The 1,090,095-nt window shown below is 40.8% G+C and overlaps 1 protein-coding gene, 3 non-coding genes and 1 pseudogene across 4 annotated transcripts; 2 read left to right on the top strand and 3 right to left on the bottom strand.

Annotated features, from left to right (window-relative positions):
- Positions 1-22,290: 22,290 nt before the first annotated feature.
- LOC115861964 (U6 spliceosomal RNA) lies at positions 22,291-22,395 on the top strand. Its single transcript, XR_004042948.1, has one exon. It is a non-coding gene; the product is annotated as a U6 spliceosomal RNA (small nuclear RNA).
- Positions 22,396-39,909: 17,514 nt separating this feature from the next.
- Positions 39,910-40,015, bottom strand: LOC115861961 (U6 spliceosomal RNA). The gene has a single exon (XR_004042946.1). It is a non-coding gene; the product is annotated as a U6 spliceosomal RNA (small nuclear RNA).
- Positions 40,016-351,446: 311,431 nt separating this feature from the next.
- AGBL1 (AGBL carboxypeptidase 1) lies at positions 351,447-1,051,553 on the top strand. The gene is made up of 23 exons (XM_070045034.1): positions 351,447-351,482; positions 351,567-351,630; positions 353,264-353,410; positions 356,607-356,738; positions 360,615-360,708; positions 426,348-426,385; positions 447,630-447,838; positions 462,237-462,402; positions 463,391-463,458; positions 469,035-469,151; positions 470,200-470,780; positions 472,518-472,601; positions 472,836-472,922; positions 475,089-475,237; positions 476,502-476,589; positions 484,440-484,584; positions 496,658-496,811; positions 617,166-617,346; positions 732,227-732,356; positions 747,807-747,938; positions 752,337-752,513; positions 852,332-852,495; positions 1,051,349-1,051,553. The coding sequence occupies exons 1-23, from the start codon at positions 351,447-351,449 to the stop codon at positions 1,051,551-1,051,553; spliced, it is 3,348 nt and encodes a 1,115-aa protein (XP_069901135.1).
- LOC115861941 (calpain small subunit 1 pseudogene) lies at positions 481,163-482,180 on the bottom strand (annotated as a pseudogene).
- Positions 847,810-847,916, bottom strand: LOC115861960 (U6 spliceosomal RNA). The gene has a single exon (XR_004042945.1). It is a non-coding gene; the product is annotated as a U6 spliceosomal RNA (small nuclear RNA).
- Positions 1,051,554-1,090,095: the final 38,542 nt, after the last annotated feature.

The raw sequence follows: 1,090,095 nt of genomic DNA, 5'->3' as shown, positions 1-1,090,095 counted from the left end.
AGAGCTTTCCGAAGGAGGGAGCTCTGTAGATTGCAAACGCGTCTTCTGTACCTGGTCTGCGGAGACACACCTTTCACCTAGTTGTGAAAGTGTTAAGGAAACCGTTTCTTTTTATTTGGAGCTCGTTTCAGTGTTTGGGATTTTCTTCAGCCACTGAACCCCATCTGTGCTTGGAATATGTATTTAGCTCTCCTACCAGTGTCATTTCTCACTAAGTTCCTTTGTAAGCCGACCTTCAAATATTCATTCATTCATTCATCCATTCATTAATTCACTCCACAAACATTTGCTGGATGCCTGAGCGATGGGCTAGTCTCAGAGTGGGGAAAATTATCTATAATTTCTCCTTCTTGCTTTCTGAGTTTGCATCTCATTCCACCACTTCAGGTTGCTGTATATCTAACTTCATCTGTAAGGTGGCAGGTAAAAAGTCCTCATCGGATTATCTGAGGGATTAAAGGAGACAAACTCCTGTGACAAAGTAAGTGTGCAACAAATGTCCTTTCTTTCCTCCCTCCCGCTGAAAATGGATAATTCAGGTAGGATACAAAAAGGATGCAAAAAGCCCTGGTAAAGTACAGAAAATGATAAGTGTTGTAAGAGCCAAGCATGGGGCAGGGAGAATTCCCAGGAAGCACAGTTCACACTGATGGGAGGTGCAAGGAAGTTTATTGGGGAGGTGATTCGACTGCCCAAAAGATTTGGATGAGGTGTAGGATTTTGACTGGTGGAAACTGGAAAGGAGAGCCCATGGGTAGGAAGCTGTTTAGATTGGACAGAAGAGATTCCAGGCTTAAAAGTCTGTAAGATGACAGGGAAGACACTAGGCATTTTGGGGAGAAACAGCATGGTACAGAGGAAAGGGTTTGAATCCCAGCTCTACCCTCAAGAGCTGTTTAGGACTGGAGGCAGAGTGCTCAGGCTCTCTGGGTGTTGGATTCTTACTGGTGAAAGGAAGATTCTAGAACCTATTTTGCAGGGTTATTGTAAAGATTAGATAAGAGCACGCATGTAATGGGCCTGGTACCTAATAATTGCTCAATATAGATTTGTGTCTCCATTTGGCCTAGATCTGGAGATGGGTAAGACACGAAGTTTCTGTTAGTCAAGAGCAGTCTTGGTCAGAGGTAAGAAGCTAGCCAAGTGTGCTGCTAAGGTGCCTTCCAAGGGGAAAAGGAGGCATCAAAATAATTGGTCCATTAAAGAAATGACATAGATCACATTTGTAATTTTAGCCTCCTGCCAATTTTCTAGAGCTTGAGTATTTATATAATTGTTAGTTGGATGAAGCTCCACATACCAAATTGATTCTTAGCAAGTTCATAACCATTGCTTATTATTCCATTGAGACTCTCTGTGAAATTATAAGTGCCAACCATCTAAAATCTGGTCCACATTATCATTTTTTCCCCTCCTCAACTCCAAGCTTAAATTAGGTACTGGAATAAATTAAAATTAAATGTAGGCAAGGGAACAAAATCAGACCAAGAACACTTGTTGAGTCATTGAATTTAGATATGATTTGAAAGGAATGGAGAGGACGGAGCTTGTGTTGCCATCTGTCTCAGTTCTCGCTGTAGACCCTGGAGCACAACCACCATCATAGCCCCTACCAGCCAATGCTGTAATGACCCATGTACCTGTTAGCCCTCCCCACCACACAGGGAGTCCTGGGAGGGCACAGACCATGACAAGCTGTGTAGGCAACTTGGTTCCTCACACAAGTTGTGCACACAGTTTTGAAAACCTATGAATAAATCTCAGCTCAGTTAGAATCAGATTTTGCAACATTATGACAGAGAACCTAAAATAACTGTGAATTTTAAAAAGACAGAAGTTTGTTTCTTGCTCATGAAAAATAAATCTAAAGTTAAGTAATCTATGACTAGTTGGCAGCTCCACAGTTTTAAAGAGCATGGGCTCCTGTACTTCCATTCTGCCATCCTTAATGCTTGGTTTCCTTTTGCTGATGCCTCATGATTCAAGATGGCTGCTGGAGCTCCAACTATAACATCTATCTTTCATACAGCAGGAAGGAATAAGAGTAGAAGAGCAGATGTGTGCCTCCCAACCGTGTTAGCTCCATTGAAGCAAGCTGCAAAAGTCCCACATGATACTTCCATTTATATCTTACGTAGACGTTTATATGAGTACATTGCCTCTCCAAACAGAGTCAGGTTTCTTTTATCAAGAAAGAGGGAAGAAATTCCTGGTGTCAACGAACAGTCTTGGCCCATACCTTTTTTCCCCTCCTGGCATTGCCATCTGTCCCATATTTCAGTAGTTCAGAATCTAAGGTCTTAGAAATTCTGAGGTGATGTTCAGAATTCAATACATATTTGTTAATAGATGATTGAATTCTTGGTCCTTCTACCTCTCTGGATGTTCCTTTTCAGTCTCCTCTGTTGATTTCTCCTCACTTCCCAGATTTCCAAATATTGGAGTGCCTGGGAAGTGAGTACAGATAAACAAAACCTCTTCCCTCTGTACACTCAGATCTAGGTGATTTCATCCAGGCCCATGCCTTATGCTCAGATAAACATAAGACAGCTCCCAAATCTGTACTCCCACCAAACTTCTCCAGGAACTTCAGGCCCACAGGTGCATCTGCTTACTCGACACCTCAGCTTGGATGTCTAGGGGCGCCTCCTCACCTTAGCACGCCTCCATTGAGCTCCCGCTGCACTACTTTGCAAAAGACATCCTGCTCCTTCAGTGGGCTTCCCTATCTCAGGAAAGGACAACTCAATCTTTTGCTCAAATAAAAAATCTTGGCACCATTCTGTTTTACCCTACCTCCAATCCATGTCCAGTCCGAGCACTTCATACCACTGTATCTGCCACCACCAGGCTGGTCCAAACCACCATCATCTCTCCTCCCCTGGGCCATCTCAGCAGCCTCCTGAAGCATTTCCCATCTCTGCTGCCTAGAGTCCAGTCTCAAAAGCAGCCAGAGGGGACTTTTTATAATATAACCTGACTGTGTCCATTGTCCCTGCAAAATCCTCCAATGGCTCCCATCTCACTCAGAATGAAGGCCAAATTCTTCACATTGGCCAACAGGCTTGACCCCATCTGGCCTGGACCACCCCTCACACTTTATCTTCCACTGCCCTGCCCCTCACTCACTCTGCTCCAGGCCCACTGGCCCCCTTTTTTTCTTTATAAATTTATTTATTTTCTTTATTTACTTTTGGCTGTGTTGGGTCTTTGTTGCTGCATTCGGGCTTCCCTGGTGGCACAGTGGTTAAGAATCTGCCTGCCAATGCAGGAGACACAGGTTCGAGCCCTGGCCCAGGAAGATCCCACATACCACAGAGCAACTAAGCCCGTGTGCCACAACTACTGAGCCTGCGCACCTAGAGCCCGTGCTCCGCAACAAGAGAAGCCCCCTTCAAACAAGCCCAACCCACTCCCACTGCGGAGGCCTTTGCTGACTCTAGCCAGGAAGCTCTTCCCCGGATGTCCACGTGGTTCTCTCCTGGCTTCCTCAAGTTTTCGCTCAGACACTACCTTCCCTAAGGCCTCGCTGACCACCTGCTTCAAAGTAACCACGTTCCCCACGCTGGCAACTCCTAGCCCTCTCTATCTCCAAAGCACTTACTTCCACCTGAAGTTACATATATATTATATACAGAGTGAGAGAGAGCTTGACAGAGAAGCAGCCTTGACATCTGGGAGCTGGCCCTGCACGCACAGCTAGGCTTTGCTCTTCTCCCGTTGAATGGAAACAATTTAGTAGGATGTCACCATCAGACAAGGTCCCTCTGTGACCACGATGTGTCAAGACAAAAACAAGATCCCTCCATTATCACGTCTGAACACAGCAAAACATGAGAATTGTCCAAGCCACAAAATACCCAAATCTGTGTCTCCTGGGTAATAGGAGTGACTGCTGTTTCTTCATTAATTACAGCTTTGACCTCCATCTGGTCTCCCTCCTTTTATATGAGATTTACTAAGATACCCTATCATAGACTCATCACTGCTTTCTGGCAGCACCCAATCCAGGTCAAAGCCCCACTTTCTTAGGCCCTGTCCCACACCACCCAGCCAAAGTCCAAATCCTGTTCTACGTTCTTTCTAACACCCTTGTGCTGAGATGCCCTCGGTTCCCCTATGGTGTGTGGGCTCCTTTGTTGCAGCAAGTAATAAACCCAACTTGTTCATCTATAGGTATTCCTGGTTGACAGTACAAATACACAAATATTGGCAGTACACACACACACACACACACACACATACACACTTTATTTGGTGTGGGAGGATCTGATTGGCGGCCTGCTCTCCCAGGATGTAAGTTCCACGAGAACAAGGGTTTGTATTCACTGCTCCATTTCCAGACGTAGAACAGTGCCTGGCTCATAGGAGGCTCTCCATACATATGTATTCAATCAATTCAGAATGAATTGCAGGTAGTTTTAGGGGCAGTATTAGCCACCATGAAGTCAGTAGTTTCTGATCTCAGTGTTGGATAAATTCAATCAAATCTTCCATTTTTGGTCAAGCTCCCCCGAAATGGCGGGTCAGGTGGGGCCCGCCCAGGGCAAGGCTGTGGCAGGAGATGGCTTTGTCAGCTTTGGTTCCCAAAGGAGAGGCTGGGAGCCATGACTGCTCTTCTGAGGGAGCAGCTGGGATCAAGGTCACTGGTGAGTCATCACTTCAGCTATGGGTGCACAAAGGAGCAGGGCAGGGCTGTGGCAGGCAGGGACAGAAGCTGTGGGAGGCGGACGGTGTCCTGCCCTCACCTGGTGGCAGTGTGGGCGCTGCATGAGGAAGAAGCTTTCCGGATTTGCTGTTCCTTCTACCCCAAGATGCTGCAGCCACTTGCCGAGCTCCATTGGGCAGTACCCATGAAGCCCCTTCCCCAAAGGCTCTCTCCCCACACTGCCAGAAACGCCACCATTAGCTCTTTACTCGATACAGGGGGACACTCATGTTTCCGTACCAAGCAGTGCATCCTGGCGGTGTGGGAAGGACAAAGAGGGTAATGGCTTTGGTCAGGCACGCGCAGAGCTGTCAGGGAGGACGTTCAGACATCCAGGGCCCAGCAGTGGCGGAGCTGGACCAAGAGGGGTGGGAATGAGCTGCAGGAAGGAAGCTAAGAGAACATCACAGAACAAATGCCTCCTTTGAGAAATGTTGCCCGGGGCCTGCCCTACTCCCTTCCTTCCCACAAACCAGAGGCAAAACACAGTATGGAACAATGGTTCATAAACAACTGTTGAAGATGCAAAACAGTGTGGACAGTGTGCTACCTTTGGGGCCCGAATTGGGAGAAATCAGAAAGGACACTTGTCCATGCGTGGATGTAAATGAAGATGCTCTGGGAGGACATGGGGAAAGTGAGCCCAGTGGTCCCCTGTGGGTGAGGATGGAGGTGGGGATGATGCAGGGCAGAGACGGAGAGAGTGCTGGATAGTTAGAGTTTGATTTCTGAGCTGTGGAAATCTATTGTTTAGCCCCCAAAAAGAAAAAAAATCATTTAAAAACCAATCAGACCCCATGGGGTGAACAGGAATCCACACCTGTCTCTCACTGTCTCCGGACCAACTTCCACAATGCAAGTGCTTTAGGAAAAGCTAGCACCCTTCATCGCTAGGCTGTAGTCACCAGCCCAGCATCTGGAGCAGCTGAAGAAAGAGCTGCTTCACGCTGGAGCAGGTGCTGCAGGAGCTGCAGGCTGGGATGCTGCCCCGCATCAGCATGAGAGCCAGCAGAACGGTGACTTCACATTTGAGTTGCGACAGTCCCAGAGCCCTGCACCAAACTTCCTAGCGTTAAAAAAAAAAAAAAAAAGGAAGCTGCTTTACTTCTGTTTTCCAAATCTTATGCAAAATGTCTCTATGGCTCACCCTAACAAGAACTAAGCAAGGAAGAAAATTCTGGAAAATAGAAACCTAAGTAGACACAGTTCAAATCCACCACAAGGTTTTAGCATCTCCTCAAAAAGCTCTTCTCCACCATCTAATCCCTGGCTAAGGTCCCTGTATCATCCTTATTCCTACATCATCTCCCCCAGTCCTCTGTTTGTTTCTTCCACTACATTTATTAAAACTTTTAATTATTGTCCTGCATGTTGATTGGCTTAATGGTTTATCATGTGTTTCCATACTACTTGTCTATCAGCTCCCTGAAAGCAAGGACTGTGTGTTATTTACTTCTGAAGTTTCAGGACCTAATGATGATGATGATAAACATAATAAAGGCAGTTACTTATATAGCTCAAAAAAAACCCAAACAGTCAGAGGGGACTTCCCTGGCGGTGCAGTGGTTAAGAATCCGCCTGCCAATGCAGGGGACACGGGTTCCATCCCTGGTCCAGGAAGACCCCACAAGCCGCGGAGCAACGAAGCCCGTGCGCCACAACTACTGAAGCCTATGCGCACTAGGACCTGCATGCCGCAACTACTGAGCCCACGTGCTGCAACTACTGAAGCCTGTGCACCTAGAGCCTGTACTCCACCACAGGAGAAGCCACCACAGTGAGAACCCCGTGCACCACAACAAAGAGTAGCCCCTACTTGCCGCAACTAGAGAAAGCCAGAGTGCAGCAACGAAGACCCAACACAGCCAAAAAACAAAAACAAAACCAGTCAGAAGCTTCAAAATGAAATAAAAGCCCTGTATTTCTATGCACAGATTAGGATGGGAGAAGAGGGAGGATAATAAAGATTTGTACTCTAGGTATATAGTCTGGAATTTTAGAAAAATATATTCAGGTTTTCTTTGTATAATAAAAAATCATGTTTAACAGAAAGGGAGGAAGAAAAGAAGGGAGGGAGGGACAGAGGGAAGAAAAAAGGGCATTTGGAGACAGCACAACCACCTGGGTTTGTATCCTGGCTCTGCCGCTTACTGTGTGATCATGAGCGGGATATTTTGCCTCATCTGAGCCTCAGTTTCTTTATCAGTAAAGTGGGGATACTGCTACTGCTACTGCTACTACTGGTACTGCTACTACTGCTGCTACTGCTACTGCTGCTACTGCTACTGCTGCTGCTACTACTACTGCTGCTACTACTACTGCTGCTACTGCTGCTACTGCTACTACTGCTACTGCTACTACTACTGGTACTGCTACTGCTACTACTACTGCTGCTGCTACTACTACTGCTACTGCTACTGCTGCTACTGCTACTGCTACTGCTGCTGCTACTACTACTGCTGCTACTGCTACTGCTGCTACTATTACTACTGCTACTGCTGCTGCTACTGCTACTGCTACTACTGGTACTGCTGCTACTACTGCTACTATTACTACTACTACTACTACTACTGCTGCTTCTACTACTACTGCTGCTACTACTGCTACTATTACTACTACTGCTACTACTACTGCTACTACTTCTACTGGTACTGCTACTACTGGTACTGCTACTACTACTGCTGCTGCTACTACTACTGCTGCTACTGTTACTACTGCTACTACTGGTACTGCTACTGCTACCACTACTACTACTGCTGCTGCTACTATTACTGCTGCTACTGGTACTGCTGCTACTACTGGTACTGCTACTGCTACTGCTGCTACTGCTACTGGTACTGCTGCTACTACTACTACTATTACTACTACTGCTACTACTACTGCTGCTTCTACTACCACTGCTGCTACTACTGCTACTATTACTACTACTGCTACTGCTACTACTACTGCTGCTACTGCTACTACTGCTACTGGTACTGCTACTACTGGTACTGCTACTACTACTGCTACTGCTACTGCTGCTGCTACTACTACTACTGCTACTGCTACTGCTGCTACTGGTACTGCTGCTACTACTGCTACTATTACTACTACTGCTGCTGCTACTACTACTGCTGCTACTACTGCTACTACTGCTGCTACTACTGCTGCTACTACTGCTACTATTACTACTGGTACTGCTACTACTACTGCTACTACTGCTGCTGCTACTACTGGTACTGCTACTACTGGTACTGCTACTGTTGCTACTAGTACTGCTGCTACTACTATTGCTACTACTACTACTGCTGCTACTACTAGTTCCTATTACATAGGGTTCTTGAAAAGGTGAAATGAAGAAAAAAAATCTGTGAGGAGCACTTAGCCCAGAGCCTTGGACCTAATAAATCCTAAAATATTAGCAGCTGCAAGTATGACCAGGTGTTTGTCAAGTGCCAAGGGATGTCCCTGGGTTACTTACCCTAAGTGTTCAATTAATTGTAATTATTATTTGGGAATTCCATAACTTTACAGGTGGTCTCTGGTGACTCCCCAGCTAGACGGGCAGAAGCCCTGTACCTCTCGCTTGCCACCCCTGAAAATCTGTCCCAATTAGGGGTCTGATCCCTTTGGGTTTGGGGGTCAGGGGCCTTCCCCCCTCAGGCCCTCACCCGAGCATCCCTGAAAGCAGTGGGGGCCACGGCCAGGGCAGGCCTGGAGGATTCCTGAGCCTGGCTCTTGAACAGCTTCTCCAGGAAAATAGACAATATGCCCTGTGGGATTTTATTCCATGCTCAGATGAGTCCATGCCTAGCCGAGTGGGAGTGGTCTCTATAAGTTGTTTAAAGGCTACAGGCTTTGTTCATTGATGTGCTGATTTAAAAAAATGTTGATTGAATGCCCAGCAGATTCTAGAACAATGCTGGGAGCTGAGTAGATCTGGAGGGAGATGGGGCACAGAGGTGAATAAATCATAGTCCTTGGGGTGAGGAAAATTCAACACGGGTAGAGAAAGCTTCCCAAGGTATAAATAAAGAGCTGGCATGGAAAAACTGCAAAGACAGATTTCAGAAAAGAAGAGGAGCCCCGGGAGGAGTATGGCGTTTAGTGGGGAGGACAGGGAGAAGGGAGATGGGTGGTGTGGGGAGAGGAGAAAAGACCAGAAGGTAGGGAAGAGAGTGACTAACTCTCGCTTAGCTGTCCTGCCAACTGTTCGCCTACAGAGCCTACCCAGGCCCACAGAATAATGAAAACTCAAGACAGGAAAAACCAGGCGTGGGAGTGGATAAACTGTTAATGTGTATTCACACAAAAGGCTACTGCACAGCAGTTAAAAGCAATGAGGTATCTTTATGTGTCAACATGTATACATCTGGAGAAGATGACGTTGAGTGAGGAAAGCAATTTGCAAATGGATACAGAGGGTACAATCACGTTTATGTATATTATAAAATCTTCCAAAGCAACGCTATAAAGTATATATAGTGTTTGCACATAGTTGTTTATATTATGTAAATATAAAAATACCTTGTATGCATAGACACACACAATATGCTTTGGGATAACAAAATATTTTGAGAACTTCAATGCCATTGAAGATTTTCTGGGAAAATATAGGTTATTAAAACTACCTCGAAGAGGTGTAGGAACCATGAAGGGCTCAATGACAACAAAAGGAGTTTAAAAAGTTATTAAAAAGGATCAATCCACCAGAAAGATAGAATGACTTTAAATGTGTATAGGCCAAACAACAGACCCTCAAGATAGGTGAAGTAAAAACTGATAGAGCTGAAAGGAGAAACAAACAAATGCACAGTTATAGTTGGGAACTTCAGCACTCCCCTCTCAGGAACTGATAGAACTACTAGAGTTCTGGTCAGCCTCTAAAATCAGAGATATAGGAGACCTGAACAGGATAACCAATCATCAGGCTCTAATTCATATTTATAAAACATCTCACCCAACAACAAAGTATAAATTATTTTTCAAGTGCCCATGAAACATTCACCAAGATAGATTATCTCTTAGGCCATAAAATAAACCTCAACAAACTTCTTTAAAAATGAAATCAATTAAACAATAGATAAATAAAATGAAATCATACAATGTTCTCTGACCATAATGGAATCAAACGAGGAATCAATAACAGAAAGACAATTAGAAAATTTCTAAACACGTAGGAATTAAACAACTCAGTTCCAAAAAACAATGGGTCAAAAAAGAAGTCTCAAAGAAAATAGAATACACACACCCACACCCACCCACCCACCCACCCGCCCACCCACCCACCCACACACACACACACACACACACACAATCGATTTCCATAAGACATCTTTTCAATGTTAAAAGCCACAGAAGTCCAATTCCCTGTAAAAGTGTTGTAAGCAGAGAACCCAAGGTCTTGGTAAGAAGCTTTTTGGCATAGTGAAAAGAGGATTGATTTGATGTGCACCAGTTAGTAAATGCCCCATATTTTCTCCCTCACAGGAGCAGAGCAGATCTTCAGGAAATGCACACGTGGCTGGACTGACAGCATCTGCTACACCCCCTTCTTCCCACATAATTTCTTACTGACTTTCCTCCAAGGTTATCACGGTATCTTTGAATTGTTTCCAGATGCACATTTGACTTTGAGAGCGTTTCTACTTTTTGTTTGTTTGTTTTTTCTTTTTTACACCGGACATGGCTGAGAACTGTTTGTAAATTGAAGTTCTTCATGGCATCATTTGTATAAGAGTGAATCATGGACAATGAATAAAGTATACTTCTGACAATTACTTGTTATAGAACTGAATGAAAACAAAAAGTACAACGTATCAAAATATGTCGGGATGACGCAAAAGTGGTGCTGAGAGGGACATTGATAGCGCTGAATGCTTATATTAGAAATGGGGAAAAGTCTCAAGTTAAAAACCTGAGTTGCTACCTCAAGAGATTAGAAAAAGAAAAGCAAAATAAACCCAAAGCAAGAAGAAGGAAGGAAGGAATAAAGACAAAAGCAGAAATCAATGAAATGGAAAATAGGAAACAATAGAGGAAATCAATGAAACAAAAATCTGGTTCTTGGGGGGAAAAATCAATAAAATCGATAAGCCTGTAGGAAGACTGATGAAGCAGAAAGAGAGAAGACATAAATTACCAATAATAAGAATGATATAGGGGACATCACTACAGGTTCTGTCAATCTTTTAACATTCAACAGAGTAACAAACTTTTTCCCCCCTTTTTGTTAAAAAAGTAAGGGATGAGTTTCTAAAACGCAGTGTGGAGTGTTACAGAAATAATTAAAGGAAAGAAATGATAATCACAGAAGTTATAATTCTTGTTTGAGGCTCCATAATAATAATAACTTAAAAAAATTCACTGATACCAGGCTCACAGGGTACACACCTTGGTGTGCCTGTGAGCAGAAGTTTTAATTTTTAATACCAAACAATTCCAAGATAAAAACAATTTTGAATTATGGCAGTGCCATATAATACAAGGTGCTTGTTGGCATATGTCATCTTTAAACTGCATTCCACAATCTATAATTCTTTTGTAACATACAATAGAGTAGCAAACTCTTTCTCCTTTTTTAAAAACAAGGGGCACTGTAGATCTTTTACTATGAGGATAATAAGGTTATACTATGAACAACTTTACAGTGATAAATTTGACAACTTAGAAGAAATGGACCATTTCCTCAAAAAAACCACAAACTACTCAACCAAGATGAATAGACAATTTGACTAGTCTTGAAGCCACTAGAGTAGCCACTACAGTAACGGAATTAGAAATTTCAAAACTCCTGAAAAAGAAATCTCCAGTCTCAGATAGATTCACTGGCGAATTCGACCAAACATTTAAAGAAGAATTAATACCAATTCTACATAATTTCTTCAGAAAACAGACAAGAAGGAAGCACTTCCCTATTTGTTTTATGAAGTTAGTATTACGCTGATACCAAAAACAGTACCAAAAATGAAAACTATAGACCAGGATCTCTCATGAACTCAGACACAAAACTCTTCAACAAAATACTAGCAAGTAGAATTCAGCAAAATGTAAAAAGAATTATGTACCAGGACCAAATGGGATTCATTCCAGGTATGCAAGGCTGGTTCAACATTCAAAATAATCAATGAAATCCACCATATCAACAAGCTAAAAAACAAAAATCATATGATTATAGCAATTGACATAAAAAGCATTTGACAAAATCCAACACCCATCTGTGATCAAAACTTTCAGCAAGTTCAGTATAGAGGGGAAATACTACAACTTGATAAACAGCATCTATGAAAATCCTACAGCTAAGTTTAAACTTAACTGTGAAAGACTGGCTGCTTTCCCTCTAAGATCAGAAACTAGGCACGGATGTCCACTTTCACCACTCTTACTCAGCATGGTACTGGAAGTGCTAGCCACTCCACAAATCTAAGAAAAAATAGATAAAAGTCATACAGATTAGGAAGGAAGAAATAAAACTACCTTTATTTGTAGATGTCATGATTGTCTGCATAGACAATTCCACCCCCCCTCCCCCATTACAAACCCTCTGAGAACTAATAAGGATGTTTTCCAAGGATAAGAGATCATTCATAATAATCAATTGCATTTCTATATAATAACAATTAACATGCAAAATGGAATGGAACATGATACCATTCACAGTCACTCTAATGAAAATGAAATACTTAGATTATACACTTAACCAAACATGTACAGGATCTGAATGCTGACAGTTGCAAAATGCTGATGAAAAACATCAAAGAAGAATTACATAAACGGGGAGACATGCTGTGTTGTTATTGATTGGAAGACTCTATATAGTAAAGATGCCAACTCTCCCCAAACTGATGGATAGGTTTAACACAACACTTATCAATATCTCACAAGGTTTTTTGTAGACAAAGACAAGCCTTTTCTAAAATTTATATGGAAAGCCAAAGAAAGTAGATAGCCAAAATAATTTTTTAGAAGAAGAACAAAGTGGGAAAAATCAGTTTACCTGATTTCAAGACATTATGTGGCTACAGTATTCAAGACTGTGTGTTAATGGCAGGGGGATATACTTAAGATCATAGGGGACCCAGAAATAGACCCACAATGCTCAACTGTTTTTTGACAAAGGTACAAAAGCCATTCACTGGAGGAAGGACAGCCTTTTTAACAGATGGTGCTAAAACTGTTGGACATCCAAAAAGAACCTCTTTTGACCTAAATCTCACACTTTATACAAAAATTAACTCAAAACGGATTATAGACTTTAAATGTGAACATAATGCTATAAACTTTTAGGAAAAAATAGGCAAAAATCTTTAGGATTTAGAACTAGACATAGAGTTCTTAGACTTGACACAAAAAGCATGATCCATAAAAGGAAAAATTGCTAAATTGGACTTAATTGAAATTAAAACTTTTGTTCTGAGAAAGTTCATGTATAGAGGAAACATTACATACTGGGAGAAAATACCTGCAAACCATATCCAACAAAGGACAAATTTCTAGAATGTATAAAGAACTCAAAACTCAACAGTAAAAACAACAAACAATCTAATTAGAAAATGGGTAAAAGACATGAATAGACATTTCATTGAAGAGGGTATGAGATGACAAATAAGCATATGAAAAGGTGTTCAACATCATCAGTCATCAGGGACATGCAAATTAAAACCACAATGAACACCTGAAACTAATATATTATTGTATGTCAATTATATCTCAAAGGAAAATAAAAACCACATGACCTCTTATTACGTATCTATCATAACGACCAAAATAAAAAATAGTGACAACACCAAATGCTGGCAGGGAAACAAAGAAACTGGATCACTCCTACATTTGCTGGAGGGAACATAAAATGGTACCATCACCCTGGTAACAGTCTGGCAGTTTCTTACAAAATTGAATACGCACTTACCATACAGCCCATCAATTGAGCATTTATCCCAGAGAAATGAGAACTTACATTCTTACAAAAACCTGTGTGCAAATGTTCATAGCACCTTTATTTGTAATAGTCAAAAACTGGAAAAAATTCAGATATCCTTCAACGGATGGATGGTTAAACAAACTGTGGAACATCCATACCATAGAATACTACCAGAAATGAAAAAGGAACCAGCTGTTGCTACACACAATGACTTGAATGAATAGCCAGGAAATTATGCTAAGTGAGAAGAGCCAATCCCGAAAGGTTACACACTGTATGGTTCCATTCATGTAACATTATTTAAGTGAAAAAAAAAAAGAAATGGAGGACATATTAGAGATTTCCAGGGATTAGAAAAGGGGAGAGGGAAGGGGTATCAGGAGGGTTGTGGGTTTGATTATAAAAGGGCAACGTTGGGCTTCCCTGGTGGCGCAGTGGTTGAGAGTCCGCCTGCCGATGCAGGGGACACGGGTTCGTGCCCCGGTCCGGGAAGATCCCACATGCCGCGGAGCGGCTGGGCCCGTGAGCCGTGGCCGCTGAGCCTGCGCGTCCGGAGCCTGTGCTCCGCAACGGGAGAGGCCACAACAGTGAGAGGCCCGCGTACCACAAAAAAAAAAAAAAAAAAAAAAGGGCAACGTGAGGGATCTTTGTGGTGTTGGAACTGCTGAGTAGCCTGATTGTGCTGCTGGATACACGAACACACACAGGTGATAAAATTGTATAGAGCACGCACACATGCGCACGCACAGACACACACACACACACACATACATACACAGGGTACAAGTAAAACTCAGGAAACCTGAATAAGACGGTGGATTACATCAATGACAATATCTTGGTTCTGGTATTATATTATAATTTTGAAAATGTTACCTGGGGTGAATTGGCCAAAGTGCACAGAGAATCTCTGTGGACTATCTCTTACAACTGCATATGAATCTACAATCACCTCAACAGAAATTTCAATTTAAAGGGTTTTCAAAAAGTTACTGACCCTTTCACTCTTCCACCTGTTAAAAAGATCTGATTTCATATGATTTTACAGAACAGATAATTTCCCATGCTATTTAAAGTGTCTCAGCAAATATGAACAGATTGAAAACCAACCAATTCATTTCACTCAAATAATGTCAACTCTAAAACCACACATGGAACCCTAGTGTATAAAAAAGATTTTTAAAATGAAGCATTGGGCTTCCCTGGTGGCGCAGTGGTTGAGAGTCCGCCTGCCAATGCAGGGGACACGGGTTCGTGCCCCCGTCTGGAAAGATCCCACATGCCGCGGAGCGGCTGGGCCCGTGAGCCATGGCCGCTGAGCCTGCGCGTCCGGAGCCTGTGCTCCGCAACGGGAGAGGCCACAACAGTGAGAGGCCCGCGTACCGCAAAAAAAAAAAAAAACAAAAACAAAACGAAGCATCTCTGGTTGAGGAGGAGAGGAGAGCTTGTACTCACCTACTTGCTTTTCCGTCTTGCCCCCACCCCAATTCCTCACCCTCAAATACATTTGGGGCCTCCGTGGAAACTAAGGGCCATACAACTCACTGTTTGAAAATCACTACTATTGTAATGCCCTAATTATTGAGAATCATAGCTGTGAAAATTCCAAACAAAACACTAACAAACTGAATTCAATTTAAAACAATTATCTACTATGACAGTGAAGTAGGGTTTATCTCAGGAGGGTGAAAATGGCATAAAAATAGAACATATATTAATATGATATGGCATATCAGTAGATCCAATAAGAATTCCACATGCTAAGTTAAGAGATACTAAAAAATTTTAGTAAACTTAATGCTTATTGCTGATTTTTAAAAAATTTTATTTATTTATGTAATTGAGGTATAGTTGATTTACAATATTGTGTTAGTTTCAGGTATACAGCAAAGTGATGCAGTATATATACTTTCAGTATATATACTTTTATATATGTATATACACATATATTACATATACATATATACATGTATATATATGTATACTTTTTCAGATTCTTTTATAGGATATTACAAGATATTGAACATAGTTCCCAGTGCTATACAATAAATCCTTATTTCTGATTTTTAAAAATTGCTAATAGAAGAAAATTTCCTTAACCCGACAGATGATCAGGTAAGGAACTATTTCTGGCTCTTAATGACATGAACTTGGGCTTGGGAAGCATCATCTTTTGGAGGGTCTGGTAAGGACTTGTATGGATAGGGCTCCAGGTCGGGGGACCAATCACAGGGTGAGGATTCACAACATTGCTTGCCGGGGAGAGGTAGTTCACTGGAGCGGTACCTGACATTGGCTTGAGCCATGAAGGTAGAAGAGATGTTGAAAGTGACTGCAAGGTTCAGAGGGTGAACTGATGAGCAGTTTCAGACTCAGAAATGGAGCAGAGGAGGAAGAGCAGGTTTGGTGGGTAGGGAAGAAAATTCCTGTTTTTGTCCATACTTCCACAACTCCACAGGTGATATGAAGTGTGGAGAAATACTACTTCCTCAAAGAACACCCATTGTTTTAGATTCAAGGTCTTCTAATACCCCAGGGAAATTTTTTTAATCATGAGCAAAACTTGGATTAATCACATGTCCTCTAATAAATGCTAGAGTTTGAGAATATGGATTCTAAATTCCAAGTGGCTGCTGGAGAAATCTCAGATACAAAGTGCGGTCTTGCATCCCTGAAAAACAACTCTACTACATGAGGCTGCACAATCAGAACAGTGAGAAAATTAGGACAGTAATTACTAGTATCATAATTATCATTACCATCCTGTGCCCATGAACTAACAATAATGAGAGAATATACTGCTTTTGCTGAAAAGCAAAAGTCAAAAGATAGGGAGGAAAAGAGAAAGAAACACACTTTTTCTTCAATCATGGAGAAAATCGGGAGCTAAGTATGCCGGGAACATTTTAGGGGTAAAGGGAAGGGTTCCAGTAGGACAGATGACAATGGGCTAAGGGCACTGAGGAGACCCACTTGTCCCCAAATTTGCCCCTATTAATCCTGGTTCCCAAATCTTCCTAAATCAATTGTTAATACTTTTGGCAAGGGTGGCATAATAACATTTGTGAGCCTTAGAAAAATCAAGTTTCTATGGAGCACAAGAAATGACAGAGAAAATTTCCCTTACTTAGATTTTGTCTAGGCTCCGGTGGCAGATTTAGAGTGGGATTGGATTAGCGGAGGAAACAGGAGTAGGAGTTGAGGATGGAAGTGGCTCTGGGGAATCGTGACTCATTCTCTGATATTGGAAAAGGAGAGGATAAAAGAATGACAGAAGAGATCCTCAAAGAACCTAAAAAATCTACTTTCAAAGTACTTTATTTTCTGTGATCTCATTTAATCTTCAACTTGTGAAGTTCCCTGCAAGTCCACCTTGGAAGGCCATAGTATAAGACTTCAGAAGGCCACTGGGCACTCCTAATTTTAGAGAGACCACCTCCCCGCAAAGCACATTAAAATCTATCCATGAGCCAAACAAAATGTAATTCATATAAAGCTCAGAAAGGGCTGAGGGGAGTTGAAATTGATGCCTAGGTTCCATCTTATAGACATTTAAACACATATTCATACTGATATTTGAGTTGCCTTTTTCTATTTTAGAGCCCATGCATTTCCCCTGGCTTCTAACATGTCAGTAGGTCCTTTAAAGCTCATCAACCTTAGTTAAGGAAACCAACGTGCCTTGTAGATAAAATGACCAGGAGCTCTAATGTGCCAGCACAGGCTCCTGAATTCCCAGAGAATGTCCTGGCAGAATGTGACAAAAATGTGGGACCAATGGTGGCAACATCAAACTTAGAAGACTTACCTTAGGCAAACAAACAAAATGGGGCTGTTGGCAAAACGAGTGGAGGGTGAGAGGTAAGGGATTTGGGTGGGAAAGTGGGTGATGGTACTCAAATAGCTTGCAACCAACCCCAGGGAAAATTTCACCCCAATTCCTCAAAAAAAATAGTTTTCTTTTGCTGTGGGTGAGAAAAGCTCTTCTCCGTTTTGACTGACACAGCGGTAGAGCAGATTCTCCCAATACCAAGTCTGAGTGGAAGGAAAGGAGGGTCAGAAGCTCCACCACTCAATTTGTAAAGCTTCTCACCTCTTCTTTCAGATTCTGGCCTCCAGGTGCACTTCTAGTGTCCAATCCCACCCAGGGAGCATCTTTGGCTTTTCCCAGGAGGCCTTCAGAGTGGTCTGGTGGCATTAATTCTACCACTCATTTATCTTTCAGTTTACAGAACAGGTCTTAGCACCTTTTCAATCACACCTCCCAGGGAGGGATACTACTTTACACAGGACCTGGGCTAGGCTGGAGGGAAATTTACAGCATGAATGAAATGAAACAGAAATGGAAATTAACAGCTCCAGAGCCCATTGGGCATTGAGTATTTTTGTTTTGTTTTGTTTTTTTGCTTTTAAGTAATCAGCCTTGAGCTGCTCATCCATGGGCGCCAGAGCCAAGCAACGTTTGGTGTTTTTTAGTGTTGTTGTAAATGACATTTTTTTAAATTTTTCATTTTCTATTGGTTTGTTGCTCCCATGTGGAAATAAAATTGATTTTTAAACAGACTCTTTTTTCCTCCATGGTCCCTTATAAATTCACTTATTAATTCTAATAATTCATCTATAGATTCTTTTGAATTTTCAAAGTACACAACCATATTCTCTGTAAATGATAACAGCTTTATTTCTTCCTGTCCAATCCTTATAGTTCTTATCTCCTTTTCATGCTTTATTGAACTGCCTCGGAACCAGGTACATTGTAAGTAGAAATGGTTCTCATAGCAACCTTGTTTCCTTTCTGACTTCATGGGAAAAGCATTTGATACTTCACATTTAAGTGTACTGTTTAGTGTAGGTGTTTATTATTTGTTTATTTTATTTATTTTTGATGGTGGCAACTTTCCATTTTATTTTATTTATTTTTGAAAAATCAAAGTGTAGTTGACTGAAGATGGTGGTGTGGGAAGACGCGGAGTTAGCATCTCCCCAAAAACAAGGGGCCTGCCAGCGGCTGGTGGAGGACTCTGATGCCCAAGGAGACGGTAGGACCCCCAAAGTGAACCGCCGCCCCACACCGCTTGCAGGATCTTGGTTCACGAGTCCAGGATCGGGCCAAAGCTCCTGCTGTGGGAGCTCCAAGTCCGAACCACTGGACTAACAGAGAACCTCAGACCCCAGGGAATATTCATCGGAGTGAGGTCTCCTGGAGGTCCTCATCTCAGCACAAAGACCCATCTCTACCCAACAACCTACAAACTCCAGTGTTGGAAGTCTCAGGGCAAACAACCAGTAAGACAGGAACACAATCCCACTCATAAAAAAAAAAAAAAATGAGATGGCAAAAAAATATGTTGCAGATGAAGGAGCAAGGTAAAAACCTACAAGACCAAATAAATGAAAAGGAAATAGGCAATCTACCTGAAAAAGAATTCAGAGTAATGATAGTAAAGATGATCCAGAGTCTCGGAAATAGAATGGAGGCACGGATTGAGAAAATACAAGAAATGGGGGTTTTTTTGTTTGTTTTAGGTCCCATTTATTTATTTTTGTTTTTATTTCCATTTCTCTAGGAGATGGGTCAAAAAGGATCTTGCTGCGATTTATGTCATGGAGTGTTCTTCCTATGTTTTCCTCTAAGAGTTTTACGGTGTCTGGCCTTACATTTAGGTCTTTAATCCACTTTGAGCTTATTTTTTGTGTGGTGTTAGGGAGTGTTCTAATTTCATTCTTTTACATGTAGCTGTCCAGTTTGCCCAGCACCACTTATTGAAGAGGCTGTCTTTTCTCCATTGTATATTCTTGACTCATTTATTATCAAAGATAAGGTGACCATATGTGTGTGGGTTTATCTCTGGGCTTTCTATCCTATTCCATTGATCTACATTTCTGTTTTTGTGCCAGTACTGTACTGTCTTGATTACTGTAGCTTTGTAGTATAGTCTGAAGTCAGGGAGCCTGATTCCTCTAGCTCTGTTTTTCTTTCTCAAGACGGCTTTGGCTATTTGGGGTCATTTGTGTCTCCATACACATTTTAAGATTTTTTGTTCTAGTTCTGTAAAAAATGCCACTGGTAGTTTGATAGGGATTGCACTGAATCTGTAGATTGCTTTGGGTAGTATAGTCATTCTCACAATATTGATTCTTCCAATCTTTAGTCATACTTATCAAGAAACGAAGGGAGAGGATGCAAATCAATAAAATTAGAAATGAAAAAGGAGAAATCACAACTGACACCACAGAAATACTAACAATTATAAGAGGCTACTACAAACAACTATATACCAATAAAATGGACAACCACAAAGGAATGGACAAATTATTGGAAAGGTACAATTGTCTAAGACTGAATCAGGAAGAATTAGAAAATATAAACAGACCTATCACAAGTAATGAAATTGAAACTGTAATTTAAAATTTCCAACAAACAAAAGTCCAGGACCAGATGGCTTCACAGGCAAATTCTATCAAACATTTAGAGAAAAGCTAACACCAATCCTTCTCAAACTCTTCCAAAAAATTGTAGAGGGAGAAACACTCCCAAATTCATTCTACAAAGCCACCCATCACCCTGACACCAAAACCAGAAAAAGATATCACAGAAAAAGAAAATTATTCATATTTCCTCCCTTCTTACACAAAAGGTAACATACTCTAAACATTTTTCTGTACTTTGCTTTTTCCTCCTGTTGGCAATGTATCATGGAGATAAACTCATAGCAGTTTTTTTTTAAACTAATTAATTCATTTATTTATTTTTGGCTGTGTTGGGTCTTCGTTGCTGCGTGCGGGCTTTCTCTAGTTGCAGCGAGCAGGGGGCTGCTCTTCGTTGTGGTGTGCAGGCTTCTCATTGCAGTGGCTTCTCTTGTTGTGGAACACAGACTGCAGGCACCTGGCTTCAGTAGTTGTGGCACACAGGCTCAGTAGTTGTGGCACACGTGCTTAGTTGCTTTGCGGCGTGTGGCATCTTCCCGGACCAGGGCACAAACCCATGTCCCCTGCATTGGCAGGTGGATTCTTAACCACTGCTCCACCAGGGAAGTCCCTCATAGCAGTTTATAGGCAGTTTCCTCATTTCTCTTTATGGTTGTAAAGCTCCCCATTGTTTAGATGTACCAGTGTTTATTCAACCTGTTCCTATGGAGGATATTTGGGTCCAGTCTTTTGCTATTACAATACAGTTGCAGTGAACATCCTTGTGCATGTGTCTTCTTCATCTTGTTTGGATAGATTCATGGAAGTGGACTTGCTGGTCAGAGAACAAATGCATGTGTCATTTTGCTTGGTGTTGCTAAATTCCCCTTCATAAGGATTATACCCTTTTGCATTTCCTAGGTGAGGCTTCTCGAGGAAGATGATCAAGAGAGCTGTTGTCCATTATCCTGGGCCCTTAAATACAAGAACACAGAGTTTTTTCCCCCTGGAACATTCCATTTCTTTAAGGAGAAGTTGCCTGATTGTTTGCATGAAGGGAATACGTATTGCTTCCAGGTGTCTGTGTTTCCACGTGGGTGTGTGATAGGCGGGGTGGTCAGGGGATAGTGGCAGTGAGTCCACTGGCTCTCTATGTACATCTTTGATAATATTCTATTTCAGCCTAACATTTCACTTGCACCAAGCATTTCTGAATCCCGAGCCTCTCTAAGTGTCTGCAAGACAGGCTGAGATCCTCTCAGAGTGTAATGCTGTCTAGGTTGCTCTTGGTTGGGACGTCTGCTCAGCCAGTAGTTACTCTGGTGTCTCAGTGGGCTCACCATCTTGCAGGACTTTGCTGAAATCTCTTGTCTCTTTGTGTGCCACCTCTTAATCTCTTTTCTATTGAGTGTTTGCGTCTTCTAAATTAATTTAGGACCATCTTATTGGCTTGAGGATGGAAAGGAGATGCAGTTGTGGTATTATTTCACCACTGTGTTCCAGAAGCGCACCAAAAATGTGTAGAGGGTGATGCTGAAACATTTGTAGGATATGAGGGATAGGGTTAGGAAAAGAGAGGATTTTCTAATAAAGGCTTCTCTGGACCATACATTAAGCTGTACTTTATGGTTTCTGAGAAACTCTAGTGAAGGATTTGACTTATTTTGAAATTGCTTTTGGTTGCCAGATGGGTGTATCATTGGCTGGGCCACCCGGGTTCTCAACACATAAAGGATTAATGAACAACTGAGTTAATTCTGAAAATAGAGCAGATTGTATGCTTAAAATTTGGGACCTGCTGAAATGTTTGATTCAGCCATCCTGTTACCGACATACATAAGAGGTTTGAATTTTACTATAAAGCAATAAAACAACCCCCCAAACAAAAAACCACAAGGCATCTGCAGAATTCTTTTACACTCCTGACAATTTGCTTGGGCCCCTGCATATGCCATACATTTTCTCAGACAACTTGCTTCTTCTAAGACTAAGATATGAAATGAACATTTGTTATTATGGACAATGCACGCCTCATTTACACAATCAACGATCTAACTACTGTCTATCCAGGGTCATAGTTGTATCAGCTTCTGTGCTAGGTACGGGGAACAAGACAGTCCTTGTTGTTAGGGAATTTACAGTCTGGTGGGGGAGGAATGGGAGACAGGCCACAAAGAGATAATTATAAAATGTTGTGATATATGCTATTATAGTGGAATGTACAGAGGAGTCCAGGATTTCATTATCATAGTTAACAACGTACATTTTTATACATGCTCACTTTGACAGTGCATACATTAAAACTGGAGAAGTACAGAGAAAATTGGCTAGGTTCCTGAGCACAGATGACTTGGAAACTCATGAGGCACATGTATTTTTGTGAAGCAGCCTGTTGTGGTGGAAATTTGTCTGTACTTAGTCTCCAAAGGTCTGGGTTTGATCCCCATTTCTACCTTTGGTTCCTATTAAACAAGTCCCTTAACTGTCTCTGGTTGTCAGCTTCCCCACTTTTAAAAACAAAGAGGAAGGTTAAATGATGACTGAGGCCCTTTCTTGTTGAACATCCCGAGGGATGAATTCCAACTCTTCCCTGATGTGAACCCAATAGCCTGGTGAGGACATCACTGATCGCATTGCAGAGTTGGGCTAGATGTATCCAAATGACCAACCAGGGTCTTCGTTAGGTGTCAGTGTTAGATACACAAAGTACCTTTTTGGAGGATAAACTTGACAAGTTTAATGGCAGTGGGGCTATGTTGCTCTTCATTTCTGAAGCCAGAGTTGCAAGGCTGTCTGGACCATACACGCAGAGCAGAGAAAGTGCACGCTCCCCAATATTCATTGGCCAGGACAGGTTACCAACTCCAGCTGAGGCTGGGGAATCAGTTGGCTGTTAAAACATCCTGATCTCTCTAGATGTGTGGATGGAGGCTCAAAGAAAGGTTGGGAACCTGGTGCTCAATATGATTTAGTCACTTGAAAGGTAAAATGTATACTTTGGTTTAAAAAACATTTTTGAAGATTGAGCATCTACCTTGCCCACATCCATGCTCAGGTTTATGGGAAACTCAGAGGTGAACCCAGGTCTATCTCATTTCAAAGTATATGCTCTTAACCATTCCTTAGTAGTCTAGTTGGGGCAGGAATTGAATGATGCTCTCAGTGGAGACTTATTTATTATTTTAAATTGTAGTAAAATACACGTGACATGAAATTTTCCATTTTAATCACTTTTAAGTGTACAGTTCAGTAGTGTTTAGTGCATTCACACTGTTGTGCAAACTGTCTTCAAAACTCTTTTTATCTTGCAAAACTGAAGTTCTATATCCATTAAACAATAAATGCCCATTTCTCCCTTCCTCCCAGCCCCCGGCAACCAGCATTCTACATTCTGTCTCTGTGAATTTAACTCTCTGGTTACCTACTGTAAGTGGCATCATACAGTATTTGTCTTTTTGTGACTGCCCCAGTTTCCACACTGCAACAGAGAAGAGAAAAATCTGCAGACACAAAGATTGAAGCAAGCACAGTTTCATTTGGCCACTTCTCGAGATCCCTTTTCCACGGGGCGGAATGCCATCAATTCATCATTCCAGGCAGACAGCATGGGGTAAGGACCATCAAATTATTTACTTTATAAGATGTGCCATTATTCCTTCCAGGAACACTGGGGTCCATCTTCTCTTTGACATTGCACATTGCCAAAGTTTTCCATTGGTCAGCCTAGATATCTGGCTTTTTAAGATTCAGTGTTATTTCTACATTTTTACCCCATTTTTCATTGACAGATATGCATGAAAATACTAAAGGACAGGTGAACATGGTCCAGAGAAGCCAGTATTTCTGGAATAATGATTTAAGGGTATCTGCAGTGGACACTTGATACTCTAGAAATTCTCCTTTATCCCTCTTTCTCATGGCTACTTTGGGAGCTGCCATCCTGGTGCGATGTCACTTTCCCTGTGGCCACAGTGGATTGGCCTAGATTTATCTCCAAAGTTAAGCTGGGCCAGTTTGAGTTCTTTCCCAGAGAATTTCATTGAAGAGACAGAAAGGACTGATGCACTCTCTCTCTCTCATTGTTTTCATGTGGACCATTTTTAAAGTCTTTATTGAACTTGTTACAGTATCGCTTCTGTTTTATGTTTTGGTTTTTTGGGTCTGAGGCATGTGGGATCTTAGCTCCCCGATCTACACCCCCGCCCACACTGGAAGGGGGATTGAACCCACACCCCCTGCATTGAAGGTGAAGTCTCAACCACTGGACCACCAGGGAAGCCCCTGACTCTCTTTTTTGAGGCTTGATTGACAAGTGTCCAATCTGCAAGCTATTGGCAGCTTGGTGGATTAAGGGGTAGAGGGGTTGATCCGTAGTGGCCAGATGGAAAAGAGAAGCCAACATAAGCAAGAAGAGTAGAGGGTATATTTGTCTCCAAGGGCTGCTGTAACAAATTACTACAAACTGTGGAGCTTAAAACAATTGAAATTTATTTTTTCACAGTTGGAGTTTAGAAGTCCAAAATTGAGATGTTGACAGGGCCATACGTCATCCAAAGTTTCTAGAAGAGGATCCTTCCCTTCCTCTCTTCTAGCTTCTGTTGGCAATCCTTGGTGTGTCTTGGCTTGTAGACACATCATTCCAGTATTTCAATCTCTGTCTTCACATAGGATTCTCCACTGTGCGTCTTCACAACGTCTTCTTTCTGTGTCTGTTCTCCATGTCTTATAAGGACACCAGTTATTGGATTAAGGCTCACCCTAACCCAGTGTGACCTCACCTTAATTTTAATTAATCACATCTCAAAGATCCTATTTCCAAATAAGATCATATTCTGAGGTTCCAGGTAGACATGAGATTTTGGGGACACTACTCAACCCAGTACAGAGTGGGTGGCCTGAGGGCATCTGGAACCTTGATTCCAATGTGATCACGAGATCAAAACCACACTCCACGCTTTGGGTGTTGTCAGACAGGTCCATATTCTGACAATAAATTCTCATTTGTGTTTAAACCTTGCTCAATTTGGGTGACTGTTACATGCAACCAAAAGAGTTTTTAATATGCATAAAATAATACAGACCCCCATTGTTACAATTCTGTTAGCTGCCACTATAAATAAAGTAATAAGATCTTTTCCTATGGGCCCTAGTAGGAGTGGGCGCCATATTAATCAACTTGACCAAGCACACATAGTGTATCACGCAGATGCCTGCACGCCCAACCTCAACTCAACCAGCGTAATAGGAGGGTCATAGGCAGGACAAACCCAGGGTGACACCAGGCTCCCGTTCTGTTTCTCTGTGAGTCTCTTGGCTTTGCACCTCTCCATGTGTCTGAACCATTCCTGGGCTGGAGTTCCTATGTGGTCACAGGGCGGCTGAAGCAGGTCCAGGCATCATACTCAGGTACAAAGTTCTGAGGCAGGAAGTGGCCATCTCTCCCTCAGGTCTCTTTATAAGGCCAAGGAGAACTGTCCCAGGAGTCGCCAGCAGGGACAAGTTTCCCACCCCTGGCCTGCCCCTCCGCCAAGTGACTTCCCCCACCCCAGTCCAGAGGCCCTTGACCCAGCCCTGCAGATCACAGGAAAACTGGGCTGAGGCTCCCCCTGTAAGGACTGGGTCCAAAGGAGATTCTCTTCCTGTTGCCGGGACTTAATGGCTTCCCACAAATTGACATAACAAGGCCTGAGGTATCATTGTGGTGACTCATTTAGAGCCTCATTTAGATGGAGATTGACCACAAAGAACAGAGAGGTTTGGTGGACCTTTGCATGTAACAGCTGCTTACCACCTGATTTTATGGCAGTAAACCAACTGACCTGATTGGAATCATCCTTTCAGGTCCTTTTGCCCAGCTGAAAAGGCAGTGAGTGGGGCTTCCCTGGTGGCACAGTGGTTAAGAATCTGCCTGCCAATGCAGGAGACACGGGTTCGAGCCCTGGTCCGGGAGGATCCCACATGCCGCGGAGCAGCTAAGCCCGTGCGCCACAACTACTGAGCCTGCGCTCTAGAGCCTGTGAGCCACAACTACTGAGCCTGTGCACCCTAGAGCCCATGCTCCGCAACAAGAGAAGCCACTGCAGTGAGAAGCCCTTGCACCACAACAAAGAGTATCCCCCTCTTGCCGCAACTAGAGAAAGCCCGTGCGCAGCAACGAAGACCCAATGCAGCCAAAAATAAATAAATAAATAAATAAATAATTTTTTAAAAAGGCAGTGAATGGGATTTTCTGCTGAGGGGCCTACATGGAGGGCATCTGAGAGGATCTGGCCAAGGAAAGCAGCTGTTGAGTCCTTCAGGAGGTTGGGGGGTGCATTGTCTGGGTCCTGGTCCATGGACTTACAGCAGGAAAGTGTGCCTCTTCTTTCATAGGTCTCCTAAAACCATCTTTCACAAAGCCGCTTCCAAAGTTATGCAACCATCAGGAAAGCTGACTGAGCTGTTTTCATCCTTTATGCTACTGACATCAGAAGCACAGATCCGAACACTGGTGGGATGCTACATTATGGTACTTCCTGCCAAACTTTGCCTATGACACACGGATGGGTGTTTAGGTGTGATCTAAAAAATCTGGTGGAAAGAGCCCTGCGGCCATACGGTATTTGGGGACGATAAGCTTGCCAGGTGTAGCTGATACTGCTGGCTGCCCACTCGACATGCATTTCTCGCCCAGCCCCCTCCCCTTTGGATTCAGAACACGCATCTGTTCTCCTTCACTCAGCTTTGGGTTTCAAGGGGTGTTCATCTGAGCCCCAGCCCAAGGGCAAAATCCTGATAGGTCCAAGTCAGTCATGGGTTTCCAAACCCTTTGTTGGTGATGTGTGTAGATACGGGCATATGGCATATTTTGGGCCAAAAAGACTTGAGAGAACGTCTGCTGGGGATTCCTGGGACAGTTATAAAGATGTAAAGGAGAGATGACCCCTTCCTGCCTCACACTCCATCCTAGAGATTTCCTGCCACTCAGGAAAAGAGAAAGAGACTTTTCTATTGATCTCATGGAATCATCCTAACTGCCAATGATATGGCCGTACTGCCCTCAACCCCGCCCCACCAGTTTATATTTAAGGAGCCTGAGGTTCAGACAGGATGAGAGGTATACCCAGTTCACACTGCCACTGAATGAATTCAGAGTCCACGCGAGTCCTGAGGGAACGGGACATGAGAGACAATCACGTGATGGAAGAGGAAGGTCAAGGGAGACCTGGATTGCTACTCGGGAGGGCAGGCTGAGTGGTCGCCGAAGGAGAGGATAGCCTGGGGGCACAAGAGTTAGCAGGAGGCATTGCACTGGGAGGACAGAGGGGCGAGGAGGTAAAGGGCGCCCGCCTATGTTCGTTTCTGGGAAAACATGGCACCATCAAGGCTGAGTTCTCTCACCAGAGCAGCAGAGCTAGCTGGCTGGCTGGGATGGCAGACAGGCGGGGAACGGTTCTCGGGAAGCAGGAAAGCACTAGGGGATGCTGGGAAGTGGGCGGAGTCTGGGTTGCAGTTACCTGCGGATGGGGGATGCAGTACTGGGTCGGGGAGGGGAGTCATGACCGGGAGGAAGCCAGGCGTGGTCAGGAAGATAAAAGCATGCATCAGATTTAAGGAGTGAGGCAAGGACGGACTGGGAAAAGGAACAGTGAATTGGAGGCCCAGTTGAGGAAGAGTTGGGCCAGCCAAGAGGTGAAGGCTGGTCACGGGGGGCGTGGAGGCTGCTTGAAATCCCCTCAGTTCCCTGAACAGCTGGGCCTGAGGTTGCTGCATGAATCAGTGAGGATCTGGGCAGCTCACAGAGGAGGGTCCCCTTTGCATGTTTAATTTGAAGAGGTTTCATGATCTAGGTTTCAAATTCTCCATTTTATAGCCAACTCGGGGGGGGGGGGTGAGGGGTGGGCAATGGGGCAGGATCCTAGGGGCTCCCCCACGTGGAGATTCCACATATGTACAGACGTGAGCCTGTGCTGACCCCATCCCTTTACCCACGTGGGAACTCTAGGGAGAGCTGGTGGGGTCTTTGGGCCTAAGAAGGCTGGCTTCCCTTATGTCTGAAGCGAAACAAAGAACCTCTGGGCCAGATGGAAACTCAGTTCCTTTTCTGGCATGGCCAAGGGACACCTTTAATTGCAAATTTCAAGACCAGTCCTTGATGGAAATTGCAACGAGGCCAAGGCCATATGGGAACATTTCTTGATGGAAATGAGCATCTGTTCTCTATAAGAAATGCAAATGATGCTTAATTGTGCCTTCAGAGGGATGTGTTCCGCCCCCAGCACGCTGCCCACAGGCACGGTAATCTGACTACCCTTCAAAGTCCTCAGCTCCTACCCACTAGACTGAGGCAGCACAAACCACATTAGACCAGGCAGCGCCCTCTGTTGATGGTCCATCCAAATACTCAGGGTACAGAAGGGGACCAATGCCTGCTGGGTTCCTACCACGTTCCAGGTTCTGGGCAAGGTATTATTGTTTCGTTTAATGTGGGCAACCCCCGCGCCCCCCCCCCACCGTGGGATCTGCTGCTTTACAGACAAGGAATCCAAAGCTCATAAAATTTATGTAGTTTGCCTGATGTCATATACTATGTGGTGGGACAGAAGCACAGGCAGGACTGACAGCGTGAAAAGCCCCACAGCGTGCTCTAATATTTATTGAGTGCCTAGGTCATGTCTTTAGCAAACATTCTCTTATTCTGTCTGTCTCTCTCCCTTCTCACTTTCCTGTAAATGGCTGAATAAAGGGGGTCTGCAGAGGCAAGCGGTATTCCTTCATAATGAACACCTCATTTCCTTCCCAAAACATTAGAGATGTCTTACACAAAGAGCACGTACAGTAGGACAGGCAAAATGAAATAGAAAAGGGTTAAGAGAAAGCAGCCATTCCCTGCAGGAAGCTGAGGGATAAGAATTTCTGCATTATCATCACCATCATTAGATTTGACGGCGCTGGAGTCAAGAATACTAAACCTTGTACTTCACAGGCTCCAAGGAGCTCACGGGACAGCTCAGCACAAGTCCTGGCTCCGGAGTCAGCTCATCTGTAAAATGGGATGATAGTTCCTATCTCAGGGGGTTGCTGCCAGAGTTAATGTGCTCATGTTTTTAGAAGAGCATCTGGCCCATGGTAAGTGGTTAATAAACACTAGCTGTTATTACTTTTCAAGATCTTACAGTTAGCCCTGCTCAGGGTTTGAAAACTCCCTGGAGGTCCTGGGGTGCTGTGTGGTTACTGCTCTTGCTTCTGCAACCAGAGACACCAGAGTTTTTATCTTTTATACACAGCAAGATAGGCTGCCTACAAGATATTTGAAAACTACCTTGGATTATGGGGTCATATAACCTCTTTGAGCTCCCAGAAACAGTAGGGAATTTTTCTTACTTAGGCAGTGTTATGGGCTGAATTGTATCCCCCGCAAATTCATATGTTGAAGCTTTAACCCCCAGCATCTCAGAATGTGACCGTATTTGAAGATGAGGTTTTTAAAGAGGTGATTAAGTTAAAATGAAGCTATTAGGGTGGACCCCAATCCAATAGGACTGGTGTCCTGGAAGAGACACCAGGGACGATTGTGCACGGGAGTGACTATGTGAAGAAGCAACAAGAAGGAGGCCGTCTGCAAGCCAAGGAGGGAGAACTCAGAGGAAACCAAACTGCCAATGCCTTGATCTTGGACTTGTAGCCTCCAGAACTGTGAGAAATGAATGTCAGTTGCTTCAGCCACCCAGTCTGTGGTATTTTTTCTGTGACAGCCTTAGCACATTAAGACATAGTACATCTTCAATGCCTAGAAGATGTCTGGCATGAAGTAGATGCTCAATTAATCCACGCCGAATTGGATGCAACCTCATTTTCCTTTTCTATGAAATGCAAAAGGACTCCTGGGTTCCAGGACTCGTGACCCCTATAAGAGAGACACCCTCCAGGAAAGTGTCTCATGCACATTCAGAGTCTCTGCGCAGATGCTCTGGAAAGTGGGCGCGAGACCCTCGATTGCTCCACTGTCCTGGGTTCTTCTCTAACCCCTACCCTCCCACCTTGGGCATGTTGCCTAGCTGAGGAGAGGAAACCAAGTCTTTCAGGAAAAGTAGACCCTGGTTGTGGCAAGGAAGCCAGAGGGAGTGGCAGGTGGGGCAGGAGGAGAGAGGAAGGGGCCAGTGTGCTCAGAGCTGGTAAATGGGAGCAGAACCTCCAGCTGGCTCTCAGGAGGACAGGCAGATGTCCCTGGCTGGTGCAAAACGCGATCATGCTAAAAGAAGAGACTTTGTAGCAGCGGCTCCCCACCTCCCCAGCTTCATCCCACTGGACACAGTTTGCGGGAGAAGAAATCATGGCATTGAGGTTACTGCTCGTGATGCTACTCAGGGGTTTTCCTGGAGCTTTGAAGACTCTGTACTCAGAATGTCATTCCCCAGGGACTTCCCTGGTGGCGCAGTGGTTGGGAATCCACCTGCCAATGCAGGGGACACAGGTTTGAGCCCTGGTCTTGGAAGATCCCACATGCCACGGAGCAACTAAGCCCGCGTGCCACAACTACTGAACCTGCGCTCTAGAGCCCGCGAGCCACAACTACTGAAGCCCGTGCCTAGAGCCCGTGCTCCACAACAGGAGAAGCCACCACAATGAGAAGCCTGTGCACCGCAACGAAGAGTAACCCCAGCTCACCGCAGCTAGAGAAAGCCCATGCGCAGCAACGAAGACCCAATGCAGCCAAAAATAAAGAAATTAATTAATTAAAAAAAAAAAAGAATGTCATTCCCCAGAGGAAGGTTGTGGGGATGTTGGAGGTCAGGGTGGATTGGATACATAGACCTCTCCTCCCCTTGTTTGCCCTGAGGAAGAGAATACTTCTGTCTTACAGATGAAACAAACCAGGCTCAGAGACGTTAAGTGACTTATCTATGTCACACAGCTAGGAATTTCAACCAAGTCTGGATGAAACCAAAGTCTGGGCATTTTTTTTCTGGACACAACACAGCATTGCCTGCTCTCAGACCCACAGGTTTGTATTCTGTTTATCAGGCTCTCCCTTCCTGGATAAAAACCACTTATAGAGTGAAGGCAAACCCACTTCCTCCATCCTCATGGTCTGCTCTGGGGCTCCCTGGACTGCCTCATCATGCGGATTCCAGGCATTGAGCTCCCCGGCCCCAGACAGCAGAGATTTGGAGAAATACAGAACTCATGGGCCACGGGGACTCATCTGTCCACCTGTCCGTGATTGTGAAATGGGGCCACATTCACGCCGATGCCCAAATGACAGAGGCCTCAGGCCACTTATCTCCCCAAACAAGAAAGTTATCTGCTCTCTTCTTCCCGCCCCATCCAAGTGCCTCCGGTCATTTTGGGGAGACTCAAAGGGAGCTTCACTGGTGCCCAGGCTGTCGGGGGCACCGCCAGTGTCCACCTCTTTTTCCTTTCATATTCTGGTTTCCACTTGCCCACTCCTTGCAGCTTTTCTGCTGTGAATTATTAATCATGTTCTGGTTATAACCACGTTACTATTAATCATGAAAGCGGACCACCTGAAGAGTGATGTTTGTGCCAATGTCTGTGCCATTGGGGCTCATCCACTGCCTGGAAGGTCCTCGTTCATTGGCAGAATCTCACAATGACTCTCATGGGGATACTTGGAGCTCCCACCTCAAAGGTCTTGTCCAGAGGGCTAGGTGGGCACAGGGGCTCTGCCATTCTCCCATTAACCTCCAACCTCCCGATGGCATCTGGCTATAATCACACTCCCTCCCATGGCTGATCAGTGGATACAAAGAACTCTTAGGGGACACATTGTTATGGTCTACACAGGTCTCCAGAGTTTTTTTTAATTGCACATTCCTATCAGTACACCTAAGAATCGTGTACCTCTCCAAGATGCAAATCTGTTTATTCATGTGTCACATACACATAGCACTGCATTTATATATAACGTGCATTAAAACCATGCACAAAGTAGAAATGTACAAGGATGATGTTTCTTCATAAATTAGAAACATTTATGTATTTCTGTGCTATGTCCATGAAAACCATATGTAAAAATAGAAATGTAAAGGGAAGAGGTAGAGTAAATAGAAAAAGAAGTTCTTATCTTTTCTTCCCCCTCACCCCCCATGCATCTGTTCCCCTCTGCACCCCAGGTGCATGCACCTCATTTTAGAGATTACACTCTGTCCACATCTGCACGCTTACTAGACGCCCATGTCACATGCACGAGTCACTCGAGCTGCTGCTGCTCTCTGTTTTATGCATCAGAAGTCAGGCTCCAAGACGCTGAGTCCTTTGGGACCCAGTGAGGAAGTCTGGAGCCTGAGGTTGACTCCTGCTCAGGCTGCTCTAACAAAATACCTTAGACCAGGTGGCTTAAAGAACAGACATTTAGGCTTCCCTGGTGGCGCAGTGGTTGCGAGTCCGCCTGCCGATGCAGGGGACATGAGTTCGTGCCCCGGTCCAGGAGGATCCCACATGCCGCCGAGCGGCTGGGCCCGTGAGCCATGGCCGCTGAGGCTGCGCCTCCGGAGCCTGTGCTCCCTTCCCTCTGTTCTCAACAGCCCCCTTCCACCCCACCTCCCCCATCTCCACCTACCAGTGTCCTATGTGTCCTTCCAGCAGACTCAAGGGCTTCTCCTCCATGAAGCCACCCATAGGGAAGCAGGCTGAGTCCTGCACCGGGATGCCCAGCTGAGAGGATGGTGTTAAAAGCCAGCTTGCTCCTTGTTTGCCAAACCCCGGGGCTGTTACGCAGTCCATCCTCCTGTGTGGCTTGCTGCACGGCAGGCCGATAAATTGAGAGATGAGTTTCTGGGGCAAGGAATGGCGACTTTATTTGGAAAGCCGACTGACTGAGAAGATGTCACACTAGTATCCCAAAGAGGCATCTTCCCTAAGTTAGAATTCAGGCTTCTTTTATACTAAAAGGGGAGGAGGGGAAAAGTCCTGGTTCCAATGAGACTCCGGATGAGAAGGAGAGTTTGTGTTAATTTCTTCCCACCTACAGCCAATCACAGGTGGGCCTGGTCAGGAGGTTTCCTGGGAGTCAAACAAAGGTATTTTAGCTTAACACGCATTACCTGGGAGGCAGTGGTTCCCAGAGATGGGCTATTATGTATAATTCAAGCTTGTAGGCAACATCCCTGTAATAGAGTACAAAGGTTCTTCCCTATCACAGACCCAGGGTGCTGGGCCTGTCAAGGTGGACTTCTTCCGATGTGCACCAAGACTCCTATGGGCTGGGAGGGCCCTGACACCTTGCACCAAATGATTTTTCTCTCTCCTTTTTCATTCCCATAGAATTTTATGGCATCTCTAATACACAGCTGTATCACAGGTGTTTTGCACTTGAATCATCTTCCTGTCTAGGTGAGTTCGGAGCATGCAGGGATTCTATTTGTCTTATCCGTGTCAGTACAGTAAGTCTTTTCCCTGTGTCTAGTCCAGGAAGTCCCCCTACCCATGAACCTTCAAGCTGCGAACTTTCAAAGATGTGAACGTGCGTTCCATCAATGTCAGGCACGAGTGACATTGCAGCTCGCCCTCTGTCTCCTATTGTTGACGACCCTTCAGCTCTACCATCTCCCACCTCCTCTCCCTCCTCCAGTCAGTAACTCTGCTTGCCTGTTCACTCGATGCCAGCCCCTCGATGACAGCTGTTGTACTGTACTACTGTACTTTTCAAGGTTCTGCACTGTAAGATTAAAAGTGTTTATTTTTTGTGTGTTTATTTTTTATGTGTTATTTGTGTGAAAAGTTTTATAAACCTATTACAGTACAGTACTATAGAGCCAATCTTGTTAGTTGGGTACCTAGGCTAACTGTGTTGGATTTACGAACAAATTGGACTTACAAACACGCTCTTGGAACGGAACTCGTTCGTATGTAGGGGACTTACTATACTTTGTCATTCATTCGCTCACCCATTCCATACATATTCTTGAAACTCAATTGTGTTAATTCAATTCAAGTTTGTTGAATGAACGGGTGAATGAAATGTTCCCTCTGGAGCATGTGTTCTTCCCGTGTCCCGCCTCCCCAATCCTATCTGCTCTTCCAGCCAGTCTCCAGGATTAGACCCCTCCCATAGAGCTGGCCTCAGGTGTGGGCGGGCAGGCAGCGTCTGAGGTGAATGAACATGGCCATGCCCAGGGGCTCCTCTGGCCTCTTCGTGACCCTCAGGTGCACGCTTTCCCCAAGCTGACCCACCCTCCTCTAGGAGCACTCCGTACCAATGCTCCACCCACCCTTCCCACCTCCTAGGGTAGGCAGTTTACAGCAGGTGAGCTAGATAGAGCCTATACAGTCCCTTGTTCTTTCAGAGGGTGGGCAGAAACTTGTGGGAGTGGGAGCCACCCCTTAAAGAGAGGAAATAGGCAGAGATGTCTTGGGGTGGGATCCTGGCTAGGAAGAGATGCACCTCAGCTATGACTGGGAGTTACTAGGAACTACTCCCAGCTGCTAGCCTTGGGGCGGGTGGTGGGGGGTTGGGGGGGAGAAAGGGGTGGGGAGAGAGAGAGGGGAGGGGGGAGAGAGGGAGAGAGGAGAATTGCACTCCGAGTTAAGAGAAGTGTGTTAAATGTCCCCCATCACTCCCACCCTCCTGCCCAAAACCAAACAAAAAACAAACCAATAAGGAAATTGATTTTGTTCAAGCCGTTGCAATAGGTAGAGTACCGCAGATCCAAAGAGAGTAGAAAAGTCCCTTAAACTTGTCTAGGAAGGAGCAGACAATTTATCCATGGGGTAATTGTACAGTCGGTGTTGTTTTGTGATCAGGGGGAGTGTCAGTCAACCAGACAGAAAATGTTCACCTCTGTGTCTAGCTAGTTTCAGGGGGACCAATAGTTTGGGCAATCACTTCTGAGACAAAGAACAGGAGGTTGGAGGGACTGTGTCTGGCCTCATCACAGGTAATTAGGGGGGTGTCTGTGAGTCTTATGAGGAGTCATGGGAGAGAGTGGACCGCAAGTCTTATCTAAGTCACATGGGGAAGGTTGTCCTTTGTGGTAAGCTGTTTCCCAGAATGCAAAAAGATAGGTGGACTTTGGAACACATGGGTTTGGGGGGTTTCTTCACCATCTTTGTTTGTTGGAAGAAAAGGGCTTGGGTAAATTTCAGATTGTCAAATTCTCCCAGTGACCTTGCCTGATGGGTGTTATCAGACTAATTTTATAACAGGCTTGGTAGGATTGAATAAGAACCCCTAGATCTCTTCTCAGAAGTGCTGGGAAATCACTCTAACTGGGAAGAAGTAGGGGTGGGAAAACTTAGGTCTCAAGACACCAGTGGTCTGAGGGACTCTTTTCTCTCTGCTTCTGAGGAGAGGGTGCTGTGGGGGGGAGAAGTTCTGTGTGGTTTTGGAGATGGGGAGGGGAGGGTGTTATTAGGAGCAGACTATGAAAGAGGGAATTTGCAGAAATAATGGCTTAGGTTGACTTATCTGCACATTTGTTTGAATTCTCCATTGACTTCACACCCTGTAGTCTTTTCCTTCATTAGCAAATAATTTTACCGAGAAGTGGAATGAAATTTCTGTGCAAGAAATCATTTCTTGCCAAAGGAGCTGTTAAAAATTAATAAACAGAAAGCTCAATTAAAATAGAGTCAGGAGAGCAGAGCGGGGAGCTCTCAGGCTCTGCGAAGAAGAAAGAACTCACTCTTCTTGCCTGCAGGAGCACAACCGATGAGAGACAGTCACAACTTAGTAAATGAAAAGCCACAGACTCTGTTTACAGCCCTCCCACTTCCTTTTCCCTCTATAAAAGAGTTCTCCTCTCTGTTTTTGCTGGGGACTTGCATGTGGCTCACCACGGTTGCAGACCCTGAACTGCAATTCTCTGATGATCCTAAATAAACCCATTTTTGCTGGAGAAATAACTGGCATTCTATTTGTTTTACGTCAATAGCGCATAAAATCTCTGAATCTTAAATCAGACTTGAGAGAGTTTGGACTTGAGGGAGGATTCAAAGTGGGTTAGAAAGATGCTTATAAAGGCCATTTGTCAACAGGCATCAGACACCTTGGAAATCTGCACATCCTTCCACAGTTTCATTTCTAGGAATTTATCTGAAGGGATGAATCAGATAATGTTCAAAGATGTTTGTAGTGAGGGAACTACTCCAGCATTGATTATACTAATGAAGAATTAGAAGTCCAATAACAGTTTGCTAAATAAATTATAGAAACATCAACATAATAAAAATGTGACCATTAAAAAGAGAGCATGGACGTATATTTGTTTATGCAGTGTAGTGTTTATGTGTACCTCAGTTGAAAACTAGGCCTTGTGTGGAGCACAGCCACCTGGGTTAGGTGATTCTGATTCTATGGGGTTCTTCACCTTTCATGGCCTTTGGGCTATTTTGTATCTCCACAACTGATAGCAATGCAAATAATTCTTTATAGACATGCAACTAAATTCTGTCTGGTGGAGGTTCATGTGTCTAGCTCCTCCCCAGTGGAAGAAGCCACTTTTGTGTTCATTTGTAAATCCATTTCAGTATTCCTCATCTATAAATGTCTCTGTTATCTTGACTCCTCTGTTATAACCTCTTAATTGTCCCCTCGTTAATAATCAATTAAATAAAAATTTTAACATGTGTTCATTTTATATATGTAGGAGAGTCATAATTTCATCTTTAAATAATTATCCTTTAACCATTGAATGGTACTTGTGATCATTATTAAATAATAAAAACAAGTTACAAATAGTGTATCTTATATCATTCAAAGAAAAATGGCATGTTTTAATTGATGCACAGAAATAAAAAGTTCAGTGCAGTACACACCAAAATGTAGGAGTGGTTAGCTCAGGATGGGTTCATGGATGAATTTAATTGTCTTCATGCTTATCTTATTTCTTAGGCCTAACACGTATTATTGTGAATAAAAGTATTTAAACACCAAAGAAGCATTAATCAAAATCTGGGACATACCAACCTTTCTAACCAAATTCCCGTGGGATTCAGATCTCCCCTTCTCCCAATCTGGCAAGTCTAAAGTCAGGAGGTAACTTTTCTGGAATAGCCCTGCTTCCCTTCTAGGGGAGGATAAGTTGGCTGACATTTAAGAAGCCCCAAGGAACATTTAGGGCTGGGGCTCCCTGCTGGGCTACACGCCCAGAGGCTCTGGGTTGGTCTGTTGGGTGGGGACATGGGGTAGAGGCTTCTGAAGATAATATTTGAGACGTTTAGGCTGTGACTATGCAAAAAAGAAAATCTGAGGAAACTACTGGTTTGTATAGAGTGGCTTTGAATGATTATGATTGAAAAATACCGAGGGATTGATAATTTATGCCTACATCTCCGGTAGCTAGGGTACCAGATAGTCTCAGAAAGTGCTTCCATTAGAGGGAGCTGTGGATGGTTCGAGCTAAGGGTTCAAGGTTAACACTCCCCACCCCCTTCCCCAGTCCCACAGGAAGAAGCTGGTGGGCAGATCTGCGTGGGGTGGCCAATCTCCTTGAAGATGCTGGGTGAGGTCGCCGGAAGCCACCACGAGGTGCTATGTCAGCCCAGGGGACACAGCTACTCTGAGTCCCTTTGCTGGAGAGGGGTGCGGTAGGGAGGAAAGTTGTCCCCCGAAAAGCTGCTCTCCCCTCGGAGAACCAGGAATTCCCTGGGCAGTCTCTACCAGGAGTGAAATGTAGATCCTTTGCACTTCAACTCCTGTTCTATTTTCAGACTGATTCATAACTAAAACATGAAATAAATGATGGAAGGCACGGAGCACTGTCTGACACTTGCTCAACGCACGTTACTTTCTTCCCTCCCTCCTTCTCTTCTTCATCAGAATCTGCGGGGCCAGACTGTAGGCGCTGACTCAGACTGTCCTGTCTGAAGGGCTGTTTTCTGCAGGTAATTACAGAGGCGGCGGGTCCCTGGGCTGATTCTGCTCGAGGGGAGGAACCCGGCTTCCTGCCGCGCTGTCCACGCCGCCTTTCGAGCTCAGGACGCCACGAGACCGCCCTCTGGCGGCGACAGCCCCGCATGTTCTCAAGCGGCCAAGGCTCCGCCCCGCCGGGGCTTCACTGCAAAACTTCGTTCCTGACGCCCGGTCACTGTCCCCGCACGGTGGACACATGTCCCGCTTTGGACCGAATTACTAGGCAGGACTGCAAGGTAACTTGCTAACGCCATCAGACAAGAAAGGAGAGCATGTGAAGCTGGAGAGGGAGGGGAGAAGCATTTGCAAATTCCTTAAATTTTACCGTGAACAGACATATATCTATCACCCAGATTCGTCCATTAACATTTTATTCTACTTGTTTCATTACATACCTACCCATCACCCACCCTCTCTCTCCACCCATCAAAACAGCTTACTTTTCTGATGCATTTCAAAGTAAGTTGCAGACACTTCCCTCTAAACATCTCAGCCCTCAGTTTTTAAAGAAACACATGGAAGAGGTTGCTAATATTTATTTTCCTGCGCAGTACATTTCTATTTTCATGTTTTGTTCTTATAACCCTGTGAATGAGTTATTTATTCATTAAACTGAGATATAATTGACATATAACATTATTTTAGTTTCAGGTGCCCAACATTATGCTTTGGCATTTGTGTATTTGTATATATTGTGGAATAATCACCACCCTAAGTCTAGTTAACATCCATTACCACACGTAGTGACAACTTTTTTTTTTCTTGTGATGAGAACTTTTGAGATCTATTCTGGCAGCAACTTTCAAATATACAATGAGGTAGGAATTTTTAATCCCATTTTACAGGCGTGGAAACTGAGGGTCATGATGGGTGAGTAATTTGATGGAGCTGTGATTCAATCTGTGTCTTTCACAGCAGATGTCCTCCCCTCCCTAACTTTGATGGCTTCACATTTTACTTGGAATAAAAGCAGAAGTTCTCATGCACATGGCCATCCAGGACCCTGCACTGTCTGTCTCCTCCCTCCCTCACCAAAGCAGTCCAGTCTGCTTGGAGATGCATTCCCAGATCACCCTGTCTGAAGTTACCTCCCCCAGGGATGCTTTATTATCACCATATTTTATTTCTTTCTTAACACGTTTCACAATTAGGAATTACCTTGTTTTTACATTTGTTTGCTCATTATCTGATTCTCCGAGGAATGTAAGGATCTCCAGTACCTAGAAGTGGGCCCAGAATGAGTCAGCGCTGAAGGAATATATTCATTAAGTGGATGAGTGTAGAATTCTGCTCAGCTCACTAATTGCTAAGTCTCTAAGATATGAGATCTTGGGACATTAGGATGTCAGGCCTACAAGCACTGCTGCCATCTTGCTTCTGGTCTGAAGAAAGAGCTAGCCCAGGGAGGGGTAGACCCGAGCAGGAGGCCTGACTGGACCTCCTGGCCCCCACTGTCCTTCAGGACTTGCAGTTTTGTGAGAGTATTTTCAGTTATTTGCAGCTGAAGTCATCCTTTGCCGTTAGCTGACCACTTACCATGTACCCTCACTTTGCTTAGCATTTTAGAAATAATATTTCTAGGCTTTGTAACATTGGAGGCTGGCATTAGCTCCAAGGGTGCCCTTGTGACAATTAGTAACAGAGACCCCCCTCTGAGCAGATGTAGCCGTGGCTCCCACTCACCTCCGCCCAGGATGTCCCTGGTGAAGACGCAGCCTGAACCCCATTACAAGGTAGCATAGGTGCCGTTGCTCCCGTTTTGCAGTGAGGAGACCCAGACCCAGAGCGGAATTGACTTGCCCAACATCACATGGTTTAGCCACAGGCAGAGCTGGGAATCAAACCATGTCTTTCAAAAGCTCATACCAACTTTTAAAAACAATGTTTAGTTTTGACTTTAAATGACACATTTGAATAGAATGAAATAAAACCAAAAAATAAACATTTAAAATTGAGCTGTGTTGGTGGATTCTTTCCTCAGGCAAAGCCTACCGAAACGTTTTCAATATTTTATTTTTTTTTTTTGGCTTCGACAATAGACAAAATATGGAATGTGTCATAGATGTGCGTGTCATCTTGCACAGGGGCCGTGATGATGTTCCTTGTATAGTTCCAATGTTAGTATATGTGTGGCTGAAGCGAACACAGTATGGGTTTTTTAAAAAGGCTTATTGAGATATAAGTCACACACCATACAGCTTACTCATTCCAAGGGTACAATTCAATGGTTTTTGGTATATACACAGAGTTGTGCAACCACCACCATAATGAATTTTAGAATTTCATCACTCCAAAAATAAACTTTGTACCCCTTGGCCCAGTCTTCCCTCCCCCTGGTCCCTGGCAACCACTAACCTGCTTTCTGTCTCTACAGAGTTGCCTGCTCTGGACATTTCACGTAAATGGGGTCACACACCACGTGGTCCTTTGTGACTGGCATCCTTCACATAGCATAAGAATTTCAAGTTCATGTGTAGCTTGTATCCGTACTTCATTCCTTTTCATGGCTGAATAATATTCTACTGTATGGGTATATCCCATCTTATCTATTCATTCATTGGTTAGTGGGCATTTTTTGTGTTTCCACTTTTCTGGCTGTTATGAATAATGTTGCTATGAACATTCATGCCCAAGTTTTTGTATGGACATATGTTTTCATTTCTCTTGGGTACATACCTAGGAGTGAAATTGTTGGATCATACGATAAATCTATGTTTAATCATCTGAGGAACGTCCAGATGGTTTGCCAAAGTGGCTTCACCATTGTATGTTCTCACCAGCAGTGTCTCAGGGTTCCAATTTCTCCACATCCTCACAAACATTTGTTACTATCTGACTTTTTTGGGGGTTTGTTTGTTTGTTTGGGTTTTTTTGGCTGTGCCGTGCTGCTGGCAGGATCTCAGTTCCTCAACCAGGGACTGAATCCAGGCCACGGCAGTGAAAGTGCAGAATCCTAACCACTAGGCCACCAGGGAATTCCCTGCTATCTGACTCTTAATGACAGCCCTCCCAGTGGCTGTGAAGTGGTATCTTGTGTGGCTTTGATTTGCATTTCCCTGATGGCTAATGATGTTGAGCATCTTTTCATGTGCTTAATGACCATTTGCATATCTTCATTGGAGAAATGTCTTTTCAGATGCTTTGCCCAGTTTTTAACTGGGCTATTCATCTTTTTATTATTGTCTGGGTGTGGGTTTTAGTAAGGGAATACGGGGCTGGCTGAATTAGCTCACTGTCTGAACCACCTGGATATAGTGTATTGGAGAGCACTGTCTCTCATCTTAGAAAATCAGATTTTTCACATACAGTCTCAAGTAGATCCCAGGTCAAATAAAGAAAATCGGAGTAGGATACGCCAAGCCTTGGTAACACTGAGGAAGAACGCTTTCTGGCTGTGTGATCCTGGGTAAATTACTTAACTTTTTTGAGCCTCGGGTTTGGGTCCATTTCATAGGCTGAGACTCTTCCTCTCAATCTGTGCGTGTCAGATGCTTAGGAAAGCAGCACCTCTCACTCAGCACTAGCCCTGCGGCAGGCAGTGCGGTCAGTGCCGCTCCAGGATGGATGAATGCCGTTTCCCTTCTCTTCCTGCTTCTCAAAGCTCAGCCCCACTTCTCAGGGCTCAGAGGCTGAGATCACTTGAAGGAAAGTCACAGTTATTTCATCAGATTAACCACAATAGCTAGAGCTCACAATGGTTGGAGGAGAGGATGACATATCCAGATCTGATTTGGCCATGAGAGGCACTGGAGCCCTAAGGATGTTTCAGCAGCATCTTCTGAGAGAGGAGACCTGGTGGGCAGAGCTTCCTGTACCAGGGTCTTTTCTTTCCACTAGGGATAGCCTGCAGGGGATGCTGGCCGCCCTGGGGAAATGCTGGTCCCCACCCCCTCCACCTATAGCCTGTTGGAAGGAAGGGCAGAAGAGGAGGCCACAGGGATGTGCACAGCGTGTGGACACACGTCACCCTGTGCGCTAGCACACGCGACTCAGTCAACGCCTTGGAATCGGACTCAATAAGATTTTACCCCTTTGTGAGGAGCATTCAGGGAAGCAAGAGATGTGCAGGCATTTCCTCTGTTCCCTATAGACTGTTTCTCTCATCACCCCAGCCTGGATTTAACTCAGCATCCCTTCCTTCCTTCCTTCCTTCCTTCCTTCCTTCCTTCCTTCCTTCCATCCTTCCTTCCTTCCTTCCTCCCTCCCTCCCTCCTCCTCTTTCTCTCTCTCTCTCTTTCTCTTCCTTCCTTCCTTCGTTCCTTCCTTCGTTCCTTCTTTCCTTCCTTTCTTTCTTTCTTCCTTTCTTCTTTCTTTCTTTCTTCTTTCTTTCCTTCTTTCACGTTTGTGGAGCATTTCCTCTGCGCCAAGCATTGTTCTAGCCACTGGGGATTCAAATATCAATCCACCTCCAATGTGCTCATCACCAAGGAAGGGAGAAGTAGATGTTTGTGTATTGAGGTACCAGGTGAGCTTGGATTTAGAAGCTGTGCCAACATCTTCAATGTCTAGGCAGATAGAAAAAGTCACCTCAAGATGGGTTCTTCTGATCAGGGAAGAGCCACGGGCATAATTCCTATAGATATGCAAGGGGATGGACAGTGGTACTCACATCCTGGGGGAAGAAAGGACAGGAGGCTCGTCTGACCCCCACCCCCGGGCTGCCTCCCCCTCCAAGCACAGGTCTGTGGGGGATGCAACTGGGGCAGGGACAGATGTTGGGAAATGCACCAACTTGCCTTAGAAGCCTGGAAGCCTTGCAGAAAAAGAAGGACTGACATTACAACCCTCTCTGGAGTTCAAGGACAGGGAAATTGAGGAGGAGGGTCTAACAGGGGGTCCCGACCAAGGCCTGTGAAAGGAAGGACACCAAGGGTGTCAGAGTGGGAGCTCACAATGAGGGGAGGAGACACAGTGCCTAGTCCTGCCCCAGGCCCTTGGAATTTGTGAGCAGGTTCAGGCTGTCCCTGAATTGATGGTGACTGTGATCCAACCTCCCCAGTGTGTCCTTGTGCTTTGGGGAAACAGTGCTAGAGCTTGTGAGTGTGAACTAGCACAGTATGACCTTGAAGTTCAAGTGTGGAACCCCACTCTTTTTTATTCTATTTTATTTATTTTTTATTCAGCATGTTCTTATAAGCTATACATTTTATACATATTAGTGTATATATGTCAACTCCAATCTCCCAATTCATCCCACCACCACCCCCCCGCCACTTTCCCCCCTTGGTGTCCATATGTTTGTCTTCTACATCTGTGTCTCTATTTCTGCCCTGCAAACTGGTTCATCTGTACCATTTTCCTAGGTTCCACATATATGTGTTAATATACGATATTTGTTTTTCTCTTTCTGACTTACTTCACTCTGTATGACAGTCTCTAGATCCATCCTTGTCTCTACAAATGACCCAATTTTGTTCCTTTTTATGGCTGAGTAACATTCCATTGTATATATGTACCACATCTTCTTTATCCATTCGTCTGTCAATGGGCATTTAGGTTGCTTCCATGTCCTGGCTATTGTAAATAGTGCTGCAATGAACATTAAGGTGCATGTGTCTTTTTGAATTACGGTTTTCTCTGGGTATATGCCTAGTAGTGGGATTGCTGGGTCATATGGTAGTTCTATGTGGGATTGCTGGGTCATATGGTAGTTCTATTTTTAGTTTTTTAAGGAACCTCCATACTGTTCTCCATAGTGGCTGAATCAATTTATATTCCCACCATGGAACCCCACTCTTGCTTGGACAGATCTGGGCTAGCAAGACTCTTAGCTGGAAACAGGCAAGTGTGCCTTGCAAGCGTGCACTGGGTCAGTGTCCTACAGGGACAGCAAGTGTCAGTCCAGAAGCCATTGTGCCAGTGGGCCAGTCGGACTCCGCATTCTCTCCTCTCCTTTCCTCTTCTCCTTGTCCTCTTTTTTTTTTTTTTTTTTTTGCGATACATGGGTCTCTCACCGCCATGGCCTCTCCCGTTGCGGAGCACAGGCTCCGGACGCGCAGGCCCAGCAGCCATGGCTCATGGGCCCAGCCGCTCCGCGGCATGCGGGATCCTCCCGGACCAGGACATGAACCCGTGTCCCCTGCATCGGCAGGTGGACTCCCAACCACTGCAACACCAGGGAAGCCCCTCCTTGTCCTCTTATTCCTCCTCCACAATCACCTCTTTCTCCTCCCCTCTCTCTCTCTCCCTGGTATTAGAAGTAGAATATCCCTTTGGATCAAGTAAACCCTTAAGTCCTTGGGCAGTTTAAGCCGGGGGAAGGGGAGAATGGGGGTGAGCCTCAAAAACAGATGTTGGAATTCCAGTAGGATCAGGTGGATGCTTAAATGGGTCATTAGAAAGGCAAAAACTAAATATAACTGTTGTTCTTGTCATCTGTGAAATGATTTTGCCAGAAATCCAGGCCTATGATTGAGTAACTTGGCCACTCTATTAGTCAGGAAATGTTAATTTCTTTAACAAAAAATACTCAAGTCAGTGGGGTTTAAAATATATATATACCTGTAATATATGACAATAGTGGTACAAAGAACTGGAGGTGGCTAATGGAGCCATAATGTTGCAGGTTTCCCACATTTTATGTGAAACCACTAAAAATGTGGTTTTTAAAAGCCAATAGGGGAATTAAAATGGAATACTAAAAAATAATTGATTAACCCAAAAGACAGTAGGAAAGGAGGAATAGAAGATCAAAAAAGAGATGGGACAAGTAGAAAACAAATAATAAACTGGTAGACCTAAACCCAACGTATCAATATTTGTATTAAATGTAAGTGGACAAAGCTGACCAATTAAAAGGCAGAGATTGTCAAATTGATGGAAAAGCAATATAGGTATTCCCACTTTTGGAAAGTTCACTTTACCCCACTTTGCTTTTATGAAAGCCCTGTATTAGTACATGTTTCTGCTAACTGAAAGAAAGCTGAAGAGGATTTTCGCTTTTATGAAAAAAGGCAAAAAGTGATAATAGTGTTCAGCATTTGTTCCACAGTGAGAAGTTATAGAGGCAGCATGCACCCTGAGCAGTGAGAGGGGCACTGCCAAGCTCCTTCCCTGGAAGCTACACTCAGCACCTCAGCGTCAAGCTGCCACAGCTTTGAACTGTATCTGTGAGCACTCTGTGTTTTATCTCAATTTATCTTGTGCATCCGTTAGCAAGATGTGTCCTGAGGTAATTGCTTCTTTGCTTTATGCCATTTCAGCTTACAAAGGGTTTCATAGAAATGCCCTAGTTTTGGATAGCAGAGAAAACCTGAATTCCTCTTTATGCTGTTTATGAGAGACACTTTTTAAATGGTTTATTACAGGATATTAAATATAGTTCCCTATGCCATACAGTCGGGCCTTGTTGTTTATCCATTCTATATATAATAGTTTGCATCTGCTAATCCCAAACTCCCAGTCTATCCCTCCCTGACCCCTCTCCCCCTTGGCTACCACAAGCCTGTTCTCTATATCTGTGAGTCTGTTTCTGTTTCATAGATAAGTTCAATTGTGTCATATTTTAGATTCCACATATAAGCGATATCATATGATATTTGTCTTTCTCTTTTTGACTTACTTCACTTAGTATGATAGTCTCTAGGTCCATCCATGTTGCTGCAAATGGCGTTATTTCTTCTTCTTTATGGTTGAGTAGTATTCCATTGTATATATATACCACATCTTCATTATCTGGTCATCTGTTGATGAACATTTAGGTTGTTTCCATGTCTTGGGTATTGTAAAGAGTGCTGCTATGAACATAAGGGTGCATGTATCTTTTCTCACACTTTTAATTTAAAGAAACAGGCTGAAAGTAGAAGAATGGAAAACAATACCTTATGAAAACAGTAGTAAGTATAAGAAAGCTGGAGTGCCTATAATAATATTAGCCAAAATAGATGTCAAGGCAAGGAGTATTACAAGGGCTTCCCTGGTGGCGCAGTGGTTGAGAGTCCGCCTGCCAATGCAGGGGACACGGGTTCGTGCCCCGGTCCGGGAGGATCCCACATGCCGCGGAGCGGCTGGGCCCATGAGCCATGGCCGCTGAGCCTGCGCGTCCGGAGCCTGTGCTCTACAACGGCAGAGGCCACAGCAGTGAGAGGCCCGCGTACCGCAAAAAAAAAAAAAAAAAAAAAAAAAAAAAGATAACAAGGATCATTTCATAATGATTAAAGGACCAATTCATCAGGAAAATGTACCCATTCTGTATGTGTATGTGCCTAACGACAGAGCATCCAAATGTATGGAACACAAACCAGTAAAATTGAAGGGAGAACTAGGCAAGTCCACAGTTGAAGATTTTTAACACTCTTTTCTCAGTAACTGATAGAACAACTAGACAAAAATATCAGTTATGATACAGAAGATTTGAACGCTATTAATTGCCTTGACCTAACTGATATGTAAAGACACCACATTCAACAAGAGCAGAATACACATTCTTTTCAAATGTATCTGGAAAATTTCACTAAAAGTCAAAAGACTAGAACAAAATAAAAACTCAGCAGTGCAGGTTGCTGGGCTGATATTCAAACAACTCACTGGGTCATGACCTCAAAGCAAATGTGGGAGAGATGTGTAATTGGAAAGGGACGTTTGCAAGTCATGAGTTGATTCAGGCAGCATTTTGCCTAAGAGATGAGTGGACATAGAAACTGGATTTGAAATAAATCCCTCATATTGTCCAGTCTGCCTGTTTCAGTCCCTGAGAATATTTGATAATTTACTTATCACTGATTCAGGAACAAAGGGAGCTTAAACTGGCCTGAACCTCAAATTTCCAGCTCTAGACTTTTCGGGTTTTTTTTTTTTCCCCAGCGTCTGTGAAGAGTACTAATTATTCATAAGGAATCAGTCATGTTGACACACAATAGTAAATAATATATGTTCTACTGAAGGGGCACATTGGGTTATAAAATGTGACATTCCAGATCTCTCTATATGCAGACCTGATGTCTTGTAACTTCTAGTCATGGTAAGCCTGCGAAAGTTAGGGATGGTTGATAACTGCCTCTTTCTTCCAGAGTGGGACTTTTCTGCCCCAAATCCCACCCATTTCCTTATCTTTCTGTGCTTTAATATCATCATCAGTGTGACTGTGAAAAGTGCTTTGGTTGTTTTAGTAATAAAACAGCTCAGTGTGATTGAGGCCATGGAAACTAATTGTTAAGGTTACTGGAAATTCATAGGACCAGCTCCTTGGAGTAACTGTAAAGAACAATTTTATTCTGACACTTGAGTATCACATTCTGTCTTCTTTTTCTCCAAGTTTCTCTTTCTCCATCTATGCCCTTCCTACCCCCGCCCCCCCAGATGCAGACTCCTCAGTCACTGTGATAATGTGGGAAAGTGATAGCAGGGAAAAGTAGAAGTTCAAAGATAATCTCCCACCTGGGGGTCAATCTGTCTAGTACTGGGGAGCTTAAAAAGGTAGGAAACAAAAGGAGAGTCTGAGTGTCTAATATTTTTTTTTTTTTGCAAAAAGCTTTGGAATTTGCCTGTGGTGGGTGCAGGATAACCTCAGAATGTCAGCTCAGCTGTTCAGCCTTGGATCTCTTCTCTTAAAGATGCTTTCCCTGTAAAGTGACTCCACAGATGCCTTGTGCTTGATTCTTTATCATCCATGGCACTGGTGTCTGAGAGGTACTTGTCTCTTCCATGACCTGTCTGAGTCTTATTCAAAGTCATTTGCAGTAGCTATAATATGATCTATGGACTATTTCCAAATGTGCATAATTGATATCATGGTGGCCAAAGAATGACCAGGTTACCTCAATTATTCCTTTTCCACACACACTCTTCAGGATCGTGTAGACTCTACCATTATTGCCATGTTAACCCAGACTTCAAGTATAGCTCCCTTTTGGAGCCTCCAGTAGTAGGTAGGAAACTCACATGTTATCACAATAATCGCCCAAACCTATTGTCTACCTAGGCAAATTTCTTATTTATTAGAATATATCAAATGAACACAGGGCAAATTTTCATTATGTAAATGAAGTATGTGGCAAATGGTACAAATTAGACTATTAAATGAAATAAACTTCTCTCATTATGTTTAAAAAAATAGTTCTCTTTTTTTGAGTTCAGGGCCAGCTTCTTAAGCTCAGAGTGCTAAAGTGGCATTATCCTCATTTTACAGATGAGAAAATGGAAAGGCAGGGAGTTTAAGTGATTTGCCAAAATTCACCTAGTAAGTTATCAAGTTATCCAGACTCCTTGCTTTTTCCACCACACCATGCTGTCTCAAAGGGTTAAAGTGGGAGTTTGTAAGTTTTTTGTTTTTTTTGTTTTTTTGTTTTTTGCGGTACACGGGCCTCTCACTGTTGTGGCCTCTCCCGTTGCCGAGCACAGGCTCCAGACGCGCAGGCTCAGCGGTCATGGCTCACGGGCCCAGCCGCTCCGCGGCATGTGGGATCCTCCCAGACCGGGGCACGAACCCGTGTCCCCTGCATCGGCAGGCGGACTCTCAACCACTGCGCCACCAGGGAAGCCCTGTAAGTTTTTTGATTACACAAGTCAGTGGACATGGCCCTTGATGAATTATGAGTCATGAACTCTCATCTGGCAATTCAAGCCATGAAATGTTCCAAGATAAGATATGAGTTGGTAGGGTCCTTACTGTGCAGTATTTGTGCATTTGATCTTCACTGATGTGCCCAGCACTGTTAACCCCTTTGTGACAAATACAATGAACCCTATTCAGTCTATGAACTCATGCTGTCCTGAACATCATTTTGATTGTTATTTGTAGTTGGGGTTTCTTATGCGGAACAGTGCACATCCCTGAAGATGCGTGTGATCTGACTCAGCTGCTCAGTCGACCAAGAGAATCATCCAAAGGTGCAGAGTTGTGCCTCTAAAAATGAACGGTGGTCCTTCCACTTCTTTTGCCACCTGCTTCAAAGCTTCACTGCCTTGATTCCATTTTAGCATTTAATCTTCCATCTTTCTGCATAAAGAAAACACAAGCCAACAGTGTGATTTCCCCCAACTTCCTGCCCACTTCATCTCTACCCAAGACACATCTGCATCTCCACTCATTCTTGCTTCTTTCTCTCTAGTCAAAGTGAAAGAGGTATCCCTCCTCCTGGATGCATCAGTAGGGTCCAGACAGGAAGTGGAGTTCATTCAGATGGTTTAAACGAGGAGACTTTTAAGGAAGGGTCTAATTATAGAGGGCATTTGTGGACAGGGTTCAAAGGAATAAACAAAAGATGTTGAAACACCCAGAGCTAGCAAAAATGAAAGTAATCACATTCAGCCCTAGGGTTGAAGACACCATGGGAGGAAATTTTGTTACTAGAGTCTCTGAGACCTGGAGTTCTTTGAGGGGTCATGGTCATGGGGGGATGGGGTGCTGCCAGAGGGAAGGGGCAGAGGCAGGTCTTGGCTGACATTGGCAGAACCCAACTGAAAGGTAGCTGTATTAGTCAGAGGAACAGAACAGTTATTTATCTACTATAGGAATTGGTTCGCACGGCCATGGAGGCTGAGAAGTCCTGAGATCTGTAGGAGGCAACCTGGAGACCCAGGAAAGCTGATGGTGAAAGTTTTAGTCTGAATGTAGGAGAGGACTGCTGTCCCAGCTCAAGCAGTCAGGCTGGAGAAGTTCCCTCTTATTCAGCCTTCTGGTTCTATTCAGGCCTTCAACTTGGATGAGGCCCACCATATTGGGGAGGGCAATCTGCTTTACTCAGTTGATTCATTCAAATGTTAATTTCATCCAAAACTGCCTTCACATACACACCCAGAATAATGTTTGACCAAAGATCTGGGCACCTCCTGGTCCAATCAAGTTGGTAAAATTAAATCATCACAGTGGCCATCTTGGGAGACAATATGCTGCTCTCTGTAGGAATTAGTCTCTGGGAGCCCTGAGCAGAGCAGGGAAAGACACAGGCTGGATCCCAGTGGAGAAGACCCAGCATAACTGTTTTACTAAATGGATTGAACTCTGTAGACTGGTTTCCGTTCTCCTCCTCACTATTTTCAGTTATGCTCCAACTGATCTTGGGCAAAGCCTATTCTTTTTTAGTCACTTTGGGGTCCAATTAGCCTCATTTTCAGGTATTAAAAATCCAGTCCAATCTTAAACAAGACAGTGATTTCTCAGGCTATTCAAATACTCTTCCTTCCCCTCCTGACTCAGCTTCATCAGCCATCAGGGGAAGTGGGCTCATGCCTGCCCTTTCTCTCTCCTGTTCCGTGTCACACCCTCTGCCTCATGGCTGGCTTTCCCAGGGTGGATCCCAGAGGGAAGACGCGTGGGACGCTGGTCAAAGTTCTTTTGACTTAGCTGAGCTTTTGTTCCTACTTCTCCCTTGGCTGTTGAATGCCCTCTGTGAGTCACATAGCTTGTATGAGGCATGTATTAGCTTCCTCTGAGACACCCCGTGGTGGCCCTGGATCTACCATTTCCTCTGAACTTCTTCCTCTGAACAAGTTCCTCTGAACTTCTTCTGACTCTCCCCAGCTCCTGCCCCGCAGTGGTACACTCCACAGCCTCCTCTGTTGGGGTTTCCTCTCTGCAGCCGGAAGTTGATCAGAGCAGGGTCCCTTCAGCACTTCTCTGACCCAGCTCCTCCCTCCAGCCTACACCTGGCCTGGGGGAACCCGTGTACCCCTGTTTCCCAAATGGTGGTGGAGAATGGGCCCCTCAGCTGCCCCCTTTCAACTGTTCCTTGGTGGGCTGCTGTAGCCAGGCCTGCAGGAGACTTCAGTCTCTTTACCCCCAAATACCGGGGCATACAAGTCAAACTCTCCCTTCTATTTTCTCAAATTAAAAAAAAAAAAAAATTCTCTCTCACCATAAGGAAATCCTCTTTGAATCTCAGCCCAGTCTCACACAGGCTGTTGAGGGTGATATCAGCTGACTGGCATGTACTCTCTAGATCAGCAGTCTCCAGCCTTTTTGGCACCAAGTACCGGTTTCATGGAAGACAGTTTTTCCCTGGATCAGGGTAGGGGGGATTGGTTCAGGCGGTAATGCGAGCGATGGCGAGCGGCAGACGAAGCTTCACTCACTGGCCCGCCGTCACCTCCTGCTGTGCAGCATGGCTCCTAACAGGCCGTGGATGGTACCGGTCCATGGCCTGGGGGGTGGGGAACCCCTGCTTTAGAAGGTAGAGGCAGGGCTGGGGCTAGGGTGAGGTGAGTGAGGCACTGTGTGGGTGTAAAATTTAAGAGAGCACCAAAAACTCGGTGATCCAGGTAAGTGATATATATTTATTTATTTATATATTTAAATGGAAGTATAGTTGATTTACACCGTTGTGTTAATTCCTGCTGTATAGCAAAGTGATTCAGTTATACAAACATATATATATATACTTTTTTTTTAAATTTTCTTTTCCATTATGCTTTATCATAAGGTATTGAATGTAGTTCCCTATGCTATACAGGAGGACCTGTTGTTTATCCATTCTGTATATAATAGCTTCAGGTAGGTAATACTTTAATGCAGTTACAAAAAAATCAAAATTAATGGAAAAAATTCCATGATGAACAAAATAACAAAAATTTAAAAACAGGATCCGAATGGCTGATTTTCCCGTTTGCCTCAGGCTTCGAGGTGTCTCATCAGGGCACCATAACTGATCCTGCCTTTACTTAGAACTTTGATATTTTGGGTCTTACTTTTGAATTTTTAAACACTATCCTATTTTGATTACTTACTTACCTTGATTACTGAGTTTCTGCACCCCCTTCAGTTTACTGAGTTTCGGGCACCCCCTTCAGTTTTGCCCAGAGCCAATGTCTTGCTTGCTTCATCCTAGGCTCTGTTCTCTGTCCAGGGCACCTAGCACACTGCCCCGGGCTTTGAGGTTTGGTCAAATTCCTGAGAAAATGCTTACATTTCCCTTGCATGGCCTGGTCCATGTAGCCATCCCTGCTTTAGAGCTGGGCTGCCATTCGTCTTTCCAGACTCCTCTTCCAGCCTCCCCTGCCCCCGGGCCTGGTCATGCCACAGTCCTCCTAGTGCATGGGCACGCCCTGCGCTCCTCTGCCTCTGTGTCTGTGCTCGTCCTTACCTGCTGCCTGGAATGCTGTTTGGAACTCCCCTGGCTTCGAGACTTCTCCTTGGCCTTTGGGAACAGTTCAGTCACCTCCTCTGTGAGGCCTTCTGTGGCCTCCCCAGAAAGAGAGACCCTCGCCCTGTTCGTACTCCCTGAGTCACCCACATACCTCTGTTCCAGCAATGCTGGAATGGGCGAGGGAGTGTTGATAGTTTACCACAAACTGAGGGCCTTACAACAACCCGAATTTATTCTCTCTTACGGTCTGGAGGTCAGAAATCTAAGATCCAGGTGCCAGCAAGGCTACGTTCCTTCTGGAGGCTTCAGAGGAGAATCCATTTCATTGCCTTTTTCAGCTTCTAGAAGCCACCTGCATCACTAGGCTCACAGACCCCTCCCTGCATCCCTCTAACCTCTGCTGCTCTCATCCCATTTCCTGCTCCTGACTCAGACCCTCCTGCCTCCTCTTGTCACCTTTGGAATGACACTGGGCTCATCCTGATAATCCAGGACCATTTCCCATCTCAGGGTGCTAGGCTTAGTCCCCTCTGCAAAGTTGCCTTTGTCATGTAAGATCACGTGGTCACAGGTTCAGGGGATTAGCAGGTGAGTGTCTTCGGGGGGCCCTGTTTTGCCTCCCTGAACTATCCATCCTGCCATGCTGGCCACGCCAGAATTGCAGTCATGGTTTCACCCTCCCTGCTTAGCACAAGGCTGGACGTGAAGTTGGTCCTTCACGTGGTCCTGCTGCATTGAAGGGAATTCACAAAGCTGGAGCCTTCCTTCCTGGAAGCTTTGCTATTAGCGCCCGGGGGCAGCCCTGGGAGTTCTCTGCAGGCCACAGCCCAGTCCCTCTGAACTTGAGCAGACACCATCATAGAATCCTTCCCAGTTGGGGTGGCGGGGAGGGAAGCATCCCAGATTGACCATCTTCCTCCATTTTACCTCGGTTTCTTTTCCTGGGTCTAATCACTTTCATTAAAATCCACCGCACGTTTCCAGCGTGTTAAATATATATTTGGTTTGATGCTGTGCGTGTCTTCAAAACCTGGGGAAAAAAACCCACGTTGAACCAGTAATATGGTTTTACTTTCCCACGGTTTGTAGGAAATAGAGTTCCCAGCAGTTCAGGGTGATTTATCCAGCCTCAGAGAACAGACCTGTTCCAGAAATATCCCCATTCTGCTTAGTCCTCCCCCGGCTCTCCGCATTGCCTCAGCATCTATTTACAATGCAGGGGGTGGTTTTGTCTGCCAATTTCTGAGCAGGCTGGGAGGCAGGAGCCTGAGCAGAGCGTGGCCTGCCCCTTAGTCCAGGCAAGTCCTTTTGGGTCTTATATTCTGGATTTTGGATCCAGTCTTTCTGGGTGAGTGTGGAAGAAATGCCGAAATGGAAGCCACATTTAGCGATGGAGGGGCGATGAATGTTCGTGGAAGTGTTTGCACGCAGTGCCAAATGAATGTGTTTTAGAAGATTTATGGATCAGCTAAATATTTTGACAGAGAAGCAAAAATAACTGTGGAGACCCTTCCATCTGGCTCCCCCTGTTTACTGCATGAATATTTACACTGCTGCTTTGGGAGTTTCAGCAATTCGAGAATGAACGTACAGAAACAGATTCTGTCTCCTGGCCAGAGTAGGAGACAACTTTTTATCCTGTGAGTTGAGGATAAGGAGAGAAAAATACAAGCACAGGCCACCCTGAGGGGTTTTGTCTCCTCTCCCTTTCTTTTCATGTACAGGACTAATGTCACACCCTCAACCCTCCCCCCAAAATTCTTGATGCATGTGTTGCTGTTATTTTCACTAGTTGCAGATGTGGTTGTACTCGTAGGGGTGTGAGTGGCTGTAATTGAAAAGCCTTGAATAGGTGTTAGAAAATAGTACCAGGGAGAGAAGATGTTGCTTGTGCTTAAGGAACTTCAGGTCTATGGATCAGAGAGGAAACATATGGAACTTTTTTTGGAATGTCAATGCAACTCACGTAGGGGAGGGTGGGCGGTCAGGGAAGGCTTCCTTCCAAGGTGGAATTTTGAGGCAGGGCTGGGGTGTCCAAGATTTGAGGATCTGGCTTGGAGGTCCTGGCACACTGACTGCCCTGACATGCTGGGCTGCCCTCACCTGGGTGCCTGTACCTGGCCTCCCTCCACCTGCAAGGCTGCCACCTGGCTACCCGGCCAGCTCTCACTTCCTGATCTCACCTCAAAAATTTTTCCTTTTTGATACTAAACCTCATTTGGTGGCAAATCCTTCCTGAGCTGCCATGAGGACTTTAAAACTGTTGATCGCCTTTATTTCATTTTTACTCCTCCTGAGTTTTGCTGCAAAAATCGGTGTGGTTGACTGCAGGTGACATCCCAGACCCCTGATGGAGAGAGTAGGAAATATGCAACCTATAGACTGTTTATTTTCCTAATATCCAACAAATTCAGAATTGCAAACCTATCTGGCTCAAGCATGTTGATTAAGGGTTTGTGGACCTGGGTCTTCCTTACAGTAACTGCTCCGAGCATTCCTGTACTTTGTTGGAAAATCTGTCTCCCCAGGAGCCCATGGGCTTAAGAAAGGAGCCTAGTTTCTTCTTTATATACCAGGACCCCCAGATGGGTCATGCCCATAAGCATGATAAATATTGGTTGACAGATTATTAACTGGAGATATTCACTGAGGGTGTCCTTCTTTTACAGTACCACCAGGGAGGATGACAGGGCAGAGCTGTACGGGGTGACTTTGGCCATGAGATGTTGCACGGCTGGACCAGGCAGATGTAGCACGCTCTGCCTGGGGGGGGTCACAGCCTCAGATGGGCAGGAAGATTGGGGTTTGGACCCTGCAGACCCACCCCTACCCTGACCTTAGACTCAGGATAAAGTGGGGGCAGGAGATCCTGAATTTACTGATACCAACTCTCTGCTCCACGATGGAATGAGTAAGTTCATTTATAGAAAAACAGAGAAAACCTCCTTCTTGCACATCTACGTTTGTGGAGTAGAAGCCACACTGGCTGAACAAATGAATAAAATGATAAAGGAGGACTTCATCATTTATTTTAAATCCCCAATGAGTTTTGTTCTCCTACATGTCAGGCATTGGTTTACATTTGTCATTGTATGTGACATCCAAGGGACCTCCACAGCTGGTCCTGACTTATTTAGAGCTAGGTATGCAATAGTGGGGCAGAGCGTCCAGGAAATGAGATGGAACACTAGTGCCAGCTCTGACGTTGGAGTCTATTTCTGCATGTGGGAGGCAAACAGCTTCAAAAAACTTGATTGAACAAACAAACTCACAGAAAAAGAGATCAGCTCTGTGGTTACCAGAGATGGGGGGTAGAGGGAGGGGGAATTAGATGAAGGTGATCAAAAGGTACAAACTTCCAGTTATAGGATAAATAAGTACAAGGGATGTAATGTACAGCATGGTAAATATAATTAACACTCATGTATGTTACATAAAAGTTGTTAAGAGAGTAAATCCTAAGAGTTCTCATCACAAGGGAAAATACTTTTTTCTTTAATTTTGTTCCTATATGAGATGATGGATGATCACTACACTTATTGTAGTAATCATTTCATGATATATGTAAGTCAACACCTTGAATTTATACAGTGCTGTATATATGTCAATTATATCTCAAATGAAACTGGAAGGAAAAAACCCTTGGTTTAAATAGATATTGATTTAAGATATCTCTAGAAATCTTGAAGGGGAACCCCAGATAGCTAAAAAAGAACAAATGCAAAAAGAAAAAGGAAAAAGGAAAAAAAAATCATCTCTCATCCGACATTGTGGTTGGGAGACTGCAGGATAACCAGTAACCCACTAGGCGGCACTGCTGATCCACACTTGAAGCACCCCAGCGCCTGTCTCTATGGTAACAAGTTTACAAATTTATGGGGAGAATTGGCCTTGCCCTCTGGGTGTGTGCGTGTGTGTAAGAACCAGTTTTGAGTGTTCAGAAAAGTCAGCTCTGTGCAGCAGCGACTGTTGATATGTAGCTGTCAAAGAGATACAGAATCACTCTGTGCAAGGCAATAAGGAACGTGCAGAAAAATCGCTCCTCCTAATACACTTACAGCCTACTTACTACCTTCCCTGACTCTGATGCTCTTTAATGCACGCAGCTAGGGAGCAGGGATCGAGGCATGCTGGGAGCCTGGGGGTGGGCTGCAGGCTGGATTTGCTTTTGTGCAAGACAGCACTGCAGGAGCTCAGCCTGGGGAGAGCTGGGGTTGCTTGAACTGTGGGTGTTCCAGGGTGTTCTATCACATAAAATATCACATAAGCCCAGACATCCAGTTCTACGTGTTATTTTATGTCTAGGCTTTTATGATTGCTCTCTGTCGAATGTGGGTATCCCACACTCTGTATAAAATGTGTTTCCAGAAAGCGGCTCTGCTAGCTCTGAGACCCCTCCTGCGTGATCAAAAGCCCAGCTCCCTGATCTTTCTCTCCCTGGTACTGTACTTTATCACCGCAGAGTGCCAGGCACTCCCTATTCACTATGTGCTGTCAGGACTTCTTGGATTGTGGACCAAGATGGGGGGCGGCTCTTATACCTGCAGGGATGCAGAGATGCTTTACATGCTAACAATGAGTAAACGCTGCTCTGGAGGAAAACCACCCACCCCAAATACAGTTTCTTAGCAGCGAGGAAGGTTTTTGGAGGTGCCTCCTGTGTGGGCCCTAACTGGTGCCTCACAGGTGACCTGCAGAGGGCTCGCTTGCCTCAGTGTAGAATTTGTGTTGGTTTTCGGCCATAACAGCCTATTCAGTGGAGCCAAATTATTCTTTAATTTTAGTTTTCATGGAGAGAAGGGAAAGAGAAAAGAATGACAATACAGGACCTGAGCAATATTTTTGCAGACCTTTGCAAGAATATGCTCATCATTGGAGTTTTGTCTGGACAGCTGTTCTAGATAGTTCCTAGAATATATTTAAAATTGCAAATATTTTGAAGTAATTTCAGAGTTAGAGAAAAGCTATAACAGTACAAAGAATTGCCGTGTATCCTTCATCCGTAGCTCCCCAAATTTGCCTACCATCATGAAAGTTATCTTACGCATTTTTTAATACTTTTAAGGGTACGTTACAAACATGATGTCTTTTTACCTCACAGTTTCCTTAAAAACAAGGACATCCTCTCACATCACCACAGTACAATTATCAAAAGCCAGAAATTAGCATCAATACAATACTGTTATTTAATCAATGGGCTTTATTCAAATTTCATCAATTGTTCCACTAGTGTTTCTCATGTCATATGGGAACATTTTTCACAGTTCAGGAGCCAATCCAGGATCGCACATACATTTAGTTGTCATGTATATATGTATCTTTAAAAATGATTAAGGTTAGGGCTTCCCTGGTGGCGCAGTGGTTAAGAGTCCACCTGCTGATGCAGGGGACATGGGTTCGTGCCCCGGCCTGGGAGGATCCCACATGCTGCAGAGTGGCTGGGCCCGTGAGCCATGGCCACTGAGCCTGAGCGTCTGGAGCCTGTGCTCCACAATGGGAGAGGCCACAACAGTGAGGGGCCCGCGTACTGCAAAAAAAAAAAAAAAGATTAAAGTTAAAAAAATGATTAAAGTTGCTTTTTACTTGAGAGTGGCGTTTGTTTTCCTTCTCTTGTTATTGTGAGTCAGTGGCTTGCAGTTGAAAGTTGTCTACTTGGGGGAATCATGACCATTTCTTAAGTGGCTGGCAGATGGAAAATACATAAATCCACACAAACCTGTATTCAAATCTCAAACTAGCCAGTTCCTAGCTGGGCTACCTGGGGAAAATTTCTTCACTTGTCTGAGCAGCAATTTCCTTTATAAAATGTAGATAATAATCTGAGTCTTGGAAAGTCAGGATAAGGATAAGTGAGACAGATAATGTCCAATAAAGACTTATCCACCACAGGTCCTGGTGGAGGAAACTCTATATGCAATTTCCCCTATTCCCAGAGGAAATTCTTTTATATTAAAAATATTTAAGAATATTCAAAATACTTGAAGATGTGTTTTCATTTTCTTAGAGTTAAACCACAAAGTAGTTTAAGTAAACTTTTAAAGACTGTTCGTTACCTCAACTTTTTCAACCATTGTAAACATCCAAAAGGTCTCTAACTTTTTTTTTTTTGGTATATGTTAATCCCTCCCTCCTTTCCCCTTTGGTAACCATAAGTTTGTTTTCTAAGTCTGTGAGTCTTTTCTGTTTTGTAAATAAGTTCATTTGTATCATTTTTTAGATTCCACATATCTATATCATATGCTATTTGTCTTTGTCTGACTTACTTCACTTAGTATGATAATCTCTAGGTCTATCCATGTTGCTGCAAATGGCATTATTTGATTCCTTTTTATGGCTGAGTAATATTCCACTGTGTGTGTGTGTGTGTGTGTGTGTGTATATATATAAATACCATTTCTTTTTTATTCATTCATCTGTTGATGGACATTTAGGTTGCTTCCATGTCTTGGCTGTTGTAAACTGTGCTGCAATAAACAAACATTGGGGTGCATATATCTTCAAATTACAGTTTTCTCCAGATATATGCCCAGGAGTGGGATTGCTGGATTATATGGTAACTCTATTTTTAGTTTTTTAAGGAACCTCCATAGTGACACATTTTTTAAATTAAAGTTTTTATTTTGAGATAATTGTAGATTCATGTACAGTTATAAGACATAATACAGAGTGAGCTCATGTATGCTTTACCCATGTTCCCCCATTGGGAACATCATGCAAAATGCTAGTACAACATTGTAGCCAGGATACTGGCATGGATGCAGTTGAGATGCAGAACATACCCATCACCACAAGCAACCTTCCTGTCGTGCTTCTATAGCTACACCTGCTTCCTTCCCTCCTCCATCCCCTCCTTCACCCTGGTCAGCCATGAATCTATTCTCCATTTCTATAACATTATTTCAAAAATCTTATATACATGGAATCACACAGTATGTGATTTTTGGGATTGGCTTTTTGCACTCAGCAGAATTCTCTGGAGCTTCGTATTGCACAGAGAAACAGTTGTTGCTTGTTTATTGCTGGGTAGTATAGCATGGTGTACCACGCTCTATAGCTTCCTTTGTAGAGCTTAATTGACTTGAGTTTCATTAAGTTGGTCACACATTAAGGCACACAGACTTCTTCAGGCCAGAAAGTAGTCAGACTGGTGTGTATTTCCACCAAAAGTAGAATACTTGAGAAAAAAAATTTTGGAAAAACTTCTCAAAATTTGAAATCAGAAATTCTAAGATGTTTATTATTTCCCAATAGTGAGAGAATTAAAAATAAAAACAATTCTCAAGAAACAAGATGGTTGAAATATAAAAATTTCCCAACAATTGATGAGAGATCATTCTGGAGTGTCACCTCTAACAATATGTAACATTGGGACATCATGATTTTTCTCAAAATTGCTGATTCTGTAAAATTAAGAAAAACAAACCCAGGGAGAATTGTTTGGCAAGTTCCACGAATCTATCTTAGGTTTTGCATTTTTGGTGCTTATACCTTGCACTTCCTTCAGCTACAGGACCTAAGAAAGACACCATCAACCCCAAGTATAAGTAGCTCTAAAGGAAGCTGTGATTGGCAGACGGATGAGTGGCCATGAAGGAGTTATGGTTCTGATTGCAGGCTTACATGATAATACATGATGTAAAAACTCCAGTTATGCCATTGCAGGACATTTAGCACCTAAGTGAATAAGTGAACTACTTGTAAATATGCACATTTGACTCTTCCTTCCACATCCCTAGGAAGTCTGCATATTCAAGTTGACCCAAAACTTTTTTTTAATTAACATATCCTCATTAGGAAAGTGGGAGATCACTTTGCATTTGGCTGTCAGGGAAAGGCTTCTGACCTTCTCTGCTCTGGGATAAGAATTTAACTACTTCTCCTACGGCCATTCAACTTCCAACACAGCCAAGGCAGCGCTAACAGAAATAAATGTGGAAGCAGGGCAGCGGGTTGGGAGCTGATTTACATTAGAACTTCCCCGAACACCCTGAGTTTGCAATTTTTAGGATGCCCTGAGTTGATCTGCAGGAAGGTAATTTGACTCTAGCTTGCTACCCATTCAAACCTCAGGCATGTTTAAGCTATACTTTCTTTTTTCTCATCAGGATTCTAACAGTGTAATTTATTTTCTCCCTTAGTGTTCACTCCTGAATGCTGGTTCGGATGCTTCTTTCTCCACCCTGGGAAGATGGAGCCACTTGACAGTGTGGGTTTTGGCTTTGCCGCTCATTAAATTAGTGGCCCTGGGAACCAGATGGTCTTTCTGATCATCAAGTTTTCCCATTTGTAAGTAGGAAGGTGACTGTACCCTTCAATATCACTTCAGGTGAGTGAGTTGATGCATGTGTGGCAGGTGTGTCCTGGGATTGAGCAGAGTCCCCAAGGGCCCATCACCTGTCCTTTGCCCGCAGAGCTCTGGTCCCCACCCCGGGCTCTGTCTGGCCTTCCCTCCTGCTGAAGACTCACTGGCAGAAGGAGAAAGAGCTTATGTTTCTTAGGCCAGCCCTTTCCCAGAGTTCCCAGCAGGATGCGTGCATGCAAGGTGCGTGTGTGTGTGTGTGTGTGTGTGTCTAGTGGCTGAGTCCTTTCCTCAGAACCCAGTCCTCTTCTCCCCAGACTTGCAGACACTTGCAGGTGCAGGTGGAGACAGTCACCATCTGGCCAGCCTCGCTGCACCTGGCCTGCCAACTCTTAGCATCCTGGCCCTGCTCTCAGCCAGACATCTGGTGCACCTGGGCTCATTTTTGCCTTGGGTCCCGAGGTCAGCCTCACCTAGGGGCACCCCCAGCCCCTACAGAAGAAGATCTGTAGGGGTCTGAACCCCAAATGTGAGACAGGCTCAAATCTTTTCCTGCAGGATGCCCAGAACTCCAAGCACATCAGGGTAGTGGCGGCCCCTGGGTTTCGTCTCCAGGATTCAGTGACAGTACTCAGTTGACCTCTAGGGGAAAGTGTGGCCCGACTCCTCCTGCTGCCTTGTCCCCCTTGGCCCAGGCCCTCATGGCTGAACGCACTGGGGGTATTGCAGCTCAGAGCCACAGGACGACAGTCGTGATCACAGCGGCCACAACTGCTACAGTTACTATTTCCTTCTTCTCCCTGATCCATTGCAATCACAGGTCAGAAACGCCTTCCTGCCTCTGAGCCCGGGAACCTCTCCTTCATTGGGACTCCATAGCGCTGAGCATCTGGAAATCTTGCTTGACATTTGGCATATTCTGGTATTTATTGCGGTTTTTGTTTTTAGTATAACTTATCTCTACATTTAGTTTTATGTCTCCGGAGGGAAGGAATGCATTTTCAGTTTTCTTTGATTCATCCCCGTCTCTGCCAGCCAACAGTCCCCCACTGGCCGAGCAGCAGTTAGCTTGGCACTAGGTCCAAACAGGGTCTCGATGCATACGCGTAGTCATGGGGTGATGGTGGCAGCGGCGGGATACAGGAACCGTGAGGGCCAGGGCCTGCGCTCTGCCTGGTATTTCTGGGTACACCCAGGTATTCCTAAATCCATGACCCTTCTGTCCTGACTCACACCTCACCTTTATTCCTCCACCCTTCTGTTTCCTCATCTATTGAATGGAGACAGTGCTAAGTCATATTTGCCTCATTGCCCACAATTTGAAAAGGACAAAAGACTTTCACCATAACCTCTTCAGGGGCTGTAGGATTAAAAGAACAGTCAAACACAGCAGTTAGCAGTTGAGGGCCCAGGAGGCGACCAGGCATCCCTTTCGAAAGCTTCTTGCCTCCGGTATGACCATGTCGATGGAGTCATGAGCTGCACACACAGCATGGCTCCTCGGCAAGTGTTAGGGGCTTCTCTGGATCCCTGATGGTGACTGATGCCCAAGGGGCCTGTGCAGCTGCTCGTGAGAGCAGGGCCCAGCAAGGATGCTACGGGCAGCATGTTGCCCTAAACCTCCGAGCTGGGTCGTGGTTCTTTGGGCTTGCAGTGTGCCTCTGTTTTGTGATTTTTTGACACCCCCTCAGATCTCTTTTTCTGTTAGCTGGTATCCAGCCTGTTGTGGCAGCTGGGACATTTGTCAGTAAGACCCACCCAGAGTCACTGAGCTGACAGTGGAGGAATCAGGAGGGGAATGGGAGCCTCTTGACACCTTCCATACTCTTTCTTCTCTGTTTCACTCCCGCTCAGAAATGGACGCTGTCCTCAGGGCAGGAGGGCACAGTGAGGCAGTGCCTTGGGCACCGTAACAGTGCCGTGCCTGTGTCCCTGTCGCCCACGTGACTGGCCGGTCGCTTCATCATTTGGTGGCTGCTGAACTGGCTTCAGTAACTCAAAGTGTGGTCCATGGACCAGAGCAGAGATGTCAGCTGGAGTGTGTTAGAGCTGCAGGGTCCTGGCCGCATCCCAGGTCTGCGCCAGTTCCTAGCCCTCCTGTGCTCACTACGCCTGCTTTTCCCAGGGACTGCCCTGCCGGCACAAGACCCGTGTCGTCAGAGCTGCCTGGTGAGCGAATGGTCATCAGTCAAGGTATGTGTGTCAGTGGTCCAAGGGGCCCCCTTCCCAGGCACTCAGTGATTGAAGGGCGGACCCCCAGGTGGGCAGCCTTGTGCTCTGAGTGCAGGGGTCAGAGTCACTGCATGATAACCCCCCCCCACCCAAGGGCCTCCTTAAGACCCACGGACTGACTTTAGGCCCGCATGGCAGGCACTGAAACCCAGTGGGGCCCACTGCCCTGAGGACACCGTGTCTGTGGCCTCTCCCCATTCACAAGACCACCTTTGACCCTTTGTTCTCCTGGTGACCCTGTCCTCCAGGTGGGCAGTCTTCCACAGAGCTGATCCAAGCCAGACACTCAGCTGACAGCCTAGTCATTTCCCCTAATGCAAAGAGAAAGGAACCCGCTTTATTAATAGCATAAATTCCAGAGGGTGTTCATCTTCAGGCTTAACGCCTAAGCACGGAGGGCCCAGGTGTTCTTAAAAATGCTCTCAAGAGGTGCCAGGAGCCCCTCTACCATTGGGGACATTCTCCTGTAAACACACACACGCCCAGGAGTGGAAAGCATTGTCTTAGAGAAAATGGCGAAGGCTGGAACCTAAACTGAATTCAGCCTAATGCAAAATTCATGCCAAAGGATGGCAAATGAAAGATCGTTTATTAATCCAGCTTATTCAAGGCTCCTAAGAAACGCTCAGGCGGCAGGAGCAGCCCATGAATATTCTCCCTGCTAATTGGAACTGTGCTTCAGGCCTCTGCTGGGCAGAGGCAGGAGGGGGCAGAGGGTTCAAAATCCCCTTTGGAAGCAGAAGAGTGGCAGGCTTCTGTGCAGTCCACCTCCTGTTGTGTCCTCGCCCCGTCTGGAACAATTGGATCTCGGACCTCTGGGACACGCACTAGTCAGTCTGTCCCGTGCTCCCTCCTACAGCTGCTCACACGTGGGCAGGATCTGTATGGAGATGCAGTCTTGACGAGGATCAGGGACAGGCGTCCATGGCAGTGGGCTGGGCGCTGGCATCCCGGCTCTGTACCTACCAGCCATGTGGCTTCAAGGACATGTTTCCCTTGTTGGTTTTAGTCTCCTCATCCATCACAATGTTCTAAGGACTACATGAGTTAGGAGTGCAGAGTTCCTAGAAGGGGTCTGGTGAGTGCTCAGGATGTGGTAGCTGTGTCACGTCGACTCCCATGATGGTCCCCACTGATCCCCTTTCTTGATGGTGGCCTAGGCTGGCCACTTGCTTTAAAACGTTTTCTCAGACTTTTTTTAAGATTAGTTTTAAGGTCTCAGCAAAACTGAGAGGAAGGTGCAGAAATTTCCAGAGACACTCGCACCCCCCCACCGCATTCATAGCCTCCCTGACTATCAATATCCTGCACTAGAGTGGTGTATTTGTTACAGCTGATGATGCTACACTGACATGTCATTATCACCCAAAGTCCAGAGTTTACAACAGAGTTCACTCTTGGTGTCATACATTCTGTGGGTTTGGACAAAGGTGTCATGACATGTATCCATCATTATAGTAGCGCACATGGTATTTTCCCTGCCCTAAAAATCCTCTGTGCTCAACCTATTCATCTCTCCCTCCCTCCTAACTCCTCACAACCACTGAAAGGATCTTTTTACTGTCTCCATAGTTTTGCCTTTTTCCAGAATGACATACAGTTGGAATAATACTTATGTAGCCTTTTCAGATTGGCTTCTTTCACTTTGTACTATGAATTTAAGGTGCCTCCATGTCTTTTCATATCTTGATGGCTTATTTCTTTTTGGCATTGAATAATATTTCATTGTCTGGATATATCACAGTTTTTTGTTTTTGTTTTTGCGGTACGTGGGCCTCTCACTGTTGTGGCCTCTCCCGTTGTGGAGCACAGGCTCCCGACGCGCAGGCTCAGCGGCCATGGCTCACGGGCCCAGCCGCTCCGCGGCATGTGGGATCTTCCCGGACCGGGGCACGAACCCGTGTCTCCTGCATCGGCAGGCGGACTCTCAACCACTGCACCACCAGGGAAGTCCCAGTTTTTTGTTTTTATCCATTCATCTACTGAGGGACGTCTTAGTTGGTTCCAAGTTTTTTTTTTTTTTGCGGTATGTGGGCCTCTCACTGCTGTGGCCTCTTCCATTGTGGAGCACAGGCTCCAGACGCGCAAGCTCAGCGGCCATGGCTCACGGGCCCAGCCGCTCCGCAGCCTGTGGATCTTCCCGGACCGGGGCACGAACCTGTGTCCCCTGCATCGGCAGGTGGACTCTCAACCACTGCGCCACCAGGGAAGCCCTGCTTCCAAGTTTTGACAATTATGAACAAAGCTGCTGTAAATCTGTTTGCAGGTTTTTGTGGGAACATGTTTTCACCTCCTTTGGATGAATGCCAACGAGTGTGATTGCTCGATCATATGGTAAGAGTACGTTTAGTTTTGTAAGAAATCACCAAACTGTCTTCCAAAGTGGCTGCACCATTTTCCACTCTTACCAGCAATAAGGGAGAGTTCCTGTTGCTCCACATCCTCCCCAGCATTTGGTGGTGTCAGTGTTCTGGATTCTGGGCTTTCTAATAGGTGTGTAGTGGTCCTTTGTGTTGTTTCAGTGGCTCGATTTAATACATAGAACACCACAAAGGTGACAGGGTGCCCCTTCTGTGATTAGGTTACGAGGGACTGTGACTCCCATCTTGTTAGCTCTCTCTTTCTCTCTCTGGCTCTCTGTTCACCAGCTGCCCTCCAGGGAGGTCCATGTGGCAAGGACCAGGGGAAGGTCTCCAGGCAAGAGCCAGTGAGGGACTGAGGCCCTCAGTCCAACAGCTTGAGAGGAACAGAATCCTGACACCAATCACTTGAGTGAGCTTGGAATCAGGTCCACCCCTTGGCCCAGCTATAGATGAGTGCAGCCCCAGCCATACCTTCAAGGCCGCCTGGGAGAGACCCAGACCCAGAGGGTCCAGCTAAGCCACACTTGGATTCCTGACCCACAGAAACTGTGAGACAACAATGTTGTTTTTGAGACAGTAAGTTTGGGATAATTTGCCATGCAGCAGTAGCTAACTGACACAGTAGCCATTACAGTATGTTTATTATTATAATTGTCCTAACTCCAGTTAACGATATCAAAGGGGTGCATAAATAAATCACAGGGAAGGGGAATTTCTAGAATACTGATTCTCAGCCCCCATACTTATTTAGTACACTTGGCTTGAGTCCCAGAGGAGGTTAACATGCATCCCCAGCAGAAAAAGTGTTATTATAGGTCACTGGCTGACTACTGAAATGAAGCAAGGAACTTTGAAAAAGTGCTGAGTTCTGGGCTTCATTGGAGAAGATTCTGATTCAGTAGACTAAGAGTCAGACCAGTGACCTGAAGTTGAAAAAAATGGCCTCAGGAGTTCTTTTTTTAAATTTTTATTTATTTATTTATATTTTTGGCTGCGTTAGGTCTTCATTGTTGCGCGCAGTCTTTCTCTAGTTGTGGCTAGTGGGGGCTACTCTTCATTGTAGTGCGCGGGCTTCTCATTGCTGTGGCTTCTCTTGTTGAGGAGCACGGGCTCTAGGCACAGGGTCTTTAGTAGTTGCAGCACATGGGCTCAGTAGTTGTGGCACATGGGCTTAGTTGCTCCACTGCATGTGTGATCTTCCCTGACCAGGGCTCGAACCCGTGTCCCCTGCATTGGCCTGCACATTCTTAACCACTGAGCTACCAGGGAAGCCCCGGCCTCAGGTGTTTTAATGATCATTCTGGGCTGGGAACTCCTGGGTTAGGTGATATTTGCACTATTTAGCTAATGTGCACATTTCCTGAAGTGTCTGCCTCATATTAAAACAGTGGATTTTATTCCTGACTGCACATTACAATCACCGGGGGAGCTTTTAAAAAAATACTTTACCTGGGCCCCACCCCAGACCAATTAAATCAGAGTCCCTGGGGTAGGGGGGCTCCGGCACTAATATTTTTAAAAGCTCCCCTGTTGAATCTAATGTGCAGCTAGGGTTAAGAACTTCTGTGTTAAACCTTTAAAGAACACATAGAATTTACTCATCACCTGCGTTTGGAGTCTGCTTTTGATTACTGTCTGTTTTTAGTCTCTCATAGAGCTAATTTGTTATTCAGGATGTGAGTTTTTCAATCTAGCCTGATCCGTGTAAACCACTTTGGGTCTGTATCTCCCTTTGATCTGAAGGCTAGACTTCCATAAAGGTGGTTGAAGGTGGCTCTTGCTTTGAAACGTTGTTTTTGGGCAGCTTCACCCATCATTGGTTGATTCATTGGGCTTATGGAAGAACTGAGCCCTCAGGTCTTTTCTGCACACACTGCTCTTGAAATGTTCTCCTCTACCAGGTGTTTTTGCCGGTGATCTCCTTGATGGCTGTGACCAGGGATGCAGTGGGCCTGGGTCCTGGAGAGCTGATGGGGTGGCCCTTTAGAGCAGGTCAATAAAACAACTGTGCCTGTTCCACGAGGCTTAAGCCACCCATGCTTGGTCAGCAGAGCCCAGCTGGATTTCAGCCCCACTCACTCCCTGGACCACACACTCTGCGTGGGGCATGAACTGTTCAACCTCCCGTGGCAGGAGTGAGGCCCACATGAACCACAGGGACTGGGGTGGTGGGGAAAGAGGGGCTCCCTAAAGAGAAATTGAGATGCTGTTCCTCAGAAATGGGGACATGGGTGTTGGGTAGGCAAAACAGTGCTGTCTTAGACCTGAGCAAGAGGGGCCCACAGCCTGGCCCCTGTGCTTTACAGGGCCCTTCTTAGGTCCTGCTTCAGGGTGGGGTCCCACAGGGTGGGGGCCAAGGGACCTGTGCCATACCACACTGTGCCTGATGTCACCTGCCTGGTGGCCCAAGGGCCCATGTATGTCTCTTCCCTGGGGCCAGCTCCTGAGGGCAGACCGCACCTCTAGTGTGTATACCCTAGGCCTATGGGGCTGATCTAGGGGTGACAGGGGGTAGAAGGTGCAGATGGAGCTTGGACCTGTGGGCTGGGGTGTCTGCTTGCATGCATGCATGTTAGGCCCTTTGAGGAGCAGGGTGGGGCTGGGCTGAGCAGGGGTGAGCTGGGTGCTGTTGTGCAGGAGCTAGGGGCTGGATTTTCCCAGGTTGCCACATTTCAGAAACTAATCCTAATGAGTCCTGAGATTTGGAAGTCAAATCCGGCTTTCCGGTCAATATGAATGTGTATTTGTTAAGGCAGGAGGCTAGAACATGTCATTTGGTGGTTTGTTGACTTGATTTCTTTTTTTAAAAATATGGATCCTTTAGTATACTTTTTTTTTAGTTTATTAATTAATTAATTTAATTCGGCTGAGTTGGGTCTTTGTTGCTGTGCACGGGCTTTCTCTAGTTGTGGTGAGTAGGGGCGACTCTTCATTGCGGTGTGTGGGCCTCTCACTGCGATGGCTTCTCGTTTCGGAGCATGGGCTCTAGGCACGCAGGCTTCAGTAGTTGTGGCTCGTGGGATCTAGAGCGCAGGCTCAGTAGTTGTGGTGCACGGGCTTAGTTGCTCTGCGGCATGCGGGATCTTCCTGGACCAGGGCTCGAACCCATGTCCCCTGCACTGGCAGGCGGATTCTTAACCACTGCACCACCAGGGAAGTCCACTGGCTTTTAGATATTTGTTTACATGAGGGGTGGCCTCCATTTGGACTCTGGATTCAGGTACTATACATGTGAGGGAAGGGCTTTGGCACAACCAACACATGGATCCAAAAGATGTCCATCCAGGAGGAACCCAAGGAAAGGCTATCTTGAACAGGAGGTCAAGGTAGAAATGAGGAATCACGCAGATGGTGGGTAAGTTCTTGGCTAATTCGAGGCAGGCTGCCATCTTCCTATTTATAAAACTTCCTGGAAGGAGCCTTGGCAACTGATCCTGCCAGAAACCTACAGTTTCCCTAGATTCTTGCTGATTCATTAGACCCCAAAGGACCATAGAGTTGGCCAAAAGTTTCCTTCCTTTCTCAACCCTTCAGCCTCACTCCCTAGTGAAATCAGCATTTACAAGAATTTAAGCCCTTGATATTCATCCCTCTTGGCTGGCAGCTCTGGATTTCCTGTTGGGGGAAGATACAGCTGGATGCTGCGTCATAAGGATGGACAGAAGGGTCTCTCATCGTGAACCATGTTTTCCTACATTGGTTTTCAGCTAAGACTGAAGCCAGAACCACTTTTCTCCTTTGGGCCTCACGTGTAGGAAACTGGAAAAAGTTCAAAAAACAGGGATCCAGAAGTGCTGTCTTGCTTTGTCTTGAAGATATGCTTCCACCAAGGAGATGGACCTGCCAAAGTTACCTTAAGTAAGACAAGCATCGGAAGAAAACTGTAGGGGGAGGTTTGACATGAACCTGGCTTTGACAGGAAGCCTCTCCCACCTCAACCAATTAAAATGGATCTGACTATGGGACCATGGATGGAACCTGGAGGCTGATGGTCAGTAAGGATTTCAGGGATAAATGACAGAGAGGAAAATGTACAGAACACTGAGGCAATGGGGCGGTTATCATTTACGGGTGGAACCCTCCTAACATGTTGGAAGTGAGGCTGGATTTACAGAAGTTTTAAGAGTAGATCAGTTACCTGATGCAAGATAACTGATGTTATCACCATGGTTGTTACTTAGAGGGGCCAAATCATGTCCCCTCTGACATAGTTCTGCACATAAAACCTAACATGTTTTTTGATGCTCCACCCCATCCCACCCTGGCCACCACCATCATTATGGAGGAGTTCTGCACCCAAGTTGTCTCGGTGGCCATCCTTTCTCCGTACCCGATAAACTGACTCTGGTTTCTCCAGATTTGCCAGCTCCTGGAAGGTGGGAACCTGCCACCTGTCTCTTGCTGTGCAAGCACAGAGTGACCTGCCGAGAGGGGTGGTCCACTTGCATGGAGGTGAAAATACTAGCGAAGGTTAAAGGGATGGAGACAAGTCATCTGGATGAGTCCGTCTGGGTTGCACTCCTGTTTCAGGCTCCTTGGGGAAGGTGCCAGAGCTGAAACAGTCAATACTAAGTCTTTCTTCTAAGAGGCTGTGTGTGAGTTTCCTTCAGCTCCTGTAACAAATGACCACAAACATAGTGGCTTAAAACAGTAGAAATTGAATGTCTCACAGTCTTGGAGGCCATAAGTCAGAGATCAAGGTATTGGCAGGGACATGCTCCCTCTGAAGGCTCTGGAAGAGAGTTCTTCCTCGTCTCTTCCCACTTCTGGTGGTTCTTCAGGTTCCTTGTTTTGTGGAAGCATCACTCCAATCTTTGCCTTTGTCTCCACATGGCTGTCTTCCCTCTGTGTATCTCTTTGTGTGTCCTTTTCTCTCCTAAGGACACTCTCATTGGATTTAGGAGCTGCTCAACCCAGTATTATCTCATCTTGGTCCTTACCTGAATTACATCGGCAAAGACCCTACTTCCAAATAAGGTCACGTTCCGAGATTCCATGTGGACATGCATTTTGGGGGGGCAGTAATCCCACCCACTACATGCTGTGAAGTACCTTTAGGAAGAACTTTGCTGCACGCTCTTAGAGATGGCCTTGGTCTCAGAAATGCTTGTATCAACTCCACGGTTGGAACAAGGGTGTGTAGGGTGGAGTAGGGTGAGATGTCAGGCAGACATTTTATTGCCTGTCAGTTTACCTGCTAGGTGCTCACCTGATAGTTGTGGCGATTAATCCTTAAAACAATGGTTCCCAAAACATGGCACCAAGATCAGCAGCATCAGCCTCACCTGGGAACGAGATAGAAATGCACATTCTACTACTCAGCCATAGAAAAGAATGAAATAATGCCATCTGCAGCAACACGGATGGACCTAGAGATTATCACACTAAGGGACATAAGACAGAGAAAGACAAATACCATATGATATCATTTATATGTGGAATCTAAAATATGACACAAATGAACTTATCTATGAAACAGACTACAGACATAAAGGACAGACCTGTGGTTGCCAAGGGGAGGGGGGTGGGAGAGGGATGGATTGGGAGTTTGGGGTTAGCAGATGCAAACTATTATATATAGGATGGATAAACAACAAGGTCCTACTGTATAGCACAGGGAACTATATTCAATATCTTGTGATAAACCAAAATGGAAAAGAATATGAAAAAGAATGTATAACTGAATCACTTTGCTGTACAGTAGCAATGAACACAACATTGTAAATCAACTACAGTTGAATAAAATACATTAAAAAGAAGAAGAAACCATTCCTTCTTACACCTTGATCTTGGACTTCTAGCCTCCAGAACTGTGAAAAAATAAATTTCTGTTGTTTAAGCCAAAAAAGAAAGAAATGCACATTCTTAGGCCACCTGGGATCTGGTGAATCAGAAACTATGGGGGTGTGCCCCAAAGTCCATGTTTTAACCCTCCCGGTCTTCAAGTTTGAGAAGCACTGCCTAAAACATCCTTGATCCTTTCAACAATCCAATGTGTTATCATCACCATGTGGATAACAAACCCTTAGGAAGGTAACATGTTCAAACTGACCCAAATAGGAAGTGGCCTTGCAAAGCTGAAATACACACCCAAGTCATCCCAGCCCCGAAGTCCTCAGAGCTTGCACGACATTCATCCTGCCTGTAAAGAAAATCCAGAATCTACTTTTTTTTTTTTTTTTTTTTTTTGCGGTACGCGGGCCTCTCACTGCTGGGGCCTCTCCCGTTGCAGAGCACAGGCTCCCGATGCGCAGGCTCGGCGGCCATGGCTCACGGACCCAGCCGCTCCGCGGCATGTGGGATCTTCCCGGACCGGGGCACAAACCCGTGTCCCCTGCATCGGCAGGCAGACTCTCAACCACTGCGCCACAAGGGAAGCCCCAGAATCTACTTTTATTTCCAGCTCCACCTAACACTCTTTTTTTCCAAGGCAGTCCACCCCTTCTCCCTCTCGTGGTCATCTCTCGATCAAGGGGAAACTTCCCATTCCTGTTTTCTGAGTTTTGTCTGTGAACTAGTTAAAGTTTGAAGAGGCAGTATCAAAAGTGCCCAGTATCATTTTGAGTAGCCTTCGCAAGTAAGAAAACAATGCCAACAAGTCAATATAGTGTGCAAAGGGCAGTAAAATCCCACTAACTGCCTCCCTGGCTCAAGTTTTATACAATAGAATCAATGACTGAGGGGCTTCAAGATGGCGGAAGAGTAAGACGCGGAGATCACCTTCCTCGCCACAATTACATCAGAAATACATCTACACGTGGAATAGCTCCTATAGAACACCTGCTGAACGCTGGCAGAAGACCTCAGACCCCCCAAAAGGTAAGAAACTCCCCACATACCTAGGTAGGGCAAAAGAATAAACAGAGACAAAAGAATAGGGCCGGGACCTGCACCAGTGGGAGAGAGCTGTGAAGGAGGAAACGTTTCCACACACTAGAAGCCCCTTCGCGGGCGGAGACTGCGGGTGGCGGTGGGGGGAAGCTTCGGGGCTGCGGAGGAGAGCACAGCAACAGGGGTGCGGAGGGCAAAGCGGAGAGATTCCCGCACAGAGGATCGGTGCCGACCAGCACTCACCAGCCTGAGAGGCTTGTCGGCTCACCCGCCGGGCCGGGCGGGGCTGGGAGTTGAGGCTTCGGCTTCAGTCGGAGCGCAGGGAGAGGCCTGGGGTTGGCGGCGTGAACACAGCCTGAAGGGGTTAGTGCGCCTCGGGTAGCCGGGAGGGAGTCCGGGAAAAGTCTGCAGCTGCCGAAGAGGCAAGACACTTTTTCTTCCCTCTTTGTTTCCTGGTGCGCGAGGAGAGGGGATTAAGAGGGCCGCTTAAAGGAGCTCCAGAGACGGGCGCGAGCCGCGGCTAAAAGCGCGGACCCCAGAGACGGGCATGAGACGCTAAGGCTGCTGCTGCCGCCACCAAGAAGCCTGTGTTCGAGCACAGTTCACTATCCACACCTCCCCTCCCGGGAGCCTGTGCAGCCCGCCACTGCCAGGGTCCTGTGTTCTAGGGACAACTTCCCCAGGAGAACGCAAGGCACGCCTCAGGCTGCTGCAACGTCATGTCGACCTCTGCCGCCGAAGGCCCGCCCCCTACTCCCTGCCCCTCCCTCCCCCTCCCAGGGCCTGAGTGAGCCAGAGCCCCCAATCAGCTGCTCCTTTAACCCCGTCCTGCCTGAGCGAAGAACAGACGCCCTTCAGCGACCTACATACAGAGGCGGGGCCAAATCCAAAGCTGAGCCCCGGGAGCTGTGCGAACAAAGAACAGAAAGGAAATTTCTCCCAGCAGCCTCAGGAGCAGCAGATTAACTCTCCACAATCACCTTGATGTACCCTGCATCTGTGGAATACCTGAAGAGACAACGAATCATCCCAAATTGAGGAAGTGGACTTTGGGAGCAAGATAGATCATTTTTTCCCTTTTTCTCTTTTTGTGAGTGTGTATGTGTATGCTTCTGTGTGTGATTTTGTCTGTATAGCTTTGCTTTTACCACTTTTCCTAGGGTTCTGTCTGTCTGGTTTTTTTTTTATTACTTAAAATTTTTTTTTCTTAATAATTATTTTTTATTTTAATAAGTTTATTTTATTTTATCTTCTTTCTTTCTTTCTTTCTTTTCTCCCTTTTATTCTGAGCTGTGTGGAGAACAGGCTCTTGGTGCTGCAGCCAGGAGTCAGTGCTGTGTCACTGATGTGGGAGAGCCAACTTCAGGACACTGGTCCACAAGAGACCTCCCAGCTGCATGTAATATCAAATGGCAAAAAATCTCCCAGAGATCTCCATCTCAATGCTAAGACCCAGCTCCACTCAACACCCAGCAAGCTACAGTGCTGGACACCCTATGCCAAACAACTAGCAAGACAGGAACACAACCCCATCCATTAGCAGAGAGGCTGCCTAAAATCATAATGAGGCCACAGACACCCCAAAACACACCACCAGACGTGGACCTGCCCACCAGAAAAACAAGATCCAGCCTCATCCACCAGAACACAGGCACTAGTCCCCTCCACCAGGAAGCCTACACAACCCACTGAACCAAACTTAGCCACTGGGGGCAGACACTAAACACAACGGGAACTACGAACCTGCAGCCTGCAAATAGGAGACCCCAAACACAGTAAGATAAGCAAAATGAGAAGACAGAGAAACACACAGCTGATGAAGGAGAAAGGCAAAAACCTACCAGACCTAACAAATGAAGAGGAAATAGGCAATCTACCTGAAAAATAATTCAGAATAATCATAGTAAAGATGATCCAAAATCTAGGAAATAGAATGGAGAAAATATAAGAAACGTTTAACAAGGACCTAGAAGAACTAAAGAGCAAACAAACAGCGATGAACGACACAATAAATGAAATTAAAAACTCTCTAGAGGGATCAATAGCAGAGTAACTGAGGCAGAAGAATGGATTAGTAACCTGGAAGATAAAATAGTGGAAATAACTACTGCAGAGAAGAATAAAGAAAAAAGAATGAAAAGAATTGAGGACAGTCTCAGAGACCTCTGGGACAACCTTAAATGCACCAACATTCGAATTATAGGGGTCCAGAAGAAGAAGAGAAAAAGAAAGGGACTGAGAAAATATTTGAAGAGATTATAGTTGAAAACTTCCCTAATATGGGAAAGGAAAGAGTTAATCAAGTCCAGGAAACACAGAGAGTCCCATACAGGATAAATCCAAGGAGAAACACTCCAAGACACATATTAATCAAACTATCAAAAATTAAATACAAAGAACAAATATTAAAAGCAGCAAGGGAAAAACAACAAATAACACATAAGGGAAAACCCATAAGGTTAACAACTGATCTTTCAGCAGAAACTCTGCAAGCCAGAAGGGAGTGGCAGGACATATTTAAAGTGATGAAGGAGAAAAACCTGCAAGCAAGATTACTCTACCCAGCAAGGATCTCATTCAGATTTGACGGAGAAATTAAAACCTTTACTGACAAACAAAAGCTAAGAGAATTCAGCACCTCCAAACCAGCTCTACAACAAATGCTAAAGGAACTTCTCTAGGAGGAAACACAAGAGAAGGAAAAGACCTACAATAATAAACCCAAAACAATTAAGAAAATGGTAATAGGAACATACATATCAATAATTACCTTAAATGTAAATGGATTAAATGCTCCAACCAAAAGACTTAGAATGGCTGAATGGATAAAAAAACAAGGCCCATATATATGCTATCTACAATAGACCTACTTCAGACCTACAAATACAGACTGAAAGTGAGGGGATGGAAAAAGATATTCCATGCAAATGGAAACCAAAAGAAAGCTAGAGTAGCAATTCTAATATCAGATAAAATAGACTTTAAAACAAAGACTATTACGAGAGACAAAGAAGGACACTACATAATGATTAAGGGCTCAATCCAAGAAGAAGACATAACAATTGTAAATATGTGTGCACTCAACACAGGAGCACCTCAATACATAGGCAAATACTAACAGCCGTAAAGGGGAAATCGACAGTAACACAATCATAGTAGGGGACTTTAACACCCCACTTTCACCAATGGACAGATCATCCAAAATGAAAATAAATAAGGAAACACAAGCTTTAAATGATACATTAAATATGGACTTAATTGATATTTATAGGATATTCCATCAAAAAACAACAGAATACACATTCTTCTCAAGTGCTTATGGAACATTCTCCAGGATTGCCAACAGACACATGAAAGAATGCTCAACATCATTAATCATTAGAGAAATGCAAATCAAAACTACAATGAGATATCATCTCACACCGGTCAGAATGGCCATCATCAAAAAATCTACAAACAATAAATGCCGGAGAGGGTGTGGAGAAAAGGGAACAATCTTGCACTGCTGGTGGGAATGTGAATTGTTACAGCCACTATGGAGAACAGTATGGAGGTTCCTTAAAAAACTACAAATAGAACTACCATATGACCCAGCAATCCTACTACTGGGCATATACCCTGAGAAAACTATAATTCAAAAAGAGTCATGTACCAAAATGTTCATTGCAGCTCTATTTACAATAGCCAGGAGATGGAAGCAACCTAAGTGTCCGTCATGGGATGAATGGATAAAGATGTGACATATATATACAATGGAATATTACTCAGCCATAAAAGGAAACAAAATTGAGTTTTTTGTAGTGAGGTGGATGGACCTAGAGACTGTCATACAGAGTGATGTAAGTCAGAAAGAGAAAAACAAATACCGTATGCTAATACATATTTATGGAAATTAAAAAAAAGAAAAGAAAAAAAATGGTCAGAAGAACCTAGGGGCAAGATGGGAATAAAGATGCAGACCTACTAGAGAATGGACTTGAGGATATGGGGAGGGGGAAGGGCAAGCCGGGACAAAGTGAGAGAGTGGCATGGACATGAATACACTGCCAAACGTAAAACAGATAGCTAGTGGGAAGCAGCCGTGTAGTAGAGGGAGATCACTAGGTGCCTTGTGACCACCTAGTGGGGTGGGATAGGAAGGGTAGGAGTGAGGGAGATGCAAGAGGGAAGAGATATGGGGACATATGTATATGTATAACTGATTCACTTTGTTGTAAAGCAGAAACTAACACACCATTGTAAAGGAATTATACTCTAATAAAGATGTTAAAAAAAATAAAATAAAATGATGGCTTCTCTCACACACACACAAAAAAATCAATGACAGTTCTGTTAGGCCTGGTAATTTTAAAGGCAAAAGACGCTGGGCATACGGGGTTGAAGGATGGAGGTTGCATTTCACTGGTCCTCATTCTGGAAGGAAGTTAACAGACGTGCTTAAACCTTTAACCTCCAGCGAGTTGGCCACCAGGAGGAGGAGGGCATCTCATTAGCATAAGGTCACCCTGAAGGTTTGGCTTCCATCCTCTCCATGACTCTGAGATCCACAAGATGGCAGCAGCCACTAAAACATTACACACCTTGCCCCTGCTGCTCTGGGAATTTCCAAATTAAAAAAGTATCCGCAATCTGAAGACCAAGAAAGATCCTTCATTCTGGTCCTGCCCGCATCCTTCCAGAACTGTCCACATTAGAATCAATGTGAACACCCTGGTCATAGAGCTGTTAAGGAAAGAAACTCCTCAGATCTCTCTTGTTTAATCAACTGATTCATTTGTTTACTTATTTCCCATCCTCCCAATTTTTTATTCTAAAAAATTCAAACCTATAGACAAGAAGGAAGATTAACACCTGCTTGCTCTTCACTTGGATTGGTTGATTGTTAACATTTAACTACATTTATCTTATCTCTGTCTCTGTCTGTGCCTCTGTCTCTCTCTGCCCCTCATTCTCTGTCTCTCTCTCACTCCCTTTTTTCGGCTGAAACATTTTAAAGTCAGTTGCAGACATCCTGCTGTTTCACCTCCCAGCAATTCAACATGCGTCTCCTAAAAATGAAGACATTTTTCCACATGAGCACGATATCATTGTCACCCTCAACAAGTTTATCATGGATACATTAATATTATGTAATATACAGTCCATATTTAAATAGCCCCTGTAATCCCAGGTATGTTCTTCGCAGGGATCTTCAAACCGCCTCCAGACTCCATTCAAGAACTATGCACTGCATTTAGTGGTCATGTCTCTTTAGTCACACTATTTTCTAGAGCTGTCCTCCAGGATTTTGAGGGTTTTTTTTTTTAAACAGTCCAGTTCGTCTGTTTTGTAGAATGCCCATCACCCTGGATCAGTTTTGTTGTTTCCGTATGATTAGATTCAAGTTCAACATTTTGGCAAGAATGCAACCTGGGTGATTTGGTGTCCTTCCTGTTGCATCACGCAGCTGGCACGTGTTGTCATGTGGTCCTGTTCCTGGAGATGCTGAGCTGGAACTCCTGGCTGAGGTACCACGCCTTGGGCAGGGAACCCTTCCTGTGGCTCCTGCAGCTATGAGCTGTACGCTTCTTACAGTCTCTTCTCTCCCCACGGTGGTCAGGGGGGATATTCTGACGGTGTCAATCACGTCAGGACCTTCCTTTGCTTACCCCCTGTCCCATGGCTTCTCATCACTCCCAGGAAATTCCAGACTCCTCGCCCTGACCTTCATAGTCCAGCACGATCTGCCCCTGCCTACCTTCTGACCTTGTTTTGCATCACTCTCCTCCTTGCTTACTGTGCTCCAGCTGCCTGGTCACCTTTCTGCATTTTTTAAGACACCACCCCCTCTGCACCCTTGGTTCCTTCTGCCCGAGAAACTCTAGCAGGGCTGGATCCTTCTTATCACTCAGGTTTCAGTTCAGATATCACATTTCTATCCCTCTCTTATTTTTTCTCCTTCTTTTTGTCTATGAAGCACTGATCACCACTTGAAATTATCTATTTACCTATTCATTCACTGACTAGTTTATTGTTTGCCCCATCCCACAGGCCCACAAGCCCCCACGAAGTCCAATACCTGGGTTGTTTTGTTCACCATAACCTCACCAGCCCTGAATAAAGCTCAGCACATAGTAAGTGCTCAGTTAACATTTGTGATTGGATGGATGGGTGAATGAATGAATGAATGAAGTCAACATGACACCATATGGGGGCATTGTTTAGGATTCGGAGATGGAAAAATAGAGAAGATATGGTTCCTGCCCACAGGTGGCTCCTGGTTTAGTGAAGACAACTTACACATAGAGACACAGCTGGAGTCCTATCTGCTAAGTGCCATGTGCCCTGGGTGTACAGAGGAGAGGGTGGCTGATTATCCTCTGAGCAAGGGAAGCTTTCCAAGTATGATGACTGCAGAGCTCATTGGCATGTTTGTGGCACAGATTTTCCTCAAGAGTGCTGTGGTGGCCCCACTGGAGCAGTGTGCTGGGAGGCACAAGACCCAAAGTACGGGTCCAGCTGTGTGACTGCAGACCAGACGCTTAACCTCCTGAACGTGAGTTCTCTCCTTTGTAACGTAAAGGGCTTGGACTTGAGAATGTGTAGATTCATTTGACTCCAATGTTATCTGAGACCAAGCTCTACTGTTTGTGAGCAGCTGACCCTAAACAGACCTCTTCCCTTTGTGTCTCACTCACTTTGGCTGTAAAACGGGTCTAATAACACATACCCCATACAATTGCTGTGAGGAGTGATGTGATGGTGAATCAAAAATAAGGGGTTGTCATGGAGAACAGTATGGAGGTTCCTCAAAAAACTAAAAATAGAGCTACCATATGATCCAGCAATCCCACTCTTGGGCATACATCCAGAGAAAACCATAATTCAAAAAGATACATGCACCCCAATGTTCACTGCAGCACTATTTACCATAGCTATGTCGTGGAAGCAACCTAAATGTCCATTGACAGAGGAGTGGATAAAGAAGATGTTGTGTACATACATACAATGGAATATTACTCAGCTATAAAAAAGAAAGAAAGAATGCCATTTGCAATGACACAGATGGACCTAGAGATTGTCATACTAAGTGAAGTCAAACAGAGAAAGACAAATGATATCGCTTATATGTGAAATCTAAAAAAGTGGTACAAAGGAACTTATTTACAAAACAGAAATAGAGTCACAGATGTAGAAAACAAACTTCTGGTTACCAAGGGGAAAAGGTGGGGAGGGATAAATTGGGAGATTGGGACTGACATATACAAACTGCTATATATGAAATAGATAACTAATAAGAACCTACTGTATAGCACAGGGAACCCTACTCAGTACTCTGTAATGACCTATATGGGAAAAGAATCTAAAAAAGAGTGGATATATGTATATGTATAACTGATTCACTTTGCTGTACAGCAGAAACTAACACAACATTGTAAATCAACTATACTCCAAAAAAATTAATTTAAAAAATTAAAAAAATAAGTAAATATGCAAAGCACACACACAAAAAGAAGGGGTGGTTCTTATTCAGGGGCAGTTCTACTGAAACAAAAGAATCTCAGATTGCCTTTGTCTACAGAACTTTCTTTCTGCAGCTGCCCCAGGAAGAAAAACTAGCATTTTAGTCCAGAATGCTTCTCTGGAAGCCTTGGCATTTTGAGCTGAAGGGTCATTAAAAGACCAGATGGCAGAGAAACCTTTTAGGCTGCTGTTTCCAGAAGCTCCATGGTTCAGTTAGAAACCCCAGTGCCCTGGCAGTGACCTGCAGAAATGAATATCAATGATGCCATGTGCCATCAATGCATCTGTGCCTGTCCTGGACACAGCTGCCCACCTTCTTTGGAGACAAAGAGCAGAAATGAGGCTTGGACCTGTCACATGTCACCATGGCAACTGCTGTGTATGTGTTCTTTTGCTATCCACCAACCAGCTGTGGGGCAAGGGCAATGCCAGGGGCCTAGGGAGGGGACCAATGGCAGGGAGCTCTAGGGCAGGTGTGGGAGGGTCTGGGTGGGGAGCAGAATGGCAACTTTTCCTTCTCTTTGTCTCTATTTTTTATTGAGACATAATTCACATAGTATAAAATCCATCCAATAAAATTCAATGGTTTTTAGTATATTCAAAAGTGATGAAACCATCACCACTACCTACTTCCAGAACATTTTTGTCACCCCAAATAGAAACCCTGTACCTATTAGCAGTCATTCTCTATTCCCACGTACCCCTCCATGGATTTCCCTACCCAGGGCATTTCATATATGTGGAATCATGTAATATTTGCCCTTTTGTGCCTGGCCTCTCTCACTTAGCAAAATGTTTCTAGATTTCATCCCTATTGCATCATGTATCAGTACCTCATTTCTTTTTTAATGGTTGAATAATATTCCATTGTATGAATATACCACACTTTGTTTATCCATTTGTCCATTGATGACCATTTGGGTTGTTTCTACTTTTTGGCTCTTGTGAATAATACTGCTTTGAACACCTGTGTTCAAGTTTGTGTGTGAACATGTTTTCATTTCTCTTAGCTATACATCCAGGAGTGGAGTTGTTGGGTTCTCTTCCTTTTTTTCCTGCCACCCCACAATATTCTCATGTTTTAGCCCAGGTACATAAAGGATAAGGAGGATAAGGGGGGGCATTTGGACCCTCTGACCACTGAGGGTCCTACATAAAAAAATTTTTTTTATTGGGGTATAACTGATTTACAGTGTTGTGTTAGTTTCAGGAAAGTGAATCTGTTATACAAATACATATATCCATTCTTTTCCCACATAGGCCATTACAGAATATTGAATAGAGTTCCCTGTGCTATACAGTAGGTCCTTATTAGTTATCTATTTTATATATAATAGTGTGTATGTGTCAATCCCAATATTCCAATTTATCCCTCCCCACCCTTACCCCCTGGTAACTATAAGTTTATTTTCTACATCTGTAACAATATTTCAGCTTTGTATATAAGTTCATTTGTAACCTTTTTTAAGATTCCACATATAAGTGATATCACATATTTGTCCTTCTCTGTCTGACTTACTTCACTCAGTATGAGAATCTCTAGGTTGCAGCAAATGGGATTATTTTGTTCCTTTTCATGGCTGAGTAATATTCCATTGTATATATGTACCATATCTTCTTTATCCATTCCTCTGTTGATGGACATTTAGGTTGCTTCCATGTCCTGGCTACTGTAAACAGTGCTGCAATGAACATTGGGGTGCACGCATGCTTTCAAACCATGTTTTTCTCTGGATATATGCCCAGGAGTGGGATTGCTGGATCATATGGTAGCTCTATTTTCATTTTTTAAAGGAACCTCAAGACTGTTCTCCATGAGGGTCCTACTTTTATGACTAATGAGTTCTGTAGGCAGAGGAGAGCTGCACAGCCAGCCAATGACCCATTTCCCATTCTGCTTTGGCTCACAGCTATATCAGCTGTATTTTCCTGCCTCCCCAAGGTTAGATTTTGCCATGTGACTTTGATCCAGCCGGGCTTCATCACGAAGCCCACTGCCAGGCCTGGCACAGTTCTCTTCTCCTCTCCCCTTCTGTGTCTGTGACTGAGCACAGAGGACCAGGGGGGATTCTGCCCTAAAAGGTGCCAAGCCTCTCCTCAGAGGGGGGCCCATATCCCTGAATGTGGACCAGGGCCCCCCCTGCCAGCCCCTGCTGCTTTGTGATGTGAATAAGGAATAAGCCTTTATCACCTTAAGCCACTGAGACTTGGGGACTGTTCGTTACCCCGGGGAGTCTATCCTGCCTAGTACAAGTTCTTCATGTAAGAAGTGACTGTTCAGTTTCTAGAACTGTCTTCAGAGTTTCTGGTCCTGCTTCATACCTTAGCCCCTAGCTCACTCCATGGTGGTGGTTTTTGCACAGGCCTCGTTGGATGTGATGTCGTCTGCTAAGATGACCAACTGTCCTGGTGGTCACCTGGGACTGAGGGGTCTCCTGGGATTCAGGACTTTCAGCTTTGAAACTGACGCTCTCACCCTGTCGCTGATCTGGGACTCAGGCTGAACTCCACTAACTTTGGCCCAGCAGGAAAGAATGCCATGTCTGTCGCAGGTAAAGTTTGGGAGAGTTGAGGCATATCTAGGAGATATTTGCCAGCCCTGGACCAGGGTTTGGAATCCCACCTGCACCCTCCCAGTGGTGGAATTAGCCTTTCTCAGGCTGTCCTGGGGGTAAAGATGCGGGGCATGTGAGGTCAGCGTGTCCTCAGCTAAGGCTAACATGTAGTGGCCGCTTAGATGTGGCGAGTGAGACTTGCTGTAAGCGGGGAGGAGGCTGATCAACATTTGGGAAATGAATCAGGAACTCTAAGAAGGGGGTGAATAGGGTAGACAGCATGCCAGCGGGAGGCATGGAGGAGGAGAGCAGGCAGGCGTGAATGGAGGACCAGAAGCAGGTGTACGAAGAGGAAAGAGTCCAGACCTATGTCTGCAAATGTGTTCCACCTGCCACTGGGTGTGCCTGTGGGACTGGGGCTGTGCTCTCCTTCAGGCTGTGTATGCAGGGGTTTTTTGTTTGTTTGTTTGTTTGTTTGTTTGTTTTTGCGATACGCAGGCCTCTCACTGTTGTGGCCTCTCCCGTTGCGGAGCACAGGCTCGGGACGCACAGTCTCAGCGGCCATGGCTCACGGGCCCAGCTGCTCCGCGGCACGTGGGATCTTCCCGGACCGGGGCACGAACCCATGTCCCCTGCATCGGCAGGTGGACTCTCAACCACTGCACCACCAGGGGAGCCCTGTATATGCAGTTTTGAGACTTTGGCTTTGTCCCTGCTGTGACTTCTGGGTTCAGTTTTGTTTCTAGCTCCTGAGGTCTTCCAGTGACCCCTCCCCTGCAGAATGGCCCACTCTGGTTGCTTCAGCAAGCAGGACGCACACTTGTTGTCACGTGGTCAGAGCTCAGTGGGAACACACCGAAATGGCAGGCATGATCCCTGTGTGTGTGGTGTGGCCTCAGCTTCCATCTGTGGCCCAAGCCACCTCCTCATCAGTGCCTATCTCTGGTCAAGGGGAGCCCAGAGGGCGGGTGGACTGGCACTGGCCACCACCACCATCAGAAAACAGTCTCAAGCTTTTCTGTTCACATGCCAATGGTACCATTGTTGGCAATGAAGGTGAGCTTCTTGTCTGGCTCTGCTGTAAGTCAGAAAATGAGAACTAAACACTCATTAAGGTCCTCCAGGGATGGAGACAAGCTCTCTCACTGGCCACTCATAAAAGTGAATAAGCTATCCATAGAGTCAGATACTAGCCTTGAGTCCCTTTCTCTGAGTGCCAAAGGGTTTTTTTTTTTTCCTGGATCATGAAAAATAAATACCCATTTTTCTTCAATCAAGTCAGCATGAGGGATCTATGGGGGAGAGACGTGCTGTTCTTGTGATGGAGGATTTGCTGAATTTTCTGCAGCTGAATATTTCCAGGTTTGTTTCCACATGGCTGGCTGGAGAAGACATTGCAGCTGGTGATGCAATGTGGGGCTCTGTAGGAGGGCCGCCTTCTTAGTAGAAAGGGCTGGTGGGGAAAGAGGGCAGGCCTGGATGGTGGTCTGGGGTAGAGGGGCCACCACAGTGCTGATTGCCACCAGGTATGTGCCTGCAATTGTGTCACACACTTCAAATGCCTTCTTTCGTTTGAGTTCTCCTGGCAGCCCTGTGGGGCGTCTTACAAAGGAGGAAACAGAGACTCAGAAAATTACGTATCTTGCCCCAGAATACAGACCTGAGATGCAAACACAGTTTTACCTGGTTCCAAATCCCAGCTCTGAAATGAACTGCTATCGTAGTCTGCCTCCTGGCTGTGAGGTAGTGGGTTGCTCAAAGGGATATTTTTTAGAAGCTGTCCAGTGGGGAAGAATAAAGCTGGGCTTGATTTGCGAAGTGGGTAGAGGTAAGAGGAACAGCCCTGTGGGTGCGGCCAGCCATAGGGATAGACCCAGGCACAGGGAGCAGCGCTCTGTCCTGAGCACTCATTGCTTCAGAGCCCCAGCCAATGACAGGGTGGCAGAGATGGTGGAGAGGACTGGAGCAGGTGGGAAGGGTGTCTGAGCACCAGCTAAGAGAGTGCAGAGCTAGGATTCCTTACCAGTGGAGACTGAGAATGCTAACCAGAAAAGCATGACAGAAACTTGCTTGAGTAGACTTGTCAACAGCACAGGGCTTATTAAAGCTGGGAATCCTGGCTCCACGAGATGCCAGGGCTTCACCTTGGCTCCCCAGACAATGGGTCTATGACTGTCTGATTTGTTCCAGACAATATCCAATTATCCTCCCTGCTCTGATAAGGCCAGTCAGGGGCTAAGAGACTGAAGGCAAGGGTTAGTTTTCTTCCAAATGTACTGAGAGCCAGAATTCTTGACCTTTGGTGAGCTCTGCAGGACCTTGCCATAATGATGCTCTCCCTGTCTTCTGTGTGGGGCCCACTATCAAATCATGAACTTGGATCCATAACAATGATTTGAGACTGAGCTGACTCTAATGTATATGAATGGTGTGACCTTGGGTAAGTCACTCTCTCATCAGGCTTATTCATAGAAATCGACAAGCTGATTCTAAAATGCATATGGAAAAGCAAAGGAACTGGAATACCAAAACAACTCTGAAAAAAAAAAACACTCAGAAAACAAATTTGGAGGACTCCCACCACCTGATTTTGAGACATACTCTAAAACCACAGTAATCAACACCATGTGGTATTGGAAAAAGGATAGACACATAGATCAATGGAATAGAATAGAGTCCAGAAATAGACCACACATATATGGTCAATTGGTTTTGACAAAGATATCAAGGAAGTGAGATGGAGAAAGGCTGACCTCTTCAACAAATGATGCTGGAAACACTGGATATCTATATGCCAAAAAATGAACTTTGAACCGTACATTGCACCCTATGCAAAAATTAACTAAGATGAATCATAGTAATTGTAAAACCTAAAACTATAAAACTTCTAGATGAAAACATAGGAAAAAACCTTTGTGATCCAGGGTTAGGCAAAGATTTCTTATATTGGACACAAAAAGCATGAACCATAGAAGAAGAATGATAAATTGGACTTCATCAGAATTAAAAACTTATGCTTTTCGAAAGACACTCTTTTTTGTTTGTTTGTTTGTTTTTGTTTTTGGCCATGCCATGTGGCTTGTGGGGCTTCTGGGATCTTAGTTCCCCAATCAGGGATCGAACCCGGGCCCTCAGCAGTGAAAGTGTGGAGTTCTAGCCACTGGACCGCCAGGGAATTCCCAAAAGACACTGTTTCTAAGGAAATGAAAAGACAAGACAATCTTGGAGAAAATATTTGCAAACCTACTATCTGGTAAGGGACTAGTATTCTGGTATTAACTTTGTGAATAAAGACCTTGAATAAAGGACTGTAACAATTCAAAATAAGAAAGCAAATAACCCAGTTTTTTTAAAAAAAATGGACAAAAGACCTGAGCAGATACTTCACCAAAGAAAACATATGGGTAGAAAATGAGCACATGAAAAGTTGTTCAGCATTAGTAGTTATTAGGGAAATGTAAATTAAAGTCACAGTCAGCTGCCACTCCAATACCCATTAGAACGGCTGACCGTCCCCAGTCCCTGCCAGCCTGAACAAGGTTGGCGACGATGTGGGACTGGCACCCTCAGAAGCTTCTGCTGGGAATGCAAAGTGGAACAATCACTTTGGAAAATAGTTCAGCAATTTCTCATAAAGTTACATACACTTATTTTACCACCCAGTGGCCCCTGCTAGGTATCTACCCAAGAGGAATGAAAATATTGAGCCACGCAAAAACCTGTTGGCAAATGTTTATAGTGACTTTATTAATAACCATCCCAAACTAGAAACAACCCAATTGTCTGTCCACTGGCGAAGGAATAAAAAATGTGGTGAATCCATACATTGGAATTCTGCTCATCAATAAATAGGAACAAACTGCTGATATCCACAATGACATGGATGCATCTCAAGTGTATGACGCTAAGTCAAAGAAGGCTACCTACAGTATGACTCCATCCCTATGGCATTCTAAAGAAGGCAAATCTATAGGAATGGCAAACTGATCAGTGATTGCAAGGGTCTGGATGTGGGGGGAGGGGACTGATTACAAAGGGGCATCGGAATTTTTTGGGGTTCCGGCAATGTCTTATATCTTGATTGTGGGTGTAGGTATTGACTGTGCATTTGCCAAAACTTATAGAACTGTGTATAAAGAAGTTTGAATTTTACTGTGTATAAAAAACCAGACAAGGGCTTCCCTGGTGGTGCAGTGGTTGAGAATCCGCCTGCCAACGCAGGGGACACAGGTTCGAGCCCTGGTCTGGGAAGATCCCACATGCTGCAGAGCAACTAAGCCTGTGAGCCACAACTACTGAGCCCATGTGCTGCAATTACTGAAGCCCGTGCACCTAGAGCCTGTGCTCCACCACAAGAGAATCCACCGCAATGAGAAGCCTGCGCACCACAACGAAGAGTAGCCCCCGCTTGCCACAACTAGAGAAAGCCTGCACGGAGCAACGAAAACCCAACACAACTCAAAAAAAAAAAAAAAAAAACCTAACAAGAAATTAACACTTTCCTTGAAATTGAAGTTTTGGTTGATCAAACTAATCAAATAGCTGCAGTTTCATGTGGTCTAATATGTAACATGATAAATCACATGGGGGTGATATAAATAGCAAAGCTTCAGGTAACTGACATAGGGGAGAGTGTTATGTAGTCCATAGCATAAGGATGACACGGGCAGAGCCACATGGCTGGAAGGGAATTCTCTGTTCATCAGAGTGACAGGGAAATGCTGTCCACGGCTCTGACTTTTCCTGAACTGAGTCTGGTCATGCAAATACATCTTCGAGTCCTTTCTCCGAAGCCAAGTCCTTCTACTGGTGGTGGCCAGCCCTCACTGGAGCAGAGGCAGGAGTGTATTCTGGACAACACCGTTCCCTGTGGACTCTAAGCTTCACATCTCAGTGCCCTTTTGTCTGCCAGCTGCCTCGGCTGCCAGTTATCACATAGCCATTTCCTCGGAGCTGACAAGTAAAAAGCCAATAATTCTCTGTCAGGCCGAGGCTATTCTCACAGCAAACCACTGAATGGTCATTTCAAAGGGGTAAAGCATAGGAACGATCCTTAAAGCTTCCCTGACAGGAGAGATTTAAGGACACGGAAGGGTATTCTTGGGCTGTCCCATTACTGGATGAACGTTCAATGACAGGTATTACATGGTTAGAGATAAAATCCCTAGTATCTTCGTGCTTTACCTGCTAGTGGATTTGATTCTACCATGGCAGACAAAGTCCCTATCAAGAACTGTTTCCTTTCATGAGGGTAGGCAGCTGCAGAGAGTATGCTTTTGTCTTCAGAAAAATAGATCCAGTTTTGAACTACTTTCTTCAACATTGATAAAGAAAAAAGCCCTTTTATCTCCCTTGAAGGCCTTTTCTGCTTTGAGCTCGCGTTAGCTGGCTCTGCAACATTCTCTGACCCCACCAAAACCAGGCTGCTTCCCGAGGAGTCTCCATCAGAGACTTAATATAAGGCAAAGAACAGACACAACCCAAAAAGCTCTCCCCGTCTTGAAGGAGTCTCTCTTTCTAAAGTCATAAAAATATCTGATAGACGTGGTCTCAGGAAATAGAAATCTGTTTTGGGGGAACATCAATTTTATCACATTTCAGGGAAAAATTGAGGAAGAGAAGGCATTTGCTCATTGCTTTTCTTTTCCATGGCTCCTGTTAATGTTTTACAAGGGGCCTAGGACTTGAACTGATGTCTTATAGTTCTTTTTCCACCAACCTGGAAGTTCCTCTGAGGTTTATTTTTCTCCGTATTCCCACTGTACAGCACAGTGTTTGAAACGTAGTAGGGTAAGGGAAGGAAATTACTATTTATTGAGCGTCCACTATACAGTTGGTTCTATGGGAGATGCTTTATGAGTGTGTGTTTATAGATACAAGCCTATCGGTTAGCTATTGCAATAGTAATGCTGTATAACAAACCATCCCAAAGCTCAATAGCTTAAGAAAGCCTCAATCATTTATTCTTTTTTTTTTTTTCTGTTTCAGGGATGTTATTTATTTATTTACTTTAACTTTTATTTTATATTGGAGTATACTTGATTTACTGTGTTGTGTTAGTTTCAGGTGTACAGCAAAGTGATTCATTTATACATATACATATATCCATTCTTTTTCAGATTCTTTTCCCATGTAGTTTATTACAGAATATTGAGTAGAGTTCCCTGTGATATGCAGTAGTCCTTATTGATTATCTATTTTATATATAGCAGCATGTAATATTACTCCCAAACTCCTAATTTATCCCTCCCCCTCACCTTGTCCCTTTGGTAACCATAAGTTTGTTTTTGAAGTCTGTGAGTCTGTTTTTGCTTTGTAAACAAGTTTGTTTGTATCATTTTTAAGATTAGATTATAAGTGATATTATATATTTGTCTTTGACTTACTTCCCTTAGTATGATAATCTCTAAGTCCATCCATGTTGCTGCAAATGGCATTATTTCATTCTTTTTTATGGCTGAGTAATATTCCATTGTATATATGTACCACATCCTCTTTATCCATTCCTCTATCAATGGACATTTAGGTTGCTTCTGAGGAAGTTTACAGCAATGCAATCTTACCTCAGGAAACAAGAAAAATCTCAAATAAACAACCTAACCTTACACCTAAAACAACTAGAGAAAGAAGAACAAACAAAACCTAAAGTCAATCATTTATTCTTGTTCATATTTTCTAGGTTTTTGCTGATCTCAGTTGACTGGGGCTGGGCTTGGTTGAGTGGTTTTTCTTGTTGAAGGTCTGTGAGTTAACCAGGATGGCTCTTTTCCAGGCTCTGGTCATGGGGGTGGCTCTGCTCCATGTGTCTCTCATCGTCCTGGGACCAGGAGTCCAGCCAAGGCATGCTCTTCTCTTGGCTATGACAGGGGGACAAGTGGCCAAGTGGAAACACGCAGGGCCTCCATGACCTATGCTAGGAATTGGTACTCTGTCATGTTCACCTCATTCAATCTGTCAAAGCAAGTGACATGGCCAAACCCAAAGTCAAGGGGTGGGGCGTCAAGGGGAGGGTGTGGTGGGTGGGTAGGGGGTGTTTCAAACTCACATGGCAAAGCATGAGGGAGAAATGAAGAATGAGGCCAGTAATGTAGTCCACAGTAATGTTTAATCCTGGCATCAAGCCTACATGCCAGATATGGTATTATCCCCATTTTACTGATAAGAAGACTTAAGGAGAGGGAGGCCAGACTGAGGTTTCAAAGCTTGTTCTCTTTCTGCTGTACCGTGTTCTCTCTGCCTGGTGTTTCCCGGCACTCCATAAACACACGTTGCATACGAGTTAATAAATCAAAAGCCACAAGTCCATCTGAAAGTTTAACCAAGAGCCTCTTTTCCTGAACTAAGTTCCAGTTTGTCTGCGGTTTCCCTCATGCACTTATTCTGGGTCTCTGTCATTCCCACGTGGTGGTACTGTTCAGCGTTTAACCGGCTGGGCTGTCCTAGATGTTTGGTCATCTGGAGCAGTATCTGGAGCAGTCAGACCAGAAGGCATACAGACCAGGGCTCCCACTGCAGGAGGGGTCCTCTGTCCACTTTTTTTTTTTTGCCAAAATGACCCTGTTTGCTAGAGGACAATTTCAAGCCTGCTCTTGATGGATGTCTTAATCAAAATGGATTATGCCAACAAAAAGGAACGTATCCCAATCATTTCACTGAACTAGGATAGTCAGAAGTACTCCTCTGCGTCTGTCAACACCAGCTCAGCATCTCCTGGTGGCCTCTGGTGGTGGTCTCACTGAAGGGCTTGTCAGGGTCTGAGGAGGAGATTTTGGAGAGAGGCAGAGCCAGCTGGCTGGGACAGCACTGGTGACTCAGGAGGTGACATTCTCCTCTCTGAGTCACAGAGGAACTCCTTGAAGTACCCGCTGGGAGTCTGTGTTTTGCCAGATGCAGACATTGTGTTTTTCCTGCCAGCGAAGTTGTTTCTCTGCCTACACGGGGTCATCAGCAGGCTGCTCTCAACCTAGATGCCCACAGAAAAGTGAACTGAAGCAAATGGTCCACAAGACAGCTCTTAAGGCTCACATCTCAGCTCAGCTCTGTGAGGGAGAAGCATATGGAAGTCAGGGGATGGAGGTACCTCACAGGGTGCCCTGTCTGTTTGGGGACATCTTGCATGTAACACTACAGCCATTGCCAAAGTTTGGAACGGTTACTTCTGACATCCTGGCTAGATCCCAGGCAAGTCATCGTGTCCTACCTCTTCTGACCCTCTCCAAATCCCTGTGAATGTTGTTCCCTGTGGTGTCTCTGAGGCAGCCCAGTGGATGCCATGTTTCTTACAAGCGGAATGGTGGAGATATCATTTCACAGATTAGCAAAATGCTTGTTTCTTGGGAGAGGGATGAAATGTGATTTTGGAAAAATTTCTGAGCTACTTTGAAAATGTTGGTGGATGAATGGGGCTATTGTAATGCCAGTCATCTTTATATACTTATTCCTCACCACTGCTTATAATCCCTTGGAAGCCGAGGATGAAATTGGTTTCTCAGCGATTTCTCTTTTCACCCTGGATAGCTCCTATAGGATTATTTAGAAGTCCTCAAATCTTTGTCAGTTTGTTGGTGACATGCTTCTGGGGGAGGACAAATGTGGTCTTATCTCATTGCCAGTGCACTGCTTTCTAGGAGCTGGTTTAATGGAATGGGGGCAGGGAAGGAGGAAAGAAGGAGGGAGGGAAGAAAGGAAACAGCACTTTTTGATGTGGACCAGATACTTGTTACTTTCATGCCTGTTATCCCATTTTAATCTTCCCACAAATCTTTGGCACAGGTGCTTGGATTCCCATTTCACAGATGAGGAAACTGAGATTACATAAATGGAGCTAGACAAAACTCGGGAAAATAACAAGAGTTGGGATTCAAATCTAAGTCTCTCTGAATCCAAACCTGGTCCATGCTTGCTCCCACCTGCAGAACACCTGTCCTCCTTACCAGTCTCCCCGGGCAATGTTTTCCTTCCTTCCATCATTGAAATAACCACAGCTTCGCCCCATCACCTCCCGGACAAATAGCTGCGACTTTCTCTCCATCTCATCCGTGCTTTTCGATATTCCACTCACCAGATTTTCCCTGGACTTAGATTTGGCCTTAAACACACGAAAAATAATGATTTCTCACTATAGGGGGCCAAAGGCTCTTCTTATCTAGCATCTTCCCAGCCCCTCAGATGGTTCCTTTGGCTGCTCCCAGCCCTTCATTAGTAAAATCTAAATGATGCCGTACAGTTCGTGGGCTGAAACAGGGCCACACACAGCAATTTAACCCATAAGGTGGAATACCTGACCTTGGAGAGCTTTCTGTCTGGGGCAGCATGGGTCCCGAAGCACAGGCCACAGGTAGACAACCAAAAGAAAGAGGCACAAATATCGTTGCTAAATAAAACCTTTACACTATGTTCAGGTGAAGGAGTGAACCAAGTGGAGTTTATTCTGGAAATAAGGTCCCAAAGCTGGCCATTCATATAGCTCTTTGACTCAAAGGAGTATAACAAGACAAAATGGAGTCATTGCATTAGAGAGTGCAGGTTAAATTCCCTTGGCAAACTGGCCTTTGACCTGGCTCATTTTTCTACATACCCCATGTCCAACATCTATCTCCACTTGTTCTCTTATTCCGGATTTTTTATAATAAGAGTACCCAGAGGTCTGATTCCTGAGCTGACTCTCAGTGACTGCCAAGGTGGCCCCAGGTATCTCAAACCCTTCTCCTGCGGGTCACCGTTATGGCTGGCACCCTGAGTTCTACTGTCCTCTGTGGGTACCAGCTCTGCCTCTTCCTCCCTCCATGCTGAGACATCAGTGCTGTCTCTTCCTCTGTCCAGCTTTCTGTTTTTCCCATCTTCCTTCTGACACTCCATTCTTATTTCAGTAGGAGACTTGAGCTGGGGGAAGGTTAGTGTTGTTCTATAAGCCACTGGGAGCCACTGAAGATTTGTGAGCATGAGACGGACTGTCAATGGGGACCTGGAGGTAGTGGGTGGAGTAGGGACCAAATCGGGGACATCATTAACGATGCTGTTGTAATAGTCGAGGAAAGGATAGTGAGGGTCCTAAGATAGGAGGCTGGTGTTGGGAATGAAAAGGAGAGCGGGAATTGCGGACAGAGTTCCCTTCCACTTGGGATTCCTAAGCCCCCCGATGTTAGAAGGGAACCCCAGCCTTTACACTAAGAATATCCAGATTTTGGCTTTTGTATAAAGCTGCCAGCTGCCATGGAAAGGATTCACAGATGAAAGTTGTATAATTCTGGACTGTGATGTGCGTAATGGAATAGAAGAGCTAAGAAAGAGGTCTCAGACAAAGGAAGGAGAGAAAATAACCAGAATTATTATCAATGAAAGAAGTGATCTCAGAGTTAGATTAAGAAAATGGGACAAAAAGAGATGATGAAGACTCTTCAAAGGAGAGAACGGGAAGGCGGAGGGACTGTGTGCTTTAGTGGAGCAAAAACTCGTGCTGTTCATCTGTCTGTCTGTCTGGTTTAGTTGACACTGGAATTACTCTTAGGAAAGAAAATATTTTATTTAGGAAAATATCCTGCTCGGTATAGAAGATGAGGGCACACTTTAGTGAGAGTCAAATTTCTCTGCATTATAAATAAGTAGCAATTTGGTGATGGGGTGGGGGCAGTGAGGGGGAAGAGAGGAGCAGAGAGAAGATAGGATGGGGGTGAAAAGAGATAGGAGACAGTGTCAGGGCATCATGGTATGTTCTGAGGCTTTTAAGAATGGGGATGATGTTACTCAGTTAGAAATGATTTGCATTTCTGAGACATACACCCCCTTTCCCAGGACCTTTGGAAAGTCTGCTACTTCCAATGGGAGTTTTTTTTTCAAATCCACAGACACCACCAGTGCACTGGATCCCTTGTCCAGATTCATGCTGTGGGGTTCAGGGAGCTGCATGCAAGGGGGAGTGAGGTTATCCATCTGCTGACCTGATTCAGCTACAGGAACTTGAACCTGGAAGGGATGCTGTGATTATAAACTTTTCAGGAACACTCAGAAATCTTGGGAGAAGAACCTGGATTTCTACAGGTCAAGGACTGAAGTTCTAACTGGTCATATCTGGTTCTGAAGGACAGGGAGACCCCAGCTGGATTACCTATCTTGGCTTATCTGTTTTCTTTTGGGGTCCCGCTTGCCTGAATATGTTACACTAGTTTGGATTGACCAATTACTTGAGTCAGTGACCTCTAACCGGCTCAGGTGTGAAATTTGGGAATCTCGGAGTCAGCTAGGGAAGCGCAAATTTTGGATCTGATCTTTGTGGGTAAGTGTGTGTCAGGAGGCTGGGAGAGCAGGAGATACAACTGTCTAGAGCCAGTGTCCTGGGACTTTCTTCCAGCGGCAATCAGGACAGCTTTCTGGAGATCCATCCAAACTGCCTTGTTCCAGAATGCATAAGCTATACCCTGAATCAGTGCTGCTCAAACTTTAATGTGCCTCTCAGAGCTACCTGGATGGCTCATTCAGATGGTTTGCTGAGTCCCATCCTCAGGGTCTGGGAATGGGGCCTGACAATGTGCCTCTCACAAACTCTCAGCTGCTGCCGCTGCTGGTTTGGGAAGCACACTTGGAGAACTGCTGTTCTCAACCAGCATTTCTCAAACTTTAATGTGCATGGGGATCCTCTGGAGATCTTGTTAAAAAGCAGGTCTGTGGTGGGTCCTGATAATTTGCATATTGACAGATATGGTAGGTCTGTGGTGGGTCCTGATAATTTGCATATTGACAGATATGGTAGGTCTGTGGTGGGTCCTGATAATTTGCATATTGACAGATATGGTAGGTCTGTGGTGGGTCCTGATAATTTGCATATTGACAGACTCCCAGGAGATGCTGATGCTCTTCAAGTAAGGACCACTCTTTGAGTACCATTGCGCCTCGTCATGCTGCCTTTAGCCTCTGACTGGCTGCAGGTCAAGTGTTCCTATCCATCTAGGAATAAATACCTCCACTCCCTGCCCAGTTGACTCCGCCCCATGTCCCTGTTAGGAACCTAGCTGCCCAATCAGCTGTCGGGACACCTGTTCATCCCATCCACAGCGCTAGGGGGACAGTTAAGCCTTGTCAGGCTCCAGTCTTGCTGGCTGCTGCACAGTTGCAGCCAGAGGTCTGCGCCCTCTCGCTCCCCAGGGCCTGCTCTGCCCTCGCCAGTCTGGCAGTGGCCACCTCCAGTACCAGGAACCAGCCGTTCCTTTGTCCTTGAAACCAGCCCTGCTCGGCTTCTCTCTGGCTTTCCCACTGTCCTGGTCACTCCCGAATGACTCCAGGCTCCAAAACGGGCCTGCCACAGCTGCTCTGGTGAAAGGGCAGGAGGAACAGGGAGGTGATTCAAATGAGAAGCTGCAAAGATAGAAACATAGGGGAGAAGGAAAGAGGAACGGGGGTTCATGCATGCCTCATATGAGTTTTGTTATTTGTAGGATTGGAATAACAAGGACTAATAAGCTAATAAGCACCATGATGGATTTAGGGAGGGTTTCTTGTAGGGGGAGGTCGTGGGAAGGGAAATGGTTTGGGGTTCAGGACACCCAAATTCTAGTCCTTATTCTGATGCTAGTCAAGAGCCCCCTGGCCTCACTGTTCTCATTTATAAAAAGAGAGGGTTGTATGAAACCAAATTGGAGGTACCACAAATCACAAAAAGTCACTTATTATGAGGATTATCTAGGGAGGCTGGGAAAGCCCTAGGCTTTGGCATCAGAAAGACCTGAATTTGTTAATTATTTATTTATTTGATTTATTTTCGATTTTTAAATTGAAGTATAGTTGATTACAATGTTGTGTTAATTTCTGCGATCCAGCAAAGCGATTCGGTTATACATACGTATACATTCTTTTCTTTTTAGACTCTTTTCCATTATGGTTTATCATAGGATATTGACTATAGTTCTCTGTGCTATACAGTAGGACTATGTTGTTTACCCATTCTCTATATGAAAGCTCACATCTGCTAACCCCCAGCCTCCCATCCCATCCCTCCCCTAACCCACTCCTCCTTGGCAACCACCAGTCTGTTCTCTTATGGAGAAAGACCTGAATTTAAATCCCTGCTTCCCTGCTTGTCCTGCTCAACGTCTCAGAGCCACTAGTGAGGATTAAATGAAATAACAAATAAAAAGAACCTAAAATAGCTTCAGGTATATAGTGAGTGAGCACTCAAGAAAAAGACGCTAATATTATGATGGTCACTAAAAGCGTGAAAAACCTGTACCTTTCCACTGTGCTCCACTTTGTTAGACTGAAATGCTCAAACGTGTATTACTTTTTTCCCCTCTAGAAACACTTCAATTCTGTGCTTCCCATACTAACCCCTTAGGTAGTCTGTGTTTGCTCAACTCAGCCTCCAAGAAAATACATTCCAAAATCTTGCAACAAGAGGGTTACAACAATCAAAGCAGCATGTTGCCCTACTTAGCATGTTTTAGGGAATTATTTAATACTAAATTGCAGGAAAACTGACTGAAACATAATCTGTGCCAACAGCTCCTGTGGGCCCTGTAACCCGAAGGAAATGTTCAAGAACAGGGCAGGTAGTACAGGACAAAATGGTTTTTTATTGTCTGTTTCTCTGAAAATGGTTGTCATGGGATGCTGAACATAGTGGGTGCTCATTCGATGGTTTTTGATTGAAAGAAGGGTGTTCTAGAGACTTAAATGTTCCACCTGTTCAAGATTACAGTATATGCTGAGGGTGACTGTTGCCTCCATTGGTAGCCTGATGGTTTGTTTCTTTAGTTCTAATTTGGGGCCCCCAGGAAGCAGGTGTTTGGTTGCAAGCAACAGAAACTGAGTCTGGCTAATGTATGTGGCTATCTGGAGTTTACAGGTGCACAGGGAAGGCTGGAGAGTCTGGATTAGTAAACAATAGGAATCCAGGACTTACCTGACAGGCACTTCCATAGGGATGAAGGAACCAAAGGTTTTGAATATTTCTTTTCTTTTTCTTTTAATTTATTTTTTGGCGGCATTGGATCTTCATTGCTGCGCGGGCTTTCTCTAGTTGCGGCGAGCAGGGGCTACTCTTCGTTGCTGTGTGTGGGCTTCTAGTAGTTGTGGCGCGTGGGCTTAGTTGCTCTGCGGCATGTGAGATCTTCCTGGATCAGGGGTCGAACCTGTGTCCCCTGCATTAGCAGGTGGATTCTTAACCACTGTGCCACCAGGGAAGTCTCTGAATATTTCTTATCACTTAAGGAAATAGGCCTGGCATTTCTGAAGGTGCCACTCCCTCAGGCCCAGCCTTCAAATATGATCCCCCTGCCAGGACTCTGATATGAGCAGCTGACAAGGGGACAGTGGCACATCAGAGGGCCAGCCCATATATTACCCCCATACCCAGCAGTTACTCTATCCTCCTATTCCTTATGAGATATAACAGACATGAGGACATTCATTCTTGTGAATCATAAGTTCAGTATGCAGCCCAGTGTGTGGTGTTGCCTTCAATATTAATCTCTGAGTACTGGTTAGTTAATTTCCTACTAACTACCCAATAGTTAATAAAACCTGGTGTGTTTGTTTTGTTGTTTTGTGCCTAATATGTTAGGGTTTTATGGATAAATGCTTACTTAGCACATTGTATCTACAAAGAACCCCTATGGGCTATAAGATAACCCCAACGGCCAAACAACTTCATCTACCGACAGAATTATTTCTGTGGTGTGCTACACTCATGTCAGAATTTGGCTAGGGAATTGTGGTCTTCCTGTGCCTTATTTCCCCAATTATATTCTGAAATGTGCATAATAGACCCTACATGGTGGGTTTGTTGTATTAAATTGTATAATACGTATATTCATCACGCCTGATGTGGTAGGAATGAATACAAAAGACAAGGATTATAACTTGTCTAGATATAGACAAGTCCTTCTATGACTTTCTCTATCCCCATGTAATCAGTGACTAAGACTTTGTTGGCTTATATCACAAAGTTTTAGACAGGAGGAAGGTGAAAGAAAGGGAGGGTGGCCATATTCCCGGCCCCTCGATCTCTCCACAGTACAGAGCTGAGTCACAGCACTTGCGTCACTGGCACCCTCATTCCCTGTCTGTGATTTTGGCAATCACAGTCCTCCTAACAATTCCCCTGCAGACTCAGGAGTGATGTGGCATCACTGTTCTTTTTTTTTCTTTTTAAATATTATGAATTATTTTGTGTGAGAAGTATAGTTGATATTCTTTTTAATAAAAGTCTAATAATTTATTTCTTTCCTTGTATCACTCTGCCTGACATCAAGTCCCCAAAGAGAGAGAGTTAGTTTGTCTGGCCTTGATGATGGCCCCAACCCTTCAGCCAGGGCAGAGGATGTCATTCTGGTTGATGGTTCCAACAAGCAAATTAGGGCAAATTGATGTTCATAAAAGGAAACTGGGTCAGAGTTGCCAGGAGTACAAACAGTCGATGATGCAGTGGGTGTGCAAAAATTCCAAACTCCACTACAGGGTTTGCAGCATTTACTCCCATAAAAATTATAAAGCCTAATAAAGAAACTACTCCAAAACAGCAATTAAGATTTGGACAAAAAAATAGACTAAGAAATAGCATAATTTAATCACTTTGTCATATATATATATATATATATACACACACACACAAATATGTATGTATATATACATACACACATATGTATGTATATATATGATGTATGTATGTAATCATATATATACATACACATGTAACTAGGATTACAGTAGAATATTTTGTATTGACATGATTCGTTAAAGTTACCCATTACTAACAGACACTAATTTGTTGGCATAATTTGTTCGCAGCTCTCACCTTCCTGCCCAGCTCCCTCTCTCTCACCATCTGAGTCAGCCAGTCTGTCTGGCTTCTACCAGACAGGTGCTGTGTGAGGTCTAACACCAAGATGGAGACCAGGTACCAGTCTTGGAGGTCCCTGTTGCCAGGGAGTCTCAAATTGAGGAAGAGAGACTGACAGGTAAGTGGGTCAGTTTCACTTGGCTGGTGACCTCAAGGATGCCAGACTTTGGATTTGGGGTGCAACCTGTGCTAGGACACCAGACACTGAGGCACTTACTGCATTCCATTCTGCAGGATTCCCAGGGCTTTTCTCATCCCAGACACTTCATTCCCTTCCTTTGTAATCCTGCATCTCACTTGCACAAACCCAGTGCCAACTGGCTGGGTCCAATTCAGTGCCATGAGACCCCTGTCCGCTGGCCAGCTCCTTCCCTGGATGGAGCCAGGACTGCCAGAAGCGAGGCGATGTCTTCCTCCACCCCACCGCCTCTCTCCACCTGCAAGTCTTTGTCAGAGGACTCCAGAAGGCCACCTCCTCATGCCGCCTTCTCCGAAAAGCTCTCCCTTTCCTCGGAGGGTGCACATTGTCTCTCTGGTCACTAGGTACTCCTTTATGTCCATCAGTTTATCCGAGACACACCTAGGAAGCTCCGTGGGGCAGCTTGATCACTGTGCAGTGTAAAAGGGCAAACATTATCCTTGCTCCCTCTTTCTATCTGCTCTTTTTGGAGACACGCCAACCCGAGGAATGTGGAAAGGATTTTATTTAATTTCATTTCTATTCATTTTGAAGCCTCCAAAGCAGTAGAATTGACTCCTCTGCTTTTGGATTAGGCTCAGAAAGATGATGTAAATCTCACTAACTCTGAAAAAATTGGGGAAGTATCTTCCAAAGCTCTGCTTTGATCTTGTCACCTTCCTGCTCGCCCCCCTGCCCAGGGGACAATCCAAACCCTTTCTATTGGCTTTTGAAACCCCACACGGGATGTGGGCGCCATAGCCAGGTATGCCTCCCGTGGTGCATCCCTCCCATCCTCTGTTTGGGCCACACTGGGCTCCACTTCATCCCCCAAACACTCTTCCTCTTGCTCATTCGGGCTGTTACCCAGAATGCCTTGCCCTCCCATTCTCACCTCTTCAAATCCCACTCCGTTTTCAGGACTCTGTTCAGAGGTCATTTTTTTTTTTTTTTTTTTGGCGGTACGCGGGCCTCTCAGTGTTGCGGCCTCTCCCGTTGCGGAGCATAGGCTCCGGACGCGCAGGCTCAGCGGCCATGGCTCACGGGCCCAGCCGCTCCGCGGCATGTGGGATCCTCCCGGACCGGGACACGAACCCGTGTCCCCTGCATCGGCAGGCGGACTCCCAACCACTGCGCCACCAGGGAAGCCCCAGAGGTCACTTCTGTCAGGAAGCCTTCCCAGTTGGAGCGAATCTCTCCTTCCTGTCCCCTTTCACGGTATTTGTGTGTGGCTCTCTCTTACTTTTCCCATTTTAACTTTCATTCTGGATAACCTGCCAATTTTCCTCACTACATCCCAATTCTTATTTAGGTGACCAGACACTCAAGACAAGGAAATTCCGGGTTGGGGGGTTGCATTCAAAAGCCCCCTTGGCATTACCTCCCTCATCCCGTCAATCAGCAAGTCTGCTATGTTACCTGCGAAATGTTTCTTGAGCTCCTCCCTTCCTCTCTGTTGTGATGATCAGGGCTTAGGCCCTCATCACTGCTCCCAGAGGTCACTGCAATGGCTTTCCATCTGCATTCCCTGCTGTGACCTGCTGGGCTCAAATCCACTGTCCTCACAGGGCCGGCAGTTGTGTGTTTCTCTCCCCTGTTAGTCCAGCAGCTTCCTCAGTAGCAACCACATCGTGGTTATGAAGGCCTGGTGCCTATTAGATGCTTAATAAACACTGAGTGAATGAAGGATGAATAAGTGATGTAGTTATTGGGATTGGGGAGGGGCAGGGGATGTTTTGTGATCACGGGTCCTTGACTCGCACAAACATCCTGCCTTTCCTCCATGACCCTGTTTTACTCATCTGTGAAACGACAGTGGTGATATTATTTCTAAGGTCCAGTCGTGGATCCAATTTCCCCCCGATTCATTTACATCTGTCTCACAGTTACGCAAACACCTTAAGTGAGAGTGATCTGAGGGGTACTTTGCGAGAGATCACCCTTCCCTAGGAAAGAATGTTTTCCTTCTTATTTCAGCGTGTTCCTTAGGTCTCTTGTGAAGTGGGCATGGGCTATTGCTGATGGGACAGAATACAAGGGAAAAGCTTTCTAATCTGGTGTGTGACTCTCTCTCCCTTTCATCACCTGGCTGGGTCTCTCAGGCTCCATGATTCAGATTCAAGTTGAAGAGTGTCCGAAAAAAATCTGCTTAGACATAAAAATCAATCAAAGAAAAGGAAGAAAGACTGATTTCAAGCTACAAATTACATAACTCAGGTGGTGAGGACATATGGCTTCCTCCTTTAAAGACTGTGGAAGGTGGAAATCTGAAGTGTCAATTCAACAGTTGAAGGAAACGACAATAATGATTATGCCAGGAAATTTCTCCCTGTGTAATGGTTGGGAAAATGTGCTCAGATCACAGATATAAAAGTTATATACTTTAACTTTTTTATGCCTAAGACCCTTCCTGAATTCAAATATTCTGTCCTCTTCCTCCCAGAAGTATATTTAATGGTCAGTTCAGTTGGGATAATATGGTCATTGCGTGAACAGGTCTTGGAAAGTTTTGATAAATTCATACCAGGGTTCTCTTGCTTACAAGAATAAAATAAGTATAATATTAATAATAATGTCTGGGACTTCTTAAGTTCCTCCTATAAGCATATTTCCAGTTTCCTAGTGGAAAAATCTCTGCTTGAAGGCCATCAATTATTCCAAGCTCCAAAGCCATAATTTTCCTGGAAAACAGAATCCTCTTATTTGGGATCCCATTTCTCTCTGTGTTGCATCTAAATGAGACTGGGCCATCTGAGCAGTGAGTAGCGCTGGGGGAGTATTGGCTGTTGGTTAGGGTGAAACCATATAAAAATTGTTAAAGTGTGTTTGGACAAAGGGAATTGAGCTATGCATTGTTCACCTAATTATTTCTGCCGGGGAAGTAAAGTGAGAGCACAGCTGTTTGGAGCAGAGTAACACGGCAGACCAGGGGCCGCATGAGAAACTGTTATGGAAAGAGCATGAGTGTCATATGTGGGGATGACCCTTGAGAAGGTAGGTGGGAGTGGGAGCCTGCAGTCTATGTGTTTACTGTTTTGCAAGCTCTCTTATCTTCATTCCCTTTAGCCATTTTGTAGCTCTAGCTTCTCTGTTGCCTGTTACTGTATCTTTCTTTCATTAACCAATATCTCCCCTTACCATCTTACTAATGACTACGTCATGGAGAATATTGAATAATCCATATGACACCATACTATCCCTGCCCAAGGTGGAATGGGTGGAGAGGTTGAGGATCAGGGCAAATGAGTTGATGGAAGAAAGTCAATGATTCTGATCGGGAGGGTGGATCCATGGAGCCAGAATGTTGGGGGTCGGTGGGATGGACAGTGTCAGGCATCTATCAGGAGATTGGAAGTCAGAAAATGACTGAGGTCGGGGTAGTGTCCAGGTTAGGAAAATGCCTAAGCAACTGCCCCCTAGTGGTCAGGAGGTCAGGGGATAGCTAGGAGGTTAAGGATCCCCAGATGGGCCATCCAGAGACACAGTCTTGATGAGGTAGAGTGGGGCTTACAAGTCATTCATTGTAACAATAGTGAAAGAATCAATGCTTATCAATTTTTCAATAAATTGAGCTAGATTCAAGATTATGTCTCTATGAAAACTTACTGACTTATGTTCTGATGTACATTCTTGAACTGGAGAAAAATGGTCAGGGGTACAGATAAACACACCAGGAGCCACAGGGTCTATCTTACAACAGCCACTTCCCACAATGAAATTTCTTCTAACAGCTGCAACAATAAAATATTGGGTAGCATTTTACTTCCACAAATTTTTTTTTATGATTTCATCAAAATCTGAGGGGCTTGTATATGGAAATAACAAATGTCGGGCGTGTAGCTGAAGGGAAATGTTGAGAACTGCCAATTTAGTGTCCTGAACTGTGGCAGTGGAGGCAGACTGGGAGGCAGCAGGTGCTTCTGCTCTTGGCTTTCAGGATTTTGGAGTTCAACATTGGTTGATATCTGGGTCATAGACCAGTCAGGAAGGTCAACTACTGCACCACTTCCTTCTATTCCAGAACATACATCTCTCACCCTTGTCACTCTTTCATGCTGTAGACACACCCAGTTTCTGGGTTCTGTCATGCCTTCCTTCACTGTGTTCTGACATTTTCTCTTCGCTGCCCCTTGTCCTTAAGCCTCCCGCTTGAGGCAAAGTCTGGAACCTGACCATCCCTTTCTTACAGTAGTTTCTCTCCTGGCAGCCGCTCCCAATTCCGTTCTACCCTCCACTCTGCCACCCTGCTAATCTTTCTGAACTGTCCCTGGCTTCCTGATGCTCCCCTGTTGGAAAAATTCAGCAAAACACGGTGAGATGGAAAAAGCCCCCACCAGGTACATCCCTGGTTTCTCACCCCTTTGCCCTCATCTTACTGTGTCGCTGAGCAAGGCATCTCCTGTTTTGGGACCTCAGTGTTCTCCTCCATGATATGAAGTGATGCCATTAGCAGAATGTTACGAACCTTGATTCCTCTGCTTAAAAGCTCTCCGAATCTGCCCCACTGACAATTTTAATACAATATTGCCTGCAATTTTTTATACGCCTTTATGTGTTCATCAGAGAAATTTTGGAAACGTAGATGAGCACAGGGAAAAAAATGAAGGTCATTGTAGTTAGAAAGGAAATGCTTGCTTTCAAACTAGGACAGGACACCATCTCTGTGCAAATCTCTTCCCCTCTTCTACCTTCAGCTCCATTTTAGCCCTTTCGCTCTCCCCTTTGGCCTCTTGGAGGATGGTAACAGTATGGGAGACTGGGTAATAATAATATGGTGGTTAGAGAAACAGGCTTTCGAATCAGAGGGGTCTGGGTGATGCCTAATTTCATCGTGGCCTAGCTGACCCTTGGTGACAATGTTTCTAAGTGTCTTTTACTCCTTTGTAAAATGGAGATAATAACAGTATCTTTCTCAAAGGCTGGTGAGGAATTTACCATATGGCATGGCACATAGTAATAGCTAAATAAGTGGTAGCTCTGAATGAGCTCAAGCTTTCTCTTTATGCATCTTTTTCTAGTCTGGTTCACAGACCTCCCAATGACCTTACAGGGATTACTATGCTGTTTGACCTTTGGTTTTTACCTAATCCTGGGTCTTTTTTCCTGGCCAGCCAAATGCAAACTTCTTCAGTGGTGAACCCTGCTTCTATTTCTTTTGTCTTCTTAAGGAAACCAGACAAAATGCTCGCCCAATAATATTTTGGGAGCAATGAAATGTTAACACCAATTAGACGATGCTATGGCATTCTCCCAGCCATAACTAAAATCGTGGTGAAATTGTTCTTCCCAGGCTTTACCTCTTTGCCCGCTACTCTGCAGATTCTTTGTCTTGATAGACATCCTCTGACACCCGAGGAGCCCTGAGATTTGGGATTTGGTGACTCTTGAAATGGCTGCCTGAAATGTCAGAGTTACCCCAGCCTCTCTCCCTTGGGGCCAGGAGATGTTTTCATCCTTCCAGCTCATGGTGAGTCTGGGAATGGCCATCCAGAGGCTCAGGAATGGAGATGCTGCCCTCAGAGAAGCTGGGGAGAGGTGATTTTGCAGTGTTGTCTGTGAGTTTATTTGCTGTCCATCGTTTGTCATGGCCACATGAGGGTATGATGGGCATTTTCACTGCCCTCAGCACACTGTGGGGAGATCTGTCCCCAGGGGTTTTAATTTTGGAGAAAAACCCCAACATCACACGTAAGGTGGAAAAGTTTTATTTATCATACCTGCTATGATAAAAAAAAATTCTAACTGATGTTTGTATAGAGTATCTATTTGGGGACTTATACTGGAAGAAAGCATCCTCTACCCCCTCCCAGTGTGTAGAACGGACAGAGAAGAGGCTGCAACAGGAGGGGCTCGGTCTGTAATTAACTCTGCCAGCTGAGGTTCTTACCCTAAAGGGAGGGGGTGGGCAAGGTGAGGGTTCAGGTGTCAGGAATGGAAGGGGAGGTTCTGGACCTGCATTCTGCAGCAGCAGCCTGTGCTCCACATTTTCTTTGCATCAGAGAAGCCTCCTCATTGGCTGTCTGCCTGAGGATCAAAATCTCCCCATGGAGATTTTCTCTTCCATGTGCCCTTCATTTGCGTGTCCAGGTGGAAGTTGACCCCACGCTCATCAGAACTGGAGCTGCCTCCGACTCCGATCTGGTTCTCTGACTGCACAGTTCCGCTCCACTCAGGAGGTTGGAGGGTGCCGTGCATTCATTCCAGCTCATCAGATGCGCTCTAGTCTGGGGGCCCATCCATCGCCCCACCTTGCTATGTGGAACCCAGAGCTCTCCAAATGCCCGGATCACAGCTGTGACTGGGTATTTTCAACACTGCTCTGTGCGTACCGAAAATCCAGGGAGGGAAGCTACACAGAAGGCTTTGGAGAGCAACCAGAATGCACATGGAATTATTCATGTTTGAGGAGGGGATGGCGAGACTTTTGCTCAGGGTCTGAGCAGAACAGAGCCAAGGGATACAAGGGATCTGGTCTCTTACAGACCCCTCCAACTTTGTAAGGTTCTAAGTCTAATTCAGAGTGAGAATGGGAAGGGGCAGGCTGACCGGGTAGAGATCTGCTCCTGTTTATTAGAAAGAACCAAAATCCAGTATCATGTATGTGGAAGGAATTGTTCTCAGATCACAGTGGTCTCACCCGATCAGGCAGGGGAAAGGGGCGCTGGGAGGCTGTGTAAGGCCTGGGGGTGCTGGGACAGGAGGGTGGCCTGGGGGTGGGCAAACCAGGGCTGACTCAAGGCTGGTGTTGCGAACAGATGTAGGCTCAGAGACACTGACACTTATTCTAGACTCATTCACTTGAAGGTCCGAGGCCACCTGCCTACCCATGTCCTTTAGGGCTCGGCTCATGAGGCTGAGTTTCCAGGGAAGTTATCCGAGGTGGCTCTTGGCCACTGGTTTAACTCAACACTGCAGGGACGGCCACTATTCATCTTTATACAATGTTCTATTCATCCTTAACACCCCTCCAGTCCTCCTGGGTGCCACTTTCAAGGTTTTCATGATCCTGTTAGATAAGACATTCACTCCCTTTCCTGACCCCCTCTTATTTGGATCATTGGGTTTCCTTGCCCATAGAGAATGGTCTTGGGGTGAATGCTTGTGTCTGTTGCTTGAATGCACTACGGTCATAGACTTGGTGCGGGATGTGAGGGGCAGATTTATTTCCTTTGATAATTTGCATCAGCGGTACTGGCGTTATACAACAAAGGAAGTCTTAGAGAAGTGCTATCAAGGGGAGCTTATACAAAGACACCCCCGGAATTCTGATATGTCCTCACTGAGTTGCAGTGCTGCAGTGAGGCACCATCACTGGTCGCCGAGGTGAAGAACATGGTGGGGGAATGTTGTTTAACCATCTCTGGGGTTAACTGGGTGTAAGACTAGCCATGCATCACCCCAGATGCCTCTAGGACATGCTGCCGCTGTATCTATCCCTCACGGTGTTCTCAAAGGCACAAGAACTCCAGTATCCAAATGAACTTGAAGGTGGCCCAGGGCGTGGATATTTTTGCTGTGAGAATAGGAAGGCTTGAACCGAGGTATCAGGTGTCTTGAGGTGTCAGTTCCTGCCTCTCAAGTGATTAAACATTACTTTTCACGTCTTGTATATTTTTGCGTAATCCTCATAATATAGGGGTCGGTATAATATTCTATAATCCTTATAAAATGTGTGACAGGTACAATTAGCCTTACTTCCTACATTCGGAGACCAAGACTCAGAGCAGAAAAGTGACTTTCTCAAGTCACAAACTTCATGCTGGCAGAGTCTTGGGCATGAGTTTCTATTTCCTGATTCTCAGGTACATGCTGTTTTTGCTAGACTCAAAGTATTAAAGAACTGAGACTCTTTATTTGGAAGTAATGAGGGATTCCAAAAATAGCCTTAGCGGTGCTTAACAGATTGGAAAGACCAAAGGAACTGAAGCCAAAGAAGATTGAGAGAGGTGAGCTGTTTCATTGTATAAATTTTCATTAACTTAGTTAATAACAATTGATGCTGCCTTTATATGTGTCTATATATTAATTTAAAATACTTGCGATTTGATACAAGGTCAAAAATGACACATTGAATTGTTTCTCAAATTGTGCTAACCTCAGATAAGAATCTCATGGTGATCATGATTTTGCAAAATTGATTAGATAAAAAGAAATGCATCCAAGTGTCAAAGGCTACATTAGGAATGGTTGCTAATGAGCTTGATGTCTCAGAGCTGCCTGGCTGGGGGCGCAGTAGGTGCTAAATGAGTGATGATGGAAGGCTCGGTTGGCCTTCCATCCCAGGGAGCATGGTACTTTAATGTGTGAGCTAAGATGAAATTCTAAAATTGTATCAGCCTATAAATTTAAAGGCTCATTTGGAAAAATTTCAAACTTACAAAAGGTTAAGAGAAGAGTATAATAAATCCCTACATATCCTTCCTCAGCTTCGAGACTTATCAATATCCTGTTATTTTCATTTTCTATCCCTTTAACACAAACACACACACACATACACATTATTTTTTGGCTGGAGAGCTATACAGGAAATTCTAAGCATCGTAACACTCACCTGTGAATTTATCTGTATGTATCTTCAATAGAAAAAGACTTAATATATATATATATATATAACTACAATATCATCTTCACCAAAAATAACAATTATCATATCATTTACCTGTGAATATATATGTATGTATCTTCAATAGACAAAGATTTAAAAAAAATAACCACAATATCATCATCACAACAAAAATAACAATCATTCCTTAATATCATAGAATACCTCTTTTGTGTTTAATGCTCCATGATTGTATCAAAATGCTCTGATTCTTTTTTTTTAAATAAATTTATTTATTTTATTTGTTTATTTTTGGCTGTGTTGGGTCTTCATTGCTGTGCGTGGGCTTCTCTTTGCAGTGGCTTCTCTTGTTGCAGAGCGCAGGCTCTAAGCACGTGGGCTTCAGTAGTTGTGGCACGCGGGATCAGTAGTTGTGGTGCACAGGCTTAGTTGCTCCGCGGCATGTGGGATCTTCCTGGACTAGGGTTTGAACCCGTGTCCCCTGCATTGGCAGGCAGACTCCCAACCACTGCGCCACCAGGGAAGTCCCAAAATGCTTTGATTCTTTTGGTTCGATTCTTCCAATTAGATTTCAAAGAATGTCTTCACACTGCATTTCGTTGGTCCAGCTCTTATATCTCTTTCAATTTATAATAGTTTCTCCTCCCTTCTAAGAAAAAGAGTTTGACTAGATTCAGGTACTTTAACAAAAAATACTGTGGACTTCCCTGGTGGTACAGTGGTTAAGAATCCACCTGCCAATGCAGGGGACACGCATCCAATCCCTGGTCTGGAAAGATACCACATGCTGCGGAGCAACTAAGCCTGTGTGCTCTAGAGCCCATGAGCCACAACTACTGAGCCCGCATGCCACAACTACTGAAGCCCATGCGCCTAGAACCTGTGCTCCACAATAAGAGAAGCCACCACAATGAGAAGCCCATGCACCGCAACGAAGAGTAGCCCCTGCTCTCCACAACTATAGAAAGCCTGCACGTAGCAACGAAGACCCAGCAGCCAAAAATAAATAAATAAAATAAATAAATTTATATAAAAAATACTGCATAGGTAAAATTTTGGACTTCCTTTAACCTACAACATTTTGAAAAAATTCTATGTTTCATTAGTATGCATTGATTCCAGGTCCTAATTCTTGGGCAAGATTGATCATGTGAGGAATGTTTTGGGAAGATGACATGGAGACATGGTCTTTTATCATACCTGATGGGTCAGACTTGTGGAAATCACAGCCATCCAGGACACGGCTGCTGGGAAAGGGAAGTAGACTACTATCCAGTATCCACCGGACATAACTATCATAAAGTCTCTCAGGAAGGATTTTAGGGCAGAGGAGAGGCCCTAATTCAGGGCCTATTTTCTCTTGCTTTACACACAGTTCTAAGAAGTTGCAATTTATTTTGGCAACCCACAGTAAATATGAAATGGAAAATTAAAAGGAGCAGGTAGTCCAGAAACATGAAAAGAGCTGGATGACAGCTACATGATCAGGGAGAAAACAGAAGAACTAGAGAAGGCACAGAATCTAGGATAAATTGATATAGAGGCCAAGAAAGTTTGTCTTCCTTTTAGTGGGTACATCATGCTTGTCTGTTTACTTGCATTGTCTATTTTAACGTCACACTAACGTTCTGAGGTAGGTACTATTATGTTCTGTATTTCACAGATAAAAACATATTCAGAAATATTCCTAAAGTTACCCAACTGGGAAGAAAATCCCAAGGAACACTGTCTCATTGCTCTGTGATCAAGTACAAGGTGTGCATAGGTATGCCCGTGACCCTGAGAGAAGAAAAATTGAGGCCCTGCATCTCTTGGTTAAGCAGGCAAGAAACCACATGATGTGTTTTGAAATGTACTGACCTTCCCCAAAAATGGGAAAAATAAAATGTTTGTAAGCACTTTAAACAGCTTCAGGTTTCTGGAAAATTTATACACACTGAAGTCCAGATATAAATGTTTAGAACTTGGCACTCTAAAAAGTTTTGCAAATCAGAAACACAGAGATGTTATACCAGTAGTTAAATTCATGGATCAGTTTATCTTGAAGTGTTACCTGGTAACATTTCAGTGATCTTGATGTTGTCAGTTTTCTCTGTCAGCCTGGACTTTTCCTGTGGTTTTCTAGAATTTTCAGTGAGGCATTTGACTGCCAGAGCCAGTAAGCTCTACTTGAGAATCTAATTTTGTCTTTTCTCCTCTCTAACTCAAGATTGGATTAGTTAGGACTGGGATTCCCCATCACACCCTGTAGATGATGGTGACTATTAAAGAAACGATCTCTGCAGGGGTTTCTTCTTGCAAAAAAGAACATGATGGGAGCCTTTAGTTTGCATACATTCTACATGATGTACATCTTAACCAGTTCTTACTGAAGGTCAGGAATTTGGGGAAGGTAAATACTTCCTCATCAGAAATGATACCTTGGACGTCACCCCAGCATCATGTCAACTGTCTGAGACTCAGTCTTCTAGAGCCCAACCTGAGAGTCAGGACACAGAGAATTCAGGTTTGAGATCATCCTCAGGCACATCCAGCACCAGTTGGGGCAACTTAATGAAGGGACAAAAACCTCCCAATTCATAGTCCCTAGGTCTTCAGTAAATAATTTTTGGTGTTCATAGTGATGACTCTAAATGAGCAAGCCATGTTAATAGAGAAATGGTTAAAATAAACAAAAAACTTTGGTTACTTAAAGAACTTACCTTCAGGGACTTCCCTGGTGGTCCAGTGGTTAAGACTCTGCCCTTCCAATGCAGAGGGTGCGGGTTCAATCCCTGGTGGGGGAACTAAGATCCCACATGCCGCGTGGTGTGGACAAAAAAAACAAAACAAAAATCCTTGCCTTTAGCTCTCTGGACAACTTAACAATCCAGCAATGATTCATTTCCTGACCATCCCAGCTAACCAAAGTTTTATGCTATGGTGCTTTAAAAAAAAAAGCATCTTTTGTTTCACCAGCAGAGAAATTCTGAACTAGTCTCACCTGCCAGGACATTTCTTCTGTGCTTTTGACAATTTTCACAGCATATGGATTCTTCATTTCATTCTCAGACACATCAGTTAATTAGCTAATTTGGGCTTTGATTCACATGTATTAAACACCATCATTTTGAACACACAAAACCCCCTTTATGTGAAATAAATGGCATTATGTCCAAAAGAATGGTGTTAATTATCTTTTGCTTTGGAGGAAAAGACAGTAATTAGTTTGATATATATTTTTTCATTTGTGGACTTTAATGCCATTTTCACCGCTGAAGGAAAGGTGAATGACTGTGGCCAGTCACTGCTCCTGGCTTTTTGTGACTCTGACATTATATGAAAGGAGTTTGGGGAAATGAAATGGAATAAAAGGGCCTCAGTTGAGTACATGGGTAAGTAGTGTTCTTAAGACTTCAACAAAATCTAAAAGAGTTTGCAATTCACATAGCTTTTCTGCCAAGAGGGATATTTTGAATAGTTGGCGGAATGAGGAATTCAATGTAGATTATTCTGGAAAAGACTGGAATTTAATATAACATTTGAACAGGTTAGATTTGTAACAATAAAATACCAGGGGGAGAATGAGACCATTTAATTTCCAGCGCACAGAAGACACATAACGTTTCTAGAAAGGATGAACGCACCATAGGCTGCTGTTTCAGGCTTCTGTGCTCATTTTCAAAAGGAGCCTGGGAAATTTTTGCCATTCTTTGGAATTCGAGGCAGTGGCAAAGCTACGGTCAGATGTGATGGATTACACAGCCAATTTGCTTGAAGTTTGTGGTTCATTAATCCAGCTCTTTGAATTTCAAAGAACCGAGGTGATGGCATTTGGAATGTACATCACAGAAAATTAATGGGGTTCCTTGGTCAGAAGTGAGAACTAAGACAATGTGATGGGGAAAATGGGGACTGGTGTTACTAATGGCTGAGGGGTGGGACTCCTGGTTTCCAATGGGAAAGCCTGCCTAACCATTCAGGGCCTCTCCCCGCCCCCATCCCCCTTGTAGGCTCTGAGGGAGCTCTATTTGGGGGTCAGCCTTGCCAAGAATGAGAAAACACAAAGCACTACTTATTCAAGTGGTTCCCAAGAATTCAGCAGCATCAGAAGCAGTGAAAAGTTTTAGTCTAATTCACTACAGTGGAACTGACTGGTTCCTCCTGGCTCCAGTTCCACAGCCTACCACCCGGTCTGGGTCACGTTGGCAGTGCTGGTGGGAGCCCGGCCCATCAGGGTGCTGTTCTGGCACTGGATGCTTCCAGCGGTGGACTGGACTTCAAAGCCTGAGGCAGAGTGGCAGAAAGGAGACTGACTAACTGCCAGAGAGGCAGGCTGGGAACGTGGGCCAGGAGGGGGTCTCTGGAAAGAATCCAACGAAATTAGTGAATGGTTAGTGAATGGCTTGCGCTCAGTCAAGCTGGGTGCTAGGTACTATCACAGTTCATAGGATCATTACAGCAACTGTCTGTGATAGCAATAGAAATATAGCCCCTGGCGCAAAGTGGTTGCTCAACAATTTTATTTTTTGAATAAAAGCAAAAAAAGAAAAAAAAAAAAGCCCAACAAAAGCCAAAAAACCTAAAAACTCCCCAAAACTGTTCAGCTGGGTGATAATATTGTCCTTCCTTTTCAGATGAGAAAACTGCAATTCAGAGACTCGCTCAGAGAGTAAGAGAGTTCTATTCTTTGTACTTTGTAAGCTGCAAAAATACGCTTCAAATGTTAGCTTTCATTACTGTGTCACGGAATATGCCCATTTCCTTAAAGCCTCTGCCTCTGGAAGTGCCTGAAACATCATAGCAATTCAATACCTATTTGCTGATTGAATGACTCATTGACCATTGGGCAAGATGGGCTGATGGTGTCGTAACTGGATTGTCATCTCACAGGAAAAGAGATGAGGATTTCCACGCACATATACCATCCACTGTGCAGGGTGAGTTTCCAACACTGTGTAAGAAAGTTGAAGCTAGATATCTGTTAAGAAAGATGAGGTGAAATTTTTCAGGATGATTTTGGAAATCCTAACTCTGGCTTAGGACCCCTTGAAAACTCCATTAGGAATCAAAATGAACTGGTATTTTTACTGGGTAACAATATAATCTGAAAGAGTGAAAAATTTTCTGTTTGACAGTGCAGGTTGGGGTTCTATCTCATATTAATGGTCAAGTCTAATATGGATAGTAGTTTTTGTTGCCTATATGTTTATTAACATTTGAGGGCAATTTGAACTTGATAGCATGTTTCAGTGCTTCCTCAAACAGTAATTACTCTTTCATTGTAAATACATTTATGATATTACGCATATATTTCAAGACATACTAAAAGGAAATTTGTTAAAAAAAATCTGAACTGCTTTGTGCATTCTTATTTCTAGCCTTTACTTCCACTTAGAGTCTGATAGTCTTGGATGTAGCCACTAAAAGTTGGTCAATAAATTGCAGCTTTTAGAACGCAGGGAGAGTAAGCTGAAAAGAGAACTCCAGGATTCTGTGTTTATTCACTCCTGGTGCCATTTTCCTGGGAGAAAACCCAGGTTTTCTCTGTCCATTTTGGATTCTTATTTCCTGCCTGGAGTTGGGGGTCCTCACGAGCACTGATAGGGTAGAAACTCAGCTGTAGGTAGAGAGTCTCTGTATATTTTCAACAACAACAACAACAACAAATTTAACATGGAAAATTTCGATCAGTACAAAATATAGAGAGAATAGTTAAAAATTTTTTTTAAGTTGAAGTATAGTTGATTTACAATGTTGTGTTAATTTCTGCTATAGAGGGAATAGTTTTTTGAACCCCACACACCCTTACCCAGATCTAACAATTATCACCATTTTGCCCATCTTGTTTTAATCTCTTTCCCCCATTTATTTTTTTCTGCATTATTTTAAAACAAATCCCATATCATTTCACCTGTAAGTAGTTCAACATAAATCTCTAACTGTTAGCTGCAATTATCACACCCAAAACAATTAACAATCGTTCCCTTCATACCATCTAATACCCATATTAACATTTCCCTGATTGTTTTAAATATGTCCTTTGTGGTTGGTTGGTTTGAATCAGAATCAATCACTGAATGTTTTTCCTGAAGCACAGACACCTCCCTGGGGGGCTACCTCCGGTGTCTTTCTAGGTTGGGAGACTAAAACTAAGGTAACTAACGTAAACTTGGGATCTAAGGCATTATGGTTCCATCTGCTAGGTTGCGGCCGAGTGGAGGGAGAGTTAACTCGAGAGGACTAACCTGGCCTCTTGGGCTGCATTGGGAGAGGGCACCTGAATGAACCGGTCACAATCCCCAAAGGGCAGAGTGGTCTCATTCCTAATTCTAGAAGTGGACTGTGCCAGGTCACTCCATCCTGTGGCTGCAAAGACAGCAGTGGAATCCTCTAGAGCCTAGTGGGAAATAGCAGTCATTCCAGGAGAGTCACCGTAAGAAGACAACAAAATGTCAGGTCTTGTGGGTTGGGGAGGATGGCCCCAGGACCCCAGCCCAAATAGGAGTATTTGTTGGAAGTAGAATAGCAGGCAAAGAATGAAACAGAAGGGACTGGGTTGGAGATGGTGGGTTTATCCCGTGTTGGAGAGAAGAAAGAGTGTGACTGGTTCCACAGCTCTCCCAGGACACTAGCTATCAAGTGTGTTTGGAAACAAGACTATTTGGTTCGTGGAGTAGGAGCCCAATAGTGGGATCTGGCCATTGGATGCCAGTTCGGGAAACAGGGCTTCATTTCATGTCCCACTGGGGGAAGGAGAAGTAGACAGGAGGCAGCCGTGCATACCCTGCCCATGCTGAGATTGGTCGGAACATGTATGAGCCTTCAGCACAAGCAGAACAGAGCACACAGGTGGAGTTCACAGAAGGTGGCATTTGGTAGAGAAATACGTTTTCTAAATGACATGTTACTAATCTGAAAGAATTAGAACTTGTCTCCTCAGATACATCAAGAGATTTTGTCCATATTACTGTCCATATTACATAATATAAGTAACATCACTAAGTGTAGAAATAATGAAAACCGGATACAGAGTGAAGTAAGTCAGAAAGAGAAAAACAAATACCATATGCTAACACATATATCTGGAATCTAAAAAGAAAAAAAAAAAAGGTTCTGAAGAACCTAGGGGCAGGACAGGAATAAAGACACAGACGTAGAGAATGGACTTGAGGACACGGGGAGGGGGAAGGGCAAGATGGGATGAAGTGAGAGAGTGGCATGGACATATATACACTATCAAATGTAAAATAGATAACTAGTGGGAAGCAGCCGCATAGCACAGGGAGATCATCTTGGTGCTTTGTGACCAGTTAGAGAGGTGGGATAGGGAGGGTGGGAGGGAGACACAAGAGGGAGGGGATATGGGGATATATGTATATGTATAGCTGATTCACTTCATTATAAAGCAGAAACTAACACACCATTGTAAAGCAATTACACTGCAATAAAGATGTTAAAAAAATAACAAAACTAGAAAATAGTTCTAAAGTAGCAAAGAAAAAAAAACTGGCATTTGAATAGTATTTCATAGTTCTCAAAACATTTTCACAAACATTAATTCTTTCATCTTCACAAAAGCCCTGTCCATTTAAAATTGGCTGAAATTTACTGAGTTTTGACTATATGCCATAATCTGTGCTGGCTGATTTTTATATCTTGTGTGAGCCTCTCCACCTATCCCTTTTTTAAAAGGGATTTTGCCTCTAAAGTCCCTTACTTGTTGTATTGGATGGGGTTCATCTCAAGAATCAGAATAAATAGATAATTCATGTTCTACAGGGACTTGGCTTATGTGATTAAAGACACTGGATAGGCCATCTCTGCAAGGCTGTCTCAGTCCACTGCTAGAACTTGAAGCCCCCAGGCAAGTGGTCAGGAAGGGGAGATCACAAGCAGGCTGGAACCCCATGTGCATAAGCTAGAGTCCCATAAGGATGAACTGAACTCCACATCTGTACTTATTGCCTCTGACCTTGGTGATAAGGATATCCTGCAGGAGCCAGAGCCCTTCCTCATGGAGCTGGACACACATATCCCCGGCCCAGGAGTCAGAGACAGGGAAGGAAAATTCAGGGGGAGAAGAGAGCAATGACAAGACCAGCTGCTGCTTCATATCAAAGAGGTGAGTCAGCTGATCAGCAACAACCTCTGTGCTACAAAATAGCTGCCGCTTCCCTTCTGTCTTGCAACTCTCCTGAGAGACTCTTTCTTGGAGCCCATGCTAACAGGAAACACACAAGAAAAGGGAATTCTGGGAAATGTAGTTCTGAGTGGGCACAGAGCCGGCACACCTGTTCTAAGATGTGCACAAGGTGGGGTGGTTCAGTGTTCGGGGCAGGGAGTGGGGGTTGACCTGCAGTGGAGGGGTTGCTCTGTAGCACTCAGAGGGAAGTTAAGGTCAACTAAACCTTAGTGACCACGTTAAACCTTCCACTACTGCAACAGGAGCTTCGTGTCGTAGGACCCGCTTTCCTGATGTATTCTGCTAAATTTTGCATGAAATGGAGCAGCGTGTCCGACACTTGAATAGTTAGCAGGGAAGCATGGAGTCCTGACCTACTCACACTAAAGGGTCTTTCATTCATCCAGCAACTATTTGTTGGCTCTGGTGGTGTTGCCCTGTTCCTTCTGCTTCTCGGGGACCATCCAAGTTTACATGGAGGAACAGCAGAATCTTTTGGTGTCCCAGCTGTAAGCAGCTAATTGTCACCAACGCCTTACCCCAGCAGGCCCGTGCCTGGAAGGCTGTTTGCCTCTACCAGATGGGCACCTACCCTGTCATGGTAGACACTTGGCTGTGGGAAATGTCTTCCTGAGCAAATGTGGTCTCAGGTAAAGAACATACGAGGGCCAGCCCAGCTCTCATCCAACTTGGTGCTCAGGCGATGTGCTCTTTGGGAATCTGTCACCATGCACCCTGCAGGGTGAGGGGAAGGAACTCTGTCTCAGCTGGTGTGAAAGTATGTGAGTGGGCAGTTGCTGACATTCCCTGTCCATCTTTGCTGGGATAGGCGGCCTGGAGTCACCTTTGAAATCAAGAACAGAGACTAAACGGCCTGGTGGGCGTCCAGAGGGCCACTGAAGATGCGTGCACGGACGCTTGAATCGCGGAGCCTATTACACGGCCCAGGAAGCACGTCGGTGAGCTGGGCCTTGGGGGCCCAGGTGGCTCTGAGCACCTTGAGCAGGATTACAGGCCCTGCCAACACGCCTGGAGCTCGAGTGCTGACATGGGTATGTTCCCTGGGAATTCCTTGCCATTTGTAATCTTTGTTCTTTGATCTTTGCTTAATGGAAAAGAAAGCTTTGCGTGCTCACTGGAGGGTCTGGCATTCCAGGCTGGGAAGTGGAGCTCAGGCAGGCAAACCTGAAAGCAGCACTGAACTGGTCCAGGGCTGCAAATTATATTTATATAATTTATAATTTATATATTTATATAATTTTATATAATTTATATAATTTATATAATTAAAATATATTTTATATATTCTACTTTGCTGGCAGGCTTTATTGATTGGCCCAGGGTGGGTGATGATTTTCCAGGCATTTTACATAAATAAATCTAGATAATGGTATCTAATGTCTCACTCTCTGTCCCTGTCACAGAGAAAGGTAGGGGGGCATTCTTAGAAGTTCAGACATATGCTTCAGCTGCTGACAAATAGGCTGAATCTTGGTGCCCGGGAATAGGGAGCTCCAGACGCAGATGGGGCTCTTGGGAGGCAAAGGTGTCATCTTTTAAAAAAAAAGGCAATTTCCTCTTCTGAGAGGATTTAATTATTCTATGCCTTACCTCTGAATTAATCAGTTGCGGCCCTGAGCACCGAGAGTTTGCATTGATCACCAGTGGGGACATTGTAGAGAATGAGTTCTTTTTGGGGACCTTGGATAGAGATGCTCTTCTAGTTCATTCCAGACAGCTCTTGTGAAGTCAAAGATGACCTGGCTTAAGGGTTTTACAGATCCTGGCCTTGTAGACCCTTTGCTGCTTCTGAGCAAGCCCACCTCTCCACCAACCAAAGACATTCCAATCCATTCCAAAAAAAAAAAAAAGGTCTATTAATTAAAAAAACAAAAGCTGCTAAATAGTTCAGACATCACACAATCTAGAAAGGGAACATGATATATATATATATATATATATATATATATATATATATTTTTTTTTTTTTTTTTTTTTTTGCGGTATGTGGGCCTCTCACTGTTGTGGCCTCTCCTGTTGCGGAGCACAGGCTCAGCGGCCATGGCTCACAGGCCCAGCCGCTCCGCGGCATGTGGGATCTTCCCGGACCGGGGCATGAACCCATGTCCCCTGCATCGGCAGGCGGACTCTCAACCACTGCGCCACCAGGGAAGCCCGATATAGTTTTTAAATCAGTTATCTGCCCACTCTTTATCATACTTTTTTTCCCTACAAGTTTTGGGCTGTGGATTCTTTGATTTCCTTTTCACATGACGAAGATTTTGTAATATATTTATAGAGAGGCTTTAAAAATCAAATGTAAAGATGATGCAGTCTTCCTTCTAGCATGGTTGATCAAGTTGGCTTTTTATAACTGAAAGCTTAGAAACGTTCCTCTTGGCTTTGCAACTGTTTATTGGTAACATGGTAAATTTTTAGGATGGTTGACAAATTTGAGATATCTTTGCCAAGTTTCTTCCAAATCTGTGCCTTTTTTTAGCCAGGAGGACAGTGTCGTGTGCCCACTGCAAGTGAGGGTTCCAAGCAGCCTGGGGTGTTAAGGGACAAGGGGTCAGCTGCACTTTGTCTGGTTCTCACAGTGATGGTGATGCCATGTGCCTCCCCACTGTAGGGTCAGCCCTGCTCTGGCCTCTAGAACGATCCTTAAGTAGGAGGATTTTTAGCAGCCCCATCTTCCTGAAGCACTGGCTCTCATTTGGGTTCTAGACCCACTCCTGTTCTGCCAGCTGGGCCTCTGTTTGAATTGGGTACATAACATTGCCTAACATTCCAGCCTTCTAAGAAGGCAGTCCAGTCTGGCTACTAAGCCCTCCCTCTCTATAGCCTCCACCTGGACACCCTCTTTGTGAAGGATGCTGTGAGCGGCCTGCCTGAATTTCTGAGTATGTTTCTCTCCCTCATATATGAACTCCTTGATGGCAGAGGTAGGTTTTTTGTGATTGCATGTTTGTGACCCCATCAACCAGAATAGTATCTGGCATAAAATTCGTACTTGGAAAATGTAAAGGAATGAATGAATGAATGAATTAGACATGGAGGGTCAGGCCAGCTTTATTGCCAAAGAGCATTTAGGAGCTCTTAAAGCAATAGGCATAGATGCTTCTGAGCTTGACGGGGAGGATTTGAGGGCTGAGCATGGGGTATGTGGGTATCCCTGTATTTTGCTAGGGCTGCTGTAACAAAGTACCACAAATTGGGTGGCTTATGGAAAAGAAATAGATTGTTTCAGAGTTCTGGAGGGTAGAGGTCTGAAATCAAGGTGTCTCAGGGTCATGGTCATTCTGACACCTGTGGGGGAATACCTCCTTGTCTCTTCCTAATTTCTGGTGGTTTTCTGGCAATTTTTGTCATCCTCTGGCTTGTAAATGCATCATTCCAATCCTCCGTATTCACAGGACATTCTCCTTGTGTCTCTTTACCTCATCTTCCCTCTGTGTGTGTCTGTGTCCAAATTTCCCCCTTTAAAAATTTTTTTTTTATTTTTTTAAACTTTTTAATTGGAGTATAGTTGATTTACAATGTTGTGTTCATTTCTGCTGTACAGCAAAGTGACTGAGTTATACATATATATATATATATATATACATTCTTTTTTTTTTTTTTTTGTGGTATGCGGGTCTCTCACTGTTGTGGCCTCTCCTGTTGCGGAGCACAGGCTCCGGACGCGCAGGCCCAGCGGCCATGGCTCACGGGCCCAGCCGCTTCACGGCATGTGGGATCTTCCCGGACCAGGGCACGAACCTGTGTCCCCTGCATCGGCAGGCAGACTCTCAACCACTGCGCCACCAGGGAAGCCCTATATATTCTTTTTTAAAAATACTCTTTTCCATTATGGCTTATCATAGGTCATGTTGGATTAGGATCCACCCTAATGACCTCATCTTAACTTGGTTAATTCTGCAAAGACCATATTTCCAAATAAGGTCATATTCTGAGTTACTGGGGGTTATAATTTTGCCACATCCTTTTTTAAGGGGAAACAATTTAACCCATAACAAGCCCCACAAGCTTTCACCTGGGTGTTTTGGACATTTCCATGACTTTCAGGGGATGAAGTGGGGATGGGATGTTCTCAAGGACAGGAGAGCAAAGATCCTGGATGGAGTTTCTCAGTATTAGCTGGAACATGGGTTAGTGCCTATTCAATAATGGAAGAAAGAAAAAGAGAGTGAAAGAATGAATGAACACATTCTGCGGTGTACCATCCTATGGAGATATCCTTGTGATTTCATCCTGGACACTCAGTATCATGAACTTGCCGGGACAGATGGTTTCTGGATGCTTTGGATATGCTGCTGCCAGGTTGAATTCTGGATGCCTACAACTGGGAACCAGATAGACCTGTGTTCAAATCCTGGCTCCGCTATTTTCCCGTTGTAGGTTGTAGGTCAAGTTACCTCATCTCCAAGAATCTCCGATTTCCCATGTTGAGATGAGAATGGCGATAGTAATCTTATAGAATTGTTTAGCATTAAATATGATCACATACATGATCCACGTAACTTAGAGTGGGCAGAAAGGAAATGCCTGATAATGATGAGAAGTCTACTGTTATTGTCACATCTGGCTCTGTCTGTCTTTTCCATGGCTGCCCTCCTCTAGCTTGTTAATCTGGTTCTGATTCCTTCCACACTGCCCCTTCCTTCTAACGGGAGTTGATCAGGCTACGCCTGGCTATTCCCAGAAATAAGGTGATCAGATGCCCAGTACCAAGTTAGGCAGGAAGCCTGACTTCTGAGCCAGATCTTCAATTAAGTGCCTCTATGGAGACTTCCCCGGTGGTTCAGTGGTTAAGACTTTGCCTTCCAATGCAGGGGGTGCGGGTTCGATCCCTGGTCGGGGAGTTAAGATCCCACATGCCTCGTGGCCAAAAAAACAAAACATAAAACAGAAGCACTATTGTAACAAATTCAATAAAGACTTTAAAAATGGTTCACATCAAAAAAAAAAAATCTTAAAAAACAAGTGCCTCTGTGGGCTAAACTGTGCATTCTCTCTGTCCCCTGAGTGTCTTCATTTGTGAAATGAAAAGGTTGTTGGTCTAGTCCTCTCTATGACCCTGTCAGTACCTAATTCATGTCCTTACAAATGCCGATGAGAACGATTATTGGTGAGTATTATTCTGCTGTAGGACAATCTTTTTACTTGTTGTTGTTACTGGCATAAGGATGGTGTTAAGACCTGTGGCATGAACAGCGATATAAGAACTCTTGGATTACAGCATACCCCAGAGGAAAGGGAACACAGTGTCTCAGACCCGACTGTGTTTCATGCACCCTGCTCTATGCTTTGTGTACAATATCATATCACATACACACCAGAGCCTCTAAGGAAGGAGCGGGGCGGGAAACTGAGGTCTATGGAAGTTACATAACTTGCTGGAGGTCTCAGTGCTGGCAGGTAGGAAGGCCAGAATTTGAACCTAGGATGCCTGACAGTCAGGGACCTTTCCAGGTCCCTCTGGGAAGGCAGCTGGACCCAGAAGAACTGAGAACAGAGAACAGCCACGTGTCCACGCCCCCCACCCTTCCCCCGTCCCCGTCCCGCACAGGCGCACAGGGGTGGGAGCTGCCTTGGGCTTGAGCAGTGGTCTGTTCAAGTAAGTTCTTATGAAAGCAACAGGCTCTGACTAAAGAACCAGACTCTCCCGTCGGCCAAGCTCCTCTGCATGAGAAAACAGGCTTTTAAGAGGGTGATGAACTCAGCCTCTACGAGAAGTGAGCAGGCAGCTGGTGGAAAACATTCCTGTGCAGATTTAACCTTAGCTTCCATGCCCCTTGCAGCCTGCTTCTGCGGGCAAGGAAATGGCCTCACACTAAGGAGGAAATATCTGCCTTCCTTCGACCCTAAACCCTGCGAGTCACTCTGGCCATCCAGCGAGGTTCCCAGGCCATTTTCCTTTAAGTATTTACACGAAGCAAGTGCTTTTTGCTCATGAACACTCTTTCTCTCAAAAGGATCTTAAAATGGGACTCGACTCCTTTTCAGCTGAAGTTCAGTTAAGAAAATAAAGGCCAACTATTTCCATATTGCAAAGTGACATGGTAGTGGACTGACAAAGGATGTGATCAGAAACTGGTTTTGGAGCCTTAAACCCATACCCACTGGAGAGCATCAAAAGGGGCATAAAGGCAGGACGTGAGAAGTTGGAAAGGTGGAGAGGGGGGTGATTGGAAATTGGAGCATTTCTTCGGAAAGAGCTGCGCAGCGACTTTTACCCTTGATGGCAGAGGAGCAGCGGATACTTTCTGATCCCAAATCTATTGAGAGGGATGCTAGTGGGAATTCTCAAAGATTTCAGCATGCATCCCCTAGTTCTTGAAAACCACAATGGACTGACATCTATATCAAACTTGGGAATCTACAGAGCGAAAGGCTGTGGCTGGAGCTGTCAGCAGGTGGCTCAGTGAACAGAAGGCTGCCTTTGGGAAGTGATTCTACCCCCACTGACTGAGGGCAAATAGGAGTTATTTCCTGTGTGGATCGGGGAGAGAGAGAAAAAATTGATAAGGGGCAGTCACCCAGAGGAGTGAGAAGAAAAAGGCTGAAGTTGTACCACGGTATGCCCAGGAGTCAAGGGAGAAATTGTAAGTGATCAGCCAGAAGAGATACATTTGTCTACATCAAGGGCACTGTAGCAACTCTAAACAGGACCCTTATAATAATAATTCATACTTGTATAGATCTTACTAAGGGCCAAGTGTTCTTATCACTAGGTTAGTCCTCAATAACTCTAGGAAGCCTATACTATTTTCCTCTTTATTTTACAGATGAAGAAACTGAAGCACAGAGAGGTCAAGTGACTTGCCCAAGGCCACGCAGGTAAAAGTGGCAGAGCTGGGATTCAAATCCAGGCAGTCTAGCTCAAGAGTTTACACTTTTAATCAATACACTGATGCTGAATCTTCTAGTAGCAATGAAGCCATTACATAGTTCTGTTGGAGGAAAATGTTCAGTTTCTCTGCCAGAACTCCATGAAGGAAGCTGGGATCCTGGGTGAGCTCATCCTGGCTGCCCTATACTCCCCGAGTCCCCGATTCGCCCTTCACTTGGCAACACCTCCCACCTTCTCTCAGCATGTTTCCCTAAAGGGCTGCGCTGAGGACACTGTCATCTCTCCTCTTGGCCCCCAGCCAACTCTAACCTCTGGGGCCTGCGGAACTCAGCACAATCTCCAGACGCTTCCTTGTGGCCCCTGCACCTACCAAGTCCAGTCTCAGCAAGAGCCCCTGGGAATTCTAGCTCCCTAGAAGCTACAGGTTCAAGTGTAATGCTTTTTGGTGCTAAAGTCAGGGGAAACTCGTAGCACTTTTCTATCAACTTTATCTCCTCTTCCACTGGCTCTGAGCCCTCAGTAGCCTGAGGCAGGAGACAGCTCTCATGTAGGGGGAAGATGCTGTACCTGGAGTGGGATGATCTGGGAGGGTCCTGAGCTCTGTACCTGGTACTCAGGTGCAGGCACATATGTCTCCCTGCACTCGCCCCCACCCCCCATGCCATGTGATGTCTGCTGGCGGTCCTTGGATAAGAGAAGTCCTTAATGAAAGTGTTTTTGAGAAGACATAAAAATCTAAAAAAATGCATATATATAGTATATACACAAAAATGTGTAAACATCTGCCTTCATATAAAGATTTATATTTATTTGTATACATGTCTATATATATATTTATGTGTGTGTATACATTCATATAACTATCTCTATATCTATCTGTATAGCTACTTTTTCTCTCTCCCTCCACTGCCCCTCCATTTGCAAGATGAAACAGAGAATTTAAAGTCACGGGTGGTCCTTGAAGTTGTAATCCAACCTCTTATGAATGAGTGAGAAAACTGAGACTCAGAGATGCTAAGTGATTTACCCAACATCACACAGCCAGGCACTAGCAGGGCTGGGACTGGTCCAGGCGTCCTGTCTCCTCCCAGTGCACTGCTCCTCCCCCCTCGCCAGCTGCTTCTGTTTCCCAAGCGCTGAGTATGTTCTTGGCAAGGTACTAGGCACTTCTCCAGTGTTGCCTCAGCCAGCCTCTGTTATTTTTCATTATTCCTCTTTTTATTTTTATAAATTTTAAAAATTTTATGTTGGAGTATAGTTGATCTACAATGTTGTGTTAGTTTCAGGTGTACAACAAAGAGATTCAGTTATACATATATATGTATCTATTCTTTTTCAAATTCTTTTCCCATTTCAGTTATTACAGAATACTGAGCAGAGTTCCCTGTGCTATACAGTAGGTCCTTGTTGGTTACCTATTTTAAATATAGCGGTGTGTGCATGTCAATCTTACACTCCCAATCTCTCCCTTCCCCCCACTCTTCCACCATGGTAACCATAAGTTGGTGCTCTAAGTCTGTGAGTCTGTTTCTGTCTTGTAAATAAGTTCATTTGTATCATTTTTTTTAGATTCCACATATAAGCGATATCATATGCTATTTGTCTTTCTCTGTCTGACTTACTTCACTTAGTATGATAATCTCCAGGTCCATCCATGTTGCTGCACATGGCATTATTTCATTCTTTTTAATGAGTCAGCCTCTGTGTTAAGAGGAGGATACTGAAGGGCAGAATGGTTAAGGAACCTAGAAATACAATGGTCTGTGATAGAGCTTCCAGGTCTTTCTAATTCCAAAGACTGAGTGCTTCACAGGACACACAGGCCTCCACCTCATGTGCCAGCTCCAGTTGGCTGGTAGTGGCTGCATGGAGTGCTTGGGGGCTGGGATCTTTTGAATGTGGCCTTTAGTCTCTGGGACCCTGGTCTTTATCCTGTTCACCTCACTCCTTGCAGGGAGCCATTTGGAATTCTCAACTGAAAGGCTGCTTTTCTGAGCCCTTGCTGCTTGGTAGGCTCTGAACTCCAACTTTACTCCTTTGAAGCCCTTAAGATGCCTACATTTTGTTCAGCCTTTCCCCTACCAGTCACTGCACTGGAATTGGCAAACGCTGCAGTGGGAGAAGGGCTCTCAAATGATGGCTCACCCTGCACTTCTCTTCACTGTGGGCTCTTGGTCCCCCAAGTCCCTGCTTCCTTGGCAGCTCTCTGATGCCTTCAAACAGGTATTTTAAATATCTTTTATTCCTCCAGTTGTTTTAGTAGGAAGGTCATTCTGCCACATGCTAATCCACTTTTACCAGAACTCCCCTACATTAAGATGTGGAGAAACCAAACCTGGAATTTCGATGCTAATTGAGTCATTTGAGAAATTGGCCTCCTCCCAGTGACTCTTCCCTGAACTAGGCTGTACCTCTGAAACCTCTCTTATCTTTCAGCTAGGTTACACTGGCACTTCCATGGTGGAGCTCGGGACAGCCAGCATTCTCTTTACATGAAAGACAATGGACACAATTTCTCTGGTGTTGGGGCCTCTAGCCAGCAAAGTTGGGTGAGTGTTACAATGCAGTCTCCAGGCAGAGCTGGCCATCTCAGAGAGTAATTGCTTCCCCTTCTATCACGAAGCTTTACATCCCTGGTTCATAGCCAGGTGCCCAATGACCACAGCGATGCTCACATGAAGCCTGTTAAGTCCACTTGGGTACAAGTTGACCAGGCAGGAGTGTGAGCAGATCTCAGGATGGTAAATATCTGCCCCCATCATTCCACTGTCACCCTGTGAAATCTTCTGAGAAACATACCATGCAAGAGGGGCTGCTGCTAGCTGTGGGCTGTGCTTCTATTTATCAAACAGTTGGCTCTAAAAGGTCAGAATAAGTAATGATGTATAAAAGGAATGAAATGGTGACAAAAATGGACCCGTTTGCAAAGTGCTTGTACAGTATTTATGGCCCAGATACACCATTTAATGCTGTATTTGGAGAATGATTGATGCTTTAGTGACACCCAATGCTTTGCTTTGCAGGAGCTGGGACACATAGAGAGGGCACACCCTTGTATTTGGGAGGGGCAGGACAGCCTTCTTCTCTGGGTGGCCAAGGGCAAAAGCCTCCAGGACTGTAGCCCTCACTTGTTTTTCTTGTGAATTTGCATCTTTGTATTTTTGCAGCTTCCTTTCCTTTCCTTCCAGCCCATGAGACATCCTTAGTGCAGCCACTAAAGCAGAAAATCGGGGGAAGACAGACGTTGTCCGGGTGTGGTGAGGCTTTCTGGGTGGTGAGGCTTGACGGGGCGCAGATCACAGCTACGTCAATGACAAACAGGAGAAAGACCATGGTCATTGTAAAGTCAGACCTCTCTGGGTCGAAGCCCAGCTCTGTGAATTTCCTGTCCTTGGCCTGTCACTTAACCTTCACAATTTATATTTGTTAATCTTGATATTAGAACATTTAAACATTTCAAACTACATTAAAATATGACAAACAATATAAAATAGAAAGAAATTTGTTGACAACTTATTTCCAAAACGTCACTATTTCTTATATTGCAGTTAAGCAAGAAGACAGCTTCCACAGCTCTCCAGAAAACATATAGTGTTCTTAGTGGAGTGTTATCAACAAAAATCAGCACAGTCTCACACAATAATGTCTTCAATTTATTATCTTTTCCACAGTGCAAGTTTTTCACAAACCATAAATCCTTTGCAGTTATTGAGTCTATAAACAAGTGCCTGAATTCCCACATCCCCCCAGTTTAATATATGCTTGTGAATGTTTTAAGTCTCTCCTTCATCATCTGTTAAAGAGGGCAATCGTGCCGACGCAGCAGCTTTGATCCGAGAAGGAAATAAGACACTGTCCGTGAAGAGTGACACATCCACATTCCGGCTTCTCAATTTCTCCAGCTTCCAATCATCACCAGCCTTTTATCACATGGCATCTTAGCCACCCCCGCCTTGCTTACGCCCTGCATCTTGTCACCACCAGAAAAAGCACCTCATCAGAAATCTTAGTTCTGAACGTCCCAGTTTCCAGCCCTTCCACTTGCTCGGGACCCTGTTATTCCACTGAATCCGGACCTCCTGTCCATGTGGTCTCTGTCCTGGAGGAGGGCAACAAAGTGGACTTCCTGCTCCATGCCTGTCCCCCTACCCTCTTCTCCCCAAAGCAGATAGAGTGATGTCCTCCGAATTTTAAATCCCCTCATGTTCTTCCTCTGCTTAAAGCCTTTCAGTGACTTCCTAAGTGGTACCCAATCAACCAAACAACTAACCCGTGAATGCTGATGAGCACCTACTTTGTGCCAGCTGCCATGTTGCATGATCTCAGTGCAAAGGATACGTGCAGAGCCTGCTGTCAACTCCTCCTTGTACCATGATGGAAAATTGCCCACTGTGTCTCTGGAACTATCTTGTTTAATCTTTACCATGAAGCAGATCGTTGTCTTCATTTCTCAGGGGATGGAACTGATCCTCAGAGAGGTTAAAGGACTTGCCCAAGATCACACAGCTGGTGTGTGATCACACCAGGAGCTCCCCAGCCTGCCTGTTTCTGCCATGCTGTCCTGCTTGGGTAGCTCTAGGGCCATGGCTTAGCCCCATCACTTACTCATGAAGTCACCACCATTAACCATAATAAACCCTGTGGTGTAACACAGGACATTAAGACCTTGAAGTCACCCCACCCCCAACACAACCCCTTTGTAGAAAATCTTAGGCTATTTCCCAGGCAAAAAATCTATATTCTGTGTCCTCTCATTTTCTTGTCTCTTGCCAGTACCCTTACTCCCGACTTTTGGTCTTATGGTCTCTCGCTTCTCACTGTCACCAACAGTTCTGCATCCAACCATCCTGTGACATAGATGAGATCTGATTTTCACCACCATTTTGGGTGAAGGAGACAATCAGGCTCAGAGAGTATAATTTACTTGCTGGTGCCCAGCTAGTGAACAAGGCTTTGATCTCAGAACTTCTGCTCAAAGGATTCCAACCCATTATTCCTTGTGGCCATGTAACTGTCATTTCTGCCGGTGGAATTCTGCAGCAGGAAGGGCCAATAGGCTTCATCTAGTGTGTGCTGATGCTGGTTGATTTCAGCAGTTTCTTGTACCTCTGTGTTGGGAAAGACTCTGAGACTGTATTTAGACTCACCCAGAATGAGTGTCCTGATTAATTAGGCATGTCTTCTAAGTGTGGGGTCATGTATTGGCTGTTCCCAAAATTCTATATCATCTCTCATGTAACATAATGTGGCGGCATCTAGCACAGCACCTGGGATGAAGTTGAAGCTCAGAAAATGTAGAGTATTAGTTGATATATAGGGCTGTTTCTAGGGAAAAAAAGTAGTGGAAAATACTAATTCCTTTAAAATACCAGCCTCTGCTCTTGTGTTAGATGGGGTTCAGGACATAGAAACACTGGACTAGGGGGTCAAGCACAGTAGGTGAGGTGGTGTAATGCAAAGAATTGGGACTTTGGGGCTGGCATCCCTGGGTTTGAAATCCCTCTCTGTCATGTGGTAGCTGTGTGACCTTCAGCAAGTCACTCAAATGTTATAAACTTCAATTGTGGAGGTGGTAATGGTACTTATCAAATAAGATTGCTGAGTGGATTAAATGAGATGAGGTATATAAAAGTGACACATACAAAGTGTCCCATAGACATATGGATATACAGAAAGTGTTCCTGACATATAGGAAGTGTTCCACAGTTGTGAACTATTAATAGTATGGGGCATGAAATTCATAGCACAGTTCCTGGCACACAAAAGGCACTTGGAAAAGTTTTTCTTTCCTCCTGCTGCAAGGAACCAGGCAGAATGTTCTCCCTCTTCTGACCCAGATCCTCCATCTGCAAAACAGAATCGCTTGCTTCAAGTTCAGGTCTTGGGGTGCCATGGAGATGTCTGTAAAGCTTACAGTCACCCAGACGACAAAAGCAAAGAAAAGATCTGGTCTCTTCTCAAATCATGACCTGCTTCTTCCATTGGAAAGATGCTTACAGATGGCCCCTGTCGGGAGGGGCAGTGAGGGGCTGCATCCTGGGGTCTGGGATTATTTGCAACAGTTGCAGAAGGACCACCAGCATCCACTTTCAGGGTACTCTGCCGATGCTAAGTACCTCTTGGTCCTGCCCTGCATTCTCGCCTTTTGCTGATCAATTTGCAGTCAACTCAGGAATGTGCTCTGAGCAGAAGAGAAAGTCTAGGTGAGGTGGATGGGGCATTAAGAAAGACGGTTAATTTGCTGGATGCAGAGTCTTTCAGGAAGTGTCTGGAGAGTTTGGAAAATTTTAGACCGATGGACTAAAATAGATACCTAAAAGACTGCTTAGCACTGTCTTGTTAGCTTTCCCCATTTGAAGGTGCTCATAATTATTTCCCTGGATTGTTCTAGATTTTTGTGTTTTGGGCTCTTATTTGGAACTAAATTTGTTTTGAGAAGTGTGGGACTTAGTGATGAAAAGCACAGGTTTACCCACCCATTCAGACGTGGGTTCAAATCATGATGCTGTTACTGTCTTGCCTCAGAACAATTAATTTACTCTTCTCTCTTCTAACCTGTAAAGTGGGATCATGACACTTCCTTAGAGCTTATTTGTGAGAAGAAAATAAATGAATGAATGGAAAGCATGTATCACAGAGCACAACCCGGAGTAGGTGATGGAGCCTGTCATTGACATTACTGACTGATCAGATTTTCGGGGTAGAGGGGGAAGAACTCTTGTTTAGGACTCAGAACATTCAGTTCTTCTGCAGGCTGAACAAGCTCAGAAGTCCCCAACCTCCCCAAACCCTGTGGAGATAATAATATTGCTTTACCTACCTTACCAAGATGTGAAAATCAACAAAGTAATGGAGGAGAAAGGTACGGTTAACTGTAAAGCATTATCCAAGTGGAAGGTGACTTTTTGGGGGGTTTATTGAGGTATAATTCACATTCAATAAAGTCCATGCTTTTAAACTGTACAGTTAGATAAGTTATGATAAATGCCTTCAGTGGGGTAGCCATGACCATTGTCAAGGCATAGAACCGTTCCATCACTCCAGAAAAAATTCCCTCCTGCTCCTTTGCAGTAAATCCCCTTCCCCAATACCCAACCCTTGGCAATTACTGGGCGGCTTTCTGTCCCTGCAGTTTTGTCTTTTGTAGAATGTTATATAAATGGAATCACATGGTGTATAGTCTTCTGTCTGGCTCCTTTTATTTAGCATAATGATTTTGAGATTCACCCACATGCTAGTGTGTACAGGTAGTCTGTTCTTTTTATTACTGAATGATATGGCATTGTATGGTGCTAGAAACTGAACTGTGTCCTCCCTAAATTCATATGTTGAAGGTCTAAGCCCCACAGTATGATAGTAGGTGGAGATGGAGTCACTGGCAGATAATTAGGTTTACATGAGGCCATGGGGGTTGAGCTCTCATGATGGATTAGTGCCCTTATAAGAAGAGACACCAGAGAGCTCTCTCTCTCCATGTCTCAGCTACATGTGGACATGGTGAGAAGGTGGCCATCTGCTAGGCAGGAAGAAAGCTCTCACCAGGACCCAGCCATGCTGACACCCTGCTCTCAAACTCCTAGCCTCCTGAACTGTGAGAAAATAAATTTCCATCTTTTAAGCCACGCAGTCTATGAATTTAGTTATGGGAGCCCGAGCTGACGAAGACATATGGATAGAAATTTTAAAAAAAGAAACTATGGAATATTTCAAATATTTACATTTCTCATATTAATTCCTTTAACACATACCAAAACATTTGATTATAAATATACTGTTCACAAGATCATCACAAGATTAAACATTATGAATTCAGAGCTCTGAATCTGTAAGACATAAAATTTCAAATGCTGCCATTGCCTTGACATCTCAGAGCCTCACAGGGCCCCAAATACCTCACGAGATGTGCCCCTCACACAGCAGGAAAAGGTTCCTCACACAGCTAATTTCCCTACCAGTGGCATCAGCTTTGCCGCACAGGGTCCTTACTTCCCTACCAACCCCAGGAGTTATTCAGCAAACCAACACATCCTCCCACCGGAACAAACAGTCACATCACTATCTTGTCACTACAAAGCCTGCCTCTCACAGCTCCTGATTGTTCACTCTGCTCCTGAGTGCAGTTCTCGTGTGGCCCTGCAAGGTGCAGTGTCCTCCGCCCCCTGGGCTGTGAGTATATGTAATTGATAAACTTCTGCCAATCTCATTGGTCCAGTGTAGGGTGTTGTACTGGGTTGGCCAAAAAGTTCGTTCAGTAACAACTTATGGAAAACCCGAACAAACTTTTTGACCAAATCAATATATTTATTTGGGGCTGGGGATCCCTCCTTCACCAATGAGGTGAATGGGAGGTGATCAAAACAAGCACATAGTAGATTTTGTGGTTTGGTAACAGGATTTGAAGGTTAACATCCTCACTGGGCATCTTTCTTCAATCCTTTTTTGTGGTTCAGTGAGGCTGTGCTGGGCCCCACTTGCAGATAAGGTTAAAAGGCTTAATGTGTGGCCTTATGAATAGGGACTCATGCACATGATTCTAAGACGGGGTTGTCTTTATTTTGTATCCCTGCCCTTTCCAGAGGTCCAAGAAACCTCTAGACCAGGATTAGTCAGAAGCTGGGAAGATTTCTCCTGAGGAGAAATAAGAAAGGCCTTCATGGTGAAAGGAACATCATTCATGGAGAGAAAATGGTCCATTCTCTACTCATTAAAAGGATATGATTCTAAACTGGCTTTACTTTTTCTAGTCCAGGGATCTCCTTACAGCAAGTCTGAATCTAGAGAGTATACCCCATGAACAAAGGGGTGTCTGCTCTAACCATCTGCTTGAAACTCTCCTCAACTCCCTTTCCTTCACTCCCAACTCTGGATTGGCCTCCACAAGCCTCCTGGTGCCTGAATTATTCAGTGTTCTCCAGAGAAATAGAATCCACAGGAGGCACTTACATATATAAATATAAGTAGGGAGAGACACAGATGGACAGACTGGTTTTAAGGAATTCGTTGACATGATTAGGGAAGCTGTCAAGTCCAAAGTTTGCAGAGCATCAGGCTGGAAACCCATGGAAGAGCTGATGTTGCAGTTCAAGTCCAAAGACTATCTGCAGCAGAGCAACTGTAGACTTGGGGTTGGCTGTCTGAGACTGACTTGTTTCTGATTTTTATGTTTACCTTAGTATACTTTTTAGCTCTTGTTATCATTGGTGGATTTGTTTATTAGTTTGGTTGCTCTCTTCTTTTTTTAAATTACTTAAAAAATTTTTTTAAATAATTATTTTATTTTATTTTTTTCATTCTTTTTTTTTCTCCTTTTTCTTCTGAGTTGTGTGGTTGACAGGGTCTTGGTGCTCCGGCCTGGTGTCCAGCCTAAACCTCTGAGGTAGGAGAGCCGAGTTCAGGATATCGGACCACCAGAGACCACCTGGCCCCACGTAATATCAATTGACGTGAGCTCTCCGAGAGAACTCCGTCTCAATGCTAAGACCCAGCTCCACCCAATGGCCAGCAAGCTCCAGTGCTGGACACCCTATGCCAAACAACTAGCAAGACAGGACTACAACCCCACCCGTTAGCAGAGAGGCTTCCTAAAATAATAATAAGTCCACAGACACCCCAAAACACACCATCGGATGCAGCCCTGCCCACCAGAAAGACAAGATACAGACCCACCCAAGAACACAGGCACCAGTCCCACTCACCAGGAAGCCTACACAAGCCACTGAGCCAAGCTTACACACTGGGGGCAGACACCAAAAACAATGGGAACTATGAACCTGCAGTCTGTGAAAAGGAGACCCCAAACACAGTAAGTTAAGTAAAATGGGAAGACAGAGAAATATGCTGCAGATGAAGGAGCAAGGTAAAAACCCACCAGACCAAACAAATGAAGAGGAAATAGGCAGTCTACCTGAAAAAGAATTCAGAATAATGATAGTAAAGATGATCCAAAATCTTGGAAATAGAATGGAGAAAATACAAGAAATATTTAACAAGGACCTAGAAGAACTAAAAAGCAAACAAACAATGATGAACAACACAATAACTGAAATTAAAAATTCTCTAGAAGGAATCAATAGCAGAATAACTGAGGCAGAAGAACAGGAAACTGACCTGGAGAATAAAATAGTGGAAACAACTATGGCAGAGCAGAATAGAGAAAAAACAATGAAAAGAATTGAGGACAGTCTCAGGGACAACATTATATGCAAAAACATTCGAATTATAGAGGTCCCAGAAGAAGAAGAGAAAAAGAAAGGGTCTGAGAAAATATTTGAAGAGATTATAGTTGAAAACTTCCCTAACATGGGAAAGGAAACAGTCAATCAAGTCCAGGAAGTGCAGAGTCCCATACAGGATAAATCCAAGGAGAAATACACCAAGACACATATTAATAAAACTATCAAAAATTAAATACAAAGAACAAATATTAAAAGCAGCAAGGAAAAAGCAACAAATAACATACAAGGGAACCACTATAACGTTAACAGCTGATCTTTCAGCAGAAACTCTGCAAGCTAGAAGGGAGTGACAGGACATATTTAAAGTGATGAAAGGGAAAAAGCTACAAGCTAGATTACTCTACCCAGCAAGGATGTCACTCAGATTCAACAGAGAAATTAAAACCTTTACAGACAAGCAAAAGCTAAGGGAATTCAGCACCACCAGACCAGCTTTACAGCAAATGCTAAAGGAACTTCTCTAGGTAGGAAACACAAGAGAAGGAAAGACCTACAATACAAACCCAAAACAATTAAGAAAATGGTAATAGGAACATACATATCGAAAATCACCTTAAATGTAAATGGAATAAATGCTCCCACCAAAAGACACAGATTGGCTGAATGGATACAAAAGCAAGACCCATATATTTGCTGTCTACAAGAGACCCATTTCAGACCTAGAGACACATACAGACTGAAAGTAAGGGGATGGAAAAAGATATTTTATGCAAATGGAAACCAAAAGAAAGCTGGAGTAGCAATTCTCATATCAGACAAAATAGACTTTAAAATAAAGACTATTACATGAGACAAAGAAGGACACTACATAATGATCAAGGGATTAATCCAAGAAGAAGATATAACAATTGTAAATATTTATGCACCCAACATAGGAGCACCTCAAAGCATAAGACAAATGCTAACAGCCATAAAAGGGGAAATCGACAGTAACACATTCATAGTAGGGGACTTTAACACCCCACTTTCACCAATGGACAAATCATCCAAAATGAAAATAAATATGGAAACACAAGCTTTATATAATACATTAAAGAAGATGGACTTAATTGATATTTATAGGACATTCCATCCAAAAAAAACAGATTACACTTTCTTCTCAAGTGCTCATGGAACATGCTCCAGGATAGATCATATCTTGGGTCACAAATCAAGCCTTGGTAAATTTAAGAAAATTAAAATTGTCTCAAGTATCTTTTCTGACCACAATGCTATGAGACTAGATATCAACTACAGGAAAAAAAACTGTAAAATATACAAACACATGGAGGCTAAACAATACACTACTAAATAAGCAAGAGATCACTGAAGAAATCAAAGAGGAAATCAAAAAATATCTAGAAGCAAACGACAATGAAAACACAACCCAAAACCTATGGGATGCAGCAAAAGCAGTTCTAAGAGGAAAGTTTATAATAATACAATCCTAACTCAAGAAACAAGAAATATCTCAAATAAACAACCTAACCTTACACATAAAGCAATTAGAGAAAGAAGAACAAAAAACCCCAAAGTTAGCAGAAGGAAAGAAATCATAAAGATCAGATCAAAAATAAATGAAAAAAAAATGAAGGAAACAATAGCAAAGATCACTAAAAGTAAAAGCTTGTTCTCTAAGAAGATAAACAAAATTGACAAATCACTACCCAGACTCATCAAGAAAAAAAGGGAGAAGACTCAAATCAACAGAATTAGAAATGAAAAAGGAGAAGTAACAACTGACACTGCAGAAATACAAAGAATCATGAGGGATTACTACAAGCAACTATATGCCAATAAAATGGACAATCTGGAAGAAATACACATTCTTAGAAAAGCACAATCTTCTGAGACTGAACCAGGAAGAAATAGAAAATATGAACAGAAAAATGACAAGCACTGAAATTGAAACTGTGATTAAAGATCTTCCAACAAACAAAAGCCCATGACCAGATGGCTTCACACACAAATTCTATCAAACATTTAGAGAAAAGCTAACACCTATCCTTCTCAAACTCTTCCAGAATATAGCAGAGGAGGAACACTCCCAAACTCCTTCTATGTGGGCACCATCACAATGATACAAAAACCAGGCAAAGATCTCACAGAAAAAGAATACAGACCAATATCACTGATGAACATAGATGCAAAAATCCTCAACAAAATACTAGCAAATAGAATCCAACAGCACTTTAAAAGGATCATACACCATGATCAAGTGGGGTTTATCCCAGAAATGCAAGGATTCTTCAATATATGCAAATCAATCAATGTGATAAACCATATTAACAAACTGAAAGATAAAAACCACATGATAATCTCAATAGATGCAGAAAAAGCTTTTGACAAAATTCAACACACATTTATGATAAAAACTCTCCAGAAAGTAGGCATAGAGGGAACTTACCTCAACATAATAAAGGCCATGTATGACAAACTCACAGCCAACATCATTCTCAGTAGTGAAAAACTGAAACCATTTCCTCTAAAATCAGGAAAAAGACAAGAATGCCCACTCTCACCACTCTTATTCAACATAGTTTTGGAAGTTTTAGCCACAGCAGTCAGAGAAGAAAATGAAATAAAAGGAATCCAAATTGGAAAAGATGAAGTAAAACTGTCACTGTTTGCAGATGACAAGACACTATACATAGAGAATCCTAAAGATGCCACCAGAAAACTGCTGAAGCTAATCAATGAATTTGGTAAAGTACCAGGATACAAAATTAATGCACAGAAATCTCTTGCATTCCTATACACTAATGATGAAAAATCTGAAAGAGAAATTAAGGAAACACTCCCATTTACCATTGCAACAAAAAGAATAAAATACCTAGGAATAAACCTACCTAAGTGGAAAAAAGACCTCTATGCAGAAAACTATAAGACACTGATGAAAGAAATTAAATATGATACAAACAGATGGAGAGATATACCATGTTCTTGGATTGGAAGAATCAACATTGTGAAAATGACTATACTACACAAAGCAATCTACAGATTCAATGCAATCCCTCTCAAACTACCACTGACATTTTTCACAGAACTAGAACAAAAAATTTCACAATTTGTATCGAAACACAAAAAACCCCGAATAGACCAAGCAATCATTAGAAAGAAAAATGGAGCTGGAGGCATCAGGCTCTCTTACTTCAGACTATACTACAAAGCTACAGTAAGCAAGACAGTATGGTACTGGCACAAAAACAGAAATATAGATAAATGGAACAGGATAGAAATCCCAGAGATAAGCCCAGGCACATATGGTCACCTTATCTTTGACAAGGGAGGCAAGACTGTACAATGGAGAAAAGCCAGCCCCTTCAATAAGTGGTGCTGGGAAAATTGGACAGCTACGTGTAAAAGAATGAAAATAGAACACATCCTAACACCATACACAAAAATAAACTCCAATGGATTAAAGACCTAAATGTAAGGCCAAACTGTAAAACTCTTAGAGGAAAACACAGGAAGAACACTCTTTGAGATAAATCACAAGATCCTTTTTGATCCAATTCCTAGAGAAGTGGAAATAAAAACAAAATTTAAAAAATGGGACCTAATGGAGCTTCCCTGGTGGCACAGGGGTTGAGAATCCACCTGCTGATGCAGGGGATATGGGTTCGTGCCCCGGTCTGGGAAGACCCCACATGCCATGGAACGGCTAGGCCCATGAGCCATGGACGCTGAGCCTGGGCGTCCAGAGCCTGTTGCTCCACAACGGGAGATGCCACAACAGTGAGAGGCCCATGTACCGCAAAAAAAAAAAAAGGGACATAATGAAATTTAAAAGCTTTTGCACAGCAAAGGAAACCATAAACAAGATGAGAAGACAACCCTCAGAATGGAGAAAATATTTGCAAATGAAGCAACCAACAAAGGGTTAATCTCCAAAATATATAAGCAGCTCATGCAGCTCAATATCAAATAAACAAACAACCCAATCCAAAAATGGGAAGAAGATCTAAATAGACATTTCTCCAAAGAACATATACAGATTGCCAACAAACACATGAAAGGATACTCAACATCACTAATCATTAGAGAAATGCAAATCAAAACTACAATGAGGTATCACCTCACACCGGTCAGAATGGCCATCATCAAAAAATCTAGAAACAATAAATGCTGGAGAGGGTGTGGAGAAAATGGAACCCTCTTGCACTGTTGGTGGGAATGTAAATTGATATAGCCACTATGGAGAACAGTATGGAGGTTCGTTAAAAAGCTAAAAATAGAACTATCATATTACCCAGCAATCCCACTACTGAGCATATGCCCTGACAAAACCATAATTCCAAAAGAGTCATGTACCACAATGTTCATTTACAATAGCAGCAGTATTTACAATAGCCAGGACATGGAAGCAACCTAAGTGTCCATCGACAGACGAATGCATAAAGATGTGGCACATATATACAATGGAATATTACTCAGCCATAAAAAGAAATGAAATTGAGTTATTTGTAGTGAGGTGGATGGACCTAGAGTGTGTCATACAGAGTGAAGTAAGTCAGAAAGGAAAAAACAAATAGCATATGCTAACACATATATATGGAATATATATTTTAAAAAAAAGTTTCTGATGAACGTAGGGTCAGGGCAGGAATAAAGATGCAGAAGTAGAGAGTGGACATGAGGACACGGGGAGGGGGAAGGGTAAGCTGGGACGAAGTAAGAGAGTAGCACTGACATATATACACTACCAAATGTAAAGTAGATAGCTAGTGGGAAGCAGCTACATAGGACGGGGAGATCAGCTTGGTGCTTTGTGACCACCCAGATGGTTGGGATAGGGAGGGTGGGAGGGAGATGCAAGAGGGAGGGGGTATGGGGATATATTTATACGTAAAGCTGATTCACTTTGTTATACAGCAGAAACTAACACAACATTGTAAAGCAATTATACTCCAATTGATATGTTAAAAAATATGTTAATCTCATCCCCCAAAACACCCTCCCAGAAACATCCAGAATAATGTTTGACCAAATATCTGGATACCGGGCCCCTGCCAGCTTGATATATAAAAGTAACCTTTAGAGTCGCCATGCTAAGCTTCTGAGCACAGGCAGAGGAAGTCACACGACAGCATTGCCTGTATTTACTTAAATCAGAATCTTAAAATGACCTCTCTACAGCCTGTCCTACGTCCCAAGAAGAATGTAAACTCTCTTCTTGGACTGTCCACTCCCTTCTTCACTGTCATTCACCCCCGATGTGCCTACCTTGTACGTCCCTGAGGACACAGGGACTCAGAGGTGAACTGGCCTCTCTGTCCACTGCCCACCTAAGTACCCACCTGTATTTGTACCAACGCTTTTGCTCTTGCAGGTGGTTACAATGAGGAAGCATCTCTCCTTTTACCAAAATATGGTCCCCCCACTAGGGCTCTGGGTCTCCTCCCCTCTCTTCTTCACAAGGACCTGACTTCTGTGGGCCCCTTCCTCTCCTCCATCATCATCAACCTCTCTCTGCACAATCTTTCTCACCAATGTGCACATGGGCTTGAGGATTCCCCAATGTAAAATAGCCTTGCTGGACACCATCTCCTCCAGTTGTGCTCCATTTCTCTGCTCCCAGCATAACCAGACTTCCTGAAAATCTCTACTCACCTGTCTTCGCTCCTCAACAGCTCCACTCTGGTTTCTGCCTTCACCCCTCACCCCGCCAAAAGAACTTCTGTCCGAGTCTCCAGTCATCCCCACGTCCCCATGGTGGGTGGCCTCCCTCAGCATACTGCACAGCTCACCACCCACTCTCTTGGAAACATTTTATTATGGCTTTGGACAATTTTGGTTTCTTCCTACCTCACTGGCTGCTTCCCCTCCATCTCCCTTACTCTTTGCTACCTGACCTCTAGAGTTTGGGAATTTGAGATTAGGCCTGGGTATCCTGTTCTCTCTCCCTTCAATCTTTTCTTAGGTGGCATCATCTTTTCTTTTAGACTTAAATATCATCTTTCAGATGAAGATTCCCAAAAGTATATCTCCAGCCAGATCTTTCCTCTGAGGTCCAGACTCACATCCCAAACTATCCGAATTTTATTCATATGTCTCATATTTCAAACTTTATATGTCTGTATCTTTGTTTCTTTAAAGCCTGCCCCCATGCCCTAATTCTGAAAATGGCACTACCAACCACCCAGTAATTGGAGTCACAAACATGTGGGGGTGCTGTGATTCCTCTTTTCCCCTATTACAGTCCATCCTCCAAGTTTGTCACATGGCTCAATTCCACTCGCTTTGCCCCATTCCAGCTCCCACTACCTTAGTCCAGGAAAAGCTTCTTTGGAGGAGCCTGCAAGGCCACCACTCAGCTTGTTTCCACTCCTACCCTCTTACAGTCCATATTTAACACAGCAATGACATAGTTTTAATTATGTATATATGATCACGTCACTCTTCTGCTAAAAATTTCCAATGGCCTCCCACTGTAATGATGATAAAATTCAAATCCCTGAGCACAGCCTGAACGGGCTGATGCTAATCTGCCTCTCCCTGTTATCCGTGCCACTGCTTCTTATGCTCTGGCCACATTGGCTGTGTTCCCAGCTTGGGACCACAATACTTGAATCCTTTCCCAGCTCAGATTTTCTCATGCTCTCCCCCTTCTGGAAGGCTCTTTCATCAATACTTCAAATGGGTTTTTCCTTAGAGTGCAAGTCTCAGCTTAATTTTCACCTCTGTTCCTCTCTTTCCAAAGAAGACCCTACCCCTCATGGTCCTTCTTCTAAGCACCTAGATTATTTCCATCATAATACCATGCTTTGTAATTCTGTATACATTTTTGGGAGTCCAAATCCTCCGTTATAAAGTCATCTCTGTGAGAGCAGGGCTCTGTCTGTGCCGCTCCTTCCCGTGTTCCTGGAATCCCCGAGTGTCTGGCCCAGGGCAGGTGCTCACACATCCTTAAGAAGTTTGCAATTCAGGGCAGTGTTGGGGGTGCAGGAGGATTTGGCAGAAGGTGTGTTTTCCTCCAGGCTGTGTGCTGGAGGGCTGTGTCACCTTGGACAAACTACTTCCTTTTTCTAGGCTCAAATGTCTAAGTGTATGGCAGACACAAAACAACACATATCCTAAAGAACTGAGCAAATTGCAAGGAATGGTTGAGTTGTCCATGTGGAGAGGGGGCCTGTACTTTTTAGCCTCCTTGACTTTCCTGAAATAATAGCATCTGAGAAGTTGACACATTTACTGCACTGATGCTACAGATATTCTCATATATGATATGGAAGAGATCTGTGTATCCTTGTAATACAGTCGTCTGTTCTCCCATTGTGTGTACTGGGTGTTCTCCCTTTCTCATTATTGTAGTAGATTATAAAGATGGTATTTGTGATGTTTTGGGACTGGCAGAAGCCACAAATATTTGTTCTTGTCTACATTATCCCTGATGGTAATCAGTAGAAAACCCTTCCCAGGATTCTGGGCCCCGAATCCAAATGCACCAGGCTGTTCATATTTGTTAAAACTCTCCTCTTTAAACTTCACTAACCACAAGCCACAGAAAACTGATGGAAAGTTTTAGGGACAAGAGATCGGAAAAGCCAGAAGGACACCAAATAATACCATTGCTTAGAGAAAAGGAAGGATAATCTTCAGAAGTCTCTGAGAGAGAGAATTAAGAATCAGGGAGAAAAAGACTTCGAGTGCTAAAGCAAATGATTTTAATTGAACCCTTTACTTCAGATATTCTTATTTCTGCTGGAGCTTATCAAGCTAAAGCAAGATGTTAAGCACATTCTTTAAAGTTTATATAAGAGCTAAGCTTCCTTTTGGATTTTTTTTGGGTGTCATTCAGGATGAATGGGGTCAAAGAGAGGAGGGGTTTTGTTAAAGAGATGGGAGAGAGAGGTGTACTTGCTGAAAAAAATGGGATCAAATATCATCCCAGATTTTTTTTTGTCAGCCCAACAAAGATTTTCCCAGAGAACCTCAGCCTAGAGTTAAAAATGGGGTCACACTTTTGTTATAAAACAGTATTTCCCGGGATCTGCCTTCCTCTGCTAAATGGGAAATCCAGTCCCTCTCAGATTCCTGCAAAAGGGTATGTGGGGTGCCCACATGTGCCCTGGGAGTCGTTTGCTTGATTCCCTGATGCCTCTAGCATTTTCCTCCTCTCCCACTGAGGCATTCTTATGGTTGCTGTACATAAAGAAGGCTTAGACCTAAAAGCTATCCATCCTGGGGAAGCCATTAGCTTTCCCAAGTCTTTTAAAGCATCCAGGGTGGTTTGAGGCTGTATGTGGCCAAGATGTGGTGTTGTAGGAAGAGCACAGCTTTTGGAGTCAGATAGACCTGAGTTCAGTCTTGCATCTGCCACTGACTAGTTGTATAAGGCCCTTGAGCAAGTGACTCAACCTCTCTGAGACTCCATCGAACCTTGAAGGGTCTTGTCACCTCTTCCACCAAAGAGGTTTCTCTGTTGCTGATTCACAGGGGTAGAAAGGAAACCCCCTCTACCTGCCTTACACACTCCTTTATGGCAGCCCTTGTGTTCTAGGCCTATGGCCCCCATGCGGGGGCTGGGTTACCACACCTTCTGGTGACCAAGTCCAAGGAATATTTCACGGGCCCAGCCGCTCCGCAGCATGTGGGATCCTCCCGGACCGGGGCACGAACCCGCGTCCCCTGCATCGGTAGGCGGACTCTCAACCACTGCGTCACCAGGGAAACCCCAAGGAATATTTCAAATCATTTCCCTTTCTTTGCCTCTTTCAAGCCTGTGTGCCTGCTCACTCTCTTGTCTGAGCGTGAGGTCTTCCTAGCAGGCTGCCGGATCCTTATAAACTCTGGAGATCCTTCCTCCATTGATCCTCAAAACTCTCAAGTTCTATCTGCAACCCAAGAAAACATCGCTTCAGTTCAAGCTGATGTCCTGCTCACACTAACACTTATTTTTCTATTTCATCTTTCTAAGTGTGCTCAAAAGCTTTATTGAGCAAAGAGCAACAATGCAGGTATTGAATTAGCAGAGAGCAGCTGTGGTTACCTGAGCTGGAGCTTATGTGCTCACAGGCCAATGTTGGAGATGATCTGAAGGGCAGACTAGGCCAGGTTCCCTCACAGTGCTGTTTGCTTCCTCTTCAGCGATGCTCCAATGCTGGGTTGGAAAGATCCCAAAGAGGAGGAAGGAAATTGGAGAAATGAAAGAAGAGTTTTTACATAAAATTTAAAAGATGTGCAGGTACTTCAAGGCCACACTTCGCTTTCTGGATGCTCAGTGTTGAGTAGCACAAAGTCTTAAATTCTGTCGGTCCTACAGGCCAGGCAGACATGAACCTGGGAAAGGGGAAAGAGGGCCTTTCTTGTCTCAGGGCTGTCACCGAGCTACTGAGCTGGGTGATTGCACCACAGGAAAAGAGCAAGATAGGCCCCCCTTTGTACAGACAACCCTCGAACCCTCCACACATTCCGTGTCCCTCCACTGCCTGTGTGGTACTGTAACCACTTCCCAACCTGGCCTCCTATTCTAGAGTATTTGGCTCACCTGCTTTCTGCACACTCTCTCACTGCACACACAGTATCTGCAAAGGTGTCCTGCACCCTCACCTCTGTTCCCTTTATAATTACCCTGTTGTTCTTCCCTCATGGAATGAATGCCTTCCTCCTACCCTGTCTGTCAAAATCCGGCTCATTCAGCAGGTGGCCCAGCTTAAGTGTGCCACAAAAGTGTGCCTCTGCCTAGCCAAAAGTGGCCTGTCCTGTGTCTGTGTCCCCCCATAGCACCTTGTCCTCTTGCCAGAGAACCTGCTTCCATATGTCAGAGTTATTAGTACCATGTCTTGTCTTATCCTCTAGTTGTAAAGTCCTTGAAAGTGGCTATTTATCTTATTCATTTTTTAAAAATTGAAGTTTGGTTGATTTACAATGTAGTGTTAATTTCAGGTATACAGCAAAGGGATTCAGTTCTTCCTATCTATCTATCTCTCTATCCATCTATCATCTATATCTATCTATCTATCTATTTTCTATCTATCATCTATATCTATCTATCACCTATCTATATCTATCATCTATCTATATCTATCTTTCTATATCTATCTTTCATCTATCATCATCTATATCTATTTATCTATCATCTATATCTATCTATCATCTATTATCTATCATCATATATATGTATCTATCTATCTATCTATCATCTCTCTCTCTCATCTATCTATATCTATCTATCATCTATCTATCTACATCTATCTATCATCTATCTGTTCTTTTTCAGATTATTTTCCATTATAGGTTATTACAAGATACTGAGTATAGTTCCCTGTGCTATACAATGGGTCTTTGTTGTTTATTTTATATATAGTATTCGTATCTGTTAATCCCAAACTCCTAACCTCTCCCTCCCTCCCTCTCCCTTCCCCTTTGGTAATCATAAGTTTGTTTTCTATGTCTGTGAGTCTATTTCTGTTTTGTAAATAAGTTCATTTGAATAATTTTTTTAGATTCCACATATAAGTTATATCATACGATATTTGTCTTTCTCTGTCAGACTTACTTCACTTAGCATGATATTCTCTAGGTCCATCCATGTTGCTGCAAATGGCATTATTTCATTCTTTTTATGGCTGAGTAATATTCTCTTGTATATATGTACCACATCTTCTTTATCCATTTATCTGTTGTAGACATTTAGGTTGTTTCCATGTCTTGGCTATTGTTGATAGTGCTGCTATGAACATTGGGGTGCATGTATCTTTTAGAATCAGACTTTTCATCTTTTCCGGGTATATGCCTTATTCATTTTTTACAGGTTAACTTGTACATTGTTCCACTCATAGTAGGTGCTTAAAACATACCTATTTAATTGAATAATTTGCCCCAGGCTATGAAAACACACTATTTAATGACTCCAGAAGGCTGGACCATGCAGTGCATCTGAATTTACATTGTCCTAAGGGGTGGCCAAATTAGGGCGGGGACTCAGATTCTAGGGGCAATTTAGACAGTAACACAAAATGAGTCTGGTTTGTCATAGTCACATAGAGTTAAGCTTGGATTCAATCCTTAGGGAAAAAAAAACAGAGAGAAGAAGTAGAAGAAATTTTAAGATGTGTTTCAATCATTGATAAGAGTATTTGGGTTATGAATAATGATGTCCCAAATCGAATTGAAGGCTCATCTTTCATTCAGTCAATCAATAAGCATGAACTGGACAAATATTTAGTGGGTGCCTCCTATGTGCTGTGCCTGCTGCACATGGTTTGCAGGGATGACGGATGTGGGCACAGCCCCTGACCTCACAGGGCACACATAGGAGAATCTATGATGTGCTGGGTACTTGTTGACTCTGGGCACATGACGATGATCAAAGCAAGTTCCAGCGACCTTGCTCCCTCACTTCCTGGGAGTGCCACGGGAGAGACAGACAGATGACTTAACCTTTGATTTCACTGCAGTGTGACAAGGGCTGGGAAAACAGTGAGCAAAGTTTGAGAAAGGGTGCTAACTGAGCCTAGGCTCCTCAGCCTTGAGGGGTCACAGGGCATTCCTGGGGGTTGATGTCCAGTGAGCTTGCAGACTGGGTAATAGGAGAGAAAACACAGATGCAGATAAGCTTGGGTCCAAACCCCAGCTCTGTGAATGCTGGTAGCTATGACTAGAACAGTAAGTCCCCTACATACGAACCTTCAAGTTGTGAACTTCTACAAGTGCTTGTGCTTTTGTGTACTCTACTGTACAGTACTGTATAGAATACAGTAGTACAGTATCTTTATTTCAAGCCCAGAATGTCTGGAAGCAAGCATCAAAGCATCAGTGATGTAGCTGGTACTGCTAAGAAGACATTCATGATGCAGGTAATGGCAAGGGGATTTTCTTTATTTGAGGAGGCACTGTTAGTTTTTTGTTGTTGTTGTTGTTTTTGCAGTACGCGGGCCTCTCACTGCTGTGGCCTCTCCCGTTGCGGAGCACAGGCTCTGGACGCACAGGCTCAGCGGCCATGGCTCACGGGCCCAGCCGCTCCGCGGCATGTGGGATCTTCCCGGACCGGGGCAAGAACCCATGTCCCCTGCATCGGCAGGCGAACTCTCAACCACTGCGCCACTAGGGAAGGCCGGCACTGTTAGTTTTTGAGGCACAGGACCCGAACGTAAAATGGTACGCGAAGGTTGTGGCAGCCGTTCAGAATGCAATCCAGTGTTACTGTGTCATCTATGATGAGAAAAAGAGAGTTACTACCCAGACATCACTGGATCATTTTTTCAAGACGGTAGATAGAATTGAATCCAGCAAGGAACCAGAACCTGTGCCATCAACGTCAGGCGTGGGTGAAATTGCAGCTCGCCCTCCGTCTCCTATTGCTGATAATCCTTCAGCTCTACCATCTCCCACCTCCTCTCCCCGCTCCAGTAACTCTTCTTGCCTGTTCACTCGATGCCAGCCCCTGGATGCCAGCTGTTGCACTGTAATACTGTACTTCTCAAGGTACTGTACTGTAAGATTAAAAATATTTTCTGTATTTTTTGTGTTTGTTTTTTATGTATCTATTATTTGTGTGAAAAGTATTATAAACCTATTACAGTATAGTACTATATAGCCAATTGTGTTAGTTGGGTACCTAGGCTAACTTTGTTGGACTTACGAACAAATTGGACTTAGGAACGTGCTCTGGGAACAGAACTTGTTTGTATGTAAGGGACTTACTGTATTTTTATAACAACGTGTTCAGGCGTATGAGTGAGCAGGCTGCGTTTGGGGAGCTCAGTTCAGTGTGATGGGGCGAAGAGTCTGAGGGGTTGCGATTGGAAATGTTGCTGGAGAAATTTAGAGCTGCTAGTGTAATATTCTGCTTTCCTAACGTTTTATAGCAGTGACGTCACAGTTTTGGGCCACATTGTTTTCTGTAGCATTAGCAGCACGCTGGGGAAGGCAGGTGCATCCTTTAAGAGTCGAGAACCGAGATCCCCTTGAGCCCCTGAGCTCCCATGGCTGTCACCTTGAGGAACACTGGCTTCCCAGACTGGAGGAGGCCTCGCTGAAAACACACCCCACGTGCTTCTGCTTTGTCCCTGGTCACGTGGGGCAGAAGTGATCTGCGCTTGGTGTGCCACCATCGCCTTTCAGAGCCTGGCTGTGATGGCCACCCTCAGGTGATCTTGAAGATACTGTGTTTCTCTTTAGCTGTTTTGTCTTGGCTGTTTTCTGGCTTTTGTTCCAAACTAATCTTGAGCGGGCTGGGACTAGTATCACTGCAGGTTTCCTCCCCTCGCATTACTGTCTACCATAGCTCATGGGCTCTCCTCTTTTCCGCACATCAGAAATCTCTTGGGGTCATTTGTTCTCTGGGGAGAGGCAGGGTGACATTGGGGTACCAATGCCAGCCCAGGAGTACTGAAACCACAAACGAATCTCGTAGACTGAGAAGAGACCCCTGAGAGTTCAGGGAGGGTGTGGGGGATGGAGAAGACAGATGCTATTTGGCCCTGGTCACTGTGACAAAGAATTTTACGTTTAGACTTTTGATGTGCTCTCCAAAGGAGATTGTACTCATGATGATTTCTTCGGGATTAAAGTATAATCAATGAGTTGCTTAGTTTTTATTATTTCATAGGTTTGCTCTGACCCCTCTCGGCTCCAAATGAAAGTGGCCCGAGTCTCTCCCAACCTATGCGTGGTTCCTTCCGGCTCACAGGTGGCTCTGCTGAACCTAAATCCCTATCTAGGTGAGCGGTCACGTGAGTACCCAGGTGAAACACCAGGAGGAACCTGATGTCAGGGTTGAAATGCTGGGTGAAGAAGAAGGGAAGAACAACCAGGATGAATGAGACATGAGGAAAAAATCTCCCATGCGATTTTTTTCCTGTGTGTTTTTGCCTGAAGGTGCCCAGGCCATCTATCTCGGATGTCTGCCTCTGGTGTTCTCGAAGGATAGTTCTTGGGGCATCTGGTCTTTGCAGAGACCTGCTCAAGCCTAACAGAGCATTTGGTTCTTCACTAGACACTGGGTTTGGAAATCAGTGCATCTCTTGACCCTGCATGTTGCCGAGGTCCAGCCTTGACTATGTATAGATTAAAGCTAAATATTTGAAATGGGTACAAAGCAACTATTCCACCAGCATCAGCAAGAAAATGTAGTCTTGTCCCACATGGATGAACCCCGAATGCAAGTCATTCATTTTAAAAGAGTCCATCTTGGTACCAAGAAAGCTAAGGGGAAGTTTGGCCTCCTCACTCTTTTGTTTGCAGGGGCTGCAGCTGGGAAAGAGGATAGAGCAGCCCAGCCCTAGGATGAGAGGCCTCTCCTAGTTGGCCAGAACCTAGGCTGAGGAAGGAACCGGGCTGACCAACCGTCCTGGTTTGTCTGGGAGCGAGGGGGTTCTCAGTAGGCAGGACTTTCATGGTTAAATCCAGGGAAGTCTCAGGCAAACCAGGACAAGTTGGTCACCCTCAGGGACTCATAGAGCCTAGTCAACTCTAGGGTGATGGGACATGACACTTGGCCACACTGGGTCTCCATTTGTAGGTGTGGGAAGTGTTTGGTTGCAAAGCATGGTGGACTCAACCCAATTTTCCAGAGAAAGTTATTTATGTCTCATACTTGAAATAGTTCTGATTGGTTTATGGAATACATCAAGTTGCCTCCTTTGTGATTTCTTCCTCTGGTAGGATCGTTTCTGCTGACGAAATGCCTCTCTGGGCATTTCTAAACAAGAATCCTTTTTGTTTTTCCCTGTCTGGACAGACGGTTGCCTGTCATGCTCCTGCTTTCTGTAAGCCAGAATATTTCCGACTCTGTCTCCACTGACCTCCACCTTTACTGGGAAGAACATCTATTTAAGCCTTGGAAATAAAAAATTTCCTTGCCTTCCAGAGGAAAAGGGGGTGTTGAGAGAAAAATAGCTAGGAAGGGGAGTGAGAGAGAAAAGTGAGGTCAAGTTCTTCCAATGAGTGTGCACTGAGAGCCTGGCAGGACAAACACCCGTGGAAGGACGAGGCCTTTGGGAGACAGAGCCCAAATCCACCTCAGAGGGTTGTTCTGGCATCCTTTCTTTGCCCTAATTCCTTCCTTCTTTCTTTCATTTTCTTTCTTTCTTTCTTTCTTTTTCTTTCTTTCTTTCTTTCTTTCTTTCTTTCTTTCTTTCTTTCTTTCTTTCTTTCTTTCTTTCTTTCTTTCTTTCTTTCTTTCTTTCTTTCTTTCTTTTCTTTCTTTCTTTCTTCCTTCCTTCCTTCCTTCCTCCCTCCCTCGCTCCCTTTCCTTCCTTCCTTCCTTCCTTCCTTTCTTTCTTTCTCTCTCCCTTCCTTCCTTCCTTCCTTCCTTCTTCCTTCCTCCCTCCCTCCCTCCCTCCTTCCTTCCTTTCTTTCTTTCTTTCTTTCTTTCTTTCTTTCTTTCTTTCTTTCTTTCTTTCTTTCTTTCTTTCTTTCTTTCTCTCTCTCTCTCCCTCCCTCCCTTCTTCCTTCCTTCCTTTCTTTCTTTCTTTCTTTCTCTCGCTCTCCCTTCCTCCCTTCCTTCCTTCCTCCCTCCCTCCCTTTCCTTGCTTCCTTCTTTCTTTCTTTCTCTCTCTCTTTCTTTCCTTCTTAGCCTTTAACTTCGACACACTTCCTCTCCCTTCCCTTTTCCTTCATTTGTCAGTTGTGAGTATTTTGGTTTGACTCAAGAGAAACAGACAGCTGGTGGAGCCCTCATTGATTCAATAACACCAGGCTGTTTATGTTCACACTTTCCATCCTGCAAGGGGAGCGGGTGTGCAGGAAAGCAACTCCATGTTCTGAGTCTTTGCGCTTTGGTGGCTGGGCTGTGGTGCGAATGGCCTTCTCCAAGTTCAAGGTCAAATTGGTGAGCCCTAGGGAGGTGTGTGCCAGGGGTGAACAGAGTGTGTTGCAGATAAATGTATTTATGTGCCTAGTGGGGGATCCAATATTATGAATATTAAAAATGGTGGCAATAAAAAGGGTATGTAAAATGTGTATGAAGAAAAGGTGTACAAAATATTGTCCTTATGCATGCAACTCTCTTTCTAAATGTCAAGCACAGAAAGCTACTAAATAAAATCTTTGCAGTTGTTTTCTGCGTGTTCGTTCATGGGGCAAAAGTAAGGAGCAGCTGATGTCTTTGCATTGTGCTTTACAATGAGCACAGCACTCTCATCTATAAAAAAAAAAGTTGGGGGGGAGGACATGGTGGCAGACAAGCGAAATCATTTGATATCTGGGATCATGCCAGATGGCTACCTTCAAAGGAGGCCAGGCCACCATGATTCCTTAGTGTGGGTGATTAGGGAGGGTAATGATTTGGGGGAAACTTCCAACAAGGATAACGTCATTACGAAATTCACCCATCTCAGCAGCAAATCGAAACCCGGCTTTCCCCTCCTCACTATTCTCAGGACCTCTCATGACCCTCAGAGCATTGTTCTCAGCCTTGGCAACACGCTGGAATCATCTGGGAGCTTGAACAACTAGCATTGTCTGGACTCCACCCCTGGAGGTTCTGATTTATTTGGTGTGGGGTGAGAACAGGGCATCAGGACTCTTGAAAGCTCCCCAGTTGACTGTAATGTACAGCAGAATTTGAGAAATGTGGTCTTAGAGTCTCAAAGTATGGCCAGTCAGCCAGCACCCAGCATCACCTGGGCACCTGTTAGAAATGCAGGCTCTCAGGCGCCACCCCAGACTGAATCAGAATCTGCATTTTAATACAATTGCCAGGTGGTTCATGTGCACAGTAAATGTTGAGAAAAGTGTCAGACCCTGTGTCTCTAGGCAAGTAGACTGGGCCAACAGCTTTGCTGAGCTGTTATATTAGTTAAAAGCTATAGAATGGTTAAAACCGTGGGTTTTGAGGTGAGCTATACCTGGATTCAAACCCTTGCTCTTCTTCTTTTTTTTTTTTTTAACTTTATCTTTCATCTTTATTGGAATATAATTGCTTTACAATGGTGTGTTAGTTTCTGCTTTATAACAAAGTGAATCAGTTATACATACACATATGTTATACATACACATGTTCCCTCCTGCTTCTCCCTCCCTCCCACCCTCCCTATCCCACCCCTCCAGGCGGTCACAAAGAACCAAGCTGATCTCCCTGTGCTATGCAGCTGCTTCCCACTAGCTATCTACCTTACGTTTGGTAGTGTACATATGTCCATGTCTCTCTCTTGCTTTGTCACAGCTTACCCTTCCCCCTCTCCATATCCTCAAGTCCCTTCTCTAGTAGGTCTGTGTCTTTATTCCTGTCTTACTCCTAGGTTCTTCATGACATTTTTTTTTTCTTAAATTCCATATATACGTGTTAGCATACGGTATTTGTCTTTCTCTTTCTGACTTACTTCACTCTGTATGACAGACTCTAGGTCTATCTACCTCATTACAAAGAGCTCAATTTTGTTTCTTTTTATGGCTGAGTAATATACCATTGTATATATGTGCCACATCTTCTTTATCCATTCATCCGATGATGGACACTTAGGTTGTTTCCATCTCCGGGCTATTGTAAATAGAGCTGCAATGAACAATTTGGTACATGACTCTTTTTGAATTATGGTTTTCTCAGGGTATATGCCCAGTAGTGGGATTGCTGGGTCATATGGTAGTTCTATTTGTAGTTTTTTAAGGAACCTCCATACTGTTCTCCATAGTGGCTGTATCAATTTACATTCCCACCAACAGTGCAAGAGGGTTCCCCTTTCTCCACACCCTCTCCAGCATTTATTGTTTCCAGATTTTTGATGATGGCCATTCTGACTGGTGTGAGATGATATCTCATTGTACTTTTGATTTGCATTTCTCTAATGATTAATGATGTTGAGCATTCTCTCATGTGTTTGTTGGCAGTCTGTATATCTTTTTTGGAGAAATGTCTATTTAGGTGTTCTGCCCATTTTTGGATTGAGTTGTTTTGTTTTTTTGTTATTGAGCTGCATGAGCTGCTTGTAAATTTTGGAGATTAATCCTTTGTCAGTTGCTTCATTTGCAAATATTTTCTCCCATTCTGCAGGTTGTCTTTTGGTCTTGTTTATGGTTTCCTTAGCTGTGCAAAAGCTTTGAAGTTTCATTAGGTCCCATTTGTTTATTTTTGTTTTTATTCCATTTCGCTAGGAGGTGGGTCAAAAAGGATCTTGCTGTGATTTATGTCATAGAGTGTTCTGCCTACGTTTTCCTCTAAGAGTTTGATAGTTTCTGGCCTTACATATAGGTCTTTAATCCATTTTGAGCTTATTTTTGTGTATGGTGTTAGGGAGTGATCTAATCTCATACTTTTACATGTACCTGTCCAGTTTTCCCAGCACCACTTATTGAAGAGTCTGTCCTTTCTCCACTGTACATTCCTGCCTCCTTTATCAAAGATAAGGTGACCATATATGCGTGGGTTTATCTCTGGGCTTTCTATCCTGTTCCATTGATCTATCTTTCTGTTTCTGTGCCAGTACCATACTGTCTTGATTACTGTAGCTTTGTAGTATAGTCTGAAGTCAGGGAGCCCGATTCCTCCAGTTTCGTTTTTCGTTCTCAATATTGCTTTGGCTATTCGGGGTTTTTTGTGTTTCCATAAAAACTGTGAAATTTTTTGTTCTAGTTCTGTGAAAAATACCACTGGTAGTTTGGCGGGGATTGCATTGAATCTATAGATTGTAGTGGGGTGTTGAAGTCCCCTACTATGAAGGTGTAACTGTCGATTTCCCCTTTCGTGGCTGTTAGTATTTGCCTTATGCATTGAGGTGCTCCTATGTTGGGTGCATAAATATTTACAATTGTTAAATCTTCTTCTTGGATCGATCACTTGATCTTATGTAGTGTCCTTCTTTGTCTCTTCTAATAGTCTTTATTTTAAAGTCTATTTTGTCTGATATGAGAATTGCTACTCCAGCTTTCTTTTGGTTTCCATCTGCATGAAATATCTTTTCCCATCCCCTTACTTTCAGTCTGTATGTGTCTCTAGGTCTGAAGTGGGTCTCTTGTAGACAGCATATATAAGGGTCTTGCTTTTGTATCCATTCAGCCAATCTGTGTCTTTTGGTGGGAACATTTAGTCCATTTACATTTAAGGTAATTATCGATACGTATGTTCCTATTCCCATTTTCTTAATTGTTTTGGGTTCGTTATTGTAGGTTTTTTCCTTCTCTTGTGTTTCTTGCCTAGAGAAGTTCCTTTAGCAGTTGTAAAGCTGGTTTGGTGTTGCTGAACTCTCTCAGCTTTTGCTTGTCTGTAAAGGTTTTAATTTCTCCATCAAATCTGAATGAGATCCTTGCTGGGTAGAGTAATCTTGGTTGCATGTTTTTCTCCTTCATCACTTTAAATATGTCCTGTCAGTTCCTTCTGGCTTGCAGAGTGTCTGCTGAAAGATCAGCTGTTAACCTTATGGGGATTCCCTTGTGTGTTATTTGTTGTTTTTCCTTTGCTGCTTTTAATATGTTTTCTTTGTATTTAATTTTTGACAGTTTGATTAATATGTGTCTTGGCATATTTCTCCTTGGATTTATCCTGTATGGGACTCTCTGTGCTTCCTGGACTTGATTAACTATTTCCTTTCCCATATTAGGGAAGTGTTCAACTATAATCTCTTCAAATATTTTCTCAGTCCCTTTCTTTTTCTCTTCTTCTTCTGGAACCCCTATAATTCGAATGTTGGTGCATTTAATGTTGTCCCAGATGTCTCTGAGACTGTCCTCAGTTCTTTTCATTCTTTTTTCTTTATTCTGCTCTGCAGTAGTTAATTCCACTATTTTATCTTCCAGGTCACTTATCTGTTCTTCTGCCTCAGTTATTCTGCTATTGATCCCATCTAGAGTACTTTTAATTTCATTTAGTGCGGTGTTCATCATTGTTTGTTTCTTCTTTAGTTCTTCTAGGTCCTTGTTAAATGTTTCTTGCATTTTGTCTATTCTATTTCCAAGCTTTTGGATCATCTTTACTATCATTATTCTGAGTTCTTTTTCAGGTATACTGCCTATTTCCTCTTCACTTGTTAGGTTTAGTGGGTTTTTGCCTTGCTTCTTCATCTGCTGTGTGTTTTTCTGTCTTCTCATTTTGCTTATCTTACTGTGTTTGGGGTCTCCTTTTTGCAGGCTGCAGGTTCGTAGCTCCCGTTGTTTTTGGTGTCTGTCCCCAGTGGCTAAGGTTGGTACAGTGGGTTGTGTAGGCTTCCTGGTGGAGGGGACTTGTGCCTGTGTTCTGGTGGATGAGGCTGGATCTTGTCTTTCTGGTGGGCAGGTCCACGTGTGGTGGTGTGTTTTGGGGTGTCTGTGGACTTATTATGATTTTAGGCAGCCTCTCTGCTAATGGGTGGGGTTGTGTTCCTGTCTGGTTAGTTGTTTGTCATAGGATGTTCAGCACTGTAGCTTGCTGGTCGTTGAGTGAAGCTGGGTGCTTGTGTTGAGATGGAGATCTCTGGGAGATTTTTGCCGTTTGATATTACGTGGAGCTGGGAGGTCTCTTGTGGACCAGTGTCCTGAAGTTTGCTGTCCCACCTCAGATGCACAGCACTGACTCCTGACTGCAGCACCAAGAGCCTTTCATCCACACAGCTCAGAATAAAAGGGAGAAAAAGTAGAAAGAATTAGTAGAAGTAGAAAAAAAGAAAGAAGGAAAGAAAGGAGGGAGGGAGGGAGGGAGGCAAGAAGGAAGGAAGGAGGGAAGGAAGGATAAAAAGAAAGAAAGAAAGAAGATAAAGTAAAATAAAATAAAGATAAAATATAATAAAGTTTTTAAAATAAAAAATAATAATTAAGAAAAAAATTTTTAAAAAACCAAAAAACAAAACCAAAAAAAACGGACGGATAGAACCCTAGGACAAGTGGTGGAAGCAAAGCTATACAGACAAAATCTCACACAGAAGCATACACATACACACTCACAAAAAGAGGAAAAGGGGAAAAAATCATAAATCTTGCTCTCAAAGTCCATCTCCTCAATTTGGGATGATTCGTTTTCTATTCATGTATTCCAGAGATGCAGGGTACATCAAGTTGACTGTGGAGCTTTAATCCGCTGCTTCTGAGGCTGCTGGGAGGGATTTCCCTTTCTCTTCTCTGTTCTCACAGTTCCCAGGGCTCAGCTTTGGATTTGGCCCCGCCTCTGCGTGTAGGTCGCTGAAGGGCGTCTGTTCTTCGCTCAGACAGGACGGGGTTAAAGGAGCAGCTGCTTCAGGGGCTCTGGCTCACTCAGGCCGGTGTGGCGGGGGGGAGGGAGGGAGGGGCACGGAGTGCGGGGCGGGCCTGCGGCGGCAGAGGCCGGCGTGACGGCGTGACGTTGCAGCAGCCTGAGGTGCGCCGTGCGTTCTCCCAGGGAAGATGTCTCTGGATCCTGGGACCCTGGCAGTGGCGGCCTTCACAGGCTCCCCGGAAGCGGGGTGTGGATAGTGACCTGTGCTCGCACACAGGCTTCTTGGTGGCGGCAACAGCAGCCTTAGCGTCTCATGCCCGTCTCTGGGGTACGCGCTTTTACCCGCGGCTCGCGCCCGTCTCTGGAGCTCCTTTAAGCAGCGCTCTTAATCCCCTTTCCTCGCGCACCAGGAAACAAAGAGGGAAGAAAACGTCTCTTGGCTCTTCGGCAGCTCCAGACTTTTCCCCAGACTCCCTCCCGGCCAGCCGTGGCGCAGTAACCCCCTGCAGGGTGTGTTCACGCCGCTAACGCCAGTCCTCTTCCGGCGCTCCGACCGAAGGCCGAGCCTCAACTCCCAGCGCTGCTGCCCCGGCGGGTGAACCGACAAGCCTCTCGGGCTGGTGAGTGCCGGTCGGCCCTGATCCTCTGTGCAGGAATCTCCCCGCTTTGCCCTCCACACGCCTGTTGCTATGCTCTCCTCCGCGGCTTTCCCCCCTCCGCCACCCGCAGTCTCCGCCCGCGAAGGGGCTTCCTAGTGCGTGGAAATCTTTCCTCCTTCACAGCTCCCTCCCACTGGTGCGGGTCCCGTCCCTATTCTTTTGTCTCTGTTTATTCTTTTTTCTTTTGCCCTACCCAGGTACGTGGGGAGTCTCTTGCCTTTTGGGAGGTCTGAGGTCTTCTGCCAGTGTTCAGTAGGTGTTCTGTAGGAGTTGTTCCACGTGTAGATGTATTTCTGGTGTATCTGTGGGGAGGAAGGTGATCTCCGCGTTTTACTCTTCCGCCATCTTCCCGGAAGCCTCCCTTGCTCTTCTGCTTAGCAGGTCTGAGGTATTGGGCAAGTCAGTGACCACTTGGTACCTCAGTTTCCTCACCTGTAAAATGGGGGTAATTTGCATATCTGTCTCCCAGGATGGCTATGAAGAGAAGCTACCTGTGAAGTGCTTTCCATAGTGCCTGGCATGCAGCAAGGGCTGTGTGTTAGCTGTCATTGCTACTATGAAGATGTGCTGATTTGTTATAACTGAGGATTTTTATCAAACTTAAGTTCCTTGGTAAATCATACAGTGAGTGGATCGGAGAGAGGGTCCACTTTAGTTAAGCTATAATAATATTTTGTTTTGATTTTCTGATCATTTCTGAATTTCAGGCAAGTATTATCTGGGACTGGCCGTTACTAAAAATGTAAACTTTTTTTCCCTGATAGTTTCAGAGATGTATTCTGGGAACTGGGTATTGGGACTTCAGAGACAAATCACCTCCTTTGAGCTCTCCAGGTTATGGCCCCCTGGTGAGCCCATTCCCCCATCCCCAGGGCCAGCCAGCCTGCTTCTGGGAAGCTGCAGCCATGCTTCTACTATATGGGAGCAGGCCCGGAACCAGCCTTGCGGTTCTTGGCCCAATAAAAAGAACGCAATCCTCAGCAGAGCCTGGCCTCAATGACTCCCTGCTCTAAAAAATATAATTCATATCTCTAGATGAGAGGCTCATATATTTGCTGGACACAGTTGCAATGAGTGGAGTGTTACTGACAGCCAATCAGAATCATTAGTCAAAAGTATGACCTCGATTCCAGCCAATCAGGCTGTTCCCAGAAGACCTGGACCTTCCACAGGTTTCCTGTTATTTGTAACTCACTTGGAGGACATGGGTCAGGGACACAGGGAGAACAACCTGCTGGGGACTCTAGTTTCTTTTGCTTTGTAAACCTAGGGACGTAACTGGAAAAGGGTTTTGCAAAGTGGAGCCAGGAGATACTACTTGGAAAAAGTGTTTTGTGTTTGCGGAGGTTGAGGACTGTTGCCTATTACATTCTTTTCATGGAGACCTAGCATGCCGTTAGCATATTAAAGACTTGGAGTGGTCATGCTATACACAAAACTCTGCAGGGTTGTTTTACTCAAGTGTTTATCAAGATATGTGCTATGGATTCATATTTTAAAATAATGTCGATTGAACTTCTGGCTAATGTTTCACAGAACAAATTTTGGGAGCTGCTTAGAGAATTCTAAATTCTGCAGCAAGCAATGCCTGCTATTTATATCGCGTTCAGTCAATCAACCAGTCAGTCACTTAAGTTAATTCTGGGTTCTGGGGTTACTTTACAGGTCATCATTAAAGAAGGCATTTCTGAAGAGGCTACATTTAAGCTGAACCTTGAAGGATGAGAAAGAACAAGCCTTATAATGAGCTGGGAATGAGCACAGCAGCTGCAGGAACAGAGTGAGCAGGACAACGGCAGGGCAGGTATGTAGACAGGAACTAGAAAATGCAGGGCCTTCTGGGCTCTAGTGAAATGCCTGGGTTTCCCCCGCCTAGTGTGTTGAGAAACCATTGAAGGATTTCCAGCAAGAATGTGACATGACTTGGTTAATTTTAGAAATATAATTTTGCCTACTCAACAGAAGATGGTTTATAGAGAAACAAAATTAAAAGGGGGTAGGACAGATTATGCTTTTCACGTATGGCTGCAAACGATAACTTCCATCTCACATGCTCTTCTGGAACCTTCACAGGTTCCATCAGGAGATGAAGTCTAACTGTCCCCCCTGGAACCTAGGCAGGGTTTGACTTGTTTGTAATCAATAGAATGCAGCAGAAGTCCAGCTCCCGTTACCTCCCAGGCAGCCATGCAGTGAGGAAGCCAAAACACATGAGAAGCTCCGTGTAGGTTCTCCAGTTGGCAGCCCCAGTCTTTGAGTTCTCCCAGCCCAAGTGCCAGACATATGCGTGAACAAGGTTTAAGATGATTTTAGCTTCTGGTTGTCAAGGTATCATTGGCCTTTGCATCTTCCCAGCTGAGCCCCAGACCTCAGGGAGCAGAGACAAGTGTTCTTGCTGTGCCGTTTCCAAATTCCTGATCAACAGAATCGTGAGCAAATTAAAATGGTTGCTTTAAGCTGCTGAGTGTTGGGATAATTTGTTATGCAGCAATAGTAAGTAGAACAGGGGGCATAGGTAGGAGCCTGTTGCCATGGCTTGGGCAGGAGAAGATGCTGTCTTGAATTGAGGGTTGTCAATTCTCATCAACTATAGCTCACCCCAGGAACACAGCTGTATTTTTAAAAAGTTAGATTTATTACTTGCTGCAGCAAGGGAGTCTGCACACCATGGGGAAGCATGGAGTGTCCCAAAAGAAAGCAGGTAAGGAAGGGATACTTAGAAGGTTTTGGGGGGCTAGAGTTAGTCATAGATGGTTTCAGCAGGAATTGACGATAATTTTTTATCTTGGAAGCTGCTGCAATGGTGAGTGGTCTTATCTTTAGAATTCATGAATCTGTACACAGATAGTATTCGTTTGTCTCTAAGATCAGTATCTGGTCTTGGAACATATGGGTCTGAATGGACTGGTGTTAGAAGGGTTTGTGGTTTACACAGTCTGGGATGTACATCATGGCTTGGTCTAGCACAGATTCTCTGTTTGTTAAGTCAGGGTACATTTTGCAAGCTGTGGTTTCTATTTCAGTTCCAAATTCTCCTCAACATCTTTGCTGCCAGCTGTTCATTTTAAGAGTGAAATTGCAATTATGTTTAATAAAAGAAAGACTCCTGATCTTTAAGAGATACAAAGAGAAATATTGACAGTGCAAATTAGCAGTTCTCAAATGTTTTGGTCTCAGGATATCTATCTACTTAAAAGTTACTGAAGTGGTGGGATGAATTGGGAGATTGGGATTGATATATATACACTAATATGTATAAAATAAATAACTAATAAGAACCTGCTGTATAAAAAAAAAAGATAATAGTTACTGAAGAACCCAAAGGGCATTGTTTTAATGTGGGTTATAGCTATTGATATTCCCTGTATTGGAAATTAAAACTTTAAAAAATTAAATATTTAATTAATAACATTTAATTACAGTTATTAATATATTTATAACACAAGTGACATTTTATGAAATATAATTATATTTAAAAAATTAGTGAGAAGAGTGCCATTATTTTACATCTTTTGCAAATCTTTTGATGTTCTGGTTCACAGAAGGTGGCTGCATTCTCATATCTGCTTCTGAATTTAATCTGTTGCAATATGTTGTTTTGGTTGGAATTTATGAAAAAATTTGACATCATACAAATACAAAGTTGGTAAAGGCAGGAATATTTTGATAACCTTTTTCAGATTATTGTGTATATTCTTCTTTGATACCACATCAAATGTGGTAGTTTCTATTTGTAATCGTCTCACTGAACTTTTTGTACTCTATTAACATTATAGTCCACAGGTCTATCTTATACTGGATCTTTTATCCATGTGAGATTTTGTATTATCATTCATTGGTCATTTGCAAATATTGCTTTACTGAATATTCAGATCTTCCAAATGTTGGTACATTTCATCATAAAATATTAAAAAAATCACATTTGTTAATATCTCCAGTGATCTGGAAGCCATCAAACACATTGCTGGCAGATACATTTTTTTTCTAAAATTCTAATTTTCACTTTAAGGTTTGAATTTTACTTTGGCAACAAATGCTGTCTGTTGTTTGCCTTGAAATGACAGGCTCACTTTAATTTTGAGAGAAGTGTGTTAAATACCTGAATCTGAATAACCAGAGTTTGTCTGTTAGTCAAACTTTCAAGTAAAAATGGTGTTCCTTGAAAAAAGTGGCTAGTTTAGCTGGTTGCTCAAATATTTGCACAAGTGCTTTTCCTGAGACCACTATTATACTTTGGTGTGCAACATAAGTAGTTTATGGGTACATCCATTTTGCCACACACAGTATAAAAAGATGTGAACTCAAAAGTTGAAGCTTAATAAAGTAATAATTATTACTACTTCATCAAGGACATCTTAAGTGCAACTGGTGTTTGTTTTAATGTGGGTGAGTACAGTAAAGAATACAATGTTGCCATGATGATTTGATTCCTGCTAAGGCACCAACAGTTTACTCACCATTGCTTTTGCACAATTAACATGAGTGTCAATACAGTGAAAATGACAAATAATGTTTCAATATTATAATAAAAATTTTGTCGTCTCAGATTTCCTGAAAGCATCTTAGGAACCCCCAAGAGTCCATGGACCAAACTCTGAGGTCTGGGCTATGCTTCAAAATGATATGGGAGGAAGAAAAGGGATGATGAGATAAGAGTGACCTTGAACTGATGAGTGTGGAAGTTGGGTCATGGGTATGTAGGGGTTCATAATACTAATCTGTCTGCTTTCGTATGCATGTGAACTTTTCCGTGATAAGAAGTTGAGATGAAAAAGATTGAATCCTAGGACTCTACTTTTAGTATCTGAGTGGACAATAGGGCTATTTATTAATGAGGAAGACTTGGAGAGCAGGCACAAGTTTGGATGGGGCAATTTAAGAATTCTGTTTAAGACACATTACATTTGAGATGCCGGTGAGGTATCCACTTTAGATGTGTGGTTCTGGAGCATGAAGTCGCCAGCGTATAGCTCGTGTTTTAAGGCATGGCACTGGCCAAGAGTGTGGGGAGAGGTGAAAGCCCATTTAAGCAGCCTCCCTCAATGCTCTGATTGAGCCTGGGCTAAATCCCTCCAACTCTGAGAGCCTGCGTAGGCTTTCCTCTGCTATGGTTGCTTGGCACTGCCCCCTTGGAATGCAACAACCTTCTCTGGTGCTCTGATTATCTCCTGTGATTAGGGGGCATTAGGAAGGCAGAGGAGAGGAAGGCAGCTTCTAGATTTCCTTGAAAAGCTCTGAGAAGGTCTCACACCATCTCCATCTGTTATGTGGGGGGTTATCAGGAGGGACAGGGATCACAAGAAAATATAAATTCACAGAGACTATTTTTTTTTTTTTTTTTTGTGGTACGCGGGCTTCTCACTGTTGCGGCCTCTCCCGTTGCGGCGCACAGGCTCCGGACGCGCAGGCTCAGCGGCCACGGCTCACGGGCCCAGCTGCTCCGTGGCATGTGAGATCTTCCCGGACCGGGGCGTGAACCTGCGTCCCCTGCATCGGCAGGCGGGCTCCCAACCACTGTGCCACCAGGGAAGCCCCACAGAGACTCTTTAAGCCTAATTTTGATTAATGTTTGTAAACTCCACCCACCAAAATATTTACTGGAATGGTCCAGAGTTTAGAAGTTGTCATGTTTGAGGCTAGGCTGGTGGTGAAGAACTTAAACTCTAGAAGTTCAGTCAACCTGGATTCAAATCCCTGCTTCTTCCCGTTCCTGGCCCTGTGACCCGGGGCAAACTGTTAACCTCCTCCAAGTCCTAATTTCCTCAAGTCTAAAATGGAGAATAATAAAGAATACCAGGGGTTTCCCTGGTGGCGCAGTGGTTGAGAGTCCGCCTGCCGATGCAGGGGACACGTCACCAGGGCAGCCCTAACCTTTTAATTTTTGATTGTACCAACTCCTAGCATACATCTTTCTGTATCTATATTTCTATTTGCTAAGAATATACTTTGTAACAGATTCTGACATAATCACTGAGAATACAAGAATGCATGTCACATTCCTGCTCTTCCAGTGTTCTCACTCTAGTGGTCTGGGCAGATAAAAGAGGGTTGTAGTAGGTGTTCCTGTTCAGATGTCTACAGGGGCCCATGAGTAACATAAGAGTGAGGTGGGGCCAGTGTGAGCAATACTGTTCTCTTAACTGAAAAGGAAACAACAGTATGAGTATGGTGATGAATGCCAACTGTTTGCCCTCCTCCACGTTAGGAGAATATGGGGATGCTGGCACACACCTTCTGAAACGGCAGGGAATTCACTCTGTTCTTCTTCACTCTAACAGCAGGACCCGGGGAAGGCTGGTCTATTAGAGGCACTCAATAACTTTGATAAATAAATGACTGAGTGTTTGATGGTGGTGAGCTGGAGAGCATATGCCCTGTTTAAAGGGACCTGCTGCAACTCAGCTTCAGTCCATTTTGCAGTGTAGAAATGTGGACCCAGTGTTAGCAGATCTTCTGATTTTTTTTCCCCGAGCAAAGCCAGAAGTTTTGATTTTTTTATTTTTTTAGGTGAAATTGTCAGGTTAAAAAATACTGACAAAATTAAAATGTGGAAGCCATCCAAGGGGTGGGCCAAATAAATTTGTCTGAAGGCCAAATGCAGCTTGCAGGCTGTTCTCAGGCTCTGCAGAGATACTGCTGTAACTAAAGTGCCAGCAAAAGAGGTGAGATTAAGAGCCAGACTGACAGAGGCAGGTTTGCCCCTGGCCCTGAGCTGGGGTGGGGAGCCCGGACCAGGGTTGAGAGAAGCCAAGATCAGATCTGGAGGACTAGGTTAGGTACAGAGACCACCCACAAGAAAATGGATCCTTTTGTATCATATGCCTTTTTTGTCTGTTTCTACATTAAGTCCCATTTTTCATGACAAAAAGACACCAGAGGTGCATTAAAAAAGTGTATTTTCTTATGATTTCAGCTTCGGGCTTATGTGTCTCAGGTGTCGCGGGAGCCGAGGCAGCCTCAGTGAGGCCCAAAGCATACACTGCTAGGCTCAGGTCAGATCCAGATGCATTTCTGTAGCATTTTGTAACACTCCTCACAAAGGAGGAGATCCTTAGAGATGGTGCCTGCAGGGCCGAGGTGGCAGGAAGAAAACCATAAAAATGCAAGCTGGCCCTGCTTCCAGAGCCCTTGAGTAATGAGCCCAGAGTGTGGAGCAGCTCCAAGTGGTGAAACTAAGTAGCATGTGAAGAGCAAGCTGGTAACGGGATGCTGGCTGGCCAGGCTCCTCCAGGCTGCCCCAAGGGAACTATATTTACATCAGCCCTCACAAGGCAAGCTGTGCAGCACCATGGGATGAGCTGACTGAAGGGCTGTGGTGGGTGTCTGGGGTCGCTGGTCCTTAGCTGGGTTCCCAGGAAGGAGCATTTGTGCACTGCCCTCTGCTTAGCTGTCAACCATCTGCAGGAAAGGGGGACTTGGAGAGCGTGCTCAGCCTGCAGTTATGAGAACAGAAATCAGCGCAGTGCCAGTATTCTGGGTCTAGGAAGGCTGATGACACTGCTGGGATTTTCCTGAATGCCATGCTGTGTTAATTTCAGACAGGCTGTGGCTTAGAATGGCACAGCTCAGGGATGATGGAGATGTTCAAACTTGTCTCCTCTTGTGGCCTAGAAAAGGGCAGCAAAGAAGGGGCAGAAGCTCTCTGTGTTCTCAACAAGTCTGCAGGTGCTGCAGAGATCTCTGCATCCAGGGAGGCTGGAGGAAGGGCCCCCAGGGATGGCTCCTCTGACTGGGTTGGGTAAGGATGACAAGTTTGCAGCTGAAATGTTGGTCCAACACCAGCAGGGAGGCAAGACCCTGACATTGATTCCCATCTCCATCACACCTTCTTGGGGGCTAATATTAGGTGCTCAACTACTTCCAGACTTTTCTGCCTCAGTGCCTCAGAATCTGCCACATAGTTTTCACTCCTAAGGTGCTGAGCACAGGGTTTGCAAAAATCACAGAGTGATTCCTCAACGTTAAGAAAAATGAACACTATTGGGTGTTCACCATGCAGCAGGACCTGTGGTTGGCACATGGCATCCCTTGTCTCCATGCTGCCCAACAGTCCTGGGAAGTAACTTATTATCCCCATTTTACAGAATAGGAAACAGAGGCTCACAGAGCTTAAACATGCTTTCATTGTGGTGAATTTTACTGATCTCTGAAAATAGCAAAGATTCAAAAGCCTCACTGCCTTGTCTCTGATTTACTGTCAGGTCAGGACACCTCCACCCATTCATCCTTGTTCATCCTACTTCCCCACACCTGGTTCTCCCCAGCCTTGTTCACTCCTCCTTATAAAAGCAAAGCTCCTGTCTCCTTAATCCTCGAGACATTTGAAGATCTCCTGGTTGGAATGTTCCCTCTATTGCAGTAATACTCCTCCTATGTCAAGAGTACTCCACCCTCCACCCCCAAGTCCAGAGTTGTTTTATTTTGACTGTAGGTAACATTTATCGAGCACTTATTTAGGGCCAGGCCCTGAACTAAACACTTAATAAGCCATATCTTATTTCATTCTTAAAACTATGTGCTAGTTCCCCTACTGTCATTACATTTTAGAGATGAAGACTAGAGCCCAAGGTGGCTCATCAGGGATTTTAGAACCAAAGTTTGTCTGGCTTTTCTATTTTACTCCATCATGCCTGATGATAACCCACAGTGCATTCTTGGGTCCCCAGAGGGGAGGCTGATAAAGAAGAGGATGTGGCAAATAGGGGCAGGGGGGTGATGGGTATTGTCCAAAGGTAAATTATCACTGAAATACAGGAAGTCCCCTACATACGAACGAGTTCCATTCTGATGGCACGTTCTTAAGTCCAATTTGTCTGTAAGTCCAACAAAGTTAGCCTAGGTACCCAACTAACACAATCGGCTATATAGCACTGTACTGTAATAGATTTATAATACTTTTCACACAAATAATAGGTACATAGAAAACAAACACAAAAAATACAGAAAACATTTCTATTCTTACAGTACCTTGAAAAGTACAGTAGCACAGGGCTTCCTTGGTGGCACAGTGGTTGAGAGTCCACCTGCCGATGCGGGGGACATGGGTTCGTGCCTTGGACTGGGAAGATCCCACATGCCGCGGAGCGGCTGGGCCCGTGAGCCATGGCTGCTGAGCCTGCGCGTCTGGAGCCTGTGCTCTGCAACGGGAGAGGCCGCAACAGTGAGAGACCCGCGTACTGCAAAAAAAAAAAAAAAAAAAAAGAATCCTGAAATTGGAAGTGGTTTGGAGATTTGCTACTCAAATATCTTCATTTTACAGGTGAGGAAACTGAGACACGGAGAGGGGCAGTGATGGGGTCAAAGTCTTATAGTTAATTGACAGCCGAGCTGAGACTGGAAGAAAGGTTTCCTGACTTGTAGTTTTCATTTTACTGACACTCTATTTTTCACTTTCTCTTTTGAGCACCTGCATGTGAGGGAAAAAATATCTTTGACTGCTTACTTGTTTAGTTGTCTTCTGGCCTCACTCATTGTCTTCTCCCAAGCCCTGCCAGTTTCCAAACCTGACCTTATTTTGTAGAATCCCACAGTCTAGATCAGAGACGGTAAAGACCAGGCCCATGTGCAGTTGCTTCCTCATCAGGATCCATAGCAGACATCACTGATCGATCATGATACCTTATCCTGCTGAGCCCTAATACAACCTCAGAAGGCTTTGCAATATGGTACTCCAGGCTGCTGCTATCGATTGATCAGAGTTGACTTTGAAGATGAGACCTATTTGTTATTCATTACCTGAATCTTTTCCTGTATACAACTTCAAACTTAATCCATTCCTCTCTGGTCTCATGTTTCCCCCTGAGTTTGTCTTTGGAGGCTAGGTAATTTGATCTAGGGTGTTAGAAAGTTCTAGCGAGATGTTACATTTTAGCAGTAACATCTGGAAACAATGCTGACCCAAAGATATAACAATTTAATGATAAAAATATAAGGGCCTGAGGTAGGCATTCTGTCTCTCTCCAGTAACACCAGGCAGATGTATGGCCTCTGAGTCCAAGTTCAACCTAACTTACTAGCAGTGTGACTTTGGAGCTGAGCTAATCTCTCTGAGCTCTACTTTCTTCATTTCCTAAATGTGAATAACAGGTTATAGAAACTATTATGGTTGCTGTACATAAAGAAGGCTTAGACCCAAAAGTGATCCATCTGGGGAAGCCATTAGCTTTTCTGAGTCTTTCTAAGCATCCAGGGTGGTTTGAGGTTGTATGTGGCCAAGACATGGTGTTGTAGGAAGAGCATAGCATTTAGAGTCAGATAGACCTGAGTTCAGTCTTGCATCTGCCACTGACTAGTTGTATAATGACCTTGGGCAAGTGGCTCAGCCTCTCTGAGACTCCATCAAAACTCACTGTCCTTAAAAGGTTTCAGTGCATAGTGGGTGGCATGTAGTAGATCCATACCAATAAATGAACAAATAAAGAATGAATGAATAAATACATCCAAATAATATTTATTGAGCATCTACAATGGGCCTGGAATGGTGTTGGTGATAAGGCAATAAATAAGGTAGATAGAAAAAGATCCTGTCCTCATGGAACTTACGAGGCAGCTTATGTTTATCTTGATGATTTAGTGACCGTCTCTCCCAGGCTGAAATAGAACTCTTGCTTTACTTAGGGCCTCAGTCTCTCCCAGCATGCTCTGCCCCTGGGTAGGTACCACATCTGGGAGAGAAAGAACATGATATCTACTGTTCCTCTGCAGCATGTTCTCATAGAAGGATTGAGGAATTCACCCAGATGTCCTAGTGCTGGCCTGGGGCTGGGCTGCAGAGGTGCTGCCCCAGCCTGGCGAGAGGCCCAGGTCCAGCAGGTCACGTTACATCTGTGCCCCCCTTTGGCTGTTTCTCGGCTTCCTTAGAGGCACATGGCCCTGGGAATTTCTGCCAACTCGAAAGCCATCAAAGCAGAGGGCAGAACTTCCCAGGAACAACTGTCATTTCTTGGTGGGGAGCTGAATTGTGTGGCGACAGTGCAAGGTTCTGCAGAATGAATATCATGTCAATGCTATTTAATAATATGGTAACCACTGACCATTTAATTACATGGTAATTGTCACTTAGTGGCTAGGTAATTGCATAGTAAGTACCATCTAATTTCAGGGTAAAGGGTAAATACATGATTATTTCAGGCTCCTTAGGCACAGTGTAGGTCACTCAGGAATTAGGTTTGGATTGACTAAGTATAAATTACCTAGAAATCTGTTCTTGTGTGATTGATTACTCCTGTCATCCTTGCCGACAAAGCCCCTAACGGTTACCATAAAATTAAAGAAAGATTTTGGGTCTCGGGAACTTAAAAAGACACTGTTTCGTTCAAAATCCATCATTACCTGTTGTACAAGAGATGTTGCTAGGTTAGGGAGGAGAGGGAGAGAGGGATGCTTAAAATTGGCAGCAGAATTTACTTCATTTGATGTGGGCGATTCAACACTTGGTGCTGAAACTTGGGACAAATGACATTACAAAATGTGAATCCAGTGTGTGCCTCCATGGCCTTTTGTAGAGAACCTTGGGCTAGAAAGAGGGATGGTCTCAATTGTGGGCTAAATGGTAACTTCCCCCCAAAGCATACATCCTCATTTTCATCCCCGGAACCTGTGAATGTGAACTTTCTTGGAACAAGTGTCTTTGTAGATGTAATTAAGTTAAGGATTTTAATTAAAGATAAGATCATCCTGGATTATCCAGGTGGGCCCTAAATACAGTGACAAGTGTCCTTATAAAAGATAGAAGAGGAGGCATAGACCAGAGAGGAGAAGGCCCTGTGAACACGGAGGCAGAATTGGAGTGATGCATCCACAACCCAAGAAATGCCTGGAGCCCCCCGAGGCTGGAAGAGGCAAAGAATGGAAGATCCCCTGGAGCCTCAGGAGGGAGTGTGGGCCTGGTGACACCTGGATTTCAAACTTCTGGCTTCCAGAACTGTGAGAGAACAAATTTCGGCTTTTTAAAGCCGCCCAGTTTGTTAAATTGTTCCAGCAGCTACAGGAAACAAATCCAGTCTCTAAGGGGCTTTGGGGAAGCAGGAGCTCCTGGCCTCACAAGCATCAGGTCCTTCTTCCAGTGCTGGTTTGGTTGGTGATGGAGAACATCCAGAGAGGGAAGAGGAGAAGTCTGAACAACTCAAGTCCTGTCTCGAGAGCACCCACGAGAATGGGGCCACCAAAGACCCCAGGTGGGAATCAGGGCCCAAGCTTAGATCTGCCTGAGGTCTCCTATGTTTGCTGAGGTGTCACGTAGGAAGGGAATTTACAAAAATAGGTTTAATGTTCATCATTATGAAAGAAATTTACGATCCTTCTGAACAAATGCAAAACATTTTTTAAAAATGCCCAGAATTCAGATATAATCACACTGATGTATTTCCTTCTTTTTAAAAAACATATACATGTATCTATTCTTTTTCAAATTCTTTTCCCATTTAGGTTATTACAGAATATTGAGCAAATTTCCCTGTGCTGTACAGTAGGTCCTTGTTGGTTATCTATTTTTAAATATAGCAGTGTGTTCATGCCAATCCCAAACGCCCAACCTATCCCTCACTCCAACCCATCCCTCACCCCAACCCTTCCCCCCTGGTAACCATAAATTTGTTCTCTAAGTCTGTGAGTATGATTCTGTTTTGTAAATTATTTCATTTGTATCATTAAAAAAAAAATTCAGCATATAAGCGATATCATATGATGTTTGTATTTCTGATCTATTTCCTTCTAATCGTTTGTGTTGGCCATAGCTGGTTGTGCTACACACTGGGGAGAATGAAAGTGCAAGCTTTGGGGTCAGATAGGCAGAGGTTTAAATCCTGGTGTTGCCACTCAATCACTGGGCACATGACTTAACTTTTCTCTCTCACTTTCCCTATCTTTCAGGTTGGGATAACACTGCTTGCACTGTAGGGTGTTGGTTTGCTGAGATGATATATATAAAATAAGGAGTGGGAGTTTGTACTCAGTTAAGTGGAGCTGTTGTTTCTATACGGAATATGCAGGGCAGTGTGGAATAAGCAATTCCCTTGTTACTATGATCGCTATAGACGTGTGTAAATGGCTGCCTCATAGTCAAATAGATGTGGCAGAGATCAAACTGATGTTGTCAGCTGCATAGCCTCCCCAGAGTTGCTTAATGAGTTTGCTGCTAATTGCACAGTTCTCTGCCTCTGCTACCTTCTTTTCCCACCCCTGCAACGAGCTCATGATTTTGGAAGGCATAGAAATCAGCTACCTTGCCTCCACACCTTGGGTACCTTGGGCACTCAAGTTTACACAAACAAGTGCTTGGAGGCAGAGAATAAGGCCTCCAAATAGCCCATCCGAGATTGCACCTAGCTTTATGATCCTACAAGAAGGAGCGATCCAGCCAATAGGAGGATTAACCAATAAAGGATGTAAAAGGCCCTCACTAAATAAAAATAACACGAACCATTCTCCAGGAGGCCTCCTGAGTCCTCACTGCATTTAAGTGCTGCAAGTGAAGTCAAGTTTATTTTTATAGGTTTTGAGTCATTTGCTCCCATAACCCTTCTCATTCTTGGAACAACAGTCTACGCTCGGTTACATGTGGTGTTCTCCATACTTGCCCTTCTGTCTTCTAACCGGACTATGGGAAGATGCCATTACCAAGGGCTAGTGGTCACCAGGGGACACCCACCTGTGGCACCTTGGTGGTCAATTCTAATTTGTGGTCTAGCATGTCAGTGGTTCATCTTGCTATCAGGGATGGTGATGCCCTGGGATATAGTCACAGAAAAAGAGTATTTCCTAAAATAAAAGTAAGCAATGAAAAGCTTCCTTTATTGGATTTTCCTACCACACAGGCATCTTGCTAAGAGTGTCACATAGACTTTCTTGTTTCATCATCACAACAAATTTATGAGGCTGGCCTTGTCATTCCCATTTCTCTAGGCCACCTGAAACCTAGAGAGGTCCCCTGACTCAACTAAGAGCCACGTGGCTAAGAAAGGGAAAAGTAGGGATTCAGACCAAATCCTGAGTTCCATACTATTCTAGTTCCCTGGGCACATGGAAGGGTGGGTAATGAGCCACTTTAGCTCCAGAACACAATCTTTTGGGGGTGATTGGTTAAGTGGTTCTCTACATTTGCACACGGAAGGAACCAATAATTGGCTGGGAGACTCACCTTGAGTTCTCTTTCATCCAAGAGTTATCAAAATCTGTACTGAGGGAAATAATGCTAATATATCAGGAGGCTTGCCTGAGGATATGCATGCTATCATCCTCTGGAAGAGTGGTTTTTAAACTTGGCTCAGCACCAGAATTGTCCAATGAATCAGATTCCCAGGGGTGGCATCCAGGCATCTGTATCTTTTTAAAGGTGATCCCCGGATGATCCTGATGCATCTCGTCTGTGGACTAGCATTTGGGTACCACTGCCTAAAATATTGTAGATTTTATCTCCGGCTTAAGTTTCATCATTAGAGAGCTATAAACCAATTGACATCCGTTTAGCTTTGAAAATCACAGCTTTTACCATCCTGCGTAGTCATTGGTTAAAAATCAAAGATGTTATAAAATACAGCCCTATATAATTCAGAACTAGACAGTGTGTTTATGGGATGAAGGATATGGCTAAGGATATAAATTCAGTAATCAGACAAGTCTTTTAATTAACTATCTCTTAGGCTTTCCTATCAGAAGTAACATTGTTTCTCCTGATAACTATTCTTCCCTCTGTCCACGTGGAACGTGTGCTATGTAACTAATTGGGTTTCTTTCTTTAAATCGGTCACTAGGAAACCCAGAACAAAACTTACAACACTTTAGCAAACCATAAAAAATCTTATGTGTTTTGTTTCTAACTTTACTTCCGGATTCTATTTCCGTCTGTGCTTTTCTTTTTTTCTTAACATCCCCCCAGTTGCCTCACCAAACATACATTTTTTTGATCTATATTCTGTTTGTTCACTCATGAAATGGAGCTACCTTTCACACTTTAGTTTTTCATACATTGGGATAGGACCTGCAATTAATGCATATATTTAATATGATAATGTGTTTGTTTCCTAGGGCTGCCGTAAGAAAGTATCCAAAACTAGGTGACTTAAAAGACGGGAATTTATTGTCTCACAGTTCTGGAGGTTAGAAGTCCAAAATCAAGGTGTTGGCAGGGCCATTCACTCTGATGGCTCTGGGAAGAATCTTTCCTTGTGGCTTCTAGCTTCTGGAACTTTCTGGAAATCCTTGGCATTTTTCTGGCTGGTAGATCTATCACTCCGGTCACATGGCTGTCTTCTCCCTATGTCTTCACATTGTCCCCTCTGTGTGAGTCCAATTTTCCCCTTTTTATAAGCACACCAGTCATTTTGGATTAGGACCCACCATCATGACCTCATTTTGACTACTGCAGTAAAGACCCAATTTCCAAATTAGGTCAGGTTCTGAGGTACTGAGGATTAGAACTTCTATGTATCATTTTTTGAGGGGGCACAATTTAACTCATAGCACAGTACTTCCTTTCCTTTCTATTTTTTCCTTGATCTCTTATTGACTGTTTTCCTAGTGGTCACTTGATAGGGAGAGAATGTTAAATGTCAATATCATTTTAAAACATTAAAAGGAGTTTAATAGCCCTGACTTTTCCTGGTCACCTATAGCCTGAATCATTAATTAATAATTAACTGTACACATATCAGAGGTTGGAAAGAAATCGAGCGGGTCAAGTATTTGGATATCATCCAGAAAGGAAGTTGTGACAAAATCACCAATTATTCTTGTGGCTCTTCCAGTTTTTAATCTGTCTTAGACAGCTTGGGCTGATATAACAGAATACTATAGACTGGGTGGCTTAAACAAAAGAGATATATTTTCTCACAGTCCTCGAGGCTGGGAAGTCCAAGATCAGACCTGGCTTTCAGACAGCTGCCTTCACACTGTGTATTCACACAGCCTTTCCTTTGTGTGTGAATGTATAGAGAGATCTCTCTCTCTCTTCCTCTTCTTATATGGACACTAAGCCCATCATGAAGGGCTCACCCTCATGACCTCATCTAATCTTGATCACCTCCCAAAGGCACCACCTCCAAACACTACCACATTGGGGGTTAAGGCTTCAACATAGGAATTTGGGGGGTGGGGCACAAACATTCATCCCATAACATTACCTTTCCAATGTTGCTTGCATTATGACTTCATTAGATTATCACTGTAAAGCACTAATTATCCCTTATACCATTTTTACAACGAATATGTAGTTTGATTTTTTTTACAGGCTGAAGAGCTAGGCAAGAAATTGAGTTGCTTGAAAATGTTAAGCTCTCCACCCTGCATGCTTTATGATGCTAAATAAAAGTTGCCTTCATTGCTCGCTGCAGAATATAAACAAGTGTCAACCATCTTAGCAAAGAGGGATCATTTGATTTAATTGCAAATTAAAAAACATAAACCACCTTAAACGTGGAGCAAATGCTGAATCAAATCAATACAATAATTGCACCAGGGCAATTGAGAGGCGCACGGAGTTTCCGTACCTTGAATGCTAAAAGAAGCCAGTCGCTAGGAGGGTTGGTAAGGGTTGCTGAATGATGGGCGATCATGGTAAATTGCGCTAAACTGGCTGAGTTCTTCATTGTCTGTGGCACCACAAAGGAAGGGTCTTTGTCCTTGAAAAGCAGTTAATAGTTCTTTTTGTGTCTTGGGTTGGAGAAGTTCTTACAATTTCATAGTAGCGGGGTGAGGGGGGTGGGGGGGGGAAGGAATGCTCTGGGACCCTTGCAACGCCTTGTGTTGAATGTTGATTCTCTTGGGACCCAGCAACTATTTCTTTACAGACCTGACATATTGTGGCAGCTAAATGATGCCAGTGGAATATGTCTGATTGACAGACCCCAAGTCAATGGTGCTTTGTTGAGCCATTCAGGTGACATTGGCCCTTTGTTTAGCCCTGGAGTACAGAGCAGGCACTGGCAGACTCCATTCCAAGTTACTTTTGTTTCCTGAAAGTGCTCTTAGTCTTATTACAGGGACGACCTGGGATGAAAGATGGCTGAAATGGGTAATCCCCTTTGTCATGGGATTTGAAGGGTACGGAGAAGGTCTTCTGTCCCAAATAGCTCTCCTCTCTCATCCTGTCACAGTCCTGAAATAACTTCCCATAGACACACATTCCTTTGAGTGTCTGAAGTGCCAGTTAAAAGGCAAACACCCCTGGGAAGGATGAACAAATTAAACAATTAACAGCTATTAATACTGCAATGTCAAGCTGATTCAAGAGGAAACATCCTATGTGCCCCCATGAGGTGTTCATGAAATAATGCCTGATTGTGTGTCTCAATTTAACAAATTAGCCAGTCACCTAGCAAGAACCTGAGGGAATGGGACATTCCATGTGCATGGACTGCAGGGTGCTTCGGTTGTCAGCTCCTTGGCCTTCTTTGCTTCCTGGCCTTTTGTGGGGGGATATGCTGTGTCTCTGGCCTTGCCCTCTCCAGCAGGCACAGAGGAGTATGTGCTTGTGGCGGCTGACTGTGCCTCCATGCCCAGGAGCCGTAGCCACTTTCCCTAGGCTCCCCTAGCCCTCTGTGCCCCCAGTGTGAGCTGGGTCTGAGGTCCATTTCCCTACCTGTCCCCCATCCCTCTTTCTGCTCTCAGCTCACATGCTGCACCAACAACTACCTGAGTAGCTTTCACCATTCTCTCCTGCGAGGGCCAGCCCCTGCTCTTTGCATTCCCAGCTATGGTTAGTGTCTGAAGAGACCCCTACCTGACCCCGGCCGGACACGCTTCCCTCCCCCCACCAGATCGGAACCCTCCCTTCAATTCCTCAGGAGTCTAGGTGGAGTCAAATTGGTCACAAGCCTTTGAAACCTATTATTTCTAAAGATTTGATTTATTTATTGAATAGGTAATTTGTTTATATAATACATACATCAAAAGGCACAGAGAATAGGCAGTGAAATGATGTCTTCTGGCGAGTTGCCCAATTTCTTTTTTTTGAGGCAACCACTATTATTACTTTTTAATTTATCTTCTGGACATATTATATGCATATGTGTGTGTATGTGTATGCGTACAAATATACATATGTGTGTAACTTTCTTTCTTCCCTGACATAAAAGAACACTACTCTGATCTTGCCCCTTTCTTTCTTCCTTTCTTTATTTTTTTCTTTCTTTCCTTCCTCCCTTCCTTCCTTTCTTTCCTTCCTTCCTTCCTTCCTTCCTTCCTTCCTTCCTTCCTTCTTTCCTTCCTTCTCTTCCTTCCTTCCTTCTTCGTTTCTTTCTTTGATTCTTTGTTTCTTTCTTTCTTTCTTCATTTATTTAAAAATAGACTTTACTCCTTAGAGTAGCTTTAGGTTCACAGCAAAATTGGGAGGAAGGTACAGGCATTTCCCATATGCCCCCTGTACCCACACATGCAAAGCCTCCCCACGATCAACAGCCCTCACCAGAGGGCATATTTGTTACGACTGATGAACCTACACTGACATGCCATTATCATCCAAAGTCCATAGTTCACATCAGGGGTCACTCGGGGTATTATGCATTCAGTGGGTCTGGACAAATGTATAATGACACGTATCCATCATTACAGTATCATACAGAGTATTTTCAGTGCCTTAAAAATCCTCTGTGTTCTGCTTATTCATCCCTCCTTCCCTAAGCTATGCTTTTTCACTTAAAATTTTATCTTGGGCCTCATTCCATATCAGCATGCAGTGAGTTGCCTCATTGTTTTTAATGACTACATAGTGTTTCCTTACATGGAAGTACCATAAAGTATAGGCTGTTTTCAATCTGTTGCTTTGATAAACAATGCTGCCATGAATACCCTTTTCACATAGACCAAATGTTTAGGGTGAATATCTAGAAATAGAATTACTGTCCAAAGAGCATAGGTAGTTTAACTTTTAATTGAAATATTGCCAAGTTGTCTCCTGAACCTTATGATTTTTCAACGCTGTGCACACCAAGCCCATCCATTCCCAGACCAGATTGACATGCAGATCATTTCCCTGCCTCTTTTCTTTTTTGGCTGTGATTGCCTCATGCCTATGGCTGAATCCATGGCTCAGCAGGCAGACAAGTGATATCTGAATAGGAGGCAAACATTTCCCCAGAGTGGGAAAGAGATGGGTCAGGAGAGGGAGGTGGGAAGGCATGAAGGGAGAGGAGAGAGGGAACTAATCTTCACTGAGCATCCACAAGAAGCTTCCCCGTGAATCCCATCAGAGCATTACAGCAGCCATGGGAAGTAGGTCACAGGACCGTTGCCTTCCGCTGAGGAAACTGAGGCTCAGAGAGGTTAATCAAGTTAACTAAAGTCGCTCAGCTAGTGTTATGGGTTGAACTGTATCCCCTCAAAAACATGTGCTGAAGCCCTAGGTCTGCTCCCTCTCATCCCCCGGTACCTCAGAATGTTATTCTGTTTGGAAATAGGATTGTTGCAGATATAATTAGTTAAGAAGAGTCTATCCTGAAGTAGAGGGGGCCCTAAATCCAATATGATTGTTGTCCTTATTAGAAGAGAGAGATTTGGACACAGACACAGAGGGAAGAAGGCCATGTGAAGACTGAGTCAGAGGCTTGGACTTATGCCACCACAGGTCAAAGAACCCCTGGGCTATCAGGGGCTTGAAGAGGCATAGAAGGATCCACCCCCTAGAGTTTTAAAGGGAGCCAACACCTTACTAGACCTCCAGCCTCCAGAACTGTGAGAGAATCCATTTCTATTGTTTGTGGGACTTTGTTGTGACAGCCCTAGGAAATTAATAGAACTAGTAAGTGGCCAAGCCAGAAATCCAACCTAAACCAATCCGCATTTAAAGCCCAAGCTCACTCAAGTCTGTCACTTGGTGATTCCTGCTCACAAAACTTCAGTGGACTTGGAGGTCCAGGCCTTCCTTACAGCTGTGCCCTTCCATCCTCCATGACTCAGAAGTGGGTGAAGTGACCGGAAGCCGAGGTTCCATGCTGGCCATTTGGTGGCCCCTTCAATTCATGGTGGGTGTATTTCACGCAGGCTCCAGAAGAGTGGGAAGCTACTCTGTTTCAAATTCCTTCTTGGTCAGGACAGGACTCTCAATAAACAAATCCACCTGCTATGCGATGACATCAGGATTTTCAAACCTAATCCAGGCATTGCTAACATGATATGAGAACAATGAATGGGCCCTGGTTCCCACCGCCTGTCCGTCAAGGGGAGGCTGTGTCCTTTACAGACGGGCCTCGGGACTGACAAGGCTGTTCTGTTACTCTTTACAAGGTTGCCAGTGGAAGAAAACAACTGCTGATTTTCTCGTTTCTGCGGCAACGGGAGGACGTGGTCTGACTTCAGAGAATGTTGCTGCCTGCAATCATTCCTCCAGGGCTGCGGGAACAGTGAGGGGCCCTTGCTTGGGCTGCTTGTTGAGAGGCAGGACTCAGCCCAGGAGGGGTCCTTGGAGGAGGGAAGGACAGGACCAGGCAGAGGAGGCAAAAGAAACCAGCTTCCAAAGTCCTGGCACCTGATTTCAGCTGGCGTGGAGTTTATTGGCATATCAGAGATGACCCCAGCTTTTAAAGGGAGGGAAAATGGAGTCTTGGAGGAGAGGATCTGGGTTGGATGCACCTAGAACAGTGTTTGTAAAACAGTCCTTTAGAGTGAAAGAAGGAAATAATAGAACTTTGTTTTTTTAAAATTTATCTTGTTGACGTAAGTTGATTTACAATGTTGTGTTAATTTCTTCTGTATAGCAAAGTGATTCAGTTATACATATAACGTACATTCTTTTTCATATTCTTTTCCATTATGGTTTATCACAGGATATTGAATATAGTTCCCTGTGCTATACAGCAGGACCTTGTTGTTTATCCATTCTATATACGATAGTTTGCATCTGCTAATCCCAAACTCCCAATCCATCCTTCTCCCTCCCCCTTGGAAGTTTGAATTAGATATCTATCCTATCTCTTACTTTAAAATTTTTACTTTTTATATATTCTTTATAAAATTCATAATATATTAATAAACTCAGACATGTAGAAAATAAACAAGTGGTATATTGGAGAACATACTCAATTTTTGAAAGCTGATAAAGGTGTATGATAAAAGGAATTTGGAGACATTATTTTAGAAGATCAATCCATAGCCTGACATTCAGGGACCTTCCTCAACTTTCCCACACCCCTTCCTCTCCAGTTCAAGCTCTGAGTCCACTGAGCCTCAAACGTAGCCTATGGATTTTGATTCATGCTGTGGTCCATTTGACCTGAATGTTGTACATACATGTGCATAGTACAAAGCCTGGCTTTGGAGCAGAGATTTGAAGGAATGACTCTTGCCTCTACCATTTACTAACTGTGGGACTTATGGAAAGTTTCCTATTCATATCTCTGAGCCTCAGTTTTCTCATCTGAAAAGTGGGCATAATGACCTTTACCTTGTAATGTTGTTAGCAGAAGGAGGTGTGATTGCAGCCAACACAAGGCAGGGCTGAGTGCCAAAAGGAGATCTTCTGACATTCAGTGTTTTTCTCACTCCAGCATGAGTGCTATGTTTCCATTTGCACTGATCATTTTATTATGGTGCACATTCTGAATGACACAGAAATGCATGCTTCAAAATGTTTGATTCTCATCATGGTGACTATAGCCATGTGTATTTGCTTTCAAATAGTAGTGATGACAACAAAACTAAAACCACGACCAACTCACCCTTCTATACAACCTTTCTTTTTAAATGAGCAAGGCCCTGTACCAAGCATTTTTCTATGTTAGCTCTTTTATTGCTTGTGACAATTTTACAGGGTATGTCCAATTATTAGACCCATTTTATAGATGGGGAAACTGAAGAATAGAGAATTTCAGACTTCTCCAAGATCACAGATCACACAGTTTATAAATGATGGGTTCAGGAAAAATCCAGTCATTTGTCCAGGTGCTGAGGTGACAAGTATCTGGATATTTGAAACTGTTTGAAATTTCAGGTTCATGTACACATGTCTAGGAAATGAGAGTTATCCAGAATTGTGAAGGCCAGGACTAATTCTCCTGTAGCAAAGTCAGAGCCAACCAACATGTGGCAGATACAGCTTGATAATAATGCTTCCGGGAGGCTGCAGATTCCACAGTGCTGTTTCACTTAGCATTCTGCCTCATCCTGTATATTTTGGACTGAGAAAGCAATGCAAGTTTCAGGATCAAAAGTTATCTTGCTATCTATTTGAAATGGAAATACGTGAGATGTCAGATGTAGTGATCATACCTGATCCTGTTCCAACTTTTCTCCCTCATGTTAGTTTAAAATGCCCTTTCCCTTTGGAGTTGTGCCCATCTTTGCAGCAATGACTGAGTTCCATGGATGATAAACGTAGGAGTTCAGCCCTCTCTAAACACACTGTCTCAGGTTGACCTTTTTGATGATGGTGAGATAAAAGGGAAGTTTTGAAGCTAAATAGGTGGGCCAGGGATACAGTCTGACCTTCAGACTTACTTTGTTTAGCCTGAATAGTGTTTTATGCTTTAGGAATTTTACGTTAAAATCTGGATTTCTGGCTTCTTTTGAAAAATCACATGAGCCAGAACTTGGGTCTGCATCCCTGAATGAATCTACCCCACTGTCTGAAGATGAATGGAAATAACCCTCTTAGGTGGGATCTGTGGCCTCTGGTTTCTCAGAGTCCCCACCATCCCCCCGCCCCGCCCCCCATTCTCTTCCTCTGTGACAACTGCCTAACCCCTAGGGGCATTTGTATTTCCAACCTGTTTTTTTTGTTTTTTTGTTTAACATCTTTATTGGAGTATAATTGCTTTACAATGGTGTGTTAGTTTCTGCTGTATAACAAAGTGAATCAGTTATACATATACATATGTTCCCATATCTCTTCCCGCTTGCATCTCCTTCCCTCTCACCCTCTCTATCCCACCCCTCCAGGTGGTCACAAAGCACCGAGCTGATCTCCCTGTGCTATGCGGCTGCTTCCCACTAGCTGTCTGCCTTACGTTTGGTAGTGTATGTATGTCCATGCCTCTCTCGCTTTGTCACACCTTACCCTTCCCCCTCCCTATATCCTCAAGTCCATTCTCTAGTAGGTCTGTGTCTTTATTGCTGTCTTACCCCTAGGTTTTTCATGACATTTTTTTTCTTAAATTCCATATATAACCTGTTTTAAGGAATATCTTGCGGATAGGAACTTGTTAGAAAGTTAATGAGCCCCTCATTACCCAAATAAGGCTGGATAGGGACAATGGGGCTCTCTTAGCTCGGGCTGCTACAACAAAAATACCATAGACTGGGTGGCTTTATGAACAACAGGAATTTAGTTCTCACAGTTGCTGAGGCTGGAAGTCTGAAATCAGGAGGCGGCATGGTTGGGTTCTGGTGAGAGCCCTCTTCTGAGTGGCAAATGGCGAACTTCTTTTAACCTCACATGGTGGAGAGCAGAGCAGGGGACAAATTTCTCTCATGACTCTTAGGAGGATATTAATCCCTTTCATCTAAGCCTGATTACCTGGCAAAAGTCCAAACTCCTAATCTCATCACACTGGGGGTGGGGTAGGGTTTCAGTGTATGAATTTGGGGGAGACACAAACATTTAATCCATACCAGGGAGCATGGGAGTGTTGGTGAGAATGTGGGGTGGTGGAGGCAGGAAAGGGGGAGAAGTGAGGAAGAAGTGGAGAGTTCTTCTTAGTGAAGCTCCTTGAAATATATTCTGCTTCAGACCATAGAGGAGGATTTTGCACTGGGCTGTCTCCTGATGGGAACAGTAGATGAGAAGACTGATTCCAATGACAGATTTGAAATTGAGACATTCAGGGCTAGAGATGGTTAGGTTAGGTTAGGCTGGTGAGGAGAAGATGACATGATTTCCTTGTATCAAGGGAAATGCAACTGTGTTCTTGAATGTTGTGAAGAAAAGGTGATAGAGCACCCACCACAAAAGTGGGGCCCCTCTCCCACGTCCCACCCCAGAGCTTTCTGCCGATGTCTCTTCAGCAAGTTGAAAAGAGGGCAACTGCCTCTTCCGATTGGTGTAGAGGCTGGGCGACCTCCTTGGAGTCTGTGAGCAGGGTATCTGGAAGTTTACTCTCCCCCTCCCTGGAATGAGCAACATTCCCCGGTACTCATACAGGTTCTGTTCTAAGTTTTATTTTGCTCCCTCAGATCCCCAAAGGCCATTACATCCTGAGAGGCCAGAGACATAAGTCTTTGGAGATGCCACAGATGTAGATAAACATTGGATTTATTTCCGTGAAGGACTATCCCATGACCAGTCAGCCAAAGAGCAGCCCACACACAACGAGGACCCTTTTTATTATTACCGTCAGTGAGTCCTTCATGATACTTATAGGGCCCCATCTTAGGAGTTAGTGACCAAAGTAATTATACTATTAGAATAGGCAATGGGCATTTTTATCTTACAGATTAGACCAAGTTTTATCAGATAGCATTTTGCCAGCAGAAAACTACATCTTGGCTCAGATCATCGGTCCCTTTGGAACCTTCGTATATTAGGTTAAAATCCAACCTTGCATCCCATCCGTTTATTAGCACATTTTTCACGACTCTTTGCCACGGAACCTTTGCGTCTTGAAGGCACTCTGTAGTTTGAGGGCGAAGTCGTGGTTTCTGGCATCACATTACAGCTGCAAGTTCTTTTGCTTAAATCTGCGGGAGTGGGACATTCATTTCCCTGAAATGTGTAAGGGAAGACTTTTTCTATGTAGCTTCTGGGTCTCTAAGCACGTCCTTCACTCCCTCTACAATTCTCTCCCCCATTCTGCACCAGGCTGACTCCTATTTGTCCCTCCAAAGTCCGCCCAGGTGCCCCTGCTCTATAAACCTCCCTGACCCTCCAGTGTTGCCCCCTTTCCACCCCGTGTTCCTCTAGAACCAAGTGCTTATCTCTATTTTACCATTTATTTATCTCTGATTGTCTGAGCATCTCCCCAACCCACCTGTCAGCCCCTGAGGGCAAGGCTGTGTCTTGTTCTTTCAAGAAGGATTTTTCTGATCAGATCCTTCCCTTCCCCACCCACTCTCTGCCTGGGTCAGATGCCTCTTCTCTGGGTTTTCCCTCAACTCTACTCACCTTGGATCAGAATCATCTGTTCAGGTTTCTCTATCCAGACCGCACTTCCTTGTATCTCTTTGTATCTGACCACCTTGTGTCCTAATGGTCAACACGTTGGTAGGTGACCAACTCATCCTGGTTTGCCTGAGACTTTTCCTGGTTTAAAATGGAAAGTCCCATAATTCCACTCCTGGGTATACACCTGAAAACATTGAAACGGGTACTCAAACACATACATGTACACCCACGTTCACAGCAGCACTACTCACAAGAGTCAAAAGGTGGAAACAGCCCAAATGCCATCAATGGATGAATGGCTAAACCACATGTGGTCTATCTATATTGTGGAATATTACTCAGCCATAAAAAGGAGTGAAATACTAATACGTGCTACAGTGTGGATGAACCTCGAAAACATTACGCTGAGTCAAAGAAGATCACATTCTGTATGATTCCATTTCTGTGACATGTCCAGAACAGGCAAATCCACAGAGATAGAACACAGTCTGGTGGTTACTCGGGGCTGGGGGGAGGAGGGAGAATGGAGAGCGACTGCTTACTGAGGACAGAATTGCCTTTTGGGGTGGTGAAAATATTCTGGAACTAGATGGAGGTGCTGCTGGTTGCTCAACATTGTGAATATAGTGAAGGCCACTGAATCGTTCACTTGAAAATGGTGAATTTTACGTTATGTGAACATCATCTCCGAAAATAAAAGCCAACCAACCTATCAACCAACCAACTCTTGGAAACCCTAATTGTAGGGGTCTCTCTCTTAAAAAAGAGACGGGAAGGAAGGGAATTCTGCTTCCTTAGTGAAGTCAAACTCAAGACTTTTCAAAGCTTTTTTTAAAAAAAAGTATTTATTTTATTTATTTTTGGCCACAATTGGTCTTTGTTGCTGCACATGGCCTTTTCTCTAGTTGCGGAGATTGGGGTCTGCTCTTCATCGCGGTGCACGGGCTTCTCACTGTGGTAGATTCTCTTGTTGCGGAGCATGGGCTCTAGGCACATGGGCTTCAGTAGTTGCAGGACGTGGGCTCAGTAGTTGTGGCTCGCGGGCTCTAGAGCACAGGCTCGGTAGCTGTGGCGCACGGGCTTAGTTGTTCCGTGGCATGTGGGATTTTCCCGGGATCAAACCCATGTCCCCTGCATTGGCAGGCGGATTCTCAACCACTGCGCCACCAGGGAAGCCCTCAAAGCTTTTCAAGTAGCATCTGCTAGTGGCAGAGGAAGGCCATGGCACCCTGACCCTCCCCGTTGGGGGACCCTCCTGACAGGTGCTGTGGCCTCCATCCTGGGTCCAAGAGGCCTCAAGCCTCCTTTCACACTCAGGCCCACAGCCCAGCCAAGTAGCTTGGATCTTTAAAGACAGACGTTAGAGGATAATCAAAAGGAAACAAACCCCACGAGTACAAGAGAGATTTGTACAGCACAGGCTTCTGCTCTTATAGTTACCTCCTGGGGCAGAGTTGCAGGCTCATGCCTGCCCCATGTTATCCCAGGAAAGCAAGGACATGCCCCGGAAATGTCCAACACTGCATCCTGTAATCTTAGAATAAGCAAATTAGAAAAGCTTCCTTTCTCTGGCTGGATTCCCCCCACCTTCAGGAAGCAGGACCCCGAGGAAGACCTCCAAGGCAGTTAGCATGTGTGCGGGGAGGTGCGTTGGGGGCACTGATGGCTCTTCGGACGTTTTGGAGACCCCCAGGAAGTTCCGGGGGAGGACCCTCAGGCTCTCTTGAAAGAGATTTTACTTTACATATTCTTACTTTCCAGGTTGTTCATTGTCTGGGAATAAGAGCTAAGGACCCTGGAGTAAGTACTAGCATGAGCCTGGTGAGTTGTAGAAGGAACCTAGTCTGTAGAGAACTGGGGAGCTCTTGGGATTGAGAGTTCTGCAGAGTTCTGCAGAGTCTTGGGATTGGGGTGGCTCCTGCCTGCGTGAAGGACTGGCTGGTCTTTCTGTTGCTGGTAAGGTCACAGGCATGGAGTCCTCTCTGTCCTTGATGTTGAACGAGTGCTGGTCTGGCCTGCCTTGTCAGACACCAGCTGGCAGGTGCAGCTCTCTCTCAGGGCCGCCTCTGTTCAGGGCTCCGCAGCAGCTCTGACTTACGCGAGCAGATGAGGGGAAATAAAAGCGTATGCAAAGGAACCCAAGAGCTGGAATGGAGGCATCTGCAAAACAAACAGAAGAGGCACCTGAAATAGAAGAGACTGGGAAGGATGATTTCAGCAAAAATTACCACCGAGTGTATTAGTTTTCGATGGATTACGTAACAAATCACCACAGACGTGGTGGCTTGAAATAATAGAAATTTATTCTCTCAGAGCTCTGGAGGCCAGAAGTTTAAAATCCAGGTGTCAGCAGGGCTGTGCTCCCTCTGAAGGATCTAGAGGAGAATCCGTCTTTGCTCCTTCAGCTTCTGGGGGCTCCTGGCAATCCTTGGTGACTTTTGGAGGCATAACTCTAATCTCTCCCTTCATTGTCACATGGCCTTCTTCTATGTGCCCTCTCTCTCTCTGTCTCTCTCTCTTTTTTTTTTAATGAGGACACTAGTTCTTGGATTAGGGCCCATCCTAATCCAGTATGACTCATCCAAACTAATTATATCTGCACAGACCCTATTTCCAAATCAGGTAACATTCCGAGGTTCTGGGTGGACAGAAATTTGGGGGACACTGTTCAACCCACTATACTATGAAGGAAGATTTTGGTATAGCAGAAAAAGACTTCTTGGCACTAAAAAAGTATAGTTTGCCAACTAAGAAATTCAAGAGATGAACTAAATGAGAAGATGAGGCCTGAATTAGTGGCCTGCGAGACCGAGAGGAAGAAATAACCTGAACAGAGAAGAAATGCAAAGAGAAGGCATTCGCATAGGACAAGATAGGAGCCATGGAGGATGGATCCAGGAACCCGATGTTAGTTCCACAAAGCAAAAGAGAAACAGAGGAGAGTTAAAAAGAAAACAAATAATGCAAAAATAAAACATTGCTTAAGCGAAAGCAAATTCTTTGACTCTTCAAAAGAGGTTTTGCCGTGCTCCAGAAAAGATTGTGGAACTGAAACAGACTTATGCATAATCTGGGAAAATTCCTGGTAAACTTCAAGGATAAAGAAAAATATCCCACAAGCTAAGGAACACAGGCATTCAGCTCAAGGACCATTTCCTCAGATATTTACCATTCCTCTCTTTACTGGTTTGTTAAGCCATTGGTTGTTATATAACTTTCCATGTTTCTCTAACAAGTTTGCAAGTTCTTGATAGTAAAGATGGTGTTTTGTTCATATTTCTATCTGTCTTCATATCTGACCATGCAAAAAATTGATGCACAAGACGAGAACTAGGATACCCTAAAGTTCAATAGACAATAGTCTAAGAGGTACATAGGCAACATTCAGAACTACAGATGGGGCTAGCGGCCTTGTGCTTTTGCAGTGGCCTAAAGTGTGTCACAGTTTGAGACCGAGGAGTCCTAAGGTTTGGTTAGAATCTTAGTGTGGAGATGGTGATGGAAGGGAAGAAACCCCTGTCTTTATTTATTTATTTATTTTTTGGTGTGCCATGTGGCATGCTGGATCTTAGTTCCCCAACCAGGGATTGAACACGTGCCCCCTGCGTTGGGAGTGGGGAGTCTTAACCACTGGACCACCAGGGAAGTCCCGAGAAAGTCCTACATGGCAGAGCTGGGCCAGGGAAACCCACCTGCCGTCCCCCAGTCTACTCAAGACTGGCTTGGAGGCGAACATTACCATGAGATACCATATTACCGTCAGGCTTCACTCTCAAAGTCCAAGTTCAAGAGACAGGGTCCAGCCTCCTAAGAAGAGGGATTTTCAAGAGCTAGGCAGGGATGTTCAGCTTTCTGGCCTCCAAGGTATGGTCCAAGGCACTGGTCTGATATGAGCTAATCAGGAAACAGGCACAAGCCCAGGCACATGGATGTGATAAAAAGTGTAAAACGCAGGGTTTGGAAAAGACTGCAGTTCAACTGGCAAAGTAGGTGTCGAAGCTCACCCCAGTTTGAGGTCAGGGCCTGGGGATCAGGCAGGTCCGTGTTTGACCCCCTAGCTGCTCTGCCCACCAGCTGTGCAATACTGGGCAAGTGCCTACACACTCCAAGAATTGTCACAAGGATAAAAACTCTTAAATAAATGAAATATAAAAATAAATCAAAGTTCTGGTGCAGTTATAGGTACATAACAAGGACTCAATGAATGATATTGGTTTGTTATTAGTATTTGTTTCTCCTCCTCCCCCTCCCCCTCCCCCTCCTCCTCCTCCTTCGTCTTCTTTCTTCTTCTTCCTATTCTCCTCTTTTTCTTCTTCTCAGTGACAAGGCTGTTTCTAGTTCTCAGCTGGTGGGCTGGGATGACTCCCGTACCCTCCATTCGGGTTGGGGCTGACTCAGGACTGCATCTGAGGTTCAGGTTATGTGGGAGGGATTTGGGGGAGGGTCAGCAAGGTCTGACAATGGCCCATTCCTCTGAAGGTGCCCTCATTTAGCTCCATCACAGAGCAGAGAGAGGAGTTGGAATTACCACTCTTTATTTTTGGCTCTTTATTTTGAAATCATGATACTGGTCATCATCTTCAAAGTTTTTATTCCCTGAAGGCCTTGGCAAACAATTCTGTCATCACGTCTCCTTTTCAAGAAAATAAATTTCAAGCTCACAAGTGATGTGAAAGTGCATGTTTTTCCCCATGCAAAATGTTAAAGATGCCAGGTACCAATTTTAGTTTTCTTTCTTTCTTTTTTTTAAAAAAAATCCTTATATTCATTTAATAAATGGTGAATTTTTGCCCTGTGAAATACACTGAAGTTAGTGTAAAATGAGTAAGGCATGATCATTACTCTCAGGGTATTCACTCACTGATTAATAGGGGGAGATAAGAAATAGAAAAAGTGCTGATAGATAGATCGACTGATTGATAGATAGATAGACAGATAGTTAGATAGATAGGAGGCTATGAAATCTACAAATATGTTGCTAAGGGACTCCAGAGGCAAAAGCCATCCCTTCCAGCTAAATAGAATCAGAGAGCTGTGTCTGATAATAATACTTGCCATATGCTTTTTGGGCTAGAGATTGGGCTATTGCTGTTGTATTTATTATCCCTTTATTTATTATAGTAGCCCAAGGAGGTATGTCCTAAAACTAAGGTTTAGCGAGCTTAAGTAGCTTGCCCAAGGACACATCACTTGTAAGGTACTGATGGATTCACAGCCATGGTCATGTTCCTTCTCTCCTAAAAATCCTCCAGTTATGTCCCTTCACACTCAAAATAGAATTAAAATCCCTCCCGGCCCCCAGTCTACAAGGTCTTACATGGCCCGGCCCCTCTCAAGCCTCACCTGCTCTGTCTCCTTCTAGCTTGATATGCTTCAGCTACCCTCACATCCTTCTAGTTCTTCAGAATCTCCAAACTCATCCATTCCCTAAGCCTTTGCTGCCCAAGTTTTCTTTCCTTGAAATGCTTTTTCTTCAGAAGAAGAGGAGGTTGTCTCCTCGTAGGTCTCAGATGAAATCCCCCTCTCCAAGAGGCCTTTCTGGCCTGAGCTGCCCAGTTATGCTCTGTTGTCTAAACCATGGTTTATTTTCTTCCTGGCACATAACGTCCATGGATATTTTCTTTCACTACCTCCTGTTAGGATGACTGCCCCGTGAGCGCAGCACCTGGTCTGTCTTGTACACCATATTTAGGACAGTCCCAGCTCATGGTCAGCTCTCAATAAACAGATGCCAATTGCGTGAAAAAAGAAGTATCAAGTCCTAGAATTGGATGCGGAGGGAATTTAAGAGCAGAAAGAAGGGGTGGGGGGGAGGGTGAGTAGAGACAGAGACAGAGAGAGAGAGACAGAGACAGAGAGAATTTACTGGAAAGATCAAATCTGCCTGGAGTACAGCAGCAGAGCTTGAAAGGTACTTTTGGAACAGGGGGTCAACTCTGCTTCTCTCTGAGCTGTAGTTTCCAATGTCAGGTTCAAGAGTTTGAACTTGATTTGCTAAAGTGCCATTTGGGCAAGGGAATTAAGCCTGTGAGGATAAGGTTTACACCATTTTGGCATGGGGGTGACCACTACCAGTGTTTAAAAAATATGTTATGAATCTTGAGAGGAAGGACTGTTTTGCTTTTTTAGACATTTTCATGGATCCTGCACAATGGCTTTCTCTTGATGGAAGAAGCAGGGCAAAGGGAAGGCCAGGCCTCCTCTAGTCCCCATGAGACAGACAGTGTGTGATGGAACCTTCTGCTGCTTACCCATGGTGCCCAGGACAGAATTCAACTATGGAAAGCCATGCTCCAGAGAGGGCACCCAAATTTGACCTGGTTGTCCAAACCAGGGAAGGGGAATCTAGAGTTTAATTAATAGGAATTAAAGTAAAGACCTGCCATGAAGAGGAGACCAGGATTATTTCTGGGGGTCATGGGACATTAGGGAAACTATTGACTTTGGAACACATACTGGTTATGGTAAAGAAAGGCAGGGCAATTCCGTGGGAGAGGAGAGGGCTTTCTTTCTTCCTTCCTTCCTCTCTTTCTTTCTTTCTAAATTAGAGTATAGTTGATTTACAATATTATGTTAGTTTTAGGTATACAGAATAGTGATTCAGTATTTTTGCAGCTTATACTCCATTATAAGTTATTACAAGATAATGCATATAATTTCTTATGTTATGCAGTAAATCCCTGTTGCTTATCTGTTTTATTTTTTACATATTTATTTATTTATTATCATATTTATTGGAGTATAATTACTTTACAATGGTGTGTTAGTTTCTGCTTTATAACAAAGTGAATCAGTTATACATATGTTCCCATATCTCTTCCCTCTTGCGTCTCCTTCCCTCCCACCCTCCCTATCCCACCCCTCCAGGCGGTCACAAAGCACTGAGCTGATCTCCCTGTGCTATGCGGCTGCTTCCCACTAGCTATCTACCTTACGTTTGGTAGTGTATATATGTCCATGCCTCTCTCTCGCTTTGTCACAGCTTACCCTTCCCCCTCCCTATATCCTCAAGTCCATTCTCTAGTAGGTCTGTGCCTTTATTCCTGTCTTACCCCTAGGTTCTTCATGACATTTTTTTTTCTTAAATTCCATATAAATTCCACACTTCACTCTGTATGACAGACTATAGGTCTATCCACCTCATCACAAACAGCTCAATTTCGTTTCTTTTTATGGTTGAGTAATATTGCATTGTATATATGTGCCACAACTTCTTTATCCATTCATCTGATGATGGACACGTAGGTTGTTTCCATCTCTGGGCTATTGTAAATAGAGCTGCAATGAACATTTTGGTACATGATTCTTTTTGAATTATGGTTTTCTCAGGGTATATATGCCCAGTGGTGGGATTGCTGGGTCATATGGTAGTTCTATTTGTAGTTTTTTAAGGAACCTCCATACTGTTCTCCATAGTGGCTGTAACAATTCACATTCCCACCAGCAGTGCAAGAGTGTTCCCTTTTCTCCACACCCTCTCCAGCATTTATTGTTTCCAGATTTTTTGATGATGGCCATTCTGACCGGTGTGAGATGATATCTCATTGTACTTTTGATTTGCATTTCTCTAATGATTAATGATGTTGAGCATTCCTTCATGTGTTTGTTGGCAGTCTGTATATCTTCTTTGGAGAAATGTCTATTTAGGTGTTCTGCCCATTTTTGGATTGGGTTGTTTGTTTTTTTGTTATTGAGCTGCATGAGCTGCTTATAAATTTTGGAGATTAATCCTTTGTCAGTTGCTTCATTTGCAAATATTTTCTCCCATTCTGCAGGTTGTCTTTTGGTCTTGTTTATGGCTTCCTTTGCTGTGCAAAAGCTTTGAAGTTTCATTAGGTCCCATTTGTTTATTTCTGTTTTCATTTCCATTTCTCTAGGAGGTGGGTCAAAAAGAATCTTGCTGTGATTTATGTCATAGAGTGTTCTGCCTATGTTTTCCTCTAAGAGTTTGATAGTTTCTGGCCTTACATTTAGGTCTTTAATCTATTTTGAGCTTATTTCTGTGTATGGTGTTAGGGAGTGATCTAATCTCATACTTTTACATGTACCTGTCCAGTTTTCCCAGCACCACTTATTGAAGAGTCTGTCCTTTCTCCACTGTACATTCCTGCCTTCTTTAGCAAAGATAAGGTGACCATATGTGCGTGGGTTTATCTCTGGGCTTTCTATCCTGTTCCATTGATCTATATTTCTGTTTTTGTGCCAGTACCATACTGTTTGATTACTGTAGCTTTGTAGTATAGTCTGAAATCAGGGAGTCTGATTCCTTCAGCTCAGCTTTTCGTTCTCAAGATTGCTTTGGCTATTCGGGATCTTTTGTGTTTCCATACAAATTGTGAAATTTTTTGTTCTACTTCTGTGAAAAATGCCAGTGGTAGTTTGATAGGGATTGCATTGAATCTGTAGATTGCTTTGCGGAGTACAGTCATTTTCACAATGTTGACTTCTCCAATCCAAGAACATGGTATATCTCTCCATCTATTTGTATCATCTTTAATTTCTTTCATCAGTGTCTTATAGCTTTCTGCATACAGGTCTTTTGTCTCCTTAGGTAGGTTTATTCCTTGATATTTTATTCTTTTTGTTGCAATGGTAAATGGGAGTGTTTTCTTAATTTCACTTTCAGATTTTTCATCATTAGTGTATAGGAATGCCAGAGATTTCTGTGCATTTTTTTGTATCCTGCTACTTTACCAAATTCATTGATTAGCTCTAGTAGTTTTCTGGTAGCATCTTTAGGATTCTCTGTGTATAGTATCATGTCATCTGCAAACAGTGACAGCTTTACTTCTTCTTTTCCAATTTGGATTCCTTTTATTTCCTTTTCTTCTCTGATTGCTGTGGCTAAAACATCCAAAACTATGTTGAATAAGAGTGGTGAGAGTGAGCAACCTTGTCGTGTTCCTGATCTTAGTGGAAATGCTTTCAGGTTTTCACCATTGAGGACGATGTTGGCTGTGGGTTTGTCATATATATGGCCTTTATTATGTTGAGAACAGTTCCCTCTATGCCTGCTTTCTGCAGGGTTTTTATCATAAATGGGTGTTGAATTTTGTTGAAAGCTTCCTCTGCATCTATTGAGATGATCATATGGTTTTTCTCCTTCAATTTGTTAATATGGTGTATCACTTTGATTGATTTGCGTATATTGAAGAATCCTTGCATTCCTGGAATAAACCCCACTTGATCATGGTGTATGATCCGTTTAATGTGCTGTTGGATTCTGTTTGCTAGTATTTTCTTGAGGATTTCTGCATCTATGTTCATCAGTGATATTGGCCTGTAGTTTTTTCTTTGTGACATCCTTGTCTGGTTTTGGTATCAAGGTGATGGTGGCCTCGTAGAATGAGTTTGGGAGTGTTTCTCCGTCTGCTATATTTTGGAAGAGTTTGAGAAGGATAGGTGTTAGCTCTTCTCTAAATGTTTGATGGAATTCACCTGTGAAGCCATCTGGTTCAGGGCTTTTGTTTGTTGGAAGATTTTTAATCACAGTTTCAATTTCAGTGCTTGTGATTGGTCTGTTCATATTTTCTATTTCTTCCTGATTCAGTCTTGGCAGGTTGTGCATTTCTAAGAATTTGTCCATTTCTTCCAGGTTGTCCATTTTATTGGCATAGAGTTGCTTGTAGTAATCTCTCATGATCTTTTGTATTTCTGCAGTGTTAGTTGTTATTTCTCCGTTTTCATTTCTAATTCTATTGATTTGAGTCTTCTCCCTGTTTTTCTTCAGGAGTCTGGCTAATGGTTCATCAATTTTGTTTATCTTCTCAAAGAACCAGCTTTTAGTTTTATTGATCTTTGCTATCATTTCCTTCATTTCTTTTTCATTTATTTCTGATCTGATTTTTATGATTTCTTTCCCTCTGCTAACTTTGGGGTTTTTTGTTCTTCTTTCTCTAATTGCTTTAGGTGCAAGGTTAGGTTGTTTATTCGAGATGTTTCCTGTTTCTTAAGGTAGGATTGTATTGCTATAAACTTCCCTCTTAGAACTGCTTTTGCTGCATCCCATAGGTTTTGGGTCATCGTGTCTCCATTGTCATTTGTTTCTAGGTATTTTTTGATTTCCTCTTTGATTTCTTCAGTGATCACTTCGTTATTAAGTAGTGTATTGTTTAGCCTCCATGTATTTGTATTTTTTACAGATCTTTTCCTGTAATTGATACCTAGTCTCATAGCATTGTGGTCGGAAAAGATACTTGATACAATTTCAATTTTCTTAAATTTACCAAGGCTTGATTTGTGACCCAAGATATGATCTATCCTGGACAGTGTTCCATGAACACTTGAGAAAAATGTGTATTCTGTTGTTTTTGGATGGAATGTCCTATAAGTATCAATTAAGTCCATCTTGTTTAATGTATCATTTAAAGCTTGTGTTTCCTTACTTATTTTCATTTTGGATGATCTGTCCATTGGTGCAAGTGGGGTTTTAAAGTCCCCTACTATGAATGTGTTACTGTCGATTTCCCCTTTTATGGCTGTTAGTATTTGCCTATGTATTGAGGTACTCCAATGTTGGGTGCATAAATATTTATAATTGTTATGTCTTCTTCTTGGATCGATCCCTTGATCATTATGTAGTGTCCATCTTTGTCTCTTCTAATAGTCTTTATTTTAAAGTCTATTTTGTCTGATATGAGAATTGCTACTCCAGCTTTCTTTTGGTTTCCATCTGCATGAAATATCTTTTTCTATCCCCTTACTTTCAGTCTGTGTCTCTAGGTCTGAAATGGGTCTCTTGTAGACAGCAAATATATGGGTCTTGTTTTTGTATCCATTCAGCCAATCTGTGTCTTTTGGTGGGAGCATTTAGTCCATTTACCTTTAAGGTAATTATCGATATGTTATGTTCCTATTCCCATTTTCTTAATTGTTTTGGGTTCGTTATTGTAGGTCTTTTCCTTCTCTTGTGTTTCTTGCCTAGAGAAGTTCCTTTAGCAGTTGTTGTAAAGCTGGTTTGGTGGTGGTGAACTCTCTCAGCTTTTGCTTGTCTGTAAAGGTTTTAATTTCTCCATCAACTCTGAATGAGATCCTTGCTGGGTAGAGTAATCTTGGTTGCAGGTTTTTCTCCTTCATCACTTTAAATATGTCCTGCCAGTCCCTTCTGGCTTGCAGAGTGTCTGCTGAAAGATCAGCTGTTAACCTTATGGGGATTCCTTTGTGTGTCATTTGTTGTTTTTCCCTTGCTGCTTTTAATATGTTTTCTTTGTATTTAATTTTTGACAGTTTGATTAATATGTGTCTTGGCATATTTCTCCTTGGATTTATCCTGTATGGGACTCTCTGTGCTTCCTGGGCTTGATTAACTATTTCCTTTCCCATATTAGGGAAATTTTCAGCTATAATCTCTTCAAATATTTTCTCAGTCCCTTTCTTTTTCTTTTCTTCTTCTGGAACCCCTATAATTCGAACGTTGGTGCATTTAATGTTGTCCCAGAGGTCTCTGAGACTGTCCTCAGTTCTTTTCATTCTTTTTTCTTTATTTTGCTCTGCAGTAGTTATTTCCACTATTTTATCTTCCAGGTCACTTATCTGTTCTTCTGCCTCAGTTATTCTTCTATTGATCCCATCTAGAGTATTTTTAATTTCATTTATTGTGTTGTTCATCATTGTTTGTTTCATCTTTAGTTCTTCTAGGTCCTTGTCAAATGTTTCTTGCATTTTGTGTATTCTATTTCCAAGCTTTTGGATCATCTTTACTATCATTATTCTGAATTCTTTTTCGGGTAGACTGCCTATTTCCTCTTCATTTTTTCGGTTTAGTGGGTTCTTGTCTTGCTTCTTCATCTGCTGTGTGTTTTTCTGTCTTCTCATTTTGCTTATCTTACTGTGTTTGGGGTCTCCTTTTTGCAGGCTGCAGGTTCGTAGCTCCCGTTGTTTTTGGTGTCTGTCCCCAGTGGCTAAGGTTGGTACAGTGGGTTGTGTAGGCTTCCTGGTGGAGGGGACTTGTGCCTGTGTTCTGGTGGATGAGGCTGGATCTTGTCTTTCTGGTGGGCAGGTCCACGTGTGGTGGTGTGTTTTGGGGTGTCTGTGGACTTATTATGATTTTAGGCAGCCTCTCTGCTAATGGGTGGGGTTGTGTTCCTGTCTGGTTAGTTGTTTGTCATAGGATGTTCAGCACTGTAGCTTGCTGGTCGTTGAGTGAAGCTGGGTGCTGGTGTTGAGATGGAGATCTCTGGGAGATTTTCACCATTTGATATTTATGTGGAGCTGGGAGGTCTCTTGTGGACCAGTGTCCTGAAGTTTGCTGTCCCACCTCAGATGCACAGCACTGACTCCTGACTGCAGCACCAAGAGCCTTTCATCCACATGGCTCAGAATAAAATGGAGAAAAAGTAGAAAGAAAGAATTAGCAGAAGTAGAAAGAAAGAAAGAAAGACAGGAGGGAAGGAGGGAGGGAGGGAGAGAGGGAGGGGGGAAGGAAGGAAAAAAGAAAGAAGATAAAGTAAAATAAAATAAAGTTATTAAAATAATAAAATAATTATTAAGAGGAAAAAAAAAAGAAGAAAAAAAACGGATGGATAGAACCGTAGGACAAATGGTGGAAGCAAAGGTATACAGACAAAATCTCGCACAGAAGCATACACATACACACTGAAAAAAAAAGGAAAAGGGGAAAAACATCATAATTCTTGCTCTCAAAGTCCAACTCCTTAATTTGGGTTGATTCTTTGTCTATTCAGGTATTCCACAGATGCAGGGTACATCAAGGTGATTGTGGAGCTTTAATCCGCTGTTTCTGAGGCTGCTGGGAGAGATTTCCCTTTCTCTTCTTTGTTGTCACAGCTCCCAGGGGCTCAGCTTTGGATTTGGCCCGCCTCTGCGTGTAGCTCGCTGGAGGGCGTCTGTTCTTTGCCCACATAGGATGGGGTTAAAGGAGCCGCTGATTCGGGGGCTCTGGCTCACTCAGGCCAGGGGGAGGGAGGGGCACGGAGGGCGGGGCAACCCTGCGGCGGCAGAGGACGGCGTGACGCCGTGACGTTGCAGCAGCCTGAGGCGCGCCGTGCGTTCTCCTGGGGGAGTTGTCCCTGGATCCCGGGACCCTGGCAGTGGCGGCCTGCACAGGCTCCCCGGAAGTGAGGTGTGGATAGTGACCTGTGCTCGCACACAGGCTTCTTGGTGGCGGCAACAGCAGCCTTAGCGTCTCATGCCCGTCTCTGGGGTCCGCGCTTTTAGCCTCGGCTCGCGCCCGTCTCTGGAGCTCCTTTAAGCAGCGCTCTTAATCCCCCCTCCTCGCGCACCAGGAAACAAAGAGGGAAGAAAAAGTCTCTTGCCTCTTCAGCAGGTCCAGACTTTTCCCCGGACTCCCTCCCGGCTAGCCGTGGCGCACTAACCCCCTGCAGCCTGTGTTCATGCCGCCAACCTCAGTCCTCTCCCGGCGCTCAGACTGAAGCCCGAGCCTCAGCTCCCAGCCCCGCCCGCGCCGGCGGGTGAGCAGACAAGCCTCTCCAGCTGGTGAGTGCCGTTCGGCCCTGATCCTGTGTGCGGGAATCTCTCCGCTTTGCCCTCCGCACCCCTGTTTCTATGCTGTCCTCCGCGGCTCCGAAGCTTTCCCCCTCTGCCACCCGCAGTCTCCGCCCGCGAAGGGGCTTCCTAGTGTGTGGAAATCTTTCCTCCTTCATGGCTCCCTCCCACTGGTGCAGGCCCCGTCCCTATCCTTTTGTCTTTGTTTATTCTGTTTTCTTTTGCCCTACCCAGTTACGTGGGGGGGGGGGGGTTCTTGCCTTTTGGGAGGTCTGAGGTCTTCTGCCAGCATTCAGTAGGTGTTCTGTAGGAGTTGTTCCACGTGTAGATGTATTTCTGGTGTTATCTGTGGGGAGGAAGGTGATCTCCGCGTCTTACTCTTCCGCCATCTTGGAAATTGAATTCGCTTATCTATTTTATATACAGTAGTTTTTAATCCCATACCCCTAATTTGTCCCTCCCCACCTCCCTCTCCTCTTTGGTAACCACAAGTTTATTTTTTATATTTGTGAGTCTATTGAATTAAGATGATATGGTATGTACAGACAATGGAATGTTAGCCATAAAAAAGAATGAAATACTGCCATTTGCAGCAACATGGATGAACCTAGAGATGGCTTTCTTATGAGTGCAGTGGGCATTTGCTCTAGAAATAGTCTTTCTTCCTACCTTGATTTGTATACAATTCTTCCAGGCTGTGGCAGAAAGATGGCAGCCCTGGCCTTGGCATAATTTCCCCTAAATCAGTATTTCTCAGACATCTGCATCAAAGCTACCATCCATCTACTGGGAAGAACACAATGTAGTTTGCTCGAAGCATAAAATTTCTTAGAATATTTTTGTTTTATTTCAATTTACATTTTACAGTCATGTCGCTTTTCATATCAAATAATGTTTTAAATTATCATCGGGTAAAGCATATGACTAGCTGTGTTTTTTTCCTCACCAAATCATTGAATAAATATGCTCTGTGTGCCCAGAGGCTTTGTGACTCCATATTTCATATGAAGAGTTGGCGTGGGGTAGCGAGAAGAATGACTCCCAGCAGCTGTTGGCTCCGGAGGTCCACAGAGCTGGGGGATTTAGGTTGCTAGGACTTGTCCATTGTGTTGATGAACAGACCCAAACTCTTCCTAGATGGAGAGGGCTCATTTCCTGGGAGTTGACAGCCGTGAAACGGCAATGGGAGAAACACTGGACTAAGTTGACTCTCGTCGGTGTCTTTGTTTATGAGTCTAGATGGGGTTGGCAGATGCCTTGCATTAGCACTATTTAGACATTAAGAGATTCTAATTGGAGACTCACATGCGTCCTCATCACAGTTGACCTTATTTATGGAGTGGCTGACATATGAATGTCAAATTTGCATCAGTGAATTCTCTCCTCTAATAACCACTTTAATATGTAAATAACTCATTTGCAGCAGGGAAAAATATATGTAATATTCTGATGATTGCTTGGAATATGTGGCTTCCTTCCGTACACGGAGACTGAAGAGCTGGTAGGTTCCTCCCTTTAATTATGAGACATTGGTGAAAAGATTGAGCCAGAAAGAAGATACACTTTACCTTAAATCAGCAGATATATAGAGAGTTCCAACTTTGTTGATCTCCTTGGCTAAGTATTGAGGGAGACCAAGGTGAGGGAGATAGGGTCTGTCCCCAGAAAACTTGAAGCTAGTATGAAGTGGAATAAGAAAGGTGTACAAATCAGTACATTTCACAGTGTCATATGATAAGTTCATAAGGGAGAAGCATAAGCAACACTACTTTACCATTCTCTCATTTGCAGGGGGCCAGTAAGAGGACCTGGAAAGTTGTATTAAATAGGGATGATTAGCTCCAAAACCCAGCAAGCCCTATGACTGTGATTTAAGTGGATAGGCTGGAGTCATCTCATGCCACAAGAGGTCTTGCATAGGTAGTCCAGGGCAGGCAACGGCTCTTTCTACCTTTTCTACTTCATCACTCTTTGTGTGAAGGTCTTAGTGCTACGTTTGTTGCCTCATGGTTGCAAAATGGCTGCTGCATTTCCAGACCTCAGGTCCACATTCTAGGCAATTAGAAGAAAGTGGGAGGGGCAAAGGGGAGAAAAAGGCCATTTCTTCAAAAGCCTTTCTTTTTTTTTTTTTAATTCTGGAAGAGAAGCCCTTCTTAGCAGACTTGTGACTATGTCTTACTGACCAGAACTGTCACAGGCCAGTCCCAGTTGGAAGGTACCCAAGGAGAAGAGGATTGGATGAGGGTTCGGATGAACAGTGGTGTCTGCACAAGTACGTTGGAGGAAACTATGATGCTATGGTACAGGTGGAGATTTTGACAGATGTGTATGTGTGTGTGGGGAGGGGTCAGGGGATGAGCAGGAGGGAAGATAGAAAAATGTGATGAATAATTAAGAAAGAAATTGGCAGACTTAGGGATGAAGTAGATGGCAGAGTAGGAGCTAGCTGACTTTGTGGTGCTCTCTTGGGGCGGAAAAGGAAGTGGGACTGCTCTCCGCTGTGTGTTGGGTGCGGGGAGAGGAGATGTATGCAGATGGACTGTGGAGCTGGGTCAGAGGGCCCTGGCATGGTCTGAATTGACCTCACTACAGGCAGTGTGGGCTTCTAGAACCTGTCTGCTTGGAGAGATTGACTGAGATTGCCTAGCCTGTGTGCATGGTAGCTGGGTTCCCAGTGAATTGTCACACTGTGTAGAGAGAGAAAGCTCTCACCAATTTCCATCTTAAGCATCTACATTAGTAAAGAAATGGGGCAGAGCTAAACAAATAGTATTAAGAGAATAACTCACATGGATCAAGGCAAGTTGACTGCTAAAATATTCAGTTATTTGTTGAGCAATATTTCTGGAGTGCCTACTGTATGGACAGCCCTGGGCTTGGTGCTAAATAAGTGACATGAGAGGCAGGTCTCTGCCTGCCAAGGGCTGTCATTCTGATAGGGAAGACAAGACGGAATTAGGAAGCATACCGGGCAGCATGGGATAACTTCCTCAAATGGGTGGTTCAGACAGAATGTGTACACATGGGAGTTTAGAAGATTGGGTCACCGTGTCAGTCAGCACAGGGAGAAAGGCCTCGTGGAGGAGGAAGTGACATTTAATTTGTGGATCTTGAAAAGCTGGTAGACTTTGGGTGAAAAGCGGGCAGAAGGGGAGCATTCCGGGGCAAGGAACAGGCTTAGGAAGGAGGTGATGGAGGACCAGGCCATCACCCACGTGGGGGAGTGTGAGGGACTGGTCCGGCTGAGCGTTGGGAAAGGATGGGGTTGAGATAACGTGGGTGTGGAGCTCTAAGCCAGGTCTTGAAGGAAAGAGGAACATGGTGACGGGGTGGTCCTGGGATTGAATCCTGGCTCCACTTGTTACCGACCAGGGTTCTTGCTGTCCTTAATCAACAGAAATTGATCAGAGGCCAAACAAGAAATTCAGGCAAGTCTTACTGGGGCCCCTGCTGCAGCAGAGGGGAGTGAGAACAAACAACAGGTTCCATTGTTTGCTCACTCCCTGAAGGGGGGCGAGCTTGTTTCTTATATGGGGTGAGGGTGGGGGTGTGTCCAGGGGTTGGGCCGGAGGGCTGGCTTAGGTGGATTGCCCACCCCTTATGTGGTGTTGTGTGCAGGGGGAATGCGCAGTACCCTGCTTTTGCTCCTGACCCATTGTTTTTTTAAAAAAATATTTATTATTTTATTTATTTTTGGCTGCATCAGGTCTTAGTTGCGGCATGCGGGATCTTCGTGGAGGCACGTGGGATCTTTCATTGCAGTGCCAGACTTCTCTCTAGTTGTAGTGTGTAGGCTCCAGGATGTGTGGGCTCTCTCGTTGAGGTGTGTGAGCTCAGTAGTTGTGGCGCGCTGGCCTATTTGCCCTGCGGCATGTGGGATCCCTGACCCCCTGCTTTTGCTCCAGGCTCTTCAAAAGTGGCAGTTGGGTTTTTTGGTCTCATTGTAACTTTGGTCCAGAATTTGCCCCAACTGCACATGCACGCAGTTATTTTTAGTCCCATACATTTCTTTGTATTTTGTTGCTCGAGGAGAGGTGTGTCCACGTGCAAGCATTGCAGCACTGCAGCAAAGGGTCCCAGGTCCCAGCCTGTCTCACACTAACCACCCACCACTTGTGTGCTCTTGGCAATATGGTTGACTTTCTCAGAAGCTCGGGAGTATCTGTTAATGGAAGCAATACTATTGACCAGAGGGTAGTGGCATAGAAAACTGCAAGAGTGTTAAAGTAAGAGCTGGTATTCTGGGGTGAAAGGGACCTAGATGTAATCCTGACCATTATATGACCTTGGGCAAACAACCTAATTTCTCTGAGACTTTGTGTCCTTGTTAACAAAATGAGGATATTAACAGTATATTACATGGTATAATAATTTCATCTGCATAACTGTTAGGGTTCTTAAAGTTCTTAAGAATCACAGAAATGTATTCTGGAAGTTCAGCCTAAGAGGAGTTTGTAAAAAGATATTCAGCAGCACCTGGCTTTCTCAGGAGGGCTAGAGAGTCAGGTTTGGAAGACAGGTAGAACACTGAAATAAGGAGAGATTTGAAAAAAAAGAAAAAGAAAAAGAAAGGTCAACAAAGTAAACCACAACTTAAAATTTTAACTTTTTCATTTATAGCATTTTTTCTCCTTTGACTTGCATCATATGAAATTGATGCCATTCAACTGCTTTGACCTATAAAAAAGGAAATTTTATATATGATTCAACATAATACATTACACATTATATATAAAGTTTTATGGCCTATTCTGCATATACTGTTATGTCTTAAACATTTCCCCATGTCATTAAATTTTCTTTGAAGGCATAGTTTTTACTGGCTGTCTTCTAGTAAATTGTATGTGTGGCCATAATTTCTTTTACCATTTATTTCGTTGTAGGATGTTTGAATTTTTTCTCTTCCCTTCCTTCCCTCCCTCCCTCCCTCCTCCCTTCTCTCTCTCTTTTGTTGCTATTATAAATAATGCTGACATAACATATTAATCTTTGTACTTATCTCTGATTATTTCCTTAGGATGCAAACTTAGAAGAGGAATTATTAGAAGAGGGTCAAAGGGTTTGAGCAATTAAAAAGAATCTCAATACTTTAAAGCCAAAAGGCTTTCCCCAAACTGTGCTAATTTATCCTCTAAGTAGCAATATATGAAAGTGCAGGTTTTACTGCAAGATTGTCACCAATGAATATTGCCTTTTATTTGTCTTTATTTTCTCCAGGTGCACTGGAGGAAAATGGTAGTGTCAGAGTGAGTTCATTTCACAACGCAAAGATTTGCATCAATGAATAGAGAGAAAAAAAATGAAATGAGATTTCTGTCTGAACCTCTATTCTGACCATCTCCCTTTGACTTCCATGCTTACTTCAAAAAGATGGGATAGAGCCCAAGTCACAGACCCATCGTCTAAAGCCATTTTGTGCCATCCCTCCACCCACGACTCACCCACCTTCCATGACCTTTCTGCCAACAATATATCAATGGGTGGCCCGAATAGGTGAGTAAGCCTGTGGCCAGATGGCTGCTTATTTTTTATTTTTGCCATGATTGAGCTGAATTACTATCATTTGATGTAGGTGACTCAGAGATGCAATCATAACTCATTGTCAGGAGCAGAAAGAACTGGTGTGGGTGGCTTGCAGGCCTTGGGCACAGGGCCCTGTCATGGTTCTCCAGCTTTACTTGTTTGCATTTATTTCCAACTTCAATATATGACTTCTAGCATTGCCAAATCTGACTTTTTATTTCCACCTGTGCATTGGGCATGTGTGGGGAGGGGCAGGAGGAAAGGCAGGCAGAACAGGAAGAATGGGACAGCAATGTTAATCTGGGTTGGCAGAAGCAGAGTGAGAATATGGTAGGGAGTGGAGGGAGGAAAGAAAAATGAGATACTAATTCCTCCCATTCGGTTCCGATCATCAAAGCTGAAAACTCAAACTAAACACGTGGGAGCCTGGTATTGCCTTGGTTCCACCACCAGTGAAGGGTATCGGCAGCTGATTGTGCAGCTAAGCCAAGACAGGGTAGGACTGTGAGCTTTCAGTGAAGAAAGGGGTCATCCAAACCAGACTTCCCAACCCCTGATGGCTCATGGATTCATGAAGGGAATTTCTCTTTTTTGGCAATAGCCACTGTAGCTTGTGTTTTCTGTTGTCTCCAGCAGAGAGTGGCAAGTGCTTGCTGTTCTATGACCTAATCTGGGTGGGGACAGTCTGGCTAGACCTTGCTGTGGTGACATGAGCACCTGCTGGCAGAGTCAGTCATACTGGGGGACACTAGAGACACTGGCTGGGTGAGTTAACTAATGTCTCCATAAACAAAGGGTGGTGTGATCACCTTATATGGCTTCTGTGAGGATTAAGATACCATGCTTCTTTACAGCCTTTTGGAAATAAGGTCTAAATACATATAGTTTTTAGTGTTTGTTTATTTTTTATTGTGGTAAAATATACATTATATGAAACTTACCGTCTTAATCATTCCTAAGCGTTCAGTTCTATGGCATTAAGTGCATTCACATTGTTGTGCAACCATCACCATCATCTATCTCCGGAACGTTTTTTAATCATCCCAAACTGGAACTCTGTACTCATTAAACACTAATGCCCTATTCCCTCCCCTTTACCGCACACCCCCCCCCCAACTCTGGTAAAACTATTTTACATTCTATAAATTTGACTACTCAGTGTACTTCACATAAATGGAATCATATAAAGTTTGTCCTTTTGTGCCTGGCTTATTTCATTTACTTCAATGTTTTCAAGGTTCATCCATGCTGTAGTGTGTATCAGAATTTCTTTCCTTTTTAAAGGCTGAATAATATTCCACCGTATGTATATACTCCCATTCTGTTATCCATTCATCCATCAATGAATATATGGATGTTTCCACCTTTGAGCTATTGTGAATAATGCTGCTATGAACATGGGTGTACAAATATTTATTTTGAGTTCCTGCTCTCAGTTCTTTTGGGTATATATCTAGAAGTGGAATGGTTGAATCATATGGTTATTACATGTTTATAAATACATATGTTTAAAAAATGAGATGGTAGGGCAGTGTCTTAGTCTGTTTGGGCTGCTATAACAAAAATAGCATAGACTGGGTGTCTTATAAACAGAAGTTTATTTTTCAAGGTTTTGGAGGCTGGGAAGCCCAAGATCAAGATGCCAGCAGGTTCAGTGTCTGACGAGAGCCTGCTTCCTCTTCCATAGATGGCTATCTTTTCACTGTGTCCTCACATGGTGGAAAGGGGAAGGGGGTTTTCTGGGGTCTCTTTTAAAAGGACAGTAATCCCATTTATGAGGAATCCTGCCGTATGACCTAATCACCTCTCAAAGGCCTCATCTCCAAATACCATCACATTGGGGATTAGGTTTCAACATATGAATTTTGATAGGGGCCACAAACATTCAGTCTACTGCAGGCAGTGAAATTATTCTGTATGATACCATAATGATAGATATATGGAATTATATATATATATAAAATTGTTTATTTATTTAGTTTTTTGTGGTACACAGGCCCCCCACTGCTGTGGCCTCTCCCGCCGCGGCGCACAGGCTCCGGCCGCTCAGGCCCAACGACCCTGGCTCACGGGCCCAGCCGCTCTGCGGCACGTGGGATCCTCCCGGACCAGGGCACGAACCCGCGCCCCCCACATCGGCAGGCGGGCTTTCAACCACTGCGCCACCAGGGAAGCCCTGGAATTATATTTTTGTCCAAACCCAGAGAACTGTACAACACAAGGGTTGTAAAGAGTGAACCCTAATGTAAACTATGGACTTTAGTTAATACTGATGTCCCAATATTAACTCATTGATTGTAGCAAATGTAGCACATCAAAGTGAGATGTTAATAATGGAAGAAACTGTTGAGAGGGGTGGGTGAGAGAGGTGGTGTGTGGGAATTCTCTGTACTTTGGGGTCAACTTTTCTGTAAACTTAAAACTGCTCTAAAAATAAAGTCCAGGGCTTCCCTGGTGGCGCAGTGGTTGAGAGTCCGCCTGCCGATGCAGGGGACACGGGTTCGTGCCCCAGTCCGGGAAGATCCCACATGCCGCAGAGCGGCCGGGCCCGTGAGCCATGGCCGCTGAGCCTGCGCGTCCGGAGCCTGTGCCCTGCAACGGGAGAGGGCACAACAGTGAGAGGCCCGCGTACCGCAAAAAAAAAAAAACCTGCTCTAAAAATAAAGTCCATCACTTCATGGAGTCCTTCCTTGAGTAGTTCCCATGTAAATGCTTGCTCCTTTTTTCTCACTCTTTCCTTTGCAGTCCCCCTGCCTTGTCAGACCATTAGGTGTCCTGGGCATGGCCCTCTTCCTAGAGGCTATGACAGGGGCTCTTATGACAGAAGGGTGCACCTTCTCACCCCCTCATCCTCTTGGGGTCCACTCTCTGGCACCCGATGTCCAGTCCCTGTACATCACTCCTAGTGTGGGACCTTTCCCCTTATTTCCAGAGACTTCTCCCAAATCCTTCCCTGTTGCTCATGTCACAGAGGGGAGGGGTTGTGCTCATTAGGGAGGAGGACATAGAGCTCTAGAGAATTCCAGAGAGCTCCTCAGGGTCCCAACGTGTGTTAGAGCAGACCCAGGTCTAGCCCCGTCTCCAGGGCGCCAAGTGGGTGCTGGTTTCAAAGCAGACATTTTCCACTGAGCATCATTGTGGGTGAAGACGGTCACCATGGAAGATTCTAGGCCCCCTGCTTTTCTTATGAAAAAAATCAAAATGGTTTATTATGGTTTCTAAGTCTCTGTTTAGAGTTTCCATCAACTTGGTGCCAGGTTGTTTGCTATAAGACACATATTCTGTACAAAATAAAACAATAAAAAGTAACTGAGCTTGAAAGAAAGGAAAGGGAAACCCCCAGGTGCCATAACACAAAAAGTAGCTGAAGGCAGAAAGGCAGAAAGATTTTACTGCTGGTGGCTGGCTGGGATGTTGGGCTGGACAGAGGCTCTGTGTCCTAGAGTCCCAGATGTTATTTCCTATTCAGTGATAAAAGATCTGGCTGGGGGCCTGTGAAAGCAGGAAGGGAATAGCCAGGAGCGACGTCACCCCACCCCACCCTTCATAAAGCCCAGAGCCTCAAAGAGCTCCCTAGTCCACAGGACTAGGAAAGCTCTGCCCACCAGCATAAAGGTTACTGAAGGAAAATGAAAACTTCAGATCTGCATCCAAACTGGGTGCAGGGTCCAGATTTGCTGAAAGGCAAGGGATTAATATAAAAGTGGTCCAGACCACTGAAGCTCCAGTAGCCTAAAGAAGCAAACCCAGAGCTACACTGTCATGATGTTTTATAGTCCAGAGTACATCCTAGAGGGCATACAGCACTTGTTGAAAATGAGCTAACAATAACAATAATAAAACAAGACAAGCCACACCAGAAAACTAACCACTAAGGGGAAGAGTGCTGAAACAACAAACAAAAATTAGTATCCCAAGAGATAAAAATGATAGAATAAGATGAAAGAAACCCCCAATCCTGTAAAATAATAAGTTTTAAATAATAAGCAAGGGAAAAAAAATAAGGGGTAACAGGAAGAAGAGAATCATAATAAATGAACACGACTTGCCATCCATTTTTTTCCTACCAGATGTGAGCACTTTGAGACAGGGTCTCATCTTATTTCATTTACTCTGGGCTCCCAGAGCCCAGGACCCAGTAAGACTCAGTGGACATTTGCAGAATGAATGGGTGTCTCCTCCTCACTGTCTTTGGAAGAGGGTGGCTGAGCACATCTGTTATGTATCTAGATCCTGCCCCATTCTATTCTGTGTGAGTCAAGGTAGGACTGGCAAGTGGTGTGTAGGAAACAGTTCTAGGGTCTCCTATTGGCACACCCTTGTCTTTCTCTGCCTTCAGTGGTGTAAGGGTGTCAACCACAGAATCAAGCACATGCCCATTTTGTAAGTTGGCACAAGGGTGAAAGAAACAGAGTAAAAGTAACTTCTCTAACCAGAATTATCATTGGTACCAGGAAGCCCAATTTTCTTCTCAAAAGACAAAGAACCTTGTAGAACTCCGTGTCCACATACACACAGAGCTCCCAGCTGTCTACATCTCCTTCCAGCTCATCCTGTGGGCAGCCTGTTGGTGGAAGGCCTTGGACTTGTACCAAATGACTTGGGTTAGAGTTATACCCCAGGCCTCATTAACCTGGTCCTTATGTGAATTTCTCAACTTCTCTGAGCTTCAGTTTTTATCACTTGTTGAATGGGGTGGATGAGACATGACCCACCTGTCTCTCGGGGCTGCTAGGAAGTTGGAATAATTGAGTGGAGACACTTTATAAAAGTTAATAGTCATGGACTTCCCTGGCGGTCCAGAGGTAAAGAATCCGCCTTCCAATGCAGGGGACGCGGGTTTGATCCCTGGTCGGGGAACTAAGATCCCACATGCCAGGGAGCAACTAAGGCCGTGTGCCACAACTACTGAGCTCACACACCTCAGCGAGAGAGCCCGCGTGCCACAAGCTACAGAACCCACATGCCTTGTAGCCCGTGTGCCACGACTAGAGAGAGAAAACCCGTGTGCTGCAACTACAGAGAAGCCCGCGTGCCGCAATGAAAGATCCCACGTGCCTCATTGAAGATCCCTCTTGCCGCAACTAAGACCTGATGCAGCCAAAAAGATAAAGAAAATAAATAAATTAATTTTAAAAAAGTTAAAAGTCAATATACTTCAAGGGAGGTTGATCCCTGACACAGAGTAAATGTTTCACTCTGTAGCATCTAGTATGTGACAGTGTAAGATTGCAGCAAGGGGGTGCAATGATGTGTAGGAATGGCTCCCTGGAGGAGGTCACATCTAAGGCAAGATTAGAAGGAAGACTAGAACTAGACAAGAAAATGGAGAAGGGGGAGAAAAACATTGCTGGTAGAGAGAAGAGCATGCAGAAAGGTCTAGAGGAGAAAGCACATGGAATTTTGGAAAGAAGACGAGTGTGGCTGGATCATGTTCTGTTCTCCCTGGCTGCCTCCCTAAAGTCTGTGCATGGAACTTTCTAGGTCCTGTCCATGTACACTGTTGATCAGTGAGTGCCCCTCCCAATCCCATTGTCTGCTTCAGGTATCCTGTACCCCTCCCAACTCAACCTTTGTGGCACTAAGCATTCTTTAACTTCACTTCAATCCTTTGTCACTTTCTTTCATTAAATTCAGATATACCCAGGCCCAGAGCTATGTCTCTCCCCTTTCAATACTGCCTGCTCTCCCCAGATGCCCCCAAACTTTCTCTTCCTGGCTCCTTTTATGATCCTCTTCCCCATTCATTGATCTTCTTTCCACCCAGCTGCCATTTTATTTTAAATGATTGGTGAACTAATATTAAACAATGTTATTTCACAGCCACTCACCACAACACATGTGGCAAATATCTGTGAAGCCAGCATCTTAGGAAAGTTAAATAATGCTCAGAAAAGGACTTCCTAGGGGACATACAGTTTTTCAGGGCAGGAGCCCACTGTGTCCCCCTTTGCCTGGCAGAGCAATAAAGCTATTCTCTTCTAACAAAAGAAAAAAAAGGACTTCCTAATATCAGGCTTGGAAGCATTGAATCTGGAAGGGGACAGAAATAACGAATCAAACCAGGACAAGAAAAACATCCTGAATTAGTCAGTCAACATGTTTTATTATGCATAAGGCATAGCGTTGGAGGTTGAGGAAGACACTAAAATGCCTCAGATATGGTCCCTGCCAGAAGGACGTTATAATGTATTTTGGAGCGATAAGAGGAAATTAGAAAGAAGGTAGAAAGCTCAAACTGCCAACCTTTTCGACAGTTTATTAAGATCCCTTTCATGCACTTGACTCCAAGCTAAAGAGATTATTTTCCTCAACCCTGCTGCTGAGCTCTGTGCAGGAAATAGTTGACCAGTATGTCATGGGCTGTGTTGACAGTGTAGACTCACAGATGACATTGTGTATGGTGCTCAGAATGCCAGGACAAGAGGGGGCTGGGTTTGCTGTGACTGGACGATCCTGTTTCTTTGGGGTTTGATGGGTAGACCTTTTTACAATCATCTGTGGGGAGATATTTACAGTGATAGAAAGTTGGAGATTTAAGAGTCACTTGGTATAGCCTCCCACCTAAGGATGAAATCCCTTCCATGGTAACAACCCTCTCAAAGAAACTCTGGGTTTCCAAAGATAAAACTTTGGGTTTCAGAGTTACATGGATCTTGTCCAAGTCCCAGTTCTATCACTTATTAACTATGTGATCATGGGTGAGTTACTAAAATTTTCTAAGTCTGGAACTCTTGAACAATCAGGATTCTTGGTTGCAAGTAACAGAAAATCCCATTGGAATGGGTTTGCATGGTGTTTTCTTCTGACACCAAACATGAGGCTTTTTTCCATATGGACAACCGATTCTCCAATTCTCTGACACCAACTAGGTGTCCAATAATTCAGTTCAATTCAATTCTGATACTAACTTCAGAATTAGTGTAGACCCCACAGACTAAGGGCTCAGTCTCAAAAGACTGACATCCCACTTCAGATGCCTGTCACAAGTCCCAGGGGCTACCTGTACTTCTGATCAACTGGCTATAAATTCAAGGGTTCCCACAACCCTCTCCAACTCAGGTTCAATAATTTGCTAGAATGATTCAGAGAACTTAGGAAAGCACTTTACTTACCACTACTGGTTTAATACAAAGGGATACAACTCAGGAACAGCCAAATGGAACAGATGCAGTGTGTGTGTGTATAGATTCCATACTCTCTCCAGGTGTGTCATCCTCCCAGCACCCTGATGTGTTCAGTAACCCAGAAGCTCCCCCAGATCTTGTTGTTCGAGACTTGTCTTTCTCTCCTTTGAAAGAGCATAATCTCCAGCCATTTCTCCCTGAAGGTCAGTGGTGGGGCTGCAAGTTCCAGCCCTCTAATCACTTGGTCTTCCTGGTCTTCAGTCCTATCCTGAGCCCATCTAAATGTCCTACTCCAGGTTATCCCACTAGCATAAACTCAGCTATGACTAAAAGGGGTTCAGCATGGGGCATATACCCTGAGAAAACCATAATTCAAAAAGAGTCATGTACCACAATGTTCATTGCAGCTCTATTTACAATAGCCAGGACATGGAAGCACCCTAAGTGTCCATCATCAGTGCACATATGTATAATGGAATATTACTCAGCCATAAAAAGAAACAAAATTGAGTTATTTGTAGTGAGGTGGATGGACCTAGAGTCTGTCATACAGAGTGAAGTAAGTCAGAAAGAGAAAAACAAATACCGTATGCTAATACATAAATATGGAATCTAAAAAAAAAAGGTTCTGAAGAAGCTAGGGGCAGAACAAGAATAAAGACACAGATGTAGAGAATGGACTTGAGGACATGGGGAGGGGGAAGGGTAAGCTGGGACGAAGTGAGAGAGTGGCACGGACGTATATATACTACCAAATGTAAAATAGATAGCTAGTGGGAAGCAGCTGCGTAGCACAGGGAGATCAGCTTGGTGCTTTGTGACCACCTAGAGGGGTGGGATAGGGAGAGTGGGAGGGAGGGAGATGCAAGAGGGAAGGGATATGGGAACATATGTATAACTGATTCACTTTGTTATAAAGCAGAAACAAACCATTGCAAAGCAATTATACTCCAATAAAGATGTTAAAAAAAAAGGGGGGGAGCTCAGTATGGATAACAAAAGTCACTCCTATCTCTCAAGAAATTCCAAGGATTTTAGGAGCTGTATGCTGGGAGCCAGGGACAAAGAATAAATGTATATTTTTATTATAGCACAGGGTTTAATGATGACAAAGGGTTTTGGGAATTTTTGGCTTACGTTGAATGGATATTGACATATACATTGCTGGTGCTAGCTAGAGACTTGCCTACTTTTGGAGTTCATTTCTCAGCTTCAGCCTACCTTGGCATCAGCTACTTTCTTAGGCAGGCTCTCTACAAGAGAAAGAAAATGGATTTGTGATAGCCTGAGACTTGTCTTCTTAGAGCTTAGCAACTTCTACAGACAGAAAACTTTTCTTCCCCAATTATTTAAAGGAAAAAAAAAATCTCAGAATTTCTCTCGTTGGTCTGGCATGAGCTACCTGTTTACCCCTGAGCTAATCATGTGGTCAGAGAGTAATGCACTCTGATTCAAGCGTGAATCCCTGGAATTAGGCGTGGGCTCCACTCAAACTATAAGAACCAAGAGTGGAGAATGAGTGGTTTCTTGAGGAAAAGTAGAGGAATATGGTGGCTGGGCAGGAATAGCTACTTAGTCTCTTTTCATCTGTAAAGCAAGGATACTCATCTCTTCCCTCGGCTCTGTAGTTTTCTGCAACTACCCTTCTGCAATAATCTACACCCCTAGGACACTCTGCAACATGCACGGGGTGTGTTCTTTGAGCCTTTGTCCAGCTATATGTGATAGAGCCTCCAGCAATTCCTTCAGGGAGATGAAACCAGAATTTAATAAACTTTCTCATTGGACAAAGTTTGTCCACATTTTTCTAGACTTAAATGTATCCCTTCCCCTCCTGGCTATACCATGAGAATTCACAGAGTGCAGTATTCTTCCCAAGCCCAGATCATCTCCCTACTTGATGTGTTTTTCATTTGAGCCCATATTTCATTGGAAAATGTCAAAATACTGCCCACACATGGCCAGAGCCCAGTTGAGACGAGAGAGTCATTTTATAAGACCTGCCAAATGGGGTTCGGTGCTTATCTGATCATGAATCATGAAAGCTTTTAGGACAGATGGTGTAATCATATCCAAGAAGAATGCCCTTTCGAGAGTGATGCTAATTGGATCACGTGGCCTAAGGATTTAACATCTGTCACATGAGCGACCACACATGGCAGAGACGAAGCTTTCTTAAACTTTGGTTTGTTTCCATTCTGGGAGTGGTTAGAGCTTACTTCAGTGAGTTCAGGAAACACCTGCAGGGTGCTAACTGCATTGATTGATCGATTGATTGATTCACCCAGTGTATGTATTCTCAGTTCTTTCTATATGCCAGACAGTGTTTTACATGTTTTCACCCTGTGAAGCTTTCCTTCTAGCTGGGGAAGGTGAGTAATCAATAAGTAGACCAATAAATAAATAATGTGAATGCAGCTAATGGTAAACACTATGACGATAACCAACAGGGTGATCTTGAGTGTGTTTGCATGTGTGGGAGATGGATGTGGGGCAGCTAATGGGGACTAGATAGTGACATTTTTGCTATGTCTGAATGATGAGAGGGAGCCAGCCTGGAAGAGAGAACAGCAAAGGCAAAAGCCCTGAGCTCAAAGTGAACTTGGCTTATTTAAAGATCAAGAAGGTCATGGGACTTCCCTGGTTGTCCAGTGGTTATAACTCTGCACTTCCACTTCAGGGGGCGTGGGTTTGATCCCTGGTCGGGGAACTAAGATCATGAATGCCATGTGGGTGCAACCAAAACAAACAAACAAATAAACAAACAAACAAATTAATTAATTAAAATAAGGATCAAGAAAGTGTGGTAATTACCTCATGAGTGAGGGGCACACTGGATCAAAATGAGGACAGAGATATAGTCTGGGGCCACAGTAATGAGATTGGATTTTATTTTAATAAAACCTAATATCAGTGAATGTTTACCCTGTGCCACCTGACATAGTAACTCATTTAATCCCCACTAAAATGGTATGAGATAGGTACAATTCCTGCTCATTTCACAGAGCAGGAAACAGAAGCACAGGAGAGTTAAGATTTGCACTCAGATCAGAACACAGGATGTGGCTGCAGAGCTGTGGTCTCAGCCACTATTAGTAAAAGGAAGCCTCTAGGTGGTTTAAAATAAGAATGACATATCTGCCTCCCATTTTTTCAAAAGTCTCTCTGGCTGGGATAGATTATAGAGAATCAAGAGTGGAAGCAAGAACAGTCTGGAGGCTGCTGCAGCAACCCAGGTGAGGGCTGGATTTGGGGATGGCAGTGGCCCTAGAGAAGAGGTTTGGGGTGTGTTTTGGTGTCACCATTTCAGATGGACTGGATGTGTCTGGAGAGAAACAGAGAGAATCAAAAGTGACTTAGATTTAAGTGAAGTCGGTTTAGCCCCTGCTCTCACAAAGCTTACAGTCTCATGGTCCAGACAAATGCCTATTTATTTAGAGGGACTAATTCAGTGCTGTTCTTGGCTTATCCATTCATACACAATCCTGGCAATGACTTATCCCACAGGGAGAGGGATACACATCTTCACTAAGGAGGACTTGGGGGTAGAAACACACATGTTTATTTTACCTGATCCTTCCCTTCCAGGACACTGGATCTCCAAATATACAGGGAAGCCATATTTATATACTCTTCCTCTAGCCCCAGTGACCCAGAGGTAAAGTCCAGGACTGCATTACAGTCTTCAGCCATGGCCCAAGTTCACAGAAGCCAGATGGAAGTCTGGCTCCCCTGTCTCCTGCATATGTCAGGCTCCTGGCCCCTCCAGCCCTCTTATCTGTGCTCTCCCCTTTCACCAAAGCCCTCTCTCCTCTGTTCTCTGCCCTCCTCCTCACTCTTTAGATCTCAACTCAGCACGTGACTCTTCTGGGGATCCCTCCTGACCTTCCCCAGAAAACTAGCCCTTAGCCCTGCTCCTCTCCTGTATTCCCACTTTACTTTGGAGATAATTCCAGGTTAGCAATCATTTTGAATTCTAACAGTCCTCTTAGATTGCAAACTTCTCAAGGGTTGGATGTGTGTGTATGTGTGATTGTGTGTACGTGTGTGTTTGTGTAGGAATGCAAGCCCATGTGTGTGCGTGTTTGTGTGTGATCACATGTTTGTGGTTTTATGCATGTGTTTGTGTGCACTGGTGTATTTCATGTTGATATCCCTGCGTCTAGCAGAACACCTGTCATACCAGAGCAAGGACTTCAAAGGAGGTTTTAGCTTTTGAACAAGGATGTCAAGGGAGATCAGTAAAGGAATAGAGAGAGGAGAGCCGTAAAGATAAAAGTTATACTTCAGTACCTCTAAAAGGAGCTAAGATGCCTTCATTGTGCCCTTGGCTACCCAAGGAGCTAGATGTGAGGGAAACCAGGGGAAAGACATTAACCCTGATGAATCTGGCTCTTTCTCAGGGTAAAATCTCTGCATTCTGGCAGGTCAGGTCTTTGCTTCCCTAGTAGCTCACGGTGAACAGGCTTTTATAGTTGAAATGTTCAATCATTTTGCCTCCGTTATTTTTCTTTCCCCAGGCAATTTACCTTCACATAGTAATTACCTTTATTCAGATTCCTCCAAAATGTTATTGGGTTTGATAGCTGCAGAGTTGAATTTGCACTTCCTCATGTCAGCATCATTGAATTCCTTCACCTGGGCAGACAGCAGGACTGTGCCAGTATTTGCTTTCCTTTATACGCAGTGGGCAGATTAGAGAAAAATGGGGAGAAAGTAGGTAGGCCTGGAGAAAAGAAAACTATGGTGGTTACTTGGCAAAAAGCAACACTTTTGAAGAAAAGAAAAAAGTAAGAGATTGACTATGTTATTATTGAATAATTAGATGATTAAATCTTGTGTATTCAAATGCATTCTTCTTTTTAGCTATCTTTGTCCGTTCATTCATTTATTCGTCCATCACATTTCTCACTAGAATTTCATGGTACTTAGCCCACAGGTTGTAGGAAAAAAGACCACAGAACTTAGAATTCAGAAACAAGACTTTGTCATTTGTGAGAACTGCATTTTTAGAAAAGAGGGGGGAGTGTGCTCACCAGCCAGCTCCCTCAAGCATGAAAAGGTCAGGCTTTCTTTTATACCTGAGTAAAACTCAAGACTCCTTCCAAGTTTTGCCTTATAATCCCTGAGAAATTGGAATCCCGTGACCATCAGGCAGGGAAGAGGGAACATGAAGACACGACCCAGAGGAGAAAGAGGAAGACCTCGGGGGTCAGGGGTCAAACTTGAGAAAGAATATTTGGAAGGGGTACTGATAACCTGGATTTGGAAGGCCACCATATTTGTCCCATCAAATACTTATTAATAGAGTCAGGACAGTTTATAGTATTTGTGTAAAGAAAGCTATAGAAGAGAGATGGTGTTCGTCCAGGGGAATAAAGCATGACATATGACGTTCAGGATCTAGTTGCTGGTGAGATTTTTTTAAACTTTCCAAATAGGCGACTCAAAGGTCTAAAGTTACAGAGGGGCTCATTTTCTGGCCACATGCTCCAGCACTGTGGGAGCGTCGGAGATGATTTCAGTGGTCTCTGTCTCCCAGATATTCCTAACCTGGTAGGGGAGACAGATGAACAAATGGACAGGGGGAGGGAAGTTATACGGTGGGAAGGAAGGAGAGAGAGGAATGATAGAAATCACCCTGTGATGGGAGGGTCTGGGGGAATAATTTGCTGTGGCTGACGGTATTGGGGTGTTTGCATAGAAGAGACCATACCTGAGCTATGTTTTTACGGATGAGTAGGTATATTTCAGGCACATATGGATTGGTAATGGGATGGATTACCAAACAGGAAAGGATGTTCCAGGGCAAGTAATGCACATGGAGGGCAAAGCATCAGCTCTGGAGCTGCCATGTTGGGGACCTATGAGAAATTCAAGGGTGCTGGCGTGGGGACCCAAAACAGGGTCCCCCTGTTTGGGGGGACCATGCTGGAGGAGGTGAGGAGAACTTTGGAAGCCAAGCTAGGGCATCTGGGTTTGTTCCTACAGTCATACTAGTTAAACTGAAGATCTCCTTGGCTGTCTACCCCTCTTCCCTGTTTCCTACCTAAGTAACTGTGGGGTTTACTATCCCAAGCTGTAGCCTTCTATAGCAGTTTGCTAGGGCTGTCATAACAAAGTAGTGCAAACTCGGTGGCTTTCTTACTATCTCACAGTTCTGGAAATGAGAAGTCTGAGATCAACGTATTGGCTGGGTGGCTTCCTTCTGAGGAATCTCTTCTAGCTTTCTCTCGTAGCTTCTGGTGGATTTCTGGCAATCTTTGACATTCCTTGGCTTGTAGAATCATCACCTCCATCTCTGCTTTCCTCTTCAAGTAGTGTTCTTTCTGTGTGTGTCTGTTTTTAAATGTCCTCTTTTATAAGGACATCAGTGACATTGGATTGGGACCCATCATAATGAACTGGTATTTCACTGGACTTACCACTCAGGAGCAGTAGTGGATGCTGTCTGCATACCAGGCAGACCCGCACTTATATCTGGATACTCAGCTTCTAGTCTGTTTATCTTCCTGTGAGATAACCAACATCCCTTAATAATTCCTTTTCCTGTTTAAATTAGCCAAAGTGGACTCTGTTGTTTGCAGCTAAAAAGCATGACTGCCACCCTGTGAGTGTAAACTACTTGATGCTAAATAAAAAGAAAATGGAGGAAGGAAGGAAGGGAGGAAAAGAAAGGCTGACCAATGGTCTGGGAATCTGGAGGCTCTGGTTTTAGAATTGGGCAGTGACTTTGGGCACGTTGTTTCCCATTCCTGATCTCTAGAGAATTCATAGTATTATGACTGAGTTTTAAAGGTCCCTTCTGGTTTAAATATCCTTTAAAACAATGTGATAGTTCAATGTTTATGTACTTACTTTTTTTTTTTTTTTTTGGTACGCAGGCCTCTCACTGCCGTGGCCTCTTCCGTTGCGGAGCACAGGCTCTGGACGCGCAGGCTCAGCGGCCATGGCTCACGGGCCCAGCCGCTCCGCAGCATGTGGGATCTTCCCGGACCGGGGCACGAACCCGTGTCCCCTGCATTGGCAGGCGGACTCTCAACCACTGCACCACCAGGGAAGCCCTATGTACTTACTTCTTTGAGTTTTTATTTTTTTGCCCTCAGATGGGTAGGATAAAATAAGATTTAGATGGAACCACAGTTACTGATTTAGATCAATCTAATTTAAAAAGCCCACACGCTTTCTTCTTGCTCCGGGAAACTGGCAGCAGCAGCCTCCCACTTTCCCCTGTGGCAGAGCTGAGGTTCAGGGGGCAGGCCAGGAGAGAAAGCGGGGCTGCCGCAGGCAGCGTTGCCCAAGCTCCCCGTACATGCGGGAAGGCTTCTCCTTGGTGGGCAAGTTTTGCACCATGAAGCAGCACAGTCCTGTTTTTCACTGTGTGATGTGAAACTTTATGAAATGAAAATATAAAGGAGCCATTTATCAAAATCCTCAGCGTGGTTAGATCTGTGAACTGTGCACCAGGCCACTTGTTCTTATTAATCATTGAAATGGCAGAAACCAGTGACTGCCATTGTAACAGCCCAGCCCCATTAAAGTGGAAAAACAACAAAGTTTCCTTAAAGAAGACTGCATGGGCTGGCCCACTCGGTGGTGCAGGGTGTATATCAAGATTTCGGGCCCTTGGTTTAGTTCCTTTTTCTCTGGATTAAGGTGCTGTGTCTCAGGCTGTGGATTCAACACCCTTGTTTCAGGGAGGGAGGTGGCCAGAGGAGCTGGCAGCCTTGATTGTCAGGAGAAGCATTTCCTCCTGTCCAAATCCTTCCCCCAACCAGGAAGGAGAGCAGTGGTAGGCTAGAGCTGGGATGGTTAATTTTATGTGTTGACTGGGCTAATGGTTCCCAGTTCTTTGGTCAAATACTAGATGTTGCTGTGAGGGTCTAGATGTTGCTGTGAGGGTCCTTTAAAGATGTGATTGACATTTACATCAGTAGACTTTAGTAAAGCAGATTACCCTCTGTAATATGGATGGGTCTTATCCAGTCCCTTGAAGGCCTTAAGAGTAAAAACTGAAGTTACTTGAAAAGGAAGGAATGCTCGAAACTGCAGTATAGAAACTTAGCCAAAGTTTCCAGCCTGCTGCAACATCAACTCTTACCTGAATTTCCAGCCTGCTCTAGAGATTTCAGACTTGCCATCCCCTACAGTCTCATTAGCCAATTGCTAACATCTCTCTTTGTCTCTTTATAGATCTAATCTATATCTATATATTTCCCATTGGTTCTGTTTCTCTGGAGAACCCTTCTGACTAATACACCAGCCCTGTTTTTTTTTCTTCCCCAATGAGATCATTTTCTCCCCCACTGTATTGTCAGTTTCCTCATCTGTGAAGTGGGTATACAATAACATCCCTACTACGTCCATTAAGAGTTTTTGAAAATATGCTCCATCATCTCCTGTGTTAGAATCTCTTCCCAGGATGCATTTCAGAATCATCTTTGTAGCCTCTCAATAATATGAATGCCTGAGCCCCTTCTCCTGAGATTCTGCGTCAGTAGAAGACTCACAGTGTTTAAAATGTGCCCCAGGTAAGGCTGATGCAGCTGAAGTTGAGCACCATTGCCTTGGTAATAACATCCACCTTCCTTAGCATCTTAACACTGTCACAATCTGATATCTTTCACCATTTCACACCGTGGTCTAGACACAAGGACCCTTCACACCTTTGTCTTCTGGTGTTTTGCATGCACTCTTACATCTGCCTGAAATGTATCCCACTGTAAACGTACATCCCCTATTAAAGTTTAACTCCTAACTCCTATAAAGGCTCAGCAGAAAGGCAACACTTTTCCAGGCCTCCGGATCGCCTGCCCACACGTCTAATATCTCTGTTGTGATGTTGATCACATTAAATTACCATCCAACCACACTTCTCAATTTGACTGCAAACTTCAAAGCTGGACATCACAACTTTGTGTCCTCCGTTACCCAGCACGATCCTGACTTATAGAGCTCAATAAGTTTTTGCTGAATTTAAATTACAAAGCAAGCTCCTCCTGTATGGATTCCATGCTCACCAAGCAACGTTTAGATACTTTGACTTCACCAGTAGCTGCCACCGATGGGGCAAATGCATGTTCCGTCAGATGGATGTGAGCATCTGGGCCACATGACAGTGCATTCATTTTGAGCAGTAAGTTAATAAATTGGAGTCCTGGTTTACACATACAGAGTCTGTTGAATAAATGGCTTGCTTATGGTCATAGCTCAATTATCTAAATACAGATGATCCTCCTAGCCTATCATCTGCAGACTGGTTTTTATTTATTGTCTTGAATTTGCTCTTTTTCTGGCCCTAACTAGTCCCTTTCTCCTTCCTTGTGTGGATAGTTGAAAGCTGGCACTGAACGTGACCCCAATCAAAGAGACGATTTTATAAAGCACTGGTGGTTGTGTCATTATTAATGTCCCTGATGGCTTGGGCTACGCATTTAGGACAGAATCAACCAGATGTTGGCCTGGTGGGTCCCCACCCCCTTCCTGATCTACTGAGGCCGCTGAAGCAAAATCTAGCTCAGGACAGCAGCTGTGTGAGTCTGTCAGGAAGACAGGGGTTCTCATGAAGCTGAGAGGTGGGTAACGGAGAGTGAGTCAGGCTGGCTTGTAAGTAGACACCGATGTGTCTTACGTTTAGGTTAGACAGACACACCACCTCATGTTTTTCGCTCTCTAGGGTAGTTCTGGCCGCTGACCTTTGCATTTTAGCCCAGGAGTACAGAGCAGGCTCTTTCTGTCAGCTGGTGAAGGCCACAGGTCCCTGGGCAGAGGACTTTTCCACAGAAGAATCCTGGAGTCAGTGTGGTACAGTAGGAGCTCTCCAACCAGAGATCAGTGCGTGTGGGTCCCAGCCCTGCCTCTGCCACCACATGCCCAGGGCAAAGCAACAGGCAATCTCTGCTGCTTGTTGATTTCACTGTGGGCTGGGATTGGCTTCCCGGCCTCTGTGTGCTGGTATTTAAGGATGGGGATTAAGGATGCGGCAGCTGTCCAAAGAAAACGAGACAGGATGGGCTCAAATGGGCCTGTGGTTGGGCCCTAAAGCTACTTTCCTCAAAACTACCTCCTCGTTCAATAATTTCTTTCCTCTTTCCTGGTTCCATTCTCCACTTATCCCACAACAATCCTGGGATTCTGTAGAAAATTGGCATTCCCTGCCCCTCCTGTTTCAAGTCCTCTTTGGACTGCTAGAACGCTTTCTTCTGGGCCCAGGCGATGCCCCCCACCACCTGGCTGAGGGTTCTGTACCATCAGAGTGGGTCCCTGGCCCCTGCCCCCCTTCTGGCTTCTGTACTTTCTCGCATGCTGGTCCTATGGCCCACTCCCCTTGCACACGCCACGGGCCTGCAGCCATGCTAAGCCCACCTCACAGCCTACAACTCTATACCACCTCTGGTTTTCATGTGGCTGCCACTCTGAGGAGTTATGGATCTTATGCTGGGGTCGGGGGCCAGAGCCACCAGCTTCAGGAGCTTGCTTAAGGCCACAGGATGAATTGATAGCACAGCTGCACTGGAAACCAAGAAACTCCCTTCTAATTCTCTGCTTTCTCTTTCTGAAAGTTTGATTTTGGAGGTGGGGCTGGGGTGCTGATGAGTGGAACAGGCTCGAGCAGGGTCCTTCAGAAGCTGACCTTGGAGGGCTCTGCCTCCTCTGGGATGCTGAGAAGGTGAACTTGAGAAGCCAGAAAGGCTGAGAGGAATCGGGGGGAGCAGATGCAAAGCGAAGCCCAAACTCTAGATCGGGGGCATGATTGTGGGCAAAGACCAGACTGCAGAGTGAACACGCCCTGAGCTGGATGACAGCGGGACCAGTTCCAGGACCTGTGAGGGCGGGCTGGCCATGGGGGACCACGCTGGGAAGCCATCTGCACACGGTATTGGCAGTGAACGTGACAATCTACCATGAAGACTAGAGATGGCTCGTTTGGTCCCTCAACCCTCAGGCCTCAGCCAGGGGCCGCCCCATCCAAGAAGCTTTCTTTAACTCTTCCCATAGCTCAAAGTCACAATGGAAGAGAAATAACCAGGAGAAACTTCGGCTCACTGATTCTCAAACGAAGAGCTTTATAAAATACAGATACCTGTGGCCCTGTCCACATCTAATGAATTATAATCTCCAGCAGAGGGGCCCAGGCATAGGTATTTTTTTTAAAAAGCTTTCTAAGTAATGCTCATACATCTCTCCAAGGGGGGCTTAAAAATACCATACTTTATAGCACTTTACAGCTTACCAAGAAGTCCACAGACACAGCCTCACTTTTTTCTGGCATCACTTTGGATATAGTACATCCCCAAGCACCACATACTTTAAATAACTACCTGAGTCTTCTGTTATTTCACTCTCATCTGGGCCAGAGAAGCAGGCTTTGCTTTTTATTTACTTTTTATTGCTTATGGTACTTGCTTTCACAAACAGTGCTGGTGAAAGACCAAGAACTCTGTAAATACTTAATGATTGCTGCAAGGCTGGGGGATTAAAAGTCACAGTAAATGCACACATGGATGCACACACGCTCACACATCCTTCGTTACACAAGAGAGAAGTGTACATTGCAGGAAAATGAGAAAGTGCAAAGAAGAGTAAAAACAAAATGAAAACCACCTCTATTCACTCCCTACCATCAAACACTGTCAATTCTGGGTGTGTGTGTGTGTATGTGTGCATGTATATCAAAATGGAATCATGCCTGTGTGGCTCTTTTATAACTACGTTTTGAAATTTAACAGGAAATCATCAACAGATTTTATTCTTTGAAAAATATTAACATAGCATTAGGTCCTAAGCAGAGATTTCACTAGGAAATCATTATCAAAAGTATCTCAAAGATGAGATCTTGGAATCCAAACTTAGAAATTTGGGGTTTTCCCCTCCCAATATATATTTGACATTTATGCATATCAGTACACATCCTCAGAATGCATCATTAGGGCTTCCCTGGTGGCACAGTGGTTAAGAATCTGCCTGCCAATGCAGGGGACACGGGTTCGAGCCCTGGTCTGGGAAGATCCCACATGCTGCGGAGCAACTAAGCCTGCGAGCCAGAACTGCTGAGCCTGTTCTCTAGAGCCCATGAGCCACAACTACTGAGCATGCGTGCCACAGCTACTAAAGCCCGTGCGCCTAGAGCCCGTACTCCGCAACAAGAGAAGCCACCGTAATGAGAAGCCTGCGCACTGCAAGGAAGAGCAGCCCCCGCTCGACGCAACTAGAGAAAGCCCGTGCACAGAAACGAAGACCCAACACAGCCAAAAAAAAAAAAGCATCATTAAAAATTAAGTATTTAAGGGCTTCCCTGGTGACGCAGTGGTTGGGAGTCCGCCTGCCGATGCGGGGGACACGGGTTCGTGCCCCGGTCTGGGAGGATCCCACGTGCCGCGGAGCGGCTGGGCCCGTGAGCCATGGCTGCCGAGCCTGCGCGTCTGGAGCCTGTGCTCCGCAACGGGAGAGGCCACAGCAGTGAGGGGCCCGCGTACCGCAAAAAAAATAAAAAATAAAAAAAAATAAAAAATAAAAATTAAGTATTTAATTTGAACACAGAGATCATATGTACTTTACATATATACATATGTATACATACATGTACTTGGTGTCATTTCTCTGCTCAGGGTCATGACTCTTTCTTTATGCCCTCTTTCTTCTCTGCCTATATGACTACCCCCAATCCTATAGTAAATATTTTCCATGCCAATAAATAGGGCAGTGTTTCTGTTATGTCACTGTGCAAAAAACCTCTGCAAAACTTGGTAGCTTAAAATAACAATGTATCATTTCTCATGTTTCTTTAGATCAGCAATTCAGGCTGGGTTCTTCTGCTAAACTTACCTGTAGGGCTGTCAGATTTAGCAAATAAAAATACAAGACACCCAAGTTAAATTTGAATTTCAGATCCACAATGAATAATTTTGTAGTATAAACACGTCTATGTGATATTTGAGACACAATTATGTTAAAATACTACTCATTGTTTATCTGGAAAGAATATTTAACTGGGTATTCTGTGTTTTAGCTTTGCAACCTTACTCCCCTGGGGTCACTCGTTCTGCAGTTAGGGGCCTTGTTTCTCCTCCATGTGGCCTCTTGTCCCCCAGTAAGCTGGATGCAACTTCTTCACATGGTGGGCTCAGAGCAGCATCTCAAAAGGGCAAAGGCGGAAGCTGCAAGGCCTTTTGGGACCTAGCGCTGGGCATCTTATGACATCACTTCCCCCTCATTCTATTGGTCTACAAGTCACAGGGCGAGCCCACATTCAACAGACAGGAAATAGGCTCTAACTTTTGACGGCAGGACCAGCAACGTGGCATTGCAAAGGGGCATGCATCCAGGGATGACTGGAATTGCTGCAGCCCTTTTGGCAAACAGAGTCAACATTCTTCTCTATCAGTTGAGAACGTTGCCTTTTATTCTGTTGTACCACAATTTTTACCCATTGTCCATATTCGATGTTTAGATTATTTTCTTTTATGCTGTTATGAACCTAGTTGCGTAAAAACCAGGGATTTTTCTGCATTTGTCCAATTTTGCATACCTTTTTCATAGGAGTGTTAGAAAGTACTGCCTTGATTCAGAACCCAGCTTTATCACTTACCAGCTGTGTGGCTGGGGGAAAGTCACTTTGCATCTTTGTGCCTCGGTTTCCTCATCTGCAAAATGGAGACAAAAATATGACTCATCTCATCTCCTACTGGGAAGATTAAGTAGATTCTGAATATAAAATGCTCCATAACTGTTGGTCATTGTTAAGATAAATTCCTACAAGTGAAATTATTAGGTCAAGAGGTGTAGAGATAACACATTTGCTATACATATTAATAAATTGAAGGAACCATGTTTTGAATTAAGAAAAACAAGTCCAAGTTCTACAGCCTAGTGATTAAGAACCAAGACTGTAGACCAGGATTCAGAAACCTTGTTTCTATAAGTAAGGTTTTATTGGAACATGACTGTGTCCTTTTGTTTATGTATCATCTATCACTGCTTTTGAACTGCGACAGCAGAGTTGAGGAGTGTGGCAGAGATCAAATGGCCCACAGAACTACAGAGATGTACTATCTGACTCTTTATAGAAAGTTTTCCAACCTCTAATTTGGAGTAAGCGGGGCTTGGGCAGGAATCTGCCCTCTGTCCTGCGCCCTCTGTGTTGGTGGCACAGGGTTTAGTGAAAGATGGCACTTTAATTTTGATCTTCTACTACCTTGGTGGCTGGCTACTGGGCAAGGAGGCAGTCAGCACTTTACCAGCACCGAACGAAAGGGCTCCGTAGATTTGCAGCTACTTAAGTACAAGGTTTTATGTGTGTATGTGCAAGAGTATGTGTGTGCCTGTGTGTGGATGTCTATCTGTATGTATGTGTGTCCGTGTGTATATGTATACATGTATATGTGTGGGTATATGTATGTGTGTGTGTGTGTATAGCCACAGGACCAGGGGAGTGGTCACTGTCCGTGAGCAGGTTAGAAAGTTTTCTGCATCTTTCATAGTACTATTGACAGGACTGCTGCTGAGCAGTGTTGAAAGCTGCCAGGGGAAGCAGTGCAAAAGCCTGACATGGGAAAGATGTAAAGAAGGTCGTCATAGGCAGGGGTCTTTCCAATGTGCCTACTCACCCAACAACCAGCGGCACCAGCCCTCCCAGCTGGTCCTGACCCCTCCCAGCAGACAGCCCCACTATCTCCTCCCCACTCCTGATGCTGGAATGTACCTTCCTTCTGCACTCCTCACAATGCTCAAGTGAAATCACCATGTGCTCTCAAGTCCATGGACCGTAGCAGGGGTACTTGGTAGGTTCTGAGCACTACCCTCTAAGCTGAGCATGGGTAACCTTAAGAGACTCAAGGTGTGCTGGCTCCTTTCATCCCTATACCCATGCTGTCAAGTAGGTCTTATTATCTTCACTTTTTAGATTTAGACACTGAGGCTCAGAAAGGTCAAACAATTTTCATAAAGCCACACAGCCATGAAAGGACAGGAGCTGGGATTTGATCATTGTGACTCCAAAAGCTTGTTCTTTCTACTGCACTAGGGAATCAACAGTCTAGCAGAAAAGATGTTATGGTACAAATATTATAATTAAAGTCAGGATGAGATACATTCCATGTAAGAGGTAGATAAATGCTAGAAGCGTTCAGAAGAAAAAAGGGAAACCTTCTATAGATGGAAGCATTGGAACTTGATTGTAATTCCATATGACTAAGAAAAAAATGTTTTTCCTTCAAATTTGAGGTCTCAGGTAAAATTAGGGGAAAAAAAGGTGTTATACTGGGTCAAAATTTGGGAGGTAATTGATAATCCATACTTACCTGAAGAAAAGATGTTGACTTTGGGGTCCGTGAGGGGTTGGCCAAGTACAGCCTTTGCTGCAGGCCACCTCTCTGGAGGGACCCACATGTTACTGTCTTAAATGGTGACTTTAGGAACAGATCCATCCTGGGCCCAAGAAAATGTTTCAGGCAGATCCAGCATCACTTCCATCGGGTTCTTTTTCCTTGGTTCCCTAGTCACCTGGTTTCTGCTGCATTTGCTGATGGTGGAACCAGTTGAAGTACCAGGGTTGGGTTTTGGGAGCTCCTCTGCCCGGTTCAGTCTTGTGAGGGAAGAATCGTTCCTCTGCACCACTCTTCTGAGAGGGCTTGAGAACCTGGGTCAACAGCACACCGATAGGTGTTTATAATTTGTCTGTGGACAGTGGTTCCCAACCTTTACACCTGTTAGCCGAGGTCTCCCGGATCCACTTCTGCGGTTTAAATGAGAGCTAATGGGACATTTCCCCTTGAGCATCGTAACAGGTGGTGAGACGCAGGTCCATGGACCCAGCCCAGGCTCTTACTGTGGAGAAGAGCCGAGGAAGGGTCTGTTGGAGAAAGGAGAGAGTGAATACGTGAACACAGCTGAACATCTCTGTCGTTAATTGCTGAGGTCACTGCTGTGCAGATTCGAAGCATGTTATTTTCGAATTAAGATTCCCTGCTTGCTTGGGTGTTCAAACTGAAACTAGGTGAGATTCAAGACCCTTCAGCTTGGCCTCAGATAGTCTGATTTCACTGGTCTGGAAAGGAGCCTGGCAATGGTGTTTTTAAAACATTCCTCAGTGATTCTGAAACGCTGTCAGGACTGAGAATCACTTGGATGTAATCCAGTCTGAATTCTCCCAATTTGCATATGAGGAAACTGAGGCCCACAGACAGGCTTGCTATAGAAAGCCTTCTGCCAAAAAAGAAATTGGCAGATGGCTTCCCTGGTGGTGCAGTGGTTGAGAGTCCACCTGCCGATGCAGGGGACATGGGTTCGTGCCCCGGTCCGGGGGGATCCCACATGCCGCAGAGCGGCTGGGCCCGTGAGCCATGGCCGCTGAACCTGCACGTCTGGAGCCTGTGCTCTGCAACGGGAGAGGCCACAACAGTGAGAGGCCCGTGTACCGCAAAAAAAGAAATTGGCAGAAAATCTCCTTGGCTAGCTGCATGCTTCTTTCATACTGTGTTCCTCCTTCCTCTGAATGTATGAGACACAATTGAATGTGAACCTGTGGTCAGGACTAGATACCTGAGACCCCTACAGACCAGCTCCTTCCCTGGATCTTCTGTGACCCTGGGGCTACCTCCTGCCCACTTCCTGTTTCCCAAGTGACTTGGGTTCCATTTTGTTTTAATTGATATAATGTCCCTCCTGGAATGTCGTGTCTGTTTCTTCTGTTCTTTCTCCTGGAAGCAAATGGGAAAGATTTATGGCTCCTTGTAAAACCCCAGTGTTGTTTAGAAATTGCTTGTGATTGATTAAGTAATAAAAATGCTTTTAAGACAGGGAGGTAAATCTCCCTGCTAATTGCTCTGTGCTTTACATTAGAACCTTGTTACACTGCCTCAGGCTCTCCAGGGCTGGACCACTTGGTAATTTCCATCACCCTGAAAAGTCACATTGGCATCATCTTGTGCAGCTTTTTTTCCAGGACTGATACTGTTAAAAGACGTAGACAGATAATTAATGGGCCAATAAACACAACCAGCAAAGCATTTGAAGCAAGAGAGCAAATCCCTCCTTCCCCCAGAGGGTGAGTTCCAGCGCTCATCTGGGTGTGTGGATGGGATCCAAGCCCTGGTGGAAGGGTGGTCCAGATGGGAGATGGAAGGACTTTCTCAGCCTCCACCTGCCCCTTCCCTCTTTCTAGCAATATAGTTTTGTGTACCTTGAAAGATGGATAGATTATTCACTGGCTTTGAGCCAGAAGGGGATGGAACTCGATCCCAGCGGGGAGGGCACATTGCTGGATGGGGAGACAGGGCACAGACAGTGTGCAGTGTTTGGTGTAGCGAGCCTGGATTAGATGGGTGACCATCTGGTCTCTGAAGGACTACAGTGATGAAGCCATTGCCAAGTTCATTCTCAGTCTCCATCAGGAGAGTTGTCATACTTTTACACAGTCCTCTGCAGCTCTCCAAACTTTTCAAACCCACAGTTAAGTGGGTATGAGATAGTTCAACAGTTCTTGCACCTCTTCTGACACGAGCAGGTTTCAATCAATCTAGGAGGCCTGGGGAATGTTCCACGTGGAAGGCAGGAAACAGGGGTGGTATTATATTAAGTACGATATTTGGTCTTTGTCCCCAGTTCCTGGTACAGAGCTTCTAAAATCCTTGGAGTTTCTTGAGTGAAGGGTGATAGGAATGCTTTTTGTTCTAACGGTGCTATCAGACCCTTAGAAAGCTTCAGGATGGGTAGTCAGGAATACCAAGCCTCGATTAGAAGCTTGGAACTTCTTGGCCCCGCCTCCTAACTTTCTAGAAGGGGAGAGGGGTTGGAGGTTAGTAAATCACCAACGGCGAGTAATGAAATCTGCATAAAAACCCTTGAACAGTAGGTTTGGAGAGCTTCAGAGTTGGAGAACACATCAACGGACTGGGAGGGTAGCACACCCCAACTCCAGGAAGACAGGGAATCTCCGGACCTTGTCCCGGGTACCTCTACATCTGGCTGTTCATGTGCATCCTTTACAGTGAACAGGTAATAGCAAGAAAAGTGTTTTCCAGAGTTTTCTGAACCATTCTAGGAAATTATCAAACCTGGAAAAAGGGGTTGTAAGAACCCCCTGACTTTGTAGCCACAGAAGGGTGGGTCACCTGGGGACCCGAGACTTAAATGACTGACATCTGAAATGAGGGCCATCTTGGAGGATGGAGCCCTTAGACCTCTGGGGTCTCTGCTAACTCTGGGTCGTTAGGGTCAGAACTGAACTGAGCTGTAGGACACCCAGTCTGTGTCCAGACTGCTGGAGGATTGGTTGGTGTGAGACAAAAACTCCACACATTTGGTGTCAGAAGTGTTGTGAGTAAAACATAGCTCGGAAGGGTTTCTGAGTATGAGGGAACAACTATCCAAGGGGCATGTGGGCCAGGAGACACTTCTTGTCTCACCCAGAGCCAAAGTGGGCTCACTCTCTCCCCCGCCCACGCCCCGCCCCCGCTTCTGCAGCAGCTACATTTTCAAAGCAGATTTGCCGTGGGAGAGAGCTGATCACACAGCATATTCTGCCTGACATAGATGTTACTGACAGCAAGTGATTGAAAGAAGTAACCAAAGGAGGGATTCGTAATGGGTCCACAGATGAACTCAGGAGGTCCCCGAGTGCTCGAAAATTTGGCAAATTATGTGTGGTTGTGAGTACGTACTTTTCTGGGGAGGGTCCACTCCTTCATCAGAGTTTTAAGGATTCACCATGCAAAGATGATTTTTTTAAAAAAACCAAACAAACAACCCTAAGTTGCATTAAAACTATTAGAAAGGTGGATAGGAGAATTTATTCTGACTCAGGGTCCCCAGTTTTTTCTGGACCAGCTTCTGTGGAAAGTCACTCTGTTCTAACAAGTTACTGAGGAATGATTGATGTCCCAGGGAAAATTTTCAGGTTTTGACTGTCACCCACTGGGAACTTTTAACTTGTCTCAGGGGCATTATGTGGGGCAAATGACAGGGACAGATCATGGGTATGAATATTTCACTATGCTTTTGTCACAGCGTTTTTTAGCCATTCCATTTGGTGATGCCTAAGAGATACCCAAAGTTTAAACTACAGAGAAGAGTGATTCGTTTCAGAGAGGTGACTTCATTCAACCGCAGGCTTCCTGAGCATCCCCGAGAAGTGGTGATCAAAGGGCCATAGCTCCTAGATCCCTCAGTGTGATAATAGACTAAGGATGAGAATACTCATTCAAGGAAAAGTCTTGGTTTTAGAAGTGCTGTGCCTTGGGTTATGCCTCAGGGTTTGTCGTGAAGAAACTGTGCTCAGGATAAGTCTTGGGATGAGCGAGAGCCTTCAAGCTTAAGACATAATTTCAAGTAGACGTGGAGCACACTTCTACCTCTGTCTACTCCTTCTGACTCATTCTGCTGGACTGGCTACCCTGAGGTCTTAGGCAGGGCTTTGAGTTCTTTCCAGGTAGTGGGTGAATTTGTCACCACTATATCTTCCCATGGAAGGCAGAAACTGGGAAGACTTAAAGAAACAGAAGGTCCTTGCCTTACATGGTCCAGCTGTCAATATTTCCATGTCCAACAGAGTGAGGAATTCTAGTCTAAAAAAAGAAGTAGTTAACAATTACTGAGTACATACAAGGGGTCACTGTGCTGAGTGTCCAATTGTTAGCTGGGTTATCTCATTGAATCCTCCCTACCACCTTAGGGACAAGGAACTACAGCTGTCCCCAACTTAGGGACAAGGCACTACAACTGTCCCCACTTTACTGATAAGAGAATTGAAGATTGGAGAGGAGGAGGATTACCTTGCCCAAAGTTCTACAGTTAGTGGATGAATAGTGGACCCAAGCCACCAGCCATCAGAGGACACACTCTTAGCCACTATGCAGTTTACTGCTCCCATGGTCCATTGCTGGCTGGACCAGTCTTTACTGGTACAGTCTCCTGTACATGGGGCAGGGTGGAGCAAAAAGGCTTCAGGGTGGCTGTAATGTTAGATAAAAAGTAGATATAGGGCTTCCCTGGTGGCGCAGTGGTTGAGAGTCTGCCTGCCGATGCAGGGGATGCGGGTTCGCGCCCCGGTCCGGGAGGATCCCATGTGCCGCAGAGCGGCTGCACCCGTGAGCCATGGCCGCTGAGCCTGCGCGTCTGGAGCCTGTGCTCTGCAGTGGGAGAGGGCACAGTGGTGAGAGGCCCACGTACCGCAAAAAAAAAAAAGTGGATATAGAATAGGTACATCTGAGAGGTCAGAGTTGATGCAAGGGATAGTGGAAACATCACAACCCATGGAGAGATGGTCTGGGCAGCAACCGGTGAGGTGCCAGGCCCCTGTCCAGGTGGCGTACATCCATCCCTGCTGCAGCCAATGAAGCTAGTCCCACGAGCTCTGCATTTCTCAGTGGATGTGTTAAAGCATAATAACGTTCCACAGCTCAAGGCCACAGCTGTTCCTTCAACTGACTTATTGCTTCTTATCTTAAAAAATAATTGTAGATGGAAATCAGTTGTTGTGTTTGGCAGAAGAATAAATACATTTATTCGATTCTGACAGTTAAAAAACAAACAGGCCAAAAACCCAAAAACCTTGGCCAGGGCCTGGCACTCCACCCCCTCGTCCTGCTTGTGCTCAGCAGTTTATTTTCAGATCTTGTTTCCTGGTAGAGAGAAAGCATCCAATTGGAGATCTAGGTCCTGTGGGCTGGGAAAGACAGGCAGTGGTTGACCACTTGGAGTGGACGATACTGTTAGATTGCTGAGTGGGGCTGGAGGTGACAGATCCCGCTTTGTTAAGGTCATCTTCATCTGGAGGGCAGCTACTTCATCTCTTTGCACACCTTTCTAGAATGTCAAGGAGATGCAAGGGCCCACATAGACATGTAACTGTAACAACCACCATCAGCATATCGAGTAACTCATGGAAGTTTCCTTTGTTGGCCTGTATGGGCTCAGGTGAGCTCCCCCTTCCTCTTTGCCCAGATGTAGCCTGGCAGCCGAGCTGTGGTACTGGGTGAGGTTGGCACGATGGGGTGCAAATGAGTAGTAGAGCCTTCACAGCCCAACACACCCTCTGGGGCTCAACTTATTCAAGCCACCTTTGGAAGCGGCCCAACCATTGGCCTTTCCTGGAGTCCCTGAGGCCTTTCTGGGAAGAACCTCATGCCTCTTCCTTCCAGGTTCTGTCTTTGGCATCCAGTTTTGTATCAGAAAGTAAACACATCTCTCAAAAGTGTCAACTTAAAATGCATTCCAATGCAGACAAATACTGTTGGATTCCGCTTATATGAGGTACCTAGAAGAGTCAATAGAGTCAGAGAGTAATTGGTAGATGCCAGGGGCTGGGGGTGGGGGTGGGGTGGGGAGGGGGAATGGGGAGTTAGCGTTTAAAGGGGACAGAGTTTCAGTTTAGGAAGGTGAAAAATTAGGGAGATGGATGATGGTGAGAATTGCACAACAATGTGAATGTACTTAGTGCTGCTGAGCTGTACCATTAAATATGGTTAAAATAGTATGTTTTATATTATGTGACTTTTACCACAATAAAAAAACATTAAAGAAAAAGTGTCAACTTAGAAAAGTTTAAAAGAAACGATATCACCCCTAGTGGAAAGGAAAATATGTCAGATATTTTTCTACTCTTCGCATGTGAGGGTGCAAAAGGTTGCACACCTGAAAGTGTGTATACGGATTGAATAATTTACAGCAAATATTTGTAACATTTCCTTTGGTAGATGGAGATCTACTGAAGGTGTGTAAGCAGAGAAGTGATATGATTTGATTTGTGAATTTTTGTTCAACAACTGAGGGTTATAATTAGTGCTTTCTGCTTGATTGTGATGTCCTTGAGGATAAGGAATGAAGCCTTCTTTGCTTTTGCATCCCTAGCACCGAACATACAAGTGCCACATTCTTCCACATACTGCCACAATAAATCTCGAATGAATGATTGAATGTGAAGGAAAGTGTCTGCAAGTGCAGGCAGGGGTGGGGTTGGCATAGGAGGTTATAATTTGGAATCTGGGAGGGCTAGAGTCAGGGGAAGAGGCCAGAGGACCTCAAACACAAGGCTGGGGGTGTGCGTTATAGAAAAGGACTGTGGGAAGGGAGAAAAATGGGTGGATGCAGGATGTATTGTGCAAGCAAAATGGGCAATTATTTCTATGGTCTTGAGGGGACCTATGATGCAGAGCAGTGCTGTCCAATAGAACTTTCTTTTTTAAAAAATTTATTTTATTGAAGTACAGTTGACTTACAATGTTGTGTTAGTTTCAGGTGCACAGCAAAGTGATTCAGTTATACATACATAGATACTTATTTTTTTCAGATTCTTTTCCCTTATAGGTTATTACAAAATATTTAGTAGAGTTCCTTGTGCTATACAGTAAGTCCTTGTTGGTTATATATTTTACATATAATAGTGCATATATGTTAATCCTGAAAGAAGGATGGAAATGTCCCATATTTACATTGTCTAATATGGTAGCCATTAACCATATGTGGCTACTGGGCACTTGAAATGTGTCTAAAGTGAATGAGGAACTGAATTTTTAGTTGAAAAAATTTATGATTACATTTAAATAGCCACATGTGGCTAGTAGCTATCATACTGGACAGTATACTCTATTATCTCCATATCACAAGGAAAGGTTTTCTGGGTCCAGGAAAAAGATGGGGGAGAAATTGGAGGGAAGAATTTTTGCTATGCCAACTGGTAGTTTTGAAGACAACTGTAATAGCAGAAACTTCTACTGTGAAATCCCAGGTTTGGGCTGTTTGTTGTAGGTGCAAACTTGGTGGAGAAGAAATAAAATGAGAGTATCCCAAAGATTCTCTCTCATATCCTGGACATATTAACTGACTCATAGGTGGAGGCCTTTATTCATTAGTTTTATGGTCAAAACCTAAATAAAGTACCACAAATGCTCTCTGTTTGTTTGGCAGCCATCCTGGTCCAGGTGAGGAAGCTATCCATTTCCCCTTGCAATCCTTCACGCAGAGGTGTATGCATGAAGTATCACAGGGGAGGGATAAGCCAAACCAGCCAAGTTTAGCTGGGCTTTTCACAAGCACTTACAGCAAATTAACCCAAATTTGCTTTGGCAGGGGGAGGGTTTTATTTTGCTAGCATCATGTAGTTGTAATAAAAGTGCCCTTTTGAATAAAAATCAATGACAATTCTAAATGCCCAGTAAATGCTGTAACATTAATAAACCATACTATGCATTAAATCCAGCTTTAATGTGCAACATGCACTAGTTACAGCTTGCAATTCAGGTCTGATCATGCTTCCAGCAGAGAATGAAATGGCCTAAAACAGCTGCCAGATGGTGTGAAATGAACATAGATACAAGGTAAAGAAACTCAACTGAACCCTGAATGTTCTTTCTCATCAGTGAGACCAGCCCTGGTTAATTAAGGTTGAGTGGATGTCATTCACCCTTCCTCCCTCCATCTCTCTTTCCCTCTTTTACTCCCTTGCTCTCTCTCTTCTCCTTTCTTACCACATGTGCAGAACTTGAGGAATAAAAGAAATTAAAGGTATCTCTTGCTTTCTAGGGCTTAACGTACCATTAGGAGATAATTAACTATACACATGATACAGTTCTTCACTGGCTCCGTGATGGTTCTAATTCATCATGGATATGGATTTCTAATTCATTCTATGTGCTATTTCCTCTACGGGAATTGCCCTGCCTTTCCTTCTTCACAAAGAAAACTCCTACTCATCTTTCAAGACCCAGACCAAAGGGATCCTCCTCTGTCAAGACTTCCTTGAGCCCCCAGGCAGAGTCCATGGCTACATCTTCTGTGCTCCCACACTGTTTTTCCATTTTCCAATTATAGTGATTATCACGCACACTCTTCAGTGAAATTCCTTGTCTTTATTTCTGTGACTCCCATTGTGAGAACTTTAAGGGCAGGAACTTGGATATGAAGAGTTTTGCAGCTTCACTGTCTCATGTTGCCTTGCACATGGAAAGTGCAAATATTTCTTTCATATGAATTTGGTAACAGATGTAAGGCAATGTCAATGTAGCTGAACTAGGTATGGGAGAATTTGGAGAAATGTGCTGATTATTCTGTCTGAAGTACTGTTCAGCCAGGAACCTTATAATGACCTCATTACTCAAAGTCATGGGCCTCTGTTGGCCAAGCTCCTTCTGTCTTGTGGCTCCACCTTAACACCTGGCTTCCAAGGTCACTGGACTTGACATTGCCTAGCTGACAGATGGGAATGAACCTGGAAGTTTGTTAGGGGATTGGGGGCGGGGAGAGTGGAACGAGGGACAAGTCCACACCACTTTGGCTCACATCCCACTGCCTATAATGCAGTCCCTGGCCACACTTGATTACAAGAGAGGCTGAGATCCACAGTTTAGCTGTGTGCCCAGAGGGAATGAGTTTGGTGCTCACGTAGCCAGTTTGGAGAGACACACAAGGCCTCAAATTCATGTCCAGACACTCTCCCCCTCATTCATGATGCCCAGACACACTGGCTTTCTGGATTTTCTTTGTGCCAAGCAAATTCCCTCTTTTGCTGTTCCCTCTGCCTGGAATCTTTTTTCCCTTTGTTGTCTTTGCGGCACCTAGTACTTACTGTAGTTATATATAGTCATTTACTTCCTATAGGTTGTGAGCTCCAGGCAGGCACTGCCCTTCTTGCAATAGACCAGTGGCTGCTCTGGGTGCCTCTTGAGGTTCAACCCCTGAAGCCAGAAGCTCTGTTTCCTCTGGTGGGCAACCTGACAATCCATACTCCTTCACATTGTTGAATCTCAAAGAAGGGTCTTCCATCTTCCACTGGGTTTAGAGAACAATTGATGTGGGGCGAGGATAAGGCAGTGGAGATGTCAAAGGATCGACTCCACCCTAGATGCAAACTAAATGCGCTACATGTTCTATAAAAATGAACTTTAATAAACTCTGTCCTGAATGGTCAAATTGAAAATTGAGGAGATTTTGGAGTCCTGCTACTTCTTAGCTTATGTGACCTCAGGAAGTTACCTAACTTCCTTGGATTCAGTTTTTGGTACAATGGGAATAAAGATGCCAGTGAGATCACCTTTATGAAGCAGCAGGGCAACATCTGACTTATACTAGGAACTCAGTACATATTCCTCTTCTGCGTCCCCTTCCTCTTCCTTTCTCCTTCTACCTTATCTTTTTCTTCCTCCTCCATGTTTTTTTCACAGCGAGGGGCTCGCATGAGTATCTAATCGGTTGCCTTCATTTGCTTCTCTCCATCTATCAGAACTCACAGACCCCTCACCACTCACAGGACTCTTGCCATGGCCTTGATGGGCTTCACTTTCAGTCCAGACAAATCTTCCTAGGAGGCCACGTGAAAGCAAATTTCCAACACACATAGTTAATAGGTTAATAAGTTTCAGGGGACCCAACTTGGCCCATATTTAGAATGAAATAATGACTTGTGCTTTCATTGGTTTTCCCTCCTCCGGGGGCCATGGGAACATAATTTCCTCTAATTCTCAGTAGGACCTACAGTTAGAGTAACCATTGAATTCTGCTCCAGCCAGACTGAATGTGAAAGGTCCTTCTAGGACAAAACCCAGATCTCTGTTCTTGCCCACAAGCGGGGACACAGGCAAAACTCCCCACATGCCGGCTAAACATCGAATCTGATTCTGAGGCATACTCTTTCAACTGAGCCACTGACAATTATTAGTTAGGTGTCCATGACAGAGTGTCTCTTTGAAAAATGCAAATACTATACAGACATGAGGATCAGAAATTTTTAATCTGGTTACTGTAGCTTCACGTCAATGAATAGTAAAAAGATGCTCATATACAGCACTCCGGGGAGTGACATGAAGGCTTTTCTGCTTTCCAAATGGCTGAAAGGGACACAGACATAATTATTGGTTCTCATGTGAGCATCTTCAGGGCTGGGCTGATGTCTTTTTTACCTTTGCCCCACAGAGCCACCTAACATGTAATAGATGCCCAATAGATACTTGTTGAAATAAAATGAAAAAACTCCCAGGGCATTCTTTAGGACGAGAAAACACTGTTTGATATAAGAATACAGCATGGATAACATTAAATACATTTTCTTTACTCCATGTCTTGGTTTTTGTTGAAATCTCTCCTCTCCTTTTCTGTGCTGATCGTACCTAGATTGCATTATTTCCTTTTTTTTTTTGCTGTGGCCTCTCCCGTTGCGGAGCACAGGCTCCGGAGGCGCAGGCTCAGCGGCCATGGCTCACGGGCCCAGCTGCTCCGCCGCATGTGGGGTCTTCTCGGACCGGGGCACGAACCCGTGTCCCCTGCATTGGCAGGCGGACAACCACTGCGCCACCAGGGAAGCCCTAGATTGCATTATTTGAGTGAGATGGAGAAGGGGAGCGGGGGAAGGAGATTCGTGTTTTCTTTTCTTTTCTTTTTGTTTTGTTTTGGAGTGCCTACAGGAAGCTAGTCCACTTTACCAGACGCTTTTTACAAATGTTGCTCTGGTTATTCTCATTTATAGATGTGGAAAACGAGGCCCAGAGAGGTTAAGAAATATGTCAATTCACACAGCTGAGCCAGCATTGAAACCATGGTTACCTCCTTCAAAAATTGATGCTCTTTTCACTAAATTCACAAAGGTTGAGGTGGGGATGGCAGGAGATGAGGGATAAATGGGGTACCAACTACTCAGATCCAGCATGTCACCTGGTCTGAGGTGTCTGGATATCCTTCCAGGCTGTCTTTAATGAATGCTTATCTCTCTCCTCCCTGCCCTCTTCTGGCAGCCTCTGTGATTCACATTCCAGGTGATGTCATGGAAGGTGCAGGCAGACTTTAGCTTTTTAAAGCCCCAAGAGAGCTGATAGCATAGGAAATGGATGGACCCGGTGGTTGCTCCCCTCCCACTTAGAGACCCAGGTCCTAGGAGGTCAGTGTAATTCTACTGGGATGAAGGAGGTGAGAGGTTTAGGTTCCTTTCCCCCTTAGGCAGTTGCTAAGGCACCAGAGGTGGTGATGGTGATATATGGAAGACCCATTCTAATTGTGTGTGCAACCTCTGGCTTTAGCTCCCCAGGCAGCTTGAGAATACAGTGCCACCTTCTGTTCTCCTGAGTTCTTCCAATCCTCTTGACCAGAGGTTCTGACAGTCCCTGAACAGGAACTCATGTAACCTGCAAACCTAACGCATAGCAACCTTTCCTGCTATTCCATCAACCTTCTCTCGGCCATTAAGGGAACATCAGACCTGGACCATACGTAGCTTTCTGGGTCTGAAATCTGGTCCCTTTAGATTTATCACTGTCTTTTAGAAGAGGCAGCGTGGTTCATGGAGAAGCATATGGACTTTGGGCTCAGGCAACCTGGGTTTGAATCCAGTCTAGATCATGTTTTACGAAGACCTGAGATGTCTGAGTGTCAGCTTCCTCATATGGGGAGCAGGGAGCTTGAATCCTACTCAGCGGAGTAGCAATGTCATATGTGTTAAACTTAGAGCAACACAGAAGGCCCTTGGTCAATATGATAATTTCTGGAAGACTAAAAGCCCAGGCTCTGAGGTTGGATGGACCTGTTTCGAATACTGAATCTGTTACTGACCAGTTGTGCAAGCTTGAATAAGGGTCTTAACCTCTCTGACTCTCAAATTTCTTACCTGTAGTTTAGTGATAACTACTAATCTTATCCAGGAATAACTATCTTCTAGAGTCTATGTGAAGATTAAATGAAATGATGTATGAGAGGGGTTAGCATAGAACTTGATATATGGAGGGCAGTCAATAATTGTTCATTCATCAGATTATTAAATATCATTGTTATTACTATTGCAAGTATTGTTAAGGTCTTATAACCTTTAGTAACGATGCTGTGCTATGCTGCCTGGACTCCTCATTCAGGAAAGAGGATCTCAGCCCTCAGCTGCCAGGGCTACGGGCTACTGACAGCTCACGGCCGAGTCCTGCTGTCCTCCTTGGAAGGGAGCTGAGTTGTCCAAAGTGACACCTCCTCCCAGAAGCAGTTTGCAATCAGTGACTGATCCACGTGGAGGTACAAATCCCAGCCACCTCATCTCAGTTTGAGACAACTCTGCAGGGCCCTCTTGATACCGAGCAGGGCCCTATGGGGCTCCCGGGCACAAAGCCTTTCTGTGTCTCCCATTTCTTTGATTACAGGAAATAGCCTTTATTCTGCCTCCACGACCTTCCCTGGGTTCCAATGAGCAGATTCAAGCAGTTGTTAATTCGGGAATGCCAGACAAGGGAGAAACAGTCAAGAGAAACAATAGTGCAGCCTTGGGGCAAGGTCCAGGTTCCCCATCAATACACACAACAATATCTTTGAGCTGTTTTGCAAACACTGAAACCTCCTCCAAGTGGGAGAAGTTAACGATTAACGGTGGTATGCTTCCCCCAAGCACTAGACCCCAGACCAGTTGGAACCTGAAAGTTGATGATGCTGACTCCTACTTACCTCATCTTTCAGAAGTACGTCCTCGAGCTGATCACGCCCTCTTTGAACCATTACTATAAAACTCCTCACCAGCCCCTCCAAGTGGGGACATACAGTTTTGAGGGCATAAATCTGCTGTGGCCCCCTTTGCCTGGCAAAGCAATAAAGCTATTCTTTTCTACTTCACCTAAAACTCTGTCACCGAGATTTAATTTGGTGTCCGGGTACAGAGGCCAGATTCGGCTTCACTCTCAGCTCCAGAGCCCCTGTGGCTGAAGCCTCTCCTGTAACTGCAGCACAGCTCCCCTCCCTACTCTGCCCATCCTGCTTTCCTCACCTTCACAAACACTGACAAAAATTCTTTCCTTGACTAAACTCTAGTCAGGCTCTTCTGAATCCTCTCCCCAAGTAGGCCAGGACGTTTGGACTTCTGTGCTCATCTCTGCATTGTCCAGTTTGGGCAAGAATCCTGCTAAGTCAGTTTAGCCAGAATTCCCCATCCCTGATAGCTGATCACCTTTGATATCTGATCGGGTTCCTCACCCTCTACCATCCCCCAAGTGATGTCTGAACACCCTGGCCTGCCTTCAGCAAGAATCCTATGAGGTTGGTTCAGCCAGAAAACCTCCTTACCCCTCAGGTTTCCTCTGAGTAATTTTCAACCCACCGGCCCCCACCCTGCTCCTTGACTGTTCCCACTTTTCCTGATTGCATTAGGAGTTGAGCCTCATCTCTCTCCCCTTTTACAAAACCCCATTGTAATAGCCCCCCTTACACAAAGTCTGTCTTACTGTTCTTTAGCAAGTGTCATGAATAATTTTTTCCTTAACAGTACTGTTCTCTAGGGCACTTCCAATAAGGCTTTTGCATGAAAATCTGAGAATCTTTTTCCCCCAAGACTTCTCGCATTTAATATTTGAACCTTCTTTTCAATAGAGTAAACCAATACCCAAGCCCTCATGAGACAAGGAACTCTCTCTACCATCTATAAGACCCAAACTCCTTTGCAGACAGTTCTAATAATTAGAAAGCTTTAAAAAATAATATCCAACATTTATGTAGCTCTTTATTCTTCACAAAGTATTTCTATAGATCTTATTTCTCCTGAGCCCCACAAAATCTTGCTAAGGCAAATCTTATTAATATCCCCATTTTACAGAAGAACGACTCCGGGAAAATCAAAGGAATTAAGCAACTTGCCCAAGATTACTTAAGAGATTGAAATTAGACACATACATCACTGAATTGGCCCACTGATAATTTTTTTGGGCTGATGCGTGTTTAAGAAAACTGAGTTTGGGTAACTTTAATCTTCTTCATCATGCCGCTGCATCTTTTTACTGGATTACTTCACACATTCCTATCTAGCCTTAGGAGACCATTTGAATTCAGGACAACTCACTTACAAATGGTAGAAACAGGATTCAACCTCTGGCATCCTCACTTTGGAGCCCATGGATATTTTAGTACACCGTGCCATCTGTTTTTTGATTCCTACATTTGTCCTATTTCTGGGTTAAACCATACCCTATGTATGACCACCTTTTAGTTATTCCAAAGCACCTCCCCCCTGCACCTTCTTTCCCCAGGTTAAGCTTCCAATCCTTCTTCTACTGTCCTTATGGGCTGTGTGTAATACTGTGATTTATAATAAGCAATATGTATTTGGTCTTCGTGCCCTTTCTGCAGAGTTCCTCAAACCCTTGGAATTTCCTAAGTTATGAGAACAATAAAGGTGTCTTTTGTTATGTTAATGAGGTGACTTTTGGACCACACCTAAGGTGAGGGGCTGGTTGTCAACCCGGTGATTAGAGGATTGGAATTTCCCCAGGGGAAATGGTGGGCGGGAGGTTGAGTCAACTGCCAGTGGCTAATGATGTCATGCCTATGTAATGAAGCCTCCAAAAAAACCCCCAAAGGACAGGGTTCAGCGAGCTTCTCACTTGATGCACCCAAGGAGATTCGAGAAAAGCGGAACACTCAGAGAGCACGGAAGCACCCTACCTTTCCCCCACACCTTGCCCTCTGCATCTCTTCCACTTGTCTGCTTCTGAGTTATAGCCTTTTATAACAAACTGGTAATCTAGTGAGTACGTTAAAACGTTTCTCTGAATTCCGTGAGCTGCTCTACCAAACAAATTAAACCCGAGGAAGGGGGCGTCGGAACCTCTGTTTTATAACCAGGTGGTCAGAAGCACAGGTAGGTAACAACTTGGACTTGTGATTGGCATCTGGACTGGGGACAAGTGGGGAGAGGCTTGTGGGACAGAGCCCTGTAGGATCTGATACTATCTCCAGGTAGATAGTGTCAGAATTGAGTTGAATTGTCAAGACGCCCAGCTGGCATTGGGGAACTGTTTGGTAGTGTGGGAAAAATCCCCTCGCTTTGGAATTGGAGTCAGCATCATACTGTGGTTATGTGTTTGCATATTACATTGGGTCCACTTACCTGGATGGACTCCAGTTTGGTAATAATGTTCTTGAAAATGGTTCTAGAACTTGTTAAGATAGTCTGGATGTGATCTGATCAGTGCAGAGTAGTTTAACTGAAGCTCACTGAATTCCAAATTACCACAATCAAGGTTTTATGTCTGGTCACATAGCTTCACAGATCTCTTAAGTGTTTAAGAATTCTACTCAACCAGGAGAAATGAGGCTCATGCAGGAGTATGTCTCTACTTTATTATCTCTCTTAAAGTTTATGTGTTCAAATATGGTCTGGTTATGAGTTAACACTACAAGAACAAGCAATACCAGACTCTAAAAAGGAGAACTCACAACATGTCTATAAAATGAAATTAGCACCATAAAACAATTATGGATTCAGTTTTATTTTATTTATTTTGCCTTGGCAAGGGGTGTGGTTAACTTGGTGCTCCTAAATTAAAATTGCAATGCTTTCCAAACCCATGTTACTTTTGCGGTACGCGGGCCTCTGACTGTTGTGGCCTCTCCTGTTGCGGAGCACAGGCTCCGGACGCGCAAGCTCAGCGGCCATGGCTCACAGGCCCAGCCGCTCCGCGGCATGTGGGATCTTCCCGGACCGGGGCACGAACCTGTGTCCCCTGCATCGGCAGGCGGACTCCCAACCGCTGCGCCACCAGGGAAGCCCCAAACCCATGTTACTTTGAAGGGAGGTGGGGTGTGCAGAGTTCTACCATTATTTGGGACCAGCTGCACTGGCCCTGTCTGCCGGAAGATCATAACAAGAGCTAACAAGTGTTTGGGACTTCCTGTGTGCCAGCAACTGTGCAAATACGTGTTATGGATATTTTCTCATTTCATCCTCATGACAACCCAGAGGAGGGAAGTACAGTTACTGAGTAACTGGCCCAAGGTCGCACAGCTCTTAGGAGGGACTGCCAGCAAGTGAGCCCTGGCAGTGGCCTTTCTCAATAAGGTGAATGTTTGCTCCTCCTCTGTCTGGTGTCTGAGCTTATCACCCAGTTGGTTCTGAACTTGAGCAGGGAACAGAGAGAAACTTTTTAGTTCCCCAGAAACTCACACTCTCAGCAGAAGAGCCTGGAGGGGAGCACGGGTTTAGGGATCTAATTCTGATTCCCCCCACTCCATACCTTTCTGCTTCCTGTCTGAGATACATTCTAAATTCCAGATGATTACGAACCCGCCACCCACTCTACTAAAGTCCCAGAATAAACATTATTAGCTGTTTTAAAAATTATAGGGAAAGGGGCTTCCCTGGTGGCGCAGTGGCTGAGAGTCTGCCTGCCGATGCAGGGGACACGGGTTCATGCCCTGGTCCGGGAAGATCCCACATGCCGCCGCGGAGCGGCTGGGCCCGTGAGCCATGGCCGATGAGCCTGCGTGTCCAGAGCCTGTGCTCCGCAACGGGAGAGGCCACAGCAGTGAGAGGCCCGCGTACCGCAAAAAAAAAAAAAAAATTATGGGGAAAGAAGAGGAAGAGGGGGGCAGACTATGGAAAATGTTAACAATCTAACTTTATAAGAATTAGTTTGTCACTTCATTAAAAATTTTTCTTTCGAGGCACTAGTTCAAGAAATCCAGGCAGAGCCTCAATCTTATAAAGGGAAATGGCAGGGCCTTTGATTTTTCATATCCCATATATTACCTAAATAAGGTAATGACCAGTTTGTCAGCTGCCTGAGAGGATGTGGCCAGGCAGACTGTTCGTGAAACTTGAAGTGATTCTTTCTGAAGTACATTTCCAAACACCTTTTATAAATACCCGTCGAGGCTTCAGTGGGCTTGTCAATTGTAAATGCTTCCAATGCCATCCCTGTGGGAGGTGCCTTTTTTACTGTCTTGTGGCCCTAATGGAGAACCATTTTGAGGGATTCTTTCCCACACTTTGACAACTTGGCTTAAGGAGGAAAGGCCAGAAACCATTTAAAGCTGTTGACGTACCTCTTTTTATGGAAGCAATAATACTTTTTCTTGAAATGTCATTGCACGTGGTTTTTTATAGACAATAATTATACATTCAGTATGTGTACAGTTGATGTGAACTGGGGTGAAAGTCTTCACGGTGCCTCCTTCCCTTGGCCGTGGCACACTTCCTTTGGCCCTAGTTATGTTTCCAGAATGTTTGGTTAGCTGTCTTCCACCTCCTGGGTCACTCTTCCTTGTGAAGTGTGACTGGGTGGGTGAGCGTTGCCTTTTATGGAGCAGAAAAGCATGTTATTCCTTTGGGTTCTTGTGTCCCTGTTCCCTGTGATCATTGGTGACTCGTTGTAGGAAAGCAGAATATGTCCTTCTTTTCCCAGGAGATTTGGGATGAAGGCAGAGGGCCCAGAATAAAGTTCAGGGGATGGAGAGAAATGAAATCTGATCGGGTCTTACTATGACTCTGCAGGAAAAAGCAGGACACAGTTCCTCTAGTGATAGCCTGATTTCTCTTGCTCCATCCACTCTTATTTCCATCGTGAAAACAATTGGGAACCCATGGCCTTCTTGTCCCCGTCCAGTGATGTGGATGGGATATAAGTACCTGATCTCCTGCTCTCACCTTAGCGTGCTGGGTATGTGGGTGGACCCTGGACCTGGATGGTTCGGGTTCAAATCCCATCTTCTACTTCCCTGTTGTGGCACTTCAGCCCCTTCACCTTACCCTCTCAGGTCCTTAATTTCCTTATTCGCAAAATAACAATTATAATAGGTCAGGTGTTAGAAAGTTCTAAGCCAGCAGCAGTGTAGTGAAATCAAACAGACCAGAATTTGAATTTTATCTTTGCCAGTGACTAAATTTCTGACCTCAGACTATTTGATCTGTAAAATGGGTGTATTCATAATAACGTCTATAGGACGTTGAGGATTAATGAAGGTGAGGATTAATGAAGAATATATGCTCTGTACTTAGGACAGTGCCCAGCATATGTGCACTCAACAAATAGTAATTTTATTTAATGATCAATATAATAGTCGTGTTTATGAATAGATAATGGGATTCATGTTGGAAGCAGAGTCGGCAGGACCTGCTAATAGATTTGGCTAATAGATTACAAATAGTAATTTTATTTAATGATCAATATAATTGTTGTGTTTATGAATAGATAATAGGATTCATGTTGGAAGCAGAGTCGGCAGGATCTGCTAATAGATAGTTATCCAATGTGAAGTCTAAGCTTGCCTGAATTGGAGTAAACTTCAAGTAAAACTGAGTAGACTGGTCAACGGAAGACTTCGGCTCTATATCCGGTTGGCCATCTGTGTGGCTTTGAGCTATTATTCTACATTCTGGTCGTCAGTTTTCTCATCCATAAAATGAAAGAGTTGGTCAGGATGAATTCTGTAGTCTAGCCCAGACCTGACACCTCCTGAATCTGTGTGAAGGTTATAACTGCAAGCACATTGAACAAAGACCTTTTCAATATCTCAACATGTGGAGAACAGGTTCACTTATTCTGATTCTTTCTTTTCAGAATATTTCTCTCACAGGCAGATCAGACTAAATTCGATAAAATGAAAAAATTCTGTACACCATCAAGAAAAAATATATCTATCATTGTTGTTTTAGTTTTAAGTTTTGTTTAAATCTAAGAGCATGGTGGTGGCATCCACTTTGACACCAGGGGGCTTAGTGGAGGAGGCACCAATAACCTCCGTCAAATAGAGGGGCTGCTGCCGGCCACTGTGGAAAACAGGGGTACGCAGGGAGAGGAAGGAGGCGGGGCAGCGGTCGCGGAGCTGAGCACTTTCTGGGCAAGGTGCCGCCAGACTGTCTGCAAATAAGCGCCTTGTGTGCGCCACCTCTAACCCAGTGGCTTCTTAACACCATAGCTGATCACAGGGCTCCAGGTTGAAATGTGAGCCCGTAGGTGCCAAGGGCATGTTCACAAGTCCCATTGGCCCCCGGCTTGAGGCCAGAGGCAGCACAGATTTTGAGACCAGCTCGAAGGCTGTAACAAAGGCAGCTTTTTTGTTTTTCCTTTTCAAATGCAATACCTTTTAATACACAGTAATTAAGTACATGATACAAAGTGATTATTCTGACAGTAGTTTCAGATGAAGACAATTCCCCATTTTTTTTTCACATCTTTATTGGAGTATAATTGCTTTACAATGGTGTGTTAGTTTCTGCTTCATAACAAAGTGAATCAGTTATACATACACATATGTCCCCATATCTCCTCCCTCTTGCGTCTCCCTCCCACCCTCCCTATCCCACCCCTCTAGGTGGTCACAAAGCACTGAGCTGATCTCCCTGTGCTATGCGGCTGCTTCCCACTAGCTATCTGTTTTACGTTTGGTAGTATATATATGTCCATGCCACTCTCACTTTGTCACAGCTTACCCTTCCAAGGCAGCTTTAACTCCCATGGCTGCCTTTGATGCTGCAGAGCCTTCCCAGGGTCTGGGGAAAGGCAGTGTGTGTGCGCATTCGGATATACACCGGCTCGTCTCACGTTGATAATGTGCCGTCTGTCTTTCCAGGAGGAATGGATTAATAATATACATAAGGCATTTAATTAAAAACGTGTCATCACCTCATAAATGTCTTCTCCGAGGACGTATCATGATTCTCTTCCGCTAATAGAAGTGATGCGCCCGCCCACGCAGCCGCGCTCCCAGCCTGTGGCTGCAGGCGCGGAAGGAGGGGTCTCCGGGGAGGGGGGCTGGGCTGCCCTCGTCTGACCCTTGTAGGTTCCGATCCACCGTGCCAAGGAGGACAACCTTCTCCTCCACTCTCCCAGTTCGGTTTCTTTCCAGTGCTCAGCCCTGTAGGGGTCTGACCTTGCCCGGCGGTGGGGGAGCCAGGGTCCAGCCGCCTCTGAAGGCCGCTTGTCCTCCTGGGCAGCATCTTTCCGACTAGATCAAGAGAGGATGTGGAAGCCCCACAGCGGGACAGTCCCCAGCCTCACGTTTCCTTTCAAATATAAGTACAAGGAAGCAGAAAGGGGCACAGAGGGACCCCAGAAGAAGGGCCATGAATTATGCATCTCCTAGTCTGGGCTCACAGAGCCTCGTCTTTCGGTCCAGAAAGGCAGCCAATGAGAAAGGCACCTTATTCAGTGATTGAATTACTGCATATGAATGACTAGGGGATCCATTTCAAAGCCGCACTTAGAATGTGCCTGTTAAAAAAAAGCAGCCCCATTTGTTTCAGAAGCTACACTGGAAATGAATGAGGGCTCTTCCATCTCTGCTGGCTATTAAAAAAGCTTCACTTCTCACAGAGCAACTGTTTTAATTAAATTGATAACTATGTTTTATTGAATTCAATGCTCTTCAGCAAAAATCAGCACAGAGCCTCTCTGCCTTTAGAAAACTTAATTTAGGCCAATAGTGGGTTGCCCGAGGGAGGGTGGCTGGGAGGAGTGAGGCTGGGGAGAGAATAGGAGAGGGAAATGGCTATTTCATCCTACCTGTTAGAATGTACCCTTCCACCCCCTCAGTCCCTCACCCCCTACTACTCCCTCTCCCCTGGGGGACCCCCCAACCAGCGTTGAGAAAGGCATCACTGGATAACCACCAAGTACAGGGAACTCTGTTCAATATTATGTAACAACCTAAATGCCAAAAGAATTTGAAAAAGAATAGGTACATGTATATGTGTAACTGAATCACTATGCTGTACACCTGAAACTAAGACAATGTTGTTAGTCAACTATACTCCAATATAAAATAAAAAGTTAAAAAAAAAAAAAGAAAAAGAAAGGCACCCCTGGGAGTCCCCCTTTAGTTCCACGTGGAGCAGGTGGATTTCAATGCCTCAAGGCAACTAGGGAAGTGTTCCTCTCTTTGCTCTTGCTGGCTGCTTCTAGCTGAATGCTGCCTCTAGCTTGTTGCTCCACATTTAATCGTGGGTAGAGCCTCTGGTGTCTGTTTTTTGTTTTGGTTTTTTTTTTAAACTACATGCTTAGGCTAGATTAGGGATTATTGCAGTAACTTCCTAACTAGTGTTCCTCGCTCTTTTCTGGGGTCTCCTTCAACTTCAGACTCTCAAGTTAAACTGTCTGAAAAGTAGATCTGATCCTATCACCTTCCTCCTCGTCAACTGAAAAAAAAATGCACAACCTAAAAGTTAAGAGTTATGTCTTATTCGGCAGACATTCTGCAGATTTCAAGCCTGGGAGACAGGACTCTCAGATCACTCTGAGAGCCTGCTCCGAAGAGGCAAGCGGGGAGCCAGGATATACAGGAGTTTTTGCAACAAAGACCAGGTAGTGGGGAACATCAAAAGACTACTGTTAATGAAAGAAAACTAGACATCTCAAGTTAATGATATTGGTGCTTTTCTATGTATGGGAAGATGCAAGAGTCTGGGCTCATTGAAATTATTCCTTTGTTATGCACCTCAGCTATTTGGGGTCACTATCCTGTGTTTTCGCATCCTGAGTTTCCTCAGGGTACACTGTCGGGGTGACTAGAGCAGCTGACTACTAGATGGGGAGGGGATCCTGCCTCCATCCCGAGTTTCATCAGGGCTCACCATTGGGGCGGCTGTAATGGGAGGGCTTGATGGCTGCAACATCCTTTGTTTACTGGAATGGCAGGCAACATTTTTCATTCACATCCTTCATCTCTTCAGTAACTGCCTCAGTTACAGAAACTGCAGCTCAGTTTCTACCCTCTTTGAATCCACTTTCTTGCCCTTACTTCTCTCCACTCGTTGCTAGGTTTATGTCCCCTTGCACATACCTTCAGAACACACTGTTCAGATTTTTCTCTTCCATATCTCTTATGACCCAAGATTGTAATCACTGGGATTTTTCCCTTTTTTGGGTCTATCTTTCCTGACTAGAATTGTAAACTCCTTGATGGCAGGATCTGTGCTGCTGTTTACTCCTAACACTCAACAGATGTTAAGTGAACGTGTGAAAGTTTCCCAAGAAGCAGAAAATGGACTAGTGTGTCTATCAGGGCTCTCACCGTAATTGCATATATTCCTGAATATAATAGGTAGTACCAAATCCTCAAAAGAAATCTGAGATGTTCTTAGGCATTGCAAGAATAGAACTTTAGGTCAACCCAGATGCACTTTAGGAGAGTGGATAGGATTTTAATTCATACGGGGTACAGAGGTGTACTGAAAGTTTGAAATACATAGGTCAAGATAACATGGCTTTTATGCTCCTTCAGAAGTTCACACAAAGGACCATGATGAATAGATCTTATAGGTGGGAGAAATATCTTATGTCCATAAAGAATGCATTACTTTTCCAGATAAAAATAAGGGTTGCTAGCGAGCAGTGAGGCAGAATGAAAAATAATTTATTAAGAAGCAGATACCCCATAGGAATGGGTTAAGCCCCTTCTCAAATTTGGTGGCTCTCCTGGCTTCCATCCTGGATTCTTGATTATCGCTGTTAGGCCAGAAAATGGGACCATTCATAGTCTGTTAAAGGCTACCCCTTCCAATACCTTCAGTAATCAAAGCTGGTCCTGGAGAGGGATGGACAGATGTATGTAGGGAACCACAGTAGTCCTCTAGGGAGAAAAAGGAAAAAGATGTGTGAATCTTCTCCTGGGAGGTTCTACAATTCTAGAACATCTCTATTGGCTTGAGAAAGTTTCTACAGAGATTATTGGAAGGAAAACACTCGGGGTCCCTATAGTGCAACTTATCATGAAGGCAGGGGCCAATAACCAGGGCTTAGATGTTTATTCCAGAAGGATGGGTCTTTGAAGCCTGAAGCTCTTCTGGACTTAGCCACCCTGATGGAGTGATATTATTTGGAGCTCAATGGCTGAGCATGTTCTTTAAAAAGCTGTAATCTTGGATATATAAGTCTGGGACTATTACAGAGTCTCTGGAAGGACCCAAGGACATCATTGCAACAGTGGATAAGAACACATCTTCCTGGAGAGAACCAGTTTTCACTAGTGACATTGTTCAGCAGCCATAGAAAAAATGACCACCCAAGCAAGATTGACACCTTCTAGAGAATTGACCACTGATAACCTACTGATAACCTTCTGATAACCACTGATAACCTTCCCTCCCTCTGGCATTTGGAACAGGACTGATTAAACTCTCTGGACTGAATGTGCTCCTAGTTTCTGAGCTGTTTCACAGGCAGTGGCCTGGGTGAGTGTTAAGAGATTGATTTTCTTGTTAATATTTGCCAGACATGATTCCAGATACTTTACGTGTAATTCTTATCACAATTCTTTAAGGGAGGTACCATCATAATTCCTATTTAACAGATGAGGAATTGGAGGTACAGAGAGGTTAAGTAACTCGCCCAAGGTCACACAGCTGATAAGTTTTTTGCACAAGCCTTCAAATCTAGGCATTAACTGGGAAAATAGAAGTAGCAGTGTCTGTCCCTAAAGCTAATGAAAAGGGTCATGTAGGTTATATTAGATGTGAAATGCAATTCAATAATTCATCTCAATTCAATTCAATCCAATTCAGTGAACAAATTTGTACTGAGAAACAACTCTTTTTCAATTATTACAACGACTTAGGGATTCAAAGAACAAATACACAATTTTGCTTTTGGCCAAAAGCAATTCTGGGCTTTGTCTCTGTTCAGACAGCAACCTGAAACTGCACTTTTTTTAAGGAAAACTGCACTGAGAAAAAGAGCAGCCCTTATGATGCTTCCTGCATAAGAAAACAAATAACAACCTCGCTGCTGACAGGTACCTGCATAAAAGGAAGCATCTGACAGGGTGGGGCCAGGCACCCCTGCAAGGAAGCACTTCACAGGGGCATGTTTAAAAGCTCCTTTCATTAAGGTGTTTTCAAACTGTGACCACTGCTGAGAGCTCTCCTGCAGCTCAGAAGCTTCCCTTGATGCTAAGTGGGTGCTCAGGAAGATCAGACTGATCCGCTATCTTTATGGAGTACCATGTATATGTGTGTCTTTAGTCTGCTTGGGCTGCTTTAACAGAATATCAGAGACTGGGTGGCTTATAAACTACAGACATTTACTTCTCACAGTTCTGGAGGCTAGCCCAAGATCAAGGCGTGAGTAGATTTGGTGTCTGGTGAGAGCCCACTCCCTGGGATGTAGAAAGCTGGCTTTTCACTTTGTTCTCTCATGGCTGAAAGGGTGAGGGAGCTCTCTGGGGTTTCTTTTATAAGGACACTAGTCCCCATTCATGAGAGCTCCAACCTCATGGCCTAATCGGCTCCCAAAAGCACCACCTCCTAAAACCATCATATTGGGCTTAGGTTTCAACATATGAATTTTGGTGAGGGGTGACACAAACATTCATTCTAAGCAATGTGTGTGTGTATACTAGAGATAGAGGTCTTCCTAGGGCAGCACTCTCTTACCCACAGCCAGAGGAAATCATTTAGCTTAGTTTTCCTAGAGTAGTACCTGGTTGGGGAGGGAGGGCCCAACTTATTAGGGCAGAGGCGCACAAATGTTTTCTTTAAAGGACCAGATACTAAATATTTTAGGCTTTGCAGATCTTACAGTCTCTGTTGCAACTACTCAACTCTGCCATCGTACTGTGAAAGCAGCCATAGACAATATGTCAGTGAACTGAGCATGGCTGTGTTCCAATAAAATTTTATTTATAAACACAGGCTGTGGGCCAGATTTTGCCTGTAGGCCATAATTTACAGGTCCCTACTTTAGATCCTTCAGCTCCAGGCCCTTCAGGAGTAGGGGAAAAGAAGAAGCATCCAAAACTTCATGCAGTGGTGACTCAAGAAGAGTGACAGTGGGAAGATGAGTGTGTTATAGAGGGTCACGTTTTATTTCTTGAATACCTGGAATTAGCCACATACCGGGAAGTGAAGGTATCACTTGTTTTGATATATGGGCTTTGGACAGAGTTAAGGGCAGATACGGATATATAAACAACTTTTTTATTTTGGAATAATTTTAGATTTACCGACACATTACAGAGATGGTACAGAGAGTTCCCATATACCTGCACCCACTTTCTTTTTTTTTTTTTGCCGTACTCAGGCCTCTCACTGTTGTGGCCTCTCCGGTTGCGGAGCGCAGGCTCAGCGGCCATGGCTCACGGGCCCAGCCGCTCCACGGCATGTGGGATCTTCCCGGACTGGGGCACGAACCCATGTCCCCTGCATCGGCAGGCGGGCTCTCAACCACTGCGCCACCAGGGAAGCCCCTGCACCCACTTTCTTTAATACCTTTTTTAAAAAACATTTTATCTTCATTTTTTTGTTCGATAAATTTGACATGTCACATTTTGTAAATTTAAAGTATACAGCATGATACTTTGATACATTTATGTATTGTAATATGATTGCCATGGAAGCAATATTTATCCCATTACGTCATTATAGTACAATACTGTTGTCTGTATTCATTAAAGTGTGCATTAGATCTCTGTAGCTTATTTACTGCTCATTATAAGTTTGTACCCTAAAACACCATCAGTCTTATTTCCCCATTCCCCACCCCCTGGTAGGCACTATTTTATTCTCTGTTTTTTTTTACGGGTTGGACTTTTTTAGATTCCACATATAAGTGATATCATATACAGAACTGGTCTTTCTCTGTCTGACTCATCTCGCTTAGCATAATGTGCTCAGGGTCCATCCATGTTGTTGCAGATGGCAGGATAGCCTCCTTTCTGATGGCTGAATAGTATTCTATTGTGTATATATACCACATCTTTTTATCCATCTGTTGATGGGCATTTGGGTGGTTTCCATATCTTGGCTATTGTGAATAATGCTACAATAAACATGGGTGTGCATCAATTCTGTTTTCATTTCCTTGGGGTACATACCCAGAGTGGAATTGCTGGATGACATGGTAGTTCTATTTTTAATTTTTTGAGGAACCTCCATGTTGTTTTCCATAGTGGTTGGACCAGTTTGCATTCCCACCCACAGTGTATAAAATTCCCTTTCACCACATCCTTGCCAGCACTTGCTGTCTCTTATCTTCTTGATGATGGTCGTTCTAACAGATGTGAGGTGATTGCTCATTGTGGTTTTGATTTGCATTTCTGTGATGGTTAGTGACAGTTAAATATCTTTTCATGTGTCTGTTGGACATTTTGAGGTCCTCTTTGGAAAAATGTTTATTTAGTTCTCCTGCCCATTTTTAAAATGGGTTTTTTTTTTTTTTTGTCATTAGGTTGTATTCTTTATGCCTTTTGGATATTAACCCCTTATCTGATATATGGTTTGCAAAAATTTACTCCTCTTCTCTAGATTGTCATTTCATTTTGTTAATTGTTTCTTTTGCTGTGCAGAAGCTTTTGGGTTTGATATAGTTCCATTTGCTGATTTTTGCTTTTGTTGCTTGTGCTTTTGGTGTCAGGTCCAAAAAATTATTGTCAAGACCAATATCGATGAGCTTCTTCCCTATGTTTTCCTCTAGGTGTTTTATGGTATCAGGTCTTATGTTTAAATGTTTATCCATTTTGAGTTAATTTTTGTGAATGGTACAAGATAGGGGTCCAATTTCATTGTTTTGCATATGTTTCTCCAGTTTTCCACAATGTTCATATCTTACATTATCATGGCATATTTGTCAAATCTAAGAAAATTATATTGGTCCATTATTGTGATATAAAAAAAATGTATGGTTTTTGTCTTCAGTTCCTGGTACAGAGTCCCTGAAACCTTTAGAATTTCTTGAGTGATAGGAGTGTCTTTTGTAATTCATAATGAGTCCCTTTATGACCTTACCTTAAGTTTATGCAAATAAGGTAGTTAATTGGTGGTGGTGGCCAGTAGCTTTAAGATGAGGCCTGTTGCCAGAGGAACTAAGCACGTGATTAAGGGGTTGGGGCTTCACCCCCCAACTCCTCCCCAACCCAGGAGAGAGGGGGCTGGAGATCGAGTTCAGTCACCAATGGCCAGTGATTTAATCAATCATGCTTACATTATAAAACTTGGATAAAAACTCTTGAGCAACAAGATTAGGGGAGTTTCTGGATTGGTGAAAAACAATGATGTGCTGGGAGAGTGACTTGCCTGGAGAGGGCATGGAAGCTAAGTTCCGTGCTCCCCTTGTCCCCCAAGAGTTTGCCCTGTGCAGCTCTTCCATTTGGCTGTTCCTGAGTTCTGTCCTTTATCATAAAGTAGCTTTTGTAAGTAAAGTGCCTTCCTGAGTTCTGTGAGTTATTCTAGTGAATTATCAAACCTGAAGGGGGGTGTTGTGGAACCCTTGAATTTGTAGTTGGTTGGATGAGGGATATGAAGCCTGGTTACCCCATTTGCGGCTGGCATTTGAATTGGGGACTGTCTTGTAGGACTGAGTCTTAAACCCGCGGGGTCTGTGCTAACTCTGGGTGAATTGAAGTGAACTGAATTACAGGACACCTAGTTGGTGTCGGAGAATTGGTCACTGTTTGGAAAAAGCACACACGATTGTTATTAAGCAAATTTCAGATTTTATTTAGATTTCACCAACTTGTCCACTAATGTCCTCTTTCTGTTCCTGGATCAAATTGAAGGTACCGTATTGCATTAGTTATCATATCTACCTAATCGTCTCTGATTTGTGACAGTTTTTCAGTCTTTCGTTGTTTTTCGTGAGAGTTTTGAGGAATCAAATATTTTGTAATATGTCCCTCTACTTGTTTTTTTCTTATGTTTTCCTCATGATTAGACTGGGGTTATGAATTTTTAAAAAGAGTACTACAGAGGTGGAGTGCCCTTCTTGCACATTGTATCAGGGGGTATTTGATATCCATGTGACATCACTGGTGATGTCGTTAACTGTGACTACTTGATTAAGATAGTATTTGCCAGATTTCTCCACTGAAAAGTTATTATTTTTTCAGGTAGGCGTATTTTTAGAGGACTCCTTCAAATAAAGTAAGTTGTAAAATCACAAGATAACCACCATACAGTAAGTGCTTACTGCAGTTAAAAATTTGTAGTGTGAGCGAGAAATAGACCTTTGTGATTTAACAAACCGCCTATTGTCCATTACTGTCGTGCACCTGGGCTATCCTGCCTGAAAGAGGATAAGACTCAGAGAGGTTAAGCAACTTGTCTAAGACCCCGCAACTAGTAAGGGGTGAAGCAAGGCTTTGGGCCTGGTCTGGTCAAAACCTGGCTTATTAGTCAGGCTAGGCTAGGTTATGCTGTAGTGACAACTTATTCCAAAATCCGAGAGGCTTAGCACAATAAAGTTTTACTTCTTACTCATATTAAATCCTCTGTGATCTGGGTGACTCTTCAGGACAGTGTCATTCACGTGATGTCTCAATGAAGCCAGGCCACTTTGATCCGTAGCTGTGCCATCTCATCGTGAGGCCTTCGTGTTCACTGTGGCAGGGGAACAGGGAATTACACAGAGGCTTTTCACTGCCCAAGCCTGGAGGATGACATGTCACTTCTACTCACAGCTCCTTGTCCACTCTAGTCATATGGCCTCACCTAACCGCAAGGTGCAGGGAAGTGTCATTTTCTATACATGCATTAAGGGAGAACAGATGCTGGGGATATTTTTCCACCAGGCTGTGTTGTCTCTGCTAAAAGACTCAGAACAGCCCTGAGCATGGAGGAAGGTTAAGAAGTGTGGAGTATCAGGCTTTAGAAAGGGAATTTTCATTAAGATCAAGGCATTCTCTCTCTTGGTCTTCCCCTGAGACCCCATGTGTTTGTGGGAACCACTGTGTAGCAGAAACCTTCAATTCCAGATCCCATTTCAGGACACCCAGTGGCCCTCTCCTGTTCCTTTACCAGCCTCTACCTTTCTTATTAGGCAAGTTTATCAGCAGAAATGTTCCCCTTGACTTTTTCTAGCTTTAATGTTTACAAAGTAGGAATCCAGGTGTCTTGGGGCTTAAGTCATTTCACATTCAATGATGCAGAGCCAAAGAGTGATCCTAATTTTCACTTGTGCCCTATAGGCACGAAGGGCTTCTAAGTACATAATCCGCAGTAACTCATCTTGAAGTATCCCAACCATTCCTCTTCTCTGGGATGCGGGAGGTCCTGGGAGCGTCTCCCTGTTCTGCACTGTTCTCCCGTCTACATGACGTTTGAGTTCTTGAAAGCGCCCCTCCCCTCCCTGAGCACCACTGCACACACACGATCCCATGTCACGTTCTCCCACCGCGTCCAGCCCTCGGGGGTTCTGATGGCTTTACTTCCGAGAATTTGTCCAAAGTCGTTGATGAAATATTTTCCTCTTAAGTGGAAGGGAAGGGAATGCCACGTGCTCTTTGGGTACCAGGTTCCATGGGATGGTGTCTATCCCATACCAGGGACTGGAGTGATCTCCCTGCCATACCTACTACCTCCCCATCCTACTCCCCCAACCCAGGACACCCAGGGTCTCCCAGATGTGATTTAGAATGTAGACCCTGGCCTGGGCTTCCCACTCAAAAGATCACTGGCATGAGCCTAGGACTGCTTTTCTCAAACTGTGTTCTGTGGGACATGTAGCCCAGAGAAATGTGCCATGAAAAAAAGTATTACATGGTCAAATGGATTTGGTAACATTTGGGTTAAACAAGTTAGGTTTCCTTACTGTAGAACTTCCTAGAGCTGTTTAATAAGCAAACCTGATTGGGAAACTCCAAAAATTGGTGTGGAAAACACAGTCCCTCAACCTTGCCTGAACATATTTTTCTGAGGTGGCATATGAAGGAGTGAATGTTCCATGGATCCCACTTTGGGAAACGCTAACCCAGAAAATATTAAGCAACAAAGCAATATTTAAGATAATTCTGCTCCTATTTTAGTAACTTAAAAAAAGGTTTTGGACTTCCCTGGTGGCACAGTGGTTAAGAATCTGCCTGCCGATGCAGGGGACACGGGTTCGAGCCCTGGTCCGGGAAGATCCCACATGCCGTAGAGCAACTTAGCCCGTGAGCCACAACTACTGAAGCCCGCACATCTAGAGTCCGTGCTCCGCAATAAGAGAAGCCACCGCAGTGAGAAGCCCACGCACCGCAAAGAAGAGTAGCCCCCTCTCACTGCAACTAGAGAAAGCCCATGTGCAGCAATGAAGACCCAACACAACCAAAAATAATAAGTTAATTAATTAATTTTAAAAAAAAGGTTTTCTCTCTACAACAAATAACCTTTGCATGCTTTTGAGTCCACTATGACCTTCCACATTTGTTAGCTCATGAGAATGATTAATTCATTTTTAATTTAATTTTTTGAAAGGTAATACATTCTCTGGGTTTAAAAACAGAGAGAATAAAACCATATTCCATTAAAAAATTCTCCCATCTCATTCTTGTCCTCCACATAGTGGGGTTCAACTCTCTTCCTCCCACCCCAGGAGCCTGCTGTTAATAGGCTATATGGTTTCCATACAGATTTTGTATATATACAAGAAAATACAGTTTTTCAGCCTCCAGTTTTTTAACAGAAAAGTTTACAATACTTTAAAAAGGAGGTTTATCAAGGTATAACTTACACAGAGTAAAATTCACCTTTTTGTAGTATACAATTCAATGAGTTTTAACAATATGTACTGGCGTGTAACCCCTCCCACCATCATGACATAGAACGAACAGTTCCACCCCTCCCAAATGTTCTCTCATACCCACCCCCTGTGCAGTCAAAATCCCCAGCACTTGGTACCCACCATTTTGTTCGTTCTTCTAGTTTTGCCTTCTCTGTAATGTCTTGTAAATCCAGTCATATAACGTGTAGTCTTTTTTGCCTGGCTCCTTTTACTTACCATAATGCTTTTGAGAGGTGTGTATAAGATGTTCATCGTTTTTGTTGCCTAGTCATATTCCATCATATGAATGAATGTGCCACCATTTGCTTATCCAGTCACCAATGGATGGACGCCTGTGTACTCCCAGTTACTGGTGATTGTAAATAAAGTGGCTATGAACATTCAAGTACAGGTCTTTGTGTAGGTGTATATTTTTCTATATTCTGTGAGTTGTATTTTGCCTTTTTCCATTGAAGCAATATGTCTAGGAGATGTTTCCATATTAGTAAATGAAAAGCTTACTCATAGTTTCTGGAGCTACATAGGATTCCTTGGTGTGAATTTGATCCTGACAACAACCCCATAAGGAAGGTAACCTAATCACCTCCAGGTTAAACTAGACAATGAGACTCACACAGGTTAAGTCATTTTTCCAAACTAGTAAGCAGAAGAAAGAAACATTGGCCCTAGGTCTGTCCAACTCCAAGTCTTATGTTGTCCGGAAAATTAAGTCTATTGTCCTTCTCTAGGGAGGCTGATGCCTTTGTCACAATTTGTCCTCAACATTTTTAACCAACTCTTCCTTTTACCAGCCCCTCAAGAACAAATCCTCTGCTCTAGTCACATGACTTCACATCTCTGAAGTGATCTTTTCATAGGGATTTCCATAGCTTGCAAATCTTGCTGCCCTAAGGCTTTCCATCTTGGAAGCAACAAGTTTCAGTGCCTCAGAGGAGGGCAGATAACTCCGAGAGCAAAGAAACCTTTGCTCAGCTTCAACTGTCAAATTAGATTTCAGTTTTAATTAGAAGCAAGAAAATAAGCACCGTCCCAGTCTCAGACTCCTGGCAGTTTTAACAAGCATGAGCCAGTCATGGCTGCAGTGAATAAGAAGTAAGAAGGCTCTTGATGAGTTGGGAGAAGAAGGGACATGCATCTTCCTAGCCTAAGGGATTTTGGAAAGAAAGAGAGAGCAGGAGGAAAAGCAGGGGTTGTGACCCTGGGTTTGGATCGCCCTAGTGGGCATGAGTTTGGATTGGAAGGGGAGCTCGGAGGGCAGCTTTGCTGTACTTCACGTTTGAGGGTCTGAAAGGACATTGCTTCCCAGGTTGCCCTGCCAGACTCTGTGAAGGAAACTCGCTTACCTAGTGCACCTAGATTTTTCTTGAACTGTCATAGGTTCCCACGTGCCATAGATGGATCCCAGAATTGCCATAAGTGCTGTGGAGAGTGGAGGTTGCAGAAAGTAATTGTGTTGGCAGCAGCTGGGCCTCTATCCCATCATGGCAAGGAATGAGCAGGGACTTCCAGAGTTAGCCGAGGCCAGGGCAGGTGGGGGATGTGGCACAGACTCAGAGAGATGGGGGGAGGCCTCAAGAGCTGGGGAGAGGCGGAGAGAGGCAGGGGGCCCCGTGCATGCTAGTATATAGTCCCTGCCCGGTGCGTGGGGGCTGATGGGAATAAATCCGATCAACTGTGTGTGAAATAAACTGCCTTTTCTTTCCTCATCTAGTTTTGGTGTGTACCATGCCAACATGTGGAAACAGACTCAATGCATGCAAAACTATTTGCCACCATTCAGGGGGACAATGCCTCCTGCCTGGGCTGGGGAGCCAGTGCTTTTGTCTTCACCGATGTATGGTATGGTTTTTCCAGTGATACCCGCCTACATGTTCTTCAAGGGTTATCCCATGGGACACCTGTCTGTGCTAAAACTTTGCCAGGTCCCATTTGGACTGCTCTGAGGGGGACACTCCCCATTTTCAATGGTCAAACATTCTTTTTTTTTTTTTCGGTACGCGGGCCTCTCACTGTTGTGGTCTCTCCCATTGCGGAGCACAGGCTCCGGATGCGCAGGCTCAGCGGCATGTGGGATCTTCCCGGACCGGGAAGATCCCACATGCCGTGGAGCAGCTTAGCCCGTGAGCCACAACTACTGAAGCCCGCACATCAAGTTATACCTTGATAAACCTCCTTTTTAAAGTATTTCACACGAACCCGTGTCCCCTGCATCGGCAGGCAGACTCCATCCACTGCGCCACCAGGGAAGCCCAGTGGTCAAACATTCTTGAAAGTAGCCCTCTAAGGCTGAGATAGCTAGCGGGAGTTGCTGGCAGGCGGCAGCCCAGCCCGAGACTACATTTCCCAGAGCCACTTGCCTCCAGGTCTAGCCACGTTAGAACCAATGGTGAAGGGCTGGTGTGATGTGTTTGCAAGCTCTCTGCTCTCTTTTCTCATCTGCAGACTGGCTGCAGAGGACTGATGCCCTAGGGGTTGGTAGAACTTGGGTGGCTGAATCACCCATCAAGGAATGACACCTGTTCATTGGGGATTATTGTATTGGATTACTACATGGAACAAGAAATAAACTTCTAGTTGAATAAATACTTTGATGATGTGAATTTTAAAAAAATATTTCTGAGCATGATTACTTTATATTTTTGGCCCATAATTTCTAACTCAATTTTTTTTCGTATATTAGATTTTTACAATATGTGTTTCCTATTGGTATCCTAAAACTCTGTGAAATATGAATCATGGTCTAGTCATTGGAAATGAAAGGAATTGCTGTACCATCTGCTTATTTTTAATATTTAATTCAGTAGCATTGAATGGCAGTAGGATTTCACTGTCAAGTTGCTTTATTTAGTATTTATATGTTGTGCTAGCCCATAAACTATTCTAATCATCAATAGTGTAGTAATAGAAAAAAGTAGAAATTTTAGATTAACTTCTGATCAGTGACTATTTTAAAAATCTTTAATATGTAATATATTTTTTAAAGGTATAGTAAAAACAATTCGCTACTATCATCTATCTTTGAATAAAGGAATGTGGTAACTTATTATGAGAAAAAAAGTAAACTTCTACTGTGCTATATGTCTCTCATCTGTAATCATTCTTTTTTCATTAAGGAATGTGCTAGCAATCCTTAATGAGTAATTCTTCCCACAGAGGACTGGGGGAATCTTTACATCCAGAAGGGTGGATATAGTGTGGAAGGGTGGAACTGGTGAAAGTGGAAACTTGGTGGAAACCGGTGGTGCTGAAACACATCCTCTTACAATTCATTGATCATCTACTATGTCCAGAGCATTGTACTAAATAGTAAAAAATAAAAGAAGATAACAAGCAGCCCCTTTTATGGCTACTGATATAGCCTTCTCTTGTTTACAAAATGCTTCCTTACTCATCATTCTCATCTGCCCTCGAGAAAAACCTTATGAGGCTGCCAGGGTCTTTAAAGATGCAGTGATTAGAAGACCATTGAATGAGTTGCTAGTAAAATAGCACATACCTTGGCCCTTTTATTTTAACTCAAAACATGTAAGTATACCTTCTTTTACCAAGATTTTGATGTCCCTTTTATGTGAATGTGGACCCACTGATTGGAGATGTACATTGTTTTCCGTAAACAAATCTCATGCATAATTCATCTGCTATAATTTCTAGGTTTAGTTTCTTTAAAGCGAAACCAAAACCTAAAACCAAGGCATTAGGAGCTTAGACTCCTTCTAGATATTGTAATTTCCCCCATTCAATTATGATTGTTTCACTCATACCTAATTGGACAGCAATTTAAAAAAAGCCCACTTTATTGAAGTAAGATTGACATGTAAAGTTTGGGGACAACTATACACCCTTGAAACCATGACCATCATCAGCTCCATAAACATATCCATCACCCCCCAAAGTTTTCTCTCACCCTCTTTTTTTTTTAAGAAGATTTTTTTTGATGTGGACCATTTTTAAAGTCTTTATTGAATTTGTTACAATACTGCTTCTGTTTTATGTTTTTGTTTTTTGGCCCTGAGGCATGTGGGATCTTAGCTCCCCAACCAGGGGTTGAACCTGCACCCCCTGCATTGGAAGGTGAAGTCTTAATCACTGGACCACCAAGGAAGTCCCCACCCCCTATAATATTATTATTATTTTGTGTGTGTGGTTAGAACACTCAGGATATGGTCTACCTTGTTGGCAAATTTTGAGTATACAATACAGTATCGTCAGCTGTGGGCACTATGCTTTAGAGTTGATCTACAGAACTTAATTATCTTGTATAATTGAAAATTTCCACCCTTTAACCATCACCTCCCCATTTTCCCCTCTCCCCAGTCCCTGGCAACCACCATTCAACTCTCTGCTTCCATGAGTTTGACTATTTTAGATTCCACATATGAGATCACACAGTAAGTTTCTTTCTGTGTCTGGCTTATTTCACTTAGCATAGTGCCCTTAGTTTTATCCATGTTGTAACAAATGGTAGGATTTCCTTCTTTTTTAAGACTGAGTAATGTTCCACCATATATTTTCACCTATCTACCTATCTATCCATCATCTCGCACATTTCTTTATCCATTCATCTGTGGATATACATTTAGGTTGTTTCCATATCTTAGCGGCTGTAAATAATGCTGCAGTGAACACAAGAGTGCAGGTATCTCTTTGAGACCCTGAGTTATATAATTCCTTTGGATCAATACCTAGAAGTAGGATTGCTGGATAGTATGGTATTTCTACTTTTAATTTTTCTGAGAAACCATCATACTGTTTTCTATAATGACTATACCAATTCACTTTCTGGACACCAGCTTTTAAGGTTATTGCTTTTGTTGTGATTTTCTAAGGTATTCAACTTAGTTTCCATAGAAATAAAACCCTTTTGCACTCATATTTCATTGCTTTAGATTTTATTTAATAAAATTACTCAGTTACTATCATTGGCAAACTAGGCTTGCGAACGAATGTGGCTGACATTTGGTGACAACAGCAGTGAGTAGGCATGCCATCTGTGCGATTCAGTGGACCTGTGGGCTCAGGATGGGTGTTTAGCAGAGGAAACGGAGAACATCACTTAATCTGAAAAGCGATTTTCAGACCTTCCACCCTCAGTGGCAGCTAGCCCACAGACATCTTTCTTGGGCAGTGAGTGTAGCATCCTGCCATGTGCGGGGCTTGATAAATGGGTCTCCGGCAGAATTTCAGCCCCGTCTCCCTCTCTCAGTCAAAAATCCTTATGTAGAACATGACCTGAACATCCTTAGGTGGTGGCCCAGTCTATTTTATCTGTAAAATTTAGATACTGCACCGAGATGCAAACAAGTTAAGTGAGTATCTGAAATTACCAACTGGGACTTGGACGAAAGCCGCCAACACCTAATCCAGAGTGGACTGCACCACCTGGTCCAGATGTTTGGACACCTCATCTTGTCTTGTCTTGGTCCTAAGATAAGAGCTCCTTCAGTCTTGTCTCAGCATTCAATATACTTGGTTAAGCCATGTGCATGGCTGCTTCTGGGCCTCTGCCCACATGGTTTTTCCACCCAATAGGATATCAACCCCTGTACTTGTCCTTTAAAGACCTACTCAATCCCTCCTGTCCACAAAAACCCTTTCCTTCTCAGGTCTCCTATTTCTACAGTAGTTCTCAACTCTGGATACATGTTTGGGTTGACATGTTTAAAATTCCCATGCCAGCATCCCATGCCCAACCAACTCAATCAGAATTTCCATGGATGGGACCCAGACATCACCCAGGTGATTGTAATGTGCAACCAAGTTTGAGGACCACAGAATTAGAAGGGTCTGAATTGCAAAATCCACTTCCTGATTATGTGAATAAGTGATTAATAATTCCATCTGTGTGTACCTTACCATGTCAACAAGACAACTTAGAGATTGGAGTCAGGAGCTTACTTTTCCTGCACATGAGGGATTCTTAATTTCTATTTGTTGCATGGTGTTTAATTGGATTTGGGGAGAAGCCCTGTTCCCAGGAGGAGCTCCACTGTATACTCTCAATGGATAGAGGCGTTGACACAGCCAAGAGATGGCACGGGTGAATTGGAGAAGTGAAGCACAGCTCTCGGGCTCCAAAGTATATGAATGTACAGTTTTGTAATATGGTTGTAGAAGTCTGTGAATAGACAGCTCATTTAGACATGAGTGAGCAGACGCTTTGCATCATCCACCCTTTTGACCACAATGGCAACTTGAGGTCTACGGAATGAGGTTCAGGTTTCTTAATCTGGCTGTTATGATCTGGCCCCAACCTACCTACTTGTTGCAGCCTTCCTTCTCCAAAGTATCACCCTACACCCTAGGTTATTACGATTATACAATTACATAATGCTTCTCTTTCTCCAAATCCTTCCCTCTGCACTTCCTTGAACCCTCTCATTTGTTTCAGGATTCTCTATTAATCTCTTCTACTGAATTCTTTGCCAACTTCTTTATGCCTTCCTCCCTATGCCAGGGAGCCTTCCCATTTCCTCCCTGCCCATCCTGTACCCAAAGAATCTGCACCAGTATGAATTCATTCCCATCATTTGACTGAGATGGCTTCTCTTGGGAGGATCACAGGGAAGAGAGAGAGCGAGAGAGAGCTTGGGAGGGCCTTGTGCCTAGAAGGAGCTCTGTAAGCCAGGAGAGGGTTGCAGGAGAGAGTACACAGTAGAGGAAGGAGTAACCAAGACAAAGATGAAGAGGAGAAAAAGGAAAATTCATTCAGGAGAAAGACATGAGACAAGCAACCCACTCTTGGTCAAGCCCAGTGGCTTGGAGGCTGGGATGGTGGACCCTCCCTGGCTGTTAAAGTACTGTCATTAACTCAGCAAGTATCTTACCTTCTCAGAGTGTCCATTTGCCCATCCTGAAGATGCTGACAGCCAAACAGCACACCTCACAGGATGATGGATTGATGCTTACGGGCAGTAAAGCTACTGAGGTGTGGAGACACGCACATCAGAGTCAGCGGATGGATAATTTCACAGGGAAGGCAATGAGAGTCCTGTTTACTGGCATCATTTAATCCTCCCATCTGGAGGGCAGGTTTTTTGTTTTTTTTTTTTTTTTGCGGTATGCGGGCCTCTCACTGTCATGGCCTCTCCCATTGCGGAGCACAGGCTCCGGACCGGACGCGCAGGCTCAGCAGCCATGGCTCACGGGCCCAGCCGCTCAGCGGCATGTGGGATCTTCCTGGACCGGGGCACGAACCAGCGTCCCCTGCATCGGCAGGCGGACTCTCAACCACTGTGCCACCAGGGAAGCCCTGGAAGGCAGGTTTTGACAGCCTTCATAGAAGCTCTCCCAGTTGTTCCTGCTCCTTCAGGAACAGGCCTCCTCCGAGGGACGTTAGGAGCAGCTGCGAGTCCATGGAGCTGGCTGCTTCCTTCGTGTGGTTTCTGAGTGTATTTATGCAGCCTTGGCTGCCCTGGGAAAACAAAGTGCGCTAACCTTGTTCCCCAAATATTTTGTTCTGTTTCTTAATGACTTGGTTTGATAGGATAATATCGCACATAGTTATGGCTCTTCTGAGAGTCTGGGGGTGATGCCAAAAGCCCTGGAATGGGAGTTAGGAGAAACAGATTCTTGGCTCTACAACGGACCAGCGGGGTCACCTGTGGCAAATGACTTACCCTCTCTGGGCCTTAGACAGTTCAGACTAAGTTATCTCGAAGGTCCATTTTGATCCTAATATTTCAGGAGCCTAAGAAGACAATACTATAAGAGCAAAAGAGTGCACATTTCACAGTCAGATGGGCTGGATGCAGAATAACAGCTCTGAGCCTTATTAGCTGTATGCCCTTGGGAAAGTTACTTAACTCTTCTGAGCCTCAGTTTTTTTCATATATAAAATATAATGAGGGAGATAAAAGAAAGTGCTTAGAATAATGCCAGGTACACACGTGTGTTTAATAAATGTTGGTTGCTCTCTTTACTTCCTCCTTTATCTATCTCTAGCAACTGAAGGAAGCCAGCTAATCTTCATGTAAGTTTTCCTGCCTTGCTCTCCCCCACTCCATCCTTTCTTCCTTTCTTCTACATACATTTCCTGAGTATCTCTGTTGTTCCAGGTCCTGAGTTAGGCACTGGAGATACACAGATGAGTGTGGTCTGGTCTGGGATTCTCAGCAGGGTATGGTGTGGTGTTGGAGATTGTGGTAAATTATATAATGGAGACAAGGCACATTTCTGAAGCTGCAGAGGGGAAGCAAAGATATCTTTCCCCAGAGGAGGCCTCTGGGAATGCCTTGCACGGACGTTGGATCTTTGGATGGTTTCTGATGGAACTTTGCAAAAGTAGAGGAGCTGGAGAGTGTGTCCCTGGGCATGTGTGTATGTGCAAGTCAAGGTGGGGGCATTTGTGATGGGGCTTTGGGCAAAAGATTGGGGGAATGAACACAGGCACGTCTGCTGAGGCCAGAGGCTTTGCAGGAAGAGCTGGCAAGGCCAGGCTGGGGTTAAGACATTACCTTCCTAAGGCCCAGTTCAATTGTTCATGTTTCCCAGGGAGGGCAATGGGGCTGCAATGGTCATAGATTAATTTCTCAGTGTAACTAGCCAAGTGGGGTAAACAGGTCCCCCGAATCTCAAGCCAGACCATGGGGTCTGTGGCGCCATATCTAGTTTGGAAAATTGCCTGTCATTCCCAGCAGGACAATTTAGGGGCCTGCAGAACTAGTGTCTCAAAGTCTCTGCTTTGCCTCTGCCTGGCCCTGGCCACCCTGCATAGCCTTGAGCTCTTGGAGAGGTGAACTGATGGTGTGTGTCCCCACCAAAGGTCAATGGGCATCGCAGCAAACTTGTAACCCTACCCAGGCTGGAGTGACAGAACCTGAGCCCCCGGCTGAGCCAGCGCTTTCCCTTTTATATGACATCTGAGCCACTGGCTCACTGCTAAGTAGTAGCAGCCTAAGGAACCGGGAGGATTCACCTGGTCCGAGTGTTTACTTTCCTCTGCTGGTAGCCTCCCCTGCCTTGGGGTTGGGCACTGAGAGCTGTTCTTTTTCCCCTGTTTAATTAACTGTTTTCCTCAATGATTTACACTGAGGCAGTCCCTGCTTTGGGGGGGAGCATTAAGGGGGAGGGTTAATGGACTTTGTTTTTTCTGCTATGAATATGCTTTGTTACCTACTTGAATATAAGAGTTGATGAAAGCAAGCTAGAGTCATTGCCTTGAAGCAAACCCCCATTCTGCTCATTTAAGTGTTTGCCATTTTAAACCTGGAAAATAATTTTACTTCATATGTAGGAAGCATTTCTCCTTCTCTTTCTCCTCTTTCTTCTTCTTTGTGATAAGAGGAGGAGATTTTTCTCCAGGATGGAAAGTATTTGCTTCATCTGCACTTAGAGGTGGTGGCTTTTCTGTTCTGGAGCAGAAGGCCACTGGGACGGGAGGGGAGGGCAAGACCCAGGAACCCATCACCTGGAGCTGGAAGCAACCCAGACTCAAAGGACTCCATCTCTCAGTGGGGATTTGTGCTCTGATAGGGACAGCTGATCTCTCCCAGGACAGCGGTTCTTATTTTCCTCTGAAAATTCATGCTGCAGAAATTGATAGTTTCTCACAGCTTTCCTGACAGGTACAATTGTCACCAGAAATGGAATAAAGAGACAATGCAAAATAGCTCCTCTTAGCTGCATTTAATTGGCTCATAAAGTCATTTTCCTGAGATGGATTAATCACATCATGACACCGTGTGCTAGTGCAGCTCTTCAACCCTGTTTTTCCCGATCATTTTCCAGGGTTAGGGGGTATTCTGTGCCACTCTTGGTCCTTGTATAAAATCCTGTTATTAGATTTTATAGGGGCCAGTTGATGGAGCACACCCATCCAGGTTCTGGCACTCAAAGTCCAGTGGACAGGTGTGGCCTAATCCCAGAAGCAGGCTTTCTTTCCGTTTTGAAGAGCACATCAAATTCTTTCTGCTTGTGGAAAATGACAGACTCCAAAACCAACATTCTGCCAGTCCTGGCAGGGGGTTATAGGTATTATGCAAACTCTTGCCTGGGATCTGCAGAGCTTACCATTAAAATTCTATTTCTTGGGCTTCCCTGGTGGCGTGGTGGTTAAGAATCTGCCTGCCAATGCAGGGGACACGGGTTTGAGCCCTGGTCCGGGAAGATTCCCACATGCCGTGGAACAGCTAAGCCCGTGCGCCACAACTACTGAGCCTGTGCTCTAGAGCCCATGAGCCACAACTAATGAAGCCTGCGCGCCTAGAGCCCGTGCACCACAACAAACAGTAGCCCCAGCTCTCCACAACTAGAGAAAGCCTGCACGTAGCAACGAAGACCCAATGCAGCCAAAAATAAATAAATAAATTTTAAAAATTCTATTTCTTATTCAAATAGGCATCTACGTGAGTATTGATGCTGCCATTTTCGTGTCAAGAGAGCATCCCAAGTGTAACTGGGCAGCCCCATTCCTCAAAGTTAGTGAATTTAAAGAAATCCATGGGATGTGGCAGGTCTTTGAATTTGTTTTAAAGCTCTGTTACTTGGGGGAGAAAACAGTGGAGACTCAGCTTCCATGAAGAGTTTAAGGCTGAAATCAAATACAAACTTGCACAAGTTAATCTTAAACACTTAATGGTATGCAAATTTGAGCTCCTATTTATGTAAATTACTGTAATGAGAATTGGTTTCAACCAGCCAGATCAGATGTTGAGGTGTTTCTCTTCTTGCTTCCTTGTGTTTCTCAGTGTGAGTGAAGTGCGGGCGTGCGATTTCCCTGGGATTCCTGTGCGGAAGGAGTAGATTGCTGGAGGGGCGGGGCTGAAGGACAGATGGGAGCCCGGCTGGGCTGGTTGGTCTGTTCGTCGCCATGGCTTCCTCTACAAGACTTCGGTTTAATCCCCAGGCTGCCAGCATAACAGTAAAGAGTGCGGGGGCTGGAGTCAGGCTTGTGGCTATGTGTCAGGGCTTTGGCTTCTTGCTGGCTGTCTGCTGGAGGCCACCCACAATTCCTTGTCACACAGGCTTCTCCACCTTGGCCATTTATGTCATCAAGCCAGCAGCAGGGAGAGTCTCTACAGCTAGTCAGCCAGCAAGGTGGAGTCATAATGTAACATGATTGTGGGAGTGCCATCTTACTACCTTTGTCATGTTCTATTGATTAGAAGCAAGTTCTAGGTCCTGCCTACACTCAAGGAAAGGGGTTTGTTACACAAAGGCGTCACCATCAGCCGGTGGGGATCATGGATTGGGATGGGGCACCTTAGCGTCTGTCCATTCATTTCCTTATAAATTCTACTCCCAAGTATTCTAAAAGGGTTAAGCAATGTCAACTGTCATGTCAGCTTGGAAGGACATCTGAAGTCATATCAGGATTACTGAGGGTTGGTCCTCCTTACCTTTTGAACATTTCCACCTGTTTAAGATGCTTAATAATTCTCTAAAATGAGCTGATGTCTTCTGTTGCTATAAGCTGATAGAAATAGAAGACTTACATTTCAGATGCTCCTCTGAGGTTACTCATGACTGAATTTAGTTATCTCAGCTGGTCACCATGGTCCTCAGGGCTAATATCAGATCATTATTTATTAGTATGGAAAGGAAATGGGGTAGAGAAAAGTTTCCACTGGATGAGAGATGGGGTAAAAACTAAGAATGGGGACAAGGGACTTTGTCATTCCCATGGCTTTTGTTCCCTTCTTACAGATAGCTAAGCTGTGAGTAATGGTGTTTCGGTTCTGAACTTTTGCAAGTACAGATGGCTCAGTGAAAGCCTTGGATAATGACACAAAAGGGAAATCCAGAGTCTCTGATATGTTCACAAAGTAATGGGTATCACAAGATAATTCTATCAGAAGTTATTAATCAATTGTTTAACTGATAAAGAGAGCCTTTCATTGTAATGAACTTATTAGACACCAGTCTGTAAAGGTGAGAGAGGGGATTTGGAAAGGTCCCCTGAATCTCAAAAGACTTCCTTCATCTCTTAGATAGTGCCCTAGATTTTAATTGTCCCTTAGTAAACTGTAAGTTTTCTTGGTGAAGAATTGCATCACGCCTTACCAGTCATTCACAGCCTAGTGTGAATGAGAGAAGAGGAAATGAGTTTGCCATATCCTTCACTGCGTGTGGAGCAGGAGAAAGCTCACATTTCCACAGAGGGAGAAGAAATTTAAACATGAAAATGAACTTTACCCGTGTCCCTTCCCTGTTTACAAACTTTCATTGGGATCTCACCCCACATTATGGAAAACAGAGCTATCTTATCTGGCCTGGGTTACCTCTACAGCTTCATTGTGAGGGCTCTATCACTTGTACACCAACCCCTTATGATATCGAGTATCCTAAACTCTCTTATACAGGTATGTCTTTCACATACTCTTCTACCTAGAGTGCCCCTCTGCTCTCTTCATCCTGGAAGCCCTCTGAGGTCCAGTGCTAGGACCATACTCTTTGGGAAAATTTCCCCAACTTCTTCAAGAAGGAGAAGTTACTTTCTTTCTGGGGCTCCCATTCGGCAGCTGCATGGTCAGATCATGCTGGAAAAGGTTATATGCAGGTCAATTTCTCCCACTATCCTAAGAGCTCTTTGAGGGCAGGGACTTAAGAATCTTTAAGATAGTTTGTCACCTTAATCTCTTTGATGCCATCCCAGGCCTGATGATAATAACTACTAACATCTATTAAGCATTTATTATATGTCAGACACTGACCTGCAAATTTTAAATGAATGACTCATTTCATCTTCACAACCGTTTGTGTTACTATCACTGTTTTAATCATGGGAGGTACGGAAAATGTATGTAATTTGTTAGAAGTCACGTAGCTCGATTTGGCAGAACCTGCATGTGAATCTAAGTTGTCTGATTCCAGAGATTTTTGCTCTTAGCTATTATGTGATGGTATACTCCTTACTGTGGAACTCTGATGAGTACATGTTTGTGGAGTAAATGACTAAATGAATGTGTCACAAGCTGGAGCATTGCCTTGTCCTCATAGCCCCTTCCCAATGAAGCCATGCCCCTGTGCAGTTTGGCATTTGGTTCCTGTAGTCCTGGCTTGCAGTCTCCCCAGCCTTCAGTGAAGCAGAAAGAAACATTTGGACTTGTGGCTTTGATGGCTGATATCTCCATTTCTCCCCAGCCTCACTCTGGGCAGCCTGACCTTAGGAGCCCTTAGTTCCAGCTTGTTTTGTGACCTGATACTTCAGCTTTGGGGCCCAGAAGCCATGAGCCTCTGGGCTGGCCCAGATGCAAGTGCCTGATGAACATTCCACACCTGTCAGCACTCCAGGTCTGGCCACTGATAGAACAAGACTGGGCAGAAGGGTGGGGATTATCTTGGCCCTCCCTGAAGAATTTTGTTAGGTGTCCATGGCAACAAAGCCTCAAGTGGATGCTGAATAGAGAATTGGCCTTCCACCTCATAGGACCAAGGATATGGTGACCTTTGAGCTGCCACTTGCTGACAAGGCTGGAATACTGGCATGCAACTAGTCCAAAGGTGGGCTTTCCCCTTCACTGGAGGCCACTGGAACCCAATATTTTCTGCCAACTACTATGTGCCTGGCACTGTGTTGGGTGTTATGAATATAGAGGGCTTCCCTGGCCACTGAAAGACTGCAAGCCTAATGGCACAGCTGTCCACATAAACTAATTAATCTAACATTTTCATCAGTACTATATTATATATGCATGTGCTTTGGAGACATAGAAACAGCAGTATTTAATTTTGCCAGCAGAAGGAGTGGTGTTAGGGTAAGCTGCCAAAAGAAGAGATGGTATAATGTGAAATAAAGTAAGTAAAACTCCTGCACATTAGCTGGCACGTAGTAGTATAAGCACAGTACTTGACAAACAGTAGGTACTCAAGGATATCAGATATCATTATCAGCAGCAACAGCAGTAGCATCCCTAGATCTAGAATAGGTGAGTGATCTTCAGGCACAGAAGTCAAGAAAGGGCTAGCAAACCTTTAAGAGCAGAAAATGTTATTCCCAAGTAAACATTTTTGAAAAGTATTGAAAAAGCAGTATGTTTTCAAGTTAAAAAACTGGGAAGACACTGAGCCTCAGCTCAGGGGATTTGGTTGTAGTTTCAGTTGGCCATGACTATCTGTGGGCATTGGGCAAATCCTTTTTTCCCATGGATTCCTTTTTATAATTTGTAAATGCAGAAAAATAGACTACTTGTTATCCAAGAGTCCTTCTAATAGCAGAATCTACAATCTCCACAGTATCTCAATGACGATGTCTTGCAGTCAGTAAAACATTACTAGACATGTATAGAAACTGAAAAATGTATTCCACAGCCAAGAGAAAGAGCAATCAATAGAAACTAATTCTGAGATACTAGCATGAGTGGACTAGGACTTTAAAGCATGTATTTCAAATATGCTTAAGAAATGAAAGAAAAACATGGTCACAATGAGCAAACAGATGGATAATAACAGAGAAATGAAAAGTATAGAAAAAGAGCTGATGAATTCTTTACACCATAAAATTAGACTAGTTGAAATTTTAAAATGATGACAGGTAAGTGAACTTGGAAAATTAATAGAAGCCATTTAATCTGAAGGGCAGAGACAAAATGGCTTGACAAAAATGAGCAGAGCCTCAGGTGTACCATATCAGGTGATCTAACATATGTTTAATTGGAGTCCAAGAAGGAGAATAGAAAGGAGGAAAGAAAGGATATTTGAAAAAATAATGCTAAACATGTCCAAAATTTGGTGGAAAACACAAACTTACAAATTCAAGGAACTCAAGAAATCAAGCAGGATATACATAAAGGAAGCCACATTTAGGTATTACATATTAAATCTGCCAAAAGTCAAAGAGAAAGAAGAATTCTTGAAAGCAGTCAAAGAAAAGTGACACATCACATACATGGGACATTGATACACATGATGACAAACTTCTTTAACAAGAGTGGAGGCAAGAAGACAGCAGAATGATGTGTTCAACGTGCTGAAAGAAAAAAAGAAAAACTGTCAGTCCAGTATCCCAGAATTCTGTATTCTTTAAAAATGATAGCAAATAAATGCATTTTCCAATAAACAAAAATGGAGAGTATTTGTTGCCAGTAGGTTACAACTTCAAAAATGCTGAAGAAATTTTTCCAAGCTGAAGGAAAATGATTCCTGAAAGAAAGTCCTATCTACAAGAAGGAATAACAAGCACTGGAAATAGTAAGTGTGTGAATAAATATAAAAGACTATATATTTTTTCTTCTCGTAGTTTCTTTAATAGACACATGACTGTCTTAAGCAAAATAAATATTGTGTGGGATCTATAACAAACATAGAGTTACTATTTATGACAACGATATCAAAAGGATAGGCAGTGGAAGGCAAATGGAGCTATTCTGTTACATGGTTATCATATTTTACATGAAGAGGTACTATATAAACTCCAACCAGACTGTGAAAGGTCAAGGATGCATAAAGTAGTCCTTTGAACAAGCACTGAAATATAACGCATAGAGGTAGAGCTGAAAAGCCAATCACAGAACTAAATGGAATACTAAAAAATGTTTGATTAACCCAAAAGAAGGCAGAAAAGGAGGAGGAGTGGATGAAACAAAAAGAGATGAGACAAAGAGAAAAACAATGGCATAATGATAAAACCAACTATATCAAGAATTACATTAAATATAAATACGGTAAGATTCTACATACAAATGAGTTCCATTCTAAGAGTGCGTTTGTAAGTCCAATTTGTTCATAAGTCCAACAAAATTAGCCTAGGTACCCAACTAACACAATTGGCTATATAGTACTGTACTGTAATAGGTTTATCATACTTTTCACACAAATAATACATAAAAAACAAACACAAAAAATTAGTACTGTACAGTGAAGTACACAAAAGCACAACCACTTATAGAAGATGCACGCATGTGGCAATGTACACCAGACAAGTGAACTAACTTATGTGATTGGACATGTGAACGCACGTTTCCATCTTTGAAAGTTCACAACTTGAAGTTTCGTATGTAGGGGACTTACTGTAAATGGACCACTCCAATTAAAAGGCAGAGATTGTCAGGCTGAATAAAAAAGCAAGACACCAATATATTTTTTGAATAAGAAATGATGTTAAGTGTAAACAGATAGATTGAAAATAAAGGATGAAAAAACCTATACCAAGTAAACCAGAGCATAAAAAAGCTGAGTAACTGTATTAATATCAGACAAAGTAGACTTTAAGACAGAGTATTTCCAAAGATAGAGACATTTCATTAAGATAAAAGGGTCCATTTATCAGAAGGACATAGCAATTATAAATGTGTAGTTGCCTATTAACAGAACTTAAAAATCCATGAAGCCAAAATTTACAGAACTAAAGGTAGAGATAGAGAAATCTTTAATCATAGGATATAGAAGATCTGAACAATACTGTATCTTGACCTAATTGACATTTATAGTATGCTATATCCCCCAACTGCAGAATATACATTCTTTTTATAAACACAAAATTTTCTTCAAGATAGACCAAATGCTGGGTCAAAAATTAAGTGTTAAAAATTTTGAAAAGACTGAAAATTTACAGTCTTTTAGAATACATTTTCTGTCTATACTGGAATTAACCAGAAATTAAATTTATAATAATAGAAACTCTGGTGAAGTCCCAATATTTGTATATTAAACAACACATGTCTAAATAACACATATGCCAAATATTAGAAATATTTTGAATGGAATGATAATGAACAAACACATGGAAATTTGTGGGATGTAACTAAAGCAGTACATAGAGGGAGATTTATAGATTTATATGCTTATATAAGCAAAGAAGAAAAATTTAAAGTCATCGATCTAAGTTTCTACCTTAAGAAGCTAGAAAAATACAATCAATGTAAGTAAGTAGAATGAAGGACATTATAAAGAGCAGAAATTAATGAAGTAAAAAAAAAAATAGGGACTATTACAGAGCCAATTATCCTTCTAACATTTTCTAATAGAAATAACTCAGTTGAACTAGCATGTATTTGCTACTGGGACCAGTGATCCTTTTCATGGCCATAACATCACTTTGGGGTTCTGGAATAACTTAAGAAAAGTCTGTCTGAGAAAACTTTGGAAGATTTTAAAAATGCTTATTATTCTTTTCTAACAGAAAACACAATCAACATAAAACCAGGCAAAGTTATCCTTGAGCCTGTCTAAAAAGATCACATTGTAAAGCAAGGCTTTACCTGGTTCACAAGAAACTCCCTGTGGAAGCAGACCATTACATAGTCACCTTCCTGGGTTTGCTTACACTAATTGTAATTATAATCCTTATCACTCCACACCAAATGGCAAAGGGATGCGGACTTGGGTGGTGGGGATGCATGGCTGGGGTGGGAGCAGGAAAAGCAGTATTAAGAGAAGGAGGATGAATCAGCTGTCACTGAAACCCCCTTCACTCTTCTAGAAAGGCAGATCCTCTAGTAGGGCTTTGGTATCCCACCCCTCCCCATAGTTCCTGAAGGATCTGGATTTTGCTGCACATCAACCAGAAGGAAGGGAAGAACATTCTAAGACAATGCAGGAGAATTCAGTTATCACCTGGATGCCCTGTTTAGTAGATCAGGATTTACAGATAAGAAAACTTAGTGATGAGTGTCTTTCAGTCTTGGACAGACAGGACTAAGGATTCTGATGATTAAGTTGAGGGAGAGGTGGTCAATGTTCTCCTAGTGCTAAGGGAAGCCATCTTATTGTTATTTCTGAGCTTCAAATTTATGCCAGAAATATTCAGCAAGGTTGGTCGTTCACCTGTTTTGTCCACTCTGGGCCTCAGAACCCAATAGCCAGATAAAAAATGGTCCAGACTGACAATAGTTGAATAGTTCTCTGATTGTTTATGGGTTGGTGAAAAATGGCCAAATTCACGGTCAGTTGGGAACAATATACAATTTTTGACAGAGCTGTATAGAACACACCATACAGAGAATAGAGTAGATTCAGTTCTTCCCCATTTCACAGGGTAGTATCTCCTTACTTGTACACCTGGGAGAACCGTCTTGATTTCGGTGCTGCCTGGAGATGTTCTCTCTGCCTCACTCTATCATGTCCTGTGCTGCTCTTGTCACCAGGTCTGGTGGTGGCTGAGATTCACCTTTAATGTCTGAATTAGTCCTTGCTCAAAGGGCAAAATACCCAGTGTTGTTGGAGCCCTGTCTCCTGCAGGTTTGGCTTGCCTTGGGCCCCTGTCCATGGTAGGTGGTGCTGTGTCTCTCTGTCCCTCCAGCCAGAAGGATGCTGACATCTTGTCTCCATCTCCTTTGCTTTGTCTGGTATCTGAGCTCGGGCAGCTGCAGGCTTTTTGGGTGCCTGCTGTTGTGCAGGTGTCTTGTAGTGATGGGAGTTCATTTCAGAGATGCTTAGGGTTGATGAGAACTCAAAACAGTTTTCTTCATTGGGTGGAAATATGGGTGTCAAGTCACTTCCTCTACTCAGTGCCCTCCTAAATTAGGAGTCCAGTGCATCAGTGCTTAATAATTTCCATCATTCATCACCTTACATTAGTCATTTCCACATATTTTTGCTCATTTAATCCTCCCACCAATTATTTGAGGTGGGTATTATTGAATCTGTAACAAAGGTAATCATAATAATATCAGTCACATCTGCATGTACAGAGGGCTTACTAGATGACAAACACTGTGCTAAGAACATTGTGCTATTCCAGTAGGTATTATCATTCCCCTATGAGGTAGGCATTATCATTCCCCCATTTAGCAGACGAGAAACCCAAGGCACGGAGAGTTTAGGTCACTTTCCCATAGTCACATAGCTAATAGGCAAGGGAGCAAAAGTTTGATCCCAGGTGTTCCATGTGTAGCGTGGAGAGAGGCTTGTCAGAGGGCTGGTCCCAGGTTGAGTGATGGGAGGAAGTCTGTTTTCAGGCCTCCGCTTCTGCCTGAGGTACCTGTATTCATGTGCATCTAGGTCACTATGTCTTTCTAGATCAGCTAAGACTCCTGGGGGCTGCACTCACACGCTCACTGCAGGGTACGCCCTCCTCCTACCTACACTCTCCTCTATGCTCAGGAAAGAATCCACATTTGTCATTTATGAATGTAAATTCATTGAGAACTTCCCTTTTGGGACTTCTGCACCTCCAGCTTCTCTTCTCATTGGAGGGCAGGGCCATGGGGGCTGATGGACCCAGGATCAAATCCCTGTACAACACCCTCACGTAATTTAACCTTAGTTTTCTCATCTGGAAACTAAATCTGGAATAATGTCTGACTCAAAGGGCTTGGACAAGGATTCCATTAGCTGATGTACACAGAACACCAGCTCTTGGACCTAGATTTCTTCTCCTTTGCCCCCACCCATCCCCTTTAGGAATTTCATGCATTAGAAGGGGAAGGAAATCTTTTGAGAGGCAGTAGGGACAGACAATCAACTCTCTGATGTATTGTCAAGGCAGCATTGTTCTGATTGGCAGAAGGTTGCAGACAGTGTGTGTGTCTATGTGTGCAGGCACCAGTGTGTACACACACGTGTGTGCTGGAGATAGGGCAGGAAAAATCAGGAAAGTGAAAATGAAGAAAACCAGAGCATGAAATGGAAAGCTTAAAGATAGTAACATTACATGTAAATCATCATGATAGGTAGACTGGTCACATGTGTGGGCTTGGGTAAATCTTTAGACTAATCAGCTTAAAATGTGTCTGAGGAAGGAGGGTGTTAGCTATTATTTGAGGGAGATTTGGTCTCACTATAAGATTAAGGAAAAGATCATCTAAGCTGAATATTAGACAGGAAGCGTGGAGCAATGTGATCCTTCTATAATTTTAGCTATTAACTTTCCTCCCTCTAGATTTTTGCTGTGTCTGAGAGCCATGTGTACTATTCCCTAAATGTTTTCCTTAATATTGACTCAGTTTTTTTTAAAAAATTATTTTATTGAAGTACAGTTGATTTACAATGTTGTGTTAATTTCTGCTGTACAGCAAAGTGACTCAGTTATACATATATACATTCTTTTTCTCATTCTTTTCCATTATGGTTTTATCAGAGGATATTGAATATGGTTCCCTGTGCTATACAGTAGGACCTTGTTGTTTATCCATTCTCTATATACTAGTTTGCATCTGCTAATCCCAAACTCCCAATCCTTCCCTCTCCCACCCTCTTCCCCCTTGGCAACCACAAGTCTATTCTCTATGAGTCTGTTTCTGTTTTGTAGATAAGTTCATTTGTGTCATGTTTTAGATTCCACATATAAGTGATATCATAGGATATTTGTCTTTGTCTGGCTTTCTTCACTTTGTATGAGAACTTCTAGGCCCATCCATGTTGCTGCACATGGTGTGATTTCATTCTTTTTTATGACCGAGTAGTGTTCCACTGTGTATGTATATACACCGCATCTTCTTTATCTGTTTACCTGTTGATGGACATTTAGGCTGTTTCCATGTCTTGGCTATTGTAAATAGTGCTGCTATGAACATAAGGGTGCATGTATGTTTTTTTTTTTTTTTTTTTAACATCTTTATTGGGGTATAATTGCTTTACAATGGTGTGTTAGTTTCTGCTTTATAACAAAGTGAATCAGTCATACATAAACATATGTTCCCATATGTCTTCCCTGTTGCGTCTCCCTCCCTCCCACCCTCCCCATCCCACCCCTCCAGGCTGTCACAAAGCACCGAGCCAATATCCCTGTGCCATGCGGCTGCTTCCCACTAGCTATCTACCTTACTGCGTTTGTTAGTGTGTATATGCCCATGACTCTCTCTTGCCCTGTCACAGCTCACCCTTCCCCTTCCCCATAACCTCAAGTCCGTTCTCTAAGAGGTCTGTGTCTTTATTCCTGCTTTACCCCTAGGTTCTTCATGACATTTTTTTCTTAAATTCCATATATATGTGTTAGCATACGGTATTTGTCTTTTTCTTTCTGACTTACTTCACTCTGTATGACAGACTCTAGGTCTATCCACCTCATTACAAATAGCTCAATTTCGTTTCTTTTTATGGCTGAGTAATATTCCATTGTATATATGTGCCACATCTTCTTTATCCATTCATCCGATGACGGGCACTTAGGTTGTTTCCATCTCCGGGCTATTGTAAATAGAGCTGCAATGAACATTTTGGTACATGACTCTTTTTGAATTTTGGTTTTCTCAGGGTATATGCCCAGTAGTGGGATTGCTGGGTCATATGGTAGTTCTATTTGTAGTTTTTTAAGGAACCTCCATACTGTTCTCCATAGTGGCTGAACCAATTCACATTCCCACCAGCAGTGCAAGAGTGTTCCCTTTTGTCCACACCCTCTCCAGCATTTATTGTTTCTAGATTTTTTGATGATGGCCATTCTGACTGGTGTGAGATGATATCTCATTGTAGTTTTGATTTGCATTTCTCTAATGATTAATGATGCTGAGCATTCTTTCATGTGTTTGTTGGCAGTCTGCATATCTTCTTTGGAGAAATGTCTATTTAGGTCTTCTGCCCATTTTTGGATTGGGTTGTTTGTTTTCTTGTTATTGAGCTGCATGAGCTGCTTGTAAATTTTGGAGATTAATCCTTTGTCGGTTGCTTCATTTGCAAATATTTTCTCCCATTCTGAGGGTTGTCTTTTGGTCTTGTTTACGGTTTCCTTTGCTGTGCAAAAGCTTTGAAGTTTCATTAGGTCCCATTTGTTTATTTTTGTTTTTATTTCCATTACTCTAGGAGGTGGGTCAGAAAGGATCTTGCTTTGATTTATGTCATACAGTGTTCTGCCTATGTTTTCCTCTAAGAGTTTGATAGTTTCTGGCCTTACATTTAGGTCTTTAATCCATTTTGAACTTATTTTTGTGTATGGTGTTAGGGAGTGATCTAATCTCATACTTTTACATGTACCTGTCCAGTTTTCCCAGCACCACTTATTGAAGAGGCTGTCCTTTCTCCATTGTACATTATTGCCACCTTTATCAAAGATAAGGTGTCCATATGTGCATGGGTTTATCTCTGGGCTTTCTATCCTGTTCCATTGATCTATCTTTCTGTTTTTGTGCCAGTACCATACCGTCTTGATGACTGTAGCTTTGTAGTATAGTCTGAAGTCAGGGAGCCTGATTCCTCCAGTTCCTTCTTTCGTTCTCAAGATTGCTTTGGCTATTCGGGGTCTTTTGTGTTTCCATACAAATTGTGAAAGTTTTTGTTCTAGTTCTGTGAAAAATGCCAGTGGTAGTTTGATAGGGATTGCATTGAATCTGTAGATTGCTTTGGGTAGTAGAGTCATTTTCACAATGTTGATTCTTCCAATCCAAGAACATGGTATATCTCTCCATCTATTTATATCATCTTTAATTTCTTTCATCAGTGTCTTATAATTTTCTGCATACAGGTCTTTTGTCTCCTTAGGTAGGTTTATTCCTAGATATTTTATTCTTTTTGTTGCAATGGTAAATGGGAGTGTTTTCTTGATTTCACTTTCAGATTTTTCATCATTAGTATATAGGAATGCCAGAGATTTCTGTGCATTAATTTTGTATCCTGCCACTTTACCAAATTCATTGATTAGCTCTAGTAGTTTTCTGGTAGCATCTTTAGGGTTCTCTATGTATAGGATCATGTCATCTGCAAACAGTGACAGCTTTACTTCTTCTTTTCCAATTTGGATTCCTTTTATTTCCTTTTCTTCTCTGATTGCTGTGGCTAAAACTTCCAAAACAATGTTGAATAATAGTGGTGAGAGTGGGCAACCTTGTCTTGTTCCTGATCTTAGTGGAAATGCTTTCAGTTTTTCACCATTGAGGATGATGTTTGCTGTGGGCTTGTCATATATGGCCTTTATTATGTTGAGGAAAGTTCCCTCTATGCCTACTTTCTGCAGGGTTTTTATCATAAATGGGTGTTGAATTTTGTCAAAAGCTTTCTCTGCATCTATTGAGATGATCATATGGTTTTTCTCCTTCAATTTGTTAATATGGTTTATCACATTGATAGATTTGCGTATATTGAAGAATCCTTGCATTCCTGGAATAAACCCCACTTGATCATGGTGTATGATCCTTTTAATGTGCTGTTGGATTCTGTTTGCTAGTATTTTGTTGAGGATTTTTGCATCTATGTTCATCAGTGATATTGGCCTGTAGTTTTCTTTCTTTGTGACATCCTTGTCTGGTTTTGGTATCAAGGTGATGGTGGCCTCGTAGAAGGAGTTAGGGAGTGGTCCTCCCTCTGCTATATTTTGGAAGAGTTTGAGAAGGATAGGTGTTAGCTCTTCTCTAAATGTTTGATAGAATTCGCCTGTGAAGCCATCTGGTCCTGGGCTTTTCTTTGTTGGAAGATTTTTAATCACAGTTTCAATTTCAGTGCTTGTGATTGGTCTGTTCATATTTTCTATTTCTTCCTGATTCAGTCTTGGCAGGTTGTGCATTTCTAAGAATTTGTCCATTTCTTCCAGATTGTCCATTTTATTGGCATAGAGTTGCTTGTAGTAATCTCTCATGATCTCTTTTATCTCTGCAGTGTCAGTTGTTACCTCTCCTTTTTCATTTCTAATTCTATTGATTTGAGTCTTCTCCCTTTTTTTCTTGATGAGTCTGGCTAGTGGTTTATCTATTTTGTTTATCTTCTCAAAGAACCAGCTTTTAGTTTTATTGATCTTTGCTATTGTTTCCTTCATTTCTTTTTCATTTATTTCTGATCTGATTTTTATGATTTCTTTCCTTCTGCTAGCTTTGGGGTTTTTTTGTTCTTCTTTCTCTAATTGCTTGAGGTGCAAGGTTAGGTTGTTTATTCGAGATGTTTCCTGCTTCTTAAGGTGGGCTTGTATTGCTATAAACTTCCCCCTTAGAACTGCTTTTGCTGCATCCCACAGGTTTTGGGTCGTTGTGTCTCCATTGTCATTTGTTTCTAGGTATTTTTTGATTTCCCCTTTGATTTCTTCAGTGATCTCTTCATTATTAAGTAGTGTATTGTTTAGCCTCCATGTGTTTGTATTTTTTACAGATCTTTTCCTGTAATTGATATCTAGTCTCATGGCGTTGTGGTCAGAAAAGATACTTGATACAATTTCAATTTTCTTAAATTTACCAAGGCTTGATTTGTGACCTAAGATATGATCTATCCTGGAGAATGTTCCATGAGCACTTGAGAAAAATGTGTATTCTGTTGTTTTTGGATGGAGTGTCCTATAAATATCAATTAAGTCCATCTTGTTTAATGTATCATTTAAAGCTTGTGTTTCCTTATTTATTTTCATTTTGGATGATCTGTCCATGGGTGAAAGTGGGGTGTTTAAGTCCCCTACTATGAATGTGTTACTGTCGATTTCCCCTTTTATGGCTGTTAGTATTTGCCTTATGTATTGAGGTGCTCCTATGTTGGGTGCATAAACATTTACAATTGTTATATCTTCTTCCCGGATCGATCCCTTGATCATTATGTAGTGTCCTTCCTTGTCTCTTTTAATAGTCCTTATTTTAAAGTCTATTTTGTCCGATATGAGAATTGCTACTCCAGCTTTCTTTTGGCTTCCATTTGCATGGAATATCTTTTTCCATCCCCTTACTTTCAGTCTGTATGTGTCTCTAGGTCTGAAGTGGGTCTCTTGTAGACAGCATATATAAGGGTTTTGTTTTTGTATCCATTCAGCTAATCTGTGTCTTTTGGTGGGAGCATTTAGTCCATTTACATTTAAGGTAATTATCGATATGTATGTTCCTATTCCCATTTTCTAAATTGTTTTGGGTTCGTTATTATAGGTCTTTTCCTTCTCTTGTGTTTCTTGCCTAGAGAAGATCCTTTAGCATTTGTTGTAAAGCTGGTTTGGTGGTGCTGAACTCTCTCAGCTTTTGCTTGTCTGTAAAGGTTTTAATTTCTCCATCAAATCTGAATGAGATCCTTGCTGGGTAGAGTAGTCTTGGCTGCATGTTTTTCTCCTTCATCACTTTCAGTATGTCCTGCCACTCCCTTCTGGCTTGTAGGGTTTCTGCTGAGAGATCAGCTGTTAACCTTATGGGGATTCCCTTATGTGTTATTTGTTGTTTTTCCCTTGCTGCTTTTAATATGCTTTCTTTGTATTTAATTTTTGACAGTTTGATTAATATGTGTCTTGGCGTATTTCTCCTTGTATTTATCTTGTATGGGACTCTCTGTGCTTCCTGGACTTGATTAACTATTTCCTTTCCCATATTAGGGAAGTTTTCAACTATAATCTCTTCAAATATTTTCTCAGTCCCTTTCTTTTTCTCTTCTTCTTCTGGAACCCCTATAATTCGAATGTTGGTGCGTTTAATGTTGTCCCAGAGGTCTCTGAGACTGTCCTCAGTTCTTTTCATTCTTTTTTCTTTATTCTGCTCTGCAGTAGTTATTTCCACTATTTTATCTTCCAGGTCACTTATCCGTTCTTCTGCCTCAGTTATTCTGCCATTGATCCCATCTAGAGTACTTTTAATTTCATTTATTGTGTTGTTCATCATTGCTTGTTTCATCTTTAGTTCTTCTAGGTCCTTGTTAACTGATTCTTGCATTTTGTCCAATCTATTGTCCATTCTATCTCCAAGATTTCGGATCAACCTTACTATCATTATTCTGAACTCTCTCTCAGGTAGACTGCCTATTTCCTCTTCATTTGTTAGGTCTGGTGCATTTTTATCTTGCTCCTTTATCTGCTGTGTGTTTTTCTGTCTTCTCATTTTGCTTATCTTACTGTGTTTGGGGTCTCCTTTTTGCAGGCTGCAGGTTTGTGGTTCCTCCTGTCCCTGATGTCTGTCTCTAGTGGCTAAGGTTGGTTCAGTGGGTTGTGTAGGCTTCCTGGTGGAGGGGGCTAGTGCCTGTGTTGTGGTGGATGAGGCTGGATCTTGTCTCTCTAGTGGGCAGGTTCACGTCTGGTGGTGTGTTTGGGGGTGTCTGTGGCCTTATTATGATTTTAGGCAGCCTCTCTGCTAATGGGTGGGGTTGTGTTCCTGTTTTGCTAGTTGTTTGGCATAGGTTTTCCAGCACTGTGGCTTGCTGGTCGTTGAGTGAAGCTGGGTGCTGGTGTTAAGATGGAGGTCTCTGGGAGATTTTCGCCGTTTGATATTATGTGGAGCTGGGAGGTCTCTTGTTGATCAGTGTCCTGCAGTTGGCTGTCCTACCTCAGAGGCAGAGCCCTGCCTCCTGGCTGGAGCACCAAAAGCTTTTCATCCACAGGCTCAGGATAAAAGGGAGAAAAAGTAGAGGGAATTAGTAGAAGTATGAGGAAAGAAAGAAGGAAAGGAGGGTAGGAAGGAAGGAAGAAAGAAAGAAAGAAGCAAAGAAGGAAAGAAGGCAAGAAGGAAAGAAAGGAGGGAGGGAGGGAGGGAGGAAGGAAGGAAGGAGGGAAAGAAGGAAAAAAGACAGAAAGAAAGAAGATACAGTAAAAATAAAATACAGTATAATAAAGTTATTGAATTACAAACTTCTTATTTAGAAGAAAAAAAAAAAAGGGACGGAAAGAACCTAGGACAAATGTTGGCAGCAAAGCTATACAGACAAAATCTTACACAGAAGCATACACATACACCCTCACTAAAAGAGGTAAATGGGGAAAAATCCTAAATCTTGCTGTCAGATACCACCTCCTCAATTTGGGATGATTCGTTGTCTAAAGGAGGGAAGGAAGGACGGAAAGAAAGAAAGAAAGAATGAAGGTAAAGTATAATAAGGTTATTAAAATTAATTATTAAGAAAAAAATTAAAAAAAAAACATGGACGGATAGAACCCTAGGACAAATGGTGGAAGCAAGACTATACAGACAAGATCTCACACAGAAGCATACACATACACATTCACAAAAAGAGGAAAGGGGAAAAAAATCATAGATCTTGCTCCTAAAGTCCACTTCCTTAATTTGGGACGATTGGTTGTCTATTCAGGTATTCCACAGATGCAGGGTACATCAAGTTGATTGTGGAGCTTTAATCCGCTGTTTCTGAGGCTGCTGGGAGGGATTTCCCTTTCTCTTCTTTGTTCTCACAGCTCCCAGGGCTAAGCTTTGGATTTGGCCCTGCCACTGCGTGTAGATCGCTGGAGGGCGTCTGTTTTTTGCTCAGACAGGATGGGGTTAAAAGAGCCGCTGATTGGGGGCTCTGGCGCACTCAGGCCGGCGGGGACGGAGGGGCACAGAGTGCGGGGCGGGCCTGCGGTGGCAAAGGCCGGCGTGACTTTGCACCAGCCTGAGGCGCGCTGTGCGCTCTCCCGGGGAAGTTGTCCCTGGATCCCGGGAACCCGGCAGTGGCGGGCTGCACAGGCTCCGCGGAAGAGGGGTGTGGAGAGTGACCTGTGCTCGCACACAGGCCCCTTGGTGGCGGCAGCAGCAGCCTTAACGTCTCCCGCCCGCCTCTGGGGTCCGCGCTTTTAGCCGCGGCTTGCGCCCGTCTCTGGAGTCCGCGCCCTCAGCCGCGGCTCGCGCCCGTCTCTGGATTCCGCGCTTTCAGCCGCGGCTCGCGCCCGTCTCTGGATTCCGCGCTTTCAGCCGCTGCTCGCGCCCGTCTCTGGATTCCGCGCTTTCAGCCGCGGCTCGCGCCCGTCTCTGGAGTTCCTTTAAGCAGCGTTCTTAAACCCCTCTCCTCACGCCCCAGGAAACAAAGAGGGAAGGAAAAGTCTCCTGCCTCTTCTGCTGGTGCAGGCTTTTCCCCGGACTCCCTCCCGGCTAGCTGTGGTGCACTAACCCCTTCAGGCTATGTTCAAGCCGCCAACCCCAGTCCTCTCCCTGCGCTCAGGCCTCAGCTCTCAGCCCCGCCCGCCCCGGCGGGTGAGCAGACAAGCCTCTCGGGCTGGTGAGTGCCGGTCGGCACCGATCCTCTGTGCGGGAATCTCCCCGCTTTGCCCTCCGCACCCGTTGCTGTGCACTCCGCAGCTTCGAAGCTCCCCCCTCCGCCTCCCGCAGTCTCCGCCCGCGAAGGGGCTTCCTAGAGTGTGGAAACTTTTCCTCCTTCACAGCTCCCTCCCACTGGTGCAGGTGCCGTCCCTATTCTTTTGTCTCTGTTTTTTTCTTTTGCCCTACCCAGGTACGTGGGGAGTTTCTTGCCTTTTGGGAGGTCTGAGGTCTTCTGCCAGCCTTCAGTAGGTGTTCTGTAGGAGTTGTTCCACGTGTAGATGTATTTCTGGTGTATCTGTCGGGAGGAAGGTGATCTCCGCGTCTTACTCTTCCGCCATCTTCCGCCTTCCCCCGCATGTATGTTTTTGAATTATAGTTTTGAACACTGACTCACTTTTAAACTTTAATCTTTATCATGACAATGAATACCTGAGAAAACATGGTTTTATTGTGCTAATTAGATATTTCTTCCAATACAGGCTGAGATACAACCTGTCTATTGAAATGTAAACTGTTTATCCGAGTTCCACCCAAATCATTGCATGTGCCACCTGGGACAGTGGGCCACATTCTAAAGGGCAGCTTCGAAGGGAGAATTAGTTCCAGCTTTGCCATCTCCTGGCTGTATGACCTGGAGCCAGGGAGCGCCTGTCTTTCTCCTCACCCTATCAAGTCGTTGAACAGAGGGCCTGTTAAAGTCACCCAGTCCTGGAATTCCCTCTGGAACCTTCTGACCAAACGGTCTCTCAGTCCCTGCTGGGCACGGAAATAGCCCCTCGCGTTGGCCCGAACCAGCTCAGGACGGTTCTGCACCTGCCCCAGATCAGGCTCCTCATAGCTCCACCCTTTGCTTCTGTTTCTTGCCCTCAGAACCCAGCCCTCCTCCACATCTTTTCTGGCCTTGGCGACAGCTGTCATGCATCTGGAGACCAAGCAGTGTTGAACAGGACTTGGGTCTCCTCTGTTGTGGTTATGACCCTTTTGTTGGTGATGTCCATAATAATAACACATAGCTCTCATTGATGGGCACTTCCTCTGTGCCAGGGACTGTGCTGAGGTCCTGCACAGGTGGGACCTTAATGCAGCCTCACTTCCATCCTGGTTACAGATACAATGTTCATCCCCCTCTAAAGATGATGGCATTAGATTGAAAAGACAGTTTGGGATATGGGGCCATGCTGACACTTATATGGTTCTCCCCTCTGGCTAAACTCCCAAGCCTTTCCATGTTCAACACTGCTTTGCCAAGTATCTTACCTTATTTTTGCACAGTTGGTGTTGAGGATCCAGGGGAAGGAGCGTCCACCTGGCTCTATTATATTTCATCCTGTAGGATCTGGTCCATCACTCAAGGCTGCTGAAATCTTTTTGGATCCCACTATGTAATCTGACATATTTGTATCTTTCTCAATTGGGTGTCATCAAAATCTGATAAGCTTGCAGTTTGTATTTTCATCCAAGTCATTGAGAAAAAATGTTGAATAGGAAGAACCAGGGGAACTCTCTGAATGCTATTAGGAAACTCCCTCTGAATCAGCATCAATTTATTAATCACCACCCTTTGAATACTGACATTCTACCAGCTATTTGGTCCTCCTAATTGTACAGGCTGGTGCTTATTTCTCCGACTTATTCATGAGATATTATGAGATTCTTGGGCCTGAGATTATGGGAGAAGAGGGCAGGTGTGCAGTAAAGGATTAACCTTGTGCAAATAAAGTTCTGGCTCTTGCCCATCTCCTGAGAGGTGATCTTTAAGTCTTTGGAATGTGATGCCTGAGAAGAGTGTCTGTTTGCCTGGGGGACTTGGGCCACGCTAGATAGACTGTGTAAACAGTATAATTTAGGTGGGGACCTTGGGCCACATGGTGTCAGCTTGACCTCTGGAGGGGCTGGAGACTAAGGTCAGTCATGTCTACACGACCAACCTCCAATGAAATCCCTAGACAGCCAAACTCAGGTGAGCTTCCCTGGTTGGCAACACTCTGTGCGTGTTGGAACCCACTGTTGCTGGGAGAAGTAAGCATTGTCCACACAATGTCCTGGGTGAGCATAACTGGCCACTCATGCCTGGTCTCTCTGGGACCCTGCCCTGTGTGCCTCTTCCCTTTGCTGGTTTTGATCTGTATCCTTCTATAATAAATCATAATTGTAGTAAAACAGCTTTGCTGAGTTCTGTGAGTCCTTCTAGTGAATTACTGGACCAGGAAGTCCAACACCAGTTGGAGACCTCCTGAAACTACAACAGGGATCTCTGGACCACATTAAATGTATCTTTCTTTGAAGCCAGAGGGCTGAGTTCTATCTGAGTTTCCCTAAATGCCTTCTTCAAAAGGTATGAAGTGAAGAAAGTAAGAAGGTCTTTCTATTCCACACAAAGTAACATCCTCCCTAAGCTTCCCTAGGGTCAGACCTTCCCCTGTTGGCTACCCCATGTGGGTCATGAGCGCTCATTTCAATCTACTCTGGATACCTGTATTGCCCAGGAGGATTCCAAGCTTGGGTATCAGCTCCTACCTTTTAGGAAAAAGTCCCTGCTGAAATTCAAATACTAATGGGGATGTGCACGCTAAGCTACTATCACCCATTTATACTCCAGCCAGAATAAATCAGCCCACTCATGGAACTAGAGTCTCATTAAGATAGAATCCAGGAGAGGGAGGTTTGCATGGGGGCACTGCTGGGGTTTTCTCAAAGCTTGAGAGTAAAGGAGGTTGTGCTGGAGAGGGGAGCAGGGTTGCTAAGGTCTCTACAGGGCAATGATGAGGTGTAAGCGTTGGGGGAGAAAGAGAGGAATGTGCTGAAGGTATGATGGAGAGCTGAAACAAGCTAGAGGCGAGACCTAATTTTGTTAGAAAATCAGAGGGCAAAACCAACACTTTATTCCTTGTTTGGAATCCATGTGTATCCGCATGGGCAAGTGGGTGATGACTCTCCAGAAGATGGAGCTTTGTCAGGAGTGATGGGGAAGTGCATCGAAGCTGGGCATGTGAGACAGAGGGAGCCCACTCCTTATTTCTTACTGAAAATAGGGTTAATGGTGCTGCAGGGGAAAGGGGTCACTGAGTAGAAGAGAGTGATTGCTTTATGTATAAGGTTTTCACCTTGCCTCTGCCCTATACAATTCCAGCTAGCTGAACCAAGAGACCCTGTTCAAATGGGGCCGATTTTATGTCAATGCTAATATAAGGGCCTGTGACCACAAAAGTGCCTTTAGTTATGTCCTCAAAGGTTGTTTTTGTGAATTCTCACTACAAAATGGCTTTTTTCTTTTCTTTTTTTTTTTAAATCTTTATTGGAGTATAGTTGATTTCCAATGTTGTATTAGTTTCAGGTGTACAGCAAAGTGAATCAGTTATACATATACATATATCCACTCTTTTTTTTTTTAAAGATTCTTTTCCCATATAGACCATTACAGAGTATTGAGTAGAGTTGCCTGTGCTATACAGCAGGTTCTTATTAGTTATCTATTTTATATATAGTAGTGTGTATATGTCAATCCCAATCATCCAGTGTATCCCTCCCCCCAAGTGGCTTTTTTCTTTAAACTATTTTTGAGATATATGTTGGAAGGGAGTTTTTATTTTTCCTTCCTCCCTCTCTTTTTTCTTTATCCTGCAGCCGAGGGGCATGGATATCTGCCCTTAAGGTAATGACATGGGACAGTTCAGTCCCCCCTGCATCCCTGGACCTTAAAGGATCACAGAATGTGTGCCTTGAAAAGCTCCACACCTCACAGAAGGAAGAAATCCTTAGGGGGCCTTTATTTCTTCCCTCCTGTCATCAGAGGTGGTGGGAAGTGTAGGGATCAACTGCCCCCACCTCCCAAGCTCTATAAACATGACATATTATAGTCCATTCCCTGCATGAAAAGTCTTCATATTTAAAGTCATTAAGAGTGGAAGTTTCTGGATGGCAGGAACCACATGAATTTCAGGGCTTGCGAGGCTTAGCATTGAGAGGGAATAACTGAGATGCTATCTGTCTCCTGACTTGGGAACATTTCAGCCAAGTAGGATCAGGAAATGTAAACTCCCTTTCCTCGATCACCACCACGGGCTTGGGCAGCTGCCAGCTGGATGCTTTGATGCTCACAAAAGCTCCCTGAACTCTGCACGGGGGTGTTGGCTGTGAGTCCAGGCCCTCTTGCCTAGCTTGCTCTCTGTCGGTCATGAACTTCAGTGAGCTCACTCTCCCATTTCACACGCGAAAACTGTGCTTGGAGCTTGCTGGGTGCTAGTGATAGGGGCAAAAATTGTCAGGCATCTAACACATGGACTGTTTGTGGCCATGTCATCCATGTGGTCAAAATCGGGGCTTCCTGAACTTTAATCCTCTAGTAATTTTGTTAACCAGCTATGGATCCCCTGGGGATCTTGTGAAAATGCAGATTCTGATTCAGGAGCTCTGGGGTGGAGCCTAACAAGCTGCCAGGTGATGCTCCAACCACACTCTGAGAAGCCAGTACCTAAAGGACTACGAGACACCTAGGTGTTGACATGGGGAAGGGGGCTAGGTGGCCAAATAGCCACTAAAACTCTTCTGACACATTCTGAGCAGAAGACAGAGAAAGAGATGATGGATCCTGCATTGGTCTGGAGGAAATCAGCCAGGGCATCCACTCTCCCTGAAGCAGGGGACGGAGCTCCCAGCCCTCATTACTTTGATCAGTGCGTCTGCAGCAGCAAGAGGCAGGATGGTGTAATGGTCAGTGTTTGTGCTTTGGTACCAGTTCACCTATGGGAGGCCGGGCATACACTCCTAAGCTCTGCTCTTGTGGCTTAACAGCTCTGTGCCTGGGTTTTCTCATTTGTAAAAAGGGGTCAGGGATGGTAAGAATAGTGCCACCTCGATAGGGTTATTGTATAAGGGACCCAGTTAGTAGAAAACGTCCAGAGCAGTTCCCTTCCTTCTCAGCCAGAGCTCCAGTCCCTAAGCCTGGGACCTCAGGGAGCCCTGGGCTTCTGTGCCCTGCAAGGCCACGGTTGTGCAAGCGCTCTCCAGGCTCTTGTTACCCGGGAGCCAGCAACACACCAAAATAAAGGAGCGGGGGACCAGCGGGGAGGGCCGAACGAGCCTCTGCAGGGAGTCTGACCAGGTCAGCTGGGAATGCCTGTCAGCCGTTCAGGGTGGCTCCTGCGTGGGCCTGGAGGTGGGTCAGTGACTCACACCGGGGCCCTCTCCACCCCCGCTCCCTCCCCGGGCCGGGGCTCACCTAATCCCCGCAGTGGGAGTCGGCGTGGGGGGGTGGCACCCGCGCCTGGGCCGAGGGCTAGGGTTACAGTGCGGTCACTTCACACTCGGCAGCATGTGCAGCTGAGGCCTCTCCCCGTGCAGCAGTCTCCCGCCAGGCAGGCAGCGAGGTCAGCTTGGCAAGCCGCTGCCTCTCTAGCCCCGATCTGGCCGCGGGCAGCCGATTTCCCCGGACCCGAGGAGGTGATGGCAGAACAAGAAGCCAGTGGGCTGCAGGTCCTGCTGCGCACGCTCCAGGTAGGAAGAGGCGGAGAGCTGCAGAACCCGGCCGTCTGGGTCTTTGTGGGCCGGGCCTGCCTCGGAGCCGGGCTCTCCCCGCAGTCCCCTCTGGCACCAGTGGCCTGGTTTGCTAAACAGCAGTAACGCCAGAGTCGGCAGCAGCTCTCACCTTGAGGCTGACCTAAGTGATGCTATGGTGTTTAAATATTAAACCTGACGGTGTTGATGAGTGCTCTGCTTAAATTATTGAACCTGGTGGGGTTAGATACTCAGGCTAAAAGATCCAGGTTTGCTCGAGATGAGAAAGATGGAGAAAAAGGCCGTTTGGCAAAAGCAAACCTGTTCAAGTTCTCCCTGAGCAGGGCAGGAGACTTCGGGGTGGGTATGTAGAACTGCCTAGGAGGAAAGGGGCAGCAGGGCAGAGGGCTCCTCTGGGCTTCTGCTGAATGGCTGTTACCAAGTTCCCAAAGAGTGGTCTGAGTCGGAATTACCTAGGATGCCTGCTAACAGTGCATCTTCTCAGGCGGGATCTGCCAGAAGGAACCGCAGTCACCAGGGGCAGGAGCCCTGGAATCTGCCTTGCCCTCTCCATGATTCTATTCACTCCTAATTTTGAGAATTCCTATTCCAGAGCACTACTTTGTGAACCTGTCTGCAGATTAGAAACTCCCGGAGGGTGTTAAAAAATGCTGACCCCCACTTACCCAAATTCGGATTTAATTGATCTGGGGAGCAACCTGGGCACTGGAGTTTTGAAAACTCCCCAGGTGGTCTCAAAGTGCAACTAAAGTCAATGAACCACTGCTCTATAGACTTGGGTAGATGCTTGCACTGAACCGGATGCAGGGAATGCCAGGGCTCAAAGGGAGCTAAGAGATCTTTTACTCCATGATTTTAAACCTGAAGTCCATGGACGGGTATCATAGAGGATGGGCTTCAAGGGTCTCCATGACCCTCACCCCCTGATTTAGAATGTAAATGTTTTGCACTTACGTGCATACTTCCCAGCTTTGAAAAGCTTAGTTTTGCTCAGATTCTTAAGGAAATGTATATCCATAAAAAGTTGAAGAACCAATAAATCCAACCTTCCAGTGCACAGATAAGGCAATTGAGTCTCAGAAGTGAAATAGCTTCCTAAGTTCACTTAACCACTTAATAGGGGAACTGGAACTAGCACCAAAGAACTTCAATATCCTTTGGACCTAGTGTCTTTGACTCATTCTATCCGATGCATTAGAGGCAAGAATGCCTCTGGGCTAGGAGTGTTGGGGGTGAGAGTGGACCTCAAAATAAATTTACATTTGTCCTGGAAGTCACTGCAGGATGAACTCAATCTCCTGTCTTCCTACCCGTGGGGATTTCTAATTGATATTTAGAATGATTGTTCCAGGGCATTGCAAGATTCTCAATCATCAAAGAAAGATTTAATTATGTTCAATATATCCTGCTTAGTTCCCAATTAACCAGAACAGTAAAATAACCAGAACATGCTTCCCCTGTGCGCTCTAGTTGATCTCAGAATCTGGTGATGGAATTGACTTGAGTTCCTGGCTGAGCCCTGAGCCAGCCCTCTCCAAGTGCCTGCCTGAACCTGTTTTCTGTCTTGAGAGTAGAAGTCAGAACCCTGACATAATTTTAAAAAAGAGAACCCGGAGCATATATGCCGTGGAATGATGTTTCATGATGGGTTTCATGCCTCACTCCCATCCCCAATCCCCATGGACTAAACCCGGCAGAGTTTCTGAGAAGGGCTTAGCTGAAGTGCTTTTGATCGGGGATCCCAAAGGTCTTAGGGATTCAAGGATTCAATTCCTCCTTTCCTTGTGCACAAAGGTGAGAGACCGAAGGCTTTGTACTGCTACTCAAACCTGTGGAAGACAGTGGTTATGTCTGAGCAGAATGTGAGCTCAGGATATGAATTTCCCATATCTTTCAGGAGCACCCCAGAACATTGCCAAGGGAAGAGAGAAAGAGAGATCAGATGACCAGAAAGAGCAAGCACAGGGGTGACAATGTCCCTATGATATGATAGTAGAAATCCCCCTACTCCAGGGCATCACCACTTTTGCCTCTTTGGGCCACAATGACAAAATAAACTAGATCATTAAGAAATATCAGTTTTCTGCCTATTTTCTTTTCCTGTACAGACGGGAAAGGAGTAATTGAATTTTTTTTTTTCCTACCCTGACTTAAACACAGCCATATCTCTGTCCTGAAAGTATGAGAATCAGATTTCTACCCAGACATTTTCCAAGTCCCTGACTTTTATCATTTTAGTTGAGGCAGAAAATCAGACTGACTCATGAGGGCCTGGGTGTGGAGAGGGAGACAGCCCAGAGCACAGATGAGAGACAGGAAGAACTGGATCCCGCCCCATTTCTGGCACTTACCGGCTGTAAATTCTCAGGCAAGTCCCTCAACCTCTCTGAGCCTTCATTTCTAGATTTGTAAAAGGGGGGCAATAAAAATACTTTGCTCAGCCCTTTGTGCCAGGATTAAGAGAACCCATTTGAAAAGTGCTTGTAAACTATAAATGGCAGTTCAAATGACTCTGGTTTTTATGATTTCCCCAGTTGAGTACACAGTGGAGAGGCTGGGAACACTTGCCTAGGCTTTTCATCAACCTGCCCTGCTTTTTTCCTGGGTGGACTCCAATACTCTTGGAAAAAAAGGAAGGTGTCTCATTCGTCCTGCTCTCATTTCTCCATGTGGTTTGAGCTAATGGGGAAGATGGGAAGCTGCCAGGGTAGCAGGATGTGGGCTCCACGCCAGCCCTGATGCTGGGAGCCCTCACCCAGTGGCGTACCACAAAATGCCAATTAAGTACCTTATCAAAACATGAAAAATGTATAATTATCTGGTCAGCTTTGGCACACTCTGAGCTGTGATATGGGCACATTTTTGCTGTTTGCATTTGTACTTTATTATTTTATGTTATAGTTGCTCAAATTGAATCCCAGGTCTGCCTCTTGGCCAAAATGTGCATAGCAAAGCTTCATTTCTCAACTTGGGCTCCAGGAACATTATCTATTATGGATTACCAACCAGGCTGCAGGATGTGGGACTTCCTGTCTTGAGTTAGCATTGAGCTTAGATAATAGAAAACCTGGAGGGGGGTGACAACTCCACTTTGCCCCTTGGACTTATTCCTCCAAGGATATTTCCAAGACAACAGATGATTTCAGCCCCTGGGCTGCAAGGAGGGGATGGGCGGAAGAATGATGACTGATATGTTTCATTCATAGCACTTGGGAGTTTTGTTTCCAATACATGCATTTAAAATATCCATCTATTGTACATACACGGGGCTAGGTGTAGCGGAAACTGAGCTTTCCCTTTGGACATCAACAGAAGGGTTTGGAAAAATCAAGAGAAGAATTTTCCTTTTAGATAGTAAACATTGTGCAGACCTTCTAAACATCACAGGATTCCTCTGCTGGTGAAATTTGAGGCTTTCTGAGGTTTTTATTTTTGGAGACTTCTGCCTCAATTGCAAGACAAATGTAGAAATAAACCAGGAGGGGGAGGACTTATTAAATTAAGACTGAAATCTGTCTTAATTTCAAGCACCAGTAGAAACAAAGAAAAAGAAAAGCGCCCAAAGGACAAGTGCCCAATGGAAAAGGGACAAAATTGGCAAGAAATAGCCTCTGTCAGTGTCTAAAGAATGACTTGGTGCCAGTCAGACTGGAGGATGAAGGGGGCAATGGAGGCATGGAGCCCTGTGCTGAGCTGGGAGTGGGGAGATGACCTTATATAGTGTTTTGTTTTTTAAGACCTTGTTGCTTTCACAGTTTCTTAAACTCTTTGGACTTAGAGATTGGAAAAAACAAACATTGATTAAGGGTCCACTCTATGCCAAATTTTCACGTTCATTACCTAACATCACTCTCTGTGCCACCTGTGAGGGGGGTGTGGCTGGTCTGTCTTATAGATGAGAACACTGACCCTCATAAGCCGCTCAAGGCTCAATGGCAGAAACTTAATAAATCCCTAGAGGAGAGATGTGAAGAGGATCTTGTCGCTCCAAGGTCTTTTCACTGGTCTCCGGTGCTTACATGACCTAGGAAATACCCACTCACTCTTTTTTTTTTTTTTTTTTTTTTTTGCGGTACACGGGCCTCTGACTGTTGTGGCCTCTCCTGTTGCGGAGCACAGGCTCCGGATGCGCAGGCTCAGCGGCCATGGCTCACGGGCCCAGCCGCTCCGTGACATGTGGGATCTTCCCGGACCGGGGCACGAACCCGTGTCCCCTGCATCGGCAGGCGGACTCTCAACTACTGCGCCACCAGGGAAGACCCCCCACTCACTCTTTATTATGAGGGTATTACCTTACGTGACTGAACCTGAAGACTGAGGGGTTGTGGATTATTCATAATAGAACTAAAATAATCTTCCACATCCTGTATTGATATTTGGGTAAATAACTCCTGATAAAGGAAGGTAACAGTTTTGATTTGGGTCAATTGGATATTTTTAATATCTATCTATCCATCCATCCATCCATCTGTCCATCCAACCCTCCATAGCTATCCTATGTGCTAGAAGAGATTCAGAGTATTGGGTAGGATGATACATCAAGAAGAGCAAGGTCTTTGGATCTTAGTTCAGCCATTCAAAACTTGTGGGACTCCGGACACACTATTGAACTTCGCTTTGCTGAACTTTTTTCATTTGTAAAATGAGAATTATACTATCTACTCATGAGCTTACTATATGTTTGGAGAAAATGCATGTAAAAAGGTGTTATGTGCCTGACAAATAGCAATTATTATAATTAAACACAGTCCCTGCCCTCATGAAAATACAGTGTTCAAGGGGTAAGGTAGGAGGATAAAAATATTTGTAGAGCAAGTTTGCGTGTGATGAACGCCATGGTAAACGTAAACATCAAAAGAAAATTCAGTGGAATTTGGGACAAGAGTCTCCTCCTCACTGGATATTCAGGGAAGACCTTGGAAAATGGGTCAGATTTCAGCAGAGGAAGGTGCAGTTAAGAGGGTGATAAGGGTCCCCAGTGATCTTTCCTATGTCAGGAAAGTGTGGAGAGTACAGGGTATTTGCCATGGCACTGAGTTTGATTAAAACAGAAAATTCATGAAGGGGAAGAAAGGAGATTGAAATGGGAGTTTACCTAAATGTTAGAGAGCCTTGAGTGGCAAGCTTCAGATCCGATCATGCCCTTGGCGATGTCTGCCTATCCCTAAAGGTAGGTGATGGGCGCTACAGGACGTTCAACCAAGGTGACCATTGCAAAGCTATTTGGTTGGGGGACGTTAGACATGACTGCATCTCTGCTTTTTGTTGCCAAGGGATGTGATGTGTTCCCTGCAACCTCCCCATCCCTGACCTACCTTTTATCCTGGTTCTCTTCCTATCCATTCCCAACCTTTAGCCCTTTCCTGTCACTTAACTCTGCATCTCACTCCCCTCCCCACACCGCCTCAGCCACTGTCCATCCCTAGTGCGCCTCCAGGGGGAAAGGCTGAGATGGAATAAAGCCCAGGGATTGGAGAAGCAGAACTATTTAAACTTTTTTTTTTTTTAATTTGGAAGAAACACAAATTATTTTAGAGGCAGCATTCAAATGTCCCTGTGTCAAAGCAGCTCTCATAACATGTCTGCATTAAGATGACCAGAGTTGAGTCCAAAAGTCCCATCCTCACTTTTGGGAATTGAGAGCACTCGGCGTTTCCATCCCCTGAGCCCAGATTCTGGATCTGACTGCCTCGCTGAGCACCCACCTCCTCAGGGCAGCAGGTGAGGGACGGAGGCCTGCATGGCTTTGAGGTGTAATCGGAAATTTGCCATTGCTGGGGACATGTTGAGGCAAATGGCCAACAGAGAGAATTTCTGTCTGTAGAAATTCATAACCTAGCAACATGTACTCCACAACTCAGTTGCTAAAACTGGAACTATTCTGATGAAAGCCAAACATAGTCTGAGTTTCAGCCCTGGGAGCTGGGAAAGTACGCAACCAGAAGCTGGTCTAGGTTACAATCGCTGTACCATATCTGTAAGCATGGGACAGGCAGCTATGAATCAAACAGACAAGGTACTTCTTCACATTTCAGAAATAGGCACACGGAAATGCATCCACTTGGATGTGACCTCCATATCCTTGTGCCAGACCTGAAATGTAGGAAGTCAAAGGTTTGGGATCTGTACTTTTTCACAGAGTGAATACTGCATGGCTCCTTCAAAGTGATGGATTCGCAAATCAAACTCTCATTAGAGAAAAGAATGTGGTGTAGGGGGAGGAAGAGATCAACAGCAGAGATGCCAAGAATAAAAGAATGAGTAGAACAAAGAGTGTGGAAGAAACAGAATGGCACAGAGTATGCACTCAATACATATTTTTTCCTCCCTCCCCCCTCCCTCCCTCCATCCCTCCATCCCTCCCTCCCTCCCTCCCTGCCTTCCCCTCCCCCTTTCCCTCCCTCCCTCCTTCCTTCCTTCCTTATAAAATTTTGCAAAATGAATACACCCATGTAACCAGCACCCAGACGAAGTGAACTCCCAGCATCTCAGAGGACCCCTCACACCCCCACTTCCAGCCCTGCTCCCCCATTGTAACCACTGCCCTGATCTCTAACCCCGCAGATCAGTCTTGCATGCATTGTAATTAGAAGACTTCATGTAATTAGAACCCCACAGTCAATCTTCTTTTGTGTCTGGCTCCTTTCACTCAGCATTGTGAGAGTCCCCCTTTCGATACAGTTGTAGATTGTTCTCACTGTCATTGCTGAAGAGCATTCCGTTGTGTGAACGTTCCACGATTTATTTATCCATTCTAGAGCTCATGATATTTGGGGTAGTTTTCTTTTTTTGGCTGTAACAAATATGGCTGCTATGAACATTCCAGGGCATGTTTTTGTGAAGGTAGGTACACGTGTCTGTTGGGTAAATACCTAGAGTGGAGTCGAGGGCTCATGGGATACATGTATGGTCAGCTGTAGTAGATAATGATATTTTTTAAAGATGAGTGCTCCAAAATAAACACCTATTAACCCTGTAAATATCATTAATTTATGAGCATTTTGGGTACTCCACACCTTTGCCCTAACTTTCTTAATTCATATTTGTTAGTTGAAAGTGGCTTGAGCTGCTTTGCATGGAGGACTTTGTCATGTTTTATGTGTCTAAGTCCCTCTACTTGGTCCCTTTCATAATAATGGTTATAATGATAACTAACATTTATTAAACAGTTTCTACACGTAAGGAGCTGTGCAAAGTCCTTCACATGCATCATCTCATTTAATCCTTACAACAACCCAAGGAGGTGGGTGGTATTATTATCCTCATTTTAAAACTCTCAAACAGAAGGTTGGAGAGGTTAACACACTTCTCAAGGTCACAAAGCGAGTGAGTGGCAAAGCTGGAATTTGAGAGGAGGGAATCTGACACCAGTGGATGCTTTCTCGCCAGGTGTATAAACTCTCTGAGGAAAAGGAGGGGCATTGAGAAGACTCAGAACAGATTTTCCCAGGTGGTAGGTGTCTGCTGAGGAGAATGGAGACCCCCCCCCACTTGGCACATGCGGGGAAGACAGCAGCTGTTCCCACAAGGCTGGCAGCACTGGCCAAGAGGGCAGAGAACAGGTGCCTACAGCGGGGGTCAGCAAACTCTAAGGGCTGATAGCAAATTTTTTAGGCTTTTTCTGGCCACAGGATCTTTGTCATACTCGTTCAACCCTGCCACTGTAGTTGTAGACAGTGTGCAAATTAATGGGTTTATGTTCCAGTAAAATTGTGTACAAAAAACAGGGAGTAGGGGCTTCCTTGGTGGCGCAGTGGTTGAGGGTCCGCCTGCCGATGCAGGGGACCACGGGTTCGTGCCCCCGTCCGGGAAGATCCCACGTGCCGCGGAGCGGCTGGGCCCGTGAGCCATGGCCGCTGAGCCTGCGCGTCCGGAGCCTGTGCTCCACAACGGGAGAGGCCACAACAGTGAGAGGTCTACATACCACAAAAAAAACCCAAAAAACAAAAAAAACAGGGAGTGGGCTGGACTTGGCTGTTGGTGGTAGATTGCAGACCCCTGGCTGGAGGTCCTTTGGGCATAGGCAGGGTGTAGGGGTGAGAGATGGGACAGAAAGAGAGTGATAGAGCAGCAGGGACGTGTTGGGGCTGCCAACTGCCAAGTGGGAGCTTCCCTCATGTGCCATGGGTGTCCTCCTCAACTCCCAGGCTGCCTTTCTTGCAAAGGCAGCAAGCACATCAGATGATGCTCTGAGTTCCTCTGGGGGCAAGTCTTACAGAACCTGAAATGCACACTTCAGAATGTCATTTCCTGCCACTGCTACTGCCTCCAATTTTCTGAGTATCAGTGGAGGCAGTGATTGTGTCTGTCAGCCCTCCAAGGTGGGGTTTCAGGTCATTTTAGCAGCACTTACCAGTGTAACAGGTGATTGTCTTGCAGATATTGTCTGCATTCAACAGCGCTCCCAGCACATGTTCAGTCCAGCACTTCTCAAAGTGGGTTTCACAGAACACTAGTGTTCCCTGGGATGCCAATGAGTATTCTACTCACAAAGGGTCTTGTTGACAGATGGATCTGAGATGTCAGGGTAAATAAATTTATTAATTTCTTTACTGAAAAATAATCAAACTTTTAAAGGCTTTTCAAACATTTCTGTCCTACAGCTCTCAGTTTAAGTGTCTTTTACTCAGAGAGGAATACTCTGACAGCCCAATGAACTACCCAGTCACTCTAAGTCCCACCTCTCTAGTTTGACTCTGCATAGAACTTGCCATTTCCTGTTGCTTGTTTGTATCTTCTCTGCCTTCTTCCACCAGGGTAGGGATCTCATCTGTCTTGTTGACCTTTACCCCTACTACCTAAAGCACTATCTAGGACATAGTACGTGCTCAATAAATATTTACTGATTGAATAATAAGATGAATGTGCATGTATATTATCAAGTTGGGGATATACTATGTGGCATTTCTAAACCATCTTAGAGATGGGATAATTTTTTATAGCAAAACCCCGCTAGTATCCCACAGGACTTTAGGAATCCATGGAGCACATTTGGGAAATCCATGGAGCACATTTGGGAAACAATGGTTGTAGACCAATGCTATGTTAAATCACTGCTGGTCTGTGAGGGTTGAATTTCTCCTGATCTGGAAACTAACCTCTGGGTTGTTGAAACATTTCTGATCTGAGTTGAAACAAAGTTAGATCTATTGGAGACCTAGGGTCATTCCTCTGCTTGGTGAATTCCACAAACTGATGATTCTACGATCTATCTGTAGGCTTTGAGTTACATGAATTCTAATCCTTACTTGATTGGGAGAAAGAATATAAGTGACAGATGTGGAGGTTTAGAAAAATGTTCTTCCTAGAGGCTCAAGAGAGCCGTTCTGCTTCTGATCAGGAGGCCAGATGGTGATAAGAACAGCATTAACCTCAGGTTTCAGATGAAAGACAGGGTCAGATTTCAGAGTTGGGATATCTGATGAAACTTCCCCTAGGGAAATTGGAGAGAAGGCAGCTTCTTCAATAAATGGTCAGTAATGAATTCTCCCTCTACTCTCAAAAAAAACCAAACAAACCCAAGCTCAGTGTGTGTTAACATCTCAAATCTTCCGATCCCACCAGTGAGTACAGCCCAATGCCCTAAATTTCTGACCCATAGGCATCCTTATCCCATTCCTCTTAACACTCAAATTAATCCAGGAAACCCCCATGACAATGCAGATATTTTTTACTTTTCACAATAGGTAGATTAAGAAGTCACTATAAGAAAATTCCATTTTCTCCTTGACTTTCATTATTAAAACATAAAATATATATCATATACCCTAAAGGAAAAAAATTCCCCAAACCACAGCTAAAATTTTAGACTAAGGAAGAGGCTAGAATGGTAATATTTGAATAGGTATTACTTGAAAGTGGATATTAAAATTCAAGAAGTGTTTTTGCCATGAGCTGCCTCACATTTGCTGAGCACTGACTATGTGCCAGGAAGAAGTCTAAGCATGTGACATGTGTTATCTCATGCAGTCCTCACAACAATCCTGTGAGGTGGGTACGACTGTTATATGCATTTTACAGATGAGGAACACAAGGCCCTTGTCAAGGTCACATAGCCTTTAAGTAGCAGGGTCAGGATGTGAACTCAGGCACAGTCTGACTCTAGCTTGTTTATTACTCATTGCTATTGCTCATCAGGCTACACAGTCTCTTTTCCTTTTACCTGTCCTTTTCACCACTACACATTTTTTTCCTGATTAAAGAAGTAATACAAGCTCGTGATTGCAAAAATTTGATTAAACTATAGATATAAATTTTAGGGAGTAAAAATCACCCCATCAAATCCTGATCCCTAAGACAACCACACAAGTGTCTGCTGTATATTCTTTTATATGTTTACATACATATAGCAATATGTGTATTTCTGTAACTATGTCTCTGTGTGTATATCATTTTAACATACTAGTATTCAATTTGCTTTTCCTGCATGTCAGTATAATTGCAAATATTTCAAGCCAGTACATATAGACCCAGCTCAATCTTTTGTGATATAACTTAAATAAATAGAAGTATAGTTTCTTCTAGCGTTTCACTTAAATTTGACTTGGCTTGTGTTTTATTTTCATTTTTTGATATTTTATGTGTTGCATTTTAATAGTCAACTTTATCAGACTTTTCTTACATGAATTAATTTTGGCCATGAAACATTTTCCCCAGGATCTAACTCTTATACTTAATGATGTTTGAATTTAACTCCATTCTCTTTTTCTTAAGTGTTGTTGCTTTCATAGAACTCATCTGCCATACCACACTTCACCAGTACATGGCAACAGTAAACAAATTTATATGCTTAAAATTTCTTTTACTGGAAGATCCCAGTTCTGTAACATCTAATAGAGCTCTGCTTGATAGTGTTTGGAAATTTTACATTTGACATAAATGTTTATTTAAAATAAACATATATAGGTTTCTTGGCTGGACTTCAGGAGGCCAGAGTTGATTTTGGATGCTGCCACTGTCTTTCTGTTTGACTCGAATCCCCTGGGCCAGCATCCTCTGTTTTGATGGTTTTCAGACTTAAGTGCTAGGAATGTGCCCAGCAATATCATCTGTTTCCTTGGTGTATTATGACTCTCTTGTTAATCGTTCATTCATTTATTGAATGCTTCCCTCGTGCCAGAGACTGTGCTAGGTAGTGGGTGGCAAGGTTCAAGAATCTTATTACTCAGATACTTTCCTACTGAAATTCTTCCAAATGTTAATGACTAATGTCAGGAAGAGAGAGATCCAGAATGCTGCAGTCACACCTGCCCTCCTTTGCTCCGTGGACCATTTTATTCTGTGGTGACTGGCTGAGAACACAGTATTATCATTACTCAAGTCCCTGGGGAAGATCTGAAGACTCAGCTGCTGTAACATGTTCAGCTATGCCTATGTACTTATGTTAATTCATATGTGGTCTTTTTTTAAAAACAATTCTTAGTCTTTTCATTCTTTTTTCTTCCAGGGAGTGGGGTGTCACAGATTCCTTTTTTCTTGGCTGCTCCCCGTGGCATGTGGGATCTTAGTGCCCCGACCAGGGATTGAACCCTCACCCCCAGCAGTGGAAGCGAGGCGTCTTAACCACTGGACCGCCAGGGAAATCCCATAGATTCCTTTCTGATGCCATTGAAAGCTAAAGACACTTTACCCAGATAAATGCTCACACAAATTTTTGTGAACAATTTCAGGGTAATAAGCCACACCATAAGATTTCACTCTCTCAAGGTATTTACTTGGGTTTTGTTTCATGGAATGGAGCTCTTTAAGGTTGGAATAGTAGAGGTGAGTTCTAGTCACATAAAAGAAACCCTACAATTCTGTCCAATTGTGATATATCTTTCATGCCTCCAAACTGGTCACAGTACTCTTTTTATATCCACATCCCAACTTTGCCTTGAACATCTTTCATATCTGATCTAAACTTTTGAAAATTTTAAGTACCTTTGATGGATCAACTGTAAGGTTACTTTTCAAAAAAAGCCTCTTTTGATAATTTGTGTAGGTGATATTTTTCTCTGTCTTCTGAAGTAGCATCTAAACATTTGTACCTTTCTCTTAAACCATCTATGCTTTGCTTTATTATAGTTGTTCTTTATTTTTCAACAAACCTTTACTGGGCAGGGAGAATCCCAAAATAAATATGACATGGTCTTTGTCCTCCCAGAGCTCACTGTATGTATCTAGAGAAACCAGATATACATTTGAGAATCTCCTGAAAGTTACAGACACTTTCTCTAGATAATCATACATCTGCTTTAACTAAGCACTTAAATCTTAGATTTGCCTACAGTTTGAATAAGAATCTATGCCATGTGATGCTCGGGTTGACATATGAACAAATAATTATAAAGTATTATTATAAGTGAAGGTATAACAACATGCTCAGTGTATTCTTGGAAGAAGGGGCATCTCAAACAATCTCCAGTATTCCATGACCTTCTCTTCCTGAGTAATAGATTGATTAGATAATTCAGATAAACGCTTGTGTTGGAGACAGTTTAAAATGTAGATATAATATAAATAATTTTTTCTAAAAAGCATCCATATTCTAGTGAGATGATGAACATTTAATGACCTGAGGACAGAAGAGGTGGGAAACCCAGAGAGATGAGCAAAATTCTGGCACTTCTGCTTTGGAGGCATTTACTATTTTGGAAGGTGTGGCTGGAAAGATTAAATTGTGTGTTCTGTAACTTTGCATGTCTAGAAGAAAAGGAGTTGGAATATAGGGCTTGCCAAGAATGGGGACCCTGGTAAACTACTGTCTGCTTTTGGGCTGAGACCTGGAGGGATGCCCCCTAGAAATAAAGGTGAGCCATACATAAACTAATCTTTACACTGAACCATTCTTCAACTCATCTGGGTGGCCCAGAAAATCCTAAGACTTGAATGGGCAGTCTCAGGTTCCTAGAGCTTCCAGGTGCCTGGTAGTAGCAAATTAAAATCAGTGGAAGAAAATATCATACTAGGCCTTACATTAATTCTACAAATAATTTGGAAACCAGGGACAAGGAGAGAAAAATCAATATGAGTAAATACCAGCAGAAACAGGGAATCAATAACCTGTGATAAACTATAATGGAAAATAATATAAAAAAAGAATGTGTATAACTGAGTCATTTTGCTGTACTTCAGAGATTGGCACAACATTGTAAATCAACTATACTTCAATTAAAAAAAAAAAGAAGAAAAAAAGAAATAACAGATTTCTGTTGTACTCCAGAAACGAGAATTACCAGTCACAGAATGTAAGAAAGCTTTGGTTACTGTGTTCAAAGAGATTAAAATTAAGTTTGAAAAATTTGGCATTGAACTATAATATATATGATGTGATATAGTAGATTTGAAAAGGAACCAAATAGAAATTCTTCAACTGAAAAATAAATAACCAAAATTAAGAACTCAATGGATAGATTTAACTGCAGATTATACTTGGCTGAAGAAAAAAATTGAAAATCGGGTCATAAGAAACTATCTAGAATGAAGCACAGAAGGCCAAAAAGCTTAAATATGCAGAAGGGCAGGTAAGAAATACAGGAGATAGAGAAGGTCTAACATACATTTAATTGGAGTTCTGGAAGGACAGAAGAGAGTGAAGCAGAAACAGTATTTCAAGAAATAATGATAGAGTCCTAACCCTTTAATATACTGCTCATTACTTGATAACAGAGGCAGTATCTTTCTCAAGTCTGTATTCTCTGAAATACTTAGCAGGACTTTATTAAGAGTTTGTTGAATTTGTTAGTTGAGGAAACTTCTGTATTATGTTCTATTCCATTCTATATTTTTAGAATCATGTCAGAAGTTCTCTTAAAATAGTATACTTTTAAAAACAATATCATAAAATTACTATCTGTTGTGGATATATATTCAAATATCTAAACCCCTGTATTTGCAGCTGTCACTTCAAAATTTAGAGCTAAATCTACAATTGACACTACAGTTGAAGATTAAGCTCTAATTTGCAATCTGATGATCCATTTTTGACCACAAAATATCTTCTTAAACTCATATATGCTACCTATGATTATACTCCATTTCTTTTCTTGTTTTGTAAGTTTTATAGCAGCCTTTGGCAACGAGTTATAAAATTCTAATCTGGTCACAACTAATTAGAATATTACATTTACTTACTTTTCCCCCGTTCTCTTTAATGATACGTATTCTGATAAATAACTTCATTTTTTCCCTTTAAAGTAGAGAGAAAACATGATATTTTATAGGTTCCCTGGGAAACAGATTTTGAGACAAAGATGTGCATTCAGGAAGTGTACTGGGGCGTGTCTCGGGTCCACACACGGGGGAATGAAGGAAGCAGGACTTGGCGGTGGGAGGAGATGAAATGCAATGTAGTCACAGCAAAGGCTCAAGCTGATGGTCCTTTAGCAACTGTCTCATCCTGTGGTCAGAGGGTTGAAACTTTATACCTCCTCCCCCACACCACTGACCAGTCGTTGGTTAAAGGCTGCTTCCAGAGAGAGGACATGCCCTTAGAGATCTCTTCATCTCGACAGCAGTTCCCAAAGAGGGACTCAGATGAGAGCTGTCAATCACTAATATTCCCTTTGGTTTGGGGGATGAGTGCCTCAGTCCTAAAGGGGAGACCCAAGAGGCACAGCTGTAGCATCCACTACAGGTGACAACTGATAAGACTGCATCAAGCCACCTAGGTTCAAATCCTAGTTTTGCTGCTAATTGACTCTGTGATCTTGGGCAAGCCACATAACCCCCTGAGTCACAGTTTCCTCATCTTTAAAAAGACAGGAGTAGGAATGAGATAATATTTTCCTCAAATTTAGTCATTTGTATGCTACTTTCATACTTTTTTTTTCATATTTTGGATCAACGATACTATTGTTTACTTGACATGATTTATTTCAGCAAATTTATTCATTTTAACTTAATGTGACTTAAGGTGGCACTTTATATACAACCATAAATATAGCAGTAGTACTTAGCAAAAATAGAAAGTAGTGAGAAAAATAAATTTAATATAAACAATGCAATGCTGTTAAAGTCCAGCTAGACACTTGCCTGTAGAGTCTCTGAGCCTGCTCTCTGCTTTCTAAAAAGATTAGCAACTATTGGAAAATAATTGGAAATATACTAATAACTAAGACATTAACAGACATTCCCTAAAAGAAGAATAAACGCTTTACTGGGAATAAACGTTTTTCTCTATGTGATTCAGTGAAATTCAATGCTATGTCTCCTGTGACATCTAAATCCAGGTCATATACTCTCAGTAGGAGATTTCTGACCTTCCAAGAAAATCTGCATTAGGTAGCTTTTAGGGTGAAATTATGCTATTCCATGATTCTCTCCTTGTGGGAAAGGAATATTAGAGAGAAAGTATTTATGAGTTATAGTTTTTTTAAAGGTCATACATCTATTAGATTGAGTACCAACCAGAAGCTTGAGGAATTAAATTTATTGGATAGGGTCTCTAATATTATGAGCACACCATATCTGAAATGTAGCTATGATGACTAGCAATGAGAATGCAATGCTTCAGTTCTCCCAATACCCCTGGAAGAAAGAGCCTCTTATAGGTGGTAGACACTCCTTCCTTTGGTAGCCTAGCACAGCTCTACCCTACATCTAGCTTCCTCTCCTCTGGAATGACTAATCTGAAGTAGTACAATGTATGGTCCTATCATCCTGAGAACACCAGTTTCTTGTTCAGATGCTGTTTCCATGCTGACCTGGAGTTAGCCAATTTATCCCAGGTCATTTAGGCATTAATAGGAGGGGCCTTGAAAATTCTTCCCATGATATCCTCCAGATATTGGACCCTGTACAGGGTTGCCCAAACCTGTTGGCCTGCTTTCAGAGTTCTATCACCTCTGCCTGTGTTGGTCACAATCAGGAATAGAACTCTGAGTCTTCTCTAGCATTTCAGCTGTATTCTAAGCTTAACTAGGGTTACTGTTTCGGATTCTTTAGTCAGCTATGGTAATAAACAGTTCATCCTAGTCTTGGCATCCTTTCATCCCCCGATGTTAGGATTTGGCATCTCCTATTGAATTGACCTGCAGTAGCCAACCAAAGGATGGCTGGAATTCTATGTCCATACCCATTTCCTCCATAAGCAAATCAGGAAAGTTATCTTTCTTGAGGCTAGTAAAGGTGTTCACCTTAGTGGGGTCACCACCCTTCATTCAGTTAGTTCTACATTCTGAATATTCACCAGTAATTGAGACCATGAAGCCTCCTTGCTTCTATCATAAAACCAATTTATATCAATACATAAATAATGATGATGATGACGTTATTACGATGAGGAGGAAGAAGGTGAGGAGGAGGTGCAAGAAGAGAAGGGGGAAGAGGAGAGAAGCAGAGGGGAGAGACCCTTATTGAGCATGTACTACTTCCAGGCCTGATGCTCAGCCTTTCACAGAGGCAGGGCCTATAGTAATCTTTGAATATAAATGCTTCCATGTGATGAATTCATCCCTTAAGTTTTAGAGCTCAAGTGCTATTGAACAAACTAATATGTCTTATTCTCTTCTGGACCGACCCAGTCTTGGCTCCTTTTATGGATCTTTCTAACTCTTCTTGGTAGTGAGTCAGTTCTTGGACCCAATTCAGTGAGGTCTGTGAAAGTGAGTTCGTTTTATATATACAGTTTTATTGGGTATAACTTACGAGTCACATGGAGTATCCAAAGTTATGCTAGTATTTATAGAGTGACCTGCCAACTCAGCTCTCCATCTCTTCAGTTCTCATCTGAGTATCCCTTTTCTCTTTACTTCCAAATGTCTTTCTTGCTCCCCATTCTGTTATTTAATTCTGAAACTGGCAGAGGCACAAAACTTATATAAATAATAATGTACAAATAAATGTGTGTTCAGCCTGATGTATGGATAACTTCTCTGCGGTATTGTAACCCACTGTTTTTTGTTTTTATTTATCTATTTACCTATTTATTTAACATATTTATTGGAGTGTAATTGCTTTACAATGGTGTGTTAGTTTCAGCTTTATAACAAAGTGAATCAGCTATACATATACATATATCCTCATATCTCCTCTCTCTTGGGTTTCCCTCCCACCCTCCCTATCTTACCCCTCTAGGTGGTCACAAAGCACCAAGCTGATCTCCCTGTGCTATGTGGCTGCTTCCCACTAGCTTTCTATTTTACATTTGGTAGTGTATATATTTCCATGCCACTCTCTTACTTCGTCCCAGCTTACCCTTCCCCCTCCTTGTGTCCTCAAGTCCATTTTCTACGTCTGCATCTTTATTCCTGTCCTGTGGCTAGGTTCTTCAGAACCTTTTTTTTTTTTTTTTAGATTCCATATATAAGTATTAGCATACGATATTTGTTTTTCTCTTTCTGACTTACTTCACTCTGTATGAGAGACTCTAGGTCCATCCATCTCACTACAAATAACTCAATTTTGTTTCTTTCTATGGCTGAGTAATATTTCATTGTATATATATACCACATCTTCTTTATCCATTCATCTGTTGATGGACACTTAGGTTGCTTCCATATCCTGGCTATTGTAAATAGTGCTGCAGTGAACATTGGGGTGCATGACTCTTTTTGAATTATGGTTTTCTCAGGGTATATGCCCAGTAGTGGGATTGCTGGGTCATATGGTAGTTCTATTTGTAGTTTTTTAAGGAACCTCCATACTGTTCTCCATAGTGACTGTATCAACTTACATTCCCACCAACAGTGCAAGAGGTTTCCCATTTCTCTACACCCTCTCCAGCATTTATTGTTTATAGGCTTTTTGATGATGGCCATTCTGACTGGTGTGAGGTGATACGTCACTGTAGTTTTGATTTGCATTTCTCTAACGATTAGTGATGTTGAGCATCCTTTTGTGTGTTTGTTGGCAATCTGTATATCTTCTCTGGAGAAATGTCTGTTTAGGTCTTCTGCCCATTTTTGGATTGGGTTGTTTGTTTTTTTGATGTTGAGCTGCATGAACTGCTTGTAAATTTTGGAGGTTAATCCTTTGTCAGTTGCTTCATTTGCAAATATTTTTTCCCATTCTGAGGGTTATCTTTTCATTTTGTTTATGTTTTCCTTTGCTGTGCAAAAGCTTTTAAGTTTCATTAGGTCCCATTTGCTTATTTTTGTTTTTATTTCCATTTTCCTAGGAGGTGGGTCAAAAAGGATGTTGCTGTGATTTATGTCATAGAGTGTTCTGCCTGTGTTTTCTTTTATAGTGTCTGGTCTTACATTTAGGTCTTTAAACCATTTTGAATTTATTTTTCTGTATGGTGTTAGGGAGTGTTCTAATTTCATTCTTTTACATGTAGCTGTCTGGTTTTCCCAGCACCACTTATTGAAGAGGCTCTCTTTCCTCCATTGTATATTCTTGCCTCCTTTATCAAAAATACGGTAACCATATGTGTGTGGGTTTATCTCTGGGCTTTCTATCCTGTTCCATTGATCTATATGTCTGTTTTTGTGCCAGTACCATATTGTGTTGATTACTGTTGCTTTGTGGTATAGTCTGAAGTCTGGGAGTCTAATTCCTCCAGCTCCGTATTTCTTTCTCAAGATTGCTTTGGCTATTCAGAGTCTTTTGTGTTTCCATACAAATTGTGAAATTCTTTGTTCTAGTTCTGTGAAAAATGCCATTCGTAGTTTGATAGGGATTGTACTGAATCTGTAGATTGCTTGGGGTAGTATAGTTATTTTCACAATGTTGATTCTTCCAATCCAAGAACATGGTATATTACTCCATCTGTTTGTATCATCGTTAATTTCTTTTATCAGTGTCTTATAGCTTTCTGCCTACAGTTCTTTAGTCTCCTTAGGTAGGTTTATTCCTAGGTATTTTATTCTTTTTGTTGCAATGGTAAATGGAAGTGTTTCCTTAATTTCTCTTTCAGATTTTTCATCATCAGTGTATAGGAATGCAAGAGATTTCTGTGCATTAATTTTGTATCCTGCTACTTCACCAAGTTCATTGATTAGCTCTAGTAGTTTTCTGGTAGCATCTTTAGGATTCTCTATGTATAGTATCATATCGTCTGCAAACAGTGACAGCTTTACTTCTTCTTTCCGATTTGGATTCGTTTCTTTTTCTTCTCTGATTGCTGTGGCTAAAACTACCATAACAGTGTTGAATAATAGTGGTGAGAGTGGACAACCTTGTCTTGTTCCTGATCCAAGAGGAAATGGTTTCAGTTTTTCACCATTGAGAATGATGTTGGCTGTGGGTTTGTCATATATGGCCTTTATTCTGTAAGGTAATTTCCCTCTATGCCTACTTTCTGGAGGGTTTTTATCATAAATGGGTGTTGAATTTTGTCAAAAGATTTTTCTGCATCTATTGAGATGATCATATGTTTTTTCTCCTTCAGTTTGTTAATATGGTTTATCACATTGATTGATTTGTGTATATTGAAGAATCCTTGCATTTCTCAGATAAACCCCACTAGATCATGGTGTATGATCCTTTTAATGTGCTGTTGGATTCTGTTTGCTAGTATTTTGTTGAGGACTTTTCCATCTCTCTTCATCAGTGATATTGGCCTTTAGTTTTCTTTCTTTGTGACATCTTTGTCTGGTTTTGATATCAGGGTGATGGTGGCCTTGTAAAATGAGTTTGAGAGTGTTCCTCTCTCTGCTATATATTGGAAGAGTTTGAGAAGGATAGGTGTTAGCTCCTCTCTATATGTTTGATAGAATTCGCCTGTGAAGCCATCTGGTCCTGGGCTTTTGTTTGTTGGAAGATTTTAAATCACAGTTTCAATTTCAGTGCTTGTCATTGGTCTGTTTATATTTTCTATTTTCCTGGTTCAGTCTCAGAAGGTTGCGCTTTTCTAAGAATCTGTCCATTTCTACCATGTTATCCATTTTATTGGCATATAGTTGCTTGTAGTAATCTCTCATGATCCTTTGTATTTCTGCAGTGTCAGTTGTTACTTACCCTTTTTCATTTCTAATTCTATTGATTTGAGTCTTCTCCCTTTTTTTTTGATGAGTCTGGCTAATGGTTTATGAATTTTGTTTATCTTCTCAGAGAACCAGCTTTTAGTTTTATTGATCTTTGCTATAGTTTCCTTCATTTCTTTTTCATTTATTTCTGATCTGATCTTTATGATTTCTTTCCTTCTGCTAACTTTGGTGCTTTTTGTTCTTCTTTCTCTAGTTGCTTTAGGTGTAAGTTTAGGTTGTTTATTTGAGATGTTTCTTTTTTCTTGAGGTAGGATTGTATTGCTATAAACTTCCCTCTTAGAGCTGCTTTTGCTGCATCCTCTAGGTTTTGGGTCATCGTGTTTTCATTGTCATTTGTTTCTAGGTATTTTTTGATTCCCTTTTTGATTTCTTCAGTGATCTCTTGGTTATTTAGTAGTGTATTTAGCCTCCATGTGTTTGTTTGTTTTTTTTACAGATTTTTTTCCTGTAATTGAAATCTATTCTCATAACCTTGTGGTTGGAAAAGATACTTGGTATGATTTCAGTTTTCTTAAATTTACCAAGGCTTGACTTGTTACCCAAGATATGATCTATCCTGCAGAATGTTCCATGAGCACTTGAGAAGATAGTGTATTCTGTTGTTTTTGGATGGAATATCATATAAATATCAATTAAGTCCATCTTGTTTAATGTATCATTTAAAGTGTGTTTCCTTATTTATTTTCATTTTGGATGATCTGTCCATTGGTGAAAGTGGGGTGTTAAAGTCCTCTAGTATGACTGTGTTACTGTCAATTTCCCCTTTTATGGCTGTTAGCATTTGCTGTATGTATTGAGGTGCTCCTATGTTGGGTGCATAAATATTTACAATTGTATCTTCTTCTTGGATTGAACCCTTGATCATTATGTAGTGTCTTTCTTTGTCCTTTGTAATAGTCTTTGTTTTAAAGTCGATTTTGTCTGATAGGAGAAATGCTACTCCAGCTTTCTTTTGATTTCCATTTGCATGAAATATCTTTTTCTATCCCCTCACTTTCAGTCTGTATGTTTCCCTAGGTCTGAAGTAGGTCTCTTATAGACAGCATATATATGGGTCTTGTTTTTGTATGCATTCAGCCAGTCTGTATCTTTTGGTTGGAGCATTTAATCCATTTACATTTAAGGTAGTTATCGATATGTATGTTCCAATTACCATTTTCTTAATTTTGGGGGGTTTGCTATTGTAGGCTTTCCTTCTCTTGTGTTTCCTGCCTAGAGAATTTCCTTTAGGATTTGTGTAAAGCTGTTTCGGTGGTGCTGAATTTTCTTAGCTTTTGCTTGTCTGGAAAGGTTTTAATTTCTCTGTTGAATCTGAATGAGATCCTTGCTGGGTAATCTTGGTTGTAGGTTTTTCCCTTTCATCAGTTTAAATAGAAGGGAGTGGTGTCCTGCCACTCCCTTCTGGCTTGCAGAGTTTCTGCTGAAAGGTCAGTTGTTAACCTTATGGGCATTCCATTGTACATTATTTGTTGTTTTTCCCTTGCTGCTTTTAATATTTTTTCTTTGTATTTAATTTTTGATAGTTTGATTAACATGTGTCTTGGTGTGTTTCTCCTTGGATTTATCCTGTATGGGACTCTCTGCATTTCCTGGAGTTGATTGACTATTTCCTTTCCCATATTAGGAAAGTTTTCAACTATAATCTCTTCAAATATTTTCTCAGTCCCTTTCTTTTTCTCTTCTTCTTCTGAGACACCTATAATTAGAATGTTGGTATGTTTAATGTTGTCCCAGAAGTTTCTGAGACTGTCCTCAATTCTTTTCATTGTTTTTTCTTTACTCTGCTCTGTGGTAGTTATTTCCACTATTTTATCTTCCAGGTCCCTTATCTGTTCTTCTGCCCCCGTTATTCTGCTTTTGATTCCTTGTAGAGAATTTTTAATTTCCTTTATTTTGTTGTTCATCATTGTTTGTTTGCTCTTTAGTTCTTCTAGGTCCTTGCTAAATGTTTCTTGTATTTTCTCTATTCTATTTTGAAGATTTTGGATCATCTTTACTCTCATTACTGTGAATTCTTTTTCAGGTAGACTGCCTATTTACTCTTCATTTGTTTGGTCTGGTGGGTTTTTGCCTTTCTCCTTCATCAGCTGTGTGTTTCTCTGTCTTTTCATTTTGCTTAACTTACTGTGTTTGGGATCTTCTTTTTGCAGGCTGCAGGTTTATAGTTCCCATTGTTTTTTTGGTGTCTGCCCCCAGGGGCTAAGGTTGGTTCATTGGGTTGTGTAGGCTTCCTGGTGGAGGGGCCTGATGCCTGTTTTCTGGAGAATGAGGCTGGATCTTGTCTTTCTGGTGCACAGGACTGCATCCGGTGTTGTGATTTGGGGTGTCTGTGACCTTATTATGATTTTAGGCAGCCTCTCTGCTAATGGGTGGGTTGTGTTCCTGTCTTGCTAGTTGTTTGGCATAGGGTGTCTGGCACTGTAGCTTGCTGGTCGTTGAGTGGAGCTGGGTTTTAGCTTTGAGATGGAGATCTCTGGAAGAGTTTTCACTGTTTGATATTGCATTGAGCCAGGAGGTCTCTGGTGGACCAATGTCCTGAACTCAGCTCTCCCACCTCAGAGGCACAGGCTTGACACCAGACTGGAACACCAAGAACCTGTCAGCCACACAGCTCACAAGAAAAGGGAGAAAAAAAAGAAATAAAATAAAATAAAGTTATTAAAATAAAAATTAAAAAATTAAAAAGTAATATAAAAGAAAGAAAGAAAGAAGAGAGCAACCAAACCAAAAAACAAATCCACCAATGATAACAAGTGCTAAAAACTATACTAAAAAACAAAACCAAACAAAAAGAAATGGACTGAAAGAACCCTAGGAAAAATGGTAAAAGTAAAGCTATACAGACAAAATCACACAAAGAAGCATACACATACACACTCACAAAAAGAGAAAAAGGAAAAAAATATATATCTATATATATAAAAAAATAGAAAAATTAGAGAAAAGGAAAAGGAAAAGAGCAACCAAATCAATAAAGAAATTGACCAATGATAATAAAGTCTAAATACTAAACTAAGATAAACATAAAGCAGAAACAATTAGATGCAGAAAGCAAACCCCAAGTCTATAGTTGCTCCCAAAGTCCACCACCTCAATTTTGGGATAATTTTTTTTCTATTCAGGTATTCCAGAGATACAGGGTACATCACGTTGATTGTGGGGATTTAATCCGCTGCTTCTGAGGCTGCTGGGGGAAATTTCCCTTTCTCTTCTTTGTTCACACAGCCACTGGGGTTCAGCTTTGGATTTGGCCCCGCCTCTGAGTGTAGGTCGTCTGAGGGCATCTCTTCCCTTTTGGGAAGTCTGAGGTCTTCTGCCAGCGTTCAGTAGGTGTTCTGTAAGAGTTGTTTCACATGTAGATGCATTTCTGATTATTTGTGGGGAGGAAGGTGATCTCCATGTCTTACTCCTCTGTCATCTTGAAGGTCTCTAACCCGGTGTTTTGTTGTGTTTGTCAAGTGCTTGGATCTACAGAGAGAACGGGATGGTTCACTATTCAGTGAATTTGGTGCTTATGTTACATGTACTTGGTGTTTGTGAGATTTGGTTCATAGAATTGTTTTCAGGAAAGCTAATTCCCCATTACTCAGGACAGAAATGCATTTGGATGCACTCCAAGGTAACCATGGTTAAAGCAATTTTCATACATGATATGTTAGGCTTGCATGAAGATGGAACACTGATGTGATGCAGAAGACCTCAGAACCTATCTTGAGCCCTAATTAGAGTTAGGAAACCTGCATTTGATTTCGGGATAATAGCTGTCTTTTCAGTTGACTCCAGTGATTGTCAGCTAGGGATAATTTTGCCCCTCAGGGGACATTTGGCAATGTCTGAAGACAATTTTGGTTGTCACAGTTGTGGGGGATACTACTGGTTAAACATCCTATAATGCTTAGCATCCTAAATGCTGCTAAATGCAAAATGTCCTATAGTGCACAGAATCTGGCCCCCTCCTAAAGAATTGCCCAGTCTAAAATGTCAACAGTGCCAAAATTAGAGCCCTGCTCTGTTCAATCAGCCCTTAATTCACTTTACTAATTGAGGGAGAAATTTAAGATGGCACAGTACCAGATAGCACAGTGTAATTTGGTCCAAATAATACTTTGCCTGAGAAGGATAGTGATGCTGTCTTTGTTAATTCTTGGATTTTCTCATAGAAGAATCAGGCTAGTGAATCTCAGGACAGATGTTTTCTCTCCAGAGCCACCTCCTCCTCATTCCCGCTGGCAGTGTGCTTTTGCACCCTGAACCAGTTGGCAGTGATCAATGCAATTTGCTTTTTTTTTCTTTTTTTTGACTTTATTTATTTATTTATTTACATCTTTATTGAAGTATAATTGCTTTACAATGGTGTGTTAGTTTCTGCTTTATAACAAAGTGAATCAGTTATACATATACATATGTTCCCATATCTCTTCCCTCTTGCGTCTCCCTCCCTCCCACCCCTCCAGGCGGTCACAAAGCACTGAGCTGATCTCCCTGTGCTATGCGGCTGCTTCCTACTAGCTATCTACCTTACGTTTGGTAGTGTATATATATCTCGCTTTGTCACAGCTTACCCTTCCCCCTCCCCATATCCTCAAGTCCATTCTCTAGTAGGTCTGTGTTTTTATTCCTGTTTACCCCTAGGTTCTTGCAGTTTGCTTTGATGTATTCCTGAGGCTGGAGGAATTGTTGAACAGTGTGAGTGACACATGCCTGGAGGCAAAGTGTATTATAATTCGTAAATGGGAGAAGGAGACCAATTAGAGTTGATTAAAACCAGAACACACTGTGGGAAACATTTGGGGTCCAAAATCATTCAGCAAGCAAACGTATGCACGCCAAGATCCAGGCCTGTCAAAAATGAAGATGGCCAGCGTGCCCTATGGTTTACACATGCATAGGGGACCACAGGAGAAGATAAAATAAAAGAGTTTTGCAAACAACTTGGGTCCTCCATGACTTTTATCCTGTTCTTATTTCTTCTGCAGCATGGTTAGAGAGTGGAGAGCTTAATTTTGATCTTTAGTGGCCAGACACTGGGTTTAGCTCCAGAGAAAGCTGAATTTCAATCCTGGTTCTAGTACATATAAACTGTGTGCTCCTAGGCAAGTTATCTAGCTTCCTTAAACCTCAGTTTTCTCTTCAGTATAATGGGGAAAATGATATCTACCTGTTGTGAAGTTGATAGGCTATTGATATCGTTTGTGAACATGCTAACACAATTTTGGCACACTTTACAAATGGTCCCTGATTTACAATGATTTGATATATGATTTTTCGACTTTATGATGGTTTGAAAGCAATATGCATTTAGAAGAATCCCAACTTTGAATTTGGATCTTTTCCTGGCTAGCGATGTATGATATGATACTCTGTCTTGATGCTGGGCAGCAGCAATAAACCTCAGCTCCCAGTCAGCCATATGATCATGAAGGTAAACAACCGATACTTACAACCATTCTGTACCCAGACAGCCATGCTGTTTTCACTTTCAGTACAATATTCAATAAATTACATGAGATAGTCAACACTCTATTATAAAATCGGCTTTAGATGATTTTGCCCAACGGTAGGCTAATGTAAGTGTTCTGAGCATGTTGAAGGTAGGCTAGGCTAAGCTATGGTGTTCAGTATGTTTGGTATATTTAATGCATTTTGTACTTACGATATTTTCAACTTAGAATCCCAAGATGTAACCCCATTGTAAGTTGATGACTGTCTGTATATGCTTGATGGCCATGCTTGATGGGTGAATATTCACCCATCTTCCCCCCACCCACACCTGAAGCAATGCCATGTCTCCCTTCCCACTAAAATGTTGAGCTCCTCAGAAGTTGGTTCTTGGAAGAATTTTGGATGTGCTTCAGCGTGAAAGGCACACTCTAGAATTCCTCAGTGGATACAGGAGGATGGATTACTACCATTGCTTTACTGTTCACATTTAACCAGCATTCTCTCTTCTTCTGTCATTGGTAGGCGGCAGGGATGGGAGAAAAGAGGATGACAAACACTTGGTTCAAGTCTACTCCATGGATTAGAAAATGAGAATCTCTAGGAACTGACTGGCTGTCGCTTTGCCCTCTCAGTGTTTCTCAGAGCCTCATGCAACCATATGGATTCCAATTCTGGTGGCTGTACAGTAACAGCTCACTTTTTGTAACTCAGTTCTCCAGGAAAATCAGATCTTTTGAAAAATAATTGAGAACCAAGACAATAACCAGTTAATGAATGGGAAGAGCCCAAACTGATGCCATGCTATAAAATCCGTGTTATAAAACGGTGTTAGGAGAACCCTATGCTACCATAACTAGAGTTGCCTTACTCTTAAATACTTTACATGCATTTAAACACACCACTTGATCTAATTTCAAGGCAGTTGTCTCGCTGGGACCAGGTCAGAATGGCCATCATCAAATAATCTACGAACAATAAGTGCTGGAGAGGGTGTGGAGAAAAGGGAACCCTCTTGCACTGTTGGTGGGAATGTAAATTGCTACAGCCACTATGGAGAACAGTATGGAGGTTCCTTAAAGAACTAAAAATAGAACTACCATATGACCCAGCAATCCCACTACTGGGCATATACCCTGAGAAAGCCATAATTCAAAAAGAGTCATATACCACAATGTTCATTGCAGCACTATTTACAATAGCTGGGACATGGAAACAACCTAAATGTCCAACAATAGATGAATGGATAAAGAAGATGTGGTACATGTATAGAATAGAATATTAGTCAGCCGTAAAAAGGAACAAAATTGGGTCATTGCAGAGATGTGGATGGACCTAGAGTCTGTCATACAGAGTGAAGTAAGCCACAAAGAGAAAAACAAATATTATATATTAACACATATATGTGGAATCTAGAAAAATGGTACAGAGGAACCTATTTGCAGGGCAGGAATAGAGACATAGACGTAGAGAACGGACATGTGGACACAGCGGGGGAAGGGGAGGGTCGGACAAATTGGGAGATCAGGATTGACATATATACACTACCATGCGTAAAATAGCTAGCTAGTGGGAACATGCTGTATAGCACAGGAAGCTCAGCTTGGTGCTCTGTGGTGATCTAGATGGGTGGGATGGGGGGGAGGGGGGGAGGGAGGTCCAAGAGGGAGGGGATATAGGTATACATATAGCTGATTCACTTCATTGTACAGCAGAAACTAACACAACATTGTAAAGCAATTATACTCCAATAATAAAAAAGAAGATTAAGTTGGAAGACACTAAATATAGCTCCTTTGACACAAATAAGAAGTTGTAACTCTATGCCCAAGCAGGCTTAACTTTACACATTGACCACAGTGATTAATTTTCATGATAATGAGCATACATCCTCACCAAGATCTTCACCAAACAATTTTGTGTGTCTTCTTTTAAAGAGATGGGGAATTTCAAACTTTGTATATATGATGAAATAAAATGAAATAAAATGTGGATTGAAATAAAGTGAAAAGGGATAATATACAAAATACAGCTCCTTGCTGTGCTTAGTTGGTACTTGTTAAATGTTGCTATTAATATAAAATATTGTAATATGGTAATCAGGAGAGGACCCAGGTTTTGTGGGGCCTGAAGCTTTTATAACTTTGGGATTCCTTGTTAAGAAAAAGAGTATAAAATTACAAATACAAAATTAAATATGAATGGGAATGTTTATTTAGAATAAGAAACCTTTACAAAGTAATGATTTTTAAAAAGCTGACAGATACCACAAGCATCACAAAATCCAGAAAAATAATGTATTTTTTAATTGACTTCCTGGCATTCCTTTATAATCCTTTTTATCATAACTTTTTTTGCTGACTATTCTTTGATTGCCCTATTCACATGGCATTTTACAGTACCCTCTTCTATAGAGAATGAGGACAATTCAACCTCTTCCTAACATGGCTGATCAAAATTTATTTTTTACTATTGATAATTAAGGAAAAATTTCTTTCAGTGTCACAACTTGTTTTGGGGTCATATCAGGTAAACTTTTAGGATTATTGTCAAATTTGGGAAAACCTTTATTGAGTTTCTTTTAAAAGAGCTGTAAGTTTTGAAAGAACATGTCATAGACAAAATTCTGGCTCTGTCCACTGATCCCTTGTTCCTCCTCCATTACCTACATCCAGGGCTGGATGCTGTAGGTGATGTTCCGATAATGACGAGACCTTCGTGTCATGATGCCGGTGAGTCTGCATAGGTAGGAACATTACTGGAAGCCATTGCTTTGCTAGGATGGCTAACAGTAACTTAACTATACACACGAGTTACTATAAATCATAGGAATAAATCCAGCTAAATCCGGGTTAACTAGGTTCTCAACTCAACTCCAATGTCATTCAATATGTGGGCAAAGTACTCGTAGGAAGTTGAAGAGGGAAGAAATAGGGGTCTTAATTGTGGTTGAAATATCTTCCTGCTGCAAATTATACAGAAACATATCGCCATGTAAACATGTAGCTAGGACACCTCTCAGGTCTTGAAAGAATCCCGTGCAAATGAGAGACTCTGAAGCTTAAGCTCCATAAGAGTCATGGTCAATCTCCCTCTGATAATAAAAAGCTCTGAGAAGGTAATGAGTAGACCTGGGCCACCATTTTGCTTGGGAACTAGCTATGTGAGCTTGGGTAAATCATTTCATTTTTTATGGACCTTCTTTCCCATCTTTAAAGTGAACATGGTGATGTGTAAGGTCCCGGATACCCAGAGTAGCAGTGGACTACTCTGAGAACTGCTTCTGAGGAAGCCTCGTGGGGTCAGGGAAGATGGGAAAGAGCAAGAAGAAATAGTTATTTCATTAAGACCGTCCCTCCCTCCCTCTCTCCTCCAGCAAAATTTGTCTAGCAAACCAATCCTGAATTTTCCCAGCATAGCAGAGCTATGAAAACTGTACCACTGAGTATTGCTACAATTACTGGCTGTGACAGACCTATCTTTTATTTTCCCAGGAGTAAGACATAAGGAATGAATTGAGCTGTCTGAATGACTTACCCAGACATTCCTCTTTTGAAAGTCATCAGGGCAGGAGGAGAATTGTCTTGGAGGCAGCAGGCCTCAGGCCAATTCCCTGGGTGGTCCTGAGCAATTCTTGTTTTTGACATTGCCTTGGAGTCAGATCAGACTAAGTTTGGGAGGGTTCCAGCGCCTTCTGTCTTCACTTCTTGACCTTTAATCCCTCTCCTTTGATGGACGGACTGGGAGAGAGAGAAAAGTGGGTGGTGACCAGTCTTGCCTGGACAATATATACTTTGAATGTACTTTTGGTATTAAAACTCATTTTTAAAAAAACTTAAATTCATTCCAGTATTAGCCAGCTTGAACATACGTAAAACTCTTTTTCCAAGACTCCTTTTCCACACACCTACAACTTTTTTGACATCTGTTTAGTTTTTGTCCTATGTTTTTTCTCTTTCTGGAACAACCTGTTACATTACCTACATTTTGTACACACTTGTTTCTTTTCACCCTTATTTTTCTAAGTGGTTTTAATTACAGACACAGATTGAACTTCTTAACTCTTAGAATCCTTTATTCCTAGTGAAAACTAAGAAGTAAGCAATTGCGGGCTGTCTGTTACACTAGCATTCTGTGGACTGGCAAATGTATAAATACATTTCACAATTTCTAGAAATATATTCTTCCTCATAGTAAATTTTTCAATGTGGCACAAAACATGTTTACTAAAAGACCCAAATACCTTTTGTTCCTCTGTAAAAGGAAGCCAAAAGTGGATAAACCTGTGGTCAATAATGTTTCAGAATTTTATCTTTATTTGTAAATGAATTAGATATTCAATGAACATCCATTATTTAACTTATCTCCATATAACTTTAAAGTTATTTTTTAAGTAGACGTACCATAAAACATAATTATTGTTGAAAATTAACTTACAAACTTTATCAAACTACATGTTTAATTTACTTGTTCTTAACAATTATGTTTAGATTTTTTATAAAAATTTCATGAGACATGAAAGAGCTAACCATCACCTTAAGTTATCTTTCTTGCTGACGAATTCTGTAACACAGAAAACATGAGATTGTTTGACTTTTAGTAAACCTAGGTAGAATAAACGTTTTATATTTAATGCTGATAATCCTAAACACATGCCTGTTTGAATTAAGCCAAAAAACTTAAACTCCGTTTTATTTACCAAAGATTACCCTAGACCAAGTGAACTTGAAAAACATTTAGGTTTCTATATTTCTGAGAGTATACTTGATATAATGCTTGTTTGTTTTTAAGCCAATTAAATAGAGCTCTTTACAAATTAATTTTGGCAATACAGTCTAGAGGTAGAAACAAAATCACACATCTGTGACATGCATACGTAGACATCCAGGCAGATGCAAATGGAGATCTTATGGCTTTCCTTTAAAGATTTTAGTCATGGGACAGGTATGAGAATGCAAAACTGACTGGTTTATAAAAGAACAGTTGGATCCACACTGTGTTTCTGGCAGATGGAATAAGTTAAGGTCACCTACTCAGATGGCTAAAGCTTTTTACTAGTATTTGTGAAAGAGACTTTAAATGTTTTTCACAGGCTTCGTTTTCAAAATAGGCTTTCCTTTTTTTTCTCCTTCTGATGAGAATTACCTTAGTTCCTAGAGAAGACCAGGTAGATACTTGCATTTCAGAAGGCACAAAGAAAGGAGACAAGTTCTACCAAGAAGGATTTTTATTCCCTAAGTCCAGATCTTTTACAATATGTGCAAGCCTTTTGAAAGAAATAGGGGAGGTCTGGGGATTGGTAGAGGGATAGGTGGACTTTGAATTTTTCTAGAGCTGCATTTCTTTTCTTGTAAAAACTCGATCTGTAAGACACGTACAGCTGTTTTGAATTCCTCCAGGAATTGGGCTGCCAATTCTTGAATGATATCAAGAAGCTGGTCCACCGTTCCAACTATATTTTTTTCAGTTTGCTTTTTAATATCAGGGAGAAGATCTTCAACTAAGATGAAATTAAAAAGTTTTAAGTTCTAGATTTAGAATTGTTTGTCTTTGGAATGTTTCTTTGTGAATCCTTCCACAAAGCCTTCAGAATATTTTTCTTTCTCTTTGGGTACATAGTTTCATTTTGGCTTAGGGAAGAAGGCCTAAAAAAAGTTCCTATCTGGCTCTGATTATCAGCTTCCAATCTGGCAAACACACCTCACCATAGAGCTACTTAAAAAAAAAAAATTCAAATATCTTGTCAGGTTTTGGCCAGGAGAAACAGTAAATATTTTTGGAAGTATTGAACAACCCTGTGGATGCAAGAGGCATCCCCAAAGGGGGTGCAAAAGATACTATCATCCCAAGATCCAGAGGCACTCTCAAGGATAACCAAAAGAAAGAAAAGACAACTCCCCTGAGAGTTGGCAACAGTTGGAAGGACCCTAGCTAACTGCAAATGGGATGCAACCCACATTTCTGTCTGGCCATATTTTGGGGGCCCCAACCTGATAGTTGCCAAGTCAAGTTCTCAAGACACAAAATGAGACAAACAAGAAGGCAGTTAGTTTTCCCTAGGAGAGAAAGAATCAACAACCACTGGGTACCCAAAAGCAAATTCACAAGCCACAACTGAAAGACCTAATTCTTTTTTTTTTTTAACATCTTTATTGGAGTATAATTGCTTTACAATGGTGTGTTAGTTTCTGCTTCACAACAAAATGAATCAGTTATATATACACATATGTTCCCATATCTCTTCCCGCTTGCGTCTCCCTCCCTCCCACCCTCCCTATCCCACCCCTCCAGGCGGTCACAAAGCACCGAGCTGATCTCCCTGTGCTATGCGGCTGCTTCCCATTAGCTATCTACCTTACGTTTGTTAGTGTGTATATGTCCTGCCTCTCTCTCGCTTTGTCACATCTCACCCTTCCCCCTCCCCATATCCTCAAGTCCGTTCTCCAGTAGGTCTGTGTCTTTATTCCTGTCCTACCCCTATGAAAGACCTAATTCTTACACATGTTTCTTAGCCTGCCAATCTGAATTTGGAAAGGAAGGGATAATGTAAAATTTTACCTTCCTCTTTTGACCAGGCACCACAGATAGAGATCTGACTTTGGGAAGGGTTCTCACCCTTTGCCAGCTTTTGCCAGCTTTCCCACGATGCCATCTATAGGGTTTGGAGCTAGTGGGGTTTCCCAGCAGGTCTCATCCTGGTCACCAGACACTGTAGAGGAAGAAAAACAATTTTCCCCCTATGCTTTATGGTGAGTGCTTGGCTGAGAACCCTTCTCTCTAGGGCACCTCCTAAGTGGATAAGCTTGTCTAGGTTAATACATTAAAAAAAAACTCCAGTAGGTTAATTAGGCTGCCAGTTGTATGAAGTAAATGTTGGTCAAGGAATAGCCAAGGTAGTAATGCAGTCATAAGTTATAAATGTGCTCACTGTGGTCTAGAGTGTCATGATTGGAACACAAGAAATATGTGTAAGAAAAAAGACAAATATTCAATGTTGATGGTTGGGTGAGCTGAATAAATTAGATGACTCTACTTTCAATTAAAATAAATAAATAAATAAATAAAATGTAAAGAATAATACCCCTCCCCCCCCAAAAAAAGATCTCCACTGTAACTCAAGATTATTTTTGGAAGGTTAACCCGCTCAGCCTCAAAACAAAATTTTATACACCTGAGGCCTCACACTCAGCCCAGTGCAGCTTAAGTCAAATCAGGTTCAACCCAAGACCCAGTCCCCCCGCCCCCGCACCTATCCAGTCGGTTTCTGAGTCAGACCCCAGTCCAACACTGGCTGGTTTCCAGACCTAGTGTGGAAAAAGAAGTGTTCAAATAAAATCTGAAGACTCGTAACGCAAAAGCTGCGAAGCTAGGATCTGAGAGGGGACCCACCCATCACCCCCAGAGGCAGCAGTGAGACTAAGGGACTCAGCAGGTACGGACACTTGCTTCCTTGTTGCTCCGGAAGGCTGTCAGGCGTCTCCTGTGATTCCCTCTTCTGACCCCGAAACTGTTAAAAGATAAACTGAGGTGGATTAAAAATGAGTTTATTTGAACAAAAATTGATTTGAATTGGGCAGCATCCAATTGAGCAGATAGAAAGGAGCTCCGAGGACCTGTACAAAATGAAAGACTTTTATCGGCTCAAGGGAGAAGGAACAAGGAAGCTAGTCTAGGCAAAAAGCAGTCTGGTTGTTGTAAAAAGTTACTTTCCTTTAGGGGGTGGCAGGGGTCTATCAGGCAGATGACCTCGCTGGTGCTGATCAGGTGATTCCTGACCGACTGGTTTAAGATGCCATTTCTGGGAGAGCTGAAACTATAATTAAGTCTTGGTTTGGTGACATGAGGCTTAGCATAAGCAACTCCATTTGGGGCCTGTTGTCTTGTTTTTCACAAGTTACGTTTTGAAGACTCAGTAGAGGTTTCCTAGGAGATCAAGGCACTATAGAAGGGCAAAAGGCATGCATTGAATTGTCACAGGCAAATAAAGACTGCCCATGGCTGGAAAGGCTGAGAATGATGTATAGCTGTTTGTCATACCAGATTTTGCTCTGTGCATTTATCCATATATATATGCGTGTTTAAACAAAACCCAGACATGCTACAACCGTATTTTGTACATTTATTAATATAACATGAATGTCTTTTTGCATTAATAAAAATGTCCTACAACAGCATCATTATCAATGATTGAATATTATTCCATTGTGTTACGGCAATTTATTTAATGTTAGACATTCAGAGTGTTTTCATTTTTTCACGATTAGCAACAGTGATGAAGTGATGAAGATCCTGCCAATAGATGTTTGTCTCCAATCCTTAGGAATAATTGCAGTAGAATTTTGGTGTCAAAGGGTATGTACATTTTAAAGGCTTTTGATTAAGTATTTCTAAATTGCCCACCCAGAAAAATTGGAGCAATTTAAGTCTCTTCAGCACTGTAGAAGAATGCCCATTTCCTCTCACCCTCACTAGGGCTAGATTTTATCATGCTTCTAAATCTTTGCCCATTTGAGAGGAGAAAGATGGTAATTTATTTTAATTTGCATTTCTTTGATTATGAATGTGATTGAGCAGGCTTTTTTATAATAAGCTTATTAGCCATTTGCATTTCTGCTTTTGTAAATTGCCAGTTTATTTCTTTCAGGCAAGAGAATCTTTTCCTTCAGGAAACTCTCCCTAAGATACTAGGATCAATTTTATAAAACACTGTCTTTCGTTCTCACACTTCAAAAACATGCCTCCCATTGGAAAAAGGAATAGACGGTCTAAAGGAGGAAATGGTGTCCCTGTTAGCAAGTGGTGAGTCCAGCCATGGGGTCAGGGCAGAATTTAGCCTTCTTGCCTCAACTTTTAGCTCTTGCCTCTGACTTACTTCTTAGGTTAGTTGATTTCTTTCTTTTTTTTTTTAAATTTAATTTTATTTATTCTTTTATACAGCAGGTTCTTTTATACAGCAGGTTCTTTTTAGTTACCTATTTTATACATATTAGTGTATATATGTCAATCCCAATCTCCCAATTCATCCCACCACCATCACTAACCCCCCTTGGTGTCCATACGTTTGTTGTCTACATCTGTGTCTCTATTTCTGCCTTGTAAACAGGTTCATCTGTACATTTTTCTAGATTCCACATAAATGCGTTAATATACGATATTTGTTTTTCTCTTCTGACTGACTTCACTCTGTATGACAGTCTCTCGGTCCATCCACGTCTCTACAAATGACCCAATTTCGTTCCTTTTTATGGCCGAGTAATATTCCATTGTATATATGTACCACATCTTCTTTATCCACTCGTCTTGTCTGTGGGCATTCAGGTTGCTTCTATGACCTGACTATTGTAAATAGTGCTGCAGTGAACACTGGGGTGCATGTGTCTTTTTGAATTATGGTTTCTCTGGGTATATGTCCAGAGGTTAGTTGATTTCTATTCATGGCTGTATATTACATCTCTTTTAGGAGGTAACTAAAGGCTGCCTTATAGTCTAGATATTTGAGTATTTATACCAAATAGATAAACTGATATACTGTATTATATAGTATAGCTTATATTCGGTAGTTTGTATTATGTTGTTATGTTATATTAATTACCAAACTGATAATAGTTGGGGCATTACCCTGCCCTATCCTAGGTTATAAGCTCCTAAAAGACAAGGACAGTTTCTTCTTCAGCTTTTAAGGTCCTGCCGCACCCAACACAGTGGCTTGTCCATAAAAGGTGATCTCTAATGTGGGATGAATATGGATAATGCCACCTTCCAATAATGCCATTTTAATTCCAGCAGATTTTGAATTTTCTGGTCCTTCTGGAAACTTGCTAGGTTGTCTTAGAAAAATGACCCAACCTTATAGTGCTTCTCATTCTCCATGCCCCAAAGGAAAGACTGGTAATATTTGTTTATAAGGTTCTGTGGTTATATTGGCTCTTTGAAAATGCTGAGAATTATTAGAGTGGTAAAAAACAAGAGAATTCTACACATAAGTCATTAACTACACTTGAAATAAAATGTGGGAGTTACCACTGACATTTCAACGACTATATTTGCAAATAACTGAGCCTTGACAAATTGAAATTATTTACAAGCTTGGCTGAAATGGGAATCCAATACTGCTTCTAGTCTTGTTGAACAGTCCAATTAAGGAACTCTTTATATAGAACGTGAGTGCCATTTTTACATTTGAAATATTATGATAATGTTATATTTGAAATCTGAAACTGTTTTTTTTTTTTTGCCAGTGGTTTGATCTCTTTGGACTTGGACTTGGTGGGGTCAGGGGAGGTGAAGGATGGGGGAAGCAAGTTCACACTCTGTCTAGGCTATGTGCATTTCTTCCAGTTCAGAAGAAAGAGCTCAGAGGCACCATTTCCAATTGAACCTGGGCGGGGGGGTAGCCTCCATCCTCTACCTCAGTCAGCTTGTGTGTTCTTGGTCTGCAGAAACACTCCCTGTCAATGATCCAGTGGGATTCCTGGAGCCCTGCTTTTGTGAAAAGTCATAAGAACATAGCTCCTTATGGCTCAAAGGTTTTTTTTTTTTAATTGAAGTATAGTTGATTTACAATGTTGTGTTAGTTTCAAGTATACAGCAAAGTGATTCAGTTATACACACATATTTATATATTTTCATATTCTTTTCCCTTATAGGTTATTACAAAATATTGAGTACAGTTCCCTGTGTTAGACAGTAGGTCCTTGTTGTTCATCTATTTTATACACAGTAGTGTGTATATATTAATCCCAAACTCCTAATTTATCCCCCCCTTTTCCCATTTGGTAACCATAAGTTTTTTTCTATATCAGTCTGTTTCTGTTTTATACATAATTTCATTTGCATCATTTTTTAAGATTCCACGGCCCAAATGTTGACTTAACCCCAAAGTGGCATAGATATCTTTCTTCCATGCTGAGATTTCCTTTACATGAGCTTGACTTCTGAAACAAAGAGTAAGTTGGAAGATTCCAGGAAGGGACTGTTCTTTTCACTGATGTCATGGTCAGCTTCACGCATCTTGTGGACTTTGCTGGCTTAAGGATTCCACATACTGAAATATGGCCAGTAAGATACTGTGAGCTGAGTTTGGTGCAAATGGCAACTTGTGGCTTGCTTGCCCACTTCAGGATCAAGTGTCTGCCAATTTATTCTGTCACCCGTCCATACCAATGCTGGGGTCCTTCAAGAAGTCCTCTTCTCAGTGAATTCACTTAGAATCTAGGAAGAGTGGCTGGAGCTTTCCAAGAATTTGTCTCTTCTGTTGAGTTCCATGATGATCTCTAGTGTTGTTACTGAGCCCAAGCTCGCTCTGCTCGCAGCACGAGGCCAATAAATCAGGAGATGATTTGTTGGGGTAAAGGACTTTAATCAGAAAGCTAGCAGACCGAGAAGATGGCAGAGGAGAGTCTCAAAAAACCATCTTCCCTCAGTCCGAAGTTGGGCTCCTTTTATACAGAGGAAGGGAAGGGGAGGGGGCCACTGTGATGCTGACCAATGGCTGAGCAGGACCACTAACGATTGCCCGCTAACAGTCGCTGACTAATGGTCGCTTGCTTAGGGGAAGGGCCCACTGCAACGCCGACCAGTGGCTGAGAGGGGCCCCTACTAGTCACTCACTAACAGCTGCATACCTGCCCCATCCCTATTACAATGTGAAAAAGGGTAGGAAAAATTGCTGACACTTTTTGGCTCACTGTTCACCATTGGGTGATGGGTAAACACCTGCCAGACATATGAAATGAGGGGAATGAAGAAGATAGAGGTAATGTCTTGACTTCTAAAAAATAGCTACTCCTATCCAGAAATGACACAATGAAGCTACTTTTGCTTTCCTGAAACTACCTTTCTTATTTTTTTTTTTTTTTTTTTTGCGGTATGCAGGCCTCTCACTGTTGTGGCCTCTCCCATTGCGGAGCACAGGCTCCGGATGAGCAGGCTCAGCGGCCATGGCTCACGGGCCCAGCCACTCCGTGGCATGTGGGATCTTCCCGGACCGGGGCACGAACCCGTGTCCCCTGCATGGGCAGGCGGACTCTCAACCACTGTGCCACCAGGGAAGCCCATCATTACAGTCTTATTGGAGATTTTCCCTGGGTTACTGTATTGATTAAGATTAAATTTGACTATGCACAATAAAAACTAAAAATCACTGTTTTATTCTATCTCACATAAAGAAGCCTGGAGGTAAGTAGCCCTGAGCTGCTATGGGACTCCATTCTCATCATGGCCCTGGCTTTCTTTCTGCCCTAATATTGCAATGCATGGTTGCCTTCCTTAAGATCACCCTATGTTCCAGGATGGAGGCTGGGAAATCCTACTAAAATTTGCTCTGTTACTAAGGAAGAAGGGGACAAACCAGCAGTTTCTGCTGTGGTGACTGGCTTTGCTTTCCTTTATTTCTCATTATTTGGGTTTTTTTTTTTCAGTAGGAGTCTGAGTGTATGAAAAATAAAGTGTGGAATAAGGTTGACCTGGCTATAATTTCCAGGTTTCCCTGGGACTAGCTTGCTAATTGGGCAAGTTGTGTAGCTTCTTTAAGTGAGGTACTTTACACAATCATCTCATTTAAATCTTGCTAAAGCCCCCACTATCTCTGTTTTACAGATAAGAAAACCAAGGCTCAGAATGTGTTAGTGCTTATCAAATAGCGATCAATGTGTGATGATTAGCACTTCACGTGGCACACAAATTATTCAAAACTCTTATTTACCATGTTTTAACCCAAAGTTTTTCTCTTGACTATCAAATAGGACTATTCATCCTTCATTTTTTCAATTTATCAAGGTTTTCACAGAAAAAAAACAAACTTAATGTGATCAGAGATATAGGAGAATGTCATAAGGTTCTATAAAAATTGATATGTCCGAAATCCAACTCTAGGGACTTCTAATTTAGTAGATCTGGATGGGCTTGAGGTATCTGTCATTTAAAAAGTTGGTGTGTATCTCAATGGGTGAACTTCTGGCACAAGAAGAATAGCTTTCTGGGAATGTTTTGCTGGTCTTAATTTGGTGTCTTCTTGGATAGAAAAGTCTTTGCCTATTCCAGTGTTTGTGCTGTCATATTAAACAGCCATCTCTAAATTTCTTGTCACACTGACATTGTTATCACCCACCTGGCAGTGTCTATATAATCTTTCTTCTCAGATTTACTCTCAGGAATTCTCTTTTAGAAGACAGCTCTCACTTTTTTCTGGGTGAGCTCAGTTCTGTATTTACAGTTGCTCCCTAGGCTGTGTAAGAGTTGCTCTCATTTGAGATGCTGGGGACCCCCAGTTCATCTTGCCCCCCCGCATCCTTTGTTTCTCTCTGGGTTAAGGCTGGCAGGGGAGAATGAGAAAAAGTATAAACACTCCAAATTGGCAGGTTGGATTTCAAAGAACAAAAATAATATTCAAAGCATATCTCCCCTCTGTTTATGCTGACAAAAGGCTGTCTTTGCAAGAACTCTGTGGCATCATGTACACTGTTGGCCCTCTGCAAATCAACACCAATGACAACATTATAATTACGCTTCAAAAACAAAGGCAGCGAGAAATGCATTTTAAATATCCTTTATTTGGTTGCTCTGGGGGTGCCTGTGTAAGTTCAGTGCTGGAGAGCAGGTGCAGAGATTAAAAATATACTCAGAAAAGTCTAGAACCTAGTGCCTTGCTTTCTGTCATATCCATTGTGAATGTGAATGCTTTCCTGGAGACCTGGATATTAATGGGGGTGATGGGGCAGGACACGGGAATTCCTCTTCTCTTGGGTTCTGTTCACAATGCAGTAAAGGTAAGGAAGACTAGAGCTTTTGGGGGAGCCGTGGAGCTAGAAACCAAATTTGTACTCGTAACTAAAAATCAGTTTCTCAGGTACTCAGAGTTAAGATTGTGTTGGAAAGGGTCTCCTGTGGTAGGCATAATCGTAGCAACTCCCATTTTAGCATCCACTATTTGCAGGCAGGCTACCAGGTACTTTACTGCCATGATTTCTTGTTCCCACAATAAGATTGTGGGAGAATATTGTGTAATACTCTGGGAGTATCTGAGAGGACACACAAAGGGGTGCCCAGCCAGTAAGCAGAAGAACCAAGATCCAAACCTGTAGGGTCTGAAGTCTTTGCTATGTGCTCTAGGTGGCACCTCACCTCTGGCTCGATTAGGGCTCATTTGATTGCAAGTCACTGAAGTCCAGGTCTGGATTCCATCAAACCCCAATTAAACTACACTTTGGGTTTAATAAAATTAATTTAAACCCAACCCTAGTTTCCATATAACAGGGAATTTATTGTAGAGATCCAGAGGTTTCTAACCAGATGCTAAAGTGGTTCTGAGTCTCTGGAATGAACCAGAGCCAGTACTTAAATCCAGAAAATACTCATGCTGTTCCCTGTTTTTGCTTTTCTGTACCCCTCAGTTCACAGTTCACTCTTCCTTCTTGCTGTCGATGGATTTCTTTTGGCTCTTTCTGCCGACTCTCCCCACATACCGCCAATAGTTCCGGAGTTTAACCTGGCACAGTCATGTTACCATACAGTAACAGACACAGTCATGGCACCAGAGAGAGATACCAGCTTCAATAGCCCCAAAAAATGGATTGACTGGTCCAGCTGGGCCAGTGGGAAGGTTGAGTTGTATAAATATGGCTGAACCCACAGTGGCCAGTGGTTAGGAATCCCATAGAAAATTGGATTAGGGTGGAGAAGACCTCAGGACTGTGGGGTGTGTGTGTATATATTTGTGTGCACAATGCATATATGTCTGTATGTAGAAACCGGGCAGATAGAAGTTGTCCAGTACGTCTGTACAGATTGCAGGTGTCTTCTGGTTGTGGAGGTCTTGGGGGGGTGCGGTTTGCCATACTACCACTTTCAATTCTGTCCCCAAGGCTGGCTCCCCACAAGGGATAAGAGTGGAAGGGTTTGGGTGATGGTCGAAGGAAAGTCAGGGAAGAGAAGAATTTGTTCATAATCTGTTCTCAGCATCAATTCTGAACATCCATTAACTATGAATAAACCAAGGCCTACTTTTGCAGATCATCTTTTACTTTCCCCCATGTGTACTTGGAGCTCTAGTACAAGTTGCAATGCCCTTTTGCCTTGTTTATATGATAAATGAACATCGTTGGTTTCAAGGCAAAGTTCCAGCATTATCTCCCTAACTTCTTCTCTGTAACACCCTCTCTTACCCTTAAAGCAAAGCTAAGTGATGTCCCCATAATACTGAGCGGGCCTTTCTTCAGAACTTCCCCTAACTTGTGGGCCTGTGTGCCCACAAGTGTCCCTAACTTGTGGCACCTGTGTGTGCCCGTGAGGAAAAATATGTCCCCTCCTGGAGACGCTTTATTGCCAAATGTTAGAAAATTGCAAATATGAGCTGATTGTGATGCAGATGTGTCCTTCACACCTGAAGCCACTGAGCAGAACACAAACCGCAGGGCTGAATGCAGTGGCCACAAACCACCTTCCACTATGGAAGGAACAGCCGGAATCCATCTGCTTGCATGTCTGTCTCCACTCTTGTGCCATGAGCACAAATTATATTGCACTAATTGTGTATCCTTAGTGTCTAGCAGAACTCTCAATAAATGTGTGTTGAATCAATGCAAAAGAAGTAAAGTATAAGGCATGAATGACTATAAGGCAAGAATAAGTGCTGTAGAGATATCGCTTCAGTATAGGTGTGATCCCTGCCCTAAGGATATTAGAAGCTTTGGGGCCCACGTATTTCTCACTACCCACATCCCTGTCCTCTTATGTCCTCGTTTACTTTTGGCATTTTTTAATATGGAAGAAATCTATGGTCATTTTAAGAAAAGTTAGAAAATTGGATGAGCGTGAAAATAATTTCCAATCCCATTGCTCAGGAATAACAATTGTTAACATCTGCTTCCCCGATGTTTTTCTGTGCAAAAAAACCCCCAAAAACATTGGTGTGAGATATTTTTAAAACAAATTTAATCACTCCTTTTAAATAGAGGTTAGAGGGATATGTAAATGTGTCAGTTACAAAGAAATACCCGGAGCCTAAGGATGACCTTTAAAATTAGAGTTTCAAACAGTGGTGTAAGCTGCTTTGGGAGATGCTGAGTTTCTTATCTCTGGATGTATTTGAAAGAAAAAAGTTGAGAAAATTTCTCATTTGTGTGTTGTATGAGTGATTTCATGCATTTGACAATAGTCAGATTAGAGAACTTCTAAAGTCTGGGATTCTGATCCATTGGGAGAATTCTCATGGATTCCAAGGGGAACCCACGTTTCTAAAGGTGTGCTGTGTTGAGAGCCAGAATGCATAGTTTTCTGCAGCCATGTCTCAACCAGCTTAAACCTCAAAGGCAGCCTCTCAGAGGTTAATCTTTGAATGCATTCTTAGGCTCATTTACACTTTTCAGGTTGACAGATGAGTTTTTGTTCCACCATGTATCCTGTGATGCCTAATGTAGTCATTGCACAATTAGCATTAAATTAGTTATAGGATAAAATGAAAGAAATTTCGCTTTTTGAAAAAGGGGACTTTCATACAAGGTCCAACTTGAGAGAAAGAAAGCCAGAGAACATTTCAACTCAAAAAGCAATTTACTTTGCAAAAGGAAGTAGGAAAATTACAGCCCATCATACCTAATTACTGCATACATTTGCGTTTGAATGGGAGCTCTCTCTCCAAGGAACTGTCTCCAAGTTCCTCACACTTCACCTCTCAGCAGCCAGAATCCACTGCTGATGGCAAAACAGTCATTGGAGCAACATGATATTGTCCATTTCCTGACACGGTTGCAGGAGGTACTGACATTGAGTGTTGTAGAAAGTCCTGTTCCAAGCATAGTAATGGGCATGTGATTATGAAAAAGGGATGGAAGAGAATGTAGACATTCCCATGAAAGCTGAATGCACTGAATGAATTTCTCCCTCAAGGTCAAGGATTCAAAGAATTTTTGTAGATACTCCCCCTTCCAAGAGATAGAGCTTAATTTCACTCCTTCTGCTCCAGTGTAGGCTAGACTTAGTGACTTGCTTCCCAAAAATGGAGTATAGAAAGGGAACCATAGTAACTTCCCATTGGAGAAACCTGACAAATGTCACTTTATCCAGGTGTTGAATCAAGTGATATCATGTAGGTATCATGCACCCCTGATATATTATGGGAAGACTCTGATGCATCCCCTCTGTAGACTCATAAACCTGGCCAATAATGAGAAAAAACTGAATAAAACCAGATTGAGGGGCCATTCTACAGGATACGTTTTCAGTACTTCTCAAGCCTGTCAAGGTCATGGGAAAAAAAGGAAAGACTGAGAAACTGTCACAGACCAGAGGAGACTGGGGAGACGCGACAAGTAACGCCAAGTGGTACCCTAGTTGGGAACTTAGAACAGAATGAAGACATTAGTGGAAAAACTGACAAAATGTAAGAAAATCTAGAGTTTAGTTAATAATGTGCCAATGTCAGTGTCTTAGTTTTGACAAATATGCTATGCTATTATAAGGTGTAGCAATGGGGCAAGAGGGTGATGGGTATCTTTACAACTTTTCTGTCAATCTAAAATTATTCCAAATTAAAGAGGTTTTGAAAAATTTCCAGGGATTTTTGTCTCTATGCAAATTTCACTTCCATTTCACTAGTGGACTTGGTCTATGCCTTTGATACTGACCCATCAGATGGTTTTAAGAAAATCAATATATTCCTCACAAAGGGTGTCTGCATTTCCAATCCTATGGCACAAACACCAGACTTCTGAATTGAATTTCTTAAGACTAAAAGATTAGAGTGATCATTCAGCATCTAATGCTTGAGAATTGACCATGGAGACTCTGAAAAGCAAGCAGAAGTAAGTCATTAGTGCTTAATCTAATTATGTATAAACTTACAACAGTCTGTAGAATGAGATGACACAATTATAATTACCCTTGGTAAATGGGCATAAAACTGGTTGATGTTAAAATGGTTGACTTTATTTTGTGGAGAAATGAATAAAAGAGACTTTAGAACTAATTTGATCAAACATCCCTCCAAAGTGCAATAATGCCTTTATAGAAACTCTGATTGAAAGCTCCCTGATTTTGCTTATCCAGCTAATTCTCATCGTCCTGATGAGAGAGAAAAACTTTGATTTTCAATCATGGCAAATCTGGTGCTTTACTTACACGATTGGTTGACTTCCTTCAAGATGATGATAAACCAAAACTTAAGACAGAGTCAGAAATAATTCATAAGGTTTTTAGAAGAGGTTTCCGCCCTGAAATTGGAATAGTCATGGCTAACCAAAATAACTGTTGCCTCTATTTAGGAAGAACTTCCTACTTCTTCATTGTACATCTGTATTCATTTTCTTTTCTTTTTTAAAACTTTTTATTTTATATTGGAATATAGGTGATGGACAATGTCGTGATAGTTTCAGGTGCACAGAAAAGTGACTTAGCCATACATAAACATGTATCCATTCTCCCTCAAACTCCCCTCCCATCCAGGCTGCCACATAACATTGAGCAGTGTTCCCCGTGCTGTACAGTAGGTCCTTGTTGGTTATGCATTTTAAATATAGCAGTGTGTACACATGAAGCTTTTCACAATTAGATTTTCCTCTCTTCTCGCATACCTTTCCCTGAACTCCTGTTAATCATTCTCATATATTAAATTCAGTATGGACTTGGATAACATGTTGGTATTGTGTCATTTTTGGCTTGTTTTGCAGTTGGGTTGAGAACTCCCTCACTGGTGCCATCCTTTGGATCCTCCTCATCCATGGCTTATTGTATTAATGTATATCAAATAATTTTAATAAATAATTGATTGAATGGATGGATGGAAGGACAGATAAGTGGACATTTTGTCTAGTTATTGTTTATGAAAGAAGTCATGACTCTCTGTGACTGTACTTCTTGGTGATTTTCAATCAGTAATTTTCATTTCATCCTTCTTCAACCTAGGCAGGGAGATGCCACTGCATCACTGAATATTGGGGTACCAGCCATGTCTCTCAGATTCACTGAAAGGATGCAGTCAAAATCAACTTCCACTATCATGATATTTATTTGATAATTCAACATAAAGCTGAATTCCAGAGACGTGAATTGAAACAAATGTGTTCTCCTTAAGTGGGAGCATTTAAGTACGAGCTTGTTGAGTATCTCCTTAGTTCTCAGAACAGCCCTGGCAATTAGAAGAGAATCGCCTGATGTCCTCTTTATGGGTTATGTGATCCTACACAGCTGCAGACACTTTTCTGGACTACTAAAATTGTGACTTAACTGGCTACTTGCCAAACATTCAGGGCTTGGTTGCTGAATCTCTTGATAGACCATTTGTCTCCCACTGTCCCATTACAATCTCTGACCCTTGAAACCTTGATCCATAGTGGAACCATCACCTCTACCCTTTGTAGCTCTTTTTTTTCTATTATCTTTCCCATTTATTTACCCTCTCAACTCTTATCAATTTTATAACCCAGGCTTCTAACATCGTTTTTCTGGAATTTTCTGGAATCTTCTGGTTTCTTGGACATGAGCTGTGAAAAAATAAAATATCAGTTTGTATTCAACATTATCTTCATCTAACCTTCTCTCTCATCTGCTCCCTCTACTTCATGAAATACAGTCCGAGTGCTTGAAGAATCTCTTGTGAAATTTATCAATGACCAAGACGAAAGTACAATACTTCAAGTAGGCACCATGTCCCTGGTAGAGTTCTAGGGTGACATTGGTGGATCTTTATGACTCCAGTGTGGGATTTCACATTTCCAAAGAGGCCTCCAGGATATTCCATAAATAGATGGTAGAGTCTTTGTGAATTTAACAATGCGTTAAACAGAAGTTCCTATTGGTGAGGAATGAACCTTCAATGGGAGAATGGTTTGCAAAATACTCTCGCCCGTACATGTTACCTAATGATGATTCCATTTTGAACACCTTCATTCACCAGAGAAGAGATCAACAGGATCTGTAATAGGAATGCAGATGTAAAATAGGCTATTAACTAAGTGTTTGGTCTTTGGGGGTCCTGGAAATGAAGCTATAGAGTATTTGGAAAGATAAATAGGATGACTAATTTATTTCCAAACTACTTTTTGTTTAGCAGTTGCATTGTGGTTATAATTAATATAGCAGATCTTGTAACAAATTCCCATTGCAGTTGCCCATATAGCACTGAGATTCCTGGATATATTTGGTTGGAAGCATTTTGCTTTGAAGATGAGAATCACTAGGATGGAAATCACAGTTGAGGTTCCTCAGAGGTGTTCAGTATGGGCCAGCTGGTCCAACAGGCTCATGACGTGGCTTGAAATACTTCTGAGAAGTGCCTCATGAGATCAAGAGGGTATGATATTCAGACAGGATGAGTAATTGCTTTTCATAGAAACTTAAAGCTGAGTATTGACAGGCATATTCTGAGGTGCTCACCAGCAATCCAGCCTTCAAATAAGGAAAGACCTATAGGAATTCTTAATGTTTAACCCTTGGTATTTTTGCCCTTAGCTATTGATGACTATTTTATATGAGGTAACTCACCCAGAAGTATAAGGGCTTTGTGTTTTCAACCTTGACTGTAGGTTGTGGGACATACTGACTCCTTCTTGTTCCTTTTTGTGTTTTTTCTTATATAATAATGTGCTTATTATTGAGCTTGAAATTTTGGTTCTTCCTGAAAGATGCCAGAGTAAATCTTTCATTAATGGGGTGGGTCCTCATACAGGAAATAAGAATTGGAAAATTGCCTTAGATGGCAGGATGATAAATCCAGTGACTCCCGGTCTTGCTTACTTTGGCCTATAGTTTAGCAAGTCTAGACATAGTGGAGGGAACATGGCATCCCCCAGCATGAGGCCAGCCAAGGGCATGGTGAGAGATCATACCTCTTGGGAAATCCTAAATGGAGGATGAGGAGACTACACTATGTCAGAGCCACACTAGCCATCTACCGAACCTACTTCTTCTCCTTTTAACACAACAGCTGGAGTCATGTGCAAAGTTTATGTCCTGATTCTGGAATATGCTGTCCTAGCAGCTTGGGAGGAAGGTGAATACCCACGAGCAGAGTTAATCTCTGAAATGCAGTTGCCCCTCTCCATGTAGTGGTTCCCCAAACCCTCCTTATAACCCAAACTTACAGGTTTGTGCCTTATTTTATTGACAGAGGCAGGAAGTTTCTATATAGTTTATGCTAACTCATCCATATGCCTTTTTCTTATCTTTCTTTTTAAGCCAAAAGAGCTCATTTACTAGAGCTGGGGAAGTAATTTATACTTATGCAGCAGAATGAAAGGAACTGGGGCATATAACCATTATGTCTACTAATCTTACTATTACCAAACTTTAGTTAAGCAAACACTTCGTAGTCTGAGAGATCTGTGAGAATTGAGACCTTACTGGCTTGTTTACAGCTGCATCCCTGACATGGAGTGGCCACCCAATACATATCTTCCAATTATGTTAACTCACTGCTTTCAATAACTGAGCCAGCCATGGGCAAGTCAGGGAGAATATTGGAAATAAAACAAAGAAGGAATCTTATTCATTACCTTCTAGAATGTGCTGGATGTTCTCTTTCAATATAACAGAACCAGTGACTCTAGAGGGATAGTAATTAATAATCATTCAAAAACAGATGTAATGTCCCATGCTAGACCAAAGCCACACCTTTATTTTAACTCTTGGTTGGTTGATTTATTTTCAAGCAGTTGAATAGTTGGTGGAAATCACTGTAGGATGAAGTCTGCTAAATTCAACTAGTTGGCTATTTAATCGTGTGTGTCCGCACACGTATGTGTGAACCTGATTGATCATATGTCTGATCCAGAAATCTAGTGCTGGCTTTAAATGAAAGAAGAAAGTAAACAGTTGTCTGGGAGAAGTAATTTGTGGGATGACTGAAAGTATCCAGGCCCCCAAAACTCTCTCTGACTTGGCTTTTCACTGATCCCTGAAACAAGAAAATATTTATTCCTTTGGTTTATGTCATTATTCTCATTAGATACGCTGGGAGGGATACCGTGTTACATAGGAATTAGTCATTAATTCATTAGTATAGTGGTTCTTGACCAGTGCCAATTTTGAATTTGGCAGTGTTGTTCAGTTTTCACAACTGGGGAGCAGGGTGGGCTACGCACTGGCATCCACTGGATAGAAACCAGGGATACTGTTAAATATCCTACAGTGCACAAGACAGCACTTCCACCCCACCTCAACAAATAATTATCTGGCCCCAAGTATCAATAGTACTGAGTCTGAGAAACCCTGCCTTAGTGTAAACTAATTCACTGAAAGATCCTTTTGAGAAGATAGTTGGCAGAGTGGAAGGTTTTGAGAGAGAGTGGGCAGGATGGACAGAAAGGCCTTAAAAGAAAATTGTGAAATTGGAAGTTAAATGTTGGGATATCTTCATGTCCCAGAGGTCGACATCTGTGAACTGAAAGGTAAAGAATTACTCCTTCCTGGGAAAAATGCCAAACGTAGAGCTGTTCTTTTAAAATGGCATGGCACTATCTTAAGTTCACAGAGGGGAGGAGAGGTCACGTGGTGAGGGCAAGAGCAGGGATCGTTGACCTGAAGTTAACACTGGCCTCTTTTACATGCCTCTCTGGATTATTCTGAATCCTGGGGGATGTCTTTGGAAGAGCATCATGCCCTATCTTAGGTCTCCAAGGGCACATCTGTCCTATGAGACTCTTGGGTGTGTCCAGCAAATGAACAGATACCATCTCTCTCTCTCTCTCTCTCATCCCTCATTTTCAGAGTCTGACCCACCTTTAAGCAGCCACTCTTGGCCCACAAGGCCAAAATTAGAAAGTTAACCTCTTAGCATGAGGATCTTCTATTCGCTCCAGTCTGACATCATTGAATGCCACAGGATCATAAAGTTGGAAGGGACCTGAGAAATCATCTCTTCTTGTTCTCTTAGTTGAAGCATGAGGAAAGCAAGTAAAGGCCAGAGAAGGTGAATAATTTATTTAAAGTCATAATGGAAAAATTAGGTTAGAAGTAGGTTTACTACTCCTCCAAGTCTGATGTTTTCTCTGCTATCATGTAGTTTCTTGCAAAAACCAGTGAAAGAAGCTTGTAAAATCTTTGTGATGTTTTGCAATTTAGAAGGTCTAGATCCTTTTTTAAAACTGTTATACATTTCAAATTCAGTTTTTAGAAATCAAATTTTCATTGCTTTTTATTGATCTACTTTTGAAATTGGTTTGCATTTCAGTTACTATTGCTGTGTAACAAATGATTCCAGTCCTAGTGGCTTAAAACAAACATTTAATTTTTCTCACAATTTGGAAAGGACTGTAAGGGTAGCTCTTGCTTGGTGTCTCTTGTATGTTGCATTGGAAGTTGACTGGGGCTGCAATTATCTGAAGATTCAACCAGTCTGGACATCCAAGATTTCTCGCTGTTATGGTTCACAGCTGATGCTGAGTGATCCCAATGTAGCTGACTACTGAATGGAAGCTGTCTGCCAGAGTATCCTGTAGGTCCTTCCACACGGTCTGGGCTTCCTTACATCATGGCTGCCTTAGGGTAGTCAGTACTTTCACATGGTGGGTCAGGGGTCCAGAGCCAAGATCCCAGTGGCCTAGATACTGCATCACTTTTTAAGGCCTGTCCTTGGAAGTTAAGCAGTGTCACTTCTGCTACAGTCCATTTGGTAATGAGAGTCACTTGGCCAAATTCAAGGATATGGGCCATAGATTCCACCTCTTAGTATGTGTGATAAAGCATTTGCAGACATATTTTAAAATTGTCAGTCTGTTTTCTAGAATCAGAGAGTTTTCACTAAAGAAGCATTAATTTAGTGACTTCAGAATGTTCTAAAATTTTTTTTCAAACTTACTAGCTTTCAAAACTCAATTCAGAAAATATGAAGAAAGGTTATTTTACTCTCAAGCAAATCATTCAACTTGTTTTGGCCTCAATCTCCTCACCAGGACAGTGGAAATAATGATATCAAAATTGCAAGATGGTTTCGAGGAATTCCCTGGCGGTCCAGTGGTTAGGACTGTGAGCTGCCACTGCAGGACTGCAGGGGGCATGGGTTCAATCCCTGGTCGGGGGAACTAAAATCTCACGTGCCATGAGGCAGGGCCAGAAAAAAAAACCCAAATAAATATAAATAAACGTCACAAGACAGATGATGGTATCAAAAAAAATTGCAAGGTAGTTATGAGGATTAAGCAAGTGATATCTGAAACAAAGTGGGTACTCAATGGTAATATTCATAGTATTATGACCTACGTGGGATGTCAATTCATAATCCGATGCCTAGTTCTTAATTTTCAAACTGCACAGAAGATCTCTGAAAAGCAGCTTTTCAGAGTGGGTCGGGGAAGGTCCTTACCTACTAGATTAGAGAGGACCCAAGTGGTGGAGCAAGGCCATGAGATGATGGGGTCCCTGAAATGGGAGACACGAGGACACCAGAGTCAAACTTGTCTTGCTTCATGATTGTCCTTTAGACCAGCTGACTAAGAATTAGCTGGGTGGTTGACCTCGAAAAGGGCATCTTCTTAGCGTTTTTGGAAACTGCTTGGTTCAGTGGCCAGAGGCAGGATGGAGCCTCCCTGACCCAGTGCTTTTAATCTTCCCCGTGTGTTTTGGAGGTTGATGCATTCAGAGAGGATCAAGACAGTGAGTGGCAACTGCTGATTGAACAGGAAGGCAGCAACTCACGTCCTCAGCATTGGTACTGAACCTTGGGTGGCAGACACCTGGAAGTGTTATTTACTAGCTGTGTTTAGAATTCATTCAGAAAAGTTGAAAACTGTTTGGCACTTCTTTTCAGTAATCCTTAATTCTAACCTGCAAGTTTTGTGCTGTCATTTGTCAACTGTGATTTGGAGAGACTCACAGCCTTCCCAGAAATAGAGACAGTCTTCTTTCCAATGAACGCCATTTAAAAGAAATCAGAGAACATCTCAAGTATGTGATGCTGTTGATTGCTGTCATTATTATTATGACTCAGAGTCTTTGCTATTTACCAAGTGGCAACAAGTGTGCTGGGCATTGACAAAGGACTCCAAACTGTCTCTGCCCAGAGGACACAACCTCACCATTTTCATAAGTTTTGGTTATTTTTCCCTCTTCTTTTTTTTGTGGTACGCGGGCCTCTCACTGTTGTGGCCTCTCCTGTTGCGGAGCACAGGCTCCGGACGCGCAGGCTCAGCGGCCATGGCTGACGGGCCCAGCCGCTCCACGGCATGTGGGATCTTCCCGGACCGGGGCACGAACCCGTGTCCTCTGCATTGGCAGGCAGACTCTCAACCACTGCGCCACCAGGGAAACCCTTCCCTCTTCTTTAAGAGCATCCTGCTAAATTAGGAACATCGTGATCTGGGTGGAAAATTTATCCAGGAAGATGCATTTCTAAAGATCTTCAGATCTATTCTTATTCACCATTCGTTAATCATGGTCATGGCAATATTTATTTACCAACAGCCTATTGAACATTTATTGTGACCTGGGCAGAGAGCTAAGCGTTTTACATCCATTATGGTGTTTCCAACCCAATTGTACCCATGAGCTGGGTACAGTGATTAGTCCAATAATGTGGGGAAGAAATTAAGTTGTACAGAGGTTATGGTAACCAAGGTCTATCTGAATTAAAAGTACATCCTTTAAGAGTACATCCCCCTCCCTTTCTCTACCCCAGCTTCACTGGCCTTCTTTATCTCCCTCACCTTTGCCATGTTTCTACCAGCCATACGACTGTATACTACTCTCCTTTGCCCTGTTTTGTCCTGAGCATTCTTCCCTCCAATCTGCTTCTAGTTAATGCTTGCTTATTCTTCCGCTCTTGGCTTAAGTGTTACTTCTTAAGGGAATCCTTTTCTGATTCATGTCAAATAACCTTATTTTATGGTCATGTGGCGCAATAAACCTGGGCACTTATCCCCACTTGCAAGTTTACATTCCCTTGGGTGACTATTTCGATATCTGCATTTCTAACTAGCCTGAAAGTTTCATGAGGACAGGGACTGTGTATATTTATGCTACCCATGGTATTCCTGGCACCTAACACAGTGCCTGGTACACAGAAACTACTCAACAATATTTGCCAAATGAATAAAAAATGGACCACATTCTAACTTTACCTCATGCTGGACCACGAATACCCTTTTACTCTGGAGGAAGAGTATTGGTATTCTTAACAATTAATTATGTAAGACCCAATCTATGACTGGGGCTTTTGTCAAATTCTGGGGCCCAAAAACCATGAGGAAAGATCCTGGTGGGATTGCTTATTCTTAAGGTTCCATCTAAGACAGAAAACATTACAGTACATACCATTTTATTTTATTTTGTAATGTTCTGTAATGTTTATTTTATCTTGTAATATTATAAAACCACGTCACCCAGCTTCTGTAATTATGGCAAACCTTATTTATATGCCCCATTATTTCCAGCCCAACCTCCATCATATTGAAACAAATCTTATTTCACTACATTCATAGGTATTTCGGTCCATACTCTTTTAAAACACCTCTCTCTTTTGAACCCCTCTCAACACTGACAGGAAGTTTTTCTTTCTACCTAAACTAAATTTCTAATGATTCAGCCTCTGCCTATTTCCTCTTGTGTGAAGACAGAGAGCTGTTGGTCACCGTTTTTGGTAGAATAACCATTTTTAGTCATTGAAGTTTGTGATTAGAACCCCCTTTTGTCATTCATTACCAACTCCAAATTTAATAATGTCTTTTTTTAGCCAATGGGCCATTTCTAGAGTGTTCAAACCGCACAACTGAAGAACAAATTTATTTTTGGCAATATGGTTTTCTTGGGCTATGAGCTGTGTCCTGGGCTCCTGGCTCATGCATTTGGAAGAGATTCTGTCTTTATTCTTTAGAGAGCAAGAATTAAAATTTCATGGGCTTGTTCTTTCCTCTGTGGGAACAGATTAGCAGAGTGTAAGCACTCTATTTCTGTGATATCAGGGTGTTACACAAAATGGGGTAGGGATGGAATTTTTTTTTCTGCCTGTTCAGTAAAATTGGGCCTAGACTTGAGAAAACTGGGCAGAGGGGCACAGGATGCTTTTTCTTCTTCCACTTTAAGTCTGGGGTGCTATTGATGTTCCTTATTCATTAACACAGTGCTTGGCACATAATAGGCACACTATAAATGCTTGCTCCGTTGCTGGATTGGTAGAAAATTCGAGCTGCATACCTTGTAAACTTCTGTAACAATGTTCTCACTGGAATATACTTGGAGGGTAAATCCTGTCATCGAAGAGAATTAGATAGCGAGACTCTGGCAGATTACATATTAAGTTTCCATTCCATTCCATCTCATCCCATTTTATACCATTCAGAATATTTACCGAATGCCTCCTTTGTGCAAGATGCCATGCTAGGATCTGGGGATACCAAGGGGAACAAGACAAAATACTTGCTGTAGAGGAGCTCACAGTCTAAAGGGAGTACGGAAGATTAAAAATGGCTGCAAATTCTTTTCTACTCCTCCAATTGAGAGATAGAGGTTAATTCCCTCCACTTGAATCTGGGCTATCATCGGTGACCTGATTAACCAATAGAATGCAGCAGAGGTGATGACTGGACTTCTGAGGTAAAGTCAAAAGAGGCCTTGCAACTTCCACCCAGTTCTCTTGGAATGCTTGGTCTGACATGTAAGAAGTCCAAGTACCTTATGACTGTCATACTGGAAAGGCCACATGAAGGCGTTCTGATCAACAGTCCATGGTGAGCTCAGTCCTTCAGCCTGCCAAGGAGACACCATCTTTGCCAAGATATCAGACATGCAAGTGAAACCATCATAGATCCTCCGAACCAGTTGTTCCATTTGCCAGCTGGGTGCCACCCAGTGGCCTTAGTTGACACCATGGAAAGTAGAAGAATCTCCCAGCTAAGCCCTGCCCAAATTCCCTATCCACAAAATCAAGAGATATATTAAAAAGGCTGTTGTTTTAAGCCATTAGGTGTTGGGGTGGTTTGTTACCCTGCCATAGACAACCAAAACAGAGAGGCAAGAGAATAACCAGCATCTAGTAAGAATTCTAATAAAAGTATGTGCAAAGTGGATTGTGGGAAATCAAATGTTTAGAGCAAATAATTCTGTTCTTGGAGAAACTGGGCCACTGCATCGCATCACTTTAGAGGGCACTGATTGTGCGATAGTCCCTGAGAATGGCACCCCCTGGAGTTATGCAGTGCCCAGTGTATGCAGACATGTGGAAGTTTTGGGTAATGGGTGCTAGGAAGGCAGGTTATTTGGGAAAGCTATAAAGAAAGAGAACTTGAGCTTGGAATTGAAATATAAGTAGGTTTCATGGGCTAAGGAAGGGGAGGAGAAATAATACTCCAGCAGTGGAAGCAACGTGAGCAAAACTTTGAAGGCATAGGAACCCATGATGGACTTGGGGCATGGTGACTGGTCCTGTGTGGTCAGCATGCTTGGTACTGGGGTCGGGAGGGTGGATGGAGATGAGCCTCCAAAGGTTGAGTGATGTGAAGGGTCTTACACCTTCACGGGGAGTCAGGAGGAGGAAGGCAACAGGGAGACAAAGATTTCAAAGCAAGGGAGCAACAAATTCAAAACAGTATTTGAGAAAATTGCAGTTCAAAACCCCACAGACTGTGAAAGACACTGTTTGTTCTTCCAGCGACCTGCCTCTCCCTGAAAGCTTAGGCAGACGCATTTTTTTACAGGAAAGTCTTAAACAACAGGGGATTACTCAGTGATTCATTTAAAAGGATCTTTAAAAGAAAATCGAGGCACGTCACATCCTGCCTTCTTTAATTGCTCATTTATTATTACTGCGGGTGAGATAATGGCTTTGTGTTATTCTTCTAAATAGTGTAAAATATTTGTTGGTAAATATAGCAGTGCATATATTAATGCCAGTTGAGATTTTGTGGAACATTTTTTTTCCTCCACTGATAGCCATGATTTTTACTTAAAGAAATAAAATGTTGTGCTGATCCATTCTGGCTCAGAGCTGAGTGAGAACATTATGAACTCGACATCTGTATGACGGTACCGTCTCTTAGTGCTGACGGAATGGCAAGATTCTCTAGGTGGGCTGGCCCTAGAGTTTGTGAAATCAATTTCTTTCCTGTTTATTAAGATTCTAATGCTTGGGAAGAGGGCAAGTAGAGGTGTAAATTTTTCTTTTCTCCCTCTTTGTGACAAACTACCCAACTGAAAATAGCTTTTATAAGTGAGAATATTTACTATTTCATGTATCTGAAAGTCTACAGGGAGGTGGTTTTATAGAGTTGGTTCGATGGCTTAACAATGTCACCAATGACCCAGGGTCACGTCCTCATTCAACAATGTCCCAAATGAGGAAATAGAGGTTTTGGTTTGTTGCTTTGTTTTTAATGTTTTCCTTTTTAAAATCCTGGAGGAAAATCTTCCCTGGAATCTCTCAGCCAACTTGTACTTGAGTTTCCGTATCCAGATCTGGGCTCATCCTCACCTCTAAACCAGTTGTAGGAAAAGGAGAAAGACTTAGAGGAGGTTAACTGAGACCCATTTCCTGGGCTGGGGAGAGTAGAAGGTTCATCTTCCATCAGCACACTGCTGCCCTGTGCTTGAAACAAATGGGGTTTTCTGGGAAGCAATTACAGAGGAACAGCTCGTGTGTGTGCAGCCAACTGTGTTGGCCACAGGTCAAACCAATTTAGGGGCAGTGATTTAGTACATTCTGTATGCCCAGATCTATATCCCTGCTGGCAGGTACAACAGAAGCCTAGAAGACAGTGCTTGTTCTCAGGGAGCATTAGTGGGCATTGTACTGAAAGCAGGCAATTCCTTAGCTGGATAAATTAATCCAATAAAATATACTGATTATCTATTACACCTTAGGAGATGGGAATGCAGAGATGAGTAAGACCTAGTCCTTGCCCACAGACGTTCACAATTCCCTTCACCATCTGCTTCATGCTGGAAGTAATTTCATCCCCTAAGGTCGCCATGCTCCATCATGCTTCTCTCTGAGTATACAGGGCTGTAACACAGCTGGAACACTCCCCCCACCCCCCTTCTGCCTGGTTTCCCAGATTTATCACTCATGGACCTGGCTGGGTTAAATGCTCCTTCCCTTGATTCTTCTAGCATCGATGCTTACCTTTATCACAGTCCTCAACCATCCTGGGTCCTAACTGTCTGCCAGCTGTTCACGTCAGCCAGGCCTGGAGCCCCATGAAGACAGATTGTTTCCATCCGTTTGTTTCCCAGCCTGGTGACTGGAACATAGAAGATGATTTCCAATGAACGTTTGCAGGATGAATGCATGAATAATTGAATGAAAGGAAACTAAACGTGTATCTTTCACCCCTCTTCAATCAGTTTCTACTTTATTGGTTTTTCTCTCTCCCTTTTTTCTTTCCTTCTTTCTCATCTCTCTGTTTCCTCTCTGATTTTCCCTTTCCTTGCTCATTATTCACAATTAACTAAGGAATCCTGCATTTAACAAGTTACACAATATTGCGCAGCCTTGCTTTTATCGCTTATCCCCCTCTCTCTTCTCAGAAAGAAGAGCAGTTATGGGGGATCCTGCAGATGGATCCAGAAACATCAGTGCTGACCAGGGACACCATTCCAGAGACTTTGTTTTCTACTGTGAGCCATCCTTGGGTCCATTTTCAAAGGGCTGGAGTCCTGCTGTGATATTGTGATTTATAGTAAGAAATATATATTTGGTCTTCCTCCTGTTTCTGGCACAGAGCTCCTCAAACCCTTGGAATGTCCTAAGTGATGAGAGCAATAAAGTTGTCTTTTGTTAAGTTAATGAGTTGACTTTTGGACCACACCTAAGGGTGGGAGCTAGTTGCCAGGAGAACCAACCATGTGATTAGATGATTGGGACTTTCAGTCTGATCCCCTGGCTCCCCAGCACACCCCAAGTCCCCCTCACCTCCAGGGTAGGTAGAAGACCCAGAAGTTGAATCTATAGACTATGTAAAGAAACCTCCATGAAAACTCAAAGGATGGGGTTTAGAGGGCTTCCAGGTTGGTGAACAAGTGGAGGTGCTGGGAGAGTGGTGCTCCTGGAGAGGGCATGGAAACTGTGCCCATTCCCCATACCTTGCCCTCTGCACCTCTTACATCTGGCTGTTCCTGAGTTATATTATTTTATAATAAACTGGCAATCCAGAAAGTGAAATGTTTCCCTGAGTTCAGTGAGCGGCTTTAACAAACTAATCAAACCTAAGGAGGAGGTCGATTGTGGGAATCTTTAATTTATAGCCAGTCGATCGGAGTACAGGTAAGAACCTGAGTTAGAGGGGATCATTGGAACCTCTACTATATAATGAGTTAGTTGGTCAGAAGGACAGGTAACAATCCAGATTTGCCACTGGAGTCTGAAATGGGGAAGGGCAATCTTGCAGGACTGAACCCTTCACCAGTGGACTCTGATGTTATCTCTGGGTAGGTAGTGTCAGAATGGAGTTGAATTGTAGGACACCCAGATGGTGTCCAGAGCATTGTTTGTGGATGCTCTGGAAATTGGAATTGGTACCAGAACCTAAGGCTAGCAAACTCCCCAGGATGATAGATCCGTTGCTGCCCTGCTCCTTGGTTCCTGTTCCCAGATTTTGCGAGACGAAGGAGGGGCGGGGAGCACTGACATGGTGCACAGCTAGGGATGACATTTGCTGGAGGGTGGCTCAGACTTGAGGACTCAAAGAATGTGCCTTCTCTTAGTGTCCAGTGCAGCTGTGATGGGAGGCACCAGAAAAGTATATGCTGAGCCTGCCCTCGTTAGGCCACGGCTCCCAGTGGAGAAGCTCTCAGAGCAAACCCAAGTCTTTTCCTGGATAAGTGTAGACATCAAGTGCCTAGGGATCCCCAGATGTCTCATCACACCTGGAAGATGAGTTAAAGTGTTTAGATTTTGGTATTTTGTTCATCATGGATTTTTTTTGCCTTATTTGATGTGTAAAAATATAGCATTACACTATTATCTTAATTACTGCATTTGAAATTTAAAAATTTGTGCCCAAGCTAGTGTCTCACTTGCCTCACCCTAGCCCTGGCCTTTGCTAGGGTTTTAAAGTGTGACTTCTTGGAGGGTCTTAAGCCTGGAACTGAAGAAAGTATAAGCACCACTCTGCCTAGGGATGTGGTGTTGGACTTCATGGCTCCTTGGAGTCCTTTATGGTTCATTTTGGTTCGATTCTGAAAAATATTTATTGCACACTTTTCTCTGGAACAGCCCCAGTTCCAGGTGCTGGGAATACAACATACACAATAATTGGGCCTTTCTTTAAGGATTAATGTCTAGTGAGGGTGGAGTGGGAAGCAAGATTGTACCCTGCTGCCAATGCCATGTGGTATGGATGCTGTCAGAATGGCACAGAATGATGTGGAGACAAAGCAGACTCCAAACCCAGCCTTGTGGGTGGGAATGGAATCTTATGGGGGTCATGGTGCACTTGAAGGATGAGTTGGCATCGACTAGGCTTCAGGAAAAGGGACTAGCATGATCAAAGGTACAGAGGCAAGAAATTACATGGTTTGAGCAGGAAATCATAAGTAATTCCATGTTGCTGAAGCATGTATTTGTGCAGGGTTGTTGTAATGAAGAATGAAGCTGGAGCGATAACCAAGAAAAGATCATGGGAAGCTTTGGAAACCCCATCAGAACTATCAACTCTATCATGATAGAGTCATGACTTTATCCTATATGTCATGGGGAGTTATTGAGGTCTTTGAAGGTGATGAGGAACGTGACACTTACTTATAGGAAGATTTAAAAGAAAGCTTTGCCTTAAATAACATATCTAAAAAAATAGCATATTAGCGTTCCTTTTTCTCCACATCTTTGCCAACATTTGTTATCTCTTGTCTTTTTGATAAAAGCCATGTAGCAGGTGTGAGGTTGTATCTCACTGTGGTTGTGATTTGCATTCCCCTGATGATTAGTGTTGTTGAGCACCTTTTCATATAACTATTGGCCATTTGTATGTCTTCTTTAGAAAATGTCTATTCAGGTCTGTTGCCCATTTTTAATTGAATTATTTGCCTTTTTTGTTATTGAGTTGTATGAATTATTAATATATTTTGGATATTAGTCCCTTACCAGCCATATGGTTTGTGAATATTTCCTCCCATTCTGTTGCCTTTTCAATCTGTTGATTCTTTCTCTTGCTGTGCAAAACCTCTTCAGTTTAATGTAGTCTCACTTGTTTGTTTTAGTTTTTGTGGACAGTGCGTTTGATGTCTTACCAAAGAAATCGTTGCCAAGACTAATGTCGGGGATATTTTCCCTATAATTTCTTCTAGGAATTATTATTTTTTTAACATCTTTATTGGAGTATAATTGCTTTACAATGGTGTGTTAGTTTCTGTTGTATAACAGTGAATCAGCTATACATACACATACATCCCCATATCTCCTCTCTCTTGTGTCTCAATCTCACCCTCCCTATCCCACCCATCTAGGTGGTCACAAAGCACTGAACTGATCTCCCTGTGCTATGTGCCTGCTTCCCACTAGCTTTCTGTTTTACATTTGGTCGTGTATATATGTCCATGCCACTCTCTCACTTCATCCCAGCTTACCCTTCTCCCTCCCCATGTCCTCACGTCCATTTTCTATGTCTGCATCTTTATTCCTGTCCTGACCCTAGGTTTTTGAGAACGTTTTTTTTTTCCTTTTTAGATTCCATATATATGTGTCAGCATACGGTATTTGTTTTTCTCTTTCTCACTTACTTCACTCTGTATGACAGACTCTAGGTCCATCCACCTCACTACAAATAACTCAATTTCAGTTGTTTTTTATAGCTGAGTAATATTCCATTGTATATATATACCACATCTTCTTTATCCATTCATCTGTCAGTGGACACTTAGGTTGCTTTCATGTCCTGGCTATTGTAAATAGAGCTTCGATGAACATAGTGGTAGCTGACTCTTTGTCAATTATGGTTTTCTCAGGGTATATGCCCAGTAGTGGGATTGCTGGGTCGTATGGTAGTTCTATTTTTAGTTTTTTAAGAAACCTCCATACTAGCTGTATTAATTTACATTCCCACCAACAGGGCAAGAGGTTTCCCTTTTCTCCACACACTCTACAGGATTTATTGTTTGTAGATTTTCTGATGATGGCCATTCTGACTGGTGTGAGGTGATACCTCGTTGCAGTTTTGATTTACATTTCTCTAACGATTAGTGATGTTGAGCATCTTTTCAAGTGTTCGTTGGCAATCTGTATATCATTTTAGAGAAATGTCTGTTTAGGTCTTCTGCCTATTTTTGGATTGGATTTGTTTTTCTGATATTGAGCTGCATGAGCTGCTTGTAAATTTTGGAGATTAATCCTTTGTCAGTTGCTTCATTTACAAATATTTTCTCCCATTCTGAGGGCTGTCTTTTTGTCTTGTTTATGGTTTCCTTTGCTGTGCAAAAGCTTTTAGGTTTCATTAGGTCCAATTTGTTTATTTTTGTTTTTATTTCCCTTTCGCTAACAGGTGGGTCAAAAGGATCTTGCTGTGATTTATGTCATAGAGTGTTCTGCCTATGTTTTCCTCTAAGAGTTTTATAGTGTCTGGCCTTACATTTAGGTCTTTAATCCATTTTGAGCTTATTTTTGTGTATGGTGTTAGGGAGTGTTCTAATTTCATTCTTTTACTTGTAGCTGTCCAGTTTTCCCAGCACCACTAATTGAAGAGGCTGTCCTTTCTCCACTGTACATTCCTGCCCCCTTTATCAAAGATAAGGTGACCATATGTGCGTGGATTTATCTCTGGGCTTTCTATCCTGTTCCATTGATCTATATTTCTGTTTTTGTGCCAGTACCATACTGTCTTGATTACTGTAGCTTTGTAGTATAGTCTGAAGTCAGGGAGCCTGACTCCTCTAGCTCCGTTTTTCTTTCTCAAGATTGCTTTGGCTATTCGGCATCTTTGTTTTTCCATACAAATTGTGAAATTCTTTGTTCTAGTTCTGTGAAAAATGTCATTGGTAGGTTGATAGGGATTGCATTGAATCTGTAGATTGCTTTGAGTACTATAGTCATTTTCCCAATGTTGATTTTTCCAATCCAAGAACATGGTATATCTCTCAATCTGTTTGTATCATCTTTAATTTCTTTCATCAGTGTCTTACAGTTTTCTGCATACAGGTCTTTTGTCTCCTTAGTTAGGTTTATTCCTAAGTATTTTATTCTTTTTGTTGCAATGGTTATGGGAGTGTTTCCTTAATTTCTCTTTCAGAATTTTCATCATTAGGGTATAGGAATGCAAGAGATTTCTGTGCATTAGTTTTGTATCCTGCTACTTTACCAAATTCATTGATTAGCTCTAGTAGTTTTCTGGTAGCATCTTTAGGATTCTCTATGTATAGTACCATGTCATCTGCAAACAGTGACAACTCTACTTCTTTTCTGATTTCGATTCCTTTTATTTCTTTTTCTTCTATGATTGCTGTGGTTAAAACTTCCAAACCTATGTTGAGTAATAGTGGTGAGAGTGGGGAACCTTGTCTTGTTCCTGATCTTAGAGGAAATGGTTTCAGTTTTTCACCATTGAGAGTGATGTTGGCTGTGGGTTTGTCGTATATGGCCTTTATTATGATGAGGTAATTTCCCTTTATGCTTACTTTCTGGAGGGTTTTTACCATAAATGGGTATCGAATTTTGTCAATATATTTTTCTGCATCTATTGAGATTATCATATGGTTTTTCTCCTTCAGTTTGTTAATATGGTTTATCACATTGATTGATTTTCATATATTGAAGAATTCTTGCACTCCTGGGATAAACCCTGCTTGATCATGGTGTATGATTATGATCCTTTTAATGTGCTGTTGGATTCTGTTTGCTAGTATTTTGTTGATGATTTTTGCATCTATGTTCATCAGTGATATTGGCCTATAGTTTTCTTTCTTTGTGACAACTTTGTCTGGTTTTGGTATCAGGGGGATGGTGGCCTCGTAGAATGAGTTTGAGAGAGTTCCTCCCTCTGCTATATTTTGTAAGAGTTTGAGAAGGATAGGTGTGAGCTCTTCTCTAATTGTTTGATAGAATTTGCCTGTGAAGCAGTCTAGTCCTGCAGTTTTGTTTGTTGGAAGATTTTTAATCAGCCTCAATTTCAGTGCTTGTGATTGCTCTGTTCACATTTTCTGTTTCTTCCTGGTACAGTCTCAGAAGTTTGTGCTTTTCTAAGAATTTGTCCATTTCTTCCAGGTTGTCCATTTTACTGGCATATAGTTATTTGTAGTAATCTCTCATGATCCTTTGTATTTCTGCAGTGTCAATTGTTACTTCTTTTTCATTTCTTACTGTATTGATTTGAGTCTTCTCCCTTTTTTTCTTGATGAGTCTGGCTAATGGTTTATCAAATTTGTTTATGTTCTTAAAGAACAAGCTTTTAGTTTTTTTGATCTTTGCTGTTGTTTCCTTCATTTCTTTTTCATTTATTTCTGATCTGAACTTTATGATTTCTTTCCTTTTGCTAAATTTGAGGTTGTTTTGTTCTTTCTCTAATTGCTTTAGGTGTAAGTTTAGGTTGTTTATTTGAGATGTTTCTTGTTTCTTAAGGTAGGATTGTATTGCTATAAACTTCCAACTTAGAACTGCACTTGCTGCATCCCATAGGTTTAGCATCATCGGGTTTTCATTGTCATTTTTTTCTAGAGATTTTTTGATTTCCTCTTTGATTTCTTCAGTGATCTCTTGGTTATTTAGTAGTGTATTGTTTAGCCTCCATGGGTTTGTATTTTTTAGGTCTTTTCATGTAACTGATATCTAGTCCCATAGCATTGTAGTCAGAAAAGATGCTTGATATGATTTCAATTTTCTTAAATTTACTGAGGCTTGACTTGTGACCCAAGATATGATCTATCGTGGAGAATGTTCTGTGCACACTTGAGAAGAAAGTGTAATCTGCTGTTTTTGGATTGAATGTGCTATAAATATCAATTAAGTTCATCTTGTTTAATGTATTATATAAAGCTTGTGTTTCCTTATTTATTTTCATTTTGGATGATCTGTCCATTGGTGAAAGTGGGGTGTTAAAATCCCCTAGTATGATTGTGTTACTGTTGATTTCCCCTTTAGTGGCTGTTAGCATTTGCCTTATGTTTTGAGGTGCTCCTATATTGGGTTCATAAATATTTACAATTGTTATATCTTCTTCTTGGATTGACCCCTTGATCATTATGTAGTGTCCTTCTTTGTCTCATGTAATAGTCTTTATTTTAAAGTCTATTCAGTCAGATATGAGTGTTGCTACTCCAGCTTCCTTTTGATTTCTATTTGTATGATATATCTTTTTCCATCCCCTCACTTTTAGTCTGTATGTGTCCCTAGATCTGATATGGGTCTCTTGTAGACAGCATGTATACGGGTCTTGTTTTTGTATCCATTCAGCCAGTCTGTGTCTTTTGTTTGGAGCATTTAATCCATTTACATTTAAGGTAGTTATTGATATGTATGTTCCTATTACCATGTTCTTAATTGTTTTGGGTTGTTATTGTAGGTCTTTTCCTTCTCTTGTGTTTCCTGCTTAGAGAAGTTCCTTTATCGTTTGTTGTAAAGCTGGTTTGGTGGTGCTTAATTCTCTTAGCTCTTGGTTGTCTGTAAAGGTTTTAACTTCTCCATTGAATCTGAATGAGATCCTCACTGGTAGAGTAATCTAGGTTGTAGATTTTTCCCTTTCATCACTTTAAATATGTCCTGAGACTCCCTTCTGGCTTGCAGAGTTTCTACTGAAAGATCAGCTGTTAACCTTATGTGGATTCCCTTGTATATTATTTGTTGTTTTTCCCTTGCTCCTTTTAATATTTTTTCTTTGATTTGATTTTTGATAGTTTGATTAATATGTGTCTTGGTGTGTTTCTCTTTGGATTTATCCTGTATGGGACTCTCTGTGCTTCCTGGAGTTGATTGACTATTTCCTTTCCCATATTAGGGAAGTTTTCAACTATAATCTCTTCAAATATTTTCTCAGTTCCTTTCTTTTTCTCTTCTTCCTCTGGGACCTGTATAATTTGAATGTTGGTGATTTTAATGTTGTCCCAGATGTCTCTGAGACATTTTGTCTTTCAGGTCACTTATCCATTCTTCTGCTTCAGTTATTCTGCTATTGATTCCTTGTAGAGAATGTTTAATATCATTTATTATGTTGTTCATCATTGTTTGCTTGCTCTTTAGTTCTTCCAGGTCCTTGTTAAATGTTTCTTGTCTTTTCTCCATTCTATTTCCAAGATTTTGGATCATCTTTACTGTCATTACTCTGAATTCTTTTTCAGGTAGACTGCCTATTTCCTCTTCATTTGTTAGGTCTGCTGGGTTTTTACCTTGCTCCTCCACCCGCTGTGTATTTCTCTTTCCTCTCATTTTGCTAACTTACTGTGTTTGGGGTCTCCTTTTCGCAGGCTGCAGGTTCATAGTTCCCATTGTTTTTTGATGTCTGTCCCCAGTGGCTAAGGTTAGTTCAGTGGGTTGGGCAGGCTTCCTGGTGGAGGGGACTGGTGCCTGTTTTCTGTTGAATGACACTGGATCTTGTCTTTCTGGTGGTAGGACCATATCCAGTGGTGTGTTTTGGGGTGTCTGTGACCTTATTATGATTTTAGGCAGCCTCTCTGCTAATGGGTGGGGTTGTGTTCCTGTCTTGCTAGTTGTTTGGCATAGGGTGTCCAGCACTGTAGGTTGCTGGTCATTGGGTGGAGCTGGGTTTTAGCATTGAGATGGAGATCTCTGGGGGAGCTTTTGCTGTTTGATATTACGTGTAGCCAGGAGGTCTCTGGTGGACCAGTGTCCTGAACTTGGCTCTCCCACTCAGAGGCACAGGCCTGACACCTGTCCAGAGCACCAAGACTCTGTCAGCCACACAGCTGAGAAAAAAAGGGATTAAAAAAAAGAAGGGAAGAAAGAAAAAAATAAGATATAATAAAATAAAGTTATTGAAATTAAAAATTATTAAAAATTAAAAACTTAAAAATTAATGAAAAAGTAAAGAAAGAAAAGAGCAACCGAAGCAAAAAACAAATCCACCAATGATAATAAGTGCCAAAAACTGTACTAAAAAAAAAATGGACAGACAAAACCCTAGGACAAATGGTAAAAGCAAAGCTATACAGGCAAAATCACAGAAAGAAGGATACACATACACACTCACAAAAATAGAAAAAGGAAAAACCAATATATATCTATATAAAAAAATAAGAGAGCAAAGAAATCAATAAACAAATCTACCAATGATAATAAACTCTAAATACTAAACTAAGATAAACATAAAACCAAAATCAAATTAGATGCAGAAAGCAAACCCCAAGTCTACAGTTGCTCCCAAAGTCCACCACCTCAATTTTGGGATGATACATTGTCTCTTCAGGTATTCTAGAGATGAAGGGTACATCAAGTTGATTGTGGGGATTTAACCCTCGGCTCCTAAGGCTGCTGGGAGAGATTTCCCTTTCTCTTTGTTCGCACAGCTCCTGGGGTTCAGCTTTGGATTTGGCCTGGCCCCTACTTGTAGGTCGCGTGACGGCATCTATTCTTCACTCAGACAGGATGGGGTTAAAGTAGCAGCCAATTAGGGGGTTCTGGCTCACTCAGGCCGGGGGGAGGAAGGGGTACGAATGTGGGGTGAGCCGGTGATGGCAGAGGCTGGCATAACATTGCAATAGCCTGAGGCGCGCTGTGTATTCTCCCGGGGAAGTTGTCCCTGGATTACGGGACCCTGGCAGTGGTGGGCTGCACAGGTTCCCGGGAGGAGAGGTGTGGATAGTGACCTGTGCTCACACACAGGCTTCTTGGTGGCTGCAGTAGCAGCCTTAGCATTTCATGCCCGTCTCTGGGGTCCGTGCTGAAAGCCTCAGCTCACGTCCATCTCTGGAGTTTGTTTAGGCAGTGCTCTGAATCCCCTCTCCTTTCACACCATGAAACAATGGTCTCTTGCCTCTTAGGCAGTTCCAGACTTTTTCCCGGACTCCCTCCCAGTTTTCTGTGGTGCACTAGCCCCCTTCAGGCTGTGTTCACGCAGCCAACCCCAGTCCTCTTCTTGGGGTCTGACCTCCGAAGCCCGAGCCTCAGCTCCCAGCCCCCGTCCGCCCTGGCAGGTGAGCAGACAAGCCTCTCGGGCTGGTGAGTGCCGGCCGGCCCTGATCCTCTGTGCGGGAATCTCTTCGCTTTGCCCTCTGCGCCCCTATTGCTGCGCTCTCCTCCGCGGCTCCGAAGCTTCCCCTTCCGCCACCTGCAGTCTCCACCCGCGAAGGGGCTTCCTAGTGTGTGGAAACCTTTCCTCCTTCGCGGCTCCCTCCCACTGGTGCAGGTCCCGTCCCTATCCTTTTGTCTCTGTTTATTCTTTTTTCTTTTTCCCTACCCAGGTACGTGGGGAGTCTCTTGCCTTTTGTGAAGTGAGGTCTTCTGCCAGCATTCAGTAGGTGTTCTGTAGGAGTTGTTCCACATGTAGACGTATTTCTGATGTATTTGTGGGGAGGAAGGTGATCTCCACATCTTACTTCTCCACCATCTTGAAGGTCTCCTCCCTTCTAGGAGTTTTATGGTTTCAAGTCTTAGATTTAAATCTTTGATCTGGGACTTCCCTTGAGGTCCAGTGGTTAAGATTTTACACTTCCAATGCAGGGGCTGTGGGTTCGATCCCTGGTTGGGGAACTAGGATCCCACATGCAGTGGGACCCAAAACTAAAAAAAAAAAAAAAAAAAAAATCCTTTGATCTATTTCAAGTTAATTTTTGTGAGTGGTGTAAGGTAGGACTCCTGGCTATATATACAAAGGAATTGAAAGCAGTGTCTGGAAGAGAATTCTGCACACCCATGTTCACCACAGCATTTTTCATAATAGCCAAGATATGGAAGCAACCTAAGTGCACTCAACAGATGAAGGGGTAACGAAGATGCATATACATACAATGGAATATTATCCAGCCATGATAAAAAGCATATCCTGCCATTTGCAACAACACCGATGGATCCTGAAGGCATTAGGTGCAGTGAGATAAGTCAGATAAAGATGAATACTATATGATATTACTGATACATGAAATCTAAAAAAGCTGAACTTGCAAAAACAGAGAGTAGAATGATGGTTACCAGGGGCTGGAGTAGGGGATTTGGAGAGGTGTTATTTATGGGTACAAACTTGCAACTAGTAGATAAATAAGTTCTTGTGATCTAGAAAATTAGCATATTACAGCACAACAAACACTGGCCTGATTTTTTGGGAACCTGGGCTGTAACTTTGGGGTTTTCTCTGTGGGTCACCACAGAAGCTTTGAATAATCCTCCCTCCCTCTGAATCTCAGCATCCTCTTGTGTATAACAAAGGGTAGAGAGTATCAAGCATTGCAAGCATCCCATAGAGCATCTATATCATGTGATTTGGTGCTACCCTAGGTGTCTCTTGAGAAAATAAAAATTCATCCTTGTCAGTCAGGGAATTCTTTCCATCGGAACATTTTAGTGGGTTTTGGTTTCTGCTGTTTGCCCTGCATCTAATAGTCCAAGCCTCCTGAAATAAGTGAGAACTATGCTAACTTGGCCCACAAAGCCCCTTTCATTTGCTGTTTCTGCATAAATTATCAATGTTTATTCTCTTGCCCATCTTGCTGATGTTACTAAAACAATGGGTCCCCAAAGAAGGATCCTGAAGTCTAAATATGGTGGCAGAACCCCTGAGACCTTAACTCAGTGAGTCCCCTCATAGTCATTATTTAAGGAACAACCCTTCAACCATCTCCTATGGCAGGAAGTCTTTCTCAGTAAAAGGAAACACAGCCCTGCCATTCCCATGTGTACCCTGACCATGCCACCTCCTTTTTTTGCCTTCCTTCTTTTTTTTAATTTTTATTTTATATTGGAGTATAGTTGATTTACAATGTTGTGTTAGTTTCAGGTGTACAGCAAAGTGATTCAGTTATACATATACATGTATCTATTCTTTTTCAAATTCTTTTCCCATTTAGGTTATTATAGAATATTAAGTACAGTTCCGTGTGTTATACAGTTGGTCCTTGTTGATTACCTATTTTATATATAGTAGTGTTTACATGTCAGTCCCAAACTCCCAATTTATCTTTCCCCCCCACCTTTCCCCTTTGGTAACCATAAGTTTGTTTTCTATGTCTGCGAGTCTATTTCTGTTTTGTAAATAAGTTCACTTGAATAATTTTTTTTAGATTTTATGATATAACTTAGATATAAGTTATATCATATGATATATTTCTTTCTCTGTCAGACTTACTTCACTTAGCATGATAATCTCTAGGCCCATCCATGTTGCTGCAAATGGCATTATTTCATTCTTTTTTATGGCTGAGTAATAGTCCATTGTATATATGTACCACATCTTCCTTATCCATTCATCTGGACATTTAGGTTGCTTCCATGTCCTGGCTATTGTAAATAGTGCTGTAATGAACATTCAGGTGCATGTATCTTTTCAAATTAGAGTTTTCATCTTTTCTGGATATATGCCCAGGAGTGGGATCGCTGGATCATATGGTAACGTTAAGGAACCTCCATACTGTTCTCCATAGTGGCTGCACCCTCACCTTCCTTCTTAAAAATGGCTGCCTGTGCTTTCATTGCAGAGCTCCTCTGACAGGGAGTCCACCCTGACCATCCTGCAGGTCCTCGGAGATCTGCTCTCCGTTGGTGAGTAAGCCATGCCCTCATCCCTTGTATGGTGGACATGGAGGCATGCAGCTGTGGTGTCTCCCAGGGACCTGTGTAGCTTGGGGGTTTGCTCCAGCTCAAGTTTTCTGTGAGAGACAGAATCACCATGGGATGGTTGTACTTTGGGCTTTTCAGTCTTGTCACTCACCCTATGGTGATCCAAACTTAGGAGGGAATTAGACTCTTGGTGGTGATTCTATGATACTTCATTTCTGGGGACAAGGACCTCCAGCCCTCAGCAATTCGACCTGTTGCCTCCCCTGCTTCCCTCATCGTGGCCCATTTAGAGAGCCAGGTATTGGCAGCTCCCTTCATATGTCCAGTGGAGACAGGAAGATGAGGCAGGAGCTGGACTTAGCAGAGTGGTCAGCCACTACATTTTCAGAGATAAGATGACAGAGGTGACTATATTGGCATCAACTGAGTTAACTGGGGCACGCCTCTATTAGCTCATTTCCATGTGAGGGTCTTGGAAAACACAGCTTCTTGGACATTCCAACATTTACTCAGTTTTCACTTCTATGTAGCCAGTCACATTGCATTAGAAAGACGTATTATCACCAAACAGACAATACCAAAGTGAATGTCACTCCAAAGCCACAAACCCTCAGATTACAGAATCAGGAGGAAGGGTCCACTCATACTGAGGTTTTTCTATAGGCTGTGCTGCCCTCCAGTGGCGGGGTGGCTTCCCTTCTTCTGCACGAGGTACCCTCTGTAGGTGAAGACCACTTGTCCTCTGTGGTAGTTCTGCCTTCAATTTGTCCAGTGGTGTCTGGAACTCTTAGAATGAAACCTTGGAGTTGTCCTTCTGAAATAGGTACTGATTATTGCCCCTTTAGTAGAGGATGAAAAATCAGAGGGTCTTCTTTGCTAATAATCTCCCACCCTGTTGGCCACCTTTGTCCAAATGCATAGAGAGTCACGTGGGTCCCCTTCCAAGTTGAAATGTAATCACTGCTTTTGAGCTTGTCCTGGGGCAAGATGTTTAAAACTATTCTTAGGTAGAAAGACCAATAAACCTTACCCTAGCCCCAGACAGTCTTCAAACTCCCTAGACGTATGATTAGATGTTTGTTTCTCAAGGGATTATTCTGGTTGTTTCCATATTTACCGCACATCTGTTACTGAAGGTCAGCACCAGATAATCATTAACACCATCCATGAAATTATTCCAGATAAGCTATCAAACCAAACCCTCTTGTAGATGATTGAAACGTATAGCTGAGGGGATACTGATCCCTCTTTAATTAAGTATATGATTATACATAAGCCTATATGCATATTTCTATACATGCAACACAAGTGCACAGATACACTGAGACTTAATAGATTCTCAGGAAAGTAGATTTTAGGCTCCGCTTATTACAGCTGCTGCAAGTTCTGAAATATTCCATTATTTCTCCATTTCACACCCCACCCCCACCCCACAACCCTGGCCCTTACCTAATAGCACAACTTTACACAAGTTGCTTCAAGAACTCCACAGTTTTCGTTTCTGGGGTGAAATGAACCAATCCTTGTTCTGTCTCTAGCTGTGGGGTCTGCTTTCTGTTCCAAGGAAATGAGGGTAGTTATTTGAGGCTCAGCGCTCCTCTGCTTTCCCTCTCAGGCACAGACCGGAGGATTTGCTACGTGATCAGCAAGGGTGGTAGCGAAGCCCTTCTGCAGACCCTGGTGGACACAGCCAGGACGGCTTCTCCAGACTATGATATCCTCTTGCCCCTCTTCCGGCTGCTGGCCAAAGTTGGCCTACGAGGTACCCATACCCCTGGGACCCAAAGATGACTGAAAGGGCATCTGGAGATGTTATCATGAGAGCAATTTGGGAAGCTTTTGTGGGGGAGTACAGGGAGGAGCAACAGGAAGGTATAGACACCTTGGTGGTGATGGCAGGACCAGCCCCAGCCTCACCTGGAAGGTGAGGGTCCAGGAGAGGTTCGTAGATGTCAGCAAATCCAAGGTACTTAGGAGCTTAGGACAGGACCCAGAGCAGGCATGGACTACATGGGGCATGAGGCATATGGGGGACAGAGGGGAGATACTCCAAGGACGTTTTCAATCACTTTAAAAATAAATGGAAAATTTCTTCAAATAACATCTTATATGGAGGTTCGTTATGTAAATGCATTAATTTCCTAGGGCTGCCGTAACGAATTACTACAAACTGGGTGGCTTAAAACAACAGAAATTTATTTTCTCACAGTTTTGGAGGCCAAAAGTCTGAAATTAAGAGGTTAGCAAGATTGGTTCCTTCTGGAGGCTCTGAGGGAGAATCTCTTACATGCCTCTCTCCTAGATTCTGGTAATTTCCAGCAATCCTTGGTGTTTCTTGGCTTATAGACACATCACTGCAATTTCTGCATCCATCTTCACATGGCCTTCTACTCTTGTGTCTTTCTTTGTGTCCTCTCCTCTTATAAGGATATTGGCCATTGGATTGAGGGCCCATCCAAATCTGTATGATCTTATCTTAAGTAATTAAGTCTGCAAAGACTGTATTTCCAAATATGATAACATTCTGAGGTTCCAGGCAGACATGAATTTTGGGGCACGGTTTTCAACTCACTACAATATGTCACATAGAAGTGGAGCTTCCTTGGTTGAAGAGAAGATGGGGGTCTAGAATTCTTTCCACTTATGCCGCACATCCATTTCTCTTTCCTCGTAGAAGACTGAAACATCTCCCTACAACCCTAGAAAATTTTGGAGCACATTTGAAAAAGCCTGGGCACTCAGGATGCATGTAAACGTTGCAAATTAGTCCTAACAGTTAAGCTCCGATTGTGTGCAGTCTTACATAAATCACAGTTGAGAAGCTCAGGTCCTCCAAAAGTTGGATCTCTGATGCTCAGTGCAGGCAGCAGCAGCTGAGGGCACAGGGCTCTGGGATACTCTTTCCTTTCAATGTTTGGAGCTGTGATTTGAGTCTATTCTACATTTCACAGATAATGATTGAGACCCAGGCATCAGCCAGCACCTGCATGAGCATGTTCCAGACAAAACCAGTAGAACCAATATTCATTGAATATCTGTTGAGTATTCAACAGATTTTTACTCCATGTCTCCCAGGGCTGTGCACTGTTCTAGACACTGGGAACATCACTGTCACACAGACAGATAAGGGGCCTCTTCGCATGGGACTTACATTCAAGTGGGGAAGGGCAGAATAATTAACTAGATTAACTAGATAATAGCAGACAATGATAATTAACTAGATAATAACTGGAAGGAAAAGAAAAGGTGATGTTCCTCTAAGATGATGTGGACAGAGAGAGGTGACATTGGAGCCCAAACTTGAAAGATAAGAAGAAGTCAGCAAAACAAAGAGTGGGCCAAGTGAACTCCAAAAACAGACAGAAAAGACATGATATACACCCTGGTAGTAAATGGCAGAGGCTGGGAAGTCAGATCTGGGTTTTAGGCCTGGCTTTGACATTTATTAGCAGTGTGACCTTGGGCAAGTTACCATTGGGCTCTCATCTACAAAATGGGTCTCAGTACATAATTCTTGGGTTGCTGTAAGGATTAAGCAAGGTTGTATGTTGCCTGCTTAGCGTGTGGCGCCAGAAGCTTGATGGACAAGAGTCATGTAGGTTTCATAGGAGAAAGAGAGATGAGTGATGCACCGGGGCAGTGATTTTCAAGTTATGGACCTTGATATTGTCATAATTACACCTTCTGCCATTAAAGATGGTAGTCCTTGATATTGACATTCAAGCTGTCAGGGGCTGACCTGAACAGAACAGAAACGAGATTGGCTGCTCATGAATGGAGCCAGATAGGTATCTTTCTTTTCTGATAAAGGAAACGGGTCATATGAGTTCAGTCACAGTCTCTTTGCCTTTTGGTGTCTTTTGGTCCAGAGATAAATATTGGTAAATGAGGTTTAGGATGTTGTCTCTGTTTTACTTATTTCCACCTGCTATGAATCTGGTAGGGACTGTATTCTTGCAAAAACAAACATGGTGATTTGGGCATTGCACTTTGGAAAGGACACAAACAAATGTGACAGGTGGCACAGTCACATATTATCCCTAGTGGGAGCCAGGAGCATAGAATTAAAAAATATTTTTCCCTTTATTTTTTATGCTTATTACTAATTATTAAATAATATTAATAATTATTAGTAATTATTAAAATAATAATGACTAACCCACAACACTGAATATCAGGTTATTTGGACCAACAATTTAGAGAAATTTGGGGAGAAAATTTTATTTTCTGAAATTATGTTTTCATGTTTTATTATAAAGTTCTCTACCATATAGAAAGATGACCTCTTCTATACCTATCACTTAGCTCTAAACATTGTTAACATTTTGCCATATTTCCTTAACCTATTTATTTGAAATATTCTAAGGAAAATTAGAGATAACATTACTCCTAAATACTTTTGTGTGCATTTCTTTGAAAAGAGACGTTTTCCTATATAATCATAATACCATAGTCACAAATCTAACAAAATTAACAATGCACACATATTTATATTCATTCCAGTTTCTTCAAATGTTCCCAGCATGCCTTTTACAGACATGTTCAGAGAAGGATCCAATCAAGGTTCACACAATGCATTTGAATGTTATGTAACTTAAGTATCCTTACTTCTGGAACTGTCTTAAAGGAAGAAATTTATACCCAGCTAAACTGTAGCTCATGTTTGAGGACAACCAGAAACATTTTTACATATAGGGGGTGCAAGTCATACAACCCACAAGACTTCATGTAAATATTACTTGAAGAATAATGGACCATATGTATACCCTCCATTAGCTCTTTTGAGTCATCTGGCTCCGATGGGGACATACATAGTAGCATTTTCTACTAGACCCGAAAAGTCTCATTGGCCATGATAATCTTCACTCCACCATCTTTGCCTTCCTCTCCCCCACACATTATACAACCTTCAGAATTAATGTGAAACACAACTAAGATGGATTGATCTGTGTTCATAGATAAAAAGTTTGGACAGAAGGCACTGGAATTTGAAGCACTTGATGTGACATTGATTCTGGCGAGGAAAAACCTGTCTCACAGCCAGAACCTTCTCCACTGTCTCTGGGCTCTGCGTGTCTTTGCCTTTAGTGGTAAGCAACTCAATTGTGGCTCTCTGGGGGTGGCTTCCAGATCTGGGCTGGGACACCTGGAAACCATTTGGGGGTGTGGTTGGAAGGAGGGCATGGGTGGAGGACAAATGTAGTCCCAACAAGATAAATAAACCAGGAGGAGCCTCATGTTCTAGAGACCGTAGAGGTGAGAAGTTATTTCTTCATCTCCTTCTCAGCCTTGGAGAACTCTTGAGCTGGTGCTTGAAGTGAGATATCCATATTGTTTTCCCTTGGGAGCTAAAACATTTTAGCACTCTGCGTCTCTCTGTCAGTACTACAAGGTGAAAAAGACCTGTGGCAGGGGAAGGCAGACTTTATTCAGTCCTTATATCCAAGGCACAGAGCAATGTGTTACAGCTGTCAAGAGCGACCCTCACATCACAAGTCCCTCCACTATGTCCCTGAAGTCACTCATTGCTCATGACATCCTTTACCAAAGTTTATGTCCCAATGCTTCTCAACATAGTCTTTCAGGTAACTTGATATATCATGGCACATGGGTTGATGTTATTTGCCATCTCCTGATTTGAATTATTTCTGATAATCATAACCATCCTGTATGTAGTCTCAGCATTTCATAGCTAAGAAAAAAGAAAATGAAGCTTAGAAGAATGAAGAAATTGCTTGAGTTCATACAGATAAGTCATGAGGGCTAAGTTTCTAACTGCAAAATTCATGTTTATTCTACTCTCCACACAGATACAGTTTTTAATAGATTATATTCTGTACCACCTATTTCAGTGTAAAGAACACAGACTTTTATTTCTCCTTTCGAAGCCCCTTTCCTGCAGAACAAAAGTGACAACAATTTAGATGTAATACTCTCTAGAGGAAAGAACATGAGCTTAGAGCCAAGAAGACCTGGGCTTGACTTTGACTTCATTTCTTAAGAGTCATATGATGTGTGCACTTAACCTGTTTAACCTCAGCTTCTTCCTTTGTAAAATTACAGTTGTAATAAGAGCTCATAGACTTGGTGGTTGGGATAAGTAAGATCATGTTCACAGGTAAGTTCGTCACATAATAGTTGCTAAGTAAGTGTTAGTTTTTCTTCTCTGCTCTAATCTTTTCCCTCAGTCCTTTGAAATAATAGGAATCACACACATAAGGGGAGTAAACAGGTGGTGACCTTTTTCCGTAACTGTCCTCAGAACTAACAAAATATTAGGGACATATTTCATTGGTTAACTCCATGAGTAAGCATGGAAGACCCATCAAAAGAAAGTATTTCTAGGGAATAATGAGACAGATGCTTGACTCCGTGTTCACAGACAGAATCTCCACTCACACTCATGTATGTTGAGCAGAAAACCAGAGAATATTTGAGAGAGGCTGAAAGAATCTCTCCAAACCCATTTCTAATAAAGGAAAATCTAAGTGAGAAGTTGTGGCTTTGTATAAAGGACAACTCTTATTAATGAGGAGGCAGAAGGTGTGTCACCCCCATTTGGAGCTTGCCAGCAGCACGAGATTTGAAGTATCTTATTTTGGTTTCGTAAAGAATAGTTAAGATGAATAACTTACTCTCATTATATATATTGATTATAGAGATCTTGAAGAATTCCTTCAGCAGGGAGCTCTGAAAAATGCTGAGATTTGCCTCTGGGTATGAGGAGGTGGCCATGTGTCTCCTATTCTAAGACAACATTTATTGTATGAACTGTTTCATAAAATATTAAAAAAAGGGCTTCCCTGGTGGCGCAGTGGTTGAGAGTCCGCCTGCCCAAGCAGGGGACATGGGTTCGTGCCCTGGTCCGGGAGGATCGCACGTGCCGCGGAGCAGCTGGGCCCGTGAGCCGTGGCCGCTGAGCCTGCGCGTCCGGAGCCTGTGCTCCGCAACAGGAGAGGCCACAACAGTGAGAGGCCCGTGTACCACAAAAAAAAAAAAAAAAAAAAAAGAAGAAAAAAATTAAAAAAAATACGATCACTCTCTACACATTGACTTTACTGATGAGAGGCAAGAGGAGTTCATGAAGCCCATGGGTTGCTGTCGCTTTGGTGAATTGTTAGCCACTGTTGAATGTTCCAGCAAGTTTTCTAAACAGCTCCTATCTGCAGAAGGAATTGGCTGGAACCATAATGGGTCTGTGACAGCCAGCGAACCATTCGGCAGCTCTCAGATGGCCGGTGAGGTTGCTTATAGAGCTGCCAGAGGTCTAACCTTGGGCAGGCATCCAGCATGGAAGAACTTAGTGAGGACTTTTTATTGTTATCCTCTTTCAGTTCCAAGTCTAAAGTCTCCCATGCTAGAATTCATGCTCTTAAAACTATTTCCTCTCTAACTCTACTTAATACTAGAATTTTGCTGAATTATTTGCCAGGAGTTTACTCCAGCATGTTTTGCCAATTTAGAAGTAAGGACTGAGTTAGTAGCCATGGGAAGGGAAGATTGATGGGCAGAACTAGGATGCCAAATTCTTGAATTTTGATCCATTCAATGACTGCCTGTACTAGCCTCAGGAGGGACGAACGCATAGAGGATATTCCAGGAACACGCACTCCTGGTGATAACTAAGACATCAGCCTCAGTCTCTCTCTGGTGGACTTTACTGAGCTGAACTATATTAGAGACTCCAGTTTTCCATTTTTCCTCCTTTCCTGAGGCTTGGAGCAAGCCAGTATAAGCCTCCCTTGTTTTTATCTCTTTGCTTCTCCCTGACCCCCTTGTTTCCACTCATATTTCCTGGAACAAAGCTGGTACAAAGCACAAGGCATTCATAGGTCTCTGTTTTACTACAACAGTACAGTGAAGGAAAGGAAAAAGAGTCACACCTTGGAAGATAAACTTCTTTCCTTCTCCCACTGAAAGTTTTGCCTCGGGCCAAGATTCCATTTTGTATCCTGTGGGTTCCTCTTATTTTTGACGTGATCAGAGCTCTTCCTAAAGTGAGCTGAGTGGAGTGAGGTGCTGGGAATATTGCAGAGTGGCTGGGGCATCATCAGAGATGAGAGGTTTTGTATCCAAAGTACTTATCTGAAGCCACCAGGATGACCAGCTACCCCTTTTGGTCTCTTTCTATTTTTCAGATCTATCACTCTGTTTTTATAGCCATCCAATTGGGCAAAAAGGCAACAATTTCTGGTAGTTACCTCTGAGCAGGACCAACTGATTCTTCCTTTGCCATTCTAATGGATAGAGGTATAGTCAAGCCTTAGCCTTTTAGTGATGGGCGATCTGAGTGCAAAAGTTGTAGGGGAACTTGGAACCGGGGTGGAACAAAAAGGGCACTATCTTCTTTATTAGGTTGCTTCTTGAAGTTTTAAAGAAGTCAATCCAAGTTGGATTGAAACTTATCCCATCCACTTACGACTTTTCTTCATTGTGAAGTCTCCAAACAGCAAAATACATCTAAGAAAGTGTTTTTTAAGATACTGGCTGTGTGTGTGTGTGTGTGTGTGTGTGTGTGTGTGTGCGCGCGCGCGTGCGTGTGTGCGCGTGCGCACGCACACGTATGTATCATATAGGAAGTCGGTGGTGGGTGAAACAGCTTGAACTTAAGTAGTTGCCAGAAACCCAAAGATCTGCTTACAGAAAAAATCTGCTCGGCAATTGCCTTGGCTATTCTGATTGACTATACAAAGGAGTAGGGCAATGGGCCACCAGAAAATGAAAAACATAATTTCATGGCTTGGGACCCTTTTGAGAAAGAGATAGTGTGGGAAGATAATGTGTGCTTTTCGGATAATCTTTAACTTCCAAGCCAGGGATAAAAGACCATAGAAGTTCTCTGCTTTTAAGTTGCCTTTGGTAAGAAAGGTGATGGACCTCCCCTATCTTTTAGGCTCATTCTGTAATGCTGAAAATAATGCTTGGTTCAGATGGGTCAATAACTAGTGTGCTTTTGTCTTTCTCAGTCACCACAGGAGCCATGCTGGGAATTAATGGAGCGATGGAACTGCTTCTCAAGGTCATCACCCCTTATACCCAGAAGCGCACCCGAGTAATCAGGTACAGAGCAATTTTTAGTACTTTTGTCTTCTTTGTAGTAGATAGAGATATGGGAAGGGTCTCATAGATATTCTCTTGGTGCTTCCAGTTCACTGAGCAATGACTTCCCCCTTGTAGATATGGTACTATGATTTTATCCTGTCTCAACTTGCATCCCTCCCCACCCATGCATCATTTCCTCGGATTGTCACAACAACCTGAATGGATATAATATCATCTTCATTTTCAGATGAGGGAACTCAGATGTGGAGAGAGTCTTATCCAAGGTCACAATGCTAGAAAAAGGCAGAGTTGGGATTTGAATCCAGCCAGATCTGTCTGACTCAAAAGCCCTTGTTTTTTGCCTGAAGCCTTCAGGTATCTCTTTTAATCACAGACTCTACCATAGTGAGTACAGCCCTTAAAAGACAGTTCAGACATGATAGGGAAAGGTGATGCTCTCAGGGTTCCTAAATTTCTGATATGAAATTCTGATTGTGTGCTAGTTTTGAGATGTGTTTTTATGATTGGAAAGTGAAACTCAGCTATTCTCCCTGGCCCTGCCTCCTGGAGTGGAGAGAATTGAATCACAAACTTAAAAAAAGGGAGATGGTCAGAGACGCAGGCTTTAGAGATATTTGGAACCAATAAGATCCATCATTTATGGGAGTGACTCAGCGAGGACCTTGAAAGAATATTAGAAAAAATTCAGCCAATTTCCAAGATACATGGGGTCATTTGGCAAAGTAGCATTTCCATGATCAGCCATGAGATTTTCTGCATCCCAGCATCAATCGTCAGCTCATCTTCCACCTGATTATTTTTCTCTTGGGTCACCACAATAATGCCATTATCATACATTCTCACGTGCAGCTCTCTATACCAGCATTTCCTAGAGTGAAAAACATTATATCTTGGTTAAAAAAAAAAAATTTCTCATCAAATATATTGAGAAGTACTGGGTTAAACAAAGTTAGGTATATTTCTTTACTGTAAGACTTCTCAAAGCCTTCATAAAGCTAACACACATTCAGAATATTCAAGATGGGTATGTAGTATATACCCTTTTCCAAAACTAATTTGGTTAGGGAACTATTTTTGTTTGCAGACCACCTTTTTTTTGGAGAGTCGGTGTTGCATGTGCCTCATTTGAGAAATCTCTTCTCTGAAGTGCAAATGTATTGCAAAATGGGATTCAGCTACATTCTGTCAAGGGATCCTCATTTAGTTAAGTATAAAACTTCAGAGTCACAAGCTCAGTGACCAGACCAAAGAAATTAACTTTCTTGGTTTTTCTGTAATTATATTTTATTTCCCTCTTAAACTTCCATTATTCAATTTGAATATGTTTGATTTGGATATTTCTGTTTTGATCGTGGTGTGTAGGCCTTTGCTGCTGACATATGCAGTCTTAACATGTCCTTTGGTCAGCAATCCATGAGCCATATCTTTTTGCCTTACTCACCAGGACTCTTCTAATCTGCTGTTGTCTCCATGTATCTCTTTGGCAGCTCAGGAATGTTTGGTTGCCTACCCTACATCATGTGAAAATCTAGTGATGTCTCCTGGGCCCATCCACATACCAGTATCACACAGTACTCACTCGGGTACCATGTTGTTTGGAGAGCTCCTCTAGGCAAGCCCTTCCCAGCTTACCTTGGCACTAGGCCCTTCACTTCTGGAATCCTGATAGCTTTTATTGTCTTCCCTATTCAGATTGAGCTAGGGGGAGTAAGCAACAAAGCACAGAAGCCCCCTTCTCAGAGACTCTTGCTAGTTGCCATCTCTATTGCTTTTTTTCTCGTGGAGAGTAACCCCAGGGATAAACAGGGGTGGATGTTTCTGATGACAAAATGACTCTTCAGGGACCTCGGGCATATTTCTGCATTTCTGGTCTATTCTGTAAAAGTTAGACAAGATGATTCCCCTTCTTGATCCAAATGCCAAATTAAAACCAAACCTCCATCGGAGAGAGGCTTTTCCACCAACCATTTCGATAGAGCTGTCATTGCCATGGCATTTATTATGTGCTCTGCCCCATGCTAAGCTCTTAGCATGCATTATCTCATTTGATCCTCTCCTCTCTTCTGTGAGGCAGGTGCTGTTACTCTCCCCAATTTTACAGGGAAAAAAAAAATTGAAGCTGAAAGAAGTTAAGTAACATGCTGGGATTTAAGTGAAAGAGCTGGAATTTAAACCCTGTCTGATACATGAGCCTTAGCTCTTAAACCACCACCGGAGTACTTTACGCAGTCTATGTCCAGCAGTTGATTTCTAAACCACCATATATAAGACAATCACAAGCAGTTAAACTTTGTTTAAATTTCTGTTACCTAAATGTGTGTTTCATCTAAACGCACATACTCATGGACCAATTTGCTTAATGATAGGGGGAGTCTTTCTCCTCCATCGTATGGCTCTTTCCTCCCAAAGGCAAAATAAATGTCTGTTCCCTCTGCTTTTGAATTCTTTCTCAAAGCTGCCTTGTTTTCTGCCTTACCCCCAGCCTCCAGCAGCAAGACAAGAGCAAAGGTGCTAAAATCAGAAGACCCGCCTTGTCCCCCTCTTTCTAGCTGATTCCTTGGCGAGTCATTTATCCTTTCTTAACTAAACTGTTACATTTCTCAAAGTGTGAATATCAAGTCCTACCTCTTAGGTTTGCTGGGGGCATTAAGAAATACTGTGCCAAAAATCTTGGAAGCTTTAAGGTGCTTTAATATTGTTCCTCGTTATGAATATAAATGCTGTTGGGTACTTGGCTGCCTGCTTCAGATCTGGCAGCAAAGCTAGAGGCGAACATGCAGATGGGAAGTTTCTACCACTACTCACCTTCTCACATGAACTCCGTTTCCCAAATAGTAACTAAGTTGTACCCCAATGAGTTCTACTCAACTTGACTTGGATGCCAGAACCTGTGGGTTTGAAGGGGTCTTTCAGGGATGAAGTGACATGTCAGGGGACGTGAATAGCTTTACGGAGTGTCAGCCTCCAAATGCTAGCAAGCCCCGGGAGAGTTATTCTTGAATGCCTCTGTAGGAACAGATGCCCAGCGTTGTGTCACTATGACTCCTCCCTGCCCTGGAGATTAAACCTGCCCTATTTCTCTAGCACAAACCTAAAATTAGTGATGCAGCTGTCCTCCAATAAAACCCTGTCTCCAGATAGTATTCAGGGCAAGATTTATGACAGAGAAACAAACCGCACACCTTCTAGAGACAAGGGGCATGCAGAGCAATGTCACTCACCCTCTGTGGCCTTGTGCCAGCCCTCACTCTCAGGGGAGGTGGCTATTCCAAGCCTTCTTCACTTCCCAAATACCCACCGTGCTGGCAGAGTCTTACTGTCATAGATTTGTGTCGGCTTGCACCTGTTTCTTCATGACCATTGCTTTAGTCTGAGCAGTTTTCTTCAGACCTAGACAGCTCCTGTAGCCCTCGCACTGGTATTTCCTGACTTCAAAGCAATCAAGATTGTGTCCCTATCTCCATCTCCATGCTTCCCTTTTAGTCCTCCTCTCATCTTTCTTTCTATCCAGCTACCCCTGCACCTGGGATGCCCTGTCCTGTTCCAGATCTTTCCTCACGTGCTTCCCTCCCTCTGGAAGGGCAGCCCTGCCTTATTGAATGGCAGAAGCTGCCCCCATTCTTCAGACCCCACCTTATGGTGCCTGCTTCACCTCACCAGACAAAAGGAATTTCCCCTCCTCCAGCACTTTGTTCATATTTTCCTTTACTATATATCAGATTTGACTCTGTACCATGTTGGCGTGTGTGTCTTCTCTCCCATATAAATTCTAAACCTCCTAAAGGTAGAAGTCAAATTATATTTATCTTGCTGTTATCCATTGGTCCTACCCAAGTGCCGGGACCATGGTAGGCTCTTAATTCAATTTGAAAGAAATTCTTCAATTAAAAAAATTTTATATTTTTTGAATAACCTATCTAATGACAAATAAAAGCCAACATTTACTGAGTGGGTGCTATAGTAGGCACTTCATATTTATTATCTTATTATTTCTTGGTACCAAGCCAACTTCACATTTGAGGTTCTATCATGTCTAAACATGTCTGGGAAATGAAGTAGCTGGACTCTCTTGCATGAGGGACTGAGGTGCCTTGCGGGAGGGGACTCATTCTAGACAATGAGAAGCAGCAACCTTCAGCTTGAAAGAGAACAAAGTATCACTGGAGGGGGTCTTTTGTCTCTTACTTAGAGTTGTCTGGGAAAACTGACTGAGATTGGCAGAAGAGAAAGATCTGCGTTTGAGGGGATGTGACGGGCAGCATTGACATTCAAATTTTGCTTCCTATTTGAGACAGAGCTAGGCTTCCAGTTTTTGGTCTGATAATCCATTCGGCTGGAATTTATGGGGCTTTAGAATTTATGGGGGAGCTTTTTATAGAATCAGGGAGGGAAAAATGACACAGGGCCAGGGTGAGCTAGCTCTTGCTAGCTTGCTCTACTGTGAACAAGTTTGTTTATCTGCACCAAAGCTGTCTTTGAGCTTTCCAAATTCACTAAGTAGAAAAATTTTTTGAGGCAAACATGAATTGCTTGTCTGTGACTGACTCATCTTGTGACCTTAGAAGAGTCTGTGTTTGTTCCATGTCTCAACACCTTCTGTACATGTGTGCCCTCATTTCCAGGGTGGACCTAAGGGTCTTGGTAAAAATAATGACAATTTCCACTGTCTGTCCATGTAACTATTTCCAAAGCATGGCCAACATTTTCACATGGTAATAGTTAACCCAATCTTTGAAGCTGAATTATCAGCTGTTATCATTGGTTTATTTCCCAGGACTTTAAACTCTGTTGGCCTCTCTTGCCTCAAAAACATCAGAGTCAATCAGAAACGGGTTGAGTCTTCCTAGCAGAGGTTGGACCTTGAGCTCCATTGTATTCCCTGACCATTGCACCATCCTTTGAGAAAGGGAACTCAGGACATCCATGAGCTGAGATGGTTCCTTCATCCTTCATTTACAGTTTCTCTGGAGCTTTCCCAAGAAGGCAGGAGGTCAGGAAATGTGCTGTTCAGGACCTTGCTGGTCTAACCCTCACAGAAGACAGCATTTCCAGTATTCACACCCCCTCAATGTCCTCTCAGGCTTTCAGCAGGGCTCTCATGCTGTGAGTTATACTCATCAGGCTCAGGAGTTCCTGGGTGCCTGGGTTTCTATGAGGTCATGGTGTTCAGAGGCTGTGTGCTTTACCTGGGCTCAAACACTTCGACAAGAGGAGAAGAGGGATGTGTTGGGTCTTCAGCAAGCCTCATAAGGAAATTCTTCAGCTTAGTCTCTTGTTGTCTGTGCGTAGAATAGTTTTAAGTGATCTTCTCCCTTCAAAGTCCTGATCTCAGGGCATCTCTGGCATTTGAGCTTTGGCTGAGTTCAGGATTACTAGGCATTGCTTCGTTGACAGCTCTTTATGGTGATTTCATCTTCAGTTTGTAAGCTCTAAAATATGTCCTGCACCTCTTTTCCCTTCCCCCCAAATCCCTACTTTTTTTTTCAGAGCCAGACCTTCTGGGCTTTCTCCGACCATCATACCATTCCACTTTTTGGATGAGTGCAGACTCAACCAAAGCTAATGCGTTCCCTGAGATCATGAGCGATTGGGTGACTCAGCTACTTTGTCATTGAGACAAAGAAGCAAAATCTCCTGTTTTTCAAAATAGCTACTGAATTTCTCCCTGGGTGTTCATTTTCCCCTTACCCTCCCATTAATGGCTTTGTGACTTTTGCTGTTCTCTGTTCAATATAATTAGACTCTGTGGTCTCCAGAGCAAGGGCTTACATTGGGGTTTCAGAAACCGTGTGCTCCCGATCACTTGGACTCAGATACCTTGGAACAGGAACAAAAAAATTCCACCCCAGCCCTACAAGTACTTCTATTGGGAATGAGCAACACAGGCTCAACTTACTGACAGAGTGATTAGTGCGTTTACCACCTGACTCCAAGCCTGTAGTTGATGGTGGAATGAATAGTTTCCTACATATATTAAACCTTGGTGACTAGGTTTGTTGGTTTAAATCCCTCTCATCTTTTTTGGGAAGCCAGTAATCCCTCCCTGATTAGGGCCAGTCATAGATATTCAAGTCATAGGATCTAAAGTTGGAAGGTCCTTAAGGATCTGCTGGTCTAGCTCCTTCATTTTAAGACGAGGTGACTGAAACTCAGAGACTGAACTAAGCCCTCTAACCTAATTTCAAGACACTATTCATTTCTCTAAGATGCTCTACTGTATAATGAAAATCAAACTTGCCTTGAAGTAGGATTTTTAACATTTATTTGACAACATTGTAAGTGTCTGTCTTGGTGCTAGGCACGGGGGTTTGAAAACAGCAGAAGGTGGACCCTGTCTTTCAAGTTGGTGACAGTCTATGGCAACAGTAACAGTGCAGTGTGGGAGGAACTTTCTGACTCAGTGTTGGGCTTATGAAATGGACTGACTTCCTGTTCTGTGGAAAGGTCCTCATCATGCCTTTATCTGGAAATGCCCTTAGAGCTGAGCCAGAAGGACTTCTGTTGTGGGCCCTGTTCCTTAGGAGGCCCAGGACTTTGGAGAGCCTGCCTGGAAATGTGTAAAGTACTCCTTTGGGCCTGAGATGGGCTTGGGTGGGCAGTGTATCAACAGGGCTCCAGTCTGTTCCTCCCCCTTCAGGGTGCTCTCTGATGCCCTAACACCTCAGTGAGGTGGACTGGATACCTTGAGGAGGAGAAGCTCTGGAACACATGCATATGGGGCTGTCCTGAGACTCCATGGCCAGTCCTTGATTCAAGGGGGATGATCTGGCAAGGAGATCACTCTTGCGGTCTGGTGTGGTATTTTGTCCTCAGCATGACATGAGATGGGGCAGACGGAATGTTGCTGACATGCTGATTTTGAGTGCATCCAGTTGTTTGTATAGACAGAATCCCAAAACAAAACAAAACTAAACTTCCTGGGCCTGCATACCCTAGGACGGTCATACGTGCCCTGCTTTGCCCTGGTGAGGGTTCTCTACAGAAACTCCATTCTCATCTTTATCTGCTGAAGCCAGTTGTGCCCATATCTCTTCATGGATTTGCCTCCATTTCCCCTCTGTAGACTGGAGGCAGGCTCTTAAGAATTTTCAATTTCCATAGAAATTAATCTTATAGCCCAACCTGACTCAGCAAGGAGCATTTGCAAAGAAGTTTGTATCTTCCTGTAAATCAGGTGGGAGAGCCCAGTTCAGGACACTGGTCCACAAGAGACCTCCCAGCTCCACGTAATATCAGACGGTGAAAATCTCCCAGAGATCTCCATCTCAACGCCAAGACCCAGCTCTACTCAATGACCAGCAAGCTACAGCGCTGGACACCCTATGCCAAACAACAAGCAAGACAGGAACACAACCCCATCTATTAGCAGAGAAGCTGCCTAAAATCATAATAAGGCCACAGACACCCCAAAGCACACCACCAGATGTGGACCTGCCCAGTAGAAAGACAAGATCCAGCCTCATCCACCAAAATACAGGCATTAGTCCCCTTCACCAGGAAGCCTACACAACCCACTGAACCAACCTTAGACACTGGGGACAGACACCAAAAACAACAGAAACTACGAACCTGCAGCCTGCAAAAAGGAGACCCCCAAAACAGTAATTTAAGCAAATGAGAAGACAGAGAAACACACAGAAGATGAAGGAGCGAGGCAAAAACCCACCAGACCTAACAAATGAAGAGGAAATAGGCAGTCTACCTGAAAAAGAATTCAGAATAATGATAATAAAGATGATCCAAAATCTTGGAAACAGAATGGAGAAAATACAAGAAACGTATAACAAGGACCTAGAACAGCTAAAGAGCAAACAAACAGTGATGAACAACACAATAAAAGAAATTAAAAACTCTCGGGCTTCCCTGGTAGTTCAGTGGTTAAGAATCCGTCTGCCAGTGCAGGGGACACAGGTTCAAGCCCTTGTCCGGGAAAATCCCACGTGCCGCAGAGCAACTAAGCTGGTACACCACAACTACTGAGCCTGCACTCTGGAGCCTGTGAGCCACAACTACTGAAGCTCACATGCCACAACCACTGAAGCCCGCGTGCCTAGAGCCTGTGGCACGCAACGAGAGATGCCACTGCAATGAGAAGGCCACGCACCGCAACAAAGAGTCACCCCCGCTCGCCACAACTAGAGAAAGCCCACACACAGCAAAGAAGACTGAGCACAGTGAAAAATAAATAAATTTTAAAAAATTCTCTAAAAGGGATCAATAGCAGAATAACTGAGGCAGAAGAACGGATAAGGGAACTGGAAGGTAAAATAGTGGAAATAACAACTGCAGAGCGGAATAAAGAAAAAAGAATGAAAAGGATTGAGGACAGTCTCAGAGACCTCTGGGACAACATTAAACGCACCAACATTCGAATTATAGGGGTCCCAGAAGAAGAAGAGAAAAACAAAGTGACTGAGAAATAATTTGAAGAGGTTATAGTTGAAAATTTCCCTAACATGGGAAAGGAAATATTTAATCACATCCAGGAAGCACAGAGTCCCATACAGGATAAATCCAAGGAGAAACACACAAAGACACAATTAATCAAACTATCAAAAATTAAATACAAAAAAAAAATTAAAAGCAGCGAAGGAAAAACAACAAATAACACACAAGGGAATCCCCATAAGGTTAACAGCTGGTCTTTCAGCAGAAACTCTGAAAGCCAGAAGGGAGTGGCAGGACATATGTAAAGTGATGAAGGAGAAAAACCTTCAACCAAGATTACTCTACCCAGCAAGGATCTCATTCAGATTTAACGGAGAAACTAAAACCTTTACAGATAAGCAAAAGCTAAGAGAATTCAGCACCATGAAACCAGCTTTACAACAAATGATAGAGGAACTTCTCTAGGCAAGAAACACAAGGGAAGGAAAAGACCTACAATAACGGACCCAAAACAATTAAGAAAATGGTAATAGGAACATACATATCGATAATTACCTTAAATGTAAATGGATAAAATGCCGAAACCAAAAGACGTAGACTGGCTGAATGCATACAAAAACAAGACTGGTATATATGCTGTCTACAAGACACTCACCTCAGACCTAGGGACACATACAGACTGAAAGTGAGGGGATGGAAAAAGACATCCCATGCAAATGGAAACCAGAAGAAAGCTGGAGTAGCAATTCTCATATCAGGCAAAGTAGACTTTAAAACAAAGACTATTAAAAGAGTCAAAGAATGACACTACATAATGGTCAGGGGATCAATCCAAGAAGATATAACAGTTGTAAATATTTATGGACCCAGCATAGGAGCATCTCAATACATAAGGCAAATACAGCCATAAAAGTGGAAATCAATAGTAACACAATCATACTAGAGGACTTTAACACCCCATTTTCACCAATGGACAGATAATCCAAAATGAAAATAAATAAGGAAACACAAGCTTTAAATGGTACATTAAACAAGATGGACTTAATTAATATTTATAGGACATTCCATACAAAAACAACAGAATACACATTCTTCTCAAGTGCTCATAGAACATTCTACAGGATAGATCATATCGTGGGTCGGAAAGCAGACCTTGGTAAATTTAAGAAAAGTGAAATCGTATCAAGTATCTTTTCTGACCACAACACTATGAGACTAGATATCAATTACAGGAAAAAAATGTGTAAAAAATACAAACACATTGGAGGCTAAAGAATACTACTTAATAACCAAGAGATCACTGAAGAAATCAAAGAGGAAATCAAAAAATACCTAGAAACAAATGACAATGGAGACACGACGACCCAAAACCTATGGGATGCAGCAAAAGCAGTTCTAAGAGGGAAGTTTATAGCAATAAAATCCTACCTTAAGAAACAAGAAACATCTCAAATAAACAACCTAACCTTACACCTAAAGCAATTAGAGAAAGAAGAACGAAAACCCCGAAGTTAGCAGAAGGAAGGAAATCATAAAGATCAGATCAGAAATAAATGTAAAAGAAATGAAGAACACAACAGCAAAGATCAATAAAACTGAAAGGTGGTTCTTTGAGAAGATGTACAAAGTTGATAAACCATTAACCAGACTCATCAAGAAAAAAAGGGAGAAGACTCAAATCAATAGAATTAGAAATGAAAAAGGAGAAGTAACAACAGACACTGCAGAAATACAAAGGATCATGAGAGATTACTACAAGCAACTCTATGCCAATAAAATGGACAACCTGGAAGAAATGGACAAATTCTTAGAAATGCACAACCTTCCAAGACTGAACCAGGAAGAAACAGAAAATATTAACAGACCGATCACAAGCACTGAAATTGAGACTGTGATTAAAAATCTTCCAACAAACAAAAGCCCAGGGCCAGATGGCTTCACAGGTGAATTCTATCAAACATTTAGAGAAGTGTTAACACCTATCCTTCTCAAACTCTTGCAAAATATAGCCGAGGGAGGAACACTCCCAAACTCATTCTACAAGGCTACCATCACCCTGATACCAAAACCAGACAAAGATGTCACAAAGAAAGAAAACTACAGGCCAATATCACTGATGAACATAGATGCAAAAATCCTCAACAAATTACTAGCAAACAGAATCCAACAGCACATTAAAAGGATCATACACCATGATCAAGTGGGGTTTATCCCAGCAATGCAAGGATTCTTCAATATATGCAAATCAATCAATGTGGTACACCATGTTAACAAATTGAAGGAGGAAATCTATATGATCATCTTAATAAATGCAGAGAAAGCTTTTGACAAAATTCAACACCCATTTATGATAAGAACCCTCCATAAACTAGGCATAGAGGGAACTTTCCTTAACATAATAAAGGCCATGTATGACAAATCTACAGCCAACATTGTCCTCAGTGGTGAAAAGCTGAAACCATTTTCATAAAATCAGGAACAGTACGCTCTCACCACTCTTATTCAACATAGTTTTGGAAGTTTTAGCCAGAGCAATCAGAAAAGAAAAAGAAATAAAAGGAATCCATATCAGAAAAGAAGAAGTAAAGCTGTCACTGTGTGTAGATGACATGATACTATACATAGAGAATCCTAAAGATGCTACCAGAAAACTACTAGAGCTAATTAATGAATATGGTAAAGTAGCAGGACAAAAAATTAGTGCACAGAAATCTCTTGCATTCCTATACACTAATGATGAAAAATTTGAAAGTGAATTTAAGAAAACACTCTCATGTACCATTGCAACAAAAAGAATAAAATATCTAGGAATAAACCTATGTAATGAGACAAAAGACCTGTATGCAAAAAATTATAATAAACTGATAAAAGAAATTTAAAATGATACAAATAGATGGAGAGATATACCATGTTCTTGAATTGGAAGAATCAACATTAGGAAAATGACTCTACTACCCACAGCAATCTACAGATTCAATCCAATCCCTATCAAACTACCACTGGCATTTTTCACAGAACTAGAACAAAATATTTCACAATTTGTATGGAAACACAAAAGACCCTGTGTAGCCAAAGCAGTCTTGAGAAAGAAAAGCGGAGCTGGAGGAATCAGGCTCCCTGACTTCAGACTATACTACAAAGCTACAGTAATCAAGACAGTATGGTACTGGCACAAAAACAGAAAGATAAATCAATGGAACAGGATAGAAAGCCCAGAGATAAATCCACGCATATATGGTCACCTTATTTTTGTTAAAGGAGGCAAGAATATACAATGGAGAAAAGACAGCCTCTTCAATAAGTGGTGCTGGGAAAACTGGACAGCTACATGTAAAAGAATGAAATTAGAACACTCCCTAACACCATACACAAAAATAAACTCAAAATGGATTAAAGACCTTAATGTAAGGCCAGACAGCATAAAACTCTTAGAGGAAAACATAGACAGAACTCTCTATGACATAAATAACAGCAGGATCCTTTTTAACCCACCTCCTAGAGAAATGGAAATAAAAACAAAAATAAACAAATGGGACCTAATGAAACTTAAGAGCTTTGCAGAGCAAAGGAAACCATAAACAAGATGAAAATACAACCCTCAGAATGGGAAAAAATATTTGCAAATGAAGCAACTGACAAAGGATTAATCTTCAAAATTTACAAGCAGCTCATGCTGCTCAATATCAAAAAAACAAACAAGCCAATCCAAAAATGGTCAGAAGACCTAAATAGACATTTCTCCAAAGAATATATGCAGATTGCCAACAAACACATGAAAGAATGCTCAACATCATTAATCATTAGAGAAAAGGCAGTCAAAACTACAATGAGGTATCACCTCACACTGGTCAGAATGGCCATCATCAGAAAATCTACAAACAATAAATGCTGGAGAGGGTGTGAAGAAAAGGGAACCCTCTTGCACTGTTTGTGGGAATGTAAATTGATACAGCCACTATGGAGAACAGTATGGAGGTTCCTTAAAAAAGTAAAAATAGAACTACCATATGACCACACAGTCCCACTACTGGGCATATATCCTGAGAAAAACATAAATCAGAAAGTGTCATTTGGGCTTCCCTGGTGGCGCAGTGGTTGAGAGTCCACCAGCTGATGCCGCGGACATGTGTTCGTGCCCTGGTCCGGGAAGATCCCATATGCCGCAGAGCGGCTGGGCCCGTGAGCCATGGCTGCTAAACCTGCACGTCCACAGTCTGTGCTCCGCAACGGGAGAGGCCACAACAGTGAGAGGCCCACATACCGCAAAAGAAAAAAAAAGTGTCATGTACCAAAATGTTCATTGCAGCTCTATTTTACAATAGCCAGGACATGGAAGCAACCTAAGTGTCCATCATCAGATGAATGGATAAAGAAGATGAACCACATATATACAATGGAATATTACTCAGCCATAAAAAGAAACAAAATTGAGTTATTTGTAGTGAGGTGGATGGACCTAGAGTCTGTCATACAGAGTGAAATAAGTCAGAAAGAGAAAAAACAAATACTGTATGCTAACACATATATATGGAATCTAAAAAAAAAAAAAGGCCACGAAGAACCTAGGGGCAAGATAGGAATAAAGACACAGACCTACTAGAGAATGGACTTGAGGATATGGGGAGGGGGAAGGGTAAGCTGTGACAAAGTGAGAGGGTGGCATGGACATATATACAGAACCAAAAGTAAAATAGATAGCTAGTGGGAGACAGCTGCATAGCACAGGGAGATCAGCTTGGTGGCTGGTGACCACCTAGAGGGGTGGGATAGGGAGGGTGGGAAGCAGGGAGATGCAGGAGAGAAGAGATATGGGAACATATGTATATGTATAACTGATTCACTTTGTTATAAAGCAGAAACTAACACACCATTGTAAAGCAATTATAATCCAATAAAGATGTTTAAAAAGTAAATAAAAGAAAATAAAGAAAATGAAAGAGTCAATGGCTAGAAAACATTAGTCTGCCATTTAAAAAATTGAATTATTATATATCAGGTTTGAATTTTTTTCAAGTGTTACATAGTGGGTGTTCAATAAATGCCAGCGAAATAAATGAGCACTCTTGTTTTAATTTGTCTGAAATGCACTCTTTTAACCATTTATTCATTCAATAAATGTCTTAGGTATTTATTATCAGCAGAGATGTGTGGGCTTTAAGACGAAAATACATAGTCCTTGCCCCTTAAGGCACTTACAGATACATGCACAATAAAATAAATAATATAATGGCAAGATGTTCAAAGAAGGAGGATCTTAGTCTAGCCAGGAACTGTCAAGGAGGAACTCACTAAAAAGGCAGCTTTTGGTTTGAAATAGGAAAGGATTTTCGAAGATGTAAGATTATAAAAGAAGAACCCTCCAGGCAGAGGCAGAAGCAAGTGCAAAGACAAAAAAAGCAAGAAAAGATGGTGGGTTCATATGTGGCTGGAATATACTGCAAGAGTGTAGGGCAGGGAGCTCACCCAAATTGATTTGGAACACTCCAATATCTTTTTGGTTTTTTAAAATAATCCTCTATTTAAAATTTTTTTTACAAATTTTATTTATTTATTTATCTATCTATCTATCTATCTACCTACCTTTGGCTGCGTTGGGTCCTCGTTGCTGTGTGCAGGTTTCTGTAGTTGTGGTGAGTGGGGATTGCTCCTCGTTGTGACGTGCAGGCCTCTCATTGCGGCAGCCTCTCTTGCTGTGGAGCACGGGCTCTAGGCACATGGGCCTTAGTAGTTGCGGCTTGCAGGCTCAGTAGTTGTGGTGCACGGGCTTATTTGCTCTGCGGCATGTGGGATATTCCGAGACAAGGGCTCGAACCCATGTCCCCTGCATTGACAGGCAGACTCCCAACAACTGTGCCACCAGGGAAGCCCCCGATATCTTGATAGCAGTAAAAGAATGGAAATACATAATTCACGAAGAGGAAATAGAAAAACCAATAATCTCATGAAAATATTCAATTTGCCCAATAATCAGAGACAATTTAGATCAAGATACCAGTTTCACAAATCAGAGTAGCAAAGATTTTTAAAAATAATATTGTTGGTGAGGATTCAATAAGATGAGCACTCATATATGCTGCTAAGAATGTAGATTGATAAAACCTTCCTGAAAACAATGGGATGATGTATATCGTTTTTTTTTTTTATTAAGTTTCCATTTCTTAAGCATTTCTTGAAATCTGTCCAGAATATCATTGAGAAAGGTGGATGAAGATTTGTGCACAAAAATGTCAATCGCGGTATTATTTATAATTGAAAATACTATAACCAGAAAGTCTGATAACATGGGATGCACAGTAAAAGTGATATATTTATACATCATAATATTATGTAGCAACATACAAAAAATAGATTACAGATGATGTTTACCAGTGGTACTAGCTTATGACAAGAAAAAAAATAAGGTTCAAAATACAGAATGGTCTCAACTATGTAAAAAAACATGCATACAACTTCTGTTTCAGGCCAAGATGGAAGAACTAGGATCACATTTATCTTCCCATCTGAAAAAAATTGCAGATAAAATATATTTTAAAAAATGTTTCAAAAGATACTAGACATCAGGTAATGAATAACAGTGATCCCTGGGAGATGCACCTTAAATTATACCAGTTAATGTCTTAAGAGAGTTTCTGGTTTGCAGTGCAGGAAGGGGAACCTCAGTAAGCCTGGTGGATGGCCTGAGTTGAGGAGACAGAGTTGAAGAGCTAGGGCTAGAAGTATGCAGACGCCAAGGTGTTTAGAATCATAGGCCAGAGTACTGGAAGAAAGAGAGCTGTGCAAAAAGAAAGAACTCTGGAGAGCTTCAGAGGTTCTCATTCAAGTATTCAGCTAGATGTTGGTCAGTATATATTATACTTGTTGGGAAACTGCTCAAAGCCAGGGAAAGACCACCTGAAAGGAATGGAGAAAACAATGCCTGGTGCTCAAACAGGGCTGAAAATAATGCTTGGTTTTACAAAGCAGACTGGAGAACCTCGTGATTTGTGGGGCATTGGGTAGAGTGCACAGAAGAGTATTACCTCAGTAGTAGGGAGGAGTGAGCTCTAAACTCAACACTGCTGTGGCCCTACTTATCAAATATTAAAAGAAGACCTGGAAGGATAAAACTCTCCAAGAAACTTAACTGCATCTCAGGACCAAGATTCAGAATATTTATAGGAATACAAAAATATTCAGCATTCAACAAGGTAAAGGTTATAATGTCCAGAATCCAGTAAAAAATTATCACAGGAAAATACTACTCGTGATGAAGAGATAAATCATTAAATCAAGAAACAACCCAGAACTGAGATAGATGTTAGAATTCTCAGGCAAGAACATTAAAAAGTTATTCTAACATATGTTCAAATGTTAAGTAAAGATGCAGAAGATATTTAAAAAGACTCAAATTGAACTTCTAGCGATGAAAGGTACATTTTGCAAGAGGTTAATATGCTGGACTGAATTAAGGCAAATTGGACATGGCAGATGAAAAGATAAGTGAACTTGAAGATATAGCAAAAAAAGTTTCCAAAATGAAGTGCAGAAAAAAAAAAATAAGAAGAGAGCACCAGTTAATCAGGGGACAATTTCAAGCAGCCTAATATACATATGATTGGAGTCCTTGGAGAGAGGAGAGACAGGTAAGAACAGAAAAAATATTTGAAGAAATGATGGTTTAAATCTTTTAAGTATCACGAAACTATAAAGTCAGAGATTCAAGAAACTCAATAAATCACAGGCACGAGGAACATGAAGAAAACCACTCTAACACAAATTATTATCAAATTGCTCAAAACCAGTGATAAAGAAAAATATCTTAAAATTAAGAAGCCAGAAAAAAAAGAGACACATTATGCACATAAGAACAAAGCTAATAATGCAACTGATTTCTCTTTGGAAGCAATGCAAGTGGGGGAAAAAAATAAAGAACAGTGGAACAGCATCTTTAAAATATAAAATTCTGTATGCCATTAAAGTATATTTCAAAAATGCAGATGAAATAGACTTTTCAAACATACAAAAACTGAAGAATTAGTCTCATGAAAAGAAATGTTAAAAAAACCCTCATGCAGAAAGAAAATAGTACCAAGTAGAAAGATGTATTTACTCAAAAAACAGAATAGCATTGGAAATAGTAACTACTATTTCCAGTAGTAAGTATAAATAATAAATATAAGTATAAATATAAAATAATAAGTATAAAAAATAGTAAGTATAAAAAATATAAGTATTTTTAAAATAGTTAAAATTTAAGTAGTTTAAAAATAAGTATTTTTAAAATACTTTAAGTATTTTTAAAATACTTAAATTTTAAGTAATTTAAAAATAAGTATAAAAATAATAAGTATAAATAATAAATGAATAAGTATATTTGATTTTTGACTTGTTACTTTAATTTCTTTAAAAGATAGTTAAGTGCTTCAGTAAAAATAGTAACAGTGTAGTCTGGAGTTGATATACCACGTAAAGTTAAAATGTGTAACTACAGAGGCACAAAGGTCAGGATGGGAGAAATGGAAATATCCTGTGGTAATGGTCTTATACATGAAATAGGGTAGCAACACTTGAAAGTACACTGTGATATATTAAAAATATATACTAAAGCAACCACTAAAATAATAAAGCAAAGAATTATAGCTACTAAGAGAACCAAAATGAAAAAATGGAAAAAAATATTCAGTTTAATCCAAAAAAAGGTAGAAGAAGAGGAAAGGATGATTAAGCAACAAATGTTAAATATAAAAAGAAAATAGGAAGATGATATATTTATACTTAACCACATCAATAAGATGTAAATGGTCTTAATACTCCAATTATCATACTGATAAGAAAGCAAGACTCAACAATATGCTGCATACAAGAAACACACTTTAAATAAAAAGGCACAAGTAGGTTAAAAGCAAAAGGATGAAAAAGATACACCAAGCTAATACTAATCAAAATAAAGCTAGTAGAGTGCCTATACTAATATGAGATAAAGTGGATTTCAAAGGAAAGAAACAGCCAATATCTCTTATAAAATAGAGATGCCAATATCCTTAACTCAGTTTTAGAAAACTGATATCAACAGTGTATAAAAGTATCAAGACCAATTGGGATTTATCCCCGGAAGGCAAGGTTGGTTTAACATGCATAAACCATTCTCTATAATTTATCATATAAAAAAACATAAAAAACTAATAACATGATTATTTTACTAGACACAGAGAAAAACATTTGATAAAATTCAGCATTACTTTCTGATAAAAATTCAACAAATTATGAATAGAAAGGAACTTAATAAATAACACTTATGAAAACCTTTAGGTAGCATCATACTAAATGGTGAAAGAGTGCTGATCTGATGGTGATCTGAGTGTTTTCCCACTAAGATCAGAAGCAAGACTAGAATGTCCACTCTCACCACTTCTACTCAACATTGATTTGGAGATGCTAGCCAAGGCAATGAGGCAAGAAAACAAATAAAATCGAGACATCCAGATGGGTAAGACAGATGTAAAACTCTTTATTTGCAGATGATATGATCGTCTATGTAGAAATTCTGATGGAATCTACACACACACAAAAGGTACAAGGAGTACTAATTGAGTGTACCAAAGTTCCAGGATGCAAAATCAGTATACAAAATAATTCTATTTCTATAGAATGCAACAAACCATTGGAAACAAAAATTTTTCAAAATACAATTTATGATAGTGTCAAAAATATGAAATACTCAGGGATAAACCCAACAGAAGATGCAAAAGATCTGTACACTGCAAGCTACAAAACATTGCTGAAACAAATTTATGAAGACCTAAATAAATGGATAGAGTTCATGGCTCAGTAGACTCAATATTGTTAAGATGTCAGTTTTCCTTAAATTGATTTATAGATTGAATGTATTCCCAGTCAAAACTGTGAGGATTTTTGGGGGGTAGAAATTGACAAATTGTTTCTAAAATTCGTATGGGAATGCAAAGAACTTGGAGCAGCCAACACAGTTTTGTAAAAGAAGAAAAAAATTGGAGGACTAACAGTACTACATTTCAAGACTTATTATAAAGCCACAGTAATCAAGACAGTGTGATATTGATGTCAAGGTTGACAAAGACATTAGTGAAACAGAATAGACTGTTTAGAAATAAAGCCACGCATATAGAGACAGTTGATTTGGGGCATAGGCAGATTCCATGGCCAGTTAATCAGCTATTCAATACATGGTCCTTGAAAAACTTGATATCCATATGCAAAAGATGAGTTTCAGCTTATACTTCACACAACAAACAAAAATTAACATAAATGGATAATATATCTAAACATGCAAACTTCAGCTGGAAAATTTGTGGGAGACAGTTGGGAAAACCTTTGTGACATTTGGATAGGCAAAAATTCTTTTAGATGCAATATTGAAAGCACAATCCATAAAGTAACAAAAGGATAAATTGGACTTCATCAATATTAACAGCTTCGGTGCTCTAAAGGCACAATTAAGAGAATGAAGATACAGACTGGGAGACAATATTTGTCCATCACATATCTCAAAAAGGAGTTTTATCATGTATATAAAGAGCACTTAAAGTTCAATAAAAAGAAATGAACAATCCAACTAAAAAATAGACAAAAGATTTGAAGAGACATGTCACCAAAAAAGATATACAAGAAAATACACATATAAGACATGATCAATGTTAAAATTCATCATGGAATTGCATATTAAAACCATAATGTGATAGCACTGAATACCTGTTACAATTGTTAAAATTAAAAAGACTTAACCATCACAGGGGCTGGCAAAGATCTGGGAGAACTGGAACTCACACACTTTACTGCTGAACAACTGAAAATGGTATAATCATTTTGGAAAACAGTCTGGCAGTTTCTTAAAAACTGTACATACACCTAAAATACAACTATTCCTTTTCTAGGTATTTACTCAATAGAACTGATGGTATACATCTTTATAAAGACTTGTACAAATGTTCATAGCAGCCTTATTTGTAATAGCCCCAAACTGGAAACAATCCTAATGTCTATCAACTAATAAATAGATAACAAACTGTAATATTTCCATACAATGGGATATTACTCAGCAATAAAAAATGAACTATTGATACCTGCTACAGATGAATAAATTTCAAAATGATTATACTGAGTGAAAGAAGCCACACAAAAAAAGTGCACGATGTATGATATCAATTATATAAAATGCTAGAAAATGTAAAATAAACTATAGTGACAGAAAGCAGATGAGTGGCTATCTGGAGATAAGAGTTGGGGTTAAAGAGGGATAAGAGAGAGAGATTCAAAAAACATGAGGAAACTTTGCAGGGCTATAGATTTGTTCATTATCTTGATTGTGGTGATGTTTCAAAGGGTATACAGATGTCAAATCTTATCAATTTGTGCACTTCAAAAGTGTATAATTTATTGTATGCCAATATATCTCAATATATCAGGTAAAAACAGAAAAATGTTCTCTTTGCACAAAAATTTGCACAATAGAATCTTTAAAGAAGAATACCAATAACTGTAGCTATTTCTGAGTGGTGGGACTATACATTAACTTTAAAGTGTTTTCTGTAATTATTAGGCATTGCTAATGTAATTATGAAAACTAAAGCTAAATAAAAATAGTTGCAGTAATGTCTAGTCTGCAAAATATTTTATTGGATTCTCTGGCTACAGATATGTGCATTGAAACTAACAACACCATTATTGATCATTATATTGTTCATTTATTCATTCGTTCAAAAAGGAATTGAAGGGTTTCCCTGGTGGCTCAGTGGTTGAGAGTCCACCTGCCGAAGCAGGGGACACCGGCTCGTGCCCCAGTCCGGGAAGATCCCACATGCCGCGGAGCGGCTGGGCCCGTAAGCCATGGCCGCTGAGCCTGCGCGTCCGGAGCCTGTGCTCCGCAACGGGAGAGGCCCCAACAGTGAGAGGCCCGCGTACCGCAAAAAAAAAAAAAAAAAAAAAGAGAATTGAAGAGGAGTTTTGACTGATGAGGAGGATTTAGTCCATTAGTATTAGGGATGGGGAATGGAGGGAACAAAGCAGAGTGTGTTTTTCTAGGTAGAGAGAAAAGCGCTAGAAAATGCATAGAAGCAAGAAACAGACTAGTTTTGGTGGGGTGAACAATTAGTTGGATATTAATATAGGTAAAGTCTGAGATGGTTGATCATGGGAAAGAAGGATATAAACCAAGGCAGGATCTTTTTTGTATATCTTGTCTTCTCTCTCACCCTCCTCTCCTCTCCCCTACCCTCCCCTTTCTCACTTTAGTTTTTTCGTTTTGCCCTTAAGGGAAATTCTTTGTGTTTATATTCAACTTGAATAATTACGTTTTCTGCTATATCCTGCCTGCTGTTCACTGCCTCCGACAAAGTTTCACATTTATAACCATCTATTTAATATACATATCCAATTCTTTGTATTCTTAGATTTATGGCCTTGTTCAGTTTTCTCTAGGGTTATAGACAAAAATGCCCTCTGGAATATTCTGAAGAAAAGAAATCAGGTATTTTAGAATTCATTTTCCTTTTCTATCTTACATTTACTCTGCATCATAGGGAGGTAACCTATTTTTTTATCACTCTATTTTTTTTAAATTTTATTGAAGTATAGTTGATATACAATGTTATGTTAATTTCTTCTGTATAGCAAAGTGACTCAGTTATACACGTATATACATTCTTTTTTATATTCTTTACCATTATGGTTTATTCCAAGATATTGAACATAGTTCCCTGTGCTATACAGTAAGACCTTGTTGTTTATCCATTCTGTATGTAATAGTTTGCATCTACTAACTCCAAACTCCTAATCCTTTCCTCCCCCACCCCCCTCCCCACTGGCAAACACGAATCTGTTCTCTATGTCTGTGAGTCTGTTTCATAGATATGCTATCATTTCATAGATAAGCTCATTTGTATCATAGTTTAGAGTCCACATTTAAGTGATATCATATGGTATTTTTCTTTCTCTTTCTGACTTACTTTGCTTAGTATGATAATCTCTAGGTCCATCTATGTTGCTGCAAATGTCATTAATTCGTTCTTTTTTAAGGCTGAGTAATATTCCATAGTATATGTGTACCACATCTTCTTTATCCATTCATCTGTCGATGGACATTTAGGTTGTTTCCATGTCTTGGCTATTGTAAATAGTGCTGTTATGAACATAGGGGTACATGTATCTTTTCTTTTTTTAATACATCTTTATTGGAGTATAAATGCTTTGCATTGTTGTGTTAGTTTCTGCTGTACAACAAAGTGAATCAGCTATATGCATACATATAGCCCATATACCCTCCTCCTTTTTTTTTTTTTGATCTTTATTGGAGTATAATTGCTTCACAATACTGTGTTAGTTTCTGTTGTATAACAAAGTGAATCAGCCATATGCATACGTATATCCCCATATCCCCTCCCTCTTGAGCCTCCCTCCCACCCTCCCTATCCCATGTCTCCAGGTCACTGCAAAGCACTGAGTTATCTCTCTGTGCTATGCTGCTGCTTCCCACTAGCTCTTTTACATTTGGTAGTGTATATATGTCGATACTCCTCTCACCCTCCTTCTTGAGCCTCCCTTCCAAGGTAACTTATTAAGCAAAAGTCACCTTCTTCTTTTGAATTGAAGGATAGGTTTTTCTTTTCTTTCTTCCTTTCTTTTTTTTTCTTTTCAATTTCAGCCTTACAGAGACACTTATATTCTCTCTCAGTATTAGTTTGCAATCAATACCCCTGAGTGAGGACTATGCTGGAACTTGGTATAGGTCTCTACTCAAATATTTCATAGCAGGATCTTCAGGGTCAGATTAAAGAAAAAGAAAGGAAGAAAGGAGGAAGGAAGGAAAGAAGGAAGAAAGGGAAGAAGGGAGGGAGGGAGGGAGGGAGGAAGGGAGGAAGGAAGAAAGAGAGAAAGAAAGAAAGAAAGAAAGAAATCCGGGTAGTTACTATTTTGCCAGTTTAAAGATCTGGCAACCTAGAGAAGGAATGTAGTGGAACAGTGCCATAGCAGTAGCCACAGGTATTGCTATTTTATTTCAGTGTCACTGAGATGATGCTCCACACCATGGCTAACTCTCCAGTGTGTCTGATCAAAAGCAGACCCTGGGGGCTTCTCACATGTGGGTGTGCTAGGAGGAAGGTGACCATACTTGTGCTTATCCCAAAGATTGCCATGCTGCTTTCACCTTAAGCTCTTGCTTCTCTGGGATGGGAGCTTTCTCCAAGAGTTTACTAGGGTCTCTGTCCATTTTCTTCTGGTGCAGCTATGAGATTTTTTTTTTTTTTTTTTTTTTTTTTGCGGTATGCGGGCCTCTCACTGTTGTGGCCTCTCCCTTTGCGGAGCACAGGCTCCGGACACGCAGGCTCAGCGGCCATGGCTCACGGGCCCAGCTGCTCCGCGGCATGTGGGATCTTCCCGGACCGGGGCATGAACCCGCGTCCCCTGCATCGGCAGGTGGACTCGCAACCACTGCGCCACCAGGGAAGCCCAGCTATGAGATTTTTAAAAAGTATTTTACTTTGGGAGATTCTCATTCCTGTTTCTCAGAACTGCTACAATTTTTGCAATCTACATATTTCTACAAGATTTTTTTAAAAGGGTAAAACAATTTTAAACTCTGTGACAGCAATGTTTTTAATTTCCATAGACGCTTTAAATGTTTTATGCGGAAGGGAAAGTAGAGAGTACTCATTCCAATACCCTCGCCTGATAAACAGAGACTGTGTTCAAAATAGGTGATTTCCTGTAATTTACACAGGTAGTGGGTAGACGAGGTAAGATAAAAATTCCAGTTTTCTTGATATGAATATCCAAGTCTGTTTTCACCCTATCATGCTGTAGAGTGATGGTTTTTTCCTCAATATTTAAAAGCAGAAATGTTTAAAAGACTAGAAAAAATAAATAAAATGTGCAGTGGACCATTTCACTAGAGCCTGAGGGCTCTAAAAAGGAAAGAGGCAACATCAAGTCTCTGTTTCCTTGTGGCTAAAATAATTTGTCTCTGAAAATGGCCTGCCCTAATCATAGTAATCATCATCCACATAATAGGGTCAAATGAATCGCCCCAAAATGCTTTTCAGAATTAATATCAAGGTCCCCCAGTTATATGATGCTCTTATGGAATTAAAGAATTCACTGGCAGAGTTATGATAATAAGGGGTAACAGGGAAAGTGGGAAATGATCAGGCAAGAAAGCAGTGTTTCTGAAACAAGATCAAGATTCAATGAGGCAGAGAAACAGGAAAGGCAGTTCCAGACATGAGCAACCCACTAATCCTGAGCACATGTATAGCCCACCGCCATCTCTTGGTAGCCATGGGTATTACAGTTCCAAATTACCTCACCTACAAACTGCCATGTATTTCTTAAGATATTAGGAGTATAAAGTGTTGTAATGAAATGACTTCATATTTATATTTATAGAGATGTTATTTCCAAGCCACTCAAAGAAAATAGCTTTTTGAGAAATTCAATTAATTATCTTATTTTTTCTGCTGTTTGGAAAACCTGAATGTTGCCTTCCAGAATTTTGTTTGTGCTGACAATTAATGCTGAACCCAAGTAGTATCCTGTTAGTATTTTCTTCTGATCAGAGTTGCTAGTGAAGGCTGAAATGAGTTCATCAAACAGTTAGTCGCTGGATCAATGAGACTGTTTTTCGAAGCAGAAGTATGAGTGTATTTTGGAAGCCAATTGTTGAATGGCTTTTGATTTTCATGGAATTTTGTACATATTCTATTTTTGTACTTTTTGCTTCAAAAGGGAAAACAGCTTAAAAAGGAGTCCTAAAATAATTTTTGGTGTCTTAAAAGGAGTTTCTAAAATAAAAATATTTTCTCTCGCTCAGGGTCAGCTTCTGTCCCTGAAAATTACCCTTTAAGGAGTCCTGTAGGGTGAGACTTCATGGCTAGAACTGGTTTATGGCTGTCCGTGCCTTGGACAATCCAATTTACTCAGATCTCAGACAATTTATTTACTGAGAGGTTGGTACATTTGACACATCTCAAGATGGGTCTGAAAATATGCATAAAAACACAAATCTCAACTTTGCATCATGGACACTAAAAGGGAAAAATGGAGAAATTAATTACAGTGTAAAGATTGCTCTTTTTGTTATGGGTGTTCCAAGCCTTTCCAATTCACCTCTTCAAGTGTAGGGCTAAATATGAAGGCAAACCTGCTGTGTGGATGTGTCAAAATGTTTGCTGTGGAGTAGAATTTTAATCTCAGGAGCCAATCTGATATGGAACACTGTGGCCTCCACAAAGACCTCTCCAAAGTAAATCTCACAGAGTATCATTCCTCTAGGCTTTCAAGCATTTGAATCATTAGTATTAATAAAATGGAGAATTTATTGGGAATAATTGGGAACCTAAGACGTGTCAGAAGTTTTCATGTACATTATCTTATTTAACTTTCACAAAATCACTGTGAAGTTGGCATTTTTGCCTCCATTTTACAAATGAGGAACCAGAGTCTGAGACATGTTTAGCAACATGTCCAAGGTCGTACCAGAATGAAGATTCAGGTCAGAGTAACTGACTTTAAATCCAAAACTGTTTTCATTATACAATGCATACTGGCTTTTCAACTCTTTGAGCCCTAGTCTATGCTTATTTCCATCTATAATATGAGGATCCCTAGGCTATTATTGATACTAATGCTGTATCTTTTTTTTTTTTTTTTTGCGGTACGCGGGCCTCTCACTGCTGTGGCCTCTCCCGTTGCGGAGCACAGGCTCCGGACGCGCAGGCCCAGCGACCATGGCCCACGGGCCCAGCCGCTCCGCGGCACGCAGGATCCTCCCGGACAGGGGCACGAACCCGCGTCCCCTGCATCGGCAGGTGGACCCCCAACCACTGCATCACCAGGGAAGCCCAATGCTGTATCTTATTGATACTAACGCTGTATCAAATAAAGCTAAAGCACTTACACCTTCATCTACCTTTTTGCTTCTAAGCAAAAATATCTAACATGTGCTGCAAACTAATATGTCCCTATGAAAACCAATACATACCCACATCCACAAATTAGTTATCAAGGACTTACTTAAGATCAATTGTAAGAAAGGATATGGGGAAAGGAAAGACAATGTTTTACATTTTTTAAAGTCTGATTTCTTATGAGATTTTTCTTTTCATAAGTGAAAGATTTCTGCCCCCTTTTCCAAATGGGTTCTTACATGGAACTTCAAAATATAATACAGCTAAGAGCTACCCTCTTGGCAGTGGTTGAAAATCTGGAGTTCTGCCTTCTCTTTTCATCTTAAACTTCTCTTCCTCATCACATTTCTGGGATTCCAGGACTTGAAAGAACATATATTAAAAACCCTCTAATCTATTGAAAATAACAATAGGTCAGCAGTCATGGATTAGGATTCAAGAGTTGACTCCTCTTTTTTGAGTGACCTTAAGCAAGTTTCTCAACTTGGTTGAGTCTCAATTTGCAGACTTTAAGAATGGGTATGATAGGGCTTTATCTCATGAAGCTGCTGAGAGATTTAAATGGGATAATAAACGTAAGGGCCCAGAACAATGGCTAGAACATAACAAACTTCAGTAAAGAATAGTACCCTTCATTGCTCATTGCCAGTCCCTCAGAAGTCCTTCTCTATAACCATCAATATTATATGCAGGACATGTGTGACTAAAACTTTCACTGCTCAACAAATGCACTACCCCAAGGTGTATCCAATCCTGTCTTTGGTTTACAATGAAGCTATCTGTATTGTCATTTGGATTTACCGTCTCCCCTAAGCATTTACTCAAAAGTGACTTCATTTTAGACTGCTCCATTTCCCTGTGAGCATTCTTTTAGTGAGCAATTATTACTGGTGTTGGGATTGGGGGCAAGATGACAGTTTGAACCAGGGTGTTTACTGTGCTGCTCCAGGATCATTACTGACATGACAAAGAAATAGATAATTAAGGGAAAATGTTGCATCAGAGTTGGAAATTAGATAAAGATGTCATCCACATGCTTCAAGGCATTTTTAATAAATATAGTAGAGAAGGTTCAAGATTGAGGAAAGGATACAAAAGTCACCTCACCACTCCCATCCTCAACAAAACTACTCTTATCCACTAATGTGGGAGGGTAGCTGCTAAAATGAAGGAGGATATGGGACAAGTGGAAATTAAACATTAAAAAAATTATTCATGGTGAAATTTTAAAATCACACACTAAAGAAATAGAGAACTAGGAGTATATAAATTGATGTTAATTTACTCATTTTATATGTGGGAGGCATCAGTAATTACTTTTTAAAAGCCTGTTACAAGTTTTCTATTTTCTTTTAAAGAAAGTTATATATATATATATATATATATATATATATATATATATAATGAATATATATAATGAATATCTCCTGTAATTCTCCAGAGATAGCTTCTTTGAACATGTAAGTGCTTTCAAATTATTTTATGCATACATTAGCATGCATGTGTTTGTAACACATATTATTACTAGTATTATTTTACAAAAACAGGATTGTCCTAAAGCAATCGTGCTGCTATTGCATTTTTTCTTTAATGAAACATAGTGAATGCTTTCTGAGTTACAACATAAACATCTCTTGGCATCCTTTTTTATTTTCTAATTGAGGTAAAGTTCACATTACATAAAGTTAACCATTTTAAAGTTTAAAATTCATTGGAATTTAGTACATTCACAGTGTATAATTATCACTTCTGTTTAGTTCTAAAACATTTTCATCACTCCAAAAGGAAACCCCATGCCCATTAAGCAGTTACTGTCCGTTTTGTCCTACCTCCCAGCCCTTGGCCTCCACTAATCTGCTATCTCTATGGATTTACCTATTCAGGATATTTCAGATAACTGGTATCATATAGTAAGTGGCCTTTTGTGTTTGTTTGTTTTTTTTCACTTACCATAATGTTACCAAGGTTCATCTATATTGTAGCATATATCAATACTTCCTTTTCTATGGCCAAATAATATTCCATTGTATTGATAGGCCACTTTAGTGTATTCATTCATCAGATGATGGACATTTGGATTGTTTTTCCCTTTTGGCTCTTGTGAATAATGTGGCTATGAACACAGGTGTTTATGTATTTGTTTGAGTATCTGTCTTTAGTTCTTTTGGGTATGCACCTAGGAGTAGAATTGCTGGATTATAAAGTAATTCCATGTTTGACTTTTTAAGGAGCCACTAAACTCTTTTCCATAGCAGCTGCACCCTTTTATATTCCCACCAGCCATGTATAAAAGTTCCAATAATTTCTCTTTATCCTCATCAATGCTTGTTATTTTCCACTTTAAAAAATTATTATTATAGCCATCTTAATCTGTGTGAAGTGGTATGTTTTTGTGATTTTAATTTGCATTTCTCTAATGGTTAATGATGTTGAGCATCTTTTTGTGTGCTTATTGGCCACTTATATATCTTCTTTGGAGAAAGGTCTATTCAAGTTTTTTTTTAATCTATTCTGTAATTGGGTTATCTTTATGTTGTTGATTTTGCCAAAGTTTTAAAATGTATACACAGTATCCAATGATGGAATACACCCTATCTTTATTCCAATGTAAAATCAAAAGGAGGAGTAGATACTGTGTTGAAAAAACAACAAATGTCCACCATATTAGGAAAATACATAAGGCAAGATTCTCTGAGGAGCCCTAGAAGACATTTCCCATAACCTTGCAGAATAATAACTCTATAACCCAAACTCATCAGTTTTACTTAATAGTTTTCATTCTCTGGATGTGAAGTCATTATAAATGGCAGCTGGGGAGAAGTAAGTGAAGTGGAAAAAATGAACTCCTGGAGTTGATAATTTCTATTGGTTTCCATTTTCTATCAGAGGGATAATTAAAAGCTCAAATATTCTTCCTATGTGATTAATGTATGCTCTTAGTCAAGTGTAATTAACTCTGTCACCAGATTTTTAATAAATTTCATAAGAAAGTTGACCAACCATCCTAGTTTGTGACAGTCTCAATTGTTGCATTGAAAATCTTGTGTCCTGGGGAACCCCTCAGTGAAATATGAGAGGTCTTGGTTTCAGGTGATGTGTGTGGAAAGTTGAGGGAAAAGTACAAAATTCATATGGTAACCCCCAAAATAGGGCCTGAAAGTACTATTGTTTTTAATGGCAATTAGATATGGTGTAGTTGGATAAATGGGTACCCTTTGTAGTCACCATTGTTTCCTCTCACCACTGATGTTGGCAATCATGATTTGTGGTTCACAATAAAGGACTATTGGACTATTCATTATTGTACCATTCTGGATGGTGAGACTTAAGTGTGAATGTAAGGGCATTGTGACTGTGAACATTAACAGTCTGTATTTTTTAGTTTAATTTTTTTTGTGTTTTTTTTGTTTTTGTTTTTTTGTTTTGCTGTACGCGGGCCTCTCACTGTTGTGGCCTCTCCCACTGCGGAGCACAGGCTCCAGACACACAGGCTCAGCGGCCATGGCTCACGAGCCTAGCCGCTCCGCGGCATGTGGGATCTTTCTGGACCGGGGCATGACCCCGTGTCCCCTGCATCGGCAGGCGGACTCTCAAACCACTGCACCACCAGGGAAACCCTGTTAGTTTAATTTTAAGCATTGTGAACAGATTTTCTGAGAGTTCGGATAACAAAATGAGAATGATCACAATACCATTGTCAGCATGACCCAGATACCACTGAGGAAGAAAGTCAAATGACCATGTAATTTTTTTTGAAGCATAGCTGATTTACAATGTTGTGTTAATTTCTGCTGTATAGCAAAGTGATTCAGCTATACATATATACATTCTTTTTTTAATATTTTTTTTCCATTATGGTTTCTCATAGGATATTGAATATAGTTCCCTGTTCTATACAGTAGGACCTTGTTGTTTATCCATTCTGTATATAAAAGCTTACATCTGCTAACCTCCAGCCTCCCACTCCATCCCTCCCCCAGTGGCAACCACAAGTCTGTTCTCTCTGTCTGTGAGTCTGTTTCTGTTTTGTAGATAGCTTCATTTGTGTCATATTTTAGATTCCACATATAAGTAATATCATATGGTATTTTTCTTTCTCTTTCTGACTTACTTCACTTAGTATAATAAACTCTAGTTGCATCCATGTTTTTGCAAATGGCATTATTTCATTCTATTTTATGGCTGAATGTTATTCCATTGTGTGTGTGTGTGTGTGTGTGTGTGTGTATACACACAGTCACTTGGCAGACAGTGCTAATGTATTTTGATAAATTCTATTTACTCTATAAACTTTTTATCAAAGAAAATGAAAAGATCTTACCTGTTAAATGCCCTGCACACCTTGTACACAGCATTGCTAAAAAGGGGGTGATTTTCTTACCAGTGTTATTCACAATAAGAGTTTTCTTTTGTCACTTTCAAGTTTCCTCAAAACATACAGAAGCAATTAATAAAATTTTGACGTTATAGAAATGAAAGGAGATAGCATCCTACAGCATGGTACGTCTTGATACATTTTTGTTGACTGTAAAAAAGTTTTTAAAATGTTGGCCTGCTATAAAATATTTTCAAGTGTGAGATAAGAAGAATCTCCTTCTCTAATTTGGAAATACCTTGAGGATAAAAATGGGGAAAAGGATTACTTTAAAAGAGAGATTTATATAATGTTTCTTCAAAGCTTTTTGGTGATCTTTGAAGAGATATTAAGGAGCCCTAGAAAAGGATGAACTGACAGCACTTGAATTGTGTTAGGCTGTAGCAAACACTTATAGGGAAAAAAAAAAGAAGGAAGACTCATTTTTAGGGGAGAAATAAGACTGCTTCAGAATTCATAAAAATGTGCAGCCAAATTAAACAGGACTTTCTCAATTTATTTCCTAAAACTGTAATGTATTTGGAATCCAGCTTTGATTTCAAAAATTCAAACTACTTTTTTGCTTTAAAACCATTTTCCATGAAAGAGGTTTGACTTCGGATTTTTTCAAAATTATACACATTGTAGACATGGAAAATCTATTTGATAAATTTAAGGATGCGAACGACCTGATGGGCAGACAACTGGTCTGCTGTAACAAGCTAGTAGATATGATATGGATGGACCTTTCTAAAGAACCGGAAACTAATTCCTACAAGTCTAAAAACCTAGTGTTGCTAGTAAATAAATCTTAAGTATTCTATGTGCAAATGCTTTTGTGGAGAGGTTATTTAGCTTGACATCATCCAAACTAGAAACCAGTGTGATATGGTTCTCTTTTTGCAATGCATTATATTTGGGTATCTTCAGAATAGATATTAATATAGTATAATGTATGTATAGCATAACTGTTACATACAATAGTTTTAAAAGGTTTAAATAATTTCTCTATCAGAGGGCAGAAAGAAATTTTATAAAAATATTACACATTTCTCACACATACTATTTGTTTAGACCTACTAGTAAGTACTACTAAGTGCTACTTTGTCGTATTTTTTTTGTTTAAATATTAACACTTGTATAGAATAATTATTATTTCAAACATCCACTTGTCATATTTTATATTAAAATGGTAACAGATATATAAATGATTATTGTATTTTATTATGATTGTTTGTTCGTTTGTTTTGATGTGGCTGTGTCCTGGTTTGGCTTTCTAAACAGTTGATAATTCTGCCCAGATAAATGCAGTACAACTAGCTCTAGTCCCACCTGGGCTCCCCTTTCTTCTTCCTGTAGGATGCATGAAAGCAGATGTTACTGAGGCTGTGTAAAAACATATCTAGCTTACAACATTCAGACCTCCAAGTGAAACTCTGAAGGGAAGCTAATCAGGTATCAAATAATGTGGGGATGGACTGATGGATAATTCAACCTCATCTTTATAGAGCAAATAAAATATATAAAAAAGGACTCTCCTAGTTAATATGAAAAGTAACAGTGTGGAGAAAAAAACCATCTAAACGATGCAAGAAGGCAGGCATTAAAAAGAAGAAGAAGAAGAAGAAGAATCTAAGCTTAAGAAAACATGACCCAAGAAACAAATAAAAATTTCCTACAAGTGCTTTGCAGTGTAGAATTTAAAGCGAACCTGAATCCAATGACTTAAGAGCTCAAAGATAAGTTGCTAAAACAACAGAGTGAGTGGAAAAGGAAGATTACTGAGGAAGAAAGAAAAAATTAAGGGTACAAGTTCTCTTTTAAGTGAAAGAAACAGAATAGGAATAGAAAAGACATAGCAGAAAAGTGAATTCATGACAGAGCAAAGCCTTGTGATGATAACCCTGAATGAGGAAAAAAAATCAAAGGGATTAATGGAGTTAGAATGACAGTAATAGATAAAAAGGTAAGAGATGGTGTTTTTAACCAAGAATAATTGTTCTTCTTTTTTTTAGTTTTAAAAAAATTTATTCATTTTATTTATTTATTTTTGGCTGCATTGGGTCTTCTTTGCTGTGCGCGGGCTTCCTCTAGTTGTGGCGAGTGGGGGCTATTCTTTGTTGCAGTGCGCGACGTCTCATTGAGGTGGCTTCTCTCATTGCAGAGCACAGGCTCTAGGCATGCGGGCTTCAGTAGTTGTGGCTCATGGGCTCAGTAGTTGTGGCTCGCGAGCTCTAGAGCGCAGGCTCAGTAGTTGCGGCACATGGGCTTAGTTGCTCCAAGGCATGTGGGATCTTCCCGGACCAGGGCTCCATGTCTCCTAAATTGGAAGGCAGATTCTTAACCACTGCACCACCAGGGAAGCCCAGAAACAAAAACAAATAGAATTGTTGTGAATGACAGAAAACCCTACAAGAGTGGCCTCAGAAGTCCTGGTAGAATGACAACCCATGTTATCAAGAATCAGGCTCTTTCTATCTTTCTCCTCTACTATCTTTAGTGTGTGGCTACTATGCCTTCATGTACTGACTCCACATTCCAGGCAGGAACATGGATGAAGGACATGGGGCCAATTGTTTCTATTAGTGAGAGTTAGTGCTTTTATTTAAGAAGGAATAAGCTCTCCCAGGGACATCTGACTATATCTCATTGGTGAAACTGTACACCCAGCTTCAAGGGAGTCTGGGAAGGTATTCTAGTTTTCCATAGTTGAGAAATGCAAGACAGAGGTTAACTGTGGCTTCTGGGAAACCAATCCAGAGCCATCTACCAAAACAGCAAGTCCACAGGCATTGTCTAAATTCGATAACTCAGTAAGCAACAGTGTCAGCATATTCTTTACAAGCTTGGTGGTAAATACTAGAATAAATGGCAAAAATATTTGAAGAGTTTGCTTCAGGCAGCAAGTTGTAAATATACGGAGAAGTATGGTGCTGTATAGCTATTTCATATAAGTCCTTTAATTTTATCTGAATTTATACCCATGTACTTTTAAGTTTTAAAAATGCAGGTATCTTTGGGGAAGATATAGGGAAAAAAAGGAAAATAGAGAAAAATCATTAGGTGATTTCCCTGTTCAACTCCCCATCCCTCCCCCCAAGAAAGTCAAAAGTACAAATACAAAAAAAATTAAAAAGAAAATGTGTCTCTGTAAGTAAAATTCTTACTAAATACATTGTTAGGATATAATTATGCTCACTTAAAGTTCAAGAAAACTACTAGAAAAGTAGGAAAAAATGGCAAACTTTTAAACCATAGAGGGAAAAAAATGAAGCAAAGAAATTTTAATTAAATAAAAGGCAGGAAAGAAAATTAAAAGGAATCAAGGAGAAAGAATGCAAGTGGGAAACACAAAATAAGACGGCAGAAGTCCAACCATATCACAACAGGTGCAACAGAGATTAAAATCCAGCTATGTGATATTTACAGGAGATGTTCTGAACACAAAATGATATCTGAAACCTGAAAATAAACACATGAAAACAAGTATATCAAGGAAATTCTAATGATGATGACTACAGGCACAGTAATAGCATCAACAGCAACCACAGAAAACAAACAAAATAATCCTCCCCCCACCAAAAAAAACCCCAAACCCTAGATGATGACCTGTTGGCCATTTGTACGTCTTCTTTGGGAAACATCTAGTCAGGTCATTTGTCCACTTTTTAACCAGTTTTTTTAATTTTAATTTTTTTTTGCTCTTGAGTTATAGGAGTTCCTTATATATTCTGAATATTAATCCCTTATCAGACAAATGATTTGCCAATATTTTCTCCCATTCTGTAAATTGCCTTTTCATGCTGTTGATTGTTTCCTTTGCTGTGCAGAAGCTTTTTCATTTGATGCACTCCCATTTGTCAGTTTTTTAAAAATATTTATTTAGGCTGCGTCAGGTCTTAGTTGCAGCACGCATGCACAACCTAGTTCCCAGACCAGGGATTGAACCCTGGCCCTCTGAATCGGGAGTGCTGAGTCTTACCCACTGGACCACGAGGGGATTCCCACATTTGTCTATTTTTGCTTTTGTTGCTTGTGCCTTTGGCCTCATGACCAAAAAATCATTGTCAGGATCAATGTCAAGAAGTTATTTTCTTTGTTTTCTTCTAGTATTTTAATGGCTTTAGGTCTCACATTTAAGTCTTTAATCCATTGTGAGTTGATTTTTTTCATTTCCCTGGAGTTCAGAATGATGCAACAGAGCCATTGAACCATGTTTCCACATTCGAAGGTGGCAAACTGAGGCGTCACTCTGGTTTCTCATGGCTTTTTCTGATTTTGACCCACAGCTCACTTGAGGTGGGTCTACCACTCCATCCTGAGCAGCTTTTGTTTTATGGCAAAGTTGAGGTGCTCAAGACCCATGTGCAGGCACAGAGAGGGTGCCTGTCTCCATGAGCCTCTCCTGAGGGTGCTGGAAATGCTTGACAACACAGAGAAGTAGTTAAACATCAGAATAAATCAGGGACTGTGTTTCTCAACACAGTGGGAAGACATTTGTGTAAAGAATGGTGCCTGACATACTCTGTTAGGGTAAGCCAGCCTTTTAGCAGCCTTTTGAAGGTTGATCAAGACCTATTCATATTGGAATATTTTCTCTGTTTATTCTAAGGACACCCCTATCATAAACATAAAAGCTGTTTGCATTAAACAATCGCACTGATTGGAAAGGACAGGGCCCTTCTGGCCAGCCTGTCAGGCCCAGGGTGGGGCATAGTAGGGAGGAGCTGGGGTCTGCTTCCAAGTCCTCTATCTGGAGATGAGACTTCCGGGCGTGGCAAGAGATCTTTACAGAGTAACATATTTTCCTGTGAGGGATTTTGTCCTGACACTGGGTCTTGATTTCCCCATTTTTTATTTCTTCTTTCACTCCTATGCACATCCTGCTGGAAAAATTCATTTTGTTCCTAACCCGCTCTGCTTCTAAGTGCAAACCAGAAGTACATCTGCACTTTCTCAGCAAACTAATCGTTTGGCTGGGTCGCTTCATAATTAGATTTTTCAAAAGCTTCTCTCCTCATATATCAGTGATTCCACTCCCTTAATCATCCTCCTCAGTGTTCTCCATGATCCTACTTATTTGTCAAACTGTCTGGGTCTACACTTTGGCATTTGCCGAAAAAGGAATGATAACATGCGAACAGGGTGCAACGTCTACTTGGCTGCAGTCTTGGGATCTTTCTCCCACGTTTTTCCCCTTCTCCTCCCCATTTGCCTTGCCAGATGATAACATTGTTTTCCGTATCTGAAAAAGAAGATCGCTCAATTAATGGGCATTTGGATTTCTGTGAAGATGCTTTTAGAAGTGAGCATTCTGGAAATCGATGCTCCCTTTTTATGTCCCTTTGTATGGGAAGACCTAACTTCCCGAAGCACTAACCAATTTTACAACTAATTAACCTATGGTAACCTTGGTGATAACCCAAGAGACAAGATGAATTATAGAACGAATTCCTGATGCCATATTGGGTAGTTGCTATGAGGGGAAGATATGCCAGTGTGCGGGTAAAGAACAAGCCGTCCTCTGTTCCATTGGGCATAAAAGAGCCCCCAAATTCACTCCATGGCAATTTAATACTGGTCCCAATTCTGTCAAAATAGACATGAAAGGAACAAGTAGCAAGGTCTTAGGCAAGAGGCATAAATCAGGAAAGATATATATTTCTATTATTTGTCATTAAGGTTTTTCTGCAGAACCTGATAACGAATATACTGTCTATGATAGACATTATTTTACAATGGGAATGAATTTATTCTTTATGATAGTCACTAAGCATGAGGGATTCGCTTCTTCAGTTTATCTACTAGAGTTTTTAAGTATCTCATTCACTGATGGATTCATCCGTTTATCACACATTTATTGAGAGCTTACTATAGGCTGAGTACTGTTTAGGTACCTGGGATGGGATGGTGAGTCGAAATAGGTATGGTCTCTGTCCTGATGGGTTTTATAAACAAATAGAAAAAGACAGATGTTAATCATAACATCCCACAAATACTTGTAAAACAACATTAATGATAACTGGTAGTCGGAGGGTACCTCTGTGAAGGGCATGGTGGGTTGGATGTTCTGGAGTTCTGATTGGTTCAATTTGCTTGTGGGTCATCCTGAACCAATGAGACACACATCTTCAGATACAGCCTTCCCTGTGAGTGCTCTGAAGGTGAGGTCATGTTGCATTGTCCATTTTTTTTCAGAGGATTTGATAGTTTTTAATTGCACTTCATACATATTGAGCATTGCTTAGTTCATCAGATTCATCAGATGAAAAGTAACTCCCTCACCAAAAGGATGCATGGAAAAAAATTTTAAATATTGACCTACATGGGCAGCTTCTTGAAGGTCTGAAAATCATCTGGCTTGCCGGGATCACGTGTTCTTCAGATTAAACTGAAATTGGACTCCAAATCTGGTGGGACTTCCAGCAACTCTTTACCCCCAGCGTTCACCCATAAATGTTCACCTGACAAGATTTACTGGAGACTTGGGGCATAAGGTGGTTGTGACGGTAATTAAACCACCAGGCAGCGCAGCAGGGAAAAAACTGAATGTTGGACATTCTAGACTTTAAAAGTCCTTCAAGCCTTTCCTCCCCTGGAGAGTTTCTGCCCCTTTATTCTTAGCTCAGCTCTGTCATTTTTTCATATTGCTACATCTATCCCAGCTATGCCCTGGGAGTGTCTTTCAACAACTGTCTTCTTTCGGTGAGGACAATAGGACTTACTGAAGAGAAAAATAAAAGGATCCCATTATCAAATAAATTTGGGGAGCTCCAGTTGAAATGCGATAGGAATTTTTTTAACCCTAGGATTTCTCTGAGTCTTTAATGCACTAATATATGTTATAAATTGCTAAGAGAGTGATTTTTGAAAGTCTTTAACAAGATCTATTTTCATTATTTCTCAGAAATCACATCGTTTATGATGACTTTGGCTCCAAATAGCACAAACTCTGACTTACAATGACTTGAGCAACAAGAAATATGATCATGCCGCGTGGCTGGAAGTTGAGATGTAGGATGGTTGATTTCGCGGATCAGTGATGGCACCAAGGGCTTAGATGTTTTCCCTCTTGGCCTCTGCCATCCTCAGTGTTGACTCACAGTAGTAGCACGATGGCTGCAGCAGGTACAGGCTTTAAATCTGTAGTGGCAGTATCCTTAAGAAGGGGAGTGGCCATTTCTTCCTAGGGCTTTTTCTTAGAGAGAAAAGACTTGTTCCAAAATCCCCCCATAGACTCTCTCACATGTCTTTGGCTGGAACTAGGTCTTAGCCTTATTGCTAAACTAACTCACAGCAAGGAGGATGGCTGAGCCTCCCTTAAGCACCTGGGTACACATGGGATGGGTAGATACCTGCACACAATTGAGGTTCTTTTTGGAAGGCGTTAGGTGGGAATAAGCGCTGGTCAGGCCACTAATAATGTCCATCAAAGAAGCACATTTCTATGGACTGAATTTTGTCCCTCCTAAAATCCATACGCTGAAGGTCTAACCTTCCATGTGACTGATTAGATTTGGGGATTGGGCCTTCAGGAGTAATTAAGGTTAAAGGAGGTCATAAGGGTAGAGCTCTAATCTGGTAAGACTGGTGGCCTTATAAGAAAAGGAAGAGAGAGGTAGAGAGAGTACATGCACCAAGGAAAAGCCACGGGAGGACAGTGCAAGAAGGTGCTGTCTGCAAGCCAGGAGGCGAGCTCTCACCAGAAGCCAACCCTGTCAGACCTGCACCTGGGACTCCCAGTCTCCAGAACAGGGAGAAAATAAATTTCTGTTGTTTAAGCCACCCAGTCTATGGTATTTTGTTACAGCAGCCTGCACTGACTAATGTACACTACAGTGTGATAAGGAATTAAAATAATACAGAAGTTTCTGGAAAAATGATGAAATACTCCTCCTCTATGCCAACTCCATTCCCTCTCTGGAGATTGCTGCTAAAAACAATTTGTGGTATACTTTTTAACGCTTACCAAATGTATGTATATGTTCATGTGCCATAAACATACATATATCATTGTACCCACACATGTCTTTGTTGTTGACTTTTTATTTTTTAACACTGACATTTCACTTACCATTATGCAAGCTTATTTTCATTCAACAAAATATATAGCTTTAAATCATTCCTTATAAAGGTTGCATAGATATACCATCCAGATGTATCATAATTTCTTCAACCACCTCAGTATGGAAGGATGTTGTGTGAAGTGGGTCCCACATGTATCTGAACATGGAGTATCTCCTGGGATTTGTATTCAGCACATTTGTGGATCTGCTGCTCTAGAATTACAGGTTCTCTCTGTTTCTCATCCTAAAAGAAGACAATGTCTTGAAGCTTTTCCGATGTTTGACCATGGCAGAATGTAGCTGGCTGATGGTACCCAAAGGACATGATGACACAGGATGCTAATGAATGATTATGTGCTGGATAGTCCTCTTCTGGCCCCTGTGCATCAAAAATGCTAACTTCTCATTCTTTAGGTGACCAGACACTTTGTTCTTTCATGCATGACACCGTACTGTTATGGAAATTGTGACATGACTCATCCACTGACTTATTCCATCTTGGATGAACTCTCCTTCAAGCTATGTAGCTCGAATAGAGTAAATCTGACTAATAAATTTACAGGCAGGATTTTGGCAACATAAAAGATTCTGGCCTCCCTGGAAAAGTTTAAAAAATTTGTGCAATGTTTATGAGGAAGTTATTTTTCGTTATGTATGCTATTTGAATCTAATTTTAATAATCCACGAACACTCTATAAATCTAGGAAACCCGCCCTAGTAAAGTCATTTAGTCTTTGCACCCATTTAATCCTACCAGTGGGGTTGTTGAAATAAACATGGTTGATTTCTAACATGACTGAGAGTTTACACAACTGCCCTGTTTGCAAGAGCCAAGATATTATTGTGTTTATCGTAGACAAAAGATGACCTTCACTTGGGGATTGGACTGAGTTCCAACAGAAAGATTATTCTGTAAACCTAATTCCCATACGATTGTGAGTAATTGTGATACACATATCTCAGTTTGTTGACTCAGTTGTTGGAAGGTCCACATGCAGTAGTTTGGAACGTTTGTCTAACAAATTAATTTTTCATTTCTTCAGTTTTAAAGCCTCGTTTTGGCTTTAATTTATTTTAGGTAGAGGAAAAGAAAAAGAACTAGAGTCATTAAATTGATGGATCAGAGACAAATTTTTTAATGAATTTTCTCTCTTGATTTCAAAAGAATTATAAGAAAAAATATCTTTCCCAAATCTGCTTAATCTTTCGCACCTAATTTTTGTCAACTGTGGTGTCTTTCTAGACAAGGGTGACTTTCAAATCACCCAGATTTCAGACTGTGGAAGCTGAGATAGTTCCCATGCTTCATTATTTAAAGGCGTTTATTTGATAGCACTCGTTAGTTCCATTCCATTATTTTTTTAGAGTAGTAGCCACCAATTTTTTCATTAGTTTCTATTACAGTGTTTCTTCAAAGAATCATGGATACATTAAATTGGAAAAAAAATCATATTCTTATTCAAACTCCCATGTAAACACTTTTATATCTTAAAAGTACATAGCATCCAATGACGGTATAAGAAGTATGATTAGACTACAACAAATAATCAAAAGTATGTTAAAGTATATTTCAATTATATATAGCATGTATGAATACTTATATATGATAAGTATCCATCCATCCTATCTGCAAAGACGTGCTTAGGATACTAAAGATACGAATGATTCAGAAATTCCAAAGGGAAAACAAACAAAACTGTGCAAACAGAAGAAGAATTTTTTCACCTTGCAGTCTAGGCAAGCCATCAACCGTTTTATGGCACTTCTGTTGGCACTCAATCCAATCCCCAAGTGAAGGTCATCTTTTGTCTACGATAAACACAATAATATCTTGGCTCTTGCAAACAGGGCAGTTGTGTAAACTCTCAGTCATGTTAGAAATCAACCATGTTTATTTCAACAACCCCACTGGTAGGATTAAATGGGTGCAAAGACTAAATGACTTTACTAGGGCGGGTTTCCTAGATTTATAGAGTGTTCGTGGATTATTAAAATTAGATTCAAATAGCATACATAACGAAAAATAACTTCCTCATAAACATTGCACAAATTTTTTAAACTTTTCCAGGGAGGCCAGAATCTTTTATGTTGCCAAAATCCTGCCTGTAAATTTATTAGTCAGATTTACTCTATTCGAGCTACATAGCTTGAAGGAGAGTTCATCCAAGATGGAATAAGTCAGTGGATGAGTCATGTCACAATTTCCATAACAGTACGGTGTCATGCATGAAAGAACAAAGTGTCTGGTCACCTAAAGAATGAGAAGTTAGCATTTTTGATGCACAGGGGCCAGAAGAGGACTATCCAGCACATAATCATTCATTAGCATCCTGTGTCATCATGTCCTTTGGGTACCATCAGCCAGCTACATTCTGCCATGGTCAAACATCGGAAAAGCTTCAAGACATTGTCTTCTTTTAGGATGAGAAACAGAGAGAACCTGTAATTCTAGAGCAGCAGATCCACAAATGTGCTGAATACAAATCCCAGGAGATACTCCATGTTCAGATACATGTGGGACCCACTTCACACAACATCCTTCCATACTGAGGTGGTTGAAGAAATTATGATACATCTGGATGGTATATCTATGCAACCTTTATAAGGAATGATTTAAAGCTATATATTTTGTTGAATGAAAATAAGCTTGCATAATGGTAAGTGAAATGTCAGTGTTAAAAAATAAAAAGTCAACAACAAAGACATGTGTGGGTACAATGATATATGTATGTTTATGGCACATGAACATATACATACATTTGGTAAGCGTTAAAAAGTATACCACAAATTGTTTTTAGCAGCAATCTCCAGAGAGGGAATGGAGTTGGCATAGAGGAGGAGTATTTCATCATTTTTCCAGAAACTTCTGTATTATTTTAATTCCTTATCACACTGTAGTGTACATTAGTCAGTGCAGGCTGCTGTAACAAAATACCATAGACTGGGTGGCTTAAACAACAGAAATTTATTTTCTCCCTGTTCTGGAGACTGGGAGTCCCAGGTGCAGGTCTGACAGGGTTGGCTTCTGGTGAGAGCTCGCCTCCTGGCTTGCAGACAGCACCTTCTTGCACTGTCCTCCCGTGGCTTTTCCTTGGTGCATGTACTCTCTCTACCTCTCTCTTCCTTTTCTTATAAGGCCACCAGTCTTACCAGATTAGAGCTCTACCCTTATGACCTCCTTTAACCTTAATTACTCCTGAAGGCCCAATCCCCAAATCTAATCAGTCACATGGAAGGTTAGACCTTCAGCGTATGGATTTTAGGAGGGACAAAATTCAGTCCATAGAAATGTGCTTCTTTGATGGACATTATTAGTGGCCTGACCAGCGCTTATTCCCACCTAACGCCTTCCAAAAAGAACCTCAATTGTGTGCAGGTATCTACCCATCCCATGTGTACCCAGGTGCTTAAGGGAGGCTCAGCCATCCTCCTTGCTGTGAGTTAGTTTAGCAATAAGGCTAAGACCTAGTTCCAGCCAAAGACATGTGAGAGAGTCTATGGGGGGATTTTGGAACAAGTCTTTTCTCTCTAAGAAAAAGCCCTAGGAAGAAATGGCCACTCCCCTTCTTAAGGATACTGCCACTACAGATTTAAAGCCTGTACCTGCTGCAGCCATCGTGCTACTACTGTGAGTCAACACTGAGGATGGCAGAGGCCAAGAGGGAAAACATCTAAGCCCTTGGTGCCATCACTGATCCGCGAAATCAACCATCCTACATCTCAACTTCCAGCCACGCGGCATGATCATATTTCTTGTTGCTCAAGTCATTGTAAGTCAGAGTTTGTGCTATTTGGAGCCAAAGTCATCATAAACGATGCGATTTCTGAGAAATAATGAAAATAGATCTTGTTAAAGACTTTCAAAAATCACTCTCTTAGCAATTTATAACATATATTAGTGCATTAAAGACTCAGAGAAATCCTAGGGTTAAAAAAATTCCTATCGCATTTCAACTGGAGCTCCCCAAATTTATTTGATAATGGGATCCTTTTATTTTTCTCTTCAGTAAGTCCTATTGTCCTCACCGAAAGAAGACAGTTGTTGAAAGACACCCCCAGGGCATAGCTGGGATAGATGTAGCAATATGAAAAAATGACAGAGCTGAGCTAAGAATAAAGGGGCAGAAACTCTCTAGGGGAGGAAAGGCTTGAAGGACTTTTAAAGTCTAGAATGTCCAACATTCAGTTTTTTCCCTGCTGCGCTGCCTGGTGGTTTAATTACCGTCACAACCACCTTATGCCCCAAGTCTCCAGTAAATCTTGTCAGGTGAACATTTATGGGTGAACGCTGGGGGTAAAGAGTTGCTGGAAGTCCCACCAGATTTGGAGTCCAATTTCAGTTTAATCTGAAGAACACGTGATCCCGGCAAGCCAGATGATTTTCAGACCTTCAAGAAGCTGCCCATGTAGGTCAATATTTAAAATTTTTTCTATGCATCCTTTTGGTGAGGGAGTTACTTTTTATCTGATGAATCTGATGAACTAAGCAATGCTCAGTATGTATGAAGCGCAATTAAAAACTATCAAATCCTCTGAAAAAAATAGACAATGCAACATGACCTCACCTTCAGAGCACTCACAGGGAAGGCTGTATCTGAAGATGTGCGTCTCATTTGGTTTAGGATGACCCACACAGAGGAATCCTTGTAATAGGCCCCATTCTCGGTGAAGCTGAACAGTGTGTCCAGCATATTCCTTTCCCTCTCAGGGGCATCCTTGCTCTTTTGCCCTTCCTCCCACCATTCCAACTCACTCCTCGTAATCTATTTTGGATGACACTTACTTTGTGGTTTCTAGAGCTAGCGTGCGGTTCAGGTTGAGGTATATTTCAGTTTAGCAGAAGACTGTTGCGGCCTATTCACTTATTATTTCCCCACCAAACACGTATTTAAAAATTACTGTGGAGCAGGTCCTGTGATAAGTGCTCAGACTTCCAAGATCACAATGTTGTTTCTGTCCTCAAAGAGCTTCTAGCCTATTGTGGAGTTAGATAGATAAATAGATAATGTCTATGTTACTGTGAAAATGGTATAAAAAGGGAACGTAGGAAGTGTGTTGAGAACTTAGAGAACTCAGGTAGTTGGAGAGCTGGAATTTGCGCTGGTTGCTGTAAGGTGGGTAGGAGTTTGATAGAAGGTAAAAGACAAAGGGAGAGAAGGATTTCTAGAGCATGCGAAAACTGCTTGTTTAGACCTGTAAAGAAACTCAAGACCATGATGTGTGGAGGGGAATTTCTAGTAGCATCATGGGCCTGGAGTTCTCTGGCAGATTATGGCCTGTGTTGGATTTTATTGGTAATAAATCCAATCCTTTAAAGAAGTGGGACTGGCATTTTTTCTCATCTTCCCTCTCACCCGAGCTTTCGTGAAGATCCTGATTTCTTTTTTTTTTTTGGGGGCCTCTCACTGCTGTGGCCTCTCCCGTCGCGGAGCACAGGCTCCGCACGCGCAGGCTCAGCGGCCATGGCTAACGGGCCCAGCTGCTCCGCGGCACGTGGGGTCCTCCCGGACCGGGGCAAGAACCCGCATCCCCTGCATCGGCAGGCGGACTCCCAACCACCGCGCCACCAGGGAAGCCCCTGATTTCTAAAAGAGATGAACACTCCACGGAGGCTGGGGATCTTAGGCATACGTTCTGGCAATCAAGGAATGGGTACCGAGTCACAGTGAGGCTTTGAGACAGACAAAAAGAATAACTCCTCTGCTGTCTGGAACCTCAGACTCTGATTTGGAAAGAGTCCTCAAAATCTCATGGGTCTTTTTAAAGTTAATGTTAGTTAAGGCAGAGGGAAGTTTAGGAAATCTTTGCTTGGAGGTCCATCAGTGATGATACTATGAGGAGGCATCACTGAGGGTCTGGAGAATTTGACCTGAAAGAAAAATGGCTTAGGAGTACTCCCCACACCTCTTACTGAAAAAACCCCTCATCCAAATCTCCTGAGCACCTCCTACCTAGCACTGTGGTTTGCAAGTGTGATTCGTAGACCAGGAGCATCAGCAGCACCTGAGAAGTGGTTAAAAGTGAAATTTCTGGGGTCCCAAACTCAGGAGTTCTGTGTGTTGGCCCAGCACTTTGTGCTTTAATGAGACCCTCAGGGAGATTCTGATGCACCCGCCAGTTAAAATCACTGGTCTGCGTGGTGGGTGATGAACTTTTCTCTTGCTATTCCCATGTCCTTCCAAGTGGGCAGTCTAAAGACTTTTTCACACTCTTTACCCCTCTTTCCTAAAAGACCTAAGCATTTTTTTTGGAAAAGAGATCACTCATCTTCAGATCTAATGACAATTTATTTCTTGGTAGTAAAATACAAATAACATAAAATTTTTCATTTTAGGATAAAGATATGGTATATACACAATGGAATATTACTCAGCCTTAAAAAAAGAATGAAATGATACCATTTGCAGCAACATGGATGAACCTAGAGATTATCATACTAAGTGAAGTAAGTCAGACAGAGAAAGACAAATACCATATGATATCACTTATATGTGGAATCTAAAAATATGATACAAATGAATTTACTTACAAAACAGAAATAGACTCACAGACATAGAAAACAAACTAATGATTACCAAAGGGGAAAATGGGGGAGGGATAAATTAGGAGTTTGGGATTAACAGATACACACTACTATATATAAAACAGACAAACAACAAGGACCCACTGTATAGTGTAAGGAACTATATTCAATATCTTGTAATAACCTATAATGGAAAAGAATCTGAAAAATAATATATGTATATATATATATATATATATATACACACATGTATAAAAAACAGAGTCACTTTGCTGTATGCCTGAAACATTGTAAATCAACTATATTTCAATTGAAAAAATTTACCATTTCAACCATTTTAAGTGTGCAATTCAGTGGCACTGATTACATTCCCATTGTTATGCAACCATCACCTCTATTTATTTCCCAAACTTTTTCATTACTTGAAACAAAATCCTGTAACAATTAAACAGTAACTCCCCATTCCCCTTCCTCTCAGCCCCTGGTTACTTCTAATCTACTTATGTCTCTATGCATTTGCCTATTCTAGGTACCTCATATAAGTGGGAATAATCCTACAATATTTGTCTTTTTGTGAATGACAACCTTTGGAAGTGCTGGTTGCATTAATGCTGGGGACTCTAAGTCTTGGTACCAAGCGTGATGCTCTGTTACATCTCAACCAAACAGCTCCAGTAATGGTCAGGCCTGTCTTTGCTCTGCCCTTCAGCAAGAGCAAAATCAGATACATTTCTATTCATTCACTGAGTCAGCAAATATCCTCCGGGTGCCTGTTCTCTGCTATGCAATGAGATAGGATATCACAGCTTTCCTTTTGTGCTTCCAGATATTCAAGAGTGGATGGTATAATACATGCATTAAACTTAGAAGATTTCAAGTAAATACAGCAATTATTCTGCTATAGTAATACAGGAGAAACTCTGTAACATTTTATTTTGCATGGATAATTATATACTGTGCTCATTATAGGGTACATTTATATGTACATATTACAGTATAGGATTACAGTCACTCATCCATATATATTGTACTTTATAAATAACTTAAGGAAACTCAAGGGTTACTGTCACATAGAGTTCTAACCCAAGAGTCACAGCCTTATGCAGAAAGAGACCCCCTTTTGTGAAAGCTTATTAGAATCCTCACTCTGCTCTCCCCTCCCCTGCATTAACCTTTCCCATCCTGGTCTTAGGGATTCTCAAAAGCTTTTTTTTTTTAATCTTTATTGCAGTATAATTGCTTCACAATGTTGTGTTAGTTTCTGCTGTACAACAAAGTGTATCAGCTATATGTATACACACATCACCATATCCCCTCCCTCTTGTGTCTCCCTCCCACCCTCCCTATCTCACCCCCTAGGTGGTCACAAAGCACCGAGCTGATCTCCCTGTGCTATGCGGCTCCTTCCCACTAGCTATCTGTTTTACATTTGGTACTGTATATATGTCAATGCTACTCTCTCACTTCATCCCAGCTTACCCTTCCCACTCCCCGTGTCCTCAAGTCCATTCTCTACATTTGCATCTTTATTCCTGCCCTGCCATTAGGTTCATCAGTACCATTATTTTGAGATTCCATATATGGGTGTTAGCATATGGTATTTGTTTTTCTCTTTCTGACTTACTTTACTCTGTATGACATACTCTAGGTTCTCCTATCTCATTACAAATACTCAATTTCGTTCCTTTTTATGGCTGAGTAATATTCTAGTGTATATATGTGCCACATCTTCTATATCAATTATCTGTTGATGGATATTTATGTTGCTTCCAAGTCCCAGCTATTGTAAATAATGCTGCAGTGAACATTGGGGTGCATGTGTTTTTTTTTTTATTATGGTTTTCTCAGGGTATATGCCCAGTATTGGGACTGCTGAGTCATATGGTAGTTCTATTTTTAGTTGTTTAAGGAACCTCCATACTGTTCTCCATAGTAGCTGTATCAATTTCTGTTCCTACCAACAGTGCAAGAGGGTTCCCTTTTCTCCACACCCTCTCCAGCATTTATTGTTTGTAGATTTTTTGGTGATGACCATTCTGACAGCTGTGAGGTGATACCTCATTGTACTTTTGATTTGCATTTCTCTAATGATTAGTGGTGTTGAGCATCCTTTCATGTATTTGTTGGGAATCTGTATATCTTCTTTAGAGAAATGTCTATTTAGGTCTTCTGCCCATTTTTGGACTGGGTTGTTTGTTTTTTTGATATTAAGCTGCATGAGCTTCTTGTGAATTTTGGAGATTAACCCTTTGTCAGTTGCTTCATTTGCAAATATTTTCTCCCATTCTGAGGTTTGTCTTTTCGTCTAGTTTATGGTTTCCTTTGCTGTGCAAAAGCTTTTAAGTTTCATTAGGTCCCATTTGTTTATTTTTGTTTTTATTTCCATTTCTTTAGGAGCTGGGTCAAAAAGGATCTTGCTGTGATTTATGTCATAGAGTGTTATGCCTATGTTTTCCTCTAAGAGTTTTATACTGTCTGGCCTTACACTTAGGTCGTTAATCCACTTTGAGTTTATTTTTTTGTATGGTGTTAGGGAGTGTTCTAATATCATTCTTTTATATGTAGCTGTCCAGTTTTCCCAGCACCACTTAATGAAGAGGCTGCCTTTTCTCCATTTTATATTCTTGCCTCCTTTATCAAAAGTAAGGTGATCATATGTGTGTGGGTTTATCTCTGGACTTTCTATCCTGTTCCATTGATCTATATTTCTGTTTTTGTGCCAGTACCATACTGTCTTGCTTACTGTAGCTTTGTAGTATAGTCTGAAGTCAGGGAGCCTGATTCCTCCAGCTCCGTTGTTTTTCTTTCTCAGGATTGCTTTGGCTATTCGGGGTCTTTTGTGTTTCCATACAAATTGTGAGATTTTTTGTTCTAGTTCTGTGAAAAATATCATTGGTAGTTTGATAGGGATTGCATTGATCTGTATATTGCTTTGGGTAGTATAGTCATTTTCACAATGTTGATTCTTCCAATCCAAGAATATGGTATATCTCTTCATCTGTTTGTATCAACTTTAATTTCTTTCATCAGTGTCTTATAGCTTTCTGCATACAGGTGTTTGGTCTCCTTAGGTAGGTTTATTCCTAGGTATTTTATTCTTTTTGTTGCAGTGGTAAATGGGAGTGTTTTCTTGATTTCTCTTCCAGATTTTTCAACATTAGTGTATTGGAATGCAAAAGATTTCTGTGCATTAATTTTGTATCCTGCTACTTTACCAGATTTATTGATTAGCCTTAGTAGTTTTCTGGTAGCATCTTTAGGATTCTCTATGTATAGTGTCATGTCATCTGCAAACAGTGACAGCTTTACTTTTTCTTTTCTGATTTGGATTCCTTTTATCTCTTTTTCTTCTCTGATTGCTCTGGCTAAAACTTCCAAAAGTATGTTGAATAACAGTGGTGCGAATGGACAACCTTGTCTTGTTCCTGATCTTAGAGGAAATGGTTTCAGTTTTTCACCATTGAGAATGACATTGGCTGTGAGTTTGTCATATATGGCTTTTATTATGCCTACTTAGCCTACTTTCTGGAGGGTTTTTATCATAAATTGGTGTGGAATTTTGTTGAAAGCTTTTTCTGGATCTACTGAGATGATCATATGTTTTTTCTCCTTCAATTTGTTAAATGGTTTATCACATTGATTGACTTGTGTAAACTAAAGAAACCTTGCATTGCTGGGATAAACCCCACTTGGTCATGGTGTATGATCCTTTTAATGGGCTGTTGGATTCTGTTTGCTAGTATTTTGTTGAGGATTTTTGCAACTGTGTTCATCAGTGATATTGGCCTGTAGTTTTCTTTCTTTGTGACATCTTTGTCTGGTTTTGGTATCAGGGTGATGGTGGCCTTATAGAATGAGTTTCTGAGTGTTCTTCTCTTGGTTATGTTTTGGAAGAGTTTGAGAAGGATAGGCATTAGCTCTTCTCTAAATGTTTGATAGAATTCGCCTGTGCAGCCATCTGGTCCTGGGCGTCAGTTTGTTGGAAGATTTTTAATCACAGTCTCAATTTCAGTGCTTGTGATTGGTCTGTTAATATTTTCTGTTTCCTCCTGGTTCAGTCTTGGAAGGTTGTGCTTTTCTAAGAATTAGTCCATTTCTTCCAGGGTGTCTATTATATTGGCATCTAGGTGCTTGTAGTAATCTCTCATAATCCTTTGTATTACTGCAGTGTCCGTTGTTCCTTCTCCTTTTTCCTTTCTAATTCTGTTGATTTGAGTCTTCTCCCTTTTTTTCTTGAGGAATCTGGCTAATGGTTTATCAATTTTGTTTATCTTCTTAAAGAACCGGCTTTTAGTTTTACTGATCTTTGCTATTGTTTCCTTCATGTCTTTTTCATTCATTTCTGGTCTGTTCTTTATGATTTCTTTCCTTCTGCTAACTTTGCCGGGGGGGGGGGCAGTTTGTTCTTCTTTCTCTAATTGCTTTAAGTGTGAGGTTAGGTTGTTTATTTGAGATGTTTCTTATTTCTTGAGGTAGGATTTTATTGCTGTAAACTTCCCTCTTAGAACTGCTTTTGCTGCATCCCATAGGTTTTGGGTCATTGCGTTTTCATTGTCATTTGTTTCTAGGTATTTTTTGATTCCCTTTTTGATTTCTTCAGTGATCTCTTGGTTATTAAGTAGTGTATGTGTAGCCTCCATATGTTTGTAGTTTTTACAGTTATTTTCCTGTAATTGATATCTAGTCTCATAGCGTTGTGGTCGGAAAAGATAGTTGATACGATTTCAGTTTTCTTAAATTTACCAAGGCTTGATTTGTGACACAAGATATGATCTATCCTGCAGAATGTTCCATGAGCACTTGAGAAGATAGTGTATTCTGTTGTTTTTGGATGCAATGTTCTATAAATATCAATCAAGTCCATCTTGTTTGATGTATTATTTAAAGCTTGTGTTCCCTTATTTATTTTCATTTTGGATGATCTGTCCATTGGTGAAAGTGGGGTGTTAAAGTCCCCTACTGTGATTATGTTAGTGTCCATTTCCCCTCTTATGGCTGTTAGCATTTGCCTTATGTATTGAGGTGCTCCTATGCGGGGTACATAAATATTTCCAATTGTTATATCTTCTTCTTAGACTGATCCCTTGATCATTATGTAGTGTCCTTTTTGTCTCTTTTAATAGTCTTTATTTTAAGGTGTATTTTGTTTGATATGAGAATTGTTACTCCAGCTTTCTTTTGATTTCCATTTGCATGGAATATCTTTTTCCATCCCCTCACTTTCAGTCTGTATGTGTCCCTAGGTCTGAAGTGGGTCTCTTTTAGACAGCATATATATGGGTCTTGTTTTTGTATCCATTCAGCCAGTCTATGTCTTTTGGTTGGAGCATTTAATCCATTTACATTTAAGGTAGTTATTGATATGTATATTCCTGTTACCATTTTCTTAATTGTCTTGGGTTTGTTATTGTAGGTCTTTTCCTTCCGTTGTGTTTCCTGCCTAGAGAAGTTCCTTTAGCATTTGTTCTAAAGCTGGTTTGGTGGCGCTGAATTCTCTTAGCTTTTGCTTGTCTGTAAAAGTTTTAATTTCTCCATTGAATCTGAATGAGATCCTTGCTGGGTCGAGTAATCTTAGTTATAGATTTTTCTCTTTCTTCACTTTAAATATGTCCTGGCACTCCCTTCTGGCTTGCAGAGTTTTCTGCTGAAAGATCAGCTGTTAACCTTATGTGGATTCCCTTGTATGTTATTTGTTGTTTTCCCCTTGCTGCTTTTAATATTTTTTCTTTGTATTTAATTTTTGCTAGTTTGATTAATATTTGTCTGGGCGTGTTTCTCTTTGGATTTATCCTGTATAGGACTCTCTGTGGTTACCGGACTTGATTGAGTGTTTCCTTTCCCATGTTAGGGAAGGTTTCAACAATAATCTCTTCCAATATTTTCTCAGTCCAGTCCCTTTCTTTTTCTCTTCTTCTTCTGGGACCCCTATAATTCCATTGTTGGTGCATTTATTGTTGTCCCAGAGGTCTCTGAGACTGTCCTCAATTCTTTTCATTCTTTTTTCTTTATTCTGCTCTACAATTGTTATTTCCACTATTTTATCTTTCAGGTCACTTATCCATTCTTCTGCCATAGTTATTCTGCTATTGATTCCTTCTGGATACTTTTTTATTTCATTTCCTGTGTTGTTCATGATTGTTTGTTTGCTCTTTAGTTCTTCTAGGTCCTTGTTAAACATTTCTTGTATTTTCTTCATTTCTCCATTATTTCCAAAATTTTGGAACATCTTTACTATCATTACTCTGATTTTTTTTCAGGTAGACAGCCTATTTCCTCTTCATTTGTTTGGTCTGGTGGGTTTTTACCTTGCTCCTTCATCTGCTGTGTATTTCTCTGTCTTCTCTTTTGCTTAACTTACTGTGTTTGGGCTCTCCTTTTTGCAGGCTGCAGGTTCGTAGTTCCCGTTGTTTCTGGTGTCTGCCTCCAGGGGCTAAGGTTGGTTCAGTGGGTTTGGTAGGCTCCTGGTGGAGGGGACTGGTGCCTGTGTCTGTGGCTGGATCTTGTCTTTCTGGTGGGCAGGACTGCATCCGGTGGTGTGTTTTGGGGTGTCTGTGACCTTATTATGATTTTAGGCTGCCTCTCTGCTAATGTGTGGGGTTGTGTTCCCGTCTTGCTATTGTTTGGCATAGGGTGTCCCACACTGTAGCTTGCTGGTCATTGAGTGGAGCTAGGTCTTAGCGTTGAGATGGAGGTCTCTGGGAGAGCTTTTGCCATTTGATATTATGTGGAGCCTGGAGGTCTCTGGTGGACCAATGTCCGCAACTGAGCTCTCCCACCTCAGAGGCAGAGGCCTGACACCTGGCTGGAGCACCAAGACCCTGTCAACCACACGGCTCAGAAGTAAAGGGAGAAAAAAAGAAAGAAAGAAAGAAAAAATAAATAAAATAAAGTTATTATTAAAAATAAAAAAAATTTTAAAGTAATTTAAAAAGAAAGAAGAGAGCAACCGAAGCAAAAAACAAATCCACCAATGATAACAAGCACTAAAAACTATACTAAAAAAAAAAAAAAGGACAGACAGAACCCTAGGACAAATGGTAAAAGCAACGCTGTACAGCAAAATCACACAAAGTCCACCGCCTCAATTTTGGGATGATTCATTTTCTATTCATGTATTCCAGAGATGCATGGTACATCAAGTTGATTGTGGAGATTTAATCCGCTGCTCCTTAAGATGCTGGGTGAAATTTCCCTTTCTCTTCTTTGTACGCACAGCTCCTGGGGTTCAGCTTTGAATTTGGCCCAGTCTCTGCGTGTAGGTCACCTGAGGGCGTCTTTTTTTTGCTCAGACAGGACGGGGTTAAAGTAGCAGCTGATTAGGGCGTCTGCCTCCCTCAGGTCGGTGGGGGGGAGGGGTACGGAATGTGGGGCAAGCCTGCGGCAGCAGAGGCCAGCATGACTTTGCACCAGCCTGAGGCGCCCTGTGTTCTCCCAGGGAAGTTGTCCCTGGATCACGGGACCCTGGCAGTGGCGGGCTGCACCGGTTCCCGGGAGGAGAGGTATGGATAGTGACCTGTGCTTGCACAGAGGCTTTACGGTGGCTGCAGTAGCAGCCTTAGCATCTCATGCCCATCTCTGGTGTCTGAGCTGATAGCCACAGCTCGTGCCCATCTCTGGAGCTGGTTTAGGCGGTGCTCTGAATCCCCTCTCCTCGCACACCCTGAAACAATGGTCTCTTGCCAATTAGGCAGTTCCAGACTTTTTCCTTGACTCCCTCCAGGCTAGCTGTGGTGCTTAGCCCCCTTTAGGCTGTGTTCATGCAGCCAACCCCAGTCCTCTCCCTGGGGTCTGACCTCCGAACCCTGAGCCTCAGCTCCCAGGCCCCACCCACCCCAACAGTTGAGGAGAGAAGCCTCTCATGATGGGGAGTGCTGGTCGGCAGGTTTCCTCTGTGCAGGAATCTCTCTGCTTTGCCCTCTGCACTCCTATTGCTGTGGTCTCCTCTGTGGCTCCGAAACTCCGCCCCCACCATCTCCGCCAGTGAAGGGGCTTCTAGTGTGTGGAAACTTTTCTTCCTTCACAGCTCCCTCAGAATTGCTGGTCCCATCCCTATTCTTTTGTCTCTGGTTTTTCTTTTTTCTTTTGCCCTACCCAGGTACGTGGGGAGTTTCTTGCCTTTTGGGAAGTCTGAGGCCTTCTGCCAGCGTTCAGTAGGTGCTCTGGAGGAGTTGTTCCACATGTAGATATATTTCTGATGCATTTGTGGGGAGGAAGGTGATCTCCACGTCTTACTCCTCCGCCATCTTACCAACATCTCTCTCGCTGTTGGTAATTTGATAGGGATTGCATTGAATCTGTAGATTGCTTTGGGTAGTATAGTCATTTTCACAATGTTGATTCTTCCAGTTCAAGACAGGAATTCCCTATGGTTTTATCATCTTTGATTTCTTTCATCAGTGTCTTATACTTTTCTGCATACAGGTTTTTTTCCTCCTTACTTAGGTAGGTTTATTCCTAGGTATTTTATCCTTTTTGTTTCAATGGTAAATGGGAGTGTTTCCTTAATTTCTCTTTCTGAGTTTTCATTGTTATTATAGGAATGCAAGAGATTTATGTGCATTAATTTTGTATCCTGCTACTTTACCAAATTCATTGATTAGCTCTAGTAGTTTTCTGGTGGCATCTTTAGGATTTTCTATGTATAGTATCATGTCATCTGCAAACAGTGACAGTGTTACTTCTTCTTTTCCAGTTTGGATTCCTTTTATTTCTTTTTCTTCTCTGATTGCCATGGCTTAAACTTCCAAAACTATGTTGAATAATAGTAGTGAATTGGGCACCCTTGTCTTGTTCCTGGTCTTAGAGGAAATGCTTTCAGTTTTTCACCATTGAAAAATCATTCTCAGTTGGCTGTGGGTTTGTCATATATAGCTTTTTTTATGTTGAGGTAGATTCACTCTATGCCTACTTTCTGGAGAGTTTTTATCAGAAATCAGTGTTGAATTTTGTCAAAAGCTTTCTCTGCATCTATTGAGATTATCACATGGTTTTTATCCTTCAATTTGTTAATATAGTGTATCACATTGATTGATTTGTATATACTGAAGAATCCTTGCATTCCTGGGATAAACCCTCTTGCTCATGGTGTATGATCCTTTTAATGTGCTGTTGGATTCTGTTTGCTAGTATTTTGTTGAGGATTTTTGCATGTGTATTCATCAGTGATATTGGCCTGTAGTTTTCTTTTTTTGTGACATCTTTGTCTGGTGTTGGTATCAGGGTGATGGTGTCCTTGTAGAATGATTTCGGGAGTGTTCCTCCCGAATCACAGTTTCAATTTCAGTGTTTCTGATTGGTCTGTTCATATTTTCTGTTTCTTCCTGGTTTAGTCTTGGAAGGTTGTACTTTTCTAAGAATTTTTCCATTTGTTCCAGGTTGTCCATTTTATTGGCACATAGTTGCTTGTAGTAGTCTCAAATGATCCTTTGTATTTCTGCAGTGTCTTCTCCTTTTTCACTTCTAATTCTGTTGATATGAGTCTTCTCCCTTTTTTTCTTGGTGAGTCTGGCTCATGGTTTATCAATTTTGCTTATCTTCTCAAAGAACCAGCTTTTAGTTTTATTGATTTTTGCTATTGTTTCCTTCATTTCTTTTTCATTTATTTCTGATCTGATTTTTATGATTTCTTTCTTTCTGTGAACATTGGGTTTTTTTTCTTATTCTTTCTCTAATTGCTTTAGGTGTAAGGTTAGGTTGTTTATTTGAGATGTTTCTTGTTTCTTAAGGTAGGCTTGTATAGCTATAAACTTCCCTCTTAGAACTGCTTTTGCTGCATCCCATAGGTTTTGGGTCATCATGTTTTCATTGTCATTTGTTTCTAGGTATTTTTTGCTTTCCTCTTTGATTTCTTCAGTGATCTATTGGTTGTTTAGTAGCATATTTGTTTAGACTCCATGTGTTTGTATTTTTTGCCTTTTTGTTTTTCCCTGTAATTGATATCTAGTCTCATAGCATTGTGGTCAGAAAAGATGCTTGATATCATTTCAATTTTCTTAAATTTACTGAGGCTTGATTTGACTCAAGATGTGATCTATCCTGGAGAATGTTCCATGTGCACTTGAGAAGAAATTGTATTTTATTGTTTTTCAATGGAATGTCCTATAAATATCAATTAAGTTCATCTGGTCTGTTGTGTCATTTAAAGTTTGTGTTTCCTTATTTATTTTCTGTTTGGATGATCTGTCCATTGGTATAAGTGAGGTGTTAAATTCCTCTACTATTATTGAAAAGCTTTTGTCTGAGTCCTTGGTCTTGATGATATTGCCCATGGATTTGGAAGTACTTCAAAACCAGCTCCACTCTGCTTACAAAAATTCAGGTGGGTTGGGTCCTCCCAGGCTTGACTGCAGTGCTGTGCTCCTGGTTCGCTGGCTCAGGCAGTAGCCACCCCTCTGTCACACTCTCTACTGAGTTTTACTAACCAAAGCAGTCTGAGGTCTGGGTTTCCATTTCTTTAGTAAAAACTTCCCATGATTGATGATGATTCCCACAAGATATCTTTGACAGCATCTGGATAGAGTTGGGGGGAGGGGTACTTTTTCTTTTCTTTTTTTCCCAGGATAAAATGGACAGGTTCCATGCTGGGCACAGAATCTGGTTCAAACTTTGCACCATATGTCCACGGTTTTTCTTTTCTTTCACTGTGTAGGAGCCATCTCAGTTTCCATTTCTGTTTTCTCCTCTGTCTCTGAAAAATAATGATTAGTAAGATCCATTTGTCATCTATTTTCCTTGGTAATTGGCTCTGTGTGTGTGTGTGTGTGTGTGTGTGTGTGTGTGTGTGTGTGTCTGCTTTTACCCATCCTCCTATTCCCTCTCCAGCCAGGCAGGAGGCTGGGATGGTACCAGATGGCATTCTGGGCGCCTCTGATCTGCAGGCAATGTGTTCTATCCCTTTTAAAGGTCCTCCTGCTTTATCCGCCTGTTATTTAAATAACTCCTTTTCCCTCCACTTTCTGTTTCTGCTGCTACAACTCCACATCCCATGGCCAATTCTAGAGAGTATCTAGGGTTAAATTCTAGGGCTACCTACTTCTTTTTTTCTGGAAACTGTCTTATTTATAGATGGTTTCATCTTGTATATAGAAAGTCTCAATGAATCCACTAAAAAACTCTCAGAACTAATAAACAGGTTCTGCAGTGTGACCATGGTAAAAGATCAATATTCAAAAATCAATGCTCAGTGCTCCAGGTTCTGCTGGGTGGCTGGTGTAATTGCCAGATGTTGGGGTCAGACAGAGTTGAGGGGAAGTTCCAGCTCTGCTGCTTTCTAATGTTACTTCGGGTGGGTTAATTTACCTTGAATAGTCCCTTCATCTATAAAATGGGAATTGTTATGGGAAATAAGTTAGCTAATGTTACTTCTCATAGCAAGTCGTCAAGAAATCCTGTTATCTCCTAATTCAAAACATATCCATGTTCTTCTTGAGAAGATCCCTCTAGTTGTACCCTGAAGAACAGTTTGAAGGGACCTAGAGTGAATATGGATGCATCAGTTTGGGGGCTATAGCAGTAGTTAGGTGACTGCTGACATTTAGGTGATTTCTATTCATTTAGATTTTCTTTAATTTTTTAAAAACAGAGTTTTCTAGCTTTCAGTGTAAAAGGCTTGAGTTTCTTTTATTAAATTTATTACCAGGAATTTTATTCTTTTGCTGCCGTTATAAGTGAGATTGCCATTTTAAATCTCATTTTTGAACTATTCATTGCTAGTTTACAGGAATACAATTGATTTTTGAATATTGATTGCAGAACTTATTAGTTCTGATAGTTCTTTAGTGGATTCATTTACTTTCTATATATAAGACCCAACCGTCTATAAATAAGATAGTTTTACTCCCTCTTTTCCAATCTGCATGCCTTTCCTTCCTCCCTTCTTTCCTTCCTTCCTTCCTTCCTTCCTTCCTTCCTTCCTTCCTTCCTTCCTTCCCTCCTTCCCTCCCTCCCTTCCTCCCTCCCTCCCTCCCTCCCTTTGTTCCCTCCTTCCTAAATGCCCTGGTTAGAACCTCCAGTACAATGTTGAACAGAGGTGATGAAAATGGATATCCTTATTTTGTTCCTGTTCATAGAAGGAAAGCATTCAATCATCTTTCTCCATTAAGTATCATGTTAACTATTGGTTGTAAGTAGATCCCTTTATCAGGTGGAGGAAGTTATCTTCTATCCCTAGTGTGTTGAGTATTTTTATCATGAAAGCGTAATGGATTTTATCAAACGCTTTTTCTGTGTCTATTAAAATGATAATATGGTTTTTATTCTTTATTTCATTATTATGGTGGGTTATTACATTGGTTGATTTTCAGATGTTCAACCAACCCTGCATTCCTGGGAGAAATCCCACTTGACCAGTGTCTATAACATTTTTTACTCATTGCTGTATTTGGTTTGCTCCACAAAGCTCTCTACTGCTTTCTACTCTGGTCTGTCTCTGGTTTCTACTCTTGCTTCCTTAGAGTCCTTTTCTCTTTTGAAAAATAGAACAGTCAGAGAAATCTTCTTAAAACATGTTAGATCATTGCTCAAAATCCTGTAGTGAATCCCTCACTTGGAGTGAAGGGAAAGCCGTTAGAGTGCTTACCAGGCCCTACGTGAATAGTTCTCTGTTACTCCTCACCCCAGCTCCTGCTCCTCTCCTCTCATCTGTTTTGGCTCCAGCAGTCCTGGCCAACTTGCTCTTCTTTGAACAGGTCAGGCCTATTGTCATTTTAGAGGGTCTGAACATGCTTCCTTCTGATATTCATATAGCAACTTTCTTCCCTCCTTCATGCCTTTGCTCAGAGTTTCCCTTCTCCGTGAAGCCTACTGTAGCCAAACTTGCAACCCAGCCCTGTGCATCTTATCTCTTTACCTTGTTCTTACATTTCTTTTTTTTTTCCCTCATAGCACTGACCACATTTTAGAATGCTAATTTAATGTATTCCTCAAAAAATACTGATTACCTATTAACTATTTCTTTCACCCTAACCCTTTTGAGTGCAAGAATCTTTGGTTTATTAGTTTATCCCAGCACATAGTAAGTGCTCAGTAAATATTTGTTGAATGAATGTACAGTGTATATAAAGCTCCTAGACCAGGGCCTGATATTTGGAAAAGGTTCAACAAATATTCGATGGTGTTCTGTATTCAAATACTATTAAATGGTGGGGGTAGAATAAGGCAAAGCAAAATGTTTTCTGTTTTCTGGAGTTTGCAGACTGGAAGAGGAGACAGACATTAATAAAATAATCATGAAATGAGTGAAGAATTACAAACTGAATTGAGCAATTAAAAAGGGTGGGTTGTGAAGGATGAACACACCAATTAGAGGGCCTGGACCTAGGCTATGGATCACAGAAGTCTTTCCTAAGGAAGTGACACCTGAGTTAGGATGTGAAGGAGGAGGGGAAGGTCTAGAGCATTTTAGGCTGTGTCATTAGCAAGGACAAAGGACAAGTTATGGGAACATGTTCCAAAGCTTGGAAAAAGGCCAGAGGGGCAGAACCACAGAGAGTAAGAGGGTGGTATGAAGCTAGGCTGGAGCAGGTGACAGGAGCCAAACTTTTTAGGTCTCCTAGACCATGTTTTTGGATTTGGATTTTTATCCAAGTGTGAAAGTGGGCATGGGAGTGGCAATTTGAGGGTGCCTTAATCAGATGTTCTTGGGAAGATGACTCTAGTTGCAGCTGACAGAACAGTTTGAAGGGGTCCTAGAGTTGATATGAATAGATTCATTCTGGAGTTTCACAGTAGTTAGGTGAGAGATATTTGGGTGATTTTAATTTATTCCATTAACTTATGCTCAACTATATTTTCTTTTTCCTTTTAATGTTTGAATTTTATTTAATTTATTTTTTTATACAGCAGGTTCTTATTAGTCATCAATTTTATACACATCAGGGTATACATGTCAATCCCAATCTCCCAGTTCATCCCACCACCACCCCCACCACCGCTTTCCCCACTTGGTGTCCATACATTTGTTCTCTACATCTGTGTCTCAATTTCTGCCCTGCAAACCGGTTCATCTGTACCATTTTTCTAGGTTCCACACATACGCATTAATACACGATATTTGTTTTTCTCTTTCTGATTTACTTCACTGTGTATGACAGCCTCTAGATCCATCCATGTCTCAATAATGACCGAATTTCGTTCATTTTTATGGCTGAGCATTATTCCATTGTATATATGTACCACATCTTCTTTACCCATTGGTCTATTGATGAGCATTTAGGTTGCTTCCATGACCTGGCTATTGTAAATAGTGCTGCAATGAACATTGGCGTGCATGTGTATTTTGGAATTATGGTTTTCTCTGGGTATATGTCCAGTAATGGGATTGCTGGGTCATATGGTAGTTCTATTTTTAGTTTTTTAAGGAACTCCATACTGTTCTCCATAGTGGCTGTATCAATTTACATTCCCACCAACAGTGCAAGAGGTTCCCTTTTCTCCACACCCTCTCCAGCATTTGTTGTTTGTAGATTTTCTGATGATGCCCATTCTAACTGGTGTGAGGTGATATCTCATTGTAGTTTTGATTTGCATTTCTCTAATAATTAGTGATGCTGAGCAGCTTTTCATGTGCTTCTTGGCCATCTGTATGTCTTCTTTAGAGAAATGTCTATTTAGGTCTTCTGTCCATTTTTGGATTGGGTTGTTTGTTTTTTTAATAGTGAGCTGCATGAGCTGTTTATATATTTTGGAGATTAATCCTTTGTCCATTGATTCATTTGCAAATATTTTCTCCCATTCTGAGGGTTGTCTTTTCATCTTGTTTATGGTTTCCTTTGCTGTGCAAAACGTTTGAAGTTTCATTAGGTCCCATTTGTTTATTTTTGTTTTTATTTCCATTTCTCTAGGAGGTGGATCAAAAAAGATCTTGCTGTGATTTATGTCAAAGAGGGTTCTTCCTGTGTTTTCCTCTAAGAGTTTTATAGTGTCCGGTCTTACATTTAGGTCCCTAATCCATTTTGAATTTATTTTTGTGTATGGTGTTAGGGAGTGTTCTAATTTCATTCTTTTACATGTAGCTGTCCAGTTTTCCCAGCACCACTTATTGAAGAGGCTGTCTTTTCTCCATTGTATATCCTTGCCTCCTTTGTCATAGATTAGTTGAAGTTATCTTGTTCCATTGATCTATATTTCTGTTTTTGTGCCAGTACCATATTGTCTTGATTACTGTAGCTTTGTAGTATAGTCTGAAGTCAGGGAGTCTGATTCCTCTGGCTGCGTTTTTTTCCCTCAAGACTGCTTTGGCTATTCGGGGTCTTTTGTGTCTCCATATAAATTTAAAATTTTTTTGTTCTAGTTCTCTAAAAAATGCCATTGGTAATTTGATAGGGATTGCATTTAATCTGTAGATTGCTTTCGGTAGTATAGTCATTTTCACAATATTGATTATTCCAATCCAAGAACATGGTATATCTCTCCATCTGTTGGTATCATCTTTAATTTCTTTCATCAGTGTCTAATAGTTTTCTGCATACAGGTCTTTTGTCTCCTAGTAGGTTTATTCCTAGGTCTTTTATTCTTTTTGTTGAAATGGTAAATGGGAGTGTTCCCTTAATTTCTCTTTCAGATTTTTCATCATTAGTGTATAGGAATGCAAGAGATTTCTGTGCATTAATTTTGTATCATGCAACTTTACCAAATTCATTGATTAGCAATAGTAGTTTTCTGGCAGCATCTTTAGGATTCTCTATGTATAGTATCATGTCATCTGCAAACAGTGACGGTTTTATTTCTTATTTTCCAATTTGTATTCTTTTTATTTGTTTTTCTTCTCTGATTGCCATGGCTAGGACTTCCAAAAGTGTGTTGAATAATAGTGTTGAGAGTGGACATCCTTGTCTTGTTCCTGATCTTACAAGAAATGCTTTCAGTTTTTCACCATTGAGAATGATGTTTGCTGTGGGTTTGTCGTATATGGCCTTTATTATGTTGAGGTAGGTTCCCTCCATGCCCACTTTCTGGAGAGTTTTTGTCAGAAATGGGTGGTGAATTTTGTCAAAAGCTTTTTCTGCATCTATTGAGATGATCATATGGTTTTTATTCTTCAATTTGTTAATAAGGTGTATCACATTGATTGATTTGCATATATTGAAGAATCCTTGCATCTCTGGGATAAATCCCACTTGATGATGTGGTGTGTGATCCTTTTAATGTGTTGTTGGATTCTGTTTGATAGTATTTTGTTGAGGATTTTTGCATGTATATTCATCAGTGATATTGGTCTGTAATTTTCTTTTTTTGTAGTATCTTTGGTTTTGATATCAGGGTGATGGTGGCCTCATAGAATGAGTTTGGGAGGGCTCCTTCCTCTGCAGTTTTGTGGCAGAGTTTGGGAAGGATGGGTGTTAGCTCTTCTCTAAATGTTTGATAGAATTCACCTGTGAAGCCATCTGGTCCTGGACTTTTATTGGTTGGAAGATTTTTAATCACAGTTTCAATTTCATTACTTGTGATTGGTCTGTTCATATTTTCTGTTTCTTCCTGGTTCAGTCTTGAAAAGTTTTACCTCTCTAAGAATTTGTCCATTTCTTCCAGGTTGTCCATTTTATTGGCATAGAGTTGCTTGTAGTAGTCTCTTAGGATGCTTTGTATTTCTGCGTGTCTGTTGACTTCTCCTTTTTCATTTCTAATTTTATTGATTTGAGTCCTCTCCCTCTTTTTCTTGATGAGTCTGGCTAATTGTTTATCATTTTTTTTTTATCTTCTCAAAGAGCCAGCTTTTAGTTTTATTGATCTTTGCTATTGTTTTCTTTGTTTCTATTTCATTTATTTCTGCTCTAATCTTTATGATTTTTTTCCTTCTGCTAACTTTGGGTTTTGTTTGTTCTTCTTTCTCTAGTTCCTTTTGGTGTAAGGTTAGATTGCTTATTTGAGATTTTTCTTGTTTCTTGAGGTAGGCTTGTATAGCTATAAACTTCCCTCTTAGAACTGCTTTTGCTGCATCCCATAGGTTTTGGATCATTGTATTTTCATTGTCCTTTGTCTCTAGGTATTTTTTGATTTCCTCTTTGATTTCTTCAGTGATCTCTTGGTTATTTAGTAACGTATTGCTTAGCCTCCATGTGTTTGTGTTTTTTACGTTTTTTCCCCTGTAATTTGTTTCTAATCTTATAGTGTTTCGGTCAGAAAAGATGCTTGATATGATTTCAGTTTTCTTAAATTTACTGAGCCTTGATTCATGACCCAAGATGTGGTCTATCCTAGAGAATGTTCCATGTGCACTTCAGAAGAAAGTGTAGTCTGCTGTTTTTGGATGGAATGTCCTATAAATATCAATTAAATCTATCTGTCTATTGTGTCATTTAAAGCTTGTGTTTCCTTATTAATTTTCTGTTTGGATGATCTGTCCATTGGTGTAAGTGAGGTCTTAAAGTCCCCCACTATTATTGTGTTACTGTAAATTTCCTGTTTTATAGCTGTTAGCAGTTGCCTTTTGTATTGAGGTATTCCTATGTTGGGTGCATATATATTTATAATTGTTATATCTTCTTCTTGGATTGGTCCCTTGATCATTATGTAGTGTCCTTCCTTGTCTCTTGTAACATTCTTTATTTTAAAGTCTCTTTTACCTGATATGAGTGTTGCTACTCCAGCTTTCTTTTGATTTCCATTTTCATGGAATATCTTTTCCATCCCCTCACTTTCTGCCTGTATGTGTCCCTAGGTCTGAAGTGGGTCTCTTCTAGACACCACGTATATGGGTCTTATTTTTGTATCCATTCAGCAAGCCTGTGTCTTTTTATTTATTTATTTATTTTGCGGTATGCAGGCCTCTCACTGCTGTGACCTCTACCGTTGTGGAGCACAGGCTCCAGTCGTGCAGGCTCAGCGGCCATGGCTCACGGGCCTAGCCGCTCTGCGGCATGTGGGATCTTCCCAGACTGGGCACAAACCCGTGTCCCCTGCATTGGCAGGCGGACTCTCAACCACTGCGCCACCAGGGAAGCCCAAGCCTGTGTCTTTTAGTGGAGTATTTAATCCATTCACGTGTCAGGTAATTATTGATATGTATTTTCTTATGACCATTTTCTTAATTGTTTTGGGTTTGTTTTTGTAGGTCCGTTTCTTCTCTTGTGTTTCCCACTTAGAGAAGTTCCTTTAGCATTTGCTGTAGAGCTCGTTTGGTGGTGCTGAATTCTCTTAGCTTTTGCTTGTCTGTAAAGCTTTTGATTTCTCCATCGAATCTGAATGAGATCCTTGCCGGGTAGAGTAATCTTGGTTGTAGGTTCTTCCCTTTCATCACTTTAAGTATATCATGCCACTCCCTTCTGGCTTGTAGGGTTTCTGCTGAGAAATCAGCTGTTAATCTTATGGGAGTTTTCTTGTATGTTATTTGCTGTTTTCCCTTGCTGCTTTCAATAATTTGTCTTTGTCTTTAATTTTGCTAATTTGATTACTATGTGTCTCAGCATGTTTCTCATTGGGTTTATCCTGTATGGGACTCTCTGTGCTTCCTGGACTTGGGTGGCTATTTCCTTTCCAATGTTAGGGAAGTTTTCAACTCTAATCTCTTCAAATATTTTCTTGGGTCCTTTCTCTCTCTCTTCTCCTTCTGGGACCCCTATAATGTGAATGTTGTTGCGTTAACAGCCAGAGGTCTCTTAGGCTGTCTTCATTTCTTTTCATTCTTTTTTCTTTATTCTGTTCCATGGCAGTGAATTCCACCATTCTGTCTTCCAGGTCACTTATCCGTTCTTCTGCTTCAGTTATTCTGCTATTGATTCCTTCTATTGTAGTTTTCATTTCAGTTATTGTGTTGTTCATCTCTGTTTGTTTGTTCTTTAATTCTTCCAGATCTTTGTTAAACATTTCTTGCATCTTCTCAGTCTTTGCCTCCATTCTTTTTCTGAGGTCCTGGATCATCTTCACTATCATGATTCTGAATTGTTTTTCTGGAAGGTTGCCTATCTCTACTTCATTTAGTTGTTTTTCTGGGGTTTTATCTTGTTCCTTCATCTGATACATAGCCCTGTGCCTTTTCATCTTGTCTATCTTTCAGTGAATGTGGGTTTTGTTCCACAGACTGTAGGATTGTAGTTCTTCTTGCTTCTCTCCCATCTTTGGCTAATGTGACACTTACCATGTCTTTTCTGCTATATCATGTCACTGTTTGGATTCATGTTTATTTATTGTGTTATCATACTATTAGCTACCTTCTAGAGGGTTGAGATCTGGGAGTCACCTTGAATCTTCCTCGCAACATCAAAGAGTAACTGAGCCAGATTGACACTGTCCTCTAAACCAGTTATTCTCAAAGGTTAATATGCGTATGAATTATCTGCTAGAATAAATGTACTGATTCAGCAGGCCAGAGATGGGGCTTAAGAGTCTGAATTTCTATTTGGCTCTCAGGAAATATGAAGCTGCAGGTGGGAGACCCATGCTTTGAGTAGCAAGACTCTAAACTTCCCTTTAACCCCTCTCTCTTCCTTCTTCCTCTACATCACTCTTTTGGCTGGGGACCCTGTTACCTCAGATCCTCCTAACTGACCTGCCTGCAACCTGTCCTTCCCCACCACCAGTGTATCCCTTATAAAACTATTATCTAACAGAGCCCTACCTCCATGGTGAACTCGCCCAAACAAATGTGCCACGCAAATCGGAAATGCAGAGTTGCCCTAAGACCTGACCTGTGATCTAAGGACCTGGCTAGGTATTTTTCTTGGGACATCCCCATTCTTTATTTTCCTGCTTCTGTGGTTTCCTTCTTCTCTGCTAACCTCCTCTGATGAACTCAATGTGGCTACTCTGCTTTTCCCCAAAGTACTGATTTTCATTTTCTCCCAACCCAAGCCAGGCCCTCTGCACTGTGGCTCACAGATTTTCCACACTGGCTTGGGCTGCCAGCAGCACCTTCAAAGTGCCCTTTCTTAAATCCACTGTTGCCCCACTGTTAGGGAACCGTTGGCCAAAACTGCCCGCCTTAGCCAGGCATGATGGTAACCACTTGCATGAGTTGTCTCGCAGCAAGAGACAACTTTGTCTCCTTGGACATTCATTTCCAAGTGTTAGACAATAACGGGTCCCCTTCTCGGGGCCTTGGAAGAGGTCCTCCTTCCTGCAACAGCACTATGTCGTGTTACAAAAGAGTATAGCTGAGGAAGCTGAAAGTTGATTAGAGGAAATCATCGTTGGGAAGGAGAAATGATGTAGTCTATCGGTGAAAACTAGCCTTGCCTTCTTTACGACTGCAGGTTGTTTGGATCTCACAGAGCTGGGGGTCATCCCAGACACGGGTTTGCTTCAGTGAGTTTCAGGCCGCTGCTTTGCAGGATTCCCTCGTGGGTTATGGGAAGCAGTAAGGTTTCAAGTGCCTACTTTCTGTTTTAGTTTATTTTTATTCATTCCTTTGTTATTATTGTTTTTTTTTTTTACTGTCAGCTCTGTTGCTCAATAGTAAATAATATATTGCAAAGAGAATTGTCCCTTATCAACTGGGCAGAGACCAGGGCAAAGAAAGTACCGAGAGAGATTCTGGAGAACAATGGATGCGGAGGAAGCAAAGATGGGAAGTGATATTCCTGGGTTTGGGGCCCCAGTTCTGCTCACATGTCTGTATAATCTTGGAAGGGTGATCTAGCCTCTTTGGCCTCTTCCCCCAGTTCTCAGAAGGGTGCTGGGGACATATCACTGTTTAATAGGCCTTAAGGATAAGTTAGTAGGGCTGTGCAGAATACTTCAATTCTTTAATTTAAAAAGTACACATTCTCCCTCCCACAGTGTCCTCAGTGCTATGAAGTTTTCCTCTGCCCTGTAAGGGAGTCGTCGTGTGACCTTCCCAGGCTCAGGGAGTAGACTGAAGGGTCACTAAGACCTGAGCCAAATGCATTTTCATTCTATATGCCTCCCCTCACTGCAAAGGCTGTCAAATTCCTTCATGGAAGAAAACAATGAATTTGGAAGGAAAATGCAATGTAACCATTTTTTACCCTAAGGAACCAGCTTCGCTTTCCAATGTGTGAATGTTTTCTAGTGTGTTCCCAGGGCCGTGAGTGTTTCGAGAAGTTCGCAGTGCACTGCTGTACTCACTCAACCTCCAAGTCTCACCCCCTCCCAACCCATTCTCCAGAGTCCTCAGGGTTTCCAGGTATAAATCAAGGGACTGCCAGAGCTCTGGCTGGAAGGAGCACAGCGTGAGGAAGTTGGTGGAAGGTGGGAGGCAAGAGGAAGGGACTCCCTTTCAGCAGAGACCCATTTGCAAGACAGACAATTCACTCAGCGTGATTTCTACATTTGTGCCCCTTTAATGGTCAGCAGTAGAATCAATGGAATGCCTGCTACCTGGTTAATAATGGGGCAGTTAGGTGGCAGCAATGAGACGACCAGCTATGGGATCCATGGGCTGACAAAAAGACCATTGAACATTGACTTTTCCACTTTTCTTTCTCTTTCCCCAGGGCAGCCACTGAAGTTCTGGCAGCATTGCTGAAATCCAGTAAGTGCCTCTTTTGAAACGTGGTTATTTCTTTCCCCTCTGAGTTCGGTGAAAGATGCTCTTCTGTCTCCATGGCTCATTTTCAACCTGGAAGGCAATAGAGCCATTCCTGGATCTTTGGGGTGAGATGGAGGATATTACGGCTGCTCTAACTCAGGGCTGCAAAGAGAGAGTTAACCTCTCTCTCTGTGGAGGTGCCATTCATAATGCTGCCAAGACAATTGACTCTAACTGGAGTATGTTGTCTACTGCAGACCCGAGGAACTCTCCAGCTCCTTCTAATTGGACCAGCAGCTTTTAAGGACTGTTGGAATAAACTGCAGTTTCCAGTGGGATTGTCCTATGGAAGAAAAGTTTATGACAGTGGGTGGGAAGCATGATTCTTGCCTTTGATTCACAACTCAGCTAGTGACTATATTCTTGGGCAGATGGGGTGTTGGAATTGCTTGGACAGTGTAGATGCTGATAACAAATTTATATTAAAAATTTGCCTCTTTTCTCAGTTACTTGAGTGATTGCAAAAGAGTAGCTCTGGGAGTCTGAATAATTTGAGAATTTTTTTGTGTGTTTGCCTTGTAGCTCTGGTCTAATTACATTGGGAGTCAATTTCATGTGTGCAATATAGTAGAAGGCACCATGCACTTGGGAGTGAAGAAGTTTCAGCTTAATGTTTTTATTTTTTTCCCCTCCTTACCGCTTCATCTATTTTAACTTGGCATCTTGGAAACCTGCTGCTTCAATTGTGATATTTGTTTCTCTATAGGGAGCCCGAGGCATGTGGGTAATAGGTGAACTTTAATAAAACTTACAAATAAATAAATAAAAATCAAAACACCTTCTCCCCCAACCATGTATCTCTGTCAACTCTAAGTGCAGAGAGTCACATCACATAGTGCTTTCCTTTGTAGACTGAAAAAATAATTGAAGCTTGAATTCATTTGGTTTGTTGGAACTTGATACAGTACACAAGTCTATCCACAGCTGCCTGACCTGCAGGGTGAGTGAAGGTGGTTAGAGCAGGTTGGGGGAGTGAAGAGTGAGGGGTTAGGAAGCCCTCGAGATAGGAGGGGGGGAGAAAGTGTTACCTGCGGGTTATGGAGAGAGAACGGTTCATTCTCCATACTGAACTTGACTCAGGTTTGGCATCTGGGTTTTCATTATTTACCTGCTCACTCTGTCTGCTCACCTGATTATATAACACCAGGTGTTTGAGGAAACAAGGTGAGGAAGTTCTTGGATTGCAGGAAGTAAAGTTGCTGAGAACGGCTGGGTAAGCCAGCCGGCGAGTGCTGTGCCTTGGGAAAGTAGCTTTCTCCTGTATCCTCCCTGCCCAGCTTTGGCAGTAGAGGCCTGACGTTTCATGGGGACAGAGCCCTGCTAGTGTTATCAAATGCAAGGGGTGGGGGTCCCAGTGCTTGCTGCTTACAAAATCAATTACACACTCGCAAATGTTGGTAGAAAGGAAAGATGCCTTTAATCAGGATGCTGGCAATCTGGGGAGATGGTAGACTCAGCCTCCCCCCAAAACCACCTCTGAAGATTCGTCCATGATACTTTTAAAGGGAAGGAGGGAAGTAATCTCAGTTAGTCACTGAGATACGGGGTCAGAATCATCACCATCCCTCACTGTGTGCAGGCTTGTAGACTTCTGGTGATCTTTCTCTAAGATGTTACCTTGTTCATGCAGTTTGGTCACACAGTCTGTTTGGGAGATTACTGACGGGGAAGCTAGGGAAGAGATCTGGTCATCTGTTAATTACTCATTCTTTATTTCTACTTCTTTGATCTATGGAAAGAACCGATGAGTTAGGCAAGGTATTGTGTGATTAAAAGATTTGAAAGGTGTACTTGGGCCGGAGATGGTAGAGAATTGGGGTGCCTGATTTAAAAATTAGTTAAATGGTGCAAACGAACTTATTTACAAAAGTGATATAGAGTCACAGATGTAGAAGACAAACTTATGGTTACCAGCAGCGAAAGGGTTGGGGAGGGATAAATTGTGAGATTGGGATTGACATATACACACTACTGTACATAAAATAGATAACTAATAAGGACCTACTGTATAGCACAGGGAACTCAATAATCTGTAATGACCTATATGGGAAAAGAATCTAAAAAATAGATTGGATATATGTATATGTATAACTGATTCACTTTGCTGTACACCTGAAACTAACACAACATTGTAAATCAACTATATTCCAATAAAAATACAAAAAAAAATTAGTTACAATCTAGCTTTGCTAAAGTGATGAGAAAGTGGCTTCCTGCTGAGAGCAGTTTCCTGCAAAGAGCTGTTTACACTAGCTGAGAAAGGCTGACTTATTTTTCTACCCATACACACACACCCCTGAAGCTCAGAGTTGAGTGTCCTGATACACCAGGTGTAAAAATCTGAATGTAGTCACATGACAGTTATTAACTATTTCTGTGTAAAACATGATGTATGGGCCCAGGAGAAACCAATAGCCAGTGCAAATACTGTCTGATTCAGGCTTAGAGCATTAACTGGGTTTCCAACGTGCAAGTTGTGCTTAGCAAATGGAGTAACACTGCACTAGGGGTTCAGTTTTAGAGTTTCTAACTTCTGCTCTCCCTCCAGAGCTCAGCTCAGACCTCATTCCCTCTGAAAACACTTTCCCTGGCTACCAAGACCAGGCTGGATGCCCCTCCTCTATGCTCCCATAGGCTCTCCCAACACAACATTGATTATGCTGCATTGAATTTGCTGTTGCCCATCTCTCCCAGCAGATTGCAAACTTTTGAGGGCAAGGGTCATCTTTGCTGATTGTTGTATTACTTGCATCAGCACAATAAAAAGCCTAAAATAAATATTTGTGTACTAAATGTTTAAGTGAATGAATGATTTATAATATCTACATGTATAAAAAAGGCAATACCACCCTCTACTACCCTCTACTACTGAATCCAACGACCCATGCATAGAACCAATGATATTAGTTCTACTCTCTGTTTAACTATACAAATAGACTGTCAGGGAAGTGATAGCCTGCCATCCTCCACATATAAAACAAGTTTTATTGTCGCATTAGAAGGATGTATACGGTTATTTGCTAATTCTGCTGAGCTGTCCACATAGACTTTTGTCTGAGTCTCAGGTTCATCCTAACACAAGAGAGCTGGATGAGAACTTCTCTTCTTTCTACCAATAAATACTCAGCCTTCATGTCTATCAGGGTTTCTCAACCTTAACACCCTTGCATTGTGAACTGGTTAATTCTTAGTTGTTGAGGCCTGTCCTGTGCATTTTGGAATGTTTAGCAGCATCCCTGGCCTTTTCTCACCAGGTGACATTGCCAGTTATAATGACTAAGATTTGTCTCTAGACACTGCTAATTGTCCCCTGGGATGTCAAAATTGCCTCCTTCTGAGAATCACTGTTGCATATTTGACCACACATTAGCTGACACTCATTCAGGGTTTCAGATGATCCCTCCCAAATACCTTTATTGGTATTTCATAGAAATGCTCTTCTTGCATAATTGATCTTAAATTCCCCAGCACTGGTGTCATTCCTGTGGGTTCACATGAAGTAAGAATACGATGGCAGAAAGTCTTTATGAACATGCAGAAGTTACTTGGGAGGGAGCAGGTTCTCGACATCTAGAGGATCTTAGAACAAGGACAGCAGAAAGTTCCATTGCAAGTGCCAGCTCCCATGTGTGGGTAGAAGGATTCTGAGATCATATTTGAGCTCAGCAGGCAAGAGGGCTGTTGTTTCTTTTTTAAATTTATTTTTTATTGAAGTATAGTTGATGTACAGTATTATGCAAGTCACAGGTATACCATATAGTGAGTCACAATTTTTAAAGGTTATACTCCATTTATAGTTATTATGAAATATTGGCTATATTCCCTGTGTTGTACAATATATCTTTGTAGATTATTTTATACCTAAAAGTTTGTACCTCTTAATCTCATACCCCTATACTGCCCCTCCCCATTTCCCTCTCCCTACTGGTAACCACTAGTATGTTCTCTATATCTGTGAGTCTGCTTCTTTGTTTTTGTATTCACTAGTTTGTTGTATTTTTTTTTTAGATTCCACATATAAGTGATAGCATACAGTATTTGTCTTTCTCTGTCTGACTTATTCATTTAGCATAATGCCCTCCAAGTCCGTACAAGTTGCTGCAAATGGCAAATTTTCATTCTTTTTTATGGCTGCATAGTATTCCATTGTATATGTATATACCACATCTTCTTTATCCATTCATCTGTTGATGGACACTTAGGTTGCTTCCATATCTTGGCAATCATAAATAATGCTGCTATGAACATTGGGATGCATGTATCTTTTTGAATTAGTGTTTTGTTTTCTTTTTGGATATACACCAGGAATGGAATAGCTGGGTCATATGGTAGTTCTATTTTTAGCTTTTTGAGAAACCTCCATACTGTTTTCCACAGTGGCTGCACCAGTTCCCACAAACAATGTAGGAAAGTTCAAGAGTGCTGTGTTTAAATAGCAAAGTCTTTCATGGATTTGGGGAGGAGCAGTTGCCATCTTTGTTCTACCAGCTTAACCAAAGTATTGTGTGGCATGTAAGGTCTGGGTATGGATGGTACCACTGCACTTAGGCTGGGGTTGCTGTGGGGGAGATGAGTGTCATGGAATTCTCTAGTTGCCTTCAAATTCCTTCATGTATAAGTAAGACTTGACATCGAATGTCTGTCAATTTACATCCCAGATGAGTTTGTGTCCACTGAACCTAAATGCAGGAAGTCAGTTTCTGTCTAAAATTCAAGGCCTCACCATCTGGCAGTGATATCTGGGAATATTTATGTGAACCTTTATCTCCTGAAAGCAAACTCTTTTTAGCTGGTGATTATTCTGGCCTTGATATCAGTATAAAAGTTGGCCATTTTAGTATATCTCTATAATTGCATTACAAAAGGAGAACATTCCCCAGTTGAAATAGAGCCAGAAGGACATATCTACTACCTTGGGGGCAGTAAACATGGGTGGGCTTGTGAATCTTAGGTCAACAAGGCCCTATGACGTAGTGGGTGGTGGGAGGAAATCCTCACCAGTAACAGGGAGAGCAGGGCTGAGGGATCTGGGAGCCTTGGAGCTGCCCACCATAACAACAGAAAGAAAGGGAAAGAGCACCAGGTTGCATTAGAACAATTTTGTTATTTTGTCTCAGCCCTTTCTTCCATCAAGTAGCTATTGCATGAGAAGCCAATGTAGGAAAGGTAGATGGCGGACAGAGAGAAACGAACCAAAAGACAGCTCTCATCTCTTTCCTTTCCCGAGGAACAGCGTGCAAAATAAAGCCTTGGAAGTCCTAGGCCTCTTTTCCAATTATTTCCGAAATTTAGAATCCTAAAAATTAAAGTCATTGCTCATTCAAGGGTCCTTTTTGTATGGATGTGGGCTAGAATGGTCTAATCCACATTCCATACTTTTACTGTATCAGTTCCCCTCTCTCTATCTACGCATGTGCAAACACTAAATTTTCCTGTATTGAAATCTTTGCCCTTTTATGCTCTATCCTGCACAAAAACACTTAGCTTTTTATTACCAAAACTTAATAAGGCTTTGATTAATAAATAATGCTTCTATTGCAGGCAATTTTTTTCTCTAATTAATAAAAATAAGACATGGTCCTTTGCCCCTGTCCCTTTTTTAAAAAAAAAATTTATTTCTTTATTGAAGTATAGTTGATTTACAATGTGTTAATTTCTGGTGTACAGCAAAGTGACTCAGTTATACACATATATACATTCTTTTATTTATTCCTTTGCATTATCGTTTATCCCAGGATGTTGAATAGAGTTCCCTGTGTAATACAATAGGACCTTATTGTTTATCCATCCTATATGTAATAATCTGCATCTACTAACCCCAAACTCCCAGTCCATCCCTCCCCCAATGCCCCTCCTCCTTGGTAACCACAAGTCTGTTCTCTATATCCGTGAGTCTGTTTTTATTTCATATTTTATTTTATTTTATTTTTAAGCCAAGTTATGTCTAGTTTATTTATTTTTAAAATTTTTATTGGACTATCATTGATTTACAGTATTGTGTTAGTTTCTGCTGTACAGCAAAGTGAATCAGTTATACATATATCCACTTTTTTTTTAGATTCTTTTCCCATATAGGTCATTACAGAGTATCGAGTCGAGTTCCCTGTGCTATACAGCATTTGTGTCATATTTTAGATTCCACATATAAGTGATCTCATATGGTATCTGTCTTTCTCTTTCTGACTCATTTCACTTAGTATGATAATCTCTAGGTCCATCCATGTGCCCTTGTCCCTTTTTCTGTCTGCATCCACTTGCCTTTCTCTCTTTTATCTGTCTCTACCTGGACTTCTGTGTCTCTTCTCCCTTTTTTTTTTTCCCCTCATCTTCTTCTCCTTTCTCATTGGTCTCTCCACCTCTCCCTCTTTCTTTCTGCTCCCTAACACCCTTTTGTGAGCATTAGGTATAAATGCAGTTTGGAGAAGTGGTGGCCTGGCAGTGGTGCTTGGAATGAGTGTGCACCATGGAATTCTGCCTGATCTGTACTGGCTCCAGGGATGAATCTTCATGTAACGCCTTGGTAGTAACCTTGCTGCCCAGCTTTAAAGGTCACACTCTCGGGCTTCCCTGGTGGCGCAGTGGTTGAGAGTCCGCCTGCCGAGGCAGGGGACACGGGTTCGTGCCCCGGTCCGGGAAGATCCCACATGCCGCGGAGTGACTGGGCCCGTGAGCCATGGCTGCTGGGCCTGCGCGTTGGAGCCTGTGCTCCGCAACGGGAGAGGCCACAAGAGTGAGAGGCCCGCGTACTGCAAAAAAAAAAAAAAAAAAAGGTCACATTCTCGCAACAAGGAAAGACCTGAAGCACTTTCTGGTTCAGGCCCCACATCTTAATAAGGGTATGATGGGTCTACTTCAGACCACTCTCCAACTTCAGCATTAGCATTCAGAGAAGTCTGGGAGCTTGCATAAGTTGGGGCAATGGGGAGGGTGCTGGGAATGGGAAAGTAAGTTAGCAAAGGGACGGAGACAGAGAAGAAAGAAGGGAGGGAGAGGTGCAAGGGAGCTAGTGGGAAGTTTGGCAGGAAGAGGAGGTTCTCTGGTCTCTTCCTCGGTAAGCTCTGCCCGGCTGGCTCATGGGGACAGCGCAGCCTGTTGCTAGCGGGGGTATAGGAAGGAGGGGACTTCTGGCGCCTGGAGTTCTGATTATGGACAGACACCTCAAGCTCTCAACGGTCCTCTACTATGGCCTGGCAATCAGCAGTGTAGGGACTGGAGGACTTGGTGGCCAGATAGTTGCTCTACAGCAAAATGTCAGAGAAGGGGCCATGTTTGAAAAACCCCAACTGAGGCTTTTGTAGGAATTCTAGGAGCTCTGAGGAGTTCTCAGAATGGTATCAATGTTTTCGGATGGTTGGCAGTGTGATTCCTTTGAACTTCTGACATACACCAGTAGCCGCAGGGTGGCACAGACTTCACAGGGCTCACATGTACGATCTGTGTTCCCATGGGGCCTGAAATCTGTCCTCCTGGCTTCCCAGGCTGCCTGGACACGCCTGGTGCCCCAGGATTCTGCCCACGGAGTGTTTCCCCTTCAGTTTCCAGATGAGGGCCATGGAGTCAGACCATTAGAGCTGGAAAAGACCTTCGAGGTTGCTTAGTGCAGTGGTGTTCAAACATTTTTTTTTTTTGAGTAGAGAACTCAGAGCCCTGTCTGTCCATTTCCCAATGATTCTCCCCTAAGGTGGCCCTGAGACACATTCACAAAAATATAGCGCTCCGTGAGGACTCAGAAAACTACTAACCTTTCTAAAAATTGAAATATATTTGACACTTAACATTGTGTAAATGTAACACATTTATGTTATAGATTTACATTATAGATTACATTATAGATTTGCTACATCTATATTGCTGTATTGCTATTATAGCAATAATTTGCACCTCTGTCACGTCACATAATTATCATTTCTTTTTAGTGGTTGAAATAATTAAGATCTAGTCTCTTAGTGAGTTTGATGACTAAAATACAAATTGTTGTCTAGATCCCAGAAAACTGATGGTCTTATCCACCCCTCTTCGCATTTTCATACAGGGAAACTGAGGACCAGAGAGAGGGAGTGACCCACCTAGATCTCTGAGACTTGGAAGGAAGGTTTCCTGTCCAGCTAACACTGGTTCTTTCTTTTGTCTCAGCACAAATGTCTCTGTCAAGGGTATTGACAACCCCCCATCTCTGCCCAGGGTTAGGTTTCCAATTAAACCTTTTCACTATATTTATACTAACTATAAATATACTAACTATAACTAAGAACTAACTATACTGTAATCAGTGAGTCCTATATTTTTGCATATGTGTTTGTGTGTATGCATTTTTGTGTACGTATGCACGTATTTTCCCTGCAGGGTCTACGTCCATGGGCACTGGGGTCCCTATCATAGACCGCACACCTCACATTGAGCTGTACCCAGAGAACCTCTAACACACTAATGTTAACTAAAGAAGGAGTCCAGTTTCGTGACTTAAGCCTCATACATTTGCTTTCGATATGCCTTAATGAAGAGGCCAGCCCAATTCCTGTCCCCAGAAAGAATCAAACTGTGGTGTGATTATAGACCCGACGTCCTTTCTGCCATCATAACTTCTGGAGAAGCAAGCCCTATATTTCTGTGATGATCCAGAAATCTGCTTCAAGTAATATTGCTAGATTTTTGCATTTGTCACACTGGGATGGACTACTGTGATCGACCTTGTATGAATGCAGACTAGCAAACTACATTCGTCACACGGTGGGATTGAAATGACAACACAGACGTGTACCATTTATCGACTGCTTAGCGTGTCAGCCACTGTATATACCACTGCATGTACGTGCCTAGTAAGGGGGGATCATCATCACCATTTCACAGGTGTAGGAACTGAGGCCTGGAGACGTTGGGCTACAGAGCTTACCTGCTGTAGACCCTGGGACCTGAGCTCTGTGCATACCAAGGAGAGATGAACAAGGGTAGGTGTATTTAGCCCAAAGAAGATAAGATCAAAATCTGAAAGGAAGCTAAATAAATACTTTCTAAGTATTAGAAGGATTTGTGTGTGTGTGTGTGTGTGTGTGTGTGTGTGTGTGGTGGGAGCATCTGTCATTTAGTTTAGAAAAGAGCGTCACACTGTCCATCCCATACAAGCATCTGAAGGGGACCCAGTGAGAGGTGCCCAACACACCAACGTGGCTGTGCGAAGGACCAGAGTCTCTGCTGTGAGGCCGAGCATCAGGCGAGGCTGATGAATGACGGGGTGAGTGACAGGAGAAGGGAACAGGGCCGGGAAGGATTACAGCTGCTCGTTCCCTTTCCCAGCTGGCTTTGTCAGGCCCCCGAGTTGGGGGGACTGATCGTCCCTGGCCACAGACCGCAGCTCATGTACTTCCTCTTCCTGCCATGTGGTGGTGCTGTTCTTCTAGTTATCTTGGCCGCGCTAGTCCAATATTTATTTTCGGTGAGTAATTTGTTTATCAGGAGGTTATTTTAATCTAATTTTGGCCATATTTGCCATTCCACACTATCTGTGCTTCCCAGCGTTAGCAGCTTGCATGTCTTGAAGGAAATTAGCTGAAGATGGTCCCGGAGGCATTCGCTCAGCCATTATTTAAGGGAGCTGGGAGGAGGCAGGGTGAGCGGAGCCGAAGCCCGGTGTTGGAAAAGTTGCTGGAATTTGTTGCACTCCCAGTGAGGTTAGCGGGATTGAGAGGGACTTACCGAGGGTGGGGAGTATCTCGCATCTCGCGCAGCTTTTTTGAGGGCTGCCTCTGGTAGAGAGCAGAGAATCCTGCAGTTACTTTTCCCCATCTCCCCTGAACCCTTGTGATAACCTGTATCTTCCTCACCTTTGCTTCCAAGGCCAAAGGCACGACTTAAGGAAGATGCCCATCTGCCTTCCCATGGTTCACAGGCATCCCACATCCCATTTGATAATATGTTTCATGAACTGTTCTCTGCGATCCCTCAAGGAAGAGGGCAGGAAGGTGGGGAGTGATAAGAGAATTATTGTTTATTAGAGTACCTTCAGGGAATAATGATCATAACTATTAATTACAGAGCACTGGCACTTGCCAGGCACGTTATATTCCCATTTTACATACAAGGAAGTTGTAGTTAGGAGAGTTTAATGTTTTTTTCCCAAGATCCCATGAATGGTAAGTGGAGAGCTGAAATTCAAACTCAGTTGTGACTGTCTTCAGAGCAGAAAATCTTCCTATTTCAAGGATGAGTCTCACCTTCCACATGGAGTCAGGAAACCTGGACTTGGCTGATGGGCATGGGACCTGAAATTAGTTCTTTGTCATTGTATTTGACTTCAGTGTGGTTTTCCAAGACTGGGAGGGCTGTGCAAGTTGAGTGGTTTGAGGGTGCTTTAGTAGAAGAAACTTTTTTTTTTTTTTAAGAAATCTTCTGAGGAGATGACACATCTAAAGCAGATGAAACGGGAGCAGAAGTGGGAGACCCCAGTGAATCACAGCCTGGCCTTTCCCTTTTCACCTCTTCTTTCCCTGGCTCGTGATTGATGCTGAGAAACTTCCATGGAAGTTCCTCAGGGCTCGAAAGAATCAAGTTTGAAAACCTCTGTAATAAATATTCTCATGGGACACTTTCAGAACTCAGTAAATTTTCAGAGATTATAACTTAAAGACGGGCTGATGCATCCTTTAGGAGGTTTGGAACACGTGCTCGTTTTTACTGTGTGGTGGTCCTAAGGAAGAGCTAGTCAAGTTTGACTCAGAGAGAGATGCAAAATTGTCATCTTCATCCTTGAGCCTTAGTCAAGTAACTTTTGAGTCTCTTGGGATTAAGAGGCCTGATTAAACAATTAAACTGGACCTAATTAAATGAGAAGGGTCAGCTTCCGGTGGAAATTACAATGGTTGTTAGTATAGGCAAGATGGTGCACTACCTTCCCGAGATGGCCAGGATGTTCCCAGGCACCCACACGGGGTCTAAAAGAACTGTGGATGGTGGTGGTGTGTTTTCCTTGCTTGACATAAACTGTTGTCTGCAAAAAAACATTGTTGTAATAAGGTTGCAGCCAATCCTGCTTCTCACAACTAAGCAGGCTGCTGTGTTTTAACCAGGCTATCCTGTTTTCTGGCCCTAAAGACCTGGTTCTATCTCTAGGGCTTTCCCTCTGGCCTGATTATCTATCTGCCTATAGGTCTGGGCCATGATGTTGCTTTGACAACAGTGTGAATGTGTTCAAGGAAGCTCAGGCTCATGTGTGCAGTTCGTGTGTGTTTGCTAAAAGCTCAAACCTCTTACTCTCTAGAAGGTTGATCCATACACACTTACATATTTTGTTTTCATTCTGGGGAATCAGGGGTTAACATCCAGGATTGCTGAGCTCTAAATGTTCTGGATTTTAGAATTTGTGTCACCCTGGCATAATGAATGACTGGCTATGGATTGACAAAGATAAGGTATCACAAAGATTTAAAGAGATAGACAAAAAGATAAACATCTCAGAGCTCTGAAAGTGCACAGTAGCTTCCTCATCCCATTCAGGATTGACTGTACAATTATTTGTTTATGTCAGGATGTAAGTCAGATGCTTCCTACAGACTTCTAATAATAGCAGTCTGCAGAGCACTTTTTCATATATTATCTCATTTAATGCTTACCGCAGTCCTGCAAGACAGGTAAATATTTAACTCTTCTAGAGCAGCAGTTCTCAACATGAGTGATTTTGTCCCAAGGGAACATTTAACAAGGTCTGGAGACATTTTTGGTTGCTACATCTGCAGGGGGTGTGGGTGCTCCTGGCATCATGTGGGTAGAGGGCAGGATGCTGCTAAATATCCTACAATGCACAGGTCAGCTGCCCCCGACCCTACGACATAATATTCGGCCTCAGATGTCCATAGTTCCAGGCTGGGAAACTGTTCTACAAAACATTGAGGTTCAGAGAGGTTGGCTGACTTGCCCAAGATTGCATGATGTGTCCTTGGCACAATGGGACTGAAATCCATACCTTCATTTCACTACCAGAGGGTTTCAAATCTTGTATTTTTACTTTAAAGAAATAAATTTTAGGTATTAAATTTTAAATGAAAACCTTGGCAGAGCCATTGCATGTAAACAGCTGATGGTGGAGCTGCTCTGGTGGCAGCAGGGGTCAGAGACCCCGCTCAGCCTCTTCCTTAGCCCCTCCCCGTAATCCCAGGGACACACAGACTGCCTGGCAACTGCTACGCCCATACAAGGAGACCCAGAGAACATTAGGCCCCTGTTGGCATCCACAGATCTTCTGGATTTCCCTGAGCTGTTACATTTTTGAGTAGAGGATGACAGCATCTGAGTGTGCATTTTAATAAGATGTGTTGGGCAGTGGAGGGGAGGCATGGGGGCCAAGTAGGAGGCTGCTGCCGGCACATTCCAGGCGGTAGGGAAGGGGCACTGGAAGGACCACGGGGGATAGGAGTGGAGTTAAACGAGGACGCGCAAGGCTCACGCTTGCTTCGGGACTTTTCAGTGCTGTGCTACTGGATGACATCAGGCCAAAGGGCAGCAGGCCAGGAGCACAGGGGCTGAGCCCTTTACCTTGCTCTGCGCATGCTCAAGGCCTGGAAGCATAATGCAGTGTGAACCGATTTGCATGTGATGTTTGCACGTGCAGATTTGTTTTCCTGTAGTCCACGCTGCTTGTCTGTACTCTGGCCAGAACCAGGCAACGCCACTGACAGACAGGTGTCTCCCTCATCCATTGACGGAGAAACGCAGGTGGGGAAGTGCTCTGTCTTTCTTCTTCCAGGTATAAATCCCGGCTTTCTTCTTTAAGTGTTGCCTTTTGATGAGTAGACAGTGGAAATGGCAAAATGAAACTAGGACGAAGGTTACCTACAATGACCCAGAAGGGACTGGGGCTCCTCTTAGGGCTTAGCAGGTGCTTCTTTTTCGACCAAGAATCTAGACTCAAAAGAAAACTCTGGATGGATAGGAAAACTCCTGGGAAATTTTAGGTCCAGGCAAAGATGATCATTCCTAAGGGCTTTCTTGCAGAGATGTCAAAAACAAATAACAAAAAGGAGAGTGAGAAAATCTGACCAACATATCCGCCCGCCCCCTGCCCACCTGATTTTGCACAAACCACTGTGATGAATGTCAAAGCGGTGGGGGTCCCGCATTCTGATCTCTGCCCCTATTGCTCTCCCCTCACTTTCTTCACCTGGCTTTAGCTTCCAGGCTTTTTATTATTTGTACTCACCAAATTTGGGCTTTTCTACTTGCTCTGCTCTCCAGATTTCTAGAATTTTCTGTCCCCGGATCTCTGCAGCCTGATTCTTTCCTACATTCCGGTTTCAGTGCTAATGCCCCCTCCTCAAAAAGTTGCCCCAGCCACCCAATCTAAAGTAGCAGCCCCACCAGTCCCTCTAGAATCATTATTTGATTTTCACTGTAGCACTCGTCGTTGTCTGAAGTTACCTAATTTGTGTGTGTGTGTGTGTGTGTGTGCGTGCACCTATTTGGATCTGAGGGTCTCCCCAGCTCCCCCATGGGAATGCAAGCCCCTAAGAGTAGAGACTTTATGCATCTCATTTCCTGCTCTAATATCCCCAGTGCTTACAATACTGCCTGGCACATACTAGCACGTAGTAGTTGTTAAGTGTGTTTGTTGAATGAGTGAATGGTGGTTCCTGGAGTTTAGAGGGTATGAGTATGGTTTTAGCTGATAATTCACTGCATACCTAGCCACAGCAAGATCTGGCTTTCAGGACAAACTGTCTCTGCTTATTCCCATACGCGGAGCAAACCTCTCAAGTGATCATTTCTTGCTGGGAACAAGCTCCTTTTAGAGAATTCTCAAACTAAATATTGAAAAATTAATCCTACTTCCTCAAATCTAGGATGTCATTGACTATAAGATGCTCCAATTTTTATGTGCCACGAAGAGCGAAAAAATGCTGCCAGTTGTCATTGAAACATCATCATCGGTAAGAAGCATCTTAATTCTGGAAATGCTAAAATGTGAAAAAATATATGCCTTAGAATTGATAAAGTACAAGGTGAGATTGATTCATCATATGGGATGCAGGGAAGTGGCAGGGGGTTCTGGTCTGGAGTATGTCCCCATTTGTTAGTGGTCCCTTCCCCTGTAGCATTGCAGCTTAACACCTTGGACATGGTACTCTCCAAGGACCAGAGGAAGAGCTGGGTGTGTGGAGGGAGAGGCAGATATGGCTTCTGAGGCTTTCTCAAGAGTGGAGAAACTTCTATGGCTTGGGAATGTATCTGTGGAAAGGTATTAGAAGCAGTTGGTGATTAAAAAAAACCCAACCAACAGTAGGTGAGTCTAGATTTAAAACAATGCTGTGAAGGATGGTTTCGCACCCTTCTTAGCCACTCTTTCTGAAGCTTAGGAAAAGCTTCTTTCATTTTCAAAAGGCAGTCAATGGGAAAACAAGATTGGCTTGAAACCAAATTTACTTTAGAGCCAAGTTTACTGAAAAGTATCTGTTTTACAAAGAGAAAAAATACCTGCAAGCTAATTCCATATCATTATTCTTATTTGAGCTAATGATAATGGAGTGTAATTTCCATTACTGATGACATTAAGATTAGCTATGTTTAGGTACATACAGCGGGGCTTCTCCTTTGTGAGGAGCGTCGAAGCAGCTGCCGGGGAGAGGCTGAGAGCGGACTCCGCCTTGGCAGCCCTGCGCCCACGTACTGGGCCTGACTTCCGGGCTGGCCTCAGGGGTCCCTGCCGGGCGTCAAGAGGGGTCCTGAACATCTCCTCTAGGGAGCCGAAGCACCATCGGCTGTTAATTTGGCTCTTTATTTATTTTTTTAAATTAATTAATTAATTAATTTTTGGCTGCGTTGGGTCTTCGTTTCTTGTGCGAGGGCTTTCTCTAGTTGCAGCGAGCGGAGGCCACTCTTCATCGCAGTACGCGGGCCTCTCACTATCGCGGCCTCCCTTGTTGGGGAGCACAGACTCCAGACGCGCAGGCTCAGTAGTTGTGGCTCACAGGCTCCGGACGCGCAGGCTCAGTAGCTGTGGCTCACGGGCCCAGTTGCTCCGCGGCATGTGGGATCTTCCCAGACCAGGGCTCGAACCCGTGTCCCCTGCATTGGCAGGCGGATTCTCAACCACTGCGCCACCAGGGAAGCCCTTGGCTCTTTAAACCTTGAGTCTCCTGTTAAAAATCAACTTTCGCCACAATTTAGGGGCCTGGGAGGGAGCAGAAAAGACAGAGGAGGGCGACTGGCCGGAGGGACCGTGCCAGGTTCGATTTGGCTGAAAGCCGCGCCCCGCAAGCACCTCAGCTGTTCCGCGGACTCCATCTCCTTCAGCCTTTTGGAAACCCTCCTCAAGAAGCTGGTTCTCCTGGTAACTGTTAAAGGTCTTTATCTGAATGCAAAACAGTGTAATCTCTACAGACCAGCCCTGGGGATAATGATGTGGGATGTAAGCTTTGGAGGCAGATGGGGGATTCCATTTGAATTCTCCACGTGCCATTTATAAGCTCTCAGGACTTGACTAAGTTATTTAACTTCTCTCAGCCTCTGTGTCTTCATTTGTAAGAGGAGGCAAATAATGCTTATCTTCAAGCATTTCCATGAGATAAATGAGATGATCATGTAAAATGATTAGCCCAATGCTGAGCACATAGGAAACATTCAGTAAATAAATACTCAGTAATTGTAACTGGTGTTACAGTGGCAAAACAGGCAGCTTATTGTTCATGTAATATGATTTAGAAGTCTTGGTAAAAGCCTGCTTTGTCTAGGAACGTCTTCTAAATTGACTCCCCGAAAAGAGCACTGTTGCAGAGGCCAGTGGATTGTTTGCTGTAGTTAAGGTCACCGTTATCTTGGTTGTAGTAATGTCTCCAAAGGGGGATTTCTAGGGTGGGATATTATACGGTGCGAGTGCTGTGGCTCCAGGTGGGTATTTGCATGTGGAGTCCTGATGAAGATCAGGCAGTGTTTGTGATATAATTGCTCAGTTGGGGGATCCAGTGAGGAGAGGGTTTGGAGGCAAACCTCGGGGAGGGATGTTTGATAAGCCCAGCTGAGAGGTCTTCTCTTATGAGAAGGGGGCCACAGTCCTGAGAAGGGTTAGCTGAATTGTCAGTAGTTCATATGAATGAATTTTCATGAAGTTCCTGAAACAGAAGGAAATAAATCTGTTTAATAAAACTATTTAATCTTCCTGGGCAAGAATTTCTTTGGATAGTAATGTCCTACTATGCTATGTGGCTGAAGATGATTTCTGTTCTTAAGAATGATGAGAGCCTCGAATCCTTGTATTTATTCTTACTCGTGTACGTGCTTATCAAAAGCAAGGGTGAGTTATTAAACACTTAACCATTGTCAATCAAGAGGATCTTACAGCACTACCCAGTCTTCTAAAAAAGCTTTAGTGTAATGGGACCCAACTCGGGTAAAGTTGGTCAGAGAGGGGAACTAAAAAGTTCTACATTATGGACATTGTCTGTAAGGGCTCCTGGGATAACGTGGGGGAATGGTCCTCGGTATGTATGTTTGGGGTGTCTAAGGACAGATAGGCAGCTATGTAAGATGTGTGGGCATTTGGGATGAGAAATCGATTACATTACATGGGGATTGAAGGACTGTGGTTATAAATTTTACTTATTTTGAAACTTTTCCTTGTGCTGTTCTCAATAGTGAAGTGAATTTGAAGTTTGAATGTCATCCTTATGGGGAAGGGATTATCATTTATTGAGTACATACTTGATGCCAGCTGCTACGCTATGCATTCATTCCTTATAATGGACTTGTAAGGGTGATGCTTTAGTTATCTCTCTTTTATCTTGCTTTAATATTTGCAGATGATGGACATGTAGTCCAGAAAGACTTAGTAACTTAAACAAGGTTACACAGCTGATAAATGATAGAGCCAAAATGCAGATCAACAACTATGTGATCCAAGCGCTCCTATTCTTGCGTGAGGCTGTCCAAAGGAATCTGTTCATGTCCTGAACATTTGGCGGTTTGTTGTCCAAAATTACAGAGGCGGAGTTGGAATAGTAAATAGATGATGCTTATCATGTTGATGATGGCAATTATAATAGGCAACAGGTATTGAGTGCTTATTACGTTCCAGGCATGAGCTATCTACTTTATATATATTATCTCATTTAATTTTCTCAACAGTTCCACAAGGAAGGGACTGTTATCTGTTTTGTTTGTTTGTTTTTTAGATAAAGACTTAGTGACAAGAGCTGTGAAGTAACATGCTCAAGGTCACACAGCTAGAAAGCAGTGGAGGTCACAGCCTTGTGCAAGGACTCCAGAAAGAAAGCTGACAGCTGAAGGGTCTGCCCAGCAAGGCAGTGAAGGGTACACAAGGATAGTAAAGATGAGTTTGGAGGTCTGCACAAATTTGTATGTCTCATTCCTAGAGCTGTGGTTGTGAAAGCATCCAGCTCATTCCTCTGCTGCAGGTTCCCACTTTTCCTCCACTTTAAGCTATCTCTTTACTCTAAAAGGGGTGATGAAATTCTCAGATATGGGAAACAAAGAGCAGTCATGGAAATTTCCTCTGGTTTTGCCCAATAAAAGTGGCAAAGCGTTGGGTTGCTTGCAGGTATTATAATCTGGGTCACCAAGCACTTCTCCACCAACCTGTCATGGGGCTGGAAATTCCCCATGAGAAATCCAGTCTTTGAGTCTTGAAGGTGTCTGGGCTTTCCTGTTAAAAGACAAACATCTTTATAGAGATGATCATGCTCTCAAATACCTTCAGGGGCAAGGTAGGTAATTCACTTTCGAAAGGGATGGGGTAAAGTGAATTGGTTCCTATGGCAACGTGGGGACTGCTTGTCCTGCCCACAAGCATTTACAACATGGCATGGCCTATAGACTACGGACTTCCTGTCAAAGGGTAACCTGTCTTTTTTCTTCTTGATTGTCAAAGTTCATTGCAGAGGATGTGGAGATTAAAAACTACAAAAAAGTCTAAGTCTAGTCTAAAAAAATCCAAAGCAAATAGAATCATCAATATTTTCCTCCCTCATAAGTACTATTGATATCTTGGCATATTCCCTTCATTTTTTTATTCTTTCTTCATGAATGTAAAAATCTGCTGCATCAGTGGGGTCTGCACTAAAGAAAACATTCGAACCTCTGTGAAGAAATACCTGGGGTAAAAATAAGGAGAGCGCAAGATCACATTTTAGATTGAGAATTAGCTACAAATATGACTTCAGGAGGATAAAATCTGGAAAGGCAGGTAGAAAGAGTAGAACTTAAGAGGGTAAATTGGAGAGGACAAGGATGCAGATTTGCCACAGGAAAACTGGCCAGATAAGAACTTCAGCAGGAGGCTGCCAGGGAGGGGCTGATGGAGACAAGGGGACATGGAGAGCGCCTTTGGATGGAGAAGGGGGTGGAGGTGAGCTGTTAAATTAAAGGTCCTCAGAAGTCCTCTCTGTCCATTCCACCCCATCCTCCAACCAGTTTAACATAAACCAATCTGTTTCGGAAATTTTTTTAAAAAATTAAGGAACAGGAACTCTTTTTCCAAGGAAATCTTAGGAAGAAGCCATTGACACGAACAGACTAAAGTAGTACGGCTGGTCTGGGGATCTTCTCTGGCCTCCAAACCCTGAGCTCACCCAAAGGAATGTATGAAACCCCACATCTTCTCCTTCCTATGTGGCCTCCCAGAGAGAAGCACTGTCCTCCCCTCAGATCTTCTCAAACTCCTGCAAGTTGCAGATCCCGGTGACCCTCATTTCATTCTTCGGCTCTCCTCTACATTTGTTCAGCTTGATGGATCTCTTGTCGGGTTTCAGGCGCATATTGACTTCTGCAAAACTCCCAAGCCGTTCACGGAGAAAGATTGACTGATTTAGGGTAGGGGTTGGGGGAGGAGGTGTAGCTATTTTCGATGTTAGTAAACATGACAGCTTGTTGAAGATTAACAGAAAATGGTGAATAAAATCATTGGGATCTGATAAGGGATTTTTCTCTCAGACAATTAAAGACTTTTTTCTCGTTATCTCCCTCCCCCTCCCCCAGAAGTGGGAGATGCAAGTCATGAGGATAACACATTATTAGTCTCATACCCTTAACATAGATAAAAGACAGAAGTTAACCTCCCACTGCCCATGCGACCTCCATGCACTGTTTTTGCCATTCTGTCTTCTTTTCAGCAGGCAATAGTTTCCTTTAATACCTCCTACCTAATCCTCAACTTTCTTTTAAACATCAGATATTGGATAGGCTGGAACCTCATGTAGGTAGTAAAGAAGTCCAGTGCTTTGTGGCCGGGACCAGCCGAGGAGAGAAATATTTTTGATACGAAAGAACAATTCATTAAAGGAGGTAATGAAGGTGATTTCAACCTTCCACAATCACATCATGGAGTGAATAAAGCTCATGGCTCTCAATTTAGGGTCATCGCTGAATGAGATGTTGTAAAAAGTGGGAAAAAAAATAAAACCAACTGCATAAATGGGTCAAAAATTTCAGTGGGGCTCAGTCAAGCCTGACAATTTAGAATTTGACAAACAAGTGGAAGAAAAGGAGAATTCCATTAATATTATGATAAAACCCTTCTGGAATAAAGCACTGAATTTCCATGTTATCGTTTCACTCATGCGTACTTTTATGGTCTTAGGAAAAAGTCTGACTTGGAGCTGAAATTTTGCTTATCCAGTTACAGCTCAGGGGATCTCTCTCTCACATGCTCTGCCAGAAACATAGATTGTCTCATAAACCAGCGTGAACAGTATGGATAATGGAGAAATGCAGTCGTGAGAGGGCAGAGCTGCAAGATGTGGGCGTTTGTTCCGGAGAGTCACCCTGTTAGAGTTCTTCGGGGTACCTAGTCCACAGGGGTAGAGAGGACCAGGATCCAGAGAGTATCTATCTCCCCATCTACTGGGTAGACCTGAACTGGTCTGTCCGCCAACCCTGTAGGCAGAGGAGTTTAACATGAAAAGTGGTATATGTGGACTCTTGAGAGAGGTATCTTGGACCATTCTTCCCCCTTTCTTTCTTCATAATGGAAAAATGAAGAAATCATTCACCCAACAGAGGGGTCTCATGGGAGGTCTCACGCAGGGTCATTCAACTAACAAGGGGTAGTCATGGTGTGAAAGAGGGGAAGGGAACTGTAAGAGCATGCTACTACAGCTCCCTGTCAGATGTAAGGAAGCCCTGTCCTCACATCCCTGCTGGATGGACTTCCAACCTCTTTCTGGATATTTTTGGTGCCACGTTGCTCATTACCACATAGAGACCAGCTCCTTCTTGGGTAGCCTTGAGCCTGAGGAGTTCCCTTCCTGGACGGAGCCAACCCCTTGATGATCTGGCTTCCGTTCTCTTTAGGTAAAACACCCAACGCATCTGTTACACATGGCAGCCTTCCTGACATTATGTCTGTTACTCAGGGTCCTCTCCTTTCCAACCTAAGCCTTATAGTTTGCTCAACCCAAATGACAATATCCCAAGTCTACTGAAGCTTAGGAAAGAGGAATGGAAATCCCGTGGATTCCCCCCACCTCCTTTCTTCTCTCTCCCCACACACTATTATCCTTTTTCTGAACTATTTGAGAATGTTATAGACATTCACAATGGCGAATTTCGTAAAAACAAGAATATTCACTTACATAAATGTATAATAGTTTATCAAAATCTGACAATAAACATTTATACAATACTATGGGTTAATCTAAACACTTTATTCATATTTTACCAATTGCGTCACTAACGCCTTATGTAGCAAAAGAAAAAAAAACTGTTTTCTGGTCCAGGATCTAAATTATAATTATATATCATACTGACGTGCCATGTCTTTTTAGTCTCTGTTAGCTCAATTCCTGTTTTTTTTTTTTTTGCTTTTCATGACCTTGACATTTTTGAAAAGTATAGATTGGATATTTTGCAGCATGTCCCTCATTTTGGGTTTGCTGATTTTCCTCGTAGTTAACATTTAGGTTATGCATTTTGGGGCAGGAAAATCATAGAAACGATGCTGAAGCGATGCTAAAGTGATGCTAAAGTGGTGCTTAAGTGATGCTAAAGTGATGGTGGGTCTTTCTCGGGGCATCTTATCTGCTGATGTTGACTTTGGTCACTTGATTAAGGTGATATCTGCCAGTTTTCTCCCCTGGAAAGTTATTATCATTCCCTTTATGATGGATTAGTATCTTGTGGGAGGTACACTGGGACATCCTCAGGCCGGTATGGCCAGCCTGTGATTGACATTGTCTTTTCCCATTGGTTTCAGAGTCTAACAGCCGCAGGGCAGTGAACAGAGGCTATGTCGCCATCTTGCTCCGGCTGCATCAGGACTGGCACAGCCATGACACGACCAATTCCTACGTGCTGATCCGCAGGGCGCTTCTGCTTTGCCTCAGGCATATTGCCAACCTCCGGTCTGGCAGGGAGGCCTTCCGGGCAGCTCAGGGCATGGAGATCCTTTTCAGCACCACACAGGTAATCAGCATGGGGATTATCTCTGCAGCTGGATGACACCTGGGTGATTCCTGAAGGCCGTCATTTAGGACTCACCTTCACTAAAGTTGGGAAACCTCAATATGTTTCTTGCTTCCTGCTCTGGGCAGATGTTCTGGACTCAAATCCTCATTCCTTCACTCACTCATGTACTGATTGACTCATGTATTCAATACATATTAGTTGGGTACACACTGGCTAGTTCAGTGATTAAGAGTGTTGATTTTAAAGCTAGAGAACCTGGCTTCAGATCCCAGCCCTAGCACCTATAGCTGTGCAACTTTAGAAAAGTCACCCACCTTCTCTGGGACTCAAGTTTCTTCTTCTTAAAAAAAATAGAAATGATAAAATCTAGGTTTTTGCGTGGCCTGAATAAGTTAACATAGACATGTCTATGTTAGCAGCGTTCTTGCCATGACTTAACTGCTTTATGAGTGTGAGTGGTTATTGGAATAATAATTAGTTTTGGGGACCTAGTGGTGAATATGATAGACGAGACCCCTGATCTTTTGGGGCAAGCATTCCACCAGAGAGTTGGACACTAAGGAAGCAAAGAATTCAATCTGGAAGATAATTTCATATTGCTCTGTGAAATCAACAGAGGAAGGGCACAGGTCTACAGTGACTTTTACATATGCAGGGAGAAGGTCTTCTCTTAGAGGGGTCAAGTCTTCTCTGAGCAGGTGACACCTAAGCTGAGACCTGAATTATTGAAGGAGTCTGTCATGCCAAGTTTAAGAGGAAGAGCATCCCAGGCAAAGGGAGTGGCACCTATAAGGGCTGTCACTTACCTGCACCCCAGTGGAATAAGTGTCTAGGGTTTCCTGGATTTCAACCAAATAATAAATTCCTTAATTTCACTTGATTAGGGCTAATTTAAACACCATCATGCGAGGCTACCTATACGTTCTCCATGGATGATGTGAGTATCTCCCAAATACCCATCATCTGCTCACCAAACCTCTCCTGGGGCCAAGGCAGCCGTGTTTCACACACATCATGTTCCTTGCTGTCTTCGTATTAGTCAGTCTCTGCACTGCTTTCATTGGTCTCGTTGCTTCTCTCTGGACACCCTCCAATTTCTCTGTACCTGAGTACATCTGAGGTAATGAAGCGGTCAACGAGAGTGCCGTTTTCCAACCACGGCATCTGTAGACTCTAACCATTTTTTTAGAAAAGCTTTTTTCCCCTCCTCTAAACAATAACATAATACTGCACTGCAAACCAGTATCTAATTTTCTGTCTGCTATCGCCTCTGGGTTTCTCTCCATCATTACAGCTTTCAGAGCTTCTCGGTCATGAAATAGCTACATTTTCCATTCTATTCCTCTGGATGAGGAAGTGCTTTGAATTTTTCCAAGCTTCACCATACTTTGTGAGCCTGTGTCCCCCAGATCTTGAATCTCTCCCAGCCTTTGTGAAACTCCCCGCGTATTGTTGATGCCTAGAATCCCCCAGCTCTGGCTCGTGTGCTTTAGCCAGCTCCTCTGCCCCCGCCCTCGGCAGTATTGACTGTTTTTCCGATCTGTGTTAAAAAAACAAACAAACAAACCAAAAAAAAAAAAAACAATTAAAAGAGCAATACAGGGAAAAGATGGTGATCCCAGAGGTACAGGTCAATGACAAGAAGAGAGTGGAGAAAATACCAAGTGAAGCACAGGCATGAAAGGGGCTGTGAGCCCAGAAGCAGGCTTTTATAAGCAGTTCCTCAGCAGGACAATAAAGACCTCAACTGCTCAATTAAGCAAATTTACAATGAGCTCCTGGCCTCCAATTACTGTTGGGAATGGAAGCAGGATGTGAGCAGAGGCAGAATCTGCACTTGGTGGCCAGGTTTCTCCTGCCTGAAAAGCTTCCCAGCACGCGGGCTGAGTGCTCTGAGCACAGATGCCCTTGCAGCTGTGCTGGAGTTAGAGCTGCCCATCCATTCTCTCCCCTCTCCTGCCAGAGAAGATGCGTGAGTCACAGGATGGCCAACTGGGGAACCTTGGATCTAGGGATGTCATTTCAGTAGCTATTGCAAATTATGCTGCTTCTACTGCTGCTGCTGCAGCTGATGGAGATGACAACGAAAATGAAGGAGAAGAGGAGGAAGAAGAAGGAGGAAGGAGGAAGAGGACGAGAGAATGAGATTTGTCCTGAATGCTTACTATAGCTTAGGGCTGGCATAGCAGTTTATGCAGACTTTCTGATTTCAGCATTTCAAAGGATTTGAAACTGATGGTCTTACTCAACAGTTCGTATTTCTGTCCACTGGACCAGAGGTTCTCTAAGTTAAGTGTGATCAAAGCCACCTACATGGCTGCAAGGGCCCCATCCTCAGAGTTTCTGATTCAGTAGGTCTGGGATAGTCCTGAGAAGTTGTGTTTCTAACAAATTCCTAAGTGATGTTGATACTGCTGGTCTGGGTCACACTTTGTAAACCACAGTCCTTTACTATTTTTATTGGTGCTTGTGGTGTAATTGCAAGCCTACCGGGCATGAGAGTGACTGAGAAAGAACTCTCTTTGAGTCCTTCCCACAGACTTTGCCCATCATAATGTTCTTTGCCTTCCTGCTGAGGCCACTGCTTGCCATGATTCTCTCTCAATAACCCCACCTCTTTGTTTCCTGGGTCCCACAGCCTTTCCTCTGAGCATCCTTTAAACGTTCAGAGGATCAGATTGTCCATAATGCAGTGAGGCTGCTGTGTAACGTAACGGGATCTTGTTGGAGCTTTGTATGAGGAAGGACAAAGAAGGCTGACAGTTTGGATGTAACGTTAAAAACAAACCCCTGCAAGGATGCCCTGAAACAGTTTGAGATCGTTATCAATTCGGAGAAAGGGGTAATTGCAGGTGGAACAAACTTGTATGAAATAATCAGGTAAAGGGGCCACTCTCTGGAGCTAGAACAGCTTCAGAGACCAAAAACATTGCCAAGATTGGTGGTTTTCAAACTTGACGGGGTGTCACAATCTCTTAGAGGGCTTGTTAATACACAGGTAGCTGGACCCCGCTCCTAGGGTTTCTAATCATTAGATCTGAGTAGATCTGATTCTACATTTCTACCAAGTACTCAGCTGATGTTAATGCTGCTGGTCTGGGACCCTCACTTTGAGAACCACTAGAATGAACTCTGATAGTCTTTGAAAAAGTTGCAGCTACTGTCATATGCTCAGAAAGCATGGCAGGCCAGGTCTTGATTCATCAGGACCCTTTTTGTCCACAGGACTGATTACCCCAGCATTGTGGATCTACAGAAGGAAGGGCTGAGTCCTAAAGGGAATGTCACCCACTTGGGAATCAGGAGCTCGATACTCTGGAGGTCAGGGTAATTGGAGATCATTTACTGTTTATTCAGTCAATGTTTCCTGAGCTTCCGCTTTGTGAAAGGTATTGGGGTTAGGTAGGGAGTTCAAAGAGGAAGGTGATTAGAGTTCCCATCCTCCTCAGCACACCTGCTGTCCTACAGGGGAAATCAGGATCACTGCAGTATAGGCAGCAAGTGGGATGCCAGAGTGGAACTGGCAAAGCCATGCAGAGGAAGGAGAGCTCTGGGTGGTCTTGGCTGACCAGAGAAGGCTTCGAGAAGGACGTCATTGACATTTGAGTCAAAGCAGAGCGCTTGAAAAACTTGCTTTGTGCACAGAAGTGCGAGGAGTTAGCCAGGAGGTACAGACTGGAGAGGAAAGCAGTGTACAACTAGTGGAACCACTAAGACATTCTGGAGAGTCAGGCAAGAGGGAAATACCTGGACAAGAGTGAACCAGAAGGTCCCAAACCAAAGGTGTTTCCATCTAAGACAGTCCTAAATTGAAGCTACACCACCTCTGTTCTGGACCTTAGAATATGCCCGTCTATGTTCAGAGAGTTTCTGGAGAGAGAGGAAGGAGAGGGGCCACTCTAAGGCTGGCATGGAAGAGTGATCTTCAGAGCTGAAACCTGAATGACAAGAAAGAACCAGTGTTGTGAAGGTCTGATGTGAGGGCTGCAGGGAGAGGGTAAAAAAGGCAAATGTGAAGGTCCTCAGGTGGTGGGGTCGGGGGTGGGGCAGAAGCATGGGCAGGAAAAGTGGGGAGAAATGATGTGAAGCTGGAGACATAGGTGGGACCAGAGTGTCTAGAGCATACTGAACCATGATAAGGAATTTGAGTTTTATTCCATCAGATTTTAAGCAGGTACAAAGAAGGGGGAAGACAGATTTGGAGAGTTTGGGAAGGCCAGATCATGTAGAGTTTTCTAGAGCATGAAAAGGAATTCAGATTTTATTTTTTTTTTAGGTTTGAAACAGGGTAGACAATATGATTTATGCTTTTTATTTTTCATTAAAAATTTAAAAAATTTGATAGTGGCAAAATCCATATAACATAAAATTGACCATCTTAGCCATTTTTCAGTGTACATTTCAGTAGTAAATAGCTTCAAGCTCTTGTGTAACTAATCTCCAAAACTCTTCATCCTGAAAAACTGAAACTCTACACCCATTCAAACTGATTTATGCTTTTCAAGGATCGTTCTGGCTGCCCTTTGGAGAGGAGAGTCTCCAAGGGCACAAGAGAAGGAGGGAGAGGCAGGAGGGCAAGGGGAGGAGTCAGACTGTGGGAGCCGAGGCAGGAGATACTGATGGCTTTGGCTCGTGAGAAGCAGAGCTTAAACCCAGGACTCCTGTTTCTTCCTCAGGCTCCTCTTCCACTAGAATGTGTCATTTTTTTACTGTGGGGATTATTGCTAGGACTCTGCCCTGAATTAGCAGTGGTCTGCTAAAGTCCTCTTTTCAGATTCTTATACGGTTTTATGACTCTGATGATGCCTCCTGGCATCCTACTAGCTAAAGCTTACAGAATGCTTACTATTAGGCACTCACCTTACCTGTAACTCATTTAATTCAGACACAACCTTATGAGAGAGGTTCTGGTATGATTTCCTCTTTACAGATAAGGAAGCGGCAGCACAGAGAGGTGTAGTAACTTGCCAGGGTTGTACAGTAATTAGCAATCGTCAGCCCAGGATTTGAATTCAGGTAGTCTTGCTCTGGGATCTGAGCTGCGTGCTCTACTCTGTCGTGCGTATGTATCATGAAAGTAGGGTATTTGTCATCCCAAAGCTAATGCAAAGATGTTAAATGTGAATTGAATATTTTAAGCACTCTTGTATTTTATCATCTTTTCCAAGTAGCAGGTGGGTTATTGGGAATCATGGGAAGAGTGAGCCTACAAATCTCACCTTTGCCCCCAATTCTGAGACATTGGTCCACAGGAATCCTATTTCTTGGAGTCTTGTCATTTTATGATACTCAGCACAGGTGCTGACCCTGCACTCGTAGGAGCCTGAGAGTGAGTGCCTCCTTAAATTTTGTGTCCGGGACACCTCCTTGCCTCACATTAGCCCTGGTCCTGATCCATTAACACCAGGAAAATGTTGGCAAAGGATCTAGGCATTCCTATTAACTTGGACCCAACGATCATCTTTAAATTCATAAATGTTTTCCCCTGAGTAGAGCAGACACCAGATATAACATTATCCCTAATGCCTAGGTTTCTGTAGATACTAATACTCCCTCCATCCCCCAAATTCGGTTCATGGTGCGGCCCAATTGAAACAGGACGCTTGGACTTGACTCCATCCTTTCACCTGCTTTCCACCTGCACCATCCCACACCAAGTAAAACATTACGCTGTTACCATCATCAGCAATAGTACCAATGGCAATCATAGACAGACCTGGCTTCCAAAGTGCTGGCAGTTTTGACTGAGTTCCCTGGCTTGGACTTGGCTCACTATCTCCTAAGGCTGAGGCTTAGAGCATTATCGCTGATCAGTCATCTACCTTACCATTCTTCATCCTCCATGCTCAGTTCTCTCTTTTTCCGATACTCATAATTTTCAGTAAGCACTTAAAACTATTTGACCAGTCCCAGCGATAAAATAGCCTCAACGAATTTATTTTCCTTGGAGAGTGTTTCCTGCTGTTGTTCAGGATACCTGATTGGTATTATTTGAGTACATGGAAGGGGAAATAGCATTCTTTTTTTTTGGGGGGGGGCTGCTAAGTAACATTTATTTTCCTCTTTTAATAATAGCATTTATTTATTTTTAACATCTTTATTGGAGTATAATTGCTTTACGATGGTGTGTTAGTTTCTGCTTTATAACAAAGTGAATACATATACATATGTTCCCATATCTCTTCCCTCTTGTGTCTCCCTCCCTCCCACCCTCCCTATCCCACCCCTCTAGGAGGTCACAAAGCACCGAGCTGATCTCCCTGTGCTATTTGGCTGCTTCCTACTAGCTATCGGTTTTGCATTTGGTAGTGTATATATGTCCATGCCACTCTCTCACTTTGTCCCAGCTTACCCTTCCCCCTCCCCATGTCCTCAAGTCTATTCTCTAGTAGGTCTGCGTCTTTATTCCCATCCTGCCCCTAGGTTCTTTGTGACCATTTTTTTTTTTAGATTCCATATATATGTGTTATCATACGGTATTTGTTTTTCTCTTTCTCACTTACTTCACTCTGTATGACAGACTCTAGGTGCATCCACCTCACTACAAATAATTTCGTTTCCTTTTATGCCTGAGTAATATTCCATTGTATATATGAGCCACATCTTCTTTATCCATTCATCGGTTGATGGACACTTAGCTTGCTTCCATGTCCTGGCTATTGTAAGTAGAGCTGCAATGAACATTGTGGTACATGATTCTCTTTGAATTACGGTTTTCTCAGGGTATGTGCCCAGGAGTGGGATTGCTGGGTCATATGGTAGTTCTATTTTTAGTTTTTTAAGGAACCTCCATACTGTTCTCAATAGTGGCTGTATTAATTTACATTCCCACCAACAGTGCAAGAGGGTTGCCTTTTCTCCACACACTCTCCAGCATTTATTGTTTCTAGATTTTTTGATGATGGCCGTTCTGACAGGAGTGAGGTGATATCTCATTGTAGTTTTGATTTGCATTTCTCTAATGATTAATGATTTTGAGCATTCTTTCATGTGTTTGTTGGCAATCTGTATATCTTCTTTGGAGAAATGTCTACTTAGGTCTCCTGCCCATTTTTGGTTGGGTTGTTTGTTTTTTTGATATTGAGCTGCAAGAGCTGCTTGTAAATTTTGGAGATTGATCCTTTGTCAGTTGCTTCATTTGCAAATATTTTCTCCCATTCTGAGGGCTGTCTTTTAGTCTTGTTTATGGTTTCCTTTGGTGTGCAAAAGCTTTTAAGTTTCGTTAGGTACCATTTGTTTATTTTTGCTTTTATTTCCATTTCAGTAGGAGGTGGATCAAAAAGGATCTTGCTGTGATTTATGTCATAGAGTGTTCTGCCTATGTTTTCCTCTAAGAGTTTTACAGTGTCTGGCCTTACATTTAGGTCTTTAATCCATTTTGAGTTTATTTTTGTGTATGGTGTTAGGGAGTGTTCTAATTTCATTCTTTCACACATAGATGTCCTGTTTTCCTAGCATTACTTATTGCAGAGGCTGTCTTTTCTCCATTGTATATTCTGGCCTCCTTTATCAAAAATAAGGTGACCGTATGTGCATGGGTTTATCTCTGGGCTTTCATCCTGTTCCATTGATTTATATTTCTGTTTTTATGCCAGTACCATACTATCTTGATACCTGTAGCTTTGTAGTATAGTGTGAAGTCAGGGAGCCTGATTCTTCCAGATCCATATTTCTTTCTCAAGATTGCTTTGGCTATTCGGGGTCTTTTGTGTTTCCATACAAATTGTGAAATTCTTTGTTCTACTTCTATGAAAAATGTCAGTGGTAGTTTGATAGGGATTGCACTGAATCTGTAGATTGCTTTGGATAGTATAGTCATTTTCACAATGTTGATTCTTCCAGTCCAAGAACATGATATATCTCTCCATCTGTTTGTGTCATCTTTAATTTCTTTCATCAGTGTCTTATAGTTTTCTGCATACAGGTCTTTTGTCTCAGGTAGGTTTATTCCTAGGTGTTTTATTCTTCTTCTTGCAATGGTAAATGGGAGTGTTTCCTTAATTTCTCTTTCAGATTTTTCATTATTGTATAGGAATGCAAGAGATTTCTGTGCATTAATTTTGTATCCTACTTTACCAAATTCATTGATTAGCTCTAGTAGTTTTCTGGTAGCATCTTTAGGATTCTCTATGTATAGTATCATGTCATCTGCAAACAGTGACAGTTTTACTTCTGCTTTTCCAACTTGGATTCCTTTTATTTCTTTTTCTTCTCTGAGTGCTGTGGCTAAAACTTCCAAAACTATGCTGAATAATAGTGGTGAGAGTGGGCAACCTTGCCTTGTTCCTGATCTTAGTGGAAATGGTTTCAGTTTTTCACGATTGAGGACGATGTTGGCTGTGGGTTTGTCATATATGGCCTTTATTATGTTGAGGTAAGTTCCCTCTATGCCTACTTTCTGCAGGGTTTTTATCATAAATGGGTGTTGAATTTTGTCAAAAGCTTTTTCTGCATGTATAGAGATGATCATGTGGTTTTTATTCTTCAATTTATTAATATGGTGTATCACACTGATTTATTTGTGTATATTGAAGAATCCTTGCATTAGTGGGATAAACCCCACTTGCTCATGGTGTATGATCCTTTTAATGTGCTGTTGGATTCTGTTTGCTAGTATTTTGTTGAGGATTTTTGCATCTATGTTCATCAGTGATATTGGCCTGTAGTTTTCTTTCTTTGTGACATCTTTGTCTGATTTTGGTATCAGGGTGATGGTAGCCTCGTAGAATGAGTTTGGGAGTGTTCCTACCTCGGCTATATTTTGGAAGAGCTTGAGAAGCATAGGTGTTAACTCTTCTCTAAATGTTTGATGGAATTCGCCTGTGAAGCCATCTGGTTCTGGGCTTTTGTTTGTTGGAAGATTTTTAATCACAGTTTCAATTTCAGTGCTTGTCATTGGTCTGTTTATATTTTCTATTTCTTCCTGGTTCAGTCTTGGAAGGTTGTGCATTTCTAAGAATTTGTCCATTTCTTCCCGGTTGTCCATTTTATTGGCATAGAGTTGCTTGTAGTAATCTCTCATGATCATTTGTATTTCTACAGTGTCAGTTGTTACTTCTCCTTTTTCATTTCTAATTCTATTGATTTGAGTCTTCTCCCTTTTTTTCTTGATGAGTCTGGCTAATGGTTTATCAATTTTGTTTATCTTCTCAAAGAACCAGCTTTTAGTTTTATTGACTTTTGCTATTGTTTCCTTCATTTCTTTTTCTGATCTGATCTTTTTGATTTCTTTCCTTCTGCTAACTCTGGGGTTGTTTTGTTCTTCTTTCTCTAATTGCTTTAGGTGTTAGGTTAGGTGGTTTATTTGAGATGTTTCTTGTTTCTTAAGGTAGGATTGTATTGCTCTAAACTTCCGTCTTAGAACTGCTTTTGCTGCATCCCATAGGTTTTGGGTTGTCGTGTTTTCATTGTCATTTGTTTTTAGGTTCTTTTCTATTTCCTGTTTGATTTTTTCAGTGATCCCATGTTTATTAAATAGTGTATTGTTTAGCCTCCATGTGTTTGTACTTTGTACAGATTTTTTCCTGTAATTGATATCTACTCTTATACCGTTGTAGTCGGAAAAGATACTTGATACGATTTAAATTTCCTTAAATTTACCAAGGCTTGATTTGTGACCCAAGATGTGATCTATCCTGGAGAATGTTCCATGAGCATTTGAGAAGAAAGTGTATTCTGTTGTTTTTGGATGGAATGTCCTACAAATATCAATTAAGTCCATCTTGTTTTATGTATCATTTAAAGCTTGTGTTTCCTTATTTATTTTCATTTTGGATGATCTGTCCATTGGTTATAGTGGGGTGTTAAAATCCCCTACTATGATTGTGTTACTGTCCGTTTCCCCTCTTATGGCTGTTAAGAATTGCCTTATGTATTGAGGTGCTCCTATGTTGGGTGCATAAATATTTACAATTTTTATATCTTCTTGTTGGATTAATCCCTTGATCATTACGTAGTGTCCTTCTTTGTCTCTTGTAATAGTCTTTGTTTGAAAGTCTATTTTGTCTGATATGAGAATTGCTACTCCAGCTTTCCTTTGATTTTCTTTTGCATGGAATATCTTTTTCCATCCCCTCACTTTCCATCTGTATGTGACCCTAGGTCTGAAGTGGGTCTCTTGTAGACAGCATATATATGGGTCTTGTTTTTGTATCCATTCAGCCATTCTATGTCTTTTGGTTGAGCATTTAATCCATTTACATTTTAGGTAGTTATCTATATGTATGTTCCTATTACCATTTTCTTGGGATTGTTTTTGTAGGTCTTTTCCTTCTCTTGTGTTTCCTGCCTCGAGAAGTTCCTTTAGCATTTGCTGTAATGCTGGTTTGGTGCTGCTGAATTCTCTTAGCTATTGCTTGTCTGTAAATGTTTTAATTTCTCCTTTGAATCTGAATGACATCCTTGCCAGTTAACGTAATCATGGTTGTAGGTTTTTCCCTTTCATCACTTAATAATTACGTCCTGCCACTCCCTTCTGGCTTGCAGAGTTTCTGCTGAAAGATCAGCTGTTAACCTTATGGGGATTCCCTTGTATGTTATTTTTCCCTTGCTGCTTTTAATATTTTTTCCTTGTATTTAATTTTTGATAGTTTGATTAATATGTGTCTTGGCGTGTTTCTCCTTGGATTTAACCTGTATGGAACTCTCTGTGCTTCCTGGACTTGATTAATTATTTCCTTTCCCATATTATGGAAGTTTTCAACTATAATCTCTTCAAATATTTTCTCAGTCTAGTCACTTTATTTTCTCTTCTTTTTCTGGGACCCGTATAATTCGAATGTTGGTGCCTTTAATGTTGTCCCAGAGGTCTGTGAGACTGTCCTCAGTTCTTTTCATTCTTTTTTGTTTATTCTGCTCTGCAGTAGTTATTTCCACTATTTTATCTTCCAAGTCACTTATCCGTTCTTCTGCCTCAGTTATTCTGCTATTGATCCCTTCTAGAGAATTTTTAGTTTCATTTATTGTATTGTTCATGATTGTTTGTTTGCTCTTTAGTTCTTCTAGGTCCCTTCTAAACGTTTTTTGTATTTTCTCCATTCTATTGCCGCGATTTTGAATCATCCTTACTATCCTTATTCTGAATTCTTTTTCAGGTAGGCTGCCTATTTCTTCTTCATTTTTAGGTTTGGTGGGTTTTTATCTTGCTCATTCATCTGCTGTGTGTTTCTTTGTTTTCTTGTTTTGCTTAACGTACTGTGTTTGGGGTTTCCTTTTCACAGGCTGCAGGTTCATAGTTCCCATTGTTTTTGGTGTCTGCCCCCAGTGGCTAAGGTTGGTTCAGTTGGTTGTGTAGGCTTCCTGCTGGAGGGGAGTAGTGCCTGTGTTCTGGTGGATGAGGCTGTATCTTGGTTTTCTGGTCGGCAGGTCTGCGTCCAGTGGTGTGTTTTGGTGTGTCTGTGACCTTATTATGATTTTAGGCCGCCTCTCTGCTAATGTGTGGGGTTGTGTTCCTGTCTTGCTTGTTGTTTGGTATAGGGTGTACAGCACTGTTGCTTGCTGGTCATTGAGTGGAGCTGGGTCTTGGCGTTGAGATGGAGATATCTGGGAGATTTTTGCTGTTTGATATTATGTGGAGCTTGGAGGTCTTTGGTGGACCAGTGTCCTGAACACGGCTCTCCCACCTCAGAGGCCACAGGCCTGATGCCTGGCCGGAGCACCAAGACCCTGTCATCCACATGGTTCAGAATAAAAGGGAGAAAAAGAGAAAGAAAGAAAGAAAAAATAAAATAAAAGAAAGTAAAAGAAAGTTATTAAAATAAAAAATAACAAATAAATATTAAAAATAAGAAAAATTTTTTTGAAGTAATAAAAAAATAAAGAAAGAAGAGAGCAATCAAACAAAAAAACAAATCCACCAATGATAACAAGTGCTAAAAAGTATACCAAAAAACAAAAACACACACACACACGAAAAAACGGACAGACAGAACCCTAGGACAAATGGTAAAAGCAAAGCTATACAAAGTCAAACACAGAAGCATACACATACACCCTCAGAAAAATAGAAAAAGTAAAAAAAAAAAATATATATATACACATATATATGTATATATATATGTGTGTGTATATATATATATATATATATATATATATATATATATATATATATATATATATATATCATTGCTCCCAAAGTCCACCACCTCAATTTAGATGATTTGTTGTCTATTCAGGTCTTCCACAGATGCAGGATACATCAAGTTGATTGTGGAGCTTTAATCCGCTGATGCTAAGGCTGCTGGGAGAGATTTCCCTTTCTCTTCTTTGTTTGCACAGCTCCCAGGGTTCAGCTTTGGATTTGTCCCCGCCTCTGTGTGTAGGTCGCCTGAGGGTGTCTTTTCTTCACTCCGACAGGACAGGGTTAAAGGAGCAGCTGATTAGGGGGTTCTGTCTCACTCAGGCCGTTGAGAGGGAGGAGTACGGAATGTGGGGCAAGTCTGCGGCGGCAGAGGCTGACGTGACATTGCACCAGCCTGAGGTGCGCCGTGCGTTCTCCCGGGGAAGTTGTCCCTGGATCCCGGGACCCTGGCAGTGGCGGGTTGCACAGGCTCCCCGGAAGGGCGGTGGCTAGTGGCTAGTGACCTGTGCTCGCACACAGGCTTCTTGGTGGCGGCAGCAGCAGCCTTAGCGTCTCAAGTCCGTCTCTGGTGTCTGTGCTGTTAGCTGCAGCTTGCGCCGTCTCTGGAGCTCCTTTAAGCAGCGCTCTTAATCCCCTCTCCTTGTGCACCAGGAAACAGAGGCAAGAAAAAGTCTCTTGCCTTTTCGGCAGCTCCAGACCTTTTCTTGGATTCCCTCCCGGCTAGCCATGGTGTACTAACTCCCTGCAGGCTGTGTTCACGCCGCCAACCCCAGTCCTCTCCCTGGGATCTGACCTTCAAAGACGAAGCTTCCGCTCCCAGCCCCTGCCCGCCCCGGTGGGTGAGTGCCAATCGGCACTGATCCTCTGTGCGGGAATCTCTCCGCTCTGCCCTCCGCACCCCTGTTGCTGTGCTCTCCTCCATGGCTCCGAAGCTTCCCCCCTCCGCCACCCGCAGTCTCTGCCCGCGAAGGGGCTTCCTAGTGTGTGGAAACCTTTCCTCCTTCATGGCTCCCTTCCACTGGTGCAGGTCCCGTACCTATTCTTTTGTTTTCTTTTTTCTTTTGCCCTACCCAGGTACGTGGGGACTTTCTTGCCTTTTGGGAGGTCTGAGTTCTTCTGCCAGCGTTCAGTAGGTGTTCTGTAGGAGTTGTTCCATGTGTAGATGTGTTTCGATGTATTTGTGCGGAAGAAGGTGATCTCCACTTCTTACTCTTCCACCATCTTGAAGCTCCTCCTCGGAAATAACATTGTTGATTTTATTAAGAAATTTCTGTTTTGAAAGTTGGCTTACTTTTTTTTTACTTCGGAGTCATTTGGGTAGCTTGAATCCATGGCTTAAATTTTATTAAATGTTTTTCCTCCATGTTCTTTCCTGTGGAGCAGCCCATAATGTGGGCCTGGAGGTACCATGCCTGGCATAATTGTCACTGCCCTGTGGCATATTGTAAGCATCCTCCATATCTCCTACTGTGACTTATTGGCCTTAGAGCTTAGTGGAAACCCCTTAGTAATACCAAAGTGGAGGCTTACATTAGTCAACTTTCTGTATCAAGTCAGTAGACAAAACATTTACTAAGAGACTGCAGAAAATGGCCATATTTTTGCCAAAGACATACTGACTACTCCCAACCCTCTGTCTCTCAATTTAGTAAACTTGTTCTTACATTTTTCACAGTGGCTGAAAAGAAGGGTCTTGTCATGTTCCATCAGTATCAAAATGTTACATCTGCAAACCCAGTTTTTCTTTGCTTTGTGTAGGTACCAAGAGAGATCACCACTGTGGGCTTTGAGAAGAAGCATGTTACTTAAGTTAGGTACTTGGGATTCTCTTAGTCTTTCTTCTGATTTCATATTTTATCTTTTTCCTTGATATTTTTCTCTTCAGATCATAGCTGAAAGAGAAAAGTAAGACTTCTATCAATTCAGCTACTCACTCTCTAATTTAGGCCATAATTCACAACGACACATGGATGGTTGAAGGAAGATGCCATTACCTCCTCTTCCCTCAGCTATTCTGGACAATGTTTTACGTTAGGTGCAGCATCCCTTGAAAGTCTCTGAAGTCTATTTTCAGACTAAATTCATTCCAATAATATATTAGCTGTAAAAGAGAAATAAAAATGCAGATTACACACTGGACCAAAGCAGATCCTGTGTTAGACAAAATTCTCCATTAGAATGTTCAGATTAGATGTTCTACATTAAGGATATTTACTGTCCATTTAGGCTGCGTGTAATCCATTACTTGAAATAACATTATAGCAGAGGGACTCCACACAAGATGTCAGTGTCTGATACGATCTTCTCTTTGTTCAGAACTGCCTGGATGACAAAAGTCTGGAGCCTGTCATCTCCCTTGTGCTTCAGATCCTGAGGCAATGCTACCCTAAGAGTCCACTTCCCTTGGTCACAGCCAGCAGTGCTTACTCCTTCCCAGCGCCTGGGAGCACCGCCTCTGAACCTCCACATGTTCTAACTGAAGGTAGAGTATGTGGGTAGCTCTTCTGTACTTAGTTTGCTCATAGTTATGAGCTTTATGATGAACTTTTGCATTTGGATAATATTTCAGAGGAATGTGGATGAAAGTAGAATCAATTTTTTAAAGAGATCAACTGTGATTATCTAATAAGTAATTAGAGACATGTATGAGAAAGCTAGTTTTTCATAATACCAAGCTTGTTAATTTTATCCTGAATTATTAACTGTTGGCACTTTGCCTGGTAGCTATGGAATGCCTGTAGAGGCATCTCAGCTGATTTAAAAAAATCTATTTGCAATCCCATGATGGAGTCCCTCCACCATACAGACTGGTTCTGGAATTAATTTGCGCTAAGGATAAAATTGAAATCAAACTTTTGCTGTTTTGCCACCCCATGCAAGTCATTTTAGAATGCTTGAAAGTAGGTTATCCAATCTCCGAGAAGATTTTGTTGTCAGAAGATACTAGTGCTTTTCAACCTTGTCCTCCTTCCAGGGAACAGATTTTCCATAGGCATCATCTTGTCACAATGACACTGGGTGCTTTCTGTGGACTTTTGTTTAAAATCAGTTCCTTCGTATTAAAATTAGGGAATCAGTCAAGGTGCTGTCTACATTACAACAGCTTTGGCATATATGTGATCACTAAACTCTGGCAATGTTAGTTGCATAAATACTTCTACATAGAAATTGCATAAATACTTCTACATTGGGTGAAGGAAGCCAGAATGGTATTCATGTGTCATTTTATCCTGCACTCATTTTGCATTCAGTGTGGGACAGCAGTTTAGACGTTATGATATAGTGCTCTCACACGCCTATGTGCGCGTGATTTACACATCCAATAAGTGTAAGCGTGTGTTGGGATCCTGTACACTTAATAATGGCCCCTTACTTGTGAGAAGTACTAACCATTGGGTGGCGAGAATCTCAATCCAAGGCAAAGGGGAAGCCTCATCCATTTCACCTCTGTTTTTTTTTTTCCCACTCAGAAGATTTTGAAGATGATGGCGAGGAAGAAGAGGACAAAGACTCAGATTCTGAAGTTGTGAAAAAGGAAGTAGGTACACTAGCTCTTGCTTCTAATGATCTCTACATTCATAATTCTACAAAGGAAAATGTCCCTTTCTATGTTCAGCTAAGCCCAGGGTAAAATTCTCCTTTTAGAAATTTTATTTATTTATTTTTGGTTGCTTTGGGTTTTTGTTGCTGCCCGCAGGCTTTCTCTAGTTGCAGTGAGCGGGGGCTACTCTTCCTTGTGGTGCACGGACTTCTCATTGTGGTGGCTTCTCTTGTTGCAGAGCACGGGCTCTAGGCACGCGAGCTTCAGTAATTGTGGCATGCGGGCTCAGTAGTTGTGGCTCGCGGGTTCTAGAGTGCAGGCTCAGTAGTTGTGATGCACAGGCTTAGTTGCTCCGCGGCATGTGAGATCTTCCCAGACCATGTCCCCTGGATTGGCAGGCAGGTTCTTAACCACTGTGCCACCAGGGAAGTCCCGCCCAGGGTAAATTTTAAGGACGGACTTTTGCGTTTCCACTTTAAGGCTGGGCAGATACTGATGCTCACTAAATGATGGCTACTGTTACTGATTTCCAAGTTGTCATTTTTGTCTTGGTAGGCCCGGTACAATCCCATCGTCAAGTCAGAGGCTATCTATTATCAAGACACTAATATCATCAGGATAAGCCTGAGGTAGACACTTAGGGTTGGTGTATTTAATGAATGTGAAGGATATTCAGGCAAAGAGACCATGGAAAGATTTCCTAGGAAACTTTTTCTAGTAGAGCTCCACTATCTTTGTAATAAGTCACTCTTCTTATCTACCCAGTCTATGCACAGGACCACTGAGTTGTACAATTCCATTTACCTTGGAGTTTTTGTGAACTGTGCTCCTTTGGGTTGTATGGTGCATATATCCTGGCCAGCGAGGAAGTGGTGCCTTTTGGTCTCTATCGATAATAACCTATGCTATAGAATGGAGGTCAGCCAACTCTCTAGGAAAGGTCAGATAATCATTATTCTACGTTTTGTGGACCATACAGTTTCTGTCACAACAACTTAACTTTGCTGGTGTAGCACAAAAGCAACCATAGACAATGTGTAAACAATAGGGCATGACCGTGTTCCACAAAAGCAGACAGTGGAGCATAGTTTACTGACAGCATTTCTAGAAAAAGGTTTCTAAACCTTGGCATTTTGGCTGGATAATTCTTTGTCATGGGGGGTTGTCCTGTGCATTATACGATGTTTAGCAGCACTCCTGACCTCAATCCACAAGATGCTGGTGACATCTACCCCTTTGTACCCCAGTCATGAATCAAAAGTGTCTCTAGGACTTGCCAAATATCCCTGTGGGGCAAAAATCACCCTGTGGTTAAGAACCACTGCTCTAGAATAATGATAATTTATCTATGAGTTATAATTCTGTCTCCATCTCTGTTGGTGGACATCGACTTGGACAAGTCCCTTCAAGTTATAGTTCCTTAGTTTTGACATCTGCAAAATAAGACTGAGAAGTAAATGCTACCTTTTATGACATTCCTGGAGATGAAATCTGGATTAAAAAAATCTATCTATCTATCTACCTATCTACTTGTCTATTTATCTATCTACTATCCATCCATTCATCCTCCTCTCCCCCTCCCTCTCTTCCTTTCTTTTTACATACCATTCCATCTACACATCTGCGTAGGGAGAAAGAGAGTTTTTGCATTCTCTGTCATAATAATCACTCACCTTGCTAATGGTAGTAGCAGACATAGAGGGACTGCCTCTTAGCCAAGTCTCTAGGTTCAGGCTGCTGTTGCTATTCTGGTGTGCTCAGGGTTTTGTTGATAAATAGAATCATTTCTGAAGTCATCAGTAGCAAATTGGCTCTTTGCTGTGACTTGCCAATGCAGGCCTATGGAGAACGTGCTGAATTATTTGAATAATACTGTGCTGCTACAGTCATTCATCAATGCCACTTTCCCACCCCTCTTGCTGGCTCTTTGATAACTGAATGTTTGATGTGCAGCATCAGTCACCTCTTGTATCTGATGTGGAGGGACAAGCTGCAGGCTGGTGCTCGACTTCACACAGCACAGGGTTGGGGGAGAGCTTTCAGACCGTCTCCTTACCCCCACTCTGCAATGATGGTGGGTTGGGGTGGAGTGGAATCTAAACAAATAAATCAATGCAGCTGGGAAGGGAGCATAAGACAGATAAGTGAGGGCCTGGAAATAATTCATCAAGAGCCTTCGAGCTGAGGAGAAGGTGAGAAGTAAGTGTGTGAGCATGCATTATAGAGAAACAGGAACGTCAGAGTAAGGGCTTGATCCTGGGGTATAGCAGGATTCAGGGAACCGGGGCCCTAGAAAACTGGTTTTCCCCTGGAGAACCCAGCAGCATTTGCTGCAAGTTATGTGGGCAAGAAGCCAAGAGTATTTATTTCTGGTCAGAGAATGGACGCAGGCCTTTAACTTGTGGCCTTTTCCTTTGAAAATCTTAGTTAACAATTGGGAGAAGCCTCTTAGAAAGAATGATTAAAAGGAACTTATATCTGTAAAGAGTCTTGAGAGTGTATAGTTGGGTGCTGTTCTTTGATTGAAAACTGTGAATGTCATCATAAGGAAAGAGAAACTTATAACGAATATAGACTAGAAGTTGGCCATGTTTGTTTTTTTTTCTTAATGAACACAAACATTAGATTTGGACAGACTCTGAAGAAGAGGAGGACAGAAAGGGTGAATTCAAGCTCTTCCTTCCTTTCTTCCCTCCTTTCCTCCTCTTAAGCTTTTTATTTCCTTCAGGTATTTTCTTGGATATGATCCATATGTGAGGCAGCATGCTAAGTTCTTAGCGATGTTAATATGATACAAAAGCAAATAAGACATCATTTTTATCTGCAAAGAATTCAGTCTAGTAAACTTGGGGATTGTCTTTGCCAGAGTTTGAATCGGCACCTTCAAAAGGGTGTTCAATTCAAATCTAAGGCTGGGGAAAGTCAATATTGGAAGGGTCGAACCTGAGGAGGGAGGGAGTTATCTGGGTTAGATGGGTACCAAAATCCTAAATGATGAAGCTTCTCTGGGTTGCCGTGAGGACAGAGAAGCTGGACCACTCCTAAATAAATGTAAAGGGTATTTATAAAATACAGAAGTAGTTGACAACCTGCTTGAGTGCCTGGAGATTCAGAGGCCAAGATTCAAGCTTTGAGGACCAGAGATGGTCTCTGTTACAAGTACTCCACTTTGCTGTTATACTGAGAAAGCCATCACAGGCAGTATATAAATGAATGGGCATGACTGTGATCCGATAAAACTTTATTTACAAAAACAAGCAGTGGGCCATAGTTTGCTAACACCTGCTCTAAGGCTGAGTAGGTCACCTAGATAGGCTGAAGCTCATGGGTTACCTGATGCTCCTCAGTCCAGACGTACCAACCTTACTTGCTGGTGGCGAGATGCTTCTCAATGCCTGCCAGGTTGCATTTCTATTGGTGCCACCTTGGGGCATGGCTGAGGCTGTAGCAGAGATGATGAAAGGAAGGAAGATCTGACAGATGAAGCTGGAAAGGATAAGTGTTGGGATCTCCAATATTAGACTAAGGAGTTTGGGCCTGGTATGTGCTGTATCTGAAAATATCATTATATCAGCCTCATGGGATCTATATTTCTTTTAATTTAAAGCTTGGAGGAAAATTGCAGAAGATGGATGGAATATTGCACTTTATCCTCTGAATCAGGAATATAACATTTTTTTAAAATGATTTTTAAAAAAATTTATGTTAACCCTCTTATTTATTTTTTGGCTGCGTTGGGTCTTCGTTGCTGTGTGCGGGCTTTCTCTAGTTGTGGTGAGCGGGGGCTACTCTTCGTTGCGGTGCACGGGCTTCTCATTGTGGTGGCTTCTCTTGTTGAGGAGCACAGGTTCTAGGTGCGCAGGCTTCAGTAGTTGTGGCTCACAGGCTCTAGAGCACAGGCTCAGTAGTTGTGGCACACAGACTTAGTTGCTCCACAGCATGTGGGATATTCCCAGACCAGGGCTCGAACCCATGTCCCCTGCACTGGCAGGTGGATTCTTAACCACTGCGCCACCAGGGAAGCCCAGGAATATAACATTTATTTTCCACATTTATTTGATTTCAGGAAGAATAAGCCAGGCTTTCGGGACTATCAGGTTTTTCCTTAACTAACAAAATAGATTCCTAAAATATAGGGTGGATTCCCCCCCTATTTTATTAGGGAAACTTGATCTAGGAGAGGCACAGAAAGATGAAGAGATTGAACTATGTCCTTTCTCTGTAACATTCTATAACCTTTGAAAAATACAGAGGTGTTTGGAGGAGAGTCACCATCACTGTTAAACTATTATGAAATGATGATCTAGAAGAAGAAATAAAAGGTCTGGTATTATTTAGCCCAATGAAGAAAAGGCTGGTGGTGACTCGGTAAACTTTTCAATGTACAAAGGTATAAAGGTATAGTAGGAGGTTACGACCTCCTCCCCAGAGCCTGGAAGGCTCAGCATCATACCTGCTTCTGGAATCTTGACTCCTACAGTCTTCCTCTTATTCTTTATGCTTCAGCCACTTTCTATTTAAAAAAATTTTTTTTTAATTTATTTTATTGAAGTATAATTGATTTATAATGTGTTAATTTCTGCTATACAACAGTGATTCAGTTATATATATAAATTCTTGTATATGTGTGTATACATTCACCCACCTTCTTTCTGTAAGCAAATTTAAGTTGCTTTTTTTTTTTCTTTTTCTGTTAGTAATTTCTTCCCCCAAGTCTTTGCCTTGTTGGCCGTTATTGTTAAAATGTGTCCTCCAGGCTTCCCTGGTGGTGCAGTGGTTGAGAGTCCGCCTGCCGATGCAGGGGACACGGGTTCGTGCCCCGGTCTGGGAACATCCCACATGCCGCGGAGCGGCTGTGCCCGTGAGCCATGGCTGCTGAGCCTGCGCGTCCGGAGCCTGTGCTCCGCAACGGGAGAGGCCACGACAGTGAGAGGCCCGCGTACTGCAAAAAAAAAAAAATGACCTCCTTAACTTCTTTGTACCCCAGCCTCACTCACAATCACTTCACCACCTCTCATTCTTCCCATGACATTTATCATGTTTGAAGTTACCTTGCTCATTTGTTTGCTTTCTGTCTTCCTTTTCTCACTAGAAGGCAAGTTCTATGGAATCATGGACCTTGGTCTGTCCAATTATCAATGAGTCTTTAGTACCTAGGAGAGTGCCCACTCATAGTAGGTGCTCATTAAACGTTTGTGAAAAGAGTGACCTAAATAGGTAGATAGATGAATAGGTACGACAATTACAGTTATGTCAAAGACAGTGGTGATGAGATAAAAACAATTCTTTGGTATTGTGCTTCATCGTTTACATAGTTCATCTCATTTTACATATATTATTTATGATGAAGGCTGATAAATACTAACATGAACACTGAGAAAAATTACAATCTTTCTTAGTATTTAAAAAATACAGCCTTACCTATTAAATTATCCTTGACTAGGCTAGCACTATAACTTGGAGGCCAGGAAACCGTGTCCCAGGATTCTGAAAAGTCACATCTGTAGCTTGTCTCGATATTTCTCAGGATGGCTCTCCTGATTGTAACATATTTTTTGAATGTGCCATTGTAGGATGATGACTTGGAAACAGATGTGAACAAGCTGAGCTCCAAACCTGGTCTTGATCGACCTGAAGAGGAACTGATGCAATATGAGGCGATGTGTCTTGAGCTCTCCTGCAGTTTTGAGGTACAACGTATGCCGTGGTTCTACTCCTCGGTGATGCTAATGGGTTCTTTGCAGACCCTGGGAATCCAAACTGGTCTCCAGATGGAAAGCATTGCTCATCTTTAGCAATCTGCTTCTGGGATCTTTCTGAGAGGGAAGTAAAAGGCTAAACAAAAATGTGACAAGGTGGCAGAGATAGGATGCATGCAAGGGTCCTATCAGTACAATCTGACACCCATCACCTCAGAAGGAAGTAGGATGAAGGTTCACATTGCTGCCTGTTGTCTGGTGGGCAAGGTGCCTTACTCTCACGTCCTGGGAAAGCAAGTGAAAATTCATGGTGATTTAATCATTCTCTTGTGAGAGTGGGATGGTTGTATGAGATGGCTTTCTGAAGGTGACCAGCCTGACTCTAGGGTTTCTTTGTTAGCAGAAACAAATCAAGCACCTTATACCTGGTCATGTTAATCCAGTGGTTGGTTGCTGCTGCTTCTTCTGCTGCTGCTCCCACCAAAATTTAGACCTGCTTTTGGACCTCCATTATTTTCTTATGATTCTTAATAAACCATGAATTTGGCCATATCTAAGGGTACACGCTAAGTCACTTATAGAAGGGAGCTGACGTATTGTATTTCACTCTAGAAAGCAGAAGGGCATTGGTGGGTAAAAGTTTCAGGGAAGGAAATTTTAATTCAGAATAAAAAAGAATTTTTCTTAAACAATCAGAATGATCCTCAAATAAAAGGAACCACCATGGGATACAGGGAAGTTTCTGTAAATGAGTCGTTCAACCAGACCGTAAATGATTGGGGGTGTTGTAGGAGGCATTCATGTACTGCATAGACTCATACTAGACCCACCAAATGCCCCTTCCAAGTGTGCGTTTCTAGGATTCTGCCATTTCTTTGACTCTTGAAGCTTAGTCTTTCCTTGACTGACCTTGGAAAAAGTTTTCCAGTGCTCAGGATTTATGCTTAGCTCTGTGCCCAAAGAGTGAGGACAGGGTTCAGATTGTATTCTCTACTTGGAAAGAAACACTGACGTATTCTTTTCCACTTTTAACCTGAAGGAACTGGAGTCCAAACCTGGAGATGGTTTGAACTTTGACAAGACTCAGTATGCCAGTCACCACCACATTCTGACTGCTGCCTCCCCAAAAGGGCTTTGCTTGAATAAGGACCAAATCTCCTGGGGACAAGAAAGAGAAGTCCCTGTCCAGACCTCCCTTCTGAGCAGAGTGAAGATGGGGAGGTCCAACATACATCTAACCTCCAAAAAAGGACCTGGAATGAACCCATCCCGAAATGCACAATCCAATGGTCTTGGGATAGGTTCTTCTGGAAGTGAAATCTCAGGCATTCAGGCGTCCTTCAAAGAGGATGCTTGGGACATCGATGCGATTTCCTGCCCAAGGATAAGTGCCTCCTTTTCCAATTCCACTAGACCCAGAGAAACTGCTGAATTAATAGATAAGCTCCTGCAGACACATCCGACGCATATCGCCTTCCATGACCCCTATCTTTATATGGCCAAAGCTAGAAGAACCAGATCTGTGTCTGACTTTACAATGACAGCATTTCCTGATTTCTGGGGGCATTGTCCACCTCCCTCTGCCCAGTCCATGTTGGAACGTAAATGTGGAGTCCAAAGGTGATGGTGCTACTACCTTGGGAGCTATATATATTTTTTCTTCTCTAGTATTTTTGTAGGTGGAATGGTTTGTACAGATAATTCTGTTATCTTCAGGAAAGTGAGCATTAGTCAGGAGCATGTTAAAAGCCTTAAGGAGGGCTTCCCTGGTGGCGCAGTGGTTGAGAGTCCGCCTGCCGATGCAGGGGACACGGGTTCGTGCCCCAGTCCGGGAAGATCCCACATGCCGCGGAGCGGCTGGGCCTGTGAGCCATGGCCGCTGGGCCTGCACGTCCAGAGCCTGTGCTCCACAATGGGAGAGGTCACAACAGTGAGAGGCCCGTGTACCACAAAAAAAAAAGCCTTAAGGAAATTTTCGCCAAATTTACAAGCTTGCCTCCCTACTAGGACATTTCAGAGCCCAGGGTAGGGTGGTGGTAGACATGTGTTTCCACAAAAAGAATTTCTTAGATGATTCTAACGCAACCCCTTACCCCATATCCATTGCAAATCCTACAAAATGGAAAGATTGTCCAGTTTCTCCAAATACTGGGATCATTCCTTAAGGGAAGGTTCTCAGGAAAAAACAAGTATGGATTATTTGGGATCACTTTTCTCATTTACTGCAAATTGGAATCTGATCTCTTGTTAATGAGAGGAGGTGGTGGACCTCCATCCCACAGTCCCAACCTTATAGAACCTGACTTGGCTCGGGGAATAGTTTTGCTGCATCACTGAGGATTGTAAGGAAAAGAAATGCATCCTGCAGGGAAGAAACGTTGTGTGATGGATTATTCCCAGGATGCGTGAAATGGAGCTTTGCCTTTGGATAGGCATAGCGAGATTAAAAAGAAAATTACTAAACTCAAGGAGAAAACTATTTTCCCAGAAAATATACTAAGTATGCATACACTAAGTCTATGGAGCAAAGTGTGCACAGCAGTAAGTTTTCTTAACTTATTAGCAAGTTCATCAGCAAATTCATGGTGGATCCCAAGAACTGCTCCCACTTGGTCTCCTGGCTGACATCTCTGACCTCACCCCTCTGACCTTATCTCCGTGCTCAAGTTCCTGAGAGACACACCACAGGGGCTGGCCCAGCAATAGCTCCCCACTGGACAGGACACCTTTCCCCTGAGTCTAGGCCTCATTTTGACCTTCCCTCCCCCTTCTCCTATCCCTCCCGGCCCCAGAGACCTGGATCAGAAATTCAAGGAGGGAATCTAAAATATCCCTTAGGTATCCTTCCTCCCTCTTACTTAAATCTCCCAGATATTGGTGTTTCTCAGAGAGAAGACTGACCATAGTCTTCTGGAGCAAACAGAACGAAGGACTATAAATGACACAAGAATTCAAAGGCTTATTGGAGCCTCCCAGACCATCAGCAATCCTAGTGTCTCCTTCAAAACTGTCTTAGTGCAGATGGCCCTCTTATTCACACAACCAGAGGCTTCAAAGCCCCTCAGCCCAAATGCTCTTGACAAAACTCTGCTTTGAGTAGAGAATCCTCCTAAAACTAAACTCTGGCATCACTGCTTCCTACATTCCTACTGCTCAGTGTAGTTTTATTTTTTGATAAAGAAGAAAAGGAAGGAGGGGTGGTGCTTTTTGTACTCACTCAGCTCCAGGTTGGAGCATTATTAAATTTTTCTTTCATAATTCTCTGATGAGTCCCAAGGCCCTTCCCACATGACCATAGGATGAATGGGGTAAGGAGTGAGGGCCAACCCTTAAAATGTTTCTGATTTTCTTTTCCAGGATCAAAATATTTGAGGATGTCCGGAGGCTCATCCAGCCAAGCGATATTATAAATAAAGTTGTCTTCAGTCTAGACGAGCCTTGGTAGGTGTCTTGAACATCAGTGGAATGAGGGGGGTGGGAGTATAGAATATCCTTTTAATGGCATGAGCATAAGGATGTTTTAAGTTAGTAATCCATTCCTTCTCCTAAAATCAACACAGTGAAAATTTGGGTTAAAGATCTGTAAGAGAAAGCTTATCTCTAAGAAATGTTAAATAAACTGTGCCCAAGAATAGCAATAAGTCCTACGTTCAGAGGTTCTCTATTTCATTACAGGCCTTTGCAAGACACCACTTCTGACTGCTTACGGTTCTTCTCCAAGTTTGAGTCTGGAAATCTTCGCAAAGCCATCCAAGTGCGTGAGTAAGTAAGGAAAGCTGCAGGGATTATACTCAGTATGGCTCAGCCCTGTTTTGTATCCCCCTCCAAGGAGACATTTTCGAAGTTTTCCCTTTTGGGGACGTGGTGAGTGGTAAGTAATTTTTTCTGATACATGAAATATTTCAAGGAAGCCCAACGTATAACAAATACAAGTGGAGCTGTTTGGGATGGAGAAGGGAAAGGCAGGCATGTTAAGATTCCTCCTCAGCCTCCTTCTCTTTCTTTCTTTTTTTTTTTTTTCTTTTTTTGCGGTACGCAGGCCTCTCACTGTTGCCGCCCCTCCCGTGGCACGTGGGATCTTCCCAGAGCGGGGCACGAACCCGTGTCCCCTGCATCGGCAGGCGGACTCTCAACCACTGCGCCACCAGGGAAGCCCCTCCTTCTCTTTCTTGTTTGCTATCTCAGCCTCTTCTTCCTACAGCTCCTGCTTTTATTATTTATTCTCTTCATTTATCATGTTCCAAGGATCCAGGAGGGAAGACCTGATTAGGAATCTCCTAGTGAGAAAATGAGCAGTCCAGGATGTGCCTAAGCTCCTGGCCTTACTCAGGTCTTTCTCTTTATATCTGCCTTTGGCCAGAGTGTAGAATCCTAAACTCATCAGTTGTGGTCTGGGTGACAGGGTCAAATGACAGAAAACAAACCTACTTATAGGCAAGGATTTTTTATGATCACTTTTTGGAGAGAGCGTTGTGGGCATAGCAGACAATTTGAGGGTCATAGACTTCCTGGAATTGTTCTCATGAGTGTCTCTATAGTGCCAACTATAGCTTCATTCATTGTATGGTGAGTTCAGTGGTTAGAGTGTGTTGCTTATAGTGATGATGGGGGGGTGGGGCACCATCTGCTCTGCTACGGCTTCAACAAAGCTCTCCCCTTCCACAAATCTCACTATACACTGCCATTTAATCAGAGGGCCAGAGTAGGTGAGTATGAATGAATCAGGGCAAAACCATTGCCCTTTCTAGAAGAGCAACTCAAAGAGCGTGCCAAGGGGATGGGATGAGAATATTTCTGAAAATGAAATATCCTGATGATAATGTTTAAGTCAAAGCTTTATTGCTAATTCTGTTGCTCAAGCTTGAAAAAGTAATTTTTTGGTGACATAGTGATTGGGTGGGGACACATAAGGACTTTCTGGGGTGCTGGAACTGTTCTACATATTGATCCAGGGAGTTGTCACACAGGTGTATCCAGATGAATTTGCTTAAACTCGTTGAGCTGTACATTTACGATCTGTGTACTTTACTTCATGTAAACTAAATCAGTTAAAAAGGGAGAAAACAGACAGATCTTTCATTGCCAGTCTAATTCATGTTTGTTGCCTTGCTGGGGATTTACATATATTATACTACTTAATCTTTACAAACAGTACTGCAAGTTTAGGCACTACTTTTTAAAAAATTTACTTATTTATTTATTTACGGCTGTGTTGGGTCTTTGTTGCTGCGTGCGGGCTTTCTCTAGTTGCGGCCAGTGGGGGCTACACTTCATTTCAGTTTGCGGGTTTCTCATTGCGGTGGCTTCTCTTTGTTGTGGAGCATGGGCTCTAGGCGCACGGGCTTGAGTAGTTGTGGCTCGCAGGCTCAGTAGTTGTGGCTCGCAGGCTCTAGAGCACAGGCTCAGTAGTTGTGGCACATGGTCTTAGTTGTTCTGTGGCATGTGGGATCTTCCCCGACCAGGGCTCGAACCCATGTCCCCTGCATTGGCAGGCAGATTCTTAACCACTGTGCCACCAGGGAAGTCCCTAGACACTGTTTCTATTTTTCATTTGAGGAGACTGATGCTCAAAAGTCATGTCTAACATCAAATGGTAATGGCATATCCAACCAGATGTGATCACATTTTCTCCGGGATAGAGCACACTTGCATTTTTCCAGCTGGACAGAAACTGCATTACCATTTAATAAAAAGATAGGCTATAATTGTATAACTGACTCTTCTAATACCAAGACACTGCTCCCCCCTCCTTAAATTTCCAAAGCCTCTGTCCAATATTGTGAGATAAGGATGATAACTATAACTTACCAGCTAACCAAGATCCTGGATTTTACATCTATCATCCAGAACCTGAGATGTGTAGATTTCTCAGTGTTGGAAGTTCTCTTAAAGGCTTTTAACCCTCTGATCTTGCTTCTGACTTTGCAGGTTGGAGTACGACTTACTGATCAATGCTGATGTGAATAGCACACAGCACCAGCAGTGGTTCTACTTCAAGGTGAGCGGTATGAGGGAGGCGGTCCCTTATCGCTTCAACATTATCAACTGTGAGAAGGCCAACAGCCAGTTCAATTACGGTATGAGCTCTTGGGAAATAGAGACTTTCTCAATAACACCAAAAATGATGTCACTTTTGAGTGCTTGAATTATTATCAGAAGCCCTGCTTGGGTTGCAAAGGGTTTGAAGTTGGACTGACACGTTTTGGTTGCCAGGTATCGCAAGATGGCCGCCAACCTATGGTAAATTGCTGCTATGGGAGGGGAAGCTTGAAACTCTCCCTCTGCTATGAAATGTTAATACCTCACATAACTTTCCACCGCTTCCTGCCTCCCTTGACCCACCTTCAACTTTTTGAGGCCAGTGAGCCCTCTCATTTATTCCTTCTCTCCACCTCCTAAATCCCATAGGAGCAAATGTACTGATCTGTTGATATTTGTCACAGACAGGCAAATGGCACAATTCCATTGGACAACACCGATTTACACTCTCAGAAAACTCTGGAGAAAGTTTAAATTCTCCTGAATACCTGTGGCAATTTTAGAGGGGGTGTTCAAGGGACAATGACTGACTAGTAGCCCATATTTATTTTGAATGTTTCTAGAAATGGGAAATTCTGCATGTTATTGCTGGCTCACATACTAATGTATTAGTGGCTCTGAGTAAGGAAAAAGTATTCCCCGTAGCTCCAGGTCCGAGCATAGGACATTACCTCTATTTTGTACTGATTAAATAGACTCTTGCTGGTATAGAAAGAGAAAAGGTGAGCCTTGACTCTTGTATTCACTTGACGCAGCAGCTGTAACAAATTGTCACACATTTTGTGGCTTCAAAGAAGACAAATATATTCTCTTACAGTTCTGGAGTCCACAAGTCCCCAATCAGTTTCACTGGTCTTAAGTCAAGGTGTTGGAAAGTCCATGCTTCCTCTGGACATTCTAGGGGATTATTTGTTTCCTTTCCTTTTCCAGCTTTTAGAGGTATGTTCCTCACATTCTGTGGCTCATGGCCCTTTCCTCCATCTTCAAAGTCAGCTGCATAACGTCTTCAAATCTCTCTGCTTTGGCCACATTGCTTTTCCTCTGTAGTCAAACCTCTCTCTACCTCCCTCTTGGAAAGACATGTGTGATTGAATTTAGGGCCCACCAGGATAATCTCCCCATCTCAAGGTACTTAATTTAATCATATCTACAAAGTCCCTTTTGTCATATAAGGTTAATATACAGCTTCCATGGATTAAGACCTGGGTATCTTTGAGGGCCATTATTCAACCTACCGCAGCTCTCCTTTTCTATTCCCCGCCCCCTGACCTAATGGATTAATCCTGCCTTTATTTTGTGTAGGGATGCAGCCAACTCTGTATTCTGTGAAGGAGGCTCTTCTTGGCAGACCTGCCTGGGTACGGACAGGCTATGAAATCTGTTATTACAAGTAAGTTAGAGTGTTGTTAGCTTCCTTCGCTCTTCTGTTCTCTCTCAATTTCCTGCTTCTCCATGTTAATCTTACAAACCTGAGCAATCTGTGCTTGTCTGCTGTACTTGTCACTCTTCCAGTGGCAAACGCTCTGTCCTTCAGAAGCCTAAGCGTGTTAAATGGCACCCACAGTAGACCTCAAGAAATATCTTTTGATTTTCTGAAAAGTCACCTATTCTTATTTAAACACCTTAAAACCTTTAGACCTTACTGTTGGATATTATTATATAGACTCAACCTATGATTAGTGCATCAAGCTTCAGTTCCTTTCCTGTTTCCATTGGTCCCAGTGAACAAAAAGTGTGAGATATTCTAACTTATTCTTATCCATCCCATGCTTCAGTTTTCCAAAGCAGATAAACATGAATATGTGAGAAATATACTTAAGTAACTGTTCTTCCACAGAAAGATAAATTTTGGAAAAAAATAGAAGAGAAACGTATTTTCAGAATTCATTTTCAACTCTTGATCAGTAGCCACTTTTATCAATGTATCCTGTAAAGTTGTAATGAAATTTGAATTATCCATATATTTTGATAAAATAGATGCATGCACTGCAGACCCATGATTTGCTTATTTGTGCATTTTCCTTTGCTAGAAAATAAAATACAAATTCATAAGACAAAAAAAGGATAGGGAGTGTGGACAGGTAGAAACTATGTAGCTAATTATTAGCTTGTTGCTGGTTGCTTATAAAAAACTGATAGGCTAGTACTTATTTTCTTGGATAAAGTAACTTATATCTCTTGCTGAGATTACAGGAGGCCCCTAAAAATATTATCAGGCATTCTTGAGTTCAGGATAGTTGCAAATATCAAAAAGAAAGCGTAAAAATGCTTATGCCTCTTGGCTTTTGAGACTGTAAGGACAGGAGCATTGACAGATAAGAAGGTCAAGAATCTTGTTGCTCTATCAGACACAAGGGCAATCATCACCATAGAAGTAAGGATAGTCTATAAAGCACAGAGATGGGCTAACAGTTTGTAATGAAAGAGTCAGCAGTCTTTAGTCTTGGATGTATTAGAATATGGACCTGGGTAGTATTTTCATTATATTCTTCAGAACAATAGCAAAGCCATACAATATTGTTGGTTTTCCATAGCAATGACTTTCTGACCCACCTATCTACAGACTCTCAGGATCCTCTTATGGTCCAAAGAGATTGAGACTAAAATCATCTCAAGGTGACAGGGGCCACAGCTGTAGGGGAAAATAATGGAAGCATAAATTTGGACTTTGGTGTGTCAAGAATAACTTTTAGTGTCCTTGAGAAATAGTAATTCTAAATAAACATGAAAGACCCAGCTTGCAGTGGGCTTGGATCTGGAAGTTAGTAAGAGATTGGATAAACATAACATTCAGCATCCTCTGGGGGAAGAGGGGGGGAATAGCTCTCCCTGGAGGCTGCTTCCTTGGAGATGGGGGATCAGGCATGGGCTTAAGGGGATTTAGAATCTGCCAAGAGGAAAAGGAAGAAATCAAACATCCCAAAGCGGAGGCTTGGCCTGAAGAATGACAATGTTAGTGTTAATAGCTTTTAGATTCATTAACAAGACAATTGTTGTGTGATTAAAGAGTAACAGAGGGGTAACATGAAAACCATGAATGTGTAATGTAATTCATTTTTCATCTTCCAGCCATGAATACAACAGAGATGAATGGATAAGACTGCTACATTATAACATAGTTTGTTTTACACTAGTTCACCTCATTGTGTTAACATATTTCCAATAATGTGATCTAACAACAAGATAGATACGTTATGTGTGTCTCTATTCAACTGCAAATCAGAGTGCCTTTCCCTACCATAGAATGCCTTAGATTATACAATGTATTTATTTCTCTCTTTTACCCATCACAATCTTTGAGTTGATCTGCTTTTGAAGGTTTTGTGGCTTCATCCCTGACTTTATGCTCTCTAATGTATTAATTTGGGAGAACTTTACCTCCTATTTCTTTGTCTCCAATATGTCATCAGGAACTCAGAAGTCTTATTTCTATTACATTCTTATATTTAGTACCATGTTCTAAAGGGGGTGCCAGGGTGCTTATTGTGGAGAGAACCATGAGCCATGGTACCTGAGTATATCTATGGGAGGGTGAAAGAAAAGAGTACTCAGAAAGAATGGGATATCCATTTCCTTCAAAAAGTGATAGCAACAGTGATCAGTTAAGGAGGTGGGCTGACTGCTTTGTGGGTCCGAGCATCATCACTTAGAAAGTGAGCTCCAGACTATTTTGATAAGATATACTAATGCATGTAATTTAAATATAGAATTGTTCATAATTTTAAAAAATCAATTATACACGCCCTACTATACTAATATATTATGCATACCAGAAAACATGCAGAAAGTTTAGAATTTTAAGACATGGGGAAAAGATGAGAAAAATAATTTTAAGTTTAAATCTTTAAATTTTAAATGTAAAATTGTTATATATATTTTTTACTATTGGTAACTCGGGGCATCCTATACCCTTAAGGTTTACCATGAAAAATATAGTTGTAAATTGCCTTTTGGCTAATTTTGAAAAATTGTGGTTAACTTCTCCAATCTAATTAGATAATTTTTACACAAATAAGAATTCTTGAGAAAGAGCTAATATTAAGGTAGGAGGTAGGTCACGTCAGTTCTTTCATTTTCTCGGTCATTTGTGTTTAAAATGTAATATTATTATCCATCTCTGAATTCCAAGCAGAATTTAGAAAAAACTAATTATCTATATTGCAGGGTTTAGTTTAATTTAGATAATATAATCTGTAGATCCACTAGAGAAGGCTTCTGCAAGTTTAAATACCTTGCCAGAAGCTAAAATCTAAAGAATGAGAGAGATGGTGAGCTATTCTCATCCCTCCCTCAGGAAGCCTACTGTACAGCAGTCGATACTAAACTACCTGACATATGAAAACCATAGATATAAAATGTAATGCATTTTTCATATTCCAGCCCTGGAAAACAACAGAGAAGAATGGATAAGACTGCTGTAGTGTAATCTAGCTTGTTTTATAATTATTCATCATAGTAGCTTGACTTGGACAGCATAAGGGCAGCGTTGTCCATCCCCATATTAAACCTTAGACAACTTTCTTTCTTCCTTATTAGATCATAATAAATTTAAAGAGAAATCCTAATATCTTCTCCCTGTGTTCAGCAGATCTGATCTTCTTGCCCCTCCCCTGGGGTACCTCCTCCCCCACCATCCCACCCCCTTGCCCACCCACCTGGCAGATCCCTAAGCCAGAAAATCAAAAGGGATCCTCCAGAGGGAAGAACAGAATTGGGCAGGCTTATTTTTCCATGCCTCTTGTAAAAGCAAGCAGGGACTGTTTTAGTTCCTGCTTTATTTACTTCCCTGCGGTCTGCTTCTCCCTCTAATGTACACAGCCTCACACCTTTTTGAATTTTCTCCCAGCTCTGGTCTAAAGTAATTTTGGTGCTGAAGGGCAGAGGGAGGGAAGCTGCATGCTCAGAGTGGCCATGTAATACACAACAGCTGATCTCTTCTGACATTTATCTCTGCTCGTGAGAGGAGATGGAACAGCTCACTCATGAAGATGAATGTCATACAAGAGCTCTGCCATCATGCATCCTTCCCAGGGATCTCAGGAGAGAGATTTGGTGCTATACAGAATATTAGAAACTCTGCAGACACAGGGCAGCCTGGTGACTTGACTGCCCTGCCTTATTAGATCCTGTTAAGTGAAATGATGCTCCCATGTTAAACAGAGCCATCGTCATTATAAGGTTATCTAATTCACTCTCTATCTTGGCATTTGCTCCAGTGGGGAAGCCTGACGTTTGCTTTAGTTTCACCTACAGTTTAGACCCTGGATTAGGGTTGCAAGTGAATCTCCTTTAGCTGAAACTCATCCTAAATGAGGTGATTTTCATTTTCTTAAATTCCAGCCATCAGCAACCATCCTGAAGAGGGCTGGATTATTAGTGGGGAGCTTTTAGTCTTGCCCACGACAATCTTGCCCATGAAGCTACAGCAAGGGTGTGTGTACAACAGGGTGTGTGTGTGTGTGTGTGTGTGTGTGTGTGTTTTGGGAGGGTGAGGAGGTAGATTTTATAGCCCAAACTACCATTCTAAACTTTCCTTAAATCACTAGAACCTTGGTCCACAGAAGCTCAAAAGCTAAAAATTATTCTATTTTATTTCTCTCTCCATTTCACTGTAGCTGTTCCCTACCTGGCGTCCAGTTTTGGTTTGAATGGTGGAAAGAGCCTAGGGATGGGAATTTCATAGTCTTTTTTTTTTTTTTTTTTTTTTTCAGAGAGAGCAGCAACTAGGGTGAATTTATTTCCTCCTGGGCCTGGCAGGCTGGGAGCAGAATACAGACAAAGACACTGGGGCATGTGGCCTGTTATGGCCTGGAGTTCAGCTGCCTGGGTGGTAACTGAATGGGTGTGCCAGGGTGTGTAGCGACTGGAGTGATCCAGAACTGAGAGAAGGGCCCTTGGGGTGTGCAAGTAACACAAACGTTGGGCTTGGCACAGATGCAAGAGAGGGGTTATGGAGTAGATGTGAGATGGGTGTGCTGGGGCAGGGTGTGTTGAAGCATGTTGGGCCCTGGCTGTTGACTGAGAATCCGGGTGCCAAGGGCTAGGAGAACAGAAAGGCCTGTGGGTCAGCAGGAGCCATGAAGATGTGACTGCAAACAGGATCAACCCTGGGGGAGACCGAAGAGTCCAAGGTGACTCCTACAGCGAGGTGATGAGGGGGCAGGTCTGGGACTCCCGTTCAGGAATACATGGTCAGCTGTAGCCACTCCTGGGTGTTCACCTGGATTTGTCCAGTGCCATCTTTGTCAAGAGATTTGAAGACACGGAACATGGCATCCAGTCTTACCAGGCAGCTGATGAAGTTGTCAAAGTCCATGTTCCCTCCCTCATCTGAGTAGCGTCGGATGATCATGTTGTAGAGATGCTCATTCAGGCGGAATTCTGCTGCCTCAAAGGCCCCTGGGAGTTTACTGCTGCCAATGGTCCCTGAACGGTCAATGTCAAACTGTTTGTATATGGCCTGCCACTTTTTGATGTTGTTCCACAAGTACGTGAATTCCTCGAAGCCCAGCTTGCCGGTCGTGTCACTATCCATAACAGCCACCATGCTGCGACATGTGTCAGTGCCAAAACCATCGGTCTTCAGATCAGGATGTCGGGTCACGACTTTGTTGAGAATGTTCACGAGTTCTGTGGCACTGACCTCCATGTCCTCTCCAGCCAGCTGGGCAAAGAGCCTCCGGAACTGCCGGGCCTTCTCACTCTCATTGGCCTCGATGTTGGAGTAATGGGTGCGAGGGGGCGGAGGCTCTGGGTTGTACTGCGCAGCCGCATCACTAATGGCGGTAATGACCCCGCCCACGATGCGTACGGAAGTTCCGCCGCGGCTGCCACCGCCGCCGCCGCCGCCATTGCTTCCTTCTCTTCTGCCGCCGCCGCCGCTGCCTCTGGCCGGCTGAGCAGGCCTCCGAGCACATTCCGTAGGCCCCCGCCTCCCCCGCCGCCTTTTCCACCCTTCAAGAACGAGTTAACCAGGAACATGGCTGTGACTCAAGATTCCGCCTCGCTCGCGCGTCGGCCGGTCAGCTAGTTTCCATATTCTTATTTTTACTCTCTTGTTCTCTCTGGTGGCTGGTGGTGTAGCATAGAATTTGCTTAGGATGAATGTGCCTGTGATGTGACTTCAGTGTACTTAGTACAGTGGGAAGCCTAAAAACAAGCAAGGCTCATGTCAGATGAGACCACCCCCACAGGCCTCGGGGGCATCTTATTAATCTTGAGGAAAGATGCAGGCTCTGTCTCCACTGCATGTAGGTGGAAAAACTTGGGGATGGCAAGGCACTAGATATATGTTTCCACCTGCTTTTACCTTCATGAATATATATGTGTGGTGTGTGTGTTTTCACACTCGTGCATGTGAAGCTCTATTCCACATTCTGATTGGTTGTCAAAATGTTGACCATTTGACCAAAATGTTGACTGGCTCATTTCACTTAGAAGAGAGGTGTAATTGACTAGGTTCAGCTAGGTGTAAACTAAATGTGTGATTGCAGTGGAGCCTTGAAATCAGAATGAATAAAGGTAGAGCATATGTGGTTTGCATGCTTTCTGAGTAACCATCTGCTTCTTTACATACTTACTAATAATCAGAGCCTTAGCTCCGGAGAAACTATAGAACTTTGGGGAAATCTGGAGAAAATAGACTCAATTAGGTAGCAAGATCCGGATGGCACCATGGGTAAAGATGCTGTTTTGGGGACTTCCCTGGTGATCCAGTGGTTAAGACTCTGCTTCCACTGAAGCGGGTGCAGGTTCAGTCCCTGGTCAGGGAACTAATATCCTGCATGCAGAGCAGTGCGGTCAAGGAAAAACAAAAAAAAAAAGTTGCCTTTTTGAAGTTTCTAGTCCTGTAGTCACAAAGGATATGGGTCCTATTAATAGGTTGCTGAAAAGCTGGTACATCGTTGGGGATTTCCTTCTTTCCCTAGGATGACCAAGGATCCAGGGTGCCATATTGGCAGAAGCTGATACAAGAGAAATGTATAGCCTGATAGGTCATAGCCCATGGAACTACCAATTTCTCTTACTCTCATTCTTAGTTTTATGACTATTGAAAAAAACCACAAAACCAGACAGTAGATTTTCTGTTTCTTCCTTTCTTGCTCACTTGATCTTTTTGCTTTGGTGGGAGGTGTCATGAAGGTAGCAAAAAAGGCAGAAAAGAATAATCCATATTTTTTAGATTTGCAAGAACGCACAGAATAATTATCTGCTATTTCTTCCCTCTCCCCACCCTTTCCCCCAATGAAACCCCAAAGCACAATGGACAAGAAAGCCAACATTGTAAATGTTCAAAGGTGAAATTACATGTTTTGGTGTCCTGGTGTATTTTGCATTATAATGCAGCCTTGATGATAACCTTTCTCAGGAAAGCCTGCACAGCTGTATCTGCATCAGGAGGCAAGGAGGGAGTGTAACTGGCAGTGAATGGGGAAAATATTGCTTGGAGTGTACTTCTGGGTGCAAATTACTTTGATACTGTCCTCTGAAGTATCAACATTGGCTCTTCATCTTTGACAAAGGAAAATGTGCATTCTCAAGCTGTAAGAAGCTGAACCACATTTGGGGTGACAAATGTATTCCTTTGGGAAGAAAGTATTGTGTAGTGGAAAGAACAAAGGCCTGCGGGCAGATCTGGGTTTGAGTCCTATATTGGCCACTTATTAGCCTTTTGACCTTTGACAAATGGATTTTTCTAAGCTTTTGTTCTTTTATCCACACAATGGGTTGTTACAGTGATAACAAGATGACATACATTGTGTTGAGTTGGAACTCTATAGAGTAGTGATTGCTAATAAACCAGCTGGCAGGCAGAAAGGAAAGGAGGAGCTGGACTCTGTTATCTAGAGAGAGGGAGGGGTTGAGGAACCCAGATTTGGGTAATAAAATATATGTCTATAATAAAATCCCAGGAAGAACAGAATTATTCACATTTTCCTCTGTTTTCTAGTTCAGTGACTCTATAGCCTTCATTTTCAGACACAGCAAGGAAAGGCCTGTGGCATAGATGCCACAATTAGGAGACAGATGGATTAGCCCAGGTGTTGGGTGATTTGGGCTCATGACCTGGCAGTAAGCTCACTTCTCTATTTCTCAGTTTTCTAAATTTTGCTCACCAGGTGTTTCAAGTGAAGGACGTTTTGCTAGTATATAACACCAAAGGTTTATGGCATCTCGAACCCTAAATGACTGTTTTCCCCAGCTTTCCCTCATTCTCGTCTCGTCTCCTTTCTCTTGTAGAAATCATTATCGCCAGAGCGCAGCCATCACAGGGGCAGAGTCTGGGAAGTGCTATTACACCCTCACCTTTGCCGTCACCTTCCCGCATGCCGAGGATGTCTGCTACCTGGCCTACCACTATCCCTACACCTACACTGCCCTCATGGTAACTTCCTCTCTACAGCCTTATGGCGGCCCAACTGAAGGGGCTCTCTGAGGTTTTCCTGGAAACATTCAGGAGACCCTGTCATCCTGGTGGGGACTTCAGCCTTCCAAGGGAGCCAGGGTTTGTTGTCACTAACTTGGTGGCTTTCTGTTTGTCCCTTTTCCTTCCTTGGACAAGAGTTCGAGGCTGAGGTCATGACCAGTGACATTCTGGAGGCCCCAGTGGCGTATAGTGCTCTTCGTCTGCAGGTTGAGTGTGGGAGGTGGAGGGCAGGGGGACATTTCTTAGGGGCTCTATCTTTAAAAAGCCTTCAAATTAAGCAAGGAGAAATGAGATTGGAGTGAGATCATTCCGTTGAAATGGGGTAAAACCATGCAGGTCAGCTGAGATGCAGATTTAAAGGACATAGACGCATTGAGAGGAGTGAAGCAGAGGCTGAGGAGGTGAAGCTTGGAAAAGCTCCCTGAGTTCACCTGACACCTGCTTCCCCATTTCCAGTGGTTCCCACGGCCATGGGCTGGAGGCTGTTAGAAGGATCTAGGGCAGACAAGAAGGGTGGAACAATAAAGCATTGACTCACTGCAAATGAGGGTCACAATCTTTTTATGAGAGGAGGGTAGTGTCAACCTGTCCAAACTCGAAGTCTGCATTCCGATGTCCTATCAGGCCCTGCACAGGGCTCATTTGACCAATCTGAGCAAACTGCTTAAACCATGCAGTTTCCTGTCATTTGAAAAAGTTGGCAAACCATCCCTTTCCCCTAGCTATTTCACGGATATCCTGAGGATTAATGAGCTAAAGTATCTCTTTTTATTTATTTATTTATTTATTTATTTATTGCTATACACGGGCCTCTCACCGTTGTGGCCTCTCCCGTTGCGGAGCACAGGCTCCGGACGCGCAGGCCCAGCGGCCATGGCTCACGGGCCCAGCCGCTCCGCGGCATGTGGGATCTTCCCGGACCGGGGCACGAACCCGTGTCCCCTGCATCGGCAGGTGGACTCTCAACCACTGCGCCACCAGGGAAAACTCTAAAGTATCTCTTATAAAATACTGTCACCCTCTGCATTAATGCAAAATGTTATTAGCATATTTATAATAATATGTGTGTAAGCAAATGGATATATCACTTAGCCTGAAGGATGAGCATTTTCATTGCGAGTCTGTGATAAGGGGTTGGAAAAGATGATAACCAAGAACATCTTTCCCCTGAGAAGGAATGTTCAAGTATAAATACAATTTTTTCTCCATTGAGAAGGCATACCTTAAACCACTTGGCTAACTGCCTCATAAAAGTACATCTGCCCTTCTCTCCATATGTTGGTTTACCTAAAGAGAGATTCTTTTTACTATTTCCCAGATTGCAAAAGATATCCAACTAGTATTATTTGCGTACTGCACTTAGAGATCTCAAGAACTTAATCCAAGAAATGTGGATCACGAGCTTTGCTGTAACAAGGCATGTTTGTTTTAAAACGTGCTCATTGCCTTTAGGGACTTACAACAGGCAAGATTCATGATCCCCTTCAACAGCTGTTCTTATTGTCTGGCCTGTGAAACGCTGCACATGAAAAGTCTACTGGGGAAGGGGATTCCTTTTTGAATGAGGGTTTGCCTTTTCCGTCGGGGGCGGGGGGATGATCCATGGTTCCAGGACAGTATTCTTTACCCTTGTTAGAATATCTTTGACCTCCTGGAGCTTCTCAGTGGCAATTAGTATAAAAGTTTAGAATACAAAGGGGCTTGGGGAATTGTCTAATTCACCTTTATCATTTATAGATGCAAAAACTGAAGCCTAGAAATCTCACATTTAGCTAGTGGCCAAGCGGGGAACAGAGTACTGGCCTTTGACATCTATTCCTGTCTGAATAGAAAGTCTGAAACTCCTTCAGCTGGCCTTGACTACATCTGGCTTCTTACTTTGAATTTCAGACTTTGAATCAGCTTGTAGGCACTTAGCAAGGACCCATCAAAGCATCTTGGAATAAAAATGGGATCATGTTTGGGGAACAACACTCTTCTCACCTGAACCACATCCATAGCACCCAGAGTTATAGACAAAAATCTTGGGTTGATGACTTGAACTCAACCATTCGAGGTTATATAATCACACAATCTGATGATTATATGCACGTATAAAAGTGGGCTGCCATTGCAGTAACTGCTGTATGTCATAGCTTTTGTCTTTGGGACCACTCAGTACTCTTGTCAGACTAAAGCACAAGGTCTAAAGTTTACAATCAACAAATAGTTTAGGAGCCACTGAGGTCAAGTTGGGGATAATTTCATATTGAGGGGGGACAAAAATTCAAGAAAAGAAGACCCCACCATCACTTGATCTCAATGAGAGGAAGAGAGAGGTCTTGTTCATTGATGCTTATTGGCTTGTTACTTTGCCTATTGACTGAACCTCTTCCCACTAGGAAGAGGAGAGTTAATGAGAAAGAGAGACAGGAAAAGGGTAGCTTTTCATTTCTTTTAAATGAATAGAACAGAATAAGAAAGACGATTTGTTACTTGAAGTAAAAAATATATATACTCAATTTTAGGTTTTACATTTCCAGTAATGGGCTTTGTCTTCTCCAGGTTTAAGACAATAATTGACTCTGTGACTTCTCTTAAAAAACTCTTCCTCCCATCATGAACAAAATAAGTACATTCTGTAATGCACACTAGTCATTTTTATTTTTGGACATGTCCTAAGGAGAAACAGTTTTCTTCCAACAGATCAGTGATAAATGTGAATGGTACCCCAAGGGCAGAATTAACTGGATGTTACTTGGGGGTTGTGCTGAGGGGTGGAAAATATATTTCTATGTGGAATTCACAGTTTTGTAAATCACTTATAATATGGATTACACTCACTAATTATAGACATTTTTATAGCAGAGGACATGTATTTTGGAGGTTTTTCAACATGAATATAATTTTGCAACCTTAAAAGTTTTATTCTTCTCTTGTAATAAGGGAATTAGTATTTGGATCTTTCAAATTGATGTCTTCCAGATGCTTGCCAGGAACTCTGTTGGATAATTGTCCAAATTATAGTATTAAAATAAAGCTGAAAGAAAGAAATACAATATTATTGTAATTATTGCAAAAGGAGTTCTATTTAATCATCCATCTCAAGGTGTCAATAACTGCAATGATTGTTAAAGTGTTGTTAGTAATACTTGTTAAAGTACTTGGATTATGTTCTGGATTGCCCCTAGGTAGCCAGGAGTATTGGTTGAAAATGGCGCCCCAAGAGAGTTTCTGATGGATATTTTAGAGAGTAAGAAAATGGGACCTCACTGAGAACTTACAACTGCATGAGTTGGCAAGAGATAAGAAAAGTGATCAGAAGTAGGGTACATGTGTTGGGAGAGCTTAAGGCTTTTGAAGGGTAGAGTAGGGTTTTCACCAGACGCATATACCCACTGTGGTAGATGCTACCACCATCATCTTTAGAGATAAAATGGAGTGTACTGTGGGGAGAGTAAGGGAGGGGAGGGGGAGAGAGGGAGAGAAAAAGAAAAAATTGACAATTAGAATGCCATATTCACAATCTCTTATAAAGGGCTCACGTTTAAAATGTGTCAAGTAGGAAATATCGACTTACATGTGATGGATCAAAGATGCAATGAGCAAGTCATAAATCAGTGTTGTCACTTAATCAATAGACAGACACCTATCTTTGTATGGGCCAAAAGAAAGAACAGGCACCAGTAAAGGGTCCTGATGTTGAGGAGTTGAACACAAAGAGCCATTCTGGAGGAGCTGAGGTGTGTGTGGATGGTGAAGTCACTGACCACAGGAACCCCTGAATTCCAGGGTTTTGAGCACAATGTAAGAACAAGTTTTGGAGCAGACAGGCCTGGATTTGGGTCTAAGCTCTGTGTTGTCTTGCAATGTAGTCATGGGCAAGCTATTTAACTTCTTTCAGCCTCAGTTTTCACATCTGTAAAATGGGAACCATTGAAGTGGTTATTCTACGGGTTATCAAGATTACACGACTTGATACATAACAAGTGTTAGCCAAGTGCCTACAACTAGTAAACAATATTAGGTGGTGACCATTAGAACGCTTATTCTCTCTCTTTTTTAATTAATTTATTTTTATTAATTAATTTATATTTTTGGCTGCATTGGGTCTTTGTTGCTGCGCACAGGCTTTCTCTAGTTGCAGTGAGCGGGGGTTACTCTTCATTGTGGTGCACGGGCTTCTCACTGCGGTAGCTTCTCTTGTTGCAGAGCACGGGCTCTAGGCGTGCGGGCTTCAGTAGTTGTGGCTCGTGGGCTCTAGAGAGCATGCTCAGTAGTTGTAGTGCACACGCTTACTTGCTCTGCGACATGTGGGATCTTCCCGGACCAGGGATCAAACCCATGTCCCGTGCACTGGCAGGTGGATTATTAACCGCTGCACAACCAGCGAAGTCCCTATTCTCTTTTTTATGATGATGTGTGATTATTTTCTCTGTTGGACGGATTGGAAGATACCCATTCCACAATACATAATAAAATTAAAATTATGTAAAAAAAAATCCCAATAAAGGACCAAAAAGAAATAAATACAAAATCTACTGATGGTTTTCTTAGGGTGGTTGATTATAATTATTTTTTCTTTGCTCTCTTTTCCAAATCATCAGCAATATAACTTGGTTTATTTTTAGTGGAAAAAGGGTATTAAAGTCACTAATCAGCAAATCTGTGAATACACATCTAGAGACTAATCACTTCTCTCAGTCTCAAAGTCAATCTGTATAACTTAGGGAGAATGGTATTGGCAGACTGGGGCAGTTTGAGAAAGCTCATTAGAACCTGCTTACAGCATGTTCTCGTTTTATTTAGCTTAAAGGTGTCATTTCTTCTTCTCTTGTGATGAGAAGCCTTCGATTCTCTGATGAGTGTATTTAAGTGACAACTGAGAACTAGGCAGTACGCAAATAAAATAGGCCATCTCCTTAGGGGTGAGCTTTCTTCTGAATTAGGGGGGACAGGGAGTGTAGCAGTTTAGGGGATAACAATGAGAAATGAACGATTTTTGAGTGTATAGTGCTTCTTACTTTTTCAGTAGCCACCAGCAGGGTAACCTGCTGAGGTCAAGTGAAGCCTTTTATGGAAGTTTTAAGGGAGTAGCTGATAAAGCAGAAGGGGCAGAAGACTCCTGCCGAGAGACACCAATGAGGCTGCAGGCAAAGTTATCAGCTGGATGTCTTTCATGGGTAGGTAGGATTTTCTTTTAAGACAGCCTCTCTGGGGGTTTCCATAATTGCCTTGAACCCATTCCCATTTTTATAAAGAAACCCACCCCTGTGGCTTCCGCAGGGCTGTTATTACGGTTCGTTGTTGGCACACACATTCAGAACCCCTGCTTCTCTCATCAGTGATCCCAACAATATCCAATTAGACATGGCCTTGCTGGACCTGAGATGGGGGCGTTCACCTAAAAATCATCTTCAGGAGAACAATACAAAGGCATTTTCGCAAAAGGCAAACCAACAGAAGTTTATAATTGGTTTACTTCCGGAAGTTGTCTGTGTGACTGGAGCTAGAATAATGCACTAAGCGCAGAGGTGTTATGTATTCGGTGGCAGGTGGAATAGTCAAAGGGACAGAGATTTCATTGAGGGGCACAGGGAGATGGCTGCATGAACAATTACAGAAAATGGGCTTAAGCTAAAAGATATTAGGCGTTTGTTGAATTGTAATATTAGTAATCATGAAAAATGTCATAATAAAAAGTTAACAAAGAGCTCATAGGAGAAGAAAACTTTCAAACTTTGCTTCCTCCAGCATTGCCCGTTAACGTGACAGTGTTTTAAAGCAGTGGTCCCCAACCTTTTTGGCGCCAGGGACCAGTTTCGTGGAAGACAGTTTTTCAATGGGCTGGGGGCGTGGGGATGGTTTTGGGATGATTCAAGCACATTACATTTATTGTGCACTTTATTTCTATTATTATTACATTGTAATATATAATGAAATAATTATACAGCTCACCACAATGCTGACAGGAGGTGGAGCTCGGGCTGTAATACAAGCGATAGGGAGCTGTTTTAATACAGATGAAGCTTCGCTGGCTTGCCCTGCCACTCACCTCCTGCTGTGTGGCCCGGTTCCTAACATGCCACAGACCGGTAGCGGTCCATGGCCCTGGGGTTGGGGACCCCTGTTTTAAAGGACAATGTACGTGGGCAAAAGATGGTTTTTCTTTCTTTTTTTTTTTTTTACTTTTTTCTTTTGTATCTAATTGTGTTTGATGGCTTCTACAGACAAAACTGCTTCTAAGCCTCCTTCCCTTATCTGATTTATAGAATCTAGATTTTTTTTTTTTCAAGATTTGGCAAGAAGAGCTACGGCCTGTTTGTAACTTTTGTGATATCACAGAATGATGGCCAGTACTTTTCTGGAGAAGGGTCTCTATCTCTCCCCCATCTCCCCCACATGTTGTAGCCATAATAAAATGTGAAACAAATAGCTTTGATGGCAAGAACAAAACAAACAAAACAAAACAAAACCCCTCAATTCAGCAGACAGTGTTTCCCAAAGCATATTCTACAACACTCCATGATCCTGAGATCTTTAGAGAAAAAGGGTTGAAGAGTCACATAAATTCTTGAAACACTGTTTGCTAGTTTTTCTTCTAAGAGTTCAAAATATGTATTGGCATGTTAAAGAATCTGAACAATTCTGCAGCCATGAAAATGTTTTCATTTTCTTTAATTCACCATATTCCAGGTGCCTTGGCTGTGAATCTCCACCCCTCTATACCCCAGCACTTAATAACATCCTGAAGATTACATTCTGGGAAATGCTTCAGGAAAGGGTATTGATTTCCTAGTTTGGGGGCCTGGTATCTTGATAGTAATTGTGAGGCAGAGTCTACTCAGTTCAGATTTCAATAATTAATATTGGGAGCAACTTTCACCCAGAAATGTATGAAAGTGATTAAAATAATTTGTTTACTATCACAGAGTATCATCTAAATCCAGGGTGATCTTGCCTCTTTATGAGGGTGCTGGAATTTCCTTTTACCAGCGTGGCTGAGACGGGCGGATATTCTGATAGGATCATTTTCATTCTTGTCCTGTGCCTTCTCTCCTGGGATGCCAGATGGACACTTCTTCCATCAGTGCTTTAATTACACTGATTTAATATTTATTTTCTTTCTAATATATGAATTTCTTTCATGAGCTTCTTTTAGGAGGATGTTTTTCTATTCCTTAATGGTTTTATTTTTCCTGTTTTTAAAACCATTTTTACTTAAGTCTAATTTCATTCAATTATTGTCAGAAAATGTGGCTTGTATAATATCTGCTTTTTAAAAAACTTTCAGTGAATATTCTTTATAGTCCTGCATATGATTAATTTTTGTTATAGTTCCCTGAATGTTTGAGAAAAAAATAAAGGATGCTCTCTGTAAAGACAGCTTGACATATATGTATAAAAAACAATATTGTTCAGATACTCTATATCATTTTTTTTTGCAATTGATTTATTCAAGACTGAGGTACTGTTTTAAAGCCTCCCACTCAGTACAATTATTTCCCTTTGCCATTTTTGGGCTGTACATTTCAGTTCTGTGTTATTTGATTCTTAAGAGTTATGAGTTTTTTATGTTCATTGTGAATTGTGCCCTTTATCGAAATAAGATTTTTAAATCCCATTTAATGCACGTGGTCTTGAATATGACTTTGTCATATATCACTATTGCCAGGCCTGCTTTAATTTATGTTTACTTAACCATTTAGTTTCAATATTTCTCTTTAAAATATTTTAGTGGAGGCAAACAGAACAAGAAGATAATTTAGGAGTGTTTTTCATACACATCATGGGTCTTTTTTTAATTCTCTTTGAAAGTTCCTTTTATATACAATAGGCAGTGGGATTTTGAAAAAACTAATCTGAAAGTTTTTGTAATTTAATAAGGCTGTTTAACCTATTTATACTCAAGACAATTTTTGGTGTTACTTCTGTCATTTTGGATTTGTGCTATTTTCCATGCTTCACTGCTTTTCTTTCTTTTTTTCTCTCCCCCTTCCCCCATCCCTCCCTTCTTTCCTTCCTACCTTCCTTCCTTCTTTCCTTCCTTCCCTTTCTCTCTTTCTTTCTTTCTCTTTTATGCAACATGGAGTGACCATATTTTCTTTGATTTTTTTTCTACAATGTTTATAATTCTACTAGTGTTTCCCTTTTAGTTCTTAAAAAAAAATTTGAACCTACATTTCCTCATAAAAAATAACAGCTAAAATTGAGTGTTTCCTGTATGACAGGCACTTCTCATACACAATAAACCGCTAAATTATAGCAATCATAGAATGACATAGGTAATGCCATTTTATATACATTTTAAAGATGAGAAAACTGAGTTACAAAGAGGTTAAGTACAGAATTCACACGACTCTTCTAGAATCCGCAACCAAACTTGGAACCCAGGCAGCCTGACTCAAGAGCCTGCCGTCCTAGTCATCTTGCTATTCTGCCTTTCCATTTTCCAGAATTAAATAATACTGTGTTCATGTAAGTTGAAAAGTTGGTATTTTGTTTTACTTTATTCCTTACTTACACATTTCTTTTTACTTTCGTTTTAGAACCAGATGATGAGATTAACATTTGATAATATGTGTTTTCTCCCTAAAAAATTATTTTTTATGTTTGTATTATGTAGTGACTGTGTTCTCCAATGGTCATTTGGACAAAACTTGTTTAACTGAACTGTCCTTTGATATCATTCTTTAGTTTGATTTGGGGCAGCTGAAATTTGTCTTCAAGTTATTATTGTCAGTTAAGATAAGGATGATATGTTTTCTGAGCTCTTGCCTAACTGAGCATATATGAGCAGAAACTCATGAGCAAAACCTTGGCTGGTTATAGGTTTACTCGATTATAGTCCTCTGTACTTTCAAACTCTAAGCAGGGCCTTTGTGTTTGTGTGTATACCATTAGTTAGCCTCCTTGTCTCCTCAGGGGTGTGAGACTACCACCTAATCTCTAGTGCTGGTGCATCACAACAATGCATGGCATTCATTAGCACTTGACAGACAATCAGAAGACTGAAATACAAAGGTTTGGTCAGATAAATGGGCCTTAGCTGAATCTCATCTTGAACCTGGGGTAGCCATGATCCTTCTAATTCCTTTTCTTAGTATTGTGTCAAATGCGGGCTCCAAGAAATACCACCAGAACAACCTGTTTCTAACACAGACCTAAGTGTATTGCGTACCTTGGTGTGTTACATAGAATAATGCCCACCACCCACCCCAAGATGTTCATATTCTAATCCCTGGAACCTGTGAGGATGTTACTTTATGTGGCACAAAGGACTTTGCAGATGTGATTAAGTTAAGCCTCTTGAGATGGGGAGATTATGTTGAACTATTAGACTGGGTCCAATGTAATCACAAGGGTCCTTAGCCATGAACGAGTGAGACAAAAGAGTCAGAGTCAGAGAAGGAGATTTGACCACGGAAGCCAGGGTAGGAGTGATGCGATTGCTGGCTTTGAATGTGGAGAAAGACACCATGGGATAAGGAAAGCAGCTGACCTCCAGAAGCTGGAAAAGGCAAGGAAATGAATTACCTTATAGAGCCTCCAGAAGGAGCACAGTCATGCCAAGACCTTGAGTTTTGCACAGTAAAACCCATTTTGGACTTTTGACCTCTGGAACTGTAATACAATAAACTCGTGTTGTCTTCATCTACCAAATTTGTGGTAATTTGTTAGAGAAGTGATAGGAAACTAATATATTTGATAAAGGAGAATGTAAAAGAATCTTGATAGTGTCTCAAAGGGGGAAGGGCAAAGCTGGAGTATTTATTAAGACTTTAAAGTTTTGTTAAGTTCAGGTATTTTAATGAAGGGGCTTGATTAGCATTGGGTAAAGATCATGATATAATGGTTAAAGATTGGTGGACAGTAAGGCAAGAAACTTGAGGAGAGGGGTTCAAAGGGTCTTGGATCAAGTCATTGATACCTTCTGTTGAAGAGTTGATGAGATGTTCCTGAAAAATAATAAATTTATGAAAAATAAATTTATTTGTAATTTCTATTTTCCTGGGCAAGAGTTTCCTAGGACATTAAACTTGTGTTGATGCAGACAGGGAATAATAAATTCATATTAATCTAGGAAACAGGCTTTGTGGAGGCAGATGATTTGGGATCTCAGTTGCAAGGAGGATATGATTCAGGGTCAAATTTTCAGGTATCCCTGAAGCTATAGGAAAGGCCACAGAATCATCTGGTAATCTTTTCTTTCCTTGGAACTTTTTCGTTTTCCTTGTAAGTCAAATGTTTCCATAGAGTACAAGTAGATTTTAGTCTATTCCTCCCCAGATGCTAAGATTTTTACTTAACTTAGGAAATTCTTTCTCTTATTTCCCAGTGTATTGGTTTTCTATTGCTGCGGTAACAAATTATCACAAATTTGGTAGCTTAAACAATTAAAAAAATTAACTTACAGCTCTTTTGGTGAGAAGTTCAACATGGATAAAAATCACTGGGCAAAAATCAAGGTATTGGGGCTGTGTTCCTTCTGGAGGATGGTGGAGGAGAATCTATTTCCTTGGCTTTTCCAGCTTTTAGAGGACACCGCATTCCTCAACTTTTTGCCCCTTTACCCCGCAGCATGGTAGGCTGAGTCCTTTGCATGTGGTTCTGGTCCTTTGTGGCTGGGGAATGTTCTCTGCTTTCAAGTACTTTTGATTAGATTGGCCCCAACTGGTTAATGCAGGATAATCCGGCCACCTCAAATAGACCTCAGTCTTAAACATATCTGTGAAGTCCCTTTTGCCATGTAAGGTAACATATTGACAGGGTCTGAAGATTAGGGCATGGACATCTTTGGGGGAGCCATTATTCTGCCTAGCACCTCTGTAGTAAGTCTTTTTCACACATAAGAACTTCCTCTACCTTTTGAAGGCATTACTCCATGTTTCATAAGATATATTATGAATCTTTTATAAATATTTTCATAGGAGTCATGTTTGTTTCATTTGTCTAGCAGACATGTTATTTGTTAAATAACAAGGTGGGCAGTTTTTCCTCGGCCCTCTTAATACCTATTTGAATGTGTTAATACCTATTTGATCTTTAGCTGGAAGGACGATTGTGTGCACTGACGTTCTTGTGTTGGAGAAGGACCGCTTCCCTTTCACTGGTTACTGAAGTCACCGTGTCCCTGTTGTTAGGGTATGCAGTGTGGTTGGGAGGCAATCTCTTAACATCTTTATGACTAATTCCACTGTTTGGGTTATTGAAAGTATCTTCAGAGGTCTTAAAGATTGTTGACCAAGAACCCTATTTTCAATGGTTACCCCATTTAGGTATCTTTCTGCATTTTAAATGAGTGTTTAAATGGGAAGGTAGGGTAGGGCCAATCAGTTGCTACCAGTTAGTGGTTCTCTTCGCTTAGCATTCTCCCTGGATCAGTTGCTTTCTATTTTCCTTCAATATGCTCCTAACTCTCCTTATATTGCTTGATTCTAAAGTAATCTGCACTGCTGAAGCTCTGTCTCATGTTCCCGAGTGTCCTGCATGTACTCTGTCTTCATGGTAACAGCATTCTTTACATGCAACTGTCATGGAAAGGATGTTGTCTTCCCCTGCTCTTTTGCTTTCAGTGCAACTTGAAAACAGATATTCTAGTGTGCAGACACAGGCAGGCACGATGCTTCCTGTTCAGCCTCGCTGAACTTCTTCCGGGGAATAGGAAGAGCACCCCTTTTAAATCACTTAATGCCCACGGTCAGGCAGATTAGGTTAACAAAAATACTTCTAGGGGCTTCCCTGGTGGCGCAGTGGTTGAGAGTCCGCCTGCTGATGCAGGGGACATGGGTTCGTGCCCCGGTCCGGGAAGATCCCACATGCCGCGGAGTGGCTAGGCCCGTGAGCCATGGCCGCTGAGCCTGCGCGTCCGGAGCCTGTGCTCCGCAACAGGAGGGGCTGCAACACTGAGAGGCCCACGTGCCGCAAAAAAACCCCCAAAAACTACTTCTAAACTATAAGGAGTTAGATGAATATAAGCTTTGTTGCTGCTTTCACCTATTGTTATTATCAAAAAATTTTAATATACACTTGTGTTTCATCTCTGCTCCAGACTCACCTTGACGTTCTGGAAAAAAGCGTGAACCCCAAGCAGGTCTACTTCCGTCAGGAGGTTCTCTGCCAGACGCTAGGAGGGAATTCATGTCCATTGGTGACCATCACTGCCATGCCCGAGTCTAACAGCGCTGGCCACCTGGAGCAGCTCCGTGAGTAAACGGCAGACCCTCTTCTTTGAAGATTTGGTGGTGAGGGTGGGGGTCTTCGGAGTCTTGGAAGCACTCTGTCCCTTGGAGATCAGAAGCTCCATAAAGTGCTGGGGACTGGTCTACCTTTATAGAAACCCAACTCTTCTTGATATGACAAAAGGGTAAATATTCATGTTGCTCTGTTATCAAAGGGAGAAAACAATAAATTGCAAATTGTCAGAAAGATGAAATGACTTGTTGGAATTGAGAGCAGTTTACAAGTGACGGTCACTTCTGCTAAAACAGAACCAGGACTGGAAAATGAATCACATTTTGTGACTTCTAATCCAGGGACTTTTCTCACCATGCTTACTCTCGTTATACTACACTCACGGTCAGTCAAGGTTAGGAAAGGAAGGCAGTTGAGGGTTGGAGCACTGGCTGAAGAATTCCCTTGATGACTTGGGTTACAGTTTGGATCAGAAGAGCTGACAGTGTGGGGGAGGCTCTAGCCAAGAACTGTAAAACCAACCCAAAACACACAGGCATACACACACACACACACACAGACACACTCTCACAGACACATGAATGCCCATTTAATATTAGAGTCCTGAGCACAAATGTGATTTGCTTGTAACCAACCAGCTTTTTCTTTTTTTTAAATATCTTTATTGGGGTAAAATTGCTTTACAATGTTGTGTTAGTTTCTGCTGTACAACAAAGTGAATCAGCTATATGTATACATATATCACCATATACCTTCCCACTTGCATCTCACCCCACCCTCCCTATCCCACCCCTCTAGGTGGTCCCAATGCACAGAGCTGATCATCCTGTGCTATGCAGCTGGTTCCCACTAGCTATCTATTTTACATTTCGTAGTATATATATGACAATGCTACTCTCTCACTTCGTCCCAGCTTACCCTTCCCCCTCCCCATGTCCTCAAATCCATTCTCTACGTCTGTGTCTTTATTCCTGTCCTGCCCCTAGGTTCATCAGAACCATGGTTTTTTTTCTTTTTCTTTTTCTTTTGATTCCAGATATATGTATTAGCATACGGTACTTGTTTTTCTCTTTCTGGCTTACTTCACTCTGTATGACAGACTCGCAGTCCATCCACCTCACTACAAATAGTGCAATTTTGTTTCCTTTTATGGATGAGTAATATTCCATTGTATATATGTACCACATCTTCTTTATCCATTCATATGTTGATGGACACTTAGGTTGCTTCCATGTCCTGGCTGTTGTAAATAGTGCTGCAATGAACATTGTGGTACATGTCTCTTTTTGAATTATGGTATTCTTGGTATATACCCAGTAGTGGGATTGCTGGATCATATGGTAGTTCTATTTTTAGTTTTTTACGGAACCTCCATACTGTTCTCCACAGTGGCTGTATCAATTTATATTCCTACCAACAGTGCAACAGGGTTCCCTTTTCTCCACACCCTCTCCAGCATTTATTGTTTGTAGATTTTTTGATGATGACCATTCTGACCTGTGTGAGGTGATACCTCATGGTAGTTTTGATTGGCATTTCTCTAATGATTAGTGATGTTGAGCATCCTTTCATGTGTTTGTTGACAATCTATATATCTTCTTTGGAGAAATGTCTATTTAGATCTTCTGCCCACTTTTGGATTGGCTTGTTTGTTTTTTGGTATTGAGCTGCATGAGCTCCTTACATATTTTGGAGATTAATCCTTTGTCAGTTGCTTCGTTTGCAAATATTTTCTCCCATTCTGAGGGTTGTCTTTTCGTCTAGTTTATGGTTTCCTTTGCTGTGCAAAAACTTTTAAGTTTCATTAGGTCCCATTTGTTTATTTTTGTCTTTATTTAAATTTCTCTAGGAGGCAGGTCAAAAAGAATCTTGCTGTGATTTATGTCACACAGTGTTCTACCTATGGAATCCTCTAAGAGTTCTACAGTGTCTGGCCTTACATTTAGGTCTTTAATCCATTTTGACTTTATTTTTGTATCCATGTTAGGGAGTGTTCTAATTTCATTCTTTTACAGTTTTCCCAACACCAGTTATTGAAGAGGCTGTCTTTTGTCCATTGTATATTCTTGCCTCCTTTATCAAAGATAAGGTGACCATATGTGTGTAGGTTTATCTCTGGGATTTCTATCCTGTTCCATTGATCTATATTTCTGTTTTTGTGCCAGTACCATACTGTCTTGATACCTGTAGCTTTGTAGTATAGTCTGAAGTCAGGAAGCCTGATTCCACCAGCTCCGTTTTTCTTTCTCAAGATTGCTTTGACTATTCGGAGTTTTTTGTGTTTCCATACAAATTGTGAAATTTTTTGTTCTTGTTCTCTGAAAAATGCCATTGCTAATTTGATACGGATTGCATTGAATCTGTAGATTGCTTTGTGTAGTATAGTCTTTTTCACAATGTTGATTCTTCCAATCCAAGAACATGGTATATCTGTCCATCTGTTTGTATCATCTTCAATTTCTTTCATCAGTGTCTTATAGTTTTCTGCATACAGGTCTTTTGTCTCCTTAGGTAGGTTTATTCCTAGATATTTTATTCTTTTTGTTGCAGTGGTAAATGGGAGTGTTTCCTTAATTTCTCTGTCAGATTTTTCATCATTAGTGTATAGGGATGAGAGAGATTTCTGTGCAGTTATTTTGTATCCTGCTACTTTACCAAATTCATTGATTAGCTCTAGTAGTTTTCTGGTAACATCTTTAGGATTCTCTATGTATAGTATCATGTCATCTGCAAACAGTGACAATTTTACTTCTTCTTTTATGATTTGGATTCCTTTTTTTTTTTCTTCTCTGATTGCCGTGGCTAAAACTTCCAAAACTAGTTGAATAATAGAGGTGAGAATGGGCAACCTTGTCTTCTTCCTGATTTTAGAGGAAATGGTTTCAGTTTTTCACAATTGAGGACAATGTTGGCTGTGGGATTGTCATATATGGCCTGTATTATGTTGAGGTAGGTTCCCTCTATGCCTACTTTCTGGAGAGCTTTTATCATAAATAGGTGTTGATTTTTGTCAAAAGCTTTTTCTGCATCTATTGAGATGATCCCATGGTTGTTATCCTTTAGTGTATTAATATGGTGTATCACATTGATTGATTTGCATATTGAAGAATCCTTGCATTCCTGGGATAAACCCCACTTGATCATGGTGTATGATCCTTTCAATGTGCTGTTGGATTCTATTTGCTAGTATTTTGTTGAGGATATTTACATCTATATTCATCAGTGATATTGGCCTGCAGTTTTCTTTTTAGCGACATCTTTGTCCCGTTTTGGTGTCAGGGTGATGGTGGCCTCATAGATGAGTTTGGGGTGTTCCTCCCTCTGCTATATTTTGGAAGAGTTTGAGAAGGATAGGTGTTAACTCTTTTCTCAGTGTTTGATAGAATTTGCCTGTGAAGCCTCTGGACCTGTTCTTTTTTTTGTTGGAAAATTTTTAATCCCAGTTTCCATTTCACTGCTTGTGATTGATCTATTTATATTTTCTGTTTCTTCCTGGTTCAGTTGGAAGGTTGTACTTTTCTAAGAATTTGTCCATTTCTTCCAGGTTGTCCATTTTATTGGCATATAGTTGCTTGTAGTAATCTCTCATGATCCTTTGTATTTCTGCAGTGTCAGTTGTTCTCCTTTTTCATTTCAAATTCTGTTGATTTGAGTCTTCTCCCTTTTTTTCTTGATGAGTCTGGCTAATGGTTTATCAATTTTGTTTATATTCTCAAAGAACCAGCTTTGAGATTTATGGAACTTTGCTGTTGTTTCCTTCATTTCTTTCTCATTTATTTCTGATCTGATCTTTATGATTTCTTTCCTTTTGCTAACTTTGGGGTTGTTTTGTTCTTTCTCTAATTGCTTTAGGTGTAAGGTTAGATTATTTATTTCAGATTTTTCTTGTTTCCTGAGGTAGGATTATATTGCTATACACTTCCCTCTTAGAACTGCTTTTGCTGCATCCCATAGGTTTTGGGTTGTCATGTTTTCATTGTCGTTTGTTTCTTGGTATTTTTTGATTTCCTCTTTGATTTCTTCAGTAATCTCTTGGTTAATAAGTAGCATACTGTTTAGCCTCCATGTGTCTGTATTTTTTACAGATGTTTTCCTGGAATTGATATCTAGTCTCATGGTGTTGTGTTTGGAAAAGATATTTGCTATGATTTCAGTTTTCTTAAATTTACCAGCGCTTGATTTGTGACCCAAGATATGATGTATCCTGGAGAATGTTCCATGAGCACTTGAGAAGAATGTGTATTCTGTTGTTTTTGGATGGAATGTCCTATAAATGTCAATTAAGTCCATCGTGTTTAATGTATCATTTAAAGCTTGTTTTTTCTTATTTATTTTCATTTTGGATGATCTGTCCATTGGTGAAAGTGGGGTGTTAAAGTCCCTTACTATGATTGTGTTACTGTCAATGTCCCCTTTTATGGCTGTTAGCATTTGCCTTATGTGTTGAGGTGCTCTCATGTTGGGTGCATAAATTTTTACAATTGTTAAATCTTCGTCTTGGATTGATCCCTTGATCGTTTTGTAGTGTCCTTCTTTGTCTCTTTTAATAGTCTTTATTTTAAACTCTCTTTTGTCTGATATGAGAATTGCTACTCCAGGTTTCTTTTGATTTCCATTTTCATGGAATATCTTTTTCCATCCCCTCACCTTCAGTCTGTATGTGTCCCTAGCTCTGAAGTGGGTCTCTTGTAGGCAGCATATATATGGGTCTTGTTTTTGTATCAGCCAATCTGTGTCTTTTGATTGGAGCATTTAATCCTTTTACATTTAAGGTAATTATCGATATGTATGTTAGTATTATGATTTTCTTAATTGTTTTGGGTTTGTTTTTGTAGGTCTCTTCCTTCTCTTGTGTTTCCTGCCTAGAGAAGTTCCTTTAGTATTTGTTGTAAACCTGGTTTGGTGGTGCTGAATTCTCCTAACTTTTGCTTGTCTGTAAAGGTTTTAATTTGTCTGTTGAATCTGAATGACATCCTTGCTGGGTAGGATAATCTTGGTTGTAGGTTTTTCCCTTTCATCACTTTAAATATGTCCTGTCACTCCCTTCTGGTTTGCAGAGTTTCTGCTGAAGGATCAGCTGTTAACCTTATGGGGATTCTCTTGTATGTTATTTGTTGCTGTTCCCTTGCTGCTTTTAATATTTTTTCTTTGTATTTAATTTTTGATAGCTTGATTAATATGTGTCTTGGCATGTTTATCCTTGGATTTATCCTGTATGGGACTCTCTGCGCTTCTTGGACTTGGTTGACTATTTCCTTTCCCGTGGTAGGGAAGTTTTCAACTATAATCTCTTCAAATATTTTCTCAGACTCTTTCTTTTTGTGTTCTTTTTCTGGGACCCCTAAAATTTGAATGTTGGTATGTTTAATGTTGTCCCCGAGGTCTCTGAGACTGTCGTCAATTCTTTTCATTCTTTTTTCTTTATTGTGCTCTGCAGTGGCTATTTCCACTATTTTATCTTGCACGTCACATATCCGTTCTTCTTCCTTAGTTATTCTGCTATTAATTCCTTCTAGAGAATTTTTTATTTCATTTATTGTGTTGTTCATCATTTTTTATTTGCTCTTTAGTTCTTCTAGGTCCTTGTTAAACATTTCTTGTATTTTCCGCATTCTGTTTCCAAGATTTTGTATGCTTTTTACTATCATTACTCTGAATTCTTTTTCAGGTAGGCTGCCTATTTCCTCTTCATTTGTTTGTTCTGGTGGGTTTTTCCCTTGGTCCTTCATTTGCTGCATATTTCCTTGTCTTGTCATTTTGTTTAATTTACTGTGTTTGTGGTCTCCTTTTTGCAGGCTGCAGGGTCTTAGTTTCCGTTGTTTTCTGTGTCTGACCCCAGTGGGTGAGGTTGGTTCAGTGGCTTGTGTAGGCTTCCTGGTGGAGGGGACTGATGCCTGTGTTCTGGTTGGTGGGGCTGGATCTTGTTTTTCTGGTGGGCAGGGCCACATCTTGTGATGTGTTTTGGGGTGTCTGTGAACTTAGTATGATTTTAGGCTGCATCTTTGCTAATGGCTGGTCTTGTGTTCCTGTCTTGCTAGTTGAGTGTCATGGGGTGTCCAGCACTGTAATTTGCTGGCATTTGGGTGGAGCTGGGTCTTAGCATTGAGATGGAGATCTCTGGGAGAGCTTTCGTGGATTGATATTTCATGGGGCTGGGATGTCTCCCAATGTACTGTACTCCGCTCTCCCACCTTAGAGGCTCAGGCCTGACATGAAACCGGAGCACCAAGACCCTGTCAGCCGCACGGCTCGGAAGGAAAGGGAGAAAAAAAGAAAAAAAATTATTAAAATAAAAAAAATAATAAAAATTTAAAAAAGGAGAGAGCAGCCAAACCAATAAACAGATCCACCAATGATAACAAGCGCTGAAAACTATAGTAAGATAAACATAAAAACCAGGAACAAATCAGTCATAGACAGCAGACCCCAAGTCTGCAGTTGTTCCCAAAGTCTGCTGCCTCAAGTTTGGGATGATTTGTTGTCCATTCAGGTCTTCCACAGATGCAGGGTATATCGAGTTGATGGTGGGGATTTAATCCGCTGCTTCTAAGGCTGCACAGAGAAATTTCCCTTTCTCTTCTTTGTTCACACAGCTCCTGGAGTTCAGCTTTGGTTTTGGCCCAACCTCTGCATGTAGGTCACCCTCAGGCATCTATTCCCACCCATACAGGATGGGATTAAAACAGCGGCTGACTAGGGAGCTCTGGCTCACTCATGCCCAGGTGAAGGAGGGGTATGATATTTATAATGGTTATGTGGGGCGAGCCTGAGGCAACAGAGGCCAGCGTGGCATTGGAGCAGCCTGAGGCACAGTGTGTGTTCTCCTGTGGAAGTTGTCCCTTGATCATGGGACCTTGGCAGTGGTGGGCTGCACAGGCTCCTGGCATGGGGGTGGGGGTGTGAGGATAGTGACCTGTGCTTGCACACAGGATTCTTGGTGGCTGCAGCAGCAGTGTTAGCATTTCATGCCCGTCTCTGGGGTCTGAGCTGATAGCCATGGCTTGTGCCCACCTCTGGATCTCATTTAGGTGGTGCTCTGCCTTCTGTGGGCAGACAGGGTGGGAATCCCCTGTCCTTGTGCACCCCGTTACAATGGTCTCTTGCGTCTTAGGCAGTTCCAGGCTTTTTCCTGGACTCCCTCCTGGCTAGCTGTGGCGCACTAGCCCCCTTCAGGCTGTGTTCACGCAGCCAACCCCAGTCCTCTCCCTGGGATCTGACCTCCGAAGACTGAGCCTCAGCTCCCAGCCCCCACCCACCCCAGCGGGTGAGCAGACAAGCCTCTCGGACTGGTGAGTGCTGGTCGGCACCAGTCTGTGTGGGAATCTCTTCACTTTGCTCTCTGAACCCCTGTTGCTGTGCTCTCTTCCATGGCTCCGAAGCTTCCCCCCACTGGCACCCTGTCTCCGCCTGTGAAGGGGCTTCCTAGTGTGTGGAAACTTTTCCTCCTTCTAGCTCTCTCCCAGAGGTGTAGGTCCCGTCCCTATTCTTTTGTCTCTGTTTTTTGTTTTGCCCTACCGAGGTACATGAGGATTTTCTTGCCTTTTGTGAAGTCTGAGGTCTTCTGCCAGCGTTCAGTACGTATTCTGTAGGAGCTGTTCCACGTGCAGATGTATTTCTGATGTATTTGTGGGGAGGATGGTGATCTCCGCATCTTACTCCGCCATGTTGAAGGTCCCGCTGCTAGCCACCTTTTAAAGTTGGCTCCTGATATAGTGTTCGACCAAGCAGAATGAGGAATAGATTTCATTAAGGAAAAGTTTGGGAGATGAAAGAAAAGACTGGGGAATAAAGATCTAGCTAATTTATCCAGATGCATCCTTGCCTGATGAAGTGCTAACTGCATTAGGTGAATCTTTGGTGGATAGGAAATGTACTTTCTCACAGTTCATCAGCATATGACAATGAATGCTTAACTGTCTGGCTAATCAACAACCGATTATCCCATCTGAATTAATAAGACCTTAAAATGCTTTAATGAATGATATTGGATTTTCTAAAAATTCTCTTATGTGTTTTATGCTTTTGAGAGCAACTTCTGTAACACTTGCCAAGTCCTTCTCTTGCAAATGAGAAGTTCTTGGAAGTTAGAGACAGTAATCCTTCCAGGGTAACCTTCATAGAACAATAATTTATTTAAGAAAGTAGATCTATGTATGTCTTCATTGTTCAGGCTCAGTTTCTGAATAGGAGCTGAGTGGTACCCAATGTGTAATTATGACATGGAGCTGTTTTTGCATTTTTATTTATGCTGACAATGGTGCTTTTGTTGATATTATAACCACAGAGATCATTCTTACTATAAGGAGAGGACTTGAAACATAGTAAAAGCCCCTAAGTAATTTGGCACTCCAAAATAGTTCAGTTAAAAAAAAGAAAAGATATCTCTTAGCACACCTTCATATGAATCAGAGGAGGCTGGTTTCTGCTTATGGTCTAAGATCGGTAATAATAAATGTATACTCTTGATTCTGGTGTGGTGATTCTGGGTGGTGGTGGTGAGATGGCTGGAAGCAGGACCTCGGTTCTTGTCATCTTTGAAGAAATAATTCAGTAAAGAGACCAAGATTGTGAAACAGATAAAGCATTTATTAGAAGCAAACCACATGGGCAAACTCGCGGAGTGAGTTGCTCCCAATAAAGGTGACTTAGATTGCTTATATGGGAGCAGTCTTCTGGTTGTCTCTGGCCAACCATCTTGCTTGTGCCCATATTTGCCCTGACTCAGGGTCCTTCCTGGTGGCATACACATCTCTCAGCCAAGATGGATTCCAGCATGAAGGTTTCTGGGGGGTTTGACAGGAGATGTTGTGGACTGGTGTTTCTTTCTCCCTTTGACCCCTTCGCTAGACTGAGGACCTTCTCTGTGCATGTGCAGGCTGGGAAATCCCCTTGACCACAAGAATGAAAAAAATGTGGTCGATTTGTCTTTCACCCAATCAAGACCTGATGCTCCTGCTAGTATCTTATCTCTAAGTTTCAACCGGTGACTGGTTGCAGCTGCTCAGCCTGGGCCCCACCTATCTTCTACCTCCCTCTCGTGCATCATTACAGTGTTCTGTCTTAAATGTGTACCAACATGTCAGCAGTTGTTCATCTCAAGATGGGCAGGCATGGAGAGGACCCAGATAGTGGTGAAATGAATGCTGTTCATTTTCTTTTTGGCATAATTGACTTGCAAGTGACAATCGTTGAGCTGAATCCTGAGGAGAAAAGACTAATGAGGGATGTCATTATAGGTGTGTCAGCTGTACAGTTGCACAGGTCCCATGCTTAGAAGGGCCTTGAACTTCGTTTAATGTTCTTCTGTCACCAACTTGAAAATCTTAAAAGTTTTGAAGGAGGGGCTTTGCATTTTCATTTTGCAATGGGCCCTCACATCGAGTAGCCGGTCCTGGGACTAATCTAAGGTCATGTAGCTAAAAAGTGAAAAGGCTAGTGCCCTTCGCATGCTACTGTCCTTTACTTCTAAGTATATACGAAGAGTTCCAACCTATTTTGCACGTACTCTGAAAGTCTTATGTGTTATCGGTTATGTAGCTGATTGGTATCTTTCATAATGGGGCTGAATTCGGGACTCTCCATTTTTACAAATGAGGTAAGTGGGACTCAGGGAGGTTAAATACCACAGTCAGTGGTGGTGCCTGATTTCTGATTTTCTTTTTCTGATTCCTGGGTCCATACACACAAGAAATGTGCTCATGCAGTCATCAGAACAGGTATTCAGCATCACTATGCAGGCTCCTCTGTGATCCAGAACTTCCTCTCCTCCCTGTTCTATGTCCTCACACTATTGCAAGCTAGCTTAGTTGTTAAAGCAACTCACACTAAATTGACCACAAATGAATGTATTACCCACTTCTTGCTCACAGTGAATTTTATTTTCCTCTCCTAACCCAAAGGAGGCATTTTCATGGTGGATGTTTCAGACACTGTGGCAGGAAGGAAAGAGGGAGGGAAGATTCAGAACCTCCAGACCCCTCAGATCCCAGCACAGAGCTGCGATTGCATGTCTTGGCCCTCAGTGCTGGGAACATAGTCCCAGACGGGCTGCAGAATCAAAAATCTGTTTAGCAGGTTTCAGTACATACCTGAACCCAGGCCATTGCTGTGTTTCTTAAAAATAAATAAATAAATGAATAAAAATTAAAAAAAACACACAATATGAACATCACCTACCCTCCAAAATGCAATTAAACATGCCTATAAATCAGAAATAAACCACTTAACTTTCTTCGAACTGCAAAATATGACGCATTGTTTTAGGACAAGAAAATAGCAAATGAGCCAGCAGCTCAAGACTCTCCTGCCTCCAAGCTTCCCTGCAGCTGAACTTCAATTGTCTTACCCACTTCCTCCCTCCCAGGGACCAGGCCAGCTTCAGTTTGCAGTTGTATTTAGCTGTGATTTGGCTAGTTTCCGACTCAGTGGCTGCCACTCACCTCTCATAAGGAGGTTTTGTTCACTGAAAGACTTTCTTTCCACTGTGCAGGATTATCGCTTCAGTTTTATTTTAGAACCCCAGGAGATAAGAGCATGGCTACGGGGCCCTGGGAGAAAGCCCCTGCTGGAGACTGATTCCCCAGTGGTCTGGCCTAAAGTCTGACCAGGGGATTGTTCAGAACAGTTTATTGATTACTTTTAGTCCTTCCTAGGGTCTGGGCTCCAGAGAGTCTCCTGGAAGGATTCATTTGGTTTGATTTATTCTTCAAAAGCATTTGTAAAAAAAGATATTTTCCTGGAAACATTTAGCCTTACCTTCTTGATAAATATATTTCCGGTTCAGTAGTACCCAGATTTGCCTGGCGTATGCTTTATTGGTCTCCCGGGAATTGAGGGCAGGTGCCTTCTCACAATGGTCCTAAGAGAGAAGGCACACTTTACACTTGTAGATCTGAGCCCTCAGAGCCAAAATGCTGGCAGGTCACCAAGAGCAGAGTCACTTTCTGCCCTTTTCAGTGGGACAGTGAAAAGGGAATTTCTCTGAGAGATTGTCATTGATGCCATAATGGAAGAAACATGATAAAAGGGAGCTGTTACCAAAGGATAAATGGCTCATCCTAGCATCAGAGACTCTCAGTGGATGAGGCATTAAGGAATTAGAAAGTCCAGGCCCTTCTTAACCAGTAGGATTCCAGAGGTCAAAGGAACCCTGTTGAAGTTTGCAGAGCAGAGAGTAAGTGAGGAGTGAATAGAATCCAGGAAGATGGGATACAGGCTCCAACAGGTTGGAATAGAAGGCAACGGATGAGCAGGTCTGGGGGTAGGTTTGGTAGGCAAGATCCATCCAGGATGTGGATTCTAGTGCTTTGTGAGACTGCTCTCCATTGGTTAATGGTGTTCTGGCATCATTGCACTTAGCCTAGTTAAATCCTTTCACACGTCGTATGTCAAGAGGTACTTTGATTAGCAGAGCCTTTGAATATGCAACTTCCAAGTAAAGAATTGAGAAGTCGTATTTTCTTTAGTTTGTGTACTCTTCAGGAACGGTGTATATGTGTGTGTGTGTGTGTGTATGCACGTGTGTGCTTTTTGGATTTGAACTGAGAAAAGTTACTGAATTTACGCAGAACTAGCGAACAATTCAGAAGGAAGAAAAAGCCTTGGGGTGGGGAGCATTGTTTCCTTAAACCCTAGTGGAGGTGGATGAAAAACCTAGAAGGGAGAGTAGTTCTACCTTTACCAAGGCTCAGCCATTCTCCAGCTCAGGCCTGCTTCCTGCTTTTGGCACAAGTGCTGCCTTTGCTGTCATGGGTCTCCATGTACTTGTCATTATCTCCATTTTGCAGATGGCCAAGGTAAGCTTCACTAAGGGTAAATAACCAGCCTGAGGCCCCATGGTAAGTGGTTACTCAAGGAGGAGATCCCAGGTCTTCACCCCACAGTTCCAGAATGTCCCCCCTCCTTAGGGTCTGCTATCACTGGGAAATTCCCCAGAAATGCACACAATCAAACACACAGCTTATTAAAGACCGTCATCATTTTGTTACATTTTCTATTTCCTCCACATTTCCCCCATCACCTCACTTTTTTTTTTTTTTTAAATCTTTTTTACATTTTTGTTTGTTTTTTTGGCCATGCTCTGCGGCATGCAGGATCCTAGTTCCCCGAACAGGGATCGAACCTGCGCCCCCTGCAGTGGAAGCATGGAGTCTTAAACCCTGGACCACCAGGGAGGTCCTTCACATTTTCAGTAACCATTTCAGTCCAGGGAAAGTTGAGTTCCTTTTTAGTTTGGGGAACTACAGCTCTGTGATGGATGCTTCATTTTTTTCTCAGGAGCATTTTTTGCTCATTCTTTTCCCCTTTGGATATCTATCCATCCAGACCCTATAGCAGTATTGTCTTGACCATCCTCAAGAACGACCTAAAGGGGAACTAATTTGTGGGAATTTTCCGACGGCAAATGTCATTCTCTTATTAGAAACTCTCATTCTCCAGGTGAAGAGTGGCTGACTGACTCACTGGCTGGTGAGAAGCCAAGAAACAACAAAGGTGGATGGAAGGGGGCTGGGTCTGCTATTTTTGCCCTCAGAGACACCTCCACCCTGCATTTATTGTAACCTGAAAGAGCAGAGTGTAACCTTCCTATGTGTCAGGAGGTGAGGTAATCTCATGGCACTGCCTCAGCCTCCTGTGGCTCACATACTGTTCTTTCTAGGGGGCCTGAGGTGGAGGAAGCAGGAGGCTGCGTTTGCAGTTGTGAAAGAATACCTTTCTCTTGTTCTTTTACTTAAAAATATTCTTACGAAAGCAGTGTTCTATTCAGCTTGACATTATGCTAAAAGCTTTTCCTTGGAAGACAATAGCTGTTCTCAGAAAAAAAGATTTACACGGAGTCCCAAGGGTGTAATGAGCTACCCCACGGCATCTGCCTTGGGTTGGGAGTTGTCACTTGTAAGTGGTTTTAAATTAAAACGGAATGGAAAAATACACAGTTACAGAATTCCCCTTTTGGCTTCTTTTCAAATCATTTTCCATCCTTTCTGGCCTTTGTCTCTTTCTGAGACACCTGATCAGGTATGAAGAACAGAACTTTCCCGTGGCGAGAGGGTGAAGGGACAGTAGTGATCCAAGGAAGACAGAAACCCAAAGTGGAAACCTCTCACTCCTGGGAATTCCTGTTTCTTTTATGCCCCCTACCCCCAGAGGCACGTGGAGCCAAGTATTATTAAGGGATCATTGAATTCTAGAGCTTGAACATCTGTAAAGACTATGGAGTCCAGATACCTCAATTGCTAGTGAGGGATTGAAGGTCAGGAGCATGAACTGACCTGTCTCGGTCACCTTGCTGATTGATGGCAGATGGGGTTCTAGACCTCAGACCTCTCGTCTCCTGGTTAAATCATGCGCTTTTCTTTTTTTGTAAAGCACTGCTTCTGAGAAATGTTAGAACTAAAAAAAAAAAAAGAACTACAAGAGTATGAAAAGACCTCTCTATGGAAATTTTTAATAAAATGATTTAGAATTAGAAAAACTGAATTGTACCCTTTTCTTGTTTTGAGATTTCCATCTCTTCAGGGAACCAGGGCTAGGAACCATGGTAGATATTAGGAATACAGAGATGACTAGTATGTGATCCTAATCATTGAGACACCCGTGATTGGCATTGTGTGTGTGTATGTATTTGTGCATGACAGTCATGTTAACAGATCATTATGGTACAGCAAGTTATACCAGAACAAAGTTCAGTGGAAGCACAGAAAAGAGAGCATTTGTCTTCATGGTAGAATCAAAGGGGTAACCACGAGGGGAAGCTGTGTAAATCCCATGTGCACAATGATCCTATATTGACACATCTTTGCTTTCAAAGAAAACTCAGTGGAGAATCCCAAAACCATTTTAAGAACTATTTGAATCTTTCTTCAGAAAACATGAAAGGGGGAGTATGTAAAACCCATTCAAACCATGGTAAATTCATCTTTCCTCCTCCATCTTACTATTATCAGTCTGCACACACAAATAGTGGTTCACAGTAATCCCACCTTTTTTCAGTACAAACCCTCAAAGCTATGACATTTAGACCAGTTGAGTACCTCCTTTTTACTTCCCATTTTGGCCCAGTCACTCCAAGAAAAGGAAGGTTAAGAATTCTTTCTCCTTCCAAGGCTGGTTGGAGGCGGGGGATGGGAAAAACTGTAAAACCTTACAGTTGAATAGTTTTGCTTATACCCAATCATGTAGTCTACTCTTACAAAGTTTTTACGTAATATATCATTTTGTCCTTATAGTTCCCTTGTGAGTTGAGGAAGAGTGTAGTTACGACGCCCATTTTATAATGATGAAACTGAGGTTCACTGCCAATGCCATATGATCTTCTTCTTGAAGTCAGACTGCTACTTGCAGAGAAGTGGAGGAGTATCTTTTCAAGTAGGAAAATAGCTTTTGCAGAGACAGGGAGACCTGGAAATGATGCTGTGGACATCTCAGGGTGCCAGGACTACAGGATGGTAGATTGATTATAGGGTCAGACCATAAGGTGGGAAAGGTAATTTGGGCTGAGTGGTAAAGAACCTTATTTTTCATGTTACTTTCTCCCGAAGGCAGTGATGAGCGAACAGGATGTTATTAAAAGCAGAGAAACGACAAGATCAGATTTGTTTTGGAGGAAGATTTTATGGCAGCAATGTGGGGGAAGTCTGGAGTGAGAACATGGTGACATGTTGCCCAGCACAGAGGAGTTCTTAAGTGCTTAGACCCTAGATTCAGACTCACAGGGGTTCTAATCTTGACTCTGCCATTTAGCAGCTTCATGACCTTGGAAAAGATGCTTCAATACTCCACGCCCCATTTATAAATTGCAGATAACAATAGTACCTTCTTCATGTGGCAATCGGAAGCTTGTAGAGGACTTAGAACAGTGCCTGGCACATAGCTGATTCACTTTGTTATACAGCAGAAACTAACACAACACTGTAAAGTAATTATACTCCAATAAAGCTGTTAAAAAAAAAAAGAAATGATAACAACTGTTAGTCCTCTATCTGGACGATGAGGTTCCCAAGGAAGGTAAGTCTGTGGAAATGGGAGGGAAGGGTCTAAATATAGGTGACATGTCTAAGTTACAAGTGAGAGGTCTTGGCGATTGATTGGGAGTACGGATAAAGGGGAAGGGGTTGAAGTATTTCTCCTTTGGGTGATGGGTGCACCGTTTAATGCCAACAGAAGAATATATGAGAGAGTAAGACTGTGGTGGACGGATACTGAGTTCAGTTTCGGGAATGTTCATTTCCAGAGGCCTGCAAAATATATAAGAACTCAGGCTAAACATAATTATAAAGCCAATATTCTATAAAATATAATCTATTTCAGAGGGAAATAAAACAAAGTTTGCATTACCTGAATAATTTTCTCAATTAACAAGGATACTAAAAATTGACTATATGTGGTTACTGTAGCAGAAACATATATTTCATCAGAATCAGTGCCAAACATTCTGTCCTATAAATATGTTCATGAGATATAACAATTTATATCTTTTTAAGGGAATTAACTGTTTACAGAGTGTTTACATGTGATTAACTGTTCCACACAACAACTCTGAGGTAAAGAAAAAAAAAGAATTACAATTTATGGTGTCCAATTTTCGATGATAAAATTGAGGCCCTAAAAATTCCTATGGTTAGTAAGAGTAAAGCTCAGATTTATCCCCAAACTCTCTGAATCTTAAGCCTCTTAATCCTAAGCCCCAAATTCTATGACCTCTTTCCGCTGTGTAGTAATGAGAGAAAATCCTCTATCTTCGAGATGCAATTCCCTATATGTAAAAATATTTTTTTATGCTACAAGTAATATGTTCTAGGCTTCTCCAATGTGTGAGTACACATGTGGTCATGTTAATATTAATAACCCTTGTAATTTTAGTAAAATCTAAATCTTATGCCTCTGCAAGACCCTGCATGCCCCTCTTGTTTTGTATCTTACCCCTTTACCACTTTGTACCCTCAGCCACACTAATCTTTCTGTTCCTTGAACATAGCAACTTAATTATATCCCTTGGGCCTCTGCATCTGCTGTTCCCTCGAGTGGAATACTTTTCTTCCATAACTTGGCATGGTTGATTTCTTCTTGTCGTATGTTATCCTGGCTCAGATTGAGGAAGCCTTCCCGGGTCACCATATGTAATGTTCCCTCACTCAGAACCTCATTATCACATACCTTGTTCTATTTTCTTCATAGCCCCTATTACTGGGCTCCATGAGGGCACAGATTATATGCTGTATTTTTCCACTCTTGTATCTCTGGGAACTAACAGTTCCTGCACAAAACTGGTGCACACTCAATATTTATTGAGCAAATAAATGAAAATTTTGCATCTATTCTTCTACTCACAATTCAGGGCCTTTAAACCTCTCCTGAAAAGTTACTTCTTTCCTAGGTATTTCTTGGGGTACCCACGGGTAGCCTCAGTTGTACTCATAAAGTAGCCATTGGTTACAGTCACCCTTATGGGCGCGTGCATTCTTCCTTGATGCTTAGGCTTCTTTTGGTGGTTGTCTGCTGTCCTTGCAGCTACTAAAAGGACTCTTGCTACTGCCATTGCTGGGTTTTCAGAGAGTTGCTGGATTTCATGTAAAGATGGGGGGGGTGGGGGCTTCCCTGGTGGCACAGTGGTTGAGAGTCCGCCTGCCGATGCAGGGGACACGGGTTCGTGTCCCGGTCTGGGAGGATCCCACATGCCGCGGAGCGGCTGGGCCCGTGAGCCATGGCCGCTGAGCCTGCACGTCCAGAGCCTGTGCTCCACAACAGGAGAGGCCACAACAGTGAGAGGCCCGTGTACCACAAAAAAAAAAAAAAAAAAGATGGGGTGGTGGGTGGATTAGCATTCTCCAAAACTCTGTACCACACCTCAGTGTTGCTTGGCACCAAAGCTCCCTAAGTTTCCTATGAAAGAAACTCCTTCTTCACAGCCTGGGCAGGGACCAGATGACAACCCATGTCTCCATTATTCAGATGTTTTTCTCTCTCAGAGTCCCTGCAACTAAGACATGAAAACCTAACCCAAACTCCTCGCTTGTCTTCTAGCCTCAGATGCAAAGGCTTCTCTACCTACCAACACATGTTCTCAAGTGTGGGTCACCACCACTGCCAGTTCCAAAAATACTCAAACTCAGATTACCAGGCTGCGCTAACCAGATTGTACTCTGATTCATATATTTCATGGAAGCCTCACAATATGACCATGAATTTTTTATTAAAATTACCTATCGTTTTAATATAACAGGACAATACATTTTCTTGTTTATGGATACTTAACGTGTATAGAAAAAGTATAAAACCGTGCTGAAAAAAGATAACACCAGATGCAAAATAGTGATTCCATCTGAAGATGGAGGAGCAGAAAGGGAAATGGGTTTTAAATCTTTTGGGGAGTTTGTATTTCTTAAAGAAAAAGAGTTCTAGGGAAAATATAACCAAAAGTTAACAGCTTTTAAATCTGGATGGGTAGGTACCTGAGTCTGTCCTATTATTTTTTGAGTGTCTCCAACTATATTCGTAATTCATGTTTAAAATTTAAACTAAAATTTAATTAAAAATTAAAATTAATTAAAAAAATTTAAATGTTAACATATCATCCTTATTTAAAAATTGATATGTTAGAGTAAAACATGAAATTAACCATATATTTCTCATATTACTATTCCTTAAGCAATTGCTGTTAACAGTTTCATGTTTTTCTCCAGTGCACAAACACACACACATACACACATGCACATACACACTCACATAAACACATGAACTCATGCATGCTGAGTCTTGAAATTTAGACGAAATGAACTTAAATTAGCCTTCCTGACAATTCTGTCCCATGGAAGTCCAAATCTCTTCCCCATGAATTCTGAGAATTGACAACCTTGCATTACCAAGTTACACTCCCACAAAAAGTATAGGAGATTATTTTCCTCCAGGGACCAACCAACAATAGGTTTACTAGTCTTCTACATGTTCCTACCTGTTAGTTAAAAAAATTAATCTCCCTCTCTCAAAACACCATTTCAGTGTTATTTCAATTTGAGTTTCTTTGAGCATAACTCAAATGGTCCATATTTTTAAATGTCATTTATGTATCTTCCTTTTAAATTGCTTAATTTTAAAAATCATTTGTCTATTATTTTATTAGATGCTTTGTCTTCTTCTAAATGATTTATTAAGGGCTCTTTATATATTAGAAATATTCTTCTTTGTTAATCATTAATTGATTTATTTAGTGTTTATTAAGTATTGATCATTGTTCTAAGCCTAGGACATTGAGTGGCTGATGTTTTTTCCTAGCCTGTCGCTTCTTTTTAAATTTGTTAACTTTTTTTGCTTAACTTTCATAGAGTCTAGTATAATAATCTTTTCCTTTATACTTGTGAAATTAATGTGTTAGGGAAAAATTCCCATTTTAAAGATGATGGAAGTAAGGCCCAGTGAGTTAAAGTGACTTGTGCCTGGTTGCATAGCTATTAAATATGGAGCCAGAAATTGGAATCCAGGTCTTTTATAATAAGACAAAGTGCTTTATTTTAAATGCAATACTTATAAAAGAATTCATATAACATAAATTAAAGAAAATAAATATTAAAGAAAGATAACATAACATAAATTAAAGAAAATAAAGGTTAAAGAAAGATTAAAGAAAATAAAATGGACACAAGGTATATAATACCCAATTTAAGAAATACAGCATTATCCATATTTTAGACCCTGTAACCCTTATTCCTGTGACTCCCCACTATTTCTGCCTTAAAGTAACTACCATCCTGGATTGTGTGCTAAATTGTCTCTTGCTTTTCTTTATATTTAAAAATCACATTTATATATCCCTAAACAACCTACTGCTGAGTTTGCCTATTTGGAGCTTTAGGTAAATGGAAGCATACTGTATATGTATGTATACAGCATATATATGTGTGTGTGTGTGTGTGTATATATATATATATATATATATAGTATTGTGATTGGTTTATTTTGTTAAAAACTTTGAGACTGAACCACATGACATGTAGGAGTTGAGATCTAAGTCATTCATTTTTGTGACTGTATAATACTCCCATGTATCAACTTAGGTCAATCTATCCATTTTACTGTTGATGGCTAATTAGAATATTTCTATTCTGTTATTCTGTTTGTCGCTATTACAAACGAAATAGGGTATACTTACGTTAAGTTGGTAATGCCAGTGTTTTCTAGGATGGTCGTTCCAATTTATACTCCCACTAGCAGTCTTTGAAGGTGCCTATAATATCACTTGGTATTGTCCGACTTTAATTTTTGCCAGTCTATCATGTGAAATAGTATCACACTATGATTTAATAAGCATTTCCCTCATGGCTAGTGATGTTAAGTGTCTTTTTATATAGCTAGGGGTCATTTGGATTTTCTTACCTATTTTATCTGAATTTTTTTGAAATGACACTTTTCCTACTGGGTAGTTTCATTTATAAATTCAGTATAGAATATATGTGTATATGTCTAATCTACTGCTTGATCTTTCCCTGTAGTCTTTTGTAGAGATTATTGATACTTGTATGGTCATTTTTTTAGGATTAGGTTTATTGAGGTATACTTCAAGACAGAAAACAGACTCTTTTTTAGTGTAGAGTTTGATGAATTTTGAAAAAATGTGTATAGTCATGTAACCACCGTTATCATAAAGATACACAATATTTTCTTCACCTCAAAATTTTCTTTTTTACTCATTTGTAATCAGTCATTCTACTCTCCTATCCCAAGCCCCTGACAACTACTGATCTGATGCCTGTCCCTATAATTTTGCCTTTTCCTGAAAGTCATATAAATGGAATCATACAGTATGTGGTCTTTCATTCTTATCCTCTTTCACTTAGTGTAATGCTTATGAGACTCATTCACATTATTGGCATGAATCAGTAGTTCATTCCTTTTTAGTACTGAGGATTATTTTGTTGAATGGATGTACCAAAGTTTGTTTATCCACTCACCATTGGCAGGCATGGAGATTGTTTCCAGTTTGGTAATTGTGAATAAAGCTAACTATTAATGCTCAGATAGTTGTCTTTTGTGGACATATATTTTCTTTTATATTGGGTAAATAAAGTAAGTGTATGTCTAATTTTCTAAGAAACTGACCGATTATTTTACAAGGTGGTGGTTCTATTTTGCATTCTTACCAGCAGTGTCTCACAGTCCCAGTGGCTCAGCATCCTTTCTGGTACTTCGTATTTTAATTATTTAAGTTTGCCATTCTAGTAGGTATGAAGTAGTATTTCATTTTAGTTTACTTTGTATTTCCCTATTGATTAATGATATCGAAGTGTTTTCTTCAAATTTTTGCCCATTTTCTCATATGATTTTTTTATATTACTACTGAGTTATGAGACTTTATTTGTTGTGGATACAGATTCTTCATCAGATATGTGTTTTGCAAATATTTTCTCTTAGTCTCTTGACTTGCTTTTCATTTTCTTAATGGTGTCTTCTAAAGAGTGGAAATTTAAAAATTTGATGGCATTCAAAAATTTTTTTTTAATTAATGTAGCGTTACTGCTCTGTGTATCCTAGATAAACATTTACTCAACCCAGTGGTTCTTGGCTGGGGACATTTCTGCCTCTCAGGAGACAATTGGCCATCTCTGGAGATACTTTGGGTTGTCACAACTCAGGGGATGCTTACTGTCATCTAGAGGGTAGAAGCCAGGGATGCTGCTAAACATCACACAATGCACAAAACAGCCCTTCTCAACCCACCCCAAAATGTTAATAGTGCTGAGCTTAAAAAAACTTTGCCTAAACTGAGGTCAAAACTTGTTTCTTTGAAGATTTATAGTTTTAGGTTTTACATTTAGGTGTATATCAAGTTGATTTTAGTGTATACTATGAGGCATGGATCAAGAACAAAGGTTCATTCTTTGTTTCTTCAACAAAAAAGCTGTTGAGATTCTGACATTTGCAAAGAATTGCAATCTTAACATTATTGAGTCTTCCTACTCATGAACATGATATACCTCTCCATTTATTTAGGCCTTATTTAATTTTTCCCTTTAGTGTTATGCAGTGTTTAGTGTAAACTTCTTATATGTAATCTTTAGATGTATCCCATATATTTCACTTTTTATTTATTTATTTGGTTACATGGGTTCATAGTTGCAACACGTGGCCTCCTTAGTTGCAGCAGGCAGGCTCCTTAGTTGCAGCTCATGGGCTCCTTAATTGTAGCTCACTGGCTCCTTAGTTGTGGCACACAAACTCTCAGTTGCAGCATGCATGTGGGATCTAGTTCCCGGACCAGGGATTGAACCTGGGCCCCCTGCATTGGGAGCAAGGGGTCTTCTTTTTTTTTGAATTTTATTTTATTTATTTTTTATACAGCAGGTTCTTATTAGTTATCCATTTTATACATATTAGTGTATACATGTCAGTCCCAATCTCCCAATTCATCACACCACCACCACCCCCGCCACTTTCCCCCCTGGTGTCCATACGTTTGTTCTCTACATGTGTATCTCTATCTCTGCCCTGCAAACTGGTTCATCTGTACCATTTTTCTAGGTTCCACATATATGCATTAATATACGATGTTTGTTTTTCTCTTTCTGACTTATTTCACTCTGTATGACAGTCTCTAGATTCATCTGCCTCTCTACAAATGACCCAGTTTTGTTCCTTTTTATGGCTGAGTAATATTCCATTGTATATATGTACCATATCTTCTTTATCCATTCATCTGTTGATGGGCATTTAGATTGCGTCCATGACCTGGCTATTGTAAATAGTGCTGCAATGAGCATTGGGGGGAGCACGGGGTCTTAACCATTGTGCCACCAGGGAAGTGCCCCATGTATTTCACTTTTTGATGCTGTGGTAAATGATAGTTTTTAAATTTCATTTTTTTATTGCTAGTATATGAAAATACAATTGATTTTTGTGTTATCAACTTTGAGTCCCATGACTTTGCTGTAATTTTTACTTCTAGTAGCTTTTCTCATGTTTCTTTCTTTTTCTTTCTTAATTTTAGCAAATAACTTATGCAAATTGTCTGTGAATAAAGACAGGGATTTTTGCTTGCTTGTTTGTTTTACATTTTATATCTTTTTCTTTTTTTGCCTTATAATACTACCCGGGAACTCTAATATAATATTGAATAGAAGTGGTAAGAGGAGATATTATTTACCCTGTTCTTGATTGTCTGGGAAATTATTTAGTTTTTACTATTAACTATGGTGTTATTTGTAGGTTTTTATAGATGTCCTTGAGAAAGTTGTGTTTGATTTTTAGTTTGCTGAGAATTTTTTATCATAAATGAATGATCCCATGATTTTTCTTTTTCAACCTGTTTGTATGATGAATTGTATTTGATTTTCAGTTGTTGACCCCATCTTAGCATTTCTAGCTCCAGAGGCCAAGCTCTTAACCACTACCCCCCATTGCCTTGCCTCCAATCTTGGCATTTCTGAGAGGAACTCCCTTTGGTCAGGATACATTTTGCCCTATGTTTATGAGGGATATTGGTCAGTGGTTTTCTTTTCTTGCAATATCTTTGTATGATTTCAATTCAGGATAAAGCTGGCCTCAAAAAATGAGTTGAGAAGTGGTTTTATGCTGTGGTAGACTGAATAATCGCTGCGCAAGATGTTCATACCCTAATCCCTGAAATCTGTGAATGGATACCTTATATGGCAAAGACTTTGCAGATGTGATTAAGTTAAGGGTCTCTAGATGAGGAGATTATCCTAGATTACCTGGGTGGGGCCTAAATGCCATCACAACATCTTTATAAGGGAGAGGCAGACAGAGATTGCAAGTAGAAGACATCATGGGGCAGAAGCAAAGGCACAAAGAGAGAGGAAGTTCCACTATCGTCTTTGGAGAAGGAGGAAAGGTTCATGATCCAAGGAATGCAAGGAATGCATCTCTAGATGCTAGAAAAGGCAAGGAAGAGGACTCTTTCCTAGAGCCTCCTCTAGGGCATCATCTTGGCAACACCTTGGTTTTGCCCCAGTGAAACTGATTTCATACTTCTGGACTCCAGTGCTGTGTAAGAGAGTAAATTTGTATTGCTTTAAACCACCGAGTTTGTGGTAATATGTTACAGTAGCCATAAGAAACTAATGCATATTATCACTTATTTTTACCTTTTCTGGTCTATTTTATTTATTTATTTTAGATCCAATTTTTCACTTGGAATTTTTTTGGGGGAGGTTTGAAGAACTTTAATATTTCTTGTATCAATAGCATATATGCAGGTAATAAACTCTCTAAGCTTTTATTTTTATGAAAAAGTCTTTATAGTTTCATTTATTTGGAAGACATTTTTTCCTGAGTATAGAATTCTAGGTTGACAGATTTTTTTCCTTTCAGTGTATTAAAAGATGTTTCTACAATGTCTTCTGGCTTGCACAGTTGCCAAGAAGAAGAATGCTATAATTCTTATGTTTGCTTTTACCTGCATAGTGTTTCATTTGTTTCTGGTTGCTCTCAAGATTTTCTCATTATCTTCGGTTTTCAGCAGTTTGACTATAATCTACATAGGTGTGATGCATGTATGCATGTAAGTATGTATGTATGTGTCATTTATTCTGCTTAGAATTTTGTGAGCTACTTGCATCTGTGATTTGTTCTTTTTCATTGATTTTTGAAAAGTTCCAGCCTTTATCTCTTTAAACATTTCTTCTGCCTTGTTCTCTCTTCTCATTCAGGGACCCCAGTTACATGCATGGGGTCCTTTTTGTTTTGTCCCACAGCTCTTGAATGCTTTGTTCTGTTTTTCTTTCATTCTGTTTTTCCTGCTTGTTTAATTTTGTATAATTTTATTGATCTTTCTTCAGATTCACTGTTTGTTCTGTTACCTGTCCAGTCTTCCAGTATGCCCACCAAGAGAATTCATATCTAATATTATTTTTAAACATTTATAGCATTACCATTTGGCTCTTTTGTGTAGTTTCCTCCTTCCTGCTGAAATCCCCCAGCTGTTCATTTATGTTTCCTTTCTTTTGCATGAGATCCTTTAACATATCATATTTATTTAAAAGTCCCTACTTGATCATTTCCAACATTTGAATCTTCTCTGAGCCTGGTTCAGCCTAGTGGGGTTTTTTTTTTTTTGATTGAATGGTGGATATTCCATATGTATAGAAGAATATCAGAGAATGAGATCAAGACCGTTTATACTTGTTCTGTCAGTGTAGGGTGTAGTGAGTCTGCTCAAGAGTGGGTTTTGTTCTTCTCATACTCTTATTGAGCCACAGGCTTCAATTCCTTCCAGTGCTGCCTGCTGTTAATCACGTAATTAGTGTAGGGTCTAGGGTGCAGGGGGCAGGGGTTCTCAGTGTTCCTCCTCCACCATAAGCTTTCAACAGCATGTTTGCATTACAGAGGGCCTATGTCTCCATGTTCGTTTCTGCCCGCAGGGGCAGACAACTTTTGCATCTACTCCTACCCGAGAAACAGGAGATATTAGTCTGGGTCCTGAGGGTGAGAGGGTTTGGTGTTCCTCTCACGGCAGTTTAAGGTTTTTTTTTGTGTGAGGGGAGCTAAAGAAAGAAGTGCTGTTTTTGCCTGTCCATCAGCAGCAGCTGAGCACCTTCTGCTAGCCTCTGCCTCTGTGTTTGTGGGCTTTCCTATGGCCAAGTTCTGCAACTGATCCAAGGAGAAGTTTCCAGAGTGTGAAGTCTCCTTTTATATGATGGATTCTAGTTGATACACTGTTGTTACCGAACACAAGTTCGTGTGTCTGACGCACAGTGAGGCCAAGCACAGTGAGTCCAAACAAACTGAAACGTCAGAGTTTGGAGCAGAGAAAGGTTTATTACAGTGCCAGGCAAAGAGAACAGGTGGCTCATGCTTTAAACAACTCCGGACTCCCCTGTGGTTTTGGGAGAGCAGGTTTTACAGGCAAAGTTTGGAGTGAGGGCTGGAGGGTATGTAACTTTCTTCTGATTGGTTGGTGGTAAGGTAACGGGGTGGTGCTCCAGGAATCTTGTGTTCAGCCTGAAGTTACCATCCTCCACCTGGGTGGAGGCCTTAGTTCCTGCAGAAGAACTCAGATATTGTTATGTATATCCCTTGAGGAGGAACCATGATCCTGCATTAACTGCTGCACTATAGTTTCCTGATCGTTCCTCCTTTGTTTCTGCATTCCCTGATTAGCAACTGTTTGAATCTGCTCTTTGGAACTCTGGGAAGGTCTAGGAGGCTGAAGCCTTTATCCTCCAAATAGGAAACGGGAAAGGCTTTTGTGTCCAGGAGGGACCCAGAGGGTCCTGCTCAGTTTCACTATCCCACACAGGGCTTTCAGGGATTTCTTAAAATTTTAACTGCTTCTACAGCATCCCTTTCTCTCATACTCCACCAAAGTAGAAAAGTTTGTGTGTCTCTCCTTTTGGGACATATCACTCTTTGGAATTCGGTTCACTCAGCTGCTTTGTGATACTAACCTCTGATAGGTTCAAGGAAAGTTATGATGGATATGAAACTGTGCAACTCAGATTGGGACTTGAACCCATGTTCTTTTAATTGAAAGCACACACCTGGTCTCAGGACTAATAAAGCTCAGTTTCTTTTTTTTATTATTTATTTATTTATTTATTTTGGCTGTGTTGGGTCTTCGTTTCTGTGCGTGGGTTATCGCTAGTTGCAGCGAGCGGGGGCCACTCTTCATCGTGGTGCGCGGGCCTGTGGCCTCTCTTGTTGCGGAGCACAGGCTCCAGATGCGCAGGCTCAGTAGTTGTGGCGCACGGGCCTAGTTGCTCCGCGGCATGTGGGATCTTTCCAAACCAGGGCTCGAACCCGTGTCCCCTGCATTGGCAGGCAGATTCTCAACCACTGCGCCACCAGGGAAGCCCAAGCTCAGTTTCTTGATGTCTCATCACAGAAAGAATTCAGTGAGAGACAAAAAGAGACAGGTAAGAAGTGGATTTATTTAGAGAGAAACACACTCCGCAGACAGAGTGTGGGCCATCTCAGAAGGGGAGAGGCCTCAAAATATGGGGTGGTTAGCGTTTATGGGCTGGGTAATTTCATAGGCTAATGAGTGGGAGGAGTATTCCAACTATTTTGGGGAAGGGGTGGGGATTTCCAGGAATTGGGCCCCACCCACTTTTTGATCTTTGATGGTTGGCCTCAGAACTGTCATCGTGGTGGTGCCTGTGTCATTTAGCTTATGCTAATGTATTACAATGAGCGTATAATGAGGCTCAAGATCCACTCGAAGTCAAATCTTCCGCCATCTTGGACCTAGTTGGTTCTAACCAGTTTTTGTCATGTCTTATGGCTATGCCATTCTTTTAAAGGCTGTGCCCTGCCTCCTTCTATCTCAGGTAGATTATTATTCAGCTTTTTTTTTCTTCTCAGTTAAGATAAGAGCAACATTCTCCAGTGGGTTTCTACATGTTTTCTTCAAGAAAGCTGTTAAAAGTATTTAGTCTCTTATTCTTCTATTAATGGAAATTCTCACCCCTTGAGCTCTCCATTAACATCCCTTTCTCTATTGACTTTTTAGTTTCAATTGTTAGATTTTTCACTTCCAGAAATTTATTCCATCCTCTCCACATCAGCGTTTTGCTTTTAGAGGCTCATTCCTTGCTCATATCTCAAATTTCTCTTTCATTTCTTTAAACATTATTGGTTTTTTTCATATCGTTATTTTATATTGTTTCCCATAAATCTAATATCTCATGTCTCTGCTCCTCTGGTGCTCCTTCCTATCTCTGCTGCCTTTCACTCATGGGACCTTGTTTCCTGGTTTGTTCTATAATTGTTGACACTAAGTCGCTCATTTTACTTGGAATTTTATCTCTGGAAAATCTTTGAGGTCAGAATTGAGGCTGCTTTACTTAAGAAAGCATTTGAATTTGCTTTTGCTAGTTATCTGAGGATGCTGGCAAATTGATATGACTGTATTACCTCCCTTAAACTCTGGGGACTACAGATGGATCATGAATTCAAATGTATGTGAAAATTTGCTTATAGTTATATACTTCTAGGGAAATTTTGAAATAAAAAGTTATTCTCGCTTTTCCTTTCTGTGAATCAAGAGTGAAGACTTTTGGGGGGGTGGTCTCAGCTTTACGTAAGAATCTCCTATTTGATGTCCCACCGTGGGTGAGCCCCATGCTTCACTTCCCTGCATCTCCTGCAGCCTTCAAAGTAGAAGCTCAGGGACTCCAAGGCTTAGTAGAAACCCTTGGGCGAAAAGTGTGCTTTGATGCTTGCTTACCTTCCAAGGTTTCTTTGGTCTCACTTTGTTTTTGGCATCTACAGATTTATTCTTTTTAGACCAGCTCAGCAATGCATTGAAAATGATTTTTGAAAAAGTTTATTTTAGCATTCTGGTTGTTTCATTTGGGGCATTTTTCAGAATATTTAGTCTATTATTCTGTTGAAAATGGAAGTTTTTCACTCCTTGATCTTTCTACTTTACATGCTACTTCTTTCCATTAGAAAGAAAAATGAAAGTCTATTTTTTGTTTACTGGAATGGATAATATGAATTTGAAAGCCTGTTTGTGAATGTGAAATAGTATATCCGCTATTCTATATTTAGAATTTGACATTAGTCCTTCTGAAAGACTACTCTTTCTTTTCTCATTCTTGGAATACTTTTTTCTCCCCCTAGCAGAAAGTAGGGATTTTAGTGAAGAAGTATTTTGAAATTTTTAAATTAAGAATCCAACCAAAGACTAGGTTTGTTCCAGTGCCTCCTGCTTATTTTGTTTGACATCCTAAATATCAGCAGAAGAGTGGTTTTTGTTTGGTTTTGTTTTGCTCTATGCCTTTAAGATGACTGGTGCACCTAGAGGAACCTTCTCTTTCTCATTTCACTCCCCCGTTACTAACATCAACACCAGAAACCTCCAAAAGACAGGTTATTTAATCCCTCCCAGCTGTTCTGCTCTATGAAACTAACTTGAGGTACCTCCAGCTGTGGGAGGGATTCCTCGTTCCCTTGCAGCTGGTGGACAGTCTCTTGGTCCCCATAATGGAGTTTCTAAATTGCAATTTGCAGGGCAGGTATATTTAATGTAATTGGGGGAGGGAATGATTCTCAGCACAGATGATCAGTGTTCCGCATGCTCTCAAGAAGCCAGGGTAGAGTGATGCAGTAGAAGCTGGGGATGGATCCTAGCTGTTCTTTCAATAACTAATGTTCATAGACCTACCGGGATCCTTCATTCCACTCCATTAGAGGTGAGTGATGAGTGATTGTGACAGCAGGGACTCCCTTCCACCCCAAAACAAAACATACACAGTCATATTGCAAGTCTGACTTACAGAATGCTAAGATTGTGTTATAATACGCTTTCTTCTTCTTGAAAGTAGGGATTGAATTTAGTGGAGGAACACTGATGTGAATGATATGGCATTATCCAATTTGTTTGTGGTGGTTTGCTACTCCCATTCTCCAAAGTTAGAAAAAAAAGTAGTTTGGCCAGACAGGCTTTTGTAAACATGAGCCTCTTGAGGCCATAGCTGGGATATCACTTCACTGATTCCAGTTGCAGGAGAGATTCAGGAGCACAGACTTAACGGGCTGAGTCACTGGGCATATTAACTGCCTGAAATGTGATAATTGAAATGTATGTCCATAGCCACCCCGATAATGATCTCTTGATGGAGTTCTGCCCTCAAGCTGGTATGTGCAGTGCTGCTTTTACCAGGCAACAGATGAATGCGTTAAGAGCTTGCATGCCATAACTCAGAGGCAACTGGTGGTGCCCCAGTGTTGTCTGTGCACCTTCCCTGTAGCTGATTTTCTGTGGCTCATTGAGTATTGAGTCCAGGTGGCAGCTGTGGGTTTTGACATTCCAGAATTTTATAGGGCAAGGGCATCCTCAAAATGTAATGGTGCACATTGGGTTGGAAGTGGCTATTCATGAAACTGACAGGGTAAAACCCTAATTAGAAAAACCAGCAGGCTCCCTGTATCCCGGGAGGATTCGACAGAGCTGTCACTGTCTCCCCTCAGGCAGGATCATGGGGCTGGAACACTGAGCAAAAAACATTTTGTTCAATGCTCAACATAAATAACTCCCATCATTAGCAACGTGACAAGTGAAAGGAGGACCTGCATGTCAAGAGACGAGGATTTATGCATTGTGGTTGTGATGGGTGATTATGAAAACTTTTAGCTGCTGGGGAAGTAGCTTTCACCTTCTGAAAGATGCTACTGGAAACTCATATAGAGTCAAATGGGTATGCCCCTCTGGTCTTCAGCAGACTGAAGCTTAATTCGAGGTTTTGGAAACACTTTAGCCTGGGAAAGGGATGGGGTGGGACTTGAATTTGAATCATGATTCATCCCAGTATTTTGTAGGGGTTTTTCATTTCTTTAAAGCTCTGTTTCTTGGTCTTTAAAATGGAGGGTTGTAAGCAAGTCTCCCCTTTGTTTAGGCATATAATGTAGCCCTGTTTATTAAGATTCTGAATTCTTTGGGGAAAAAAAATCCTACACACCATATTGCACTCTGAATACACTTGTGCAAACAGCCTTTACTCTTACAATTGAAAAGATATATTGCCAGATCGTATGGTAGTTTCTTAAGCTGTTATGAAAAGCAAGAATCCTTATCTTAAGTTCTTTTCAGTCAATAACAATTTGTAATTCAGCAGGAAGGAGGAGTAGAAACTGTACTCCTTTGAAGGAAGCTGTGATGTGATTTGGTGGGCAACTTACATAGTTTAATTAAGCACCCTGATTAAATCAATATGTATCCAACAGTTCAGCCTGGCAATCAGCTTAATCTCATTAAATGTTGTTCAGGCCCCAATAATTGGTTAATAATACATTATCGTTTATGAATTATTGGCTTCAAATTATTATGATTGTGCCTGCTTTTTTCACTGCACCTGCTGCCACATGTTAATTATGAAATGCTCAAGCACTTTTCTTGGAATAACTTTAGAGATAAAGCTGATGGGGTTTTTAATGAAGTAAAATTATCTTTAGTTCAGAGCTAGCCTTTCTCAACCCTGTATTGTTTAATAAAAGGGAGCAGACATTTGCCTTTTAAGAGCCAGTGCTTTAAGAATTGAAAGACAGAGTTGGAAGGCATCATGTCCGAGTTGGATGATGAGCCCTACTAAATGAGGCGGGTGATGTCAACCTCATAAGCCAGTGGATTCTACTTATTGAGCAAGACCTTTCCTCACCCAGTAGGGGGTGGATTTCACCTGGAAGAGATGGGTGCCCCCATTGTCAGTCATCTGGGGGAAAAAATAGGACCTCAGAGAGGAAAACAGAATTGACGGTGTGAAAGATGATCCTTAGAGCCTGGGTGAGGAACAACTCTTTGGAACTTCTAACACCACGGAAATGTGTTAGTCAATCATCAATTGACATTGGGGACAACCTTCTTTTTCAGCTGAGATCATACCGAAAAAGTTATTCCCCAAAAAGACACCTGTTATATGCCACTGACTGGAACAGGCACTGGATATATAGACATCATTCCTGTTCTCCTGGAGTTTACTGATTCTGTCTTTGAAGTATGGATATGCCCAAGGGTGTTGGAGGATTCTAGAGGAAGGAGCAGACATTTCCTGGCTAGAGATAGGAAGCATGAGAGCTCTTCAGGGAAATGACCTTTAGAGGGACCTTGGACTGAAAAAGAGGAGTTATCCCACTTAAACCAGGTTAGTTCCTTGCATACTATTTCTCTCTCCTTCTAGCTCCATTTTTTTTTTTTCTTTTTTTGGCTGGTTAGCAAAATATTGCTTCAGAGCCCCAGCCTGCTCTCAGCTATGCCAGAGGAATCAAGACAGGAGTTGAGAATGAGTTCACACTTGAAATCAAGCATAAAAGGAGAGGACATGGTCAACTTGGTCATGTTTGATGCTCAAGGGGAAAGTAAAATTTTGGTGGGCGAGACCCAATTTGGCAAAGTCCCATGACCCCTTCCTACATTGGGAGTCTCTTTCCATAGCCTTCCTTGGAGGACTGGGGCTTGATTTTATTGAAGACATCCTGGAAGGCATCACTATTGCCACCTCTGGTTCTTAGCTCTGTAGGACCCTTTCACTCCAGGATGAACACATCTGGCCCTCCTGAGATGTTCCTTCCCCAGTGAGATGCCTCTTTGATCTCCAAAACCTGGCTCAGAGTCCAGCAGAGTAAGAAATAAGATCTGATTTCAGGCTCCATTTTTTCCTTTTTATGAATGCCATTAAAAGCTTCACATTTTCAAGTGCTGCATGTTTTCAAGTGCACATTTTCCAGGAAAGAAGATTTTGATAGAGTGGGAAAGCATAGATTCATCGTCAGACCTGGGCTAGCATCCTGGATTTTCTGCATGAATTTTGGAAAGTGGCTTAAATTCTCTGAGCTTTAGTTTCCTTATCTGTAGAATGGGGATGATATTATCGCCCTCATAAGGGTGGTGAGGATTAGGGCAGTAAGGTATATTTTCCTAACAATGTCTAAGAGAGGGTGCTTGTTAAGTGGTCACATACATATTCTCTCACTCTGCCAGCCTTGATATTCTAAACTGAAGTGCCATCACCCATCTTACTTGGTGCCATTTTAACACTCAGGTTAACACACAGCCTTTTTTTTTTTTTTTTGTGGTACGCGGGCCTCTCGCTGTTGTGGCCTCTCCCGTTGCGGAGCACAGCAGGCTCCGGACGCGCAGGCTCAGCGGCCATGGCTGACGGGCCCAGCCGCTCCGCGGCATGTGGGATCCTCCGGGACCGGGGCACGAACCCGCATCCCCTGCATCGGCAGGCGGACTCTCAACCACTGTGCCACCAGGGAAGCCCAACACACAGCCTTTTGAATTGAGGGGAAGGGGGTGAGACTCAGGTGATCAGACAAGCCACCCAAATGTAATATCAAGAGCTGCAGCCCAAGCACAGGTTTTGGAGCCATTCTGATCTGCACTCAACTTTGAACTTTCCCTCACGGTAGTTAGGTAGACTGTTGTATAACCAGTGACTGTTGGGCAACCTCTGAATTGAACCAGCCTCAGTTTCTTCATCTGTACAATGACACCAGTAATATTTTTTCATATAACTGTGATAAAGTTGAAAAGAGTTAGTGCGCACAATGCCCAGCATTAGATAGGTGCTCAGTAAAAAGCAGTGCTCCATCCCCCCTTACTCATTTTGTATGGGCATTACTATAGCTAGTGTTTACTTCAAAGTGGCATTGGTCAAAGAGGAGAATATAACCTTTCCCATCTGCAATCTCAGCGAATACCACTAGGCAGGATGTAGCAAGCATTACAAAACATCCTGTCTCAAACAGCCTAAAGCTCTTGGGGTGGAGGTTGGGGAAACTTGTCTATTTTTGATACACCAAATTAAGGAAAACTTTTGGCAGGGACTGAAGCACTATCTATGTTACTCATGTTTTCTGAATGAACCCAAATGTGTCCAATTTTAATCACAGACCATGGATGTCCTTCTATCCCTTACTCCTTTCTTTATACCCAGCTGTCTACCATGGGTAGACCCATGGAGAGTGCCTGAAATCGTACTGTTATGTTAGCATAAGAGTTTAGACAAAATTACGGGGAAAAAGTGTCCTGAGAATACTGAATTGTGTGGAAGAAATCTCTTACTAGATTCAGCTGCTGTTCCTGCATTGAAATAAATTCCAGTTCATGTTGAAGTGAAGTGCTCCTCCAGAGACCCCAGATAATTCCCTAGAACTTTATTTTTTGAGTCTTGCTTGATTCATTTTGGTTAGATTCTCCTTTCCCTCTCACTCAGTTTTTACTAAATAACTACACCTCTCTGTTCTGCAGGTGCATAGGCACAAGGATTAAAACACCTGCCCTGGTTCTCGCACAGGTCTGACACTTTGGAATTTGAGCATCTGTCAGAGGTGACCCCAATTCAGAGGATTTGAAAATTGGGAATCAGTGGGTCCCTTACTTTCTGCGGGCCAATATGCTCTTCCTATCTGACTAGATAGGGATTTTATCTGTGAAGTTGGGAGGCTGATCCTGGAAAATAGGTAGCAGATCAGAGGATGTAGAGATGACAACGTTACATTGTCCATCTTGTTCTGCTTCTTGTCTTCCTTTACTCCACTGATAGCGCAGCTCTACCTTGTGAAGCTTGATTTGTCTCAGTCACTGTGCCCTCACTGATCTCAGTTGGGTACTAGGTCCTGATCTCTGGCTTTATCTTCTTCCCTTGGAGGGAGTGACTGATCCTTGCTAGGATGATGCAGTCCCAAGAGAAGCAGTTCTCTCTTGTAGGATGATGGCAGAAGCTTATACTGGGACTTTCAGGGCTATGAGCTGTCCTATGGACAAACAGAAAATGTCAGCCTCCGTGCCTGCCAGTCTGGCATCCTTCGCTGTTGCCACGTTCATTCACGATATTCATAAACATGCAATTTGGTACTTCCTGCATTTTATCTGTTTTCTGCTTCTCCTTCCCCTTAATTATTTCTTTCCAAGGAGATATGCATCAATTCAGGCTCTCAGTAGTTAAAGAAGTGTCCCTAAAACATGTTAAATCAACCTAGTTTCTAGTTCATTTGTTTCCATAGCAACCAATCAGGATGTCACAAACAAGGTGATGACCTGAGGGAGGAATTAGGTGGCAAGATTGCAGATAGGCTTTTTTTTTTATCTTCTGGTTTTTATTGTTTGTAAGAGACCCATTTTTTTTTAACATCTTTATTGGAGTATAATTGCTTTACAATGTTTTGTTAGTTTCTGCTGTATAACAAAGTGAATCAGCTATACGTATACATATATCCCCATATCTCCTCCCTCTTGCGTCTCCCTCCCACCCTCCCTATCCCACCCCTCTAGGTGTTCACAAAGCACGGAGCTGATCTCCCTGTGCTATGCTGCTGTTTCCCACTAGCTATCTATATTACAGTTGGTAATGCATATGTATCAGTGCCACTCTCTCACTTTGTCCCAGCTTACCCTTCCCCCTCCTCGTATCCTCAAGTCCGTTCTCTACGTCTGTGTCTTTATTCCTGTCCGTCCCCTAGGTTCTTAAGAACCTTTTTTTTTTAGATTCCATATATATGTGTTAGCATATGGTATTTGTTTTTCTCTTTCTGACTTACTTCACTCTGTATGACAGACTCTAGGTCCATCCACCTCACTACAAATAACTCAACTTCATTTCTTTTTATGGCTGAGTAATATTCCATTGTATATATGTGCCACATCTTTATCCATTCATGCAGATAGGCTTTTGGAAAAAAAGAAAAGGAAAACAAGATCCTCTTCACAGTTTTCCTTGGTAATAAAGAACAAGGGAGAGATAAATCAAAAAGCAGTAAGAGTGAAGAACCATTTCCAAACAGTGTCAGAGAAAGGGGTGGAAATTAGCAACACTTGCGAGCAGTGTTTGTTTCCTTTCAGGCATTATGAATGATGAATCTGCACAACTCCCTTGGGATGATGAACTACATGCAAAATAAGGAAATTAAAACTTTGAGAGATTAGGGAACTTGCCAGAGGTTGTGAAACACAGGGACAGGCTTTGAGAGGAGGGTTGAGTTTGTATTCATAATGAAATAGAGCAGGGATAGGCACACTTTTTCTGTGAAGAGTCAAACAGTAAATATTTTAGGCTTTGTGAGCCATGTGGTCTTTGTTTTAACTTCTCAATTCTGACTTTGTGATGCAGAAGTAGGCTTAGCCAATACATAAACAAATGGGCGTGGTTGTGTTCCAATAAAGCTTTATTTATAAAAATAGGTTGTGGGCTGGATTTGGCCCAAGAAATTCTTGAAATAGAGGATTATAGAATATAAGTGCCACATTTAAATGGAAAGGGCCTTGATGGTAGTACTGACACCAGACTTCCTCCTGAGACTTATTAGTTCATGCATTATGGTATCATGAGTGGAAAGAATAGATGGGTATTGAATAGATAGGTCCCAGCTCCTCCATTTATTCCACAAACTTTTGTTGTGGATCTACCTAATGAAATACACTGTGCTGGTATTGGGAATACAGCAGCGCACAAATCTCTGTCATTGAAAGATTTTATGTTCTAATTAGTTGTGCTAGCTTGGGCAAGCCACTTCAACAGCATCAGCCCTGGTTTTTCTCATTTGGAAATCTAATATTTTAAAATCATGAGCCATATTTACAATATAATCTATAATATGTATATGTAGAATATAAAAATTAAAACAAACATATATTTGCCCACCACCCATGTTAAAAAAAAATAGAATGCTCTCAGTACCTAAGAAGTTTTCTGTGTGTCTTTCCCAAGTCTCATGCTTCTCTTTCGCAAAGAATTTTGTGCTGATTATTTCCTTGATTTTCTTTATAGTTTTGCTGCATATGTATGTTTCATTTAAAATTATATAGCCTAACTTTTTGCCTCTTTGATTTTTAAAAATTATTAGAACCATACTGTTGTACTCTCCTTTGACATGCATTTTTAAATAAGGAGTGTTTTTTTTTGGGGGGGGAGTGAGTGGATTTGTCCACACAGATGTGTGTAGCTATTGATAAAATCTGGAGCCCACAGAGCAGTGGAGCCAGACTTGTAGTCAAATAATGTTAGATTTATGAATTGCTATATAGCCCGGGAGAATGGAGAATCATTGGGCATTTCAAAAGGGGATTTGCGGGAGGCTATTTATAGGTTTTGGTGGCTAGAGTTGGTCATAGATTATCTTGGTAGGGATTGGTCAGAATTTGTAAACCTTGTTGCTAGAAGAGTCAGTGATTGTATCTTTAGAACAGAACACTTGAGTTCATGTAGTGACACTGTTAGATCAGTTTGTGGTTTTATCTTTTAATGTATGGATCTGGATAAATGGGTATTAAAAGAGTTTGAGTTTATGTGAGCTGGGTGCATGCTGCCAGTCATGGTTTCCAAATTATCAGTTTTCCCCTTATAACCGTGATGCCAGAAAAGGCATTAAAAGATCTTTATCACTGTAGTTTATTTTTATTGCAATATAACATTCCATTGTATGAATACAGCCACATTTACTTATCTATTCTACTCTTGATACACTTGGATTGTTCCTGGGCATTTTCTGTTACAAGCAATGCTGCTATGAACATTCTTGATGTGTATAAAAGTTTCCCCAGGCTGGGTATATACCTGGAAGAGAAGTCATTGTATGCATCCCTACATAGATACTTAACTTTAGTAGGAAATGGAAAACTGGTTTCTGAAATGGTTACATAGTTCTCTTCCTTACCAATTACCAGTTACCAGTTGTCGGTAAGAGTTACTGTTGCTACACATCCTGGCTAATACTTGGAGTTGTCAAACTTTCTGATTTTTGCCAGTCTGATGAGTATGTGATGATATCTCATTGTAGTTTTAATTGGTATTTCTTTGATTATAAACAAGATGAAACATGTTTTCAAATGTTCCTTATGCCCTTTGGATTTCCTCTTTTGTGAAGTGTCTTCATTTTTTTCCTCCATTTTGCTATTGGTTTGTCTTTCTCCCACATTCTATATGGAATAGTACTTTAAATAAATCTTGATATCTAATAGGGAAGTCCTGCACTTAGTTTTTCTTCTTCAAGAATATTTTAACTATCCTGGGCCTTTTTCATGTCTAAATAAATTTTAGTATCAGATTGTCTAATTGCAAAACAAAAATATAAAAGCTGGGATTTTTGTTGGAATTTTATCAAATTACATACATATCAGGGAAAAATGATATAAAAAATGATAGGAAATGCTCCAATCCAAGAAGACTCCAAGAGCATGTGTATTTCTCCATTTAGGTAAGGTTCTTCAGTAATTTTCATAAAATTTTATGTTTTTTGTATAAAGAGCTTGTTTATACATCATAATTTTATTCTTGATTATTTATATACTTGTGGGCTATTGTAAATGGTATATTCTTTAAAAATTCCTTTTAAAAATGATGGCTACTGGTAAAGAGAGATGAGATTGACTTTTATATATCATTTTTGTATTTAGAAAATGGAATACTTTTAAAATTTTAATAATTTTTCTGCAAATTATCTAGGGTTTTCTTTATGGATAATCATATCATTTGTAAATGATAGGATTTTTTCCCTTCAGTTATAAGTGTTGTACCTTTTATTTATTTTCTCTTGCTTTTAATACATTGGCTTGAACTTTAAGAACAATGATAGTATAAATGGTGATAGTGAATATCTTTGTATTGTTCTTGATCTTAAAAGAAATGCTTTCAGCATTTTACCATTAAGTATGACATTAACTGAAGGGTGTGTGTATGTGTGTGCGCGTGCGCTCATGTTTGAATGTATTTCATTTATGAGGTTAAGGAAGTGCCTTTTTATCCCCCATTTGCTAAAAGATTTTTAATATGAATGGATGTTGTATTAGATGATTCTTTCCACCTCTATTACGATTATCAGATAATTTTTCCCTTTTAATCTGGTATTGAGATAAATTACATTAATTGATTTTCTAATATTAAACTAAACTTGCAGTCCTAAGGTAAACCTATTTGTCATAATATATTACCTTTTTATACACTACTTGTTTAACTTTGCTCTTATTTTATTTAGGATTTGCATGTATGTCCATGGTGCTACAGACTTGTAATTTTCCTCTCTTTTGCTGTCTTTGTTTTTGGCATGAAGGCTGTGCTTATTCCTTAAAATGAGATGAGGACATATTCCGTTTTGTTTGTTTCGTTTTTTATTTGTTGTTCTTTCCCCTAGTCTCTGGAAGAGTTTGTATAACATTAGAATGAACTCTTTCTTATAAATGTTTGGGAGAATTTCCCTCTACATTTCTCTGGGTCTGGTGCTTTCTTGCAAGAAGTTTTTAACCTATTGATTCAATTCCTTTCTTGATTCAGTAGTGTTTTTGGTTTTCCTATTACTTTTTGAGATGACTTTGGTAACCTTTTTTTTAAATTCTTGTAATGTGTCTATTTAATCTAAGTTTTAAAAATTGCTGGCATAACTGTGATTTTATATCCAATTATTAATCTGTAAAATTTTCAGCTTGTGTAGTTGTCTTTATTTTCATTGTTAAAATTTTTTATTCCTCATTCTTTTCTGATACAAGCATTTAAAGCAACCCATTTCTCTTTAAATATCACTTTAGCTCTATACCACTGGCATTTCTATGTCATATTTTCATTTTCCCTTAGTACTAAAATTTTTCTAAAGTCTATTATGATTCATTTTTGACTCATCAGTTGCTTAGTAGTTTAAAATTTTTTTCAAACATATGGAGTTTTTCTAGTTATCTATTTGATATTGATATTAAATTAACATTATTATGAACAGATAATGCCATCTGCTTGTTATTCATCATTTGTTAATTGTTGGGGCTATATTTTATGGCCTGGTGTATAGTTAAGTTTTGTAAATATCTATACAAAAGGAATGTGTTTTCTTCAACTAGTAGGTGTGTAATTCTTTATATAGGCTTTAGATTGAACATGGTTTTTTTGTTTTGTTCGAATCGCCTATATCTTTAATAACTCCTGTTTTTACTGCTTGACCTGTCAATATTTGAGAGAATTGTGTTAAGATTTCCAGTTATAGTGATACAGTTGTTAATTTTTCCTTGTTTAGTTAAAAAAAATTTTGCTTTACCTATTTTGAGGCTATGTTGTTAGTTGCATATAAATTTAGAATTATATTGCATTTTCCTAATTAATTGAAACATTGCACATTATGTAGTGATCTTTTTTATCTCAAGTTCCTTAAAGAGAACTTTGATATTAATATATATACTTTAAGTTTTCACGTTCATATTTGTCTGATATCTATTTTGATTAGTGTATGTATTGGGAATCTATTTTTTTTTAAGTCAGTTGCTTCTGTTGGTTTTCATCTATAGTATCTCATTTCTAGTATGCTTTATAAATATTGACTGTAAGATGGCCTTTTACTTAGAACTGCATCTGGGGGAGCACTTTGTAATTTGAGTTGAATTTCCTCCTGAGAGAATTTCTTCTGCTAGTCACCCAGCAGCACTCTCAACATGGATCCACTTTAAGTTAAATCCTGGGCTTAATGGCTTTCAAACTAGATAGGTAGTATAAATTTGAACACCAGCTGTACATGGACACTTTCCCAGAGTAGCATCAGAATCAAATCAGATATTTTTCTTGCTGTCTCCTTTGCAAAAGGACTTTGTTTCTGGTTCAGTTTTTTTAAAATTAATTAATTAATTAAGCTGCATCAGGTCTTTAGTTGTGGCATGCAGGATTTTTCGTTGCAGCGTGCAGGCTTCTCTCTAGTTGTGGTGTGCAGGCTTAGTTGCCCCGTGGCATGTGGAATCTTAGTTCCCCGACCAGGGCTAGAACTCACATCCCCTGCATTAGAAGGCGGAGTCTCAACCACTGGACCATGAGAGAAGTCCTGTTTCTGGTTCAATTTTATACTATGTGTATAGCCCTTTAGAGTACCACATTTTTACAGTGGTCTCCTGTTAAATTCCCTGTGTTGGCCAGACCTTAGGCTTCTTCTGTCTCCTGGGTTCTATGCAGTTTTCAAAGCAGAAACTCAAATTCTTTAGGGATTGGCAGGAAACGTTGAAAGATGGCTTTACTTATTCTCAGGGTTTTCTGATTTTACTTTGCTTTGCAGCATAGCACATATCTTTTCTTCGGCCAGCATGGTGATGCTTTGTATTTTTAGCCACCATTTTTTTTTTCTTTCGAATCCACCATTTCAGTTGCTTCTGTGGGGAAGTTGAATGAAAATATGTATCCCGTTTATCATGTTGCCAGAAATAGAGGTATATTTAACAAATATTTGTTGTGTATTATTCTCAGGTGGCTGTGGGGCTCAAGAAAGTAATATGTAGCAAATAGCTTTAGAAACAACAAAGTATTTGGGTTTTCCATAGTTAGGTAACACTGAATAACATTAGTAACTGATGTAAAACATACAAAGTAGACTTCATGCTTGGAAAAAGAAATCAGATCAACTCACTTCATTGTAAGGCAGTTGTATGAACCTTGGTATTGACTACAGTTACGTTAGAGAACCATATGATAAAGCTCCACCCACTGTCAAGAAAGAGAATCATTTGATTGGCAGATGATGCTAAAGGTAATCTGACTAGAGGCAAGGGCATCAGAAGTTAAAGAACTGTGAGTGCGAAATCCTGCTTGGATCTTTGTGCTAAATCTGTTTGATCTCTAGGTTTAATAGTGATATTCCTTATCCAGGCATGGACTTAATCTCTAAAAGGCTAATGCCTCTGACTCCACCTTGCTGAGCAGTCTCTATGTTCAGCACTGTCAGTGTGACCTCTGAAATTATTTCTTTTACTTGACTAGGGTCATGGACCATAGGTGCTCAGTTTTGCACAGTATTTTGCAAACTTAATGAACTTACTACTGACCTCTCTTCATGGTGTTTCTCCTTTTCTCTGCCCAATCTGACATGTCTTGCTTTTTGGAAAGGATGTAATTTACTAGGCGTTGGCCTGTATGTTGCACTATTGTACATCTTAGCGCTCCAGGTAATGGATGGTGATATGCACAGAGAAGAGCCTCTGATAATTTCTATGGTGGGATGTTTCATATGTTTAAAAAAACAGAATCATAGCATGTCTCATTCTGTTTAGTGTCAGGCACTCTGCTAGGTATCAAGTTTACAATGATGATTAAAACATAGTCCCTATCCTTAAGAAATTAATGAGTTTTCTTAAGAGGAACACACAAATAGTACATTTAAGTGTTACAGGTACTATGATAGAAGCTGATACAGATTTGAGGTGAGGTATAAAGGAGGGAGTTGAAAATTATATCTGGGAGGGAAGGGAGGAAGTCAGATGATATTTGAAGGAGCTAATGATGCTAGTGCTAAGGCATGGATGCAGTGTGGGTGTTCCTCAGGATGCTAAAGTGGACAAAGGGCTGTCTCTAAGATGAGAGATCATTGTAGTAAAGGTCCACTTGTGTGAGGCTGCTGTGAACATCTCATAGCTTGCGTTTATTCATTAATTCATTCATCATTTATTCAACCAATTTGTATCGGGCACCTGCTAGGTGCCAGGGACTATATCAGGTGTTAAGTATATAGATGTGGTCTCTGACCTTTTGGAGCTTTCAGACTAAGGGGAGACAGTCAATAAACCAGGAAACAAATAAGAGAACAGTCACATAATGTGATAATAGCCATAAGGAAAATAAGTAGGTTGCAGGGATAAAAAATAAGGTGGGGTGGTTGTGGTAGTATATAATTTAGATAAGGATGGCCTCTTTGAAGAGACAACATTTAAGCCAATGCCCTAACAAGAATTTTCCATTTGAGAACACGGGATGAGGTGGGATGGAGTTTGGGGAAAGGGTTAGAGAGTTACAGGCAGAGAAAACAGCCTGTGAGAAGCCATGTAGCAGGAATGAGCTTAGTGTGTTCCAGGAATGGACAGGAAGCCAGGGTGACTGCAATAAAGGGGGGAAGAGGGAGAGTAGCAGTAAATGACATTGGACAAGTAGGCAGGTGACAGATCTTGGGGGCACAGTGGACCAGGATAAGAAGTATTAGTGTGGAGCCTTTGAAGGGTTTTGAATAAAAAAAGTTATTGACAGCTAGGATTTTAGAAATGCCATATTGCCACTTGTGGACAGGATAGGTTGGAGGGTTAGCTCTCCAGAGAGAGAGGTAGGGAGATCACTCGGTGATTTTTATGAGAGTGTGAATAGAAGCTAATGAGTATAAATGGGAACAGAGAAGAAGAAATGTTTGGGTAGGGAAAGAGGAGAGATTGCAAATGACATTCATGGGTAGATTATGGGGGTGCTATTTTTTAAACCTCTAAATTCAGCAAGAGTAGCATGTATTTGGGGGAAGGCAAATGAATTACTATTAGGTGTTAAACCTATTAGGTATAACCTTTGAAGTCCTGAGAGTGTGTGGGAAGAGGATAGTATTTAGTGGACTTGCAGATCTGTTTGGAGCTTGTGGCAGCAGCCAGGGCTTCTATGAGAGATGGACACAGGTTGTTGCCAGCCTGGCATTGCTTTGTTGCTGAGTTGGCCAGTCCCACAGTCCAATCTTTGCCGAACAGCCATCTCCCAACCTCCTAGCAAGATGAGCACAGATGAGTTAACGTCCTTTTTCTTAGTACCTCCTGGTTCATTTCACCAGGCAAAACACTGGTATATAGTGGAAATGTAGGATGATATTTTTCTAATAGATTATATAGATCTCACAGAGTTACAAGGTGTGTGTTGGGGGAAGGGAGGAGATGTTACTGTTTCATCTGGTTTAGTTACTCTCCTGCATCCATTCCAGATGGGAAGCACCCAATGTAGATGTATGTCTTTGAAAAGATGGTGCCTCACATGAATACTTTCTTTCTTCAATTATCACTTCTTAATTTCTTCCATTTTTCTCCTGAATGTTTTACACTCAAGCCCCTGAAGGTAGTATCCCACTTTCTCCTTGAGAAAAGGCCTTCCTACCTGAGCAAGAAGTTTTGCTCCCTGAACTCCTGTATCTTCCAGGCTTAATCACATATGGTTCGGGTAGGTGCTAGAGAGTTTTTCTGAAATCCAAATGAGAAAAGTGTGGTCTCACGGTTGAAAGCAGCTTGATGCTCCAATTTTCATTCACTCTCTCCACCAGCAAGTGCTATAGTTGATTTCCTCACTATTACATAGGAAGCTAGCACACTTTCAAGGTGAGCAGTTTTTCTTTTTTTTTTTTCTGATACGCGGGCCTCTCACTGCTGTGGCCTCTCCCGTTGCGCAGCACAGGCTCTGGACGCGCAGGCTCAGCGGCCATGGCTCACGGGCCCAGCTGCTCCATGGCATGTGGGATCCTCCCGGACTGGGACACGAACCCGTGTCCCCTGCATCGGCAGGCGGACTCTCAACCACTGCGCCACCAGGGAAGCCCAGCAGTTTTTCTTTTTTTTTTTTTTTTTTCTGGTCAGGGCAACACAGTTCAGTCTTATATGAACAATGGAAACCCCTTCTATTGAGAAGATAGTTTCCTGTCTCCTTGTGAAGCAAGAAACACAGAATTATTGGGTTATACCATCTATGAGTGTCTCTAGCTTAGACATCTAGGGCTAGTGAAAAAAAGTTCTGTGAAATTTATTTTTAGTTATGTATTTTCTTCCAAATAGAAGGGAGAGGGATATAGAGAATGGTTTTTGGTTTACTCTGCAACATAAATAAAGTTATCAAATATTGCAGTGAAGCCAAGTTAAAGTTGAAGATGCAAGAGAAGTAAAGATTTGTTTCCTTGGCTAGGGAAGTTTGGCCAGTGGGAAAGAAAAAAATGGATGTCGTCTTTTAAGAAACTTGATTGTTAAAGGAAAGAGACTATTAAGGCAATAATGGTATACACGAGTGGTATACACTGACTTTTTGTGTTTGATTTTTCTTCTTTTTCGCTTGTTTCATTTAAAGGAGGAAGTGTTTGAGAAACTTCTAAAACACTTTTGGGTGGAGAAGAACCCAGTTTTGAGATAAACAAGATTTAAAGCACAGCCTAAACTCGGAATGAAATATTCCAGAGAAGCTAGAAATGGATTAGGATAGATTAATCATGAACTATTGGAAAGGAACCTCTGCCTTTAGACTGAAGGGAAGAAGGTGGGTTTTAGGAGCAAATGAAGATAAGTTTATGGATATGGGAAGTAAGAAGTTGAAGGAGGTCACTCCTCATAGCCCTGATAGTCTGTGTGGAGTAATACGAGGTCATCCACTGATGGCTTGTAAGATGGGAGAATAATTTGAGGAGATTGGTCAAAGTAGAAATGGTCATTCAAGTGAATGGGAGAAAAAACTGACTAATGATAGACAGATGGATGACAGAGAGGGGCTTAAAGACCAGTGATAAGGGAGATCATGGGTTTCTGGGGCTTCAGTCTATGTGGATGGGTACTTCTCCCCAGCAGTACTCAGCAGGTCTCCTGGAGTTGAGAAAGTCAGTGGATGGACTGACCTAACATTGAGGGTGGTAGGACCAGGAAGTGGAAAGACTGGGGGATAAATGGAGACTTAGGTCATAAACTTTTTGTTTCATGGAGCTAGAACCCACTGAGTTCTTATCTAACAAATTTGTGACATTCCAAACACTAAATTTGTCCTTAATATGTGATAGCTAGATGTGTTGTACTTTACTCAGGAAGCTGAAGTTTACAACACCTCTGACTCATTCTCTGATGATAAATTTTACTCTTCGGATGCAGAAATTCTGGTCTGAATGCAAATGTCACTGGAAATTAGTTTGGCTTTGCTTATTTATTCTGAGAAGTGATGGACTCCCCATAAGAGAAGATAATCTTAGGCATATGCACTCAGTAGAAATGTTTGTATACTTAGTGTTTGCTTATGTTTTCCTAGACTCGTCAACTGCTTTTGCTATACCAGTACCTTTATTGAACATATGGCATTTTGAGGTTAGTCATAGAAAATTCAGCTGAGTCTGTTAATTGCCAAAGAGACAGGTATAAAATTCAGAAAGGAGCCAGAATAATGTATCTACAAACGAACCTCAGGCAGGTGTGACTTGCCTAATTACTTGCTGATGGAAAAAGCCCACCTATTCTCATTTATGTACACTCTGGTCATATGATAGGAGTCTTGGCAACTGTCAGATGCGGTGTGCTTCAGATGGGGTGTGTTGTGATTTGGCTCCCTGAGAATTCAGGCAATCCCAAAGAAAGAGGGATCTGGTTAGCATCCTGGCTTCATCCTTACATGTACTTTATAGCTATGTGAACTTGAACAAGTGTTTACTTTTAACCTCATGATTTTCTCTTTCTTAAAATTGAGGCTCATAATACACGATGTTTTATTATTCTGTAGACCAAGTATTTGAAGCACTGAGCTGAGCTCCTGGCTTGTGGATATTTGTACTCCTCATTTCCTCCCTCCAACCCTTACCCGTAGAACTTCTAGCCCTAAATATGGGAGACCAAGTTAATGCTTATTGTGGTTCTTCTCCAGAACAAGAACTAAAACAATGGTATCAGAATATCACAATTTAATAATCATATGTGTATAGAGAGTAATAAAACAAATGTGGTAAGATATTAAGAATTAGGGGAATCTAAGTGAAGAGTACCCAGGAATCTTTTGAACTATTTTTGCAACTTTTCTATAAGTCTGAAACTGTTTCGAAATATAACTTCTAAAAAATCATAATTTAAAAGGAAAACACATCCAAGCATGTGACAGAAATAAAGAAGAAATAGTTGGCCTGTTTGACTATCTGGGAATCAGCTTGTGAGAGATGTATGGATGGTGTAAGAACAGAACTGGATTTACAAGTGGAGATCTATAGAGATGGGCGATGCACCCTGTGTTTGTGTGCAGTAAAGGCAAGTGTAGAGGCTGGTATATAAATAGGATGTGAGGCTGGTAGGGGTGTTTCCCTCACTGACAGCACAAGTAAAAGGACCTGCATTCTAGCTTAGAGAAGCAAAAAGGAAGATTCTCTCTCTTAGAGCTTAGTGAGGAAGAAAACAGTCTCCTGAGACACACTGAAGCCCCAGACTTCTGCTGCAAGTGTACAATACCAGCTAGATATGAAGGAAGTACATAAATTAATTTAAAGACAGGTCCTGGTGAAACTCATTTTCTACCCAGAAGAAAGCAATGCAGAAGCACTCTTTTTTTTTTTTTGAATTCTTTTTTTTGGCTGTGTTGGGTCTTCATTGCCGTGGGAGGGCTTTCTCTAGTTGTGAAAAGTGGGGGCTACTCTTTGTTGTGGTGTGCGGGTTTCTCATTGCGGTGGCTTCTCTTGTTGCAGAGCACGGGCTCTAGGGCATGCGTGCTTCAGTAGTTGTGGTGCGCAGGCTCAGTAGTTGTGGCGCATGGGCTTTGTTGCTCCATGGCATGTGGGATCCTCCTGGACCAAGGATCAAACCCATGTCCCCTCCATTGGCAGGCGGATCCTTAACCATTGCAGCACCAGGGAAGTCCCAGAAGCACTCTTTAGCAATACTTTCACAACCCAGGAACACTGGACTTCTGCTGCTGCTGCTGCTAACATGTATACCCTACACAAGGAAATGATGCACCATGAAGGAAACCAAAATTCCAATAATCAGAACTGTTAGCCCATAAAAAATTTGAGATGTTAGAACAATCTGAAAGATGCTTCAAATTATGGAGCTTTAAAATGACCAAAAATGAAAGAAAGAATCAAAACCATGAAAATAGAATGGGAAACTATGAAAATCAACAGGTATATTTAAGAAAAACAAGCAAATACATCTTTTAGAAATTCAAAAGAAAACATATCTATTGAAATGAAAACCACAATAGGCAAGCTAAGCAGCAGTTTTAGACACAGTTGATGAATTTAAGAAAATTGGAAACATACTTGAGGACATAACCTAGGATACATGACTTAGAGAAAAGTGGACACCACAAAAGAAAGGCTGAGAGACATGGAAGATAAAAATGAGAAGGTCTAAGAAATTTCAGAAAGCAAACAGAGTTGGACAAGCCAATGTTCTAAACATATTGGCTGGTAATCTTCCAGAATTATGGAAGAAAGGAATCTTTAAATTGCGGATAATAATAACTTTGTGTCCACTAAACTTTGGATCCACTAAAGTGAAATTGCAGAACACTAAATAGCAAGGGAAATACTTAAAAGCAACTGAAGAAAAAAATACATAAAATAATATAGTGCTTGATAATTGTTTTTTAAAATTCAAAAGCAAAATAAAATAATATTATGAGAAAGTTAGAGAAAACTATAGAGGAAAGGGGTGAAAGAGAGAGGAGAGAGAGGGAGAGAGGGAGAGAGAGGGAGAGAAAAGAAAAATGTAAAATAAAAGAGAGGGACAGCTACAAGGGTATTAAAAAGAGTATCTCCACAGGACTTAGATTCAGGAGACCCTATTCCAGGTCTGTTGCTGTGAAAATTTAGCTAAGTTACCTATCTTCTCTGATTAAGAACATACATGGGATATTTTCTGGTTTTGTTTTAACAAGCCTCAACCGTCAGCCATCAACTCATTTCGCACAGTATTGTTATTTTTCAGCACAGAGCCCAGTGTGCCTGTGTTGTGAAAGTGTTGACATAGAGAAGTGGAAAAGTATGAGATCAGCTCGCTATACAGGGAGGAGAAAGGGTGGAGAAACCGAGGAGCCAAGGAAGAGGTAAAAAACCAGTCTCTGCGTGCTGCTTCCAAGGGCCCCACATGTTAGGGCCAACTGAAGCTTTGGGGTCAGTGGAGTTAGTTTGTACAGAGTAGCAGTGCCTTGGTGATCTCTCACTCTTTTGCCCTGTCTCTTTCTCCATCTGCTCCAGGCTCTTTCCTCAGAGCTGCATTTTGCCTTGTGGAGTTGGGTTCTGTTTCTGGATGTCTCAAACATGCTTCTATTTTTGAGTTGCTCATCGTCACTCTCTGTAACTTGTAAGAGACACCCCTGAGGTTTCGTGGACTCAAGTAGAACAGAATCTAAACTTATTGTGGAGAATAAAATGCGAGAGGATCAAACTGAAACAAGTTCAGAAAATAAATTGCATTTAGAGCTAAATGAATAATGTTTCCCACTTCTTGGGCTGACTGGAACAAGGTACTTGCCTGGAATAACAACTCTTGCGTGTGAGTTGGCATTTGACTGTGCTTTTATTACCCAGCAGTCTGGCTTCAGCATGAAGAGAAGTTAAGGGTGTTTAGTTAGTACAGGACTGCTGGATTGGCTGGACATACTCCAGCTCTGATCCATGATTTATACCAAGATGGGAGCAGCAGGCAAGACTGTCCTTGCAGATGGGTGAAAACCTATCCCCTTACACCCCATGGGGCAGAGACTTAATGGGAACTTTTCATAGTTCTGAAAGCAGGGGTTTGAAAGCAAACATCAGACTGGCCTCTGCCTTCAGAGAGAGTCAGATGAAAGAGGGGCCCGAGAAAGGCTCCTATTGTGACACATGATTTGTGAAAACTCATGACCTAAGTAAGAATTACTCTGCCACCTACCTCTCCATAGTCTTCTTGCACAGAGAAATTGTCTGAGGGTGGAGAGTCATGTATCCTCTATTTCTAGGATGTTAGGAGGCATTCCTGAGGACTCTAGCTGTCAGGGAAAGGAGACAAGAATTATCATCACTCTCAAGAGTAAAGCGTTACGTGGACATGCAAAATAATCAATTTAGAAATCTTGGGAGCTTTTGTGTTCCTGATGCCTCTCTGTTCCTTTCCTCTGCTCATTTTTATAGAAACTTGCACAGATTTACACTAGTGAAACTTTTGTAAACTGAGTTGCCATCTGCTTCTCATGTGATATTTTGTTTACATGCCTGGATATTTGCAGAAAACTGACCTATTCACCCATATTTTGCCAGAATCCAGTGTTCTGCCTTGCATGACCAGTAGGCATTTGCACATTTATTTAAGAAGGGAAAGAAAAAAAGTACAGAAGAAAAGAAGGAAGGAAGGAAGAAAGGGAGAAAGGAAGGAAGGAAAGAACAAAGGTCAGAAGGAAGGAAGGAAGGAAGGAGAAAGACATATAAGATATTATTTTAACTTATTTGTTTATTTAGCTAATGTTTACAAGTGTTTGGTATGTGCCAGACACTCTTCTAGGCAGTAGAGACAGAGCTGGGATTAGGAAACAAAATAGATAAGGTCCTGCCCTCTGAGAACTTACATTTTAAAAAGGGGACACAGATGATCAATATGTAGCCTGGGATAGATGATGTGTCAGATGGTTCTAAGGGACATGGAGGAAAGGAAAGCAGAGTGGGGCATGGGATGTGCCAGGCGGACATGGGCTGTATATTGTAAGAGGTGGTCCATGAAGTCTCCTTAAGAAGGTGCCAGCTGGAGGCTTCCAGACCCATTCCCAGCAGAGGAAATAGCAAATGAAAAGAGACTTAGAAAAAAACATGTTTTAAAGCCCCGAGACAGGAGTGTGCTTGGTGGGTACTAATCAGGATGGCCAGTGTGGCTGAGTGAAGTGAACAAGGTGATGAGTCAGGCAAGGTCTAAGAGGTGATGGGGGCCAGTTCCTGCAGGTCCCTGTAGTAGTTGTAAGAATTCTGGCTTTTCCTTTCAGTGATGTGGCACCATAGGAGAGTTGAATGATGTGGTCTGATTTATACATTAAAAGAATCACTTTGGCTTCTCAGGGATAAAGGTGAAGGAGGGCCCCACTGGGGAATCTGTTGCCTTGGTCTGGAAGGAAATAGTGGTGACTTTGAACAGAACAGTGGAGGTAGGGAGGTGGTTGTGTTTTGGATCCGTTTTGAAGGCAGAGCAACAGACTTTGCTATTGGATTGGATAAAGATGTACAAAAAAGAAAATCATCAAGGATGCTTCTCCAGGTAAACAATTTGGATAGGCTGCCAAGACTGGAGCTAAGGAGAGCAGGATAGAGGCTACTCTCAGTCACTGAGGTAAAGCTGGAGTTTCCAGCACTATGTTGAATAAGAGTGGTGAGAGTTGATATCCTTGCTTTGTTCCCAGTCTTAGGAGGAAAGCATTTGGTCTTTCACCATCATAGATAGTGTTAGCTGTGACTGTATTGTAGATTATTGTTAACTTGAGGATGTAACCTTCTGTTATTATTTTTCTGAGAGTGTTTATCCTGCTTAGATGTTGAATTTTATCAAATGTTTTTTTTCCACCTTACTTTATAGAATCATGTGATTTTTCTTCTTTATCCTATTAATATGGTGAATTACATCATTTGATCAATCTTTCTGAAAGATATCTTCACTAGGTGTAGGATTCTACTTGACAGTGTTTGCTTTTAGCACTTGCAAAATATTGTGCTTCTCCCTTTTGGCCTCTGTAGTTTTTAAATAAGAGATCCACTATCATTCAAAATGCTTTTCCCCTATAGGTAAGTTATTGTTTCTCTCTCATTGCTGTCAAGATTTTCTTTTTCCTTCAGTTTTCGGAAGTTTGACTATGAAATGTCTTGCTATGGATTTCTTTGGGTTTATACTGGTTGGAGTTTGCTCAGTCTCTTAAATCTGTAGGTTGCTGTCCATTGCCAAATTTAGGGCATTTTCAGCTATTATTTCTTCTAATATTTTTTCAGCCCTGCATTTTTTTCTCTTCTAATTCTGGGACTCCAATTATATGATCATTGGGTTATTGGAAATCTTGTATTATTGTCTTACAGATCTTTAAGGATCTGTTCATCTTTTTATTTTTCAGTCTATTTTCTTTCTGTTGTTCAAATTGAGTAATTTGTATTGTTCTATTATCAAGTTCATTGATTCTTTCCCCGTACCCTCCATTCTGCTATTTAGCTCATCCACTAGTTTTTTTTGTTTTGATAATTGTATTTTTCAGTTCTAAAGTTTCTATTTGGTTCTTCTTTATATCTTGTTTGTTGAGGTTTTAAATTTTTCATTGCCTTGAGTATGTTCATAATTGCTTACTGAAGGATTTTTATAATGATTTAAAAAAATCTTTGTCATAAAATTCTAATACCTCTGTTTTCTTGGTGGTATCTATTGATTGCCCTTTTTCAGGACAATCTTCCTGGTTTTCTGTATGATGATTAATTTTTGACTGAAGCCTGGACATTTTGAGGTATTATGTTATAAGACAGTGAATCTTATTTAAACTTTCTGTTTTAGTTGATATAATAGGTCGAATAATGTCCCCCCAAAATTCATGTCTGTCTGGAACCTCAGAATATGACCTTATTTGGAAATGGAGTTTTTGCAGATGTAATTAATTAAGAATATTGAGATTAAATCATTCTGGACTTAGGGTGGGTCCTGAATCCAATGATGCTGTCCTTATCAATAGAGGAGAGGATACAAAGAGACACACAGAAGAAAGCTGTGTGAAGACAGACCCAGAGATTGGAGTTACATTGTCATAAGTCAAAGAACATATGGAGCCACCAGAAGCCACAAAAGGCAAGGAAGTATTACCCTCTAGAGCCTTCATAGTGAGTGTAGCTCTGCTGGCAACTTGGTTTCAGATTTCTGGCCTCCAGAAGTGTGAAAGAATAAGTTCCTGTCATTTTAAGCCACTAAATTTGTGGTCGTTTTTTATGGTAGTCCTAGGAAACAAATGAAATGGTTTCCTTTGGTATTGCTCTGGCAGGGGAAGGGGTGTGGGTCACTTTGTAACTACTACATTAGTGAAGAAGTCCTAGTTCCCCACTTGGCTTTTGTTGACCACTGAGGGCAGAAACCCTCCGCATTCCTGCTGATTGCGATGGGAGTTCTGACTACACTAGGCGTCCACTGATACTGTTTTGGCTGGGAGGGGTCAAAGTGCCTCATCACTGCTCCTGACATGGCTTCTTCTGCTACCTTGGGCAAGGGTGACCGCATTACTCCTGGGCAGCGGTGGAAGTCCTGACTCTTATTAGGCCTCCACTAGTGCCACCCGCATGGGGCAGGATTAGGACATCTCATTACTGCTGGGGTAGGAGTGCAAGTCCAGTCTCCCTGCGTGGTCTCCCCAACTCTGCAGGTTCCCTATCTGGCCCTCTCTGACACATCACTGTGGGGGTGAAAGACAGGGGATTGGGGTGCCTTGTTAGGACCTGTCCAAGGTGGAAATCTAGGCTCCCCACTCAGCATTTGCTGGTGTGGGTGGGGCCTCAGTTTTTTCTGTGGTGTTTGACTGAAGCAGAGTGGTGATTATCTAAAAGTTTTCTGATCTGCTGAGCTCCACTTTTTCTGATCCTTTGACTAGACAAAGCAGGTTTTTGTTGGGGCTTTTTTTTGTCTGTGCTTCTTGGCTTTCTGTGTTGCTGAGTTTTTTGGCTCTAGGATTGGGAAGCATGAGGCAAACCCCCCACAAAAACCCCAAAACCCAAGACCAAAAACCAAACCAAAACAAAAAAACAGAGAACTTACTCCTATGTCACTCCTTGGGTCCTGAGGTTGCTAGCTGGTCCACCTTCCCCTCTTCCTTTCTCAGAGTCATCTTATGTTTGTTTTAAACATCATGACCAGATGGGAGGAAAAAAGAAAGATACATCTGCTATATACTGTACTTCCAGAAGTGGAAATCCTTATGTGCCTTTTAAAGATTTTTCATACCTTTACTCTTGTCAGATTGTAGAATTTATATTCTGTGTCCTTTCTGGGTAAGTATCATCCTCAGACCTTATGGAGATCTAGGGAATCCTGTTAGAACTTTAATTATGAGCCCATAGACCAATCAAGTCCCCCAGACTTAGGAGGGCCATGGACCTTAATATGATTTTGGTCAGAAATTTCCTTTGTCCTTTGCCTTTACTTGTGAGTTAGCCACTTGAGTCATTGCTTTAAGGAGGAAGGGAAATTGATAGTAACTCTTTTTTTTGTGTGTGGTATGCGGGCCTCTCACTGTTGCGGCCTCTCCCATTGCGGAGCATAGGCTCCGGACACGCAGGCTCAGCGGCCATGGCTCACGGGCCCAGCCGCTCCGTGGCACGTGGGATCCTCCCGGACTGGGGCACGAACCCGCATCCCCTGCATCGACAGGTGGACTCTCAACCACTGCGCCACCAGGGAAGCCCCATAACTCATTTTTTTTTAAAGAGAGTGTCTTCATTTTAGAATTTTCTTAACCATAGAATTTCTCAGGAAAGCTATTCTTTCAAGAGTAAATGAAGTATTATTTAGTTTACATGAATGTTTTCATGAACACAAATGTTAAAATCAGTAATTGCTTATTGAAATCTTGGTTTGTGAAAGGCAGTGAGCCAGTGCCCTCCTCCTGTGTGCATTTCTCATAGTAATAAAGGCTACCACCTTAAAACAGTCCCTTTCCCAATTTTATTCTCACCTTGTTATCTAATATCCTTTCTTAATGCCAGTTCTCTGACTGCCCAGCACTTACTATGATTTTGAGCATTGCTTAAGTTTTTCTCAGCATGAGCATTTGGGAAATAGCTGAATTCTGGTCATTCTCTATATGTTATACATAGTTGTTTGATTATGAACTCAGTTCATAACAACTCTTAGCCTGTATGTGTTGCTTTTCTCAGAAATATAATATACTGTGTGAGATCCAGGGCTACATTTCTTGTTTCTTTTTTACCTTTTGGGGGTGATTAAGAAAGCACAGGCCCAATAATTGATTGTGAAAAGAATTAATGAAGGAGATCAAGAGAATCTGGCTTAGGGGATAGTGATGGAGACTGAGAATTATGCTTTAATTCCATCAGACTATGTTCATCCATTCATCCAACAAACATACAGAGGCCTGCTGTGTATGAGGCACCTTACTAAGGATTGTAGGGATTTCAAAAATGAATGAGACAGTCTGACAAGGTAGCTAAAAACTTGAACTTCAGAGTCAGAAAGAATTGAGTTTAGATCTCTGATCTGCCCCATATTAGCTGTGTCACGTTGTGAAACTTAGCTTCTCTGAGCTTTGATTTCCTCATCTATGTGTTTGTTATGATGATTAAATGAAATAACAAATATATAGGATACCCACCCACTGTAAGTATACTCGAAGAAATATATATACTCGAAGAAATCAGAACATTTTTAGAATTTGCCACAAGAGCAGCATTTTATGAATTCAAAGGAGAAAGCTCACTTTAAATTGGCAATGTGTGAAGAACTTAAATTTAGTGTACTCTGCACACCACCCAGACTGATGCACCAGATAAATGGTCTTCAGTAAATTAGGGGGAGAACTGGGGGTCAAGGACACAAGAGGGTTTTCAGAATTTTCCTGGTGTACTAGACATTTTAGAGTTATCCTTCCCAGCACCCCATATCTACTCTCTAACCTTAGAGAGTGACTTGAGAATTGGGAGGCTGATCTTTACGGTCTATACTAATGGGGTCCTTTGATGGAATGGCTTTGGTTAGGGTTGACCAATGGGGCACAGTACAAAATATTGGAAAATGGAGAAGAGCAAGATCTAACTGTTTATTCTCCCAACTTCCGCCTTGGTTGTGGGTTGGCTGCATCCCTCCTCTGAGGGTCACAACTCCTGAGAGGCTCCCCTCTCCATACCACTGCCCTTTTTGGGTACCAATAATGGCTCCCTTCCCTTTTGCCTTCAGGCCTAGGAGTGGTCACAGCTGGCCCCAGGATCCTGCACCTTGCCTTGCTAATTCCCCCAGATTCTTGTGCTGTTTCAATGCCCTGATACCCTGGTCTTCTCAGAAATTATTCTTGCCTCTGCATCTTCTCAAAGTAATATCTGAGCACAGAAAAGCATGGAGTAAATGGGCTTTCATGGATTATCATGGAAGAACAGAAGATTAGAAAAAGAAGGGAGAGATTAGGAAACAAGATGGCGGAGTAGAAGGATGTGCTGTCACTCCCTCTTGCAAGAACACCAGAGTCACAACTAGCTGCTGGAAAATCATCGACAGGAAGGAACTGGAACTCACCAAAAGAAGATACCCCACATCCAAAGACAAAGGAGAAGCCACAATGAGACTGTAGGAGGGGCACAATCACAGTAAAATCAAATCCCATAACTGCTGGATGGGTGACTCACAGACTGGAGAACACATACCACAGAAGTCCACCCACTGGTGTGAAGGTTCTGAGCCCCACGTCAGGCTTCCCAACCTGGGGGTCTGGCAATGGGGGGAGGAATTCCTAGAGAATCAGACTTTGAAGGCTAGTGAGATTTGATTGCAGGACTTGGACAGGACTGGGAGAAACACAGACTCCACTCTTGGACGGCACACACAAAGTAGTGTGCTCATAGGGACCCAGGGGAAAGAGCAGTGACCTCAACGGAGACTGAACCAGAACTACCAGCTAGTGTTGGAGGGTCTCCTGCAGAGGAGGGAGGTGGCTGTGGCTCACCGTGGGGACAAGAACACTGGCAGCAGAAGTTCTGGGAAGTACTCCTTGGCATGAGCCCTCCCAGAGTCTGCCATTAGCTCCACCAAAGAGCCCAGGTAGGCTCCAGTGTTGGGTTACCTCAGGCCAAACAAGCAAGAGGAAGGGAACCCAACCCCACACATCAGCAGTCAGGCGGATTAAAGTTTTACTGAGCTCTGCCCACCAGAGCAACAGTCAGCTCTACCCACCACCAGTCCCTCCCATCAGGGAACTTGCACAAGCCTCATAGATAGCCTCATCCACCACAGGGAAGACAGCAGAAACAAGAAGAACTACAGTCCTGCAGCCTTTGGAACAAAAACCACATTCGCAGAAAGATAGACAAGATGAAAAGGCAGAGGCCTATGTACCAGATGAAGGAACAAGATAAAACCCCAGAAAAACAACTAAATGAACTGGACATAGGCAACCTTCTAGAAAAAGAATTCACAATAATGATAGTGAAGATGATCCAGGACCTCGGAAAAAGAATGGAGGCAAAGACTGAGAAGATGCAAGAAATGTTTAACAAAGGCTTAGAAGAATTAAAGAACAAACAAACAGAGATGAACAATCCAATAACTGAAATGAAAATTACACTAGAAGGAATCAATAGCAGAATAACTGAGGCAGAAGAACGGATAAGTGACCTGGAAGACAGAATGGTGGAATTCACAGCTGCAGAACAGAATAAAGAAAAAAGAATGAAAAGAAACGAAGACAGCCTGAGACCTCTGGGACAACATTAAATGCAACAATATTCACATTATAGGCGTCCCAAAAGGAGAAGAGAGAGAGAAAGGACCCGAGAAAATATTTGAAGAGATTATAGTGGAAAACTTCCCTAAGATGGGAAAGGAAATAGCCACCCAAGTCCAGGAAGCGCAGAGAGTCCCATACAGGATAAACCCAAGGAGAAACATGCTGAGACACATAGTAATCAAATTGGCAAAAAATTAAAGACAAAGAAAAATTATTGAAAGCAGCAAGGGAAAAATGACAAAAAACATACAGGAGAACTCCCATAAGGTTAACAGCTGATTTCTCAGCAGAAACTCTACAAGCCAGAAGAGAGTGGCATGATATATTTAAAGTGATGAAAGGGAAAAACCTGCAACAAAGATTACTCTTCCCGGCAAGGATCTCATTAAGATTCGATGGGGAAATCAAAAGCTTTACAAACAAGCAAAAGCAAAGAGAATTCAGCACCACCAAACCAGCTCTACAACAAATGCTGAAGGATCTTCTCTAAGTGAGAAACATAAGACAAGAAAAGAACATACAAAAACAAACTCAAAACAATTAAGAAAATGGTCATAGGAACATACATATCAATAATTACCTGAAACGTGAATGGATTAAATACTCCACTAAAAGACCGGACACTATAAAACTCTTCGAGGAAAATATAGGAAGAACGCTCTGACATAAATCACAGCAAGATCATTTTTGATCCACCTCCTAGAGTAATGGAAATAAAAATGAAAATAAAGAAATGGGACCTAATGAAACTTCAAAGCTTTTGCACAGCAAAGGAAACCATAAACAAGACGAAAAGACAACCCTCAGAATGGGAGAAAATATTTGCAAATGAATCAACAGACAAAGGATTAATCTCCAAAATATATAAACAGCTCATGCAGCTTAATATGAAAAAAACAAACAACCCAATCCCAAAATGGGCAGAACACCTAAATAGACATTTCTCCAAAGAAGACATACAGATGGCCAAGAAGCACATGAAAAGCTGCTCAATATTTCTAATTATTAGAGAAATGCAAATCAAAACTACAATGAGGTATCACCTCACACCAGTTAGAATGGGGATCATCAGACAATCTACAAACAACAAATGCTGGAGAGGGTGTGGAGAAAAGGGAACCCTCTTGCACTGTTGGTGGGAATGTAAATTGATACAGCCACTATGGAGAACAGTATGGAGGTTCCTTAGAAAACTAAAAATAGAATTACAATACGACGCATCAATCCCACTACTGGGCATATACCCAGAGAAAACCATAATTCAAAAAGACCCATGCACCCCAATGTTCATTGCAGCACTATTTACAATTGCCAGGTCATGGAAGCAACCTAAATGCCTATCGACAGATGAATGGATAAAGAAGATGTGGCACATATATACAATGCAATATTACTCAGTCATAAAAAGGAACGAAACTGGGTCATTTGTAGAGATGTGGATGGATCTAGAGACTGTCATACAGAGTGAAGTAAGCCAGAAAGAGAAAAACGCATATATGTGGAACCTAGAAAAATGGTACAGATGAATCGGTTTGCAGGGCAGAAATTGAGACACAGATGTAGAGAACAAACGTGTGGACACCAAGGGGGAAAGCGGTGGTGGTGGTGGTGGTGGTGTTGGGATGAATCGGGAGATTGGGGTTGACATGTATACACTAATATGTATAAAATGGATGACTAATAAGAAGCTGCTGTATAAAAAATAAATAAGATAAAATTCAAAAATTAAGAAAAAGAAGGGAAAGTTGGGGAAATTTTTCTTCTCAACTGCCTTCACTAGCTAAATTTGTACCAACTTTTCCAGTGCCTGTGGGTTCGTAAGTTTCTTCCTTTTCAAAGAAATCCATCTCTTTCTCTAGAAATGTGACCAGAAGGCCCTGCAGTGGCTGCTGCTTGCAGGGCTTTTAATCACCTGTGTGAATGTTTGATAGGGCTATGAAATATGGCCCCTGAAGGCCCCTGCACTGCCTTTTCCCTTCCTCAGATGGTGAATAATCATTGAACTGCTTCATAGTTTCCGATATAACATTCAAATCAAGCCATGAAAAAAACCCATATTTCACAAGGTAGCATATTTTTGGTTCCTGGCAGTAAATTTTCCTCACTCTCACTGTACCGTGAGACATATTTGGAAAGGTCAGTTTGGCACTGTGTAAATTAACCAGAGGACCATTGGAGTTGAATGAAATCTGTTGTAAATGTGTATTGATGGGCATAGCATGGGGTGGGGGACATGGCTCCGGTGCCAGAGTGATTTGGTCAGAAAAGCAAAATTGTAACATGGGCCTTAGAAACATTGTTATTGTCATGCTGAGTAACCACTGGAATGGCATGATGACACAATGGCTGGGACACTCTTTCCAGAGCTTCCTTTGGGAAGCGAGGGTTGAGCTTCTGCCAAGGAGTGAGCTGATCACTTGGTGTCCTGCGGGTGTATCACTTCAAGTGAGAGCCTGCTGCCATATTGCACAAATCCAGTGGGTACTGGTCACGTTGTCATCCGTTTGAATGGAGCACCCTGGTGTTGTGCAGTGTACAGCCTGTGCATGCAGGCAGGGCGGCACCGGGTTTATAACACCCTGGGTCTAGGAGGCAGCATAGTCCGGTGGCTTAGACCTGGATGGAAGCACAGATCTTTTACTTGCTAGCTGTATGTTCTGGAGCGTGTCTTTTACATTTTCTGAGCCTCAGGATCTTCGCTTTAAATACAGTGATAATAACAACACCTTCCTGTGTGGTTTTGATTGTGAAATCAGATAATGTGAGTAAGGCACTTTGCTCAGCATGATAAGCAATTCCTAAATGGTAGCTATTATTGCTCTTATTATTTAAAATATAGGCCCTGACTGGGAGCCTAGATCCCAATATGGCAAGAAATGATAATGGTTAACGGGAGAACATGGAAGGGAACCTGATCTGCCATGCCCTGTTCAGAGTCCTTAGTTCCTGCTTGACTCCTTTTCTTCCCTCAGTCACATAACGTCATCGGTGAACAGAGAGGAGCATGACTTTTCCACAGTCAATTAATTATTTAATCATTCTATTCATTCATTTATTCAAAATTAGTTGAGTGCCTGCTCTTTCTCAGCACTGTTTTAGGCTCTGGGGAGCAGCAGTGAACACAGAAACAGAGAAGACAATACATATGTCATGTCCAAAGCTCTTGACACAGCTTCTACTTGTCTGCCTGAGCATCTTATTAACTGTCTCCAATGGCTCTGCTCACATTTTTACCTATGGGGAGACAGCTGATCAGGAGAGAGAGAGAGAGAGAAAGAGAGAGGGAGAGAGAGAGAGGAAAATAAGAAAGAGGATGTGGAGGAGGGGGAAGATGACATTTAGAGAAGACATTTTATGGATAGTAAAGCCAGAACTATTAGTCAAAGGCCTTGCCTCCTCCCTTTCAAAAGACTGCTGCTGACAAGCCATCCCGTTAGTGGTTGCCTCCTACAACCAACAGTGGCACCAACAGTCAATCAATCAGCCACAATTAATTGCATACCTACTATGTACCAGGCACTGTGCTAGGAATGGGGAATACTGTGGTGAACACATCAGAAATGCACAGTTTAGTAATGAATACAGATACTAAAGAGGTTTGAAAGTAAGTACTTAAAAGATAGCAAATGTGCAAAGAAATAGAGAAGGCTATGGCACAGCTTGGAGGAAACAGTCAAGGGAGGCTTTTCTGAGGAAGTGATATTTAATCTGAGACTTGAAGGATGACTTTGAGTAGCCAACAAAAAGCTGGTACAGGGAGAGAAGTTTCTGAAATCTTTAACCATTCCTAAAAGAATCCTAAAAGAATAAAGATGTAGGGCTCTTTTTCAAAGTTTTCTTTCACCAGCCCCTTCTTTTAAAAAGCACTCAGTTGATGCAGGATGTGATCTCATTTTTTACGATTCAGTGAATAGCAACATCACTGACCTAACAACCTTGCATGCTGAGAAGGAGTAAGCAGGAACTTCTGAAAAATGGACCTTGTTCAGTTAGTCGTGGTTCACCAGCCAGCAAGAAGCTTGTGTAAATGACACTACTAGTGGAAGCTTTGAGAATCAATGCTAACGATGGACCATACAGTGAAACTTTGCCTTTGGGTCTGAGCACGCGCTGTTTTGCCTTGCTCTGTTGTAGGCCAAGTTAGAAGGCAATGAAAAATTACCCTATTTGGTACCTCGTTTACACAATATGGATCCTGGTGGACCTTTGAGAGCTTTATTAAGAATAGCATCTGATGGTTTATTGGACATGTAGTGCCCAATTATGGGATTTGACAGTACAAGGTATGTATTAATGACTTATTAGGGTGGACCTGACTGGTAATTGATCACTAATGAGGCAGACTTTCTTGCATCTAGGCAAAATAAGATTTTGAAACTCTTTTAGCAAACCCTGCATGAATGCCTTAGAAGAAGTGATCTACTAAATGGGTGATAAATATTTCATGGCAAGTATTTTACATCACCCATTTTACTAATTTTTTTAAGGATAACTAGATGGTTACCAGAAAGTCCCAGTTGGTGGTTGCCTTTGGTGTTCAAAATTCTCGATGTGCAGGATTGGCACAGAGTAATTGCAGTCATTACTGACTTTATCTTGCTACCTATGATGACAGGGCCATGTCCAAGTGACTGAGAGTGTTTTTCTGGATTAAGTTCCTGGCAAGCTTTGTTTTGGGTTCACAAAGACAAAGCGTAGTTTATGCGTGTTTCTCAAATGTCATAAGAAATGAACCATTTCAAGCTACAACTATGACTGCTCACTGATATGAAAGTGAAATATTTTCTTTCCTTTTAGACCCTGAATTAAATAAATACTTGCTTTCCTAAAGATGGTGCATGTATGTTTTCCGTAAAAATGCTCTGGCTCTGTTTTACAAATTCCCATTTTCCATCTGACCCTTTTCCTCTTTATATTAATGAATTTCACCTAATTGAATCAGATGCCACAACTGACAAGTGCTCATTCTGAATTTGAGCTTCATCTCCCCAAGCAGGCATTTCCTCAGTAACACTTAGCAAAATTATATCTATCAAATCACTGGTGCAGTTAGAATTTAATTTGCTCTATCAGCTGCCGTTGTCATGCTACTTAACCTTAAAAAAAGTAATTTTCCTCAAGACTTCATAATTCCTTTTACATTTCTCCTTTTTCTCACTGAATGAATTTAATAAACTCTTGAAAGAGAAAAGACTGGATAAGAGCCCTTCTTCACAAGGTGACAGGGGAAGTGAGCCTGTTGTGTCCCCTTTATTTCCAAGTCACCCCTGCCAGCTGGCATTGGATACTTTTAATGGCATCTTTCATCCTGATGCTAGCCTACAGAGTCCTCTTAGGGAAGGGGAGAAGAAGGTCCTGGCAGGGAATGGGAGAAGGTGGGGGGGATGGAGAAAAGGAGAGGCAATGAAGGTAAGAAAATAAAAGGAGGAAAGAAAGAGGAGGGAAGGAAATAGCAATGTTGTTGGAAGAGAAATCAAGAGGGAGGAACAGCACTGCAAAGCCAGAGATAGCAGGATCCCTTGACCCCTCCCTGTTCTCTTGAAACCTTTACTGAGTACTCAGCTCACATTAATGTTTTCCTTTTCTGATCTCTGTGGAGCAGTGGTTCTCAACTATAGGTGATAATTTCCCCCCCAAGAGGACATTTGGCAATACCTGGAGATATTTTCAGTTGTCCTAACTTGTGGGGAGGAGAGGGCAGTGTAGTGGATAGAGCACAGCTGTGCTGGCCTGAATCCCGTTCCTCAAAATTCATGTCTACCTGGAAACAATAAATGTGACCTTTCTGGAAACAAGACCTTTGCGGATGTAATTGAGTTAACGTGAGGTCACACTGGATTAAACTGGGTTCTGTTCCAATGACTGGTGCCCTTAAAAGAAGAGGGAAATTGGAACGCAGAGATATGGACACAGAGGAAAGACAGCCATGGGATGATGGAGGCAGAGATTGGAGTTACGCTGCCACAAGCCAAGCAAAGCCAAGATTGCTGGGAACCACCAGAAGCTGGAAGAGGCAAGGAAGGATTCTTCCCTAGAAACTTTGGAGGAAGCATGGCCTACCAACACCTTGGTTTCAGACTTCTAGCCTCCAGAAATGTGAGATAATAAGTTTCTGTTGCTTTAAGCTACCCAGTTTGCAGCACTTTGTGACAGAAGCCCTAGGGTTGCCACTAAACTTCCTACAGCACATAGGACAGCCCACCACAACAATGAGGAGTCCAATTATTGGTAGCGTCAAGATTGAGAAAATCTGCTGAAGAGCTTAAGTCTGTAACTCTCATTAAACACTTTATTATATATGCTTTGAGGCAGCTTCTATGCTTGCAATTTTTTTTTTTTTTACCTGATCCTTATTCTTTATTTAACTTTTTGTGCATTTGTGTGTCAATACATCCACTAAGTACACTCTTGGATGGCAGGGGACATGTGTTTGCTTCTTTGATGTCCTTCTTTGCTTAATTGATATGCATATAATAGGAGCTCAACAAATGCTTTTTGAATAAATGAACAAAGGTTATCAGCCCACGATCTAGTTACAGTGGCACCTGTCCCCAGTCATGTCAGTAGAACATATTCTAAGGTCTTGAGGTTGTGCTTTCCCAAGTTTTGACTAATGTCCCTTAAGTCAGAGGAGTCTGGGTGGAACCAGTCAACCCAGTAAGGAAGGCCTGATGTGGATGAGATGTAGAGGAAGTATGGTCTTTCGGAAAGAGCTCCAGAATGGTGGGTAGGAGAAGGGTTCAATTTCTAACTCCTGGGGCATCCCACATGTTTTCTCTGAACTATGTTTTCCCCACCTATAAAATGAGAATAGCAATACCTAGCATATAGAGTTGTTGTGAGAATCAAGCAGGTTACAATAGAAAGAACCTGACAAAGGTATTAAATAAATAATTGATTTTCTATCCATGTAAAAACCAGGACAAGCATCTTTTCCGTTTCAGGAAAATGGTGCAACCAGGAGATATCAATACATGCACGATGGGCCTGTGAGTTTTGCCTGAGAAGCAGAAAACAGGGAAGAGAGTAATGCTTAACGTTGGTGACCTTCTATGTGCCAGGCATTTTCATGCTTTCTCATTTAATCCTTAGGACAACCCTCTGAGGTAGCAATTGCTATTCTCAGTTTGAAGTGAGGGAAGTAAGACTCACAAAGAGCTGAAGCCAGTAGGGATAGACTCAGATTTGATCTTAAAGCCCACAATATTTCAGCTGTACTTGCTGCCTGCCAGACTTATATGAAAGGTCCTATTTGGTTGTTTGGTAAATCAAAGAAGGGTGAGGACCCAGCATAGCACTGGAACAGAAGACATCCTATAGAAGTCGTATGAAGTGAGCATGTGTTTATAGGGTATCATCTCTGTGCAGAGACCGTGTTCCTGGATCACTCTTGCCTGGCTGTGTATCTGGGCTGTTTTTCTCTAGTTAGTTAGTTAGTGCTGACTACAGCTTGGTCTCCAGCATGTTCCTGCAATATGTCAGGTGAAGGTTAATAGTATTGTCCATGGCCACAGAATAAAGAGAAGGTGATGGGCCATGGCTTCAGGAGCTCCACAGGACACTCTGCTGATTTGGTTGGTCTCAGAAGTATCACTGTCAGAGCTAGAGCATGACAAGGTGAAAGGTCTGGGAAGAGATACTGAATAAGAATTGGCAATCCAAAAGAAGATTCCAAACTTTTGAGTTTAGGCTTATATTAGGAATTTATACCTGGCAACTCCTCTGAGAAAATGTCCATGTCCTAGTGGGCTATGCCCTGACGGAAAAATATGTAGCTCCTTGGGCAAGTTTTCAGTGGAACATTTCAAAGAAAAGACAAATTTAACAAGTGCATTTAAGTGATATCTAAGTGAATGATTTTTTTATATGAGACCAGAATCATGGCAAGGGAAAGCTAGTTTCGTATTTTACTTATATGAGCTAAGCATATTCTGTGTAGTTACGCCAGATCTGCTATCCAGGAAATTCATGTTGGAAGCCATGTGGATGGGAAGCACGGTCTTCCTGTACCATAGATAGAATGCCAGTAGTACCTATGGTTGAAGGTCACTGTGGACTCAGATGCTGCTGTAAATCTCGCCTTTGGAAGACCCAGCTTTCATCCCTCAGTTCATGTGGGGTCTGTAAACCTGATCATGTGTGGATATTGAGGGTGACACTTGCACACTGATGAAGAATGGGCTCATTTTATGGTGATCATCATTGAGAGTTTTTATTAGTGTTTTTCTTTTGCCATGGTGCTACAGGAGCAGATATTTGATCATTAGAGGGAAAAAGGTTAACTTCCTACTGCGCTATTATCAAATTAATGTAACCCTTGATGTCTTACTCCAAAATTTTCACATTTCTGGATTTTTATAAGTTTATATTCAAAAGGGTCAAATATAAAACATATTTCTAAATGTTCTTCCATTAGGGATAAGTGGCTTTTGTATTCTTCTCCGTTTCTCTGTTATACCTTCTGCCTTCTATCCAAGCTGAGGCCATTGATTTCTATATGAGAGGTGACATCAGAAATATTTTCATTCTTTCTGGTTCATCTGGTTTTGACAAAGCACACACCAAAGGTGTTCTTTGAGTCTTTTAACTCATATTAGAAGTAAATTCCATTGTATTAGACACAGGACTTTTCTTAGACATTCTACTTTCTTCCTATAAGAGGTTCTGCCCACCTCCTGCACAATATTGCAGCCAGCAGGGGCTGACCAGTTACTTTCTCTGGGAAGGCCAATCCCTTCTTCTTACTGCTCCTGAGAAGGTAGTCTGACCAGTAGCAAGCCTGGAGTTTCTGGTTCTTCCAGCAATTTCTGGACTTGGATGAAAACTCACAGTGAAGGTGTGGGTTGTGGCATTTCAAACCACTAAAGTAACCCAGCTATGAAGGAAGGTTTAATACCCCGTGAAGTGAACTCTCACCAGCTAGAAACAGGAGACAGGAAGGAGGTAGTCAAACAAATTATCTCCCATTCTTCCCTTTCGTTGACTCCTTGGACATAGAGTTTCTCTTTACAGCTTTAGTTGTCTTTAGTTAACTCACATGCTGAGTAACTTGGTCTATCTGTTCATTGAAGGCTATGAGTCAACATGGCTGATATGAACTGAATTGTGTTCCCCACCCACAATCACCCCAATTCATATGTTGAAGCCTTAATTGTCCGATGTGACTATATTTGGAAATAGGTCTTTTAGGGAAGTAGTTAAGATTAAATGAGATCATAAGGGTGGGGCTCTAATCCAGTAGGATTGATGTCCTTACAATCAATGTTTGCATGAGTGCAGAGGAAAGGCCATGTGTGGACACAGTGGAGGGTGGCCATCTACAGGCGAGGAAGAGAGCCCTCATCAGAAAGTGAATTTGTAGACACCTTAATCAGGGACTTTTAGCCTCCAGAGTAATAAAAAAGTAAATGTCTATTGTTCAATCCATCCAGTCTTTGGTATTTTATTATGGCAGTCCAAAGCAGACTAATACAATGGTAATGCTATATTCTTATTGCTTCACACCTTTCCTGATGAAAAAATCTCTCATCTGAGGCTCTGTTTTCCAAACCTCAGGCGAAGACAAACATCTTACATTGGAAAGAAAGTGCCTTAATAGTCATAAGAAGATGATGCATTGAACTCTGTTCTATAAATATGTCAGAAAAAATGTAAAGTTTTTATTTTATTTATAAAAAAGAGATGTTAAAAATCTTGGGGAGTGTGTCATTCTTTTAATGAAGCATCTGTTGCAGTATATGTCAGTTGAAAGAAACTCAGGGAGATGGAGAGATGGTTTCGCCAAACAGTTTCAGATATGATTTTTCAGTTATTGCTCCTTGGTCCGACAATATGTTATCCACTGTAGCTTTTCTACCATGCTTTGCAGAAGAGCTGAGTGCGGGAAGTCAGTTGGCTTGGCAGTGGGCTATTTGAAAATGTGCAGGCTGTTGCCAGGACAAGAGTAAGACAGAGTTTCACGAAACTCTATTTGTGAAATTAAATTGGCCGGGATCAGGACAGTCTTGCAGCTTCAGTCTGGTTGCACGCCTCTAAACAAAGTCCACCAATACAAAGCCATGTTCTTTACTGTGAGGACGTATCTAATGGGCTGCCACCGAGGCCAGCTCTAGGTCAAGCTTCATTTACTTATGAAAAAAAAAGAAGTGTGGAGAACGTTAATGAAACCCATCCTGGTTCTAAAGTGGAAGGCCCTGCCGTGCCAGGAGAATGAAATAAATGTCGCTCTTATTTCTTCACATTTAGCAAGCTTTGCCAGTTATTTTGCAGTGTATGAGATCTTATGATAAAATCATTTGAAGGATAAGTGAAATATGAAACTGGCAGAGAAGTGCAGGTAGAAGAGAGGTTTATCTTGGAAATGACAAGACAAATCATTTGGATGAAAGCCATTGGAGTTCAGTTTTGAGTGGGAGGGAGAAATATATAAACAGTCACAGAGGAAAGATTTGATAGAGTATCTAACAACCGAGACCAGAGTTTTAGGGCAGGTTGGAAGTAAAATTAGAAGCCAGAGACCAGATGTCCCAACACATACCTGAAAGATGAGAGTCATATGAGAACCAGACCATGAAGTTGTATTGGCGAGGAGATACTACAGTAGTGGTAGTTGTTTTAATAAACGTTGCACTCTTGACAAAGCAGCTGCTTTTTTGTTTTCATTCATGCATGGCTCAAGACAAGAGTGTACTGATTATATCACAGAGTGATACTTTTATTCCAGAGAGTGTAGCTCTGTGAAGGACTCTAATGAGGCAGGTGATCTGCACTTAACTTCTCCATAGAGGCAGATGCTAAAGCAGATGGTTGTCACAACTTCCATATGCTTGAGTAGGGGGTATGCCCAGACCTGGCCTGTGGAACAACAAAATCTGCCCCTTATCCCAGAAGCTGGTCCCTGAGCAGCATCCAAGTATACTGAGAGTTAAGGTAAAATTGGTCTAAGGTGTGGTTCAGGGAAGCATAAGTAAGAAGGAAGTTCATTTGGTGATTTGGAAAAATATAGGGAGTGCCCAGGGGAGGCCTGATACAGCCATCTGATTGACAGTATGATGATTCTGAGGCATTAGATAAGTCATGGTTGGATCTTTCCTAGTAGATGAGGTGTAGGATATGTTGTCAATGTCCTGGATGAGAGGTAGACCAGTGGCCACAGCCCATTCACGTTGGTTAAATTGTAACACAAGTCTGTGGTCTTTACCATTGTCAGAAATGGTTTAGGAATTGAATGGGGCTGAGGGGAAGTCATCAGTAGGTGGGATGACCAAGGTTAAGTGGATTTAGAAACGTGAAAGATGCTAACAAAGAGAAGACTCATTTTAAAGATCTTTTTTTAAATTAAATTATTTATTTATTTTTGGCTGTGTTGGGTCTTCATTGCTGCACGTGGGCTTTCTCTAGTTGCAGCGAGCTGGGGCTACTCTTCGTGGTGGTGCGCAGGCTTCTCATTGTGGTGGCTTCTCGTTGTGGAGCACGGGCTCTAGGCGCGCGGGCTTCAGTAGTTGCAGAATGCAGGCTCAGTAGTTGTGGTTCATGGGCTCTAGAGCGCAGGCTCAGTAGTTGTGGCGCACGGGCTTAGTTGCTCCGTGGCATGTGGGATCTTCCCGGACCAGGGATCAAACCCGTGTCCCTTGCATTGGCAGGCAGATTCTTAACCACTGCACTACCAGGGAAGCCCCAGGAGATGCATTTTAGAGTGAAGTATTGATGTATAGCTCTGGAAAATCAGCTAATATTCCTGAAATGTCAGTTGAAGTTTAGTATAAATAGGAATTTAGAGGATAGATTTGCTGTGGTAGGCCAGATAATGGCTCCTCCAAGATATCTTTGCCCTAATCCCTTGATCCTGTGAATAGGTTACTTTACATGGCAAAGGAACCCTGCAGATATAATTAAGGTTATAGACCTTGAAATAGGGAGATTATCCTGGATTATTAAAATGGGCCAAATCTGTTCACATGAACAGTTGAACACAGAGAACCTTCAGTGGCTGGAATTAGATGTGGTGGAAAAGGAGGCAGAAGAGACGTGTCACGAGGGAAAATCAGAAAGACTAGAAACATGAACAGAACTCGATGGACTGTTGTTGACTTTGAAGATGGAGGAAGGAAGTGGACAGCAGCTCCTAGATGATTGCCAGCAAGGAAATGGGGACCTTTGCCCTAAAACAACAAGGAACATACTTCTGCTGACAACCTGAGTAAACTTGGAAGTGGATTCTTTCCCCGAGCCTCCAGACAAGAGCCCTGGACAGGTGACACCTTGATATTTGCCTGGTGAAACATGTGTTGAGTTTCTAACCTATGGAACTGTGAGATAAATTGTTTTTGCTTTAAGTCTCTAAGTTTGTGGCAATTTGCTATGGTAGCAAAGGAAAAATAATACATTCTCATATCTGTGTTTCCATAGATATATGTATCATTATTTAAATTTTTTTTTTTATTTTTGGCTGTGTTGGGTCTTCGTTGCTGCACGTGGACTTTCTCTAGTTGCAGAGAGCAGGGGCTACTCTTCATTACGGTACACAGACTTCTCATTGAGGGGGCTTCTCTTATTACGGAGCACGGGCTCTAGGCGTGCGGGCTTCAGTAGTTGTGGCTCATGGGCTCTAGAGTGTGGGCTCTAGAGCGTAGGCTCAGTAGTTGTGGTGCACGGGCTTAGTTGCTCCACGGCATGTGGGATCTTCCAGGACCAGGGATTGAATCGGTGTCCCCTGCATTGGCAGGCAGATTCTTAACCACTGCGCCACCAGGGAAGTCCTTTATCATTATTTTAATGTGTGTACACACACATATCTGAGCAAAAGTACCATACACTATATAGCATACTGGAATAAATAAAGTTCATGGGAATATGCAGCGTTATGGTCGATGCTTCTGGCACTCACCACTGAGAGCTGGTCTGGGAGCATGTGGCCTACAACTATTTTTAACTTCTTCCATGATTTATTAAAGAGAGAGACTCCATGTGGGAAATTATTGTAACCTCTGCTTTTGAGAGCTGCTGCTTCGCAAAGATTATCAGAAATTCAAACTCAGCTCCAGCCTTCCCCCACACCTTTGTCAAATTTGATAATTTTTCCAGCCAATATACGTGTATGTGTGTATGCGTGTGTGTCTAGGGTATGTGTCTGCTACATATAGGCAGATGTATAACTCTCATTTCCAAAGCAATTTTCTAATGTGTTAAGAATAGAACTGGAAACCAGCCTTGCTGAAACATGTAGCTGGTGAAGGAGGATGGGGAGATTTGCTTTTTGTCAACACTGCATCTGTCTTTTTCTCGCAGTGACATCTCTCGCAGGATTCCCTTATTTGTGATTCCCTGCGTTTTGAAAACTCACCCATAAGTTTATGTAGAAACAAACATCTTCTGTTTCTTTCTTCTCAAACACCCTGATCATAAGAATTTAATGGGGGCTTTCCTGGTGGCGCAATAGTTGAGAGTCCACCTGCCGATGCAGGGGACGTGGGTTCGTGCCCCGGTCCGGGAAGATCCCACATGCCGCGGAGCGGCTGGGCCCGTGAGCCATGGCCGCTGAGCCTGCGCGTCCGGAGCCTGTGCTCGGCAACGGGAGAGGCCACAACAGTAAGAGGCCTGCGTACCGCAAAAAAAAAAAATAAAATAAATAAATAAGAATTTAATGGAACTCTCACTGGAGCCACCGCTCTGCTTGCCTGTCTCCTCTTCAGCACCAGCCTGGGATGGACAGCTTCCCTAGGAGGCTAGGTGGTTTGTGTGCATTTCTTATACAGTCAACAGAGCTATCCTCTGTGTTTTAAATCTAAGTATGGATACTGAAAAATGCTAGTTTATGATAAGCAAGAGCTGGGTTGACAGGAAGCACAATAGCAGAGGGAGAGGCTGTTTGGTGAGACTGGGAAGGGGGAAAGGGAAGGGAGTGAAAAAATACAGAGACTGATTGGGAATAAAACCAAAGAGGTTAAAACAGAATTTTTTTGGCGTTAACCCAGAGAGGGACTGCAATAGAATAACTTGGAAAAAAAGACCATGTCAATTTATGTCTAGGAAAATAGACTAAGCATATTTTTCTTAGATAATAGTGATAAGGAAAAAAATATATTAGTTCAGGGAGTCACACGCCTTCCTGGAAGATCAATTAATGCCCAACCTTGGGTTTATGTCTTCTCGCCTTTGTTTTTCTGAAGGTGAGTGGTAACAAGAGGCCAGCTTGCTGTCTGTAAGCTAGAATCTAGGTGGAACTAAAAAGCTGAACCCAAGTTATCTTGTAGGGTGAATCAGATGGACTCAGCACCGATGCTATACTGTGTCCCATGATTTTGATGATCTGCAGAGACTTTTTACCCTGGGAGTTTCACTAGAAGGATGTGAAAAGCAGGGCTACAGTTCTCATGAGCAAGACTTTCAGTCTGAGCAAGAGTTAGGGCTGACTTTACCCCAGGTCACATGAGGAGGTGTTCCTTTTGTCGCTTTCTCTGGCATTTTGTTTTGCATCCTCTCTTGTGGAGCATGATGGAGAAGTAAGGTGAAATAGAGTCTCACTTTACATTTGAGGCAGCTGAGTCCCAGATGGGTACCACAGTTGCCCAGCATCACACAGCAGCATCCACACCAACTCATCCAAATACTCTTATTTTTTTCTTGATTCCTAAAACCCTATTTCTACTCTGGTATTCCCTGAGGATAATCTTGTTTCCTGTTTCTCTGCAAACAGACACTGAGACTATCAGTGTAGAGCTTATTCATGGCTGAGAGAACCTTTGAGAACTCAGGAAATATTTTAGCTAGAACCAAGTAACTCAGTTGGGGCATGATTGTTATGTTCGGATATTTGTCAGGGAGTCACGTAAAAGCGGGATTTACCTAAACCCCTGCGGTCCCAGAGGGCAGATGCAAGAGTGAGGTGTAGTAGTTCCAAGAAAGCAGATTTCAATCTGGGATAATGAAGAACTTCCTTCCAATCTGAACTGTTCAAAAATGGAATTAACTAATTTATGCGATAATGAGTTCTCTGCCTCCTGAGGTAATTAAATAAAGGCTGAATGTTTGTCAAGGATGCTGTAGGGAAATTACAGAACTGGCATGAGAGTGGAGTGGGCTTGTGCTTGATAGCTCAAATCTTGAAATTCAAAGTTTCCATCAAAATTAAAATTACTCTACCTGAACTTCTTTACCTTCCTTTCCCTATTTTTCAAATTTAGTTTTTTATTTTTAAAAAAGGTTATTATTTTTTATTTTCATTGAGGTACAATTGATGTACAATATTATATACATTTCAGGTGTACACCATTAGTGATTCACACATTTTAAAGATTATATTTAAATTTATATATTTTAATTTAATAAAGTTAATTTATTTTAAATTAAATTTTAAATATATTTAAATTTTAAATATAATTCAAATATATTTAAATTATATTTAAATTTACTCTTGATTTCCACTCTTCATCTAAACTTTTGTCCCCACGTAGGTTTAGCAGAGACCACCTCATCTTTCTGGACTCACTCCTCTTTTCTCCCATTTCCTTCTCAGTGTACTCATCAATTTATCCCTTTCTCTGCTTTAGTTGTCTACCTTCTTTGCCAGTGGCACTTTCTTTCCTTAACATACCACACTCTCCTTTACCCTAAAACGATATTCCCTTACCTGTACTACCCCTCATATTTCCATTCTGAACCTTTTCGTGAAATAATATTTTGTTTATACGTGGTGCCAATTCACTTACCAATTCATGCTCACTCCATAAACTCTTGATGACTCCTGTCTCATCATTCTACTTAGTAGTGGGTATGGAGGTGTTTGTTCCAATATTCTTTTTTAAAAGGCAGAATGGCAGAAATAGAGACAGATGTAGAGAACAAATATATGGACACCAAGGGGGGAAAGTGGTGGGGGGCGGGGGGGAGAGTGGTGGTGGTGGGATGAATTGGGGGATTGGGGTTGACATATATACACTAATATGTATAAAATAGGAAACTAATAAGAACCTGTTGTATAAAAAAATTAATTAAAATTAAAAAAAATAGTTAACGTATGAGTGTTTACTCTGGGCTAGGCATTGTGTTAAGTGATTTTAATAACCCTATGAAGTAGGTACTCATATTGTAATTTAATTACTTTGCCAGTGGTCACAGTTAGTAAGCGTTTGCGCCTGGGAGGGGTGATTCTAGAACCTTTAACCATTCTGGTGTCCTGTTGGCTTATCCTCTCTTTATATGTCTCTTTTGTAGCTTTCATCTGAAATTTGAATGCATCTGCCCTACCTCCCTCTCATTGGAATGTTTTTCTACATATTTTGTTTTAGAAACTATCCTTTCTCCTAAGGACTCTTTACTGATTCCTGCCCCCTACTTGAAATCCCACATTATTTATTTTGTACTTTAATGTACAACTTCTTTAAAAAATTTTTATAGTAGTGTATATCCATAGCTTCTTAGCTCTGATATTTATCATCTCCTTAAAGGCAGGGACCATTTGTCAGTCACGTTTTTTATTGTTACTTAGCAGAGCACACCTTCCCTACAACATAGTAGGATCTTTGTCTAAATTGAATTAACTCACAGCACATTAACTATGTATAAGAGCTTGTCTTAATTCAGTACAGTGACCCCTTTCATGCTTTTATGATTATTACTCCTAGCTTTAGTATTTAGACAACTGGAAGTAGCATCATTGATTTATATGTCACTGATATACATAGCACTGATTTATTTACACTTCAAGAATTGCCCTTCTAAGTGAAGGAAAGAAAAGTCTCATTTCTACAAGAGACAAGTGATAATATCTGAAACAAGGGCCACATCAATGTCCAAATGGATGGAAAAAAATTCATTAATTAGAATTAATAGCCTAATTTTGACCTCTTACAACAGACAAAAGATTCATCTAAGCTATTCTAGTTGACATATAATGGTCTGAACTTTTTGACAGAGGAGTTCATTTTGAGGAACTAACTGAGTTCTCTGAATCCTTCTGATCCCCTTGAGTGGGAAAAGCTGGGAAAGAGGATGTGATGAGCACTTAGTACTTGTGAAAGATCTGTGTCTCTGTTACCCAGGATGGAGGGATGTGGTTGTCTCAGCAACCGTCTGCATGAGTGAATTGAAATTGACCATTTGGGTAGCCCTGTTTCAGAGAGTGGGTGATGGAATTTTTGCCTCGCATATGTGAAACTCATCCTTACAGTCTCTCTATACCCATTTTTCTCTTTGCAGCACTGCCTGAGATTATTCATATTTCTGATTTTTTTCTTTATCCCCTTTTCTCATTCAATCCTTTGATTTTCTCTCAGTCACACCTGTTATTTGTCAGTTCTGCTTTCGAAGAGCCTTTAAGTTTGTTTGGTGTGTGATGAATAATTTTTTTTTAATGTTTTGTGACAGAACATTTCTGGGGTAAAGGAGTGATAAATATCAAATCAAGTGGAGGCCAGAAATTTAATTTTCCCTATCAGGGCCAATCTGTGCTTCATTTTATCCTGACAAAAATTGATATTTTATCCCTGTGATAATGGAAGACTCTGATTGCAATCCCTTTTCATAATTTAAAAAGGAAAAACCTTTTTCTTCCCCCAGAGAAGCTTGAATCAAAGCAGAGCAGATTCCATGTACATTGTGAAGAAAGTCACCTTATATGCCTGCCCTTTGTGTCCCCCAGCCTGGCAGCAAGTATTTCCATAAAGTTGCTCAAGTTCTTGATGTAATGTGGCTTTCAGGTTTTCTCTCTGGTTCTTCTCAAGAAATTTATTTAGCCATGGCAGAGACAGAAGCCTCCCCCACTTTCTTTATCTAGCCCCACTTCATAAATTCAGGAGGATTTAAGAACTCTGAGATTATGTCTGAGAACTGTCCTTTCCACTTAACTCATTAGAAGATGCTTAAGGCTAGAGTGGGACAGAGAAGTACTTATTTAACAAACACTCATATGTCTGGATCAGACAGCATTCCAAGGGCTCTTTAAATATTAATTCATTTAATGGTCATAACAACCCTATGATGTCGATCCAGTTTTTTACACATTTTACAGATGGATAAACTGAGGCACAGACAAGTGAGTTAACAGGACCACAGTTACTAGCATGTAGTGGAGCCAGGACTCAGATGTGGCTGGCTACCAGGATCCATGCCCTTAATCATTTTACTGTGCTGCCACCACATTAAATTGTTCAGTTTGCTTTGTGTCTTCCCTAGCATCATCCTTCTCTCACAGACACTTTTCCAGTTCTTCTTTGGTAAGTTCCTGGATTACTCCTCTAAAAAATGTTGCACACTACATTCCTTCACATTTTCCAAACTATGCCAGAAGCATTCAGGAAATGTCCAGATTCCCAAATCTTAGAATACCTTCTTCCTGAGAGATGCAGTCTCAGTTCTGTCAGAAACTAACTATATGGTACTGGGGAAAACAGCTACTCGCTTACCCATCTGTAAAATAAGGTGAGGCTGGGCTACGCAATTGCTTCTGTTCTAACAGTAAAGTGTTAGGATCCTAAACTTGCTGCATATTCTTTGGGGGCACCCAGGCTGTGTGGACTATGCTTAGAAATTGATCTCAGATTTGAAATCTTATCTTCTAAGGGGCTGGAGTCAGATTAAAAACTTTGCCCCAAGGCTGCTCTGTAGAACTTGTTAGTATTAGTACACTGCCCTGGTTTTGCAGCGTTTTAGGCTATTCCTTATGTCCTTTTGACAGCCTCTGTTATGATGTATAGGTACAAATGATAACATATTCCATGAGGACAAAGAGATAAATGCTTCATGCAGTCAACAGAGACTAAATTAGCATGAGACATGGAAGTCTTTTGGAGGAAGCTACTAATAAGTTTTTTTTTATTCTCTAATTTGGACAAAATACATGGTATGCAGGATGGTCTTAAAACATAAGCACCTTTCAAAAAAATTAATTAATTAATTTTTATTTTTGGCCGCGTTGGGTCTTCATTGCTGTGCATGGGCTTTCTCTAGTTGTGGCGAGCGGCGGCTACTCTTCATAGTGGTGCATGGGCTTCCCATTGCGGTGGCTTCTCTTGCTGTGGAGCATGGGCTCTGGCGAGCAGGCTTCAGTAGTTGTGGCTCATGGGCTCTACAGCACAGGCTCAGTAGCTGTGGCATATGGGCTTAGTTGCTCCGCGGCATATGGGATCTTCCTGGACCAGGGCTCGAACCCGTATCCCCTGCATTGGCAGGCGGATTCTTTACCACGGTGCCACTAGGGAAGTCCCCAGACATAAGCACCTTTAATGGATACTTTAAGTGCTTTTTGTGTGAGAACTATGTAGGTCTGAGGTTCATAGCATACAGCTTACGCTTTGCCCCCTGGTGGCATTTTCTGAGGAATCCCCACCCACATAACTTCGTATTTATAGGCTTTATAATCTGGAGTAGGACTTATGAAGAGAAAATATGTTCTTAAGACTCATAACTCCTCATTTCTGATTCCCATGCCACATTCTCACAGATCTAAGGGTCCTTATGCTAGAGATTTTAGATCAATGGGGACCATGGTTGGGCTTCATTCATCTGTGAGTGCCTGGAAATTATATATATATATATATATATATATATATAAAGTGTATATATGTGTGACTATGTGCTTTTTAAATATCATTTCATTCTATGAAAATCTGAGCATTAGTTAAGAACTCTTTTGGAACTGAGTGACAAAACTCAACACAAACTGGCTTTAGCAAAGTAGAAAATGTATAGGCTTATTTTCTTCAAGCATGGTTTTATCTAAGGACTGAAAAATGTCATCAGGATTTGGTCTTTTGCTTTATTCTCCCAGTTGTGGTCCTCTCTGAGTGGGATTCATTTTAGGTAGTCTATTTCTACTTGGTGATCTTCCTTCACTCGTAGAGCTCCTAGTTTACATTCCAATAATTAGCAATTCCAGTGCCAAGAGAGAGCATCTTTCATGGTAGGTTGAGTACAACTCCTAGAGCTACTTCTTGGTGAACTGATTTAGGTGCCATTTTTTATCCAGTTTCTCTGGAGAGGAGGGGTGATGAAAGAATATGCAAGTTTCCAATGCCTGCAACCCAGGGGTGAAGTCATACTCACCTGAACCACGTGGATAGAAAGTGGGGAAGCAGTGGTTCCCAAAGAAAATCAAGTTTCTGTTAGAGGAAAGAGAAAAGCCAAGATATGTCATCCATAGGGTGTGAAGTCAAGCCCCTTCCTCCCATATTTACAAGCATTATCTAAGAAAACGAATTTTAGGATACTTTCCTCATGCTCCAAATATGTGATATTGATTGATTAAAAAAAAGCAAAACACAAAAAACAGGGCTTCCCTGGTGGCACAGTGGTTGAGAGTCTGCCTGCCAGTGCAGGGGACATGGGTTCGTGCCCCAGTCCGGGAGGATCCCACATCCCTATAAGCCAATGAAATGCAGAGCCTGGCAGAAATGGTCAAATTCTTGGAAAAGTACAGCCTTCTGAGCCTGAAGAAAGAAAAAAAAATAAACAGACCAATCACAAGCACTGAAATTGAGACAGTGATTAAATATCTTCCAACAACTAAAAGCCCAGGACCAGATGGCTTCACAGGCAAATTCTATCAAACATTTAGAGAAGGGACAACAGCTATCCTTCTCAAACTCTTCCAAAATATAACAGAGGGAGGAACACTCCCAGACTCATTCTACGAGGCCACCATCACCCTGATACCAACACCAGACAATGATGTCACAAAAAAAGAAAACTGCAGGCCATTATCACTGATAAACATAGATGCAAAAATCCTCACCAAATACTAGCAAGAGAACCCAACAGCACATTAAAAGGATCATACACCATGATCAAGGGAGATTTATCCCAGGAATGCAAGGATTCTTCATTGTATACAAATCAATCAATATGATAAACCATATTAACAAATTGAAGGCAAAAAACCATAGATCATCTCAATAGATGCAGAGAAAGCTTTCAACAAAATCCAACACCCATTTATGATAAAAACCCTCCAGAAAGTAGGCATAGAGGAAACTTACTTCAACATAATAAAGGCCATATATGACATAATAAACCCACAGGCAACACCGTTCTCAAGGGTGAAACCTGAAACCATTTCCACTAAGATCAGGAACAAGACAAGGTTGCCCACTCTCACCACTATTATTCAACATAGTTTTGGAAGTTTTAGCCATGGCAGTCCAAGAAGAAAAAGAAATTAAAGGAATACAAATTGGAAAAGCAGAAGTAAAACCGTCCCTGTTTGCAGATGACATGATACTCTACATAGAGAATCCTAAAGATGCTACCAGAAAACTATTAGAGCTAATCAATGAATTTGGTTGAATAGCAGGATACAAAGTTAATGCACAGAAATCTCTTGCATTCCTATACACTAATGATGGAAAATATGAAAGAGAAATTAAGGAAACACTCCCATTTACCATTGCAACAAAAAGAATAAAATACCTAGGAATAAACCTACCTAAGGAGACAAAAGACCCATATCCAGAAAACTATAAGACACTGATGAAAGAAATTAAAGATGATACCAACAGATGGAGAGATATACCATGTTCTTGGATTGGAAGAATCAACATTGTGAAAATGACTGTACTACCCAAAGCAATCTATAGATTCAATGCAATCCATATTAAACTACCACTGGCATTTTTCATAGAAATAGAACAAAAAATTTCACAGTTTGTAAGGAAACACAAAAACCCCCGAATAGCCAAAGCAATCTTGAGAAAGAACAATGGAGCTGGAGGAATCAGCATCACTGACTTCAGACTATACTACAAAGCTACAGTACTTAAGACAGTATGTTTCTGGCACAAAAACAGAAATATAGATCAACGGACAGGATAGAAACCCTAGAGATAAACCCATGCACATATGGTCACCTTATCTTTGGTAAAGGAGGCAAGAATATACAGTGGAGAAAAGACAGCGTCTTCGATAAGTGGTGCTGGGAAAACTGGACAGCTACATGTAAAGAGTGAAATTAGAACACTCCCTAACACCATATACAAAAATAAGCTCAAAATGTATTAAAGACCTAAATGTAAGGCCAGACAACTCTTAGAGCAAAACATTGGCAGAACACTCTATGACATAAATAACAGCAAGATCCTTTTTGACCCACCTCCTAGAGAAATGGAAATAAAAACAAAAATAAACAAATGAGACCTAATGAAACTTAATAGCTTTTGCACAGCAAAGGAACCCATAAAGAAGATGAAAAGATAACCCCCAGAATGGGAGAAAATATTTGCAAACGAAGAAACTGACAAAGGCTTAATCTCCAAAATACACCATCAGCTCATGCAGCTCAATATAAAAAAAAACAAATCAATCCAAAATTGGGCAGAAGACCTAAATAGACATTTCTCCTAAGAAGATATATTGCCAACAAACACATGAAAGGATGCTCAACATCACTAGTCATTAGAGAAATGCAAATCAAAACTACAATGAAGTATCACCTCACACTGGTCAGAATGGCCATCATCAAAAAATCTACAAACAATAAATGCTGGAGAGGGTGTGGAGAAAAGGGAACCCTCTTGCACTGTTGGTAGGAATATAAATTGATACAGCCACTGTGAAGAACAGTATGGAGGTTCCTCAAAAAACTAAAAATAGAACTACTATATGACCCAGAAATCCAGCTACTGGACATATACCCTGAGAAAACCATAATTCAAAAAGTGTCATGTACCACAGTGTTTATTGCAGCTCTATTTACAATAGCCAGAACATGGAATCAACCTAAGTGTCCATCGACAGATGAATGGATAAATAAGATGTGGCACATATATACAATGGAATATTACTCAGCCATAAAAAGAAATGAAATTGAGTTATTTATAGGGAGGTGGATGGATCTAGAGAGTGTCATACAGAGTGCTGCTAATAGCAGCACTAACAACAGTTAGCACTCCGTATGCTAACACATATATATGGAAGCTAAAAAAATAAGAACAAATCGTTCTGAAGAACTTAGGGGCAGGACAGGAATAAAGACGCAGATGTAGAGAATGGACTTGAGGACACGGGGAGGGGGAAGGGTAAGCTGGGATGAAGTGAGATAGTAGCATGGACATATATACACTACCAAATGTAAAATAGATTGCTAGTGGGAAGCAGCTGCATAGCACAGGTAGATCAGGTCCGTGTTTTGTGTCCACCCAGAGGGGTGGGATAGGGAGTGTGCGAGGGAGACGCAAGAGGGAGGAGATATGGGGATATATGTATATGTATAGGTGATTCACTTTGTTATATAGCAGAAACTAACATACCATTGTAAAGCAATTATACTCCAATAAAGATGTTAAAAAAAAAAAGTATAGGTAAAGTCACAGAAGACATATTGAGTGGCCCCAACATACATCTAAAGAACTTCAAGGAAAGAATGGGAGGAATGGTGGCGAAATAATATTTGAAGAAGTAATAGCTTAGAATTGTGCAGAACAGAAGACTTGAATCCTTCAAATATGCCTTCTGAATACTAAGAAACAAAACAAAGATAAACCCACACCTAGAAACGCCATATTTAAACAGCAGAACAACAGGAAAAAGGGAAATTTAAAAAAGTATCCAAAGAAAAATGCAGATGTCTTTCCAACAAGACTAAGATTAGACTGAAAGAAACTGATCAGCAGCAAGATACAATGTTTTAAAAGAGAATGAAGTAAATGCAAATATTTTAAATGATAAAAGATGAAAAGAATGTGCCAACAGACCTTCAATAAGAGGACAATTAAATCTACTTCAGTAAGAATGGGAAAGAAGAGATTGGAGGCATGGACTATGAGAAATGATGGTGATCATAGAAATTGATACATTTGACAAGAAAACTACGACAAGGATTGGCCACCAAAAATGTTCATTGTTTAATATGATAAAATAAAGTTTAGATAGCAATAGCAAGAAGGGAGACAGTATTTAATGGGTACTTAAAATATGCTAAAGTTCCTGTCATGTTTGAGGGGAGGGAATACATTGTGGATAATTAAATTCTGTTCGGAAGATTTATAGTATACAGATAACTAAAACACATGCATAAAAATCTATAATCCTGAAAGTAATAGAGAAAGAAAAGAGAGCAGAATATATTAAACCTCATCAATCTAAGCAGAGTCCAGAAAGTAGATGAAAAAAAGCAGTGAAGAAAAAAAAAAGATGTGAAGACAAAATAAGCTGGTTGAAATGAGTGTCTGTCTATCCATATCAATAATGCCAATAAACATAACTGGATGAAGGTTAGGTATTTTTGACTGTAATTATCAGATTGATAAAAGGGAAATTGATTTCCATCGTGCTAACAAGACACATACTTAAGAGGACCCTCTGAGAAAGTCTGAAATTATAAACCAATAGCAAGCTTGAATTGTAATATCAATATCAGATGAGAAAGAATTTAGGGAAACCTTATTAATTGGGATAAAGAGGGCTACCTCTTTATATTCAGTACATAGATATAACCATTATTTACTGCTCTGTCTACCAACATAGCAAAACTAGACAGAATTACAAGGAGACATGTGCCAATCTGTTTTGTGGGTGATTTCAACACACATGTTTCATTGGTATATATAGAATTCTACCCCCAGCAGATAGGTTTACAAAATCTAACCATACTCTAGGTCACAAAAGGAGAATTCTCAGGCAATTTCAAAGAATCAAGTACAAACATACCAGGTTTTATGACTGGAGGGCAATTTAATTCCATATCAGTCATAAAAATATTTAGAAACTTAATTCTTCATTAAGAAAATCTCCCTGGAATTTCAAAATATCTTGAAAGGAAAAATAATGAAAATATGACATATCAAAGCCTATGGGGTGTAGCTAATGTGTTAATTAGAAAAATTTTTCTGACCATTAAGCTGGTATTGAACACCGTGGGTGACATTCCCCTGCGGCCTGGGGGTGGAGATTCACTTTGCAGCTACCCAGTAGGTCTCATGAATCTTGTACATTCCATTTTTCAGAGTGCTCTTCATCTTTCTACCATTTTCATTTTTTAAGGCCAAGATAAGTGACAGCTGCCCAGAATACACCCTCTGGTTCCCAACCCGAGCTGATTTGTACTCCTCTGTCTCTATCTCTCTGCTCTCACGGCACATCTCAGTAAGCCTTAGTGTTGAGTAATCATTGACTTTCTTAACCTAACTCTCCTCTCTCCACTAGCTGGAAGGTCTTTGGGGGAAGAGACGTTTATACCCCCCCACCATGCCCACATTGGGGACTTGCACATGGTGGTGTACATATAGTAGGGTACAGGCTGTGTACCAAGTTGATCGTGAAGGCATGTACACATTATCCCTCTTGTAAAGAATTTTGGGTCTGTTGGTCTGGAATTCAGAGCAGAGGTCAAGGCTGGAGACATGATCTTGAGCATCATTAGCGTTTAAATGGTATTGAAAACATGGGGATGGTATAAGATCATTTTGGCAGTGACTAGTGTGGGCAGAGGAGAAAGCCTGAGAAATGACATATGGTGCGGGGGATTAGGAGGGCTGAAGTGGAGCAGCCAGAGAGGCAGGAGGAAAATGAGCGTGGTGTCTGCAAACTGGAAAAGATCGTGCCTTAAGGAGAGGTGAATTGTGCCAGATGATGCTGGCAGGTAAAGAGCAATGAGGCCTGAAAAGATTCCACTGGAGTAAAAGCAGTGGGTGTCATTGGGGACCTTAAGAAAGGTCAGTTTTTAGGAAGTGGTGTAGCAGGATGCTAGATTGGAGTGAACTGTCTGCATGACTTCCCCCTGGAGTCGCTCGACCTGGAGTGCCTTTTCCTCCACTCTCTAGACTGGCTCACAGTAGCCCATCCTCTGTATGTACTTCATATGTTAAATATTTGCATATATTTCATATATATGTAACATATGTATGTGTATATAATCTTCATTGCACATCTGATATGCATAAGATATACACACATATGTGTGTGCATATATGTGTTGAATACATATATATGTGTGTGTATATCTATCTATATATATACTCCAACACTTATCACATTGCATCATAATTATTTATATATTAAACTCCCACACATCATCCTTGCCAGGAATCTGAGAATTTGGGTCAAGGACTACTTTTTTTTTCCTTTGTGTCCCAGGTTCCAACACCGCGTGGAGTCATCTGGCTCTGCAGTGTGTAATCTTTCACCCAGTAATAGAAAAGCTTTTTGTGCAGGTGATGCCATTCCAGGCAGGGGATGCAGAAGGGAGGTGGTGTGGAAGGGAGGAGAGGTTAAGGCAGTGGATGCTGCCTCTTTCCACCCTTCCCCGGTTTCAGCCTATAAATCTGATATAGCGTGACCTTGGTTGGGTGTGTGGGAGAAGCAGACAGGGTCTGAGTGTATGCAGAGTGGTAAGAGGATAGGGGTGCAGAGCCTCTTTGTCGGAGTACCGCCTACCTACACGCCTGGCAGTGACCCCTTCCACTAAAGGAAAAGAGTCCCAGGCATCCTTCAGACAGTACTTATGCTGTTCAGCCCCCCTCCTCACAACACTTCTCGGAAGGGTACATTGTGGCTCCACAGCTGCTGGGATTCAGAGCTGAGCAGGGCTCTCCATTCTGATCTACTATGGCCTGGGGTCAGGGGCAGGGCTGGCTGCAGGACAGATCCTTATCTTTAGCCCCTGCCTGGGCACTATGTGAACGTGGGTTCTATGCACACTCCATGTTGTGCTTTTTCAGGGTTTGAATGACAAGGTCTCAATCCGTTCAGTTAAGAGTGGCGCCCACTCGATTTGCCTGCTTCTTGGCCTCAAGTGAGGCAAAGCCAAGGACAAATGTAAATTTTCTTTGTTCTTTTTTCCCTCCTTCCCTCCCGCCCTCCTTCATTCTCTCCTTCCATTTCTCCCTCTGTATCTTCTCTTTCTTTGAGTGTCTATCTTGTTTCTATATCTCTTTCTCTCTCTCATTCATCTTCTATCCATTTCTCCCCATTTACATGTACGCACACGCTTTATAAATGCAGCTATATGCATAAGGAGTTCACTTAGCTTTGAAAGTATAGACCTTTGGCTCTTTCTCTGATGATGGTAATTTTCCTGGCTACCCCTGCACTGTCAGCTGGGACCAGATCTGAGAACCTGTCTCCACAGGGGAGGCTGCTCTCTGCTCACCACTCTCAGACTGGCAGGCTGGATTCTAGATGCTGCAGAGGCTTCTTTGGAGAAATTAAAAAGCCGAGGACTAGGGCCCACAGGGTTCTGAGCAGAGGGTAGCAAGGTAGTAATGGTGGGAGAGGGCCCTCCTGTCCCTAGTGCCCCCGCAGACCCAGGAATCCGGTTGCCATTGGGTGGTGAGAGTGAGGCTGAGAGCCCAGAAGAGCAGATTTTGGTCAAAGTACTGGCATGACTGACCTAAACCTTCTAACCCCTCCTTCTCTTCTTACTCTTCTTTCTTTTCTTCTTTTCTTTCCTTTTCTTGTCATGTCTTTTCTTCTTATTATTTATTTATTCTGGTTAAAAGTCTCTGGCATGTCATTTAATAGTCCAAGTTTTGAAACAGGTCCCACATCCATTTCAAATAGCATGCAGCCTAAAGGATCATTACCTTTATAAATATACCCCATCAACCCTCATCTAATTAACTCAATGTGGTTTAGTCCATACATCCCGAGGAAAAGTTTGGTGATATTCTGCTTAAGATTCTCTGGGCTGAATTTCCATGTGCAGTTTGCTTTGAGAGTGTGTGTTCCTTATAAGGTGATTACTTACTTCCTCCAGGGAGGCCTTGGCACCCTTCCAACATTTGGAAGCCCTGCTCCTGCGGACAGAGAAAATAACCTTGACATGCTGGGGCATGAAGAGTGACAGAACAGAAATGGCCCAGAGGGGGGATGGAGGTGGGGATGGTAATAGGCTTGCCCCCAAAGGCCAGGGCCAGTGGTTTGGCTGTATGGATTGGGGTGTCAGGAAGTCCTGTGTGTCAGAGATGAAATATAAGACACTTCACAGTGCTGAGAAGGGGCTTCAGGCAGACAGGTGGACAGTGACCCAAGGATTGCTGTAAGCAGAACAGGATTTTAGGCCAGAAGACCAGGCACAAAAAGTCAAGACACACGTGGGGATTCTGGGCATTACAAAGTCAGGAGCCTTCAGTCAAAAATGTCGGTAACAGGAAAATCCCTAGATGAGACACAGCATGGCATGGAAAGACCAGAGGCTGCTAGGTCTCACAATCAGGTCTGGGTTTAAATTCTTGTTGTGCTATTTATGAGAAGTCTGTCCAGGAGCATAATTAACATCGGTCAACCATTTATTTTACTTAAAGTGGCGCCAGTAAAACTCTTTTGCTTTGTTGTGGTGAGAATTAAGTGAAATTATGTGTGCAAAGTGCTTAGTACAGGGCTTGCTGCAGAGAAGCTCTGAATAAATGAACGTTACCTCCCTCCTGACCTAGGCAAGGCCCTCTGGCATGAGCTGTTAGAATGGAATTTGACTCCCCATCAAAGGTTTGCGCGGGAATAGGAGTAGGGTCTCCTACTCAAGCTTGACTTGATTTCAGATTAGGACAGAGACTATAGTCCACGGTGGTTACTTGACTTGGTGAAGGTCCCAACAGTTCTTAGAAGCAAAGCCAGAAATATAACTCAGCATTTCTAAATTGTAACCCACAGGCATCTCCAATTAAGCATGTGAACACTTACTGATATCAACAGAAATTTGGGGTGAAGTAAGATTTGCATCTTAGCGAGCAAACTTTTGTTGATATATTACAAAGCCTATGAAGATAAGTGTAATTTTATGCGTCACGGATCCATTTTTATGAATGCCCTAGGGGTCTGCATATTTGACTTTAATGCTTGCATTTATCTAAATATCATAAAAGTAATAGTAAGAACATATAAAGGAGACAGTGTGATCCAGGCAGCACCTTCTTCAAGGAGTGTGACTTGTTTATGCACTGCTGGTGATGGATTGTTCTGATTTATCCACTTTTCCATCCTAGGCCCTCTGGCAGTGACAATAATGATTGGAGTTAGAGAACAGTCTGACTGTGGACTGGAGTGAGCTGGGCAGTCTTAAACCTATAAGCTGGGGTCACCAATCATAATCAGTTGCCTCTTGCATCTGTCTGGTCAAAAAAGAGACCCTCAGAATCCTTGACTCTCTTCAATTCCTGCCTTGCTCCTATGTCAGTGTACCCTCAGTCATGGGTATACCTCTCATGAGACTATTCCTTTGGAACTGGACTTGCACCTAATATGTAGCAGAGCTTAATTAAGAACATGGGCTCAGGAGCCAGTCTGCCTGAGTTGAAATCCAGCCTCTATTACTTGCTTTCTGAATGACCTTTGGCCAGTCATTTAATTATCCTGATCTGTAGGATGGTGATTACAATAGCACCTTTATTCTGAGATACTTTTTGAGGAAAATGTGTGTTAAAATAAGCAAAGTGCATAGTCAATCATGGACAAATATTTAATACTCCTTAATCTACTATTATTATCTGGTTCCAAAGCTACTTATTCTTGGTTTCCCTTCATGGAATCAGCCATACCCTCCTGCTACTCAGCCACTTGGGATTCAACCCTTGCTCTTGTCTTTTGGCCAAATCTGAGGCAACCTCTCCTACTCCTGGTGAGATCAAAGTTGGGCAGGGGTTTGCCTTGAAAGGTATGGAACTTGTAATGATGATTTATAGAATCATGTTGAGTTCCCTGAACTCTACCATTCCCAGCTCACGTCATCCTTTTCACTAGTCTATCTTTAGAGCCCTGCATGATGCCTGATGTAGGGAGAGTAGTAAGTGTGTGCTGACCACAGGAAGGAGAACATATGTGTCACTATTCAGTGAAGAGATGCAGTCTCTTGTGCAGCCCTGAGCTGGTCCTAAGACAGTGTACTCAGCATTCTGGCTTATTCTCTGTGTTACCCCCTACTTTATAGCTTACAGTGTGACAGGAAAGGGCAGAAGACTTAGGTATAGGGGTTATAAGTGAAGGGGAAGGGGAAGAACACCATAATCAACAAGGAAGTGTGCTAGTTTGAGCCCTGGCCAATGGTAAGGTCAAGTGCATGCTGAGAACAGAAGGGTGGAGTCTTCTCTGTTCAGAGAAGGACTCGTCACATTCTGAGTCTGATTACATCAGGTGGCCACACTGCCTGGGACAAGGTGGTGGGTCCTGCATCAGGTTGGATCTGGGCAGGTTTTCATCTAGGTGACCAACGGCTACGTGAGCAGATGGAGAATAGAATTATGCTAGAGAGGTGCCATGGTTTTACCTGAGGATATGGTATGTGTTTTAAACTTAGATGCTGAACTAGGAACTCAGTGGGGCAAAAGAGAAGGAGAATGGATGTCAGAATCAGGGAGTGTTATAAACAGGATGAGAAGTGGGTCAGTGCTTGGTGAATGTCATCACTCAGAGTTAGTGCAACTTCCAAGTCTTGAGGAATAGTCCCCACAAAGCTGTTCTCACTTCTGACACCAACTGCAAGTTTGGGGTTTCTCCAAAACCACCTTCAGTTTTGATAATTTGCTGGAGGACTGAAAGAACTCACTGAAAGCTACTTCCTGTGATAGTTTATTACAGGGAAAGGATATAAGTTGGAACCAGCTAAAGGAAGAGACACATCAGACAGAGTCCAGAATGGGTTCAAATGCAGAGACTCTGCTGGTCTTGGCCCCATGGAGTCATGGACAGCAGTACCTTCCCCCCATCCAAGATGTATGAAATACACAGGAAGGACTGCCCACCCGGGAAATTCACCCAAGACTTAAGTGTCCTGAGTTTTTACTGGGGTTTGATAACATACTGTACATGAGGCTGACCAGTAATCTCAGTTCCTCTGAAAGTAGGAAGTGATTCAATGTGGCCCAAAGCCCCCATCATAAATCATATTGTTAGACTGTCCAAAAGGCAAAATCCCTGGGCAAACAAAGACACTCTTATCAGGAAGTACATTCCAGGAGCCTAGGGATGACCTCCATGTAGCCAAGGTAAAAGACCAGACTGTCTTCAGGTAAAGTTAATTTTTCATTTCATAGTTATTAAGTCTTGAGTTGCCCTATTCTGAACTTATCTTGTGGATGGTGACAAAAAGACAGGAGTAGGTTATAGATGATAGAAGAACTAGGCCACAGGTAACTTGTAATCATCTCAGTATGGGAAAGCCAGACAGGGTGGGCCTGGTTCTTAGAGTAAGAATTATAATTATTATGTTATAAGAATTATACTGGCTGGGTATTTCTGGTTGAGCCTGATGGGGCCAGACCCACCAGGGGTCCAGCCTTAGCCTTTGCTTTGCAGTCTGAGAAACTCGACTCTATCCATTCATCTAGTTGGATGGGATTTTATGGTCCAAAGTCCCAAGAAATGGATTTTTAAAAACCACTATCTAATTTATAATTAAATATACACACTCATGTATTTGTGCATACTTCTAAGCACCAGAAGAGGTCATCGCCCTGAAGGGGTCCCAGTGCTGGTGAATCATCCACTCAGGACACCAAAAGATACCCTAGTAGGCAGCTTGGTCAGCACAGAATTGGAGCAAACAGAGCTGGGCTTTAAAGATATGACAGTTCTCACGGCCTGATGGACTGGCCTTTTCTCTCCAGCAGCATTTTCAGTATAAATCACTGTACCAGACTACTAAAATGTGAGCAAAATTTCTCGTGGTCAGTTTTGACAAGTCCTGAATTTCCAAGTCTTCATTTTCATTATTTCTTATTGGATCCCAAAGGCTTCTCTCATTACATTATTTTATATTACAATTTACAAGCTTATTTTATACAAGTGACATTTCAGAGTAACTGGTTCCTGGCATGTTAATCTCACTGATGAGCCAGCTCTAAATCACCACGTGCAGTGTACTAGCGCTGCATTTCCTCTAGCGAGAGGCTGCCATGCTTGCTAGTTCCAAGGAGCTACTTTCCCACCCTCTCCAGATTTCAGGACTTGGTGATTCGGGGTCCAACTTTGAGCCCTCCATCCTCATCCTTCTTAGATATCCAGGCAGGTGAGTGCTTTGTGTAATTGCCTGGGGGAGGAATTTACGCTCGAAACCCCTTTCTTCCTTCCTATGGTAGAAAAGAGGCCATGAAAAAAATAATAATGGTAGGGAAAAAAAAAAGATGGTTATTTGTGGTGGAGAATTTCAAATTCTCATGTAATATCTAGGCTTTATATACCTAAGCTTCACGCTTCACTTTTCCTACGGACAGACTTTTCATTTAAATGGGGTTCACACCACAGTGTGTACATATGTATGGATAATATAAATACTTAATGCTCTACATAATACACAGTAGGGAAAATTCCAGAGTTTAAAATACAGCATTGTCATATTTTTAGAGCTGGAGTCACCTTAATGTGCTGTCTGCCTCATTCAGGCAAACTTTAAAATAATATCATATTTCACAAAACCCTATTAAACTGTCACATAAATTCCCCTTATTTCCTTTTCCCGTCAATGCTGATTACCACAGAAGATACTTCTGTGTCAGTGGAAATTCTCCCTTTTCCCATCAGCCTCCTCCTCTTGCCTTGTTCTTTTGGGGGTCTGTCTCCAGGGAGCAGTCTCCTAGGGACCACTTTCCTTCTCCAGAACAGAGGGAAATGCAACCTGGTGACCCAGTGCCAGGTTTCTCATAAGCTGGGCTGTGTTGAGAGAAATGCTGAATTCACAGGGGCTTACAATAGTTGTCATTTATCGAGGACTTACTAGGGGTCTGGCTCAGGCTAAGCTGTTTATGTCACCTGCTCTAATTCTCACAAGAACATAATGAGGTGGGATTATTATTATTCTCCCCTTTTGACCACTGAAGAAATTGAGGCTGGCTGTAAATAACTTATACAAGTTCAAGTTAGAGGTGAAGTGGCAGGGTTAGAATTTAGGGTGACCAGTTGTCCTTGTTTGCCCGATTCTGAGGGATTCATTGGACTTCCAGTGCTAAAACTGGAACAGTCCTGGGCAAATCACTATGGTTGATCACCCTAGTTCAGATCCGAGTTCATCTGACTGGCTGAAAGCCCTTCATCTTAACCATTATGGTCACTACCCCACCTGCATGTGAAGAATATAATATAATAATATTAAATGAATTAATACAATGTTACACTTCTCTATTCCCATCTTTCTATATTGTGTTTTAGACAAAAGTTTTTAAAGTCAAATCTGGATGGTTCTCATTCAAACTAGATGCGGCCACTCCAATACTTCATTCATTCATTTGATTTACTATAGCCTGAATAATACTATAATCCTCCTTAATTAATAATTATACAATTTAATTAATTACATTTATTGAGCAATTAATATGTACCTTTTACTTTGCAAAAATGCTTTACTTGCATTATCATATTTAATTTGGACAACAATCCTTTGAGATAGGTACTATTTTTTTTCAGTTTTATTGAGGTATAGTTGACATAGAACATTGTGTGGGTTTAAGGTGTGCAACATTATGATCTGATACATGTTCCAAAATGATAACCACAATAGATTAGTTAACACATCCATTGTACAGTATAATTTTTTTCCCCAGTTTTGCAAATAAGGCCTCAGAGAACTTAAATGATTGACCACAAAGAGCATGCAGAGCTGGTGTGCTAACCCATTTCTGAGGCCAGAGAGCTGGCTGACTCAGGACATAGGGGAGCACGGTTTATCCGCCCTGTTCCACACAGCCTTAGGGCTGTCTTCAAGTGCTTTGCAGCAGTCCAATCTTAACCCACGTAGCTGTGTCTCACTTCAAAAAATAACTGCAGGGGGCTTCCCTGGTGACGCAGTGGTTGAGAGTCCGCCTGCCGATGCAGGGGACACAGGTTCGTGCCCCGGTCCGGGAAGATCCCACATGCCGCGGAGCGGCTGGGCCCGTGAGCCATGGCTGCTGAGCCTGTGCGTCCAGAGCCTGTGCTCCGCAACGGGAGAGGCCACAACAGTGAGAGGCCCATGTACCACAAAAAAAAAAAAAAAAAGAAAAGAAAAAATAACTGCAGGAATTCTAAGTTTTCAAAAAGATTCATAGCAGCGGGCTTCAAAATTGAGAGCTCTCCAAGTAAATTTAAATGATGACTTGATTTTTAAAATATCCATTTACATGCAATCTGTAGGGCCCACCTCTGACACAATTCCTTGGCATGGCCTAAGGGGTTGTTTGAAAGCAGAGCACTAGTGGGATATCATTTGGCTTATATTAAATGGCTTTCTGGGGGAACTTTAACTCTATACACTGCTCAGGAATAACTGATGACCAAAGATTCTCACATGATAGAAGCTTTATACTATGGGCACATGGTCGCCTCCCTCCCTCCTATCCATCTGTCTATGTCTTTCTCTCTGTTTCTTTGAGTGTCTGTCTTTCTTTCTGTCTCTAAACCCCAAAAGAGGAAAAGAAGTATTTCATTAACTTCCTTTTAATTTACAAGGCCATCCATGTAAATGCATGGTTTAGAAATCTATTTTATAAGCCTCACCTTTCAAACTGTGTCCTTTTAAGGCTACACATCCTCACGTAATTCTGCTTCGAAGGCATGTCTCAAAGGATACCCAGTAGAACTTCAAAAATTCTTGCTTTTAGTCCTTATGTGACTTTCAGACAGGATGATATTCCTCTCACTAGGCTTTGTTCTTCTAATCCATGTTTTTTTAAAGTATGTGTATGTGTGTGTGTGTGTGTGTGTGTGCACGTGCGTGTGCACGCATACACACACACCCCAGTCACTATGCTGATTCGTAGTTTCTGGAGAAACAAAATTGAATGAAATATACATACTCAGGGCCATTTTAAGATCTTTTAGGCCGAGGCACTTAAAGAGTTTGAGGCCCATCATCATATATCATATTAAACATAATAAAATGCCCTCATATCCCACATTATCTTTTTTTTAACTGAATTTGAAATAATTTCATGTTTGTTTTTGCAATTATTTGGCTACGGGTTGTCTGTTACTCCTTAGCCATCATTGTCAGCAATCAAGAATTCCTGCCAAGTGAGGAAATCTTACCTACCAATTACTTTCAAAGATAAAAAAGTTTTTATGAATACTTAATTTACCCATTAATGAAGTTGACATAATATTCTATTTGGGGGGCAATTAAACATTTATTTCCATAAATTATTTCTTTTCATATTTTGGAGCCAATATATATCCTTCTTTTCAGGTCTCAAATACTTTTACAAAGTTTTACAAAGCCTGTTGGCTCCAGGCACCATGGCTAGGGGCTCGTGGGGTAAAGGATTCTGCATGTCCTCCCTGCCTTGAAGTGTGTTCCAGCTCGAGACAGAGAAGAAAAGCAAGAAGTGCAAGGCAGGGTGTACTCAAAGCTTTGATGTCGTGGTAGAAATATGAGCCAGATGGCAGAGGAGCACAGGCTCCGGAGTATTTTATTCAAACTCAGAAGGAGGTAAGAAGGGAGGTTACCCTGAAATGAGTGAAACTTGAGCTGAACTTGAAGTTCAGTGGAGCCGGTCAAGCAGAGAGGGCGTGAGAGGGCATTCCATCAGAAGAAAGAGCCAAAGTCGTGGAGCAGAACAGAGCCTGTTGAACCAGGAGGCTACTCTGTGTGGGTACCTGTGGAGTGCCAGTGCAGGTGTGGCATGGGGGGAATGTCCCTCCCTTGGGAAGGCCCATTATGAAGGGCCTTGTGCCCCAAAAAGAAGTCTTATTTATTTGTTTTTTTTAGTTTGGCAGTTTGTTTGTTTATGTATTTATTCGTTTGTTTATTTTTATTGCAGTATAGTTGATTTACAATGCTCTGTTAGTTTCAGGTGTACAGCAAAGTGATTTGGTTATGCATATAGATACATATATGTATATATCCTTTTTTTCTGATCCTTTTCCATTATAACTTATGACAAGATATTGAATGTTGTTCCCTGTGCTATACCGTAAATCCTTGTTGTTTAAGAAGTCTTAATTTTATCCTAAGGGCAGTGGGGAGGGGGCACTGAATATTTTGTATGAACAGCGATAGGGAGGTTGTAAAATACCCAAAAAGGTATTTTGGAGGCAGAAAAGACAGGACTTGGTAACTCTCTGCAGGTGGGGTAACTTGCTGTGATGTGGGCGTCCGGTGAGACCTCCCTGTTTCCGGTTGAGTTGACTGGAGGGACCGGGATGCCCTGCACCTTCACCATCTCAGGCCACACAGGGCAGGGTGGGGCCGGGGCAGCTGAGCTCAAAGGCCCGAGTGCTTGGGGATTTGTCCATGGGCGGTTGTCTCAGGCACCTGCTGCCCATGCCACAAAAACTGGCAGGAGGGTGTCAGGAAGGCAGAAGGAAACATGAGAAAGATGGGCCAGAAATAAGTCTTTGATCCTGATAGCAGCCTGGTTTGGAAGCAGCGAAAGATTTTGTATGCTGATCTCAATTTCTCATGTTCAGGCCTAAATGTGTCACTAATAGTCTCTGCGAGGCTCACCGACCAGACCCACTCCACCCCACGCTGTTGATTCCACACATCCTAGGAGCTCTTGGCCTGCCAGGGACTCTTTCTTATTGCTCAGTCATCTGTGAATGTACCTAATTCAGAAGGTGAATACATTTAAATGGCTTAAACATAAAAGCCAGGTTGCCAGGCAACTGGGAATACGAAATACCCTTGTCAGGTTATGTAAGTGAGGAACTGGCAGGTCACCACTGTAGTTGTTTTGATCGGAACAGCAGCAATAATAATCCTCTTTCTTTCTTTTTCTCTTGTTTCTTCTCGCGCTCCCTCCTTTCATCTCTTACCATAAATCAGCAGCTGAGCCTTAGTTTTAAGGTATAATAGCTCTATTCCGACCAAAGTGTGCCCGGGAACAGCTCTGGGTTCTGTTTGTGGAGTAACTAAGCAGCAGGGTTACTTTCCTATTGCCGACTTTCGCTGGTTCCTTAAACACCCCCAGGTTCTTGAAACAGCCTGTACCACGCCAACCACTGCGAGAGTAAAAATTTCCACATCTCAAAGCAAGTAACACAGCTATTGAAATTTCCTGGCACGATTTCAGTTTTAAACTGCTCTGCTCCAGTGTCAGGTGGTGACATATGTTTTGGGCTTAAGACTCTTAAATTTTCTCCTCCTACCTTAATGGTCCTTATGACTCAGGCCTGTAATTTATTCATCGTGTGGTTTTCACTTGGTGGTTTCACTTGGTGTCTTAAATAGCTGGAACTAGCAAGGGTTTGGGGGCAGTCTAAGATTCCTGAAAGGTACTGCGGTAAAGAGAGCAGGCTTTCAGTTTGTACTTTATAATTGAAAAAGAGAATCATCCTATTTGCCTATTTTAAGATGTCCATTGCACAGAAGATCACATTTCCCCCCTCCTTCACTCTTATCATTTCCCTTCCCTTCGTCATGGATGCCTAATAATATCCTGCAATAAGATTGCCCAGCAGCCCATGGTAACACAGGGGTACTTTGCTTATGGAGGAAACTTTGGCTTTGGAACTGAGAGCCTGCGCCCTCGGGGACTTTGGATTCTTTTCTTGTTCAGATATGGTTAGGCAAATAATGTGGGTAAGAGCAAAGCGAGAGACCCATTGTATGTGATCTGGGAGCAGAATTATTCCCTAGGATATTTCAGCATTTTCTGAGCAAAGCCAAAAGCTCTTTAATCTCTTTCTTCAAGATTTGTATCTCTATCTTTCACTGCCTTATAATATGCCTCAACCTGGTGAAATGTAATCTAGTGTAACAAGGTGAGCTGTGTTGGATGAGTCTTCATGGAGCCTGAAAAGGTCTCCTCCCAGCTCACTTCGGTTATTTATGTTTCTCGAGGTTACTGTGATGCACAGCTATGCTGCGATAGTACTCAGGCCAGGAGCTCTGGCAGGAGGTGGTTGGAGCCTTGGTTTTGTAGTGAAACACACAGAAACAGCTGTTAGTGATTTAACCCCACCCTCGTGGTCTGTAGGTGACAGAGCCCTCCTGGGGCCTTCTGGAGCTTGAGGGAATTATAGTGCTTTCCTCGGGCAGAATTAATTCTAATAGGGAGGCCAGGGGTAAAGGAGCCAGTGCCCTTGGGTACCAGTGAGCCAGCAGATCCCAGGCAGAATTGTGAGCATCCCTAACTGAGATCAGCTGATGGGTTCGTGGGGGGGGGGGTGGGCTGCAGCAGCATCTGTCTGTAATTTTCCTGATGCGATTACACGCTTCTCCCAAGTGACTGTCATTTCTGTGTGTAGTAAATTTCTCAAACCCAATCCAAATACTCTATTATGATACTGTATATATTATGTATCATTATAGCACAGATGTATTATTTTTATTTTCAGCATATTAAACAAAATCTCCAGAAAAGTCTGTACAGTTTGATGCAGATGAGGCGATGCAGATGCATTTGCTCTTATTTATGCAGAGTCTAAAATTGTTATCTCAGCCTCGATTACACCACTTCCTCTTGGTTATCTGAAAATCAGGAATAGATTTCCTGATTTTCTTTTCATTTATACCTATTATCCAAACCCACTTTCTTATAGTCAGAGATAGATAGGAACAAAATAAGAAGGTGAGATTGCCCTTTGCAAAGAAATATGAGTTTGTAATATTTCAAAATTGGATTGTTTCATGAGAAAGAAGGCAATGAAACAGAATGTTTTGTTTGGGGGGAGCTATTATTTTATTCATTTTCTTAATGCCTTGACTATATTACATTGGAGTATAGTAAACTTTTATCATTGAGTATGGTGAAGGGTTTCAGTTAGAGACTTGAAAGAGGGTCTAGGGCTGTATTGTTCAAGTTAGTAGTCACGAGTCACATGAGGCTATTGAGCAGTTAGAAGAAAGCAGTCCGAATTGAGGTGTACTGAAAGTGTAAAATACACACCAGACTTCTGATGACTAAGTACAAAAAAATGTAAAATATCCTATTAATCGTTTTTTGTATTGATTACATATCGGAATGGTAATGTTTTGAATCTTTGGGGTTAAATACAATTTATTATTAAAGTTAATTTTTTTAATTTAAAAAATGTAGCTACTAGAAAAATTTTAAATTTTGCATAATATTTCTGTGGCTTGCATTATATTTCCATGGGACAGGGAGAGCTTTGCTGCTCAGAGTGTGATCTTTGGACTAGCAATCTTGGCATCACTTGGGGGCTTGGTAGAGATGCAGGACCTCAGGCCCAGACCCCAGAGTCACTGAAACAGAATCTGCATTTTAACAAGTTCTCTGGAGGATTCACATGTAAAACACAGTTTGAGAAACACTGCTTTAGTTGAGGGAATTTCCTAAAAGGCCAAAATTCTTTCACTCCCAATAAATATCTATTTCCCATGGGAAAACTTGGAGTTCTTTTAGGACAGGGACTCTGCCTAAAACTGCTTGTTTACCCTCAGTGTTTGATATGTCCTTGGCACATAGAAGATACTCAATAAATGTTGAATAAATGAATGGGCACATAATCTTGTCTACCACTTTATGGATGTAAACTTTCATAATGGTCACGTAAAGTGGAAAAGCCTGGTGAGTGACCACTGTTGAGGGCAAATAGTTTAAAGTGGTCAGTCTTCTATGGCATCGTTTTGGTATCAGAAACACAGAACCATGTGCTATTGTCACACGTGATGAACTTAACTGGTCTCCCTTCTGGACTTTGAAAATGTTATCCTGATTGTGGTACAGAAAATTATCTTAAATGGAGCAAAAGTACAAATTAGATCGTGGTACTGCCCTGCTCAAACCTCCGTGATTTTTCATTACAACCCAGTCTTTCTCTGTAAGACTCATAGAATCTGGCTCTTGTCCATTCTGTCCACTTCACACACTCTATTCCAGCTCTATTTAACTTTATTTCTTGAACTGGCTAAATTTCCTCAATGCAAGGAGGTCTCTGCTTAGATGCCAACTCCTCAGAGAGACTTTTCTTCATCATCTTTTCTAAAATGATGACCTCCACCCCTCCTCTGAATTCTCTGCTGCCTCTCTGCTTTATTTTTCTTCACAGTACTTACATGATGATACTGTTTGCCTTCCCCACTAGAAGGTAAGCTCCTGATGGCAGGGACTTTGACTCTTTCCCTGTTACAGCTCCAATTTGTAATACAGTGCCTGGTGCATCTTAAGCACTCAATAAATACTTGTTGAATGAATGAACAAATGAATGAATGGATTCTGAAAAAATTAGTGAATTTGTATGTTGTGACACAGCTGGGCATGGAGAGGTTAATTAGAGGTTAATTACAATTAATTACACACATCTACTCAGCAAATATTTTCTGAAAACCCCCAACGTACACCACTTTAGGAACAGAGAATTAAGGTATAGGAAGCAGGCTGGAGAGTGGAAGAAAGAGACGAAACGATAAAATGGATAATAAGTTTACTTGGGGAGTTGTGTACAGATGTATGGCTAATGTGCATCTGGATAATACTAGAAATCCACATATGTCGTAAGACCTAGGAGACGGAGACTACTCCCTCTTCCTAGGTTGGTGGCGGGGGTGTGGGGATCAAGAAAAGCTTCAGGGTGAAGGGCAATAAGAATTTTCCAGGCATGGAAGTGGGGAAAGACTTCTAAACAGAGGGAAGAGTGTGGGCAGCAACACAGCCATGGGAGGGAAAGGACATGTATTTTGGGAACAGTAAAAAGCAGAGCGAATACTATTTGGTTCAGGAGGAACAGGGATTGAGACCAGACAGTCTGGCTGAGGCCAGCTGGTGAGGACTTTCAACTCTATAAGAAGTATAAATTCTACTATATTTATTATATGGAAGGTGATGCAGTCAGATCTGGGTTTTTTTCCTGTTTGTTTTGGATCTCTTGGGATGCTGTGTGGCTGGAACAGATGGTGAGGAAGAGGTTGTATGCATGTGGTGAAGAAGCAGGAGGGATGTATGATGGAGAGAGGAGGAATTAGAGAGGGTGGGGCCTTTCTGGTCCTGGGCATTTCCCTCCCAGTTGTGTGTATTGCTTACAATTCATGAAGAAGTTTTAAAGAGTTAAGAAAATGATCATGGGCTCCAGTCAATTTCTATAGCTCATCAGCTGTGTAGGGTCTAAGGTCAGCCTTTGCTCCACAGCTGCCTCCCTGCTGCCCCCGCGAATCCTCAGAGAGGCAAGTGGGGGCCATGAGCGTCCTCTCTCTTCCCTCTGTCAGTGCAGGAGCCCCTATATATCTGGTGAAAATTAAGTAATCTCTTTACAGAAAGAAGTCAGAACTTCTCAGGCTGTATGCCATTCTGGGGTATGGAGGTCATTTCTCAAGCTTTGAGAGGAAGGTAGATTACAAAGTTCTGGGAGGGACAAGATCTGAGACCACTTCTTGCCTCTTCCAGTGGGAGTGAAGATGATCAATTTGGGGTGAACTGAGGTTTTTAACCTCACCATTTGGAGCAACCCCAAATGAACGGAAACTTCATTGCAGTTCGGAAACTGCAATCTGGTCAATTTCTTATTCTCATGGCATATAGGCCAGAAAGCTCATAGCTTAAGAGTGTGTAAAAGAGGGCATGTGAACAGAAGACCCTGCTCATCTGGAAAGGAATTGTGCCCCAGCTGTCAGGAGAAGCAAGAGAGATCCAGGCTACACTTGATTGTTCAGAAGCTGATTACTAGCAGTGATTACCTGTACTACTTTCTTCTGCCGCCACCTGACTTTTGACTTCTCTACTTATTAGCACTTGCACCTGAATATTGGAAAAAGAGAAAAAAAGAGATGAAGCGCCATGTAATTTTGCTTCTTCTTAGGTGCTCTATTAAAAGAATACAGAAGAATATAATAGAATCAAAGGGGATTGAAACCACTGGCTAAAAAGTTTTATTTTTATCTACTGTATTTCACATTGCCATTGATAATCATTGAATTTAGTCCTGCAAAGACCTGAGAGAGCCTGATTTTCTAGGTCAGGAACTGAGACTTCAAAAGAGTTTAATTTCCCCAAATACATTCAGTTAGTATGAATCAGAACCGGGCCTCAAACGCTGCTTCCCTGATTCAGAATTTACATGGTGCTTGTTTTACCCTCAATATATCATCATGGTTCATCTCAAGAGGATTAATTTTAGCCTACCTCTTAAGTATACATACAAAATAGTACATGGTCAAATGAAAAGAACATTGGATTTTGTTTCAGAACACCTAAATTTTCCTCTTGCTTTCTCTCCTTTCTAGCTTTGTGAGTGAGAAGAGAATAATACTTGTCTTGCCTACTTTACCATTTATTTTGAGAACTAAAAGGATAATGTAGGTGAAAGTGCCTTCTCAGCTGCAAGTTTCTATAGAAATATCATGAATGTGTTTACATATAATCCCACACATTTTAACAGAGCTGGCACAAATTATTAGTTAATCTGTCAGAGAGCCACCAGCTGTGATAACATTGAATTGTATTAAAGGACTCTTATTTCACATTAGTGAGGAAATTCTAAGAAATTAGAAAGGTATGTGGAATAAGTGATATAGACTTTGGAGAGAAAGAAATGTTTCATTCTTTGCAGATGTTAGGATTGTCTACCTGGAAATTTCAATATAATCAACAGAAATTTTAAAAAGACGAGTATAAGAAAGTTCAAGAACTTGGAAATTCCATTGAAGACATTCTCCCTTCTTTTGGAAACCGTGTAAAAAACACACGTATGATAGAAAACAAAAACACATATTCCTATTTCTGCAAAATGAGGAGACACACTTCTAAGTACTTGAAAGGGGTGTTGAAAGCAGCCAAGTTCTAACAGGATCTTGGTGGAAGAAACATGGAAAGAAATGGGAAACAGAGTTCAGCACCAGGGGTGAGATATGATCCAATACTCAGCAAAAGTAACTTTTAAACCTGAAGTTGGGATGAATTCATTTTTAGACAAATGAAGAAAATACAAAAAGGGAGAGTATTCACTGCTAGCAGACCCAGGGCAGAAGAAATAATGATGGGTGATTTTTTAGGCAGAAGGAAAATTAAACCTGATGGACGCTTGTAGATGGAGTAAGGAATGAAGAAAAATTAAAAGGGTAAATATATAATTTAATTTAAATTAATGTCAACTTTATAACACAATAAATGTGTTTTGTGAGTTTTAAGATTTATGGTATGATAGATCAAAATGTGGTAGATTATATTTACTATGATAAGTTATATGTACATACTGTAACCTTGAAAGTAACTAATTAAAGAAGAATAAAACGATGTGTAACTACTATACTAACAGAGCAGAAAAAAGGAACAATGGTAAAAAAAATACCCAGTCATTCTAAATGAAGACAAGACAGGAAATAAAATAGATTATACAACAGTTAAAATGAATGGAGAAGAAAAAATAAAAAGATAGCGTTAAAAACACGTATGTCATTAGTTGCATCAAATGTAAGTTGATAAATACTCCATTTAAAAGAGATAGAGAATCAGAACCAAGATGGCACAGTAGAAGGACGTGCTCTCCCTCTTGCAAGAACACCAGAATCACAACTAGCTGCTGGACAGTCATCGACAGGAAGACACTGGAACTCACCAAAAAAGATACCCCACATCCAAAGACAAAGGAGAAGCCACAATGAGAAGGTAGGAGGGGCGTGACCACAGTACAATCAAATCCCATAACTGCTGGGTGGGTGACTAACAGACTGGAGAACACTTATATCACAGAAGTCCACCCACTGGAATAAAGGTTCTGAGCCCCACGTCAGGGTTCCCAACCTGGGGGTCTGGCAAAGGGAGGAGAAATTCCTAGAGAATCAGACTTTGAAGGCTAGTGGGATTTGACTGCAGGACTTTGACAGCACTGGGAAAAACACAGACTTGACTTTTGGAGGGCACACACAAAGAAATGTGCACATCAGGACCCAGGGGAAGGAGCAGTGACCCAGGGGAGACTGAACCACACCTATGTGCTAGTGTTGGAGGGTCTCCTGCAGAGGCTGGGGGTGGCTGTGGCTCACCGTGGGGACAAGGACACTGGCAGCAGAAGTTCTGGGAAGTACTCCTTGGCGTGAGCCCTCCCAGAGACTGCCACTAGCCCCACCAAAGAGCCCAGGTAGGCTCTAGTGTTGGGTTGCTGCAGGCCAAACAACCAACAGGGAGGGTACCCAGCCCCACCCATCAGCAGTCAAACGGATTAAAGTTTTACTGAGCTCTGCCCACCAGAGCAACAGTCAGCTCTACCCACCACCAGTCCCTCCCATCAGGGAACTTGCACAAGCCTCATAGATAGCCTCATCCACCAGAGGGCAGACAGCAGAAGCAAGAAGAACTACAATCATACAGCCTGTGGAGCAAAAACCACATTCACAGAAATATAGACAAGATGAAAAAGCAGAGGCCTATGTACCAGATGAAGGAACAAGAAAAAAACCGAGAAAAACAACTAAATGAAGTGGACATAGGCAGTCTTCCAGGAAAAGTATTCAGAATAATCATAGTGAAGATGATCCAGGACCTCAGAAAAAGAATGGAGGCAAAGATTGAGAAGATGCAAAAAATGTTTAACAAAGACTTAGAAGAATTAAGGAACAAACAAACAGATGAACAATACAATAACTGAAATGAAAACTACACTAAAAGGAATCAATAGCAGAATAACTGAGGCAGAAGAACGGATAAGTGACCTGGAAGACAGAATGGTGGAATTCACTGCTGTGGAACAGAATAAAGAAAAAAAGAATAAAAAGAACTGAAGACAGCCTAAGACCTCTGGGACAACATTAAATGCAACAACATTCCCATTATAGGGGTCCCAAAAGGAGAAGAGAGAGAGAAAGGACGCGAGAAAATATTTGAAGAGATTTTAATCGAAAACTTCCCTAACATGGGAAAGGAAATAGCCATCCAAGTCCAGGAAGCGCAGAGAGTCCCAGGCAGGATAAACCCAAGGAGAAAGAGGCCAAGATACATAGTAATCAAACTGGCAGAAATTAAAGACAAAGAAAAATTATTGAAAGCAGCAAGGGAAAAACGACAAGTAACATACAAGGGAACTCCCATAAGGTTAACAGCTGATTTCTCAGCAGAAACTCTGCAAGCCAGAAGGGAGTGGCATGATATACTTAAAGTGATGAAAAGGAAGAACCTACAACCAAGATTACTCTACCTGGCAAGGATCTCATTCAGATTCAATGGGGAAATCAAAAGCTTTACAGATAAGCAAAGCTAAGAGAATTCAGCACCACCAAACCAGCTCTACAACAAATGTTAAAGGAACTTCTGTAAGTGGGAAACACAAGAGAAGAAACAGACCTACAAAAATAAACCCAAAACAATTAAGAAAATGGTCATGGGAACATACATTATCAATAATTACCTTAAACGTGAATGGAATAAATGCTGCAACCAAAAGACACAGGCTTGCTGAATGGATACAAAAACAAGACCCATCTATATGCTGTCTACAAGAGACTCACTTCAGATCTAGGGACACATACAGACTGAAAATGAGGGTAGGGAAAAAGATATTCCATGCAAATGGAACTCGAAAGAAGCCGTAGTAACAATACTCATATCACATAAAATAGACTTTAAAATAAAGAATGTTACAAGAGACACGGAACGGCACTACTAATGATCAAGGGATCCATCCAAGAAGAAGATATAACAATTATATATGCACCCAACACAGGAGCACCTCAATACATAAGGCAACTGCTAACAGCTATAAAACAGGAAGTCAACAGTAACACAATAATAGTGGAGGACTTTAACACCTCACTTACACCAATGGACAGATCATCCAAAATGAAAATAAATAAGGAAACAGAAGCTTTAAATGACACAATAGACAAGATAGATTTAATTGATATTTATAGGACATTCCATCCAAAAACAGCAGATTACACTCTGAAGTGTGCACGGAACATCTCCAGGATAGATCACATCTTGGGGCACAAATCAAGCTTCAGTAAATCTAAGAAAATTGAAATCATATCAAGCATCTTTTCTGACCACAACACTATGAGATTAGAAATGAATTACTGGGGAAAAAACGTAAAAAACACCAATACATGGAGGCTAAACAATACATTACTGAATAACCAAGAGATCACTGAAGAAATCAAGGAGGAAATCAAAAAATACCTAGAGACAAATGACAATGAAAACACGATGCTCCAAAACCTATGGAATGCAGCAAAAGCAGTTCTAAGAGGGAAGTTTATAGCTATACAAGCCTACCTCAAGAAATAAGAAAAATCTCAAATAAGCAATCTAACCTTACACCTAAAGGAACCAGAGAAAGAAGAACAAACAAAACCCAAAGTTAGAAGAAGGAAAGAAATCATAAAGATCAGAGCAGAAATAAATGAAATAGAAACAAAGAAAACAATAGCAAAGATCAATAAGACTAAAAGCTGGTTCTTTGAGAAGATAAACCAAATTGATAAACCATTAGCCAGACTCATCAAGAAAAAAAGGGAGAGGACTCAAATCAGTAAAATTAGAAATGAAGAAGGATAAGTTACAACAGACACTGCAGAAATACAAAGCATCCTAAGAAACTAGGACAAACAACTGTATGCCAATAAAATGGACAACCTGGAAGAAATAGACAAATTCTTAGAAAGGTATAACGTTCCACGACTGAACCAGGAAGAAATAGAAAATAGAAACAAACCAATCACAAGTAATGAAATTGAAACTGTGATTAAAAATCTTTCAACAAACACAAGCCCAGGACCAGATGCCTTCACAGGTTAATTCTATCAAACATTTAGAGAAGAGCTAACACCAATCCTTCTCAAACTCTGCCAAAAAATTGCAGAGGAACGAACACTCTCAAACTCATTCTGTGAGGCCACCATCACCCTAATACCAAAACCAGACAAGGATACTACAAAAAAAAGGAAAATTAGAGACCAATATCACTGATGAATATAGATGCAAAAATCATCAATAAGATACTAGCAAACAGAATCCAACAGCACATTAAAAGGATCATAAACTATGGTCAAGTGGGATTTATCCCAGAGATGCAAGGATTCTTCAGTATATGCAAATCAACCAGTGTGATACACCTTATTAACAAATTGAAGAATAAAAACCATATGATCATCTCAATGGATGCAGAAAAAGCTTTTGACAAAATTCAACACCCATTTATGATAGAAACTCTCCAGAAAGTGGGCATAGAGGGAACCTACCTCTACATAATAAAGGCCATATATGACACACCCACAGCAAACCTCATTCTCAATGGTGAAAAACTGAAAGCATTTCCTCTAACATCAGGAACACGACAAGGATGTCCACTCTCACCACTATTATTCAACATAGTTTTGGAAGTCCTAGCCACAGCAGTCAGAGAAGAAAATGAAGTAAAAGAAGTACAAATTGCAAAACAAGAAGTAAAACTGTCACTGTTTGCAGATGACATGATACTATACATAGAGAATCCTAAAGATGGCACCAGACAACTGCTAGAGCTAATCAATGAATTTGGTAAAGTTGCAGGATAGAAAACTAATGCACAGAAATCTCTTGCATTCCTATACACTAATGATGAAAAATCTGAAAGAGAAATTAAGGGAACACTCCTCCCATTTACCATTGCAACAAAAAAAATAAAATACCTAGGAATAAACCTATCTAGGGAGATAAAAGACCTGTATGCAGAAAACTATAAGACACTGATGAAAGAAATTAAAGATGATACCAACAGATGGAGAGATATACCATGTTCTTGGATTGGAAGAATCAATATTGTAAAGTTGACTATATTACCCAAAGCAACCTACAGATTCAATGCAATCCCTATCAAATTACCACTGACATTTTTTACGGAATCAGAGCAAAAAATCTTAAAATTTGTATGGAGATACAAAAGGCCCTGAATAGCCAAAGCAGTCTTGAGGGAAAAAAATGCAGCTGGAGGAATCAGACTCCCTGACTTCGGACTATACTACAAAGCTACAGTAATCAAGGCAGTATCGTACTGTCACAAAAACAAAGTTAGATCAATGGAACAAGATAGAAAGCCCAGAGATAAACCCATGCTCCTATGGTCAACTAATCTATGACAAATGAGGCAAGGATATACAATGGAGAAAAGACAGTGTCTTCAATAAGTGCTGCTGAGAAAACTGGACAGCTAATGTAAAAGAATGAAATTAGAACACTCCCTAACACCATACACAAAAATAAACTCAAAATGGATTAAAGCCCTAAATGTGTGGGCAGAGACTATAAAACTCTTAGAGGAAAACATAGGAAGAACATTCTTTGACATAAATCACAGCAAGATCTTTTTTGACCCGCCTCCTAAAGTAATGGAAATAAAAACAAAAATAAACAACTGGGACCTAATGAAACTTCAAAGGTTTTGCACCACAAAGGAAACCATAAACAAGACGAAAAGACAACCCCGAGAATTGGAGAAAATATTTGTAAATGGATCAACAGACAAAGAATTGATCTCCAAAATATATAAACAGCTTATGCAGCTCAACATGAAGTAAACAAATAACCCAATCCAAAAATGGGCAGGAGACCTAAATAGACATTTCTCCAAAGAAGACATACAGATGGCCAAGAAACACATGAAAAGCTGCTCAACATGACTAATTATTAGAGAAATGCAAATCAAAACTGCAATTAAGTATCACCTAACACCAGTTAGAATAGGCATCATCAAAAAATCTACAAACAACAAATGGTGGAGAGGGTGTGGAGAAAAGGGAACCCTCTTGCACTGTTTGTGGGAATGTAAACTGATACAGCCACTATGGAGAACAGTATGGAGGTTCCTTAAAAAACTAAAAATAGAATTACCATATGATCCAGCCATCCCACTACTGGGCATATACCCAGAGAAGACCATAATTCAAAAAGACCCATGCACCCCAGTGTTCATTGCAGCACTGTTTACAATTGCCAGGTCATGGAAGCAAACTAAATGCCCATCGACAGACAAATGGATAAAGAAGATGTGGTACATATATACAATGGAATATTACTCAGCCATAAAAAGGAACGATATTGGGTCATTTGTTGAGACGTGGTTGGATCTAGAGACTGTCATACAGAGTGAAGTAAGTCAGAAAGAGCAAAAGCAATGTCGTATATTAATGCATATATGTGGAACCTAGAAAAATGGTACAGATTAACTGGTTTGGAGGGCAGAAATTGAGACACAGATGTAGAGAACAAACGTATGGACACCAAGGTGGGGAAAGCGGTGCTGGGGTGGGGTTGGTGGTGTGATGAATTGGGCAATTGGGATTGAAATATATACACTGATGTGTATAAAATTGATGACTAATAAGAATCTGCTGTATAAAAAAATAAATAAAATTCAAAAATTAAAAAAAATTAAAATAAAACAAAAAATAAAAGAGAATAAATATTACCAGACTGAATAAAATATAATAGTCAATTATATGATACATCCAAGAAATGAATATTTACTGGAAAATTATAGAAAGTTTGAAAGTAAAGGGATGGGAAATGATACACATTGTAAATACTAACCTAAAGAAATCCAGCAAATACAGCCAAAGGAGGAGCTAGGGAGAAATGTTTTAGTAGAAATAGAGAAATACCTTATAACAATAAAATGTCCAGTTAGGACAACATAACGATGCTAAATCTGTTTTCATTTAAAACATAGCTTTAAAATAAAGAAATAATTGACATTATAAGAAGAAATAGACAAATCTAAAATAGTCTTTGGAGACTTAATATACCTCTCTCAGTAATTTATAGAATAAGGAGACATAATATCAAGCAAAAATATAGAGAATATGAAGAATATCACTAACAAATCTGATCTAATTGGTGTATATGGAACGTTGCACTCAGTGGCATTCTTTTAAACACATGGATAACATTTATAAAATTCCATCATACACTGGGCCAATGATGTAAATACCATTTTAAGTTCTTTGTAAAAGAACAATGATATTGACACCAAAGAAAGTAGAAGGAAGGAAGAATGAAATTTAGGAGGAGAAATAAATGAAAGAGAAAACAACTAAAATAAAGAGTTCATTTTTGGAAAAGACTAAAAATGATATGCTCTCTTTGAGAATGATTAAGAATAAAGAACTCTATATCAGAAATAAAAATAAGGACCATCACTAGAGACTCTTAAATATAAGGGGGATTTTAAAATAACTTTACACCAACAAATTTGAAAATACAGCTTTAAATGTAAAATTATTGAAAAGTAGAATTACCAAACTGACAAAGGAAGAAATAGAAAATCTAAGTGGTTGGATTTCTTCATTACATGATTTGAATGCTTTTTAATATTTTGGTTTTGTTATTATGTAATTTGGGTTGTTATTAAAATCTTCAGAGAAAAAAATTCCATGCTCAGATGGCTTCACTAGGAAATTTTACCATAAATTTAAGGAGGAAGTATTTCTAATCTTCAAAAATCTTCCACAGAAAAGAAGAAGTGGTAATGACTTCCAGCTCATCACAACCTTGATATAAAAGTCTGAAAAGGACATTACAAGAAAGAAAAATTATAGACCAACTTCTCTCATGGGACATAGGTGCAAAATTCCCGAGAAAACAATCAAATCCAGAATTACATAAAATGATATATGATATATCGCAATCAAATTGATTGTATTTCAGGAATGTAATGTTGATACAACTTGCAAAAAAAATCAGTGTTAAAATGATGCCTGAGACTTGTTTCAAAATAATCTTGCGAGAGGTAGAGAGTGGGAGTATAAATAAAACAAAAATCGTTGGAAATTGATAATTGTTGTAGCTGGGTAGTAAATATATTTGTGTATATTCAAAGTTTTCTATAAAGGAAATAAAAATAAATCCATGTAATTCATCACATTTACAGAATAAAGGAGAAAATTATGTATTCATTTCAATAGAAGCAAAATACCACTTGAAATAATTTGACGTAATTGAAGATCAAAAGCTCTTAGCAGGTAGGAATAGAAGAAAACTTTCTTAATTTAATAAAGGGTAGTTTCAAAAGCCTCAATGGGGAAATGTTGAAAGCTTGCCTTCTGAGACTAGAAACAAAAAAAAAGATTGCCACTATCACCAGTTCTATTTAATATTGTATTGTAGAGTATAAGCTAGAGTTTTTCATTCTTCTCTCTATTGACATTTTGAACCAGATAATTTTTTTTTATGGGAGTCTGTTCTGTGCATTACAGAATGTTTAGTAGCATCCTGGGCCCCTATTCAATAGAGACCAGTAGATGCGAGTAGCATCCCACCCTCCAGTTGAAATAGATGCTTTCAGGTTTAGAGAGAAAAAAATAAAACTGTTGTTATTTGAAGAAGATAAGACTGAATGTGTATAAAATCCTAAAGTATATCCTAGGAAGAAAAACATGAATCCCAACCTTTATATCATATTATAGTCCAAAGTTAACTCACTAGACCTAATATTGATTGACTTAAATGTAAAACTTAGACTATAAATCTTGCAGAAGAAAATCATGGTCACATTGAGTTAGGCAAAGGTTTCTTAGATGGAACACCAAATACTCAAACTATGAAAGAAAAAGAATGGAGAAATTTGACTTTATCAAATAAAAAATGTTTTGGCTTCAAAATACATTTTCAAGAAAATGAAAAGATAAGCCAAAGAGTGGGAGAATTTACTAAACGTATATCTGTTAAACGGTTATATTTAGAATATATAAAGAACACATCAAACTCAATAATAAGACAAACAGCCTGATTTTAAAATAAGCAAAAGATCTGAAAAGATACTTCCATTAAGAAAGTATGAAAATGGCTAAAAAGCACATACGAAGATTCTCAACATCATCTGTCATCAGGGAAATGCAAATGAAAACAACAATTAGACACCACTACCTCCCCATTAGAATGACTAAAATTAAAAAGGCTTGACAATACTGAGGGTCAGTTGTTCTGTGGATTAACTGGAACCCTCAGACACTGCTGGTGGACATGCAGAATAGGACAGACTCTTTGGGAAACAGCTTGGCACATCTCATAAAAACCTACCATAATATTAACCCCACCAAAGTATGCAGAAATTCTATTCCCCCAAGTATTCACTTTGAAGAAAAATGTATACACAAATGACTATAGCAGCTTATTTCATAGTAGCCCTAAACTGGAAATAATGCAAATGCTTATCAACAGGTGAGGGAATAAACAAATAGTGGCATGTCCATTGCTCTGTGGTACACTAGAATGTAAGTCAGTGGCTAAAAGGAGCACGTTATTGATATATGTAACAACATGGATGACTCTCAAAAGCATTACACTAAGGGAAAGAGGCCAGACAAAAAGGTTATATCCTGTATGAATCAATTATTATGAAGTCCCAGAGAAGACAGCCCTACAGAGCCAAAAAGCAGATCAGTGGTTGCCAGAAGGTAGGGATGGAGTGAGGCAACGGCCTACAAAGGGGAATGAGGGGAATTTCTGTGATGATAATCATGATCTTAGTGGTTTTACAGCACTGCATACATTTGTCAAAATTCATTGAATTGTAAAATTAAAATTGGTAAAATTTATTGTATGTAAATTGTACCCTAAATACAACTAATTAAAAAAGAGAGATGGAAGAATCTTTATATATTGATGTGGAGAGACCACCAAGATATATTAGTAAATGAAAAACAGTACAGAAAATTTTCATAGCATGCTACCTTTGGTGGTAAACATTAGTATCATGTATATTATATAATGTATAAATTTTTTTCCCACCACACCTCTTATCAAATTTTCTCTTTCTCAGAATCTTCTTTCATTGACATTTTCTTTTCCATTTCTGTTTCCTGGTCTCCTTCCTCACTCCTTACCCTTCAGTCAGGCCATTTTTATCCACTCTCTTCCAGAGTTAAGGTCAAGTTAGCTGACTGGACCTTAAAATCACAATATGCTCTTTTGGCCATTTCTCCTATCATCTTCAGCTCCAACAAGAAGCCCCATCTGATTACACTCTTGCAAAATGATTTTCCATGGTGCTTCCACAGCCTATAAGATTGTTTCCAAACTCCTTAGCATGGGCTAAAAGGCCTGTTTAAAAGAAACAGGTACAGACTTAGCTTATAGCATCACTCCGCTTCTTACCTTCCATATAGCTAGTGTTTTAGTTACATAAAATCACATCACTCTTCTTCAGACACTCTGTGCTTTATGACCTCATTATCTTGCAAATATATCGACTTACCCCCTTCCATCGTCTCCCTTCTTTCTTTTCTTCATCTGGCAAACTCAAACTCCAGTGGGACAAACCAGATCATATGTCACGTCTTCTGTGAAAAAAAACTTTTTTTAAATCTTTCTCTTCTGTGGTTTACTACTCCTGGAAAACATTTTGCCTTTATGAAAACTGACATATGATTGTTATTTTCTGGAGAGACAAACATGCTAGATTGGGATAAAGAAGACATAGAAATGACCCAGGTGGCCTCCACTAGCAGATGTGTCTCTGTGTACAGATACCTTTAAGTATCTACAATGACACAAATGGGATCCATTATGATTCAGTGGTCTCGCCTACATTGTTTTCACTCATCACTGTGTGACATATCTTCCAGTGTGAGATCTATGTGCCACCTTTAATGGTTGCATAGTATTCTGTTTTACGTATCATTTCTTTAACTAATGTCCTGTGGATGCATGTATAAGTCACTTCCAGTTGCTTTGCATTACCATAAATAACGTAATGAGCATTCCACTGTGCTTTGAAAAATGTCTTGACAAATGTCCCTGATCATTGGATCATAATTATCTGTGTGCCTGTTTTTCTCACCAGACTATTATTAGTTCCCTGAGGGCAAAAATCATTATTTCTTTTGGAATCTCCAGAACGTTACAGAGTGCCAGTAGGAGCTTAATATATATTGTTGAAAGAAAGAAGGAATAAATGAATGGATGTTTGTATAGTTGGGCGTACATGTGTGTTATCACACGTCTTCTGTTCTTACTCAGCTTTTCATTGGCCCTGAGCCTGATATCTCTCAGGCATTATACCACCCCCTACTTGTTTCTAATACAGATGTCATTACCACTGACATAAATTCAATATGTTGCTTTCAGAATTACAATTTTGCCAAACCATGACTCCCCCATAGATTTTGGTGGCCTCCGGAATAGATTTTGTAAATTACAGAGAAAAAAAAAAGACATATACTTGATACTCTTTGCCCTACCCCAAGCAAAGATGAGTTATTAAAACTGAAATTGTCAATTACAAGAAAAAACACATAGTATGTATGTTGCATACTATTTACAGCTGTTGTCTGTTGTGGTTTCTTTGGAGCACCATTTGCTGCTACAACTGAATGGTCCCGTAAGTTTAACTCACCAATGCGACTGCAAAATTGCCTTAAATCACGGAGAGGAAGGAGGAAAATCAACTAGAAATGGCTAAAATTCTGCTTATACTAATTTCTTCATGAGAGTCCACAGTTTTCCCTGTTTGCTTCTTCAGGATGCTCAGAACAGCCTGGCAGCTTTTGTGGTGTATTATAGTCTAGCAGATTATCACCCTGACTCTCCGAAGGGAAGAAACATCATTGACATTTCTTTGCAAGAGCTGCATTCGGCTTATTGACTAACACACTGCATTGCACTGGTTACCAGGCAGTGGGACTCAAATGGCCCAGACAATGAGAGTGTTCAGTTGGTGTTGAAATTTTACACGAGCTTAAGCTACCTTTTTTTTTTTTAATTTCTTCTTGCTGGGCTGGGAGCACTTAATATTGTTGTTCAATATGCTGTAAATGAACATAGTTCAAAAACCACAAAGAGAGTGATATGGAATTATAGAACTGAAAATAGGCCACTGATTGGGTACAAATTCGTCAAGCCTCTTTATTACTCAACAAGCTTTTTATTGACGTGCCAATACAGCTTGCTTTGGAAGGAGTGAAAAGTAATTGTGAGCAAATGATATAGTGGGAAAGTTGACCTTCAACTAACTTCAACTGTGCTCAGCTAGCTAACTGTATACCACCCCCGCCAATACTTAGTAAGTTCCAGTTAGCAAATCACTAGGCTTACATGCAGAATATCCAACCCAGTACTCACTTGAGAAACTTAACATAATTCATCTCAGGTAGAACATGGTGGGGCTGGAATTTGAACTCTGGAAATATGGCTCTAAAAGTTGTGCTCTGCTTTATAACTCCACCACTGTCTGTGGTTAAACAAATGTGCTATCTTCATAAATGTCAGAATTTTTCTGAAGCACAGTCTTTGGCATGTCTTTCTCCTGTTGAAAAGCCATCATTTACTTTCTATTTCTTAAAGTAGACATTCTCAACTGTTGTTTTCTGGGACACACATAACAAATATTCTTACTACAACTCTCTGCCATTCTTTTCTCCCCAGTCCAGAAAGCACACTTGGATGCATATTATTCAAAGTAACCTTTTTTTAATTTTTTTACACCTTTATTAGAGTATAATTGCTTTACAATGGTGTGTTAGTTTCTGCTTTATAACAAAGTGAATCAGTTATACATATACATATGTTCCCATATCTCTTCCCTCTTGCGTCGCCTTCCCTCCCACCCTCCCTATCCCACCCCTCCAGGTGGTCACAAAGCACCAAGCTGATCTCCCTGTGCTATGTGGCTGCTTCCCACTAGCTATCTATTTTACATTTGGTAGTGTATATATGTCCATGCCACTCTCACTTTGTCACAGCTTACCCTTCCCCCTCCCCATATCCTCAAGTCCATTCTCTAGTAGGTCTGTGTCTTTCTAACTGTCTTACCCCTAGGTTCTTCATGACATTTTTTTTCTTAAATTCCATATGTATGTGTTAGCATAAGGTATTTGTCTTTCTCTTTCTGACTTACTTCACTCTGTATGACAGACTCTAGGTCTATCCACCTCATTACAAATAGCTCAATGGCTGTGTAATATTCCATTGTATATATGTGCCACATCTTTATCCATTCATCCGATGATGGACACTTAGGTTGTTTCCATCTCTGGGCTATTGTAAGTAGAGCTGCAGTGAACATTTTGGTACATGACTCTTTTTGAATTATGGTTTTCTCACGGTATGTGCCCAGTAGTGGGATTGCTGGGTCATATGGTAGTTCTATTTGTAGTTTTTTAAGGAACCTCCATACTGTTCTCCGCAGTGGCTGTATCAATTTACATTCCCACCAACAGTGCAAGAGGCTTCCCTTCTCTCCACACCCTCTCCAGCATTTACTGTTTCTAGATTTTTTGATGATGGCCATTCTTACTGGTGTCAGATGATATCTCATTGTAGTTTTGATTTGCATTTCTCTAATGATTAATGAAGTTGAGCATTCTTTCATGTGTTTGTTGGCAGTCTGTATATCTTCTTTGGAGAAATGTCTATTTAGGTCTTCTGCCCATTTTTGGATTGGGTTGTTTGTTTTTTTGTTATTGAGCTGCATGAGCTGCTTATAAATTTTGGAGATTAATCCTTTGTCAGTTGCTTCACTTGCAAATATTTTCTCCCATTCTGAGGGTTGTCTTTTGGTCGTGTTTATGGTTTCCTTTGCTGTGCAAAAGCTTTGAAGTTTCATTAGGTCCCATTTGTTTATTTTTGTTTTTATTTCCATTTCTCTAGGAGGTGGGTCAAAAAGGATCTTGCTGTGATTTATGTCATAGAGTGTTCTGCCTATGTTTTCCTCTAAGAGTTTGATAGTTTCTGGCCTTACATTTAGGTCTTTAATCCATTTTGAGCTTATTTTTATATATGGTGTTAGGGAGTGATCTAATCTCATACTTGTACATGTACCTGTCCAGTTTTCCCAGCACCACTTATTGAAGAGGCTGTCCTTTCTCCACTGTACATTCCTGCCTCCTTTATCAAAGATAAGGTGACCATATGTGCGTGGGTTTATCTCCAGGCTTTCTATCCTGTTCCATTGATCTATCTTTCTGTTTCTGTGCCAGTACCATACTATCTTGATTACTGTAGTTTTGTAGTATAGTCTGAAGTCAAGGAGCCTGATTCCTCCAGCTCAGCTTTTCGTTCTCAAGATTGCTTTGGCTATTCAGGGTCTTTTGTGTTTCCATACAAATTGTGAAATATTTTGTTCTAGTTCTGTGAAAAATGCCAGTGGTAGTTTGATAGGGATTGCATTGAATCTGTAGATTGCTTTGGGTAGTAGAGTCATTTTCACAATGTTGATTCTTCCAATCCAAGAACATAGTATATCTCTCCATCTGTTTGTATCATCTTTAATTTCTTTAATGAGTGACTTATAGATTTCTGCATACAGGTCTTTTGCCTCCTTAGGTAGGTTTATTCCTAGGTATTTTATTCTTTTTGTTACCGTGGTAAATGAGAGTGTTTCCTTAATTTCTCTTTCATATTTTTCATCATTAGTGTATAGGAATGCAAGAGATTCCTGTGCATTAATTTTGTATCCTGCTGCTTTACCAAATTCATTGATTAACTAGTAGTTTTCTGGTAGCATCTTTAGGATTCTCTATGTATAGTATCATGTTATCTGCAAACAGTGACAGCTTTACTTCTTCTTTTCTGATTTGGATTCCTAAAACTTCCAAAACTATGTTGAATAAGAGTGGTGATAGTGGGCAACCTTGTCTTGTTCCTGATCTTAGTGGAAATGCCTTCAGTTTTTCACCATTGAGGACGATGTTGGCTGTGGTTTGTCATATATGGCCTTTATTATTTTGAGGAAAGTTCTGTTCCCTCTATGCCTACTTTCTGCAGGGTTTTTATCATAAATGGGTGTTGAATTTTGTCAAAAGCTTTCTCTGCATCTAATGAGATGATCATATGGTTTTTCTTCTTCAGTTTGTTAATATGGTTTATCACGTTGATTGATTTGCGTATATTGAAGAATCCTTGCATTCCTGGAATAAACCCCACTTGATCATGGTGTATGATCTGTTTAATGTGCTGTTGGATTCTGTTTGCTAGTATTTTGTTGAGGATTTTTGCATCTATGTTCATCAGTGATATTGGCATGTAGTTTTCTTTCTTTGTGACATCCTTGTCTGGTTTTGGTATCAAGGTGATGGTGGCCTCGTAGAATGAGTTTGGGAGTGTTCCTCCCTCTGCTATATTTTGCAAGAGTTTGAGAAGGATAGGTGTCATCTCTTCTCTAAATGTTTGATAGAATTCGCCTGTGAAGCCATTTGGTCCTGGGCTTTTGTTTGTTGGAAGATTTTTAATCACAGTTTCAATTTCAGTGCTTGTGATTGGTCTGTTCATATTCTCTATTTCTTCCTGATTCAGTCTTGGCAGGTTGTGCATTTCTAAGAATTTGTCCGTTTCTTCCAGGTTGTCCATTTTATTGGCATAGAGTTGCTTGTACTAATCTCTCATGATCTTTTGTATTTCTGCAGTGTCAGTTGTTACTTCTCCTTTTTCATTTCTAATTCTATTGATTTGAGTCTTCTCCCTTTTTTTTTTGATCTGGCTAATGGTTTATCAATTTTGTTTATCTTCTCAAAGAACCAGCTTTTAATTTTATTGATCTTTGCTATCGTTTCCTTCATTTCTTTTTCATTTATTTCTGATCTGATTTTTATGATTTCTTTCCTTCTGCTAACTTTGGCGTTTTTTTTTCTTCTTTCTCTAATTGCTTTAGATGCAAGGTTAGGTTGTTTATTCGAGATGTTTCCTGTTTCTTAATGTAGGATGGTATTGCTATAAACTTCCCTCTTAGAACTGCTTTTGCTGCGTCCCATAGATTTTGGGTCATCGTGTCTCCATTGTCATTTGTTTCGAGGTATTTTTTTATTTCCTCTTTGATTTCTTCAGTGATCACTTCGTTATTAAGTAGTGTATTGTTTAGCCTCCATGTGTTTGTATTTTTTATAGATCTTTTCCTGTAATTGATATCTAGTCTCATTGCGTTGTGGTCAGAAAAGATACTTGAAACAATTTCAATTCTCTTAAATTTACCAAGGCTTGACTTGTGACCCAAGATATGATCTATCCTGGAGAATGTTCCATGAGCACTTGAGAAAAATGTGTAGTCTGTTGTTTTTGGATGGGATGTCCTATAGATATCAATTAAGTCTGTCTTGTTTAATGTATCATTTAAAGCTTGTGTTTCCTTATTTATTTTCATTTTGGATGATCTGTCCATTGGTGAAAGTGGGGTGTTAAAGTCCCCTACTATGAATGTGTTACTGTCGATTTCCCCTTTTATGGCTGTTAGTATTTGCCTTATGTATTGAGGTGCTCCTATGTTGGGTGCATAAATATTTGCAGTTGTTATATCTTCTTCTTGGATCGATCCCTTGATTATTATATAGTGTCCTTCTTTGTCTCTTCTAATAGTCTTTATTTTAAAGTCTATTTTGTCTGATATTAGAATTGCTACTCCAGCTTTCTTTTGGTTTCCATTTGCATGAAATATCTTTTTCCATACCCTTACTTTCAGTCTGTGTGTGTCTCTACGTCTGAAGTGGGTCTCTTGTAGACAGCAAATATATGGGTCTTGTTTTTGTATCCATTCAGCCAATCTGTGTCTTTTGGTGGGAGCATTTAGTCCATTTACATTTAAGGTAATTATCGATATGTATGTTCCTATTCCCATTTTCTTAATTGTTTTGGGTTCGTTATTGTAGGTGTTTTCCTTGTCTTGTGCTTCTTGCCTAGAGAAGTTCCTTTAGCATTTGTTTTAAAGCTGGTTTGGTGGTGCTGAACTCTCTCAGCTTTTGCTTGTCTATAAAGGTTTTAATTTCTCCATCAAATCTGAATGAGATCCTTGCTGGGTAGAGTAATCTTGGTTGCAGGTTTTTCTCCTTCATCACTTTAAATATGTCCTGCCACTCCCTTCTGGCTTGCAGAGTTTCTGCTGAAAGATCAGCTGTTAACCTTATGGGGATTCCCTTGTGTGTCATTTGTTGTTTTTCCCTTGTTGCTTTTAATATGTTTTCTTTGTATTTAATTTTTGACAGTTTGATTAATATGTGTCTTGGCGTATTTCTCCTTGGATTTATCCTGTATGGGACTCTCTGTGCTTCCTGGACTTGATTAACTCTTTCCTTTCCCATATTAGGGAAGTTTTCAACTATAATCTCTTCAAATATGTTCTCAGTCCCTTTCTTTTTCTTTTCTTCTTCTGGAACCCCTATAATTCGAATGTTGGTGCATTTAATGTTGTCCCAGAGGTCTCTGAGACTGTCCTCAGTTCTTTTCATTCTTTTTTCTTTATTCTGCTCTGCAGTAGTTATTTCCACTATTTTATCTTCCAGGTCACTTATCTGTTCTTCTGCCTCAGTTATTCTTCTGTTGATCCCATCTAGAGTATTTTTAGTTTCATTTATTGTGTTGTTCATCGTTGTTTGTTTCATCTTTAGTTCTTCTAGGTCCTTGTTAAATGTTTCTTGCATTTTTCCATTCTATTTCCAAGATTTTGGATCATCTTTACTATCATTATTCTGAATTCTTTTTCAGGTAGACTGCCTATTTCCTCTTCATTTGTTAGGTCTGGTGGGTTTTTATCTTGCTTCTTCATCTGCTGTGTGTTTTTCTGTCTTCTCATTTTGCTTATCTTACTGTGTTTGGGGTCTCCTTTTTGCAGGCTGCAGGTTCGTAGTTCCCGTTGTTTTTGGTGTCTGTCCCCAGTGGCTAAAGTTGTTTCAGTGGGTTGTGTAGGCTTCCTGGTGGAGGGGACTAGTGCCTGTGTTCTGGTGGATGAGGCTGGATCTTGTCTTTCTGGTGGGCAGGTCCACGTCTGGTGGTGTGTTTTGGGGTGTCTGTGGACTTACAATTTTAGGCCGCCTTTCTGCTAATGGGTGGGGTTGTGTTCCTGTCTTGCTAGTTGTTTGGCATAGGATGTCCAGCACTGTAGCTCACTGGTCGTTGAGTGAAGCTGGGTGCTGGTGTTGAGATGGAGGTCTCTGGGAGATTTTCGCCATTTGATATTATGTGGAGCTGGGAGGTCTCTTGTGGACCAGTGTCCTGAAGTTGGCTCTCCCACCTCAGAGGCACAGCACTGACTCCTGACTGCAGCACCAAGAGCCTTTCATCCACACGGCTCAGAATAAAAGGGAGAAAAAGTAGAAAGAAAGAAGTAGTAGAAGTAGAAAGAAAAAGAAAGGAAGGAAGGAAGGAGGGAGGGAGGAAGGAAGGAAGGAGGGAAGGAAGGAAAAAAAGAAAGAAGATAAAGTAAAATAAAAGAAGATAAAATATAATAAAGTTATTAAAATAAAAATATAATTATTAAGAAAAAAAATTAAAAACAAAACGAAACAAAAAAACGGACGGATAGAACCCTAGGACAAATGGTGGAAGCAAAGCTATACAGCATAAATCTTGCTCTCAAAGTCCACCTCCTCAATTTGGGATGATTCGTTCTCTATTCAGGTGTTCCATAGACATCAAGTTGGTTGTGGAGCTTTATTCCGCTGCTTCTGAGGCTGCTGGGAGAGATTTCCCTTTCTCTTCTTTGTTCTCACAGGTCCCAGGGGCTCAGCTTTGGATTGGGCCCCGCCTCTGCGTGTAGGTTGCCGGAGGGCGTCTGTTCTTCCCTCATACATGACGGGGTTAAAGGAGCCGCTGATTCGGGGGCTCTGGCTCACTCAGGGCGGCAGGAGGAAGGGGCACGGAGGGCGGGTTAATCCTGCGCCGGCAGAGGCTGGCCTGACGTTGCACCAGCCTGAGGCACGCTGTGCGTTCTCCCAGGGGAGTTGTCCCTGGATCCTGGGACCCTGGCAGTGGCGGGCGGCACAGGCTCCCCAGAAGCGGGGTGTAGATAGTGACCTGTGTTCGCACACAGGCTTCTTGGTGGCGGCAGCAGCAGCCTTAGCGTCTCATGCCCGTCTCTGGGGTCCGCGCTTTTAGCCGCGGCTCACGCCCGTCTCCGAAGCTCCTTTAAGCAGCGCTCTTAATCCCCTCTCCTCGCGCATCAGAAAACAAAGAGGGGAGAAAAAGTCTCTTGCCTTTTCGGCAGCTCCAGACTTTTACCCGGACTCCCTCCCGGCTAGCCGTGGCGCACTAACCCCCTGCAGGCTGTGTTGATGCTGCCACCTCCAGTCCTTTCCCAGCGCTCCGACCAATGCCGGAGCCTCAGCTCCCAGCCCCTCCCGCCCCGGCGGTTGAGCCGACAAACCTCTCGGGCTGGTGAGTGCCGGTCGGCCCTTGTCCTCTGTGCGGGAATCTCTCCGCTTTGCCCTCCGCACCCCTGTTGCTGTGCTCTCCTCCACGGCTTCAAAGCTTACCCCCTCCACCACCCGCAGTTTCCGCCCGCGAAGGGGCTTCCTAGTGTGTGGAAACCTTTCCTCCTTCACAGCTCCCTCCCACTGGTGCGGGTCCCGTCCCTATTCTTTTGTGTCTATTATTTTTTCTTTTGCCCTACCCAGGTACGTCGGGGATTTCTTCCCTTTTGGGAGGTCTGAGGTCTTCTGCCAGTGTTCAGTAGGTGTTCTGTAGGAGTTGTTCCATGTGTAGATGTATTTCTGGTGTATCTGTGGGGAGGAAGGAGATCTCCATGCTTTATTCTTCTGCCATCTTCCCAGAAGCCTCCAAAGTAACCTTATTTTAAGGATGACTTTAAATCTGCTCTTATATAAGGTAAACTAGAGTCTAACAAGATATAACAGAAACATGATTACATTTGCCCAGTCAAATAGTGGTTTATTGGTCTCAAACATCCAGAAGCATTGAAGAAGCTAGTGAAGGTGCAGGGTAGCTGCTTAAGGGATTTTTCAAGAACTAGGCTCTTTCTACCTTTATGGTAACATCTTATCATGTGACTGATTCTCAAGTTGGCTTCTTCACCTGAAAGTATCAGATCTATGTTCACGGAAGGAACGAGAGACAAAGTTAAGGGATAAGGTACAAAAACCAAGAAGGCATTTGCCAGGTGAAACAGTGCCCTTTAGTCAGTTTTCCAGAAAGACCGACCCCAGGTTGCCATTTACATCTCATTGGTCTCAACCCTGTCACATGGTCACTCCTACCTACAAGAGGATCCATGAAGCTGGGTGTTTTGATCTGGGCATTTTTTAAACCCCCCAAAATCAGGGGTGTGGTGGTAGGAAATAAGGGGAGAAAAGCTATTGGGCGGTAGCCAGCATTTTGTGTCATATGTGTATGTGTGTGTATATACAGGTATATATGTATGTATATTTATAAAGTATATGTATACATATATAGTGTAGTGTATATGTGTGTGTATGTATATATATATGTGTGTGTGTGTGTGTATATATATATATATATATATATATATATAAAACAAGCATTTACCCTTTTATTACCAGTGATTCTTCAGTAGATCTCATCACATATCATAGCGTATCAGGGAGACACTGACTCCATGGTTGAGAACTTCTTATCTACAGAATAAAGTCCAAATCCCTAAACAAAATATATGAGGAAGGATTTTAACAGTTTGACACCAAACTCCTTTTCTAAATTCACAAGCTACTATCTCTAGTCCTTTGCTTCAGCCATTCACAAATTTTCTTTATTCTTGAATGCACCAGTTTTTCTCCTCTGTGTTCTTTGCCATGTATCTTTTTCTTTGCTTAGAAGACCCCTTCTCACCTTCTTTCTCTAGTTAGCTGATACTTATCCTTCAGGACCCAGTCTAAATAACATCACATCGCTGGAAATGTCCTTCCCTCTCTGACTCAGATCTATTTTTGGTGCTTTATGTACACCTCCACTAGCTCACTTGTCATTATTTGCTTGCATGTTTGTCACTACCGACAAATGCTTTGGCCTCTTACAGAACAAGAACTATAATATATTCAACTTTTTCTACCCAATGCCTCCTGCAGTTTCTGGAATATGTTCAAAATACCTGCTTAAGCAAAAACATAACTGAATATTATCCACAATATATAAAGGATCTACAAAGAGAAATAACATGCTCTTACCATAGTCAGTAAAAATGCACCAATATATGCCCCTTAAACCTGCATCTCATTGGCTGTTGACAGAGGGTTTTTTGTTTGTTTTAATTGATGATAATAGTAATATAATTAGGGAATTAATAGTTTATTTCTCTGTATCTTCCATTACTTGTTATTTAGCTGTAATTGAGAGTTACTCAGTTTTGTCTGTCTTTGTACAGAATTTGAGACACAGTTTATTCCCTCAAAAAGATTACTGCTTAAGGGAAAAAAGCCATATTTAACTCATGATTTGAATGATCAGGAAGAAAATGACTGATTTAACTTTTAGTCTGTTTAGTGGCTAAGGTATTTATACTTGGCAAATATTTAGTTCTCATCATTAGAATGGGTTTAGGAGCAATAAAGAATTGGGTGAGGATACAGAAGGAAGAGTCAAAAAACCCACACAAAATTAAACAACGGGTTAGAGCAGACACGGTGAATTGCTTGTATGATACCACATGTTCCCCACTTGTTCCTCAAGTGTATGGGGACAGACATCACCAATCAATCAAAAGACATTTACCACCTGAACCCTGATGTGGCCTAAGAATACGTTTCAACACTACGATACTCCATGTGTCTTCTGTCAGCAAAGAAATGATAAGTCTCTCTTTCATCAATGCATTCTTCATAAGATCTATTCATGTCAATACACTCCCTGTGATTGGCAGAGAGTGTGTTCCTGATTTCTTCTGCAAAGTGAAGGAAGTATTGCAACTCCAAGATTAAGCTTTCAGGTGCTTCCCTCTTTTGTGAAATCTCTCCAGGATTGGCTTCAGTGTCATAAAGTCAGTCATAAATTTCCCAATTCAGTTTCTGTACTTGACTCCTATTTCTACTGGGGAATGTGAGGCACCATCCTAACCACAGACTTTATAATTGAGAAGGGAGAGAGCTAACAGGTACACACTGAACAGCAAGCAATATGCCAAGTTCTTTATAATCACATCCTTTAGTTTTTAGAACAGCTGCAGGAGGTCAGTATTATTGGCCTCATTTTACAGATGAGAAAGCAGCCTTGGAGAAATTAAGTCATTTGGCTGAGGTCCTACAATTGGTAAATGATGAAGATAAGATTCAATCTCAGATCTGGGACACCCAGCATCATGCTGTTGGACTCTGAAGAGTAAATTATTTCTTTGGTGGTCTTGCCAAAATCTGATTCTTGGTTGGTTTTGATGCCACTAAGTACTTATGCTTTGGATAACAGCCTTGAGCTTTAACTTTATACTCTCTTGAGTCTTGCAGACCATAGAGGCAGGTGGAAAATGGATACATGTACATTAGATGTGTATTAGAAACAGTCAACCTGTTTCAGGCTTCATGCCAGTCACGTGTAATACTGGCTTCCTGGAGATTATCTGGGTGGAAATGAAAAGTGTACTTACGTTAATTTTCTTGTGTCTCTTTTTCTGCAGGGCAGCGCCCATACCAGGTGATTACTGCTCGAGTTCACCCAGGAGAGAGCAATGCCAGCTGGGTGATGAAGGGGACCTTGGAGTTCCTGGTCAGCAGTGACCCTGTGGCTAGGCTCTTGAGGGAAAACTTCATTTTCAAGATCATCCCCATGCTCAACCCAGATGGTGTCATCAATGGCAAGTATGTCAGGCACCTGGCTCAACCTAGTCCGCATTTATGTTACCATGGTAACATGTTGTTGTTTTGCTCAATGGGCTTGACTGGAGAGGTCTTGGTACTCTGGCAGGAATAACTTCTCTTGGGTTCTGTTACCTGGTACAAATAACAGGGTAATCTCCATATACATTAATGTCAATCTCATAGTTCCTTTGAATAGAAAGGTATAGACTCATTGGCAATTAATAACAGAGGAATCCATAGAAATAATCTCATCTAACACTCCTTTTAAAAAGGAGGGAATTGGTGTCCACAATAATCAAATGACTCCCCCAGTTACTTGGTTAGGACAAAGTCAGGGCTCAAATTGTGATTTTCTTGAAGTTAAGACCAGTGCTTCACAAAAATAAACTCAAAATGGATTAAAGACCTAAATGTAAGACCAGACACTATAAAACTCTTAGGGGAAAACATAGGAACAACACTCTTTGACATAAATCACAGCAAGATCTTTTTTGACCCACCTCCTAGAGTAATGGAAATAAAAACAAAAATAAACAAATGGGACCTAATGAAGCTTAAAAGCTTTTGCACAGCAAAAGAAAACATAAACAAGATGAAAAGACAACCCTCAAAATGGGAGAAAATATTTGCAAATGAAGCAACTGACAAAGGATTAATCTCCAAAATTTACAAGCAGCTCATGCAGCTCAGTATCAAAAAAACAAACAACCCAATACAAAAATGGGCAGAAGAACTAAATAGACATTTCTCCAAAGAAGACATACAGATGGCCAAGAAGCACTTGAAAAGCTGCTCAACATTACTAATTATTAGAGAAATGCAAATCAAAACTACAATGAGGTATCACTTCACACCGGTTAGAATGGGCCTCATCAGAAAATCTACAAACAACAAATGCTGGAGAGGGTGTGGAGAAAAGGAAACCCTCTTGCACTGTTGGTGGGAATGTAAATTGATACAGCCACTACGGAGAACAGTATGGATGTTCCTTAAAAAACTAAAAATAGAATTACCATATGACCCAACAATCCCACTACTGGGCATATACCCAGAGAAAACCATAATTCAAAATGACACATGAACCTCAATGTTCAGTGCAGCACTATTTACAATAGCCAGGTCATGGAAGCAACCTAAATGCCCATTGACAGACGAATGGGTAAAGAAGATGTGGTACATATATACAATGGAATATTACTCAGCCATAAAATGGAACGAAATTCGGTCATTTGTAGAGACGTGGGTGGACCTAGAGACTGTCATACAGAGTGAAGTAAGTCAAAGAGAAAAACAAATATCGTTTATTAATGCGTATATGTGGAATCTAGAGAAATGGTACAGATGAACTGGTTTGCAAGGCAGAAATAGAGACACAGATGTAGAGAACAAATGTATGGACACCAAGGGGGGAAAGCAGTGAGGGAGGGTGGTGGGATGGATTGGGAGATTGGGATTGACAAATATACACTAATATGTATAAAATAGATAACTGATAAGAACCTGCTGTGTAAAAAAAAAGATTAAAAGAAATAATAAAACAAAACAAAACGAACAAACAAACAAAAAAAGACCAATGCTTTGATTTGCTTCTATTTTCTGCAGATAAATCTTTATTCTCAGTTGTATTTTACTGGATTCTGGATACAGCTGTAATAAAAGTGTCACTTTATCTAAATGGAATGGCTGAAATGGTTGAAAAATGGCTGTGGAATGGCTAAAAGTGAAACGACTGAAAAATGGTTGGCTGCAAGAGGGAAGATTGGGGTGGTGTTTCTCCTGGCTTAGCTCCTCCATGCCTTTGAGAATGTATAATAGGAAAGGTGAATTCCAGTGTCGTAAGGTGTCAGCATTTGCAGAGTTGTGAGCTGAGGCCCAGATAGAAGAGCAGGTTCCCAAGATCACTGAGTCAGTGGGTTGGGGTGACAGGATTAACATTCATACATACCTGCCTCAAACTGTGGAAAAAGACTTAAAGCCCCTTCCTATGGTAACAAATGATTCTTTTTTACTATAGGATTAGACATTGGTATCCTATGGAAATAAACAGAATACAAGGTAAACAGAAAAATTGAAAGGAAAAATAATTTCAAAAGCTAAAAATAAAAATGCAGAAGTTGTTATAATTTCAAATATCAGTTTTAAAGAGGCAAAAGCATATGTTTAAAAACTGGGAAAATAGAGCAATATTGAAAAGGTGAAACAGAAGAGGTAAAATGAGAGTTATAAAGAAATTAAAAAAGAAAACAAAAATTTCAGAGATAAAATTACAGTGACTTAAAATTAATAAGAAAATGTTTAAGAAATATAAAATAATAATTTCTTTCAGGAAATAAAAACCCAAATTAAATGTTAAAAGGCTGAGAATAGACTAGCTTCAAAGGAAAAGCACAAAAAGAATATTGTTAAGTTAAAAAGGTTAAAAATTTAAAGATGATAAACTAGAAAAAGAGGATGAGAATAAATTCCAAATGATAAAGTATGTTAAATTATGCCAAAATGCAAGCAAGTTAAAGCTAAAGGCTGTAAAACTAAAATTTCAATAGATACCACCAAAAAAAAAAAAAAAAAAAAAAAAAAAGATAAGTAGGTAAGGAAAGCATCCATGTGTTCTAACAAGATTCCTAGATTTGTAGCTTCCAGATTTTTTTTTTTTTTGATGGTAGTTTTTGGTGGGCAGAGAGGAGGGTCCTTCCTCTTTGCATATGGTGACTGGTTGGTCTTCAAGCATGTGTGAGGCTTGGGAGTCCAAAGGCCAAGTCCTTCAGCAGGTGGCATCAATCAGGCCTCTGGCGGCAATCAGGCTTCCTAGATCTCAAGCTGGACAAAGCCCTAAAGCAGTATCCTTTCCTGGTCCAACAGAACTCAGCTGGCTCCTACCACGTGTTCCTTTAACTCTGGAGATCAGCTCCAGGGCCTCAGTGCATGGCTCCTCCCTGCTTGAGGGGCTAAGAGTTTTACTAGCAGGCTTACTGAGCCTAAATGGATGGAAAACAGCTCTGCAAGCCATCTTGAGAGACATGACCTCTTTTCAACATTTTCTCATCCAAGTTGGCTCTTTTCTGAAGTTACATGTTCCATTGAATTGTCTGGGGTCTGGTAGAGGATGGAAAGAGCATGGGGTTCAGAGTCATAACTCTAGTCTGGAATTCTGGCTCTTCCTCTGACCTACTCAATTTTCTCTTCTGTTGGAAGAGGAAGCTCCCTGTTGACCTGTGTTGGTAGAGGTCTTATAAGTCCAAAGTAACATTCAAGCTCTGGAATAAATACTGTAGTTTTTTCCATTTCAAACGCTCACACCTCTGAATCAGAGGCTTGATCCAGGTCTTTGGTTGAAAGGTTAACATGGTCTCAGTCACTGAATATCCTCCTGGCCTGGGCACACATTATTTCCAGCTTACAGCTGGTTGCTTTGGGCTCCTTAATGGCAGGCCAGCTTCTCTGTGACACCACCATCCATCGTCATTACCGTTATTTATTATGACTAAACTACCCTTTTTATTTATATAGCATCTTTCATCATGGAGCTCAAGGCACTTCGTAGGTTACTTGGATCACCCAAACAATTTTGGCTGAAAGGGATTTGGAAATCATAGCATTATTCTACTGAAAAAAAAATCCCCAGGTTGTTGCACATCATTACCAAAAGACTTGAGACTGCCATGGAATCATAACATACAATAAATGGGCTTAAAAGTTTCAGCTCAGGGCTTCCCTGGTGATGCAGTGGTTAAGAGTCTGCCTGCTGATGCAGGGGACACGGGTTCGTGCCCGGGTCCGGGAAGATCCCACATGCCGCAGGACGGCTGGGTCCGTGAGCCATGGCCTCTGAGCCTGTGCATCCGGAGCCTGTGCTCCACAACGGGAGAGGTCACAGCAGTGAGAGGCCCGTGTACTGCAAAAAAAAAAAAAAAAAAAAAGTTTCAGCTCACAAACCCTTAGAACACACCTAACATATGGTTTATCTAACTTCTACTTAAATGCTTCGTTGACATTCCATTTCAGGACATACCCATTCCATAGTGTATAATTAGGTGGATTTGTTTTTCTTTGTTTTGATCTTTGCCTTGTGAATTTTACACATTAACTAAAACTTAAAATTTTACAATTTTACACATTCTACACATTTCTAAAATGTGTAGAAACAAGGATAAGATCTAATCCCCATTTTACATGCCTTAACTTCCTCAGGTGAAGCCCTCTCCCAAGTTTGATGTGGTTCAGCTAAACATTGCTTATGTGGTATTGTTTCTGATGTTCTGATTGTCATTGATTTTCTTTGGACACATTCCTATTCATAGGCTTCTAAACATTAACAGAACTGCCCTGTGTGTGGTCTGACCAGCAAAGAGGCAAGCTTTTTGCCTAAAGATTAGAGAGCCTTAACCCTAACTTGCCACTTAACCTACCACAAGATGCTTTTCTTTCTCTCCCTGCTAGTATCATGCAAAAGTACTTATGAAAAAATGCATAATATTTCTGTGTACCTATCATTATGTACTATATTTTAAAATCATAGCTGCCTTCATTTAAATGCAATGACTGAAAGTTAAAGGTATCACAGAAGACCTTACAAAGGAATTCAGGTTTCATACTTTGCAAGTTATTTGAAACTTCAGGAAATCACTGTATTAGAAGACTCAGCTTTTAAATAAAAAAGATTCTATGAGCCTCAAAAAAAAAAAAAAAATCACGGACCCCTGTGGAGTTTGCAAAACTGTGTAAAGGTGGAGTAGTTTCCTTGTGTGGTGATGTTAATGAGCCTCTGAGGATGGCTGGGAGGTTTTGATAGCAGTGGTCAGGGAGACAAAGCCAGGATGTTCTAGCAAAGATATAGTGGGTCTTGTCAAGCCAAAGATCTCTTAGCAACATATGTCTGTAACAGGAAGACAAAATACAAAGATGGTTTCCAAAAGAAACAATTTACCATCTTGTTGGCCTGGTAGTTTGTATTGAACTGGGCTGAGTTCAAAGTAATCCAGGAGGACTGATGCAGTGATCCCTTGTTTCTTATAATTCTTTCCAACATGGGATAAAAGAACAAGGAGACAACCAGTAGGGTTAGAGCAGAAGTGATAATGGCAGCTTGATTAGAGTGGGGAGTGGGGAGAAGACAGGTGATGACTTAAAAGGTCAACATGAGAAGTAAGTGAAGGAGAGGAAGAAATCTAGCATGATTCCCAATTTTTGGACTTTGCTTGCTGGGTGGAGGGTAGTGACAAATAATTTTTATAAAATCAACACCCAGGCCAACATTTTATTCCCAGGAGAGTCAGAGTATATTTATTCTTAGTATATATACAACGCTGCAAACTTGATTACTTTCTTCCAAGGCCATTGTGGAAGAGATGTAAACAATCATAAAGAGCAAAAGACGTGCTATAAGTAAACACACCAAGGTATTAAGAAGTAATAGCCTGAATGCTCTAGTGGAAACACATGAAACTATAAAAATCAGATAAAAATCTTGACAGTTTTAACTATCTGGGACCATTTAAATTTACTATCAATAGTCTTTTACTCTGTGGATTGTGAAGCCTTTATTTTACTACAATAAGAGCACTCACAGACTTTATAAAAAAAATATTTAGTACTTTTTATAAGCCAAGAAAGAACCTTGCTCTTTTACATATATTTTCTTATCTAATAGTAACTATGGCCCAACCAAGGTAGATCTTCCGTATAATTTTCAGGTGCAGAAACTTGAGTATACAGGGGTGAAGTCTTCAGTGCAGTTTAAATAGCTCGTATTACAGAGCCAGAACTAAAACTTCTGTCTATTCTACATTCCTTTTCTATAGAGATTTAAGGGAATTAGAATAAAAGAATCTTAAAATGTTCTAGCTGAGCAGGTTATTGTATATTATTTAGTCCCAGTCCTTCAAATGATAAGGAAATTGAGACTAAAGAGATAAAATGAGTTATCACATAGCCTAGTTCAAGGCAGAAATGGCATGAAAAATTGTCTAGATAATTAAAACACTCAAGCAAATAGACACACACACACACACACACACACTGGCGCGCGCACACACACACACACACACACATACCCATGTCTACCTCCAGAGCCCATGTTGATTTTAATCTATCAGCTCTCCCAAACTTGGATGGAGATGCCAAGTAAAGCCTCAGCCCCATCAGCAGATGGTCTCTGAAATTAGTCTTGTTGACCTTGATCTTCACATCCAGTGTGACTGGGATGAAAGAAGGCATAGCCTCCCCTGCTTTCCGCAATCTTGGCCCAGGATGAATGAATTAGTTCATCCTCAGTTTTCCTTCATGGAATTTGAATTCCCAGCGTGGCTTGGACCTCAACACTCTACTGTGTCCTGCCAGCTTTCTCCTCTGGAGAAGACATACTTCCTGTTGATGCCAACTTTTGGCTGTAAACAGCACCCAGCTGACTTTGAACAGTTGGCCACAGGGCTGCCATTCCACTGCCCATTCTATTGTACGTTTTCACTCAAGTAACTGTTCAGGATCACAAAATGCTTATGATTATCCCCATTGGGTTCCCTTCACCTTTGGGCTGGGCTATGCCTCTTTCCTCCTTTTTTGATATGTTCAGGGCTTCCCTCTTATGTGACCTCAGCTCTAACTTTTAATGTATTTCAAATCTCTTCAATATAAAAACATGTAGCAGTGATTCTCAGACTTTCGGATTTCTCAGATCAGTTACATTTGAAAAAAAAACGGACTGTAGTAAGTATATAATTTTTAAAAATTATGCTCAAGAAAGAATGGAAGATACTCTCTGAGCTCCTAAACAACAGACTGGTGAGAAATTCAACATTAGTTGTTTCTTGGGCTGCCTCCTCACCTACCTACAGTCATACAAGCAACTGAGGGGTTTTTGATGCTAGATGTTTAGATCATGGCAGTAAGCATTCTTGCCCTTCATACTATGATACATTTGCTACTGGCCTTGAAGACTTCCCTGTGGGTAGAGAGCAGTGTAGTCATTGAATGAATTTGTTATTTCCATTGTCAATCTTCCTGGAAAGGAGTAGATCCTGGAACAAGAAAAGATGCCTGACAGATGGACCTTTAGGGGGGAAGAGATAATTCTCTGGAGCTCAAAAGTGAAGAAACTCTGGTCTAACCAGAGGGTCCCCCTAGGTCACTGAGGAAACATGGCATCTGCTATGTGGAAGAGGCTGGAAGAAGCAATCCCTCACATGGCTGCTTGAGAATGAGAACAGCTATACCAATAATCAGTTTTAAATTTTCTGTGAGTAGTTATCATCTGTTATATCATTTATTCTAAGTAAAGTGTTAATAAGCCTTTTCGTCTTGTTTCAGCTGTGTTATTGAGGTTGAAATAAAATGTCTGCCTCAGATTGGTGCAGAGGATCAGTAGCAGTCATAGTTGGAGAGATTCCTACGGGAACAGGGAATAATAAGTACAATGGCTAATATGTTTTAAGAGTCGTGCTCCGTATAATTGGGACATTTAAAAAATAAAATAACTTCATTGTCTTCTAATTATAAAAATGATACATGATACAGTCAAGATAATAGGTGTTAAAGAAGAAGAGATTTGATTCACACTGGTGGTAGAAGTCTGAAAGTTCAAAAAGGGGATGCAGGGGCTTCCCTGGTGGCACAGTGGTTGAGAGTCCACCTGCTGATGCAGGGGACACGGGTTCGAGCCCTGGTCTGGGAAGATCCCACATGCCGCAGAGCAGCGAGGCCTGTGAGCCACAACCACTGAGCCTGCGCGTCTGGAGCCTGTGCTCTGCAACAAGAGAGGCCGCAATAGTGAGAGGCCTGCGCACCGTGATGAAGAGTGGCCCCCGCTTGCCGCAACTAGAGAAAGCCCTCCCACAGAAACGAAGACCCAACACAGCCGTAAATAAATAAATAAATAAATTTTAAAAAATTTAAAAAAAAGGGGGGGATGCAGAAGAAACCAGGAGATTTAACATTTGCAGAGGCGGGCACTGCCTACAAGCATGGGGAAGCAAAGGGAAGAGGTGGAGTTACCAGAACCCAGGGTTGGAAAGGCTCCATGATGCTGGTGTGTGGAACTCTGAGAAGGGAGTCTGACTTGGCAAGGGCTTCAGTGGACCAAAGGGCGCAGTTGAAAGGGTGAAGGAATGAAAGTATCCAGATGGCAAGGGGATGCATCCCGCCTGCTGCTGGTACCTGTGAGAAGATGCAGTGATGCTAGTGCTGTGCGTCTTAAGATGCAGTTCAGCCAGTCCCCTGCTGCTGCCCTAGTCTCATTAACTGGAACTGGGAAACATAAAGGGTATCCTTTTCTTCCTCTTCCTGCCTTCCTATCTCCCTCTAGTGCCTCTTCGTTGGCAGAACTTAGCAGGAAGCCGACTGGCAAGGGAGTCTGAGCGTTGCGATCTGTAGAGTTTTAGCTGCGGTGTGACAGAGCGGAGGATAGAATTGTGGGCTGAGAGCTCAGAGACAGTTGGTGAGAAACAAGCACAAAGCGTTGGTTTACTGAGTGTCCAACATGCACTTGCATCAGGCTTATTATTGTTTATATGTGACTTCTTTGTTTTCAAAAAATAAAATGGTTTTATTGTTTCCAATGGGGGGAAAAATGAGACATCATTTTTGTAGAAAATCCTAGTGTAGAGAAAACGCTTAAAGAAGAAATTAAAAAGCACCTAAATTTGGGGCTAATACATTACTTTAATCCAAGGGGCATTGTTCACATTATCATCCGTGATAATTACATTTTGCCTGCAGAATTTTGTAACCTGGAGGCCCTCCCTGGATCAGGCTGCCCAGAGAGAAACACTGTTAGCAAGCTGAAGAAGGTCCATCAGCCATTTGTTTGTAAATTGACCGCTTCAGGTATATCAGCTGTTTCCTTAAACATATTTCTATATTCATACCCATGTTAACTTTCATAAGGTAATGTATTTTGTAGTATAGTTTATAAACAGACAGCTTCTTCCTACAGCAAAGAATACAAATGGCATTTATAGTTTTGAAAAGAGCAATCTCATGGTCTTGATGGGCCATAATTGATTTAAACAATTCTCCATTATAAACAACAGACAGGTGAAGAGTCTTGTTAGTCTCTGGGCAAATTTCTCCAGTCATTTCCTTAAGATAAATTCTTGAAAGTAGTCTGTTGAGTCAGATGTTATGCATATTTTTTATTTGATGTATGTTATTGCCAGACTACTCTCTATAGAAGATGCACAGATGTATATTCCTACCACTGATGGATGAAAGGGCCTGGTCCCCATACCTTGTTAACACTGCACATTATCACTCTTTTTATTCCTTGTGAATGTAATAGGATAAAAATATGATTTTAAATTTAAGTTTTTTATACTTATGAAAAAAGTAAATATTTTACTCCCATTTTGCAAATGAAAAAAAAAATCTGAGGCAAAAGACTGGGTGGCATATGCAAGGTCAGCCACACAGCTGAGTCAGGAATTAAACTCAGGTTGCAAAGCTCGTGTTCTTTCCACTTGGCTGTGCAGCCCTACTTATGTCAAAGCTTCTGGATAGTCATCTGGTGACTCTCCTTTTGAATGTTGTTAGCGTAGAACTTGGAAAGTGGTAGGTGCCTAACACATATTTGTTGAGTCTAACTCAGGGTGCCTGACCTTTTCTAAATTCTTTTTAACGTGTGACCCTCCAGGTATATCATCCCAGACCAGAACAAGGGATCTAAGGGACCTTGAGTTACCTCCATCAGAAATGAGCTTTTGGATACATCTTCAGTTAAATATTAGCACTTAAGTATTGGTGTACCATCGACACAATGTTTTACTACAGGTTTGCTTGGAAGGGAAAATTTGTATCCTATCCATTTGAGGTATGGTTTTTGTTGAACCTATGGGCATGATACTTAACCTTCTCCATGTCCTTCTCCTGCTTTTAGCCACTGTCTTGAAAGAATGACAGAGGACACATCAGGGAGTGTGATTTTATGTCTGGGTAGTCTCCAACAGGCTAAGGTTTAATAAGTATCTTCCAAGCTGGGAAGATTTGTGCCCTTAGGTCTCCTGCTGGATCACATAGGGAAGTGATTGGCTTTTCTATGGACTCACCATCCATGTTTGGCTTCTGAAGCATAGAATTTCTGTATGCCTGTGGATGAGTTCTGCAGTACGTCCTGAAAAGCAAGAACAGCAGAGCACACTCCTTCCTAGTGGGGAGAAGGAGAAGCAGGAAGAATCAGGGGAGACCAGCAAAGGCAGAGGAATATTGGCTGTCAGATGGTCAGTCTCCCCATGGGTCTCTTTCTCTTTCTCTCTCACTCAGCAAGGCACTGTGTCCTCCTGTACAAAGGCCAAAATGTCACAGGCTGAAGAGCCTATAAGGAGAAAGTCCTACATTCTCTGTGGCCTTTGGGAAGATGAATGATTGAGTCCACGATGTCTGTAGAAATGGTGCTGATGGTCATCATGACATGACATGATGTGATACAACATGAGGATGATAACTCCCCTTTGAACTCTCATTCCAAAGTTTCAGCTCCAAATTTTCCTTTCAGTGAGGCCAGGCAATCCAATGGTCCTGCTGTGGAATCTCTCTATGGAATGTTTGCTGGTCAAAGGTCATATTTCTTAGCAGTTAAAGCTTAGCCTACAACAGTCATCTGTCCTTCAATATAGAACCCAACTGCTCTGCCTGGGAGCTGACAAAGGAACTTAAACTTGCAATCATGGACTTCTGAAATTTAGATTGTTTTGCTATTTCGTACTCTTTGGAACAGAGTTATCAGTGGATGGATATTTGTGCTTTATTTGTTTTTAGGAAAATTTTAATTTTTTGGACATGGAGCAAAGGTTGGCTATTTGGATGGAAATGTCATTCTGGGTCTGGTTCTACCCTGTTTGCGGGTCTTTGTGTTAAGGGGCTCTGGGAAGAGGTAGGCAAGGGGTATTTTAATTTCTTTCTCTTTGCTTTCCTTTCCTTATATTTGAAAATGGGGGAGAATGTTATTCTGATCTAGAAGGGGTTATTCGATCGGAAGAACTGTAATTTTCTCCATTTACCTCCTGCCCTCACTGAAAAAAAGGAATAGTAGAAGTATTAGTCCATTTTGAATGCTAAGATACTCTCTTAGGCACAAAAAGGCAACATTTACAGGAATATTTTAACCTCACAGGTTTTGAAGATAACTACAGAATGAAAGACAAACATGCATTTGAAATTGTTTTAAAAGATGCAAACGTAAATGTTTTCTGCCTTAAATACTTTCCTTGTAAATATCTGCCAGTAATTCTCAAATCATGGTCTATAGAGATTTTGCAGGACATCAGTGATGTTCCTTCTAAGAGATGGAAGGAGGTAAAGAGATCCATGAAGAGTGTAGCATTTGGTACAACTGTCCAAACCTCTGTGCATACCCCATAGGAAGAGTGTGAGCTAAGGGAACATTTGAGGGTCTTGGTTCTAGAGGGAAATGTGACACAATCTTGCTGATGAGCTTGTTCTTAGAGGTCAAAATGAAAATTATTTGCTCTGGGAACTGTTAAGGTCCTGCTGCTAAGTCATTTGCATAGTGTTAAATGATGCATAGTGCTGGGTGGAGAGTTCTGGGAGCATGTTTCCAAGGGCTTCCTTGCTCACACCCGTTCCTACCACAGCCTGCACACCGAGAGGGAGTCAGGAGCTTGACTACTACATTTGCCTTCTTCAGACATTGCAGTGCTGAATAAATACCACCATTTATTATTCCTAAATTTAGGGTCATTAATTATATCAGCATAAACCTAATTTATGCCATCATAAACAGCGATAATAAATGCTACCAAATGCTAATACCCAGCTCTTGCCAACTGTGCCTGTAGTTGATGGGTTCCCCCCTTTCTTCCCAGAAGCATTAAATTAAAAATGATTCAGTGTTGCAGAATCATTGATCAAGTTGGAGCTGAGGCTCTTGGGGAAATGCATTTGTTTTGTTAAATGCTTTTCTCCCTCATTGGCTGGGCAACTTTTGATATCTGTCTGCACTCCAGTTTTTCTCTGTTCCTTCCCCTATAGGAGGAGGAAATGGGGGCAGGGATGCAGGCAAGGAGGGAGACAGATGGGCATCTATTCTTCTTTCTTGATTTCCCCTTTAGACATCTCTCTTTTTCGTGTCCCCACTCTTAACACCTTCTTTCAACATGCACTTAGAAGCCTTTATAAAGCAAACCCTTGAGTATAATATAGATATGTTATTTCACAATTCCCATCACATCTACCATGTATTTAATGATGTATGTCACATGGCTCCCTAAAATTCATGAAAGTTTATAACTGGAAAATAGGAAGCACAGACCTGACAGCTCCTGCCAATACTGAGGGTGCTTTTTCTTTCGCCATTTACTCTTGGGGAGACTCTGCTTTTATGAAGGAAGAGGAGAGCCTGTCCCCTTGTTATCAGAGCTATAAGAAGATCTCATTGCTTTGCTCAAAGGAAACTATTTGTACTTTTTCTGCCTTCCCCCTGGCTCGCTCTTCTTTTCCCATCTGGGATGACTGTGATTGTGGTGTAGTACAAGGAATTCCCATCAGGCAATCAGAAGACTCTGGTTTAGGTCAGAGTTGTGTTCTTTCCATCCATGTGGCTTTGGACAAGTTGCTTAACCTCTCCACTCCTGTTTCTTCAAAGTATTAAGGGGCTAGTAAACCCTAACCACTGCACCTCACCTAATTATTATCATGGTCAAATACCATAGTACTTTGAAACTGTTAAACACTGTATGGAATTATAAAAGTAAGGGTTCCTCTGATGATGTTCTTTCTTTTTTTTTTAACTGGAGGAAGGAATATTTCTTATTTTTAACTTTTTAATTGAGGTATAGTTGACATACAGTACTACACTAGTTGCAGGTGTGCAATATAGCGATTTGACATTTGTATACTAATTGATCCCCATGATAGGTGTAGTAACCATCTGTCATCTTACAAAGTTATTACAATGTTATTGATTATATTCCCTTTGCTGTACAGTGCATCCCTGTGACTTATTTATTTTATAATTGAAAGTTTGTACCTCTTAATCCCTTTCGCCTATTTTGCTCAACCGTTCAACCCCCTCTTCTCTGGCAATGACCAGTTTACTCTCTGTATCTATGAGTCTGTTTTGTTTTATTTTGTTTGTTTGCTTTGTTTTTTAGATTCCACATATAAGTATGTAGATTTTTGGTTTGTGGTTACCATGAGGCAATACAGTTTTTACTGGCCCCCCACAATATTTTATGTTTTTGATGTCATATTTTACATCTTTTTATTTTGAGTATTACTTGACTATTTTATATATAGATGATTTTACTACTTTTGTCTTTTACAATAACTTTCATACTAGCTTTATAGGTGGCTGATTAGCTACCTTTACTGTATGTTTTCCTTTATCAGTGAGATTTTTTTTCTTTCATAATTTTCTTTTTTCTAGTTATGGCCTTTTCTTTTCATTTAAAGAAGTCCCATTAACATTTCTTATAAGACCAGTTTCATGGCCATGAACTCTTAGCTTTTGCTTGTCTGGGAAACTCTTTATCTCTCCTCCAATTCTGAATGATAATTTTGCTGGGGTAAAGTATTCTTGGTTGTAAGTTTTCTCCTTTCAGCGCTTTGAATATATTGTGCCAGTCCCTTCTGACCTGTAAGGTTTTTGCTGAAAAGTCAGCTAATAGTCTTTTGTTTTTCTTTTGCCACTTTTAAGATTCTTTCTTTATCTTAAACATTTGGCAGTTTAATTATAATGTGTCTTGGTGTGTGTCTCTTTGGGTTTATCTTGTTAGGGGCTCCATGTGCTTCCTGGACTTGAATGTCTGTTTCCTTCTCCAGGTTAGGAAAGTTTTCAGCCATTATTTCTTTCTTTTCTTTTTTTCAAAATTAAATAAAATAAATAAATTAATTATTTAAATTGGGGTATAGTTTCTTTGCAGTGTTGTGTTAGTTTCTGCTGTACAGTGAAGTGAATCAGCTGTCTTAAAATATGCTTTCTGTCTCTTTCTCTCTAGTTTCTTTTTCTGAGAACCCTATAATGTGAATGTTATTACACTTGATGTTGTCTCAGAGGTCCCTTAAACTATTCTCATTTTTCAAAATTCTTTTTGCTATTCCAGTTGGGTGATTCACACTAGCCTGTCTTTCAGATCACTGACCCATTCTGCATCCTCTAATCTGCTGTTGATTCCATCTAGTGTATTATTCGTTTCAGTTATTGTATTCTTCAGTTCTGATTTGTTCTTTTTTATATTTTCTATTTCTTACTCTTTGTTGAAGTTCTTGCCGAGTTCATCTATTCTTCTCCCAAGTTCATGAGCATCTTTATGATTATGTTTTTAAACTCTTCATCTGGTAAATTGCTTACCTCTTTTTTGTTTAGTTCTTTTCCTGAGGTTTTGTCTTGTTCTTTCATTTGGAAGGTATTCCTTTGTCTCTTCACTTTGCCTAACTCTCTGTGTTTGTTTCTGTTTATTAGGTTTATCAGCTACATTTCCTGGTCTTGAAAGAGTGATCTTATGTAGAAGTGATCACCACACAGGTGCTCCTGTGTAGGTGGCGTGTGCCGTCCTCTCATGGTTGGGCTGCAAGCACACTGGTGGGTGGGGTAGGCCCCCAGCCTAGCTATCTGCAAGGCCCGGCTGTGACTGTTGCAGGTGCCCTGGTGGGCAGGGCTGCTCCTTGGCAGGTCTGTTTCTGAGGCCTGGCTGAGACTACTGCAGGTGTGCTGGTGGACAGGTCTGGTCTCCCAGAGAAAGAACCACTTTGGAGGGGCTGGCTTGGGTGGGTGGGTTGGGTGTGGAGCGTCCTCAGGGGGATGCTGGGGCAGTGTGCATGGTATTAACTAGATTGACGGAGAGGGGGGGAGATAGTGCCCACCAGCACCAGGCCAGCTAGGTGGAAGGAGAATAAAAAAAAAAAAAAAAATGGCGTCCACCAGCACATCTTTCCCTAGAGAAAGTTCCACTCGGTCCCAGCTCACACACTATAAAATGAGTTGATGAATCTCCTTGTAAGACCCAGGCACTTTTCAAGCTGCTGACTCTGCACTGGGACTTGGAGTGGCTGAGTTTTTGCAAGGTCTTCAGGAGTGGAGTCTTGGGTTGCCACAGCCCTCTGGCTTTCCTGAATGGAAGCCGACCTGATCTTCAGAGGCAGACATTATGGTCATTCGTCTTCCTGGTGCACGTCTCACAGGCTGGAAAGCCCAACACTGGGCTTGGACCCTCACTTTCTCAGGGGGGATCTCCATAATTGTGATACCCGTCCCATTTGTGAGTCATCCCATGGGGGCGCGGTAGGCTCTGACTGGGTGACATCTCTGCTGCTCCTGCCTGTCTTGATGTGATATTTTCTTTATGTCCTTAGTTGTAGAAAATCTGTTCTGCTGGTCTTCAGGTCATTCCCAGACAGATTTGCTCATATGTAGTTATAGTTTTGATGTGTCTGTGGGAGGACGTAAGCTCAGGATCTTCCTACTCTACCATTTTGATCTGAACCTTCTTGTTTTCTGTTGCCTGAATTTCAGTGGTGGGACATGCAAAATTCTTCTCAATGACCAAGCCAAGCAGGCTCTTTGCTGCTTCCATTTCTGTTTCTCAAAGAGATCCAGGATAAGATTTGGCAGGGATAGATGAGATAGGTATTCTGCAGAGGATGGGATAAGGTCAAAGGTGAGAAAACCTCCTTTAATATATATATATTTAAATATATATATGATATACATATCATATATATATACAATTACATGTATATGTATACAATTTATTCAATCCTACATGCACTCCATAATTTTAAAATCACAGTCCCAAGGACAACAACCTCTTTAGTTAGAGCTTTGGTTGTCCTTGTGATTATGACTTAAAAATTATGGACTGGGTATAGGGTTGAATAAACTGTATAAAATATACAGCAGTAGAGAAGTTTAGAGCTGGAGGAATTCAGCTAATGCCTTTTTTTCTCCTCATGCTTACTTTTTTTTTTTTTTTTTGCGGTGCGCGGGCCTCTCACTGTTGTGGCCTCTCCCTGTTGCAGAGCACAGGCTCCGGACACGCAGGCTCAGCGGCCATGGCTCACGGGCCCAGCCACTCCGCGGCATGTGGGATCCTTCCCGGTCCGGGGCACAAACCCGTGTCCCCTGCATCGGCAGGCGGACACTCAACCACTGCGCCACCAGGGAAGCCCCATACTTATTCTTTAAATAAATTTAGTTGTCCCATTGGAATGGACAAAAATCTGGCTTCTTGTCTTTTAGAAGCCAGCCTATAATCAGCCTCAGCCTCCATCAGTGCATCTCCAAGAGCGTTTCAGGATGTCTGTAATGAGCAGTGTCCGTGGTCGGTGGAGTCTGTCTCCCCCAGCCTAGGGACTGTCTCTTTGGTGTACCGAGTCTCAGCATCACAGCCTCATTGCCCACCACCCACAGAAGCCTGGATTCCTAGGAAAGTGCACCCCATCAAGAACCAGAAAGAATTGCACCTCTAAGTATGGCATTGGGGAATTGCCGGGAGGCTTATGCTTTCAGATTCTGGGTCCTTCTTCCTGGCTAGCCAGAATTTATAAACAGGAAAGTCAAAGGCAGCACATAAACCTTGGTGATGCGGATCCACCCTCCTTGCCCTGATTTCCAGGTTGTCTTTTCCTTGCAAAAGGTTATTTATCTCTCTGAGCCACCTAGCCCTTTTGAATTATTAGTCTTATTCCTTTATTGCCCTGCTTCCTTCTTACAAATATGCTCCTATACATCTTCACTGCGAGGGGGGATCTTTTGTATTTACAGCTTCTCTCTGTTCCTCACCCCACCCCCTGGCCCAATAACAGCCAAAGAGATAAATAAGAAACATAATTCTTTTTGGCTATTATTTTTTTTCTTACCCTGCACAGTAATATATATATATATATATAATAACAAGAAAACAAATCTTATTACTAAAGTAATTACAATAAATAAAAAATAACTGAGAGTAGAGCTTAAGCAAGGGGGCATGTCATGGGAGTGATTGCAACAGGATTTTTAATTTACTAGCACCAGTCTCACTGTTCTGTTGATGCCTCGCATAGGAGATTGTGTCTAATTAGAGAGTGTTGTTATTGCTCTTTGAATACACCTGCCCCTATCTGACTTGTACCTTGGGTCTTTAACGGGGAAATTTGGCTCAAGGAGTTCCTCGAGAAATTTCCTTGTTGGCAGCCCTACGTTGAGAACAGCAGTATTTTGCATGCTAAGTTGTATAATCTTCTAAACTTAGGAACTGCAAAGAATTGCATGGCATCTTTCCCTCTGACTGTAGATAATCTCCCCCTTAATCACCCAAATAGATGGGTATTTACCCTGTCATTTGTGAATTTCTGAGTAGAGGTCACAGTGCCTCCCTTAGTAAAATGTGCTGGTGCTGACCAGTTCTTAGAGTTTAAATGTTTTTTTGTTGTAGCCAATCTAATTTTGTCTGAAAGCAATTTATGTCCCTTTGTTCTTGTATGGTCCAGAGTGGAAATGGGGAACAGTTATTTTTCTTCATTAATTATGGCTATTATCTCATTTATGATAGCCATCTTTCTAAGTATTTTGGCATTTGAATCACTTCTCTTCTTTAACCTAAGTCCTTATATGGGCTGCACTTAGTATCTTTTAACTATAATGTAATTGTCACTGTTTGGTTTCCTTAGCCTTCTTCAAGTTACTCTTGGGTGTGGAAGGCAGATTAGGCACGGCATAATAGCTTTATCGTGCCTCTTAGCATCATTCTTCAACATCAACGTCATAACAACAACAATCACATTTATTAATCCATTATGTGTGCATGTGATCTTCTGACTTATTCTGGCTGATTGGTCTTAGTCATCCACACAGTTGAAATCCAGGAAAAATGAACAGTTTAAACACATAATATACCACCTCCTCTCTCAGCCATCACTGCTACCACCATCATCCCTATAAACACAGCCAACATCAATGATAAGAAGATGACAAATATATTGAGCATTTAACATGTGCTTGACAATGCTAAACATTTTACATGCATTATCTCTTTTAATCTTCACAACAATCCTCTGTGATAAGTACTGCCAGTATGACTTAATCATGACGAAACTAATATTTTAGGAGCAAAAGGGCATACAGAACACAGATAATAAATGAGCGAAGAGGGTGTAGAATCTAGGTTTCTGTACGAGTTTGTGTGTGTGTGTGTGTGTGTGTGTGTGTGTGTGATTCTAGAACCTGCCTACTTACCACTACGTTATACATTAAATCGAAAGTTAAGAAATCCTATAATGTTAGCATTGGAAAGGCTGTTGCATTTCAACAAAGCTAGCCCTGCTCTCACTTTATAGAAGAGAAAAAAGATGTCTAGTCAGGTTCAGTAGGTTTTTAAATCCATACAATTTTAGACCTGAGTTTACAGGCTAGGTTTAAAATTTCTCCCACTGAATGGCCATTTCATGCTAGGATAATGCATTTGCAACCTATGCGGACATTCATTAATAACCTTGTGTGTAATCTTATGACATTTAGGCATGTAAAGCAAAGGTAAGTACTTTCTTAAGGCAGAGAACGCAAAGAGTTTTGCACAGAAAAGGACAAAATGCTAGAACTCCCTTGGCCTGCCTAAGATGGCATCCCAGAAATGGTGAGACAGCAAAGGGAGTTTAAAAAGGGGAAGCAGAAGTTTCTTAGAAGAAAAATGAAAGTTTTTTTCAGGCCAACATTTCCCAGACTGGGTCTGAAGGACACTAGCAGATAGGTGCTAATAGATGTTTCATAAAATAGGGTGTTATGGTTGGAAAACATATTGCAAATTTCATGTAAAAAGATTTCTTTGTTGCGGAACCTACCAGTTCTATTGGAATATTAACATGCATGGAGACTATCCAATAGGGGGTAAATTACATGGCATTTACTGAATTTATTCAAACATGGTCAGTTTTGTTGATATATACCTAGAAGACCTAGAAGAGTATTAGTTATCCCTCACCTTGGGAAGTGTGGCTCCAGACTTTTAACTGAGATGCAGACATAAAATTAAGCTTATTACTTATAAAGAAGTGTATTAGTGTAGTGGCTGAGAACATGCATTCTGGAGCTGGATTGCTTGGGTTTGCCACTTACTGGCTGTGTGATCTTGGACAAGGAACTTTCATAGGTTGGATTATGTGGGAAACATATTCTGAGTTGGAGATTTGCTACAGGAGGTTTATTGTAGTGTGTTCTTGTGAATAACACCTGTGAGGGAACAGGGGTAGCTGGATCAGGACTAGGGTAGAGTTGAATTGTGATGCAGATATTACAGAAGCCTCAGATGGTGAATGGGAAACTCTACAGCTGGGGTAGCCTTTGAATATCCTGAGTTAAAGCAAGTGGACTGAGCCTTTCCTTTGTGTACGTGACTAATGACCAGTCACTGAATGTGGGCTGCCTCTGAGGAGTGGGTGCAGCCTTGGGCAAAGAAGATCCCTTTGCCTGAGGGCAATTCCTAGAGAAGGTGCTCAACCATGAACCAGTAGCCAACAGCAGCTGAGAAATGAGTTTTTCAGTCCTAGGCAGGTACTCTGAGGGACACACCACAGTATCCACTGTGCTTCACTTTTCTCATCTGTAAAATGGGCAAAATAGTTGTACCTTCTTAATAAGATCATTTTGAGTTAAATGAGTTGTACAATGTGCCTAATATTTACTAGGGCTAAACAAGTGTTAAAATAATTAATATAACAAATAATACTTAAGATACATACCAGTTTATCACGGAATTCATAGTTAGAATTAAGCCCATGAAAACCAAAAGAAAAAAAAGAATATATTTTTTACTCCTAGTGAATTAAAAACAATTTTAGTCCCTCTATGTTATCATATATTCACACCATTGGGCCTCTGTATAGCTTTCTTAGGTTGGGACAAAAAGGCATCTTCTGGTGTGTTCTTTCCCTAATAATGTAGGTCTCTGTGATGAGAGCAGTCTACTCCTTCAGAAGGCATTCCCTTGGATATTTCATGTATTAGGCAGACAACAAACGAAAACAAAAAAATTTAAACCAGACCAAGAAGTGAGTTGAATAGAGATTACTAGATATTGTCTAGTACCTAGGAAGCTGATTGTGGTGTTGACTTGATCTAAAAGGAAATATATCCGTGGAAGAGATGGCCTATCCTAAAATGATGTCCAGAGATTTGATACTAGAGAAGCTGAGGTCTTTCTCTAAGTGCAGTGTTAAGTGAAAATGTCCAGAGCTTGGGCTGAACTTTCCAATGTCAGGGCAAAGAATTACAGTGTTTGAAGTCCTGATTAGGCTGGGCCTCTCTCCAGAAGGAGGCTGCAGCACATTAAAGCCCATCATTTGTGGTAGTAATTCTGGAAATTCAGACAGCAAGACTCCCTTCAAGAGTAATCGAGGCCATTGAAGTCCATCTGATCTAATGTAGGGCAGACTTTTAAAAAAATGGAATATGACATCTAGCTATTAATCTAGCCATCTTGACAGTGAATTATTGGGTGTTCTAACTCAGTGGTTTTAGGCCAGTGAGAGACTTAGCATATGATGCATGCAATATAATGGATATTTTCCTTGGGTAGGGCATTTAAAGGTGATTAATAGCATTATATATGTATGTGTGTGTGTATATATATATATATATATATATCTGGAAGAGTTCAGAATTACTGGTTCAACCACTTAAAGTCATTGAATAGTATAAAATATCATATATATATCCACACTATATATATGTGTGTGTGTGTGTGTGTGTGTGTGTGTGTATCTGGAAAAGTATTCAGAATTACTTGGTTTAACCCAGGATTCCATTCTACTGATAAAAAAAATAAGCTTGGAGATTTTATGTTGCTTATAAAAGTTTACCCAGTTCTCCAGCATAGATAAGATCAAGTCAAAAGACAATTGACTTCCATTCTACTGATATTTCCATGAATGTAGTTTCTCTCCGACAAACATCTTATTCCTAATGGATTAATTCACAGAGGAGGATAGTGTGAATTATAGATGAATATATTTCTGTGACTTAATCATTCAACCATGGAATATTAAGGAACTTAGCACTTAGTCCAGCTTCCCATCTCGTGTTTGATATTCCTTTACGGCCTTCCTGCCATGTAGCCAAATATTCTGTGCTTTAGCAGGTCTGTAGTGTATGAACTTATTTTATCTCATGGGAATTTATTTAACTGCTATATTCCTTTAGCACGTCATCTCTTGAACCATGCTAAAATATCTCTCCTTGAAACTTCTGTCCTTGATGTCATGTAGAATAAGCTGAATCAATCCTCTTCAGACCATTACCTAATTGAAAACTGCCCTCACATCACTCCCATGAGGCTTCGTTTATCCAGGGTAAGCATCTTTAGTTCCTTCTAGTTCTCCTGTGATGTGTGTTTTTATTCTTCCACTATCCTGATTACTCTCTGAATTACCTCACTCATTAATTCACTAAAAGGTTATTGAACATCTGGTAAACCTGTGATGTAACAATGAGCAGAGTAAGCTGTTCATGGTGTAGAGGTGGAAAAAGACAATTAAACACAGTATAATTCAGTGTTAGAAGTGATCTGATAGCTGTTAGCTGTAGGGATGCTCAGAGGAAGGGTGCGTAACTTAATATCGGGGTCAGGGACAACTTCCTTTGGCATCTGCATTGGGAGCTGAAGGAAGAGTTAGCCAGGAGCAAAGCATGTGTGGGACAGTAGAGGTAGGAGGGTGTAAGAGCTTTCTATAGGAGAAAGCCAACATGCTTAGAGTCTAGGAATATTTAGGTCTCTATTACAGTGGGATTCCCGGATAACCACCATTATCATTCTCAAAACCCAACTGCTATTAAAGAAGTCTGAAGCATGACGTCTTAAGGTCTTTTGATGGCCTAATCATACTGCTAACTCATTTTCAACTTAGTGTCAAGTAGAGTCTCCAACTCCTTTTTTATACTAATTGCCATTAGCATGAATGTTTCCAGCTACAACACTGTGTAGTGGATCTGGATGGACCAAGTGCTTGAACTCACACTTATTCCAGTTTCATCTGGTTAGATTCCATTCTTACGAAACCACTTTGGATCTTGAACCTGCCATCCATTTCATTTGCCTCTGTTCTAATTTACATGGAGCCTTCAGCGCGGACAAGAATTTCTTTTATCTTTTTACCAGCTATTGATACATTTGTTGAACTTGAGTGAATACATATCATCCAAAACATAGATCCATTTAGTTACGATCATTCAACCACATTCTAATCTATTTGAGTGCTGCCATTGAACCTATCTTTCTTTATATAACATGCAAGGGTATCTTGAGAGACGCTTGCAAATTACTCACTGAAGGCCTCTTAAACTGTCTCCTTACCTAATAACCTGTCAAAGTGTGAAATGAAGTTGGGCTGGCACAGCTGGAATAATTTCCTAAGTTGTTCTTGGTGATAGGCTCTGGTTTCTATGATTTCTGCTTCCTTTTCTGGGCAACCCCAAACTTCCCTGTTAATGTGTCCCAGAAGTTTGCTGAAGGTCAGTGTCAGGCTCGCTGACTTCATCTGCCATTTTCTCCTTTTCACAAATGGAAGGGCACTTGTCCATCTTCGGTTTTGTTCAGAATTCTCCATAGATGACTGCCATTGTGTCAGGCTAAAGGTGGGCTCAGCCAGAGCCTTTGAAAAGTGAAGAGGAGACCTCAGCTCCTCTTGACTTAGGCTAACTCAAACTTAGAGGCATCTCTAGGTACTGCAGTTATTTGTTTTCCCTGTCCCCAGAACAAACCATGCACTATGCTTATCAGGATGATTATTTAGTCTAAGGGCGTGAGAACTGCAATTCTTTTGACCTTAGGTCACTGAACTGAATGATACACATGGGTCAAAAGCATTGTGGCTTCAGGTATTTTAATCTAGAAAATTCTTTATTTTACTTCTATTGACTTAATGCTCTTTAGTACCAATAGAGCTCCTTCTTGGATACGATTAGATCATAGACTGTAAAGATTGTCTGAACATTTTTTGATGTGTGACACGTTATAAAATATATGTCCTGTATATCTTTGGCACTTTTTAATGAAAATGTTGACCACATGTGGTAAGCTTGAGGGAGGTAAACAGCAAAATTCCAAAATTAATATATTAATATATATATTAATATAACTTGGGGAGCAACTTAAAATCAATGATTAAAGTCATCGTGTGAGAGACTTTTTCTACTAAAAGTGTTTTCTACTCCAATTAAAATTCTGGAAATTTATATCAGTGATTTTAAAATGTGGTTGATCATCAGAATGCCTTGAGAAGCTTTCTAAAAGCACAGAGTCCAGGGTCACCTCTTTAGAGTTTCTGATTTCTGATTCAGGAAGCATAGGTGGGGCCTAGGAGTTTGTGTTTTTAATAAATTAGATAATTCTGAAAATAGGTCAGTAGTATGCTACTTGTCTATATAACCTTTGTGACAGTCATACTATCAGAGGATTATGGAGAGAGGTTATGAGTATGGGCATATATACGTGTGTGTGTGTGTGTGTGTGAGAGAGAGAGAGAGAGAGAGAGAGAATGGAAACATAAAAATAATACATATGATGAGAACTCACCAAAAGAGATAGGAAGAAGCCATCTCCATGTGAGAGGCAGCAAACATTTTTTTCAAAGCATCCACTAGAGGTGAATTTGACCATATCTCTAGTATCCAGTAGAACATATGTAGCAGAACACATGTAGTAGAAAATAGGAGCCAATATAGAAATAAAGCTAAGACTTTGTACTTAGAGCTTGAACATTGAAGATTTGTAAACAGAAAGACAGAGAAATCTCTGAAGTTAATGTCAAAGACCTTATATAAGGGAATATCAGTTTTGCCACAGGTGGGTGGGGGACAAATCAGCATGGGGTCCAAAAAAGTTCAGTGGACAATCTAGGGCCAACTTCAGCTTCACCAAGGAAGGGGATTCTGAGAGATCCAGGACAAAGAAAATATCCTTAACCAGATCTGTCAAAGGATTTTACTTATTCTTTTGGAAAACTGTCTGTAAGTCATCTTAATCAGAGAACTATATCATTGTGTGTGTGTGTGTGTGTGTGTGTGTGTGTGTGTGTGTGTGTGTGTATTAGATCATAGATTGTAAAGGATGCCTGAGCAGTTTTTTTTTTAAATTTATATCATTTCTTTTAAGGAATAGTAAATTATCCAAAAATGGGAATGAAATAATGCTTACTAATTATTTGTATCCCATATATAAAGATACAACGCAATATAGAACACAAAATCAAAATTTATATCATGCCAAACATAAAGATTCTAAAAGAATTTTGTTGAAATATAGAAGTAATTCATTTGTTAACAGAAGTCATAATTTTTTTGTTATTCAAACAGAAAGTCACAAAAATTATAATTTTTCATTAATAATAATAACTGATTATAATTATAATCAGTTCACTCAGTCCCATGTAATAAATTTTTTTTCATCTGATCTTTTGTTAGCACTTTTATGAATTCATCAGTTTTCCATTAGAGTTCTGAAAATGCTTATTCATTCAGTTCAGCAGTATAGTCAGTTACCAGAAACCTGTCCTTGTCAGAGTCTTTTCCATGAATTCCTTGTAGATGAAACCCTTTTGTAGGAACATTTTTGCAAAAGCATCAGAGTACACCCAGAATTGTCTGTAAATGACAAAAGACTTAAAAATGACCATGGTTAAAGATGCCTGAGCATTTTTGATAGATGTTATGAAAAATGTATACTTTTATCTTAGGCAGTTTTTGGCTGTTTTATATATATATATAATCAGCCATTTGTTTAAGTAAACCCAAAAGTTAATTGCATGTGGTTCCATAGTATGGGTTCATCCACACATGAACAACATTGTATACCTTCCTTTAGTCCTAATTAAAAGGATTCCTTTGGGTAACTTCAACCTCAGCCAGCTGGGCCAGCTGACAACTGAAACCTCAGATATGGTGGCCAGAGCAAGCAGTGGGAATGAGTTATACTCCTGTCAAACGCGGCCTGAAGGAGGCCTGTTCTGCTCGGAGAATGCAATACAATATAAATGCACACGTCAGTTGAAATCCTCATGGATCCCGTACTAAAGCTGCCCAAGTGGGGCTACTCAGTTATTTATTTTTTCTGTTTTGCTATGTTCTTCGTATTTATTTTATTTACTTTGGGTCACATGGTGATCATTTAAGGAAAGAAGTGTACTTCATGTTTTCCTTGTCACTGTATTACTCTGTTTTTGACTGAATTGATAAATCCTTCCTGGGGTAGACACTCCATAGAAATATTTTTCATGGGAAGGAGGAAAAAGAGGAACAGTTCATGGAATGAAATTATAAAAGCTTCATTTTATAAGGGTGATGACAAATGTGCTAGACCTTTTTGTAATATCCATAACCAAGAAACAGAAATTGTACAGGGATGAATATTAGTGTCTTTCATAAGATATTTTCGTACATACTGGAGGTCATTAATTGGGCAATATTTCTATGAGTTTCAAACCAGGACATCTCCAGAGTCCTAAATGACATTTCCAGCTTTATACTGCCATTCAGTGTCTTTTAGTTTGTTTTATTTTTTTTCAATACATGTTAAACATTTAGACCTATAATTTATTATAAAATATGCTCTGCAATTTTTGTGCATGGTTTTAAGAAAACCTCCATTAGCATTTAGCAAGGGTGACCATTCATATGGTTTTGACAATTTATACCAGTTTTCAAGGGCGATCCCTGTTTATACCTGATTTCCCAGTGTGATTACTCAACAGTATACCGTTTTACTCTCAAAAGTACGGATGACGTATTTTGTGGCCACATGAAAGGGGCTAATAGAGTCACAACTTATTAGACTTTAGCACTGGCGGTTTCTGCATTTGATTGGACCAATTCTTACTAGCTGAGTCTTCTCCGAGAATTGAAACTCACATTCCTAAACTTTCCTTGGGATCCAAACACGGTGAACATAATAATAGAAGTTGGCAAAGCATAAGGACAAAGACCTTCTCCCTTTTCCCTTCTTATTCCTGACCTTATAGACAGAAGTAAAATACAAAATAGAAGGAGTCTGAAATACTCCAGGGATCTCTGTCCTCCATTTTATGGGTGATGATACTGGGATCCAGTGTTGCCAGTAGCCATTGGATGGCTTGTCCCCTAGACCAGCATACTTTGCAATTCTATCAGCATAAAAGGGGTCCTAGATAAACTCATTAAAAGGGAGGGATCTGAAAAACTGAGGTAACATGAAGGTAGAATTGTCCACAAATCCAAATGAAATTCTGGGCATTTGGAACTCTCATCAAGGGCAGCTTTGGGTAGAAAACTGTACAACAGAGTCGGACAAAGAGGAAGCTTTTGGTGCCCCTCGGTGCCGACAGCAATACCTTGGCTTGAGGGACCATATCCATTACGATTAAGTACCTCAAAGTAGGGCGGAAAATGTTAAAGAGAAATACTCTAGGGAAGGTCAGATCTAAATCTTCCTTTTAACATTCTCTATTTTCCTTCCCATCTTTTTTCTATATACACTGAGTGCTTTAACTGCTATACTTGGAAATAATCTACTGCTTAGTGTCCTGTTCAGGGACAGTGTTGAGTAGAAGATACACTTTGTGTTTTTAATATGTGCTTAATTGTTGTTCAATGCATTGATTTGAATTCTACCTTTTCTCTGAGAAAATGAAGCAAGAGAAAATCTGAAATGGGGAAGATTATGACTAGAACTAAGGACTCATATATTCACCATAGGCATTGCCACTCATGAGGATGGGTTAACAGCAGAGTTCACAGAATAACAGCTGAAGGTCTTCAAGAGTACTTTGGATTTCTACCTGCCTGGGATGTTAGGGATGAACTAAGTCTTTCTAAAAGCAGCAAGGTACATGAAGCCCTTTCTTGTTTTTACATTTTTAATTTTTTATTGAAGTATAATTGTTTACAGTGTTTCAGACATGCAACAAAGTGATTCAGTTATACATACACACACATATATGTGTGTATATATATATTCTTTTTTCAGATTATTTTCCCTTATAGGTTATTACAAAGTATTGAATATAGTTCCCTGGACTATACAGTAGGTCCTTGTTTTTTATCTATATAGTAGTGTGTTTCTGTTAATCCCAAATTCGTAATTTATTCCTCTTCCCTTTTGGTAACCACTAGTTTTTTTCTATGTCTGTGAGTCTGTTTCTGTTTTGTAAATAAGTTCATTTGTATCATTTTTTAAAATTCCACATATAAGTGATATCATATGATATTTGTCTTTCTCTGACTTACTTCACTTAGTATGATAATCTCTAGGTCCATCCATATTGCTGCAAATGGCATTATTTCATTCTTTTTTATGGCTGAATAATATTCCATTGTGTGTGTGTGTATGTGTGTGTATATACACACATATAAAACAACTTTATCCATTCATCTGTCAATGGACATTCAGCTTGAATGAAGCCCTTTCTTGCCTTGTGATTAAATGCCTTTGCACATTTGGAGGCTCATGTTCTCAGTGATCACTGAAAGAAAAAGCATAATTGAAAGGTTTATCTTCCTGATTTTCTTAGTGTATTCCAGAGCAGGTAGTCTCAGAGAATGAAGCCATGGACAAGTGAAGACTGAGAAACAGAACAGACCTAGGAGGGGAACTGTGGCTGCTGACTTCACAGAGGGTTAAGTGTCCTTCTGCTTCACTGTGCCCCCTCACAAAGGCATTGCCAAGGGTACTCATTCCCTGGGTCACTAGATCGTGAGAACCTTAGGTCTGGAATAGAAGGCAGGATAGTCTCTTTTGGGAGGTTCCTGTCGTACTCCAGAGCCATGGGAAAATAGACATGTACTTGTATCTCTAGTGCTGGCTTAAAACATGTCAAACTTGGGAGTTTTGCCTCTGTCTTCCTCCAGGGCCAGCCTTGTGGCAGAGCTGTATGGAGTGGGTCTATTCTACCCCACTGAAATTGAAAAAAAATTCTAAAACTTTACCTTGGCAATATATGCATGATAAATAGAAAAGAGTAAGAAAGCTGTGATTTTTCTTTGAAAGTAAAAGTTTAAAAAAATGCATTGAGCATAATAGACTGTCAACCACACTATCAAACTGAAAATTATAGCTGGACTCAGCAGACTTACAACGTAAATTTGACAGATAGGGCAGCAGCCAAGTGTTGAACAAATGCTGCCTGGGATCATAACTTCAATTCATCTCTGAGGAATCAACATGAAAGGTTTACTCTCCCAGATACTCATAGCCTTATAATTTCAGGGTCTGTTCTCACTATGTGGGTGAATACAACCTTGAACTATGTCTGCATTTTTCATTTTATTTCAGGCAAATGAATTCCTCACAGGACATGTTGTTTGTGCAATCAGGCATCCTTCTTGTCATTGCCTTTGCGCTTTGCTGTGAATAATGCCAAGGTAGCCAGAGACATAAATAAAATGGAACCTAAGAAAAATCCATGTTGCAACAAATAACAATACTGACTTTGATGAATATTCTTTACTCTTGCCCACACTTGCCTGGAGTTCAGTCAGCTCTTTAGCCTTCAGTGACTGAGTTTGGGGTTGCTTTTCTGGGAGATCAGTGCAATGAAATCTAGCCTATTTTGATTCCAGCATTTCTTTCTCGGAAATAGAGTGTCTGCTTTGACTTACCAAATCTTGCAATTTGTAAGACTCTGAAAAATAAAGCATAATATTTACGTTGTTGTGTATTGGGAGAATGCCCACAAAATGCAAGTCATTATTTCAGTGCATAGGGTTTAGTTGTGATATATTGGATTTTCTTGACTCAGGATTTGCTCAGCACCCCAAGGTGGAATTTAGAGATTGAAGAAACATATATATATATATTTTTTTCAAGTGCTAGACACTGGTCTAGATCTTAGGGAAGCATAGACATAATCTAGTCCTAGAAAGCACATAATCAAGCTTGAGAGACAGACCCAGAAGAGCTAATCATTAATAGCCACACATCATAATACACATTTTAATGTCTGCATCAGTAAGTTGTTGTGCAAGCAGAAAAGAGGCACATTGAATTAATTTTATTTAAGAGGAACAACAGAAGTATCACAGGCAGTAAGTAGGGTTTCAGGCTGGACTTTGAAAGAATAAGGATTTTATAGGATTTGTGAGGAAGTAAGGTTGGATTATAGTTTAACTTTGAGTTAACATATTTTTAAAAAAGGATTCTTGTATTTTTTAATTTTTTTATTGAAGTATAGTTGACTTACAGTGTTGTGTTAGTTTCAGGTATACAGCAAAGTGATTCAGTTTTATATATATATATTATATATATATATTTTTATATATATATATATATTCTTTTTCAGATTATTTTCCATTGTAGGTTATCATAAGATGTTGAATACAGTTCCCTGTGCTATACAGTAAGTCCTTGTTATTTATCTATTTTATATATAGTAGTGTGTATCTGTTAATTCCAAACTCCTAATTTATTCCCCCCACCCTTTCCCCTTTGGTAACTATAAGTTTGTTTTCGATGTCTGTGAATCTATTTCTGTTAAAAAAGGACTCTTAATGTCAGTGTTTATTATGTGACAGGAATAGTGCTAGACATTTAATATTATAAAAGCCTATTTAATTATGATGACAACCCTATGGGAGAGGCAATATTAAAATCCTCTATATATACATATACATATAAAATTTCTTTATTCATTCATCCATCAACACACTTAGGTTGTTTCCACATCTTGGCTGTTGTAAATAATGCTACAAAGAATATGGGGCTGCATATATCTTTTAGAATAAGTTTTAATTTTCTTTGAATAAACACCAAGAAGTGGGATTACTGGATCATATGGCAGTTCTATTTTTAATTTTTTAATGAACCTCCATACTGTTTTCCCTATATAGTGGCTGCACCAATTTATATTCTCACCAACAGTGCACAAGGGCTCCCTTTTCTCCACAGTCCTCACCAATGTTTCTTATTTGTTGTCGTTTTGATAATAGCCATTCTAACAGGTGTGAGTTGTTATCTCACTGTGATTTTGATTTGCATTTCCCTGATGATTAATATGTTGAGCATCTTTTCACGTACCTGTTGGCCATCTGTGTGTCTTTTGGACAAATGTCTATCCGCATCTTCTGCCCATTTTTTATACTCTTTTTGTTTGTTTGTTTTCCTACTAAGTTCAAGTTCTTTATATATTTTTGTTATTAGCCCATTATCAGATATATTATTTACAATTATTTTATCTTAGTAGGTTACCTTTTTATTTTGTTGATGGTTTTCTTTGCTGTGCAGAGGCACTTCAGTTTTAGTTTGTTTATTTTTGTTTTTGTAGCCTTTGCTTTTGGTGTCCAATTAAAAAAAAAATCCTTGCCAACACCTATGTCAAGGAGCTTAATGCCTTTGTTTTCTTCTTCTTCTAGGAGTTTTTTTGTTTAAAGTCTTACATTCAAATCTATAATCTATTTTGAGTTAATTTTTGTGTATGATGTAAGATAGTGGTCCAGTTTCACTCTTGCTTGTGCCCAATTTTCACATTCACCATTTATTGAAGAGACTGTTCTTTCCCCACCATATGTTCTTGGCTCCTTTGTCATGAATTAATTGACCATATATGCATGGGTTTATTTCTGGACTCTCTGTTCTATTCCATTGATCTATGTGTCTGTTTTTATGTCAATGCCATACCTGTTTTAATTACCAAAGCTTTGTAATGTAGTTTGAAATCAGGGAGCTTGATGCCTCTAGCTTTGTTTATCTTTCTCAAGATTGCTTTTGTGGTTCCATACAAATTTTAGGATTGTTTGTTCTATTACTATGAAAAATGCCATTGGAATTTTGATAGGGATTGCATTGAATTTGTATATTGCTTTGGGTAGTATGGACATTTTAACAATATTAATTTTTATAATCAATGGGAATGGACTATCCTTCCATTTATTTGTGTCCTTCAGTTTCTTTCGTTAATGTCTTGTAGTTTCAATACACAAAACTTTCACCTCCTTGGTGATGTTTATTCCTAGGTATTTTATTCTTTATGATGCAGTTGCAAATGGATTTGTTTTCTTAATTTCTCTTTCTGATAGTTTGTTATTAGTGTAAAGAAACACAACAGATTGTCTACTGACTTTTATCCTGCAACTTTACTGCATTTGTTTATTAGTTTTAGCAGTTTTTTGATGGAGTCTTTAAGGTTTTCTATATACAATGTCATGTCATCTGCAAATAGTGGCAGTTTTATTTCTTCCTTTCTAATACAGTTTCCATGTGCATTTAAAAATGTTACTGCTTACTTAATAGACTGTATCAGCTTGGGGACTGAATTGTAATAATTACATTAGAACCCTACTGTGGTGCTGGTTGATGTGATCTCCCTCTTTGACTTCCTGGAGCCTACCTTCTGTCATATCTTCCGTTGAGACTCCTGGTTGCCCTGACATGGGGCAGGCAGTTTAAAATAACCTCAAATGCTTCCCTTCTTTCAGCAGAGCTGAATATCCTGGGGCTCTAGGACTGTGCACTGAAATCCACAACAGTTCTGAATCTCCTTTCCCATCATACAGCCCTGGAGCCCAGGGACTCACCCCTTATCCTCCCCACCTTCCCCCAAGTTGGGGTCTTCAGTGTTGCTCAGCTCCCAGAACTGAGCTTCAGCTTGTGGCTCAAGATTCTGTTTGTCTAGGACCCAGCTGAGGGGCTTGTGAGTAGCTTGCCCTAGCATCCAATCTCATGACAAACAACTATGCATGCGTCAAATTGCAATTAATATAACCCAATATTAATATATTATTATTAACCAAAACCTACTTTATTCAGATGTCTTTAGCTTTTACTTAATATACTTTTTTTGTTGTTTTTTGGTCCCAGGACCCCATCCATGACATCACATTACATTTAGTTGTCATATCTCCTATGAGTTTCTTGGACTTTGTTTTTGATGACCTTTATAGTTGTAAGGAGTACTGGTCAGGTATGTTGCAGAATGTCCCTTAATTGGGATTTGTCTGGTATTTTTCTCATGATTAGATTGGAGTTATCAGTAAAACCCATAAAAAGTCATTTTCATGGGTAAAGTTCATGGGTAAAAAGTCATTTTCATCACATCATACTAAAGGTAATTCTGTTAACTGACATCCTGCTACTGATGTTGACCCAGCTGAGTTGGTGTTTTTCAGGTTCCTCCACTGTAGAGTTACCATCTTTTTTCCCCCATTTCTATACTGTACTCTTTCTGACCAATGTTATTCACTTAAATAATATCAGGTCACCACCAAAGATTGCAGAGATAAAGAAGAGCTTAGTTAGATAAAAACCTGAAGGAGGTCAGGAGATCTAAGGCCTGAGGCTATTCTGTTTTGGGTTTAATTTGTTCCTGGGTCTGGTGGCAGGAAAAATTGAAAGAATTTTTTTGAGAATAATGAGGAGAGGGCTTCTGGCAGATGTAAGCCAATATGTCAGCCTAGGGACAGGCCCCACTGATGGGAATGACCCCTGTCCCCATACTCCCTCAGGGTGCTGGCGAGGGGCCAGGCTGCAGGGCCACCAGGGGCCACGCTGCAGATCCATCCTGGTGCTCTCATCAAGGCTGACTTTGACAGTGTACAGAACAAATTGGCCAAGGGTGGCTCAGCTGTGGCTCACGAAAGGGAAGTCTGACAGGCACCAGCTAAAGCTGATGGTCAGCAGCCTGGTAGCACCGAGGTGGAAGTGACCCAGCTGGACTTGGAGAGATGAGGATTCTGAGTGAATTCCTTGAAAGCAGATGCAGTTCCTTTCACTTTCTTTTGGCCATTGGCCACATCTTTAATGGATGGTTAGAGGACTTTTATACAGAGTCAGGATGGATAGCATCTTTCTAAATAGGCCTGCTTAGCTCCTTCTAGAAGGGGATGGTGGCAGATCCTGCTCAGGAATGTTCCATGGAAATTAAATCAGCATTAGATTGGGAGCAGGTCTCAGGGAAACATTAAGTGGAATATATTTATCTGAGGAAACCAGTTACTCCAAAATCCTCCCCTTGACACATAGATGTGTGAAGCACTTTTCTTGGAGAGAGAAGTTTCACCCTGTGTAGGGGTCTGACCTGTGAGAACTCTGGCATATGCTCTATGGTCACTGGCACCTCCAGGAGGGCATCCCTCAGCCTATGCTGCCAGGAACAACACACACTCAGTCTCTGAGCTTCAGTCTTTCTTTGTTAAATTTGATGAATTCACTAACATATATACTAGGACATCCAGAAACCAATACTGAGGGAGTGAGGAAGGAGGGGGTGGGGATATACAGAGCATCTTTCCTGGATAACTCTCTTCTTTCCCTTTCTGGTACCTTGAATTTATCTCTGCAGCCCTTTCCCCTAGGGACAATGCTTGATGAAGCCTAAGCTATGAGACCCAGTTTGTAAGACTCTCCTGGCTATTCCATCATCCCAAGCTGGGGCAAATGCAAATAATTCTAGTTAACCCAGGCAGTGGAGGAATCTACAGGCATCTTAAGACTTGTCTACACATCCAGCCAGTCTTTTTACTGTAGCTGAAACGTTTGATCCTTCACTTACCTAGTCATTCCAGCTTTCAAACAAAACGGAGTCTAGGTAGTTACCTGACCAAATTGACCTTTTTGATGACAGTACTAACCATCTGGGTTAATCACCCCGTGAAACCAGTTGTCCACCCAAGTAGAGTTTTATGACTCTTATTTTCTTTGACCTTTATTCTAACTGTCCAGTTATCTGACAACATGTATCTAAAAAGTGAAAAAGGTCCACTTGCTTTACACTGAATTCAATAGCTGACCTTGCTCCTCAGCTGTCGAGTATACTGTTTAGATCATGAAATTGATGAGGCGAGGAGAATCGATGCTGAGAGGAGAATAAGCGAAGTACAGTAGGAGCACAGGAAAGACCTCACAGTGCAGTTTGCTTACATTTAAATTAACTGATGCTAATTTATTTACTTATTATATTTATGGGATACACCCACTGCTTATTAGCCCCTGGATACATTTTAACAGGATCATAAAAAGACACTTCTTGTCATTATGACTAATTAACATTCAAACTGACTAACATTTAAGCGCTAAGAATAAAATCAGTCATGGGCCAATCAACATTTTCATCAAATGTTCTTAAATAGAATTCATTAGTTGGTTCACTCTGCTCTACTTTTCTACCTGCTGCCAAAATACCTGGCATCAGAAAATGTTGGATTTGATCAGGGGAACTATATCGTTACCTCTGTGACAATATCTGATGTGTTTCTGGGCTCATACAAGGTAGTATGCAAAGCTTGATTAAATGGACAAGGCTTCCTCCCAGTAGTGGTTTATAATCCAGCTATAATAGATACAGAAGAAATGAACACGTAACACTCAGTCCTATTGTTCTGGATTTATTTTTCTCACACAGCCACAACAATTACTGAAGCTTATAAATTAGGGTGTGTGTCCAATAGTAAGCATTCTTGATTGAATATGTGTGCTAAAAGACCTTTGAGCTACCATAAATCCATTCGGTTGAAACATATGAAGCACAGGGAAAAATACTGATTGGACAACTCAGATGGTTATTCTTGTAATTTCTAGGGGAAGAGAAAGGGAAGAAAATTCATTTTTTTGGTCATTAATCTACCCAAGTAAATCTCTACATAAGCACATATGAGTCCCACATTAAAAACATGTTGACATTAAAATTTTCATCCCTGTTTTCTTTTTTTTCTTTTTAAAAACTGTCCTACATGTTTTATAAACAGGTGACATTTTTGCCACTGGAGGGGAAGGGGGAATGGAGAGTTAGTTTTTAATGAGTACACAGTTTCAGTCTGGGAAGGTGAAAACATTCTAGACATGGTCGGTGGTGATGGTCACACAACAATATGAATGTATTTAATGCCACTGAATTGTCCACTTAAAAATGATAAATTTTATGGGAGTTCCCTGGTGGTCTAGTGGTTAGGACTCGGTTCTTTCACTGCTGTGGCCTGATACCTTCTTTGGAGAAATGTCTACTTAGGTCTTAGGCCAATTTTTGGATTGGGTTTTTTTTAATTTTTTTGATATTGAGCTGCATGAGCTGCTTGTATATTTTAGAGATTAATCCTTTGTCAGTTGCTTCATTTGCAAATATTTTCTCCCATTATGAGGGTTGCCTTTTCGTCTTGTCTATGTTTTCCTTTGCTGTGCAAAAGCTTTTAAGTTTCATTAGGTCCCATTTGTTTATTTTTGTTTTTATTTCCATTTCTCTAGGAGGTGGGTCAAAAAGGATCTTGCTGTGATTTATGTCATAGAGTGTTCTGCCTACATTTTCCACTAACAGTTTTATAGTGTCTGGCCTTACATTTAGGTCTTAAATCCATTTTGAGTTTATTTTTGGGTATGGTGTTAGGAAGTGTTCTAGTTTCATTCTTTTACATGTAGCTATCCAGTTTTCCAGCACCAATTATTGAAGAGGCTGTCTTTTCTCCATTGTATATTCTTGCCTCCTTTAACAAAGATAAGGTGACCATATGTGTGTGGGTTTATCTCTGGGCTTTCTATCCTGTTCCATTGATCTATCTTTCTGTTTTTGTGCCAGTACTGTACTGTCTTGCTTACTGTAGCTTTGTAGTATAGTCTGAAGTCAGGGAGCCTGATTCCTCCAGCTCCGTTTTTCTTTCTCAAGATTGCTTTGGCTGTTTGGGTTTTTTTGTGTTTCCATACAAACTGTGAAATTTTTTGTTCTAGATCTGTGAAAAATGCCAGTGGTAATTTGATAGGGGTTGCACTGAATCTGTAGATTGCTTTGGGTAGTATAGTCATTTTCACAATGTTGATTCTTCCAATCCAAGAACATGGTGTATCTCTCCATCTGTTTGTATCATCTTTAATTTCTTTCATGAGTGACTTATAGATTTCTGCATACAGGTCTTTTGTCTCCTTACGTAGGTTTATTCCTAGGTTTTCAATTCTTTTTGTTACCGTGGTAAATGAGAGTGTTCCTTAATTTCTCTTTCATATTTTTCATCATTAGTGTATAGGAATGCAAGAGATTTCTGTGCATTAATTTTTTATCCTGCAACCTTACCAAATTCACTGATATGTTCTAGTAGTTTTCTGATGGCATCTTTAGTATTCCTTGTGTATAGTGTCATGTCATCTGCAAAGAGTGACAGTTTTGCTTCTTTTCCGGTTTGGATTCCTTTTATTTCTTTTTCTTTTCCTATTTCCATGGCTAAAACTTCCAAAACTATGTTGAATAATAGTGGTGAGAGTGGGCAACCTTGTCTTTTTCCTGATCTTAGAGGAAATAGTTTCAGTGTTTCACCATTGAGAACGATGTTGGCTGTGGGTTTGTCATATATGGCCTTTATTATGTTGGGGTAAGTTCCCTCTATGCCTACTTTCTGGAGGGTTTTTTTTAATCATAAATAGGTGTTAAATTTTGTCAAAAGCTTTTTCTGCATCTATTGACATGATCATATGGTTTTTCTCCTTCAGTTTGTTAATATAGTTTATCACATTGATTGACTTGCATATATTGAAGAATCCTTGCATTCCTGGGATAAAACCCACTTGATCATGGTGTATGATCCTTTTCATGTGCTGTTAGGTTCTGTTTGCTAGTATTTTGCTGAGGATTTTTGCATCTATGTTCATCAGTGATTTTGACCTGTAGTTTTCTTGTTTTGTGACATCTTTGTCTGGTTTTGGTATCAGGGTGATGGTGGCCTCATAGAATGAGTTTGGGAGTGTTCCTCCCTCTGCTGTATTTTGGAAGAGCTTGAGAAGGATAGGTGTTAACTCTTCTCTAAATGTTTGAGAGAATTCATCTATGAAACCATCTGGTACTGGGCTTTTATTTGCTGGAAGATTTTTAATCACAGTTTCAATTTCAGTGCTTGTGATTGGTCTGTTTACATTTTCTGTCTCTTCCTGGTTCAGTCTTGGAAGGTTGTACTTTTCTAAGAATATATCCATTTCTTCCAGGTTGTCCATTTTATTGGCATAGAGTTGCTTTGTAGTAGTCTCTCATGATCCTTTGTATTTCTGCAGTGTCAGTTGTTACTTCTCCTTTTTCATTTCTAATTCTGTTGATTTTAGTCTTCTCCCTTTTTTTCTCATGAGTCTGGCTAATGGTTTATCAATTATGATTATCTTCTCAAAGAACCAGCTTTTAGTTTTCTTGATTTTGCTGTTGTTTCCTTCATTTCTTTTTCATTTATTTCTGACCTGATCTTTCTGATTTCTTTCCTTCTGCTAACTTTGGGGTTTATGTTCTTTCTCTAATTGCTTTAGGTATAAGATTGGGTTGCTTATTTGAGATTTTTCTTGTTTTTTGAGGTAGGATTGTATTGCTATAAAATTCCCTCTTAGATCTGCTTTTGCTGCATCCCATAGGTTTTGGGTCGTCATGTTTTCATTGTCATTTGTTTCTAGGTATTTTTTGATTTCCTCTTGGTTGTTTAGTAGTGTATTGTTGAGCCTCCATGTGTTTGTATTTTTTACAGTTTTTTTCCTGTAATTAATATCTAGTCTGATAACATTGTGGTCAGAAAAGATACTTGATATGATTTCAGTTTTCTTAAATTTACCAAGACTTGATTTGTGACCCAAGGTATGATCTATCCTGGAGAATGTTCCATGTGCACTTGAGGAGAAAATGTATTCTGTTGCTTTGGGATGGAAAGTCATATAAATATCAGTTAATTGCATCTGGTCTAATGTGTCATTTAAAGCTTGTGTTTCCTTATTTATGTTCATTTTGGATGATCTATTTGTGAAAGTGGGGTGTTTAAGTCCCCTAATATTATTGTACTGCCATCAATTTCCTCTTTTATGACTGTTAGCATTTGCCTTATATATTGAGGTGCTCCTACGTTGGGTGCATAAATATTTACAACTGTTATATCTTCTTCCTGGGTTGATCCCTTGATCATTATGTAGTGTTCTGATTTGTCTCTTGTAATAGTCTTTATTTTAAACTCTCCTTTGTCTGATATGAGAATTGTTACTCCAGCTTTCTTTTGATTTCCATTCACATGGAATATCTTTTTACCTACCCTCGCTTTCAGTCTGTATGTGTCCCTAGGTCTGAAGTAGGTCTCTTGTAGGCATCATATATATGGGTCTTGTTTTTGTATCCATTCAGCCAGTCTGTGTCTTTTGGTTGGAACATTTAATCCATTTACACTTAAGGTAATTATCTATATGTATGTTCATATTACCGTTTTCTTAATTGTTTTGGGTTTGTTATTGTAGGTCTTTTCCTTCTCTTGTGTTTCCTGTCTGGAGAAGTTCCTTTAGCATTTGTTGTAGAGCTGGTTTGGTGGTGCTGAATTCTCTTAGCTTTTGCTTGTCTGTAAAGTTTTTAATTTCTACATCGAATCTGAATGAGATCCTTGCTGGGTAGAGTAATCTTGGTTGTGGGTTTTTCCCTTTCATCTCTTTAAATATGTCCTACCACTCCCTTCTGGCTTGCAGAGTTTATGCTGAAAGATCAGCTGTTAGCCTCATGGGGATTCCCTTGTATGTTATTTGTTGCTTTTCCCTTGTTTCTTTAAATATTTTTTCTTTGTATTTAATTTTTGATAATTTGATTAATATGTGTCTTGGCATGTTTCTTCTTTGAATTTATCCTGTATGGGACTCTCTGCACTTCCTGAACTTGATTGACTATTTCCTTTCCTATTTTAGGGAAGTTTTCAACTGTAATTTCTTCAAATATTTTCTCAGACCCTTTCTTTTTTCTTCTTCTTCTGGGACGCTTATAATTTGAATGTTGATGCATTTAATATTGTCCCAGAGCTCTCTGAAACTGTCCTCAATTCTTTTCATTCTTTTTTCTTTATTCTGCTCTGTGACAGTTATTTCAACTATTTTATCTTCCAGGTCACTTATTCGTTCTTCTGCCTCAATTATTCTGCTATTTATTCCTTCCAGAGAATTTTTAATTTCATTTATTGTGTTGCTCTTCATTGTTTACTCTTTAATTCTTCTAGGTCTTTGTTAACTGTTTCTTGTATTTTCTCCATTCTATTTCTGAGATTTTGGATCATCTTTACTATCATTACTCTGAATTCTTTTTCAGGTAGACTGCCTATTTATTCTTCATTAGTTTGGTCTGGTGCATTTTTACCTTGCTCCTTCATCTGCTGTGTGTTTCTCTGTCTTCTCATTTTGCTTACCTTTCTGTGTTTGGGGTATCTTTTTCACAGGGTGCAATTTTGTAGTTCCTGTTGTTTTTGGTGTATGCCCCCAGTGGGTAAGGTTGGTTTAGTGGCTTGTGTAGGCTTCCTGGTACAGGGGACTGGTGCCTATGTTCTGGTGGGTAAGGCTGGACCTTGTCCTTTTGGTTGGCAGAGCTGCGTCCGGTGGTATGTTTTGGGGTGTTTGTGAACTTAGTATGACTTTAGGCAGCCTCTCTGCTAATGCGTGGGTTTGTGTTCCTGTCTTGCTAGTTGTTTGGCATAGGGTGTCCAGCACTGGAACTTGCTGGCTGTTGGCTGGAGCTGGGTCTTTGTGTTGAGACAGAGATCTCTGGGAGAGCTCTTGCCGATTGTTACTGTGTTGGGCCAGGAGGTCTCTGGTGGTCCAATATCCTGGACTAAGCTCTCCCACCATGGAGGCTCAGGCCCAACACCTGGCCAGAGCACCAAGACCCTGCCAGCTGCATGGCTCAGAAGAAGAAAAAAATAAAGAACAGATAGAACCCCCCAAAAAATGGTATAAGAAAACTAAACAGACAAAATCACACAAAGAAACATACACACGCACACTCACAAAAGAGGAAAAAGGAAGGGAGCAAACAAACCAATAAACAATCCACCAATGATAATAAGTGCTAAAAACTAAACTAAGATAAACATGAAATCAAAAACAAATCAGATGCAGAAAGCAAACCCCAAGTCTACAGTTGCTCCCAAAATCCACCGCCTCAATTTTGGGAACATTCGTTGTCTATTCAGGTATTCCACAGATGCAGGGTTTATCAAGTTGATTTCGGGGGTTTAGTCTGCTGCTCCTAAGGCTGCACGGAAAAATCTCCCTTTCTCTTCTTTGTTCACACAGCTCCTGGGGTTCAGCTTTGGTTTTGGCCTTGCCTCTTTGTAGGCCACCCTCAGGCATCTTTTCCCCTCCCAGACAGGAAGGGGTTAAAGCAGCAGCTGATTAGCGCTCTCTTTCTCACTCAGGTCGGGGAGAGGGAGGGGTACAGTAGTCATAATTGGAATGCAGTACGAGCCTGTGGTGGCAGAGGCTGGCGTGACATTGCAGCTGCCTGAGGCATGCCATGTGTTCTCCCGGGGAAGTTGTCCCTGGATCATGGGACCCTGGCAGTGGAGTGCTGCACAGGCTCCCAGGGGGGCATGGGTAGTGATCTGCGCTTGCACACAGGATTCTTGGTGGCAGTGGCAGCAGCGTTAACAGTCCATGCCTGTTTCTGGAGTCCAAGATGATAGCTTCAGCTCGTGCCCATCTCTGGAGCTTGCTTAGGTGGTCCTCTGCCTTCTGTGGGCACATGGAGTAGGAAGCCCCTCTCCTCATGCACCCCGAAACAGTGGTTTCTTGCCTCTCAGGCAGATCCAGACCTTTTTCCGGACTCCATCCTGGCTAGCTGTGGTGCACTAGCCCCCTTCAGGCTCTCTTCACGCAGCCAACCCCAGTCCTCTCCCTGGGGTCTGACCTCCGAAGCCCAAGCCTCAATTCCCAGCCCCCATCCGCCCTGGCAGATGAGCAGACAAGCGTCTCAGGCTGGTGAGTGCTGGTCGGCACCGATCCTCTGTGCGGGAATCTCTCCACTTTACCCACTGCACCCGTTCTGCTGCGTTCTCCTCTGTGGCTCTGAAGCTTCCCTCCCACCCCACCCCCACCCCCGTCTCTGCCAGTGAAGGGGCTTCCTAGTGTGTGGAAACTTTTCCCCCTTCACCTCCCTCCCAGAGTTGCAGGTCCCATCCAGATTCTTTTGTCTCTGTTTTTCCTTTTTGCTTTTGCCCTACCCAGGTATGTGGGGATTTTCTTGCCTTTTGGGAAGTCTGAGGTCTTCTGCCAGCATTCAGTAGGTGTTCTTAGGAGTTATTCCACATGTAGATGTATTTTTGATGTATTTGTGGGGAGGAAGGTGATCTCCATGTCTTACTACTGTGCCATATGGAAGGTGACCTCAGTTTCTTTCTCTAAGATGGTATTCAGAGTTTCCCTGGGGTAACTGCTATGGAAACTTCTTATTTTTTCTTCCAACCCTTTCCTCTCTCCCCTTTGCTGGCCCATTTCTTATTGAACTCCTTAATTCTGAACCTTATATGCATATAGATGACTCTTGACTTACCCCTCTCTATAGTGGTAGGAAGAGTGGGTGTAGGAGGGGTCTAGTGTCATCCTATTGTGACTAAGCTTAGTGGAAGTTCCATCTCTGGCCCAAACTATGCATCACTAGAGTCAGATGGAGTGGAAGAGAAAGAGGAAGCCTGCCACATAGGACAAGCCAAAGACAACATTCAAAATAAGTAATAAAATAGGCAAATATGGAGTATCATAAATTTAAGGAAAAAAGTAGACATAAAATGGAATAAATGTGTCTATTGGGTTTGTGGGAGCAAGTTCCTTGGTGAGAAAGATGGTCTTGTCCAGGGTTGGCTTTTTGTGCAAGAAGAGTTTGGAAGCAAAGAAATTCTAGCTATTTTCCATCCATTCAGTAGATAATTGACGTGCTCCCACTAAGTGACAAGTGCTGGGCTAAGCCTTGTATAGAGTGACAAACACCAGAGACATGGCCTTTGCTCCAGTGGCAGTTACACTAAGTTAATAGGAAGAATTATACATTAATATTAGTTGACAACCATGATCTCAAAGTTATTATTTTACAAATAAAGCACATCAGCAGTGTTAACACGGAGTAGGTACCCAAAGTTAATTATTTGGATCAGCTAAAGAAAGACTGAGGAAAGAAGGTATGAATAAAATTCAGAGACACTGAGGATCTGCTTATGTTTCTGGAAGATAACTATGGGGGAATAAAGTATAGGTAATAGCCAAAGGTAGGACTTCTAATCTTTTTCAAGACTCTGCAACTCCACAAAATAAAACAAACTGGCTTTGACAAATCTTGAAAAACCATCAATCTGCAGAGAGATCTGAACAAGTTGGTTTTTAAAGAAAATTTTGTTTCTATCAAATGACTCTGGACTTCTTAGGAATTTTCCTCAAAACCAGTTTTTCCCCTAGTTACCATTGCCAGAAAGAGGAGTTCTGAATGGACTATGGTTTTCATAATTTTATAAATTATCTCCATTTGATGATACTGAGTATGTGTATTGAAGCATGTTCTAGAGAAGTTAAGTGAGAAACATTGATAGTAGATGTTGATGTCCAATATAGAATTCTAAGTATTTGGTGCTTTGACCTAATCTCTCCTCTTCAAGGCCTGGTATTTATTAAAATAGTATTAGCTTTTTGTGGAGCAATAGCCCAGTGATCTGCTACTTACTTTCTCCAACAGAGACGGGAGAGGGGGCTGTAAATCAGATGGCAGCACCATTGCTTCTGCTCCAGGGCTGCACTAGGTTGTCATTTTGAGACATTTACTGAGCACCATAGTTTCAAGAAACAGATTGAGATGCAGTCCCTCCTCCACAGTCCTGTGCCTTCATGGAACCGCCTTATTCTGTCCTTTCTATTCCTTTTTCTCCCAATATTCATGTAATTCCCCCGACTTAGCTGGGTCCTGCTACCTATTCTGGCACAGCTTAGATGATCTCAATCCTGGTAAGTGACTTATGTGGCTGCTCATTTTACGAGAACATCAGTAATAATTTCAGTTATTACTAACTGAGCACTGTGGGGTAGAGCTTAGGGGTCAGGTGATGAAAAGTTGAAAAAAGTACAAATCCTACTCTTAAGAATTCCCAGTCTCTCTGACTGTCTCCTTCTACCCTTCCATTCTTATCATGGGTGGCTGTAGCTGAGCTTGAGACATCTGTGGTCAAATCTGGCCTCTCCCAATCACCAGGTGTCATTGAACAAAGTATATAATTCAGCCAAGTCTCACATGTAGATGGGTTGTGGGAAAAACATAAGCTGATCTAGGTAAACTGTTTTGCATGGGATCTAGCCCCAAATGCCCAATATAATGCCCAATATAACAAAGGTCTTATTTTTTTATCTCATTATCTCCCAGTACTCCGTAGTCACATGTTCTGAGCAGATTGGAACACTCCTTCACTCAGGGACTTGCTTTGTCCCTTTCTCTACTTTTTTATACCATTCACTTTATCAAGAATGACCTCCCCAGCCCCCCTCACTCCACTCAAGTCATCCAGGGTTACCAGATTTAGCAAGGAAAAATACAGGACACCCAGTTAATTGAATTTCAGAAAAGCAACAGATAATGTTTTAGGATAAGTATTTCCCATGCAATATTTAATGGGATATATTTCTTCTAAAATTTTATCTATTTGTCTAAAAGTTAAATTTAACTGACTGTATGTTTTATCCGACAACTCTGTCCCTCCCTCATTGCCTTTTGCCTACCAAACCTTATGTGTTATTTAAGTCTTGCTTAGGAGTGGCACCCTGAAATGTCTGTAGTGGCCAGGCTGGGAATGCTGCTAGGTGAAAGGGGCCTAGTGAGGGTGCTGTAACTAGAAAGCACATGTAGGGCAGTGGCATCTCACCTCCAGCTGGTTGTTTCTATGTGTGATGTGGAACTCATGTTGCTAGATGTTACTAATTTCCAAGAGTAGTTGGAAATTTGAAAAATGAAGCATGTGTGATCTGCTAATATTTAAATGTTGGAACTGGTTAAATATCTTCATAATTATCCATGGGTCACAAATTTGAAAACTCTGGCCAGGATAATGACCTTTTGTTTCCTCCATGCAGACTTTCTCTGAAAACCCACACTAGATACGGTATCCCTTTCAGGTGAACTTTGTGGCTGGCTCCATTCTGATGGCTCAGTATTTATGGCCCTGTATGGCTGATCTTGATTTTTTTCCAAGACTATCAACTCCAAGAAAGTAGGGGAATGTTCATCTTTTCTTCTCTAGAGTTTAGTATTTACTGCATTATCAGTTGAAAGAATGAATGAATTAGTGAATACATGAATGAATGAGTAAATTTCAGTGTAGCCAGATTCAACTAAGATTATCAAGACCAAGAATAGGAGTTAAAAAACAGCAACACTGAGGAAAGCACAGAAATCCATAGATTTTCAAACTACAACCAGACTTTACTACATACACATTCTTTTCAGGCATCATGAAATGAGTTGCATTCCTCATGCCTTATTCATTAAAGCAGCCATGGCAGAGAGGTTGTATAAACAGAAGCAAGTCCAGTTTACATAGGGAGGATTTTTACATCCGTGCACACAGCCCAGGTATGAACAGTCAATGGGACGCTGAAGGGGCCTCTAGTAGGTACCCTAGCCAGCTTTATCTCTGGAGTTTCAGCAGTAAATCTTGCTTTAGAAATAATTTAATTTTAAGTTCTTCAACATTAATAAAAGCATTAAGGACTGGTATAATAAAAGTTTATTGACTCATGTTCCACCATAATTTGCCCGTGATTCCTGTGTAGACATATTATATTTTAATGAAATGGAAACACTGTGTTCCTAGGCTGCATAATAATGACAGTAAAAGAGTAAAAGATACTTTGAAAATCATTCATCAGGATCTGAGGCATTTTGGGTGAGGAAATTTAATACTCTTTTCATGGGGAATGCATAGAGTAATTTAAAAAAATAATAAGGGAATTTGCCCAGCTGCGGAAATGCTAAGAAGAACATAATACACTCATGATTGGCTCATATATTATTTGGTTATGCACAAAAGTAGATCTCTTTGTAAAAGTCTTCTTGATCAAGAAAGGAGAAATTTAGATTATGGTCAATAACCTGTCATCAAGGGCTAAACTGACATGTGTGATTGTCCTACCCCTGCTGTGGGATGGAGAATTATAAAACTAATGATAACAGGACTCATAATAGTGAATGAGAGTTAAATGTTTAAATTATTTCAGTCAGTGTGTGAAGCATTTTATAGACCATGATCTCATTTATTCCTCATGACCACCCTGTAAGATTGGTTTTCTTATTAGTGAGGAAATGGGTCCAGTATATTGCCCCAAGACACAAAACTAGTGAACAGCATTATTAATACTCTAAACCAAGATGGAGAACCTACTCACCATGTATTTAACATGGCCTTTTGCTGTAACACCGTAGCATGGATGCCTTAGGAATGGACCCAGGGAGCAGCAACCAACCTCCAAAACACTTTCATATGTGAGAGTGAAACCAAGGGGTTTTGGAATAAAGTACCTTTCATCAGGACATGAGATGCCAAGAGTTAAGTGGAATAATCAGGTATGGGAAACAAGCTCAAGAAACATCATGATCAACACAGTGACGGGAATGGACAACAGAGTCAGGGTTGTGCATTAGAGTGTGGGTCAGGAACAGATGGAGTAAAGCCCTAACCTTTACAATTAGAGATATAATTGATGACCAAGGCCAGCAACCATCTGACTACATGAACTCAAGAAAGATGATGTGCTCCAATCTAGCAGATGGAGGCTTGCTGGCATGGATTTGTTTTGTAAAGGGCTATCATTGTGGTCACTGTGTCATGTGACTGTCTGTATTAAGAAGCTTTGAGACTGATGGTTGTTTATATACGTTATTGGGATATTTGAATTTGGATGTCACTGATCATTGATCCTTTAAACTACTGAAGTCAAAATCTGACTTTTTTTTTTTTCATATTGACCTAGTATTTTGTCTTTGGAGCTAAAATTTTTGACAGCTCATGCTACAGAAAGGAAAAAGAAAATCCAACAACTCTCTCCAGTTTCTGCCCAAATAAGGTTTATGGCCTTTGGAGCAGAGACAGGCACATAGAGTAGACTCCTTCCAATGGCTAATTCTGTTTAATTAATGACTTTGAGAACCATAGAAGATGATAGGAGGTTAGGTGTGCCAATAATATAGCTATGCTTGTAGGAGACTATCCAGGTACCTGTGCCAACAGGCTCCATCATAAACCCTGAAAGGACCAAATGACTAAATGGCAAGGTTCACACTTGTTAGAGGGGCATTGTATCTCTGCCATTGGAAGAGATGGGGCAGCTTCCGTTCCCCAGAACATAAACATGGCAGTTGTCCAACCAAAGGGTCAGCTCACTGGATTGAACACATCATGGTGGAATTGGCAGGGGGAGTTAAGGCAGCCTCTTCTGCCTGTGGAGAGACACGCCCAGCAGGACAGCAACCCAGCAGCCAAGTGTCCAGCAGATGGTGGTGAGATCAGTCCTTGGAGAGGGCAGGATCAGAAGAGGTTAAGGAAAAGCTCAGGTCATGCTCTGAAGAGCTCTGAGCATCAAAAGGAAAACAGTCAAATCCACAGGATCAGGGACAGATGGTAACATGACAGATGAAGCTTGGAACATTCCAGTAGCCTCAGGAACTGAGAAGGGAACAAAGAGCAAAGGTAACGGGGAGCAAAACCTAGTTTAAAACAATTGGTGGCATGAAGCCAAGAGGCTATGCCTGGTTTTAATTGGGTACCAGCCATGTAGTGTGTAATACTCAGCTGAATTGAAAAACACATGGTTAGGTCAAGGGAAAAAAAAAAAACAACCTATCTTTGAATAGGCAGGAGCAGACTGGGCCAGCACCAGAGCCATCATGCTTTAGTTGATACAAGCAGCTCACACTTATGGATCCAGCCAGCCCTCTGCAGCCCAAGGACTGAAACAAGATCAGAGGCCCTTTGCTCCCTATGCCTTCATGGTCCCCCGATAACCAGATTCCATCTTGGGGAAAGGAGAGGGGAGGGAAAGAGCTCTAGTAGAGAGTTAAATTCTGAATTGATTGAGTTTTTTCCCCAACAGAGTTGTTTTTAACCCCTCCCCCAAAAGATAATTTAAACCAGAAAAATTTGAGATACCCCAACTTGAAAATTTAAGATTTTCTTTATCCAGTGTGATGGCGGGGAGTTGTGGGAGGCAGGTGTCTTTTTAGGAGCAATGTCTGAGCTGAAGGGTGAACGAATTTGTGACTCTACTCTGTGAGTGTTACTGTTACTGTGGGGATCATCCTGTCTGCTTCCCATGGGAGTGGGTGGGAATCAAAGGCCTGGGAGATCAGGAACAGTCACACTGGTGCTCCTCATGACTTGAAGCCCATCACTCTGGTGAGACGTGACCCCTGGCAAGCCGACAGAGTAGCAAGTCCACCATGGGTATCTGGAGAGAAAGAAATCTATAAAGTGTGTGAACTTGCGATAGCCTTTGGTGCTTGCAAAGATGTGACTTGTTGCTATGGTGATACTTCTGGGATGAATGCATTATAACAGGAAATACCTCAAAACCCTTTGCTTCAGCCAAAGCAGGAGCATCCATAAGTGGAGGCTTGGTCAGGGGAACTTCCCTTCTGGCTGACGCAGTAAACTCTCTTCCCTTTGGGGACACAGCAGGGTACTCCCATGTCAATTTGGAGTTATAGTTCTTTACCACTGAAAGCTACTCATTGTCAAGCATGGCAGACAACCTATTCCATAGAAAGTAAGCAAGAGCCTGCCAGGGAGTGTGGTAATATACTACAGGGTGCATTTTCTGCCTCCCACTCTAGACCGACTTCCCTTTTTCTTCCAACCTGGTGCACAATTTTGTGGTCAGTTTTCTCCTCTACCTGGCCTCAGATGAGTCCCCTCACCCATTTATCAGGATCAGAATCCAGTTGAAACAAATAAATAAGGTGGAAAGGAAAAGGACCTCAGCATCCCAAACCCTTCCACTGAGTTGTGACTCAGGAATTATAGCACACTGTATTAAACCATTTCTCGTTGATGCATTGGGACCACTCAAAAGCCGACAGTGACATATGGGAAAGGCCCTGTTAGTGGGATTGGGACTGTTGTGTGATGAATGACACAATATGTCAAAGAACATCTGTTATCCATCATGCCGGCTTCCTCAGAACACTTGGATAGAGAGAGAGAGGGGGGCTGGTGGGGAGGGGGCTGAGAGGTGGGTGAATTAGGAGGAAGCAGGACTCTACACAGCTGGAAGAAGATAGGAAACGAGCCCCCTAACCTTGGGAGAGCAAAAGTGATTCAGGAAGATGAGCGAGCCAGTGAGTCCCTCCAACAACCCACCACTCTCCCTGTCCCTTTCATCTCCTTTCCCTTGATTTTATTTTTAAAAAATGTAATCGGTTGAGGGCTGAGTGTATTAAACCATCACGCAGGCAGGTGAGGGATTGGAGCTGGCTGTACCATTGTTCTGTTCCTTTCATTCTCCAGATGCACCGCTCTGGAGGTGGGTTGGATTTCTCAGGGGCCAGACAGACCCAGTCGAGCATTCTGCAACTTCATTGGCATGACAAGCTGTACTAGAATTGTCCAAGTGAATGCTCTGAAGCCCGTGTGTGAGAGCAGGTTTTGTGCCAGGAGGGATCTTTCATTTTGGATTTCTTCACATTTCATCCATCTAACGATCCTATCATAGTAATGCAAATGCCTGTCTTCCCTATCTGGATGCAAAGTTTCTGATTATTTTGTGTCAGGAGAGAAAACTTCCATTTGTTTTGGATTTCTCTTTGTGATATTATTAGTGCAACTTTTCCAGGATGAGACCAGGGGCACCCAGGAGGATAAATGGATTTCTCACTCCCTTCAAAGATGCAACTGCTCATCATGTTATCTAAAAGAATAAATCTGTATTAGTGAGTCCAATAGATGAGGACCAGACATCCCTGGAGCTCATCTGCTTTTATTTTAGATGAGATTGGAGGCAGAAATGCTTATTGAGAATAATTACACTTTCATATTTACAGAGTCACTTTCCTGGTGCTCATATTTCTTTCTAAGTATTATTTTATAGCTTTTTAATATATATCTGGATTACTTTCCTGTGTGATAGAGGTAAGGAAAGGCGCAGACGGCAGTAAGATACTTGATCCCCTTACCTGGGATCACTGGAGGAGGTTTCATAAAATGCATTTCCCAGGCTCCATTTGGAAGTTTTTAGATAAGGTTCGTAAATCTGAAATTTTAAAAAATGTATCCAGTTGATTCTGATGATCAATATAGTGAACAAACCAGTTGCAATCTAAATATCAGTTTTCCCCTTTTCCTGTTACTAGTACCCAAATTTCCCTCTGTGTATTTATCTCAGCCACTTCTCCACCACGCAATTATTTTGTGACATAGACCTACCCTTATACCATTCAGGCCAGTGGGAGAGAGTGGATCTTAAGACCTAGAACTATTACAAAAGACCCTTTTCCTCTGCAGCAGTGGGTGAAGATGTGGGCCCTGGAATTGCAGTAGGATTGCAGTTGCGTTTGCTCTAGGCAGGGAAATCCTAGAGCTGCTGGGGCTTCTATGTACATCCTGAGAATGAAGCTGATACCATGGAAAGCAGGCAGAGAGATGGAGAGAAAGTTGTTGGATCAATTGAGTTTCTTGATCAGGCCTGTCTGACTTGCAATCTATGTCTAGTTGTTCCGTAACATCAGCCAAAGTGTTTAAGCCAATATGAGTTGGGTTTTAAATCACTCAACACCAAAAGAGTTCTACCTGATTCAAATGGCCAAATTTAGGAAAACCTGCTCTAAATCTCCTTCCAGATAGGTAGAGAATCCAAAATTAACGTCAACCACACACTTGATCCTATTAATACTTACTGAGTACCTGCCAGGGCCAAGCATGATACATGTAAAATTCAGGATGGAATACCCAGAGTGGTGAAGCTGAGTTATTAATCTACAAGAGGACGACTGAAGGGAAGAGAGGAAGGTATGCCTTAAGAAAGATCTAATGATATGAGACAATATAAAATTGTCAAAAGAGAAGTACAATCAGTCAGCATAAGGATGTCCAAAGTGGAAGAGCTCTCTTTGAACCAGCAAGTTGAAAGCTACACACAGGAGGTACAATTTGAACTTGTTATTCCTGGCTCCCAAGGACCATTCAGCCAGTGTTATTTACTTAAAAGGGTTTCTGTCTTCTTTCTCGATCACACTTGGGTAACTTGTATGACCAAAGAGAGGATAAGGCAAAGCTCATCTCCATTTAAGCAGGCGCCACCACTCTTGAGTTAAGCGAGCTGACACAATTGAGGGCATGACCATGGTTTGGTAACTGGTACAAGGATGAGGGTAATTCATTACTCTTCTGAATTACTGAATTTAAACACCCAACTTCCCACACTTCGGCCATTCAGGAGCAACACTGAGGATATTTCCCCTTGGAGTGATGTCCTGGTGTATCTGCAAATAAGAATGTGGCAGTTGTGTCTATGATGTATTAGAGAAAGTGAATCTTTCAGAAGAAAGGAAGTTCCACCAAGTATCTAGGCTAAAATCTCTACAGTCTCTGATTAAATGTAGGAGCAATCACATGCAACTCAATAACAAAAAAGCAAGCAACCCAATCAAAAAATGAGCAGAAGATCTAAATAGAAGTTTCTCCAAAAACATACAGAAGGCCAATAGGCACATGAAAAGATACTCAACATCAGTAATTATTAGAGAAAAGCAAATCAAAACTACAATGAGGTATACAATGAGGATACAATGAGGTATCATTAGAATGGGCATCAGAAAAACTACAAAGCATAAATGCTGGAGAGGGTGTGGAGGAAAGAGAACCCTCCTACACTGTTTGTGGGAATGTAAATTGGTGCAGCCACTATGGAAAACAGTGTGGAGATTCCTTAAAAAACTAAAAATAGAATACCATATGATCCAGCAATCCCACTCTGGGCATCTGTCCTGAGAAAACTCTAATTCAAAAAGATACATGCACCCCAATATTCATAGCAGTACTATTTACAATAGCCAAGACATGGAAACAACCTAAATATCCATCGACAGATGAATGGATGAAGAAGATGTGGTACATATATATATATATACACAATGGAACACTACTCAGTCATGAAAAAAGGAATGAAATAATGCCATGTGCAGCAACATGAATGGACCTCGAGATTATCATACTAAGTGAAGTAAGTTAAAAAGAGAAAGACAAATACCAAATATGGGAACAATCAGGTTGGTAGGGAGGGGCTTGAGGTCAAATAGACACAAGAGTAGTTAGCGATTGGTTGGTTGTGGAGTGTAAGAGGGAGAAGGAAGCCAGTTGTGATTCTGAAGTTTTTAACCTGAGTAAACAGGGAACTTACCGTTTAAAATTTAACTCAAAAGCAAACACAAAAAAAGTTAGGAGAAGCTGATTTTTGGAGGAATAGAATACTTTCAATTTCAAATATTTTGAATTTAATTGGCTGACAAGTCATTTGTGTGGAGCTGTTTCTGGCAGGTACATGGGAAATGAGGGGGTGGTAAAGCAAAGTGAAATTGAGGCTACAGATCTAGCTTTTGGAGAAACACAGAAAATTAAAACTGTGGGAATAGATTTAAAGTCCAATAAAGAGAATATACAGAGAGAAGATATGAAGGTCAGTGACAAAATATGAGCAAATTTCTGGGGTAAAAGGACTCAAAAATATAGATGAGTTAGTCAATGATATACTAGTCATAACAGAAATAACAACCATAGTGGTGAAAACTAGTTGCCAGATGCAAGGCTGCAAGCTCTACATAAATATATTTTTAAAAACTCAACAGCATCTTTTCATTCAAGCAAAGAAGAAAGGGTCAGAGGACAGATCTAATTATAGAAAAATCTAAGGCAACTGTATTGACTGTCTTTGAAGGAGGTGTGAGATCTTTTACTGGTAGAATAAAGGTTCTAATCTTCAGAAGCCTGTGCTAAGGAGCCAGAAAGACCTGGGATTGAATCCCTGCTCTACTTACTAGCCACATGTTCTTGGACAAGTGGTCTAGTTTCTTCTGTAAAAGTGTGGATAATATTTATTGTTATGGACTGAATGTTTGTCTGCCCCATCCCTCAGATTCATATGTTGAAGCTTCAACCCCCAATGTGATGATACTAGGTTAGGATATGGGGCCTTTGGGAGATAATTAGGTTTAGATGAGGTCATGAGGGTGGATCCCCCAAGGTAGGATAAGTGCCCTTGTATAAAGAGGAAGAGAGACCAGAGATACCTCTCTGGCATGTGAGGACACAGTGAGAAGGCAGGTGTCTGCAAGCCAGGAAGGAAGGCCTCACCAGACACCAAATCTGCTGACACCTTGATCTTGGACTTTCTAGCCTGCAGAACTGTGATAAATAAATGTCTGTTGTTTAAGCCATCCAATCTATGGTATTTGTTAAAGCAGTCCAAGCAGACTAAGACATTTACCTACCCCACAGGCTCATTGCAAGGATTAAATAATGAATACTTGGTACAATGTTCAATATAAGATGTCTATTCAGAGTGTGGAAAAGATGAGAGACCCCAGCTGAAACTAGGCAGAGTCGCCATGTTGTGTATCCAGTTAAGACAGCCTCCTGGTCCCCAGAGAGGCAGATTCCAGGATGCTGTACACATGCCTGTGAGGGGAGCTACTGAGAAAGGGAATACCTGTCCTCACACACGAGAGAGCCATACTTCGGTTTGCTGCGATGGTCAGGGACATACATCCATGGCTTCATCTGCAGAATGCTAAGCTGCAAATAACTCCCTTTCTCTTTCATTGGCCTGTTACAAAACAACAACAACAAAACAATCCAGAGGAAACCTGGCGTACAGTGTGCCTTTTTGTGCACCATCTCGTCACCTATCTGTGATCCTCAATGTCATCTTACCCCAGCAGCTCACAAATACTGTGGCCGTGGGTCCCTAGTGCACCTCTGACTCCATGAACTTTGGCCTGATCAAAGTCAGCTCTTCTCCATGGCTAGACAAATGGATTGTGGCGTGACAGCCACTCGGTTCAGCAACCTCCTGATACCTGGGGCCCATTTTCATGATGGATTTGACTGTTGTATGTCTAAGTTATCAGTGCTCATCTTTGTCCAGGAGAGTCTCCCTGATTTTTTTTTGAATTTTATTTATTTTTTTATACATCAGGTTCTTATTAGTTATCCATTTTATACATATTAGTGTGTGTATGTCAATCCCAATCTCCCAATTCATCCCACCACCACCACACCCCCCACCACTTTCCCCCTTGGTGTCCATACATTTGTTCTCTACATCTGTTTCTCTATTTCTGCCCTGCAAACCTGTTCATCTATACCATTTTTCTAGGTTCCACATATATGCGTTAATATACGATATTTGTTTTTCTCTTTCTGACTTACTTCACTCTGAATGACAGTCTCTAGGTCCATCCACATCTCTACAAATGACCCAATTTCGTTTCTTTTTATGGCTGAGTAATACTCCATTGTATATATGTACCACATCTTCTTTACCCATTCGTCTGTCGATGGGCATTTAGGTTGCCTCCACGACCTGGCTATTGTAAATAGTGCTGCAGTGAACACTGGGGTGCATGTGTCTTTTTGAATTATGGTTTTCTCTGGGTATATGCCCAGTAGTGGGATTGCTGGGTAATATGGTAGTTCTATTTTTCGTTTTTTAAGGAACCTCCAAACTGTTCTCCATAGTGGCTGTATCGATTTACATTCCCACCAACAGTGCAAGAGGGTTCCCTTTTCTCCACACCCTCTCCAGCATTTGTTGTTTGTAGATTTTCTGATGATGCCCATTCTAACTGGTGTGCTGATTTTTTTTTTTTAACTACACAATTTTTCCTTTTTGTTAAATTTCTATCCTAGACCCAGTGCATGTGAATGTCTAGGGATGGGGTTGAGTCGTGTGTACTTTTACAAAGCTCCTTGGATGATTCTGTGGTGAAGTCACATATTTAAGGAGAGAAACCTTTAAAAAATGGAACTGGATTTGATTTTTTTTTTGGTTGTTTGTTCTGGAATGAAATGTTTGGGGCCACATGTTTCTTATCTCCTAGATTAAACAAACATTAATTTTAAACATTATTTGTCCTTTTATTAAGACTGGAGGGTGACTCCTTGCTTATCCAAAACTTAATTTTTTGATTACAATTATTTTAGAATAGAATTAAAATGATAGATTTTGGGTTGGGGCACCTGGGTTCAAATTTCAGTTCAGCTATGTACTAACTGTGACTTTGGGACATTATGTCACCTCTTTGAGCCTCATCTATAAAATGAAGGTGATGGCCACCTCACAAGTTAGGTTTAAAGAAGATACTGCACACAAATTCCCCAGCTCAGTACCTGGACGTGGAAATGTACTTTAAACCATAGCTATTATTATTAATAATTTAATTATCTTAAGTAGTTACTGATTAATCAATAGATATTCTTATTGCACTATCTTCATAATATCCCATATATTTGTAAATTCAAATTGGTATTTTTCACCTGGGACTTGTCAGAAAATAATAAGATCTCTAGGACATGTTTTAATGAATATCCATCATTTCTTTGAAAATATTCATTTATACACGTGTACCTGTATGCACAGACTAGTCATAGCTATTAGTAATTGACTATCTAGAGGCTCATCACTGACTATTTTTTACCTGTTTTGAGATTGTGTTTCTATACTATAACTCAACTGGTTGGATGCTTTCTTTCCTACCCACTAAACTTTTGGGATGTTTGACTTTCTTAGCACTTTTTTGGTGTCTTGCTTTTAAAAAATACTTGTTGAATTGAAATTACATTAGACTTTCCCTTTACCAAAATCCCTTGAAAAACAGCCTTCCTAGGTTTCTGAATCTTTAATTAGTTAATCCTTGGTCACACATGTGGTTATCTCTCAACCTTTGGCCAGGGAGGGCTTGGAATTTTAAGAATTGTGTTAAGATTGCATACCAAGCAGTAGAAGTAATTCCTGCAAAGGAGGATCCAGATGCAGTGGTAGAGGCAAAATAATTCATGTCTCCTCTTCATCTTCCATTACTTACCAAAAATTGCCTTCTTAATGTCTTTCATGTTTCCCATTATCTCTAGGCTTTGGTCTCTGTTCTAATATAGTTTCCTAACTACTGCTCTCTCCCAATTTTAATATGTTTTGCACACGTCTATAAGATTAAACACTTTTACCATATATTGAAACCTTCAGCGACTTCTAATCCTCACTTTACAAAGTTTGAACTCCTCTGCCTGACATCCAACGCCCTACAAAATCTGTGTCTTACTAATATTTATGATTTTATCACTTAGAAATCTCTATCTGGACTAACCTTTCAATGAATTTGCTCTTTTATCCTGAAGATGGCCTCTGTCTATTGGCGGAGAAGCACTGTCCCAGCCAGGGTAGCTTTCCTGAACACATCATATAGATTCATTAGATTTCTTAGGAATGATCTGAGCATAATCTCCAGACTCATCTCCTGCCATTCCTGGAATTCTCCCTTACTCTCCATCCCCACCCTATACACCCATCATGCTAAAAATCTTACAGGTCTCTGGGCTGGCCAAGGTGTACTGACTGTTCCCTCTGCCTGGAATGCTCTTCCCCCTAATATCTACATAGCTTCTTCTGCTCAAATGTTTTCACTCAAATGTCATCTTATTAGAGAGGGCTTCCCTGACCAATTGCTGTCGTGATGCATGCCCCGCATGGCCCTCTCTCTCTCTGCCTTATCCTTCTCAATTGTTTCTACAGCCCTTAGCATCATCTGACATGATACATGTTCAGTGGTGGTTTTATTACGTGTCTTCCCCTCCATATGGTAGTTCCATGAGGATAGGGACCTTGTCTTGGCCACTCTCTATCACCAACTTCTGGAAGGGCACCTAGGCACTCAATTACTATTTGTTAAATAAATGAATATGTGCTAAAGACATGGAAAGACATAAGGGAGCACAAAGTATGTAAAATGACTGTGCTCAGTGTGATCGAATGTAGACAAATGTTCCCACCAGCCATTCATATTGTCCTTTCCACATCAACAGACAGACACCTAAATTAAATACAGATGCATGTTCCTGAATCTTCAAATCCAATACGGGCACACTGGTATTCATAATACAAAATCCATCATGTCTGGCATCGCTTTAAGGAGATTGGGAGAGGAGAAGGCCTGAGCGTTTCTCCCTGCAGCAATTCCATACCCCTCTTAATGATATTTTGGTAGCTTGATAGAGGCATTTTATCCCAGAAAGCAGTCTGACATTTATCCCGGATTGCCTGAATTTACTGCTGCAGTTACCAGCAAAAAGCCGTCAGGTTTTAGAGCTTTCTCATCCGTGGGAAGCTGGTCAATTTATTTTATTAGAATCTTTTCCAGTGCCTGACCCTAAAATAACCGATTTCAGTGTTTACATTCTTAGAGGCAAGCTAATGAAGAGCCCTTGGCAGCTACAGCCAAGCCCTAGATGTCTGAGCAAAACCTAGTAATAACAGCAGCAAAAACCTCCCAGTGGAACCCACTGGAAAAAGATATCTTATCTAGTATGTTTTTTATATCTTATTGTTTTGTGAATAGACTGTTGATGAAAATAATTCTGCAAATGTGAAGCTTTGCTTTCCACCCTCTGCTCCACATTGCTACTTGATAGCTACAACTTGCCTTTTTTTTAGGATCGTCTATTTCTCACTCTTTCTTCTTTTCCTTACTTTCTTCCTCCAATCTGTGTGTCATTTGCTTGCTTTCTTCACTTGGTAGTAAAGGCTCTTTGAGATTTTTGAGTCTATGGGGAAAACCTTAGAAAAGTTCTCTTATAGGCGCACACAGAGAAGGGATCCCAAGGGCATCTGAGAGTCCTATGTATGTGCCCATGGAGATCCCTTCAGCCTTGTCACCAACAATTCTGCCCATTAAAAGTGAACCCAAGTTTGGGCAAGAATGTAGAGCAGTTGGACTCTCCTAGGCGTCTGGTGGGAGTGCCACTTTGGAAGACATTTTTGAACTTTCTTTAAATTAAAAAACACACTTCTATGATTCAGTAATCCCATTCATAGATATTTACCCGAGAGAAATGAGAACACATGTGCACATGATTGCTTATAGCAGCTCTAGTCATAATTGCCCCAAACGAAAATCATCCAAATGTTTATGAACAGATGAATAGGAAAGCAAACTGAGATATCCATACAGTGGAATACTATTCAACAATACAAAGGGAAAAATATGACATGTGCTGTAATATGGATGAATCTCAAAAATGTGCTTAGTGAAGGAATCCAGACACAAGAAGACTACATGCAGTGTGATTCTACTTCATGAAATTATGAACAGGCAAAACTAATCTAAAGTGAAATAAAGCAAATTGATAGCTGCCTGGGGACAGTGGTGGGACTACTGACTGCAAACAGGTATGAGGGAACATTTTTAGGTGATGAAAGTGTTCTATATTTTGATTGAAGTGGTGTTAATGTGGGTGTATACACTTGTGAAAATGCATCAAACAGTTCCCTTCAAATAGGTGCATTTTGTTGATTTAGAATAAAAACAGAACAAAATGAAAACAAAGTGAACTCATGTTTAAAGTCTGTTCTCATCCACATCCTTGACCCGCCAAACCCTCTCTCCAAAAAGAACTCTTGCCTCCCTGAAACTCTACTGACCATTTACCCATTAGGAGAGCTTTAGAACACTTCATTAAGTTATTATAAAAAAACAAGCTCTGAATACAAGATCTGGTTCTGCTAGCCTCTTCCTGTGATATCTCAGGGACAGCAACTGATGATAAAGACAATGAACATGATTAAAATGTGTTGACTGCTTGCAGTGCCTGGCGTTTGTAGTGCTTTACCTCCTTGTATCAGGTTCTTAGCACAGTGCCTGGTGCATAAGAGGCACACCGTAAATATTTATTGAATAACAGGACAAACCTTATAACAATGTTATAAATATGTCATCATTTTATCATCATTTTATAGATAAGGAAACTGAAGTTAGGTTAAGTGACTTTTCCAAAATCTCTGAGTTAATTAATTGGCAAAGCCAGGTTTTGAGTCCAGGTCTCTGGCATTTGTTTTTCCATTAAGTTAGTTTGATTTAATACAGAGTATATTACCTCCCAGTTGGTTGCTCTTATGTACAATTGTTATTATATCTACATCTTATATCTGAGTCATGTGCCTGTACTAATGATCAAACAATTTAAAATATATGAACAATCTTTGTAAACTCTAAAGCTTTGTAGAAATACAAGAAATAAGCAATATGATTTAATGTTGAATTTGGCTTTCTTTTTATCTATCACAAGAAAAGCTAACATTTTTTGAGTGCTTACAAGGTACCACATGTTATTTTAAGTGCTGTATAGCATGTTTAATCACTCAGTTCTCACCAAAACTCTATGGGGTAGATATACCATCACCATCCTCATCATTATCATCATCTCCATTTTATAGATGAGAAAACTGAGGTTCACGCAGGGCTTCCCGGTCACAGAGGCAGTAAGTGGCAGAGCTAAGATATGAATCCAAATAGTCTGTATACAGATATCTCATAATCATTACCTTGTACTCTCTCATCCATCCATCTGTGCATCCATCTCCAAAACAATGGTTCTCAGCATTTTTCCTCAAAACATATCTGACAATTAATGTTCATTCAGTGATACTCTCACATCATTGTCATTCATGTCAGTTCACCACATAGATTAACAGACTGCAAGTTATGCAGTTTTCTGTGAATCAGTTGAAAATTTCACTTTTTTCTTATTCAGGATGAAAACTGATGCTCTAGATTAAAACAACAACAACAGCAAACAAGTAAACAGTGGCAGGGCATAAATTCAGCATTAGTAACTCATGACATATTTATCTGGATAATGTTCTTAAATTTAAAAAACACAAAGGGCTAACTCCTCCAAAAAGCTATCCTGCTTATTCCATGTATAATGTCTTTTTTTCCTGCTATTGTAAATCTGTTGGCCAAGCCTGGCATGCGATGGCTGAATTTTGACTCTTCAGCTGAACGGTGAAAGGGCTTATGCCCAGCCGTTTGTTAGCATTCTTTCCAAGGACTGTACAGTGCTGGGGCACAGTAGGTGATGGTGATGGTGTCTTCCAGAGCAACTTACCAGTGTGGTGTTCAGAGGAGAAGCCCTCACAGGAGCTGAGTGGTTTATTCTTCAGTTTGCCATCCAAGTCTGTAGGCTGGATCTCACATTTGGGACAAGAGTCCTGGATAAAAATAAGTTCAGAGGAGGTCTGGTCAAAGCCACAGTTTGATTAAGATGTTTCAGGGTGCTGGATTTCCCTGGCCGTCCAGTGGTTAAGACTCCACACTTTCAATGCAGGGGGCGTGGGTTTGATCCCTGGTTGGGGAACTAAGATCCCACGTGCTGTGTGGTATGGCCAAAAAAAAAAAAAAAAGATGTTTCAGGGAGAGAACTGTGATAAACCATGCCTCTAGAGCAAATAAAATTTAATCTGTTTCATGACTGTTTTGATGCTTCAGTTTAAGAAAGGAGTTGTCACATTATTAAATGGATGTCAGTTTTACCTGATTGGTTTTATAAAACTGAGCCTATCTAAAATGCTTTAATATTCGATCTTTATAACCTTTGCTATTGTGTTGACTGAGGTGGTACGGGCAACATTTGAACGTCTCAAAAAAGGACTGCCTGCACTCTGCAGACTGATACATTTATTAGCTATTCATTACTGATTTATTAAATATATATACAAAGAGAGAGAGAGCACACACTATATTTTGTCTAGTTAATAAACTAAGTGGACAAAATCCCTTTCGTCAGGGAGCCAAGCCAAAATTACTTTTTTTTTTTTCTGGGTAGCTGTGCAACGGGACAGAATGAAATATCTCTCTATAGCTCCATCTCTATTATTTATTGTTACTTAAATAAATACATTTTTGTTAAGTTTTTCCATTATAAAATTAACTTCTTCCTTATAGGCGAAAAACCAGAATAATCATTTTATCTATTAGATATGCAAGAAACTTTGATCTTTTGTGGGTGTGCACAGAGAGCTTATTATTTGTAATGGGGCTATAGTTGACACACTAGATTTTTGATTCTATCAGGTGAAGAGGAGGGTTACTCAACAGGTTTGTGGCAGTCTCCTTACTTAAGATCCTTTGAGGAACAGTTCCAACAGCTGAAATCTTTACTTTCTGAAGAGGACGGGACACCCAGGGCATACTCAACATAAAAGGGATCATTATAAAGATTTGTCTTAACTCATTCAGGAGAATTCTAGAATCAGGAATGCATGATTAGGGTATCATGTCTAGGGGACATTATCTCTACTATGCTTCAAACTTCAAATCTTATAGAAAGACTTAAAACCAGTTTTGAAACCAAGTAAGATTAGAAGCCTTCTGGAGACCACCTGCAGGATATGTCTGCCTGGTAGTCATATTGTGCAGGATTATGCAGGTTTGTTGGCTTAAAGGGTGTCAAAGGATTATATAAATCATCCTCTTTCATCGAGTTCAAAATAAAAGTTTAGTTTCTGCCAGTAGAGTAGAAAAAAGGATAATGTTAGAAACACGTACTATGATCATCAGTTTTCCTAATTCCTCTGAGATTTTCTGGGTCTGGGATGAGTTGGGGATACCAGACTTGTCCACGTAGGGTTCTTGGTCTCTTTCAACTTTCAGTGCCTTCAATCACATGAGTAGTCTGGTGTAAAGGGAACACCGATGGAATAGAAGTTGAAAGAATGAGAGATAAATAGTAGAAAAAATAGTCGTGCTTTTCTTGTTGGAAAGCAAATCGACTGCCCCCTTATATTACCACTTTAAAAAATGAGTTAAATCAACCCAATAACAAGGCTCAGCAGCCTGGCTGAAATGAAGTCAACTGGTACGACTAGAGACCAGTCTGAAGAAACATTGGTCTGAAGATCAAGCCAGTTTTCCCCAACACTTAGAGGATGGGTTTCTTTAAAAAAATTAAAACTTTAAGAAATAGATGTACAAAATAAAAATAATTATAATTACCTTTAGTACGTGAAATACAATGTCATAATTAGTATACTATGTCCTATATAATATTCCATATTATGCTGTATGGTAGTAAGTTCCATTTATGTGCCAGGCATTGAACTATTCATTTTGCATCAGTTTTCTGTTTCTCCCAGTAATTGTATGTGAGCCATAGTCTCATTGTCCCTTTTAAGAAATGAGAACGTTGAAGCAGAGAGAGGTTAAGAGCTCATCCTAGGGCACACCAGCACTAAGTTCCTGTTGCAGGTTGATTATCCTAGCTTGCAGACCATGGGGAGAATTTTTAGGTTTATAGTAGGCTATCATATGTAGTTCGGCATTACAAGGAAAATGAGGTTGGTAAGAAAATAGATGGGAAATTACAGTTGATTTGTGGTAGAGGCAAATAGACATCTCAAAGTCCGATTGAGGGCTTCCCTGGTGGCGCAGTGGTTGAGAGTCCGCCTGTCGATGCAGGGGACGCGGGTTCGTGCCCCGGTTCAGGAAGATCCCACACGCCGCGGAGTGGCTGGGCCCGTGAGCCATGGCCGCTGAGCCTGTGCATCCGGAGGCCTGCGTACCGCAAAAAAAAAAAAAAAAATCCCATTGAGCACTGCTCAGTTAAAACCTTTATGAATTAATTATGTTACAGAATTAGTTAATCATGAACTTAAAGCTGTTTTTTGTTTTGCCTTAAAAGCTTAGTAAATTCTCATACATATCCCTAAGTGAACTATTACTCCTCAGTATGCTTGCTCATAAATGATAGTTTGACTCCAAAAAAGTGGAACTTTCTACTTCTTTCTGAGTTGTATTCATTTATTTTGGTACATAGCTTTGCCTTTTTAGCCTACATATATACAATAATCACATGAGTATAATAGGCACCCTGTAAAAGTGCCCGCCTCGAGGAGCTGTTCTCAAGAAGATCAGACCTATTATTACTATTTTCACTGAAGGTTCACATTTTTTGGAGCTTGCTGCCAATTCGGTAAGATGAATAGTAATTGCCTTTCTTCTCTTCTGATTTTCCTCTGGTCTCATTTCATTTTGACCAGGGAGCATGCACTCAAATACATGAAGGAAACAGAAGCTACAGTTGGTGCAAGTGTTCATTTATCCCCAAGATCTACTCTCCGTAGTCTTAGTTTGCCTGAAAGTATGTAGCAATGGAATCTTCATTCACTATGCTTGTATCAAACCTTGAAAGTAAATTTCTCAATTCTTGTTCTTATACTTAATTGGGGTGAGAATAAAGACAGACGTGGGGATATAAATTTGAGATCCTATGAAATTTTGCCCCAATTTAAGCTTTGATGTTATTATATAATTTTGATCTTCTTCCTTAGGAAGCAATCCTTATATTGGAATCAGCTTACATAGCTACATTGCCTAGTGACTTGCTACATGTTTGAAACCCCAGAGGATTTCAAAATGAGGAAAGAATTTAGAATCAAGGCTTGAGCATAAATTGATGACAAAAGATTCTTGCTTCTGCAGAAGGTAGAGGAAAGAACTCAAAAGGTGGACTATTTTGTGTCAAGGTCAGGCCCGAGTGACTCAGAGATACAGGAGTATTCTGGACTCTCAGTTCAACTTGATCTTCTTGTCTTGGGTATCAGTTGCAGCTGCTTAGACATAAGTGGAAAAATTGTGCATTAAAAAGCATAAATGGGTGCTTTTGAACATAGAGCTTCCCAGGTATCTCCCTTGGAGACTGGGATTCAGAGGGTCTGAGATGTTGTTTGGGAATTAACAAATATCCTAACAGATCCTTACTATTAGAGAAGTTTGAGATAATCTGCTGAGGGAAGGAAGATGTAGGCCAGCAGAATTAATTGTACTACCCTACAACTTTTCCTTGACACTTCGCCCTGGATTTCCTGGGTCCTTACTGCTGGTTCTGCATCACTGACTTTAGCTCAGCTCTGCCTTCATGGGGCTCCCAGCATCTTCTCGGGCTCTCGTCTGCCCACCATCCTGCCTCTTCTGTCACAGCCATTTGCTATTTCTACTACTAACCCTAAGTTTTATCTCTGTCATTGTGACCCTGTGAGAGATTTGGTGGTTTAGTGCCCCCAAAAAACATTTCCAGCCCAAGAGGTTAAAGGATGATATGATCTTATTTTCTTGTTTGTTTGTTTTTAGATTAGTGTGCTCGGTAAATGTATTCTAGGTCAGAGGACCTCAGCCTGAAATGGGGTTCCCCAGGAGAGCCTTACAGATCATACCCCTGCCCTTTTTAAGGCCCCAGGTACCTTTAATGTGTCTCCAGAGTAGAAACCCACTGCTCTAGGAAGACTTGCGACCCTTGCACTGGCCCACAGAGGACTGGAAATGGGTTTTTAACGAACTTCACTTTAATGGTAGAAGCTTCTAAAGGAATCAACCAAAGTAGCATCTTGCTCACCCAAACTCTCTTCTAGGAGAGAAGAATTTTCAATGCACCCTGTTTATGCCTAGCCACACTCATCCCCAAGCCCCATCTGAGAAGAACTTGTTACAATATCCAGTATTTATATAGTACTTGTCTCCCTGGAGCACACACGTCAGGCAGATTTGTTTTAAGATTTCATTAATCCTCACAGATTTTTTATTTAGGATTTCACAGGAGTATTGCATCAATATATAAATGTTGAAAACACTATTTAATATATATATAAGTGCCATATGATTTTTTAATTTAATATTTGCGTCCCATAACCATTCATGCATACATGTGTGTCTATATGTGTATATAAAATATATGGGGCATATATTAAACACAATCCCTCCCCCACAGTGTACTTAATATTTATTAACATTGTTTTCAAAGCCTTCTTTTAATCTTTAGTGCCCCAGTTTTTCTTTCCCTTCCCTTTGCAGGAGTTTTCATCTCTCTTTATTACTGAAATTCCCATGGCTGCACTTCCGGGTAGCTCACTCACTGTGAATGATTATTTCTCATGCGCTCCTAGGGGCAAAGTTGTTTCATAGTAATCAAACGATTGCAGCATCCACTGCTTGAAATCTCCCATCCAGTCCCTCCCTGCCTCACTCAGTCCATACACAGTCTTTCCCGTCTGGGATTCCTTTTCTTTAGTCAATTGCCTGCAAAGTCTGAGTTGCTCCATCAGTTGAGAAATAGATATAGGTAGCCCTTATTGCCAGCATCTATTTCAAAAGGCAGTGCCACATAGGAGTTGAGAATATACAATGAAGGGTCAGACAGATCTGGGTTCACCTTCTACCATTTTCTAACTATATGACCACTCTGAGACTCTTTTGTTGGGTGGTTGTGTGGGTGAATTGAGATAATCATGCATTGTGTGGAGTGCAGTGTGTCCAGTGCATGATAGGTGATCAATAAATGGTGACATTCTTAATATCATCATTGATTCTGCCAAGGCTTCAAGTTTCAGCTCAAGCTTTTCCTCTTTTTTAAGATCTTTTCTGACTCCTGTAGAGAGACTTCATGACTTGTTTCCCTATCGTATCATTTCCACTTGTTGATACCACCTTTATGAACATTCCTTGATTTTTTTTTTTTTTTTGCTAGGTTTTCTCTACCCCCACCACCACCCCTAGACTGTAAACTCTTGAGGGTAAAGATGTGACTTAAATCACTGTATCCCTACTGCCAGACACAAGTATATCATGAGAGTATGGGGACAGGCAGGGAACTTGCTACCTACAAATACTTTGATAAAAACTGCTTGTGAATTTCTTCACTGGCTGTGTGGGAAGAAAGCATTAGACACAGCATTCAGGGCCTTAGCCACCTTTTTCCAGCTGGTCTTAAATTGGACCTTTGCACAAGCCGTGCTAGGTCTGGCTTTTAAAATGGAAATCTAGAAACTCTGTTCATTGCAAAAATTTTGGCATTCTGAAGCTCAAATTGCTGAGTTCCTCTAGAGAATAAGGAACACAGTTAAGCAGACGGTGTAGTTTCTCAGATTCACTGCCAGAATCTGCACTCCAGGCAGATGGCCTCCCTGCTTTGGTTCAGGTTAATTTCAGGGGCAGGTCACTTTCCACAGAGGGGCTTGAAAACATCTATATGGACATCACTGTGGGTTTGCTTGTTTTTTCTCCACTAAGGAGAGAATCATTTCATGTGTCCGGTAAAAAGTTTTAAACCATCTCATTAGCAGCCTTTGCAGGCCCTTTAGTAGCACAGCTTCCATTCTGATGGAAGCTTCCATTCTGAATTGGGCTGAAACTCTTACTAGTAAGACTCCTGTACTTACTTCTTCTAAATTGCATGTTCATGTTTATGGCTGTTCCCTTCATCACCAAGGAATAATGAGCAGGGTTTGCAAATTCCTTAGCTAATAATTCAGTGATCATGGTTATTAAAAGAATGTTGTGTTCAATAGATGTGAGAAGGGCATGGGGGAATTAGGAAAGATGAATTATCAATCTTGAGACTGAATGAGAACAGAATTTTTGGTCTCCCCTCCTTGAATCTAATTTGCCTAAATGAAGCGGGGAAGGCAGAGTGGATTGTGATTGATATTTTTAAATCATGTTTCCAATCCTTGATGAGGACAGAAGGGTTACAGTGCTGGTGGCTTCTCTGTGTAAACTTTGCCGTCTTCAGGGAATCCCACTGCTTCTATTTTAAAGAGTGGAACACAGAGGAAAACTGGGGAGCATTTTAAGGGTGATATATAGTGTTGAATGGAGACCCGCCAAAAGAGATATGTGTATGTCTTAACCTTAAGAGCCCACGATTGTTTGGAAAGAGGGTCTTTGTAGATATAATTAAGGATCTGGAGATGAGATCATATTGGATTATGATCTCAAGGAATGCCAGGAGTCACCAGAAACTGGAAGAGGCAAGGACGGATTCTCCCCCAGAACCCCGAGAAGGAACACAGCTCTGCCCAACTTGATTTTGACATTGTGGCCTCCAGAACTGCGAGAGAATAAATCTCTATTGTTTTAAGTAACCAAGTTTGTGGTAATTTTTTGTGGCAGCCACAGAAGATGAATACAGGTGACTAGGATTTATATCAGGGAGGCAGATTTAAAAGACTGGTCAAGGTGTAAGTTCTCTTACTACTTATTAGGTTGTATGGCATTGGGCAAAGATATTCTCTGATATCTGATTGGTTGGTTCACTGATACATTCATTTATTCATTCATCATGTACTCAGTAATCTATTCAATAAATACATACTGACTTCCTCCTGTTCTCTAGCCACTGTGGTAGACATTGTGGTGAGTGGAGGTGTTTCCTAACATTAAAAAATGTTACATCTAATGAAAAGAAATCAGCTATTACAGTATGTGTTTGTGAAATTTTCTTTATCTGATTATACATATTCTAATGGGAGAAAATGCTAATTGGAGAACATTTAGAAAATATAGATGAGCAAAAATAAAAGTAACCCATTATCCCAACACCAAGGGATTAATCACAGTTAACATTTTCATAGATTTACCTCCACCCATTTTATAAATAGTTGTACTTTTATGAAGATTTGAATAGTGTTCCTACTTTAACACTACATCTAGTATTTCACCATGATATGAAATATTACTTTAAAATATCATTGTAATGACTTTATAAAGTCCTTTGTATTGTCCCCTGATAGGGTAGCATTTAGGTTTCACCTGAATTTTTTATATGCACAAAGATAGATTTGTGCCCTGGGAATTAGCTCTAGGACCCCAGAAAAGGGACCCTTGACCCAGCTTGAAAGACCTCAAGGAAGGACTGAATGTGATGGGCGTAATGAAGCCACCTCACAGGGCCATTCTAAGGATCCAGGCAAAGCCTTCTTGTTTGGTGCTTGGTGCTTAGGTGAATTTCTGTCTCTCTTTCCCTTAGCTTTGATTTTCAATAAATAAAAATTAAGTAAAAAAGAAAACCTGAGTGCCTATAGTTTCACTTCTGTGGGACAACCACTGTTAATATTTTGGTGAATCAACTTTCATCATTTTGTATGTGTATGTAATACACATATGCATATATATTTACATATATGTTTCCACATATATAAAAAGTATGGAAGTGAATATATACATATAATATTGTATATTGTAATATTGCAATATAATATATATATTAGCTTCCCTGCATTTTTTTTTTTTAGAAAAAAGATTATGTAGTACACACTTTGTGTTACTCTGTTTCTTTTCCTCATGCCAAAACTGTTCTTCTGAGACATCATTTTTAATAACCCGATTGTAAATATTTTGTTCCAAAGATGGAAAATAATTTATTTGACCACTATGCTGTCACTGGAATTTCAGTTAGTTCTACGAATGCTGTTGTTGTCAGTCTTTACCATACCATTAATTATTACCTAAGGATTAATTCCCATACGGGAACTACCGGGTCAAGCATCTTACCATTTTTCTTGCTTGTACTAAGTTGTGGCAAATTGCTCTTGGAGAAGTGTCCCAACTTGTACTTTTACTTGAAGTGTGTGAGGGTGCCCATGTCCTGAGTCTGTTCTAAATGTCATGAGGAAGGTCGTGTGTTGCCAACATTCAAAGTTGTTTTCCTCTTTGAGTGCTTATGTCAGAGTTCAGGTTGGTGGTCATCTTTATCAGGCTAATGGACATTTGTAAAGAAAAATCTCATTAAAAGAACTCGTGGCAGAAATGATTCCATGAAATTCTGTTAAACAAACATCCATTAAGCATCCATTATGAGCATGAGACTTTTGTTGTGTCTGGTACTATGCAAAGATGAATGAGATATGATTCATTTAAAAAGCACATAGAGGCCTTCCCTGGTGGCGCAGTGGGTGAGAGTCCGCCTGCCGATGCAGGGGACACGGGTTCGTGCCCCGGTCCAGGAAGATCCCACATGCCGTGGAGCGGCTGGACCCGATGCAGGGGACACGGGTTTGTGCCCCGGTCCAGGAAGATCCCACATGCCGTGGAGCGGCTGGGCCCGTGAGCCATGACCACTGAGCCTGCGTGTCCGGAGCCTGTGCTCCGCAACGGGAGAGGCCACAGCAGTGAGAGGCCTGCGTACCGCCAAAAAAAAGCACATAGAGGGGTAGAACTTACACATACTTATAAATGAATAATACATATGACAAGGAAGAAGGTGATACATACACTCATATGGATGCAGGCAAAAGGGGAGATGGAAGTCAAGTTTTCTTGGACTATATGACATGGAGGTGAGCCACCAAGGCAAGGCAGGATTTTAAAAGATGGAGATTAGAAGGCCATAAGAATAGCAGGTACAAAGGTCATAAAAGGCTAGGAATATTTAAGTAATGGTCAGCAATCTAGTTGGAGCCTAGAAAGAATGTGAAGGACTTTGACCAACATTGAAACCAACTTTGAAACTTATTGTAATGGCAAAAGTACTCTGGGTATTCCTGCTTTTTTTTTTTTTTTCCTGTCATTAAGTGCTGGAGACTGTTTTCAATGGGTAGGATTTATCAGTCCAAAGTCCATGTTATGAAAGATGAAGAGGAAGAAAAAAGAGTATAATATTTTTTGGTGAAATGGAACTTGAACATTACAGCGGAAGGACAGAGGAAGAAAGAAAAAGCCATTCTCCTATCTTGGTCCTTTGACACATTTAGAGAACTTCTTAACAATAACAATAGCCATCATTTATCAAGGACTTATTATGCGCTAGACTTATTATGTGCTAGATGCATTTTGAGCCATTGAGTGACTCTCCATAACAATTCAGGTACGTATTTTAAGCCACATTTATGGATAAGGAAGCCAAAGTCTAGTAAGGTCATGTGCCTTGCCCGGGATCACACAGTCTGTAAATTATAGCACTGGGAATAAAACTTACATTGGTTTTTTCCAGATCCCATGCTCTTACTACTGCCCTCTTCTGAATATGTAGATATCCATGTGCAGGACTTTCTTGGTTCTCTTATTAAGTCATATCTCTGCACCCTAGGGCATAGAGAACTTGTGTTATCATATGCAATGAATGTCCAGCAGATTACCTGTTTTCATATTATAATATTTTCTACAGATTCTGCCAAACCATCATCTTAGAACTACAAATCTTATGATACATCCTGATAAACCCATCTTAGTTGAAAATAAAGTTTAGTAGAAAGTGCACTTAATACCCCTAAGCTACTTAACATCATAGCTTAGCCTAACCTACCTTGAAAGTGCTCAGAACACTTACATTAGCCCATAGTTGGGCAAAATCCTCTAGCACAAAGACTATTTTGTAATAAAATGTTGAATATCTCATGTAATTTATTGAATACTATACTGAAAAACAGCATAGTTGTATGGGTACAGCATGGTTGTAAGTGTATCAGTTTTTACCCTCGTGATTGCCTGGCTGACCAGGAGCTGTGGCTCATTGCTGCTGCCCAGCCTCAAGAGAGAGTACTGTACTGAATATCTCTAGCTCAGGAAAATATCACAATCTGAAATGTGAAATACCCTTTCTATTGAATGTGTAGTGCTTTCACACCACCATAAAGTCAAAGAATCATAAGATGAACCATTGTTAAGTTGGGGACCGTCTGCAGATTGAAATTCAGTGGTCATCTGGTTCACCGTCCACTCCACTGAAATCCCCATTTGGCATCTCAGATAGATATTTTCTGCTTCAAAACTTTACTGCATTACACTGGAATGACTCATTTAATATAAGTGGAATGAAGGAAAGTCACGTTTACTTCTAGAAAGGTTAAACAGTGAATAGAAAAAGTAACGGTTAGATGCTGCTAGAGATACGTCCAAGAGTCTGCAGTGTTAATTTCAGCCTTACCCACCTTTCACAGTGTAGGAACTCCTGTGCCAACAAGAAAGAAGAGATGTATTCCTGACCCATAACTGTGATGAGTTAACCTACTTTGGTAATATATTTATAATCCTTTTGAGCTCCTTGGAGGAAAGATGCAATATGAATATAAAATAATAACAGAGCTAACCTTCAAGCACTTCCTGAATGCCCAGGTGTGGTTTGAAGCTTAATGAATTTGTGTTAGTAAAAATATTCTGAGATTCCAGTTGAAGGGAGCTAGAGAACACAGGTGGTTATTAATTATTATTATTATCAACTCCTGCCCAGAGTTATGGAGATTGATGGTCTCTGCCATGTTTTATCCCCAGGAGTGTAGCTGCAGGTATCAGTCCAGGGCACAATAAATGTCTAATCCCTTAGAAGGATTAACTCTACATTGGATTAAAAAAATTAATGATTTCCCATAATCTGTTCTGAATGAACTGCTTCTTCCCCTTCCTATTTCATCTGGTGACTCTTGGTATTTATAATGGAAACAGACTACACTAAAATCCAGGCTGGACCCTTTGTGTTTTATATTGGGTAACAGTGCAAAGAAACTTCACGGATTTTTATTACCTCTCTAATATGAGACGAAGAAAAAGGGGAAAAGAGTTTTGTTTTATCTATGGCATATTTTTCGACCCTTGTGTCATGTGGGCCAGTTCTTGTGACCCAGGACATCTGCACTAGGTCTAATAACAGTCCACCTTGACCAGAGTTTTTTAATCAGTCATCTTATTTGAAATAGTCTTAACCGTTCCACAAAGCTTCAGCAGCTAAGCCAAAATTTGTTTCCTGTTTCACGCTTGCCCCAAGGAGGCACGGGGAAAAGTTGGTGGCTGAGTAATTCTGCCTTAATCACTGTCATTGTCACTGACTGAGAAACACAATGCAAAGATTTGGGCAGATGGAATGGTTCAAGTGCCTCTCAAAAGTGATTACAGAAAAGTTTCACTGGTTTTCCAGATACAAACATGTAGCCGTGAAAATAAACAAACTTCTGCATCCCTACAATTATTGCTTACCAATGCAGATGCAGCTTCAGTGAATCCCAGCTCATCTTGAATCCTGTGATGATGTCTCCAAATGAAGCTTCTTGCTATCTTAGCCAGAGAGGGAGCAGTCGGGATTCAGCTAAACAATCTCGTGAAAATGTCCTCCTTGTTTTCCAGTGGAAATTTGAAGGACATTTCCAATCAGGTTAACGAGGACCTGCTGATTCAGTGCTGAAATGGGTTTATTTACATCTTTCCACTTATCTATCCATGAAGAGCCACTCTCCTTTATTTGCCAGCCAATCGCAGCCTGCCAGTAGAACATCTGGCTTGAACAGCTGCCAAGAGAGGAAACACACGTTCTGTCCCTTCCAGCAAGTAGCAAGTGTAACTGAGAACCTGTAATTGCAAGAGTGCACAGGATCTGGGCAGAAATCGTGAGGTGAGATGAGAGAGGAGATGGAGGGTGTAGAACCAGCCCCTGTGTAACTTCCAGGGGAGTCCCAGGTGGAAAGAACCACAGAGGAGAGTAATGATTCATTTTCATCTGTACAGAAGTTCTTGTTAACATGTATCTGATGATGCCCATGCCACTTTTTGATTAGGCAAAAGTAAGGAAACAATATTTTCCCAAATTGAAAATGGAAGGGATCATTTTCATGGGCCCAGCTGCTCCGCGTGCGGCATTTGGGATCCTCCCGGACCGGGGCACGAACCCGTGTCCCCTGCATTGGCAGGCAGACTCTCAACCACTGCGCCACCGGGAAAGCCCCCCGAATTTATTCTTAAGGAGGCATGGGCAAGTTAAGATAGAAACTGGTTTGCTTCTGCATCTTCCAGCAAGATCACTCCCCATGGCACACTGATATGCTATTGCCTGAGTAGGAGATGCATTGAAAGGACAGCCTGTTATCAATTTATTCCATATCTTGTCAAGAACTTCCAAAACATTTCTCCCCTCTTTTAGGGTCTATTTCCTCCAGACTCTGTGACTGTGGTACTCAATCAAAATGTATGCTATAAAGTTGCTCTGAGAACATTTTCAAAGCTTTCCATGAGACCAGATAAGAATCACTGGAGGTAACTGAAAAAGTTTGAAAAGTTTCCTAGATTGTTCTAATCTGCCTTCCTTTCTCCACACCCTCACACCTTCCTTAGAACCACTGTGTTCATGAGTTTCCACCTGCTTATGGCTTGTAAAGCTCTTGGGCAACTAACTTGGAACCTCAGGGATGTTCTGAGAGCTCCTAGAAAAGAGCAGAGCAGAGCACAGGTGAGGCCACGTGCAGAGTAACAGGCAAGGTGAACTGTGCCAAGTACTACAGTCAAAGCATACTGAGTGAGGTGTTGGCTAATATATTGATGATCCTGCCAAACTCTTGGCTGGGCCTGATGACAACATGTACAGGACAAGGACAAGAAAATAATACTAGTCAAGAAAATTGAGATTTCAGTTCAGCATTTCATGATACATTGTCTTTAATGTGTTTAGGTCCAGGTATCCAACAAATGTTTACTAAATGCCAGGGATTTTGCTATGAATTGAGGATATAATGGTGAAAAAAGCAGACATAGTCTTCATGCAAAATAAAATGTGTTCTGAGGTTAATAGCAATGATTTCTGATGGAGAATAACTTCTCTCCCAGGAGGGGATATGTGAACTGATGTGGAGCATGAGGAGGCAGGGCAGGCATGTGCGGTCCCATTTCATAGAACAGCATGTTCAGAGGCCCTGAGGTGGGAAGAGAATGCAGCATGTTTGAAGAACTAAAGAAGACAAGAGTGGTCTTCAAGCAGCAGGTGTCTTAGGTTGGGTTCCCTGAGAAGCGGACTGTGGGACAGAGCTTTGTGGGCAGGAAGTTTACTGGTGATTGTGCTCAGAAACAACACGCTGTGGGGGAGTAAAGACAGTAGGAATGGACAAAGGGAGGAGTGGAATGAACTCTGAGGCAGTAGCAACAGAGACCTCAGCTAGTCCCTTAGATTGTTCTGCAGCTGAGATACTCTTCAGAGCCCTGAGGCTAGCGGAGCAAACCTTTATACTCCTGCATGGACAGATCTTGTAAGTTGCTCCCAAAAAAGAGAAACGTCCTTGGATAGGGTTGATGTTTTGGGTGGAAAATAATTCCCAGAGAAGAACTCAACTAAGAGCTGTCAGCCACCAAGACTCCCATCATCTGGGGGCATGATGGCCTCAGTGCTGAAAGGGGGATCTGGGTGAAGTACCACAGTACACACTACAGCAGGCGAAAGGGAAAAGGGCATGATCGGAGGTTGGAGTGGGAGGCAAGGGCTGCCAGGCAGTAGCTTATGGGTCATGGGAAGGAGTTTGGGTTTTATTTTAAGGGCAGTGGAAAGAGATTAGACACGGTTTAAGCAGGGTTTTAATGACTAAATGTGGCTTTTCAGTGTGTTCTCCTTTGATATTTACACACGACAGATAACATAAGAAAAAGAGGGGATAGCACTATGTCACCATTTATAGAATAGAATATTAGAATTGATAAGCTTGGTTATATTTGCCAAGGTAACATAGTTAATAAGTGAGAAAGAAGGGCTCAGGTCCATGTCTGTTTGGGTCTAAGATTTAAAATCTTTCCACCACACCATGCTGAAGATTTAAACTTTGTTATAACAGAAACTATGGAGCATCTGTAGTTTTCGTCCACTGTGTGCATGTGTGTCTGTTTAATGACGAATATACTCTAGGAAATTGCACCTTTAATCTGGAAGCACTAGAAAAGGCTATCTTTTCTGGTGACAAATTAACAAGAACACAGGAGGACAGAATTCGAGGGAAGAAAGTGATGCCGTGCTTAAACCTTGGAAACCATTCCCTCATCCAAATTCTACGATCTGTCTGTATTGTTTGATTTCCTTTAGTAGTTTTGAAGTTTGGATAGGCGTTTGGTTGGGGTTGGTGAAGGGTTTTAGGAGAAAGGATACTTTAGCCACTAAGGAAGAAGGCTAGGCAGTAGCAAGGTAGAGATTACCCTCTCTTCTCCATCACAGAGCAAAAATAACAAGTGACTCACCTAGAAAAAAGTAGATGAGGTACAGGATCCCTTGGGAAGATCTACTTACCTGTATGTTCTGGATAAAGGAATCTCTCTGCAATTCTTGGTTTATGTCATTTGTGCTCTAGAAAGCTACCTGAAGGGGTTATTGAATTCTCTAAAGAATTCAGAGACAGAGTCAATGTAAAGACAGAGTTAGAATCAATTTTGTATGAATGAAATCTGCATATAGAATGAAAGCTAAATACAGTTTATCATGTAACATACAGTTTTATTGTATAGGGCTGATGAACTCCGGTTCAAGGGCCAAATCTGACCCATAATTTGGTTTTGTGTAGCCCACAAGCTGAGAATAGTTTTTACATTTTTTACAGGATTGAAAACAATTGGAATAAGAAGAATATTTTGTGATATGTGAAAATTATATGAAGCTTAAATTTTAGTGTTCATAAATCCAGTTTTATTGGAGCATAGCCGTACCCGTTTGTTTAGATACTGTCTGTGTTTGCTTTTGCCCTGCAATAGCAGAGCTGAAGAGTTGTAACAGAGACTGTATTGCCCTCAAAGCTTCAAATATTTACTAACTGGCTCTTGACGGAAAGAGTTTGTTAATGCCTCTTCTTATTCAGATATGGCTTTGAGTAGTGCTCCTCAAGCTTTACCCAAAGATGGCTGGGGATTTTGTTAAAATGCAGATTTGAATTCAGTGGGTCTGGGGTGAGACCTAACAAACTTCAGGTGATGCTGATGTTACAGGCCCACAGACTACACTTTGAGTCATGACAGCTTCGAGGATGCTCTATGCCCTTAGATTCTGGTATCATCTAGATGAGGGGTGCCCAACCCCAGGGCCTCGGACCAGTACTGGTCTGTGGCCTGTTAGGAACCGGGCCGCACAGCAGGAGGTGAGTGGTGGATGAGTGAGCAAAGCTTCATCTGCCTCTCTCCATCGCTCACATTACCGCCTGAACTATCCGCCTGCACCCCGCCCCCGGTCTGTGGAAAAATTGTCTTCCATGAAACCGGTCCCTAATGCCAAAAAGGTTGGGGACTGCTGATCTAGATCATTCATGGATTGATGCTGCTTCGCTCTGTGCCATTTTTGTTCTAGGGCTTGTAGTACAGGGATGTGGTAGAGCAAATGTAGGCTCTAGAGTCATCATTCTGGGTACAAATCCTAGTTGTTTCACCTCCTAGCTGGGTAACTTTGGGCATGCTCTTTAAACCATCTGTGCCTCAGTGTACTCTCGGAGAATATTGAAACAAATTAAGTTCTTATTTTCAAGTGTAGTTGTGAGGATTTAAAGAGAAAAATCCATGGGAATTCCCTGGCGGTCCAGTGGTTAGGACTCTGTGCCCAGGTTCAACCTCTGGTCTGGGAACTAAGATCCCACAAGCCGTGTGGCACGGCCAAAAAAAAAAAGAGAGAGAGAAATCCATGTAAACTGCTAACAATAGTGCCTGACACATAAGACATACTCAATTATTGTTTACTCCATTTGAACAATTCATACTCAAAAAATATAATTCTTATTCCCTTAATTGGCAATTGCTAAAAAATCTTATTTTTTAAGTTTAAAGTTTTAATTTTATATCCAAGGACAATTTTTTCTGTCCTTCATTCTGCTCTGTAAAATTTCCATTCCTTTCTTTATGGAATTGTCTATTTTCCCATCATTTCTATGTAGCTCTGTTTCGGTTCTCTGTTTCATTTGCCTCTTCTCTACTGCTTTGCCAAAGAGGATTTATAATTCACTGTTTTAACTTCCAGGTTGAACAAAACTGTAAGAGTATGTCTTTGAGAAGCCATCAAGATGTTAACGGTGCCCCTTCAGTAAACTTGCTGAAGTCACAGATTTTGCTCTTTAATATTTGACATTCATTTTCATGCAAGATGGCACAAACAACTCACAAGTATATGTGCAATTTTTTTGTAATCTATTACAATGCATGAACGAGAAACATATATTATTATTTTTCACACTGTCACATCTTAAATCTGTGGTCCTTAATTTCTTTTGGATCTTGGATCTCTTTGAGGATCTGATGAAATCATCTCACCCAAGATAAATGCATATACAGAAGCATTTTTATACACAAAACTTCTGGAGTCTATTACCCAACATGGGCACTCCATGAACCTCAAGTTAAGAACTCCCGACTAGTCACTTTTCACCGGCAGAGATTAGATCTTATCTTTATACTTATATCACATCTTTACAGAGCCTGGCACAAAGATACCCAATTAATACCTGTCTATTTGAACTTGACTTCTATGAAGGTGACTTCAAAACGTCTCCCTTCAGCCAGGAGCTTTATTTTAAGTACCAGATACATACACCCAACTGTCTTTCCATCTCAACCAAGTTCTCTCTTACCTATCTCTACCTGAAAATATCTAAAATGCAAATCTGCTTTCTCTATGAGAGAGTATGGCTTTGGAGACAGAAATCAGTCCATCTAACTCAGCTGACATTGAGTATCATGAATGTATCTCTGTTTCCTTATCTGTCAAGCAATGGTAATAATGTCTTCCCTAAGGGAGTGTTAGGAACCGGAATCTCCTGCTCAGGATCTATCAGTCTGATACTTCTAACCCTAAACTCATCAGAGAAGATTTCCTTACCTTTATGAGACTCAGAATAATATTAAAGATTCTTCCCCTGGAAACACCCCCTTGAACCTCCAGCCTGGCTCAGTCTCCTCTTCTGAGCTCCCATTGTGCTGTGGACACATCAATCTCACCTGTTTATCTGTCTGTCTGCCCTCTCCTCAAGCGAGGAAGAGTAGGAACTCTTCACCTTCGTTCTCTCAAGGTCTTGCATAATTTCTGGTTCATAATAACATCTATTAAATACAAGGTAGTATTTACAAAATGCCTTATGCTGCCTGACCTCTACTGAATGCGTTCCCATCTCCTGACGGCATTAGCCTATATCCATGAATCCAACTTGGAAACCTTAGTGTCATTTTCAACTCCTTCTTTCCATTACCCCTATTTTAATTAATTATCAAGCCTTAGTGATTCTACCTCTTTCATATCCTTTCTTTCATTTTAATTCTTGCCTGGTTTAAATTTTCCCCGTCTATTGCTTAAATTTTAATACCACTCTTCTAATCAGCTGGGGTTTTTTGCCCCTGGTTTTCCATTCTGTCTTTCCACCAGAAGTTATTTTCCTTTGATCCTAAAACACAGATATTAATGCATTACTCCCTTGTTTAATGGTCATCAACCCATAGGCTTAATATGAATATTCATGAGCCTAACCCAGACCTATTGAAAGAATCTGAATCCCAGGACTCTGTGTATTTACCAAGGTTCCTGTGTAGTTTGGTACATCCTCAGATTGGGGAAGTGCTGACCTAACCTACTGTTTCTCAAACTTTCCCTCAGATCCCTCAGTAGTGTTTCTGCAACACTACTGGCTTCCTGGGCTTCCTCCCAAAGGTAGGATTCAGGAGATTTGAGGGAGGCCTGAGGATCTGCACAGTAACCCCTTCCCCAAGTGGTTCTGATGCAGGTAGTCTATAGAATTACCCTTGAGCAGCCCTGGCTGATAGGTCTAAAACTTGGAATCACACACAAAGCTCTTCACAAACCTTGGCTTCATTTCCTCCTTCCCCTTCCCCCCGCCCCCATATATTAGACCCTCAGGAAGGCAGAATTGCATAGCAGCTAAGAGCTGAGCACCAGCGTCACACTTCCCTGGGTTCAAATCTAGGCTTTTCTATTTACTAGGTATGTGAGCTAGTAAAGTGCTTAACCTCTATACACCTTAGCCTCCTCATCTTTAATTTGGAGGTAATTATATAATTGCTGCCTGCCATTTTTGTGCCAAATGTTAAATGAAGATAAAATATACAGAGTTCTTCATATAATGTAATGCACATTATACATCCTCCATAAGGGCATGTTATTATTCACCACTCCTGATCTACTCTGTGGATTTGGAGGTCTGTCTTTCTTTGCTTATACTGTTTCTTCTAACCAGTTTGCCTTCTCCCCATTTTTTCCCTTATATTTCCATACCCTTCTAGGCCCAGGATTTACATGACTCTTTAACATCTTTCTTAACGCATTCCACTTCCTCAATCCCCTACTTAGGTAATAGTCCTTATTCACTACCTGTGCTTTGTTACTCACATCATCATAATTGCTCTCACATTTCATTATGGTCATGTGTATGTTTCCCTCACTGGCAGGATGGTGAGACCCTTAGACATGAACTCTGTCTCATTCACCTTTGTAACCCAGGCACCTAGCACAGTCAGTTTCCCAGAGTGGGCATGCAGCAACTGTTTGCTGCACGAATGAAAGTGATAAATATATGGCGAATATAGTTGTTATGAGTAAAGAACTTGAGGATAGCTATGAGAATACATTTTTAATATTATTTGGAATCTTTATGACAATTTGTTTTCAACTTCATTCCTATAAGTGAGATGTTGGTCAATACAATACATCTCCATGTGTCATTTGGAATTCAAACATTCTTTTTCTCTCCTTATGTCTCCCTGCCTGTGGGTACTTGGGTCTCAGCTCTGCCTGTCTCTATTGACCCTACTCCTTCCTGTGTACTTTTATTCAACTTGGCTACTGCACATTGAATGCTGGTGACCTTTGACATCTTTACTGGGTGGTCGAGTTCCCAGCTCAAGTCTAGAAAGCCTACCTTTATAGCTTTCCATATTTTCTCTTCACATAACCTTCTAGATGTTTATCTTCATTTCATTTCAGCCCATAGGACTCAAATAATAGTGCACACTCCTTCCATGGAACTGGCCAGGATCTGTAGATGCCCTGTGCTCTGTGGTTTTAACCACTCTTCTAGCCCTTGGGGCTGCCTGCTCTTTCTTGCTCTGATTTGTAGTCCTTCCTGACCTTTCAGAACTGTCACCAGAGGGTATTCTATAATCAGAAATGAAAGAGTGGAAAGGTCAGGTCACAAGGGGATGGCAACAAGGTGCAACATTTATCCAGAAACACATTTACTCCACCTAAAATCGTCTCCCTTCCTGTTATAGCTCTTTACTTGAAAAAGGAGCTTCCTTCCTCCAAAGGCAGCTGGTCCTCAGCCCCAGGACAGCTGAAGTGAAGTCCCAGTCCTGTGGTTCTGCCAGTGCATTGACACCATTGCCTGGGAACAGAATGATGATGGAAATAATAATAAATGATGTGACATTATGGACTTATCAGGGACATTTTGTACTAAGCTGGATGGATGAAGAATATGGGTCCCATAAATACTTTTTTTTTTTTTTTTTGCGGTACGTGGGCCTCTCAGTGTTGTGGCCTCTCCCGTTGCGGAGCACAGGCTCCGGACGCGCAGGCTCAGCGGCCATGGCTCACGGGCCCAGCCGCTCCATGGCATGTGGGATCTTCCCGGACTGGGGTACGAACCCGCGTCCCCTGCATCGGCAGGCGGACTCTCAACCACTGCACCACCAGGGAAGCCCTTCATAAAGACTTTTTAGAAACCCAGAAGCCCTTGTTAATGACATAAGCTAAAAATTTGAATAGGAAAGGCCTCTTATCTTTTTTTTTAAAGGAAAGTTCAGTCTAAAGGGAGATAAAGGCTCAGTTAGCAAGGAATCCCAGACCCATGCCAGAGTGCAAGGCTAATGCATTTAGGTAACCCCTCCATCTCATCTATAAAGGACCTAACCGCCGGATTAATATGATTTTTCCTGCAGTTCTCCAAAGACTCATCCAACAACACTACCCTAAATATTGTATATTGAATGCATTCTTTCTCTAAGCAGCTGAACTTATTTGTTTGGAATTAAGTCTCTGAACTGGTAACCCCAGGAAAGTGAGAAAAACCAGAAACCTGCCTAATGGGATGGCACATGTTAGACTTGAATAATCACTGAGAGGACACTAGTTTGCAGAGCCAGTTTGTTTCATATAAAGGATTTTCAAAAGTTTCTGGATGAGTTTCAAGTTCCCCTTCTCTACTTTCTTCTAAATGAGTGAGTTTCACCTGGTCGAAGCAAAGAATGAGAGCACTAAAACATCGTTCACTAATCCTGAACATTTTTATTCAGCTCCCAATTTGGTTTCCGGTCATATTTGCCCACAATTTTAGCTGTGGCGTTTCAGCTAAACAACAGCTGGGAGTTGACAGCAAGCCAGCTGCAGCCTGCTAGAGCAAACATTTGAGCTCCTAAATGTATAAAAATGATAAAATGACTAGACGTATAGGTTTCTAATTGCAGCCAGGAGTCTGCAGCTGGGAAGTCACCAGAAGATATATATTCTGTGCTGTAATCCAGCAATCATGCACTCCACCCCAACTGAAAAGCACTTCCCTTTCTCCCACCCCCAAGATTGCAGCCAAAATGTGAAATCTAGTTCCAGCTTGCAAACGATGTTCACTTCTTATTAAGGACCTGACCTAGCTCTAGGCTTGTAAATCCAGCCAAAGATTGAGCCAGGATGATAGATCAGTTGAAGTTTGAGACGGACATGATGATAAGGTGATGCTGAAAAATAAGACTCAGATGCAGGCCTAAGGTGAGATCTATGGGATCACAAAGGTAGCCCCCCAATTCAATACTGCCTGCAACAAACAGCATATAAAAGATTCAGAGCACAGCCTGTTGTTTCCTCTCTTCGACTTTCCATCGTATCTCCTTGCCTCCCCTTTCCTCTTCTCCCTCCCCACCTTTATCCCTGGTCTCCACAGACATGCCCTCCTTTCTTCAAACAACTGCTGTAACTCACCACCTTTCTCTGTCAGCCCTATTCCAATGATGGGGGAACATTCATCTTACTTGAACTTCTTTCCAAGCATCGAGAGGGCAAACACTTCCCTTATGTCAAATATTCATCCTTCCATCTCTAGAGTTAACCTTCCAAGCATTTGTTCTTGATTTCAGGAAAAAATAACCAAACTTTTATAGTTAGTTTTCTTCTGCTTGAAATTTAGCTTTCAAGACAGTCATTTCACTGTGGATTTAAAAAACTGAGCAATTTCTTTGTTTTCTCCTTCCCTGGAGTACTGATCTTCAGCCTGTTGGACTAACTAGTCTTAATAGAAGAAAGGCTGCAGGGCAGGGGGAAGAGGATGTGTGTGTGACAGAGAGGCCAAGAAAAGAAAGTGCATCTGGGATATTCTAGAACATTTTCTGGCTATGTTGTTGGGCCCGTGGCACTACACTGTCCTGGCTTTTTGTACCAGAGCAAAGCACTTTAAAAGAAGGGGTCTTCTATTTTCCTTTGTATCTTTGGGGTTTTACACAGTACCTGGTCTCTGACATATACTTAGAAAGAACGCTTATGGATTGAACAGTGAATGAATGAACTCCAGTCAAATCTGGTTGGATCTGTTTGTGCTAATAGTAACGCCCTACATTTGTAAGATTTTCCGAAGTGTTTCCACATATATCATTATTCTTGCTGTGACTGTTAGCAAGTTGTCATTTTCTCGGCACTTCCGTGAATGAGCCAGAAAGCATACAAATAAGCAACCGATTTGAAGCTGAGAATTTAACCAGAAGAAGCCATGGCACGGAGGATTGGATAGAAACACCTCCTATCTAGCCCTGGGGTCTAGATCAGAACCACAGCCTGTGAGGCAAATCTGGCCTGTGGACCACTGTTGTAAATAAAGATTTATCAGAACCACAGCCATGCTCACTCATGGCCTCATGTCTTTGACAACTTTCTCACTGCCAGACAGAGGTGGGAAGTGTGAGAGATGATCAGGCCCTCAAGGCCTAGGATATTTACTCTCTGGGACTTGGCAGAAAAAGTGTGTTGACCTCTGGTCTAGATTTCAATAATAGCAGGGTGCACAAGTCACTGTGAAAGATGTCAGAGAAGGTAGGGAAAATTCTATCCACCTTTGGAACCCCTCTTGATTGTTGGGTGGTATTTTCTGATCTATGATCTAAGTAATATACTTAAAAAGAAAGATCAGGGGTTAAGCATGGGAAAGTAAAGAAATAACAGCGTGGAATCATCCTTTTCAGCCAACACATGGGTAAAGACACTCTGGAATACCCAGTGTTTTTTACTCAAGTTTGTTGTGAAATCTCCAAAAGCTCTGTGTAAGGCACTTCTGAGGGCCCAGCGTTCCACAAGGCCGCTGTGATATCCCGTTAAGCCATCCCAGTTCCCTCCTTATCTCACACTTTCTGTTATCTTTACACTTGAGAAGTCACTCCAGATGCAGCTCTGCTGAAAGTAACATAATTAGGTCCGGGTGTCTCCTCTCTCCCCTTGCATCATCTGTGGAGTGGGTGCAAGCTGCCTTCACTCTGAGAACTTAATTTTTTTCCCAATGGATTGCTGAATAGACTGAACATATGGAACCTCTCACACCTGTAGACGTTTTAGCAATTTCCTCTGATGAATCCATTTGTAACCCTCTGCTCAGTTACACCAAAGGGTTCCTCTTCGTGTTTTTGCAGCCTCTGAAAGATTTTGCCACTTGCAGGGCCGGGAAGTCATGAGCTGTCTGGCTAGCTGTGGGGAAACTTCTGCGTTTGGATGATGTTTTTTACTTTGATAAATCGCGATGGATTTTTCCACAGGCAGATGCTTTACAGTTATCTGCGTGACAACACCAATATTCTAGAGCAAATCCAACGTGAGAGTTTGCAATTTACCTCTTTATCTTGGCAGCTATCATTTAGCCTTACTGGCTCTTTAAAAATTTTAATCACTGAATTATAGATAAAGAAACTGATTGCAAACTGATTAAGTGACTTCCAGATCAGAGTGAAATCCTGCAAATAGAGAGAATACTGAAATATCCTGTTTCTCAGAGGCATCTGCTATTATTAAAATAGCACAGACTTTGGAATAAGAGGACCTGGGTTTTAAGCACAGCTCCATCACTTACAAGCTCCAAGACTGCGGTTGATTTACTCTGTAACTTCTCTGAGCCTCGGTTTCCTCTTGTATGAAATCTGGGTGATCACAGTATCATGCTCCTTATGGAATTTAACTCCGTTCCATTCAGTTTAACAACACTTTATTGAGCATTTACTCTTTCTGGGCTCTTTGCCTAGCACTGTGGTTATACATCAATATAATCCTCTCTCCTTACCAGTTTAATGTGTATTGGGCATTCAGATACATACGAGGATGGCTTCAATATAATTTGGTATGAATCATATGGGATATGGTCTGGGTTCTATAGGGATATTTTGCTCAGTCTGAGTGTCCAGGAAAACTTCCTCTGGACATGGTACCTGAGCTGTGATTGAATTAGTGTCGTCATGCTAAGGTAGAAAAGAAGGATTATTTAGATGGAGATCCTAGCATGAGAGAAAGCAGGGGGAACCTGAAACCACCACCTTGTTTATGTGGAAAACTTTAAGAGATTTGGTAGGATTTGATCACAGAAAGAACATTCGTGGCAGGGTATGTGGCTGGAGGTACATTTAGGAACCAGGCCACGAAGGGCCTTGTAAGCCTTGCCAAGAAGTCCCAATTTTACCCAGAGAGCTCTGGGGAGCCAGTGAAGCTTTCAGGCAGGGATGTGACACAATAGTGCATATTTGATTAAACACTTCGGTTAATATGTGTGGGTACTACTCCAAGGGGAGCAAGTTTTAAAGCTAAGTGATAACATTTTCAGCTTCCAATGAAAGGGATATAGCAGATTTGTGGCAGAAGAGACAGAGAGAAGGTCGGTGGTTTCCAGAAGTCATAAATATAATTGTTAGGGGGAGAGACGTTGATTGGATGTGGTCGGTGAAGAAAAGAGATATGCTTATACTGGTGATAAACTCAACTAATGTGAGTAAAAGCATTCTGCAAACTATAAAGCACTAGATAACGTTAACTTTGGGGGCATCATTCAGAAAACATTTAATGAGGAGTTTCTAGGCTGTAGGCTAGTTTCTGGGTATATGTGGGAGATAGGAGTACAGAAAAGAGAAGAGAAATAATATTTGCAAAAAATATTATATTCTAGGCCCTGACCAAATACCATATATTCATGAATTTTCTTTGTTTTCACAATAGCCCTTTGAGGTGGATTTTATTTCCTTTTATGCCTGAGGGATGGAGACTTAGAGATGATTCCCTGCTCTCAAAATGCTCATGGAAATTTGTGTAAGTGGAATTATAACTCACAGTGAAAGAAGTCAAGACAAAGACATACATGGAGTGATGCAAGTGTACAGAAGAAAAGTGCTGAGCTGTATTTGGAGAAACTTCACAGAGGAGGTCATGCCTGTGAAGAGGAGTAGAAACTGTCCAGGAGGCAGGAGGGGGCAGCAAAAGGAACCACAAGTAGAAAATGTGAAGGACTGTGTTCTGGGAACTGCAAATGGTTCAGTCTGGCTGGTGAAGTATAGAGCGGAGTGGCATGGGATGAGACTCTATGACATGCTGAGTGTGGGCTTTATGATAAAAGCAATGGGAAAGCATCCATGAGTTTTAAGCAAGTGTGGGTCAAGATAAAATATGTATTTTAGAAAAATCATTTTGGTGGCCCTGTAGTAAGGATGAAGAAGATTGGAAGAAGGCAATTTCTAGTTAAGAGTTGGTGGAAGCTTGGACTAGCATGGTAGAAGTGGAGATGAAGCAGGACTAACATTCAGGAGACTAGAGACAGCGTGCTGACCAGGGGTTGTAAGGAAAGAAGGATATAAGGAGTCATTGAGTTTTCTGTTTGGGGGCTGGGTAGAGAGTAGAACTAAACAAAGATGGAGACTACAAGAAGAAGAGTTTGTGGGGAGGAAAGAGCTTTGAGGGAAGGATGGCGAGAGACATTTAGAAGGCACATGGAAGAAGACAGATGGGTAGAATATGAGTGGTGAGCAAGAGAGCGAAACTGAGGATGCCTTGAGCATGCCAAGCATGCCAAAGGATGATGGCATCATTTAAAGAGCAGGGTAGCCTTTTGTCAGGTGGAGTCTCCTAGCTCCTTGAGAATCAGAAAAGTGCCTTGAGCCCACTTTCCTAACTTGTGGAAGTTTTAAAGTCCCCCAGTATTTCCAAGATTTCATGACGCTCTAAGTTCTCATGATTTCTTGAGTCTACACACTTTCTTCGATAGTGCTGTGGATTTTTAACACAATATTTATCCATATGTGAAACTGTTCCTTTCACTGGTTCTTGCAAAACACATACTCCCCCATGGCCTCTCCCACACACAGGCAGAGTGCTTGTTCCTTATTCTCTGAACCCTTGGTGCTTACTGACACCCAGCCCCTTGTGACCCTGGGACAGCAGGTGAAAGGGTGGGGAAGCATCGCCTTTTACTCAGTGTTTATCAAGTATTTTCTTCCAAAGATAGATTAGGTACTGGCTGTAAAGGGATTGTAGTTTACCCACTTCATTGTGTGGTAAATACAGGACGAGTTTGGGGGAGGGGTCATGTTTGTAACAGAGAATGACAGATTTTATTTTAAGCAAATTTCATTTGACATGCCTTTGGGACATCAAGGTTACTCTCATGGTTTCAGGTAATCTCACTCCTCCTAGGAGATGCTTCCTATAAAGAGTAGAATTTTGTAGGTCATTCTGTCCTTTCCCTTATATTCACACATAAAGAAAGTTGACTGTTGAGTATGGTCATTTCCCTTCCTCCACTGGCTTTTTCCATGCTGGTTTTATAGGTTCTGCAGGACAGTAGTGTGCCAGAGGGTTTGTGTCTCAGTTCTGGGCTGAGGATCTAAGCTTGTCCTAGTGAGAATGAGACTGTGGATCTAATATGCCGGGTAGGTAGTTCACGCAATTGAATATCCCAGTTCCACTGCCACAGGTTGCACTTTCATCCTGCTAGCTGTCTTAGAGTTCTATGCCGCTGATCACAAAGTTAAACAGGTATGACCCTGAAAAATCTATCACCGCCATGGGAATATCAGCCTGCTTCTGCATCAGTGCATTCATTAGCCATGAAAATTCTTGAGTTTTGGTCTGATTCTTGTGGCTGGAATAATAGGGTCAGGAACCTTTTACTCGTAACAAAAACTCATGAAAACTAGTTTAAGTTAAAATGAGACTCAGTGCTCATTTATCAGAAAAGTACAAGGGGACATTGGACTTCTTCTCCTCTCTCATCCCTCTGTTTAATCCTCTCCCCTCTCTCTTTCCTAGTGATGCTTCCTAGATGGTAGAAGATGATCACCACAAGCTTCAACTATACATAAACTTTTGGTACTCATGATTTCCAGATAGGTTTCCTCTTCCTTGACAGTTTCAACAGCAGTCCTGGGGAAAGCTTTGATTGACATAGCCTGAGTCATTTGCATATCCATAAACCAGTCGGTGTGTATGAGGGAACATGACACTCTGATTGGTTATACCCAGGTCAGGTGTTCAGCCTTGGGAGCTGAATGTGGTGTGAGCCTCTCCTGAAGCATCAAGATTGACCATGAAGAAATTATGGTTCACCCAACACATACTGGATTTATGCTTGGTATTCTGATAAGCAGGATACAGTCCTGGTAGAGGTGGGACCAAATACTTACACCCTGCTCAGCTTCTGTAACATCTTGTCTTAGGCAGTGAACCCTGATACCATATTCCCAAGTAGCTGAATGGGATCCAGAAATGAGACTGTGTACAGATACTGTAGTGTCATAACTACCTGAGTATAGACATCCACACTGCATGACTGCTGCTGTAGGATCTCATCATCCTACTCAGTTAATTATTGTATTTGGAACTATCCTTGCTTTTAAAAAATACATACTTTGTTCTTTACTCTGGAGCACTTTTAAAAAATAAGTCTCAGTAATTCTCATTTCATGTAAATATAGCAGAAGCCACAATTACTCATGTGTTTGTTTTATTTGTTTTAGAAAATTCAAACATAAGTAGTGCATAGAAAATGATGTAAGGAACGCACTTAAAATTAATGTTGCTATTTAATGAATTTTAGCACTTCTACATATTTGCTTTAGGGTTTTATTTTTAAACAAAGGCAATATCGTGGATAAGGGTTAAAGCCCTCCTGTATCCAGTCAAAATCTAATTTCCATCCTTCTCCAAAATTACAACTAGCGTTGCTCTATCTATCTATCTGTCTATATCTGTCTATCTATCTGCTTCTGCTTTAGGGTTTTCTCTTTGCTTTCTTTGGTTAATTTTTCTATGTCTGTGTATGGCTAATTTGCAATGTTTTTATAGAAACTGTTAATTAAAGTTCCCTATTAATTAAAAGCAACCACACACACACACACACACACACACACACACACACACACACACACACACACACACACACACACACACACACACACACACACACACACACACACACACACACACACACACACACACACCCTGCCCAGAAAAACACCCTAAAATTAAAAATTAAAAACAAAACACCTGTATTATAATTTTTGAGCTACAGCTTTTGTGAGATGTTTGTTTAAAAAATACCTCCACTGTGATTGAGATCTATCAATTTCTGCTTTTAAGTATTTTTGCTTTTGTATTTGAAGTGATGTTGTCAGAGGTACACACATTCATGGTTGTGAGAATTTCTCAGTGCAGTGTTCCTTTAAGGATTATATTGTGTTTCTCTTCATCTTGATTAATAATTTTGCTATGAATAATTTTTCATGTAGTAGTAGTTAGAGATTTGTCTAATTTATTAGTCATTTTTTCCTATGTAATTTTGGGTTTGCTGATCATTTTTCTTTACCCATTTCATTATTTTTTTTCTTCTTTTTCTGTGTATATTCCATTCATCTTCTTTCTTTGGACTTATTCCATCCCCCCACTACCCTCTTGACCCTTGATTTCAACAAAAGTCTTTTTATTTTAATTCACCTTGTTTTTTAAAATATAACTTTACAAAATATATTTGATAAGCATTATTATATTGGTATATAGTTTAAAGTTTACATCATTATTTCTTTAACCCATGAACTGATTAGATTCTGTTTTTGTGTGCCAGACAGTGGTAGAGGGTGGTTATTACTGTTAGAATAATTGTTTTTGTAAATTTTAAGCTGACCCTTTTTTCTATTTCATTCTCACTCAATTCCATGGTGGTCAGGGAACCTGGACTCTGTGGGGGTGATTCTTTTTTTTTTTTAACATCTTTATTGGAGTATAATCCCTTTACACTGGTGTGTTAGTTTCTGCTTTATAACAAAGTGAATCAGTTTGTGGGGTTTATTCTTTAATATTTATTGAGTCTTCTTTATGACATAGTCCCTGACAAATTTTTATAGATATTCAATATATGGTATAAAGATGGGCATATTTTCTGTTGGGAACATAATTATTTAATAAGAAGCTTTTTGATCATGCTATTTAAATTTTATCCAACTTTCTCTTTACTATTTGATCTAACAGTTTTTTAAAAAGTTTGTTTAAAAAAAATATTAATTTTTCTTGGAACTCTTTTGTCCTGTCCAATGTTTTTGCCTTAAATTCTTCCCCCCCCAATATTAGTATTGCTAAATCAGATAAAAAGAGGTTTAGTGATTTTTTTCACTAAATTTTTGTTTTTAATTTTTCTCTGTTAATTTGTTTTAAGTGTTCATTTTCTAAAGATTATATAGCGGGGTATTTTGGTTGCTTGTTTTTAGAAAATTCAATATATAGTACTGCCTTTTAGTAGATTACTTAATTTTATATTTATTGTGAGCATTGATCTCTTTGGATTAATTCCTTCCATCTTATTTTGTGCTATTTATTAAACATTTTTCGTTTGCTTCTGTTTTTTTAATCCCACATTTCCTACCTCTGTTGGCTTAGCAATTTTAAAATATTCCTTTGTTTTTCCCCTTCACCAGTCTGGAAACTACTAATTATATTTTTATTCTGTTTGTAAATTTCTCCTAATTAAAAAATATTGAAGTTCAATATACATACAGAAAATTGCACACAACAAAAATGAAATTATCACAAAATTAACATTCATGTAACTGCCATACAAGAAATAAAACATTTCCAATATTTCAGAATTACAAAGCATTAATGCCTTTTAAAAAAGAAATCTTTAAAGTTAAGTTTCTTAAATCAGCTAAAGTTATGCAGTATCTCTGTACTTTCTCAAATGAGGTGAGGACATTAGCAAACTTAACTAGTCATTAAACACTCTTTGCCACCTTCATTTATGTTGTTTTAACTTTAGTTTTACTCACTTGAGACAGAGAAAGTCAGCTATTTTATATCTGCAGTTACATAAATTTTCCAACTGCATCTTACTTCCTTATCTGTGTGATTGTTTTGTTGTTGTTTTGCACTAAAATACAGCCTTAGTGGTTCTTTCAGTACTGATTTATGAGAACTAAACTCTCAACTTCATCTTAGGTCTGAAAATGTCTTCATTTCATCTTCACTTGAATGATACTTTATCCAGATATAAAATTCTAATTTGACAATTGTTTTCCCTTAGCATTTCGAAATTTTTTCTCTGTTGCCTTCAGGTTTTCATTATTAATAATGTTAAATTTATTCACAATATAATTACCATTCCTTTGAAGGAAATTTGGCTTTTTTATTTGATAGTTTCAAGAATATTTCTTTTTATTTTTACTGCATTGAAATATCAGTGTCCTCTGGTTTTTAGTATGGCGTTGCACCCTACCGCTAGCTGTGCCTGATGTCCCTATGTTTGGGGCCTGTATAGTTTAATCATTTGAGAATAAATCTCTAGTCTTCAGACATAAAGGAGGAAGGAAGATTGCTTAGTCATATAACCTGGGGCATGGATCTGAGGGCCTGATTACTTTTCATAAAGACTTTCAACCAATACTGTGTTTAGACATTTTCTGTATGTCTCACAGGAAGAGATACTTTTTGCACACAGTTTCTAATTTTTTTCTCTTGTAAATTGGCTTGCTTCCTTTTGGTATAAAAGTTTGAGGGATCTCTGATCTGTTAAATCACATACCACTAGACCATCTGCTTTCCATCTCTCAATATTTAGATATTTCTTGTCTGTCATCTCTCCTATTTTCTGTGTGTTTGAAGATTTATAAATATTTTCAAATCCTTTACAGTAATTTTTTTTGTTGGGGGGGAGGTTCTTGGAGATATAATGGATGACTGCGTATATTCAGTCTTCTGTGTCTAAACAAAAATCCTTTCCATTAAGATTTTGCAGACACTGGAAATTCTATTAACAGAAGATAGAGTCCTTCATTTCATAGTTAGAAATATCCCAGGGAGACATAGCACATTAACTTATAATTATAAATGGCTGTTATGCTTTCGTCTTTATAATTGACCCCTGATTCAGAATTAATTGCTTCCATATCCCTGTTATATCTCCTTCACGTATTTATGGTTTTTGGTAGGCAGGCCTCAATAACTAGACTGTGAACTAGTTAGGATTATGTTTAAGGCACTTTTGCATTTGAGTATCATTAGTACCTATCACAGTACTTGGTACAAAGAGATTGCTTCATAAATGCCTCTTCAATAACGATGAATAATTTAGAATCAGAATTAACACAAAAAACTTTCAACTATGACAAGAGTATTTCTCACCCATTGATGAGAAATTTGAACCACATGATCCCAGACTTTTCTTCCAGATTTCTCCCACGATTTGATTAATTATTCGGTTTAGAAACTGGTATTGTGAGGAGATTAAACCTTCAAGTAATGATAAAATAACAGTATTATTTTATGTTTATATAATTTGTTTATTGTTTAAGGTGCTTCCGTACCCATATATATTTTTCTAACCCTCACACATCCCTGAAATACTGGAGAATTGCAAGGTGTATTTTACTTTTATTTATTCTTTCAAAGAATACAAGATACTGGTGGGGGTAATTATCAATTTGGGATAATCCAAGAATATCCCCTTATTTAACATCATTTTCTGTAAAACTATCAGAAACAAAGGAACTGAGGAAGAGCTTCTTAAAGGGATAATAAAGCATGGAGCAAATGTCGATTGCCAAAGTAGAACCTGTAGTTTTTCTTTCCATATTACTCTGCCCCTAGGGAGTGCTTTTGACAAATAATCACTGTAAAGGCCGCAAAGAAAAAAGAGCTTTATTTGGGGTCTTGAGAATTGCAACTCAGGAGACACAGACTCAGGTAAAGCTGAAAGTGTATTCCAGGGAAGAGAAAGAATCAGGGGTTTATAAAGGCAAAAACCACAAGGCTGTAGTCTGACATAAGAAAGGAGATATTTGTCCTTAAGGGATAAGCTGTCACGAGTAATTTTAGACTAAGGATCCAAAAAGTATCTGGAATTTCTGGAGCATTGTGTAGATGTTCTGGATTCCTGTATTAGGACAATAAGCCAGTCAAAAGGTCAGATTCCATGTGGGCTGAGATGTGCATAAATCACACTTCCTCAATGGCCTCCTGGCTCCATTTTAGAGAACTCCCTTAGCAATATTGACTCTATTTTGATTTTCCTTTCACAACACCACCATGAGGCAGCTCATACCCTCTGTTTTTTGAATGGAAATAGGAAAAGACTTGGGCCAACATGTCTTCATCCTCAGAAATGCTCTCCTGGAGCCCCCGCCCACACAGACACAGACACACCTCTTCGCCCAAGCCCCTCATTCCCACCAGAAAATGACTCCAACTTTGAGCTTCTCTTCTCTAATATTTTAAAGGGAGAAGGTAAAGGGACCACTATTTATTTTTATACATAGCAAACAAAGTTCTTATTTACTACAAACATTTAAACACAATTATAGGAATCCTAGAAATTCTTGCCCACAGAATAGTTGACAGTGAAAAGGAGTAATGATCATTTTTGCCTAGAGTAGAAAGACTTACCCTTGTTAGTTCTGAGAACTGTCTAACCTACTCTAAAAGAAGCAGGAGATCTTGGGATATGGGGTGGGCTGGGATTCCAGGAGAGAGGAAAGGTATAGGTTTTAGAAGGGTTGAGGTCTATGGCTATACAATTTAGAACAAAGTGAAATGGAAGTAGCGAAGCCGAGATTAGACAAGGGAGTGTTTTAAAAATTGAGGAAAAGGTTCCAGAGCAAGATTTCTGGGTAGAAGCTTTAAACAGTGCTGATTCAGAGTAAAGAGAAGGAGGGCACATTGAATGGAAGCACATTTATTGTGAAATGTTAGATATAAAATGCAACCTCCACTAACTGGTATTGTAGTTCATTTCTTGACTAGTCCCATAGAATGAGGTTTTGAGCTTGGATTTAGCTAGTAAAAAGTGTGCATCTTAAATGCATTGAAGGAAGCTACAATTGTAAATAAATCATTCTGCCATCTTAAACTGACAACAAGGTGTTCAGTGAAAGTAGTGATCTGGTTAGCAGCGGAAACATTCAGTTGTTATGTAAATCATGGGGAGCAGGGGAATGAATGTTCCTTGTTCTTCTGAGAGATCAAATTAATTCACATCATATCACAGCACCAGGGATATCATCTGCTAATACCTAACAGCTTTTCAGGTGTAACTCCCTTGGTGATCTCAAGAGTTTGTCAGTCGCCACTCTGAGCAGTTTTTCTGTTAGTCGTGAGAAAGCTGGATAATTAAGAAGTTTGGGGCCATGCAGACTGGCCAGGCAAAATGGACTACTGAAGAAAGTGCCATTGCTTTCTTCTCCTGAAGAATAAACAGATAAACGTCTGTCACACAGGTGGAACTTAAGAGCTTTATGGAGCTGGCTGATGGAAAATCCCTTTATGATACATAGGTTTGTGGAGGGAAGCTTGGTCTTTGTCTCATAGCTTCCTGATGGACATTAGGTTTCAAAAAACTTACCAACACATTGTGATTGACCTCTGAAAATGAAAGTTGGAGATTCACATAACAGGCAGTAAATTTGAGGGCAAGTCGAAACACCTGACATAATTAAAGCACGACCCTCAGTAATAAACAAGTAGAAATAAAATATACAAAATTGATGTCATTCTTAAAATACTATATTCAGTATGTTAGATGTATTGAAAAGCATCGTCACTATGACTTTGGTATATATGAGAAAATTTGGAAAGCAAGCTGTAGTTAAGAGTTTCTAACATTATTCATAAGCCTCCTCTATATTTAGTTTTCAGATAGATTATTAATAAATTTTAAAAGGACAGGTTATTCCAAGTTTCAGTATGTAAATACATAGACATAGGCTGATAGAGTAAAACCTCAGTGATTAAGGAACTAATTAATGGAGTATCTACAATACGTAATACATTTTTTCACAATTTTTATAATTGCATTTTAAAAATTGGGATATAATTCACATATACAATTCAGCCATTGCAAGTGTACAATTAAATGATTTTTAATATATTCGCAAAGTGGTACAACCATCACCACTATCTTATTCCAGTACATTTTCGTTACCCCATCAGCGGTCACTCCCCATTCTCCCCTCCCTGTGGTCCCTGGAAATCACTAATATACTTTCTGTATCTATGAATTTGCCTATTCTAGGCGTTTCATGAAAATAGTGTCATATGATATGTGGTCTTTTATATGTGGATCTTTCACTTAACCTAGTGTTCTCAAGGTTCATTCATTCATTCCTTTTTAGCACTTCATTCCATTTTATGACTCAATATTTTTCCATTGTATGGATGAACCACGTTTGTTTATCCATTCATTCACTGATAGGCATTTGCCTTGTTTCCAGTGTTTGACTGTTATTTATAATGCTGCTATGAATATCCACGTACAAGATTTTATGTGGAGATATTTTTTCAGTTCTCTTGGGTGTATACTTAGGAGTGAAACTGCTGGTCATATGGGGAATCTATGTTTGACATTTTAAGTAACTGCAAGACTACTGCAAAATAGGTAAAAAAAAATTATTGCCCTAGAATGTGTAAGAGTTTCAATTTGTACACATTCTCTAACATTTTTAAACTTTTTAATTTTAGCCATCCTTTTTAATTTAGTATGTGAAATGGTATCTTATTGTGGTTTGGGATTGCGTTTACCTAATGACTTACGATGACTTATGATGGTGAATATATTTTCATGTACTCATCGGTCATTTGTATATCTGTTTTGGAGAAATGTCTATTCAAATACTTTGCCCAGTTTTTAATGGGTTTGTCTTATCAGATATATATGATTTGTGAAATTTTCTCCTATTCTGTTGGTTGTTTTTTACTTTGTTGATGATGTCCTTTGATACTCAAGAATTTTAAATTTTGATGAAATACAATTTATTTTTCTTTTGTCACTTTTGCTTTTGATACTATATCTATGAAACCATTCCCTAACCCAAGGTCACAAAGATGTAATCCAGTGTTTCTTTCTAGTTTTGTAATTCAGCTCTAGTATTTGGGCCTATGACCCATTGTGAGTTAATTTTTGTGTCATATGAGATAGGGGTCCAAAATCATTCTTTTGCATTTAGGTATTCAGTTTTCCTAGCACTATTTCTTGAAAAGACTTTTTTTTTTTTTTCTCATTTGTAGTTATTTTGAAATTGGGAAGTGTGAGTCCTTCAACTTGGTTCTTCTTCTCTTTCAAGAGTGTCTAGTCTGTTCTGTGTCCTGAGTATTTGCATGTGAATTCTAAGTTATTCTGTGTCCTGAGGATTTGCATGTGAATTCTAAGTTTAGGTGATCAAATTCTGGAAAAAAAAAAAAAAAAAAGTAAGGTAGAATTTTGCTAGATATTGTATTGAATCTTTGGATCTATCTGATGAGTGACAATATTAAGTCTTCAAATCCATGAACAGAGGATGTTGTTCCATGTATTTAGGTGTTCTTTAATTTCTTTCAATAATGTTTTGTAGTTTGCAGTGTATAAGTCTTACACTTCTTTGGATAAATTTGTTCCTAAGTGTTTTATTCTTTTTGATGCTATTCCATTATAAATGGAATTGTTTTAATATTTTATTTTCAGATCATTCATTGCTAGTGTATAGAAATACGGTCAATGTTTGCACATTGATCTTGCATCCTTTGTCTTTGCTGAACTGATTTATTAGCTCTATTTCTTTTTTTTTTTTTTTGGTAGATTCTTGAGGATTTTCTATATACAGGATTATTTCATCTGCCAGTAAGGATAATTTTACTTCTTTTCCAATCTGGATGCTTTTTATTTCTTCTTACCTAATTTCTCTGGCTAGCATTCCTGGTACAATGTTGAGAACATGTGGTGAGAGCAAACATCCTTGGTTCGTTATAGATCTTTGGGGAAATATTTCAGTCTTTCACTGTTAAGTATGATAACAGCTGCGGGATTTTAATAGATATTCTTTATTATGTTGAAGAATTTCCCTTCTGTCCTTAGTTTTTTGAGTGTTTTCTATCATGAAAGGGTGATGGATTTTGTAAAATGGTTTTGTGCATCTACAAAGATGATAGTGTATGTTTTTTTGTCCTTTATTTTATTAATATGGTGTATTACATTGATTGATTTTTAACATTGATTTTCATGATGAACAAACCTTCAAATCCTGGAATAAATCCCACCTGTTTGTGAACAATATGTATAGTCATTTTTGTATGTTGTTTCATTTGGTTTGATAGTATTTTGAGGAGAATTTTTAGATATACATATATTTATAAGGGATACTGATATATAGTTTTCTTTTCTGTAATATCTTTGGTTTTGGTATCAGGGTAATACAGATTCATAGAAAGAGCTGAGAAGTGTTTCCTCCTCTTTTAAGTTTTAAAAAAGTTTGTGAATAATTTAATTCTTTAAAAGTATAGTAGAATTTACCAGTGAAACCATATGGTCCAGGGCTTTCTTTTGTGGGGAATTGCCAACTATTAATTCAATGTCTTTATTTATTATAGGTATATTCAGATTTTCTATTTCTCCTTGATTTAGATTTGGCAGTTTTTATCTTTCCCAACATTTGTCCATTTCCTCTAGATTTTCTAATTTGTTGGTATATAATTGTTCGTAGTATGTCCTTATAAACCTTTTAATTACTGTAAGGTTAATAATAATGTTCCCTCTTTCATTTCTTATTTTAGTAGTTTACATCTTCTCTCCCTCTCTCCCTCTCTCTTTTTTGTCTGTTTAACTAGAGGTCTATACATTTTCCAAGAACCAACTTTTAGTTCACTGAGTTGTCTATTGTTTTTCCATTCTTTATTTCATTGATTTCTGTTTTAATCTTTATTATTTCATTCCTTCTTTTTGCTTTGGGTTTAATTTTATTTTCTTTTCTAGTTTCTTAAGATGGAAGTTTGGATTATGGACTTGAGATCTTTATTTATTTTAATATAGGCACTTGCAACTATATTTCCTCTGAGCAATGCTCTTAGTTTATCCCATAATTTTGGTACATTTTGTTTTCACTTCTTTTAATGATTTTTCTGATTTCCCATGTGATTTCTGCTTTGACTGAAATAATGAGTACATTATTTAATTTTCACATGTTTGTGAATTTCCTCAAATTTCCCTTTGCTATTGATTTCAAATTTCATCTGCTTTTGATCATAGAACATACTTTGCATGATTTGAATTTTTTAAATTTATTGAGACTTATTTTGTGGCCTATCATGTGATCTATTTTGGAGTATACTCCATGTGCACTTCAGTAGAATGTGTACAGTTTGCTGTGTTGGACCAAGTGTTCTATAGTTGTCTGTGAGTCTAATTGGTTTATAGTTTTATGCATGTCTTATGTTTCCTTGTTGATATTCTGTGTAGTTGTCCTATCCATTACTGAAAGTGAGGAATTGAAATCTCTAAGTATTATTATAGAATTGTCTGTTTCTCACTTTGGTTCTTTCAGTTTTTTTTTTTTTTTCATATACTGTGCTACTCCTTTATTATGTGCATGTGTGTTTACAAGTTATATCTTATTGATGAATTGACTCTTTATCATTATATAATATTCCTTTTTGTCTCTTGTAACTGTTTTTGAGTTTAGTTGTATTTTGTTTGATACTAGTATAGCCACTCAGTCTCTCTTTTGATTACTATTTCCATGGCATATCTTCTTCCATCCTTTTACTTTTAACCCATTGTGTCTTTGAATCTAAAGTATGTCTCTTGTAGACAAGTTATAACTGTAACATTTATTTAAAAAATAATCCACTTTACTCATCTCTACCTTTGGATTAATGGTTTAATTCATTTATATTTAATGCAATTACTGATAGAGAAAATTTATATCTGCCTTGTTGCTATTTGTTTTCTATATTTCTATGTCCTTTTTAAAAATTCTTCCATTCTTCCATTACTACCACCTTTTGTGTTAAATAAATGCTATCTACTGTAACATTTAAATTAATCTGTCATTGCTTTCATAATTTTTTTTTAGTTCTTTTCTAAGTTTTTGCCCTGGGGATTATAATTAATATCTTGATTTTTAACAATGTAGTTCAGATTAATACAGACTGAATTACAACAGTACATAAAATTTTGCTCTTAAAGAGCTTCATTTCCTCCCCCTTTCTTCATGCTGTTATTATACAAATCATATCTTTATACATTGTTTGCACATCAACACAGTTTGTAGTTATTACTTATGCAGTTGTCTTTTAAATTAGATATGAGAAAAAAAGTTAAACTAAAAATAAGTTTATACTATGTTTTATATTTATCTAGGTAGTTACCTTTAACAGTGTATTTTTCTCTTTTTTTGTGTGTGTATTCTTGTTGTTATCTAATCTGCTTTCATTTCAGCCTGAAGATCTTCCTTTAGAATATTAGAATTTCTTGCAGGGTGCATCAGTTAGCAGTTAATTCTCTCAGTTTTTGTTTATCTGGTACTGTCTTAATCTCTCCTAAATTTTTTAAAGGATAGTTTTGTTAGATATAGGATTCTGGTTGGCAGTCTCTTTCTTTCAGCATGAGCATGAGTATGTTATCTCATGGCCTTCTGACCTTCGTTGTTTCTGATAAGAGTAATCAGTTTTTAATCTCACTGTGGATCTCTTGTATAAGATTAGTCACTTCTCTATTGCTGCTTTCAAAACTTTTTTTGTCTTTTGACTATAACTGTCTAGGTATGGCCTTCAGGTTACCTGTCCTGGAGTTGGATGAGTTTCTTTTTCTTTTTATTTTTTTTAACATCTTTATTGGAGTATAATTGCTTTACAATGGTGTGTTAGTTTCTGCTTTATAACAAAGTGAATCAGCTATGCATATACATATATCCCCATATCTCATCCCTCTTGCTCTCTTTCCCACCCTCCCTATCCCACCCCTCTAGGTGGTCACAAAGCACCAAGCTAATCTCCCTGTGCTATGCGGCTGCTTCCCACTAGCTATCTATTTTACATTTGATAGTATATATAAGTCCATACCACTCTCTCACTTCATCCCAGCTTCCCCTTCCCCCTCCGCGGGTCCTCAAGTCCATTCTCTATGTCTGCATCTTCATTCCTGCCCTGCCCCTAGGTTCTTCTGAACCATTTTTTCTCTTTTTTTTAGATTCCATATATATGTGTTAGCATACAGTATTTGTTTTTCTCTTTCTGACTTACTTCACTCTGTATGACAGACTCTAGGTCCATCCACCTCACTACAAATAACTCAATTTCATTTTTTTTTATGGCTGAGTCATATTCCATTGTATATATGTGCCACATCTTATTTATCCATTCATCTGTCGATGGACACTTAGGTTTCTTCCATGTCCTGGCTATTGTAAATAGAGCTGCAGTGAACATTGTGGTACATTACACTTTTTGAATTATGGTTTTCTCAGAGTATATGCCCAGTAGTGGGATTGCTGGGTAATATGGTAGTCCTATTTTTCATTTTTTAAGGAACCTCCATACTGTTCTCCATAGTGGCTGTAGCAATTTACATTCCCACCAACAGTGCAAGACGGTTCCCTTTTCTCCACACCCTCTCCAGCATTTATTGTTTGTAGATTTTTTGATTGATGAGTTTCTTGAATCTGTAAATTAATGTTTTTCATCAAATTTAGGAAGGTTTTGGTCATTATTTCTTTAATCATTCTTTCTACTTCTTTGTCTTTCTCTTTCCTCTCTTTCTGGGACTCCTGTTATATGTATATTGGTGTGCTTGTGGTGTCCTAATCATTTTTGAGACTGTTCATTTTTAAAATTCTTTTTTATTTTTGTTCCTGAGATTGTATAATTTCAATTTAACTATCTTCAATTTCACTGAATATTTCTTCTGTTTGTTCAAATTTTCTACTGAGCACCTTTAGTGAATTTTTCATTTCAGTTATTACACTTTTCAACTCCAGACATTTTATTTGCTTCTTTTATGTAATTTTTATGTCTTTATTGATAATTTCTCTGTGTTGAGACACAGATCTCATACTTTCCTTTACTTCTTCAGATCCAGTGGACTAAGTTTTCCTTAGTCCTTTAAACATGTATACATACATATAATAACTGATTTGAATCTTTCTCAGAAAGTCTGATATCTGGGCTTCCACAGGGACAGTTTCTTTTAACTGCTTAATTTCCTATGTAGTAGCCATACTTTTTTCTTTCTTTTCTTTTCTTTTTTCTTTTTTTTTTTTTTTCATGACTCATAAAAAGTAGAAATTTTAAATAGCATTAGTTATGCTTCAATTCTGGAAATCAGGTTCATCCTCTATGCCAGGGTTTGTTATCATTTGTTTAGCAACTTTTTTGAACTAATTTTGTAAAGCCTATATTATTTGTAATATGTGGTCACTGAAATCTCTGCTTGGCTAGCTTAGTGGCCATTTAATTATTAGATAGAGATGTTCTTATTTGCCTGGAACTAATAAGTCCCATAGCCTCTGCTGGGGGGCTTGTGGGCATGTTGGGGCGTGCCATCAGTACTCAAGCTAACAACTCTACTTTACTCTTTACTTCCTGCTTGTGTAGAACCTCAGTGTTAGTCACAGGTGAGAACCCAGTGCCTTTTTAGGTCTTTTCTGAGTGTGAACACTGGCATTCACAGAGGCCTGGGTATTCACACAATCCTTTGCATTTATATACCCAGAATAGGTTGGAGATTTTTTTCAAATTCCCTTATGGACATTTTTTTCCCCAGCTTTTAGTTTTAGATTTTGTGGTTAGTTCACTGTTTACCCAACTGCTGTCCACTGCCTCAGACAGCCATGATGTTCAGCAATTGCCTCTGATTGTTTTTTAGAAATACCCCTGGGAAAAAGGCTGTTTCCACAGGACAAGCTCTGAATTAGGTAAAATAAAGACCAGTGCTACTTATTCCTTTTGCCTATCATCGGGAAACAGAGCTAACACTCCTCCAATGGCTTTTCAACAAAACAACCTTATTGAAGAATCTTGACACAACTTTCAAGACATCACTAATTAGATTTCACTTGCCATCTGCTACACTATCCTTGTCAGAGACCAGTAAAATGTAAATTAAGAACAGATGACAGAATGAAAGGAGAAAATGACACCTTCCTGTTGATTGTGGCTACCCAATCTGGATCCTGGGGAAGCGATGCAATATTATCCAAAGGATTGCTTCTTGTCTTAGGCTAACAGAATTGGCACGGAATGAATAAATGTGTCCATTTTATTTCCTTAAGTTTTACTTGAGGTTTTCTTACCTTGGAAGAGGGGTGAGGAAGAAGGAGAGCAGATATTATCTTATATAGGAGAATTTTTCTTATAAAATATAATTTTGATAATTATTCTCTTTGATAAAGAGATGTAAAAGTTATATTAACTATGTTTAGCTTGAAGTGTATGTTTTAGTTTAAAATATACACTAGATCAAAGATAACATTTTTTTTTCCTGGTCCATAAGACCTAGCTATAAAGATATTTTAAATTTTCATATTGCTAAAATAACTCCCTGAATAAAAGGATGAAGTCAAGCTACTAATGAGAAACCTGTCTGCTTTTATTCTGCGTCTTAATGGAAATAAGCCAAAGTAAAGTAACTTCAAACTTTTTTTTATTTATTCTAAATTTTATTTATTTATTTATTTATGGCTGTGTTGGGTCTTCGTTTCTATGTGAGGGCTTTCTCTGGTTGTGGCAAGCGGGGGCCACTCTTCATCGCGGTGCGCGGGCCTCTCACTATCGCGGCCTCTCTTGTTGTGGAGCACAGGCTCCAGACGCGCAGGCCCAGTAGTTGTGGCTCACGGGCCCAGTTGCTCCGCAGCATGTGGGATCCTCCCAGACCAGGGCTCGAACCCATGTCCCCTGCATTGGCAGGCAGGTTGTCAACCACTGTACCACCAGGGAAGCCCAACTTCAAACTTTTTATGAAATATCTTTGAGGGAACTAGTGGTGAGTTGTAGTCAAATTCTGTATATACATTTTAAGGCAGAGTCTGTACAGTTTGCTGATAAGTGGGATTGGGGTATGAAATAAGGAGGCATCAAAGATGACTATAAGATATTTGGATTGAGAAGCCAAAGAAATGGGGGAGCCATTTACTGAGGATAGTGAGAAAGTACTTGATATTTCCTCCTTCTTTGTTTATAAAGTCTAATAAACAGTTCCTTTGCCTTTCTAACTTCCTGGCATGGTATGTGTGTGTAATTTAGCTGAACAATATACAGTAATCCCCTCATCTGTTTTTTGTTTTCCCCCCACGGTTTCAGTTACCTGAGGTTAACCACAGTCCAAAATTATTAAATGGAAAATTTCAGAAATAAACAATTCATAAAATTTAAATTGCTTGCCATTCTGAGCAGTGTGAAGAAATCTCAAGCAGTCCCACGCCTACCCTCTTGGGACGTGAATGATCCCTTTGTCCAGCTGCTCCACAGTGAACACACTACCTGCCCATTAGTCATTTAAGTAGCCATATCTGTTATCAGATCAACCATTGCAGTATCACAGTGCTACGTTCAAATAACACTTATTTTACTTAAAAATTGCCCCAAAGCACAAGAGCAGTGATGCTAGAAAAAACATAGTATATATTGGGTTTGGTACTATCCATGGTTTCAGGCATCCACTGGGGGTCTTGGACAGTGTCCCTGTGGATAAGGCAGAAGCTACTGTAAATGGCCTGCAGAGGAGCAGGATAAGAGTCACGCCAGCACCAAAGCTTTCTGCATGAAAATAGAGCATGTGAAGAGAAAATGAGGGCAAATTACAATGAGGTATCACCTCACACCCGTTAGAATGGGCATCATCAGAAAATCTACAAACAACAAATGCTGGAGAGGGTGTGGAGAAAAGGGAACCCTCTTGCACTGTTGGTGGGAATGTAAATTGATACAGCCACGATGGAGAACAGTATGGAGGTTCCTTAAAAAACTAAAAATAGAACTACCATACGACCCAGCAATCCCACTAGTGGGCACATACCCAGAGAAAACCATAATTCAAAAAGACACATGCGGGCTTCCCTGGTGGCGCAGTGGTTGAGAGTCTGCCTGCCGATGCGGGGGACACGGGTTCGTGCCCCAGTCCGAGAAGATCCCACATGCCGCGGAGCAGCTAGGCCCGTGAGCCATGGCCGCTGAGCCTGCGTGTCCGGAGCCTGTGCTCCGCAACGGGAGAGGCCACAACAGTGAGGTCCGCATACCGCAAAAAAAAAAAGACACATGCATCCCAATGTTCACTGCAGCACTATTTACAATAGCCAGGTCATGGAAGCAACCTAAATGCCCATCGACAGACAAATGGATCAAGAAGATGTGATACATATATACAATGGAATACTACTCAGCCATAAAAGGGAACGAAATTGGGCCATTTTTAGAGATGTGGATGGGCCTAGAGACTTATACAGAGTGAAGTAAGTCAGAAAGAGAAAAACAAATATTGTATATTAACGCATATATGTGGCATCTAGAGAGATGGTACAGATGAACTGGTTTGCAAGGCAGAAATAGAGACACAGATGTAGAGAACAAACATATGGACACCACGGGGGGAAAGTGGGCGGGGGGGTGGTGGAGGTGGGATGAATTGGGAGATTGGGGTTGACATATACACACTAATACGTATAAAATAGATAACTAATAAGAACCTGCTGTATAAAAAAAATAAAATAAAAATTAAGCAAAAAAGAAAATGAGGGCAAACAATAAAGAAGAAGATATCAGTAGATTGTGCTTTAGGTAGATGAATTTCCAGACTTCCTCTGTGCCACCTATTATTCAATTTGGTGAAAAACCTTCATTCAAATTCCAGCTTTAAATATGTGACTATGGATAGTTATGTAAGCCTTCTGAACTACAGTTTCTTCAGATATGAAATGGAGACTGTTTTGAGGATTAAGTGAAAAATATAATTTTTTTCCCCTGTTATTTTTATTTTCTTCTCATGCTTTACTGAAAATCTAAAAGAAAAAGTAAGGAGAACAGTCCTATATTTATAGTCTAATTTGTCTCTAAGCTATAACAAGTCGTTACTGAGACCCATTGAATGTAGGGCACAATGGTAAGGATTGAAGCAGATTTAATAAACACACAAAGTATAGTTCATCCTCCAGTGATTTATAATCTAAGTATAAGCACATATAGCTTAGTTAAATGAAAGTTCAGGACAGTATTTGAGGGTGATGCAAAAGTGAATGCTGTAAGTAATTGTTTTAAAAAATTTAAACAGGGCTTCCCTGGTGGCACAGCGGTTGAAAGTCCACCTGCTGATGCAGGCGACACGGGTTCATGCCCCGGTCCGGGAAGATCCCACATGCTGCGGAGTGGCTAGTCCCGTGAGCCGTGGCCACTGAGCCTGCGTGTCCGGAGCCTGTGCTCCGCAACGGGAGAGGCCCCAACAGTGAGAGGCCCGCGTACCGCAAAAAAAAATTAAACATTTATTGTTTGTCAGTGAGCATTTACTAAGTGTTTTGCTAAGTGCTTTCAGTATGTTCTGTTGCTTAATTCTAAGAGACAAACAATAATCTGTGAGTAGGATACTACTACTTCCTTTAGGTAGAGATTGAGAGGCAGGAATACTTCTTATCTGATATTATGGAGTCTTAAATTTAGCAAGGTTAAATAATTTAGCCAAATTTACCTAGCAAGTTGCAGAACCAGACCTGACTCTATTGACTATACACACAAACTTTTCACTATTGTGTTTTCCTAAGGGAGTTCAGAGGTTGGAGAAATTGTTGCTATACATTGGAGCAGTCAAAAAAAGTCTCATGAAAGGGGCAGGGTTTGAAAAGTTTCCTGAAAGGTGGGTAGATTAAGAAAAAAAGAAAAGGGTGCGATTTCAGACACGATTCCATCAGCAGTTGAGAGGATTTGATAGTTGGGAGAGCACAAGCTATTTTGGAAACAACAAGGACATCTGCCTTGCTTATAGTACTGGCTTTGTGTTGGTCAGTAATAAAATTACTGAGAATAAGGATGGAAGCAAATTTTTAAGAAAAGTTTATCCTCGAATGATTTATAATCTAAGTATGTAGTTCAGTTAAATAGAAGTTCAGGACAGTATTTGCTGGTGATGCAAACAGGAATGTTCACCAAGAGTTGGATTGTTGAACCGAGACCAGTTTGTAGAAGATCTTGAATGCCAAAGTAGTTTATACATCCTCTTGTAGGTAATGGTAAGCCACTGGAAGAATTTGAATATCAGTTTGGAATTATGTCAAGTTGGGAGAGAAATGTTATGAGAAATAGAAGATAAGAAAGCCATTGTGGAGGCAATTGCTCCTATCCATGTATTAGGTGATAAATCTTGGACAGTTTTTCTCCTTAGGAATCTGTGTTTCAAAGAGTAAAACCGTATAGCTCTCCTCTCTACCCTCCTCTCTCCTTGTGTATCTCTTTTTCTCTTTTTCCCTTTTCTTAGAAGTCTTTACTTAGAGTAATGGATTTTTAAAGGAGCGTTTCCTTGGCTAAATATCACGTGTCCTAATTTGTTTTAAACAAATGACAGCTCTGATTCAACAAAATCAAGGAACTTGTCTAAGATCATATGAAAGCAAGTGTCAAAGCCAAGACTAAAACTCAGTCTTTTGACTTTCTCTTCAGCACTATAAGTGGTATCATTCCTATCTTTCTACTTTCTCCTGCGAGGACTTCAAGAAGAAGAAATACCAGACTTCCTGGATGATACTCTTCATTCCTTTATCTAGGATGGTATTGGCAGTCAGTATTGCTTTCAGGGGATGAGGTGAATGTTTCCTAGCTACTGAAACTCCCAATCAGCAGAAATTATTTTTCTACATCTCTGTTTCTTTCCCCAGGAGACTCATCTGGATTTTATTATACACCAGAATTAAACACATTGACATCCTCTGAAGAAAGCAGAGAATCGCTTTTCTTGCTACCTCTACTAGTTAGCTGGAGAGGGAAGAGTTTTACTCTCTAGAGATACCTTTTGGCTTACAGAACATCAAGGAGTTGTAAATATCCAGTATACCTTCTGGTCCATAAAGAAAAATTACCTTAATATGAAAGAAGCTTCAGAGGCATAGAAAAAGGGAACAAGTAAAGAGCTATGATTTTATTCCATTCAGGAAGAGAAACATGGGGTGTTATTTGGTGTTATGGTCCAGTAAAGGACCCTAATTTCTGGGCTTCTTTGGGAGATCGCAGCTGTAAACTTATCAACTCTCGCATTAAGGATAAGAGAATGAAACTCACATTTCAATTTTAGAAAAAGAATTTTTTAACTTTTTCTCAATGTTAATGGTTTTGAGCTTTACATGGAATTTTTTCATGAAGCATTTCTCTCTAAGAAGGGAAGTACAGGGATTTTTAGACTGTAGCAGTATGGAGACCCCTACCAAGACAGAGATGATCAGGAAAAATCAATATCCCATAATTAAATCTGTTGAATTAACAGTTTAAAAAAAATAGCTGCAGTTTTAATTTAGATATTGACTGCCCAGAGAAGAAATTTTTCAGCAGTAGAATGGGGAGTTCCTTGGATCATGATGAATTATTTGCCTACCATGTGCTGGTCACTGTGCTGAGTTGGTGCTGAAAAATTAACAAACAAGAGGGACATATGTCTGTCTTTAATTACCATGCGATGATAATCCCCAGAATGCAGATTCCTAGTAGTAGGGCTTGTTCACTGCTGTATTCCTCAGGATAAGAATAGTATCTGACACATAGGAGATGTTGTAACAATAAATATATGGTGAATTAATGACTAACATGTGTTTTTATACAATGCTTTTGTCTTCTGAATATAATTTTATACCTTACACCAACTGGTCAAGTATGCAGGAGAGTATTAATTTTACATATGAGACAACTGGAGACTAAATTGTCAAAAGACTTCTAAGGCTAGGTCGAATAATGGCACTGGACTCACAAGCCATCAATTATGAGCATATTAAACGTTGTAATCCTTTCTTCAAAGTTTGACTCTAAAGTTCAATGTGCAAATCAGATGGAAGCTGAGACACACTGGTTCATGTAGGTATGGGAGGCAAAGGTCGTCCATTTCTGTAGGTTTCTCCCCCATCTTTCATCCCTTGAGGACATTGGGTTGATATGTCTATATGGTGGTTAAGACTTTTAGGCACCTTGTAAGTAACCTGCTTCTGTATTATGCAGTCTGCTCTGGATTCAGAAGCTAATCTACTCATGCTAATTTAGACAAATTACTTAACCTCTGTAAACTTCTACTTCCTCATCTGCAAAGTGGCAATTATAATAACAAATGCCTGTAGGGTTGTTGTGAAGATTAGTGGAGATAATGGCATAGAAGCAGTTAACAAAAGACTGGCACTCAATGCATGTTAGTTATGATGGTGATGAGAAAAAACAGCTTTTATAATCATCTGGCCTGATGTAAATAGATGAGGTGGACCTTATTTGTTTTTCATGTAGTGATGGGATCTTTCAATATTAAATGAAATATAAGTATTCATTTTATTTTATATCACAGACATGACAACTAAGATAAAAATAAACACTGGGAACAATGTGTTTTTGCTTTTGTGGTGTCAGAAAGCATTTGAAGTTCTTAAAACTGTTTTGCTTTGCAACTGATTTTGCTTTAATAAACATTTATTTAAGCATACTTCATTTAGGACATTAGAAATTCAATTTAAATTCCATTTTATTCACATTAGTATACATTCATTAAATAATTTCTGTAGGCCAGGTGCTCTTCAGGGTTCTAGAGACTCAGAGATGTGACAAGACCCAATCTTATCTTCAAAGGGCTGAACTTCTGGTGGAGTGAACTATTATAATCATGTAAAACAAATTCTGTGGCATCGGTATCCACAGGTTACTTTACAAAAATTGAAAATGTCCATATCTCTCTGGTCGTTTTGGTTGTCGGAGTTTGTTGTCTAATGTATTTCTCAGGACAGGATCATGGGAATAATATTCCCTGGGTTCTTGAATATTAATAACAATGTGTCTGTCCCTCTTTGTATTTGAAGATCAGTTTTGTTAGATACAAACATCTTTGTCTCTTATTTTCTTTCCTTAAATGTCTTATTTAATTCTTTGAATATCACTATTCAATTTTCTTCTGATGCATTGCTGTCAAAAAGGGATAACCTAATTTTCCCTTTTTAAGTCCCCTGCTTTTATTGCCTAGCTCCCCAATGAGTTTTCTTTTTCTTTAATATCCAGTAATATTACTAGATTATGTCTTGATGTTGGTTCTGGATCAAGATTATGTATTTCAGACACGTAATAAATTATTTCAATACGTAGTTTTAATTTTTTGATTATTTTATGTGAGTTTTCTCAGTATAGGTTTTTTAGTATTTTTAGTATAGTATTTGTTCTGATCCTTAGCTTTGTTTTCTTTCTTACCTGCTCGTATTACATTGGTCACTGTTTGCCTATCTTCAGTGTGTCATTATGTGTCATTTTCTCTTAAATCCTTTTCATCTCTTTGTTTCCTTAGGATTAAAACTTTTTCTTTTCACATTTTTCTCATAAGGCATGATTTGTATTGATTCACTCATATTCTTTCTAGTCTAGGTTTCATTTACAAAGTTATATTTTCTTTTTCTAACTGTTTATTGAGTTACCTCATTTCTGAGTTTTTAAAATTGTTACATGTATTTTTTTTCATGAAGTGTAGAACTTCTTCCCTTTAAAATTTTGACTTTTAAAAATCTTTTAAGTGTTTATTTTGAAATAATGGGCATCTGTCCGAAAAGTTCTAATAATTGTACAAAAAAACCCTGTATAGTTTTTATCCATCTTCCCCAGATGCTAACATCTCTCATATCCACCGTATGATGATGAAAATAACATCAAGACACTAGTCTTAACTACTCTACAGACATTATTCATATTTCGCCAATTGTGCCAATAAAGTCCCTTTCCCCAATCATAACAATGCATTTAGTATTCATGTCTTCTTAATCTCCTCCAATCTAGAAGAGCTTCTCATCCTTTTTTTGTTTTTCTTGATCTGGACATGTTTTATGAGTTCTGGTCTGTTATTTGGAGAATACACTTTAATTTGGGTTTGTCTGATGAGTAAATTCACATCCTGTATTTCTGGCAAAAGCATCACATAGGTGATGCTCTGCCCTTCTCAGTGTACCGTATCATTGGATATATGACATTGCTATGTATTTCTAATGGTGATGTTATCTTTGATCAGTTGATTACGGCATTATCTGCTGTGTTTCTTCACCATAAATTTAGTATTTTTTTCCCTTTGATATTAATAAGTATCTTATGGGGAGATATTCCAAGTCTGTGTAAATATTCTGTTACTCATAATACTTTCACCCACTAATTTTAGCATCCATTGATGATTCTTGCTTGCAGCAATTACTATTATGATATTTATCAAGTAATAACTTTATTTTCCTTCACTCCTTCTATATTTACTAATTGGAATTCTACTCAAATGAAGAGCTATTCCTTTATTTATTTATATCAGTACAAACTTATAAATATTTACTTTATTTATGGATAATAATATATTATTATTACTTTTATTATTATTGATTTTATTGTTCAGATCTTACCACATTTGGTTATTGGGATTCCCTTAAAATTGATTCCTCTGTCATTTCAATACGTTCCCATTATTTTTGAGTACTTTTAAAATTTCAGGCATCATAATACATTCTAGACTTATATTCTTCTTTCCTCACCCAGGCATTACTTCAAGAAGCCCTGATTTCTTTGATTAAATAATGATACTTAGAAAATGTGATCTGAGCATTTTATATGTTCATTGCTACAAGGGGGTTATTGTTTCTAGGTTCTTCTAGTAGACAGAGCTAGGAAATAAATGCATGAACACACACACACACACACACACAATACACATACTTTTATATCTATTTCTTTATCTATCTCTCTGTAGGAAACCATGAGTTCATGCTGATAACTTCTGATTCCAGTACAACACTACAGAGTTAATTCTTTATTTATAACTCCTTTTTGTGACTATGAGAAAACTGGTTGTTATTACTCATAATTAAGTTACTTGTTTACTCAGTTCTAGAATACATCCAAAGCAGTCTTAGAATTGGTAGCTCAGAATTGAATACTGCTGTGAAAAACACACTTGTGTACTATTGTTTTTGTCTTTAGCTTTAGAGTATATAGCAACAATATTTTTTTCTAAAGTTACTTGAGTCAGTTATTTCCTTCCTACTTCCATAAGTGTTATTTATTTGCCATAGTTTGTTTATTTGTAACTAATCCATTTGGAGTTCTATTCATGGTTTTCTCATTATATTTATTTATTCACATAAGTATATGAAACATTAACATGATTCTAAAAGTTAGAACAATACAGAAAGGTATGATCAGAGAGGTGTCACTAGCCCTTTATTCCTCCTACCCCATTCCCATTCATCCATACTTTATATCCTATTTCCATCTGCCTTCTGTAAGTAATCAATCTTATTAGTTTCTGATTTATCTTGTATTTTTTGCACAAACGAATAGATGTATGTGTATTGTCTAATGTCTCCTTCAGTCTTAAATATGCTTTTTATATTTTACATAACGTTTTATCATTTAACTTTATACCATGAAAATCACCATTCCATATTAGTTCATAGATACCTTCTTCTTCATTTAATAGCTGCACAATACTCCAGTTTTTAAATGCATCAAATTATTCAACCACTCTCTTATATGAGCATTTTCTTCTGTATTGTAATATTATATCCCATTACCTTACTGAATTATTTATTGAGTTAGTCATTGGTTTTCTAGGTCATAATATAAAAAATATGTCATTATATTCATATATATATGTAGAAGCAGAATTGATGCATACTTTTTTTTTTTTTTTTTTTTTGCGGTATGCAGGCCTGTCACTGTTGTGGCCTCTCCTGTTGCGGAGCACAGGCTCCGGACGCGCAGGCTCAGCGGCCATGGCTCACGGGCCCAGCCGCTCCGCGGCATGTGGGATCTTCCCAGACTGGGGCACGAACCCGCGTCCCCTACATCGGCAGGCGGACTGTCAACCACTGCGCCACCAGGGAAGCCCGATGCATACTTTTTAAACACATACATATGACACAGAAAGTATCCACCAATTCTTATTTTCTGATTGTCTTTCTCAGGAATGAGTGTTGGATTTTTTCAAAAGATTATTTTTTAATTTTTTAACATTATGGAGATAATCATTAGTTCTTGGTTTTTGGACATGCTTTTTATAATTTCCCATTCTGACAACTTTTTGTGAAGATTATTAATGTATTTAAAATTTCATAAATTAAATGAATTATTCTTACTCATATCTGGTAAATAATATTATGTGGTCCAAAATGTCAGCCAGTTGTAATAGGTGACCTCAAGTGATTACTGACACCCTGGCTGGTCTCAGAATTGTTGGCACAGACAAAGGTCTCAAGACATAGCTTTAGAAACTTTAACCTTAGAGTATTAACTGTTTCAATGGGAGTGATACCTATTTTTATTGAGTCAGTTGTATATGGGATCAAGTGCTATGTAGAAATGTGAATTAACTCGTTACATATTCCTGATTTATACAAGTGATAGTGTAGGACTCACCTATATTTGCCCACCCCTTAATCTGGTCTGACCTGATTTCAGCTTGTCCTCACGTTGTTATCTTTTGAATTGTTCCATTGGATGTTTGAATGATATTATGAAACCAGGCTTGTCAAAATAACTTGGAGAAAACACATTTTCATCTTAACTCTATATTGGTTTTCAAATTAAAACATGGAAAAGACTAATACAATAGTGGGGAAAATGAGGTGGGAAGGTAGGGGGGATGTCTCTTCAGACATTTGCTAAGTCTCAAGCACGCTACCTCTCTTTAGACTTCAGAGCTTGGTGTGCCGCAGGCACTTGTATCAGCAAGCCTGGCATCACTCATTCAGTCTGATGGGCCCCATCTCTCCTTTTATCAGGCACGGATGGATGGGAGATTTTTGAGTCATTTTATTGTCTGACTGCAGCTTTATAGATGGTCTTTCAGGAAGCAACTCACTTTTTCCTCTTTCTTCCTCTGGCTTGTGGTTCTTTCTTTGCTTCAGGGGTCCTGGTAGGTCAGGGTGTGCTTGTCAAGGCCTTTGGTTATATGGTTTATTTCCCATTCTCTGGTCAGGATAAGCCCTGTTCTTAGCAGATACATAAAATCCACAATTAGTCTTAAGAAACTGGTTTACAGTGACATCATTTCCCTTTAGACTGTCTGACCTTTAAGGCTATCCTTAGGTTACCATGAAGTTGGTGGCTTTTATTCAGTGACCTCTTAGGACTGGCCCTTCTGATTCATTTTTTATAATTTTGACTGAGGTTTTGTTTTTTTTTTTGGTCATAAAATGACCATATTTTCAGGAAACGACAAGCCTTTTTTTTTTTTTTTTTTTTTAAGGGAAGGAATTTATCCTACCAAAACCTGCAGGTTTAATGGTTAGAGAGACATCCTAGACACGGGCTGCAAATACCTAAAAAAAGCAGGCTCATAATATATACATAAAACACTCAGAGGTAAAAATAGGGAGCAAAGGTGCCTGAGGTTGGGGGAGAGTGTACCTCAACTAAAACATTCAAAGTCAGTTAAAACAATCAAACCCAACTCTGGTCAGGGATCCTACCTTTGAAACCCCTCTGTTCACGAGGAATTGAGGGGTTTCTTGGGAAATATAGGAATTTCAAGGCTATAACTGCAACATTCCAGGACAAACTGGATGGTTGGTCACCCTAGACCTAGCATACTTTGTGCATCTAAGCTTTACCTTAAACTAGACTGTAGTTAAACCAAAGCTTTTCTTTTAAGAAATGAGGACTATTTGGATCAAATGACTTCCCCCTGTGAAAACCAAAAGGAAGTGCTTTTTTCCCCTGCTCTGTAAGTTTGCAATTTTCAGTGGGGAAAAAAATAGCAATGCTCACCATTTTATTCTCCTTATAAGCAAAGCAGGACTTCAAACTCTATTTGAGGGATGACCCCTTTTCAGAAATTAGAGGCACTGAATTTATTGCCAACCAGTCATAGCTGTCCATCTGCTAATTCTCTCCACATAGAGGGAGCAGCTGTCATTTCAGAAATGCTACAGTAGATAATAAGATGGGGTGCATTTCCTCTTCAAATGCTTAAAACAAATCCCCAGGAAGAGTGGCAGCAGTTCTCCTGACTGCATGAATCTCTGATATTATTAACACAAAATGCCAAATTGATTTGGAGATTGGAAGAAAATGTATTTGCTTTAAAAGGAAAAGCACTCAAGTTAGGTGTAGTACATATTGTAATAATCTACAATTGCCGAGATCTAGGAACTGCAGAAGCCATAGGCACACACAGAGTTACTCTCAAAATCATAGCCACGCACAGAGCGCTGAATACAAATACACACATATGGGTTTCCCAAGTTCATACAACCTACGTATACCAAAGGAATGCATCATTGTCTCCACCATTGTGAAACAAAATTTATACCCAACTAACAGCTTGCCTAAGTCTCACATTGGCTCAGTTTCTCTCCAAATCCATGTACCTAGTCAATCTTAGATGCCATCCTCCTCTTGGTACTATTTAATGGCCCGCTTGGTATATTAAATAGTCCATTCAGCAGTCTATATTGTTATATCCTTGCATTTTTTCCTTAGATAACTTCTTTTCTCTTCAGTCTCATTGCTTCCACCATTAAAAGTGCTCAAGTCAACTTGAACTTAAAACTAACCACAGCCTCTGGTTTGGGGTTCCTAGCCAAGATTCTACTCCCTTCCAATCAACCTGCATATAGCTCTCTGATTATTATTCAAAAGGAAAAATATTAGGATGAGATAAGGAACTAATGAACATAGTCCAAGTGGTGCTATGTGTCCCTGAGTATTGTAGATGAGGATGTAGATACAGCTATAGATGGAGACGTGCATGTGTATATAGGTGTGGACATGACATGGACATAGACAAGGGTGATGATAGAGTTATGTAGGTATTTCTCCATGGAGATATCTAAAATAGAGATCATTTAATTTAACCCTCAGAATAGTCCTAGGAAATAGGTTATACTTATATTCTTTTGCATATGACAATATTGACTCTCAAAGGGGCCCCCAACCCTATATCTGGTGACAGAGCTGGGAGTTGAGACTTGATCTCCTTAACTAACACTCAGGCTCATTCTGATTTCAACACAAAACTTTTTCTTTCCTATTTTTTGAAGAACTGTAATCTAGAACAGTATATCTGCTGTTTGGTAAAGTCATTTCCATGTGGACATTGCTCTTGAACTTGGTCTTTGTGGAACATATGGAAAGAAGAGGTAGAGAGAGTTGCATGGAATTGCTGGCTGTTGGACACATACAATGCTTGCATTTTCATTTCTACAAACAGAAATGCTTTTAAGGGGCCTTCACTGATTTCATTACTTTTGATGTTACAAAGAAAAAAGAAATCCCCAGTGTTGATGAGAATCCAGGTCAAGGCAAGGAGAATCACAGAGCAGTTAAAGAAAATCCTGAGGCTCTGGGATTTTGTGCCTGCAAGTACCTCGATTTGAGAAAAGAAATTCATTTAAACTCAGCAAATAAGCTCAGGAGAAAGTCTGGGACACTGGCTTCTTTCCTTGTTATTTGCTTCTTTCCAAAAATCTGCTTTGTATTTTACCTTCATCCTTGGTCATCAGGCAGAAACCCTATTTCTAGATGTCATTGCTATTAAAAAGAGGAAGTGGGGGGTGGAAAGCAAGAAAAGAACAAAAAAGTCAGAGAGGTAGATGCAAAAAACCTCCCATTTCGCAAGTCAAAATATGTTAATGGTGAAATCGGGATAAATGATTAATCTAATGATTTTCAGTTTCCAGTGAGCTGTAAGAGGGGCTAGCAAGCAGCAGGAAACTAATATTTAAAGATAATTTCAGAAACATGAGATGAAAAAGTGGTGAAAGGAGGAGGCTGAACCTTTTTCCTTCTGCCTCCAAGGTTTATTGAAAAATAGTGTTTTTTCTTTAAACAGAAAACGTATGTGATTCTACATTTAAATCTAGTACATTTTTTTCACTCCAAATTATTTACTGAATACCAACTCTGACACAGTTACTATATTAAGGTTTTGATGGTGACAAAGAAACTGTTTCTGCCTCTGGGAAGCTTACAGTCTAACTGCAAATGTAAGAGAAATAAAAAGAAATTAAAAAAAAAATCTAAAAAGGTTTTTATAAGAACTCTGATGAAGGTTGTCCCAGGATGCTATTGCAACAAATAGGAGCAGAATGTAATGGCCTGGTGATCAGGGAGAGTTTCCCTGCAGGGCTGATCCCTGAATGTTGAATAGGTGGGAAGGGATAGAGCTTTGAAGAGTCCTGGCAATGAGACCAGTAGGCACAATTGCTCAGAGAACTGTGTGCAGTTTGATCAAGCTGAAGTATGGAAAGACGAGCAGCAGGAGGTGGCGATAGGGATTAGGGTAGGGGGTTGGGAGGACTAGGCCATGGAAGTACTGCACTGCTTCCTCCTAATCTGTGGTACCTTGATCCTTAGCCCTATCGAATAAACAATGTCTCAGCAGGACTTCTGGTTGCCTCCCTGGAGAATGGGCTGTGCTTGGTAATTTATGGTCGTCCTTGGCTTTTAGGATGACCTTACCTGTCACTCAGCAACTCAGCTTCCTTCCCTCTGAATTGCAGTCACTGTTCTCACTCACCAGCTGTGTCACCTTTGTAAAGCAACTTGATTCTTTCAAACATGAACATCCCCTTTTCCCAGATGAGGAGATGTATGATTTTAAGCTCATTTCTAGAGCTAATATTCCATGATGATGTCTCTGAAAATGATAGTCTGGCTCTCTGAGTAAATGTCAAGCTTTCTGTGTCATCTGTATGGACAGGGTGGGCAGAAGCAATGTGATAGGAGGAAGAGCCTTATGCTTTTTTTCAGAGGGAAACAGACCTGGATGAACAGCCTAGCTCTAAGTTATGTGACCTCGGGCCATTTATTTAACCATTTCTAAGTGTCAGTCTCTTCATTGGGGTGCAGTAATATCGAGAGTTACTGGGCCACCTAGAAATATCATATGTAATATGCCCAGCATGATAGATTGAGCTCAACTTAATTATTTGTAGAACTGAAGGTCCCAGAGCCTAGAGAAATTTATTGAATTTGTTCTCCATGGATGTGTTGTATAGCAGGGAACATTTCTCAAACTTTGCCTTCAAACTCCGGTGACCCCAAATCAAGTTAAATATGGTTTCTAAGTTCTTTTAGGGGCTGTGAATAATCACGGCACATTGGGAGATTAGAGGCCAGATATGCATCTTTCTGGACAACTTCAATTGATGTCAATTGAGAAGAAGACAGAAGGAAGTTAGATTCGTTAGTTTAATTGTTTGTCTTGTCGAGCTTTATTTTCTTCTAAACGTGTATTTATTTACTTGTTGTTTGTTCCTGCAGCCACAGATGCTCACTGAGAGGAGGGGATTTGAACAGACAGTGGCTCTCTCCCAGTGCCCATCTGCAGCCCACAATTTACCACGCCAAAGGGCTCCTGCACTACCTGGGCAGCATCGGCCGGCGTCCCATGGTGAGTTACTGCCTTCACTTCCTTCTGCTTCTACACTCTTGCTTGGTTCCTTCCACCTCCCAGGAGGCAGAATACATTCTGTCCAGGCAGGAAGACCAGACACAAGCCAAAGTCCTGTGTGTGACAAGCTGTAAAGTGTGTGTGTGTGTGTGTGTGTGTGTGTATTCAATTCCTAAGGCTGCCATAACGAAGTACCACAAACTGGGTGGCTTAAAACAACAAAAACATATTCTCTCACATTTCTGGAGGCTAGCGGTCTGGAGATTAAAGTGTCAGCAGGCTCTGATCTCTCTGAAGGCTATGGGAAATAACCCTTCATTGCCTCTTCCTGGCTTCTGGTGATTGCCAGCAATCCTTAGCATCCCTTGGCTTGGGCGGGCAGGGCACAATTCCACTCTCTGCCTCTGTCTTCACATGGCCATCCTTGCCCTCTGTGTGTCTGTGTAGAAATTGCCCTTTTCTTATCAGGATAGCAGACACTGGACTAGGGTCCACCCTAATTCAATACGGTCTCCTCTTAACTTGATTACATCTGTAAAGAATCTTTTTCCAAATAAGGTCACATTCATAAGGACTGAGAATTAGAGCTTCAACATATCTTTTTGGGAAACAATTTAACCAACAATAGGAGCAAAGCAGTAGTTCAATACTCATTGGTGAAAACTGGGCAAAAAATTGCATTTCATCCCATTTCCTGGGTCTATTTATGTTTTTCTTCAGTTATTGTTCAAGAAAGGAAATGGTATTTTTTCCAAATATTATTTGGAAAAAAATCCTCTAGATGTTCAGATTGACATTCAACTAGTACTTATTAAATTCCAACGATGATTCTGGCACTGTGCTAGGCACTTTCATGTGTAGGCTTTTCTCCCAAGCCTATAGTAACTTAGCAATTGATGAAAAACAGACTATATGGATCCAGAGGCTTAGGCTCAAGATAAGATAGGAGGCAATACTAGCTAAGTAACTGTATGAAACTGTTCATTTATTTTATTTGTATTTTTTTAACATCTTTATTGGAGTATAATTGCTTTACTGATCATTTATTGACTACAAACTGTGAACGTATCTGTCTGCAAAAGTGCAGAGGAGCATATGTCCAAATTTAGAGTGCTTACCTAACCTAAGGAACTTAAACTAATGTGGAAAAGCTCACGGATGAACCAACTCAGACAATTACCTCTACCATTAGCCAAATTTTGACCATGTACTATGTCATCAAAACAGTGTCACATTCAATGAATATCTAGTGAAATAATGGGTGAATATCTAATATAGAAGCTTATTTAACTCTCAAAAAGATTAAGAGGTCAAGTGATTTCCTTGGCATCACCAGGAAGCGTACGGCAGAGTTGAGATTCAGTTCTGATCTGGTTTTCCACCCAGAACTCCATCTTTCTTCAACACTTATTCTTTGAGAGGATGTGTTGGCGTGTCCTCAAGACTACCTTCAGGTTCGGTGATTCCCTGGAAAGACTCACAGAACCCAGAATAGTTTTTCTGCTCATAATTACAGTTTATTACAGTGAAAGGATACAGATTATAATCAGCAAAGGTAAAAAGCACTGAGAGCAGAGTCAAGGAGAGTCAGGTATAAGTCCAGGTGTCTGCTCCCAGGGGAGTTGTATGGACAGTGCTTAATTCTCCAGCAATGATGTGTAATAACAGGTAGAGTGTTGCTAACCGGGGAAGCTCCCCTGAGCCTCGGTGTCCAGGACTTTTTATCAGGGGTTATTTTGTAGCCATGGTTTCCCACGTGGCTGAGCTTAGTTACTCAGTTTCCAGACCCTTCAGAGGTCAAACTGACACTTTGCGGCACAAGAACCCCACCATATATCACATTGTCAGCGTCAGCCTTCTCACATTGCCTGAGGTCCAGGTAAAGAAAGACACTTTTATCTAGCAGAATATTCCAAAGATGTCAAGGTGTTCTCCCAGGAGTCAGTCAAGGGCCAGACCTTTCTTTGGAGTGTACGGGGTTTAAACACTTCAGACTTGCTGAGTCAGCACTTTATTGCAAAGAGGACAAAGCACATCCTTTTCCCTTAAGAATGCTTTTTCTACACTGGTCAAAATGTGCAATGTTTTCATGCTAGCTCCCACTCCCCCCACGCTTCCAAGGAGATGCTGTAATCTATGCTGTCTACCCTGTAGAAGCAAGTTCATGGCCTACATAGCAGAGCACCAATATCACAGTCAAGATCTTGAAAAGTATGTCTCTCTGAATAGAAGGCCTTAGCCTCTGGGAGGAGAGAGAAAGACTTACAGAAAAAAAGGTTCCAACCTGATACACAGTTAAGCATACACACATTCAACCCGTAACAAACAGGATTCCTCTCTGTTCTGACAATCTCTAATTGAAGAGCAGAACATTTATTTTAAAGCGTGACAGGTGAAAGCCTTGTTTAAAAATATAAATAAACATTAATTAACTGTAAACATGACAGCCGCAGACTTGTTTCCTGCTGGGACCATCTGAGAGGTGGGTGAGAAACAGCTGAGCCCTAGATGCAATTCACAGTGTCACAAAGCTCTCCTACAGGCTCAACATCACCTTTCAGCTACCTATGCGACTGTATTTAACTGGCCTCCTGCTGACCACAGAAGCACCGTCAGTCACTCATTCAGTACTCAGGCCTGTCCTGTGCTGGGAAGATTTCCACTGAGTCAAGATTACCTCTTGGGCTAGTTGTAGGTTAACTGTGACTCCACCCAAACTCTGACTCTTATGAAAATATTTCTTAAAGCATCAGGAAGCCAGTTTCTGGTGGCTAGAAGATTCCACCTGTTCTAGATGATACTGAGACATTTGCCTATTGGCAGGTAGAATATTATACACTCCCAGAACCAATGAGAATGCAAGACAGTGAGAGAAAGCAATGCCATGATACTTCTGGGGGTTGCTAAAACCAGATAATTCATTCAGTTTATAAGCAATATGGCATTATTCACAAATTGTTTCATCCATCCACCCATTCATTCATCCATCCTTCCATCCATCCATTCATCCATCCATCCATCCATCCGTCCGTCCGTCCATCCATCCATCTGTCCATCTATCCACCCATCCATCTGGGCAGTCATCCACTTGTCTACTCATTTACACCATGTGTGTAATCACTGTGCTAGATGCCAGAAGGTACCTTTTCTTTGAGGAGTCCATAGTTTCCTTGGTAGAAAGTATAGTCAGGTCTGCAAAGAAACCAATGTAGTAAAAGATGGTAAAAACTGAAACCAAGGCTCATGGGAGTTGTAAGAACACAAATGAGAGGTTGAGCCACTTTCCCTCAAGGTTATGGAAAAGCTAGAGACTGGAGATGCCATTTGAGCTAGACTTGAAAGATGAGTAAAAGTTTTTCTTGTACTAGTAGAGAGGTAGTCTTTTTTTATTGTAGTAAAGTAGAGAAATATTCTTTCTTCAGAGGTCTACAGGCCTGATTATGGACTTTTAGACCTTCTGCCTTGTGAAATTGAAGAGTTGGTGAATTTAGGGTCACCTCACAGAGCAAAAGAAAGAAAGCTTTTTATTAACTGATGGCATAGTTCTCACATCACACTGATCTTATGGTCTCTTTCCCATCTTCTTGAACTTCCATTTTCTGTCTCTCTTGTTCGTTAGAAGATCAGGAAACCTGCTCCAGATGTTGGAGCCAAAAACCCAGAAACCTACAAAATATTGGCATATTCATACACTGGAATACTATTCAGCAATAAAAACTTAAAGACAGGGCTTCCCTGGTGGGGCAGTGATTGAGAGTCTGCCTGCCGATGCAGGGGACGCCGGTTCGTGCCCCGGTCTGGGAAGATCCCACATGCCACGGAGCGGCTGGGCCTGTGAGCCATGGCTGCTGAGCCTGCGCATCCGGAGCCTGTGCTCCGCAACGGGAGAGGCCACAACAGTGAGAGGCCTGTGTACTGCAAAAAAAAAAAAAAAAAAGATAAAAAATTAAAGACAGTAACAATAAACTACAGATATACTCAGCAACATGGACCAATTTCAGGAACATGTTTAGTGAAATAAGCTAGACACTAAGAAGCACATATTCTGTGTTTCTATTTATGCAAAATTTAAGTAAACCAGAACAGTGGTTGCCTCTAGAAGGGGATTAAATAAAAGGGGCCAAGAGGGAACTTTCTAGGTTAGTGGAAATGTTCTATATTTTGAATGAAGAGTCAGTTACACCAAAACTCATTGACTCAAAACTCATTCAAGTTCTGTTCATATACTCATTTACATTTATATTTACTTAGAATTAAAGACAAATCAAAGCAAACTCACAGAGCTTTGAAATGCAGGTAGGAGGTAAAGGGGGCTGTCCCAAACTAAATTGACCAGCATGGAGGCCTGCAAGTCAAACCAAGGAAGATTATCTTTGCCAGAACAGAGAGAAAGGCTGAGAAGATTTATTAGAAATCAGTAAGCTCTGGCCAGAGAAAATGTATGTAAGCAGAGAAGCCCAGAGGAGCAGACAGGCTTGACAATCAATGAGTAGGAAGCGTTGAAGTGTTCCTCTTTGCAGAGTGAGCACCCCATAAGGGCCAGGAGGCACAAGGCTCAGGGGCAGTAGGGCATGGCTTGGGGGAGTGGGCGAAAGCTCTCAGGCTCTAGCAAGCTCCCAGGAAGCCAGATCAGCAGTTTCTTCTGAGCTGCTGGGTTGTAGCTACCTGGCCCCTGTGCTGCTGCAAAGGGTCTGGGCTTCAGAATTAGGAGAGGTATGGATTCCCATCCCCTTGGCTCTTGCTCTTTGAGTGCCTGTTGGTAAAGGGATTGCAGTGCTCTCTGAGCAGCTCATTGATTTCCGTTTACCACTCACAAAAACTAGGGCACCTTCTGCCAGGGGCCAGGGAGGGCATAGTTTGGTTTTATCTTTCTCTGGGGCCCAATGGAACAGAACTTTTAGCTGCTTAAATGATTTTCCTGGTCTTCTCTGTCCCTCTGGCATATGTTTTTAGTTAATCAGCTTCTTTTTTAAAAAAAGGCATGAAAGGAGAGGGGAAAAAGGAATGGCACGTCCCTTCCTGAAATCTTGTCTCCAAGGACCTCAAGATACTCTGTACACATAATTTATTTTATCTCCACTTTACTCCTCAGAAGTGTTAGAAGAACAAGTGTTATTGTTACTTATTTTCATTGACTCAGGCTAAGGTACTGAATCTAGAATTCTCCCCTTTTTGTATTTGAGGATATAGTAGGGAAAAAAAGAAAAAATCCCCAAGCCAAAAAAAACCCATGGAGGTCCTGGGTAAAAATAATAATAATCTGATTCCATATTTTTTTATTTAAAATTGTTCCCATGCTATCAGAATAAAGATTGAACAGTGCTTCTTTAACATACCAGAAACCATGTTTTGTAGGTGTTTTTTTTAAATGATAAAAAGAGAATGCATACAATGTGTAATTTTTATTTTTTTAATTAATTTTTATTGGAGTCTAGTTGATTTACAGTGTTGTGTTAGTTTCTGCTGTACAGCAAAGTGAATCAGTTATACATATATCCACTCTTTTTTTTAATTTTATTTTTAAATTTTTTAAAATAAATAAATAAATTTATTTATTTATTTATTTTTGTCTGCGTTGGGTCTTCGTTGCTGCACGCGGGCTTTCTCTAGTTGCAGCGAGCGGGGACTACTCTTAATTGCGGTGCATGGGCTTCTCATTGCGCTGACTTCTCTTGTTGCGGAGCACGGACTCTAGGCGCACGGGCTTCAGTAGTTGTGGCATGTGGGCTCAGTAGTTGTGGCACACGGGCCCTAGAGCACAGACTCAGTAGTTGTGGTGCACGGACTCTAGAACATAGGCTCAGTAGTTGCGGCACACGAGCTTAGTTGCTCCGCGGCATGTGGGATCTTCCTGGACCAGGGCTCAAACATGTGTCCCCTGCATTGGCAGGTGGATTCTTAATCACTGCACCGCCAGGGAAGTCCTCCACTCTTTTTTAGATTCTCTTCCCATATAGGTCATTACAGAGTATTGAGTAGAGTTCCCTGTGTTATATAGTAGGTTCTTATTAGTTATATATTTTATATATAGTAGTGTGTTATGTCAATGCTGTAGGTGTTTTTACAGATGTAAATACTCTACATTTAAGTGAATTGCTGAGGTTTCTTGGATAAACTTATGTTGGAAAACAAAGGGAATATTCCCTTCTCTCTGACTAGTATCTCCAATGAAATTTCTATGTATCACAGGGACTGGAAACCTGGGGTTCCCCATATGCTACAGGGAAGGCCAGTTAGATTTTTCAAAGAAGTCTGAGAAAATTCCCTCTTTTTCATTTTTTGCAGAATGGACTGAGGTTAGGAGGTGAGGTAGAGGGGAAAATAGGAGGGTGTTTGCCTGGATCAGTGTTTCCCTCAGCCTAGTTGAAGGTGCCTCTGCTCAGCACTGGTGGAAATGGGAGGAAGGCAAGAGACAGGGCCAGATGGACTAGTTTTGCTATAAAGCTATTCTCTGTGAGGGTGGGCTGCAAGTCAGAACAGGGTTCAGATGAAGACATGGGGAGACCTGTGCTTCATCTGCTAAATATCTATGTCCAAGGAGGACTCTAGTGAGAGAGCAAGGCAGGGATGATGATGGCCAATGGCACTGGGCATAGAGCTCAAAGTTCTAGTCCCAGAAAGTAGGGTTTGCCAAGACCAAAGCACAGTCCAGCCTAGGGTCCAAGACAATCAACAGTCCTCCAAGATAGGATTGCAAATCAGGAAACGGAGGCAAGCTTCCTTTTATTGAGTGGCTAGGCATGGTGGTGGGTCAGTGTTCATACCCCATTCCCTAGGTTTATCCAGACAATTTGGAAATCTGCCATGGGTCAAAAAGACTAGCCTAGATCCCACCTTCTGGTGAAGACAGGGTTCCCAATAAGCCCTCTACCCTAACTGACGTTGTCACACAAAGTGGGTAGGTTAATGCTTCTACCTTGAGAACTTTAGTACCTGCAACTGAGTGAGATAGGTGGCAGAGGCCTCACCCAGGCTGATAGGTTGCAGGCACTGTGTCCAAAGGTGGCGGCCAGACTGCTGCTTCTCTCCCTTCAATGTCTAAAGCTAGAGAAAAAGAGCAGTTTTAACTGCTGGGGAGCCTACCAAGGCCTCACTGCACAAGTACCCTCTTGGGGTGTTAAGCTCCCTCCTCACTGAGGGACAGCTGGCCAGAGAAAGCGAGTAGAAATCAGCTTAGGCAAGACCTCAGGTTAAACCTGGTCATTCACTCTTAATTTTGCTAATTGACAGACTTGTTACACTGCGCTTTATCATTGATAAATCCAATGTTTTATAATATTTTGTTCTGGAAAATCTTTGGAGCCAGACCAGTTAGAGTTTGAGGTAAAACACATGGGTTTTCAATGGGAGGCCATGTGCAAATCACTTAACTTCCTTTAACCTTAGTAAAAGTTGAGCCTCATATGTAAATGTGAATGATAGCCTCCTGTCAGGAATTTTATACTGATTAAACATGTATGTAAAACCTTAGCAGTGTGACTGGTACGTATCAAGCATTTAAATAAACAGCAGAGATTAAAATTATTACTTCCCAGGAGGGTGCTACCTACAAAACAAAGCCTCATACTAGACTGCATGATTTTGCGTTAATGTACATGTGCTCTTTCAATGTAATTGAAATATTTTGGAAGGCAGGCCATTATATTATAATACATAACACTGGAATGGAAGAAAACCTCCTCCAGCATTTTATAACAGGTAATAAAGGGTCCCACTGTGAGAAATCTCATAACCGGTTAGTTACTAATACCTTCTGCTTAGTGAAATGTGAAAAATTTCACCCCAAATTAGACGTTGGAGGGGGACAAAACTGATTTGTAAGTAAAGGCTGCTTTTCTAAGGCCACGTTGGAACTTTGGCCCACAACGATGCAATTTAAGTGAAAGTCTTTCACTTTAGGAAAGGGAAAGCCACATCACGTCTTCTTTCAGGTAGTTATAGGAATAAGTGCTGCACGTGCCCGCTGTGGTTAGCCTCAGCCATGACTGATGTTGCTGGTAACTCAGATGAAACACTTGCTAAGAAGAGAGCATGACTGTCAATAAAAGGACTGGGAAATGTGGTCTGGCAAACAGGGTTCTTGGATAATTGAACATGCCACCAATAGCATTTCCCTCATAGAAAGGTTTACTCTACTCAAGAGCTTGGGCTGAATGTTGTCTGCAAAATATTGTGCACAGGCTGGCATCTCCAGGGCTTTAGTGAGACTTGGTTGGTTTAATTGGAAGCATTGCTGTTTTGGGTTTCCATCACATTCCCCAGAATTAGCCTTCTTTGAGCTCCAGCCTCGCCTTCATTTTCTTGTGGCAATGAAATAAATAATGCAGAGGTCTTGCTGCCGGGAAGCAGGAACGAGACCCAGATGTCAGGAATGGAAAACACAGCAGCTTAAAGCTGGCGAAGCAGAGCAGTAAACAATCAGGAATAGGTGAGCTGCGGGAACGGGCGAATGGCTAGGGGAGGTGTGTTTGAGATGGGGGTGGGCAACCTCTTGAACAAGGTGCCCAAGTAGCTTACAGAGGAACCAGGGTGGGACCAAAGAATGGAGGGGAAAGACGGTGAAGGCATGTGAGTAGCGTGGTCATGTGGCCCTGAACGGTCTCTTTGCTGAGCAAGAAATGATGGAGCTCATGTTTGCGTGAATTAAATTAACCTTGCAGTTTAACTCAGACAGTAATTCACTGGGAAAGGCACTAGGGGAGATGCGTGAGAGCCTGATTTCAAAATCGTAATCCAATCCACACTGTACACCTCGCTGATGAAGAAAGTGAGACACAGGGGAATCAGTTTAGCTCAGGGTGAACAAGTTCAAAACTAACCACTCCAGCTCAGACAACAAAACTTAACTGAACGAAACCTTCAAATCTGCATCTCTTCCCATGTTCCTTGCCTTGGGGAAAAGCACATCATATTGTCTGTTCACTTAATCCGGAAATCTAGGTATTATTCCTAACCTCTTCCGCACTGAGCCCCTAAATCCATTTAGTCTCCAATTCCTATAGATTTTACTCCCTTACTCTCTCACCAAAAGTCCTTTCTCTCCATACTTACATTTGCTGACTTAAACTAGGCCCTTGTCATTTCTCTTGCCTGGTCTCAGTCCTTGTAATCCATTCTTAACACTCCTGTTCTGGTGATCTGATCATGCTGGTCCTCTTTGCTCCAATACTTTGATGGCTGCTTCACCACCTTTGGGAAAATGTCCAAACATCCTGGAATGGTTGTGCACGTGCATTAATGATGTGACCACTGTCCACTTCTGCCTACACCTAAGGTCCACTCTCCTTCACTCTGTAGTCTTTTTCTGAATTATTGAAATTCTTCATACCCATAGTCCTTTCTTCCTCATTTTCTGTTTGCTTGGACAGCCCTCACTCAGCAGGACTCATCTTAGGCATCGCCCCCTAGAGAACCAGAACCACCACATCATACACCTTCAGGGGTGCCATTCCTTAAAGTGCAGTGTGAATGATGCCCCATGAGTTGTGCAGCGTGTCCTTATCTGGGTTCCCAGAGAACCCTGTGTGTCTCTCTCCTCTCACTGCAATATGATCACCTATTCACTTGTGGGATCATCCCAACAAAACAGCTCCTGGAAGAGGCAACATAGACCTGCAAAGTGTTTTAAAACATGGAGTCTGGATGAGAGCAAACTCAGGTTCAATTACTTGCTCACATACTTAATAGTAGTGCAAACTTAAGCAAGCCTAGGCAAGTTACTTATTTATTTATTTTTGCTGTTAAGTTTTCTCAGCTGCAAAACGGGGGATAATTATAGCACCTACTTCATCATGAGATAATCTACATTAAGTGTTTAGCACAGTATCTGAAGCATCGTTAAGTCTTCAATAAATTAATTACTGTTGTTCTTGTCATTGTTATTGAGGGCAGTACTGCCTTATATTAAAATTTTAATTTCTCCTGCCACACCACAGGCACCCAGCGAATATTTGTTGACTCAATTGATGAATAAGCAAGATAGGGCCATTGATTAACCCATGGGTGTTGGAGTGCCATGACTGGGCACACTTCCTATTACAGAGTTTTACCGAAAGGAAGTAGACAAGTGTAAAGTCATCCATAGGAAAGAAAAAGCTTCCTCAACTGAAATAACTTGATAATTTGTCTGTAATTGCCCCCTGCAATTTAGAGGAACACATGTTTCTTATAACTAACAGGCATTTATTTTTATGGATGTCATTTGAGCAACAAGTAGAACAATGCCTCCTTTACTTTGAATTTTCAGAGGCCGCTAGAACTCCTAGGGCTCATTCCCACAGGTGGGGATGTCTATAATTTGTTGTTTACCTCAGCTTTCAGAATCTGTTAAGAGTCAGAAAACAATCAAATCTTTGTTTCCAGTTGAATTTGGCAGCTAAGGAGCACCTGTCACCGCATAGGCCTAGCTTCTGGCTTTATTGAGGAATCTGTTGCTAAGACACAGTCTTAATTTGTTTGCACACTTTTCATAAGAATGTGGGTTTTTATTCACAGAGAGAAACTGAGGCATGAGAGATACAGGTTGGTGGAAAATTCATGATGGTAGAGGATTAAACCTCGATGATTTGATTGGTCCCTTTAGAGGCTTTCAGTGCATGGTCCCGGGCCCAGGGGCATCAGCATCACCTGGGATTGTTAGAAATGCACATTCCTGGACCCCACCCAGACTTGCTTGCATCACAGAATTGCTGGGGAGTGGCCCACAGTCTGTGATTTAACAAGTCCTCCAGGTTATTCTGATGCTTGATAACATGTCAGATCCACTGCTCTAGACTCTAGACCCATACAAGTGGGTTTCAACCCTGGCTGCACATTTAGAATCACCTGGAAAGCTTTAAAAAATCCCATCAGGGCTTCCCTGGTGGCACAGTGGTTGAGAGTCCACCTGCCGATACAGGGGACGCGGGTTCGTGCCCCGGCCCGGGGAGATCCCACATGCCGCGGAGCGGCTGGGCCCGTGAGCCATGGCCGCTGAGCCTGCGCGTCCGGAGCCTGTGCTCCGCAACGGGAGAGGCCACAACAGTGAGAGGCCCGCGTACCGCAAAAAAAAAACCCAAAAACCAAAAGAACAATACCCCTGTGTATAACGGGAGGCAAAGATAAAAAATCCCATCAGCCTGGTGTCACTGCAGACCAATTAAATCAAAATCTCTGGAGATGGGCTCTAGGGATTGATATTTTAAAAATCTCCTCAGGAGATTCTAATGCACAGACAGGTTAGAGAAGCACTGGCCTAGGTATATTTTTGTTGCACATAACAGAAAACTGCTAAAGTAACCAAAGTGGGAATTTTGAAGGAAAAAATTCAAATAAGTTCTAACCAGAACTGGAAAGCACCAAAACCCCAGACACTTCTTCTGTCCATCTCGCATTTTTCTCCTTCTGTGGCCACATTTTCTGTTTTCTGCTTTCTCTGCACATTTAATTATCTCACCCTTTACAAAACAACTTCTTTTTCTCATTCACTGATTCTGCTCTGCATTTTCGTTATTTGTCTTGTCATTGGACCACCTCCCTCCTCCCAACTCTGTATGACCTTTTGGCTTGAACACGCACAGCTCTAGATTCTAGAGAGATTTATTTTCTCATAATATTTTTAACTTGCAACTATGAACTAAGGATTCCCCCCACCAAAAAAAATCTTTTTTTTTTTTTTTTTGAAGAGAAAAAAAATACTTTTCTGCTAACAGGAATTTTGCAATGTAATTAATAAATCTCCCCACCCATCCAATAAAATAGTAGCTTTCTATTATTGACAAGAGAGAGGGGGAGGAAAAGAGAGGTACATTTATGGAGAACAGTTTCAATTCCTTTAGTTCTTAAAACTTTCATCTCACAGATGTTTGTCTGACAACCACCTTGATTCCAGAAATTAGTCTTGACTTTGCTGAATTCTTCCCTGCTTACATAGCCCAAGCAACACACCTATCAGTTCTAACCTGCTATTCAAGAGTTTTCATCTTCTCCCATTATGACCGGGCCGACCATCTACCTATTTACCCTTTTTAATTTTTCTTACACATATGTGTTTATTTATGGCTCCATGCATGCACCTTGCGTATACCGGGACATTCCTGCTGTCAATGGCTTCCTGTTCAATCAGTGAACTATAGGACTTCATCAGATACCAGAAAGTAGCCTCAGCCATCACCTCATCTAACTTCTCAACCAACAACATCGTTGATAGCAATTTATTTGGCTTTTGCTGAAGTATTTCCAGAGAACGGAAACTTTTAAAAGTGCGACACAGCATTGCAAGACAGCTATAATAATCAAAAGTTATTTTGATAACTTTCAAAATAAATATTTTGAATATTCAATATTCGAAATAAATATTCAACAACTGAATTTAATATGGAGCTGGAATCTATGTCCGTGATACATATCCTCCTTCCTTTTGCCTTCCTCTGCTCTTTGAAATGATAGCAAATATATTTATTCATGTTTCAAACGGGAAAATTTATAAATTTGGAGGGCTGCTATCAAGACCCCACTGAGCCGCCTTTTTTTCTAGGATAAGCATCTCCAGTATCTTTAGGCAATCTGTGTTTATAAACATTCCCATTTCCTTGGCCTTCTGATTCCTCTCTACTGAGGTACGCTAGCTTGTTTTAAATGGCCACACTCAGAATTAAAAAACACTATATGAGATATAAATTGACCAGTATGAGGTACATTGGACTGATTGTTCTCCTTATGTATGACCACTTTACTTCTCCAGAAGCAATTTATGATTAATCTTGACATCCATGGCTACTGAGTCATTCTGAGCAAACTGTCATCTAAAACCTCCAAATCTCGCATTCAAAACCTACTTCTTAGCTAAATGTCACTTTTACTTTTGCCACTGTTAGAATCTAATTGTAGGAGCTGCATATTCCAATTTAAGTTTTTCTATTTCCAGAATTCTGCTCTTTTTGGCCCTTATAATTTCTGCTCTTACTTGTTTACTCTGCTATCAGTTATAGTCAATTCTGTATCGTTAGCAAATTTGACAAACACCTTCAGTTACCCACCCTGTGTGCTTAACTAACTACACAAAGACTACATTTCTACAGACTAAGGAACAAATGTGAGGAAATACCAGGACTTCTATCTCTTTGAAACACACAAATGTGTATGTATCATGTATTAATTTTAAGTACACAGATCACACACCTCTACAACTTGATAAATTCTCACGAAAAGAACACACCATGTAACCATCAACCAAATCGAGAGACAGAACACCACAGGCAACCCAGACATCAGAACATAATGTAATGTCCCCCTTCCCCCAAACATAGACATTATCCTAATTTCTATCACTGCATTAGTTTTGCCTGTTTTTGAATGTCATATCAAGGAAATCATATGGATGTACTCTTTTGTATCTAGCTTGTTCTTTCATTCTTAATGCTGGACAGTATTCTGTTGAATGATTATACTACAATTTATTAATCAATTCTACTGTTTACAGATTTAGGCTACTAAAAATAGTGTTGCTGTGTATATTCTTGATATCTTCTGGTGCCCAGTATATGCGTTTCTATTGGGCAGGTTCTAGAATATGTGTATATTCAGCTTTAGAAGACACTCCAAAATTGTTTTCCACAGTAGTGGTATAGATATAGTCCCACAAGCTGGGTTCAAGAGTTTCACTTGCTCCATATCCCAGCCAACGTTTGGTATTGTCTTTTCATGATGTTAAACGCAGGGGCATCTCACTGTGGTGTTTAAATTATATTTCCTTGATATTGATGAGGTTGAGTACATTTTCATTTGCTTAATAGCCATTTGGAACTTCTCTTTTGTGAAATATCGATTCAAGTTTTTTGCCCATTTAAAAATCGAGTTGCTTTTTTTCTTATTGATGTATGTATACATTCTCTCTATGAATCATCTGTTGGATATATGTACTGCACATATGTTATTTCACTCTGGTTTGCCTTTTCACATTCTTCCTGGTGTCTTTGGATCAAAAGAAATTCTTAAATGAAATATATCTAGTTTTTAAATATTTTCATTTATTTTTAGTTCTTTTTTTAAAGAGTTTTTTTAAAAATTAATTAATTAATTAATTTTTTTTTGGCTGCGTTGGGCCTTTGTTGCTGCGCACAGGCTTTCTCTAGTTGTGGCAAGTGGGAGCTACTCTTTGTTGCAGTGCACGGGCTTCTTACTGTGGTGGCTTCTCTTGTTGTGGAGCACGGGCTCTAGGCACGCAGACTTCAGTAGTTGCGGCACGTGGGCTCAGTAGTTGTGGTACATGGGCTTAGTTGCTTCGCGACATGAGGGATCTTCCCAGACCAGGGATCAAACCCATTTCCCACGCATTGGCAGGCGGATTCTTAACCACTGTGCCACCAGGGAAGTCCCAAGATTGTGTATTATTTTTTAATCCTTTATGGCTGTTGAATTTTATCAAACGTTTTTATGCATCTATTATGATTATCATATTAGTTCTTTCTTTAGTATGTAAATGGAGTGAATCACATTGAATTATTTTTGATGTTGAAACAACCCAACTTTGCATTCTGGATTTTAACTAAATATTATGATGCATACTTGTTTCATTTTTACGAAACAATTTTAGAAAAGTTCCAAAAATAGCACAGAGTACCCATGTATACTTCATCCAGTTTCCCCTAATGCTAATGTTTTGCACAATTATGGTACAATTATCAAAGCTGAAAAATAATATTAGAGCAATAGTATAAATGATACTATAGACTTCATATGGATTTTACTAGCTTTTCCACCAGTGTTTTTTTATTTGTTTCAGAATCTAATCCGTGATCCCCATTGTATATAGATTTCATGTTTTCTTAGTTTCTCCTCTATGAGAGTCCCTCAGACATTCTTTGTCTTTCATGACCATGATGATTTTAAAAATATTGGTCGTATTTTTACTTTTCTTCAATATGAATTTTGTCAGTGTGTCTGTTACTGGTGATGTTTACCTTGATCACTTGGTTAAGGGTGATGTCTGCTGGGTTTCTCCATTGTAAAGTTACTATTTTTCCTTTTGCAGTTAACATCTTGGTTAACATCTTGGAGATATTCTGACACTATGCAAATAATCCTTTTTCTCCACAAATCTTTCTCACTAATTTTGGCATTCATCAGTGGATCTTGCCAGCAACAATTATTACAGAGGCGTTCTAATGGTGATTTTCTATTTACTTCATTTCTCCTGTTTTTATTCATTGGAGTCTGTCTGTAAGGAAGAACTATTAAAGCCTATTTCTTATTTCCTCTTCCAGTTTTGGCCCTGTGTCCTCCCCTGTCACAAGTAAACTTGTCAGAAGAGCTACATGTGACTCATATTTCCTTTTGTTCTGTTCAACCCTAAGCACCTTCCAATCTACCTTCCTTCCTGATAATTCTACCAACAGAACTCTTGCTGAAGTTGCCATTTTAAACATGTAAGAAACCAATAGATTTAGTTTCTCCTTTGTTTGGCCATTGTAGGTCTTCTGTGATTTCCATGGTCACTCCCAAAAGAGGAATGTGTTCCTTTACGGTTGTAGCATCAAAGAGACTTTGTGGCAGGCAGAGTCTGCTGTGGGCACATCCAATCTCTTGGAAGATGTCAGCTACAGGGTAAGTCATTATGGTGGATGACACCAGATATTTTGTGTCCATATGCTTGCCTTTGAGACATGCCTCAACCATTATTTTCCTAACTAGGCATTTTGATTATTTTAACTATAGGATTATAGTACAAGCAGGTTGAAGGCATGTGTAACCTCTCCACATTTTTGATGAATAATGGCTTCTTGCCTGGTTACTCTGAATTTGTTTTTTCTATATGATATGATACAGTGCATAGGACGTGAGAATTGGAGACAGGAAACCTCATCTTAATACCTAACTTTATAATTATTAACTGTGTGACTGTGAGCCATTAACACTCCCTCTCTGAACCCCCATTCTTCACTTGTAAAACAAGGATAGTGAAAATACCGTCCCTGTTAGGTATTATATTTATGGAAGGAACAAAATGATGCTGAATTGGAAAGGATCTTAAATAAATATAAAGTGATGAAAAAAATTTAAGGCATTAGACGATCCACATTCCTCTGCTTGAGCATACTATAAAAAGTAGAACAGTGACCCGCTGAACCTAATTCTATTTTTTCTGGGTTCCAGTAGTTGGAGCTCAACTATCCCCACACTGAACCCAAGAAGAGACTAAGGAGAGGTAAGGAAGGAAGGACTTCTTCCTGTCAGGATAAAGTAAACAGGCTGTTGCTTGCTGAATATTAGGAAGAGGTAGAAGAGGTCAAGTTATCCAACCACAAAATAAAAACTGGCCCTTGTTTCAAATTTATATAGGAAAAAGAGAAAAATTATTGTCTTGGGAAAACCTAGTTCTCCTCCTGTGTCTTTCTCTTACTTTTAGACAGAATACTTCATTTATGACACTTCTGGGGACCAAATATTTGGATTTTTCCCTCCACCAAGCAATTCTGTGACACCAGCTGGATATCTTACAATTTAACTCAGTTCTGACACTATCTACCTGGAGATAACACCAGATGCCTCAGATTAAGGGCTCAGTTCCAGGAGACATGCCCCCATTTCAGATGCCAACTGCAAGTAGTAGGTCCTCAGGTTACCCACAACTTCTGTCTGACTTGGCTACAAATCAGAGGTTCCCATGATCTCCTCCCCGTTGGGTTCGATTATTTGCTAGAACAGCTCACTGTACTCAAGGGAACACTTACTTACATTTACCAATTTATTAAACGATGTGATAAAGGATACAGATGGGAACAGCCAGATAAAGAGATATGTAGATATGGAAGGGTCCAGAGCTTCTGTACCTGTGGACTTGGGAGTAGGGTGCATTACTTCTCAGTGTATGGATGTGTTCACCAACCTGCAAGCTCCATGAGCCCCATACTATTTGGATCTTATGGAAGCTTCCTCACATGGGCATGATCATTTATCAACTCCATTTCCATCCCCTCTCTCTTTCCTAGAGAAGTGATGATCTGCCCTGATCCCGGAACCATTCAGGAGCCCACCCAGAGTCACCTTATTAGGACAAAAGATGCTCCTACCACTCTTATCACATAGGAATTTGCAAATGTTTTAGGAATCTCATGTCAGAACTGGGGGTGAAGAACCAATATATATTTCTTACTACAAATCACGATATCAGTTATGATGGTACCAGCCTCTTCTAAATCCCTTATTATTCTGGATATATGAATTTACTGTGTGTGAAATACCTTCATTTACAGGGTTAGTGAGTATTAAAAGAGGTAAAAACCCACCAAGCTACTATTTCACCTGGAATTACTTCCCGTGTCCTGAATTTTTTTTCACCCTCTTCATTCATGTCTATTAGAAGCATGACTGCTACTGATCAGTAGAGTTCCCCCAAGGCCATAAAGTTGAACCAACAGCTTATCCTCAATGCCCTATTTACACTAAGGCTCAGCTAGAGCACTGGCGATAAAGCTCAAGAAGCTTAACTGCTTTATCTTAGGAAACTAGTTTAGTAAATTAAAACTTTCATCTGGGCAGGTCATGCTGACCTGTATAAAATGATCTCTTATGAGTGGTACATCTCAAACTAAAAGAATCTATACTATCCAATCTTAAATATAGAGTCACCATGAGTTTTAGCTCTCTTTTTCCAAAAGAAAGTTAACAATATTCATAGATAATAATAAAGCTTACCCCAAAGACTTGTGATGATTGAATGAATTAATGCACGCAAAATACATAGTAAGCATTCAGTGAAAAGATATCTATTATAATCTTAATATTTGGGAAACTGAAATTAAGTTTAAGTTACAGAGCAAGTGTCAGGGGAAGAGTTGAATGTCCCAAGCCTTCTTGCCCCACCCAAACCGGGGCGACCCCAGGAAACACTGAAGCAGATCTCCAGTGGATCAGTTCATATGTAGAGTTCATCAATTTCCTATTCATTTACAAAACAAAACGTAACAAACAAACAGCCTCCAGCTATCATCATCTTCATTGCTCACTCTGATATAGATCTATTTGTGTGAAATCAAAAGGGAAATGCAATGAGGACTTTACAGTAAATGAGATAGTTTGGAGCCCATTATTTAATGAGTGGATAAATTGCCGCTATGGAGGTGTAAGAGGGTACTGCCACTGCACTTCGTAAATCTCACAGCCTCCAGGCTCCAGTGAAGGGATCATAGCTCATAGAGCTCTCCAAGATGCATGCCGTTAATTTGAGTGTGTGGTTATTTGGAGAGGGGCCGTACTAGCTAAGAAAACAAGGTTCACCTAAGTAAGAAAGCAAAGATCATTTAAATGATGTCAGATTAAGTTTTCGCACCAAGGTAAAACATTGATAAATTATAATTACCTTCATGTATTCTTGATCGTATTTTATATATATATATATAGCAACTAAAAAAACATATCTATACTTATATATATATATTCTATTTATGTCTGTTTAAGCAGTCCTCTAAAGGCCTGGACTAGCAGATTCCATTTATTTCAGTGAATAGTTATGAAGTACCCTCTACAAGCAGCATAGATTCATGTGCAGAAATTTTCCTGTGAACAAGACACAAACTTCTAGGCTGCAGAGGAGATAGAAAATAAACAACAAATTACATACACAATAATTTAACTGTAATTGTGATGAGTACTCTGAAGGAGAAAAATGGGGAGAGGGATTGCAGGGAGAGAGGGACAAGAGTGGATAGATAAAATCAATTAGGAGGCAATTGGAGAAACTCTGAGGATAACATTAGCATTTCATTTCCCTTAAAATTATGATGCTTTAGGTCTGGAGACTATGTAAGAACTTAGAGATCATAGTAGGTTATGTTAATAATTACATTAATATATATTTATATCATATATCATATAATAATTATATTAATCCTTATATTAATATAGTTAATGGTTATGTTAAACATGACAATAAGAACCAGAGATACAATATATTAAAAGATTTGCTCTGTGTTCTAGAAATGAACAAAACTGCATTTACGTAAGAATAATTCCTTAATTTATGTTCTCATCAATTTGTTCTGCTTCTCCATCTTGTCCCTATAATTTGTCCAAAGACCCGATGCTATACTGTTTCTTATCTAATGTATATAGTTTTATATTATGTTCTAGTTTTTGGAGATTCTGTCAACACTGAAGTGAGAAAACCCTTCTTGTTCATGTCACAAAAGTTCTGAGCTAAGTGTAGTATTTCAGCTGTCCCAAAGACTTGGTATACTTTCAACTCTGAGACATCATCTTTGGGGGATGGAAGGGTCCAGTGACTAGAAGTCCCCTCTCTGTCAGTTGGAGAGTGGCAAGGGTCTACTGATGCTTTCTAAATGGAAATTAAGTGATCTCACATAAAGATTTTCTACCCTAGGAAAAGATGGTACATATGAATCCAGAGAGTATGAATTTTTAGAAGTTTTATAATTGGTCCAGCTTCAGATTTATGGATCAGAGAATGAGACTGAAATGTTCATTTTGGCAGTTCCAGTCTCTCAGGAAACAAGTGAACGTTATATGTGCTCCTGCTTAAGAATCATCAATGGCCCGTATGTCTGAGATAAGGAAAGTTCAGCTAGAAAACAGTGAGGCTGGATGGAGCTACTCCGTAAATTTCAGTTCCCTATGAAGTCTGTGGCTTTCCATGAGACTCAACTCAGCAATGTATGTTGCAACCTTGGTCCACCGTGATGCAGGAAGATGGGGTTGAAAGATCATACTCTTTGGAGTTGGCCATATTGTCATTTGGATCCCATTCCAGTCACTTTGTAGTTGGACTTGAACTATTTCTTTCTAACTTTTCTAAGGCTCAGTTTCCTCATCTTTAAAAGTATTAAAAAAATTGGTGTTCATTACTCAGGATAGATAGAAGATTTATAGTTGCACATATTAAGTGTTTAATGTATTGAGATGCTTAATACATACTGAGAAGTTTTTTATGATGCATAGCCACAATCACCGGCAACTCATCATAATTTGATTTTTTTTTAATTGTAGACTCTTCCCAAAATCCTTGATAAGCTAGCACCAGCATTCACCTTAAGCAGCTGCAGCTTCCTCGTGGAGAAATCCCGAGCCTCCACAGCACGGGTAGTGGTGTGGAGAGAGATGGGAGTGTCCAGAAGCTACACCATGGAGAGCAGCTACTGTGGCTGCAACCAGGGCCCCTATCAGGTATGTAAGGCTGCGAAACATCCATGCTTTCTGTCTGGCAGCAGTACACTGTAATGCAGAGCTATCACACACCTCTTGTTCCTGCTCTCTAGCCTGAAAGAGGAAGAAGTCTCCAGGTAGAGTCTGGCCCAGCTCCCTGATCTTGCTGAAGAGCTAGTTCAATGATTGTCTTCCCTGGCAGCACAGTCTGCGTTGATCCTGGAAGCAGGTTGTGCCTGCCTGCTGATTTGGTTTCTCAATCATCTGCCCTTGCCAGCAAGTGGCAGGGGAGCCTCCCTCAGACAGGCACACCCCGGCTTTTATGGAACCTCTGCCTGGCCCTGTTTTATGCATGAGAACATTTTCTTTCCTTTTGCAACAACTGGGACCAGTCCCCTATGCATCATAAAAAAGACATAGGTCAGCGTGTAGATACTGTCAAGACATACGTGGATTGTGTTTCTCTGTCTTCTGTGCTTATCTAAATTAGCAGCTCTCTGTTATCCTACTATCACCAGAGCAAACAGAAGCATGTGCATGAGTGGGTCTCCCCAAGATGAGTGGGGCTAGGACTCAGGTTCTAACATCGAGGGAAATGGCTCATATAAGTCATTTTCTACAGCTATATTAGCTCTTACAGTGGGCTGTTCTAGCTGCTTGTCCCACTCCCTCACTAGAGGAGCATAAATAAGGGACATTGTGACAGTGCCAGGGTAATAGATGCTTTTAAATTCATTAGGCAAGCTGACAGACTACTCCTTGGTGAGTTCTATTCAACCTCAAGAACACCTGGACCTCACCAGCCTTAAAGCTCATTGTGTTGGCTTTGATACTTTCCTGGAACTGCTAGGAAGTGCTTGGCATCTCCATAATCTGGTGCTTGCGGAAATCTGTTAACTATCAAAGGCAGTCCAGGGAGTGACAGGTGATGAACATTATCTAACTTCCCACCTGGTCAAAGAGATTTTTCAACACAGGGTTACTGAACTACCCATTTTGACCTATTAATTCTATTAAATAGCCAGTTAGTGTTGTCTACACAGTGGCTTGAAAGAATTATTATTACTGAATTAATAAACTGTTAGACTGAATTAATCCAAATTTATCCACATTAATCCAATGCAGAATAAGAAGAGTGAGCTTGTTGGAGAGACATGGGATTGGGCATCCAAAGACCTCACTCTTCCACTTACCAGCCGTGCTGCAAAGTGCTTACCTCTGTTGAACCTATACATTTCATATATCAAACGCAGATATTAATAAAGATTCGTCTCCTTCCTACTAGACAAAATTTTTGTAAAGGCCAAAAGAAAATACATATACAAATATAATTGGAGGTTATATCATCAGGAATCTGTTCATTCTCTTGACATTCAAAACCCATACGACTGGAAAAAAAATAAGCCTGGAATATTGTGACTCTAAGACCTTATGGGTATAGACTTGTGCCTCTCTAGCTGTGTGCTTCTTGAAGACAACTCCATGCATCCCTCACAGATTTATTGGATTTGTGACTTTCATTGACTTTGTTTCTCCAAGCACCAATTCAGGCTAACAGCTTCTAGTCACATAAGTATCAATGCCATTCACAGTAAATCAACCAGACACTCAAAGGCCCTTGAAGCTGTCGTTTGAAAACTAAATGACTCATAGGTTCAGGCCCTCACCAACTCTTCGTCTTCCATGCAGCATACATACTGGCTGTCGGAAATGACAGTGAAAGAGGCTTGTCCAGTGGGACAGCTTTCAGATATGGGCTCAGCGTTTGCCCTGGGAAATTTTCCACATGGCCTTTGCATGTGGTCTCTATAAGGAAGAATGGAGAAGGAACTGACTAGAGAAAAGCCCTAACAGTGCCAGATCTGGCTTTGCTTTAAAAGTCCTATTCTCTATATGAAACACCTCTCTGAACCGGATAGGTTTTCCCCTTCCCTTTGTTTTTCTGTCGTTACAAACATTGTCGAGTAACTGAGCAGAATTGCAGACAATGACCAAGAGGATGGTGAGTAATTTTATATTGAGGGGGTGGAGGGGCACCCTGGGGAAATGAAACCAGCCCACAGTTGAGTGTTTTGATGATTTTTGTTTGAGGTATATAATGAAGACTACAAGCTATAAAGCAGTATAGAAATTTCCATCCTGAACATACTGCAAATGATTTTTGTACATTGAGAAGCTGAGTCCCAGTTGGGTCCTGAGGTTATTATTCTAAGGCCATCTTTCCATTTTTTGTTTAGCATTACCATTTACACAAAAGATGGAAAATACTAAAATATACCCACGAGGGGCATTCCTTCCTGCCTTCATAAGAATATAAACATTTTTGCAGTTTCTCTGGTTAATGCGGCTTTAACGTAGTTCCGATCATTTCTCCCAGCACACTAAGTACCTGATCTGTTAGTACTGAAATGAAATATTTCTTACAGTGACATTTATGTTGGAACTGCATTAAAGAATATAAGCTATCACCTTCAAATAATTATTATTAATATGATATTTTCCCTTCTGTTTTCCAGTCTATAGTCGGCTAATTAAAAAAAAAAAAAACTTCTCTGGTTTTTGTTGTTTGGGGGATATAGTCTCTACTGCTAGGTTATATGCTTTGATCCATAATTTGTATTTAATGTGGATGTCCCATCCGCTGAGAGATTTACTTTCCGTATTAGGGACTGGCCCAAAGCTGTGGAGGCTGTTAAAGGGAAAAGCCAAAATGGAATGATGTATCCTTTGGGGGCTCATTTTTTAGAGTCATTTTTCAGACACTATGTGGACAGCTGTGTGCTTCACACAGAGTTGAGTGTTTGCGAACTGGAGTTGCATGCATGGTGTGTTTGCACATGCGAAAACATGTGACTGGGTCCCGTGGGCTGCTTGTGGCTTAGGAGGATAATGTAAAAGCTCCCACCCAAGCAGGCTGTTAACATGCTCCTTGACAGGGCTGCTGACTCATGGGACGGCAAAGAGGGTCTTAGAGGAAGGACAGAAGATGGGTGACTCAACTGGGTGTTAATATTCCCTACCTGCAACTGATTGCCTTGTATTGTGGACCCTCAAGCAATCCATCCTCTTTACAACCAACAGAAGGATCTTTCAGTAACCCAAACCTATTCAGGTCAAGTACTTGCCCATAACCCTCATTATGTCTAGAGAAAATCAACTCCTCATCTTGACGTGTAAGGCCTTTGACAACCTCCTCATTCATTTTTCTATACTCAATGCCTTCTTTAGTATAGAATAGTTGTTACATATCTGTGTTGACTGACCAATGACTGAATGGATAAGTGAGCAAATGAATGGTGATTTCCGGGTAGGGTCAGATGATTTTCCTCTGTCCATGGATAACTAGAAAAAGGAGAAGAAATCACCATGGTCCAAATATGACTAGACGCCATTCTAAAATGGAGATTTTTAAGAGTTGCTGTCATTGGTGGAAATGGAAAATACATGGGTGAGAGAGGGAAATGAGTAAGAATGCAACTCTGAGACCTCTTAGGCCAGTCACTATATACATGATTTGAGAGCATCTGATGGATTCTTTCCCCGAGTAAGGTGATTCCAGTCCAGGTGTGGAATTTCACATGGCCACATTCTAATAACAGGTGATGATTAGAAAGGAAGACATCCACTGTGCATGTGAGAGATGCTGGGATGTACCTCCTAGATCCCCCTGAAGAGGTGCTCATTTCCCCAGTGGCTCACAGCTGTGTCCATCACCAGAAATTACTTGTAGCTGGCAGAAACCCTCTTGACCAAAGCCATGGCTCCTGTGTGTGAGCCTGCATCCAATGGCTGGTCTATGTGGGGTTACAATGGCCTGGCCTCCTAGCCTTAGTTGGGAAAACTCCAAAGGGGGTGCCGTTCCAGCTCCAGAACTCCCTGTAGGATTGGTGGGGACCTCTGTTGCAATTGCACTGAGGTTCAACCTCCTCCTCTGCCCAATTCTGCTTTTCTCACCACTCATAGGTGTTGTTATGGTGAGAGCTCCCCAAAAACCCTTCCGCAAAACAAATTATAACAGTATTTCACAAAGGCTTAACTTAGAAAGCATAAATGTTGGAACTAAGCACTTGAGCTATTGAAGATGGTTTGATAGGGACAAATTCATAGAAGAAATTAAATCATCTCAACTTGGCTTTCAAGCCTCTCGGTGCCCTCTCATTCACATTCTGCTCCCCTTAGCTGTTTTGGGAACACGGCCCACACAGAATGAGAGACTGCAGCTAGGTACAGGGCCTCTTGCAATGGTGCTCTACTGCTGTTGTGGTCCAGAAGAGAGATTGAGTGTATTAGTTTCCCACAGCTACCATACAAATTACCACAAATTAGGTGGCTTAAAATTACTCTGTAACAGTTCTGGAGGCTAGAAGTCCAACATTAAAGTGTTGGTAGCACCACATACTCTCTAAAGGCTCTAGGGGAGAATCTGGTCCAGGGCTTTCTCTTAGCTTCTGATGTGTCCTGGCTTGTAGATCAATCACTCCAGTCTCTTCCCTTTGTCATCACATGGCCATTTCCACTTGTCTGCCTCTGTCTCTGTGTCTTCTCTCCTCTTCTTATAAGGACACCAGTCATATTGCATTTGGGACCCACCCTATTCCAGTATGACCTCATCTTAACTAATTACATCTTCAACAACCCTACTTCCGAATAAGGTCAAATTATGAAGTTCTTGGAAGGACACTAATTTTGGGGAGACCTATTCAACCTAGTACACTGGTCCAGACAAGAAAGTACAGAATATTTAGATCCAAGAACCAAAAAGAGGTTTTTATTTCTGTCTCCATATTTCTGTGCTGTGAATCCCCAAACAAATGATAACTACTCTTGTTTTCTCTCTACCTCATGATCAAGAAATTAAAGAGTTTAGATTTTCTTGGAGCATTTTGGAAGACAAATTGGAGAGTCATGCCATAATTAATGAATGCTGATTAGTGCTGCTTGAGTATTATAACATGCAGTGCCCTTAAATAAGCAATAATAACAAATACGTCTATGGTATTTACTGCGTGTTAAGCCTTTTGCAGCTATAAACTTACTCCATTTTTTGCTACCACAGGACAAAAACCTGCAAAGTTGCTTTTATCATCATCATCGTCGTCGTCATCATCATCCTTATTTTACAAATTGGGATACTTAGGCAGAGAGGTTAAATAACTTACTCAGTGCCACACGGCTCATAAATTTCAGAACCAGGGTTTGAATACACCCTGGAGGCACATCTGACCCCTCCCGCCCCTGCTTTCTGCCTAGTTGAATGTCATTGGGGAAAGGAGCCCTGGGCTTTGGAAACAGGAGACCCAGCTTCTGCTTTTGGCTACCACTAAGTAAATCTGCAACAAGGGGTTTCTTGACTATAATAAGAAGGCATAATTAAAACTGAGAAATGGGCATAGTCTCTGGTAAATTATGTTTGAAATAGGCTGCCTTTGCTGGGTATCCATGGGGCTTATGTGTTACCTAGATCAGGGTGACCTGGCATGATTCTGAAACCCCTAAAAATCTTCTGCAACCACTGCTGGGCATGTGGTTTTTCCAAGGAGAATATGCTCTGCTCTTAGCACCAGTTAGCTAGTTGTCAGGAGGCTTTGTTCATCCATCCCATCTTGTCACACCCCTTCATCCAACTTGACCTGTTTCTTTTTTGACCTTTCCAGAGTAAACAAAGAGGGATTGGAGGAATGTAATACTATGAAGTAGAGGCTTTCTACCATCAAGGAAAATGGGGGGAGCAAGTGGAGCTGGTCTTCAGTGAAACAACCTATTGAAGTTTGAATTAGGCAAGTTCTACATTGTTTCCTACACTCATTTCACTTCCTAGTGACATCTCTCCTTTTCCCCTTAGAGAGCTATTGCTCTCACACAGCTGTTTGGACTTCACCAGTCTTTATTTGAGGACGCTTCTCTTCCTCAAATGTCCCAAGTTGCAAAATTGCCCTTCTGCCAGGGTCTACACACACATTCTTTGACCACACACATATTTTGTATGTGTGTATCACACATGTATGCACAAACATATGTACCTACCAGCAGTTCTCCATAGATTTATACAGGAAGTACGGTTTATTGTTTAGTGTGGGTTTCTGTGTCAGACATAGAGTTCTAAGGAGAGCTCTGCACTTAGCAGTCATCACTTTGAAACCTGACCTCTATGAGTTTTAGTTGTAGTAGTGGTTTCCTCACAATTCCTGCCTATGGAGATGCTGTTAAGACTGAATGAGCAACTGACTGTAAAACATTTATCATTATGTTCATAGTAAAGACTCATACTTACTTATTGTTTGTACCATTATTGATGGTATATAGGAATTTTCAATGGTGGTTTTCTTTTTTCATTTTAAATAAAGACACTGAGACTCCAACTTTTATCTATAATTGTCTTATTCAGATCTTCTTAATTAGAACCTTTGGGGTTAGAGTTTAGGTATCTGTGATTTTATTAACTTTACTATGAAGCCAGCGTTGAGAATGGTAGACTTTGACTTTTACTGAGGCTGATATCCATATATCTATATTTATGGATTTAGCTATATCAAAACAGCTTCTGTCTGTATTATCTAGACCTTTCCTCTCTTATCTACCCTTTATTCTATCAAACTTCGTATGCAGTCTAAGCTATATAATAGTCAATTTATAGCTGAGGTTCTAGAGAAAGGGAAGGGGAATTTGTGAGCCTGCTTCTAGGGGAAGAGTGAGGTGTGGAAGACAGGACAGGAAACAGATTTAAATTCCTCCAAAATTGCTGAATTTAAAAGCCTATTCTGATCACAAGCACAACTCAAGGATATGTTTCCGATCATTATTCTCTTGGAAGTCATTTTCCTGTTCTGTGGGCAGCCTCATATTGGAGTGTAACTCTTTCTGAGCTCTGAATGGGAGTTGGGGGCATCTTAATTTCATTAATGTAAACTGAGGAATGGTATTTCTCAAACGTTAATGTAAGAACTACCTAGGGATCTTATATAATGCAGATTTCTGAACATGTCTCCATTTGACCTGGGGGATGGCCCAGGAATCTGCATTTCATCAAGCACCCCTGGAAACTCATATTCTCAGTCACTGAGAGATGAGGCAGGATACCCAGAGGTAAAAGGCGAGATGGTTTTGAAACTAGTTTTTGTGGTTTCTGTTTTTGTTCTCTTTCTCCTGATTTGCTCTGGCCTATGGAGAATTTTCCATGGCTTTTATTGTAAAGTCTCAAATTCTCTGCCTCCCCCCAACCTTTAAAAATTTTTTTTGATGTGTGTGCGTGTGCGTGTGTGTGTGTGTGTGTGTGTTTCATCTGTACTTTTAGGTAACTGACTTAGTTCTCCCACAGAAGTTGTATTTAATAAATGTCTAATATCCCAGTGAGAGTTGAAAGACATTTTTGTTTGTTCGTTCGTTTTTCTAGCTTCTGAGACACCACCAGGTTAAAGTTTCTTAAATTGCCTGTAGAACAAAAGTGTCTAGGAACTGATATAATAATATACAAAATTGTTTGCCTATATGTACACTTTTCTGGGAAGAGTGGCTACAGTTTTTAAGATATTTTTAAAGGGTGGAGCAAAAACATAGTAATTATACAGTTTCAGTGCAGTAAACCAAACTGTTGAGTCAATTGGAATGTAATTTATTAAACCTCATGTATTTAAAGAGATACTTTCTTTAAAAGCCAAGTTACTTTCTCATATACGGTATTTTAGGAAGCATGACTTTGTTTTTCCTATCATCTCTTCCTCCAAGCATGTTTAATTGAAGAAAGAATTAATATCTCTTAGGTAAGCTTTTACTGACTTAATTTGGTTAATGATATTTCAAAGCTAATTCATGTTCGAGGTGAGCATGAAGATTAAGGGCTCATGCTTTAGTTTATTGAATCCAAGATCTCCAGATGGCCCATCACAGCTTCCCAGTGTCTGCTCTTAAATCAGCTCTAGAAGTGCTTGGCTTGACTTGGTGAAAATCAAGTGGAGTCTGAATCGCTATTTCTTCTACTTATCAATTAGCACAAGAACAGTGATGCATCTCATTAAGTGTGTACTGGAGTAACTTCAGTCTAAATCTTCTGTGATTGCACATAGGACACTAATCTTTTCAGGATGTTGCTTCTCACAGGTGGTCATTTAGACCGAGGAGCAGCTGCTTCAGCTTCACCTGGGATCTGTGCAGTCTCAGGCCCTACGTATTGCTTCAGGATATGCATTGTAATAGGATCCCCAGGTGATCCGTGTTCCCAAGAAAGCACTGATTTAGAGCATCCTTGGTTGGCAGGGAGGTGAGAAAGGTTTAGGGGTGAAGAAAGGGAAAAGTTAGGGAGTTCTAACTTTTCTGGTAGGCAAAGACATAGTTCCCAGAATTTTCGTGCGCTAGAATGAGATGCTGTATGTGGATGTGATTTAAAAGGTGAAAGTAATCCCCAATATGAGACCTTTTGTTGATCGGTGGCAACATTTTAATGCTAGATGAGTTTGTTGTTTTTTCCACTTGCATCTCTATTCTCTAACAACCGTCCCCATTCTAGGGCTTAGAAAAGAGGACCATTTCCCAAAACTCTGCTTTACCATTGAAATGCAACTTCAGTCCTTTGTTGAGACAAATATGAAATCCAGATGCTAAGGTATCATTTTAGTATGAACCTCTATTTGAATCATTCATGTCAGTCCCCTTTTTCTTATTAATATGATTCAACAGGTGTTACCTTAGTGTTCTGTTTTTGTTTTTTAACCTCTTTGTATATCTCAAAGCACATGATGAGCCATTTATTAACCCACTGCAGGCTTAATGATGTAGTGAAATATTGTCCTCATTCTGTAGCCCTCCATTCCAAAAAGTCTGTCAGCATTATGATAGAATATTAAAAGGAATTAAATAAAAATCAAGAGGCAGAGATGCTAATAAGGTTGCCAGCAGGGGCCTTTCCTGGGATTTCTAAAACCCTGGGAGCAGTGAATTTTATATGCCCGTTGTAGGAAATGGTTCATTGTATCAAAAATAAGGACAAAATCTGGCACATAGGATAATCCAATGAGACTCTGATGACCTCTGTTCGTTAAAAATAATTTGGCTTCAAAGGACAAGGGAGAAGAAAAGACGGTTTATCTCTAAATCTTACTCTCTTCATGTGATTAATGTAAATGCAATAAGCCAGATGCCCTAAGGGAGCAGATATAAAACCAAAGAAAGGATTCATTTAATCTAGAGTTTTTTTGGTTTTGTTTTCATTTTGGGGTTTTTTGTTTGTTTGTTTGTTTTTCGCTTGCAACATAGAGAAAAAGGATTGGCCAAGCCCGAGATGCATTTCTTTGGTTCTTGGTACATGACTGAGTTCCTTGGACTAGCATCTCCTTACAAATGTGCTGAGAAGGGAGGGTTCAGGCTATGAAAGTATTATCCACAGGGTATTCTCCTCTACAAAATGGAGTGGACCCCAGACCACAATACCCTCCTTGACTAGGAGGGGCAGGTAAAAGTTCTATTCCTCCAGCCAGTTTTTTGATATTCTCTACCATGACTTCACTTCAATGGAGCAGCCTCAGAAATTTCTATGTATAAAACTAAGCAGTGATTCTCTTTATACACCTGCGTTCCCTGAATGTAAATGAGAAGAGAACATTTTAGAATACTTTGAACCGTGTTGTCAGAAGGTAGGAATTAGATATTTTTATATAAATTTATCATTGTTTCATCAGTCAGTTAACACATATTTATTAGGTATCTACTTTGTTTTAAGCTGAAGTTTGGGACTTGGGGATATATATAGAAAACTAAAAACACTTAGCCAAAGTCAGATACATGGTCAATTCACCTTCATTCTTCATTCATTCTTTCTTTCATTCATCATTCAATAAGCATTTTAAAAAATCCAGACAGTATGTTAGGTGCTAAGAATATGACAGAGAATGGAATTGACAGCTTCCTACTTTCCCAGAGTTTATAGTCCAGCCAGAAAGGAAGTTAATTAAGTAAGCAATAACAACAGAGAGTAAATATAAAACAACTGGGTGCTATAAGAGAACACAGAAGGAGATAATTTAGGCCTTCCTTCAATTTTGGTTGACTTGAATATAAATTATCCACAAGTTAATTTTTTTGTGAAATTGGAGAGGATAACTTATGTGACAAAGTAGAAGATAATACTTTGAAAGTAGGGTAGGGTCGGGGAATGCTTGACTTTTCTTTCATCCTAGTTTCCTTTCATGCTACTTTTTTCTCATTTCATATTTCTAAATCTCCATGGAATTCCATGTTGGGGGTGTGCATTAGGCTAAACCCGGGTACACTGGAGCACTCAAGTATAATATCCTACTCCTTTCTCTAGCATGCCTTCCTTCAGGAAGCACCTGAAATGTTCTGCAGGTGTTTCTATGGAGCTTATAGTTTACTACACCTCCCTAAAGGCACACCTCAAATCAGAAAGATCAAAAATATCTCAAAATCCTTTTTAGACTGATAATGAATGATGGAATGTAAATAAGGGTAATCTTGATTATTTTATGAAATGAATTTCTGTATACCCCCAAGTATTCCTGAAAGCAACAAAAATCACAGCAATAAAAATACCCTCCCTTTGCATAGTCATTTATAATTTGTAAAACACTTTCATAAACTTTATTATCTCAGAGAGCCAGAAAACTGCCGTAGACCAAGTGTGAGAGAAAATGAAAGTGTGAGATAAGAAATGTGAGCCAGGAACGAGGGAAAGTAACGCAAAGTGTTGCATTTCTGGTCAAAGCAGGCAGGCAGGTTTGCTCAGCTATGTGGGGTGCATCTGGACAGGCTGTGTGCAGAACAATTTCCCAGAGGGGTTGTGGAGAAGGAAGAAGGAGAGATTTATCTGCCTGCTGCACACAGCTCCCCTTCCTGTTTCCCATTAGTCAAAGTGTGAGCCCAGAGAGTTGAACCATCTGGCCCTCTTTGCAGCCACTCATACAAGTCCAGAGATGGTGAGAGAAGCCAGAAATTCAGGATGTGAGGCTGGTGGGCCTGGCTGTATAGTAGCAGCAGTGAAGGAAGTTCTCCTAGGAATGTAACTGGCCCACCCCAGGGTGTGGAGCTGTGAGGGCCCAAACAGACCTGGGGGCCCTTAAGGCAAAGTTTGCTCACTACTGAGGGTCCAGCAGCTCATGTCACCAATGGAATCTGAGGAGGCACCTAAGATATGTCCTATACAATTCCCAAGAAAATCTTTTTATATGTTTAATCATAAACATTATAAAACACAAATTGACAATATTCAACAAAAATATTCATAACCTTTGATCCTAAAGTTTCACTTCAGAAATTTAATTCCAGAAGTGCACAAAGATACCACATATGAGGATATCACTACTTGTTAATAGTGAGAAAATGGAAACAACCTTAATTCCCATCTGTAGAGGACTGATGAAATAAAGAATTATCTGTTTAACAGTGGATGACTCAGACAAAAGTAAGAAGATAATTACATTCACATGGCCTTTAGCATGTCTATACACTAGCTCCATCATGTATTGATTGTTTTTTGGGTACATTATTTATTCCTTTTAACCTTTAGTGTACTCATCAGAAAAATGGGGATAATGATTATACCTTTTTCAGCATATTTGTATGTAAAGCACTTAGTAGACACAAAATACTAACCAATCTTTGTCTTCACTGTCATCCTCCTAACTATCCTCTCCCATAAATATATATAATATATATAATATATAAATGTAATAAATATATGTATACATACACACACACACACACACACACACACACACACACACACATATATATATTTTGGGTTGGCCAAAAAATTTGTTCAGGTTTTTTGGAACATCTTATGGAAAAACCCTGAATGAACATTTTGGCCAACCCTATACAGATAAAGAGAGAGGAGAGAAAGGTTTATTGCGGGAGCCAAGTAAGGAGAACAGGTGGCTCATGCTCAAAAGACTTGAACAGCCCGATGGGTCTCAGGGAAGAGTTTTCAAGGGGAAGGTGAGGGCATCTCCCTTATCTATTGCTAGACTCAACCTACTGACATGAAAACAAAGATGAAAATTTAAGTGGCATTCCAAGTGCTTGATAACTTGTCAGTGGTGGAATTAGAATTTAGGCTGTGTTCTAATTAAAATTAGAATACACTAAATCCTGTGTTCTTTAATTATACCATGTTGCCTCACTTTGAAGAAATTTTCAGGTGTCACAAAGCTGGGATAAGCAGTTATTGAGTTACACGGCAAAATTTGTGTCTAAAAAGATCTTAGCAAAATGGAATCCTGGGCATAATATCAAAAGAGGAACTTAACATGGATAATGGGGAAGTCCAGCATTTGGTTAAAACCAAAAGAAATCACTCCAGTACAAGAAAGTTTATAAAAAAATATTTAGGGATTTTACTTACTGGTAATGTAATATGATTAAAATATGAACTATGACTGTTAAAAATGTGAATATGATATTCGATTGCATTAAAATTATCATAATGCTTAGAATGAGAAAGCTGATATTTCTGCTTTCTCTAACTCGGTATAATTGCGCTGAGAAAAATGTGTTCCATTCAGTGATATGACTTGATTTTCAGACACTTAAGGGAGAATTGTAGTAGAAGTATGCAGTGGTCAGGTAAAAAAGAGCCTTTTGAGCCATCCTAAGGAAGACGGAGTTTACTTTCAAAGATAAAAGGTGTCCATCAGTATGATTTAAGAAGAGAAGTAATGGGATCATATCTGTTCTTTAACAGCTGTGTGCTGACTGGGACTGGGGACAGGGAGCCTAGTCAGGATATTGTAACCGTCCATGGCTGGAAGGAGGGCAGAGGTCTTGGAAACAAACAGGAGAGACAAATTCAAGAAATATTCAGGAGGTGGACTTAACCAGAGCTGATAATCGGCTGAATGAGGTAGTGACGGGTGAAGAAGTGGGAAGACTCTAGGATGACTCCCAGGTTTCTGGACTGGATTCAAGATAGGAAATGTAGGAAGGGGAATCATCTTGTGGGCATGTGTGAGAGAGAAAGGATGATCCTATACATAGGCGAGGGAACTCACTGCTACTTTGGATATTACAAAAGAATCTAAAGAAACAGAGTTTGGCTTGGTGGATAAACTCTATAGCCAATTCCCTTTGTGACATTCTTGATTTTGTGATCAGACCATTAATGGAAAAGAATGTGAAATTGCTGTATTCACTTTATGAGAAACTTTCTAACATACACTCATTACTGCTTCAACACCACTGACCTTATCCTTATTGTGCCTTAATTTAGATTCTAATGCTTATTCCTCTATATACTCCAAAATTCTTATTATAGTTTTCCTTAATGCTACTAATTTCCTAATGCAAATCTATATGTTTGGTATTATTTTAACTGAAGAAAAGAGACCTGGGTCAAATTTAACTATATATACTTTTTTTTTTCTAACCATATTATAGAAAAGTTTAGGGGAACAAAATAAGAAAAGTAGTATGGCTCATAAATATATGAACCTGTGTCTATGTCTTCCATTTCTTTTGTCACTTTGATATTTCTTTCTAGACTTTGATCATATGCACATATTTACGAACTTGTTATCAGTCAGTACATATAGTTGTGAACTATTTATTCTTAATTAACATTGTATCATAAGAATTTCCCACATTTCTCTGAAAACATCATGCTTCTAACACCTGCATTTTTTCCGACATTACATTTATCACACTACAATTTAGTTAGAATTGTTAGACATTTAGTTTGCTTCCAAAATTTTGGCTGTTTTATGCAACTCTAAGAAGAAGATATTAATCTATAAACTTTTCCCCACTCACCACCAGTATTTTCAACTAATAGTTCAGAATTCCAAACCAGAATTTCTAGGTCTAAGTGCTTTAAAAAATTTTGTTTAATTGGATATTACAAAATATCTTTACCCAGTTAAAACCTGGCTTGGCCTTGACTCCTTGCTTATGGTCAGTGTGAGAAGTTGTATTTCCACTTGGGCTTTTTAATTTAACCATGTATACAGCACATTTAAGCTGAATGCAAAGTCAACTCAGCATAAGAAGGAAGGCAGAATAGAAATATAATGACCACTTTTATTTTTTTTTTTAATTCTCAAATTCTTGCATCTCACAATTTTGATAGGCTCCTTCTTACTCTTTTTTCCCCCAGACCAGCTAATGGGAAGATCAAATGGCAACATTTCTTATGTTTTCTTCTTCAGATATATTGTCATAGAAAGGAATTCATAGGTTTGTTTGTCAATTTGTTTTTTAGCTTTTGTGAAATGATGTCCTAAAAGAGGCCATTGAAACCATAGGGTTGACTTCCAAATTGGATCATCATTTTATCATTCAATTGAAATCTCATTTACCACTGAAAAGCATTGCCAGTTACCATAACAAATCAATTTCTGTGTCCTAACACTCCTCAGACTCTCCTCCGTCACTCATGAATGGGTTGAGTATAGCTGTTCATGATCAACCCCAAAATATAATCCAGAAATAAAATCTTCCTCCGCACATATCTCCTTGATATAGATACTTCCTCACTGGCTCAACATTGGCACAGAAATAAGACCATTTGTAGTCTCAGTTAGGAAACATTAAAGAGATTGCCAAAGAAAGTGGTGAAATGGAAACCAGAAGGCTTCATCAAGGACACAGGATATGAGTTTAATTTGGATTATGAGTTTCTTAGGAAATGATTCTGGGTATATGTTAGCATGAGACATTAAACAGATTACTGAGGCAGTAATCTCTCTAGCTCAGAGTTTCTCAGCCTCAGTACTACTGACACTTTGGGCTGGGTTATTCTTTGTCGAGGGGCTGTCCCGTGCATTGTAGGATGTTTAGCAGCATCCCTGGCCTTTCCCACTAGATGCCTGTAACAGATTCTAGTTGTGACAACCAAAAATGTATCCAGACATTGTCAGTTGTCCCCTCGTGGGTCAAAACCACCCATAATTGAGAACAATTGCTTACCTGCAGTTGTTTAGTTTCCCGTGTCCCCTCTTTGAGTCTTAGATTCCTTACCTACAAAATCAGAAAATTGAACTAGATGATATCCAGTTATCCTCTAACTCTAAAGGTGTTTGAACATGCCAGAGCCAGAGAAACAGATTTACTGTCTATATGATCTTTCAAACCCTAGACTTTTGTGATTCCTGAAGTTTAAAAATTGCCACAATGTTCTGAAAGTGTTTTAAAAGAAACACTATGGTGTTTCAGTTGGGGAATGTAAACAAGATGGGCTACTATTTTCTCTAAGAAAAAAAAAATTGTTAGAGACCAGAACTAGAAATTTTATTTGTGCTAATGTCCTAAAGTTTCGAGATTAGAAGCAAGCTGGAGTATGATGGAACCGGAAGATAGGAGAAAAGTGACCAAATCTAACAATAAAATAGAAGTGAAGGCAAAACCAATAAATTTCAAGTCTGAAAATACCCGCATCACTTCCTTTAAACATAAAATAATCAGATGATAAGAGGAAAAAGCTTCAAGGAATCCAGGAACTGATTTCCTAAGAGCATATGTTTCCACAGGAAGGCTTCTTCTTTCATCACTCGGTTACTTAAGTTTCATGGAAGACTAGGTGTGAAATCCACTAATTGCTTTTCTTTTGAGTAGATTGAAAGGAATCACTAGTATTGATACATTCAGAACACTGGTAAGAAACAGAAGTTCAGAAGTTCTAGAATGGCTGTGAGGGTGGAGCAGGAAGGAGGCGATGAAGAATAGCAAGCCATGCTCCACATTTCACTGCCGTCACTGTGGAAAGAGCTTTTGTGATGCTCGGTGTCTATTTGGACACACAAGCATGCTGCCTGTCAGCATGCCCCACGTGCCGAATAGAAACAATGGATTTGGGTCCAGCTTCACAGGCAAGAACATTCTCGTCTGAGAGATAACACTCTACAAAATTCACTCAGGAAGGAGAAGAGGAAGGAATATTAAATCTCTCTCTTTTGCTTGGTCTCTCACTCTCTCTCACTTTCTCTCCTACCCTGCACTTCCAGACTATCTAGCAGGGCAACTTTCACAGTCATACAGTAAGCATTCATGACCGTGAAGGATAACTAGTAATGTTATTTAAGTGCTTGCCATGAACTTAAACCTGACTTGGCCTTGACTTCATAATACTTCATGATACTTATTAGAGCTTACTGTGTACTCTTATGTTTGCATGTGTTAGATTAACTGTCAATATAAACCTTTAAGGTAGTTGTTTTTTCACCTACCTCTTTAGATAAGGAAATTTGAGCAGAGAGTAGTAGTTGGGTAACGTGTCCAAAGTCACAGCGAGAGAGTAAGTTGAAAGAGCTGGGATCTGAACCCAGTCAGACTCACTCCTTGAGCCTCTGCTCCTTGCTGCTATGTCCTACCACTTCCCTGAGTGTGTTATAGCATCATCTTCATTCTAACTGCCACCTTATGAGTAGTTATTATTTTTATCTTTTTTCCACAGATGAGGAAACTGAGGTACAGGGAGGTTGAGTCATTTGTCAAAAGTCACATAGAAATGAAGTAAGGAATCAGGGATTCGAATCCAGTTGGCCAGCTCTCAGCCTTTGCCCTTGCCTCTGTGCCTTTTACCCCCTGTGGAGAGCTACAAGGACTTGTGCTAAGCTACTGCCCAGTGAGGTAGATGTCATTGGAGTCACACATAGGGTGGCATACTTTCCTTGTTCAGAGAAGGAGGATGTTACATTTTGCTGCTTGAAAAGGGGTGTCCAAGAAGGCTTCATGGAAGGGGTGGTATTCGCTAGGGCTTGGGGAAATGGGCTAATTTTACAGGCAGAAGTTGAAGGGAGGGATTTCTAGGAAGGCAAAACAGCATAAGCAAAGGCACAGAGGTTGAGTTTTGCAGGGTGTTCCTGAAAATGTCCTTCAGTTGGTCATGGAGAAGTTTAGGGCAGTGAAACGGGTGTAGCCTTTCCTGAAACAGATAAGCTGTAACTTTCTTGAAGATTTGCTTGAAAGTACAGCAATTCAGGGAAACTCAGAACTCAGAAAAAAAAAATTGGGGGTTAGAAAGAGATATGGGCACACTGACGAAAGCCAGTACCAATGGACAGCTTTAAAAAATGACCAAGAACAAGGCAGATGCTGCCATGGGGACATCTGTGCTAATCACCCAGCAGTGCCTGGGCTGGATTACCTTTAGAATTGGGGATCATTCCAAAAAATCACAAGACGAGAATCACAGCCCAGTAGGAAACTTGTTACTCTTCCACAGGCCCTGAGGACTCACTAGAAATCCAGTTATCTTTCAACACCATCCTTTTTCTGAGACAAATTACCAGTGTGTAAATGTATCGATATGGAAAGTGTTATGAACAACTAACATACCGTATGCTGGGTACAATTGCCAGTGATTCTAAATATTAAAACTTCTTTAAAGGTATTAAGTTTAACTGCACAATTAGCAAATTACACTTACAGTAAGAATATAGTTTATGAAGAGAATTTTAAAAGTCTGCATTATACCTTCATTAATTGAATACTGTGATATTTGAAATCACAGTGAGTCTGAGTTGACTACTCTACCGACAGGGAATACAGTTTCTTCAATGAAAGTGAATAAAGAATCTAAGCTTAGGGGGCCTCTGTCTCTTAACCATGTTACCAAAGACTCTGATGCAGTTGGTCTCCTCCAGTTATCACCAAGAAGAGGATACAGCCAACAGGAACCCTGCCGGCCCAAACAATGGGGCGTGTCTGGGTAGAAGAACATTGACAGCAGTAGCTATTGAGGACAATTCTGTCTTCTGTGCTCTGCATGGGGGAAGTTACTGCAGGGAGGGCTGAGATCTGTCAGATTCAGCTTTACAACATTTTTAATAAGGCTGAAGCTCACATAGACCTAGATCTCATTTGCCTGGGGTCAGGCACCACGGCAAGCAAATCTGATCAAATTCAGCCCCTGGCGTGTCAGGCCCACTGAGATGGAGCACAGCAGGCTCATCTCCAAAGCAGAGAAATACTCCTGTAGTATTCTGTTTGCAGTCCAAATAAGCTTTGTTTTCTGTTCTCCTTCTCAGGCAAAATTTTCATCCAACCCTAGGCAGCAATAACCGAACAAAGACCCATATTTGTTGAGAGTGGCTCCTCCCTAGAGAAAACTAGAGCGAGTGTCTTTCACTTTTTGCTAAACCTTTATTAATTTTTGATTGTGAATTCTATGTGTTATCAATGTTCACTGAGATAACTGAGAAAATACTGATTGGGGAGCAATATAAAAAATATTAAACATCTCTCTGCACTTTTACCATTTTCATGTATATCTTTCCAGAATCTTTATGCATATATTTGTATGCTAAGTATATAAGCACATATAAACAAGTATTTTTAAAAATATGAACAACCTGTAATTGTTGTTTTGAAATCTATCATTTGGGGGTATCTGTTTTATTCTGAAATTATTTCAGTTGCAGAAATGTTGCAAGAACAGTATAAAGTACTAATCACCCAGATTTACCAACAGTGTGTATTTTACCCAATCTGCTTTATAATTCTCCCTTTCTTCCCTCCTTCCCTCCTCTTTCCTTCCTTCCTATCATCTATCAATCTACCTTTTTATTTCTCTAATCTATCCTCTATCTATCTGTCCATGTATTATTCTGAATCATTTGAGAGTAATTTGGAGACATCATGCCCTTTTAGTTTGTGTTTCCTGAAAACAAGTACAATCTCTTATATAGCCACAGTAAAATATTCTCTTACATACTATTATAAATTATGAAATCAAACAATAAACCTTGATGCAGTACTATATCTAACCAGAGTCCATCTTCAAATTTCATCAATTATCCCAATAATGTATTTTATAGCTCTTTTCCCCTTGTTTTGGATCCAGCCCAGGATCACATATTACATTTAGCTGTCATGTCTCTTTCATTTACTTTAATCTAGAGCAGTTTCTCATCCTTTATCTCTCTTAACCTTGACATTTTTGAAGGAAATGTCCCTCACGTGGATCTGTCTGATTTTTCTCCCATTGTTAGATTCAGTGTATGCATCTTCGACAGGTATATCACAAAAATGATGCTGCATCCTTTTTGGTGCATATCAGGAGGTACATAGAGTATGTTTATCCCAGTATCAATGATGCTAAATTTTATCACTTGATTAAGGTGTTGTCTTCCAGGTTTATCCATTGTAAACTTACAATTTACTGCCATTGTATTAAATAGTTTTCCCATGGGGACATATTTTGGGACCAGGGAAATGCCTCCAAAAAGGATATTTCTCATCAAACCACTAGCTTAACATCTACTTAGATTTTTCTCACTCCATCATTATTTTTTGTCTACTAGTTAGCTTTCTATGACAAGAAAAACTTTCCCTTCCTATCTATCTGTGTATCTATCTATCAGTTTGGTAGGGATTCATGGATTTGTCAATGAATTATAGGCCATCAGTATCATTTATTTTGTAGCTCGAATTTCTCCACATGTGGTAGGTAACAGGGAGCCCCTTCATGCCGTCTTCTTTCTTTTTGAATATATTCTCATTGTTCTCTGAGCATTTCTCCACATGTGGAAACAGGGAGCCCCTTCATGCCGTCTTCTTTCTTTTTGAATATATTCTCATTGTTCTCTGAGCATTTCTCCACATGTGGAAACAGGGAGCCCCTTCATGCCGTCTTCTTTCTTTTTGAATATATTCTCATCGTTCTCTGAGCACTTCATTAGCTTCTGGCACCACAAATTATTCCTTGCTAATTTTGTACTTTCTCCATCCTGGCTGTGGAATCCAGCTTTTCCTTCATGAAACAATGGCTATTTTCATTGAAGAAAAGCATTTAGAAACCACTGTCTGTGGACTAGGTGTGCTCATTGCTACTGAAGTTTCTCATCAGACAGACCTAGGAGCTAGGAGATATATATATATAGCATATATATAGACAGGAGGACATACAGATTTCTCCAGTGCAACACCAAAGAATATACTCTAATCTTCCTTTTTTTCATATTTTTAGTTGTCTTTTCCAACAGTGAGAAACCTGGTAAGATAATTGAAGAAATTTCTGCATTATTCAGCTAACATATGAATTGCACTAATTTTAAAATCAACTTTATTGATATTTAGTTTATATACAATAAAATGCACCCATTTTACCTGTCCTGTTTGAAGAGTTTTTGCCAATGTATATACCACTGAAACCACCAACCACAATCAGGATATAGAATATTTCTTTTTTTTTTTTAAACATCTTTATTGGAGTATAATTGCTTTACAATGTTGTGTTAGTTTCTGCTGTATAACAAAGTGAATCAGCTATATGTATACATATATACCCATATCCCCTCCCTTTTTTTTTTTTTTTTTTTTTTTTTTTTTACGGTACGCGGGCCCCTCACTGTTGTGGCCTCTCCCGTTGCGGAGCACAGGCTCCGGACATGCAGGCTCAGTGGCCATGGCTCACGGGCCCAGCCGCTCCGCGGCATGTGGGATCTTCCCGGACCGGGGCACGAACCCGTTTCCCCTGCATCAGCAGGCAGACTCCCAACCACTGCACCACCAGGGAAGCCCCTCCCCTCCCTCTTGACCCTCCCTCCCACCTTCCCTATCCCACCACTCTAGGTGATCACAGAGCACCAAGCTTATATCCCTGTGCTATGCAGCTGCTTCCCACTAGCTATCTAATTTACATTTGGTAGTGTGTATATCTCAATGCTACTCTCTCACTTCGTCCTAGCTTCCCCTTCCTCCCACCCCGTGTCATCAAGTCCATTCTCTATGTCTGCGTCTTTATTCCTGTCCTGCCCCTGGGTTCATCAGAACCATTTTTTTTTAGATTCCATATATATATATGTTAGCATATGGTATTTGTTTTTCTCTTTCTGACTTACTTCACTCTGTATGACAGACTCAAGGTCCATCCACCTCACTACAAATAACTCAATTTCGTTTCTTTTTATGGCTGAGTCACTATAAAACTCTTAGAGGAAAACGTAGGCAGAACACTCCGATGACATAAATCACAGCAAGATCCTTTTTGACTCACCTTCTAGAGTAATGGAAATAAAAACAAAAATAAACAAATGGGACCTAATGAAACTTAAAAGGTTTTGCACAGCAAAGGAAACCGTAAACAAGACAAAAAGATAACCTTCAGAATGGGAGAAAATATTTGCAAAGGAAGCAACTGACAAAGGATTAATCTCCAAAATATACAATCAGCTCATGCAGCTCAGTATCAAAAAAAACAAACAACCCAATCCAAAAACAGGTAGAAGACCTAAATAGACATTTCTCCAAAGAGTATAGAATATTTCTAACACCCCCCCCCCAAAATTTCCTCATACTGCTTTGTAATTAATCCTGCACTACAGAGATCAGCTCTAGGCAAACACTGAGCTCCTTTTTGTCACTGATGATCATACTTCCCATTTCTAGAATTACATATAAATTGAATCATAAAATAAGTGCTCCTGTTTCTGGTTCTTTTACTCAATATGATGTTTTTGAGATTCTTCATCTGTGTGACACTGATTTTTGAATGATAAAGCAACCTTGCATTCCTAGGATAAACCATATTTGTTCATAATTTGTTAACTTTTTATATGCTTCTAGAGTCATTTTGTAAATATTTTGTTAAAGATATGTGCATCTGTGCTTTTGAGGTATATTTGTTTTGAATCTTATTCCTTATACTGTTTTTGTTCAGTTTTGCACACAAGGTAATGAATGTTGTTCTCCTAAAATGTAGAAAATGTTCTTTCTTCCTATACTTTATTAAATAGCCTGGAGAATATTGGTACTATGCATTCATCAAATATTTGATACAATTCACCAATGAAATCATCTGGTCCTGGGATTTTCTTTGTGGGAATGTTTTCTTATAATGATATAAGGCTTTGATCACACTCTAGTAGCTTCAAATATGTATATATTTAATTTAGTCCAACACTGAAATTTATAATCTGGGGGCAGGTTAAGTATGACACATAATGCTTGTTCATTACCAGAAGTACAACAAAGTAAAATATAATTTTTTAAACTCAATGATATATTGGGGCATATTTCTACATCGACAGATATACACAAGTACTGTAGAGTATTTCATTTCATGCATGTATTGCAATTTATTTACCTGATTTTTCCACTTGTGTATTCACACTCATGTTCTTTAAACCCACTCTTTTGAGGCCTTTTTTACTCCAATGACATTGCTAATGCCAAGCTAATGAATTACCTCCATGTTGCTAAATCCAATAAGTTTTTAGTCCCTATGTCACTTGACCCATCAGCAGTGTTTGACTAAGTTGATCACTCTCTCCTCAGTATACTTTCTTCACTTAGCTTTAAGGACATCACCCTTTCTTGGCTTTCCCTTACCTCACTGGTTGCTACATTTTGATGTGTTTTGATGGTTGCATTTCCTGTGGAAATTCCTGCCCACTTCCTGAACTCTTAATGTTAAAATGATCCAAAGCTCTGTTCTTAGTCATCTTCTCATCTCCTCATACCTTAAATCCCTTGATAATCTCAACCAGACTTACAGCCTGAAATACCATTGCTGCTGATTATTCCAAATTTATGTCTTCAGCTCAGATCTGTCTTATAACCTCAGACTCAGAAGTCAGACAGACATTTCAATCTCATGTTCTACACTAAATTCTCAAAAACCTGCTCTGCGCCCAGCCTTTCTTATTTCACTTAATGTCAATTCTATCTTTCTGGTTATTCAGTTCAAAATACTTGGATTCAGTTGTGACTCATATTTCTCTTATATTTGAACAAAATCCAAATCATACTGCCTTTACTTTTCTAATACATCCAGAATCTTATTACTTTTCACCATGTCATTGCATTATCTATTATTACTGCCCCTCATTCTTCCTATCTCTCCCACCACTTTCAGAGTCTGAGCCACCATCATCTCTTCCCTGGATTACTCTATAAATCTTCCAACTTTAAAGCTATTCCCAACACACTCATAATAGGATCACATTAATAACTGGACTTTTAAAATTTAAGTTTAATTATGTCATTCCTCTACTCAGAACACTTCAGTGTTTCCCCAATTCACTCATTATACAATCTAAAGCCCTTACAACAGTTTACAATTTCCTATGTGCCCTGCTCCCTGGTGTGTCTCCTCCTTATTCCCTGCTCCAGACACTGTGGTTTCCTTACAATTCCTTGAAATCTCCTGGTGCATTCCTGCCCAAGGGCTTTGTCCTAACCACTCCCTCTTTTTCTGGAGATCTACACAGCTAACCACCACCTTCAAGTCAGCACTCAGCTCTCATCTTTCCAAGGCTGCCTACCTTGACTGTCCTTACCCTCAGAGCTCCCAGTTCCATTTACCCAGTTTTCCTTTTTCTTTTTCCCGTATCACACATCACCTTCTAATATAAAATGTACTTACTTGTTATATTTACTCTTTATTGTCCGTACTCTGTTAAAATTTAATCTTCTTAAGAGCAGAGATCTTTGTTTTGTTACTAATATACTGCGCACCAGAAAGAAGAAGCAATACATCGTAGATATTTAATTAATTTATCTTGAATGAGTGATTTAGGCAGGTTGTTCCCGTTTTCCAAAACAAGGTGGATCTAGCTATCACATATCTATCCGTCTGCTGTCCATTCAATCAGTAATCCATCTATCATTTATCTATATCTATATCTACATCTATATCCATAGCTATATCTACCATTTTTCTATCCATTTTTTAAAAATATTTACCTGTTTTGGACAGTGTTAGAGACTATGGGAAAAAATAGATAAATATACACTGATGATGGGGCTTCCCTGGTGGCTCAGTGGTTAAGAATCTGCCTGGCAGTACAGGGGACACAGGTTCGAGCCCTGGTCAGGGAAGATCCCACATGCCGCGAAACAACTAAGCCCATACACCACAACTACTGAGCCTGCGAGCTAGAGCCCATGAGCCACAAGTACTGAGCCCGCATGCCACAACTACTGAAGCCCATGCAGCTAGAGCCCATGCTCCGTAACAAGAGAAGCCCCGGCTCGCCTCAACTAGAGAAAGCCCGCACGCAGCAACAAAGACCCAATGCAGCCAAAAAATAAATAAATTAAATAAATAAATAAATAAACACTGATGCACTGGAGCCACTCACATTAGCTTGCTAGAACTGATTGTTAAATATTCAGGAATTTTACAATCCGGTTGTTAAAACAGTGGTAGCTTGAAATTGGCCATGGTGAGAGCTTTTACATTATATAAATTGGAAAATGCTACAAACCAGGGCTTTTCTCATCACCCCTCAGCCTCAGAGCCCATTTATCAGCGTCATTGGAAGTACAAGGCTAATTCTTTACCATCAAGCAGTTAAATTCCTAAGCATACAATTCTTAAATATAGTATGTAATATAACGTAACAGGATACTTAAAATTGACTCTTGCCATACTTGTGTTTTGTGGAAATAAATGAGAACAGAGAAGCGATTTATTCAGAGCTTGCTATAGGAAAGGAATCAGGCACCATCACTTGTGTTTGGCGGAGACTCAGAGGCAATCAGGTAGTTGAAAAAGCTTTATAGTGAGAAAAGGGGAAAGCTTCAGGTTGGAGGTTATTGGCTTGGGGAAAGTGGATAAATAGCAGAGGGGCACCTTATGTGATTGGTTTGGGAAGAATATTCGGCTTTCTCTAGTTTGTCCTGAATTGGATGAGAGAGGGGTGACATCTGGGGGAGCTGGTCATCATTGACCCAGTCCTGGCCATTCTGGCTGATTGCTGCAGAGGTTGCAGTTGGGTATTCTAGGCTTCCTATGTGGATCAGAGTCCTATTGTCATATATGGTCTGGCCATTGTCTGTTTGTGTATTCAGTCTCCCAAGCCTCTGTTTTGGTCATTCTCTTGCTTGCGAGAGATTGACCAATTCAGAGAAGGCTCAAATTCCAGATCTTCATTTCTCAGTGATTGTCACCATTGTCAACTGTATTGTGAGATCTTCTTGACCTTGTTGTTGTATCATGGTGGTTATCATTGGGTGAGAGAATATCTTTGCAGAAGCATTTAAAAATCTGGACAGAATGCACTGGACCAATGTTATTACTACTGTGATAAAGACAACAATTACTGGTTCCTGTAATATGCTTCGGACTCAAGAACCCCAATTGCCAAGAGTACAAATCCCAGAGGTTATGGGAATCAACCTTGTAGATCTAAGTAGTCTTTTCCATAATGCAAGGTATGGCCTGTTCTACCTTGCCTGTTTGATCCAAGTACAGAAAAGTATTATTAGCAATGACACAGATGCCACCATGACGAGCCCACAAGAAATGTAGAGCAAGGCAATTGTACATCACTGTTCATGTCAATGAGTGAGACTGATCTATATTTCACTTAAGGCAGAGTAGTTTGCATAACGACTTCTGTCAGAGTCGGTGATAAGTTTTTTACTTCCACTGTTTGGAATGCTGCTCTGACTGTTCTCATATACGATGAGTCAGTTTAAAACATGGCAGCATCTATTCTAAGGATATTATATTGAGATAACTTATTTAAACATGTTAATGTATTTAAATGTAAATTTCAACTTAGACTTTGTTGCTCTTTGGGCAGTAAAACTACCGGGTCCATTGTTGAAAGTCAGTAAAAGGATGAATTTGGTATTAATAAGAACTGTGAAGATGGAGCAGACTGTCTTGAGAATGTAGTGGACTTCTTGCTATTTAATGCTTTCAGGCAGTGGTTCTAGCTTTGAATGGGAGCTTGAAATAGATTAACTTTAATGTCTCTTTCAACGCTAAGAGTCTGTGACTCAGAATGATTCTTGAGAGACGCAGATTAATGACTAACTGCTATAAGAAAAGGAGAATGACTTATTTTAGGGTAATCACATAGAGGAAACAGAGATTGGTTTCACACTGAACTGAGTTTTGCTTAGTTTCTGAGTCACAGTTATAAAGGGAAATTTACTAGTTTTATGTTGTTTCATCTGCCATACAGAGTATTCTATAGTCAGATGTTCTTCCCCTAATAATTTGGTGTATTTTCTCCTTAAAGACTATGTGGATCACGTAACTGAAGATGTTCCCATTTTTATTTTAGTGGCATGAAATCCAGGGGCAAATTTTCAGTTAAACATTTTAACTGCCTACGTTCAGATTGCCTCTATATTTATGGTTTTTCTTCCTGGTCTCAATCTCCTATTCTAAATGATACTGTGTTGGCTCTTTATTTTTATGTTTGGTATTTACATACATCATGCATTCTTCTAAGTACCTTAAATTCTTTGTGAAATGAGATGGAAAATGGATGAATGGATGGATAAGTGGATGTAAGGATAATGACTTGGCAAATCGGTGTTCTTTCTGGTAAGTTCCAGTAAGTAGTGATGTCGTCACGTTCCATAGTGATAGAGTAAACTGTCAATCACTATCATTACCAGCAGTTTCCTCCATTACCCAACATCCAAGTATCTTTTTTCCCCAATACGTTCGCATTTTGATAACCACCAGCCCTAACCTAATACTCATTTGGAATAGTGCTGATATACAATGGGATCAAGTTGGCTAATAATAAATTGATTGATGATGTTTTAGGATTTATTTTGCATAGCATTATTAGGGTTCACTACCTGCTAGATGTATATGAGAAGGTTTCTCATAAGCCCCATATTGAAAGTAAAACATAAAATAACAGCGGAGTTTTATATAAGCTATTTTTGGGTCCCCAAATGGTGGTACATTTGATCTGTCATCTTTGTTAGATTGAACTTTGAATTACTTCTATTGTACAGTAGTAAAAAGTGATTGTTTCTCTATAATTATTACTGATCTGAGCAAGTCTAGAATGCTGTATTCAGGTCTGGGCCACATCCTTGGGAAGGACACCAAAAACCTGAAATGGGTTCCGAGGAAGTTAACAAATTGATGAGAGGTTTTGGAAGCACCTCACGTGTCACTGCTGGAACTGTGAATGCTTAACCTGGAAAAGTGATTACTCTAAATTCATATGGTTACTTCTTTCTGATATCAGACTTGAATTTGTCCACTGTTTAATAAACTTTGTACATAAATGGAAGTCTTCCAGAAATACAAATATATCTATGCATTATGGCATATGTTCATTGTACTACAATGTACTTCATGAAGTACCCAAAAGATGCTAAAAGATCTTGCAAAAGGTCTGTATGATGTGGTTTTCTGCTTACTGCCACGTGGAAACCTATCTGTCAAGAGCCCTTTGTACACGCCTCCTGGACCATGTTCTGGGGAAAGTCACCCACTGGCAGTACTGGAGAGGATTTCGTCTGTCACTCAGTCTGCTTTTTGTTTCTTGCCGAAGGCAGCTGAGACGGATAGATTGGGAGAGATGCCTGCAGCCTGGGAACTGGTTTCTAGGACAGGAAGCTGAATCCAAAAGATCCTTGGTAGGGTGCACTGCTTTTCCTACCCTTGCCTTTACCCCTAAAGTAACTCCTGAATCTACTTTTATCACTAAGCAGTATCATAATGAGCAAATGTAAGAGAGAGACAAATTGGGCTGACTTGCTCTTTCAGTGGCATAGTCTCAAGGAATTTTTGTATCTTAGACATTCTGGACACTCCTGTAGTAGAGCAGGGCAGGCTGATGCTGATTTAATCAGGGTAGAAGAGGAAATCTCTAACCAGTATACCCTGTAAGCTCTGACACTCTCCAGGGGTCCAGAGCCTGCTTGACTTCATTTGTAATTTTTGCAGACCTCCTTTATAGTGAAACTCTGTTGGATGTTAAAATGTCTTAGGATTAGTGGTAACTGAAACCAATTTTTCCCATTTGCTTATTTGTGTTAAGCTTCAGACAGAACGCAGCCTAGCAAACAGCCTAGCAGGAAAGCCTGTTGTCAAAGGAGGTGGTGGGGATAATATGGGGACCAGGTCTGATCACTGACAGTCATTTGGTTAAAAGAGAGGTTGCATAGATTTGATTATTAATGAACAGATTCTTCTATAGACAGCCAGCTGAGGATTTGAGGGCTATCAAATCCTTAAACCACGTATTGTGAAAATAGTTGGACGATACATTATTTGATTTTGTTTTTAGTATATTTACCTTTCGAATTATGCATCGCTTATGTCAGTAATACAATTAATTTGCATTTCTTGACATTTGCATTACTTGCAGTAGAGTTGAGGGATTGAAAACCTGAAGTACATTGAACAGAAATTTTGCTGTGACGTTAAGCATCAATCATGCTTTTTAGTTGGGTGTAAGTGGGTTAAGTAATACAATGAGAGAATAAATGAATGATCAAATACAGATTTTTTTTGGAAAAAAAACATGATTAAGGTGCTTTCTGTCTCTGAAAAGATAGACAAATTTTTTGCCCGGCCAATTAGGAACAAGTCATGAATGGTGTGCTGTGGGAACAAAAGGAAAGAAAGAGAGGCATTTTAACTGGTATTTTAAGCAGAATCATCAGTAATAACATATTCCACTTAATAAGAGTTTTAATTTCCCAGAGCCCTCTACATTCACCATATCATTTTATTTTGAGGTAATTTAGGCAAATTATCATTATTATCCCATTCAATAGATAAAGAAATGGAGATAGGCAGGGTAAATAATCTGCTTAAAATAACACAGCTGGTTAATAAATGGATTGAAGCCAGGACCCAGGCCTCTTAGCTTAGCCACTTAACTCTTTCCACTTGATCACTTTGCCTCTCAAAATTTACAAATGATCTCCATCCAATTTAAGCCTCCAGTGGCTAACTATACCTTGATTCTTTCCTCCCTCCCCTCCTTTATTCCTTCTTTCCTTCCTTCCTTTCTTCTTGTTTTCCCCTCTTCCCACTTCCTTCCTTCCCTTACTTGCTTTCTGTTTTTCTTCATTAGTAATACCATGGCATTAGTAGACATTAGCAGTCTCTTTGTTGAGGACCTATAAAACCTTTTCATCCCTCCTTTCTCATTCTGAATGGCAGCATGGCTACCTAGCACGGGCCTTAAGTTATTTATGTATATAAACGCACACACATATACTTGGCTTTGAATACCAAACTCCTAAACCCACTTACTCATAGTAACCCTGAGCTTTACATTCTTAATTCATCTCATGCGGTATGGTGGGAGTTGTTATAAAATAACTCCTTTATAGAATTATTCTGAGGATTAAGCTTGATCATCATGTGAAGCGCTTAGCTCAACTTCTGTTACATTGTGAGATGTATGTACTCAATAAATGGTAGCTGTTGCTGTTGGGTTGTTTTGCTCACGAAGCAACAGTGAAATTGAAATTTTAAGAAAAGACAAAAAGCCATCCTCATTTCAAAGAATGGGGATGGAGTCACAGAATACACAGCACTGATTTGAGATCAAACCCAGGTATTGTATCAGTTGGTTTAGGGCCTTTTCTGGTCAAATCCCAGTCAATTTTCATATTTTCTTTGCATATGAAAGATATATAATGGGTTGAAAAAATGCACAGCCAGTGGGGAATGCATGAATGATGGAGTTAACAATATGTCTGTGGAGTCATAATCACAATTTACCAGAATGGGTAGCTTCTGTATTATCAACAGGTGGGAAATTATTCAAAGATCAGGACTTGACCGGAGAAACGTCTTAGAATTTGCAAGTAAGAATGCTAAGTCAAATGCATTAGTAGGAAAAAGAAACAAGGTCCTGAGGGGGAGGGAGACTTTAGTCATGGTTTGGTCTCTTGGAGTCAACATCAAAAGTGTTCCTTCTAAGAGGAATTCTAGGATCTGTGCTTCTCCAGCCATGGACCAGTGCAGGCCCTATTCACAGCAGTGACACATCTTAAATCAGGCCTCTCACCCTGGCTGTTGACACATTGCTGGGTGTGGACCGGCCGAGTAATTGGATATGAAGCCCCATGCCAAATGGTTCCATTACAGTTCAGTAGAAAGCAATGACAGGGTGAATGCAGGAGAGGTCAACAGCCATTTCCTTCCAAACACAGGTTTCCTAAGTTACAGCATAAATCCTCCCCTCTGAAAGATCCAACATCTGATGTGCATTTTAACATCTCACTTCTATATGTTAATTATCTTACTCAGGAAATAGTTGGAAGCTGACTTAGGCATAGGGATATAAAATCCATTTACGATTTCTCCTAATGTTGTCATTTCCCCCAGCCTCCAGAATCTGGGCACTTGGCTAAGGGCTTAGTGTAATATTGCAGCAATGCGTGCTGCCTCTGTCTGTTAGCCACTGCCCCCCACCCTGCCCCCAGTTTCCCATGCCCAACCATTTTGCTTCCAAGATGGGCATCCTGCCTAAGAATGGGATCAGGCTGGCACAGTACCTACCAGAGGAGGAATCGCTGCTTTCAGAGGGAAGCACTGAATCATATCTCTCAGAAGGCGAGCCTGACCCCTTCCCTCTCTTCCCACCTCCTCCATCTGGAAGAGAAGAGATTTGGAAGTTGCCAAAGTTTAATTACTTCTACTGAAAGTGACAAAAAAAATGTGAAAGCTTATCCTTTAGTGGAAGTAACCCAGAGGGCCTACGGACATTTGCAGCAGTCTGTTTGCCATTTGTTTTTTCTCTTTTCTTCTTTAGCAACCCCCCCCAGGAGCAAATTTCCAGTTTTCCTTTCCAAGAAGAAAGAGGACAGATTGTCCCTTAGAGACTTCAAAGGGGTGTTTTGGATTCTGCCACCAGCGACAGAGCTGTTGAGACGTCCTCAAATACTTTTGCATTAAGATTCACACAACATGAAACTCAGGAGAGCATTTACTTAAACCATTAGCTGATTGTGTCAACTATCCACCCAGGCAAATTGTATTAAAATGACATCCATCTCTAACTAACCCGTAGGGGGCCACATCAGCAGATATTGAAAGAGGTGATTTTGAATTTTTGTGTGGGAAGGGGGGCAACAAAAACTTAAACAACACAGGAACAACAATTAGAAAATTGTAATATGAAAGTGTAAGCAATTAGATAACAATTAACATTCTCATTAAACACCAGTTATCAAGTGTTTACCATATGTCAAATCTATACACTTTCATGGGTATTATAATTATTTCTTACAACATCCCTGTGAAAAAAAGCTAATATTTTCACTTAATAGATTCAAAGAAAGCTAAATTGTCAGTGAAGGTAAGGAATTTGGCCACAGTCACCCAACTAATAAGGGGCAGGGCTGCAGTTTCAATTCATGTCTTCTGATCCCAAGACCAGGTGATTAGGCCTCAGTGAAGTCTTAATTAGGCAAAGGCTGATCAAGCTTGCAGATTGCCTGCACTTGATTTATCTGCCTTTTCTCTCCCTGTGGCATATTTTCTGTACGTTTTACCTTTTAGCAATACTTGGACACTTGGATTGACATTTACCAACCCAAAGGCAAAATTTTCTCTGCTACTTGTGAGGAGGTTGAGGGGTAAGTGATCTGATCGTATCAAGTAATTAAAATTATGTAAAAATAATCAGTGAATCACGATTGTTATTTTCTGGCTTTTATATCAAGAAGTTGAAACTGGTGACATGCAGAGAATAAGTTTATTTCAAAGAACAAATTTGGAGATTGAAGATAGTAAACAACATTGCTTGAAAGAAATAAAGCTAATGCTCTTTCAGCTTTTAACAGTCTTTTCTTACGAAGGAAAGTCCTTTTCATTACAAATGGGACATTGTAATATTTCCATCTTGTTGGTGACCCTTTAAAGAGCCAAAGAAAATCTCACATCTTTCTCTGTGTTTTCTGTGAAATCAGCATGATTTGCTTTTTGATTTCTTCTGTCTCTTATAAATCTTTTCCCTGTGGACTTATTGCACAAATCTGTGTAGCATCTAAAAATCATCTTTTGATACAAATGCAGGCACTAAGCACTAAATTCTGCATTTGGGGAAATTTGTATGGAGGATCATGGCACAACTGGGGACTTTCTATTTCAACTCCTTTTTTGTTTTCAAATCTTTGATGTACCCGATCCCTTCCTAACATCACATGGAATATAGAAATTGCCCTTAAAAGGTAAGACGTGGGTTTTGCTAGTCCAGTATTAGTCTCTAGTTGAAGCTCAGGTCTTAGTTTTTCAACATGTGTCAGATAATTCATATTGTACTGAACTGGCCTCAGAGGTTACATGTATGATGGCTGGGATTGGGAAGACAACATGAATGGTAAGAATAAGAGAAAAGAAATCAACTGATAGCTTTATAGGGATTCCCTTGTAACTAACTCCATGTTTTTCTCTTGCTGCCTTTAGAATCTTCTCTTTATCTTTAAATTTTGCCATTTTAATTATAACATGTCGTGGGTTTGGACAAATGTATGCAACATTACAGTATCATACAGGATAGTTTCATTGCCCTAAAAATCCTCTGTGCTCTGTCTATTCATCTCTCCCTTGGCAACCACTGATCTTTTTACCGTTTCCATAGTTTTGCCTTTTTCAGAATGTTACATAGTTGGAATCATACAGTACGTATTCTCTTCAGGGCAGCTTTTTTCACTTAGAAATATGCATTTAAGGTACCTCCCTCCGTGTCTTTTCATGGCTTGATAGCCCATGTCTTTTTAGTGTTGAATAATAGTCCATTGTCTGGATTTACCACAGTTTCTTATTCATTCACCTACCGAAGGATATCTTGATTGCTTCCAACTTTTGGCAGTTGTGACTATAGCTGCTATAAACACCCATGTTCAGGTTCCCGTGTGGATAAAATATTCAACTCCTTTGGGTAAATACCAAGAGCATGACTGCGGGATAGTATGGTAAGGCTATGTTTAGTTTTGTAAGGATTCGTCAAACTGTCTTCCAAAGTGGCTGTACCAATTTGCATTCCCACCAGCAATGAACGAGAGTTCATGTTGCTCCACATCCGTGTCAGCATTTAGTGTTGTCAGTGCTTTGAATTTTGGCCATTTTTGTACGTGAGGAGTAGTATCTCATTGTTTTAATTGTAACTCCCTAAGGACATAGCATATGGAGCATCTTTTCATATGCTTATTTGCCATCTGTATATCTTCTTTGGTGAGGTGTCTGTTTAAATTTTTGCCCCCACCCCCTTTTTTAAATTGGGTTGTTTTCTTATTGATGAGTTTTAAGATGTGCTTTGTTTTTGATATCTGATGTCTCAAAGGGAAAATTTTATAGAGAAATAGTTGCTATTATGCAAATTTCATGTTTCTCCAATGGAGATAAGAAAAATCGAGGCAGTACATGGATATACTTTCAGAGGCTTACAAATTATTATGATATTTGAGATTATGTCTGTAAAGAGAAGCATGCACTGGATAAGGTGGAGGACCAGCTTATAACCAAGTACTATCATTTACGTTTGGTACCTGCATTTCCATTGGTATTTACAATTGCTTTAACACCAATGACACAGCAATGACATAATTCATTTTTTTTTAAAGAATTGTGTTGCATTCTGTTTTTAAAAATTTATTTATTTATTTATTTATTTTTGGCTGTGTTGGGTCTTCGTTTCTTTGCGAGGGCTTTCTCTAGTTGGGGAAAGCGGGGGCCACTCTTCATTGCGGTGCACGGGCCTCTCGCTATCGCGGCCTCTCGTTGCAGAGCACAGGCTCCAGACGCGCAGGCTCAGTAGTTGTGGCTCACGGGCCTAGCTGCTCCGCGGCATGTGGGATCTTCCCAGACCAGGGCTCGAACCCATGTCCCTGCATTGGCAGGCAGACTCTCAACCACTGCGTCACCAGGGAAGCCCCCCATAATTCATTTTTAATGCAATACTTTTGAAACCAAGGTCAGTAGATACCTGCTAATCTGTGGATATATTATTTGGAATCCAGAAGAGTTTTATCCCTTTATTCAGTAATGAGGAACACCAGAAATATCACTACATGTCTTTGATCCCAAACTACAATAATTTCCACGATGCTATCAGAAGACGTTTTTTGCTTTGGCTAGAGACAGTCTTGGGCAGGTGAGGGGGCCAGCTCCTTGTCCTTTCCCTCTAATTCACTTCTCAATCTCAGATTTTTACATCAGGGATGCAAGAACAGGGAAAAGTTGTGTCCAAACACAACCTTGTCTTTTTCCCTATTGACAAGACGACCTAGAAGTGTGGCTCAAAGTCTGTGGTCTTGTAACTTCTCACTGGGAAGTAAAGTGCTTGCGTACTGAGAAATATAAAGGAGATGGAGGAAAAGCAAAGAAGACCTTCAGCTGCCTTCCGAATATATGATCTGAGGCTGAACTGCAGGATTCATAGAAGGGACCTGGTAGATATTGCCACCAGGTGATGGTAGCAAACTGGATAGTATCGCCCACTGGAAAGGGCAGCTTGGTCATTGCATACTGGAATGGAGACCTGAGTCAAATCTGATTTTTCAAGGGAAGCTGTGAATCTGATTTTAATGTGAAATCTCCTAATTTTCAAATATTGTCAGTGAATTCATATCTGTTTTAAAGCCCTGTGACCTTAATGAAATATATCTGTGGATGAGATCTGGCCCACTACAGGGCTTCCAGCTGGTGACGTGTGCTCTGTGTGGGTTCACTTTGCCGGTGATTTGCTGATGAGAGATTGCACTTTGACAAACACAAGGTGGCTATATAGAAAAATACACAGGAAGGACCCTTAGTTTAATCTTGTAAGCACATTACTTTGTTTTCAAACATATTCACGCTAAAACATCTTGGTTTCCTCTCCTGAATGTGTAAGGTTACACTCCCTTTCTGCATGCTGCCTGATCCAACACTCACCCACACGGAGAGATACATTCTTGAAGTGGTTGCAGTCTTTACCGAGGTAAAGATTTATAAAACTGGCCTTCCTCATGTGGATGACTAGATCTCAGGCTTTGTGCAGCAGGCACAGATGAAAGGAGTAGAATTATAAAGAGAGCGCGGAGGAGGAGGGACTCAGAACAGAAATCCCAGGAAGCAGAGTTGCTAGGTTGCAGAGGCCTGAAGGTTAGCCATCAAATGATGTTACAGATCTTCGAAGCTCTGTAGAAGATAAATGTGGTCACCCGAGAAACACTCCCTGGTCAGAAAAGTCTGGTGCCTGGGCTTACACATACTTCGTTTATACGTAAGTAGCTGTAGTAGGGAATATAGATGCCTGTGGGGGCAGGGGTGCATGGAATTGACTTGTATTTACCCACTCTTGGGTTTAATGCTGCCTCAATGGTCCCAGGTTACAGAATTCATGGAGCATGCTGTATGGTCTCCTCCAAACACCTCATCCTCATGCAACGCTTCTTGTTTAAAAAAAAATCCATGTATTCTAATAAATGACTGAATAGTAAACAGGACTCACGTGAGAATCTTCATCACGATAGTAGCCATGTGAACAAATCTTACTCTCTTAAGATAGCGGGGAAGAGGATTTTTAAGTGACCTACTTTTGTAGAAAAAAAGCAAAGCAAAGCAAAACAACAACCTACCTCTAGTGGAGACTGTAATGACGTATCTAGATTTACCCCAACTACTTATTAAATGCCAACAATATGCTGGTGTTCGTGTTCTGTTTAACAAACCCTATCTCAAATTTTTACTTTAACTTTGATTATACCCATTTTATAAATGAGCTCAAGCATCAGTGAACACGTAACTTGCACAAGTTCACAGAGCAAATAAGTGACAGCTATGAATCAGAAAAGACCGTGTGCTCCCTCTTCCCTCCAATGGTGCACCAAACCTTTCATGTCCCTTTGGGGCACACAGATTTTTTTCCTATTAGAAACTTAAATAGAGTACTGGTTTAATAACCAGGTGATCCCTCCTTTCTTTAGTGTAGTCAATTAACCGAAGACAGTCATTGCATCTCTTTTGCCACAATAAAACTGTAGTTATGAAAAGTGTGGGTAACCGGATTTCACCAGGGCCATGCTGTCAGGTTAACACTGTGTGAAAAATGGTCCAGCACAACTGTTGGGAAAGAAGAAAACTTAGTCAAACAGCTGGTTCTTTGGTCCACGTGATACTATACATAATTTTAAGATCAAGCAATCTTGAGTGCTTAAAAAAAACCCAGAATATTCAATATGTAGCAGATGGGTTTGAAATGTTTACCTTTGGGTCCTCAGTCATGAAGACACACTTTCTTGGATGGGAATGAAAAATGTAGCCTGGTAATAGCTAAGAAAACTAGCTTGTTCTGCCCCAGAGGGCAATAGATAAACTAACAATGTTTCCTAGACTAAGTCATGCAGTTCTTGAAAATTTCTGCCTCTCAGAGTGAATCCTGGTCTTTCAATCCCCCTCCCCCCCACTTGCTGTCAGTCAGTGTTTAAAATGGGAAACACTCGAATCTGGTTCCTAAACCATTTCCAGCAAATCTGTGAGGGAAAGAAAAGGATCTCTGATTTATACTTGACTCTAAAGCTCCATTTCACACTCTTCTGAGACATCCCAAGAGGCCTCCAAAATCAGCTCTTATCCCATTTCCATAAGCACATTTTTTCATTTTTCTTCTTCCTTCTCTTCCCTCCATTCTCTTGCTTTTTGCCTTTCATTATGTATTTGTAGAGGCCGTGATATAAAAGAGACACCGTACTAGGCTCTAGACCAGTGGTTCTCAAAGTGTAGCCCCTGCAGCAGCAGCAACAGCATCACCTGGGACCTTGTTAGACATTTAGATTCTCAGGCACACACCAGAGAATGAGTAGGCCTCATTCTGATTCATTTGCTGAATTGGAAACTCAGGGGTGTGGCCCAGCAATCCGTGTTCTAACATGACCTCAGGTGATGCTGATACATCATAACGCTCAAATTTAAGGACTACTAATCCAGACCACAAAATTGAATGGGACTGGTATCTGCCCTTGGCAACTTCCAATTTGGTGATGGGAACAGCATGAAAATTAATGGTTATGATGAATTTTATGATATAGGTATGCACAAAGTATGGGGGAGAAAAGGAAGGACAAAGTTAAAATTAATATTTTGAGAGAAAACTCCAATGCACTCTCTTTTTATTGTCCAAAGATTGTTGTCTATACATTCACATATCTTCAATATGTGGTCCTTCCTAAATGAGTAGGCACCCAGCCATTACTTATCTGTAACACCCAACCAGGAGAAAATCCTAATTCCCTTTTTAGGATTTTTCAATATAGAGGATACAAAACACACCTTTGATATTTGTATCCATTTGGAAGCCATTCAGTTTTTCTTGGGCAGAGAATCTGAACCCAATTAAAAATCAAAAGAGGGCTAGAAAGAGGAATATTCAACAACGTGGTGGCAAAGGGCTAATCTCAGATGCTGCAAGGTACAGCGCAGTGCACAAGGGAACGTGGAAATCTCTGCAGATTTGTTGCAGCCCCTTCTGCCGAGGGGTTCCGCCCCTCCCCATCCTGTAATCTAATCAGAAGGCGGAAAGCCAATTTACATTTCTGTTGGGGGTTTTCCTATCATTATGTTATTTTTAAAGTATGGTATTCAGCAGGCTACAGCAGCCAAAGAAGTGGTTCTTATTAAGAGGGGCAGCCCATTTGCAAGATACTGTGAAAGCAGCGGCTACATGAAAAAAAGGCTCAGAGGCAGAAGTTTACTGTAAATTCAGGGTGAGTCAACAGAATGACAAGATTGCCAAGAAATTTAATTCGATCTTGTGCTGCCTTAGTTTGTAAGCAGCTTGTATTTAGAATGAGGGGCAGACTGGGGGTGCTGTCCTCTACAGGGGTCAGAACACACCTGCACTATTGTGAGCCTTGTCCTCTAAAACAATATACCAAAGGTAAACCCCAAATCCCAAACCCAAATTAGACTCTTGCTGCTCTGCCTTCGAAGTGTGAGGGATAGATAACATCTTCACCCTGCTCTTTACCTCTTAGAAAGTTGTGTGGGGAGGGGAGAAGGCAGAGCTTGGAGACGGCGTATCTCGACCAGAAGGAGACCAACTCACCTGCAAGGGTCTTTGAATATGCAAATAGAAGCCCCCAGAACTGAGTCTGAGAGAAGGAGCTGAAACAGTCTTTGCTCAAGTCTCTGCCCAGACATCCCTCTGCAGGAGGTCTTCCCAGATCTTCTGATTTTAAAGAACATCCACCTCCCCCTACATTCTACCTCCCCCACTTTTCTTCAATTTATTTATTTTTTCTGCGGTACGCGGGCCTCTCACTGTTGTGGCCTCTCCCGTTGTGGAGCACAGGCTCCGGCCCCGCAGGCTCGGCGGCCATGGCTCATGGGCCCAGCTGCTCCGCGGCATGTGGGATCCTCCCAGACCAGGGCACGAACCCGTGTCCCCTGCATCGGCAGGCGGACTCTCAACCACTGCGCCACCAGGGAAGCCCCAATTTATTTTTTAATTGAGATAATAACCTTGAGGTTTATAACATTCTATAAGTTTCACGTGTACAACATTATATTTCTACTTCTGTCTACCCTACTGCGTGCTCATCACCAAAAATTTAGTTTCTACCTTTCACCACACAGCTTATCCCCTTTACCTATTTTGCTTTCTCTCCTGCCTCTTCCCCCTTGGTAACCACTACTCCTTTCTTGGTATCTACATGTTTGTTTTTGTTTGGTTTGGTGTGTTCATTTATTTTGTTTTTGTTTGTTTGTTTAAATTATTCCACATGAGTGAAATCACACAGTATTTGTCTTTCTCCATCTGACCTGACTCTACCCTTTCACTAGCTTTAGTTTTCTTCTTAACACGTAACAGTACTTGACAACACGTATTTATTTGTTTCCTGTTTGTCTCCTCACCTGGGCAGGGGCTTGCCTACGGCCTTCATTGCCTTATTTCCTCCTAGAGCTGTGTTTGACACAACCCAGGGATGTGGAAGGTAAACCAGAGAAGAATTTCAGGAGGTGGGAACAGGGAGATTGTGATCTTGGGTGGCCTCGGCCTGCAGCAGCTTGAAGCAGGATTTCGGTTCCCAGCCAGAGATTGAAGTCAGGCCACGGCAGTGAGAGTGCTGAATCTTAGCCACTAGACCAGTGGCCACTAACAAGGCCCTGGCCTGTCAGCTTTGTAGAAATGAATTTCCACAGAGAGACAGAAAGTAGTGAAGCAAGTAAAGTGTTTATTAGGAGGGAAAAGAGTACGTATGGATAGACACACGGGTGGCTCAGAGAGAGAGTCGCACCGTTGTGGTAGTTTGGATCACTTTTATGGGGCATTTCTTCCAGGTTTCCTTCGGCCGGTCATTTGCTTTGCCTGATCCTGAGTCTGTATTTGGTTTATCTCAGGATCCTCCCATGTATGTGAATGCATCTCTTAGCCAAGACGGATTCTAGCGAAGAGGCCTATGGGTAGGTTGACATCACTTACTATGCGGTGGCGCCCCCTCCCTTTTTGACCTCCAAGGAGCCTTTCTACACATGTGTAGTCGGGAAGGTCTCCTTGACTTTGAGAATGAGGAATACATGGTCTTTCATCTCGTATCTGGGCAAGGCGCAGCTTCTCCTCCCTCCTGCTATTTTGGAGTATCTGTGCACAGAGGACAAACTCCAGGTGTTCAGCCTGGGGCTCATCTATCCCCTGCCTCAGTTGCATTGATTAGAGTATCAATTACCACAATATAATAAGAGAAAAAAGAAAACTAGTCATTGGATTGAATTGGTGGTCACCGTGAGATGTTTCTGTGAAGGTTGGGAATGTGCAGATTGCAGAGGGTTAAGTGATAAATGGGAGATGAGACAGGAGTGGGCAAGTAGAGGACACTGTCTCAAAAATGTCTGACTGACAGGTGAATTCGGAACTTGTACCTCTTGTCTCATTTTGTTATTGACTTGACTTGCTGTTGACCCTGGGAAAGCTATATCATATGTTTCCATAATGCCAAGTCATTTATTATTTCTCCAAATTCATAGATTTAGGAACGTTACCGTGCTTGACTTTATATAGACAAAAATAATCAGTTGATTAATGAATTTTTACCCTTCACTCATAAATGTGTCAGATTTTAGACATTTACATTGGCTGTCTACCTCCACCCCAATTTTCCCACCTTTTTGTAAATTATACTTAAAGTTGATTTAATAAGGAGAGAAAGAAAGAAATCTAAAGGGCTAGTCATATATCTTTAGATGTTAATTGTAAAAAAGGACTATCTCTTCTGTCTCCTCCATCCAGGAACAATTGCTAGCTGGTAGGAATTTGTGTTGTAATACTTTACTATTAATAAATATTATAATCACTTTCTAAGTTAAGCGTGGCTTCCTTTAATCTCTCTCTGCTCAAATGTGAGATTAGCTCAGTCCCTTCTTAGCCTTGGCAAGCTACCTTTGGCCTGCTCTGCCCTTTGATCTGTAATTTCTAATTGCATTTCATAAGGGGTCCTGCTTTAACACAATTTATTGACCCTTTGACAGGAATTTGGGTAGTGTAATTTGACAGAATTGATGTTTCTTGCAATCTGACAGCTGTTTGGATTTCAGTAGATAGCTGAGAACAATATTCCTGTGACCTTTCAGAGCCACTTTTTTCTTTTGCTTTAAGAACCAGGCACAAGAGGTTTGAAAGAACTGCCCAAACTGACTTTGACAGTTGGAAAAATGTTGCCTCTGACTAAAGTACGAAGGACATACTGAACATAAGTTCAAAATCTAAAACTCTCTAGAAGACAGTTAAAGATGAGAAACTGCATGGAATTCTCATCTACTAATTGTATAAGTGCTGATACCCCATAATTTATGGTAAAGTCTGACAATTAGAGGTCCAGTTAGTAATGTAAAATTTCATTTGGGTTGATGAGAATATGGTGTCATCGAAATCATAACTAGATATTTTATATATTAAGTGAAATTGTGTGAAATTTTTGTTTTCAAAGATTGAAAATGGTTGATCACATCAGTTGTATATGGTTCAACTTTATATCACACACATGTGAGCCTGGGGTGGGGTGGGGAGAAAGAGAGAGAGAGAGAGAAAGACTGTGGAAGAAGTTAATTTACTGTTTCGAAAGTCAAGTACTTGGCAACAGAACTTTGATAGTAAAGTGTTGTTTTGCCACTTAAAACATGTTATTGCTATTGGATCCATGATTATACAATATTAGTGGAACTAATATTTACTGAGGACTTCCTATGGGTCAAATATTTTAAACATTTCATTTAATCACAATATTTCTGGGAGGTAGGTCTTTATAGCCTCATTCTCAAGATGCAGCTCAAAGAGAGGGAACAAGTGTCACAAAGCTACAAATTGATGAAGCAGGGCTCACCTTACAGGATGCTTCCACCTAAGACTGACTCTCCCTCATGCACATCTTGGAAACTGAAGTCTTGATGGAAATTCAATCGAGGGAGCAGATTATGAACCACCGAATCACTCTTCAGTTCCAAACTGTGCAGGAGGCTAAGTTTGATGCCAGAGAGGAGAATTTAAGTAAAAAAGCAAGAGATTAAAAAAAAAAAGTTTGCATTGTCTTGCCTTTAAATAACTGCAATTTTCGTTAAGCAAAACAGGATTAGGCTAAGGTGATTTAAAAGACCCTTCCCCACTCTGGATATGATTTATTGACTCTAAGATGACACAGGCAGATCTATGAAGGTCATGAAACAAATGGAACTAAAACATCTTCCTCCAGGTTTGGTTCCAGGACCACCCTCATTAGAATCATGTGGGTCTTTTATTAAAAATATAAATTTCTGGGCTCCAGCTCCAGACCTACAGAATGAGAATCCTTAGGGATAGAGCTAGGGAATCTATATTTTGACTATCTTTTCCAAAAGCCTGGCATTGAGTAACTGCTGTATAAATGAGTATTAATACTGTAATATGAATACTACTAATGATTCTTAGACACCTTACATTTGAGAACCACTAAACCAAAGAGTGTAGTGTAAAGAATACATTCAGGTATATTTGATACAGAACACCTGTCCTTAATCAGAAAACGGGAAGTGGATCACATCTTGATCTGATGTAATCTCTGGCAAAGAGTTCAGAGTTTATTCTAAGAGCTCTTATTTTGTTCTCCGTGGATCCTGCTGCATCTTGCACTTCTGTATTTTGCTGAGCCTCTGACATTAACGCTTTCCCTTGGGCCATAAGTACTGCCCTTATTTTATAATTGCTCCTCCCCTTGGACCTGAGAACAAATGCAGGCAGTAATGGTCCATTAGAAACCATTTAGAGGAGTGGTCCCCAACCTCTTTGGCACCAGGGACTGGTTTCTTGGAAGAAGATTTTTCCATGGACCGGGGCAGGGGCGTGGGGATGGTTTTGGGATGATTCAAGCACATTACATTTATTGTGCACTTTATTTCTATTATTATTACATTGTAATATATAATGAAATAATTATACAACTCACCATAATGCTGACAGGAGGCAGAGCTCAGGAGGTTATGCGAGCGATGGGGAGCTGCTGTAAATACAGATGAAGCTTCCCTCACTCTCCCACTGCACACCTCCTGGTTATGCGGCCCGGTTCCTAACAGGCCATGGACGGGTACCGGTCCGTGGCCCAGGGGTTGGAGACCCCTGATTTAGAGCTTAAAAGATTAAAAAATATGACTTCAAGAGTCAAAAATTTTGTGGACCCTTTTGTAATTAGGGCCCCAGGTATCTGTGGCCAGGGGAAGCCCTGATCTAGTTCAAACCTCTTCATTCATTCATTTATTCATTGCAAGGCCAATATATATTGAGTGCTACCATGAGCAAGGACCAAGAGATATTTATTATCAGCTATAGGGTCAAGCACGTACTAAGTACTCAGTATATCTTTTTAAAGAGATGTGATATCTATCTTCAGCAAACCTACAATATCTTCCGTGTATAAAGACTTGACTATACTTTATGTCTGGCCTAATAACAAAGATCACCTGTGAATGGAATGGAAGCGCCTCTTATGATCTAACTCCTGACTTCCAGTTTTTCCCTTTCTCCATGCTTCTCTCTCTTTTAATATCCTAAAACAGAATGAAAAGTTCAGTGGAAAATGATAAAATTCAGATTTCATTAGCTTTTGATATCACCGTTTCTTGGGGAGAAAGGTCACATTTTTGGGTGACCTTTTTAGTTAATTCACAGCTGGGAGAAAATCATCCTTAGTGTCTTTTCTGTTTATAGGTAATTAGACTCTGCTGGTAAGCATGGTCCTATGCGGTGGGCTGTGCTATGGGGGTGAACAGAGGTGGAACATGGCTCTCATCCTTTTGACCTCTGATTCCGAGACCCTGGGCCACAGCAGCTAGTAGAAGAATGACAGCAGACTGTGACAAGCACCAAAATAGCATCCAGAGGAGAGAGGGCTTACTGCTGACCTAAGAATCAGGGAAGGCTTCTCAGGGTAGGAAACATCTGGATTAAGCCTTATATTTTATATGATCAGGACTTTGACAAATGGAGCAAAGGAGGACATTTCAGGTGGCAGACGCCACCTATGCAAAGCAACTGAGATGTAGACACAGATGCACATGCAGAGAAAATGGGCAAACTCTTGATTTCTACAAGGGTCTACTCCTGGGTAGTTCTGTACAGAGTTAAGTCACTTTTATTTGATCAGAACCCAGTCTTTCCTGATCGAGGGTTTTCCAGACTCACCAGTCTTGGCCACATAACTATTCTTCCAGACAAGCAGGGTCACAACTGACCTTAGAGTGTCTTTATTAAAACAGTGTGGTCTCCAGTAATATCACTTATTTGTGAATTTCCCAGATGGAAAGGGGACACCAAATTGGTGGTGTCAGGTACAATTCCCATCAATAGAAGATGAAAAGAAAGGTCCATGAGGTCACATTCAGTCTGTCTCTTGAGGATCAGGACAGGAGGATTCCGGAATGTATTCAATTTCTTGCACTCTGTGCAGCACAGACTTACGTGTTTACATTTGTATAGCACCTTTCCTCAAAGGAAATGACTTCACTTGTGGAATGGCAAAAGGTCACTTGGAACCTGAGTTACGTGGAGACACGATAAACTTCATGCTGTCAGGAAGTTTGCCCTGGGGCTCCTCTATGGTTTCCTCCCACTTATCCACTTGCCTGCGTGGGATATTCTAAGCAATTTCACCCTTGCCTCCATGCTGGCCTCTCCCCCGCCCCCCCCCCCCCCCCCCCCCCCCGGTTTCCTCCCAGGGCTTCCCCAGTGACCTTAATTATCACCTCCTCAAATGCACATATTTATCGCTTTTCATCTGTCCTCAGAAATCAATCCATTCGCTGCATGTAGCCCCTTGGTTTAACCCTTTCATCAGTTTCCTACCTCGTGCTGGTGCATTTCTATGTCCTAATTTGAAAGGACTGGAGAAAATCCTCACATTAGATCCTCATAATAAGGGACTTTGCAACCTACCAGCTGTGTGATTTTTCCACTTCTGAAGCTGAACTTCGAAATATTAGCTCTTTTTTTCCCTCCCTGCTACAGCATTGCATGACCAGTCTGAATCCCACTAGCTGCCCGTGCCCATGTGTCTCTTCTCACGATTCTTGATTCTTTTTCAAGTTTGCTCTGTGCTTTGAATATTTCTCTTCAAAGGCAGCCGCTGCTCTTTCCCTCCAGTTAAGTCTCCTTTTATTATACTCTGCTCTCTGGTTGCTATTGCTGCTAAGTTCCCCTGCCTGTCTCTTCTTTCTTTCCTGGCATTTGCAACCCTTTCAGTTTGGAATCACCGGAGAATTTCCTTCGTGTGAGGTCATCTTTTGCACGTAGGGTATGAATATAGATAATAATACGGCTAAAGGTAGCAACCATACTTGCAGATTTTATTTCGTTATGGGTCTCTGCTTTTAAATCTTTCTCTATTGTTATACTGTGCTGAGCAAGGATGGTGCTCTGTTGTAGGATTCAGGGAAGTCAACTGGCCTGGTGGGGCAAGTGCAGGATTTGGATTCAACAGATCCAGGTTCAAATCCTTGCTCTGCCACTTACCACCCAGGGTTTTGTGTTAGTTAAATAGGTTACAAACGATCAAAAACTGGACAGCTTAAAATTGTTCGCCTAAGTTCGTGTGCCCAACCCACAGGCCAAACAAACCGAAACACCAGTTTGGAGCAGAGAGAGGTTTATTGAAGGGCCAAGCCAGGAAACGGGTGGCTCCTGCCCAAAAAACTCCAGAGGTCCCTCAAGGGTTTCTGCAAAGCATTTTTTAAAAGCCAGATGAGGGAGGAGGGTTACAGGGTATGTGATCAGCTCATGCACAGTTCTCTGATTGGCTGAGGGTGAGGTAACAGGGCCGGGTCAGAGGGGTTAACATATATCAGTCCTTAGGCTCCAGGAGGCCTGGGACTATGTGCTCATGGTCATCAAGTAGTTAACATCTTCCATTGGGGGGGGGGGGTGTTCACATCTGTAAAACAACTCAGGAAATATGTATGGAATACTGTTTTCTGGATACTTGAGGTAGGAGCTAAAGCAGAGGATATGGGGGAAGGGCCTGTCCGTCCCCCCCCAGCCCCGAAAAAGCCCCATAGAGTCCTGCTTGGTTACAAAATGAAAGAAATGTATTCTTTCATAGTTCTGGAGGATAGAAGTCCCAACATCAAGGATTGGTTCCTTCTGGAGTCTGGGAGGGGAAATCTCTGCCACGCCTGCCTCTTTCCCAGCTTCTGGTGGCCACCAGCAATCCTTAGCCTTCCTTGGTTTGTAGACACATCACTCCAGTCTCTACCTTCATCTTTTCATGGCTGTGTCTCTGTGTTCTCCCTTCTTTTTATAAGAATGTCAGTCATTGGATTTAGAGCCCACGCTAAATCCAGTATGATATCATCTTAAGACTTAATTACATCTGACAGGACCCTATTTCTGAATAAGATTACACTCACAGGTACCTGTGGTTAGAATTTGGGCATGTCTTTTTAGGGAACACTATTCAACCCGCTATAACCTTAGTCAAGTTTTTAAATCTCAAACAGTTTTGAGCCTGTTTCCTCATCTATAAAATATGGATAATATTGCCAACCAGAATAGTTGTTGAGCGAAATAAATCACAGAATGTCTGGAAATCCCCTAGCGTTATAGTGGGCATATAGTAAGTCATCAGTAAATATTAATTTCCTTTTCTAAAATTCCAGTGACTCTTTTGGTATGGCATGTTAGAAAACATATGTGATCTTATTTTACAGATTGAAAAATTAGTTGTCTCAGATCTAGTGCTATATGACTATAAGAAATTGAGAAATAAGTTTCCCTCTAACAATTCATCTGCAAGACAAAGTTGGAAATTTGGGGGAAGAAGAGGTTCAGACAAAAGCCAGGCAGGCCTAATTCTTTCAGTCAATAAATAATTATTGAGCACCTACTAAGTACTAAACACTGACTAAAAGAGACAAGAGCCCAGGCATCATGGAAAAAATGGTAATAAAGAATAACACAATAAATATGCAATGCAAGGTAACTCCAGGTTACTGTAAATAAATAGAGAAAATAAAGCAAGACAAAGGAATGGAGCATGGTGGAGGGCAGAGGGGAAGGTGAGTTTTGAAAAGGTAACAATGAAGGCAAGTTATGAATGGAACGAGGAGTCATTCTATGCAAGGGGTTGGGGGGACACACATTCTCTGCAGAGGGAATAGCAAGTGCAAAGGATCTGCGGCAGAAGGAGGAAACAGACAGCCCGGACATCTAACGCTGCAGGAGGTGGGGTAGAATTTGGAGGAGGAAGATTACATAGAGCCTAGTAGGACAGGGTTGAGATTGGACCTGTCACAGGTGCTGAGTAAGATCCAGTATGGCTGGCAGCACAGTGTCCAAGGGCAACAGCTACCATTGGCTGCAATTTGGAAAGACAGCTAGCAGTGTGGACGGAAACCACCAGAGCTGGTTCTCCTGACATTGGGCCATTGTCTAGGTTACATAGAACTTTGCTCTCCTTCTCCAGCTCTAGTCTCTCTCTCCTGTCCAAACTGTTATCCAACTATGGGAATATCACCATCTCTGGATAATTGTTCATGTTCTTTTTATTTTATTTTATTTTAATCTGATAGAAGTAGACGGTAATACTCCAAGACACTTCGAGAAACCAGCATAGAACAATAGATGCTTTTCAGACTGTCAGTTCCTCCAGTACAAGCGACATGATAGTGCCTTTCTAAATAATTTCACAAAATTACAAATCCTGTTAAGTGAGTTTACTTACACTGGTAGCTGTTGTGTCTCTTTTCCTGAAGCTACACTCTGTTGTGTTTTGTTATGTACTTCACCGGGAAGAGGCCAGAGTTAGAGTTAATCCCATTCCAGCCTCATGTCCTGCAGTACTCAATTATTTAATAAAAAATACTTTCTCAAAAGATAAAAGCAAGCATGAAAAGATAAAACTGGAAGTAGAGGTCTTTCCAAAAGGGAAAGAAAAGACACTGTGAGTATTGGGAGGAAGAAGAGAGAGTGAAGGAAAGCTGAACAAAGGCAGGGCGAGTCTAGGAAAGGGCACAGGTATGTGAGTAGTGAATAGCATTGTCTCCTTGTGGTCTAATGAAATTTCCTGCATCAGTGCACACAGGTGAAATCCTGTCTTCTAAACTTCTCTAGAAAGGCACTGAGACGTAGGGCTCCTTGTTCTTGCTGTTGGAGACTGACTATGTAGCAAGAGCAAGTCAAACTGTAATTATATTTTAAAAGTATGAGATTAACTTGTATTGATAGATCAGATCTAATACAATAGCACAGTTATTAGCCTTTGATCAAGCTGTTGGGCATGGCCATATTCAACATTCGGTAACATTTATAGAGCACCTACAGTATACAGTGAGCTTAATGGGGTGGGTAGGGAGCTATGGAGAGAAGGACATGGCCTCTGCTGTCTGGAGGCATTAAGTACTGATTCTGAGTCATTTCCTGCGGTTTTCACCTCTTCGGTTCTTTTCATCTCCTTTCTCTTGGGGGTGTTCTGGATTAACACCAAAAGGCCAAAAAATCTAATTGGGGTGGAAGTGGGGCTGGGCATTGGAGGAATACTGAGCATGAGCTGAAGTCAGAAGGCTGAATGTTCCACAAACTCAGGCCAGCAGCTCTCACTCCGCCTGTACCCGTTCCCACACGCTCTTGGTTTTACTAAGGGACACTCTGCTGTGATGAGCCAACCTGGCCACAGGGTGTCACAACTGCCCCAGAGACTCCCAGACATACACAGGAGAGAAGGTCTGAAAGGTCAGACCGCAGCTGCCTGTAGCCCCAACTCCTGCTACGTGAGTCAGCCCTGAGTCAGCCTGCTGCTGCAGAAACCATGCAAAACGTTTCTTATTGCTGCCAGGGCCCTGCCAAAATGGCTCCAAAATTGCTCCCTAGGCCTTGAGAGGCTCCCTGTATAACAAGAGGAGGGGATCTAAATGCTGGCTTCCCCCATGGGTGGGGTGAGGGTATGGGAACAGCCCAAGGCCTGCTTAGGACTGTCTCCCTCATTGGCCTTCAGTTAATCAGACCCAGTTTACCCCTGGAGGGATTTGCATCATTTACCTGGAGAAGACCTGGCAGGGAGCCAGGAGACAACAATTTCAGTGTTGGCTCTGCTTCCTTCAAGCTGGTGATCACAGAGCAGGGCCTTGGTTTCTTTATTTGTAAAATGAAAGCAAATCTTTTTAATTCCAAAGCATTAGAGAATGATCTGTCATGTGTTACGTTGTTAGATGTTTCAATTTCATTTTCTTATTTGGCCTTGTTAGCTTCAAAGATGAGAAGAATTAGAGTAGCCCCTTTCTACAGACACAGAAACTGAATTTCTGAGAGACTAGAAATAGGTAATGGAAAGGTCATATAGGGGAGACATTTCATTCAGATCTGCCTGGGTTTATTCCACTATAATTAAGATGTGAGTTGACAAACCATATCCAAACCTCTTATGAATTCTGGGAACCAAATGTAAGACATGATGAAATAAAGGGCACAGAGGATAAATTTGAATTAGGCTCTGTAAAAGGTAAGTTCTGGATCTTTGGGATAGAAGCTAAATTTGATTTGTGAATCAAATGTTAAGAACAAAACAGGATTATGTGTGTAAAGGAGAAATGGGAGAAAGAAAACTAATTTCAATTACATTCCACCAATATTTAATGAGTTTCTCTCCTGAGAAACTTACTGGTTAGGGCAGCAAAAGACATGCATCTCTTGAGGGCAAGTGATAATCCAGCCACACCAATATCCAGGTTCAAAGGAGAGTAACAAAGGGCTGGCGGAGAACAAGCAAGGCATTTTGGGAATTTGACGGAGAAGGAAACCATACCCATTGGTGGAACTAGGTCAGCACCATGGAGAAGGTATTATTTCAACTGGACCCTAAAGAAGAGCAGGATAGGGCAGGTATAAAGGATGAACTAACTGAAAGAAAGAAATACATAAAAAGAAGTTAAAAAAAAAAAAGCTTGCATTTGGAAAAGTTTTATTGGTGATCTCTTTTATTGAAGTTATTGGGTACATAGGGTAGATAGACCTGGAAGAGTTAATTTGGAATCATATCGTAGCAAGTCTTCTTAAAAGACAATTTTGAGCTTGGTAGACAAGATGGAAACAGAGTTTCGAAGCAAGCTAGCAATGTAGTTTTTACAAAAACTTCTTTGTCTATTGTACCATAGTGGATGGATTCTGGAGGCTGGAGATGAGGCAGCCAGATAAATGTTTAGTGAAATAACCTTTGTTAGAGATAAGGAGAGGTTTAACTAATTTGGTGGCAGTGGGAGTGAAAATGAGATGTTAGATTCACCAAGGTATGAACTTGAGGACTTGGCTTCTGATTAAATACAGGTTGGGATACTGGAGAAAGGGTAAAAAGAGGCTGAGGTTTTGAGCTTCCGTGGGAAATGAAGGTGCTGTTAAGAGATGCAGAAAAGTCAGGAGGAGTGAGAATCTTCGAGAAAACTAACAGGAGGAAGTATATAAAGAGAAGAGAAGATGGATACAAATGAAACACTAAGGAGAACTTATATGATGGAATGAATGTGAGACAGTAACGCTAGTGGAAAAGACAGAAACCACCAGCTGAGGCACAGAGTTACAAAAGAAGAGAATTTCTAAGCAACGAAGAAGCAAGGTCAGTAGTGTCAGGTGCCTCGGGGATTCAGGAGGACTGAGGCGAAGCCCCTAGATGTGCTCATGAGAAAATCATGATGGCTTTCGATGAGGGTTGTTCTAGCACCACTGCCATTCTCTCTGAACATAGAGAAGCTCTGTTTGAGCATTACATTGATAACTTCCAACACAGCATCCCACCCATCGAATGCGTTCAATGAATGTTTGCTGAATGGAGAAAGGAAAACACACAAACACAGTGCTGTGTAAGAAAGCTGTAGGCATGGATATGAAGTTGTTAAGGAGGGAGTGGCTTCTGAGTAAGAGAGGGCAGTGGGCCTCCTCTGTCTTTCCAAATAGTTCTGAAGGGGGAGACAGAGGCAGCTTGGGCTAGCACAGTCGTTGAACTTGACAACAAATTGCCTGTGGGGTTGTCACATGGACCGCTGGCTCCCACCTCCAGAGCTTCTGACTCAGTAGGTCTGGGATGAGTTGCCCAAATTTTCATTCTGACAAATTCCTGGATGATACTGATGCTGCTGGACCAGGTCCCACACTTCGAGAAGCACTGAGCTACTGAGAAGATCCCTGGATACTTAGTTAAAAGACCTAGAGTGAATCCCAGTTCTTTCTCTTATTTGCTGTTTGATGTTAGACACGTCTCTGCTGATTTCCTCCTATGCAAGATGAAGATCTTGCCTGCAACGTAAGGCTAATAGGAGTGTTAAGTGAGATCTGTCTCAGAGTATGTACTTAAAACAGATTTGCTGAACTCAAATTATGAGCAGTTTTTAATAAGAGACTCGCTAGAGGTTAAGGAGGTAGCATAGAGGAGAAAATATTTTTATTTTGCTTATTTAAAAAGAAATGGAGAGATCTGTGCATGTTTGTGGGCAAAAGATTTGGTCTGAATCAACTTATCTCTGTGAAATAGCAGGTGAGCTGGCATGAAACTTGTATCAGTCTGTCTGTGTGAGCAGGACATATAAGCCTGAAGGCAGCTGTATAATTTCGCTGGTACAAAGTTAACTGAAGCACCTGAACTACACACATTCAGAAGGGGAAGGATAAAAGGAAGCACCCTTTGAGTCATACATAGATGTGTAATTTGTTTCCAATAAAAATGGAGATGAGGCTGGAGCTGGATAACCATTAGCTTGGTCCAAGGTACAAAGGTTTAATTTTTTTATGTTTGTATTTAGTCATTTTTATGATACTGACTTCCTAGCTCACTTCTGGATAAATCCGTGCAGCACTGAAACAAATGCCAAAGAAACAAAAAAAACCCTCTTAGAATTTCCCGTCCATTTTTATAGTGAGTTGACAGATACTACATTTGCTTTGTTTCAGGCCCTAATCAGTCCGTTGTTAAAAGGAAAAAAAAAAAGAGAGAGATAAAGAAAAGAAAACAGATGAAGAATAATTTGTATGGGGCTTCTGGTCATTACCCTCCTGTTATAACTCTCATTAGTAGAATGAATTAGCATTGCATTAATACATAAAGCGATAGAGGATGCTGCCACACACACACACAAAGATGCTTATTCTGCTTGCAGATACATTGCTACCATTTGCTTGCTAAATTCAGCTTCTTTACTTTTTTTTTATTTAGTGCTTTTAAGAGACTAAAAGGCTCTCCTTTGATGGATTCTCTTTCTGTGTGGTCAGGATGCAGCCCCCAGGGTAAGAGAGTGGCTATAGGTCTGTCCAGCTGTGTTGTGTGTAAGGGATATTCTGTGCTTGCTTGTGTACCTTGGGTATTAAAAATCCAAATCCTTCACACCCTCTCCTTGTTCTTCTCTTGGCTGTTGACAAGGTAGTCGCCCAAGCGCAGACAGAGAGAACCAGCCTGTTCCTTGAGAGTTTTGGTGTAATTCAGCTCTGATGGATTGTGTCACTGAACTACCAAGGACTCCTGAATGGCTCTGCCATGGATAATGGATTGAAATGGAGACTGAGGGCAAAACAAAAGCTCCCCACACTCCATCCCCTACTGAGATGAGGGAAGTTACAGGCAGTAGTTGCAAGGTGGAAGAGAGGGTGTGCTGTGTTTCTCAAACATTCATCTGGGTACACCTGAGATATTGTTACAAAGCAGATCTGCTTCCACAGGCTCCCATGGATACGGATGCTGTTGGTCCGCGAAACACTTGGAGTCACCCTGACCAGTGATGGATTTCAGCTCCTTCAATTTAACTCTCTGTCTTCTGTGACAAAAACAACTAGAATTTTGCTCAGATAGCTCCAAGAGGGCCATGTAGTTTTTCTATCAAAGAAAAAGAAAATGAATCAACAGAATTGAAATCATATAGGAAAATCCCCTTGATAGTTTTCCCCCAAGGTGTAGAGGTGAATGAGAGCATGAGGTAGTGAGAACTGTGCAGAGATTAACAGTGGAGTTTGCCTCATTTTTCAATCTAACCCTAGTTATTAATTTTTAGGAAGGGTATCCTTATGTCACAAGTTCCTGAAAGGAAGCGGGAGCAGACCTGGGTTTGGGAGAAGAAAAAAAGTCACATTTATCAGCACTCTTTGTGCTAATCTTAACAAACATTTTCAGGTTTTAATCTTAGCAACAGCCTTAATGGGTAGGTAATGTCATATATCAAAGATAAAGGAACTCAGAGGGGCTTAGAGAGATTCAGAGAGATTGAGTGACTTGCCCAGAGCCAAGTTACTAGGAAGACCTATAGCCCATGTTCCTTTATTTATAAAAATACTGCTTCTGACTTATTCTTTGAGACCTGTAGTTTGGTTTGAGGCCTACTAGTATCTTTTATTTATGGCTTGCATCATTTCCCATGAGATATGTGTGGCAGCCTGAGTGCCAAAACTTCCTGGAAGGCTAAGCACACATCCCTCATAGGATGCTGGGAGGTTTCCTAGTCTCACAAGAGTCCCCAGGAAGATGTACAAAAAGGCTCGTAGTTAGGGGGTCAAGTGGCTCCTCCCACTGCCCCCAGCTCCTGGACCTCTTCCTCTCTGAACTGCTGTCCTTCCACAGAGCTGATGGCCTCCTTCTACTGCTTCTGCCTCCACCCACTCCTGTTCCTTCTTTTGCTGAGGATTTCCAGAAACTAGCAGTCTTCCCTGTTTCCATTGGGTTCCCTGCTTTTCTAGTAGTTTTGAAAGTTAATGGGGTCCATTTGAATTACATAGTTGCCACTCAGGACAAAGGAAGGAATTTACCTGGATCACACAAATCATTCAGATTGCTCAGATCTTGCTCTTGGATGTCAAGATTCCCCCACATCCATCCTCAGAACCGTGGCAATAACTACATCTCATCATAGTTGCTTGCACAAGGGCTGCCTTCATTGTGAGTTCAACTAGCCTGTGATATTTAGGTGAGGTTGCCTACAAGTTACAGGATCTGAACAAGTGTATTAGTTACCGCTACTCTTAAGATGCATGCGTAATATTGGGGTTGTTCTCCACCAGCATCATTTTGTTTTCACAGTTACTTTAAAATTATTTTATTTTATTTGCTAATGTTATTGCTGATTTCTTTCTTATCCTTCTTGTCATTATGGAGATGATTTTGCTTCAAACTGACCATTCTCTGCTCACTTGCATTGTTCAATTGTTAACCAAAAAGCCTACAGAAAACCCAAAAGCAATATTTGAAGACAATACGGATGAGAACTTTCTATATTTTATGAACATAGTGAAACTTAACAGTAGGTAGACACAGTCAATCCTTCACACAATAAGTAAAAATAAATCTTAACACATTGTACTTAAACACATTGTAGTAAAAATTCAGAACAATTAAGAGGAAAAAAATATCTTGAAGACAACTAGAGAGAAAAGATAGCAAACACCAGTTAATACTTATAGAGAAGAGGTACATATGTACAGAAGGAGAGCTGGGTTGTGTAACACTAAGTTGATGAAATTTAGGTGAATCATTACCTTTCATAGCTTCTTACATACCCATTAATTATTGTCTGTATTATTAAGATATGCCAGATTGGTTTCACTGTGTTTGATTGCACCATGAATTATTGTTTATGTAATCTGGTCACATGCTCCAGATTTAAAAGAAAGAAATACATATCAAGAGAAACTTGGTTATGAAATAAATTAGACTGTGACATCTGACATCATGGACATTCTTCTATGTTGTTTATATCCTGGAAAGTACTTAGCAGAATGCTTCACATGTAGTGAGTTTTCAATAAATAAACACTGCTGAAAGAATGTTAGAATCCTTGATCTTCAGCAAAATTCTTATTTTAAATTTCCCTCATCTTTAGATAGATAGTTTCCAAGTGGGTTGTATTAACCCCAGGAAAGTAAAAAGAACCATTCTGTGACATCTTGGAAGAAAGTCTTAGAACTTCTTTCTCGTATTTAAAACATATTTTTAGTGGATGTTTTATACAATATATCCTACATTTGTACTGTACTGTATGTAAACAACTTCATAAATAATCCATTACACTTAAAATAGGTGAAAGTGCAAATGCTAATATGTATGCAAAAGCAAAAGTATTTGGAATGCAAATCAGTACCACCAGGAGATAGCACTTCACGCTCATTAAGGTAACTAAAATAAAAAAGACAGACAATAACAAATGTTGACAAGGATGTGGAGAAATTGGACCCCTGGTATACTGTTGTTGAGAATGTAAAATGATACAGCCACTTTGGAAAACATTCTGACAATTCTTTACTTTTTTTAATTTTTATTTATTTATTTTTTTTGCGGTACGCGGGCCTCTCACCGCTGTGGCCTCTCCCGTTGCGGAGCACAGGCTCCGGATGCGCAGGCTCAGCAGCCATGGCTCACGGGCCCAGCCGCTCTGTGGCATGTGGGATCCTCCCGGACCGGGGCACGAACCCGTGTCCCCTACATCGACAGGTGGACTCTCAACCACTGCGCCACCAGGGAAGCCCATGACAATTCTTTAAATTGTTTAAAATAAGAGTTACTGTATGACCCAATGGTTCCACCTCTGGGGATATATGCAAAAGAAATGAAAACATATGTCCACACAAAAACTTGTACATGATATCCATAGCAGCATTATTCATAAGAGCCAAAAGGTAGAAACAATCTAAAAGCCCAACAACTGATGAAAGAATAAATAGAAAGAGGTATATCCATCCATACAGTTGATATCATGACGAGGAATGAAGTACTGACACATGCTACAACACAGATAAACCTTGAAAATTTTATGCTACATGAAAGAAGCCAGACACAAAAGGCCACATATTTTATTATTCCATTTATTTGTTATATCCAGAATGGTCAAATCCACAGAGACAGAAAGTAGATTAGGTGTTGCCTGGAGCTGGGGGGAATGGAAAAATGGGTAGCAGCTGCTAATGTGTGTGGAGTTTCTTTTTGGGGTGATGAAAGTGTTCTAACATTAGATAATGATGAGGGTTGTACAATTCTGTGAAAAACAAAACACTAAAAAACAGTGGTTAAAAAAAACAAAAAAGAAAGAAAAATGTGTTTGAAAACCACTGCTGTAGATAAACTCACACAAACTGGTTGAAGCCAGTATAACTTAGAAGATCATGAGAGTAAAAATATTCAATTCTATTTACATTAGGTTGCCACATTTTTTTCTCTTTTTAAATAGTACAATCTCTAAAAGATGTTTTTCTTTAAATTATCCCTATAAGCTTTGATTTAACAAGAGATGTCATGTTTCATTTTGTGTATGCTCACAGTGGTCTAAAAGGAACCCCACTGGATGTACATTGAGGAATTAGGACGTGCTGCATAAAATTGTTCTGTGAATTAGAAGAAAAACAATTTTATTAGATTTGTAATCTGTTCTCATTTAAGGGACTGTGGAGAATAGTGAAGAATGAGTTCTTCATATTTTCTTCTATTTAAGGCTGGAAGGCTCCGAGTTTACCCGTTATTCCACTTCTTGACCTGTTTTTGGATGGCAGGGAATTCCCCCCCACCCCTTTTTTCTCATTTCTGAGTAATTATCAAGGGCAAAGTACTGTTGGCTTGAATTGTCATTCAGATTGCTGTAGATGGCACTGTTTTAGCTCCCTGGTTGGAGGCTAATCTAATAAATAAATCCAGTCTAATATCTGGTATTCTTTCCAGAGAGATTACTTAAGGATCCTGATGTGTTTGACAGTTACCTTGAGTTCTTACTCTGGGAAAAGTAGTTCTGTAGGTATGCTGGTGCTGGAAGTAAATCCAGCTTTTGTGGGGACTTCAGTTGAATTTGGGAGATCCTCTATAAGAAAAAGATTACAAATTTTAAATATAAAAATACTTACAAAAGTGAATTTCTGTTTAGAGAGACAAAAGACATAACAAATCACACAGGTAAAATGCTGCCAAACCCCACCAACATGAAATCTAAAAAAACCCAGCACATTTCAAACTTTATGTCTCTCCCCTCCTTCCCAGCTCTCACTGCCAGGTGCTGTAGGACGTATTTGGAGCACAGTAGAATTCCTGGCCCAACTTTCATGTCACATCATTGGGTGAGTCAGCAAGTTGGAAGTAGGAGAGTTATTGGAAGCTCTTTCTACACCAGGATGGTAGCTATGACTTAACTATACGAGGGATTCACTATGAACCTTATAAATGGGTACCACTAACCAGAAAGTAAATATATCCCAACTCAACCCCTCCTGAGTGTGATGCCCAAAATGCCATGGGCGCCACCTTACCACACCACAGAAGGGGAAGTGTGATGGAGGGAAGTGGGAAAGTGACATTATCAGAAAGGAGACAGAAGGCAGTGTTAACTCATGGCTATTAAAATTCCCACTTCTGTAAATTTTATGACAGTAGGGCTGTGGAAGGAGTCTGTTAATGAAAGGTTTGAAGCTTAAGCTTCTTTAGCTTCATGGTAAATATGTCTCCGCTGACCTCTCCTTTTCAGAGACATTTTGCAGATATCCATTTTTTTTTTAATTTTAATTTTAAAAATATTTATTTATTTATCTTGTTGCACCAGGTCTTAGTTGTGGCAGGTGGTCTCCTTAGTTGTGGCTTGCAGGCTCCTTAGTTGTGGCTTGCTGGCTCCTCAGTTGTGGTACATGAGCTCCTTAGTTGTGGCATGCAAACTCTTAGTTGTGGCATGTGTGTGGGATCTAGTTCCCTGATCAGGGATTGAACCTGGGCCCCCTGCATTGGGAGTGCAAAGTCTCAATCACTGTGTCACCAGGGAGGTCCCCAGATATCCATTTAAATGAATCTGTTTTCCCCATTTTATCTGGGCAATTTCATAGGAATAACAAGTTCATAGGACATTTTGAAACATTACAGTTTAAAATTGAGGGACTACAGAAAAAGAGGCAGCATGAGAAAAGTATTCTTTAATATATCAAGATATATTTTCCTAGAATATCTCCCATTTGTAGTACAGAGATGAAAACTTTTTTTCCCCTCATAAAATACATTTAAGAAAATCCCAAATCCATTGTAATGCCCTCACTATGGGAGTATTATTAGATTACTGAGTCATTATGAGTCAGCAAATCTAAATCTTATCATACTGGCTTACAGCATCCCATGGAACCATCACTATTATGTATTTAAAAAGACAGGAAAAGATCCCATTCTTTAATATATTTAACCAGAACACTGTAAAACCATCTCTAACGACTCACAGGCACAATTCAGTTGTTTCATCTGTTTAAGACATATATATTAGTGCCAACTACATGTAGGTCTTTGCTAGGCCTAAGGTGAATTTAGAGATTTATAAGACACAGACTCTGTCCTCGAGGAGCTCCTAATTCTTTTTAAGCAGAACAAGGCATATATTCAGGTAACTATAATAAAATGCTGGGTAGCAGGCAGATATGAAAAAACAAATAAACAAACAAAAAACAAAACCCTGTGGAAATTCCTAAGAGGGAGAATATCATCCATTTATTTGAAGATGGAGGGGTAGACAGAATACATCTGGTCCCTGACCTCACAGAGTTTATAATCTAGTGGGGAAGAGGTGCACTAAATAAGTCCACATGCTCATGACTATCTCATTGTAAACTGCAATGTGTTATGAAAAAATAGATGTGGGAGACAATGAAAGAGGTTAAGATTGGAGCGTCATAAAATCTGAGAAGGTGACACATCAGAGAGAGCTGAGTGCTGAGTGTGAGTGACTGAGGTAGAGGGGGTAGAATATTCTGGGCAGAGGGATGCACAAGTGAGAACGGTTCTAAGCCGGGGAAAGCTTGATTAGTTTAAGGAACTGAAAGAAGGTGAGTGTGGCTGGATTACAGTGCCTGGGTGAGAGCAGCACGAGCTGGTTCAGAGAGCAGGAGTAGAAGCTAAATTCTGAAGGGCCTTACAGGCATGTTAACAATTCTGTGCTATGGGAATCCTTTGGCGATATTAAACAAAACCAAACCAAACCACAACTCGTGAATGATACAGAGAGTGGATTGGAAGCAGAAAAAAAGTAGTGGCAAGAGGTTGCTGGAGTCATTCGGGGAGAGACTATGGTGACTTGGACTAGTGCAGAAGGAACGAGGGTGGAGGGTAAGAAGTCATCGATTTTGCCGGTGAAGTTGAAAAGACTTGGGTATGGATTGGGTGGGGAGTGAAAGAGAAGGATCATACTAGACTGCTTGTTTTAATATTATAATCTTTTTTTAAATTAAAAAGATTTCATTGAAGTATAGTTAATTTACAATATTGCATTAGTTTCAGGTGTACAGCAAAGTAATTCAGATATATATATACGTATCTATATATACATATGTACATATATATATACATATATATACATCTGAAAATATTTTTCAAATTCGTTTCCATTATAGGTTTCTACAAGACATTGAGTGTTATTCAGTGTGCTACTCAGTAGGTCCTTGTTATTTATCTATTTTATATACAGTAGTGTGTATATGTTAATCCCAAACTCCAAATTTATGTCCTCCTCCCCCACCCCCGCACCTGCCTTCCATCCCCTTTGATAACCATAAGTTTGTTTTCTATGTCTGTGAGTCTGTTTCTGCTTTGTAAATAAGTTCATTTGTATAATTTCTTAAGATTCTACATATAAGTGATATATATATATTTCTCTGTCTGACTTCACTTAGTATGATGATCTCTAGGTCCATCCATGTTGCTGCAAATGGCATTATTTCCTTCTTTTTTATGGCTGACTAGTGTTCCATTGTATAAATGTACCACATCTTCTTTATCCATTCATCTGTCGATAGACATTTAGGTGGCTTCCATGTCTTGGCTATTGTAATTAGTGCTGCTATCAACATTGGGGTGCATGTATCTTTTCAAATTAGTTTTCTCTGGATATATGCCCAGGAGTGAGATTGCAGGATCATATGGCATATATTATAATCTTAACTTTGTGACAAGACTGTGAGTTCATTTAGTCAGTAGACATGTTTTCTGCTGATTTGTAATCTCTACAGCATCAAGATTGTAGAAGGTGATTAAGAAATATGATTTTCGATTTGTTGTACTGCATAGAGAATCTAGTTCCCCTCGCCTTCTGCTCCTTAGGGTTTTCTTGTCTTCTTTCCATTACTGTGTATTTGCTTCTTGCTCCTGACCTTGGAGGAAGAACAGGAAAACCTATCCCTCACACCTTGCATTTCAGGGCTACTTACCATCCTCTTTCAATGTAGCACAGGCTAGAGACACATAGCTGTTCTTGTTCTTTGGGATAAATACTGCTGGGGCGGCCACTCTAGAAGGGCTATCCAGCATAGCAGCTGGTAGCCCAGCTGAGATAAAGAAATGTGATGCAGCAGTCAATATTTACTCTGTTTTTCTGCATGGTTACCAGAGGAGCATGGTTTTAAAATGTCCTTACACGCATCTTAATCATTTCCATGAATACTTCAATGAAAATGGTGTGGGATCTGGCACTTTTAAATGATTTTCAAAGGAAGTGATGCCCTGGATTTTCACTGCCATCTGCATCTCCTGGCCTTTCTTGGAATTAGGAGGGTTGAAATAGGGCTGTAGTCATTTTGTTTCTTCATCTTGTGGGGAAGCGGGTATAGGTAATGAGCTCTGGGGGCAGAGCAGTTGCTCTGGAGGGTTTGTTGGACTTGGTGGGTGGCCATCGCTGAAATGGCCTTTTCCTCCACCTTGGAGACCTATTTCAGCCTGACACATTGTTCCTCACATTCAGCTTTAGTGTCTCAGCAATCTGAATGGGAAACTTGCATTAGAAAGAGGGTCAGGATTTGGAGGAGATTTGATTTGGAGTAGAGATGAAAAATGTCTGAGAGAAAGAACAAAATGAAGGAAGAGGTAGGTAGGTGACTGGCTTCATCATCTATTGCTGAGTTACAAATGACCACCAAATTTAGAGGCTTAAAACTACACACATATATTACCTTAGTTTCTGTGGGTCAGAATCGGGGCATGGATGACTGGATCCAGTGCTTCAGGGGTCTCTCACAGGCTACAATCAAAGGGTCAGTTGGTCTATAGCCATCTTGAGGCTCAACTTGGTAAGGCAACACCTCCAAGCTCACTCAGTGGCTGTTGGCAGGATTTAGTTTCTCACTGCTGTTGGCTGCCCTGTGTTCCTTGCCATGTGGGTCTCTTGCTTTACTGATGTTGCAGCTCTACTATATGTATGTGACTGTGTGAGAAGGCAGTAGAGAGCATGCAAGCAAGGTAGGAGTCGCTGTCTTTTGTAACCTAGTTATAGAATTATTGTCTCGTCACCTTCGCTGTATTCTGTCGATGAGAAGCAAGTCACTAGTCTCAGCTTACACTCAAGAAGAGGGTATTATACAAGGGCACAAATACAGGAGATGGAGCTCATGGTGGGGGGTTATCTTAGAAGTCCACCTACCTCTCTGACCTCGAATTAGAATCTGTTGCAAATATTGAAACTGTCACGGCAGAGGGAGGGAAGAGGAGTTTCTTTGGTAAGTACCGTCCCCTCTACATAGAAAGTGTTACTCTAATATTGAGCTCAGATCTAGGCTCAGATTAATATGGTGGTTAAAGAAACAGTCTGGTAGCCCAAAACGATTTCTCCTTGACTCCAGTTAATGTTTATTACAGTTTCTCAAACATCACGGAGGACAGACATCTTCTACACTACACCATCTCCTCTGAAAATCCCAGTTTTTTCTGCCACCCACTTAACTCATACACAACACCATGGTTGTGCTAAACTTGCTCTCTTCCTATCTCCCCAAACAATCTCCCAGATGGTTTATCTTTTCTTCCAGTTCTAGATTTACAAAAGTCCAGAAAAAAGATTCAGCTACAGCATAGAAATGTCTGGCAATCATTGAACCCTCTTTGGAGAGTGGAGAAGGGGAATAAACAAAGCAGGCAAAGCATGTTCTCTTTAGCAGGCAGAGGAGGAGAGAAGCTGGAAAACCCACATATATTAATATTTTCAGTCTCATCACATAGCATTTATTGGGTGCAGGTTTTATTTCTTTAATCAGACTGCAAACTCCTTGAAATCATGTTCTTATCTTCTACTTTCTTGTTTTCCCCCATAGCAAATGTTGGGCTGGGGTGGGACAAATGGCTGGTATGTGTGCTGGGCTGTGACAATTTTTCCATTAGACTGAGAGATTAAAAGAGATAATGTGCCTGAAAGTGCTGTGTAAATGGTAACGCTCTGTCTACATGTCTTGGCTATTTTTGTTACTGTCATCACCATCATCATCATCCTCTAGCACATCTTTTAGGCACCATCTGCAAAAATAGACACTTTCCTGGATAGATGCTCCATCTTGACCATTAGAATTTGAGCTCAGCAGAATAAACAAATCCCTTCCAAAGATACATTTGTGTATCAATTCTCTGCTTTAAAATTTAGGATGATAAACATTATAGAGTGGGACTGTCACATATAATGTCAATCGGGTTTCTAAATATTATATTTTTCTGATTATAAAAGCAATCAGGTTTATTGTATAGAATTTAGAAATAAAATGACAACATAAAATAGAAGACACCACTGTCAGCATTTTACCATACTTCTTTTCAGCCTTTTGTATACATGTGTGTATATATACACACCTAGATACGTGTATGCATAGCTACCTGTACACATACAGATTTTATATCTTGCCGAATTTATAGTCTATTTTGAGAAATTTCTTTATTATTAATTATACTTCTAAATATCAATTTATTGGTGACATTATTCCATTAAAATTTTAGTTGTAACATGTGTAACCATTTCTCTACATTTTGGAGATTTAAGTTTCTTTCCTAATATGAATAATGTTCCAGGTATTATTTGGTAATATGCCATCATCTACAACTCTAGTTATTTCCTCTGGAGTCTTAAAAGTTGAATTACTGGGTCAATGGCATGACCTTTTAAAATATTTTTTCTAAATTTGGCAAAGCATTCTTCTGGAAAGAATTTGCCAGTTTATATTCCTCCAGGAGTCTAGAACATTCTTACCTTCAACTGCATCAAATAATATCATTTGAAAATTTCTGCTGATTTTATAGAAATATACTTGCATTTTACTTTAATTGTATTTTTTAATTACTGAGGTTGATTTTTTCCATTTTTTTTTGTGTTTATTCTGTGAATGGTTTATTCATGACTTTTGCCCACTTGACTTTGATGGGTCTTAACGTTTTCCTTCTTGATTGATAAAGTCTCTTTGATAGCTTACTTTAACATTTTGACTATTGTATTGCAATCATTTTTAAGATGTTCTTTGCTGTTAAGATTTGATGGTTTTGGCATCTAAATAAATGTATCCCTTCTGTATACCTAGTGCACCATAGTCAACTGTTTTTCCAAAATTATTAATCATGTCACTTATTTACTTTTGTTTTAAGATATTTTCTATGCACATAAGAATATATAAAACATATTCACAAAGAATGTGTAAAATGTATGTGAACTGTTTAAAGAACAACGATAAACACTCTAGTTTCCACCACTCGGTTTAGGAAAAGGAACCAATGCAACTACTTGGCCACCCCATTGTGACTTCCCTAATCACACAACTCTCCCCCACTCCCCAAGGTAACCAGCCTTTTGACTCTGGTGATCATCACTTTCTTCCTCTTCTTTGCAAGTTTGCAAATATGTGTGTATTCCTAATTAACACATTGTTTAGTTTTTCTCGTACTTGACCTTTATATAAGTGTCAAACCACACTGTGCTTTTTTGTCATTAATTTCTTTCATTCAACAATATTGTAGTTTTAAATCATAATGACATGTGGATGCATGTCATAATTCTTTTGCTCTGCAGTATAGTGAGTATTCCATACTGTATCTGTTCATTATATTCTTAATGACTATTTGGGTTGTTTTCAGGGTTTTTGTGGTCGTTTTGCAATTACAGGCAATATTGCTTTGAACATTGTTGTAGATGACAAGTCTCCTAGAACAAATGTGTAAAAATGTCTCTAGGGAATATATTGAGGAGTCAGGTTGTTGAGTAGTGGGATATGGATGTATTCAGTTTTACTGGATAAACACCAAAATGTCTCCCAAAGTATTTATTCTAGCCTTCTTCCCCTCCAGCAGTGAACAAAGTTTTCTGTTTCTTTCCTTGCGCAGCACTTAGGGTTTCTGACTTTTTAAGTTTTACTTACAGCGTGAATACAAAATATTATTTCAATGTGATTTTAATTATAACTTTGCTCATTACTAAGTGAGGTAAAGCACTTTTCACACGTTTAGAGGTTATTCATGTTTTCTGAGAAACATTCAAATTCTTTGCTCATTTTTCTGTTTTTTAGAAAACCTTTTTCTAATTGAATCACAGGTGCTCTGTTTTTATTCTACTTGTTGTCATTATAAGTGTCGCAAATATATTCTTATTTATGGTATGACTTTTTACTCTCTTTGTGATGTATTTTCATTGATGAACTCAAGTTGTTAATTTCACATAGACAGGTTTATCAATCTTTGCCTTTACGGTCCATACTTTTTGTGTTTTATTTTTTTAAATCTTTATTTTCTGAAAGGAGAAACTCTGTTTCTTCTACACACTGACACCACTCCACTTCTGATACCGGATGCGTGGTTTTTTTCTCACACCAACAAATTCTCTGACACCAGCTGGGTGTCCTACAATTCAATTCAATTTTGACACCATCTACCTGGAGTTAGCGTCAGATCCCACAGGTTAAGGGCTGAGTCCCACAAGACTGCCCCCAGCTTCAGATGCCAATCCTATGTCTGGGCCTCCAGTATTTGTAATTGACCAGGTGTAAATCAGGAGTTCCCACAACCCCCTCCTCAGGTTGGATTATTTGCTGTGCTGTGATGGCACACAGATCTCAAGAAAATACTTACATTTACTAGTTCACATAATGAAGCATATAATGAAAGATACGAGTGAATGAACAGACACACAAAGAGATACATACTGTGATGTCTGGAAGGGTCCCGTCCCTGGGGAGTTAGGGTGTGCCATCCTTCCGGCAAGGAGATGTATTCACCAACTCACTAAGGGATTTAACCAGCATTCAATTTTTGTCTTTAAAATTACTGTGGTGATTAGCTTCTAAAATTTTACTTATAGTCATGAAATATTATATTAATACATTACTAAAAGTAAACCATCTTTATAATCTTAGCCTAGATCCCATTTAGCCTTAGTGAATTACCCTTTACATCATGTTGAAATCTATTTGGTAATATTTTATTTAGGGTTTTGCATTCTACATTAGCAATTTCAATGTGTTTTCTTTATTCAGTTTTATAATTAGGGTTGTACTACCTTCATCAGAAATGCTGAGTAGCTACCATCTTTCTCTGTACTCTAGGAGAATGATTTTTATTTTATTTTTTTTATATTACACACAACAGGAAAACTAACAATGTTTTGTTCTGTTTTATTAGTAGATGTGTTTATGTGCTTATGCACAAGAATGGTAAGGAGGATGGGTGGCTTTGGGGCTTGGTTTGATTCACAATGACTTGGTTTCTTTTCACTTCTCCACTCTGCATTCTGGGGTGACAAACTTTTCAAGCTAGCTCCCTGCATGGCATCACATCTTTACAGTTCGGAAGAGAGAGGGCTGGCTTCTATAAGTTCTCATAAGATGGAGGTATCTTCTTTGAGAATTTCATAGAAAAACTGTCTGCTTTATGTTTCATTGTCTTGAATTGAGTCAGTTGTACTTTCTGGCCATGCAAATGCCATGAATTGATGGGCTTTTAGATGGGTCACCTGATCCAATCATGATAATAAAGGAACTTTGCCTTGATTAGTTAAAATAGAGTCCCACCCTGGATATACTGGATAAGCCACTCCTCAGGGCTGTTGATAGTGAGAGGGAAAGATAAGATGTTGATGAGACAATCTCAATATTCACTGAAAAGACATCCTTTAATAACTTAAATTATCTAACTTTAAAACCATTTAGGGTTCTCCTGTGTTTCAAACATATTTTTCCTATTTTTCTATTGGTCTATTTTGGTTTCCTATGTCTTATTGAGTCCATTTTGTAATTTGTTCCAAGTGTATCATTCATTTTGTCCTATCTTAAAAATATGTTAGCCAACATTTTGTATAGTGTTGCCATATTTTTAATCTCCTATGTGCCCCTATATCTATTACCATAGCCTTGATTTTCTTTTTGAATAATAATAATAATAATAGTGATGGCAATGTAGGTACTGCGCAAAAGATTTTACATATATTATCATTTTTCTAATTGCTCTCATTAGACTTGTTACAATTTTGTTGTTTTTATCAATTTCTTTTTAAAGAACTAGCTCTTAGATTTGCTTATGTCTGCTGTTTCTCAGTTTCCAATAATTAATTTTTGCTGCATTTTATCATTTCCTCCTATTTTCCTTAAGACTGCTTCTATATTCTTTTTCTAAATTCTTGATAATTAAAAATCGTTTTTCATCATTTAACAGCAAAGTATTAAGGATCCAGATTTATGTATGCTTATATTTATTATGTAGATTTATAATACTTTTATTTAAGATAGTTTCTAAGTAGTTTAGTATTTTATTATGTATTTAAACTTTGACTCAATGGGCTCTTAGAATAGCAGCTTTCAATTTCTATGGTTAGGGCTTTGTAAAGTTATTTTTGAAATTTCTACTCTCTCTGAATCTTTTTTTGTTTAATATATAAATTTATTTATTTTTGGCTGCATTGGGTCTTCATTGCTGCGTGTGGGCTTCCTCTAGTTTCGGTGAGCAGGGGCTGCTCTTCATTGTGGTGCCCGTGGGCTTCTCATTGCGATGGCTTCTCTTGTTGCGGAGCACAGGCTCTAGGCTCGCGGGCTTCAGTAGTTGTGGCTCGCGGGCTCTAGAGCACAGGCTCAGTGGTTGTGGCTCACGGGCTTAGTTGCTCCGCAGCATGTGGGATCTTCCCATACCAGGGCTTGAACCCCTGTCCCCTGCATTGGCAGGCAGATTCTTAACCCCTGCACCACCAGGGAAGCCCCTCTCACTGAATCTTGAACAAATAACGTTGGTCTGTACAGTGACTAATTTGCAGAACTTAATGCAGGTTTGTGTCCCAATAGACACAATTTTTAAGCCATTCCTTTCAGGCTTAAAAAGAAAGAATCATTTTTCAATTTGTGGTATATGAAATTAAATATATGTCTATTCACACACTTTTGTTAATTATGTTAATCTAATCATCACTATTCATATATATTTTTGACTACTTCATTCATTATACAGTGAAGGTAGGGAATTAAAGCAACTCCATTATATTTCTTTCTATTTCTTAATTAATTTTATAAATTATAATTTATAAATTAATTTTAGTTTATTTTAAAATTTAAAATAAATTTTTATTTATTAATGACAAATAATTGCTTAGTTAAATAATTGATTTCCTAAGTAACATGTGAACACACACTTATATAATTAGCACCCAGGTCAAGAAATTGAACATTGATAACTCAGTCTCATGTTTCCTTTTAGTCACTAACCCCTACAGGTAACTGCTGTCCTTAATGCTAACAGCAGAGATAGGTTTTGTCTGTTTTTGTACTGTCTCGTGTCTGGCATCTTTCACTCAACACTGTTTGTGAGATTTGTTCATATTTTTTGTGTGGAATGTTTTATAATACCATTGACTTGAATGCTAAAAAAAAAAAAAAAGTCAATATCGTGAGGCACTAGAGAAGCAAACATACAAAACTGAAGGATTATTTTAGAGTAAAGGAGAGTCAGTAGCTATGGCAACCAAGTGTATGATTAAACTGGAGAGTTTTGAATATGCACTGTATATTAGTTAATATTATTTTATCAATGTTAAATTTTTTGAGTGTGCAGTGGTCTTATGGTTATATAGAAGAATGTCTCCTTGCTCTTAGGAGATGATGTGATGATATATTTGAGTTAAATATTATAGGGTCTGCAAGTTACTTTACAATGGTTCACTAAAAGTAATATACATACATATATATTTGTGTGTGTGTGTGTGTGTGTCTGTATGAAAATAGCAAGGACGTGGTAGGATGTTAAACATTGGTGAAGGATGTAACAGTGTCATATTATTCTTTCAACTTTTCTATAGAGTTGAATTTTTGAAAACTAAAAAAAAAATGTGAAAGATAAGCATGCATTGTGATTTAATCCTAAGTTTTAAAATCTGAGAAGTACCTTTTCCACTGTGATTCCATTTCACATATGGGGAAACTGAGGCTCAGGGGAGTTTGGTAAATTGCCTAAAGTATGCTCTTTCCACGAAAGCCACAAGGATACTGTTGACTGATAGTTCAAAAAAATGAAAGCTACAAAACATCCTGGGATTTTATAGAAGATATGAACCTATCTACTCAGATACAGATCTTAGAAATGATGTTGAGAGAGTTTAAGTATTTGGTTCAGGGGTGTCAGAGCCTGTGTTAAAATCTTGGTTTTCTGGTCAATGTTATTTTCACTGCACCACCAAAAACTGAAAGTATTTGCAGGAAGAATTCTGGGCCATGACAACAAAGTTTTAAAAAAGAAAAAGAAAAAGAAAAAAACCCCTCAAATTCCTCCAATTGCATTTCAGGTTTATGTTTGACGTGTGACCACATGTCAGTCAGGTGTTTTTATTGCTTGAGTCAGGAGCATTTTGTCTAACTCCTCTGAATGTGTAAGATCCTCGCTTTCTTTCCCTGGCCAGGTTGGGAATGTATCTTGGCATGTAGCAGAATTCCTGGATGTTTATTTACCTGTCTTATGTAACAACAGTTTTGCTGAATCATTTACTTTTTCCCTTTGACAGAGTTTCAATGCTGTCAGTAGAGTATGCATTAGGGCAGAAGGGAATTATCATGGTGTCAAGCATTATGGGTAATTCCAAAGTAAATAGTTCTGCAGAGAGCCTTGCTGACTTGCCTGAAGGCAGTGAAAACTCCAAAGGGAGGGCTTCCTTCTGTCTGGCTTTGTTAATTTCAGTTTAGTGTCTATTAGCAGGCTTCTTGGAAATAGGTATGTTGGACCCTTGACAGTCCTCTTGAACTTGAGAGCCCTATCCAGTCTCCTTCATCCCTTTGTCACAGAAAAGGTTTTTTTCTATTTCTTTTGTTTCCATTATCCACATCTTTCTGTTTACTTTTCCTTGGCCCCAGCCTTCCCTGAGAGGAAAGAGATGTTTCTGTTGTTCCCTTCCCACACTGAGAGCCCAGAGTTTGGGTTAGTCGTCTTTTTTTTTTTTTTTTTTAATGAAAGACCATCCACAAAAATATAGCTAATCTCACCAATGAGCGATTTCCCCCATAAAGTCCTGTGTGATGTTATAGGGATCCGGGGATCACCATCTCAGTTTTGAGATTAGTCAGTGCTATGACCTGATCATACCATTTTTCATCACTAAATAAGTAACAGTGAAAAACATGAAAAGATTCTGCCTTAATGTGTGCTTGATAGGTGTCAAGAAATTAGATTTTACTTGTTCATTCTTAAAATATAAAAATACATTCTAAAAGATACATTTAAAAAAAACAAACCTTTAATTATCCAGTGGTTGGATAGGGATACAATTTATATAGTTGAACATTGCTTTGTTGCCTTCTCTTACATGATCTTCTTCAGCTCAGATAACCAAAACTAGTATCCTTAAAAAATAAAAACTAGGGCTTCCCTGGTGGTGCAGTGGTTGAGAGTCCGCCTGCTGATGCAGGGGACGCGGGTTCGTGCCCCGGTCCAGGAGGATCCCACATGCCGCGGAGCGGCTGGGCCCGTGAGCCATGGCCGCTGGGCCTGCGCGTCCAGAGCCTGTGCTCCGCAACGGTAGAGACCACAACAGTGAGAGGCCCACGTACCGCAAATAAATAAATAAATAAATAAAATTAAAAAATAAAAACTAAGTGAGATAAGTTAATTGATTTATCTAATATTAAAAGTCTACTATTTGATTGAGCTAGAAGTAAAACTAAGAATTTAAATATCTCAATGTCAATATGCCATTTTTTTCACTATATAGATAACATAATGACGCATTAAAGATAATTTGTAAAGTAGAAAATATTTAAAATACGAAAACATTACAAAAATATCACCCATGTCTCATATTTGTTAATTCCCTAACTATATGCCAGCCATTGTTTTAAGGGTCAAAACTGCATCAATGAACAAAATAGAAAAAAATCCTTATTCTCATGCAGCTGACATTATAACTTGTTCAATTTTCAATATACATTGTATATTATATACATGAATATGTGTAATATATGAATCATATTGATTATATAAAGGTAATAAATGTTATTAAAATAAGTGAAGGGAAAGAGGGTTTGGGATTATCTGGGGAGAAGTAGGTGGGGGGTATTGTTGAGAAGGTGATATTTGGTTGATGATTTGAAGATATGGGATAGTGAGACATGCAGATATGTGATGGAAGAACATTCCAGAAAGAAGAAGAGTCAGTGCAGTGGTGAGAGCATGTCTGGAATTCCTGAGGAACGCTAAGGTGGCCAGAGTGACTGGAGGGGGTTTGGTAGAGTGATGGGGTTGCTAGAATAAAATAGGAATTGGAGTTTTGTTGCAAAGAGGAATAGAAAAATGGGAGCATAGTCTGGGGCCTTTTTTGTTTTTTAAGGTGACACCAAGAAATCTTTTATTTTTATTTATTTATTTATTTATTTTTAAAAATTATTTATTTTATTTATTTATTTTTGGCTGCATTGGGTCTTCGTTGCTGTGCGCGGGCTTCCTCTAGTTGCGGTGAGCGGGGGCTACTCTTCGTTGCAGTGTGTGAGCTTCTTATTGTGGTGGCTTCTCTTGTTGCAGACCACGGGCTCTAAGCACGCCGGCTTCAGTAGTTGTGGCTCATGGGCTTAGTTGCTCCACGGCATGTGGGATCTTCCCGGACCAGGGCTCAAACCCGTGTCCCCTGCATTGGCAGGTGGATTCTTAACCACTGCGCCACCAGGGAAGTCCGAAATTTTTATTTTTTAAGACAGAGTAATAATATAATTTTTATGCTGATAGGAATGATCTAGTAAAGAGAAACTGAGAATGTAGAAGAGGGGGCAAGAATTGTTGGATGGATGTCTTTGCATGGGGGTGAAGACAGGGAATCTAATGCATCCATGGAGGGATTAGCATGAGGCAGGGTCATGGAGAGTTTATTCATAGTAACACAAGGAAAGCAACGTGCATGAAAATATATTCTTGAAGATGGGTAGAAGGGATCCTGAGGATTTTTGGAAGATCGCCTTTGATTGCTTCCATTTTGTCAGTGAAATTGGTAGAAAGATTATCAGCTGTGAATGAGGATGTTCCGGGAAGACTTGTTGGAAGTTTCAGGTAAAAGGAAAAGGTGAGAAATGGTTCAACAGGAGTCTGAAGGAATAAATGGGCAAGAGAAACATACTCTAAATTTGGCAGCATTTCAGCACTCATGAACGTTTTGGTCGTGAGTTGAAAGTGATACCGGACAGAAGGGTGATGTGTTTTCCCTTCCTATATTCAGTGACTTGGAAGGAAGCAGGTGGGGAAGAGATGGTAAGGAAAGCAGAGCTGAAAACATCTACAAGTGAGTGATTATAATGGTTGGTCATAGGATTTAGACTCGATAAGGAAAAATAGGTATATTCAGAAAATTGACACTTTGTTACATTTCCTTCTATCTTTTTAATGTACAGTATACGTCAGATTTTTAAAAATTACAAAAATTATTCTGGATTGTGTTTTTTCAACATTTTTTTCATGGGCATTTTAACGTACTCTGGTTTCCCAATAGACTAGAGCAGGGGTCCCCAATCCCCGGGCCACAGACTGGTACCGGTCCACAGCCTGTTAGGAACCAAGCCGCACAGCAGGAGATGAGCGGCAGGTGAGCCAGCGAAGCTTCATCTGCCTCTCCCCATCGCTCACATTACCGCCTGAACCAACCCCCACCCCCACCCCATGGAAAAAATTGTCTTCCACGAAACTGGTCCGTGGTGCCACAAAGGTTGGGGACCGCTGAGCTAGAGTATATGTACAATTTCTCTTTTGAGGGCATTGAGTTTTGTGAAAAAGACTGCTAGTTTTCCTCAAATATTCTCCCATTCTTTAATAGTAATAGAATCCCTTCTCCCACTTTGAGCTTGGTACACAGCCACAGAAATAAAAACTGTTTGCCAGCTTCCTTCTAGTTAAGGATGGCCATGTGAGCATCTCTGGACAATCAAATGAATGTGCAGGGCATGTGCCAGTCATCTGGGACCATAACCTTGACAATGGACGCTACATGCATTTATGTTATTGAGAACCTGGGTCTCTGACACCATGGAGGTAATACCTTTAGCTAGAATAATTATGAAAGGGAATTAACCTTCTGTAAACCAATGTCATTTTGAGATGTTTGGAAACAGATGAATTGCAGCCTCCCCAGAGTATGAAAAGGCAACATACCTTTTTTCCAGCTTGAGCATCCTGTTTCTTGTTTCTCTTTATTCCACATGAGATTATCTGAAAACAAAAGCAAAACAAAAAGCCACTACTTTAAAAAGGGCAAAGAAAAAAACCACCTGAATTTAAAAACTCTAAGGCAAGATGCCTGTAAAGTTCAGATTTGTGGCCCACCAATAATTAACATTGAGTCACAGATTGGCAGGCGTGTAGATCAGCACACTATCTGGATTCTTCTTTCCCAAGTCCCCTCATCTTGGATTCTGAATACAGGTGTCATCTAATTTTCTGTAGGCTTCCGTTAGTCTTACCCATACTGCTATCTGACAAGGATAAATCCCAAGTAAGTCAGATTTGCGGATTTCATTGACTTCACAGTTCATTGGCAGAGCAGTGATTCTTGAAAAACCTTGTAGTTAGTGAATCCCCTAGCACTTCTTGGTTCAAATCCTCAAATCGGCTTGCTTCTGAGAAGGAAATTCTGGTATTATTCACTCAAGTATCTTCAAGACTCCCTTTCCTATCTTTCCTATGTTCCTCCAACCTACAACCCAATTAAGTAGCTTTCACATTTTAATGAGCATAAAATTATCTTGATAAAAATGCATCTCATCAGACCACAGCGTTGGGGTTCCTGATTTGGTGGATCTGGTGGTGGGGCCCGGGATTATCTATTTTTAACCAGTGTCATCCCATGGCTCTGGTGTGGGCTCTACATGGATCACATTTGGAGAATTTCGTAGACACCTTCATGGAAATTGATATTCCCTGACTCAGTTGTACTCTAATTGCTTAGAACAGTTTCATTGTGTGAGATAGTCTAACAAATGGCTGATCTTCACTATCTTTCCCCATTTTTTCCCCGATATGATAAAAGAGAAACCTCTGCCATAAGAGTAACTTGGACACCTGTGCTTAAACCAAAGTGCACTTCCAGTTTAAATGTTATTTTGAGTCAAAAGATTGACAGAAAATATTTAGAGGAAACCAGTTTCCCCACGTGTCTTGTTCAACTCAAGCAACCCGGGAGATTTTAGTAGCTGTGACATACTCCACTTAGTGAAAAAGGGGACAAAATCAATGCCCACTTCTGTGGTTCTTACAGAGAAACATAAGGGACTCTGCCTCTTAATTTTGTTGTTGTTGAAGATCTGAAGATATGAACCAAGCTTTAATGTTGTAAGGCAAAATGAAAACAAAAACAAAAACGTTTTCTGGCTACTGGAGGTTTTTATCCTTCTTGGCTTAGAACTTCTAGAAAGATGTTGTCTCGGGATCAATGTAAACACCCTGGGATGCAGTGTAAGTGCTTCGTATTTCACAGCTCAGGTTGTAGATGGAAGCCTTTTTGGGGGTAAGATTTACCTACAGCTAGTGCTCTATTGACTGCTTATTTGCTTTCCTTTCTTAAAAATCTCCCAACTTTAATTTCTGGGACCCCATTCTGAGACTCATTTTGAGGGAATTAATTATAATTCTTGTGTTTGGAGTTTTCTCTCTGAATTTTATGAGTAACTGCATTAAATCTCCCCAGCATGTGCACACGCGCATACACACACACACACACACACACACTTTAGTTTGTGTAAAGCAGAAGTCTAAACAGGGTAAAATTTTGCCCCTCACCCGACTCTTCAACGCCATGGACATTTGGCCCTATCTAGAGACATTTGGGGCTGTCCTCACTAGGTAGGTATATTACTGGCATCTAGCAGGTGGAGGCCAGAGATGTTGCTAAACACCTTGCAATGTACAGGACAGTCCTCACAACAAAGAATTTTCCAGCCCACATGTCAAAAGTGCTGAGGTAGAGAATCCTTGGTGTAGAGCCTACAAAAGTTTATCCATGAGAATGTATTTTCATTTTATTTTTATTAAAGGCTCGTTCCCCCATCAACCAATTGGAATATTGCCAAGTGGCCTTTTCACATAATCCCCCTCAATTGCAAACCAAATGAGTTAAATCATCACAAATATCCCAGGGGTCCATGATTCACAAATAAGGAATAGTTAGCGCTGGCTTGGTGGGCTCCCTCCACGTCTGTTCAGTGACCTCATCTTAAATTATGGTCCATACACAGTGCACTTTAGCGACTGCTCATTTCTCCTTTCCCTGCCACCCAGAGCGTTGCCACCTACCACTTGTTCCCACATTCTGTAATATCACAAAGCCCCTTCTCTCTATATTATTCTCAAGGCCTAGCAGGACTTTTGGTGTTCAGGCAAATAAACACCCTACCAATAATCCAATAAAACTTTTACGGACATCGGATATAAAACATAGCGAGGAGCAGTACACAATCTCTAACTGCTTGCTGCTTTTTTATAAACCCTGCACTTGAGCCCTGGAAGCAACACAAATCAAAGCTAATAAAAGTGCCAAGGTTTTAACCTTATTGTCCCTAATGGGTTGATTCACCCTTCCTCTGCTGCTTCCCTAGTGACCACGGGGTGTCTGGGTTCCCAGATGGAAGAGACGCATGCTGGCATATCGAGTATGAGGGAGGAGGAACTAATTTAAAACACTTCTTTCATCAGGTTGATTTTCCCTTTTTTTTTTTTTTTTTTTGCGGTGCGCGGGCCTCTCACTGCTGTGGCCTCTCCCGTTGCGGAGCACAGGCTCCGGACGTGCAGGCTCAGCGGCCATGGCTCACGGGCCCAGCCGCTCCACGGCATGTGGGATCTTCCCGGACCGGGGCACGAACCCGTGTCCCATGCATCGGCAGGCGGACTCTCAACCACTGCGCCACCAGGGAAGCCCGATTTTCCCTTTTGATGGTCATCAGCTGCAGATGAATAAGTGCCATCACCTTGGGCCAGAACCAGACAGTGTCTGAGGCTCCCAGAGACAGAACGCAAAACAAAACTAAATCCTGGAGCTTAGTTTTTTTTCAGCTGCATTTCCCAACTCTTACTTTATGAGGGAGCTGCAATTAGTCTATGCTATAAATGAAAACAGATTAGAACCGATAAATGTGAGCTGTTTGATAAAAAGCTTGTCCCAAAGCGGAGGTAAGAGGAAACCACAGTTAGAATATTAGTCCTTTCATAGGGAAAATTTTATCATTGGCAGAATGACTGCTGGGTTTTGCTGATAATCCAAACGCCAACATTTTCTTCGGAGCCACAGCTCAGATGTCTCTAGGGGCCAAGTAGATGACATGAATGAGTGAAAAGGAGGGGAGAGGGGAAATGTTGTGTAGGGGTCTTTGGTCATCTAGATATATGCCTTTCTTGCAGTCTCCAGCCCTCTGCCAACAGCTCAACCAAATTGTTGGCAAGCAGACATGCATTTTCAGATCTTCCTGTTTTTCAAATATATAAGATAAATATCTATTTTAATGTAAAGTCTTCAAATTTTTATTACATGGGTGAGTAATTTCATTTAGGAAAGAAATGTGTGGGCCAAAAAACAAACGAAAACATATCGGTGGGCTGGCTTCCCATGATCTTGTATTTAGCGTTTCTTCCTTGAAAAGAAATAGCTTATGATGTTTGGTGTTCATTAGTCCCAGGACCCTGATCAAGGCTTTATAGAGCACATCATAGGGTTTTAGTTTTGGTTTTGTATTGGCTTTTTTTTTTTTTTTTGCTTTCACTGTAGGACCCACTTACATTTTTAGAGGGTAGGAGATGGTATGGGTCAGGGTAACTTTTTGGTGACCCCTTCCATTTCAAGCCTTCTCCTCTAGGTGTCACTGCAGCTCTCCTTTGGGTGGGGGGTGGGGGTGGGCAGTGGTCTTTGACCTCCTGGTCCCCTTCACGGTAGGGCTTTCCTGATGACCTGGCCCTGCCAAGTCAGGCAGCCATGGAGAAATAAACTTTACACACAGCCTTCCCTTGACTAATGATGCCAGTAACCATCAAAATCAGACAGGAGCTTCATATAGCCACAGGCACCAAGAGATTGCCACTCTCGACTCTCTTTCATCTGGTTTTGCTCTGTTGGAATGTAACATCTTTTCAACAGCTTTTCCTTTTCAGAGCAGCATTATAGTAAAGCAGTTGACGGTGGCTTGTGTTAACCAAAACTCCCACTAACAGTCTACCAGGAGAGGTGATGCATTCATCCATAAGGGAAGGTGCAGGCAGGGTGCAGATGCAAGGGCTTATTGGATCAATTGACAGTCATTCCGAATGTATCCGGTGGGACGAATCTGGGGCTGATCCCAAACTCTGAAATGCATTCTTCCCTGGAAAAATCATGAGCCAGCAGGTACAGGTGTTCAGAGAATGCAAACAAACCTTCCTTTCATATTTCTTTGAACTGTGAGCACCTATCAGCAGCTTGCCCTCCCACTGTTTCCCAGCAGTTGGAGCATAACTGAGTACACATTTGGAAGACAGAAACCAGAGTAGCCAACTGACGCTGGATTCTAAGTACCAATATGGGCAATTACATCTTCACTAGTAAGTATTCAGTGGAAAATATACAAACATTAAAATAAAGAATGTTTAAGTTTCTTCAAACTAACATTGAGAGGTACATAATCAGTATTTTCCCTTCTTCTTTTTTTTTTTTTTTTCTTTTTCCTCCTCTTCTTCCCCGCCCGTATTTGTGAAGCATCTTATACTGTGTACAATTCTGGACACATCTAACTTTTAGGAGGCGCTCTCTTACCATCAAGTCCATATATATATTGAGAAAAAGAACATACACCATTTGGAAAGTTAGAAAGGGCACTTGTGTTCTTAGATATTCAAGAAATGCAGTTGCTGCTGCTGTGATGGTCATTCTTGTTCCTGGCAAGAGGGAAAGTCACTGTTACCTTGTAGTGGTCAGGAAATACTGCAAGAAGGTGTACAATTTGGACAGTTAGGAGGAGAGGTCATTGAGTAGGGAGCTGGGGCTCGGGTTGGGATAAACATCATGAGGAACCTATGGCTTAGGTGTCGTGTGACTGGAGCAAGAGATTCCTATAGGCCCGAAGTATGATATGGCAGAAAGATGAGGGGACAATTCAAATGATGGGCAAGTTGGTTCACCTTCCTGAGCATCCATAAAATGGGGACAAAATGCTTACCCCCATTGGGCTGCTATAAATATAAATATATGTTATGTAATGTGTTATACATCATATATAATGTATAATAGATCATGCATATCGTGTTATATATTATAGATACAACTAAGAGAAGTAGTGGAATATCGTACAGAGCACGAAGCTTGGTGCCTGGCCCGTTTTTGCACTTTCAGTGTAATAGCTCAAGTCACGGAGGTCTTTGTTTGATGAGTTTGGGTATTTTTCTGCTAGTTTTTGTTGGTTCCCTGAACCTTAACTTATTTCTTTTGAAGATCACTTGGTTCCTCTCATACCGACTGTTGCTGCTTCTGAGACCCTCACCTTCCTCATTTATCAGTTTGATTTCTTTTGCTGATATGCTCAACTATCCATCCTAGCCCTTCCGCTAAGGCCTAGGCAGCCTTTTCTCTGGTCCCCAGAAGTATTTCGAGAAGGGGAAACTGAGCTAGGACACAGCCAACTGCACAAGCCCCAAAGGCCAACTGCACAAGCCCCAAAGGCCAACTGTACAAGCCCCAAAGGCCAACTGAGTTCCTCTGGCCAATTGGTTTTCCAGCCTCAGTAAATGCTGGTTTCCTCCTGCTTCTTGACACAAGCTTCTCTCATTTCATGAGACTTTGTGATTAGTATTCAACAAGAACCTTCTCTGACAGCATTTGTAGGAAACCAGACTGTCAATTTATTTATAGCCAGCCTCAGGGCAGAACCACAATGCCTGTGTAAAGCTACTGAGATGCATAAAATATGGTGTGTGTGTGTGTGTGTGTGTGTGTGTGTATATATATATATATATATATATACGTATTGACTAGAGGTGACATTTAGAGTGGAAATCCATTGCCCCATGGGTTGGAAAAGTGACTAACAGTAGGATATAAAAATGCCAAGGAAAGACTTGGTGTTATTGCTAAATGGAGGTCACTTTTTCAGATTCATGGTTAATAGTTTCCTCCAGAAATACTCCATTATATATGGGTAAGCACAGTGTCATCTGTGTGTGGTCTTGTTCTGCCCAAACTGAAGTTGGTGACCTGGACTCCATATCATAGAAAAAAACACATCTTTGTTAAATCTCCTACTTCTGGGTTTATAAAATGGGCCAGTGACCTGGGGCATATAACACAAAGGGAAATAGGGAGCAAAGGCCTCCAGTGAGCTAGCAGCTATGATGTCCTGGTGGGAAGCATCCTGGGCGTAGGGTCAGGGGACCTGGTTATTGGGGGTTCAGAGATAATCTTACCTTAACCTTTTTTAGAATTGTTTAAGATTAAGATTTATCACTATTACTATTTCTGTGTCATTTCTATCAATCTACCTATCTATCTATCTATCTATGTATCTATCTAGTTTATAAATGTAAATAGCATATATATGTCTATAGTATATTTATATTTATATATATGTCATATAGTATATTTATATATATATAAGAGAACATGATCAGTATAATTATCCAGGTTGGATTAGAGTCCCTTTAATGTATTCTCATAGCATTCTGCGCTTTTTGGTCACAGCACTTTCAAAACTATAATAAAACAATTATTAACATAACTTCTCTATACCAGGTTCCCTGAGGGGGGAGGGGCTGTGTCCTCAGCCTGAGAACAATGTAATAATGTCTGGCACTGGGAAGGAATTTACTATACATTTTTGAATGAATTACTGTTAAATCTTAGCATTTGTTAAGTCTGAATGAGCCCTAGTAGTGTTTTTTTGTTTTGTTTTTGTTTTTACTGACTAACGTATACTGACATCTCTATTGGTCTGTTCTGATCCTGGACTAAATAATATGATTCAATAATATCCCAGATGCTTCTATCACTAATTATTCTTATCTCATTTGAGTTTTTACAGCTTCTCACAAAATGAGATTATGAGTCCCATTTTATAACTATAACTCTTGAGGCCTCCTGGAATTTGGTTCTAGTCAGTGTTTCTCATTTGTAGACTTACTCTTACCTTGAATCATAAGTCTTGACCTTATCCAGGATTGTTTAATTCAAAGCTTATGTGGGTGTGTGGTTACAGAAACTCCATAGATAGAGGTCATAGGCTGAAGTATATTTCTGACTTTTGCCTTATCACCCCCACTAATAATCTAATCATTTTGCCATGGGTTTGGGGTTTGATTTTTTAAATGTGGTCATAGAAACACTAAGGAGAGCAATTTTCCATGTGGGCAGGGCGAGGTGACTCATGGAATGCTAGAACGGGGAGGAGTATTAGAATTGGCCATTAGAACTCAACTTCCAGCTGTATCTTACAAATGTGGTAACTGAAGTCTAAAGAGAAAGTAGAAATGCCTCAAATCACACAGGAAGGTTTTGATGGGACCAGAATTATAATCCAGGTCTTCTTATTGCTAGTGTAACAGAATTTTGATTGGGACTTTCTTCTGAGAATTGGAGCTAGCAGATTGCAGTACAAGTCATTCCATACTCCATATTCAAAAAAAAAGCCCCCCTTGAGCAGATAAGTTCCCAGGGCTTACTAAGAAAAGTCAGATTTGAGCCTACTATGCCTTGCACTGCACCCCACTTCAACATATAGGAAGAGAGACTGGAGCAGGAGGTGGGGAAATAGTCACCAATAGCTTCATGCAAGGCCGTGCTCATGGTGAGAGGGCTTCCTGTTTTCTCTGTCCTCAGTAGCTAGGGTAGCTGAAAGCTCCAAAGTAGTTGGTGGTAGACACTGAAGATGGCTCTAAGTAAGGAAAAACAGCCTTTTATTTTTCCAACTGGATGGATGCTTGCTGAGATGTAGAGCGTGTAGCTGCAACCTGCAGTGAGGCATCTGGGAGCCAGATTGTACAGTTGTTGGAGACTGGGCTGACCAAAAGAGTATGCCATCCCCCACCCTCTCCCTTAAACCTCCCTCCAAAGAGAGAATACACATCTTGCCTCCGTCTTGACATCTAATTCTTACTCTATTAGGCAGAAATTTCATATTTCACCTCAGAACTGCATGTCTTGCAGTTAACATCATTTCACAGGAAGACTGCTCTTTTTTTCACTGACTATTTTATAGCATTTTTCTTATTATTTTCGCAGTGTCTAAGTAGGAAGGGATACATTAGGGTTACAGACCTTCTGGTAAAAGAGATCTCAAGCCTATGCCTAAGCTGACAATAAGTAACTTTATTGTGTGGGATTGGGCCTTGAATAATCTACCACAGTGCTCACTAACAGTATGATGAAGGTCTAAAAGAGTAAACAGTGAATGAACAAACGAATCAATGAATGAACCCAACAGGAACACACCTTGTTACCAAACTCAGGTTCGGCTGCTCACTGCTGGAAAGTCCATACTTGAGAGACAAGTGTTGGTAGGAAGGGAAAGGTTACTTTATTCAGGAGGCCAGCAACCTGGGGAGAAGGTGGACTTGTGTCCAAGAACCAACTCCTAACTGCCAATCAGCGGGCAAGAGCTTTTAAAGGGGAGTGTCAGGGGTGCACAGGCAGAGGGAGGGGGCCACGTGCAGAACAGCACAGTTGGCTCTAACAGTCATCTTGAAGTTGGGTCACATGTTAGTCTGATCAGTGTCATCTTGATTGTTGTAAGTACAGTTAGTCTTCAGTTCCAAGGTCAGTTTGTTCCCATTTCCTTGAGGCCAGTTGTTATGTCATGGCTACAGGTTGGTCATCATGTAGTTAACTTCTTCCACTGGGGGTTGGGGACAGGGTTTCAGTATCTACAAAACAGCTCACAGGATATGGCTCCGAATGTTATCTGTAGCCCTTGAGGAGGAACTAAGGGTTATTTACTTTGTTTAATGACTAAACTATTATTATTTTGTCTTGTTTGACTATTTTCCTTTGTTTTTGCATTTTCTTACTTCTCTGATTGAATTTTCTCTTTGGCTAAAGTTTCTCTATAGACAAGAGGCAGGCAGAGGACATGGGGGTGGTCTGTCCCAGGAAGACCCCACAGGGTCCTGCTCGGTTGCAATCCTACAGTGTTTCTATCAATGAAGAACCTAATACCTAAATTGACCATGAAAGGTATTGTTGTTGTTACACTTGGCTTCAGAGTCAGACAATTTTATGGGTTGAAATCCCAGGTCTGCTACTACCAACTGTGTGATTTTTGGCTGGATATGTGATTGCTCTATGCTCTAGTCTTGGTAGTAAAATGGAAATGTTAACACCATCGTTTATGTGGTTGTGATGAGAATTGGAGATAATACTTAGAAGGTTCTCAGCAAAATGCCTGATAGAAGATATTCAGTAGAAGCCTCACTTTTTACTCAGCAAATATTGATCAGTGTCTAATCAGTCCCGGAGTCTGAGTGAGGGGCCAGGCACAGACACATTCATAGGGTATAACCCCTTTCCCAAGAAGGTCACAGTTTATCTGAGTAGGGAAAGAACGAGCTGGTCCTACCTAAGGAACTTAGTTTGGAAACCAAGGGAATGATTAATAAGGCTTCTCCTTTGAGGTGATCAAAGTGCTCTACATTGTCATTGCGTGTAGGCTTTAAAATGTAATATTTACACATATATTTGTCCACACAATTATCATTGTTTTTTTTTAAAAACTCAATCTTTTATTATATGAGATAAAGAGAGTAAAAGGAGAATTAAAATGAGCTACATCTACAAGTGCTTTGTGGACTGGGATTTGTCTGCACAATCATTTAGTCAATGGCTAGAGGAATAGAGATAAGCAATTGTTTGTCTAGTCATCCTGAAAAATCATAATCTTGCTTCCATTTGATCAGAGCCTGCGGTCTTCAACATCATTAAATACTACATTTTTTATAAATAAGTTTGTGCAAGAGACTGGGAAAATCAGTGCAAAGCCCTTTCTATACTCTTGTATAGAAAATACAAAGTATTAGAGTGGATCCATTGTGTAATTGGGTGTGAAAATTACCTCTGAAGTTTCCGGGTATATATACTACCCAGTACTAAAAAGAGTGGCTGAAAAAAATAGGAATTTTCAAAGGAAATATTTACCATCCAATCCATGACTTTTGACCCCGTTAGCCAGATCAAGAATGTAGAAAGAGGCCAGAGTAGAAAGAGAGTTGATCTGGATAAAATCACATGGACTCCACCCCATTTCCCCTTACCTGCCTCAAGCCTGGAGGATTAGCTTCATTGAGATCACTGGGATAGCCTGATATGTGACCCCTGGAGTTTGGGAGTCATAGTGCATTGGGGTTGTATTCCCATAATCTAGAGGAAAAGCAATATGCTGAATAACTGTATTTGATGGTGAGTCAGAGACCCAGTTAGGTTGGGATCATTTCTCTGGGCAAAGGATGCATGTGTGTTTCCTCAGAGATGAGTGGCTTGTGCAAGAGGGAGACACTCAGAGATGAGTGGCTTGTGCAAGAGGTAGACAGCAAAGGGCCGCCTCAGGCCACATCCAGCTGAGCCATCCGGAATGGTAAAGAAACACCAGCCACCATGTGGGAAAGGAAATGCTCTCTAGGGACTGTGTAGCAGGCTCTCAAGCAGCCACCTGGAATGGAGAGCTATCTGTCAAGAAAGTGAGAAGACCCCCTGATAGGAAAATCCAAAGAACAGCAATTGTACATCTGCCCCCAGATGCCCTCCACATCAGAGGGTAACTGCACCCACCATATGAGGCTGGATCTTTCTCCTGTATGACCTTTCCTTGCGTCTAACACTGGAGGTACCCAAAATAGCAGTAAATGAGTTGGAAGGAAGCAATGCTCTGTACCTCCCTCTCCAAGTCCCAGCCTCATTCGAGTTTCCAATCCACTACCAACGTCGACTAGAAAAAGACTTGCCTTTGAATAAAGATTAAAATATCGATTTACATATTTCACAGAATATTTCTGATTTGAACTTCTATGGCATAAGAGCTAGAAGTCATGAGATCTACCTAGTTCATTGCATTCAATGAATAAATCTGGAGGAGGGTGTTTGGGATGTAATCCCAATTATCGTGTGGATTCAATGAATGGGTTATGGTAACGTTCCTTTTGTACAAGCAGGCCAGGTTGGCAGTTTGTATTACACAGAAAGCAAAGGAGAATGTGTATAAAGACAGAAGGAAGTCAGGATTTTTCTTTTTGAATGAAGAAAATTCCTTGCCTCGTTTATTGCCAATCCCTCCTACCAACTCCTGCCCTCAAGAGGCTCAGAGAAAACCTGAAGATTTCCAGACTTCTGATTCTTTTTCCAGAATTGACCTGCTCTGTATCTCATTCCTGTCAGCCCCAGACCTCCACTGAATGGCCAAATAGCAGTGAGGCATTCATAAGCAATGTTAAGACTTGGTGTTATTTTATGTATGAATGGATATTATTTTAAAGTTATTAATAAGAGGCATCTGAGTAATTGTCAGATTAATGGAGATGATTTGAAGCAGGGAGACTTTTAGTTTTCTTAAAATAAGACCCTGCTGAAGTCCAGGACTCTGTGATCTAGTCCTGAAGGTGGTGGATGTGGTATATATCCTCAGCTACATGCCTAGTATGTGTTCTCTCTCCTGAGTATGGCATCCACCGCCTTCTCTTTGGAATTTCAGCAGCACGCGCCTATCTCCTGCTACCTGCTGCTGCATCTTGAACCTGTAAGTCTCTCTGCCTGAGGACACATCCCAGTTCTTTTGCCATCAACGGGCTGTAACCTGAACACTCCCCCTCATGCAAGAACGAGATGGCTGTAGGAGTTTGGAGGCAGGAAGGAAGAAGACAAGACTGACAGGAAGAGTTCCATTAAAAATAAAACATTTCTCCCCGTTTGAAGTGAACAAAGTCTGCTAACATGTAGCCTGCTTGCTGGGATTTCCAGCTGTTCCCTCCTGAGCAGTTGGGTATCAAAGCCGCATGGGCCGACGGGAGGACTGTTTGCTCTGATGCCAGAGCAATTACAGTCTGATGGTGTTCAGCTCTGTTACTGTTTTTATTGCTCTTATTATTACTTCTCTGCTCATGGATTCTGAAGGCCTTTCTACACAGACGCGAACCCTGGGGAATCACAAAGCCACAGGCATACCGTTTGCAGTCACCGCTCGGCAGCTCTTGGATTGATGCGGTTTTAGCATCTTCCCTTTATCTGGTGAGCAGAACCAGAGTTGTTTAGACTTACACCCACAGGAAAGAGAGGATTCCCTGCAGAAAATGTCAGTCTCTACTCTAGGCAGTGAGCAGGATAGAAGGAGAGTGGCTTCTTAATTTTCATCTAAAAAGACCTCCAAGTATCAGTGGACTAGGCGCTTCCTGCCTGCCTCTGGGTCAAGAGGCATATTCAAGGCCAAACTGTCTGGGGCCTAGACTTGAAGCTTTGGACAACGGATTCTGTCAATGCTTTGCACACAGCAAAAAGAATTTTCTTGAAAAAATTTACCAAAGAAACAAATCTCTCCATGCATTCTCATTACGTACATGTTTTAAAAAAACAACATTTGCACATATCAGCTTTTCAAATATATTTGCAATTGGGTGGGTGTCATTTGCTGAAAAACAGAGTGAAGTTCTAGAAGGATGAAGACATAATCTTTTTTTTATTCCCTTAAGGTTAATTGTATTAATAATCCAATGCTGTCAATAAAATTTTCTTACTGATTTTTCAGTTAAAACATTCTAAAATTAACCATTATTTCTTAATTTACTGATTGACTCAATATGAGAGTTTTACACAGCAATCTCATTTCTTTTAAGCCCTAAATGATGATTTTTCTCTGCATTTGGTCAGGCTTCATTTGCTGAATTGAATATAAAGTTGTTATATTACTTTTGGTTATATGATATCTTTTGGATCATAACATCAACTTCTAGCCACATATAAATCTTCAGGCCCTAATGGATATTAATCCCTCTTCCTGCTTATATTGGTTTTCTCCATCAGTGTATACATGTCAATCTCAATCACCTAGTTCATCCCACCCCCCACCCCCACCCCGCTTTCCCCCCTTGGTGTCCATATGGTTGTTCTCTACTCTGTGTCTCTATTTCTGCCCTGCAAACCAGTTCATCTGTACCATTTTTTGAGATTCCACATATATGCGTTAATATATGATATTTGTTTTTCTCTTTCTGACTTACTTCACTCTGTATGACAGTCTCTAGGTCCATCCACGTCTCTACAAGTGTCCCAATTTCATTCTTTTTTATGGCTGAGTAATATTCCATTGTATATGGGTACCACATCTTCTTTATCCATTCGTCTGTCAGTGGGCATTTAGGTTGCTTCCATGACCTGGCTATTGTAAATAGAGCTGCAGTGAACACTGGGGTTCATGTGTCTTTTTGAATTATGGTTTTCTCTGGGTATATATGCCCAGTAGTGGGATTGCTGGGTCATGTGGTAATTCTATTTTTAGTTTTTTAAGGAACCTCCATACTGTTCTCCATAGTGGCTATATCAATTTACATTCCCACCAACAGTGCAAGAGGGTTCCCTTTTCTCCACACCCTCTCCAGCATTTGTTGTTTGTAGATTTTCTGATGATGCCCATTCTAACCGGTGTGAAGTGGTACCTCACTGTAGTTTTGATTTGCATTTCTCTAGCATAAAGTATTTTTAAATTAAGGTATGCACATTTGTGTTTTAAAGACATAATGCCATTGCACTCTGTTGGGGCCCAGGGAAGGCCACCCCAAAATATGACTCAATGGTTTATTGATTATTTTGAATTAGAGTAACTTGGGAAACACCCTGTGGAGGTAAAAAGATACTAAAAAACACTCTGATCCCCGTCTTTCTCCCTAAAAGCAGGAAATAAATCTCCCATGTGAAGGTATTTTCCCTATACCAGGAGTATAGAAAGCATCCTTATCACCAGAATTAGGGAATTCAAGGCTAAGAAAACTGTGTAAACAAACTTTGTTACGTCTTGATTAGTCTGATGCTCCAAGTAGAAGCACCTTTGTTTTCTTAAATCTTCACAAATAATTGTTTCTTTGTCTAAAAATGACACATAAACAGCCCGTTTTGGTCACTTTCAGGGGTCCCATTTTCATGAGCCCTCTGTGAATACAAACTTTTTTTTTTCCTCCTGTTAGTCTGTCTGTGTCAATTTAATCATTAGACCAACCAAAAGAACTCCAGAAGGGTAAGGAAGAAATTTCACCTCCCCCAAAACACATGATAGACAACACTATAGTGTAAACATAACTTTTTTTTTTTTTTAAAGGAGATGTTAGGGGTAGGAGTTTACTAATTTATTTATTTATTTTTGCTGTGTTGGGTCTTCGTTTCTGTGCAAGGGCTTTCTCTAGTTGGGGCAAGCAGGGGGCCACTCTTCACCGCGGTGCGCGGGTCTCTCACTATCGTGGCCTCTCCTGTTGCGGAGCACAGGCTCCAGACACGCAGGCTCAGTAGTTGTGGCTCACGGGCCTAGTTGCTCCGTGGCATGTGGGATCCTCCCAGACCAGGGCCCGAACCCGTGTCCCCTGCATTAGCAGGCAGATTCTCAACCACTGCGCCACCAGGGAAGCCCTAAACATAACTTTTATATGCACTGGGAAACAAAATAATTTGTATGATTCACTTTATCTTGATATTCACTTTTTTGCAGTGGTCTGAACTGGACCTGCAATATCTCTGAGGTGTTTCTGTACACCAGGAATATGATTCTTCTCTCTCAGTTCATTCGAAACTTTACTTATGTAGATGGATAAAAGCTCTAGCTTCTCTTGAATGCCAGTGCTCAATACTTTGCCTCTTTGTTTTTTATCCACAACAGATTGACCAGGTTAAATTGGAAGAAAATAAAGAAGAAAGAAAATGAAAATTGATCAAAGATGAGTGACATTTATATATGTATACGTACATACATTTTTAAAAATTAAAGTATAGTTGATTTACAAAGTTGTGTTATTTTCAGGTGTACAGCAAAGTGATTCAGTTATATATAACTAAATCACTTTATATATATATAATATTTTTTCAGATTCTTTTCCCTTATAGATTATTACAAGATAATGACTATAGTTCAGTGTACTATACCTACCTATACAGTAGGCCCTTGTTGGTTATCTATTTTATATGTAGTAGTATGTATCTGTTAATCCCAAACTCCTAATTTATCCTTTCTCCACCTTTCCCCTTTGGTAACTACAAGTTTGTTTTCTATTTCTGTGAGTCTATTTCTGTTTTGTAAGTAAGTTCAATTGTATCATTAAAAAAAATTCTATATATAAGTGATATCACATGGTATTTGTCTTTCTCTTTCTGACTTCCTTCACTTAGTATGACAGTCTCTAGGTCCATTCATGTTGCTGCAAATGGCAATATTTCATTCTTTTTTGGGACTGAGTAATATTCCATTATATATATATATATATATATATATGTATGTATATATTTCACGTCTTCTTTATTCAGTCACCTGTCAATGGACATTTAGGTAGCTTCCAATGTCTTGGCTATTGTAAATAGTTCTTCCAAGAACACTGGGGTGCATGTATCTTTTCAAAATAGAGTTTCCTCCAGATATATGCCCAGGATTGGGATCACTGGATCATATGGTAACTCTATTTTTAGGTTTTAAGGACATACATACATGTATATGTTATGTATAAATGTGATTTATACAGATTTCTAGGCCCGTGTGTGTAATAGTGCATGTAGAAAAAAATGCCTGAAATTCACATTTATGGAGCATCTACTCTGTGCATCTGTATAGCACATGTGCACATTATATCTCATTTAATATTCATAGAAACACTTAAGTGATATATAATATTTTCCCATTTTAAGGAAGAACTTGAATTCAAAGATGTTACATAACTTGAACATGGTCATTGGGATAAGAAGTGGCAGAATTGAGATTCAGATCCCAGAGAGTTGACTCCCAAAATATTCCTTTTGCATTGTTCAAAGCCGAGGCCTTGTTGGGGAGCTTATTCTGGAGCAGTACTACACAAACTGTCTGGTCCCTGAACTGTTGATTCATCGGTTGCTGCAAAGATATAGGAAACTTGTACCAGAATAGAAATAAGCACAATCACAGTGCTCCCTTGGAAAAAAACAATCAGATGAAATAAACATGTGTACTTAGTCACATGATTGATTTATATTCAGTCTCAGGTCTCTTATTTCATCACAGATAAGTGTTGACAAACGTTTCACAGGCAAACACTAATCTGGGGACCACACTTTGAGAAGTGCTGGACTTGAATATTGCTATGGTGCTCTTACCCTCCCAAAGCCACTGGCCATCCAACGTGACTAGTGAAGGCATGTCTGGTGGGCCACTCTCCTGGGAGAAGCTATATTTATGGAAAATTGGGAGCTGCAGTTTCATCTTAATGTTATTTCACCTTTTGAAAATAGTTTTGGTTTGTGTCCCATGCCCCTCACCAGACAGGGAGACTGGGTGTACTTGGACGGACTGGTGTAGAGCCTGGATACCTGGATAAGGGTTAGGATTGGTATTCCACTGTGTAGGGAATTGAAATACTTTCACATCTGTGCATTAATAGCCACTGCTTATGCCCTCCAGGTGAAACTCCCACCCACCCCTTCACTATTGTGTTCTCCCTCACTCCTCTTCCATATTCCTCCAGGACCATATCAAGATTCAGAAACCACAGGATACAAACCTGGCAAAGCAGAACTCTGCTCCATTGCTATGACCAGCATCTGTTCTGATTGGTCATTGTCTTTTTCAGACAAGTTTCTCAAAATATTGTATATAACTCTTAGACAGAGGCAGGGGACCTTCTCCCACCCTCCCCGCCAATCTGTGACACTAGAAGGAAAATTCAAAACTAGATCTCAGAGCACCTCTAGGGACCCAGGGCTAGAGAGATTGTTGCAGCTAGTCATCATAAGGTGGGCTAGGCAGGTTTCAGGAACGAAGGGCAGAGCTAAGGGATCAAAGGGCCAGGGAAGATGAGTGCCAGGGACAGTGGGTGGAAATAGAGAAGGAAGGTGACAACCTAATTGCTTATGATTGGGCTTGTGCTTATTCCTGCTGAAAGGTAAGACTTATAGAGGCACATAACCTCTAAGAAAAGATGAACTCCAAATCTTTTATTAAACAGGAATGTGAAGTTTGAAGCCTTGTGTATTGACATGGACATTTGATTAGTGTCAGGGGAACATTTATTTTAAGCCCATTTCTACTGGCACTTAGCTACATAACCTTGTATAAGGCATTGTCAGTTTATGCATCTGTAAAACAGAGAGTTAAGCTTGCTAAGATTCCTCTCTGCTCAAATTCTAGGCTGTCTAAGATACAGTCTCTGATTCATATTTACTCTCATATGCGTGGTCCAGAAAGACATGGAAAGGCAATCACAGAGGACTTAGCTGTCTGCTGTGTCATTCATGGCTTAAGCACACATTTACCAATAAAAGACCCAGGGAAGGTCCAGCATAGAAATAAAGGACACATTTGAAATCCAGCCCACACCTTCAGCCCTGCTGTTTCCATGAATATAGGGCCTTTTTGCAGTTACTAAGGAAACAATTGTCAGTAATGGATTAGGAAGCCGGGGCTGAAAGGATGGATACAGAGGGGCTTTGTACACAGGAGCCCATCAGATGGAGTCTGGCAGAGACATCAACATGCTTCGCGATTGATTTGGTCTTCAGTGTGAAAGCATTAGATAAGCAAGGAAGCCGAGGAGCCCCGCCCACCGGCTTTCTCGCTTTCTTCTCTACCACCTATTAGAGTTCACAGATCTGCATGGCTGGATTGGCTCAGTTTTAACTTCTCTGCTGGGTGCATGTCAGGACAAAGGATGTACAAACTTAATTCATCTCACAACCTCTCCAAACTCATTTAAAACTCTAAAAGTCACTGTCTCTCAACTCACGCCGGCAGTTTGTAAAGATTCTGAAAATGTTTCTGGGGACAATACCAAGGGAGTAGATTTCTTGTTGCTATATTCTTACTAGACCTTAAGGTGTTTAACCCCAAAATGAAATTAAGCACAGGCTCCGTGACCTAAAGGAATTAAGGAGAATCTACAGGATACCAGGTAATGTTTGTGAAGGAAGAAACAGGTACTCAAGAAAGTTGATGTGACTAACCAGCTTTATTCTTTGCCTTTTGTCCTAATTAAATATTTAAATTCAAATATTTGATTTAATTTTAACTTAACTAAAGAATTATTAAAATGAATTTTAATTTTACTTATAAATTTAAAATCACATATAAAATAATATTCATTCAGATATACTACTCTTTCCAGGCTTAGGTGCATTGCTTAAGGAAATATGAGTGAAAAAGCAATTACTAAGAATAAAGTAAGGAAAACGAACAAGGAAAAAAATTAAAGTGGGTACCCTCATCATCATGCATTTCTAACTACTTTTAACATTTTTGTACATGTAAATTGTTTAAAAATTTTTTAATAAAATTAGGATCACAATGGGTATACTACACTGTAGTGGATTTATAGCTTGTAATACTATATTGAATTAAATAATGCCATTTGCAGCAACATGGATAGACCTAGAGTTTATCATACTAAGTGAAGTAAGTCAGACAGTGAAATACGAATGTCCTATGATATCACTTATATGTGGAATCTTAAAAAATGATCAAATGAACTTATTTACAAAACAGAAACAGACTCACAGGCTTAGAGAACAAATTTATGCTTAACAAAGGGGAAAGGTTGTGAGAGGAGGGATAAATTAGGAGGTTGGGATTAACATACACACACTACTATATATAACATAGTTAATCAACAAGGACCTACCTTATAGCACAGGGAACTCTACTCAATACTCTGTAATACAGTAACCTATATGGGAAAAGAATCTGGAGAAAAATAGATGTATGTATATGTATAACTGATTCACTTTGCTGTACACCTGAAACTAACACAACATTGTAAATCAACTATACTCTAATATAAAATAAAAAATTAAAAAAAAAGAAATTAAAGCATTCCACAGATACTTAAAAAAATACTCTATTGTGAAATTATCACCATGGTGTTGTCTCTTCAAAGCACATCATAATATTAATATTCCATGATGTGAATATACTCAAGCTTATTTGACTAGTAATATACTGGTGCACATTTAGGACTTTCTTGTTCATCTTACGATTATTTTCTTAATAATGATTTCTGGAATTTGAATGAACTCCAAGAACTTAAACATTCTTAAGGCTTTTGAAATATATTTTCAAATTGTCCTTTGGAAATACTGCAACTATATGTACTTCATTGGTAACAGACTATGATAGTGCCTTTTTATAGCTTTGGACCAGCAGATCAGTACAATTTAGTGATCAAGGCTAAACCTGAATTGAGAAGCAAATCATGATATTTTATTGTTATAGTAATTTGCACTTTATATCAAGTGAGGTTATGTGTCCCTTTATTAAAATTATGTTTAGTTTGTTGTTTCACTTGTAATATTTTAGGCAATTTAGATATATTTATATTTTATTTATCCACTCACTAATATTTTCCTTTATGGTTTCTTCTTTGGGGATATGCATTGAAAGACCTCCTGGTCTGGAGATGGTAGAACATATAAATCTGTATTTTATTCTTTATTATTGCTTGATTTTTAAATATTTATATTTAACTCTTTAATCAAAATTAAATAATTTTATATTTGTGTTAAGAGTTTTACTTCAAATACTAACCAGTTGTTTTTGTTTTAGCTCTATCGTAATCCATTTCCTGGTGAATTGAAAGGCACTTTTATCATATGCAAACTTTCACATATTCCAAGGTTTTGGTGCTTTCTGCATTCTTCCCTTGATCTGCTGCCATATTTTGCATCAGTACCATAACAGCAAATTATTGTAAATGTGTAAGATCTTTTGCCTATTTGTAAAGGAAAACCCTCATTATTTTTACTCTTTATTCCAAAATTATTCTGGGATATTTTTGCCATGTATTCTTCTAAAGTGGATTTAGTTTGCCAAGTCTGAAAATCCCCATTGCTGTTTTGATTTCTACGCTTTTATAGACTGATATGAGGAGAATTGATATTGCATGCTATTGGTCACTGCTTTCCCAGAATTCAGCATATTTCTTCATTTATTTAAATTTTACCTGTTATCTCTTGGTAAAGTCCTGGGATTTATCATATAACCCTTAGAGTACTTACTATTAATTCCATTCCTAAATATTTTAGTGTTGTGTTGCTATTGTGAATGGAATTTTTATTATACTTAATTTATTTTGCTGGTTCATAGAAAGAAAATTGATTTTTGTATATTTAATTTGTTACCTGTCTACTTACTCAACTCTTGCCTTATATCTAATAGATTTTCTGTTTCAGTTGATTCCTTTGGTTTGTTTTAGTACATAATCAGTTTTCAAATAATAATGTGATTCCTTCTTTCCATATGTATGACTCATTTTTTCTTATCTTATTGAATTGTTTGGAACCTGCCAAATAATAGTAAATAACAGTAGTGAGAGTATACCATAGTTTTAGTAAGGATTGGGTATGCCAAGTATAATTTTGACTTTTGGTTTTATATAGGCATTTGATATTATTATTGATAATAATAAATACTTGTATAATGTGAAATGAGCCACATACTAAATTAAATTTTTATATATGTTAACTCACTGAATTATCTCAGCAGCTCCATGAGATAGATAGTGGTATTATTATTATTATTCCCACTCTACAGATAAGACAATTAGGCACTGATAGGTCAAATGATTTCCCTGATGGCCATACAGTTAGCACAGCACTGAGATTGAGGCCCTAGCAATCTGGGCTCCAGGCCTGTGTTTACACCTACCATGCCATGCTGCCCTCTCAGGTTTAGTAAGTGCCTTGTGGGCTCATATACTAAGACTTGTATTAGAAACGGATGCATACAGAAGGTCCTGGTTTTTTTTTTTGTTGTTGTTCTCTTTTCTCTTCTGCCTTTTGATCTCTATGTGTTAACATTTCTGTTAGTAGATTTCCTAATAAAACCAACCCCATGTCATTCTTAGAAAAATACTCTCTAGACCATGCTGTATAATTAATTATTTGTCTTGCTGCTTTATTTATGTGCTATAATGATCAGTTTTTTGGTTTTAGGGTTATGCTAATATTTTCCCACTTTTTATTGAGTTATAATTGGCATATAACATTACATTAGTTTCAGCTGTACAACATAGTGATCTGATAAATGTATATATTGAGAAATGATCATCATGTTTTGTTAATATTCATCACCACACATAGTTACAACTTTTTTTGTGATGAGAACCTTTAAGATTTGCTACCTTAGCAACTTTCAAATATATGATACCGTATTATTAACTATAGTCACTATGCTGCACATTACATCCCCAGGACTTATTTTACAGTTGTAAGTTTGTAACTTTTGACCACCTTCACCCATTTTGCCCAACTTCCACCCGCCCACCTGTAGCAACCACCAATATGTTCTCTGTATCAATGTTTGTTTTTTTCAGATTCCACATATAAGTAAGATCATACAGTATTTGTCTTTCTCTGATTTATTTCACTTAGCGTAATGCACTCAAGGTCTATCCATGTTGTTGCAAATGGCAGGATTTCCTTCTGTTTTGTGGTTGACTACTATCCTAATATATCTATATCTATACCTTTATCTATATCATATTTTCTTTATCAATTCGTTCATTGATAGATACTTAGGTTGTTTTCATGTATTGGTTATTATAAATAATAGGATTACAATAATATTTTAAAAGAAATTCTGAAATTTTCCTTCTCAATGTGTGGTCTGTGTTTAATTCTTCTCTTCCTTGGGTTTATCTTCCTAAGGCCCTCACACATAAACAACATTTTTCAGGCACAGTATTTTCTCCTCAATTCTGTACGTTGTTGCTTCATTGTCTTTGGTATTTAGTGGTGTGAGCAAATTTTACTATTTAATTTTGATTATTTATAGGGATCTTTATACTTTCTTTGTTCCTTTTCATTAATTATAACACATGTATTTGATGAGCTTGTTTGATCTGCAGACTCAGATTTTTTTTTTAATGTAAGGAATTTCTTTCTTCTTTTCTTCATGCTTTTTTCTCTCTTTTTCTTTTTCTTGACTTCTGTTATGACTCCCATACTACCTAGTCTGAAAGTCCAAGAAGGTCCAAGATCAAGTGCCTGAATCTGTTCTACAGTTCTTATTTATATATTTAACTTGTCTTGTTTATCTAGTTTTCCCTTGAGATATTGGAAAATTTCTCAAAGCTGTCCTATGCAAAATGAATTTTATTTTCTGCATCAGTTTGTTAATTCTTTCCAATGTCTTTTAACTTAGACATTGTACTTTCCGTCTCAATAGTACAATTTCTTCTGTGCTCTTATTCTCTCATCATGCCTTTTGCTACACTTTCACCAATGCAATATACTCTTGATTCTTTCCAAGAATATAAACAAGAAATGTCCCAGATTTTTCTCATTTCTGGTAGTAAATGTACTTGTTTGATGTCCTTTGAGTGCCACCCTTTTTAACTGCAGTATTTCTACATAGGTGTAATGTCTTCCCTCTGTGTATGTTTATAGAGGGTGTTCAATGAAGCCTAGTTTTGTTAAAAAGATAGGCTTTGCCAGACATTGTTGTAGGTCTTTGGGGCAGATATTAATCCCTATCCACTTATAACTTGGGTTTTTGGACACAAAGAGAGGCCCATGCAAGATGTGAGGACTAATTGAAGACTTAATCACACAAAGCCAGAACCTCCAAAAATGACATTTGCAGTCAGTAAACTAGTGAAACCACAATCTGTGAAGCAAGTAAGTGGGTTTGCCTGACTGTCTTGGCCATTGCTTCGGGTAGAGCAGGAAAAAAATGGAAAAGTCTTTATTCATAATTTCTCAACACAAACCCTCCTTCAAGCAGATTTGGAGTCATATTTCAATGGTACAGTGTAGCCCAAAAGGCCTCAAGCCAAAACCTCAGCCTATAATGGTCCTTGATTTGTTGTCCCCAAGTGCCCAGGGGAGGAAAACACAAGTTCTTTCTGGAGGCAAGAGCATTAAAATCAATCCACAAAGACTTTCTTTGAATGAAAAGAAATATAAATTTAGAAATTTTGAAAAATCATAAAATATTTGAGCAAACAAGTCTACATTATTGACATTAAACAGAAAAATCAAACCAACAAATGATGCACGCAAAGACTATATTCAAGAATAATCAAGTAGAGAATATAAATAACTGTGTTTTTCGTGTTTTAGAGACAGTTTTTGAGATGGATGAGTTAAAGAGACGGTTCAATGAAGCTGGAGAGAGAATTATTAAAGTGGAATATTTATATAAAATATTCAGAATCACAGTGATAGAAAGAAATAAAAATATGAAAGTAGAGCTAAGAGTTATTGAGGAGATAGGGAATGGGGGTGATAAATTATTACAAGAGATAATGGGTGACACTTTTCTAGAACAAATGAAAGACACCAATCTTTAGTGTCACTGAATTACACATAAAAGAAATAAATCTAAATATACTTCAGAATATAAAAGATAAAGAGAAGATCTTACAACTGCTAAATGGAATTAGAATAGTTTATTGGCATACTGCATATAGCTTTTTAAACATTTTTCTAGGGAGCAATAACTTTAAAAAGTATTTCTTACATGGATGTTTTATTGATATTATAGAGCCCCCTCCCCCAAATGTTTGTGTAATATTGGCAAATCTTAGCAATGGTGTCTGAAAGTGTATGTGAGGGTTTTTTTTTTAATGGCTTTTTTTAAACTTTTTATTTTATATTGGAGTGTAGCTGATTAACAATGTTGTGTTAGTTTCAGGTGTACAGCAAAGTGATCCAGTTACACATATTCATGTATTTGTTCTTTTTCAAATTCTTTTCCCATTTAAGCTGTAACATAATATTGAGCAAAGTTCCCTGTGCTATACAGTAGGTCCTTGTTGATTATCTATTTTAAATATAGCAGTGTGTGCATGTCAATCCCAAACTCCCAATCTATCCCTTCCCCTGGTAAAATAAAATATGAAATGCTTCACATATTTGCGTGTCATCCTTGTGCAGGGACCATGCTAATCTTCTCTGTATTGTTCCAATTTTAGTATATGTGCTGCCAAAGCGAGCATGAGGAATTTTCATTTCTAAGTCTTCACCAGAAATCACATCATTATGTGCTTTGGATTTTGCTTTTCACACCTATCATTAAATCATAAACATATTCCATATTGTTAAATTGTTGTATAATTATCATTTAGTGACTTCATTATATGTCATAAAATTTATTCCATTATAATTTCCTTAGTCATTTTTTCCTTATTAGATATTTAGACTTTTATTTCTCTCAAATTTTAATTATTATATATAACCTTGATATAATATACAGTTTGTACATATGGCTTCACTTTTATTTAGAATCAGTTCCTTAGGAAAAGTTCCCAGAAGTGATATTATCATGTCACATAGTCATGTATTTGGATATGTGCCAGCTTTTATCATGAGTCAGCACTAAATATTACAAATCTGAATATATATATCTACCAATATGCTGGGTGTAAGAGGCATTTTTATTTAGGTAATAAGAACATTTTTCCACGTTTGTTTTTAAATTATTTTTCCTCTTTTGCTCACCAGTTATCAGTATTCATGCTTTATAAACTTATCTTTTGTGGATTCTGTGTATGTCTTACCAATATGTAATTTTCTGCAATAACATAAATATTAAAATAAGTAATTTTCTATAATAATACAAATATTCTTCCTATATTAATATTTAAAAATTAAGTGAGGATGAGGTTGGTAGGCAACTTTGGGTTCAGATGTACTTATGAATTTGACTTATTTTGGGGTAGATTATCAAGAAAAGTTAATGTGTGTGTATATATATATAAAGAATTGTGCTAGTGAGTTTTGCTTACCAATGTGATGAAAAGATAGGCACCTGTACTTTCTGGCAGCATTGGTAACTGAATATTGATATGACAGACATTGTTGGCTCACCCAACGCTTGTTTCTAACACTCTTCTGTCTTACATGTCTTTATTAAAGAGGATGAACAAACTAAAATATTCATTTACCAGACCATTGTAGAGCTGGAGTTTGCTTTATTATAATACACAGTTCTGGCCAATAAAGTGTAAGCAAGAATATGCTGTCACCTCCTCCCCCCCACTTTCTCTTTCTCCCTCCTTGAATGATGATGTGCTGGCTGGAGCTACAGCAGCCATCTTGTAGTCATGTTGAGAAAACCAGGAGAATGGCAGATAAAGTGACCCTGATTTTGTTAAGACACTGAAATAATGCCACGAACTTCATACCCACCAAAACTTATAATATGCAGAAAATAAAGCTCTATTTATGTTTAAGCCACTATAGTCAGGCTTTCTGTCATCGGCTGTGACAAGCAAAGCCGAATTAACACAACTAAGCTGGGGGAGAGGAAAATTGGGTCTCTGTTTTATTAAGATGCACTTTTAAACTAACCCAAAGCCTTGCTGCTGTGAGTACATGGTAAGTGACCAAAGTATATAACAGAATTTCTAAATTTTATCCACCTGTTTCCCCAAACATATCCAGGGAGTGAATGCACCTCCTGGAGCAAAAATAAAATAAGAATTTAAAAAAATGCTCATGACCTTTAACAATGGGAGAACATAATTTAAAGGCATTCCTCTATTCGTTACTCAGAGAAATGAAGTTTCACTTAACAAATATAATAAATATCCAAGAGACACTCCGTCCATGCCTTTCTATACCCACCCATTTATAACCATTACTTATCCATTTTTAATATATGGACGACATGCCATATGACAGGCTATGTATTCCATGCCAGGGATGTAAAAAAACAGATACTGCTCAGTCCTTGCCTTTGAGGATTTCACTCCAGGCTGGGTGTGGGAGGTAAGAGGAGGCCGTTTGGATAAACAAATGTTTTTTTTTGTTTTTTTTGTTTTTTGTTTTTGCGGTACGCGGGCCTCTCACTGTTGTGGCCTCTCCCGTTGTGAAGCACAGGCTCCGGACGCGCAGGCTCAGCGGCCATAGCTCACGGGCCCAGCCGCTCCGCGGCATGTGGGATCCTCCCGGACCGGGGCACGAGCCCGTGTCCCCTGCATCAGCAGGTGGACTCTCAACCACTTAGCCACCAGGGAAGCTCCTGGATAAACAAATGTTTTTGATACTGTGTGAGAGTAAAAAGTATAGAGTACTCAAGTGAGATTGATAGTAGAGGGTGAAATAGAGTAAGTGTTACCCAAGACCCCACAGCCAATAAATGGTATAAGTTCCATGATTCAAGGTCTTCTAGAATAGTCATTTTATAATACCAACCATTGGCTGAAATAAACAGACCAATATCGGAGATATGGGACTATTTTTGCATTATGAAAACACTATCATTTTGTCTGCTGTTGTACAGAAGTTGACTTGTATGAAGAAATTGCCCCTGACCTGGCAATATGGTGCATGCTGTGAGATTTATTTCCGCCAGGACTCTTCCTTCTTTTGGACTGTTGTCTGTTCAGCTGGATGCTGGGGTAACACATGTAAGAGGAGGCCTCCTGCTTCTGACTGAGGAGGAGGGTGTGACCAAGACAGCCCTTCCAGAATGAAGAAAAGCAGCCAGGAAAATGGGCAGAAGAAAAGTATCAGCCCTCAGAGCTGTGGCACATGGAAAGAGACTGAGATTTTTCTCTCTCTGTAAAAAGTGCTCTTTTCCATTGACCTAAGGAAAATAACTTGTTAAACACGTCTTTCCCTTCCCACTGCTGTTGTTCATGGAACAACAGACTTCACTTAATTCTGAAGTAATGTCTCCTTTCTTCAGGAAAACAGGTGTCCAAACATGCAGCAAATCACATTTTTAAACAGCTAAAACAAGCTGGGACAAAGTGAGAGAGTGGCATGGACATATATACACTACCAAACGTAAAATAGATAGCTAGTGGGAAGCAGCTGCATAGCACAGGGAGATCAGCTCGGTGCTTTGTGACCACCTAGAGGGTTGGGATAGGGAGGGTGGGAGGGAGGGAGACGGAAGTGGGAAGAGATATGGGAACATATGTATATGTATAACTGATTCACTTTGTTATAAAGCAGAAACTAACACACCATTGTAAAGCAATAATACTCCAATAAAGATGTTAAAAAAACAAAAAATAAATTAAAAAAATAAACTTGAGGACCTTACACATTTCTTTATTCTTTTACCTAGAAATTCTTTTGTGACACTTACAATTTCCTGGCTTGGAACTTTTTTTGCCTTGGGATACTTTTGGCCAGTCTTTTCAAATTTTTACTATCACATCCCTGTCTTCTTGATCACTGTTCTTTGGATGGAAAATCTGTTTCTTAAAATATAATATTCAACAATTGATTCTTTTTCATTTAAGTCAAATGTACTTTATAAACATGAAGACCTCAGGACCACATTGAATTCTGTCATATTAAATATCTTTATAGGATGAATAAAAGAAAAATTGAGCTATTACTGATCAATATTGGGGGACTTTGAAATATTCCTGTCATGACTTATCTAAGTATATGGAGGGAAGAATTATAATCTCTTTTATGAATGAGAAAATCAAGGCAAATGTTCATATATCTAAGATCACACAGTCAGAAAATAGTAAAATCAGGATTCAAATCCAATTTTTATCTAACTTCAAAAACCATGCACTTTCTACCTCACCATGTAATAGGGTTCCTCCTAGACTACATAAAGCTGTTTGTTGAGTAGTTAAGTCAGAAGTGATTTATGAGGCCCTATTATGTACTAGCTGGCAGGGCATGGATAAAGTATCAGTTCTATGGGTCTAAATCTCCTTCTCTGTGGAATGGATACAGTAACAATATCTACCTCATAGGAGTTTGTTAAGGATTCACTGAGTTAATGCTTGTAAAAGGGCTCAGAACAGTACTGGACATAGTAAATGCTCAATAAAGTTGTTTGTTCATTGTTATTATTATCTGTTAACTTCGTGAATAATAGCATAGCATGAATGTCATGGCTTTGCTTTCATGTGTTATCTTAGTACAGCTGAATAGGTGGTTCTAAATAAATGGTAAATGAGTTTGTTTTTTTAAGTTCTTAGTGTTTGTATGTGAGAGATCTCCCTCATTCTTCTCCGTTGGTTGGCAAATTTATGGGAGAAAAAGGGTATCTCTTAGTAATATTGTTTACAGACTTTGGTTTCAGCTGTGAAACCCTTTTGTAAAATACAGATAGAAGCACTGCTGCTTTATCTAAAGTCGGGGGAAGTGACTCCTGGATCTCCACGTACACCTCCTGCCCTCTAGTACCCCTACCCGGTCATTGCTGTCTTGGGAGTAATTCGGGGAAATCCTGAAGGTTGATGTAATGCAGACTGAGAACCACTAAGCCACAAATCCCAAAACAAAACACATTGGGCAGTGACTGATAAATACTATTAATTCTTAATTTCTGTGATAGGCCTATGTCCAGGTGTCCTTCCTCTTAATCTCAGATTGTCTTCACTCGGTTTCCATCCTATACTCACTGTTGAGTGCTTTGTTTAACTGACAGGGTCTACAGTTTGGTACCAGTGAACTGGAGGAGATGGGATCTATGTTCTGCTTGGGCCTCCTCATCTTGGAACTCAAATCTGTAAGCTGCAGCCATCAGCTGCTGACCTGTGCAGCAGCTCTACTGAATGCTGAGGAGTCATCTCTGGACCACCACCTCCAGCGGTAAGTTGCTCACTATTTGAACCTTTGTGTTTCCATTGGAGAGTATCTGGGAAGTGAAAGTCACACAGACCTATGGGTCTTTGACAGAGAGAAAATATGGAGAAGGTGCCAGATCAAGGTAGGGTAGTAGTGCTCCATTGGAACCAGACTCGGGGCATCCTTACTTCCTGCTGAAGACAAGGAGGATGTTGCTTACTTGTACATAAATGCACATATAAAGCTACATACATTTATAAATATGTATTTTTATTAAGTTTTGCTCATGGCAAAGAAGATGCAGCTTAGCGACACACGTGCACATTTACCTATGCTTATGTTTGCCAGTTATGTGTTTATAACTGATTTGTGTTATGTGTTTATAACTGTTTATACTGATGTCACTTTGGAGTCATTAGCTAAAATCTGACAATCTCGCTGCTAATATCCAGGCACTTGGGGACAAGAAATGTTTTAATCTTCCCATTCTTAAAAAGCAGTGTTCTGTCTCAGAATACATGATGGTGATGAATACGCCGGCCCAGAGAAACTGACTCACAGCCATGGCAGGGAAAGGATGGATCTCTGAGAACAGTGAGGATCTTTAAAGAGTCAGGAGAGGGAGAACTGTTATCCGCAGAAGCCCTTTTGATGCCCTGTACTGTAGACAAGTTGTATTCGGGGGCAAGAAGGGAAGATAGAAAGGCAATGGGAGAGAAGAGAGATCAGGAAACGTCAGAGGAGTCAAAGAACGCTAAGTCATTGCCCACGTTTTGAGCAAAGCATTGGAGCGGGGGATTGAGCTGTTGGGTGAGGGAGTGCCTGCCGGTAGATGAGGAAACATCTTGTCATGCACTTCATGTCCCAAGGCAGAGAGAAAACCGCTAATACTGGGGCCTCCTATTTCTAGCTCATTTTCGTTAATTTTCCTCCTGCCACTGTTAGGCTGCCGTTCCAGTGTGACTTCTCACCAAATGGCCAATCAAGCCTAGAAAGATCTAGCAGTGTAAATTAATACTGCTTTGGAAGGCACTGGTTTCTCTGAGACTTAATTACCTAAGTGCAATATTTAACTTGCTCATCACACGATGCTATAGATCACAGACTATGGAGACTTAAGTAAATCCAGACTTCTTCCCTCCCTAAAGTCACTGTGCCAATTTCGTTTTGACATCACAACCACTTCCGTCTGCCCCAGCTCCTTCAACACCCCTCCGAGCCCGAAGGCTTGGTGTGCTTGGCATCGTGGTTGGTGTTTCAGCTTCTCCCTCTGACAGCAAGCGCTTCCATCTGCCAGGATATATATTTCAACTTGTCTTTTCATCTTTGCCTTTGCTAAGCTATCCTGGGTGCAGGCATGCCTGCATTTTCTTTCTTTCCATCTCCCCCCCTCCCCCTCTGCTGCTCATTGAGGGAAGACTGAGCAGACCTGGCATTGCTTGCTTTCCCTGAATTGATTGTGCCCGTCTGTTTGATCCAATGCAGTGAGGATTAGTTGCCTGTAAACTGGAACAAGAAGAAATCTATCAAAGAAGTGCCTTTTCTAATTCAAGCCTAAAGAATTTGGTGTCAGGCTCCAAATGCAGTGGCCGCTGTGTGGGTTATCATAAGAACATAGTATTACCTGCCCTCCATGCCATCCCACACAACTGACTAGTAATTTTTCAGTTACAACCAGTCCGAGAATACTGAAGGTTGAAGTCTTCCCGTGACCTCTGACCCTTCTTAGGCTGGTACGGCTTCTTAAGGGCAGGATACCTACAAAGGGTGTGATTAATCTGTGTGTTTTGAAAAGAGTTCAGTTAAATTTGAGAGGCGTGGAGCTTGGTGGAGAGCAGCAGGGTGAAAACTGCCTATTTCACCCAAACGTTTGTATCATAATATATTTTTCTACTCATGGAGGCAGGTGATCCAAACAAATCATGCTTCCTGCCCAAAGGACCTGAGAACTAATGGTTGAGAGGGAAATTACGCTGAAAATGTCCTGACCCAGAAAATATTCCTGCCAGTAAGTGTATAATCATTAAAGGCTGGCAGAGGGAAACTTAATAAAATGATATTGGTTTGAAACCAGCAGCAAGCTGTTTGAGTACCTTTGATTCGTTTCTGATGAATGGAACTAAATCATGAGATATAATAATCAGCAGAGTGAATCCTAAGAATTGTGTTAGCAACAGGGGTTCTTACTATAATACAAAGGGTGTAACTAATGTTTGTCAGTACAACTCTCCATAAGCTTTAGAGAGGAGACCTATGCTACCCTCCCGCCGACTCCTGCCTCTTTTCCTTGGGCGTGTGGCCTTTATTTGACATAACAGGGTTATATACTTGAGGAAAGTTCTCTTTTCTTGCAGAGAAGGAGATACTAGAGAAAAAAGGGGGGCTCTGACCTGAAAGTCTGCCTTAAAGAAATGCGAGCACATGTTATTTTGAGGGTCCCTCTGACAACATTAACCCCTGGGAGTGATCTGCTGGGAAGATAAAGGCTGGCTGTACGCTGTGGACATCATGTTTTTTGACAATAGGTTTTATGCCTCACTTACCACAAAAACAATTAGAGTGTAGTCAGCATCCACAGAGCAACTTACTGTTTTTCATGAGCAGAGAAAGGGCAGAATGGTGGTTGTTTGCCCAGTGGCTGAAGCTGAAAATGAAGTACATGCACTCTTTGTTTTGGTTTTTCTTCTATAGCTCTCTTCTTCCCAGTTGCTCATTTAAGAAATGTCTGCAGACTCATTAAGGCATCTTTAGATCTTCTTGCCGTTCCTCTTTCTTTCTCCTTCCTGTCAGTCTCATCCCTGGAAATAATTGTGTGTGCACTGCAGGAATGCTAAGCTGCTTCTTCAGGAGGGGCCGTTTATCCATTGTGACAGGTCTTTTGCAAAGTCATTTAACAGTTTTGCCGAGTCAGCCACCTTTCATCTTGATTTGTATCCCTCCAGTGCCTTTCCACTCTTCAGCTCTGCTCCCCTCTCTCCATTTGTCCTTCCATTAATAACAACAGAAAGCTCAGAGTTTCCGACCTGAGCCTTAGCAACAGCTTAATATCTCGCCTATTCTCCCAAATTACAGTCCTATTGCCTTAACCGGGGCTTCCCTTGGCATCAAGATAAATTAGTTTAATCCTCTCTTCAGTTTGATGAAACAACACGGAAAAAATAAAAATCTTTCATAGACTTTAGAAAACCTAATTAGGCTTTTTAATAATTAAAGACACTTGGTTTTCATTTAAAACATATACACTTTTGTCTTTCTGAATAAGAAAATATAATTTGGAAATCAAACAACAAAAACACATCCCTACTCCTGTCTTCAGTCACACACCATCCATCTACCTGTGGATAACCATTGTCAGCATTTTGGTGAAATTAGATTACTTTTTCACCTATGAATAAATAGATTAAAAAACCCTCAACAACCATGTATAGGAGTTCCTTTCCTTGAAACTTTATAAACACATTTTTCAAAATAGACTTTACTTCTAGAGAAGTTTTAGCTCTCAACAAGATTGAGAGGAAGGTAGAGATTTTCCATATACACCCTGCTCCCACACATGCATAGCCTTCCCCATTATCAATATCCTCTGCTAGACTGGTAGATTTGTGACAATTGATGGACTGACATTGACACATCATTCTTACCTAAAGTCCAGAGTTTACATTAGGTTTCACTCATGGTGTTATACATTTAATGGGTTTGGACAAATGTAAAATGACGTGTATCCATCATTATAGTCTCATACGGAGTAGTTCCACTGCCCTAAAAATCCTCTGCCTTTATTCATCACTTCCTCTCTGCTAACCTCTGTTAACCACTGACCCTTTTACTAGCTCCATAGTTTTGCCTTTTCCAAAATGTCCTATAGTTGGAATTATACAGCATGTAGCCTTTACAGATTGGCTGTTTCTCTCTTAAAAATATATGTTTAAGTTTCTTCCATGTCTTTTCATAGCTTGATAGCTCATTTCTTTTTATCACTGAATAATACTCCATTGTCTGGATGTATCACAGTTTACTTATCCATCCACCTACTAAAGAACATCTTGGTTGCTTCCAAGTTTGGGCAATTATGAATAAAGCTGCTCTAAGCATATGTGTGCAGGTTTTTGTGTGGACATAAATGTTTAACTCCTTTGGGTAAATACCAAGAGCATGATCACTGGATTGTATGGTAAGAGTATGTTTAGTTTTCGTAAGAAACTGTCAGACCGTCTTCTATAGTGGCTGTACCATTTTTCATTCCCACCAGCAATGAACGAGAGTTCGTGTTGCTCTGCATCCTTGTCAGCATTTGGTGTTGTCAGTGTTCTGGATTTTGGCCATTCTAATAGATGTGTAATTGTATCTCGTTTTAATTTGCATTTCCCTGATGACAGAGAGTGTGGAGCATCTTTTCATATGCTTATTTGCCATCTGTATATCATTTTTTAGTGAGGTGTCTTTTAAGTTGTTGATCCATCTTTTAATCAGGTTGTTTCCCTATTTCGATTTTGAAGCGTTCTTTGCATATTTTGAATAACAGTCTTTTATCAGATGTGCTTTTTCAAATATTTTCTCCCAGTCTGTGGCTTGTCTTTTCATGCTCTTCATAGTACCTTTCACAGAGCAAAAATCTTTAATTTTTATGAAGTCTACCTTAACAATTCTTTCTTTCATGGATTATGCCTTTGGTGTTGTATCTAAGAAAATAATTGCCAGAGGAACCTAGGGGCAGAACAGGAATAAAGATGCAGACATAGAGAATGGACTTGAGGACACGGGGAGGGGGGAGGGTAAGCTGGGACGAAGTGGCATGGACATATATATACTACCAAATGTAAAATAGATAGCTAGTGGGAAGTAGCCACATAGCACAGGGAGATCAGCTCAGTGCTTTGTGACCACCTAGAGGGGTGGGATAGGGAGAGTGGGAGGGAGACGCAAGAGGGAGGAGATATGGGGATGTATGTATATGTGTAGCTAATTCACTTTGTTGTACAGCAGAAACTAACACAGCTTTGTAAAGCAATTATACTCCAATAAAGATGTTAAAAAAAAAAAAGAAAATAATTGCCAAAACCAAGGTTGTCTATATTTTCTCCTACCTCATCTTCTAGATACAATGATTGCTTTTGCATTAAAATCTTTGCAATTTAAAAAAAAAAAAAATCTTTGCAATTTATAGGTGAAAATGGGGTGCTGTTTTAATTCATACTTTGACCTTTTCTGAAATGGATTACATGCTTCTATTTCATTAGTATTCTTTTTAAAAATAAATATACAAATAATATCTTTTGTTCTTTATTCTTTTAATAATCATTTTAAAATTTACATTTAAATTCAATTTCTATATTAAAGATATTCTACTTCTGTTTGTCTTGGATATTTCGAATATTTCCCGATTAACCTTTCATGTTTTTTACATAGTTTATTGACTTTGGATGTATTTGTTTTTACATAGATATGTTTCTCAGTCTTCTTCTTTGTTTCTTTTACCTTTGATAAAATTATCTGCCTCAGTCTAATAACAAATAATTCACATGCACTGTAAGAATGTGTTAATTCAACTGAAGTAGGTAAGTTTATAATGAGTATATTTACATATTGTAATTCCTCTACATTTTTTCACTATTGAATAAGTCTGTATTTCTAAATTGTTAACCATTTTTAACAGTTGTTAACCATTTGCTATATGGTTAAACATTTGCTACAGCAATTACTTAATAATCCATCCTTTAACACTGATTAATATGTCAGCTTATTATATAGTATTTACATATGCATGTACCTGGTGTGTATATATATATATATATATTTATATATATATATATGTTTTTGGTTTTATATTCTGTTCCATTAATCTATCTGCCAGGAACACATAGTTTTAATGTTGTAACTGTGTAATTTAAACCTGTGATGTTGCAAGCACCACCTCATTAGTATTGTTTAACACACATATACATTTACATATACTTATATTTGCCTCTTAATGTATTTATGTGTTTATTTGTTTAAAAATGTGCTTTGCTATTTTCCTTTTTAAATTTTCGCCAATAAACTCTATAATGAGTTGTTACCTGCCCAAAGTGAAAGCACTGGGATTTTAACTCAAGTTGCATTAAAATTATAGGGTTTTTTCATCTATTGACTATTTGCCTATATGACTTTTTCAAAACCTGATATTTTGTTCCACTTATTCAGATCTTCTTTGATGTTCACAAAGTATTGTAGGGGTTCTTTTGTAACCTTTTTTTTTTTTCATGTACCTCCTTGATGTATTATCATGAGCTTTTAATCTTAACATTTAAAATTTTCTTGTTACTCAAAAAGCATCTTTTTCATCATATTTTTGTAAGTGGTTGTCTTAGTTATACAGGAACATTCTTGATTATTGATATGCTTATTAGTAACTTCACTGCTCTCTGTAGTTATACCTAAAAGTGTTCCCCTAGATTTTTCTGTTTTTCTAGATAAATCATAGTATCATTTATAAATTTTGACAATTAGCTTTGCTTACTTTTTATTCTTATCTATAACCTGCTCAGTTTTGAGAACATAGTTTAAAGATGATGATGATGATTTTATGGGCAACTTGATTGTGAATCTCGCTTCAAAATGAGAATGATTCTGAGTATTTAAGAATTAAGTAAAATGTCTGTTGGTTTGGTATTAATGTTCAATGTCCTCTTTATTAATTATTCTTTTTTCTTAGCTTAGTAACTAAAAAATCAGGATTGGATGATGAGTTTTTTTGGTATCTAGAAAAATGATTATTACTTTAAACTAATAGTCTTATTAAATTATGTTAATAGGTTTTATAATATTCACCCATCCTTGAAAATCAAAGGAAAATGTATTTGGCTATGATCTAAAATATTATTTTATTATAGATATTGATGGTATTTACTGTGAATATAGGAGCTTTTTTCCTATGTTTGTGAGTGAGTGAAGTGTGTACTTGGTCTGTATTGTTCAATCATCCACAACACTTTACATTTCCTAGGATTTTTCCTGGAACATATACATTTTGAAATACACTTATTGCCGATCCAACCATCTGTGTCTCATTTATTTTAAACAAAAATATTGTTTTCCACTTCTTATTTTCTCACATAAGACATATCTGTGGCATTTGGATTGTCTAATAGTCATAGTCAGATCATTTTAAAATTCAGTTTTATGTTTAATTACTTGCATTGCTCATCTCTGTCCACTCTGTGCAATCATGTCCTCATTCTTATTTTTATGTTGACTCATCTCACATTTTTGTTAGAGAACACCTCAATTTTTTTTTTTTTTGGTAAAGTAAATCAGTGGTGTACTTCTGGTATATTAGTATACATCTGGATATCTTCCTCTTTCCTTTACATCGGAGTTCCACTTTGCCTACCTAGAGATTTCATTAAAACAATATAGGCTTGGTTCAATTTTCTCTGATATTTAAGCCATTAGTAATCAGCCTAACTTTTCTTTCTTTGTATGTACCTTGTTTATTTCTGCCTTAATAGTTTTTCCTTTTTCATTAACACAAATATTCTTTTTCTACTACATCAAAATTGTTTCTTTTCTTTTTTCTTTTTAGGTTTAGGTCCTTTTGATTCATTTGGAATTTGAATACCCTATCCTTTTCTGACATGTCTTTCAATTATACAACAGCAGTGTTTCCATTCTAACTCTTCATTCTCTTTCTCTGGAGTGTTTGATATCTGCTTTCCAGCCTCCATATCTGTCATGTCTTCTCCTCTCATCACTTCTACTTTGTAACTCTTCTTTTCATACTTAAAAAAATTTTATTTTATAGTGGAGCATAGTTGATTAACAATGTTGTGTTAGTTTCAAAAAAAGTAATACAAATGAACTTACTTACAAAACAGAAACAGACTCATAGACTTAGAGAACTAATTTATGGTTACCGAGCAGGAATGATCGGAGGGAGGGATAGATTGGAAGTTTGGGATTGACATGTACACACTGCTATATTTAAAATAACCAGCAAGGACCTACTGTATAGCAGAGGGAAAGCTGCTCAATATTCTATAGTACCTTGTAACTCTTAACACTAGATTCTGGAAGTGCGTCTAATGTTTGTACTCATAGATTCAGTTTTCTGCAGCGTGGACTCTCCTCTTTGCTGATGTGTTTTATTTTCAGCCGTTTTACATTTAGGTTTTATTGCAACTATTTCTTTATCTTTCATCAGTTTTTCTTTTATTCATGCTTGCTTGCAATATGGTCAGCTCTCTTTCCATTTGGATCTGCTATCTTTTCATGTACTGTTTCACGGATGTCATTTTTCTTGAATTTTCCTGATACCTGAACAGGGGCTACCTAATGCTGGCTTCTGTTTCCTGTGCCTAATCATTTCCCAAAGAGCACCATTGCTCTGTGGGTTGAGTAAGGCATTCATCTCCTTAGACACTGCAGAATGTTTCACTCTCTAGGTTGTTAAGATTCTTTCATCCTCCTCTTTCAACTTCTATTTCATCATTTTTGTGTTTATTCATCTTTGAATCATGAGAGCTCTATTAAGGCTTAAAATTGCTCAATAACCCAGGGTTTAGATGCTCTTTAAACCCGTTTGTAGTCTAACTGGATGCAGATAACTCCTCTTGTTTTAGTATGAAGTAACTTGATTTAGATGGTGCTTTTTCTTCAAGATTTCATGATATTTTGGCTTTGACCTGAAAGTATAGATCTGATTGTACTGCAGAAGTTAAGGAGAAAGGAAGAGTTATATCTCTATTTCTGGAGACTCTCTGACTCCCTCAAGATGGTTGGTTAATATTTACTAAATGAATATGTGAATTACTTGAGATATAATATTATCAATGAACTTGTGTTCAAAATAAGTTTATATTTTGGAATCGTGTAGGGGGAAATTAATGACAGTTATGATGATGATGGTGATGGTGATGACAGCAAATATTTATATAAGTGACATGCAATCTCCTAAGTATTAATTTACTTGTATAATCTCATTTAAGCCTCTCAATAACTTTATGTACTAGATATTATTATATTCATACTGCAGATGAGTACATTGTGATTCGAAAAAAATATGTGCCTTGCCTAAGATGACAGAATTGATAAGTTGTAGAGCTGAGATTTGAACCTATACAGTTTTGCCAAAGAATCAGTACTGTTAATCACTATGATACACTACCTCTTAATAGATAACAATAATAATAGCTAACACATGATAAGAATTTACTCTTGTCATGTCCAGTGCTCTGTGTTTTGTATGCATACCTCATTTCTTGCTTTATCTTTTAAACCAGGGGTTGACAGACTTTTTCTGTAAAGGGACAGATAGAAAATATTTTAGTCTTTATGGGCCATATGGTCTGTTTTACAACTACTTAGCTCTGCTGTTACAGCGTGCAAGTAGCCATAGCCAATATGCAAATATATGGGCATGGGTACATTTCAGTAAAATTTTATTTACAAAAATAAAGAGTGGACTGGATTTGTCCCAGAGAGCCAAAGTTTGCCAACTCCTGCTTTAAACAATTCTTTGAGGTATGTACTATTATTATCTCCCTTATACAGATGAGGAAACTGGAGGTCAGAGAAGCTATATAACTTGTCTTTCACCCAGCTAATAAGAATCACATAGGAGTTGAACCAAGCAGTATGACTCTGTATCCTTGATGTTTAGTGACTACAGATACTAAGCTGGGTGGGGTTTTATATGACCAATGAATGCCACTTTTTTCTTCTCTCATGAATTCTAAACCAAATAAGAAATAGAACACAGGAGTTGGATAGGTTGAATGGAACATACCTGATTTTTTTTTACTGGTTATAAAGAATTAGAGTGCATGAACCCACCATAATTGGACTTCCTTACCTAGAATTGTAGGAGCAGAGCTGGCCTTGCTAAGCTTATCATGCAGAAGAGCAATGAGGGCATCTTGAGTTCAGGGAGAGAATGAACACAGGGGGTCACCAGCAACTCATGCTCACTCAGCATCTCCCCCTGAATCATCAACTTCATGACACTCTTCCTCCCTTAGGGAGAAGCAGGTGAGGGCAGGAAGTGGAGTACCAATGTCTGTGGGCCAAAATGAGACATATGGGAATGGGGAGAATTGTTCCCCAAAAGGTGCATTGTATCAAAACAAAAGATGGAAACTCAATGTTTCAGATTGCAAATTACACTCTGTTTCCAACAACAGTTGTTGCTACATAGCAATTATGACAGTATTTCTTTTTGCTTGTCTTTGGTCACCCTAATTTTATTTAAATTAAAAAAAATTAGCCCACAATACCTAATATTTGAGAATAGTCTTAGCTTCACTCCGTAGTTGCAGGCAAAGAAATGTCCAGTGGCTACGAGGAGGGAAATGTTGGAACGGAACTCAGCCTGGGGATCTTTTGAGACTATAAGTTATCACGTGTAGCTTTAAAACATTAAATGGCTCTCTAACGGATCAGGGAAAATGAATTGATTAGCCAGGAAGAAGTGCTAATCTTAGCGGGAAACAATAACAACAAAAACCCTGGTCCATTAGTAAAGAAAGGCTAATTCAAATATTTTTGGTATGATTCTATGCTGATTCTTCTACAGTAAGTGAATAAAAATAATGAAAACTCAGTGTTAGTGCATCTATGAAGAAAGAAGTTTAATAATACTATACTCTGTAAATTGGTTTACTTTTCCTCTGGAGAAGAATTTGGCAACTTTTAAGAAGGTCCGTAAAAACCTCCCATTTAATTTTGTTTCCAGCTAGAATATCCCTCAAGAAAATAAACTTATCAGAAAACAGTATTTACTACATAGATATTTATAGCAATGAGACTTATATCCCCAAATAAATTTAACCCAAATTCCTAGTAGTAAATAGAGAAAAAAGAAAGAACATGGTTGATTAATTTTCTAGAATACCATGAAACCATGAAAATAATGTGTGTCAATGCGTATATGAGATGATAATAAAAGCAGACATTCATTAGAACCTTACCATGAACTCGATGCTATGCTAAGCATTTTGTTAGTATTATTTTACTTTATCATGTAAATAATCTTGTGTGATAGATGCTATTATTAGAGTCCCGTTTTACAAAGAAATTGTTCTATAGAGGTTAAGAAGTCTGCCAAATGCCATGAATCTTACAGAAGAACTGCTAGCTTTTGAATTCACTTCTGTTTCATTACAAGGCTCAAGTTCTTCTCCTTTATGATGTTCAGACTTTCAAATAATAAATGGGAAAAAATCAGGATAATTAATACTCTACACATGCTGATTGTGACTTCAGCAACATGCAGAACCACTGACAGAGGTGAGGGCCATTAAATGGATAATCTAAAACTTATTTAATCATCTTAGTTTCTTTTTCTCTTCAGTCCCTAAAAGTATGTGTTGGGTGAAGTGAATGTATGTCTGTGTGTGTTTATGTGTAAGTTTCAAAATCTTAATGTCTTGTACGTATTTTGGCCCAGAAATATCCCTTGATTGTTTTAATACTATTCAGGGAAGATTAATATATATCATCATAGGTGGAATGTATGTCACCATGGGTTGAATGCATTGCAACTCATGGGGATAAGAATTTGAAAGAGAGAGGTGATACAGACTGCAGACAGAAAGGAGTTAAAGTGAATTTTCTTCATGTTGCATATTTGTTATTTGTAAAATATTCCCACCTAATAACAACCATGAATGTTAACCTAAAAGAATACCTATTTTACAAATGACTCCATGGGAGCCCAGGGAGTCTAAGTGACCCCTAGGTGTGGTTAAGTGATTTACCCATTTCCAGTCAACACTGGGGATCTCATTCACTTCTGCCTCAGGCTCAACCAAATGAAAGGCTGGTCTCTTGCCTATGAATCTATAAATACCTGGAAACAGAATAGGCTATCAGGCCCTGGAAAAAAATTTCAATCAAGAAAACTCACTCTTTCCACTCTCTATTATCAACAGCAGCCTTTTGTAGCCTTGTCTTTTGTTGTTGTTAATTATAAAAATGGAAGACAAAAACCTTTAAAGTTTTCCCAAACAGGAGAGGCTATCTTTATATAGGAAAGCTTCAAATAGCCTGGTATGGGTGGTCTAAGTTAATTCAATAGACTTTCATTAATTTTTTGAGTAATACCTTTTTCTCTTTATTTCTTAATACTGGTTTTCTCTTTATTAAGAAACTCCATGAGCCCCTGTGGCTCTTACAAAGAGCTAGCCCTCTAGTATTATGGTTCAAACCATTTTACCTATAAGAGTTAGTCTACCAGATAGTATAGAGGAAAGCAAAACTATGGATGTGACAACAAAGGCAAAAAAAAAAAAGAAAAGGAAAAAGGAAAGCTGTTTTACAAGAGAAGAAATCAAGGTCATAATATTCAAACTAGAGTAGCCTTATGAGGATAAAAAGAAACAGAAAGTTTACATTTTTGGTTTGTAAGCTTCTGAATTTAGATGACTCTGTTGTAGAAGAGAAATGTGAGGTGAGTTTCTGTGAACATTTCCACGTTTTGCCCTTTTTCTTTATTCTGGCCATTTGTCCAATTCCCCCCTCTTAGAAGTGAATCAAGTAAAGAAATCTAGACACATCCACTGCATCCAAGATGAAATAATCTGTCATGGTTTTTGCTGTTCCACAAATTTCCATGAAGCCCTCACTTTGTTACCCAGCACAGTTTTTACCAAGGACATGTGGCTTAGTTTCACAGAAGCTCAGTTCTGGTTCAGAATACCTTTGCGGTACGCGGGCCTCTCACTGTTGTGGCCTCTCCCGTTGCGGAGCACAGGCTCCCGATGTGCAGGCTCAGCGGCCATGGCTCACGGGCCCAACCGCTCCGCGGCATGTGGGATCCTCCCGGACCGGGGCATGAACCCGCAGCCCCTGCATCGTCAGGCGGACTCCCAACCACTGCACCACCAGGGAAGCCCTACTCTCAGATTTTTTAGCTTTAAAATTAAAGATCTTTAAGTTCCTTTCATCTCGAATAGCCTATGTTTATTCTCAATGCTACAGCCATTGATATCCTCTCATTTCAGCATGAGCAGTAAGGTTGCAACACTTCATTCAAGATATAAAAGGCAAGGCAGTTGAATTATGCTAAGTGGCACAAAGCTCATATTTGGTTGAATGAAAATTAAATTTTATCTCCATGCCTACTGAGTAGATAATAAAGGGACAGAAGCTTAACAGTACTTGGGTAACAGAAAGGAGTTATAAATAAGTGAGAAGAAAAGGAGAGGGTAAAATAAAGAGGTTTGTTCAGAAGTGGATTTAGGGGCAATAACATGGTGAGGAATGATGTGCTTATGATGACTTGTTATTCATCATTTCATTATGTGGTTTTGAATCAGGGAAGCTGACTAGTTCCTTGTGTTTTGCCAGCGTGTGACAAAATAAATACAATGAGGAGTAGAATGGTGACAGGTCATAGGGCTGGAAGTGTGATAAAGGTTTGATATGTGTTATCTTAAATCAAGAAAACCCTAGGAAATCTTTATTATTATTAGGAAATCTTTATTACTATTATTAATTGTTACCTTATAGATGAATAAATGGAGGCTTAGGATGCTAAATGTTTGGTAAAACCCAAGCTACTACTACATGGCTGATCTGTGATTCAAATACAGATCACTGATTCCAAATTTCTTTTTTTTTTCCTGAAATGTACTGCAAATAATTCTTTAAAATTTTATTTATAAAGCAGTTTCCAACACAAAGGGGAAAGCTTAGACCATGAAAAATAATCTATATAAGTTGATGTTCTTAACCAAAGAGCTGGTTCCTCTACATTCAGTACAAAGATCACAACATCCTCCATGATAAGGAAACATACATGCAAATAAGTCTCAACATTCTAAACCTTTCACTCACTGAATGTTCAAGACCATGAAGGAAAACCAGTCAATCTAACTTTGTTGTTTTTCTTGTTATTCATATATTTAATTACTTGGGAATAACCTGGGAAAAGTCAAAGGAACTTCTTCTTTGTATTCTAAGGAAAAGATGTAAAATTATCTTTTAGGTCTACTTAGTTATTGAAGGTTTGCCTTAGAAAGGATGGATCTAACTTTTGGAAAGAGGGCCTGAAGAAGTTGAATTGACTCTGTCTCTTATCAGTGAAGCACTGAGAGCATAGAGATGATTTGCATTCCAGTCTGAGCTATAGTTTAACCACTCAGCCAGTAATATTGTGGGAAAATAGACACTGGGGAATTGAGTATACTCATCAGAAAAGCAGGAGTTAAGGACACCACTGATGATAATAACCAATATTTATTTACTGCTTAACAAATGCCAAACACTAATTCTAAGTTTTTATTCATATAAGCCTTTTTTTTTTAACTTATTTTATTTTATTTATTTATTTTTTGGCTATGTTGGGTCTTCGTTGCTGCGCGCAGGCTTCCTCTAGTTGTGGCAAGGGGGGCTACTCTTCATTGCGGTGTGTGAGCTTCTCATTGCGGTGGCTTCTCTTGTTGCTGAGCACAGGCTCTAGGCACACAGGCTTCAGTAGTTGTGGCACTCGGGCTCAGTAGCTGTGGCTCGCAGGCTCTAGAGCACAGGCTCAGTAGTTGTGGCTCACGGGCTTAGTTGCTCCGCAGCATGTGGGATCTTCTCGGACCAGGGCTCGAACCCGTGTCCCCTGCATTGGTAGGCGGATTCTTAACCACTGCACCACCAGGGAAGCCCCATATGAGGTTTTTAAATTCCCTCAAATAGTCCTAAGTGGTAAAAAAATATTTTGCCCCCATTTTAAAGAGATGAAACCGAGGTACAGGGAATTTAAATAACTTGCCTAAAGTTACTCGTAAGTGATGGAGCAGAAATTTGAACCCTGGAAGCCCTCTCCAGGACCAGCATGTTTAACCACGATACCAGTTTGAACAGCAGAGGTGGTTTTGTAAAATCACAAATCTCTTGTTTCTAACTGGATCATACGTGTGTCTATACTTGTTTACCTTGTCAGGAAAACAAGTTGCTTTTTATGAATTCCAGGTCAGAATGTTGTGTAAAGGCAAGGAGAGGCTTATTAAACCATTGGAAAGACTGTGGGGGGCCAAAGGCAAGGACTCTGTGGCGGATTAACATTTAGTGCCAAAGTTAGTGGTTTTCAAGAGCCCAGTCAGAAGCTGCTTTGAATCTCAAGATTTTCCAGGACACCCCCTCCATGCATCTCCATCTGCTGGAGTCCTCCTGAAGGAACTGCCCTCAACTACGTCTGTGGTCTATAGGCACAAAGAAGGTGGCTGGCTAAGGCTTGCCTGAAAGCTGATGATGTCTGATGTCTCCCCATCCATCTACCACAAATGCTTGCCCGGGGATAATGGTCTCTCCCCTTCTGCCTTCAAATCTGATAAACAGATTGGCAGAATCTAACCCAGAACCTTAAGGAAGAACTAGAGAGAAATGATGGAATTATTATACCACTAAATACTAAGTCATGTTTTTAATATAATCATGAGTGAGTTTGAAAGATCATGGCCTGCAAGTAAACAAGTCTATGGCTCCAAAGCAGAGGTATGAGTGCCGTCAGAATTAAGCAGAAGCTAAGCTGGTTTCACTAGTTCCCATGGAGTAGAATGATGGTAATTCTTAAATCTGCACATTTTTGTTGAGTTCCCAATGTATACATGAAGATTACAATGATTTTAATTTGTAAAATTCATATTTTAGGTGTTTATGTTTATAACAACTCTGTGAAGGACCCCAGGTAGAAACTGGAATGGTGAGAGGGTGAGAGATGCGTGCACCCAGGCAGCCAGGTCTGCACAGTCACCTCTTGGGATTTGTACAGATGTTCCAGGCAGAGTTCGCGTATATCCAACGGCATAACTGTTAACTAACTCCATCAGCAACACAGAGTTTGTGTCTTCCCTAAGACCCCAGTTTTTGTTAGCAGCGGTAATAAGCATAGGGTCAGGGACACTAAATTTCCTAAAGAGGTTGGAATTTATAAAACCAAAGGAGAAACAAAAACATACCTAGTTATATTTCAGGCAGGAATGCAGCTAAAGGGAAGGCACAGCGGGGAAACCTTTGATCCATGGCATGTTTTGGCTTCACTACGTAAAGAATGATATTCAGACTGAGAAGGAAGAAGAAGAGGAGGCAGAGGAGGAGGAAAATAGAATAAAACCTGCCAAGAAGGAACAGATGTCAAATGTGGGAGAGGGAATTTTAAAAAAAAATATATGTATTAGTCTAAATGAATTCAGGGTTTCTGGATTGGCTGTATTAAAAGGCAATTCTGAAATAATACCCATATGATATTATCTAATTCCTGTCCAAAATCTTTGAGGAGGCATGTTTGCAAACTGAAGTTGGAAAAATATCCTTTTACTCTCCAAAACCTAGAAAGAGAGATAGTCTCTCAAACTTAAGCAAATGAGTATGATGTAGATATCAGGAAAGCACAGGTTGAATTATTAAGGAAGGTTTATTAAGTGTTTAGAAAATGAACTGGGCATGACTGGAAAGTACTAAATATTCCCTGTAAAAGAAAATGCTCAAACAAACCTGATTTTATTATAGCTTAATTGAGGCATTATTGATGTACAATAAACTGCACATATTTAAAATATGCAATTTGATTGGTTTTGGCATTTGTACATACAGTCATGATACCATTACCACAATAAAAATTACAACTATTCCCATCATCCCCCCCCAAACATCTTTGAGTCCCTTTGTAATACATTTCTCACTGAGACAACCATTGATTTGCTTTCAGTCCCTAAATTTTTGTCTGTAGTTTTAGAATTTTATGTAAATGAAATCATATAGTATGTACCCTTTCCCCCCCTTTGGCATTTTCGCTCAGCATAATTATCTTGCGATTTATCCATGTCCTAATCTGATTATATTTTATTTTTATAAGGTTAGTAGCTAGTAGATCAAATAAATGTAGAAGAAATTGTTTACCTGGACTTCAACCACACATTTCTGTTTCTCTAACAGTCTGAGATAGATCAATCCTAACTCAAATTTTTTTCACTGGTTGTTCCCTCAGACTGATATGCATTTCCTACAGATCATTGCATAGCTGGCTCCTTCTTGACATTCAAGTCTCAGCTTAAATGTCATAATCTCAGCAACATTTGTCATGACCACCTTGCCTAGAGTAGCATTCCTAGTCACTACTACTATGACACCTTTAATTTAATATCATCTCTCTTTCCCAGCTAGCATGTACAACCCATGAGAGAAGGAACTTTATCTGTCTTGTTCAAAGCTGTATTCCTAGCACCCAGAACAGTGCCTGATGCATAGGAGGTAATCAATAAATAAGTGAACAAATAAATCTTTGCCAAGCCTTTCATCTATGTTTATGGGAAATTATGGAGACCTATGGGCTGAATAATGGCATAATTCAATGTAATTGTTATTAGTTGAAGTAATATATTCTAAGTATGCTGATTAATGGATATTTTTCAGTCTGAATTGGGATTTATATTCACAGCTTTGCCTTAAGTCCTGTCCTATTCCACAATTTTTACACATTAAAAAAATAAAGCACTTAGCTGTAACTATAGAAACAATGGTATTTCTTTCTGTATAATGTGAAGTTATAACACATAATAATGATGTAATTGATATTCTAAAATATATTTACAGATGGAAATGATAGATGGTGCTGAAAAGATGAAAGTAGATAAGGATAAATTCTGCTCCCAGACAAGGACACACCCCCTTGGAAGAGTACACAGCTGTCTGTGTGGGGTTGTAATTGACAGTGAGCTTAGTAAGACTCAGTGTGCTAAACCTGCCAAAGTTCTAATGACAACTTAGTGGCTTTAATAGAGTTATAGAATACAGAATTGGAGAGGCATGAGTTTCCTTCTGCTTTGCTCTTGACAACACAGAACCTCGAGAATTATAATTTGTTCCTGAACCACAAAAATGGAAATGGTTTCAATGGATTGCATACATAATAGAAAGATGAGTAATGTAAAAATAGTACATATAATGAATAGTAGAAGAAATGGGCAGTGTTTATTTCGTCGGCTGTCTTCGTATATTTCCCTAATGAAAAGAATTAAGGCTAGTCTTGGTCTGACATCAACAGTGAACTAATATCTATTAATATCTGATACTACCTGGTTTGCTCAGTCAGAGATGCCCACAGATGGAGTGACTTCAGGCTCTTACAGCACTTGAAAAAGGCTTTGTAGGTCAGACTTAAGATTGTGAATCGTTACTTGGATGATAGCATATTTAGAATCTGTACTAACTCTGACTTATAAATTAAACTGTATCACAATATTAAAAAAGAAAGCTGTTCATTTTCATTTAGTTTATTTGGTATGAGATGTAGTCCATTCACTTTTTAAAAATAGATGAAACCACAAATTCTTCCCTTAATTCCTTATTGATAGGAATAATCCACTGCAGAGGTAGGTTTGAGGAGTGGCCGCTTGGCACTCTTGTTTGAAATTTTATCTTGCGCTATTAGGGGACAAAAAACTGTTTTGTTTTCGCATTTTACTTAAACCAGAGAATAGCAATTTTTCATAGGATGTAGGGGGTGTACATTGAAAGCTTTGGTTTCTAGGTCTTAGTCACCACACGAAATCATTTTATATTCCTCAATTTCCATTCAGTTGGATGGTTTTGTGTAGATGCTTGCTGAGATGGTACTGTCCAACGGTGTGGGTGCTGAATTGTAGGGCTCTCGAGGGGAAATTTTCTCAGCAGTCTCATTAGTAAGATGAGACTGCAGGCAAAAAGATAAGCTTGCCCAATTTATTTACTTAGGCATTCTATTTTTCAAAATTGTATTATTACCCAGGGAAAAGCATTAGCTATTGCTGCATCTTTCTTTTATGTAGACATTTATTTCAAATTGTAAGAAGTACAAAACATAGTAATCCATATTAAGTTGTGGGTTGCATTTTTCCTGGACAATTTTCTCTATTAACAAGAAGTGGCGACAAAGGAAGAACAGAGACGTATTTATTATGTGATGTGGAAACAACACTGTTTCTAAATGATACTGTTGTGTGGTGTATTCCTAGAGGTACTGACAGCTCCTTATAAGGCAAATGAACATTTCAGCTGAAGTTTGCAAGCAACACACAAGGCTAATTACAAAATATTTTTCTGTCTCTCAGCAAACTGCAGGGGGCAAGAGTGAGCTTGTGTAAGCAGTAAGAACCTAGATTTCCCTGGGTGCTGTCTTCTCACATGTGTTTTTAAATCTTCCAACTTGTGATTATTATTTTTCAGAACTGAATTAGTGAATCATTTTACATAGTAGCATTATGTAAAATAAAATGATACTTTGTTTCTCTGCATTCACCAATTACTGGGTGGAGAAAATTGGACTTCTAAAAGACACATGTGTATATAGTTTGCGAGATTACAGGAAAGCCTTGTAAAATGCTCCCAGATGTTTGATGTAAGAGAGAGAAAATGCCGGGAACAAGGAACAAATTGAGGTGGGTTTCAGATATTATACAATCTATTGAAGTAAAAGCTAAGAAAATAAATAAGATCATAGACATGAAATCCCTCTGGAAGGTCAATAATCATAGAGTTTAACTATATTAAACCCATTTTCTCCTTTGCTTTCTCCCCTTTTGCCTGATACTATTGTAGAAAATATTAAGGAATATTATTGCTAATCCTTAATAAATAGTACATTAAGCATGAATTACCTTATCTTTTCAGCACAAGGACTACAGGACTGCAAATGAACAAAATCTGGACTGTTTTACTTTTCAGGGACCAGACCCCCATATCCAATCATCAAGATTGCCTTTCATTTTAAGGGTTGGTTAGGTGGTTCCTGATAAGAATTTTGCTGTGAAAGAGTTGAAGCATTGTAACTAGAGTCTCCTTTCAACCTCAAAGAGCAAATGGAGAGCCTGTCCATCCCTTGGTATGAAGTTTCTTAAACTTGACTATAGCAGAGCCAGATGAAGTAAGGATTGTAAAACTGGCCTTCTTCGAATGTCAGGATTGTTCTTGAATCAGTCTATGTTCTAGCAGCAAAAAGCTGGAAAATGGCAAAGAGGTAATTGAGAAGAGATCAATGAAGGGACTGTTTTTGAAGGCAAGATTAAGGGAACCATTAAAGGATGGTGAAGCACTCTGGAAAGGGCAATAGTGGGAAGGTATTATCACCTTAGTGAGGTAGAGCGGTAGAACCAAGGAAGAGTTGCCCTAGCCTGTGAGAGATGTATCTGCATGGTAAGGAGTGTCCGATCTCCCTGTGCTATGTGACTGCTTCCCACTAGCTATCTATTTTACATTTGGTAGTGTATATATGTCCATGCCACTCTCTCACTTTGTCCCAGCTTACCCTTCCCCCTCCCCGTATCCTCAAGTCCATTCTCTAGTAGGTCTGCATCTTTATTCCCATCTTCCCCCTAGGTTCTTCATGACCTTTTTTTTTTTTTTTTAGATTCCATATATATGTGTTAGCATATGGTATTTGTTTTTCTCTTTCTGACTTACTTCACTCTGTATGACAGACTCTAGGTCCATCCACCTCACTACAAACAACTCAGTTTCGTTCCTTTCTATGGCTGAGTAATATTCCATTGTATATATGTGCCACATCTTCTTTATCCATTTATCTGTCAATGGACACTTAGGTTGCTTCCATATCCTGGCTATTGTAAATAGAGCTGCAGTGAACATTCTGGTACATGACTCTTTTTGAATTATGGTTTTCTCAGGGTATATGCCCAGTAGTGGGATTGCTGGGCATGACCTTTACATTTTAAAAAAAATTTCAGTCCAGTTATTTTGGAGAATGTCTGTCTCAATCTAAGTCTGCCTGATGTCGTCTCATGATTAAATTTAGGTTGTGTACTTTTGGCAAGAATACCACAGAAATGATGTTTTTTTTTCTTTCTCAGTGCTTCATTTTAAGAACCATATAATATGTATTTGTCCCATTACTGATGATGTTACACTTTGATCACTTATTTAAGGTGGTGCCTGCCAAGTTTCTCTACTATAAAGTTACTTTTTTCCTTTTTAATTAACAAGTATCTAGTGGAAAGATGTCCTGAGAATTTAAGTGTTCTGTTTTTCATCAAACATTCACCTATCAGTGCTAGCATCCATTGATGATATTTTGCCTGGAACAGTTATTATTAGGGTACTATTATGGTGGAAGCAAAATGGTTATTTCCCAATTCTATTATTTCTTCTACATTTATTAGTTGGCATTCTATTGTAAGGAAGAACTATTCTTTCTGATTGATTTACATCTCTATGGATTCATTGATTAGCTTTTTCATTGAGTTATAATTAATTACCAGTGTTATTTATTTTGATGCTAAAATTGTCCTTAATTAGGATAGTGGAAATTCCTTCATACTGGCTCATCTATCCCTCAGCCACATCCCCGTCATTCTTTGAGCATGTCATTATTTAGGGTACCGCTATATGTTCTAAGTTTGTTTTGTACTGTACCTGATTCATCTCTAAAATCATCCTTTCTTCCCAAAGAGATTTGATCTTATTTGAAGGTGGTATTTAGAAACTAAGATCTAAGTGTCAGGTGTGCATATTACTTTTTTAGCAGACTGAACTAATACACACACACACACACACACACACACACACACACACACACCTTTCTTGAAGTGGTCTTACCGTTGAAAAAGAATAGTTTAAACAATAACATAGAGCTTTTCTTTAGGAAAAACATAGACTTTTGGCATTAAGAGTCTTTGAGTTATAATTAGAACTGGCAATTTTCAGCTGGGGGAATTTAGGACCAAGAAAAAAAGACTGACACACCGTGGGTATAGGCAAAGTTTTTGCTGCCTTGATATTTCATAGTCTCTCAAGTACTCCTAACTTTCCTTCTCTCCTGATTCATTGTTTTCAGATAAATTTCTCCATGAGGTCTAGTTCATCACCAAGAAACTTGATGTTATTTGACATCAACAAACTTCCTATTAGGTTTAGGTTAAATGGATTTTTCCAAGTGAACACATTAGTGTTTGAGATAGTGTTTATCAGCCTCCACATAAAACCCCAAGAGACATTCAGAGTCAGCAGGCTTAGGAATCATGTGGGATACTGTGATTCTGAGTGCCCACCCCCATCCTCACTAAGGGAATAAGGTGCTAGAAGAGCTGCTCCATAACTGGTCCATTGCTCATTCCCTAGATGATTCCAGGTGCATATTAACAGTTTAACTTTGTTAAGAAGGTGTCAGCCTTGCATCATTTGCATTCCGTTACCCACAATGCTTTTTAATTTATTGCCTGCTTTGAAAAGCAAATGATGACATTCTGCTGGGAAAATTTCAGCCCGTGTGTGCTCTTTATAAAGCAAGGAAGTGGAATAATTATCACTGATAAGGAGGAAAGAGAATATTTTTCACATTTGGTGTTTTAGAGAATGTGGCACGTGTGTGTGTGTGTGGTCTGTGTGTACTTGGAGGTTGCATTGGGGAGAAGAGATGGAAGATGGAGAAATAGTGATTCTGGTTCCCTGTACTAGTAATAGTGAACCAAGAGTTGTCAGTAATTCTGAAAATCCTTCTAAGTAGGAGGAAATCCAATTTATTGTTAAAAATGATCAAGTAGACTTGTGCTGAGTGTGTGCTAGGGTACATGTCATCAGAATCCTCGGTAAACCAAGATTAGATCATGAAACAAGAGGCTTAGACTCAAGGGTTGAAATTTACTTGGTCTCATGAATGGTCCAAAGATGAGATGGGGGAGGAAAGCAGGTGAAGGAAACCAGATAGAATGATAAAACACAAGTCTCTTCTCCCCTCCCCTCTTTCCCTTTTCTTCTCATTCCTTTTTTTTTTTCTGTTTGATCTACCACAACAAATGATAAACAGAATCCTATTATTTCTTCCTCCAATAAATATTTTATATTAAATAAAGTCAAATATCAGAGTGTATTGGAAAGAGATATAGAAATGAATAAAATAAATAAAGTGAGGGTTTTTTTTTAATTTTGGGAACTTAAATTGTAGTAAATAAGCCAGTACAGATATAAAACTAGTATAATAGAAGTAGGAGTTAACAAGCTGTATGTATTTTACATACAATACCCTTCATAGATAAATAGCAATATTTACTTTTATCTGTCCATCAGAATGGAACTCTAGGAAGATAGGGCTTGTCTTTTGTTTTGTTCACTGTTGTGTACCCAGTTCCTTGAATAGTTCCAGGCATATAGTAGATGCTCATTAAATACTGAATGGATAGATGAATGGTAGTGTTCACATCTTTTATCATCATTTATTCCCTCCTCCTCTCTTTTGCAAAATTACAGTGGACCCCACCTCCTCCTTTACCATAAACTCCTTAACTCACTTTACCATACTCTGTGGGAACTTCTTGCAGCAGGGATGACACACTGCTGTCAAATCCACTTTTTCCCTTTACGTCCTCACTGCATTTTCTGCTTTGCATCAAGTGCAGTGGCTCATTGCTTCCTCTACTTTTAAACTCTCCTCTTCCTTTACTTTTCTCCCACACTTTACTTTTTTTGCATCTCCTCTGGCTTTCCTCCTATGAGTCTGAGTTGTCAGTAATATCCATTCATTTGATCCTCTTCTCTTTTTTTTAGTTTTTAAATAAGAATTTAGATATTTAAGGTACACATGATGATTTAATATACATAACACACTGAAATGATTACTACAGTCAACTAACTAACATAACACCTCACACAGATTTCAGGTACTCTTATCAATATACACACACACATCATTTGGTCTTTTTTTTTTTTTTTTGGCTGAGCTGGGTGGCTTGTGGGATCTTAGTTCTCTGACCAGGGATTGAACCCAGGGCCTTGGCTGTGAGAGCACAGAGTCTTAACCACTTGGCCTCCAGGGATTTCCCTGGTCTTCTTCATCTGCTAGTTTTTCCAGTTCTTCAGCTGCCTTTTCGTTTGTTTTTCTGCTTATTCCTCTGAGGTGATCACATCAAGCTCCATGACTTGGATTATGATCTCCATGCTTAAAAAAAAAGAAAACCTTTAAGGAAGTGAGTGTAGAAAGAAAAGTCACCCCAGACTGAGTCCTGTGGTGCTCCATCTTTTAAAAGGCAGGGAGATGAGGAGAAATTACCAAAGAAGAGTGAGAATTTGTGGCCAGAGGTGTTGGAGGAAAATCAGGTGGTTTTAGTGTCCTAGAAGCCAAGAGAAGTAAGCATTTTAAGGAGGAACATTGAAAGGCATTTGCCAACTGAGTGACAATGGATTGATGTTTCCAACCTTGGGTGCAGTGTTCTGGTAAGTTCACACTAGTGTAAGTGGTAATAGCATTTTTGTTTCATTTGGTATTTTTTTAAATGCATAGATAAATGGATAGATAGATATCCATTAAACAAAGGTTTGGATGAACCTGATGTGAATACTGGTTCTGCCTTCTGTGAATATAGCATGGCTGTAAGAACTTGGACTCTGAAGTTAGGTGGCCTGTTAGATGGCCTGACTTTGGCATATCAGCAGATGATATGATTTTAGATGAGTACACTGCTTAAGTTTCAGTTCCCTTATTCACAAAATGGAATAATAATAGTACCTATTTCATTAGGTTGCTCTAAGGATTAAATAAGAAAACATATTTAAACATCTGAGAATCTGAGTACCACAGAGTAAGCACTCAGTGACTATTGTTCCATGAGCTTGTGTTTCCTTTTCTGTTGAGTGGGCATCATTCATAGTTCCAAACTCATAGAATTATTGTGAAAATCAAACTAGACTATCCATGTAAAGTATTTTGTGCATAGTAAGCTCTCCATACATGTTGATGGAATCACTGTTGAATATGTTCATCATTTGGTATAAATTAAATGACCCAGCCACCCAGTTTATCCCTCACTTGAGCACTGCTAGTGGTTATGGGGATGGAAGCATTACACAGCTTTAAATTGTTTTATTCTAAGTCATATATTGTTTAATTCATGCCCATAAAGTGCTGTTGGTTGAAGACAGGAAGCATAAGGGTCACTGATGCGCATGCAGTTTCACAGGGTTTTAAAGATGCATCCATCTGATCAAAATTCCCATAGAGCACATCAAGGTGTTTCTAGTGCTTTGAAAACCAATGTTAAAAAGAGAAAATTTAGTGATGATTAAATCCAATTTGACTTTCATATCGGGGGAATAAACAGAATCCTCACGAACAACATGTTATATGTGAAGTGCTTTCAACTGGAATACTGAAACTACCTCTTTTAGCTCATCTTCTGGAAACAAATTTAAAAATAAATAAATTAGTTTTTAAGTGGGAAATGCAATAATTCCACACATTAGGTCTGAAAATCAGTGTTTAATTTCATGGCTTCATTTCAATCTAAAATCAAATATTAAGTAACCCATGTCAGTCATTAAATGGAACAGTAAAATTTGTCTATATGGTTTATGAGTATTCTTGGAGGCTATGATAAATTAACTTTATATTATAGTATATCATACATCATTGGTCAACTATAAAATGCTGTTTTTACCTCAGTCCACTTTTTATTGCCACAACAAAAAAGTACAAAATATTTTGAAAAATCTCGAGTTTTTACAAAATTGTATATGATTATGAAATGAGTGCCTGAGGGGACAAAGCTCTATTTAATCAATAATTGTAGAGGAAGGACTCAGATTCTTAGAACTGAGACGTTAACTTGGGGGAAAATTTAGAGTATAAATATTATGAGTTTGATTATAGCACTTAATTATGAAAATCACCGCTAAAACTCTCCCTCCACCGCATGCTCATCTCCTAGATAATATCCTCTTCAGGGAAACCTGAAGTTTGTTATGTGCAACTTACTATTACATGCTATTAATCACAATTCCTTAAGGCTCATTTATTCTTTAGTAAAGGGTCTTAAAACTTTAACATGTGGTTCACATATTCAGTTAACACACTTACCGCCTTCCCTACCGGGCATCCCAAAACCTTGCTTTTCTCCTCTGGACAAACACACCTCAATGTGTGTTCCAAAAGTTTCTGGTATATTTTGTTACAATCTGTTTTGAGGATTTCACAAAATAAGCACATTCGGTGGAATATGCATTTCAACCAGTCCCAGTTCAAATCCAGCACTTGCACTGATTTGTTGTGAGACATGAGAAAAACCTACTTAATTGACTTGACTTATCTTAGCCTCAGTCACTTGATCTATAAAATTATATACTTTCCTGCAGAGAGAAAAAAGGTTAAGAGTGGAAAATGTAGTGAGGGGGATAAATGAGTAGATACAAAAGAGAGGGACCTTGCACGCAACAATGAGAACAATGCACCATGAAGCAAGGAATGTGGTTAACTTAATTATCTGTCCTTGAGCTTTAAATCTCTCCATCTGTCCATCTCTCTAGCTTTGCTAACTATCTTCTAGAGCCTAGAAGGGTAATTCTAACAGGTAGGTACATAACATATGGGAGTTGCTTTTTCTCCTTTCCCAGCTCCATCTTTCTACTCGCAACACCAAATCACCTTTACATCTGTGCACACCACTGTAATAGGGAACAGTGATTCACTCCCACCAATGAATTAAAAAATGAGAATAAAAATTAATACACATGTACAGCAAGTTATCGTTTTCTAAAATGTGTATGGAAATGATTCCTTCTTTATAAGTTGGCAGTATCCCTAAAATTATTACTTCCCTCTTAAGCAAAGAGGAAAGACTAGGTTTTCATGAAATCACATAACTCTGCTCTTTTTTTCTACCTGCTCTGTATGGAGGAATCATTAAACAAAATGTGGGCATGTGCGCGCACACACACACACACACACACACACACCACACCCCTCGTAAGCTTTAAACATAATACGTTGTAAAAATGTAATAGGATATTACGTGCCGTCCTCCAATAACTTTTTCAAAATTTGGAAAAGATGCAAAGTCAAATGGATAGAATTTATAGGAACCTCACTAAAGAAAAGATAGTTCCAAGAGGTCAATGAAAATCTCTTTTCTGGACTTTTTGTATAAAATGTTGAAGAAATATTGAATAAGAAAATAAGAAGCATGTCAAATTTCTTTCACAACAAAAAAATATTACCTGAAAGAATATCATGAGTTCCTCTGAGAATTTTCCTGGAAGTAGAAGTCAAAATTGAGTTTTCTTTTTTAATGGAAATGAAGAGCTAGAAATGTGTGATCAATTTTAAAGGGGCATACGTGATGAGACCATGAATGATTCTTCCTTTAGAAACTGAAGTTGGGGGCTTCCCTGGTGGCGCAGTGGTTGAGAGTCCGCCTGTGGATGCAGGGGACACGGGTTCGTGCCCCGGTCCAGGAAGATCCCACATGCCACGCGCGGAGCGGCTGGGCCCGTGAGCCATGGCCGCTGAGCCTGCGCGTCCGGAGCCTGTGCTCCGCAACGGGAGAGGCCACAAAAGTGAGAGGCCCGCGTACCGCAAAAAAAAAAAAAAAAAAAAAGAAAGAAACTGAAGTTGGATGAGGAGGGTTAATAGACAGAGATAGGAAGCATTGTTCTGACATAGACCACAATCCCTCTAGCCACTCGTGTTCAAAACTTCGACATTCCATTTATTTTGTCCCCTTTCTTCATTTTCCTTCTCTGGTTAGTGGCTACATCTGGCTAATTTCCATTCTTAATATTTTCCATGTCAATTCTTTCAATGTCGTGGGCACAAACACACATAGGCTACTATGGACTGAATTGTGTCCCTCCAAAATTCATGTGTTGAAGCCCTATTCCCCAATGTGATTTTATTTGGAGATAGGGACTTTATGAAAGTAATTAAGGTATAGGATTTGTGTCCTTATAAGAAGAGACACCAGAGAGCTTGTTCTCTCTCACACACACGCACTTAGGAAAGGCAACGTGAGGACACAGTAAGAAAGAAGATGTGTGCAAACCAGAAAGAGAGCCCTCAACAGAAGCTGAATGCTGTTGCACCTTGATCTTGAACTTTCCTGCCTCCAGAACTGTGAGAAAATAAATCTCTGTTGCTTAAGCCATTTAGTCTATGGTGTTTGTTATGGCATCCCAAAGTAAGATATAGACTAATTACAGTATTCCAGAATCAGTGCTAATATACCTTGTCACAGGTTTAAATAAATCCTCACAAAAACCTTATGAATGATGTCTTATACAGATGAGCACTTCAGTTTTCTAAGAGGTTAAATTATTTTCCCCAGTACACAGAGCTAAAGATGACAGCAAACGTTTAGAGCCCTGTTTTATTTTAAAAGTGTGTTTCTTCCATGCTAGTACCAATATCATTACCGTAAGCCTGGCCTTCCTTGTTTAGGTTTCCAGCATCTCCCAGAGCTATCCAGCACCTGTGCTAATTTTGTATACTTATCAAGTCAAAGGCATCTATTTTGTTATTTCACCTTCACCTCATGCTCATTTAATGCACCTCTAAGAGTTGCCAAGACAGGCCCCAAATCCTTAACCTGTCTTCTCAGGTGTGTTCAAAATCTGAGCCTGCTAAATTAAAATGTATCGCTGCTTTCAAGCTCATGTGTCCAATCTCTGATTCACCATACTATACTGGAATACACCACATTCACCTTGTCTTTATGATCTTATTATCTGCGGTATTCCCTCTTCTGGAAAAGTTTCCTCTCCCATATACATACAAAAATTCTACTCATCATTTGAGGCTAAACTCAATCCAACTACTTGTATACATTTTTCTTATGTCAGTCTATATTATCCCCCTGCTTGGAACTCTTCTAGTTTGTGTGTGTGTGTGTGTGTGTGTGTGTGTGTGTGTGTGTGTGTGTGTGTGTGTGTGTGTGTGTGCTTTGCCATGTATTTTTTTTTCTACTATTTTGTTATGTATTCTTCCATTGTTGTCTTATGTTTATGAGAATTTTTTTCAAAAAAAAGAAACAAGGAGTAGTTACTGATCAGTTACTGTGTGATCTAGGCTTTGCAAAAACTGAAATGGCATTGCATAAGAATATACTCTATTCGTCCTCTGTAGTGTATTTCATAACTAAGCCCAGTGCTCCAAAGATACTCAACAAATAGTAGATCGATTGATTGAATGAGTGATGGTATTACTGCTATATGCTCCAAAACTCAAAGAATATCCAACACAGTCTTGTCTTTGCTCACCCATAATACTGAAAAGGGATCACGAATGGAGTGGCTGTTCAATACACAGAAAGACAGCATGGTGTGATGGAAGCTGTATGGACGTTGTACAGAACTGAGTTTGAATCTGAGTTTGAATCCTATCTCCATCCACTTCCTTATTTTATTACTAAGGAAATTACTTAACTTTTCTCAGCCATACTTTCCTTATTTAAAGCCCCATCACAGAAACCGGCTCATAATAAAAATGGCGGAATCTCCTAATTGCTATTTGTGGCTGTTGGAAATCACTGTGTAGAGAATTTTGTTATTCCTTCGTCCACACTCTTTCTATGCCTATTGCTGCTTCAACTTTACCCTGCTTCAAAGATGAGCAATATGTATAAGTAGGTCTAAACATAGCCAGATTCCTGGACTGGCTTTGAATGGGGGCAAAGGGAAACATTTAGAGGAGCGTACTATAGCAAAGTTATTAGTAAAGAGAAATAGTTATGTACAATCACATTTCATCATAGTCATCTTCCCTTGCAGGAAGCAATATGTTTGCTTAACTTAAAAAGAAAACATGGAACAGTCAATCCTACAGATGCATTACAATGTTCTAGAAAGGATATAATTAGACAAAACACCTTGTATTGATGGATTGCCTCTTGGGGGGATACACCTGATTAGAGAATCCATCATTTCACTTAGTAACACCTGTTACACCTGTTTTAGGAGTGAATTATAAGATATAATGAATAATTATAAAATTGAAAATAACACCCCATTATTTTCAATAAAGAATGAATGACTGTGGACCAACGTAATTCTGTTATTTCTAATGGGAGGATAGTTTGAGCTGATACTTAAGGCTCTGCTCAGCATTACATTTGGAAAAGTGCAATTTAATTGGTATGAGGCAGTATGGGTTTGGGAAAATAAATCATGTCAAACACAGTTGATTACTTTTTAAAATTAAATTGCTATTGGACTAGATAGAAGAGAAAACAAGTAAATCCAATACGACTGGATTTTTTAAAAAGCCGCCTGACAATATTCTTTTTTAGTGTTAAACACATAGATTAGTTTCAGGTAGGTTTATGAGTAAATAGTGAAGTGGTGATGGACAACGGCTGCTGGGGTTGAAGATCTAGAAAGAAACATAGCTGTTCTTTGGAACGGTTGGAAAAGTACAAAATACCAGAAGTGGAGGGCTTTAGAGGCAGACAGATTTGAGGTCAAATATTGGCACTACTAATTACTGGCTTTATGATAAGTCACAACCTTTCTGAACTTCAACTTTCTCATCTATAAAAATAAATCATAATAGTTACCTTCTAGGGTCTGTTGAGAAGAGCAAATTTGAGGTTTTTAAAGTGTGCAGCTCAGGGCCTGGCATGTAGCAGGTGTTCATGTGATATTTCCCACCTACTTCTAGACTCCTTATGCCACAATGGCTTCCTCTAATCACACAGAACTCTAAGAAATTTAGGGAGAAGACTGCTTCAATATTCAGTCAAGAGTCTGGGTAATATTAAGGTCCAAGCTCTACTGCATCCTTGATCTCTTGATATCTTTTATATGTTTTAACTATTTCCCTCTCTGTAAACACCTATTTAAGAGATCAGTACTGTAAAGCCCAGCTTAGTTCTTTGGAAATAAGAAGCTTGAGAAACTTAAAAATCTTTTCAAAAATTCTAAGATAAAAGCTTCAACAAAATCAGTGAAAACCTTTTAAGAAAGGCCTTCTTAGTACTTTATGCTCCATGGTGGGATGTGACAAGAAGCCCCATGTATCCACCAAGCCACTCTCTTCTGTTAATAATTCTCTGCATAGTCTACATACTATCGGAGGCTTTTCTCATTTACTTCCTCTGTGTTCCTGCTTATTCATTGCCTCTTCTCCCAGGAATGTAGGTAGGCCATATGAAAATAACATTTTTTTCCTATCCTGTTTATTGCTCTATTCTGTGAGTCGTAAACCCTTTGAGTTGCTAGTCCTGTTAGAGTTGCTAATCTACCATAGGCACCCAAATAAGTACTTTTTTAATGAATTAATAGTTGGTCTAAAAATAATGGTTCTGAAGAACCTAGGGCCAGGACAGGAATAAAGACGCAGATGTAGAGAATGGACTTGAGGACACGGGGAGGAGGAATGGTAAGCTGGGACGAAGTGAGAGAGTGGCATGGACATATATACACTATCAAACGTAAGGTAGATAGCTAGTGGGAAGCAGCCACATAGCACAGGGAGATCAGCTCGGTGCTTTGTGACCACCTAGAGGGGTGGGATAGGGAGGGTGGGAGGGAGGGAGACGCAAGAGGGAAGAGATATGGGAACATATGTATATGTATAACTGATTCACTTTGTTATAAAGCAGAAACTAACACATCATTGTAAAGCAATTATACTCCAATAAAGATGTTAAAAAAATAAAATTAAAAATAAAAAAAAAAATAATAGTTGATGGCAAGAACAGGAGTCAGCAAACTATGGCCCACCAGTCAAGTTCAGCCTGCCACCTGCTTTGAACAGCCTACAAAAAACACAGCTATGCTTATGATTTATATGTTTCCTATGTCTGCTTTTATGCTGTAGTGGCAGAATGTGTGTCCAGGTGACAAAGTCTAAATAGTTACTGTCTGGAATTTTAGAGAAAAAGATTGCCCACACCTGGTTTAGAAGATAGGAATCAACAATGCGATATCATTACCATCATCATCATCAACATCATCCTCATCGTAGCTCTCAAAAATGTTTTAATTGGACTAGACATTTTAGGTGCCATTATTTGGTCTCTTAACAGCATTTGCAAGGTGGGTCTTATTTCCTCTATCTTGCACATGAGGAAACTGGCACTCAGAGAAGTCACAGCTAAGGATATGGAGCTCAACAGTGTCTGAGCTCAGACTCACCCCTCCCCAACCTCAACCTGTCTGACTCCAAAGCCTTTGATCTTCATACTATACTAAGCTACTCATATTTTTATCACAGGCATTTTAAGTGACCATGAGAAGTCATTTAAATTCTCAGTGTCTCCATTTCCTTTTCTTTCATGGGTTTTGGGTCTAAATGATTTTTTAAAAACCACCAAACAAAACAAAAAAAATAAAAGTTTCTGAGCCTTGTTTTATAAGTTTGGTTGCCATGAATTGTCACTTTCTCTTCATTATATTTCTTTCTTGTTTTGCTTGTTTTTAAGGGAAGGGATTACAGAGGTGACGTGCATTATTTTTTACACTCACTGCTGACATTGAAATAGAGGAAATGTTAAGAAACCAAGATAGAACCATTTCACAGGATAAACTCTGAGGGATTAGGCAAATGGGCTTCAAAGTGGAATATGAAATTTAATGTGACTAAGTGATGCACTTGGGTAGAAATAATGCCCAGGCTAAGTACAGTTTAAATGGCGCTTAATTCGTTAATATGGCAGAGAAAAAAGATCCATGTGTACTCAGAGAATGAGCATTTGCATTCTGGGTTCAGTGTGCAGCAGAGATGGAGGGAGCTAATGTGCTGTCAGCTGGTGTGCAGAGGGCCACTCTATTAGTCCTGGGATGCCAGGCCTTTTGTAAAGTGCTGATTAGAACACACCAAAGCATCTGGTCTAATTCTAGACTCATTAGGTAACAAAAGAGATGGGAAGTCTATTTCCAGGAACTAGAAATGACTGCCAAGATTTTGAAGACTCTTTGGTAGTGAAAAGGGCCAGAGCTGAAGCTGAGCCTCCTGGATGAAAGCCCCAAAGATCCAGTGGGATGGGGCCTCCTGCCCCCTTCAGCCTTCTTCCATGCTGCAGCCCTGCGCTCATCACATGAGTTCAGTCACATTTGCAGGATTCTAACAGATACTACCCTCCAGTGTAATAATGCTGTGTATTATAGCCCATCATACAGACAGGACAATTATGCTTGCGTTTCTGTCTGTCCGTTAGAAAGTAGCTTGTTGAGGTCGCAGGGTCTCTGTCTCATTTACTTGTGCATTACTGGACCTACACTTCCCCTCCTGCTACACAGTCTTATTTTTGCCCTCTGCTTTCTCCTTTTCTTTCTCTTTGGGAGGGAGGGAGGCTAAGTATAGCTACATCATTAATTATGAAAGAGATTGCAGAAGGGCAAAGATAGAAAATTCAGGCAGCATGTTGATAGAGAGTTTTTTATTGGGGAAAACGTTGGGGGAGGAGCAGAAGAGAACACTGGAATGAGAGAAAAGTGTATGTGATGAAGCATTGTGGTGGATTATGAATGGGGCTTTCCTAATTTCTAAAGTATATAAACGCAGAGGTTAAGTTGCTCTTTACTTAATTATGACTATTGAAATGCATTTCTTTAAGCGTCATCCCACTCCGGGTCTGGACTGGATGGATGATTAGAATTATAAGCATTACCTTGGTATCCTTGGTGCCCTGTAATGTGCTAGACAAGTTGTGGAGATTAAAGAATGTCTTGAATAAACAAATGAATGAGGGAGAGGGAAGTGATGACAGCTGCAGAGTGATCTGATAGGAGACAGAACTGTGCTCCAGTACTCTTCAGTGTGTTTCAGGTCAACATAATAAATTAGTTATGGACACTTAAAGCACCTTCAGAGTATATATAGCTCACCAGGACATGATCCAGACGCTCATTCAGCCCTAGAATAAGACAAACACTAAGGTGAACAGGGTGGAGACTGAATTTTTCTTTTTGCTTTTTTCTCTTTCTCTTTTTTTTTAATGCTTGTTGCTTTTCTATTTTTTTAAAAAATTACGTTAGGTCTTCACTGCTGTGCCCGGGCTTTCTCTAGTTGCGGACGGGTGGGGGCTACTCTTTGTTGTGGTGCACGGGCTTCTCACTGCAGTGGCTTCTGTTGTTGCGGAGCATGGGGTCTAGAGCACAGGCTCAGTAGTTGTGGCACGCGGGCTCAGTAGTTGTGGCTCATGGGCTCTAGAGTGCAGGCTCAGTAATGGTGGCGCAAGGGCTTAGTTGTTCCGCAGCATGTGGAATCTTCCCCAACCAGGGCTCGAACCTGTGTCCCCTGCATTGGCAGGTAGATTCTTAATCACTGTGCCACCAGAGAAGTCCCCTTTCTTTCTTTCTTTCTTTCTTTCTTTCCTTTCTTCCATGAAACTACTAAAAGAAATCCACTAGAATTAAATTAATCATGAAAGAGCTACAAAGTACACACAGATTACTGGAGAGTTTACAATTAATTAGCCCGCATTCATCATGCCCTTGTTAGAGCAAATTATGCAATGTATATACACTGTGTCTCTCCTCTAGCACACACGCAAAAGCTGGAGGCATGGGCAACAGGAGAGAAGAATAACCTATGCCAGTATCTGGGTTTTTACTTTTTCTAGTCACAGAATTTATACTGAACACCGGTTAGAAGGCATAGGAGTTATAAATATTGCTGTGACTCCCTCAGAGGCACATAGAGTGTTGGGGGAGGGGTGTATGCAAACATCATATTAATTATGAGACAACAATAGGGGGCCCAATAAATATAACACATGTGCCATTGAGTTTCAGAGGAGAGTAAAGACACGTTTCACTGGTGACAGGGGTAAAGGAGTTCAAGACTTAGGTGATATTTGAATCAGACCCTGAAGTGTAGTTGAATGTCAGTTGGCTGAAATGAGGGGGGAAAGAAGCAGTGTGAGCAGAAGACAGGATGGGAAGCACAGCATAGATTCCGACCCATGATACAAGTAAGTTATATGTGGGGAATTAGACTAGAAGAGAAAAGTTGAAGTGGTTTAAGCTCTGGGGAATTTGGGTCAAAGGCTGCCTTATGAAAGTCATCAGTGGGTATAGCTAACCGGGGGCCTGAGAGTTAATACCAATAGTGGATCTAGATTGGTGTGAGACAGTAGGGATTGGCAGGGTCTGTAAGGAAACTGAAACTACTAAGATTCAAGTGTTAAAAAAAACCGTAGTGTACAGACCCTGAATACAAACAATGTACTGAGTTATATGGCATGCTTATCAACTTCTGCTATACATAGCAAAGCACAGTGTCTCCATTAATATGTGAGAGAGTCATGGCCACAAGATGATACTTGGAGGAGCCGGGGCTAGATATCTGGTTTTCTTATCCACTGGTCAGCGCTAGATGCAAGTTCTGGAAAATGCATTGTGCTTTAGCGACAAGAAAGCCAGGGCTAATTTTGGCTGCATTATAGAGTTGGGTTCCCAGCATGGAACAGTTAGAGGAGAGTAGGTATTGAGTCTAAATCTCAATGCTGGTTACTTAATTTGTTTGACCTTGAGCAAGTTAGCACACTTCTGTGAGGATCAGCTCCTTCATCTATATCAAGAAGACAATTACAACCAAAGCATGATGAAGCTTTAACTTAGGATCATGCGTAAACATGTATAGTGCTAGGCTCAATAGTAGGTATGCAGAATTGGTGCGTACTACACCCTATTATGATCACTAGATGCACCATGTTTAGTGGCAGTTAATTGGTGACAGGGTGCAACAATGAATGGTGGGAATGTGGTTTTTCTCATTGGTCAGTTGCACATGGGGCACTTTTACTTTCTATACTTCGGCACAAATTAAAAATGTACTTGGAGAAAAGGGATATGAAAGTGTAGACCATGTTTTCCCTCCCTTCTAGATTGTGTTGAGTCAAAGAGAAGGAAGAGAAAGAGTCAAGCAGGACTCGGAATGATGGGGACGCTAATGATAATGACACTAAATCAAAAGGTGCAGCTCGGTGCTTTGTGACCACCTAGAGGGGTGGGATAGGGAGGGTGGGAGGGAGGGAGACAAGAGGGAAGAGATATGGGAACATATGTATATGTATAACTGATTCACTTTGTTGTAAGGCAGAAACTAACACACCACTGTAAAGCAATTATACTTCAATAAAGATGTTTAAAAAAAAAAAGGTGCAACCTTGATGAAACAATGGCCTGAGAGGGAGTGTGATTGCACTATTCAAATATTTACCAAACGAAAACATAGGGAAGTGTGAGACATCCTGCCATAATCAGGGACCTTCCACACCACAGTGGGGACGCTGAGATTAAGACTTAAGAAGACTCTCGTGGCATTGAGACTGGCTGAACTTGTGAATTCAGAAGTGTCAGCTAAGGTGTCAAGCAGTAACACGGGGACTGGCAAAAACTTTGTCACTCTGCAGGAGGTACCTTGGGAAGGAGATGTCATTTAAAAAATGTTTTGAATTTCAGTTTAGTTCCCATGTGTTAAGGCCCCCAAAATAGACTCTCCAATAAGCAGAAGGGTCTTTATTGGATAAGAGAGAAGCATGGGGATAGTACTTCCCAAGACCCTATTTTCATTTCTCATCACAAACTAGCTGTCTTTAGATTCATTGGCTCTCCATACTAAACTATAAAGAAAGATAGAGCTGAGTGCAACTGAAACTGGAAAATATATAAAAAAAGAATTTAATAATAAAATGGGATATTTTTCATGGGACAGGAGCTTGATTGTGATTTCCCAGTTTGAGACACTAAGGAGCCATGGGTTGATATGCTTGGAGAATCATTGAACAGTAAGCTACAAAGACCCCACAGATGATCAGGTCTAAGCACTTATTGTATAAATGAAAGAACCAAGGTCCAGAGAGGTTCAGTGACCTGGCCAAGGTTATCTAGTGAGTTTCCTGTGTAACATCAGAACAGGTGCACTTAGGATGAGAATACCTGGATTTAGACTTAGCTCCTACACAGGCTTACTCTGTACGCATAAGCAAAACTTTTGTAATAGGCAAATTCCTCACTTTCCCTGTATGAAAATGGAATACAGGGAGATTTTCTTTAGACGTGACTTCAAAAACATGCACTGAACCTCGACAAAATGTACTGTGTTCTTGGTTCTAAACTCATTGTATAAAGGCAAGGAGATGTCCTTTTCCTTTCTGGGAGACCTCAGTTGGGCAAGTTTGTCAGGGTCTGACAGAGTCATTGAACTGGGAAGGATGTGCCTCTTTTACAGATGTGATAAGTGTCCTGGAAAAATAAGTAGATGCAGCACAGTTACATAGGAAATAAATGGTGCTGAAGGACCAGGGTCCTTAGCTTCTTGCTGTAGGGCTTTTCTCATTTTCTCATGTGACATCATCTAAGTATATACAAACCAGAGTTGACACAATTGGCTCTTCTCCTTTTGTATGAGGAGCTGCACTTCTAAAGCAATTCCAACTTGCAACAAGGTTCTTGCTGGTGGCTTATCTACAACTGCCGAGGGTTATAGGAGGTACATTCAGGGCCTCAGCCAGACACATGGCCCTATAAGCACTGGCACAGCTATCTTCTCACCTCTAGCCTCTTTTCAGCCACTTTTCCTGTTGAGCCTTAAGGAAGTTAAAGACAAAAACGTTGCCTTTATTTAAAATTTTGACACTATGATCATTATGAATTTTTTGCATTAATTTTGATATTTAAAAATACTGCATTAAAATATTATTTACCTTGATTACTGAGGTTTTCTTACACCTCCTTAAGTTTTGTACCTGGGATTTTAGATTGGATGGAATTCCATGCTTCCCTTGTCTTTCTGTAGCCTTTGGGTTCACTGTGTCAAAATTAAGATAAAAATGGATAGAGTCCACCTATTTTCCAGAGGACTCTAACCTACACATTCAGATTCTGATTGCATTAAGAAATAGACATATGCAGTCATAGAATGTAGTTCCATGCAGGAGAAGTTTTGTGTGTTTTGTTCTCTGATATATCCACAGAGCTTAGCATAACACTTAGCAAAATGTAGGAGCTCAATTAATATTTGTTGATCAGATAAGTAAATGCAGTAACACTCTTAGTGTTTATAATCTGCTAACAGTGTGTGTAAGTTCCCTCCAACAGAGTCTTACAGGACCATAACCAAGTTCTAGTAGTTCTTGGCCTCTCTGTATTGTCTGGCCACTTAGAGGATTCTAAGCAGATAATAAGGATGATGGTGATTGCAAAACAGTTCACTAGTAATGCTAGATTTTAACTACAGAGTAGGTCAGAAGCTACCATTTGCTCATTTGGTAGCCTTAGCCAGGTTTCCCTATGTTTCTGGACGTAAAATTCGTCATTTGGCAATAATAAAAAGTTATCACAAACAGTTTGGTAAGGATTAAGAAAGAATACATGGAAGTGAGTTTTATAAGTGGTAAAGATAATGTAAATTTAAGAATGTATGATTACTAATTCCTTGCAGAAGCAAAAATCTTTGGATTTGTACTTGTATATAAACAAAATTGTACTTATATACCAACAAACAGAGAAAAGGCATGATTATATATGCCCCAAATTGTTGAATTATGCTTCTGGCCTTCTGGACGGATACTGGGCTCAGCTGGGTTTTTCTTTTCTACAACTAACTGACCTAGAAAGAAGCTTCATGTGCTCAAGGAATCATTTCATGGGTGGGGATATTGGGGCACTGTCCGGTTCTCTCACTCTGATATTCACATTCAGCTTTCTCAGATCCTAAGACTGGAGATTTCCCCTCCATTACTGAAAGCATCGAATGCCGCCAGGGATCCCCAAATCATGCTTTGATCTTTCTGCCTCTTACATTATCACCAGCAATAAATATTCTGCAACGAGATTTGAGCTGACAGTTCAGGTGATTGATTTACCAAGTAGCAAAGTCTCCAGCTTCGTTCCTCTGGGTTTCTATCAGATCCTGCAGGGCAAACAGGAAGGAAATCATGTCGGTTTTCTTTCCGCCTTCTGCCATGCTGGCAGATGAAACTTGAAAGTAAGCAAGAAGCAAAGAGATAGAGGAGGAAGTAATCAATGTCACATAACGCCCCCCACCCCCAAACTGATTTTGGGGTTGCAGGGTAAATCACTGGCCTGAGGCAACCTAGAGGAGCTGGAGGTTTTCTGGATGCTTTTGAAATAAGGGTTGCTTGTGGGTAAGGCAGCAGGTTTAGAAGTCTGGAACCTGGGAATCTTGGGGAGCAGGAGGCTTAGAAATGTGTTCAGGGCACTGGCTTAGTCATTGGAACTGAATAAGGAAAAATCCCAGCCTATGACCATCTTATTTCCAGATCATTCTTCCCTCCCACATTTATAGAAGTGGCATGTCTCCAAGGCATTGGTTGGCAGCCACTCTGCTTGCCTGGTTATCATATGAAGATTGAGAGGAAGGTTTTGCATAATAGTCTTATGAGGTGGGTCTTATAATAATCCCCATTTTACAGATGCAACTACTGAGCCACAGCAAGGTTAATTGGATTGTTCAAGACTATGCAGCCAATAAATGGTAGAGTCAAGTTTTGGTTGCAGGCAATGGGGCTCCAGAGTCTATGCATTTGATCTAATTTCTTGAAATATATGTTGTGTGTGTGTGTGTGTGTGTGTGTGAGAGAGAGAGAGAGAGAGAGAGAGAGTTTATCCAGGTTTATAGTTGTTCTCAGTAAGAGGTTGGTCTGATACAATCTACTCCATCAGAGCTGGAGATAGAAATTTCATAGGATGTGATTTTCAAGCATCTTTAACTGTGTAGGTGCTATTGTCAGTACCTCTTTTTTGATCCTTGTTCTCCAGTATTCCTGTTCATGCTGTGAATTCCTCAATATTTCTTCTATGTATCCCTAAATCAGACTGATTTGGTTTCAGTTCCTTGCGCTTAAAAATCATGATTGATGTAAATTATTATAGAGATTATGAAAAGTAGTACTTTTTTGAAAACTACATTCTCAAATACAGGGTACGTGGCCAGGAGTTCATTTTTCTGCATTTTTGAGACAGTCGAATGGAGTCCTTGGTAGAACAGACAGACTCTGAGGCTAGACTGCTTGGAATGGAGAACTGGGTTCCAGGATTTGCCATGTATTAACTGTGTGCCTTAGGCAAGTCAGGGGATGTATCTGTGTCAGTCTCCTCATCTTAACATAGAAAAATGACCTTTGAACAGTGTGGGAGTTAGGGGCACAACTTTCCATGCAGCTTAAAATCCACATATAACTTACAGTTGCCTCTCCAAATACAGGGTTCCTCCATGTACGGAGTTCCTCTCTGTACACAGTGCCTTCTTATCCACAGGTTCAACCAACCTCGGATCGTGTAGTACTGTAGTATTTACTATTGAAGAAAAACTGCAAATAAATGGACCTGCACAGTTCCAACCATGTTGTTCAAAGGTCAACTGTATATCTCATATTTTTTTGTGAGCATTAGATGAGAAATTCAGTCACTGTTTAGAATACTTCCCTGATACATAGTAACTACAGTAAAAAATTAACTACTATTATTAAAATCCCAGGAATATTTTTTTGGAAATATAACTAACGCATATTGCCTGCTTGCTATGTAGAAGGCATGGTACTAATCATTCTATATGAGCTCACAACAGTCTTGAAGAGGGCTGTGTTAGCAAAATTTTATAGGTGAAGAAACTGATGCTCAGAAAGGTCAAAGATCTCTTCTAGAATCTCACAATCAGAAATTGGCAAGTTTAGTACTTGGGTTTATCTGTATCTAATTGCAAGGCTCTTTATCCTCCATGTCTGTGAGACCTCATTTGGGAAGAAGAGAGGTCATTTGCATGGGACACATGTATCTAGAGAATTCCCCATTCATACACTTACTGGTAATAAGAATAGGCACTCTTCACCATCTGTAGCTGAACTCCTTCCACTTACCCTAGGTCTGTGACATCTCCAGTGACCCCTTACATGGGTTGAGTTTGACCCCCTCTGATGTCATGGTAAGAAGGGGAGGTGATCTTCACTGAAGTCAAGCTTTATGCAAGACACTGCTCTAAGCAGTTTGCATATTATTATTATTTTTTCATTTTTCAAATGCTTAGACTATAAGCAACCCTGGGACCTACATACAGTATATTCATTTTTGACCCAAGAAACTTAGCTTCTCAGAGGTTAAGAAACTTGCTCAAGCTCACACAGTTATCTAGAAGTATAGTTAGGATTGAAAACCAGGACTGTTTGACTCAATATATGTATTTCTTATGTAACATGACCATGACCAAGTTTCCCCATGAAAGGAGATGACTGGAGTGGTAATAAAATCATAATTCAAGTTGTAGTGAGAAGTATGGCATAATGGATTTCATGCAGTTTATGGCATGGAGTGACAAGATCTGTAGTCGGAAAAGATGCAGAGACTCAGAACCATTGTAGGAAAAGGAGTGATGAGTAGATGATTTAGGCAAAGAGAGATGTGGACCATGTCTCAGGTCCACAAGGGGTGGGGGCTGAGGGATGGAAGGAAAGCTGTGTAAAAATAGATGCCTTGGGCTTCCCTGGTGGCGCAGTGGTTGAGAGTCCACCTGCTGATGCAGGGGACACGGGTTTGTGCCCCGGTCCGGGGGGATCCCACATGCCGCGGAGCGGCTGGGCCCGTGAGCCATGGCTGCTGAGCCTGCGCGTCCGGAGCCTGTGCTCCGCAACGGGAGAGACCACAGCAGTGAGAGGCCTGCATACTGCAAAAAAAAAAAAAAAAAAAAAAATAGACGCCTTTGGTTCGCAGAAGTCACACCTTGATGCTGGCTCTCCCTCCTGCTCACAGACACGGCCAGCCCCTTCCCTGGCGAGGAGTCAATGTCACTATTGGTCTCTTTGCTTCCCCATCGCAACAAAGCAATGAAGTCACTTCAGGAAAAAAGGAGCAGAGAAAGCACTGGCTCTCTCCATGATGGGGCTGACACTCCTTCCCACTGGCTGCTTCCTCTTACATGATCCTCTGTAGACAAACAAAAATGAGGACCAAAGAGCAAGACTTTCCTCCCACTCCTGCCATTGTCCCGTGGTGAGTGAGCTAATGAGGGCTGCACTCCTGGTGGGTGAGGCAAACACTCAGGGAAGGTAAAGAGAGCCCATAGCACCCCTGTCACAGGCTCAGGATGTGTCTCTATCCAGGTTTCCTTTTTCTTTTGTGCTCCTGCTTTCCTGTGTCTATAGTCATCACATTCAGTGTGAAGTCACGACATTGTTCCTTGGCTTATAAAGCTGTTTCACACACATGGCTTAAAAATATATATATTAATGCTGAGTGGGCAAACTTAAAAGAAAAAAATATGTATATAATGAAATATATATTGAAAATACTTAGGACAATATATATTTTTATATAATATGTATCTCTCTGCCCCTTTTTATATTCCTCCATAAGGGAAAGTATAATTTTATTTCTAGCTTCATGGGGTCTTCTGGCTCTCCTCACCAAGGCAGTATTTGGCATGCATCACTATCCGAGATGTGTCCCTGGGAATAGAATACTATGAAATGGGGTTCTGAAATCAAATGAATTTGGGACTATGAGTTATGTAAGAAAAGCAAACATCACTACTGCAGACTTTCTCAGTGCCTTTAATGTACTAGAGTGCATTGTGAAGCTCCAAAAGGCAGAAGTTATAGGCAGATAATCTGACCATGAAGTCCCCCTTCCCTACCTTTTATAATAATTTCCTTCAGGATCAATCAAGATTAGTGTTCCTTGGGGAGGAGATATTAGGAGTCATAGTAACAGGTTAAAATCATGGTGCAGCTATCAGAAGATCTAGGTTCAAATCCCACTAACTTGCTGTGTCATTTCTCATGAGTAACTTATCCACCCTTAGGATAATAGACTCACCATTGCACTTGGAAAGTGGTAGGAAATGGTAATTACCGTTATTATTTTTATCATTATCGCTTTCAAAACCCTAATGCACTTGGGATAAGGAAGGACAGAGACATAATGTTCAGTCCTTAAACTATTCATCTGTACAGCAGGATGCCCAGAGGGCTGGACACCTCAGAGGTTCTAGACACTAAGTTTATAAAGACCTTCCCCCTGCAGCAGGGTGGTCTTATGAATAATTGAGCCCTGCTAGGAAGGGACAGGTTTATGGTTTTCTGATACTGTATGTGTTTGCAGCTGGCTGGTTCTGATAACACTCTTTAAATAACCCCCTTCACCTTTAAGCCTGATATATTCACCTCCTGTTTACAGTTCCAGGAGTTCTATTGCTATAAAAATAACCCAGCTTTCAAAAGGCAATGCTATTTTTTTAAAGAGAATAAAAGTGCCCTGGCTAGAGCCTTAGTAATTTAGAGATGAGAAGCCCTGTCAGTGTGTTTCACTGTGGCCTAGATGGTCTTCTATCAGTGGAAAGCTGGGTAGTTTTGTCCCTTTTGTTATGAAGTATAAAGAATAAAACTTCTGTCTGGATCATCCATATTTGGATCACCCCAGACCTTCCAGATGGGAGAGTTCATGCTGAATCTTATTAGCTGACTGACCATTAACTGGTCTGAGCTTCTACTTATGCAAATTAAAGAGGTTATTGTATCATCAATGCAGCCTGCCACCCAGGAAGTTCTATGATTCTGTGCAAAAGTATTGCTAGGTATAATCCACACTATTGTTTTCTTTTACTTTGAGGATATGATGGAAGGAATACGATTGGGGGTTCTGCTAACGTTCAAGCTGCACCAAAATTATCCCTAATTTTTTAGGGGGTTGCTGTCTACCTAGGGATATAAGACTAAAATAGAAAACAGAGTGTGTGAAGTTGAGTGGTTATTATGGAACACATATTACAAGCGATGGAAGGAATACGATTGGGGGTTCTGCTAACATTCAAGCTGAGCCAAAATTGTCCCTAATTTTTTAGGGGGTTGCTGTCTAACTGGGGACATAAGACTAAAATGGAAAATAATTAGTCAGTGTAAAGTTGAGTGGTAATTATAGAACACGTATTACAAGTGCTTGTAGATTAGTAGAGAGATTGCATTAGTTCAGGAATGGCTTTATGGGGAGGTGGGTAGGCAGATGGGTGAGGGTTGGATGTGTCAAGAAAAGGAAAGTATTCTGACAGGGTTCTTTAATTTGCAAGGAAAAAGGATTTGACTTAAGGTAGTGAAAAATATAGTTTTAATACAAGGATAAGGTAATTTTGCAAATTCCAGTTAGGAGAGGAAATTCAACCAAATTTTAGGTGAATAGAAATTGAGAAATAAAATGCTTTAGGATCCAGAGGTGACACTCTCTCCAGACCTTAAAGGACTCTCAGAGGCCTGTTAAGAATGCCTGCTCAATCTCTTTCCTCTTGCAGGACAGAATGCTTGTTCTTTATCTTGCCTACAGCTCCACCCAAATGCAGCTTCTGCTTTCCATTGGCAAAGCTCCTTTCTGTGTGGGTAGAACCCTACATGTCCTTTGCCACTAGCCAGCCTATTGATTGTTTTCTCCAGAGTTAGGGGCCTATAATCGTCTAAGTCAGCCATGCACAGGGATAGGGTCACATAATATATAGGACATTCTGTCCCAGGGGCTGGAGTCAGGACTGTTTATATTAGCAGGGAAGCATTCCCTAACAAGGAAGATAAGGGACACTGCTAATGCAAAATGCCATGCCAGGTTAAAGAAAAGGAGAGGCGGAAACATTGAGGTTGGGAAGAGAATTACCTAGTTAGAGTGGACAGTGGTCTCAGGCAAAACTAAAAAAAGGAAGAATTCAGCCAGAGGACACATGGCTTTGAAATTCAAGAAAATGATTCGAAAAAAAACAAGCACTAAAGATATAAAAGAATAGGATAATGAATTGTTGACTGTGATGATGGGGACAATGTTTAAGTCTTAAAAGTGTGATAAAACATCACAGTTCTGGGGCTTCCCTGGTGGCGCAGTGGTTGAGAGTCTGCCTGCCGATGCAGGGGACATGGGTTCGTGCCCCGGTCCGGGAAGATCCCACATGCCGCGGAGCGGCTGGGCCCGTGAGCCATGGCCGCTGAGCCTGCGCGTCCGGAGCCTGTGCTCCGCAACGGGAGAGGCCACAACCGTGAGAGGCCCGCGTACCGCCAAAAAAAAAAAAAGAAAAAAAGACACACATGCACAAAAGAAAAGGCAAGCTAATATGGATACATAAGGAAAAGTCATATAGAAGTTAAATATATATAGTTTTCTTGTGAAAATAATTTTTTAGAACGATGCCATATCTTGTTTAAATATATCTTGAAGCTGTTAGCTGAGCCTAAGTCCCTGCTGGGAAATGAATGGAATGGGAAATTCAAGCCTAGTCTAAAAAAAAAAAAAAAAATTCCAAAGACTAATGGTTTCCAGCCACCTTAGTTAAGGCAGGACTTCTTATTGACAGGGATACTTAGCTTGGAAATAGCAGTTGAAATAGAAATTGAGGACACTAGCTGATGAGCCTGCTTTGCGTATTTATATATCCTGCTAGGTCTTTGCATTGAGCTTTCTGCCTAGGAATAAACGTGCTTTCATTGTTTGTCCCAGCCTCCCCTTTTCTAACAGAGCTCCTGCCGTGCCAAGAGAGGTATGAAAAAAGGCCAAGTGATCTGCTATTGAAGCTGGAAGAAATATCTCCCTTCCAGTGACCTTCCGAGATAATGAGCAGATATGGTTTTCTAATATAAAGGGAATAAATCAAGGGACCTTTCAGGGAATCCGAGCAATAACAGTGGAGTCCAAGACCATCAATTCCAACAGCAAAGGACAGAGGCACCTTTCCCTATAGATCAATGTTAGACTACAACAAAGTGGGAGACATGTCCCCACCAGAGTGGGGAAGGGTTAAAATAGATCCTCTTCCTCCCTCCTTCCCCCACTCCCAACTTGCTCTGAGTCCTGGAACTAATCTGGGAGAAAATCACACCTTCACAGGATGTTTCTCTAGCCATTATTTTCTGTCGATTGGGCTGATACATAGTTTTGAGAGATGGATTGTTTGTCTTTAGCTTATTTTAATTTTTTGCTGTGAATTCATTGCTAGACACAGTTGCATATCAGAGTTACTTCAAATGCTTCTGTTGATCTGCAGAGCAGCTCTGGTCTTCATCTGCAACCATTCGTCCCTCTGCAGAGGCACATTTAGGGACAGGGCTAGAAGTGGAGCCACCAAGTGTCAAAGTCCTACTAGACCTTTGGATGAAGATAGTTCATGGGGCATCTCTGCCCTAGACCTATTGCTGTACACATGACAACAAATGGTTGTTATTTATGTAGTATCATAATACACCAATGAGAACAAAGAGGAGATGTATGTTCAATTTAGGAACAATGTCTGGTATGTTAAGAATCATCACATAGATAATTTTGATAATTGACGTTTACTGACATCTAGGTGTTAGGCATTGTGCCACATCTTCCTAAATACTGTATATGAACCCTTAAAGAGGGTCTATTATTAGGCCCATTTTACAAATGTTATAGAGGCTCTGTACATTTAAGTGACTTGTTCTGTGTCACACAAATGGAAGATATTAAGTGAAGCATGTTTAACTGAAGCATATTTTACTTAGGGCTGTGTGACCCAAAGTCCATTCTTTGAAGCATACTTTTCTGCCACAGGAAAAGACATCCAGAAATGGTCTATAAAAGGAGCTTGGGAGAATCGGGAACTATCCCTCTGAGGAAGCCCAGTTTTTCCTGGACCTTGTGTAGGCTAACATTTGGACAAGTATCTTGTTCCAAGTGAGATGGCATAGAAAGCTTAGAATTGTAACGTGCTATGTGGTCCATGTAAGATTTCAGAAATCACATTAGATTCTCCCTCCCTTCCCCCCATTTTATCTGTGAGAAAACTGAGATCTAAAGAGACAAGCGACATGTTCAAGGCTGAGCCAAAGCTGTACCCCAGGTCTCGGATCTTTCTAAGCCTTTTCCTTTAATTGGTGGGCAGCCATATTTTATTTGGAATGGTTAAAACATCTTGTTGAAGACATGGCAATCCACTTAGGTCATCTTTCCTGTAAGACCTGCAGAACTCCAGGTTCCTTGGTCTTATCCTGCCAGCAGTCAGCAATAGATTTGGGACAGGAGCCCATGTCTCCTCTCACCCAGTACTCTATCTCAGTTAAGGCCTCCCCTCTGCCACTTTTCTCTCTTTGGTAAGTTTATCTTCTATGTTGTAGACAGAGACAACTTTTGAAAATACACCTGGCTATGTCCACCTGTATTGAAAAGATGAGGTTGAATCCTCTTTCATGTCCTTCTTAAAGTGACTTATGCAGGACACTGCAAGATATGGTCCCTCCTTGTTCTGTAAACCTCATCAATATTGAAATGGTTTTATTTTCACAAATATGCTATCACTTCTCTTGCCTCTGAGGCTTTAAACTTGCTGTTCCCACTGCCTGTCTTCTTTGTAAGCCTGGCTAAGTCCTACTCGCTCAAGAGGTCTCAGTGTAAGCATCACTTCTCTCCATGAGCTCACACGTGATCCCTTACTAGGTGCTCAAAACATACCTTGCATGCACCCCAGTGCTAGCACTTATTACCTGTATTGTAATTCCCTGAATGTGTACATCTGTCTCTACTTACAGACTGGGAGCCCCATGGCGCTGGGACCCATGTTTATCTGATTCATCACTGTGTCCTCACTGTCTAGCACCAGGCCCAGCACAAAGCAGGTACCAAACAAATATTTGTTACACGAAGGTATAGCTAATGGATGTTTTTTTGTTTGTTTTTGCGGGACACGGGCCTCTCATTGTTGTGGCCTCTCCCGTTGTGGAGTACAGGCTCCGGACACGCAGGCTCAGAGGCCATGGCTCACGGGCCCAGCCGCTCCGCTGCATGCGGTATCTTCCCGGACCAGGGCACAAACCCGCGTCCCCTGCATCGGCAGGCAGACTCTCAACCACTGTGCCACCAGGGAAGCGCCTAATGGATGTTTTGTGAGCAAATCTTTCCTTCTCTTCCCAGCCACTGTGCCTAGTACTAGTGACAGAATAGAGAGGAAAACTAGTATGAGGCTGATCTCATGAACTTCTGGTCTTCTGGCAGAAATACATAACTACACAACTACATAAACATGCACACAATACAATTACAAATTCTGATAAATTCTACATGAAAACATTACAACAGACCCTATTACATGATGACCTAAACTTTTCCAGTAACAAATCGACATTGTTTAGCTCTCATGGAGTAGATGAGGTCAAATGAAATTTGAATGTTCAGTATCTCAACAATTAAGTGGCATGGTCGTTAGACTAATGAAAACTGGGAATGGAGAGATATGGTACCGCCCAGTGACCTGGCCTCCCCAGCACATGCACCCCCAGAACTCTAGGGAGAGCACTTTTATCTTTCTTCTTCCAGGACAGTGTGAGCTCCAAATATAGGCCCTGATTTCCTGCTGCTTTTACTTGGAATCCACAGTCATACAAGAGGAACATGGAAGTTTTTTCCTACTTAAAATATTTATTAGATACTTTATAAAAACCTTGGAGAAGAAAGCAATAACGACCATGTTCTAGTTTTCCAGAGAGTTGCTGATAATATTGTGTAAAGTATTACATATACATAGTCAGAAAATGCAAATGGCAGATTAAAAAAATATATAACATTTATAAAATATATAAAGATTACAAAATATATAAAAGGTGTAAAAGCATCAAAAATATGAAGCAAAACCTCTTGCTAAAGGCCTTAATTCTTAATATTCTCTTAAGATTCCTCACAGACAAATTTTCTAGTCAAATAACATTGTGTGTATTTACTTTTAATGCAAAAAAGGAATCACACCACCCACATATGTTTGTATGTACTTTTTCATTGAGCAATGTATCTCCTGATAATTTTTCTATAACAACACACACAGAACAATCTTGTTCATTTTTTCAGCTGTGTAGTATTTCCCTTTATGGCTATAATGTCATTTACATAACCCCCACTGATGGACCTTTGGATGGTTTCCCAGTTGTGTTTGTTGTTGTTGCCATTGTTTTTGTTTTCAAAATCAATGTTGTCAGGGACATTCATTGGCATTCTCCTCCTAGTGCAACTCCAAAATAAATATTAGATAGTGAGATTACTGGTAAGGCTTACAAGCATTTTACATTTGGAAAGATTTTGCTAAATTATCCTCCAAGTCACATTGATCAGTGTAGGAGCAGAGTCATTTCCTGTAGCCACCCTAGCAATGCAGTTTCCTAGCAGTTTCTTACTCTGATAGGTAAAAAAGTATATATCAGATTTGTATTTAAATATCATTTTTATAAGTGAGATTGCACATCTTTTCTTGTTAATGTGGTAGGTATGTATCTTGGGATGCTGCCTTAAAATCAGTTAGAAACAATAGCTTTTTTTTAAAAAGCAAATCATAAACACAGGATTACACAGACCTTTTCAAAGAAAAACGTGTTTTAATCACAGGTCCTAAAATTTTGGACGTGCTTATTTGACATGAAAGGACTGATATTCTATTTACAAACCACCCTCACATATTTATCTATAATGATCTTTCCTAGGCAACACTTTATTACCTTGGTTCAATGTGTGATATGTATGGAATAAATTAACTTTCACCTTATGCTATTCTGTGAATCACACTCCCATCCCAGTGACCCATCTTAGTGAGGAGTTAATGTACCATAGGCAGACATTCTGGAAACTTCACTAATCTCTGTGTATAGCGTTGCCATGATGGAGACCAGAAAGCTAAATGAAGCCTTCAGGTTTTGTAGCAGTTATTCCGTTAGCTCAGAGCTCAGTCCCAATGCCTTCTCTATTCCAGTTTTCCTGGGTTTCTGCTTATCCATCTTTCCAGTCTCATTGGAACCAGCATGGTTTAGCCTGTGGGTGTGTGGTATGCTAGGTACTGAAGCAAAAGAGATGTGTTTCTGAAATGTGTCTTAATCCGTCTAGGTTTTTAGGACAAGGTCATTCACCTTGCGTCTGGTATAAGAGGGATCTCCAAGTACTTCCCCAGGTAATACGTTTGATTCAAATGATGTTATGATGGGAGAGGTAGACAGATTCTTCCCTTGTCACCACCTTGCAGGATCCCACGCTCTAGGGAGAATGTAAGAACTCAGCACCTCAGGCCTGTTCCTCCTTCTATCTCCAGGCTCAGAGATCAGGCAGAAAGGGTCCCTATGCCCTCTTTACTGTTATATATATATGTATATGTATATTTTAAGACTGACATTAAAGGTGACAGCCTTTCCCCACCCTCCCAGGAATAGATACATTGGGAACTATATTTGGAAAGAAAGAAGATGAGATGAAAGCAAACCCTGTAGCCTAACCCTTATATGTTTTATGAGGAGTGATTATATTGGGGCTATTTTTTTCAGTGAGTGCATTTCTCAACCAAACATCAAGGACAAATGATTTAGATAAGGGACGGTGAATTAGCAGAATTAATGGACCAGAATATTGCAATATTCTCATACAAAATTTTGCAGTATTCACATATAAAATCACCTAAGTACAGAACAACCCATCTATCTTTCCTTCTTCTCCCTGTCCTCTCCCCCTCTTCTTCCTTCCCTTCTTTCCTTCAGTCCTTCCAACATCAAGGCACTGTTTATAAGAGACTATCCTATCTGCTTCTCCCTGACAACTCCTTCCTTTTATTTTTTTATTTTATTTTTTTAAAAATTTTTATTGGAGTATGGTTGCTTTACAATGTTGTGTTAGCCTCCACTGCACGACAAAATGAATCAGCCATACACATACAGATATCCCCTCCCTTTTGGATCCTTCCTTTTAAAATCACATTGTTCCATGAACTTTTTGCCTTTCTGTATGTATATCTGTGAAGAGCAGAGACTAAATACATTTAGAGAATGCATAGCTATGTTATATAGATGATATGTATATTATTATATTATATGGTCTCCATGTGGCCCTGGGTCGCCCCAGAGCAGGACTCCTTCTCAGTGTCCATTCTAGCTGTGCTTGCCAAGGAGTCTGACCAACGATGAGGTACCAGATGAATGTTTAGGTCAGTTCCAGGGAGTTTCATTTTCCACAAACTTGCTTAGGGACACAAGAGAATAATCCAAGGCAAGAATAAAGGCTGTCATTTCTTCAAAATTTTATTGAAGTACAGTTGATTTATAATGTTGTGTTCATTTCCACTGTACAGCAAAGTGATTCAGTTATACATAAATATTCTTTTCCATTATGCTTTATGCCAGGATATTGAATATAGTTCCCTGTGCTATACAGTAGGACCTTGTTTATCCATCCTATATATAATAGTTTGCATCTGCTAATCCCAAACTCCCAATCCTTCCCTCCCCCACCCCCTTCCCCCTTGGCAACCAGAAGTCTGTTCTCTATGTCTGTGAGTTTGTTTCTATCTCATAGATATGTTCATTTGTGTTGTATTTTAGATTCCACATATAAGTGATATTACACAGTATTTGTCTTTCTCTTTCTGACTTAACTTCACTTAGTATGATAATCTCTAGGTCCATCCATGTTGCTTCAAATGGCATTATTTCATTCTTTTTTATGGCTGAGTAGTATTCATTGTATATCTAGCACATCTTCTTTATCTATTCATCTGTCAATGGACACTTAGGTTGTTTCCATGTCTTGGCTATTGCAAATAGTGCTGCTATGAACATAAGAGTGCATGTGTCTTTCCCAGTTATAGCTTTGTCTAGGTATATGCTCAGGAGTGGGATAGCTGGGTCATATGGCAACTCTAGTTTTAGTTTTTTGAGGAACCTCCATACTGTTCTCTGTAGTGGCTGCACCAATTTATATTCCCACCAAGAGTGTAAGAGGGTTCCTAAAGGCTTTCTTTCTAATTGTAGATCATGTCTGGTGAGACTATACTAAGGAAAGAGGGGAAAGATGCCCCTTTGAATCCCTGACAACACTTGTGCATATGAAACTTGGTGTCAGAACACTCAACGCTGCGTGCCTGAAGCAGAGGTCTGTCCCTCGCTTAGTTCTTGTCTGTATCTTGTCATGTCAGGGGGTCCCTGTATCTTGTCAGGGGGTCCACTTACTCTTTATGGCCAGGCAGGCATAAACAACTTGAGAGCAAGGACTTCTGTCTTTCCACCTCTCCTGTGCTCTAAACTACAAGTTCTTACTAAAATCTTGTTGAGAATCTTACTAAACATGCTGTTGTTCACTTCAGTGCAAGGGAAACTTCATCACAAAAACTGTATCACAAATTTACTTTTAGTAAAACAACATCTATCACACGAAATTATAAAGGTGCATTCAAATTTTATTAGTTTTATAGTGTAAGAGCTCTAAATGTAATATCATCTTTCGTGTTTGTGCAGATTTAAACACTATTAGTTTTTAAATGAAGTCAACAGCTTGAAGAGGACATTTGTCTTTGAAGGGGATTTGTGCTTACTTCAAGTTTGAGAAACAGCCTTAATTAATATCGTCATCCATTTTTTTTCATGTGTGTATGGCTTGCTTGCCTAGCTAGATTACAAGATTCTTGAGGGCACAATCCCAGGGTACCAAGGAACTTATGTGATGCTCAAAATCCCAGGGTACCAAGGAACTTATGTGATGTTCAAACAATATTGATTGGTTAATGGTACTGTCTCCACGTGTGTGCTGAGGTCTGGGTTTTCTCTTTACTCTGTAGTGGTTCAAGGATTGAGGGATCTGTGTGGGGAGTGGTATGAAGAGGGCACACATTTCAACTCTGTTGTGTCTGTTCTTGGGTCCAAAGGGCTCCTCCTCAAGCTTCCTGCAAGGCTTTGATGTCCACACCCCTCTCAACTGGATGAGTGCCCCATGCATCCTGAAAGCATTAGCCGGGCCTCTCCCCAGTGTCATCTTACATTCTGATGTTCGATTGTGGCTATGCAGTTTTATTGCTGCTGATAGCACTAATATCTCTGCATAAAGTGGTTTCTTTGTTTCCATCCTTTTAGCCTTCCAGCAGCGCTGACCTTTCAGTTTGCCTGCTCTGCCAAGCTCCAGAGAAAAACCCAAACTCTTCCTCCTTTTACCTGGCAATGGTGGCTCTCCCCCATTCCTCTCCTCCTCTCCCTTCTCTCTTAGATCTTTTTTTTTTCTCTCACTTAACCTTTTGATTGTATTTTCTTCTCTGTGGGTCATTTGGAGCCTTCCTGGCCAAAGAGAAGAAGAAGACATATGACACTAAGTTTGAGATTTATCAGAGAACTTTTACTGCCAAATGATGGCATGAGAAATTTCATAGTCCATATATTTGTCTCAGGAAGAGACAACAGATGGAGAAAATATTTATGTACTGATGGACTTTTATACTGGTGTCTGCTATAAGGAAAAGGCAAAAGTGAAAAAGGAAAGGAAGGAAAAAGATAAAGGAAGGCAAATAAAAGTGAGGGTGGATGACCTAGGGCTTTAGGTTTGGCTAAAGGCAGCTTTGGCTGTCTCTCTAGGAAATATAGAAGAAGCCGGTTCTTCCTGCCCCTTCAAAACAGAATGAAAACGTTCATTACACCGTAAAGTAAGAAGTACAGAAAATTCTATCCTATGTTTCATTTCAAGTCTGGGTTATCATTATAGCTGAGGAGCAGAGAAACTGGTAGCATTGAGAGTCCCTGAGAAAACAGGCCTCTACTTCTGGGTTTAGAGTGAGCACAAAATACAGGAAAATGACCCAGAAAAGATCACAATCCTGGAACAAATACGGTTGACGGCCTTCTTCAAGGGGCGATGGGCACCAATGCCATTTCTTAAAGATCTTTTCTTTTTTTCAGTGGTAAAGTATCATTCGTTTCAGACTGGCCCCCCAATTCCCTTCTTCTGGGTGCTCTTCCCTGATTGACTGTCCTCCCCTCTGTACACAGGTATGCTTACTTGCCCCTTACTTTTGTGTTCATGTCAACTTCTCTTATGCCTCTATTTCTTTACGTGCTTTCCCACCTGGCTGTTGAAGGTGGATACTGTGTGCTTGATTTTAGCTTTTTATCTCTCATCTGCTCCCAGCTACTGCTTGACTCCATGTTGTACATGCTGGCTTTTCACCGTTAATTGACTTCTCTCCAGCATGGAACTTCTTGCTTTGCCCCGACTAAGGAGGAGAGAGGCAGCAAGGGGGAAAAGGACCTCCCAGGACAGTCAGCCAGTCCTGACACACACGGACTTGTTTCCTGAGAGATGGCCCCTACACCAAGATACCTTTGAAATGACAATGAAAGATGGTGGCTGGGATTTTCCCGTACCATTTAGCCTTGAGTCCAGATGCCTTGGATGCTTGCTCTTGTTCCTCATTGGGAGCAGCACATCCCCCAAGAGCATCTGGACGCATCGTGATGGTGGTAGGGTCAGTTGTAAGTTTTCATGAACACTAGAGGGTGGAATGGATAATATTAGCTTTTAATGCCAGGGTCTAGGAATGACAAATGCCCTGAAATATGCAGAAAAAAGGCCCCCACAAAGGGATGTGTCCCTCACAAAATTCCATTAGTTCCCCATTAAAAAAACGCACACACACATACAAAACAAGACTACATAGCCATTTTCTCACAAAATTCCCAGGCTTCGGGTAAGGTTTGCTCTGAAATCTTCCAGTCTCTTTTCTAGAGTCCATTTATGCACCCACGGATTTTCTAGGGGAACCCCTATGTGTGAGCCCAGGGGATGTGGTAAGATGGATAAAGATAGATAAAGCCCCCTGCCCTTCTAGGCTCTTGTCCAGTGACAGATGTAAACTAGGCAGAGACCCTGCAGTTCCATGTTATGAGAGTTTTAAGAAAGCAAGTGCGGGATTCTATGGGATGGTATGGAAAGGATTTGACCTGGATTAGGGTGGTCAGGGAAGGCTTCCCTGAAGTACTTCCCAAATGAAGACGTGAGGATGAGAAGTTCAGAAGTGAGAGAGGGAGGGGGGGCGCAGGGTGGTACCTCGTGTGGAAGAGCCTGGTAAGAGGCAGAGGGAGCATCACATGTGAACACCTGGAGCTGACTGATCCAAGGGCCTTCAGGAAGAGCTGTTCCATATGGCTGGAACTTGGAGAGCAGACAGAATAAGGTAAGGGAGTTGTTGACGCTGGGCAAGCAGGCTGAGCCAGTCTTCTAAATGATGAGTTTAGGCTTTATCAGGAGCATACTTGGAAGTCACTTGAGGGTTTTAAAAACAAGAACATCAGCAATTCAGATACTCCCTCTGTCTGTAGTTTGGTCCAAGGTGAGTTGACCAAAGTTGAATCCAGTTAGCATGTCTTTTTGCTTCCTGTCCTCCGCTCATTCCACTTGGAAGTAATTATGCAACAGCAGCTTCCAGAGTGCTGTGCCTTAGCTTGGGTTTGGAATTTTGTTCATTAGGCAGATAATTTATTGATAACTATTAACAGCATAAGATTTGCCCGGCATTTATAAATTCATATCCTCTCTGGATGTCTAGGTGAATTTATTCACAGTTAACCTTAGATGCTGCCTCCTGAAGCTGCATAGAGAAAGCAAGGCCCTCTTTGCAGATTTCTTGTAAAGCTTGTTGCTGCTGTTCCTGCTGAATCTAAGCAACCAGAGCTCCTCCACATTCTCTCATTTTAATCTCATAGCAGGACTACAGGTGAGATGAGTGGGTAGTATTTGTATTCCCCTGCTCACAGATAAGGGAATGGATTACTTCCTTAGCTATCAGCTTGAATGCCCTGCTATGAACTAGAAGAGTGACCTAACTTTTACTGAGCAACTGCTAAAGTGAAAAGTGCTTTCCATGGCCATTTCTTTTGATCACCTCAATGACACTGTTGGGAAGGATTTATCCACTCTGATTTTACAGAGGAGAAACCAAGGCTCAGTGGGGTTAAGTGTTCACATAGCTCTGGAATACCCTTGGAAAACAGAAAATAAAATGGATGTGTTTGGTTTCCGTGACAAATGGTCTTGTCTCTCCACACCTTTTTGGGTCATTTTCTCCATTCTCAAAAGTTGTCTTGGCTATGTCCTTCTAGTCCCTCAGACTTTCCATTTTTCTTTTCTCCCTCCAGTCTTCTTATCTGTTCCATTATGCCTCTCTAAGCTCATTTGTAGTTTCTAGTCTTGAACCATGAGTGCGTCTGCCGCCGATGGCTCTTTGCTCTTTTACTATAGTGTAGCAGGTAATAAATGCAGATCTGAATTTCGGAAGCCCAGATTCTCTTCCTGATTCTGATCTTGAAATGTAAGATGAGTAATTCTGGGCATTTCATTCTACTTTGTGGAGGCTTTCAGAGCCCCATCTCTGATGCAGGGATTAGCAGTCTTCCTCTTTACTTAAAACAAAGGGAGATCTTAAGACAAGCAACCAACAGGACTTCTGAAGTGCTATCCCTGTATTTATTTGGACTCGGAGTTAGTATCCACATGGCTTCCAGAGGTTCTTATGATTAAAACCAAAAACTATGGGCTTCCCTGGTGGCACAGTGGTTAAGAATCCGCCTGCCAGTGCAGGGGACACGGGTTTGATCCCTGGTCTGGGAAGATCCCACGTGCCGCAAAGCAACTAAGCCTGTGTGCCGCAACTACTGAGCCTGTGCTGTAGAACCTGCGAGCCACAACTACTGAAGCCCACGCGCCTAGAGCCCATGCTCCGCAACAAGAGAAGCCACTGCGATGAGAAGCCCGCGTGCCGCAGCATAGAGTAGCCCCCGCTCGCTGCAACTAGAGAAAGCCCGCGTGCAGCAACGAAGACCCAACACAGCCATAAATAAATAAATAAATAAACAAAAAACCCTCCAATAATTGTGCTGTGGCCTCCAAGGTTCATCATGGTCCACGCCCCTGCACCCGCCCCCCCCACGCTCACCTCATTTGGTATCCTAAGACCCTTTGTTTCTTGTGCTCCAATTCCTACTGGTTTCCTTGGTTTCCTTTTGTTTCTCAAACACTCCAAGCTCCCTCCTGTTTAAAGGTTTTTGTATAGTCTCTCTTTGCCCAGACACCTCTTACCACCCTCTGATTAACATCTACTCATTCTTTTTATCTCAATCAATGACCACTTCCTCAAGGAAGCACTTCCTAGCCCCTAGAATAGCTGCAGCTACTATGTGCTCCCAGAGTACCATGTGTCATTCCTTTGTAACAGTGGTCATGGTTATTTGCATTTAGCATTGTGATTGATTCTTGTCTGTCTCATTCAATGGATTATAAACCTCATGATGGAGATCAAACCTGCTTTTGCACACCATTGTAATCTCAGTCACTGGCACTTGGGTGCTCCATGGTACCTGTTGAAAGTTGGAATGAGTGCTCTGGTTATATTATGGGTGATTTAATTGCCTTTTAAATTACTCTGATTCTGGTGTCAAGGATCCACTTTTGTTAGAATTTAAACTAACACTGCATGAGGCTAGAGAGTATGATCAGGTTTGATATAGATTCATGTGAATTGAAGGAGTTTTAAATTGTATCTTCATGTGGAACTCTGTTCTTATTCAGATTAGTCCAGAACCCTGTACTTAATCCAAAATATTGCAGGATTTATGTTTAGTTCAGAATTCCCGAATACTATGGGATTAATCTGTGTTTATTAAAGTTAGTTGGCCAGTGGAAAGTGAATGTTACAGGAGAAAGCATGTGAAGAATTAGTTTGCTCTAGTGGCTATAAGCCCAGGTTCTAGCATCAGACCTCTTCAGATCAAATACTGCATAGTAATACGTGACCTTGTGTAAATTATGTAGTTTCCCTCTGTTTCCTTACTTGAGGAATAGAAAAAAATAATAGCAACTTCCACCTAAGATTGATAGGAATAAAACAAAATAATCTTTGCAAACTGCATAGCATAGTACCGGGCATCAAGTAAGGGTCCAGTGAATGTTAGCTTTTATATAAATAAGGAGTTAATACATATTATTAAATTATTAAGGAATTAATAAATATTAATTGACATGCTTTGGCTTTCTTCCGAAAATCACAGACCCCATCTCCTTTTGCAGCACTCCCATTAGAAAGTCTTGATTTTTAGATGATATCTAGACATTCATTGAAAATATCAATATAGAATCTTGAAAGATGTTAAAATCTTTGACAGAAAACAAGCAAGTATATTCTTTTAGGGAAGGAAAGATCTTGATCACTCCACATTCTTTTTGATGATCTTCACATGATTCTAATTTCTCTTTGCCCACCGTGGTAACATTTTTTTCATCACTTTTTAAAGTCACAAGCATTCCCACGTTATGTCTGTGTTCTTATGGTAACCTTATAACTTTTCCTAAAGGAGTAAAGGCAGGTACTCTGACATTTGGAAAAATGAGGTGTGCAGTTATTTTTAGACTGTCTCAAATAGCAGCAGCAGGTTTCCATTTATAGGAACTGTGGGAACCTTCCCCTGTGTCTGGGACAAGGTAATGACTTCTATGGAGTAATGACTTTGCCATCGTAAACTTTGTCCCGCTGATGATTACTTACCTCTTTAGTGGTCTTTGTATTATGCTATTTTGTCTTTTTAGTATTAAGAGAATGAGGCCCTGGTTGTTCTTTGCATTTTATCATTTCTTTCTTGGGCTGGAAGAAAATGAGAAACAGGGGCAGACTACCTCTCATGGCTATATCGTTCCTGCTAATAAAACTGCAGGAACTGTACGTTAGGGTATCTTTCATAAATCAGCCTTGGGGAGAATTAGGTGCTGAGAGACGGAGGAACGATGTTTAATCATCACTTGTAGGAAATCATTAGCTGCACACCCTCATTCTGCTACTTGCCCATTCGTCATTCCCCAATCGCTAGTTTTCCCCCAGACCATTAACATTTCTCAATGACTTTCTAAATGCGGAGAAAAACCACAGAAGGGGTGAAGGATGGGGGGCCCTTATGGAAACACGCAACTGAGAGATGTTTCTGCTGCTTGCCTCCTGCTCCTGTGAATGTAAATGGGCCGACGTAAGAGCAGAATGATTGATACCTCGGCCAGCCAGATGCTGCCGCGAGAGCTAAAGAAGACTTTGCCTCCTGTTCTCCTCTTCCCTCTATACAAATAAATAACCTAGGTGCCTTTCCTTTGGCGATGTGTAAGACAGCTCTGTCTTTTCTCCATTACTGTAACCTCATGATGGACAAAGAAAATGAAGAGTTTGAATGGGTAGTGGAGGAGTGACAGCTTGGGAAATTAATTGGATCTCCCCAAATTTGCTTCCCCTGTCCTAGAGAGAGGAAGCCACAGACTTCCAACAGAAGATGCTGTAGAGTCTTCAAATGAGTGATGTGGGAAGTATAGTAAAACTGAACTGCCTCATCGACTGAAGGACTGGTGAATGCCCTCAAAGGAATGACCCAGTAGTGACGCGTAGACAGACAGTGCCGTTCAGGAATTTTCAAGAGGAAACAGTATTCTAGCCTTGAATACTGCATGTTCCTGGAATGCACTTTTTGATGCTACGACATGTACACAACGTGATTTTAGGAGCTTTTTTCTGAGACAAGTACCCCAGGTCTGTACTTCTGATTGTTTGCCTAATTAATTTTGATCATGGATCTCAGAAGCTCTCAGCTACAATTTACTGTCTTCCAGATGAGACTAAAAGTTCAGTAGTAATCAGAACATGTTCATTGAGGACTTACTACATGTCACACCCTGGAATAAGTAACCCAACATACACCAAAAGAGTTGAATTGCACAACTGCACTACAAAGTAAAGACTGTCGTCCTAATTTTGTTGGTGAAAAACCTGATGTTAGTAATAATGATTTTCCTAAGTTCATGAAGCTTAGGGAAGATCCAAGTTCTTTGGGGCCTGAAAATTATACTATTTGCAGAACCCTTTTGGAAAAAAAAATTACTACAAATTTAGGTATAGGGTTGCAGAAAGCGCCTGTGCAAGAGAGGAGTGCTATGGCTGCAGGTTCATCAACTCTGGGGGAGCTCTGCTTCCATTCAGTTGTTGGTGGAAGAGGCTGATCTGATGCAGGTCCATCTGAGATCACAAATGCCGTGATTGTCTGCATATGGAAAGTTGAGTTCCCTAAGAAAATAAATCCAGGTGTGAGACAGCAAAGAGTGATTTGATTATCCCAGCAGTCTCTGGCGGCAGGGGAGATTTTAGAAAGCTTAGGGGAGGGTAAAAAGTTAATCCTGGAGATATCCATCTGGTTCAGGAATCATTACTGGTTATCATAAATCTCTGTGAGAGGAAACCATGACTGGAGGGCCCTGAACAACTCTATAAGAAAACAAAGTCCATTGAGAAGGTAGAAATGGGAGTCAGGAGACCTGTGTTCTAGTCTCAGTACTGTCTTTCCAGAGCCCTGTGACATTAGAGAAGCTAAGTTTGGTTCTTCAGCTGTGAAACCAGAGTTTTACTGTAGCTTTGGAATTCTGTGATTCTGACTCAAAAAAAATGTATTAACTTCCCCATTTCTTTGGTGTTCCTTCTTGTTGAATATTTATGGCAGAGTTGAGCATGTTTTAAAGAGACTGCATCCAGGTCAGATGCAGACGTGGAGAGGGTAAAGGTTATTTTGGTTAGGATGGGTAGAGACAGAAACAGCGCAATAAAAAATACCACAGTGCTAAAAATTAGGTCCAATATCTAATCGCATAGAATCGAACGTTGCATAATGGTGTGTAAATGAGAAGCTAGGTTACTGAGTAGCAGAAGATGGGAGTAACAACTGATCACACCATGTTCGAATCTGCATTAGTGTGGATGCATTTTTGTCCTGCCTTATACCCCCTTGCCTGCGTGCCATTGATAATAACAACAGCAACAACAACTGTAATAATAACTCTACAGATATTATTTATTTATTTATTTATTTATTTACCATCTTTATTGGAGTAAAATTGCTTTACAATGGTGTGTTAGTTTCTGCTTTATAACAAAGTGAATCAACTATACATATATATATCTTCTCCGTATCTCCTCCGTCTTGCATCTCCCTCCCGCCCTCCCTATCCCACCCCTCTAGGTGGTCACAAAGCACCGAGCTGATTTCCCTGTGACTGTGAGATTTATGTTTTATGTGTTTGGACAATTAGTTGGTGGTTTACTCAGGCAATCTCCCAGATATTTTCCCATAAGAAAAATGTTCTAGATTACTTGCAGATTCTCAGAATATGTCACTAAAGAACTATTTAACTTCCAAAGTGGCTGAGAATTTTTTTCTCCTCAATAAATAAAAGCAGGAAGTGTTGCTAATAATTTGTACTCAATGAATCAGAGACAAAAAAGCTCATTTTATTGAAAAAATGTATATTTAAAGAGGATGGGGAAATAGATGAAATGGAATTCTAAGATCAGTTCCTAGGAGGTCTATAGGACTTTAGAGATTATGGTCCCTGCTTCTTTGCATTATGTTACTTCTAAGGCTATAATGTTCCTTTTTTGTTGATGGAGGTAAACACCTAATACGACTCTCGCCTATATTGACCAGGATTATTGTCATTTGTCAGGAGATGGATCAAAAATGAAATGAAGTGAAGGATAGATATCTTCCATGGGTAGGAAATGAGCAGACAGAAAGGTTGGGGGGATGGATGTGAGTGCATGTGAAAGAGCTTGTTTGATGGGGAAAGGCAGAGGGGAAAAAGAGAAGTTGACAAGCTTGTATGGTCTCTCTGAGGAGCAAGAAAGTGGGTTGAATTAGAAATTAGTCCAACTGCCACTGCTTGGGATTACTGAGCTTTGCAGTAGACTTACTTCCAGAAACAAACCAAGGATTGCAATGGAGGGAGATAAAGGCAGAAAGAAGCAAGATAGTATAGGCAACTGTACAGGTAAGTAGAGGATGATAAAATCTGAGCTCTATGTGGATGCAATCATATGTAGTAAAAGTTTAAAAACATTGACAAGATAAGAGACATGCTGTTGTCATATGGGGTTACCAGAGGGGTAACATAGGGATAGAATGTGAGCATTAGATGAAGTATTTAACTCCATCCATTAGAGTGTATCTAATGCTCATTGTGTGTGTGTGTGTGTGTGTGTGTGTGTGTGTGTGTGTGTGTGTGTGTGTGTGTTTAAGAAGGATCTGAGACAAATACGTAAAATGTTAACATGGGTTAAATCTATAAAATGAGTACATGGATGCCTGTTATAAATCCTCCATACTCTTTTGTATATTTAAGTTACCTTTTAGGATAAAAAAATTAAAAAATAAAAATAAACACATTGTTTATAATCAGCAAGGATGCTGATAATAGTGTTATAGATTTGATAGTCTACTCTACAAATACTTCATTTTCTAACCTAATTTTATTAAGGTCACCTTGCCTCAGTTGCTGAGGTCATTAAGAGATGAAATGTCTAACCCATTTTGACCGTGAAGTTTTTTTAAGATCTTGCAGGGGAACGTTAAAGTTTCTTTTTGATGTTGATTTGGGCCACCTTTGAGCTGTGTAGATGTAGATTATACAGAAAAAACCTGATTAATCAATCTCCACTCTGATGAACCTATTTCTAGACAATAATAAAGAGCACAGAACCTCTGTAATCTGTTCCTCTATGATGCCTTTGATTACCCAAGAGATGTGTTACCATTACAAGTGGGAAGGTGGGAAGATGGTGGGATTGTGTTCTTAGGAGAAACTGTAAGGATAAAAAACTTGGCAAGACCCACAGGCTGTATCTTATGAGGGGAATGGATTTGAATCTGTTCTACCCCATACCATGATGCAGGCCCACATTAGGATGGCATGTGTGGTTTTTTCATATTTGAAAATGATATAGGTCCAGAAGCAGGAAAGCACCTGACTTGTGTTGTTTCATAATAGTTGGGATTATCTGTTTCCGGTTCCCTTGCCTTATTGTCCTTACAATAAATCACTGGGTTTTTTGGGGTTTTTTTTGCGGTACGCAGGCCTCTCACTGTTGTGGCCTCTTCCGTTGCGGAGCACAGGCTCCGGACGCGCAGGGTCAGTGGCCATGGCTCACAGGCCCAGCCGCTCCACGGCATGTGGGATCTTCCTGGACCGGGGCACGAACCCATGTCCCCTGCATCGGCAGGCGGACTCTCAACCACTGCGCCACCAGGGAAGCCCAAATCACTGTTTTTTGAACAAATAATTTTTGTGTTCCTAGTAAGTACCATGCACTGTGACGAGGCACAGCCAACCCAGATACTTTCATCCGGGCCCTCACAGTCTAGTGAGAAAGAGAAGCAGGTGACAGACAGCTGTGATCCCAACTCAGTAAGCTCTGTTGTTGAAGACACTCGGTGTCCTAGAGTGGGGCAGGAAGGGCACCCAGGTTACACCTGGTGGGTCAGAGGAAGCTTTCTGGAGAATGTAGCACCTTCTATTTTATTGGCTAAATAGGAAAGATGAGGGAGTGTGTCAGTTAGGGTTCTCCTGAAATCTGAATCAATAGTATATATAGAGATACACATGAAAAGAGATTTACCATAGGAATTGGCTCATGCTGTTATGGAGGCCAAGAAATCCTGCCATCTGCAAGCTGGAGACCCAGGAAAGCTGATGGTATAATTCAGTCTGAGTCCAAGGGCCTGAGAATCAGGAGTGCTGATGCCTGAGGGCAGGAAAAGATGATGTCCCAGCTCAAGCAAAAAGAGCACATTCCCCCTTCCTCCATACTTTTTTTTGTTCCTCCAACCCTCAAAGGATTGGGTGATGCCCACTTGCACTGGTGAGGTTGATGTTTACTTGGTCTGGCCATTCAAATGCTAAGCTCTTATGGAAAGACCCTCATAGACATACCCAGATATAATGTTTTACCAGCTACCTCGGGATCACTTAGCTGAGTCAAGTTAACATACAAAATTAATCCACATGGAGCATATTCCACATAGTAGCAGCAGTACTTTCAAATCCCTGGAGCTGTCAGGGGCTGAGGTATGGTAGAAAACAGAAATTCTAAGTACAGACTATAGTCATGACATGATGTTGAAGTGTTTTGAGGTGGTAATGACTAGACTTCTGTTTTAAAAATAAAATCCCTCTCATAGCAGTGTAGATGCTGCCCTATGGGAAGATGGGTCTGAAGACAAAAATATATCTGTGGCTGGGAGGTACTTTATAGCCAAGGGAGTGATAAAAAGTAAATAAAATTAACCAGAATTATAGGGATCTCATGTGACCCTCTGGCTTCTTGGTGTTTTCAGTAGACTGAACTAGATAGAGTCTTTAGGCTGTTTGTAAGAAAGGAAGAGTAGAACCTAGTTTAGTGAGAAATTGCTTGCTTTAAAGTACTTTAGCTCTTTAACACCCAGGTTTGTTGAAATGTCTCATAATGGTAATAATGATAATAACAACGGCAACCAACACTTACTGAATTCTTTCTATGTGCCAGTCATTGTTCTTAAGTTCACGTGTATTCGCTCACTGAACTCTCACTACAACCCAATGAAATAGGTTGCAGTTCTTCTCTCATTTAACAGATAAAGCCCAGAGAGATTAAATCATTTTCCTCAGATCACGTGGCTAGCCAGTGAGTGTAGCCGGGTGTCAAACCCAGGCGGTCTGGCTCCAGAAACCATGCCCTTACTCCCATGCTATACCACCTCCTATAGTAAAACCATTTTATGTTTTCATTTACAAAGCCCTTTGACTGTTCTTGCTTGTTTGATTGTTTACATGTTATTTAGAATATGTTTTCTTTAGACCAGACATGATCTTTTGACAAAGGTGTTATAACCTAACCTGGTGATTTTGTACTTCTGACTCTGTATCCTAGACAAGTTAATAATTGGTGTCATTAAATTCATTGGTAATGAAATTATTTCATTTAACCTTTTTATTTTAATCTAGACCCATCAATTATAAGAGATACAAAATTTATATGAAAAGATAGATGGTCATATAAAAATGTTTCTAGTATAGAAGAACAAGCCATAGTGATTTATATTTCAGTTTGGAGATTCCCTTATTCATCCTTCCATCCATTTGTCAGATATCTATTGAGTGCTAACTCTACACTGGATGCTGCTCATGTACTAGGGATATAAAGTCAAATAGACACAATCCTTACCCTCCAAGATCTCTCAGTTAGCTGGGCCTAATCAAATTCTTATTTCTGCTGCTGTCTATAATGGGAGAGACAGGGCAATGAGAATCAGGAAGCCTTCTATTTAGTGAAGCCAAGAAATCAAATGATCAGAGATGTTAAGAATTTTTTTTTAAAAATAATCTTTTTTTAAGAAAAATCTTGGCAAAAGAATCTCAACACACACACACACACACACACAACTCTGCTCTGAGAAGCTACTGGCAAACTACAGAGCCCCCTTTTAAAATCTGGATGGAGAAGAGGAAGAAACGATAGCCCTGACATAATGATTTGGGGTAAATTAGTAAATAGTGCTATATTAAAATTTAAGTAGGAAATTTACGTTGTATTAAATAGTAATTTTGTTTAAGAATTAATGGTGCAGTATCCAGTTTCATCTAGTGTTTACTTCCCTTGAACTATTTTTTTAAAGAAGTATCAATCTTTTTAAAACATAATTAGCAATAGGTGAAGTTCTGATTGTTAAATATATTTTAAAGAATGATTGACTGTGAAGAGGTGAGTCTTGAAAATCTAGGGAAATAGATACCCCCAGATTAACCTTTGGTCATCAAGTGTAGCAGCAAGGCAGGCGTTCTGGTGATGCATCTGTGAAAGCAGAAAGCAGAGACATAGACTACTCAGCCTGTGTCTTGTGAGATTATAAATTATTCTAAAATAGGTAAAGCTAAGCTAGGGAAAGATAGCTTCCACCCACCCCCACCCCTTACTTGTTTGTATTCCTCTTACTATAAGAACTTTAACATGCTTTTTGTTATTATTAGATTCCCTAATAATAAATGCAGTGGAGACTTGTTTCCAAAAGCATGGTCTGAGGTTCAGAGGGTAGCAAATATTCCAGAGGCAAACAGACACAGAATCCCTATCTTGAACTGAAGAAAACAATATAGCGTTTGTTGAGCTTCAAACAGTTTTTTGTTAACTCATTTGACTTAACAGCTCTCAACTTGTCTTGAATTTATTAACATTTCCATTTTAGAGTTGAGAAAACTGAGGTTTTTCCTGAGATCACACAGTCCATCAGAGTAAGAACAGTGGTTTTTAAAGTCAGATTTTCTGATGTCACGACCAGTGCTATTTCCTCTTCTTGATGTCCTTACTAGTAGTATTCTGAAAAACATGCCACTGTCTCTCTGATGGCATAAGATGCTAAAGTTGAGAAATCAGGCAAACTTGTATTCTATTCAAATGTGAGATTTTGCAGAACTCAAACCAAGGGGTGTACAGGTACAGACCTCTCTTTCCCCTCACCAGAGAATATTTGTTTATATTCTAGAGTGAAAATAGAATTTATTTCCCCTGCCCTCAACTCCAACCTCCATCTCTCTCTCTGGAGGGGAGGGCGGACAACCCACCAGCAGCTCTGCATTCAGGGCCCTCGCCTGTAATATACCCACGGCATGTGCAGGAGCCATCAAGCCCTCACTGGATCTGGGGATTGGACACTGGGAATCGATGTAACATATTGCTCTGGCAGCTGCTTTTGCTGTGAGTAATAAGCTGTCTTTATCTCTGACCTGGAGGTCTCATGTTATCCGGCAAGTAGGTTACAGTCCCATACTCCTCACAATGTCTGACATAGCACCATGTTTCCAATGTTTAATCTCTCCAGCTAGTCACTCATCCAACAGCTTTTTAAAAGAGCACTTATTATACATGAGAGATTCCTTTAAGACCTTGGGATATAGCATAAAAGAGGCCCCTGACCTATGGGGCTTACATTCCAGGGCCTGAGTAAACACTAAACAAATTAAACAGCTAATTTTTATCTGGTGATAACTTCTGTGAAGGAAATCTAATAGTACAGTGTGGTAGAGAGACTTGATTTGGGACACAGGCCAGTCTGGACAGGTGGTCAGACGTGGTCTGTCTAGATTGGTGAGATAATTATAATAAGGCAGTGATTCTTACACAGGGTTGATTTTGCCTCCTCAGGAGACATTTGGCAATGTCTGGACACACCTGTGATTGTCAAGATGAGGGAAGGTGGAATTACTACCAGCATCTACTGGACAGAGACCAGAGATGCTGCTAAACATTCTGAAGTTCATAAGCCTATCTTCCACAACAAAGAATTACCCCATCCAAAATGTCAGTAGGGCTGAGATTTAGAAACCTTATAATAGGGTAACAGCGCTGCATCAGAAGTAAGAAAGACACTATGACTGCACACTTAGGGGGTTAATAACTCCCTGAAGGATGGCCAGAGAAGTCTTGACTGAAGAACTGTGTTTTGAGGTGAATTGTAAAGATAACTAGGAGTTTTTCAAGTAAATGTGGTGGGCATTATAGGAGTAGGTTCTCTCAAAGGCTGGGGTATGTGGCACAGTTTTCCCACCACAGAACTTCCCGATCCCCAAGGATACTGGGGACCCCCTTATGGTAGGACATGAGAAGTAGTCAGAGTAAGGGGAGAGATCTGTTCTCTCTTGAAATTTTTGAAAGGACGTGGTCTCAGATTCACTGTCAATGTATGTTTGCACAGAGCCATAACATACCTACCATGTTCAGACATCCTGTCTGTGTTAGGGACAAGGGGGCAGACTGGCCAGCTCCTCTCATATCTGTTTCTGTTCATCTTGGGCACACAACTAGATTACCTATCTCACCTCCACTCTCAGGAAGATGTAGCCATCTGACTGGGTGCAGGCGTGAGGAGGGAGGTGTCCACTCCAGGCTCTACTCATAAAGCCTCCCATGTGTGGCCCTCACTCTCTTTTCCCATCCACTGGTTGAAAGCAAAGGACTTTAAGGCTCTGAGGATGGAGGCCTCACAAGATAGAAGGGGGCTGGACCCTGAATCACTGCATGAAACACATTGTGCTGGAATTTACTTTGGCAAAAACTAAGTTTTTATGGTATTAAGCTACTGGGATTTCAGCATTGATCTATTATAGCAGGAAGTGCTACCATGATTATTATAGATAGAGCTAAGTACTTTAAGTCCATTACCCCTAATCCTTTCAATGGCCTTGCAATACAGGTGTTATTACTTGTATTTTAAACATAGGAGAAAGGGTTCCAAGTGGTTAAGCAACATAAAGTAGTAAGTGGAGAGAATTAGGAATCAAATGCATGATCTTTCTAATATGCTAAACAGCTATGCACTGTCCTTCTGCAAGAAGTAGCTTTGAATGACTGGATAACTTTTTCAAGGGAGAGCTTCTCTACAGAGATTTACATCTTTCCTTATCTTTCCCTATTTCTTCTGGTGCAGAGGGGGAACAAATAGCTTTCTTCCAAGTTCCCATGCCTGGCATAGTATACCGATGCAGCATTCTCATCATCTAAAATATTTGACCCAGTACAAGAGGTAACGTGATTGGTGAATAGAAACTGCTCTTGCGTAAGTGGTACTGTGCTTGTCAGGCAGTCACGGATGAAAAAAAAAACCTTCACAAATAATGTTGCTTGTAATTTTCCTTATTTTTTTTCTTCAACGAATTGAGAATGTACACGAAGCAAAGGATCTTCTCCCTCTCTCAGCTGCTGGAAGTTGCATTTCATTTCCTAGTAAGAGAGTTTATGGCTCCCCAAGGCTGCTGGAAGGAGGAGTTACCAGTAATGAGGCAGAGTCGTAAAGGAAACGGGTGTTTACATGAACGAGCTCTGGGAAGTCCTAAGGACCTTTCTATGGACAGGGATGAGGTCAGGGCCTGAGAGGGGTAGCCTTTATATCTTTGATGTGACACATCTGAAAAAAAAAAAAAAGACCAACATCGCTGGGTCTCAGAGTATAAGAAATGAGGCTGGGGAAACACATGAGGCCTTGGTTTTTCAGTCTGCCCAGCATCTTTGGGAAACTATCACTCCTCCATTCTTAGTCCTTGAAATTTAGTTGGGGCTGAACACTACCTTCTACTTCCAGGATTGGGCAACTGACCCAACCTTGACCTGTTACTTATTTCTCTCTCCATCTCCCGCCTCTTGTCTGCAGCCACAACGATTGTTATGGGAACAGCTATATCACCTAAGCAGCGCCAGTAAGACCCATCCTTAGGATGGTTCAGGTGCTGTCATGGGAAAGTTCTTTCTGATTATAGATATATCTAATTAGCTGGGCCTGGTAACCCTTGTGGTATCAGGGATATTCCTTAAGGAGAGCCTAAGAATGCAACCCCACAGAAGAAAGCATTATTAGAAGATTTGAAAAAAAAAAAAGTAAAACACACCCAGATGATATTATTAGGGATTGTGTCTAGGGATATAGTCATAAATGAAATCAACCAAATGCATAAGTTTTCCATTTTAGGAGCCTTGCATTTTCTTGTTTTGTCTAAGTTAGTTTGAGTTGGACTGTTCTCATTTGCAACCTAAAGGAATACAAACAGGGCATGTTCCTCTAGGCCAGGGTAAGGATATGAACCTTTTTCCCAACAGCAATGAGAAATTATTGAAGGGTTTATGCAAAAGACATGCTCCGGTTTGTGTTTCAAAGAGATCATGCTGGCTGCACAGTGGAGAGCATATGTCAGAGGGCCAGCAATGGTGAGAGTAACAGGTGATTAAGTAATCTAGATGTCAGAGGTGATTAGCGTGGATTTGAGTAGTGGAGCTCACATTGGAGAAAATAACACACATTAGAGAGATATTTAGGGTATACAGTTAATGTATTAATGAGCTAAGGATGGAAATTAAGAAGGAGAGAGTTGTTAAGAATCACTCCTAAGTTTCTGGCTTGGGAAAGTGGTTGAATTAGAAAGTTGCTCAAGGAAAAATAGAGCAGCCTTTAAGAATAACAAGTGTGGAAGTGATGGAAAGATCATGAGTTCACTTTTTAATACACTATATTTGTGGTGCCTTTATCACATTCACATGGAAATTTCAGTTAGGTAGCTGGAAAGTTGGACCCAAATTTCAGTGATGAGCTCTGGACGGGAGATGTAAGTCATCTCATCTCATCTCATCTCATGTAAGTCATCTCATCATTTGCAAGTCATCTGTGAATTGATGGGAATTTAATTCATGGGCACTTAGAAGATCAGAGAGTAAAAGGTTAAGAGTGAGTGGAGAAGAGGCGTGGGGCTAGGCCTTGGGGATATATTGGGCCCAATATTTAATGGTTAAGTAGAAAAGAATGAGTCTGCAAATGAAGATAGAGAAAGGGCAACCAGAGAGGTAGGAGGAAATCAAGGAGGCCTTTGTACCAACTAAGGCAGGAGAAAAGTGTTTCAGGATACTGTGGTCAGCATTGCTGATGGCTGCTGACAGGTCTAATAAGCTGAGAACTGAGAAATACTAATCAGATTTAGCAACATGCATGCCACTGGTGACCTTAGGACTAGTTTCAGTAGTGTGATCGGAGCAAGAGTCAGATGGGGTGGGTTGAGGAGTGAATGGGGAGTAAGGAAATGGAGACAGCTTATCATAAATAATGCTTTCAAGCCAGTAAGCCCTTCACATGCAGTAGTGAACTACCAGAAGCTAAATACGTGCTTGGCAAATGAGATTTGGGGTTAGATTTGCCTAAATCTCTCAGAATCAAGAGCACAGGTATGCCTGGCTCTCTGTCCATGGTACACTTATGTTCAGTCAACATTTATTAAGCATATACCCCATGTTAGGGTCTGGGTTATAAAGGTGCACAAGACTGGGTCTTGGCTTTGAAGAACTGTCATATAGATGGGGAGATAGACTTGCAAAGACAGTGGTCTAATTCAACATGGTAATGCAGTGAAGGTATACAGAGGAGATAGTCCTGAGGGGGAGCAGCAAAGGCCTCCTGAAGGAGGTGACAGCTGAACCAAGTCTTGAAGTATATGTGGGATTTTACTTTATCCTTGTGGAAATACAACTCTTCCATACATGGAGCCAATCCATAAAATATGGACATCAATACAATTAGCCTTCATGCACCCAAGGAATAAGTGTATAGAAAACCAGAAGTCAGTTTGCTTGCACTCATCACATGGCCCAACCACCACTAGTTGGCTCTGTATGCACTGAAAAAAGGGAAAAGCAGAGCTGTTAGGTGTATATTGAAAAGAATCTCTCCTAGATTTCTTATCTCCATGGGGTTTCAGAATGAAATATATCAGCTCCACAGGGAAGCCCCTGACAGATGGGAACCTATTTAACAAGCCATGGAAAATGAATAGTTTGGCTCTGAAAAGGACCACATAGTCAGAGAAAAATCTATTCTCAGCGATGTGGGTGTTGGCAGGACCCAATGACCCACATTCAGAAAAATTTGTCTATTAATTAGGGCAGGTGGTTCCATCCCAGAAGGCTCTGCCTAGCAACTGTAACCAAGAGCATCTGCAACTTCAGTCCTATGAAAGAACTTCAGTGTGAGGAATCATAGTGGAGTGGATAGTAGCAAGAGAAATCTCTGAACTTGAGCCTGATTGCTCTATCTGTGCCCCTATTTTTGCTTCACCCAGATGAGTAGTTTCTGATAGCTCAACAGATCCCCAAGACGGAATCTCTCTCCCCCAACAAACTTAAACTCTGTGTGGCCTTTTGATCTGGCCCTTGAATACCAGTGATGGATGGTTTCAAATAAGGATATTAAAACAATGTTTGAGAGTCATTACAGGATGGTTGAGACATGGAACAGGTACAATGGAGATTTTCATACACTCTTGGTTTACCATTTGTTTGATTTAATTCATTCATTCATTAAACAAATATTTATTTCACATATTTCATAGATGAGGGGGCACAATATTGAACAAAACAGAGTACCTATGCTCAAAAACTTAAAATCTATGTGAGGAAATCAATAAAGTCATTTCAGTGCAGTGAGATAATTGCTACCATAAGGAGCCTTAAATGTAGGGGGCTGTAAGTACAGGGAGCCCTGGGAAGAGGTAGGCAACCCAATCTTTGAAGAATCCTGGAAGGCTGATGGGGGAGTTAACCTGTAAGGAAAATTAAGATTCATGCTGAGGAAAAAGGCGATGGTGGTGTTCTATGAAGTGCTAACAACATGTATCAAGGCAGCAGACATGAGCAGGGCATCTTTGTTGAATGACTAATGGCTCGAGATTGAGAGAGCTAAAATAGGAGTACAAGAATTGAGATGGAGAGGTTAGCAGGGGCTAGATCATGTAGGGTCTCAAATGCCATGCTAAGGAGCTACAGTGTTACCCTCTAGGTAGTCAAAGAACAGTTTTTGTTTTTTCTTTAATTTTTTTTATTGTAGTAGAGTTGATTTACAATGTCATGTTTCAGGTTTATAGCACACTGATTCAGCTATACATACATACATATATTCATATCTATGCATATATGAATATATATATGTATATTTTTTCAGATTATTTTCCCTTATAGGTTATTACAAAATATTGAGTACAGTTCTCTGTGCTATACGGTAGGTCCTTGTTGGTTATTTTATCTATTTCATTTATAGTAGTGGGTATGTTAATCCCAAACTTCTAATTTATACCCCCCTTCCGCTTTAGCAACCATAAGTTTGTTTTCTATGTCTGTGGGTCTATTTCTGTTTTGTAAATAAGTTCATTTGTATCCTTTTTTTTTTCCAGATTCCACATGTAAGCGATATCATGTAATATTTGTATTTCTCCATCTGGCTTACTTCACTTAGTATGATAATCTCTAGGTCCATAGAACAGTTTTAACTGGAAAGGAAATATGCTCATGTTTGTACTTTGGAAAATATTCCCTAATCACTAATTCATTCATATTAAGAAAAGACATATGAAGCCTCTGTTTAGACCAGGCACTGGGCTGAGCTCTGGGACTTACAGTGGTGTGCAAAGCAGGCATAATCCCTGCCCTTGTAGAATTTATAAGTAAGATAGACATTACACAAATGATTTAAAGGGTTGATAACATATCAGTGTGAGACAGGAAGAGATGGAGGATTGAGGCAGGGAGGCAATTTATAGTCCACTTGTCGTAAATCAGACAGAAGATGGTGGTGGCTTACACCAAGGCAGAGAGTGGAGTTAGGAGGGATGTATTGATTCCAGAGATTGTTGTAGAGGTAGAGGTCATAAGACAGCTGAGATCTCCTGGTGACCATAACTTCCCCTGATGGAATGACATGACAGGGCTCTGTCTGCTCCGTGGAGAAAAAGGAACCTATTCAAATTTTGCAAATCAATTTGGAGAGATCTGTCAATATATCATACCCCCGGGCAGAAGATCACTCGTCATAGCCAGTTTCTGGGCAGCTAATATGAAGAAGGATTAGTACAGGTTGAGATGCAAAAGTCTATTTACAGTTTCATATTTGTGTTCTTTCATGGGCCAGAGCTCCTGCAGCTGTAGATTTTTCTTCTATTTTTAACTCATGGCAGGAGATTTTTTTTCCCCCCAAGATAGTGCTATATTTTAAATTAAATATTCTATTATGAATATCTCAAACACATAAAAACAGGCAGAAAATAATGTAACAGACCTATGGAGCCATCACTAATATTTCAAAAAGTTAACTTTGTGTCATATTTGCTTTAGGTATCTTTCTTAAACAGTTAAGATGTAATTAAATCATGATTGCTCTCTTCAACATCCTGAATATCTCAGAGGAAACAATCACTGCAAGTTGTTGAATGTCATTCCATATACTTCAGCATTTACTTGACATGGATGTATCCACAAACAACACATAGTCTATTTTAAAATCTTACAGAAATTGTATCATACTTGATCATTTTTCTACCTTGTCTTCTTCAATCAAAATGTTGCTCTTGAGATTTCTCTTTGTTGATAAAAGTGGATTCTGTTCATTTATTCTAATAACAGTATATATCCCACTGCACTGATAATCAGAGTTTATAGATCTGTTTCCTTTACTGAGACACAGTAAATTTCTCCCTGTTCTTTCACTTGCATGAAAGTTTCTCTGTGATAGCTATCAAGAATCAGAATTGCTGGTCTGCATCCTCATCAATACTTGGTGATCCGCGTAGTTACTTTTTTTTTTTTTTTAACATCTTTACTGGAGTATAATTGCTTTACAATGGTGTGTTGGTTTCTGCTGTATAACAAAGTGGATCAGCTATATGTGTACATACATCCCCATATCTCCTCCCTCTTGCGTCTCCCTCCAACCCTCCCTATCCCACCCCTCTAGGTGGTCACACAGCACCGAACTGATCTCCCTGTGCTATGCGGCTGCTTCCCACTAGCTATCTATTTTACATTTGGTAGTGTTTATATGTCCATGCCATTCTCTCACTTTGTCCCAGCTTACCCTTCCCCCTCCCTGTTTCCTCAAGTCCATTTTCTACATCTGAGTCTTTATTCCTGTCCTGCCCCTAGGTTCTTCATAACAATTTTTTTTTTAGATTCCATGTATATGTGTTAGCATACGGTATTTGTTTTTCTCCTTCTGACTTACTTCACTCTGTATGACAGACTCTAAGTCCATCCACCTCACTACAAATAACTCAATTTCATTTCTTTTTATGGCTAATATTCCATTGTATATATGTGCCACATCTTCTTTATCCATTCATCTGTTGATGGACACTTAGGTTGCTTCCATATCCTGGCTATTGTAAATAGAGCTGCAATGAACATTTTGGTACATGACTCTTCTTGAATTATGGTTATCTCAGGCTATATGGCCAGTAGTGGGATTGCTGGGTCACATGGTAGCTCTATTCTTAGTTTTTTAACGAACCTCCATACTGTTCTCCATAGTGGCTGTATCAATTTACATTCCCACCAACAGTGCAAGAGGGTTCCCTTTTCTCTGCACCCTCTCTGGCATTTATTGTTTGTAGATTTTTTGATGATGGCCGTTCTGACTGGTGTGAGGTGATACCTGATTGTAGTTCTGATTTGCATTTCTCTAATGATTAGTGATGTTGAGCAGCTTTTCAAGTGCTTTTTGGCCATCTGTATATCTTCTTTGGACAAATGCCTATTTAGGTCTTCTGCCCATTTTTGGATTGGGTTGTTGTTTTTTTAGATATTGAGCCGCATGAGCTCCTTGTATATTTTGGGGATTAATCCTGTGTCAGTTGCTTCATTTGCAAATATTTTCTCCCATACTAAGGGTTGTCTTTTTGTCTTGTTTATGGTTTCCTTTGCTGTGCAAAAGTTTTGAAGTTTCATTAGGTCCCATTTGTTTATTTTTGTTTTTATTTCCATTTCTCTAGGAGGTTGGTCAAAAAGGATCTTGCTGTGATTAATGTCATAGAGTGTTCTGCCTATGTTTTCCTCTAAGAGTTTTACAGTGTCTGGCCTTACATTTAGGTCTTTAATCCATTATGAATTTATTTTTGTGTACGGTGTTAGAGAGTGTTCTAATTTCATTCTTTTACATGTAGCTCTCGAGTTTTCCCAGAACCACTTATTGAAGACGCTGTCTTTTCTCCATTGTATATTCCTGCCTCCTTTATCAAAATTAAGGTGACCATATGTGCGTGGGTTTATCTCTGGGCTTTCATCATGTTCCATTGATCTATATTTCTATTTTTGTACCAGTACCATACTGTCTTGATTACTGTTGCTTTGTAGTATAGTCTGAAGTCCAGGACACTCATTCCTCCAGCTCCATTTTTCTTTCTCAAGATTGCTTTGGCTATTCACGGTCTTTTGTGTTTCCATACAAATTGTGAAATTTGTTTTTCTAGTTCTGTGAAAAATGCCATTGGTAGTTTGATAGGGATTGCATTGAATCTGTAGATTGCTTTGGGTAGTAGAGTCATTTTCACAATATTGATTCTTCCAATCCAGGAACATGGTATATCTCTCCATCTGTTTGTATCATTTTTACTTTCTTTCATCAGTATCTTATATATTTCTGTATACAGGTCTTTTGTCTCCTTAGGTAGGTTCATTCCTAGGTATTTTATTCTTTTTGTTGTAGTGGTAAATGGGAGTGTTTCCTTAAATTCCCTTTCTGATTTTTCATCACTAGTGTTTAGGAATGCAACAGATTTCTGTACATTAAATTTTGTATCCCGCTACTTTACTAAATTCATTGATTAGCTCTAGTAGTTTTCTGGTAGCATCTTTAAGATTCTCTATGTATGTATCATGTCATCTGCAAACAGTGACAGCTTTACTTCTTCTGTTCCAATTTGGATTCCTTTTATTTCTTTTCTTCTCTGACTGCTGTGGCTAAAACTTCCAAACCTATGTTAAATAACAGTGGTGAGAGCGGAAAACCTTGTCTAGTTCCTGATCTTAGTGGAAGTGGTTTCAGTTTTTCACCATTGAGAATGATGTTGGCTGTGGATTTGTCATATATGGCCTTTATTATGTTGAGGTTAGTTCCCTCCATGCCTACTTTCTGGAAAGTGTTTATCATAAATGGGTGTTGAATTTTGTTGAAAGCTTTTTCTGCCCCTATTGAGGTGATCATATGGTTTTTATTATTCAGTTTGTTAATATGCTGTATCACAGTGATTGATTTGTATATATTGAAGAATCCTTGCATTCCTGGGATAAACCACACTTGATCATGGTGTATGATCATTTTACTGTTTTGTTGGATTCTGTTTCCTAGTATTTTGTTGAGAATTTTTGCATCTATGTTCATCAGTGAGGTTGACCTGTAGTTTTCTTTCTTTGTGACATCTTTGTCTGGTTTTGGTATAAGGGTGATGGTGGCCTTGTAGAATGAGTTTGGGAGTGTTCCTCCCTCTGCTATGTTTTGGAAGAGTTTGAGAAGGATAGGTGTTAGCTCTTCTCTAAATGTTTGATAGAATTTGCCTGTGAAGCCATCTGGTCCTGGGCTTTTGTTTGTTGGCAGATTTGTAATCACAGTCTCAATTTCAGTGCTTGTGATTGGTCCGTTTATATTTTCTGTTTCTTCCTGGTTCAGTATCAGAAGGTTGTGCTTTTCTAAGAATTCATCCATTTCTTCCAGGTTATCCATTTTATTGGCATATAGTTGCTTGTAGTAATCTCTCACGATCCTTTGTATTTCTGCAGTGTCAGTTGTTACTGCTCCTTTTTCATTTCTAATTCTATTGATTTGAGTCTTCTCCCTTTTCTTCTTGAGGAGTCTGGCTAATGGTTTATCAATTTTGTTTATCTTCTCAAAAAACCAGCTTTTAGTTTTATTGATCTTTGCTATTGTTTCCTGCATTTCTTTTTCATGTATTTCTGCTCTGATCTTTATGATTTCTTTCCTTCTGCTAACTTTGGGGGTTTTTTCTTCTTTCTTTAATTGCTTTAGGTGTAAGGTTAGGTTGTTTATTTTGAGATGTTTCTTGTTTCTTGAAGTAGGATTGTATTGCTATAAACTTCCCTCTTAGAACTGCTTTTGCTGCATCCCATAAGTTTTGGGTCGTCGTGTTATCATTGTCATTTGTTTTCAGGTATTTTTTGATTTCCATTTTGATTCCTTCAGTGATCTCTTGGTTATTAAGTAGTGTATTGTTTAGCCTCCATGTATTTGTATTTTTTACAGATTTTTTCCTCTAATTGTTATCTCGTTTCATAGCGTTGTGGTAAGAAAAGATACTTGATACAATTTCAGTTTTCTTAAATTTACCAAGGCTTGATTTGTGACCCAAGATATGATCTATCCTGGAGAATGTTCCATGAGCACTTGAGAAGAAAGTGTATTCTGTTGTTTTTGGATGCAATGTCCTATAAATATCAATTAAGTCCATCTTGTTTAATGTATCATTTAAAGCTTGTGTTTCCTTATTTATTTTCATTTTGGATGATCTGTCCATTGGTGAAAGTGGGGTGCTAAAATCCCTTACTATGATTGTGTTACTGTTGATTTCTCCATTATGGCTGTTAGTATTTGCCTTATGTATTGAGGTGCTCCTATGTTGGGTGCATAAATATTTACAATTGTTATATCTTCTTCTTGGATTGATCTGTTGATCATTATGTAGTGTTATTCTTTGTCTCTTGTCATAGTCTTTATTTTAAAGTCTATTTTGTCTGATATGAGAATTGCTACTCCAGCTTTCTTTTGATTTTCATGTGCATGGAATATGTTTTTCCATCCTCTCACTTTCAGTCTGTATGTGTCCCTAGATCTGAAGTGGGTCTCTTATAGACAGCATATGTATGGTTCTTGTTTTCTTTTTTTAATCAATTCAGCCAGTCTCTGTCTTTTGGTTGGAGCAATTAGTCCATTTACATTTAAGGTATTTATCGATATGTATGTTCCTATTACCATTTTCCTAATTGTTTTGGGTTTGTTATTGTAAGTCTTTTTCTTCTCTGGTGTTCCCTTCCTAGAGAACTTCCTTTAGCATTTGTTGTAAAGCTGGTTTGGTGGTGCTGAACTCTCTTAGCTTTTGCTTGTCTGTAAAAGTTTTAATTTCTCAGTTGAATCTGAATGAGATCCCTGCTGGGTAGAGTAATCGTGGTTGTGGGTTCTTCCCTTTCATCACTTTAAATATGTCCTGCCACTCTCTTCTGGCTTGCAGAGTTTCTGCTGAAAGATCAGCTGTTAAACCTATGGGGATTCCCTTGTATGTTAGTTATTGTTTTTCCCTTGCTGCTTTTAATATTTTTCTTTGTATTTAATTTTTTGATAGTTTGATTAATATGTGTCTTGGCATGTTTCTCCTTGGATTTATACTGTATGGGACTCTTTGTGCTTCCTAGACTTGATTAACTATTTCCTTTCCCATATTTGGGACGTTTTCAACTATAATCTCTTCAAATATTTTCTCAGTCCCTTTCTTTTTCTCTTCTTCTTCTGGGTCACCGATAATTTTAATGTTGGTGCATTTAATGTTGTCCCAGAGCTCTCTGAGACTGTCCTCAATTCTTTTCATTCTTTTTTCTTTATTCTGCTCTGCGGTAGTTATTTTCACTATCTTATCTTCCAGGGCACTTATCTGTTCTTCTGTCTTAGTTATTCTGCTATTGATTCCTTCTAGAGAATTTTTAATTTCACTTATTGTGTTCATCATTGTTTGTTTGCTCTTTAGTTCTTCTAGGTCCTTGTTAGACATTTCTTGTATTTTCTCCATTCTGTTTCCCAGATGTGGCATCATCTTTACTCTCATTATCTGAATTCTTTTTCAGGTAGACTGCCTATTTCCTCTTCATTTTTTTGGTCTGGTGGGTTTTTACCTTGCTCCTTCATCTGCTGTATGTTTCTCTGTCTTCTCATTTTCCTGAACTTACTGTGTTTGGGATCTCCTTTTCACAGGCTGCATGTTCATAGTTCCCATTGTTTTCGGTGTCTTCCCCCAGTTGGTAAGGTTGTTTCAGTGGGTTGTGTAGGCTTCCTGGTGGAGGGGACTAGTGCCTGTGTTCTGGAGAATGAGGCTGAATCTTTTCTTTATGGTGGCAGGACCGTGTCTGGTGGTGTGTTTTGGGGTATCTGTGGACTTATTATGATTTTAAGCAGCCTCTCTGCTAATGTGTGGGGTTGTGTTCCTGTCTTGCTAGTTGTTTGGCATAGAGTGTCCAGCACTGTAGCTTGCTGGTCATTGAGTAGAGCTGGGTCTTAGTGTTGAGATGGAGATTTTTGCCATTTGATATTACTTGAAGCCGGGAGGTCTCTGGTTGACCAATGTCCTAAACTTGGCTCTCCCACCTCAGAGGCACAGGCCTGACACTTGGCTGGAGCAACAAGACCCTGTCAGCCACATGGCTCGGAAGAAAAGGGCGAAAAAAAGAAACAAAGAATAAAATAAAGTTATTAAAATAAAAAATAATTATTAAAAATAAGAAAGTTAAAAAGTGATAAAAAAAGAAAGAAGGAAAGAAAGACGAGAGCAACCAAATCAAAAAACAAATCCACCAATGATAGCAAGCGCTAAAAATTATACTAAAAAAATAAAATAAAATAAAAAAACCAAAAAAAAAGCACAGATAGAACCCTAGGACAAATGGTAAAAGCAAAGCTATACAGACAAAATCATGCAAAGACGCATATACATACACACTCACAAAAAGAGAAAAAGGAAAAAAATATATATATATATATCTTTGCTCCCAAGTCCACCGTCTGAATTTGGGATGATTCATTGTCTATTCAGGTCTTCCAATGCTGGGTACATCAAGTTGATTGTGGAGATTGAATCCGTTGCTCCTGAGGCTGCTGGGAGAGTTTTCCCTTTCTCTTCTTTGTTTGCACAGCTCTTGGGGTTCAGCTTTGGATTTGGCCCCACCTCTGCATGTAGGTCACCTGAGGGCGTCTGCTCTTCTCTCAGACAGGACGGGTGTAAAGGAGCAGCTGATTCCAGGGGGCTTTGGCTTACTCAGGCGGGGGGGCGGGAGAGGTATGGAATGTGGGGCGAGCCTGCAGCGGCAGAGGCCAGCATGACGTTGCAACAGCCTGAGGCACCCCATGTGTTCTCCTGGGGAAGTTGTCCCTGGATCACGGGACCCTGGCAGTGGTGGGCTGCACAGGCTCCCTGGAGGGGAGGTGGGGATAGTGACCTGTGCTCACACACAGGCTTCTTGGTGGCTGCAGCAGCAGCAGCCTTAGCGTGTCATGCCCGTCTGGGGTCCGTGCTGATAGTCGTGGCACACACCCATCTCTGGAGCTCGTTTAGGCCGTGCTCTGAATCCCCTCTCCTCGTGCACCCCGAAACAATGGTCTCTTGCCTCTTCGGCAGCTCCAGACTTTTTCCCAGACTCCCTCCCGGCTAGCTGTGGCTCACTAGCCCGTTCAGGCTGTGTTCACGCAGCCAACCCCAGTCCTCTCCCTGGGATCGGACCTCCGAAGCCGGAGCCTCAGCTTCCAGCCCCCACCCGCCCCGGCAGGGGAGCAGACAAGCCTCTCAGGCTGGTGAGTGGGTGCTGGTCGGCACTGATCCTCTGTGCGGGAATCTCTCCGCTTTGCCCTCTGCACCCCTGTTGCTTTGCTCTCCTCCGTGGCTCCGAAACTTCCCCACCCCCCACCCCCCATCTCCGCCAGTGAAGGGGCTTCCTAGTGTGTGGAAACTTTTCCTCCTTCACAGCTCCCTCCTGGAGGTGCAGGTCCCGTCCCTATTCTTTTGTCTCTGTGTTTTCTTTTGCCCTACCCAGGTATGTGGGGAGTTTCTTGCCTTTGGGGATGTCTGAGTTCTTCTGCCAGCATTCAGTAGGTGTTCTGTAGGAGTTGTTCCACATGTAGCTGTATTTCTTATGTATTTGTGGAGAGGAAGGCAATCTCCACATCTCACTCCTCCACCATCTTGAAGGTCTCCTCTGTGTAATTACTTATGAACAGTATGAAAGTGAAATGATATATCATTATTGTTTTAACATACATTTTTCTAGTTATTAGTGAGGTTGAGCTTTTTCCCTCACAATTTATTAGCCATTTGATTTTCTTCTGCTGTGAGTCACCAATTAATATGCTTTATCCATTTTTCTATTTGCTGTTTCTCTTTCTGTTATATTCTTTTTCTTATAGATTTGGAGAAATTCATTCTGTATCCTGAATACTTGGTCCTTTGTTTGGTCCAAGGGTTAAAATTATTTTCACCCAGTCTGTGACTTTGTCTTTTCATTTTTCTGCTACTTTAATTTCCTTTATGGAAAATTTTCTCTTTCGTTTTTTGTTTGTGTGTGTTATTTAATATGTTTTGAAATAATTGTATGATATTTTCCTTTACGACTGCTGTGTCTTTTGTACTGTTTGGGAAATTGTTGCCTAATCTCACAATAAAATTATTCATTTTCCTGTATTTTCTTCTAAAAGTTTTATAGGATTGCTTCTCACATGTCTTTTATCCATCTGAAATTTATTTTCACATATAGATAGAGGTAGAGTAATTTTGTCTTTTTCCATAGGGGCAGCCAATTAACGGTCTTGGCACCATCACCAAAGTCTTTATAATGTCACCTTTGTCATGTGCCAAGCTCTCATATACGCAAGGGTCTCTTTCTTTGTTCTATAACCTGTTCCCTTGGACTGTTTTCTATTCCTGTATCCTGTATCACCCAGATTAATATACAAACTACTATATAAAATATATATAAAATAAATAAGCTGCAAGGATATGTTTTACAGTGCAAGGAATATAGACAATATTTTATGATAACTTTAAATGGAATATTATCTATAAAATGTTGAATTGCTATGTTGTACACCTGAAACTAATATAATTTGGTAAATCAACTATACCCCAATAAAATATATTATTTTAATTAATATTACTACTGTGAATATTTATAATTATTTATATATGATATATTAAATAAAATATCCCTATATCAATCCATACTCCTTCTTCTGTGCCCTTCTTTTTTCCTCCTCGTCAGTTGCCTCCTTCAGCTATTTTTTCTTTTTCAACATCACCTTAGCTATTATTCAATTTTCAGTTTTCATAAGAATTTTAGAATCTGCTTATCAAGGTTCATGAAAAATTCTGTTGAAATTTTGACTGGAATTACACTGACTTTGTAGATTAATTTTGGGAGAATCAGGGTCTTTATGATATTGATGATTACCATCCCTGTAGATGTATCTATGTTCATTTACAGGATTTCTTTTTAGTATTTCCATAAAATTTTACATTCTGGCCATTAAGGTTTTATACATCAAATATATATATATATATTTATATATATGTTTGCAATATGTTTTGTCATTAAAGCAAGTGCCCATTTGCACTTGTCAGCACTTCTGTTACCTCTTCTCTGCTGTTTTCCTTCCACTTTTTTGACTTATCACATAGATACAGAAAAATGAACAAATTATAACTGGAAGGCTTGATGACAAAGTGATCACGATCAAGAAACTGTCACCCAGATCAACAAAGAGAATATCATGTGCATCCCAGGAGTCCTTTTGTGTCTTCTTTGAGTCATTACCCTTCCTAGAGATCTTTCACTATCCTTATTATCAAGTACCATTAAATAGTTTGCCTATTAAAAAAAAAGTTATATAAACAGAAACATACACTATGCATTCTTTTAGGTTTGACTTGCTTTTACTCAACATGGAGTTTGTAAAATTCATCCATATTGCTGCATAAAATTGTAGACTATTCTTTTTCATTGCTGTATAATATTGCATTGTGTGAATACTATTTAACCATTGCATTTATTTTTCCACTAGAACCTTGATGGGCATTTAGGTAGTTTCTAGTGAGGAGCCATTGTAAATACTGTTGCTATGAACATTATTGTATCCGTCTTTCAATGAATGTATGCCTGCAATTATTTGGGTATAAATTAAAGTGTGGACTTATCGAGTCATAGGTACACATATATTCAGCTTGTAGTAAATACTGACAAAGAGTTTTTCAGCATTTATGAAGAATTCTCATGCTCCATATTACCATTTATGGGAATTGTCTTTCCTTATCATTGATTCATTCTAATGGAGAATAGTGATATCTAGTTGCGGTTTAATTTGCTTTTTTTCAGATGACTAATGAAATGTAGCCTTTAATTTTTATACTTTATGAACCATTTGAATATGCTCATTTGTGAGGAGGCTGTTCCAATTTTTGCTCATTGTCATATTGAGTTGGTTATGTTTTCCTGATTGATTTGGACACAAACACACACAATAAACTTTTCACTCCCTTACCACAGTATTTTGGAGAATAGGTATTCTTAATTTAGTGTGATACAACTTTTCCCTTTATAGCTATTGTTGTTTGTGTCCTGTTCAAGAAATCTTTGCCTCCTTCAAGGTCATAAAGTGATACTTTTCCGTGTTCTTCTTAAAGCTTTATTATCTTACCTTTCACATGTAGGTCTGTGATCTGCATTTAGTTAATTTTTGTATATAACATGATGTAGTGATCAAGATACATTTACTTCCTATGTGGATATCCAATTGACACAGTCCTGTTTATTGAAAAGACCATCCTTGCCCTCACTACACTGCAGTGTCACCATGTCATAAATCAGGTGACTGTGTATGTAATAAACTATTTCTGGACTCTAGTCTGTTCCACTGATCTATTTGTCTATCATTAGACCAAGATCACAGTGTCTTAATTATTATAGCTTTATAATAGGCCTTTCTTTCTTGTTGGGTATATCCTTCAATTTTGTTTTTCTTCTTCTTCTTCTTGCCTGTTCTTGGACATTTGAATTTTCATATAAAGATTTAGAATCAACTTATAAACCGCCACAAAAAATACGTTTGCAGCCTGAAAACATGAAATTTTCCATTCTATGACCAGAGAATATCCTTCCAATTAATTGGTTCTTTTTAAGCACCTCTCAATACTTTAAAAAATGTCTTATTTTGGAAGTCTTGCACAACTTTCATTAATTTATTTTATTCATAGGTATTTGACATTTTATGACAAATAGTATCTTTAAAATATATTTGTTTGTTAATGCTGTGTTATGTGTCATATCTCTTTTAAATAACATAAAGCTGATTTTCTTCAAACTGACCATTTCTGTATTTACTGACAAGTTTAGTCCATCCACATTATGATACATGTTCATTTATTTCCTCTTATCTATTTTGAATTTTCTAATCATCCTTGTCTTTGCTTTTATCTCCATATCTTCTGCTTTCTATAGGAGTGATCAATTTTATTTATTCCCAGCCTCCTCTTTACTGTTTTGGAAGATGCACATTATGCTTTTATTCTTTTATTGGTTTCCCTTAATATTTCAATATAATACCTCTTCTGTGGGAGTTGATTTCAGAATTTAGTAGCAGTAATGAGACAACATATTCAGAGTGCATGACCATGATATACATGTGCTCAAAAAATGGTAATTATCATTATGAGTATTCCTCTGACTCAGAAATATTATCAAGGTACAAAAATCATCATCTTCCCTCATTCCCTCTCCTTTTATATCTCTTTGCATCACTCTCTCTATATCTTTCTAGGACTGGACATTAAACCCATGCTAACTAAAGGACTTTGATGTCTGAGTTTTTAATCATAAGAACAAAATCAAGTCACTGAAAACACCAGGGATGTCTCTACACAGAAAGGCTTCCAAAGACAGTACCCGTCTGGGTAGTGGAGTCTTAACTTAAGGCTTATGAGACAAGAAGCTGACATGTGCTTTTTCCATCCAGCCTAAATGTGGCTTGTTAAACATAGATACAGTGACACTCTGATCATCCACTGAGAAGAACAAGCACAAAGGGTTTCTGCCATAAAAAAAAAAAAGTTTTTAATTGTGGTGCTTGAGTTAATTAACAGAATCGTGCCTTTTCATTTCCACTAACGAGTTTCTCCTGGCTCTTCTGGATCTGTCTCAATCACAACTCATGGGTCTTCTGGCTCTGAGACCCAGTTCTGGGCCTTGGGCTTCAGGATCTTCCTAATCTGCAAAATTTCAATCTCTAAAATCACCACCTAACCTCATTCATTCAAATACCAGTCCTGACGTAATCCGGGACTACATCTATCAAAGGGCCTTGACCCATTTCAAAATCTTCATTATCATTTTTTTTAAATTTGAGGATTATCTGACAATAACACTTATATACGTTTTGGATGTAATGTCTGACTCATTATTAGACCCAGTGCTAAGTGGTAGATATGATCTCTTACTCCAAAATATATTTTTTTTTTCCTGCAAAGGCAGACAGGACAATTCAGGTATAAACTCTGTAAGAGAGACAGTAGGATTTTATTGCTTCCCATTTAAAAAAATATGTTTGAAATACTACCCAGTCCATTCTGCTCTTGTTTGAGGAGTTGGACGCAAGATCCAGAAACAAGCATTTCCTACTTTGTGTGGGCTTTTGAAAGATGGGATGAGACTGGTGGTTAGAAAGTAATTTGTGAGTGAAGCTGATCTTGGATCATGCTTTAACACTTGCATGAATTTCTGCTTCAAGTTGACCTTATAGTTTGAGTATATCAAGCAAATTCAGGGTTGACCAAGAGAGGGAGACGGCCAGTGGGGAAAGAAGAGGAGGCAAGCTTGAGCCCTAGAAAGCATTTTTATCAATGTTGAAATCACCCAAAATTCTGTCTCACAGCAGTAAAGCAGGTATTTAATTCTCACGGAGGTCAGCAGTGAAATGTTTTAAGAATTATAGACAGTGGATATCTTGGCTAAATTTGCTAAAAGCCCCAAAGCTAAAACTACTTTCCATGCCTGCTTTTTTTTTTTTTTTTTTTTGGCGGGACGTGGGCCTCTCACTGTTGTGGCCTCTCCGGTTGCGGAGCACAGGCTCCGGACGTGCAGGCCCAGCGGCCATGGCTCACGGGCCTAGCCGCTCCGTGGCATATGGGGTCTTCCCAGACCAGGACACAAACCCGCATTCCCTGCATCAGCAGGCGGACTCTCAATCACTGTGCCACCAGGGAAGCCCTCCATGCCTGCTTTTGATTGAAGTGAAATTAGTTTCAACTTGGAGTAACCAAACTCTTTCGCCACTTTTTCTTGTTTGTTTCTTTTAAGTGATGCTGTCTCTCTCCAGTGGCATGCATAATTAGTTAAAAGGCTGAGAAGAACAGCTGGATCTCGGGGGAATCCACGTCCGTGAAATTGCTTCATTCCTTCGAAATTGCTTATGCTTTCCCGTTGTTTTGAGGAAGTTCTTCCAGTGAATGAAATTATTTCGTTATACCCCCTGCCCCCTCACCATGTTCTCACCGTTCCCTTCCCTTCTTGTTAATCCATTTGGATGCATGTACATTATCCTATCATGCTTGAGTCCATAGACTAAGTTCTGGTCCGCTCCTCTGTTTTCTTTCTCATCTCTTCAAAGGCATCCACCTGCTTTGTATTCATGTTGATCAGCTACTATGGAATTTTCTAACACCTGGAGCTCTCTGGAGATATATTCTATCATTCGAAGCAAAGGTTTCTATTTATTTTTACCTTCTCTTTCCCTTTTGGAGTAGGAATAGTCTTGCTTTCCTTTGCAACATGTGAGCTGGCAGAGCATGTCATCCTTGTGGGGGAGAGAGTCTTTTTCCATGGCAGCCTGGTCCTGTCTCTGAGTTACGAAGCTCCCTGCCAACAGCTCTCTTAGCATCTCTGATTTTAAATTACATACAGAGGCTATGGGGAGATGCTGATCAAATGATAGACAGTTTCAGTTATGCAGGATGAATAAGTTCTGAAGATCTTACATATAGCATGGTGACTATAGTTAATAATATTGTGTTGTATACTTGAAATGTGCTCAGAGAGAAGTCTTAAGAATTCTCACTACACACCAAAAGTCCCAACCCTGTGAGTTGGATATGTTAATTAGCTTGATTGTGGTAATCACTTCATAATGCCTATGTATGTCAAAACATCACGTTGTATATACAATTTTTATTTGTTAATTTTACCTCATTAAAGCTTTTTTTTTTTTTTTTTTTTTTGTGGTACGCGGGCCTCTCACTGTTGTGGCCTCTCCCATTGCAGAGCACAGGCTCCGGATGCGCAGTAAAGCTTTTTTTTTAAGCTGAAAAAATTATATTAGAAGAACCACTGTGAGGTTCTGTGGGGCTCTGACCCATTCACTAAGAAAATTAGACTTCTGGTTTGGGGCAAGGACAGTGTTGGACCAGAGATGAGACTGGTTTGGGGCAAGGACAGTGTTGGACCAGAGATGAGAATACAGATTTTGAAGTCTGAGTGACATGAGTTTAAACACCTGACCCAATCTTTACTTGCTGTGCACCTTTGCACTACCTCTTAACCTCAGTTCTCCATCCTGTAACTTGTGAGTAGTAGTACTACTGTCCATAAATGGGTGTTGTTAAATTTAAATGAGATAACCTATATAAAGTGTTTGGGACAGAGTTGGCACATTATAAGCTCCTATATGCCATGTTAAATATTAATAATGATATTAATAATGTTGGAGCATAGAGAGCACCATTCCCCACAGAGGCGACCTACTGATGGAACTCAGGAAAAATAGAGCCAGAAAGTTAATTAATTTGCTGTGTGAATGGGTTGACTGCAAACTGGACATGCGGTTATGCAAATTCCAGAAATAATAGCTAATGTTTATTTCAGCTTGCCAGAGTATATTCACTGCCCTAGTGGTTTTCAAATCTTACTGTGAATAACAATCCCTGGGAAGCTTGTTCCTGGGCAGAAGCCCAGGTTCCATCCTTAGAGGTTTTTGTTAAGTTGCCCTGAAGTATTCTACAGGATTCTACTTTTAAGAAGTAACCTAGATGTTTCTGTTGACTATACATTAAAGATGGCCATACTGGACTTGGAGTCAGGCTAATTATAGTGCTTAATAAAGTCTACTTTCTTATATATTTTCCCACTATTACCTGAGCTGAGTTTCAAAGGTAACTGTGACTTCTGATACTTGATAGAATTATCCTTGGAGTCACATTAGTCAGCCTGCCTTGGCCTGCAGAATATTCTGGAATATATAGTCTTAAGTAGATGTAGCCTGAGTTCCTTCAAGGCATTAGAATCCTTCTAGTTTAAAATTCAATGTCCAAATGAAGTCTGCCATTATTGGAATAGGACCTATTTTCAATTTTTCTGGAATCTAAAGTTATGCCAAAAGAAAAAGTTTATTTAAAAAATTAGCTTATGAATTTCTTAGTTTCCCAAGTACCTTTTTAACTCCCAGTCTTACAAGTAAGAATAATTTTCTTACATTAAGAGGTTTGGTGTGCTTTTTTCAGGAAAGGTCCCACAATACAGAGGAACTGGTGTTATTCTGGAAGGAACCTCCTTTCCTAAAGGGTACTAGCAGCCCTTTTGCATTCCTGAGACCCACAGAAGAGAAAGAGAGCCAGGGACTGGCTGTAGAGAAGTGCACGCAGGCTGCTCTTAGTAAGGGGATTAGGTGATTGGGTGGGAGATGGAAAGAATTAGGAGGAAGTATCATCCAGGTCAGTGTTTTGCAGGCTGACCAGCACAATCCCCTAGGATGCTTGCTGATTCAAAAGCTCTAGGACAAGGTACAGGAATCTGCAGATTTTAAAGGGTCATTAGTGATTATGATGACTGGCCAAGTTTGGAAACCATAGATAGCAGTAAGGAATCAGAAGCTAGAACAAAATCACCAGCTGTGTATTGAGATAATTGGACTCCAGGGGACCTAAGTTATGTGCAGCTGAGTGTTCTGAGAGCTCTCCCCAGGGGAGCTAGTATCTCACTGCCGACATTCGGACAGGAGAGCCAGGACTACAGCAGACGCAAGATCATCACTATGATTGGAGGTAGGGAATGATTTGAGTGTTCTAGGCTAGGGCTGGCACCACGCTAAGATATAGGAGAGTAGAGGTGATTGGTGCACAAACACCACTGGAAAAATAGTTGTGGATGGGTTTGGTTTCTCTTCATATACTGTGCACTTTTCTGGATTTTCTCTGAGGGTTAATCACTGGTTCTTCTGGGACTTACTTCTGTGTCAGAGCCTTGGTTCTGGAAGTTCATGACTGCCAGGCATCTGAGTTGTAGGAAACAAGTATGGCATGATATGGCTTGTGCCAAGCAATCCCACATACTTGTCCTCTTCTGGGTATATTGTCACGAGGGAGGCAGTATCTCCACATTGGTACTGGGAAAAGCCTAGAGCCAGGCAGATGTCAGAGTCCCTTAGTCTCCTGTACAGAACCACTGTGCCAGTGGCCAAAAGGTGCAAAAGACAGCAGGTACAATGATTTTCAATGAAATATTTAGGTCACGTAAACATATATAGAAAAATATAACACACGCAAACACACAAACTCACTTTCAAGCTTAAAAATAAGACAACACAAATAAAAGGGATCCCCTGTTTACACCTGTGCTATCATGTGTCTTCCTCTTTACAATCTAAGGTAACTACTCTTCTGAGTTTAGCTTTTACCGTTCCAAGGCCTGTCTTGTACCATTACTACTTCAATATGTATCTGTAAACTACATATTATTTTTAATCACATTTTAACTTCTATATAATTGTTGTCATGCTTTATTTATCTCTCTCCTACTTCCTTTTTTTAAGTTTGCCATATATTTTTGAGACTTATGCATGTTAAGTATGTAGATCTAGCCCTTCAATTTAATTTTTTTGTAGTGAACAAGGGAGACAAGACCTCCTGTAGCATATATTTTTAAAGGTGTGAGATAATCAATAAGGAATCTGCACGTAAATCGACAAATCACTGCCATAAATGTCATCCTTAACTAAGTAAGTTCATAAGCAAGAAAATTCAGGCAGTGCTACATGTCACGCCAAACATATTTTTGAAAGGATAACATGATAAAAATTGTTGAAGTGCGGTTCTACCGCAGCTGGTGTGGCCAGAGAAGGCCTTTCTGAGGAGCAAATGTTTGAGCTGAGAGGTATGTGATGAGCAGGAGTTAGCCCTGTGAAATCTACGAGGAGCAAGAATAGAGCAAGTACAAGTCTGCAAGGCAAGAATGAAGTTGGGATTCACAAATAAACAGAAATCACAGAAAAGGGAGTAATGGAATCTGCTGGCAGGCAGGGGACTTTGGGGAGGAAGGCAAGTTTTGCAGAGGAGGTCACATTAGGCAAAGTCAGGAAGGATGGAGAATAACCTAAGAAATATTCAGGCCACAGGAAATCATATGAACAGGTATTAGGAGAGTAAATACTCTGTGCAAGGCCAAAGCTTCAGCATCTAAATCCATTAACCTATGCAATCACAGAGTCAGACACAAGGCCACTCACTGCATGCAGCTCTTCCTAGAGCCTGGGCTCAACCCAATTGCTGGCACACTTGTGTCTCCTAATCCTGGAACTTCCATGGGCTCCATCTTTAGGCAAAAGCCATCAGATGATCCAGCAAAGGGAGATTTTTCTCTCAGAGATGTGAATGTAACAGAACTCAGGTTGTGATTTTTAACTAGGGGTGAGAGGGTTAGGTAGAGATCATCAAAGGCAAGTTTCAAATTCCCATCTCGGAAGCTTCTACTTTGAACTTGGTCATTGCTGCTGGATTGTTTAAATTTTCTTTGCCAAATATTTCATGTGGGTATATAGATGATCCCATTGTTTGGGACGAACACCTGAATACAAATGGACTTAACTCCATCCTCTCGGAAAGCTAGCGGGGAGCAAGCAATGAGCCTTTAAATTATACCTCCTGGCCAATGATCCAGGTCTATACAAAACTAATCCAGGCCGTATCACCTGAATTTCCACAGTGCCCATCTCAGTAGCTCTCACCATCACTCACTGCAGGGGATAGTTTTAAAACACATGCAAGTTTTAGCAGTCTTCCTAAGACTTAGAGAACCCCCCTTTGTTTTTGAAATAATAGAAATATTCACTTAACCAAGTAAATGCTGTTTGATGACAGGACACATAGGATAGGTCATCCTTCTCTGGAGATAGCTCTGGGCAGTCCTCTCAAATCTATCTCTATGTCTCTTAGTTCTGCTTAAATGATAGCAATCACTTAAATAGTCTCTAGTGATAAAAGTAGTCGCTGGAGGACTCGGAGACACCACTCATTTTCATTGGAACCATTCCAGATTTTCACTATCTTCACTTCCTCTTTTATCTGCTTTCTTAAATTTAGACATTAGTTAAAAATAACAGTGTTTTTGTTGTTGTTATTTTCAGTACACACTGATGCATTCTTATTACTTAAGAATAAGCATTCCCAGGGAATGCAGAGCATTCTGGAGAAGGCACAGAGAGCTGCATTTTTGTACTTGGCAATTATTTTTTAATCGCAAAGCTCAAAGAAACTTCATTGGGGGGCAGGGGACACTGTATTTCTCCAGAAGAAAGATGCTATAGATGTTATTCCATCAAGGCATTTGGGAACACTGTCAACCTAGGAAAGGAACTAACACAGTGTATTAATTTCACCAGCTGAATAGAAAAGGAGCCCCTCCCAGAGAGAGAGAGAAAGAGATTGAGAGAATGCTGTATTTTGTACAAGTGTTTGCTGATCTCTACATTTCTTCAGCCTCTGCTCTCTGAATTTTTCGCAAGGCTTGGTAGACAGCTGAAGGGTCTGCAAGCTAGTGCCCTGGGGCAAACTTGCCTCTTTTCTAGACTATTAAGTCATAAAAGATCACTATTTGGACTCATTTTTTTGGATCCTGTTATTTTTATTGTGTGGCTTTGGGAAATGATTTCCATTGGAATGCCAATGAAGAGAGGGCAGCAAGAAATACATGACAGAACCTAGGAATTTATCAATTCACTTTCATGATTTCTCTTTCTTAATCTTAAACAGCTAAAAGTCTCTCCTGCTATAAAGATCAACATGCTTTTAATTTAATTCCACAAGTATTTAGGAAATGTATATCTATTCCATATGGTCACAGCTCCTGCAACATACTATGACATCTGTAACCCACAGGAAGCAATTTCATGAAAGGAGTTGTAATAAGTCCCAAATGCTAAAAAAAATACAGAAAAATGGGTAAAATGCAAAATCCATAGACAAAATAATTAAATAAACCATGTTACAAGGTAACAAGAAGGAGAAAGATCAGTCTCCATCAGAACTTTCAGATGATCAGTAATCGTGTAGAGAGAGGTAGTCCTGGAATATAAGGAAAATTTGGAAGTATGTAAAGACCCAGCCCTTAAACTCAGATCATCATCCTAGTTTGGAAAACACATGAACCCAGCATGAACTTCTGCTGAAGACGAACCCCTCCAATCAACTGCCATTTGACTGGATGGCCTGTTCACTCGAGTGAACTACTGAGGGCGGAAGATTGAGAGTCCTGATAAGGCTGACCCTAGAATTTCTGAGTAGGTTAGTGCCAGATGTGGATCATCTATGAATCTCAATCCTTCCATTGATTATTTGTATGATTTTGGTAAGTAAACTCCCTAACTTTCCACATTTGCTAGTTAGGGATGCTTTTAATTAATAAGATTATTTCAAGGGACTTCCCTGGTGATGCAGTGGTTAAGAATCAGCCTGCCAATGCAGGGGACATGGGTTCGAGCCCTGGTCCATGAAGATCCGACATACCGCGGAGCAACAAAGCCCATGCACACCACAACTACTGAGCCTGAGCTCTAGGCTGCAAGCTGCAACTACTGAGCCTGCGTGCCACAACTACTGAAGCCCGCGCACCTAGAGCCCGTGCTCTGCAACAAGAGAAGCCACCGCAATGAGAAGCCCACATACCACAACGTAGCCCCTTCACCACAATGTAGCCCCCTCTCACCGCAGCTAGAGAAAGCCTGCACACAGCAACAAAGACCCAACACAGCCAAAAAATAAATAAAATTAATTAATTTTTAAAAAAAGGATTGGGCTTCCCTGGTGGCGCAGTGGTTGAGAGTCCGCCTGCCAATGCAGGGGACACGGGTTCATGCCCCAGTCCGGGAGGATCCCACATGCTGCAGAGCGGCTAGGCCTGTGAGCCATGGCCACTGAGCCTGCGCGTCTGGAGCCTGTGCTCCGCAATGGGAGAGGCCACTACAGTGAGAGGCCCGCGTACCGCAAAAAAAAAAAAAACAAAGGATTACTTCAAAAATTAAAACAAGTAATTCATGCTAAGCACCTCACCCATAGCTGGTGTTCAGTAAATGCTAGCTTGTGTCCTTTTCTTGTTTTTTTTTAATTGAAGTATATTTGATTTACAATGTTGTGTTAGTTTCTGGTGTACAGCAAAGTGATTCAGTTTATATATATATATATATATATATATATATATATATATATATATATCCATATGCAAAAGAATGAAGTTTGATCCCTACCTCACATCATATACAAAAATTAATACAAAATGGATCGTAGATTTAAACTTAAGAGCTAAAATTATAAAAGTTTTAGAAGTCTAAAATTATAAAAGTCTTTTGTAAATCTTCAAAATCTTAGATTTGACAATGCTTTCTTAAATATGACCCAAAAGCACAATTGACAAAAGAAAAAACAGATAAATTAGACTTCATAAAAATTAAAAGCTTTTGTGCTTTAAAAGATACTATCAAGAAAGAAAAAAGATAACCCACAGAATGGGAGAAAATATTTGCCTATCATATATCTCATAATGGTCTAGTATCCAGAATACATAACAGCTCAACAACAAAAAGACACACAACCCCAATTTTTTTAACATCTTTATTGGAGTATAATTGCCTTACAATGATGTGTTAGTTTCTGCTTTATAACAAAGTGAATCAGCTATACATATACATATATCCCTATATCTCCTCCCTCTTGCATTAAAAATGATAAAAAACAAGAATAGACTCCTCTCTTTTACTAATTTATACACTCATCTATGCTTAAATACATACTACATATATAATATGTGTGTATATATGTATATGTGTATATATGTATATTAGAAGATATATTAATAGCCAAAAAGTACAGGGAAAGGTGCTAAAAGTCATTAGTCATTAGATAAATGTAAATAAAAACTACGATGAGATTTCACACCCACTAAGATATAGTCAAAAACACTGAAAGTAACAATTATTGGTGAAATAATGGAGCAACTGGAACCTTCGCATCTTGTTGAGTGGGAATGTAAAATGGCATATTCACTGTAGAAAGAAGTTTTTGCTGGTTCCTCAAACAGTTAAATATAATATCACCATATGGCACAGCAATTCTAGTAGACATATACCTAAAGAATTAAAAACAGGTGTCCAAACAGAAACACGTACATGAGTATTCATGGCAATACGATTTACAGTAGCAAAAGAATAAAATCATCCTAAGTGTCCACTAACTAATAACAGATAATCAACATGTAGTATATCCATACAATGGGATATTATTCAGCCATAAGGAGGAATAAAGGATTGATATATGCTACAACACGGGCAAACCTTTGAAACGTTATGCTAAGTGAAAGAAGTCAGTCGCAAAAGGCCACATATTGTATGATTCCATTTTCAGGAGATGTTCAGAATAGGCAGATCCATAGAGACAGAAATTAGATCGGTTATCGCCAGGGGAAGAGGGAATGGGGAGTGACTGCTTAATGGGCATGGGATTTCTTTTTGGGGTGATGTTCTGAAATTAGATGGTGGTAATGCTTGGACAGCATTGTGATGTACTAAAAAGCCCTTGAATGTATACTATAATTTTATTTTTTTAAAGTATAGTTGATTTACAGTGTCGTGTTAGTTTCTGGTGTTGTATACTTTATAACTGTTAAAATGGTGAATTCTATGTTATATGAATTTTACCCCCATGGGAAAAAAAAAAACAGGTCGGGGGGAGCGTCTCATGTTTACTACTTCCACATCAATGCACTTTCCCCCAACCATGTATTCACTGATTTTCTGGAATCGGACAGCCCTTAGATATACACCTGGTGGCTTTGCATATAGCAGAAATATTTTGCTTATACCCTGAGCAGCTGGATAGGGGTAGCACTAGTCTTCAATCCTGAACATAGGGCTGTATGCAGGTATTTGAGCAGGTAGTTTTGTAGTTTTGCTAGTTCTGTAGGGAGAGAGTCCCAAAGTGGACACGATAAGCTGTGTCATCACATCACAGAAGATTCCTAATCAGAGGGCCACCTGTGGACCAGCATCTGCCAAAAGAGCAAGACAGTTGCCACAGGAGGAAAAAATGGTAGACTTCTAACCCTGGGGGCAATCAATTAATCAGTTTTGGGTCCTAGTGCTGAGAGCCATCTGCTAAAGGGCAGCTGAAGAAGATGGCTATCAACATTTGAAATTTAGTCTCCATAGCACTGATGGCTGCAGGGTCCAGTTCTAGCACTTCAACTCAATTGGAATCGTCAGCTCTAATTGCCAGATCATCAGTTCCCATTGACTACCTGTTCTTGCGTGAATCCCTTGGTGGTGAAAAGGAGAAATGGGGGGAGACAAATTGTTGCTTAGAAGAAGGCTGATTGGCGGAGCCCTGTTGTGATATCTGTCAGCCAATCTTTTATAAAGCCTTCTGGGCTTCAGAAGACGGACTGGAATTTTCTGGAGCACTCAGAGATGCTCATCCTTGAAATAAAGGCTTCCCAAACATTCGCTGGGGCTCCCGTTATCTGGGCTGGGGAACACGACTCTGCAATTGCTTGTTGGAGATGCAGCTCCAGTGCCACGTGCGGGAGCTCATCTTTCTCATCTGAAGGGCACTGTCTCCCTTCACCTAGCACAGGCATCAGACGGGTCAGCAGCCTGCTTCCTTCTTGGTGTTACAGCCCCAAAAGGAAGCTCAGTGGTACCCAGGAAGGAAGCAGTAGACTCCGTTTCTGAAGATGTGACCCCTCCGTTTCCCTGGGGTAAGAAAATGTCCTGTGTCCACCGTGCGCCCAGGAGGGTGCCGCAGTCTTCACAAATGTGTCAGCCAGCTAAATTTTCACATCAACTTCATGAGGCACCCACTGTCATTATTTCCAAGTAAAGATACCTATGCTCAGGCTCAGAGGAATAAAATTATTTGCCCTAAGCCATACCAAAAAAGTAACTGCTAGAACTAGCGTTCTCTTCTCGTTCGTTCTGATCCAAAAGGCCACATTTGTTCTACCTCACATTGGGAAGAGTGAAGAGACAAGTTGGCTGACTGGACATTTGGTCTATCAGAAAAGTAAATGTCACTGGATTGTGAACATAATACACTGTGTCCTTTCATTTCTGTCAAAAGGGATCGTTTCTAAGCCCCCAAAGCACAAAAGTGAACTCTCTAAAACCTGAAGTAGTTGGTCTCAATCTATCCTTTGGCATCAAATAAATGTAAGGGTCAAAGGTAAAAATCATATTGCTTGCTGCTTGTGTAGCACCGTCCAGAATGCCGCTGACCACATGTAACTCATACCCAGGACATGATAAGCATCTTTAAGAATGGCCAAGGATTTAGCTATGGCTTCAGAGGTATAAAGTCACCTGCTTCATACCACTTAGCAGCTCCTGCAACACTGAAAGGCTTTGGTTTTAGAGCAAAGGTCAGCAAACTATGGCTCAAGGGCAAAATTCAGTCCTCTGACTGCTATTTTGTAAATAAACTTTTATTGGAATACAACCACGCCCATTCATTTACCAGTTTTCTATGGCTGCTTGTGCTACAAGACTGAGTTGAGTAGTTACGTCAGAGATTGTGTGGTCCCCAAAGCCTAAAATGTTTACTATTTGGCCCTTTACAGAGAAAGAAAGGTTTTCAAATCCTGTTAATGGTTCAGGAGGGAAGGGTTTTCCAGTACTTTCTCACTACAAAGTATAATTCCTGGTGTTAGTAAAAGTGAATTGTGCAAGGCTGAGGTGCCTGTGATGCCTCTGAAAGGCAGTGCAGTGGTCCAAAACATGGACTCCGGAAATCAGAAAACATTGACTTCAAACTGAAACAACTTTTTGGCTGTGCACTCTTTAGGGTAGTCGCTCAACTACTGACTTTCCTCATCTGTGAAATACACATAATCATTCTGACCTTGTGGGTTGTTTGAAGATTGAATTAGATTGGGATATTTGTAGAACCTAGCCTAGTGCCAGGCACAAGTGCCTCATTAAATGATATTTCCTATGTGGCTCTCAAAAGACTGTACCTCCACGTCATGAAGGCCTCAGTTAAACTGGCATTTTGGAGGTACACGCATTAGCTCATACTATCTCTGGGCTGTTCCATGATGGCCGGTTGCTTTGTACATCCCAATGATGCATGGTGTAATGGAGGCTGAGTGCCTTGAAGCTCTAAGAATGGAATGCAAAAGCAGAGTCATTTCCAAAAAGTAGCAGAACTATCTCTTCTCTCCTTTCCTTCCTTTGTCTTTCTCATGCCAGAGACCTGCTATCCTGCAGGCATCTCAACTTGCCTACTCTGTTGAATAAAAAAATGCACCAGGCAATTGCTAATTGCTGATAGCTACCTCCCTACTGATCTCTTTCTTTGGCTGGACCATCTCAGGTTACTGAGTGACCCTTCTAGCTAATTATTATTGAGATGGGTCAGGACAAAGAAGCCCCATTTAAATATTTCTATGTCAGAATGGCAGTGTCTGTCTGCAGGACACACACACACACACACACACACACACACGCACACACACACGTACACACACACACAGAACCAGTGCAGATGCATTTTTAGAGGCATGGAACTTTAAGTTAAAGTTTCACATATTTAAGCAGAGGAAGGGGAAAAAATCCATCGGCAAAATGGATTGAGACCAAACCTGAACTAACCTGTTATGGGAAGAAGGCAGCCAGTGGAGGTGGAGGGCTCAGGATAATATCGGAAGTTGGATGTGAGACAAAGCTTCTTTTTCTGATATGACCTTTTTGTCAAAAGATATTCTGCTAATGTATCAGGGTTTTAATTTAAGCAGAAAGGGATTTATTAGGGACAGTTATTATACAGAATTTCTTGGAGGTTCATGTAGCTAAGCTTGGGTGCTACCCAGCTGTACGCAATGCAGTCAGGAGAAATGCCTAACCACCCAGTGAGACTGTCCCAGTTGAAATCCCATGGTTGTCACTGAAGTCCTTTGGAAGCCGTTAGACTGCCAATCAAAATCAAACTGTCACTATTTCTACAGAAAATCAAACCAAACCAAACCAAACCAAACCAAAACAATTGCCTCAACCACGTGCTTCAGAAGAGCCAGGCAGCCACTGCCTCACCATGCTCCCTTCTTTCTTCAAAGTCCTGAGTGAGACTCTTTGCTTTCAGAAGCCAGATTACTCCTGAAATCCTGACTGTGAGGGAGTCAGGGAAATTTAGACTTTAGCTTCCCAGCATTAGGTAAACTTACGGTGCATGCTACAAAGCAGTTGGAATAGAGTCCAGTGAGTGAATCTATAATGTCTGTAAAAGCTGAATTATACTTTAATGATTGCATAAAAAATACATGGGATGCTCAAAGAGTCTTTTTCTTCATCCCAGGAGAATTATTAATCCATGGACATTCTTAGAAGTTTGAATCAAGAGGACCCTGCTTTCCTTTGTTACTAAGATTAGTTTCCACCCACTGAATGGACAACTACTCTATAATAGCAGTAAGCTAGACACTTTACATGCCATACTTTAGTGCTATAACAACCATAGGTGATAAATATTATTTTTCACATTTAACCCTTGGAAAATTGAAGGATAGCCAATTTAAGTAACTTGTCCTGTTTATACCACATATATGCTAGGTAATATGACTAGATATCTAAGGAATGCACTTAGATTCCTAGGTTGTGAAGCCCAGAGTCTCATATTTATTGAAGAGCTGAAAGAAAAAAACAGGAGACCAGATATTGCATTGTTGGTGGTGGTGCTCTTTTGTTTGTTGTTTTGCTCTTTTTAAATAGTTGTTGTTTTAAGCAGACCTCCTGAATGGGAGACTCTGACAAGTTTATGAGGAGTTTGGCAAGAAGCTCGTTTGCTTGGCAATCTTCATTTGGGCATCTGGGGAAATGTAAAAAAATAAATGTATTTATCTGAGGTGAGTCTTCCTTTTGGGAAATCTTTCTTCTACACTAGGGTTCTTTCCTAGCACTCAGTGTCTGGATAGTAGCCAAACTGTGGATTCAGAGTCCTGTCTAGCTTGAATATCACCTCTACTTCCTTGCATCTGAATGCAATTATAACTTTCTGGGTCCTCTTGTTATGGGCAGAAGTCCTTAGACAATTTTCTTCTTCTGTATTAAATAAATCTAACTCTGCTTTCCTCAAAAATGCATAAAGCACATGGAAATTGGCCAGTCCAAAGGGCGAGTGTTACGAGAGTAACCCAGACTAAGCAACTGCACAAAAGGTAACATTCTCTTCTCTTTACATGAGGATAGTTCATGTACTCAGTCAATCCACAAACACCAATTTCTTAACACTTTCACTGGCTTTCAGAGTAGCTCATCCAATTAAAGAAAAAAAATCTTCAGATGTGATTGAATTAACTAGGTTCTAGAATTCTTGCTCTAGGGGAAGTCTGTAAGCTCAAGGCAGTTGGGGACATGGAATAAGCACTTTGACATTCACTTCTATTTTTTGTTGACTTTGGACAAAAAAAATGAAGCCCCAATATCTTCATCTTGAATCTGTAAGCCGTTTTGAAATTCTTAGCTGAAAAGTGCAAGGGAATTGCATATAAAACTAATCATTACCTTAGAATGAAATGGTTCTGCAAATTACTGCTTAATAATACTTGAAGTCATCAAAAAGCTCAAAGATTAATTACCATATAACTGGCAGTGTTTAGATTGGAAAATTAAGATTCCAGTGAGGAACAGAAAAATACCCACATAATTACCCAGGTATAAAATGCAGCTTAATACATTCAGGTATATTGGGCTTCTCAAAAGAGCAGATTCCTTTTGAGAACACAAGTAATTTTTCGTTATTCTTATCTCTTGCTATATAGTAACCAATATCATGCTTGTTTACTAATCTGTATCTGATGGACAACAGTTTCTCTTTAGCAAATACCTGTACCGCCATGAAATAATCTGAGTGATATCATTTGATAGAATATTCTTTTTGTCATGGATCCTGGCAATTAATAGGCACATGTTATTTACACATACTATTTTGGGACATTTTTTATGGGCCTTAGGTAGCAAAAAAGTATGCCACAGAACTATAAAATGTTTGAAACCATATAGAGATACTTTTGAGTTTATTGGTGTACCATTTGAATCAAGGATTTTTAAACTTATTTTTATTTTATCTTTCTGTCTTTTCCATATCTTTGCAAATAGTATACCCTTGAAGAGGAGTGGTTTGATAGGGCCAGTATTTCCTTTAAGAGCTTCTAGAGAAAGACCTGAAATCTGGAACCCGGGAACAAGCCTTCCATATGTATGTTTGGTATTCAGAGCTTTCCCTCATGAATCAGACTATGCTATTCCTACTCCACTTAACCTGACTTAAACATTTGGCTTAGAAAACTGGCCACTTATGTTTTTAGGGGGTTTTTAAGAAGTGAGACATAATTTAAAGATGGAATTTCGCAAGCTCTGCCAGGTTCAAGCAGGAGCCATATGCTAGCAGCCGCCTCCTGGCAAACTAGTTTCTGCACACGTTTGGCATGCTGTCTACCTCATTTGAAAATATTTGCTCTACACTTACCTGGCTGATGGTAAAAAAGAAGGTCACTTACAAAGAGGGAAGTGGAATATAAGGGAATGGAAGCAGGAAGACTGGCCAGAGAGTGAGAAGTGAAGGATCTGATAGGAGACAATAACTTTCATCAGAAGCAGCAGTTGCTGAATTAAGTTATAGCAGGTGACATTTTATAGGGCAAGATAAGTGAAATATCAGCTAAAGATGTGTTGGGGAGCTTTTTTTTTAAAGCAGATTTCTCCAGCAAAGGGCCATTGAGTGTGAAATAGATGTCTCTTCTTGGTACCTGCTTGTCTTCAGACAAAAAAAAAAAAAAATTGAACTTTCATGTGTGATGCTTCTTTCGGGCCCATCCTCAAAGTGACCCTCACATTCACCATCTCACAGCTTCAAAGACTGCTTCTTCCTGTAGTAACAACCATCACAGATCTCTTAGTTCTTCTCAGTCCCTTTACTAAATTCTATCTGGGAGCAAAACTCTTTCTTGGAAAAATGTTGGGGAGAAGCAGAAAAGAAATGTGTGGTTTTTTCTTACCTTAAAACCATTCATTATTTCCCCTTAGTTACATAAACTTATACAAAAACCTATTATAACCCTCACAAATGAACTCATATCCTGCTATTCCGAATCTGCTGCCATGTTGTTTCATGATAAGCCATTTCTAGTTTGTTTGATCTGCCTACAGACGCCAGGACCCATGCACTTTATGCCATGCCTTATTTTCCATTGAAAGATATGTTCCTTTACTAACAACTCTCATAATGGAAGGTCTACATTCCCAAGAACATTTCCTGCATATATCTATATCTCTTTTTACCTCTATCTGTTATCTATCTATCTATCTATCTATAGGAGAAAGGGAGATTTTTTTAGTCTTTAATCATCGTGTAAGTCTCTCATCACAGCAGAGATTTAAAGTCTCTACCAGTACGTGCCAGATGAAGATCTGATAGATTTATGATTAAAGTGGCTGAGGTGCTCTGGGAAAAAAATACAAGAACCAAGAAATAGGTCATTGCTGTTGTTATTCCACATGCCCTCTGGAGAGAGCCACAGAGGAACTTAGAGATCCTACAGACTTAAAGGGAATGAGACTTGTAATTTGGTCCGTTTATGCTAAAGATGAGAAATACTTAAGCCCTGTCAACAACGCATGGATGCTGTTAAGCTCTGGAAGAATTAAGCTTGATTTCCTTTGGAGATTCAACAGCTCCTTAGATGATAGGAATAAATCCTGAAAATATTTTTGATGATAGAGAGGGATTTAAATTTGTCAAGTTCTTTTTTGTTGTTGTTGAGGGATGCTAAGTTTATAATTCTCCTTGAATGGTTCCATATACAGAACCAGTGAGCAGAACTTTTTCTTTTCTCAGGTTCCAACTCACCAGCTCTCAATCTCAAATCATATATATATATATATATATATATATTTATTTATTTATTTATTTATTTATTTTTGCTTGGGACAACTATTCCCATTCTCAAATTAATCAGATACTTTTTGAATGAGTTTTTCAAATCTTTCAGTGTTCAACAGACAGAAATTCATGATGGCAAAGGCTACTTCTACTAAGTCACCACTGGATCCCAGTTTCTAGCACAGAGCCGGGCACTGGGCAGGGCCTCATTAATATCTCTTGCCTGATGTACCTTCAGTGAGTAAATGCCCAGGCTTAGCCACACATCTGTAGCATCTATTCCTTAAGTCACAAAGTAAAGCCACATTTCAGTGTTAGAGAATGCAAGATAGTGATATCATTCTACCTGATTTACCTTAAGCCTAACATATACTTAGCGCTTACTATGTCAACTTAGCACATGAAAACTAATCAAGAGATTGTTTCTCTGTCTTAGGTAGGAACTGGGACTATACATATGATTGTTCCTGGCCTCAAGTTGCTCACAGTCTAATGGGAGGGACAGATAAATAAGCAGATTATCTCAATATTGTGCTCTAAATGTAATTCATGGAGAGATCTGACATACAGGCCAGGTGAGGATTAAGGATTAAGCATTTGTAGCAAGACAGGCCTGTGTTTCAATTGCAACTCAATTAGTTGCTATTGTCCTTAACCTTTCTGAGCTTTGATTTCTTCATCTGTAAAAAGGATATAGTAAAGCACTTAGCACAGAGCTATTGTAAGGTTTTGATGATATAAGATATATAAAGTAATTATTACTGTATTCGACAAATTATTTGCATTATTATTAACTGTTACTCCAAAATCAGGGAAAGTGTCCCTAGAGAAGTGAATTTTCTTTTGTAATATTTTTTGTAGGAACTCCAGCTATGTGAAGGGGCAATACAATGACAAGGAATTTAGATTTGTTGAACATAATAAGCATCATATGTAGCACTGACCTGTACATCAATGGATGTTTATCCTGTGTCATTTCAGAAAAGTTTAGAGGAAACTCTGGCACCTCATGGGTGGTCCATTTGAACCGTGTAAGGCCACTGGCATCTCTCTTTTCCCTCAGCTTTTAGCTATTTGGAATTTTCTAAACAATGTGGCAATATTGCTTCTGCTTCTTGGTAAGGAGCGCATTTATTTTGGGATTCTTGGAGGACAGAGAATGGGAAGGGTGTGGTGCAGTGGGTCTCAATCCGGGGTGATTATGCCCTCGAAGAAACATTTGGCAGTGCATAGGAACATTTGGGGTTGTCACAGCTGGGGAGGGAAGGTGATGCTACTGGCATCTAGTGGGTAGAGTCAGGGATGCTGCTAAACATCTTACAATGCACAGGACAGCCCCACAACAAAGAATTACCTGACCTCACATGTCAACAGTGCTACAGTTGAGGACCACAGGCATAGGGAAAGACAGTTTGGTCTAGTATTGGTCAGTCATCCAGTGGTTTGTTGAGGATATCTCAGGGAAAGAGACAGGAAAGAAGCTGCTCCTAAGAAAATAAAGTCAACTGTGGGCCAGAAGATAAAGAGGTTTAGACAAAGGGAAGGGGCAGAAAATTCAGCACTGTAAATTTGTAATTAACTTTGTGTATCTAAAATTAATAAAAAGTGTTAAGTGAGTTAAAAGAATCACAATAATTTCCAAAATGAGTTATTTACATGTTAGATAATCTGAGAAAGGGGCAAGGAGACTGCCATCTGTTAAGTGTATGCTCTATAACAAGCTTTAGGTATATCTCATGTTAGTCATCATAAAAAACAACTCCCAGTAAGTAGCATTACTTGCCATTTTGAAATGGGGTTCACAGACACACAACTGGTTAGTGACAGAATCAGGATTTAATAGAGAGCATTCTGACCCATTTCCAAGTCACCATGTTTCCCCTTTTGCTAGTTTCCTGCATCAAGCCAATGGTGGAGGCAAGAACACAACAAAAAACCCAAATGAAAAATAATAACAATCGCCACCACCACCACAAATCTGGCAGCGGGAACGATGCGAAACTAAAGGAAGCAAAGCCAAATGTGAAGGCTGTGCATGTGTCCTGATTGCAATTTAATGGGATCTTAAACTGGAACACAAGCAATGCCTGTTCTCTAGGCTCTGGCCCAAGACACACCTCAAACAACCTGGGTCGCACTGTTCTCTCTTGCACAGAAATAGCTCCTGACTGTTCCTGGGAAAGGCATCACAGGGGGCATGCAGGGAACATGGAGGAGTGGGGTGGAGGGCACGATCCTGAGTTTTTATGTCCACTTGGAAGGAAAGTCCTAGAGGATCTTAGTATCTAAGGACCAAAGCCATATTGGAAGGATTATTTTCCAAGCTCACTATCCACAGAGAAAAGAAACATTGGCAGCCAGAAACCATGGAATACGAAAAGGGCTCGAAGCTACAGCAGCAAAAGTTTGGATTAGCCAACAAGGGAAATGTTGAGACAGAGCCATCAGGGAGGGAGGAGGGTCCCACGGCAAGGGGCTGAGGGACTCCCAGTGCCAAGCTTCTAGAGCACATTAGATAAAATGGTTGCAAAGACTCGAGTGGTCTTTTCTGGCCTCGGAAATAATAGGTGAATTGAGCAGAGCTGTCTCACTCATGGGCCAATGTCAAATTATAACAATCCATTATTTTAACAAGAAAAAAGGAAAACGAATGTTCCACCACAACCACCACCACCACCTTTTTCTCAAAATGAATTTTATGTCTATAAGGAGCACCAGAAAAATAGACCCCAGAAGTTTTCTATTAACTCACAGGATAGTGACTTAACAGAGCAAAAGCAGGTACATGATCCTCCTCTGTGAATTCTCCCAGCATTTCCCAGACCTACTTCAGGACCCCAGTTCCTCTGCTCACCTTACCCACTACACAGCACCTCTTGGCATGAGAAGAGAGTTCCTCAGTCTGAGGGCCATCTGACCTCCTCTGCTGAACCTGCCAATGAGCTAGTTAAAATGGGTAGGACTCGGATGTGGACATGTGCTCATTAGAAGCAGGCTGGACGTGTATCTCATAGAAGACAAAATCAGGAATTGCTTGGAATGACTTTTAGCTGTTTTGAAGATATCAAGAACCTAATATGGCCCCTTGGGTTTGGTGTGACAAGCGCATTCGTTTTCTCACTGTTCTCTGAAATGCCTACCCCTTTCTACCCTCCCCCCCCCAAAAACACACAATATTTCAAAGGAAAAAAGTATGTTCTTCTAAATGAAATGCTAATTCTGCTCTAAATGCAGGGGAAAGGAATTGAAAGACTTTCCATAACCAACTATAGCACTGAGCCCTTTATAACCCATTTATAATTCCCCAAAGTCCATTCACACTATACTCATCCTAATTAATTCTTGACAGGAACGTCAGCTGGGAAAATCAAAACAGCCCATAATGCTGGAGTTAGGGCTCGGCAGCATCTCAAACTCTGGAAAACACCACTAGAGTCTACACTGAGCTCAGAGCCTCCTTCCCCAGAGAATTCTTCCTGCCAGAACTCATCAGAGCTCAAGGCCCAGTATATTTATACCTTAGCTCTACTGATTGGGGGCCTGTTGGGGATTAGGGATTGGAAGGAATGGTGTGTGGCCTCTGGAAACATGAAGATAAATTCCAGAGACTTAGAGCTAGCTTTTCCTCCAGAGACAATATATTGTAATACCATTTGGTCCATGACTCAGACAATGAGAACGTAATTATGTCCTAAGTGGGGGTCAAGCTGTAACCTGAAGCCATCTTGACCACTGCAGATGGACCCTACCAGGTCAATCTTAAGGAGGCCGGAGGGGGTGGGGCATGACACTCTAAACAAGAAGGGGAAACATGACCTGGGAGAGAAAAATTAGGGAGAGATTTCACTTAAGAAGTGACTCAACAAGACTGAAGCTCCCCGAAGAAGAATCAAGTTGTTAATACTGTATAAAATATGTGTCCTGGGCCTGGAAATTCCAAGAAATGCACCTCAGATTACTTTCACAGGCCACGATGGTGTAACAATTAAAAATAAGGACTCTGGGGCTTCCCTGATGGCGCAGTGGTTGAGAGTCCGCCTGCCGATGCAGGGGACACGGGTTCGTGCCCCGGTCCGGGAAGATCCCACATGCCGCGGGGCGGCTGGGCCCGTGAGCCATGGCCGCTGAGCCTGCGCGTCCGGAGCCTGTGCTCTGCAACTGGAGAGGCCACAACAGTGAGAGGCCCGCATACCACAAAATAAATAAATAAATAAATAAATAAATAAGGACTCTGGAGCTGGCTGTGTCCAATCTCTAGCTCTAATACTTGCTAGCTATGTGGACTTAAGCAAGGCACATAACCTCTCTGTGCCTCCCCTTCCCTACTTGTAAAATGGGAATAACAGCATCTATTTTGTAGGATTGCTGTGAGGGTGAATTGAGTTAAATTACATTTGAAAGGACTTACAACAGTGCTGATGCATAGAAAATAATATATAAGTGCTTGTTATTGTTGTATTGTTAGTATTCTATATTTATTATATTATACATAGCTTACATAACATATTTAATTATATGAATTGTAATTTATAATTTATAGCATATGGTTAATGATTATTATATATAGCTATAGATTACATTATATTATGTTACATTACATACTATATGTTCTATAGTATATATCATGTATATTATTCTTTATTAGTGTCTATATCTGCATTGAATCTCTGAGCATACACTGATGTCCATTTTTTCCTCAAAATTTGTAATTGCTTTCTATGTTTTCTGAGACAAATTCCATGTAATCTGCCTCAAAGCCAGCTCCAACACATATTAGCTGTGGAACCTTGATAATCCTTCCTAAGTCCCAGTTTCTTGAACTTGAAAATAGGTCTTGGTGAGAACTTAAATAAGTCAGAACAGAGTGGTCCAGCCAGAGTCCTCTGCACAGTTAACTGGGTTAAATAGTGAGCACTTTAGCCTTGTAGATGGGCAGCACATTCTGGGAAAATTGGAGCACTTGACTGGTTGTCTCTGACAACTTGTCCTTTTATTTCAGTGTGCCCTACAACTATTACCATTTTCTCTGAATTCATAATAGAAAACCTATTGGGGTGCACTGAGAAAGATGTTGGATTTGAAGTGTATGAGGTCTGGTACATAGTAGATGCACCAGCAATATTAACTCTTGTGCTTGTGCTGATGACAATGGTGACAGTAAAGGAGAAAAGGAAGAGCAACTTCCCTGTAGTTTTGTGTTTTTTTGAAGAGTGGATTTGGAGCTTCCCATAATTTTACTACTTCAGGCCAAGAGCTCACAATCTACCAGTGTTGTCTCTGTACCTTGGAAGTCCTGAGTATTGTGAAATATATGTTGACCTTGAAGCCATGGATGTTACAGTGACCAACTATCCCAGTTTGGGTGGAATGAGAGGGTTTCCAAGATGTGGAACTTCCAGTGCTTTTAAATGAATCCTCACTTTGAATATGTGAGTTGGACTTTTTCTTATTGTCATATGGCGAAAACAAAACCTGACTGATAGGGCCTTTGTTATCAAATAAGAAACTGTATATGAAGTATGTGCCATAGAGTAGAAGTAAGACAAATGTTACTCCTGTTCTGCTCCACAGACATCAGAGTGTGGGTATAGGCTCCACAACTTGGTAGCTGTGTAAAGCTGGACAAACTGGAAATTTTCATAGCTTCAGTTTTATCATCTATATAATAATAATAATAATAATATTGACCTTTATAGGTTAGAGGGGGATTCAATGAAGAAAAGACAGTTACTCTAAGGGAACAATATTAAGTGATATTTCCCTTCTTACTCCCTTCTTTTCTTTCAGTGGATTTTCAATCCATAAATCTTAAACAGAATGACCATCTTGAGAAATAAGGCTTCCAAACACTGGTTGACCCATGGTATTATCTGCATTTCTCAGCTGAGAGAATTCCAGAAGCAGTTCTGCTCTGTGCCACCCATGCCCTTCCCATGGAGAAGATGGTGTTCTCTGTGAAGCGTCTGCATGAGGTGTTTCAGAGCACAAAACAGCTTTCAGAAACACTGAGGAGCTGGCCAGGATTTTATCAGCAAGGCACCGACTTGGTGTAGCAGACGAGTTTTTGTTTCTAAATCCCATTGGTTTTCTTTCATCCTTAATAATGCCCCATAGGAACCAAAAGAGGAATAAAAAATGGTATAAACCTATTCAGCACCTGCTAATGTGAAAAACCGATTGTTTATACTCAATTTCATGATTTCCCCTTCCGTTCTTTCTTCTTTCCTTCCTTTCTTCTTTTCTCCTTCCTTCCATCTTTCCAACTTTTCCATTGTTTCTTTAGTTGTTTCCATTCTCATGTGAATCATAGTTTCTTTACCTCCCTTAATTCTTCTTGACTTCCATTTTAGTTGTCACTATCATTTCTTTATCACCAGTAATCATGGATGAATCTTCTCTTTTTCTTTAGACAATTCATTCAGTAATATACTCAGTGAATATTTATTGATCGCCTCCAGTTGGGCCAGACACCATGTGAGACACTGATGAGGTGAACAGAGGTGTAATCTTATGGTTTCTTTAATGAATCACTCTTTTCTATTCAAAAAATTATACATGAATACATAGAGAAGGCGAAGCTTATTACATACATTGTCTCATTTTATTCTCATCCATGTAAGGATTAAGGAAAATAATTAACTTGCCTAAGGTCACTAGCTAGAAAGTAATAGATTCATGATTCAATCCAAGATCTGTTTCACTAAAGAACAATGGTTCATTCTAATTTGGCTGTGTGTGAAATAATTCATGTTGGTCTTCTCATTTTTCTCCGTTTAGAACTGGTGACCTGAAAGTTTTTACTACTAAGGTCTTCCCTAGACAAAATATGAGATTAAGAGAGTTTTAGTTTGGTGATTCCTTCTACCCCAAGCAGTCCCTGTGTCCTCATCATGTCAAAGGATAACACCTTTAAAATCCACTCCCACCATAACCAGGATTTTTTTTTTGTTCCTATCAAACTGTGTTTGGTGTTTATCCCATTCGTTCGTATTCTTACTTGGGAACTAGCTAATTTGATGCCCTAACCCTATGTGCAACTTGTAAGTAGCCATTACAGTCAGTGCTACTTCATTTGGCTGGACCATTCCGGGGACATTGCTCTAACCCACAAGATTAGTGGCTGAGAGAGTCAGGCAGTGCCTGGGAATTAAGAAAGGAACATGTGGACTTGGGGAACTTCCAGTCACTTCTAGCCGCCTCATTTTCTAAAGACATTTAGGTCTACTTGACTTAAATTAACAGTACTTAACAGGTCCAGTAATCTACAACAGTTTGGTAGACCACACATTCTCAAAGTAATATTGAAATTCAGGCTACCCAGACTGGAAAATTTCTAACAGGACAAATAATGACAAATCTAGCTTTGTGTTTCCTTGGTATGAGTTTTGATTTGTCAAGTCTCTGTTGGATCAGTAAATTTTTAACAAGATAAATAAATGATTACCTCGAACAAAAAATACTTGGCATGGAAACATTGGGTTCCAGGGTTTTTTTTGTTTTTAAAGCCCATGAAAACACCACATTGATTCAGCTCTGGGTTTGCTCTATCTTGAAGCGAGAGATTTGGCAGTCCGGCTGGTTATGTCTCAAATGAGTTCAAATGCGGGAAGGTTTTGTAAAAATACACCAGTTCTCCTTTCTTTAAGACTAAGTAGATTTTCACTTCTGCTGCAATGAGAGAGAAAGAGAGAGAAAAACACGCACTACATGTAATACAATCTTCTTGGGCATTTGACTAATAGCTAGTCCTTTTGAGTGAGTAGGGGTTTTCTCATCTGGCGTTTAGATACGATACAACCAAAGGTTTTCTTGCCTGTCTCCAGCACACACAGCCTATAGGGAATGACCGTTTCACCTTCTAGACTCAAAGACATCACATTGCCCATCTCTCTCTCCTTGTCGAGCAGCTTTCCTCTTGCAGTCTTTCTTTAAACCCTATTAATCAGCACCTCTGAAAGGCCCCATTACTGAGAATATTTAAAGTGTGACAGAATAATACTCTAGGAAATATACTGTGGGGAATATTATAGTCCTGGCAGGACTAAATGACCTAAAGTCATCTTACTCTCTAGTGTTGCTTTGATTAATTAGCCCCATTTCTCAGAATGCTTGAGTCCAAATTTCTCTGTACTGAAGCCTGTCAGGAGCCAGCTCAGAGGAGGGTTTTTTTCCTCTCTTTTTTTTTTCTCTCACTGGTGTTCTTTCTTTGCTGGAGGTCTGTATTTACTCCTAAACTCCAGCTTGTCTCTAAAATGTTCATTTGATCAGCAAATATGATTATACTTCCAATATGTGCTAAACATGGCATGTGGGGCTGGTGAGGACCAAGTTGAGTGATACCTGGACCTCACTGCAAGAAGCTCTCAGTCTCAAAAGGGAAATTGATCAGAATGAGGCCTTTCGGACACACAGAAGAGAAAGTGCTTAACTTTTGTCTATAGTACCAGAGAAGGCAACACATGAACCAGATCTTAAGGGGTTGGTTATTTTTGGCCAAGCAGATGGACCAAGGAAGGTTATTATAAGCAAAGGAGAAGATAATGTGCAAATATATGGGTAGTTCTTGAAGGATTAATTGAAGTTGAACTTATCCAGTCTGTCTAGATTATGAGGGTCAGGTGAGGTGATAGAAAAAGGTAAGCATCAAAAGTAGCTAGAAAAAGAAATGTCATGTGCGCTGTGCCCAGGAGCTTGGTCCTTGTCCTACAGGTAGTGGGGACAATTGAAGATTTTTTAGCGGAGGTGAGTTTTTAAAAATCACTCCAGTAGAATAAAAGCATGGAAGCCAGATGGGGCTAAAAGATGGGCAGAACAGGCAGGAGGCTACTGGAAAGTTTAGATATGAGATAACTGGAGTAGTGGGATCTGGGGTTATAAATGTGACTCTGATTCTTTCTCCAGATACATTTCTCTTGCACGGCCCTGTTAACATTTTCTTTCATTTGAAGGTAAAATCAGCTCTCTATGATGGACAAATATATTCTCTGTGTTCTAATAGGCTTTCTGTGCCCTTTTAGGTCCTTTATAAAAAAACTCTCCAGATTCTTTTTTTGTTTTATATAAATACAGTTGAATATTTAAATGTGTGGCATTTCTGTCAGTCAATGATCATGGGATAGTCTTAGACTCCTGTAACCTTAATGAGGTTAGTTCCAAATTCCATGATGTTGGAAGTACCTATTGGAAGCACAATAGCAAAAAGAAAGTATAGGCCAATGTAAGTTGTGAGAGCTATTTTTTAAATAAATTTTATTTTCGGCTGTGTTGGGTCTTCGTTGCTGCGAGTGGGCTTTCTCTAGTTGAGGTGAGCGGGGGCTACTCTTCGTTGCGGAGCGTGGGCTTCCCATTGCAGTGGCTTCTCTTGTTGTGGAGCGCGGGCTCTAGGTGTACAGGCTTCAGTAGCAGTGCCACCAGGGAAGCCCCGTGACAAGTATTTTAAGTGAGTCTTTTTAAACTAACACGGTAATACTTGTCATTGTGTTTGGTAGGAATTATAGAAAACATATAGTTTAAGTTTCTGACTTACAGACAATTCCATCTCTATCATGTATACTAATTCATATTAATTGGCCATACCCATGTTCAAGCTACTTATCCACTCCAAGGCTTATTATTTTTCAACTCTGAAAACATGGGAAAATACCTCTCTTGCTTGCTTCTCAGATCAATCAACATATGGAAAAACACTTTGTAAACTTTAATGTACTCTCAGAATAAATGGCTTTGATTATAATTCTAAGGGCAAATAGCTAATTAGTGACAGAGCCAGGATGAAAACTCGGGTCTCCTGACTTTTAGCCTAAGCATATGACAACTTGTTCACTTTTATGTTGATTTTTTTTCTCTATACACCTCACTCAGTTTCAAAAAGAATGTAGTCCAGATGGTTTCTTTTCCCATAGCAAATTAACTTTGTCATATATAATATATATGTACACACATGTGCGTGCGCACACACGCACCCACACCCACACCATCTCTCTTCCTAATTCTAACCACTCTATTTGGTACTTAGAAAAATCCACTCAAGCAGTGGGCTGAAATTTATCTTAAAAGAACCTACAAAGAGAAAAAGGGGTTCGTCTTTGAAATGATTAATAGAATTCTCAACTTTGCCTTAGCATTAGAATCACCCATGGAGTTCTTAAAAAAGTTTTGGTGTCCAAGCCCCATCAAATCAGGATATCCTGAATTTCCCTAAGTGATTGAACCCAAACCCATGGATTTAGCTAAACAGCCAGAGGTGATTCTGATATGTGCATGAGTCAGTTGGTTCCCCCAGTCTCAGACTTATAAATTCATTCATCACAATTGATCTTTGCATGTAAATATATCCCCTTGACTTACCTTCTCCCTCACAGCTACTCTTCACTATATGGTTGGAAATGCACACCATGCAAACCCTTCTGGATCCACAGTTACTGCATGTGTCCAGGCACTATGCTGGATACACAGATGAAAGAACACAGTTGCTGCCCATGAGGCATTCTAGGGGTATGCATGCCCGGCCATAAAGAAATGACCCTAATAAGAGTGTGATATTTGCAGTGATATACATATGTAAAAGTCCAGAAGTATTAAAGAGCAGGGAGTGCTTGGTTGGAGAGGGGGAGCAGAAAGAAAAGTCTTCACAGGTGAGGCAAACTTTGGGCAGGATTTAAAGGATAAGTGAGAACTTTCCAATGAGTCAAACCAGTGAAAACAGAGAACAGGGAGCCTGTAGGAGAGGAGAGAAGGAAGGAAGATATTCTTGAAAGAGGGGGGACATGTTTAGGGAGTCACAAATAACCTTGAGGCATGTGGGATCTTCAGAAAGATAGGACTGATAGTGAGTAGAGTCTGAGGATGGAGGCGGCCTCAGTGGATGAGAATGGAGATGTCTGTAGGGAGCAGTCAAAAGGGCCTTAGATGCTTTGCCATGAAGTTCTACTCTGATGTTCTCAAAACACAGAATGGCTCTCCACTGTACTTTTTCTAATGCTGTAAACTCAACTAACTAGATATCCCTAATAATATTTCTGAACTGGAAGAGACGTTTTGATGAAAGTGGTTCTATCTTCCATCTCATTTCTGTAAAGGCATCACAGATGTTTTCTGGAACCTCTGTCCATTTCTCTGTTGTCTTCCAAGGCAGGTTAACACTGAAGAGTTATCCTAAAGGCCCCTCTTCCCTCCATCCCTTCCATGCCAACACACAAGGTCTCTGGAGTCCTCACCCAGCTCTCATTTCTGGTGGGTGACAGCATCTTTGTTCTGAGGAGATCTGTTGAGATTGAAACAGGCTCTCCACCAGTTATTAGACAAGGAGCAACATTCCAGAGAAAGAGAGGGGGCTTGGAATAAATAGGAAGAGGTTTTAAGGTTAGTCAAACTCCAGAACACTCAGGACTGAGCTCCAGTTCCAGAGAAAATAATGTTCTGAGTTGAGATCATCAACCCAACTCAACCCTATGAACAATGCACCTGCTGTAAGAGATGGGCAGAAACAACCTCTCTTTCCACATGTGATTGGCCCTGGGACCTGACTGCAAGTGAGTGGATACCAGACGTAGGATTGTGGAATTGAGTCTAGATCCCTGTCTGACCTGCCAACTACCACAGCCTGCTTTGGCTGTAGACTTGGCAGAAGACAGCTGTAGACTGATGGGAAGGGGTGGGGTGGCCAGACAGAGGCTGAACCCACATAGGAAGATCAAAATGAACCTGGACTGTTAATGTGCTACAGATACACACAGGTGCTCCCCCGAGAAGTGTCCAGGTCACAGAAATAAGTTCTCTGGAGCTTGGAGGAGACACTTCTTCATATTCCAGGAAGTGAAAGAAGAATGGAAAAGGAGACAGTGTTACTTAGAGTAGGGGTTAGGACTCTGGTGTCTGGATGATTTGATTCAAATCTGAATTATTTTATCACTGTTAATATCTGTATCCCTCCAGGGCAAAGGCTGTGTCTATCTTAATCATCCTGATATCCCAACAACCACCACAGAAAACAATTAATTTCTGTTGACTTACTTTATTTTGTTTTATTTTATTTTTTATTGAAATATAGTTGATTTACAATGTTGTGTTAGTTTCAGGTGTACAGCAAAGTGATTCAGTCATACATACCTACATATATATAGATATATATATATGCACACATATATGTGTGTATATATATATCTTCCTTTTTAGATTCTTTTCCAGTATAGGTTATTACAAGTTATTGAGTATAGTTCCCTGTGCTATACCATAGGTCCTTGTTGGTTATCTATTTAACATATAGTTTTGTGTATATTTTAATCCCAAACTTCTGTTTTATCCCTCCCCCCTTTCCCCTTTGATAACAATAAGTTTCTTTTCTATATCTGTGAATCTATTTCTGTTAGGTAAATAAGTTCATTTGTATCATTTTTTTTAGATCCCACATATAAGCAATATCATAGGATATTTGTCTTTCTCTGTCTGACTTACTTCACTTGGTAGGTAAGTGAAGGTCCATCCATGTTGCCACATTGTTGACTTGTTTTAAAAGTTAATTCTTGGAGATTTTTATCGTCTTCAAACATTCCTTTCCTCCTCTGTAAAATGGAAGTGGAAAATGCTTACCACACTCATGTGAAGATTACCTGATTAAATGCATTAAAGTCCCTAACAGAGTGCCTACCTCTTAGTAGTAGTAATGTGCAAACAAATGTTGTTTGACTTCTCCCTTTCACCTTCTTGCATTCCCGCGTAATTTATGTAGAATAGTCAGGGAATCAGGTTGTTTGTTATACATATGACAATTGACCACCAGTGTATCTCCTGGGAAAGATTATGGGACAGTATAATATACTGTGTTCTGGTAAATAACTGACATTCATTTGTGAGGTCGTTGACTGAGAAACTGCCTTATACTTTAACCTCCGCTCAGTAATGATCTAAGTACCTTGCATTTAGCAGAGACTCAAATTTTTATGGATTGAATGGTTTAGGAGATCTTTGAAATTTCTACTCTTTTGTTTTTAGAATTGAGCATATTTGAGTAAATGAGTTTGCAAGTATTAGGTGAGCTGGGTTAGGTCAGTGGACAGGAATTAATAAGGCCCATTCCCAGTTTCTAGTATGGTGTTGTTATTCTTTTTTTCCAAAACATTCTATGATATTCCTTCTGACTGCAAGGATTTGAGGAAAAAATTCTGTTTTAAGCGAGATTAAAGAGACTAACAACTTCTGGCAAGGTGTTCATATTTACAAAGTCATGAGAAAAACTTAAGAAATTAGTCAAGATCACACATTGATGAAAACTGCTAGTTATCAGGAGTTACTGAAGCAGAGAGGCACCTAATTGCACTTTTAGCTAGAATAGTCAGAGCAAAGAGGGAAAACAGTCCCCCAGGAGATGTGTTATCATTCAGATTTTGGTGGGTACAGTTTGTGGACCGAGGAGGGGAAAACAAATCTCAAGGCTCCGGGAAGGGTTTGGAGAGAGAAGCAAATAGTATGGAGTAGTCAAAGATGATTCCAGAGACATGACACTAAAAGAACATCTATAGCAATGAGGAGTTTAGTGAAGATTGCTTCGGTGAAGGGAAGGGTGAGGAAGCGAAAAGGAAGTTTGTCATTTATGTTTTAGACCCGTGGAGTCTGAGGGAGTTGCAGAGGCAGCCTGCAAGTATGTCAAGTGCTGGTGAGGAGTTTCCATTTTCAGCCAGAAATATGGGATGGGTACACAGCAAGAAGGAAGTGCGGGAAGATGAATAGTAGGTGTTAGTCAAAGCCATAAAAAATCTTCCAGAGAAATTAAATAAAGGACACATTATGAAAGTCTGAGGACTGGGGAACACCCATCTACAGGACAGAGAGGAAAAGCTGTGTAGAAGCAATAGGATTGAGAGGTCTTATTCACAGAGGCAAGAGGACCGAGTCTTCTATCATATCACAGAAGTCAAAATAAAGAGAACACCCAGAAGGAGGGGCAGCCAGTTGGGATACCAACGGAATTGTCAAGAGGCCTAGAGACCAAGAGACCAAGAAAAGACACGTTGACACGCAGCCAGTTGCTTTCAATACCAAGATTCTTAAATGTCATTGTGACTTTCATAAAGGCAGCTCAGTTGACAGGTGACATGGATGCCAAAGAAATATCAGGAGAATCAGTTAAAAGGAAATGAGAACACAGTTAAAAACATCTCTCTAGCAGTTTGGCTATGAAGGGAAGGAGACAAGCAAAAGCAGTGAGTAGGGCCACTTAAAAATCATTTCAGGATTAGAAAAAGCAACGTATTTGAAGGCAATTCAGTTGAGGGGAAAACGTGGAGATACTAGAATTGAGAAGTATCATAAAGAAGAAAAATCCTTCAAGAGACAGACAACAGACTCAGGGAAGAAGAAAACTGGCCCCTTCCTGAGATCAGTGACCAGAAGAGGTAAAAGTTATATTATTTAACCTTTGAAAATACCATACATCCTTCAGGTTCTGTATAAACAGTTTTTCATTTAAATATTTTTCCTTAGGTTGTTAGACCTTCATAGGGACTCTGTAAAAAAAAGAAAAGTTATTATTTCCATCCTACATTGTGTAAACAAAGTCTTAGATCAGGTAGGTAAATTAATCAAAATCCTATACCTGGAAAGTGGTAGGGTTAGGCCGGTATCTCAGATCTCCTCATCTAAGACAGTAGGCAAGAGCCATGTCTCCTCCCTGTGCCTCACATATGTCTGCACTTAACACTGAAATGTACATCAAAGATGAGAGTGATATGATTGGATGGCCTTGAGCTGTTAAATAAGATGGTGTGTGTGTGTGTGTGTGTGTGTGTGTGTGTATGTATGTGTATGCACGCTCATTGGAGGATGATATAGACTGAATTGTGTCCCCACCCACCCAAAGACATGTTGAAGCCCTAACCCCTTGCTACCTGGAATGTGAACTTATTGGAAATAGGATCTTTGCACATGTAACAAAGATGTAAATTAAATGATGTCATAGTGGAGTAGAGTGGGCCCTTAATCTAATCTAAATGGGGTCCTTAGAAGAGAAGAGACACAGAGACAGACACACAGGAAGAAGACAGCCGTATGTGATGATGGAGGTAGAGGTCAGAGTGATACATCTACAAGCAAGGAATGCCAAGGACTTAGAGCAAACACCAGAAGCTAAAAGAAGCAAGGAATCATAATTCCCTATAGGTTTCTGAGGGACCATAGCCCTGCTGGCACCTTGATGTCAGACTTCTGGTCTCCAGAAGAATGAGACAAGAAATTTCTGTTGTTTTCAGCTACCCAGTTTATGAGACTTTGTTATTGTATCCCTAGGAAACTAATATGGAGAGATTTAACTTAGATGGGTTTGGTGAAAACCTGAGCAGAAAAGAGAAGGTGTGAGTGAGTGAAGTGGAGGTTAAGTGTGGGATTTCGCAGAGGAGTATAGGTAGTCCTGAGGTGAATATTTACCATGGGCCAAGATGGGCAGTCTAACACTGGCTGAGCAGAGTGATTTTGTAACCAGACACAGATGGGTTCTGCCTCTCTTTAGCTGGGAGACACTGAAATGTTATTTAAGGTTGCTAAGGCTCTGTTTACTTTTTTGCAAAATAGACATAATAATCCCTACAGCATGGAATTATTACGAAAAATAAATGGCATGAGACATGGAAGGTGTTCACCACAGTGACTTTTAGTGCTCAATAAATTCAGGTGAGTTGGTTGTAATAGTGTGAGTTATTGTTTAAGTTGTTACCAGCATAACAACATATGTTGTTTATATGCCTTTTTTCTAGCAGCATTTTTATGTGGAACTACAGAGAGTAGAGGCAGAAAAGGTTGAGAACAAATTCAAGCATTGAAGTATATTTGTCCATCAAAGGTATCATGGTGCTAAGGGCAGTTGTGGTGTTAGTAATAGCAGCAATAGCAGAAGCAGCAGCAGTAATAGTAGTAGCAGTAGTAATACAAGGAAGAAGATGAGGAAGAAGAGGAACAGTGGTTTTAGATTACTATGTTCCAGACATTTTTCCATGTGCTTTGCATATATTAGCAAGAACGTGAAATGTTGTAGAGTGGAGAACGTTGACATTTGGAATCCAAGACTGAGAACAAATTCAGTTGTAACAAAGGGCAGTGTTTTGGTCTCAAGTAGAAAAACTGAAAGTAATTCCAGGTAACAGGGATGAGAATGAGGACGAGATCAAATGTAAAAAATGGTAATGAAGGTCTTCCCTGGTGGCGCAGTGGTTGAGAGTCCGCCTGCCGATGCAGGGGACACGGGGTCGTGCCCCGGTCTGGGAAGATCCCACATGCCGCGGAGCGGCTGGGCCCGTGAGCCATGGCTGCTGAGCCTGCGCATCCGGAGCCTGTGCTCCACAACGGGAGAGGTCGCAACAGTGAGATGTCCGTGTACCGCAAAAAAAAAAAAAAAAAAAGGTAATCGTTGAAGATAAGACACACAAAGTGAATCATTTGTGTAACACAGCAATGTATTATGTTGATGATTTTTTCCTATTATGTGATGGCTATGGATGCCTGTGGATGGTGTAAAAATGTCAAGTATATCATTATTACTAATGATAATAGTGATAGGTGCTACTTATTGAGCACTGACTATTTTCTCGTTGTAGTATTAAGGATATTGTGAGTACAATTCTTAAACCAACCCTCTGAGCTAGTGTTTTGTGCCCCAAAGATGCTGCCTCAGATCTGCTCAGCCTCACTCACCTCCAGAGCCCTTGGTTACTGATTCTACCCTGGTTGCCTCTGCAGTGACTATTCATTGGCTCCAACCCACATCACAGTGGTACAACCCAACAGCACCTGAGCACAGTGGCACAACCCAACAGCTGCTCACCCTTCTCCTCCTACCCTAGCACTTCCTAATAATCCCTGAGATGCGTAGTGTCGTAGGACCGGATCCGTGTCCATGTGTGACAGTCCTGAAGTCTAGGGGATTTAATGCCATGTAGAATGAACCTATAACCGTTTGGGAATGGGAGTCAGCGAATGTATTTGTCTCCCTTCCTATCTGTTGAATGATTTTCCTGTGAACCAATTGCTTCATAAAGACTGTGCAGTAGTCTTCTTGGGAAATAAGAATCTCCCAATTTAGAGCAATTGATTGCTCTTGATCGCAAGTAGTGGCCAGTGACACACCCTCATATTGTTTCTCTATCCTTCTCTGTCCCACAACCTTTTCTCTCACTTCTCTTCTGCTCCCCTGATACTTATCTTCCCAATAAATTAGTAGTGCATAGGCAGTTACCTTTCTAGAGAACCCAGACTAAGATAATGGTACCAGGATGGGATGGTTATAATGTCTGTTGTGTAGGGGTATCCCTGTTTTATGGCCTTCACCTGTGCATAATTGGGAAGAGCTGCTGGTGGAAGGTGACACATGGATTATGCAGTGGTTGTGGTGATGGGCCAGAATGGACACAATGACACTTATAAGGATTGTAGAGTATTATGGCTTCTGTTAACAACACTGGTAACCTTGACAACAGAAAATGATAGGCTAAGGGCAATCTACTGCTTGCTTAAGTCGTGCTATAAAACCTGGAATGCCTTTATAACATCTTTTAATGAGACTCTCATCTTCTGTAACTACAAGGCATATTTACTGAAAATCAGGCAGAGAGTCTACTATAAGGATAACAGAACTGTACATGAACCTGAATATTCCCCTTCAATAAATCACCTTTGAGAATTAGGCCTTGATAGAAGAAGAGTCGACAATGAAACCTAGGATATGGGCATTTGGATAGACATGCCTGAGAGTCTTTAATCTTCAAATTCCCCTGGATTCTTCATGCTAGCAGAAGTAACCCTCCTTCCACCTGCTGCAGGAGAACAGACTCTTCTTGCCTAGAAACTTGCAATCTCTGCATCTGAAGAAGAAGCCTTGCAAGATAATGCTTATGCTCCTCAAGATCTCGCCCTTTCCCTCTATTACCTCCAGATCAATAATTAGAGTTTGGTTTTAGCACAGCTGGATTAGGGAAGTACAGGCTTGCTCCAGGACAGTAGGGTATATATGTGAAAGGATTTGCAGGACCTTCCTGTTGTGTTTGAATGTAAGAACTGAGGGAATCTGTGTGGGAGTCCATTTTGAGTAGGTGAGTTTGGGGTAGGGACAGACATTTAAAACTGGATAGGGGAGAATGTATTGACATGGAAACACTCTCATGAGACTCTGAGTTTAATGTTCTGTTAAAAACACATAGAGGGCTTCCGTGGTGGCGCAGTGGTTGAGTGGTGGCGCAGTGGCCTGCTGATGTAGGGGACACGGGTTCGTGCCCCAGTCCGGGAAGATCCCACATGCCACGGAGCGGCTGGGCCCATGAGCTATGGCCACTGAGCCTGCGCATCTGGAGCCTGTGCTCCACACTGGGAGAGGCCACGACAGTGAGAGGCCTGCGTACCGCAAAAAAAAAAAAAAAAAAAAAAAAAAGAAAAGAAAAAAAACACATAGAGCAGATTCTAAAAGTTTGCTCTATGTACCCTGTCAACAGGCCAAAGATGAAAAGTCATATGAACAGATATAATTGATGCAGAAAAAGCACTTGGCACCATCCAACAGCCACCCATGATAAAAACTCTCAGAAAGTTAGCAATGGAGAATTAGTTCAACTTGATCGAGAGCATCTACCAAAAATGTATAGCTAATATCATAAATAATGACAAAAGACTGAAAGCTTTCCCCTAAGACTGGGAATAAGGCTAGGATGTCGGCTTTCACTGTTATTATTTAGCATAAAACTGGAAGCTCTAGCAAGCACAGTAAGGCAAGAATGGCAATAACAGACTTATAGATTGCAAAGAAAGGAAGTTTTTCCTATTTGCAGATGCCTGATTATCTACATAGAAAAATTCCATACAATCTGCTCCCCCCCGCAATAAATCCTCCAAGAACTAACAAATGAGGTCAACAAGATTGCAGGACACAAGGTTAACACATGAAAAGAAATCACATTTCTATATACTAAAAATGAGCCTGCTGAAACTGAAATTAAAAATATAGTGCCAATTATAATTACTCCAAAGAAAATAAAACACTTAGGTAGACACTTAACAAAACATATACAAAACCTGAATGAACATGCTGCTGATGGTAGAAATCAAAGAAGATCTAAAATGGAGAGACATACTGTGTTCATGGATTGGAAAACAATTCCAATTGTAAAGATGACAATATTCCCTAAATTGATCTACAGGTTTAATGAAACACCCATCAAAATCTTAGCCAAGGTTTTTTGTAGTTATTGAAAAAGGCTATTGTAAAATTTGTATGGAAAGGCATAGGTCCTAGAGTAGCTAAAACAATCTCTTTTTTTTTAAATTTATTTTTTATTTTTGGCTACTTTGGGTCTTCGTTGCTGCGCGTGGGCTTTCTCTAGTTCCAGCAAGCAGGGAATACTCTTCATTGCGGTGCGCAGGCTTCTCATTGCAGTGGCTTCTCTTGTCGTGGAGCACAGGCTTTAGGCACGTGGGCTTCAGTAGTAGTGGCACGTGGGCTCAGTAGTTGTGGCTCGTGGGTTCTAGAGCACAGGCTCTGTAGTTGTGGAGCACGGGCTTATTTGATCTGCGGCACGTGGAATCTTCCCAGACCAGGGCTTGAACCCGTGTCCCCTGCATTGGCAGGCGGATTCTTAACCACTGCACCACCATTGAAGTCCAGCTAAAACAATCTTGATGAAAAGAATAAAATGGGAGGAATCACTCTAGCCACTTTAAGTTTATAGTTACAGTAATCAAGACAGTGCGATGTTGGCGTAGGGATAGATGCATAGATCAATGGAACAGGATAGAGAACCCAGAAACAGACCCACATAATATGCTTAACTGATTTTGACAAGGTGCAAAAGCAATTCAATGTAGGAAACCTTTTTAACAAGTGGTGCCAGAGCGATTGGACATCCATAGGCAAGAAAATGAACTTTAACCTATACCCCACACCTTATTCAAAAATGAACTGAGTTTTTAGGCTTGACATCAAAAGCATGAGCCATAAAAGGAAAAAATGATGAACTAGACTGCATTAAAACTAATGCTCTGTAAAAGAGTATATGAATGGGATAACAAGACAAGGTGCAAACTGGGAGAAAATATTTGCAAACTACATATCTGACAAAGGACTTGTATCTAGAAGAACACTCACAACTCAACAGTAAAAACAAACAGAGCTTCCCTGGTGGCAGAGTGGTTGAAAGTCCGCCTGCCAATGCAGGGGACATGGGTTCGTGCCCTGGTCTGGGAAGTTCCCACATGCCGCGGAGCAGCTGGGCCCGTGAGCCATGGCCGCGGAGCCTGTGCGTCCGGAGCCTGTGCTCCGCAACGGGAGAGGCCACAACAGTGAGAGGCCCATGTACCGCAAAAAACAAACAAACAAACAAAATCAAACTATCCAACTAGAAAATGGTCAAAAGACATAAAAGACACTTAACTGAAAGGGATATACATATGGTAAATAAGGACATGAAAATATTGTCGGCATCATTAGCCTTCAGAGAAATGCAAAACAAACAAACAAAAACCCACAATGGGATATCTCAACATACTGAATGGCTAAAATAAAAAATAGTGACAACACCAAATGCTGATGAAGATGAGGAGAAATTGGATCACTTAGTCAATGCTGATAGTAATGCAAAATATAGATAGATGATAGATAGATAGATAGATAGAAGGTAGGTAATTGTAGTAGACATCTGCAGTTTTAAGAAATAATGCAGAGAAATCCCATGTACGCTTTACCCAGTTCTTCCTTGTGGTAACTTCCTGCAAAACAGTAGTCCAATATCACAATCAGAATATTCACACTTACGTAATCCACTGATCTCAGATTTCTTCAATTTTGCTTGTACTCATTTGTGTGTGTGCAAACAAAAAGTAAAAATCTGCAGAGTAGCTCCTTAAAGCTTCTGCACATCAAAGGCCTACACTAATGAGATAGAAATGCCTTTGCTGAATATTGAGGATGGACTCAGAAGACTCAGGACAGTGCAAATATTAGAACGAGTGGTGTCCCAGAGGACACTCCTTTCATTGTCAGTGGTTTTCAAACTTAACCCTGCACAGAATCTTTAGGTAAGTTTGTTAAACATCAATTTCTGGGCCCCATCTCCAAAGTGTGATTAAGTATGCCATCAAATTGGGGGTCCTAAAATTTATATTTCTAAAAAGCTCCCATGTGATGTCAATGTGATGGTTCTGAGGTTCACACTTTGAGAGAACGCTACACTAAGGTGCTAAGAAATGCATTGGGGACGGGGCGGCTCCAGGATCTTTGAGAAGTTCAGTGGTGGTTGTCCTCTGTAGGGTGGGTTTGACAGTGGGAGATGTTAACACAGAAGTAAGTAAGCTCCCTAGTACCAATGCTGCTGATGAGATTCCAGAATGACTGAGGCTAGGTGGCAGCACTTAACCATAGAGGCAAGGAAGATGTACCTGATATAATTACTATAATGTGTAGGAAGGCTGGAGTGGCAATCATGGTGCCTTGACCTGCAGTGGTTTGTAGCAATGGCTAAGAGATCATGGGGCATTTTGATTAAAGGAGAAGGTCTGCCCCATGAGTAGGACCCTTCAATGTCACTACAAGTAGATGGGGTAAAGACCCATCTGATCTTTCCCAAAGAGACTTAAAATAGGGCTGCTATCATACAAAGACAAGGAAATGCCAGAACATTTAAGGATTATTAGACACGGGTCCAAACACTATTATCAGGAGACCTGAAATACCTTCACACTCCTCCAGTTAGAGGTGGGTTGTAAGAATACCAGATATTAAATAGAATTTGACCCAAGTCCATCTCATAGTGGGTTCAATGGGTATATGAACTTGGCCTGTGATTATTTCTTTGAATCCTGAATGTATAATTGGCATAGACTTATTAAGTAGCTTCCCAAATTGGTTACCTTTTCTGGAGAGCAAGGGCTCTTATGGTAAGAAGGGCTAAGTGGAAGACGCTGAAACTCCTCCTCCCAGCCAAGATAGTATCTCAGAAGCAACATTGCCATCTATGAAAAACCTCAGAGATCTCTACTGTCCTTAAAATTTTTAATTATGCAGAGGTGGTATAATCCCTTTCCCTTATGAATACTTCTAGACCCTGCAAAAGCCAGATGTATTCTAGTAGATTATGGTGGCTACCAGAAATGTAACAGGTGGTAGCCATATCTGCATCTGTCTTACTGGGTGTATTATTTTTACTGACCATCAGTAGAGCCTCTGGTACTTGATGTGTGGCTTTTTTATATGACATTTTATTCGATACTCTGGTACGTTGAATAATGGCCCCCAAATATGTCCATGTCTTAATCCCAGAAATCTATGAATGTTAATACATATGGAATAAGGGACTTTGCAGATGTAATTAAGTGAAGGACCTTGAGATGGGAAGATTATCCTGGATTATCCAGGCCCAATCATGACAGCCCTTACAAAAGGAATGCAGGAGGAGTTGTAGTCAGAAAAGAAGGCCATGTGATGACTGAAGCAGAGATTGGAGTAAGACACTTTGAAGATGGTGGAGGGGGCCACATACTAAGAAACACAGGGGTTCTCTAGAGTCTAGAAGCTAAAAATTCTAGAAAAGGCAAAGAAAAACAGATTCTCTTCTAAATCCGCCAGAAGGAATTAGCCCTTCTGACAACTTATCTTTAGCTCAGTGAAACTAATTACAGACTTCTGGTCTCCAGAACTTTGAGAGAATAAATTTGCATTGTTTTAAGCCACCAGATTTGTGGTAATTTGTTACAGCAGCCACAAGAAACTAATACAACCCCATTAGCAGGAAGGATTAAAGCAGCATAAATTATCCATTGTCTTGTCCCAGGGTTGTGATAAATCTCCTGCCCTTGGTAATAATATAAAGTCCAAAATTAGATATATTGATAGATGAGAGACAGATAGCTAGGGACTGAGATATAAATAATTGAATATAGTATTACATTGAATTGTCCTTAAGTTGAAGACATAATTTTGGTTAGACATAGTGAGTAGGAAATGGCAAATATTCTTGATGTTCTAGAGAGTTAAATATGTGACAGAATAGGAGGTGGTCTCAATAAAGATTTGGAGGCTGACGTATCAGTGAAGTTCTGGGGGATCTAGTGCTCTGCCACATGCTGGGACATCCTTCTAATTAGGATCAAGGGTAAGATGTCAGACTACTCACCTTCTACCACTAAAAGGCATGACACTTAGTCGGCTCTATAGGATTTTGGAAGCAGCGTAGTTCCATGTGTGAGAACACTGCTCTGTTTGGGAAACTGCAGGGTTCAAGTGGAGCCCTGATAAATAAAAATTCTGCAAGAGGTTTACTGTGCAGTGCAAGTCTCCCTTCCACTCATGCCACTTAACCCCACAAGTCTGATGGTGTCAGTTGTTTCTGTGCTAAGGAATGATGCTGCATTGTTTCTGTGGCAAGCCCTATTAAGAGAGTCACTGTTCACACCCCAGGATTTTGAATGGCAGAGAAATACTTGCCATTTGGAAAACAATTCCTTCCATGTAACTGAGATCTAGTGGAGACTGAGCATCTGATTACAGGACACCAGTGAGGTGTGACTGCAGCTGCCCATTATGAGCTAGGAATTATCAGATACGTCAATTCACATAGTTGGTAGGAATCATTTACATGGTGCAAATGGCACACTTGGGATTGGGGATTGTCTGGTCCAGAAGCCATGAGTAAAACATAAATGTCTGGATCAGAGTCTCACATCACCTGCTTCTGTCGTATTAACACCTCTCCCTGACTCATACCCATGCCCTCCTGGACAGCTTCCTACCCTCAGCCAACAGAAGAGAATAGGACTTGGGCTTTGTTCACAGATGGGTTAGCACAGCGTGTTGGTGCTGGCTGAAAATGAACTGATGCCCCACAATAGCTTCACTATAAATGATCAGGGGGATAAGATGATGGTTAGTCAATGGAATTAAAAAGCCAGTGCCTTCTCATGTAGAGTAGACCAGCATAGAAAACATATTCTGCCCTATGAGAGTAATGTAGAAAAAGCATTCTGTAAGAGAAATGCAAGGTGACTTTGGTAGACAGGTTGAAGAAAAGTGAAAAGAAAGAAGATAAGGAAGAAGAGGAAGGACAAATTAAGAAATGGTTACTTAGAACCATTAGGAATTTCCCTAACATACTGGTGGGTGAAACATACAGTGAGGGTAGAAGTTATGGTAGGGTATGAACTGAAAGTTTGTGAGAATTGGGATGGTAATGACTACGACGAGAGACCTGGGCAGGGAGTAAACCTGTGGAGCACTAGCTTGCAAAGAGGTAGGTGTAGAGCTGTTATCAGAAGCTGGACCCGAGTTCATTCACAGACATATATCTTATCCACTTGGTATCTGGATCATATCAAGAAAAGTCCACCTTCTCACACAGAGGCATATGGGCCAGATCCCACCCACAAAGTGAAGGAAAAACAATTTCTTACCTTTGAGTCTGCTGTTGAGCAGAAACATGCTGCTTCTAGCTTATTTCTTGGCTAAACTATTTTCATTTTATTCTGCTGTCTTCCAAAGGACACCACTCATACCCTCAAATACATGAGAAACAGGAGTTCAGTTTTATGCTGCTAAACAGATTGCCTGTTTAAAATCTATAGTGTCGTACCAGAATAAAAGTGTATTCACTGACTAAAATATTGAAGATCATGTTCTGAAATCCCATAGCTAATTTGTACAATAAGTCACATAGATGACTGTTAAAATAGAAACTGATGAAATCAAGGGTGTTTATATAGAATATAACAAAAGACCAGTACTCAGTAGACCCAGACCTTGGTTCTTTTGGTAGAAGTAAATTCTTTAAAGGTAATAGAGCTTAAAATATCAATTTCCACCAAGGTCTCAAATATAACTAAATTAACAAAATGGAAATAAGAGGAAAAAAGAAAACTCTCCAAACCAAGCCATCATCATGCAAGAGTTTCCTAATTTATTTCCCTGTTACCACTGTCCCTTAACCCCTCCAAGAGTCCACTCTCACACCCCAGTAAGAGCTACCCTTTAAAGAATCTGGTTATGCTATATATCTCCTCCTTCAAACCATGCAATTCCTTCCCCTCACATTAGAAATAACATTCAAACTCTTAAACCTGGTCCCAAGTTATGACCTGGCTCCAGCCTACCTCTCTCACCTCATATTTGGTACCCTTCCCCTCACCATACGTTCCAACTATACCAATGTTTCTTTTCTTATTTCTTTCTTTAAATCCTTTTTTAGGAAACTTGTCACCCTTAGGTCTCAGCTTAAACGGTCATCTCAGAAAAGCCTTGTCCAACTTCCCAAACTATAGTAGTAACTATTGCACTGATAGCTGGTCCATACAATATCATGTTTTTATTTCCTTATTGGAATTTTCATTATCTGAAATTATCTTGCCTGTGCATTTATCTCTTTATTGTCTGCCTCCTGGTACTAGAATATGATCTCCAGAAGCGCAAAAGCCATTTTGTTCTTGTTCTCCATTATATCCCTAGAACCTAGAAAAGCTTTCAGAACAGATAGCCCCACAAATATTGTTGAGCGAGTAAAAGAATGAACAAATGAATGAAACTAAGTATGCTTTGTGCATTTCCCAGACTCTCTACTCCCAGGATTCCTACATTCATTACTGCTTTTTATTATTGGCTGGTCCAAAAGTCTTCAAAAGTGCCATTTAGTACAAAATGACCACCATATCTTTCCAGAAATGAAGGAAGTTATTGTATGCTGGTCATTTATTTTAATTATTACTTTGCTTTACATGTTTGTTTGGTTTTTTATTTGCTGTACGCAGGCCTCTCACTGCTGTGGCCTCTCCCGTTGCGGAGCACAGGCTCCGGACGTGCAGGCTCAGCGTCCATGGCTCACAGGCCCAGCCGCTCCGCGGCATGTGGGATCCTCCCGGACCGGGGCATGAACCCGTGTCCCCTGCATTAGCAGGCGGACTCTCAACCACTGTGCCACCAGGGAAGCCCTACATGTTATTTTAATTATTATTATATATGTGGAACAAGGGTCAGCAAACTATAGCCCCTGGGCCAAATTTGACCCACCACCTATTTTTTGTAAATAAAGTTTTATTGGAACACAGCCAAACTCATTTGTTTATACATTTTCCGTGGCTGCTTTTGGGACACAACAGCAGACTTGAAGAGATGCAAAAGACAGTGTGACCCCTAAAGCTCAAAATTTGGCCCTTGATACAAAGCAATATGGGTTCAAAGATAGAAACAGCATGAGAAAAAGACCTGTAAAACATCAGGGGAAAACTGAGAGCACTGACTAATGTTTGCTTTGGGTAAAATCCAGGAAATTTGATAGTGATCACATTACAAGTGTATCCTCAACATGGTCTTGGATTAGCGCGTGAGAGAGAAGACGGCATTTCAGTTGTTGAGTCAGAAACCAGAACTATACTGGATAAAGACCAAGCTCCCCATTCAGGCTAGTTCTGCATTCTCTTATTAAGAGATGTACACTCTCCTCTGGTTTGCATGAGGCCCCTGATTCCTACCTTTGTTCGTGTCTTCTCTGCACAATCTGTAATGTAGGGAACATTGCCATCTTTGTGATGAATGGTCTCCCCCATTGAATTGCAATTACAGGTTTTAATAGGTTCATTATTCCACCTAGTTTTTGGGTCCTGACAGTTATGCTGCGGAAACTCGTTGAATTGGCTTTACCTCAAGGCAGTCCCATAAGATCTTACCTTGCCATTTGGAAATCTTTTTGGCTGATTGACCAACTTAGCCCTAATTTCCATATTCTAACCTAAAAAAAAAAATAGTTTCATATATCCCCTTTGAAACATTTCACATTTTTTTCTACTTTGAACAAGATACTCTTCATATGAAAAGACAAAGACATGAGCCTATAAGTAAGTGTAGTGTACACTGAGCTTCTTATATAAGAGGCTATAGAGTCATTGCAAAGTTAACCTTTATTATTTCCCTTAGCCTCTCTTTAGATCAATTAGGGAAAAAAGTGTGGAAGATCTTGGATATTACATTAGCTCCTTTCAACCCTTTGTTCTTCTTGGTGCTGCAATTTTTAGGCTATGAAAGCAGTAGTGCCCAGGGATAACATTTGGCTGCCTGTCTATGATGGCATTATCTTAGTAAGGTCACCATGGTCTATGGCTAGGGACTTAGGTTTCTGGATGTCTCCCACAGGACTGACTCACACCAAATTCCCAAAGTTTTATCTGATAAAGAAATCAAAATGCCAATTCATCAAATCAGTATGAGAGATATGACAGCCAAGGAGACCGGAATAATCTTATCTCTTTGGTCAGCTTATTATCTTCCTGTAGGAGGAACTAAATGAGAAGACAAACAATAATCAGAAGATTGTTTGGTGAGTGTAGGATGCAAGCAGAGGGAGGAGAGATGCTGTTTAGAAGATTACATATTTGGCATTGGATACCCAGCTTCATCTATCTGTCACTGGGAGCTGCACCATCAGAGGACAAGAAAACCACATTGTGGGTCAAAGCAGCTTATCCTCTGAAAAGTCCTAGCTGGATACCTCCAGTAGTGCCCTCTAGAAAGCTGATTTTCTACACACATTTTATTGAAATATTCTTGCTTTGGATATTGTCACTTAATTACTACATTAAATCCTACTCTTTCTGACATAGGGATGCTCATCCTCTGAAGGTGATATCTCTATATTTTTTATTTGATTCATTGCATATTAAATTTATGATCTTGATCTACAAAGTTCATGGATATCTCACTGCAGTCTTTTTATAATAACAATATATAGCGTATAGCAGGGTCCTCCAACTTTAGCACTACTGACATTTTAGGCTGGGTAATATTTTGTTGTGAGGGGCTGTTCTGCACATTATAGGATGTTTAGCAGCATCCCTGTCCTCTGCTCACTAGTTGTTAGTAGCAAGCCCCCTCCCTCAGTTGTGACCACCAAAAATGTTCCCCAAGATTTTAAAATGTCTCTTGGGGCTCAAATCACTCCTGGTTGAGAACCGCTGGTATATAGGATAGACGGATGAAAGGAAAAGAAGTTAGCTTCTAATTCTTTTCAATAATCTAGAGCAAAAAGCATTCAACCCAGTCAAGACAGATTCCAACTTCATACAACTGACCATTCAACTTTATTCCTCTGAGGTTGCCCTTACCATAATCAAGGTGTTTATAAAAAGCAAATCTTAACTCAGAATTTTTTTCCATAAAATTGCTGTGTTTAACTATCTTTCCAAGCAAGTCACAATGTTCTCATATCTTCTTGGGAAGAAAACTTATAGCACCTTAGTAGACTTTTGCTCAGTTATACAGATCATCCTGTTTTTATTGGGAGAGAACAATATTTCAAAACATGAGATCTGTACAGTATCTATCAAAAAGCCCACAACTGATTCAACTCTGAAACCTAACTAATGTGCATTTTAATTTCCTTTTATTGGAAAGCTGGGTCATAGAGCTTGGGATAGAACAGATCTTCTAGTCCAACAATTTAATTTTCAAATAAGGAAAATAAATGTCAGAAGTAAGTTGATGTGCCTCTAAACAATAATAAAAGGATGATTTGAGCTCAGGTTTTCTGACAACAGAATATGGTTTTATACTATATAATTCCACATATGTGCATCGGAGGTATTTTGGGGTTTCTACTTCAAGCAAAATAGAAATGATGGTTCATAGATTACGTATGTCTCCTACTCCTCTGCCCCGTAACCATACCTTGTTGTGCTTTTATAACATATTTCAATACATTTCTCCTGCCCATGATCAGTCCCCTGGCTGTATCTACTATGAGCATGAAGTGCATTGGGTTTGGATCAGGACCTTAAAGTTTTCTGGTCCAGCTGACAAGTACTGTCCTCTTAGGACATGAAGACTACCTCATCCATCAACTTATTGGAATTCTATCCCCAACATTAAAGAACTATTTCTTTGGCTTATGTCCTTGCAACTTGTTAAAATGGGAACAATTTCTTACGAATGGCCCCGGTCTACAAAGCTTCAGTTCCTAAAAGATACATCCCTAAATGTCCTACCCAAATGCATAACCTAGTCTTAGACAGAAGTATTATCTCATTCTCATCCTCTATTTTAAAATATATCTCCCCATCCTTCCTTTCATCATATTTGAATCATCTATATCCCTGCCCTTTTTCTCTCTAAGCTATGCCCCAACCCTGTTAGTTCTCCAGAATTACAAAAAGAGTAGTCTTTCCAACAGAAGGTGTACATTATTTTCACTGCAAATTACCAACAGCAGCCAAAAGCCCTTTGCCAAAAGAGCTATCCTCTGAAAGTAGGACTACAAGATCTTTTTATTATTCCAGAAATGATTAGATTTTTCCCTACCAATCAAAAAGTCCTAAAGCAAGCCCAGTGACACTTATACTTGGGGAGAATTGAGCAACCTGGATGGGGGATTGTATTTACCTGCATTCAAGCCCTAGGAGCAGTTCTGCATTTCTATGGCAGTTCCCCTTTTACAGGAAGGAAGAGGGCAATTGGCCAGATAAAATATAATTATTGCTGAGGTATATATCATTCATCTTGAGCTAACGAGATCATTTCCAGAAAGATTTTGTTAGCAAAAGTGAGAAAAGGGAAGGACTGTAAGGAGAAAGGTCAGAAAAGGAAAATAATGCAGTGCATGGAAAATTCTATGTGTAAAAAAACAAGCTGTGTAAGCACATACTGAATTCAGGTGAGAATTTCAGAGAATGTTTTGCTGTGATGTTGGCATTTTGAAGGGCCAAGGAATGTTCTTTTTAAGTGTATTTGTTAATTTATTATTTTAAAATTTATTTTTAATCAATCTGACTTTGAAACTTGGCATTTCCACCATCCATATTAGGAATTGGTCTCTAGAGTCAGAAAAATCAGGTTTTAAAATACCAGCTCCACTCCTTATTAGATATGGGACAGGTACAAGTTCTTTAATTATTCTAAAATTGCATTTCCTCATCTATAAAATGGAACCAATCCATTAACAAGAGTCTGACTTAGATACTCAATAAAGGCAAAAAAGATGGATAAATGGATATGTGGGTGGGTGGGTGGAAGAATCTGAAACTCTGGATCCATCAGAAGAAAAGAAATATCATCTGAACTCTTACATAAAGAAAGCAGCTTTGTTTTGTTCGCTCTCATCGACAGTGAGAAAGAATTAAGAGTTCATTCTTCAGGAAGGGCATGAGACCTCAGCTATCAATATTGAAGAAAGTACAACTTCACCTGTCTTGAGTGTTTTTGCTCTAAGGAAGTGTTTTGTTGAAGTGATGGCACAGGAATTGCCTAAGAACTTTGTTCTGGATTCTGAGCACCTCAAATAGATTGATTTTTCTCTCTAAAGAATCAAGCCCTTGAAACTTGCTATGTGATACTACAGACACCTCTTCCTGAGCTCAGTGGCCAGGCAAAGCCCAGTCTAGCCATGGAGCTGGCCTTCCATTTCCATTTCAGCAAAATTAGAAGGCTTTCTTTTTCTGAATCAGTAACTGGCTGGAAGAAGACATGGCACAGGGACATCTCACAGGGTCCTTTGGAGGAGCAGGCAATCTAACTGTTGATGAAGGGGCCACAGCAGCTCATTATGTAGAGAAATTTTCCTCTCTGCAGCAGGAAGGTAAGGAGTTGTGCTTCATGCTGGTGAGCTGATTGTTCAGCTCATTCCAGTTAGTACTGTATCCAAATGGAATAATGTATTTTTCCTTAATTCTTCCAATTATCCAAATACTCAATGGGAGAATGCATACTTTCCTTCCAAATGGAAGCGCAGAATTCCTCTCTGCTATGAGGCCTGGTGGTTAGTGCTACCAGGTTAACGCTGCCTGCAATTCTGCTGGAGGTGTAGCATTCGTTGCCAGCATGCAATTGCCCATCAGTATCACTAATTAAAGAGGGGCTGCACTCCCTCTCCCTTGCTTCCTTAACGACCTCATTACACAGTGAATCTGGAAGATGCTTACAAGTCCCCTAGCACATATAATTGTACCCAAGATAGGGTTTAGGGCTCCTGCCAATAGGTCAGATGTCACACCTTGGGGTGGAGAGGGTGCCCTGATTGGAAGGGAGGTAGAGAGAGTGGATTTAGAGGCAGTTTTCCAAGCAAAGAACAAGTATTGACTGTGTGCCTCTGATTCAGTGCTACAGATGAGTAAACAATAAGTGTCCTTAAGGGGCAACAACAAAAAAAGCAAGTCAGCCAAAGAGCATACATCTCTATCCACCACAGCCCGATGGTTCTGACAGGGATCTCTGAAGGAAGTAGTACATTGAATCAGCAAAACTTCACTTAACCCTGACAGTTTGATGGCCCTGCTGTGGAGAGTGACAGATGTTGCAACAGTAAGAGCAGGATACTTTAAATGCAGGCAACATGGGGCTGTTTTTTGTTTGTTTGTTTGTTTAACATTGAGTTGCAAATCTCAAGGCAAAAGAGGCACGGGTGTGAGAAAAAGAGGTAGGGGTTAGATTTGAAGAGTTTCCACGGTAAAAATATTTGATGAGAATTTAACACTCGAAAATTAACCAAACCAAAAAAACTAACTAACCAACCAACTAGGGTTTTTGTTTGTTTGTTCCCTTTTATGAAGTGATCTACAGAGGAGCTTAGCTGGGAAGGAGGGACCTCAAACAGTGTCCCCAAGGCAGGGGAATAAGGCAACCTAGAACGATTGAATGTTTAGCTTTTGCATTTAACCCTAATTGCATGAATGAATTAAAGTCTTCTAACTGAACTCTGTGGATGGACCCCGACCTCAAGAATCTTACACTAAAGATTTTTTTTAACAGCTTTATTTAGATATAATTTACATCACATGAATTTCATTCATGGTGAGTATAAGATTCAAGCATTCTTAGTACATGTGTACAGTGCACAATCACCACCACAATCCAGTTTTGGAATATTACCATCATCCCAATTTCCTCATGTCCACCTAGAATCAACCTTCCCACACCTCCTCCCAGCCCCAGTCCAGGCAACCACTAATCTTCTTTCTTTTTTTATAGATTTTTCTTTCTGGACAATTCATATAAGTAGTACCATGTAATATGTAGTCTTCTACATCCGACTTATTTCACTTAGCATAGTGTTTTTGAGAGTCATTCATCTTACAGCATGTCAATTCTTTTTTCTTTTCTTATGGTGGAATAGTGTTCTGTTGCATGGATATACCACACTTTGTTTATCCATTCATTAGTCGATAAACATTGAGATTGTTTCCAGTTTGGTGATATTATTCATAAAGCAGCCACCTTCAGATCTGAAGTTCTAGGGACCATCCACAGCTTCTTGTACGTGGGCCATTATTATATTTTTCAACTCCAGAATTTACATTTGGCTCTTTTCATAATTCCCATTGCTTTGTTGAGATTTTCTATTTGTTGATTCTCTGTCGTCATATTTAATCTTTTAAACATAGTTTTCTTTAGTCCTTTGAACGTATTTTTAATAGCTACTCTGAAGTCTTTGTCTACCAATTCCAACATATGGGTCCACTCAAAAACAGTTTCTAGGGACTTCTTAAAATTTTTCTTTGTTACATTTTCCAATTTTTTTTGCATGTCTCATAATTTTTATTGAAAGTCTAGACAAGGGATGACAATAATTGAATTGAATTCTGATATGTCCTACCTATGCAGAAATTTTTGTTTCTCTAGTCTGTTTTTCTTTAATTTCATTTTGTTTTTTAGTAACTTGCTATGAATAAATCTACCAAATCTATTTCCCTTGTGTGACTTCTGTTTCTACTCAATTTTTTTTTAATTTAAATTTTATTTTATTCATGGCTTCCTAGGGGTCACACTATTCTGCATACCTTACTGATCAAACAGTGACATTTGACAAGCTGTGCTAAACACCTAAGTTCAGTAAGTCTCTACGCTCTGACAATGGATCTGTGTATATGTGGGGGAGGACATTTACATTCATACAGTTTTTAAGCCAGCTCCAGCTTTTACTTTCTGCAGGTCCTGTTGCACATGTGTGAGGACAGAGTCAGACACCAGCATGTAGACAATTTAGATTCTCTTTGGTCTGTTTTGCATGTGTGCACAGCTTTCTTGTCAACTAGGGACCGGTGGGAAAGTTATCAAGACCCCTTTTTGCTGTGTCATTTCTCAGATTTCTCTTCTAAGTTTCTGTCTACTCTGCCACTTCCTTACTTGCCCAACTAGGTCTACACCTCTGATTAACTGAACAAGTAGTCTTTCATTCTTTTGTGACAGAAATAGCTAACATTACTGACAAAGCTGTTAGTATGGGGTATTTTTTTTTTTCCTGCTTGCTGCAAATAAAGTCAACCCTCTCCGTCAGTGAAGCTTCTGGTTGTTATGAACTGGCCCATTCTGGTGAAAAAAATGGCACAGGCTTGCAATTTTTACCCAAAATTCAGTATTTTTTCCATGAATAATTGCTTCCCGACTTGGTGTATGCATTTGGTTAATTTCCAAAGCCCTGAAATTGTGTGTGTGTGTGTGTGTGTGTGTGTGTGTGTTCAGTGTCATAGCTGATTTTCGGGGAGAAGATTTGCTGAGAGGATTTGCCATATTAGAAGTCTTGTCTCAAAAAGTTATTTTTGAGAGAAGGAATGAATGAATCATCAGTAAAAATGTAGCTATCATAGATCCCCCATTAAAAAAAATTGACATGCTCATCCTTTTTATTGTGTGATATCAAGTCCCCTCGTGACTTTAATTCACATCTCGGAGTACTAACACTCCTTTTAATATTTAGTCCCCAAAACTGGATGCAATATAGCGGGCATGGTCTCACTCATTCAGGTAGTTGTAACTTACCCATTCAGGTAGTTGTAACTTACCCATTCAGGTAGTTGTAACTTACCCATATAGAATGGATTTACTGAGAATCTATCGTTCAGTAGTAGTAAATAAGAAACAATAAAAGTTAATCTTTTCAATAGATTTCAATAGATTTGTTTGGGCTCAGGCAGAGGATCCATGATGGGAAAGTAGTTAAACACTAGATTAAGTTTCCATAGGAGAAATTTGGGATTGATATTTTAACTATCTTTATCCTTCAATCTTTAATGATGGCAATAGAAACCTCCACAGGGGAAAAAGGAGAGTGTAATAATATTGATAAAAGCCAGCATTTCCTGAGAACTTTTCATGTTCTAGGCATGATTTTAGGTGTTTTACAGGTAATTTCTTTTTGACCTTTGCAACCCTACTGATGAAAAAACTGAAATCAGCTGGAGTAATCAACCTGGCTGAAATCACAGAGCTAGTTAAGTTTGACTGGATATTCTGGGATCCAGATCTGGGCACTTATTGAGTATGCGGTGAGGCTCACTACCTAGTAAAGGGAGCTTTCTCATTGGAAACTAATCTGGGAATGCCTTGCTTTATATCCTTGCCAGTTCTGAAGGAGATTGAAAGATCACTGGTGTAAAATTTTAGAATCCAGCTTACAACACATTTTAGTGGTGCAAGGTTCCAGTTTATGTAAATTTCTCTGCTTTGCCTCCAGAAATTACCAGTCCCTAGGAAAGGTGGCTAAGCAGCCGGCCCCCGGGCTGCTGAAGCATCCAGACTGCTATGCACATCAGGAGTACATTCTGCATAATAAGTAGCCATCCCTCCCACTAGAACAATTGCACACAAATCAGGATGGAACAGGGGAATTCAAATCAGCATTGCTGGCAGCCACTGAATGAGGCCATTTGAAAAATGGAACAAGGGGTTCTGAAAATAAGGTGGTACTTTCTAATGATTTTTTTTTTTTTTGGCCAATCTTATGCAAACCACAAGGAAAGAATCAGAATAACAAGTCACATGAAAATAATATTGCTGAAATCCTGATAGACCTTATAACGGATGAAAATGGAATCATGTCTGGAACGGAGAAAGTGGCAGCTTTGGCCAATTTTATCCCCAAGTCCCGGAAGTGACAGAAACAGCTCAGGCTATGTCAGGCTTATAGCCTCTAGGACTCGTTGGGACCATTTCCAATAACTCTGAGGCCAAATCCTCATCCTAGGAAAGCAAAACTTCTCCTGTCTTAGCAGCACCATGCTTGCCTTACAAGTGGAGTAGGGCCTCTGTCAACAATATGCTTGAATTTTAATGGGAGGTTATAGAAGGAGCTGCCCTTTTTGACCTTTTTACACTTCTGAAAATAAAGAAGGATTTGTAACTCTTCCCCCTGCTTCTCCAGCCAATCATTTTGGCCTAGGAGACTTCAATGCTATTGCCTTGTGGTTTCCATAGCATAAACTGATCCACTTACGTGGTGGTGTGATGCTCTATCTCTTTCGACCCAGTTGAACACAATGGGAAGGATAAGAAGACTTTGTTAGTCTATATCCCAACACTGTTTAGCACAGGCTGAAATGCACTGATAACTGGATTCAAAAGGAGAGTCGTTTTCAAGGCTTGGGAAGTAGCAAGATGTCACCTGCCTTAGGCTATGGACATTACTTATTCATTCCTTCATCCATAATTTTATTAAATAGTGTCTGTACGTGGCATGGATTAAATATCGGAGGAATTACCACTATGCAGAGGACATGTTCATTGCCGACCTATCTCTGTCAATTCCACTACCTCCCCCATCCTATTTTTCACTCAGGTCCTACAACACCTATGACATGTCATTTTTGTTAATAGGACTTAACTGAACTTCACCAAAGAACCAAGTACCCAACTGCCCTCATAACACAGGTGCCCCACCTGCCATGTTTTGCCTCTCTCCGTTTTGTTTACTCTGTTTTAGATTATTCTTTCTCCATCAAGATCCATCTTTTTTTCCTCTGTCTCTCATTTTCTCTGGAATCTTCCAAACATTTTTATTAACACAGAGAATATTTATTGGTATTGGCACTTAAATTCTCTGTGGTAATTTCCCTCAACTATAAAGTGGGAAGGATAAGAGTACCTATTTGATATATTGCCGTAAGGCTTAAATGAGCTAAGTAGCGTGCTTACAATAATACATACCACATGGCAAATGCTCATTAATTACTCTTCATATCATGGGATCATTCCAAAAACGTTTAAAAATTTCCTTCTGGTCACCAACAATATAAATAATAGGTAACATTTGTAAATTAGATACCATGTGAAGCACTTTCTCACATTAATTATTGCCACGTCCATTTTATTGATAAGGGTACCAGACTGTAGAAAATCAGTAATAGTTCTCTGACATCACCTCTAAAATGTGTTTGGAGGGGCTTTTTGATCAACTGTTGGATGGACTAGATATATAAGGTACTTTAGATCATCTGATTAAGGATGAGTGATACCACAAATCACAGCAGCGGAAGGATCACCCACTCTTATCCCTTCTAAGTGCTTTCCTGATAGCATCACCATCATTTACTATTTTGGGAAAGAGGGCAAGAAGTGGAAGAAAGAAGTGCAGATGTAAAGCCTGGAGAGAAAATTGGGAGCTGGACCTGTGGGCTCTCTTGTTCCTGAGAATACGAGTCAGGATTTGGGGCAGGTGCTGATCCTATCTTGCAGCTAAGTCTGCCAGGACTGGCTCACCCTGCCCACCTGACCCTGTAGGATGGGGCCACAAATGACTCTGATGGGGGCAAACAGTGAAGACAGGTCCATCACATGGTCAAGGACAAGACATCACTGCTCAGCCGTAATCCTTGAGAACTGGAAATATGGAAGAAGTGACAAAATACGTATTGAACCTGTACAGTGAGTGAACCTTTCTGTCTTCCCAGGATTTTCTGAAAACTCTTTTATAAGAACAAGCATTTCTGACCAAATCTGCCAGTCTTAGTTCTACCTGGCTCACAGAACCCCCCAATTCTCCCATCCTCAAGGTCTCTAGGGTGGTAACTGGCTTGATAAAGAAAGAATCTGGGTCTGGACAGGGGTAGTAGCCAGAAAGAAAGGCAAGGCATCAATCTGAGCCCGAATCAGGGAGGAATGAGAATAGTGATCAGTGGGGTAGGCAACGAGGGATGCAGGAGCCGTTCTGGACGAGTGACAGGGTGACCAACAGAGATTTGGGTTTAATACAAGATGACAGAGATGGTGGTAAGTTCAGACTCATTTTAGTGAATGGTTTGACTGCAGCAGAGGGAGGTTTGTATTTTTATTAAGTTCTGAATAGGCTGTGATGCCTACCTTGCTCACCATTGTCACAGCACCTACCATAGTGGAGCAACTCCATTCACGTTTGTTGAATGGATGAATAGATGGCTGATCATTTCCTGAGAGTCTCCTAAACACCTCATGACCTCCTCCACTTCCTGGAAAGTCTGTTCTCAACAACCTCCAATCTCCTTGCACTATGTGGACCATGAGACTTGAAGGACACTCATCTACTCTGCCAATGCCCCTTTTGAATTAGCATTGGTTATCCTCCTTAATAATATTCTTCCTACATTCCTGGGATTACTAAAATCCCCAGGGCTTGCTTCATTGCAGCAGGCCTAAGATCTGAGGTCATAGTCTAACAGGTGATAATAGGAAGTGCCCACCATACCATCCTGTGAACACTTTTCCTGGAAGCAAGGGAGAGGAATGAGGGGAGGGGCTGCGGAGTAGATCCCCTACCCATAAGGCATCCTGCTTATCAAGGTTTGAAAAAGTGATTCTCAGTACGAGCTGCACATTAGAATCACCAGGGGAACTTTTAACATGCCCATACCCGACCCTGGATTGATTATATTAGAATCTTGGGGTGTGAGGCTCAGGCTTGTTTTTTTTTTTTTTTTTTAAGCTCCCCAGGAGGATTGTATCATAGCCAGAATCAAAACCCAATGAGTTATAATTCTCTAACTTTGCTGCAATTAGAATCACATGGAGAGATTTCAAAAATCCCAATGCCCAGGCCATGCTCCATACCAGATTTAAATCAGATTCTCACATATATATGGAATCTAAAAAAAAAAAAAAAACAAAAATGGTTCTGATGAACCTAGGGGCAGGACAGGAATAAAGACGCAGACGTAGAGAATGGACTTGAGGACATGGGGTAGGGGAAGGGTAAGCTGGGACGAAGTGAGAGAGTGGCATGGACATATATACACTACCAAACGTAAAATAGATAGCTAGTGGGAAGCAGCCACATAGCACAGGGAGATCAGCTCGGTGCTTTGTGACCACCTAGAGGGGTGGGATAGGGAGGGTGGGCGGGAGATGCAAGAGGGAGGGGATATGGGGATATATGTATATGTATAGCTGATTCACTTTGTTATAAAGCAGAAACTAACACACCATTGTAAAGCAATTATACTCCAATAAAGTTGTTTAAAAAAAACATCAGATTATCTGGGGCAGGGTCTGGGCATCCACATTCTTAAAACTCCCCAGTTTATCCCAGTGAGCAGCCAAGTTTGAGAGTGAACAGTTTAGGAGAAGGTGGGGTGTATATACCCTTGGTATGCTGAGCCATTGTTACTTGCTAGTTGAGTGACAGTGAAAAGTACTGATTTGGGGCTTTGATCAGAACAATATCATATGCCTGATACTCATACAAGATTCAGCCTTGATATGAAAAAGGATTATGGTTAAGCAGTCAGTGAAGAGCTAATTATTTTTTATATCATGATTCCTAGGCATCAGAAATAACAGAAATAAAATTAGATATTATTGCTTTAGTGCCAGATCCTCACAGCAATCCTGAGAAGTGGATAATATTACTCTAATTGTAGCAATGAAGAAATGGATGTGTAAAGAAATTAAGGAACTTGTGCAAGGTTGCCCAGGGCTTAAGAGTTGGAATTAGGATCTGAACCATGGTATAATGACACCAAAGCTCAGGCCCTGCTTACTACACTTGTTTGCTTTTATTTTTTAAGAGCTGATTATAATATAATTTACATACCATAAATTTCATCTATTTTAAGTGCACAATGATTTCTAGAAAATTTACAGAGTTGTGCGACCATCACCACTTCTAGTTTTAAAGCATTTCCAACATCCTTAAAAGATCCCTTATGCCCATTTCCTTGACTGACTTTTAAAGAACATTGGACTAGAAGGCTGAATACCTGGGCTTTACTCCCAACCCTATCATTTACATAGTCCTCTGACCTTGAAGAGTTCCTTCACTTCTCTGAGTCTCCTTTTTTAAATTAGTCACTTAGAGGTAATAATCCCTGCTATAGGATAAAGGTCAATTAAATATCACATAGAGAAGTGCTTGGTAACTAAGAAGAGCTAAAGAAGTGGAAAGTACTGCACTTTTTTTTTTAACATGCTGAAAAACATTTTGCACCTTCCAAATGCCTTAGTTCTGAAACTGACCTCAGAGAATTGCAATTAACTGCAAGACCAGCTGTTCTTCCCTCTTGCCCATTGTTCTCCTGTACCAACACCCTCACTCCACTGAGGTTTGCATAACTACACTCCTTTGGGAGTTAAAACCTGCACCAGCCATCATAGCTGGTGAGAGTGTACACCCCTCCTGAGCGCTAGTATGGCTCAGAGCTCTGTTTGGGGTCTTCAGGGGTCTTTGCTGTCCCTGGCAGAAGCCTGAGGTGCCCATACACTCCTGTAATGACTAGCTGTCAGGGAGATGCATGGTGTCCTTTTAGCAGGAGAACAAGAACAGATGAGGTGGATGGTGGTATTTCTCCAGCCTCTTAATTAGCACTCTGATGGGTGAAGAGAAGCCCAACTGAGATGCATTCCATCACGGCTGCTGGGGAGTGAGGCTAAAGGTTTATGATATTCGTCTAAGTCCCAAATAAGCAGTCAGCGTGGAGCTCAGCATTAATGCCCCCAACCTTCTTTTATTTACATTGCTTTAATTCTTTGCCTGAGCTGTTTTCCTACTTTCATATAGCTTAGATTATGAACGTCCTGAGGGCATATCTTCTTTAGCCGTGTGATTTATTCTAGCTACCAGCATTGATAAGTGTTCACTGAAATATAAATAGAGCTTGAATCTTCATGCAATTTCTTATCTGTCCTTCTTTCCTCCAGCTTGCAATATTTGGAAGTCTTATCTTCCGTATAGCTAAAACACCTAGAAATTCGCAGACTTTTCACCTAGCATCTCAGAGATATTCATCACTGCCTTCTGATGACTCCTGTGATATTTTACCTAGTTGTGATTTTTCACCCATCTCCCAAACTGTGTCCGTGTTTAATGGCCCATCCAGCACATAGAGAAGATGAGAACCTTCTAGGGCCAGACGGAGTGATAGTTGGGACACTTAGCCCCCTAACTCTTTTGAAAAGGCCAATTGAGAAGACCTGCATATATTGTTCAGGTCCTGGAATGTTGTCACATTTCTAAGAGTGCCCCAGAGCTCCTGTTCTACCTCCTAGACGAGGCACCCATGTGAGAGCAGTGGGGCTTCCTCCTGAGCATCAGGCAGATTTCAGTGTCCCCAGCCACAATGTGAAGCAGGAACAGACAGCTGCACAGGGAAAGGCAATGGTGATATAAATACATGTTTAATTGCACATCAATTACAATTACTAGGCTGCATTTATTTAACTGCAGTATAATTAGAGCAAAAGCCTTGATTCAATCATAACCTTATCAAACACAGATCCTGTCATCTTCCTGTGCTTGCGTGGTCTGTGTTTCCCTTTGTGCCAGCTGCCAAGGGGAAGGGTGATGGCAGTACCCAGTTGGGGCAGGAGGCCTCCGCCAAGGATTCTGTCCGCACTGGGGACCCCTGATCAGAAGCTGTAGAGCGGTTCATCTTGTCTCTTCTTTAGCAGCTCACCGTGAGAGGGGCTGATTAGCTAGAATGACTTATTGAAAATATAACTCATCCTTGATGGCAGGCTTCATAACCCGGGAGCCCAAGATTAGTAAGGACATTACATAGGTTCAGCCTCCAGAGATGAATCACTGCTTGGAATGTACCCTCTCATAGTTCCTATATCTGATTTCTCATCAACGTGGTTGGGCCCTGACTTGACATTGCCGCAGAGGGGTGGCAGCAGGCAGGCAGACTATCTTTCACTGTTAGCTCCAGGCTGAGTTTTTGTTCACCTCCCTCTCTCTTTCATTATCTCTTGGCTTTTCTGTTCCTGGCTCCCTGGAGGCTGAAATGCTGTTTTTTAAGTTTTCTGAAGGAGAATGCCCTCTTCCTGGGAGCGTGGTTAAAATCAGTCATCTGTTGTACCCTGCCCAGCACAAGCATCCCAGGTGGACAAAGGGGTCCTTTCTTCAATGACCTTCTGCATGGTGACCGGGAGGGGAAGTGGAAACAAACTTCATCTCCATTTTACGGATTGGAATGTGAAGGTCTAGTTCCAAAAGCCAACCCTAGCAGAGACAGACACGAACAAAAACAGGCAAATGTCTTAATGTTCGCTCTTGGCTAATTTTCTCCTTCATGCACTTATTTCCTACTCTTCCAGCCAAACAGAAAGCAGGTACATTTCTGGAACTTTAATATTAATAAGTAATGTGTATTGAGTACCCACTCTGTGACAGGCAGTGTTGATGCGTTATCCTTCACAGCAAAGTGCAGTGTAGCCACTATTATTTCTGTTCCACAGATGAGAAAAGAGGTTAATTGTCTGGCTTGAGATCACAGAGTTAGTAATGCAGTGACCACTGTTGTGGAATGCAAGATTAGGGCCAACACTGCATTGCACACTTTTTGTTTTTTGTCTCATCTTATTCTTACAACGTTATGGACGAGGCGTTATTCTCACATTGCAAATAAGGAACATGAGCTCTGAGAGGTGAAGCTAATGCAGGAATTTTCATGACTAGAGATTGATGAAGCCATGTTTTGGACCCAAACAACTACGTGCTCTTCTCCATGCCCACTTGGTTCTCACCCAGGGGCCCTGTATTCCAGCAGGTGGCACCCCCAGCCATCTAGCTGTACAATCCAGAAACCCAGAAACCAAACTAGAAACTTCCCTCCCCTACCACATTGGATCCATTATCAATTCCTGTCAATTTTATATTCTCAGTACATCTCGAATATACATACCCCCATTCCTCCTCAACCCATGGTTGGCATGCTGGTCCAAGCCATCATCTTTTATTTGGATTCTGACTGTTACTATCCAGCTGGGCATCCTGTTTCTACTGTTTCTTCCATCCAGGCCATTTCCTTCGTATTAACCAGAGTCAGCTTGAAAAGTGCAAATGTGTCCTACCACTCTTTGGCTTAAATCCCTCTAATGGCTTCCTGTCCTTCTAATGGTGAAGGCCATAATCCGTTCTGTGGCCTTCGTTCCTCTTCAGTGTGGGATTTCTACCCTTCTCTCTGATCTCTTCTCAGGAGGACCTCCTTGCCTCTGTGCTCTGGCCACTTGGTCTCTTTTCATTTCCTCTTACACATTCTCTCCCGAAACAGAAGCCCTGCACATATTATCCCCTCTATTTCGAATCCCCTTCAACTCTTCTCATGCTCCTTTGTCTAGTTAACTGTTCCCCAGCTTTGAATCTCAACTCAAGAATGACCTCTTTGGGGAAAGCTTTCCTGACCATTCCAGGTAGAACAGAACCTCCTGTCACACACTCACAGGACTCATCAGCTATTCATTATATACTTATGTGACTATCTCATCCATACATAGCTCCCTACTAGGGTCTAAGATGGAACAGGGCAGGGACTGTGTCCCTGGCACCCAGTATGGCAGCAGATACCTAGAAGGTAATCAATAAGTATAGATTGAAATAAAGACTGAATATACTCAATTCAGTCTAGACTCTCTTTCTTTTCTTTATTTCTATCTGGCTTCCTCTTATTTCACAACCTCTTTACCACATCCCACAGCTGAGTTTCTTCTTTCACAACTTTTTTTTTTTTTTTTTTTTTTTTTTTTTTGCACTATAGTCTTGGGCTCTTGCCTTTACTATGAGCCCCTAGCCAGAATTTTTCTTTCATTCCAGAATAATCTTTCCAAGTCCCCTTCTTCATTTTGCCCAAGTAACACCTTAGAGTCACTATACAAAGGTTGGGCTCCCTTAATACCACTTTGGCAAGTATTATAGAAGCCCATGCTGGTGATACACTATCTGTAGCACAGAGGTCAACATAAATCCCCAGGAGGGAGACATGTTGTTTAGTGGTAGATGAGGATATAACAAGGAAAAAGGCAAAAACTCAGAATGAAAATGGAGAAATAATTGCTCAGAAGGAAGTACTAGCATGAAGAAAATCATTGAAAAATCAGATTTAATAGAGCCTCTTAAAACTCAGTGAGATGGGGCCCTGGAGAACATCCTTGGGAGACGGTTTACCAGCCCAAACCAGTGTTCCTTTAGGCTGTGCCAGGCACTGTCATAAATCCTGGAGCCAGTGAGAAGCACAAAACAGATTCTGACCTCAAGGCAGTCTCAGGTCAAAGCCTGCTGGTGTGCAAGTTCATGGATATGCATGTATGTTATGTGGGCATGTATGTGTGTACATGCAGGTATGTGTGTGTAAAGGAGGTGGAGACTAAATTACAATGTGGTAAGAATCATTCATTCATTTACTCATTCATCAAATATTCATTGAGAACCTACTACGTGCAGGACACTGTTCTAGGCCTTGGGGTACAACAGTAAACAAAGGGTCAAAGCCTCCTGTGCTCTGAGAGCTTATAGAGCTGATACATGGGTTTAACTTTGAAAAATCCATGAATAGATGTTTCTAGCATTGCCAGTCACCCTGGATACCTGGAGCAGCTCTGATCACACCCAGGCAGGGTCCTCCTTTCCAGGCAGGGGTGGCTCAGACATCCCCAACCCATACAAAGAACTCTCGTGGGCACTAATTGAGCATTATTGTGCCAGATACTAGGGTAGAAAAATGAACAGGACACAGGGACTCTGCAATAAAGGCAAATCTTTCTCTTTATGAAACAGAGTTGTCCTCACCCAGAGGTGGTATGTGGATGAGAGGGACTTTTAGCCCCTTCCCCCCACCCCAAATCATCTCCTATGAACAGCTACTATGTCATAAATTCATACTACTTGAGAAGCAGTCCTATGAATTCAAACTTTGCTGCTAACAAAGCTGTTTGGTTTTGGTCAAATATTCTGAAATCTAGACAAGTTCTATCCTGTGAGGGTGCTAAGGGCATAGGATTTGTCCTGAGAGGGTCAACTAACCATACCAGGTCTGGAGAAAGTCAGCTTAGAAGCAGAAAGGACACTTGGCAGAAAATGTACAAGAAGGGGTACATAGGTGATGGTGAGCATTTGAAGGCAGGGATGCAAGTGTGGAAGAAAACTCACACCTCCATCCTCTTGATGTTCTAGGGCTGATAAGCCTTTGGAGTCAGACACACTTGATTCGAAATTCCACTCCAGCACTTACCAGATGTGACCTTGGATGAGTTACAGACATACTCTGAGCTCAGTTTTGCTGTCTGTAAAATGAGATGATGAGACCTCCCATCCAGGATTGTCAGAGAGAGAATTGAATCTGGAGTGGAAACGTGTGATACATGGTGTGTGTGTCTGCCTCTGAGTTTTACCTAGGTCCGGTCTTTTTGCTGTACCTTAATGATTGATTTGGGGGCTGGATACCCCAAAGCCCTACAGATCAACTGTGAACTCTGGGCAAATTGCTAAGCCTCTCTGAACCTCTGTTTGGCATCCTTAAAAGGAAATATGGCACAGCGCACCCCTGTGCCATATTTTAGGACTATAGAGGATGCATATGCAGCTCTGAGCTCACTACCCAGAACATGGTGAGTTCTCAATGCAGTAGAGGCATTATTATTATTAATTATCACAACTACGGCAAGACAGCTGCTTTCCCTTCATTTCCTTTTTGCAAGTGAAATTGTTAGGAATAGGGTTTTCCTCTTTCTTCTTAGTATATTTTTATGTATTCCTGTTTCCTACCAGCGGAGAAATGAGAAAGAGTTAAACGCAGTTATAAAGCACAGAGGCTGTCCATTAGGGTCTGATTTATAAATGTTTTACACAGTCATCCAGGCATATTGGCGCTACATGACTACAAATTATGCTTTGGTACCTGGTTCTGCAGCAGGAGTTGCTGTTCAACAACCAGCCCCAGGGAGCTTGAATTTTGCTAGCCTCCACCATCACTGATTATTCTTTTCTTCTATAAATGTGTGTCCATTTATGTATGTAGATATACACGTGTTCTGATGAACACATCCTCCTGTGCTTCTGAACGTGTAATAGGCCTGCCATCTGCCATAGGTAAATCTAGGCTCTGCTTGTGTCTCTTGTGGGCAGAAGGCAATATTGAGGTAAAAGCAGTTGATTGAGAGGCTCTTTGATTACCTGTTCCTTGGCATTGGCTGCTCTTTTGCCCCTGCAGCCAGCCCATTCAGGGGGGCAGCTGAGGATAGGAAGCTGTGTCAGTCTTCCTCCTGCTCTTAGGGAAGTCAGTGGAATTCTAAGAGATGGGGCTTCTTGAGAAGGTTGTGGAGTTCACTTATTTTATTGCATGGATGGAGAGGGACTTACAAAGTAAGCCTACCTTTCCCCAAGCCCCCAGAAACTCCTGAAGGCCACTGCTCTTGGATGCCTCCTGGGAGATTCTGATTCCCATTGACTGTGCCCCATTCTCTGTTCAGTTTCATTCAAAGGCATTTGTTATGCACCAACCATAGACAACAATACAGTGTCCGGGTGCTGTGGGGGAAATGAAAATGAACTAGACATGATATTTGTACACAGGGAGCTTAAAATCTAGCAGCTACTAACGATAATGCTTGATATATATTGAGCTCACTCTTCAAAGTGCCAAGGACTGTCTCAAGAGCACAGTTATCTCGCTTAATTCTCATAACCCTGTGAGTTAGCTGATATTATTACCCCTATTATATTTGTACTTGAAATGAAGCTTCAAGAGGTTTAGTGACTAGCTCAATTATAAGGAGGCTTTGGAGACAGAATACCAGGGTTCAAACCCTAGCTTAAACAGTTACTATAATTGTAATTTTGGGCAAATTACTTAAATTTCTCTGTTACTTATTTTCTTCATTTATACAGTTGGGGTAATGCTGATATCTACCTCATAGGCTTGTTGTAAAAAACAAATAAACTAATATATATTAAGTATTTAGTATTTTCTGTTGGTATATAGCAAGCACACCAAAAATGTTAGCTATTTTTTATTATAGCTTCATCAATGTCCTCGATATGCCATCAATATTTCTGAGAAGAGACGGATGTGTTTGAAACTCTAAAGCATTCATTTGCATTTATGAGTTACTGTCAGGTTTATCTACAGGGTCAAAACAACTATATGGTCATTAAATATCACAAGAATGGAAATATAACTTAACTCCAAAGATAGCAGTAACTCGTAGATGCCAAGTCAAAGCTACAGAGCCAGGCACTGTCCTAGGTGCTGAGAATACAGCAATTAAAAGTGTATCTGTTCTTCTTTCTCTAATTGCTTTAGGTGCAAGCTTAGGTTGTTTATTTGAGATGTTTCCTGTTTCTTAAGGTAGGATTGTGTTGCTGTAAACTTCCCTCTTAGAACTGCTTTTGCTGCATCCCATAGGTTTAGGGTCGTCGTGTTTCCATTGTCATTTGTTTCTAGGTATTTTTTGATTTCCTCTTTGATTCCTTCAGTGATCACTTTGTTATTAAGTAGTGTATTGTTTAGCCTTCAATGTGTTTGTATTTTTTACAGATTTTTTCCTGTAATTGATACGTAGTCTCATAGCATTGTGGTTGGAAAAGATACTTGATACGATTTCAGTTTTCTTAAATTTACCAAGGCTTGATTTGTGACCCAAGATATGATCTATCCTGGAGAATGTTCCATGAGCACCTGAGAAAAATGTGTACTCTGTTGTTTTTGGATGGAATGTCCTATAAATATCAATTAAGTCCATCTTATTTAATGTATCATTTAAAGCTTGTGTTTCCTTATTTATTTTCATTTTGGAAAGAAGATCAAAAAAACCCCAAAGTTAGCAGAAGGAAAGAAATCATCAAGATCAGACCAGAAATAAATGAAAAAGAAATGAAGGAAACGATAGCAAAGATCAATAAAACTAAAAGCCGGTTCTTTGACAAGATAAGGAAAATTGATAAACCATTAGCCAGACTCATCAAGAAAAAAAGGAAGACTCAAATCAATAGAATTAGAAATGAAAAAGAAGTAACAACTGACACTGCAGAAATACAAAGGATCATGAGAGATTACTACAGGCAACTCTATGCCAATAAAATGGACAACCTGGAAGAAATGGACAAATTCTTAGAAATGCACAACCTGCCAAGACTAAACCAGGAAGAACTAGAAAATATGAATGGACCAATCACAAGCACTGAAATTGAAACTGTGATTAAAAAATCTTCCAACACGGGACTTCCCTGGTGGCGCAGTGGTTGAGAGTCCGCCTGCCAATGCAGGGGACACAGGTTCGTGCCCCGGTCTGGGAAGATCCCACATGCCACGGAGCGACTGGGCCCGTGAGCCATGGCCGCTGAGCCTGCGCATCCGGAGCCTGTGCTCCGCAATGGGAGAGGCCACAACAGTGAGAGGCCCGCGTACCGCAAAAAAAAAAAAAAAAAAATCTTCCAACAAACGAAAGCCCAGGACCAGATGGCTTCACAGGCGAATTCAATCAAACATTTAGAGAAGAGCTAACACCTATCCTTCTCAAACTCTTCCAAAATATAGCAGAGGGAGGAACACTCCCAAACTCATTCTACGAGGCCACCATCACCCTTATACCAAAACCAGACAAAGATGTCACAAAAAAGAAAACTACAGGCCAATATCACTGATGAACATAGATGCAAAAATCCTCAACAAAATACTAGCAAACAGAATCGAACAGCACAGTAAAAGGATCATACACCATGATCAAATGGGGTTTATTCAGGGAATGCAAGGATTCTTCAATATACGCAAATCAATCAACCTGATACACCATATTAACAAATTGAAGGAGAAAAACCATATGATCATCTCAATAGATGCAAAGAAAGCTTTCGACAAAATTCAACACCCATTTATGATAAAAACCCTGCAGAAAGTAGGCATAGAGGGAACTTTCCTCAACATAATAAAGTCCATATAAGACGAACCCACAGCCAACATCATCCTCAGTGGTGAAAAACTGAAATCATTTCCACTAAGATCAGGAACAAGACAAGTTTGCCCACTCTCACCACTCTTATTCAACATAGTTTTGGAAGTTTTAGCCACAGCAATCAGAGAAGAAAAAAAAATAAAAGGAATCCAAATCGGAAAAGAAGAAGTAAAGCTGTCACTGTTTGCAGATGACATGATACTATACATAGAGACTCCTAAAGTTGCTACCAGAAAACTACTAGAGCTAATCAATGAATTTGGTAAAGTAGCAGGATACAAAATTAATGCACAGAAATCTCTTGCATTCCTATACACTAAGGATGAAAAATCTGAAAGTGAAATCAAGAAAACACTCCCATTTACCACTGCAACAAAAAGAATAAAATATCTAGGAATAAACCTACCTAAGGAGACAAAAGACCTGTATGCAGAAAATTATAAGACACTGATGAAAGAAATTAAAGATGATACAGATAGATGGAGAGATATACCATGTTCTTGGATTGGAAGAATCAACATTGTGAAAATGACTCTACTACCCAAAGCAATCTACAGATTCAATGCAATCCCTCTTAAACTACCAATGGCATTTTTCACAGAACTAGGACAAAAAATTTCACAATTTGTATGGAAACACAAAAGACCCCGAATAGCCAAAGCAATCTTGAGAACGAAAAACAGAGCTGGAGGAATCAGGCTCCCAGACTTCAGACTATACTACAAGGCTACAGTAAACAAGATAGTATGGTACTGGCACAAAAATAGAAATATAGATCAATGGAACAGGATAGAAAGCCCAGAGATAAACCCATGCACATATGGTCACCTTATCTTTGATAAAGGAGGCAAGAATATACAGTGGAGAAAAGACAGCCTCTTCAATAAGTGGTGCTGGGAAAACTGGACAGCTACATGTAAAAGAATGAAATTAGAACACTCCCTAACACCATACCCAAAAATAAACTCAAAATGGATTAAAGACCTAAATGTAAGGCCAGACACTATCAAACTCTTAGAGGAAAACATAGGCAGAACGCTCTATGACATAAATTACAGCAATATCCTTTTTGACCCACCTCCTAGAGAAATGGAAATAAAAACAAAAATAAACACATGGGACCTAATGAAACTTCAAAGCTTTTGCACAGCAAAGGAAACCATAAACGAGACGAAAAGACAACCCTCAGAATGGGAGAAAATATTTGCAAATGAAGCAAGTGACAAAGGATTAATCTCCAAAATGTACAAGCAGCTCATGCAGCTCAATAACAAAAAAAACAAACAACCCAATCCAAAAATGGGCAGAAGACCTAAATAGACATTTCTCCAAAGAAGACATACAGATGGCCAAAAAGCTGCTCAACATCGCTAATTATTAGAGAAATGCAAATCAAAACGACAATGAGGTATCACCTCACACCAGTTATAATGGGCATCATCAGAAAATCTACAAGCAACAAATGCTGGAGAGGGTGTGAAGAAAAGGGAACCCTCTTGCACTGTTGGTGGGAATGTAAATTGATACAGCCACTATGGAGAACAGTATGGAGGTTCCTTAAAAAAATACAAATAGAACTGCCATACAACCCAGCAATCCCACTACTGGGCATATACCCTGAGAAAACCATAATTCAAAAAGAGTCATGTACCAAAATGTTCATTGCAGCTCTATTTACAATAGCCAGGACATGGGAGCAACCTAAGTGTCCATCGACAGATGAATGGATAAAGAAGATGTGGCACATATATATAATGGAATATTACTCAGCCATAAAAAGAAATGAAATTGAGTTATTTGTAGTGAGGTGGATGGACCTAGAGTCTGTCATACAAAGTGAAGTAAGTGAGAAAGAGAAAAACAAATACTGTATGCTAACACATATATATGGAATCTAAGAAAAAAAAAAAGGTTATGAAGTACCAAGGCGTAAGACGGGTATAAAGACACAGACCTACTAGAGCATGGACTTGAGGATATGGGGGGGGGGAGGGTAAGCTGTGACAAAGTGAGAGAGTGGCATGGACATATATACACTACCAAATGTAAAATAGCTAGTGGGAAGCAGCCGCATAGCACAGGGAGATCAGCTCGGTGCTTTGTGGCCACGTAGAGGGGTGGGATAGGGAGGGTGGGAGGGAGGGAGATGCAAGAGGGAAGAGATATGGGAACATATGTATATGTATAACTGATTCACTTTGTTATACAGCAGAAACTAACACACCATTGTAAAGCAATTTTACTGCAATAAAGATGATAAAAAAAGAAAAGAAAAAAAGTGTGTCTGGCACTTTGGGTTCAGAAAAACAAAGACTAGAACCTTGCTCCTTGTTCTCTTAGTTGTGTGTTGTGCAAGTTACCAACCTCGATGGCATTCAGTTTTCTCCTGTTATGAAATTGGAATAACAACAGTATCTACCTCTTAGAATTATTTGAAGATAGTGAGTTGAAAGATACAAACCATAGTCGCTGCACAGAGCAAGTGTAAGCAAATGTTATTTATGCAAATCCATTCTTAGGAAGGTCTATTGCACATTTACAGGCAAATGTTGTAACTTATAACTTAGCCTCCAAAAAAAAACACAACACTGTAAGATTAGTATTACTAATCAGGTCCTACAGATGAAGAGACTTAAACAGTTTACAGAATTAGCCTGAAGTGGAACAGTCATAAAATTGGATACTTGCTTTGAGTTCACATCACCATAATCCAGAGCAGATGTTCTTTTCACCATTTTGGCCACAAGCATTGGGTAACAATAATCGGTTTTGCTGAGGATGTACATACATGCAGACACTCATCAAAGGGTCAGAAGAAGAAGCCAGTGAAAAGCTGGATGGGGAAAATGCATTGCATAAGGAAAAGAACACCACATTGATTAGGCCAGACATTGTAGATAGAAACAAATGTAGTTGCTGGTTGATGTGGTGAGAAACTATGAATGAACAGACAAATGATTTGCCGATAGGTTTACTGTGGGTAGAATTAGAAGTCACGGAGAAGCACGTACTGCCATCTGGCAGGAGGTGAATTACTGTACCCACTCTTTAGGGACTTAAGAACAATTAGAGAGATAGATTCCATGCATATAAATAGAAAGAGCATGTGGAATATGAGTGCTATGTGGTGATAGATAACAGATAAATATTGGAGCTGGAAAGGCACATAGAGACTCTGGATAAATGATTCCTATAAATAAGTATTGCTCATAGATATTTCAGATGCCTTTCTATTTATGAACATTTCACATCCACCCCTAAGGAATTGTATATTTCCTCACCAAAAGGAAAAGCAACTGTGTAGCCAGTGACTGGATGTCTGATTAGAGCTTTAAACATTTACACCATCCTAGCTGCTGCAACCACTGCTCAGACTCAAGCTCTGAGCTCTTGGGGTATAATAGATATCTCATTTATGACAAGACCAGGAAGCCATAGTAATTACTACTGGTGGAAGCTCACCACCAATGCCTGTTACTGAAAAAATGTCCTTATTTTCCCTAACTGTGATAAGTAAGGGAAGTTACCATCCCTTACTCAAGGCAAAGGGTTTGGTCTGTGTGGGTGTTGGGAGGTCTTCATGTTATTTATGAGACATGATACCCCTTATGAGTGACAAGACTTTGGTATTTTTAATTTAATTGAATTAATTAATTTATTTATTTATTTGGCGGTACGCGGGCCTCTCACTGTTGTGGCCTCACCGGTTGCGGAGCACAGGCTCCGGATGCGCAGGCCCAGCGGCCATGGCTCACGGGCCCAGCCGCTCTGCGGCACATGGGATCTTCCCGAACCAGGGCACGAACCCGTGTCCCCTGCATCGACAGGCGGACTCTCAACCACTGCACCACCAGGGAAGCCTGGTATTTTAAGTTTTAGAAAGCTCTGTATGGATCATGGGAATGGCATAATAATAATCTTAAAAAGGTGATGATTTCTATGCAATGTCTTCTAGAGAAAAACACATGGGCTTTAAGATCAGATGGACCCAAAACTCACTGTGTGATACTAAACAAGTTATATAACTGCTTCTCCTCAAACTTAAAGTGTGATGATAGTATTTCAGTGTGATGAAAAGTGTGATGAAAGTATTTCATATATTTGTTGTGAGAATTAAATGTTATATATAAACTACTTAGCCTAGGGACTGGTATATGGTAGGGCTTCAACAAAAGGTAATTGTTACAATTATTCTCAATAATCACAACAGCAAAGTACTACCTGTTTGTCCCCAGTGCGGGCATCTTGGTGTATAGAGCATTTCTCACTAGTTAGATTACATAGCTTTGCATGAAGACAGAAACCAAAGTATCCATGAAATAGACAGCTGCCGGAGGTTCAGAGGTTCTTTTTTTTAGCAACTTTATTGGAGTATAATTGTTTTACATTGTTGTGTTACTTTCTGCTGTATAACAAAGTGAATCAGCTATACGTATACATATATCCCCATATCCCCTCCCTCTTGCGTCTCCCTCCCACCCTCCCTATGTTCAGAGGCTCTTTCATCTTGAGTTGTGTAGGAGAGAAGATCTACTTGCTCTAGCCTGATCCATTTGAAAAAAATAGTCCAAGCCCAGAGGGGCACCTGAGCCTATGGCTGTGAGTTGTAGTAGAAGGAAATACCAAGCAGCACATTGATTTCTAGTTGTTTTTCCACTAACTTACTTTGACTTATGGCAAAGTAACTTGAAGACTTTAGTTTTCCCATTGACGAAAGAAAGGAAGGAAGGGAGGGAGGAAGGACGGAAGGAAGAAAAACTATAGTAGCCAACATGCATCGAAGGCTCAATATACTCAGGAGCCATTCTAAGTACTTTTTGCATTAGTTTATATCACACTTTCAACAACCCTATAACTTAAGGTACTTCTACTACCCCAATTTTATAGTTGAGAAAATGGGTATGCAAAGAGTTTCAGTAACTTGGCCATGATAATTGGTATGAGCTGAGAGTCAGTCCTGGGCCATCTTACTCAGGAATTTGCCCTCATGCTACTGCACTAACCTATCTCCACTAACATCAAGGTATTGCACTCACTGAAGCTGTAAGTTACCTTTTAAATCCAAATGCCATAACTCCTTTGTAAATATTTCATGACAAGAGGACGTCAGGAAATTATTATTCACTGTCACCCCCTTAGTGGGGCATTCAACAAGCATGTGTTCAGTGTGCCTCCCACATGCCAGGTGTCAGGGGTTACAATGGGCTCTCAACAGTGCAGCAAATCACCCTGGATTCCATACCATTGTGGTAGGGATGTTTAGAAGGGACAGTTTATTAGACTAATTATTCTGTAATCAATCAATGCTAGTGGTTGGAATATGGTATAGCAAGACAACTGAAAATATCTCTATATTTTGATTTTTATAGCACTTATCAGACTCTCAAATGATTAAATTTGTTTACTTATTTATTGCCATTCTTCCCTACGAATATTTATTCTCCCTGGAGCAGCGGACTTGCCGACTTGTTCACCATACAATCTCCAGCACACGTAACAGATTTGGTGCACTGTAGGAGTTACATAAACAGCTGTTGAGTGAATAGTGAATGAACACAACAATGATAGATCCTGGTATAACACTTTACATCATCTCCCTGAAGTTCAGGAAACGCTCGCTGGTATAATATTCCATTTGATATTCATCAACAGCCCCAGGAGAGAGCTAAAATTGCACTCCTCATTTTACAGAAGAGAAATCAGAGAATCAAAAGGGTTCTTTGAATTACCCAAAGTCCTACAAAATGTAAGCAACTCCTTTGATTCAGAGCTCCAGACTTTTTATTATGCCACATTGCAAAGGAACCTATGATAACATTTTGGAGGTACCACTTAACTGAGCATTTCACCAATAGGCACGTGATATAATTGGACCAGAGATGTGAATATAGGCAAATGCAATCAATTTCTACCTTCTCAGTTCCATGATGGTCCTAAGGAAAAATGTAGAGTGCAAAGGGTTGAGGTGGACGACTAAGGTTAGATAAACTGTATTTAGTTTTCTTTATTCAATATAGCTAAGAGAAAAATCCCATGTACCCAGAGCTAATTACTGCATTTCTTTTCCAAAGCAAAACTTTAGCTTCATCCATTAAAACCTTATGTCACAGCATGTCATACTCATCAGAGTCCTATGCTCTGTGTACATCTGTACCTCCCTTTTCCCTTGTCCGTCATGTGTAGTTTTTGCAGTGTATAGTTATCTTGTCCAGGCTCAAACTCTAGCTCTGCCTCTTTCTTTCTGTGCAGCTTTGGGGCTAGTTTGCTGGGTTACTTTGGGTTACCTGGGTTACTGGGGTTACTTTGGGGTGAGTAGCCTCTCTGTGCTTCAAATCTTCCCATGGTTACAAGAAGATTAAATTAGTTAATACATATGAAGTACTTAGTTCTAGGCCTAGCATGTAGCCAAGTGTTTGGGAACTCAGCCATAATCATTGTAATCATTTTTATTTTCATTGCTGTTGTTTGACATCCAGAGGACCTTGCCTCAGCCATCGTTCCCTCCCCCAGGTTTGCACTGTAAGAAACATATCTCTTCCTACTCTGTCATTCTCTTTACCTCCCTTCTAAACTTTCAAACCGCAGTTTCCTTTTATTATAACTCTAAATATACGAACAAGACCGTTTACCTTCTCATAGCTGGAATATGGCTCAAAATAAACATTCCATTAAATGAATTAGAAGAGTCATCTTGTCAAATGAAGGACAATAGATTTTTCTCATAGTGACAGTGATCAATGTCTATCTATCACTTCCTCATGTACTATTTCTGAATTGTTTGTTGAACCTCAGTCCCAAATGCCATTCCCTTGATAGCCGGAGAAATGCTAATTCCATGTCAATATGGCATTGATCACACACTTAAAGGAGGTGTGTAAATTGGGCTCTTATTTCTGCAAGCAAAACCAGGTAGGGGGGATGGTGGTTAATCCAACCACCGTCCACTTCTTTCATGAGTCTTTTAGCAAACAATTATTGAGCACTTACTGTTTGGCAAAGAAGGCATTGTGGTAAACGCTGGTGAATCAGCAATAAATTGGATGTATATCTGACATCAAGGAACTCACTGAGAAAGGATTTATTGCAGAGAAAAGACATACAGAGCATTACACAAGGCAAAAATTGTATAATAGAGTTATGCTTGATCCAGTGTGTTCCCATGAAGCTTGGGCTGCAGAATCAGGAAAGCTTCTCAGAGAAGGGCTGTAAGAAGAGCATTTGGAAGGATGAATAAAAGTAAGGCAAGATGGAGAACAGAGCTATCATTTGATGAAATAACATCTAACCGTATGAATATATATTCATAATGTGTAAATACGTGAATGCCTAAATATGCAAAGACATGAGGTAAGAGGGCAAAGCACACTCGGGAGCTATCTACTATATCAGTGTGGCTGTGATGTGGGGGTTGGGAGTGCGGGGAGTGATACGGAGAGAGAAGGGTCATCTTACAAAAACACTTCCACATCATGCTGTAAGGATTTCGGTTTTGTCCATTTCTTAGGAGTGGGCAAGTTCTATTTCATAGTCACAAATGGTCATTACAATTATAGAATTAATTGAAGTTTTGCTCAGCCCTCAATTTTTCTTTGGCCGCGTTGGTACTAGTCTGAATAATCCTAGCCTAGCACTTCTTTCAAGGCTGTGCTGAAAGTGCTGGCACTTCAATTTCTCCCTCACCCAGAGCTGGCAGCCTGCTAGCTCTACATTTTGCAGATCAACTCTTCTACCATGTAGGTGAGAATAACTTTCTGAATTCTATGGTATGCATTTCAGTTTATGGGCCACCCCAGGAATGAAGCATTCTGTATGTGTCAGTAACAAAAACAATAGTTAAAAAAATGTAAGTGCTCAATTACATTTGACATTTTAAATGTTATTTTCAGTAATGGTCTTTGAGATTTTAGTGAAGGGATATAGTGCTTTGCTTGAGAGAGGACCATTTCACGTGAGGAAACGTATGAGGCGGAGGCCAGACTCTGTAAAAAACAGAACAATAAAATGGCAAAATGTATGTGGACTAAGTGGGGCTTTTGTGCCAGGTGTTTTTGGTTCAATTTTATTAATTATGGCATTGAACAAATAAATAGGCATTCAAAAAATAGGATATACATTGAATAAAAGCAGGGGAAAACAAATTAGCAGATATAATTTAAAGCAGAGGATATGGATGGGATTGAGTTTAAAGATTTAAGGCACTGATCTCTCCCTTACATGAAAATTTCTAAGCTTTGTTGCAAATGCCAAATATATAGATCTCAATGAATCTAGAGCTATTTATAATGAGGAAAAGGGGAAATCACAGCCATCACGGAAAGGTAAGCACATATCTTAGTGTCTCACAGTGTCTGGATCTAGATCATGCTCTTAGGGCACTATCCATGGGATGTAAGATAGTGTATGTTTTACAGTTTGTCAGAATGATGAATTGTCAATGTGGCTAATCCAGTATATGATCAAAAAGGGAAGTCAAGACGTAACACAGGCATCAGGTGAGGTTGAAAAAATAAACACACACACACACACCGTTAAAAACAAAGGAACAGGTATAGAAGTGGACTGTAGATGATTTTGTTCAGTAGGTCATAAGAGGAGCTTAAAGCACTCTGAGGTCACCAGAGGGCATTCATATGTGGCACCAGCTTCATGGTGCAAGACTCTCATACAGCTACCTAAGGCACACGAGACTGCAACTTCTTGGGTCTTTCCAGATGTGAAGTCTTGTTAGTAAAGCAATTAGCAGACCTTTTATGACATTCTTCATAGCACTGAGCCAAGGGAATTCTTTCAGGTTTAGTAGCTAGAAGCCATGGAAGAAGAGGCCAGTTTCCCAGAAGTGTGTTACACATGGTACACACTCAACTATGACAGAATTCTAAATACTTTAAGATCTAGTTAGCATTAAGTGAAATAAGTCAGACAGAAAAAGGCAAATACTGTATGATATCTGTATGTGGAATATAAAAAATATAACAAACTAGTGAATATAACAAAAAAGAAGCAAAATCACCGATACAGAGAGCAAACTAGTGGTTACCAGTGGAGGGGGAGGGGGAGTGGGAGGCACAAACTATTGGGTGTAAGATAGACTCAAGGATGTGTTGTATAGCACGGGGAAAATAGCCAATATTTTATAATAACTGTAAATGGAAAGTAAGCTTTAAAAATTGTATAAAAAATTTTTAAAAATTTTAAATAAATACAAATTTTAAAAAGAAAAAATAAAGTATAATAACTTTAAACATAACTTAAAAAACAGATCTAGTTAGCATTAATGCTTAAATACAGATGTGTAAGGAATCGTGAAGGGGATGTTGTAACGAAATATAACTGTCTAGAACCATATTAAATTGATTTCTACTCACCCTGGGAATTCATTAAAAAGAGAAGAGTTTCGTTCTGTGACATCACACTGTCTGGTTTGTATCTGAGCTTATATACAACAAAACTACTAAAAAGTAGGGCCTGTGAATCATTAGTAGATATGAGTGGGTGACACAAATTAATGGAATGATGACAGGAAACAGATGTTGAGAAATAAGAAGCAATCTGGAAAAGGAAGAAGAAGAATAGAATAAATACTTACTAATGAAATGGCCGTGCTTTTAATAGAGGAGAATGAAAGAAAGTGGCACACCTACCTTGGCGCACAGTTTAGAATGTTCCAAATGCAAGGCCTTTAAAATCACACAGTCTCAAGGACTAAGCAAAGGCACCATTTTGAAAGAATTTTTAGGTATTTGTATCCTAGGTGTCAGCTGCCTTGGTGGCAGGGTGATAAATGCTTCTGAATTTGAGTTAGATAGACTAAACTCTGTGAAACTGTACTTGAACGACTGATGGACTTTCTAATAGTCAGTTCCCCAAACTCCCTACTGGGGGAGTCAGAGTAGTGCGCCATGGGAAAAACAGAGCAGAAGTGGGGGAACAGGGCACAGCTATCAAAAGGGCACCTGCGGCAACTTCCCAGTGGTCATTGTGATGGTCGCCCCTGAAGCCACCGTGATGTTGCTGCATCTGCTCATCACGAAGATTCTAGCAACAGGCCTCTTCTCCTCCTGCTTCAGAGCCCCTGAACACCATTAGTAATCGTGGCCATTTTCTCTGCTTTAGCTTCCTTCTTTAGAAATGAATTGGTAGACATTTCCATCTAAGATATGACAGAGTTGAATGGGATAGTCTGTAGCATAGTGTTCAACTATTTTGGAGAACAAATTGGGATATAGACCAAAAATCACAAGAGACACACTTCATAGGATATCTGTTTAAGTTTTATAGATCTTATATATTTGTAGAGCCTGGAGACAGAAAAAAAGTGCTACCAAACCTTGCCTCGATTGGATTCCAGACAAATATTTTTCTAACAATAACAACCTCCTCTTCTATCTCAGCTATTACAGGTACTGACCAGAAATGCCATGTACCAAGCAGTTTGCACGTTTTATCTCAGTTGCCCAAAGTCTAAGCTCAGTCATCTCTTGAGATCCTTCCCAGCTATAGACCCATATTAAATTGATTTCCCACTTTCTCAGGGAATTCATAAAGAGACCAGCGTCATTTCTTGATGTGGCAGTCTCTGGCTGCTATCTGGGCTTCTATCCAGAAGAGCTGGAAAACAGGCCATTTCACTGCCCACAAGTTCCTGCTTTGAAACAAAGGCAGCAAAGTAACATTTCCCCCTTTTCTTCTACTGTGCTCACCCACTCCTGTTCAGACTGCAGTGCTTTGGAGAACCCCTATTCTAACACACAGATATCTTTCATTATTAAGAGATTCATGTTTATAATTGAACAGCATGAGCTTCAATTGTCTTAAAAGAGAATAATCAGAAAAGGAAGGGAAAGGAAATCAATTTATAGCCACTATATCCAGTGCTTTTTATGGACTAAATGCAATACTCTTGCTCTATCTTATTTTTCATCTTCAGTTTACAAGGAAGAAATCGGAGGCTTATAGAATTTAAGTCACAGGTTGAAGGTCAAATGGGCAGAGCCAGGATTTAAGCTTTTCCATTACCTTCTTTTGCCTCAGAAAGGACATTGAAAAGAGGATGCATAGCCTGCATCTAACTCTGGTAAGAAAGAAGTAAAGCATATCTACCAAAAACAGAGAAGAAAACAAAACACAGTGGAAGTCCTCTTTCCCTTTGGAATTTAAACACTGATTGTGTGAGAGCATGAGGATGGAAGTTATACACATGCTTACGTGAGCAGAAATATTCCTAAGAGTCTTGGGATTTATTTCAGACATATTTTGAATGGATATATTAAAAGAAAGAAAAGAGAGGGGGTGAAAAAAAAAAGCATCCGATGAATAAGTGAGTGGGAGAAATCATGAGGAATAAAGATGCAGTGTAATCCTAGCCCAATTCCTTCTGGGGTAAACTAGCATGCTGGTGCTGTCTGTATCATAGGGAATAATATATCAGATGTACTGAGATTACTATTTCATCAAAAATAATATTGGTTCTGATCTTTCAATTTGGCCAGTTGGCTGCAGAAACAACATTGAAAGTTTCCAAAGTTTTTAGCTCAACTGAATATTAAATATGGATTCCCTTAGTTGCCTTGATAGAGAGACTGGATAAGTTGCCTTTGGAACCCAGCAGCTAGTTGGCTAGGTGTAGTGTTTTATATCTTACACCTAGCAACCCATGTGATGGTTTGCTATTGGAATCATTTCATTAAATCGGACAGACTTCTTTGACTGACTTAACAAGGAAGTCAGCTCAAGAAATGAAACCAAGGAAAGCCATTGTCTTTTTTTTTTTTTTTTGCATGACCTGTGAATAGGAATTGGGAACAGACAATAAAGTGTTCGCAGTGTCCATTGTCCCTAAGGACTCCCATCTATCAGATATGTGGTCAGTATCTCCAAAGAGCATCTGTGTGCTGAGACACTCAAAAGCATCCAGCTTAACCTCAACCTGTCAACCAGACAAGTCCAGCTATTGGAACATTGAACGTTCGTAAAACAGGTCTTCATGAACTCTTGGCTGGCCATAACTAGTGGAATTATTAAATTTCTGTAGACGGAACAAACTGACTCCCCACACTGCTTTCTTCCTTCCCATAGGCTCCTTGGAAAGAGGCTGCCATGCTTGTGATCTGGGTCCTCAGGGACTCCTATCCTTCTGTCCACTCGCTACTTCCTCTCTTGGTTGCTAAAGTGTGGGGTCTCTTACTGCCTCAGTGATCACACTTAGGGCATCTTGGCCTCTTCCAGGGGTTGGTTCTTTGGTCCATCTTCAGGTTTTCACTCTATTACACAGGGCTGTTGGATACTGTATCTTCATGCTCTTCAAAATAATCACCAGCCCTGACTTTCTTCCATGCCTAAGATCCTAGCTCCCAGAACTCATTCCCCAAACTGAGGCTCCAGAACTTTCCCCACCCCCTTGTGTCAAAAGAGATTTTGATCACCTGTACTTTGTCTTTCTATGGGAAGACTTTCTATTTTCTATGGAAAAATGATTGGTCAGATTGTTTATCTGAATGATTGCCACATGACACATGTACCTTTAAAATGCAACTACGGTTATTAAGCACTTCGGTACATATTTTTCACATCTGATACAACAAACAACCTTGTGATACTCATATCCCGATGTCCTCATTCAGATGAGAAAATGGTTTAAGTGATATTGAAATGGATTTCTCAAATGAATATTGATCAACAGAGGCATATCTAGAAATCAAAGAGCAGATTCCAAAGCTGTCATGAAATCCAAAACTCACTCAGACACTCTATCAAGACAACTGCAATAATTAGATTCCTGGGACAGAAGAGCTGCTTGTTTGAGTCACAAACAGTGCCTATGAATTCCTGCAAAGTCCTCTTGCATGCCTCTTTTTAATATATTTTCTGAAGTCAAAGAGGAAAGTATTTCCATTTCCTACCTTTCAGATGGAAAAAACTGAGACACAAACTGATGGACTAAAAGGACTCAATTGGAGAACTGAATATCAAAGCCTCAAGTCCTGGACCCTGGTCAGCAGAAACCACTAGGCCAAATTTACCTCATTCATGAATTAATGTATTGGATTTTGCTACTAGTTGTATTGTGAGCTCATCTACTATTATTGCAGACAAAATAGAAAGATACATAGAAGTGCTTCCTATGCCAGCAATACTGTTTATTTAATTTTCAATATTCACTATGATCAGCAGTATTGTTTATTTAATTTTAAATACTCACTTAGCAGTTCAGTGGGCAGACCTAGTTATATAAATGCAGACCATGTGAAGATAATCATTCTGAAACATGCAAATATTATACACCTCATCTCATTTCCCCTCTATCTACAGTCATCCTTTAACCACAGTGTCTAACAGACTATCCACTTCCTAATTAGGAAGAGATCTGATATTTGTCTTTGTGACTATTCTGTGTAAGTTCCAATTTGCTGCCAAACCCTCGGTCTCCACAGGTGGGAACAGAAGAATAAAGCATTTTGCACTGGTTTCTTTTCCAGTGTAAAGTTTTCATCTCTGCAGGAGCAATTAATTTTCCCTGTTTAAAAGGACAGAGAAAAGCTTTATCTTTTGCTTTTCATTCTAAGAGCTTGGCAGATGCAGTATGGGGGCAAAGGCATGTTGGTCCTTCCTGTTTCCCTGCTGAGTCAGATGAGTTGATTTCTGAACAAAATTCTCAGTATTCTATAAAGGAGTTGGTAATATGGTTAGTTTTCGCTGAGTGCTGGGAGAGAATAAAATGTATTGAGAATAACAATGTTAAAAATCTACTTGTGTTCAGTGCATTTAAAGATGTTTTAAAAATCTCCAGTCCATAGTTTTAGTAATGTGGGTTTTCTTCCTCTTTTTGTAATGTTATTATTTTTTTTGCCTCCAGCATAATAAAAACTATAGAATGCAACTCAAGACGCAAGGGTCTTTATGAAGTCATAATAATAGTGATTATGGTTCAAAGAACAGTGGACTTGAAAGCAAGATTTGACTCCATCTCCTCTTATTAAGTTTGTGAATCATTTGCCATCTGTTTTCATTTCCCAATCTCTACAATGGGAAGAATACTCCCCTACCCATCTGATGGATATGTGCTGAGGGACGTAGACGATGTCAAACACAAAGACTGTGATGTGCTTTGTTCATTGTAAAGCCTCATGTACCTACATACATTATTTCCTATAAAATAACATAAAGTGCCTTTATGGAGAGCCACAATTTTGCCAGTATTTCCCAATCCTTTTCACAGGGCATGCTAACAGTCCCAGGGATTATTTAAATAAAAGGAAAAATAATTTATCTTTTTATTTGTTATACAATTTTTAAAGGTTACTTTTCATTTACAGTTATTACAAAATATTGGCTATATTCCCCATGTTGTACAATACATCCTCATAGCCTATCTTACACCCAATAGTTTGCATCTCCCTCTCTTCCACCCCATGTTTCCCCGCCCCCGACACTGGTAACCACTCGTTTGTTCTCTGTATCTGTGAGTCTGCTTCTTTTTTGTTATATTGACTACTTTGTTGTATTTTTTAGATTCCACACATAAGTGATATCACACAGTATTTGTCTTTCTCTCTCTCTCTGGCTTAGTTCACTTAACACAATGCCCTCAATTAAAAAATGATTTAGATGGTAAAGTCTTTTGGAAAAATCATGGTGCTGTGTCTCTCAACTTCTATTTCCTTATGTGCAAAAGTAAGTAAAATACCTGGCCTAGGATTGTTGTGAAGTTTATATTTTTTAATGTTTTGGTGCCAGTAACCAACACATAATAAGTACTAAATTACGGTTAGTTCTTTCTCCCTACGCTGGTCATTCAATCCTTCTTGCTCCTGATTTGAGACAAGCTCCTGGTCCTTACTGAAGGGGAATCAGAAGGGATGAATGGGCCCCGGTTAGAGGGGCTGGGAAATACCAGCTGCCACTTAAGAGCCAAATGACCCAGGGTCAGGAAAATCCCTCTCTGTGGGATGAACCACAGGGAGAAGGAATGGGGTATTTTCCCCCCTTCACTGACCTAAGGTCAACCTTTAGAACAGAGTTTTTCATTTTTTTTTTTAATGCAACCCACATAGTATAGTACATCTTGTGCAATGAACCGAGTATGCACAAACGTACATACGTACAGTCATAGACAAAATTTAATGAAACAATCCCTGCTTTTACTTTTATTGGCAATATATGCTGCTTTCTGGTCTATTCATTCTGTGATGTTTAAAAATAAGATTTTATGACACCCTAATTGGTAGCAATCCAACAGTTTAAAAATGTTTTTCAGCGTATCTCCAAGTATGACCTCCAACATCACAACTTCATTTGTCACTCCCTACTATGTCCCTGTCTGATAAGTAACAGAGCCAACTGTTATTGTTTGGCAAATCAGAAAACTAAGAGGTCATAACCAGGACTTTAAATCTAGAAGAGATCAAAAATACACAACAGAAAAAATATATATATATACCTTTTTCTTTCTTGGATTTTTTGTTCATAATTCCCAGAGAAAAACGTCCTACAGCTCCCCTCAACCTAAATGCTAAGGATCTTTTAATAACAATAAAAGCATGGCATCAGTCTTGGGCCTCCCCAGTCTCCTCTCAGGGCACCCACTCCATCAGGCTCTGCCACTGCCATCATCAATAAGATCTAGGTCTTGCAAGCGTGCCTGCTTCATGGGACAAGCCCAGAGCCAAATCACATCTCTGTATCCAGACTGTGGTTGAGAAATGTGCCATTTCCCTTAGAGACACAGCATGACCTTTGGCATCATTTAATTGGAGTTTATTATGTTACTTATTTTTTAATAGAAGATTCCATAGAAGAGTAGGGGATGAATTAGTGGTTGGGATTAGCAGTGAGCCTCATAGCTTTCTCTATAGTGTCTGACTTGCATCTGTGCAAGTCAGTTTGTTTTATTAATGCCTAGTGGCCTAAAGCTACTGCCATGATGTTAAAGGTGCAATGTTAGCAGAGAACTGACATAAAGATTTGTTTTCTATGGGAAAGAAAGTAACAATCACATAGGATATTGAACCCCTGGCTTTCCTCCAACTTTCTGGCCTCTATGGTCAAAGGCTGGACTAAAGGTAGAGATTAGAAAGGGGATCCTGAGGAGGTTACCATTAAGAATTGGGTAGAGATCGGGGAAATCTAGGCTGGAGGATCAAGGTTGAGATATCACCTTGCTTCAGCATGAGACCTGACTTCCTCCGCATTACTCGTCCTCCACCAACAGGCAATTCACATGGACCATCAGGCAATTGGTAAAGAAGGAAGCAGAGTGGTCCCTTGGCTACTGAATCATCATAGAAGCTTTGTCAGACAGAATACAGAGTTTTATTTGTCATAAATATTGGGACCTCTTCTGTCACCAAGTATAAGAGAGTGCAGTGAACTCCCGTTTGATCCAGGCCAGCATTTATACTCAAGACATTGAAGAGTAGAACATGAAGTTTCAGTTTCTAGGGAGCTGCCATTTTGGACTCAAGTCATAACCTGGGAGGCCCATCCAAGCAGATGAGAGCAATGAGAGAGGCAGGGCTCAACCACAGGGGAAGGCACCGTGGGGGACAGGTGGAAAGATTGCATCTAGTAACCTGGTCCATGATTCAGGGCAGGACTTCAGGCGTAACAGGGAATCAGAGTGGAGATGCTGCTACCTTGGGGCCCCAGAACAATGTTCAGATCAGGTGCTCCCAATGTAAGAAAATTGACTCCTGGATCCTCCTTCCTTGTAGGAGAAAGTCCCTCTTGGGAATGGTTGCTGTTGGTTCTGGGCCAAAGAGAGAGTCCGTGGCTGACCAGGTTTCATCTGATGCTTCCTATAAGCATGCTTTGGGCTCCCTGAGCTTCAGTTTCCTCCTTTCTAGAATGTAGTAATAACCCCTGCCTCTAAGGCTAGGGTTTTGAGAGGTTTGAATGAGTAGATGGATGCTGATCACGTGGTGTAGGGTCAGGCACAATGATAACAATAGCAATAGTGATGTATCTCATTATTAATATTACTTTTCAGTTTCTGGGATAGGAAGAGGCATTTAAGGTCTAATTCTATCCACTTATCTCACTTACTGGGCTTAAGAAAATCTTCCCGGTCCATACGAGTAGTGTACGTGGGTCAATTATCAGATGTCAAATTTTATGTGTTCAAATGTATGAAAGCCCATAACCAGTCTCCACCCCCACGTCCCCATGCTCACTGAGGGCTCACCTAGCTTACCGCACTTCAGTCATCCTGAGTGCCACCCAACAGTGGACTAGCTAAGAAAACCTGAGTCACAACTCCTGGAGGAAAGTAGGTGGCCGGTGCCCAGCTCTGTGCCATTTTCTAAGTGGATAGTACAAAAGGTGCTTATAATCAATGGAAGAGATTGCTAAAATGTATGTCACCAGACCTGTCTGGCATGCTCTTCCATGAAGAAGAGACTAGGCAGATAACCATCTCTTCTGTAGGAAATTAGGTAATGTTCTTGGAGATGGGAAATAAAACCAGTGACCTCTGATGATGGACCTTCTTGTTAAAAGATACTTGGAAACTCTCCTTCTTGTCAGTATTGGGAAAGGGACAAGTAGAAAGTGCTAAGGCATGAGCCCCACCCATGGGAGAACAACATGAGTCTGCATCTCTAAGTCCAGTTAGATATGTGCCGTGCTTACGGGGAGGCCATATGCTCTGAACCTGGAAGACGGTGAACATTTATCTAACTTCTATAACTTTCAGCTATTAGAAACATACCCAGGCAAAGAGACCTGAGGGCCACTTTGTGCTCCATAGTTCAGCAACTTTTCTCTGGTCACTTCTTTGGATTACTTATTAAGCATTATTTATTCCATGATACCTACGCCCCCTTCCCCTCCCCCGCCCCATTGCAGGCAGTGTGGTTACCAACCCATGTCTCTCTTCTCACATTCATTCTCCCCAAGGTCAAAGGTAAAAATGGTGTTTCTAATGACATGTGTCTGTATTTTAAATGGACCCATCCCCATCGTGGTGAGCCCTTCTTCCACCTCTCCTCCATGTTGATGGGAAAAAACAAAGAACACTGGAAAGGGTAAACTGTCTCTCTCCTGGAGCAGAAAATAGCCCCCAGATTTCAACATGGAGCTCAGTAGCTTAGCCCACAGATCATCGTTTTCGTGAAACCCTGGAGAAAGAATGAACACACGCTCTTGTGCATAGAGTGTACTTTTGTGATTAGGGTTTTGTTCTAGAGCAGGGCTTGGCCAACTTGTTCTGTCAGTAAATATCTCAGGATTTGCATACACTCTCTTGGAACTATTCAGCTCTGCTCTTGTAACACAAAAGCAGCTGCAGACAATGCCTAATACAGAGAATGTGCTCCGTATATGTTAACTAATAAGCCCATTAAATTGGGACATCTTACTCATTCTTCTTCTGAATCCCCATACCTGGTCTTCCATCCACAACCTCCACAGCACTATTTATCAGGGGCACCTTATTACCTCTGTGGTTGGACCTCTCAGCTTGGGGGGCAGCCCCTGAGAGGGGATGTCTGAGTGCCAGGACCTTCAGCAGCCATCTCTCCCAACCCAGCACCCGAAGAGCAAGGGGGCAAGAGTCTTTTGTCCAGGATCATGAAGAACAGAAGGCCATCCGCAAGGCTCAAGAGGGAGGTGTTAAGCCAGAGAGTATATCTGGCAGGAGGCGGCTTCCTTCCTGCATCCTCGCCCCATTCATCCTATCTGTACCCCTCGTCTCTTCCTGGAGAAGGGCCCCTTCCTCCTGTTTTGCAAAATGAGTGATTTTTAATCATGCCAATCTTCTTGGCCTGACCAGTATCAAGGTGGGGTTGAGGTAGGTGTCTGACTTCACAAGACCCCAGGGGCACACTCCTCTAATTGCTAACGAGCCTCTCAGGTGCCCCCATATGGTCTTTTTGGGGGAAAGAACTCACCAGCTGAGTGTACAGTCTTAGATGCCTGCTGCAATTTTGACTCCAGGGAAGGTGTTGTCTGGGACTTGGTGTGAGGCCGACCTACTCGTCATCTCTTAGGTGAGACACTTCCTCCTCCCACTTCTCCTTGGCCACTTATTAATTCCACTGATGCACCAAAGCTTCCCATTTTTCATCTGGCCAAATCAATTACCAATGTTACAGGTTGTAATTACCCAAGGAATTCCTGAAAACTAATTAATACGCAATCCCCATAATGAATTACCCCTTTCCTTTGGCCTTATGTTCCAGAAAACTCTTTTCTGAGGACGAAGAGAAGTTTTTCTCTGCTCTGCCAGGGACAATCTGAAGATGATCTTTATTTGGCTCTGACGAGTGTTTTGGGGTGTTTGTCAGAGGTGGCCCGGAGTGGCTCTGCTTGGCAGCCACATCACCTTTTATACTTTGGGGGAAGTTACCAGGTTATCCATGGGCCCTGGGCTGTCCTTCCACCACAGGGAGGAACTTCAGTTTACTTGGGAAAAATATGGGGACCGGCAACAGAAAGCAGACAGCAGATGCAGGGGGAAATCTAGAAGGGAAAGAAGAGCAGCATGATAAACTTGGCCCCGGCAGTGGTCAGAGCCTCCTTCAGCAAGGGAGCCTGTCAGAAGAAACTCAAAGCACCAAGCTTTTGGTTTTTTTCCTGGTAACAACAGGCAAGGGAATCTCAGAGTTTGCCGAATCTCAGCTTGAGGTACCAATAAAGGCTTTCCTTACTGAAGTAACATTGGAAAGCAGGCTCTAGAAGTATATCAGTAATAAAAACAGGAAATCAGCCCAGGTACAGGACTCACATCCTCCCAGTTGAAGCTCCTTCACCTGGAACTGCTGTTTATGGGAACTGTTATTCAGAACTGTTAATATAATTATCAGGACAAAAGGAGAAACAGGGAAGCAAAGTTGTAACCATTCCAAGCATGGAGTCAGAGGATGGAGAAATTTAGGAATGATTTATATGTGTCAGGAGGAGCAAGGATGGCTGACAGGAGGAAAAAAGTTCTTTGAATCTGAACAGTAGTGAGAAGGTTCCTCTTCAGAGTACCCTGGAAGTGGTAGTTGGTCGTGTGTGTTTCTGTGTCCACAAGCGTGGCATCTGTGTGTGTGTGTAGATTGGAGTTGTGTGCATGTGTGTGTCCATGTGTGTATATATGGGTGTGCATGTAGGTGTAAGAGTATGTGAACATGAGTGTGTGGTAACGTGCATTTGTGTGTGTTTGTGTATGGGTGTGCATGTGTAGGTACGAGTGTGTGTGCATGTGTGCATTTGTATGTGTGTAGTGGGTATGGGTGTGTGCATGCATGTGAGTGTACATGTGTGCGTGTGTCTGTGTGTGTGATACCAACGCACACTAGATCAGATAAGACCCCTCTTACTGTTCTCCTCCAGCCCGTACCCCCCCATTGCCCATCACAGTCTGCATCCTTCTCACTGCATTTGCACAGTGAACTGACAGCCTCCCGGACAAGGCAGGACAGGGGAGGAGAGAGACGGAGTGTGCTTCACCCCACACCTGGCACCTGGCCCTGAGCCTGGCTCCGGGTAGGAGCTGATTAACAGCTGCTGAGCTGAGCGGATGAACTGCACACCGCGCTGATGAGCCTGGGGGATGGTGCTTGTGTGTGGCAGGCAGGCTTCTCGGGTCCTTTCCTCACCAGCAGTGCTGCATTCAATTTCACAACTTTGGGAATCTGTCACTTTTTCTTTGCATGTTTACTTCTAAAAGAGAAAGGTATATCTTGAATTAGCATGGACGCAAACATGAAATATAGAATAAACTCTATAGAAAGAGGAGGAAAATCTCTTGTAAAATAATTCTTTGTGGTGGGAGGAGCCTTAGTGCATATGATGGTCCCAGCTTCTTTTACTGAAAATCTCAGCATCCTGATGATTCCAACTCTCTCACTCCTTGTCTCCACTTTGTTATCTGTTAGTTTAGTTTGCTGAGGATTCTAACCTCTCCCTTAGACGCGGCTTTTATGAAAACAGTCATTCTTTCTCACCTGGATCCTGCAAGAACATTCAAACTTGTCTTCCTGTTCCATTTCCCCCACTCCATGCTATACACCTTGCCGAGGAGACCTTTCAGTGGAAAGATCTAATAGCATTAAGTTCAAACATACGAAATTGCTGGTATTGGACCTCTCTTGACCTGCAAAAAATAGCAGTTTAATATAATTCAACCAATACCATCATCTAGTTCACAAATCTTTGTTGGCATCCCATAAACAGTAGTTTTCTGAGAGGAACGTGCTGTACTCCATTTCCTAATCACTCTCCCAGAATTAAATAAGCCAGAGTGGTACCCTGGAGCCCCATTTCCCATAGATGCTATTTGCGAGATAGCAGATAGCAAAGAACAGCCATATATCATTCAAATGCAATGTTCAAATCAAATAATAATAATATATGTTCACATTTAATGACTTCCTGTATTTGCAACTGAACTGTAGCCTTTCTGATGACAGTACACAATGTCTCCCAGTATAGAATTGTCAGCAGAACCTCAGGGCACATCCTGCCACTACTAATTATTAGCTGAATGACCTTGGGCAAATCACCTAACTTTTTACTCTTCTCATATAAAAATTAAGCCTATTAATAGTACTTAACCCATTGGGCTTTCCTGAAAATTAAAGGAATAGTGAATATAATGTGCTGAACGTGGTGACTGGCCCCTATTAAGTGGTCCATGATGTTGGTCCTTCTTTACTCCTCTCGATCAATGCAAGGCCAGCTCTTTTAGGATCAGGCCTCTCTTGGGCCCTTGTGATAATCTACAGCTAAATGGCAACTTTCTGGGGGCATTTTCTCTAAGTCCTCCTAAGTCTGAAAGGAGGAAGAGGCCTTTTTTAATTTACATGTACCCAGTGGGAATTTCCCCTGCCCCCTGTTTTTTTATTTACCTGTTGCTTATGAAAATGTGCGTCCATTTTTCTCATACTTACTTGAGTTTGTATGGAGAAATTTAAAATAGTTTTTCTAAATTTGAGTGATCATTGCCAGGAACGTGAATTCCAAAATGAATTTAATCAAGGAGCTAAGGTGCTTTGTAGTTAATTTTTGCTTCATTTGATGAGAAAATATCAGTATCGCACTGTTTTTAAATAGCACATATAATTATACTCTCATTAATGATCTCAAATATTATTACTTAATACACTGCTCCAATTAATTATGTTTTTTAAACTAAACAACTCATCTCTAACAAGTTATGTTTAAATAATTATATCTAATGGAGTAGGGAGTTCATTCCAGCATCTTCTCTATAAATACAAAATGAAATGACCTGTACAATTAAGTCTGGTTTCTTCTCCTTGGCTAAGCAGCCCTGCAGGTTCATGTCCCACCACTAACCACACACAGTTTATGCTTCCAACTCTGTAAAAGGCTCACAGTTGCTGTGTGTGGTATGTTTTCCCAGGATTTTGTACCTACTACTTTTCCTCCTGGGGTATCCTTTCCTCTAGTCATTGCCCAGATCAAAGTTCATATGTTCCCTGTTTGAGGACACCTTCCCAACCCCTCTGACTGAATTACTTGTTTCATCCACTGAGCTCCCAGCCTGCACTGCTAGCTCCTCTGCTAGAATGTTCAGTTAAAAACACTGCAAATGATCTCTCAGTATGTCTGTCCCCCACTCCACTCCCCAGCTCTTCTGTATTCTCTTCTATAGCAATAGCCCTCAGCACATGGAAGGTAGATAAAAGCTGGCTTTTCTTTGCTTCTTTTCCCAAATTAATGAATAAAAAAATGAAGAAAAGAAAATTCATAGACAATCAATAAATGGTTATTGAATGAATAAATGGATTAAATGAGTTAGTAACTCCAAGAATTTTAGTGAGTTTGGGATTTGTATGGCTAAGGCACAAGAAAAAAAAATCCGAAACAGAATACTTATATTTTGAAATCATAAGTGACAAACAAAGTATAAAGCAATACCATGAGTTAAATGAGGTAATTTATTTAAAGTATCTAGCAAAATGCTTCTCAGTAAGCTTTCAGATACGGTAGATGCATTTTGTTGTGCTTCTTATGGTTGTTATTGCTATGTTACTCAGTAATTAGTAAATGGAAAAAGCTACCTAATATAGCAGATGCTACCAGATGATGCTAAAGCATATATTCAACAATGCTATTTTCATTTTTATTAAAGACACTTGAAATAAATTATAGTAATAAAACATAGTTTAATATATATTATTATATATTATTATATATAAACTATATGTATAGTTTTATATAATATGTAAAACATATTTATATATATAAACATATTTATATATATATAACTATATATATAGTTTCATATAATATGTAAAATAACTTTACTATATATATATATACATACTACCCTTTGTCATAATTCTTATAATACAGTATCACGACTTTGTTAAGTGGTACTTATTTACTTCTTCCTATGCCAAATTGCTGTGGCATGTTTTACATCGTATCAAAAGTTACTATAATATATTGCATAATATGTTTTATCATGATGCTTATAACAAATTATGCCAGCCCCTCCTAGAAGGATATTTATTTTTTGACTCCTTGTAACAAACTGTCTCTGATCTGCTAGGATATTTGCAGTCTTTTATGTCCTGTCACAGTTATGATCCTCAGAGTCTGTCTATTGAGTTCAGATTTTGATATTTTTTTAAAAAGCCCAGAATTGTCACTTACAATTATAACTATTTTTTCATTAACCCAACTCAAGCTGTGCCTATTTAACTGCTCAAATCAAAATACTTCCTTGAAGGTCAACAGTCATGTTTATAGTAAGATTGATTCTACTGTTCATACCCTATTAATTAAGCTCCCTTAGAACTGAGTGTGGGATAAATTAAAATTGGCTTGTTGGGATTAGGGTAACCTCCCTCTGAAGGTACTGACAGTTTGCTCTCCCACACTTTGTGAAAAGACTTGATTTCTCCATAGTCTGTACAACATAGGAGTCTATTCTCAACACTTCACATCTCTTCACATGTCACGTGTTGATTATTTATCTACTTCATGGCAAAAAGGATCACCACTCTCTACAACATATAGTTTCTGACAAACATACCTACTTCATTCTCATTCCACTTATCCAGTGGTTTTTCCCAAAGACGCTTATGGTACTCAAATCATGGCCAGTGTGCCTGGCTATCATGTAACTTCAATGTCAGGAAAAATATTTGTGATAAAAGTGATAATCCATAGATTAAATGTGTTACTCGTAACCAGAAATAGAATAAGACATCCACAAAATGTCGGGTTTTGCCCCAAACTCAGTGGGAGGTGGTGTGGACATAGATCTATGTTCTGAAACCAAGAGCCATCTGTTTTTTTTCCTACAACTGAGATCAGAATTCATTGCTCTGTAAACTCCTTGCAATCCCTGGCTACTTCAGAAGGCAAGGAGATTTGATTTTGTTCTTACAACAAGAAGGCCTGTGTAAAGAATTATTTTAGTCTGTGTAACAATAGCAACACAAAATCCTTTTATCTGAAACCTGAGAGCCTGATAGAAACATAGAATTTGGGAGACAGTTTCCAAGATAACAAGATACATCCTGGTCTTGTTTTTTCATATAGGCTCTCCAAATTCTTACCCCCCATCCTGCAAATTTTGGACGTCTATCCATTTCTGCCTTTTTCATCTTAGCTGTAAACATCTTATTCTAGTACTCCTTAATTTCCTAGGACAGAGAACACAAATATCAGCCTATGGCAACCAAACTAGAATCTCACAGAAAAACACTGATTAACTTGAAGTTTTAGCAAATGTTCTTGTAAAGAAATGGCCCATTCTAGCACTGTCTCTTCTATAGTTTCAAAATTTAAAGTCTGAATCCTCTTGAACACCTCACCTCTTCAATTTCTGTGTGTGGCCAGCAGAAATCAGGAGAGACATAGGAATATCCTTAATCTGGAGGCAGAGTCCATTTTTCTTGTGTTACAAAAGTGAGGTTTTATGCTGTTTCTGAAGTTAGTGTATGCTTTGAGCATTGTCTATGTATACAGCAAGTGCTAAAAACTATTAAAATTGATACAGCCACTATGGAGAACAGTATGAAGGTTCCTTAAAAAACTAAAAATAGAACCACCATACGACCCAGCAATCCCACTACTGGGCATAAACCCTGAGAAAACCATAATTCAAAAAGAGTCATGTACCACAATGTTCACTGCAGCTCTATTTACAATAGCCAGGACATGGAAGCAACCTAAGTGTCCATCGACAGACAAATGGATAAAGAAGATGTGGTACATATATACAATGAAATATTACTCAGCCATAAAAAGAAACGAAATTGAGTTATTTGTAGTGAGGTGGTTAGACCTAGTATCTCTCATACAGAGTGAAGTAAGTCAGAAAGAGAAAAACAAATACCATGTGCTAACACATATATATGGAATCTAGAAAAAAAAAAAAAAGGTTCTGAAGAACCTAGGGGCAGGACAGGAATAAAGATGCAGATGTAGAGAATGGACTTGAGGACACGGGGAGGAGGAACGGTAAGCTGGGACAAACTGAGAGAGTGGCATGGACTTACATATACTACCAAATGTAAAATAGATAGCTAGTGGGAAGCAGCTACATAGCACAGGGAGATCAACTCGGTGCTTTGTGACCACCTAAGGGGGTGGGATAGGGAGGGTGGGAGGGAGACGCAAGAGGGAGGAGATATGGGGATATATGTATACGTATAGCTAATTCACTTTCTTATAAAGCAGAAACTAACACACACTGTTGTAAAGCAATTATACTCCAATAAAGATGTTAAAAATAAATAAATTAATTAATTAATTAAAAAATACTATTAGAGTTACAGGTTAATCTGAAACATGTTTCTGATCTGTAAGGGAAAATACAGTGAAAAATGTATTAAAGTCGCCAGGTAGTTACTTGTAGCCTGCATAATCATAGACATTTTTTATGAAAGAAATAACATTTGAACTTGATCTTAAGAGGTGGAAGTTTCAGTTACCAGCAGTGAGAAAGAGAGCATTGCAAGTAGAGTCAGCATGAGTCAAGTCAGAGAAACAGCAAAGCCCCAAGTGCATGTGACAACACGTGAAAGACCAAGTGACCTTTAATGGAGGGCTCATGTACGAGAATATAGTTGGAAAACTCGGATGAAGAAATAAGTAGAGATCAGATAGTGGAAGCTCCGTTTTCTGCCCAGATATGTAATATCAAGTCTCTGTCATAGAGGATGGTATGGACCAAAACTCTATGAAGTTAAGGGTTGGGGAATGCAACCCAGGTTTGCTGAGAATGCACAAAGTTTCCATTGGGAAACGGCTTTGCTTAAAATGTGTGTTTAAGATACTGGTACTAGGGAGATTGGTTCAAGATGGCGGAGTAGAAGGACATGCTCTCACTCCCTCTTGCGGGAGCACCGGAATCACAACTGCTGAACAGTCATCAACAGGAAGACACTGGAAATCACCAGAAAAGATACTGCACATCCAAAGAAAAAGGAGAAGCCACAATGAAACGGTAGGAGGGGTGCAATCTCAATAAAATCAATTCCCGTAACTGCTGGGTGGGTGACTCACAAACTGGAGAACACTTATACCACAGAAGTCTGCCCTCTGGAGTGAAGGTTCTGAGCCCCAAGTCAGGCTTCCGAACCAGGGAGTCCAGCAACGGGAAGAGGAATTCATAGAGAATCAGACTTTGAAGGCTAGCAGGATTTGATTTCAGGACTTCGACAGGACTGGGAGAAACAGAGACTCCGCTCTTGGAGGGCACACACAAAGTAGTGTGTGCATGTGGACCCAGGGGAAGGAGCAGTGACCCCATAGGAGACTGAACCAGACTTACCTGTTAGTGCTGGAGGGTCTCCTGCAGAGCTGGGGGATGGCTATGGCTCACCGTGAGGACAATGACATGGCAGCAGAAGTTCTGAGAAGTACTCCTTAGCTTGAGCCCTCCCAGAGTCCGTCATTAGCCCCACCAAAGAGCCGGGTAAGCTGCAGTGTTGGGTCGCCTCAGGCCAAACAACCAACAGGGAGGGAACTCAGCCCCACCCATCAGCAGACAAGCGGTTTAAAGTTTTACTGAGCTCTGCCAACCAGAGCAATACCCAGCTCTAACACCCACAAGTCCCTCCCATCAGGAAACTTGCACAAGCCTCTTAGATAGCCTCATCCACCAGAGGGCAGACAGCAGAAGCAAGAAGAACTATAATCCTGCAGCCTGTGGAACAAAAACCACATTCACAGAAAGATAGACAAGATGAAAAGGCAGAGGGCTATGTACCAGATGAAGGAACAAGATAAAACCCCAGAAAAACAACTAAATGAAGTGGAGATAGGCAACCTTCCAGAAAAAGAATTCAGAATAATGATAGTGAAGATGATCCAGGACCTCGGAAAAAGAATGGAGGCAAAGATTGAGAAGATGCAAGAAATGTTTAACAAAGACATAGAAGAATAAAAGAACAAACATCTAGGTCTTCCCTGGTGGCGCAGTGGTTGAGAGTCCACCTACCAGTGCAGGGGACACGGGTTCGTGCCCCGGTCCGGGAAGATCCCACATGCCACGGAGCAGCTGGGCCCGTGAGCCATGGCCGCTGAGCCTGCGTGTCCGGAGCCTGTGCTCCACAACAGGAGAGGCCACAACAGTGAGAGGCCCGTGTACCGCAAAAAAAAAAAAAAAAAAGAACAAACATCTAGAAGAAATAGAGAAACAAAAAACAGAGATGAACAATACAATAGCTGAAATGAAAAATACACTAGAAGGAATCAATAGCAGAATAACTGAAGAAGAAGAACGAATAAGTGACCTGGAAAACAGAATGGTGGAATTCACTACTGCAGAACAGAATAAAGAGAAGAGAATGAAAAGAAATGAAGACAGCCTAAGAGACCTCTGGGACGACATTAAACACAACAACATTCACATTATAGGGGTCCGAGAAGGAGAAGAGAGAGAGAAAGGACCCGAGAAAATATTTGAAGAGATTATAGTGGGAAACTTCCCTAACATGGGAAAGGAAAAAGCCACCAAATTCCAGGAAGCGCAGAGAGTCCCAGGCGCGATAAACCCAAGGAGGAACACACCGAGACACATAGTAATCAAATTGACAAAAAATAAAACAAAGAAAAATTACTGAAAGCAACAAGGGAAAAATGACAAATAACATACAAGGGAACTCCCATAAGATTAACAGCTGATTTCTCAGCAGAAACTCTAAAAGCCAGAAGGGAGTGGCACGATATATGTAAAGTGATGAAAGGGAAGAACATACAAACAAGATTACTCTATCCAGCAAGGATCTCATTCAGATTCAACGGAGAAATCAAAAGCTAAGAGAGTTCAGCACCACCAAACCAGCTCTACAACAAATGCTAAAGGAAATTCTCTAAGAATTTAGAGACTACTCTACTAAGAGACTACTACAAGGAACTCTATGCCAATAAAATGGACAACCTGGAAGGAATGGACAAATTCTTAGAAAGGTATAATAACCTTCTAAGACTGAACCAGGAAGAAATAGAAAATATGAACAGACCAATCACAAGTAATGAAATTGACACTGTGATTAAAAGTCTTCCAACAAACAAAAGTCCAGGACCAGATGGCTTCACAGTTGAATTCTATCAAACATTTAGAGAAGAGCTAACACCCATCCTTCTCAAACTCTTCCAAAAAATTACAGAGGAAAGAACACTCCCAAACTCATTCTATGAGGCCACCATCACCCTGATACCAAAACCAGAAAAAGATACTACAAAAAAAGAAAATTACAGACCAATATCACTGATTAATATACATGCAAAAATCCTCAACAAAATACTATCAAATAGAATCCAACAACACATTTAAAGGATCATACACCATGATCAAGTGGGATTTATCCCAGGGATGCAAGGATCCTTCAATATATGCAAATCAGTCAATGTGATACACCATATTAACAAATTGAAGAATAAAATCCCTATGATCATCTCAATAGATGCAGAAAAAGCTTTTGAAAAAATTCAACACCCATTTATAATAAAAACTCTCCAGAAAGTGGGCACAGAGGGAAACTACCTCAGCATAATAAAGGCCGTGTATGACAAACCCACAACAAACATCATTCCTAATGGTGAAAAACTGAAACCATTTCCTCTAAGATCACAAACAAGACAAGGTTGTCCACTCTCACCACTATTATTCAGCATAGTTTTGGAAGTGCTAGCCACAGCAGTCAGAGAAGAAAAAGAAATAAAGTAAATCCAAATTGGAAAAGAAGAAGTAAAACTGTCACTGTTTGCAGATGACATGATCCTATACATAGAGAATCCTAAAGATGCCACCAGAAAACTACTAGAGCTAATCAATGAATCAGGTAAAGTTGCAAGATACAAAATAAATGCTCAGAAATCTCTTGCATTCCTATACACTAATGATGAAAAATCTGAAATAGAAATTAAGGAAACCCTCTCATTTACCATTGCAACAAAAAGAATAAGATACCTAGGAATAAACCTACCTTGGGAGACAAAAGACCTGTATGCAGAAAAGTATAAGACACTGATGAAAGAAATTAAAGATGATACAAAAAGCTGGAGAGATATACCATGTTCTTGGATTGGAAGAATCAATATTGTGAAAATGACTCTACTACCCAAAGCAATCTACAGTTTCAATGCATTCCCTATCAAATTACCCAATGCAATTTTTACAGAACTAGAACAAAAAATCTTAAAATTTGTATTTTACCCATCTTGAGGGAAAAAAAAACAGAGCTAGAGGATCAGACTCCCTGACTTCAAACTATACTTTAAAGCTGCAGTAATCAAGACAATGTGGTACTGGCACAAAAACAGAAATATAGATCAATGGAAGAGGATAGAAAGCCCAGAAATAAACCCATGCACCTATGGTCAACTAATCTATGACAATGGAGGCAAGGCTAGACAATGGAGAAAAGACAGTCTCTTCAATAAATGATGCTGGGAAAACTGGACTGCTAAATGTAAAAGAATGAAATTAGAACACTCCCTAACACCATACACAAAAATAAACTCAGAATGGATTAGAGACCTAAATGTAAGACCAGACACTGTAAAACTCTTAGAGGAAAACATAGGAAGTACACTCTTTGACATACATAACAGCAAGATCTTTTTTGATCCACCTGCTAGAGTAATGGAAATAAAAACAAAAACAAATGGGACCTAATGAAACTTAAAAGCTTTTTCAAAGCAAAGGAAGCTACAAACAAGATGAAAAGACAACCCTCAAAATGGGAGAAAATATTTGCAAATGAATCAACAGACAAAGAATTAATCTCCAATATATGTATATAAACAGCTCATGTAGCTCAATATTGAAAAAACAAACCACCCAATCCAAAAATGGGCAGAAGACCTAAATAGACATTTCTCCAAAGAAGACAAACAGATGGCCAAGAAACACATGAAAAGCTGCTCAACATCACTAAGTATCAGAGAAGTGCAAATCAAAACTACAATGAGGTAACACCTCACACCAGTTAGAATGAGCATCATCAGAAAATGTACAAGCATCAAATGCTGGAGAGGGTGTGGAGAAAAGGGAAACCCTCTTGCACTGTTGGTGGGAATGTAAATTGATACAGCCACTATGGAGAACAGTATGGAGGTTCCTTAAAAAACTAAAAATAGAATTATCATATGGCCCAGCAATCCCACTACTGGGCATATACCCTGAGAAAACCGTAAGTCAAAAAGATACATGCACCCCAATGTTTGTTTCAGCACTATTTACAATAGCCAGGTCATGGAAGCAACCTAAATGCCCATCGACAGACTAATGGATAAGGAAGATGTGGTCCATATATACAATGGAATATTACTCAGCCATAAAAAGGAACGAAATTGGGTCATTTGTAGAGATTTGTATGGATCTAGAGACTGTCATACAGAGTGAAGTAAGTCAGAAAGAGAAAAACAAATATCATATATTAGCTCATATATGTGGAACCTAGAACAATTGTACGGATGATCCGGTTTGCAGGGCAGAAATAGAGACAAAGATATAGAGAACAAATGTATCGACACCAAGCAGGGGAAAGTGGCAGGGGGTGGTGGTGGTGGGATGAATTGGGAAATTGGGATTGACATGTATACACTGATGTGTATAAAATGGATAACTAATAGGAGCTTGCTTCATAAAAAAATAAAATTCAAAAAAAATTAAAAATAATTTTTTTAAATGAAAAAAGTTTAAAAAAATACAAAATTAATTAAATTAAAAATGATACTGGTATTAAGTCAATTTAAATTAAACTTTATGTGAAGATCCTGCTGCATAAAATAATTTATTGAAATAAATAGAAATTAAAAGTTACATCTGTGGAAAGTATACATGTGTAGCTATATGTCTGTCTATCTATCTATCTATCTATCTTGGTTCTTACTTTTAAATATTTCCATCATTTGAACCATAAATCTCAGCCTTTTTTTGAACTATCTTTGACATATGATGTTGTGCAAATTTAAGGCATACATGTTAATTTGACACATTTATATATTGTAATGTGATTGAAAAACCTCCTTTAACACTTTCCTACCTAACCACTTAAAGTCACCTACCTGACCTCAAACTTCACCTTCACTGTACCTTTGGTTCAGTTATGATCTGCTCCTCCAATAGTCGTTTAAGCATCTCCCTCGAGCTGTATTCTGCTGTGTTCTACTATTAGGTTTTTAATTCCTAATATGTCCAGGCATTCTGTGTCTGGAGATGGGCAAGTGTTTGTGGAAATGAGACTACAACGTGAATCACAGCTATACAAGTCATTCGAACACAGTCCCTATGGAAATGAGTTCCTGACATTGTACTTTACAACTGCTGTTTCATTTCCTTTTAATTCCCTGTCATTGTTCCAGGCAACCACCGCAGATTCTTCTAGCTACAGATCACATAATTTAGAGTAGGTACCTCACAAGATACAGTGAGTTTTACGAAGCTCTTTATAATATCAGAGGACTTTCATAAATCTCCAAGTGAGTTAGCATGAATGGGGGAAAAAAAAAGAAAGAAAACATTCCTCCCTTCAGGATAAAGGGATCTCAACAGAGAGACATAGATTCACAAGGATGTGTATAAACCCCAGCAAGCTTGCATTTACTCTAAACCCGCGGGGAAAAATGGGAAGGAAATGTAATAAAGAAGAAGAGTTTAGGGCTGCAAACTTTCACCACTCCCATTGCCTCTACATGCCAAAGATAGGACACATCTTTGTGAGAACCTCCAGATTTGGGAAAGCTGAATGATTTTTCTTTGGGCCCAAGAAGGTACAGAACTTCAGTCCCTGGGGCCAGCAGGGGGAAGGCAGCATCATGGACCATGACCCATTCTACTGCCAGTGGCCGGTCACTTTGGGGCTACCTCATCAAAAGGGACTGGGCTGTTCAGCGGAAACTAAACATTCAGGAGAGTGAAACTCTCTGTCAAAACAAAAACAAACAAACAAAACCAAAATACGCACTCACCCATCCATCTAAAATATAGAGCTAAAATTAAACATATATTTACATTTGAAAGATAATATTAATGCTGAAATTCAAACTGTTGGTTCTTTGTAAGTTCCATCAGCTTATAGATGTCAACAATTTGGGGAGAGAGGATGCTAACCAAAGAAGTTCTAGATACAAAATGAATTTCCTGGGGATGGGAGAGAGTGCGGTGGTTCTAAATCCTAGTAAAAGGAGATTTGCTCAGTGACCTCCATGGGGACACCAATTGGCTTTGGACATTGACCAGCAGTTTGCTTACCCTTCAATTCCTTAAATGTGCTCATGGCCTCAAACTAGCATTCACTGTCTGCACCTCCAGCACTATTATTTGCATGTCTTTTGTGAGCCATTATGAGTCAAAACCGTTCACCAGAACATAAAATCATGTCAGAAAGAGAAAACTGTGGAGGAGTTAAAAAATGAATACTTTTTGAAATAAGGAAAGCACAGGCTGTCATGTTACATTCATTGGCTGAGCAATAGATGGTTTTCATTCCTGGAGTGAGACTAATATATAAACATTTATAACACTAAGAGTTCTATAATAAATAAGTGCAGAGCAGCACTTAAGGAGCTATGTCTGTAAATTGTGAGTCAGAAAATAAATGCATAGATTGATTATCTTTTAACTTTTTGAAGGATCAAAACTTTATGTCCATGTTTTATTTATTTATTTTTTAACATCTTTATTGGAGTGTAATTGCTTTACAATGGTGTGTTAGTTTCTGCTTTATAACAAAGTGAATCCGTTATACACATACATATGTTCCCATATCTCTTCCCTCTTGCGTCTCCCTCCCTCCCACCCTCCCTATCCCACCCCTCTAGGTGGTCACAAACCACCGAGCTGATCTCCCTGTGCTATGCGGCTGCTTCCCACTAGCTATCTACCTTACGTTTGGTAGTGTATATATGTCCATGCCACTCTCTCACTTTGTCACAGCTTACCCTTCCCCCTCCCCATATCCTCAAGTGCATTCTCTAGTAAGTCTGTGTCTTTATTCCTGTCCTGCCCGTAGGTTCTTCAGAACCCTTTTTCTTTTAAATTCCATATATATGTGTTAGCATACGGTATTTGTTTTTCTCTTTCTGACTTACTTCACTCTGTATGAGAGATGCTAGGTCTAACCACCTCACTACAAATAACTCAATTTCGTTTCTTTTTATGGATGAGTACTATTTCATCATATATATGTGCCACATCTTCTTTATCCATTCATCTGTTGATGGACACTTAGGTTGTTTCCATCTCCGGGCTATTGTAAATAGAGCTGCAATGAACATTTTGGTACATGACTGTTTTTTGTTTTTTTTTTTAAGGGCAGTTATTTCCTTCTGCCTCATTTATTTATTTATTTATTTATTTATTTATTTTGCTGTGTTGGGTCTTAGTTTCTGTGCGAGGGCTTTCTCTAGTTGTGGCAAGCGGGGGCCACTCTTCATCGCTGTGCGCAGGCCTCTCACTATCGTGGCCTCTCTTGTTGCGGAGCACAGGCTCCAGACGCGCAGGCTCAGTAGTTGTGGCTCATGGGCCTAGTTGCTCTGCGGCATGTGGGATCCTCCCAGACCAGGGCTCGAACCCGTGTCCCCTGCATTAGCAGGCAAATTCTTAACCACTGCACCACCAGGGAAGCCCCATGACTCTTTTTGAATTATGGTTTTCTCAGGGTATATGCCCAGTAGTGGGATTGCTGGGTCGTATGGTAGTTCTATTTTTAGTTTTTTAAGGAACCTCCGTATTGTTCTCCATAGTGGCTGTATCATTTTACATTCCCAAGCAACTGACAAAGGATTAATCTCCAAAATTTACAAACAGCTCACGCAGCTCAATATCAAAAAAACAAACAACGCAATCTAAAAATGGGCAAAAGATCTAAATAGACATTTCTGCAAAGAATATATACAGATTGCCAACAAACACATGAAAGAATGCTCAACATCATTAATCATTAGAGAAATGCAAATCAAAACTACAATGAGATATCATCTCACACCGGTCAGAATGGCCGTCATCAAAAAACCTATGTCCATATTTTAAATTGCCTTAATTTGTTTTGCTGTCGCTGAGAAATCACTCCTGACCTTTCTCATAACGCAGTTCTCTTTTTGTTGCTTACTTTATACGTAGTAACGAAGTTTATTTCTTCATGGTTTTAAAGTATATAAGAAAGGAAAGTCCTTTTAATATAAAACTGGAGTGGTGATACCACTTAGCATGGAAAGGTGGAACAAAAGTTAACCAAAAATCTAAGTGTTTTCAACAAACATGTATTGATACTTCTCTCAGGTGCTTTGATTTCTTTGCAGACAATGAGGAATTGTTCTTTTACATGTTTTTGAAAGATGATGAGTTTTACAGCAGTGAAGTTGAGTGAGACACAACCACAGTTTTTTTGGTGTCACTGTAAAGTGTTTTTGTTTTCATTGAAGTATAGTTGATTTACAATATAGTGTTAGTTTCAGATACATAACACATATATATTCAGTCATATATATAGTTTTATGTATATATATATATATATATATATATACACTTCAGATTCTCTCCCCTTTTAGGTTATTACAAAATATTGTGTACAGTTCCCTGTGCTATGCAGTTAGTATGTGTTGGTTATCTATTTTATATATGGTAGTGTGTATCTCTTAATTCTAAAATGCTTTTGTTTTTGTTTTTGATCCATTGAAACTTATCTTGTACTATGTGTTCCACTGTTGGAGGGACTGTATCAAACGGTAAAGTATTTTACCTGTACCCAATTATGCTGTAGCCAGAGAGTAATGACCCATAGATATTTAATAGAATAGAATTTCAGTGAGAAAACATGGTGAGAATGGTGGGAAGCAGACATTGTATCTTTCTGGCTTTGGAAAGGGTATCTTTTGGACACTATAATAGTGGTAGCCTGGGCAAGACCATCATCATTCATTTCTAAAGTGACAAACTGACTTGCCCTAAAACACCCTGTCTGGTCATTTGGCATCGAGTAGGTCATCATGATCCTTATTTAGATCCTTATTTGGATTAGTTGTGAAGTAGTTATTAGTTAACTTCTTTAGGTCCCTTAGCCACAGAGTATAGCCAACCTTGTAACCCAGACCCCAATTCTATAACCACCCAGTGCATTTTTAGAGGGAAAGACTCAGCAAGTGACTATGATTTGGCTCAGTGGTATTTCATCAGCTATACTAGATAAATAATTCACAGCACATATCTGAAACATTAATGGAACACTCAAAGATCTTCTCTCATACAATTGCCATTTTTTTAGTCATTGACTATTCTCCACAATAAACCAGCATCTTACACTTACATACGTTTGCCTTCAAGCCACTTATGTCAACTCATTTATCATATACGTTATCAGAACTTAAAGCTCTTGATGACAAGTTGGTTGGACAAGTTTCACTAAACTCTCCTCTCTCTCTCTCTCCTTCTTTCATTCTCTTTCCCCTCCCCATCTCTTTTGTTCTCATTCTTTTCTCACTAACTCCCCCCTCCCACTCTAACCCTCTTTTATTCTATATTTCTATTTTCATGAAGAATTTGGACCACATCCTTACACCGTCATGGATTAACTTGTTCAATCACAAGTGGGATGATGGCCAAGAGGTCACATGAAAAGATGCTCAACATCACTAATTATTAGAGAAATGCAAATCAAAACCACAATGAGGTATCACCTCACACCAGTTAGAAGGACCATCATCAAAAAAATCTACAGACAGTAAATGCTGGAGAGGGTGTGGAGAAAAGGGAACCCTCCTACACTGTTGGTGGGACTGTAAATTGGTACAGCCACTATGGAGAACAGTATGGAGAATCCTTGAAAAACTAAATATAGAGCTACCATATGATATAGCAATGCCACTCCTGGGCATATATCCAGAGAAAACCATAATTCAAAAGGATACATGCACCCCAATGTTCATTGAAGCACTATTTACAATAGCCAGGACATGGAAGCAACCTAAATGTCCATCAACAGAGAAATGGATAAAGAAGATGTGGTACATATATACCATGGAATATTACTCAGCCATGAAAAAGAATGAAATAATGCCATTTGCAGCAACATGGATGGACCTAGAGATTGTCATACTGAGTGAAGTAAGTCAGATGGAGAAAGACAAATATCATGATATAGCTTATATGTAGAATCTAAAAAATGGTACAAATGAACCTATTTACAAAACAGAAATTGAGTCACAGATGTAGAAAACAAACTTATGGTTACCAAGGGGGAAAAGGGAGGATGCATTGGGAGATTGGAATTGACATATACACACTACTATATATAAAAGGTAACTAATAAGAACCTACTGTATAGCACAGGAAACTCTATTTGGTGCTCTGTAATGACCTATATGGGAATGGAGTCTAGAAGAGAGTAGATATATGTATATGTATGGCTGATTCACTTTGCTGTACAGTGGAAACTAACACAACATTGTCAATCAACTATACTTCAATTAAAAATTAATTTAAAAATCATTAAATAAAAAGAAGTGGGACATTTATTTCCATAGTTTTTTGAGTGAACATGGCATTGGACTTTTTTTAGACCTCTAAACCACATGATAGAGTTTATGACTTTGCTGAATTACAATTTCATTCCAGTTCTTCCTCAGATAAAGTAGGTTTTATACATCAATATTTGTTGAATGAATTGAGTCACTCAACTCATTTGGGATACAGAAGCCCTTGGTCTTGTCTAATTATCATACATCTTCTATGCCATGCATAACTTTAAAATACTGAGAAAATTAACTACCCAAGGTCTCTCTTTTCCCAACTGTAAAACAGGAATGATAATATCACCCTATAGATTTACTTGTTTTTTTATGTTTTAAATGAAATGAGAGCAAATGCAAAACACTTGACACATAGTAGGTGATTAACAATGTTATTGATTTTTTTTTTTTTCCTTTACCAATAGTGCCTAGTGCTGTTTTCTGTACACTTGAAATGCTCCATTACTGGAGTTAACTCAAAACAAGACAAAAAAAAAAAAAAAAAAAAACCCAGGGAAATAATAAATTATGCCCTTCCTCTTACAAGTGTTGAATCAGTGACAGACTTTGTGATGATGTGAAGAACTTGGCAAATAGGAAACACTAGGGAGCCACGCTAATTGTTTTGGGTGATGATGGTGAGATATTCATAGTGGAAATAATTTGTATGTCTTTAGATATTTATGAGTTGTCTAATAGGCTGCTGGTACCTCCTCAGTGGGACACAGCATTCACACAGCTTTGCTCCCAAAGGTCAAAGAGGAACAGCATGGTGTGAACAACATGTCCAAATACTCCCCTGGGAATTCAGACTTACTCCTTCTCTTCTATAAAAGCCAAGATGCAGCAGGGCTGCATTGCATTGCAAAGAGGCATTTGGTAGGGCTCAGCTTTTTCAGGAGTGAGATAGGTGATAAGTAGGCTGCGGAGAGCATGTTGGATGAGTCTGAGAGTCTAGAATTTAAAGAGCGTTCTATTGCTTCTCAGTGGGCGGCTGCCTCTTGAGGTCTGGCATTCACCCAAGTCCTAAGCATTACCTCAGCACTTAAAGAGAAAACAAGTGAAAAGAAAATCCACAGAGTTGCGTTCTAAGCAGCATCAACCTCAAGGAATGCCACGGGCTAAGTTTTATTCACCCTATTAGCATGCAGAATTATTTTGCACTACAGAAAGCTGCCTTTACTAATGAGGAAAACAAACACACACACAAAAAACGGAACTAATTAAGATCGTCATATCTCAATAAATATACAAATGAAAAATCAAAACAAAGAAATTCTATTTTTCACATCATAAAGTTGCAAATTGCTGTACAGGCTGGCTTGGAAGAATTGCAAAGGGTAGAATCTTCTTATTGGCTTTGCCCAGAAACTGTGTTCAAAAGCTGCATTTATGGAGTTGTATTTGAGGATGAAAGATGATGAACTTGCCAAAATAAAAATATTTTCGTGCCTTATCTCCAACACCATGGAAAGGAAAGGGGAATACAAATTCAGTTGAGTAACTATGTGTCAGGTCTTGTGCTAGGAAATTTGCTTCCTTTATATCATTTCAAGAAGAAAGCTAGTAAGATACTCATTTTATAGATGAAGACAATGAAGCTCAGAGAAGGTAAATTCCTGTTTCTCACTTGGTCTTTGAAACCAGTATTCTTACCTCCACTCATATGTATGACTATGTTTTCTTTTGACTTTTTAATGTGTTTTTACAGGATATCAAAGCATTCAGGGGGAAATGAAATCAATTTTCAGATATTTTCTCCATACATTTTCCACATCTGGATATTAAGGACCACCCTATCAATGGATGCAGAGTTTGATTTCTGCATAATGTTATTTCCTTTTATTTATATTTGATTTAATTTGCATATGGTGATGTCTTCTTCTTGAATTTAGAAAGACCAAAAGGGAGAATCATGGATACCATAATATTGCTGACAATACTGTTACTCTGCCTTACCATATATATATTTTGTCCTGTGAGAGCTGAATCCAAAAGCTGCAGAGAGAGCATCTCCTAATGACATTGGCAGCTTTGTTTTAGAACTTGAACCTGCCCTCTGCCACGTAGAATGCTGCCCTTAGAAGAAGGCTCTCCCTGGACACCAGGGCTATATTTGCTATTCTGGTCTCCTGGGCTAACATTAGGGTGACATTTTTTATGAGTATGTGGACTTGCCTGGAATGAGCAAGCAGCTAATGAGATGGGGCCAGCTGGGTAACTATTAGGTATTCCTCACTGTCCTGGTCATGAAGGCAGTGCAACCAGCAGTCTTGCAATTAGTAGAAGGTCAACACACATGGAATTGCTTATTAACACTGACAGTAATATTAGACAACAATATAAATAAAATGTAAAAGAGAATGGTCAAGCTAAGTGCTTGAACAAGTAAAAGAAGGAGGGCAGTTTGCTACTCTTCTCAGCAGAAGATTTCAAAGAAGAGGTGAGATGTAAGCTTTGCCTTCAAGATGGGGTAGATTGGCAAGAGTGTCAAGGACAATCTTATTGTATTTTTTTAGACTTGAGCAATTTTGTTCAAAGGACATAAGATGATGGTCTGAGTAGTAGCAGGATATATATAGCAACCCTGTCCCCTGACCAGGGACACCCGCCACCAGCAGTTTATCTTCTGTATCCATTCCCTTTTCTTCCTTCCTTCCTTCCTCCCTCTTCTTTCTTTTCTTTTTCTTTTTTTTTTAACTTTTACCCTTTATTAGTAACTTTATGTTATAAAATTGTAGGGTATAGTTTTTTTATTTTTTAATATTTTTATTGGAGTACAGTTGCTTTACAATGTTGTGTTGGTTTCTGCTGTACAGTGAAGTGAATCAGCTATACGTATACATATATCCCCTCGTTTTTGGATTTCCTTCCCATTTAGGTCATCACAGAGCACTGAGTAGAGTTCCCTGTGCTATATAGTAGGTTCTCATTAGTTATCTATGTTATACATAGTAGTGTATGTTTGTCGATCCCAATCTCTTCCTCTTTCTTTTTTTCTCTGTTTCGTTTCTTTCTCTACCTCTTTTCCTTTCTTTGTCCTCCCAGCCTTTCTCTTATCATCTTAGATTTAAAACATTTTAATATTATTTTTCCCACTAAAATCATTATTTCATGGCATATACATTTATTTATATATTATATATGATATATAATATGATGTATATGATACATATGTGTGTGTGTGTGTGTGTGTGTGTGTGTGTGTATTTTTTTTTGGCTGCACCTCACCACATGTGGGATCTTAGTTCCCCAACCAGGGAATGAACCCGTGCCCCTGCAGTGGAAGCTTGGAGTGCTAACCACTGGACTGCCAGGGAATTCCCATATGTGTATATATTTTTAAAGAACCCATGGAGGATTGCTTAGGGCAGTTCCGGAGGAAAGTGGCAAAATCACTTCTGCCTACATTCTCTTGGTCAGAGAATATTTTAAATCACTCTATTCTCACTGTCTATATATGACTCCTCTCAGTCTATAGGAATATATTTTCCAAATTGTCCAACATACTTAGTATTTTTTAACAAAATCATTTATTGTGATTTTGTTACTTTTTATGAGTTCAGTTTCTTTCTTACTGAAGTATATATTTTAGTAGTCCTTTCAGTGATGGTCCATTTGGGGGAAAACATATTTATTTCACCCTCATTCAAGAAAAATAAAGTTTTTTGTTTTTATTTTAGTATATAATTCTAGTTCGGGATTTATTTTCCCTTAGCATCTTTAAGACATTCATTCTTTTTTTTTTTCTGACTAGCTTTAATATTATTATTACTTTTTAAGCATTCTAAAATTAACTTTAAATTTGGAATAACTTTATATTCACAGAAATGTTGCAGAGATAGCACAGAAAGTTCCCTTCACCTAGTTTCCCCTATTTTTTTGTTCAGTGGGAAATCTGTTGATCTAAATGTCATTCATTTAAGGGTAATTTGTCTTTTCTCTCTCAATTTCTCTAAGATTTCTCTTTTTTTATTGGTGTCCACCCTGATGTATCTAATTATGGACTATTTTTTTTAATTTTCCTGCTTGCCAGAGTATTTCTTCAGTTTGAAGACTATCACCTTTCAACTATTACCTTCTTGAATATTGCCTCTCTACTTCTAGACATATTTCTTATTGTTTATTAATTCTCTATTTAGCTGTGTCTTTTGTGCCATTTAACTGTTCCATTGAGCTGTTTATTGTATCTTTTTTTTTTTTACTTTTAGAGAGAAACGGTTTAATTTTCAAATTCATCTTTTCTTTATCAAAGGTACCTTATCTTTTATTATGCATCCAGAACTTATTCTAATTTCTTAATCATTGTAAACATACTTATTCTACAGTCTTTTCCAGATTGTCATAGGGTTTCAAGTTTATGGGTGTCTGTTTCTGCTGCTTTATTTCATATATATAAGAGGAAGTCTCCTTCTATTACTATCTTATCTGAGAGGTTTTGTCTTTAATGGGTGTTAATTTTGTCAAATATATTTTTTGCATAATTTATATGGTCATATGATTTCTCTTCATTAGCTTGTAAATATAGTGGATTACACTGATTATTTTTTTAAATATTGAACCAATCTTACTTTCCTGGAGTTAACTCCACTTGGTCAGGGTGTATAGTTCTTTTTATAGAATAGTGAATTCAATTTGCTAATAGTTTGTTATGAATGTTACATTTATATTCATGAGAGATATTAGTCTGTAGTTATCCTCCTTTTTACTATCTTTGTCTGGCCTTAATATTAGAATAATACTTGACTCATAATGTGAATGGAAAGTCTTCCCTTCTCTTTTATTTTCTGAAGGAGAGTGAATAGAATTGGTGTTAATTCTTCTTTAATCACATAGAATTCTGCAGTGAAAATATCTGGGTCTGGAAAATTCTTTTTCAAGATGTGTTAAACTATGAATTCAATTTCTTTACTAGCTATAGGGCTATTCAAATTATCTATAATTGTGGTAGTTTTTGCTTTTGGAGGAATTGATCCATATCATATAAATTGTCAAATTTATGTGTGTAGAGTTTTTCTGTGTGTGGCATCACCTTATCATTTTGATACTTGCAGAGTCTATAATCTATAGTTCCTCTTTTATTCCTGATATTGGTAATCAGTGCCTTTCTTCTTTTTTTCTTTTTCAGTATAGTTAGGGGTTGGTCTTGGTATAGATCTTTTCAAACAGTCAGCTCCTCGTTTCATTGGTGTTCTCTGTTGTTTTTCTGTTTCAGTTACATTGGTTTCTGCCCTTTATTGTTTCCTTTCTTTTACTTCCTCTGGGATTATTTTGCTCTTATTTTTCTACTTTCTTGAGATGTAGTTTAGATTTATGATTTCAGATTTTTCTAAGGTAAGCATTTTATTGCTATAACTTTTCCTCTCACCATGGCTTTATCTGTGTGCCACAAATTTTGGTATGTTATATCTCATTTGCATTAAGTTCAATGTATGTTTTTCTTTCCCTTAAAACATCTTCTTTGAGCTCCTAAATTATTTAGAAGTGTTTTTATCTATTTTCCAAATGTTTGGAAATGTTCTTTTCATCTTTATGTTTTGGATCTCCAGCTTGATTCCTTTGGTCAGAGAACACAGTCTGCATTGTTTCAATTATTTTAAATTTGTTGAAGCTTGCTTATGGCTCAAGATATGGTCTGTCTTGATATATATTTTATCAGCATTGGAAAATAATACATATTCTGCTGTTAATGGATGGGGAGTATTCTATAAATGTCAATTCTGTGTTGTTGGTTGATGGTGTTGTTGAACTCTTCAGTGTCTTGGCTGCTTTTCTGTCTAGTTGTTTAATCAACTGTTGAGAAAGGAGCGTTGAAACCTTGAATTATAATTATAGTTTTGTCTAATTCTCCTTTCAGATCTATCAGTTTTTGCTTCATATAATTTGCAGTTCTGTTCTTTGATACATACGTGTACAAGAGTGCTATGATTTTTTGATGTATTAACATTTTTATCATCGTATCCCTCTATGTCCCTGGTTATTACCTTTCCTCCAATTACTGCTTTATCTGATATTGTTAATATAGACACTCCTGCTTTCTTTCAATTAATATTTGCGTGGTATATCTTTTCCATCTTTTGAGTTTATATCTACCATATTCATTATATTTTAAGTGAGTTATTATGAACAGCATACAGTTGGGTTACATTTTTTAATCCACTCTGACCATCTTTCTTTTAATTAGTATATATGACAATTATATAACATTTAATGTTATTGATAAGTTAGGGCTAACTCTTCCATTTTATTGTTTGTTCTCGCTCCCTTTTTTAATCTCTGTTTTGTTTTTCCTGTCTCCTTGTTAGTGGATTTGTTTTAGAATTCTATTTTTATTTCTTTATAAAATCTTGAGTGTATCTCTATGTATATATTTTTCCATGTTGTAGGTATTGCATTTTATATACATAACTTATTATAATCTACTGGTGTCACATTTTTACCAGTTCAAGCGAAGTATAGAAAACTTACCTCCCTGTACATCCATTTACCTTCTCATTTATTATAAAATTAGCTTAAATATTTACATGAAGCATAACACACAATTGTATAATTTTTGATTCAACTCTCAAACATAATTTTAATAATTCAAGAGGAAAAGAAAAATCTATTGTCTGTATCTATATTTTTACTCTTTTGTTGTTCTTTCTCCCTTTCTTATATTTCAGCATTGCTTATTTTATTAGCTAATTTGTTTTTAGAGGATTTCCTTTAGCCATCCTTTTAAGGTAGGTCTGGTGGCAACAAATTCTGAAAATTTTACTTCCTATAAGAATGTCTTTATTTTCCCTTCATTCTTGAAGGCTGTTTTTTCTGGATTTAGAGTATTAGGTTGCTAGTTCTTTTTTTTTCAAACTTGAAGAATGGTGTTCTATTTTATTATGGCCCCTATTGTTTTTGATGAGATCTCTGCTGCCAGTAGAATTATTTTTCCACTATAGTGCTGTTACCCTAAAGTTTCACTCACACCAGTTTCAAGATTTTTAATTTGTCTTTAGTTTTCAGAAAGCTTGTTATTATCTGTCTGGTTAGGTTTCCTTGGGTTTAGCTATTTGGGATTTGCTCAGCTTATTGTATTTGTAGATTAATGTCTTTTGCAACGTTTAAGGCATTTTCAGCCATTACTTCTTTGAATACTTTTTCAGGTTCTCTTCTTTTCAGACTCTGCTGAAATGAATATTAGATCTTTTGTTATAATCCCACAGGGTCTTGATGTTCTGTTCATTGTTTTAATCTATTTTCACTCTGTTATTCAGACTGAATAATTTCTGTTGTTCTGTTTTCAAGTTCACTGATTCTTTCCCATGTTCCTTTCATTCTGCTGTTGAGCCCACCCATTGAATTTTTTATTTAGATTTTTTTTGTATTTATTAGTTCTAAACTTTCCATTTGGCTCCTCTTTATATGTTCTGTTTCCTTGTTGAGACTTTCTGTTTCTTTGTCAAGTTTTATATTTCCGTTATTGTATTTCTCACTTCTACAGTTTCCTTTGATTCTTCTTTATACTCCTTATTTTTTTGCTGAGATTTTCCATTTCTTTATTGAGACGTTCAATTATTTTTGTCATGTGTGTCCATAATTACTCAGTGGAACACTTACATGGTGTCTGCTTTCAAATCCTTCTCAGATAATTCTAACATCTGTGTGAATTTGCTGTTGGCATCTATCAATTGCCTTGGTTCTTGGTAAAATGAGTGATTATCTATTGAAATCTGAACATTTTGGATAATATACTATGAGATATGGGTCTTATTAAAATCTTCTGTTTGAACTGGGCTTCTATGACACCACTCAGACAGGAGAAGAAGGAATCTTGTTACTGCCACATGTGGGTGAAAGTCTAGCCTCCCTATTGAGCTCTGTTGACACCCATGGTGCTGAGGGCTCCTTGTTACTGCTGGGCATTGGTAAGTGTTTTAGCTTCCTGCTAGGCCTTCACTAGTACTGCTCTGGGTGGAAGCAGCACGGGTACCTTGTTATTGGTCTCCACAAAAACTGGTAAGGAGTCATCTTGTTACCAAGAGTTGTGTTTGGAAGTCCAGGCTCCCTACATGGTCCCCACTGGTATCAATGGGTAGGAGACCTCATTATTGTACATTGGAGATGAAAGTTCAGGCTCTATTCTGCCTTCCCTGATGCTTCCTTAGCATGAGGGAAAGAAGGGGATTTCGTACATCACAATTAGGTCTTATGAGAGTAAAAATCTAGGTTCACCACGCTTCTGTTGGCAAAATGAGGGTAGGACTACTGTTTTGTCTGTGGGGTTTGGTTGGAATAGAGCTATGATAATTTAAAACTTGTCTTTTTTTGTGAGGTTGCTCCTTGTCTCATCATTTGGATAAAGAGAACAAACTCTTATTAGGGACTTTCTGTCTGCACTTATTAGCAATTCCAGGCGGTCAGCTTCTCCAGCTCCAAGACTAGAGAACATGAGGCCAAAAGAAAACCCAGGGAACATACCACCATATTGGCCATTAGGTCCCGATCTGGTCTGGCTTCTTCTCTCCATATTTCATCCATGTTTCCTTACGTTTCTTTAATATATAATATCCAGGGAGAACTATGAAGAGGAAAAGGGAGAAATAGTTCTGTATCTCTCCAGAAGTGGGAGTCCCTGAATATGCATTTTGATTCTCTAACTCATCAGAATTCCTACACATTTGGGCAAATAAGTGAGAGATACAATTAAACTATTGTAAGCCTTCTTAATTTATAAAAAATATATGTAAATGTACATAACATATAAATATGTAACATATTAATCTGTATAATATATAATTTAATAATATATTATACATTGTATATTATGTATTAATTTTATATTTTACTTTACATTTATTTATAAATATGAATGACAAAGGAAATGATATTTGTTTAAAATTATTAAAATGTACTGACATGATAATTATGGTTTAATTCATATATAAAACTTTTGAATGGGAGACCAACATGGCAGGATAGGAAGATTCTGAACCCACGTCCTCTCATGGACACACCAAATCTATAGCTATATATGGATCATTTCTCTCTGAAAAAGATTTGAAAACTAGATGACCTGCTTCACCACAACAAAAGATTAAAGGACCACATCAAGAAGGGCAGGGAAGTTTGAGACAGAGTCTTGGCAAGAGCTCTCCCTGACCAGCAGCATGGCAACACACAATAAGGAGGGGATCTCATCAGTCCAGTGTTGCTACAGGAGGAGTGAGGGGTTGGTGCTCCACATGTACACATCACCTGGGATCTACACCAGAGACACAAGCCCTTAAAAGGTCTGGCTTAGAAAACCAACAGGGCTTATGTCTAAGGGACCCATAGTGCTATAGGAATCTGAACCTTCCCTTTTAAAGGGCTCACATATGGTCTTACCCACCCTGAGACCCAGAGAAAAAATAGCAGCTTGAAATATGCCTAGAGTATATGAGAAAGAGACCCATTTGCTAATCTAAAAGCATGTGCTGGAGGAACAGTGGTCAGTTGAAACTCACCCCAGAGATGGAGGTGCTGGCAGATGCCATTACTGCCCTCTCCACATACCCTGCTAGCACAGGCAGTTAAGCTTAGAAGCATCACCCTCCTGCTGCCTTGCTAAGATGGACAGGGACAAGTGGTCATGGCGCTATCCCCCACCCTGCTGAAGCCAGAGAACACAGGAGAACAGCCAGAGAACACAGGCAGTTGCAACACTCTCCTGCTCCCTGGCTGGGGCTAGCATGTGAGAGTGGTCCAGGCATTCTCCCACTCCCAGCCTAACTTCAGCACATACACACGAGCAACACACTCTACTGCTGCATTGCTGAAACCCACGGGCGTGCACAGTCAAGACATTTTTCTGCTGCCTTTTGGAAGCCAGAGAGGGTGCCCTGCTTCCTACACTCTAGAGCTGCCTTGCTAAAGCCAGTGGGTGTATGTGATTTACACAGGGAACAGTTTATTGATTGGCTGATTGATTGATTGATTGATTTCTACTATATTCTCCACACATTCTAGATGTTCTATACAATAATATAAATATGAATCAGACAGATGCATGGGCCTTATTTACAATATAAGACTATAAACACTATTAAGGATCAAAGCAAATTAAATGAATATGTGAAGATTTATATTTAGGGAAGAAATTTCAATAAGAGATAGAGTTATCAAAACAGTCATTTGGTGGAAATTAAGACGAGCTTTTAAAATTGATCTGTCTTATTTGGTTGGATGTTGAGGAGTTGGAAGATGATTTTAGATATAGGAAATTGCTTGTATGAATAAAGACTTGGAAACACATTTAGCCTGGTACGTTTGAATGGTCACAACAAGAACAGCCTGACAACTTGACTGTAAGTAGGAAAGTTCCAAATCTGTGAGTTACTGGAGCAGGCTCTACAGTGAAGGGAAAGCAGGGCCTTATTAGGGGAAGACTGACCCTGTTGTTTACTCCTGGACTCCTGCCAACTGGACCCTTTAAGAATGTCCCATTCACCGATACTCACATTGCATTAATAAGCAAGGGCGAGTTCTTTCAAGCTACTGAATTTGAAATGGAATAGTAAAAATTATGTTTTACAGAAACTGTTAGCATTGCCAATTTGGATGGTTTTGCAATAGAGATTGCAGCAACCCAGGTGTGAAACAACCTATCTCAGTTCGTGCTCACTTTTCCCACCATGTTTCACCATCTTTTTCGGTATCCACAATAAAGTGGAGTTAAAATTTGTTGATTGCTTTTATTTTGCAGTCCATTCTGCTAGATTGCATCCATGTGTTTTTTCATTCGGTATTCACAACCTCACAACAACTCTTGAGATATTATTATTGTCATTATATGAGGTGAAGGGGATATTCCAAGATCCCCTGGTCAGGATTAAAACTCAGGCTCTTGGGCTTCCCTGGTGGTGCAGTGGTTGGAAGTCTGCCTGCTGATGCAGGGGGCACGGGTTCGTGCCCGGTCCGGGAGGATCCCACGTGCCGCGCAGCGACTGGGCCCGTGGGCCATGGCCGCTGGGTCTGTGGGTCCGGAGCCTGTGCTCCACGGCGGGAGAGGCCACAGCAGTGAGAGGCCGGCATATGGCAAAAAAAAAAAAAAAAAAAAAAAACTCAGGCTCTTGACATTGTACAGCATGGTCACCTCAGTACCTACCATGGTGACAGCGGAGTCAAAGGCACTTGGTGTTCTTGCTGACTTGAGCTTGTGTTATGACTGGGCAGCTCTTACCTTCCTTTATTCAACTGCTTTATCACCCACCATTCAGCCTGTAAAATATAACAATTTAATGCTGTGGTGCTGTGGAATCACGATTCATATTTCTCCTCTTTCCTTTCCATTCATGCTATGTCCCACCAGACCTGCAGCTTAGGGTACTGAGAGCCTGAAGAGCATGGAGCAGCTCGTAACAGTTAGTGGACGATTAAGAAACTGGCCTCTGATTCCTGTCCCAAGCTAAAACGTAACCACGCTGCTGATTACCCATTTTTATTGTTTATGGCGAGGCAGGTGGATGAACAGCTCTGCCTGATTTATGAAGTGCTTGCCTTCTATAAATCACAGAGTAGAAACCCAGCACGCTGCTAATCCTAATTGGTTAAGTCCTAAGTAGGGAGTGATTAGGAAGTCTTCGGGAAAGAAGGCACCTCATGCAAATGAGAAAGATATACAGTTCCTTGGGAGGAAGTTTCCCCTGCTCACAATATATGGTCCAGGTTTGATGTTCATTCCTGTTGCCCCCTTTTGTCTCTCATTGGTCAACCCCTGTGATCTTCCACTTGTGAATAAACTGGAGGGAGGTAGGGGAGATGATGAGGGAGTACAAACATGGTAGAAAGAGTACTGTTTTCCCACTTACTCTCTCCATTCATGTCCACCTGGATTAATTTTTTAAATTAATAAAGCATTCACCATGGTGAAGGGGAGCTATGTAATATGACTTATTGTGCTGTTAGAGTGGGAAACATTAGGGATTTGGACTCTTACCTACCTGAATTCCATCCCCACTCTTTCCTGGGCATAACTGACATGACATTCTCAGTCAATGACAGCCGTCTCTGATTTTTCACTTTGAGCTTAAAGGACCCTGACAGTGTTAAATATATGAGGCTGTCCCTATCCTGTGATTGGAAATCTTCCAGTGGACTTAGAAATGCAGACTCTTCTGGCCAAGGAAGAAGGGAGCCCACAGATTTTACAGATTTTCTTCCCCCATCTCGAGGTAGTGGTTGAGAACACAGGTTGCTATGTATGCAGCACGTTGAAAGGAACAGGGACTCTTGAGATTAAAACTCAGTGAAGATAACCTCCACCCTCCTTTTCCAACCAATTGTAAATGTTCCTTTCTTTGGGTAACTTCTTTTCTATTCTCCCCCTCCTTTCTCTTCACCTCCTTGTTTCTACTTCCCTTCTCCCCCTTTCCCCCCTTTTTCCTTCCCTCCTTCCCTCTCTTTCCTTTCTTCTCCATGTCTTCTGGGAACTCGTGGCAGATGTAGCAGCAACAGCAGCATCACTTCAGAACTGGATGATGAGCCTCCCTGCCTGGAGGAGATTGACTATGGTACCGACAGCAGCTCGGACCAGGAAGGGAGCTTCTCCGAGCTGGACCGGCAGATCCAGGAATGCGCTTTCCACAGGGATGAAGGAGAGGAAGAAGAGGAGGGACCAGGGCAGGGAAGAAAAGCCATCCCATAACCCTGAGGTTCATAGCAAGTTCTGTGCCTCTAACCATCGGATTAGCTGCCATGTTGTTGCTTTACCATCACACACACACAATGTTGGCACAGAAAGCCAGCCCATGCGAGTTCAGCATCCCTACATCCAGATTTTCTTCTAGTTTCATTATGCATAGAGAGTGGCTACTTCTTTTTTTAAAAAAATTAATTAATTAGTTTTATTTTTGGCTGTGTTGGGTCTTCACCGCTGCGTGCGGGCTCTCTCAAGTTGCAGTGAGCGGGGGCTACTCTTTGTTGCAGTGCGTGGGCTTCTCACTGCGGTGGCTTCTCTTGTTGCGGAGCACAGGCTTTAGGCACGCGGGCTCAGTAGTGGTGGCTCGCAGGCTCAAGAGTGCAGGCTCAGTCAGTAGTTGTGGCACATGGGCTTAGTTGCTCCGTGGCATGTGGGATCTTCCCGAACCAGGGCTTGAACCCGTGTCTCCTGCATTGGCAGGAGGATTCGTAACCACTGCACCACTAGGGAAGTCCCCAGAGTGGCTACTTCTTCATTACAGCATTTTACATATATAGATAGGTGGCTATATGCATGCTGTCATTATGAGAGAATGGGAGATACTCAGGATGACTGTGGATCCTCTGAAGACTGTTCCGAGCTCTTCTCCATTCCTGTGCTTGAAACTGGAGTGGACTGGAAGTAGTAGGAGTTGGACTTGCTTTGTGTCTTCTCAGCCAGAATTCTAAGTGGTTGTTTAAGTCGTTCTCTATATGAGGGTTATCACTTCCTGTTGTCTCCCTCTTATAGCGTCTGAGCCTCTCAGCCCAAACCATGAGCCCCACTGAGACTCTGAGGGTGTTGGCAGGGTCTTCCCTTGCTGGGTGATTGAACATAAAAGGCTGTACAACCAAGTAATCATCCTTGGTCTGTTGGAACAGTATACATTTTGCAGATATAGAATCTGCAGAAGATCCCCTTGTAAGGGAAGGGGGACAGTAGTGAATAAGACATGGCCACTGGTCTTTACAAATTTGAAAATCTATGAAATTCATAATCTTGGGAGGCAGCAATTCATTCATTTCAGACTCAGATAGATGTGGCTCATATCCCGGATCTGGCTTTCACTTATTATGAGAACGGAGGAAAGTAATTAAATTTCTCTAAACCACAGTTCAGTGGAGATGAGCATATCTATATCATAGAGTTATTATGAAGATGAAACGAGATAACATGTAAAAGTATACAGTTTGGCACACTGAAGACAATAATAATGGCTTATTTTTTTTCCATAACACAGGCAGAACATTCTATGGAGTTATTCTCACAGTTAACATTCTATGGAGTCACATGGTTGAGTCCCTCTCTCTTCCTAGAGGGGATCAGGGCAGGAGGTTCTAGGGGGCTGGCATAGCTTAAGCCAAGTGAAAATGGAGCAAGGCCCTTCTACAGACAGATGGAAACAGTTTGAAAGTGTGAAGGATGATATGTACAGGGCCCAGGCAGAAAGGATGAGAAGAAGCATGGAAGGCAGATTAAAATGGAAGATAAAATGGAGATAATATGTTAAAGCAAATGTATGTTGGTCCAGATGCCACATGTATTTAGTTAGAATTAGGTTTGGCTATGAGAGATGGAAAATCCAAAACAGCAGTAGCCTTTGTAAGATAGAAGTCTGTTTACCTTTCATGTGGAATTCCAGATATAGGCAGACCAGAGCAGGTATCACGAGTGCCTGATGTCAGGTACTCAGCTTCAGCGGCTTTCTAGCCACCCCCCACCCCCGTGTGTTACTTCTACTCTTGCTCTAAGAGAGCTGCTGAAGCATCAGGCTTTGCATCTACATCCCAGTCAGCAGTAAGAAGGACAGAAATAGAAGATCATGTTCTCCATATTTCCAAAACAATGCATACTGCTTCTGCTTAATCCCACCATCCAGAAAGTGGTCCTATGAACACAGGTAGCTGCAAGGGAGGATGGAAAAAGTAGTCTTTATTTCAGGTAGGCATGGCTAAAGATTTGACATTTTAATCTTAAGGGAAAAGAAAATAATGCATATTGAGGTTCAAAAACATGCCAAAGAGACTTTTCCTGATGTACCTACCACCACCAAGAGATCTTGGAAACAGAATAATTTCAGAGAAAACTCAGCAGAAAGAGTTTAGCCTCAGAAAAAAATGTTTTGCCATAATTTAGCCCCAAGGCATACAAGAAAGTTATATGTGCTGTGATTTGGGAAGTTGACATTATTATTATTGTTGTTGTTGTTATTGTTATTATTATTGATAGTCCCTTATTTTTCAACTCCTTTTCAAATTGCTTTGCTATCACTCAGAAATCACAATTCATTCTTTGTATTAAGGCATTCAGATTTTGTAACATAATGAGAGTTTTGAGGGAAATAACAAAGACACTGAATTCAAATCCAGGCTGAAAGCATCTCTTAACTTCTCCCATATTCAATATTTCCATTCTTAAATAGAGGATGGCATAATGCTTCTGTGGGTTTTTTTTTCATTGTTTTGAGGCTCAAGAAGATAATATTGTTGAAAACGTAAATGGTGAGAAGAATGGAAATAATACTAACTCATCATCAATTTTCATTTGAGCTCAAAATTGCTTATTTACCATGTTTCTGAGAATGTGACCAGGGCAAGTAAATATCTATGCGATGTGCTCAGGAAAAGCCAGAAACATGGACTGTTTATTGATTTATCTATGTAACAAATATATATTAAGTACCTGCTATGTGTCACGCTCTTTACTAAGCTCTAAAGCTGCAGAGAAAAAAGACTCACTGTGTCCTGAAGTTGCTCAAAGTTCAGTGGGAGAGATGAACAATAAACATTTTATTTTAACACAGTGGCACACGGCTTTATGGAGCTGTGCAGAGGATGATACAGAATCACCTCATCTAATGGAGTCAGTGATGGTGGGAAAAGTCTACCAAAAGAAAATGATAACTTAGGTGATTTTGGAAGGATATGTAAGTTTCCTGGTTAAAAAGAAGAGGACAGACTTGCTAAGAAGTGGGAAGAGTTTATGCAAAGACCCCGTGGTAGGGTGATAGCTTGAAATAAAATGTTCAGTGTGAACTGATTTAAAACATGTGCTTTTATGTGGGGAAAGGAGGAGAGTGACAGAAGATGAAATTGACAAGATAGACGTCCATCAGATCAACAACACTTGTCATGTGTTGATGAAAGGTTGAACTTTATTCTGAATGTGCTGGGAGGAGACAAAGATATTCAGCAGAGGCATAGCCAGGACTGAGGTCGGCATGTATGCATCAGTCCTGCTGCACCACATGTTTATGACTGATTGATTGGCACCCTTGCTATGCTGGTTGTTCAGTGGTCTGAGAAGTACACTGGGTATAAAATTATCATATTTGAAGAGCAGCAGGTTTGGGGTGAGGTGAGAGATAAGGAGTGTAGTTGAATACTGGGGTCTGAGATGTCCAGTTGGAAAGGACTCCTAGAATCCAGAGGTATATCAGGAAAGGAAGTAGAAGATGAGCTCCACCCAGCAAGCTTGGGGACCTGGGTGGAAGTCTTGAGCCACTGAGCCCAGGCACCAGCCAACTGTGAAGGAGTTTGCTTGGAGGGAACAGAAGAGTGGGGGGGAGCAGACTTTCCTCTCTTCCTGCTAGGACAGAAGGCCATTCTGTGTCACACCTCACCGATCTTCAGTCTCGGGGTGGGGGAGGCTCATCACAAGTCACCTAAAGATAGTCGCAGGAGCAGTTCTTCCAGCCCGGACAGACATGTCTCTTGCTGGCCAAACCACTATGGTCAATTTTCCTGCAAAACGTTCTACCCAACTCCGAGCCAAATGTTAATACTCAAGAATTCCAGGGAGTTGTAAGCTCTAATGGGAAGCAGTTGTGCTTCAAAATGTGCAAAGGAAGTGCATCTAGAGAGGTGATGTGGGGTCCAGGCTACGTGCACGGCTGTCCTTGCCAGCTGTTGTCCAATGCTCTGCATAGCAGGGCTAGAGCAGGGGGCCGTTTTCACACCCAGGATAATCATCATGGGTAGAGAAGCACAAGGCTTCTCGTGATCCCCTAAGGACCATGCCTCCATGATCCTTTAAGGATGGAATCTGCTGTCTCTCCATGACACTTCCCTGTGCTAGAGACTCTTTGGATCCTTTATAGATTCAAATCCTGCCCACCTGCAGTCTCTACAGTTTGCCATGGGACATAACCTCACTTTATCTCATCATACTGGTGAGTGTGGATGAACACGCACAAAAATACATGCACACACACACCACTTCTTGAGCCACACATCTACCTAAGTGCCCTTTTTGATTCTTCGAACCTGTTGACACTTTTCCTCTGTCTCTGATAAGCTTCTCCCATTATCTCATTTGGGGGTGTCAAGACCCAATTCAGATATCACTTTTCTTATGTAAAACCTTTCCTAGTCACCCCATCAAATTAAAGTTATATAATTTATTTTCTGTGCCCCAATGCACCTTTTATACATTCCTTTTATAGCATGCTTATGCTTGCCATTTACAACTTTATTTATGTGTTTTTTTACAGCTCCAACCCCACTAGCCAATGAATAGAGAATTCTAAGATGCATGGAGCTGCCTATTATCTTTCTATGTCTCCCCTCACCTGGCACATTAAAGTTTCTCAAAAATGTATCTTCCACCTAGCCTCAAAACTGGACATCCAGCGTCTCAATGAAATTCCATATATTTCCCTTAAATTCCTCCATTTTCCATCTCATATCAGAGCTTGTGTTATAGGAAGGGAAATTGGTTTCATTAAAATGGCATCTAGCACAAGTATAGCCTAGCCTCGGAAGACTGTTTGCCATGTGAGGCAAGCTTCTTAAGGAGCAGGGTGGCCTTGTCCTTGTTTAGACTGTGCAAGTATTTCGATAGAGAAGTGAGAATAGAGGAACAGAGTCTCTGAGAGTCTATGCCTTCAGTGTTCACCAAGGTGCTGTGGACACAGGCTCACTTTGTTGAGAACTGACACATGACTCCATGTGCATTGTGCCAACCTGGCTGCCTGCATGCTTCTTTCAGTACCACCCATTGGCTCCACTTTCCTCTGGGTTTCCAGGAAAAGGATTCAGAGCCACAAAAAACAATTGAACATACCTGATCCTTGAGTTACAAGCTCACATTGAGCCTTGCCAACATAAGTAAGGTCACATTACACCCCGAGGGGAGGAGTTCTCACCCACGGTTTCCATTGTCTGGCCTGAGCAACTGACCTGTAGAGTCAATTTCACATTCCAAGGGGAGCCTCTGCCCTCTGCCAAGAAAAGGAGCTTCCATGAAGTGACTGACACGAGTCATCCTTGTTAGGGACTCAGGACAGAGACCTGCGTGGTGCACCTGAACATTTGCATCCTCATCAGAGTGATGGACTCATTTGGCCCTGTTGGTACAACCCGCCCCTGCCCCCTAAAGGCTCTAGTCTTGGAAAGACACACGACAGTGTAGCCTGGGTACTAACCGTGCGAGCTTTTTTAGACAAAGATAATTCATGAGGTCCGGAGTCTGCTGCTGTCTCCCCAACAGATGTCCTCTTCTGTTTGTGTTGTAATTTGGTTCCATGTGTGCTGCATACCCAACTGATTCTTGATAAAAAGTGCTGTTTAGAAAAAAAGGAACTGCTAAAAGGAAATGTTTAGGTAAAAATGGATTATATTACAGCCTTCCTGTGCCTAATAATAAAAAGATTCAACTGTATACAACTTAAGATTATCTGTTACATGCATTTCAACACAATAGAAGTGAAATTGATCTTGATTCACACACACACGCACGCACGCACACAGTATAGGTCCAGGGCTTTCAGAAAGAAAACAGAGTGAGGAAAGATTTGTCATCAGGCACATGTTTCTAAAGGCAAGGGGTAGCTAGGTGATGATTTAACGCTGTGCTGTCACACAGAAATGGAAGTGAAGGCCTTTGGGGTAGATTGTGAGAACCTCTCTCATCGGCATATGACATAGACTGGCCTTCTCGCATGTGTGTATTTTGAGCCTGTTCAGGTCATGAAGAAAAATGGATCCAGTTCTCTTTGGAAGAGAATGCATATTTGGGAGAAAATTACCAATTTAATCACACTCACCTCTTACGACAAGTAGCTAAACAGAGCAGAGCAATGAACTATTAAAATGCATGGAGTATACTGGTTATTCTGACTAGGAGCTTTTATTGATCTTTTCTATAGTCTTTTGTAGGGCCTTATAGGGTGAAAATGATTTCTTAAGAGCAGGCATGTATCATGACCATTCCCTTGACAAAATAATAATTTTTAAGCACAATTCTTTGGCGCAGTTCAGTTGAGGTGTCTGAGCGTGGCCTTGGTCTTTGGAGGTCAGGGCAAGAAGTAACACTGAGATCCATTCTGGAATGGCTGTGGGGCAGAGTGAGGAAGCAAAGAGGCCCACAGCCCTGTCGTCGAGGGTGAGGGTGTTAAATGAATGGATGATCGTGGATAGAATAATATCGAACAGGCCCCACCCCCATTTCATTCTGAAGAGGAAGTTATTTTAGGAGGCATCAGGGGAGGAAAAGCCTGCCCGTGGTCCTACTCTGTTCATAGTCACTCATTGAACTTCTCACGACCACTCTGGGTGATAAATGGGCAGTACTAATGCCATTTCTGAGAAGAAGTTTGGCCCTATAAAAAGGGACACTTTTAGTGAGTGATGGAACTGGGGTCTACTCCCCGAGAAGTCTGACTTCCCAACCCATGCTCCTTTTTACTTCCTTAGAAGGGATGGACAATAATAGTACACAACAACCAACAGTTGCCACTAACATGGGCTGAATATGAATTCTTGCCACATACAGTACTCTGAGTCCATTGCATTTGTTATCATGTCTAAGCCTCACAACCCACACCTACAAGGTAGGCCCTCTTCTTATGTTCATTCCATAGCTGAGGATGCTGAGGCCAAAAGAAGATCAGAATTTGCCTAAGATTACACAGCTAGTAAGTAGCAAGATGGTGAATTTGACGCAGGCAGTCTGACAGCTGAGCCTGCACCACAAGGACAAGTGCCTCTTCAAAGACTCTTCAGGGCCTTTCAGAGGCCAAGGAGCAATTCTCTCTCTCTAGGAAGATGCATTATTGTTATTTTTGTTGGTTTCAATATTTGAGTCAAATATAAACAACTCATGCTGGACATCCCTGTATAATATCCCCTTTAACCTCAAACTGCACAAGTTCCATGTCAGAGCCTCATTATCTCCTCCCAGAGAAGTCTTTACCTCCCAGTTTCCTAAACTGGATCATCTCGATGAGAATCTGTTTCTGTGTGTGCCTGATGCACGGCTCAGTGTCTGACTGAGGCAGTCACTTAATGCTTCACTCCGTGGGTGAATTCACCAGTCTTGTCAAGCCTACTCTTAGCTTTGCTTAGAATCTGCTGCTCTTTCTTCTTGGTCCATTTCTCACCTGGATTTCAGCAATGGTCTCCTCACTACTGTCCTCATCGTTGGAGGCTCTGCCTCCTCTCCAGCCCTTTATTCTCACGTAGACATAACATTTGGAATGAAAATCTATTTCTGCTGCGTACAACCTTTCACTGGCCTCCTATTGTCCGAAGGATAAAATGCTAATGGAACTTGGCACTTGAGCCCTTCCCGATCCGGCCACTGGCTCACTGTCCAGTCTCCTCTCTTAACACAAGCCCATGCTCAGGTCCTAAAAAATCACTTCCGGTTTCCAGAAAGCACTTTATTCTCTCTGCTTCCACCTATGTGTGTTCATTCACTGTGTGCTTAAATGTATTCTCCTCCAAGTAGTCTTACATGGTCTGATTCTGAGTTCCCCTAGTGCCTTGTAGGAACCCTATCATAGCTTTTGTTGCAAGGTTTTGCCTGTGGAGTTTTCTGTTCCCCCCACCAGACTAGAGATTCCTGGAGGACAGGGATTATTTTGTTCACTGCTGTATCCTGAGGGCCTAGCACCCTGCCCAAGATACGGTGGACCTTCATTAAATACGCATTGAATGATCAAGTTCTTCATTTCCATTCCAAACATCTCCCAAGAATGACCTCCTACCCGTTGTCTCAGTAACCTATTAAAAATGGATAACAGAGCTGCAGGAAAGTAGGGCACACATGTGTCCAGCAAACTCGGAGCAGCATCGAGGAAGCATCTGGGAAAAATCTCCCTCAGCCCCTGGTCCGCGGGGCCTCTTGCTCTGTAATTTTCCAGAAGCAGCTTCCTTTTTTCCTCCAATGGCCTGTAGAGGTCAGAAAAGGGCCTTGGTTTCCAATCGTGGACTGTCCTCTGCCTCAATTAGCATTCACCCCGGGTATCTATAATTAAGCAAACCTAGGCGCTGCACATAGGAGCGGAAATGCATTGAGTTTAATAAAACAGAGTGTAAGGCAACTTTAGATTGACTCCAGCCTTGTTTATTCTTGCACACTTGTAATTCTGTTTCGGTATATTCCCAGTCAAAGAGACCATTGTCCTGGGAACTGAAGCGTGTCCCTTCTTTCCTACCGCAGCCCGTCCGAGGAGGCAAGCAGTACCAGCTTACTGCTCCCGGCTCATGGCAAAAAAATACATATATATTTTTGTATTTCTTAAAGCGAAACAATAACAAACTGGAGAGTGTGTGAGTACCATGAGAGGATCTCCCACTGATGTTCTAGCTTTTTGGTATTTTTCATGAATGTAAGTGCGTTCCGAGTCCAGAAAAATATATATATATAAATATAAAATAAAAATGGAGAAGGCACTCTGATCACTACTAGCATTTAGGAACCACTGATTTTGTCCCATAAATTGTTCCCTAGTGCATAAGAAAGAGCATGAGACTGAAAAGAGTCCATGGTTTGGGGTCCAACTCTGTCATTTTCATGGAGGACTTTGGGGCTGATCCTTTAGTTCTCTGGGTCTCTGTTTCTCCACTGGAGAGTGAGGGGCTGGACCAGGTGAAATCTAAGGTCATGTCTATCTCTAATATTCATTGCCACTGTGCCAGCTGACCCGTGGGGAATGCAGCAGCCCCTGCGCTGGCCAGGAGGGTGAAGACGCAGCGTGACGTGGCTCACACTAGGACTGTGTCCCCAGAGGGCCCGAGGCCAGGCTTGCACAATGATCTTTTCAGAGCCCAGAATGATGCAGTTGATACCCTGCCAATGCCCGGCAGAGTAAAAGCTTCCGAAATCGGGCTAAAAATAAATAATGAAACAAAGTGACAACATAAAGAGGAAGACCTAGAAGTGGTGGGGGATGAATTGAGTCAGCAAACTTGGGGGCGGCATGGGGAGGAATCTAATTTGTTCTCTTCTGCAAGAATGGGCCTGCTAGAGGCTCCAGAGGTGAAAGTGCTCTTGAGAATGGGGGTGTGATGCCACCTGGGAGAGGATACAGGCCATGGAGCAGAGGTGTGACTCCTTCCTCAGGCTCATTTCCTCTTGGCTGCACAATTGATCCGCCCACTCGTCCCTGACTCTTTGTTGGCTGTTGAAAGAGCGAGCTCTTTAACAGTGCCCCTCCTGTCCCTGGACCTCTGCTTGGGCCAGGGCCAGCTGCCCTCATCGACCTTGTCTCTCAGCCTTTGGGGGCCTGCTTTCTCTCTGCACACACTCGGTATTTCAATCAAAGTGGCTTTCCTATCTGGTGATTCAGGGCGAGATGTGAGCAGCAGGGTTAGGTAGGGAAAGGGTACTACTAGTTATTAAGTACATTTCACGTTCCAGCCATGGGGATAGGTGCATTCATGCAACATACAAGGAGACAGGGAGGGGTCTCAGAATAACTACAGGGAAAGTCAGCATGTGAAAATCACCTCTGCACACTTTACTTCTAGTTCTCACAGATGCTAAGGGTAAAGATCCAGATCAGAGGGAATTTTTATCGAAAAAAGGTGCCTTGATGAATTGAGGGGATATGCAAATGTGAACATTGTCGGGGTGAAGGACGAAGAGCTGTCCTCCTGTACATAGATACTAATGGAAGTTTAGGGCTTGTGCGCTGGCAGAAAAGAAGAGGGAGGGAGAGAACTCCCCAACATGGCCAGAAGCCCAAATCCATGGAGAAAAGAAGGCTCGTGAGAAATCTTGACTCATAAAAAAAGTGATGTCTAGTGTTCGATTTTAATCCATTTCCTGTTCTGTGAGGTCTAATTTTACTCCATCCCTATGCCCTCAAATCTTTAGGAAAAGATGACCATCCCAAACAGCAATATTTTGAGTAAATGGAAGATGAGATTGTCCATTTTGGATAAAAAGACTATGGGTAGAGGTTGTCCAGGAGAATTCAGTGGAAGCAGGAAATCTGCAAAATTTGCTTCTAGGGCAAATTACAGTTCTCACACTCCAGCTTGGAAGCTTCAGCCATTTTATTTGTCTATGAAAATGGTGATGATAATAGTGATCATAAGAAAAACCAAGTTATCATGGTCCCTCACCATGCACCATTTCTTAGGCTGAGTGTAACATGACATCCCTGTTAGGTAAGTAACTATCGTTATCCCTATTTTGTAGATGAAGACACAAAGTCCCAGCGAGTGTGTACAAAGTAAGTACCTAGGACAGAGGTCAAGTTAGGGTGTGAGTTGAGTGTTCCCTTCCCTCCCATGTTCCCCATGGTATAAAATCACCATAAAGGAAGTGATGCTCCTTGGCAGTGTGGTGTCCTTCTTCTTTTATCATCTTGAGGCAAGCTTGTCTTCGTGCTTTCTTCCTCAAATTCAATTAGGAGTGTATCTGTCATTTTCAGCATCTTATTTTCAAACTTCATGAAGACATTCTTTCCCCATGTACCTATTAACCTTAATTTTGCTCCGCCTCCCTTCCATATTTCTAGATGAAAATGAGGTGTGACCTTCTGAAGGAATCTCCCAATGGGTTGATGGTGGTGGGTGGTGACGTGTTTGTGGAATACATGAAGCGCATTCTAATGTTGAGAGCCGTGTTTTTAAAGGCAAAGAACATGAATTTCAAACAGAGGTTAAGTGAACATCAAAGATAAATATGGTCCCATCCAAACAAAATTAGGTTGGGTTTGGGTTTAGCAGGGTTTTCCTTAAGGTGTCTGCTGTGGTCAGGAAATGATTATTCAGGTCTCTATCATACTTATGAGGGTTCTGAACAATGTAAGGTGTTCCCAGTGGCTATATTTTTGTAAGAGCTCTATTTTTCAAGCCCTCTGGAATAAGGGTGTTGGGGTTCATTGTGAGCTTACATTCCAAGATCTCTGAGCACCATATAACCATTACCTCATTTCAAGTGATACTCAATTTACTTTATTAGGCCAGAATCTCTGATCTCCAAACCTTAAACTATCTCTGCACCAACCCAGCCCTTCACTTAACTTCTACTTACCAATGCCCTGAGGGAGTCAGCCACCTCAGCAAAGAGACTCAGCAAAGAGCAACAGGAGAAACTGTCCTTGCCCTCTTACCTTGCCCACCTCTGTTGGAAGTGGATTTCCATGTCTTTTGGTGTAAGCCAATGATATTCCACAAAGAAAGTTTACTTGAGACTTCTGCTCTTCTTCTGAATGTTTTTGTTTTTGTTGGTTGGCTGGTTGGTTTTTTTCTCATCTGAAGTTGACTATATGATGATAGGACCAGAGACACTTAGGCAAGGAAAATCATGACCCTGAAAGTTAAAAGAAAGTCAACACTCAAATCCCAGGATGGTCAGTTACTGGCTGCGCAACCCCTGTTGCCACACACACACACACACAAGCACACTATACTTCCTAAGGAAAAACTATTATATGGATCATGAACAAGATGGAGACTTCAAGGACACTAATTTGGTGACCCTTGCAGAGAGTAGAGTTTTTGTGGTAAGAGAAAGAAGTTTATAAATAGAAGTAATCGAGGTGACTTCTCTCACAGTGTTTTATAATTGATGTCACAATATCTTTTGCCAGAATGGTGTAACAGGGATGTCTCCAGCTCACTGGAGACCTCACTGCCAGAAGTCCCAGTGGGATCAGAGTGGGACAAAGGTAAAGCAGATAGGGGCTGCCTCACCCACTCTGCTGTGGGCTTCAGGAGTAAAAGGCAACCTCATGGGTGATGTCAATAACTGCACCTTAGTTTTCTGTTGCTGCAAAATAAATGACCACAAATTTAGAAGTGTAAATCAGCATCCGTTTATTACCTCACAATTCTCTAGGTCAGAAGTACAGGAGAACTGTACTGGGTTCTCTACTCAAGGTGCCTCAAAGCTGACAACCCAAGGGTCAGCCAGGCTGGGGTCTTCTCTGGAGGCTCAGGAAAAGAATCTGCTTCCAAACGTGGTCGAGTGGTTGGTCGAACTCATTTCCTGTGGTTGTACGACTGAGATCCCTATTTGCTTGCTTGCTAACTGTCAGCTGGGGTTATTCTAGGCTCAGCTGCCTTCATGCCTTGGCGTGTGGCACCTCAAAACGAGTAACAGTGTGTTGAACCCCATTCATGCATTGACTCTCTGATGTTTTCTTCTGCAACCAGCTGGAGGAAGCTCTATGCTTTTAAAAAACTTCTGTGATTAAAATAGACCCACCCTGATCATCTCCCTTTTGTCTTATGACATAGAATAATCACAGAAGTGAAATCTCATCATATTCACAGGTTGCACCCATGATTAAAGTGGGAGAGAATTATATAAGGGCGGATTCATTGGGCTTCATTTTTATAAGGCTGTTTACTACAAAAAGTACTAATAACAAATATTTTAAGACACTTTCCCTGTGCCAGGACCAGTCTAAGCATCTACCCACATTAACTCACTGGATTTTCACAATAACCTTGTGAGGTAGTTACCTTCATTGTGCTCATTTTACATTTGAGGAAACTAAGGCATGGAGTGTTGATGTAGTATACATGGCTAGTACACTATATACAGCATCGCAATGGTTGAGCTGAGATTTGGACCTAAGCAGTATGGCTCCAGGTTTGTGACAGCTTTCTTAACCACAACTCCATAGACCTATCTAAAAATGTGTTCTCTTAGACATAGTTTTTTCCTTCTTCCATCCAAGTTGTGGTACGAACATGGGATCTGGAGTTGTTTAGTGGGACGGGATAGGATACAGGTGGAAGGTAGCACAGCATGGTTTAGACTGCCCATGACCTAGTCTTCAGTGAAGGTTTACATGTAATGTGCTCTTCCGTGCTCTCCATCTTGTAGTCAACATCTTAGCCAGTTACAAAGAGCAACTATCTTCTGAGACTGCTCCCTCCCCATGCATCCTTCAAGAGCAGTGGATCTAGCAATGTCTGCTAAGGGGTTTGAGGTACAGTGAAACCTTTATGAAATAGACTTACACTCTCATGTCCCTGGGGCTCTTTTTTCCACCTGAATTGAAGGTTGTGCTGTGCAAATGCTCAGGTCTATATGGAAAAGTAACTTAACAAACCCATGCTTACTCAATATGGGCTTCTTGGAAAGCATCTATGCTCAGTCGCAAGGGGGAACTGAGGTAATTTTATACGTTTTCAATCTTCCACTGATTGAGTTACATTATTTTGGCTTAGATAGGAGATGAGATAAATCCTTAAAGACACAATAATTAGTTTATAATTAGAAATTAGTAAAGACAGAGGTTAATAATTATGAAATAAAGTTGATTTTAAGAATAGTATTTTATTTTTGAATGCCTTAATATCATACGTAGTAGTATTAACATTGGAAATGCACCAATAAAATCACAGTGAAAGAGTATAGTTCATATAACAAAAGACATTACAAGAAAACAAAACCAAGAAATTAAAAAAAGAAAAACAGAAAGCAGAAGACTGACAACATTTAATAATTGTAGTTATAAATGTAAATGATATAAATTATACCACGAAGTGACACAGAATATCAGCTATGATCAAAAAGGGAATCTAAAACTATTTTTTATTCATTATACAAAACTAAATAAAAAGATTCATAATGAAACAATCTAGAGTGGAAAAGAGGTAATGAGTAAAGATTTCTAGGGAGCCATTACCAACGAGAAGAATTATAAATGCAAAAGCTGAAGTTTGGAATAAACAGTTGAGATGGGGGACTGGTTTAGGGAATTACGAGAAATATTAATGAGTTTATTATCAGAGCCGTGATAGAAGGCCTGGATGAAAAGGAGGAGACTTTCCAATCTCTGACTGGGGAAATTTAACCAAAGTACGTGACAAGTAAAAAGACAGAAAACACTAAAGGATTCCTACCCAGAGCACTGCAGCAGGAAGGAGCCACAGGCTTCAGGCCTGAGGGGTGATGAACAAAGTAATATGCCCATATCTTATCTCTTGCCCCTTGTTTCCCTCTTTTACACGGTAACTTTGAAAACATGATAAATAGGTAGAAGGGCTAACTTAGATCTGTTGAATTATGTGGGTTTAGGACAGATTAAAATAAATTGGAATGCCAGTCTCCTTCAGTTGTCCGTATGATGCATTAGCTTGACATTCAAAGCCCTCTTAGCCCACCCCGGCGTGCCTTTCTAGGCTTATCTTCAAATACACATGGCCCCAGAGCCAGCTTTTCAGCCAAAGTGGGCTAGCCACCATCTCCTAAATTTATCCTGCGTGTCATCACCTGCTCACCTTGTCTTGCTCTTCCTCCCTCCCTTCAAGGCCTAGTTCAAATTGCCCCTGATCTGAATATCTTCTCCTATAACTCCTGCTCTCTCTGTTCCTCCATCTATGACCCTTAAAGCATTTATTATGCAATTAGCCATATCCTTTCACGCTCTACGGATTGGCCATTTATCTCTTTTATCACGGTGTGACGCTTCACATGTGTCTGTCATTTCTCTGCAAGTACATTATTTGATTCTTGAGAGCCAGGCCACATCTTTTTATCATATCATTCATCATTTAGCACCCTCTGATTTCAATTTATTTATCAATATTATCTCGTGAAATGCTCACTATAAAACTTAAGGTTAAATATCACTTCCCTCATTGTACAGACTAGATCACTGAGGCTTAGAGAAGTTCAAAAACCTACCCCGTGTCATGCAGCTAATAAGTGGCAGAACCAAAATTGGAAATCATGTGAGTTGGAGAAAAACCCTCTGCTTTCCCCAATAAAACCATGATATCATTATACCTAGCTGGAGCTATCACTCCAGATGATGCCTCACAATGAGATACTCATAACATTTACACATACAAAAGAGATTTTCCATAAGTATATTTTAGTTATTGTAGGTGATTTGCATGCAATTTGTATGTTTGTAGCAGGGGTATAGAATTCCCAGATTAAATCTAATGCCTAGACAGAATGTCTACTCACAGGTACATGCACACACACCTATGCACACACATACATGGATGCACACACATACAAAGATGTTTGCACCATGATAGATTAGCTGGTAAGTGCTGCACACAGGTCTGCCTGGAAGGACATTGCTTTCCCAATGGCACAATGAATGGCCTTCATTGGCAAGGACATGGAAAACTTTTAATCCCATTTAAGTTAGAAAGGGGTATAATCTTAGCAGGATGCTTCAAGCCTCAATTTTATTGCAAGGGTGCCCAGAGCTTATTGATTAGGTTTATGGCTAGCATATTACTTTAAAGTAGAGACCTGTTCATTGTGATATTAGCTTTGAAGAGCTCCTCTGTTAAAAAGCCTTGTGTCAACACTCATCTGTTTTCATGTCCCCAGAAAATCTAATGAATGGAAAGGATGCTCAGCAGGCTGGTTATATTTTCAGGTTCCTGGTTTGTTCCCTGTTTAGGAGAGAGAGGCATAATATCTCTGAAACCTATTAGCGTTCAGAAGTGGGAAGAAGCATGGCAAGTAGAGAGAACTGTGGAAGGGAAGAGACCAGAGCCTGATTGTTCAGAGGTTCCCTGGATACTTGACTTCACCTCTTGACATCAGATATTCGCCATGTGCATAATGAGAAAATCATAACATTTCCCTCTTTGTAGATCTCACACTCCAGCCACATAAAAGTCACCTGGATGGCTGGTTGAAATACAGAGTGCTGAGCTCTAATTCTGGAGATTCTGATTCAGTTGGTATATCATGGGGTAAAATAATTTGCATTTCTAAGAAGTTCCTGGGTGATACTGATACTGCTGGTCCCGGGAACACATTTTGAGAACCACTGTCCTAACAGACATGGTGTGTGATCGTAGAACACACCAGGTAGTCAAAGGAACATCAGGTCCCTTCAAGAAAATGTATTATAATGCTAATAGTTACGAAACTTTTCCTAACACCAAACCTAAATATTTTCTCTACGCCAGTGCCAGTATTCTCTCACTTATCCCAGAGCATGTAGAGAACTTTGCTATATTATACGTACATTGATGCTGTCTCATGCCTTGTTCTTAAGAAGGCTAAGTTGCTGTCCACCAAATAGGTGCTGATGGCTTGCTGTCATTTATGGGATCTTTTCTTCTTTTCTTGAGAGAAGAGTCAGAAGACAGGGAAGAATAGAAGAACTCTAACCATACAAGGGAAGGAAAACACTAATATCTGCTTCGTCTCTCCTCTTTTCCTTCTATTTCTCTTTTCCTCTACTTTCCCTCTACCTTCACTTTCCCCTCATGCTTCTCTTCTGTTAGTTTGTCCCCTTTCACTTTCTCTAGGTATGTGAGTCTTCCTCTATCCTCCTCTTTCTCCTACAGAAGTTAGTGTGAATGAGTTCATCACGGTCTGGCCTGCCAGCTTCCATCTCCACGACTTTATTTCCTCTTGCTTTATCCTCAGTATATAAATCATTTTCTGAACAAAATGAATACCACTAGTTCTGAACCTAGAAACTTGTCCAAACTTTGAAACTTTCAGGCCAAGCAAGATGTTTGATGGTTATAATGACCTTTTCTGAGTAGCTTAGTATACCTGCCATGTACACAACCTCTTTCCAGGAGTCTCCATATGTGTAGATTGCTATATTTGTGCCCAGTGACATCATGACCCTGAATACAATGGATTTGACTCCTGACCCAAAAGGAGCCTGTTCATAGGCCTTCCTTAGACTCATGAAGTGTGACCTGGTGTGAAAGCTCTATCCAGCACCAACAAGAGTACCCTCTGCTGGATGGTCATTTTCCAAGTCAATCAGATTTTTCTTTGTTGAAGAGTTTGAGACACATGCAGGATCATCATACAAAAGCAGTGCTAACAGTAGAAGTTGAGGTAAAGAATTGCCAAGACACCAAAGCAATAGTCTGAAGGATAGTATGCCACGGGGCAACTACTAAAATTTCTTTGCATCATCACTTTTTGAACTATTGCCAAGGCCTGAACAAAACTTCTATCTCTAGGAAGCCTGGTTGTGTATCTTTATAGCAAACTGAGATAAGCTAAGAATCTGTGTTCCTTGTGCCTCAAAGAAGCTTAATTTACAAACAATAGGAAAAGTTATTTTAGACTAAGATCTAGGCAGAAGGCTATAATAAATAGATGAGCAGTCAATAATAGAATCCAGGATTGATAATCATGATCGGTAGCAGTCATTGAAAAAAATATTTCAAAGTCTCAGTGTACTAGAAAATTAAATCATTGTTATTTGTCTGCCAGTGATAGGACTCTAGGACAATTGCTCCTCTTAAAGCCACTGATGGAAAGCCAAACCTAATTGTGTATTACACGACCTTGACATCATTAGACCAAAGGTGAGCACCTACTTCAAAAGAAGCAGATTCCTGTACATATATATATATATATATATATATATATATATATATATATATATATAAAATTTTATGTACCTCATTCTATGTAATTATAGCTCGTGAAAGAAAAAAAAATAAATCTTAAAAAAAATGACCTAGGCCAGTCAGATCCCTGTACGGGCCATTTAAACTAAGAGTATTGAGGTAATGACTTAATTACCTCAAGGAACTGCTGTTTTGAAAAGTCACAGGCAAAATTGAGGTCAGGAAGGATGGTACGCAAACTGAAGGTGTAAGGATGTTGAACCCCGTGTTGGCAGAATCTGCGATGCAGAAGAAAGAGAGATATAGAGCAGAGACATAGAGAGAACCAAAGGCAGAGAAAGCACACAGCACATGCAGGAGGATGAGAGAGGACCTGGTCCAAGAGCTGTCTCTCTTGTAGAAAGATTTTCCTGGCCCAGTTGTAGTCCGTGTCAATCCTGACAGTAAATCTGGTTTTTCTTGAGACTCAGAGATATGAAGTCGCTTGCCTGAGATTATTCAGTGAACACAGAGGGGAGCAGGTATTTGAATCCAGGCTGGCTTGACCCATTGCTTTTGCTTTTTCCAGGACATGTTAGTGTGTTCTGGAGTCTTTACAAATGTGGAGGAAGGTATGAGTCTTAACGACCAGTGTGCTCCATTCTCTCAATCTTTTTCTTTTGTTTTCATGTACCATGATGTTGTGTGCTTGTGTGTGTGAATTACAGGCTTCTTTTGACAATTTATCTCTTTATCTCTTCTATCCCAACCTCTTCTAATCACAAAGTTTCTGACAATAAAATATTTCATTGGAATAAATGAACTTAGTAAAGTTTTCACTTACATTTTACACGTTTATTTTTATATTAGAAGTTAGTTGATGTTAATTTAAGCTTGGTTAATTTATGAGTTATTTACAATTTTTTTCCAATGTCTACCATTTCCTCCTCCACATTTCACCATTCACTTATATTCTTTATTATTTCGTTTTCATTTACCACTACTCAGTCTTCGTACATCAGGTCTTGAACCATTTTTTTAATAAGAAAATATCTGATATAAATAGTAACAGTAGGGAAACATGGTCTAGCATTTTTTGAGTGGGAAAGACAAAATGTTGAGACAGTCTTTCAAGATCTGCCCTTGGTGGCTCTGGACAAAAAGAATATCAACATCTTGGTCAAGGAAGGAGTTTTATACTACCTTTTCATAGGCTTCTGGACAATACAGAGAATGGGATGGTTGAGTGTCATAATCCTGGCAACTGATCACATCCTCAAATACCAACTCAGACGTCTGACTCCATCCATGAATTTCCACCACCTTTGCATGCATGTCCCCCATCTCAGGGAGAAGCATCTGCGAAACATCAATGATCAGGAGTGAAGAGATTCCCAGGCTAAAAAGTCACAAAATTATATGAGAGCAGAGTCCAGAGGTTCCTTTCAGATAACTAGCTCGATACTCGAGAGCTTCTAAACTCCAAGAACTACTTGGTATTACCAATCAGCCTGGTGATCTTTGAAGGAATCCAGGTTTCCAGAGAGCCAGTATTCCAGCTTTAAATAAAACTGGCAAACTCCCAATAATAGCCATCTTTATGGTCATCAACATTCATCTCTGGTGTTCAACTGAAGCCCTATATATCATATTCATAGATACACAGAGCATTATCTCTGGACTCTGTAAACCAGGAGATGCCTCTGCCTTGAGATGACCTACATGCCTTTCCCCAATTTTATAAACAGCCTTTAGCTAGGTAATACTTTGGTAAACAGATAGGCAAAGGTATGTGTGATTTGGCTGTCTTGAATCTGAATAATATATTATGCTGTACCCTTTCCACTTCTCTGTCATGCTTGCAAGGAACTATACCATCAACCTTGTCTTTGTCTTACCTCAAAATCTAATAAAAAATCACAAATAAATGACAATAATAAAATCAATGTTTCACTCCTTTCCATGCCACAGAATACACTGCAAACACTCTGGGATATGAATTAGGAGATGTCGTTTCTTGTTCCAGTTTAATTGCTGAGAGTGTGACTTTAGACAAGTAATTTAATCTCTGGAAAACCCTCTAGAGTGAAAATAAAAACCCTGTCTTGCCTTTCACTTAGGACGACGCTGAACAGATGAAATGATGCACATGGCAACATACTTAACACTATTATATAAGTAGAAGAGGTCAGCCTAGGAATGTAGGAGGAGAGTCAGGTTAGCTATTTAGCAGTGACGAGGAGGAGACCCACTGTACTGGGGCACTGTTGTAAGAGATTTGTTTATTTTATAATTGCCAAAAAGCAAGGGAGGGTTTCAAAATGTTTACTTAGAGGTAATCAGTTCAGTCTGACCCCTTTGTTTAATATATAGTTTCTCTTGTAGATAAATCTCTTTAAAAAATAAGCAATTATTACAGTATAATTTTTGGCATCTTAGTGAAAAGAAGCACATTCACCTGCTATGACATCAAACTGGTGTTAGCTTTGCACTTCAGGATTTTGGAATCTAGGAAATAAAATGCTAACAACGGAATTACCCATGATAACTCAACAATTATTTTCATAGGCATCCGCATATAAAAGTGTAAAATTCTTTAATGGAAAAAAATACACCAACAAAATGACTAGCAGTGTTTTTTGATGTTGTTGCTTTGTTGTATTCTCTCCATGCTAACATGACTTTTTTTTTAACGTTTTACACATTTTAAAACTTTACGTTATGTGTGTGTGTGGTTTAGGGAGAGGACTTTGGGGGGAAACACTTTGAATTCTACTGGGACACATTTTCCTGGAGTTATTTGCTTCTTAAAACAAGTCAATACCATCATTTATAACCATAACCCTGAAGGCATCATAGTTGCCTAAATATATAAACAAAATGAAATGTGCAATTTGCAGAATCTTTAGCTGAGTACTTTAAAATATGGAATGGTTTGGGGAAAGACATACAAGTAAAAAGAATCATATCTGATGCTATCTAGGAATGTTTATTAAATGCCTATTTGTGGTTGTGTTTGGCATTCTAAAGGGCAAGATAAATGTAATTGTGGAATCATAGAATTATAAAGCTGGAAGGAATTTAAAATGAGTCTTATCTAGCTTGTATACTTTACTGATGGAGAAAGTGAGGTTAAAGAAGATGAGTCCTGAGGCCACTGAGCTAGCAAGAAATAGGACTCACACCCATGTTTCCCAAAACCTAGTTCAAAGCTCCTTCCAACACACTCCCCTTAAGAGCCCTTTTGTATCCACTACTGCTAATGTATCATGTGAATTTCCCTAACATGCCTATAAACAACCAAGCAATTTTCTAAACATGGTGTTACAGCAAGAACAGAACCAACAGTTAACTTTAGGCTCTGTTGACACAGTGGGTAGGAGATATTTGGCCATTACCACATCATTTGATTAATGTCAACAGCAGTCCAGATCTTCCAGGTTCTGAAATGGATGGCTGTGTGAACAGGGAGCTGATTGGACAGTGTATAGGGCCCATGTGAAAAGGGTTTATGGAAAAGCGCCCCTTTCCTTCTTGCTGTGTAGATTTGCTTGAGAGTAGAGGCCAGAGAATTGTTAGGAAAGAGAATTCCTGAGAATAAATCAAATCACAAGTCTTTAGAGAAAAACAATCAATTAGGTCACATATAGTCCACCCATGTGGCAAGGGTAGGACTGCTTTTCAGGGGCTGGGCCTGAGTGTTGTGTTTTCTCCCCAAATTGCTTTGCAATGACATCATCCCTGCACACTCCCCATTCTTCTGTTCCACTGTTCACCATATAATGGCCCTTCATGAAGGTTTTGCTGAAGACAGAAATTAACCTTTTGGAGTCTAGTTACATGAATCCAGACTGATCTTCTTTCTGACAGGAAGATTTTTTTTAGCCAGTATTTAGGTGCTCTGGGCTTGACTAAGAGAGAATTCCTGGTGGAAATGAAATTGTTAGTCAGCTATGGTCTCCATGGTGATTTTTTTTAAGACCAAGTTTGAATCAGTCTTCTAAATATTGAGGCATAATTTGTGAATGCAATTGAATGAATAATAATAGAATTATCAACAATACAGCATTACCTTTAATTCTGGTATTTGAGACTTTCCACAGACTAGCTCATAACTGGTCTTCAAATTGGTCTCTGAGCATGACCTTAAGGGTCGCCTTTCCTCAATCATGATGTTCTTGCCAGGCAGCTGTTTTTTTTTTTTTTTTTTTTCACTGCATCTGTATATCTGGTTCCTTTAAAGAGCAGCTCCATTCCTCCCATTCCTGAGTTCTTTCCTTAATACTGTTTCATTGTAATCCCACTTACTTTATGCAATTCATATAGCACAGGCTCCCTTACCCTAGGAACTGATACATTGGAACTCTGGTTTGAATATCAGGAGACCTCAGTTTTAACTGTCAAAGCAAATTCTATGGCCTGACTTAAATTTCTTGATCTAAAAATCCAGCAAGTTGGGCAAGATCATTTCCAATGTCCTTCGTCTGTAGATTCTATGATGAATCTCAGTCACAGAAACAATAATACAGTCATCAGACAGCACTGTCTTCCTGCTCTATCTTTTTAATAGAGTGTTTTTCATCATTATCTTTTCAAATTTGTACTTAAGGTTCAGAAATATGAAGTGCAACCAAAAGCTGCTGTGAGCTAATGAGAGGGAGAAGTGAATTCACCTCTCCGAGGAGACTCACATTCTGATAAACCTGAAGAATGTGTCTGCAGGCTGGGAGTGCTATTAACCAAATGCTTCCAGTGGCAAAGTGGAGACATCACATGATTTATTGTTGCTTACCTTTCTCTAAGTGTCCAGAAAGCTGTTAAAATAGGAAAAACAAGAAAAAAAAAAACTCGGATACCTCGTCGTTGGCCAAGAATAAGCAAGTTTTGGGTGTCGTCCGTTTAGGACAATAGACCAGAGTGTGTGACTCCTCTAATTGACCAAAGTGGTGGGGGGGTGGGCGAAGAATGAAGCAGCTAGTGTGTTCTGTGCTTTTAATGGGTTTTCTCTCCTTCTATTACATGTTCCTCCGGGTTAAGCTATACATAGGAAAAAGAAGGTAAACAGAAGCAAACTACCCCCAAAAGCTCTTGGAATTTGCTCCCTTAAGTCGTGCATAGCTAAAATAAATATTTCTTGAGTGCCTACTATGTTATATCTATAAGGTATGGGGTCAATATAGTGTAGTGGGTAAGATTACAGCCCCTGGAACCAGTTAATACAGTACTTAAAGCACTGCACGTCTCATAGGTAACCCACAATAAGTGTTTGATAGTGTTAGTGGTTGTTATTGCTGTTTGCTGGGTACTAGATACAAAATGAAGGAAATAATAACGTTTCTGCTTTCACAGACAACCAAAGTAAACCCTACCAAATTAATAAATACTTTTAAAACACTGTGTTTGAGAAAATTGTGGCTGGAAGAATAAAATGTACTCCAGTATTCTGGACAGTTCTTCCCTTGCATACAACTGACCACATTTCCCAAGCTTGTGTTATAATAAACTGGACAAACATAGGGTTTAAGTTAAAATATAAAAGGCATAGAATACATTTGCACTGCAACCTGGGTCATGTTGGTCTTGCCCTATTTTGTAATCCTCCAGGCTGAAAAAGATTTCTTTATTATGGGTGTGAAAATGAACTCAGCTGGCTTTCTCCCGGACTCCTCTCCCCACTTTCCAGTCCCCTCCATCCTATCCTTTTGTCCACTGAGCCCCCTACTCACGTCTTTTGTGACACCAGAGAGGAATTAGAGGGTCTTGCAGTGTTTTAGAAGTTACTTGGCTTAGACAATAACGCGGGTGCTGTGAGTTACCTCAGGGGAGAATGTGGTTGGACATGCGACATTAAATTTACGTGTACGCTTGAATCCATCGTTTGTGCTGTAAGACAGCGGATCTGCTCAGAGAAAGGCATGGCTCAGGAGAAGGCAGAGAGAGCAAGGCACATTCTCGGCCTGGAGGCAAGCTAGCTGATGTCAGAAGCTTCTCGACTGCTACCATAAGCCTGGTAGCAGAGACAGTGAACTCTTCCAGGGGCCAGCTGGGGTGGACCGCCTCCTTCTGTTACTCTCTCTTCTCTAAAATCGCTGTGACCGCACCACCCCATCGCGGCAGCACAGTGCTCTCTAACCGGACCACGTTTCTAAGTTGCCAATGCTCCATGGACAGCTCGGCAAAAAGAGAAACATGAAGAAACATGAAGAGCGCCTGTTTGTGTTTAGCCTGGCGTCAGGTCTGACTGAAAATGAAATCTTGTTCCTGTCGTGCTGTGGGATTGCAGAGGAGCCACACGGAGACCAGAAAGCAGAGGAACTTACGGCGATGATTTTATGTGGGTTTTAAAAGGGAGGTATGATGAGAAATGTGACTTGTTAAAAGGCATTTCAGTGTTCCAGATTTATTCCCCCTTGGTGACTCCTGTGTCACATCCACTTAGGTTACAAATATAAACAAGAGAGTCCCAACTGCAGCAATGGGAAGCTCAGAAAGAGACTTGACTAAAGCAGCATCAGGTCCTGTCCTTTTAGACGTTTGAAGAGCCCTGGCCACCGGCTGGTGGAAGGTGATGGGAAGCCTGCTGAGCAGCCGGAAGCGGTGATGGATGGTGATGGATGCGTCTGAATGTCCACCGCTCCGCTGAGCAGGTGCTCCCGCCTCGGGCTCCTGCCACGCTGATTAATCCAGAGCATCTCAGCCACCCTCGCTGTAGCTCCGCTCTGTCAAAAAGTGCTTCTGAAAGGACAACACAGGACTTTCCAAACTGTAAACAGAACAACTTGTTTTAAAAAATGACAAAATAGAAAAAAAGAAGCAGCAAAGTCCTCACTGTGTGCCAAGCCTTGTATTAGGGGGCGGAAATTCTAGACACCTTTATTCTCATGGCAAACTGGCCATTATCTGGTGCATTCTGGCAAGTTCTCTGATCTGAACATCCAAGGAATCCAGACTCAGCATCATACCGAATGCTAGGCTTTGTGCCAGCACTTTCATATAAGTATAGGAGGAGTGTTAGCAGACTATTAACATTTTTCTTTCAACCTGTGAAGTATCGCATGCCATCTACTACCTGTCACACAGCTCCATGGGGGATGGGGGGTCATTCCTTCTACAGCCTGGTCCCTGGACACAAAACCAAAGCATCCAGGGACCTCAAGGACAAATTGCAAGATAGGAGGCTGCAGAGCAAAAAGAGGCAGAGTAGGGTCTGATGAATTAATCAGGAGGTGTGGCCAATTCAGTCCATTGCCCAGGAAGTATTTAGTCTCCCAGCATTCCTTGTTCTGAGAAACTCAACTTTTGGGGGGTGCCAACTAAGGGCAAGTTTATTCAAAGACAATCCCTATAAACCTGATTCCCAATTTCCCAGCATCTATGGGAAGACTTGCAACCCAGATCTGGTCAATAAAATTGAAGTGGAAGCCTGCTGGGAAGGGGGTGGAAAGAGGTGGTCTATAAAATGCTTGCTTTCCTGGGCTTCCGTGGTGGTGCAGTGGTTGAGAGTCCGCCTGCCGATGCAGGGGACGTGGATTCGTGCCCCAGTCCGGGAAGATCCCACATGTCGTGGAGCAGCTGGGCCCATGAGCCATGGCTGCTGGGCCCATGAGCCATGGCTGCTGGGCCTGCGCATCCAGAGCCTGTGCTCTGCAACGGGAGAAGCCACAACAGTGAGAGGCCCGCGTACCGCAAAAAAAAAAAAAAAAAAAATGCTTGCTTTCCTGATTAACAAAAATGGATGTGGCTGCCAATACCTCTTCCTCCTTCCATAGACTTCCTGTCTTGTACTCAGATATGATGGCTGGAGCTGCAGCAGCCTTCCTGTGATCAGAAGAGGAAGGCTATAAGAACGGCAGAGACGCTAGACCTACAATGGCTGAGTCACTGAAATGATTGTAATTACAGCCTACTTCTGCTATTGTTGTGGAAGGAAAGTGAAGCCTTGTTTTTGAAAGCCTGTGTAATCAGATTTTATATTACAGACAGCCAAACCTTTCCTAGCTATTAATATGGTGGAAAGGGAAGGGACCGTTCCATATCTCTGGAGGGAGACTCAGCAATTGCAAATACCTAGTCTAAGGTGCATAACAAAATTGAGATTGACCCAAGTGATTATCACCATGTGGGGATTTGGGCAAGGAGATGTGAAGTCTTGAAGCAGCTGCTGGAGTTCTCCGGATGGGTGGAGATCAAAGTTGAAGCACCACAAAGCCTTTTAGGGATACTGTGACTGCTCAGGTCAGGCCATATAAAAGCAGACTCTGTCCCTGGGAGAGATGAGCAGACCCAAGGAGGAAGACTGAGCTTCTACACTGATTTGGATTCATTTTTCTAGGGAACTGCACTAAAACAAAACAAAACAAAACAGAAAATCTGTCTTCCCTCAGGACCTTATGGCATGAGTCATTTTCATGCAAAAGAGGAACTCCAGCATTGTTCTGCTGTAAAGAGCCGGGTTGTAAACCCCACTCCTTGTGCCATCCCTTATACCTCTCTCTTTCCATCTTGCTCTTGCTTCTTGACACTTCTGACACACAATTCTCCTGTTTGCATTTCTACATAGCCTTTCTATGAACTTATTTCTCCCCTCAAGCCTTATTTAGTGTCTCCCTGCAGATGTGTGGCCTCAGTGCTTTTAGTAAGCACCTATCTCTACCTAAGTGGGGAACAAACCGAAGCCCAGAACAAGGAATAAAGCCAAGCAAATGCACTGGTCATTCAGGCTGAATCCTGATGGCCATGGGGAGAGAGTAGGTGCGGCATTTTAATGGAGGGCTTTGGATTTGGTCTTTCTTGTTCTGAAATGCATTTTTCTTTAGAGAAACTTACTTAACCTTTCAGAGTTTCTTAACTTGCTGATATGTGAAGTGGGGATAATAGTAATGTAGACCTCATAGGGTTGTTGTTTTAGCTGAGATGATTTATCAAAGCATTTAGAATAGTGCCTGATACACAGTAAGTATCCGAGAAACCTAACCTATTTGAGCGAGGAGTAGGTCATTTTATCAACAGATATTTATTAAGTGTGGTTTCTATGCCGGGTGCCTGGAGTACAATAATGACCAGTAAGCTTTAGTCCCTACCTTCAGGGATTGTACATATAAGAGAAAGTCAGTTGATAATCCCCATTCTTTGGTGTCACAAGTGCTATGATGTGGAGTGAAAAACAAGGTGCTAAATAACCTACCTGCAAAGAAGATTGGGAAACATAGGGTTCCATAATATATTTGAGGAGTACAAACTCTTCACCACAGTAAGTCCATCTGGTCACTAAGTAACTGGATGTTCCCTTCTCCCCGGTGTGGAATATATTTACCCCTCCCAAGGGAGACAACAACCCAGAGTTCAATGCATTGTATTGTCTGGTCCAATCAAGGGAAAGAAACCACATGGTAATCATAACAGGGAAACTTTAATATAAAGAACTATTCACCGTAAGAGGGGATTAGATTAACAAGAAATTCGCTAGTTAGAAGTCAAGAGAACTCTAAAGAATATGGGAACAGAAGATATAAGGAGAAGTCAGGACTTGGGGCTGAGATATCACAGCCAAGGAGGAGCCTTATATGGTGTCCACTCCCCACCCCCAGTGGCCAGGGCTGAGATCCAGCACGGTTGGAGATTCATTGCATTGCTCTCTGATGGCAGAGAAGTCACTGTGGTGCCATGCTGGGAGACCTTACTGGAAATCTGCCCTCTGGAATTTGCTGGAAAACTGTCCTCTAGAAAAGCTATTCTCAAAGAGATGTCTCACTGGAGGCACTCCACTGCAATATGCTCACAGAGGGGATGCCAAGCAACCTGCTGGCCTCGAGGGGCTGCGGGCCACCATGCACTGCAGGAAGCTCACGATGGTGAAGCCTCAGGCACTGTGGGAGCATGCCTCAAGAGCACAGCAGAAGCAGGGAGCAGACCCCTTCTTCTCCTGGAATCTCTCTCCATTGCCCTGTGCTGCATCGGTGCAGGCTGGTGAAGGCAAAATAGTTAAGAGCACAGCTCCATTTTCACAGGACAGTCAAAAAGGGTGAATTGGAGCTGTGAGGCAATAGACTGATAAACAGCACAAATGTCGAACTCAAACTAGGCAATGTAGCATATTCTCTTTATTAAGACAACAGTGTCATCTCTGGGTCCAGAGAATTGGGAAATAAATTCTACATTCCTCCTTAAGCCCCTCCCCACTAAACACACACACACACACACACACACACACACACACACACACACTCACTCACTAAGAACACAATGGTGTAGCCAGAATAGGATGACTGTAGTGAACACTCCCACTTGGAAAAGGGAAGGTGAGGGTGGCAGCAGATACTGATCATACTGATTCTGCTTGTAAAACTGTGAAACTTTTTAACCCCAGATGGAGTAGAGTTCTAGATCAGACCATGCACATGCTCTCTGGAAGGGCTCATTTGTCCCCTTCCTCTCTATTCCCTGGCTCTGCTCTCTGAGGGTATCATCAGACATCTTAGAATTGATTAAAATTTCAGACAAGGACGTTTTGCAGTCTTGTGGCTTCTTAGGTTCATTCCCTTGAAGACTTAGCTGGATTCTGATTCATTGACTTTCACTCAGCTCCACGTGCTAATAATTGTGCCCTGATAGCTTCAGAGATATTATACATTAGAGCCATTATATTACTCCTTGTTTTTGCCCTCACAATTCTCTCTCAGCTTAATTAAAACTACCTTAAAGCTCTCAGACTCAATCTGATCTTTGCCCTGAATCACTTTATCCTTCTGCGAGGTTATTCTGGACATTTGTCTTTCAAAGCCTTGTCCAATTTCTTCTCTTACAGTTTGGGCTTCAGAAACAGTTTTCCAGCCCTGCAAGACCCCAAATTTCCAGACTCTTTTTGTTTCATTCCGATTCACTTCTGCTTGTACACAGGCACACTTCTGCTTGTACACATTCAGCTCATCTCTTTCTTGTAAGACCTTCCTAAATCCAGAGTAGTAGCTAATATATCACTAATAATAGTTATTTAAAATTTTTTCCCTAGCATATTACAAGCATACTACATCTGTTCTCACTGTTTTCATTGCTAAACATGGGTCATCTTTTCAGCCTCCAGTACCACGTTCTTCATAGCTTACTGTTCATGCCCTTATCCAATGCCACATACATCGAGCTTTTGTAATATGATACTACATTTTTAGAACTGATATTCATTTTAATCCGGATAATTAAGTCTTGCTGTTGAAGCATACCAACCTTAAAATCTCTGTGACTTAACAGAATAAAGGATTACTTCTCATTTAATCTGATACAGATTAAACAGCCTTCTTCTGTCCCCAAGCTACAATTCTGGAATGTGCAACCTTCAAGATCAGCATGGCAGAGGAGGAGAAAAATTTTGTCAATAGTAGCTTCTTGAAAAAGGCACCATCCTACACTGTTGGTGCGAATGTACATTGGTACAGCCAATGTAGAGAACAGTATGGAGGTTCCTTAAAAACTAAAAATAGTTACCATATGATCCAGCAATCCCACTCCTGGGCATATATCTGGAGAAAACTCGTTCAAAAAGATACATGCACACCGATGTTCATAGCAGCACTACGATAGCCAAGACATGGAAGCCACCTAAATGTCCACTGACAGATGAATGGATAAAGAAGATGTGATATATTTTTATAATAGAATATTACTCAGCCACAAGAAAAATGAAATAATGCCATTTGCAGCAACATGGATGGACCTAGAGATTATCATACTAAGTGAAGTAATTCAGAGAGAGAAAGACAAATATCATATAATATCACTTATGTGTGGAATCTAAAGAATGATACAGATGAACTTATTTACAAAACAGAAGCAGACTCACAGTCATAGGAAACAAACTTATGGCTACCAAAGGGGAAGGGGCGGGGGGATAAACTAGGATTTGGGGATTAACAGATACAAACTACTATATATAAAATAGGTAAACAACCAGATCCTACTATATAGCACAGGGAACTATATTCAATATCTTGTAGTAAACTATAATGAAAATCTGAAAAAGAATATATATATATATATATATGTATTATATAGTGTATGTATAACTGAATTACTTTGCTGTACACCAGAAACTAACACAACATTGTAAATCAACTATACTTCAATAAAAAAAAACAAACAAAAACCCCACAAAAAATGGCTTCTCAAAATAGAGTGAGGGCAAGTATGTTTCAGATTGAAGGATCAGCATGTGCAGAGAAAACATGGTGCCACATTGGAAATATACTAGGCTAGGACTCAAGGGACTAACTCAAAATCTTTCTTGATGATGGAGAGATACATCCCAAGATGTCATTAGACTGGACTTCTTTCTGCTGAGGCTTTTAGCGATGTTGAGAACATGGAATAGAATAGGGAGGGACAGAAATGCAGTATTTGAAATCTTCCAAAAATATGCAGTACCTACATATAGAGCCAGAATATTTTTAATGCCTTCACTTTCAGAGATGAATATATGTTTCACATTACTTAGAAAACAAGTTTAATTAATCATTATCTTTCGCATAGCAATTCTTCCTTCAGGAGTTGTTCTAAGGGCAATCATTATGGATCACCAAGATAGAGTGACAGTATAATTTATTGACCAAACTTGGATACTTTTGTGAGTGAAAGGATAAACTATAAGTACAGTAGGACAAGTGTTAACTGATCCTATCCTGGGCAAACAGGATATTTATATTCATATTTCATATGATGTCATGAAATTTCTATATGTTTCATGAAATGTGTCACATCACTATTTATAATGTAAAAGTAAAAAAAATGATATTAATAAACACATAGAAAGGTATTATAGTTCTCATAAAATGATCTAATAAGCAGTTGATAAAATGATGTTATAAATAAAACACTGGGTACTATGGAAAGAGTTCACAATATGTCAAGATGTGAGAAAAACAGGTTAAAATTTTGTTTCTATTCGTAGTGTAGGGGAAAACATAGTGAAAACTTCTATAGCTTATTAAAATTGTTTAACTTGAATGGCTGAATGGGAGAACGATGTGTGTGTGTGTGTCTGTGTATCTTTACTTAATTGTATTTTCTAGCTTGATTTACTCTTCCTATTTGGTAGTCTAGGGAGTCTATAAAAAGTCTTTAACAAGTTACTTTTGGACTTAACCAAGGTTTTTAACTAGTGAATTCAGCTGAAGGGCAGCTCGGAGACAAAGAATAATAATTCTTCCCCAACATATAGCACGTTCACATTAAAGTGCTTTCATGTGCATTATCGGATTTGATCTACTCCACAGTAGATAGGTATTATAACTCTCATTTTACAGCGTCAGAATTAGAATTTCTGAAAGATTAACTTAATTGCCCAGAGTCAAACAGATATTTGGAGGTAAAGTGGGAATATACCTCACGTCTCCCAACTCTGAGTTCAAATTTCTTTCAACGGTAGCTTCTTGGGGTCCTCCTGGGTCACTAGTTGTGACCCAAATTTTTATTATTAACATTGCTAAGGGGCCGCTATTTGGTTAGAAGGGGGTCTCTGGAAAATCTGTCTTGAAACTTCAGATGCACAAGTGAGGTACTTAGCACTGGGTCTTGCCTGATCACCAGAAAATTAAAATACTGAATTTAATAAAAATTCAAACTCTAGTCACATGATCTGAAGACTTGACTGTGTTTTAAGGATGTAACATTTAAGATTTTATTTTTCTTCATGGTAGAATTTATTCCAGTTCTATTTTATATAGTTTAAAGTATTTACTTAGTTTTTTTCCCCATAAACAAAGGCACAAGACCATAAGCCTTATATACATTTATTAATAAATTTGCTATCATTATTAATGTATCTTAGGAGATGTTAATAAAGATTATGGGGGTGGTTGAAGGAAGTTAAGCGTTAATTCAGTCTTTGCATGCCCTCTGCTTATGACTCAGAAATGTGCATCTTCTCATTTGGGCTTTAAATTCTTTCAAGGACTTCTTGAAAAGGTGAGCAATACTTCTTGTCAGGGCTCAAATCTAGCCAGGGAATACTAAATTAATCAGCTGGAAACACAAAGATCTGCCATTGTTGTTTCTTTGGAAATTAAATGCTAAATTTGGGAAGGGTGATGGGAAAGAGTTACGAGGTAAGTCCCTAACACGTTTCCCGTTGCTTATTCTGATGAATAGAAGGTTGCCTGGCTCCTGTTGACTATGTGTATTCTTGGGTTAGAGCAGCCACTTAATTTCATATTTAAATAATTGCTTTGAATGATCACAGAATTGAAGGACAGTCACTCTGCATAATTTCTAGTCCTGAAATCTAACAACCTTGCCTTGCAGACCTGGCCTCAATTTATATTGTTGATATTTAATATTTAGTATAGCTTTAAAAGTTACATAAGTTATTTCATAAATTATGTTCAGTAGATTTTATGTCAGATACTTCAGCATTTATGTTGTTCTGAGACCCAATAATTTGCAGATAATTTGCAGACATTTAAAATGGTTGTCTGACCATGTGTTCAGGTGGGAAGGGAGAGGACTTGGTGAGCTAATTCCACGGAAGTTTTTCTATTAATTTATTTAATTATTTTTAATATTTTTTTGTATTTTTATTTGCCAATAGTAAACAAATAAAATTAGATTTCGTTTTACAACATGAAGCAAGGAAATGCGGATGCAGTGGTCAAAAGCGTATAAATCTTGAGTGAGCTCCATAGTTCAAATCCTAGCTTCACCGATTAGCAGCTGAATGAGTTAGGGCAAGTTAGTCTTACATTTCTCATTTAATTTCCTGATTTTAAAATTACCTAATTTGTGACGTTGTGAGGATTATATGAAATACTTATACAGAATGTCTGTTAAAGAAGAGGTGTGTGTTTTCTTTCTTTGGGTTTTATGTTAAAAATATAGTATTGGACCTATTATACCTGATGATTATGGGCTTTAGGGGAAACATAGTTATTTGGTTGAGCTTAAATTTTTTTTCTTTATGAGCTACCTATATGAGTTTTCTCATTCATATGATGCTAATTTTGGCATTTACCTCAAAAGATGAAATAAGGACTTTTAAGTCTGCAACATGGTGGAATATACTAGTGAGGAAATACCCAGAGTGACAGAAACAAGAAGAGCATTAATAGCTGAGGAAGAAACATGTGTGTTGATGCTGTGGTACCTTGAGGTGGGGAAACAGGACATTGATTTAGATCAAATAACACAAAGTAGACACCCAACGATTAAAGAGATTAAACAAATAAATGAAGCTTTAGAAAACACCAAGTAAGGTAGAGAACAACACTTTTAAATGGTGGATTTAAAAAAAGAACCATATAGAACTTTTAGAAATCAAAAGCAGTCATTAAATTAACATTTAAATGGACATTTAAAATTTAAAATGTCAACATATCTGAGTCAAGAACAGGTAAATAAGAAAATAGACCTAAGGAAATTACTATCAGAATGAAAAATAAATGAAAGCTATGAAAGATAGGTTAAAACCCACAAAAGTAGGCATTAATGTCACTGAGCATAGGCACATAATGTCTGTTGTTTGACTGCTATGTTGGTGCACATAGGGTTGCATTTCCTGGCTGCTTTATGCATAGGTTGGATCATAAGTTCTGGCCAGTGAGTAATGAATGGATGTAATCAATAGCTCTTCTAAAGCAAACATTTAATTACCAGAGTATTCTTTTATCTTTAAATGGTAACAGGTTCACTTAGCTTGGGTCCCTTAGTAACTACAATGAGCAGACTCCCTCTGATGAATCTAAAATTAACATGTAACATGAAAAAAAAATGAATGAAATAAATCTTTGATGTTTTGGACCACTGAGATTTTGGGAATGTTTGTTACACTAGTAAACCTAGCCCAGGGATTATTCAACTAAGAACTACAGGCCCTAGACACCTCTTTTTGCAAATAAAATGTTACATATATATACAATAGACTATTGTTCAGCTATCAAAAAGAATGAAATAATGCCCTTTACAGCAACATGGATAGACCTGGATATTATCATATTAAGTGAAGTAAGTCATACAGAGAAAGATAAATGTCATATGATATTGCTTACATATAGAATCTAAAAAAAAAAAAGATACAAATGAACTTATTTACAAAACAGAAACAGACTCACAGACTTAGAGAACAAACTTTTGGTTACCAGGGAAGGGTGGGGGGTGGGGCGGAGGGATAGATTGGGAGTTTGAGATAGACATGTATACACTACTATATTTAAAATAGATAACCAACAAGGACCTACTGTATAGCACAAGAAACTCTACTCAGTATTCTGTAATAACTTAAATGGGAAAAGAATTTAAAAAAGAATAGGTGCATGTATTAATATATGTATAATTGAATCACACTGCCGTACATCTGAAACTAACACAACATAGTTAGTCAACTGTGCCCCAATATAAAATAAAAATTAAAAAATAAAATACTTCACACACACACACACACACACACACACAAAATAAAATGCCATTGGAACACAGCCAAACTCATTCATTTATATAATATCTGTGTCTTCTATTATGCTACAACAGCAGAACTTAATAGCTGTAACAGGTACTATATGGCCCACAAAGCCTAAAATACCTGTTCCTTTATGAAAATATATGTAAATGTCAAATCACTATGTTTCACGCCTGAAACTAATATAACGTTGTATGTCAATTATACTTCAATAGAAAGGAAGAAAGAAAGAAAGAGAGAAAGGAAGGAAGGCTAAACTCTAACAAAGAAATGGAGAGAACAAAAACTATCAAAAATCTTGTAAATGTTTCAATAGGTGATAATTTAGAAAAAAAAAGACATATTATAGAAATAATGGAAGATAATGTTATTAAATTAAAACATAAAAAAGATAATAACTCATCAAGGATTGTGTTTCCTTTTATGATAGAGTACATTGTAGCTGACCAATGTTCCTACTGGAAAAAAATAGAAAATCAGGATGAAATTTTGCTATGTATATATAATTGAAGGCATTAGAGAACTGCCAACAAAAGAATACTCAGAGGGCTAAAATCACAGATGGAAGGGAATTGTAGAGAAGTAAGCCCATATTCTGTAACAGCTCCATTTTTCAAGGAACATGCAAATTTTGGGTGGCAATTTAGGCAGAAGGCCACTGTTAGACAAAGAAGCTAGCAAACGTTTTGGAACTCATGGGAGTAGAGAGGAAAATATAGGTGTTTCAAGCAGTCAAATAACAAAGGACCTGGGGGGCCATAATCCTGTTGAGGAAGTAGGTTCAGTGTAGTAACTCCAACATTTTGCTGGGTTTTCTCTAGAGGCTTTTGCAGTGCAAATGTAGCATGATAAGCAACTAGGTAGAAAACAAAAACAAACATGCAAACAAATAAAAGGTAGAGGGAAAAGATTATAAACACCCTAAGACCTGGAGGGCTAAACACCAAGGGTGGGTGAAACATATAGTAAACAGACTCTTATGATACTTGCAACCCAGAATTAAATAAGCTCCCTCTCTGATTGAAATAATTTTATCTTCTGCTGCTCTGCTTAGTAGGGGAGAAGCCTACACTGGAGAAAGATAGACCAGGCAGAAGCTCTAAAATTTATCATAATGCTGTCTAGCATTTAACATAAAATTACAAAACAAGGAGAAGAAAAAGGAATATAAAGCAGGAGAAACAAAACTAAAAATAAATAATATAGTAGCTGTACACCAAATGGTAATGATAATTATAGTGCATTAAACAGTTCAAATACTCCAATTAAAATACAAAAATAATAAAATTGGATTAAAGGAGAAAGAAACACATGCTGCTTGCAAGACATGCTTCTTAATATGAGAGCACAAAAAATTTCAATTTAATGGATGAAAAACAATATGCCAGGAACTAACCAAAAGAAAGTTGGCTTAAATATATTAATAAATTAGACTCTAAGAAAAAAGTATTGCTAGAGAAAAAGAAGAAGCTTACACAATAATAAAAGGGTTAACTTACCAAGATCATATTAAACTTCTCTATTTTTATGTATATAGTAATATTGCTTTGAAATACATAAAACAAATTTGTAAGAACTAAAATGAGAAATAGAAAAATACACAATTGTAGTAGGAGATTATTAATACACTTTATCGAATAACTGATAAAACAAGTAAACGAAAAAACAGCAAGGATATGGCCAACGTTAAGACGTACAAATTTTAGTTAATTGACACATACAGAACACTACACCCAGTGATAACAAAATGCATATTTATCAGAAGTAATCATTTACTGGGCCTTAAAGCAAGCTTAGCAAATTTCAGAGGATTGATTTTATTCAGAGTATGTTCTCTGATAACGGTGGAATCAAGCTGGAAATCAATAACAAAATGCACATTTACAGCTCTTTGGGAAATAAGATACACTTCCAAATAAGCCAGGGGTCAAAGAAATCATCCTAAAAATTAGAGAATATTCTGAACTAAGTAATAATAAAAATATGCCCTATCAAAACATGTGTGATAATGTTAAATCTCTATTTAGAGGAGAAATAATATTAAATGAATACACTTACAAAAGAAATCCTTAAAACCAATAACCTAGTAATGACAACAACAGAAAATTCCTTTCAGTAATCTACGGTTACACAGTAAATTCCATCATCTGATTAATAGTTTCTGAAAAAGAACTGTAGCAAATATACTTAATGGTGAAATCTTAAAGTCTTCTCCCAGAGACTGGAGAGTTAGTAAAGGAGACCTTCTGTCACCATTACTGAAGCTACTTGCCAGTGTAATGAGGCAAGGAAAAGGAATTCAAAGTACAGGGAATGGAGGTAGAAACTCCAATTTTATTTACAGGTGACAATTATTTATGTAATTTTCAAAAATCTACAAAATATTAAAACTAATGAGTAAATGCATCAGAGTTGTTTGATACAAGGCTATTATATAACATTGATTGTATTTCTATGTGCCAGTAACAGACAAAAAGGAAATATACCTTTCATGCTAGCAGCAAAACATCAAATACTTAGTAATGATTCTAATAAAAGATTTCAAGACTCCGTCTCTGAAATCTACAAAACCACTGAAAAAATTAAAGAATAATTAAATAAATGGAGTCATATATTATGTTTGTAAATTGTAATAATGAATATTGTATAGATAGCAATTCTCCCCAAATTGCTCTGTGTAGATTAAATACATCTCCAGTCAGAACGGTTTTGTGTTTTTTGGTGAATTTTTGGGGGGGCTGGGGGAGAGTAAAGAAAGTTTACACACTGATTTTAAAATTTATATGGAAATGAAAAGGGACAAGAACATTCAAAACAATCTTGAGGAAAAACAGAGTTAAAGAAATTGTAAAACCAGAAAGCAAGACATTATAATGTCATATAAATTAATATAGAGCTTTTAGAAACAGACCACTGAAACAGGTTAGAGAGATCATAGTCATAAGTTCATCTCATATGAGACAAGATGACACTATAGTAGAATAGAGAGAGGATGATAATTTTAATAAATGATGCTGAGTTAACAGATATACATATATAAAAAAATTTAATGTTGACCTTATCTCACAATAAAGGCTAACATCAGTTCCAAGTAAACTGTAGATCTAAATTTGAAAGGCAAAACAATAAAGCTTTTGAAAGGAAACAGGATGAATTAGTGACCTTGCAGTAGGACAGAAAAGCAATAACCAAGAAGGAAAACATATTAGTAAATTAATCTCAATTAAAATTAAGAAACTATATTTATTAGAAGAAACTATTCAAGAGTAAAAACAAAAGTCAGAGTAAGAGAAGATATTTGCAATAGAAAAACAAAAAACAGAAGATCCAGGCAGAATATATAAAAATAACTTCAAATAATTAATAACAGGAGACATAGCTAATTCAATTAAAATTGGACAAAAGACTTGAACAGACAGTTCATAAAAGAGTACCTCAAAATGGTCTATAAACATATGAAAATGTACTCAACATCATTAATCATCAGGGAAATGTAAATAAAACCACAATGCAATAGCACTACACATCTACTAAACAAATGAAAAAGAATGACTATATCAAGCAGGGTTGAGAGCAGAGTGAGGTAAGTGAGGCATCTAAGGTACAAATTTTAAGTAAGCACTTACTCTTAAATTTGATCAGTGCACAGTTCTGCACAAATCTGGAAGTGAGTGCCTCCTTACATTTTGCACTCTAGACATCTAAATCTTAAGGAGGAAACCCTCTCAGGTTCATGCAATAGACCAGAGTATAGAACTCAATGAGAGTTCCTAAGTTTTCATCCCTAGTTGCCTCCACCCACTTGTGACCCTGATGCTGAGTATTGGTGAGGATAAGAGCTAGTGGCAGTATTAATTTGCACAACGACCTTGATAGACTTTTTGGCATATTTACTAAAGAAGTATATCCACATACCCTATGACACAGCTATTCTACTCTTTGTTATTATACCCAAGACAAATTAATATGTGTGTTTCTCAAACGTCAAGTATGATAATGCTCATGGCAGCACAATTCCTAATTACCCCAAAAAGAAAACAATTCTAATGTCCATCAGAAGAAGAATATGTAAATACACAGTCGTGTGACAGTTCAATGGGATAGTATATAGTAATTAAAGTGAACAAAGTGCAACTATACACAACATTGTATGTAGAGTTAATCTCACAAATATAATGTTGAGTGAAAGCAGGCCAACACAGTGCATCATACTTATTGATTTAGAATAATTTTAAAAGAAGGTGAAACGTATCTATGGGATTAGAACTCAGAAAAGTGGTTCCTTTGGGAAAAGAATTTACTGAGAAGAGGCACAAAGGGAACTTCTGGGATGCCAGTGATATCATTCTCCTTGACCTGAAGATTCTGAAAATTGTAAACATTTAGCCAGCTGTGCACTTATTATTGGGACAGGTTTTGTTTATTGTTCCTTGAAGGTCTATCGATTCTGGCTTCCTTATACTTGAAACTCTGTTGTTAGGTGCGTAAGAGTTTAGGATTGTTATGTCCTCTTTATGGCCTTGTAATCATTACGAAA

The sequence above is a fragment of the Globicephala melas genome, chromosome 2 (genome assembly GCF_963455315.2).
Source record: "Globicephala melas chromosome 2, mGloMel1.2, whole genome shotgun sequence".
Lineage (NCBI taxonomy): Eukaryota > Metazoa > Chordata > Mammalia > Artiodactyla > Delphinidae > Globicephala > Globicephala melas.
This window is presented reverse-complemented; position numbering and strand designations above follow the sequence as displayed.

Excerpts from the sequence above, each read along its gene's own strand:
- AGBL1 (XM_070045034.1), top strand. The coding sequence starts at position 351,447 with ATGCCCAGGAGTGGGATCGCTGGATCATATGGTAAC. Across the intron at positions 356,739-360,614 it reads GCGTGTCTTTGCCTTTAGTG|TCACCACAGGAGCCATGCTG; the intron begins GTAAGCAACTCA and ends TGTCTTTCTCAG. Across the intron at positions 472,923-475,088 it reads AAAGCCATCCAAGTGCGTGA|GTTGGAGTACGACTTACTGA; the intron begins GTAAGTAAGGAA and ends CTGACTTTGCAG.